At 42.2% G+C, this 1098875-nt stretch overlaps 3 protein-coding genes, 1 long non-coding RNA gene, 4 other non-coding genes and 1 pseudogene across 34 annotated transcripts; 6 read left to right on the top strand and 3 right to left on the bottom strand.

Moving 5' to 3' along the window:
* Positions 1–335165: 335165 nt before the first annotated feature.
* On the top strand, positions 335166–729568 carry ASAP1 (ArfGAP with SH3 domain, ankyrin repeat and PH domain 1). 15 transcript variants are annotated; one of them, XM_063606903.1, is made up of 32 exons: positions 335168–337799; positions 338800–340821; positions 340906–340956; positions 380056–380141; positions 423546–423672; positions 544655–544727; positions 566895–567040; positions 593395–593469; positions 594296–594345; positions 601019–601148; positions 602546–602631; positions 612858–612933; positions 614301–614387; positions 621947–622047; positions 629066–629135; positions 644848–644935; positions 647552–647600; positions 653424–653587; positions 655421–655554; positions 657407–657498; positions 662838–663024; positions 663267–663352; positions 664515–664630; positions 664765–664832; positions 665775–665882; positions 669172–669400; positions 689510–689680; positions 701687–701756; positions 705240–705298; positions 720632–721122; positions 723604–723726; positions 726870–729568. In XM_063606903.1, the coding sequence occupies exons 4-32, from the start codon at positions 380083–380085 to the stop codon at positions 726942–726944; spliced, it is 3390 nt and encodes a 1129-aa protein (XP_063462973.1). In that variant the 5' UTR covers positions 335168–337799; positions 338800–340821; positions 340906–340956; positions 380056–380082; the 3' UTR covers positions 726945–729568. The 15 variants fall into 15 exon arrangements, with proteins under 15 accessions (XP_063462975.1, XP_063462971.1, XP_063462976.1 ...); XM_063606902.1 differs by having other exon boundaries at positions 340903–340956; XM_063606904.1 differs by adding an exon at positions 420238–420339 and having other exon boundaries at positions 338800–340956.
* On the bottom strand, positions 618788–618943 carry LOC112440769 (small nucleolar RNA SNORA12). The gene has a single exon (XR_003028782.1). It is a non-coding gene; the product is annotated as a small nucleolar RNA SNORA12 (small nucleolar RNA).
* LOC112440715 (U6 spliceosomal RNA) lies at positions 712077–712188 on the top strand. The gene has a single exon (XR_003028734.1). It is a non-coding gene; the product is annotated as a U6 spliceosomal RNA (small nuclear RNA).
* Positions 729569–764536: 34968 nt separating the features above from the next.
* Positions 764537–940516, top strand: CYRIB (CYFIP related Rac1 interactor B). Of its 12 annotated transcripts, XM_063606900.1 has the most exons (15): positions 765050–765355; positions 810255–810307; positions 877830–877916; positions 879068–879106; positions 901935–902017; positions 902922–903004; positions 910835–910956; positions 920004–920109; positions 926438–926574; positions 927845–927922; positions 929917–930033; positions 931277–931356; positions 932826–932952; positions 935327–935397; positions 939775–940516. In XM_063606900.1, the coding sequence occupies exons 6-15, from the start codon at positions 902932–902934 to the stop codon at positions 939836–939838; spliced, it is 975 nt and encodes a 324-aa protein (XP_063462970.1). In that variant the 5' UTR covers positions 765050–765355; positions 810255–810307; positions 877830–877916; positions 879068–879106; positions 901935–902017; positions 902922–902931; the 3' UTR covers positions 939839–940516. The 12 variants fall into 12 exon arrangements, with proteins under 12 accessions (XP_034822475.1, XP_034822481.1, XP_034822486.1 ...); XM_034966584.3 differs by lacking the exons at positions 765050–765355; positions 901935–902017 and adding an exon at positions 764537–764602; XM_034966583.3 differs by lacking the exon at positions 901935–902017 and having other exon boundaries at positions 765026–765118.
* Positions 777002–777066, top strand: LOC112440750 (U7 small nuclear RNA). The gene has a single exon (XR_003028764.1). It is a non-coding gene; the product is annotated as a U7 small nuclear RNA (small nuclear RNA).
* On the bottom strand, positions 837867–841056 carry LOC117981507 (uncharacterized). Its single transcript, XR_004673074.2, has 2 exons — positions 840970–841056; positions 837867–838090 (listed from the first exon to the last, which is right to left on the bottom strand). It is a non-coding gene; the product is annotated as an uncharacterized LOC117981507 (long non-coding RNA).
* LOC112440761 (small nucleolar RNA SNORA25) lies at positions 913615–913741 on the top strand. Its single transcript, XR_003028774.1, has one exon. It is a non-coding gene; the product is annotated as a small nucleolar RNA SNORA25 (small nucleolar RNA).
* Positions 940517–995312: 54796 nt separating the features above from the next.
* GSDMC (gasdermin C) lies at positions 995313–1033820 on the top strand. 2 transcript variants are annotated; one of them, XM_057303089.2, is made up of 14 exons: positions 995313–995929; positions 1004334–1004557; positions 1005634–1005817; positions 1016224–1016389; positions 1019269–1019374; positions 1021428–1021472; positions 1029214–1029336; positions 1029887–1029928; positions 1030143–1030172; positions 1030467–1030493; positions 1031464–1031603; positions 1031915–1032044; positions 1032509–1032582; positions 1033294–1033820. In XM_057303089.2, the coding sequence occupies exons 2-14, from the start codon at positions 1004338–1004340 to the stop codon at positions 1033531–1033533; spliced, it is 1527 nt and encodes a 508-aa protein (XP_057159072.2). In that variant the 5' UTR covers positions 995313–995929; positions 1004334–1004337; the 3' UTR covers positions 1033534–1033820. The 2 variants fall into 2 exon arrangements, with proteins under 2 accessions (XP_057159072.2, XP_003820501.3); XM_003820453.4 differs by lacking the exon at positions 995313–995929 and having other exon boundaries at positions 1004259–1004557; positions 1033294–1033669.
* Positions 1033821–1060552: 26732 nt separating this feature from the next.
* LOC100990851 (peptide chain release factor 1-like, mitochondrial) lies at positions 1060553–1063984 on the bottom strand (annotated as a pseudogene).
* Positions 1063985–1098875: the final 34891 nt, after the last annotated feature.

Here is a 1098875-nt window from a genome sequence, read left to right as displayed (position 1 = left end):
TCCTGTAATCCTCACAGCACTTGACCAGTACATTCATCAGTATTTGCTGAGCAACTACAATGTGGATATGGCTGTCCTATCCTCCAGGGAAATCCTAGCAAAAGTGTTTCCCTTATAGAGCTAACATTCTGGTTGGGGAATAATATATAATATTCTTATTAACCAATACATAAATAATCTGCTTTCAGATCGAGGTAGAGGCAACAAAGAAAATTAAGTTGGCCACTTGGGATAAGGAATGGGAGGACAGGGATGCTGATTTAACTGAGTCACCAGGGAAGGCTTTTTTGAAGATGTGATGTCAACAATTGGCCCTAAATAATAGAAAGAGGTGACCCATAAGACCTGAGAGAAAAGTTTCACAAGAAAAAGTAACAGCAACTGCGAAAGCCCAGAGGGGTATCAAGTCTGGCACATTGGAGGAACAATGAGAAAGGCAATGGGTAAGTGAGCTACTGTGGGCAAGCACACTGTTTCCTGGAAGACACCTACGTGCTTATGACCACAAGATTGCCAGGAAAATTTCATACAGGTGAGAAAGCCCAGAAAAATTAAAGGATTTGGCCAAGGTCATGTAGTTAGTTGTAGAACTAGCTTCATAACTATATTGTTCAATAAAAGCCAACTGCTATAACAAATAACTCCCAATCTTAGTGGCTAAAACACAATAAAAGATGTACTTCTTGCTTATGTTCTATTGGATATGTGTCAAGGGGTCTCCTGTGCAATTTTTGGGGGGCCTAACCTCCTTCTGCATTGGAGTTCTCTTCTTGGCCCTCTCTATCCAGCCAACTGAGGAGAAAAAAGGGAAAGAAACAAGAATCACTTAGAAGGTCTCAGCTACCAGGCATACATCATCTTTCTGTCCCACCTCACTGCAGGGGAAGTTAGGGAATGGATGATTCCTGTGTTCCCTTACCAAAAGGAAAAGTGAAATGTAACTGCCTATGCCACAGGCACTTGAGTCTTTCTGAGCCCAGAGTCCATGTTTATAAACACTAAGCTATTCTGATAAGCTTAGTGTTGGAGGTACAAGGTTTAAGTAATTGAATGAGAATTATAAAATCCCAACCATTCTCTAAACACTTGACTCTGAACACCATCCCATTTAAAAGAAACTTAGCCCCAGGTAACAAATCCACAGTAGATATACCCTCAAAAAAACATCTACCTGAGGCATCTCAAGTGGGACCCTAATGTTAGAAGTGAAGCTGTCTTCTCTTGAGGCACAAAGCAGAGAGGGAATTGATTCAGGTAAACCTTGAACTTTGAACCACATTTGGGATGCTGTTTGCTCTAGGAAATGATATACACATCAAAGAAGTATGCCCCCTCCAAATTCATGCAAGGCCCCAATGGAATGTGAAGATGACAAGTGAAAAGCCTCAGCATACTGTAAATCCCTCTACCAATGCCAGAGGCTGTTACAATCTTCATAGACTCAGAGAATCCGAGGTCAGGAAAGCCCCATGGGTTGTTCAGTCCAACAGACTGAGGACATTTAAACAAAGTAAAGCTTCATGCCTGCTGAGACTTGGAACCACCAGATGCAGGTGGGGAGCTGAGCTCAGGTAGATCGAGGCTTGGCAAACAAAGCTAGCAAAAAGGCTGGCCTCCAAAAGGTAGTTAGGCTGTGAAGGCACGGTATCTGAAAAACAGAAAACTTGATGTAGATCATCAAGCTCTGGTCTACCCCAGAGCATAAGGCCCATCTCAAAACCACAGCCAGTATCAACAGAGACTCCAGTAGGCAGACAAGCCATGGTGAGCTGGATCTACCCCCAAGAAGAGGGGCTAGTAGGGAAAGACTTTGTTTCTAAACCCTGAGCTAGGACTCAGGACAAAGTCCCTGGACTAGAAGAACTTGGCCCTAGGCAAGATAACTGGGCAGAAACTAAGGTAAGAACCATCAGGCATGTGGATGCCACCAATTTGGGGGTGACAGTGGGGTTACCACTGTAAAGCTTCACCCAGAACCTGTTCCTGACTCAATGATGTCAACCCTCAAGATACAACATATGGAGGAGGTGGACACTCCATCCTGGGTCTGGGAGGTGTGACTTCATTCAGGACTCCAGGAAATAGAGGAGCAAGGGGACATGATGATGCTGAGAATTCTCATCAGATTGCCAAGGAGCCCATCAAGTGGGCATCTGGCCTCTACTCCAATTCACCCAGCACCAAAACGTTGAGTCCCTTCCCTCTAGATCAGCACATTCATTGGAACTAGCAGATGTGGTCTTCCCATACTAAGGCAAAAGGACAAGAGACAGAACCATAAACTGGCTCATGGTTAAATAGCTAAGAAAACAACCCTCTTCTTGGGCCTTGCATGAGTCTGGAGGGGGACATGAAGGCACACGCTCTTCCTGAATTAGAAGTATGTTTCTGTTTGCCTACATTTTTGGTCCATTCAGCTCACTTAGTAAAAGAACCTGAAATGTCAAGTGATTTCTGGGAAACCTGGCATAGTATTTTAGACAGGGATATCAATCTTACCTTTTCCTGCTCTGAACTATGCCTGTGAGATGTGGGGTTTGATTTTAGAAATGTCAAGGATAAACACATGCCAAGGGAATGGTGCCCGAAATGCTGAAATACAAGGAGAAATTCAATAAGGTTTAGTTGAGGCTTTCTCAATAACTCTGTATTTTTGACTTACTCTTCTGGAAGCTGATCCAGGTGGGTGCCCCCACCATTCATCAGCCTGTGTAGGAAAAGCACAGTCTCCCGTGAGACAAGCACAGCCTTGCCTAGAGATTGGGCAAGGTATCTTTAGCTTTCATTCAAGGACTGGGTTTGAGGAGCTGCTGCCTCACAATCTGCCATCACATAAAGCCAGGTGGGTCACCTGGAGCTCAGAAATGCCCCCACACCAGTTTCACCAATTCCTTCCTTCTTTAGGAACCATGGGAGTGTAGCTGCTTTCCACTGGAAGTTACAACTATGTTGTCATCTCCATTTTACAAATGAGGAAACTGAGGCACAAAGAGCTTGAGCAACTCACCCAAGGTCTAGCAACTGTAAAACAGGGATTCAAAGCCAGGTGGTCTAGCTCAAGAGTCCTGTCCTTAAACACCACTGTTGAAGCTTGTAAGGGGGTGAATAATGTTCATTAAATGAAAGTTGGATGTCTGAGTAGACTCCCCACTTGCATGCTGCAGGGTGTGTGAATGGGTAAGCTGTGAAAAACTCTGGAACGACAGCCATTCAGACAGCCTGGGGCCACTTGTCCTGATCCCAAACAGCTTCATCCTCTTCCCCCAATGGGTTAAACAGCGATTTTTATTTTCTTTCTGTCCTGTGAGATGAAAAAGGTCAGAAAGTACTGGGCTAACTACTCAGAGGCAGTTTCTTGAGGTGCACAGGCTTTGGTTTGAATGCTATATTTATCACTTACCAGCTGTTTGATGCTGGGCATGCAGCAGGACCTCTGTGTGCCCCAGACTCTTTACCTACCACCTGGGCATCAGAAAGGAAGTTGTTGTGATTTAGAATCCTGAAGTTGTAAGACTTGAAAAGTGTGGGAAACATATCATATACAGAAATATCTCATTTTATTTCACTTCACTTTATGTATTTCACAGATATTGCATTTTATTACAAATTGAAGGTTTGTGGCAACCCTGCCTCAAGCAAGTCTGTCACAATCATTTTTCCAATGCATGTGCTCGCTTTGTGTCTGTGTCACATTTTGGAGATCCTTGCAATATTTCAAACTTTTTCATTATTATTACATGTGTTATGGTTATCTGTGGCCAGTGATCTTTAATGTCACTATGTATTCTTTTTGGGGAGCCACAAACTGCACCCATATAAGATGGCAAATTTAATCAATAAATGTCACGTGTCCTCTGGCTGTTCCACTACCAACCATTCCCCAATCTTACTGCTTCTCCTTGGGCCTCCCTATTTCCTGAGACACAACAATATTGAAATTAGAACAATTAATAACCCTACAATGGCCTCTAAGAGTTCAAGAACCTGTATTAATCCATTTTCATACTGCTGATAAAGACATACCCAAGACTGGGCAATTTGCAAAATAAAGAGGTTTAATGGACTTAGAGTTCCACATGGCTGGGGAGGCCTCACAATCCTGGTGGAAGGCAAGGAGGAGCAAGTTACATCTCACCTGGATGGCAGCAGGCAAAGAGGGAGCTTCTTGAAGGAAACTCCCATTTTTAAAACCATCAGATCTCATGAGACTCATTCACTATCAAGAGAACAGCACAGGAAAGACCCACTCCCATAATTCAATCACCTCCCACTGAGTTCCTCCCATGATGTGGGAATTATGGGAGTTACAATTCAAGATGAGATTTGGGTGAGGACACACCCAAACTATATCATTCCACACCTAACCCTTCCCAAGTCTCATGTCCTCACATTTCAAAACCAATCATACCTTCCCAACAGTCCCCCAAAGTCTTAACTCATTTCAGCATTAACTCAAAAGTCCACCACCCAGTGTTTCATTTGAGACAAGGCAAGTCTGTTCCACCTATGAGGCTGTAAAATCAAAAGCAAGTTAGTTAGTTCTTAGATACAATGGGGGCATAGGCGTTGGGTAAATACAGCCATTCCAAATGAGAGAAATTGGCCAAAACAAAAAGGCTACAGGCCCTATGCAAGTCCAACATCCAACAGAGAAGTCAAATTTTAAAGCTTCAAAATGATCTCCTTTGACTCCATGTCTCACATCCAGGTCACACTGATGTAAGAGGTGGGTTCCCATGGTGTTGGGCAACTCTCCCCCTGTGGCTCTGCAAGGTACAGCCTGGAGGCTGGTGTTGAGTGTCTGTGGCTTTTCTAGGCACATAGTGCAAACCGTCAGTGGATCTACTATTCTGGTGTCTGGAGGATGGTGGTCCTCTTCTCACAGCTCCACTAGGTGGTGCCCCAGTAGGGACTCTGTGTGGGGGCTCCAACCCCACATTTCACTTCCACACTGCCCTAGCAGAGGTTCTCCGTGAGATCCCCACTCCTGCAGCAAACTTCTGCCTGAACATCCACGCATTTCCATACATCCTCTGAAATTTAGGTGGAGTTTCCCAAACCACAATTCTTGACTTCTGTGCACCCTCAGACTCAACACCACATGGAAGCTGCCAAGGCTTAAGGCTTGCACCATCTGAAGCCATGATCTGAGCTGTATCTTGGCTCAATTTAATCATGGCTGGAGTGGCTGGGATGCAGGGCACCAAGTCCCCAGACTGCATACAGCATGGGAACCCTGGGCCTGGCCCACGAAACTATTTTTTCCTCCTAGGCCTCTGGGCCTGTGATGGAGGGAGCTGCTGTGAAGACCTCTGCAATGCCCTGAAGACATTTTCCCCATTGTCTTGGGGATTAATATTTGGATCCTCATTACTTATACAAATTTCTGCAGGTGGCTTGAATTTCTCCTCAGAAAATGGGCTTTTCTTTTCTATCACATTGTCAGGCTGCAAATTTTCTGAATTTGTATGCTCTGTTTCCCTTATAAAATTGAATGTCTTTAACAGCACCCAAGTCACCTCTTGAATGCTTTGCTGCTTAGAAATTTTCTTCCACCAAATACCCTAAATCAGCTCTCTCAAGTTCAAAGTTCCACAAATCTCTAGGACAGGGGCAAAATGCTGCCACTCTCTTTGCTAAAACACAAGAATCACCTTTGCTCCAGTTCCCAAGAAGTTCGTCATCTCCCTGTAAGACCACATCACCATGGACCTTATTGTTCATATTACTATCAGCATTTTTATCAAAGCCATTCAACAAGTGTCTAGGAAGCTCCAACAAGTGTCTAGAACTTCAACAAGTGTCTAGGAAGTTCCTGTCTTCTTCTGAGCCCTCTAAACTCTTCCAACCTCTGCCTGTTACCCAGTTCCAAAGTCACTTCCATGTTTTTGGGCACCTTTTCAGCAGCATTGTACTCTACTGGCAACTATTTAGTGTATTAGTCCATTTTCATGCTGCTGATAAAGAAATACCTGAGACAGGGCAATTTACAAAAGAAAGAGGTTTTAAGGAGTCAAATCTTATATGGATGGTGGCAGGCAAAGGGAGAGCTTGGGCAGGGAACCTCCCATTTTTAAAACCATCAGATCTCATGAGACTCATTCACTATCATGAGAACAGCGCAGGAAAGACCCACCCCTATGACTCAATAACCTCCCACCAGGTTCCTCCCACAACATGTGGGAATTATGGAAGTTGCAATTCAAGATGAGATTTGGGTGGAAACACAGTCAAACCATATCAGAGCCTCACATCTCTCACTTTAAATCAAAAGCTAGAAATAATTAAGCTTAGTGAGGATGACACATCTAAAGCCAAGACAAGCTGAAAATCTAGCCCTCTTGCACCAAACAGCCAAGTCATGAGTGCAAATGAAACATTATTGAAGGAAATTAAAAGTGCTGCTCCAGTGAACACAGGAATGATAAAAAATAAATAAGTGAAAGAGCCCTATTGCTGATATAGCGAAATCTTTAGTGGTCTAGATAGAAAATCAAACCAGCTACAATATTTCTTTAAGCAAAAACCTAATCCAGAGCAAGACCCTAACTCTCTGTAATTCTCTGAGGGATGAGAGGGATGAGAAAGCTGCAGAAGAATGTTTGAAGCTAGCAGAAATCAGTTCCTGAGGTTTAAGGAAAGAAGCCATCTCCATAACAGAAAAATGCAAGATGAAGCAGCAAATCCTGATATAGAAGCGGCAGCAAGTTATCCAGAGAATCTAGGTAAAATCACTGACAAAGGCGACTACAATAAATAGCAGATTTTCAGTGTAGAAGAAACAGCCTTATTTTGGAAGTAGATAACAACTAGGACTTTCATAGTGACAGAGAAGTGAATGCCTGGCTTTAAAGCTTCAAGGTACCATCTGAATCTCTTGTTAGGAACTAATGCAACTAGTGACTTGAATTTAAAGCCAGTACTTATTTACCATTGTGAAAATCCTAGGGCCCTTAAGAATTATGCTAAATCACTCTGCCTGTCTTCTATAAATGGAACATCAAAGCCTGGATGACAGCACATCTGTTTACAGCATGACTTGCTGAATATTTTAAGACCACTGTTGAGACCTATTGCTCAGAAAACAAGATTCCTTTCAAAATATTACTGTTCATTGAACAATGCACCTCGTCACCCAAGAACTCTGATGAAGATGTGCAAGGAGATTAATGTTATTTTAGTGCCTTCTTATACAACATACATTCTGCAACCCATGGATCAGGGAGTAATTTCTACTTTCAAGTATTATCATTTAGGAAATATATTTCATAAGGCTATAGCCACCATAGATAGTGATTCCTCCAATGAATCTGGGCAAAATAACTTGAAAATATTCTGGAAATGATTTACCCTTCAAGAAGCCATTAAGAACATTCATGATTCATGAAAGAAGGTCTAAATATCAATATTAACAGGAGTTTGGGAGAAGCCGAATCCAAATCTCATGGATGATTCTGAGGGGTTCAAGACTTTAGTGGAGGCCAAAACTTCAGATGTGATGAAAATATCAAGAGAACTAGAACTAGAAGTGGAGCCTGAAGATGTGACTGAGTTGCTGCAATCTCATGATAAAACTTCAATGGATGAGAAGCTGCTTCTTATGGATGATTAAAGAAAGCGGTTTCTGGAAATGGAATCTATTCCTGGTGAAGATGCTGTGAAGATTGTTGAAATGACAGCAAAGGATTTAGCATAAATAAGAAACTGCCATAGCCACCCCAACTGTCAGCAATCATGATCTTGATCAGTCAGCAGCCGTCAACATCAAGGCAAGACCCTCCACCAGCAAAACGATTACAGCTCACTGAAGGCTCAGGTGACTGTTAGCAATTTTTGAGCAATAAAGTTGGGTTTTTTTTTTCTTGAGATGGAGTCTCACTCTGTCACCCAGGCTGGAGTGCAATGGCACGATCTTAGCTCACTGCAACCACCACCTCTGAGGTTCAAGCGATTCTCCTGCCTCAGCCTCCCGAGTAGCTGGGACTGGAGGCATGCGTCATCATACCCAGCTAATTTTTTTGTATTTCTAGTAGAGATGGGGTTTTGCCATGTTGTCCAGGCTGGTCTCAAACTCCTGACCTCAGGTGATCCACGTGCCTCGGCCTTCCAAAGTGCTGAGATTACAGGCATGAGCTACTGTGCCTGGACACAATAAAGTATTTTTAATTAAGGTTGGTACATTGTTTTTTAGACAAAATGCTATTGCAAACTTTATAGACTATGGTATAGTATAATCATAACTTTTACATGCACTGGGAAACCAAAAAATGTGCATGATTCACTTTATTGTAATATCTGCTTTATTGCATTGATCTGGAACCAAACCCACATTATTTCCAAGATACCCCTGTACAAGGAAACATCTCCAGGGGCCTGAGGCAGTGTGCAATAATTAAGCCTGTTAATGTTGTAAACAAATAACTATTTACACCAAGTAGCATAACTAACGTTTCTAAATAGGACTCGTGTTTTGCTCCCAAATTAGCCACAAAACAAACTTTAGCTTTTAGAGCTCTTTGAATTTTGAACTTGTGGATACAAGATTGTCAGCCCACAACACTTCATTAGACTGCCCTAAAGATAACAGACAGTAATACATTTCAAGTGCTTTAGCTTGGCCTTGCGCCACACTCAAATACTGCTTATTGTGGCTGGTGTTGTGTTTTGTTTTGCTTTTGAGACTGGGTCTCATTCTGTGGCCCAGGCTGGAATGCAGGGGCAAGATCACCACTCACTGCAGCGTCAGCCTTCCCAGGCTCAGGTGATTCTCCCATCTCAGCCCCCTGAGTAGCCGAGACTATAGGCCCGTGCCACCATGCCCAGCTAATATTTGTATTTTTGTGAAGACAGGGTTTTGCCATGTTGCTCAGGCTGGTCTCAAACTCCTGGGCTCGAGCAATTTGCCCACCTCCGCCTCCCAAAGTGCTGGGATTACAGATATGAGCCACTGTGCCCAGCCTTGTTGCTGTTATTAAGCACACAGTGATTTTATTGAAATAGTGAACATCTGCAATTTTTCTGAGTCTTTTTTACTTGTCTGTATTTGCAAAATATTCTTTAATAAGTATGTGTTACTTTAATAATGAAAAAAGTGACAGTTAAGCAAAAGTAAAACATGGGTTCACTTTAAAAACTGCGAAGGATTTCACTTGACCCTTGCTGATTGAACCCTGAGTCAGAGGTCTGGACCACTCCTAGAACAGAGTGGACATCTTTCAGAGGAGCCCTGCCCAACAGACAGCCCTGTATGGCGCTCCCCTTTAGGTAGAGAGAGAATTTTCCCAGGGCCACCACTGCTGACCCAGATTTCAGGGCCATACCCTGCCCTTTTGGATGCAGTAAGAGAAGGAGTGTTTAAATTCATTTCCTTCCCTGACATTTTTATTCCAGACCCACAGACTTTTCTGACACTCTGGTGCCTGTGACAATCAGCATTTCCGAATGAGAATGTTGCTCTCAGATTAGCTGTGGGCTCCAAACAACTGAACCCAATATTTTATTGATGGGTTACCAGAGTCAGGGTGCCCTGCAGAATAACACCATGTGCCTATTGGAATTATTAATTGCCTGTCAGCCACACACTTCCAGCCACCCTCCTGCCTTCTCCCTCCCCAGAAAAATAACATCTCCGTCCATTGGGTGAGCATCCAAAGCATTGCAAGTATACTCCGTGCACCTGTCTTTACCTTTTATAAAACAGACAGTGTGACTCAAACACAATTTGTTTCTGTTTGGACATAATGATTTCGAACACAGTCTTTTCATAATACATTGACCCTATCATGACATTATCATAATAATGAGAACTAACATTTTTAGAATGCATTGCAGTTTGCAGAGTCCATTTCCAAATATGATTTCAATTGATCTTCATAACAGCTCTTAGGCAGATTATTATCCCAATTTGCCAGGAAATGAGGGGTCATAAAAATTAATAAAAATAAATTATAAAACTCTATCCAAAGGAGTGTTAAAGCTGAAAAGGGCTTAAAGATCATACACGGTCCAAAGTCTTGATTTTATGTAGGAAGGAACTAAGGCCCAAAGAGGGAGAAATAATTTGGCCAAGATTCAACAGACAGACATAGAATTAGGGCTGGGATGCAGCGTATCTGATTCCTTGTCCTATTTTGACTCCACCACGGGTGTTCTGACCTCTTTTTATTGGCTTACTGTAAGTAAGTCAGCCCTGTGACTGGGAACTTACTTAAGTCTTCCCTAACCCATGGACTTGAATGAGATCGATTCAAATCTCAGTGGAAACTGACCCCCAGACCCCTGAGGCAGACCCCTCACACTTCTGTTTCCCATCACTGTTCCACACTGCTAAAACCCAGTACAAAGCTCAGCCCTTTCTTAATTTGCATACACACATGCACACACATACACTCACACTCACACATATGTGCTTACACTTATGCTCTCACACATAAATACATGCACACTCATATATACACACACACTCACATACTCATACACTCTCACATGCTCATGCACACTCACTCTACACACATGTACTCACACACTCATACACAAATACACACACATACACTCATACTCTCTCACACTCCCAACCTTTATGTACATTCTCTCACACACACGCATGCATTCTCTTACATTCACACTCCCTCATACACAGCTTACACACACACCTCACACATGCACAAAGCACAAAGTGTTCATGCATGCAGTAGGCTTTTCCCTGTATTTCAAGAGAGGAGACAGAAGAGTGGTTAATGTCAACGTAACAAAATAACTTCAAGTTAAATGTTAGGGCCCTCCCTTCATAAAGTGTCACTCAACAACCCTTCCCCATCTATCTTCAGGGTCCCCAGCCCACCTTCAGTATCTTACAGTCTCCACCTCCTCCCTTCTCTGCTCCCTCTCACCTTTCTTCCCTACTCCTGCTTTTCGACAGCAAAATCAAATTCCTCTCATTTTCTCATGCAAGCAGCTTAAACTTCCCTGCATCCATTCAACAAACAATTACTGGGCATTACCCCACTCCACAGATACTTCCTGCATACTAGGGCTGTGTTATTTTTGTAAGCCTAGTTAGAAATGATCTGGATGAAATTTAAGCAAAGACTCGAAGGAAGTAAGGAAGTGAGCCATCAGACTTCTTACAGAAGAGTCTTCCAGGCAGGGCAGACAGCAGGTGCAAAGACCCTGTGGTGTGGTGGGACCACGCATGGCCTGTGGCTGGGTGGAGCTGGAGAAAGTGAGCACAGGGCAAGGGGAGGTCAGAGAGGTGGCCAGGACCCAGCCCTGATAGGTAACTTTTGGTCTGTTTGTTTTCTTGAGCTCCAGCCAACATCTTATCTTCAACTCCAAGATACTTAACAAAGTATTTTCCCAAACAAAGAGTTTCCTTCAAGGGAGAATGCTGATCCCAGCTACAAGTATAATAAAATTTTCAACTCATTACACTACATCCTATACTCCCTTCATTGTCTGAAGAACTGAAAACCCACAAACCATTGCATTAGGGATGTGTCTTTCTTCTTGCATGGAGGATTTTTGGAAACATCTCAGAAAAGCAATCCATTCTAAACCCTCACCACACTCCTTAAGGGCCTCACCCTGCCTATTCCTCTGTGAAAGTCTTCAAGGCCTGCTTCAAAGGTTTAGCAGCACTGCAGCCCCCAACACACACACACACGCATGCACTCACATGTGCTCACACACATATATGTGCCCTTTGGGCATCTGCTATTCAAAAGGATGATTTGGGCACACTCATGTTTTCTCTATAACCAAGAAAGTGACCCTGGCTCCCAATCCAAAGAAATATTTCAGCAAGAGAAGAAAAAGAGAGGTACATTATTCCTTGGAAAACTTATTCTGTTGGTTGTCTTAATTCCTTCCCTCCTAGATCCATTTTTAAAACCAACAATTGCTGCAAATGGCAGTAGCCAACCTCAGCCTTTCCTAAGAACTGTAGTGCCACCATAGCTGCCTACTCTTCCAGGGGGTGGAGATTGTTAGCAACTGGAGGGGAAGTTGTGTGTCATGCCTGGAGTCACCAGTGAACAACTGACCAACTGTCCTTTTGAGTGACAGCTTACTCTTCTGCAAAACTGACCAAACATAAAAAAGCTATTGAAGTAGCCCAACTTATGGATCTTTGGGATGCCTTCCCTTGGTCACCAGCCTCTGAGGAAGTGTCCACTACTGGTAGCACTCTGAGGCTGAAGGACAGGTAGCCTCCAGTGAGTGTGCCAACATAGCAAGGAAGACCCTGACTGTTCTCAGACGATATCACAATCTGCAATTTGCATCCCCTGACACTACCAAGTTTCCACTGAAATAAGCATGTTCTTGCTTAAAAGTAATGAATCTCCTTTTATTTGGGTAACCTGTACTTGGGATTGTTACATTGTTTTTAGCAAAGAAATGAGAGGTGTGGGGACCAGCAAATACTGGGATTTGAAACAATCCCTTCAGCAGCCAGGCTGTAAACATTCCACTATCTCACCTCATGGCACCTTCTAACTGTTGGCTGTCCCCCCAGGAGGACACTGGCTCCTGCCTTGCAGTTCTGTTATTAAGGGGTTTCCTCTGAATGAGATGGGCAACCACTCAACGGTTTTGGGCGAAGGAACCACATGTCTGGACTTATACTTTTGCAGCAACCATCTGATATGGTTTGGCTGTATCCCCACCCAAATTTCATGTTGAATTATAGCTCCCATAATCCTGGTGGGAGGTAATTGAATCATGAGGGCAGTTTCCGCCACGCTTTTCTCATGAGAGTGAATAAGTCTCATGAGATCTCATGATTTTATAAAGGGCATTTCCCCTGCTCACACTATCTTCCCATGCAAGATGTGCCCTTGCTCCTCCTTCGCCTTCCACCATGATTGTGAGGCCTCCCCAGCCATGTGGAACTGTGAGTCATTAAACCTCTTTTTCTTTATAAATTATCCAGTCTCAGGGTATCTCTTCATAGCAGTATGAAAATGGACTAATACACCATCTGTCTGCCATGTTGTGGTACAGCAATATGGCAAGAATGGAAGCAGGAGATGAGTTGAGAGGCTGGTGCGATAACCTGGAGAATGTGCTTGGGCCAGACTGGTTGACATGGGGGTGGCAAAAAGTGGTCAGACTCAGGATATACCTGGATATATAAACACAGAGTTCACAATATTTGAAGATAGATTGAATGCAAGATATGGAAGAGAAGAAGCCAGTGGGGATTTACTGAGATCCTGAAGACAACACGAGGAGCAGGCTTGGGACAGGATGATCAGTTTGCTTTTGGACAAGCAAGTTTGAGAGGCCTAATGTACATCTGGATGTGTGAGTCTAGAGTCCAGGGAAAGATCCAAGCTGGAGATACATGCTGTCACACACTGGACCTTTCTGGAGTGTCTGAGCCAACCAGCCCCTCCCTCCTCCACATAAGGTTCATCTCCCTGCTGATAATGCCCATCACACCCTGCTGGTGTCGATTACACCTCTTTGGCTTAGTCAGACATCTCATTGTGGTTCCCTGACTCCTCCTGCATCCTCACCTGCTTTGTCCCTCCACACGCCCCATGCTCAATCATACTTCTTCCCATGATGTCAGCCACCACCTCTGCAGATGATTCTCAAACCTAAGTGTTAAGTGAGGACCGCTTACCTGAACTAGGAGATCAAATGTCTAACTGATGCCAAGGCAACCCCCAGAGATGTCCCATGAGCACTCAAGTCCAATCCTCTGTAGAGAAGCTCATCCTCTCTTCCTTAGCATACTACTAAATATTGCCCCAGCCAGGCTGAGTACAACTCCTTAAATCCTAGCTCAGCTGAGGCACATCTTGCTGGTTCTCCAACCACTTTTTTGTCTTTTCCTTTTCCCTGCTCTCCTGACCCCTTACCACCACAATTACACACCACACACACACACACAGAATTATTCCTCATTAAGATCCTGCACTGAACATGATGGTTTGCCTTCCCATAATACCTATTTGACTTTAAACCTACCTGACTGGAATCCAACAAGACCATGTCATCTAGTGTGTGGGTTTCGGAGTCAGGTGAACTGGACTAGAATCCAGTTACTAGTTTTGTAACCTTGTGCAATTTACCTAACCTTTCTTTGTATCTATTTCTTCATCTCTATGAATAATGTGATAATGGTAGTATCTGCTTCATAGAGTTGTGACAAATAAGAATAGATACCTAGACAGACAGATAGATTAGACAGATAGATAGATAGACGGACAGACAGATAGATGGATAGATAGACAGATAGATACTTATATAGAGAGACAGACACAGAGATATAGACATAGATATAGTGTTTAACCAGCACCTGGCACAAAGTAACTTCTCTGTCCCAAATCCCTAAAGCAGGCAATATCCCCATGAAGACTCTCTTTTCTCTACCCAGCTTTATCCAGCAGAAGACGTCTTTTCCCTAAACAAAATTGGGGATGGTGTTAGAAGTTGCTGGGGACCTAAAATAACCATCACCACCCTCATCCCATCTTTCCCCCATGCGTTAGAAAGAAACTAATAGAGAAGTAAGACACAAGGGACAGACAGAGAGTAGGATTTTAGCTTCCTTATGGAGGAAAGCTGGAAAGCACGGTTTGGTTCATCAGCCAAAAGGCATCCCAGGAGGTCCCCCTGACTTGAACTTACTCCCTGCTAAGGCAAATCTCCGCTGTCAGAGAGTGCCCTGCCCGGTGCTTAGCCCATAATGAAGACAGACATGGAGAGTGAAGAGGGGCCTGCTGTTGGGGCCGACAGACCTGAAGCAGGTGGGACAGGAGCACTGTTCCCAGTACGCGCAGTCCTTTCTCCAAATCTCACCCCAGTGGAAAGTGCAGACCGGGATGACCAAACCAATCTGATTGCTTTAGAGCCCACCAGGAGGGGACAGCCTCCCTGTGACAATACCTCCACCTCCGACCTCCTCCCGGTGTTTCTCCTCCTCCTCAGCTCATCTCACCCCTGCACTCTCCACCTGCAATGTTCTCATTATTTCTACAGGGGCCTTCCTTGCCCTACTTTCCCCAGCATCACGGCAAAACCCCTTATGGCTTCTTTCTCTCCGTGGAGCCCATCATGGATGTGCTAAGCACAGTTGTCACAAACCTGGGTCTGTGTGAAGTGGTATCGCAGGGATAGAAACCCATCCAGTGCCACACTCTAGGCAAACCTGAGGCAAGGCCAGGCAGCTGACTTAACGCTTACTCTACTGCCATCTCCTGGAAGGAAAGGGTATTTCTTCTCTTATAATAAAGGCAAGATCCTTGCATTTGACCATTTCAATCTCTTTGGGTAAAAATGGACCAACTCCTCCATAAAGTAGGGATGGGAAATGCTTTCTTTGTATCAACAAAGGCTCCCTCTGTTAGGGAAAACAAAAAACACTCCCAACTTGTGGTGGAGCCTGCTTATTGCTCCCTGGTTCCCATTCTTTCCACTTTAAAGGTGGCAAAGGTGTTAAGAATGGAGGCTACATTCCTGGCCTCCAGCAGCTGGCTGTAGAGCCATGTGACTGAGTCCTGATTGATGCAAGGTAATAAAAGGGTCAAGTTTCACCTTCTAGGAACTCACCTTCCTCCTCCCCCTCCATCCTGCACCCTGGAATGTCTTGGACCATGTATTATCTGTTGCTATGTAACAAATCACCTCAAAGCTGAATGGCTTAAAAGAGAGAACATTCATCATCTTACCATTTCCATGAGTCAGGAATTCAGAAGAGGCTAAGCTGGGTGGTTCTGACTCAGGAACTCTCACAGGGTGCATCAAGACATCAACCCCAGCTACAGTAACCTCAGGATTTCCTGGGGCTGGAGGATCTGCTTCCACAATGGCTCACTCACACAGGAGATCTGTTTCCTCCTAGCTTTGGCAGAGACTTTTTAGTTCCCTGCCACATGGGCCTCCTCATAGGGCTGCTTGAGCACCCTCACAATATGGCAGCTGGCTTCTCCCAGAGCTCGTGATTGAAGGAAGAAATAACATTGTCTTTTTAGAACTTGGTTACACATCATCACTTTCCACCACATCCTATTCTTTAGAAACAAGTTGCTAAGTCCAGCTCACATTCGAGGAGAGGAGAATTAGGCTTCATTTTTTTTGGAGGAAACCACAGACCATATTTTTATACTACCATAGACCCTGATATTGAGGCTATCTCGTAGAGCAGGATACCTGTCTGTGGCCTGTTAGGAACCAGGCTACACACCAGAAGGTGAGTTGGCAGTGAGAGAGCAAAGTTTCATCTGTATTTACAGCCACTCCCCATTGTTTACACTACTGCCTGAGCTCTGCCTCCTGTCAGATCAGAGGCAGCATTAGATTCTCATAGGAGTATGAACCTGATTGTGAATTGTGCATGCGAAATATCTAGGTTACGTGCTCCTAATGAGAATCTAATGCCTGATGATCTGTCACTGTCTCCCATCACCCCCAGATGGGACTGTCTAGTTGCAGGAAAACAAACTCGGGGCTCCCACCAATTCTACATTATGGTGAGTCATATAATTATTTCATTATTTATTACAATGTAATAATGATAGAAATAATACACTTGAATCATCCCAAAACCATCCCCCCACCTGGTGCATGGAAAAATTATCTTCCACAAAACCAGTTCCTGGTGCCAAAAATGTAGGGGACCACTGCACAGAGTACCCTGCCAGCCTTGGGCTATCTACAGACTCTTTCTAAAACACACAGAAATATAACACTGTCTTGTTTACACCTCCAGTGTTTGGGGTTCTCTGTCATTTGCAGCAAAGTTTAATGCAAACTAACAAATGAAACTTAAGTCAACCAAAGCAGCAAAAAGCAAGTCTTGTGACCAGGAATTCTTTCATTTATCTTTCTCCCTCAACCCCACATCCACAGCCAACTATTTCTCTAATCTCAACTTCTCTTAATCTCACGTCCCATTGCAGCCAAATCAATATATTGACTCACCTCTTCTCCTCACTGTGTCCTCACTGGCTCATCTCAATTCACCCTTTATTTCCTCCCTTGCTGTCTACACAGCAGCCACAGCTATCATAACATGTAACAAGCCATGTTTCCCCCCTGCTACGACTCACTACTTCCTTCTCGTAAGAGTTGGAATTAAAATTCTGAATCAAAAGGTTGCAAGCAGATTCACAATTCTCCAAATTTCTCTTTTTTAACTAATAAATCATGGCTGTATATATTTGGGAGGGTACATGTGATACTTACATACATACAGCGTGTAATGATCAAATCACAGTAAATGAGATATCCATCACCTTAAACATTTACATCACGATTCTCCAAATCTCGTGAATAATGGTAACCTCAATAATATTCTACTTTCTCAAAACACAACTGAGAAGAGCCTACTTGCTGCATCCTGACTCTTGCAAAACTGCCACAGCTCTGCTTCCCGTTTTGGCGAGTACCACGCTGTACTAGTGTTACTATAACATTGCCTGTCTTCCCTGTCTTGCTCTTCATCACTCTCCAGTGCCTAGCCCAAGCCTAGCAGTGAGCAAACAATGAATAAACATTTGTCAAATCATTAAACAAATGATTAAATGGAGCAGTGAATCACCAGTCCCGAGATTCTTTGTTTGGAAGGAAAGAGGAGGCAGAGATTTTTTTTAATTGAGTAAGCATTCAGCATTTAAAACACTGGAAGATTTTAAAATCTAGATCTCTGGCTCCTCTGAAAAAGTTGGATAATTCCATTTGCAACAACATGGCTGAACTTGTAGGACATTACATGAAGTAAAACAAGCCAGGCACAAGAAAAACAAATACTGCATGATCTCATTTATACGTGGAATCTTAACAAATCAAACTCAAAGAGTCAAAGAGTAGAATGGTGGTGACCAGGAGCTGGGGGTGGGGATTGAGGAGATGTTAATTAAAGGATACAAAATGTTATTTAGAAAGGGGGAATAAGTTCAAGAGATCTATTATACAACATAGTGACTATAGTTAATAACAATGTATTGCGTACTTGAAAAATAGTAGATTTTAAGTATTCTCACCACACATAATAAGCAGGTGAGGTAATGCACATGTTAGCTCAAGTTAGTCATTCTATAAGGTATACATATTTCAAAATACATTGTACACCACAAATATCTATAATTTCTATATGTCAAATAAAATAAAATAATTGGACAATTCGTTTACATAGAGTCTATCATCTGCCTGGCAGCAGTTGGCCAGAGCAGAAGGGGAAGGGGCTCCCCTCTTGAAGGAGGGATGAGCCTAGCCGTGAGCTGGTGTCCCCTCCCAGCCAGTCTTGCTCACTGAAATTAAACCTGTGGCACATGTTGTGTCTAAGCTTTCACACCCTAACATAGAACATCCATTGTGGGGACTACATGACCAAAAGGGATTCTAACTGATTATGAAGTCCTGGGCCTCCCATAGAAGGATACAGACCAAGCCTATGGCAAATAGAAGCCAAGATCTGACACATGAACTGCTGAGGCCACAGCCATTGCCACACTGCATGGGCCGGGGGGCGTGGGATAAGGAGGAGGTTTAGCACAAGGACCTAGGAGTCGAGCTTGCTGGTTGGAATCTAAACTCTGCCACTTCCTCGCTGAGTGACCTGGGATGAGTGATGGGTGACTCCCAGTCTCCATTCCTTCCTTTGTTGAGTGGAAGTGACAATCCCACTTACTGCAGAAACTTGGGAAGATTTAGTAAGAGAAGTTGTGCAAAAGCATTCAACTGTGTTGCTGGTACAGGAAAAAGTCTTGATAAATAGGAGCTAATATTATCATCCCTCTTCTCTTCTGGGGGAAGAACACTTCCCTACACATAACTAGACCTTCTAGGCTCAGGCTTAAGAGACTTCCAACAGAACCCAGCACCTGAAGGAAGGTACATGTGGAAGGAAAGGCAGACCTCTAGCAGAGCCTGCTAATTAATCTCTGCACATATATATGGAGAGAAGAAGAGATTATTCACATTAATCAGCAGATTAATACATATATAATATGCATATATATATGCATAAAGATTATCAGGCAACAGTTGGAGATGAACTACATCAACTCTGAGATGCATCCCAAACAGTTCTGACCTTTCGCATCCAATGATCTTTGCAACAATAATTGAATGTACTATGGGCACTTATTCAACCTGAAGTCTGCCAAGGTTTCTGGCAGCTAAGTAGCTTCAGACAGTTGCGATATTATGCAGATGCCTCCGGCATGCTCTCTGCATCTCGTAATAACAGTAAAGAGGTACACAAATACAACAACACACTTCCTTATGCAACCACACACTTCCTTACTCAGTAATGTGTGCCTCTTTATCCAGTAATGTGTACCTCTTCTCAACCATTGGCATCTGTCCTGAACAAAGGAACTGCCTTGGGACATTGTCAAATGAAAGAAGGTACCAATTCCTCCGAACAGCCTGGCCACCGTGTCTTTGTTTACTCGCTTCTTCCTTCACCTGTGCATCAGATATTTCTGAAACACAGAGATGGAGAGGAATGAGTTAATATTTAACACATGTCTGCACTTTGCCAAACACTGTGGTGGGTCCTTTGTGTAAATATCTCATGATTCCTAAAGAACAGATGTGGGGAGAATATTACCTGCATATTACAGAGGAGGACATAAAAGCTCGGAATGTTTGCCCCGCCGGAAAGAAATAAAGCCAGAAATTGAATCTAGAAGCTACTCTTAGGGGCTCATATAATCTTTGCAGAGCTGAGAAAGAAAAGGTCAGGGAAGTTGTTCCTGGAGGCTGGGAAGTACCTCCGGATACCTCAGCCTGATGTCCCAGTGAACATGGTTCTTGAGACTCACCTGGCAGCCTCTGTGAATCTCACACCTGTCTACATGAGGGGCTGCGGCTGCCTCTGGAGAAGAATGTTGCCTCCCTCTCCTTCACCTTCCAACTGTTACACAAGTGCCTTTTCTAGTGTCATATAAATAAGCCAAAAATGAGAGATGACCTCTCTGCCTTGGTCCCTCAGTTATTTATGTTACCAAGCAGAGTAGAGTTTGTCTGCATGCAACAGAAAACCAAACACTGAAGGGTGGGTCTTTTGAAGACAGAAAGGTTTATTGCAAGGCAGCTGAGCAAGGGGACAGGAAGCTAGCTCAAATCAGCCTCCCCATACCAGCCTAAAAGCAGCTTACTTAGGGGACAGACTTTGGGAGGAGAGTTTTGAGAACAGAGAATGATTGGTGGTAGGAAAGGAGAAGTTTGGACCCCTTGGACACGTACAGTTGCTTTTCATGCTTTTTCATGGGTCACATGTGCAAATTTGGGGGCAGTTGGTATGAAACATGCAGTAGAAATTCAGGCTATGACATCAAAAAGTCACCCACTGGGCAAGCAAATCTATTCTATGCAGACTTCAGTCAGCCATAGTGGTTCCTGTCAGGGGAACCAGTCCCCAGTATTTCAACATAGGTTATTTCTATTTTCCCTAAGTGTCGGCCGGTCTGAGAAATAAAGAGAAAGAGAGAAATTTTACAGCTGGGCCTCCAGGGGTGCCATCACATATTGGTAGGACTGTTATGGTGACCTCGAGCCACAAAACCAGCAAGTTTTTATTAGGGATTTTGAAAGGGGAGGGGGTGTACAAACAGGGAGTAGGTCACAAAGATCACATGCTTCAAAGGGCAATAAAAGATCACAAGGCAAGGGCAAAATTAGAATTACTGATGAGGGTCTGTGTCCCGCTGTGCATGCATTGTCTTGATAAACATCTTAACAGGAAACAGGGTTCGAGAGCAGACAACCAGTCTGACTAGAATTCACCAAGCTGGAATTTCCAAATCCTAGCAAGCCTGAGGACACTGCAGGAGACCGGGGCGTATTTCAATCCTTATCTCAACCGCATAAGACAGACACTCCCAGAGCAGCCATTCATAGACCTCCCCCCAGGAATGCATTCCTTCCCCAGGGCTATGAATTATTAATATTCCTTGCTGGGAAAAGAATTCAGTGATATTTCTCCTACTCAGACATCCATCTACAGGCTTTCTGTGAGAAGAAAAATATGGCTCTGACCTCGCAGGCAGTCAGACCTTATGGTTATCTCCCTTGTTCCCTGAAAATCGCTGTTATTCTGTTCTTTTTCAGGGTGCACTGATTTCATATTGTTCAAACACATATGTTTTACAAACAATTTGTACAGTTAACGCAATCATCACAGGGTCCTGAGGTGACATACATCCTTAGCTTACAAAGATGACAGGATTAAAAGATTAAAGTAAAGCAGGCATAAGAAATTATAAGAGTATTGATTGGAGAAGTGATAAATGTCCATGAAATCTTCGCAATTTATGTTCAGAGATTGCAGTAAAGACAAGCATAAGAAATCATAAAAGTATTAATTTGGGGAACTGATAAATATCCATTAAATCTTCACAATTTATGTTGTTCTGCCACGGCTTCAGCAGGTCTCTCTGTTTGGGGTCCCTGACTTCCCGCAACAGGTTCCAACAAGTTTCAGCCAGCTTTGCTGTTTTGCAAGCAGGGGGGATTTCAACAACCTGTCTCCTTATCTGCCATTTTGTAAAACAAGCTCAATAATTCCTCTAAGTCACCACTTGCTTTAACCCTGTCAAGCACAGTTTCATTTATTTCTCAACTGAAGGCTGAAAACCATTAGATCAAAAACCTGATAATGCCAAACTCAGCTTTTCACACACTCATTTGTTTTTAAAATAGTGCATACAAGCAGATTTTTAGCCATTTAGGGCCTGCCTGCTTTTTATACTCCATGAAACTATACCCAGCATCTCCTGACCCCTGGTGAGATGGAGTCTATAAGATGGTGCTTATAGGACCCCAAGCCACTGCTGCCCTTCAAAGCTCTCTGGCCCACAGATCCTTCCCTGTGCTGTGGAGGGACACCACCTAGAGACACCTAAATCTCCTCTCTGATCTATCTCCCTGCCCCCACAACAAGGCTTGTGCATGCTACACCTCATGGTCATGTTTTTCCTTAATCAGATCTAAAATTCCTTGAACCTCCTACACCTGGGAAAACTGTCACTCAGGGGTCCCTGGGGAAGGGGCTCTGGGAAATGCAGTTCCTGGCTTCTCTGTGACTCAGAGGAGACCCTAGAAGTGACAGTAGACCCAAGTTGATAACCAGCAAGCAGCGTGCCCAGTGTCCCCTTCCAGCCCACCACACATGCTGCGTCTCAGCACCACTGGTTCTCTCCCCACGTTTAGCTGGGTTGCCATGTGTTCATCCATCAGTTCTGGTTGCATCTCGTTGATTGCAAGGTGGTGGAGCAGGAACTCCCACACTTCTCCCAGCCAGATTCCAAAACAACTGAACCCCTCGACAGCACCAAGGAGCTACAGGTCTGACCTGCTGATCTTGAGTGCCCCAAGCAGCAAAGTCCCTGCTGCCAGTGGTGGAGCCAGGAGTCACAGCTTCTACTGCGTATGTTGAAGTCACTTTGGGAACTGTAGATCCACTGCTGAGCTGTCACATTAGAGGAGGAGAATCTCCAGCATCATTGGTTGCAGCCTCCATCCTTTCATAAGAAGCCAAGTCTTTCACCAAGGTAAAGAAAGAACACTGCTTTCCTCCTATTGTCAGACTGAGTCAAGGGCTGTCCCATGGAGAAGTTGCCTAGACTTCAGAGCATCTTGTCCTGGTTGTGGCAGACACTGTTTTCTGATCAACATCAATTGCCATCTCTCATCTTTGCCCAAGTTTATGCAGGACAGCCACATGCCCAGTCCTGGGTGATAAATCATGATTAAGTCAAGCTTTGGCAAACTACATACAGTTCACAGGCCAAATCCATCCCAGTCTTTGCATGGCCCATGGACAAAAAATAGTTTTTATATTTTTAAATAATTACATTTTAAATGATCATTTAAGAATCTATATAATAACTTTAATTTTGCTTTTTAGTGCACACAAAGCCCAAAATATTTACTCTCTAGCCTTTTAAGAAAAAGCTTGCTGCCAGGCGTGGTGGCTCACACCTGTATTCTCAGCACTTTGGGAGGCCAAGGCGGGCAGATCACCTGAGGTCAGGAGTTTGAGACCAGCCTGACCAACATGGAGAAACCCCATCTCTACTAAAATACAAAAAAATTAGCCAGGTGTGGTGGCACATGCCTGTAATCCCAGCTACTTGGGAGGCTGAGGCAGGAAAACCGCTTGAACCCAGGAGGCTGAGGTTGTGGTGAGCCGAGATCGTGTCATTGCACTCCAACCTGGGCAACAAGAACAAAACTCCATCTCACAAAAAAAAAAAGAAAAAGAAAAAGTTTGCTAACTTCTGTGTTAAGCCATTCATGATAAACCTGCTCCCCATGTTACCTGGCTTTCCATGCAGTTTTGACCACTGAGAGTCAAGGGGAAATTTGTTTTCAGAACTTCTGGGAAAGATTCTTCTTTCCTGATAGAAGCAGTAGATGTGGGCAGCACCAACCTACTCTGCCTCTTTCTGCCACAAATATGGATGCAATAGCTGGAGCTGCAGCAGCCATTATATAATGATATGGTACAACCAGGAGAATTACATAGACATAAGCCATGACATCACTGAGCCACTGAATCAAAGTGAATAACTGCTCCGCATAACATGTTATAATATAAGTGATAAAGAGCCGTTTGTTTGAGCCTCCAGACTTTTCTGATACTTGTAGGTGAATGCATCTTAAGTGATATACACATAAACGAATAGTTGTCTCCAGGAAGTAACCACAGCATAAAAACAACTGGGTTTAGATAGAAATAAGAACCAGCCAGAATTATGGAACTCACGATCAGAATTATCTTTAGGTCATGATGCTAAGTTGGTTAAGTGAAGCTTACTCTTTGCTATCTCTTTCTTTATAATACATTCCCTCTCAGGGAATCTCTTGGCTCCTCCAACCACTCCTTTGTCAGACATCCCCTGAGGTTTCCAGGTGGTTTTCTCAACACTTTTTTTTTTTTCTCAATAGAGTCCCACAGTCCCACTGTTGCTTCTCCAGGAGCTTTCTTCCACCTCTGAAGACTACTTGTTACAAACAGATAATCAAGAAGAGTGTCCCAGCTCAATTTAAGGCCAACAGCATCCAGAACTCATATATGAATTGATGCACTGGAGAAAAGTGATTGGAGCCCAAATAACTAACTGACGGCATGTTGGATTTCCCCATCAGATATGAACTCCTTGAGATTGGGGCTATGTCTTATACTTGTTTTTAACTCCATGGCTAATGCAATGACTGGCCATTGTATGTCCTCAAAATCATTTGTTGAATGAATAAACTAATAAATGAACCAATGAACAAACTCAGGAAGGAAGATGTCAGTGAGCAGAAGCCAGGTCCACCTGCTCAGAAGATACAGCCCAAACTTCCTGAAAAGTCCTTCCAGACCCAGCCCCTGTACCCTCTTCTGCCTTCCTTCGAATCTTCCCCTCCCTTCATGCTCCAGGAAGACAAAATCACTTTATGTCCTCCAGCATGCCCTGACCACTCCTGTTTCCCTACTTTGCCTCCTTTACCTGGGCTGCTCCCTTCTTCTCCTTTTCTGACTGATTCAGGGTTTGGGACTCACATTGGAAGATATCTCCTCTGGGCTCTCTCTTTGTCCACCTCCCTACACTTGGTTAACCATTCTTATGTGTGCTCCCAGGCACAATGCTACAGTACGCATTAAAGTTTATTGAACTATTGACTTCCCCCGACTTGGCTGTTAGGGCCAAGGACCTAGGAGTTCTCTAATCTCATCCTTCCCATCTCCTCTTCCTCCCCAAGGAGAACCTGAGAAAGCTCTCTCTACACGAGCGCACACACACACACACACAGAGAGAGAGAGAGAGAGAGAAAGGGAGGGAGGGAAGAAGGGAGGGAGGGAGGGAGGGAGGAAGGAAGGAAGGAAAGAGGGAAGGGAGGGAAAAAAGAAAGAAAGAAAGAGAGAAAGAGAATGAAAGAAAGAAAGAAAGAGAAAGAAAGAAAGAGAAAGAAAGAAGAAAGGAAGAAAGAAAGAAAAAGAAAGAAAGAGAAAGAAAGAAAGAGAGAAAGAGAGAGAGAAAAAATCATTCCAACTCTGGTTAAAATGGTAAGAAAGATAATTGCAATAACAGTATTACAATAGGGGAGAGAGAGATCACACTCAACTACAGAAAGGACAAGTGGGGGGTTATAGCTCAGAAGCAGGGTGAGGGTCAGTGGATGGGAAATTACTAAGAGGAACATCAATGTTAGGGGGGCCAAAAACTTATACATCAAATATGGGGGGTGAAGAACTTGATCAGATATCAAGGCAGGAAGAGATGACTTAGCAGCATTCTTCTAAAAGTGGGCTGTGCAGGCCCAACAAGGACAGGATGGATACAGAAGGCCAAAGTCAAAGCCTAGTTGAGAAGATGGTGCAAAGGAGCTTAACTAAAATTTGGCCAAGAAAACAGTCTCTGTCAACACACACACACAAAGAAATAGCAGAAGCAGAATCAAAGTGCCTCTTTCTTAGCAGCTGGACCAGCAGATGGTGGCACTCATGGATTGATGGTGGACAGATGGTGGTCCCCTAGTAAAAGTCAAGTTACAAAAACAGCTGCAACCTAAGCAGGGCCACCTACTTCTCCATCCAGTGGAAACCTTGGAACCAGTATAGTAGACAGAGTGACAAGAAGAAATATATGGCCAGGTCTCCAGTTGGAAGGGGATGGCGGGAGTCCTGATTCAGTTTACTAACTCTGCCACATATGGAGGAATAGAAAGTGTAAGAAAAGAACAAAGAATGGGCTTCTGCATTGTGGTATGGTGACCCTGCCCCCAGCAAATTATTGCCCAGTGATGTCCTGAACTCTGACTTATACAGCAGCCCCTCTTTCCTTATGGAGAGAGAAAGCACTGGAAGAGGACAGGGAGGAGGGACAGAAGTGTGCGATACTGTTACCATCCAATGGGTTCTAGATAGAGTCAATTTACCAAAACAGAGGAATTGAAATAGAGAGTTTACTTCCCACAGAGCCAAGCAGCCTGCACAGAAGACAGAGTTTTATTATTACTCAAATCAGCCTCCCTGAAAATTCAGACACTAGGACTTTTCTTATTTTATTTCAGTTCCAAGGTACATGTGCAGAATGTGCAGGTTTGCTACATAGGTAAATGTGTGCCATGGTAGTTTGCTGCACCTATCAACCCATCACCTAGGTATTAGCCCACCATGCGTTATCTGTTTTTCCTGATGGTCTCCCTCCCCTCACCTCCTACCCTCCAACAGAACCCAGTGTGTGCTGTTCCCCTCTCTGTGTCCACATGTTCTCATTGTTCAGCCCCCACCTATAAGTGAGAACATATGGTATTTGGTTTTCTGTTCCTGCATTAGTCTGCTGAAGATAATGGCTTCCAGCTCCATCCATGTCCCTGCAAAGGAAATGATTTTCCTTTTTAATATTGCATAGTATTCCACAGTGTATATGTACCACATTTTCTTTATCCTGTCTATCATTGATGGGCATTTGGGCTGATTTCATGTCTTTGCTACTGTGAATGACACTAGGATTTTTCAAGGATAATTTGGTGGGCAAGGGAATGGGTGCTGCTGATTGGTTGGGGATGCAATCATAGGGGTGTGGAAAATGGTCCTAAGAAAATGTGCTGAGTCTCTTTCTGGATAGGACCATAGGGCCAGTTAGTGGGTCCAGGTGGAGCCATCGGTCATCAGAAATGCAAAAACCTGAAAAGGCTTTTCAAAAGGCCAATCTTAGATTCTATAATAGTGATGTTATCTGTAGAGTAATTGGGGAAGTTGCAAATCTTGTGACCTTGTAATCATTTATGTCTACACCTTAACAGAATTCAGGCTCCTCTCATCCTCCTAACCTGGTGGTCTTTCATTAGCTTTACACAGGTGGTTTAGTTTTGCAGGAGGGCCATTACCATTTAAATTCATAAACTAAATTTCTCCCAAAGTTAGCTTGGCTTACCCTCAGGAATGTCTAAGGGCTGTTTGGAGGTTAAAAGCAAGTGGGGATTGGTTAGATCAGCTCTCTTTCACTGTCATAATTTTCTCAGTGTTATAACTTTTGCAAAAGTGTTTTCAATGACACCCACTCTAGTCTCCAACAGTCAAGAACAAATAGATCCTCAAAGTCTTCCATGGAAGATCCCTGGGTAAGGGGGTGGGGTGGCTATGAAGAGGTCATGGACAGCCACACGCCACCTTGGGGACTCAGAAGCCCCCAGTCCATGTCCTCTCTCTCAGACCTGAGAGCCAGGAACCCCTTTAGATAAAGTCTTGGATTTCCAGAATGGGCCCTGGCCACAGCCTAGAGTCACTGGGGCTGTTATACCCTTTGTTTTGCTCAGGGTGTTGATTTTCTCAGTTGCTTAAAGATCCCACTGCCCAATTTAGCTCAAGCCTCAGTCTCAGGTTACAGCCTTCCTCCTGCTCATTAGATTCATTCTTGGCTGTCATCATTTTAATTTCTTTTCTCCATTTTTTGGGGTGAGGCCTGGGCAGAGGAGCTGCCCAGAGTGGCAGGGGGGCCACTTGGCAAGTCTCCAAAGCCTGCAGAGGGAATGCCATTAGCTTCCAATCCACAGTGCAGGAAGGGAAGCTGAGCTCCTATAGGGTTTAGGAGAGCAGAGGCTCAGCAGAAAACAGGAAAGTCCAGGGTTAGGCTCTTGCTTTTCTGAAGCAGAGGGAGGCTGGGAGCTGGCACTGGTGAGACGGTTCTGAAGAACACAAAAGAAGACAAGGACAGGGAGGAGACGGAGGCTATTTCAAGCATGCATACAACTACCAATCACAGAAAGTGCAGGGATCCTGATGAAACTCCTGCAAGACAAGATGATTTGAATCATCTTTGCAGGCTAAAATATCAGACAACAGGATTGAGACAAGGTGAAAGATTCACCAGAAATCAGAATTCTTCTGTTTATCTCCTTTGTGTTAGGTCACATCTGCCTTCAGAGAGACAGTAGAGTTCCAAGTTCAAAGGCTGCCTCCACTTGTGCTAAGCTGCAATGCCTTGGATAGGTGTTTAATCTCTTTGAGTCTTGGTTTCTCATCTACGCAGAAAGGGACTAACAAGAGTACCCTCATAAGGTTGTTATGTCAATTCAACGTAACCCTGTGCACAAAGCCACTACTAGCCAGGCCCAGCCCACGTAGCTCCCAAGACAGGATAACAACAGATGTGTTCAGAAATAAGGCTTTGATGTAGGTGGTGGGAATGGTTCTCCCAGCATTCTGCCATCGGTGAAGAAAGAGCACCAGACAGAAAGGGAAAGGCAAGCCTTGTCCCAGCTCTGTCCTTCACCGACGAGTGCCTTAGCGTCTCTGTGCCTCACCTCCCAAATTCTATGATCACCTTGGGTGCCAGATACTCTGCAAGATCAAGGGACAGGGTACCAAACAAGGCAGGTGTGGTCTTGCCCTCCCTCAGCTTACAGACCCCTGGGGAGTGGGACAATTAACACATAAATTCCTAAATAATGTGTGATCCATGCAATGTAAAATTCTATATATCATGAGTGAGAATGATAGCTAGGAAGTGGGCACAATTTGTGCAACACTCATCAGTTCTTGTCTGAACACATGCCTATATGCCAGACCTTGTTCCACATTGGAGGTCCATTGGGAACTGAAAGCAGCCCTGTCCCAAACATCCTAGTGATTGGAAGGCCACAAACACTCAAAACTAACTTACAAAATAAAGAAAGAAAATCACTTCTGATAATGGTAAGCACTTTGAAGAAGCATGATAGAATGTGGGGGCTACCTTAAGTGGGAAAGTCATCCCTGGGGAGGTTATATTTTGAGCTCAAACCTGAAGGAACAAGCCATGATAACCACACCAGTCTCAAAATGAGGTGGTAGACAAGGATTCCTGATCAACTGCTGTACGAATCCGAGGTGGTGCTGTTACATGTTCCAAATGCTGGCATCTGGCCCACACCCCACCCTGACTCCTTGTCCCCACTCCCAGGGCCCCAGTGATCTGAGACTGGGGCACTGGGCATAGGGATAGGTGGGTGTTTACACAGCTTGATATGGTTTGGCTCTGTGTCCCCACTCAAATCTCATCTTGAATTGTAATCTCCACATGTCACGGAAGGGACATGGTGGGAGGTGACTGGATCATAAGAGCAGTTCCCCCATGCTGTTCACGTGATAGTAAGTGAGTTCTTATGAGATCTGATGGTTTTATAAGGGGCTTCCCCCTTTGTTCTCTTTCTCTTTCCTGCTGCCTTGTGAAGAATGTACTTGCCTCTCCTTCCCCATCCTCCACAATTGTAAGTTTCCTGAGGCCTCCCCAGCCATGTGAAACTGTGAGTCAATTAAACCTCTTTCCTTTATAAATTATCCAGTCTCAGGTATTTCTTTACAGCAGTATGAGAACAGGCTAACACAGGAAATTGGTACTGGAAGTAGGCATTGCTATAAAGATAACCTAAAAATGTGGAAGCAAATTTGGAATTGGGTAATGGGCAGAGGTCAGAACAGTTTGGAGGTCTCAGAAGAAGACAGGAAGATGTGGGAAAGTCTGGAACTTCTCAGAGACTTGTTGAATAGTTTTGACCAAAATGCTGACAGTGACATGGACAATGAAGTCCAGGCTGAGGTGGTCTTAGGTGGAGATGAGGAACTTATTGGGAATTGGAGCAAAGGTCACTCTTGCTATGCTTTAGCAAAGAGACTGGCAGCATTGTGTCCCTGCTGTAGAGATCTGTGAAATTTTGAACTTGAGAGAGATGATTTAGGGTATCTGGCAGAAGAAATTTCTAAGCAGCAAAGTGTTGAAGAGGTGGCTTGGGTGCTCTTAACAGTGTACAGCAATATGTGCTAGCAAAGAGATAGCTTGAAATTGGAACTTATGTTTAAAAGGGAAGCAGAGCATAAAGGTTTGGAAAATGTGCAGCTTGACCATGTGGTAGAAAAAAACTCATTTTCTGTGGAGGAATTCAAGCTGGTGGCAGAAATTTGCATAAGCAACAAGGAGCCAAATGTTAATAGCCAAGTCAATGGGGAAAATGTCTCCAGGGCATGTCAGAGCCCTTCAGAGCAGCCCCTCCCATCACAGGCCCAGAGGCCTAGGAGAGAAAAATGGTTTCATGGGCCATGCCCAGGGCCCCATTGCTCTGTGAAGCTTTGGGACTTGTTGCCCTGCATCCCAGTCACTCCAGCTCCAGCCATGGCTAAAAGGAGCCAAGGTACAGCCCAGACCATTGCTATCCACAGCCCAGTACTACATAGAAGCTTTGGCAGCTTGCATGTGGTGTTGGGCCTGTGGGTAGACAGAAGACAACAGTTGAGTTTTGGGAACTTCCGCTCAGATTTCAGAGGATGTATGGAAACACCTGAATGTCTAGGCAGAAGTCTGCTGCCGGGGCAGAGCCCTCATGGAGAACCTCTGTTAGGGCAGTGTGAAAGGGAAATGTGGGGTTGGAAGCCCCACACAGTTTCCCCACTGGGGCACTGCCTAGTGGAGCTGTGAGATGAGGTCCACCATCCTCCAGACCCCCGAAAGGTAGATCCACTGAAAGCTTGCACCATGCACTTAGAAAAGCCACAGGCACTCAATGCCAGGCTATACCCTGCAGAGCCACAGGGGTGGAGCTGCCCAAGGCTGTGGGAGCCCACCCTTTGCATCAGCATGCCCTGGATGTGAGACACGGAGTCAAAGGAGATCATTTCAAAGCTTTAAGATTTAATGACTGCCCCACTGGGTTTCAGACTTGCATGGGGCCTGTGGCCCCTTTGTTTTGATCAACTTCTTCCATTTAGAACAGGAACATTCACCCAGTCCCTGTACCTCAATTGTATCTTGGCAGTAACTAACTTGTTCTTTATTTTACAGGCTCATAGGTGGAAGGAACTTGTCTTGTCTCAAAAGTTTTTGACTTTTAACTGAAAAGTCCAAGTCTAAAATGAGACTTTGGAGTTAATGCAGAATGAGTTAAGACTTTGGGGGATAGCTGGGAAGGAATGATTGGTTTTGAAGTGTGAAAAGGACATGAGATTTGGGAGGGGCCAGAGGCAGAATGATATGGTTTGGCTCTGTGTCCACACCCAAATCTTATCTCGAATTGTAATCCCCATGTGTGGAGAGGAGGAATTTGGTGAGAGGTGATTGGATCATGGGGGTGGTTTCCGCCATGCTGTTCTTTTGATAGTGAGTGAGTTCTCATGAGATCTGATGGTTTGATAACAGGCTTGACAGTTCCCCTCTCATGCTTTCTCCTGCTGCCATGTAAGACACCCCTTGCTTCCCCCTCAACTTCCGCCTCAATTGTAAGTTTCCTGAGTCCTCCCCAGCTATGTGGAACTGTGAGTCAATTAAACCTCTTTTCTTCATAAATTACCCAGTTTCAGGTAGTGTCTTTATAGCAGTGTGAAAACGGATTAATACACAGCTCTACTAGATGGAGGCCCAAAAGGCACCTCCTGCACATGCTGCCCCTTCTCACCCAAGCAGCACCAGGCCTCTATAAAAAGGATTCATAACTAGGCTCCGCACAGGCCCACGGTTCTGAAGCTCAAGGAGCAGTGACAGCTCTGCTTCCTAATGCAGGGACAAGCAATCAGGAAATCTGCAGAGGCCTTCAGCACGGCAACAGCCTTGTCCAGGGGACACGCTTTCCTTTGCTGCCATCTTCTGGTCAGACTGGGGAACAGAAGCCTGAAGTGTGAGGTTCTGCTTCTCCCATTCATTCAGGGAAGCTTAACTAACACCAGAATGACCTGGAGCTGTTCTAGGTGCTGGCGCTGGTGCTGGAGACAAAGCAGAGGACTAAACAGGCAAAAGTCCCTGCCCTCCTGGAGTTTATGTTCCAGCTGGCTGTCTCAGATGCAGCTACATGAAGGCTGAGTCATTCCTGTTTGACGGAGGAAATGATGAGGTATAAAGAGGTAAAATATTGGCCCAGACCACACAGCTTGCAAGTGAAAAAGCAGAATTTGAAGACAGTTTCCTTTGCGTAACACCCTCTTGCCTTCCTGTAAGCCTGTCAAGAGGATAGGAGGTTGGCTCCGAGTAGGTGTGATGGAGGCAAGTGGCAAAGCCTGAGAGAGTGACAATGTGCTGAAGGAAAGAGCCCTAGGCCAGGACTCTGGAGACCTGACTTCGGGTCTTGGCCCTAGCACTTTCTAGCTGTGTGACCTTAAACAAAACAGTAAGTGTCTCTGGTCATCTGCAAAATGGGCATAATGAGACCTATGTTACCTATGGTTTCTTCATCCCACCACCAACTTATATTAATACCTGTCATGTGTGGGTGGCCATCTACTAGAATTGGGGTCACAAGGCTGGTAAAGTCTTTATCCCCCTCTAGTCCTCTCTCCTGTGTTGAGACATAGCCTTCAGCCTTCCAGTACTCTACAGTTCCCCTCTTTCCTGCTCTTTACAGCTGTGGTCACTTTGGTCCCCCAAGTTTCTCCCATCTGGCTGCCTCCTCCTGTCCTCACATCTGTACTTGAAGTGGTCCCCATGGTCAGTCAATGTAACAACACTACCCTTCTCCCTCAGTTGCCCCAGCCAGAAGTTGTGAAATGGCAACACCAGCAAAACCATTCTAACTGAAACCTCCTATTTCCAAATGCCCCAGACCTTCTAATTACCTACGGGCTCTATCTGATGTGTGGCCTCCTTTCTCTGTCCCTATTGCCATGGCACTCTTAAGCTGCTGACTTCTGTTTCATTTCTTCCCCAGATTTGCTTCTAGCAGAAGCTGTCTACCTTCTGTGTCTCCACTGCCTTACCACTGGACTCTCCAGACTGACTTCTGTCCTCACCTCGTCTGTGATGGTTAATACTGAGTGTCAACTTGATTGGACTGAAAGTATTGATCCTGGGTGTGTCTGTGAGAGTGTTGCCAAAAGAGATTAACATTTGAGTCAGTGGGCTGGGGAAGGCAGATCCACCCTTAATCTGGTGGGCACAATCTAATCAGCTGCCAGGGAATATAAAGCAGGAAGAAAAATGTGAAAAGGAGAGAGTGGCCTAGCCTCTCAGCCTACATCTTTCTCCCGTGCTGGGTACCTCCTGCCCTCGAACATCGGACTCCAAGTTCTTCACTTTGGGAACTCAGACTGGCTCTCCTTGCTCCTCAGCCTGCAGACAGCCTATTGTGGGACTTTGTGGTTGTGTAAGTCAATACTTAATAAACTCCCCTTTATATATATATATATATATATATACACGTGTGTGTGTACATATATATATACACACACATATATACACACACTTAACAAACTCCCATATATGTATAAGTCTGGGTTTCAGACTTGCATTATATATGATTAAGTACTTATATATATATACTAATATATATATACTAATATACATATATCCTATACACTAATAGGATACATATATCCTATATTCATATATATATATATATATGTTCTGTCCCTCTAGAGAACCCTGACTAATACATCCTCCTAAGTACAAAGTCCTATTGCCACTGTTGTTGCACTTGACATAGCCCGGCATGGCCTGCATCTGTCTTGATGGATTCTCCTCCCTTGTCTCCTGGCCCATCACACTCTCCTACCTCTGAACACTCTGTCCTGGATCACTAGCTACAGGAAGAGTCCCATTACATGGGCTCTGCTGAGAAATGCAATCCCATTCCTGTTGTTTAAGTTGTTCCCTGCCTGCCACCCTACTCCCAACCCCACTCCTTGGTCATGTGGTCTAAGATCCTTCCAGATGCCACAGCATTTACTGGGCACTGACTACACTCTAGGAATTGGTCTAAGCCCTCTTCTTGAATTATCTTATTTATTCCTCCCAACAATCCTATTAGGTGGATGATATTTTCCCAGTATGACAGATAAAACTGAGGAGTTTAGCCAATGTCACAAAGCTAATAAGCAGGACAATCCATCTCCAAAGCTTCCCTCTTACCTATGAAATATATCCTCTGAAATTCACTGACAGAGAACACATGAGAACTTTGGTCCCCCAAAGGGTCATCCCTGAGGGGTGTCAATGTCACTTGATTATAGGCTGTTTGTGGGGTAGGGGTTTAAATGAGATTTTCTGTAGGGTCCAGCCCTACGGGGCTTAGCAGGTGTTCTCCCCATGTGCGGTGATGAGAGACTGTAAGAAATAAAAACACAAGACAAAGAGATAAAGAGAAAACAGCTGGGCCCGGGGGACCACTACCACCAAGATGAGGGGACCGGTAGTGGCCCAGAATGGCTGGGCGCGCTGACATTTATTGCAAACAATACAAGGGGGACAAGGTAAGGAGGGTGAGTCATCCAAGTGATTGATAAGGTCAAGCAAGTCATGTGATCATGGGACAGGTGGCCCTTCCCTCCTAGGTATCCAAAGCAGAGAGGGAAGGCAGCATACTCAGCATTTTCTTCTATGCACTTGTAAGAAAGATCAAAGACTTTAAGACTTTCACTATTTCTTCTACCGCTATCTACTACGAACTTCAAAGAGTAACCAGAAGTATGGGAGGAACATGAAAGTGGACAAAGAAAGTGACCATTGAAGCACAGCACCACAGGGAGGGGTTTAGGCCTCCAGATGACTGTGGGCAGGCCTGGATAATATCCAGCCTCCCACAAGAAGCTGGTGGAGCAGAGTGTTCCCTGACTCCTCCAAGGAAAGGAGATTCCCTTTCATGGTCTGCTAAGTAATGGGTGCCTTCCCAGGCACTGGCATTACTGCTTGACCAAGGAGCCCTCAAGTGGCCCTTATGCGGGTATGACAGAGGGCTCACCTCTTGCCTTCTAGGTCACTTCTCACAATATCCCTTCAGCACCTGACCCTATACCTGCCGGTTATTTGTTATATTAGTAATACAACAAAGAGTGATATTAAAGGCTAATGATTAATAATGTTTATATTAATGATTGATAATGTCCATGATCATCTCTGTATCTAATTTGTATTATGACTATCCTTATTCCCACTATTTTCTTTATCATACTGAACATTTTGTGCCTTCAGTCTCTTGCCTCGGCACCGAGGTAATCCTTCGCCCACATTTTCAGTGCCATCAGAGCAGTTTCCCTTCATAAAATCTATAACAATTCTGAATAATACATTCCTTTGTAACATCATTCTTAATGGGTTCCCCTTCCAAACTGGATTGGCTCTCAATAAATACTTGGGAACAAAAGAGTTAGAAAGAGAAAGAGGGAAAGAGGGAGAGAGGGAGGGAGGGAGGGAGGAAGAGAAGAAAAAGAAGACAGAATCTGACCTGTGGATCATGCAGCTAAGGGGTGGTCAAGCCATGTAGCCAAGGGGTGGTCAAGGCCATGCAGCTAGGAAGAGGTCAAGGCCATGTAGCCAGGAAGAGGTCAAGACCATGCAGCTAGGGACTAGTGAAGCTTAGAATATGACCCCTGAATTTCTAACTGCAGAACCCGTATTACCACCTAAACCCACCACTCCTTGCTCAATGTCTGCAAGGCCAAAGAACTTATGCCATTTAAAATGATCAAAGGGGAAAAATAGAAGGGAAAAACAAAAACAACTAGGCATACCATTCTTTAATCAATATCACATTTCTTCTTAGTCTGTGTATTCATTATTAAACGTGTATTAAACATTAATATCCCCTGAATCCTTCCTCTTCCTCTTCCTGCCTCCCTCTACAACAGTAGTTTTTGACAAGAAGGGGTGTCAAGGGATAGAAACACTGGACATTTGGCAGTGTCTACAGACATTTTGGTTGTCACAGTTGGGTGGGGTTTGCTTAGCAGAATCCAGGCATAGAGGCCAGGATGCTGCTAAACATCCTACAGTACGCAAAAGAGGCCCGACAACACAGTACTATCAATGGTGCCATGGTGGAAAGACCCTGCTCTCCACACCCTCCTGGGCCATCACATCCTCTCCCACAGGTCCAAATGCCACCTGTAGGCTGACACACCTAAATCTGTATCCACATGCCAAGGTTTCTCCTAAGCTTCAAACCACTTACTGGACATCAAATCTGTCTCTGTCCGACACATCATTCAAAGTCATCCTTATCTGCACCTCGTGTGATCCCAACCACACACCCGTTTGCTCCTACTCATATCATATTCCAACCATTCTAAGACTCACATTTTAACATCTCTGAAATTGGGATGCATTGTACAATCAAGGTCAGGTTTAATTGGCAGCAGTTTTCTTTCTTTGTGGCCCATAAAATAATGGTGCCTATTCCTTGTTAGTTTACCAAGTCGGTGGCTCTTCACTGGCAAAGTGCAGGTGCTCAGGCTCTGCCTTGTGTTGCATGGACCCCTTTTTCAGAAAATCTGTGGATATTCAAGACCAGATCCAAGCTTGGGAAGTAAAGGGAGTAGCTCCAGGAAAGAAGGCCATAGATCCCTACCCTGCTCCTCAGGTGTACAGGTTTTCAAACATAAGCACTTCTTCTCTTGCACAACTCCATGAACACGCACAAAAACATTGAATCATTTGCTTTAAACAGGTGAATATCATGGTATGTATATCTCAATAAAGTTATGAAAAAGGAAATGCTCCTTAATTTCTGTTATGCCTGTAGTCAACTTTTAAACCCCTGAATGGCTTTTTTAAATCATTTTTTCCAGTTTTCTACCTGTTTTTGACCAAAAGGATCCATCTACCACCTCAGACCACCATAACTGGAAAGCCTCAAAGAACTTTGAAGGAGATAAACAGATTGTAGGTTATTTGCAGTTTCTTCTGTTGACTGTGTGTTTGTGTGTGCACACATGCATGTGTGTGTGTGTGTTTGCTTCTACCAGCAATTAACAATCAGTTTATTCCACAGCATCGACCAAGTCTTGTCATGTCTATGTAGAGTCCAGAGCTTGTGAGTAGAGACAAGATTGTGACAGATAATTCTAAGGTAATAGCTGGTGTTGACTTTTGGAAGCTTGACGTCCATCAAAATGTTACTGTTGAGCACACATAAAAGGGGGCCCACGAATGGAATGGGGGACAACTGTGCAGAGCACTCTGCTTAAGGGTCTTCTGTGTCCAGAGATTCTGAGTTTGCACTTCTCTCCCCTTTGTTCTACCCAGTGATGCCTTGAAAGCTCCCCAATTTCCTGTGACTTTTATTTTGGGGGGTTTTTTGTTTTCTGTTTTTTGGGTTTTTGTTGCTGCTGTTGTTGTTTTGAGACAGGGTCTCACTCTGGTTGCTCAAGTTGGAGTGCAGTGCCATGATCTTAGCTCACTGCAGCCCTGACCTCCTGAGCTCAGGTGATTCTCCCACCTCCGCCTCTCGAGTAGCTGGGCCTATAGGCACATGCCACCACGTCTGGCTAATTTTTTGTATTTTTTATAGAGATGGGGTTTCACCATGTTGCCCAGGCTAGTCTCGAACTTGTGAGCTCAAGCCATCTGCCCACCTCAGCCTCCAAAAGTGCTAGGATTACAGGAATGAGCCGCCACCCCTGGCTGCCCTATGTTTCTTTGTATATCATTGGTATTATGTGAGCACACCCAAGACTCATGCATTCATTCATTTAACAAATATACCCTGTGCTAAGTTTTGAGAATACAGAGAAGGGGAAAAAAATTCCCCAAACTTAAACATTAGCAAAAAAGGCAAGTAATTATAACAAATTGGGGTGCCTTCCACGGTGAAAGAAGTGCAAGCTATTTCCTTTAAACAAACAAAACAAGTTAAGCTTCTCCATGCTTGGGCTACCATTAGCTATTTAGAGCTGAGTCATTTTTCCATGTTTGCCTTGCAACATCTATAAGATCTTGGGGTTCTACCACATCTTTTGATGCTGGATATTTTGAAGACATTGCATGGCTCTGAGCAGTACCGGGTCACTGGGAAATCAGGGACATGTTGGCCGAGCTTTTAAGTTTTGACAATGTAGGTATCAAGCTCCTTGGAAATCACCAAACTGGATCCCTGGGGAAAAATACCTCTAAACCGAAGAATGGATTATGCTGACTCATTTCTCTGGTCTCTCCTGCTAAGGTCTCAATTATCTATAAGAAGATGGGTTGCTTTCACAATATTGGCAGGGAGGGGAGGGGAAGAATTTGCTCCAGTGAGACAGTAAAATAATTTATATCCCAACTCCATTATTTATCATCTGGGGGACCTTGGGGAGTTATTCACTTCTCTATGCCTCAGTTTCTTATCTGTCAATGAGATCATCACAGTGCTTACATCATAAGGCTATCATACAGGCCAAAAGAGTACAATTTATATATAGCTGGCCCAAAATTAGTACTCCAAAGGTATCAACTATGAATATTAATAATATTATCTTGGTTCTTGTCAAGGAATATTAACTATCTTAATTCATTTAGACTGCTATAAAATGCCATAAACTGGATGACTTATAAACAACAGAAACTTATTCCTCAGTTCTAGAGGCTGGGAAGTTCAAGATCAAGGTGCTGGAAGATTTGGTGTCTGGTGTGGGCCTGCTTTCTGGTTCACAGAGAAGACGACACTTTCTCACTGTGTCCTCACATGGTGAAAAAGGCAAAACAGCTCTCTGGGGTCTCTTTTATAACAGTATTAATCCCATTCAGGAGAAATCTTAATTAGCACATGCCAACAGACCATCATTCTGAGATGGTCCCATGGCTTGTGGCCCAAAAATGAACCTTCAATGTATCGGCCATGAAGTAGTATGGAATTATGAAAAGACCAGGGATGTGACAAGCTGGGTGGAAGCTGTGCACCCACCTCTTTCTTGCAGTTAGTCTCTGCTAGTCTTTGTTCTATTCCTCTAGGATAATAGGAATAGTAGCTAGGTCTTATATTTCAGAGGTTTGTTTCATTGATGCAGCAAAAAGTATGCAACAAAATGAGACCAGAATCCTATTTTGAATCCTGGTTCTTTTGCTAAGTCATCATTTAACGTTTTGGACCTCAATTTCTTTAACCGTAAAATTAGGAGTGCCAGCCAAGCTGCTCTCTTCTAACCCTAACCTCCCTTACTCCTATAGGATGGAATAAAAACAATGGTCCAGCAAAAGTGCTGATCTGGCAACAACAACAAAAACTAGCTCGAGGTAAAGAAAAGGAAGAAAATGAAGAACAGGATGCTATTGCAATAACAGGAGACAAATTATTTATTTTTGCAACTCTCAAGTGCAGAATGCTTTCATCATAACTGACAAAGCATTGATCTAGTTTTACTTATTCTTAGACATGATCAATTGTCTTTAATCTATGAGATCAATAAGAGCTAAAAGTCAGTTCAACAAGTGCAAAGACAGAAACTCTGGGTAAACCCCCTCAAGCCACCGACTTAGTCTCTTGGTCAGAATCCTTTTCTTTTTCAAGTTATTTAAAGCAATGCTCCAATCATGTTCAAAGCTAAACAAAGAAAGCAGTCTGGAAATTTTTTATTGATAGATTTATATATTTTCCAAATAGTTTGGACTCTGAATAAGAATGTGTGGCTCTTGAAGAATTTAATTTTATAACCACAAATCCCCTTTATAAAATTTTATATTTATATCATTCTCCATTTTAATCAATCACATCAAGACTCCAGCCCAGCACTTCTGGACTGAAGAAAGAAAAACAGGTCTCTACTTGGGGTTGCCCTTCATGCAGGACTACTCTTTCCTATGTTGAAAATATTTGGAACAATTTTTAACCATTGACTCCACCATTAAGCTATCTATTGTTGTCTGTTTGAAGATCTTAAGAGAAAAATGTAGTAACAGCCACCCCACAGGGAAGACAGATCCAATCAATTCTACAAGACAGATTCAATCAATTCTACCTACTTCTCATCAGAGTACTATTTTGACAGTTGCCTGTAATGGAGAAATTATTAGTGAAGCTAGCATTTACTAAGTGCTTAGCACTTGACAAGTACAATACTAATGCTTGTGGTGGAATCCCACCTTATTTGATTTAGAAACATTCAATTATTGGACCATGTCAAAGATAATAAAAGAGAAATTCCACCACTTCACCGCTGTCAATAAGCAGAGACCTCCACAGAGGCCTATTCCAATCTACTGTCCCCTCTTGGCATCCTGGTTTCCCCATCTCTTAATAGTCTGAGCTTCTGGCCCCACTGAATGTGGATACATGAGTTTCCTAATAGGCATCTTTGTACAACATGGCCACAGAATGGAAGTTGAAGGCTTTACTTGATAATCAACTAAAGAAACGTGGTGTTCCAAAGCTGGAGGGAAAAAACAAAGATTCTATTCAACTTATTGAGGACAGTATTAGCAGGCATTCCCAATCTCTAGTCACCAATGTGGGACCTTCTCAGGGAGTTTTCAAGGGCAATTTTACAACATGCAAGAAATACTCCTGCTACCTTCATTTTCAGTGCAGTGTCTCTGCTACAGATAACGAAGACCAATGGATATCAGGCTATCCACATTCACACCAATCATCTGAGCTGCTCACTTTCCCCTGGGGAGATAGAGAGGGGAACTTGAAGGGCTCCACAAATACACTGCCTTTGGGGCAGTAGAACTGAAATTACCTGATGGGAACATGAGGATGTGCTTCCTCCCATAATAGCATTATTCCACATAAAACCTAGTTGTGATAAAGTACTTGATTTACTTTGTCAGTGAACAGCATCAGCTTAAAATCCAAGAGGATGAATAAGATTGCCTTGAAGAAATATGATATACTATGTATTTCTAAGAAATGTTATCTATTCTTCTATTGGAATCTTCTATACCGTCTATTCAATTTCAGCTGCCAAGGTCTATGTGGACTCAATTCGAGTCTAGAAATACTTAACGGTGATGCTGTTCTATACCAAGAGCTGAGCTACATATTTTCTTATCTGAATCAAGTCTTGGATGTAATCATAACAGAACAAAATTGGAAGGGACTATAAAATACACATGATAAGCAATTTAAATTGTGACACAAGATTTGTGATATGGATGATCAAAAACTAAAGAGATCAGTATGAATTAGATTTTCTCAAAAAAATGAGCAAAGAAGCTGACTCGAGACGGCTATTCAACACGCAGAGTCAGCCAGCATTTACAGCACTGAGCTGAACACGTGTCCTTCTCTATCTGCTGGTTGTAAGGGACACCAGGTGGCAATAGGTGTAAGCTGAAGGGTAGGCCAGTACAACAGTGGCAGCTGACATGGAATCTGGGCCACATGCTGTGTGACTTACTTCTGCTCTCTGGACCTGCTGAAGCCTAATCTGACTTCCATTTCATGATGGAAGCCCTCAGCCTGCCTGACCTTATGACTTGGTGGTCTAACAGAACTCAGTTCACAGTGGGCAGCTGTGGCTACAGAATCACTTGATGTCCCATGATCAGATAATGCTTTTCAAATAGTGTGCGGTTCTCTACCATAGATAACATAACCTTGCTCCAAAGGCCTGCATTGTGAGTGTTCTATTGTGGTTTACCATAAACTCTATGCAGCATCTTTTCTCATGACAGATACTTCACATGCCATAGTGGTTATATGACCTGAGCAGCTGAGCCGCTTGTACTGCAACGTGGAGTTAGGGTGGTCCTTCAAAGTCGTCACAAAGTGAAAAGGGAGAACCCCATCTTGGTAATATCCTTATCATTGGATGTGGACTGCCCTGGGCTATACCTGTCAGGGTGTAAACTCAGATGAATCTACAGTCAGTCCCCAAAGAAGGACACTGGCCAGAGTTTTCAGTAACCCACACAACCACTGGAGGTATCTAGCAGTGGAAATCTAGGCAATGCAGCAGCATTCACTATACACATTGTTACTAAAAATCAGGATTCATGGGTAGTTCCCATTTTTTTTGTTTGATTTAATCTTTTACTGATGTAAACATATATCAAAACATCATATTGTACCCCATAAATATACACCATTTTTAATAATATCAACTTTTCTTTTAGATTAAGGGGTTCATGTGCAGGTTCATGACATGAGTATATTGTGTGACACTGAGGTTTGAGGTACAAATGATGCCTGTACCCAGGTAGTAAGCATAGTACCCAATGGGTAGTTTTTCAACTCACTCCCCTTCTTCCCTCTCCTCTCTTGTAGTCCCCAGTGTCTATTGTTCCCTTCTCTATGTCCATGTGTATTCAATATTTAGTTCCCACTTATAAGTGAAAACATTAAGTATTTCGTTTTCTGTTCTTGAGTTAATTTACTTAGGATAATAGCCTTCAGCTCCATCCATGTTGCTGCAAAGAACAGGGTATCATTCATTTTTATGGCTATATAGTATTCCATGGTGTATATATACCACATTTTCTTTATCCAATCCAGTGTTGATGGACACGTAGGTTAATTCCATGTCTTTTCTATTGTGAATAGCATGGTGATGAACATGAGTGCATGTACCTTTTTGATAGAATAAATTATTTTTCTTTGGGTATATACCCAATAGTGGGATTTCTGGGTCAAATGACAGTACTGTTTTAAGTTCTTTGAGAAATCTCCAAACTGCTTTCCATGGTGACTGAACTAGTTTCCATTCCTACCAACAATATACGTCTTTGCAGCTGTGTGCAGTCGCTCATGTCTATAACCCTAGCACTTTGGGAGGCCGAGACGGGTGGATTGCTTGAGGCCAGGAGTTCAAAAACAGCCTGTGTAACATGGTGAAACCCCATCTCTACTAAAAATACAAAAAAAATATTTTTTTGGAGGCTGAGGTTGCAGTGAGCAGAGATCCTGCTGCTGCACTCCAGCCTGGGCAACAAGAGCAAAACTCGGTCTCAAAAAAAAAAAAAAAAAAAAAAACTTTGCTTTTCTCCACAGCCTTGCCAGCAAATGTTATTTTTTGACTTTTTAACAATCACCATTCTAACTGATGTGAGATTTATCTCATTGTGGTTTTGATTTGCTTTTCTGTGATGATTAATGATGCTGGGCATTTTTTCATGTCTGTGTCGGCTGCCAGGAAGTCTTTTTTTTAGAAGTGTCTGTTCATGTCCTTTACTCATTTTAAAATTGGATTATTTGTTTTTTGCTTGTTGATTTAAGTTCCTTATAGATTCTGGATATTAGACCTTAGTCAGGTGCATAGGTTCCAAATATTTTCTCCCATTCTATAGGCTGTCTGTTTACTCTGTTGGTAACTTCTTTTGCTGCACAAAAGCTTTTTCATTTAATTAGGTCTCACTTGTCAATTTTTTCTTTTGTTGCAATTGCTTTTGGGAACTTAGCCATAAATTCTTTGCCAAAGTTAATGTTGAGAAGGGTATTTCCTAGGTTTCCTTCAGAATTTTTATAGTTTGAGATCTCACATTTAAATTATTAATTTTTTTTTTTTTTTTTTTGAGACATGGTCTCACTCTGTCACCCAGGCTGGAGTGCGGTGGCGTGATCTTAGTTCATTGCAATCTTCGCCTCCCAGGCTCAGCGATCCTCACACCTCAGCCCCCCACGTAGCTGGGACTATAGGCATGTACCACCATGCCCAGCTGAATTATTAATTATCCTTGAGTTAATTTTTATGACTGAGAGATAGGAGTCTAGTTTTGTTCTTATGCATATGGATAGCCAATTATCCCAACACTGTTTATTGAATAGGGAGTCCTTTCTCCATTGCTTATTTTTGTCAACTTTGTTGAAGATCAGATGGTTGCAGGTATGTGGCTTTATTTCTGGGCTGTCTATTCTGTTCTGTTGATCTATGTGTCTGTTTTTGTACCAGTACTGTGCTGTTTTGGTTAATCTAGCCTTATAGTATATTTGGAAGTCAGGTAATGTGATGCCTCTGGCTTTGTCCTTTTAGCTTAGGATTGCTTTGGCTATTTAGACTCCTTTTTGGTTCCATATGAATTTTACAATCATTTTTTTCTAATTCTGTGAAAAATTATGTTGGTGTTTTGATAGAGATAGCATTGAATCTGTGAATTGTTTTGGGCAGTATGGCCATTTTGATGACATTGATTCGTCCAATCCAAGAGTAAGGAATATTTTTCCATTTATTTGTGTCACCTCTGAATTCTCTCAGCCATTTTTGCAGTTCTCCTTGCAGGGATCTTTCACCTCCTTGGGTAGAATTATTTAGGTATTTCATTTTTTGTTGCTATTATAAATGGAATTATGTTCTTGATTTGGCTCTCAGCTAGAATGTTATTGGTGTATAGAAATATTACTGATTTTTGCCCATTGATTTCGTTTCCTGAAACTTTACTGAAGTTATTTATCAGTGCCAGGAGCCTTTTGACAGAATCTTTAGGATATTCTAGGTCTAAAATTATAACACCAGAGAAGACAGTTTGACTTTTTTTTCCCCCTATTTGGATGCCTTTTATTTCTTTCTCTTGCCTGATTGCTCTGGCTAGGATTTCCAGTGCTATATTGAATAGCAGTGGCGAGAGTGGACATCCTTGTCTTGTTCCAGTTCTCAAGGGAAATTGTTCCAGCTTCTGCCCATTTAGTATGATGTTCGCTGTGGGTTTGTCATAGATGGCTTTTATTACTTTGAGGTAAGGTCCTTTGAGGTCTAGTCTCTTGAGGGATTTTATCGTGAAGAGATGCTGGATTTTATCAAAGGCTTTATCTGCATCTATTGAGATGATCATATGGTTTTCTGTTTTTATTCTGTTTATATGGTGAATCACATTTATTGACTTGTGCATGCTGAATCAACCTTGCATCCCAGGAGTAAAGCCTACTTGGTCATTGTGAATTAATTTTTTGGCGCGTTGCTATATTCAGTTTGCTAGTATTTTGTTGAGGGTTTTTGTGTCTATGTTCATCAGGGATATTGGCATGTAGTTTTCTTTTTTCATTGTGTTTCTGCCAGATTATGGTGTCAGGATGATGCTTGTTTTGTAGAATGAGTTAGGGAGAAATCCCTCCTCATAGTTTTTTGGGATAGTTTCAGTAGGATTGGTATCAGGTCTTCTTTGTATATCTCATGGAATGGTTGTGAATCCATTCGGTCCAGGGCCGGGTTTGGTTGGTAGAGTTTCATTACTAATTCAGTTTCAGAACTTGTTATTGGTCTGTTCATGTTTTCACTTTCTTCGTGGTTCAATCTTGCGAGGTTGTGTGTTTCCAGGAATTTATCCATTTCCTCTAGATTTTCTACTTCGTGTGCATAGAGGTTTTCATAATAGTCTGGGGATCTTCTGTATTTCTATGGAATCAGTTGTAAAGTCATCTTTTTCATTTCTGATTGTGCTCTTCTGTTTTGTTTTTTTGTTTCTTTATCTATCCCTAGCAGTCTATCAGTCTTGTTTATTCTTTCAAAAAAAACTTGGTTTTATTGCTCTTTCGTTGAGGCTTTTGGATCTCGATTTCATTACTTTCTCTTCTGATTTTAGTTATTCCTTTTCTTCTGCTAGCTTTGGGGTCAGGCTGTTCTTTTTTTCTAGTTCCTCTAGGAACAATGTTAGATGATTAATTTAAGATGTTTCTAACTTCTTGATGAAGATATTTAGTGCTATAAATTTTCTCTTAACACTGCTTTAGCTGCATTCCAAAATGTTTGGTAAGTTATGTCTCCATTTTCATTAATTTCAAAGAATTTGTTGATTTCTGTTTTAATTTTGTTTTTCACTCATGAGTTATTCAGAAGAAGGTTGTTAAAATTTCTATGTTTTTGTGTAGTTTTGAGAGACCACCTTGCTATTGACTTCTATTTTTATTGCACTATGATCAAAAGTGCTCTTGGTATCATTTTTATTTTTTTGAATTCATTAAAACTTGCTTTTGGCTGAGCACGTGGTCAATCTTAGAATATCTTCCATGTGTGGATGAGAAGAATGTATAGTTTGTGATTGTTGGGTAGAGTATTCTGTGGATACCTATTAGGTCCAATTGGTCAAGTGTTATGTATAAGTCCAGAATTTCTTTGTTAATTTTCTTCCTCAATCATCTGTCTAATGTTGTCAGTTAGGTGTTGACATCCCCCAGTATTATTGTGTGGCTGTCTAAGTCTTTTCATAGGTCTAGAAGTACTTGTTTTATGGATGCGGGTGCACCAATGCTGGGTGTATATATACTTAAGATAGTTAAGTCTTCTTATTGAATTGAACCCTTTATCACTATGTAGTGCCCTTCTTTGTCCTTCTTGATTGTTGTTGGTTTAAAGCCTGTTTTATCTGGTATTAGAATAGCAATCCCTGTTCTTTTTTTGTTTTGCATTTGCATGCTAGATCTTTCTCTATCCCTTTATTTTGAGCCTGTGGATGTCATTACATGTGAGACATAACTCTTGAAGATAGTAGACTATTAGGTCTTGTATTTTTATCCAGCTTGCCACTCTATGCCTTTTAAGTGGGGTGTTCAGACCATTTATATTCAGGGTTAATATTGATATGTGAGATTTTGATCCTGTCATCATGTTGTTAGCTGTTTGTTTTGTAGACTTGATTAATTGCTTTATATTGTCTGTGGGCTATGTGCTTGGGTGTGTTTTTGTGGTAGCAAGTTTCAATCTTTTGTTTCCATGTTCAGCACTTCTTTAAGTACATCTTATAAGGCTGGTCTGGTGGTAACAAATTCCCCTAGTGCTTGTCTGAGAAGGATTGTATTTCTCTTTTGCTTATGAAGCTTAGTTTGGCATGATATGGTATTCTTGGTTTTAGTTTCTTTTCTACTAAAAATAGGCCTCCAATATCTTCTGTCTTGTAAGGTTTCTCTTGAAAGGTCTTCCGCTAGGCTGATGGGGTTTTCTTCGTAAGTGACCAGACTTTTCTCTCTAGCTGCCTTCAGGCAGTGGTCTACATGTTCAGAGAAACTTCTCTAGTATTGAACTATAGAAATGATCCCCAGATGTATAGTTTTTCATGGGTACTTCTTACAGATATCAGGGTTAATCCCTCCATCCTTTGTTCTAGCAACCCTTTGTTCAGACATCTATTTCAGCATTCATCCTCTAGTATCCATTTCTCTTCCTTTTCAGTTAGATTGTCAACTCTTCTAGAACAAGGATTATATTTATTTAATGGTTGCACATTGTCCAGCATATAAAGAGGAATCAAGTTTTCTGAGTGGATAAATAAATGAACAAATAAATAATCCATACAACTATGTTGTTCAAATATGCTTGAAATAGATAATATCTCTATTATGCGTGTCAGCCAGTGAGTGATATGACTCAACACTTTTAGATTCCTCTAGTTTTATGTCTAGGAAATTGGAGCAGTTCTATAACATAAAAGCCTTTTTTTCTGAAGCCTAGTCATCACCTACCTATGTTTAAACTACTTTAAAATAAATACTTTTCCATTTCTTTTTTCTTTATTTTTTCAACAAATATCAATTGAGAGTTTACTATAGACCAGGCCACATTCTATTATTCCCCATTTTACAGATAAGGAAATCAAAGCACAGCGTGGTTATGTAACAGCTTGCCCCAAGATTGAGTACACAGCTAGTAACTAACAGTACTGGGATTTTACAGTACTGGGATTTGAACTAGGATTTGGCTCTAGAGTCTCTGTTGCTAGGCAATAACAAGACAAACAGGATTTCTTCTAAGTTGGACCTCATAGTCTAGTGGGATACAGAGGTATTATATCTTTTAATGAATAAAACAAGTATCTATTGAGATCATTGATAATTATTTAGTAGAAAAAACTACTGGTAAGTGATATTTAAAGTAATAAGAGGTTCTACTTTTAAAACAGTGATCAAGGAAAATCTCTTTAGAGAAAGGATTTACACTGAGACATAAAGGATAGGGAGCTAGTTATGATATGGAACATTGCAGATGCAGGAATAAGATTAACTTGTTGCAGAAGCTAAAAAGACACCATGATGCCTGGAGCTTAGTAAACAAAGAAGAGACAAGCAAATGATAATACATTTAAAGATACAGGTATAAGCAGACAATGCCCTGAAGTCTTAAGTAACGAATGTGATTTTACCCACTGTAACGGGAACTTGCTTTTCTGAGGTAAGCAATGACACGTGATTTTAAGAGAATCACTCTGGCTCCACAATCCATGTGGAGAATGGATTGAAGAGGAGTGAAGTGAAAGCAGGAGACCAGTCAGAAGGTTACTGCAATTGTCCAGGTGAGAGTGAAAGTTATCCCTGGAACTTACAGCCATTCATCTGATGCTGCCCTCTTTTCATATTAGAGTATGCCAAACACCTATAAATCAGGCAAGGACTCAGGTATTTTTTAATAGAAAGCTACCAGCACTCAAAAGAAAAGTCTCATAACCTTTCTGACTTAGCTACTTTCTTTAACATCAAAACTTCTTGTTCTTTTTAATGCCTTGAATAGTGACTAATAAAATGAACAATTCCTCCACCCCAAAACACCCTAAATTAAGAACTTAACATTCCATTTATAGTGTCCTGTACCTGGAATAATTAACACCAGATGCAGAATAATGGCAGTGATTAGTAATTTTCCCCCATGAGAGCCATTTTTAGGAAGGATACAGATTGCAATTTACTCCACCACCTCCAATCCACCCCCTCCCAGCTGTTTCCTCAAGCTGGGTGCCCACTCACCTGACTGACAGCACTTCTCATGCGGATGGAGCATCTTGGTGAGGAAAGAGATTAAAACCAAAAACATCCAATATGTAGAATTGTAGTTAAACTAAGAATAGCAAGAATCACATAATGGCTATCATTTGTTGAAAGTCAGGTACTATATTAAGAACTTAATACACTTTTCCAAAGAACTGACATGTCTCACCAATTCACAACCAATTTATTATCCAGGATCATACTGGAATCTTATCAGGTTCCCCCAGCTCAGCAAAATGCTATAAGCCACATATAGGAAAAACAGTATGCAAATGAATTGCTGTTTACAAAAGTCTAGTCTTTAACCTATTCAAATAGGCTGTCGTCTTACCTAATCATACATTTTCCAACCCTGAGTTTGAATCTCTGGATTTTCTCCTCTACTTGTCCATCCCAACTTGCTATTTAAATGATTTTCTCAGCTCCCCATCAGCCTGCACTAATTTCCGGACTTTGATACACATCTATGCCCCGAAGACTAACCTCCTCATAAGTGCTTCTCATAAAGACTTTCATGCTAGTGTGGGTGTGTGAAACCTGCCTCTATGTTGCACTGTCCTTCCCAGATCGGTCCCCAGGGTCTAGAGAAGACCACAGAGGCATGAAAATGCTTTCAGTAAATTTAAAAACTTTAATTTCTGTTTTTAGAGATAGAGTCTTACTCTTTCACCCAGGCTGAAGGGCAGTGGCATGACCACTGCTTACTGCAGCCTCAACCTCCCCAGGCTCAGGTGATCCTCCCACCTCAGCCTCTCAAGAAACTGGGACTGCAGGGCATGCCATCACACCTGGCTGATTTTTGTATTTTTTGTAGAGATGGGGTTTCACCATGTTACCCAGACTCTTTTCCTACTCCTGCACTCAAGCAATCCACCCACCTCAGCCTCCCAAACTGTTGGTATTACAGGAGTGAGCCACCACGCCTGACCAATTTTAATTTAATAGCATTGAATAACCTTAATTCTTTCAATTATCTAACTTTCCTCTTGCTCCATGTTTCATTGTTTAAAGAAAACTTTAGACAAATTAAATTTGACAGGCCAGGCACAGTAGCTCACACTTGTAATCCCAGTGCTTTGGAAGGCCAAGGCTGGTGGACTGCTTGAAGCCAGGAGTTTGAGATTATAGTGGGTTATGATCATGCCGCTGCACTCCAGCCTGGGCAATAGAATGAGATCCTGTCTCACACAAAAAAAAAAAAAAAAAGAAAGAAAAAAGAAAAAAATTAACAAGTTTAATTGAACAAAGAAAGATTCAATAATTGGGCAGCCCTCAGAACCAGAAAAGGTTCAGAGAGCTCCATTCAGTAATGTGGCTGCATTTATGGACAGGAAATGTAAGTGAGGTACAGAAATAGCTGATTGGTTGCAGCTCAGCATTTGCCTTATTTGAACACAGTGGCTGCTTGTGATTGACTGAAGCATGGCTGTTGTGACTGGCTGAGACTCAGCTGATGTTACAAAAGTATACTCCTAAGTTAGGCTTTTAGTTTATGTACTAAGTTAGGCTTCAGTGGGGACTCAATGTACAGGGGCATCCTTAGGCCAAATTTAGTTTAATTTAACAACTTGTACTTGGTCAGCCTCAACCTTGCACATGTGCATGAGTCATTGTTGTCAACTGCAAAAGTAGTTGCCACAATTCTTCACTACTCTCTGTATCTATGCACTTTTTAACGTCACTTTACAGCTCTCTTTCACCATGCATTTTATCTGAGCTGGCCTTGTAACTTGCTTAGGCCAATAGCGTTTAGTGAAAGCAGTGTGCTGCCAGTTCTAATTCTAGGCCCCAAGAGCCCTTGCACACCTTCACCCTCCCTCTTGGAAACCTGTGACTGCTCTGCAACCAAACCCAAGCTGGCCAGCTAGAGAATGGAGACCACATGGAGAACAGAGGAGCCAACCCCCAGAAGGCGAGTTGCCTACTAACCTTAGCTAATTATAGACATGAGGAAGCCCTGCTGAAACTAGAACTATCAAACCGCAGCACAGACCCACAGGCAATAGTCATTTGTGGCTATTTTAAGTCATAACATTTGAGGGACTTTGTTATGCAGCAGCACATAACTGATACAGTCCAAACACCATTTGAGAAAATTGTTCAAGTCACCATTTTCATCTGCTTGACCATCAAGCTCAGTTCTTACTGGTTCTGAACATGTCTATGGCTTCTACCTTGGTAGCGATTTAGCCCCTCTAAGATTAAAACAATCAAACTCTGGAGTTAACTACCCAATAGACACTGTTTTGACATATAACATACAAGTCATTCCTATTAAAAATTAAAATCAAAGTTTCCTAATTATGGATCTCTGTGGCAGACACACACTAAGGTGACCCTCAACAAATCATGTCTTTCTATAATGCCCTTTCCTTGAGGAGAGGTGGAACCTGTGACTTGCTTCTGGCCAATAAAATATGGCAAAAGTGATGGAATGGTCACACCTGTGGCTATATTAGGTTATATAAGCCTTCATCTTAGCAGAGGCTCCCCTCTGGCCTTGAAGAAGTGGGCTTCCATGTTGGGGGAGGACCATGTGGCCAAAAACCCTAGTGGCTTCCAGGACCTGAAATTAGCTCCAGGCTGACAGCCAATCAAAGGCAGGGACCTCAGTCCTACAAACACAAGTAACTATATTCTGCCAACAGTTACATGACATTGTAAGAGAACCCCAAGCTCTAGAAAGGAATTCAGTCCAGCCGACATCCGAATGCAGCCTTGAGAGATTCTGACCAGAGGACCAGGCCAAACTATACCAGGACTCCCGATCCACAGAAACTGTGAGATAATAAATATGGGCTGTTTTAAGCCACTAAATGTGAGGTAATTTGTTGCACAGCAATAGAAAACTAATACAACCACTCTCTCATCACTATCCTAAATCCTTTCTCATCTTTTCAAAATCAGCTTCCTAGGAAAAGTCATGGATGCTTGGTTAACTCACATCCTCACCCATTCTTTGCTCCTCAACTCATCTCAATCTACCTTCTTTCCCCAACTTCCCATTGCTGTGGTTTGTGTCAAAGTACCTAATGACCTCCTCACTCAAAGGTTTTATTTAATATCTTCACCTTACATCTTTATAAATATTTTCCACTCTTCTTGATCCTCTTTTCTACATTGCTTTAAGAACACAGCTTCTTCATGGTTGCCCTCCTCTTTCCTTCTTGGTTTCTCTTGCAGCCTTTTCCTCTTTGGTCTGCCTCTTATATGGTAGTGTTGCTCAGGGTTCTGCCTTTAACCCTCTATGCTTCTCATTTCCCTTGGTGATTTCACTAATAAGAAAGGTTTTGGAGATTCCAGCAGCTCCCAATTCTCTGTCTTCATCCCAGGCCTCTTTGCTTCCCGGACTTGAGGGCATTTCTACTGGACTGTCCCACAGATGTGTTAAATTCAACAGGACCAAACCTGAGTTCATGATCTCACCCTTACAAACTCCAAAACATGTTCCATTCCTGTGTCCCCTCATTAAATATTACCTCCATCCAATTGATATCCCGGGCCAATCAGTTATTTTAAGTTACCCTCCACCATTACCCTCCCCAGCTAGTTGCCCACGAAGCTGCATCCAGGGCTTCTACATCCCACACTAAAATCTATCCCTCTTCCTCATTCTCATTGCTATTGCTCAGGTTCAGACACTAGTTGTTTCTTGCCTGGATTATTAAAACACTTTCCATGTGATGAACTCATGATTCTTTTCTCACCATCCCACACATTTCTAACAAAAGTCTTCCTAAAATGAAAATCTGATTACGTCCATTACTTGTTTAAATTCCACTGAATGCCTGACTCCCAATGGTGTCAAGGTAAAGTCCACATTTCATGTCATGGCCCACCAGGTTTCCAGCCTCCTTTTTCTGGCATCTTTTCTTTCTCCCCTCCACATGCACCCAACATCTCTCCCATACCATCATGCTCTGAAACATTCAATTGCTCCCCACTTCTCTACATACTACTTCCTTAAGACTCAGCTCGAACTTCATCTATTCCAGAAGCCTTCCTCTATCACCATCGCCCCCTTCCTTGTCTTCTTCCCTGTTTCCAAGCTGAATTAGGCACCTCCAAACCCCATGTGTTTTCCTGGTCCTTCGCAGGCATCGCACAGGGCTGTGAGCTTCCCCCACCACACTGTGCCCTCTTCAAATACCCAGACCAGCTGGTGTTCCAAGAACCCACTACAGTGACTAGCACAGAGTAAGCATCAATAAATGCAAAACTGGATGAATGAAAAATTATAAGTAGGAATGAATGAGTGAATAAATATATGAATGAATGAGAAATAGGCGGAGCAGCTTGGGGATGCTTTAATTGAGAAAAATATTCATAGGGAACAGGCATGCTGGCTCTAATTCTAATGGACAGCCACACAAAGGAAGGGTAGGAATTTCTCCAGGAACAGTCCCAGAATAGAGGTTGCCAGTGGTAAAAATTGTAGGGAAGTGAATTTTATTCTGGCCCAAGTTTGAACTCCCTCCTCAAACAAAATCAGCTTCCACCACAGTTCTCATTATTTAAAGATAATAATAATAATAATATTTAAAGATAATAATAATAATAATAAAGATAATTATTTAAAGTCATTTAAAGATAACTCCACCCTTCCAGTGGCTTAAGTCAGAGATACTGAAGGTATCCCTGACCCCTCTCCTTCTCTCACACCCCACTTTCAATCACTCAGCAAATTCTGGTGGTGCCACCTTCCAAATACTAAATCAGAATTCTGCTTTTTTGCTATTTCCACTACTACCACTTTTGTCCAAGTCATATCATCTCTCACCTGGATTGTTGCAATAGCTTCCTGACTAATCACACTCCTCCCACTCTTACCTTCTGTATTATAATTTTTAAAGGGACCTAGAGGGATCCTGTGAAAAAGTAAATCAAATCATATCATGCCTCTGCCCAAAACCCTCCAATAGCTTTCCACTTCAATCAGAGTAAAAGTGATAACCTTATGACAGCCTAAAGCTAGTACACAGCCTGCCCCACCTTACTCTGACTCATCTCTTCCTCATCCCCTTGTTCACTCTGCCCTAGCTACATCAGCTCTGCTATTTCTTGAACGTAACAGGCTCAGGACCTTTGCATGGCCTGTGTCAGATTCATGGCTCATTTCTTTGCCCCCTTCAAATCTTTGCTAAAATACGATCTTCTCAAGGAGACCTATTCTGAAACCCCTTTTAATATTATACTCTCATTTTCCTTACATTGCATTTATCACACTCCAACATGTAATTCTTATGTACTTACTGTTTCTTACATGGTCCCTCTGCTAGAATATAAACCATAAGGGCATTAATTTTGTTCCTTTTGCTCGTCAACTTATCTCTCGTGCTTAAAGCAATGCCTGGTGCAAAGAAGGGAAGCAATAAATGAGCAATCGAATGAGTCAGTGAATGAAACAACAAAATTTTAAAATCTTTTAAATCTTTAGCATCTAACAATAGAATGAGCTGCTTTTACAAGCAAGGAGCTCTTCATCACTGTAGGGATCCAAAGAGCTGGAAATTTCCCAGCCGCCTTCCTTCTTGGAATGAAGGTCTGAACTGAGGGTACCTAATGTTCCTTCCACCCCTGGGATTCTAAGATTCTTGATTCCTGTCTTTCCTAGAAAGCACAGCTGCTGTGCTCTCAAGGCCAGCAAACAAAGGAGATCTCCCCCAGTCGATGTATCCACTGGCCTTGGCTTTGGCACTGGGTCAGTTTCTTTTTCTGGTGAGTCACTGTGGCTGGGAGAATGTGGAGCGAAGTGTCAAGGGCAAGCCTTCAGCAGAGTTTTTCAACGTGGTAGTTTTTAATCATGATCCATTTTCTACTTCCAATGTGCTACAAGTAAGTCCAAGCAGAGAAAAGAGAATCCTCTGGTGGTTTAATGGTTTGCTCAAAGTCCCAGAGCTAGCATCAAGGTAGAGAGTGAGCTTCCTGATGCTCAGCCCTGCAACACACTCATGGGACTTTTCAAATTATCCTCTGGCTTATTTCTGAAATTAGATTGTGAATGTTGGGAAGAGGCCCTGGAGAGGAAGCATTGGCTGCATTTCCATAGCACTGCCCTTGGAGGGAGCACTCTACTTCCGCCAGGTCTTTAGACACAGATCTCAAAAGCACAAATGCATTAATAATGTAATAGTAAATGGTAACTCTCTTAGTCCACTTGGGCTGCTATAACAAAATACCTAAACTAGATAATTTTTAAAAAACAGAAATGAACCTGAAATCATAAAATTTCTAGAAGATAACATTGGAAAAACTCCTTTAGAAATTGATTTAGGCAAAGAGTTCATGACCAAGGACACAAAAGCAAATGCAACAAAAACAAAGATAAATAGATGGGATTTAATTAAACTAAAAAGCTTTTGCATAGCAAAAGAAACAACCAGCAGAATAAACCAACAATCCACAGAGTGGCAGAAAGTATTTGCAAACTATGCATCCAACAAAGGACTAATATCCAGAATCTACAATGAACTCAAAAAAATCAGCAAGAAAAATAATAATAATAATGCCATCAAAAAGTGGGCTAAGGACATGAATAGACAATTCTCAAGATATACAAATGGACAACAAATATATGAAAAAATGCTCAACATCACTAATTGTCAGGGAAATGCAAATCAAAACCACAATGCAATACCACCTTACTCCTGCAAGAATGGCCATAATTTAAAAATGAAAAAATGATAGATCTTGACGTGGCTGTGTTGAAAAGGGAACACTTTTATGCTGCTGGTGGGAATGTAAACTAGTACAACCACTATGGAAAACAGTACAGTGATTCCTTAAAGAACTAAAAATAGAACTACCATCTGATCCAGCAATTCCACTACTGGGTATCTTACCCAGAGGAAAGATTTCATTATGTGAAAAAGACACTTGCACATGCATGTTTATAGCAGCACAGTTTGCAATTGCAAAAATATGGAAACAGACTAAATGCCCACCAACCAGCAAGTGCCTAATGAAAATGTGGAAATTGAACAAGCTGCTCCTGAATTACTCCAGGTAAATAACAAAATTAAGGCAGAAATAAATAAGTTATTTGAAACCAATGAGAACAAAGAGACAACATACCAGAATCTCTGGGATGCAGCTAAAGCAGTGTTAAGAGGGAAATTTATAGCACCAAATGCCCTCGTCAGAAAGCTGGAAAGATCTCAAATCAACACCCTAACATCACAATTAAAATAATTAGAGAAGCAAGAGCAAACAAATCCAAAAGCTAGCAGAATACAAGAAATAACTAAGATCAGAGCGGAACTGAGAAACAGAGACACAAAAAACCCTTCAAGAAAATCAATGAATCCAGGAGCTGTTTTTTTTTTTTTTTTTTTGGACAAAATTAACAAAATAAATAGACCACTAGCCAGACTAATAAAAAAATAGAGAAGAATCAAATAGACATAATGAAAAATGATAAAGGGGATATCACCACTGACCCCAGAGAAAGACAAGTTACCATGAGAGAATACTATAAACATCTCTGTGCAAATAAACTAGAAAATCTAGAAGAAATGGATAAATTCCTGGACACATACACCCTCCCAAGACTAAACTAGGAAGAAGTCAAATCCCTGAATAGACTAATATCAAGTTCAGAAATTAAGGCAGTAATTAATAGCCTACAAACTAAAAGAAGCCCAGGACCAGATAGATTCACGGCTGAATTCTACCAGAGGCACAAAGAGGAGCTGGTACCATTCCTTCTAAAACTATTCCAAACAATAGAAAAGGAGAGACTTCTCCCTAACTCATATTATGAGGACAGTGTCATCCTGATACCAAAACCTGGCAGAGACACAACAAAAAAAGAAAACTTCAGGCCAATATCCCTGATGAACATCAATGCAAAAATCCTCAGTAAAATACTGACAAACCAAATCCAGCAGCACATCAAAAAGCTTATCTGCCACAATCGAGTTGGCTTCACCCCTGGGATGCAAGGCTGGTTCAACATATGCAAATCAGTAAATGTAATCCACCACATAAACAGAACCAGTGACAAAAACCATGTGATTATCTCAATAGATGCAGAAAAGGCCTTCGATAAAATTCAACATCCCTTCATGTTAAAAACTCTCAATAAACTAGGTATTGATGGAACATATCTCAAAATAATAAGAGTTGTTTATGACAAACCCATAGCCAATATCATGCTGAATGGGCAAAAGCTGGAAGCATTCCCTTTGAAAACCAGCAGAAGACAAGGATACCCACTCTCACCACTCCTATTCAACATAGTATTGGAAGTTCTGGCCAGGGCAATCAGGCAAGACAAAGAAATAAAAGATATTCAAATAGGAAAAGAGGAAGTAAAATTGTCTCCGTTTGCAGATGACATGATTGTATATTTAGAAAACCCCATCATCTCAGCCCCAAAACTCCTTAAGCTGATAAGCAATTTCAGCAAAGTCTCAGGATACAAAATCAATGTGCAAAAATCACAAGCATTCCTATACACCAACAATAGACAAGCAGAGAGCCAAATCATGAATGAACTCCCATTCACAATTGCTACAAAGAGAATAAAATACCTAGGAATATAACTTATAAGGGACATGAGGGACCTCTTCAAGGATAACTACAAACCACTGCTCAAGGAAATAAGAAAGGATACAAACAAATGGAAAAACATTCCATGCTCATGGATAGGAAGAATCAATATTGTGAAAATGGCTATACTGCACAAAGCAATTTATAGATTCAATGCTATTCCCATCAAACTGCCATTGACATTCTTCACAGAATTAGAAAAAACTACTTTAAATTTCATATGGAACCAGAAAAGAGCCCATATAGCCAAGACAATCCTAAGCAAAAAGAACAAAGCTGGAGGTATCACGCTACCTGCCTTCAAACTATATTGCAAGGCTATATTAACCAAAACAGCATGGTGCTGGTATCAAAACAGACATAAAGACCAATGGAACAGAACAGAGACCTTAGAAATAACACCACACATCTACAACCATCTGATCTTCGACAAACCTGACAAAAACAAGCAATGGGGAAAGGATTTCCTATTTAATAAATGGTGCTGGGAAAACTGGCTAGCCATATGCAGAAAACTGAAACTGGACCCCTTCCTTACACCTTATACAAAAATTAACTCAAGATGGATTAAAGACTTAAATGTAAAACCCAAAACTACAAAAACCCTAAAAGAAAACCTAGGCAACACTGTTCAGGATATAGGCATGGGCAAAGACTTCATGACTGAAACACCAAAAGCAACTGCAACAAAAGCCAAAATTGGCAAATGGGATCTAACTGAACTAAAGAGCTTCTGCACAGCAAAAGAAACTAGCATCTGAGTCAACTAGACAACCTACAGAATGGGAGAAAAATTTTGCAATCTATCCATCTGACAAAGGTCTAATATCCAGAATCTACAAAAAAACTTAAACAAATTTACAAGAATAAAACAACACCATCAAAAAGTAGGCAAAGGATATCAACAAACACTTCTCAAAAGAAGACATTTATGTGGCCAAGAAACATATGAGAAAAAGCTCATCATCACCAGTCTTTAGAGAAATGCAAATCAAAACCACAACGAGAGTCAGAGTGGTGATTATTTAAAGTCGAGAAATGATACATGCTAGTGAGGCCATGGAGAAATAGGAACGGTTTTACACCGTTGATGGGAATGTAAATTAGTTCAACCACTGTGGAAGACAAGTGGTGACTCCTCAAGGATCTAGAATGAGAAATACCATTTGACCCAGTAATCCCATTACTGGGTATATACCCAAAGGAATATAAATTTTCTACTATAAAGACACATGCACACATATGTTTATTGCAGAACTATTTACAATAGCAAAGATATGGACCCAACCCAAATGCCCATCAATGATACATTGGATAAAGAAAATGTGGTACATATATACTATGGAATACTATGCAGAGATCATGTCTTTTGCAGGGACATGGATGAAGCTGGAAGCCATCATCCTCAGCAAACTAACACAGGAACAGAAAACAAAACACCGCATGTTCTCCCTCATAAGTGGGAGTTGAACAATAAGAACACATGGATACAGGGAGGGGAACAACACACATCGGGTGCTGTCAGGAGTTGCAGGGAAGGGGAGGGAGAGCATTAGGACAAATACCTAATCCTTGTGGGGTTTAAAAGCTAGACGATGGGTTGATAGGTGCAGCAAACCACCATGACACACGTGTACCTATGTAACAAACCTGTACGTTCTGCACGTTATCCCAGAACTTAAAGTAAAATGAATTTTTAAAAAAAGAAACCTTTAGGCCGGCACGGTGGCTCACGCCTGTAATCCCAGCACTTTGGGAGGCTGAGGCGGGCGGATCACGAGGTCAGGTGATCGAGACCATCCTGGCTAACACGGTGAAACCCCGTCTCTAGTAAAAATACAAAAAATTAGCCAGGCGTCTCGTGGCGGGCGCCTGTACTACTCAGCTACTCAGGAGGCTGAAGCAGGAGAATGGCATGAACCCAGGAGGCAGAGCTTGCAGTGAGCCGAGATCAGGCCACTGCACTCCAGCCTGGGTGACAAAGGGAGACTCTGCCTCAAAAAAAAAAAAAAAAAAGAAAAAGAAAGAAAAAAAGAAAGAAAGAAACCTTTAGCCAAAACTGCCCAGCTCCCTTCCTCTGTACTTCTAATCATCAGAAACTGTTTGAAATAACAAATATTTGTTGTTTTAAATTGCTAAATTTGGTATTATTTGTTACACAGCAATAGATTGTTCCTGACATTGGTACAGACATTGGAGCCTGGAAATGGAAGGATGCCATAACAAAAACTTTAAAATGTGGGAGTGGCTTTGGAAATGGGCAGTGCATAGAAACTGGAAAGAATTTGAAGGGAGCATTAGTGAACATTTGAAGATCCTCGAAGAAACTAAGAAGCACGATGATCTTTGAGAAGGTTATGAGTGAAGACTTAAAGGAAAGAAAACTTTATTGGAAACTGATGGTAAAGGGATTCTTGTCATTTGGTGACAGAAAGTTTAGTAACCCTATTGCCTGAGTAATGTGGAAAGAGAAAAACAAGTCTAATAAAGTGCCCTAAAGAAGGAGAAAAAAAAAGAAAATGTGATATATATATGTACACCACAGAATACTATTCAGCCATGGAAATGAATGAAATAATGGCATTTGCAGCAACCTGGATGGAATTGGAAACCATTATTCTAAGTGAAGGAACTCAGGAGTGAAAAACTGAACATCATCATATGTTCTCACTCATAAGTGAGAGCTAAGAGGACACAAAGGCATAAGATGATACAGTAGATTCTGGGGGCTCAAGGAAAAGCGTGGGAGGGGGTGAGGGATAAACATTGGGTTCAGTGTACACTGTTCAAGTGATAGGTGGACCAGAATCTCAGAAATCACCATTAAGGAATTTATCCATGTAACCAAACACCACCTGTTGCCCAAAAACTATTAAAACAACAATAATAATAAAGAAATGTATTGCTCACAGTTCTGAAGCAATACTGGGAAGAAGGCTGGGAAATCTAACATCAAGACACCAGCAGATTCCGTGTCTGATGAGGGCTCATTTCTCACGGGTGGTATCTTCTACATGTCCTCATGTGGCAGAAGGGACAAACAAGCCCCCTCAGGCCTCCTTCATAAGGGCACAAATCCCATTCATAAGGACATAGCCCTCATGACCTAATCACCTCCCAAAGACCCCAGTCTTTAATACTATTTATTACATTGGTGATTACGTTTCAAGATATGAATTTTGGGAGGACACAAACATTCAGACCATAGCCATCATCCTATGGTATGGTCCCTATTGTTAATGGAGGGCACCCTTTCAAGGGGTAGAGCACCCCACACTGCCATGTTCGTTTACACGGTTTATAATTCCATCTCAGCACATGTCACATACTATGGTAAGAACCATGTTTCCTCAGTTCCAAGATGTACATATTTGTTTACAATGAAATCATTCTGAAATTGAGACGTGTCTTAAAAGCACTGTGTACATTTAATACAGTGTTTCTTTTATCCTTATAAGCTGTGAGTAAATTAACAATGCATCTTAAATTCAGTAGTATCTTAGAATCGAGGAGATCCAAGTGTGCTATTTTTTATTTGTCCTTCACCACTAAACTGAAACCTTCTTAAGAACAGAGACTGAAATACATTCATCTGGCATTTCCAGTTTGCAGCACAGGGTAGGCTCAAGAGATGTGAAATGAGCAAATAAATGAACAAATGAACAGAAATGTCTATTAAACAGAAAAAGGGAAATACATTTTACAATGTCCCAGTGCACATATCCCTTATAACTATCTCTCTGTGTTCAATTTTACACTTCCCTACACATCCCTCTGATCAGTGGTTCCGTCTCTGGAGGCGACATTTGTCCCAGTGAGAAGTGTTCTATGAATACTTGCTCTCCTAGTTCTCACGTCACGAAATGTCATGGAGGAAATTGTTATTAATTTGGCATGTTGGTTCATCCATCAGGCTCTTGGCAGTCTGGGCGGTGTGGAGCACGCCCTGCAAGTGGTTCTACCTGCTTGAACTGTTAGAATCAAGTTCCAGCATCTATTAAGGAGCCACTGTGATCCTGGATAGCCAACTATAACTTCTGCCATGTCCTCCCCTAACCACCCGGGCACATACAATTAAAAATCAAAGGGCCTCATCTAATTCCTCTAATAGACATCTCTGGACTTGAAAGAAGTTCAGGAAAAGAAGAAAAAAAAAGTGCTGCAAAAGTAAATCTCTGGACCTCCCTCCCATCTGCAAAATGAACTGCATCCATTCAGCTAAGTGAACCCAACATTAATCCAACGTTTCTGAGCATGACTGTGCCAGGTGCTATGACAGGGAAGGTCAACTGTAAAAGACTGGCTTACAGAGCAATAAAACAGGAGGGAGTTCAAAGCCATCAAGACTCAGGTACTTACATTCATGCAACATCTTTGTGTTCATTGCCTGACAATAACACTAATTAGTAAAGAGAGCTATTGAGATTAAAATTGCACTTGGCTCAAAAATCAAAACAATTCAACAAGGTATCGGTTGAGAACTCTTACTACAACACAATTTCCATTTGCTCCAGTCCCTCCTATCCCTACAGGTAACCACTGCCATTGGTGTCTTGGGAATCCTCATGATATCCAAGTGGATATGCAGAACATATATCATTATTGATATTTAGATGAAGGAGACGAGGCCACAGGAAGTTAAAGCACTTGCCCAATGTCACACCACTGGTAAGTAACAGATCTTGAAATCAAACTCAAATCCTGTGCCTGAAAACTCATCTGTCTTAGTCAATGCAGGCTGCTATAACAAAGTGCCATACACTGGGTGGCTTATAAATAACAGAAATTTATGTCTCTTGGTGCTGGAGGCTGGAAGTCTGAGATCAGGGTGCCAGAATGGTTGGGTTCTTGTAAGAGCCCATTTTTTGGTGGCACACTTCTAACTTCTCATTGTATCCTCACATGACAGAAGAAAAGCTAGCTAGCTCTCAGACCTCTTCTTTTGTAAAATTATTTTATTTTTCCATAGGTTATTGGGGTACAGGTGGCATTTGGTTACATGACTAAGTTCTTTAATAGTGATTTGTGATATTTTGGTGCACCCATCACCCGAGCAGTATACACTGCACCTTATTTGTGGTCTTTTATCTCTCGCCCCATTCCCACTCTTCCCCCCATGTCCCCAAACTCCATTGTATCATTCTTATGCCTTTATGTCCTCATAGCTTAACTCCCACATATTATGTCCTCATAGTTTAACTCCCACATATTAGTGAGAACATACGATGTTTAGTTTTCTATTCGTGAGTTACTTCACTTAGAATAATAGTCTCCAATCTCATCTAGGTCGCTCCAAATGCCGTTAATTCATTCCTTTTTATGGCTGAGTAGTATTCCATCATATATATATATGACATATATATATGTCACACCACTATATATATATGTGTGATATATATGTGATATATATTATATATATATAATATATATATCACAGTTTCTTTATCCACTCGTTGATTGATGGGCATTTGGGTTGGTTCCATGATTTTACAATTGTGAATTGTGCTGCTGTAAACATGTGTGTGCAAGCTTCCTTTTTGTACAATGACCTCTTTTCCTCTGGGTAGATGCCCACTAGTGGGATTGCTGGATCAAATGGTACTTCTACTTTTAGTTTTTTAAGGAATCTCCACACTGCTTTCCATAGTGGCTATACTCGTTTAAATTACCACCAGCAGTGTAGAAGTCTTCCCTGATCACCACATCCACGCCAACATCTACTGTTTTTTGATTTTTTGATTATGGCCATTCTTGCAGGAGTAAGGTGGTATCTCATTGTGGTTTTGATTTGCCTTTCCCTGATCATTAGTGATGTTGAGCATTTTTCCATGTTTGTTGGCCATTTGTATATCTTCTTTTGAGAATTGTCTATTCATGTCCTTAGCCTACTTTTTGATGGGATTTTTTTGTTTTGTTTTGTTTTCTTACTGACTTGTTTGAGTTCATTGCAGATTCTGGATATTAATCCTTTGTCCAATGTATAAATTGTCAAGATTCTCTCCCATTCTGTGGGTTGTCTATTTACTCTGCTGACTGTTCCTTTTGCCATGCAAATGCTCTTTAGTTTAATTGAGTCCCAGCTCTTTATCTTTATTGCATTTGCTCTTGGATTCTTGGTCATGAAATCCTTGCCTAAGCCAATGTCTAGAAGGGTTTTTCCAATGTTATCTTCCAGAATTTTTATAGCTTCAGGTCTTAGATTTCAGTCTTTAATCCATCTTGAGTTGATTTTTGTATGAGGTGAGAGATGAGGATCTAGTTTCATTCTCCTACATGTGGCTAGCCAATTATACCAGCATCATTTGTTAAAGAGGGTGTCCTTTTCCCACTTTACGTTTTTCGTTTGCTTTGTTGAGGATCAGTTGGCTGTAAGTATTTGGGTTTATTTCTGCATTCTCTATTCTGTTCCATTGGTCAGATCTCTTCTTATAAAGACACTAATCCTATTCATGAGAGCTGCGCCTTCATGACCTAATTACCTCCAAAGGACCCACCTCCCAACACTGTCACACTGGGATTAAGATTTCAACATTAATTTTGGGGAGACACAAACATTCAGTTCATTGCACTATCCCTTCACAGAGCCCATCCCAGTCCCCCTAGCAGGGGGTGATAGACACTAGTTAACAGAACTGAAGGAAGGCTATAGCCCAAAAGAATACTCTACTAATGGTGATATATTTTTTAAGGAGCAAAGCAGATATCTATGTACAAGAGACCTCCTCAAACTTCCTTTAAGCAAGGACAAAAGTTGCTCCTTCCAAGGGACTCCCCAGGGCCAACCCGGCTTCATCTCTAGGTCTTTTTATGCCCTGAGTCTGGCCTCTGCATACATGTTAAAAACCTTGAGGTTCACTAGAAAAAAAAAAAAAAGAGAGACAACCTCTCAAAAAGGAAAGAGTGGAGAAAATCCAGAAATCCAGAGAGTGAGCCAAGGCTTGCAGGCTCAGTCAGAAATCCAGAACCGGGACTCAGCAGGCCCAGGGGCCAGCCCCACCAGCTCAGAGAATACTAGTGCTGGAAGCCAGTCTAGGGTAAGTTTAAGTGCCTGGTTTTAAACATGACACCCAGAGAGGTTACATGACTTGTCCGTATAGATCCAGCATTGTCTTAGTCTGTTTGGGCTGCTATAACAAAAGACCTCAGACTGGGTAATTGAGGACTAAGTATAGACATTTATTTCTCATAGTTTTGAAGGCTAAGAAGTCCAAGACCAAGGCACCTGCAGATTCAGTGTCTGGTGAAGGTTCGCTGTCTGCTACACAGATACCACCTCTTTTTTGTGCCCTCACATTGCAGAAGGGGAGGACAACTCCCTAGAACCACTTTTCTAAGGTAACTAATCCCATTCATGAGGTTTCCATCTCCATGACTTAATCATGTCCCAGAGGCCCTGACTCTTCATACTATCACATCAGTGATTAAGTTTCAACATATAAATTCTGGGGGAAACACATTCAGTCCATAACAAGCAGGTAAGTGGCAAGCTGGAATTGGACTCTAAGTCTGAGGGATCTTAGTGTATTTCTACTATAACCAAGAAAAGATCCTAGGATGGCCTTCTGGGTATATTCCAAAGAAATTATCCAAAGTATGGTATACACATGCCAGAGGTATAGGAAATGATTTTAAAGGGTATACAGATGAATGTTCATGTGTATTTGTTTCAATATGTTTTCTTTATAAAAGTATATTTCTGGTTTCATAAATATTATCTCTTCAAATGAGGCTAAAATAGGTAATTGGTTTGTATAAAAGTGAACCTAATTAAAGAAATAAGCAGGAATCCTACTTTCGCCTATCATAAAATAGCTTGTATCAGACTAATGCTCCCAAAAAGAACAGCTATAAAATCTGGATATATACAAAAGGAAAGCAGCTGTTGAAAGTATCTGAGAGCAATCAAGTACAGCAATTGAGACTAAAGAGGCCAAAATCCCCAGAGAAGGGGAATGCCTAGAATTGTGTTTGGTGCTGTTTTCTTCCCTTATGGCACTTGCCGGTTCACAGCACAGGGCAAAGAGGTCCAAAAGAAAGAAGGAACCTGAAACTTGTGAAAGTCTCCCGGACCTAGAAGTGAACAATTTAAGTTCAGGGCTAACAAAAAAGCCAGGGTGTCAGAGACCAATGTCTCAGAAGAAAAGGAACTCCAGAGAAAATTAGCATGAAATTTCCCTTTGAGAAATTTTCTGACATTCCAGGCTGTGTATACACACCAAGGAGAAGGCAGCTAATAACAGGCTTAAAATCTGTAAAGATATTCTGCAGCACAGGACTAGGGAAGCAAACAGTGGAGTCCAAGCTCCATCAAAGAAGATCCCTGCTGCACACCCCAGGCTTCCAAATGAAATCCATTCTGCCTGCCACAAGAACACTGAATCTTATCTGGAGAAAGACCACTTCACCCAAAGCCTATCCATTTTTTTTTAATTTTTAGAGATGGGGTCTCACTATGTTGCCCAGGCTGGACTCAAACTCCTGGGCTCAAGCAATCCACCCACCTCAGCCTTCTGAGTAGCTGGAATTAGAGGCACATGTCACCATGACTGGCATTTTTTTATACACAATATCTAACATTCAATCAAAAATTTATGGGCATGCCAGGACATGAAAAATAAATAAAAATCAAGAGAGAAAGAGAAGAAAAAAAAATGACACAAGTAGACCTTCAGGTTATCCATATGTTGGGGTTATTAAACATAGACTTTACTATACTTTACTTTACAAGCTTAAAATAATCTACTTAAGGAAATAGATGAAAAGGTGGCAAATATTATCAGAAAAAAATGAAGCCTATTTTTAAAAGTATCAAATAGGAATTCTAGTAATAAAAACAGTTAAATAAAATTGATAATAAAATATATAGTTTTAATAGCAGGTTAGGAACAGCTACAGTGATGATTAGTACCCTGGAGCCACTAGAAAATAATCAAATTAAAGCGCATTAAAAAAAAATTTAAGGTAGAAAATACAGGAAACAGTATGAGACATATAAGACATACTGAAAACATCTAATATATGTGTAATTAAAATCTCAAAATGAGAAGAGAGAGAATATAGGCAAAACAAGTATTTGAGAACACACTGACTGAGAAGTTTTCAAAACTATTAGAAGATATCAAGCCAAAGATTAAAGAAATTCTGTAACCCACACATGGTTTAAATATAAAGAAAGCAACATTAAAGTACATCACAGTAAAACTGCTAAAAACCAAAGATAAAGTAAAAGTCCTAAAAGCAACCAGATTTTTTAAAAGATATTTTACCTTCAAAGGAATAGCAATAAGCTCGATCGCCGGTTTTCCAAGAGAAATTACAGAAGCAAGTCAACGGCGTGATACCTCTAACGTACTGAAATAAAATAACTGCCAAATGAGATCTCCATACCCAACTAAAATCAAACATCCTTCAAAAATGAAATCAAATGGCCAAATGACGATCATGCCAGAAATAGAAGGTTGGTTTCATATTAGAAATTATATTGACATAATCCATCGAGTTAATAGATCAAAGGAAAAATGTGATTATCACCACATATGCTTGAAAAGCATCAAAATTCAACAGGTAGTCCCTATTTAATCATTCAAGAAAATAGGAATTGCTGAATATTTTCTTAGCAGCATATTTCTTAGCGGGGAAATACTGCAGGCTTTTCCTCTAAGATCAAAACAAGAAAAGTATGTTTACCATCTCCTCTACTACTCAACATTGTAATGCACATATTAGCCAATGCAATTAGACAAAGCAAATCAACTAAATGCATGAGAATTGATAATGAATAAGTAAAGCTGTCTCTATTTTCAGTGATATGAATAAATGATAAAATTAACTCAAATAAATAAAAGAATATAACTTAACATATTATAAAAGAAGTCATCTACAGAAAGTAATAATTTTACGTACACAAATAATAGTCAATTATGATGTAAAATGGTAGAAAAAATACTACTCCTTGTTACAATAACAACAAAGAAAAATAAATAATTGAGAATAACCTTGATAAGGAATGTGCAACATCTATATTGCATTAAAACACTCCTGATGAAAACAGTTTGGCAATTTCTTTAAAAATTAAAATATTTATCTACCCCTTGGTCATCTAGATATTAATCCAAAATAAATGAAAGCATATGTCCATATAAAGCCATGTACACAAATTTTCATATCAGCTTTATTTGCAATAATTAAAAAATTGAAACAACCCAAAGGTATACCAAGAGATGAGTGAATGCTTTATGACATTGAGCTTGACAGTGATTTCTTAAATATGACACCAAAAGCATGAACAATGAAAGCAAAATTAGGCAAATGGGATTACATAAAACTACAAAGCTTCTGCACAGCGAAAGTAATCAGCAGACTGAAAAGACAACTTAAGAAATGGGAGAAGATATTTGCAAACTATATATCTGATGAGGGATTAATGTCCAAATTATATAAGGAACACCTAAAACTCAATATAAAAACTTAATTTTTAAAATGGATGAAAGATTGGAATAGACATTTATCCAAAGAAAACATAAATGGCCAACGGGTATATGAACATCCCTAATCCTCAGGGAAATGAATGCAAATCAAAACCACAATGACATATCACCTCATACCTGTTAGGATGGCTTTTATCAAAATATAATAATAATAATAACTAGTGGTAGGGAAAATGTGGAGAAATTGGAATTCTCATAGACTATTGATGGGAATGTAAAATGGTGCAGCCTCTGTGGAGTATGGAAGTTCCTCAAAAAGTTAAAGATATAGTGGCCCTATTATCTAGCAACCCCACTTCTGGGTATATATCCAAAAGAATTGAAATTAGGATCTCCAATAGATATATGTACTCTCAAGTTCATTACAACATTATTTATAATGGCCAAGATAAGAAAACAATCTAAATGTCCATCAACAGATGTATGGATAAAGAAAACATGGTACATGCATACAATGGAATATAATTCAGCCTTTTAAAAAAAGGAAATCCTGCCACCTGCAACAACATGAATGAATCTAGAAAACATTATACTAAGTGAAACAAACCAGTCACAGAAAGACAAATACTGCATGAATCATTTGAATTAGATATCTAAAACAGTCAAACTCAGAAAGTAGAATGGAGTTTTTCAGAGGCTTGGGAGAGGGGAAAATGGTGAGCTGTTTTTCAATGGGTATAATGTTTCAGTTATACAAGATGAATAAGTTCTAGGGATCCGCCACAAAACAGTGCCTATAGTTAACAATACAGTATTATGCACTTAAACATTTCTTAAGAAGGTAGATCTTAGGTTAAGTGTTCTTACCACCAAAAAAAAAAATACCACAAAGGATGCAAGAAAAATTTTGGAAGTATTAGATATGTTTGTTATCCTGATTGTACATAATTATGGTTTCACAGGCATACACGTATGTACAAACTCATCAAATTGCATGTATTAAATAGGTATGGTTTTTTGTACAGAATATGTTATACTTCAATAAAGCTATTAAAAATTAAAAATAAAAGACTGTGAAAACTGTGGTGCCTTCATACAAAGTAATTCTAATCAGCAATATGAAGACTGAACTATTAATACAAGCAGTGGCATGAATGGATCTCAAAGTTATTTATGCTCAGCAAAAAAGGCAGACAAAAATGAGTACATACTGCATTATTCTGCCCAGATAAAATTCTAGAAAAACTAATCTATAGTGACAGAAGTTATATCAGGGTTGCCTGGGGACATGAGGAAGGGGCTGGAAGAAAAGAGTGCACAGGGGTACAGGGGAACTTTGGGGAATGAGGGATATTTCACAGTCTTGACTGTGATGGCAATTTCATGGATATAAGACAAAAACACTTCTGAGTACTGTACCTTTCATGGGGACTCAAGAAGCACATTAAAATCAGCACTGTGCTTCAAGTGCATGGCCTCCGCTCTGCAAATTTTTGGAGGATAGAATACGGAAAAGGTAAGGAGCTCACAGCTTACGTGTTGGGAGTCAGCAGACAGGTAAGTGCTCTCTGCCTCTTCGACACCTCCCTGCCCCAGATCCTGAGCACCCTACCCTTCCACTGTCTACTAATTGTCTACACAAAGTAACACTACTATGTATAGAGTGATATTTGTTGTTTCCAATTCTCACTACCATCTTGCAAGGCAAGTGTTATCTACATCGTACTGCTGAAGGAATTGAGGCCCAACTGGTTTTAGCCACATGCTGGTAAGGAAAGGGAAGGCATGAATTTAAACCCAGGTCTGCTGACCCTGCAGCCTGGGGTCATGAGCAGTGGTTAAGAGCATGCACTCTGGAATCAGGCAGGCAAAAACTAGAAATCTTCACCTGTTAGCTGTATGACCTTGGGTAGGTTAGTAACCTGTCCAATCACCAGGGTTCTTCTCTATAAAATGAAGATAATAATAATAGATCTATTAGAAGGAGTAGAAATAAACAATACATCTAAACATTGCTGGGAACAAGAAATAGCTCAAATAATATTTAAGAAGATCTGTGTCTATTCAGAGTCAGCTAAGTTAAAACCAGAAAGAACCTTACAAAGCATCCTGTACAATATGCCTCCCAATTTCAAAGATTGTATATTTTTCCTCTACATCCAATTATTGTGAAAATCCCTCTTAATAGGATTTCATAAACAACTTCATTCCTTCTTCCTGATGCTATCTTATGTTACACAGTATATTGCTTTTAGATTCTCCAGACCAATCAGAGTAGAAAATTATCATCCTGTCTTTCTCTGTCACTCTCTGTGACCACCTGCCTGGCTCACTAATGTCTGTTCCAGACCAGGACTGGAAATAGCAGCGTTTAGTTAACAGCCAGAGCCAAAAATATCACATTCCCTAGGTAGAATAATTTAGTCACTTTAGACCAGACCTTTTTCTTACTGTACTTATTTTCAAAAGCAATATTGAATGTAGGTTGTTTTATTCCTAACGCACTGATAAAACATCCATGTATAGATAAAGGAAACACAAACTGTAGTTTTTTTCCATTCATTTTTTGGATGGAAATGGTAATTTTTCTCTATTTATTTATTCAAATAATATGCATTGCATGCCTACATACCAGTGCCAGGCATATTCTAGGTGCTAGGGACAAAAGTAAACAAGCCAGAGGCATGATTCCTGCCCCCACAGGCCTCTGGTCTAGCAGAAAGACAGCAATCCTCAGTTTTTAAAATAATTGTATAATTACAATTGTGATGAGAGCTGAGAGAACAAATCAGAGAGCTCTAAGAATGTTGAAGAGGTTGCTGCCCCTGAAAGATGATGCTGTCTCTCCCTCTTCAATGAGCTCAACCTGCAGAAGGGCCTGAGTGGGGATAGACTTCAAGGGCAGGCTTCAAGGGAAGACCCTGCCTTACCAAAATAACAAAGCAATAGAACTACATCAGATGTGTGGGGCAGAAAGGGTAATTCTGGCCAGGTCAATATCTGTATCAAACTACTAAGGTCTCTTCTGGTCCTGCAGAGGTTGGAATTCTAAAACCTCATATCCTGGACTCCCTTGCAGCTAGAGTTCTGGATCTGATTTAGGTTTCTCCTACCAGCTGTGCCCACTGAGGGCATCAGTTCCAGAACTGGATTAACCAGGAAGACAGGAGGCAGTAGGTGAGTTCCATTTTTTGGGGACGGATCTAGAGTGGGTGACATAGCTCTCAGCCAATAGTTGCAGTAACATCTTCCTAATCCTCAGATCAAGACTATGGTAGTGTCAGTTTGTAACCAACTGCTGAAAATCCAATTCCCCAAAAATAGCAGACACTTGTCCTGCTCCATGCTACATCCCCTCATCTGACCTGGTTTTAGCATAGCTAGGGTGGGAAGCTGCCTGCATTCTACCTCAAGCCCCTGCCATGCCAAGTCTCTGTTTCTCTGTTTCAACTTTCAGACTTTCTCCAAAGTCATAAAACGTGGTCCAGCTCATAGAGATGTAACCCAAGTTCTAACTGTTCACACACTTGAGACCAACCCTTAACCCTCAGGGAGCAGGTGTCATGGAGAAATGCCCCAGCCTCTCATTGTAGGAGGGAGAGTTATCAGGTGCATTCCATTTAATTCCTCAGAGGGTCCTCAGAGGTCTACAGTGGAAACCTTCGCATTAAATATGCACTTTCTTGCCATTCCCCACTCTTCTCTGTCTCAGTCTCCCCAGGCCCTCATCCTGGCTTTCTAGGATAAAACTGTACACAAGAACTATCAGCACCCAAATCCTTATCTCAGGCTCTGGAAGCCAAATTAAGCCATAACATACAACTTACAGATTAAGGCAGATAAATAGTTCCCCCATTAGGCCAGTTCTTCAGTAGTTTTCTGGAAACTGTCTTGGAGACCCAGCCAAGAGCTGACTCCTCCAACACTACCAACAATTATTGAAGCAATAATTCCCTCTGTCAAATCCTTTTCTAATCAAAATCACTCAAGCGGTCCGTTGGCTGTATTTGAACTGCAACTTGCCACATGTTTCCTATATTCTGGATGGAGCACTTCCAGCCTGACTTTAAGGCTAATGCCAGTGGAGCCACTTCACCCCAGCAGATGAAGAAAACTGCAGGAATGGCTTTATTCTTCTTCAGGTCTAACACGTAACCCAATCATTCTAATTTGAAATTTTCCTTTGTGCAACTATCACATTTACTTTTTAAAATACTACCCAATTCCCTACTCCTGTCTTCTTTGTTCAGAATAAGACCTCTGAACAATACTAACCAACAGAGAAATTTTTAATGCCTGAGTGTGGAATGGTTTATTAATACTTCATGAAAACACCCAGTTACTGTTTTTCTCTAAGAGATCGAATAATTTCAGTGCTGAGACCGAATAATACTAATAGTGAGGTGTATGGTAATGGGGGTAAGGTGAGGATTTCTTTTTTCTTGCTAAAATGTTGAAAATACATAAAAATATGACAAATATCATACTAAACACCTAGGATTTTTTCTTTTTTTAAGATTGAGTCTCCCTCTGTAGCCCAAGCTGGAGTGCAGTAATGCGATCTCAGCTCACTGCAACCTTTGCCTCTGGGGCTCAAGCGATTCTCGTGCCTCAGCCTCCCAAGTAGCTGGGACTACAGGTGCATGCCACCACACCTGGCTAATTTTTTGTATTTTAGTAGAGACAGGGTTTCACCATGTTCCCCAAGGTGGTCTCAAACTCCTGAGCTCAGGCAATCTGCCTGCCTCCGCCTCCCAAAATGCTAGGATTACAGTCATGAGCCACCTAGGATTTTAAGATGACATCATACTTGCTTCCAGCTTCAGCTACTTTTTTAAAAGATTAAAGACATAAAAATGGACAAAGTTGAATCCTATTGCCACCCTCCTCATTCTAATTTTCCATTCTCCATCTCCCTCCCTGAGAGGCACCACTGTCATGAATTTCATGTGGGTCTTCCAGTCTATACAACATAGCTTTGTTATAATGATAAATCCATAAGCATATATGGAAAGTTTATTTTTCTAATTTATATAAATGACTCATTATATTAACCCCTTTGTGACTTCCTTATTTTACTTTATTAACATTTTAAATCTATTCATATTGAAACATATAGATCTATTTCATTCATGACTAGTTAGATTCCTTTCTCCATTTACTCATTGATAGACATGTGGCTTCTTTTTAGATTTGGGTTATTTAAAACTTTACTTCAATACATACCCTTATATGACTCTGCTTATAAACATGTGTGAAAGTTTCGTTAAGGGCTATACTTAGAAACGGAAATGCCAAGTATATTCTCTAGAGTATGCACATGTTCAATTTTTCTAGATGTTACCAAACTGTTTTCCAAGATGGTTGTAGCAATTTACAATCCCATAAGCATATAAAAGTTTTTATTTCTTTACACATTTGCCAACACTTGGGTATTTTCAGAATTTTTTAATTTTACGAAGCTATAGGTGAGAAATGGTATCTTATTTTGTTGTTTAATTTGCATCTCTCTGATTACCGGTAAGGTTGAACATCCTGTCTTATTTATATGATATCCAATTTCTCTCTTTTGTGAATACCTGTGCATAAATTATATGCATGTTTCTCTTGTGTTGACTATTTCATATTGACTCATTGAATGTGTGTGTGTGTATGCTGCATTATAAGTCTATTATATATGTTGCTTCTTCCCATCTTAGCTTATATTTTAATTTCACTTACGTGATCTTTCTTATTAGGAAGTTTAACTTTTAATTTGATAAAATTCATCAAACTTTGTATTACTAGGTCAAGATTTTTGTATCTTGTTGATAGAGTTTGGTTCTGTGTCCCTGCCCAAATCTCATTTTGAATTATGATCTTCAGTGTTGGAGAAGGGACCTGGTGGGAGGTGACTGGATCATGGGGGCAAATTTCCCACTTGCTGTTCTCATAATAGTGACTTCTCATGAGATCTGGTTGTTTAAAATTGTGTAGCACTTCCTCCTTCGCCCTCTTTCTCTTCCACTCCACCATGGTAAGACACACTTGCTTTCTCTTCACCTTTCATCATGATCGTAAGCTTCCTGAAGCCTCCCCAGCCATGCTTTCTTTACAGCCCGTGGAGCTGTAAGCCAATTAAACCTCCTTGCTTTATAAATTACCCAGTCTCAGGTAGTTCTTTATAGCAATGTGAGAAGACACTAATACAGAAAATTGGTACCAGGAGTTGGGTACCGCTATAAAGATACCTGAAAATGTGGAAGTGACTTTAGAATTGGGTAACAGGCAGAGGTTTGAACAATTTGGAGGGCTCAGGAGAAGACAGGAAGATGTGAGAAAGTTTGGAACTTCCTAGAGACCTATTGAATTGTTGTGACAAAAATGATAGTGACATGAACAGTGAAGTCCAGGCTGAGTTGGTCTCAGATGGAGATGAGGAACTAATTGGGAACTGGAGCAAAGGTCACTCTTGCTATGCTTTAGCAAAGAGACTGGCAGCAATGTACCCCTGCTCTAGAGATCTGTGAACTTTGAACTTGAGAGAGATTTTTTTGGGTATCTGGCAGAAGAAATTTCTAAGCAGCAAAGCCTTTGAGATATTGTCTGGCTGCTTCTAAAGCCTATGCTCATTTGCGTAAACAAAGAAATGACCTGATACTAGAACTTATATTTAAAAGGGAAACAGAGCATAAAAGTTTGGAAAATTTGTAGTCTGACCATGTGTTAGAAAAGAAAAACCCATTTTCTGGGAAGAAATTCAAGGTTTTAGAAATTTGCATAAGTAAAGAAGAGTCAAATGTTACTAGTCAAAACAATGGGGAAAATGCCTCCAGAGAATTTCAGAGATTTTCACAGCAGCCCCTCCCATTAAAGACCTGGAGGCCTAGGAGGGGAAAATGTTTTCATGGGCCAGGCCCAGGGCCCCATTACTCTATGCAGCCTCAGAACATGGCACTGTGCATCCCAGATGCTCCAGTCATGGCTAAAAGGGTCTCAGGCCATTGCTTCAGAGGGTGCAAGCCCTAAGCCTTGGCAGTTTCCATTTGGTGTTGGACCTGTGGGTGTACAGAGGGCAAGAGTTGAGGATTGGAACCCTCCACCTAGATTTCAGAGGATGTATGGAAATGCCTGGATGTCCAGACAGAAGTCTGCTGCATGGGCAGAGCCCCCATGGAGAACTTCTACTATGTGCAGAAGGAAAATGTGGGGTTGGAATCCCCACACAGAGTCCCCACTGGGGCACTGCATAGTGGATCTGTGAGAAGGAGACCACTGTCCCCCAGACCCCAAAATGGTACATCTGCCAACAGCTTGCACTGTATACCTAGAAAAGCCACAGGCACTCAATACCAGCCAATGAAAGCAGCCACAAGGGCTGTTCCCTGCAGAGGCACAGAGGCGGAGCTGCCCAAGGCCTTGGGAGCCCACCCCTTGCATCAGTGTAGCCTGGATGTGAGACATGGAATGAAAGGAGATTATTTTGGAGCTTTGAGATTTAATGACTGCTCTTCTGGGTTTCAGACTTGCATGGGGCCTGCAACCTGTTTCTTTTGGCCAATTTCTCCCATTTGCAATGGAAGCATTTACCCAATGCCTGTACCCCCATTGTATGTTGGAAGTAACTAACTTGTTTTTTATTTTACATGCTCAGAGGTGAAAGGGACTTGCCCTGTCTCAGATAAGACTTTGGACTTGGACTTTCGAGTTAATGCTGGAATGAGTTAAGACATTGGGGGACTGTTGGGAAGGCATGATTGTGTTTTGAAATATAAGAAGGACATGTGGTTTGGAAGGGGGCAGGGCCAGAATTATATGGTTTGGCTCTGTCCCCACCCAAATCTCATATTGAATTATGATCTTCAGTGTTATTATAGAAGGGTCCTGGCAGGAGGTGATTGTATCATGAGGGCAGATTTTCCCCCTTGCTTTTTTCATGATAGTGAGTGAGTTCTCATGAGATCTGGTTGTTTAAAAGTGTGTAGCACTTCCCCCTTTGCTCTGTCTCTCTCCTGCTGCCATGTGAAGATATGTTTGCTTCTCTTTCACCCCTCCGCCATGATTGTAAGTTTCCGATGGCCTCCTTAGCCATGCTTCCTGTACAGCCTGCAAAACCATAAGCCAGTTAAACCTCTTTTCTTTATAAATTACCCAGTCTCAGGTAGTTCTTTACAGCAATGTGAGAATGGGCTAAAATACTTGTTTAAGAAAATATTCTCTACCCTAGGACAAAGTCTGGCTATTTACTGAAATGCATGTTCTCTCTTTCTTGACATGCTGCTAGACCACAGCATTTCCCAGTGTTGCACCTCTGTGGTTGACCAGTGGAGTGCTAGCAGATGTGATGTGTGTCACTTCCAGGCCTGGCCTCTAAAATGTCCTGCGTGATTCCTCATGCTCTTTTCTCCTTCATTAATAAGGTTGATGCAAAGAATCCAGATAGGATTTCAAAGACCTAAGGTAAGGTAGAGCCATTAGATAAAATGGTCTTGAGTCCCTGAGTGAGGCCATGGAAAGCTGCCCAGTGAACTCTGCCATGAGTAAGAAACACTTGTTTAGTTGTATTAAGTCGCTGTCATCTGATGTTTTATTTGTAATCCCAGCAGGTCCTAACCTTTACAAGCTAGTACGTCTACTGAGTCCAAAACTTTTTATCCTATATTTGCTTTTAAAGTTGTAAAGTCTTGTTTTTATATTTAGTATTTCAAGACTTCTGAAATTTATTTCCTATAAATAGCATGAGAAAAAATCCATTTTTTCTTTCTGACAAGCTAATTGTGTCAACCTTGCACATTAAATATTTATTAAGTAGTTCTCCTCCATCCATCATATATCAAATTCCCAATTTCATGTGTACATCTGTTTCTAGACTATTCATGCTGTTATATCATTTACAGGATGTCTAAAAAATTAAAAAGCATTAAATAAATTTATTCTTAAATAATATATTCATTGCATTCTTCAAATCATATGTTCTATTTATTTTTATCAACTTTCAGATGCTTTTTCATATCTCTAAATGTAAAGCAATGAATTCAATTATCAGTTTAAGAACAGCACAAAAAATGTGTTATTTTCCCTGTGTTTCTAGGCTTTCTGTATAGTATACCATCTATATTCTATTTTTCAAAGAAACCTATAACTTACAGATAACAGAATTTAGCCAAAGGTAATCTTATTTAAGATCTTTGCTACAATTTGATTGGGTATCTTTTACCAAAAAAATCTTGCTTATTTATTTAATATTTAATAGTTTAACAGAAACTAGAACACTTAGCCTAGAAATGGAATAAACAAAATATGTTCATGATCAGAGATTTGTTTTATAGTTTCCCTTTAATGAAAGCTAATGTTCTTCATAAAAAAAGATCCAGATTTCTGATGTATTTTTCTTCCTCAAGAGTTGTAGTCTATTAATTCTTTTTTTTTTTTTTTTTCACACAGTCTTGCTCTGTCGCCCAGGCTGGAGTGCAGTAGCACCATCTCAGCGCGCTGCAGCCTCCGCCTCCCAGGTTCAAGCTATTCTCATGCATCAGCCTCCTGAGCACCTGGGATTACAGGCATGCACCACCACACCTGGCTAATTTTTGTACTTTTAGTAGAAATGGGTGTTCACCATGTTGGCCAGGCTGGTCTCAAACTCCTGACCTCAAGTGATCTGCCTGCCTTGGCCTCCCAAAATGCTGGGATTACAGGCATGAGCCACCACATCCAGCCTGTATTCTATTAATTCTTAACCAAAAATAAAAAATTATTTGGGGAATTTTTATTAAAGTACATATGGGAAGATAGACTATTTTTTTTAATATCCTTGAACAACATTTTCTAACTTTCTCTATGGGACATATGGGTTTCTAAAGGACATTCATGCATTTCATTAATTTAATTCAAGTACTTTCATGCTATAATTACAAACCAGATTTTTTTCTATGCTCCATTATGTTTTTTGTTTTCTATTAAGTTTCTAACTGGCTTTTGCTGATGTATAGGAATACCATTGACTTCTGTATTAGTCCATTCTTGCATTGCTATAAAGGAATACCTGAGGCTGGTTAGTTTACAAAAAGAAGTTTAATTGGCTTCTGGTTCTGCAAGCTGTACAGGAAGCATGGTGCCAGGATCTGCTTCTGGTGAGGTCTCAGGAAGCTTACAATCATGGTGGAAGGCAAAGAGAGATCAGGCGATGTCATGTAGTGAAAGCAGAAGCAAGAGATAAAAAAAGAGGGAGGTCCCAGACTCTTTTAAACAACCAGAGCTCACATGAACTAACTGAGCGAGAACTCATTTATTACCAAGGGGATGTTGCTAAGCCATTCATGAGGGATCTGCCCTCATGATTCTATCACCTCCCACCAGGCCCCACCTCCAACACTGAAAACCACATTTCAACATGAGATTTGGAGGGGACAAACATTCAAACCATATCAACTTTTAAATATTAATCTTGCTTATGTTGCTTCTTTCTAACACCACCAAATTTATTTTTATAATTCGTCTGTAGATTCTGTTGCATTTACTATGCAGATAATCATTACATTGCAAATAATGTTTCTGTCTTTCCAAATGTTAGATATCACTTCTTTCTTCTTATCTTATTATATTGGCTTGACCTCCAGAAAAAACACTGAATGATTGATGATGGTGAATTTGTTGATTATCTTTTATATTTTTTAATGCTGTTGGTTTATTTCATTTGAAGCTGTGGTACTGGGTGCATGAAAATTTAGCATTGTTATATTTCTTCAAATGAAAAGCATTTTATTATTTTATATAGTAGCTTTCTTTATCTCTATAAGGGTAACTCATCTATCAGCAGGTTTCATTGGCTGTGTATTTTGTGATTTATGGTCTCTTGGTATTTGTTTTGTTTTATTATTGAAATGTAATTCCCATACCTCTAGTTTTTTTAATAAACATGATTAAAGCTGTAAGTTTACTCTCACCTACTGTTTCACTGCATCTCACACATTTGAATGTGTAGTAATAACATTTCATTCTAAATGATTTTAAATTCTATTGTGATTATTTTGAGGCATAGGAGGAGTGGGTTTTTACTTAGTCCAAATTGTATATGTATTTTTAAAAGTTACATTTTACTTGTAAATTTCTAATTAAATTGCATTTTGGAAAGAAATCTGGTCTCTACAATGTCTTGGATTTTGTTAAAACTTTATGGTATGATACGTAGTGTTTATAAATGTTCTGTGTGTTTGTCTGTAAATGTTCTTGTGTGTTTATAAATGTTTTGTATGTATGTATGTACATCCTCTATGTTTTCATGAAGCCACATATATAATTTCAAGTTTGTTCTCAGTTTTCAAACTTCTGCACTCTCAATGAATTGGTAGCTGTTCAACATATAGGTCTCTTTCTCTCTCTCTCAAAATATCTTCACCTATAGGTTAAAGAGCTACCAATAAATAAATATATTAATAAATAAATATATTAATATATTGGTAGCTCTTGACCTATAAGTCAAAGAGCTACCAATAAATAAATATATTAAATAAATATAAATAAATATATTAAATCTGCTCTTAAAAGTATAGCTACATCAATTTTTCTTATAATTCCATCAATTTTAGCTTCACATATTTTAAACTATATTACAAGGTCTACATAAGTTCATGTTCATTACATCTTATTCATGAATATTTCTACTGTAGCATGCAGGATACTATTAACTATTGCTGTTTAACAAACCAGCTAAAAATGCAACAGCTTAAAAAAATAAGCACTTATTATGACACATGAGTCTATGGGTCAACTGGACAGTCTTGTTGATCTGGGCCAGGTTCAGCTAATCTCAGCTGGGCATGCTCATGCATCTTGATCAGACAGTGGGCTGGTTGGGAGTTGGCTGCTCTGGGACGGCTTCAGTCACATGGCTGGTGTTGGCTGGCTGTTAGCAATAACAGCAGATGTAACTGAGCCACAGTTCTCTCATCTCCCAGCAGGCTAGCCCTACCTTGTTCCCATGGCACTGCTGGGGCTCCAAAACCACAAAGGCTTCTTAAGAGCTATGCTCAAAACTGGCACAGCGTCACTTCCAGAACATTCCCTTGCCAAAGAAAGTCACAAACTAGCCCAGATTAAAGGGATTTTAAAAAAAACAGAGAGAGAGACTTTTGTTAGGAGGACCTGCAAAGTTACTTGCAAAAGGAGGGACAAAGAATTGAGCATGTTTTAAAAATCAATCTGTCACATACAATGCTTCTTCTTTCCTCAAAAAATGCTAAATATTTGAGACATATTAATACCGACCTACAGTAATTCCCCCTTATTGGCAGGGAATATGTCCCAAGACCTCCACTACCTGCCTGAAACCACGGATAGTACTGATCGCCATATATATGTTTTTCCTATACATGTATACCTATGATAAAGTTTAATTTATAAATTAGACACAGTAAGAGATTAACAATTACTAATAATACAATAAAGCAATTATAACAATATACTGCAATAAACGTTATATAAATGTGGTCTCCCTCTCTCTCAAAATATCGTATTGTGCTACACCGTGGGTAACTGAAGCCATGGAAAGTGAAATTGTGAATAAGGGGGGACTACTGTATTTACGTAATATTTCTTTAGTTTTTTCTCATAAAGTCCAAATTTATTATCTGTATCTCACTTTCAAATAGGACAAGACACTTGGCATGTTTTAAATCAAGCTTGTCCAACCCACGGCCCACAGGCCATGTGCAGTCCAGGATGGCTTTCAATGCAACCCAACAAAAATTCATAAACTTTCTTAAAACTTTATGAGATTTTTTTTTTACTTTTTTTTTTGCTCATCAGTTGTCATTAATGTTATGTATTTTGTGTGTGACCCAAGACAATTCTTCTTCCAAAGTGGCCAGGGAAGCCAAAAGATGGGACGCCCCTGTCTTAAATCATTAGAACTGCCCCATTTCTAGCTTTTACATTATTATTGTCTAAAATTTTTCTTCCATTGTTTTATTTAAATCCAAAAAGGTGTGTGTGTGTGTGTGTGTGTGTGTGTGTGTGTGTGTGTGTGTGTGTGTTCATGTGTAGGTTTTACTCTAAATAGTTAATGAGTAACTAAATATTTCAACAGTTTCTTTGTTTACAATATTTTCTTGAACCTTACCTCTTTCTTCCATATTTGTTTTTCTTCTTGATGAATTTTATTATTTTGTAGTTCTTTGGGCTGTAATTTCCTTTACATTCTTTCTTTTTATTTTATTTCATTTTTTTGAGACAGGGTCTCATGCTGTCATCCAGACTGGAGTGTAGTGGTGCAATCGCAGCTCATTGTAGCTTCGACTTCCCGGGCTCAAGCGATTCTCCTACCTCAGCCTCCAGAGTAGCTGGGACTACAGGTATAGCCACTATTCCCAGATAATTTTTTAATTTTTTGTAGTGATGGGAGTCTCTCTATGTTGCCCAGGTTGGTCTTGAAATCCTGGGCTCAAGCGATCCTCCCACCTCAGCCTCCCAAATTGCTGGGATTACAGACATAAGCACCACATTCAGCCCCTGCTTTTATGCTTAAACAAATTTTCTACATAATTCTAGGGTGGTAATTATTTTATCTCTGCTCTTTGGGTGGGGATACACACACACACATACCTATAACATATATACACATATATATAACTTCAAAGCCAAAATTTCAAACATATTTTTAGGTTGGTGCAAAAGTAAACCTACCTAACATTTTTATGAAAATGTTGGGTTTACCAGCCATCCCATTACTGGGTATATACCCAAAGGACTATAAATCATGCTGCTATAAAGACACATGCACACGTATGTCTATTGCGGCATTATTCACAATAGAAAGACTTGGAACCAACCCAAATGTCCAACAATGATAGACTGGATTAAGAAAATGTGGCACATATACACCATGGAATACTATGCAGCCATAAAAAATGATGAGTTCACGTCCTTTGTAGGGACATGGATGAAATTGGAAATCATCATTCTCAGTAAACTATCGCAAGAACAAAAAACCAAACACCGCATATTCTCACTCATAGGTGGGAAATGAACAATGAGAACACATGGACACAGGAAGGGGAACATCACACTCTGGGGACCGTTGTGGGGTGGGGGGAGGGGGGAGGGATAGCATTGGGAGATATACCTAATGCTAGATGACGAGTTAGTGGGTGCAGCGCACCAGCATGGCACATGTATACATATGTAACTAACCTGCACATTGTGCACATGTACCCTAAAACTTAAAGTATAATAATAATAAATTAAAAATAAATAAATAAAAAAGAAAAAAAAGAAAAAAGAAAAGGTTGGGTTTAATAGTAAGTTGATTTAAAGGAAAATAATCAGTAAAGATTAGCACAGAAAGTGTACAGGTAAAGCAAAAATAATGCAATGTTACCCAAAAAGAAAAAAAAAAACTGAAGTATGAGAAACGCTGTTTAAGCCATTCTAAGTTCCCTCCTCCCCCAACACACTGGCCAGCTGTCCCTGCCAAGCCTCTGTGGATAAGCTAGCTGAGCTCTCAAAGCAAATCCGAAAAAATGCAAAAGTTTAGGACTTCCCTTTCTACAGCCTTTCCCAGAATTACCTGACACACTGCAAAGGTGCTACCTTTACCCCTTTCAGTGGAGGGAAATATTAAATGCAGGATCCAGCTCGAAAGGAAGAAACTAGAAATATTGGTTGTCAAGCATGAAGAAACATCTGAGATGTCTTCAAAATCCCTAAGAGAAGAATCACCATTAACAGGGATAAATCAGGCTTTGCTCCATTGATTTTGATTTTCAGAATCTCATTCCTCACACTCCCATCTGTCCTTCTGATGAGTCTGCAGTTTAGACGCAGCCCACAAGAGCCTCCTCTTAATGCTATTAAGTAAAGCAGTCAGTGTGAACTTAATACCACATCTCCCCTGACACTAAACGCGATATCCAAATTTAAGCCTTTCCCATATGTTCCCATTACCAGACTGGACTTGCTTAAGTGGAAAGTCTAACTAATGCTCAGAAAACTTTACTTTTACAGAGTCAATGCCGCAGTGAACTGTGCCACAGAGTGAACTGGTGCATCTGCTTTCTTTGGGCTTGTTTTTCCTCTGTGAAGCTGACGGGGGGATTTTTTTTTTCAAGTTCCTAGGCCTCAGAACTCCAAAAGAATGATAATTCCTTTCAAGCTTTCATTGATAAATAATAGGATATGGGAAAACACTTTTAGAACTAGAGCATCCTTTCTTAGTAAGGATAAAGAAAAATGGATGCATTCATACATTGCTGAAGAAAGTGTAAATTCCCTCCCAGAAAACCTCTGGCAGGGTCTATTTAATAATATGCATGATTTGCCCTCCAGCATTTGCAGTATTGTAAGATAGCCTATTATATAAGGATAAATTTATATAAGAATGTTTACTGCATGATTATTTATGATAGTGGCCATGCACTGGAAACAACTTCAATATTCATCAGTAGGGAACTGGTTGAAGAACTATGATGGTCATGCTATGAATATTATGTAGCTATTAAAAATAAAGAGATGTATATGTATTGAACTAGAAGAATGCCCATGATATGTTATTAAGTGAAAAGTATTAAGTTATAAAGTAATGTGTAAAATGTCATCTTACTTTTCATTTAAAAAAGAAAAACTACATATACAAATATATAAATACACACACACAGGAAGAAATATACATGTATACATGTAAATATATGAAAGAGTACCTCTACACACAAAAACTATTAGCATTGGTTAGTACGAAGAAAAGGGATTGGGAGAAGATAGGAAAAATCCTTAACTTTTTATGTATCTTTCACACTTTGACTTGTTACAGTGGTCATGCATTATTTTTATAATGTAAAAAAAATTAAATTTTTTAAATTAAGCACAATGCATTCCAATCCTATAATATCAATATATTAAATAATATTATCAATACCATTCTCTTTAAATTGGGATACATCATTACTTTAATCATTCACTAGTTCATCTAATAGGCATTGCATCCAGTCAATCTATATTTAGTAATGTCTGACATGCCAGGCACTGTGCTAAATTCTAGGATACAGCACAGAACAAAACAGACACAGACACTGCCTTCATGGAACTTATGGTCTACATGGCCAAAGAGATAGAGATATTAAACAAGTAAAGCATTTATAAAAATTGTGACTAGAGCAAGGAAAGGAAAATATGGAATACTATGGAAGTGACAAGGAAAGCCATTCTGAAGAGAACACATGTAAGATGAGAAGATGTAAAACATGAAGATTTGGAAGATGTAAAAGATTGGGAAGTTTTACATCTTCCCAGAGATTGGGATCTTCCCCCTGAACAAGGGAAGGTGGAATGAGATGAGGTCAGAGAGAAGGGCTAGATATTACATAGCTATCTATGCCATGGGAAGGAGTTGGATTTTGTTGTGAAGTGCACAGAAAAAGTCATCACAGAGGGCTGCCATGACGATATTTCTGTTATAGGGCAAACGCTGTATACACACCTGTGATAGAGACAGTTAAACAAGTAAGTATGGTGTGGGGCCATGACAGAGATCTATAGAAGCACAGTGAGGAATAACTAACTCTGCCTGGAAGGATCTGGAAAGGATCCCCAGAAGATACAACACTTGACATGGGTTTTAAAGAATGATTAACAGTTCACCAGGCTGAGGCCAAGATGGGTGGAGATGGGAATCAGGTAGAAAATGTAGACAGACAAAAGTGTGCATAGATGTAGATGCTTAAGAAAGAAAAACTTCAGACGGAAATGAACGGGCATTTCCATGTAGCTTGAGAATAAGATACATAGCCAGAGGGAGACAGTGGTGGATGACAGACAGTGCACAGACTTGGGGGACCTTTGTAGACCATCCTACTTTTTGGAATTTATCCTATAGGACACAGGATTTTTAAAAACAGAAATGTGTAATAATCACTTCTAATAATTATACTACATTCCAATTCATCACTCCATGAACCTTCAATTGTTCCATAAAAAGTTAAGACATGATCATAATTTTTGAATTGGATTTTGCTATCATATGGCAAATGCATGTTTAATGCTAAGAGAAACTGCCAGTTTTTCAGAATGTTTATACCATTTTTAACTCCACCAGCAAAGTATGAGAGTTCCATTCACCTCATTCTCTCACCCACACTTGATACTGTCAGCCTGTGTAATTTTAGCCTTTCTTTTGGGATGTAGACTGTGTTAGGTTGTTCTTGTATTGCTATAAGGAAATATAGGTATATTGTTCTGGCAGCCCAAGTAGCTTAATACAGTGGTGTACCAGTATATTGTACCCGTATATTGCTGGGTAATTTATAAGAAAATAGGTTTAAGTCATTCCAGTTTTGCAGGCTGTACAGGAAGCATAGCACATCTGCTTCTAGTGAGGCCTCAAGAAGCTTCCAATAATGTTGGAAGGCAAGGAAGACCAGACATGTCACGTGGCAGAAGGAGGTGCAAGGGAGAGAGTCAGGGGAAAGGAGCCACACACTTTTAAACAATCAGATCTCACGAGAACTCACTCACTATCACAATGACAGCACCAAGGCATGAGGGATTCACCCCTATGACCCAAACACCGCCCACCAAGCCCTACCTCCAATACTGGGGATCACATTTCAATATGAGATTTGGGGTGACAAATATTCAAACTGTGTCATAGAGGTATCTCATTATTATCAACATTGAGCATCTTTTCATATGTTTATTGCCCATTGTAATATCTTCTTTTGTAAGTGCCTGTTCAAGACTTTTGCCCATTTTTAATTGAAATATTCATCTCTTTATTATTGATTTGCAGGAGTTCTTAATAAATTCTGGATTCATTTGTTTCACATCTAGTCTAATTCCAGGCAGAGAAATAGAAAGAAAATGAATCTTGACAGAAAATGAAGAAGGAAAAGAGAGTATGTATAGACTATCTAGTATATGTCAACCAAGTTGCTAGGTAGGCTTAATTTGTTACTTCATTTTGTCCTCCCAGCAGCCCTTGTAAATTGGTTTCATTGATCCTATTGAATAAACGAGGAAACTGAATCTCAGAGGGGTTAAGAGACTGAGCCAGGGTCACTCAGCTATGATGTAGCAGAATCTGAGCTGACTGAAATCCATATCCCGACCCCTCTGAAGTTAAAAGTCTGCCTCTCCAGATGGGCCTCAGCTCCCTCAAGATCCTGGGGTTGACAAGGTTAATGTGACTTCTTTGGACTTCTCCCTAAATAAATCAATTTATTTCCTAGTCCTGGCTCTAACTGGAGGATTTAATCTGCTAATGGTCCTTTCCACTGAGACACATGTTCACCATCTTTTAACCAGGGACCACATCTCCATGAGTACTAGCTTTCAAGGAGCTGCAGATCAATGCCTGTTACTCCATCTGCAAATTCTCTATCCTGAAAAGTTTGCCTCGAATAGATAAGCTGGACCCTGTCTTGCAATTAACGGTAATAGGTGTCTGACAATTGCATCCACGAGGGGAGTCAGCAGGTCTTGACAAAAACATGTGCCCTGTAAGTGCTATGTGAAAGCTAGCAATAAAGATTCCCACTAGATGTAACTGGCATTGGGATTTCACAAACACAGAGACTCTTAGAGGAGAAAAGTACCTCAGAGAATCTAATCCAATCCCTTCATGTCACAGATGGAGAAATGATGACAAAGTCATTTTCTTAAGACACAAATCTGACAATGTCATTCCCATGCTTAATGCCTCCTCATCAGCTACAGGATAATAATAACAGTAACAACAACACTATTTCATCCAACGCTATCTGCCATCAATTATAAGTTGTATCATCATTTTTGTTTACCACTAAGAAAGGAAAAGATATCTGCCAATTAAACTATGACACATAGCCCAGGGGGATATATGAATTGCTCACACCAGCGTCTTGTTGCTTTGAATGTTTTTCCTCTATTTTGAAGAATTTGACAATCTCTGTTGCCATCAGTTGTAATGCTTTGTGTTCAACAGGCAATCCTTTTGCGTGCACCACATTAATGAAATTTTAGTACAGCATCATCTCTTATAGGTGTCTCCCTTCTTAAAGCCTGTAAAAATACTTGGGTTTGCTTTGCAAGAAAATATAGGATTATTGTTATCCCACCAATGAATATTTGCTTCACTACTTTCAAATCTACTTTCTACCACTCTGTTTTGATGCCTTTCTATAGATACAATAATTTTTTATTTAATACCAAATTATAGTGTATTATTTTTAAGATATTTTAAGTGGCAACTAAATTAAACATCTGTCATATCAACAATACTTATCATGTTACTGAAGTCAGAACATGGATAGCTACACCCAAGGTCACATGTGTACGGGCAATGTCACATCTGCTGCCTACTTAGCAGCAATTGTAAAGTATTACACACTATAAGTCACATCTAAAGTTCAGGCATGTTATACTACAGAAGAAGAAAAATGTGCATCTTAGAATCAATGAAGTAAAAGGATAAAAGCCAGCACTAATTGAGCATTTACTATATGCCAGTCATTTCTGAAGTTTTTTTCAAGTCTAATGAATTTAATTTTCAGGGGAGGGACAAGATGGCTGACTAGACACAGCTGGGATATGCCTCTCCCACCAAGAGAAACAAAAATATTGACTAAACCATAACATTTCAAACGATCTTTTGAGATAAAATGCTGAAAGCCAATAGAGAGGTGATGCAAACACTGAGGTTGAAGAGGGAGGAATCTGAGAGGCCTGCGTAGAGTTGCCAAGTATCAGGATCAGCTCTTGATCCAGAATAGGTCCTAAGGAAGGCGTGAGTGAAAGAACACCAGGGCACCACACTCCTGCCATGGACCTGTGGGACCCTAGCTACAAGAGATCCCATGATCCCCAAAGCCATGTGAATTGGCAGGTGGAATTGCCCAGAGAGTAGGCAGAGGCAGAGCTTGAACCTGTGTGAAGCCCAAGAGGCTCTGCCTGTGGGACAGCTGAGGCAAAACGCAACCACAGCCGCCCATCCCAGGCTCTCCACCTTGCCCTGAGTGAGATCTAGCCCCTGCTGACTGCCAGGCCGGGAGAGAGCAGGGCTGTCCATCCTGTGACACTGGGTCACACCTGATGTGCGTGTCCCATTGTCCTTCAGTCCCTCCCAAGGCCCCTCCCTGGCCGCTCGTGCAACAAGGTGCCCACAACCCAGCCTCTACTGCCCCGACTGAATGTTTTGCCACCCACCCAGGAGCAATATGGACCCCAGAACAGCCAAGGGCCCAGGTACAAACCTGTGGGCCCAGTGTTAACCCCTCAGCATTCAAGCACACTGCCCAGGAGTAGTAAGATGAGATCTGTGGCCTGAGATCGAGCTACCACTCTCAGAAAACTGAGAAGAGTGAGCTGTGGGTTTGTGTGCTGGTGCAGGAGCTGGGTATCCCTCTCTCCACAAGACCAGTCTGGGAAGGGGTATCCTGTTGGCCAGCTGCAGCTTCTGCCTGAGGGAGCCCCATGGCTTACAACACCTGGAGTAGCCCAGCAACCTGGGTGCAGATGGCTTGGGACAAAACTAGCTGAACAGACCTGCTCCTGGGGAAGTCAGCAGAGGAAGACTGTCAAGGGAACATGAGATGGATGGTCCCACCGCTATCTTCTGGGCAAAAAGCCCCAGACCAAGGGCACCATACCAGTTGATATGGTTTGGATTTATGTCCCCACACAAATCTCATGTTGAATTGTAATCTTCAATGTTAGAAGAGGGACCTGCTGGGATTTGACTGGATCATGGGGGCAGACTTCCCCCTTCCTGTTCTTGTGATAGTGAGTTCTCATGAGATCTGATTTTTTAAAGTATGTACCTCTCCCTTCTCTCTCTTCCTCCTGCTCCAGCCATGTAAGTTGTGCCTGCTTCCCCTTCACCTTCTGCCATGATTGTAAGTTTCCCAAGGCCTCCCCAGCCATGCTTCCTGTACAGCATGTGGAACTGTGAGCCAATTAACCTCTTTTCTTTATAAATTACCCAGTCTCAAGTATTTCTTTATAGCAGTGTGAAAATGGACTAACACACTAGTTATGCACCCATGGCACCATTGCTCCACCCAGAAATCCTCTGGCCTTGACCCACTGCATCAGCAGATCACCCGCAGACATACCCTACAACCTGCTCTGACTCTGCCAAGCTCAGGGAACCAGCAGGCCCCCAGGGAGTTGTCGGTCCCCCGGTGACCTAACCTTTAGCTTCTGCTGCCCCTAAGAGGGGGGAAAGTGCAGCCCAACTGGGACCTCCTTAGGGCTAAGGAAACGTGGACACAGCACCAATGACTGGAGAGGATCCCTAAGGCCTAGGAATGGATTTTGTGAGGGACTCATCTTCCCCTGCCACCACCACTACCATCTCCCTCTCCCCAGAGTACTGCTGTGGACACACTGAAATACAAAGGAGGCATATGGCTGAGTAAAAGCCTATCTGCTGGCTTTTATTGTCAAGTGCCATCTACTGGATCTCAGCTTAAATTACGCCACCAAACAAAAACAAATTCCTTCACCATGTATCATCTGTGAAACAATGCAGAAAACTAGCCACAACTAAGGAATCCATACAGAGCCTGGGCCCTCTGAAAACACCCAGAAATGAAGCCAATTGACTATACACAACACATACCACAGTCAAACCCTCAAAAGAGAAAAAGAACATAAGAACAAAAAGCCCCCTTCAAATGACAGCAATTTCAAAAAGATAAACACCAGCCCTCTCAGATAAGAAATCAGTGCAAGACCTCCAGCAATTCAAAAAGTCAGAGTGTTTCCATATCTCCAAATGCTCAGACTAAGTCTCCAGCAATATATCCTAACCATATTGAAATATCTGAAACGACAGACCTAGAATTCAGAATCTGGATAGCAAAGAAGCTCAACAAAATTCAACAGACAGTTGAAACCCAATCCAAGGAAGCCAGAAAAACAATTCAAGAGTTGAAAGATAACATAGCTTCTTTTCAAAATAATCAAACTGAACTTCTAGAACTGAAGAATTCATTATATGAATTTCAGTATATAAGTGGTAGCCTTAACAACAGTCTAAACCAAGCTGAGGAAAGAATTTGAGGGTTGAAAGACTGGGCTTTCAGATGAATCCAGCCAGACAAAAAAATAAAGATTTTTTTAAAAAAATAAGCAAAACCTTCAAGAAATATGAAACTATGTAAAGAGACCAAACCCATGGCTCATTGCAGGTTTGGTTCTTGAAAGAGGAGGAGAGAGAGAGCAAGTCACTTGGAAAACATATTTGAGGATACAGTCTATGATGATTCCCCCAATCTGAATAGAGAGGTCAACATGCAAATTTAAGAAAGTTGGAGAACCCCTGTGAGACACTATACAAGATGACCATCCATCTTCAGGACACATAATCATCAGAGTTTCCCAAGTAAGTGTGAAAGGAAATCTTAAAGGCAGCTAGAGAAAAGGGTCAGATCTCTTACAAAGGAAGCCCTATCAGGCTAACAGCATACTTCTCAGCAGAAATCTTACCAGCAGAAGAGACTGGGGGCCTATTTTCAGCATGCTTAAAGAAAAGAAACAATATCATATCCCACCTAACTCAGTTTCACAAGTGAAGAAGAAATAAAAACTTTTCCAGATAAGCCAACACTAAGGGAATTCACTACCATTAGATCAGCCTTACAAGAAATATTTAAGGGAGTTCTGAACATGGAAACAAAAGAACAATACTTTCTACCACAAAAACACACTTAAGTAAATGGCCCACAGACCCTACAAAGTAACTACACAATTGAGACAACAAAGCAACCAGCTAACAACACCACGAAAGGATCAGAGTCTCCCATATCAGTAATAACCTTAAATGTAAACAGTCTAAACACTCCACTCAAAAGGCAAAAAGTGGCATGTTGTACTGAAAAAAAAAAGACACCTAATCATGTGCTGTCTTCAAAAGACCCATCTCACACATAACAACAACCATAGGCTTTACATAGAGAGATGGGAAAAGATCTATGATGCAAATGGAAAACAAAAAAGAACAGAGGTTGGTATTCTTATATCAGATAAAATAGACTTTTAACCAACAACAGTTTAAAAAAAAGGACAAAGAAGGCCATGAAATAATGATAAAGGGATCAATTCAACAAGAAAACTTAACTATCCTAAATATATATGCACTCAACATTGGAGCACTCAGATTCATAAAACAAGTACTTCTGGACCTACAAAAAGACTTAGACAACCACACAATAATAGTGATGGACTTCAGCACTCCATTAACTGTGTTAGACAGATCATCAAGGCAGAAAATTAACAAAGAAATCCTGGACTTAAATTCAACACTTGACCAATTGGACCTAATAGACATCTACAGTATACTCAACAACTACAAAATACATATTCTTCTCATTTGCACACAAAACAAACTCTAAGGAAGGCCCTACAGATCCATTTTATAGATGAGGAGCTACACCCCAGAGAGACGGACAAACTTTCCCGAGGTCACATGACTAGCAAATAGAAGTAGTCAGCAAACCAGGCAGTATTGCTCTTGAGATCTTCTAACCCTATGCTATATTGACACTGTAAACCTAAATTTCATATTATTCTAATTCAAGGACCTATGTATTTGGGTCTGGTCTGTTCTCTGCATATCCATCTCACATAGCTCCTGTCTTTAAACTTTGTGTTTCAGTGGTGCTTTTACACTCTACACTGCCCCACCCTTTCTTGCCTTTCCTCTGGATTCCTGCCCTCTTGTTGCTTCCTCTGGTCAATCTTCCTTCATCTTTCAAGATTCAACTCTGATGTCACCTCCCCCAAGAAGCTTGCTATGATAGCTCGTTCCAAAATGTGGGTTAGGTGCCTGCTCTGTGCTTCTGTGATACTTGAATTTCCCTCTATAGGAGCATTAATCACATTGTATTTTCATCATCCATTCACAGGACTGATAGTCAAATTGCACTGGTTCGGAGTCCTGGCAAGCAACTTCACCAATTAGGCAGAAATTTATGTCGGTGGGTCAAGGCCTGTGGCTGCAAATCATTCAATGGTGTTGACAGCACCACCACATTTACTTATCTATCTCTCCGAACTAATGAAGACTCTTCACATCCTCATGATGGAACCCTACACTTAGAACATATTAGGCACTCACTAATTGAATTCCAAAGTGAATTCAATTGAAATTTTCTCAAGGTCATACAGCAAACAACCACAGAACGAGTCTGTTCACTTAGTCTTGGATGTTCAGAGTACAGACTTTGGAGGATCCATCCCACCCCCATTAGAGAAATCCAGCACACAGACAGGCAGAGAGGTAGGAAGAGCAACGTCTGTGAGAAACAAGAAACAAGCCATGGAGAGGAGACCAGGAGAGGCACCAGAGCCCTCTGCTCATTCAGTGAATATCAGAGCCAAGAAAACCCTTAAGAGATTTGATCTGTCAGTTCTAGAAGAGAGGAAATCAAGGCCCAGAAGAGGTGGTTCCTGGCCCAAGGCCTCTGGCCAGTAGAGGCAGAGCTGGGACCAAAACAGAAGTTTTGGTCGCCCATTCCCTCCACCCACAGGGCAAGAGCACTGGCTATTGAGCCCTTCAAATTCAAAGGCAAGAATTGCAGCAAGTAGGTTCCTATAAGTAGACCAGAAATTATAAAAAGACCACTTTCCTCTTGGAAGGCTTGTTCTTTAGCCAGGAATTTACTTGCTACATTTAGGAACAAGACAGATGAATCAGAGTTAAAAATGAGTTTGAGAAGTGTATATAAGAAAAGTGTTGAAGGACTCTCTCAGGACAAATTCACCAGTTAATAATCACAAAAATCCTGACAGAAATCAGCCATCCTTGTCATGAAAGACAGGTGATGAATCTAAGCCAAAAAGTGGAACATTGTGACTGGGCCTAACATCAAATCCAATCAAAACTGTCAGGCAGCTAATGTTCACCCCAAAGCATCAATAAGCTTCATAGCACCTAGATTTGTAATCAATTTCCCACCAAAATAATGGAATGATTATGGACCTAGAAGAAGATAATAAGTCCTGAAGGGCAGGAGGGGTAAAGGAGGGTATGAAAACAAGATGCTAACATTACTGAGCCCCTGTTTTTTTTTGCTTAAGCCCCAGTGGTTCTACAGCCATTACGCCCATTTCACAGATAAGGCAACTGGGACTCACAGAGGTGAAGTGTCTTGCCCAAAATCTCAGGTCAGGTAAGCAGTGGTGTCAGTCAGGGACTGGTCAGGCAAACAGGAAACAGTCTAGATGTTTTAAGCTGAAAAAGATTAGGCATGTTAATCCTAATTAGGCATTAGGATCTTACAAGACTGTTGCAGGGACCCAAGAAGTGAATGTTGGGGGAATAGGGGGACAGATTTGCCCATCACCAGCTTTCAGGTTTATCTCTGCAACTAGGGTATAAGGATTGCCTCCCAAAGATAAGGATAATTCAGAAAGACATTGTCAATGCTGTACCTCCTCCAAAGCCCCAAATAGATAATGACTGTTAGATAAATAGAGAAGCTGCTGCAAAGAATCTCACATTTACCAAAACTACACATCTGGCCCTGCTGCCAGTTGGGGGGTGGGTGGGGGAAAGCTTCTAAAAGCTTCTACTTCCCTTCCTCCATCTATGTCTCAGGCAAGTGCATTTCACTGGAAGAGCCTTTTCATATCAGGAACCATCCTGGCAGATGAGTAAAGGAAATATAGTTCCCAGTCTTCCAACCCCTGCAGTGCAGGGGAAAGCATCAAAGGGGTGAGCATGGTGCTAGGGTTCACAGATAATATCCAGAAAAACAGTTCAGCTGAAAACCAAACTCAGGTCTGTCTGGTTCCAAAACTTCTACTTTCTCCACTAGCTCTTCTTCTAACTTGAGGAGGATCTCTAAGAAAACAAGTAAGAAAAGTTAAAGGTTTCCATGGGATGATAAGAAGCATCTCTGTATTGCTTTCCAAAAGAATTAAAAGGAGTAAATAGTTACATACTTTGATTTTTAAATTTAATAGTAGTAGAACTACTTATTACCAGGAAAGTTGAGATATACTCAAGTTAACTGAAAAGAGTTTATGGATAATTCTTTATTGCTATATATACAGTATCTGTTCAGATATCACTAATTTCTGAACTCATATACAAGGGGGAAAACTGAAAATCTAACAATCTACTAAAAAAAACTTAAATCGCTTCAAAGTTTATGATATGATTTTACAAGCATTATCACATTTGAGCTTCAAGACAACCTCACAAGTGGGAAAACTGCATATTACTCCTGTTCCATGTCACAGGAGAAATGAAGCGTGAAGTTAAGTCTTCTAACATACTGAGTTACGCCACTTGACACCACACTAACATCAGGGCCTCTCAACTCTCATCCCAGCCCTGCTATGACCTTGCTGTGTGACCTTGGATCAATGTGTCACCTTTCTGGAACCTTAATGCTGACATGTTTATTTACCTGACAGAATTGTTGTGAGGAGCATTCATGTTAACACATTCATGAAACATCTATCCTGGCTATGTTCTGAATTCAACACATCCATGAAACATCTATCCTGGCTATGTGCTGAATTACATTCAATTATGCCTACAAGGAATAAACTTGGATAAAGTTAAAAGAGCTATACAAGTGCAAACAATTAGCATATCAATTTTCTTTTTTGGTGTTTGTCTCTTTCTAATAAAAGCCAAATGTATGGGAAATTTTGGCTTAGTATTCCCACCTATTTCTTTTTAACTGAAACTAGAAAAAGAGGTCCCTGCCCTCAAGAAACTTACAATAGAAAAGACAAAACATGAGCAGATAGGTCTTGTCTCACCCACTTTTCCTCTCAACTTTTCTAGGGTCAATGGTGGTTTTCATGCAATGTGGAATTTAATAAAATACTGCCATATTTCATGCAATGTGGAATTTAATGAAATACTGCCATATATATACGTATATATACGTATATATGTATACGTATATATACTGTATATATATGTATACGTATATATACGTATATATATGTATACATATATATACGTATATATATGTATAATATATATACGTATATATACGTATACATATATATACAGTATATATAATATACATATATACTGCCATGTATTTTGTGATTGTCAGATTGGTCTCTACAACTAGATTTCAGATATCTTGAGGGCATAGACCCATGAAGGACGATTAGTTTTGTCTTGAACGCCAAAGCTCATTAATTGGATGACATCACTGCTCCAAATGTGGTCCAAAAACCAGCAGTATTGGTGTCACCTGGAAACTTATCAGAAATGTAGAAAATAAGACCCATCTCCAGATCTACTTACTCAGAATCTGCACTTTGACATAATGCCCGGATAAGTCATGTGCCCATTAAAATGTGACAAGTGCTGACCTTGATAATGGTGATAAGAAAGATTCTGAGGCTCTCAGCTGCAAAGAGCACTTCAATAGTTGTGTGATATTTTTTCATGGCCAAAGGGAACAAGAAGCAATAAATGTATTAACCTTGACAAAGACCAAATCTTATATTTCTATATTTCCCACATCCCCACACATAATTCTGGGCAGAATTTAAGTACAGTAGATTCATGACACTCATATAATGAACTTATCTGAGTGCTTTACTTACAATCAAATTTATAGGTATCATTAAACCATATAGACATCACAAAGGCCTATGACCTCCTCCATAGCATGCTCCATAGTATAACTGTAATGGAGTTGCTATGGAACTGACAGAGACAGAAAGTAGATTAGGGGTTACCAGGGGCTGGGAAGCAAGTGGGGAATTCTTGCTTCATGGTTATAGAGTTTCTGTTTGGGTTAACAAAAAGGGTTTTGACATAGATGGTGGTAACAAGTCAAACAGCATTGTGAATATAATTAATGCCACCAAATTGCATACTTTAAAATGGTTTAAATGGCAAATTGTATAATACATATTTTTACCACTATAGAAAATGAATTTTAAAAAGGGAGAGCTGCTATGGGTCAGGAACATTGTGTATGAGTTGGTGTGAGGCTGGGATCCATAGGCCAGTATCCAGCAAGGCTCAAATCCTGCCTTCCACCCATTTCTGTGTGGTCCCTCAGGGGAAGGGCCACAAAACCAATAAAAAAGGCAAAAGAGCATGTATTCCCAGCTAAGTGGTTACTTAATATTCACAAAAGGTATGAAAATGTCATAAGTCTTCTAAGAGAAGTGAGAGGTGACAGCTTGGAGGAGAATCAGGTGTCTGGAGATTGGTGGAGGCTGGTAAAGAGTGAAAGCCCTGATCTGACAGAGGGTTCTGGGATGTCCCAGATGGGCGATAGAACAGGACTGAGGAAGGGCAAAACACGCCTGGGCTTGCCAAAAGATTGGAAAGTTACAAAATGGGGCAATTTCATAGAAGGGCTTTATGATCATGATAGGGAACTATAATTTTTTGAGGGGACACAGTCTTGCTCTGTCACCCAGGCTGCAGCACTGTGGCACAATCATGGTTCACTGCAGCCCCAACCTCCCAGGCTGATATGGTTTGGATTTGTGCTCCCACCCAAATCTCATGTCAAATTGTAATCCCCCATGTTGGAAAGGGGGCCTTTAGGAGGTGATTGGACCACGGGGTCAGATTTCCCCCTTGCTGTTCTCACAATGGTGAATGAGTTCTCACAAGATCTGGTTGTTTAAAATGTATAGCGTCTCCCCCTTCTTCCTCTTCCTTCTGCCCTGGCTATGTGAAGATGTGCCTGCTTGCCCTTCACCTTCCACCATGATTGCAGTTTCCCAAGGCCTCCCCAGCCATGCTTCCTGTACAGCCTGCAGAACAATGAGCCAATTAAACCTCTTTTCTTTATGAATTACCAAGTTTCAGATATATCTTTATAGCAATGTGAGAACAGACTAATATACGGGCTCAAGCAATCCTCCCATCTCAGCCTCCTCAGTATCTGGGACCACAGATGCATGCCACCACACCCAGCTAATTTTATTTTTTTTAGAGAAAGTGTCTCACTATGTTGCCTAGGCTGGTCTTGAACTCCTGGGTTCAAGTAATCCTCCCACCTCATTCCTGTAATCCCAGCCTCCCAAAGTGCTGGGATTACAGGAATGAGCTACCACACCTAGCTTTATATTTTTAAGAGACAGAGTCTTACTCTGCCACCCAGGCTGGAGTGCAGTGGTACAAACATGGCTCACTGTACCCTTGAATTCCTGCCCTCAAGCAATCCTCCTGCCTCAGCCTCCTGAGTAGCTGTTTGACCATGATAAATCCCCACGCATTAGCACTAGTATAAAGGTTATCTGTTTATTTACCCTTCAGCAGAATAGAGACCTTAGTCAAGCCATGACAGCCAGTGAGTGGCACACCTGAACCAACCTTTTGGATCCTGAATGCCATCCCTTTCCCTCCACCGTTTTGAGCCAAGGACTATGGCAAGGATTTCTGTCTATCACAAATTATTCATGAGAGTCTCTGTCCTCCTTTGTCCTGGTATGTCTCACAAGAAGCAACAACTAACAGTTTGAAACCATCAATATAAGACTTTAATAGATTTAAAGAGTGGGGCCTGTACCCCAGCCAACCACTTCTCTAGTCCTTTGAAGTCCAGCAGTTGTTATGGCCAAAGACCAGAGGGCCAGAGAAAACAATTAGCAAATGCATGAATGTGGGCTCTGTTTATTCTTTTCTTGTGAGGGGTAATCATGTGTTAGTTGAAGTGAGATCTTATGACTCAATTACATGTTGGCTGAGCACAACCACTGCTAAATTAATAAGCGATGATTATTTCATACCAAAAACATCGCCAGCTTCTTCAACAATAAATATGAATTGCATAAATAAGGTAACCAACTGTCCCAGTTTGCCCACCAGGACAGCTGTCTAGTGTGAGAGGCTCTCTAGTGTGAGAGGTTCTCTGGACATGAGATTTTCAACACTAAAACTAAGAAAGTCCTGAACTAACTGGGAAAAGTAGATCATCCTGTGTGTGTACCTACCATGTGCTACACACCATAGAGAAGTGCAGAAAGAAATGAAATATAAGCCTTTTCCTCAAAGACATTAGAATGATGGCAGAGGTAGTTTTAATGAGAATGTGCCTGTTTCTGTGCATTTCCACATATGTGACCTTCTCTCTGATAAATGAAAGGCATCCATCTGCCATGGCAAAAAAGTAGAAAGATGTGGCTGGGCGTGGTGGCCCACACCTGTAATCCTAGCACTTTAGGAGGCCAAGGTGGGTGAATCACCTGAGGTCAAGAGTTTGGGAGTAGCCTGGCCAACATGGTGAAACCCCGTCTCTAGTAAAAATACAAGAATTAGCCGGGCGTGGTGGCATGGCCCTATAATCCCAGCTACTCAGGAGGCTGAGGCAGGAGAATCACCTGAACCCAGGGGCCGGAGGTTGCAGTGAGCCAAGATCACACCACTTCACTCCAGCCTGTGGGTGAAAGAGCGAAACTCCAACTCAAAAAAAAAAAAAGAAAGAAAAGAAAAAAAAGTAGAAAGATGTGCGTGATTAGAACTCTTGGAGCAGAAATGCAAAGACAAAAAAAGCACATTTGCTATTCATCTTTTGAATAGTAAAATAAAATTATCAAGACAGTATTTTGAGCAAGGCACAGAGAATACTTAGGATGTGATGTGGTGGAAATCCCACCCGATAGGGAAATTGCTAAGCTTTCCAACCCAGTGCAGAAATAAGAAAAAGGTTGGGAGTATGCAACAATCAGACACGTGTGCAATGGCTTCCACCTCCAGAATTCCGAAGCAGAGAAGCAGACAGTTGGAGGGCTTTGCTGCACGTCCGTGATACCCTGGTCACCTGCTAACACGGGGCAGTCACACAGGCTTGATTGGTGATTAGCACGGTCAAGGCAGAAAAACAACCTAAAGTGCCCTCCTGAGGTCCATCAGCCCCTTCCTACCCACAGCATGGAAAGGACCCAGAAGCCTATGCCTTCCTGGTGAGGGGAGTGGAAGGTAACTGCACTGAGAACCCCAGCAAACCTCACAAAGCCATGTCAGGAAGCAAAGTGGCAGAGCCACAGGGAGCACGGGGGAAGGCAGGATAGAGCACAGGCAGCATGTGAGGAGACAGAAGCAGAGACAGGGAGAAACAGAGAGACAGAGAAAGAGGAAGAGAACAGATCCCAGATTCACCAGCTGTATCTCAAGGTCATCTGGGCAAGTGACCTGGAAACCATCCCAAACCATCCAGAGATCAGCAGAGTAAACCTTCAGCCACAGATCCCAGGCCTCCTTTCCCACAGCCACAAAGGTACATAACTCCCCTTCCCAGCCAGACGCCACCTTAGGGAGGAAAGGGGATGAATTCTGGATGACTAAGCATTTGCCAAAATGAAAGTAAAAAATCGTCTAAATCAGAAGAGACTGAGATATAATTTATTGGCAAATAAAATTATTTCTGTCCTACCCCATCTTCCTGGCTTCCTCCCAACCCTCTATCCTATGCAATATGGGCTCATAACGATTCATCAATTATTGAAAATATGAACAAAATGAAAAAGAGGGGGAGTTATTTAAAGGTAGACTATTTCATTACTTATTGGATATGATTTGAAAACAAAGGCACAGGACAGGCACGTTTTAAGTGAGAAAGACTTTGCTAAGACCTCATGGCATCACTCAAGAAGCTAGGTTGTGTTACGGTGAGCAATAACCCAAAATTTCAGCAGCTCAGGACCACAAGCATTTATTTTCCACTGTTACCACATGTGTCTTGTGGGTTGGTGGGTTGATGCTCCCTGAAATCCTTCAGGGACCCAGGCTAATGGAACAGCCACCATCTGGAACTTTGCCAGTTGCTATGCAAAGGGAAAACAGCTCAGAAGGGTCTCAAATCTGCAATTTAATGCTTGGGCCCAGAATGATGCTAACTACTACTCACAACTCATTGGCTGGGGCTAACCCCACTGCCCCACCCAACCACAAGGGGGCCAGAAACTTAATACTACCATGTGCCGGAAAATATTTGACCAATAGCATTAATGATTGCCCAAAAAGAAAAGCGAACTTTATTAATTCCTCGTATCATGCTGTTTCAACATCAAATGATTCAAAGTCAAACTGACTGCCTGTATAAGCTGATTAATTGGCTAAAAGTTTAAACAGCAGCAGACAGTAAATCATAACATTAGCCACATTGTTAGACTAAATTCTCCGAGGCCAGATCAGAATCCATGTCACATTTGTCTCTTTAATCTGCAGAGCATAGTGTTTATTAATATTCTTTAAGAAATATTAAATCCAGCCCTAACTGGTTTGTGCAAAAAGGAAATTGATTGGCTCATGTAGCTAAACAGATCTGGGTTTCAGGCTAGGCTGTATCCAGGGCTGAAATGATGTGATTGAGACAGTTTCTCTCTTTGTTTTCCAGCTCTGCTTTCTTTGCAGAGCCTCTATTCACAGGCAGGCTCTCCCCTTGGGGTCCCAAGATGTCTTCCAGTAGCTCCTGCAGCTTTGTGGTTGGGGGCAGGAGAAAAGGCTGCTTCCTGATAGTTCAAAGAAAAGTCCCCTAGCTGAGTCATGTGCCCATTCTTGAACCCATTACAGGAGGTACAGGAGCCAGGGGAATGGATTATTTGAGACAGTGTATATCAATCAGGGCTCACTCCAAGAGATGGAGATGAAAATCAGGAAAAATGGATAAATTTGCTGAATACTTAGCATATGCCAAATAGTGTCCTAATAATTCTACAGAGTCGCTTGATCCTGACATCAATCTTATGAGCCAGCTTTTATCATGATCTCCATTTCATAACAGAGGAATGGCTGAGTAAGGTCAACTCAGGTGCTTACGTTTACACAGTGGTAAGTGGTAGAGCTGAGATTCTAACCCATGCATTCTCACTAGGGAGCCCACACATGTAACTACTATTCAAACTGGCCCTGTGCCCATCGCACCCAAACTCCTTCACTGGAAAATGTGTGGTGCAGTGGGAAGCAGGGAATTGCTGCTGGAAAGACAACCAGATCATGTCTGCCATAGTGCTCAAAGAAAAATAATTTTAAAGTTACAGAAAGAATGAAATCTGCACTATACCAAAATTGTATACAATTTCTACACAAAATTGTATAATTTTCATTAACATCCTGATTATGTAAACATAGAATCAACTATTTACACTGTTTCCCTAGACGTGCTGCACAGACATTTTAGTTGGGGCATTCTTTCAGTCGTGTGTTTAAAAAGCGACGGTCACATGAACCTATGAACAGCCCTCTCCACTTCCACGAGGCTTTCCTTCATCTTCCCCTCTGGCTCCTGTTTCTTAAATCTCCAGGGTTGCGTCTACAAACCACTTGAGGTGCATTTTCTCCCCACTGGTCTCTTCAGAGAACAGGAAAACTCCTTCCAGAAGCCGCTCCCCTCATAAACATTTTCCTTGTATTTCTTTGGCCAAGACAAGTCATCTATCATCCCTTAACCAGTTATTCTCAAAGGGGGATGGAATTAACATAATTGGCTAGATTAAGCAAGACTCATTCTCTAGGCTGTGCACTGAGACCTCCTCTTCTAAGCCTGCTGCCAATATCCAAATCAAACTATCTTCTGTTAAGTAAGGTAGAAGGGGACAATGGCTGTGGGTTAGGACACATGTCTACCACCGTCCCACACCACAGCTGCTGCTACAGAGACCCCAAGAGAACAAGGCTGCCCCACCAAGGGCATTATCTCTTTTCTCTGATAACAGTGACTGAAGCTGCTTCCTGAGGACTTCTGCCACCATCCGACACTTCTCTATCACCCTCTTTCATCACCTCTGGTCATCAGTTTCCCCTGCAGATGTCCCCAACCACCACACTTAAACCTCTGCACCCCTAGATGTGCCAGAGCTTCTCCAAGCAGCTAGCACAAATTGCTGGTTCATCTTATTCCTGGCTTTGTGATGAAGTATTAACTCTTAAGATTCTATGACTAGAAACTCTAATGATCCACATTTTACAAGAGAGGAAACCGAGGCTGTGAAAAGTTAAGCGAATTATCCAGGATCATGCAGTTAAAACATGCCAACACTTGAATTCAAAGCCAAGATGACTGAACTCTGGATTCTGACTCTTAACTATCACCTGTCCTACCAGGGTCATTTATAGGGATGCAGAGGACATAATCCTTTTGCATTTCTCTGGTCTGTGAGCAACACAGCAGCTCACCTACTCTATGAGTTCAGTGAAAACCATTTTTCCATTTTTTGACTTACACTGCATTTGTCCCCCTACCACTCCCCCAAGACTCCTCAGACACAAGGCAATGATGGCAGGCCGAGACCATACCCTAGAAATAGAGTCTAGACACACAGCCATATTGATTTTGAAGTGGGCCCTCCCATCCATTATCTAGAGCTTTTTTACAAGTCGGAGTTTCTCCTCAGTTTCTTCTTCCTGTTCAGTTTCTGCTTCCATTAGACTCAGTTCTTCTCCAGGAGGCTTCTCAGCCCCTCAAACAAATAGACTTGCAATGCCCCCACCACCTCCACCCCTGTCAGCCTGATCTGCCCAAATGCGTTGGAATGCCTGCCCCACAGTAGACACTGCCTGGGCTCCCTTTATTCTATTTCTTATTAATTATTATTCTGCTTGATAATAGTAACACAAACACCTTACATTATTGTTTTTCTAAAACACTATATAAATTACATCATATCCAGACAGAAAGATAAAAGCCACATAAAAACATTCTGGATGTTGCTTCTATGATTTTCCTAATCTGGGCACAAGAATCCTGACCAAAACTTCCAGGGAGGGTCTATGCAGTCCATAACTCAGAAAGGATCTGTAACCTGAAATTTTATTAGTAACCCAGATAACAACTGGATGCTAAGAGATTTATGTGTAATTAGCTAAAATCCCCTTTCTACAGTCTCTGGAAGTCCAGAACCCTCTTTATGGTTTCCGTGTCTTTCCAAAGCTTCCTCTCCTGACTCCCTTTAGTCAGTGCCTACATCTGCATTTGCTATCACTGTTTTGGATCATCTCACTCAAACTCAACTTCTTATCCTGTTTCCATAAAATACATACTTCCAGTAGACATTTGAGAGTTCACTTAAATTATATTAAATGTTATTAATTTTTAAATAAACAAATAAAAATTAAGTAAATTTAATATTAACTTCAATAATGAATTAAATATTAATTAAATCTACTGAATATTTGTGGCTCACGTGACAAGATAGATTCAGGAGTACACCACTGTATTAAGCTACTTTGGCTGCCAGAACAATATACCACCGGATGGGTGACATAAACAACAGAAATGTATTCCTCATAGTTCTAGATGCTGGTGTCAGCTCAAGGTGCCAGCTGGTTCAGTTCCTGGTGAGGGCTCTTTCCTGGCTTGCAGACAGCCCCCTTCCTGCTTTGTCCTTTTATGGTCTTTCCTCTGAACACGTGCAGGGAAAGACAGAGAAAAATCTTTCTCTCTCACCTTCTTTTTATAAAGCCACCAATTCTATCAGATCAAGACCCCACCCATATGACCTCATTAACCTTAATTATCTTCCTAGGCCCCTATCTCCAAAGAGTCACATTGGGGTTCAGGGCTTCAACATGTGAATTTCAGGGATATAAAATTCAGTCCATAGCAATCACCTTCCACTATATCAGTCATGCTTTTCTGCCTTTTCTTGTTTTATCTGTTTCCTCTCCCCTCTCTCCCTGCCACTCTAGTCGCACATGGAAGTACATATCCTGAATCCTCTGTTGTATAGAGCAATCCTCCCAGTCTACAGCTCCAGTTCCCAAATCTCCAAATTCAAATCAATGAATATGTTCAATAAAATTAAGGGCTCCTCTAAGTGCCTTTATAGAGAATATAAATGTTCCTTATGTAGACAAGAATTTGGAGAATATGTTAAAGACAACTCATTTAGTCTGCCTCTCTAGAGCTTCCATTCATTGGTTCTAATTCTATCTTCTAGAGTGTATTAGTTAGCCCTGGTACAATACTGCATGTTTTTAATGCCAAAATTTCAGGGGCCTACAACAATAAAATATTTTCCTCCCTTGCAGGTTTACAAGTCAGCTGTACCAGTTCAAGCAGCTGCTTTGGGCTGTAGTTAAGTTCAGGTCTGTTCCGTGCATCTCTCATTCTGGGGCAAGCTGCCACCTGGGCCTTGCTCTTCTCTTGGAAAATGCAAGAAGCCAAGCCAAACTGCACAGGCCTCTGCTTGCATTATGTCCACTCACACACCACTAACAAAAGTGCCAAGTCCATCAATGCAAAAGGGAAATGTACTCCTCTCTCAACCCCAGGGAGAGGGATGGGAAGATCATGGCTAGAGGGCAGCATAAAGGAAGAGTTTATGAGCACACAGCACAGTCAGTCGTATGGATCAACATGGAATGAAGCAATTCTATGCACTCCTTCTGTCCACACTGTGTCCCTAGACATTTTAGAGCAAATCCAAAAATCTCTTTCAAATTCAATGATTCAGATAAGTGTCCCTGCATTACAGACTCCTCCCTCATCTGGAAGGCTGGCAGTAGAGTCTCCAGAAAAGTGTGTCTGGACTATGACATGATATGAGAAGGATTAGAAAGCATGGATATATGGAACTCTAGCTTCTCAGACGTAGAAGCGCCTTGGATCAGTGTATGCTTCTCATATCCTAGAACACTGAAGTAGACAGGTGGAGCTGCTCATGGCCAAAGGCATTGTGTCCAGGGAGCACTGCCACCCCAGCGTTTTCCTGGCTGCCCCTCAAGTTCAGAGATCAACGTCCCAGCACACTTGGAACTCATCACTGCTCACTAGTAAGGAAGATCTGCTACAGAGACCTTCACCTCGACACTCTGAAGCTAGAGGACCCTTAATAGCATCTCTAACAGGTGCTCCTCCACCCTCAATGTATCCCCCTCTCAGGGAAGGATACTCACCTCTCCCAAGGAAGCCCAGACAGTTTTGCACGTCTCTAACTGCTTGACCCATTCCTTCATTCACCAGACATGCTATTTTATACCTGATACACCAGCCTCTGTCCTAGATCCTGAGATACAGAGAAGGGTCATTCATGGCTTCTCCCTCAAGGAGGACTTGTGGTAGTGAGAGAGACACAGCACACTCCAGTTATTGTAATATGAAGAATAAGTGATATGTGAGTCAAAGAAGCACCCCAAAAAAGCATGATCTAAGATATTAGAATTATTTATGTTGAGCTGAAGTGGGTTTTTTTTGTTGTTTTTTGTGGTTTTTTTTTTTTGAGATGGAGTCTTGCCCTGTCACCCAGGCTGGAGTGCAATGGCGTGATCTTGGTTCACTGTAACCCCCGCCTCCTGGGTTCAAGCGATTCTCCTGCCTCAGCCTCCCAAGTAGCTGGGATTGCAGGCACATGCCACCACCCCCTGCTAATTTTTTGTATCTTTGGTAGAGACGGGGCTTCACCATGTTGGCCAGGCTGGTCTCGAACTCCTGACCTCATGATCTGCCTGCGTCAAAGTTTTTCTTTATGTAGCTGCTACCCATTTGTCCTACTGGCCCCATCCCTTTAGGAAACCAACCTAATTTCTCTTCTAAAGAGCATCTTACCTGATATCTGAATTTACTGACCATTTATTTACCCCTATGTCTCCAAAGGGGAAAAGATTTGAGGTGAATCTAAATTTTCCAGATGGTAGATGTTTGGCTCTATCTATAGGAGATCATCAGGAATGGTAGAAAGAGCATGGGTTTTGGGGTCAGATGCTTCCAGGTGTGAATCTCCCAAACCTTAGCCCTCTTGCAAGTCAATTTCTCAGAGCCTGCAGTTCCCGATCTGTGAAATGAGACCATAGCAACTCCCTTGTAGAGCCATAGTGGGGATTAGATGAGCTGGTGCGTGACTCACAAAGTTACTGGCATGGCACAAGCATTACAAAAATGGTATGGTGCTTCTCCTCTTTGCAATTCCCCAGCAAGCATGTTTGACCTTCAGTAACCTACTTTTGCTCAAAAACTGGTTATCATTTCACTTCACCGCCAGGTGGCAGTATCTGAGGCCATTGGGATTTCCTTCCAGCAGCTAAAGCAATAATGGAAAAACAACACAATATTAAAACACAGCTAGTAAGTGATAACTGGCTTCCAAACCAGAGCTCCAACATAATAAATATTTTCTCATCAAGCAGAACCTGCCAGCAGTATTTGATTTGCTTTGTAGCTGGGTGTTACATGATAAAGTGACTGAGCAGCCTGCTAATTCCGGAGCCGCGCTCTCAGTGAGGAGGAGAGAAATGATTTATGGAGAAAGCAAAAAGCAATGGTAGGAATCATGCCAGGTATGGTGGCTTATGCCTGTAATCTCAGCACTTTGGGAGGCCGAGGTGGAAGGATCACTTAAACTCAGGAGTTTGAGATCAGCCTGGGCAACATAGTGAGGCCTCGTCTCTATACCAAAAGAAAAAAAAAAGAGTCTAAATAAAAAAGAAGAATTTTAAAAAGCAATGGTAGGAATCAAGAAGAAACTGTAATGGTTTTAAAAATTAAAATAAAAGATTCTTAATTTTAAACCACAACCCATAAAAAGGAAAAAATGAGAATCAGAAATCTAATCCCTCGTGTTTGGGAACCAACCTGAATAGAGCCTGGTGTAAAATATGTTTTTCACGGATACAGCCAGATATGCCGCAGATTGTATCATTTGTGTAAGTCGACAAGGGTATACCTTACCAAGTGTCTCCCATGTGTCAGGCCCAGGATTAAAAACATGATGGTACAATATGAAAAGAATCTTAGCAGAAGATTGTCCAGAACACTATGGAAGCATCCAACGAGGACCATGAAGGCTTCTCCAGAGAGATGACATTTTAGCTAAGCACAAAGGGAGTGGACCTGCCGTGGTGAGTGGATGCTGGTAGGACACAGGAAGGGGGCCCTTGGAGAGGTACCCAGAGAGGCAGAAAGATGATCCAGGTGGAGTGAGCAAACATCCAGAGGTGTGAATGATCCCATCTAAATAACAACATCCAACTCAGAAGACAGGGGAGGAAGTGATGGGAAAGGGGCCAGAAAACTAAGCAAAGCCACAGTTAGCAAGAGGGTATGAACAATATAGGTAATAGAAATTATAAACACCAAAGACTTTCAACAAACTGGAAACCTGGTCAGATGGTGTGATGATAATGATAATGACCCAGCAGTGTATCAATAGCTTAACAGACATTGCCTTTTATAATCCTCAAAATAACTCATCACAGGGGAATAATTACTTCCATTTTATAGATGAGAGCCAGAGGTTTATGTGTGTGTCCCAGTTGATAAACGAAGCGCCTTGCAGTTAGGAGTCAAACCAGGTTGCCTGACTTCAAAGCAGATGTTTCCAACACGGGCATATAATGGAGTGGAAGAGTTAGTATCTTGGAAGATTAACATGGTTTTATTTTGTTTTATATTGTGGTCCTCATATTTCCTTGTACCCCGTGTTCCTTTCCCTGCATTTAAGCAGCAGGCGGAACATTCAGTGTTCCTTGGCTTAAGGAAGAAATGACCCAGAGGAATGCGGCCAGAACAGAAGATACGATTTTGGGTTTTCCGTTTTTAAAGCCTAAACTCTCGAAACAAGAGAGTTAGAAGAAAGTGTAGTGAGGATGGACTATTATGCTTTGGGTTTTCTGAGACCACAAGAAGCTTGCCTGGACCAGGTTAAAGACAGAAGAAATAAGGAGATGTGGATCCCATCCCCATCCCAGCCAGGAGTCCAGGGAGTGGGTAAGCCCCCGCAAATAGGTTTAGAGAAGTCAAGAGAAGGCAGAGTCTGTGGAGCCACAAGCCTGTCCCCAAGCCCAAGCTCAGAATGGCGTGGGACCAGAAGACATGCCTGTACGGTAGATCTAGATATACCTTATGGCAGCCTCACAGGGCCCCCCATGCCTCAGTCTGTTGTGAGAACAGCAGAATTAGACCAGAAATGGTGTTTCGTTTACACTATAGTGGGTCAGGGAATGGTAGAATATTCTCCCATCCAGAGGGTCAAAGGAGGACTGACTCATGGTCAGACACGAGAGAGGACAGAGCAATGGACAAATGACTGAGGCTCTGGGGGGAATGTCAGCCTGCAGCCAGGACACCACCGGGCTCCAGGTGCCTCCTCCACAAAACTCCCAGAGCTCAGATGCATCCCCAGACAGCAACGCCCAAGTGGACTGAAATTATCTTTTCTGCACTTAAACCTAGCAGCAACTTGAAATCAAAACTAGAGTCCCTTGTAGGATAAAAAAAAAAAAAAAAAGTTACATTTCTGGTCACACCTGAGGTCTTGGACCTAGATTCGTTTCTGCTGTGGTATGAATCTAGCAGCCTCCACATGTGAGCAGAGCGGTGGTCTCCCAGCGGGCTTCCGCAGAAACTCCTAACAAGCACTGCACGGTGCCACGTGAACATCTTTCTCGGCTGCTCTGTGAAGCAGATGGTTCCGCTGTGGGTGATACCCAGTGGTAACACTCTTTATTTAGTCTGCCAGGTCCCTGAGAGTGTTCATTTCTGTTTGCTCAGAAGTGGTTTACAGTGGCTTCTCTGGTTGGAACATCCAGACCTAGGGGCCTTCCAAGCCCTGTGGATTGCTGCTTTCAGAGTCAGGAAGGGTGGAGGCAGCTTCCCTTAGGAGGACTCTGGGTATTTCAGAGAGCCTTGAGCCAGGGGTCGGGAAGCCTAGGTCCCCATCTGGGCCCTGTCATAATCAGTGCAGGGACCTTGGCCAAGTGAGTCAACCTCTCTTTGCTTCGGTTTCCTGTCTTAAAATAGAAGATATCATTTCTTCGCTGCTTAGTCACGGGAGTAAAATGAGGAAAAAATGAGGTCAGGAGCGGAAAAGCTGGAATAGGGGCCAGAGAGCAGCTTCACGCAGTCCCAGTACCCTTCCCCTTCTTTCTTCTCGCCTTCTGCCATCATAGATTTCAGGGTGCATCTTGCTTTTTTGGACTGTGAGCTCACCTCAGCTGTGGGAGAACATAAGAAGACATAGTCCTTACCCTAAAGAGCTCTCCAGCTTACAAATCGCCTGCACAAAACCCTCCTAGGGCTTCCCATTATTCTCGCAGCAAGTTCCAACTTTCCTCCAGGGTCTACACTGTGCCCCACAGGACTTGACTCTGTGCCTTTCTCCGACTGTTCTGTGGTGGGCAGGCCTATGCAAGCCTACCCTCAAGGGAGCTGAGAGGCCGAGGAAAGAGGCTAACAAATCCAGTTCCTCGAAAGAACTATCTACTAAGGACTTATACACAGAACCGAAGCCTTGGAGGGCCACAAAATGGTGGATACTTGCACCCGCCCTCCAGAAAGTATTCTTTATATAGCAAGACTTTAGGGTAAAACATGCAGCTGGTCACATCTTCAGACTTTCTTGCCACAACTTGTGACCACTGGGGAGCTTAGATAAGCATATTTATGAAGGGTTATCTGCTACTGGCATTGTTTAAAGAGCTTAATGCAGAACACCTTGGTACGTGGGAGTCAACCGTCAGTGATCACGGTGGTTTCTCTTCAAGATGGTGTCACTACTGCCATGCAATAGGCAGTTTCCTGCACCAAACTCATCACCTGTGAGGCCACTTTGCCCACTCGGCTCCCCCACACCGGCATTCTTCCTGCTGTCAAATGCTCCAAGTCTGTTCCTGCTTTAAAGCCTTCATGTTTGCTGTTCCCTCTGGCCAGGACATCCTTCCCCCAGATCTTTCCACACTCATTCCCTCACTTTCTTCGGGTCTCTGAGCAACATCATCTCCTCAGAAAGAGACATTCCCTGGCCAAAAATTATACCTGCTCCATGACCTACTTTTCTTTTATCCTGCATGTCTCTTAAATATATAGCTTCAGAGCATATACTCTGTCATCTTGTCTATTTGTAACTCAATAAGGGCAGAAATTGTCTGTATCATTCATCTATATATCTTCAGCACCTAGAACAATGCGTATATATATGCTGTCACTGCTAACAAGGACTGTTCTAAGGTTTAAATAAGATGATGTGTGTATGTCAGATGCTTAGCACAGGGCTGCTGTATTAGTTTCCTGTGGCTGCTGTAACAAATTACAAATTACCACAAACTTGGTTTTAAACAACAGAAATGTATTTTCTTACAGTTCTAGAAGTCTGAAATCCATATCACTGGGCCAAAATGGAGGTGTCTGCAGGGCTGTGCTCTCTCCAGAGGCTCTAGGGGAGACTTCGTCCCTGGCCTGTTTTGGCTTCTGGTGGCTGCCAGCATTTCTTGGTTTGTGGCCACATTCCTTCAATTTTCAAGGCCAACATCTTCAAACCTTGCTCTCTGCCTTTATTATCATAGTGCCTTCCCCTCTGTGTGTAAAATCTCCCTCTACCTCCCTCTTGTAATGATATATGTGACTGCACTTAGCATTCACCCAAATTATCAAAGATAATCTCCCCATCTCAACATCTTTAACTTAATCACATCTGCCAAGATCCTTTTTGCCCCCATATAAGGTAAAACTAACTCACAGGTTCCAGGAACTAAGACATGGACATCTTTTGGGGCTAGCTAGCTAATCTAGCTGGGCAAACAATAAGTGTTCAAAAAATTTCACCTGATCATATTACAAATTTTCCTCAGCTAGACTTTTTTTTTTTTTTTTTTTGATATGAGGTCTCACTCTGTCACCCAAACTGGAGTGCAGTGGCGTGATCTCGGCTCACTACAACCTCTGCCTCCTGGGTTCAAGCGATTCTCATGCCTCAGCCTCCTGAGTAGCTGGAATTACAGCCGCATCCCACTGGCTCATTTTTTTTTTTTTTTTTTTTTTTTTTGTATTTTAAGCAGAAGCAGGTTTTTACTGTGTTGGCCAGGCTGGTCTCAAACTCCTGGCCTCAAATGATCCACTAGCCTTGGCCTCCCAAAGTGCTGGGATGACAGGCATGAGCCACCGCCCCTGACCCAGCTAGGCCATTTTAAAGCTTTGGAATCTAGATGAGATTTAGTATTAAAAAGCATATGCAACAGTGCATTGTATGTATTTTTACCTCTAAAAAAAGGTTAATAAAATGATGATGTGTCTTACTAATATGTCTTAAAATCAAAGAAATATTGTGTTATTGTTGAGGAATTGTACCTATTATATCATAGGGAGAAAGTGACAAAGATATATCCTTCTCCCACCCTGCAAACACCCTGTGTGCACACACACACACACACACAGTCACATACCCACAGACATTAATTTGGTTGCAAGGTCACAGAAAAAAATTAGTACATGGCAGAAATTTTTAAAGAAGGGTTGAGCCTAAGGAGTTTCTGGAATTTGTCCTCATTGGTTGGCAGATCAGCTAACCAGAGCTCAAGGAACATGGGTTCTAAAGGCTAAAGATTGGAGCAGAACAATCCTATACTTTGGAAATTGAGATTTAAACAACAGCAAAGAGAAAAGTTAAGAACTCATCAATCAATATTTATCTCTGATAGAAGGGTGTGACCAAAATGGAACCTGAGCCAGCAAAGATCAGCAGGGGACAGAACTGCCCCTTGCTCGTTTTCTCAGTGAGACCTCTACCACACTCTCCACTCCAGCAAGTCATGAGTAGCTACCAGTGCCAAAAAGACCGCCATTCTACTCCCCTGCTTGGCAAACAACAGCTCATCTTTCAGTTGTCAGCTTTAACATTGATCATATCCATATCTGACCATCCAGTCTACCTTCCACCCACACACACACACACACACACACACACACACACACACACTCACACTTCACCCTATCCACCTCCTGTATTTGAAACCCAGGCTTTACAAATCAACCCCTCCAGGCTGCAGGATGACTTTTTAAGTATAAATATTATTTTTAATTGAAAAATCATAATTGTATTACATTTGTGGAGTACAATGTGTTGTTTTGATATATATGTACAATGTAGAATGATCAAACCTGAGAGTAAATTTCAAATGTATCACCACAAAAAAATTGTTAAGTAAGTGAAATGGATATTCTGAATGACTTTGAATTTCACAAAACATTGCAAAAATTTCTCTGCCTCATTGACTCTTTACTTTAGTCCTTTTTCTTCCTCAGTTTTGTTAAAGGATAATGGACAAATAACATCGTGTAAGTTTAAGTTATACACCATGATGATTTGATATATATTGTGAAATGATTACCACAATCAAGTAGTTAGTTAACACAGCTATCACATCCCATAGTCACTGTTTTTTGTTGTCGTTGTTGTTGTTGTTTTGTTTTATTTTGTTTTGTTTTGTTTGAGACAGAGTCTCACACTGTCACCTGGGCTGGAGTACAATAGCATGATCTCAGCTCACTGCCTCCCCCTCCCAGGTTCAAGCGATTCTCCTGCCTCAGCCTCCCAAGTAGCTGGGATTACAGGCACCCACACCACACCCAGCTAATTTTTTGTATTTTTAGTAGAGATGGGGTTTCACTCTGTTGGCCAGGCTGGTCTCGAACGCCTGACCTCATGATTCACCCACCTCAGCCTCCCAAAGTGCTGGGATTACAGGCGTGAGCCACCTCACCTGGCCAGTCACTGTTTTTTGTTTCTTTGGGCTCCATTTTATGGTGAGAACATTTAAGATCTGCTTACAGCTTTCTGGTGGGATTTAAATACTTTGAAGGCAAGTTGGAAGAGAGTAATGGCAACTGGTAGGCTGCCAGGTGTCTCAGAAAAGTCAGACTTCCTCAGTTCCCCTCTCTGCTCTGTAACCAGCTCTGTATATCACATTCATTCACATGGCTTCCAACTTCTCCCCTATAGAAACAAAAGGCTTTAACTATAGGATCCCTGAATATCCTTCTAGTTCTAACAATTCCTTGATGCTCTGAGCACATCCAACTGTTTAGCTTCTTGACTTCCAGTGTATACTCATCACTCCATGACACTTAGGACTCATCAAATCTGAAGTCAACTGTACATTCTATATAACCAAGACCTAGATGGAAAGACAGGCAAGTCACTGAGGAGAAAATACTGCCCTAATTTACTCAATAATCTCTGGCTGGTGTTACTTTTCAAAGCCTGTGACCAGAGGCCATTTCTCTAGCCTAGCAATTTTCTTTGCCTCGGGGTTCAATGGAACAAAATAATTTTCCTTAGGTTAACTAAGTTAGGGAAGGATTTGGATTCTAGACAGTTCTTACACACACACACACACACACACACACACACACACACACGGATTCATTTGAAAGACTTTCGTATTGTTTTTGGAAGCCGTAAAACATTAAGCATATGCTCAATTTTTTTTAATAGTCTCATGAAAATTATAGTGTGTTTTAAACGGGTTTTACCTTCCTGTGAGCTCGTAGCTCTTGAAGTTGGTTAAAACCTACCTCCTAGGAGTTAAGTAACTTGAAAAACTCTGATATTGATTTCTAAAAACCAGAAGCCTGAGTTTCATGATCCTGAGGCTGTTCTAATCCTGACTTACTCAGATGACCTTAGCAACAACTTCCTAAGCACAGTAGGAATTGCTTAGGAATTAATTGCTTCATATCAGTTAATGCTCTGTCTGTGCTAGGTACCACCCCAAAACTTAGTGGCTTCAAACAACAACAATTTGCGGCTGAATATGTAGTATGGAGCAGGATTCAGCAGAAACAGTTATCTCTGTTCTGTTTGGTGTCAGCTGGAACAGCTTGAAAGCTGGGACTGGAATCTTCTGAAAGCTCTTTTTCTCACTTGTCTCCTGGACTGGGAAGACTCAAACAGCCAAGGACTCTTCCCACGTCCCTCCATATTTCTATGTGATTTCTCCTCATGCTGTCTCTTACTTGTGGCTTCAGGACTTCCTACAGGTGATCTCAGGGCTACTGAGGTGCCAGGTGCATATCCCAAGCCAAAGTCCCAGGCAGAAGTTGTATTGCCTTTTATGACCTAGCCTCAAAAGCCACACAGTCAGTTCTGTCACAGTCTGTTTGGTCAACAAGTCCCATATGTCCAGTAAAGTTCAAGGAAGGGAAACATGGACCTCACCTTTCAATGAAGGAGTGTCAAATTCACATCATAGGACAAGCACGTGGCATGGTATATGTAGGTGCTGGCATCTTTGAAAAATACAACCTGACACACCTCAAAACCTGTCAGGTAGATATCAATGCCCCTAATTACAGATGAAGAGAATGAGCCTAACAAAAATGAAGTGGCTTATCCCATGACCATATGATGAATAAATGTCAGGGCTGGAATTTATGGGGAGAGGGGCCTGGAGGATGGGAAGTTTGGGGAGTAGAGGTGAGAAGACCCCCAGTCATCCCAGGGTTGCTGTAAGAGAATGAGGCAGAAGAGGCAGTACACAGAAGCAGGGGCTCAGCTTGTGTCCCAATGTGAGAGTAAGATCCATGGAGATAGGGACTACCTTGCTTACCTTTTTATACCAGCAGGGTTTAACACAAGCAGAACGGTAATGCAGGAAAAGCATAGGTATGGGAGTTTGTGCAAGGCTGAGGCTGTGTGATCTTGGTCAAGACTTAACCTCTCTGAGCTTCAATTTCCTTATCTGTTAAATAGGGAGACTACTACTCTTATAACAAGGTTTTATAAAGAATCCAAGATGCTAGCTAGTGTGTAAAGTTCTTGCTATATAGTAGAAAATCAACTAATGGTCATTACCATTATTATACAGATATTTGCAAAATTGAAATAAATCAATAAGTTTTGGGAGTTGATGTTTTTGTTAATATTTGGTCAGGCTCAGGTGCAAGTTATGCTGGGACCTCTAATATTTGAGTTGATAGGGAGAAGAACAGAACTGGGTCTGAGAAGAAATGGCAGGAGGGAGCTAGTTTGCTAGTTCAGGATAGTTGAAGTAAACACCAATTACATGGTTATGGACATTGGAATCAGATGACTCTATTTGAGCTTGGTCAGATTGCTTACTCCTTCAAAGTACCAGTTTCCTTATCTGTAAAAATTAGATAATGGTATTGTATATAAATTGGTATATAAGTGAAATAATCAATAATAAAACACCTAGTAAACTGCCTGCTATATAGTAAAATTTCAGTGACTATGAGTTCTTTCCCCCACCCACTTACCCCTTTACCTTAATATCTGAAGAAGAACAGTTGTTTACTCATAATTATATTGACTCTTCACATTCAATTAAGCTGTTGAGTTGAATTTACACCATCCATCCCCATGGACTGATTGGGGTCATACAACTATGTGTTTTAAGAAGTATTTATCAAGCACCAATTATGTTCCAGTCACGGTGCTGGATCCCAATATACATCTGACAAACAGAAACACAGTCCATTGCCCTTGAGGAGCTTACAGTGTGGAAGGGAAGACCTTGGCAGGGACTGTCAGGGAGGACTTGCTGAATTACGGGATAGAAATAAGCCTTTCATTTGCTCCTTGTCATCTCTGCTAAAGTCTGCTCTTACATGTTATCTTCATCGTCTCTGTGAACACGGACTCATGCATGTGAAGGCATTTCTCGTCCAGGTCAGAGATCCGGATGGTTGTAGGCAACAAGCATTGCCTCTTTTCCTGGCCTCCCCTGGACCCCTTGGCCTTGCAGGACAGACACCTGGAGGCGGGGCCAGCTGAAAGGAGAAAGGTGACATAGATTGAGACCTGCTGCCAGGCCTCCTGCCTTCTCCTGCTTTTCCCAACTTCTCTCTGGTACTCTTCTCTCTGCTACCTCCCACTTTTTGGGACAAACACGCCTGGGTTTTCACTTCCTCCCCATACCAAAAGCCTGCTCTCCATCAGACATATGTTCGCCCTTTCACACACGGGTTCCTCTGATCAGCGTAACAGCTCTGCAGGTTCGGTTTCATTATCCCCTCTTCACATTAGGCTCAGAGAGATTAGGTGTCTTAAGGGGTTAAGCCAGTGAGTGGTAAAGCTGGATTTAAAAGCAGGCTGCCTGATTCCAAGTTCACCTTGCTATTAATTCATTTCTGTTCAACATGCATTTAACACACAACTGCCTTATGCCAAGCGCTGGCAAAATAGCAAAGAACAAGGTAAGGTTGCTGTTCCCCAAGGACACACAGACTAATGGGGATGTCAGGCATACCAGGAGAAATGTTAAATCAGAGTTAAATTAAATAACATATGTCAAATGCTTGCTTCGGTGCCTGGCACATAGAAAGCTCTCAGTGGAGGTCAGCTCTTGTTCCTATGAATGTAAGTACCAATGTAAAGGGAAGGGAACAAGGCCAAGGTGCACAGACAAAAGACAGGCAGCCCATTCTTGGATGCGTCACGTGAGTTCTGCATCCTGAGCTACTTGCCCTTTAAGCCTTATTGTGTTTAGTGTAGAGCATCATTCTGTAGAGACCCCAGGGAAGACTGGAACAGCTCCAGGACAATGTCCAAAGGGTGAGAGGACTTGAGCTCTATCACAGGAGGACTCCTGAGAGAACTAGGGATGTGTATGCTGAGGCAGAGAAGATTGAGCATCAAGAATTTCATTTGCCTGCTTATAAAAATGACCAGAAATAATACTATTTTATTTTCAAAAAATAAATTTTTTTTTAATCTCAATGGAAAAAGCATGCACGTGCACATAGCTGCTCCAGACATTACAAACTCAGGTTCCTTCTACCTTTCTGCTCTGCCAACCTTGGCACTGGCTTCTATCCTCAAGGTTGCCTCGTATGGCTGCTGTAGTTCCAGCTATCACTTCTCCATTCTAGTCAGAAAGTGGAAAGAAACCAGGAGGGGTGAGGGGAAGGGGAAAGGATCAGCTATCAACCCCTTTTGAGGAATTTTCTTGGAACTCTTACCCAACAGCTTTTGTTTACATCTCTTTGGCCAGAATTTAAATTGCCCCAGCTAGCTAGGGAGATTGGGAGATGTATTCCTTAATTAGGAGCATCAAACTCCTGAATAAAATTTGAGAACTGTTTTTAAGGCGAAAGATAGACTAGATATTGGGTAGGCAACCAGGAGACTCTGCTGCTGCAAACATAGTGTCCATCTCGACCTACTTACAAGGGCTGTCCAGAAGAAGAAGGATAAGTACATTCCATAGAAGGACAGAATTAGGAGACAAGTTTCAGCTCAATCCAAGGAAATGTTCACCAAACCATGGACTATGGCTGCCTCATGCAATAAAGAGAATTCTCCTTTAGAGAGGGGAGTATGGATAAGTGTATGGGAGTGCTGTGGCAAGGATTTGGAATATCAAGAACACAACTGGGCTTGAGGAATGTGAAGATTCTCTTTCTAGTTACGAAATGGCAGGTTTTTCCCTTGTTAAAAGATTTTTAGGCATCCTCCAGCTAGGAGAAGAGGTATTTCAGGAGAATAGAGCCATCCTTCCAAAAAGCCTCAAGGTCTGACATAGGCAATTATAGACTAGGCTCATGAGTCTGAGCAACAGGCATGACAGGTGAATACTGTGTTTGTTTTTTAAGTTACATTTAAATGTTAATGGTACGAAATTTATGGAAAAGTTAGGAAATCCCAATAAGGGAAAATTTTGAAAATTAAAACCATCAAAATCCCTTCAGTAGGTGTCTGACAGCTCTAACAGAAAGAGCATTCTCTTTGGAGTCAAATACTCCTCAGCTCAGCTCCAACTTCCACCTCCTACCAGTTCACCATGCATGGAGAACTTATTTAACTTCTCTGAGCCTTGTTTTCCTTGTCTGTAAAAACATAGCAATTGTAACTACCTTCAAGAGTCATTGTGGCAATTAAGATTTAAATGCATTTAAGAGGCAAACACATATATATTTAATACACAATACATCATCACAAATATTTCCTTTCTTCTTTCCCACTATCTATCCAAACCACTATGAATATTTAGGAGTATTTTGTTACATGGTTTTAACGCCATTACAAAGATATTTTTGTATCCTGTATTTTACTTAGCATATGTCATAATCATTTTTGTTTTAACAGACTCTTTATAAACAATTTTCATGGCTGTGTAATGCTCTAGCTAATAGATATATCATAACTAATTGGATGTTGGGAATTAATATATTTCTCCTATATTTATATATAGAAAGGAACATTTTGTGAATAAGATCCTTTCCTCATTTTGGATCATTCCTTTAGAATACATTTTCAGAAGAGAAATCATTCTACCAAAGAGTAAAAATAATTTACAGCCTTTGATACATATTGCCAAATTCCTTTCCAATATTTCATTTTTATGTATGAGATGGATTTATAATTAAGTTTTTTTGTCTGTTATTCTTTTTAAATTGTGGGCCTCTTGAGGACAAAGCTGTATTTTTTTCATCTTATAACTCTATCCCCTATGACAGTGCCTGACCATAGGGTGCATTTTAATAAATATTTACTTAATGAATAAAAATGATCGTGCCTATTCACATGTTCATCAGCACAAGAATGCCTGTTTCATTACATCCTCATCATTATAACTGACTATACTGAGATGGGAGTAGGGGTGGATCCAGAGGACAAATTCCTAAATAGATGTCTTTCATGACCTTTCTAGAATTTTCTGGGCTATCCCAGAACTTATAAAGGCTGACAGAACACAAGTTTCTGACTTCTTGTTTAATCTTAACTTGTATGCACAGCTGGCAAAGGCACATATTTAAAACTAGTCTTTGGATCTTAACAAAAGCAGTGAGCTTTCTGAAAAAATGTCTATGTGTCTCTATTGCTGTGTGATAAACTGCCCCAAAACTTAGTGAGTTTAAACAATTTATTTAGTTTATGATTCTACAAGTCAATTTTTTTTTGAGACAGGGCTCACTCTCTCCCCTTGGCTGGAGTACAATGGCATGATCAGGGCTCACCACAGCCTTGACCTCCTGGGTACAACTGATCCTCCCACCTCAGCCTCCTTAGTAGCTGGGACTACAGGTGTGTTCCATCATGCCCAGCTAATTTGTGTACTTTCAGTAGAGACGAGGTTTCACCATGTTGCCCAGGCTGGTCTCAAACTCCTGCGCTTCAGCAATCCACCTGCCTTGGCCTCCCAAAGTGCTGGGATTACAGGCTTGAACCACCATACCCAGCCAAGCCAATAATATTTAACATGGGTTCAGCCAGGCAATTCATCTGATCTTGATCAAGCTTACTCATATATCTGCAGATGCAGACAGCTACCAGGTCAGCTCCTGGCTCAGAGAGAGGCTGGCTAACTGAGGATGGCTTATCACCCTCCAGCAGGCTAGCCCAAGCTTGCTTACGTGGAATCTGGAAGGGCTCTAAAACTATGGTGGAGGCATGCATGGTCTCTTGAGGCCTGAGCTCAGAATTGGCACACTATCACTTCTGTTGCATTCTATCAGCCAAACCATGTCACGAGGCCAGCCCAAATTCAAGGGCAAAGGGGTAAGATTCCACCTTTTAGATAGAGGAGCTACAAAGCCATGTTGCATGGGGTGTGAATACAGGAAAGGAAGGAATAAAAAATTTAGCCCTTTTGCGATTTCCCACAGTGCCAGTGGCCACTTAGCAGAATGAATCTACTAAGTGCAATTACTTAATCTTGTCTATTTTAAACTTGAAGATGATTTATCCTCAATTATGTATGTAGTGCCTCAGAGATTTAAAAGATTTAAAATGGTGTTACCTTGGCTAAGTTTTTGTGTGCCAGCACATTAGGCAGGTTGAGTGGACAAAGGGCTCCCTCCTCAATTTTTAGATGGAAGATGAATCTCAAGGAAGTTTACCCGACGGGGAAGCAGGTAGAGTCAATCATTCACTCCCTAGCCAACTCCTGCTCTGTCTTAATTATGAAGGAAGTTTCTTATCTCCTTACTTTCAATAATAAAAGCCCCAATGCCATTCATTTCTAAACCACATTGCATTATTCAGAAATAAGTTGTAAGTGTTGAGGTGGGGAATAAGTTGTAAGGGTTGAGGTGGGGGTAAAATTAGAACAGAAGGTGTCATGAGTCCATTTTCACCTACCCCGGTTTTGGCAATACTGTTTCAAGTCAGGCTCTGAGGCAACATTAATAGCCTGAATTTGTGCTGAGACCTCACAGAATCCTCCAACGCGCTCGGCTGCGTTCACCATTACTTGTCACCTATGAGACTTGATTTCAGGAGGCAGAAAGGAAACAGTCCTACATCCCACCTGCCAAACCCTGCTTGTGTGAAATTCCCTTAATGGAACACCAAGCCATTCCTTCCACAGTGAGAAATCTGTTTGAAAGTGTAAACCCTCAGGAAATCAATTATTATAACAATTCTATAGTATATTATAGAATTAAATACAAACAGGCAGGCCCGGCATGATGGCTCACGCCTGTAATCCCAGCACTTTGGGAGGCTGAGACAGGAGGATTGCTTGAGGCCAGGAGTTCAAGACCAGCCTGGGCGACATAGTGAGACCCTATCTCTACAAAAAAATTAAAAATTAGCAGGATATGGTTGCACATCCCTGTGGTCCCAGCTACTCAGGAAGCTGAGGCAGGAGGATCTCTTTAGCCCAGGAGGAGGTTGTAGCTGCAGTGAGCTGTGATCACACCACTGCACTCCAGCTTGGGCAACAGAGTGAGACCCTGCCTCAAAAAAAAAATTAATTAAAAAAATAAATAAATACGGACATGCATTGCTTAGTGATGGGAATATGTTCTGAGAAATGTGTCGTTAGGTGATTTCATCATTGTGTGAACATTATAGGGTGTACTTATACAAACCTAGATGGTAGAGCCTACTACATACCTAGACTATATGGTATAGACTATTGCTCGTAGGCAACAAACCTGTAGAGCATGTTACTGTTCCAAATACCGTAGGCAACTGTAACACAATGGTATGTGTGTATCTAAACATATCAAATATAGAAAAGTTACACTAAAAATACAGCATTATAATCTTATGGGGCCATCAGCATATATGCAGTCCATCATTGACAGAAATGTCATTATGCAGCTCATGACTGTATTTATGTATATAAATTCATATAGATAATATGTATCTTATATAACACATAATATGTATATATTTTCTATAATATTATATAATGTATTATACAATTACAAAACATAATTCTATAATATAACAATATAATAACTTTTTTAGTAGACAAAATCTATGAAGCCCTGGACTTCAGGCAAAGAAGGACAATAATCCTTAAGAGATGGGAAACGAATGAGGAGAGGCCTACAATTGCCCCAGTTTCTGCTTTGCAAGTTTCCAGGCCATGGAGAGGGTTTTGTGTTTGATTATCGATGTCTGTCCTGGGTTCAGAGAGGGTCAATAACAGCCCCCAACCACATATTCCCCATTTCTGCATGATTGTTAAAATCTTTGGCTTTTCTGCACTCTATTCTCCTACCTTCTTCTCCACAGTCTAAAATTTTATCATTCTCTACTAGGTAGAGAAAAATGTCACAGCAAAAACACAGAAATTCCAAGTTGCTGGACTTCTCACTTTCTATTAACATTACTTTATCTTGGACAATACATAAAATGTTTTATATACACTGTATTAATTGCATCTCATGATTGCCCAATACAGCAGTTAGCACACTTTCAACTCCAAATAACAGAAACCCCCATTCAAAATGGCTTAAACACTAAAAGGGCTTATTTTCTCTGATATCGAAATGTCTGCAATGAGGCACCTTCACAATTTGTTAATTCAGTTTCTCAAAAACATCACCCAGGACCTGAGATCTTCCCATCTTTCTCTTCTGCCAGTCAACTTTGTATCTCATGGTTCAAGCTGGATGCCACATGTCCAGACACTACATGTGGACACCACAATGTCCCCTAGTGCAGCCACTATTCTTCTGGCCTGTTCAAGATCTGTATGGCTAGGATGTAGCAGAGCATCCTCTCTAATCCACATCTCCTGACTCTAAAGCCAGCGCTGATTTTACTATTCTAAGCAGACTGTCTGTAGGATGATCCTGCCCTGGTTACGGTTAATGACCAAGGCGATTTGTTGGCTCATTTTCAGCAGGGAATTTAAAAGAGTAATTACCAGGTTTGACTTCTCTCAAAGAGGAAGTTTAAATTTAGCTTTTACCTGCAGTTCTCTGCTGTGACTTTGGAGCAAATCTATTCAACATCACATAGAAAACACTAATTGTCTTGCATAGTTTGGATACAAACTAATTATGTTATTGCTGCCACAAATGCTAGAACACACCTAATTATAGGGTTTGAGGAATACATACTTTGTCTATGACTATGACAGCCCAGAATGGCTAGGCAGGTTTTTTAGCTCACTGCCTCTGGCAAGGGAGATATCATCATCCTTGTTCAAGCTGGTAATTTATTCTGATGACAAAGTTGTATTCTTGTGCCCTGTTATAATGTAAAACAAGCAAAAAAAAAAAAAAAGAAATTAAATGCCTATCAGGACCCAAGTGCTGTAGCCAGCACTTGAGAGATTATATCGTTGATATATCATAGTGGTCAAGAACACAGACCCTGGTACCTCACTGGCATTGGCTGGGTTTTAATCCTAGCTCTGCTCCTTATTAATTGTGTGATCTTCCTCAAATTGTTTAATTTCTCTAGGGCTCACTTTCCTCATCTGTGAAATGGGGATACTGATTACAATATTATCTCTCTGACAGAGTGTGTGAAGCACTTAGAACTATCTGTAACATATAGTAAGTGCTAAGTATTATTATTCCACCTTGTTACCTCATTTATGTGAATGTTTCTAAAAACCCCGTAGAATGGATGAAATTTGGATACCAGAGCTGTTTTGAGAGTGATAGGAGATGATGTGTGAAATACTCAATTAATGGTTGCAAAAACCCATCCCCCATGAGGAGACAGAGGCCAAGGGTGTAAGTGACTTACCAGGTTATCCCAACTGGCACTGGCCCTGCTGCTCCACAGAAACTCTTCCCTGGACACACTTTTCTTCTTCCCATTGCTTCTGGTCCAAGCTTATCACTCCTCTCTCCTCGGTGCCTGCAAATGGCGGCCTGCTACACTGAGAATCAAGTCCAGGCTCTGGGCATTTACAAAGGATCTCTCTGTTGTACCTCTCTAACCTCATCTCCTGTTCCTCCTCTCCTCACTCACTCTAGTCCAGAGCATGGGGCCTTCTTTTTCTTCTTTCCTCATGGTTAAGTTTATTCCCATCTTGGAACTTTTGCCTGAACTCATACCTGACTCCCTCCTATTATTCAGAACTTGGATACTTGTCACTCTTCCCAGATCCCTTCCCTGGTCACACACCCCGAAGTAGCCATTGGCCACTAGTTACTAGATCACTTTATTTTAATTCCTTGTCTAACATATTATCTGATCACTCCCTTGTCATATTTCCTCATGTACCTGTGAGACTCATGAGAACAGGGACCTTCTCTGATTATGTCCCAAGATGCCATAATGGTCCTTGGCATATTGCAGGTATTCCACAAATATTAGTTGAATGGATGAATAGGATGTGAATCTATCTTTTGCTTCCACCTCTAGTGCTCATTCTCCTACAAGTCATTTGCAGGGTTGCTGCTAATATGGGTAACTCCATCATGAGAATTTGAGAAAAGTACCCCCTCTGAATAGATGAATTGTGAAAAGGTGCCATTTCTGAGTAGTGTTGTGGGAAGCCAGGGACCCCAAATGGAAGGACCGGCTGGAGCCGCGGCAGAGGAACATAAATTGTGAAGATTTCATGGACATTTATCAGTTCCCAAATAATACTTTTATAATTTCTTATGCCTGTCTTTACCTTAATCTCTTAATCCTGTTATCTTCATAAGCTGAGGTGAACATCAACTCAGAACGACTGTGATAATTGTGTTAACTGTACAAACTGATTATAAAACATGTGTGTTTGAACAATATGAAATCAGTGCATCTTGAAAAAGAACAGAATCACAGTGATTTTTAGGGAATAAGGGAAGACAAACATAAGGTCTGACTGCCTGCGGGGTTGGGCAAAAAGAGCCATATTTTTCTTCTTGCAGAGAGCCTACAAATGGACATGCAAGTAGGGACGATATCGCTAAATTCTTTTCCTAGCAAGAATGTTAATATTAATACCCTGGGAAAGGAATGCATTCCTGGGGGGAGGTCTATAAATGGCCGCTCTGGGAGTGTCTGTCTTAGGCAGTTGAGATAAGGACTGAGATATGCCCTGGTCTCCTGCAGAACCCTCAGGTTTACTAGGATGGGGAAAAAACTCCGCCCTGGTAAATTTGTGGTCAGACCGGTTCTCTGCTCTCGAACCCTGTCTTCTGTTGTTTAAGATGTTTATCAAGACAATACATGCACCGCTGAACATAGACCCTTATCAGTAGTTCTCCTTTTTGCCTTTTAAAGCATGGGATCTACTCCCTGTTCTTACACCCCCTCCCCTTTTGAAACCCTTAATTAAAAATTTGCTGGTTTGAGGCTCAGGTAGGCATCACGGTCCTACTGATATGTGATGTCACCCCTGGCGGCCCAGCTGTAAAATTCCTCTCTTTGAACTCTTTCTCTTTATTTCTCAGCCGGCCGACACTTACAGAAAATAGAAAGAACCTATGTTGAAATATTGGGAGCAGGTTCCCCCGATAGAGTAGACCAGGTAGAAAATGGCCCTCACACTCTGTGGATAATGTAGAAAAAGGTGCCCATCTCTTGGACTGATACAGCCTTGCTCAACATCACATGACCTGGCCAGTGCCCACATGTGGTGTACAACCAGTGCAGAGAGGTGGAGGAGTGTGTTTGTGTGCCACATGTATGTGCATGGTATGTATGCACACATCATTTTGAAAATGTCCCTGGTCGCTAAATGTTTAACATTACCAAGTTCAAAGTCACAAAACATGTCAGAACGTCAGAAGCCATCATGCATTCTCTCTCTCTCTCTTACATATGAGGCCAGATGATAAGGAATTGATAGTGACATATGTTTATTCTGTGCTATGGTTCAGACCACATCTAAAATCTTTTGTCAGCTCACAGCACCCCATATGAAAAGTAATAAACTGAAACACTTCTAAGTGAAGGCCCCCTAGAAGTGAAGGACACCCCAAACCATGTCTGATGAGAGTAGTTGAAGCCTGGAGATGTTTAGCTTAGAAGAGTCCCAGGAAGACCTGATAGCCATCTACAAAATCTTAAGTGCTAACACAAAAAGGATACACTTCACTTACTCATTTATTCACCAACTCTCTATCAAGTATCTGTGATGTGTTCTCCATGTTGGAGTTACAGCAGCAAACAAAATGAAACATAAAAAATCCCTGGCCTGGCAGCACCTACATCCTACATTCACTAGTTACAGGAGACACAGAGCAAACAAGCAAATACAATGCAATAGAATATAGAATCAAGTTCAGGCTCTGTGCAATTTACAAATTTATTATCTAATAATAAAATATTAGATAGTGACAAGTGCTATGAAAAAAGCAAGTGGCTGGGGACAGGAGCCAGAGGAAGCAGGTAGTTTAGTTGAGTGGTCAGAGAAGAGCCTCCAACAAGATAGCATTTGAGCTGAGACCCATATGAGGAGAAAGAGCTTTTATTCTGGTGAAAAGCCATGTCAGGCAGATAGAACAGCAAGTGCAAAGGCCTAAGGTGAGAACGAGCTTGGCACACTTGTGGAAAAAAAACAAAAGGACAGTGCAGCTGAGACTTAGTGATGGTGGACCAAAGGTAGGGGGTATTGTTCCTAAGGCTGGCAGGGGCTAGGTCCCATACAGCCTGGAAGATCATTGTAAAGAGTTTGGATTTTTTTCTAATTTTTTTAAGCAGAAGAGGGATATGATCCAATTTACATCTCTAAAGATGACTTTGGTTGCTGGGGAAGAATGGATTATAGAGCAGCAAGAGTTCTCTGTGTTCTATGAATAGAACTAAGATCATGGGAGAGAACCACAGGAGACAGATTTTAGCCCAAGACAAGTGCTTTCTAAATGAACGAGCTCATTTAAAGGTGGTGAGTGTCCTCCACTAGAGGTATCCAAGAGAAGGTTAGATATTTCTTTCTGGGAGGAGGCTGTGATGGTTAATTTTATGCGTCAACTTTGCTGGGCCACAGGGTGCCCAGATAGTTGACTAAATATTACTCTGGGGGTATCTGTTAAAGTGTCTCTGATTGAGATTCATATTTCAATCAGCAGACGGAGAAAAGAAGATTACCCTTCCCAATGTGGGTGGAAGTAACCTAGTCAACTGAAGGCCAGACCAGAACTTACATCATTGGCTCTCCTGAGTCTCCAGCTTGCCGGCTGCTAATCTTGGGATTTCTCCATATCATGTGAGTCAATTCCTTATAATAAATCTCTTCATTTATTACACACATACACATATATACACATATATCCTATTGGTTCTGTTTTTCTGGAAAAACGAAACAAATCCAGTAACACAGAGAGGAATGTTGCAGTGAGATTTCTGGCATCAGAAGACATCTTGACCTAAAACCCCTATAGAACCCTTCCAGTCCTGGAGGAGAGGATACAGCCCAAAACTTTGGACTATATGGTGACTTTATTTCCCCATAGTTCTGAAATGTGTGCTCAAGTGTTTTTTTCTTTCTTTCCTATTTATTTTTTAAGTAAAAGAATAGCAATACATGAACATGGTAAAATATTCAACCATGTAGTTTTAAATGTAAAAGCAAAGACCTTCCACCAACTCCTTTTACCCATAGGTAACTACTATTGACAATTTCTTATGTATCCTTCTAGAAAAATTATATGCTTGTGTCAACATATGTACTTGCATAGATCTTTTCATTTACACAAATGGGATTATACTCTACACACTGTTTCATGCCTTGCCTTTTTCACTTAATAATATGTAAGATGCTTCTTTTTTTTTTTTTTTTTTTTTTTTTTTTGAGACAGAGTCTCACTCTGTCGCCCAGGCTAGAGTGTAATGGCGCGATCTCAGCTCAATGCAAGCTCTGCCTCCTGGGTTCATGCCATTCTCCTGCCTCAGCCTCCTGAGTAGTTGGGACTACAAGCGCCCACCACCACGCCTGGCTCATTTTTTGTATTTTTAATAGAGACAGGGTTTCAGTTAACCAGATGGTCTCAATCTCCTGACCTCGTGATCTGCCCACCTCGGCCTCCCAAAGTGCTGGGATTACAGGCGTGAGCCACTGCGCCTGGACCCTTTTTTTTTTTTTTAAGCTTTCTGTCCTTGAATTGTTTCAAAACACTGGACAGAGGTCTTCCTATCTTAAGAGGGTCACACCAAGATAGGTTATTTTTCTTCAACTTATTTTAAGTTCAGGGGTACATGTGCAGGATGTGCAGGTTTGTTACACAGGTAAATGTGTGCTGTGGTGGTTTACTGCACAGATCATCCCATCACCTAGGTATTAAGCCCAGCATCAATTAGCTATTTTTCCTGATGCTCTCCTGCCCCCAACATCCCTCACTACGAACAGGCCCCAGTGTGTGTTGTTCCCCATCGTGTGTCCACATGTTCACATCATTCAGCTCCCACTTGTAAATAAGAACATGAGGTGTTTGGTTTTCTGTTCCTGTGTTAGTTCTCTGAGGATAATGGCTTCCAGCTCCAACCATGTCCCTGCAAAGGATGTGATCTCATTCCCTTTTATGGCTGCATAGTATTCCATGATGTATGCATAATACATTTTCTTTATCCAGTCTATCATTTGTAGGCATTTGGATTGATTCCATGTCTTTGCTGCTGTGAATAGTGCTGCAGTAAACATACACACGCATGTATATTTATAATGGAATGATTTATATTCCTATGGGTATATACCCAGTAATGGGATTGCTGGGTGTTTCTGCCTCTAGATCTTTGAGGAATTGTCACATTGTCTTCTACAATGGTTGAACTAATTTACATTCCCACCAACAGTTTAAAAGTATTTCTTTGTCTCCTCAATCCCACCAGCATCTGTTGTTTTTTGACTTTTTAATAATCGTCATTCTGACTGGTGTGAGATGGTATCTCATGGTTTTGATTTGCATTTCTCTAATGATTAATGATGTTAAGCTTTTCTTCATATGTTCATTGGCTACATGAATGTCTGCAGACGAGCCTGGGCAACATGGTGAAATCCCATCCCTCTCTCCCAATAATGGATAAAATTAGCCAAGCATGCTGGCACACACCTGTGGTCCCAGCTACTTGGGAAGCTGAAGTGAGAGGATCACTTGAGCCTAGGAGGCAGGGGTTGCAGTAAGCCAGATCATGCTACTGCACTCCAACCTGGGCAACAGAGTGAGACCCCATCTCAAAGAAAAATAAAAAAGTTTAATGGAAGATGAGAAATGGCCTATGTGTATGGAAGCCCTATTCTGAGCCAGGTGCTCTGCCTTTGACATTGCTATATCATGCCATCTGACTAATCAACCCCATGCTGGACATTAGATCGTGAAAACACCTTTCTTCTCTCCCCGCTACTCTAACTGTCCCTCATTCTCCTTTCCCTCTCCTGTTTTTCTTTTTTCCTTTTCCTTTTCCTTTTTTTTTTTCTCAGAGGCTTGCTGAGTCCAGGTATGAGGTAAAAAGGATCTTGGCCTGTGTGTGGTATTGTTACATACCTGGTATCTACCAATAGGTATTGGCCTGTGTGTGGATTTTAGAGTCAGACACGGATTTGAATTCTAACTTGACTATGTACTAGTTGTGTGACCTTAGGCTTATATGTCACTTAACCTAATGGCAGTAGGCAGCTTTCAGGTGGCTCCCCGTGATCGTTGCCTCCTGGTACAGTCACCCATGCGTAATTGCCTCCCTTTAAGTGTGGGCTGGACTTAGTGACTTGCTTTTCATGAATAGGATATGGCAAAATTTGATGGGATGTCATTTCTTTTTCTTTTTTTTTTTTTTGAGACGTAGTTTTGCTCGTCACCCAGGCTGGAGTCCAATGGCACAATTTCAGCTCACTGCAGCCTCCGCCTCCCGAGTTCAAGCAATTCTCCTGCCTCTACCTCCTGAGTAGCTGGGATTATAGGCATCCACCACCACGCCCAGCTAATTTTTGTATTTTTTAGTAGAGATGGGGTTTCACTATGTTGGCCAAGGTGGTCTCAAACTCCCGACCTCAGATGATCCGCCACCTTGGCCTCCCAAAGTGCTGGGACTACAGGCGTGAGCCACCGCACCCGGCCAATGGGATGTCATTTCTAAGATTCAGTTAAAGACTGGGACTTCTGTCTTTTCTGTGCCCTCTCTCTTTTCCTCTCCCTTGCTTGCTCTGATGAAGCCAGCTTCCATGTTGTGAGCTGCCACATGGAGAGGTCCACATGGTAAAAAACCAAGGCCTTCAGTTCAATATCCTGGGAAGAACTGAATCTTGCTCGCAACCATGTGAGTGAGCTTGGAAGCAGTTCCCACCCTTGTGAGGCACATCTTCACGGCAGCCCATGAGAGGCCCTGAGCCTGAGGGCCCAGCTAAGCCAGTCTCAAGCTCTTGACCACAGAAACTTTGATACAGTGAATGTTTATTGCATTAAATCATCAAATGGGTGAGTGGTATTTGTTACATAGCAATAAATAACTAATACATTAAATGTTGGTTAGTTTATGGGTTTAAAAAAAGAGGCAGAGCCTTTTAACCCAGGCTAAAGGGATCCCAACTCTTGGTTCAGTCTTTAGAAGGTCCTAATCTCTACCTCCTCCTGCCACATCCCTCCCAAGAGGACAAGGAGGGCCAAAGGGAACATGCCTACTCTGTGTTCTGGGTACACAAGACTCTAGAGTTCTGTGCCCAGATGGATTTGACTTGGTTCCAGGATGGGAGGACTTTTCCTTCTAAGTAGACCTTTCCACTTGTGTACACACCCTTGAGGCCCATAAGGTAGCCCAGAGAGAGCCATTGTGAGTGGAGAATGGACTAAGCCTGGATATGTGTATTGGGGTATTGGGGTACCCACCGTTTGTTAGCTGGATTTTCAACTGTAAACATGGTTTGGTGCCTCCATTAGCACTCTTGATCCTAACTCCACAAATGTTAGAGGAGGCCCTGAGTGAAGATAATAATAACTGAGAACCGAATGGGATCGTTTATTTGAAAGTCCCTATCACAGAGCGTGACATGCAGTGAATGACCGATAAATCATAGCTCACTTCCTGCTTTTAGTGTCTCTATGTCCTACACTGAAAAACTAAGACTCACTGGATTTGCCACAGGAATCAGCATTCTTCCCAAAGGGTCCCTGGCTGACAGTTCTGGGCCTTCAGGGGTGAAAGGTATTTCTGGACTGGAGCAAATTCACAGCTGTGCTAAGGGAAGCAACCCTTGAAAACACACTTCTTATACTTCCTCTCCCTTGCTTGCTCTGATGAAGCCAGCTTCCATGTTGTGAGCTGCCACATGGAGAGGTCCACATGGTAAAAAACCAAGGCTTTTTTACCATGGACCAGCTGGGGCTATTGTGGCTCTGCCTCTGAGGACACCCTGGAATATTGGCTGCAGTATTAGGCCTTCTTCCTACCAGGAAGTAAGAAGAAGGGAGAAATTCCTGAGCTCGTTGGGAGATGAAAACAGGCTGGCTTAACTTCAACGTGTTATTTAGTCAGCAAATCTTTTTGAGAAGGTATAGCAGAAGGAATGAGAGTTATCTCTTTCTATCCTGTTAGTGTGAGAAAGAGCTAAGCTTGAGTACTGAACTTTGTTTCTTACTAGGTTTTGGGCAAGTTATGTGACTTCTCTATTCCTCAATGTCTTCATCTGTAAAACGGGGGTTAAGAAATTTCTATCACATAGGGCCATGTGAGGAATAAAAGGGATAATCATGGATCATGCTTAGGACAGCTCAGATCTCTCACCTTAAAAGGGGGATTAAAAGCAGGACAGACTCTCGGGCTTGCTGCGTGGATGGCATTAAGTCGTGCATGCTAAGTCTGGCACCTGCTACCAGAAGAGGCTTGTAGTGGGTTGAATGTGGGCCCCGCAAAATATATGTCCATCCGGAATGTATGAAGATGTCACTAGGTGGAAAAGGGGTCTTTGTGGATGTAATTAAGCTAAAAATCTCAAGATCATCCTCGATTGGGGATGATCAGGGACCCTAAATCCAGTGATAAATGTCCTTAGAAGAGAAAGGAAGATGGCAAACACAGGAGGGTACTACATGAAGACAGAAGCAAAGATTGTCGCTATGCAGCCCCAAGCCAAGAAATGCCTGGAGCCACGAGCAACTGGAATATGCAGGGATTCTGTCTTACAACCTTTGGAGGAACCAAAGCACTGTGAACATCTGGATTTCAGACTTCTGGCCACCAGCAGTATGAGAGAATAAATTTATTTTAAGCCACCATGTTTGGGATAATTTGTTGCAACGGCCCTAGGAAGTTATTACAGGGCTTAATAAATGTACACTATTACTGTTATCTGTTGCTTTTTTATTTTTATTTATTTATTTATTTTTTTGTTCCACCAAGGTTGGAAAGCCGCCTGCATTCTATGGAGGGAAAACTGAAATGCCTGGGCTAGGACCCAAAGGGAAAAGGTCCATCTGGCTTAGTGCAGGTCCCCACCCCTGCCCTGCCTCTGACCCATCCCTCCAGGCAGGGTTTCATCCTCGGGCCGCCTTCATTGCCAGGGTTTCTGAGGCTGACAGCACACCCTGAGCCAAGAGATTCCAAGTCTCAGCATGAAGGGAATAATTGTCAGCGAGCTCCCAGATTGTTTTGTCACTTCCACTTTGCAATATGACAAGTAGGCGTCCAAAATATGCTCCAGGAGGGGGAGCCAGAAATTTTCCAAAAGCATACGTGGCAGCCCGAGTCACTGCTAAATAAGTGTCAGCTGAGTTCTTGGCTTCCCTCCTTACGCCAAGCTGTGCTGTGTCCCTCAGGATGGGGAGTGCCGCTGGAGCACCACCAGGAAAAGAAAAGCCTGCTCTCAGTGGCATTGGAACCATCAGCGTGGCTTCATTGACTACTTTGGGATTTGTCTAGATGACCTCATAATAATAACTGTATTTCTAGAATCATAAAAATGACAACAATAAATCACTATTAGGTACCCTGCGTGAGGTGCTGTACTAAGTCATTTATGTACTGTCTATTCTTTCATCTTCATGACAATTCTATGAAATGGCAATGATTATTATTATCTCTCTGTTACAGAGAAGCAAACTGAGGAAGAAGGAGTTTAAATAATGTGCCCAATATTTCATTTCTAGGGGAGGGACTAAAAAAGATTCCATTTCTAAGAAGTGGTAGAGGTAAAAATCCAACTGTGATGAGCTCATCCCTAAAGCTGGAGATGTGTACTACACAGTCACTTTGTACAGTATTTTACAGTTTGTTGGAATAATAACCATGATGCCCTCATTCCCATTGGGAGCTAAGGGTCATCATACCAGAAAGGGACTGGCTATTCCAGATAGGAAGTGAACAAGACTGTTAAAATGCAGAAAACATAGGTAGCATAAATAGAATAATTAAAGTAGACCAGATTGAGTTTTCTTCCTCTCCCACCTCTTTTCCTGGAGCTTGGCATGTATAGATGCTAACGCAAGAGAAGGTCTTTTATCATGTAACTCAGGAATAGGAAGGAGACTGACATTTTTCTTTTTAGCACAACAGGATACAAAAGAAATGCTAGCAATAGGTTGATATTTGCAGTTGAGAGGCTTAATTGAGGCCAGATTGTTCCAAAGGCCTCTTCCCTTCCCCTCTTTACTCTTAAGATCTTACTGTTGGTTGTCTACCCAGCATTCATTCCTGCCTTCTTCCTTCCAGATAAAACTCAGGTTTTGTTCTTTCTCTCCTACATCAAAATCAGTGGTGGTCGACCTCATTTCCAGCTCCAGGGATGGGCTTGATTGATCTAAGAGGAATTCTATTCTCTCTGGCAATGATTGGTTAAGGAATGGTGATCCCACAATTCTGGCTAATGAAACATGAGAAGTTTTCTTCTAGGATGGGTGGTGGCTTAGGGGCTTTGGCGGGAAATGTCTTTCCTTCTAGGAAAGAACCACAGGGAAAAAAGAAAAAAAAGAGCCCTTCTTCCTCTCTATCTTGTCTCATCCAGATATGATGCTCAGAGCTGCAGCCACCATATTGTTACGAGCCTGAGAAAGAAGCCAGCTAATGATGACAGAGCAAAGAGATAGAGAGAAACTACTCCCGAATGCCACTGTTGAAAGGCTAGTTCAACCAGCCTCGGATCTGCCTGCCCCCTGGAATTCCTGCTATATGAGATAATAATTCTCTATTGTTTAAGCCAGCTTGAGTCAGGGTTTTGTTTCTGCCACCAAAAGCATCCTGACTAATGCAGGATTCAAAGTGCACTCTCCTCCCCCTCCTCCCCCATCCAGCAGCTGAACTGAACCTGAACATCACTGAGAATAACCAACAACCCATTGCAGAGGCTGTGCAGAAGAGGAAGAGGGGAGTGAGGGTGGGATGGAATACAGGAGGTTTAAAGACTGAGGAGTTCATAGGAATGGAGACAGAGCAAAGGTATAAGAGACAGGGATACTCTGTGCCACCTGCGGAGGGTAGAAACACAGAGTGTGCTCAGGAATCAAGGACTAAGACTCCATAACTGTGGGCAAGGTGAATACATTAGACCTGCCACTGCTGAATCCTCACCATCCTCGACTCTGAATGTGCTGGACCATTGTGTTTGAAATTTAACTAAAGAACTGATTGAATAGACTCCATGGTTCCATATGGTGCTTCCCAAGCCAATAGTCCAACCACCCTTTTTCAGGTTGTGTCACCCCTACTTCCTGAAATATGGTGAACTGCTGGGATTACAGATTGTTGATCCCAGTAGACTCTTAAAAGGCCAACTAATCTAACCCTTTCCCTTTGTGAATGGGGCTCTAAGACTTAGAAAGGGGAGGTGAATTCCCTGAGACAGTGCAGAGTACATTTGTGGCAAAGCGGAAAAAGAAATGTAAGTCTCCTGTCTCCCAAGTCGGTTCCTACTATACCACCATTTCCCCCTAAGTGTACATCAAAAAATTGTCAAAGATTTTGACAGCCAGAACAGTTTTCAATGATCAAATAAGCTTGTGAAGTACTGCGTGAAGTATTAATAAATCATATTAAAGTTTTTTCTACTAGCAGAACTTCTCATAGTTTTGGTTTTGTTTCGTTTGTTTGCCAAAAAAATGCTTCATGAATCTCTAAAACTGAAATATAACATATATTCATATATTCTTTCTCAATCTATTAGGCTATGGAATCTTTCTCCCAGAGCATCTCATCAGAAGAGTGCTCTGCAAATTACATTTGAGCAAATGCACAACATTTGCCTCCAAAAAAGGGAATGAGGTCAGAACACAAAGAAAAGCAGAGTTCAGGCAGAAGTGAAAAGTGGGTAGATAAGTCATCAAATGGATGGATGGGTGGAAGAATGAATAGATAAATCATCAAATGGATGGATAGTTAGAAGAATGAATGGATAAATAGTCAAATGGATGGGTATGTGGAAGAATGAATGGATAAATAGTCAAATGGATAAAGGGGTGGAAGAGTGGATGGATGAATGGGTAGATGGTTAGAGAAAGGCAACATAATTTGAGTCCCCAATATAGCAGACCTGTTACATGGCCAATATTTTTTTCCCCATAAGCTAGGTTGTGTAAGCTAGTCAGGTTTTTCTGTTGTTCTTGTGATAATACTGTATAACAAATGATTCCCAAATTTCAGTGGTAAATTTTGTGATAAACAATGTATCACAAAATTGTTTATACCATACTCTCAGGAAAGCTGGGCCTGGCTCACCCCCAGGATATGGTTACATTCAGGTCTTTTTCATTTGTCTTTGTTGCAGAACCAAGACTGAAGGAATCAATGCTACTTGGTATGTGCTCTTCTCATGGTAATAAGAGGAAGTATCAAAGAGCTGGTAGACACTTGCCTCTTAAGACCTCAGCTTGAAACTGGTCCATAGCCACTTCCAGCCACATTCCACTGGCCAAAACAAGTCTCACTGCCAAAGCCTAAACTCAGTGGGGGGAAGAAAGCTATACTCTGTTCACAAGGAAGCCAAGAGCAGGGAGGTAAAGAAAAATAGTGGACAGATGCTTAAATTCCACCAGAAATTGGGTCTTCTATGGCTTACAAGCCAGAGTCCTGAAAAATTCAATTGGCTGGTTAATTTGGGGAATCCCTGCCTAGTAACATGCCTCTAACTTTATAGCTGGTCCCTGCTTGGTAAAGCGCCTCTAAATACTTTATAGCTAGACAAACTAGGCTGCTTTACTCACCTGGACTGCTCCTCATTTCTGAAACATTCCCTCTTCTCCACTCACTCTTACTTCTTCTTTTCAAATTTGACATAAACTTTTGTTTCTTGTTAGTATGTTTAACACAGACTTTTATAATTGTGTGATAGACAAACAATTCAACCTATTACATGATAGAGTGGCCTGACAGCAGCTCACTGCTGGCAGGGTTGTCATATTTGTACAGCAGTGATTGTTTAATTATCTGACTGTTTCTACAGGTATTGAATTCATTATTTTCTTTTTCTATTTTTCAATGATTAAATAATTGTTGTACGTATTTGGGGGCATGTGTAATATTTTGATACCTGTATATAATGTATAATGATAAATCCAGAATAACTAGGATTTCCATCACCTCAAACATTTAGCCTTTCTTTGTGTTGGGAACATTACAATTCTTTTCCTGTAGTTATTTTGAAATATACAATAAAGAATTGTTAACTATAATTTCCCTACTGTACTAGTAAATACTAGTAAATACTGTACTAGTAAATACTTCTCTATCTAACTGTATTTTTGTACCCCTTAACCAACTTACGTTCCCAGCCCCATTCGTTATTTTCTAAAAATGAACTGCATTGGGAAAAATGACAGAATTGACATTAACAATGAGAAGCAGAGATCTCATAAACTTAAGGCATTTGTAACAGAGATGGAAAACGTTGGGCACACTCTAAATTGGGAATCTTGAGCCTCAAGAGGATCAACTGTAGATTCAATTATGAAGGAAACAAGCAAAATTAAAGAACGAGTCTGTGGTTCTGAATGTTGTTGTTGAAGACTGTGTTGCAAGGTGAAGTATAATTGGGGATTCGATTATATTTTACAGGCCTCCAGAGAAAGAAACCCCTTGGTGATATATACAAGGATAGAATTTGATTTTCAGATATACTGTCTGAGGAACATACTAAAGGAAAAGAAATATTTTACTGCCTGTATCTACGAAATAATTAACATGAATATGGTCACCTGCCAATCAGTGAGCATGATTTGAGAGCTCACATTAATCAGGAGGGTATAGCATGGTGTATTGTTACACACAGAAACCTAGTCCCCAGTTTTGGGACTTTGGGAAAATTACTTAATCTCAGTTTCCCCATGTGTAATATGGAAGATGATACTACAGACATCTCATGGTTTTTGAGAAGTTCAAATCAAATAATAATTAGCTCCATCTTCTTGCTATGGACCAGGCAGGGTTCATATACTTTACATAGTTAACACATTACTTACAACACTCTGTGAGCGGTTATCTGTCCTTTACAGAGGAGGAAACTGAGGCATGAGGAAGGGAAGTGGCATGCCCAAGGCAACATCGCTGGTTAGCAATAGAGCTAGGATGCCACCTCAGGCCATCTGGCTCATAATCTACGCTCCTGTCCAGTCCACTGTCACATCTCCAGGACAAAGTCAGCATGGGGAGAGCAACACAGGGCAGATTCTTAGGAAATTGGCACATCCCCCTTTTCACCTCAATGGAGATGACGACAGACACGGAAGCACCCGCCTGGGCTCTCGTGCGTGTGCCTGCGTGCTTCGTATGTTTCCTTGATGATGCAGGTTGGGCAAGTGTGGGGTGGCTCTGCCTCCTTCTAGCTCTGTGACCTTTGGCAAATCATCAAGTTTCTCGTCTTCCACTTCTTCACCTGTCCGTGGGGCTGATAATACTCGCCTCTAATATTTTACAGAATTCCTGTGAGGTCCGAAGAGATAACAAAGGCTCAAGTCCCTTGAAAATGTAAGTCCTCTGCAAATGCTAGGTTTGTTTTATAACATAACGAGGCTGATCTTTTAAAGTAACATACCAGACCCAACCCTCCCAAGTGAGAGCTGGTCCTTCAGAGGCGTCCTACTCCTCTGCTACTGAGCCAGAGGCTTTTTCTAATTATGGCGTTTTTGCTCAAGGCATGTTTTGAATGTTTCCTTGGAAATTACCTTTCCAGCTAGTTTACAGGCCAAGTGAGAAAATCAGTTTTATTACCTCACAGACAGGCCTCCATTTCATTTCGGGGAGCCAAAAATGGTGTTTCTGATCTTGTTCTCTCATCTTATTCATAAGAAGCCGTTCTGAATGAATTATGTCTATTTTAAAAAAATCAAATCCACCCTCAGAGGGGGAAGATTTGCCTCATGGAGACTATCAAAGGAAATTGATGTGGGAATCTGAAAGCAATATCATTATTTCACAGTCATATTTCACACTCATCAACCTCAAATGACAGCTGTGCCCCATTGTACCAGCCAGGTCTGTGAGCAAGTGCTGAGCCCGTCAGATATTAAGAGATCCATCCCTACGATCATCCTCAGACTGAAAAGCATCTTAGAAGTCATGTTATCTAGGCAGGGCACAGTGGCTCACACCTGTAATCCTAGCACTTTGGGAGGCCGAGGCAGACTGGTCACTTGAGGTCAGGAGTTTGAGACCAGCCTGGCCAACATGGTGAAATCCTGTCTCTACTAAAAATACAAAAAAAAATTAGCCAGGCATGGTGGCGGGCACCTGTAATCCCAGCTACTTGGGAGGCTGAGACAGGAGAATTGCTTGAACCTGGGAGGTGGAGGTTGCAGTGAGCCCAGATCAGGCCACTGCACTCCAGCCTGAGCAACAGAGAAAGACTCCATCTCAAAAAAAAAAACAGAAATCTTATTATCTAAATCATTCAATTCATTCATTCAGTGCATCCATTCCTTCAAAAAGCCATTCACTAAGTACCCTCAACAAACACACCCTCACTCTAATTAGAGAAGCAACAGGAAAACACACAGGTCAAAGAGAAGTGATGCTCACTCTGATGGAGGCCTGTGATCACTGAGAGACACCAGGCTGGCCCAACCCCAGAAGCCATGTTTAGGGACTTTTCTGGACGAGAGGCCCTGGAGTGGGATTTAGAGGTCCAGTTACAGTTAGTGAAGTCAAGAAGGGTCCAGCAATCTGGAAAGAAGGATAAATGTGTATCCAGGCCCAAGATGTGGAAGGACATGCTGCTTTTGTACAACAGCAAAACTGGGAAAGACGTGCAAGTCCTCAGAGATCCAAGAACGAGTAAGTTTGGTACCCATAGTGCAGACATGGCATAACAAATGCTAAAGTGCTTGACAATATTTCAAACTCAGAGTGGAGAGAAAGGGACTATTACCAATGTTTTAACTTCCACCTTTCCTAGAAGAGGCTAGCAAATGCATCTGTAGTTATTTCTAATGATCTGCAGGCTAAATAACTCATGCCCTTTTGTGTTTGCTCAGCCTCTTAGGCTTAAGTTTTTCTTACAACTGCCCACTTTCCTCATTCATATTGCCTTCCTGGCTTCTGCTGGTACTGAATTGGCCACCTTGCTTTTAGCTGGTTGACACCATTTACTATGCCCTATTGAAGAAGTTCTTTTTTTTTTTTTTTTTTTTTTTTTTGAGACGGAGTCTTGCTCTGTCACCCAGGCTGGAGTGCAGTGGTGCGATCTTGGCTCACTAAAAGCTCTGCCTCCCGGGTTCATGCCATTCTTCTGCCTCAGCCTCCTGAGTAGCTGAGACTACAGGTGCCCGCCACCACGCCCAGGTAATTTTTTGTCTTTTTAGTAGAGATGGGGTTTCACCATGTTAACCAGGATGGTCTCGATCTCCTGACCTCATGATCCGCCCGAAGAAGTTCTTAAATTGAGGTCTACAGACTCCTTGTAGGATTCAAGAATTAAGGAAGGATCCATGAACTTGAAGGAGAACAAAAGTTACATCTTTTTTTACTAATCTCTAACTTAAATTTAGATTGTTCTTCATTCTTCAATGTAGGCAACAAACCACGGTAGTATTAGCAATGCTTCTACCTGTGGGTTCATCACCAGTAGGAACAACTACTATTTCCATTTTTTTACAAGGGTTGTTGCAGAATCTCAAAACAGTGTTTGCATCCATTGCTGCTTTGAAACTGCAATACATATTCGACCTGACATTGGATCTTATTATTTAACACCTCAACAAAGCACATATATTTCTATATTATAAGATAAGGATTTTTTTTACATTTTGATAATCATTTCTCAATATAATTGGTTTCCTCTATAAAGCTATATATTTCATTTTAAACATTTAATCCATTACTCTGAGAAGGGGTGTATGGCACAAAAAAAATCTTAATAATCCCCACTTAGACACTTCTATGTGCTTTAAACAAAAATGAATACCTTTAATTATTGCTGGCATAATTAATTATAATTATCGCTGCTGGCTTTTACAGATGGAAAAAAACTGAGTCACAGAAAGATGAAATGAACTACAAAGTGCCACATAATCAGGAAGTGGCAGGGAAGGGAAGGGATCTCAACAGCCTGGTTCCTGAGGCCATGCCCTCAACCACTGGGTTGTCCTGCCTTCTAGAAGAACCTGGACAGGGCACAGACCCAGAGCCCCAGGGCCTCCATTTGATCCTAGAGGTAACAGGAAGAGCAGGAGGAGAGAGAATTGCATCTGTGCTGCGGAAAGATAAGAGAATGGAGTAGAGGAGCCTGGAATGAGATGTGGGTAGAAACCCCAAAGGGAGGAAATGGCCCAAACCAGAGCAGTAGCTGTGAGCAGAAGAGTGGTAATCAATTTCACCAATCTTTAGGCTATGGAATCAATACACCTTGGTACCCAGAGAATGAAGTGCTCCCAACCAGATAACCAGGTAACTGAATAAGGTTCTTTTCTCATTAACTCTGCTATCCTAAATCAAGAAAGCAAAACAATGATTCTGAGGCCAAATAGAACCCATGGAGTAAGGGCTAAAAGCTAATTATTTAGAACATTTGAATTGATTTGAATGGTCAGGGGTTAAGCCATTGGATTGCCAACAATTTCCAATCCAGTTCCGTACACTTTGGTGGACCCAGTAAGCATCAAATATAGTCAGAGGTCAAAGGAGAGACAAGGACTACACAATGTGGCCTAAAGGAGGTGCCCTGGGATTCTGTGCAAGCTTCTACTCTGAGCATTGCAGGGCACTTAACAACCCTAAGCCCTGGGCATGAAATGCCTTTAGCACTGCACCTCATTGCCATGACAGCCAAAAAGTACTCCCCCATATTTTCAAATCCCCCCACCCCCGGGAAGCCCTCCCACCCTGCTTGACAGCCTCTAGGCTACAGACAAAAGCAAGAATCAGAGGCACTGCTGGATCCATCCACGTAAGAGTCATTCCTGCAATCCTGTAGCAAAGTTCTGTTATTAATAATTCAATCCTAACCACAGAGTCTTCCCTGAACGTGCTCTCTGTAATTCTGCTGTGCCTTTATCCATGCTGTTTCCACCTCTGACCACACCCTCCTCCCATGCTCATCAGCCGGGCAGACTCAGCATCTGGCACGTGGTCAGAACTCAATATCCATTAGCCATTATGCACACCTACTCTATGAAGCCGCCTCCACTTCCCTGGGGAAATAAGGCACACTTTCCATAACCACCATGCTTTACGCTTACCTCCATTAAAACAGTGACCAAACAGTGTTGTGATCATTTATTTCCAAATAGAATGCACATTTTCTAATAGACACTCGGGAAGATGTGTTGAATGAATGAATAAATAATATCTTAATTTGCCCAGTGATCTATACTGTCAACAACTCAAGCAGATCAGGCCATATTTCAATTTTGCTGAGAAGAAAACTGTAAGTCTCCCTCTTCCCAAAAAAAAACTACCATTTATTGAATGTTTAATAAACGTTATTTATTAAATAACATTTAATAATGTCATTAAATGTACTGCCCTGATAATTCCTGATTGTATGGCATTGTGTGTTTAGCAGTGTACTGTCACTTTAAATGCGTTGTACCAGTTAAGAGGAAGTCTAAGAGGCTAGGTGGCTCTCCCAAGGTCAAGGCCACACAGCCAGTGAGGAAAGGGCTGAACTGCACGCAGACGGCCTCGGCCTTGTGATCTGTGGGGCTTATCTGGACACAGCAACTAAATGGGGCACAAAGCAAATCCAAAATACTGTACATGTTAGGATTTATAAAGAGGGGAATATTAGGGTGGGAACTCTTTTAAAAAAGGATTTCAGGATGATACCTTTAAAAGCATAAGCTCCCTTGTAAGTTAAAAATCTTCCTGATTTACAATCACCAATTTTCTCACCCAGCTCTGCAGGAAGACACCAGTTGCACGAAGTGGGGCCACCTGCATTTCCAGGAACACAGACATCCCAGTCAGTGCCAGGAAGGTGGTGAATGTCCTCAGCCTGTAGGGGTTGCCATCAGGTCCCCACTGGCCCCTGCAATTCCTCCTCTGGTGTGAGTGACGGTGTTCTTGGTTCTGCTTGCTGGGAGCTCACCTAGGAGAGAACCCAGCACTGAGAGAGACCACAGGGCGTGCTTGGCTCCAAAAGACACCCACTTTGGGCTGAGGTTGGGGGCTGCATTTTGCATTTGCCTCAATGCCTGGGTGGTCTCCAGGGCTGGTGCCAAAGAGCACACATTGCAGCAATTTAGCGGAGACCACAGAAGTGGGTGAGAGCGGCGGAGGTTGAAGTGGGTTTGGAGACAGGCTCCACACCCCTACCCTGCCGACTCCCTCTTGCCACCCACAGAATAAAAAGGTGCTTCTGGTCCATGCACAGTGTGTTGCAAAGGCTGTTTTCCATGCTGGACAATCAACTGCCAGGCACTACCCTCCCTGAGCCTCTGTTCACTCAGATATGAAAATAAAGGTGAGAACGTCCACCACTTGGGCTTAACGTGAGGACGAGATGGTACCTTGTTTGGGTGCTTAGAGTAATGAATTCAGTGGTAGAGAGGGGAAACCTTTGTTATCCACAAGGCTGAGAGGGTGCACAATTCAGTTCAGCAACTATTTATGTTAATAGCTGCACCATTCCAGTCCCTTCTGGAGATACAGAGATAGAAAAGATACAGCCCCAGCTGTCATAACTCTGATATGAGGCCTGGTTTTCATTTTCTTTCAACATGGAAGGACAGAGAAGGCAATTGGGATGTGAAAGGAGGCGAGTGCCTTGGTGGGAGGGATGGAGGTTAAAGGGCTGACCCCCAAGAGGCCTCCACTCCAGAGGCCTGGGGCCTGGGTTGGATTAAACTTGACACCAGCTTTTAGTAAGAGCACCATGTAATGAGGGCCTGCCATGTGCCAGCTCCCTGCTAAGCACATCAAATACATCATCGGATTATCTTCAAAGCAATTTTTAAATGAATGATATCTTCAACTCTGCAAAGGAAGCATCATTAACCCTTTTTTAGAGGCAGGGAGGCAGCGCTGTGTACTGGCTAAGGATGTGAGCTTCAGAATTGAGCAGCTGTGTGACTCCTGCAAGTGGTTTAACCTGAGCCTCAGTTTCTTCACCTGTAAAATGAAAACCGTGCACAGCTCCCTCCTGGGTTTATTTAGGGAAGTTAAAAGCAATATACATTTAACTGCTTAGCACAGTATCTGGAAATCCATTGCGGTTACTATGAAATGGTAGCCTCAAGATAATGTATACTGTGTTCAAAATACTGTGGGCGCTTAACAAATGTTAGCTTTCTGACTACATTTACCGTGCTACCCCTCCTGCCCACCAGCCTCACCTGAGCTCTGCATTTCTAGTGCTTAGCACAGAGTCGCACTCCAATGCACTGACTGGAGACGTGAAATGGTATTATAGAGTGAGGATGTCAGGCCAGAACGTTTCCTCTAGATCTGTGATTCTAAGATTGTTTCATGCTATAACATCTTTTGAGAATATAAGCATGCCCCCCCAACTCTCTCTCTCTCTCTCTCTCTCCCTCTCCCTCTCACACACACACACACACACACACACGCACACATCAGTCATATTAACGTCTCAACAATCTGTGAGTTCCAGGAGAGAGGAGATCCATTTTAAGATGCACTCGAGTCCAATACCCCTTGGCTATGGTGCAATTACTTGCCAATACTGTTCTTAAAAGAGAGCTGGGCCCCGACAGCTGGAGTTGATGCTCTCCAGGCCACCCCAGTGGGCCCCACACCTCCGGCTCCTTCACCTGATGGTGACCCAGTGATTCGGCCCTGCCATCTCTGGCCGGGTTTTGCTGTTTTCCCAGCCACAGCAGCAACACTCCAGGAGTCAAAAGGATAACAGGAAGAACTCCAACCTGAGCAAGAGGTTTTTTTTAATGGACCTATGCTTTCATACGGCAGCCACACAAAGGCACAGACAGAAATAGTTACTGCAAACTGTTTCCCTTCAAAGCTTCTCCTTCCAAGGAGATGCTTATCATCATTGAGACTGCTTGTTTGGGAAGAGCTGACTGTCAGTGCAGGGTCAGGCCAGGCAGGGAAGCAGATTCCAGGGGACCAGGGCTGTAGCTATTACCAACAGCTGTCAGAGCTGGAAATGTGGAAACATCTCTGAGCCAACCTCCATCCACACGTACAAGAAACCCAAAGGGGAGAGAACATTCCCTCTCTGGAAAGAGAGTAGGTGTTCATGTTTCTTCTTTTCCTTCTATTTATTTCCCCCTTTCAGAGATAAATTTGCTATCCTGCAGGTCTGGAACTAAGAGATGAATGCTGCTTCCAGACAATGGGATTATTTTCTCTCACAGCTTGAAATATGACCTTGTCTCCATACAGCACATTGAGTTTTGTTTTGTTTTGTTTTGTTTTGTTTTGAAGGGACAGGGTTCACTATATTGCCCAGGCTGGAGTGCAGTAGCTATTCACAGGTGCGATCATAATGCACTAGCAGCCTTGAACTCTAGATTCAAGCAATCCTCATGCCTCAGACTGCTCGAGTTGAGTAGCTGGGACTACAAGTATGGGCCACCATGGCAGGCCTACCTTGAGTATAATTCAATTAAATTCAACAAGCATGTGCTAAAGGCCAACAACAGGCCGGGTACCTTTGCTAGAGGCTTGGAAAACAGAGATGTATCCTCATCCTCACTTAGCCTGAGTTATTTCTAAGTATCCTTACTAGAATACCTTACACAGGGTCCTGCCCTGTAGAAGGGCCCACTCACTAACTCATCTTCCCACACTCCTTCTCCAGTATCTTGGATTTTCTTAAAGATTTCATTTACCCAGTTATCTTCTCTTGGGTTCAGACAATCATCTTCAACCCTTCACTTTCCTTTAGCAATAGGTTCAGACAATTCTAACTGCTAAGTGACCTGGAATTCCATCCCTCTCCATTGGGTCCTTATTGCTAACTGCTATGACCTATTCAACTTTTTTGGTTTCTGCCAAGACTCATGCTAGACCCTCCTTACCGGACTCCTTTACCTTCAGTTTCTCTACTTCCAAATTCTCTTCACTCTGTATCCAGAACCATCTATCTCTAACATAGTCTGACTATGTCTCAACCCAGCCTTAGCACATTTGACTGGTACCCATTTTCTCTAACATGAAATTTTCACCCTATTTCACAGAGTGCACAAATCCTATCTTCGCTCAGGCTGCTATTGCAAAATATTATAGACTAAGTGGCTTAAGCAACAGAAATGCATTTCCAACAGTTCTGGAGGCAGGGAAGTCCAAGATCAAGATTTTGGCCAACTTGGTTTCTGGAGAGGGCACCCTTCCTGGCTTGTAGAAGGCTGCCTTCTCACTGTGACTGCACATGACCTGTCCCCAGTGGTTGTGCATAGGGAGTTAGAACAAGCTCTCTCTTCCTCTTCTTTACATGGCCCCCAAGCTATTGGATTAGGATCCCACCCTCATGACCTCATTTAACCTTAATTACCTTCTAAAAGCCCTATCTCCAAACACAACCACATTGGGGATTAAGGCTTCAACATATGAATTTGGTGGTGGGGACACAATTCAGTCCATAGCAAGGTCCTTCTCAAACTAAGTCCAATTTCTCTCTACTCTTGTCTCCAATTACTCCTCCATCCCACACTCCTGCTGGGCCTCACCACAAGGAACCACTTGAAGGCGTCCCAATACCGTAGCTGACTCTTATCTCTGGCATCTGTTGTTCAGTAACCAGAGTAAGGTGGGCACCGCTGTCCTGCCACAATGAGCCATTTTAAAGTGAATGCCTGGTTACATCTTGATCATTAGAATGCAGTGTGCTTCATGGCCTAAATTATGTATTTTCCTCAAAGTTGTTAAGGTGTCACTGAAGAATGTCTACTAGCCAAAAATCTATTTTGAATGTAGAGGAGGTCATTCTATTTTGCAATAATTGTTTCTTTCCAGCCACTGGGTTCCCCCAAGTCTGAACCCCCTATGCTTAATCAGCATCTGCTTTTATTTCCAACTTGTGACTGTCACTAGAAATGACCCAGATATCTCAGAGGGCTGGTGAGTTTTTATTTTTACCACCAGTCTGTTGCAATATTTGGCAAACAGGGGGAGGAGTTATTATATTATGTGATTTTAATATTATAATAACTAATAGTTTGTATCTTGCACAGAATGCTTAGATGTATCAGACAAGCCTTTTGCATACGTTTGCCTGACTACTTTTCACAAAATCTCGATATGATTATTACTTTTATCCTCATTTTACAGAGAAGTAAACTGTGATGTGTGAAGATAAAGCCATTTGCCCAGCTAGTAAATGCTAGATTCAGAATCTGTATCAGATTTGTATGCCTTCAAAGCCAGATAACTGGCATGAGCCAGCTCATACTGACTTGAGAGAGCTGATCATACACATCTGTTCCCAGCTCCACATCCATTGACATCATGCTGGTTACTTGAAATTGACCACAGCAGGAATATTTACACCACAGAAATTGGCAATCACCACAAATCACTTCTTTTCTTCTGGAGACACAGTTTTTAAACATTTAACAGCACACCCATAGATAGGTGTGGTTTTCTGGCTTGGAGGTGGGAAACATAAGAAAGAGAAGGAAAGGCAGAGGAATTTCTGTTTTTCCTGAGGCTTTGATTTTATTGACCCACTTAACAGAGAAACAATCCTAGAATGAGTGAGTCAGCTCAGAAAGAGAGCTTAAAAAGAAGTCGAAAATAATCTCTCTAAATTTCATCCATTTTAACACTCTATGACTCTAAAACCTGAAGTTTCTTCATCCACAGCAAGAGCCTACTATGTGCCAGGCCCTGTTCTTGGGAACTTAAACCTGGGGGCTGAAATCTTTATGCAGAAGTTTCACTCTCCCCGTTGGAATTGCGGAACTTGCGAGTGAGTCTATGATTGGGACTCCCAGGCGGTGTCTGGGAAAGGAAAACAAGCAGAAGGCGATCTGGGGTTATCTAGTTCTGCGGAACCTCCTTCCCTCACAGGTTTTCTTCTTGGGTAGCCCATATACATGGAGCTCAGGAACACTCATGAGCTGTGGTATTGCTTCAACCAATGCCAAAATCTGGGTCAGGCCTCACTTTCTGTCACCAGCCCCACAGACACAGCCTTTACTCCTTCCCTTCTCAGTAAGGACAGTCACCCAGACAATTCCCTGGTCAGATTCATTTATTAATTTACTGAGGGCCTATCTTGTTCAGGGCCCTGAGATAGGCATTGAAGATACCAAGATGTATTAGGCAGAACCTGGCTTGTAGGAGTTCACAGTCCAGTGGAAGAGAAAACATAAGGAGACAATAACAATAGAATGTGACCTTTGCTCCAGAGGGAGACATTATTCCCATCTTCCAAGGCTGTAAGCAGACTTGCCCTTTGCTCCAGAAGAAGATGCTTTATCTTCCAAGGCTGTTTGCTATTAAAACAACCTTGAAAAGATAGTCCAGAATAAAAGCCATACATGCCTCTGCTTGCAAGACATGCAGAAACACAGAAGACCCATGGAGACTTGTTTTCCAGCAAACTGTTAGAAGTTGTAGTCTTTGCCATATCACTGCATATTCACTTCACAGCATTTTAGAAGAAAGGGAGTATGCATCACTTTTTCACTGTTTATGAGATTGGCATTCCATGTATTAAGTTGTTTGTCTTATAAATTTGTTTCTGGTATTGACTGTATCCTCTACATTTTGTCTGTCAGTTTTTAAATAAATCAGCAGGGTTTATTTCAGCTTCCCTTTTCCTGTTCATTTTGAGATGCCTGTTTCAACATTTATTTGCCAAAGCTTTCCAATGACTAATCCCAGTAAAGACAGCAGTGGCTCAATAGCTTTATAATTGGAATGTTGCTTTGAAAATTGCGACAATCTCTTGCTACGTATTTGGAAATAAAATTTAAGCCATATAAGTATGATTTTTCATATTAGTAACAGTACATAATGCACTTTTGTCACTGTGTACATAAGATAAAAGGAAATTGGGATGTTTTTCAGAGTAAATGTGTGGTTCTGGCTTCAAATACAAAAATTCATATCATACTTGTGAGCACGGGGACACAATGGGAAGACATTAATATTTTTGAAACATGCTAAAAATTCTATGATAGCACATGTCTGGATTGAAAATTGAGAATTGAATTGAAAATGTACAACTTCTATGCATTTAGAAAATAATCCCAGATAAGAGTGAGGTTGTTTAGAACACAAGAATTTGAACTTTGAGGCACTGACAGATGACTGCAATCTCAGATCAGCTCCAACCTCCAATCCAGTTCTCTTTTGTTTTGGCCACAGTTCAGATAAAAAATCTTTTCTTTTTTGAGACGGCGTTTCACTCTTGTTGCGCAGGCTGGAGTGCAGTGGCACAATCTTGGCTCACTGCAACCTCTGCTTCCTGGGTTCAAGCGATTCTCCTGCCTCAGCCTCCCAAGTAGCTGGGATTACAGGCATGCACCACCACGCCTAGCTAAGTTTGTATTTTTAGTAGAGATGGGATTTCACGGTTGGTCAGGCTGGTCTCGAATTCCTGACCTCAGGTGATCCAACCACCTCGGCCTTCCAAAGGGCTGGGATCACAGGGGTGAACCACCACGCCTGGCCTCAGAGAAAATCTTGATGTGTATAAAAAATTAGATTGAGAATAGCAATTTTAAAAACCAGTTGTTTCATTTCAGTGTTCTTCTTTCCTTTCTGAAGTTTCAAGCCTTCTATTATAATTTCCTTTCTGTTCAGAGAACTTCCTTTACCCATTCTTTGAAAGAAGATGTGCTGGCAACAAATTCTCAGTTTTCTTTCATCTGAGAATGTCTTTATTTCCCTTTCATTCCTAAAGAATAGTCTCACCCAACAGAATTTGCAATTGACAGTTCTTTTCTTTCAATATTTCAAAAGCATTGTGCTACTTCCTTCTGGCCTACCTGGTTCCGGGGGAGACATACTCTGTTCTTCCAGTGGTTTTTCCGATGTAAACAATCTGTCATTTCTCTCAGGCTGTTTTCAAGATTTTTTGTTTTGTTTTGTTTTTCTTTCAGTTTTTGGAAGTTAATCTATGTTGTTTCTTAGATTTCTTTGAGTTAATCCTACCTGGGGTACTTTTAGGTTCTTGAATCTGTAGGTTACATATTTCACCCAATTTAAGAAGCTTTCAGCTATTATTTTGTTGAATATTTTTTTTAGTTCCACTCTCTCTCCTCTCTTTCTAAGACTCTGATGATACAAATTTAACTCTTTTGTTATTGTCCCACAAGCTCTGTTCACTTTTTTTTTAATCTATCTTTTTTTCTGTTGTTGGGTAGATTCTATTGATCTGTCTTCAAGTTCAGGCTCTACACTCTGACATCTGTACTCTACTATTAAGCCCGGCCAGTGAGTCTTTTATTTTAGTGATTACATTTTTTTAATATTTTTTATTTTAGTGACTATATGTGTATAACTTTTATTTGGATATTTTTTTTATAACCTCTGTTTATTTGTTGCAATTTTCTAGTTTTTCATCTGTTTCCAGAAAATTAATAAGTACTTGTTAAAGCCTTTTGGATGACTGCTCTAAAATTCTATTCAGATAATTCCAATAACTGATTCATCTCAATGTTGGTATGTATTAGCTTTCTCATTCAAGTTGTGATTTTTCCTGATTTGTGCTATGATGAGTGATTTTGTTATTGCATCCTAGACATTTTGGATAGTATATTATGAGACTCTGAATCCCATTTAATCTTTTTTTTAGTAAGCAGTCCTGCTGCTGAGGTGTAGACCAAGAGCCTTGTGGGTTTATAAGTGATCAACTTCCTACTGGGCTCTGGAGCTGACTCACAGTGCCTCACTGAAGATGGGTAGGGTGAAGTTCAGCCCCCTCCTTGGTCCCACTGGCACCTTCTAGATAAATGGGGGACACCATCTTGCATCACCTAGTTTCCTCCAAATTGGGGTGTAAGCTCAGTTCTCCACTGGGCCCTGCTGCCCATCAGGAAAAGAGGAAGTAAAGGGCTGACTCAAACCACTTTTTTGCTGCAGAGAAGGGGTAGAAGCTCAACTTCTTGTTGGTCCTTGCTGACACCAGAGGAGAGCAGAGGAGAAGAAGGAAGGGGAGGGGAGAGGGGGAGAGAGGAGGGGAAGGGAGGGGAGTGAGGTAGTAGAGAAACCTATTAGCTCCACTTTCGACCATCTCATTCCACTTCATTGATGCCAGATAGGGGTGAAGATGCAGCTTCCCACTGGGTCTCATTTACGTAGGAATGAGGGAAGGAGAAGTGGAGTCCTGAGTAGGCCCAACTTGTACTGCCTCATTTAGTATTGCTGCTCCCCGGTATAGATGGCTGGACCCTACTGAGACTACCTCAGCAAGGGCATTAGAGCACCATTTAGAGTTTCCACAGTTATGTCTTCATGTTCAGTTATCTTCTGTTGTGCAGTGTCTATCTGTATTCATTCATTCAGCATAGTTTTTAAATTTCAGATACTGTGTTTTTCATCTCCGTAAGTCCTTTGGGCTCCTTTTTGTATTTCTCACTTCTCACTTCACTATGCTTGTTTTCCTTTAACTTACCAAGCCCATTAAATATATTTATAGCAGTTGCTTTAACATTCTTGTCTTCTAATTCCATCATCTCTGTCATTGACTAACTTCATATTGGCTGATTTTTCTCCTGGTTATGGGTTCCATTTTCTTGCTTCTTCATATAACTTTTTAATTGAATTCTGAACATTATCATTTTGTGTTGTTGGATGTTAGATTGTATTTTATTCATTTAAAGAGTGGTGAACTTTTTCTGGCAGTCTGTTAATTTATTCATGGATTAATTGAACCTTTTTGAGGCTTATTTTTAAGCTCTTCCAGGACATGTCTAGAGTAGCTTTTATTCTAGGGCTAATTCACCCCAGTTCTAAGATGTGGCTCTTCTGGTGTCCCTACTGAATGCCTTGGTATTCAACAAGGTATCTTCACACTGGCTAGAGACAAGTTAATTATGTATCTTGTGTGAGCTCTGAAAATTGTTTGTTTATAGCTTCCTGATAATAATTCTTTCCTCAAAAGTTGATTGTGTCCCATCCTATCAGGTTTCATCATATGCATGCATAAATTAGCATTCAGCTGAAGACTCAAGGGAACATTAATTCATATTTCTGGAATTTTTTTTTTCTGTACAGGTTTCTCCTCTCCATAAACCTGTCCCACAAGTCCTAGCTGACTTGATATCCTCAAACTCCAGCCTCAGTCTTCTCAACTGAGCAAGATTTTCAGCCTCTCTTGAGTTCCCTTTTCCTATACTGCATCCTAGAAACTGCCTCTGAGAAGTAATCTGGACCAATGATAAAGCTCACCTCATTAGTCCCATCTCTCACTGATCACATTTCCTTCACTGCCTAAATGTAATGTCTGAACACCGTTGTTTTATATATTTTGTCTTATTTTCTAGGTGTTAATAGGAGAGGACCTTTCCCATAGCAGTTAACCCTTCATGATTTGAAAGAAAACTTCAATACATATTGTTGAATATATATTGTTGACTATATATTATTGAATAATGAAGTAATCAATGTGTCAAGGGATATGCAAAACTTTAATTGGATAGGCCTAAGTCATCTGACCACTCCCAGAGCTGAGGTAGAGTCAACTCAACCTAAACTTCACCTGAAACACATCAACTGAGAGTGAGGGAGTAGGTATTTCCCAGAGGAAAATTTTGATAAAAATTACCAGTAGAAGGGTGAAGGAATATTAGGGAACAAAAACAGAAAATATCCATGACACATATCATCTAATGCATTTCTCTGTCTAAAACAACCCAGCAGTCATCTAAAATCTTCTTGATTGCCTGAAGTGATGGAGAACTCACCACTTATATTGGCAACCCATTCCATCTATGGTTAGTCTTTTTCTTTTTTTTTTTTTGAGACAGAGTCTTGCTCAGTCGCCCAGGCTGGAGTGCAGTGGTGTGATCTCGGCTCACTGCAAGTTCCGCCTCCTGGGTTCACGCCATTCTCCTGCCTCAGCCTCCCGAGTAGCTGGGACTACAGGTGCCCGCCACCACGCCCGGCTAATTTTTTTTTGTATTTTTAGTAGAGACGAGGTTTCACCATGTTAGCCAGGATGGTCTCGATCTCCTGACCTCGTGATCCACCCTCCTCCACCTCCCAAAGTGCTGGGATTACAGGTGTGAGCCACCATGCCCGGCCTATGGTTAGTCTTAATCCCTAGAAAATGCCCCCTATGTTGAACCAGGATCTGCTTCTTCCTTCTAATTTCTTATTACTTCTAATTTTGCCATCTACAGCCACGCCAAGTCCAACACTTCTTTCCATATAATAGTGCTTCAAATAGTTGGATCTTTTAGAACAATGGATGATGGTTTGCAGGAATTCGATAAAATTAGGCCTACTAATAATACACTGCAGTAAGTCTACAGATCAATTATTTGAGAGAGTTGTTTGGTTATTTCAATGTTGGATAAATATAACTGGCTGTTTTAACTAATTTGCCATTCAAATAAGAACATATTGGTTATGAACATGGACTTTAGATTTTTGTGCACATGGACTTTAGATTTGGGTTTGAATTCTAGTTCTGCCATTTAGAGACTATACAGCATTAGAAAATATACTATGATCTTAGTTTTCTTCTTTGTGTAATGGGAGTAATAATAGCTTCCTATTTGTGAAGATTTAATATGGTAATATTTATAAAGCATATATTTCAGGGTCTATTAAATAGTAAATATTTATGAAACAGTAGTTGCTATAACAGCTGGTCTGAAAAATTAGTCAATTAATTAATTCAGTACAAGCCTTGTGCTAGGAACTGGAATAATAGATGAATAAGATGTCATACTGCCCTCTAAGAAGACAACCAACATTAAAATGATATGTTAATTTGATGTGAGACTAGCAATAAAAACAACATGCTAACAAAACACAGACAACAATATTTTTGGAGGAAGTGATCTTGGATCTAGGCCTTGGAGAATCTAGTTTTCCAGGTGACAAAGTGGGGGTGGGAATGAAGGAACACTATAGGCAGAAGAAACGTTAAGAAGAGATTCACAGAGCTGCTATAGCCATTTTAAAACATGGCGCCAAAATTCTTTGTCACACTTTCTACCTGTGAGAAGTGGAGTTTATGTCATCTGCCCTGAAATCTGAGTTCTGTGGCTGCTTGAGCATCAGAATACCGTGGAAGTAAAACTGAGTTGTTCCAAAGCCCAGTCCACTCCCTGTTTATTTGAAATACTCACACTTGGTACCCATTTAGCATGCTGAGGAGAAGCCAAGAAACCACATGAAGAGGCCATGCATGTATAGCTTTTCCAACTGACAGCCCCAGCAGAGATCTCAGCCACCGGCCAGCTCCAAATGCCAGCTACAGGAATGTACCATCTTGGAAGTGGATCCTCCAGTCTCAGTCTAGCAGCCCTAGTGGAAGCTGCCTGAAATAGAGATGAACCTTCCCTGCTAAGCCCTGTCCAAATTGTAGATGCATGAGCTAAATAAATGATTGTTGCTGTTTTAAGCCATTAAATTTTGCGATTATTTGTTATGAAGCAATAGTTGAGAAAGTTGACAGACTCTTTACAGAATGACAGATGCTCTGACTTTGGAAAGAATATAAGATGCAAAGCAGAGAGTGGTGGAGGGGGCCTTAGATATATTCTGCCTGGAAGAAGATGAGGATTTGCTTTAAGTCAGAAGCATGGGGACACAGAGACATGAAGACCAATGATGAAATAGCAGTTTCAGACAGTCTCTACTACAGTATTTCCCATGTGATAGTCCAAAAAAATTCTATGGTCACTTAAGTTTCATGGCCACACCCAGAATATATTAACATATTAAAGAATATTTCCAAATATATTTTGCCACCCACATACACTTTTGTTTCTGTGGAAGGCTAATAACATAGTGTGGTAATTGTATTCAGTGGGACCTCCTTTGAAAAATTCTACTCTATCTCCTCTAATAAGTTGAATATTTCAGAACTCATCTTGTCTTCACTACTTTGAAGAAGTCTTAACTGCCCCGAAAGGTTAATGTACAACACACAAAAAACTCTCCCTTCTGGCCTAATTGTTGCCTCAGGACAATCAGATTTATAGACACCAGCACAGTCATGCAGAAGGGCTCAAGGGGAAAAGAAGGTTTACGTTTTCCAAGAATCAAATCAATACCCGCAACACTTTGACTTCAGAACCCCCACACCTTTCATGAAGACTTGTCAAGCACAATCTGTTTGCAGGATGGTGTGTCCCAGGCTAAACAATCCCCATAAATACATGTGCTTCATCTATTTTCCTTATTTGTGCCAGGTGGATTTTCTGAAATTTCTGTCTGTCAAACCTGTATGAATCTCTTATAGGTTCTGGACATGCAAAACCACATCTGCAACCTCAGCAAAGGTCAGTCTTAGAGGACAGAATGTGGTGGGGGTGGGTGAGTCACAGGTGTTTTCCATTCATTCAATGAACTGTCACTGAGCACTGGGTAGGGTACAGGTTACACAGCAGAAAATAAGACAGGTCCCTGACCTAATGAGACTTAGAGTTCAGTGGTGAAGATAGGCAAAATCAAAGGAAGAAACAAATACACATGCCAAATATGGACAACTAACAAGTACCCTGAAGGAAACTCACAAAATGTCAAAGTGGAGAATAAAGAAGAAATTGGAGCCTATTTTAGACGTGATGGTCAGGAAAGATGAATCTGAGAACATGACAGTGGAAGGTGAAGACAGAAAAGAGTATTCCCAATAACTTTAGCAGCATTTATAGATGTGCCAGGTCAGTCGTACAAATCTTATAAGGTCTACTGAAGGCCCACTTGGTTTAATGCTCTTGGTAGAGAAATAACAATCAGTTTCGGGGGGGACCAGGTTTCTAATTGTTTTGTAAAGTGTTTTCATAGATTGGATTCCTCAGAAGCCGATTCTGACTGAAAAAAAAAATGCATGTGAAGTAATTTATTAGGAATAATTTCCAAGGAAAACAAATAGAGAGTTGGAAATGTGGTAAAGGAAGAGAAGGAACCCAAGCAAAAGCTCAGTGTATTAGTCTGTTTTCACACAGCTCACAAAGACATACCCAAGACTGGGTAATTTATAAAGAAAAAGAGGCGTCTGGGCATGGTGGCTCATGCCTGTAATCCCAGCACTTTGGGAGGCCAAGGTGGGCAGATTGCCTGAGGTCAGGAGTTCAAGACCAGCCTTGTCAATGTGGTGAAACCCCATCTCTACTTAAAATGCAGAAATTAGCTGGGCGTTTTAGTGGCGGGCTCCTATAATCCCAGCTACTCGGGAGGCTGAAGTAGAAGAATAGCTTGAACCCAGGAGACAGAGGTTGCAGTGAGCCAAGATCACACCACTACACTCCAGCATGAGTGACAGAGCGAGACCCTGTCTCAAAAAAAAAAAAGAAAGAAAAGGAAAGGAAAAGAGGCTTAATGGACACACAGTTCCACGTGGCTGGGGGGGGCCTCACAATCATGGCAGAAGAGCAAGGGATGTCTTACATGGCAGCAGACAAGAGAGAATGAGAGCCAAGCAAAAGGGGTTTCCCCTTATAAAACCATCCGATCTCATGAGACTTATTCACAACCACAAGAACAGTATGGGGGAACCACTCCCACAATTCAATTATCTCCCACCAGGTCTCTCCCACAACACGTGGAAATTATGGGATCTACAATTCAAGATGAGATTTGGGTGGGGACACAGCCAAACCATGTCCCTCAGTATTAAGTCAAGTATCACAGAGAAGAACTTGGGCTCAATTCCACAGGGGAACTTTCAGGACAGCATAGATCACACCCAAGTAGTTCCGACCAGAGGATTAGGGCACGAGGGTATTTACCCTCCTGCACCCTTCAGCACTGGTCAAAAGCTGCTGTCAGTGTGATATAAGTTCCCAGGCATTTCTGGGCTTTGCAGGGCACAGGTGAAGCAGTCTCCAGAAATCTGAAGGCACCTTGCTGTCAGAGACACAGGAGCTGGCTGATGCATGTGAGATTACCCTAGCCTTCAGTGTAGTCACAGACATCTTCTGCTCTGAAAGTATTTATCTATTTGTTTCAACTGAGTTTTCCAGTGTTTATTGCAGTCATTACTGCCTGTTAAGAGGCAATCAATACCTGCGTGAAACTCCAGTTATCACATTCCTAACCTGTCAATACCATATCAGCATTACAGTCATTATGAAATCACTGAGCATTCTTGGCATATTCTAAGATAAAATCATCCTCAGCAGAGTTGTAAACAGGCCCAAAACAATATGGTTTTTTAAAAATAATTTTTGGATTTATAATTTTTTTACTTATTAAATAAAGACAAAGTCTCACTATGTTGCCCAGGCTAGTCTCGAACTCCTGAGCTCAAATAATCCTCCTGCCTCAGCCTCCCAAAGTGCTAGGATTACAGGCGTGAGTCATCACGCTTTGCCTAGAGCAATATGGTTTCTATGCATCAGAAGACTGTTTATTTGGGAGTCCACATTCAAAAAGAATCCAAACAAAATAGCAAGTCTATATAAAGTGTGCATTTTACACATCCTAAAAATCATGTTACTGGGATAATTGAAAAACAATTTGCTATAGTGCATAGCATCGTGTTGTATATGATAGATATATACCTAGCAGCTGATTGGAGCAATTGGGGAATACCAGAGAGGATAGAAATACACAATCATAGAGATGACACACTGATATCCTCTCAGGTAATGATTCTGGGTGACAGGTCTCAGTTGTCTATTTTGGTGACTTCACTATCTACCATTAAGATTTTCGGGGGAATTAAGATGCCTAAACTCTAGAAATATTATTAACCTAGAAATAAATCAGATAAATTATCTTCTACTGAAGCTATTTCTGATGGCAAATCTCAACCCAAATGTGATTTTCATCCCAAATAGGGAGTAAATCTATTTCTGGGACAAAGTGTTCTAGAATTTCCAGGTGTACAAACCCTTGTTTGGGGACAGAAGGGGAGGGTTTAGAAGCACAGAATAAATATGGAAGAAGACAACCTACCAGGCCCAGCACTGAGCAAGGTAGTGAGCGTTAATGAAGAGAAAATTCAGTAAGAACCCTCCCCATCATAGAGCCTGTGAAGAAGAGAGATAACTCAATAAGCAATAGCAATGTCATACAGTGCAATTTACCTGAAACAGACGAGCCTGTGGCAGGGCTATCTTTCCTCTTCTACAGGGATGGGTAAAGGGAAAAAATCCTGACATCAGTAAAAGTTGGCCTAAGAAGAAGAGTTGGATCAGTGTTTGGTGCAGAGGAAACAGCAAAGTGAAGGTTGAGTGTGAAGAGATTGTGATGGTATGGGTGGGGAAGGGCAATTTGAGGAACTAAAGCAGTCACCAAGGGCTGACCAATGGAGAAAAAAATGCCCATGGTAGAAGGTGGTGAGAAGAGGGCAGACTAGTAGATGGGCAGAGGCCAGCTATGATGGTCCCTGGTGAAATTTGAATTATATCCTGAGGGTAAAAGATGGCCATTAGAGGACTTATTTTAGATAAATATTTTGGGAGGAAACCTCCTTATTTTTATTTTTTATTTTTTAGTTATGTTATGTTATTTATTTATTTTTTGAGACAAGGTCTTGCTCTGTCACCCAGGCTGGAGTACAGTGGTGCAATCTTGGCTCACTGCAACCTGTGCCTCCAGGGTTCCAGCAATTCTTGTGCCTTAGCCTCCCAAATAGCTGGGACTACAGGCATGCAGCATCACACCTGGGTAATTTTTTATATTTTAGTAGAGACAGGGTTTCACCATGTTGGCCAGGCTGGTCTTGAGCTCCTAGTCTCAAATGATCCACCCGTCTTAGCCTCCCAAAGTGCTAGGATTACAGGTGTGAGCCACAGAGCCCAGTCCTCCTTATCTTTATATTTAAAGAAATGTAGGTACAGAGTAGAAAGGAAATCACTGTTTTTAAAAGATAAAAATAGAAAATTCACAACTTAATGTGGCCTGTCACCGCTTTGACCCTTAGGTGCATTTTCCTGAGAAAGTTTCAGAAGCACAGCCTGGACATCAATTAGTCATCCTAAAGGGGAAGAACTGTCAGCACATTAAGGAATTTGGAAATCCTGAAAGACAGAGGCCAGATGCCAAATGTTTCACTGAAGCCTTACAATTCAATCTCGTGTATTTGACAGGGGGTCTGGCTTCCCAGCAGGAAAGTCGAATCCTGGGAAATCATATTCATATTTGTGCAAACCAAGCACACGTTTAATTACTAACATCCACTAATGTGGATCCACTAGCGAATAAGGCCCCAATGTGTTTGAAAAAGAAATCAATCTACTTTGCATATTAAAAGTGAAAAACGAGGGCTTTTTATTCAATAAGTATTTATTAAGCTCCTAACTATGGGCCCTGGCCCTGTTCTGGACACTTGGTATACATCAGTGAGGACCAGACTAAATCCCTGCCCTTATGTTGGACTTATATTCAGGAGGTTTGTGCTTTTTCTTCCCAGATGCTGACACAAGAGCCAGAGAGGATGACAGACATCTATACACACCCTTTCATATATTCAACTTTGGGATATTATTATCTTGGAAAAATGAGTTTTAAAGCTGTTAAACTAGGCAGACTATCTAAAATTTACAAAGGGATTTTATCCTCAGCATCATTTTTCGCCTTCTAACTGGTTTCTAAACTTGCACGTCAGGCATTTTAAAGTTTGACAAATTCAGTCACAGCGTTTGAAAAGCAGCTAACAATTTACAATCAAAGTGAAACCTTCCTTACCCCCTAGCCCACATGAGTCTCTCTGGCCTTGGACCACAAGCAGGAGTAGACTCAAGCTTGCATCTCACCCAGGGATATAGCCTGGCTCTTGTTAACTGTTGCATGATGTGGAAGTATTGGGAGATTATTTTCTAAATTAGATTTTAAGTTCCTTCAGAGAATATGCCTTTCAAAGGCTTTTATTCTGGTTTCCAAACAGCTGCACGGAGGCCTAGCATTCTCCCCCTCTGAATTTAGAAAACACAGGTCAGTAGAAAGTACTGAAATCAACACCAATAATGATGGCAATGATGATGATAACGCTAATAGTAATAGCAATAATCTTAATAGCATGTCACTTTTTTTTTTTTACAGCCTCTTACAGATTTCAATGGCTTCCATGTCTATTAGTTATTTAATTCTCACTCTAATCCCATGCAGTGAGCTCATGGGCATTGTTAGTAATTATTACCCAGTAGTGGGTGGTAGAATGCTGATGGTGCAGATTCGATATAGGTTTGTGGGATCAATGCCAGTTTTTAAAACAATTTATTGAGTTTAAGGTCTTATCATTGTTTTTGGTCTTTTTTTCAAAAGTATGCAACACATGTTGCATACATGTTGTTTTTGGTCTTTTTTTCAAAAGTATGCAACATATATTCACCGCTGAATTCATAGTAAGCAAAAAGAAAAAAATCAAATAGCACAACAATCTAAAAATCCCATAACCTAGAGATAACCTCCTGTTTGATGAATAGTCTTTGAGATACTTCTTCATAAGTAGAGTAATAAATATGTGCATGTGTATTTCAAAGGAATCCATGACATTTACTCTTTTCATTTAATCTATTGTTGACCTTTTCTATGACAAAAAGTGTGAATCTACACAATTTATTGACACACTAGGTTGATAAACCATAATTTATTGGACATTTATATTTTCAGCTTTTTCTATTATATATGTTACAACAAATATTGATAATTGTACAAATATACAATTGTTATTTGTGCAATTATCTATTTATTTAGGATAATTTCTTGGAAGTGAAAGTTCTAGGTCAAAGAGCAGGAGTGTGTGTGTGTGATCAACCATATTGGATATATAAAAGTAGAGCGTCATATTTAAGACAGAAACAGAATACAAATATATACTTCTACTATTTATGAACATGCCCATCCCCCCCATAGCCAGACCTAAAATGGACATTAATAAAAACATACATTCATATTTCTTTGGCTTCCCTCCTTCCTTCCTTCCTGAATAATTTAGTCAAAAATCCATTTGGCAAGCCTGAATGAGGAAGGTGGCCCCATGGGGGATGAGAACCCAAGTGAGAAAAGCAGCCAAGTGAGATGTCAGCCCAGCAGGCTTGGAGAGTAGATAGATATTGGAGGGGGTGGCTGGTGAACAAGTAAGTATATATTGAAGGATAATGGGAGCCAGGCTTCTCATTGTCACAGAAGGGAGTTACAAATACAGAAGAAAAAGGGAACGCTAGCATGAACCATGTGGTATTGAATTAGATGCTGAGAGAGCCTAGAAGCCATGATACCCAACTAATCACGAACACATCTAGCACCTAGATCTTGGTTTCTAAATAACTTTCTCCATTAAATAAAAAAGGACTCCTTAGAAAAATGAGTAATTCCGGGGCTGGTTAGGGAAAGTGTAAAATGAGTCTAGAATGTCTTGTTGTGTTATAAAATGCCCAAAATGCTCAAAGAATGATGGGGATCTACAGGATCCAGCTTGAAGGGACTCCTACTGGCCAAATCTAAGACAATTTGAGTATCAAAATAAATAAGAATAATAATGGATGATATGTCATTAGGTAAATTAAGAATCCATAACCTGACATAAATAAAAATACATAAATGAATAAATAAATGGGAAAAATAGAAATTTCTTTCTTGCAATAGAATGCCAACTAACAGACATAGAAGAAATCATGAATTAGAAAACCACCATTTGGCAATTGTCATAGTAAAAACTAATTCAGGCAAGAACCATTAATGAGTACTGAATAGTAGGGGAGTAAAAATTGAACAAGGAAGAAGATAGTCCTGAAGTATCTCTTCACAAAAATACTTATTAATTACAAGGGTAAAAAGACTACCTTTACAGTGGAGAAGCCTGGCACCTTGATCAAGTGATAAAAGTGAACAACATCGGGAATGGTTCAAAGCAGCATTGCGTGCCACTTGATGAGATGCAGTAAGAGGATTCCAATGTCTCTTCTGTGAAATTCCTACCAAAGAAACACAACCTGAATCTAATCATCAGGATACATTAGGCACACTCAAATCGAAGGACATTCCACAAAATAAATGGCCCATAGTGCTTAGAAAAGGTTACTATTCAAGAAGCATCGATGAATCATAAGAAAACATTAGATATTGTAAATGCATTTTTCACTGTCAAAATCTTACAATGGGGAGAGGTAGAACAATATGGCCAAACAGAAGCCTACAGCAATTATTTCCCCAACAGAAACACCAAATTGAACAACTATCCATACAAAAAAGCACCTTTGTAAGAGCCAAAAATCAGGTGAGTGACAGTACCTGTTCTTAACGTCATATTAAGGAAAGAGGCACTGAAGAGAATAGGAAAGACAGTCTTGAATTGCTTATACTACCCTACCCCAATGACCCGGTAGTGTCTGTATAGAATAGAGAGAAAATCTATGTGCTTGAGAAGGACAATCTGTGGGATTGTGAGACTTCGCATTGGAACTCAGTACTGCCCTGTCACAGCAGAAAGCAACATAGGGCAGAACTCAGCAGAGACCCATGGAGGGAGCATTTAGACTTAGACCAGCCCTAGCTAGAGGCAAATCAATCATCCCAGTGGTCAGAACCTGAGTTCCAGCAAGCCCTGCCACCATGGGCTAAAGTGCTCTGGAGTTCTAAATAAACTTGAAAAGTGGTCTAAGCCACAAAGAATGCAATTCCTGGGCAAGTCCTGGTGCTGTATTGAGCTCAGAGCCAGTGGACTTGGGATGCACATGACTTAGTGAGATACCATCTGGGGTGGCCAAGGGAGTGCTTGTATCCACCCCTCCTTCAGCCCCAGGCAGCACATCTCACAGCTACAGGATAGACTCCTTCCCTTCGCTTGATGAAAGGAGTTGGGAGAGTAAAGAGGATTTTGTCTTGCAACTTAGATACCAGCTCAGCCACAGTAGAACAGGGCACCAGGCAGAATTCTGAGGCCCCCATTCCAGGCCCTAGTTCCTGGATGACATTTCTAGACTCACCCTAGGCCTGAAAGAAACCCTCTGACATGAAGGGAAGGACACAGTTCTGGCAGGATTCATCACCTGCTGACTAAAGAGCCCTTGGGCCCTGAATAAACACCAGCAGTAGCCAGGCAGTACCCACCACAGGCCTTGGGTGAGACTCAGAGCCATGTTGGCTTCAGGTGTGACCCAGCACATTCCCAGAGGTGGTGGCTCTGGGGTTGGGTGGTGGGGGAGCAAGAAACCCCTTTTGTCTGAGGAAAGGAGAGGGAAGAGCAAAGGAGACTTTGTCTTATAGCTTGGGTACCAGCTTGGCCACAGTGCAGTGGAGCTCCAAGTGGGTTCTTGGGGTCTCCAATTCCAGGTCTTGGCTCCTGGACAGTATTTCTAGACCTGCCCTGAATAGGAAGGGAGCCCACTACCCTGAAGGGAGAGACTCAGGCCTGGCAGCATTCATCACAAGCTGACTAAAGAGCCCTTGGGCCTTGAGTGAATATTGGTAGTAGCCAGGCAATATATGGCATGGCCCAAGGGTGGTGGTGACCATGAGGAGAGACTCCTTCTGCTTGATGAAGAGGGAGGGAAGAGTGGGAAGGACTTTGTCTTGTGGCTAGCATGCCAGCTCAGCCACAGTAGAAAAGAGCACCAGGTATATTTCCAAGGTTCTCAACTCCAGGCTCTGGCTCCTGGACAGTATTTCTGGACCTGCACCAAGATCGGGGGAGCTTGCTGCCCTGAATGCAAGGACACAAGACTGGTTGGATTTTCCACCTGCTTATTGTGGAACCCTTAGGCCTTAAGTGAATACAGGCAGTAATCAGGCACTGGTCACTGCGACTCTTGAGCAAGATCCAGTGCTCTGCTGGCTTCAGGTCTGATGCAGTGCAGTCCCAGTGGTGGTGGCCACAGGGGTACTGGTGTCATGCCAGCCAAATGTCAGCTGGTGACACCTCCAGACAGCTCAGCAAACCATCTGTTTGGGGCAAAGCAAGGGAAGAGAACAAGAGTCTGTGCCTGGTAATCCAGGGATTTCTTTTGGATGTTACCCAGCACAACCAAGATGGTACCTCTGTGAGTCTCAAAGGTCACCATGTTACTGGGCTTGGGGTTCCCCCCAATGCAGATATAGCAGCAGTAACCAAACACTTAGATTATAACACCCAAGTCACTTCAGGTACCTGGAAGGCCTTCCCAAGAAGGATAAATAAAAACAAGCCCAGATTGTGAAGACTATAATGAATACCTAACTCTAATTCTCTAATACCTATCTCTAATTCAGCAAGAGAATATAACAATTAGAAATATATATGCACCCAACACTGGAGCACCCTGATTTATAAAGCAAATATTATTAGCACTAAAGAGAGAGATAGACCCCAATACAAAATAGCTAGAAACTTCCACGTCCCAGTTTTAGCATTGGACAGATCATCCAGATAGAAAAACAACAAAGAAACATTGAACTTAGTCTGTGCTATAGGCCAGATGGATCTAATAGATATTTACAGAACATTTTATCCAATGGCTGCAGAATACAGACTATTCTCCTTAGTGCATGGATTATTCTCAAGAATAAAAAATATGCTAGGCTACAAAACAACTCAAAAAATTCAACCTATCTTCACAACTAAAAGAACTAGGGAACGAAGAACAAACCAACCCCAAAGCTAGCAGAAGATAAGAAATAACCAAAATCAGAGCTAAACTGAAGGAGACTGAGACACACACACACACACACACACAAATCAAAAGATCAACAAATCCACAAATTGGCTTTTTGAAAAAGTTATAAAACAGATCGATGACTAGATAGACAAATAAGAAAAGACAGAAAATCCAAATAAACACAATTAGAGAAGATTCAAATAAACACAATTATGTGTGACAAAGGGGATAGTACCACTGATCCACAAAAATACAAATAACCATCAGAGACAATTATGAACACCTCTATTCACATAAACTAGAAGATCCAGAAGAAATGAATAAATTCCTGGACAACATACATCCTCTCAAGACTGAGCCAGGAAGAAACTGAATCCCTGAACAGACCAATAATGATCTCTGAAATTGAATCAGTAATAAATAGCCTACCAACCAAAAAAGCCTAGGGCCAGATGAATTTACACCCAAATTGTACCAGATGTACAAAGAACAGCTAGTACCATTCCTACTGACCCTATTCCAAAAAATCGAGGAGGAGGGACTCCACCATAATTCATTGTTTGAGGCCGGCATCATACTGATACCAAACCCTGGGAGAGACACAACAAAAAAAGAAAACTTCAGGCCAGTATTCTTGATGAACACTGATGCAAAAATTCTCAACAAAACACTGGCAAACTAAATCCAGCAGCACATTAAAAAGGATGGTTCAACATGTGCAAATCCATCATTTAACAGAATGAAGGACAAAAACTATATTATCATTTCAATTGATGCTGAAAAGCATTCAACATCCCTTCATGATAAAAACTCTCAAAAAACTGGGTATAGAAAAAACATACCTCAGCACAATAAAAGCCATATACAACAGACCCACAGATAATATTATATTGAATGGGGAAAAACTGAAAGCCTTTCTTCTAAGATCTGGAACAAGACAAGGATGCCCACTTTCACCACTGTTATTCAATACAGTACTGGAAGTCCTAGCTAGAGCAATCAGACAATTTCTTTATTTAGTTTAAAAGAAATAAAGTGCATCCCAAATGGAAAGGAAGAAGTCAAATTATCCCTGTTTGCAGATTATATGATCTTATCTTTAGAAAAACCTAAGGACTCTACCAAGAACTATTTGAACTGATAAATAAGGGGAGGGGGCTAAGATGGCAGAATAGAAGCAGCTCATGTGTGCTGCTCTCATAGAGAGGAAACAAAAGGGCTAGTGAACCCTGACCCTGTAGGCAGATTACCTGAGAAACCATGTCAGGATCTGTCAAGGCAGCAGGGGGACACAGAGAACAGAGAGAAGCGAAGCTCCTGACATGGTTTCTCCTCATTGAGGAGCCAGAGAACCTCTCCAATATGGGAAAGGATGAGTGAGTGAGAGCCCCCAAGAGAATTCATGCTCTACACAGAGACCTATGCAAGACTGGGAATGGCAGAATCCCCTTGGCCCCCCCGCCCCCCGAACTGTGCTTCTAGACTGACGAAAAGAGCCACCCAGGGGACTGTAAACTAGTTCAACCATTGTGGAAGTCAGTGTGGCGATTCCTCAGGGATCTAGAACTAGAAATACCATTTGACCCAGCCATCCCATTACTGGGTATATACCCAAAGGACTATAAATCATGCTGCTATAAAGACACATGCACACGTATGTTTATTGCGGCACTATTCACAATAGCAAAGACTTGGAACCAACCCAAATGTCCAACAGTGATAGACTGGATTAAGAAAATGTGGCACATATACACCATGGAATACTATGCAGCCATAAAAAATGATGAGTTCCCGTCCTTTGTAGGGACATGGATGAAATTGGAAATCAACATTCTCAGTAAACTATAGCAAGAACAAAAAACCAAACACAGCATATTCTCACTCATAGGTGGGAATTGAACAATGAGAACACATGGACACAGGAAGGGGAACATCACACTCTGGGGACTGTTGTGGGGTGGGGGGAGGGGGGAGGGATAGCTTTAGGAGATATACCTAATGCTAAATGACGAGTTAATGGTTGTGGCACACCAGCATGGCACATGTATACATATGTAACTAACCTGCACATTGTGCACATGTACCCTAAAACTTAATGTATAATAATAATAAAATAAAATTAAAATTAAAAAAAAATAAAATAAAATAAAACAGAACTAAACTGAGCTGATAGAGCTAAAAAACTCACTTCAAGAATCTCAGAATACAATCACAATCAGAGGTTTTGGGACTTAGACTGGCTTCCTTGCTCCTCAGCTTGCAGACGGCCTATTGTGGAACTTCACTTTGTGATAGTGTCCGTCAATACTCCTTAATAAACTCCCTTTCATATATACATCTGTCCTATTAGTTCTGTCCCTCTAGAGAACCGTGACTAATACATATGATATCCTGAAATATGTTTTCCAAGTTACTTACACTCTCCCCATTTCTTTCAGGGACATCAGTGAGTCATAGATTCGGTCTCTTTACATAATCTCATATTTCTCAGAGGTTTTGTTCACTCCTTTTCATTCTTTTTCCCTATTCTTTTCTGACTGTCTTATATCAGAAAGCTAGTCTTCAAGCTCTGAGATTCTTTCCTCAGCTTGATCTATTCTGCTGTTAATACTTCTGATCGCCTCACGGAATTCTTATAGTGTGTTTTTCAGCTCTATCTAGTGGGTTACATTCTTTTCTATACTGGCTATTTTTTCAGCTCCTGTATTGTTTTATTGTGATTCTTTGCATGGATTAGGTTTCAGTGTACTCCTGCATCTCAATGATATTCATATCATCCATATTTCAAGTCTTATTTCTGTCATTTCAGCCGTCTCAGCCCCGCTCAGAGCCCTTGCTGGAGAGGTGGTGTGGTTGTTTGTAGGAAAGAAGGCACTCCGGCTTTTTGAGTTGTCAGAGTTCTTGTTTTGGTTCTTTCTCATCTTTCGGGGCTGTTTCTTTGATCTTTGAAGTTGCTAACCTTTGGATAGTGCCCCCCCCCACTCTTTTTTCCTATTTGATGACCTCAAATGTTTGATTGTGGGATAAGGTAGATTCAGTCAATGGGCATCATTTCTGGAAGATTTTAGTGGGCTAACACTCAGCTTCTGACTCCTGGACTGTGTGCTCTAACTCTGGGGGACTTGTGTCAGGCTGCAACTTTGTTCTATTGCTTCTGAAGTTTAGGAATCCACTGCTCTAGCGGGAGAATGAGGTGCTCCAGGACTTGGTCACTACACTCCAATGGATGGTACCAGCCAAAGTATTTCATAGTGCAGTGGCAACAGGATCCGTCCTCCTTCACACATGCTAGCAGCAGTGGCGGTGTGGTGGGGTGCATACTCTTCAGCTGTGGCAGGGTGCTAGTGGGTGCTAGGGTACCTGCCTCCATGTGAGCATTCACTACAAGTCACTGTCCTTTAACTGTCTTCACACCATGTTGTTACAGAACAGGTTATCATTACTGGCTGAATGAATTCCTTCCTCAGAGTCTTACGGGTACAAATGACATAAAGCAGTGCCTCCTGACTAATGGGTAATAAATAGTTGGGTCAAGATATTAATCCTCTTGGCTCTAAGCCAACAAGGAAAGGCCTGGGGCTGTTGGAGCCCTGGAGTTACTCACTTTCTTCTGGGGTCAGCTTAGTCAGTTCACAGCAGGACTCTGTTTCATGAGGCTAGGAAGATTTTAGGAAGACCTGACTTAAAGGACTGCCTTAAGAGAAGCCAAAGAGTCAAACATGTCAATATTTCTACATCTCAAAAGGCTGGTTCTCTTACAGAGTAGACATCTGATTGTTTTGATTTGCTTGTGGTGTTGGTGTTTACCTTCCCAATACCTTTCTCTGGTTTTCTGATCATGACATCAATTTCTCTGAGGAAATGTTCCCCCCTCCCACCACTCCATGTGTTCTGAAGGAGCTCTCATCTACAGCATCCCCTCTTTCAGGCTTCCGCTTTGGATCTGTCCAGTCTTTGTATTTCAGACATTTGGCAACTTTGATTGGTTCAAGAGACAGTCACATGACTAAGCAAGGCCAGACACTTTTCATGGGATGTTTCCTGAACACTGAGGGAAGGACGTTTTCCCTTTCAACTAGGTTCCTAGGTTAGAATGGTGTTGGACTAGAACTGCTGGCAGCCATTTTCCCCCCCACATGGAGGAACCCAGCTGTGGAGGAGAGAACAAGGCCCCTGTGCAGGGACAGCAGAGCTGAGAGGGAAAAGGGGGAGGGCAGTGGAAGAGATGGAGCCCGGAAGAGAGTTTGGCTCTTGCCTGATGTTAGATCTACCCACATCCCATTATCAGAGGAATTTCTCCTCTCCAGTTCTCATGTTTCATGTCTCCTTTGAAAAACCCCACCACGGAACCACGTCCGACTTCCTTCTCCACCCTTTGCTTTCTCTTCCCCAGCATTTGATTGGTGAGGTGGGAGGGGACTGATGGCTATTATTACAAGTCTCTCTAATTGGCAGGATTAAAGTGCTAACAATTACTATTTTCATGGGATCTCCCCTTCTCTGAAACTTCCTGCCCACAGAGCAGAGATGGTCTTCTCATATTATCGCCTCCATGAGTGTATGAAATACTTTCCTGTCTGTCTTTTCTTCAAAACCAGAGACCCAATTTATCTTTATAACCCTAGCATTTACCACAGTGGTGCTTACATATGTAGGTACTCAATAAATAATTGAGTTCAATGAACCAAAGAATGCAGGAATTGCCTTGGGTGCCTTTCAACACTGTACGCATGCTCTCAGGAGAACATGAGTATTTTTGTGAATTTGTTTGTACCATGCCCTTATGGACTCATCTGAAGGGCAATTTGCTATATCTGGAAAAGTCTCAAGAACAAAGAAGCAAGATTTCACAGCAGGACAGAACTCTAACCAGAGTTCCAATCCATTTAGCAAATAATGTGTTTATGTGCCTCCTTAGTGTGAATGCTGAGCTAGAAATATCCTAGGCTCCCAAGCACCTAGGATAATTCATTTTTTCTTATAAAGTGAATTTCACCTTGAAATGGATTTACTTATTCTGATTAGCTAAGGCTTTTTGAGTGTTCTGCCCTTCCTTTGATGTATGCATTGAAACTGTCTTCTACCAATATATGTATTGATGATTAATTCACAGTGCATTGGGAGCCTTTGGCTTATTCATGCTTGGTCAAATTTCTAGCTATTCTATTATTCTATTACATTTTCAATCAACTACTGATTTATTATTTTTAAAATAGCACATATATATTTCCTGATCAGCATTTCTGGAAGTCTTCTCTGCAGTTTGTCTTGTCTTTAGGTGGATGCAGACAGTCTCAATGGTGCCTGGGCAGGACAGAATGTTTGTTTGCAAAGCAGAATGAGGGGAACAAAGGCCCTGCATCTCATTAAGTAATGGGACATGAGCAGCGTAGTATCCAATTTGGCCATCGCACAGTAATATATGAGTTGTAAACTCACAAAGAACCCTTCATTTAATCTGCAAGGGAGAGACAATTCAAACAGAGGAAAAAGACCTGCATGTATTGGAAATGTAACCTGCCACCATGTTAGCATCAAACACCAAATATTCTGCCAAGGATCAAAGCAGAAGTTGCTGTGTGCTGAGGGAAAAAGATAGGAGTCTGGGAGCCCAGGGACTTGGGTTCTTTTATGCTCTGCTGTTAGTTCACAGGGTGATATGGTTTGGATATTTGTCACCTCCGAATCTCCTGTTGAAATGTGACTTCCTGTGTTGGAGGTGGGGCCTAGTAGTAGGAGGTGTTTTGGTCTTGAGGGTGGATCCCTCATGAATGTCTTGGTGCCATCCCCATGGTAATGAGTGAGTTCTTGTTCTGAGTTCATGTGAGATCTAACCGTTTAAAAATGTGTGGCGTCTCCCACCACCTCTCTCTTGCTCCCACTCTCGACGTATAATACATCAGCTCTCCCTTTGCCTTCTGCCATGATTGTAAGCTTCCTGAGGCCCTTTCCAGAAGCAGATGCTGGCACCATGCTTCCTGTCCAGCCTGCAGAACTGTGAGCCAATTAAACCTCTTTTCTTTATAAATTACCCAGCCTGAGCTATTCCTTTATAGCAACACAAGAACAGACTAACACACAGGGAGATACTTCGAATTTTTTCTGGTCCTCAGTTTGCTCATATGTAAAACGAGAAGAGAGTGGAAAAGAGGAACAATCATACCAAATGATCTCTAAAATCTCTTCTGTGACAGCCCATGAACACGTGGATTAATGGCCTCATACTTTCCAAGTCTCTGGCTTTCCTGGGACCTTAAAGATGCAGGGCAGTCCTCCTGGCTTCCCCATTTGGACTGCTCATCTTTTCCCCCACAGTGGTTCTTTTACATGGCTTGTGTATCAGTCTGTTTTCACACTGCTATAAAGAAATACCCCAGACTGGGTAATTTATAAAGGAAACAGGTTGAATTGACTTATAGTTACACATGGCTGGGGTGGCCTCAGGAAAGTTACAGTCACGGTGGAAGGGAAAGCAGGCACCTTCTTCACAAGGCAACAGGAGAGAAAGCATGTGAAGGAAGAACTGCCAAACACAAAACCATCAGATCTCATTAGAACTCACTGTCATGAGATCTGCATGGGAGATGCTGCCCCCATGAACCAATCACCTCCCTCGCTTGACACGTGGGGATTGCAGGCCCCTCCCTCAACAGGTGGGGATTACAATTTGAGATGAGATTTGGGTGGGGACACAGAGCCAAACCATATCATCTTGCTCTCTTTCCAAGCCTCCTATACTCTATCCTCTTACCCCCTACTTAGAAGATGCCCTTGCATCTACTGCACAGAGGAGCCAAAAGCCATCAGGTGGGAATTCCCCAACATCCCAATCCCAGGCCTACACAAAAACCTGCCTCCATCCTTTGCTTGTCACCTACCCTCCTGGCCCCAAAGAGGCTCCTCATAGGACTCCCTCTGGTCTGAGAAAAATCCCAGCATGAATCCAGCCTCCCAGCTCCACGGGTACCTTGGAATATTGATGATGATCTCTCTCAATCTCTCTCTCTCTCTCTCTCTGTCTCTCTCTCTCAATCTCTCATCATCCTCATCATTATCCCCTCCTTTCCTACTTGCCCCTTCCCTTCAGCTTTAAACACACTCAACTCTCCTTTATCTCAGCACAAGCCCTCTTTGAGCTCACAGCATTCTCACAGGTACAGACTCATCCTTCTCATTCCTTTCACAGTCAAGCATCTGAAATGAGTTGTCTATACTTCCTATGCACACTTCCTCAACCTCACCTGGTACCTCAACCCCCTACAACTGAACTTCTTCCCTCATCACTCCACAGACACCACTCTTGACCAATGATCTTTTTGTTGCCAAACCCAAGTGACACTTTTCATTACTCATCCCATTTGTCCAGTCTGTAATTGTAGTACTGTAAAATGCTCCCTTGTCTCTGAAATCCTCCTTCCTTCACTTCGGTAACATTGGGTTGATATGGTTTTTCCTCCTTCCAGAAAGTCTCCTATAATCCTCCCTCCAGCCTGGGCAAGGAGCTTGTAATAGGGTTCTCCAGAGAAACAGAAGCAAGAGAGAGAGAAAGAATAGGAATTGGCTCACATCATGTGGAGGCTAACAAGTCTCAAGAGATGCAGGATGCAGGGTGAATAGGCAATTTGGAGAACCAGGAGAGCCAGTGGCATGGTTCCAGTTCAAGCCCAAAGTTCTGAGAACCAGGAGCACCAATAGTGTAGTTCTAGTCCAAAGGCCAGCAGGCTAAAGACCCAGAAAGAGCCTATGTTTCAACTTGACATCAAAGGCAGAAAAAAACAATGTCCCAGTTCAAAGGCAGTCAGACAGGAGAAATTGTCTCTTATTCAGGGGAGAGTCAGTCAGCACTTTTGTTCTGTTCAGGCCATTGACTGATAGGATGAGGCCCACTGCCGTTAGGGAGGGCAATCTGCTTTCTCAGTCCACCAATTTAAACATTAATCTCATCTAAACACACCCTCGCAAGAACACCCAATAACATGTGACTAAATACCTGGGCACCCCATGACCCAGTCAAGCTAACACATAAAATTAGTCATCACAGTGCTGTCCTTTGAATACACCTCTTTCACCGTTTTTGTTACTATAGATTGTCATTGTTTCCTTAACTATTTCTTTCACTAGAATCTCAATGTCTTGAGGACAGTGAATATTTCTACTCTGCATTTCTGTCTTCCTTGCACAGTGACTGGCCTATAGAAGGCTCTCAATATATGCTTTGAATAAATGAATGAAAGAGTCTAAAGGACAGGCTTTACTTTGGTTATAATCACTTAAAAATTCTTATACATAGTCTTACTGCATCAATAAGATCATCTCAATTTAATAATATTTAACACTAATTCAATGAATACTGTAAGCCACATACTGTTCCTAGTGCTTTTCATGTAGTAATTTATATAATTTGCATACCAGTTTTGAGGTAGACATTGTTATTACCCCCTCCCCCATTTACAACCTCAGAAACTAAGGCATAGAGAGGTTAGGTGAACTGCTCAAAGTGACCCCGCTAATAAATGACAGAGCTCTGCTTAGCAAAAATCATCCTGCCTTACCCCAGAGTCCTTTCTGCTTCTCCAGGAACTTATTTGGGAGTGTTTCCTCCTAGGTCATCTTTACCAAAAAATTGGAAGATTGAGAGGCCTATAGGAAATGCTGTAGTTTCATTGGGGCATTACTATGTGCCTCAGTTTCCACAGTGAAACACTCCCTTTAATCCTTTCCCAGGAAAAGAAGTGATGAATCTGTTTGGTACGTTTATGAGCAAGAAGCACTGAGCAAGATACATGAGTATTTTTGGTTCTCTCTTCCCTCCCCTCCCCGCTCTAACCTGCCCTGTATTCTTCTCCCAGCTCCCTCTGCCTTAGGGTAAACATTCAGGGCAGTTGCTACCTCAGAGGTTGGGATGGGACAAGGCATGTATTTGGCCACCTGCTCCATCTATGGCCTGGTGGTAAGTTCAGTTCAAGGGGAAAACACTGCAGGCCATTTGAGCCTTGGGTCCATGACCCCTCCTCGAATACAGCATTACCAGTGTTAAAGTTAATTATTTTGATTCATATGTAACTCTAGTGCCCATTTATCATTTGTATGGGAAATCAGAGCAGATGAGATGTGATTGATATCCCCTTCAGACTCCACCAGAATTCTAGTGGGGTATCTTGCATCCATTCTGTAATTCATATTTTATAAGCCAAGTGCTACCTGTTGTTGATTCTCAACCTTTACCAACACAAAGAAGGCTTTTTAATATCAAAAATCATCACAAACACCCACATGAGAATAATCGCACTTTTGAATCTATTAGCAATTCAAATAAATAAAGGACTATGAATTCAAAAATCTTTCTGGATTCATTTGCATGTGATTATATGCAACAACATCTATATTCAATTGAAAGATGCTTATGTGAACTTGACACATAGTAAGTACTCAATACATACTTGGTTATTTAACAAGTAAATGACCATACACATGATGCTTTTATTTATCAGGTTTAATGATGAGGTTTGGTGCACAATGGACCTGCAGCAACCTTATGCATAATATAAGATATGCATGGTCTTAGTCCCTTGAACATCAGCATACAGATGTTCATGTACACATGTTATGAGTCTAAATGAGCCTGACTTTGTTGTTCATGGCCATCGTATCTGGAGAACCTCAGGGTTCTTCAGAGAAACAGAATGAACAGGAAACAGGTGTGTGTGTGTGTGCGCGTGTGTGTGTGTGCGTGTGTGTGTGTGTGTGTGTGTGTGTAAAGAGAGGGGGCCAAGGAGAGGGAGAGAGATTTATTTTAAAGAATTATCTAAAGTGATTGTGGGGCTGGCAAGTCCAAAATGTGTAGGGCCAGCTGGCTGGCTGGAAACTCAGAAAGGAAACTCAATCCTGAGGCAGCATTATTTTTTCTTCTCTGGGAAACCTGAGTTTTTGCTGTGAAGGCCTTCAACTGATTGAATGAGGCCCACTCACATTATGGAAAGTAATCTCCTTCACTGAAGGTCAACTGATTGTAGGTATTCACCATGTCTGTAAAATACCTTCCCAGCCAGGTGCGGTGGCTCATGCCTGTAATCCCAGCACTTTGGGAGGCTGACGTGGGTGGATCATCTGAGGTCAGGAGTTCAAGACCAGCCTGGCCAACATGGTGAAACCCCATCTCTACCAAAAATACAAAAATTAGCTGAGTGTGGTGGCAGGTACCTGTAATCCCAGCTACTCAGGAGGCTGAGGCAGGAAAATTATTTGAATCTAGGAGGTGGAGGTTGCAGTGAGCCAAGATCATGCCATTGTACTCCAGCCTGGGAGTACAAGAGCAAAATTCCATCAAAAAAAAAAAACACCTTCCCAACACCTAGACTAATATTTTACTAAATAACTGGCACTATAACCTAGCCAAGTTGACACATAAAATTAACCTTCACAGTCTGGGCACAGTGGCTCATGCCTGTAATCCCAGCACTTTGGGAGGCCGAGGTGGGCGGATAACGAGGTCAGGAGTTTGAGATCAGCCTGACCAACATGGTGAAACCCCATCTCTACTAAAAATACAAAAACTAGCTGGGTGTGGTGGTGTGTGCCTACAATCCCAGCTACTCAGCAGGCTGAGGCAGGAGAATCGCTTGAACCTGGGAGTTGGAGGTTGCAGTGAGCCGAGAGGGAGCCACTGCACTCCAACCTGGGCAACAGAGCAAGACTCTGTCTCAAAAACAAACAAAAAAAATAATCTTCACAGACATTTTTCCTCATTACTTTATACATAATACATAGGCTTAATATATAATGTATATGTCCATTTGTGTCAACACATAAAGTTCATTTAAACTCTGTTTCTGCTTTTCTTCCTTTACTCTTGATGTTTCCTAGTTGGGGACCATGAAGGAAGTTAGAAGCTACTTGAGCTACTTGTAATATCTCAAAAAGACTGGCAAGCATGTCCTACATTTTCTGATTAAAGAGTCATTTTCTCTTTTTTCCGAAGTTATATCTCCACTTAGCAAGTAGTTATTTCATACAAAACAAAAAAAAAGTATAATTTAATAAATGTGCTGTATTAAAAGATTATTTGAAACATGCAGTTCACTGTGGGAAAATATTTACAGGTGTCTTTGGTGGGAAAAAATTTTGGCATTAATCCAACATGTTATGAATTCATAAAGGTTTCTGATTTGGGCAGTACAGTGTCAAAGCCTTTGATGAAACTCAAAATTCAAACTCACTAAGCAGTTCCATGCCCAGCGTCTACTAGTTCTGTCTGCAAGAGGTAATCCATAGTTTTCTCAGACAACATGTGAACAGGAATTCTCCCATACTGCAAGCATCCGAGCACAGTGGGGCTCATTTTCACCTTACCTTTGACTTGTTCTACCTCCCAACTTCCTAGTCTGTGGATTCTCCACTTCACAGACCCAGCATCCACCCTAACTTCACTCCCCAATCCCAACCCCCACGGACTGACTTCTCCAAGCCACTCAGTATCACAAGTCAATGCCACTGTGGTGTCTTTAAGGCAAAACGGCCATCCATATTCTCCATCAGACCTTCCCCACCCGATCCCTGACTCCAGGAAAGGTGTTCTTAGCTGCATCTCCTGGATCTGCCTTACTCACAAGCTGGGTGCCAGGCACAACTTGCAACATCTAGTTACATAAATTCATCTCTGCTGCTCCTTGTTCAGGAGCAGGAAGCTGTCTGAGTAAGAGACACCTGTACTCCACAGCAACACCAGCTATTAGAGGGTCTGTCTCACGGCTCTTGGCTTGGGCTCCTGGTTGACATTCCTTCCTCATAGTTGATATTTTGTTTCTTCGTCCATCCCCACCAGCAGCCACATTGGCCTCTCACGCTTATGTATATATGATGTTTAAGCAAATGTATAAAATAGTAACTAATTTTGAGCACTTATTTTCTGCCATGGAGTAAGACATGAACTCTATATGCTTTATCATCACCTGATTAAATCGTTATAATAACCCGATAAGGCAGTTGTTATTATTTTCTTCCACTTTGTAGATGAGGCACTGATGCTCAGAGAACAGAGAGCGCCTACACATGTGCTGTGAGGCTTGTGTGCAGATGATCTTCTTTGCACTCTTATGGAGTTTACCTTTAGACTAAACTCACCTAAGCCCTGTGCAGTTAGAGCTGCAGGTGATGGACAAGGTCACAGGGTCTCATGGCACACTGCCTAGGTTTGGATCCAACCCTCACCAATGACCAGTTGAATGACTTTCCTGGATTCTCTAGGTCTCCATTGCCACATCTGTGAAACGGGGATAACAACAAAACTTGCCTTCTAGAGTAGTTGGGAAACACAGTGGGTGCCAGGTTGCTGGCACTGCATCACATTTGCCTGATTACACTGCCCTTTCAACAGAGCCCCAGGCTAATAAAACTAACCAAAGGGATCACTTGTTTTACATGGTAGACATTTGGCACTAGGTAGAAGAAATGTTGGTTATTGGGATGAGAGAAGACAGAGAGAAGTCAGGACATTTGTTCTGCTCATGGGCAAGACAGAGCCTGGCATAAGGGGGAGTGCTAAGAATGGCAAAAATCTGGTCTACCGAACAAACACAGGGTGGGCAAACAGTTGGCAAGAGGGAAGGGATAGATAAGGGAGAAATTATGCATGATGAACCAACAGATAGTGTAATGGATGGCAGTACCAATTCTGATGCCTGATTGTCTGACATAAGCCCTGACTCCATCACATCTGAATGGTATGTGTTTGGCAAATTGTATAATGTCTTTTTGATTCAGTTTGCCCATCTATAAAATGAAAGTAAGAATATTGCTGACCACCAACCGTTATTGTGAGAATTAAGTAAGAATACAAAAACACTCAGATAAGTGTCTGGTTTGATCGCTATCATTATAATATATTGTATCCTATTGCTGCTGTGATGAGTTATCATAAACACAGTGGCTGAAAACAATACCAATTCATTCTCTTACAAGTTCTAGAAGTCAGAAGTCTGAAACCAGTCTCACTAGGCTAAAGTTAAGGTATTTCCAGGGCTGGTTTCTTCTTTAAGCTCTGAAGGGAAGGAATTGGTTTCCTTGCCTTTTCCTAGCTTCTAGTGGCCGCCTGTATATCTTGGCTTGTGGCGCCTTCCTCTGCCTTCAAAATGCATCACTCCAATCTCTGCTTCCATCATTACATCACCTTCTCTTCTTCTGCTAATCTCCCACTGCACCCCTCTCATAAGGATACCATCATTCTATTTAGGGTCCATTCCGGTAATCCAAGATGGTCTGCCCATTTCAAGATCTTTAACCCAATTATATCTGCAAAGGCTCTTTGCTATCCATATAAGTAATATTCACAGCTGATAGGGTTAAAATATGAACATTTTGGGGGAGGGGCATCATTCAGCTGACCATACAGATTAATAATTCTAGTGGGTGGATAACAGAGATGGGGAATCTGAGGTGCATGATAGAGGAGAAATTGGTATGTATTGAGAGTGCTATTAATAGTTACATTCATGATCCTGGGTCTTGGGGAAGATTAAGCAAGATATTATCTGCCTGACACAGAGTCAGTTCTCAAAAACCATCAACTGTGAGTGTTATCACGGTAGTTCCTTAGTCTTCAAAATCCCACTCTGAGTAGTGTGGTAGTTGTCTTCCCAACATTATTTCATCTCTCATCTCTCTCTCACTGCATAGCCCATGATTTGAGTAGCACTGACCCCAGCTGCTTGCTGGGCTGAAAATGATCTGGATGCCAGCACTGATCCTGTCAGCTAAGATGGTCCAATCCAAGCTGAGAAAGCTGCTACATGTAGGTATCTTGACATATAAAGGAAGCCGGCCTAAAGATGAAGCCAACACAGAAGATAGGATGGGAATAAAATTGTGCAGAGGAGTGGAGCCAGACCCCTGATCAAACTATATCTGAAGTCTTACCTCTAGACTTTGTAGTTATCAAATGCAATGTTTCTTTTATTATGAAGCCATTTGGAACTGGATTTTCCCTTCCTTGTCACATAAAGTATCATGGAGAAAAGTAGATGTTGCCAACCTCAGTTTATAGCTGAGAAAATTGAGGCTTGGAGAGATGGGTGACTTGTCAAGCTTAGATAACTAGTACAGGACATCATGAGGCTTCAACCTAGGCCTGAGTGACTCCATAGCCAGTATAGTCTCCCCCACCAAGTACTGTGCAGTGGCATCTTCCTAATCATCTTCCTCTCCGGTTGACAGTATACTGGGGGTTGTCTGAGGGATACCAACAGGAGGTCAGATGGTCCCACCTGTGGAGGGAGCCACACAGAGGCTGAAACCGTGTAGCACCAAACAAAGATCCCATCTGCAACACCTCAACCCAGCACCATAGACACAGGAGGAATGAAGGACCCCAGAGGCTGTGTTGCCTGGTATATATCTGACATGCTCCTTCCCACATTGATTCTCCTTCAATGATAATTACTTGAGAAATATTGCCCCTTGGCTCCTCCTGAAAGCAATCTCAGCTGCATTTTAATTATCTCCAAACAAGATGTTGTAATAAAAGCTCGAGGGAAGTGGAAAGTAAATGGGCTATTTTTGAGTGATCTAGCAAGTGCCATGAATTGCTCTAAGCAACTGCTTATGTTGTGTCATTTAATCACCATAACCCTGTGAGTAGTATAATAATGCTCACTGGGCTCATGGGGAAACTGAGGCACTATAGGTTTAGGTCACTCTCCCAGCTGGTAAATGGACAAGGCAGAGTTTGTGTCCCATGCCTGGATCGCTGAACACTGCATGCTATTTCCATGACATCACATGGACTCCTCTAAAAATACTGCTATGATCATTGTTTCTGGGACATTGCCTAATGCAATGACCTCAACACCATCAGGCAGGACATCCTAGCCCAGGAGATAATGAGAGAGAGGGAAAGGACCAAAGACACAATGGAGGGGAAGGAGCAAACAGTCTATGGAATGCTCGGTGAATTCACAAGGTGATCAAAAAAGCCTGCAAGTAGAAAGGTACCTTGGGAACATCTTAGGGACCAGATGCCTTGAGTGAACACCCCAAGGACAGCCATGATCTCAGATTCAGTCATTACCATGTTCCCAAAAGAGATCCAGAGGACAGACATAAAAGGATCAATGAGTCATGCTTGAAAAGCCATAAATAAGTTTTTGTCCCGCCCCACAGAGACAGCCAGGCTTAGATGTCAAGGCAGGAGCTATTGCTAGGAAAAGGATGGAAAAGGCACCTGGGCTTTGAGTCCTGTCTTTGCCTCAGCAATGAGCTAGCAGCCTGTATTTGAAAACTGTTCTTTAAATCAGCTACAGAGTCACCTTCTACCCACTGACCCAAGTGAGTTATGATTTATAATACAGGAACTGAATGGAATGCTTGGTCATCTCATTGTTTGCCTGCCTCCTGGGACAGAGAATGGGCTGGCATGTTTTCAAATGTAATTTTCAAAGGTGGTATTAACTTTGAATCCAACCAGAGGGAGCTGTTGCTAGGGAAAAAAAAATAATGTCAACAATCTCCAGGATATAGGGAGGAGTAGAAGGTAGAAAAAAAGTTGCAGCTAGAAAATACCTTTTACATATAAATACATAGACAACTGTTGGAATCTTAGAAAAGGTTGTGTTTTGTTTTGGTTTGGTTTGGTTTGGTTTGGTTTTGAGACAGGGTATTGCTCTGTCACCAGGCTGGAGTGCAATGATGGTCATAGATCACTGCAGCCTCAAATTCCTGGGTTCAAGGGATCCTCCAGCCTCGGCCTTCAGAGTAGCTGGGACTACAAATGCACACTACCATGCCTGGCTAATTTCTTATTATTTTTTGTAAAGACAATGCCTCGCTTTTTTGCCTAGGCTGCTCTCAAACTCCTGGGCTCAAGTGATCATCACACCTTGGCCTCCCAAAGTGGGCATGAGCCACCGCACTCAGCCTGAGGAATGAGTTTTCTTCAGTTTGGTTTAATACTGTGATTTTCTGAGAAAGAAACAATCAGAGTCAAATGCTTATTTCTCCAGTTATATTGTTCTACCCTTTGTCCTCATCATTTTTACCCATCAGTGAGGCCCTGGGTTGGTCCAGCAGGACTGACCTTTTAAGAGGCGAAGGATTTTCATTATTAAAAAGTTGAATAATAGATGTTGGCCTGGATGTGGTGAAAAAGGAATGCTTATACACTGCTAGTAGGAACATAAATTAGTACAACGTCTATGAAAAACAATATGGAGATTTTTTAAAGAACTAAAAGCAGATCTCCCATTCAATCTAGCAGTCTCACTACTGGGTATCTACCCAAAAGAAAAGAAGTGTTTATATCAAAAAGACACCTGCACACATGTTTACTGCAGCACAATTCACAATTGCAAAGACATGAAACAAACCTAAGTGCCCATCAACCAATGAGTGAATAAAGAAAATATGGTATATATACACCATGGAATATAACTCAGCCATAAAAAAGAACAAAATAATGTCTTCTGCCGCAACTTGGATGGAGCTGGAGGCCATTATTCTAAGTGAGGTAACTCAGAAATGGAAGACCAAATAACACATGTTCTCACTTATAAGTGGGAGCTAAGCTATGGGTATGCAAAGGCATACAGAGTGGTAAAATGGACATTGGAGACTCGGAATGGGGGAGAGAAAGAGGAGGGTAAGGGATAAAAAACTACATACTGTGTACAGTGTATACTACTTGGGTGATGGGTGCACTAAAATCTCAGAATTCACCACTGTACAATTTATCCATATAAACAAAAACCACTTGTATCCCAGAAGCTATTGAAATTTAAAAAAAAAAAAAAGAGGTAAAGGATCTAAGACACAGAAAAAAATTGGCCACTGAAACATCTACAGAAGGTTTACAAGGGGTGGAAACTCTTGCTTCCTGGCAGTTCTGATTACATAATTTGTGGCATTCATTTATGCTTTCATTCATTTTGCCAAAATTTCCTGAGAACCTACTTTGGGTCAGGCATTGTACTGGGGCTGGAATGAACCTTGTAGTGTATTGTTATCATGGTTAGGTGATATGGTGGTGTTGGTGATGGTGGTGGTGGTAATATAGCAATGGTGATATGATGGAGGCAGAGATGATAGTGAAGGTGAGAGAACAAACAACTCAGATGCGTGTGTCTATAGTAGCGGTAGCAGAGGGGTGGGGTAGTGATGGGAATAGAGGTGTTGCTACTGTTGACACTGACTGTGCTGGGCCATTGCTGGTCATGGTGGCAATGGAGCAGCAGTGGTGGGGTCGCAGTGGGGGAACATGAGTGATGGTGATTTGCTGATGGTGACGTTTGAATTGGACTTGGCTACATTTCTGTCATTTTGTCTGACCCCTTACTCACTGAGAAGGTCTCCTAATCACTTTATCTGACTAAATCAGTGTTTAAATCATGTCTTAAATGCTTATTGTGTACAAGAGATTTTCAACCCTATTATCCAACAATAGCACTGTGAAGAAGACAGAATTGTCCTCATTTTACAGATGAGGAAACTGAGGCACAGAAGGAACAGAGGAATTTCCTAAGATCTCATAGTGAATGGCAGAGACAACATAGCAATCAGATTTCTCTGATTCTGGGTCCAGAATCACTTGTCTCCTCCAGGTGCTTTTTGATCCTCAGACCTCAGGAAGTCACTGAGGAAAATGGAAGGGGATGTCTCCATTGCCTGGAGCCTGGTCAGATGGACCAAGGAAGGAATGAGCAGGACTCATGGTATTCATTGGTATTCATGTGCCGAAAGGTGCCTTTAATGAAATGACCTCAGGGCGCTTCACAGTTCCCTGGACTCTCTAAGCCCATCCCCCAGGCACCATAGCCCAATTTAGTCTTGGGACAAGCTGGCTCAGCATAGGCACAGGGACAAGCTAAGTTCTACCAGGGAAAGCAAGTCTATGCAGAAGAAAGAGTACAGACTCACAGCACACAGTCTTGGGTTCAAATCCCATCCATTGTACTTCCTAGCTGTGGCAGCTAGGCAAGTTATTGACCCTTTGGGAAACAGGAGTGGTGTTAGAATTAAAGGTGATAACAAATGCAGAACACCTGGCTCATGGGTTCTGCAGTGGTCACAGAAACCAGAGGCAATGAGGCAAATCCTCAAAGTGGAGACTCAGCTCAGATGCTGCTACTCATGGGAAACTGGTGTGGGAGAAGTGGGTGGGTGAATTAGTCCATTTTCATGCTGCTGATAAAGACATATCCAAGGCTGGGCAATTTACAAAAGAAAGAGGTTTATTGGACTTACAGTTCCACATGGCTGGGGAGGCCTCACAATCATGGCAGAAGGCAAGGAGAAGCAAGTTACATCTTACATGGATGGCAGCAGGCAAAGAGAGAGCTTGTGCAGGGAAACTCCCATTTTTAAAACCATCAGATGTCATGAGACCCATTCACTGTCACTAGAACAGCACAGGAAAGACCCACACCCATGATTCAATCATCTCCCACCAGGTCCCTCCCACAACACGTGGGAATTATGGGAGCTACAAGATGAGATTTGGGTGGGTACACAGAAGCAAACCATATCAGCGGGGCCTGGAACCTCCCTGGTGTGGTCTCTTTGAGTTCTCTGAGTTAAATGCCTTGTCTCTAAATCAAGCCTCAAACCATTCATTCTTGACTCACTGTGGCAGAAAAGGAGTTGGCTTTTTGACAGTGGGTACTGTTGGTCACTGCAAAACCTGTGTTTTGGGGGTCCTTGATATGTAAAAGTCTCCCATAGCCCAGGCCAAATATATGGATTGGTTTGCCCCTGGTAGTCCCTGTGGGGCTCTACCTGGCCCCACACCATAGGAAGATGCTTTTTCTCTGAGTCAGGATGGGAGCTCCAATCTCCCAGGAGCAGCCAGGAACAGCGTTGACTTCTTTTAAAAGCCTCATCAATAGCTACTGCCAGAAAGGGTCTCAGGAGAACCAAGGACCAACGTCAGGCAGCATGGAATGAGGTTTGGATTTACATCCCAGCTCTGCGATTTCCTAGTGGTGTGACCTTGGCATGTCACTTCTCTCTAAATTTCAGATTCATCATCCAAAAATGGCAACAACGACCCCTATTTCCTGGGGTGGGTTCAAAGACAAATGGGACAATGACACACAAAAGCTTTTAGGTCCTTTAGCAAGTAATTTAAATTCCTTTCAATTATTTTGAGGTACATATCAGAAATTGATCCAGTAATCTTTTTAATGATTTTGCACTGATATTCTTCTTAGCTATTATTCCACCAGTTCTTTGGATAGTGTGAAAATACAAATAATTGGCACCAAAATGATGCCATGCTGGCTCAATAAATATAGATTTTGTGATAATTCTGTGCCTCACACTGGCCTTAGGTACTAGGAATAATTTTCCAATTTTAATGTACATAAGAATTTTCTAGACACAATGTAGATTCCAAGGCCACACCTACTAGTGATTCAAGTTCAGTGGGTCTGGGGTAATGTCCAAATAGCTTCATTTTTTAAACTATTGTGGTTATGATACTTAACATGAGATCTACCTTCTTAAAGTTTTAAATGTACAGTACATTTTTGTTGACTATAGGTAGATAAAGAAAATGTGCTATATACTGGCCAGACGTGGTGGCTCATGCCTATAATCCCAACACTTTGGGATACTGAGGCGGGTGGATCGCTTGAACCCAGGAGTTCAAGACCAGCCTGGGAAACATGGCAAAACCTCCTCTCTACTAAAAAACACAAAAATTATCCGGCCATGGTGGCACGTGCCTGTAATCCCAGCTACTCAAAGCTGAGGCAAGGGAATCACTTGAACCCAGGAGGCAGAGGTTGCAGCGAGCCAAGATCATGCCACTGCACTCCAGCCTGGGTGACAGAGCAAGACTCAACCTCAAAAAGAGAAAAAATATTCAACAATATGGATGAACCTTGAAAACAGTATGCTAAGTGAAATAATCCAGTCACAGAAGGACAAAGACTGCATGATTCCCCTTACGCGAGGTACCTTAAATAGTCAAATTCATAGAATTAGAGTAAATGGTGGTTGCCAGGGGTTGGGGGAGGGGAACATGGGGAGTTGTTAATCAATGGGCATAAAGTTGTAGTCCAGCAAGAAAAAAAAAAAATCTGTGTTTTTAACAAGTACCTTCGACTCAGTGTTTTTCAACTTTCTCCACAATATTTTTTAAAAGATTACATGGTAACCTAGTGTACACAACTAAAACAGAAGTTTTATAAAACAATAACTACCCAATAATTTGCCTTACGACCTGCAAGCCACATAGATGTGCCTATTGTGTGCTCTTTTTAATCTGATTCACGTTTTTGTAATGCTAGTTGTGACTCACTATGCTAATTTTGTGACCAAAACTACAGTTTAAAAAACACTGATTCTGGTGCAAGAGGTCTGAGACGGGCTTTGAGAAACAATGAATTCTGGATTTCAAAACGTTAAAAAATAATAATAATAAAACACAGACCCTGCCTTCAAGGGTCTCCAAGGGCTCCCCGCCTCGAGGTGGAGACTCACAGGAACCATGTGTGGGGAGGGTCTGTGTTGGCTGGCAAAGGGGTGCTGCCTTAACAAAGTACCAAGACTGAGTGCCTTCAACAACAGACATTTTCTCACAGTGCTGGAGGCCAGAAGTTCAAGACTAGGTATCAGCAGTGTTGGTTCCTTCTGGGGTCTATACTGGAAGAATCTGTTCCAGGCCTCTCTCCTTGGTTTGTAAATGGCATCTTCTCTGTCTCTTCACATCATCTTGCCTCTGTACATGTTTGTATCTAAACTCCCTCTTCTCATAAGGATGCCAATCTGTGTCCAAACTTGCTCTTCTATTCAGGACCCCAGTCAGACTGAACCACTATAATGACCTCATTTATCTTAATTTCCCCTTACAGGCCCTATCTCCAAATACAGTCGCATTCTGGGACCCAGATTATGAACACAGGAACGTTTTGACACTGGAGACTGCGGAGGGAACTCAGCCCAGGGTCTGATTGGTGTCAGGCTCTGTACATGGACACTGTGGTGGAGGTAATTACCTGCAGCTCTAGGAGCACCCAGAGAACAAAGTCATTAACTCATTAGGCCAGAAGGAGACTAGGAAGACTCCACAGAGAAGGTAAGATGGGAAATGGGCTTTAAATGAAAAGATTTCATCAGGTAGAGAAGATTTTAAAATAGAAATTTTAAGTAGATGAATCTACTTAAAATGCCAGAGCTTAAAAGTATGAAACAATGAGCCACATTGAAGAGAACTAGGTGAAATAAGAGAGGAGAACAGAGAGATGGTTGGAAATGAAGGTGAAAGGACCACTGGAGACCAAATTATAAGAGGACTCCAATGTCAGTCAAAGATATTAATAGACTTGATCCTTTGAGTTGGTTTCATGAACACCTTTTTTCAGAAAATCATTGAGTCCTAGAATGAGAACCACCAGCTACAACTTCTGTTGGAGATGAGAAAAATTGTGGCTTAGAAAATACAAGTGAGTTAGTGGCAGAGAACCTCACCAGCACCTGAGGGGGTCATTCCTATATGCTCTCTACAACATCACACATGGTCCCCGGGACTGTGAAAGTACAAAGATTTATATATCCTGGAGATTAGAACAGGAGAAAAAAAATCCCTTTTCCATCATCCTTCCAATCATAATAACATTATACTGGGTCACAAGTGAGGCCAGGAAAAATAGTTACCTTCAGTGATTTATGATCCAAGAACAGAGACCACCTACCATGCTCGGGCCTGAAGCAGATTTCACTTCAGTTTTGAAAATAACATTCTGAGTGCAGCCGGCCTGCTAGCCATATGCCTGCCTGGGCCCCTGCCTCCGCATCAGGACCCGGGAGCCTCAACAGCCCTGTATTCACTTGGTCTTGCTGCTTATGAGGAACAAGATGTGCAGACTGATTGGGGAGCAGGGCATGATTTATTTTTATCTCTGTCCCTGGAAGAAAATTAGTCCCAGATCATCATGCCAGGATGGAGGGCGGGTAGCTGAGATCTTTCCTGGGAAACTAAGGGCAGCTACCAACCCTGGAGAGGATTATATAATAGGTAGGCTAGGGAACCAACCAAGACCGTCCCTCAGGTGGGAACTTTGCTTACAGATGGCGTTAATCCAATGAGTCTGGGTCTTCTAGAGTCACACTCAGAACTTTAGAGGACATCTTGGTCATTCCTTTTTTAAGTTTCAGTGAATCTGAGGCAAAGAGGAGTAGCTTGCCCAAAGTCATAGAAAGTTGGCAGAACCAAGTTGCTCGGTTCTCAAGCTCAGTGCTTTTTCCATGATAGTCTGTCAACTCCTTCAAGCAAGAATGAATATCAAGGGTTGGGAACCCATCCCCTTGTTACTTGAAGGGCGATGCAAGGTCCCATCTCTCCTGTACACTGTCCACCCCTATCCTCCAACTAAGCCATCCTTTCTTTTGCCTGGGATGCAGATTTTAGCTAAATTTCCGGTTTGGACAATGGGTAAATGCTGGTACTGGGTTTCCTCAATATAAATAAGGTGGCTAAATTAACATGTAAGAAACTTAGACCGTGGGAAGCCCAGCAAGTTGGAGGCTGGGGAGCCAGTGGGAACTAGAGGAGATAGAGTGGTGGTAGTAAGTAATAGCAGAAGACTGCAGGTTAGGTAAGGCTGGGGATGGTTCTTCAGAGTGGCCTTAGGGAAAGGAAGGGACCAGAAAGTGGGAGAAGAGCTGGTACAGGTGGCATTGTCAGCCTTCAAAGTTGGTGAAGTCAGCCCCTACCTGAAGAACTTGGGGAGGACACTAGGTAAGCATGGATCTGGGAATCATGAGAGGCAGCTAGCTGGGTGGGGCAGAGGGGCCTGAGGTGCTAAGCACTCAACCTCACCATGCCCCCATTTACTCAACTATCAAAGTAGAATTCTAACAATTCCTCTGTCTTCCACCAGGCAGTTGTGGGCGGGAAGCTGGGAGCTATGAGCCACAGTATTTGTTTTCCCCCAGATTTGATTCCCCAGGCTATAAGGAAACATTGCACAGGAGCGGCAGGGCAGGAAGCATGCTTTATGAAGATTTACCCGGCAGCAGGTGTGAAATTGGCAGAAGAGACAGGAGGATGGCGCTGAGAAGTGAAGGGCTTGAGGCATAAAACAGTTAACAAACTGTTGAAGCTGTCTTGGGGAGAGGTAATTAATTCTGCTCAGCTGTTAGTTGGTGTTCTGACTGTACACATTTAGAATGATGGGCTTTGACAGGCCCAATGTTGTTTTGCAGTATAAATGGTAAAATAGTCATTTCATAGAAAAATCAACACGGAATCTTTTTGCCTAATTGATCCCTAAGCTCCTGACTTTTGCCTCTGCCCCCAGCACTGCTCCCCTTGAATCACGCCCTCTCCGCATCCTCTCCTCACCCCCAGGCTTCTCCCTCTTAGGGCAAATACCATGAACATGTAGTTGTTATTAGTTGACATTGTGTGGCTGAAGGCCAGTGAATAATTACATCCATCTCATCTCACCTGTCTCCCATGGCACCGACCGGAGACATCAGGCACAGGCAACCATCTCCAGAGTACATCAGCCCCTCGGGGACCTGCTCAGGTTGGCTGAATCTCTGCCTCAGTGACACATTTTGTGCTGAGCTGTGAGAATTGCTTGGGAACCAAGAGCTGCTGGCAGAAGGGCTAACTCTAAACAGCAGGAAACTTCCCATGGCAGAGGGCCCCCGCAATGGCGACCCCATGCCTTCTGAGCTGGAGATGCCTCGCTGCCTGACCACATGGCACCATGAGTCTCTAGCTCCCACCACCACCCCAAATCCTCACCCTCAGGGCTTGGGGCCAGGTGCACAGGCCTGAGAGCTGGCAGAAAGGGAGTTGTCTACAGCCAGAAGGGGATTTTCTTCACCATCCCACCCAAACGTTGTTTGGCTGCCGCTGCCTCTGAGCTTTTCAGAAATGAAAAAGAGAGATAGGGAAGTGGGAGCCCTAGTGGGCTCTGGAACCCTTCTGTTTTCTCAAGGGCATGGCAGTAGGTCCAAAATGTCCTCTGGGTCTGAAAATGAAATGCCGGCACAGAGCAGATTCCTGACGAATGTGGCCCAGATGTTTCTGAGCGATTTATTTTTGCTAATGGAAAATGGCTGAGCTAATAACCCTCAGAAACATTTCTGTAGGGAGAGTTGAAGCCTATTTTGCCTCTGTGCTTGTTTTTTGCTTGTGGTTTTCTTTTATGGAAGAAATTGGATGTAGGAAAAAGCCCAAATAACAACTCTGTCTGTAACAGCTGATGCCAAAATCCCATGCATAGATTGTGTGACCTGATTTCTACCAATTATTGACAATTCAGTGAGGCCCAAGTTCTTCTCATCAATTACCTCATTTAATCCCTATGACAAGGAGGAGACCAAGGCTCAGAGCAATGACATTTCCTACCCAGCCAGAGCCACACGGCCTGTGACAGCATGGCTGAGAATCAAACCCCAAGCTTTGACTCTAGATCAAAACTCTTTCCACCACTATACTCTTATAGGGAAATGACAAGGAAAATACAAGGGTTAAAAGAGACTCTGAGAGGCTGGATGCAGTGGCTCACACATGTACTTTGGGAGGCCAAGGTGGGTGGATTACTTGAGGCCAGGAGTTCGAGACCAGCCTGGCCAATATGATAAAACCCTGCCTCTACAAAAAAAAAAAAAAAATTAGCCAGGCATGAGGGTGCATGCTTGTAATCCCAGCTACTCGGGAGGCTGAGGCAGGAGCAGCAGAATCACTTGAACCCTGGAGGCAGAGGTTGCAGTGAGCCGAGATCACACCACAACACTCCAGTCTAGGAGACAGAGCAAGACTGTGTCTCCAAAAAAAAAAAAAAAGAGAGAGAGAGAGACTGTTAGCGGTCTTCTAATTGATCCATGGGCTTTTTGTCAGCACCTCAATTTTACACCCTAAACTTGATCAGAGAGTCTAGTGAGTTTCCTTTTCTTTAAGGGAAAGGCACTGCTTTCTGGGCAGCAAGAAAAGGACTGTCTTTGATGTCCCCACTCCCCAACATCTTTTGGCAATGAGTGACTGTGCTATCTAATGCTATATTCATAGTGAAGTGAAATGGCTTTGAAGCAGACAGAACCAGGTCCAAATCTAAGCTTCACCACTAACAAGCTAGGTGACTTTAAGCAAGTCAGTTATTAAAGTTCTCTGTGTTTAGTTTCCTAATTACCAGCCAAGAAGCTCTCTCTAGCTCTGTCTCTGTCGCTGTAGCTGCAGCCTATGGAAGGACTGTTGTGAAGATAGCTTCAGCATAGCCCTTAACACAGAGTCGGCTCTCTGTAAACGGTGGTGATTATTAACTATTCCATAACTATGGAAATGAGTGAGCAAGTGAGCAGTGAATGTGCTTCTCTTCCTCTGTGAGACTAAGAGAGACTCCATGATTGTCAAGTTTAGCCATGAGGAAAGGCACATAACCCTTCTCCTTGGTGCATTTGCCCCAAGTGGCTACTTTGTGCTTACAGGAATTTGCAAATGACATTACAAGAGCAGCATAATGGGCTGAGAGGAAACAAGCTTGCCATGACCTTCACCCCCTTTTGCTTCCACCTATTGGGATCCCAGGACTATATGGGATTCAGCAGGACTGCCTTGTTCAGAACCTACTTCCAAGCAAGATGAGACTTAAACCATCTCTAGTGATCAATTATTGCATATCTGCCATGTGTCAGGCACTATGCTGGCATAGATAGGTAAGTCAGTAGGTAGATAGAATAGAATAGCTAGATAGATGGTAGATGATAGATAGATAGATAGATAGATAGATAGATAGATAGATAGATAGATAGAGATGATAGAGATAGATGATAGATATAGATAGATGATAGATATAGATGATAGACAGATAGATAGATAGATAGACAGACAGACAGATAGATAATCTCAGATCATCTTATCCTTCCATAGAGGCAGGACAGGAGGATAGTGAAAAGAGCATAAACTATGGACTCAGGTAAGATGATTTGAAATCCTGGCTCAATCCTTTTCTCTCTGTGTGATTTTGGGCAAGTTGTTCTTCTCAGAATCTCTGTAAAAGGGGGAAATTACATCTACTCAAATGAATTGTTTTTAATCAGATAAAAATCCTGCAGCACACGGGACACTCTCTGGCACAGAGGAGAGTCACGGGGGAGCTGACTCTCATTTGTATTTACTCTGCAGATTCGTTGCCATCATAGTGTACCGGTGAGAATGTTGAATTCCAGGATAGAAGGGGACTTGCCCAAAATCAGAGTTAAGGGGCAGACATGGAAAACTGGTTCTCATGCATCCAAATCTATTTCTGTTCAAAGCTGCAAAAAATATTCACTGAGCACTTCATTAGGCCCCCATGCAATGGGAGAAGGGCTGGGCATTTCTAGGAAATCCAGGATCCCAAGAAGCTCACATCCTAGTGGGAGAAATATTTACTTGGCAAATATTCATTGTATTAGTCCATTCTCACATTGCTATAAGGACATATCCAAGACTGGGTAATTTATAAAGAAAAAGAGGTTTAAGGGAAGCACAGTTCCATGTGGCTAGGGAGATTTCACAATCATGGCAGGTGAAGAAGGAGCTAAGGCACGTCTTACATGGCAGCAGGCAAGACAACATGTGCAGGACAACTGCCCTTTATAAAATCATCAGATCTCCTGAGACTTACTCACTATCACAAGAATAGCACAGGGGAAAAATCCACACCCATGATTCAATTACCTCCCACCAGGTCCCTCCCACAGCATGTAGGGATTATGGGAGCTACAGTTCAAGAAGAGATCTGGATGGGGAAACAGCCAAACCATATCATCTATTTCATTACACATTCTGTATCTTTGGCAGCATGGAAGATGGTAGAAATGCAAAGGTATACCTAACAGGTATAACCTGTGGCTGTGTCCCACACAGCATATTGTTTTGAAGGCAGATGTACGTGTATAAAATGAAATATGTTAAGCACTCCCATGGGAGAATCCTACAGCATGGGGACTCACCAAGGAAGCAGCACTTGAGTAATTTTGAGGCACCAGGAATGGAGAGGTTAGGACTTAGTTGGAGCAGCGTTGGTCAGGGAGGGAGCAGAAGGTCCCAGGAGTGGTCTGGAGAGGAGAGACTGTGTAGTCCTTGAAGAAATGTTGAAGGTCAATGCAGCTGGAATTGAGTATAAGAGGGAATAGCAGGCTTAGGTAAGGCTGGAGGAGGGCTGGGGCACAGAGAGCCTTGAAACATATGGTAAGAAACCTGGAGGCTTAATGAGGCCAGTACAAAACCTTCAAAGTATTTTAAGCAAAGGAGCAGTAGGATTTACATATTAGAAGGATTACTCTGGTTACAGTCTGGAAAAAGGACTGGGGATGTGGGAGACACAGAAATAAACAATCCATTAAGGCAGGGGATTAACAATTACCAGGAGGCAAGGGAGTATTACAAATATTGAACAATCAGTATCAAATGGACATCAACCAAATAGAATGTAAGGCTGCTGGAGAAAGTCCTCCTGCTCATCCCTACCAGTCCCAGCAAAGGGACCAAGTGGCAGGGAGGGGGCATTCATGGGAGGGGCATTGATGGTGAAGGCAGTGGCTCTTTCCCAGTTAGCATGAACTCATTTGAGTATCTTAGCCACTGATAAGGCCACCCAGACGCACTTGATTGTCAATGTCAGCCAGGATAGGAGTAAAAGCCAAGTGTTTGGAGAGCCTGGAAAAGACCCAACAGGTTTCATGCATCTCACCTGTGAGCCAGGAACCAAGGAAAGGCCTTTTCTGTGCTTATAGTGTAAATACCCTGAATCCTGAAACTCCTGGTGAAACAACTCTGACTTTGGAGAAGGATATGTCACATGGAAGAATAAGGACATGGCTGCTTTAAAAGGGATGCAGTCTCACTGCAAACTGACTCCTGGTCACAGCCGCAGCAGAAGAGCATGTCCAAAGCCACCTGCTGTGGTCGAGCAGACTTTGTCTTGGATTCATACCCAACAACTCCCACTCTTGAGATGCTTGACATACTTCCTGTGTCCCGACCCTGACCAGGTCCTCAGTGAACAATTTTTCTAATTCTTCCTGATTCTTCTGTTTTGGTTTTTCCTTCTCTGCAGACACACCTGCCCAGCTCCTTTTTAATCTCATCTGTGTCTTGCAGTTTCTTCTACTGAATCATCCAGCTGAGCGCAGGCCCTTCATTCCCTGCTGGTGCCCCAGCTTTTCTGTGGGAGAAGCAGTGCTTCAGAGAGAACTCAGGTTCAAGTGCAGTGTTTGCTGCTTTGCAAACTAAGATACTCAAAACAGTGGAGCAATTCATTCATTCATTCAAGTCCTCCTGCCGGGGCAGAGTAAATGCTTGTGGGGTTCACCACTATTTCCACAACTTTAATATTCTTCCTGGAATCTACAATGCACTCAGTAATGATTCACTGAGCATCTACCGCTACATGCATGGTCTGTGCCAGGACTGCTGAGGATACAAGGATGACATGGCCCTGCCTTTACTGAACTTTAATCAATAATTATTAATTAATTCATTGATTCATTCAGTCATTCCATCATCAGGCATTTAGAGCCAGCTGACTGAATGCCCACTTTGTGTCAGGCACTATGGATAAGGAGCAGTTACTAAACTCAAAACAGATCGTGGTTAAAAAGGAGAGAGGAATACAGGAACCACTACAGGGCAAGAGGTATCTCTAACTGAAAGATTGTGTCACCCATGAAAAATGAAGACGGGAAATAAAACCAAAGTTTCTAAAGCTGTTTTAGCATTAGGTATTGACTTTGGCAAGAGGATGGAGAGTGTGTGGTCCTACTTGAATGATGAGGCCCTAAACCCTATGCAAGAGTTTTCCAAATCCATCTCATTTCAAAGGTTGAAGTCTAATGGGTAAAAGAAAAAAAATGCACTTGGACTGTGAGCCAGACCTTGAGTTCATATGTGAGACTCATGCTCTGTAAACAGCTTGCTTAGACCCTCGGCAGTTCACAGGCAAAGCCTTGCACAGGTTCATTGCATCTGCTCTCTCCTTTGGCAAGATACAAAACTTAGAACAAGAGAAGCTGTTCCTTCAACACAGTCATGGCCGCACAGATGCCAGTAAGAAGCATCAGATCTCAGTAACCGTTTATGAGATTTAAGCTTCTGCATTTGTTCTTCATTCAAAAAGTATTTATTGAGTCCCTGTGTGTGCCACGTACTGTGTTAAGAACTTGATGCATGGTGTGAGGTACAGTCCCTGCTGGCATGGGCTTTAGAGACAGGTGGGGTTCTCATTATATACCAGACAGTGTTCTAAATAAACCACTTACAAATGTAGAAACTGAGGCACAGAGAAATAACTAACTCACCCAAAGATACATTGCTAGTAAAGGAAGAGCTGAGATTTGAACACAGACAGTCTGGCTCCAGAGCCCACACGTGCTATTACACATCTCTAGACGAGTGAACAATATGGCAGTCTACCAAATGCCATGAGCCACATTGAACAAAACTGGGAATTAGGGAATAACTATGGTAGGTAAGCAGGAGAGAACGGAAACACTGAAAGTGGCTGGGGAAGGCATCGCTGAAGAGGGGACAGTTACACTGGAACATGAAGGGTGGAAGCAGTCAACCATACCCTGAGCTGGGAAGAGCATCCTAGGGCGAGGGCCCCAAGAATGGAGGCATGCCAATCAGAGTCCAAGAGAAAGAGAGAAGTGGCACGAGAGGATCTGTAGATGGAGGCATAGCCAGATCGTGGGCCTTGGAAGTGAAATGAGGGGCTTAGAGTTTGGGCAGAGGACCCATCCGAGTCTCAGAAGGGGAGGTATGCCAGGCCCTAATTTGTGTGCCCAAGGATGAGGCTAAGATGGGAACATTGAGACTGTAGAAGCACAGGCTCTGAGGCCAGGAAGACTGGATTCAGACCCTGACTCTTCTACTTTGGGAAAGTTATTTATCTCTCTAGGTGTCAGTTTCCTTCATTTATGAGAAAGAGATGATACCTCCTCCGTAAGATTGCATATAAGGAGAAATTAAATATGAATTGCTTAAAACAGTGCCAGCCACATAGCTAGCAGTCTGTAAATATCAGCTTTAACATCCCCATCCCCACCTCCATTTCCTGCTGAATACAGCTGATGGCAATAGTATTTTGGCACACCCTGTAATTAAAAGTAATACATGTTCAATGCAGGAAATTTGGAAAATAGAGAAAAGCACAAAAAAATTCATATTCACACCAACAAAAGAAAACCATCATTAATATTTTGCAGTTTTGTCATCTCTTTCAATGCACCTCTCATAAAGTACAAAAATGTTATCATGTTTATGTATGGCTCTATAGACTGCTCTTCTTTTTAACTCAGCAACTACTGCAGGCTGAATTCTCTAGAGGTAAACATTGAGACCGTTTTGGAGGTGTGCAAGACGTTTATGTGAGATCAACACATGAGGAAGAGAGGGGGAGGAAGACAGGTAGGGCAGAGGGAGAAGTCAAACTTTAATGCAGGTGTTAAGTTACTTATATATCATATACATGCACAAATACATACATACGCACATATACATGCACACACCCATATATATGCATACATATGCATCAATCTATCTATTATATAGAGAATGAGGAGATGGAGGGAGAGAGAGAAAGTTTGATTAAGACAGGAAACATGAAATCTCTGGTTCAGAGAAGAGACCTTTTTCACTCACAGAGCATATTCACACCAGTTCTTCACACCCCAGTCCCCACAGGATGATGCAGTAAGGGCCAGGTGCATTCAGCAGGGGTGCAACATAGGTTGCAACCCAAAAACTCATGGAATTCAGAGCTTATATAGGGTGGCTAGTACATCTGCCCATCCTCCCCTCTGAAGAGAGATTTTGAGTCTGAAATATAAATATATGTTTCTGCAGGAGAGAGGAAGGCATCTCTGGACTTATTTCCCTAAATGTGAGCAAATATCTCCAGGAAAGATAAGTCTCTAAATCTCTCTGGAGCCATACACAATCTCTAAGTTGCAAGACATGTTAGTAATTCAGTCATCTTTTAACCAAGTTTGCTCGTGTTCTTTGCTCAGAAATCCCAGGACCTATAGGATATAAAAAAAAAAAAAATTCATGGAGAATTGTTTCCCTGTGGAGGACTTGACATAAGCCAGGCCAACCTGGTGGGGAGCTCTGGAGCATAAATGGTGTACCAGAATGGTCTGCACTGGGTAGAAATGGCTGGGCTTTTATGCCCCTACCTCAATCACTGGATGTGTGAAAGCCAAGAAGGATGTGTCCATGGCTTGTCTCTCTCTGCAGTTGAGAAAAATCCTGATGGAACTAACACTCATGGTAGCAAGTCCTTCCTTGAAGGAGGATCTGAGCAGCACATCTCCATGTGTACCACAGAAACATACTATGAATATTTTCTCACATCAGTGATTTCTAAGGTTTGCATGTGATATGGTTTGGCTGTGTCACCACTCAAATCTCATCTTGCATTGTAACTCCCACAATTCCCACATGTCATGGGAGGGATCCAGTGGGAGGTGATTGAATCATGGGGATGGGTCTTTTTCATGCTATTCTTGTGATAGCGGACAAGTCTCATGAGATCTGATGGTTCTATATAGAGGAGTTCCCCTGCACGAGCTCTCTCTCTTTGCCTGCTGCCATCCATGTAAGCCGTGACTTGCTCCTCCTTGCCTTCTGCCATGATTGTAAGGCCTCCCCAGCCACGTGGAACTGTAAGTCTATTAAACCTCTTCCTTTTGTAAATTGCCCAGTCTCAGGTATGTCTTTATCAGCAGCATGAAAACGGACTAATATACCATGGTATTTCATTGTTCTAATTATCCTAATTAGTGAATTCCCCATTATTGAGCATTAGATTGTTACTTTTTGCTGTTCTAAATAATCCTGCCACGAATTCCCTACTGTGTTATATCTTCGTATCCTTCTCTAGTTTCTCCTTAGGACAAACTCCTAAAAGTGGAATTCTAGGTCAAGGTGTTTGGATATTTTAAGGCTATTGATATGCATTACAGAACTGGCCCCCATTAAGGTTATGCAAGTTGATATTGTCTTACAGTGGTTGAGCCTGTCTGCTTCTCCTGCATCCTGTGAACCTTGATTCTCGTTACTCTTTTAAGTCATCATTAATCAGATAGGGAAAAAAATGTATTCCACTGTTGTTTTTATTTGCATTTTTATAATACCATGGATAAACCTTTTTCACGTGCTGTTTGACCATTTTGATTTCTCATCTTCTGAACTGTTTGTTTACATACGTTCCTCATTTTTTCTGGTGGAGTATTTTTCTTTTCCTTATTGATTTGAAAGACCTCTTAAACATATCAACCCACTCTCGCTATCGTATGTGTTGCCATTATTTTTCTCAATTTATAGTTTGCCTTTTCATCTTGTTTATAGTGTTTTTGACATCCATGTTTTATAGTTTATTAGAGCCAAATCAATCAATCTTTTCCATTTTTGACTCACTCCTTGTCATTATGTTTACAAAGCTTGGTTCATTTTATAATCCAGGTGCAGGATCTTAGTTCTTTTTCCTCTATTAAATTTGACCCAATTCATTTCAATTCATTGTTACAACCAGCCTAGATCTTTTAGAGTCTTGATGATGTCAGCCAGCATTTCACCTCTTCCTCCCAGCCTTGAGTCAAAAGCAAATGTGATCTGCACTCTTTGTGTGACTTCATCCAAGTCATCCATCACCCCTCATCCATTTCTCTAATGATGTTCATTCAACTTGTCTGAAATGGAGCCAAATGGAGCCTTTTGTATCACCAAGACAGCAGCCGACTGGCCCTAGGGACTGACATTAAGGAGGAAAGTCACTGCCAATGGGATGCCTAGCCTGTTTGGATCAGTGTTTTCACAGAGCCTGTCACCCTTAAAACCTTCACATTAGGGTCATAATAGTTTATTTACATTTTCTTCTCCCTTAGATGTATCTGTCTTTTTCCCTTTTGGAATTATAAGGGAAGAAATACATAGAAATAATGATGTGTTTGATGGGGCATGGAATGGCAGTGCAAACTGCCCAGAGTCACATTTGATGTTCAGTTCATTTCCTTGGAATATTGGGCAAGACATTAAAGATTATTTGGTCCCTACCTTCCTCTCTCACCCACCTGATGAAAAGATCCTTTTTATAGTGTGTGGGTTGACTATAGATGTCATGATGGAGACCATCTAGGAACCAGACAGTTTACTGCTTTAAAGGAAGAAAAACACTTAGAATTCAAGACATTAAGCCAAGATCACACAGTCTGAAAGTGCTGGAAACTAGATCTGAACTCACATCTATCTGCATCCAACTCCCATACCAAGTTGCCTCCACAGCTGGGGGCAAGCCACCCCACATTCTTTGATGACCATCAGGGATGGGAACTTACTTCTGAAGATGATTCCTGGAGCACTCCAGGAAATTCTGGATGTTGGCCTAAATTTCCCTTTCTGTCTCTTCTCCCCCTTAAAAACATACAAACCTCATCTTCCCACCCTTCCTCAAGATAAGTCTTTTTAAGATTCTATTTACCCTTTCTCCTCTCCCTCTGATCTGTTGACAGTTCCGCACAGGACAGAGCTAGAAGGCCCTTCATCCTCCTGCCCACTCCCATCCGATCTTGCTCTGAGTTATGCCTGTCATCCACATTGTGCACCACTGAATGCCATGCTCCAGGGGGGCTCTGATTGCAGGTGGACTCACATCTCCCAGAACAAACAGGCCAGGTTCTTTCCTTCTATTCCAGGAAGTTATGGGGAGGGGAACAGCCTCCTTTCCTCACCTCCTACTCCCAACTTTCTGTTACTCCATCCTCAGATGGGAGAGATTGGGAGCAGATGTTTGTTTTTTATTTATATTCATGCAAGCCTGGCCTTTGAACCCTGGTGGATACCAGGAGTGGTCACACAACCTCCTTTTCATGACAAGGTTTTTTTCTTACCTGCTTGTGAAGCAAGATCCTGTCCTGGCTTGACTGTTCTTTTCTTACCTCCCAGGCTTACTCTGGAATTCCTGACTGCCTTCATCAAATATTTATGTTTGGAGATGCTGTTCTTACTTCCTGATGCTCACAGAATGAGGGAGAAACAGGCTAGCAAATAAGAAAGCTCAGAGTTTCTGATCAGGGCTTCTAAGGTGGGGAACCATCCAGCATAGAACCAGTGAGGGCCTCTTCAAAAGTGGCTGGTCACATGGCTGACCTCACTTCTATTGCTGCATCTTGGAAGGAATCAGGAATGGGGACCAGGGAAGGTGGTCCCCAAATGCAAGGAAGTAGGAGTAGAGAAGAGCACATCACAGTCATTCCATGATCTGCCTCATTTCCTAGTTACTGTGTGCTATGTCTTCTCTTCCTACATGCTCATTTATCTCATTTCTAACATGGGGATAATAATATGACTTTCTTCATGGGTTTCTTGTGAGGATTAAATGATATAATGAATGTAAAGTGCTTAGGACAATAAGTGTTCCACAAATGGTGACTAATGGTATATTCACTCTAGCCCTAGATCTATTTATTTCAATTAACAAAGCACCAGGCTATGTTTGAGAAAAACGTCCTTGCTTTTTTATCTCTTGCATTGGAGCTTTCTCACACACCATGTCATCTGAGCCTCACTACAACCCTGGAGGAGGAAGCGCAGCAGACCTTATTGACCCTCACACAATGAGGATACAATGAAGATTTGGATGAATGAAAGGGTGATGCCAGAATTTGTCCATGACTCTCAATCGCCACTTTGTTTTTAATGAAGATTACCGACCGGCAACAAGGCTTGACTGAGTTGAGTCTTGCCTCCTGTCTGACAGGTCCTGCCTCCATTTTATCCTTCTTTTGTCTCCCTCAATCCCCATAGGAGGACTCAGCAACAGCTCCCTGTTTGAGGTTGAGGCTTATCCCACTGCCCGAGTTGATCATGAAAATGGCAAAAAATTTCTCCGTCCTGAAAGTTGCTTCAGAGTTTTGATCTTCACCATCAATTCTGGATTCAGCCCAGAACTCACTTCTGGACTCTCATGTTGCATTAAGAACTGTAAAGTGTTATACTCTGGTTTCTCTTCAAATCGCATAAATCTTTTGCCTTTTACTAAAGAACTGTAAAGTGTCTGCATCTTACCCTACCTGAAATCTAATAAGTTATTCTACCACAATTCCTGGATACTGGCAGAAGATACAAGACTCCTGGGTCAGAGGTGGACAACTTATTACTCAGCAATAGCAGTAGAGCAGTAGCCAGAATATCATCATTGGTGGTTCCCTGACTCCCAGTTCCAACATGGCAATGTGTAGAGAGCCAGGTAACTCCTGCACATTCAGTGGGTTGCATTACAGGAAGGGAATCCCCAGTTTAGGTAATCCTTATATTTTAAAGGGATTGTAAGAAAACATCCCAAATTTTGCCCTGGAGAGAGACATTGCCGGTCAACAAACAAATATGCCCTCTGCCCCAGAAGAAAACACTCTATGTTAAAGTGCTATTATACACACATCCTTGAAAAGGTAGTTGGAAACAAGAGCTCTCAGTGCCTCTGCCCGTGAGATGTGCAGAAACTTGAAAGATTTATGGATAACTGAGTCCCAATACCTTGTTCCCCCACCTCTGGGATCTGCCTGTCTACTCTGGCCATAGATTCTGGGACAATATCAATAGCCATGGCCTTATTGGGATCATGATAGTAACACTATGAAGTCATAGGAGATTTTTGGAAGGTGCTCTGGTTTGAATATTTGTCCCCTCCATACCTCCTGTTGAAATTTGATCCACAGTTTTGAAGGGGGCCTATTGGGAGGTGTTTCGGTTATAAAAGTAGATCCCTCATGAATAGGTTAATGCTTCCCTTGGAGGTGGGGAGTTCTTACTCTATTAGTTCTCACTAGAGCTGTTTGTTAAAAAGAGCCTGACACCTACCCTCCGCCCCCACCAAACCCGCCACTTTTCTCTGGCTTCCTCTCTCGCCATGTGATCTTTGTATACAACAGCTCACTTCGCCTTCCCACATGAGTGGAGCAGCCTGTGGCCCTCACCAAACGCTGAGCAGATGCTGGCACCATGCTCCTTGTACAACCTGCAGAACCACGAGGCTAACAAACCTCTTTTCTTTATCAACTACCTAGTCTTAGGTATTCCTTTACAGCAATACAAAAAAGACTGAGACAGAGGGCTAATGTGTCTTGTGCTGCATACTGACAATGGTTACGGGCAATGTGTGCCTGGCTTCTTGAGGAAAGATCAAGTGTGACCCAGGGTTTTGAAGCCAGAATGGGTAGGAGTATGAAGTCTGATTAGAAGAGACATTAGCATGAATTGTATAATAATGGCCAAACCCATTTATCTGACGATAGAAGTTCATGAGTCCAACACTGAAGGTTAGTTAACTTCAAGGTGTGAGCAGTTAACCAATGTGGATTCTCTTGAGGTTTGTGTCCTTTACTCGAAGAGTATGAACACAGGTGGACAAACACAGCTGGCTCAAATCCAGGAAAGTTCACATCAAACGAGCTCACCATTCCCCTCCATGGTTCGTCTAAACATTCCCTCATCCTTTCACCCAGTGGATAAAGATTTATTACAGTGCTTCCTATAGGCCAGGTTCTTAACCTTACATAATGAACAGCATGGTGCAGACTGTATAGCACTGTCACCTGACTGCACTGAAGCGACCTGGCAAAAAGTTCCCATTGCTCTTCAAGGGCTTTGCAAATACACATCCTTTTCTCTAGCAATTCCACATCCAGGGATGTATCCTAAGGAAAGAATCAGAGACAAACAAAATGGCTTTTCTGAGGAATAAATAAACTAACACAAACAAAGTGCTAAGAGCAATCTACAGCTCAATATATTTTGTTTTTTGTTGTTGTTGGTTTTGTTTTGTTTTGTTTTGTTTTTGAAATGGAGTCTCACTCTATCACTCAGGCTGGAGTGCAGTGGAGCAATCTTGGCTCACTGCAACCTTCGCCTCCTGGGTTCAAGCAATTCTCCTGCCTCAGCCTCCTGAGTAGCTGGGATTACAGGCTCGCACCACCAAGCCCAGCTAATTTTTGTGTTTTTAGTAGAGAGGAGGTTTCACCATGTTGGTCAGGCTGGTCTCGAGCTCCTGACCTCATGATCTGCCCACCTCAGCCTCCCAAAGTGCTGAGATTATAGGCGTGAGCTACCGCACCCGGCCAATATATTTTGTTTAAATGCTCAGCTCGGTTTTACTTATAAGTGAGTAGAATAAACTAAATCTTTAAATAAATCTCCAACAGTAAAGAATTCAAGTAAATTATAAAATGCACCTACAGTGAATGTTAATGCAGGTATTAAAACCTGCATATTGTACCTAGGTTCTCCCCATGTTTAGGATGTAGAAGGCAATGAAAGACATTGAGTGCACTGGTCACTGGAACAATAAGAAAGCACTTTGTCTTAGGCAGTTTTCTGTTACTATAACAGAATGCCTGCGATGGGGTGATTTATTTTTTTTAAATGCATTTCTTACAGTTCCTGACTGTAGGAAGTCCAAGGCTTAGGGGCCACATCTGGTGAGGGCCTTCTTGCTGGTGGGAACTCTCTGCAAGCATCACATGGCAAGGGGGTTCATGAGAAAATCAAACTGGCAAACTGGCCTTTATAACAGACCCGCTGTCAGGATAACTAACCTGCTCCTGTGATGACCGATTAATCCACTAACCCATTAATCCATGAATGGATTAAACCATTCATGAGGGCAGAGCCCTCATGATTGAATCACCTCTTAAAGGCCCCACCTCTTAATATTGTTAGCTTGCGGATTAAGTTTCAACACGAGTTTCAGAGGGAACAGACATAGCACATTGATAAGCTAAAAAAAATCGCAAATAGGCCAGGCACAGTGGCTCATGCCTGTAATCCCAGCACTTTGGGAGGCTGAGGTGGGCGGATTACTTGAGGTCAGGAGTTCAAGACCAGCCTGGCCAATATGGTGAAACCCCATCTCTACTAAAAACACAAAAATTAGCCGGGCATGGTGGCACGCGCCTGTAATCCCAGAACTGTGAGAGGCCAAGGCAGACAGATCGCTTGAGGTCAAGGGTTCAAGACCAGCCTGACCAACATGGTAAAACCCCATCTTTACTAAAAATACAAAAATTACCCAGGCATGGTGGCATGTGCCTGTAATCCCAGCTACTGGGGAGGCTGAGGCAGGAGAATTGTTTGAACCCAGGAGGCGGAGGTTGCAATGAGCTGAGATTGCACCACTGCACTCCAGCCTGGGTGACAGAGCTGAACTCCATCTCAAAAAAAATAAAAAATCACAAATATATAGGAATAAATTAACAAACAATATGAAGACCTTTTCACTTAAAACTACAAAATATTGCTAAGAGAAATTAAAGACTTTAAAAAAGAAAAACATACCATGTTAACATACTCAACAACTTAATCTTGTTAAGCTATAAATTCTCCCCAAGTTGATCTATAGAGTCAGCAAAATTTCAATCAAAATCTCAAAAGGCTTTTTTTGTAAATGTTAATAAGCTGATTCTAAAATATATATGGAAATGGCAAGAACCTAGAATAGCCAAGATAATCTTAAGAAGAATAAAGTTGGAAGACTTGTATTATTATATTTCAAGACTTACTATAGAGTTATAGTACTTAGGATAATGGTTAATTTTCAGTAGACAAATAAATCAATAGAAATGAATAGAGAGTCCAGGAATAGACCAACATAGATCTAATCATTTGTTTTTTGACAAAGATACCAGTGAAAATCAAGGGGGAAAGGAAGCCTTGCTCAATAAGTGGTATTAGAACAACCTAATATATGCACGAAGAAAAAAAAAACCTTGATCTCTGTCTCACACCATAAAGAAACATTAAATCAAAATGAATCATAGACCTATATGTAAAAGCTAAACTATAAAGCTTTTTGGAGAAAACATTGTAAAAAATCTTAAACTTGAAATAGGCAAAGATGTCTTAGGCTATAAAAGTAAATAACCATAAATAAAAACATGATAAATGAGATTTTATCACAATTAAAACTTCTATTTACTCAAAGACGTTGTTAAGAAAGTAAAGAGGCAAGACACAGATTAGGAGAAAATGCTTATAATACATACATCTAGCAAAGGAGTTGTATCTAGGATATGTAAAAACTGCTGCAAATATAATAATAAAACACAAATGTCCCAATTTTTAAAATGTGCAAAGAACTTCAACAGACACTTGATGAAAGAAGATATTGGAACAGCCAGAAAACATATGAAAAGATGATTAATTTCACTGATTGTTTGAGAAATAAAAATTTTAAACCATACCCAAAAAACGCTCCCAAATTGGCTAAAATTATAAAGACTGACCATGTTGGTGAGAATGTGAAAGACTATGGAAACCCTAATACCTATGGGAGTATAAATTGGTACAACCACTTTGGAAAAATGTTTCTCAGTGTCTAATAAAGTTAAACATTCACCCTCCCAGCAAATGCTATGACCCAGCAATTCTACTCCTGAATATATATGCGAGAGTATATGTGAGTACATATGTCCACAAATATCTTTGCATGAGAATGTTCATAGCCCCTTTATTCATAGTTGCCCAAAACTAGAAACAATGCAAATATCTGTTAATAGGAGAATTGGCAATCAATTTGTGGAATATTTATACAAGTTATTAGTTTTTTTATGAGCTCTGAATACATTCAATCACAGGATGATTCTCAAAAACATTATGTTGAGTGAAATAAGGGAGACACAAGCATATACACTACATGTTTCCATTTAAGTGAAGTGGAGGAATAGGCAAAATTCAGGTATAGTGATAGAAGCTGAAGCAATACTTAAGGTGGGGGCAGCAATCAGGGAGTGGATTAACCAGAGTGGGGCATGAGGAAAGAGAAAATTCTCTGGGGTGATACAAATATTTATATCTTGATATGGGTTGTGGCCACGTGTGTGTGTGTGTGTGTAAAATATCTGTCATAAATCATTGAACTGTATGCTAAAAACTTGTGCATTTTACTGTATGAGAATCATACCTCAATAAAGTACTGAAAAAAACATATTGTAGATAAGGGTATGGGGAAATTTTTGTGACATATTATTAAATACCAAAAAATGCAGCTATATGTAATAGTCCAAAATGTGATTTCAATCTTGTTAAACACCCAAAGAAAGACTTATCTATTATCAGTGTCTATGTAACAGGATGAAGGCTTCTCTTATCCTCTTCCAGGTATTTTTCTTCCCTTCTCCATCACCTGAGGGTTCTCTAGTAACTCATCGAGGAGACTGAATATTTTCTTAGCACAATAATATCTCAAAGTACTGTTTTGAGAAGGGGTTTCTATAAAAGGATATGTATACATATGTGTGTATAATATATAATATACATTACATATATGTGTGCATAATATATAATAATAATGTATATTGTTTATATGTATTAGTTCATTCTCACATTGCTATAAAGGGATACCTGAGACTTGGTAATTTATAAAGAAAGAGGTTTAGTTGGTTCATGGTTCCACAGGCTGTATAGGAAGCATGGCAGCATCTGCTTCTGGGAGGCCTCAGGAACCTTACAGTCATGGCAGAGGCGAGTCTTACATAGCAAGAGCAGGAGCAAGAGAGGAGGAAAAGGTGCCACACACTTTTAAGTGACCACATCTCATGAGAACTCACGATCGTGAGGACAGTACCAAAGGGATGGTGCTAAATCATTCATGAGAAACTGCCCCCATGATCCGGTCACCTCCCAACAGACCCCACCACCTACACGGAAATTACAATTCAACATGGGATTTGGTGGGGACACAGATCCAAACCATTTTCTCTAGATAGATAGATAGTTGTTGCAAAAGTAATTGCGGTTTTTGCCATTTAAAAATAATGGCAAAAACCATTATATTTTACTATACGAGAATTAGAATAGATGATATAGATACAGATATATAATAAAGAGAATGCTTCTCTTGCAGATGCTCCACCCTCAGAAATCTGAAAGATGAAAAAACCTCTTTACACAAGGAGGGGAAGAAGGGACAAGAAAGAGTTGAAAAGACAAGGCTGGGCGCAGTGGCTCACGCCTGTAATCCCAGCACTTTGGGAGGCTGAGGTGGGCGGATCACAAGGTCAGGAGATCGGCCATCCTGGCTGACACGGTGAAACCCCATCTCTACTAAAAAATACAAAAAATTAGCCGGGCGTGGTGGCAGGCGCCTGTAGTCCCAGCTAATCGGGAGGCTGAGGCAGGAGAATGGCATGAACTCGGGAGGCAGAGCTTGCAGTGAGCCGAGATCACACCACTACACTCCAGCCTGGGTGAAGGAGCAAGACTCCATCTCAAAAAAAAAAAAAAAGATAAGACATAGAAGAGAAAATAGAACGGAGGATAGAAGGGGAAGAGACCACAACAATAAAAGGGGGAATTGCTGGTCCCTGGTCCCTCTGCCAAGCCAGACTCTGCATGGACTACAAAATGACTCAAAGAGGGAAAATAATGAATGCCTCATCTTTTGGATTCTGTGTTTGTTTCTGATCAGTTACTGGTCAAACTCTTTTAGCTGGTAATGAGCTGTCCCTGCAGGCCTTTCCAGCAAATTTAAGTTTAACTGAAGAATAAAAAATGCATGGGGAAATGTCTGGAAATCCATGGACTAGTATCTTCCTAGTTTTCTTGTACTCCTACACTCAGGAAACACCTGCACCATGTGTGCCCTCCGGGGAAGTTGCCAAACCCCAGGGTCTGCCATCAGTAACCCCAGGTTGATCCTCCTCATTCTTTACTAGCTTCCCTTTGCTAAACCCCAGGGTCCGCCATTAGTAGTTCTTGGACTTTTGGCCCATCTTTAAAAGGTGCCATCTCCTGCCCATGTCAGATGGTGCCCTGACAAGGCCGTGGGCCACCCCAAAAACCAAAGCCCCACAAAAATTGGGATTACAGGCCGGGCGCGGTGGCTCACTCCTGTAATCCCAGCACTTTGGGAGGCCGACACAGGCGGATCACGAGGTCAGGAGATCGAGACCATCCTGGCTAACACGATGAAACCCTGTCTCTACTAAAAATACAAAAAAAGAAATTAGCCGGGCGTGGCAGCCTGCGCCTGTAGTCCCAGCTGCTGGGGAGGCTGAAGCAGGAGAATGGCGTGAACCTGGGAGGCGGAGCTTATAGTGAGCCGAGATCGCCCCACCGCACTCCAGCCTGGGCGACAGAGTGAGACTCCGTCTCAAAAAAGAAAAAATTGGGATTACAAACTCCTTCATCTAGAGCCACATTGACAGATCAGCCCTTTTACCTACTGAAAAGCAGAAGAACAGAGATTGATTTGCAAGGGATTATTTTCCTTTAACTGATGTACCCTCTATTCTCCCCAGACCTCTAGGTTCCAGTTGTTTAAGAGCTCCATTTAATTCCAACTTCAAATCCCATTTCTGCCAAGATGCTGCTCTCTAATTCTGACTAGTATTGACTTTCCCCCTCTCTGGCTGCCTATGGTAATTGTGAATGCATGAGTCAGAATATTCTATCTGAACTAGCACTGCTTTTCTACCAGCTTCCTCGTCACCCTGGGCAACAGTTGTAACACCAACATAGTTTATGGAGTCACTACATATTTACATTCATTAACTCACTAATCTTCAAAACAGGCCTGAACACCAGGTAGTACTACCCCATTTTGCATACGATTGAGCTGAGGTTCAGAAATGTCAGTGCCTTGCTCAAGGTTGCCCCACTACAGAGCTGGGATTTGATGCCAGTGCTCTTCCATGCTATTCATCCATCGATCACTGTGCTTACTGCATTATCCTGAAAGTATTAGGTTCCATGCTTGTCTCCCACCAGGATCTCAGCATTTGAAGGGCAAGGACTGAGTCTTACCCATTTTTATATCTACAAGTTCCTAAGATAATATGGGGCATTCACAAGCTATAAACAAATCTGACCTGAATTCAGTGATTTCCTAGAAGTAGTATTTCCCAATTCTCACCCAGAAGGCGTGTTGAATATATAGCTTCTCATACCCTTGGACATTCTGACTCCTGGTTCTCAAATTCACCCCAGGATTTTCAATTCAACAACAGCCCAAGGAGATCATGATCAGCAGTTCTTCTTACAGTGTAATATGCACAAAAATTGCCTGGCACGCTTGTTAAAATGCAGTTTCTGATTGAGTAAAGTTAGGATGAGGCCTGAGACGGCATTTTGAATAGGCCTAGCTAGAATACCAAACACAACAATTGTAAAAATGAGCAAAAGGCTGCTTAGGAAAGGCTCACTTACCGGTCCCGGTATGAAACAGTGACATTGACACTGTAGTCTAATGCGCAGAGAGATCCAGCTGTGCGCAGATTAGGGGAAGGATCTCCCAGACAGAGGAAACAACTAGGGCAAAGACCCTAAAGAGAGGAATGAGCTTGGTGTGTTAGCAGGTGAGAAGGGAGATGTATGAGGCAAGGTTGAAAAAGAAGGCAGGGATTTGTAGCCTGGAGTATAAGGGATTTGAACACAATCGGATTTGCATTTTTAAAAGAATAGATTTAGAAGAATTAGAAGAATTAGATTCTTTTAAAAATTAGATTTAAAAGAAAAGAAAAACTATTGCAGCAGAATAAATGAAGGGAACTAGTATTGAACCACAGTGGAGTGGATGGAAGATGATTAATTTGAACTAAGGCTGGGTGAGATATCCATGTGAAGATGTCTGGGCTAGACAAATAGGTCTGGGCTAGATACAGAGTAACCAGCCATTGGACATAGTCTCATTCATTCTTTATTCCAATAAATACAAAGTTCCTTCTCTGTTCCATGCACAGGACTTGGAGGTGGTAATGTAGAGGTAAACAAGACAGTCATGGTCCTCGCTCTGATGGAGTTTCCATGGGAAACAAATGATTAAGCAGTCCAAGTCAGGACCATTTGATGTTAAACAATTTATTATACAAATAATGATTTCATTTCGTTTGTGGTAAATGCTACAAAGTACACAGCCTAAAAGCATGAACAAGGGACTGATCTACTCTGGAATATCAGGGAAGTGACACTTTTTGAGCAAGTGTCCTTTGAACCCAGCTAGCAGGAATTAACCAGGTGAAAAGATGGGGCAGATGTTTTCAAGCAGAAGGCCCAGTATGGACAGAGGCCCAGAAATGGGATTCAGCGTGCCTTGTTTGAGCCTCTAAGAGAAGAGCAGCCCAACTTAAAGGCAGAGAAAGAGAGGGAAAGTAGAGGTGGTGGTTAAAATCTTGAGATGGATGACATTTTCCAAGGAAGCATGTCAATTGTGAAGAGGAAAAAGTCAAGCTAGAGTTAAGAGAACCCAGATATTTCAAGGTTGCCTTGCAGTTGCCAAAGCCACAGATAAGCCCCCAAAGCCAGAGATGTGGAAAATCAAGACTACAGACACTTCAGAAACCCAACAGCTTCTTAGGTACTGAATTTGCAAACCTAAGTCTACAATTGATGGAAATGTTACTATGGGATTTAAGAGTAAATTGTGGAATTTAGGAATAAATTAGTGCAATTCAACATTTCTGGAAAAAGGAGACAAATTTCTGGTGTTAATATCACACTCTTTCCTCTTGGCTATATTGCATGCCCCATAAAAATACTCTTTATGTTGTGTTTAAATCACTGGTTTTCATGCTGCGTAAAATCAGCTCATGATGGGCCATCTGAGAGTCATGGCTATACTCTCTCAGCAGGGATGCCTGCCGATAGACACTCTCAGATGAACTCTGAAGCACTCAATCCATTAGATTCAGGAGGCTACGGATGTCATTAAACTTCTCAACCTATTCACTTTCTCCTGACTGACATGTGGCAAGCTGAAAATCTGATTATTTACTCTTTAGATGGGGACAGCACTCAGGAAGGTGCAAGAATTGAGCACCGGTGTTGCTCTGGTCACCTGTATTTATCTTTCCTGAGCAGGAGATTGTTGGCTGCAGATTTGAGCTTTGATTATTATCTGATGTCCATGAACAAGAGGAAGAACCCACATATCCCTAGAGTAGTGGTTCCCAAAGTATGATGTGAGGACCCCCAGGGGTCCTAAGACCTTTACAGGATGTCTACAATGTTATTTGCCTTTCCAACTCTGTTCACATTTGCACTGGAGGTGCAAAATTAGCAATGGGTAGAACTGCTGAAAGTTTAGCAGGAATCCAAGCAGGGAACCTCAAACTGCACTAATAATTATTGTATTCGTCACTGCCAAAAAAATCACAGTAAATGAATGATGATGATGATGATGATGAATTTTTAAACATTTAAAAAGAGGTTCCATTTTAGAATGTCTTTGATGAAGCTATAAAAACTCTTAATTTTATTTCCTCTTGACCCTTGAGTACACATCCATGAGATAATATGGGAAATATGTATGAAGCACTTCTGCTGCCTTGAGGTATACAATTCTGTCTCAAGGAAAAATAATACTCATGCCATCATCTGAGTTGCAAGCTGAGCGAGATGCATTTTTCAGGGAACACCAATTTCATTTGAATGAACACCAACAGACAAATTATGATATTCAGACTTGGGTATTTGGCAGACATTTTATTGAAAATGAAATGAGCCAGTCATTTAAAGAAAAAAACACAATATTTTTCCCATGACAAAATTCAATTTTTCAAGGAAATATTAGAATTTCAGAGAGCTTCTCAGTGTTTAATGACTCATGATCAGATTGGTGGTGGTTGTGGTGATGAATGTGATTTTTTTTGACATTGTGTAATAAAAAATGTCAACAATTAGGAGAGCTATATAACTCAGTGAGCCAATATTTTCTAAGTGACCAATGCATTCTGTTCAAAACCAAACATGGGTACAAGATCGATTCAAAGCGCAAGATAGAGTAATAGATTATGTAATGCAGCAGAATACAAAGAGCTTTTAACTGCAAAGTAGCCCAGTTTTCTGTGTGCTTTTGAGCCCTGTTAAGGATGTGGCTTTCAACTGTTAAATCCAGGCAATGCTAAATTGACTATCCCAAATTTTTTTCCCGCATTCAGGGCCAAGATGGCAATTTTGGAGGGGCTAAATTTGGATCTTTGTGGCTTGTTCACAAACTCAAGAGTCACGCTCTATGATACGATCCCAAATGGAATTCAGACTGTTTAATTATATATGAAAGATAAATCTCCCCTAAGAGGCCATTTCCTCGGCCAAAGAAACTCTGCAACAAGATTCTACTGAAACAATCACGCCAGTGGTCACCTGGTACTCACCAGGATGGCTGTACCAAACATTTATGGTTAGCATCTGTTCCAATTGGTGAGAATCTGTATTAGTCAGGGTTCTCTAGAAGGACAGAACTAATAGAATAGAGAGAGAGAGAGAGAGAGAGAGAGAGAGAGAGAGAGAGAGAGAGATAAAGGGGAGTTTATTAAGGAGTATTAAATTACACGATCACAAGGTCCCACAACAAGCCATCTGCAAGCCGAGGAGCAAGGAAGCCAATCTGGGTCCCAAAGCCGAAGAACATGGAGTCCAATGTTTGAGGGCAGGAAGCATCCAGCACAGGAGAAAGATGCAGGCTGGGAGGCTAAGCCAGTCAAGTCTTTTCATGTTCTTCTGCCTGCTTTTTATTCTGGCTGCAGTGGCAGCTGATTAGATTGTGCCCACCTAGATTAAGGGTGGGCCTGCCTTTCCCAACCCACTGACTGAAAAGTTCATCTCCTTTCACAACACCCTCATAGACACATCTAGGAACAATACTTTGCATCCTTCGATCCAATCAAATTGACACTCGGTATTAACCATCACAGAATCTGAGTCCTACAAGTTTTATTCACTCATTCAACAAATATTTACTGAGCTCCTACTATGTGCCAGGCAAGGACAGATTTGCTATGAAGCTCATCAAGTGTAACCCTCAGGGCCTCTCACCTGCACAGCCCTCGCCTGAGGATTCATATAGTCATGGTACACAAAGTATACCAAATAAGTTATTTTACCCACAGCTAGTTGAGATCATTGTCTCTTACCTTTCAAGCCTTCCCTCATTCATACTGTCCTTCACGTTGATTGATGTGGGAGTAGTTGTGGCATTTTAGAGATTTAGCTAAAGTTGAGGGGTGGATTAATTTAGTATGGGTTTAGTGTGACAGATTTATGTGTACGCAGTCACTTCCATGTATGTTACATTATTGTTATCTGTGCCAGAAAGAAATAACTTTCAGAAATACAGTTACTGCCCACTATACCAATGCACCTAGGGTTATGATACGATTAATGTCCAGAGCCAAAAATTGCTTATTAAAATATGGACATCTTCTATGGTGCCTGGTATAAAAGTATGGAGAAAAAAACACAGCGCAAAAGAAAGTCAGGGAAAAACCCCTCCTTATTTTATAGCTCACAAATGGAAGAAATCTGATAGAGATCTTCCTAACTTTGACATTACCAGTAACACACGGGGAAGCTGAAAGAAACTTTCCTGAAATGTTATCAATGAAAAAGCAAATTTCAACCAACCATGCAAGAAAAAAAGATTGAATTGTCTTTACATTTTTTGTAGAAAATATTGCAAAATTATTGTCTACTTATACTATTAGTTACTGAGGAATGTGTTGAAGTTTCTCACTCTGGTAGCAAATTTGTGTATTTTCTCTGTAGCTTTGTTAAATTTAACTTTATATATATATGAAGCTATGTTATTTAGCATACACAAATTTAGAACTGTTTTATCTTACTGGAAAATTGAACCTATTTGTATTATGAAATGTCCTTTTTTGTGTTATACTTTCTCTGTAGTCTTGTTTTAGACGTGACTCTTTTTAAAGATCAGATACCTGGGGTTTGTTTTTCAAAATCCGTTCCAACAATCTTTTTTTTTTTTAAGGAGCATTTATTCTATTGACATTTCATTAATGTGATTACTGTTATATTTGGATTTTAACTAACCATCTCACTAAATACTTTCTATTCATCCTACCTTGTTTTTATCTTTTTTGCCTCCGTCAAGATTGGTTCAAAAATTTATTTGTACTCCATATCTGCATGAGAGTTACATATAAAGATATTTCAGAGGTTATTCTCGAGATTACAATATGCATCCTTGCTTTATCTAAATCTAATAAGCACTTCCAGGTCAATGCAAAGTTCTTAGAACATTTTAACATCTTTCCAACTTACATACCATTTTCGTTGTGCACAATACATGATTGTTGACTATAGCTACAATGTTGTATAGCAGATCTCTAGAGCTTATTCATCTTGCTTGACTAAAACTTTAGACCTGTTGATTAGTAACTCCCTATTTCCCATAGCCCTCCCAAAAGGTTGACTGTGTTTTAAATGTGTATGTTTGTGTAATTTCAATCACATACAGAAGGGGTCATTTTCCTTCTGTCTGAAGAATACTCTACTTTTTTTTAGTGTGCATGCTAAATCCTCTCACTTTTGTTTTTCTGGAAATGACTTTATTATTGCAAGATATTTTCAATGGATACAGTAGTTTTAGTTGGCAGATCAATTTTCACCTTTTCAGCACCTTAAAGCTATCATTCCTTCGTCTCTAGGTTCCGCTGTCTCTGTGTTTCTGTTGATAAGTCAGCTTTCAGTCATTTTTGCCCCTTTGTAGGTAACACGATCTTTTCATCTAGTTGCTTTTAAGACTTCGTGTTTGATTTGATCTTTAGCAGTATTGCTGTAAGATTTCCAGGTATATTTTTCTTTGTATTTATCTTGTTTAGGCTTAGCAGGGCTTCTTGACTCACAGTTTGATGTCTTTCATAAATTTTGAAATTTTGCACTTATGTCTTCAAATATCACACCCCGTTCCCTGCTCTGATGTGGGCTCTAATTTATTATAAATTAGGCCTTCATACAGGCTCATTTGGGGCTCTTACCTTCTGATATTTTTCACCCTTTGCTTCCCCTTGTTTCATTCAGAACATTTTCTTCTATCTTCCGGTTTACTGTTTCTCTCTTTAGCAGTCTAATGTGCTGCTGAACCCCATTCACTGAGTTCTTAATTTTATTTGTTGAATAAATTTTCATTCAACAAATAAAACAGGCTGACCATGGTGGATCACACCTGTAATCCCAGCACTTTGGGAGGCCAAGGAGGGAGGATCACTAAAGTCCAGGAGTTCAAGGCCAGTCTGGGCAACATGGTGAGACCACATCCCTAGAAATTCTTTTTAAATATAAAAAAAATTAACAAATAAAACAGCTTTAGAATTTTCATTTGGTTTCCGTATGTTTTCCAGCTTTCTGCTGATATTCTTAATTATGTCTTTTATCCTCTTGAGCATAAGTGCGGCTATTTAAACATCAACTGTGGGCCTATTACCTCTATTGTTTTTTTGATATTCATTTATGTTATCTTGTCTCTTTGCATGTCTATTTGTTTTTAATTATGTCTCACACATAGTTCTTATAAAAATGTTTGTAAAATAAATTTGAAACCTAAGGTGACTCTGTCCTCCATCAGAAACTATTCATATTATCTATTGCCAAGCACCTTAAAGCACTGGTACTCCAGGATCACCTTAATCCCACTTCAGGGATCAAAATGTTTCAAAGCTGAGCGTGGGTCCCTGAGAGAGCCTACTTCTGGTTCATCTTTACTCGTAGGCTACTTCCACACAGGGTCCTACTCAAAGTTAACGTTACTCACTGTGCTCCTCACCCCGTGATCCTTGAGAGTCAAAAGCACAACGCTTCTTGACTTTTCTCTTCAGAACTGACAAACTTTCCCAGAGGAAAAAGTGGCCCCATATACTGAGATCATGTGCTGGGGCCTCTGTCCCTTCCTGGGTACTGGCATGGGAAATTTGTTACCATCTGATTAGTTCTCTAGTGCCTCAAGAAGATTTTATTAAATATTTTGTCCAGCTTTTCTAGTGGTTTTTAGCAGAAGGGTTGGTTATTGGTACCTAGTATGTCATTAGGTCAAAATTACTTTTTCTGAAAAGTACATTTTCTAGGCCTGACGCAGTGTCTCATGCCTGTAATCCCAGCACTTTGGGAGGCTGATGAAGGCAGATCACGAGGTCAGGAGATCGAGACCATCCTGGGCAACATGGTGACACCCTGTCTCTACTAATACAAAAAAATTGGCCAGGTGTGGTGGTGCACGCCTGTAGTCCCAGCTACTTAGGAGGCTGAGGCAGGGGAATCACTTGAACCCAGGAGGCGGAGTTTGCAGTGAGCTGAGATCACGCCACTACACTCCAGCTTGGTGACAGAGCAAGACTCCATCTCAAGAAAAAAAAAAAAAAAAAAGTACATTTTCTGTCATTAAAAGAGTTTTTCCAATGGAAGGGCAAATAGATACATTTGTTTCATGTATATTTTTAATTTTGTGATCTATAATTATCTTTGTATCAACACTCAGGACTATTTCTGGTACACAGTGGGGCACCAATGAATGTGGACTGCATGAGTAATGCTGTCTGAAAGGTGCCTGCCTGACACAAAAATGTTAAATCCTTTTCTTGCTTTATAAAAGTCATTTTATGTCATAATTGCTTATTTAATAGTCATAATTTCACCAGCGTGGCCCTGCCACATAAAAGATAGCATTTGGCGAAATAGGGAATTTCCAAGGGAATATTCATATTCCCTTCAAATTTCCTAGCTAGGTAAATTTATAAAGCTGCTGGGTAGCTATTCAACAATTAGGGAAGGGTTTTTGTTTTTTTGGGTTTTTTTTTTTTTTTTTGCCTCTTTTCTCCCTTTTGTGGCAATGCCTCAATAAGAAAGGCTAGGTATTACCTGCAGGTAATTCCCAGACTTGAGTTTATGAGAGTCATAATTATAGTCATAATTATTTGGAAGGGAAAAATTTCTCACGAAAAAAAAACATAAAACTGACTAAAGCAGCAACTAGAAATCATTCCTTAAGCAAGAAAATTACCTTCCCAAACTAGGGGGTTGATTAATGCCACTAGTGCATAATGGGTTTATGCAGACTTTGGCGTGAAGAGTTGGAAAGTGGAAGAGGAGAGCCTCCAACCCTCATCTGCTCACTCTAAGTTCAATGAATGGAACAATCTCATCTACTGCATTTATGCTACTTTTCTGAACAGTCCATCACCAAGTGCCTTGCGCTTTTGTTGAACTATTTCCTGCATATATATTTATTTCCCCAGCTAGGCGGTAAGCTCCCCAGCAAAGGCACAAGACTTGCACCGCTTTTGTGTCCCTTCCTAGCACTGTGCTGGATCTGTCAATCAATCCATCCTTCCATCTAACATCCATTTATCCAGTAGTCATCCCACCATCAATTAATTCAATTTTATACTCTCTGTTATTAATTATTTCAATAACATCTACTAACTGTCAGGAACTGAAGATGGAATGTTGGTAATGTGTGTCCTCACCTTTGAGGAGCTAAGAGTTAAGTTGGTAATGTTAAGAGTTAAGAGTAATATTGGTAATGTATGTCCTCACCTTTGAGGAGTTAAGAGTAACAGGTTTCAAGTACATTTGAGCAAGTACCTTCAATATATGTGTTTCTATTTATATTATTTACCAGTATATAAGTTATAAGTAATTTTCACTCATTAATGACACAAAACCCTCAATCTCACCAAAATAAAATTATTAACAAAAACAACATATTTTTTGTTAGAGCGATATGGTCAAATATGCTTCCTTATTTTTAAGATGTTGGTTTCAGGCCAGGCTCATGGCTTATGACTGTAATCCCAGAACTTTGGGAGGCCAAGTCTCAAGGATCGCTTGAGCCCAGGAGTTTGACACCAGCTAGGCAACATAGCGAGACCCTATCGCTACAAAAACATAGAAATAAGTAAATCATTTCTTAAAATAAAAAATCAAATGTTGGTTTCACGTTGTAGCATGACTACCCATATCTTTGTGAGATAAATGTTACCCTCAGCCTCCGTTCTACTGTCCTTCTGCATTGGGGGATTATATCTCAGACTCCCTTGCAATTAGAGCTCTGGATACAAACTAGTTCTGCCAATTAGACGTACCCCCATTGCTATCTGAGAAGGAAATGGTCCTGCTCTCTTTTGGCTATTTCTTCTGACAAGCAAGAATGTGGAGATGTGAGGTTTCTCTGATGTAGCATCTTAGCATCCATTCTCCCTCATTCTGCATCTTCAGGGACAATGGCAGCAGTGGCTGTAGGGTGGCAGCAACAGTGGGCTCTTGATTCCAGCTTAGCTCCAATGGTGGCCTTAAAAGGAATGACTCCTCTTATGTTGTCTATATAGTTCCACAGTTATTCCCGGAAGTTCAGTCTAGAACCTTTTCTCTCAGCCTACTTAATAATTTTGTTAGCACCATTTACCTATCTTTAGTCCATTTCTAATTAGAATGACTACAGAAGTTTTATTTCTTCATCAAACCCTGATTGACATACTTCTGACAAATCCCTTTTTTGCCAATGCTTGCCAAAGGTAGTTCTGTTGCTTGCAATCAAAGAATCCTTTCTATAAGTGCCTGAAGTGACATTTGCAGAAGCTAAGCTACTCCTGAGGTCAGGAGTTTGAGACCAGTCTGGCCAATATGGTGAAACCCCGTCTCTACTAAAAATACAAAAAAATTAGCCGGGCGTGGTGGCGTGGGCCTGTATTCCCAGCTACTCAGGAGGTTGAGGCAGGACAATCACTTGAACCTGGGAGGCAGAGGTTGCAGTAAGCCGAGATCGCGCCAGTGCACTCCAGCCTGGGTGACAGAGTGAGACTCCATCTCAAAAAAAAAAAAAAAAAAAACTTGTTTAGATTCAGGAGACCTAAGTTTGGCCACTGAGAAGCATATGGCTTGGGTGTATCATTCGTATTTCTGAGCCTCATCCACAAAGCAAGGAAAATAACACCCATCTCGCAGGATGATTGTGTGGATTAAATACGTGAAAAACTAAAAATGTGTTCACTACCTAATAGGCATTAATAAGTGTTGGTTGGAACTGCACTAGTTTATTGAACACATTAGCAATTATCTAGAAAGTTTAAGTTTTTTAACTAAGAAAACTCACGAAAAAAAAAAAGCAGACTTTTAAGGTCCCATGAGGTCTACAGAAAATATGCTTAGTTGTTTTTTTTTTTTGAGACAGTGTCTCACTCTGTGGCTCAGGCTGGAGTGCAGTGGCAAAATCACAGCTCACTGCAGCCTCAACCTCCTGGGCTCAAGTGAGCCTCCCACATCAGCCCCCTGAGTGTAGCTGGGACTAGAGGTGTACACTACCACACCCAACTAAATTTCTTATTTTTTGTAGAGATGAGATCTCACTACGTTTCCCAGGATGGTCTCAAACTTTTGGGCTCAAGTGATCGTCCCATCTTGGCCTCCCAAAGTGCTGCGATTTTTCTGAGATGCTGTTTCACTCTTGTCACCCAGGCTGGAGTGCAATGGCATGATCTCGGCTCACTGCAAACTCTGCCTCCCAGGTTCAAGCGATTCTCCCACCTCAGCCTCCCGAGAAGCTGGGATTACAGGTGTCCACCACCATGCTCAGCTAATTTTGTATTTTTAGTAGAGACAGGGTTTCATCACGTTAGCCAGGCTGTTCTCAAACTCCTGACCTCAGGTGATCTGCCCACCTCGGCCTCCTAAAGTGCTGGGATTACAGGCATGAGCCACTGCACCCAGCCCATGTTTTTCTTCTTATTGGTGGCAGAATGAAAAGTTGAGCAGCATCTGGATCTTTGAAGATGCTCAGGAGCCACTGAATTAACTAACCTTGCACAACATTTTTTAACCAAGATTTTGGTTGGTGTTCTGTTATTTGAAGCTGATGCCAGCTGATAACCCTGGGAAACAGAAACTAAGATGGTGGTTGATTGAGGCGCATCCTCAGGATGGACACCGGTCAGAAAGTGACACAAACAGGACTAGGCAGAAGGAATTAAAATGCAAGGTAGCTTCAAAAGAGGTCTCAGCCAACCCATGGGGAATGCTGGGGACAGGATCAACCAATTAGAGCTGACCCAAATGGAAGCTAGAGGCTGGCCCTCTAGTCTCCTCCCTTATGACTCTTGCATCCACCAGTCTTTTGGTATGAGTTGCTCCCAGGGAACAGGCATGGCCTGGAGCAAAGCAGCAATTCCTGGGCAGGAACTCAGCTGTGAACTATCAGCAGACAACATTAACATCAACAGGAGGAATGACTGCATTGGTCCTTAAGGGAAATGAGGCAGCCCCTCAGAGCATCCACCCCACACAGAACCTCTAATTCAAGTTGCTGTGCAAACAGACTCTCATGAAAGAGATATATGATGATTAGACCTACCTACTATAACCAAAAATCCTAAATATGTTGAATCACATAATGGCATTGTCATTTCTGTTCTTAGAATCTGTGAACTAGAAGGCACTTCAGGCTCATAGTATAGTGAATTTATTTACCCAACATGACAGAGCCATTCTGCGGGCCTGATAGCGCCGAATGCAGAAGTTTGCTGTTTTGACTCATAATTCATTACATGACTCCAGCTCTGCATTTATTTAGCAGACATGTCTGGCTAGCAGAATATTATGCAAATGTTATATGATCTATATGGCTACATTTATGAAGTTTAAATCATTCTGAAAAAGTACCCTCAAGAGTCTTACTTAATTGTAAAGCTTTTTGCATATACATCCATTAGCATAATTGATTAAACCATAAGTGCCTGTGTAAAATTAAATATAGTCTTCTGTTGTCCAAGTACAATTAAGCCCCTGATGACAGATAGATCAGAAATTTATGACTCAACATGTATTCAATTCCAAGGAAGATAACTGGTTCTAATAAAGGCTTCATCTGGGTAATAAGTTCATGTTCATGCACACTATAATTTCATAGTATTGTGTCTTCTGCACATGCATTATCTCATTTAATCTTCCCAGAAACTGTGACATGGGCAGGGAGCAAATTATTAGTTTCAATTTAGAGATGAAAACACGTATCAAGAGAAGTGAAGTGACTGGCTGAAAGATACACATCTTGTAAATGGTGGGGTCAGGGCAAAATGTAGGTCATCTGTCTCATAACTCAGTGTCGCGAACACACCCCAAGCTAACCCCCAATGAGTCATAACCTTGTTTAATCTCCTCCCCTTAGCACCTGTGACTTGATTAGACTATACCAATGATGATGAAATGTCACTACCTCGATTAGTGCAAAGATGTTTCAACATCACTCTCGTGGTTACATTTTGTTATGCAGGACTCTGTAACTGGAGAGAGGGGCACCCTTACTGGCCTTGAAAAATCAATCTGCCATGTGTGAACAGCTTTTCTGGAGGGAGGGAGGTCCACATGGCAGGGAACTGTGGGCAGCCTCCAAAACTGGAGATTGTTTGCCTAGCCGACAACCAACGAGACATTGGGGCCCTCACCCAAATTCTGTCAACAACCTGGATGAGCTTGGAAGCGAACTCTTCCCCATTCAGGCCTCCAGATGAGAATGCAGCCAAGCAGACGCCTTCAGTGCAACCCTGCAAAACCTGGAGCAGAGAACCCCTGAGTTCCTACATATAAGTGAGACATGTTCAGATTCCTGACCAACAAAAACTGATATACTAAATGCATACTGTTTCAAGCTGCCTAGTTTGTGGTAATTTGATACATAACAATAGAAAACTATTACACCTAGCATTCCTTCCAAGACAGTTCTGTCAAAATCACATGTCCCTCTACCTCATCTTACTCTCTGGGCTCTATAGCCAACCTCCTGGATTAAACCTACTTCCACCATTGAGGAGCTTTGTGAACTTAGCCAGTTTTTTTTAGCCTCTTTGTGTTTCAATTTCTTCAGTAAAACTGAAATAACCATAGTGCTTCCTTCATGATGTTCTGAGGATTGAATGAGATCATCTGTGGAAAAGATCTTTTCAAGTGCATGACACAGAGGGACTCATCAGTAAATGTTGTCTATTAATATTAGTCTTTTTTTTTTTTTGAGACATGCTCTGGCTCTATCACCCAGGCTGGAGTGCAGTGGCACCATCTCCACTCACTACAAACTCCGCCTCCCAGGATCAAGTGATCCTCCCACCTCAGCCCCCCAAGTAGCTGGGACCACAGAAGCATACCACCACACCCAGCTAACTTTTGTATTTTTTAATTTTTTTTGTAGAGATGGGATTTTGCCATGTTGCCTAGGCTGGCCTCAAACTCCTGAGCTCAAGCAGTCCACCAGTCTTGGCCTCCCAAAATGCTAGGGTTAGAGGTGTGAGCCACTGCACCCAGCCTTAGTATTCGTTTTGTATTGACATGAGAGTTTGTAGCTGTTCCCCAGTTATTTGTTTTCCAATTTTTCTATAGGAATAGAAGTTTTAGCTGAACATAAAACTACTCATCTAAAAACTACATTTTCCAATCTCCCTGGCATTTAGATGTAACCACAGGACCAAGTCATGGCCAATAGAAAGTTGTGTGTGCAACCTTCAGCTTATAAAAATTGTTGACTCCCTGAAATAGCCATGAAAATAACTTATTAATAAGGAAAAGTTGAGTTTATTGCTTGCCACAGTAAGAGAGAATATTACCTTAACAAAATCCTTATAGAATCATGAAGTAGAAAAGGTTGTTAACAAATGTATGAGAATCAAAAGTTTGGTTTCAGGTAGGTCTTTCAGTTAGGGGAGAAGGAATTAATTGATTGGGATTGGACAAAGTTTGTGAAATAATAGGTAGGCTTGGTAGACACCATGACAGAGTGAAACACTCATGGAAACCAAGCAAACTTCAAGTCCTTTGATAAGCCTTCTTGAGCACTCCATTGTCCTAAGAAGGGGTATTTATTCTACCTAGGACTATAGGAATAGTCTGTCTTTCTGATGAATGACTTTTGGGGAAGTTCTTGAAACCAACTATAAAGTTATTTGTAACTCCTCCTTCCTATGCCAGAGTTTTCTGGAATGATAAAGCCATGTAAATGCAGACCGCCAATAGTAAGATTACATTAAGGTAGACAGTTTGCTATGCTCTCACTTGTTAAAATAAAATAAAATAATAACAGGCATTACCTTTTTTTCTCTTCCTTTCCCCTGCCTGGAATGCAGAGTGAGAGTTGGAGCAGCCATCTTGAATCACATAAAGTCATCTGTGCGCAGAGGATGGCAGAGACACAAGACAGAGCAACACAGTCCCCCAAATGTCAAGCTAGCCTACCAGCCCTGGGCCACCTGGCTAGACCTTTATCTCAGAGAGAAACGTGGTTACACACAGTTTAAAAATGCAAATTCAGAATTTTCTAAAATATAGCTTTGTCATTTATTTAAGAGAGGGATTAAGAACCAGATGAAGCCAGGGACTAGTTCACCTAAATTCTTAACACATCCATTTTATGAGTTCCCATTTATACATGAGCAGGGACCAGCGTTACCATGTTCCCAGAAATCGTTTTCGGATCTTTTAGGTGAAAGTGGTCATTGTATTGACACATTGACATTTTCAAGAGGCTGATAACATACATGTAAAGGGTGAATTATCTGCAGATTTTGCAAATGAGAGGGGAAAGGTGAAAAGGCAGGCTGGGCACAGTGCCTCATGCCTGTAATCCCAGCACTTTGGAAGGCCGAGGTGGGTGGATTACCTGAGGTCAGGAGTTCAAGACCAGCCTGGCCAACATGGTGAAACCCTGTCTCTACTAAAAATACAAAAATTAGCCAGGTGTAGTGGTGGATGCCTGTAATCTCAACTACTCAGGAGGCAGAGGCAAGAGAATTGCTTGAACCCGGGATGCAGAGGTTACAGTGAGCCAAGATCATGCCACTGCACTCCAGCCTGGGTGACAGAGCGAGACTCCACCTCGAAAAAAAGAAAAAGTAACAAAACAAAATACACATCTAGAAGAAGATGTTAAGTAGACATGTAAACAGAAAGAAAGCCACAGGATTCCTTCACAGAGCAAAGAGGAGTGTGCCATTGAAGGAGTCAAATACTAAGACTGTTGCTTGCTGCAATTTTCATTTTTAGAATATTTGCCACAAAGTTCTCGATTCTGGGGGCTTCAGTGCTCTCCAACTTTGGATGTTTACATCCACACATAAGTAAAGATTGTTGTGAATTCCACAGTTGATATGAGCCCAGTGGTTTTCCAGGTCATAACAGCAGTCCAAAGAAGTCATTGCTCCTGTAGCCTGCAGCAGCTTTTCCAGACTTTGTTATAAAATTTACTGTTAGCCACACGATGCCACAGGATCCATAGATGCCCCCTCTTACTGTATACTTTAAAGCTGCCATAGAGTGGTGACAACTTAGGCTTTTGGGTGATTAAGCTTAAACATCATAATTGGCTGAGGAGTCAGACTCACATTGTTTTGGTGATGGTTTTAGTATGGTTGTGGCTTGTCGTCCACTGGTCTCTGACTTTGTAGCACAGAGCCAACTTGTAGCAGAGAGCAGGTCTTTATTCATAATTCCTTCCTGTGGACTCGATCTCCCAGCTAGGGTGACGGGGTTGGCATGGAGTCCAGTGCTGTCCTGGCAGTTCACACTTCAGATGAGAAGGAATGTATTTTGGACAAAGAAAATAATATGCCCTCAGGGACTGGAGCCATCACAAGCTGTCTCCTGATAGTGTCGTCTGGTCTATGGCTCCACAGTCTTTTGAACTGCAGCCCTCACATACATCATGACAATTGGAAGAACCTCAGGCCACTTGAAGCCTGCTTATTTGTTGCAGTTGGCTTCTATAACAGAGATGTGGGATGGAGCAGGCTGCCTAGATTCTTATTTGTGAACCTATTTGTGAATATTAGTATCATTTATACCATAACTTCAAGAGGAAAGCAGTCAGCCCACTTTTTAGGGGTAATTAATTACCTATTTTTTCTTCTGTTAACAAAATTCTGAAGCTCCTACCTTAGGTGATAAGCTCCTCAATGTGTAAATGTTTTTCACCTTCTAACCCTAGGTTTTTTAAATTAATTATATGCTAAAAAAGGTGTTTTTTAAAGCTTTGAGATCTGATGGAGTTCTGCATTCTTTATATTCTTAGGACTATAAAATTCCTACAAGATATTTATATTATATCCAATTGAATTTTGGATATTTTATGTGGCTTAGTCCAACGTGCAATCGCAATGTGTAAAGTCTTTCTTATATTCCCCTTGTGTGAAAAAAAATGCTTTCAAATACATTATTTACCAGACACATCATAATCAAACGGCCAAAACAAAGAAACAAAAAAAAACCTGAAAACAGCTAGTGAAAAATGACATATTACTTACATGACTACTTTTCTCCTAAGTTCTTTAACATATGTATTATAGTTAAATCGAAAATGATTGACAGGTGAGATTTTCAATGTATATACATGAAATACATATGACAATTACAACATAAAAGGCAGAAGGGTACATGGACCTATAAGATGCACACTAGAAATGGTAAAATATAGATTCTAAGTAGACTATTGTAATCCCTAGAGTAATCACTAAGAATAAAATACACAAAGAGGTATTGTTTAGTCAGCTCAGCCTGCCATAACAAAATGGCATAATAAAATACCAATAGACTGGGTGGCTTGGACAACAGAGATTTATTTCTCACAATTCTAGATACTAGAAGTCCAAGATCAAGGGGACAGCAGGGACGATGTCTGGTGAGGGCCCTCTCTTTGGGCTGCAGAAGGCCACCTTCTCCCTTTGTCCTCACATGGCCTTTCCTTGGTACATGAGAGTGGGGAGAAAGGAAGCAAGCTCTCTAGTGTTTCTTCTTATAAAGTGTATTAGTCTGTTCTCATACTGCTATAAAGAACTACCTGAGACTGGGTAATTTATGAAGAAAAGAGGTTTAACTGACTCACAGTTCCACAGGCTATACAAGAAGCATGGCTGGGAGGCCTCAGGAAACTTACAATCATGGCAGAAGGGGAAGGGGAAGCAAGCATGTCTTAACCACGGTGGCAGGAGACAGAGAGGGAGAGCACAAAGAGGAGAAGTGCTACACCCTTTCAAACAACCCCATCTTGTGAGAATTCTATCACAAGAACAGCAAGGGAGAAGTTGATCCCCTGATTCAACCACCTCACACCAGGCCTCTCCTTCAACACTGGGAATTATACTTTGACATGAGATTTGGGTAAGGACACAGAGCCAAACCATATCATAAGGTCACTAATTCCATCATGTAGGCATACCCTCATGCCATCATCTAAAGCTAAATACCTCCCAAAGGCCCCATCTCCAAATACCACCACATTCAGGGTTAGGACTTCAGCATATGAATTTGGGGCACACGATTCAGTCCACAGCAGAAATAGTCAAAAACTCCATAGATAAGTCAAAATGAAATACTGAAAAATATTCAAATAATTCCAAAGAAGACAGGAAATGGAAAACAGAAAAAAATAAAAACACAGGGAATAAAAAGAATCCAAATCATAAGGTGATAGAACTAAATCCAGACATATCAATTATCATATTAAATGAAGGTATGATCCCCCCCTAACAGATAAGGAAGCACAGGCTCAGAACAGTGCTGTAACTTAACCAAGGGTGCACTGATGTAAGTAGCAGAGCCAAAGTTCCAGTCCAGCTCTGCCCAGGCCCCCAGACCCACCCTCTTCTGATGCTTTAAGCTTGTAAAGTTCTCGTCACACCCTCCAAGTAGCCAGGAGTCCCAGGCCTGCACATAGAAGGTGTTAGTACCCTCGGTCAGAAGCCAGAGAGGTAATAGGCCTGCATGCCCCAAATACCCAAATCTCTGGGATTCTGCAACACAGCTCACCTTCTGGATCTTAATTGGGAAGGGAAATAGCAGTGCTCATACCCCTAAAGGCCAGCCTTTGGAAAATGAGCGTGGAGGAATCATCAAGGAGCACATTATAGGTAAAGCAGTCCTTAGAAGCCTCAGGTTAGAGGCGAAATGCCTTCAGACCGGTGGTTGAGCCTCCTCTAACATTTGTAGTGCTTGTTACAAAGATGTGTCCATGAGGTTTCAACAGAAATTCACAAATACAGTCTTTCCCAAGTACAAAGTTCTCTTTTAAGCACTCTTACCCAGATCATCCCATGCAATTCCAAAGGCTGCCCTGGGCTGTGTTTTTTTCCCCTTCAGGTTGGCAGAAGGAAAAATCCCAAGCTACTCAACAACGGCCTCTGCAAGTGCTGTGCTGTGCTTTGTCCCAAGAAGTAAGTTGCCAGGAGAAGGTGCTGCACTTTAAATGACTCCCTTTCAAAGCTCTCCCTTGGCCTGGTGCAATCCAAACTGACCACTCTTGCTCTGCCTCTAGGAAACCAGAGGAAGAATCTTCTCAGCACTGGTTCCCGCTTCTCTGAACCTCCAAAGAGCAACTTCCTGCCAATTCAGTTCGAAGTCATTACAGTAAAACTGCAGCATTCCTTTATAATAATAGTAATAATACAAGCTACTATCTGTCAAGCATCTAGTTGCCAGGCAAAGTAGTGTTTATTATCCTTACTGTAATACTAATAATGACTAACATTTTTGAGTACTTATTTTTGCCAGCCCCTGTACTAAGTACCTTTCATGTATTATTTCACTCACTTACTACATTGAACCTACAAGGCAGGTTATATTATTCCCATTTTTCTACTGAAGGATTTGAGGCTCAAAGAGGTTAACCAATGCAACCAGGAAGGAGAGAATCGGGACTGAAAACTGGTTCTGTCTCATTCCAGGATCATGCTTATTCTGGTAGCAACATCTAACACGGGGCATAAATTTAAAAGACAGCAATAGTATGTCTCATTTCGGGTTTGTCTTGTTTTGTTTTGGAGAGACGGAATCTCACTATGTTACCCAGGCTGGTCTGGAACTCCTGGGCTCAAGCAATCCTCCCACCTTGTCCTCCCAAAGTGCTGGGATTACAAGCATGAGCCACCACACTCAGCCTATCATTTTAATATTAGTATATAACATTGTCACCAGGATCCACCGATAAAATCAGGCCAAACCACAATGAAGAAATGCCATCTTCTAGTAATGTTAATTTCCTGGTTAACTCATCTGTGATCATATGACACTGTGCTAGACACAATTTTCATTTATCCATTCCAATATTTAGTGAGCCTCTGTTATATTAAATAGTGGGAGATAGCACAGTGAGTAAAACAAATAAGTTCCACATCTTTGCAAAAGCTTGCAATCTAGAGGAGGAAACAGACAAATAATAAATTAGAGGCCAGGAGAATAATTAATAAGATAAATGAGATCACAGAGATGCACCTCACACAGCCCTGCAGAATAGAGGTGGAGGCAGGGTGCTTTCCAGAAGGAAGAGTACCTAAGGCAAGACCTAAGACTGGTTGAAAAAGAAGCCAGAAAAATCTCTGAGGAAAATATTCTTAGCAAAGAGGAAAACTCATGTGAAGGCCCAGAGGCAAGAGAGAGTATGGTGCCTTTGAGAAACAGAAAGGAATTCCTTGAGGATGGGGTTTAACCAGGAGAGCAGAGAGAAATGAGAAGAAAACAGAGGCTAGATCATTCAGAGTCTTATTAAAGATTTTGTACTCTATCTCATGAGCAATGCGGCATCATCAAAGACATTTTGCCAGGAAAGCACAACGTGATCAGATTTTCATCTCAGACCTCTTTGAATGCAACAGGGGATTGAGACTAGAGGCAGAGAAACCAGCCAGGAGGCTAATGCAGTAAATCAGCAAAGAGATTATGTCAGCCTGAACTAGGGTAATGTCATGGGGATTGAGAGAACTGAATTGGATCAAGAGATGTGAAGAAAAAAGCTGGACATACTTAGGAACTGAAATGTGAAGGAGAGAGAAGGAAAGAGCAAAAGATGATGGGGAGGCTCTGGCTGGGAAAGCTGTGTAGGCGATTGCTAACACTGTTCACTTAGGGCAACGAGAGTAAGAGCAGGCCAGGGTCAGGATGGTAATGGGTGCAGGAGATTAGTTTTAAACATGCTGGGTTGAGGTGCCTGTAAGGCATCTAAGTGGGAAGATGTTGCATAGGCCAGAAACATAAGTCTGGTACTCAGAAGGAAAAACTGGACTAGAGTTAGAAATCTAGAGACATTATTCACATACAGAAAAATCATCCTTGAAAGCATGGGCATAGGTAAGCTCACCAAGAACAAGGGTGTACACTGTGAAGAGAAACAGCCATGAGGCAGAATCCTGAAGAAAAAAAAACCAAAAAAACAAAAAAAAACACAAACTAAGAGTTAAGGAAAGTTCTGAGCAGGAGTATTGATCATAGTGATGGGAGGAAAAACAAGATGAATGGTGCGAAAGGCAAAAAAAGCCTTCAAGAGTGACTGGTCAACAGTAACAAAAGATAAGAGTTGAAAGCTATTCATTGAAAATGGTAGCAAAGAGGTCATTGGATACAGAAAGCCATCCAGAAGAAATGAGTGTTTCCTCCTTCACTTCAAGGAAACAACAAAATTAATTATCAGAGTAAGTTTTATGCACATACCATTAGCAGAGGCCACATAGTAAGTTGAGAAGAGCAAGAGACCTTGCCTTAATCTGTTTTGTGCTGTTATAACTGAATATCTGAGAATGGGTCATGCATAAAAAACAGAAATTTATTTCTCAGAGTTCTGGAGATTGGGAAGTTCAAGATCAAGGTGCTGGCAGGTTCTGGTACTTTGTAAGGGCCAGTCTCTGCTTCCAAGATGTTACCTTAAATATTACACCCACCAGATGGGAGGAACACCATGTCCTTTCATGGGAGGAGGGGCAGAAGAGAGGGAACAGACTCTTGCAAGCCCGCTTTATAGTGGCAGTAATCTATTCATGACGGCAGAGCTCTCGTGACCTAAACACCCCCCATTAGGCCCCACCTCCCAACATTGTTGCATTGGAGATTATGTCTCAACATGAATTTTGGAGGAAACAAAAACATTCAAACCAGGGAACCCTGCAGCCACCTGGGATGACATTCTAACTGTGCAAGCTTTGTGGCTGTGGTCATGTCATTTCACCTCTCAAAGCCAGTGAATCTCCATCTGTTAATGGTGTTAATAATAACTGATCTCAAAATGTTGTTGTGAAAATTCAAAAATATTATGCACAAAAGATGTCTGATGAGAGATGGCCAGCACTCATCTCCTCCACAAATGACCAAACAGCATGTAGATAACTACATGTCAAATAGAACTTCTAAGAGAGAACACTGGAATTCAGCAGGGAAATGACGGTACGTCTGAGGCATGGAAGGAAAAGAAAACAAGGCAGCTGGCCCAGACAGGATCAGCTCAGAGCCAGGAGAAACTCCCCATAACAGAGAAAAAGTAGAAAGAAATCCCTAGCAGTTCACATTCCCACTGCAATCCTAGACATGGGAGAGCCTCTCAGCCCTCACTGGCTCTGAGATTAGTATAGGGAGATGCCTGGAGTCCATTTAACAGCATTATTCCATAGAGGGAGTTTGCACTGGGTCCCACACACCCTCCAAGACCCAAGCAGTTGCAGCATGGTGCCATTTTGAGAGCCCAACTCCCGACAGACTACATCCTCCCCTGGAGCCTAACAACCCCTGTGTCTCCACATCCCTGTAGCCAATGACATCCCATGCTCATGGATCAAAAGAATTAATGTAGTCAAAATGACCTGCTGATATCTCCCCACATCAACCAAAAAGGGCTGCAGTGTTGAACGCCAGCTGAACCCCCCAGTGTGGCCAAATCCCCCACACTCTAGTCCAAGTAATGTCCTATAGCCCAGGGAATAGGCAGTGCAGCTCACCAGGGGGGCTGTCCCCTGGGACAAAGGGAGCCAAAGTGTGTGATTCCCAGAGTGTGTGATTCCCAGAGCGTGTGATTCCCAGAGCCTGGCAGCTACCTACCCAGGAGCACTGTCACTGATAGTAACCCAACCTCTCCAGTGTCAGGGCCACTGCACACTTGCACATGCCTTCAGGAAACATGGCGTCTGGCCCACCTGCATGCTATTCCAGGACCTGAAGACAGGCTCTTATACTAGATGCATAGCTATCAACATAAGAACACAAGAAACATGAAACGGCAAGAAAACAGAAACCAAAAGCATGCAGGATTAGCTATACCTATATCAGACAAAATATACATTAAGTCAAAAAACAAAAAGAAGCAAAAAAGGTCATTACATAATGATAAAGGAATCAATGCAGCAAGAGGATATAACAATTGTAAGCATATATGCATCCAACATTGCAGCACCCAGATAAATAAAAGAAATATTATTACAGACAGACACAGAGATAGACCCCAATAATAGCTGGGGATTTTAACACCCTACTTTCAACATTAGACAGATCATTTAGACAGAAAATCAACAAAGAAACATCACACTTAATCTTCACTCTAGACCAAATAGACCTAACAGACATTTACAGAACGTTCACTCCAATAGCTGCAGAGTGTACATTCTTCTCATCAGCACATGAAACATTCTCCAGAAGGCCAGGCATGGTGGCTCACCCCTGTAGTCCCAGCACTTTGGGAGACCAAGTTGGGTGGATGGTGTGAGGCCAGGAGTTCGAGAGCAGCCTGGCCAACATGGTGAAACCCCACATCTACAAAAAATACAAAAATTAGCAAGGCGTGGTGGTGCACGCCTGTAATCCCAGCTACTACTCAGGAGGCTGACGCGTGAGAATCACTTGAACCTGGGAGGCGGGGATTGCGGTGAGCCAAGATTGCACCACTGCACTCCAGCCTGAGCAACAGAGTGAGACTCTGTCTCAAAAGTAAAAAAGAAAGAAAAGAAAAAAAAAAGGAAAGGAAAAAGAAAAACATTCTCCAGATAGACCATTTGTTGGGCCACAGAACAAGCCTTAACAAATTTTTAAAAATCAAAATCACATCAAGTATCTTCTCATACCACAGTGGAATAAAACTATAAATCAATAACAAGAAGAACCTTATAAATTGTTTAAATACATGAACATTAAACAACATGTTGCTGAACAATGATTGGGTCAATGAAGAAATTAAGAAGGAAATAAAAAGTTTTTTGAAATAAATGAAAATGAAAATACAACATACCAAAACCTATGGAATACTGCAAAAGCAGTGTTAAGAGTGAAGTTCACAGCAATGAATGCCTACATCAAAAAAAGTAGAAAGATTTCAACTAAACAACCTAATGATGCACCTCAAGAAAGTAGAAAGGTGAGAACAAACCAAACGCAAGATTAGTAGAATGAAAGAAATAATAACAATCAGAGCAGAACTAAATGAAATCGAGATTAAAAAATACAAAGAATCAAAAAAATGAAAATTTGGTTTTTAAAGAGATAAATAAAACCAATAAACTGCTAGCAGACTAACCAAGAAAAAAGAAAGAAGACCCAAATAATAAAAATAAAAAAGTGACTTTACAATGGATAGCACAGAAATACAAAGGATCATTAGAGACCATTATCAATAACTACATAAGAGAAAACTGGAAAACAGAAGACATGGAAAACTGCCTGGATACATACAAGCTACCAAGATTGAAGCGGGCAGAAATAAAAAACCTGAACAGACCAATAATGAGTAACAAGATTGAATCAATGATAAAAAGCCTCCCAACAAAGAAAAACCCAGCACCAAATGGCTTTACTATAGGTTTCTACCAAACTTTTGAAGAACTAACATTCATTCTTCTCAAACTATTTCAAAAAATGAAAGAGGAGGGAATCCTTCCTAAATCATTCTGTGAGGTCAACATTACCCTGATACCAAAATCAGACAAGGACACAGCAAAAAAGAACACTACAGACCAATATCCCTGATGAGCACAGAAACAAAAATCCTCAACAAAATACTAACAAACCAAATCCAACAGCACTTCAGATAGATAATACAACTTTGGGAGGCCAAGACAGGAAGATAGCTTGAGCCCAGAAGTTTGAGACTAGCCTGGGCAACACAGGGAGACCCCATCTCTACAAAAAATTTAAAAATAGCAAGCTGTGGTGATATATGCCTATAGTCCTAGCTACTTGGGATGCTGGGGCAGGAGGATAGGTTGAGCCTGGGAAGTTGAGGCAACATTCAGCCGAGATCATGCCACTACCCTCCAGCCTGGGTGACAGTGAGGCCCCATCTCAAAAAAAAAAAAAAATAGAAAATACATCATAATAAGTGGGATTTATGCCAGGGATACAAGGTTAGTTAAATTTATGCAAATCAATAAATGTGATACATCACAACAACAGAATGAAGGACAAAAACCATATGATCATTTCAATAGAGAGAAAAAGCATTTGATAAAATTCAACATCTCTTCATGATAAAAAAAAAAAAACTCAACAAGTTAGGCATAGAAAAAATATACCTCAACATGATAAAGGTCATATGTGACAAATCCACAGCTAACATCATACTGAATGGGGAAAAGCTGAAAGCCCTTCCTCTAAGAAGCAGCACAAGACAAGGATGCCAACTTTCACCATTCATATTCGACATAGTACCAGAAGTCCTAGCCAGAACAGTCAGACAAAATAAAGAAATAAACAGCATCCAAATTGGAAAGGAGGAAATAAAATTGTCCCTCTTTGCGGATGACATGATCTTATATATGGAAAAGCCTAAAGACTCCACCAAAAAGCTCTTAAAATTGATCAGTAACATTTCTATACACCAATAATAAACTAGCTGAAAAACAAGGCAAGAAAACAATCTCATTTTAATAGCTACAAAAAATAAAATATCTAGGAATAAATTTAACCAAGAAGGTAAACAACCTCTACAACAAAAACTACAAAACATGGGTAAGAGAAATTAAAAGGATAGAAACAAATGGAAAGACATCCCATGCTCATGGATCAAAAGAATTAATATAGTCAAAATGACCATACCACCCAAAGCAATCTACAGATTCAATGTAATTCCTTTCAAAATACCAGTGACATTCTTCACAGAAATAGAACAATTTTTTTAATTTGTGTTGATCCACAAAAGACCCTACAAATGCCTAAGAAAAACTGAGCAAAAAAAACCAAAGCTGTAAACATCACACTACCTGACTTCAAAATATACTACGAAGCTATCATAACCAAAACAACACGGTACTGATTTGAAAACAAACACATAAACCAATAAAACAGAAAAGATAACCCAGAAATAAATTCACATGTTTACAACCACTTGATTTTCCACAGAAGTGTCAAGAATGTACATTGGGAACAGGACACCCTCTTCAAAAAATGGTGCTGGAAAAACTGCATATCCACATGCAGAAGAATGGAACTAGATCCCTATCCCACCATACACAAAAGTCAACTTGAAACATATTAAGGACTTAAACATAAGATCCAAAACCATAAAAAACTATGAGCAGAAAACAAAAGTGAAATGCGAGACATTGGTCTAGGCAAAGATTTTATGGCTAAGACTTCAAAAGCACAGGCAATAAAAATAAAAACAGACAAATAGATTTTATATTAAACTAAAAGCTTCTGCATAGCCAAGAAAATAATCAACAGAGTGAAGTGACAACCTGTAGAATGGCAGAAAACATTTGCAAACTATTCATCCAGCAGGGAATTGATATCCAGAGTATACAAAGAACTCAAACAACAGCAAAGAAACAAATAATCCCATTAAAAAGTGGGCAAAGAGTATTCATAGACATTTATCAAAACAAGACACACAAATGGCCAAAAGATAGATGAAAAAATGCTCAGCTTTACTAATCATCAGGAAAATACAAATCAAAACTACATATCATCTCACCCAAGTTAGAATGGCTATTATCAAAAAACGTAGCAAATGCTGATGAGGATGCAGGGAAAGGGAAACACTCATACACTGCTGGCGGGGGAATGTAAGTTAGTACAGCCACTATGGAAACTTACGAACAGTAAGTTGGTAAGCCACTATGAAAAACAATTTTCTCAAAAAAACTAAAAATAGATTTTTCACATGATCCAGCAATTCTTCTCCTGGGTCTTTATCCAGACAAAAGAAAATTAGTATATCAAAGAGATATCTGAACTCTCATGTTTATTGCAGCACTATTCACAATAGTAAAGCTATGAAATCAACCCAAGTGTCCATTAATGGATAAATGGATAATGATAATGTAATATGTATACACAATGGAATGCTATTCAGCCATAAAAAAAGAACAAAATCCTGTTATTTGCAGCAATATGGGTGGAACTGGAGGTCATTATATTAAGCAAAATGAGCCCAGCACAGAAGGACAAATATCTCATGTTCTCATTTATATATGGGAGTTTAAAAAGTTAATTTCATGGCAGTAGAGAGTAGAATGATGCTTACCAGAAGCTGGGAAGGGTAGGGAGGGTGGGGATAAAAAGAGGTTGGTTAATAGGTACAAACTTACAGTTAGAAGGAATACATTCTAGTGTTTGATGGTGTGCAATCATCACCAAATTCAGTTTAAGAACACTTTTTTCATGTCCGCAATAATAAACCCCATACCCTGTAGCCATCATTTTCCATCCCAGCCTTCATCCCCCCCAGCCATAGGAAACCACTAATCTACTTTGTCTCTATGGATGATTTGCCTGTCCTGGAAACTTCATATAAATTGAATCATGTTAATACAATATGTAATCTTTTGTGACACACCTGTAGCTTGTAGCAGTGTGTCATTCCTTTTTATTACTGTATAATATTCCCCTGTATGAATGCATCACATTTTATCCATTCACCAGTTGATGGAAAACATCAATTCTTGCATGAACTACTGTTCCCACCTTCTATTTGACTTCCCTGCATCCAGCCCACTCTACCACATATAATATGACTGCATCACTTAAAGCCCATTATGACTCCTCGTTGCTTTGGTATTTATCCAAATGCCCAACATAGCAAGAAAGTCCTTTTGTGATTTGGATCCTGATCACCTCCTAAACCTCAAGTCCCAAGTAAGTTCCCATCCTTCTGAATTTCCAATGGTTCCTCAAAGGCACCATACTCTCACATGCCTCCAAAATGTTGCATGGGCAATTTCCTCTGAAAGATCCTTGAGAACAGTCCTTTTTATCTGTTCTACTCATTAATGCATCCCAAGCACCTAGAAGAATGTCTGGCATAAAGTAGTTGCTCAGTAAATATTTGTGCCTACAAATGGTTTCATTTCAGTGTGTAGATGGCCTCTAAGATAGCTTCCAATGATCTCCACCTCCTGCTATTCAGACCGTTGTGTAGTCCCCCCACTGGAGTGTGGGCTAGATTTAATGACTCACTTCTAGATTACTGAATATGAACAAAGCCATTGAATGAAAATTCTAAGATTAGGTCATAAAGACAGTGGCTTCCATCTTAGGGGCCCTCTCACTTCCTTTCTCTCTCTCTCGGATCACTTATGCTAAAATACACAAGCTGCCATGTCACAAACAGCCCTGTGAAGAGGCCTACATGATACAGCAAAGAACTGAGGCCCTCAGTCCAGCAGCCAGTGAGGAATTAACATCCTCAATCCAACAACCTGTGAGGGAATCAAGCCTGCCAATGATCAGATAAGTGAACATGCAAGTCCATCCTTCAGTGCCAATTGAGTCTTTTCTTTTTCTTGGGATAGAGTCTTATTCTGTCACAAAGCGGTATGATCTAGGCTCACTGCAACCTCTGCCTCCTGGGTTCAAGTGATTCTCCTGCCTCAGCCTCCTGAATAGCTGGGATTATGGGCACGTGCCACCACACCCAGCTAATTTTTGTATTTTTAGTAGAGACAGGGTTTTACCATGTTGATCAGGCTGGTCTCGAACTCCTGACCTCAGGTGATCCACCCGCCTCAGCCTCCCACAGTGCTGGGATTACAGGTGTGCACCACTACGCTTGAACTGATTTTTGTATTTTTAGTAGAGATGAGGCTTCATCATGTTGGCCAGGCTGGTCTTGAACTCCCGGCCTCAAGTGATCCACCCACCTCAGCCTCCCAAAGTACTAGGATTACAGGCGTGAGCCACTGCACCCAGCCCCTACTTGAGTCTTAAGATGAGACTGAAGGCCTGTCTGACAGTTTTACTGCAATCTCAAAAGAGACCTTGAGCCAGAAAGATCCAGCAAAGCCACTCTGGATCCCTGAGCCACTGAAACTGTGAGGTAATGCCCGCTGTTTGAAGTTATGCAAAAATAAATAAATAATACAGATTTTGGTACTAAGAGTGGGGTGCCTAGGTATAAAAAACCTAGAATGTAGGAATAACCTTAAAACCAGGCAAAGAGTTTTGAACAGTGTGCTAACGAAAGTTTAAAGTACCCTGAATACAACTGTTCATAGAATTTTGGATTTTGGGGATGCTAAGGTGAGGGCTTGCAGGACATTGAAGAAAATCTTATTGGAAACTGAAAGAAGGGGGATATTTGTTATAAAGTAGCAGAAAGCTTAGCAACACTCTCACCTGCCGTTACGTGAAAAGTTAAATATCTGTCTAACGGACTGGGTAATCTAGCTAAGAATATTTCTGGCCAGGCACGGTGGCTCATGCCTGTAATCTCAGCACTGTGAGAGGCTGAGGTGGGTGGATTACCTAAGGTCAGTAGTTTGAGACCAGCCTGGCCAACATGGTAAAACGCTGTCTCTATTAAAAATACAAAAATTAGCTGGGCATGGTGGCACACACCCATAATTTCAGCTACTCGGGAGGCTGAGGCAGGAGAATCACTTGAACCCAGGAGGCAGAGGAGACTCCATCTCAAAAAAAAAAAAGATTATTTTATTTATTTATTTATTTTTAGACGAAGTCTCACTCTGTTGCCCAGGCTGGAGTGCAGTGGTGTGATCTCAGCTCACTGCAACCTCCACCTCCTGGGTTCAAGCAATTCTCCTGCCTCAACCTCCCGAGTAGCTGGGACTACAGGCACGTGCCACCATGCCCAGCTAATTTTTGTATTTTTAGTAGAGACAGGGTTTCACTATGTTGTCCAGGCTGGTCTTAAACTCCTGACCTTGTGATTCGCCTGCCTTGGCCTCCCAAAGTGTTGGGATTACAGGCGTGAGCCACCATGCCCAGCAAAAAAAAAGAATATTTCTAAGCCAAGCTTTGAAGATGCCACCAGGTTTCTTCCTACTGCCTGCAGTCAAATGTGAGTGAGCGATCAATTGCAGAAAGAGCTGTAAATAAAAAAGAGCTAGTACCTGATGGTTTTAAAATTTCTCAGCCTCTCTAGATGGTAAGTTATGTTAAAATGTAGAAATGGCTTCTCAGCAATGAAGAAATTCAGGAAAATGCTATGCTAGGAAACCATGGTGTTTGAAAGCCAAGGGTTTGAGTAAGCTTTGAGTTGACTACTGCTCCAATTGGCAGCTTGATTGCAGCCTCAGGAGACAGGTTGACCCAGACACCCCCAGCATGCAGCTCCCAGATTCCTGACCCCCAGAGGCTGTAGGATAAGAAGTATTGTTTTCAGTGCTCATTGCTCAGTGCTCAGTTTGGGGGTAATTTGTTACACAGCAGTGAATCGCAAATACATCAAGCCTCTGGATAACATGCTGTTAGCAGGGGTGGGAGGAGGGAATAAGATTACTGACCAAACAAAGCTAAACAAAAATCTCAGGCAAGCCAGGCACGGTGGTTCACGCCTGTAATCCCGGCACTTTGGGAGGCCAAGGTAGGTGGATCATGAGGTCAGGAAGTCAAGGCCATCCTGGCCAACACAGTGAAACCCCGCCTCTACTAAAAAAAAAAAAAAAAGAAAAAAAAAATTAGCCAGGCATGGTAGCACACCCCTGTAGTCCCAGCTACTCGGGAGACTGAGGCAGGAAAATCGCTTGAACACGGAAGGTGGAGCTTGCAGTGAGCCGAAATCGTGCCACTGCACTCCAGCCTGAGCTACAGAGCAAGACTCCGTCTCAAAAAAAAAAAAAAAAAAAAAATCTTAGGCAAAGCTTGAGGCCATAGCCATGAAAGCAGGTCTTCCTCCCACTAACATATTTTAAATACATCAATTCTCTTTAGGTGGCAGTTACAGAAGAGAGAGATAAATGGTGAGATGAATGGCTTCTGCCAGCTGGACTTACTTGCTCTTTCTGCCTGAAGGATTAAGCAATGCCTTTTCCTGGCCAGTTGGAAATAAGGGCAGACACTCCTTATTTCCTGCCCTTCCCCCTACTTACTCTCTTCTAGATGAGGTGGTAAGGATTCTGGGCTCTCCCAGGCCCAGGCAATGAATTTGAAATCTCCCTCCTCCAGCCGCCTCCCTCTCTGGCTTCATACCCCATCCCCACAAAACCTGCAAGCTAACCCAGTGAACCAGCTCCGGGCAAGTTCTGTAAATGGGGATTTATCGAGTCTCAAAGTTGAAGGAAAGCTCCTCTAGCCAGTCTTCTCTTCACACTACCTTGAGGACTTGATGATCATGGGTAGATTGAGTTATTTACACCTTAAACGAACCTCACACAGATGCGTGGAGAGAGACTAGGGAAGGATCAAAAGCCAAAAGCCCTCCTATGCTAAGTTGGATCCAGTCCCACTTCTCTCTTGTGACTGATATGCCAAATGCTCTTCCTCCACATCCCCTACCTTGGCCAGTGGCAAGCCCTGCCCAACTGCTTGGATGTATCCCCCATACCCCCGAGAACCAGACTGCCTCCATTTTCCAAGCAAAGACAAAAACAACTGAAGAGCAACCAGATGTTCCAGAAAATCCTCAGGATGCCTCTAGGCTTGTAGATGAATTAGAAGATGGCATAACCTGGCACAAGATGGCAGCAGAAATTCTGGGGTCAGCGAGGCAGCCCCAGACATGTCCAGTTGCTCATCCAGCCCCAGACATGCCCAGTCACTCACCCAAGAAGCTGCTGCTGATGCCTCCATTGTCCTCTTTGCTCCTAGTCTGAGTGTCTTCAGAGCTGATGGCATTCCCTCTCCAGCTGGGGAGACCAGCACACATGCTGCCTCTCAAAGGAACAGCAGCTGGACAAGCCTCTGAACCTCGCCTAGGTGGGACCAAAACCTCCTATTTGAATCTCAGAGCTCTTCTTCATTTCTGCTAGCAGCAGAGGGGAAAAGCAGGGCTATTTGTGTGGAGCAGACAGGTATGGCCAGGGAGAGGCTGGTAGTCAGGAGATGAGGGTCATCAGGGCAGGGAACATGGAGCAGAAAGAACCAGAGATTTTTCTCCCTAATCCTCATCCATCCTAGATTTCCGGAGGGCAGTTTTTGATCACATGCTGGATTCAAATACTGGTTGTGTGATTTCACCTCTGAGTTTCTTTGGGTATAAAATAAGAATGAGGGTTCCTTCTTGCTGGGTTGTCACAGAACTAAATTAGACGTTGTATATGAAGTGCCTGACACAGCAGCAGGCACATGGCAGCCAATCAAAGCATAGTAGCTATTATTGGCCATTGTTGTCTATTTTTTTTGAGTGCCCGCCAGCAGGGAAAATTACAATAATCATCTATATTGGGGTAGTGTTTTATAATTTCCAACCTATGTCACATACATTTTCTCTCTTAGTTCTCCATCAGTCCTCTGACAGAGATTTTATTACTATATTGTTTCCACTTTTGAAGGAGAAAACTGAGAAGAAAGAAGTAGAAACAAGAGAGTCAAGAGGGAGAAATGGGAAGCAAATTTCTAATGAGTTTACACCTACTCAGAAGTGGGCCAGGGAAAGTGAGCCACACCCCCAAATAATTCAAACTGTGCATGCCAACTTCTTTTTTCCAATCCCAGGAAAAATAAGCAACAAAACACATACTAGAATCAGAAGCTCCAGACTCACATACCAGTTATGCCCCTTACATGCTAATGTCCCCAGAACTTAGTTTCCTCACCTGCAGAATGCAGGTAACATTAATACCTTTCAGAGAGTAGTGCTCAGAAGATCCAAAAAGACACTAGAGGTGAAAGGGCTTTCTAACCAGAGAACAGTACCTATTTTTATGGAAAGGCTACCTTGAAAACTTTTCTCCAGCCTTCATTCTCATTTTGCAAACTCTCAAATCACAGATTTATTTTTTCCTATGCTTCCCACAATATTCTGTACCTTTATGCAAGAGCTCTTATTATCTATTTACATATCAGCTTTATTATCTATTGCCGTCTGAGCCCTCCCCATTAGACCATGAGCTCCAGCCAGGAGCTAGCATAGAGTTGATATTCAATAAATGCTTGCTGCATAAAGATATGAACATATCTCCAGTTTCTCCAATCTAATGTAAGTCCAAACAGGTGAAAGGAACTCTGAGGGCAAGCTGAAAGAAGGAATCTTCTCTTTCTTGGTCCTGTCATCTCTCCTGCACTTCACTGGGTCATCAGGATTAGAACAAGAGCAGCTGGTGAGGTTTCAACATATGGAAATGACCAGGGGCAAGAAACTGGAAAGACACCATGAGATCCAATCCCAAAACCAGAGGGCAGAGTTCTGGTGCCAAAATTGGCCTTGAGGCCTTGCCCTGCTACAGGCCTGTCATCACCAAGCCAGCTTGGACAGGTGCTTGGCTGGACAGCCAGCAGTCAGAGTCATTTCAGCTGGGATGGAAATAAATCTGAGGGTAGATTGTGGCCAGACACTGGCCAAGCTTCTTATCTAGTCAATCTGAGTGTTCTGTAAGCGTGTGAAAAACATTCTCAGAGATTAAAATGGACTTTTTAAATAAGTGGCTCTAGGAAAACAGGCAGGCATTTGAAAAAAATTAGAGCTCACACCATACACAAAAATAAACTCCAAATAAGTCAGAGATCTAAATGTAAAAAAAAAAAAGAAGAAGAAAAAGAAACCACACAAGTACCAGAAGAAAAGATGGACACACGTGTCCTCATTTCATTCTCCATCAGCCCTCTGACAGAGATTTTATTACTATATCATTTCTACTTTTGAAGGAGAAAATTGAGAGGAAAGAGAGAAGTGGAGACAAGGAAGTCAAGAAAGAGGAAAGTGAAGTGAATTTCTAATGAGTTTACCCTACTCAGAAGTGGAAGGGATTTCGGCAATATCTGACAAAAGCACATATGCATTTACCCTTGGACCCACCAATCCCAGGTCTAGGAATTTACCCTAAATTACACCTCCAACACAATCAAAATACATATGCACAAAGTTATTCATTGCAGCATCATCTGCAATTGCTAAATATTGGAAACAACCTAAATGCACATGTGTAAAAAATTGGTTGAGACTATAATATGTGCACACAATGAAGTGCGATACAGCTATAAAAGAAAAAGTGGAGTGCTTTCCAGGGAATATAGTTACATGAAAACAGCAAATTGCAAAAGATGATCTATAGTATGCCACCTTTCATGTAAGAAAGTGTAATGGTTAATTTTAGGTGTCAACTTGACTAGATTAAGGGATACCCAGATAGCTAGTAAAACATTATTTCTGAGTATGTCTGTGAGGGTGTTTGAAAAAGATATTGGCATTTGAATCAGTGGATTGAGTAAGAAAGATCCATTTTTATCCAATGTGGGTGGATGCCATTCAATCGACTGAGGGCACTAATGGAACAAAGAGGCAGAGGAAAGGAGAATTCTCACTCTTTCTCTCCTGGAGCTAAGAAACCCTTCTTCTCCTGCCCTTGGACATCTGAACTCCAGGTTCTCTTCAGACCCTTGGGGCTTGTACCAGGGGCTCCCAAGTTTCTCGGAACTTCAGCCTCAGACTATAGCGGGTGTCTCATGGGACTTCTCAGCCTCCATATTCTCATGAGACAGTTCCCCTAATAAATCCCCTCTCATCTATCTATCTTTACATATTCTGTTCCTCAGGAGAACCCTGACCAATATAGAAAGAGTTTTTTTTTAATGTATTTGCTACCTTGAACAAAAAGAATCACCAGAAGAAATCAGAAACTAAGAAATTAGGTACAGGGGTGGGTGGGAATAGAATGGAAAGGATGGGTGAATGGGAGGAATGTAGAGGAGAAGGGAGGTTGACGTTTATCTGGATGGATTTCTTTGTGTAGTTTTGACTTTCAGAATATTATGTCTTACACACTAAAGGAAAAAATAAAAACGGTCAGGGAAGAAAAAGAAAAATGGAATACAAATAGAAATAAATGAGCCTAACTAGATTTCAAATGAATAACACAACCAAACTTAGGAGAGGCAATGAAAAGAACTCGTGTAAATCCTGATCACAGTCTAACTAAATACCTCCAGGCTAAAGACAAAAAGAATTGTAAACAATTATTGAACCTCAAATCGTGAGTTTGTTTTCCACAATGGTATAGAAGAGCAATTCCAGGATATAATGTATATTCCAGAATTAAACAAGTGAGACTCAGTTTGCACACAGTCAGAAAGGAGTTTTCAATATGAGAAAGGCTTCAATGAACTCACTGGTGTTGAACTGGAATTGAAGGTATAAGTGTGAACTCATAGTTTTGAGGAAGGAGAAGAGAGAGAGGTGTGTATGTATATACATACATGTATTAGCAAAAATAAAAAGTAAAAAAAGAAGGGTGGTTTGTGTGAGAATTGCTAGATTAAACCAAGTCAAATAGGTTTCCTTACTTCAGGGCTCTTCAGAATCTTTAATTTCCTAATGCAAACTCTGAATCTCCAATGGGGTAAGATAGTATTCCAGTTTCCAGTTTCCAAAGTCATTTAATGGTGGAACCCTTTCCCCATCGGATATGACACAGAACTAGAGTTTACACTAGAGTTAGAAGATGGCCAGAACCAGGTTGGAAGTGCTACCACCCCTTTCTAGCTGGGGGGCTTGGGCAAGCTCCTAATATCTACAAAAAAAGATTAAATAAGATCACACTCAAGTACCTTATTACAGTTTTACTTTTTCTCTGTGTTCCCCAATTCCCCTTTTCTCTCCCTCCCTCCTTTCCTACAACACTCCCATCTTATACTCTCAGGGAACCAGTTCCTGGTGCAGCCGGCTTCCAAATCTAGCCCATGTTAGGGCTGTGCAGACAGTACAAATAAGCAGGCCAGCCCGTCTGAAAGCAATTAGCTTTGTGGAATGCCGTGGTTTTTTCTCTCCTCCTTTTGAAACTGGTTCTGCCTGAGCTCAGCACCTGGGTGACAAGTTGAATTTAGGAAGTCCAAAGAAAAGAAAAGAAAAAGTGAAAGGCAATTAGCATGGCTTGCAGAAAATCATACCCCTCGTTCCTAATTGTCAGGCGGTGGGTACGTGGCAATGGAAGGGCAGAAAGTAGCCAGGGAAGGCAAAAGGTGGCCCCACTACAGATGCCGTTGGCCTCATGGAGTTTAGCTTAGTCCTGGCTGACGAGATCTGAGTCATGGGTTGAATAGTGAGCAGACAGCTCTGATTGGTTGGGCAACCCCAGCCACTTTTAAGTGAATTTAAAGTGAGCCAGACCCAGAGAAGCCCCATACGTTCTCTGACAGCTGGGGACATGATTGGAGAAGGGTGTTGGAGACAGGTCACCAAGATTTCTGATCATTTTTTGTACCCCAGTGGGTAATTACTCAGCCCCACCTGCAGGTTCAACCTGAAAGCTCAGTGATTCACTACATGAAGATTTAAAAAAAAAAAAAAATCACTGGCCAGTCCCCTGCAGCAAGTCAAAGAGACAGAAGCCAGATTCCACAAAGAGGCCAGGCAGAGTGGTTTAAGTGACCAAGGCCAATTCCATCCACTCCATCCCCTGGGAATCCACAGCCCTGTTTCCCAGCCCTCTTCTCTTGCTGTTCCTCATAATTGTAATAATCAGGGAGGTCGTCTGGCACAGTCTGTGTCAGGCACTATGCTAAACACTATAATGCACATATCTATTATATTATCACATTTAATCTTCACAATGACCCTGCAAAAGCGATATTCATTTACTCCAGTATTTATGTGTTAGATGTAGTCTATGTGCCAGAAACTGTGCCATTGCGCTATTGTGCTACTGGTGCTGGCAACACCATGACGAATTTACAAATAATGGAGGAATTCGTTTCCCATTCTACAGATAAGGAAACAACCTCAGAGAGGCAAAGTGAGTTTTAGCCAGATTGCTCCTATATTCTTTAAGCAGTTAATTAAGGCACCACCACATGAGGGAGGCTACGTACTGAAATAGTAGAAACATTCAATAGAAAGCAGACAAGTTCTTTTCTTTCAACAAGAAATTGAACTTCTTTTCTATTGTGAGGACAGCTTCTATTATTAAACAAGCAATCACTTGTCCATTAGTTAATCATCACTTCTAATAAAATAAGACAGTCAGCAGGAGTTTTCTAAGGAAGAGTTTCACAGAGCAAATATAACCAGTTCACCTCAGCACCTAGAGGGAGCTCAGCGGATATGGGAGAAAAGATAAACTGAGGCAAAAAAAGCATTACATAATTTTCCTACTTTGATTAGAATCACAAAACGCTAGAACCAGAAAGGGAACTCATCCAATCTAAAGGGCAGCCTGTGGGTACTTCCCCAGCACACACTTGCTTCTCTTGGTCAGAAACCCCAATTTTCATTCAGGTAGCCACACCTCCCTCTCACAGCCTGTTTACTTTGGAGATGGTGGTACCACTCCAGCTCCAACCAGGCACCCCACTTCCCGGTCTCAGTTACAAATTCAGAGATGCTCTATTGGCCAGTGTTGTCCAGTGAGGTGCTGGCAGAGCTTTGCTGAGGCTTCTTGGAGAGAAGCATCCTTGCTCTTCTAGAGTGTACTCACTTGGGATTTGGAAGAAGTCAAGAGCCCCTTGCCTCAAAGATGAGTGCAAAGCAACCAACCTCAAAGAGACAGAGTCTTGAGCATATCATTGACCCACTGAGTCAAAACAACCTGGAAACCCATTCTTATTTTGCTTTCTAATCTCTTCAGCAAATAAATCCCTTGTGTGATTGTAAGCCTATTTCCACTGGGTTATTTACCACAGAGGAACAGCAGCCAACATAAGGCCAAATTTTTCTCTTACAGGCAAAGAAACTGAAGCCCAGAGAGGCTCGATGACATGTTCAAAGTCACATATCCAGAAGAGGATGGAGTCAAAGTCTTTCTGGAAATTTCCAAAAGGAAGAATAGGATCCTGGTTTGGAATTTCTCTGAAATTGGACTTCTAATTTTCTGTAGGAATGAACGTTCCCAAATTGGAGCTGTCCAGCAATAAGGTGGATTGCCTTTGAAGAAGCTGAGTTCCTTGCCATAGGAAGTATTCAAGCAGAAAGGTACAAAGACTCAACGACAGAGTGCCAGAGAGGATGTCTTATGGAGATGGTTGACATAAACCTCTCTAACTGCATGGGCTAGAAGGGATCCAGGAAGCCCCCTAGTGAGTACCTAAGAGTTCTTTTAACATGGAGATGGTTTGCAGACCTAGAGAAAGCACCACGATACATAACGTAAAAAATTACACCCCATAACACTTACCATCTTAGCCATTTTTAAGCGTGTGACTCAGTAATGTTAAGTCTATTCATATTGTTAGGCAATCATTCTCCAGAACTTTTTCATCTTGCAAAATTGAATCTCTGTACACATTAAACAACAGCTCCCCATTCTCCTTTCTCCAGCCCCTAGTAACCACCATTCTTCTTTATGTCTATGAACTTGACTACTCTAGGTACTTCATATGAATGGAATATTATAACATTTGTCCTTTTGTGTCTGGCTTATTTTTCTTACAATGGGGTCTTCAAGGTTCATCCATGTTGGAATACTATGCAGCCATAAAAAACGATGAGTTCATGTCCTTTGCGGGGACATGGATGAAGCTGGAAACCATCATTCTAAGCAAACTATCACAAGGACAGAAAACCAAACACCGCATGTTCTCACTCGTAGGTAGTAATTGAACAATGAGAACACATAGACACAGGGCAGGGAACATCACACATGAGGGCCTGTCAGGGGGTTAGGGGCTGGGGGAGGGATAGCATTAGGAGAAATACCTAATGTAAATGACGAGTTGATGGGTGCAGCAAACCAACATGGCACATGTATACCTACGTAACAAACCTGCACTTTGTGCACATGTACCCTAGAACTTAAAGTATAATAATAATAATAATAAAGGTTCATCCATGTTGCAGCATATGTCAGATTTTCTTTCCTTTTCAAGGCTGAATAATATTTCACAATTCCACTGTGCAGGTTGTTTCTACCTTTTGGCTATTGTAAATATTGCCCTATAAGCATAGGTGTAAAAATATCTGTTTGAGTCCCTGCTTTCAATTCTTTTAGATGTAAACCCAGGATTGGAATCTCTGGATTGTATGGTAATTCTATTTTTCATTTTTTGAGGAACCACCATACAGTTATCCATAGCAGCTGTACAGTTTTACATTCCCATCAATGGTGCACAAAGGATCCAATTTCTCTACATCCTCAGAGGAGCTGGGTTTGCCCCTTCTGAATTTGATACGAAGGCAGGACATCTGAGTGCAACTGTCCATGAGACAGTTGGAGATACTATGACTCAGGGCACAGGATGGTACTGCAGACAAATTTGGAATTTATCCAATAAGAAATGAGAGACGCCATGAAGATAAATGAGCACAGATGAGAGTGGAGGGTGAAGAGCAGGAGTTGAGGACTAAGCCTTGGGGAATGGCTCAGTTGGGTGGCACATTAATTCACAAATGGCAGCTGCTAATTGTTTCTAAAAAAAGCTCATTCCCTAAGTTAAACCTTCCCCTGCAGTCCCTGGATTTGCTTAGCAAACCCTTTTTATATTAAAATAAATACTAACTTACTCCTGATGGAGTTATTCAAAACCAAAATTAAAGATTCCAGTGATAGTTAACATCTGTAGAGGTTTTATTTCATATATTTAATCCTTATAACAACCCTGTAGGGTAGACATTATTCTCATATAGTTCTCTAGTGGGGAGGCAGAGCAAAGCACCCCTCAAGGAGAGAGACAAGCTCTCCTGACTCTACTGCTTACTCCCACCCAGGGGGCGTTAGAAGGGAAGGGTCAGATATCAGACACTGAGAATAGTGTGTCTGCTAGTTGGCAGAAACATTGTGGATTTAAAGTGTAGGCACCAAGATCAGTGGTTGCCAGGGGTTCAGCGGGAGGGAGGGAGGAATAGGTAGAGCCCTAAAAGGCAGAGATGGATATATAGCATTAACGCAATTGTCAAAACTTATAGAATGCACAGCACCAAGAATGAACCCTAATGTAAACGATGGACTTTAGCAAAAAATAATCAATATTAGCCCATCAACTGTAACAAATGTGCCACACTAATGCAAGATGTTAATAATAGGGGAAGCTCAAGGAGTGTAGTAAAGGAGTACATGAGAACTCTTGTACTTTTGGCTCAATTTTTCTATAAACCTAAAACTGCTCAAAAAAATAAAGACTACTTTTGGCCAGGCATGGTGGCTTACACCTGTAATCCCAGCACTTTGGGAGGCTGAGGCAGGCGGATCGCCTGAGGTCGGGAGTTCAAGACCAACTTGGCCAGCATGGTGAAACCCTGTCTCTACTAAAAATACAAAAATTAGTCAGGCTTGATGGCAGGCGCCTGTAATCCCAGCTACTCAGGAAGCTGAGGCAGGAGAATCGCTTGAACCCAGGAGGCAGATGTTGCAGTGAGCTGAGATCACGCCATTGCACTCCAGCCTGGGCAATAGAGTGAGACTCCATCTCAAAAATAATAATAATAAATAAAAAATAAAGACTACTTTTTAAGCGTATGCACGCAGTGTGGCCTTCTTGTGTGGTCACCCCTCTCCCATGCTGCAGGAGTGGTAAGGAGACCCGAGGGACAGGCCCCATGCTTTGCTCTGGAAACATCTTTCCCCCTTCTTCAAGGACCCCTCTTAGAGGAAGCCCTGCCATCTCGCTCTTTTCCTCTCTGCTCTACTTCCATGTGGCAGCCAGCTAGACCCCACACCCTGCCAGCTCTTCCTTTGGCATGAAGATAAGCACATTCTCTCTATGAATCTGTCCCTCTCCAGGTACATTCTGCCTAGTTCTGATAAATGGGTTGTATTAGTTTTGGATTTGAAGCCATTTACATCTAATTACCTTAGGGGAAAATGTGTGATTCATGAACCTGAGTCACGTTCACATAGCTTGGGCCTCAATCCAGCTAAACTCAAAATGGTGCTTGTTTTTTTGGCTCTCGTGCTTCATGTAACTATATCCCTTGGGAGTCTCCTGGGAAGAAGGTATGGCTAAACCAAAGCAGAATTCTGATATTCTTTGTCCCCTAGCAAAATGCCAGCTAATAACAATCCAGAATTCCTTGTAACACCTAACAATGGATCCCATTTTATCGATGAGGAAACCAAGTATTGATTGGCATGAGTGACTTGCTCAAGAACACACCTGTAAGTGGTGGGGCTGGAAACTGAAACTCAGATCTTCTGACTCTAGAATCTATATTCTCTCTATTCTTCTACCCCACCTCTCTAGAGGAATGAGGTCTTTGATATTTTAATTTTTCTTTAAGCATGCATGGTTATGCACACTCAGTTAACACTTGAGTCTTCTTAACCCAGATCCTATGGCTTTCTACCTGTGCACATCATAATCTTAATGTGGGGCAAGACCCTCGCCTCAGGACTAGCCCCTACACAAGAGTCACGCCAAGAAAACGAAGATCAGGGTAAGGACAAGGACATTAAATCAAATACAAATACCCAAGGCTTTGTGTCCTTAAAGAAAAAGATTTTCTGTTTCTGGAGAAATAAGATGGATTCAGTCATTCAGTAAACATTTACTGAGGCTTTGGGAAACACGAATAACACACAGTTCCTTCCTTTAAACAACAGATCACTATCTCAAGGGTGGGGTAAGTGAAGACAAATGAACAGATAATTACACATGGGGGTAATATGCAAAATATTTTATAACTGGAAAAGCATGGAAGCTAATCAATCAGAATGGATGCTTACCCATTCAGAACACATTCCAGCCATAAATTAACCACCTGGACATACCTATGTGTATTAGTCTGCTCAGGCTGTCATAACAAAATACTATCAACTAGGTGGCTTAAACAATGGACATGTATTTTCTCACAGGCCTGGAGGGTGGAAAGTCTAAGATCAAGTTTCCGTCAGGGTTTGGTTCCTGGTTAGGGTCCTCTTCCTGGCTTGCAGGTGGCCACTTTCTTGCTATGTCCTCACATGGTGCAGAAAGACAGCTCTGGTATCTCTTCCTCTTCTTATAGGGGCACCAGCCCTGCTAGATTAGGGCCCCACCTTTATGACATTATTTTACCTTAATTAACTCCTAAAAACCCTGTCCCCAAATATAATTCACGTTGGAGGTTAGGGCTTCAATACATGAATTTAGGAAGACACAAGTCACTCCATAGCAGCATGTGTGCCCTAATGGCAGCATAACAGTGCAATAACTGATCCAAAGGAATTAACCATTGGGTGCCTGAGAGGAGCACTTCCCTAGTGACAGCATTTTGGGGTTTTTTTGTTTGTTTTGTGAGATAGTCTCACTCCCAGCAGGACCCTCGAGCTGGCCACTACCCTAATTTGTTCCCTCATATCTACCTGTCACTCTGATCTTACCAAACTTTTGTCATTGTATTGTCAATTACAATAGTAACATCAAAGATCACTGATTACAGATCACTATAACAGATATAATAATGAAAAAGTTTGAAATACTGTAGGAATTACCAAAGTGTGACACAGAGACATAAACACGTGTTGTTGAAAAAATTGCACTGAGAGACTTTCTTGAAGCAGGGCTTCAATGTGTAAAAAAGACACAATATCTGTGAAGTACAGTAAAGTGAAGCTCAATACGATGGAAGGATGCTTGGATTTTTGTTATGGCAGCCCTGGGAAATTGACACATTAATTTTGTATGTTGTTCATTATAAGTGATTTCTTTGAACACATAGTGGACAGTATAGATTTGCTTGGAGTACAACAGGGGCAAAAATGTTTGCCCAAAGGGAAGCTGGGTGGGGCACCAATTTGGGTAAATGCAATATGTTTAGTGCAGCAGAGAATATGCTCGTTTATTTTTTATTCATTATTACAGGAAACTTTCTCAGAGGTTTCCTCTCTCAGCTTGGAGCCCCCTCCCTCTGTCTCTACAGGGGAGCTTCTTCTTTCTTTCTTGGCTATTTAACTCTCTGCTCCTTAAAATAAAGAAAATAATAATAATAAAAAAACTTTCTTGAAGGCTTGCTATGATCCAGGGTCTGTGCTAGGGAAGTACAACGCCAATAACTTCTCTACCATATTTTTCTGAATGACAGCTCATCTGTTGACAGTATGGTTTACTGAATACTTTAAGCTGACTGTCGAGACCTGCTGCTCCAAAAAACATATTCCCTTCAAAATATCACTGTTCAATGATAATGACCCAGTCACCCAAGAGCTCTGATGGATATGTACAAAGAGATTAATGTTTTCATGGCTGCTAACACAACACCCCTTCTGCAGCACATAGACCAAGGAGTAATTTTTACTTTCAAGTCTTATTATTTAAGAAATACATTTTGTAAGGCTATGTCTTCCATAGATAGTGATTCCTCTAATGGATCTGGAAAATACAAATTGAAAACCTTCTGGAAAGGATTAACTATTCTAGGTGCCATTAAGAACTGTCATAATTCAAGGGAAGAGGTCAAAAATATCAACATTGCCAGAAGTTTGGAAGACGTTGATTCCAACTCTCATGGACAACTTGTTCAAGACTTCAGTGGAGGAAGTAATTGCAGCTGTGATGGAAAAAGCTGGAAAACCAAATTAGAAGTGGAGCCTGAAGATGTGACTGAATCGCTGCAATCTTATAATGAAACATGAAAGAATGAAGAGTTGCTTCTTATAGATAAGCCAAAAAAGTGGTTTCTTGAGATGGAATCTACTCCTGGTGAAGACGCTGTGAACACTGTTCTAATGATAACAAAGAATGTAGCATATTACACAAACTTCGCAGTGGGAGAGTTTGAGAGAATTGACTCTAATTTTGAGAAAATTCTACTGTGGATAAATGCTGTCTAACAGCATTGCATGTGATATGGTTTGGCTGTGTCCCCACCCAAATCTCATCTTGAATTGCAGCTCCCATAATTCTCATGGGTCATGGGAGTAACTGAATCATGGGAACAGGTCTTTTCTTTGCTGTTCTCTTGATAGTGAGTAAGTCTCATGAGATCTGATGGTTTTATAAATGGAAGTTCCCCTGCACAAGTTCTCTTTGCCTGCCACCATGTAAGACATCCGTTTGCTCTTTCTTCATCTTCTGCCACGATTGTGAGGCCTCCCCAGCCACGTGGAACTGTCAGTCCATTAAACCTCTTTTCTTTATAGATTACCCAGTCTTGAGTATGTCTTTATTAGCAGCATGAGGATAAACTAATACAGCATATCACAGAGAAATATCACAGGAAGAGTCATTCAATGCAGCAAACTTTATTGTTGCATTATTTTTAAAAATTGCCACATCCACCGCAGTCTTCAGCCACTACCACCCTCGTCAGTCAGCAGCCATGAACACTGAGGCAAGACTCTCCACTAGCAAAAAGGTTATGACTCACTGAAGGCTCTGATGATCAGCATTTTTAGCAATAAAATATCTTTTAATTAGCATATATACTGTTTTTAGACATAATGCTATTGCACATTTAATAGACTATACCGTAGTATAAACATAACTGTTATATGCACTGGGAAACCAAAAAAATTGTATGACTCACTTTATTGCAATATTTGCTTTAATGTGGTGGTATGGCACTGAACTTGCAAGTCTTTGAGGTATGCCTGTACCACAAACTGGGTGGCTTAAAATACCAAAAATTTATTCCCTCAGTTTTGAAGGCCAAAGTTCCAAAATCAAGGTGTTTTACAGGGTTAGTTCCTTCCAGAGGCTCTGAGGGAGAACCTGTCCCAGCATCCTAGCTTCCAGGGATGGCCAGCAATCCTTGACATTCCTTGGTTTATAGGACTCTATTTATTCCTAATCCAATCAGGATAAACTGTGCCTTCACACTTTTTCCAGTCTCTGCCTTCATGTTCACATGGCTGTATTTCTATAAGGACAACAGTCATATCAGATTAGGAGCCTATCCTATACACTAGTATAGTCTCTAGCTAATTACATCTGCAATTAGTCTATTTCCAAATAAGACCAGATTCTGAGGAGCTGTGGGTTAGGAATTCAATATATCTTTTGGAGGAGACACAATTCAACCCATAACATACAATAACTTCACAAAAAATGTCATTTAGGAGTCTTATTTAGTAAGCACAGGTTAGAACCTTTTGTTGACAACAGCCCTGCGGGGAGTTCCCTGGCATCTATTAGAGTGTGGCCGATACGGTCTCCTGCAGGTGAGAAAGAACACTGGGCTGTAGATATGAACTCCAAGTGAAAGAAGAACTTGCTGGTGAAGAACAGAGGCCCTGCACACAGACTGCCTGAGTTTCAATCTCAGCTCTCGCCTTCTGTGTGAATTGGGCTGAGTTCACTAGTCATGCTGTGCTTCGGTTTCCTTCTGTGTAAAATGAAGATAATAATAATACAAATCTCATATCATTGCTGTGAGGATTAAATGAGAAAATACCCATAAAGTATGTTAAAAATTATTGGCACATAATAAATACTAAATTTCTAATTAGCAATAATAATTATTATTATTTGGCATTATAGGGATAAAGATAGTAAATGAAACGTGGGGAGTGGATGGCATGGTGGGTGAGGTAGAAAAGAAGACCTAGGACAAAGCTGTAGGAACACCAAGATTTAAGGATCAGGGAAAGGTGGAGGAAGAAGAGCTGGCAAAAGAGACAGAAAAAAAAGGTGGGGAGTTTCAAAAGAAGGGAGTGCCCTAAGAGATACCTGTGCCCACATGCTCACAGCAGCATTAGTCACAATAGCCAAAAGGAAGAAGCAACTCAAGTGTCCATCAGTGAATGAGTAGATAAGCAAAATATGGTATATACAATAGATTATTATTCAGCCTTAAAAAGGAAGGAAAAGCTAACACAATGCTATGGTATGGATGAACCTTGAGGACATGAGGCTAAATGAAATCAGATAATCACAAAAAGACAAATACCATATGATTCTGTTTATAAATGAGGTGGACAGAGTAGTCAAATTCATACAGACTGTATTAAGCCATTCTTGCATTGCTATAAAGCAGTACCTGAGACTGGGTAATTTATAAAGAAAATAAGTTTAATTGGCTCACAGTTCTGCAGGCTGGACACGAAGCATGGGGCTGCATCTGCTCGGCTTCTAGGGAGGCCTCAGGAAGCTTCCGATCATGACAGAAGGCAAGTGGGGAGCAGGCATGGCACATGGCGAAGGCAGGAGCAAGTGAGAGAAAGAGTGGCGGGGGAGGAGCCACACACTTTTAAACAATCAGATCTCATGTGAACTCAGAGCAAGAGCCCACTCATCACCAAAAGGATGACCCAAGCCACTCATAAAAGATCCACCCCCATGATCCTATCACCTCCTACCAGGCCCCACCTCCAGCATTTGGGGATTACAGTTCAACGTGAGATTTGGGCAGGAATAAATATTCAAGCTATATCAGAGACAGAAAAAAGAATGGTGGTTTCCAGGGGCTGGGAGAAGGGAGAATGGGAAGTTGTTTATTAGGGACAGAGTTTCTGTTTTGCAAGATGAAAAGAGTTCTAGAGATGGATGGTGGAGATGGTTGTACAACAATGTGAATGTATTTAACACTACTGTACTATATACTTAAAAAATTGGTAGAATGGTAAATTTTATGTTATGTGTATTTTGCCACATTTAAAATTTTAAAAATAAAAAATAAAAAGAAGAATAGAGTGGTCAACAGTATTTAATTCAGCTGAGAAGTCTGGAAAGATAACCGGAAAAGGGTGGTTGGTCTTATCAACAAAGAGGTTGGTGGTCAGGCTGCAAGGGCAGCAGAGGGGCTTAGAAACCAGGCTGCCATGGGCTTTGGGGTGAGTGAGAGATAAGACAGAAAGCCAGGAGCTTGCCTACAAAGGAGGAAGAGATGTGTGCTCATAGTTAAGGGAGGATAAAGCTCTTAAAAGGGCTTATCCCCTTTCTTTATTAAATTCCTTTTTAAAACTACAAAATTAAGGCATGCTTTGTAAAACACATTGGCCTGTGGAGAAAACATTGATAATCCTCCCTACTCCTCTCCACTTTAACCCAGTTACTTGTGTTAACAGCCTAGTGTGGGCTTTGTCACTGCCTTCACACTCACAGCAACATACGTCAATGTATACAGTGTGCAAAGGCTCTGAGACCAAGGTAGACAGTGTTCAAGGAAAAGCCCTGTGTCACTGAAGAACATGAGCAAAGGAGTCGGGGGGATTGGGAAGATAGAGCTGAGGCCATGTAAGACCCTGCAAGCCTGTGTGTTATTCCAAGTGTGATAAGAAATTATCGGAAGATTTGAGTACAGGAGAGATCTGGTCTGTGTTATGTTCTACGAGATTACCTGACTGCTGGATAAAGATAGCTACAGCAAGTGTCGAAATAGAAAAACTACTTGTAAGAGGTCATAGCAAAAGTCCTGGTGAGGAATGATGGTGGCTTGGCCCAAGACAACAGTGGTGGGCATGGTGAGAAGTGGATTCAAAATATCTTTTGAAGGGAAAGATGACAGAGCTTGCCTCTGGATTGAGCAAGTTACTCAGAGTAGTTTTTAAAAGTCCCTAAGCTCTTACATCTCTTAAGAGACAGACCAGTATTCAAACCTGATTCCTCTACTGAATAAGTATTTATTGGCCAGGCACAGTCGCTTGTGCCTGTGGTCCCAGCACTTTGGGAGGCCAAGGCGGGTGGATCACCTAGGGTCAGGAGTTCAAGACCAGCCTGGCCAACATGGTGAAACCCCATCTCTACTAGAAATACAAAATTAGCCAGGTGTGGTGGCACACGCATGTAATCCCAGCTACTCAGGAGGCTGAGGTGGGAGAATCGCTTGAATCTGGGAGGTGGAGATTGCAGTGAGCCAAGGTCGTGCCATTGCACTCCAGCCTGGGCGACAAGAGTGAAACTCCATCTCTAAAATAAAATAAGTATTAATTGAGCATCTGTGTTAGACCCTGGGAATGGAACAGTGAACAGCACTCCTCCCCATCATGAAGCTCATATTCTAGCCATGGAAAGCCAGTGTACCACAGCAGTTAAGAGCACGGCCCTGACAGGCAGCCACGCTGACATCCCAGCTCTTCTGCTTAGTAGCTACATGATCTTGAGCAAGTTACTTGATCTCTTTATGCTCCATGTCCTCATCTGTAAGATGGAAACAATAGTCATCACTCCCGCCTCACTGCTTGTTACAAAAAATAGATGGATAATATTATGCTTTAAATATCCCCTCCAAAACTCATGTTGAAATTGAATTGCTAATGTAATGGTATTTAGAGGTGGGGCCTTTAAGAGATGATTAGATCATGAAGTCTGTGCTCTCATTAAGGGATTAATGCCGTCATGACGGGAGTGTGTTCCTAATAAAAGGATTCAGTTCAGCCTACATTCCCTCTCTGTCTCCTGTGCTCACTTCCACCTTTCACCCATCCACCCACCTTTTCGATGTGCCTCTCCAGATGCCTGTACCATGCTCTTTGACTTCCCAGCCTCCAGAACCATGAGCTAAACAAATCTCTGTTCTTCATAAATTACCTAGTCTGTGGGCATATCTTTTATAGCAGCAGCAAACAAACTAAGACAGCTAGTACTGTACATAGAAAGTGCTTAGAACAGAGAAAATACTTTATAAATGTTACATTTTATTACTACAGAAGTCAAGCTCTTAACCATTATGCAATTAGGTCTCGGTTTCAGTATCCCGTTCTGGCAATGCAAATTGACGATGAATTTTTTCCTTCATTCTGCAAAATAGAGTACGTGATATTGAGCTTTCACCCAGTGGCAATTGCCTCTGTAAATATCAGAAGTTAGAAAAATCACCATGTATTTATCTAGGTATATATGAACAGTGCCAATCTTATGATGGTTTGATTCATAATTTTTTGACTTTATAATGGTTCAAAACTGATATACATTCTGTAAAAACCACACTTCAAATTTGGAATTTTGCTCTTTACCTGGGCTGGTGATATGTGGTACGATGCTCTCTCAAGATGATGGGCAGTAGCTATGAGCGCAGCTCCCAGTCAGCCACACAATCACAAAGGTAAACAATGAATACTCTCCAGTGCACTATGTTGCTAGATAATTTTGCCCAACTGTAGACTAATGTATGTGTTCTGAGCATGTTTAACGTAGGCCAGGCTAAGCTTTAGAGTTCAGTAGGTTAGGGGTCTTAAGTGCATTTTTTAAATTTATGATATTTCAACTTACGACGGGTTTATTGGGACAATGCCATCATAAATCAAGAAGCATCTGTAAGTCCGCTGAAATAAAACAGTAAGGATAGATCTCAAAATGATGACACTGTGTGGTGGGATGATGGGATTAAGGGTAATACTTGATTTCTTCTTTATGTCAAGTTCTCTGCCATAAGACTTTGTTCATGTCCTAGTCATAAGAGCAATCATAGTTATTTTTACAAAAATATCTGAGCAAAGGATCTGTAAGCCCAGAGCAAACAGAAATGCATCTATGTCCTTTCCTCTTTGCTTTCAACTCAGGACATACCCTGAGAAATGACAAAAACACCAACTATTCACCATTGTCCCAAGGCAAGATCACAAAGGAATGACTCAGAAGTGGCTTCTGACACAAGGCAGAGGGATGACTCAGAAGTGGCTTCTGACACCAGGCGGTGCCTGAGATAGGAAAGTGCATGAGAGCCAGCAGCAGCCAGCCAATTTCTGCAGAGAACCCGCCCTCTCTAAAGGAATATGGGTGGGGTGGGCTGCGGGGGTGGGGCTGGGAGAGCTGACAGCGAGTTTTGACCCTGAACCACACAAGGCTGGACTAATTAGGCAAGTTAATTGCCAAGAGGGAGCTCTAAACAATCAGACCCAACACATTGTGGAATTAGAGAATAGCCAGGCTTAGAAGCACTGCCCCCCACCCCAGTCCAACTCCCTCACTGTTCCACTTGCAAAAAAAATCAAAAATCCCCAGCATCAAGATTTCTTTTACTTTAGCTCCCCACAGAGTCCTGCACTGGGCCAGGAACACAGGAAATAAAGTACTTTGACTATTTTAATCTCTATTTCTTGTGTTCCCTGCCCAGCATCTATTGCTCCTTTTCCTGGCAACAATGCCCCAGTTTCTGTCTGGGGAGCCACCCCTCCCCTACTCCTGGTGGGATTGTAAGTCAAGGTGAACTTCCTTCCCTGACCAGGTGGTGGACACTGAGCTCAGGCTAAGCCAGTCAGATGCTCTTTTCCTTGAATCAGGCCAGAGTGGATTCTCCACCCTCCCACTCCCCATTCCCCACCCCTGCTACAAGGCTTTTTATTGGTTTTTGTCACCCAAATCCCTGGACCTGAAATGATTCCTACCCTTTTAGAGATCTAATTCCTCAAATTTTCTCCATTTCTGAGAGCACCCCCAATATTCTCCCAATAAAGCCCTTTTTGATTTAAGAAAGATAGAGTCCTATTTCTGTCACCTGCTCCTAAAGAATCCAAATTTGCTATTCATCATCAAGAGAAAACATAAATAAAATCAATGAGGATACCTAGCATTGATTGGAGTGTTACCATTAATAAATTATTTTCACATTCATTGTCTCCTTTGGTCTTACAGCAAACCAGCAACTCAGAGAGGTTCATTGACTTGCCGAAGGCCACAAAGCTGTTAAGTGTTCAAACAGATGGCGTCAAACCAGATCTTTAGCCTCAGGGACCAGAGCTCTGCAGCCTGGAGGGGACCTTCTGCAGCATCATTGCACAGAAGACATCAATCAATCAGTCTTTCAGTGGCCTTACATTTTTCTCCACTTGCAGGTTATGGGTCACCATTTTACAAATTCCTCCAGGACAGAAAGAAACTGTTTCTCCTGCCTGTTCTTTCCCAGCCCAGGCTGTCACCGGGAATCCAAATGTCAGGCTTTATGCAAGTTCTCGATGTTGGAACCTCTCATGAAAAGTGGAGTGAACAAGAGGGAAAGTGGGCAAACCTCAGGCCTCACAGCTTTAATGCCACCAATGCATTTGGTGAGGGACCTGATCTCTCTGCTTCCAAGACAGAGTCTTGTTGCTGTCTTCTGGAGGGGAGGAACCCCGTGTCCTCACGTGGCAGAAGAGCATAAGAGAGCAAACCCACTCCTTCAAACTCACCTTTTAGAGATGGGGTCTCACTCTGTCACCCAGGCTAGAGCGAGCATAGTGGTATGATCCTAGCTCATTGCAGCCTCAAACTCCTGGGCACAAGCCATCCTCCTGCCTCAGCTTTCTGAGTAGCTGGGACTACAAGCATGTGCCACAGTGCCCAGCTAATTTTTTAATTATTTTTTGTAAAGACAGGGTCTTGCTTTGTTGCCCAGGCTGGTCTAGAACTCCTGGGCTCAAGCAATCCTCCCCCATCAGACTCTCAAACTGCTGGGATTACACTGTGAGCTAACACTCCTGGCCTGCAAACACTTTTTATAATGAGTGTCATTAGTCCATTTATGCAGGCAGAGCTCTCATAACCTAAACACCTCCCATTATGCCCCACCTTTCAACATGGTTGCACTGGGAATTCAATTCCCAATACATCAATTTTTGGAGGGGACAAAAACATTTAAACCATAGCATACCTCTAATCAAAGGCCCTTCACTGTCCACACTTCTTACTGCTCTTCACAACATGCACCACCAAGCAGACTGATATTCTAGCTGTAATTACAGAAAAACTGTTCCTTCAGCTTCATAATGGTGTGATATGTTTTATTTCCCCCATTTGCCCTATATTCTCATAGCCAGCGATAAAACCAAGTGGTAAATGAGTGATTCTGACCTTCCTAACTGGTAAGGATCAGAAGGCTATTGAGAGAGGGCAAGAGGAGGTAACTCAGCTAAAGCAAAGAAAACAAACAAAACCAAGTGTAAGAAACAATCCCACAGTGGAGAACTGTCAAGCAAACTACTTTTTTTTTTTTTGAGACAGAGTCTTGCTCTGTCACCCAGGTTGGAGTGCAGTGGTGCCATCTCGGCTCACTCGCCTCCCGGGTTCAAGCAATTCTCCTGCCTCAGCCTCCCAAGTAGCTGGAACTACAAGCATACGCCACCACAGCCGGCTAATTTTTTGTTTGTATTTTTAGTAGAGACGGGGTTTTGCCACATTGGGCAGGCTGGTCTTGAGCTCTTGACCTCAGGTGATCCACCCGCCTCAGTCTCCCAAAGTGCTGGGATTACGCACATGAGCCACCGCACCTGGCCCACAACTACCTTTGGCTTTAAAAACATGGCTTTAAAGTCTGGAGGCTGTGACCGAGCCAAAGCTAAATGTTCCCCAAATCCTATTTCATTTTCCACTGCCTGGGCACAAGGGAAGACCATAGCTACCAGCAACCTTTCCAGTTAATCTGATGCCATGTGATCCATTCAGGCCCACAGCTATGAGCACACACGATACACATCATGCTCTTTTTTAATCTGTCACAGACATCTTGGAAGCCATAGGTTGATATAGTGGCATCACAAAATGAGGCAGCCTCGATCAGGAACGACTGCAGAGAGCACAGCTGCCCCGGAGAGTCACCAGACTCTGCGTGACGCAGACACCGTGGTGCTGGGTGGATTTGTTCCTGCATCATAGGCCAGGCCCTTCCCAAACAAAACATGAATTTCCTGTTACCTCTCAGTCTATACGCAAAGGGTGTCATAAAATGTTCAAGAAGCCTCAGCTGAATGGAGCATTTAAAAATGGTGAGGTCCAATTAAGTGGGGGAAATGAGAGAACATGGAGGATATTTCATTTGTCACATAGTTATGGGCTTGACCTAAGCCTCAGTTTCCTCCTCTGGAATATGGGAATAAAAATAACACCTACCTCAGGGAGCTGTGACATTTTTAAGAAAGGATTTATTTCACAAACATTTACATAGTATTTACCATGGCCAGGCACAGTTCTAGGTTTTGTTTTTTGTTTTTTTTTTTTTTTTTTACCAGTGTTCACATGTTCAGTCCTTGTATTAGTTTCCTGGGGCTGCTGTAGCAAATTAAACACAAACTGGGTGTCTAAGACAATGGAAGTTTATCCTCTCACAGTTCTGGAGGCCAGAAGTCTGAAATCAAGGTGTTACCGGGGCCATGCTCTCTCCAAAGGTCCTAATGAAGAATTCTTTCTTGCCTCTTCTAGCTTCCGAGCAGGGATAGGACATTCTATTGGCTTCCAGGAATTCCTGGCATTCCTTGGCTTGTAGCCACAAGACATTATAATCATCCTACGAAGGGGGTACTAATATTATTCCCACTTTACAGATGAGAAACCTAAGAGAAAATAAGCAACTTGCCCACTGTGGGCCACTTGACTCTCAAGTTTTTGTCGGGACACTGTGTTGTTTCTGAGACAATACACGGGTAGTACTTTCCACAATGCCTAATAAATGTTAGGGGTTTCATGCACCAAGCTCAGCGCCAGAGACTGGACAGACAAGTATGAGCAGGGAAGAATCCCTCCTTCCCTGTGGTTACCGTATTTTAAAGGGAATAAGCAGGGCACAGTGGCATGTACCTGAAATCCCAGCTACTGTAGAGGCTGAGAAAGGAGGATGGCTTGAGGCCAAGAGTTCGAGACCAGTCTGGGCAACACAGTGAGACCTCATCTCTAAAAATAAATACATCAATAATAGCCAGGCATGGCAGAGCATGCCTAAAGTCCCAACTACTTGGGAGGCTGAGGTGGAAAGATCATCTGAGCCCAGGAGCTCAATGCTGCAATGAGCTATGATTGTGCCACTTCACTCCCACCTGCGCAACAGAGTGAGACCCTGTCTCTTTAAAAAAAAAAAAAAAAGAGGGGGCTGAGGCAGAAGAATCGCTTGAACCTAGGAGGCGGAGGTTGCAGCGAGCCGAGATTGAGCCAGTGCACTCCAGCCTGGGCGACAGAGTGAGACTCTGTCTCAAAAAAAAAAAAAAGAAAAGAAAGAAAGAAAAAAGAAAAAAAAAAAGGCAATAAAAAAAGTCATCATAATTCCAAGTAGAAAGCTCTAAGAGTTACAAGACAGACTAAACAAAATGCTAAGGATTTAAAGGAAGAAATTTGAAGATAATTAGAAATACCTTATAGAAAAGAAGGATTCAACCTGGATGTCTAACGGGTGATAGTAGGAGTGGATCAGGGGTCAGACAAAACCTCATGATAGAAGGCCACGTGATAGACAATAGCAGTATTAAGAAAAGCCATATTTATTGAGTACTTGTTATGTGTCAGGCACTATTCTAAGCACTTCTCACAAGTTACCACATTATTATTTAATTATAAGGCTTTAATCTGCTATTGGAATGGCTGTTTCCCTTGCTAGACCATCAGCTTCTGGAGGCAACTTGTGTATTCAGCTTGTATTAGTGTGTTCTCACACTACTGTAAAGACATACCCTAGACTGGGTAATTTATAAAGGGAAGAGGTTTAATTGACTCACAGTTCTGCATGGCTGGGGAGGCCTCAGGAAACTATGATCATGGCAGAAGGCAAGAGAGAAGCAAAGGCATGTTTTACATAGCAGCAGGTGAGAGAGTATGAATGAGCGAAGCGGGAAGCGCTCCTAATAAAACCATCAGATCTCTTGAAAACTATCATGAGAACAGCATGGCAGAAACTGCCCCCATGATCCACTCACCTCCCACCAGGTTCCTCCCTCAACACATGGGGAAAATGTGGATTACAATTCAAGAGGAGATTTGGATGGGGACACAGCCAAACCATATCACAGCTCTACTACTCAACTTGGCACAGAGGAGATGCTCAAGAAGGAAGGAGGCAGGGGAAAACTTCACCCTAGATCAGTGTGGAGTCAGTCACTGAAAGCTTCTGAGCAGGGCTGGGACATTACCACAGGCATGGAAGCTGAGCACGTGACAAGGATCCTCTCCCTGACAAAACTGACTCAGCGCTCTCTCAACTAGGCCCCAAACTTGGGCCCTTTCCTTGGCCTACTTAGTCCAGTTTTAGCAAGAATCCTGCTGGGTCAGTTTAGTGAAAATCACCTGCCTGATATCTTATCACCCTGGCCTGCCTTCAGCAAGAATCCTGTTGAATTATTATAGCAAGAGTCTCCCTAGCTTTAATATTTCCTCATAGTAATGTTCCATCCACTGACCTCTTCCACCCTGTTGACTATAAATCTCCACTTGTCCTTGTTGTATTCTGAGTTGAGCCTGATTTCTTTCCCCTACTGAAAAACCCCCACTGCAACTGTTCCTCTTGAATAAAGTCTTCTTTCCACCTTTAGCAAGTGTCATGAATAGCTTTTCTCTTCAACATATGAAAACTCAGCCCAATCACTTCTGGTTTGACCATAACCAGGCCAATATTTATTTTATTATCTTGACAACTGTGAGATAACCAGGGGTGTCTTCTTGAAGTTGTCCAATCTTAGCTAAACGTAAAAAATAATAATAATAAATAATAAATAAATAAATACTTTAGATGATCAGCAAAACCATGTAGGAGGACTGGTCATTACTTGTTTTAAAGACTTCTAGAGATACAGGAAGCCCACGTCTAGAACCACAGAGATATAGAAATCTAATATGCCTTCTCATCGCATTATTTATAAAACATTGGAAATAATCTATATATTGATTACTATGAAACGAGATAAATCAATTTTGGTACATCTATTTTATGAAATATTAGGCAGCCAATAAAAGTATAATGTAGATCTAAAAATTTTTTTAAAGTATAATGTAGATCTATTTGTGCTTACCCAGAAAAACATTCAAGCAAGGTGCCAAAGAGTATGCTGATAGGCACAGTGGAGCTTTTGTGGAATATTTTTCAAGTGAGTCCAGTTGGTGACAGTCTACAAAATTTTCAAACAAAAATGCAATTTTTTTTTTTTTTTGAGAGGGAATCTCACTCTGTTGCCCAGGCTGGAGTGCAGTGGTTGGCTCATTGCAACCTCCGCCTCCTGGGTTCAAGCAATTCTCCTGCCTCAGCCTTCTGAGTAGTAGGGACTACAGGCACATGACACCGTGCCCAGCTAATTTTTGTATTTTTAGTAGAGACGGGGTTTCACTATTTTGGCCAAACTGGTTTTGAAATACTGACCTCGTGATCTGCCTGCCTCAGCCTCCCAGAGTGCTGGGATTACAAGCGTGAGCCACTGTGCCCTGCCAAAAATGCAAATTTTTCATCAACTGACTGGTTTCATCTATTGATAATCCTTTATTAATTGCAAAATGGCAGCTAATTGTTTCACCCTTCTTTGTCTATTTGGGCTGCTATAAGGAAATACCATAAACTGGGTGGCTTATAAACAATGGAAATTTATTTCTCACGGTTCCAGAGCCTGGGAAGTCCAAGACCAAGATGCCAGCAATTTGATGTCTGATGGGGGCACACTTTCTGGTTCATAGATGGTGCTTTCTTGTTGTGTCCTCTCATGGTGAAAAGGGCTAACTAGCTCCCCGGGGTCTCTTTTACAGAGGCATTAATCCCTCTGTATGAGGGCAGAATGCCCATGATCTCATCAGCTCACAGGTGGGGGGTGGGGGGGTGCATCACTTGCGGCCAAACATCAACTGCATCTGGAGAAGCAGCAGCAGATTAGGCTGGAAAAGTCTCAGGAGGCCAGATGATCACAGGAGAGACTGCAATTCGCATTGTCCCCCTCCACTTCCCTCCTGTGGCTCTGGTCTGAAAGCTTCTCATGCACAGTGCAGGAGGTTCTTATGCCTGCGTGTGATTTCTTTCATAGCTAGAGTTCCGGAGCTTTTGTGTTGGCTGCAACATAGAATATGGAATTTCCCTCCCAAGCAATTCTTTATCTTTGGCAACTCACTGGAGTGTGATTTTGGCACTTGTATGACGTGGCAGGAGCTCAGCTGGTGTGAGCCCAGAATACCCTGTGGCTGTCGTGCCAGCTGCTCAGCCGAGAAAGGTGCCAAGGATTCTGCCAGAATGGCCAAACCTGCCATGGTTCCTGGTGACAACATCAGTACCATGCCTGCTTTGTTTTCCGCATTTCATTTTGGTCTTCCATTGAGAGGAGGGAGAGAGAGGGCACAGCCATGCTTTTGTTGTTTTGGGAAACAAACCACTTTCTACCTTGAGGGCATGAAGAAGTCACTGGCTTCAGAATCAAAACTCAGCTGGACTCCAATCAGTCCCAGATCTCCCAGACTGACTTACTATGTGACCTTGACAACCTTAGGGAGGGAGGCATTATGACCTCTCCCAAGTGCCAGTATCCTCATCTCCAAAATGGAAATGATAGTAATTTCTACCTCAGTGGGATGTTATGGGATTCAACAACAACCTGTGTAAAGTGCCACAGTAGCATTTGGCACGTAGTAGGTGCTCAATAACTTCCAGATCATCCTACACATGTCTTCTCTCCATACTCCTTGAAAGCAAGAGCCATGTTCAATCTTTGTTTTCTCCCATAAAGCCAAGCAGAGTACCTTGTACAAATAAGATGCTCCATAAATACTAGTTGAAGAATTAGCGAGTGAGAGAAATGTACAAGTTGAGTGCATGAATGACAGGCAGAGAAGCTGTTCTCAACACTCCCCATGGAATCCACCGACTGAAATGGTGGAACAGCAGCTTCTCATCTCCCAAATCTTCTCAGAACACAAATATGGATCCACCAGGCAGAACAACTGATGCAAGCCCCTCCCAGCTCTCTAGATGCTCTCTGGGCACTCTCTTCTTCTACATGCTCTGGAAGTCTGGACACAGCTCCCGGACCCACCACCAACCATAAAGCTCCAAGACTCTAGGTCTACAGAAAGGGACTCCCCTCCCCAAGCCTAAACAGAGGGGCACCCACCCCAGGCATGCAGAGAGGGGACAATCCCACCCCAAGCCAAAACAGAGGGGCTGAGGTACATATTACTATTATATCCATTTTGCAGATGAGGAAACTAACACCCACCCCAGGCATGCAGAGAAGACTTCCCACCCCAAGCCCTAAACAGGGGGGCACCCACCCCAGGCATGCAGAGGACTCCCCCACCCCAAGCCCTAAACAGGGGGGCACCCACCCCAGGCATGCAGAGAGGACTCCCCACCCCAAACCCTAAACACCGCAGGCATGCAGACAGGACTCCCCCACCCCAAGTCTAAACAGAGGGGCACCCACCACAGGCATGCAGACAAGACCTCCCCACCCCAAGTCTAAACAGAGGGGCACCCACCACAGGCATACAGAGAGGACTACCCCACCCCAAGTCTAAACAGAGGGGCAGCCACCACAGGCATACAGAGAGGACTCCCCCACCCCACCCCAAACCCTAAACAGGGGGGCACCCCCCACAGGCATACAGACAGGACTCCCCAACCCCAAACCTTAAAAAGAGGGGAACCCACCCCAGGCATACAGAGAGGACTTCCTCACTCCAAACCCTAAACAGAGGGGTACCCAGCCCAGGCATACAGAGAGATGACCTCACTAGAAGACAGACCAGAGGGAATTGCTGAAAGAAAGCCACAAACTCAGTATATTTATGGATTTTACTCCTGAAAAAGCCCCCGAGTACCCCAGCCCACCCCATGGCCCTGCCAGTCAGAAGACTGGCACCAAGTCATTGGCAAGATGTCTAATTTTTAAATGCTTTTGTTTCCTGGTCCCCGGATATCACCTCCTTAGCCCTGTCTCCTTCACCTCCCCCTCCCCTAGTTTGCACAAAAACACCATTTGTGGGCTGAAGTCTCCCAACCCTGGCACTGAGCCACACGGCGAAGTAATTGCGCAATTAGAGCTTAATTGCTGGATTTAATTTCAGGCTTTTTTTTCTTGGCATCTCAATTGTTAAAAATGTGCAGTTCCCGCCTTCGAATGTCTGATGAGTTCCCTGGGTCTGCCCTGGGAAGCCGTGTGCTTGCTGGTGGGAAGGGAGAGGCAAAGACAGCCGGCTGGGTTTTGCATCTCAAAGGGAATTTGCGAAGTCAACCTGCCCTGTAGGTGGCTGAAAGCCAGCTAGGAGGGAGAGATTAACTCTGAGATGTGGTGGCAAAGGGTTTTTCCCTCGGGGCTCAGATTTTCAGTGACCTTCAACAAATGCCATGCCCTTGCCGGGCGCGGTGGCTCACGCCTGTAATCCCAGCACTTTGGGAGGCTGAGGCGGGCGGATCACGAGGTCAGGAGATCGAGACCATCCTGGTTAACACGGTGAAATCCCGTCTCTACTAAAAATACAAAAAATTAGCCGGGAGTGGTTGCAGGTGCCTGTAGTCCCAGCTGCTTGGGAGGCTGAGGCAGGAGAATGGCCTGAACCCGGGAGGCGGAGCTTGCAGTGAGCCACGATCGCGCCATTGCACTCCAGCCTGGGTGACAGAGCAAGACTCCGTCTCAAAAAAAAAAAAAAAAACAAATGCCATGCCCGTGCTTGGCAGATGGATGGCATATCATTGCACTCACTGAGGACATGCTATGTGCAATGCACATGAAGCCAAGTTGTGCCATTGAAATCCTCAAAACAACCCTCCCACCAGAGGGCAGCTAGCTACTTTTTTTTGTACATGAGGAAACTGGCTCAGAGAGGTTCAGCAGCTTACCCAAGGTCACACAGCCAGTTAGTGTTAGAGCTGGAATGCGAAGGCAGGAGCTAGCTTGTTTCTTTCTTTTTCTTGTGGTTTTAACAGCTTTATTGAGGTCTAATTTCTATACCATAAAATTCAACCATTGTAAGGATACAATTCTATGACTTTTATTAAATTTATAGACTTGTGCAGCTCTCACCACAATTCAGTTTTAAAACATCTCCATCACCTCAAAAAGTTCCCTTGTTAATTCCCACTTCCAATTCCAGGCCTAAACGATTACCTTTTTTTTTTTGAAACAGAGTCTTGCTCTGTTGCCCAGGCTGGAATACAGTGGCATGATCTCTGCTCACTGCAACCTCTGCCTCCCAGACAAGCAATTCTCGTGCCTCAACCTCCTGAGTAGCTAGGATTACAGGCATGCACCACCATGCCTGGCTATTTTTTTGTATTTTTAGTAGAGACGGGGTTTCACCATGCTGGCCAGGCTGGTCTCGAACCCCTGACGTCAGGTGATCTGCCCACCTCAGCCACCCAAAGTAGTGGATTACAGGCATGAGCCACCACGCCCAGTCAGCAACTACTGGTCTGCTTTCTGACACTATAAATTTGCCATTTCTGGACATTCTGTATGAGTGGAATCAATCGTACAATAAATACGTAGTCATCTTTTGCATCTAGCATCTTTCACTTAGCGTTATATATTAGGGGTTCAGCCACATCATAGCAGGTAACAGTAGTTCATTTATTTTTAGTGCCGAATAGTATCCCATCAAAAGAATACATCACATTTTGTTTACCCATTTTCCAGTGAATGGATATTTGAATAGTTTTCAGTTTGGGGAGGAGCCACCTTTTTCCATCCTCCTCTCCCCAAAGGGCCTAGCACAGTAGCCACTCCGGCAAAGAAAGTGCAGTGAATCAATCTGAAAAATGAGAGGATGGGCTCACTTCACACTTTTCCTGCTCAAGAGCAGTGAGGTTCCTGCAACTCCCCACCCTCCACACACCCCACTCACAAAACGCCCCACACGCCTCTCTGATCTGTCCATACTTCATTCACGCAGCCCTTCTCCCAGCCTCTCAATAGGTGCTGTTGCCAGCACTCTCCTTCCATGCCCTGGAAAGGCAAGACTGGCCAGCCCCACAGCCTCCAGCTGGCTCAAGGACCTGGCCCCATCCTGCCTTCAACACACACTGCTGATGGACACCTCAGGAGGCAACAGGAACTTGAGTGCCGTTGACAGCAGAAGCTCTGGGAATGGGCATTTATCTGCACACTGGGCTCAGGGTTCCTAAGGCAGAGCCTTCATGTCTTCCCCTTTCTGTATTTATAGCACAATCCTGAATGCTAGAACTTTGGGGGGTTCACTAGTTAGAATGTGCTCTTCAGGAATCATGCTTCTCGCTCGGCCTCCTTTTGCTCTTGCTCTTGTCACTTTTTGAGTGGAAACTCGCATGCCTAACCGTATTCTCTCATATCCTTCCCACGAGCCTAAATCCTTGTGTGTCTCAGCAAACAAGCACCAGCTTGAGTCTATACCAGGGGTCTGCAAACTACAGCCCACAGTCAAATCCAGCCTGCCACCTGGTTTTGAACAGCCTCTGAGCCAAACATGGTTTTTACATGTTTTAATAATTGGGGGAAAAAGTCAAAAGAAAAATGGTATTTCGTGACACATGAAAAGTATATGTAATTCAAATTTTGATATTGATAAAGCTTTTTGGAACACAGCCATGCTCATTCTTTTGTGTATTGTACGTGGAGTAGTCGCAACAGAGACTATATGGCCTTTAAAAGAAAAAAGATGCTAACCTCTGATCTATACCATTGTGGCTTACCTCTCAAAACAACTTTATAGCCCATTTTCTTTCATAACCCTCTTTTCCAACCATCTGACAGATGCCTCTATAATGGTCAGCTCCTCTTTCCTGCCGAATGGGATTCCAGCTGTAGCCCATCCATAGTCACACCCTGCCATTCAACACGGTAGGTCCTGACAGGACATGGATTGACCCTAGCCTTTGCCTCCATCCCAGCCAGCAGTAGGAAAGGCATAGAGATGGAGTGGAAGCTTTAGATTTAGACTACATGGGTATGAATCCTGGCATCTCCATTTACCACCTCCATGAGCCTCACTCAGTTCCTGCTCTGGAAATGGGGAATACAGGTTGAGTAAACTGACCCTAGAAATCCAAACTTCAAATGTTCCGATGAGCATTCCCTTTGAGCATCATGTTGGTGCTCACACCGTTTCAAATTTTGGAGAATTTCAGATTTCCAGATTAGGGATGCTGAACCAGGAAGTATAATGCAATATTTCAAGATTAAAAAAAAAAAAAAAACCCAAAATATGAAACGCTTCTGGTCTCAGGCATTTTGTTTGGATAAGGGACACTTAACCTGTGATAATACCCACAACATCAGGTTGATGTGAGCATTAATTGAAAGGATACAGGTAATGGGCCTGGCACAGTCCTCATCCTATAGTACATGTTCAGTAAAGGTTGAATTGTTGGCTACAGGGCTAAGCAGACAGGAACGTGATCCCTGAACAGTGAGCATTGATTCAGGAGCATTTCTCGGAGGCCAGTCTCATTTCTCCAGTTCTGTTACCTCCTTTTCCTCCCTTCTCTCTCCTGCCATCCAGTTCCTGTCTTTTCCTTAAATATTGTTAACAGCCTCACATGTGCCCTTTGCCGCCACTTAAAATGTGTTGTATCTTAATTTCTCCAACTGCAAAACAGAGATAAAGTCTCCTCCCGATCTACTTGACAGAGCTGCTGAGCAAACGAGTCAAGGGATAGGGTGTACAGAATCAGTTTGCAAAGTACAATACTCTATGCAGGTATTACTTATGATCTTTAATACCTTTGAAGCAAAGGGTATTTGGAGTGGACTGTGGGTTAAATTGTGTCCCCTTGAAAGATATGTTCAAGTTTCATTACCTGTAAATGTGACCTTTTTTGGAAATAGGGTCTTTGCAAATGTAATCATGTTAAGATGAAGTCATACTGGATTTGGATGGGTCTTAAACCTAATGATTGGGTTTTTTTTGTTTGTTTTTTTTTTTTTTTTTGAAACGGAGTTTCTCTCTTATTATCCAGGCTGGAGTGCAATGGCGCAATCTCAGCTCACCGCAACGTTCACCTCCCAGGTTCAAGTGATTCTCCTGCCTCAGCCTCCCAAGTAGCTGGAATTACAGGCACGTGCCATCTCACCCAGCTAATTTGTATTTTTAGTAGAGACAGGGTTTTACCATGTTCCTCAGGCTGGTCTCAAACTCCTGACCTCAGGCGATCCACCTACCTTGGGCTCCCAAAGTTCTGGGATTACAGGCATGAGCCACAGAGCCCAGCCAGTGTTCTCACAAGAAAGGGGAGCTTGGAAAAAACACAGAGGGAAGTGCACCATATGACAACAAAGGCGGAAACTGGAATAATGCAGCTGTAAGCTGAGTAATGCCAAGAATTACCAGGAGCCACCAGAAGCTTGAAGGGGCAAGGAAGGTCCCCTAGAGCCTTCAGAGGGAGCATGGCCCTGCCAACACCTTGACTTGGAATTTCTGGCCTCCAGAACTGTGAGAGAATCCATTTCTGTCCTTTTAAGATACCCAGTTTGTGGTTGTTGGTTACAGCAGCCCTAGGAGAGTAGCACGAAGTGCAAAGTCTCTCTTAACCAGCCAAGCCTCGCAGAGCTCCTACAGTGGTACTCATGCTCTTTAACCTGACAAGCCACCTCTTTGACCGGTCTCCCTCTCATACCGGCCCCCAGACCTCACTCTGCCACCAGCATAGCCCGCGCATGTTTTCTTCCACCCAATATCGCGTCTGTCACCCCCTTGCTGGCATGCAAACACAAGGCAGCATGCTCCACTCTGACCTCACCACAGCAGATGCCAGGCAGCACAGTTGCTAACATCGGCGGGCATCGTGCCAAGGGTTTGTGTTTGAGCAAAGGCCCTCCTTGCTGGTGGCGCCTGTTCAATTGCTAAGCAGAAAAAGGAAAAAAAAAAACAAACCCCGAAACGATTCAGGATGAGCTTCTGCATGGTTCTGAGGCCTCATCAAGCCCTGATGAAAACGATGAATTACTCCTGAGGTCCCCAGAGCCCAGGCTCATCTGTTATTAATAAAACCCACCCCAAAATAGAGCTCAGAGGAGGGAGATTTGCCTTTTTTATTTTTTTTAAACAGTAGAAGAAAATATCCACCCACTTCCCCTGGCCTTTAATCAGGACTCAATGCTCCCTGGGCAGTTGTCCACCCCCTGCCTGTGCTATTCTATTCCTTTCTCTGAGAATGTCCTTTCCCAGTCCCAGATTTGAAGCAGCTCCAATGCCTCCTCCCCTATGACGCCTTCCAGAATCAACTCCAGCCAGGGTGGCTTCAGGGGCCTGTGACCTGTGCAGTCACACAGGCCTCCATACTTGGAAGGACTCCAAATTAATGCTTTAATGCTCTGCTGTTACCAAATTGAAATTTGTAACCATTTTTGAAATAGCAGTGTTGAATTTTCAATTTTTACTGGGCCCCAAAAATCACGAAGCTGGTCCTGAATCCAACCTTCTCCAACCAGTCAGTCAGAGTAATCTCTTCTACTCTGGACCCTGAGAGAATGCTATTTACCTGTACATCTCTTTATCATGCACTCGAGGAACATTTACTGAGCACCAGTTAGGGTGTAAGGCCCTGTTCTAGGCAATGGCGATTTGGCAACAAACAGGACAGTTCCGACCCTACTCTTATGGACCTAACAATCTAGTGTGAGTGAGATGCAATAAACACATTAAATACAATAAAGGCAGATTAGAAATCCCCTTACTTTCTTGAAGTAATCATCGGTTTCTACTTGTACATTTTTTTTTTTTTTTTGAGACACTGTCTCTGTCGCCCATGCTGGAGTGCAGTGGCACAATCTCTGCTCACTGCAACCTGCACCTCTCAGGTTCAAGTAACTCTCCCACCTCAGCCTCCCAAGGCTGGGGCTACAGGCGCGTGCCACCATGCCCAGCTAACTTTTTTATTTTTTTCGTATAGATGGGGTTTCACTGCGTTAGCCAGGCTGGTCTCCAACTCCTGACCTCAAATGATCTGCCTGCCTCGGCCTCCCAAAGTGCTGGGATTACAGGTGTGAGCCTCCACACCCAGCCTTGATTGTTGATTTCCATACACTTGTTGCTCCCCCAACAAACACCAAAATCCCCAAGCTGACCTGTGGGGCCTGTGCGGTCTGGCACCCACTTTCCCTGCTCCCAGCTTTACCTGGTTTTGCCCTCTCCGAATCGCTCCAGACCTCTTTCAATCTCCTATACACTTTTGTCATAGGCCTTTGCATACAGTTCCCTCTGCCTAAAATTCTCTTCACTTTATAAACTCTTGTGCATATTTCAGGTCTCAGAGCCAATATCACTGCCTCCAGGAAGCCTTCCTGAATTGCCCTGACTCCTCTACATCCTACCCCACCCTAGCACCCCAACCATCACTTCATATGTGTGTGATTAATGGATTAACGTGCACCTCCTCCATTGGACTGGGTCCTGCTGGAGCTGAGAATTCTGCTTTGCTTCCTATTTGTATTAGTTCTCACACTGCTATAAAGACATATCCGAGACTGGGTAATTTATAAAGGAAAGAGGTTTAATTGACTCACAGTTCCACATGGCTGGGGAGGCCTCAGGAAACTTACAGTCATGGTAGAAGGCGACGAGGCTCATCTTACACGGCAGCAGGCAAGAGAGAGCAAGCGTGCTTTGGGGGGGGAAAAAAAAAGTCTCAAACACTTATAAAACCATCAGATCTCGTGAGAACTCACTATCACGAGAACAGCACAGGGGAAACCACTCCCATGATCTAATCACCTCCCACCAGGTCCTGCCCTTGACACGTGAGGATTACAGGGATTACAATTTAAGATGAGATTTGGGTTGGGGACACAAAGCCAAACCATAGCACTATTGTATCTCCAGCTCCTAACCCTGGAACATAGAAAATGCCTGATTAACAGATATTGAGCTTAGCCAGCAAGAAAGAAGACAGGCTCCTGATGAGACCAGGACTCAACCCTCAAGGCATTTGGCAATGATTGAGTAAGTGATTAAATAAAGGATTACCCATAAAGAAAAGCACCTGCCCTGCTTTCTGCATCTCCCAGATTCCTCTGAGTCCCCCTTTTCCCCAGAAGCTTTTGCTGTCTGCCAGACCCACTCAGCTGCTCTCCCCAACCCCCATGTGGAATGTGGCGAAGGTAAAGCCCATCCCAAGGCCTGCCCAAGAGCCCCAGTAAGGAGCAGGTTCCTGAAAAGACTTTGGAGCCCTGAACTTCAGACATGGCTCAGCAGACATGGCAGGGAGTTCTGCAGCCTAGTACTCACTGTTGACACAGATATGCAGGCAACACACACACACAGCTCCTCCTCAGGGTTCGCTTCATCTGCTTCATCCATGCCAGCATGTTCTGAGTGGAGCTATCCGTCTAAGGGTCTACTCAGGAAAGTGTGGCCCTGAGAATCTCATTAAAGCTACAAAAATGGACAACTGGAAAAGTGCCTCTAGGTGCAATTCCAATGCCTGCAAACTGTACATGATGCAAATATGCAGTATGCGTGGATGCAAACCAAATGTTCCTGAAATTGAATGAAGATGGGATGGACCTGAATCTAATAAATGGGTGCACATAAGCACACATACAAATGCATATGTGTGTGCACAAGAAGCTTTCTCTATAGATACTTGCATGTGTGCTTCCCACCTGCCCATTGCTCCACCAAAGTCGGCACGATCCTCAAGCCCTGAGTAGACAGGGGAACATGACAGTACACATGGACAACAGACAAGATTCCCAAAGGTGAATCTACTGGAGAATCAATAATAATGTAGAACCAGATGGGGTGGCCTGCACCTATAATCCTAGCTACTCGAGAGGCTGAGGCCGGAGGATCGCTTGAGCCCGGGAGTTTTAGGCTGCAGTGAACTGTGATAGAGCCGCTGCATTCCAACCTGGGTTGTTGAACAAGATCTTATCTCTAAAAAAGGGGGGAAAAAAGAATAGTGAGACTAGAGTATTGGACTCATTTTGCTCCCCATCCCCCACCCTTAAACAAATGGAACCAAGAACTGTAGAGATAGTTTTCAGCTCAATCCAAAAGCAGGATGGAGTGGATCAACTCTGGGTAGTGAGTTTGACATCCCAGGAGGTAGCCATCCCTGGGCCAGGCAAATAAAGGGATTCTTGCAGTAGACTTTCAGGATTGTGTGGGGCATTGGATTGTAGGGTCCTAGAATTTTAATAAATATAATACAAATGTACCCAGCTATTTAGAAGTTGTATTAGTTAGAAAACTTTTGCAATCTATCCATCTGACAAAGGTCTAATATCCAGAGTCTATAAGGAACTTAAAAAAATTAACAAGAAAAAAACAACCCCATTAAAAAGTAGGCAAAGGACATGAACAGACATTTCTCAAAGGAAGATATATATGCGGCCAACAAACATGAAAAAAAGCTCAACATCATTGATTATTAGAGAAATGCAAATCAAAACCACAATGAGATACCATCTCACTCCAGTCAGCATGGCTATTATTAAAAAGTCAAAAACAACTGATGCTGGTGAGATTGCTGGCCAGGAATATTTTTACACTGTTGGGGGAAGTGTGTATTAGTTCAACCACTGTGGAAGACAGTGTAGCAAGTCCTCAAAGGCCTAGAGGCAGAAATGCCATTTGACCCTGCAATCCCATTACTGGGTACATACTCAAAGAAATACAAATAATTCTATTACAAAAATACAGGCACATCTACGTTCATTGCACCATTATTCACAACAGCAAAGACATGGAATCAACCTAAATGCCCATCAGTGACGGACTGGATAAAGAAAATGTGGTACATACACACCATGGAATAGTATGCAGCCATAAAAAGGATCATGCCTTTTGCAGGGACATGGTTGGAGCTAGAAGCCATTATGCTCAGCAAACTAACACAGGAACAGAAAACCAAACATCACAGGTTCTCACTTTAAGTGGGAGCTGAATGATGAGAACACATGGACACAGGGAAGGAAACAGCACACACTGGGGCCTGTTGGGGTGGGGGAAGGGAGAGCATCAGGAAGAATAGCTAATGGATGCTGGGCTTAATACGTAGGTGATGGGATGATCTGTGCAGCAAACCACTATGGCACACGTTTACCTGTTCAACAAACCAGCACATCCTGCACACATACCCCGGAACTTAAAAGTTGGAGAAAAAAAAGAAGTTGTATTAGTTCTTCTCTAATCATGGTATTATTACATCTTAATAGTTATCATTCACAAAGACAATCTCTATGTACCAGGAACCAACACATATGCTTTACATAAGCCATCTTATTTAAATTTTGCCATCGCTCCAATGGGGTATTTTAGCCCCATTTTAAGATGAAAGACTGAGGCTTAAAGAGAATACCAATGTGGCCAGGCATGGTGGCTCACGCCTGTAATCCCAACACACTGGGAGGACAAGGTGGGCAGATCGCTTGAGTCCAAGAGTTCAACATGGCAAAACCCCATCTCTACTAAAAATACAAAAATTAGCCTGGCATGCTAATTAGCCTGCTGGCATGCACCTGTAATCACAGCTACTTGGAAGGCTGATGCAGGAGGATCACTTGAACCTGGGAGGTGAAAGCTGCAGTGAGCCGAGATCATGTCACTGCACTCCAAATTTACGAGAATAATGTATAATTTGAGATCCTGTCTCAAAAAAAAAAAAAAGAGAGAGAATATCAATGAGAACTCTTTTTTGATGTACATGACACTACAACTTGTTCAAACTGCCTTAAAAGAAAGAGGGAAGTTATCGGTTTCCATAACTGAAAAGGCAAGAGGTGGGGAGAAGGCCTTCAGGCTGTGTGTGATCCAGAGGCTCATAACATGTCAGGAGGACTCGGCTCCACCTCACCCTGCTGTCCTAAGCCTTGGCAGTCTCTCTGTATTGGCTTCATCTCCAGCTGGCTCCCCATGCCAAGCCAAAAATGGCCAAAGTTCCTGAGCATGAATCTTCACTTCCTACTGTTTTCCCAGGAAAAAGCAAATAGTTTTTGCCAGAAGCCCCAAAGACGGTGTGTCTGCATCTCCTTGGACCACACTGTTAAGAATCCTGAGATGAGAAGATTTTTCTGGATTATCTGGGTGAGCCCTGAATGCCATGACAAGTGTCCTTGTAAGAGAGAGAGACAGAAGGAAACTAGACACATCCAGAAGAGGAGGAGGCAATGGGATCCTGGCGGCAGAGATTGGAGGGATGCAGCTACAAGTCAAAGAATGTCTACAGCCACCAGAAGTGGAAGATGCAGGGATAGATTCTCCCGTAGACCCTCCAGAGGCAGGGTCGCCCTGCCAACACCTTGATTTTAGCTCAAAATGCTGATTTCAGACATCTGGCCTCCAGAACTATGAGCGCATACATTTATGTTGTCTTAAGCCACCAATATTGTGGACATTTGTTATAGCAGCAATAGGAAACTAATAAACCATCTAATACCCACACACTCCTGGGACTGGGCAACATAGGATGCTCTCATGTCATGGTATGACCTCGATTGAGCACATAGGTGGTGTGAATTTTCCTGGAAGCCAGTCCTACACTAGGACAGCTAGCAATAAATTTACTATATATGGAAGTTACTGTGAATCACACATAAATATAACCCACCAAACAAATAAGAATGCAAACCCAACTCATCTGACTCTCCATCAGATTCCCAGACTTCTCCCAGGCACTCCAGTACTATCGATCAAGAGAGGAGGTGCAGTGGAGGAAAATCAGAGTGGAAAGAGATCGTGGCTGGGCACAATGGCTCAGGCCTGTAATCTCAGGACTTTGGGAGGCCGAGGCCGGAGGATCACTGGAGCCCAGGAGTTCAAGGCTGCAGTGAGCTATGACTGCACCATAGCATTCCAGAGTGAGATCCTACCTTTAGAAAATAACATAAGACAGTAGTCTTAACTAATTGCTGTGTATTTGGAGCGAGGGAATTCCAAGAGGTTTTTTTATTTTTAAATTGTTTTATTGATAGGTAATAGACGTACATATTTTTGTAATAACTTGATACATTTGCGTAATCAATGAGGGTAATCGGGATATTCATCATCTTAAATATTTGTCTTTTCTTTACACCAGGAACATTCAAATTATTCTCTTCTTGCTATTTTGAAATGTACAATCTATTGACATTAACTGTAGTCACGCTACTATCTATCAAACACCGAGAACTGCAATTTAAAGCTCTTAATCTAGCAAATATTACAAAAATATATTAACATACAAAGTTGTTGCTAGGGCCCCTCCCAAAACTTTGCAAGGGGCTCTGCGAGCCACTTCCCGCTGATGTGCTTTTGACAGGGTCACTCCAGCCGTGTACTGAAACTAGACTCAAGGGATGAGGGTAGAAACAGGAGACCCACAAGGACATCCTTTCACAAACCCAGGTAAGGCACAATGGATGCTCAGACCAGCTAGGTGGCAGGGCGGGTGGGAGAAGTGGTCTGGTCAAGTTCTGGATGTATTTTGAAAGTGGAAACAATAGGATTTCCTGGTGGATTGGATGTGGGGTGTGAGACAATGAGTCAGGAGAACTGCACATTTTTTATCTGAGCAGCTGTGAGGATGATGCTGCTATGAACTGAGATAAGGAAGACCCTTTTTTTTTTTTTTTTTTTTTTTGAGAGAGAGTCTCACTTTGTTGGCCAGGCTGGCATGCAGTGGCGCGATCTCAGCTCACTGTAACCTCCACATCCTGGGTTCAAGCGATTCTCCTGCCTCAGCCTCCCTAGTAACTGGGATTACAGGCACACGCCACTGCCAGGCTTATTTTTGTATTTTCAGTAAAGACGGAGTTTCACGATGTTGTCCAGGCCTGTCTTGAACTCCTGACCTCAAGAAGTGATCCACGCACCTCACGTTCCCATAGTGCTGGGAATACAGGCATGAGCCAGCGCACCTGGCCAGGAAGACTTTTTTTTTTTTTTTTTTTTGAGACGGAGTCTTGCTCTGCTGCTCAGGCTGGAATGCACTGGCACCATCTTGGCTCACTGCAACCTCCACCTCCTTAGTTCAAGCGATTCTCCTGCCTCAGCCTCCCGAGTAGCTGGGATTACAGGCGCCCGCCACCGCCCCCGGCTAATTTTTGAATTTTTTAGTAGAGACGGGGTTTCCCCATCTTGGCCAGGCTGGTCTTGAACTCCTGACCTCGTGATCCATCCACCTCAGCCTCTCAAAGTGCTGGGATTACAGGCATGAGCCACCACACCTGGCCGAAGACTTTTTTTTTTTTTTTTTTTAAAGTGCTACACTCTGTCCTAGCACCCCCTTTAACACAGGAAATTACTCCATATTCTGAGGCCTGGGAGAGAGTCCACGAATAAAAACACTTTGAATTGTCTCTAGGTTTTTTTGTTGTGTTTGTGTTGTTGTTGTTGTTTGTTGTTTGGTTTTTTGCCTTTGCTCTTTTTGTTGGCCTTTTTTCTCCCTGCTTCTTCGGTTTCCCCAAGGAAACACCTGTTTCTCCCCATTCCACAGCTGATCCTCCGACTTCATACTCGATTCCTTGCCTGTGCCCTGGCGTGGCACCTGTGCAACCTTTAAGTACGGCTGGCCGCAAACCATTCTCCTGTCTCCCTGGGGAGTGGTGCAGGGGAACTTTGGGGGAGGTTTCCCGGGGCTCAGAGTTGATATGCTAATTAAGTGGCTTGGTCCCCACCCACTGCCTCGCCCCCCTCCTTCTGTGCCTCTGACAGCCAGCTCCTCCCACAGACTGCGTGGAAAGGGAGCTGAATTCTTGAGAGCCTTAAATGCCAAAATCTGCACTCTCTCCGTGGCAGTCTGGGAGTGAGATCCTGCAGCCACATCCAGTGTGGGAGCTGTGTGTGTGTATGTATTTTGTGTCACTGTCAGTTTCAGGGTCTAAGCCATATTCTCCATTGAAAAATCACAGCATATAATTAAGGAACCTCAGCTGGGTTCAGTGGCTCACACCTGTAATCCCAGCACTTTGGGAGGCCGAGACGGGTGGATTACCTGAGGTCAGGACTCCGAGACCAGCCTGACCAACATGGTGAAACCCATTCTCTACTAAAAATGCAAGAATTAGCTGGGTGTGGTGGTGGGCACCTGTAATCCCAGCTACTCGGGAGGCTGAGGTAGGAGAATCGCTTGAACCCAAGAGGCGGAGGTTGCAGTGAGCTGAGATCACGCCATTGCACTCCAGCCTGGGCAACAGAGTGAGACTCTGTCTCAAAATAAATAAATAAATAAATAAATAATAATTAAGGACTCTCGCTCCCTGGACATGCTGAAAGCATCTACGTTGTTGAAGCTACTTCTGAACAGGACAATAATCGTAATCTCAAAGATGATACTACAACCTCTGCAGTAAGTACCATTGACATCATTTTACAGATGAGAAAACTCAGGTTTCTTTCTCATGTCACCAGTGGGCTCTTCCAGCTCTGGTCCCTTGCACTTGGTTATTTCCTCTACCTGGAACTCTCCTCCCCAGGCTCTTCTGCAGCTGAGTCATTCTCATCCTCTCATTCTTCATGGCTCAGCTCAAATGTCACCTCCTCTGAGAAGCTGTCCCTGACCACCCTCTACAGCACCCTCCCCACCACTCTTAGTTTTTCTCTATCAAATCACTCCATTTCATTCTCAAAACTCAAGACAATCTGTGTTGTTGTTTGTTCATTTGTCTACCTGATTAGAGCATGTCTTTCCCCACCAGAACATATGCTCCTTGAGGGCAGAGGCCTACTCTGTTTTATTCACTTCCACATCCCAGGAACTAGATTAGCGCTCAATAAATGAAGCTTTTCACTAGCTCCTTGATTGACTTTACCAGTCCAGGCATTTCGTGCCTTCCTCTGCAGTACTGTTCACTGCATTGGTGTGAATTTCATGCCTTCCTCTGCAGCACTGTTCACTGCATTGGTGTGATTCTCATGCACACTGTAGGCCGTGCTGGGAATATTTGTATGCCCCTTGGTTAAGCTGGCCCCAGGTGCCATTGAGTGCCAGGAGTTTGAGAAGCTACAGATGAACTAAATGGTCTCTGTAGGATAGGAATGAACTAGATCCCCTAGACGACAAACTGGACACATAGTGTGTCTGCAAAGGTAAACCATTATTAGGTTGGTGCAAATGTACTTGCAGTTTTTTGCCATTGAAAGTAATGACTGAAACCGCAATTACTTTTGCACCAACCTAATATTTGGAAATTAATAATGCCAAAAATTTACAAAGCAAAAAAGGAAATACCCAGCAGAGCAAATAATGTCAAGGGGAGACATCTGCTTGGGAGCTATCTGTTTCTGCTCACCACTGAATCTCAGTATTTGGCATATCGCAATGCATCTGGCCAAACTCGTTGCCTGGGACAGGAAGTGTTCTGTACATAATCAAGACAATAAATATTAGTTTAATTGATTTAAATATATGTGTGCCTACAAATATATACGTGTGTATGTATATATGGAAGTGCATTTATGCACAGATCTCTGCCAAAACATATACCTACAGGTACATGTATGACTGTGCATACACACGTAAATGCATAGTCCTCCTTTTCACCCCACACAGATGGAATTATATTATTATGCCTTGCTTTTTTCACTTGACAATAAATCTTGGTGACTTTTCATGTGAGCATAAATAGATCCTGCTCCATTTTTTAATGATAACACCATCAGCTTTTGTGTCAATATACTGTAATTTATTTAATCAGTCATCTTTGATGTCTACCTAGCTGGTAAAATGCAACATCGAATACACCAGTTGTGATGGTTAGTTTCATATATCAACTTGTCCAAGCTGTAGTACCCAGCTATTGAATCAAACACAAATCTGGGTGGGGCTGTGTAGGTATTTTGCAGATGGAATTAACATCTATAATCAGTTGACTTTCAGTAAAACAAATTGCATTCAACACTGTGGGTCAGCCTTATCCAGTCAGTTGAAGAAGACCTTAAGAGCAAAAACTGACATTCCCCAGAGAAGAGATTCTGCTTCAAAACTGCAGTGTCTGCACTTTATGCAAATAATTAGGCCAAGTATAATAAGACTAAAACCTATTTTGCAAATAAGTTGGTCCTACTATGATTTGTTTTTCATAGAAATGGAAAACTGGAGAGGAAAAACTATGTTTCAGAAAAACTAGAGTACACCTATTATTAGATTCCAGCCTTGTCCATTGTTTTTGAGCCTCTGCTGATGACCCAATATCTGATTGATTCTTGGGATCATTAACCTGGATCCCTCAAGGGTTCAGGTCAATTCTATAAGGCATTCACTCCTTATGTTAGGGCTCTCATAATCTGCTGTTCTCTTAAATGCTGTACTAAAGCTGGGATAAGAGCACCAGTGTTTTCGTTATGCAGACCTTGGTGCCCTGGAATACACAGAGACAAATGCAAAACAATTTCATTCCTCTGACCCTAGAGGCAACCCGGACCGACGACATCCCTTGAAAAGAATTAGAAGAAATTAGAGTAATCCCTCAGCCTTTTCCTATCTCGGTAGCTCACACCACAGGGTTGAGGTATGTTAACACCTGAGGGTGGGGCATCGAAACCACCTTTCCAAAATTATAACAATAAGAGAAATCTGACATAGTTGATTCCCTCTTGCTTCTAAACTCCAAGCTGTTTTTGGTCATTCCTGGGCATAAGCCAAGCTAACTTTGACAGGAACTTAATTTATAGTTTAACATTAAAGCAGAGATGATAATAGCCCTTCTCCAAACCGAATCACCTTTGTAAAAATAAGGAGAGGCCACAAGATTAAAATTATGAGAGGGGCTTGAATTCTGCTAAGATGTAGGTGTTGTTAAATGATAACCAACCAATGTTCCAGAGGCCACAACGTTTATGACTTCCCCAGTTACTCCTGTAGATAACATCACTATTAAAGAACCTAAGATTAGCCTTTTGGAATTTTTTTTCACACTTTTGCATTTCTCATGACCAGCTGACTCCAGCTGGACTCATGACTCAGCAGGTCTCGTGGCCCCCACCCAGAAGCTGACTCAGCACACCCGGACTGCCCTCCACACCCTGTGACTTCATCCCCAACCAACCAACATTCTCTATTCCCTAGCCCCCTGCTCACTGAACTGTCCTTGAAAAACCCTAACCTCTGTGCCTTCATAGAGGCTGATTTGAGTAATAATTCCATCTCCTGTGTGGTGAGCTTCACATAAATTAAACTCTTTCTTTACTAGAAAAAAAAAAAAAAAGGCTGCAGCATCAACTCCTACCTGAGTTTCCAGCCTTCTGGCTTGCCTTGCAAAAATTTCAGACTTGCCAGTCTCACAATTACATGAACCAATTCCTTAAAATAAATCTCTTTATATGTGTATATAAATGTTTACATACACACTTATATAATGTATTCTATATGTACCTGTAAATATAATTAATTATATATAATATATAAATATAATATATAATTATATAAGTTATATATTATATAATTAATATAAATATAAATATAGGTGTAAGATATATATGCACACATATTGTGATAGTTAATTTTAGGGGTCAACTTCACTGGATTGAGGGATGCCTCACTGGCTGGTGAAGCCTTGTTCTGGGTGAGTCTATGAGGATGTGTATTAGTCTGTTCTCATGCTGCTGATAAAGACATACCCAAGACTGGGCAATTTGCAAAGGCAAGAGGTTTAATGGAGAACTCACAGTTCCATGTGGCTGGGGAAGCCTCACAATCATGGCAGAAGGCAAGGAGAAGCAAGTTACGTCGTACGAGGATGGCAGCAGGCAAAGAGAGAGCTTGTGTAGGAAAACATTTTTTAAAGTTAAACTTCTTTTAAACTGGTTTTTACAACCATCAGATCTCATGAGACTCATTCACTATCATGAGAACAGCACAGGAAACACCCTCCCCCATAATTCAATCACCTCCCACCAGGTTCCTCCCATGAGATGTGGGAATTGTGGGAGTTACAATTCAAGACGAGATTTGGGTGGGGATACAGCCAAACCATATCAGGGTGTTTCCAGAGGAGACTGATGTGGGAGTCCGTGGACTGGGAGAGGAAGACCTGCACTTACTGGGAGTGGCCAATATCCAATGGGCTGGGGACCTGGCTAGGACAAAGCAGGCAGGAGAAGGGTGATTTTCTCTCCCTCTGCTTTCTCTCTCCCTTCTAGAGCTGGATGTTTTTTCTCTTCCTGCCCTTGGACATCAGACTCCAGGTTCTTAGGCTTCTGGACTCTGGGACTCACACCAGCAGTCTCCTGGGGGCTCTCAGGCCTGACTGGGAGCTTCACTGCTGGCTTCCCTGGTTCTGAGGCTCCTAGACTCTGACTGAGCCACGCTACCACCTTTGAGCCACACTGCTGGCTTCTCTGGTTCTCCAGCTTGCAGACACCTATTGGGGGTCTTTCTCCTGAACCCTGACCAGGGCACATAGGTTATATCCTACTGATTCCATTTCTGGAGAACTCCAACTGATAAGTTAGTCCTTGGACACTCCTCACATTACCTGCTCATTTCAAAGTCCCCCCATTGTTCTCTGTGTGGAGGGCACAGAACTTCCTGATCCAGCCTTGCCTTCCCCTCCCACCTCTCTCTCCCACCTGCCCACCCTGCCTTTCCTAATGCAGCCCCACCTAAGCACTTGGCACTCACCAAATACATGGCATTTTGCTTGCCTCACTTCACAGACTTTCCTCTACGACACTTTTCCCACTAACCCCTGCTCTTCCTCCAGTCTTCTCTGGGATTTCACCTCCTTTAAGAAACCTTGCCTGGGCCAGCCATGATGGCTCACACCTGTAATCCCAGCACTTTGCGAGGCCAAGGTGAAAAGATCACCTGATGTCAGGAGTTCGAGACCAGCCTGGCCAACATGGTGAAACCCTGTCTCTACAAAAATACAAAAATTAGCCTGGCTTGGTGGCACATGCCTGTAATCCCAGCTACTTGGGCAGCTGAGGCAAGAGAATCACTTGAACCCAGGAGGTGGAGGTTACAGTGAGCCGAGATCATGCCACTGCACTCCAGCCTGGGTGACAGAGCAAGATTCTGCAAAAACAAACAAACGAAATACCTTGCCTAGCCCTCCAAGATTGGCTTAGGTGACCTTCCCCTGAAGCCCCGAGTCCCCAGTAATTGCCACAAGAGACTTGGCACTCTGCAACAGACATTGACACGGTGATCATGGTGATCACGAAGTACTGGACCACCAGTCTAACAATAAAATCCATTTATGGGAACAACAGGACAATATGTTTGAAACCGAGACTATTTCAGAAGATTGGGGATATTTATGTGTACTCTGTGAATAATGAGGGAAATAAATGTTGTTCAACAAACATTTATTGGACACCTACAAAGTTCCAGGGGCTGAACTGTTACTGATAAAGAGACGAGCAAGACACATTCGAGTGGAAAATTTGGATAAACACCAAGCTGCTTCTTGGATGCGGACATGGGAGCCTGACTTCAGAGAAATCTGGATCATAAGCGCTAACACTTAGTGAGCACTTACTAAGTGCTGGCTCTTCTTCTAAGCATTTCAGTGCCCTAATTCATTGACGTAATCATCTCAAAAGTTCTGCGACATGGTACCTCCAATCAGTGCTCTGGAAGCAGAGCCTGAGGCAGGGATTTGGGTCCATTTGGGTTCTCAGGACCAGGGAGGAGCAAGGCAAGCATGAGGTAGGTCTCAGCTGGAGGCAGCTCCAGTCTGGTCCCACAGGGAGCTCTGGTGCATGAACCACATCGCAAATTTAGTCTCACCATAAGGCAAAGGTAAGTCTGACTTGGAGGCCCTGTTCTTCAGCTATTGGCCTCTGGCTGCCTCTGGGATTCGAAGAGGAACGGACATAACATCCTAGGTGGGGAACCCTTATTCAACCTAAGACAATTTTCTGGAGAAGGGGCAGCAACAAGCTGCCAGGAACAGCCCTCGAAGCAGCCAGAGGATGGGTACAGAGTGACCCCAGCATCTACTACAAGGAGGGACTATTATTGTCATCTTGGTGTTACCAAAGAGGAAACTGAGGCCTTGGGAGGTAAAGAAATGAACCCATGCCCACAGCTGGAAGTGAAGCCACCGAGGTCTGTTGGAGCCACTGCAGGTCTCACTGGTTCCTGAAAGTCATAGGCCTTTGCCCAGAGTTTACTCTCAAAAATATAAGAGACTCGGGAGTTCTGGTCTCTGGAGGAAAGGTAGATAGAGACTAAGCCCTCATTTAAACAGATGACCATTCTGAACTTGCCAGAGGCAGAGCTGGTAAGTGAGTCTCATTGGAAAGGGGAAGGGATGAGAAGGGATGGGGCTGCAGGCTCTTCACTCATGGAATTTAAAGCCAAGCTCCAGAGCCACATCTGGGTTCTGTGAAGTCAAAAACAGCCATGCCTGGAGACTCAGTGCCCCACATTTGTTGTGGTGCCCTAGGAAGGGCTCAGCCCCTGCAGCTCACCTGGCAAGGATGGCATTCACTAGGCCACCTACGGGCTGTTTGACTTTGGGCATGTTACTGCATGTCTCTGTGCCTCTGTTTCCTTATCTGTAAAATGAGATAACAATAGTCCCAATCCTCTGGGGATGTAGTGAGAGTTGAATGAGTTGGTGTTGATAAAGCATTTGGAACCATGCCTGGAACATAGTAAGCATTTCATTTGTATTTGTTAAACACACACACACACACACACACACACACACACACACACAAGGATTTGTTGAATAAATGAAAGAATGAATGCAGCCTGGCAGACCTGTGTTCAAATTCCAGCACTGCGTTGTGTATATGCTATGTGGCCTAAACCCTTGATACTACAGCATAGCCTGCAGCCCAGCAGCTGCCCTGGGAGCAGAATCTCAGGCCTCAGCCCAGACCTTCTGAATCAGGATCTGCATTCCAGCAGGATTCCGGGCGAGAGGTGAGCACATCGAAGGTGGAGATGACAGCCCTCGTGCCCAGTGCTATGGGAGAGGAAGTCCCTCACTTCCTGTCTCTGTGCTATAGGAGAGGAAGTTAGGCCCATGGATTCCTCAGGATGGACATTTCCAGGTTTGATGCACACAATCTAAGACCACCAGAAGTGCCACCCATCACTCTGCCTTGCTCTCCCATCCTCTCAGTAGAGGGGTTTGATGGGCTTCAGGTTGCTTGGGACCAACACAGCCCTGAGCAGGTGCATGGCTTTCTGTCTGTGGGAGTCTCTTGTGCTCCATAGAGAATCAGGCCAGAGTGAGGGGAGCCAACCCTCTGAAACATGGGCCTCCTAATTGATCCTTGAGTCTTTGGTTTTGACCCCCCAATCCATGGTCCATACCGACCCCCGACTCAACTTTTGAAGCAGGTCTTACTGTCAACTCTGCTCCCCATCTCCCTTCAGTGGCTCACCATTGTCCCTGGATCAAGTTCAAACCATTTATCCTGGCCCACCAGCTCCTTCCCAGCCTGACCTTAACCTAACTCTCCAGCTCTCTCCCTCCCTGACCTCGCTGAGACCTTTCTGGCTATGCTTTTTCAGGGCTATGACCCTCCGAAGGACAGGATTTGATGAGCAAGGAGGAGGAGAGGCCAGGTGTAGTGGCTCACCCCTACATTCCTATCACTTTCGGAGGCCAAGGCAGGAGGATTGCTAGAGCCTAAGAGTTCAAGAACTGCCTGGGCAACATAGTGAGACCCCATCTCTACAAAAAAAAACACAACCAGGCGTGGTGGTGTGCACCTGCAATCCCAGCTACTCAGGCGGCTGAGGTGGGAGGTTCACTTGAGCCTGAGAGGTAGAGGCTGCAATAAGCCATGATCACACCACTGCACTCCACCCTGGGCAACAGAGCAAGACTCTGTCTCAAAAAAATAAATAAATAAAAGGAGGAGGGGAGGTGTCCCGGGCTGGGCAAAGCTGTACAAGGCATGAGGTTGGAATGTGGGGGAGGTGTTCAGAGCTCCACACCTTTGGTGGTGCAGTACTTACTGCTTGGAATGCCCTTCCTACTCTACCTCCAACTCACAGGCTTGGCCCAATCCTTAAGGTCCAACCCTCCTACAATCACCTCTTAATCCACCCAGGTGGAGGTAAATGCTCCTTTCTTTGTTGTGCAGGAGCATTTGAGAATAGGTGGCAAAGGATACAAGGCAGGGCCATTTATTTATTCATTGCTCTTTCCCCCACAAGACTATTGAGGCAAAAACTATATGCTCATGTTCTAGCCTGGCCCTTCACCTGTTGTGCGTGCTCAGTAAATGTTTGCAGATGAAATGAATGAACACACAACTTGGTTTTTGTTAGAGAAGGAATGTCACCCTGCCACCCAGGCTACATTGCAATGGCGTGATCATAGCTCATTGCATCTGAATTCCTGGGCTCAAGTGATCCTCCAACCTCAGCCTCTCAAGTAGGTGGGACTACAGGTGTGTGCCATTACACTCAGCTAACATTTTTTTTTTTTTTTAAGAGACAGGGTCTCACTAGGTTGCTCAGCTGGTCTCAAACTCCTGGCCTCAAGTGATCCTCCCACTTCTTGTATCTCATAATTCAGTATACCCCAGTAGATAGGGGTTGACTCAAAGAGCAATTGGAATATCTAAGAGCCCAGGGCCAAAAGATTCATATAGGCTCACATTGTTGTATTATAGAGAATGGAAAAAGAGTTCAGAGCCGTTAAGCAACGTAGACATTGTAACACAGGTTGTTCAAACGACAGCTGGACCCCAACTCTGCTCTCAGGTTTTTCTCTTTTCTTTTCAATGTTTTAATTATATTTTTACAAAGTGACCTACACCCATGGTTTAAAAAATCAAATATTACAAAAGTATGTATAGTATTATTAAATCCTCCTTCTCTTCTCTGATCTTCAGTCCCCAATTCCTTTCTTATAAGAAGTTCATTGCTGTTGTTAATATGTACACACATTTACATATACTGTATATACACATTTCTACAGACATTCTATGAGTATCTATTCACATATATGGTATTTACCTCCTCTTACACTAACAGTAGCAAACATAGAACAGAATTTTTCAAACTGTTGATTGTGATGCACTAATAGGTTATAAAGTTCACTATAGGTGTGGCCTTGTTTGTTTGTTTTGTTTTAATGAAAAAGAATGGTATGGGATGGAATGGATTAGAGTACATCCACATAAAAGATCAAGCATTGTTTCATAAAACTTGTTTCAGATTTTTTAAATCAAGCTTATTGAGATATAATTTACATATAATAAAAATTCACCCTTTTTAATAAAGTATAAAATGTGATGAGCTTTAACAAATGTATTCAGCTGTGTAACCACAGTCACAGTTGAGACACAGGACATTTGCATGACTCCAGAAAGCTCACTGGTGCCCTTCCCCCTCATCTTCAGCCCTGGTAGCCACTGATTTGCCTCTGTCACTAGGGTTTTGCTTGTTATATTTATATAACAAGTGAAAATAGATATATTTTATATATATGGTATATAAGATACATTATATACAATCTTATAATAATATATAATTTATAATAATGTATTACACATCATATTATATATTACATAATAATGGTTATATAATATATAATTATATATTATATATTATTATATATTTATATATTTTATATGTATAAATTTATATATAAATTTTATATATTTTATTATATACAATATATTGTACATATTATATATAATATATTATATATTATATAATGTGTATAATATGATTGTGTATAATATAATATATTATTAATAACATAATATATATGTTATTAATTATATATAACATAATTATATATTATTAATTATATATAACATAATTATATATTATTAATTACATATAATGATATATAATATAGGATATATATCATATGATATATATTATAATATACTATATATATAAAACAAGTTAAAAAAGTTAAAAAATAGAATATACATATATTCCATAATGGCAGGGATTTTTTTTTTTTTTTTTGAGACAGAGTCTCGCTCTGTCACCAGGCTGGAGTGCAGTGGCTCTATCTCGGCTCACTGCAACCTCTGCCTCCCCAGTTCAAGTGATTCTCCTGCCTCAGCCTCCCGAGTAGCTGGGATTGCAGGTGTGCGCCACCACGCCCAGCTAATTTTTTTGTATTTTTACTAGAGACGGAGTTTCACCATATTGGCCAGGATGGTCTCAATCTCTTAACCTAGTGATCCACCCCTCTTGGCCTCCCAAAGTGCTGGGATTACAGGTATGAGCCTCTGCACTGGGCCCTGGCAAAGATTTTTTAATCTATTTTTTCACTTTTGTCTCTTCAGTGCCTAATTTGTGTATAACAGCGTAGTAGTTACTAAATATTTGTCCAAAAAAAATGAATGAATGCACCAGTTTGTGATATGAAATATAATTCTTATGGTGGGTTAGGATCAAAAAAGTTTGAAAGCTCCAGCTGTAGATGATGCCTCAGAGTTAGTATGTTTGAGAGCTTGCTCCATGTCATTATAAAGCTACCACATTGCTTTTAAAGGCTGCAGAGCATTTCAAGGTGAGAGTGAAGCATACTTTAAGTGGCCCTCTGTCGTTATGTTATCGCCAATCTTCTTTTTACTAATAATATCCTTATACATATGTCATTAAGCACATGTGTTAATGTACATGCAGGGTAAATTCTTAGAAGTGATACTGCTCGGTCAGGGCATATGTGCATTTTTGTATTTTGAGAGACATTGCCTAATGGCCCTGTGAAAGCTTACACCAGTTTGTACTCCCACAATGACAGACAATGTTGGTTTTTCTACCCTTAACAACGTGTTATCAAATGTCTTTATTTTTGCCTGTTTAATAGATAACTATGGTATCTTACAAAAACTTTGCATTTTTTAACAGTGAGTGAGCGTGAGCACCTTTTGTGTGTTTCAAGACCACTGTCATTTATCTTCCTATGAACTTAGAACTCTCTGCTCATGTCCTTTGTTTTTCTTTTGACCAGTTAGTCTTTTTCGTTATTCCTGTGTAGAGGTATTGAAAGGAATTAGGCCTTTGTATCTCACATGTTGGAAACATTTTTTTCCAACTAAGTTTGTTGCTTATCTTTTGACTTAATTTTTGGAATGCAGAAAATTTTAATTTTATGACATCGTAATATTGATTGTTAGCAATTTTCTTTTCTTATATGGATTCTAAAGTTTGTATCACGTTTAAGAAGGCAAAGTTCTTCCTCCATTTGGATATTATTTAAATAAGATCTCCCATGTTTTCTTTTAATACTTTTATGGATTTTTTAAAAAATTTAAATCTTGGCTCCATCTGGAATTTATTTTGGCATAAGGAATGAAGAAGAGATCTAAACTCTGTGTTAGAGGGCTACCATTTGTCTAAACATAACACCATTTATTAAATAATCTCCTTTTCTCCCACTAATTTGAAATGTCCTCTTCATCACAAACTAAATTTCTCTGCATACCTGGGTTTATGTCTGGCTCTCCACACTGTTTTATCTGTCTCTCTATCTATCTATTCGTGTACCATTACCAAACTACTTAATTTCTTTTAGCTTTATAATATAATATCCTCCAGGCCTAGATTACTGTTGATTTTTCAGAATTTATATGGTTATGCTCATCTGTTTCTTTTTTCATGTAAACTTTAGCATAGCTAATCTTTTAAAAGCCTATTTCCTAAATGAGATTATGCTATTTTTTTTTTTGAAACGGACTCTCGCTTTGTCACCCAGGCTGGAGTGTGTGGCACAATCTCAGCTCACTGCAACCTCCGCCTCCTGGGTTCAAGCAATTCTCCTGCCTCAGCCTCCCAAGTAGCTGGGACTACAGGCGCACGCCACCACACCAAACTAACTTTTGTATTTTTAGTAGAGATGGGATTTCACCATGTTGGCCAGGCTGGTCTCGAACTCCTGACCTCAGATGATCCGCCCACCTTGGCCTCCCAAAGTGCTGGGATTACAGGCATGAGCCACCATGCCCAGCCAGATTATCCTAAATTTAAATATTAACGTAGGGGCAATTGGCTTATGTAGCATGGAGCTTTTTCTCTTACACATTGTCTTTCCATTTTTCCTGTATTTGTGTATATTCCTCAGTAACGTCTTCAAAGTTTCTTCATATACAATACATCTTACACACAACTTGATAACTATATTTATTGCCAGGTATGGGATCTGTTTGCAGCTATTGAAATACACTTTTTCCTCGTTTTATTCTTGTCTGCTTACGATGTTGGAAGATACTGATTTGTTACCCAGATGCCCTACTGCATTCTACTGTTAGCAATGTTTTTTAATTGAATATCCTGAGTGTTGCAAGCATAGTCATATCTACATAGAATAAGTTTGCCTCATTCTCTGTAATGTTCACATCTCATTTCTTTCTCCTCTCTAACCCCATCAGCTCTGCCTCATGACCATTATCTGGTAGTGATTGCGATCATGGACACGTCACGTTCCCGACTTTAATGGGATGACTTCTGGGCTTTCATGATTTGGCACATGGTGTGTGTGTGTCCTATTATTTTCACAGCTGGCACGGGGAAAGGGAGGAAGCAGAAGGAGACAGAACAGACCGAGACAAATGAGCAAAGCAAGTGAATTCTGTGCTTACATCCCAGACAGCCTCAAACATGCATCTTCCTCTCCCACCTTGTCTTCCAAGCTCTAGAACAGTCTCCTTTCCCAGGATCTCCCCAGGCTTTAGCTCTCTACCTTCATTCAGTCACTGGAGCTCAGATTCTAGCCCCAGCCTTGCCACTGTGCTTCTGAGCCTCAGTTTCCTCATCTGCAAAGCAAGCTAATAATAACTACTCTGGCTACTTCCTGGGATGGGTGTGAAAACTACTTCATGTAAATGACATTGCAACCATGAGAGGTTATCATTATGGAGCAAGTTTAGGCAGCTGATGGTCCTCCAGCCACACAAATTATGCTTGTAATGATAACTTGGAGCTTTCTCACCAAGTGAAAACAGAACGGAGTTATGCACAAGGAGAGAGATGCTACAGGATCATTTTCTTTTAAACTGCATCCAGGGGTAATGCAACAGGCTCCCAGGACCTGCACGAAACTACAGTCCTGTCGTCCCGGCTCTCAGCCTCTTAAGCAAAGCCCTGCACTTCTCAGGAAAGGAAAATAAATGGTAATGGCATTTCTGACTGCCGTGCCAGGGCCTTGGAGGACAGAACTGCTTTTTTGCAGGTCAGGCTGGGTGAGAAGAACCTTGACAGCCATGGGCAAACACTCACTGCAGCCAGTGTCAAGTCAGCCCGCCACTGCCAATCAGGCAGCCCAACTCCGCAACTAGATATCTGCAGGGCAAGAGACCAGGTCGTAAAATCTAGGCAGCCACTTCCAATATCGAAAACCACTTTATAAAATGCAATAACAACAAATTAGAAAAACATTATTGGGGGGAAAAAGATGCCTACCACAATTTTGAGTGTTTAGGACACTGATCTTAAGCAAATGAATAAGGAGGTCATCAAGATTGTCAACGAATAAATGGGCAAGTACAGGAGCAATTTCCAGAAAAGACAGCCAAGAAACATACAAGGTTTTTGCCTACCCTCTTTCTACTTATTTATAGCTTCTCAGTGTTCTGCAAAGAGCACTGATATTACCTTGGCAATCAGAAAAGGATTATTTTATTAATCTGGACAGTGATTTCAAAAAAGGCCTAAGGCTTCTTCCTTGCTGTTGTGTTCTACAACAAAACAGCCCCTGCTGTGCGCTTAAATATCAGAAACCTACAGCTGCTTGTCACTTAATCACTTAGATTAGGATCCATCCTGGGCACAGAGGGGAGGGCAGCAAGTTGGGGCACGTGAGGAAGCAGAAGATCGAAAATAATGAAGGAAAAGGATGACAGTGATGGGCCCAGGGTATACGGTCAGATGTCTAAGGTTTGCGCACCAGCTCAGCTACTTAACAGCTATGTGACCTTAATCAACAAACTCAGGCTCGCTCAGACTCATCCCCTTGTCTGTAAACTGGGGATAATAGTTTGTACCTTTCAGGATTGTTGTGAGAAGTAACCGAGGTAATGTGCAGAAAGGGATTAGTACTGTGCCTGCCACATAGTAAACATTAAATACATGTAAGATGCAGGTAGCACTTTTACCATTAGTAAAGAAGGAGTGATCTGGAGCAGTGGAAGGACCACTCCTGGATGGGAATTTAGTCCTAGTCTACGGGACTTACTGTGTGGCCTTGGGCAAGTCATGTCACTCCTGTGTCCCAGATGAACTCTGAAGTCTCTTTCAACAGGACACTCTGAGTACGGTTCTTAGACCCTCCCTGCTGGCCTGCCCTTGGCTCCCAGCTAATTCTCCTAGCCACCGCCCTCACCCAGATGGGATGCAGGTGACACGATGTGCTGTGGAAATGCCACCGCACATAGCTGAGACTCTTTGCTGATGGGTCAGCCCTCGCTTCCCCAAGAAAGCTGACTTTTTGTTTGGGCCTCAGCCATTTCCACGGAGACGGGGGACACAGCAGAAGGGTTATTGAAAGTTCTTCCTCCAGGAAAGGCTCCTCCCTTCCCCAGGGAGCCCACACTCTAGTGACGCAGTTTCCTGGATCCACTGAAACCACGGGGACTTCCCATCCCAGCTGCCTCCGGGCTGTTCTGGGGAAACAGGGCCAGGCAGCCCCTTTGAGGTGACTCCCAGCCCTCTGCCCACACTCAGGCTCGGCTTGCACCCAGGCAGCTTCCATCCAGCTGCCTGCAGATTCCTTCTCTCCTACAGGTACCTGCTTGCTCTTGGGATGCAGGAGGAACTTTCCATCATTCCTGCTCTAGGAGCCAAGCCCTTGGCAGCAGAGAGCCAAGCCTTCTGAAGAAAGCCTGGAGCGGACTGTCCCTTCTCTTGGCAGAGTTCAGACTTGTGCCACACACAACCCCGCCACCCCCCACAAGGCAGGACTCATGCCCTGTGACTGGGCTTCCGATACTCCCACACACAACCCCATGAGTCCCTTCCAATACTCCCACACACAGCCCCACATTGAACTTCCCACTAGTGAAACACGCAACCCTGCCACCCCTCACAAGGCAGGGCACATGCCCTGTGACTGGGCTTCCAATAGTCCCACACACAACCCCACTAGTGCCTTCCACATTCAACTTCCCACTACTGAAACACGCAACTCCACCACCCCCACAAGGCAGGGCGCATGCCCTGTAACGGGGCTTCCAATACCCCAAATACTGCATCCTGACTCAGAAGTGACGTCCACCTAAGGCGAATCCTCAAGGCAGCAGAGTCAATCTTGTTGGACGCTTTTCTTGCTTCTCCCTTTGGCACTTCTGGGCCCACCCTCAGTGCCCAGCCCCCTCCGCTGCCCAGGCCACTGCATGACCATGGGAAACGCACGGGGATTGGAATTTTCAGTCCAAATACCAATCTGTCACTTACTATTTGGGTGATGTTAGACAAGCTACTTAATCACCTGTGCCTCTGTTTTTCTCATCTGTAAAATGGGAATAATAAAAACAGCCTCACGGAGTTGTATGTATTCCACAAATGCTTACTGAGCTTACTTGAGTGCCCAGTGTTATTCTAGATGCTGGAGAAGCAACAGTGAGCAAAACATACCCGAATTCTTGCAAATGAACAGAGATGACATTTGAAAAGCACCTTGTGGCCTTCCATCCCTAGGCATGATTATTTGTATCACATCAACACTCTTTCAGAAAATAGCTATCAAAACTGGACTAAAATGCAAACCAAAAAACTAAAACCCAGTACTTTGAAAAGCACAGAACAACAGCTTTTCAACTTTAATTTTTGTTTTGTCTTGTTTTGAGACGGAGTCTCGCTCTGTCGCCCAGGCTGGAGTGCAATGGCCCGATCTCAGCTCACTACAACCTTCGCCTCCAGGGCTCAAGTGATTCTCCTGCCTCAGCCTCCTGAATAGCTGGGATCACAGGCACATGCCACCAAGCCTGGCTAATTTTTGTATTTTTAGTAGAGACGCGGTTTCACCATGTTGGTCAGGCTGGTCTTGAATTCCTGACCTTGTGATCCACCCGCCTCGGCCTCCCAAAGTGCTGGGATTACAGGTGTAAGCCACCGTGCCCGGCCTCAATTTTAATGTACTTAAGAGAACTTGTTAAAACTGTTTCCCAGCTGGGCTCAGTGGCTCATGCCTGTAATCCCAGCATATAGGGAGGCCAAGGTGGGCGGATTGCTTGAGCCCAGGAGTTTGAGACCAGCCTAAGAAACATGGCAAAACCCCAACTCTACAAAAAATACAAAAAAATACCTGGATATGGTGGCTTGTGTCTGTAGTCCCAGCTACTCAGGAGGCTGAGGTGAGAGAAATCACTTGAGCCTTGGAGGCAGGCGGAGGCTGCAGTGAGCTGAGATCGTGCCACTGCACTCCAGCTTGGGAGACAGTGAGCCTTTGTCTCAAAACAAAACAAACAAACAAAATCCTGTTTCCTGGGCTGCATCCCCAAAGCTCCTGACTCAATTGGTCAAGTTTGGGCTCATGAATTTGCATTTCTACCAACCTTACAGATGATGCCAGTGTTCTAAGGACCACTCTTTGAATTACACTGGCAGAGGAGAACCATCAAGGTGCCCAGAACCTGAGGGGCAAAGGTGCTGGAGAGAAGGAAGTCTCTTGTGATGAGCCTGACATTCTGAACCTCTCCTGCCTTTGAGGCATCTACTGATTCGCAAGCCCCATGAAGCCAAGAGACCAACCTAAAAACAGCTACTAAGAGTTTTCACCAGTGTCGTGGCTATGGAGATAGTCAGAGTTTGAGGAGCCAAGATCCTGGAGAAAAATTAACTGCAAAGAAGCAAGCCCAACATTCTGCTCATCCTTTTCCTGGAGATATTTTTCAATTCCAGCTCCTTCCTGTCCATGCCTGGTTCTGAGAGCTCTGAGAATCCACTTGCCTGGGGTGCACGTCCACCCACACACAATCTTCAAGCGCAGGGGAGTTAATGCCACATCAGGTGAAACTTTGATTAATGGAAGACAGAAGCCGCTGGATAAATTATGCCCTTAGGTAGAGTCCTGAGACACAGCCTACATGGTTTCTTGAGGGCACAGTCCTGTGATCTGAGCAAAATGTTTCACTTAGCAGTGGCTAATATGAAATGATATCCATTGGTGTTCTTTTCATAATGCTAGTAGATTTCCAGTATGCTCCACACAGATTTTTTGTCACTACTCTCACCATCAAAATCTACCTGTTTCTTTTCTTTTTGTTTTGAGACAGGGTCTAGCTCTGTTGCCCAGTCTGGAGTGCAGTGGTGCCATCATAGCTCACTGTAACCTCAAACTCCTGGACTCAAGTAATCCTCCTGCCTCAGCCTCCTGAGTAGCTGAGACTATCAGAGTGCACCACCATGCCCAGCTAATTTTTTTTTTAATTGCAGATATGGGGTCTCACTATGTTGCCCAGGTTGGTGTTGAACTCTTGGGCTTAAGCAGTCCTCCCACCTGGGCCTCCCAAAGCACTGAGATTACAGGCGTAAGCCACCACGTGCAGCCGATTTCTTAAAATAACAATAGCAAACATTTATTGACAGCTTACTCTATTCTAATTAATGTTCTAAGTGCTTTGCACATACTAATCCATGGAATTACCTCAATTATCCTAGGAGGTAGGCACCAGCATTACCCTCATTTTATGGATGGGAAAATAAAGGAACAAAGAGGTTTAGAAATGTGCCTGAGCTGATCAGAGTTGATCTGGGATTTGAGCCTGGGTACCCTTGCTGCAGACTCTGCCTTCTTGAACACCTACACAGCTTCGCAGAGCATCACTGCCTTAAATTACTGAAGAGAATCTGTTTAGGAAGAGTTTTCACGTGTATCCTATTACCTGTGCTTAAACAGTAATCCTGTAATATAAACATGAGGACATAGTGCTATCTCATTTTACAAGTGGGAAAATTGAAGCCCAGAGGTTATTAGAAAACTTCCTGATACAGTTTGGATGTTGTCCTCTCCAAATCCCATGTGGAAATGTAATCTCCAATACTGGGGGTGGGGCCTGGTGGGAGGCGATTGGATCATGGGGGCAGATTATGAAAGGTTTAGTACCATCCCCTTGATACTGTCATCACAATAGTGAGTGGGTTCTCAAGAGATCTGGTGGTTTAAAAGTGTGAGGCACCCTCCCCTCTCTTGCTCCTGCTCTGGCCATGTAATGTGCCTGCTCCCCCTTCGCCTTCCGCCATGATTAGAAGCTTCCTGAAGCCTTCCCAGAAGCCGAGCAGATGTTGGCATCATGTTTCCTGTGAAGCCTGCAGAATCATGAGCCAATTAAACCTCTTTTTCTTATAAATTACCCAGTCTCGGGTATTCCTTTACAGCAATGCGAGCATAGATTAACACACTTCCCAACATTTCCAAAACTAGCTAGCAGCAGAATCAGTATCAGAAATTAAGCCTTAGAGTGAATTAAAAGAAAATGGTATTACTATGTGTCAGTCACTATGCTAAAAGCTTTATATACATCATTCATTTTAAGCCTTACAGCAATCCTATGAGGTAATTATTAGTTCCCCCATATTAGAGAGGAGAAAAATAAAAATGCAGAGAGATTTGGCAAGGTCACAACTAAGAAAAAACAGAGATGACTTTTTAAGTACACTTTATTGAGACATAATTCAAATACCATATAATTCACCCATTTAAAATGTGTACTTTGGCCGAGTGCAGTGGCTCATACCTGTAATACCAGCACTCTGGGAGGCCAAGGTGGGACGATTGCTTAAGCCCAGGAATTCAAGACCAGCCTGGACAATACAGTGAGACCTCGTCTCTACAAAAAGTAAGATAAAATAAATTAGCCGGGCAAGGTGGTGTGCATCTGTATTCCCAGCTACATAGGAAGCTGTGGCAGAAATATCACTTGAGCCCCAGAGACTGAGGCTGCAGTGAGCCATGATTGCACTACTGCACTCCAGCCTGAGTGACAAAGCAAGTCCCTGTCTCAAAAATAAATAAGTAAAATAAAAGGTATAGTTTGATGGTTTCTAGTATATTGACAGGGTTTTGCAACTATACCATAATTAATTTTACAACACTTTTATCATCAGACCTGGAATTTGAACCCAGATCCACCCAGCTCCAAAGCTTATGCCCTTAATCACATTTTATTACCACCAAAATCCAGGTCAGAGCGCCATCCAGGACACAACGCTGTCTTTCAGAATGTAAGCCACCTTCCAAAGCCTGGGCATGTTCCCATGAGGCCCTGCCACATGCTTTGGGATGCAGAAATCCCTGAAGATGATGAGGATGGTGTACAAACAGCACCTGAGACCCGAGGGCTGAATTGAAAGCAGAGCCAGTCCCCCACCAACCTGTGACTGATTCAGCAGACCTCAGAGACAGGGCCCAATCCAGGTGGGGCCTGGAGGTGAAGCTGAAAATAGAACTGAGGTGAAGCTGAAAATAGAGAGAACAGGTCACAATGTGAGCAGTGGCCAAGGATGGTCCAAGCGGATGGCCCTGTCTTTAAATGTTCAGTGATGATGAGACCATGATCACGTAGGGAGGTGGAGGGTGGATAAAATACTGATCTTACATCTTCATTCACTCATTCAATGTGCACTTACTATTGAATTAGGTATTTTATTATCGTAACAGAAATACCTGCCATCAAGGAGCTCACAGTTCATGAGATAAACCAAGAACAAATTATTATAATCCATTTAGTCATTCATTCCATAAATTTATTTATTATTATTATTTTTTTTTTTTGAGACGGAGTCTTGCTCTCTCCCAGGCTGGAGTGCTTTTTATTTGAGGAGTCTCACTCTGTCACCCAGGCTAGAGTGCAGTGGCACAATTTCAGCTCACTGCAACCTCTGCCTCCCAGGTTCAAGCAATTCCCCTGCCTCTGCCCTCCACGTAGCTGGGATTACAGGTGCACACCACCACACTAGAAATAGAAATGTTTATATTTTTAGTAGAGACAAGGCTTCACCATGTTGGCTAGGCTAGTCTCAAACTCCTGACCTCAGGTGATCCCACCCGCCTTGGCCTCCCAAAGTGCTGGGATTTACAGGCATGAACCACCATACCCGGCCCATTCCATAAATTTATACTGAATACTAATAATGTGTCAGATACTGTCCTAGGAGCTGTGGATCCAGCGATGATCAAGACTGGCATAATTGCCAGCTACCCCCAAATGCCATCCTGCACTCCTTTCACAGTAAGCCTGCATTTTCCAACCCCCAGCACTGAGGAATGGCCAATAGGAAGCAGAATGGCCAATGGTACTGGAAGTGACACGTGGCACCTCCAGATTATGACTTTAAAGGGAAGGGCCTGGCCCTTCTTCCCCCACCTCTGTCTCCTTTCCACTGCTGGCTGTGAGTATGGCAGTAAGCTGTAATGTATCAGGCAATACCCATAGCTGACAGACCCGAGAGAGGAGCCTGCCTCCATGCTACCATGGAATCTCCATATCAGCCTTGAACTGTGCACACCTGACTATTACATGAGGGCAAGAGGAGACTGTCTCTTGTTTAAGCCACTGGTATACCGGTTTCTGTCGTAGAAATCAACCGTGCATTCTAAAACAATAACAAACACAACTCCTCCTCCACAGGTGGGATATGGAGGGAATAAAAGAGCCTGTGCTTGGGAAGAATGAAGGAAAACAGCAGGATTAATTAGCAGGCATGAGCCAGAATCAACTTAGTTTCCAAGAAGAAATTCCTAGAGCTTTCAGCCGGGTGCCGTGACTCATGCCTGTAATCCCAGCATTCTGGGAGGCTGAGGCAGCTGGATCACCTGAGGTCAGGAGTTTGAAACCAGCCTGGCCAACATGGTGAAACCCCATCTCTACTAAAAAAAAAATACAAAAATCAGTCAGGCATGGTGGCAGGAGCCTGTAATCCCAGCTACTCGGGAGGCTGAGGCAGGGGAATTGCTTGAACCCAGGAGGCAGAGGCTGCAGTGAGCCAAGATCACACCACTGACTCCAGCCTGGGTGACAGAGGGACACTCTGTCTCAAACAAAAAGCAAAGAAAAGAAAAGAAAAGAAAAGAAACACATAGAGCTTTGAAGGGAAAGGCTAGCAGTGCAGAGCATAAACTCGTCTTGTATTTGCCATACAGGGATCCATGACTCTTCCCAGGACTCATTGGAATACTTAGGGCCCCAGAACATGGCATACATTAGGATGTGTTCAGTTGCAAGTAGCAGAAAAACTGACTAAAAGTGGCTAAAACATGAGCATGTTTATTGTTTACTAAAGAAATCTAAAAGCAGGTTATTCCATTGTTGGTTTAGCGGTTGACATCACTGAAGACCAGTATTTCCATTCTTACACTCTACTTAGCTCACTGTTTAGTCTTAAGCATTCCAACTCATGGTGGTAAAATGGTTGCCTAAGCTCCAGCCCTCATGTTCTCTTCAGGCACAAAGGCTCAAAGTGGGCGTAGAGGAGAAATTGGGAAACAAGGCTGCAGGAGAGAGCTCTCTTATTTATCCCTTCCTGGAAGTCTTCACCCAGCAAATATTTTATTAAATAGTAGTTGTTAGAACTCAGTCTGTGGGCCACTGTTATCTGTAAAAGTAGTTGAGAAACTGAAAAATTTGATTCTGAAGTCTCTTTTGACTTCAAGTAGTGGATGAGAGAGAAAGGTGTTGTTATATCATAACACTTAAGAGAATTAGAGGAGGTTATTTAAAGCTCTGTCTGGAGACCTAGTCTCTCTCTGGGGTTGTTCTGGTTCAGGTTGAGGCCTGACACCAACCAGGAATTGTAATTTAAAAGAAAAAAAAAAGTTGTTCGGGCACAGTGGCTCATGCCTGTAATCCCAGCACTTTGGATGGCCGGAGCAGGAGGATTGCTTGAGGCCAGGAGTTCAAGACCAGCCTGGGCAGCATAGCAAGACCTCGTCTCTTTAAAAAAAAAAAAAATCGCCGGGTATGATGGTGCACACCTGTAGTCCCAGCTACTCTGGAGGCTGAGGTAGGAGGATCGCTTGAACCCAGCAGGTCAAGACTGCAGTGAGCCACGATTGATCATGCCACTGCACACCACCCTGGGTGACAGGGGGAGATCCTGTCTGTAAAAATATTTTGGAATTTTTTTCTAAGCCAAATGTGGTCTGAGCTAAACTAGATATGAGTCCTGCACCATCTCGGCCCTAGACTTTCAAGGCTTTTCTCTTGAGGGAAAGTCAGGAGAAGGGAGGACGCCTGCAAACCTCCTGCCAGCTCCCTTCCAAGACCCTTGCCCCGGGCCTTTTCCTGCTGGACTCCTCTCTGTCAGAGGCAGAAGGGGTAGTAGGTGGTTTGGACACTGGTTTGAGGGTGAGCATTTTTTCATCCCCAGAGCATAGCCCTCCTCTCAGGATGAGCCAGGCCCAGCAGGGACCTTGAGGGTCAAAATCCCCCTCTTTGGGGTGAGAGGCCCCTCTTCTCTTTAGTTAGCATGGACTTCCACATATAGCAGGGAAACTCTCTACAGTTTGCCCAGGACTGGTTTCAACATCCTCCCCATTGCAATTGAGTGCACACAGCTCCTGCATTTTTTTAAGCTATGTTTGTGTGAGTCTGTGTGGTTGTGTGTGTGTGTGTGTGCGTGTGTGTGTGTGTGTGGTGCTGGTTGTGAGGAAAGCAAGAAGTATGTGCCCAAGGCTCCCAGGAAGGAGAGGGACTCATCCTGTCCTGTGGTCTCAGGGCTGCTGGTATAAATCAATTTCATCTCTCATTGACTTGGCAGAATATTAAAAGCTCTGGGAATGCCGAACATTCCTATAAAAGAGATGTTTGCTGAGATAAAATAACTCACAGGTGACTGTCTGCACCACAGACAGGATCTCCAGGATCTAAAGAACAAATTCCTTTATGGTTATGTTTCCCAGGGTCAAAGGCCAAACTGCAGTCATTTGAAGGTCTCCTTCATCTGGCCCCAGAATGGCTCCTGATACGTTTCTCTAAAATGGCTTCTTTACAAGCCCCAAATATGATTCTGCTTCTCCTTCTGCCTGGAATGAGCCCCCTCTCATCTCCATGTGACTGACCTGCCCCTCCCCCACAAACCATACCCAGGGTTTTCTATTATGCTTGCAGTAAAATTCAAACTCCTCCCTATAGTCTCAGGGGCCCTGCACACTTTGGCTCCACCCACCTCACCAATCTCATCTTCTTTCACTCTGCCTTCTCTGTGCTCCGGCCACCAACAACCAATACTCCTTCCTGCCTCAGCACCTTTGCACTTGCAGTTTCCTCTGTCTCAAACTCTGTTTTCCTAAATCCTTGCAAGGTTGACCCTTATAAATCTAAGACCCCTGCTGGGTGCGGTGGCTCACGCCTGTAATCCCAGAGCTTTGGGAGGCCAAGGCAGATGGATCACCTGAGGTCAGGAGTTCGAGACCAGCCTGGCCAACATGGTGAAACCCCTGTCTCTACTAAAAATAAAAAAAATTAGGCCAGGCACAGTGGCTCATGCCTGTAATCCTAGCACTTTGGGATGCCAAGGCAGGCGAATCACCTGAGGTCAGGAGTTCAAGACCAGCCTGGCCAACATGGTGAAACCCCATCTCTACTAAAAATACAAAAATTAGCCAGGCACAGTGGCACGTGCCTGTAATCCCAGCTACTCGGGAGGCTGAGGCAGGAGAATCACTTGAACCTAGGAGTTGGAGGTTGCAATGAGCTGAGATTGCATCATTGCACTCCAGCCAGGGTGACAAGAGCAAAAGAGCAAAACTTCATCTCAAAAAAAAAAAAAAAGGTAAAATAAAATAAATACAGAACCCAATATAAAGTAGCCGTATATGCCCCAGGCATAATCTTTTGATCAATCTGTTTGATTTTTTTCAAGGCACTTATTCCAGATTTTCCTGTTCATGATTGGTTCACTTGTGTTTTTACGTCTCCCTCCCCGCTACTAGAATAGGAGCTCCATGAGAGCAGTTTCCTTTTCTGCCTTGTTCAGCATTACCTGGGTGTTTCTAGCACTTGGCAGAATTCTTGCCCCCATAGCAAACATATACTTGCTGAGTAAATGACTGAAAGCTCAGTTTAGGTGGAACCATCAAAAGATTTTGCTTAAGGCCAGGCATGGTGGCTCACGCCTGTAATCCCAGCACTTTGGGAGGCTGAGGAAGGTGGATCGCCTGAGGTCAGGCGTTCAAGACCAACCTGGCCAACATGGTGAAACCCTGTCTCTACTGAAAATAAAAAGTTAGCCGGACGTGGTGGCATACCCCTGTAACCTCAGCTACTCGGAGGCTAAGGCGGGAGAATTGCTTGAACCTGGGAGGCAGAGGTTGCAGTGAGCCGAGATCATGCCACTGCACTCCATCTTGGGCGACAGAGCAACACTTCATCTCAAAAAATAAAATAAAATAAAATAATATAAAATAAATTAAAATATGCCAGGCGCAGTGGCTCACGCCTGTAATCCCAGCACTTTGGGAGGCCGAGGCGGGCAGATCATGAGGTCAGGAGATCGAGACCATCCTGGCTAACACGGTGAAACCCCGTCTCTACTAAAAATACAAAAAATTAGCCAGGCATGGTGGCGGGCGCCTGTAGTCCCAGCTACTCCGGAGGCTGAGGCAAGATAATAGTGTGAACCCGGGAGGCAGAGCTTGCTGTGAGCCGAGATCACGCCACTGCACTCCAGCCTGGGCGACAGAGCAAGACTCCGTCTCAAAAAAAATAAATAAAATAAAATAAAATAAAATAAAATAAAATAAGCCTTTGCTAATTCCCTGAGCTAGAAATAATCTCCCTCCTCTGAACGGCAAAGCCACACTCTCTGCCTCTCCTAAGGTCCTCAGCACTTCTGCCTGTACTGCAGTTATTTATAGCTTTTCTCTCCCCTACCAGAGCTTGGGCTCCTTGATCTAGCTCCTCACCTAATTCATCTCCGTATCTCCCATCTCCTCCCAGCTTCTAGCAAAGTGCCTTGTGCACTGTCAGCGTTCCTTCGATGCTGAATAAGTGATGTTGACTGTCCTCACAGACCCCTAAGAACCATTTGGAATTCCATAGCTATGTATACCAAGCATCATGCTCGACACTCTGTTCAAGACAACTGCGAATATATGCAAATATGATTTCCAAAGACGAATATTGCTGGGGAGATAAAATTGAGTAAACACAGGGCTTTACTGGCAGGTTTTTCTGATGATAATTTTCTCCTCATACTCAGCATAATTGCATGGCTGCATCTAGGTTGTTTTGCACCAGCCCTCTTCAAAGGAGGGTGATTAAATGCCAAGAAGATGAAAATTGAAAGCAACAATCTTATTAGGGGAATGGAAAAATGACAAATGCCACTGAGTCTCTATAAAGATGCAAGGCAGAGAGGGACTTTTTTTCAGTGCTGGTTGGACCTTGAGGGGCCGTGAGGATCCCGACTTGGTCTGTTTCCACTCTGGTACATCTCCACCACAAGCCTTAAGGTTGCATTCACAGGTCTGCCTTTTGCTATAGCATCCCCTCATACTTTGTTGGCTTATGCAGATATTACCATTGTTTCCTAGTGGAGGATGGATTTGGGGGGATGTTTTTGTTTTACCAGGTGTTTCAAACCAAACTCCCTCTGCCGTGCACTTTGCTCTGAAATCTCCATTCCCACTCCTCCTTGGTCTCCTCAGGCATGCTCCTGTTAGGCCAAATTACAATCTCCCAAACATGCCATCTTGCTTTACAACTATTTCCACCAGTGGCTTGTTCTACTTGGGAATGCCTTCCCCATCAGGCCACTTTCAACATCCATCCATGGGAACTCACCCATTAAGGCCAACTCCAGCCACGCCTCCTGAGAGCCAAGGCCTTCCCTGAGTTAATTATTCTCCCTGTTCGTGCCTTCACTAGATCTTGTTCTTGACCTATCACAATTGTCACCTTGAATTGTCTGTGTCTATCTCCTCCCTTACCCAACTCTGAGGTTCCGAGGGCAGGGGCTGAGTCTAGTTTATCTCTATAGCCCCTGTGCCTAGCATAGTGCCTGGCACACAGCAAGTGCTCAATAAATGTTTGTAGAACACAGGATATAGAACATGAGCCAAAGTCCTTACTACCGCACAGTATGACAGAGTTGTTAAGTACATGGGCCCTACAAAGAGATTGCTTGAGTTCAAATCCTAGATCTCGACTTGCTAGATACATGATGTCGACCAAGTTACATGGATATGGTTTGGATATTTGTCCCCTCTAAATCACTTATGTTGAAATGTAATCTCAGGAAGAGGGGCCTGGTGGGAAGTGTCTGGGCCATGGGGATGGATTCCTTATGAATGGCGTGGTGGCCTCTTCATGGTAATGAGTGCATTCTCCCTGTGAGATCTGATTGTTTGAAAGTGTGTGGCACCTCCCCCTCACACTCTTGATCCTGCTGTCACCATGTGACACGCCTGTGCCTGTTTCACCTCTGCCATGAGTGGAAGTTTTCTGAGGCCCTCACCAAAAAAAGATACTGGCACCATGCTTTCTGCACAGTGTGCAGAACTGTGAGCCAATTAAATCTCTTTTCTTTATAAACTACCCAGTCTCAGGTATTTCTTCATAGTGATGCAAGAATGGACTAATACATACATGAAGTCCGCTTCCTCATCCCTAAAGCAGGGATGATGACGATCATGGTAATAACAGCCACCCGACCATCACAGGGATGTTGCAGGGGTATTAACACAGCACACGTACGGTGCTCAGACAGTGCCTGACAGATGGTGCACGTGGCTGTTATCGTTGCTAATGGGGTGATCGTGGGTAAATCATTTACCCATTCTCAGTCATTTCTACTTATTTCCTCAGTAACAAAGTCACAATTGCTGGGAGGCTCAAATGATACAATACAATACGTGAAATTGCTGGGAAGAAGAAAAATACCGTAAGAATAAGGTGAAATCCCATGTCATGAAAATTGTGAACTGCCTCTTCCTCTCCCACTCTTTCTGCACGCCTCCCCTTCATTTGGAAATGCGTGACATTATATTGCTCCCCTCAAATAAATCAGAAAATGCGGAGATATTACCCTATTTGAGTGAAAAACAAAATTATCATTTATAATTAGGCCACGTACACTAGGCAAAGTTGTTCATCTAACCCCTTGGGTTAAGGTCAGGATTACCTGCTTTAGTACCCCATGGGGCTGGCGCAAAAGTAATTGTGATTTTTGCCATTGAAAGTAATGGCAAAACTGCAATTACTTTTGTTTTGTCTTGTTTTGTTTTGAGATGGAGTCTCGTTCTGTTGCCCAGGCTGGAGTGCAGTGGCACAAACTCAGCTCACTGTAGCTTCCACCTCCCGGGTTCAAGCAACTCTCCTGCCTCAGCCTCCCAAGTAGCTGGGATTACAGGTGCCTGCCACCATGCTGGCCTAATTTTTTTGTGTTCTTAGTAGAGACGGGGTTTCGCCATGTTGACCAGCCTGGTCTTAAACTCTTGACCTCAAGTGATCCGCCTGCCTTGGCCTCCCAAAGTGCTGGGATTATAGACATGAGCCACTTTGCCCAGCCAAAAACCACAATTACTTTGGCACAAACCTAATAATTCTGTAATCCATTCTTCATGCCTTTTGAATCATCTATTCTAGTCACCCTCTATAACAGCACATGCAAGATAGGCGGGACTAGGGATGTGTTTCCTCAACCTTTGCTCCTTCAAATAAAACCCGTACAACTTTTGCCATATCTTCTTAGTGTGTTTCTTCTTTAGACTAGCTCCCTTTTAAAATTTAAATAAATTTATTTACAAAGGGAACTAGATGTAGAAAAAATGAAAAGTGCTTGCTATAAATAAAAGGAAACAAAGAAAGGACTACAATGAAAACACAACATTATTGTTGAATTCCAGCCAAATGCCATTGCTTCTGTAAGGCTCTTAGCTTCGTTCAGGAAAAAAAGGTTAAGAAGAGACAGAAAGGTGTTTCACTTATTGACCTTGAACTGAAACTTCCTCCATATTGTTGAAAAGAAAAGGGAGTGGGGAAGCTACTATCTCACTTTATGTTTTAAGGTTAATTCCATATTAGTGCACCACAGAAAATCAGCTCATGTGTGCCATACAGGCATATTTTACTAGTAGTACACAGGTGGCCCTGTGGAAACACTGGCTGACTTACTAGAAAATCATTATTATGGACTAAATGGCTTCAGACATCAACCATAGATAACCCAATCTGAGCACAGTCTAGACCCTTTTTCCCCGTCACTTCGTACAAATCTGCTATCAGGTCCTATAGAGTCTGCCCCTTCGTGGCCCTTGAATCCCTCCCTCCTCTCCATCCCCAGCACCATCTTCTGAGCTCAGCTCCTCATCAATTCCCTGTGGACTGGTGCAGTATCCTTCTCTAGCATCTGTTTCCTAAGGCCTCTCACATTCTTGCTCCATCTGCCATATGCCTGCCAAAATCAAGATCCTAACAAAAGTTTGTTGAATGAATGAGCATATATCTTTAAAGACCCAAATAAGTCACCATCCAAAGGCATGATTGGTATTTCTTGGAGACAAATTGGAGTGAGGATAAGGTCTGAAAGTTCAAGAAAAAAGAAATGTGGCCGGGCGCTGTGGCTCATGCCTATAATCCCAGCACTTTGGGAGACCCAGGCGGGCGGATCGCTTGAGGCCAGGAGTTTAAGACCAGTTTGGGCAATATGGCAAAACCCCTTCTCTACAAAACATACAAAAATTAGTCAGGCTTGATGGTGCATGCCTGTAGCCTCAGCTACTCACGAGGCTGAGGCGGGCAGATTGCTTGAGCTTGGCAAGTTGAAGCTGCACTGAGCCATGATCATGCCACTGCACTCCTGCCTGGGTGACAGAGCGAGAGAAAGAGAAGAAAGAAAGAGAAAAAGAGAAAGAGAAAGAGAGAGAGGAAGGAAGGGAGGGAGGGAAGGAGGTGGGGAGGAAGGAAGGAAAGAAGGGAAAGAAAGGAGTGCAGTGATTAATTAGATGAACTAAAGAGCTTTCTGGAGCTCTGGAAGACTGTGACAAAAGATAGAATACTCCTTCCCAACCAGAGAGGATATAACCTTATCAAACAACCACCCCTGTCTTCTCAGCCTCACTGTTCCCCCTGGGGACCCCTGCCCCAATGTCCTTTATGTGTTCTGTTCTGTAGAGCTTTGAGCTGTGTCTATATCTTTTTCCCCAATAGACTGTGAGCTCCTTGAAGGTAGAGACCATACTTTGGTCAGTCTCTATGTTCCCAATGCTTAGTACATTGAGGAGATGCCAAATAAATGCTGGCTGAACTGAACTGCTGAAGTCAAATGCCTAGTAATTCCACCTCACCTGTCCCCAGTTACCTCTCTCTGCCAAAGCCAACAGGATCCTTGTCAGCCATCCAAGGCCTGAACACAACCTTGTGTAGTTTGCAAGCAGGATAATTTGTTTCTTCTTGGGAGATCCTGTCAGCCTCTTCTTTAAGAGGGAAAAGTTTAAAAAAAAAAAATCTTGGCAGAAGACAAATCCAACTGGAAAACACCTCAGAGTGTGATTAAGAAAGAGTCTTGAAGGTGGCTCTTCCAACAATCTCTTATGTACATCTCCAAAAATTCATATAATGATAACTGCGGGTCAGCAACATTTTCCCTTGCCAACAGTATAATTAAATTACCTTTGTCAGTGACTGTGGGCCCCAGGGACTGTGCTGAGGGAAAGCCATTTGTTTAATAGGAGGTTCAGCACAGGAGCCTGTCCTTTGCCGCCTTCCCCCAGGCATTTGTTTCACTACCATTTAAAGAGTATTCTGTGCTATGAGATGGATACTTCGGCAATTTCTATTTTGCAGCTGCAGGATTGAGGCTCAGATAAGTCAAACAACATGCCCAAGATCACACAATACCCATAGCCAGTGTCACTAACCATTACACACACTGTCCCTTTTTCTCCCAGACCAAGAGCCTTTTCAATTACCTATCACTCTGTTCCTGGTAAAAGGTCTGCATAACAACTCTCAGGCCACGGTCTTCAGGGGGAGGGGTGCTCTAAAAACCTGTGCGTGGAAAAACACTCCTCAAATCCACGAATATATCCATGAACCCGTAGCAGAGATGTAAGGATTTTCCAACCAGACACTGCACCACTGCCAAGCCAGGCTTTTAGCCCGTATTATATGTAAATATTATATGATGTACGTATATATGTGAATATATAATTTATATATATTGAATAGTATATATTTTATATAATATCCCATATTACATGTGAATAGTAATACTTTTACATACACATACATATTTCTATTTCTTTTCAGGCAGTAAATGCCACATGAACTTGGATCCCTTTCCCTTCAAGGCCCAGCTCAAATGGCACCTCCTCTGTGAAGACATCCTTGATTCCACTAATAGCAGTGGTCAGGCTTTTAGCCTGACTAAAACCGGGGATCCTTTAGTCAGGCACTATTTTATCATTTTCAAGAATTCAATGAGGTGGGTATTATTATCCCCTTTCTATAGGTAAGCAAACTGAAACACAGAGAGGTTAAGTACTTGTCCGGAGTCACAGAAGTGGTAAGCGGAGAAGCTAGGATTTCATTCATTGAGCAAATCTTTACTGAGTGCCTTCTATCTGCAGGTGCTGTTCTGGTTCTTTTTTTCTTTTTTTTTTTTCTTTTTTTGAGACAAAGTCTCGCTCTGTCGCCCAGGCTGGAGTGCAATAGCACGATCTCAGCTCACTGCAACTTCCGCCTCCCAGGTTCAAGCAATTCTCCTTCCTCAGCATCCCAAGTAGCTGGGATTATAGACGCTTACCACCATGTCCATCTAATTTTTTTTTTTTTTTTTTTTTTTGTATTTTTAGTAGAAACGGGGTTTCACTATGTTGGCCAGGCTGGTCTCCAACTCCTGACCTCGTGATCCACCCGCCTTAGCCTCCCAAAGTGCTGGGATTACAGGCATGAGCCACCGCGCCCAGCTTTGCAGGTGCTGTTCTAGAGACTGGAGAAATAGCAACAAACAAGATCATCAGAAACCTTCTATATCCATGCTCTTTATATGGGTCCACATACCTGGAATGAGGATGATGACAATGATGATGACAACTAATACCGCTATTCGCTGAGTACCTACTATGCACCAGGCTTCAGTCTGCTCAATGGTAAAATGGGGTTAGTATTGTCTGTTCCATTCCATAGAGTAGGAGCATATTGTCTCATTTAATCCCCAAACTCCATGAAATAATATAATGATGCCCAGCTTACAGTTGAGCAAAGTGAAGCTGAATAAATTTAAGTCACTTGCCTATGAGTCCATCCTTTCCTAATCTATGCACCTAGATGCTCCCCATCCTCCAGGGCCTGGCTCAAATCACACCTCACTACAAGGTCTTCCTTGGCTGCCCCCGCCTAGTCACCTCCGGCACGTTCCTTTTTTTTTTTTTTTTGACGGAGTCTGGCTCTGTCGCCCAGGCTGGAGTGCAGTGGCGCAATCTCGGCTCACTGCAAGCTCCACCTCCCGGGTTCATGCCATTCTCCTGCCTCAGCCTCCCCAGTAGCTGGGACTACAGGCGCCCGCCACCACGCCCGGCTAATTTTTTCATATTTTTAGTAGACACGGGGTTTCACTGTGTTAGCCAGGATGGTCTCAATCTCCTGACCTCGTGATCCGCCCACTTCAGCCTCCCAAAGTGCTGGGATTACAGGTGTGAGCCACCGTGCCCGGCCCTTCCACATTCTTATAATGACAATCATCTGGACAAACTGGAGAGAGACATCTGAAACCAGGGAAACATAAACATGTATGAGGCAGTGTCTTTGAGGTGCTGGCACAAAGTTTAGGCCATAGCTGCAGCTCCCTCTCACAGACTCCCCCACCACCACTCCCACCATTGGAATAGGCTTTAGGGTTTCAGAGCTGCAGCTCCTCTAAACCTCAGTGGCTTCTTTCTGTGAAAGACAGTATTTCCTTTATCTGGGTGGATGCACAGAGCCAAATCCAGGTGGTTTTACTTTCTTGGGAAGATATTAATATCTTCACTGTGTGACATTGTCCATCACCAGAGAGGAATTGAGTGGACTCACCACTGAGAGCACCGCTTATTATAACAAACTCTGGTCTGTTCTTATCTACCCTTGAAACACCAGAGAAACAACTATTTAGGCATGGCCAGGCCAGGTTAAAGCTTCAGAAGTGCTATCCAGCCCATCCATGGGACCAAGGGACTGAGGCCACCAGGTCTTTGCACACAATATTCCCTCTGTCTAGACTCTGAATGACATTCTTTGCAATATTTTTACCTGGTGAACTTCTATGCATCCTTCAAGACCCAAATTAAGGGTCATCTCCCCTGTGACTCTTCCTGACTGTCAGGGGCAGGTTCAGCCCCTCCTTCCTCTGTGTTCCCTCTGTACCTTATTCATATGCTCATTAGACATATCCCATATCATATGTGAATATTAATATTTTTACACACACATACATATTTCTATGTCTTTTTAAGTTGTGTACTCCACAAGGATTTGGATACCTTCCCCTTCAAGGCCTGGCTCAAATGGCACCTCCTCTGTGAAGACTTCCTTGATTATACCAAGAGCACATTGTTTGATTCTCCACTATGGCCTTTAAGCCTTGGTGCCTGGGTGAGTATATGAGAGAGAAGGAGGGAATGTGTGTTTGTGTGTGTGCATGCACATATGTGAAATCTGGTGCTCCTTCTGGGTTATGAGCTCCTTGGAGGCATGGCCGGGTGTTTGTTTGTTTGTTTTGAGATTCGCTCTTTCACCCAGGCTAGAGTGCTGGAGTGCAGTGGCGTGATCTCAGCTCACTGCAACCTCTGCCTCCCGGGTTCAATCGATTCTCCTGCTTCAGCCTCCCGAGTAGCTGGGATTTCAGGCGGGCCCCATCACGCCCAACTAATTTTTGTATTTTTAGCAGAGACGGGGTTTCACCATGTTGGCCAGGCTGGTCTCGAACTCCTAACCTCAAGTGATCTGCCCACCTCAGCCTCCCAAAGTGCTGGAATTACAGGCAGGCATGAGCCACTGCACCCAGCCAGCATGGCTGTTTTATGATAGATTTCTGTGTCCCTGCCTCCTCACCTAGATTCTAGCATATGATATATGCTCATTATTTGTACAAACCTCATAAACCCTGAGTCCCATATCCCTTGTTTTTGGGTGCAGTTGAATTGAAAGAACCACAGTCTTGCAGCCAACATAGTGAAAAAGGAATCCCATTCTTTACCTAGGTATCTCCAAGAACAGGAAAGGGGATGCGATATATAACTGACAGTGACGCTCATCCAAAACGTCTTCTCCTCTCCAGCTTTCTTATGCTCTGAAATTGCTCTGGAGCCTCTGGCTGCCAACCCTACCTCCCTTTCCCCTGCCACATCCTCAAGCACTTTCCCTCACACAGCCCCGAGAGGCCGTGTGACTGGTTCTTCCTCTTTGACTTCTCTGCCTTCTCCCTACCTCACCTCTCTCTCCCCATTCTTTGTTAGGTAAATCTGCTTCTCTTTTTGGCTTTTCTTGTGGGTCCATAGTAGTTGTATATATATTTATTGGGTACATGAGATATTTTGATACAGGCATACAATATGTAATAATCACATCAGGGTAAATGGAGTATCTGTCACCTCAAGCATTTATCCTTTGTGTTACAAACAATCCAATTGCACTCTTAGTTATTTTTAAATGTACAATAAGTTATGGTTGACAGTAGTCACTCTGTTATGCTATCAAATACTAGCTGTTTTCATTCTATCTAACAATATTTTTGTACCCATTAACCATCCCCATTCCCCACCAAACTACACTTCCCAGCCTCTGGTAACCATCATTCTCCATGATGTTGAGAAGTTTCCATTTTTAGCTCTCTATCTGTAGGTCTCTATCTCCATGAGTTGAGATGTTTTAATTGTTAGCTCCCACAAATGAGTGAGAACAAGTGAAGTTTGTCTTTCTGTAGCTGACTTATTTCACTTAATATAATGTCCTGCAGTTCTACCCATGTTGTTACAAATGACAGGACCTCGGTTTTTTTATGGCTGAATGGTACTCTGTTGTGCAAATGTACCACATTTTCTTTATCCCTTTGTCTGCTTTTTTAAAATTATTATTATGAAGACAGGGTCTCACTCTTTTGCACAGGCTGGAGTGCTGTGACACAATCGTGGCTCACTGCAGACTCAAATTCAAATTCCTGGGCTCAAGTAATCCTCCCTCCTCAACCTCCTGAGTAATTAGGACTACAGGTGTGCTCCACCACACCCGGCTATTTATTTTGTTTTTTACGGAGATGAGCTCTCACTATATTGCCCAGACTGGCCTCGAACTCCTGGGTTTAAGGGGTCCTCCCCCCTCAGCCTCCCAAAGTACTGGGATTACAGGCATGAGCCACCATGCCTGGTATGATTTTTCTGTTGATGGACACTTAGGGTTGCCTCCAAATCTTGGCTACTGTGAATAGTGCTGCAATAAACACAGGAGTGCAGATATCGCTTGTACTTCCTTTCTTTTGGGATACACCTAGTCTTTTCTGCCTTTGGTTTGCTTTCCACTTTAAGCAAGTGTCCTTTCTCCCTTTCCTCCCATATCTTTGGAACTCTGCCTCTCTCTATCTATTTCCCATTTTTGTGCCCTTCCTCAAGTCTAGGGAAGCAGGATGACAAAGGGCAAATCCTCCCTCAGAAGGAGAAGAAAGGGCTCAACACAAACAGGTGGCTGGCATCCACTTGCTGAGAAATCTTGTCTTAGGCTTGCATGGTAACTCATGTGTGTAACCCTAGTACTTTGCGAGGCCAAGGCAGGAGGATCACTTAAGCCCAGGAGTTTGAGGCTGCAGTGAGCTATGTTGATGCCACTGAATTCCAACCTGGATGACAGAGTGAGACTCTATCCCCCTAAAAAAGAAAGAAAGAAGGAAATTTTGCCCGAGCCACATGTGTTTCTTGAATGGATAGACAGATAAATGGATCCAGAGTGTCACTGTAAGTTATATCACTTATTTATTTAACACATATCCATATAACACCTACCATAAGCCAGCTATCAACACTAAGAAGCTGGCCTTAACAGGAGGAACAAGGTGGAAATCCTAGCTGATAAGGTACACACATCAAGCTTCCCTTTTTCCGGGAAGAGGGTCCCAGTGCGTGTCCCCAACCCTAAAGAATGTGGGTTATTCTGTTTTTAAGCAAACATACCAATGTTGAGAGCCTCCTTCTCCATTTGTTAGGTAGGAAAATGCACTCACAGAAGTCAAGCGAGTTACTCAAGATCTTTCAGCAAGCAAATGGGAGAACCTGGGCCTTTGCACTTTGCCTTAGGTTTCAATGAAGAGATTGCCTTCTTTGGAAATTCGTGATGTAGTCTTTTGGCCCATTGACTGCTGAGTGCAGCTATTTTAGGGTTTGGTTTGAACAAAAGTGCAAAAATGAGTCCTAATATGAATATATACTTCATATAATAACAATGATAGGTACTATTCACTAAGCATTTACCATGAGCTAGGCGCAATGCTATACCCTCTATGATACATGATTTCAGTTAATTCTGCTGATAGTCCTACAAGATAGATGTTACAGACCAGGAGACTGATACTGTGGAGAGACTAAATAACTTGCCCAATATCACAGAGACAAGATTCAAACAGAGGCCTGAGGAATTCAAACTACTGTGCTCTCAGCCAAGATGGTCAACTCCTCCCCCTCCCGACAGAGCCCGTTTCAACTCAGGTGGTCTACAGAATGCTGTGAATCAGGGCGATCTTTCTGGTCTATGTTTTGCTCTTTTCTCCATCCTTTGCCCCCACGTTCTCCACCCCTAAACACACACATGCATGTGTGTGTATGCGAGCGCACACACACACACACATCTGGTAAAGGCAGCAATATGGTTTGGCTCTGTGTCCCCACCCAAATCTCATCTTGAATTCTACTCCCATAATTCCCATGTGTTGTGGGAGGGATCTGGTGGGAGATAATTGAACCATGGGGGTAGATCTTCCCATACTGTTCTCGTGGTAGTAAATAAGTCTCACAAGATCTGATGGTTTTATCAGGCGTTTCTACTTTTGCGTCTTCCTCATTCTCTCTTTGACTGCTGCCATGCATGTAAGACGGGACTTGCTCCTCCTTGCCTTCCGCCATGATTGTGAGGCTTCCCCAGCCATGTGGAACTGTAAGTCCAATTAAACCTCTTTCTTTAGTAATTACCCAGTCTCAGGTATGTCTTTATCAGCAGCATGAAAACAAACTAATACAGACAGTGACTTAGGGAGGCAGTGGTGGCAAAAGAAAAGATAATCCAGCAGGCAATAATTAGGAAGCCCCAAAACTCACATCCTGGAATGTGGACGTGGTCCGAATAGCCTCAGCACCCTGAGCAGTTCCTCCTCAGCCCACATTGGTCACCAGTGTCCTGTAACACCCCTGCAGTAGGCTGCAGAGCTTGAGGAACAGCCCCGGGCCTGCCTCCCACCTCCTCACCTCCATTCTGAATGCAGCTGCTCTGCCCTAGTGGCTCCAGAGACTGCACCCACAGCCTCTCCCCGAGTTTCCACATCCCAGCCTAGCCTCTGGGTTGACACTTATTCCTTCTGAATGCTGCTTTTCAGCCAAAGCTGCGTAGAAACAGTGGGACCTCCAGGCAGGGAAGTCTCATGCACCTTGAAATGGATATTCTTTCAATATCTATTCTGCATTTATTTAAAAGAGAGGGGCAGGGTGGGTGAAGGAGGCCTGCTTGTTAGTGGCCACCCCAGCCTGTCCTCCACCATCACAGCAATTTGGCTCTGAGCTTGCCCATCAAACTTTGCAAAACCAGAGTCCCAACAACTGACCCAACTGCAGCCTCCCTGGAAGGTAGTTAGCAGCCTGAGCAGACGTTTTGAAGATCCACGTCACCAACATCCTCAGTAGCATCTTATTGAAGTATTTCTTGCAACCTTCTTGCAAGCATGCACTGTATTTTCCTTGGAAGGAGTTCTGGGAGCAAAGATTTACTCCATGCCCTCAGAACTCCAGTGTTGGCCAGCCAGTTAGGTTTTGTGTCTGCCTAGTGGCCTCTGCCTGTTCTCAGATCTCTCTAAGCTGTAAACTGGGCCTCTCAGCTAGTCCTGCCCACTTGATGCTGAGAAGAGACTTTCTCTGAGTCCACACTCAGGTGTAGGAGATACCAGATTTTGGAGAAAGGGAGTTCAAACAGCGTATTTTCACAATGTTAACAGTTCTGTCATTGATATGCTTATCACAGTTCATGTGGCCATTCAGTGCGGCAGTACTTCTTATTGTTTACCCAAAAGCTGTTATTAAATCAGAAAACAGCTGACAATCCATGGTATCTTGAAGACATTTGTAGCCTTCATTAATGCACAGACACCACTCCACCACACACACACAGGCAGAATGCTCTTGCTGTCTTCATCGTCTTCCCACGGCCCTTTATGTCTGCCTCTTTTATAACCCTTGTCAGGGTGCATCATCATTGTTTGTTTGCATGTGTCGTCTCACACACTAGACCGTGAGCTCCTCAAGGGCAAAGGCTCTGTCTCATTCACTTTTATACTCCAATGACTAGCACTATGTCTAGTACCTGGTAGGCACTGAATTCAATTTGGTCGAATTGGAAAGAGACCGAGTTCAGAAGTCAGGGGAGACACATCAATCCTGGAATCTAAAGGGCTTGGGGTTCTCTTTTTATTTTTCACTCATCAGTGTAGGCAGCCATGGACCTCTACGGGAGGGCTCCACACATTTGTTGTGGAATGAGATGACCCAAACAGATGATGGATTTGTTGACATTTCTAGGGAAACTTCAAACCCTGAGGTGACGCTACCATGAAGCGTCCTTTCTACAGTGTCTTGGAGCTCCCTGTCTGTCCCCTGCACCAAGCTCAACGTGAAAAAATACAATAGGTGACTCACACTGAAAATTGGAAGGAACGAGATCTTGTATTGTGGAGCCCTTATTGGCAATCGTTCTATTGATTATTTAGCATCAGATTTTTCATAAGATCTTTGGGGATTTCACTCCAGCCAGACGACCTCAGGCATACTGAGATTGATGGCCTCTTGTGTGAGAAGTAAGGCTATGAGGTAACAGGGAAGAGAGGCTACAATCATGCATGAAATTGTATCTTTCCCATGGTCCCCAGTGAATCAGGCCAAGTTTGCAGCAGTTGCCATTTTGAAAAAAGGTATGACAAAATTCACCTGCCAACTTGTCCCTTTGTAGTAATTATAATATATTCACCAACACGTGTGGGTTTATATGTGCCAGGTACAGTCAGCGGCATACAGTAGTCACTCAATAAACTTTTGTGCACAGAATAAATGAATGAACGTTCTACCTACACACACAATCTCTTTTAAAATATACAACAACTCTTTGAGGTGGGCACCATTGTAATTCAGATGGAGAAACTGAGGCTTACAGAGGCAAAGTGACTGGTCAAAGCTTACCCCCTTTACCAGAACAGAAGATACATGTCCCCATTCAGTGACCAAAACCACTTCTCCTCAGCAAACCAGGGCCTTACAATGACCTGCAAGGCTCTACATAATCTGGTCTTTGCCCTAATGTCACTTTTTCATGGAAGCCTCCCCTGACTACCCTATTTTAAATTGCAATACCTCTGTACATGCCCAACTCCATGATTTATTTTTCATCATAGCAATTACTCATCACCCATGATAACACATATCTTATTTTTTTGTTTGTTTGTTGATTGTCTGCTTCTCCCCAGGAGAATGGAAACTTACAGAGCAAGAATTGTTTGTTTTGTTCACTGTTGTATTACTTAGCACCTCAAAAAATGCCTAGCCAATGAATGATTGTGGAATGAATGAATGAACCAAGCTAAATCTTTTTTTTTTTTTTTTTTTGAGATGGTCTTGCTCTGTTGCCCAGGCTGGAGTGCAGTGGTGTGATCTCGGCTCACCGCAACCTCCGCCTCCTGGGTTCAAGCAATTCTCTGCCTCAGCCTCCTGAGTAGCTGGGATTACAGGTGCGAACCACCACACCTGGCTAATTTTTGAATTTTTAGTAGAGACGGGGTTTCATCATCTTAGCCAGGCTAGTCTTGAACTCCTGACCTCGTTATCCACCCACCTTGGCCTCCCAAAGTGCTGGGATTACAGGCGTGAGCCACTGCGCCCGGCCTGACCAGGCTAAATCTTTGGGAGCACTGCTACCTACTAATGCAGGGCTTCATTGCATACCTGGATACTTGCAAAAGTCTCTCAGTTGGTCTCCCCATTAATCAGTGGTTCCCTCCTCTTTCCCCTGGGTCAGAATGACCAGGTCAGTTTGGACTAGATTGTGAAGCAGCTTGAATGTGAAAGTTAAGAGGTATGGCTCTTACCGGCCAGGCACAGTGGCTCACGCCTGTAATCCCAGCACTTTGGGAGGCCAAGGTGGGCGGATCACAAGGTCAGGAGATCGAGACCATCCTGGCTAACACGGTGAAATCCCGTCTCTACTAAAAATACAAAAAATTAGCCGGGCGTGGTGGCGGGCGCCTGTAGTCCCAGCTACTCGGGAGGCTGAGGCAGAAGAATGGCGTGAACCCGGGAGGCGGAGCTTGCAGTGAGCCGAGATGGCGCCACTGCACTCCAGCCTGGGCGACAGAGCGAGACTCCATCAAAAAGAAAAAACAAAGAGGCATGGCTCTTACCTAGGCAATGAGGACATCTTAAAGGCTTTTAAGAAGGGCCAAGTTGTTTTTTCAGGCGCATGACAGGCAGGAAGAGAAAAGATGGAATTGGAGTTGCGCAATAATCTAGTCAGAAAGACTAATAACGAAACTGTCGAAATTGCCGAGACAGTCCTGGTTACTCTTTCACATTGTGTTGCAGGAGCTGAAGAGCACCATGCGGGTGCTCCTGGGGTCACCTGAGGCCAAGGGGGGCATTGTGTAGAAAAGAAAAGGAGGCCTGAGTTTCAAAGAGTGGCTGAGCCCATAGGTTACTTTATTTGGAAATGGTACACATTAGTTTGAAAACAAAAATCACAAATCACTGATGTATGCAAATCACATTGCAAATCACAATGAAACACAAAGAGAGCATGAACAGGAAAAAGGAGGAAGAAGAGAAGGGGGAAGAAGGAGAGAAGGGAGAAGGAAGGGGAGACTCTCACAATGAGGCAAGCATCATGTTCTCCAGAGCTGCAGTCATTTCAAGGCATCCAGGGCAGATCTGCATCCACGTTCCCTCAAACGGTTGTTGACAGGATTCAATTCCCCGGAGGCTGTTGGGATGACAGCGAGAGCCCCTGCTCCTGGCTGACCATAAAACAGCTCACAGTGGGCCAACTTGGCTTCATCAGAGCAATCAAAACCTTGGAAGTGACATCACTTCTATGTATCAGAAGCAAATCACAAAGGTCCCGCCCATGCTCAGGTGAGGGGATTAAACAAGCGTGTGAGTACAAGGAGGCAGGCATCATTGAGAGTTATTGTAGAAGAGCCAGTCACATTCGGGAATAATCCCCAACAAGACATACCTAGGCTCTACTGCCTCCTCAGTTTCTCCTTCCCTAGAGAGAATACGTGACATCTCTGACTCCTGAGTCTGGGGAACAGGAACTGAGATAAGTAGGCGAGCTCCTCCTTTTTCTCTTCCTCTTTGGGATCCACTGTCTGTGGAGAGCTAGCTTTGCCTGCCACTGCTGTGCTGACAGCTTAGCAGGAAAGGCTCTGTCTCTTCTGGCAGAGGTTTCTCCTTTTCTAGAGCCACTGGGGACAAATCTGTCATTCTGGGTTCAGAATTAGGCAGCCCAGTGTGGCCAGGCACCACATGTTACAATCCAAAATAAAGCCTTGCCTTTATCCAAAAGAAAGCTGGCATTTTTTATCACTATTGTCCTGACAGTTTTGGTTTTCTCAACTGGTTTAGAACTCAGGCAAGAAAGAAAGGTACACCCTGAAAGACCAATGCCATCCTTGAAGGAGTTGGCATTTGGAATACAACCGACTGAGCAGGGCTGGCTTGATGGACATGCGATTTATGTAGGCATGCATCAGCCCCAAGCTTGGTTTCATGCTGTCGGCATCTTGAAATTCACAATAATTTTTGAACAGGAAGTTGCATGTTTTCATTTTGCACAGGGACCAAATTATCTAAGCAACGCTGAACCTGAGTTTGATCCCTTTTTTGCCACTAGCCACAAGGTCTCAGGCAAGTGGTCATCTTCTGTACTTTCTCACTTGCATAAAAGGGTTGCAAAAATACTGAAAACAATGTCTAATCTTAGGGTGAATGAGTCTCAACTGAGGCATTATAAGGAAGATGAGCTGTCCACTTTATAAAAGTGTACCTGAATGTCTAATTTTCAATGAATGAATTAGTCACCTCGTATGTGACCAATGTGCCCTTGCCCCAGGCAGGTCCTGACTGAAACAGCTGAACCAAGATGGCAGGAGGAAGGGACAGGAAAGCCAGTCTGATTCCAGAATCAAATCATCAGTCTGAGATTTCAGCACCAACACCACTGGCAAGCAGAGGGTCAGAAGGCAAGGAAGTCTGCAGGCAAAGGCCCTCCCTGCAATTCTGTGAACAGCTCCCATAATGCACTGCTGATGGGGCCACCTGGGAACATCCAGGCTGGGATGGTACAAGAGCTCTCCAGGGGACCCAGGCTTCAGGGAATGACGTGTGAACACAGGAGAAAGAACTGGTACCCTGAATGCTCATGTTTCAACCTAAGAGGAAATGTTTGCAGACACCAGGCTATCAACTAATCACAATTTGTTGTCTGAAAAAAAAAAACCCAATGTCCATGTCACATTAATATATCTCATTGAAAACTACCAGGGAGAGATGCTCTGTTTGCTACTTGCGTAATTTACTGCATTTCATGTTTAAATTGAAGTATCTAATTATACAAATATGAATCATCCTGATTCAAATAAAGTTCACCAAAATAATCTCCTTATGTAACATTATCTTCCAATATACCTGCTATCTTCATTTCATTATGTGCTTTTATTCTGCCAGTCTAAAGATCTAATTGTATTTTGTAAGTGTCCCATTAAACCAAAATAACAATTCTGCTACAATAACCATCAGGAGATAGTTGGTCCTGACTTGTATTACATTTTGAAATGTCATGCTTTTTTATGGTTGTTTTCTCAAGACAGTTTATAGCTTTTGCAATTAGGCAGCCTTGTAAAGCATGGTTTTAAATGATTTTAATGTTTCAAACCAGCTGAGCATTTCACACACCAATTTCCTTTGCCTTTTTTAACCTAATAATAATGCCTTTCCTGTATCTTGGTTCTGTACAATTTACAAAGCACAACCACATTTGTTGTTTTATTTGATCCTACTTTCCAGAGGTTACATGCTAAGAAAGGGTTGAGGTCGCCAACAGAGTGGGGTTGCCAGAGACAAAGGAAAAAAATGGAAATAATTTAATACATTTTTTAAAAGCATTAGAGTGGTCTTCTTGGGAAACATCAGCCCCCGGTTTGATTTTTTCATGTTTATATTATGGCTGAGATGGCGACCATGCAGTGACATCTTCCAATTTGAAAGCATCTTTAAGACCGCCAGCTTTTCAGGGAGCTGCTTAGATACCGGGGGGAATCCTACGTGGGTGTCACGGCCAAAGGTCAGAGCTGCGGGGCTTCCAGCAGTCATTTAGTCCTCTGTTATGTGCTAGTATGCCTGTTAGGGTACTTGACTGCAAACAGCAGAGACTGACTTGGGCTAACATGAGTATAAAAAGAATTTATTGGCAGGATAGCAAGCAGGCTGCTCAGGGATGAAGAAGTAGGCTAGAAAACCTGGCTCCCACAGCACCGGGGACCAAGCTGGGAAGCTGAGAACACAGCCAAGAGCTTGTCACAGCAATAGTCTAATTAGAGTGCACACACCAGGGCTGCCAACTCCGGACACTACTTTGGCTACTGGGCTTTGTTTTCTTTTTAGTTGAGATATAATTTATATAGCGCTAAGGGCACAAATCTCATGTGCGCATCTCAAATACATCTATGCCTATGTAACCACCACTTTTGTTCAAAATATACAATATTTCTAACACCTCAGAGGGCTTTCTTGTGCCCTCTCCCAGTTGACAAAGGATACCCCCTAAAAGCAGTCACTTCTTTTTGAGACAGAGTCTGGCTCTGTTGCCCAGGCTGGAGTGCAGTGGCACAATCTCAAGCGATTCTGCTGTCTCAGCCTCCCAAGTCGCTGGGACTACTGGCACACACCACCACGTCCAGGTTTTTCTGACTTCTATTACTATTGATTAGTTTTACCTGTTGTTGAACTTCACGTAGATAGAGCCATACAATATCTACTCTGTGTATACTCTTTTATGCCTAGGCTTTCTCTTTTGTGCCTAGGGTTTCTCTCTCTCTTTCTCTCTCTCTCTCTCTCTCTCTCTCTCTCATTATATCTGTGAGATTTGTCCATGTGGTTACTTGCAGTATTGTTCATAGTTCTTTTTTTTTTTTTTTCGAGACAGAGTTTCACTCTTGTTGCCCAGGCTGGAGTGCAGTGGCGCGATCTCGGCTCACCACAACCTCCGCCTCCTGGATTCAAGCGATTCTCCTGCCTCAGCCTCCTGAGTAGCTGGGATTACAGGCAAGTGCCACCATGCCTAGCTATTTTTTCCATTTTTAGTAGAAACGGGGTTTCTCCATGTTGGTCAGCTTGGTCTCGAACTCCCGACCTCAGGCAATCTGCCCACCTTGGCATCCCGAACTGCTGGGATTACAGGAGTGAGCCACCGCACCTGGCCTCATAGTTATTATTATTATTATTATTATTATTATTGTGTAGTACTCTGATGTATAATTTACCAAAATGTTTTATCCATTCTCCTTTTAATGAACCTTTGAGTTATGTTTAGTTTTTGGTTGTGGTAAGTTATGCTGCTATAAAAATGCTTAGACCTGTCTTTTGGTAGACATATTCACTAATTTTTCTTAAGTATAGCAATTCCAGTAGAATTACTGGGTCATAAGGTAGGTATATGTTTTACTGTCATAGATTTTTGTTGATGGACTTTTGAATCTCTGGCAACCACTGTAGATAATATTCCCTGTCCCTGCATCTCACTGTACATGTGAAATCCTGGGAGCACTCAATAGGTCCAGACTAAGTCTCTCGCCCCACCTAGTAGCCATGGAGCAAAGAAAGGCTGACTTTGTCGGCTTCTATAAGATGAAGGGATGCTGCCTTCCAGGAAGACTCACTCACATCTGGAATGTTGCTTCCAATCAAGGTGAGGCTCAGATATCCAGCATCAAAAAATTAGGCAAATGCCAGCTACAGCATATTAATCTTCAAGATTCTTGTTCTATTCACATATCACAATAGTCAATTATCATAGACTATTTTCCTTTGATCCACTTTTTAAAAATTAGATTTATAGGCCGGGCATGGTGGCTCATGCATGTAATCCCAGCACTTCGGGAGGCCGAGGCAGGCAGATCATGAAGTCAGGAGATCGAGACCAGCCTGGCTAACACAGTGAAACCCCATCTCTACTAAAAATACAAAAAATTAGCCGGGCGTGGTGGCGGGCGCCTGTAGTCCCAGCTACTTGGGAGGCTGAGGCAGGAGAATGGTGTGAACCTAGGAGGCGGAGCTTGCAGTGAGCCGAGATTGCGCCACTGCACTCCAGCCTGGGCGAGAGAGCAAGACTCTGTCTTAAAAAAAAAAGAAAAGAAAAGAAATATACAGTAAGCTATTGTTAATTAAAGTCACCCTACCGTGGTATTGCACGCAAAAACTAATACCTTCTCTGTATGTTTGGATCCATTAACCTAACTCTCTTCATCCTTACTCCCTCATCTCAGCCTCTGTTAACCATCATTCTACTCTCTAGTTTCTTGAGATCAACTTTTGTAGCTCCCACATATGAGAACATGGGAGATCTGTCTTTCTGCACCTGGCTTATTTCACTTAATGACTTCCAAGTCTATCCATGTTGCTGCAAATGATAGAATTTCAATTTTATGGCAGAATAATATTCCATTGTGTATATATACCACATTTTCTTTAATCATCTGTTAATGGACACTCCTGTTGATTTCATAGCTTGGCTATTGTGACTAGTACTGCAGTAAACATGGAGATGCAGGTATTCCTTTGATATACTGATTTCTTTTTCTTTGGGTAAATACTCAGAAGTGGGATTGCTGGATCGTATGGTCATTCTATTTTTAGTTTTTTGAGAAACCTCTGTACTGTTTTCCATAATGGCTCTACTAATTTACATTTCCACCAACACTGTATAAGAATTCCCTTTTCTCTGCATCCTCACTAACATTTATTATATTTTTGTCTTGTCAACAGTAGCCATTCTAACAAGAGTGAGATGCTATCTCATTATGGTTTTTATTTGCGTTTCCCTGATGATCAGTGGTGTTGAGCATTTTTTCATATACCAAGTTGGCCATCTGTATGTCTTCTTTTGAGAAATGTCCACATTCAGGTCCTTTGCCCACTTTTTAACAAGATTTGGATTTTTTGTTTTGTTTTGTTTTGCTGTTGAGTTGTTTGAGTTCCTTGTATATTCTAGATATTAGTTTCTTGTCAGATGAATGGCTCGCAAATATTTCCTGCCATTCTGTAGGCCGTCTCTTTACTCTGTTGATTATTTCCTTTGCTGTGCAGAAGTTTTAGTTTAATAAGGTCTATAGGATAGTTTTCCTAGAGGTGGTCCACATCAGTCCACAATACTCATTACCTATTGAGCCTCTACTGAGTGCTGTGCTGGTTGCTGGCAATAAACAGTGAATCCCAGAAACTCCCTCTCCACTTACATGAGGTACCCTAGTGTAGTCACATTCACAGAGAGACAAGGTAGAATGGTGGTTGCCAGGGGCTGGGGTTGGAGAAGGAATGGAGAGTTGTTGTTTGATCAGTACAGAGTTTCAAATTGACATGACAAAAAGGTTCTGGGCCGGATATGGTGGCTCATGCCTGTAATCCGGGCACTTTGGGAGTCCGAGGCAGGCAGATCACCTGAGGTCAGGGATACAAGACCAGTCTGGCCAACATGGTGAAACCCCATCTTAAAAAAAAAAAAAAAAAAAATTGTATTTTATAAAAATACAAAAAAAAAATTGTTTTGTAAAAATACAAAATTTTTTTTTTGTTTTGTAAAAATACAAAACAATTTTCTGGTTTTGTAAAAATACAAAAACTTTTTTTTGTTTTGTAAAAATACAAAAATTAGCTGGACATGGTGGCACATGCCTCTAATCCCAGCTACTCGGGAGGCTGAGGCAGAAGAACTGTCTGAGCCCCGGAGGTGGAGGTTCAGTGATCCAAGATCTCGCCACTGCACTCAAGCCTGGGCGACAGAGCAAGACTCCATCTCAAAAAAAAAAGATTCCAGAGACAAATGTTAGTGACAGTTGCACAACAATTTTTTTTTTTTTTTTTTGAGGCAGAGTCTCACTCTTGTTGCCCAGGCTGGAGTGCAATGGTACGATCTCAGCTCATTGCACCTCCGCCTCCTGGGTTCACGCGATTCTCCTGCCTCAGCCTGCTGAGTAGCTGGGATTATGCACAACAATTTGAATGCCTAATGCCACTGAAATGTACACTTAAATTTTATGTTGTGTATATTTTACTGCAATTTTCAAAAACAGCAGTCTTGGTTCTGCCCCACCCCACCCTAGTTTCTCTGACCTCCCCTTACCTGCTGTGCTGTGTTTTTCTACACTGCAGACCTCATCAGACCTCATTACCTCCAATATATTAGGTTATTTGCTTTTTTTTTTTGAGATGGAGTCTTGCTCTGTTGCCTAGGCTGGAGTGCAGTGGTGCAGTCTCGGCTCACTGCAACCTCCGCCTCTGGGGTTCAAGCAATTCTCCTGCCTCAGTCTCCAGAGTAGCTGGGATTACAGGAGCACACCATCACACCCAGCTAATTTTTGTATTTTTAGTAGAGACAAGGTTTTACCACATTGGCCAGGCTGGTCTTGAACTCCTGACCTCAGGCGATCTGCCCGCCTCGGCCTCCCAAAGTGCTGGGATTACAGGTGTGAGCCACTGTGCCTAGTCGCTAATTTTTATGTTTATTGTTTCCCCACCAGAATGTAGGCTCCACACGGGCAGGGATTTTTGTCTTTTTTGTTTAATTTTGTTCACTGAGGTACTCTAAGCACCAAGAACAGTGCCTGTCACATAGTTGGTACTCAGTAAATATTTATTGGATCCATAAACCTGTGATGAGTACAGGAATGGATGGAACGCTTGTCACCTGCTTGCTGGGTACCATTTTTCACTTAGCAATCATTGGAGGCACCATGAAAGTCCATTCTACATATGAGGAAACTGAGGCACAGATAGGAGTAATAATTTTTCCATGATTCAAAGAAAAGCCTGGGTCAGAGACTACATACAGAGAAAATAGCAAATCTAATAGGAAAGGAAAATCAGCTTTCCATGTCAGAAAAATAAGAGAGTCACGTGCTTATCTTTTTTTTAGCATTTGCCCTCAAGAACAAACTTGTTCAACTTACAGTTAAGAAAAAAAATCAACTTCATGTTTTCCAGCAATATCACTGCTGGATTTTGTCAATCTTTTCCTAATTAAAACATAGTTGGTAGGTGATGGAAAGGGATAGTAAAAGATTGGGGCAAAGGGTGAGTAACAGGTTGGATGAACTGCTTGCTAGGTGTTTATCACAAAATATAATTTCTCATTCACTTAAAAAAAGTATCTTGTGGTTTCCAGATAAATATCATGAAGGTGATTTGTTTTGTTAGGAAAGAATTTTTTCCTTTGATTTCCTGGGGATCACAGGAGACTGGGATTTATTCCTGGTTTTAACGTTTTAACATGATCTTTCTGTTTAAGTAATTTCTCCTGTTGGGTCTCAGCCTTATCATCTGGACAGAATGGGGTGGGAGGAGGGCACGGGAAATGTGCTAGATGACTTCCCGGGTGTCAGAGCTATGTGTGCATGACAATCACATCTTTTGCTTAGTTTGTGTGTTACACATCAAAAATGGCAAAGAATTCTAAAGATGTTTCTAGTCATACTTTACATACTATGTTTTGATTTGATTTGGGGGTGACTGATAAAAATAGAGGGAAGAGGAGCCCCTTGAAGCATTCCTTGTGGCCATCCCTGCAGAAAGGGGACTGTCTGGCAGCAGCAGAGACTCTGAAAGACAAAGGTGCAAACAGAACCACTGAGGGGCCTGGGACAAGGGGGTGCTAGGTTTGGAAAAGAGCTTCAGAGGCTCTAAGGGATCCATGGCAGGGATGCCGTGTTCTCGTTCTTGTGGCAGAACCCTGCAGGTACCTGGTGGGAGGGCTTCAAGGGCAGCCAACGGTCACGAAGAAGCTGGAGTAGATGAACCTTAGGGGTTTGTTTAGAACCCACGGGAGATCCCCTTGGAGATCCCCGAAATAACTGGGTCAGATCCTGCAGGGAGGGAGGTGACATCCTGCTCAGGCAAGTGAGGACAACCAGCCTGTGAAATTTGAGTCATGCCTGTAAATGGGGTGACAGCCAGAGATGCTGTGGCTTCATATGCAAATTAGTTAACTTTTCAGACAAATTAATGGAAAGATATTAAAACAATGGAAATGGCTCAGTGGCTGCTCAATGTGTACTGCAATTAGAGATCTTAGACAATCTGAAGTTTCAAGTACATCGGTTTGATTTCACTTTCAGCTGACGTATAAAGTGTGTGGTTAAACAAGCAGACTTTGAGTTTATAGTCAAGTTTAAAAACATAACGGCTATCTGGATTCATTTCAAGAGTCAGCACATTGGGGTCCATGTAGTGGAAATAATAATCCTGGCCTTCTCTGCACTGGTCAGATGCCATCTGGAGAATTTACTGACTTCTGAGGGCCGTGTTTCAAGAGGACATGAATCAACTCTCATGGGGTCAGGCAAGGGCAACTGGGTAGGGGGAAGGATCTAGAAGTCGGTTATCTGAGAAACAAGATCTGGGAGACTCGGGGAGGATCATCAGAGCTGTGTTTGAATGCTTGAATTTTTGCAGAGATGCTGTATGGGAAAGGGATGGGACTTGTCCTGCGTTACTCCAGTAGGTAGGATCTGAACCATAGAGCATTATAAGCACAGGAGCCTTGGCTCTATTTAAGAAAGCATCTTCAGGATGGGCGCGGTGGCTCATGCCTATAATCCCAGCACTTTAGGAGGCTGACGGGGGGCGGATCAACTGAGGCCAGGAGTTGGAGACCACCCTGGCCAAAAGGTGAAACCCCGTCTCTACTAAAAACACACAAAAAATAGCCGGGCATGGTGGAACACGCCTGTTATCCCAGCTGCTCAGGAGGCTGAGGGAGGAGAATCGCTTGCACCTGAGAGGCAGTGGTTCCAATGAGCTGAGATCGCGCCACTGCACTCCAGCCTGGGTGACGGAGTGAGACTTTGATTAAAAAAAAAAAAAAAAGGAAGGAAGGAAGAAAAAGGAAGGAAGGAATGAGGGAAGGAAGGAAGGAAAGAAAGAAAGAAAAGAAAGAAAGAAGGAAGGAAGGAAGGAAAAAGAAAAGAAAGAAACAGAACTTTTATCTGGTTTCTTCTTCCAAGGACGCTGACATGAGCTTGGGTTGAGTCCCCTGGGTCTGCCTGGGGAAGGGTCAATGAGCTGCGGGAAGCTGGGAACAGAGACAGCCACCGAGGCAGAGCTACACCAAGTCTGCAAGCAAGAACAGTGCCGAGACCACAACAGGACTGGAGCAGAAAACGGGAGAGGGGCCAAGCCTCAGGAGCCAGGCAGAGACGGCCGGGAGCTAGCAGCGCTGGCCTAACCTCAGCTGACTGGCACTCATCAGTGGCTCATGGAATAAGTGCAGAGCCATTATCTTAAAGAATCCAAGTTACAATCAAACTCATGAGCTGGTCTCTGGCAAAGTCATGTGTCAGGAAATATCCCAAGCCTGGAGGCATTCAATAACTGCCTGGTGGCCATCTACACTTTCAGCAGTTCAACTTTAAAAAAAAATTTAATTGTGGGAAAATACACATAACATAAAATTGACCATCCTAACCATATTTAAATGTACTTAAAAGTTGTGGTATTAAAGACATTCATATTGTTGTACAACCATCACCACCATCCATCTCCAGAATTATTTTCATCTTGCAAAACTGAAACTCTGTACCCATTAAACAACCTTACTCCCTTTCCTCCTAGCCCCTAGCAACCACCATTCTACTTTCTATCTCTGAATTTGACTGCTCAAAGTATCTCATATAAGTGGAATCATAGATTATTTATCTTTTTCATGACTGGCTTTTTTCACTTAGCGTAATGTTCTCAAGGGTCATTTCTATTGAGGTATGCGTTAGAATTTCCTTCCTTTTTAAGGCTGAATAATACTGCATTTTGTGTACATACCACATTTTGTTTATCCATTCATCCCTCAATGAACACTTGGGTTCATTGGATCAGTTTTGCACTGAGACCTCCAGTAAGCACTGAAGTTAATATGATGAATACGACCCTCAAGGACCTGACAATCTACTTGGAGTGGGAAAAGGGCTGGGGCGGGGAGTGGGAGTGTGGCAAATATGTATACCAATTTTAATAATGCATTTTGAAAAACAATATGATTTTTTAAAGTCTCTACAGGATATATTGGGTTCACAATGAAGGAAGACAACAGTTCTGGGGGTAGTGCAGAGGGAGGAGTATGAGTTTTTTTTTAAGAAGGCAAGTGTCTGAGCTGATGAGATCAATAATGCTAGAAAACCTTCTTTACAGAACTTGAATCTGACTGCCTGGCAGCCCACTGGTACCCAAAAGCTGGATCAGTTGCTGGATCTAACTCCTTGGGACAGCTTTTAAAAATATTGATCCCAAAAATTCTGATTTACTGAATCTAGGATGGAGGACAGGAGTCTGTATTTTTTATTTTTTTGTAGAGACAGCGTCTTGCTATGTTGCCCAGGCTGGTCTTGAACTCCTGGCCTCAAGTGACCCTCCCAACTCGGCCTCTCAAAGTGCTGGGATTACAGGCCTAAGCCACTGAGCCTGGCACAAAGTCAGTATTTAAAATAGCCTATCTTGGTGATTTTTGACGACAAATAGGCTTGGCAGGCACTGGGGAAACATTGAAGGTTGTAAGGTGAGGTTGACATTTTAGATACACCTCTCTGACCTCACTGTGGATGGGGGCAAGGATGTGAAATTAAAAATAAACTCAAGGTAGAGAAACCAGTTCCAGCCCATTAGTGCAATATTCCACGGGCTGGAACTGCTGAAGACGGGTGTGTGTGGTGTGTTCATCTTTCCATTCATTCAGCTATGCACCTACTGTTTGTTACCTGGACTAGAGCGCCCTGAAAAATCCCTTCCATCTCTCAGATTCTATATTCTATTGATCATTAAAAAAAAAAAAAAGCCTCAGCCAACAGAATATGGCAGAAATGAGGTTGTGAGAGTCCTGAACCTGAGGCTATAAAAGGCCTAGCAACCTCTTTTGCTTCTCTCAGAACCCTGCTGCTATATCAACAAACCTGGTCTAACCTGCTGGAAGATTAGCAATCACAGAAAAAAGTGATACACCATTTTGACTGACCTGGGGGATGTCCGTAAGTATATAAATAAACCCAGTTTAGAGCAGGTGAAAGCTACCCAGCTGATTCCATCCAAATCACCAATCCACAGAATGAAGGGCTGGGTGGTTGTTTAAGCCACTTAGTTTGGGGATAGTTTGTTATTCAGCAAAAACTAACTGATAAACCTCCTTTGACACTCCATTCATTCAAAAATCAGCTATGCACCTACTGTTTGTTACCTGGACTACGGCACCCTGAAAAACCCCTTCCATTTCTAAGATTCTATATTCTAATGATGCTTTTTAAAAAAGGCCTCAGCCAATAAAATATGGCAGAAAATAGGTTGGTCATTTGGCAGAAATGATAACTTCCTTTGGTTCTAGAGACTTTACACATGCTCTTAGTTCTAGACATGTGTTGGTTCTTTACACATGCTGTTGCCTGTTCATGAAACGCTCTTTTTTCTTTCTTTGCCTAGTTAACTCCTAATTATCACAGCTCAGAAAAGTTTTTCCTGATCTTGATTAAATCTATTTTAGGATCCCATTGCAATTTTTACCTCTCTGGTGGCACTGCAGTAGTTACAATTTTATATTTATTTGTATGCATGATTTGGTTAAGGTCTTTCTCCCCACTTAGACTATAAGCTTCATGAGCCCAGGGACAGTGTCTATTGTGTTCACCATTACATTCCAGCACCTAGTACAGTTCCTTGCACATAGTTGGTGCTCACTGAATATTTATTGAATCAAAGACAACAATATTGCCCTGGAGGAAACAGGGGTTTGGGGATTCTTCTTTAAAATAATGACCCTCACAGCAGTCCTCTCCTCCCTACTATTACAGAAATTAAAAATGGACATGAGTCACTGTATGAGAATGTGTTTTGTAATTTTTAAAGGACTGTACATATGTTAGTTCTTGATTGTTAGTGTTGTTATTCTGAGATAGCAACAGCTGGCTTTAGGGGAATCCTTTCCCTTCCTCATTCCCCTGAAATGGCCCCAGGCAGCTTCCTAGCAGCTATGATTATGGCTGGATAAGCAGTTTACATGCTGGAAGTCTTGCCTACAGTAAAAACATGGATATGTAAATATCTCTGTAGCTGCAACCTAGCAAGCAATCTTCAGGCTGGTTAATTGCAGAACTTGGTGGTAATGATACCAATGCTGAGTTCAATTAAGGACTATTTACAAAACCACCGGGGGAGTATTTTCCACTTTTTCTGAAACAGTAGGCCCAGACTAGAGGGACCTGTTATTTTACAATATAAATCTATGGCTCAGACACACTAAAATATCCCTTAGATTTAAAGTTGGCAAATTCCATGCCTTATTTTGGCCTCTGGAGCTCAGTTTGCAGCAAGAGAGCCTGAGGGTAATTGCCAAAGACAAATACCCTGTGTGTAACCTTTCTGAGCCTCAGTTTCCTTGTCTGTAAAATGTAGATATTAGTAGCTTACCTTATAGGTTTATTTTGAGATTAAATGAGATCATCAGTAGAAAGTGCCATTAGAATCATTAGAACAGTGCCAGGCATACAGTAAGTACTCAAATTTCAGTTATTGCTCATTGTCAACATCATTACTGTTATTAACACACATAGTGCCATTAGAATCATTGGAACAATGGCAGGCATACAGTAAGTACTCAACTTTTAGTTACTGTACATTGTCAACATCATTACTGTTGTTAACACACGGTTGTTTCCACCCTGAACTGTTACTGAAACACCAGGGTTTCGGTGTAGGTCCTGCTGCTCGCCACATAGAAAGTCAATGACTGAGATGAGTACTGTCAAGGAAGAAGGCTTCAATCAGGTGCTGCAGTGGGGGAGATGGGAGATCAGTCTCAAATTCATCTCTCTAACTGACTAAAATTAGGGGTTTATATGGGAAGGGAGAAATGTAACTATGTATGAGAAAACAGGAACTGGGGAGGAGTAAGGAAGCAATCATGATGAATGAGGGGCCTGGCATCTCATTGTCTGGATCTGGTGAATTTCAAGGTTTAAGACCAGAAGGGTAACTTTCAAATGTTTATCAGAAGAAACTGTCTATGAGACTATTTGGTCAGTTTCAGAACAACATACCTGCTGGAAAAGCCAGCTCTGAACTTTGCTAATTTAGGAAATGACAGGGTTCTTTTTTCCAACAGCTGGTTTGTGATGATGTTTTGTAAAGCATGTAAGTTCATTCATGAGACATGAGTTGACACACTATGTGCCTTGTACTCTGATAGATGCTGGGGATACAGAGGCAAATAAGAGAATCTCTGCCCTCAGAAACTATAGGGGAGAGACTGTGCATGGTGGTTAAGGCTTGTCAGCATTGATCTCAAGGTTCTATGGAAACACGGAGTGGGGGACTTCACCCCAAAAGGTCAGGGAAGGCTTGCTTTGGACCTCCTGCGGTTCCCAGGTGAAGAGGGTGAGGCCTTTATTAATTCCACACACAAAAAAGCAGACCTTACTTTCTTAAGAGATTGTTGCTGTGACCCATTTATCTAACCCTTTTATCACCAAGGTCCATTATAGCTGGAAATGAAGCTTTCAGAATTAATAACCTAAGAACGGAAAGCATTTTCCCTGATATTCAGCAACTCTAGAGGAAATGCCAGAGTGTTTATCTTACAGGGCCCCTTCAGGGTGTGTTTTAGCTGAGTGGGGGCTTCATTAACAGTGTAATGGGAAAGGTCTCATCATATCTCACATCCTTATGACCTGGGCACGAGGAGTGACTCCAGGATTTACACTGATTGGGTATAGTACCGTGGCCAGGTTTTCAGGGAGAAAAACTGCCCTGGCATTCAGAGACCCTGGCTTTATTCTGACCACACTGCCAGCAGCATGTGCAAACCTGATCCAATCATTCAATTGGAATGGATGAGCTCAATTTGAGGATATATATGGTATTCCGAACTCAGTGGAGACTCTGCTTACCACATGCCTCTGTTTTTCCCTCTCCACTGGACCCTTCTCTTGCTCTCCCAACTGGGAGAAAAACAAAACAAACCTTCCCTGGGATCTTCCTAAGCCTCATGTTACTATTCCATCTCTCTCACCTTCAATACTCAGCTTGAAAAATAATAAATTTTTAAATGCTGATACCATAGTTCTTAAAAAAGGAAGAAAGTGGCCAGGCATGGTGGCTCATGCCTGTAATCCCAGCACTTTGGGAGGCTGAGGTGGGTGGATCACCCGAGGTCAGGAGTTTGAGACCAGCTTGGTCAACATGGTGAAACCCCGTCTCTATTAAAAATACAAAAAAGTAGCCGGGCATGGTGGTGGGCACCTGTAATCTTAGCTACTCAGGAGGCTGCTTGAACCTGGGAGGTGGAGGCTGCAATGAGCCAGTATCGGGCCACTGCACTCCAGCCTAGGCAACAGAGTGAGATTTCGTCTCAAAAAAATAAATAAATAAATAAACACAAAGGAAAAAAGTGATGAATACTTATTATGCTCAGGCACTTTTACATGACTAAATTTATTTAATCCTCTCAACAACTTTATGAGATGGGTACTTTTATCCCCATTTTATAGCCAGGAAACTGAGGCTTACCCCGTTGTTACTAGGTAAAATGACACTGCTAGTAGGTGTTTGAGCTAAAACTCAGCCTTCTCCACTGCAGCACAGGTTCTTTTATTTTGTTTTGCTTTTGTTTTGTTTTTGTTTTTATTTTTCCTATGATGATGTAGCACAGGTTCTTAACCACCTGGCTGTGTATGTTCCATGTGCCGACCCCGCTTCCCACTCTCTCCTTTCTTCCTCTCCTCAGCACCCCTGGAATGCTTTCTTCCCGCCATCAAGGATCTTTGGATGGCCCAAAGAGGAACTTCTTGTAGTAGACAGATTGGTTAGGTTTTAGGTGCCCAGACCCATTTTCTCTTTTTGAAAGCCCTTGGTTTTCCATGGAATTACCTCTCTTCCATTGGCTCTTGTCCTGTGGGGCTGGAATCAGGATCCTTGTCTTCTCCCGGCTAAGGGACAAGGGAGTGACCCAGGCTGGAATTTGCCTTGTAAGCAGCAAGGCCAAGAAGGCTAGAAGAGTTTGGCATTCTGTTCAATCCATCCAAGTGAGTGCCAACAAATTCAGTCAAGATAAACAATATTTTAGTGCAATTGTTAAAAAAGAAAAATGAATGTGAAAGTTCCAAGATGAACAAAATACTAAAATTTTAAATAAAGACAGAATCAGGGCCCGGTGTGGTGGCTCACACCTGTAATCCCAGCACTTTGGGAGGCAGAGGTGGGCGGATCACCTGAGGTCGGGAGTTCGAGACCAGCCTGGCCAACATGGAGAAACCCTGTCTCTACTAAAAAAAATACAAAAAAATTAGCCAGGCATGGTGGTGTGGGCCTGTAATCCTAGCCACTCGGGAGGCTGAGGCAAGAGAATCGCTTGAACCCAGGAGGTGGAGGTTGCAGTGAGCCAAGATCACGCCACTGCACTCCAGCCTGGGCGACAGAGCAGGACTCTGTCTCAAATAAATAAATAAATAAATAAATAAATACAGACAGAATCAGTATGACTGACTTTCCCTTTTGCCTTGGGCTCCAATATGGCTGGACATGGCACTGCCAGGGATGCCCCTAGAGTGGAAGCCATCCATGTCTTGCCTTCCAACCCTTTGTACCTCTCTCATTCTTTGTTCCAAGGTTGTTCTGGGCCTCTGCCTTTCCTCATGTGGCCCCTCTCTGTGTGAAAGGTCCTTTCTCCTACTCTACCTTGCTGAACTCACCCTCCTTCACCATCGTACTTCTCTATGTGTCAGTTTCTTTATCTATAAAATGAGCACAATAAAGGGTGCCTAATTCATAGCCTTGTAGTGAGCATTAACATGGGCACAGCACCTGACTCCAAGGTGTCCACTCAACTAACTCCAGCATCAACGTTGTTCCCATTCCACAAGAAGATAATCAGTGACCATGCTTCCCACTGCCCAAAGGTCAGGGCTGCCACTTAATATTGGTTAGATGAAAAGCTACACCTAGTTCCCTGCCTACATGGCCTCTCTTCTTCTTCCTGTCTACTTTCTCTCCAGACCATGTATAGATATCCACAGCCTCGAGTGTGCCCTCTTGTCTGTGATACATGTGTGAGGTCTGTATCTCCAGGTCCAAATTTCCAAATGTGGTCTGGATACATCACCAGTGCCTAAATACCACTAAAATACTAATAAAGATAGCCAGCAATGATTGAACACTGACCAGGCATCCTGTACTGAGCCCAATGCTTTACATGGATTACTTCATTCAATCCTCTCAAAAACTCCATTTTACAGATTAAAAAAAAAAAAAAAAAAGAAACCAAGAGAAGGCAAAAACGTCACTCAAGGTTATGAACCAGAGAAGTGGTGGAGCCAGGATTTCGAACTGGACACAAGTGCTTTTGCTAAAAAAGGTTATCAAACGGCTCAAACTTTTAATCAACAATTTTCAAGTGATGTAAGGAAAAGCTGAGAGAACAGAGGTCTCAACTGGGGGCAATTTTGCTTTCCAGGGAACATTTTGCAATGCCTGGAGATGTGTTTGGTTTTCCCAACTGGAGGGTTGCTGCTGGCATCCAGTGGGTAGAAGCCGAACCTCCCTGAGGGGAGGCTGCTGCTGAACATCTTACAAAGCGCCAGAAGCCAGCTACTCTAACAAAGCGCCAGAAGCCGGCTACTCTAACAAAGCGCCAGAAGCCGGCTACTCTTACAAAGTGCCAGAAGCCGGCTACAACAAGGAATCATCCGGTCCAACATATTAATATTGCCAAGAATGAGAAACCGTGCACTAGAAAAATCCAGATGACGCAAGACTGTGAGAAGCTAGTGAAGGGTGCTATCTTTTCAGATGCTAACTCCCCCACTCACCAACTGAGCAGGTCCCTCTGCCTCCCTCCTGCCCACCCCCACTCAAGCCCAGCCCCCTCCCCAGCCGAGCAAAGCCTCGCATTCTTACCCACCACCTACTCCCTTCTCTGCAGAAAGCACAAACAGGAACTCATTATCTTCCTCCTCAAAACCTTCCCATCCCTCACTCTTTGTCATGGTTAAAAATACCACCCTCCTCCTCCTTACAGGTGAGCACCATTGTCTCCTCCTTGTGTGTGCCCCACCACCAGCCAACAAGCTGTGTTTGTTGAATCGCCCAAGTCTCTCCTGCTCATCCTTGCCTTCCTACTTCACTAACTTACTTGGCCCAAAATAGCTTCTCATGCTATCTCTTTTCCAGTCATTAGGCTGAAGTCACTTTTTATTCACCTAGGTTTGATCATCCAGAGCATTTTTTTTTTTTGAGATAGGGCCTCGCTCTGTTGCTAAGGCTGGAGTGCACTGATGCAATCATGGCTCACAGCAGGCCTTGACCTCCAGGCTCAAGCGATCCTCCCACCTCAAGTGATCCTCCCACCTCAGCTTCGCAAGTTGCTGGAACTAGAAGCACATACTATCATGTCTGGCTAATTTTAAATTTTTTTGTAGAAATGGGGTCTTGCCATTTTGCCCAGGCTGGTCTCAAACTCCAGGACTCAAATGATTCCCTTGCTTTGGGTCTCCCAAAGTGTTGGGATTACAGGCATGAGCCACCTTGCCTAGCCCAGAGCATGATTTTCATAAGGAATTAAACTCAGGGGTCTAAACTCAAGATACCCACCTAGCTCCTGGTCTGTGACTTCAGGATGTTCATGGTGGAACTTTAGAGTTCTGCACCTTGCCCTTCGGCCCTCTCCTTCAGCAGACAAGGTGGCCTCTTCCAGTCCAGGGTTCATGCCCCCAACCCACTCTAGTTCCCATCTCCTCTCATCCTCAGTACCTGTTCTATCAATGAACCATCCCTTCCTCTCAACCTCACCTACCAACCCAGATGCTTGCCTGCCCACACATCTTTAAAGAAGCCTCTACCCTTACCTCCCACTTGCTAGACAGCTACATTTCTGAAAAGAGTTGTCCACGCTTACTGTCTCCCACTCAGTCCTCAACCCACTGCAATCTGGCTTCCAATCCCTCCACTCCATTGAGACAGCTCTGGTAAAAGTTATCAGCCTTCTCATTGTCAAATGAAATGAACACTTGCTTTCTGATCCTTTCTTGATGAAATTTCCTGTGACATTTGTGAGTGTTGCTCATTCCTTCCTTGTAAAAGCAATTTCTTCCCATGCCCCCTGGCTCTCCTTCTGGTTCTCTTCTTCTCATTATTCACTCTCCCGACAGCTTGAACTGGCAAGAAAGACAGTGCAGGGTGGTGAAGAGCCTGGACTCCAATGCTCCTTGATATGGTTTGGCTGTGTCCCCACCCAAATTTCATCTTGAATTCCCATATGCATTCCCCTGCACAAACTCTCTCTTTGCCTGCTGCCATCCACGTAAGACGTGACTTGCTCCACCTTGTCTTCTGCTGTGATTGTGAGGCTTCCCAGCTGCATGGAACTGTAAGTCCAATTAAATGTCTTTCTTTTGTAAATTTCCCAGTCTCAAGTATGTCTTTATCAGAAGCCTGAAAATGGACTAATACACTCCTCTACTCACTAGTGTTTGGCCTTGGGCAAGTTACTCAACACTCCTGTGCCTCAGTTTCCTCAACTGTAAGATGGTGTAAGGCTTTTTAGTCTCATTGTTTTCCATGTCTGAACATGCATCATGTTCTCAGATCATGCTGAACCTGGTAGAGTTACCCACATATATTATGTGTTCATGCTCAGTCTTTGCTCAGGCACTTGGGCGTGCCCAACCAGTATCTGTGAATATATGCATGAACACTACTCTGGATTGGGTTTCCCCAGAAGTATACCTTGAGACAAGGAGATGGGTGCAGTTACTTTATTTGGGATCCCAAGAACAAATAAGGAAGTGAGAAAGTAAGGCAAGGAAGGGAGAAGAGGCAAAATCAAAGAGTGACTTAATGAGGGAGTGACTGCTGGGGGCAACTGGACTCATTCCTACTGGGGAATTCCTCTGAGGAACTGCCTTGAGAGCATTTGAGAATTGATCTTCCTTAGGGAATGGGAGGCTGACACATTCATCCACTGTTTGGTTAAGGACTGACCCAGGGCTGTTGGAAGCTTCCAGGCTAGGCAAGATCCCACAGCCCTTGAGAAAGCCTCCTGGTAGAGAGGAGAAAGGGGGCCTGCTTTGGGTAGACAGTTTCTCTGTACAGAGGGCAGCTCATTGCAGCTGCCGGTGAGCTCAGAGGTGGGCCCAGGGGACATGGAGCCGAGCATCACTAACACTCACGCTTGTTACTCTGGTTGGCAGGCCTGTGCCCCCTTATCTAGCCACATAGGTCCCATCTCCTCCTTGAAAGTTTATTCAAGAGTACCCACTTCTTGGAAGCATTTTCCAACTTATCTCCACCCTACTCCACCCTCAATGTTCTGAATAGCCCTGGATACCCTGGACATGACTCTATAAGAGTACTTATCTCTCTGCTTACTAGATAGAGCTTTCTTGTCTTTCTTAGCAAGAATAGTTCTTTTTCATCATTGCACATGTAGGGCCCAGATTTTTTTTAGCACATTACAGGCACTTAACTGATGCCTTAAAATGAATTCAAGTTCACCTTGCTCAGGGACCCACTCAGAGCAAGTGGTCAACAAATGTGGACTCCTTTCCTCCATCTGATTTAGGAGAGCAGTCATCTAGTGAGTATACAATATGATAAATATATTCTTTAAACAGAAATGCCAAGGAAGCACAAAGGAGGGAGTAATTAACTGGGACTATACCAATGAGACTATAGTTACCTCATCTGACAGTCTTAATTACTTAGGTTTTTTTTTTTTTTGAGACGGAGTCTCACTCTGTCGCCCTGTCTGGGATGCAATGGCATGATCTCTCAGCTCACTGCAACCTCTGCCTCCCGGGTTCAAGCGATTCTCCTGCCTCAGCCGCTGGAGAAGCTGGGATTACAAGTGCCCACCACCACGCCCGGCAATTTTTTGTATTTTTAGTAGACACGGGGTTTCACCATGTTGGCCAGACTGGTCTCAAACTCCTGACCTTAGGTGATCTACCTGCTCGGCCTCCCAAAGTGCTGGGATTACAGGTGTGAGCCACCGCGCCTGGCCTACTTACAGTTTTAGTTTTCCAGAAGCACTAATAGAGCCATCTGGTGCTCCTTCCACCGCACTGGGCGTTCCCTTTTGAATCTCTCCACCAAAGAGGAAGCCACAGGGAGCTGCGGGACCGAGTGAACCACCCTACCTCAGGCAGAGGTCCCATCTGCAACTCTAGTTTGTTTGCTTCTTTCATTTATTCAACACGTGTTTATCGATGGTCTCATATGGGCCAGCACTGTTCTAAGGAAACAGGCAAAGGTACTGCTGTAATGCAGTTTACCCATGCAGTGGGGAGAGTGGGGGGCAGATAAAAAATAAGCAACCAATCATGTAGGCTACATTAAACAGTGACAAGGGCTATGAAGCAATCAAACAGGATGCGCTATGTTTGGGAGAGGTGGAGGTGGGGTGTAGGTGCCAGAGACAAGTAGATCACATGGTTGGGGAAAACCTATCTGCGGAGCTGACTTCTGGGCTGTGAGCTGCGTGCCAAGAACAGCCATACAAGGGTTCTTCCAGGCAGAGGGGACGGCAGCTACAGTGGGCCTGGAGCAGGACCCTGGGACTCCTGGTGCCCAGCTCAGAGCTGTCCTACTGCTTCTGGCCACGGAGAGAGAATTGCAGAAAAGGAACAATGCTGGGTCTAAAACTGGTATCTGTTCCTTACTTGGAGTAAACGAGCTGGTACCCAACTTTCAGTTCCCAGCAGGTTCATTTCAGGCTTCTGTTTTCGCTCATGAGCATGTTGTTCCCTCTTCAAAGTCTGATTGGGTTTCAAAGGAATCTGAAACACTTACAGCAAAACCACCAAGCTGCATCCTCCAGGTAGACACCCCCGAAATGTGGCATTTCCGTGGGAAACCACAATGAATCACTCATTGGCTGCCCGACCTCTCTGCCCAGTCAGAGATTGATTTTGGTTTTCCCAAACTTTGTAAATCTGCTCCAGACTGTTTAACAACCCCCACTCCCCACTACACCCAGACTCTCAGATTAGGAGCAAAATCCCAAATTTTGTGAGGTTTTCTGTTTCAGATTTCACCAGAAGGGGGTCTGCCACAGCCACTAACCATTTCCTCTGCAGAGAGCCGTTTCTGAAATGCTGCAAAGAAAAACAATCACCCAATGATTAGGAGGGAAATTAAGTTCTAAAGAAAGACTACTGTCTCTGACTTTGAAAGTAGACATAGATATGCACAATATACATCCCACAAATTAAAATCCTCCTTTCTCTGATGTCTTTTAATGGTAATAATAAGGACAAGCATGGCTATCATTTATTTGGGCGTTTCCAATGTGCCAGTCCCTGTCTAAACATTCAGCTTCCAGATCAAACCTATGAGGGTGGAATTAACATCCATTTCATATTTAAGGAAACTGAGGCTCAGGAAAGTTGAGCGAGTTACTCAAGGTAACATGAGTAGAAAAAAGGCCATATTCCAACCGGACACAGAGCCTGCAGCCCACACAATTACTCTCCATACTGTTCCTATACTATCCTGACTGGGAAGGTCCTGTTCCCTTGGCACTGGGCAAAAATAAAATTATAAGAGCAGAGAGGAAGTGGTGAAAGGGGGCAGCCTGGTGAAATCATTCCTTTACTGAAAATAAGGGTAACGGCCAGGACAGTGCAGGTCCATCCTCTGCAGATGGAAGACAGGCACGTCCTTTGCCGCTGTCCCGGCCTTAGAAAGGCACCTTCCGCGTCCAGGGTTTTCTGTGGATAAATCCCACCCCTTCCACCTCAGGCGGGGAGGAGGCCGGCTGGCCGGCCGGGGCATAGGGCGGAAGGCGAAGGACGCCCGACCCCGGCCAAGGTCTGGGGCCCCTCCCACGCCCCCCTCGTGGCTGCCGGCGGGCCAAGGGTTAAGCGAGGCGGGAGCCCCCGGCGCGGAGCGGCTCGGGGCCGGGAATGCTTAGTCAGGATTCCGATTTCCTGTCGAAGTGTTTGGATTTCCTGAAACCCGCGCCCTCCGCCGCCGAGCGGGATCGTGCGAGCCGCTCGCGTCGCCGCGGCCTCCTCCCCCTCGGCACATGGTCGCCCGCCCCTTCCTGCGCCGCGCTCGGCTCCCGCGCCTCGCCTGGCCTGGCCGCCGCCGCGGGCGAGCACTGTGCGCTGGGCAGCCCCGGGCCCGCGCCTCCCGCCCAGCCGGCGCTTCCCGGTCGCAGTTCGCTTTCCCACCCGAGAGCCGCGAGCGCCCGGCCGAGCCCGCGATGGAATAATGCCCAGCGGTCCGCCAGGTCCCGGTGAGTTGCGGGGCGCTCGGGCGCGCTCGGCGGGGCCGGGCGGAGTCGCCCACAGTCGCGGGCGCCCCCTGCCCAGTCTCTCGCGCGAAGAAGGGCGCCGGGACGGGGCGCGGGGCGGGCTCCCGGCTCCTCTCGCAGCGGGGTGTGCTTCTCCGCGGGGAGGGCGCCGGCCCTGGGCTGGGGCGTGTGCGGGACGCGCGGGGCCGGGCGAGGCCGCCCGGTGGCGGGGGGGTCTCCTCGCCTCCAGCTCGGGAGAGGGGGCCCCTGCAGTGGGGCCGGGGACGGGGCCCGCCCTGGGGGGTTTCGCGTCCCCCTCCGGGGGAGGGCCCGGGACGACGTGCTTGGCGGCCCGGACCCCGCCGATGGGGCGCCGTCTCGGCATTGTCTCTGGTGCAGCCGAGGAAAGTTCCCCACGGCCCCCGGCCCCTGCCCGGACCCGGCGCTGCTTGGCAGGCCCCAGGCCGCTTGCCTAAAGCAAAAGAAGAGAAACGAAAGGGAAGGGGGTGGGGGGAGTCCTACTTGGAGCTTGGGGTTGACTCCTGGGCGGACCGTGAAGTGGCTTGTGTTTTCTGCTTGTACCATTTTGGGACCTGCTGCGTTTTCTGAGAGCGACATGAAGTTTCAAAGAAAAAAGAAACTTGCCGGTGTCCGGTTTTCTGCGGTTTGATACATCCCAAGAGTTCATCTTGGGCACTTCTAAAGCAGTTTCCTTTAATAATGTGGTTTTCCAGTAGCTCAGGGAGAAGGATGGTCAACTGCAGACCGTCATCGTTAACTTGACCTCAACTTTACCTGTACTCATCAGGAAAGCAAAAGAACTTTCTCTCGCATTTTCCCCTGTCTACTCTGTTAGGTTATCTTGGCGTGATTGATTCTGGGATGACATCAGGACCTGGATTGCTGAGTAATGTTTTGGGATTGTAAAAGCTTATCAGTTTTTAGGCCAGGGTTATCTGTATTGCAACCTTCACCCCAAAGCCTTTCTGTTTTGCAATTGTAGCGCGGCCAGATAGCTTTAAGAAAATGCGGGTCTTCTGGAAACACCCAGTGAACAGCTTCGAAAGAAAAAGATCTTTGAGAACAACTGATTCACCCCCTTCAGAGAGGGCCCAGAAAGGTGACCTGACTTGCCCAAGATCACGTGGTCAGGAGTAGTTTCCACTTCTTCAGGCTCAGTCCCATGCCCCTTCTGTGTTAGATTTTGATCTGTTAGCCATGAAACAGATTTGGAAACGTGTCTTCTTTGCGTCACAACCTTCACCACTTTAGTGCCTTCTCTTCTGTCCTGTTAATGCTGCTATTTTTGAGATATGCACTTATTTCAAACTGCATATTTTGAGATAGGGAGTTAAAAAAAACAAAAACCACCTAACGCCACTAAGTGGATTTGGAGATTCAGCTACCAAATGGATTTGAAGTATAAAATGAGTGGCTTATTATACGGGGAATTACTTTCCCTATCCCATTCTTTTGTTCAAAATAGAAACTCCCAGGTCCAAAAAAGGGCAGTATCTTAGCACATAATGTACCCTCTGATGTTCTCTAGACTTGATTTTCAGCCCTCCTGTTTCTTGTGAGCTAAGCAGCCCATCTATTTTTCTCATGAGAGCTCTGAATGGCTGGTTTTTCATTTTTAGTATGTGATAATGTTGGAGAGAAAGGACTTTTCGCAAGCTTGCCATTTGGTGAGGGAAATTGAAATTCTCTACACCTCCCCAGTCCTCACCAGCCACAGCGAGCCAGATTTTCAAAATCAGTGCAAGCCTGGCAGGCCCAAAGATGAATGTGTGCATTCAGATTGAGCCCTCCCTTGTGAAGACTCACGTCCCAGCTGGCATCTCCATGCTGCACCTAGGTGACTGAAGTCTAGAGGAAAGAAGGGAACCCCAGTTAGCTAGGACAGTGTTGTTCCTGCCATTTCCCCACCTAGGTCTCAGCCGTATTTGGATCCTGCTGCTCGGTTCTCATTTTTCCCTGCCGTTTTTTCACCCAACCACTGCTGTATCTGGCATGGGCTCCGGAAGGTCTTTTCTAGGAGACTGCATGAGTGATCCCCACGTGAGCAATAGTAACAGTCACCCCATTTATTAAGCACTTGCTGTATGCCCTAGACATGTTACCTCCTAAGAAGTCCTAAGGAGGAGCGGAAACTTCTTGGGGAGCCTTGCCCAGAAAGGACAGCACATCTCAGATTTATCTGGAATCGAGTTTTTCTTTCATGCATCCAGTGAAACATTTGCTAAGTGGCTTCCCTGTGGGAGGTGCCAGTCGTGCAAAGATGAATAGGACCCTGTTCTCAAGGCCTTCTATTTCCAGCCTCATCTTTCAATGTCAGCCTCACACTTTCTCTTTTAATTCATCAATTGAACAACCATGCATTGAGCACCTGCGCCATGCTAAGCCCTGTGTGGAGTCCTGATGATACAGTGGTGGACGAAATAGACCTGGCACTGCCCTTCTGGAGCTTGCATTCCTCTGGAGGAGATGAGCAACAAGGAAGAAGCAGAAGAAACAACCTCTAACAGATGAGTGATTCCTTGTTATCAAGGAAACAAACCTGGGACCAAAGTAGGGGCTGGTGGCACAATTTGGTCCTAGTTTTGGAAGGGAAAGCCTTTCTGAGATTGGAAAATGGAGAAGGAACTGGCCAGGCAGAGAGATTGCAGGGGAGGGCCTTCCAGGCAGAGGGATGGGAATGTGCAAAGTTGACTATGCACAAAAGAGCTTGGTGTATTCCAAGGAGTGAGGGAAGGCAGGGCTAGAGTGTAAGGGAGAGATGGGGGGAATGGCGCAAGGTGAGGTTTGAGAGGGAAGCAGGGACGAGATCACACAGCCGATTCTAAGCCATGCTGGGGAGAGTCCCTCCACCCAGTACAAAGGGAAGCTTTGGTGAGTTTAAGCTCAGCAGTGATATCTGATTGACTCTTTTTTTTTTTTTTTGGACAGAGTCTAGGTCTGTCGCCCAGTCTGGAGTGCAGTGGCGTGATCTCAGCTCACTGCAACCTCTGCCTCCTGGGTTCAGGTGATTCTCCTGCCTCAGCCTCCTGAGTAGCTGGGATGATAGGCATGCACCACCACACCTGGCTAATTTTTATATTTTTAGTAGAGACGGGGTTTCGCCGTGTTGATCAGGATGGTCTCAAACTCCTGACCTCAGGTGAGCGACCATGGCCAGTCTGATGGACATTTTTGAGATTGCTTTGACTGCTTTTATGAAAAGTGGATGGATCATAGGGGGCAAAGTGTAGAAGCAGGAAGACCACTTAGGAGGAAAGAGGATGGTGGCTTAGAACTGGACAGCAGCAATGGAGGTAGAGAGAAGTGGGAGGAGCCTACTTAGATCTTGGAGATAGCATTGATGAGATCTGGTGATAGATTACATTGGAATGAGGCAAGGGAAAGGACTCAAGGGTGACTCCTGGGGTTCTGGCTTGAACAGCTGGGTGTATGGCGGCGTTGTTGTGGGAGACAGGAAGACTAGGAGGATTATGCTCGTGGAGAAAATCAAGTTCTGTATCAGCCATCCTAAATTTGAGATGTCTAGGAGGCATCCTGTGGAGATTTCAGGCAGGCAGGAGGCCTGGACCTCCGAGGAGACTTACAGGCTAGAGACATTATTACCAGCCTGCTGAGGAGCTGCCAGAGTGCTTGCTGGCACATGCCCTGTGTTTCATTTCCCTGAGTGTCTGCTTACTTTCTTCCCCCTGCCGGGGATGCTCTTCCTCTCTCCCAGGCTAATTGCTACTCATCTTTAAAAAGCACCTGTGTCTTTATCTCCTCGAAGATGCTTTTAACTCCCTCCCCTACTCTTAAGTCCCTGTGTTTACCTTCATTGTGTGTTCAACTGAAGTTACCCTTTTTTAAAAAATATCTTATGTGAATGAAACACTTGGTGCTGGCCTTACCAGATAATAAGTGCTCACAGTAAGGGTAAATTCGACAAATGTTAGCTATTATTATTATTATTGATGGGGGTGATAGACATATAAATAAAAATTGCATTACATTAGGATAAGCATAATGATAGTGTATTAGTTTCTTATTGCTGTGGTAACAAATTACCCCAAACTTAGTGGTTTACATCATACAAGTTTACTATCTTACAGTTCTGGAGGTCAGAAGTCTAGAATGGATCTCACTGGGCTGAAATCAAGGTGTTAGCAGAGGATGTTACTCCTGGCAGCGCTGGGAAGAATTTGTTTCCTTGTCTTTTCCAGTATCAGGAGGCCACTTGCATATCTTGGCTTGTGGTTTCCTTCTTCCACCTCCAAAGCCGGCAGTGTTGGTCTTAATCCTTCTCAAGCTTCCATCTCTCTGATTCTCCCTTCTGGCATCTTCTTCCACCTTGAAGGACCCTTAAAGTGATTCCACTGGGCCGCCTGTATAATCTAGGCTACTCTCCCTATTTTAAGGTCAACAGCTTAGCAACCTTGATTCCATCTGCAACCTTCATTTTCCATTGCCATGTAACTCATGGAACCTAATGTGTTCCCAGGTCCTGGGGATTAGGATGAGGATATCTTTGCAGCCTGGGAAAGAAGGGTGTTACGGGAGCTCTGGGGAGAGGTTCCTAACCCATGGGGAAGAGAGGGTCAGGGACATCTTACCGTGGCTGTAGTGATGCACTTGTGGGAGTCAGCCTCCACTGTGTCCTCACAGTCACTCCTTCGTCAGAGCTCTTCTCTGTGCCAGGCCTCCGTGAAGAGTTGGAGTTGAGGATTTATTTCACTGTGCATTCTTCAGCTGTCGGCCCGATTGTTCACTTTCAACCCAGGGACACTAATTTCTCACCCAGCCTCTTGAAAAAAATTAAATTTACCAACCCATGCAAACCCTCTACCAGCTCCCCGCCTCGCACCCCAAGTCCTCTCCCAGGAAGGGATGGGCAGGGTGTGGGCTGGGTCCTCTGACTTCAGAGTCTGCCCCCAGTCCATTTCCCAGCACAGCACGCATCCCTACAGTTGTTCCTTTTGTATGGCTAAAACCTTGTTCCAAAGCTGCAGCCAGGTCCCTAACCTCAGCCAGCCCTGTTCCCAGAGCAGGCCATTGGCCCCAGGAGAGGTCAGGAGGGAGTGTGTGGTTCGATTAGGACAGATCCGTCTGAGTCCTTAGGGGAAGAAGCAACTGGAGGGCCTGGCGCACTGGTGGCCCCATCTTCTGAGAGTAAAGGAAACACACCATGATGTGCTGTGTAGCCACGTTGCTGCGAGGGGTAATTAATACCAGATTTCTGAAGTCCTCTCAGTTATTTAGAGAAAATGGGCTCCTGTCCCAGATCCTCCCCAGAAACAGACGGTTTCTTGAGACCTTAAGCACTTTGGAGAGGCACATGGGCTCTCTTGGCCACCGACGAGCTGAGTTACAAAGCGACTGAGGGCGTCTGCTGCCTGGGGTTACCCTGCCAGCCCCTTCAGCTCCCATCTCTTGGAAATGCCACAAACTAAGCTTGTCTTGTAATATTTTTGGTGTTTCCTCTTCCTTCACTGCCCTAAGTCAGGAAGTGCGAAGGTGCACAGAGTTAGGAAAACAAAAGTAAGTATGTCCCTCCAGTGGCGGGATCCTGGTTGGAGCCTGGTTTGGGATAAAGAAGAGTGCCTGTCAGTACTTCCCCAGCTGTGGTGGGAGTTACGCAGAAGCCAGCTGGGGAGGATCAGCCGTGGGCACAACAGGAAGAAAGGCGTCAAGACAGCGCCCACCCGCGGCTTCTGGGGGATGTTGACATTTCCTCTTTCAAAACCAATCATGAATTTTTGGTCAAGGCTTCTGCCTCTGTAAAAACTCGTCCTGTGTGTAACAACACTGTGTGCCTATTTCATTGTAGTTTTCTATCTATCTAAATAATTTCCTTTTGAGTAGAAATGTAAAAAGGGTGCCCAGGCATTCCATTATAGTTGTTCTCTCCTGAGACCTTGGGGGATGCAGGATGGCTCAGTGGAATGGTCGGTGGGTGGGAAAACCAGAAGATTCTGGGGTCTACTGTAGTCACCACCTGTCCTTCTCTTTTGCACTGACCATACTGACTTAACTGAGATAATGTAAGAAAAGCAGCCAGCACAAGGGTCTCGTAGATGGTAGCCGTTATTACAGCTGTCTTGCAGGGAAATGTGTTTGCTCATATAGTTCCTCACCTGTGAGCTGGGGCATCTTGAAGGGGATTGGGAACTGGGACTCTATGTTATTCCTCTTGGCCCTTTGTGCCCAGCACAGTGCCCAGCAAATGACAGGCACTGAACGAGGAGGCTGAGTCAGGTATATTGGCTTCAGCTGCTTAGCTGTGTTACCACATTTGTTGAACTTTTTTCATCATTGAGTTTTAATTTTTAATTTTTTTTTTTTTTTTTGAGATGAAATCTTGCTCTGTCGCCCAGGCTGGAGTGCAGTGGTGTGATTTTGGCTCACTGCAACTGCTCCCTCCCGGGTTCAAGTGATTCTCCTGCCTTAGCCTCCTGAGTAGCTGGGATTACAGGCATGTTCCACCACGCCTGGCTAATTTTTGTATTTTGTAGAGATGGGGTTTCACCATGTTGGCCAGGCTGGTCTCGAACTCCTGACCTTAGGTAATCCGCCTGCCTCAGCCTCCCAGAGTGCTGGGATCATAGTAAGCCACCACTCCCAGCCTAATTTTTTATATTATTATTATTTTAAGTGATAGGATCTTGCTGTGTTGCCCCAGCTGGAGTGCAGTGGCGCAAATATAGCACACTGCAGCCTCTAATCCAGGGCTCAAGTGATCTTCCTGCCTCAGCCTCCCAAGTTGCTGGGATTACCAGCATGAGCCACCTTGCCTGGTTATTCATTTTTTATATTTGGATGGTCTCAAACTTCTGGCTTCAATGGCCAGGTGCACTGGCTTATGCATGTAAGCCCAACACTTTGGGAGGCCAAGGCGGGTGGATTGCTTGAGCCTCGGGAGTTTGAGACCAGCTTCGGCAACATGGTGAAACCTCACCTCTCCAAAAATAACAAAAAACAAATAACAAAAATTAGCCAGACATGGTGGTGCACTCCTGTAGTCCCAGCTACTCGGGAGGCTGACGTGGGAGGATTGTTTGAGCCCAGGGAGGTCGAGGCTGCAGTGAACCAAGATTGTGCCACTGCACTCCAGCCTGGGTGGCAGAACAAGACCCTGTCTCAAAAGAAACCAAACTCCTAGTTTCAAGCGGTCCTCCTGTCTCAGCCTTCCAAAGTACTAGGATTACAGGTGAGAGTTTATAATTTTAATGACTATACATTTTACTTTTAGAAATTCTTAGTTCTCTTTCAGTTCAGCCTGCCGTTCCATCCTTGGGTCCTTTTCTTTCCTTAGGGTTTCTGTTTTGTGTTTTATATCTTCATTTTAAATATACTAATGTTCTCTTTCACATTGCTCTAGGTTCGTTCTAGAGGAGCCAGTTCTTCCATTTGTTGTGTCTTCTGGTTTGGGGGCTTAGTGGCTCATGCCCCAGGAGAGCCCCACCTATCTTGGGTAGCAGAGATGTCTCCACAGAGCAGTATTATGCTTCAGCAAAGGCCCTAAGTGTTTCCTGGGTCCTGGAAAAGTTTCTATGGGAGCTTCTGGGCCCATATTTTGACCCCAGACCAATGGTGTATGGTGGATTCCACAGTCACACCCAGAGGCTTTAAAGTCTGCACGGAAGCCTTTTTTCCTTACTCAGATCCTGCTTTCTTGCCATTTCTCTGGGCTGATGGGAGGAATAATTCAGGCCCTCATTTTAGAGATCAAATCATTTAGATTTTGGTCTCTTTGAGGGTCCTGATTTTATAAAGGGGTCTCAGTTCTCCTGTAATTCTGGGAGACACCAAGTTGCAACCAGCTAGCTTAATATTCAGTCTTCTTTTTCAGACCAGGAAAAGAAAGAACATTTATAAAAATGTAAAAATTGCCTTTTTGGAGAAAGAACTGAAATCTATAACAGAACATTAGTAATGAGACAATTGGATTCATATCAGCAAGCACTTACTGAGTGCGTCCTGTGCATTCACCTGCCGCAGTGCCTGCTGGAGGTGCAAGGGCAGTGGTAGGGCCCTGATCATTTCTGTAATCCCTAGTGCCTAGCACCAAGTCTAGCACAGGGAAGACAATAAACATTTCAGAAGAAAGAAAGAAAATGCATGTGCTTGAAGAAGACGCATGCTGACGCAAAAGACTTAACTAAGATGCTGAAGAATATCACTGAATTGAGACTCAGAAGTCCTGAATTCTAGTTTGGAATGGATACTGACTAGTTATGTGACCTCAAATAGTAGCCATTTATCCTCTTTGGACCTCAGTTCCCCACCTGCGTAAAGGGGATGATAGCTTCTGTCCTGAGTCACCCTCCCCGCCAGGTTACAGCGCGATAATGAGTATGGAAGTGTAGGAGCCTCGGAGGGGTAAGGGATCAGTCTTGTCTTCAAGGCTGATGGGACAGCATGCCTTCCAGCAGCCAACGTGCCTTCTAGCAGCCATCTTGCCTTGGGAACTCCCTTCACCTCGCCCTGTAATCACTGTGGGCACTGGGTTTTCAGGGGATGGGCTGTAAGCATTTCAGGTCTTCAAAGCTTGTTCGAGCTAAGGGGCTATTGTTCGGTGTATGGTCAGTATTTGGGCACTGGGGAGCTGACCTGCTTCCTGTCTCATGTGATATCCTTTCCCCTAGAAGTTCCCTCAGGACCTCATCAATATGGGCCGAGCCGTCACAGAGAGCCGTTCTGGGATGGAATTTTTGCATGTCATTGCGTTTGTGATCTTTGACCCACTGTTCTTTGCGGCTCCTCCTCTGGCCAGTGGTTCTCATGACCCCTCCAGTGGGCTGTCCTTTGGCTAGGTCATTCTTTCCTGCCTAAGGTGACTTGGCGGGTGGAGGGTAGGAGCATGTGTCATGATGCTGTGGGAAAACCACTGGACTTGGAATCAATAATGATAGCTATTATGTATTGCTCGTTAATATATGTCATTACTGTTGTAAGCAGTTTTCCTCTATGAGCTCATTTAATCCTCATAATAACCCTATGAAATAGGCACTATTTCTAACTCCCATTTTATATACGACGAACCTGAAATACGCAGAGCCTAGCTAACTTCCCTGAGGTCATATAGTTAGTAAGTGGCAAGATTTTTTTTTCTTTTTTGAGACAAGGTCTCACTCTGTCTCCCAGGCTGTAGTGCAGTGGCGCTATCGCAGCTCACTGCATCCTTGCAATCCCAGGTTCAAGTAATTCTCCCAGGTTCAAGTGATCCTCCCACCTCAGCCTCCCTAATAGCTGGGGCCACAGGTGTGCGCCACCAGGCACAGTTAATTTTTGTATTTTTAGTAGAGATGGGGTTTTGCTGTGTTGCCCAAGTTGGTCTCGAACTCCTGGACTCAAGTGATCCACCTGCCTTGGCCTTCCATAGTGCTGGAATTGCAGGTGTGAGCCACCATGCTTGGCCCTTGTAATTGGCAAGATTTTAAGCAAGGCGATCTGTGTTCAATACCCATACTCTTGACCACGATACAATATTGCCTCTACAGACTTGAATTTTAATTCCACGCCTTAATTCTTCATGTGGCCTTGGAAGAGTCTGCTTTTAGCCTTTCTCTTAGCCTGCCTAAGCTTTAGTTTTCTAGTCTGTAAATTGTGAAAACTCTCACAGTTTTTTAAGGGTGTCAAATAAAGCAATATATAAGGAAAGTGGCTAAGCGAGTGCCTGGCACGTAACTGGTACTAAACAAAAATTAGTGGGTTTCAAAATGAGATAAGAATTCTCATTTGCATGATCAGTAGGGAGAAGAAGCATGAAAGAGTGAATTCACTTTTAAGAGTTTTCATTGCACAGATTTTCCTGCATATCCTGCTATATGCCAAGCACTTAGGATATGAAGATGAAAAATCAAAGTCCACCTGCTAGAGTAACTTCCAGTTGAATAGAAGAGAAAGATATGTAACTGTTAATAATTTGGCACCAGTGTCACTCAACAGCATGGGAGAGTTACCAAGGAACAGTCATAGGTGTATAGGGAAGGGAGAGAGTCCTGCCAGTGGGGTAGTCAGAGAAAGCTTTGTGAAAGAGGTGTCTGGGCTTTACTCTTCCAAGATAGGCAGGATTTCCCTAAGTGAGGAGAGAAGGGAAGGGTATTCAAGGCTGAGAATAGCTGGATCAAAGGCTTTGTGGTAGGAATGTGCTGGCTGTTTTTGGGGAGGTCTAAGGAAAATGTGTTCAAGGAGAAAGGTGAAACTCTTAGTTAAAATAAAATGGCATTTGGGGCTTCTCTCTGAAATGCAGTCATCCCTGCTACTTCCTATGCCTCCACTGATACTGAACTCCTGATCTAGAAAAGCAAACTATGGTGTCGTTTATAGACCTTCCCATAATAGCTGTTAGCAAGTTTCCTCTCGTAGGACAGTTACTTCCTCAGCCCTAAAATAGAATGGCAGCAGGGTGGAGATGTGGGATATTTGCAGTCTACACTCTGTTGAGCAGCATACTGCGGGGGCGAGTGAGCGACCAGGTGTAGCAGACAGTGGTTGCTTACCCAACATCGTTTCCCCTTCTCTTTTGCTGGCAGGACATTGATCTTCAGATGTCCACCCTCCAGTGGGTGAATCACTGGGTCCTATTCCCCTTGGCAGTGATTGGGTTAGGTGTGGGCAACTGACAGAGCTCTGGCCAGTGAAATATGAAGGGAAATTGCCTGGCAGTGGGGGTGAAGAAAGATTTTTCTGCATCTTAAAAAGAGACATGTAGGAAGAAAAAGCCCCTCTTCTTTTGTGGGACGTACTGGGGTTAGCATGTGATACCTGGAACTGTGGCAGCCATCTTGGGACCATGAGGGAGCCTAGCTTAGGGAGGACGTGTTGAGAGTGTCAGAGCAGAAAAATGGAAGGAATGAGACACCAAGCACCTACCTTTAGACTATTCTGTTGGGAGTTTTCTGTTATTTGTAACTAAAAAACACCTTAATGAATGCACAGTTGGATGAACAACTCACATGGCATCTAGAAGATTCTGGGTTCACTACACTTTCCTCATTCACCCTAGGCTTTAGCCAACCACCTTGTTTGAATTCTCTTCCAAAATGAAGAACTATACTTTCACAGTCTTGCTGTTCCCATCATCCAAAATGCCCTTTCCCTACCTTCCCCATCTGCCAAAAACCCAACTTATTATTTAAAGCATGGCTCAGGTGCACCATCTCTGAAAAGCCTTTCCCAGTCTTTACTATTGTGATTATTTTCTTCTTTGAGTACCCGTAACATTTGTCGTCCTCTTCTCAACCTCCCTTCCTCCCTCTCTCCCTTCTCCCCCTTTCCCCTCCTCCCCTCCGCCTGCCTCTGTTCCCCCATCCCTCTTCCTCTTTTCCTCCTCTTTCCTCTCCCCCTCTTCCCTTTCCTCCCCCTTCCCCCTCCCCCTCCTCCTTTCCTCCTCTCTCTTCCCCCACCTCATTTTCCCCCTCCTTCTCCTCCCCATTTTCCCCTTTCTCCTCCCTCTCCTTCTTTCCTCCCCTTCCGCTTCTTCCCCCTCCTCCTCCTTCCTCCTTTCCTCCTCCTCCTCTCCCTTCCTCTCTTCCTCCTCGCCATTTCCCCCTCCTTATCTTCCCCCTTTCCCCCTCCTACTCCTCCCTTTCCTCCTTTCCTCGTCTTCTTCCTCCTTCACCTCTCCCTACTCTTCCCCTTCTGTCTCTGTCTTTCTGTATTAAGTGCCTACCATTTGCCAGCTGTTGTGCTGCATACTCTGCTATCCTGGAACCTCTCATATGAATGGGGGCCAGACATGTCCAGATAATTATGAGCCAGCATGTTTAGTGTGGTCCTGCAGGAACATAACATGTAATGGGCACTTAGGAAGAGGTGCCTGACTCCACCTTGCAGGGAGGGTCAGAGAAGACTTGTTACAAGGTGTAATCCTTGAGCCGAATCTTAAATAACGAATAGGAACCAGCCAGTAAAGAATGGAAGGAAGGGAAGGAAATTCTAGGTGTAGGGAGCCTCAGCAAGGATGTGAATGGTACCAATAGCACAGTATGTGCTGGGAATTACAAGTGGTTCGTTATGGTTGGAACCTAACGTTTGAGGTAGGATGTGTTGAGGTCAGAGCAGGAGGCAGGAGCCATATCCTGGAGCTTGAACTTTATCTTGAAGCCGCTGAGGAACCACTGAAGGCTTAAGGCAGGGGGGTCATGTGATACTTGCCTGTTGGAAAGGTGACTCCGGCTACATTGGACTGAATAGATTAGGTGGTTGATGCCAGGGTCTGGAAGCAGGAAGACCAGCTCTGATGCTCTTACAGGAGTCTGGGAGGGAAGATGGGGAGGCAGTAGGATTGGCTGGCATGGGGATCATTTGGAGGGGGGATGGGGAAGAGAGAGAGCCATGACACTGATTTCTGGCCAGTTGGCAAGGCTGAGTCATGTCTATGTCTCAAAACATTGTCACCTCCTCAGCCTCCTGATTCTTCTAGTGTGTGCGTCCCTTAGAGTGGTCAGTTCCTGGCTTCAGTGGGAAATGATCTGAGGGAGGCGCAAGTCTATGTCCTCCCTTCTCTCCGGTCTTCTCCTCCCACAGCTGCAGCACTTTGGCTGCTCCTTAAGTGGAACAGGAAGTGGAGCTGTGACATGTTTTTCCCGAAGTCCTTGCTTTCTAGGTCTGAGCTTGAGAAGAGAGAAGACTCCCTTCATGCCTGTCACTCATTGTCTTTCTTTCTTGCTCTTCTTCCAACCCAAACCAATTCTGAATACACCTTCCCAGTGTCTGCAGTCCAGCCCCTTCTGTCCATCCCACAGTTCCTGCCTCGGGTCAGTGTTCTGGGTGGTTTCTCTGGAATCATCCAACCCTCTCCTACCTCACTGCCCTCAGCCCATCCTCTGAGCTGCCTCAGGGAAATCTCCTTAAAACTTCAGATTGGGTCACCTTCCTGCTTAACAAGCTTCAGTCTCCATCCCCATGCCCAGGTGGTCAGGGTCAGAGGAAAGCAGCTGGACGTTTCAACTGCTCAGACCGAGGGTCAGCCCTGGCTCTCTGCTTACCCACTGAACGCCTTTAGACAAGTCACCCAACTTGCCAAACCTTCATTTCTTCAGCTGTGAAATGGAGATAACTTGCCTTACTGAGGGATGAGTGAGTAAAAAAATACATTAAAGTGCCATCCTAACACATACGTACATACACACACAGAGGTTTTCTTTCCTCCTTGCCATTTTATTCATCTTGGTGAGTCCTTCATATCCACTTAGCAAACTGCTCATCCTGTAGTAGACCAGATGCTTAATTCATGTTTGATGAATGAATTATTCCTTTGTTCCTTTTTAGCTGAGAGTTTGACAATCTCTCTTTTGCTAAATTCGAGAAGCTTTTTTGAGTTGTCTTTGAGGTCCAGAAGGATCGGGGCCCTGGTGCTCAGGGGAGTTCATTTGGAGGAGGAAACGGAAGCTAAGACTTAGTCTCAGGCTTCCTGATATCAAGCCGATGATCTTTCCATTGGCCACCTTGTAACTTCCTGGGCAATCAGGAGCCATCTACTGGGGCACGTTGCCCAGGCTCTGGGATGTATCATCATGAAATGAGTGGAGGCCCTCCAGGCAGCTATTATAGAGAACAACAAATTGAGGAGTTTGCATAAGCAGGGCCACATGAATTAGTCAGCGAAGTATACATGCGTTATTCTTCAAAACTCATTTTTCCCAAAGAATCTTAATGGACAGAACGTGTGTGTGTTGGGGGGGAGTGGGGGTGTTCTCCTCCTGGAACAAGTTGAAAGTTGGTTGGGGTAAGTTAAGTTCAGTAGTGATATTTTAAACTTCCAGCTTGAAGAAAGTAATAGTGTTAAGTGTTTGCAGATGGTAATCACATGGGACCTGAAACAGAGTCTACAGAGGGTAATCATACACCAGAAACAACGCTGCTTCTGTGGTATGGATGGCTGGTAAGAGTTTGGATCCTGGACTTAGGTGTGGGTCCTAACTTGGCTTTTTACTGGCTACTTGCTGACCGTAAGCAAGTTTCAAACCTCTTTGAGCCTTAGTTTTGTTACCTGTCAAATGGAGAGAATAAGACTTTTGCCTCATAGGTTTTGTCAAGAGAACTATCTAAAGTGAGACATGGAGAACAGTGAGAGTGGTGCCTGGCACATGGAACTAGGAGGAGAGGAAATGTTAGCTATCCTGATGACAGTGGTGATGAAGATGACTGTTACGGGTTGAATTGTGTCCCTTCAAAACATATCTTGAAGTACTAACCCCCAAAACCTCAGATTGTGTTTTTATTTACAAATAAGCTCTCCACAGAGGAAACAAAAATTAAAATGAAGTCATTAGGGCGGGCCTGGATCCAAAATGACTGGTGTCCTTATAAAGGAAATTAGGACCTAGAGGCAGATATGCACAGAGGGAAGACGATGTCAAGGCACACAGGGAGAAGACACCCCTGTGACTGCAGTGATGCAGCTACAATTCAGGGAACATAAAGGATTTCTGGCAACCACCACAAGCCAGGAAGAGGCAAGGAAGGATTCTCTCTGAGAAGAACCAGAGAGGGTGTGGCCCTGCTGATATATTGATTTTGGAATTCTAGCCTCCTGAATTGTGAGAGAATAAATTTCTGTTCTTTTAAGCCATCCAATTTTGGTACTTTTTAATGACAGCCCTAGAAAATTAATGCAATGATAATGGTGGTGGTGGTGGTGGTGGTGGTGATGGTGATGATGATATGATGATGGTGGTAATGGGGATGATAATGGTGCTGCTGATGGTGGTGATGTTGGTAGTGATGATGATGATGGTGGTAGTGATGATGATGGTGGTAGTTCTGATGGTGATGATGATGGTGGGGGGATGGTGATGATGGTGGTGATGATGACGTGGTGGTGGTGGTGGTGGTGATGGTGATAGTGGTGATGATGGAGTTGATGATGATGATGGTGGTGATGATGGTGGTAGTTATATGATGGTGATGATAGTGGTGCTGCTGCCACTGCTGATGGTGGTGATGGTGATGGTGATGAAGATGGTGGTGGTGGTGGTGATGATGATGGTGATAATGATGGTGGTGGTGGTGATGATGATGGTCATAATGATGGTGGTGGTGATGATGATGATGAGGATGGTGGTGGTGGTGATGGTGATGTTGGTTATGGTGTTGATGGTGGTGATGGTGGTGGTGGTGATGATGATGGTGGTGGTGGTGGTGATGGTGATGACAGTGGTGATGATGACAGTGGTGGTGTGAGGATGATGGTGGTGGTGGTGATGGTGGTGTTGGTTATGGTGATGATGGTGGTGATGGTGGTGATGATGGTGGTGGTGGTGGTGATGGTGGTGATGGTGATGACAGTGGTGGTGTGATGATGGTGGTGATGGTGGTGGTGATGATGGTGATGATGATGATGGTGGTGATGACGATGGTGATGGTGGTGGTGATGATGATGGTGATGGTGGTGATGATGATGGTGATGATGGTGATGACGATGGTGATGATGGTGGTGGTGATGATGGTGGTGGTGATGATGATGGTGTTGGTGGTGATGATGGTGGTGGTGATGATGATGGTGATAATGATGGTGGTGATACTGATGGTGATGATGAGGATGATGGTGGTGGTGGTTATGGTGATGGTGATGATGATGGTGGTGATGGTGATGGTGGTGGTCATGACGATGGTGATGATGGTGGTGATGATGATAGTGATGATGATGGTGGTGGTGGTGATGGTGGTGATGGTGATGACAGTGGTGGTGATGATGATGGTGGTGGTGGTGGTGATGGTGATAATGGTGATGACAGTGGTGGTGGTGATGGTGGTGATGGTGGTGGTGATGATGGTCATGATGATGATGATGGTGGTGGTGATGGTAATGATGATAGTGGTGATGATGATGGTGGTGATGATGATGATGGTGATGGTGGTGGTGATTTGGCATTTGGCCTAAAGACTCACCCAGAAGGTGGCCACATGTGTCTGACTGTAGATAGTCCTGTGGCTTTAATTTAGTGAGCACTGGCATGAATATTCCTTCCAATTTTATATTTTAGACATGCCTCCAGTGGCATTCTTTGGGAACTTCGTTGGTATTATACTAGGAGCAGGTGATTCAAAGTAAATATTCCCAGTCTAGAGAGTGAGATGGACACTGAAGAGGGACAGTTCCTCAAGAGGTGAAGTGATGTTTGATTCACTGCATGACTGTGTTGGAAAAGGGAATCCCCAAAGTTCTCTCAGATGGTGGCCCATGAGTCACCATGTAGACAATGGTGGGGCGGGTGCTTTGTGGCCAAGTGTAGAGACTTGGAGAAGGATTGGAGAAGAGGTTGATGTGGTAGGATGTGGAAGGGATGGGAGCCAGGGGCTTAAGATACAGGGGCACAGTGAGCAGAGACTAGATTGAAATTGAGAAGAAGGTAGGTCTTAATCCTGCCACCAGGAAGATGAGATTTGTGAGTTGTGCTTTAGAAACATCCCTCTGTTGGGGCTCAGCTGTACCTCCTTCACCTCCAGGTTGTGTTGGCCTCCCTGTGCATTGCATTGAGAGGATATTCAAACTGAAGGGGAGAAGCACGGATTCTGAAGGATGAAAAAGGAACAATGTGAGTTATTCCATGTCTTAGAGATAGTGTGGTATGACAGAGAGAGTGTAAACTCTGGTATCACGTAGTCCTGTGTTGGAGTCCTTCATGGAATCTGGCTCTGTCCCTTGCTTGGTGACCTTCGGCACCTTTTCTCTGAGCCTCAGTTTCCTCTCCTTTCCACTTGCGCTGCCAATACCCCCTGCAGAGTATGGTGGAGATTAAATTGGGATCTTATAGGCCAAGTATGTGGCATCTGAGAGGCCCTGAATAAAAGTCAGTTGTTCTACACTCAACCCTGTCCACATGTGGGATTCTCGGCAAGGGCTTATTGGTGCTTGTGAAACCTAATTAATCAGAGGTGGGAAGAGAGAGCTGGCCTTTGGAAGGGCTTGCATTTCATAGGAGTAAACACACTGTCAATATCAAGAGGAGCTGAGTCCCTGGGAGGAAGGGGTGAGACATGGTGGCTCCTGGGAGGCCATGATAACTCTTACTGGCAGGTATAAGAAGTCCCCATTGCTCTCCGGTTCTTTAAAATATCAAGAAAAGCAGGTAAAGGCTTCTCAGCTCTGGATGGCTTAAAAATAGCCACTGAACAGAGTGGCCAAGCTGTTTTCCCCATGACCTGGCACCTGAAGTCCCCCTTCCCACCCACTCCTGCTCTGCCGTCTCTGCCCAGTAATGACTCCTCATGTATCCTCATCCCAGACACTCCAGCTAGGAACCTTGATATTTATGCCATGCATATTTGTTTGCATTTACATTGCATGCCGGTGGTATTCTAGGGGCAGGACAACAGTAGCAAACATGACAGAGAAAAATCCCTATCCTCATGGACTTTACATTCCAGTGGGGCAACAGATAGCAAACAAACATGAAACGGATGGTGTGTGAGACGACAAATAGTCCTTATGGAAGAAAAATCATCTGGAGAGGAGGCTGGGGCGTGCTGGGGAGGGTGTGCATTGTTAAATGGGGTGTTCAAGGAGGCTTTCCCTGAGAATGTGACACTAAGCAAAGACCCAAAGGAGCTGAGGGAGTGAGCACACGGCAGTTTGGGGAGAAATGATTCCTAGGCACAGGGCCTGCCCCATGCAGAGACCCTGATAACTGCATGCATGGCACACTAAAGGTACCTCAAGGAAGCCAGTGTGGCTGCAGTGGAGTGAGTGACAAGAAAGTTGGTGCAGGAAAAGGTTGATGGGGTGGGGATGAGGGCTCAACCTTGCTGGGCATTTTGTGGACTTTAGCTTTTGCTCTGAATGACAAAAGCAGCTCTTGGAGGGTTGTGAGTGGAAGAATGATATGAGCTTGGCTTACCCTTTTTTTTTTTCCTAACCAGTGTATTAGTTTATGCTCACACTGCTATAAAGAACTACTTGAGACTGGATAATTTATAAAGAAAAGAGGTTTAATCAGCACATGGTTCTGCAGGCTGTACAGGCTTCTGCTTCTGGGGAGGCCTCAGGAAACTTACAATTATGGTAGAAGGCGAAGGGGAAGCAGGTACATCTTACATGGCGGAGCAGGAGAAAGAGAGAGAGAGGAGGAAGCTGCCACACACTTTTAAACAAGCGGATCTCGGGAGAGTTTATCATGAGACAGCACTAGGGGGGTGGTGCTAAACCATTAGAAACACCTTCATGATTCAATCACCTCCCACAAGGCCCCTCCTCCGACACTGGGAATTACAGTTCTACCTGAGATTTGGGTGGGGACACAGATCCAAACCATATCAAGCAGTATTTGCTGTCTGCAAATGCTTAATGCTGGTGAGAGTGGAAGCAGTGGCAGTGGTGGGGACGGCTGAACTCTGAAAGTATGGATTTCTTCTTCCTCCCTCAACTCATCCAAACCATGGCTAAGCTGGGTCAGTTCTACCTTGGCCATTGTAGGGAGATTGGGAGGACTTTGGAGATACTATACATCAAGTTTGTTAGTCTGTCAGCCGCTTTAGAACAGGAATGTGTCTTCTTTCTTAAGTGTCCTTAAAACCTAGCCCAGTGCCTGACATAAGTTGTAGGCATTTTAAATGCTTATGATGATTAGCCTGTCATTATCTGATCCCTAAGATTGAATTTGGAGCCATCTTCAGTGCTCCCAGGATCCCCCTTATGCTTAACCTTTTCAAAACATCTGTCACTCTGATCTTTCATTGTCTGTCTGTTCCCTCTGCTGGTCCATGAGCTTCATGAGACCCATGCTGTTTTTTGTTCTTTGTGTTTTTTGAGACAGAGTCTTGCTCTGTCGCCCAGGCTGGAGTGCAGTGGTGAGATCTCGGCTCACTGCAACCTCTGCCTCACGGGTTCAAAGGATTCTTATACCTCAGCCTCCCAAACAGTTGGGACTACGGCTGTGTGACACCATGCACGGCTTATTTTTGTATTTTTATTTACATATATATATATTTTGAGATGGAGTCTCACTCTGTCACCCAGGCTGGAGTGCAGTGGCACAATCTCACCTCACTGTAACCTCTGCCTCCCAGGTTCAAGTGATTCTCCTGCCTCAGCCTCCCAAGTAGCTGGGGTTACAGGTGCCTGCTACCATGCCCAGCTAATTTTTATATTTTTAGTAGAGATGGGATTTGGCCATGTTGGCCAGGCTGATCTTGAACTCCTGATTTCAAGTGATTCACCCACTTCGGCCTCTCAAAGTGTTGGGATTACAGGGATAAGCCATTGCGCCCGGCCTGACCCACAGTTTGTCCACTCTTTATTTATTTATTTATTTATTTATTTATTTATTTATTTATTTATTTTTATTGAGACGGAATCTCGCTCTGTCACCCAGGCTGGAGTGCAGTGGTGAGATCTCGGCTCACTGCAACGTCTGCCTCCCGGGTTCAAGCGATTCTCCTGCCTCAGTCTCTCGAGTAGCTGGAACTACAGGCACCTGCCACCATGCCCGGCTAATTTTTTGTATTTTTAGTAGAGACAGGGTTTCATCGTGTTAGCCAAGATGGTCTTGATCTCCTGACCTCGTGATCCGCCCACCTTGACCTACCAAAGTGCTGGGATTACAGGCCTGAGCCACCACGCCCGGCCTGTTTTGTCCACTCTTATAAGTGCAGTACCTGTCTCTGGGCCTGCTACCTGGTAGATGCTCAGGAAGTGCTCTTTTAAATGAATGAATGCACCTGGTCCCTTTTATCACCTGCTGAGAAGGGCAGTGTTTCCAGCCAGTATCTCTTCCAATCCCAGCATGTCACTGGGAAGATTAAATTGTTTAAAAAAAACAAAAACAAACCCTGAGCCTACAAGGTAGCCTCTGGGCTTTTTGAAGGGAAGAGCAAAGTCAGAGAGCTGTTACTGTTTGAATCAGCGGTGCTGAAGGGCTCTTGGGAAGTGGAGTGCTCTCCGAGGCTTGTCTACACGGCAGAGGCATGTGGATAATTGCATGAGGAGAGTGGGGGCTTGGCCGTCAGACCAGTAGGCTGGGGGTGGGCCAGAGTCCTCCTGGGCTGAGAGATCTGGGACAGTGTTTTCCAGAAATTCTGGTTGACTGAGTTTGCCTGTATAGACCAGAGAATGGGCAGCCGCAGTCTCATGTGAGGACATTTTGCAACTCTCCCATTTTCAAGCTCAGCTCACATTTATTGATTTTTTTTAACCTCAAGGCCTTTTATAGTTTCTTTTGTTATCCATTTTAAATTATATTTTTGTAATAGCTTTATTGACATATAATTCACATGCCATGCAAATCACCATTTAAATTGCAGAATTCAGTGGTTTTTAATATATTCAGAGTTGTGCAGCCATCGCTGCAGTCAATTTTAGAACATTTTCATCACCGCCCTTCAAAAAAAACTCCATCCATACTCATTAGCAGTCACCCCCCATTTTCCCAATTCTCCTCCCCCAGCCCTAGATAACCTTTAAAGTACTTTCTGCACAATTACTTTTTTTCCTCCAAATGTAAACATAGTAAATGCTCATAACAGAAAATTCAGAAAGAACAAGAAAAGATAAAGAAGCAAATAATGATCATCCATAATTATCCAGCCAATGAGAGATAACCACTTTTGTCTGTCTATGCTGATATACTCATAGACACATAGTTTTTGCGAACAGTGACATCTTACACATTCTTTTCAACTTATTCCTTCATATAATATATAGGGACTCTCCTTCCATGTTGAATAAATATAGATTTACACGATGATTTTTTGCTGGCCATGGATAGATCATAATTTATTTGACTGGTTCTTTTTTAATGGACATTTAGGTTGTTTCTAGTTTTTGCATGTACATACTTGTCCAAATACTTACTTTTGACGAATTCCCAGAGGTGGAATTTCACGGACAAAGGGTAGGCACATTTTCAAGTGTTGTACATATTACCAAGCCACCCTCCAGAAAGGTTTACCCATCTGTATTTCTATGAGCAATTTTGCAAGTATACATTTCTTGCCTGCCCCAGGCATTATCAATTATGTTAATTTTTGCATAACTGATGGACTAAAGATACATGTTCTTTATTTGCATTTTTAAATTTAATGCTAAAGTTGAACATATTTCCCAGCTACGCAGGTGGCTGATGCAGGAGAATCGCTTGAACCTGGGAGCTGGAGGTTGCAGTGAGCCGAGATTGACCCACTGCACTCCAGCCTGGGTGACAGAGTGAGACTCTGTCTCAAAAAAAAAAAAAAAAAAAGTATAAATATGGATTGTAATAGTTGTTGTAAACTGACCGAAACCAATTGGCGCAATTTAGTTCTATTACTTGGTACTGTGCTTATACATAGACTTGGATTCTAGACCTGACTTTGCCGTCAACTGTGACCTCAGGCTGCGTAACCTCTGAGGATCTCAATTTCCTATTCTTTAAAGTGTTGGAGGTGAAGCAGATGGATATATGAGGTTGTTTCCGGATCCATCTTTATCATTCCATGTTAAGAATAATAGAAGGCAGCAGTGGAGGAAACTGAGGCTTCAGCCTGCTTACTGGCTTGCTCCAAGTCCCAGAATTCACAAATGACAGTGGAGATTTGAACCCAGAACTTGCTATGAACCCAGGACCAAGCCTCTTGCTGTACCCTGGCTCCTGTCCCCTTTATGGGAAATGAACCAAGATTTGTCAAGATGATTGTTAATCTCCAGGCCTACTTCAAGGAGTGTGAATCCCCTCCAAGAGGCTGATCCATGGGAGAGAGTTTTGGGAGCACAGGGAAGGAAGGGTTTAGATTATTAGATTTCTAAGGACAATGGAATCTTGACAGAGACAGCTTAGGAACTGCAGAGAAGCCCGAGGCAAGGGAGAAGGCAGGAAAGTACACCGTGTAAGAGACAAGCACAGCCCAGGGAGCAGGAGCCAGGAAGCGTGGGTGATCCGAGCCTGGGAATTTACTTTTCTATCAAGGAATTAGAAAGTCAGGCCTCATCTGGAAAGGGCTAGATTAGATTAAATCAGTGTTTCTCTGTAGTCACAGTTTATATGCTCCTGGACCCTCACCAGGTGCCTGTGATGGTCTGGCTCCAGAGTCCTCATCGGCTTCATCTCCACGCCCCCTTCTTCCCTTTCCTCCCCTTCCTCCACCTGTAGCTGTTGTTGAAGATGTGCCCATCCCCCTCAGGCCTCCACACTGTGGCTCAGGTTGGTCTCTGAAGGCCTGTAAGGTTTGTCTACATGATGAGCTCCTTATTCTGAGCTGGAGTATTCCCCTCTTCCAGGAGGCCGTTCCTGACCAGCCTGATTCTGGGTAGAATTGACCACCTTCTTGTTTGTGCCCACCCCCTCTACCTTGTACATTTCACTGTCTGTTTTGTTCATACCTCTGTCTCCCCCACTATTTTGTGGCTTTCTGAGAGCAGATATTCTTATATTATGTTTATTTGGAACTCACAGGATTTCTCACATAGTAGGTATTCAGGTGAAGCCTTTTTTGGATGAATTAATGAAACCTTCTGTAATTCAATTCAGTAGACACATATTAAGGAGACTGGGATGGTGTATTAGTTAGTAATATAATGATAACAGCTGCAATAACAAATAGTCCCCACGATGTTTATTGGCTCAAACACAAGAAATGTTTTTCCTTCTTCATGTAAAAGCCCAAAATGTGTATTTCTAGTTCGGTGGGAGTCTCTCATCCATGTGGTGGCTCATAGACCTAGGCCTCTGCTACATTCTGTGGCCCTGCTGCCCTCTGGAGCTTTGTTGCTGTCAGCTTCCACTGGCAGAAGAGGGAAGGAGCCTGGAGAAAGCACACCCACTTCTTAAAAACCTTGGCCTGAAGAATGGCATGCAACATTTCTATCTCATTCCTTAGCTAGAAGTCTGACACATGGTCACACCCAGCTGCAAGGGAGTCTGGGAAATGTAGTCTAGCCATGCACCCAGGAGGAAGAGAAAACAGAGTTTTGGTGAACTAGCAGTGCTGCCACAGATGGTGAATGGGGCTCAACATCTTGTCCTCTGAGGCTTGGTTGAAGGGATGGGGAATGTTTGGCTTGGAGAAGCAAAACTCCTGATAAAGTGATATTGGTGACCAGGGCTATAATTTGCCAACCCCTACTCTGGAGAGATCCAAAGTCCCTCCCAACTCTAGACACTGTGATTTTTTGTTGTTGTTGTTATGCACCCAGTGTATGCAGAACACTAAGACTGTTGCTGGTAGGAGGGGAGGAGAGAGGCAGAGGACAAGCAAGCTTGAAGTAATTTGCCCAAGGTCACACAGCTAGTAAGGGATGGAGCTGAGATTCGGGTCCAACAAGCTGGTGACAGAGCCTGCCTGCTTAGTGGCTACACTGTATGTTCCTCATTTGAGCCCGATACCCATTCTACCAAGTAGGTATTATTATTGCCAGTGAGGGAAGACTCGTAATTTTGTGTTAAGAGGAATGAATGAAGTAACTTTTTTTTTTTTTTTGAGTTGGAGTTTTGCTCTTTTTGCCCAGGCTGGAGTGCAGTGGCATGATCTTGGCTCACTACAACCTCTGCCTCCCGAGTTCAAGTGATTCTCCTGCCTCAGCCTTCCAAGTAGTGGGATTATAGGTGTGCACCACTACGCCTGGCTAATTTTTGTATTTTTAGTAGAGATGGGGTTTCTCCATGTTGGCCAGGCTAGTCTCGAACTCCTGACCTCAGATGATCCGTCTGCCTCGGCCTCCCACAGTGCTGGGATTACAGGTGTGAGCCACCGCACCTGGCCTCAGTACTTCATTTATATTTATGGCTGAATAATTGCATTGTATGGCTGTACCACACTTGGTTTATCCATTCCATTCCTTGGCTGATAGGTTTTGGGTTGTTTCCACCTCCTGGCCATCGTGAATAGTGCTGCTATGAACATTCATTTACAAGTATTTATTTGAATGTACATTTTCACTTCTTCTAGGTATATGGCCAGGAGTGGAGGTGCTGGGTCATCTGATAACCCATGTTTTGACTTTTCCAAAGCAGCTGAACCATTTTGCACTCCCACCAGCAATGTATGAGGGTTCCAGTTTCTCTACATCCTCGCCAAGACTTGCTATTGCTATTGTGTGTGTGTGTGTGTGTGTGTGTATTTCATTATGGCCAGCCTAGTGGGTGTGAGGTTTTATCTTACTGTGGTTTTGATTTGCATTTCCCTAATGACTAATGCCTTTAAGCATCTTCTCACCTGCTTTTTGGCCACATAAAGGAATTTTAAGTAGGTGTAAGCTGGTTGGCTGGGCGTGGTGGCTCACACCTGTAATCTCAGCACTTTGCGGAGCAGAGATGGGAGGATTGCTTGAGACCAGGAGTTCGAGACCAGCCTGGTAAACATAGCAAGACCCCCATCTCTATTAAAAAAAAAAAAAGAAGAAGAAGGTGGTGCAGGCAGATATAGGGAAGCTCCAGGGATAGCAAAGCCCCAAGGCTCCTGTGTGTGCCTAGTTTTGAGGAGCAAGGAGGAAGAGTTATTGGAAACCGGAGACAGCGAGGGCTGTGCGAAGGAGCCCTGGCCAGAGCCGAAACTTGGATTGAAGCCAGCAGCCGTTTCACAGTGACCCCTAGAGAGGGAGCCCCAGGGAAGAGATCGGATGCCTCAGCCTCCCTTTCCCTCCCTCCTGTCTTCTGCTGGGGCTCCCTGTTGCTAAAACCACCCTGTAGCAGAGGAGGAGCAAGCCCTTGCACTAGTCCCTGAGGTCAATTTGGGGTGCAGAGTCAGACGGAAAAGGGAGGACCAGTAGAGGGGGACTGGCACAGTGGCTGCGCAGCTTCCTTTTCCCGTAGTTCTTTGGGTTCGACCTTCCTATGTTGGCATCTCCCCAAGACTGGTAGTGAGATCGGCTGCAGCCGTTTTTAGCTTCACATCTTTCTTATAACATCCAAAAGAAGGGAGAAAACACCATTTCAGAAACTTCTGGGCAAAAGAGAAAGGGCTTTCTCAGAAACCTCCAGCCTCATGTCTTATTGACCCCAATTGGGTTACATATTCCTTCTAAAGTAATTACCATTTCAGAAACTTCTGGGCAAAAGAGAAAGGGCTTTCTCAGAAACCTCCAGCCTCATGTCTTATTGACCCCAATTGGGTTACATATTCCTTCTAAAGTAATTAGTGGCAGACGATGGGGATGGTTTTAAGCCAGTGAGGCCCACACCTGGGACGGTGGGCACATGTACTTCATGGGAAGGGAGATCCCAGTTGAAATCAGCAATGAGGAGCGATGCTGGGCAGAAAACCCATAGTGCCGTGTCCTTGGGGAGTCCTTGGACCATCTGTTTGACTGAAGCCTCGGTTTTTTTCTGCTCCACCACACACTGGCTGGGGTGAGACAATGCGTGCGGGACCCTGGCCTCCAGGAAGGGTCCCTGCCCTGGCTGCAGGGCCTGATGTGCCATGTTCGGCTCAGGCCTGCTGAACAGCACCATTTCCAGCTTCTGCCTTTTACCAGGCCTCTTAGGGAGGGTCTCCTAAGCCTCTCATTCCTGTGGCCCATGTCGCTGAAGGGATGAACTGAAGCCCCCTCCACAGCAGTGATTCCAGGGATTGAGACTTCACTCCATCAGAGCCACAAGGGCGGAGTTCAACTAGGAGTTTAGGGAAGGAGATCTTTTTGTAGATTTTGCCACAAAAGAAATAATTAAAAAAAAATACTCCTATTTTTTTGGCACCTATTGTATGATTCTATCCAAATAGGCAAAGCTATATAAACAGAGGTTATATTGTTATTTTTGCCGGGGGTGTGTAGAGGGTGGAACGGGGAGTGACTGCTTATGGGTTCGGGGTTTCATTTTGAGGTGATGGTTGCACACTTCTGTGAATTATGCTAAAAACCATTGATTTGTACACTTTATTTAATTAATTAATTTATTTATTTATTTTGAGACAGAGGTCACCCAGGCTGGAGTGCAGTGGCACCGTCTCGGCTCGCTGCAACCTCCGCCTCCTGAGTTCGAGTGATCCTCCTGCCTCAGCCTCCTGAGTAGCTGGGATTACAGGCTCATGCCACCATGACCGGCTAATTTTTGTATTTTTAGTAGAGATGAGGTTTCACCATGTTGGTCAGGCTGATCTCAAACTCCTGACCTCATGATCCGCCCGCCTGGCCCTCCCAAAGTGCTGGGATTACAGGCGTGTGTGACCGTGCCGGGCCTGAATTGTATACTTTAAATTGTGATTAATTGTATGTGAATTATAAGTCAAGAAAGCTGTTGGAAAAAAACATTAAAGAAAGACTTATGCTCCTATTCTCTTTGTTTTATTTAAGGCTGAAGTTGATTGCTACCTTATTCTCTGATAAAAATTATGGTTTACACCATCTCCTTTCCTCTCCTCTCTCTTCTGTCCTTGTGGCCTTGGGGCAAGTTCTCCTCCCCTCCCTTGGTCTGTGGGTCCTGTGGAGCTGACCCGCTCCCCGTGTCCATCTGGGCACATAAGCAATACCTGGCTAGTCCAGTGAGTGTTCCAGCCCCTGGCCACAGAAATTAGTTCAAGGATGGATGAACAGTCAGAGTCAATCCTGAGACTTTTATTAGAACCACCAGTACAGCGAGGCTTTCCTGCAGGGATTGCTGAATTGTGTCTGGATGTAAGCCTGAAGGCCAGTGGCCCCTTTGGTGAGATCCTGCCTGAAAATGCCATCCTTCCCCTGAACAGAAATACAGAGCCAACAGATGAAGACTAACCTCTCCCTGACCACATCCTCTGAGCCCTTGAATCTAGCCAGGCCTGAATTTCCATCCTTCCTGGACTTGTCAGTTTTGTCAGCCCATGCATTTGCCTCTCCTTTTTTTTTTTTTTTCCCCTGAAGCCAGGACTTGTGGGGTTTTCTGTCTCATGAAGCATGTCTAGGTATGGGTTCTGCAAATTCAGACCCTCCAGCCTGACCCCTTTTCACAACAATCTCTGAACCGTGAGAAGGGACTGCTCTTTCCGCCTGTATCACTTGTGTCAGAGCGAGCCAAGAAAACTGCTTCCACAGAGGAAACGGGCTGACAATGGAATGTCCCGACCCAGCACATGAAGTCCTTTGGAAGGGCCCCTGGAAGGGCATCTGGGAACCGCCCAGCATCCTTTCCATGGGCCCACAGGGAACAGCCCTGCTGCTGCGGCACATAGTCCATTGCATTTCTGTATGTGTGTATGTGTGCATGCAGTTGGACTTGGGTTGTATATCTGTCTGTCTGTATGTGTGCAGTTGTACGTGGGTTGTTTTCTGTGTGTGTGCAGTTGTACGTGGGTTTTCTGTGTGTGTGCAGTTGTACGTGGGTTGTATTTCTGTGTGCAGTTGTACATGGGTTTGACTTCTGTGTGTATGTGTGCAGTTGTACATGGGTTGCACTTTTGCATGTGTGTATGTGTGTATGCAGTTGTACATGGGTTGCACTTCTGCGTGTCCATATGCGTGTATGCAGATGTACACAGATGTGTGTACTGGGTGCTATGGGCTTTATTTCTTCCATTTGGCTATGTATTATCTCACTTGGGTCATAGTCATTCAAGATTTGATGTGTTTATAACAGACGAGGGAAGGTTGCCCCATCAGCTCAGGCTGCCGTGATACCAGAATGGGAAGTCTGATGCTCTTTCCCACAGTGGTTGTGGCATGTGGGCATTATGATTTCTGTTTTACCACTGTGGCATCAGAGTCTCCGAGGAGCCAGTGGACTTTCCATTAGGTGGCAGCCTAAGCAGGTAGCTGAGCCAAATCTCCTGCCCCTTTTGGGGCACTAATGCATTCTGCCTCAGACTAATTCCTTGTAGTTCTCTGTCATTCAGGGGAAATAGGGTTCGGAAAGGTGGTAAGCCTTGATTGATTTCTAAGAGAAATCTAGTTTACAGCAGCCCCCAGAAGATGACGGTCAGGATAACCTATTTTGGAGATAGTTGCAAAGCAAGTGACTTGCAGGACATCCATGGCTCTGATTAGATGTTGTTGACTGGTCGGCAGCTGGGAACTGACTCTGATGGGAAATGACCGTGTGTGCCCAGAAAGTCTTGGCATGAGGGTGTTTGTTTAGGCATTCATTAATTAATTCATTCAACAAACATTTACTAGGCCAGGCACTGTGCTAGCTGCGGCGTCTTGTTTCCCTGAAGTTTTCTCTGGAGAGGAGGAAGAGACGGAGTGTGGGGTTGCTTTGCTTACAATGCTCTTTTGCCTGCTTGGGGATTTTTCAAGGGCCTTCCATTCTAATGGGCACCCTGAAATCAGCGGCTTGTCCTCCGGAGTTGGCGACACTAGTGGGGCGGGGAGTGGTGTCGGGCCTGTGGTGAGTCAGCTGCATCCAGGCTTAGCATCCTGTCCAGGTGTGGCCCGCTGCGCCTGGGAGACAAACAGCTGTTGAAATAGAAAATATTTAAAACCTCATTAAAAAGAGAGTCTAGACTCTGGGGAAACTTCATTTTGAAAAGGAGTCTTGTGGAAATTGGTTGATCCTTCTAAGTTTACAGGCAGTAAAATTTCTAAGAAATGGAGATGGATTTTCAGAAAGATGTTTGAGGACTGGAACAGTGGTGTTCCCTGGTCACAGGACTTTGTCAGGGTTGGCTGAAATGTAATTTGTTGTAGGACTTCCAGTGGAAGGGCCAGTGTTAGGTCTCATGAATATTTTCCTGTAGTTTTTTTTTTTTTTTTTTTTTTGAGACGGAGTTTCACTCTTGTTGCCCAGGCTGGAGTGTGATCTTGGCTCACTGCAACCTCCGCCTCCTGGGTTCAAGCGATTCTCCTGCCTAAGCCTCCCGAGTAGGTGGGATTACAGGCACCTGCCACCATGCCCGGCTAATTTTTGTATTTTTCGTAGAAATGGGGTTTCACCATGTTGGCCAGGCTGGTCTTGAACTCATGACCTCAGGTGATCCACCAGCCTCGGCCTCCCAAAGTGCTGGGATTACAGGCTTGAGCCACCACACCTGGCTGTTTTGTTTTGTTTTTTTAAGAGACAGGGTCTTGCTGTCTTGCTGTGTTGCCCAGACTGGAGTGCAGTGGCACGGTCATAGGTCATTGCAGCCTCAGTCTCCAGGGCTCAAGTGATCCTCCTGCTTCAGCCTCCAGAGTAGCTGGGACTTTAGGTGTACACCACCACACCCCACTAGTTTTTAAATTTTTTTAAAGATGAAGTCTCACTATATTGCCTAGGCTGGTCTTGAACTCCTGGCCTCAAGCTATCCTTCTGCCTCAGCCTGAATTACCCTGTAGTTTAAAAGGCATCCCCAGTTTCCCATTTTGACAATGCATATAGAAGTCTTCCTGATGCTTCCCTTATTTGTTTTTATCTAATTCTGTTAATGTATTCATCAACAGATAATTTATTGAGCACCTGCTGTGCACTAGGCATTTTAAGAGTTATGGAAGTGTGCTGGGCACAGTGGCTTACGCCTGTAATCCCAGCACTTTGGGAGGCCAAGGTGGGGGGATCACCTGAGGTCAGGAGTTCGTGACTAGCCTGACCAATATGGTGAAACCCTGTCTCTACTAAAAGTACAAAAATTAGCTGGGCTGTGGTGGCGTATGCCCATAATCCTGGCTACTTAGGACTCTGAGGCAGGAAAATTGCTTGAACCCGGGAGGTGAAGTTGCAGTGGACCAAGATCTTGCCACTGCACTCCTATCTGGGCAACAGAGGAAGACCCTGTCTCAAAAAAAAAAAAAGAGTTATAGAAGTGAACAAACAATATTCCCACCCTCATAAATAAGACATTCTGATGTATATCAAGAAAAAAAAATTCATTGTTAAATAGATCATGTACTTTGGCTGATACATTTGCAATATTTTGAGGCTAGAGGGCCAAATAATTGGCCAAGAGAAGCATCAGTTATGTGTGTATTTCTGGATGGAAATCACAAGGCCTGATTCACAGCAGGCACCTGAGTTTAATATTATTAATGCCAGTTTTACAGATGAGAAAACTGAGGTTCAGAGAGGTAAGGTGGCTTGCCCAAGGCTGGTAGAGGGAAGAGCCAGGACTCTCAAACTCTTGCCCCTTAATTCTGAAACCCTGGCTTTTTCCTTCTGCTTCTCTGCACCTTTCAGGTCAAGAACCTTGTAAATGCAAATCTGCCTGTTTGTATGGGTGGTAACAAGGTTTTAGATGGAAGCACAGACTTAATGGCTTGAAACAACACACATTTATTATCTTAAAATTCTGGAAGTATCGTCATTGTGCCTTGGACATGTCAGATGGGTCAGCAAACATTCGTCCAATGAAAGGTCTTTCTAAGACTGTGCCTTTGAACCTACTGTTCTGTCCATTCAGAATTCCCTCTTCCTACCTTTCTGTCTGGTGTCCTCCTGTTCATCCTCAAAACCAGAAGCTGCTGCTATGTCCCCCATGAAGCCACTCACTATCCAGTCCTCTGTATTATTTTCTCTACTTTATAGCAACTTCTGTTCTTGCAGGTACCAGCAATCATCGATTCACCTGTCTGCCTTACAGCAGAGGAAAATGCCTCACTTGGGTGGGCTCCTCATAGGCAACTGTTGGAGTGTTACATAAATGAATGAATGAATGAATGAATGAATCTGGCAAAATAGAAGATGCAGTCAAATATATATTTCATATTTTAACAACATAATCGGCACTCATTAGATGTTATCTGTGGACTGACAAGTGAGGAACTGATCTCCTTTTTTTAAATTAAAAATGCAGATATATAGGGATTCCATGAGATTTCAGAGCCACAGATAGATGGTAGTGGGCTGCTGTGTGAGGTGAAACTTTATGCAGGCAGAGATATGCTTTGATGGATTTTTGGGGAGGTCTGAAGGAGATGATTCAGGCTCCTCATTTTTCAAACTTACAGTCTTCTAAGGCCTGATCTGGGCTTTATCTTGATGAGATTTGAACATTTCTTAGATATACTTTATTTCCTTTGATTCTGAGATGTCTTTGATTTCGAGATGCATTATTGATATCATAGCAATGTTGGGAGAGAAAATAGTTCTGCCACATTATATTTTATTGATAGGAGACCCGTCCTGTTTCAGAAATGCTAAAATGTGAAAATGTGGTCATCATAAAATGGAGGAAATAAGGTAATTGCAAAGAGTGTGGTCAAGTGGGGTTGATGTTAATTGGACCTACTCCTAAGTGTTAGGAATGAGCTCGAGCGAGGCTGGTCTTGTTAGTGTGTTAAAGATCTTTTTTTAGTTCTAAAACTAGAAGGGAAATACATGCAGCAGAGACCTCTCCTGAGGCTGGCCCTGCTCTGAAAGGCTGGTGAGATTTAAAGGGAACATAAGTCTTTGTAATCAGACAGACCTAGGTTCCATTTATTAGCTGTAAAAACTCTGGCAAGATACTCATCCTGTATTTGCCTCAGTTTCCTTCTCTGTAGAATCAAACAGCAATACCTGTTGCCTAGGTTTGTTATGAAGGTTGAAGAAGTTATTGCTTGTGTAGTTAGTGTCAGATACACATAATAACTATGCAATATATGCTAGCTTTGTTATTTTTAAAAATTGTGGCCGGGCATGGTGGCTCACTCCTGTAATCCTCACACTTTGGGAGGCCAAGGTGGGTGGATCACCTAAGGTCAGGAGTTCGAGACCAGCCTGGCCAACATGTGAAACCTCATCTCTATTAAAAATACAAAAATTAGCCGGGTGTAGTGGCATGTGCCTGTAATCCCAGCTACTCAGGAGGCTGAGGCAGGAGAATCACTTGAACCCAGGACGTGGAGGTTGCAGTGAGCCAGGATCGTACCACTGCACTCTAGCCTGGGTGACAAAGCAAGACTCCATTTCAAAAAAAAAAAAAATGTTATTTATTCTGCTAGACTCGTATTAGGTCATTCTTGCATTGTTATAAAGAAATATCGGAGACTGGGTAATTTATAAAGAAAAGAGGTTTAATTGGCTCATGGCTCTGCAGGCTGTACAGGAAGCATGATGCTGGCATCTGCTCGGCTTCTGGGGGGCCTCAAAAAACTTAAAATCATGGTAGAAGGTGAAGGGGGAACAGGTACGTCACATGGCCCAAGCAGGAGCAAGAGAGAGAGCAAGGCACAACACAGTTTTAAACGACACATCTCACGGAAAGTCACTCACTCACTATGGCAAGGACAGCAACAAGGGGATGGTGCTAATCATTAATGAGAAATCTACCTCCATGATCCAGTTACCTCCCACCAGGCCCCACCTCCAATACTGGGGATTATAATTCAGTATGAAATTTGCACTGGGACACAGATCCAAACTCTATCAGACCTGTTGTTATTTATTCTATTAAAATTGTTATTTATCCTGTAAGGGCTGTTGTTTCCTCTGTAAAGTGGGATGACATTCCTAGCTGTACCTCTCACTGCTCTGGGCTGGGTGAAGACTCAGCGTGATTGAAAGGGGCTATGTGGCCGATACCCATACAGGGCCTGCGTGGTACCTGGTGAGCACTGGGCAATGGGGGCTTCCTGCGAGGGAGTAAACTCCTTTGCATGCAGACCCCTTTCCATCCTGGTTCCCTTTTCTTTGGACAGGGCGGAGGCTGGGACACTGGGGTGCTGCTCCTGGAAGGTGACTTCCAGGCCTTGGTTGTATTCTCTCTGTCACTGGGACAGTGGTCAGTGGACACCAACAGGATTTCCAGCCACATAAAACATGCCTATGGTGCTGGCCTTGCTGGGAAGCCGCTGAGTCAGGCCCCTGGGCTGCAGATGTCATTTCTAGTTTTGGGCTGTCATAATACTGGCAGTTGTTCATTGTACACCTGCTTTATGCTGGCATTTCTACACTTATACAGCTTCCTTTTTTTCCTCCTAACAACACTCTGTTAAAAGTATCATCATCCCTGTCTTAGGGTGGTTTCCCCAAGAAGCCAGCACTGAGAAAATATTGGAGCATGCATAGTTTCTTTGGGAGGTGATCCAAGGAAACACAGGTGGAGGAATGAGGAAGGGAGACAGAGAAGAGAAGGAGCCAACGAATAGCATGTTATCAGGCAGGAAACTAGGGTTTCATTCCTCTGGGGAACTCTCAGGTTGTCAGAACCAAGGGGCAAGGAGCTGGGATATTGTTTCCTGATTTCCACTCATCCTTGTCTGAAGGCCACAGCTAGAAGCATTCATTTCCTGGCACTCCGAGCCTGTGCCTTGGTGGCTGAGAGCAAGCTCTTGGGGCAGAGTGGCAGGTGTTGCTTGCAGTAAGATGCACCTGGCCTGTAATGACCTGTGAGAGTCAAGGCATTGTGTGTGGGCATCATCATAGTCTGCAGAAATCTCCATTTTTCAGAAGAAGACACAGGGCTGGGCCCAGTGGCTCATGCCTGTAATCCCAGCAATTTGGGGGCCCAAGGCGGGTGGATCACCTGAGGTCAGGAGTTCGAGACCAGCCTGGGCCAACATGGCAAAACCCCATCTCTACTCAAAATACAAAAATTAGCTGGACATGGTGGTGGGTGCCTGTAATCCCAGCTACTTGGGAGGCTGAGGCAGGAGAATTGCTTGAACCCGGGAGACGGAGGTTGCAGTGAGCGGAGATTACGTCACTGCACTCCAGCCTGGGCGACAGAGCAAGACTCTGTCTCAAAAAACAGAAAAAGAGGATGACACAGGTTCCCAGAAGTGATTTTTCATCACTCAAGATCAGCCAGAAATTAGGTGGGAGAGCCCGTGTTGGAATGTGTCTTTCTGTCCCAAGGGCTCTCCTCTTTGCTGTGCTTGGGGAATTCCCCCAGCCCTGGGCTACAGCATGAGGGAGCAGCTGCCCAGATGGCTCTGCGCTCAGCATACTCGCTGAGAGTGAATTCAAGATTGTTTGAAATGACCTTGAAGATATGATCACACAATGGGCAGCACAACAGACCCTAGGCTCCCTTGGATTTCACATTCCACACTTGCACTTCTTCCCAGGGGAACCCTGAAGAAAATGTATAATTTGTGGTGGCCCAGACTGGGTTGAGCCTGCTCCTGCTGGCATGAGGAGTGGATTGCGTGGCTAGTGAGTGAGCCTAGCCTCCCTCCGAGTATAGAATAAACTTGAGAACTCTCAAGTTTATTTCGTTGTTCTCTTCTTGGGGGTCCCGAGGCTGTTTCTCTGGCATTCACTTATTCTAAGAGTCACAAAATTCTTAGGATGTAACTTTTTAAAATGCTGAGGATTTATTAATTGCTTATAGTAGGTAGGTCCTATGGTACCAGTACGTGCCCTTTTTCTTGTTGTCGGTGAGGTTTTTTGATGAAGGTCTTATTCCTTAAGCAGAGACCACGTCTATTTTGCTAACCAATACTTCCTTGATATTTAGTTTAATATTTTTTTTCAGTATATTAGTGGATGAATAGATGCATTTTCCCAGAAGATAATTCTCACTGTGGGAAGCTGTAGCCAATGGAAAATAGCATGCAGTAGGCACTTAAGAGATGTTTGGAAGGCAGGTCCTATGACACTGTGTTCACACCCAGATGATATCACTGACAACCATTCATCCTGTCTGTTTCTATACCTGTCCCTGCCCCACCAGACTGTGAGCTCTCTATGGGCAATGACCTTGTGTTACTCAACTCACCCTCCTCACTGTCAGGCCCAGTGCCTGCAATATACTCAGAGTAGGCTATAAGACATGCAGTCACAGTTGTCATGAGTGTATAATCCAGCAAGATGGTGGTTCTGGTCTTTTGGGTTGTGGGTCCTTCACAGTGACCTCTTCTTTGGAGAGGAAAGACCCAAACCATCTTTGATTGTTATCATTTGAATCAACAAATGAGGCGGGCGGTTGGGGGCAGAGCCAAAGCTAAGGTCCAGCAGCCTCGGCATTGTCAGGGAGAATACCTCAGCCCTTCTTGGCTTTCTTCTTGGGGTGGGCTTCTGCAGGGTCTCCTCTGTATCTCTCTGAACTGTAGCCTATTGGATTATCCTGGGAAGATAGAGTTATCAGAAGGGCCCATCTCAAACACATGCATGCTGGCCAGGGAGAAGAGGGATTAGGAAAAATAGCAGGAGTCCAAAGTTACCTGGCCTGAGGTTACAGATGCCTAAATCAGGGCTGATCAGGGTTGGTAGGGAGGCAGGACTTGTTGCTTGCCAGCAGATATGGAAACTGAAAGACCTAGCGATTAGTACAAAATCCCCATGACCAATTCAAATGGTCTCAGCATTTACATTCAAGAATCACCACAGGAGAGGAGGTTTTTTGTTTTTTTTTGAGACACCGTCTCACTCTGTCACCCAGGCTGGAGTGCAGTGGCGCAATCTCGGCTCACTACAACCTCTGCCTACTGGGTTCAAACTATTTTCCTGCCCCAGCCTCCCAAGTAGCTGGGACTACAGGCGCCTGCCACCATGTCTGGCTAATTTTTGTATTTTTAGTAGAGATGGGGTTTCACCATGTTGGCCAGGCTGGTCTCGAACTCCTGACCTCAGGTAATCCACCCGCCTTGGCCTCCCAAAGTGCTGGGATTACAAGCATGAGCCACCACATCCAGCCAGGAGAGGAGATTTGACTTACCTCTATGAACAATCAGGAAATGATACCAAATGGGGTGTGTTTGGTCATGATCCATAGTGCCTTGCTTAGCACAGCAGATAAAGTTCTGAGCTTTGAAATCGAGCTCTTTCAAGTTTGAGTTCTGAGTCTGCCACCACTAACCAGCTGTATGACTTGGGAAATGTTATGTAACTTTGGTGAGCCTCAGTTTCCTTATCTAAAATTCAGACAATCACAATTCCTTGCAAAGTTCCTTGTAGGATTTAATGAATGTGCCTAGGATGGGGTCTGATATGTAAAAGTGTTCTTCAGAGAAACAGAATTTATAGGATATATGTAAGGGGATATTTATTATAGGGAATTGGCTCATCCTTATAATAAGTGGAATTCATTATGGAGGCTGATCTGCCATCTGGAAGCTGGACCACCAGGAAAGCCAGTGGTGTAATTCAGTCCTAGCCCGAAGGTCTAAAAACCAGGGGAACTGATGGTGTAAATCCCAGTCTATGTTTGAAGTTCTGAGAACCAGGAGCGCCAATGTCCAAAAAAGAAGATGCATGTCCCAGCTCAAGCAGAGAGCAAACTCACCCTTCCTGCTACTTTCTGTTCTATTAATATTATGCCTTCAATGGATTGGATGATGCCCACTCACGTTGGGAAGGGTACCCTTCCTTACTCAGTCTCCTGATTCAAAGGCTAATCTCTTGCAGAAACACCCTCACAGACACAACCAGAAATGCTGTTTTACCAGCTATCTGGGCATCCTTTAGCCCAGTCAAGTTGACACATAAAACAACAATAAGGGGTTGCTATGGTTATTAGCAGTGCTGTTAGAGTTCACAAATGGATAGATTACTGGGCTGGGAAAGTTTGAGAGAGCTTCCTGGAAGAGGTGGAATTTCAACTGGGACTAGACAAGTTGGGCTTCTGATCGCTTAAGAGGAATCGTATCACAAAAATATATTTGGTCTATTTTCTTTAGGTCCCTGATTTTCTAAGTACAGCTTCCACAGAACAGGAAAGAATTACATCAGTAAATAGGAAAAGTGCTTGGTTTGATATTATGGGGAAAAAATTGTCCAAGCTGTAACCAGCTGCAGATGACTCAAGAGTTTATAACATCCTCTATAAAAGGATACAAATCCCAACATTCGTGGAGTCACTTCTGTTGAATAAAAAACACCTATTTGAGGAATGGCAATAAAGAAGGGTTTATGTACCAAATGATTTATGTCCCTGATTCCTGCATGGCATCAGGAATTCCTGTCCTGACTGACAAACTGTAAGTCGTAGAACAGAATTTCAGTGGAAAAGCAGAAACGTGGGTGGTAACAAATCTGATGCTTGATGGTAATGAATTCTGGTTCACTTTAGCAGGCAGGTGCTTTAAATCTTTCTGTCGCTGGTGGCAGCGGGAAATGAGAGGTTGTACAGAAGACCGTGGGGGTTGACAGACATTGTTCACTCACTCCTTCGACAGATATTTATTGAGCGTCTATGTACAGATGCTGCCGCTCCCCTGCTCATATCTTTGAGTGCTCCCCGGAAGGCACTGCAGACAGTGCTCATTCACACAGAGGGCTTCCTGCATCTCAGCCTGAGACTATGCCCTGGTTGTGTCTGGGCAGTTAGGGATGGAAGGTGGCAGGTAAATGCCCCAGATTCCTTTCCCTTCGGTGGGGCAATTCTGAGATGTGCTCTCCACAGTCTCTCAGAAGGTCCCTTAGTGGGATTGAGCCTGAGGTGCCCAAGCAATAACCTTGGACACGTTCCTCAATGTCTGAGTTTCAGCTTCTTCTAGGATAGGTATGGGGATTAAACGAGGCAGTCATATCACTACCACCACAACTAGCTCCCATGCATTCATCAGTTACGGGGAGCCAACCATTTTTTGCTTAGTGCTTTAATCATGTTCTCTTATTAATTCTTGCTGTGACTGCATGAGGTAGGTACTTTCCTTACGGTTACTAGCTGTGCTGTAAGAGTTCATAAATGGACAGATTGTTGCGCTGGGAAAATTGGAGAAAGCTTCCTAGAAGAGGTGGAATTTCAGCTCGGACTAGACAAGTTGGGCTTCAGATAGCTTAAGAGGAATAGCATCATAAAAATAAGTTTGGTCTATTTTCTTTTAAGTCCCTAATTTTCTAAGTACAGCTTCCACAGAACAGGAAATCCAATTTTAAAGATGAGAGAACTAGGCCAGGCACAGTGGCTCATTCCTGTAACCCCAGCACTTTGAGAGGCCAAGGCAGGTGGATCACCTGAGGTCAGGAGTTCGAGATCATCCTGGTCAACATGATGAAACCCCATCACTACTAAAAATACAAAAAATTAGCTGGGCATGGTGGCACATGCCTGTAATCCCAGCTACTTGGGAGGCTGAGGCAGGAGAATCGCTTGAACCTGGGAGACGGAGGTTGCAGTGAGCAGAGATCGCGCCACTGCACTCCAGCACTCCAGCCTGGGTGACACAGCGAGACTCTGTCTCAAAAAAAAAAAAAAAAGAGAGAACTAAAGTATGAAAGGATAAATAACTCATCAAAGATTCATAATCTGGATTCTAACCCAGATGTGTTTGTTCTAGGGGCCAACTTTTAATAAGTCATACTGTTAGAGTACAGGATCTGGCAAGGAAGCTGTCATCATCATTATCATCATCATCATCCAGTGCCCAGTACTGGATGTGGGTGACCCATGTTTATGGAATTTAAGAATAATGAATGAATGAATGAATGAATATTAGTCCTTTAAGATCATGAACTTTCTTTTCTTTTGTTCTTTGCTCTGTCTTTAGGCAGCAGGAGCAGTCCCTGGCACAGGGTAGTTCCCTGCTTCTAAGAAAATTATGGTAATTGAAATGTATTCTTTGTTTTACCCTTAACAACAACAACAACAAAAAACCAACAGAAAGAAAAGAGTCCCAGAAATGAAATCGCCTTAGTATAGGAACAGTATTTATCTTCAGGTATTGGGATAATAATTGATTTTAATTTTATGCCTTAATATTTTTTCTGATGAACCTAGATTACTTTCTTGACTAGAAAGAAATAATCTCTGTTTGAATAAAAAATCATTCTCAGAGCATCAGATGGGTCTCCAAGTGCCGTGGGTGAGGTACGGACATAGACGTAGCTGCTAACCTACTTTGAATTAGTTCAGAATCAAGGCAGCAGAATGTGAACTGACTATGGTGTCACACCTCACACAGCTCTTTCACACTTCATCTCTCTGAAGGTTCACGATGGTCTAGTGACGTAGGCCAGGCTGGGATTAGTGGCCTCATTTCATAAACCTGAGGGCTAAAGAGGCTCGCTGACAAGGGTGAAGCTCTCCATAGGGGTGGAATTGGGACTGGAACTTTTGATGTTAGGCCCAGTGGCCTTCCCCCCGACCCCAGCAGCCTCTCCTGAAGACCCACTGAAGGAATGGGACAAGAGTGGAGGTAGGTTGGTACATCACAGACTCATGGGGCAGCATCTGCAAGACCCTTTTATGATTTATGCAGAGGAAGCCTGGCTTGGAGTTTTTTAGACCACCCGGGTCAGGATCTTAGTTCTGCCACACACTGTCTTGGACACGTTATTTCATATCTTGTGAGTTATGATTTTTTCATCTGTAAATCTGGCCCAGTGTCTCCCTTGCAGGATTGTTGTGTGAGTCCAACTGACACCAAGGAGGTGGGAATTCTGCAAGAATAGCTGTCAGTGGTCATCATACTTGTGCTGTCTATGTGCATGGCTTTATTGATACTCGGTGTTCATAAATTAATATTCCCATGTGAATTAGGCAGTTTTTTCTGAGTAGCAAAAACCTCAGGATTTCAGAGGCTTGTTTGACAGCAGATACGTATCTTCATGCTCAAGGATCTATGGGTTGGTTGTGGTTTGGCTGATCTAGTTGCATGGCTGGTTCATGCCGGACTTGTGGTTGATTGGGATCTGCTCCACATGTCTTTGATCTGTGTTCAGACTAAAAGGCAGCAACAGACAGAGGCTATGGAGACATATTCCTTTTGTGGTGCATCATAAGAGGGCAAGAGGAATAGACTTGGGAACAGCACACTGTCACTTCTAGCCACATTCCATTGGCTACAGCAAGTCAGTGATCCAGTCCAGAATCCAGTGGGACAGGGAAGTAAACACCATTCACTCTAGTGGGAAGTACTACAAAGTCCCATGACAAAGGGCAGAAATGTGTAGTTCACAGTCATGTTGGAAGTGAACTGGGAAGACTCATGCAGTCTACCATACTAACTCAGCTGCTCCACTTGGGTGAAGCAAGGAAAGCAAAAGAATAATAAACTGAGGAGCAGGCTGGGAGGGGCATTGACTATGTATGCAAGTAACAGATACTTATTTTTCATAAGCGTGTGCTTAGTAAAGTTGGGTTCTGGAGGTCAATATTATAGGAAGATCATGATCTTTGATTCTGAAGGATAGCATATGTTTATCCTTAGGCCAGTACCACACTGTCCTGATTTCTTTCAAAGTCAGGAAATAGAAGTCCAACATTGTTCTTCATTTTCAAGATTGTTTTGGCTATCCTGAGTCCATTGCATTTCCATATGCATTTTAAGATAAGCTTGTCAGTTCCCCATCTAATTTAAATTTGTGATTCAGTGCTCAGGAAGATTCAATTGCTCTTGGCATCTAAGTTTGAAGGAAATGGTTTGATCGTTTATCCAACAAATATTTATTAATATTGTTGTGCCGGGCATTGTAGAGTTGGTGCTGCAACATACACCAATAAACAAATCCAAACACAATCTTTGTATCCACATGGCTTACAATGGAAGAAAATTAGCAGATATTAATCAGTCTTCACATTGAAACATAATTAAAAACTGAGATAAATTCTGTGATCTAATCTGAAGGTGCAGAGTTTCTCTGAGAATATAATATTTAAGGAAGTACAGGAGTTACCTAGGCACTGAAGATGAGAGAGGAAGCCTTCCAGACAGAGAGAACAACATGGGCAAAGGACCTGTGGTGGAACAACTGCAGCATGTTCCAGGATCTAAGAAAATGTCCTATGGGCCGGGCGTGGAGGCTCACGCCTGTAATCCCAGCACTTTGGGAGGCCAAGGTGGGCAGATCACCTGAGGTCAGGAGTTCGAGACCAGCCTGCTCGACATGGCGAAACCCTGTCTCTACTAAAAATGCAAAAAAGTAGCTGGGCGTGGTGGCGGACACCTGTAATCCCAGCTACTTGGGAGGCTGAGGGAGGAGAATCAATTGAACCCAGGAGGCGGAGGTTGCAATGAGCCAAGATCGCGCCACTGCACTCCAGCCTGGGCAACGAGTGAAACTGTCTCACAAAAAAAAAAAAAAAAAAAAAAAATGTCTTATGGCTACAGCATTGTGCCTGGTAGACAGGATAAGGTCAGAGAGGTGAACAAGAGTCAGAACATGTTCAGTGATTTGGATTTTTATTCTAAAGCACTGAGAAGCTGTTGAGGGATGTTAAGCTAGTGGTGGAGAGTTGAGGGATGACACAATCAAATTTGTGTTTTCAAAATTGTATTCTTCATATCACTCAATTGTTAAGTGTCAGTCTTATTTGGATCTGGGTTTTTTTTAAAAAAAAACACACTTGTTAAAGACACCATTTTTGACATTTATGAGACTATTAGGAATTTGAACACTGTGTGAATATTTGATGATATCAAGGAATTATTGCTATCTTTTTAAGGTATGGTAGTGGTTTTACAGTGTTATTTTTTTCCAAAGACCTTATCTTAGAAATCCATGCGGTAATATTTATGACTGAAATGATAAGATGACTGGAAATTTCCTCAAAATAATAATGCAAGGGCAGGAAGGATGAGGGTTTGGATGTGGTGGGTATGATTATGGGTTAATGTGATTAGACTGGCTGGTGGGTTCAGGGGGTATATGATACACTTCTCTGTTTTTATGTCTGTACACAATTCCCTGTAATAAAAGATTAAAAAAAAACCCCACAAAAGATTATTCTGCTTTCAGCATGGAAGACTAGATTTCAGAGGGAGAAATGGTAATGAGGGGAGATCAGTTAGGAGGCAGCTGCAGTGGCCCAGGTAAGAATGATGGAGGCTTGGTCCAGAGCTGGACCAGTGGAGGTGGGGAGAGATAAGTGGAGAGATCTTTAGGAAGTAAAGTAGACATGAATTGGGGATGGATTGGATATGGGGGTGAGGGAGATGGTGGAACTGAGATGTCTCTCGGTTTTTCGCCCTGGATGGAGATGCCACACTGAGCTAGGAATCACTGGATAAAAGCCAAGGAGATCCCTTGGCTCAATTTATTTTTATATCCCCACCTCTGTTTCCCTCTATTCTGCAAATATTGAAGCTGTTCCCTTATGTAACATCTTTTATCCCAGACTTCCTGTGCTCTGTGCACTCAGCAATTAATTAAGCTTTGGTATGCATGAATTAATTAAAATCCTCTCCCAGGTTCAGAGGGGCTGTCCTGAAATATGTATATTCTTCTATATCTGCCTTCTTCCTGGAACTGGTTTCCTTTGCCGGGTGAACACTTTTGCTTTCTCGTGGGCACACAGCTGCAGGTGTCTGTCTGTCTGTCTGTCGCATCCGTCAGCACACTTTAATTTTATGTTTAGGAGCCTAGGTCTAGAGAAGTTAATGACTTGTAAATTGCTTTCCAACGTAGAGCTAGAAATAGAATGCCAGAAGGATTCCTGAGCACTTACTTGCACAGAGATTCAATGATGGAGGTATCAGCCCCACCATAGGAAGCTGAAATAGTAGTTTCCTTCATATTTCTGGACAGCCACTCTGTGGTGCAAGAACATTCCTGACAAAGGTGCAGCCTCCATATGAAATCCCATCTTGGTCTGAGACAATGTCTTCTGCCCAGTTTCACTGGATGACTCTTGTCCCCTTTTTGTCCTGCCCCCTATCCAGGTCGTTTTCTGATGTGACGGCTGAGACATGAGATCTTCAGCCTCCAGGCTCTCCAGTTTTTCGTCGAGAGATTCACTATGGAATCGGTGAGTGATCTCTAGCCCATCCTGTCCAGAAAACTCGGCGTGGGAGATACAGCGGGATTCTTCTTGGGAGTTGAAATGCAAAATTTTATCAAACACAAGCACTGGAATCTAACAGAGACTGTGTGCACGATTGTTATTGGAGAACAGATCTCTAGCATTTGTACAGGTGTAGACTGCCTACTATGTTTTCTGTCACATTATCCATTGCCTTTATTTATAAGGAAAGTTGTCTGGGTGGTGGTGCCTGTAAGAAGTCAAGAGTAGCAACAACAGTGACACCAGCAACACTATAAGGTGCTATAGGAGTCCACTGTGTTTTAGGTTCTTTAAAAACATTTCAGGCTGGACATGGTGGCTCACGTCTGTAATCCCAGCACTTTGGGAGGCTGAGGTGGGTGGATCATTTGAGGTCAGGAGCTCGAAACCAGCCTGACCAACATGGTGAAACCTTGTCTCTACTAAAATACAAAAATTAGCTGGGTGTGGTAGCATGTGACTGTAATCTCAGCTACTCGGGAGGTTGAGGCAGTAGAATTGCTTGAACCCAGGAGGCGAAGGTTGCAGTGAGCCAAGATTGCACCATTGCACTCCAGCCTGGGCAACAGAGTGAGACTCCTTCTCAAAAATAAAAATTAAAAGTACAATAAAATAAAATTTCATTTACTCCTCCCAACAATCCTGCCAAGTAAGAATTTCTACATTCAGTTGGGTGCAGTGGCTCATGCCTGTAATCCTGGCACTTTCGGAGGCCGAGGCGGGAGAATCACCTCAGGTTAGGAGTTCGAGACCAGCCTGGCCAACATGGTGAAACCCCATCTCTACTAAAAATACAAAAAATTAGCCGGGTGTGGTGGCAGGCGCCTGTAATCCCAGCTACTCGGGAGGCTGAGGAGGGAGAATCACTTGAACCCCGGAAGCGGAGGTTGCAGTGGGCCAAGATCGCGCTGTTGCACTCCAGCCTGGGGGTCAAGAATGAGACTTCGTCTCAGAAAAAAAAGAATTTCTACATTCATTTTACGGGTAAAGAACTTGCCCAGCTAGATGTAAGTCAATTTTCCCTTACTGCAGGACCCTTGCCTTTTTTTTTTTTTTGAGACGGAGTCTGGCTCTGTTGCCCAGGCTGGAGCGCAGTGGCGCTATCTCGGCTCACAGCAAGCTCCGCCTCCCGGGTTCACGCCATTCTCCTGCCTCAGCCTCCCAAGTAGCTGGGACTACAGGCGCCTGCCATCACGCCCAGCTAATTTTTTTGTATTTTTTTTAGTAGAGATGGGGTTTCACCGTGTTAGCCAGGATGGTCTTGATCTCCTGACCTCGTGATCTGCCCGCCTCGGCCTCCCAAAGTGCTGGATTACAGGCGTGAGCCACCGTGCCCACCTGGCCTTTTTTTTTTTCCTATGCCACGTTACCTCTTGGGAGAGGTAGAGATATGATTTATTCCATTTTGCAGCTGGGAATACTGAGGCCTGGTGTAGGGACACATAATGAAGAGTCTAAGGAGTCTGACCTCAGTGGATGAAAGTTTATGTTAGAGGATGATAAAAATTAGACTGGACAGGAAGAACCATGAAAAGCTACGCCGGGAAAACTTGTAGAGTCTGAGAATCTTAAAAAGCTGGCAGACTAACTGGCACAGGGTTGACCTGTTGGGGCCAGGGTTTCTAAGAAGTCCGTGTAGTGGAAAGTGTGTGGGTGCTAGAAGGGGTGGTTGAATCCTGGCCCTGGCACTGATTTGCTGTGTGATCTCACACAAGACACCGGCTTTCAGCCAGGCGCGATGGCTCACGCCTGTAATCCCAGCACTTTGGGAGGCCGAGGTGGGCGGATCACCTGAGGTTGAGAGTTCGAGACCAGCCTAAGCAACATGGAGAAACTCTGTCTGTACTAAAAAAGACAAAATTAGCTGGGCATGGTGGCACATGCCTGTAATCCCAGCTACTTGGGAGGCTGAGGCAGGAGAATCTCTTGAACCCGCGAGGCAGAGGTTTTGGTGAGCCGAGATTGCGCCATTGTACTCCAGCCTGGGCAACAAGAGCGAAACTCTGTCTCAAAAAAAAAAAAAAAAAAAAAAAGACACTGACTTTCTCTGTTTCTTCTGTTTTCTTATCCATGAAAAAGGGGTAATATTTATGTTTCAGATTTTTTTTGTGTAGTTTAGAAAAAATGTAAAGGGTTTTACATAAAGTAGGCACATAGGGCATTGTAATTACTTCAATTTTTAGGTTGAAAATAGTTTTTAAAGGATGATTAGATAAGCAAATGTGTCCTGAATGGGTGGATGAAGTGAGAGGCTGGAGGCAGAGAGGCCAACCTGAGAGGCTTTTGATATGATCGAGACATGATACCGCCTTCCAGGGTAAATGAAGCTTTACTTTTATTTTCAAAATTTTTCTATTATAGGATTACCCAAAGTCATGTTTATTTTGTTTTTTTCTTTTTTTAAGTCAAGAGTCCAGCACAAAATGGCATTCATTTTGCAGGTATCTTTTTAGGTGATATTAATTATAATTGCAATAACTCAGTGCATTATTAGAATTAGGTTTTGCTGACAATGACATAAAATCTAAAAGAACATTGGCTTAGAGAAGTGTCTCTCTTACCTAAAAGTTCAGGTACAAGTAACACAGATTTTCTACAGCAATCTATGAGAGACCTGGGCCTTTTCTCTGGTTTGTTTGCCATGTGAACCTCTATTCCCAAGGTCACCTCACGGCCCCATTTTAGCTGCTTCTGCTCTAGCCATCACATCTAACAGCAGGAGGAAGGAACGAGACAGAGAAAGGCACGTCCCATCCTTTAAGGATGTTTCCTGGAAGTTGCACCTCCTGCTCCTACTTATATTCTACTGGCCAGAATTTAGTTCTCTGGCTACATTTTGCGGCAAAGAAGGCTGGGAAGTGTAATCTTTATTCTGCAAGACTGTGTGCTTACCAAATTGAGAGTTATTATTATAGAAGAAGAGAGCAGATATTGGAGGACAAATCTTTTCCTCCACGCTACTCGTTCTTGAAAGATCGTGCTGACAGGATAGGCTCTGCAGCCAGCCTGCTGGAGTTTGCATTCTGGATCCATGGTTTCGTAGTTCTGTGACCTTGTTGAAAAGCTACTTAACTTCTCTGTGCCTCGGCTTCTTCCTGTTCTCTCCTGTTTTATAGACTTACAAGGGTTGTTTTGAGCACTAGTTGAGTTAAGCTAAAGCACTTGGAACAGTGCCTGGTACATGGTAAGTGCTATATAAGTTCTAGCTATTATGACTGCTACTATTGCTAGTAGTATCTCTCTAGTACTTCTACTACTGCTACTGCCACTTCTGATATGACTACTGCTACTTCTGTTACTTATTACTATTAATACTTTTACTCTTACCATGACTGCTGCTTCTACTAATATTACCACTACTGCTTCTACTGTCACGTATGCTGCTGCTACTACTGTTGTGACTACTTCTACTTCTCTTCTACTATTATTACTACTATACCATTATTATTTTTAAATTGTATACTCATAGCATAGTAAGTACTATTTTTCCCAATAGAAGATAAGAGTCAGAGAGGATAGTAACTTGTCAGATGCCATTCATGGTCTACCCTTGGGTGGGTAGGGGATAGCGACTTGAAGGAAGCATAAGGCAGGTTTCTGTGGTTGTGCTAATGTGCTGTTTCCTGATCTGGGTGATGTTTCATTAGTGTAAAAGTTCCTTGCATGACACACTTATGACATAGATAATTTTGTGTATGTATCTTGTATGTCAATAAAAACATGTCATGTAGCGGAAAAGTGGTGGAAGATGAGTGAAACCTACACTCGCCTGATTCCAAAGCCTGTGCTCTTAGCTGTAACACAAGGCCAGCACCTTTAGTCCTCTGACTGACTGATTGATTCATTCATCTAACTTGTATTGATAACTGCTTATTACTTATGTGCCAGTAACCTGGCTAGGATGCCTGGGATACAAAGGTCCATGCTGTAGACATGACCCTGCCCTCATGGGGCTTCTTATCTAGAGGAAAAGGAAAGAGGTAAATACCATTCAGATTACCAGCCACCAGGTTAGCTTCAGTATGGGATGCCCTGGGGCCACAGGAGGGGCATGGAAGCTAACCCAGCCCCACAGGCTCATCTGCTGAAATAACACAGATGTGCTTCTCAACCAACCCCTTTGATGGGGGAAAAGTTCCCACATCAGTGGGTAAGCTGACCACAGGAGGGCTACATCAAGAAATATAAAGCAGTTCCCCCCATCCCTTGCTTAACTGGCACTAAGAAGGGGTCAGCTTTTCTTGTCTTGTTGTCACTGTCATAGTTGTGAACCTACCTGATGTTCCATGGGGTAGGCAAGTGCTCGCCCTTGTGAGTTCAGTAGAAGACAAGGGAATCGCAGGAGCAGAGACTTCACTTATGAAGACGTGTATACAGGGACCTCTTATTTAAAATAAATATACGGGCTGGGCATGGTGGCTCATGCCTGTAATCCTAGCACTTTGGGAGGCGAAGGCTGGTGGATCACCTGAGGCCAGGAGTTTGAGACCAGCCTGGCCAACATGGCGAAACCCTGTCTCTACTAAAAATACAAAAATTAGCCAGGTATGGTGGTGGGCGCCTGTAGTCCCAGCTGCTTGGGAGGCTGAGGCATGAGAATTGCTTGAACCTGGGAGGCAGAGGTTGCAGTGAGCTGAGATCGTGCCATTGCACTCCAGCCTGGGCAACAGAACTAGACTCTTTCTTAACAACAACAACAACAACAAAATTCTCATAAATATGTGAATGAATGAATGAATGAATGAATAAAATCACAGTCCACAGCAATGCAGTTGTCATCCCTGGGAAAACTCAAGTCCAAGGGAATAAAGAACAAGACCCGTTTCCTTTATTCACCCCAAATACCATAAGGGAGACAGGAGCGCAGCACATGGAAGTGGAATTGAATGCTGAATTCTGAGCCAGCAGTAGAAATCAGTTGGCCTTATGTTCAGGTTTTTCTCCATATGTAGAAAAGAAGTGACCTAAACTTTAGACCCTCCTCAACCAAGCCCATGAGAAACCTCTGTGACTCCTCCTCCCTCTTTTGCCTTTCCAAATGTCAAGCAGACGCCCTGTCATTATCATGCCACAGGCTGTCAGCCCAAATTGAATTTCCCTGAGCCCAGCTGATGTCCCTTTTTGGCTGCAGGGCAGGGGTCAGGAATGCATGCTGCACATGGACGGGAAACGTGTCCCTGGAGCTGAACGCAGAAGGCTGACCTCTCAACTCTGCATTGCTAACATAGTTGGAAGGGTTAGGAAGCCTTATGATTTCTGGATGTAAAAGAAAAAGAAATGTGTTTTAGAAAAACAGTATTCAAGTTCTGCTGTGAAAATCCTTTCAAAATAATTGAGTCTATTTAAAATTCAACTGGTTGTTTCACAGCATTGACTATACTTCAGTTAGATACATAAAGGAAGGAAGGTTATGGCTAAACTGAGAGATGGGAAGTGATGATGCTGGTCTTGTCTTCCTCCCTCCCTTCATTTTTCCCTCCCTGACTTTAAAATTTATTAAGCAGCGACTGTGTGCCAGGTCCTACACTCAAGCCTGGGGAAATACATGAATAAGACTCATGGCAAAGCCTTCTTGAGCTTATCCTTCATTTGTTTTTAGAAAACGTATTCATTCTACAAATGTTTCCTGAGCATCTAATTTGCTCAAGTCTCTTAGTAGAGATAAAAAACATGGTTCCTCCTTTTACTACATGTATACTTTATTTTTTGATCACTTTTCTGACGACCTACTATGTGCCAGGGTCTGTGCAAGCTGCCAGGATACCAAGGGAAACAAAAACAGCTTCTGCTTTGATGGAGCTAAAAGACTAGAAAATGTTCCATTAGTTTCCTAGGGCTGCTGTGACAAAGTACCACAAACTTGGTGGCTTAAAACAACAGAAATATGGCCAGGCGCGGTGGCTCACACCTATAATCCCAGCACTTTGGGAGACGGAGGCGGGCGGATTACCTAAGATCAGGAGTTCGAGATCAGCCTAGCTAACATAGTGAAACCCCATCTCTACTAAAAATACAAAATTAGCTGGGCGTAGTGGCGGGTGCCTGTAATCCCAGCCCCTCGGGAGGCTGAGGCAGGAGAATCGCTTGAACCTGGGAGGTGGAGGTTGCAGTGAGCCGAGGTCACGTCACTGCACTCCAGCCTGGGTGACAGAGTGAGACTCTGTCTCAAAAAAAAAAGAAATGTATTGTCTCACAGTTTGGAGGCCAGAAGTTCAAGATCAACGTGTTGGCAGTGTCGTGCTCCCTCTGAAACCTGTAGGGGAGAATCCTTCCTTGCCTCTTCGTAGTGTCTGGTGTCACCAGCAGTCGTTGATGTTCCTCAGCTTGCAGCCTCATCACTCCAGTTCCTGCCTGTGTTGTCCTGTGGCATTCTGCCTATGTGCCTCTCTTCTCTCTTACAAGGACAGCAGTCATACTGGATTGCGGGACTGCCCTTCTCCCATGTGACCTCATCTTAATCACCACCTTAATTATATCTGCAAAGACCCTATTTCCAAATAAGTCCACATTCATGGATGAGGGGGTGGCTAAGATCTCCACTTTTTGCAAGAGGACGTGTCAAACATATGTAATGATAGAAAGCGCCCACAGTACCTGGTGCATGGTGGGCCTTGTTGTTGCCTTCCCTTTCTTTCAACTTTATCTCAGCATCTAAAGGGTGAGCACCTTGAGGGCAGGAACTCTGTGTTACTCTGAGTGAGTGCTTCCAGATTTCTTGCCAGGGAAGTGAGACGGATGTTTTTCTTGTGCGCGGCAGGGACATTCTTGTGTGGTCCCTGGTTGATGGGAAATGCTCTTTCTTGCTACTGTCCTTAGTTTTTGCTTCTTATGCTGATGGTTGATGAGGGAGTCATGGGGAAAGAATACCTTGATTGGAAAGCTGGGCCTGGTGGGTAAAGTGGTTAAACCAGGCTCCTCTCCTGGTTCTGCTGTTTGCTGGTCATGTGAGCCTGGATACATTTCCTCCTCTCTGTGCCTCCAGGCATCTCATCTGTACCCCTTAGGAGTTTATTTGTTTGTTTTGAGACAGAGTTATCGGGGAACCTGCCCCTGATAGTCACGTAGGTTCTTTTCTGTTTTCCCTAAGTGTTGGCCGGGTTGAGAAATAAAGAGACAGAGTACAAAAGAGAGAAATTTTAAAGCTGGGTGTCCGGGGGAGACATCACATGTAGGTAGGTTCCGTGATGCCCCACAAGCCGCAAAACCAGCAAGTTTTTATTAGGGATTTTCAAAAGGGGAGGGAGTGTACGAATAGGGTGTGGGTCACAGAGATCGCATACTTTACAAGGTAATAGAATATCACAAGGCAAATGGAGGCAGGGTGAGATCACAGGACCACAGGACCGGGACGACATTAAAATTGCTAATAAAGTTTTGGGCACCATTGTCATTGATAACATGTTTGAGAGCAACCGGTCTGACCAAAATTTATTAGGCGGGAATTTCCTGTCCTAATAAGCCTGGGAGCGCTATGGGAGACTGGGGCTTATTTCATCCCTACAGTCTCGACCATAGAAGATGGCCACACCCAAGGGGGCCATTTCAGAGACCTACCCTCAGGGGCGCATTCTCTTTCTCAGGGATGTTCCTTGCTGAGAAAAAGAATTCAGCGATATTTCTCCCATTTGCTTTTGAAAGAAGAGAAATATGGCTCTGTTCCGCCCAGCTCACCGGTGGTCAAAGTTTAAGGTTATCTCTCTTGTTCCCTGAATATTGCTGTTATCCTGTTCTTTTTTCAAGGTGCCCAGATTTCATATTGTTCAAACACACATGCTCTACAAACAATTTGTGCAGTTAATGCAGTCATCACAGGGTCCTGAGTCGACATACATCCTCCTCAGCTTATGAAAATGATGGGATTAAGAGATTAAAGTAAAGACAGGCACAGGAAATCACAAGGGTATTGATTGGGGAAGTGATAAGTGTCCATGAAATCTTCACAATTTATGTTCAGAGATTACAGTAAAGACAGGTGTAAGAAATTATAAAAGTATTAATTTGGGGATCTAATAAATGTCCATGAAATCTTCACAATTTTTGTTCTTCTGCCACGGCTTCAGCTGGTCCCTCTGTTTGGGGTCCCTGACTTCCCGCAACACAGAGTCTCGCTCTGTCACCCAGTCTGGAGTGCAGTGGTGAGATCTTGGCCCGCTGCAATCTCTGCCTCCTGGGTTCAAGTGATTCTCATGCCTCAGCCTCCCGAGCAGCTGGGATTACAGGTGTGTGCCACCATGCCTGGCTAATTTTTGTATTTTTAGTGGAGATGGGGTTTCACCATGTTGGTCAGGCTGTTCTTGAACTCCTGACCTCAAGTGATCTGCCCGCCTTGGCCTCCCAAAGTGCTGGGACTACAGGCATGAGCCACTGTGCTTGGCCTTCCTAGGAGTCTTCGTGAGGGCCAGGTGGGATCAAATGTTTAAAAGAGTACCAGGCCCACAGTAAATGTTTGCTGCTTGTTTGTGGGAGTATTCCAAGACTTTTAATACCTTCCAGGGAGAAGGGCTTCCCTGGCCCATTCAGCACATTCCCCTCAGTAAAGACTCATGCTCACTGTTTAGCACCGTTCACCATCAGAACATTTCCTCATGATTTTCCTAAGGCAAATTTTTCAGGAATATGGCAAACAGCCCTTGCACAAAGATATCCATTGGAGCATCATTTAAAATGGTAAACCGCTACAAACAAGATAAAATCCTGCTCTACAATGAGCAGTGGGTTAACAAATTAGGGGCAGAAGGATGAAAACCAAATTAGGGTAAAATAATGCAGCCATTAAAAAGAAGATAAGTTATGAGAACGCTCATAATATAACTGTCATGTTAAAAAAAAAAAAGGTTTATTTTTGAGGAAGTGACTTAATTTCTCTGTGCCTCGGTGCCATGGTTTGGATATTTGACCCCTCTAAACCTCATGTTGAAATGTGATCCCCAATGTTGAAGGTGGGGCCTGATGGGAAATGTTTGGGTCATGGAGGCGGATCCCTCATGAATGAGTTCTCACTCTGTTAGTTCCCGTGACAGCTGTTTGTTTAAAAGATCCTAGCCCCTCCCCCACCTCCTTCTCTCACCGTCTGATCTCTGCACATGCTGGCTCCCCTTCCCCTTCTGCCATGAGTGGAAGCAACCTGAGGCCCTCACAGAAGCAGGTGCTGGCTTCTTGTGCAACCTGCAGAACCAAGAGCCAAATAAACCTCTTTTCTTTATTAATTACCCAGCTTCAGTTATTCCATTAGAGCAGGACAAATGGACTGAGACACTCAGCTTCCTTATCTATAAAATGGAGATGGTAACAGTACTATCCTCATACATACGATTGTTTTGAGAATTAAATGGGATAGTACCTCTAAAACACATGAATAGTACTTGGCACATATTAGGTGCTTACTAAATGCTAATTGTTATTGTTAGTTATTTATCATGTGGTCTAAACCATGTGCAGAATATTCATAGAAAAAGATTAGAATAAGTAACACAGATGAATGCACATCCCTTTTCCCTATTAGATGTCTTATTCAAAGGGACTTCCTTTTGTCTGTCAGCAAACATTGCACAGCTTCTCTGTATCAAGCACTCTGATAGTCTCTAAGGCAGCAGGTCTCCCTTTAGGAGTGTGTGTGAGAGTCCCTTTTGGGGGCTTTTTGAAAAACAGATGCTTAGAGATGCTGATTCAATAGATGTGTGGTGAGTCCCAGGCATCTGCAGTCTTAAAAACTATTCCACAAATGATTTTGACTCTCAAGGTTGATATATAAGTTACAGTCTTTCCCCTCAAGAAGTTTGCAAACCAGATGAGAAGATGGGACAAGCAGTGGCATGAGGCAGAATGTAAGTGCTATAGATTAGGCGCTCCCAGGTCTGGCTCCCCCTGCACAACTTTGCAAAAATAAAGATGGTCTTTGTTGTACCACTAGATGTGGAATCAGAACCCACAGGGTGAAGCCTTTCCAGGGGTTCTGGTGATCAGCCTGGTAGGGGACCATGTGTGAGGACTGTGAGTGCTTCCTGTTTGAGAGAACCCAGGAGGGGGTCCCTCTGGCCTGGGATTGTCACAGGAGCTCTCTCTAAAAAGGTATAATATGCTATCTAAGAATACATTATTACATTTACTATATTGGACTGAAATGACCTGTTAGATATCTATTGCCACTGACATACTCTGAGTGCCTTGAAGGCGGGAACCATGTATGCATTGGTCAGCCCTGTGATAGTGCCTACATGTCTCACCTTAGCATTGACTTCTCCTGTCCCCTAGTACCTGCCTAGGTGCAGCAGGATAGATTCAGAACCAAAGTTTTTCCAAAGCTATTTTCTCAAAGCCATGAGGACTGATATATTTTCTCTGGTTGGTAGTAGTGAATGCTTTTTAAAAAATCTTTATTTTAAAATATTTTAATTGTGGTGAAGTATGCATAACATAAAAATTACTATCGTTAACTGTTTTTAAGAACAATTCAGTGGCATTAAGGATGTTCACATTGTTGTGCAACCATTGCCGCGAAATCCATCTCCAGAATTCTTTTCATCTTGCAAAATTGAAATTCTGTACCCATCAAATGACAACTCCTTCTCTTCCCTCTCCCTTCCCATCCCTGGAAATAACCATTCTACTTTCTGTCTGTATGAATTTGACTACTCTAGGTATCTTTTATAAGTGGAATCATACAATATTTGTCTTTTTGTTACTGCCTTACTTAACATAATGTCCTCAAGGTTCATCCTTATTATACCATGTATCAAAATTTCCTTCATTTTTGAGGCTAAATAACATTCCATTGTATGTACATATCATATTTTGTTTATCCAATCATCCGTGGATGAATACGTGTTTGCTTCTACCTTTTGGTTGTTATGAATTATGCTGCTATGAATATGGGTATACAAATAGCTCCAGATCCTGCTTTCAATTTTGGGGGGGGGATATATACCCAGAAGTGGAATTGCTGGATTATACAATAATTCCATGTTTACTTTTTTGAGGAACGGCCAGGCTGTTTTCCATTTTACATTCTGTACCAGTTTACATTCCCACCAATAGTGCACAAGAGTTCCCATGTCTCCATATCGTCACCAACACTTGTTATTTTCTGTTTTTGTATAGTAGCCATCCTAGTAGGTATGAATGCTTTTAACTGGTGAATGCCTTTAGCGAGGACATTCCATTTTCAGCTTTGTATTTCACTTAGGTTGTGTGGCCCAATTAAACAGTCTCCAAGCATTTATTTAAGCCCTAGGCACTGAGAATACAGACCTAAATAATACATGCATGGTACCTGCCTTCACGGCACTCAGAGTATGTCAGGGGAAATAGATATCTAACAGGTAATTTCAGTCCAGTATGGTAGGTGTAATCATATATTCCTAATAGCATATTATGCCTTAAATACAGTTGAAGATTCCAGGAAATCTTGACTGAGTTTGGTGCCTTAGTATAAAACACATGAGTACATCATTCAGGCAGTCTGAGATTCCTAGATTGTTTAGGCTGGAAGGGACTTGTAGACTTTCCAGTAGAACTTTCTATGAAATGGAATTGTTCTGTGTCTGCCACATGTGGCTTTTGAGCACTTAAAATGTGCTTCGTACAACTGAGAAACTTATAAAGTTCATATAATTTTAGGGAATTTATGTTTAAATTGAAGTTAGCTATAGGTAGTGGCTACTGTGTGAGACAGAGAGGTAAAGCGAGGTAATAGTGAGCATTCTTTCCTGGTTCTCATGCTTGAATATGCATGTGGGTCACCTGGGGAGCTGTTAAAAAGCAGATTCTCAGGCCCTCCCTTTAGTGTTTCTAATTCTTTTAAGTTGTAGTAGGGTCAAGGAACCTGCATTTTAACAACCACCACAGGTGATTCTGATGCAGACGTAGTTTGAGAAATGCCAAGTCTTGTGGTTTTCAAGCTTTTGTATCCTCAGAATATTTTCTTCAAATGAAAGCTTAAAGCCTGGGCAACATAATGGGACCCTGTCTCTACGAAAAAAAAAAAAAAAAATTTAGCTGGGCATAGTAGCATACACCTATAGTCCCAGGTAGTTGGGAGGCTGAGGTGGAAGGATTGCTTGAGCCTGGAAAGTTGAGGCTGCAGTGAGCCGTGATTGTGCCACTGCACTCCAGCCTAGGCAACAGAAGGAGACCTTGTCTCAGGAAAAAAATAAATAAATAAAAAGAAAGCTAAAGAGAGAGCTCAGTGTATAGAACAGAGAGTAGAGTTGTTCCAGCTTAGGTAGTTCTGGCTGGTACCAGAACTTTATACACGTTAGGGGATCACACTCTACCCTCTCTGGGGAAGGAACTGGGGTTTCTTGGAGTATAATTTGTACAACTCTAACCTAGCACAACCACATCACTTTATTCATCTTAAATCCTGTGAAATGCAAAATAAGATTTGGTTTTGTAATACCTATAAACATGCCAGAACCAATTACAGACCAACAGGCACCTCTGGAAATGCAGGTTGAAGCAGAAACACAATTAGTGCATTAGTCAGCCATTTTTTCCCTTGTCCTGGACTTTAACCAGCCATCTTGGCATCACATGGCGGAACTGCAGAGTAGTGATTAAAAACAGGCTGTCTGACCTGGCAGGAAGGCAGTCTCCACCCTAGAGCTTACTGGGTGGTGCTAGGCAAGTTTCCTTATCTGCAAAATGGGTATAACAGTAGCTTCTACCTGAGACAATACATGTAAAACCCAGCACTTGGCACTAAGTATTCATTATTGTAACAACAACAACAGCAACAACAATAATACTAATAGCTAATGCTCACAGAGCATTTAACGTGAGCCAGGTCCTTTCTTCTAAGCACTTGCTGTTTATTAACTCATTCAATCCTTACAACAATCCTGTGAGTAGATAGTATTGTTATTTCCATTGTAAAGACAAACTAAAGCTCACAGAGGTTTGGAAAATTATTTAAGGCCACATTGCTGGTCAGTGGCAGAAGTGGAACTCGGCTGCAGGGAATCTGGCCCTGGAGCCTGCAGTTTTCACTTTTACTCTGTGTGCTATTATATTATCCCCAGGCTCTAAGGAAAGCCTGTTAAGATGATCCTTTCATCCCCTCCCCCAAGCCCTAGCTCTAAATCTCAAAGCTTTGGAATTAATCTGTAAGTCAACTCAGTTTCTGCGAAGCATCTGACCCAGTTGATCACTCCCTTCCTCTAAAAACACGGTTTTCTTTTGGCTTCTATGACACCAAGCCGGCTTGGATTTCTTCTTGTGACTCTACCCTCTCAGTCTCTCAGTTGGGTACCCTTTGCTCCAACTTACCTCTAAATATTTTTGAAGATGTCTGCATGCAAATTATACAGACATGCAAATTATATTATATGCTTACAAATTTTATCTCCAGCTGAATCTGTCCTCTGAGTTCCAGACTTGATGATCTGAAATGCCTAATTAATATCCCCATTTGGAAGTCTAGCAGGCCTCTCAATATGTCCAACATGGATTATTCTCCTCACTCCTCCTGCAGCTCATGCTGCACCCCTGCTTACAGCCACCGCTGATCTCCAAGACCCCTGCCCATTTTACTTAGAATGAAATTCAGATTTCTTACCGTGGCCTACAAAGACTAGCATGATCTAGCCCCTGCCTACCTCTGTACCCTCCTCTGCCTCCACCCCGTTTCCCCAAGAGGCTTCAGCACATTGGCCTCCGTTCTGTTCCTCACACTCAGCAAGTGCTATCCTGTCTCAGGACCCTGCTTCATGCTCTTCTTCTGCCTCCAGGGCCTTGTCCCTGTACCTCCTGTCTCCCACTCCATGGTCGTCACATCCTGAAGTCTCAGCTTAAATGCTATGTCCTCAGACAGATCTTCCTAGCCACTCTAGCCTTTATTCTCTTTGGTTGCTCCCCGTATGTTTTCTTCCTAGCAGTTGTAACAATCTGGAATTGTTTGTTCTCTTGTGTATGTCTGCCACCCCCACCAGACTATAAGCTCCTAATGGACAAGGTCGCTGATGGCTGCTCATCTGCTAAAGTTACTCCAGTGCCAGGCACAGAGTCTGGTACATAGATGTTCAGTAAATATGTATTGTTGTTGAAATAAAATCAATGGCTGCTGCTAAGTCAGCCATGAGCATAAAATACCAATTCCAGGCCTGTTATTTGTAGAATCCTTTCATGGACTAGACAGTTTTCATATATGTATACAAGTGGTTAAAAAATTGGTTGGGACTTGGGCTTTTTTTTTTTTTTTTTTTTTTTTTTTTTCTGAGATGGAGTCTCGCTCTGTCATCCAGGCTGGAGTGTAGTGGTACACTAGACAATTTTGATATATGTATACAAGTAGTTAAAAAATTGGTTGGGACCTGTGCTTTTTTTTTTTTTTTTTTTTTCTCTTTCTTGATGGAGTCTCACTCTGTCACCCAGGCTGGAGTGCAGTGGTGTAATCTTGGCTCATTGCAACCTCCACCTCCTGGGTCCAAGTGATTCTCCTGCCTCAGCCTCCCAAGTAAGTGGGATTACAGGCGAGCGCCACCATGCTCAGCTAATTTTTGTATTTTGAGTAGGGACGAGGTTTTGCCATGTTACCCAGCCTGGTCTCAAACTCCTGATCTCAAGTGATCTGCCCACCTCGGCCTCCCCAACTGCTGGGATTACAGGTGTGAGCCACCACGTTCGCCAGACCTGGGTTTTTTAATGGGCCTTGGTCTCCATTTTCACATTTCTTCTTCCTGGGTCATCCAGAGTGTTAGGATTTACTGAGATTCTCTTAAGAAAAACAGCAGCCTTGGATACCCAATTCATATGAAAGTAGGTTTGATTTCGGTTTAAAATGGAAACTGTGAGCTAATGCATTTTACAGATTTGAGGAGAGAACAATTTTCTCTGTTTTTAAGAAAATAAAGAACAAAACATGGGATAACTTTTTGTGAGTCACCACAGTGCCACAAGCTCCTGAAAGGGGTTCTCTGCAAATATTTGGGGTTTGGTGCTTATAAACAACTACAAAGGTTTTCTTGAGCGTTGATAACCACGGCAACAAGGACGTCACTTCCACGGTGCAAACATGCTTGCCAAGCTGAAGTGTGGAGTGACAGTTTTTGGCTGAGCCATGAACCTAAAAGTGGAGGTTTACAAAGTTACTGCAGACAGGTCATTAGCACGACTGGCTGCAGTGAGCTCCCTAAGTCTTCATCGCTCCTGCCTTTTCATCAGCAGCAAGATAATTGACTGTTAGACTCCCGAGCCACAGACCACGGCAGAGGTGAGTCCGCTTCTAGCTGTTTCTGCAGGGTGAGGTACAGTTGTCAGAAGTTCCCAAACAATGTGAGTTTGGTAAGAGGAGACTGGAAATGGAGTTTTCACCAGTAAAGCGACATGTGGCGATTGTGTATCTACAGGGTGGAGAGCGCAGCGCTTAGCTCTGTGTCGACAGCCCTGTGGGCCGAGGCCACAGTCTGAATTTTCTGTGCCCAGCTGTGTTTTCATCAGGACAGGGTGTGGGAGCGGGGGCAGGCAGAGCTTCAAGCTATGGACTCGGCGATGGAACGTGTTACCTCCGTGGTCAGCACAGTTTTGGGTGATAGAAACCCAATTCAGGTTGCCTTAAGCAAGAAGGGAATGTACTGGCTTAGGTAAGAGAGGAGTCCAGGGGTAAAACCTGGCCCCAGAAATGACTGGATTCCTAGGTTTGGTCTCTCCCTTTTCTCTGCATCACCACTGAATCTCTCGCCCCCTTCCTCTCTAGTGCTTTCTCCTCCACTGGCTGTATTCTCAGGTTCTCCAAGTATGGTTTCCAGAAGCATCGGTCCTAAAGCCACCGGTTTAAAGACCCCATCAGGTAGAGAGCTTTTCTTCCCAGAGGATTTTGCAAAATCTCTGGATTTATTCCCGTTGGTCTATGTTGGGTCACGTGGTCAGCCCTGTACCAGCCACTGTGGACAAGGCCATGGACTATTCTGATTGGACAGGCCCATGTCACCTGATCATTCCCAGACTTCAGGGAGAGGTTGAAAGTGAGACCCACAGGAAGCAAAGGATGTGGGGGGCCTCCCCAGTGGGAATTTGAAATGCATTCACCAGCAGGAGTACTGGGTGCTCAGGAAGTAAAACCGCAATTGCCCACCCCTCTAACCAAGTAACTGGATGTAGGGAGAGTTAGTAGCTCAAGTTCGAATCAGCTTCCTTAGAGGGCTGTTGAAGAGCCTCTGTTGGGAGAGTGATGTCAGCAACATGGCAGAAGAGAAGCTCCTAACTCTCCCTCCACTCGTGGACACACCAAATAAACATCCATTCACCAATCACTTCCCTCTGAGAGAGTCAGAGACCAGTTGAGGTTCCTACCCACCTGGTAACTGAGAAAACATCCCCATGTAACAGGTCGGAAAAGCTGAGACTCTCTTGGGCACGCCCCCACCTCGGGCGCTGAGCCACAAAATTGGGAAAGTAATCTCTAGCACCCAGCATGTCCCCATGGAGAGGAGGCTTGGGGCCTCACAAGGCCCGCCCTAACTCTAAGGTGCCCCACGGTTGGCTCTTAATTCACCAACTCTGGGGCTGAGGGAATTAGACACACTCAAGTCTCTGTTCTGCTTTGGCTCTATTTTATTTATTTATTTATTTTAGTGGAGACGGGGTTTCACCATGTTGGCCAGGCTGGTCTGGAACTCCTGACCTCAAGTGATCCGCCCACCTCAGCCTCCCAAAGTGCTGGGATTACAGGCGTGAGCCACCACACCCGGCCTGCCTTGGCTCTTTTAAATGAACCTCAAGCGACCACCAGCTAGCAACGTGCCTTCTGCCTCTGGGATTGCTCCAGGCCATGTCTGTGTAGTAGAAGGAGGTGATGTTTCCCATTCCCCTCTTGTAGCTCCTTGTTCAAGCTCATCCTGTTAGATCAAAGACAATATTTGGACCTCAAGCCCCGGCCTCCATAGAGCCATGGTGTGTGTATGTACATGGGACACTGTCTCGCTTTTATTTATGTTCAGTCTCTGCCTCTCTCACTAGATTATAACTTCCAGGAGGGCGGGGGTCATCTCGGCCTTGCTCACCACAGTGCATAGCTTTGAGGATGTAGTGGACAGTCAGTAAATGTTTGTTGAAAGAACAAATTACAGGACAATGGGGAGTCATTGAGGGATGTGAAGTGTGACAGGGTAACTTGCCCAACATTCCCCAGATAATAAAAGACACTATCAGTGGATCACCTGAGGTCAGGAGTTCAAGATCAGCCTGGGCAACATGGTGAAACCCCGTCTCTACTAAAAATACAAAACATTAGCCGGGCATGGTGGCGGGCGCCTGTGTAATCCCAGCTACTCGGGAGGCCAAGGCTCAAGAATCACTTGAACCGGCGAGGGGGAGGTTGCAGTGAGCCAAGAGAGCGCCATTGCACTCCAGCCTGGGAGACAAAGTGAGACTCCGTCTGAAAAAAACACACTATCCTCCCTGAAGCCCACGTCTTCTGACTCCCAATGTCCCACTTTCTGCCCCCTGCCCAGCAGTGGGGTTCTCTGAGTAAGAAGAGGGGGAGGGTGGCACATACTAACACAGAATGGATGCTTGTATGCAGACCAGGCTGTAAATTACATAGCAATGACAGCTTTGATGTTGCATCTGAAAAGGTGTAATAACCCCTTCTAGCAGGTCTCTCTTATGGTGGAGGGGAAAGTAGTTTGTGCTTTATTTTAATCAGCGAGGCCCTTCCCTGCTGGTAACTTGAGGTCATTCCATCTCATCTCAGAAGGTCTTGTTGTCCTTGGGTTGCCATAATCTCCTTTGGTTATAAAGAGGACCTGGAGCCATGCAAGGGTGGGATGTTGACTTGCCATCTCAGTAGCACATGTAATCCTACAGGACTCTGGCTTCCCCTAAGCAAGCATTAGAATAAGAGTTCAGGTGAGTGTGACCTGCGTCACAAAGGGCAGTCTTCACCATGAACCGTAGGAAGGGCAGGTGGCCAGTTCTGGAAAGGAGCCAGGAGACCTGGGTCCTTCTTATGGCACCCAGACTGCTGGGGAGGGAGACATGGGCAATTCCTTTCACCTCTGTGGGAGAAATGGGCTGGTGCTCTTCTGTATCAGTTAGGTATCTTTTAGTGTCAAGTGGTAGAAAAGAAAGAAAAATCCAAGGCTAGTGCTGGCTTCAGGGCTCTCCTGGATCACTGGTGTGGTCAGGCCTCTGTCTTCTGTTGTGATACTACATACATAAACATTAAGATAAACAAACATAAACATAATAAACATTATTATCCCCCATCTAACATCTCCCTGCTGTGTGGCCTTGGACAAGCCACGAATCCCTGTGACCCTCGTTTCCTCATCTGGGAATAATATTAGATCCCACACGCCACTGCAGTGAAGATTAAACAAGGCAGTTCATGAGAGAGCTTAGCACTCTGTACCTGGTGCATGGTATATAGTAGGTCCTCTGCACTGTGCCTGGTTCATAGTAGATCCTCTGGGCTCTGCTGTCCTCTCAGATGGCCTCATTTTCAGGCAGGCTTTCTCCCCTTGATGGTCTCTACTGGTTCTGTGCTTACAGACTCCTGGCTTGTAGTCCACTCTAAAGAATTTCTTTTCGACAAAAAGTCTGGGATGTGGACATGCACCCACGCTCACTGGCTGCAGGCATATGCTACCAGGCAGGAAGCACTCCTCCCAGGGGCTGGAGCCTGGGGAGTCCTTTAGGGGGAGAATTCTGAGAAGTGAGCAGTCTGCCTGCCTTGCAGGGAGTTTGGCAAAAAGGGAATGGGGACCAGATTGAAGGTAAGATGTCATTTCCAGGCAGAAGATCGAATAGAGCCTTGCAAGCCCTTGTTTTGAGAGAGGGGAAACCAGGAGAGAGGGAAGACCGTCAGTGTGTATTAGCAACATATACCATGCTCTTCTGTGCCTCTGTGCCTTTGCACATGCTGTTCTCTCTGCTGGGACTTCCTTATCCGCCCTGCACACTCCCATGCATCCCTGAGACCCAACTCTTCAATGAAGCTTTCTCTGGCTAAAGTGAAAGCTTTACCCCTCCCTTCCCGCCCCATTTCCCTATCATTAATTGCTTTTCTTTTCTTTTTTTTTTGGAGACAGTCTTGCTCTGTCGCCCAGGTTGAAGTGCAGTGGTGCGCAATCTCAGCTCACTGCAACCTCCACCTCCCATGTTCAAGCGATTCTCCTGCCTCAGCCTCCTGAGTAGCTGGGATTACAGGTGTGCCGCCACGCCCAGCTAATTTTTGTATTTTTAATAGAAACGAGGTTTCACCATGTTGGCCAGGCTGGTCTCAAACTCCTGGCCTCAAGTGATCCGCCCACCTCAGTTTCCCAAAGTGCTGGGATTGATTTTCCATTTTTGAACAAGCATCTATTGGGTGGTAGCACTGTGTGCTGGGGATACAAATGAGAATACATGACAGTGCCTGTGTCAGAGTGAGTTTGGTCCTTCCTCCCTGTTCTGCTTCTCCTTTATCAGAGCAGTTACTTGTTACTTATTCAACACATCTTTATTAAGCACCTTGTATTTTTCTGAGCATTGGTCTAGAAGCTGGAGATTCGGGGACAGTGGGAGAGACAATAAAATCAATAAATAATATTAATAAACAAGGTGATATCTTTAATTTCTTTTTTTTTTTTTTTGAGACGGAATCTCGCTCTGTCACTCATGCTGGAGTGCAGTGGCGCAGTCTCGGCTCACTGCAAGCTCCGCCTCCCGGGTTCACACCATTCTCCTGCCTCAGCCTCCCGAGTAGCTGGGACTGCAGGCTCCTGCCACCACACCCAGCTAATTTTTTATATTTTTAGTGGAGACGGGGTTTCACCGTGTTAGCCAGGATGGTCTTGATCTCCTGACCTCGTGATCCGCCCGCCTCGGCCTCCCCAAGTGCTGGGATTACAGGCTTGAGCCACCGTGCTCGGCCTGAACAAGGTAATTTCTGATGGTGTGTACCTTAAGAAAATAAACACGGGTAAAGGGAGAACAAGAGATGGGGATTAGGGTGGGAGGATAGTGGTCAGGAAGGAGGGACCCTGTGGAATAAGACCTGGAGAGTGACAAGGAACAAGCATGCAGAGGCCTGGGTGCAGGGCATTCCAGCTGAGGGGAACAGCACGTGCAAAGGCCCTCAGGGGGGTGTGTTCCAGAAATGACAAAAAGCAGGGCTGTAGTGAGAAGAGAGGACAAAGGTTTGGAAAGTGAGGTCAGGGAGATGGACAGTGGCCTGGTCATATAAGGCCTTTAGACCAAGTCATGGGAGTAGATTTTATTCTAAGTGCCTTGAGAAGCCACCGTAGTGATTCTTTTCTAGCTTGGAGGACGCATTCTCCAAGCCAGGCGTCATCCTGTCCCTTAGGTGCACAATTCTCCATTCTCTTTGGTGCTCAAACTGTGTCATCTAATACAGTAGCCACTTCAAGTAGCTACTAAGAACTTAAAATATGGCTAGTCTGAATGGAGATGTCCTGTAAGTCTAAAATATATGTTTTCAAAGACTTTGTATGAAAAACTGTCTCATTAATAATTTTTCTTTCAATGCATGTTGAAATGATAGTATTTTGAATATATTGGGTTAAATGACATATGTTATTAAAATTGGGCCAGGCAAGGTGGCTCATACCTGTAATCCCAGCCCTTTGGGAGGCCAAGGTGGAGGACTGCTTGAGACCAGGAGTTTAAGAGCAACCTGCGCAACACAGTGAGACCTCCTCTCTACAAAAGATATTTAAAAAGTAGCTGGGGCTGGGCGCAGTGGCTCATCCCTGTAATCCCAACACTTTGGGAGGCTGAGGCAGGTGGATCACTTGAGGTCCGGAGTTCAAGACCAGCCTGGACGACATGGCAAAATCCCATGTCTACCAAAAAAATACAAAAATTAGCCAGGTGTGGTATTGCATATCTGTAGTCCCAGCTACCTGGGAGGCTGAAGTGGGAGAGTCACTTGAACCCGGGAGGCGAGGTTTCAGTGAGCCAGGATCACACCACTGCACTCCAGCCTGGACAAGAGAGAGAGACCCTGTCTCAATAAATAAATAAATAAAGTAGCCAGGTGTAGTGGTGCACACCTGTACTCCCAGCTACTCAGGAATCTGAGGCGAAAGATCACTTGAGCCCAGGAGGTTGAGGCTGCAATAAGCTCACCACTGCACGTCAGCCTGCATGACACAGTGAGACCCTGTCTCTAAAAAAATTAAATGAATTTCATGTGTTCCTTTTAACTTTTTTCCTGTGGCTGCTGACGATTTGAAACTCCATGCATGGGTTGCACTGGGTTATATTTCTGTTGGCCAGCACTGCCCTTCAAGCACCTTCAGCCACTGCTTTTACCTTCATGGGTTATAGTCACCTCTTGACTTGTCCGTGCTCCTCCTTGAGGATAGTGACCCCAGCCGGTTGGTGGAGTCCTCAGGCACCACATTGTTGCTCCCCCTGGGTCCCCTTGGCGCACCCTGGTTCCCTGCACCCTGCACCCTGCAAACCCTCAGGCTGCTGCTCCTGAGGGTTTCTTTGGCATGCTCAGGCTGCATGCAGGGCAGGTCAGAAGTGCTGGGAGTTCACTCCCCAGGAGCAGCCCTCAGCCAAGGAAGGAGCAGAGTTGGAGAATACACACTCCATCATCCTGCTTCTCAGGTGCACAGCTCTGAGGTGTGTTCTCTAGCATCTCCCGAAGGTCACCTTCAGTGGTAACCTGCTCTGCAATACACCCATTGTTGGCTTCCTTTCTGCCGCTGTTTTATTTCGCCATTCATCTAGTTGGGATCACTTCCCAAATAAACTCCTTGTACTCAGATCCTCCTCCCAAGCTGGGCTTCTGGGGGAACCCAACCTGAGACCTGGGGTGCCCAACAGGTAGGCGCTTAGTAGGAGGAGAGGGCCTGTCTCTCCAGCACATGTCTGGTGCAGGCTGGCTGCCCACTGTCAGGGGTGGGGAGTAGGGTGAGGTGGCAGGGGGATCCTGGCCAGTCTCCTGCAGCCTCTAGACCTTGAGCCTGAGGACAAGGAGCAGTGACATGAGTGTGCCAGGCTCAGGGTGTGGTGTCTGGCTGGTCCCTAGTGCCTCTAGCTGCCACACCCAGAGGGACAGTTGAATCAGCCACTGAGTTAGTGAGGGCAGAGCCACCCTGATGAGCACCGGCCTCTTGTGTCACTATGGCAGTAGGGCCCGGGGAGTGTCTCAGCAGGAATGGCGCAGGCAGCGTCCAGCATCTCTGGTGAAGTAGAGTGTTTCCAGGTGCAATGTCTTCTTTCTGACACCACTTCTGACTCCAAATGTTTGGGGTTTTCTCTATACCAAGCAATTCTCCAATTTTCCTACCCGAACTACATGTTCAACAACTGAATTTAATTCTGACCCTAACTATCTGGAATTAGGGCAACCCCCACAGTTCTGTGGGCTCAGTCCCATAGAACAGCTCCCACTTCAGATGCCAGTCACAATTCCCAGAGGCTGCGTGTGTCTGACCAACCAGCTATAAATTGAGAGGTTTCCACAATTTCCTTCTCAAGTTTGATGATTGGCTAGAACTCACAGAACTCAGGAAAATACATCTACAGCCATACCACCCTGAACACGCTTGATCTCGTCAGAACTCAGGAAAATACTTACTATTACTGGTTTATTATAAAGGACACAACTCAGGGACAGCCCAATAGAAGCGATGCTAGGGCCAGGTATGGGGGAGGGGGCGGTGGTACAGTCTCCATGCCCTCTCAGGACGTGCCACCTTCCCGGAACATGGCTGTGCTCACCCACTAGAAGCTCCTTGATCTCTGTGGTTTAGGGGTTTTTATGGAGGTTTCATTACATAGGCATGATTGATTAGATCATTGACCATTGGTGATTGAGCTCTATCTTTAGTCCTTCTTCTTCCCCCAGACATCTTTTTGGCCGTCTCATTAGCGTACAGAAGACACTCTTACCACTCAGGAGACTGCAAGAGTTCTGTGCCAGAAGTCAAGGACAAAGACCAAATCTATTTTTTATGATACCACAATGATCTCATAATATTAATGAGATCAGATGAGAAAACATGTGGAAAGGCCTGTGACTGTGAGTTGCCCAGATCATGGCATGTTATATGTGTGCACATTTATTGGAAGGAAGTAGGGAGGTGACAGATCTTGCTGTCTAGAACTGCTAATATGCATTTGACAGACATCTGCAGGGCACCTACTGTGTGCTCATGCGGTGCCCAGGGCAGGCCCAATATTGCAGCCAGACTGAACCTTCTCAGCATCAAAACTGTTCATGTCCATTGCCGTCTTAGAAACTCTCCCTCACTTTTAAAGCAACAACCAAATTCCTTGACATGACATCCAAGGTCTTCCTCGGCCACCCTTGCCTACCCCTCTGACCTCAGCTCCAATCCCTCCCTGCACGTGTTATTTGTTTTCATTGCACTGAGCTATTTTCACCACTCCACATCTATGTGCGTGTCAAGCCTCCGTGCACTTGCACCTGCTGTACTCGTGCCTGGACCATCCTTTGCCAGCCATCCTGCTAGTTAACCTCCTTCAGGAGGCAGCTCAGTGTCACCTTCTCCATGAAGTCCTTCCTGATTTCCTCTTTACCATTGCCTTGTCCCTTCTTCTGTGTCCCAGTATCTATTTCTTTTAGTGCTTCCGTCATTCATCAGTCACTTGCTTTATTAAAGGAATTGCACCATTAACTATATAGGAATCCCTGCTAATATTTGTCAGCATTGAGGCACTCTCATTTAATCCTCATGGCCACCCTATTAAGTAGGCACTACTATTAACCGCATATTTCAAAAGTGCAAACTGAGGATTAAGAGGTTAACAGAGATAGTCAGTAGTAGAGCAAGGATGTACAACCCAAGCAATCAGATTCTTTTACCTCACTGGGAAACAACATTATCTTTTACTGTTCTGCATTATATTGTAACTGTCTGTTTACATGGCTGTCTCCCTGTATCAGTCAGGGTCCCAGGAGGAAACAGACAGCACACTGGAAATAGGGTAATCCGAAGAGAGTTTAATAAGAGAGAAATGTGGGCAGTGGGCAGGGGGACCATAGAGATTAGTCGGGCACCCAGATCCTCAAAGGTCTGAAGGGGTGAGAGAGAGGAGGCCTCTGGGAAGCAGGAGCGAGAGAGGCTATGTGGAGAGCACCCTGAGACACAGCCGGGAGGGCTGGAGCCTGGAGAGCAGGGGAGCACTCCCCTTCTCTGACGTTCTGCTGGCTGCATTTTACCACGTGCCTTTGCCTGAATCCAGGTAGAAGCCAGAGGGTGGAGGAGCCCTGAGATGTGTCTGGAGCAGGTCAGCAGGAGAAGGAGGGTACAGAGTGGGCCTGGCAGGCCACCTGCATACTCTGATTGACCATAGGCTCCTTGAGAGCTGGGGCCCTGTATTGCTCATGTTTACACCCCGGTACTCAGCACAGAGGCCAGCAGGCAGGAGGCGCTTGGTCAGTGCGTGTCAAATGAATAAACAACGAGGGACTGATCTTCAGTACAAAACACCCCTTCTGCAACGTCTGCTTGTCGATCACACATGGTCTCAGGAATTCTTTTTTTTTAATTTAATTTTTGGGGAACAGGTGGTGTTTGGTTACTTGAATAAGGTATTTAGTGGTGATTTGTGAGCTTTTGGTGCACCCATCACCTTGTGTGAGCAGTATACACTGAACCCAATTTGTAGTCTTTTATTCCTCACCTCCTTCCTACCCTTTCCCCCTGAGTCCCCAAAGTTCACTGTATCCTTCCTATGCCTGTGCATCCTCATAGCTTAGCTCCCACTTAGGAGTGAGAACATACGATGTTTGGTTTTCCATTCCTGGGCTCAGGAATTCTAAGTGATGTATGTGTGTTTGTCTGTCCATGCTATTTGTGAGGTTTGTCATGGGGAAGATGATGGCAAAGTCCATTCAACTCTGAGACGATCTGATTCTTTTCTGTGGTTCTCGCAAAACTTATCACATCTCTTGCCCCATTTCAACTTGGATGTGAAACTGGAGAGCAAGACTTTTTTTTTTTTTTTTTTTTTTGAGATGGAGTTTTGCTCGTGTTGCTGAGGCTGGAGTGCAATGCTGCGATCTCATCTCACCGCAACCTCGCCTCCTGGCTTCAAACGATTCTCCTGCCTCAGCCTCCCAAGTATGTGGGATTACAAGCGCCTGCCACCACACCCAGCTCATTTATTTTATTTATTTATTTATTTATTTTGAGACAGAGTCTTGCTCTGTTGCCAGGCTGGAGTGCTGTGGCGCAATCTTGGCTCACTGCAACCCCTGACTCCCTGGTTCAAGCGATTCTCCTGCTTCAGCCTCCCGAGTAGCTGGGACTACAGGCACGCGCCATCATGGCCAGCTAATTTTTGTATTTTTAGTAGAGACGGGGTTTCACCATGTTGGCCAGGCTGGTCTGGCACTCCTGACCTCATGATCCACCCACCTCGGCCTCCCAAAGTGTTGGGATTACAGGCGTGAGCCACCGTGCCAGGCCTTTTTGTTTTGTTTTGTTTTGTTTTTAAGGAAGCAAGTATAAATGCCATGCTCTTCTTGCTCCAGCTGCATACAGCCACAATTACTGAGATGACTGGGCCTTGTCCTATAGCCTTTGCCTGAATTCCTGAGATAAAGGAAAGAAAAGCAGCCTGGATGCGGATTCCACCAGGCCCTGGCTGTGTGGACCCAGCAGGATGCTCTGGCATTCAGGGTGGAGCACCCAGCCCAGCCTTGTGACCACATCTCCACGCCTTGTGGTTAGGAGGCCCTATCTGTGCTTCCAAATGGAAAGTATCAGAATAGCTCCCAACCAGAGAGAGAGGGAGAGAAACAACCTGAATTACTGTAGTATGTGCATCTGGGAGCCCACATTTCCTGGAAGCTCTAATTCCAAATTGATTATGTCTTTTTGTTGTTGTTGTTAATTTGTGTATGGCGTGCCAATGTGTATTTATGTCTCTGAAGAGGCAGGGGTAGAGGTAAATTAACTCCCCGCCTTCCCCACTACTCCTCAGGACATCAGATCACATGGAAATGTATGTTTTCCTGTTTATTATTCATTTCTCAGGCACATCAGCAAAGGTACGGCTGTAGACAGCTGATGTAGAAAACAGTCCTGGCTTTCAAATCATGCTTTTTAGTATTTAACCTCTCTGTGCCTCAGTTTCCTTGTGCATAAGGTGGGGAACATCTTATGCCACTCACAGGATAGTGTAAGAATTAAAGGAGATTTAAAAAAACAAAGGAGTAGAGGTTGAGTGAAGGCAGGTGGGCAGTCATGGGAACTCCCTTCTTTGCCCTCCATTTCTTGCTGGTAGGACTTCACTTGCCTAAACTTTCTATTAACACATTTCAAAGCACTTTCCAGTGAAACCAGAGGGAGGAGACCTTTTTTTTTTTTTTCCCTCGAGAGTCCAACTTATACTGGAGAGCAGTGGCACAATCATAGCTCACTGTAACCTCGAACTCCTGGGCTCAAGCAGTCCTTCAGCCTCAGCCTCTCCAATTGCTGGGATTACAGGCATGAGCCACTATGCCCAGCTCATTTTGCTTGCATTACTTTTTTTTTTTCCTCTGCTGCTCCCCCACCCCTAACCATAGCCAGACCCCTTGGGCCTCTCTTCCCAGCAGTTCTCCAGGGTCTCACTCTCCATGGCCCATTCCTGCAGTGGCCAATAGAATATTAACCAGGGAGGGGGCATTATCCTCCTAACGCCTGGGGGATCCAAGGGTTTACAGCCCTGCGACTAAGCACAAGACAATAACCATGAACCATCCCTGACATTGGCCTAGGTTCTTTGTGCCTGCCGATCCCCAAGTGCCCACCAGGGAAGGCAGCTGTCTTAAGTAGCCCCAGGCTGAGAGTGGCAATATGGAGCAGTTAGGAAACCGGAGCCATAAATGTGCAAGTGGGCGAGGTGAGGCAGCCAGTGATGAGTCCAGTTAGGCTAAGATCCCAAAGCTGACTTTGCTAAGAGGCAGATTCCTGAAGGGGGCCCACAAATGATTCTTTTTGTGGAATCCTCTTTCACATGTTACCTTGGAGGTAGTCTTGGATGTCTTGTGTTTGGGGGCTCTGTGAACAGCGACACCACTATCCTTAAGGGATAAATCATTGCAGCTCTGTTATCCTCTTTGTGTGAAAAGAAGCTGGATGCACTGGGCTCCTGACCTTTTCCAGGACTAGGAGGTTGGGCACCTCCTGTGGAAGCTGCAACCATGGTACAGGTCAGGATTCAGACACACTTGCTCAGCGCAACTTTAACATCTGTGCTGCTTCCCCATCGGGAAGCAAGTGATGATGATGCCAGTTCGCTGAGCTGGGCAAAACTTGCATTTTATTAAAGTCGACAAGTATGTAAGCTTGTTAAAAAGCAATTATACAAAATAATATAGCCACCTAGACCAAAGCTTGACCCTAACTAAATGCCTCGGCCTTCCAAAGTGCTGGGATTACAGGCGTGCGCCACCGCGCCCGGCCTAGTCTTGAACTTTTGGGCTCAAGCAATCCTCCTGCCTTGGACTCCCAGGGTGCTGGAATTACAGGTGTGAGCCACTGGTCCCAGCCCTATCCTTTTATTTTAATTAACATCATCAGAGCAAATAATATTTTTAGTATTAGCTTCATGGAAAACGATGAAGATTCACATACGTAGTAAAATCTCAGTTCTTTGGATTGAAAGAACATTTATGGGCTACATATGTTGTACTCTCACATATCTTATTTAATGTTTATAACAGCCTCTGAAGTTGCTGTCATTAGCCTCATTTTAGAGATGAGGAAAGTATGTCTAAGTTGATTCTTTTGCCCAATGTCATGCAATCTGTAAATAGTAGGGCAAGGATTTGATTGCAGGTCTTTTGACTTCTAAGTTCTGTGCTTAGCTTGGACATGGCTGTTTTTTTTTTTTTTTTAAAGGAAGTTACACTTTCTCCAAGGCCTTTGAGCATCAAATATTTTTTAATTTTATGTTATCTTTGCTGATTTGATTGGAAACTCTTATAAAGATCTGCATCCAGCATGGTATCTTGAATATAGCATCATGCCTAAAACCTTTTTTTATTACACAGGTTTATCTTTTTTTTTTTTTTTTTTGGAGACTCCATCTCACTCTGTCACCCAGGCTGGAGTGCAGTGGCGCGATCTCGGCTCACTGCAACCTCTGCCTCCTGGGTTCAAGCGATTCTCCTGCCTCAGCCTCCCAAGTAGCTGGATTACAGGTGCATGCCACCATGCCTGGCTGTTTTTGTATTTTTTGTAGGGACAGGGTTTCACCATGTTGGCCAGGCTGGTCTCGAACTCCCAAACTCAGGTGATCCACCCTCCTTGGCCTCCCAAAGTGCTGGGATAACAGGCATGAGCCACTGCACCTGGCCAGGTTTATTATTTTGAATATCACTTATTTGAGGTTGGGATCGGTTGAGTAGAGTGTTTTTCACTAATTAGCAGGCCCATGTATTTAGAATTTATTTTTTGTGGAATGGTGTATTAGTAAATTTCTAGTTTGTGGTGGTACATTTTCCTCCCTTCCTTGTAGCCCCTTTTCACTATTCCCAGCATAACTGCTGTGTTCAGTTTGTTGAAGGTCTAAAAACTAGCTCACCAAACTCGTTAGAATTTTGAGTATGGTAAGAGAAAATGGGAGCAAGTGAAAGCTCAGAGGGTGCACCTGTGATTAAAATCCATAGGTTTTGTATGCAAAAAAAAGCCATTCATAATGAATGTGTCTGTCTAGAGATTTACATGGGTTTTTTTTTTTTTCTGGCTCTTGTTTTCCAGAAAAGATGAGACTCTGTGTGTGTGTGTGTGTGTGTGTGTGTGTGTATTTCTGTGTGTGTGGGGGGGTGTCTGTGTGTGCTTATGTCTGTGTCTGTGTGTGGGTCTGTATGTGTGTATGTGTGTGTGTGTCTGTGTGTATGTGTGTCTGTGTCTGTGTGTGTCTGTGCATATGTGTGTATGTCTGTGTGTGTATATGCCTGTGTATTTGTGTATGCGTGTGTGTCTGTGTATGTGTGTCTATATGTCTGTGTATGTGTCCATGTGTCCATATGCATGAGTGTGCTCTCTCAGAAAAGGAAAGAGTGGGGTAAAAATTCCAGCCAAGGTCTGGAGAAAGGACTGTAATACATTTCAATCTGAATTCTCTCTCAGGCAACAGCCTGTAACAGAAAATAAAACCAGAATTTTTGCCCTCATAAGGAATATTTGGGTTACCAGCTCTAGCCATCCATAGTGCATACAAAATTAGATATATCAAGCTACAGAAAAAAACTGTGGAAAAATCTTTTCTTCCTGCAAATGTTTCATCCTCACTTATGTCATTGTGGCTTGAATTCTAAAGAACCCTGATGAGAAAGAAGGAAAACCAAAGAAAAGCCACTCTTTACCCAACAGTACTGTATCAACCTGCTGTTGGGGTATAGATAATACACTGGTAGGTATCACATCTATTTTATGTAAACAAATAAACTAACAGCAAACCTGGGGTTCTGTTTCAGCTGTGGCAAGCCCATTGCTGTTTGTCTCTTTGGCAGGGAACATTATTGTGGAATTTTAAATGATTGCTCTGGAGAGATTGGGCAGAACATTGATTTTAAAGCAAAGAAGTCTTTGAGCTTTATCATCTTCCTTCCTGTGTGGAATCTGCCTTGTCTCCTCTACCTTAGCCAAATTGTGCAAGGGTTGTGTAAATAAATTTGCTTCTTCAGAAATCCATTCTGTGGGAGCCTGTTGGCTCCTCTGTGACTGTATCTCTGAAACAATTTCTGAGATGAAATTTAAGTGCTTATAAAATGTAATGCCTGTACTTGGTGAATTGAGACCAGTCTTTTCAGTGATTCTATAATGCCACAAAATAGGCCTGTTGCATGTCTTCAGAAGAATTCAGTAGGATGCCTAAGCCTCTTAAATATACAATCCCAAACACAGAGGACTAGTTGGGAAAATGACTCTGGTAGAATGCTTCTCATTTAACCACTTCTGAGATAAGCCGTTTTCATATATTCTTAGTTGGTTCAGCATTTTCATGGGCCCATTATATAAATTAGGATTAGATTTCAACTCTGTACAAACAAAAACCCAAATAACATTAGCAATTAGGTTTGTTTGTTTGTTTTCCCTCTCTGACCAGAGAAGTCTGGAGGTAGTTCAAAGCTAGTCAGTGCCTCCATGGTTATCAGGAGCCCAAGCTTTTTCTGTTTCCCTGGTTCTACTCCCTTTATCATATTGCTTTAGGATCCCAAATGGTTGCTGGAGTGTCAGCCGTCACAACCACATTACAGTAGGCAGCAAGATGCAATAAGAAGGGAAGGATAACAGGAGTCCTCTTCCAGCTGTGTTAGCCCTTTTTAAGGCACTTTACCAAAACTCCTACATAGCATTTCTGCTTACATCTCACTGGCTAGATTTAGCCATACAGCCACCTTAGCTGTAAGGGAGGCTGGAAGATGAGTCTTTTAGCTAAACACATTGCTGCCCCGAATCAAACTGGGGCTCTGTTAGTGAAGAAAGGGGGACTACATAGCAGGTACATAACTGGCAGTCCTGCCACATCAGCAGAGTACCATTTGTACAGAGAGTGCGGTTTAGTGCAAAGGGCTTGAACTTTGAAATTAGATAGACTTCTGTTTAAATCTTAACTCTACCACTTACTCATTTCAGCACCCTAGGTCTAGCACTTAACCTCTCTGAGTCTCAATTTCCTATCTATTAAACATGAGGAGAATAATAGCTACTTTGTAGGGTTGCAGTGAGGGTTAAACAAAATCATAAATAAATTGCCTTGTATATAGTAGATACTAAATCATCGTCATTCTAGTTGTTATTAACAGGTAAGGTATGCCTTCCATCTTCACCACCATAGTGGTTATTTTAAAATTGAGATAATTCATATAAAATTTGTACTTTTAAGATATACAATTCAGTGGTTTTTAGTGTATTCACAAAATGATAGAACTATCACCATTGTCTATTTCCAGAACATTTTTGTCACTCCTCACAAGAAACCCTGTACCCACTGGTAGTCATTGCACATTACCACTTCCCCCACAGCCCCTGATAACCACTAATCTGCTTTCTGTCTCTACAGATTTGCCTAGTCTGGACCTTTAAGGTATCATACCGTATGTGGTCTTTTGTATCTGACTTTTGACTTAGCATAATGTTTCCAAGTTTCATCCATGTTGTAGCATGTGCCAGTACTTTATTACTCTTTATGGCTGAATAATATTCCATTGTATGGATATACCACATTTTGTTTATCCATTTGTTTGTTCATGAACGTTTGAGCTGTTTCCATTTTTTTTGAATGTTAAGAATGATGCTGCTGTGAACATTGGTGTACAAGGTTTTATGTGCACGTATGTTTTCATTTCTCTTGTGTATATACCTAGGAGTGTCTTAGTCAGTTCGGGCTGCTATAACAAATTACCCTAGACTGGATGGCTTACAAACAACAAATGTATTTCTCTCAGTTCTGAAAGCTGGAAGTCTGAGATCAGGGTACCAGCATGGTTGGATTCTGGTGAGGCCCTCTTCCCTTGCAGGCTGCTGACCTCTCATTGTGTCCTTATATGGCTGAAAAATAGCTAGAGAGCTGCTCTCTTTTTTTTTTGTTTGTTTGTTTGTTTTTGAGATGGGGTCTTGCTCTGTCACCCCCCAGGCTGGAATGCAACGGTGTGATCTCAGCTGACTGCAACCTCCGCCTCCTGGGTTCAAGCTATTCTCCTGCCTCAGCCTCCTGAGTAGCTAGGATTATATGTGTGCGCCACCATGCTTGGCTAATTTTTTGTATTTTTAGTAGAGATGGGGTTTTGCCATGATGGCCAGGCTGGTCTTGAACTCCTGATCTCAGGTGATCTCCCCACCTCAGCCTCCCAAAGTGCTGGGATTACAGGCGTGAGCCACTGTGCCCGGCCTGGGGTCTCTTTTATAAGGCACTGTTCCCATTCATGAGGGCTCCACCCTCATGACTTAATTACCTCTCAAAAGTGTCACGTTGTAATACCATCACATTGGGTTAGGATTTCAACATGTGAATTTGGGTGGGACACATGCATTCAGTCCACAATAGTAAGCAGTTGCTGGGTCAGATGATAACACTTGGTTTAACCTTTTGAGGAGTTGCCAAATTGTCTTTCAAAGCTACTCCACCATTTTACATTCCTACCAGCAATGTGGTGGGTTCCAGTTTCTTCACATCCTTGACAATACTTGTCAATTTCCATCTTTTTTATTACAGCCATCCTAGTGGGTGCAAAGTGGCATTTCATTGTGTTTTTGATTTGCATTTTCCTAATGTTTAGTGATGTTCAGCATCTTTTCATGTGCTTATTATCCACTTGTATATCTTTGGAGAAATGTCTATTTAACCCCTTTGTCCACTTTTAAATTAGTTATTTATCTCTTTATTGTTGGGTTGCAAAAGTTTATATATTTTGAATACTAGGCCTTTATCAAATACAAGTTGAGCATTCCCAATCTGAAAATCCCAAATGTGAAATTCTCCCAAATCCAAAACTTTTTGAATGCCAACATGAGATGCTGACACTTTTGCTTTCTGATATTTCATTGTATACAAACTTTGTTTCCTGCTCAAAATCATTAAAAATATAGTATAAGATTACCTTCAGGCTATGTGTATAAGGTTTATATGTAACATAAGTGAATTCTGTGTTTAGTCTTGGGCTCCATCCCCAAGCTGTCTCATTGTGTATATGCAAACATTCCAGAAATAAAAAAAAAAAAATCTGAAACACTTCTGGTCCCAAGCATTTCAGATAAGGAATACTCAACCTGTATACGATTTGAAACTATTTTCTCCCATTCTGTTATGTGTATTATCTAATTGATTCTGTATAACAATCCTTTGACGTAAATATCATTATCCCCATTTTACCGATGAGGAAGCTGAGGCCCTAAGGCAGTGAACAGCTTGCCTAAGATAACACATCTAGTAACTGTGAAGATGGTACTGGAACCCAGGAAAAGATTAGCCAGGGCTTTTTTAGTTTTAGTTGTAGAAACCCAACTCAGACTAGCTTACACTAAAAAAGAAGTACAGTTGCTCACATTACTAGGAAGTCCAAGGGTTGGACTAACATTAGGCATGGGATAGATTTTTGTGGATCCAGTGTTTCAAATGAGGTCACCACGACTCTCCCGCATCTCTTGCCATCTTTTGGTTATGATCATTCTTAGGCCAGCTCTCTCATGTGTGGCAAAGATGGTCACCAGTAGCTGAAGGCCTACTAAGTCTTAGAGAGAAAAGGCATATTCCTCTGTATCCTAGCATCTATATCAGTCCTCCATGAAGGATTCTGGTTGGCCATGCTTGAGTTAAATGCCTGTTCTAGTACCCATCATTGCTGTTATCAGGATTCTGGAATACTCTGATTGGACAGCCTGGGTCCAGCCCTTTAGTTGGGAAAGTAGAGACATGACTGACAGTCTAGAAAATTACCTGGAGTCAGGGAGGAGTAGTTCCTACAAGAAGGGGAGGTAGGGGAGACAGACAATGTAGTCAAAGTCTGTCTGAACTGCTGATAATTTCAAGATGTTAAAATTAGTTGGGAGTAAGTGAAAGTTAATTCTTAAACCCAAACATAGGGAGAAAAGTAGTTTATTCACACAAAACCCCCCATGATATTGAAAATAATATTCATGAAAATAATATGATATTGAAAATAAGTTCTCTGCTGTCTATGTAAATATAGCAATTTTATAAATTTGTTTGTATAATGCCTCTCAACCTCTAAGGCCAGAGCAAAAAACCTAATTTTTTAAAAACAAAAAACCAGAAAATATTAGGGAACAGAAGCTGGATGCTGTCTCAGAAGGTTTGCTAGCAATTGTAGAGACTTGGTTTTTTTTTTTTTCTGAATTAGAGCCCCTAGTGTGATTCGAACGCTCACACTTGGAAAAGGACGTTAACTAGCATATGTTAAGAAGAAAACTCTGCAGTGGGCGGGCAGTTTTCCTGTTTCAAGTGGAGCAATGCCCTACATTTGACATCGTTATGGAAAAATCCTGTTATGATACAGCTCATTGTTATGTGGGTTCAAATACATTGCAGGTGAAATCATATTTTTGAAAAGCAACAAGAGAATACTGTGACAGATTCATGTAATATAGGGTATCTTTAACGGGGGCCCCAACCCAGACGGAAGACCTCCAGACAGTTCTTAGCGTTTTGAAGCAGAGCTGGGGACCTCTTTGTGTTTGGAGTTGGTAGTCACACTGATGTCAAAAAAGCATTTATTGAGCTATAGGATGCCATTGCCAAGGGACCTCTGAGAGCCTGTGCCCCAAGGTGCTGATTTTAACCACAAGGAAAATGAGGCCAAGGGAGGTGAAATTATTTGGCTGAGGAAAAGGAGCCGACCTCCCTGGCATTCCATGTCACAAACATCTTGGTGCAAAAGTCACAAATAGCTACCATTTATCAAATGTTTCTTTTGGAGTAGTATTTCAGAGCCTCAGTGGCTTTGAAAAGTGCTCATAAAAATAGATCTAGCTGGGCTGTGGGCAAATCAGAGAGAGAGCGTTACATCAAATTACTTTTACTTGGACTTTACATTCATCGGTCACTTTTAAAATACACCTTTATTTTCTGTTTGAATTATTTGAATATTCCATCACTTGTGCTGAAAACCAGTATCTCTGCCTACATGTGAGCTCCTTGATGACAGAGGTTGTCTCTTATGTTTTAAAATTTATTTTTGGCTCTTAAAGTATCTAGCGGCCGGGTGTGGTGGCTCACACCTGTAATCCCAGCACTTTGGGAGGCCGAGACAGGCAGATCATGAGGTCAAGAGATCGAGACCATCCTGGCCAGCATGGTGAAACCCCGTCTCTACTAAAAATACAAAAATTAGCTGGGTGTGGTGGCGCACACCTGTGGTCTCAGCTTCTCAGGAGGCTGAGGTAGGAGAATCGCTTGAACCTGGGAGGTGGAGGTTGCAGTGAGCCGGGATTGTGCCACTGCACTCCAGCCTGGGGTGACAGAGAAAGACTCTGTCTCAAAAAAAAAAAAAAAAAAAAAAAAAGGAATCTAGCATAGTACCTGTTTAGAATGCAAATAGTGGTATTAGTAGCTAACGTTTATTGATCACTTACTATATACCAGGCACTGTGCTAAGCATTTGCACAGATTATCTCATTTCAATCTTACCACAACCTTGAGAGAGAGGGCTTATCATCATCTTCCTTTTAACAATAAAGTAATTTAAATTAAATAACTTGCCTAAGGTAACAAATCCTGTTAAATGGCAGCACTGAGATTGAACCCCAGGTAATCTGAATCCAGATCGCACACTCTTAGCCACTAGAAAGGTTATAAAGCTGCTTAATAACTCTTTGTGGATTAGAACTGAACTGACTGGTTCCCTCCTAATACCTCTGTACCCAGGGGAAAATGTCGTCAGAGACTCAGGAGGCAATGATCTCATCTCTGAAAATGACCAAGGGAGGAGGAACTGTGTCAATCACAATAGGCAACTGGACTTGAGAAAAGGAGAAATTTGACCTACACTCTGCATGTGCTGGGAAGCTTCTCTGGGTAAAGGGTGGGTGGCTTAGAAAAACAGTACAACTAGGTGAGGACTGTGGGGCACAGTCCTCTTGCCCCAAATTAGGAGTGTCAGTTAAGTGATGGTGTGCCAAACTTTATACTGTTACAATTTTTAAATAGTAGGCAATTGTGCATAGGCATTCCTTGATGCTGTGATGCAAAGACAACATAATCTGTTGTAGACGGGAGTTTCTGAAGGTCTTTAATCCTATCCTTGAAATATAACTGGGAAAGGTGAAGTGGGAAACCCTTGGGAACCAGGATACTTGGCATTTGGCTTAGTTCCCACAAATCTGTCAGGGAACACTGGGCAAGTCACCTAACTGCTTGGGAATCAGTTTCCTTATCCAAAAAATGAAAAGTTTGGAAAGCATGTTATCCTTAAAATTCTCTCTGGCTCTTATGGCTTATAATGATGTAAAATAATGACAGTGACTCTAAAAACCGGGATCACTTCTGTGGATCTTACTCTCTTCTGGATCTCTCCATTTCTCCTCTCTCAATTCCTCTCATACCCTTCCCCCTATAAATGTTTGTTCATTCATTCATTCAGTCTTCCTTCTATTCAGTAAGTATCTCTTAAACACTTGGCACTTTGGGGCCATAATAGCAAATAGAAACCCTCCCTGGTCTTAGGTACGTCACAGTCTAGTTGGATAAATATAAATATTTGGAAAACGGTACCCTGGAAAATGGTACCATTGAAAAGGGCCATAAAAGAGGAACGTTCTCATTCTTGATATAGCACAGAAGTTGGGCATCATTAAAGGTGATGAACTCAACTTAAAACAAATTCATCAAAGAAACCTGGGTGTATTGTAAGTTTTTCTCATTTTTCAGGTTAATGTGACTTTATCAGAAATAAGCAAGATTTTAAATCCCTCGTTCCTATAGATCGCAAGTTTTTAGGACTCCCATAAAACACCATGATTTTTTTCTTCATTGGAGGTTGTTTTACTTGTATTAGAAATGATGTAGCTCATAAAAGGGAGCCAGTTCAATTCAAAACACATTTATGGGGGCCCACAAGGGACCCCAACTAGGCAGTGCTTTCCTAGAGAAGAAAAAGCCTACAGGGTTTGGATTCAGACTGACTGAATAGCATTTCTCCACTTATTAACTGTTAACCTTGAGCAAATTGTGCTTATCTCTGAGTTCTCTTGCAGAAAACACACTACCTCACTAGGTTACTAGGAAGATTTCAGGAGATGGTGCTTGTAAAAGGCCAAGCCTGGGGCTCCAGGAATCTTCTGTCCTTGCTTTAGTTGCTGGGGGATGTAGGTGATACAGACATGGGTAGGATTTAGTCCCTGAATGCTGTCAGGGATTGATAGTCTGGGACTTTGCGGTATAGGATACTCACTTGGAAGATACAAGGTGTTTGTTTGTTTGGCGTTTGTTTTTTGTGTTTTATTTGTTTATTTTTTGAGACTGGATTGCTCTGTTGTCCAGGCTGGAGTGCTGAGGTGCAGTGGTGCAATCATAGCTCACAGCAGCCTCAAACTCCTGAGCCCAAGTGAGAGATGAGTCAGAGCCAAGCCCTTCTGCTAACAGAGCTATTTGTTGCTGAGGAAGTTCTCAGTTTCTCCTCTGAATGGTGCCAATATCCTCCAGTTGCTTAAGGCAGAGTGAGAGAAGCTGACTGTGGATACCCACATGAAGATTAATCCCACCTGGAGGAATGGGGCAAGGAGCTGCTCTCTAGACCAGTCAAGCTTGCATTTGAATTGGGCTTGTAATGAGTTCCCCAGAAGGAAAACACACGCACATATACCCCAACAGAAAAAGCATCCTGGGGCTGTGGACTCATCCATTGTCTTTGATAAGCCAACAGAGCATGGTGGCTGATCACATGGGCTATGAAATCAGATTGCTTGAGTCCTGCTCCACTACTTGACAGGTAACCTCTAAGCTTCAGGTTTCCCATGCATATAACATGGGGAATAATACAGTACCTGCTTTATATTGTTGCTGCAAGTATTAAGTGAGGTTGCGCCTGCAATGACTCAGGATAATACAGGGCGCATAATACTAAGCACAATTATTCTTTCATAGGACTAAACAGAAATACATCCCTGAGTTCATTCAGTTGATATTTACGCTACATTTCTTCTAGGTTCCCACCATTCTGCCTCTTTTCTTCCTACTTCCATCAGAGGAACAGGGAGGTAGAACAGAGTAGTTTTTTGTCTCCAAACAAACCATGTTCTTCTCTTTACTGAGAAAACTCTAGTGGTTTTGCTTGGAGTATTTAAATTGAATTAAGTACATTTGGGACTAGAATTGGCTTTTTAAAATTATTATTATTACCTGAAATTGCACGAGTGCAATTGGGAAGCACTCGTACAAAGAACATGAAAAAAGCAGTAGTTTATGTAGACTATGGCAACATGAGCCTAAGTGTAAAAGATGGAATCAAGTACAGCCCCCTCCCTCCATCCTGCTCCTTCAGCACTTTCCTTTCCTCCACCACTTCATTAAGATGGTAGAAAATGAATTCATAAGTTGTCAGGTGAAATAAGGATACTTCCTTTGGTTGCCTGGGCTGGGAAAAATACTGTATCTAACAAAGTAGCCCTATACAGAATACAGTAAAGAGACCAATTTTGCAGGCAGCAGAAAAAGCATTGGATTTAGAGTCTGCCAGGCTTAGGGACATTAACTTGCAGTGAGATTTTATTGTGTCTCAGTTTCCATTATTGTAATACTTGCAACTCAGGACTGTTATATGAATGAATTCAGACATTACATATATAACCACCAATGCAGTACCTGACTCCAGATGGAAGCTGAGAAAGTCATATTCTATACCCCAGCAGCCTTAGGTTTCTCTGGTAAATTTGGGATAAATATACTTACTTTATAAAGTTGTCATGAGGCTTAAAGAAGGATAAATGTATTCTAAATTCTATACTTAGCAAAGTGTCTGGTACGTAGCAGGTCATGGTGAATATTTTGTTTTTGCAAAAATATCAGAATTTATTTTATTTTTTATTAAAAAAAAATGAGATGCAGTCTCGCCATGTTGTCCAGACTGCTCTCAAACTCCTGGGCTCAAGCAGTCCTCCCACCTCAGCCTCCCAAGTAGTTGGGATGACAGGTGTGTGTCACTGCACCCGGCAAGAATATCGTAAGTTATATCTCCAGATAAGGTTTTCAAAGTTCCCATAATATCGGAAAAATAATTGTCTACTTAGGATGTCTGAGACCCTGCTAAGCACTTTATATACCTTAGCTCGTTGAATTCTCAGAACACTGAGATAGGGGTTGTCATTGCCCCCATTTTATAGATATGAAAACTGAGACTCAGAGAGGAGAAATACTTTAACAAGGTCTAGTAGCTTCTTCATGGCAGAGACGGGAGCCTATCTTTTTTATGTGAGAATCAGCCCATAATTCATGCTCCTGCAAAAGAAATGCCCCATGCTATCATCCCCTAGAAGTTGTCTTGCTCAGATTATCCTTCTTTACAGGGACTATGTTGCATGAAAATAGGCTATTTTATTTTATTTTAGTGAGTTGGTCTTAACTTACTTCTCATCTTGATTGGTATGCAGCCAGTTTGACTCTAGATACTATTTATTTACTTCCAAAATCCAAGCCATCACTAATGCATCTGACCTAACAAAGGATACTTTGAGAATAAGCGAGGTCTCTGAAGACTGTTTATTCCCAAATCTGAGATCCCAGACTTTGGGAATTACTGTGCAGCCTTCCCCGCTCCCTCTTTTTTCCTCCTCCTAGTGACTAATTTAGAGATATCTGAGTCGTGGAATGAAAGCAGATGTATTTATAGTCATCTTTCACAGAAAAGGGGAGTTCAAAGGGAATTCACATTGGTTGATTATTCACTATGCATCAGCCTACTTATCCATATCTTCTCATTTTATTTCACACAATAATCTGAAACATAGTTTAGAAAACAAGGTGAATAAACAAGAAAGTAGAGATTTAAGCTCAGGTCCATGTAATAAAAAGTGCGTTCCCTTCCCACTTTAGCCATTGTCATCGTTCCATGAGGGCATCGGGAGCCTGTGATGAATGCTGTCGCTGGCTAACACTGTGGATCAAAGCTCCTTGTGGTTTCTTGGGCCCACAGAGCACCTCTGACTCCCCACCCACACTCCCCCACCTCTGGTTTCTGGTCAGTCATCTTGCAAATGCATCCCCCCTTGGTTATAAGACAGATGGATGAGAGTGAGGTCTGCAACTGGAAATGTAACTGAGAGCCAATTCCCTGATGGCAAGTGGGTCATTAGCGCCATTGCTGTTCAGAAGAATAAGCCACCACTGTTCCTGCTGCCTTTTTTTCAAGGCGACAAAGTGCATCCTGCCATAATCATGGTGTTAGAAACCTCAGTCAGCAGTGCTCAGAGTAAGAGGCAGGCATGAGGAGGACAAGGGTGCTGAACAGTCTTATTATAATGATGACAACAGAGATGATGCTTGCTTTATATAAAGCCAGGTGCACACAAATATGTGTGTGTGCACATTTTTCCTGGCTTTGGGGAGGATGGTGTCTATTTCGGGGCAGCTCCACACAAAGAAATCCAGCATTTACGTTTTGCCCATGTCAGTCTCTATTTGCTTTCAGATATCCAGGAATGATTTTCAGAGTATTTGAGAAAATGAGAGGTGCAGATGGTTTTCACTGAGGCATGGTTTCAAATTTAAAGAGGATTATGGCCCAGAAATGGTGAGTAGAGGTGTGAACCTTTGAAATTCTAATTGCAGACCAGTCTGAGGAGGTATATACTTACCAAAGCACAATATCTCATTGTGAGCATATTCCTTTCTTGGCCAAAGGAGATGGGGGAGGAGCAGATACATAACATAATCTTCAAATGAAACTGAAACAGCAATTGATGGCAGCAGTTTGGAGTCTTTGGTGAATTCAGTCAAGAAAGAAATCCCCAGCTGTCTACCATTGCAGTTAGCTTAGCTTGTTGTAATAATCTTTCTTCTTTGCATCTGCAGAGCTGACTGTATACACAAGTCAGCTCCTGCTGGGAGGAATCTGTGGTCATTTTGACACACTCACTCCTTTATTTTACAAAGGATAGCACTAAGGCCCAAGATGACAGCATCAGTTACTAGGAGGGAAAACTCTGGAACCCAAGGCCTCTTGGAATTGAGGCAATTAAACACTGACTTTTGGCTTTTAATAACAGCTCATGTTTATTGAGTCTTTACTATAATGCCAGATGAAGAAGATGGAAGGAACCACCACCTCAGTGGAGGTGACAGGTGCTAGACGACTACCTGGAATAGATGGGAGAACAAAATAAATGCAAGAATCCAAGTCTGAATTTGTTTCCAGCCTAGAGGAAGGAAGGCCTTCTTGGAGTGAAGCCTAAGTGCCGTGTGTTGTCAGTGCTCCATGGGGTAACTGAGTCTCAGAGAGCTTAATTAGCTCAACTAGTATGGGCCATATTTGTTCCAAGTCACAGAATTTTCCAGATGCAGAGTGACTTGGTTAGTATGTGGGGAAGGATGGTAGGATTTTCTCCTGGGTAGCTCATACTTCAAAAGACCATGTTCTGTCAACTATGGCACATGAGCAAGTGACCTCCAGGTATGGATCTTCAGCTGTCTGCTATCATCATCTGGCTGTCTCCTCTGAACTTCAAACTTGGTGTGTCCCAAACCAAGCTTTTAAAGTGCTAATGAGGACAAAGTGGGTGCCTGTTTATTTATTTACTAATTTTTTAAAGAATGTGTTTTGAAGTTGACTTCTCAACTTCCCTTTGCCAGGGAAGAATATTTATTTATGGACATTCCCCTTACAAAATTTCCCTTTAATTAGCTGGAACCCTTGCTACCTGAAGCATGGCCTCTTAGAGGACATTGATGAGCATCTCGCTGGAGGCACAGTGCAGGTTCAGTACAGCCAATAGAGGGAGGTGAACATCTCACACTTTTCTAATGGCTTTCCTGTGCACAAAGCACTTTCTCTTCCATCATCAGTGAACTCAACATAACAGCCAGGTCCTGGGGTTGGTGTCCTTATCTTTTGCTTTCATGTGAGGCAGCTGAGGGCCCAAGATGCCATAGACAACAGGATTATCTGGGTGACTTACTCTTGTCATTCTTTTCTCAAGATGTCACCTTGTCTGCAAAGCCTTCTCTGCAGATTCTTTATACTATAGCGACTCCTTCACTTTCTTACTTTATGTTTACTCCACTTTATGTATTTGTGAGTTGTCTAGTTCTGTCCTAGAAGGTAAGCTTCATGAGAGCAGGGGCCTTGGCATTACTCAATCTCCAGGGCACATAGTGCTTAGTGAATATTTGAGAGTTAATGAGGTGCTGTATTTTGACAGCCACTCTGCTACTTCTGTGTAGCAGGCCCAAGGCTAAGACAAGATCCCTGCTTTGGGGCACTCCCTTGTAGTCAGGCGTAAGAACCAGAGAACGGATTTGAGGCTTAACAGTGCAAGATGGCAGAAGCCCAATCCCAGGGGTGAGGGGTAGGGCGCGGAGGGTGTGTGTCGCGGAGGACAGGCTCAGCCTTCCATCCTAAGGCTATCAAAGGCTCTCCTGGCTTAAATTACAGGTACCAATCCTGTGGCCCTTCCCAAAGGCCTAGCTTTTTTTTTCTTCTTCTTCTTTTAAACCAAATTCATACTCAGCGAATGGTGAGAAATTAAATGGATTCTTCGGACTAAGTAGATTGAGCTAGTTTTAAAATTAGCCATCTGTCAAGGCCCAGGAGTGAGATGGTACTTTTTCCACCGAAATTTGGCATCTGCTTAGCATCGAACACCATTTGCAGCTCGGGCAATGCCTTTTACATTCCCTGACCCTCGGCTTTCCTGCAAGTTAAAAAAAAAAGTGCAAATGAAAGATTAGAAAATTATTTTTTTTTAAAGCCCCCAAACCCTTCATTCGTCTTCACGCTGCATTGTAGCGACCTAAGCCAGCTGCACAAAACCAGCCTGTAAGCGGTGAGGAGCACCCTGCAGAGAGATGGGGCGAGCGGGCAGCTGCAAGCCCGGGCCCCGGGAGGCCGCCCCGGCGCCCAGCGCTTCCTTCGCGGGGTCGGCGGCCCTCGCAGTAGAAGGCGGCTCTCCCGGGGCCTCACTTCCTGCACCCACACGCGACTAAAAAAGAACACGTACAACTTTTTTGGGCCCCCTTCTTGCAAAACGCTCGCGCAACGAGCTCGCTGAAGTAACCGCTCCGGGGGCGAACCAGGGACTCGGACTTCCGGAGCCCCCGTGCCGCGCAGCCGGGGTCGAGAGCGGCAGCTTCGGAGCCAGGCCCCAGGGGCTGTGCGCGAGCGGGGGCGGGGCGGGGCGGGGGCCGGGCCGGGGGCGGGGCGCGGGGGGGAGGGACCGGGGGGCGGGGCTGGGGGGCGGCGCGCGTGCGCAGAGCACTTCCTTGTTTGGCCCCGTGACTGCTGCGCGAGCGCCGCCCGCCCGCCCGCCCGCCGCGGGAGTGTGAGCTCAGTCAGTCAGGCCCGCGCCGCCGCCTGTCAGCGCGTCTGAGGAGGCAGCGCCGGGCGCCCCAGCCGCCCGGCCCGCGCACGCCCCAGCGGCCGGCCGGAGCCCAGACCCCCGCGAAGACCCCGCGCGCAGCCGCGTCCCCTCCCCCGCCGCTGAGGAGCCGCCGCCGCCGGCATGAGCAGAGGGAGGCGGGTCCCGGAGAGCCCCCTGCCTCGCGCGCGGCTTGGAGTTTGAAGGGCCCCGCGCCGAGCCCCGCCAGCGCCGCCGCCGCCTGCCTTCGCCCGCCTCCTTCCCTCCCTCTCGCCGCCGCCGGGGACGGGAGCCGCGCGCCAGGCCGGGCGGCGGGTGGCGGGCTGCGCGCCGGGGTTCATGAGCCTCCGGGCGGCCCGCGGCCCCGGGAGCCTGCGCCGTGACTCACCCCCCGCCCCCGCTTGTGTCTCGTCCCCCCCGGCAGGATGCCGGACCAGATCTCTGTCTCGGAGTTCATCGCCGAGACCACCGAGGACTACAACTCGCCCACCACGTCCAGCTTCACCACGCGGCTGCACAACTGCAGGAACACCGTCACGCTGCTGGAGGAGGTAGGTCGGGCCGGGACCCCCGCCGTCCACGCTCGCCGCTGCCGCCGCGCAGCTGGAGGATCTCCTCTCGGAGCTGGGAGGAAGGGGACGCGGGGGCCGGGGGCGCCACACCCCCTCAGGGAGCCGCCGGGTGAATAAGGGACTTCGGACGGGCGGCGCCTTCCCCATCTCGCCCTTTCTGGGTCCTGCGGGTTGAAAGGCCTGGGGACTGGAGGTGGGAGAGGACTGAGCGAGCTGTGGACACTCCAGGGAGGACAGAAGATGGAAGTCCTGTCCCTGGCATGCACTGTTCGGCGCTTCCACATCTTCGTGACCCTCCTGTAACCCTCGAGGTAGGTGGCGTCAGGCCACCGAGGGCCCAGAGGCGAAGTAGTGCAGCCAAGGTCACCAGCAAGGGACTAGGAGATGGGCAGTGAACGCACCCCTCAGCGGCCCGACTGGACCAGGCAGGCGTAGCTGCGGAGACGAGGGCCGGTGGAAAAATCCCGAAGGACCCAGAGAGAACTCAGGCTGGGACTGTATCCACTCCAGGAGTCCTCCCTGGTAGTCTCTGGTGCCTGAAGCCCAGATGGAAAGAGATCTGTGCACATAGGTTTCCACCCGGCTCCCCTAACCCGGAGGGTTTGGTAGGGCTTAGGGCTGCTGCGCCAGCAGGACCTGCCCGCAGGGCACTCAGAGGCTGGACAAGGAGATCGGAGGCCGGTGCAGCCTGCTTGAGCTGACCAGACACGGAGAAGGGAGCCCCGAGGCGACAGTCAGACAGCTCCTCTTATCTGGACCCTTTAGGAAAGCGTTGCTGGTGGGGGGTGGGGGGCAGGGCCAAGGCCAAATCGATTTTCTTTAGGATTTTCAGTGAATTAATGAGAGAGTGGTATGGGCAAAGAGGAACCTGAAAGCCAAGGAGCAGCAGAAGCCTCTGGGGCCACGATAAAAATAGGATATTTGCCCAGGAACTCAGCATCATCAATAAGTGCCATAAAGCATCCCTCCCCTTCAAACAAGGCAAACGTATTTCAACTGAAAATGGCACCATTGGGTGGAAGGTAGGAAGGGAGATGGTTTTCCCTGGGTGGGTTATGCTGTGGCTGATTTAGGTGAGGTTTGGGGAGCTCTTTCTGATGTAAGCCCCCCACCCCAAGGACGGACCTCTGTAATATGGGGAAGCTTGGGCTTCTGTGGGCCGACTCGTCTTGAAATGAACTTTGATACTCATGTTTCCACACACGTAGAACTGGGATTCAGAAGTAGAGGGGTCCCAAATTTTAGGAGGAGAGAGACTTCTGTTAGTGCTGGGTCCCATCTGGCCTGCTTGGTGCTATGACTGAATGTGTCATTCCGGCATACTTCCAGAGTTCTCTCTGGAGTCAGTATTGGGTGATGGGACTGAATTGTGAAGTGAATGGAGAAATACCACCTAACTAGGTTTGTTTGAAAACCAGAGGTAAATGGATTTTTTCTTTTCTTTTTTCTTTTTTTTTTGTCTTTGTGAACTGCCAGTCTGTTACACTCGTCTGGGATTAAACAGAATTGCCAGGCATTGAACCCCATCATGGGTCTGTCTTTCACTTAATTGTAATAAATTGAAACATGTTGATACAGGAGCATTTTGCATCCTCTTTCTGTACTAATTGTATATACTTCTAAGGATGTGACATTGATTAGACTGAGTGGTTATTTTCCTTCTAGATAAGTTTTTCAGTGCCTCCTAATAGAGCTGCCAGTTATTTTAACGTTCTCTTCCTGCACATTTAGATAGTGTTGCTGTATTCTGTTTGTGAAGGGTGTGATAAGATTAAGTATTTGGTGATGCTGTTTGTAGAGGTATGCGAGCATATTTTCCAGCAACCCTGTAGTAGAGGGTTAATGTTAAATTACATGGAGTTGCTGTTGATGTTAGTTTAAGGTTAATAAATTTAAAAGCAAATATATTTTTTTATGAGAAATACTGTTGTAAGATTAGGTAGAAAAATAGAGTTAACTATAATGCAAGTGTAGTCACTTAGGAACTTGGAACCAGGCTAGAAGTTCAGTGTCATGTTAGAGTACATTGATGATACCCATGTTCTCAAAAATATAACAATATTTCAGGGTGGCACAATAATTTTACAATTTTTCTTCTGAACTTGAGGAAGGTATTGGCCAAGAAAACATTGTCTCCGGTCGGCATATTTTAATTCTTGAGGTTGCACTCTCTTGAGTGGTTACTTTTTGCATAGATGTGAAAAGTATGCTTTCGGTTTTTTTTACTGATGGATAGCCACCATAGTTGAATTTTAATTTTTCCCCCATGCTTACATATATGGAAGTAGTGCATTATTATAAATATTTTAGGTGGGTCACAATTCAGTTCTTTAAAAATATGGGGCTTAACATTACCACACTCAATATAAGAAAAAATTTGGGGGCATACCACAAAATCTTGTTGGCATATGCTTCACAAGTGAGATATTTGGAAACTTTAAGAATGTGGCTTGTGTTATTTTGTGGTTATTCTTAGGAAGAGAACTTTTGGGTACTTTTTGGTGATATGGAAACTCCGGAATAGGAATTAATTTGGGTAACTTGGAATTCTCATTTAAAAAAAATATTTTCCTAGTTCTAGTAAGTACCTTCCTGTTGATGACCTTTTTTTGCTCTTTGGATCACTAATGCACATACATAGAGCGCAACTGAAAAACTGTTAGGTCTCCAAGATTGGAGCCCCAAATTAATCCATACTCTTTCTTTTACTATGTCTCCTTGGTAGAGATTGTGGTGTGTTGTGCAGATGTTGATGCTTTTAGTTAAATCTCTGTGATGAGCACTCTAGGAAGTAGATCAGAAATATATGGTAAGAAAGGCTGGGCGTGGTGGGTCATACCTGTAATCCCAGCACTTTGGGAGGCTGAGGCAGGTGGATCACTTGAGGTCAGGAGTTTGAGACCAGCCTGGCCAAGATAGGGAAACCCCATCTCTACTAAAAAATTAGCCAGGCATGATGGCGCATACCTGTAGTCGCAGCTTCTTGGGAGGCTGAGGCAGGAGAATCATGAACCCGGGAGGTCGAGGTTACAGTGAGCCAAGATCGCACCACTGCACACCAGGTTAGGCGACAGAGTGAGGCTACGTCTCAAAAATGGTAAGAAGAGGCAAAGAGGAGTTTACTTCTGGTTTACTTCTGGGCTTTACCTTTTGGGGCGAAGGGTCGCACATGGCTCTGGGGTTCACGGTTTGGCTGGCACACGATGAGTGGTTACCTTGGGGAGGCAGGAATGGATGAGCTGGTGTTCTGCCAAGGTTTCATCCTGGCGTGTGAGTGTTTTCCAAGCAAAAAGCCAGTGTTTTACTTATTCAGCAGTGAAAGCACACCGATGTGTGCCATTTTACTCTTGACCATTTTTAAGTTATGAGTAAGTGACTAGGAGAGTATAAGCGTTTTCCCTAAACGGGAGCAGGCAGGCATTTTAGGACTGCTGTGACCCAGACAGTAGAAGGGACCCTCTATTTAAAGACTTAGAGTGGCTAGTACTTAGTACCTTTGTCAGAGAGAGAGAGTCCAACATGATAAATGGAAGTCTACTTGGTTATTTTATATTGGGCCACATTTTAATTTGGTGACAATGAAGGAGGCAAGTTCTGCTCATTTATTGAGCAGCTGCTCCATACCAGGCCTGCTGTCGACACATGGCATGAATGCTTACATTTACCTCTCATATGAGCTCTCTGAAAGAGGAACATTTATCGTCTCCATTTTATAGAGAAGGAAATTGAGGCCCAGAGAGATGAAATGATTTCTCTCTAAGGTCAAGTGGCTAGTAAATAAAATGGAATTTAAAAATCTCCCTCCCGGCTGGGCGCGGTGGCTCAGGCCTGTAATCCCAGCACTTTGGGAGGCCGAGGTGGGCAGAACACGAGGCCAGGAGATCGAGACCATCCTGGCTAACATGGTGAAACCCCATCTCTACTAAAAATACAAAAAAAAGTTAGCTGGGCGTGTTGTCAGGCGCCTGTAGTCCTAGCTACTTAGGAGGCTGAGGCAGGAGAATGGCGTGAACCCGGGAGACGGAGCTTGCAGTGAGCCAGGATCACACCACTGCACTCCAGCCTGGGCGACAGAGCAAGACTCCGTCTCAAAAAAAAAAAATCTCACTCCCTTCTCCCCGTGAAACAGGCTCTCACTCTGTCGCCGAGGCTGCAGTGCAGTGGTGCGATCTCAGCTCACTGCAACCTCTGCTTCCCAGGTTCAAGCAATTCTCTCACCTCTGCCTCCTGGGCAGCTGGGACTACAGGTGCACACCGCCATGCCTGGCTAATTTTTGTATTTCTAATAGAGACGCAGTTTCATCATGTTGGCCAGGCTGGTCTCAAACTCCTGACCTCAAGTGATCTGCCTGCCTTAGCCTTCCAAAGTGCTGGGATTGCAGGCATGAGCCACCACGCCTGGCCCAGCGTTTAGAAATCTTAAAACAGTTGAGACATAAAATAGGTACTCTAAATGTCTACAAAAACATATTTCAGTGGCTTTATAAGGAACATAGACTTTGCTGTCATTGCACCTTCAAGTTTTGGTCTGATTAAAAAGGTGCCTAAGTTCCTTGGAGGCTTAGTGTTTCTTCATGTTTATATTTCAGAGTTCTTAATAGTGATACTTAAATATACTGTTTTTTCCCTGTACTTTCGAAGATTTGGATATGAGTTTTCAGATTTAAATGTGGGAACTCATTTGAGTATAATCCGTGAACGGCATTTGTTCAACACATTTTTGGGGAGGCCCTGCTATATACAAGTCATTTTCCAAGTCCTACTGAGGTATTGGGGTTATCCAGATTGTATTATGGAGAAGCTAGTGGTCTTTAAGAAATAAAGAAATAAGGCTAAAACTCTTAACAGGGTAGAAAGGGGCAGTTCATAGGGGAGGGAAATAGTATAGAACATTCATCCTAGGAATACAAGTGAAATCACTCAAATTACCATGTAGTCAATATACAGATTGTTCAGTGCCTCTTATGTGCCCAGCAGTGTGCTAGGCCCAGGGATACAATGATGAAGAACCCTGCCCTCAAAAAATGCAGCCTAAAAGTTTTCTTATGGAAACTGGAAATCAAGTTTGGGTCTGGCATTAGAGGCTTTTCTTAATGTATTCACCTGGTGTGTTCAGTTCTTTCTGAAGATATAGAAATGTTTGATGAAATCAATGAAGATACAGAATGTAGATTCAGTATCAAGCTCTATCTCATAACAGTAACATTCCTACTACATGCAAACCCTATACATACTATTATTTAATACCTTTTTTCACCCTACTATCATCAATGGCTCCATTTTATAGATGAAGAAATTGAGGATTACAGCAGTTAAGTATTTTGTCCAGCTAGGTCGTACAGCCAGTAAGTATTCTGCCCAGGTCATACAACCAGTATCAGATTTGTGATTAATCGCATTACTGTCAAGTCCTCATGCAGGCCAGTCAGACTTCTGTGTGTGTTCCCTCACCTTCCATTTAAGTTTCAACCTTTATCTATGTCCTTTTGGGTGTCTGCCATGCTGATGATAGAGCTCATCAGTCTTTGATAAATACTGTTAGGTCCTTAAGTGATTTTCTGTGAAATCTTACGCATAGGATTTCTGTGGTCAGGGTTTAACGTCTGATCTTGTTCATCAGCTCCCCTTGCTCAAGAATGCAAGTGCGTTACCTCTTAAATTTTAAAAGCTGGTAAACTTAATAGGAAGTGCTTCTTTGTATTGCAGGTGCTAAACTTAAGGAGCCCATTAATTACCCCCAAGGAGATTGTAGTCTTAAAAAAAACAAAAAAACAAAAAAAACCTCAGGAAGGATTTAGATAAAATCAAGATTTATACTTTTGCTGAATGTAGAGAAAGTATGTTTGGGTCTGTCTCTGACCTCTTGAAGATAATACAACAAAAGGCAAACAAACCTTCCCATAATGTTTCTCTCCCACACACAAGTCAAGGCTCTGTGCCCAGGCTTTTGACCCAGTCTGGAGGTACTTAGGATGAGGTTTTGTCTGGATGAAACCAGCAAAGGTCAGTGAGTGAATATATCTGTCTGTAGAATCAAAGGGAGAAGGAAATTGTATATGTTGGAACTCATGCTCTTTCTAAAACAAGGCACAAGCCCGTTAGCCACATATTCCATGCTAATGCTTTTGGTCCTTCTGATATGGTTTGGATTTTTGTCCCCTCCAAATCTCAAGTTGAAACATAGTCCCCAGTGTCGGAGGTGGGGCTTGGTGGGATGTGATTGGATCGTGGGGGCGGATGCCTCATGAATGGTTTAGCATCATCATCCCCTTGGTGATAAGTGAGTTCTTGCTCAGTTAGTTCTCTTGAGATCCAGTGTTTTAAAAGTTTGGGTCCTCCACTTTTCTCTCTCTCTCGCCCCTGCTTTCGCCATGTGATGTGCCTGCTCCCACTTCTCCTCCTGCCATGACTAAACACTCCCTGAGGCGTCCGCAGAAGCCAAGCAGATACCAGCGCCATGCTTGTACAGCCTGCAGAATTTCCTTTCTTTATAAATTACCCAGTCTCAGATATTCCTTTATAACAACACAAGAACTGCCTAACACACCTTATATATATATCTCTTTGGATTTTAAAAAAACATTTTTTACACCTATCATCTAATAAAAGCTTATTCTAGTAGCATTCTTATTATTGCTTTACATATGAATACATAAATGCTCACAGACATTAAATAACTTGTCCAAGATCACACAGTGGTAAATGGTAGACTTGGGCTCTGAATGCAGAATCTGCATTGAAAACCCATTCCGTTTCTTCTGTATTTCACTGTCTTTTATGCTTCCTGTCTGCCAGTTTGTTTTGTCTTGCAAGACCCGTGAGAAAGGCATCTATTAATTATCTTTTTACCTCTATTTGGTTTCTAGTGCTAGAGAGAAAGAGTTTGGGAGAGGGAAGAAAAATGAAAAGATAGTTGCTTTTCTCTGTTCTTCTGAGACCTCTTGCTGGACCCCTCAGTAAATCTCTGCCTTTTGTGATCAAAGACAGTGCTGCAAGCAATCCTCCTTGGACTGGGCAGGTGTGAAAATGACCCTGTTGCTTCCAGCTCCATGCTGGCATGCTTAGTCTGGGACTGTTGACCCAACCTGATTTGCCTATGAGCTGCCCAGAGCCCTGGCTAAAGAACCACTACTCTCAGTTGCAGTTTCTTCAGGGCTGTCTGGCTCTCTGCTTCCAGCTTCCTGGCTGTACAAGAGCCCTGAGTTTTTGCTGGGTGTTAGTTATTCAGGGAATTGCTAAGTGTCCAAGTAAAAGCGACCTTGGAGAACATCTACTCTGGCGTTTGCCAACCTGAAAGCCTGATCTCCAAAAGGCTCATGAAAGCTGTGATGGGGGTCTGTAGCCACTTTGTGGAAAAATTAGTGGACACTGCTAGTAACTTAGTTTGGCATAACTCTCCTGCCAAATGTGTTTGATTTTGGCTGAAATGCATCAGCTCAGTGGTGTAGGACTAATCATCTTCTGCTGATCAGATGCTTGGATTGCCAGTTATAAAGTGGGAAAGCAAAGTGTTACCTCATTGAGGTGATTGGCTTCCTAGAAGGGCTTTGTATCTCCACGGGAGGAACCTCATGAATGATGGGACCCACCAGATCTAGTTTAGTCCTCATTGCTTTGAGAGGTGGAGACTGAGGCCCAAAGATGAGACAGAAACCATGCAGGGATTTGAATTCAGGGCTGCCTGAATTTTTGCAGGGGATTTTTGCACTCTGCTGTTTAACAGGGTTGTGGGGACTGGCAATTCACAGTGTGGGAGTCCTCCCCAGTACCACTCCATGTAACTTGCTTCTAGGTGGAAAGAGTGGAGAGTAAACCTTAAGTTTGGAACTGGATCTTGCTAGCCCAGTCTGCTGTCATTAAGTCCTGGTCTCAGAAGACACACTGTGCGAGGCCGCAGTAGCTTTCCCTGATGTTAGGCTAGCAGCCTTTCATTAGAAGCCATTTGTGGTGTTGGATGTTCAAACACTACCCAGACCTTTGCCTTCATTGTCTGTTTGTCCAGGGAGCCTCAGAGAGATGGTTTCCATATATGTAACCTAGTCATTTGGGGACTAAAACCAGATCTGGGTCTTGGCCATTCCCACATGTATTACTTAAACATGAGTAAGGTTTGGGGCTAGAGATCACTTTATGTCTAAGCCTCTGTTTCCCCATTTGATAAATAAATGACATTGCTTTTTGAGTATTAAAGGAGGCAATGCATGGGAGGCACTCATCAAATGACTTTATGTGTCAGTAAAGTATGTCCCTGTGGGTGTCAAGGTCTGACTACTCAGCTCTCCTGTGAGGCAGGGAAGAAGGGGAGGCGAATGAGGCTAGAAGCATTCCTTCATGGAGAGTTAGACAGGCAGGACTGCTCTCTACTGAGGACCAGTGGCAACACTTGGGTTGAGGAGGGTGAAATTCTCTTGCCAAGGTTAATTGTATCCCTATTACTTCTAGCGTGTGTTGGGCAAGTTACTGAGCCTTACTGTGTCCTACTTTCCTCATGGGGATAAGTACCTACCTCTCAGTGAGTCAGTATCTGTAAAGTGCTTACAACAGTGCCTGGTGTGCTAAGTGCTCTATAAATGATTGTTCTTATTATCCTTGTTGCTATTGCCCCGTATTATTGTATTATTGCATTAGACAATTGCATGTGTAACTGAGAAGATGAGACTTGGTAGACTCATTTCTGAAGGGTCAGTGATGAGGTCAGATGACAGAGAGATGAAGTCAGATGTGTATACTTCAGGGACCCGGACTGGGGAGGCACAGATGGGACTAAGGAGAGGACTAGGGCAACACCAAACACTTTGACCATTGTGGGTCATGGTCATAGCCAATTTGATCTGAAGCAGACTGTCAACTCAGTGTAACTGTATAATCAGCCCTTAGTGGGCTGTGTACTCTCTGAAGTAAGGGAACCAGTGACCAGTGCTGCCCACTTTGACCCAGGCCAGCCTGATGGGCTCTACCAGTGCAACCTCATTGCCCGTGCTTCCTTGTGTCACTGCTATAATCTTTCTGCCTTCTTCTACACCCCACTTGTCGAGTCCTCTCCATGGGTGTGTGAAAGCTGCCCCTTCTGATTCTTGCTGGGGCTTTGGGGTAATGAGCTGTTTTCTCTGTTACATAATAAATGCAGGTATTTATTATGTACCTGCATAATTGATTGTGGTCATTTGTGGGGAGGTGAAACATTTATGCCTTGGCCCTGACTGGTACAGAGCATGGCAGCTAGGTTAGGTGCTTTACTGATTACAGTTTGAAGCACTGAGACCACAAGAAATTCTATTTTGGTTAGGAGGCAGGAGCCTTAAAGCAAAAGGGATCTCTCCTTGAATTTTCATTTCTGTGTGCTTCATAGCTTGTTTTCAGTGTCAGTAAAACGAGTTTTAATTATTTGTGGGCAGGAGTTAGGTCAAGATCAGGAGGCACTTGACTCTACTTGGTCTTAACAGAATCCAGGAGTTCACAGTAGGCTCTTTCCAGCCCACAGCCCTGTCTGAACAGCCCTCTGTCATGGTGCTGTTTGTGGTCAGTTATGTAAGAACTGAATTTTAATGCCAAGCTATGGTATAATTTTCCCCCAAAGAACTGGAATATATGTCCCCTTGATAAGACAGCACCTAATTTAGCCACTCAAAAGCTGGGAAAATAAAATCAGAACCTCATATGCCAAGGAGGTAAAGCCCAAAAGACGACTGCATTTTGGCACCAACTATTATAGAAAGCAGAGTTGGCTAAGTCAATCTAGGCCACCCCTTTCCCTGCCAGATGCGTTCTGGGTGGAGGAAAATGTAAGCTCTTCTTAGCTCTATTATTAAAACAGCCTGGATACTTTGCATTTCTGTAGCATTGTACCCAAAGGCTCGGGTCAGAATGGCCTTGTCTCCAGTGCTTGGTATAGCACACAGTGGGCTGTAAGTATAGTGAGGACTATGTTATTATGACGCACTTTCTGTAGAACTGGAAAAGGCCTCAGAGACCATCTAGTCCAACTCCTCTTTTTATGGATGAGGAAGCTGAGGCCTAGAAACCCCTAGTGTGTTAGGCTGTTTTATTGTAAGAGGTCCCTTCCCCTTCCCCAGCAAAATGAAATACATTGGTTAAAGCAAAATGGGGACTTATTGGAAGGATTCATGGGAGATATTTTATGGAACATGAGGGGCAAGAATGAGGGTCTTCTCTTTTGGGCAAATGGTAGATGAAGGCAACTCGCACCAAATTATTCCCAGCTCCAGTGCCCTACACCACATTGGTGTCTGCCTGATTCTGGGGCAAGGATATCTGGGAAGGAGGATTGGATTGGCTCCACTTGGGTCAGGAGACCACCCTTGATCCAGTCAGCTTTGGCCAGGATGAGGGGGTTATGTGATGGGTGGGGCTAAGTCTTCCTCTTCAGCCTGGGGGTGATGGTGGTCCTCAGAGGAGAGTAGGAGGATAGGGAAGCACACCGTTTATACCCAGATCACACAGCAAAGCTGGGACTAGATTCAATTCTTCTGGCCTCATCTTCATTTTTCATTGACATGACAGTTAAATGTAAATGATGGTACTTCACAGCTGTTGGGAGAATCAGTAGGAATATAAGGGAGGCAGATGCCTGGCACTCAGTGACACTTGGAAGATGTTAGTTTCTCTGCCCTTCCCTCTGCAAGTGTCACCTCCCCTTGATCCTTTCTGCTCTGTACTCATTTGGGATACTTGGAAGGACTGTGGTCAGAGCACTGTGCTGCCTAGTTTTAGCTTTGCTGATGTGGTCAGGAAAAATCAACATTCCACACAGGGTATGGCCAGAAAAGAAATATCCCATTGCCACTAAATCCAAAGTGATGGCATGGTGCTCCTTGAATAATCTTTCCATAGATATCCAGGATGGATGGAAGACCAGGCAGGGCAACTTGACTGTCTTCGGAAAATTTCTGGTTTAATTGGTTTTTCCTCAGTGTTGAATAACAGAGCCTGCTTAAAGGTCCAGTGAGGACTAATGGCTTTACTTCCATTGAACGGCTTCTTCACTGCCCAGTTACATATGAAATAAAATTGTCTTCATTGTTTTGAAATGTGGGGAGCCTTCCTTTATGTTTCATTAATCATTTTTTATGATGCCCATTTCCTTTTCCTTGTAATGTTTATTCACATTAATAGCATTTACATAAAATTAGATACTCCTTATTTCCACAAAGTACAAATCAAAATAAGCACTCACTGCTGGCCCAGCAGCTGCTGCTGCTTTAATAATAGTAATATTTTTCATAGCAAGGCAACTGAATACACTGCCTCCCAATAAATAAACTGGTGCCAAGTCAGTGCTGTCACATCCCAAGGCTTCTGCATTTTGTGTGTAAGAGTTTGAACAAATTCAGAATCTGCGAACATTGCTGTTAAGAACCTACTCTATGCCGGGAACTGTGCTGATTGCCCTACCCATATCGTCTCATATAATCCTCCCAACAGCCCTGTGGGGTGGGTGCTGTTTCTTCATTTCACAGATGATGAGCTAGGTTTAGAAAGGATTCAACTCAATGTATGCTCTTTCTACTCAGACTCATCCTCAAGAAAAAAAATGCAGATATGCATGCAGTGCTAATGAAAAAGAACAAACAGGAAATAGGCTTCTGCTGAGACATGAGATATGTAGGTTAGACTCAAAAGAACTTCCTGACAGTGTATTAAATACCAACCGGATGGCCATGGAAGTAGGATTTTTTTCCTCCTGATTTTGGGATAATTTTGTCAATGATAGGCTGGTGAGCTAAGTTGTGTTCTTATTCATGTTCACGTATGTCTTCACTTTTAGTAGATTGTAAGTACCTCAGGGACATCCCCCCTCACTTTTTAACCCTAGGTTTTTTAATTTGTTTTGTTTTTAATGTAGTTAGCATTCAGATATTTGAGTAAAATTATGAAGATTGTAGCAAAACTACATTTGATTTATAAATCTTGTAGGCAGACCTGGTAAAAAGTTTTCCAAATATGGTTAAGTCTACCTCTCTGGGCTTTATATATATGCCTACCAATTGCATAGAGCAGTTGGAAAAACCCACAGTTACTACATTTCCTGAAGGTTGTGCTGCAGATGCTTAGCAGACCCGAATGCTAAAGCCAGATTCCTAGTCTGTCCTTTTGGTGTCTGCAACCTGCAGTCCTCTGTTGGCCTAGTAATACTAGTCACAGAGTTGGCTGTCACTTTCTGAGTACCAGCTCTGTACTGAGTACTTTTTTGTGATGTTGCCCAGGCTAGTCTTCAACTCCTGAGCTTAAGTGATTGGCCTGCCTTGGCTTTCTTGGCCTCTCAAAAGTGGTGGGATTATAGGCATGAGCCACCTGTGCCCAGCCTGTACTGAGTACTTTACATAGGCTGTTTCAAACTCTCACATTACCCTGCTAGTACCTGAGGGAGGTGGGAATCAAATCTGGGTTTGCCTGGCTCCATAGCCCCCACCTCCCCACTGCCACCCTGCCTTGCTTTGGTATTAGTGATTTAGCTGCAAAGTGCAAGTAAACGGAAGAGAATCTGGTTAGCATTTACTTTCTTGGTGGAAACAAACACACATACAGAGACACAAACAAGACATGTATCTGCCAGTGGAAAAGGAAAGCATTTTTCCCTCCTGACTTGTTTCTTTCGAGTTGAGGGGGAGGCATTTAAATCTAGATAATTTACATCATGTATCTGGGGCAGCCAGTCACAATATGGTATGAAAGGGATTAATGAGAGAATTGGTATTTTCAAAAAATATTGACCTCTCAGATTTTTCTTTATGGATGGTAAGTAGTGAATCATATGATTTTATGAGCAGTTGGTGCCCTGAGTTTACTCTCCAGCATTTCTGCGCTCTGTTATAATATATTCTCATTTCGTCCACACAGCACTTTGTTAGGCAACAAAGCCACTATTTTCTCATTTGACAGATGAGGAAACGGGCTCAGAAAGTTAAAAATAATTTCTCAAAGGTCATTTGATTGAAAAAGCATGATGAGGCTTGAGTTCAGTTCTGCCAACCAGTCTCCCCCTTCACTTTGAAAGAGACAGACCTATGCTGGAGATGTTTTGTCAAGTAATTTGTAACTAAAACAATACCTTTAGGACTAAAACATATGGGTTTTATTATTGGATAATTTCATGATACTTTGCATTACTAGATTCTCCTTCCTCCCCACCCTCCCTCATACCTTTTGTAGTCTATTTTGCGCTAGTAGCTCAGTCCTCCAATTGGTTTTTTACTTTGGACAGTTTTTCTTTGTTGTTTTTTGTTTGTTTGTTTGTTTGTTTTTTTAAGAGATGCAATCTCGCCCTGCTGCCCAGGCTGGAATGCAGTGACATAATCATGCTCACTGCAGGTTCTATCTCCTGGGCTCAAGTGATCTCGCCTCAGCCTCCCAAAATGTTGGGATTACAGGCATGAGCAACTGTGTCCAGCCAGTTTGCTTGCTGTTAACTTAAATTTTTGCACATGCAATAGCAGAGCGACATGTAACTATCATTCAGTTTCAACAATTGTCTGCTTTTGGCCAATCTTTTTTTCATTTCTGCCTCCTTCCCCTGATTTTTTGAAGCAATATCAGGTATTTCATTTCATCCGTAAATACTTCAGTATGTACTTCTAAAAGATAAGGACTTGAAAAAAATAAACCTGAACCATAATATGTTTTCTCGTGTGAAAAAAACACTTCCTCGGTGTCATTAAATATTCAGTCGCTGTTCAAATTTCCCTGGTTGTCTCTTTAAAAAAAAAAATGGTTTATTTAAACGGATCCGTATGAGATCTGTATGTTGAAATTCATGGACATATTTCAAATTTCTTTTAATCTGTGGATTCCTCCCTCTTTTTTTCATTGTAATTGATTTGCCAAAGAAAGTGGTGGTTTATCCCGTAGTTTCCCATAGTATGGATAGTGTTGACTGCAACCCTGCACTGTCATTTAATGTAAGCTACAGTCTACTCTTAACAGACTTTTGTTATTAATAATTTCCTCTTACTAAAGAATAAGAAGAGCCTATTCCCTTTGTAGAAAATGAGGACAAGTATAAAAGAAGAAAATTTAAAAGTCATCCATAAGCCCACTAACCAGAGGTAGCCGCTACTGTCACTTCAGATATTTTGCTCAGATACATCTCTGTCCTGCTTATTTTCATTTAACACATCATGAACATTTCCACTTCATTAAAAAGTCTTCAATAATATTTAAAAAGGCATGTCATTGTATTAAATGTTTCCCTCCCTCCCTTAAGTTGCTCCCAATTGTGTGTTTTGTACAGTTGGCTTAGCAGTTTCACCAAAGGGAGGACCTGTTGTTCACCTTGGAGCGGTGAATATTTGTGTATATCTGTCATATTCTGCTCTAGTGTTGATAGATTCCTAGAGTTGGAGTTAGAGGCTCAAAGGCCAGGCATATTAATAAATTTCTTATATATTTGTCATATTGCCAGCTTGTTTCACCAGAATGGTGGTCTTTGCCTTGTTCCAGCCCTGGGCAGCCTAGGAAAGTGCTTTTCTCCACAGAGGGACAGCTTTGAGGTCTCGATTTAAGTTTCTCCAAAAGAAAAAACTGGGCTCTGAATGTGCTGTTGCCCTTGTGTGTGTTGGTGCATTATAAGTTACATCAAGCGAGTAGGAGTAGTGAAGGGAAAAAGGAGTGAGTGTGGGTGTTTTCAAACTCTCTGCTTAGCAGACTGAAAGCCAGTGTCATCTCAGTGTTAGGGGGTGGTGAGTAGCTCTGCCTTATCAGCCCGTATCCGCCTTAGTGGTGACTTCTCTATCTGCCCCATACAGCCTCTTGTCTGAAATTCCTGCTTACCATGGAAATAAGTTTGTTAAGGCCTCTCTCTTGGGCTCAGAAATAGCATTCACTATGAAAAGGGGAAATGGTTAAAGACCAGACACGGCCAGCTTCTAGCCTGCCTGTTGCCTGACCCCAGGTAGCGCCTCCATTCTTCCTTGCCTGAACATTTTAACCTCCCATGACTAAGTCACAGGACATTTCTCCAGCTGAAAACCTTTTTGGCTTAGTAAGTATCTTTCACAGACCCAACCTGTACTGCCCCTTCATTCACACATGGTTGTGAATTAGTTTGGTTGCTTCCCACTTAACACCTGGCAGAGAAGTAGGGTGGGAAGTATCTTGGAGAGAGGGGTAGAAGTTAGATGTGCCTGGAGGGGTGTAGGGTGGGGGGCAACCAGGTTCTTGGAGCAACTTGAGGGGAAGGAGAAGATGAGGAGGAGAAGGTGCCAAAAGCAACTTTAACTTGTCGTTTCTGAGAGTTGGCATCTTTTTTAAAAGTCAAGTTATATTTCACATTTTGTCCCTGAGCTGTCCTTTGGCTAGGGAACCCCATCACTTTGTCATGTGAGTTTGTTACGTTTTATGTTTGTAACAGCCACTTTTGTTTTTCTTAGGATGGTGCTTTCTCAGTTCCAGAAGTTTCAGAGAGGCCCTCCTCAGTGTTTGGAAATTGCTTCTGGGTATATTGGGCCTCTGCTTCCCTAGGGGGCCAAATAGCAGCTATCTGGAGCATCTTTCCCTGTGGATTTCAGCTTAGAATGGACATCTGTTAAGTCAAGGTCCACTCTTGGTAGAATGTGCTGGGTTTCATGCTGAGTACTTTACCCACGGTATTTTACAGAAGGCCTCTGTTACTGGATGTTCTGAGGAGAAAATCTGGAAAGTAAACAATATTAACTTCGTTTTACAGATGAGAAAACTGAGGAAAGGAGTGACTTGACGAGGATGTGCAGTCAGGGGAAGCTGGAGTTTGTGTCTCTGAGGTCCGTGGTCTTACATGATGAGTGCCACCCTTGCCAATTTGCCTTCTTCATCCTCCTCACCCCCTAAGACTTCTTGATTGCCCTTGGGGTCTCAGGACATTCTCTTTTCCACCTCACCGTGAATGCCCTGGCTCAGGATCGACACTTTCCTTTCCAAAGTCTGCTTTCAGCTAACTCTTGGAAGGAAATCTCTCCCATGTTTCACTCAAAGGTATAAATGCCTGATGAGGCATTACAGCAACTTATGCTGAAGTTAGTTTTAGGTGTTGGGCATGGAGATCCTGTCACACCTTACAGGGTAGCTGGCTGTCTCTTCCCATCTCTCGGTCCAGTGAACCCTTAGAAAACAATGCCAAGAGTCTCCTAGTTTGACTCTCGTTTCTTGCTGCTCTTTTATCTCTTATTTGTTAATAAATAATTATATAAATAAATGCTTTTCCTGTTTCTCTTTTTGGTGCCAGGACTTCCCTAAAGCCTGTTCGTGAACCATTGGTGACTGAACCTTGGTCACTTGGTACGTGTCCTTCACTGGGCTGGGCAGTCAAGTTGAAGACACGGAATTATTTAATCTTTGCACCAGCCTCATCAGGTGATGCTCTGGTTCCCATTTTATAGATTATGGAAACAGAGACTTAAGAGGTGCCAGGCTGTTGACACATATTTTATCCTTTGATCCTCATAACAAATCTGTAATGTTAGTAATATTTTAATTTTCAGGTAAGGGTCCTGAGGCTTGGCAGTCAGCAGTTTCCTGTCCCAGGTTTTACTGCCGAAGGGAAAGAACCGAGGTTTATACAAAGATCTGTCTGACCCTCAAGTCTCCAAGTCTCTGCCATTAACTGCTCTGCTTGCAGTTCTTACCCAAGATCCCACAACTGATGCTTGGTTAAGTCAACTCAAGCACTTACACTGTGGGTGCTTCATGGGGCTTACTGAAAACAAAGTGAGTCATGGATAGGAGTTTGACATTGTAACACTTGAGCCATACATCCATTTTTGAGAACAAGGTGGCCTTCCTGGCGCCCTGCACCCATCCAGGCAAGCTGTGGGTGGTAGGTGTGTTTCACTCTGGAGCAGTCAGTTGGAAGTTTTGTGTCGACTTTACTTTCTGCTGTAATGCATCTTGTCACTAGACTTAGTGAATTAATTTGATCTGTAAGCACCCTCACAGCCACGTGGTGTTACTGTATCACATTTAATGTCGGTTAAAAAAAACTCTAAAAAACCACCCCTCCACCACTGCCCCCCAGCGACAAAAAACAAACAAACAAACAAACAAACAAAACCTAGTATTTTATTCCCTTGAAGACTTTGGAAAGATTTTGTCATTCATCGCAATGATTGGTCAGCCTCAAGAAGCATGCAGGAGCCATCATAAGAGTCACAAGGTATTAAGCTTCCTCTTTGGAGCCTGGTAGTGTGCTAAGTTCTTTATGTAAATTTTATCCTTAAAATAGCTTTGCAGAGTTTCTCCATTTCACAGGAAGTGAATGAATGCTTAGAGAAGATCAATAAATGCCCAAATTGCACAACTGTTATATGGTGGAGCTAAGTTTCAAACCAAGTTTCTTAACTGTTCCATGTCACACTGCTTTCTTAGACGTTATAGCCTTTTTAAAAAGGAGATGTGGAATGAACATTTTTAAATTCAAAGTTTAAGTATACACACACATTTTATGCATTGGGTACAAGAGTATAAATGCCATGAATACTTACTAATCAGATATTTAATATCTGCTTCTGCCCTTTCTCCTAGAAAGGTGATAGTATGAAGGGAGACAGAGTGATTTGTTCCACACCCAACATAAATTATTGCCCAGGGTGAGTTAATTTGTGTTTATTTCTGAAGTGGCAGTGGTTGCTTCCTGAGGGTCTAACCTTGTTTGACTCTTTTGTAGGCTAAATTTCTGCAGGCCTTCTGCAGAGCCCTGTCTTCTTCCTCTCAGAGACAACCCAGGTGTTTTTCATTCCCTAGAAAGTTCCCCTTTGACTTGTAGACACCTTTTTCACACAGATGTGTGGGATCCTTGGTAAACAGTGACTTATTTGGGGTTATTTCTCCAGCCAGTCCTTTCAGCCTTTTCTTCACGTAGAACCCACTGTGCTGAAATGTTGGTTTTAAGCCTATTGCATTATTGTTTTGAGGACAGGACTGATTTATTCATCTGTTTATCTCCAAAGCCTGCGACCCAGTAGAATGAACCCCATTTGAATAAACAAATGTACACACACGGAAGCCTTGAAGAATTTAGGCAAGGTGAGCCTGGCTCTGTGTATGGTGGAAGTGAGGATAAGGAGAGTCCAGAAGAAGTACTGTCTGTAGGACTGACCAAGAGGGAAAGGGGAGGAATTTCAGGACTTGCAGGATTTCAAGGGAAATAGTGTAATCTTAGAGTTTTAGAGCCAGAAGGAGCCTTAGAAATCATGGAGGTCAACCATCTCATTTTCCACATCATTGAGATTTCTCATCAGTCCTGAGTTTACAGCCACTGCCAACTGACCTTCAGGGCACAGAACCAGACATACCTCTTTAAGTTAGTGCTTTTATTGGTTAAAACACTTCCTGATTATAGCATTGTGTTTTATGTTTTAAGTAATTGATTTTTTTGTGTTTGAGCCCTAAGATGATTTTGTCAGGAAGGAAGCTATTTTTAAACATCTACAAACCAAGCAGATAGAGCACTGCCTTCAAGTGGAGGAGACTTACCCCATGTTGAATCTTGTGATAGCTCCTTCTTTTTGCTGACTTCCGACTCTACTTGCTATTAATATATTCCCCTCCCTGACCGCATCGATGTACTCAAGGATACTTGTAAATTTGCTGATTCTTAAAATTTTCTCTCCATAAAGTCCTAAACTGTTTGTTCACCTCTTCCACAGCATGGTCTTTAAACAGGTGTGAAAGTTTCCAGCATCTTAAATTTGTTCTTACCAAGAATTTTTCTTTACGTTACTTTACCTTGAGGTATTGGTGAAGAAACGATAGCCCAGATAAGTCACCTTGCTTAAAACCTTAGAGAGGGTGGGTGGCTACTGGTTAAGTGTTGAGTCCAGGTGAGATGACTCGTGTCTATGGCTTTTGCCATGACAAAGACCTTTTAAAGTCCCTCCAATGAAGAGTCGCTGTATCTGTATTTAAGTTTCCTTAGGATTCCTTGAGCTTGAGGGTTCATTCCCGCTCTCTCCTCAGGTGCTGTCTTCCTGACTGCTGCACTTCTTAGGTGGGGAATAAGCTGCTCATTAGTGCCCAGGTGCTTTTGTTACTCTGCCCCCATCTTATGATTTTGATTGTCTGCCCAGCAGCCCAATTCTGGACCAACCAGTGTGCAGAAAGAGCCCAGCAACTGCTGCTCTGGGGGAAATGCCCAGGAAACAGTCCTCAGAAGGATTGTGATCCACTGAAGCAACAAGGCAGCCAGAGCAGCAGTAGGAAGTCAGAATTTCTGCTGGCTCTCTCTGTGGAGCATTGGTGTGGCAGGGGAGATGGGATTGTCCTCAGCATTCAGCTGAGGAAACCAGGCCCACAGATGTCATGTAGTTAGAAGGTGATGGAACCGGAGCCACTGTTAGCCCAGTGTGTACATTTTCCAGCACACCCCATTGCCTGCTGTTAATAAAAGAAATGGAAAAAATTCCACACAGATGCATGACTAGCTAGAGTCATTAAAGATACTGCAGAGCATTTGCTGGGATGACTGTGGGCAGTAAAGCTATTGGGGAGTAGTCAGGATAATGTTCTTTTCTTGGAAGGAGAGTCCTGTCTTTATTTACCTGACACATATCTTCTGTTGTTGCTGGCTGTTCTTTGTTGAATACTTCCCCTATGCAGAATACTTTAATTGTAGCTGCTAATTTTTATTGAGTATTTGCTGTATGTCAGTTAGTTAACTACATCCACTGATGTCAACCTCATGACCACCATTTAGGTAGGTACTGTTAAGCCTGCTGCTGCCACTTAACTGTGCAGTTTTGGGCAAGTTACTTTACTTCTCTGTTACTTAGGCATTTATAGGCCAGCATCACCTATAAATATATACCTTTTTCTGAGCTGTAATATTTGTATTGTACTATTGCATGGGTCTGTTGTGAGGGTGAGGTGAACGAATGCATGTAAAGCATCACAGGCTCCTTAGGTCGTCTTATCCCCCAGTGCCCAAATATGTGATCTAGGGCAAGCCACTTCACCACTCTGAGCCTGTTCTTCCTCTGTAAAATGAGTGTAATATGTATTTCAACGATTGTTGTGAAGCAAAAATGAAGTAATGGATTAGGCATCTTACACTCCACATTGGTATGTAGTAAATGCGCAATAGAAATGGTTGCTATAATTGCCATCCCCATGGGGAACTGGCTGTCACTATTTTATATGTAGGTTCGATTTTAGGATCAAGGGAGTTTGCTACCAAGTCTGGCCATTGCCTCTTCTCTGTTCTGACTTAAGAGAATGTTTTGGTGGATGGGTGAGATTTCAAGTTGAGAGGAGAGGAAAGTAAAAGACTTATAAAAATGGAAAGAAATGCATGAAAACAGATGTATTACAGAAGGTCTTTGAGAAGTTGTGGATGAGGTTTGGCTAGCCTTTAGTACTTCAATTTTCATGGGAAGGAGAGAAACCTCTTCCTTCACCCCCGTCTATACATAACCAACTTTTATTTCCTGATAGGCTTATGTAACAATTTTTTTCTGTTAATTATCGTGGACATGTTAGGATTTGATTATTTGGAGAGGACTAGCATGCTTCATTAGCGTTCAGAATTTACAGTTTATAACAGGGCTCTCTTTGCAGTGTACTCATTTTTGTTACACTGGAGACTTCTAAAAAAGCAAAAAGTTGCCTTGATTATCAATGAGGAATCAAATGCAGGTGGTTGGTGGTACAGGAAATCAACCCAATTACTGATTAATATGAGTGATAGAGTGATTTTCCTATGATCTTATTTGAAGCATGCACCACTCAATTGGAGTTAAGATGATAGTTACAAGTAAGCAGATCCTAAATCAAACTTAAATGTAATTTAACATGGAAAACATGAACATCTTTTAAAATATTTTTGAATTAATCTCACCCTTTTACCAACCTGTGGCATTATTTTCTTGCTGTTGATGCCCAAGCCTTTCCTTATTTCCTCATACAAACTCTGGTGTGAGTCCTGACTGGGTTAGCTGTTTGTGATTGTCCCTATTGTAAAGATATGTAAAGTATGGTCTGGGGTTCCCTGTGCGAAGTCCCAGGATCCTTCCAGGGGTTCTGAGAGATCAAAACGATTTTTATACTAAGGTCAAGACATTTTTTGCCCTTTTCTCTCTTATTCTTTCATAAATTTATAGTTTATGAGACTGGAGCTGTTTGGGAGAAGTAGTTTCTTGAAATGTTCTCTGGTGGTTTCATTTGGAGTTTAATATCTTTTTAGCTTTTCTGCTAGGTCTGACATCTATCTGGCTTACCGTCTTTTAGAGACAATGCAAATAGGTACTTTTTTGTCACTGTTCGGTGACTTATGTCAAAATGAAGACTGTCAAAAAGTATTTTTCCCCCTGGTTGGCTTTACCATGCTCCTCTCAGATTGTAAGAGTATGGCATCTTTTCTGAATCTCTTTGATGCATCACATGATAGATGCCGACACCATTCATCCTGCCCTAGTCTTTATTTCTTTTACCCATGTAAAGTGCCTAATACCAAAACTGGTACATAGTAGACATTCATCACATATTAATTCCTTTGGTTTATTGCCTTGTCTTTATCCAGCTTGCTTTGAATGTGTTTCTCAAACTTCAATGTGCATACAAATCACCTGGAGAGCTTATTATGTGCTGATTCTAATTTGGTAGGTTTGGGGTAGGACCCAATAATCTGCATTTCTTTTCAATTCTCAAGTGATGCCACTGCTGCTGGTTCACTGACCACACTAGGAATAGCAAGGATGATTGATGTACATATAACCTTAAACATGCTCCCGCACACATGCCCTTTTGTAACTTTGCCTTCTTCTCCCCCACTGTGATTATTAAATTCGAAGCAGGAATCATTGCCTTGAGTTGTTTGATCACTGAATTTATTCAGCAAACATTTATCTTGGGTGATATGATTGTTTTCACAGGGCTGTTTCTGAAACTTCGTTTTGCATTATCTTAATCCCAGGTGTCTATCTCTGGTAGGCTGATGAGACAGAGTTTGGAGTTGAGTAGTCTTCATTGCATGCAGCCTGGTCTTATTCTGGGGCTCTCTTTTCCTGTCTCACTTGGAAATTTCATTTCCCAGTAATCATACTTCATAACCATTAAGTTGCTTGGAGTTCACACTTTTTTCTTTTAGTGTCCTGAAACTTATTTTTGACTGACTCAGCAGTACTATAAAAGAAATAAGTTTCCATATCATTTTTATTAACCTCTTGTTTAGATTCAAGCCTACAGAGTAGCTACTCCTGTTGTGTTCACAGGATTTTCTCCTGAGCTACATTTTCTTAATCTCAGACTATCTCTCCCTGACCAAAGAGCCCAGTAGTCCTTAGTGGGGTGGTGTGGGAGACACAGCCTCAGCAGGGCTGCGGTACTCTTGATCAACTGTTGAAAGGGAAAGTCAGGCCCAGAATCTGCCTCCCAACTCTTTTTTTCCATCTCTTTTTCCACTAGGGTAGTTGTATGCTCTTTAGGCACTGTTGATTTCTGGCTTTGAATCATGATCTCTTCATATTTCAGTATGCATGAATAGTAGGACAATTTCATGCATTCATTTTGCTATTTCTGAGTAGAAGTTAGTGTGACCAACCAAGTTTGAATCTGATGGACCTGCATCTGAATCCTGGCTATGTTGCTCACTATTTGTCAGTTTACTACACCTCTCTGTGGGTCAGTTTCTCCAAGCCTTGGTTTCTCCTCTGTAAAATAGGGGTCATAAAGTGACCTTATTGAATGACAGTGAGGATTACATGAAGGAATCTATTTAAATGCTTGGCTGAGGGTCTGTTGCATGATCGGCATCCAATTAATGGTCATCCTCATGGTGATAAAGATGATCAGTGTCATCAAATGAAAATGAAAGGGAATACAGCCTGAGATAATAGTCTGGGGAAGTAAGTGCTTGTGGTAGGGAAGGAAGTAATAGGCAAAAAGTATGCTTTAGCTCTCTGGATCCCAGTCTGAACTCTGAAGGGAGGAGAGAATAAATCAGTGACCCTTAATCCGTCTCATACCCAGTGACAGAGCAGTGTGGCCAGAGAGAATTTGGGGAAGAAGAACAGGAAGCACAGGAAGGCAATGAAGACAAGGAGGGATGCTTGATATTCTGAAAGGAGGGTTGGAGGTCTGATATGTATTTGGATAATCTAAAGGGAGGGTTTATTTATGACAAAGGTACTTTGTTAGTGGGATGATGATCTTTAGCCACATTGCTGTTTTGTATTATTAAATGGAGAGCTGTTGGTATTTGAGAGAGATGCCCAATTTTTCCAGAGTCTGAAAAGAGATTTTTGTTGATGTTGTAGTATAAAAAGTACTCTGTGACATGGCACATGGCTGCCAAAAGTGTGAAAGAAACAGGAAATCACTACACACTTGAAATATAATAGATCTTTTCATTCATCTTGTGTTTTTTTTCCTCTGAATTGTTAAATAAAAGTTTATTCTGTTACATGCTACAGCTAGAAGCCAGCTTTAAGCCAACAGAATGGTTGTGAAGAACTGTAGAATAATATGAAGATAACTGTATTTGTTTCATGGCATAAAGTTCTTTTCAAATTTGGTTACTCATCCTGTGGTTTAAAAGTTAAAAAGAGACCATATATATTGTCTCTGAACTCTAGCTGAATCTATGTGAAACACAAGTAGAACTTTTGGGAGGCTGTGAGGTTTGTAGAAGACTTTAATAGAAATGAATGAAGAGCTGGCGTTTTGTAATAATATTTCATCATGTGCTTTTCTTTTTCCATTACCCAAGGAACATATTTGATGTGCTTGATATTTTTGTTGTTGTTGTTACCTGAAAATCAAAGAGTACCTCTTTATATGTGTGCCTTAGCAACTTTTTGTGGTTTATAGGATAATGTCCACTCTCCTTAACAGCTGCACCTAGAGTCCTCTGCCTTCTGCTGCTGCCAGAAGGAGCAGAAGCAAACTGGAAGCCTCTTGCATTTTCACGTCTCCTTGCCTCCTCCTGTACCAGATGAACACCTACTCATCTTTCTGGACTGAGCTCAGATGTCACCTTCTGAAGAGACCCTTCCTAACTACTGCTTTTCCCTGTTCCCCAGTCCCCATTAGAAGTTGGCAGCCCAGTCCTTGCAGCTCCAGCTGCTCTGTGCACACTGTGGCCCAACACCCATGAGGCTTCACGGGGTTCCCTGATGGCTGTGAGTCTCTTCTGTAATCTCAGCTTCTGGGGGATAGGCATGGTGTTCCATTCTGCATGCTGCTCGTCACATGATAGGCCCTCCAGAAATACTACTGAATGAATAAATGCATCTAATAGTCTGATAATTTTATCTGTATGATTGGTGAAAATATTAATCTTCTGGTGTTGTGACTTGTATATGAACCTTTCTGTTTCATGATGGCAATATGCCCTGCCATACTTAAAAAAAATTATTATAGCCATGCTGTTTGTTTTTTGTTTTGTTTTGTTTTGTTTTTGAGACGGAGTTTCACTCTGGTTGGCCAGGCTGGAGTGCAATGGCACGATCTTGGCTCACCACAACCTCCGCCTCCTAGGTTCAAGCTATTCTCCAGCCTCAGCCTCCCAAGTAGCTGGGATTACAGGCATGTGCCAGCATGCCTGGCTAATTTTTTTATATTTTTAGTAGAGACAGGGTTTCACCATGTTGGTCAGGCTGGTCCCGAACTCCTGACCTCAGGTGATCCATCCACCTCAGCCTCCCAAAGTGCTGGGATGACAGGCGTGAGCCACCGCGCCCAGCCAGCCATGCCTTTTTACTATAGAAATAAAGATGAAAAATCTCAAGTAATCCCATCAACTAAAGATGATTAGAGTTAAAACATGTTGGTGTATAATTCTTTATAAAATAGCCTTTTAAATCCAACTGATTTGGACTAGGGTTGGGGATGCTTAGGAAATAAGGAGTAGATAATAAGGTAGTATGGAGTAGATATATAATTGTAATTCCCCCTTGAGTTTTGAGAGCTACTTACCCAAAATAGAGCATGACACGGTTTCGCCTCCAAACAGAACTTCCGTATGAAAGATTGAACCGCTTTGTGCTTGAATCACTATGAATGTTGTTGCTGCTAGTTCTTTCTGTAATGTGAATAGAATTTCCTTAGATAAGTTGTCAGTGTATTATTTTCCCTTTAAAAAAAAAAAACTTCTTTTTTAGCTGTTATAGATTTCTTAGATTTTTATATAGAAATATTTTCTAAAATTTTTTTTACAAAAATAAAATGAAAATTGTGCCTGTTGTGCTGCATGTGCTTTCAAGTTAGAATCAGTCATTGACATATTAATGGCTTCTTCCAGGTTGGAAAATTAATAAAGATTATCCTTTTACTTGAAGAAAGTGATAAGAGAAGTAGAAAGAAAATCAGGCTGAGATTAACTAAGGAAGCAGGCTTTTTATTCTACTTTCAGCCATTCAGAAGAGGGAAAAAATCCAGAGTTTCTAATAAGAAAACGAAAAGTTGTTTTGCATTCTGGAATATTTCCAAAAGCATTGCTATTGATGTTGAATTCCACTTTGGGGTTGGAGATTAGGAAATTTTTGGAAGTGTTGAAGTAAAATTAGTTGTTCTTTGTATTATTTTTTATTTGACAGTGTACAAATAATGAAACTGTAAAGTAAAGTACAATGACATAATCACAGAAATGATCATAAAAATGGTTATTTAACTTGAAGTGGGATTGAATATTCAAAAAGTGCAGGTGGTGTGGATGGGCTTCTGGGTGAAATTAGGTTTTCTCTTTCAGCAGGAAAAAAGACAGAGTTTTCATTATACTCCCTGCCATTGGTGATATGGTGTAGACCTGTAATGATAACAAGCACTCAACATCTTCATTGAAAAGCACCAGAAAGATGCAGAGCAGAAGCTGTAAACTTCACAAGTGCCATCAAATCAGACTGTTTCTTCAAAGTTGAATGGAAAATTTCAGATGTTGGTCATGAAATGTTTACTCTGTGACCCAAAACCAAGTTAGCAGGCCTCCAAGAGAGGTGCTTGCTCTTGGATTTGAAATAGTAGCCATAGTGATAACTTCTCTTCTCTGTGTAAGCCCTGTAATTTTGTGTATTCCATCATTCTCTCTGGATTTAGTGGTTCTGAGAAAGCAAACCTAGACCTTGGGCCGAGACTTCACACAGAAATATTTGGGGATCTGCTCTATGGTTCTCTGGGTTTGGGCCTCAGTTTCCCCATTTTTCAGCTTTTGTGGATTCTGATCATTCTCCCCACTTGATGTGCATTGTGTGTTTGCATGTGTGTGTGTATGGGTTTCTAGATATGTCTATGAATTTTGGGGTGTATTTTTTAAATGCTTTGCTTGTATTTTTAATGTTGCTAATAAAATACTAGCTACATGATTTTGAGGGCTTGGCACCTCTTGACTAGGTAACAGTACTGTGCTAAACTCTTTACATGTTTATCTAATACTTTTCTCATGATAACCTGATGTGGGTGGACGTCCTATTTTTTACAAATGAGAAAAGTGAGGCTCTAAAATTAAATAACTTCCTCCACTATAATAGGGAAGGCAGGAAGTAAGGCTGGATTTCATGCCTGCCAGATTCCATAGTCTGTGGACTAAGCAACTGTGTGACTTGCTTTACTTAACATTCTGGGCCCGTTTTCTTCAGCTGATGCCCAGGGAAGTGAAGTAAACTGACCAAGTTGACACAGTTAGTAAGGAATGCTCGAGCCAGTGTTCCTTTCTCTCTCCAGACTGCTTCCATGGAATTCTTGCTCTGGGCTTGGCAGTTCCATCATGGTTCAGAAGGATGGATCTAAGAGCAAGATGACATTGTGATGTCAACTAACCTTCCAGAGAATGGTCTAAGGGGTAATAGGGCCCTACTCGCTCTTTCCGCTCAAAATAGCCATGCCCCCTTTCCTTAACTTTGGAGCCCACAACACTTAAGATTAGCTGACATTTAATATGTGTGCCTGCTAGGTTCCAGGCTCTTTTTATATCCTATCTATTCTTTATGTCCATCTGCTTGGGAAGTAATCTTATTCCCTTTTTGCAGCTGGGGGAACTGAGCATTGGAAAGGCTGGTCTGGCCAATGGACAGCTAAGGTCTTTCTAATGCCAAAGCCCATTTTTGGTACACCATATCATCTGCTACTGAGAAAAAAAGGCTAGAAGTGGAAGGAGGTTTGTTTGTACTTTCAGGAGCATCCCAGAGAATCGTAGAATTGGGTTCAGTATATTCTTCATGGCTTCACCTAAAATTTTCAGCTCGGGGCATTTTTATAGGTTTAAGAATGATTATATGTAAAAACAGGCAAAATTTCCAGAAGGCAACAAAAGATAAATGATAGAACCCTGTCTTCTGTCCCTTTCCCCGTAGAGATACCTACACACATTTAAACTGGGAAAGGAAACAATGATCCATCGTAAAGCTTACCCATAAGACAAATTGCCTTTGGCAATATAAACCTTAAATGCTCATGAAGGCCTCACATGAGTTAAGTACAGTTTAACATGATTCTGCCATTTGAGCACCTACTATGTGCCTGGTTTTTGGTAGATGACTGAGGGAAGGGTAACAGAATGAATTAGACATGCTTTCTGTCCCAAAGGTGTTCACAGGTGAATGGGGTGGTGGTCGTGGGGTGCCAAGTTAGCTGCAATATAGCATAGACCGGTCAGAGCTGTGATAATTCAGATTGCTCTGAGAGCACACATGAGGTCATGACTGGTTCCAACTGGAGAAATCTTACAAGGTCCTTTTGGACCTAGACCTGAGGGATAGATGGGTAGAACATTTCAGGCAGAGGACACCTTTTGAGCAAAGACCCAGGGTGAGAAAATGCAAAGTGGAATGGAGACTCCCATTAGATGGGTAGTACGGTTTCATGCTTACTCAGTTTGGTTTGATGAAGCAATCTCTCTCTCTGTCTTTGTGGGTGTGTGTACAGTCCATGTGTGTCTTTCTGTGTTAAATGCCTTTTATGTTTTGTTGGGGATGTGTGTGGGAGTGATTCATTTCCAGCTGTAATGAAAATGTCCTGTTTGACAAATTGAGGAATTACATTACAGCTATCTCTCCCTGAAAGCTATGACACTAGCTGTAACATCAAACATCCCTCCCTTTGTGGGGCAGGACAGGAGGGAAATGGTGATTCAGGGCTGCTGGATGTGTTGACTAGAAAATTATTTGAGTAAATAAGACTGTGTTGCTCCAGTTAATTAATAAACATGGCTTCTCACTGAGCCATGTGGTTTTCCTCCAAGGAGAACTTAGAATGGTGCCATCTGAGGCTGCCCTAGTAGAGAAGTGCAACACGTCATAAGTGGTCAAAACATTTTTATTGGAAGTAATGCATCTGTGTGATTTTCTGTTTAGTCCCTATTTCAGAGCTCTTTGTTTTTTCTTAAAATGTAAAATACTCTCAACTTTAGCTTGAGAATACCTGAAGTGTTTAATTGGACATTTATTATGAGCCAGTAACATATTTGCACAGGAGATCTGGAGGAGAGCAGTATCACTTGTGGAACTCTGAGCGAGTTGTATAGCCACCCACCCATGCCACTTTCTACGTCTGTAGGACTATAGATTTGGACCAGCTGACCTCCAAGATCCTCTTAATAGCTCTTGGGAAATGGAATGAATAAATCCAAGATCCTGGATCTTTGCTCTACCCTTTGGTAATACTTAGGATGTAGCAACTGTGCAAGTTCTCACAGTCTTAAATGAAAAGAGCCAAGCCAAAGCTGAAGCTTTGTTGTATCTTCATCAAGGGAGGTTCCCACCCCATGTCTATTCCACAACTGGATGCCATGTTTTGAGAGGACAACAGAGACCAGGATGGAAACAGAACTGGAAAACTTGTTTAGTTAAGTGGCTTAGTGAACTGCTGTGTCACTCAGAGATGAGGCAGCAGCAGGGGTTGAGGGCTAAGGCTGGATTTTGAACAGTTGGAGGGCTCTCATACCCTAAGTGTTAAATCCAGTGTGAGGAAGAGCCACCCACCATCTGGTCGGGAGTAAAATGAAGTGCCTCTGGGGAACAAAGGCTTCAGTGGAACCATTCCAGCAGATATCATATTCTGACCATTAGAAATTTGATTAAGGGAAGTGTTACCCTATATTTCCTGCTAGTCTAAGAGGTCTGACCTTTAACAACCATAAAAATCTATACTGAGGCCAGATGTGATGACCCATGTCTGTAATCCCAACACTTTGGGAGGCTGAGGTAGGAGGCTTGCTTGAGGCCAGAAGTTTGAGACCAACCTGAGCAACATAGGGAGACCACCATCTCTACAAAAAATAAAAAAATAAAAATTAGTTGAGCATGGTGGCATGTGCCTGTACTCCTAGCTACTCGGGAGGCTGTGAGGTGGGAGGATTGCTTGAGCCCAGGAGTTCAAGGCTGCAGTGAGCTATGATCACACCACTATACTCCAGTGCACTCCAACCTGTGTGACAGAGGAGACCTTGTCTCTAAAAAAAAAAAAAAAAAGAAAAGACTCTACTGAGCCATAACTAATTAATTGGGTTTTTACAGCTTTTTGTCTTAAAACTGCCCACATCTCTCATGGAAATAATATGGTGCAGTGTTGCGTGGCCAAGGTGTTGTGTTTGTGTGGAGGGCCTACCACAGGGGGCAGATGATCAGAACTTACTTCTACTCAGCAAAATTTAATTACTTTATTTTTCCTCCCTCATCCTGAAATTAATACAGGTTTATTGTAACAAAAGTAGTATAAAGGTTGTCATCTGCACTTTCACTGCTTTTAAGACTATTGACTACTGTATTATTTGTCACAGTGGTTAAGAGCATAGTCTTTGGTCTCTTGGCCCTGGTTTTGAAACTCTGTTGTGGCACTACATACTAATTATGTGAACTTGCTCAAGCCTTTTTTTTTTGTCCACCAGTCGTGGTCATTTCCTCATTTAGTACCAGTTTCACAGAATTGTTATGATGATAGGCGAGAAATGCATGTAGAATACTTACGACAGTGGCCACCAGAGTTCAAGTGCTCAGTAAATGTTAGACAGCTGCAGTAGTGGTGCTAGAAGTAGAAGATAATAAAACTCAGTGTGTTTTTTTTTTTTTTTTTTTTTGCAAAAGTGGGATCCTGTTAAATCACCTGTCTTAAAAACTGCCATTTCCTTTTATATTGAGCATTTCTCCATGTCATTAGTCTCCCAAACCATCGTTTAAAAAATAGCTTTATTGGTGCTTAATTCACGTAACATACTTCATCCATGTGAAGTATACAATGCAGTGTTTTTTTAACTATATTCAGAGTTGCACAGTCAATTTTAGAACATTTTTATCATGCAAAAGGAAGTCCTGTAACTGTCAGAGTCACTCCTCATTTTCCTCCAAATCCTTTACTAATCTACTTTCTGTTTCTGTGGATTTGCTTATTCTGGACATTTCCAAGCCATACTTTTTAATGGCTGCACAATATTCTGTTATGTGGATATACCTTACTTTAGCAGCTATTCCACTGCTGTTGGAAATTTAATTTATTTTCATGATTATAGGAAATATTTATATTAATCTTCTTTACCCGTCTCAGTAGAGTCACCTGAGAGTCTTAATGAAGATTCTTCCATGTTACTTAATTAAGAAGTAACATAAAATCTTCACCTGTGGTCTTACATGCCTGTGCTGTGAGATGTTCGTGAAGAGCTTCAGGCTCCTGGAGCTGCTATCACACCATAACAAGGTCCCTAACACTGGAGCCAAGCTTTGGTAACACCCTACACTGAGGTCCAGTTGGAGCTGTTCAGGGAATAACAGCAGCAGCTTGCCCAACAATTTTGGTACAACAGTTCGGTGGGAGAGGATGAGTGACTTATTTGAGCGGAGCCGTTGGAAGACAGACAGGGCCATAGTATCACCAGCTGTTCACATAGTGCCACGACACTCAAATCCAAGGACAACTCTTAGAGGAACTGGAGTGCAGGGAGAATTATTCATTACATCTGCTCAGAAAGATAGAGTGCCCTACCAACACCTTCTTTGCAAATTGAAATTCCCTTGCTCTTGGCATGTGATCATCCTGCCAACTCTGTGAAAGCTCCCTTAGCTACTCAGATGCTGCCTCCTGGGGGCATTCATCCAGTTATTCATATCTAAATCATGGTGTTCTGATGTGGACTGACCTGGGGAGGGGAAGGAATAACCACAGTGGGTCTGGTGTGCCAGAATCTGAAAGGCTAAATTAAGATGACTTGTGAAATAAAGGGATCCTGAAGAAATAGGCCACTGATCATCTGAATATATTCTATAAGGTCATTTTCAGTTCTCAGGGCTGGGAAACACAATGTGGAGAGAAGCATTAAGTTAATGCTTTGCTTTTAAATGTTGGGATTCTCATAGAAGAATCCATTTCTGCTCATTTGCTGTCTGGCTGTCTTAATGTGTAGAACACTTGAACATTTACATTTATTTGTTGTTGCTGGTGTTTTCTCTACTCTTTGTTGGCCTCCAGATGGACACACTGTTAATATTCTTTGACTAGTGTGGAGCGAGCTGTTTCAGCTTTTTTCAGGGGAAATAAAAATGAAAGTTGTTGCAACGGGAGTTCAGCAGTGTTGCACCAACTACCATTCCAGCACATCCAGTCTGTTCATGGTGTGTATTGAAACCTGTATTTTATTTGGGGTGGAAATTGCTTGAGGCATTTCAACTTGTTTGTGCTTAAATTGGGGATCCTATTGCAGCACTGATGTTTTATAAAAGTAGTAGAAAAGTGTGGCCCTTACATTGCAGGCAGGCGAATTCACAGGCTTTGCAAGTAGGTGCATGAGTACTGTAATCATGATAGTAGACTTGTAAAAGCAAACTCCTGTTCTTTTGTACGTGAGCATGCTGGGACTTCTCTCATTTGTGCGTCTCCAGCAGTAAGGATATGCGCTGGGAAGTCGGCAGTGAGGCACTGGATTGAGAGTGAGGCATATCACATGCCACCTCCTCCTTAAAGCCTTCTCTGATTTCCAGCAACCCTCTACTACTTAGAACTATAGATGGTGGTTAAGGACACATGCTGTGGAGTCAAAAAGACCTAGGTTCCTAAGCCAGCTCCGCCATGGCAGTTTACTTAAATTTTCTCCATTTTCTCATTTGTGAATTGGGAATAATGATAGTACTTAAAACATCATTGTGAAGACAATAGAAAATTTCATGTAAGGTGCATAACTTACCACCGTTTCTGGCATATTTAGTACTCCCTAAAGCTTGTGATTACTGTTACTAATCATATGTTTTGTGGTCTCTTCTTGGAGCCTCGGTTTTGTCATCCACAATATAAGAACAAAAACATCTATCTCAACAGCAGTTTATAAGAAGCAGGAGAGACAGTGCTGGAAAAGCATTTAGCCCTGCCCTAACTTAGTCACTTGGCATTTCAGCATGTGGTAATTAATATAGTTATAACACTTCATTCCGTTCTATGTATGGTAACTAGTTGTTTACGTATTAGTGTCTCACTAAACTGTAAATAGAGGCTATGCTTTCCTCTTTGTATATCCCAAAACGCCTTCCTCAACACAATAGCTGATCTTCAACTAGTCATTCAGACAGGTGTGTTTGAACTTTTAGATCACATAGTTTAAGAACAGATGTCTCTTACTTTGCTTATAGAGTGAACAAAATATGATAAGTGCTACAGATGTCTTTTTCTTAACAAGGATACTTGTGGTGTGGTTACCAAATTCACACGAGGTACACGAGGCAAGCATAGTGCAGCACTGGTCTTTTCTCACTGTGCACTGTTTGAAGTTGGCCTCAGTGCTAGAAATCTGTATTACCTGAGCAAATGTTTAGGAATTCTCTTTGCTTTTGAATACTTTGAAAGAAAGGAATTCTTTCTCCAATTTGTTCAGCTCTCCTCCTAGTTAAAAAGAAACTACCATATTTGACCCCAAGAAAGAGTTAAATGTGAACTCATCTGAGTTTTCAGAAAAGGAAAGGTTGAAAGCTCACACATTAATTATTACTGCTGCTATTCTCTTCCGCCCCCCAGAATTTGTCAGTGGAATTTTGGTCCCTAAATGTATAGGCACGTTTGGGTTAGGGTAGGACATACCCCACCTCTGGAAGGGCCTGCAAGCAGGGCTGCCGGTGAGCAGCCAGGGTTCTGGGTTTTGGGGGTTCCTTGTTCTCAGTCACCTTTGCTTGGCTTTTGCAGAGCTCGGGATTACGAGGCAGACTGTCTAGAGCCTCTCCTGCTTCTTGCACCAGATGCTCATGCACTGTGCCACTAGCTGAGGATGCAAGGGTGTGCTTTTGCTTTTCAAAAGAGGTGCTGTAAAAAATGAGTGCATGGTTAAGATGTGGGCCATGTGAGTGTTCATTACAAGAACGTTAACTGTCTGGGTAAAACAGATGAAGTTGTAAGTACCACTGAAATTTCCCAGCCCTATTCTTGTATCTATAGACTTGGAGGCCTCATATTTTAATGGATTTTACAAATTATGCTTCCTAAATTGTTGCATAGTTATATTAGGATATAATTAATTCCCTTGAACACATCTGAGTCATCCACTGCATGTATTGTCAGTTCTTGGTTATTTGATGTCCTTATTCTAAGTACTTCCCCAAGTCAGTTTGTCTCACTGTGCCTTAATTTCCTTTTCTGTAGAGCAAAGGGGTCAGACTTAGATCATCTTTAAACCTTTTAAAAAATTACTTCTTTGCAAGTGGATACAGCTCTCCAGTTGGTTAATGATATTCAACCTTTTCATCCCTACCTGCTTCCAAGACAGCCTTAGACAGTTTCGGCCATACTCCCAGACCTGCTGTTTCCTTACCCATGATGTTTACCTTCTCATTTCATTTTGTTAAAAGAGAAGTGAGCCTAACATTTCTGGAAGCTCAGTAAAGGTTAACAGCCAACCAGCCAGAGAAGTGGGGTTGAGTCATGATGCTTCTGGCAGGACCAGGGAGGCCCTGCCAGAACCGTCCAGATCTTCCTGATTAGAAACTCACAGGCCCTTTACAGAAAGTTGGCTTCTACTGATTTGATGATTGACTCAGAGGGTTTGGGGTAGTTGGTTTCTAACAGAGCTGGCAGGGAAGGAGAGGGGTGGCCCAATACATTTTGAGCCCCTGGAGGAATAGGGTGATAACTGAGGGAGTAGTATTGTTGGGAAGCCCTGGCAGCTCTGGGAGCCATGGGGCAAGAAAGGACAATTGCTCCTGCATCTGCATCTTTTTGTTTCTGGGTATTTATTTACAGATAAGTGGTTTTTTTTAATGCCTGGTAATCTATTAGGCAGTAGGATAAAAAGATGCCCTCAAGGATGTCTCTGAAGGCTAGAGGGGAGATGCTTATTGTTTATCAAACATCTGCTGAGTGCCTAGCATTGTGTTATGGGCCTTACATACATAGTATGCCTAATTTTAATATAGTATGATAAATTCTTTGCAAGTGATGTCTGCAAAGGACTATGGTACCATAGAGGAGTGGAGGCTGCATTCTGGCTGGAAATGGGAATTAGGGGGAACAGACAGTAGAGGGAGGTAGGAGGAGTCAAAACGGTTTTTCACATGAGATAGAACTCTCAGCTCTTCTGCAGATGGCATTGGAAATGTGATCACTTTCTTATCCAACATGACAGGGGACTGGCAGGTGGAAACCTGTGCCTTGAAATTACTTATATTTGTCTGATAGAGCTAGGTCAGTTTAATGCTGCCTTTCCCTTGTCTGATAGTGTTGGTTACAGTTTTAAAGGCTTATTTGTTCTTTTCAGAAAAGTGGCTAAAGAAAGTATGTTCCCTCTTGTTTCTTTACACTGGTGTTTAAAACCATCAAGAGTTTCTGTCCCTCCTTCTCACATCCCTAAATGAGTGTCCAGTCCATAATGTTCAGGCTTGAATAGAACGGCAGAGCAGTCCATTTGCCTCAGCATTAGGAATCTTGTCCTCCCCAGGCACATGGTGATGATCCAGAACAGAGTCTTAGTACTACCATGCCATCAACAGGAGCAGTTGCTTTTGTTTAGGACAGTTTCCTTCCATTTCTGTGCAGTAGTTGTCTGTAATGACTGGAGCACTGTCTTCACTCCAGCAGATGCACTGATAATTTCATTGCATTGCCCATTCTGATCTTTTTCTCATCCAGTTTGATTCCACAAATGCCTAGTGCTTCACGAAGCCTGGATAGAACTGGTCCTATGGGCGTTTTGTTAGAAAGTTCCATCCGACACATGGACTTCCTTCTCCTCAAAGCCTTCTGCGTCTCCCTGGCCTGGAAATGATCTTTTCCCACTGTTCTCCATTGCAGGTCTTTGTATATCTCTCTTTGCTCTTACCACATTCTGCCCTTTGTTAGTTATACGTATGTGCATCCTGTCTCTCCTACCAGGTTGTAAACTCACTTAGGTGAGGACTGTGTTCTATACATGCTTCACAATCCCTAGCATGAGGATTTGCCATAATAGGCACTAAATGAATATTTGTTGAATCGAACTGAATCCAGATAGCATTATATTGAACTGAGTCCTCATCATTAAGTACAAAGGAATTGTTAGAAGGTCAGTAATGTTTACTTCCCCTATCTGATTCCTAGTCCCCAGTTCTGTATTTAATTACTTAAGATATATGTGCCATCTGCAGCCTGAAGGATTTGGCAGCCAGTGATTCAAATACAAGGCAAAATGAGGCAGTTTGGGATAAGATCAATGTAATACCTCTCTGTAGGAGACAGCGGGGACTCAAGACACCTGATTTCAGCAGATTGCAGTAACTCCATAATTTATTTGCATCGAAGAGAAGGAACCATGTTTAGTTACAGCATTTTCATTTTTTTTTTTTTTTTTACCACAGATGGCATAAAATTCATCTCCAGAGAGACTTCTAACTAAACCTGAGTATGAATTTTTATCTCTCAGTTTCTTATGCAATTTTTCAATGCATACCTACATAGCCTTCTTTTGGAAGTTGTTTTATTGACTTTTAAATTTTGCTTTTGTGTGTTTTACTTGCTGCTTCTCTTGTCTTCTCCCCAGCTGATTTTTCTTAACAAAAAATCTCTAGAGATGAAGAACCGTGGCAGCACAGTAGCATCTTCATTACATTTATGATTTGCATTCCCAGGTCAGCACTTTGCAATGCATATTTTGCAAAGCAAGTTTAATTTGCTAGAAGTCAGATTGAGATTTAGCATCTATCTTTTTACCATCTGTTATATGCCAGGTATAATGCTGGACACTTGCACACTTATTTCATTTTATCATAGAAAATTAAAAGAGAAAATTATATGATTATTAAGAGCCTTGAATCTCATACTAGGGGAATTAGTCGTCTGGGTTTTATGTGATGGTGGGATGAGATAACTGACGTTAAAAGACAAACGTGGTATCTTTCTGGCATATTAGTTTTACTCAGAGATTTTGAGTGGGAGGAGTGGAAGAACTTAGACAATTTAAGTGACTAGTAATCATTTTATATTTAAACAACCATGGAAATACAAAGGAATGCAAACTATGCACAAGTGTTGGTGATAAAACAGAGTCTTTATTAGGTTTATGTAGTTAGAGTAGTAAGTGCTTTAGGATGCACCCCCTGACTTCTAAGGGATACTTTGTGGAAAAGCTGGAGATTTCCATCTAGTAAGTACATCTCTCTGCTTTTTTGTAAATGTAGAAATTGAGGTCCCAGAGTTCACATTCCTGTTGACTGAGGAGGGATTTTAACTCCCAACTCACTGATTGACCCTCACATGCCTGCTTCTTCTTGCCCTTTGGAATCTTTGGTGCTGAACCAGACCCTCATGTGTAAGCCCACGTGGTCAAATGGAGCTGAATTTGAAATCAGTTGTACTTGCAGAGGTGGCAGAGTACCATAAATGAGGCTGTAGAGTGGGTTGTAAATGCCAGGCCTGCTTCTTTGCACTCACCTGTCTCTGTAGCCACTGGGGCTTATTCACTATAATCCATGTTTTTTTTTGGGCAGGAGATTGACAGCCTTTTGGAAGATTTAATTAGCTGCCCTTCCAGGAAAGATAGCTTAATATGCCAAAGATTAAACTTATTGTGTCTTGGAATCACAAAATTTCAAAACTGAAAGGATCCTTAGGTTTCCTCAGCCAGCATTCTTGATTTATATATTTGGGATGAGATAAAAAGGTTTTCTCAAATTTCTGGTTGTCTCTATTTGAAGTTAGATAGGTGGCTAGCCCGTTAGTTGTTTACTTGTTTTATTGTTCCTGATGTCTTTAACCGAAGACTGGGCACTCTTTGGCAAAGTAAACTAGGGCAATGGTGTTGATGTCTACTGATCTGATCAGTGGTTTGGGATAGATAATTTTACTCTTTTCCATTGGTAAATTCTACTTTCAGAGTAGCCTGTTAGAAAGGATGAAAAGCTCTGAATTTTCTCCATTTTTTTAAATGTGATACTAGAGAGGAATGATACTTCTTCCTGGTAGTGTGGAAAGCTACATCTAGGTTGGTTATAATTTTCATTTTAACTCTTCTTCATACAGCCCTAGACTTCTCAGTGTTTAAATCTAGGTGTCAGGCCTCATTCATATGTATGTATGTATTCTTTTTCTTTTTTTTTTTTAGACAAGATCTGACTCTGTCACCTAGGCTGGAGTGTAGTGGTGCTCGCTGCAACCTCCACCTCCCGGGCTCAAGCCATTCTCTCACCTCAGCCTACCAAGTAGCTGGGACTACAGACGAGTACCACCACACCAGCTAATTTTTGTATTTTTTATAGAGACGGGGTTTTGTCATGTCGCTCAGGCTGGTCTCAAACCCGTGAGCTCAGGCAATCCTCCCACCTCGGCCTCCCAAAGTGCTGGGATTACAGGCGACAGCCACTGTTCCTGGCCCTCTGTATTTCTTATGATCTTAAATCCTGGAGGCACATGACATATATGCTCATTGATATTCCATTTTGGCAGTGAATTTGATAGGCATGATAAATTTGGTTTTGCATTAAAATATAGTGACTTTTCTGATTATGAAAGTAATTTCTCTTCCTTTTTTATTTTATTTTTTAAAGAACATTATAAGTAATTTCTCATTATAAAAATATGGAAAATACAGAAAAGTACAAAGAAGATTGTGTGCTAATTTTGTGAATACTAATAGCATTAACTAGACAGGAATATGTTAAAATGTACTTTTCTATGCATTATATAGTAATAGTGAAGACTTTATATAGAGCATGTAAATAATTGTATGAAGTAGTTAGTGTACAAAATAATGTCATATATGCAGCTGCATTTTCTGCCTTTTTCACCTAGAAAGTTTTTTCGTCATGTCATTAAAAACTTTTGCCCTCTGTTTTCATGACTACATAATATTCTGTTGTGTGGGTGTACCTGTCTTACTGCTTCACCTACTTTATTCATATTCCTGTTACTGATGTTGGTTTTTCCATCCCTCCGCTATTTTAATACGTGCGTTGCTCTGCTCATCTTTTTGATGATTCCCAGGAAGGGATCTCAGTAAGTAGAGTTGCTGGGTCTAGGGCTTTTGAACATTGCCCAGTTCCTCCCAGAATGCTTCCACCAGTGGATGCCAGTGTGTCCCATCTTCACGGATAAGGTAGGCTCTGACTCCCCATTCACAGGATTTGTAAATACTTGCTCTGTTCTGTGCCACTCAGTGTTCCCATAGCCCTGCAAGAAGGGTACCACACTACCTCATTCAGGGCCTGGAGCAATCCCCACCACCCCTTGAACTGGCTGCTTTCTCCCCATTTGGTTTTTAGTCTTCATTCACTAATACCACAGTCTGTCAGGGAAGTGCCAGGAATTTTTCTCAACATACTTTTATTCCTTTTTTTATTTTATTTTATTTTTTAAAGAACAGAAATGGCTCTCTTAAAATTAGTAGCAGCTGGGGGCTGCTTCTGGCTGTGTGATCCAATGCAGCAGTAATATAAATGAGGGTGCCATTCTATTTCTGGCTGCAGAAGCTTCCTTGCCATCTTAGTGTTCTTCACCAAGGTGCTCAGCTAGCTCCCTTGCAATTTCTTCTCCAAATAACCACACTAATTGCTACAGAGGAAGTGAAAATTGTAAAAACGCTTCAGAAGACTGACAGTGGTGCTGATTATAGGAGTGACTGCTTTTAAGTTCTAATAAATTGTTTTAATTTTCTTATAATTTCTACTCAGATAAAGCAGACTCCTAGCTTTTAATTCTGCTTCTAATGGGTTTTTTCCCTTCCCACTTCTCCTGAAGTAGGGCAGTGTTGCAGTGATGAGACCATCAGCTGAAGGCCCCATTGCTTTGTCCTGCTGATCTTTTTTTCCATTGGCCACTCCATTTGACATTTCCACTGACAATGTCTTATTTCTGAGATGAGGGGAAACGCTTTTTTAAATGTCTAGTCTATATTTGAAGTTAGATGAACATGGACTGAACCCCAACTCTATCACATAGTAGTTTTAAGGCCTTGGGAAAGGGACCTAACTGTAAAAGGAGGTGATAATACCACTTCACTGGCTATGAGGGGGATTAACCAGGATGGCCTGTTAAAAATGCAGAGAGCTGGCAGAGTGAACAGTAAATGTTTTAATTCGCTGTGTCATTTGCCCTTAGCTAGGCTGTTTCACCTGCCGACTCATTGTGTTGCTATGAAAATGAAAGGAGATGTTCGTGAAAATGTCTGGTATGGTATCTGGCACATAGTAGTGCTTGCCAATAGTAGTTCTCCTCCTTGTAGCTCTGTCTAACTCCATGGCACAGCTAATGCACCTCATCATAAAAACACTGGGCTGGGTATGGTGGCTAATGCCTGTAATCCCAACACTTTGGGAGGCCAAGGCAGGAGGATCACTTGAAGCCAGGAATTTGAAACCAGCCTGGGCAACATAGTGAAACCCTGTCTCTACAAAGGAATAAAAAATTAGCTGGGGATGGTGGTATGTGCCTGTAGCCCCAGCCACTTGAGGGGCTGAGGTGGGAGGATTGCTTGAGCCTGGGCGGTCCAGGCTACAATGAGCTGTGACTGCATCACTATGTTACAGTGAGACCCTCTCTCAAGAAAGAATAAAAATAAAAAACAACATCTGGTCCATGGATTCCATCAAACAAGTGCTATTCCTTTTTGTCTTGTCATAAAAACTCTCTATCAGTGGATGCTTTCTGCACGTCCATTTGCTAATAGTTTCCTGTTCCTTGTTTTAGCTATTTTGGTAAAAGTGACTAATGGTGCAGCAACCATTTCTTCACCAGCCCTTCCTCAGCTCTCCTCTCCACTCCCTCCTCCTCAGGATTATAGGGTCCTTCTTGCTGCTGTGTCAGGTCTCAGCTCATTAGTTGTTTGAGGAAAGGGCCTGCCATGCCATGTTCATCACTTCAGCCACAAAGGATGGCTTTTACTCAGCAATCATGTGCTGAACATCTGCTACATTCCACTCTTAGCACTAGTGAAACAAACAGCATAGCAACAGAGCCCCAGGCCTCAAAGCTCACAATGGAGGTAACTGGTTTCCAGGTTAAGTGCACTAAACTGTGTGGAAGGTGTTACAATAGTACCTCTACAGGTTCTGATGGAAGCATCAATGATGGATTTGGCTTTTCCATTTTGGGAGAGGAGGCTATAAAAAACCTTCCTGGAGGACGTGGGCTCATTCTGATTCACAGACAGGTCCAGCCCCTTCACTTCTTACTTTGAACTACTCCATCTGGAATCATAGAAACTCATCAGCAGCTAAGTGAGTCGTAGACCCTGTTCCTACAGTTTCAACAAACCCTGATGGTGGCATTTCGGTTTATCGTAGAGATTTCTTTTCCCCTACAAGGGTCATTCTCTCTTGCCCAATTTTGGCTGAGAAGGGAGGAATATCATGGCTGTTTTGGCTGTATGGTGTTACTGTATAATGATATGGGGATTGGTGAGTGAAAAATAAAATGAACCCTCACTTGCTTAGGTACCAGTTTTATGTAAGAAGAAACTCACAGCTTATGCACATTATTTGAGATTTGCTTCTTCTGTTTAACATATTTGTGGTACTTTCCTAAAAAGTTATGTTATAGACAACTGTAGAGATTTAAAAAAAAAAAAAAAAGCATGATGTGAAACTAAAAGCAAAATAGGAATGAGTCTCAGGGTGTATAATGTACCAAATGATAGTGGGGCCTGGAACATTCAACAGCATAGCCTGTACTGACATAAGGTTAAGAAACATTGGCCTTCAAGTCACTTTAGACTCTTCTTAATGAGTTGTCGTGTTGGAGAGCCTGCACCGCATTTTGTTATTTGCCATTAGTTGATCTTTGGCCAGTATTAATTATTTACGTTGAGATGCATATTACAGGGGGAAAATCCCAAATAAACAGAAGCTTAAATGTGATAGTTTATTTCTCTCTCCTCTAAAAGGAACTTAGACATAGGCCTGGAATGCCAGGTTTGTGGCGTCCTTTGGGATTCAGGCCTCCTTCATTTTGATCTCACCTTCCTCAGCACATGACTTCCATCCTCAAGGTCACCTCTCAGCTTAAGATTGCTGCCAGAGCTCCAGCTGTCATTTCTGAGATGGAGAATCTAAAATGGAAGGGCAAAATTGGGCTTTCCCAGCTGAGCCAGTTCTTTTCCAGAACCCATATAAATAACACTAGTATTTATTGACCACATTTGACTGTAAGAGAGGCTAGGAAATGGAAGCTTGTATTTTCAAAATATTCTGGTAAAAACCAGGATTCTAGTACTAAGGAGATGGGGAGAATGGATGTTGGGGCAGCACATCAGCAGTGTCTGTCACAAGGCCACATCAGGAATACTCGGAGTAGAAAAGAGATAAAGCTTAGTGAAGTGAGGAGGTGGAGAAGTTGATGTTTACCAATATGGATACCAAAACTGCTGAGAGTGATGTTGCAGTGGAAAGAATTGTGGATTAGATGGAAAAGTTATTGAAGTATTAGTGTCCTGGAGCTCAGTAGAGAAAGATGGTTGGCATAGCCCTCAGAAGAGGAGACTGGTATGAAGATGGCATAATAGTGGTCACAGGTGAACTTGTGGATGGGAACAGACAGTAGAAAAGGGACAGCATTCTTTGAGAATAGGTCTTGAGGAAAGGGAATACCTTTTAAGCTGAAAAGACAGAAGTGCTTTTCTCTCCTAGCCATGGAATAGATGATGAGTTGGTCCTCTGCAGAGAAGGGACCCGAAGGGCACAGGCGAAGGGAGTGGCCAATGCCAGTGGGAAGATGAGCCATGAAACCAGGTAGAGGGAGTAGATAAGTGGGATTTATATCTAGGCCTAGGCTAGTAGCTGTATTACCAAGAAAAAAGGAAGCTAGCACTTGGAAGTTAGGGAGAATGGGAATGATGGATGGGCAGAAGTGTTGTGAATTGGTTTGGGTGCTCAGTGTTGCTTTTTTTCTTTTGCATTTTCCAATTTCCTCTGTACGCCATACACTGTAATAGTCATTCCATTTAAAATTGCAGCTGGGTAGACCAGATGTTGCTAGGGGGCATATCTATCATTGAACTTGGGAAGCAGGGGACCCTGCTAATGGAGGCACTCCAGACACCTCATGGGAGCACAGCTGGGAAGCAACAAGTGGTCTATTTCTTGGCTCAGCCTAATTCAGAGTGGCCTCTTCTCCTTAGAGAAAGGAAGAGGAGCCTCTTCCTTATGCTCTGCTCAATGTGTAGGGTTTTTCTTCCTACTTGTTGCAATTCTGAACATTATTAGTGGATAGTCCTGGTTTTGAGACTTACCCCTGCCTTAGACCCTCTGTTCCTAGCTCTTATTTCATGGGACCCAGTTTCATTTTTCTCTTTCTGGATCTCAACTCTCATCCCTGACAGGGCATGATCATTATGTTATATGATCTCTCTTAGTTATATACAAAGAATGTACCAGTCTGTGGAGTATTCATAGACTTTTTTTGGTTTTGTTTCTTCTTCTTTTTGTAAATCCTAGAATGATCCCCTCCCATGCCACCACCATGATTTGGGACTGCTTACTATTTTCCTTGTGAACTCTCCCTGCCCAATTGATATGTAGTATTTTTTGTTTGTTTTTACTTTTTGATATGTATTATTATTTCTGTTGCTGTAGTGTTTTGTGGTTTAATAGAGGCTCTTGTCACATTTTCTCCACTAATTGTCATAGTAAAATTGTGACGGGAGCAGACAGTAGTTGTTACTTATTTACAAATCGGTAACCGAAATTCAGAAAGGTCACCCAGCTAACTTGTGGAAGACCTGGGGTTGGAACCCACTTCTTCTCTCTCTCTCTCTCAAAGTTCAGAAGTTCAGAGTAAGCAAATGAATGTTAATTATTGGCCTGAACAAGATCTAATTAAAGTGGTCAGTCTGCTGTGGCTGAAGTAGTTGTCTGCACATCCCGACCACATCTAAACCAGTCTTTGATTGTTTAATGTTTAGTATCTGTGGCTTAGCTCCCTTTCGTTTGCACCAGTTAGAGCATGTAGATGCCACAGCAGTTCCATCCTGACCCTGTGAAGCACGTTTTTGCCGGTCCCCACCTTGCAGGTGCCACTGGGAAGCGCAGCATGCTGTGGTTTGGAAAGCCTGCCCAGGCGTTGGTACTGAACAGGCCTGGCAATCTGTGTTTCCTAGTGTGGGTATTAACTCTGTTATCCTTGATACAGCACTTAGTATTTCTGGGCCTTCAACTCCTCATTGTGAAATTGGGGTAGAAACAGGTAGTTTTTGGACGATTTGTTACCTCTGCAAACCTCAGTTCCCTCTCATCTGTAACATGGGCATGATACCCACTTTGTAATGTTTCAAGGTTAAATAAACTGCTGTATAAAAGGAGCTCAGTGCCATGCCTAGCAATACAGCTGGTGCTTAACAAATGTTCCACCCTTTTCTTCCTCCTCCTCATCATTTCAATATGTTTTGAGAGCATCATAAAAAGTGGTATGAAGGTTAAAAAATAAAGTCAAGGATGTCACAGTATGAAAATTGTTGCCCCTCCAGTAGAATTAATATGTGGGGTGTAAGTGGGGGGAGCAAGCTTACCTTTTTGACCCCAAGTGAGAGCCTTGCATGATTGTTTTCTTAAAAATGGCCTTTTCTGACCAAATTGAAGGTGACGCATTCTAGACTTTCATTTATAATGTTCATTTACATGCAGTACTTCTATATTCAGATTGACTTCCTGTCACACTGAGTGATTGGTGGGCTGCTTGCCAGCCTAGGGGTGGACTGCAGCAAATTGTGTGTGAGGGAAGCCAGCAGTCTGCGGGGCTGAGCTGAAGTGGGGAGAGGAGAAGAGCATGGGACGTGGTGTCGAGTGCAGTGGCATTGACTGCAGACAGGCTGCTGCTTTACACTGGGGGATTCATTCCCTTTCCCCCAGTAAAGACTGTTAAAATATCAGAACTGATAGTATAAAGTCATGCGTTTTTTAGTTCATGCAGAATGTGGATCATGTTTGAGATAAAAATTCATAAGATTTTTGAATATCCTGGGGCTGATGGTTTTAGGCAGTGAAGTTAATTTAATTTAATTTTTATTTTCTGTAGCTGAAACGTCTGCTTTTCTGTGAGGACGTTGATTGTGTGTTCCACTGCCAAAAGAGTTTCTCATTTTCAAACTGCAGCTCCCCTAGTTGGGCAATATAACTGTAATTTGAGAATCCCACAAGGGTAGTCTGTTACTCCACAGATAACCCTACAGTAAATTTGCATGAAGGCATTATTTAAAACAGTTTTCTTCTCTGACCTATTATTGCACAGCAAAATAGCAGTTTCCTTTCTAAGGTAAGAGATTTGGAAGGAGGACTCAATTTATGCGTGATCTCATTGAGAGTGAGGGCTGCAAAGATGAGGAAAAGAAGTGGACCTTTTAAAAGTTTTTTTTTTTTAAACGGTTATATTATTTTGTTGAAGGCAGAGGATATGTTTTATTTTAGGGACCCACCAGAATTGCTTAGAAATTATCTGCAGGCTTTAGGGATTTTTGCTTATCAGTATATTTCATTTGCCCCATTGTTCAGCCCATCCACCACCTCCTTCCATTTGTTCTCAGAAACTAAACTAGGAGAACATAAGCACTTGGTTATGTGAAAATGTACTTATGATTCTTCCATGAAAACCTGAAGAATTAAAAACCCAACAGTTCACTGTGTTCTTTTATGAACAGGTATGTGCATGCTATGATTGCTTTCATTTGCCAAGTCATTTTTTAACTTAATGAGCTGTCACTCTGCTGTAATTGGATCAATTGTAGATGAGGGAACACCTTTTGGCCTTCATTTGATGTCTTTCTCATGTGCTTATTCCCTCATCTTGTTTGGTTGAGAATCACATTGGCAAAACCAAATCCAGAATGCTAGGGTATGACTAAATGGTAGAACAAGCTAAGCAACTATTTCTAGGGGGGAAAATTTCTGTGCTAGGCTTTGTTACTACAGTGGTTGAACATGGGCTTTAGAATCAGAAAGATCAGTTCAGATCCCCACATTGGAACATAAAAGTTGTGCTGTCTTGATTTAATTTCCTTTAGCCTTGTTTTCCTTGCCTATAAATAGAAATTATAATAGTACCCACCTGTAATGGTTGGTTCAGTGAGATAATGCCTGTGTATGCCTTGGGCCTGGAAATGTCCCTAATGCAGAGGACATTCACTATCAAAAGGGAGAGAAGGCCCCCTGGAGTTGCTACGGGTTGCACTATTTTTTTTAAAACCAGAATTCCTAATGGTTTTTTTTCCCCCTCCTTTTAGTGATATTGTATTTTGCTTAAGTATGTTAGATTTAGCTCTCGTCTGGTTTGTGTTCAAGCTCCCTTTCAGAGGTGCCATCAGTGCTCAAGGCCAGGGGTTCAGCTGCAGGGATGGTGGATGGTAGCCAGCTCTTTTAGGCATGGTACTTTTTTTTTTTTTTTTTTTAAGACAGGGTCCTACTCTGTCACCCAGGCTGGAGGGCAGTGGCGTGATCACAGCTCACTACAGCGTCGACCTCCCAGGCTCAAGTGATTCTCCCACCTCAGTTTCTTGATAGATGGGACTACAGGAGCACACCACCACACCCAGCTAATTTTTGTATTTTTTTTGGAGAGACTGGGTCTTGCTATGTTATCCAGGCTGGTTTTGAATTCCTGGGCTCCAGTGATCCACATATTTACAGTGGTCGGTGTTCATTTAGAATTTAGTGAGGTGAACAAGAGCATATTTGCACCTACATGTTCTAGGCTGAATTCGGATCTCCTCATTTAGAAGGAGTACAATTAATAAATCATTATGGATCGTATTTAAATTACTATTTTTTTTGTTAACTAGAGTTGTTTTTGTTTACTTAAAAATAGATTTTTAACCATCTAGCTTGACATACTATTATTATTTGGCCTAAAATCTTTGCTTTCTGTAATTATAAGTAACCTATATCACTTATTTTGCCTTTTTTTTTTTTTTTTTTTTTTTTTGAGACAGAGTTTCGCTCTTGTTGCCCAGGCTGGAGTGCAGTGGTGCGATCTCGGTTCACTGCAACCTCCGCCTCCCGGGTTCAAGCGATTCTCTTGCCTCAGCCTCCCGAGTAGCTGGGATTACAGGCATGTGCCACCATGCCCAGCTAATTTTAATTTTGTATGTTTAGTAGAGACAGGGTTTCTCCATGCTGGTCAGGCTTGTCTCGAACTTCCAACCTCAGGTCATCCTCCTGCCTTGGCCTCCCAAAGTGCTGGGATTACAGGCGTGAGCCACCACACTGGACCCTATTTTGCCCTTTTTAAGTACTGGCTTAACAAGTGAAAAAGATGCATGTGCATTGAAAAAAGACTAGGAAGAGATAGAATACAATGCTAGTAGAGACTGTCTCTATGAGACAGAATAGGCTATTGTTATTTTAGACGTAAATTTCTCTACTTTTCAAAATTACCACCTATTTGGATACCTTTTCTTAGTTTTATAAAATATGGCCATTGGGGAAAACTTGAAAATTGAGCAAAATACAGAGAAGAGAATTTTAAAATGACCCATGATTCCACCACTCAGATAATTACAGATGGCATTTTGGTGCATTGCACTTGTCACTTATAGTCAGAACAGCAAATGTGCTTCATTTTCCAGGCCTGCAATTTGTTCCTTTTGCACACATTTCTGACAACCTGCCCTGGACTGCGTTCTCATAGAATGGCTGTCCTCCCCACTGTGGGAGCCCTTGCTGAGCCTAACAAATAAAGCCTCCTTCACAATAGACCTAAAGAGGAGCTTCATCAGAGAAACACTGCCGCCTTAGCAGATACTGGCCCAGGTTGGTCTTGAGTCCCAAACTTGTACAGTGGGTTCTCAAAGTGTAACTTAAACATTATGTTGGCATCATGTTAAGCTTGTTTATTTATAGTAAAGCTCAAATATATAGGGAAATGGAATCGTTCCTGCATTGAGCCCATTCAGAAAATTTTCTGTCAAGTTTGGGCAGAATTTAAAGACTATTTCCTTTGGCGGGCATGAAGTAGTACTGTTTAACCTGCTTGCTCAATAAAGTTTTCAGACTTTTTTTTTTTTTTAACTAGAGAATATGTGATTTGGTGATTGACTCTATAAATAGTGTGACCCATTTTTAACTAGATTGCTGATGTGTTTTTCAGCAGGACTTTGTGGTTTAGTTAATGAAATCTTTTCAGGGATGATCCTCTGAGCCTTCTGTCTAGTTACTATCACCACTGCTGCTTTTATGACTTAATTGCCTTTGTGGTTTAATTCACTTCATGACACATCTATCACCATGAAGTTTAGACTTTTCACCCCTGTCTTTCCGAGTATTTGCTTGATGACTCCTGGGGTCAAGGAGAGGTTGATAGGTGGTTTTATGCTGTTAAAAATAAGTGGTCTGGGCTAACTTATCACTTAGTTAAAACAGTCCTTTTAATTTTAATTAATGCATTGAAGCTACTTCTTCCTCATAATTTTCTACTTCATAATTCTGTCGTCTGAGCCCATAACAATAGTTATTTCTATTATTTGTAGAGGATTATAAAGCTCTTTCATATTTGTTCTACCATTTAATCTCTCTATCTTTATCTCCTTCCCTCCCCTCCCCCCCTCCCCCCCCCAAAAAAAACTGTATTAGCCCCATTTTGTAGATGAGGAAGCTGAGACAAAGAAATCATAGGCAAGTATGCCAGGTCGGTATGGTTAATGTATGGTAGAACTGGGAATTTCTACTATAGAAACTGGACGATTGGGATATTATGATTTAGAAAAGAGCCTCTGTTTTTTTATTGTCTGCTATTACTGAAATTACCATAGTGTTAACATCATAAAAATATGTCTAAAGGCTCATGCTGAGTTCTGGATTTTGAGAGATTTTCAACTAAACCTAGGAAATTTGCTTGGTCAGTCTTTGATTTTTGTGGACATGGTTGGGAGTTCACCTGGCAGTACAGCTTGTGATTAAAAGTCCAGTTTTAGAGGAACCAAAATCTGTTCTTCCTTTAGAGCCAATCTCTGTTTGCATTGAGTTTTCTCATTTTCCCCTAGCCATGAATGAAATATCAGGAAATTCCAAATGCATCTCAATGTCAGAACTGTCTTCTTTGTGCTACCCTCTGCATAGCGCTCCTCGGTGGCTGCCCTTTGCTTCTGTGGTGAGAGCCGCATGTGGTGGTGCAGCCCACAAGGCCGTCCTGGTCACGCCTCTGTCTTGCCTCACTGCTTATCTTGCCTCATCTGCAGCAGCAGTTGCATACTGTGCCTCGTCTTATGATGTGTCCATTCATATCAGCCCAGCTATCTACTTGTTCATCTCATTGATTCTGCCCATTGTTGAGGACTTAGTCTAAGTGTCATAGCACCCAGAGTCTTCTCTGATACCTTGCCACGCATCACCTCTCTGTTAATCAGGCTGAGTTAGTTTTTCTCCTCTGTTGTTTTATAGGAAATTGTGTACCTCTGCCTTAGTACTTATTCATTCTGTTGAAACTAATTGCTCACCTGTCTCTCTGTGTCCACCATTTGACTCCCAAGACTGAATTTCGTAAAAAGGGACTATGCCCCAAAGCAAGCATTGTGCTTTTTAAAATAGTAGGCACTCCAGATATTATCAAATGGATAATCCCCCTACCTAGCCCACTCTTTGATGGATAGGTGCTTCAGGACATGTTTGGTGAAAGAATGACGTACTGAAAATCTAAGGCTACCCTGGTCAACTCTCACCTCTTTTATTATGTATGTAAGTCATTTGTGGTGTGGAGCATCAGGCAAATTTAAAATACCAACTGGCTCCCTTTCCTTCAACTGCCCGTGATAGTTGTAGACTCTTCATTGTCATTCTTTTTTTTGAGGCGCACACCACCGTGCCCAGCTAATTTTTGTATTTTTAGTAGAGACCAGGTTTTACCATGTTGGCCAGGCTGGTCTTGAACTCATGACCTCAAATGACCCATCTGCCTCGGCCTCCCAAAGTGGTGGGATTACAGGTGTGAGCCACCATGCCTCGCCTCTTCATCATCATTCTACAGGCCCATTTCTTATTAGTTGATATGTACTGAGGGAGTTGAAATTATGTTTTATGTCTGTCAAAAATATAGATGTTGAAAAATTAAATCTATTGTTGAAAAAACTTCAAAAATGATTTCCGGATTCTCCATGTTTGGGATTCCCTTCCTGATGCTAATGTTAATTGCTTTCTTCCTTGATGCTAATGTTAATAAATTTGACTATAAACTATTGTTTTATCAAAAGATCTTAGTTACACTTACTCAATTTTTGCTTAAGATACTACAATTATTTTAAAAAGAACATCCGTATCTTATTCTAAAGGACTGAATTATTTTTGTATACAGACATACATACAGAATAAAAAATGTACAACTTGATTTTAGTCTGTTTGATTTAAATTTTATATATTGAGTAGTTCACCCCTGTCTGCCTGTATTCAGGTTTCTTATTTTGATCATAACATGGGGTTGGGTTATTTTCGAGTTTGGAGTTGAGAATCTTATTTTTATAATCCAGTAGGAGAAAACACTCAAGTATATTATATTTTAAATTGGACAACTGTGAAAATCTTAGCTTATAGCATCTAAGTTTGGAGTAGACTTCTGAAGTCATGACTTATAAAATTTATCACTAAGATGGATAGTTATGTGCATTTAAAATATTTCTATAATAATTGAAGGAGCTTGTGATAGCATTATAAATTCAAGAATGTTTTGCTAGGAGCAAATTGACTATGGGTTTTAAAATGTAAGCATTTCCTAAATTAATTCTATGTCAGGAAATGGAGACAACTTTTGAGAAAGGAAGCTGCTTGCTGAGGCTGTGCAAACATTATTTCTCTCAAGTGTATTTTAACACTAAAGTTAAAAATCCATTTTATATATTAGGAAAGGCAACTTAACCATAGTAGAAGGAGTAAGAAATTTGGAGCCAGAAATTCCTGATTTCAAGCTCCGCCATCACCGGTTACTCCTTTGTGACTTTGGACTAGTGTTTTGACTTTCCTCAGGCTTTTGGTTTTCTCATTGGCAAATTAGAGCGTGGGGATTGGGAAATGGAGGTGCTTATCCCTGTTACTCCTACCTCACCAAGCTGTTAGATGTTCACTTGAGAGGTGGAAGGGAAACATTTAAATTGTCCAGCACTATACAGATGATGTGTATCTTTCTCTCATAGAAAGGTGGTTACCTGTGGGGTGTTGGGGAGAAAAAAGTAAGAGAAAAACTAGAGGCAGGTGGCAGGTAAAATTTTACCACTTTGCTCTGGATTGCTAGACCCATTTGAATCACTGGAGGAGAAACAAACATCCCTCGTCTACTTGGCGTGGCTTAGACCTAAATCTGTGGGCCCCTTGCCATAGGTTGTACATATTATAGTTTAACAGTTCCCATTTTGAGTCCCTCTTTATTTTTTGCCACAGGATCAGATGAAAATCTGTGACTTATAGTTAAATATTATTTCGTGAATACCTAATTATATTCACTTATTCACGAAATATCAAATGGATCACTTACTATTTTATAGTAATTGTTCTAGGTGTTGGGGATTACAGCAATGGAAAAAGCACAGGCAGAATTCCTTTCTTCATAGAGGGTACATTGTAGAGGGAGACAGATAAAGCAAAAAAAATGTAAAATTAAGTTCAGGTACTGATAACTTTTATGGAGAACACAAATAGGGTGACTTGATAGAGCGAGGGTGGAAAAAACTTAGTAAGGATTGCCCAGAGGTCTTTAAGGAAATTATATTTGAGCTGCATCCTGAGATGTCAGAAGGAGCCAGAATGAGAAGAGTTGGCCAGGCACAAGTGCTCCAGACTGAGGGAGCTACAGACACTCAGAGCTGGGTGGAGTGAAGGAAACGTGTATCTAGTTTGTTAGGCTCTGAGGTCTCTGGCCTGAAATACTTAAATTTTTAATTGGAGGAGAAAAGCACCATAGAGATAAGACAGAGAGATGGGGAATTCAAATACATGTTAAGTTACATGGTCCGAGCATTGTGAGTCTAGCTAAAGAATTTATGTGGTCCATTGGTATTTACTTAAAGTTTACCCTAAATATATGAATGAAATGGCTTCCTAGCTCCTTTCATCCTTACATCTGCTAATTTAACCTTATGCAGAGAGCTGAGTTTTTTCCGCTTGTGCCCCAGGGTTATTAACATCTGTCCCTTAGTCTCTCCAGTAAAAAGTTTGAGAGGAAACAAAGAACCAGCTCTACTTAGACCTTTGACCAATTGATCATGTGGATCCTTGGGGGCTTTATGTTAATGTCAATGGATAAGGTATTCTCTTTGCCTTTGAATTGATTTTGTGGCTTTAAAAAAACATTTATCAAAGACTAAAGGAGTTGTCAGTGTGGGGAGAGGGACATTTAAAAAGGAGCTATTAATCCAAGTGACTGGAAAGAAGTCACTTATGTGCATTTACAGTGACTTGCTAAATAGAAGTCAGGAAATATTTGAGTGAGTGAATGACTTGCTAAATGATAATACTTGTAGTGAAAGGTAACACCTTCTAAGTGCCTACTCTGCTAGATTGCCTGCAGTATCAAGGTGTTTCTATACATAATTTTCCCTGAATCTAAGAAACCCGTGAGGTTAGTATTACTATCACCATTCTTTATATGAAAAATTTATGGCTTAACTAGTTAACCTTCTTGCTGAAGGTCTCATAGTTGGTGGCTGAATAAATTTGGACTGAGGACTTTATGATCCCAGAATCCTAGTTAATCATAACAAGTCATGACTTGCCCTGATGATGTTGGAACTGTAAGTAGGGGACATTGAGTGAATATTGTCTGGGGGAAGAAGTGATGAATAGGAGTAAGGAGATCTAACCTAAGAGCTTAAATAGTGATGGGAGGGCTATTGGATGTGAAGTTCTTGGCACTAATCCTTAAGATACCTCTCTTAGAGCCTTGAGGGGGTGCCAGTGAAACAGCTGATAGTAAAGTCCATTTGAGTAGTCCAGTTTTGGAGTTGCTTAAGGGTCAGATCACTTTCTATTTCTGACTTAAGGCTAGTGTAACTGATCTGGTCTTTAGTTTTCTCGCTTTATAAAATGGAGATGGTTAAGTGATGGATATAAAAATGAATGAATAGGCTGGGAGTGGTAGCTCATGCCTGTAATCTCAGCACTTTGGGAGGCCGAGGGAGGAGGATCACCTGAGATCAGGAGTTCTGACCAGAACCTGACCAGCCTGGCCAACATGGTGAAACACCCTCTCTACTAAAAATACAAAAATTAGCCAGACATGGTGGTGGGCGCCTGTAATCCCAGCTACTTAGGAAGCTGAGGCAAGAGAATCGCTTGAACCCGGGAGGTGGAGGTTGCGGTGAGCCGAAGCTTGCGGTGAGCCGAGATCGCACCACTGGACTCCAGCCTGGGCAACAGAGCAAGAGTCCGTTCCAAAAACAGTGAACGAATCTTTCATTAATTGAGTACCTACAATGTGGCAGGAATTGTCTAAGCACTATGGATAGAGCAATGAAAAAGAGACTAAGAAGTATATGCATTGAATTTATTTTTTAGTGGGGACAGGCAGTCAAGAAATAAACAGTATGTTAGGTGTCAGTAGGTGCTATGAAGACAAAAAGAGAGGAGATACAAGAGAGAATGATTGTTGGGCAGTGTGGTAGCAGGAGGGGAGACTTCGTGAGCAAACTTAAGTTGTGATGGAGTTTAGCTGTGGGGGTCCGACAGCACGAAGGTCCTCAGGTAGGTTCATGCCTGACACATTCACGAAACAACAAAAGGGGGTCATGTGGCCAAGGTGTAGAGCGTGTGAGGAAGAAGAGGTTGGAAAGGTGGCAGGAGCCAGATTATGCATGGCCTGCTGACTGCTGTCAAGACTTTGGCTTTTACTCTAAATAATAGGGAGTCTTTGGAGTTTTGTTGTTTTGGGTTTTCCATTTGTTTGTTTTGTTTTGTAATTTTGAGAAAGACAAGCAGCACTGAATTACCATATTTACACTTAAAACGGATCCCTCTGGCTGCTCTGGAAAATAGATTGTGAGAGTATGAGGTGGAAGGAGGGTGCCCAGTTAAGAGGCTGTTGAAGTGAGTAGTTTAGGTGAGATCATCATTTAGTTGGTGATGTACTTCCTGTGTAAAATTGAAAACATCACACATTTAAACAAGGTTGAAATTAAACATGAGATTGTCACATACAACCACTGTCACTGGGGTGGGCAGATGCATAGAAGACTATTGGTTGTGTAAAAATAAATTGGACAGCGTGTTTCAGGGAGTGCAGATGTGTGAAGGTTGGCTTTGAGCCTTTGCTAGACTTGACCAGGTTCATAGGTTAAAACTGTTTTTATCTTTATTCTTTCAATATATTAGTATTACAATAGCAGACTTAGAGAACAATTGAGGGGGGAAATGATGTTCCTTTTTTTAGGGTGAATGTGTCAGACTTTCAAAGATGACTCTGGATATTAGGTGTTCATATCTACTTAGAACTGGAACAGAAACATAAAATATACAAGGTGTTCTTTTCCGGGCAGTATGAAAAATTAATATATAATCAGTTCTAACATAAGATCTAGGAGCCATTTCTTTTTTTAAGCCAAAAAGGCAAAAAAGACTACTCCATTAATCCATGTTTCTCAGTGGAGATGGAGTGATTCAATTTGTAGAGTTTTTTTTTTTAAAGAGCAGTTTTAAATTTACAGAAAAATCGAGCCAGAAGTCCAGAGTTCTTATGTACCGTCTCATTTTGCTACCATTGCCACTGTGGTTTTCCCTATTGTTAACATCTTACATTAGTTAATAATTAGGTAATAACATCTTACATTAGTTAATAATATATTGATACTGATTCATTAACCGTGACAAGGGTGCCACACTAATGTAAGTTCATAGTGTAGTTCACTCTATGTTGTACATTCTAGGGATTTGACAAATGTGCGATGATATGTATCCTCTGTTACTGTATCAGAGTAGTTTTAGCAGCACTAAAAATCTCCTGTGGTCCACCTAGTCATCTCTCCTTCCCTCATCCTAAACCCCTGGCAACCACTGATCTTTTTGCTGTCTACATAGTTATGCCTTTTTCAGAATGTCATATAGTCAGAGTCATAAAGTAAAGTATGTAGCTTTTTCAGATTGACTTTTTTCACTTAGCAGTACGCATTTAAGGTTCCTCCATGTCTTTTCCCAGCTTGATAGATCATTTCTTTTTATATAATAATATAAAAATAATATTCCATTGTCCAGAAGCACTACAGTTTGTTTATCCTTTCAGGTAATGAAGGACATCTTGATTACTTCTCTGGAAACATTTTTTGGTCACCAACTAAGTGGTAGAGGGGATACTGGCAATTAGTTGATAGAGGGCAAAGATGCTGCTAAACACCCTGCAGTACACAGGAGACCCCCACAACAAAGAGTCATCCAGTTCAGAATGTCAGTAATGCTTGAGGTTGAGAAAGCCCTAGTCTAAATATATCTTAAATAGTATAAAGAAAGTATTTTAGGCATACAGTTATAGTTTTGCTGTGCTAGAATAGTTGGAGAATCTCAGCCTTACAGCAACCCCAGGAGCAAGGTGTAATACAAATTCCATTTTGTAGCTGAAGAAACAGTCTAAGATGTTAGCATGCTTCCTGTCATTCTGCTAGTAAATGGCCAAAGCCAGGATTCAGACCTGGAGCCTCTGTCTCCAGGCTCAGCATACACAGGCACCTCCAGGTGTTTGTGGTTTTCCCTTCTGCCTTAGGTATGGATTCTTTGGTTTTTAACCAAACAAAAACCAGAATACTCTTTTTTTTTCCCGCGGTGACTTAAATGTCTTGTAATTGTTTTTATTTCAGTTCTCTTGAGTACATACCAGGTCTTACAATGTTGTAGAAACAGCAAAGAAGGAGAAGACACGATCTTTCCACAGGAAGAAGAACTTTCCATCTAATTGTCTTCTGGAGTTCTTATTTCTTCATAGTTTTCTCCCCTTAGAAGTGATTGCACCAGAAGATAAAGGTACATTGGTACATGTCCTCTGGTGATTCAGCTCCTCCTAGCCCCAGAACCAAAAGCCTCTTTTCTCCAGAGAACCATTTGTTTAATGAAGCTAATGAAACTTGAGATGTCCCCACGTGCCCCTCCCCCTCAGCTGGTGTCTCTCCAGGGCTTGGCTGCCACCTTTGGCCTTCTTTCTATGGCCATTAATCTAGTGCTCCCAGCAGATGGCAGCTGATCTGGATAAAGAACTTGGTTGTTCTTTTCAGTGCCCATTAGAGGCCTGCCCTCTCTATCTGTTCTTCCTGTTTGCCATGAAGAACAGCTGGCCGTGTTGGTTTAAACGCCAAAATTTTTATTTGTTTGGAGTTTTGCCTCTTCATTTTTAGCATTTCTCTCTCATCTCTTTCTGCCTTTGAGATAGCTGTTCACAGTGCCACATTTTCTGTGAAAAGGCGAGCCCCTTAACCTCCAGTACACACCATAGACATACTCACCCCCTTCTAAAATATTTATTCTTTTAGCAGCCCTGGCTGGTTTCCATTGTGTTTATTTAATCTTTCAAGAATTTTCTTATGAAAGACTGGACAATCAATGCCTTTTTACTGATTAAGGTGAAAAGTTGTACGTGGTTTTTCAAATATTTGTGCAAATGAGAGAATGTATGAGTCTTTGCATGCGTGCAGATATTATACCTAATGTTAGACTATAGCCGTAGGCAGATTATCTATTTACCTGTCTTTCTCTCCTTTTGGAATGCTAACTCTTAAAGCACAGAGAATATTAGTAGTTGAGTACTTACCAAGTAGCAGGCTCTGGGCTCTAGATTTTGGGGACACCCCTGCCATCGTGGAGGTTACAGTCTTCTCATTACAACTCTGACCCAGTCATTCTACTTCTTTGAAGATTATCCTGTATGCAAGCTTTACTTAGAATTGCAGAAAGAATGAGACATCCTTACTGGTAAACATTAATGAAATCTACGAATAGATACTCTCAACAACAATGCATATGCATATCTGTTGACATGGAAAGACAGTCGTGTTGTATTAACTGGAAAACAGCATGATATAAAACAACACAGAAAGGATGATCCCATTTTATGTACCTATAAGGAAATATTGTAGGATATATTTCTGGTTACATTAGTTATTTCTGGTTGCTAGAGTTTAAGGACAATTGGGGTTTTTTGGGTAGTGAACATGTGATTTATATTTAATCAATATATAAAGAAATAGAGCAAGAAAAAAACACCACTGCCATGATTATTCAGATAGGCAGACTTTTTTCATTCATTCAACCACTATATATGGAGTGCAGCTATATGCCAAGCACAAGGCAGAGAACACAACATGCTACAGAAGTCCATGCCTTTAGAGCATTCTAGAACACCATTTACATTAAAATGCTACTAGGTAACAGAAGGAGCAGCAGTGTATGTGGATTAGAGTCACCTCAGGATTTCCATCGTTTCTCAGAACACACTATTTTGTTCGTGGGTGGAATAAAGGAGGCTGCCATGTTCAGTGTACATAAAGAAAGCAGGAGGTTTTCTCAAGGAGCAGGCATTGGTACAACATGTCATTTAATAGTTAAGAGGTGGGGGAAGGTAGCCTAATGGGTTATGCCAGCCGCTTATCTTTAGGATAGTCTGGATAAAATATAAAGTACTATTTCTTATGTCCTCTGCTTATGCTGGGTCCCCATACACCATCTGAACTAATGGACTTTTTGGCATCATCTCCTTAAATGCATCGTAGGGAATGAATTTCTCCACCAAGAAGCCCCATTATGGCTTTGTCAGGCTAGATTTTGATTTAGCGATAGCAGTATGTGCCTTCCAGACATAGGATGGCAATGAGGGAGGGCCTCTGCTGGTCCTTAAGTGCAGGGAGCCCCCTTCTTAGAGATTAATCATCATTGTGACAGATGTGCTTTTGCTGAAACTTGGTCCAGAGAGCAGCAGATAAAGATTTGGATGATGTCTCCTTCCTTCTTTCTTGGCCAAAGGAAGCCAGCCCAGTGCTGGGCTTTCAAGAATCCAGTTGTTTAGAAAGGAGGGAGGTAATAAAGCAGAAAAAGATGTTTTATTTTTAGAAATTAATGTGCAGCTTTCTGATCTCCCAATCCAGTTTAGGTTCTTTCAACTTCATTATCTGTTGAGAACTATTAGCCTAAGAAATGATGTGACTATGGTTCTCTACCTTGGCTGAGTGTTAGAATCATGCTGGAAACTCTTAAAAATCTAGGCCACATCCTAGACAATTAAATCAGAAACTCTGGGGGAGGGGTCTAGGCAGCAGTGTTTTAAAGCTGCCAGGTGATTCCAGTGTGCTGCTAGAACTGAGAACTTCCACAATATGGTTATACCAGCTACACAAGGCAGAGAGTTTTTACCTTGAAAAAATTAAAAAACAGCAGTAGTGTAAAAATATTATCCTCTTATTAAAAGAAGAAACATGTGACAGAGTGAATTCATTTAGATGTCTTGTTTGGTTTGATTTTAAATTACCACACTTAAGATTGAAAGCCTTATCTGTTGTTCCCCATTCTTATGGCCTGATCACTGTGAGATTCTGGGACCTTAGAAGCCTTTTGTATTGACTGCTCGCTCGCTCGCTCACACTCTCTGTGTGTGTGTGTGTGTGTGTGTGTGTGTATTTTTCTTTTACTTCTTGTTTGGCCAAGAAACTGTATGTGTTAATAGCTTGTTTGTTTTTCATCTTTTGTTTTGGCTAAATTGCTTTTCAAGGAACTGCCTGACTCCTTGTTTAATTAACTTCCATATCCTGCATATGTGGCTCATTTCACAGTCCCTCCATCCCTTAGTGGTTTTCCAGTCCACCATGAAGATTTGTATGAAGAAAATAGCCACCTCATCTATTTATACTATTTTATCTTGATGTTTTTCATTGTTTCTCTGAAGCACATTATTTCTGATCTTGAAATGTAATGTTTTAAAATATATTCTTATAGGAATTTATTTTTCTCCTCTGAATTGCCTTTGTTGTTATTCCTTTGGATTTTGAACTCACTTAACTCTGTGCTGGAAAGTTTCTGCTGATTTTTGTCTTCTCGATCTCTGTTTCTTTAAATTCTAAATTATTTTGCATTTTTCCTTACTGTTGAATTGCAACACTTAGTCTATCTTGTCACAATTTATGGAGAATGATAGCAGAATCTATCTCAATAGTATAGCAACTAAACATGTATATCATCGTTTCCTAGCTGACAGCCTGCATGGAGATGCATCCTTTAAAAAGGGGATGAGGATGAGAAAGGTACTGTGCCATATAGTGTTGGGCATACAACCGAGACGGCAGTAGACACAATTTGTTAGTGATGTCCGGTTACTAGTATTGCTGAGTTTGTGACCTACTTTTTTACCTTTTCTATTCCTTGTGCATACGTGTAGCACTAAAACAGTGTTCTGTTGCCAACATCTCCAAACATTAGAAACATAAGTAACTTTTTTTTTCAGTTTCCCTGGGCTCCACAGAATGTAGAGTGGGCACATCTGCACAAAGCACAGGGCACAGCTTGCCCTTGAACGCTTCACAGCCTCTGTCGTTGCCACTGTTACCCGCTTGTGTACTCATCCTAGCCTCTGGGCAGACCAGCAGAGGCACAGACACACGGGCATCCAGCTTATTCCTTCCCTTTTTTCACCTCCCCATTTAGCTTGTCTTCTTTACCCACTTTCCACAGTCCTCTTAGGTAAGAGGCCATTCATTTCGTTAATAAGGATGTTTGTTTATTTGTGTTTCGAAAGTACATACTACGTTCCAAGCACTTTGCTAGCTGCTAGGATGCAATTGACTACAAGACAGATGTGTTTTCTGCCGCCCTAATACCTGTAATCTGGTCGGGCAGACATATGAATAAACAGGAGTTTACAGTGGAGTGTGGTCAGTGCTGTGATGGAGTTAGTGCAGAGGTCCTGGGAGACCATGTCAGGGCACCCAGCCTTGTCTCCCGAGTCAAAGAAGGATGTCCAGAGGAAGTGGCACCTCAACTGAGATCAGAGGGATAGAGGTGGGAGAGAACCTGCCACTTTTGAGGAAGTAAAAGATGTATGTTATAGCTAAAGGATAATGGGGAACAAGAATGGTAATGAGCCTGGAAAGATGGGGGGCTTATCTTGGAAAGGCATGGAAAGCCTTTAGGGTTTGAAGCAAAGGATTGGCGTGCTCTGATTTGCTTTTTAGAAGGACCATTGTGACTGCAGTGTGGAGAATGGATTGGAGAGGGAAAGCATAAATGAAAGGTAACAGTGTTTGTAGACATGACCCAGTGAGAGCTATTGGTGGCCTGGCCTCGAAGAGGAGATGGGATGGAGCTAGCAAAGATAGGGATTCAGGAAATATTTAACCCATGCCTTCTGTCTCAGGGCAGGAGTGATTTTCAACCCTTGAAAATGAGGGCTTGTCCTGCCTGTCTGCCATTTGGAGTCTTCATCTATGTTGTACATCATGTTGAAAAGATGTGTATTAGCTTCCTACTAATCAAAGCATGTTTGTGGATATGGACACCATTACAGGTTTCTCATGCTTCCCTTGGCTCCCAGACACTGGGCTAAAGTGTTGGATTGGTTGTGCAGTATCCATACTTGTCAACTAGCTATTTGTCATTTATTTTGCACCCTAGAGGCCAAAAATGTTAGAGCAGAATGATTCCTTAAGTTTTATCCCATCCAACACCCATGTTTAGCAATGAAGACATGGGGATTCAAAGAAGGGAAGTGATTTGCCTGGACTCCCACAGAGAATTGGGACTGGAACCCAGATGTTTCAGCTCCCAGTTATGTGATTCTTTGGGCCAGACAATGGCCTCTCTGGCCAATTTAGCTACAACAGCATGTCACTTTGCCAGTTTTACTTTTCCCACTCCTTTTCAGCAGCAGTGAGTTAGTCTAAAATGTGGCAGTTAAATAAATCAAGGCTGATTTTGGGTGCGCCCTTCCTTTAAGGCAATGGGCCTCTCCAGAAGGAACAGTGTGAACGTTGTCTTCCGGCTCTACCTCTGCTCCCCGCCCCCCGCTTTGTTTTCTTTGTCTCTGACAGCAGTGGACTCAAAACCTAAATTCCCCCTTCTTAAGCCACTTGGTGAGTGGCAGGGAGCAGTAGGACTCTGAGAGGTTCTGGGGGTTTTATTGTGATGGGAGATAGTCGTCCTGCACTTCTGTAGATTACAGGCCAGCAGGTGGAAGCCTGGGCTGTGGAATCAGATTGGGTTTGAGTCCCAGGTCTGCTTCTTGGCCACTGGGCATGCAAGACCTTCATTTTCTCATCAGTGAAATAGGAGCAGTCATACTTAATTAGTTGACCCTTGAACAGCCACAGGTGTGAACTGTGCTGGTCCACTTATACGTGGATTTTCTTCAGCCAAACGTGGATTGAAAATGCAGTATTTGCAGGATGCAAAACCTACTTATATGGAAGGTTGACTTTCTGTACCCTCAGATTCTGCAGGGCCGACTACGGGACTTGAGTATACACAGATTTTGATGCATGGGGGGAGACGAAGTAATCTCCCACATGCAGTGGGACAACCACAATTAGACTTCAGATTTTAAAAGATAATATATTTTTTAAAAACCAGTGCAGCGCCTGGCCCATAGTTGATGGTAACTATGCTTAAATTAGATTATTATTCGCTGTCCTTTTACTACAGTTTCCCAAACCATAGATTTAACCCCCCACACAGCTGTCCACCATCAGTTGCCCTGGTATCAGTTTTTTAATGAAATTTCAGGAGTGTGAGATTCTTTGTGTCTGCCCTTCTAATAGGTGGGAACTCTTACCTCTCTCATCCACTTAGCCCCCCAAAAATGACAGTTAAACTTGAAAGCTACCAGACTGTGAAAAAGTAAATAAGAACCCCTGGCCAGGGAGAGGGCTTCAGCCTTAGATGTTTACAAGGGCCTGAAGCAGAGAAAGAGATAGAAAATATGTAAAAGCAAATTTTACCTGCTTGGAAGGTAGCTTAATTTTTTTTTTCTTTTAAACTAATTCTGTAGTCGGCCTTGTGCTCTGTAGAGCTGGATGAATGGTTAAAAAGAAAGGGGGAAAAGCCAGAAGAAATTAATTCTGTGGCACAGAGCTGTGAATTCTTCCTTGATGCAGGATCTGAGGTTGAAGGAGGTTAAATATGTGAGGGCCAGAAGGAACTATCATGTAATGAATGATAAATCTCTAGCTGCTTCTCAGCAGGGCAAAACATGGGCTTAGCGAACGGGAAAAAAAAAAAAAAAGTAGCAGGTGGAGATAATTTAAATAGCACAGGGACCCCTGCTTACCAATCCCTCCACAGAGTTTTGCCCTGGAGTAAGCATGATATCAGGGTGCTTGCTGCTTCCTCCAGTGGCCCGAGCTCTGTGTGCCTTTGTTGAACAAGGTTTTCGTGGAGCTGAGGTGACTCTCATGAACAGAGAATACCTGTCCTTCATACAGAGAAGCACCCAAATGCAAACATCTACTTTTTCTGGTGTTCAACCAGGTAAACCTCTGTTTAGCAAGAAACATCATCCCCAGAGTGGGGACTGTCTTGTCCTTTCAGAAGCTAGTACCCTAAGCAAGACTCATAAGGAAGGTCGGGCCTCCCTAGGTCTCTGTTTCTTCTGAACAGTGATGAGCTACGTGCAGAGAGAGTTAAAGGTCACTATGCAGCTGACAAGTGTGACCAGTTCCCAGTAAATTCCACTTGGCTGGGGTTTCAGAGGTGAGCAAGGCAGGCTTTTTACTCATTACACAAGAATCTAGACATCCCTTTAATTGGGTGGCATTTTGGGTGCTAAAAGGAAGGGGCTTTGAGAGGCAAAGATGATGGGATATCATAAATTTTTTGTTTTCTTTTTAATATAGCGCAGCTCCTATACTTAAGATTTAACTTTGAAATGTAGCATAGCTAAGATCTGGTCCAAAAAGATTTCTGATATCTCCATGAAGCCTAGTTAGGGATTGATAGGAAAAAAAAAATCTTGTGCCACAGCTTCATGCTATTTTTAGGAACCTTTCTGAAACCAGTGGCAGCCCAAGTTAGAGCCCAGCATTAAGTCCACCTCATGCACATCATACAGTTGCAGCTTATGGTGAAAGCTTTCTGCAAAGCTTTTCTGCTCCTGGGTTAAGGCCTTCCAGCATCAGTCACATGTAATTAACAGCTATATTGTGTGCTTACTTTTTGCTAGATGTTTCGTAAACATTATCTCATATAAACCTCACAATAACTAGGTATTATTATCCCGTATCCCTGTTTTACAGCTGTGGAAAGTGAAGTGAAGGATTTTTGTCATACAGCCAGTAAGTGCCAGAACTGACTTGAACCTAGCTCTCTGTCTTGATTCAGGAACTACTGCTCTTTCCATTGGTGGCTCCTGGCTAATCAATGTGATAGTCTTTGAAGAAAAAAAAAAAGAGTTACTATCTTCAGAGTTTTAAACTTATCTGGGAGAGAATTTAGGACTTTTCTTTGTGAGACAGTCTTGCTCTGTTGCCTAGGCTGGAGTGCAGTGGTGTGATCATGGCTCACTGTAGCCTTGAACTTCTGAGCTCAAGTGATTCTCCTTTCTCAGCCTCCCAAGTAGCTAGGACTCCAGGTGCATGCCACCACACCTGGCTAAATTTTTAATGTTTATTCATTTATTTATTATTTTGTAGAGACTGGGTTGCGCTATATTGCCCAGGCTGGTCTTGAACTCCTGGCCTCAAGCAATCCTCCCACCTCAGCCTCCCAAAGCACTGGGATTACAGATGTGAACCACTGCTCCCAGCCTAGGACATTTTTATTATTCCTCTCTCTGTTAATCCAACAACCCTGTCCACATTCCTGTAAATTGGCTTTGTTCATCTTTTTTACTTCCAGACATGTTAATTTTAAAAAGAAGGCATCTTACTGTCTTTTTAATGGCTTCTGTTCTCTTCCAAGTTAAACCAAAGAGTCATTTGTAATTTGCCTCAGTAATTGGACTGTGACTTCAAATGGCTGCTAGAATTGGCCTTTTGTTGACTTTACTGGAGTTAAAATAATTCTCTGTTTTCATTAGCCAAGAGAAAGACTTGTGACTCTTGATGCTTTTCCCACTGCAGGAGCAAAGCAGTAACCCCAGTAAGGGAGAAGAGAACTTAGATTTGTGGTAAGTCCACTGTGTGTTGGACACTTAAACATATTTTAGATGTATTATCTCATTCATCTTTCTGACTGCATGAAGGTGCTATTGCTGTCCCCATTGTGTAGGTGCAGAGAGAGTTAAAGGTCACTGTGCAGCTGACATGTAGTCGATCTGGGATTCAAACCCAGGTCTGTCCAGCTCATGTTATTTCTACTGTATCACACTTCTCACCTGTATATGTTGAATGGCCAGAGTGAAGGCTGGGCTTTATGGGATACAGAGGAGGTGACTGTACACCAGGGGAAATCAGTGTCACCTTTCTGACGCTCCATGGCATTACCCTCATTCAGAACTCATTACCAAATACTTCATGTAAGTAACCTCGAAAGTCTTATGAGTACGTCGAGAACTAGTTCCAAGTTACAGAACTGTTCTTGTGGTGAAAGTGGTTGAAAGGCTATAGATCATTTTGGTTATTGGATGGAAATGCCCTCTCTCTCTGGTTGATTAACAGAGAAGACTTACTTAGTATACCAGCCATTGTTTCTTTGTATGGAACGTTGCTTGTTTTGTCCCATTTTCTCATCTGCAAAATGTGGGTATTAATACCTATTACGTAAGATTATTGTGAGAATTGAGAAGTATGATAGTGTAGGTAAAACATTAGCAGAGTATTTGGCTCTTACATAGAGGCTCAAATTGCATTAGTGGCAGGAGGAAAGTCTGTTTTATTCATTGTTTCTCCCTCAGCAGCCAGGCCATTGCAAGGCACATGGTGCACATTCAGTAAATGTTGGTGAGTCATTGATTTCTTTTCTCCCTTTGTACTTATTTTTTACAGATATTTGAGCACCTAGCCTTGTGCTGGACAATAGGGGACATGGGGTCCTTCACACAAGAAACATTTGTAGCCTCATGAGATAGATGGTCATTTGTGAAAATAATCTAAAGAAAATGACCCATTGTTGAGTGGTAGATGGTGACCCTTGAGGCTATAGTGTGCAAAGCTGATTTGGAAATCCCTCCAGCCAGCTCTGGGGCTGATTGTGGTGGGGGTGGGGGAATCCTTACTTACTACTTTTGGCCCTGCTGTCAGAATTGGACCTTGTACTGTCATTCTAAGCTGGGTTGAGCCTGAGCACGTCTTGTCACCTCTGTGACTGAAGGCTGATTTAATATGTCATGAGGCAGTTTGGTTTCAGGAAGTGGTTTGCTGGGGCATGAGCGATGGATGTTGGAAGTTAGAAAAGAGCCAGAAATTAAAATGCTAACTCAGTTGGGTGATTGAATCCAGTCTTACCTGGCGGGGCAACCACTTACTGATTTGGAAAGTCTTGGTGAATCCATTTTTTGCTACTCACACTGGGGAATGGGGACCAGCAGCATCAGTATCACCTGGGAGCATCTTCAGAATGCTGAATCTGAGCCTCCTCATCAGACCTGCTGAATCAGAATCTGTATTTTAAAGAGATTCCCAGATATTTATGTGCAGTGTGAAAAGCAAGCTTTGGAAAAGAAAGGGCAATTCTGTAGACTTTAAGCTTAGGAACAAGAGTATTTTTCTGGAGTCATTTGAATGTCAGTCGTTAAGCAGGGCTGCCAATTAGGGCTGATTTTCTCACTGTTTAATACTTGCCAAGTATTTTGAGCAGTGGCTTCCCAGACTGAGCTGCTAACTGAATAAAGGTGGCATGATTGCCGATGAAAATAATAGTACATTCGAGTTTTAAAATGTTTTTATATAGATCCTTTTCTCTGTTCACAGAGCAGTCTTGTGAGATCATCTCATCTCTGCTTTACAGGTAATAAAACTGAAGCACAGAGAGGTTATGTGACATGCCTAGAGTCACACAGTAAAATCAGTAGCAGTTTTGAACTGAGGTCTTAAAATTCCAAGAAGTTTGGAGCTTGCTTTTTTTTTCCTTTTCACCATCTAAATTTTCCACATTGAGATATGAGAGAAATCCTCCATTTCTGCCATTGCATTTGTGTAGGTGCACAACAGGGAACGTGAGGCAATTATAGTAGAGAATAATCTGGACCAGGAATGGCGTTCTGCAATAATCACCTCTTGAATAATAAACTTGGAAAGTTTCGTGGTTGTTTCTGATTCAGAGCCTGGAAGAGCAAGCCATTTCCCTCCTCCTACCCTTGGTTTACTAATCATTCACTTCCTCTTCTGTAAAGCCCAACTCAAAGGACCCCTGCTTTGTAAAGCCTTCCCTCTGGGATGGGGTTGGGGGGCAGGCAGATAATTGGTTCCTCGTTCATATTTTATTCATACTTCTGTTAACAAAGCTGATCACACCATCTTAACTGCACATCTTATTACCCACATGCGCAGACAAGGCTATAAGATTCCTGAGGATCTAGAAAGAGTCTTCTTCACCATTGTAGCCCCATTGTCTGGCATGTGTTGGTCCTTCATACATGTTAAGTGAATGAATGCGTGTATGCATGATTCAGACTTTGTTTTTTGCCTTTCTTTTCTTTTTCCCTATAGTCTGCTTTTTATAGATTTTTAATAGCATCCAAAAGGGTAGTAGGGGCAGGAAGATAAAGGGTAGGAAATAAAACTCAAATTCTTCAGTTTTGAGTTCAGTTCTCAGTTCAGCTCCTCTCCAGCAGCTTTTAGGAAAGCATTTTAAAGAAAGGGAGGCTCACTTGGGGCTTGAGGATGGTCTGGTCCCTCACAGTGAATAGACAAGCATCAGGTGCAGCTGCAGTTGTTATGGAATACGTGCACATTACCTTTCCTCAATGTCCCCTCGTAAGCAGTGAAATGTAATAAATGGCGTTTTAGGGAGCCGAAGAGTTGTCAAGTTTCCACAGTTTGGAGAACTTTAACATATGGCATCTTGGGATCTAATGAAATAAATAATTCATGCCTGGAAATATAAGCAAGAATGAATCTCTCTCCTTGCTATGTGAATGGGGACTTTGGTTGCCTTTTTCAAGGTATGTATGAAACATATTCATTTATTCAGTCCACTCATTTATGTCCCTTTACTTTCTCACTCACTCGTCAAACTTATCAGCCTCCTCTTCCCCTTCCTTTTCCCCTCTTCTTTTCCCTCCTCCCCTCATCTCTCTTCTCACCGAAACCCTGAGGGAGATAGGAAGGTAATAAGTATTATTGTTTTGTCAGTGTCTCCATCACACACCTTCTGTTTTTCTTTCTTGAGGCATCTCAGAGGGAAGTGGCAGGAGATGACTTTCAGCAGACCTTTCCCCTTAGTGAGGACAGTAAGTCCCAAGGACATGTAGAGGCAAAGATGAGGGGCAGATGAACAAGCAGCTGTCTGGCCTAGGTCTTACAGAATTATTTTTCCTGGAATTAATATACTTAGAATATATACTTTAGCAAGTGTCTATTTCTGGCTCCAGGATTTTTCTTTGGGTGTCAAACCTGGTTTTATCTCTGAGATTTTTCGACACTAGGAGAATTTGACATTCACATTCTAAGAGTGTTCTGTAATGTTTCCATTTACATACCAGTTTTCTTCATTTTTTGGCTGGAGGGGTATGTGAATATATACAAGAATCTGAGCAGATTCATTTTTAGCTGCAGCAGAGGCAAGCCTCAGGGGAAAAGTCAAGATAACTGGATTCCTGAAATGGTATAACTTGGCAACTCGTCTTTTCTGTTCCTTAGCCTGTAAAGCATTATTTGGTTTTAGAAGAGGAGTAGCTCCTACTTGTGAAGGTCTTCATTGGAATGGCACATTGAATGCATGAACCCTTAAAATCCTTACTCCCTTTAACCCAAGCCACATCTCAGTGGCTTTAAAGCATATCAAAGCAAGGAGGGGAAAGTCTGTGTGATACGGTACTAAAATTGATCCTGTAGTACCAGGCATGAGGAGAGGAAGGAGGAGTATCATCATTATCCTGTTAAGGATTTGTCATGCCTCAGAGCATCTGCAAGGAAATAGTCCACAGATAAAGTTCAGCAAGTGATTTGCAATTGGTAGAGGTGGTTTGGCATTTTGAAAAGCTTTATAAATGTGACTGCAGCCTGAGAAGAATGACCACCACTGGAATGAGGGAAGGCTGGAAGGATTTAAGGGGTTCTTTATGAAATCAGGCACACATCCCCATGTCGACTAGGCTAGACTCAGGCACCATAATAGCCCTGGTTCAGGGTCACTCCTCTTTCCAGGAAGGTTTGGATCCTATAGTTAGAAAAGAGGAATCTTGGATCTCTAGGTGAGAGTTAGAGAAAGTATTCTGGGCATCCCAAGTTAGAATTTGGTGTCTTTGCTTAACGAGTTCTGTGAGGGAATATGGGCTACTGTTGTAGGCCTTGCTGTTTCACCTGAACCATCCCTGCCCTTGAAGGACTTAAAGTTGGAAGGAATGTGAGGAGGCGGAGTAGCACAGTTATATGACATCTAATCCAAAGTAGAATATGCGAGCCTTAAGAGAAGTGCAGAGGGCTGTGAGGAGTATGAAGTGGCTGGCAAATAGATTCAGTATTATATTTCATTTATTCATTCTGCAGATATTTATGGACCACCCTTTTATGTTGCTATTGCTGTGCTGTGCTAGTATTGGAGATACAAAGATGAATATGACATCTCTCGGGCCGTTGCCAACTGTCGAGTGCCAGGAAGAGCACTTAGATAAATGACCATGTACAATGGGGTACGTGCAATTATAGGTCCACTGTTATTTGCTGTTCTGAATTCCAAATGTTAAGAGTTTTGACATGAAATTTTGTTTCATGAGGCTTTTAGAAGCTAAACTAGAAACCTACTGGATATTTAAAAACTGTGTTACCAGAATCTGATAATGGAGTTCTACACTAGTCCCTGTAGGGTATGTTGTATAATAAACAATAAGTATACTGTAATTTCTTTCTGAAATCTACAAAAGTATGAATTCTAAAACAGCCAGCCCTAGCTAAAGGATTGTGGATACAAGTAAGATCCTTCAGGTGATTTGAGAGTTTACCTGGCTGTATGGGCTACCCTGGGAATATAACCACTCTTTATAACATCCTTTCTTCGAGAATGGTATGTGCTAAGTTATAAACAGCTGACTTAGGGCCATCATTTTAAAGTATGAAGCCTTCCAGTCTTCGCCTCCCCACTCTTTTCCATTCTTAAAGTTTCGACCAGTCTGCAAGGTAGCTGCCTCCCTAAGGATTTGGGGTATTCTCTAAAATTTGAATATATGATATTCTTGTGCCCTTTGAATACGCTGTTTAAAAATAAATTTTAAAGAATATTCTCATGTAAAAGTAACACACATACTTTGGAAAATACAAAACATAGGAAGAAGGAAAAAATGGCCACATTCTTACTGTGAACACATTGATGCTTTTTCTGTGCATGTTTTTGTTTAATAATGTTAGTCTGACACCTTCTCATTCATTATAACATACTCATTTTCCCATGTTATTTACATAGTCTTGGTAAGTATAGGTGTTTTTTTTGGTTTTTTTTTTTTTGGTTTTGAGATGGAATCTTGCTCTGTCGCCCAGGCTGGAGTGCCGTGGCACCAACTTGGCTCACTGCAACCTATGCCTCCCAGGTTCAAGTGATTCTCCTGCCTCAGCTTCCCGAGTACCTGGGACTACAGGCGTGTGCCACCACGCCCAGCTAATTTTTTGTATTTTTAGTAGAGACAAGGTTTCACTGTGTTAGCCAGGGTGGTCTCGGTCTCCCGACCTCATGATCCACCTGCCTTGGCCTCCCAAAGTGCTGGGATTACAAGCGTGAGCCACTGCGCCCAGCCTTGGTAAGTATAATTTTTAATGGTTATACACAGTTTCATTCTGTGTATTTATCATAATTTACTTAACCATCTCCCATCATTGGACATTGTTATTTGTCCTTCCCTCCCTTCTTTCCTTCTATAAGTAATGCTGCTGTGAACATCTTGCATTGACCAGATTACTGGGCAGATTACCTGTGCTTCCACAGTGGTTTTACCATAGTACAGATGCCATCTTCTTCCCATAGTGCCCTTGCCTAGTATATTTTAAATTCTTGGAGGACAGAGTCTCCTTCAAATTTGTCTCTGGGTCCTCTGCACTGCCCTGCTTAGGGTCTTGAAGGTGATTAACACATTTGTTTAATGGATATGCAGACCAGACTTCTGAATGCCCTTTTCCCTCTTAGAGATAATGTGTAAGAGCTGGCAGTGCTCTGTAAATGCACAACTGCAGGTAGGACACTGCGCCTCCAAATAAAACATGTCCTGATAAGCATTTGCAGGGAGGTTTATATTCTCAAAAGATATCCTCTTTATTAACAGTTGTTTCAACAAGGAATTTTTTTTTTTTTTTTTTTTTAATATCAGCTCTTGTAAAAGAATGGAATTACCCTAAGGAGTGAGTTCTGGGGACCCAAATTGAGGAATGGTGCCCTCGAAGTCAAATACTGGAACCAGAAAGGTTAGAAATAGATTAAAAGCCTCAGCTTTATCAGAAAAAAGCCACAGATGAAAAGCCTCAAGCAGCTTCCAGCATGGCTGAGGAGATAAGCTTCCCATATTTGCATTAATTAGCAGGAGCACCTAGCACTGATTGCTTGATGCGTGTAGCTGGAGCTCCTGCCCGGGGAGAAGAGTTCCACGCAGCATGGATGCAGGAGTCGGACTAGAGCACAGTTTGAAAGCGCTTTGGGATGGCCTCACCCTGCATGGGTGCTTGGTTGACTGTGCGTGGAGGTGACTAGAAAGGACAAGCCTGGGGAAGAGATAGGCTGGGGTAGGGACCTAACAGGGCAAGAGGGTATGTGTTTGAAATGTTAAGTCAGTTTACCAAACCTTCCCAGGGTCTCTGCTATATGCTAGACTGAGTGGGAAGGGCTAGGGGTATAGAGGTGACAAAACCCAAACACAGCCCTCTGAGCGTTCCCTATGTTAAAGGGCACAAATAGTTGCTATAATAATGTTCTATTGAATATGTAATTATGGCCTTTGACATAATCTGTGTCTGATAGTTTGCACCCAAACTTGTGAGATAGGGCTTACTCGTTTTGCAGAGGAGAAATTCAAATGCAGAGGGTTTGAGGCATTTGCCCACAGAACTCGCCTTCCTTGGCTGTTAGGCTTTATGAGTTAGGCTTTATGTCCCCATCATCGCATTGAACTGTGTTTCCCATGGTCTGAGAAATTTAGCCTAACTAGGCCTCCCCCCAAAAATCAGTTTACTTCTCAAAGATGGATGGATGAGGGGGTCAGTGGGTGAATGGGTGGATGGATGGGTAGAACAAAGACAATATTCATAAAGGAGGGTGTGACTGATGAGTAAGTGCATGGTGCCATCATCTATACTGCATTGTCCCTTTGTTCAAGCTCTTCCTAATCTGAAGTAACCTTACCTACCCTATCTTATCTTTTATTATCCCCCAACATCCATCCATCAAGCTGTCCTGTCATCCTTCTATACTTTCATCCATCTAACTATTATTTGCTTGTTCCAGGCACTGTGCTTTGGACAGGCAATATACAAAAATGTGTAAAGTTCAGTCCTTGAACTCTTGGTGATATGTAGTCAGCTTTGTTCAATTAGAGTCAGATAATTCTGCTTAACAGTCAATTTCCCTGTGTTCCTTCTGGCCCCATTACTAAAAATGCTCTAACTGCTCCTCTCTGAGCAGTACTCTTCAAGGTCTCCCTCCTTGGCCACCAAGAAGTCTTCCCTCAAATTGTGCTCATTCCCCTTTTTGACCCCCTACGGGCCGTCTTCATCTGAATCGCTCCCTGCTATGAGGTGTTTCCTTATGCCATTAGCATATCTTACCTTGTTTATAAACCGATGTCTAGATAAATGTTCCCTGTGGGTGTGAACTTTTGCTTCTCATCATTTCATAATGATAAGCACAAAGGTGTTAAAGTTGTTTGCTCATTTGTGCATTCGTTTGGGCAGTTGCACACTTTTTAAAGCTCAGTAAACATGTCGGATGCTGTGAATCTTGATCATTTTCCCCAGTCCTGGTGTGATGAGCATGAAGATGATGATGGGTAACCCTTATTGGGTACTTCCTGTGCACCAGGCACTGTTCTTAGTGCTTTACATGGTTTAACTCCTTAAACCCTCACCGCAAACCTCACTGTATAGAGGAAGGAACCAGAGCATACAAGTATTAAGTAAGTTGCTCAAGCAGGATTAGAAACTCAGGAATTCTGGCCTCCAGACACCCTCTGTAACTACAACTCCATCAGTACATGAAGGAGTTCTCTAGCTGCTGTGACTCCCGATTTTGTGAAGTGTTTTTATTTTATATCAAAGTAAGTGATGGACTTAAACTGTGAATGAAAGTAGAATGTCATATACGCAGTGAGATAAACATCAGTGAAATAAATGCTAGCTTTGTTTTTAGTTAATTGAGAATAACTTTGTAAGTTCATTTTGCAGCAGGTTTTTGTTATGGCCCAGTTTTCGCCAAAGCCTATTTCTAGTGTTTTATAAGAAGCAGTGCAATGTACTTCAGGTGGTCCTGGTGTCTAAAACCTACTCTGCCATTTGATACTGTGAGAACTTGAGCAGATTACTGTGCCCTGAGCCTTGTTTTCTTCATTTGGAAAATAGCAAATAATTCTGCCTGGCAAATTTGTTGTGAGGATTGAGAGAGATAACACCTGTTATTTTCTAGTACCATACCTGGCACATAGTAGGTTTTCAGTAAGTGGCTAAAAATAATAGATATATCAGAAACTTGTTAGCAGGCAGTGATTTTCTAAGTTAAGACAGGTACCAAATTATTTATGATATCTGTTCCAGTAAAGCCTTGGCTCATTATTTTGTTTTTATTTATTTTTAATCAGTATTGGAACATTGTTGGTACTCGCTCAGCAGGAACAAAATGTGATAAAGTTAATCAGAAACCAGAGGCGGAAAACTTTCCACGGTGATATGCATAAACAAATATTTCATATTTTTTACAGAAAGTCTGGCTATTGCCTATAGAAGACAAAAACTGGTAACAGCCTTATTCCAGCTAAATTTGAATGCCAGGTTGACACTAATCATGGATGCTTTCCCAGAGCTTTCAGAAAAACAAAACCAACCTGTTGTGTTTAACTTTCCAAAGATGTCAGAGTTACAATTGGCTGAACATATATGACGACTCTCTTCATTTCAGTAATTAAAACAAATTTTTTAAAAAGATACCTCCTGAATAGATAAATATGATTATAATTATGTTTTTCCTTGGTTTTATTTAGACCATAAAATTTTTTCTAGTGATAAGATCATTTTGTTTTGGCCGACATACATAAAATTCTCTTCATTCATGAAATTCTGTGTTCACTAGTACCTGTAGGCTGGCACCAAGTCAGTTTTGTTTTTTGTTTTTTTTTCTTTCCAACTTGGTGGTTTACAACTCCTTGAGTATTCCACTTTTATTTGTGTATGTTTCTGAAAGTTCTGCAAGGAAGGTCAACTATTTAAAGTCATTACTGGTATATCTTAATATTTATTTTACTAATACTTTTTTTTCATGCTTGCTGTAGGAAAATGAATGTGGGTTGCCAAGCCTTCCTTTTCTCTTAGGTCTGGTGTTCTCTGAACTAATTCACTCCAAGTGTTGCTGTCAAGGAAGACTCAAATTATAAGGAACCACTAGGACCATCTTTATTAGAGACTGGCCTTTACTTTCTTAGGTCTTAAATAGGGTGTGGATGGGAGAGGTTTTCCAGTTCCTCTTTCACAGGCATTAGGACCAATCTTTGTGGGCAGCCACCCACTCATGAGTGTATGTCTCTCTGTCTCTCTCTCTCTGTCTCTCTCTTTCTCTCTCTCTCTCTCTCTCTCTCTATGGTGTGTGTGTGTGTGTGTGTGTGTGTGTGTGTGTGTGTGTGTGTGTAGAGTGTAAAAGGAATGATTGGTTTTACTACCCCATGAGGAGATCCAATATTCTTATGGGGGGAGGGAATATTAGGAAAGATGTTTTTTTCTTCTGTGCAAAGCTGTCATGCTTTCTCAGTGATTACAGAGATAAACTTAACAGCTGCATTGCTAAATTACCTCTCCCTCCCAGTGGCTGCATCCTACATCACAGTCTGCATGTGGTCTCTGTGGTTCATTGTCACTGGTTCCCAAACCAAAGGAAGCCATTGGTCTTGTTGAGTGGTGACGCTTATCTTCATAAATCCTGGCTGTACCTGGGCGCATCCCCTTTTAGTTTATTTTCAGCCCAGCCCTCATAGCTCACTTTCCCCTGCTTAAAAATTTTCATGGGTTTTCCCTCACCTTTAGAGAAAAGTTGAGTTACTACAATTTGACTCCCGTTTTTGCCTTTATGGGGGTTCATTTGAACCTCATACTTTGTGGCTAAATTACACTATAGTCACTTGAATCCATTTATATATACAATTTATGGTTTTGACTACTGTCTAGAATGCTTGTTTGTCCAGTTTTCATTTTCCTACTTTTATTGCTCCAATGTTTTGAGATCTTGGATCATTATTACTAAATTTCCAGGTTTTATGGATAGAATTTTGTTTTTAAAAGGCATTTGTTCTTTAGGGCCCCCAAATTTTCAAGACGCCCTACACATTCGGTTGGCCATTTTAATCCCTTCTCAGGGATGGGTTTTGTCCATTAGAACCTCTGTCCTCCGTGCCGGTGAACTGGAAATTTAAGGCGGATGTGATGATGATGAGTCTAACAAAAAGCTGTCCTCATCACATACCCAGTCCCCCACAAGGTTTTTGTGGATACAGTCAGTGAAATACCCACTCTTAGGCCATCTAGATTAGTTCCTCACAGATTCTGGGGATTTCCTACATCTGATGAGTTTCTGATTGCATGTCCTGAAATGGCACCATTTTTTTAGGCCCTTACCCTTCGTTGGACATTATCATGGCTTTTCAATTTAGACATCTACTGACAGTGATTCTACTTTGCCCATCAACCAAATCTGATTTTCTGTACCTGGTTTTAAGGCATCCTATTATCTGACCCTTCCTCATGTATCTAGTCTCAACTACAACTTTCTGTTCTTATCAAGTTAGTCTCTTTCCATTCTGAAACACTGTTCCCCACACATCCCTGCCTTTGGCCTTCTTTAGCTGTCTGCATCCTGCCTTTTTTTTTTTTTTTTTTTTTTCTGTGATGGAGTCTTGTTCTGTCACCAGGCTGGAGTGGTGCAGTGACGTGATCTCCTCTCACTGCAGCCTCTGCCTCCTGGGTTCGAGTGATTCTCCTGCCTCAGCCTCCTGAGTAGCTGGGACTACAGGCGCGCATGCCACCATGCCCAGCTACTTTTTGTATTTTTAGTAGAGACGAGGTTTCACCATGTTGGCCAGGATGGTCTCGATCTCTTGACCTCGTGATCCACCCGCCTCAGCCTCCCAAAGTGCTGGGATTACAGGCGTGAGCCACTGTACCCAGTGTTTTTTTGGTTTTTGTTTGTTTGTTTGTTTGTTTCCTGGCATCCTGCCTTCTTTTAAGGCTAAGTCCAGATGCCATGCTCTCTACAAAGAGGGCCTTACTTTTCCAGCTGGTGTGGATATATTTTTCCTCTCTCCAACAGTAGTTACTGCAGAGCTCACAACGTAGTGGCCCACTTGCCAAATCCATCCCATGAAGGTTTTGTTTGCTCCACCAAATTTGCCTAGTTGCTGTTATTTGTATTTCAGGAAATTTCACATAAATATTGGATTTCTGGCTTGTTTGAAAAACATAGACCATTTAGTAATAGTGCATCTCCTTTCCCAATTGGCAAAAGCCAGCTAAAGCTATTCAATTAGTGGCTGTTTTACTTAAATGATGAAGGTTGTTGTAACTTTGCTGCAGCGATACCCACTCCTTGTTATAATAGGCCAACCTTGCTTCTCTCATTAATATTATCTTCCTGACCCCAGTAACTATTTGAGTTTATGATCCTTTGGGTTCTTGTTCATTTAGTTGTCTACCCCCACCACACTCTATTTCAAATTATTTGTGTAATTTTTATGAGAGTAGGGATAACAGCTTTCTAAAAATATATTTTCCCCAATAATGTGGATACTTTGTTGGGTAATTGCCAAATCAGTGATTGGTTTTGATATTGTGGCTTGAATGCCATGGTTGATGTACACATGCCAGAGCTGAAAGGCCTTTCAGTTTGCCAAAAGGGGATCTTATTAAGTGCTTGCAATTACATTCACACATCATGATTAATAATGAGTATCCACGTGGAGTGCAGATGGTAACAGTTGTATTGCAATTGGTGAACCTTAAGCAGTTTCAGATGAAATTTCAAAAATATTTTGATTTGTTTTTACCAATAGACTAATAATTAAGCCATTTCTAAAAGGAGGAATTAATATACAAATGCAAAAGGGATTTGTAGTTTTGACTAAAACATCTCCAAGTTTGGAGTCACAATATATTTTATGTTTCTTTATTTTTTCCTATTTGGCAAAATAAGTAAAGAAATAGTGGTTTCCCAGATATAGATTATTAGATCCCTAAAACATGGTATACTTGCAGGATTTTAGACACTTCTGCTTTGACAGTGTGATTAAATCAAATTGGATTCTAATTAAAAGATACTGCCAAATGTAGAACATATATATTTGGTTGGTGCAAGAGTAATTGCGATTTTTGCCATGCCATTCCTTTTTTTTTTTTTTCGAGGCAGACTCTTGCACTGTCGCCTGGACTGGAGTGTAATGGCATGATCTCGGCTCACTGCAACCTCCACCTCCCGGGTTCAAGTTATTCTCCTGCCTCAAGTCTCCCGAGTAGCAGGGATTACAGGCACCCACCACCTTGCCCCACTAACTTTTTGTATTTTTAGTAGAGATGGGGTTTCACTATGTTGGCCAGGTGGGTCTCGAACTCCTGACCTCGTGATCTGCCTGCCTTGTTTTCTCGAAGTGCTGGGATTACAGGCGTGAGCCGCCGCGCCCAGCCTCCATTACTTTTAAATGGCAAAAGCCACAATTACTTTTGCACCAATGTAATATAAGATGCAGAGTTTCTTAGAGGAAAATGAGTTCACGTGCCATGATTGTGTATGTTGATTCCTGGGTTCCCCACATATCACCATATAGATATGTTGCAAAACAGAATAAATTAAGTTGTTTGTTTTTTTAACCCCCCCCAAAAAACTATTTTTTACACTTTGGATAAGTTTTTTAGCCTGAAAATCTGGACCAGTACTTAGTTGTAGATTTACAGTACCTAGACTTAGAGATATAAACCCCTGTTCTTAGAAGGTAGAAAGCCCTGTCATGATTTAAAAAATCAAGGACCAAGGAGGGTATTCCCTCTCTCCCAGTAGTAAGTTTTCAAATTAGTTAAAAGCATATGTCAGTCTTTATGGAAAAAATCAAGAAATGATGTCATTGACCATAGAGAGATTTGTAAAAACTTAAAAGCAATGGAGAAAGCTATAAGTGATAGGGAAACATTGTTTATGTTGATCCACGGATCTCTAATACTAGTTTTATTGAGTTGTAGGTTTATTTATTTCTCCCAGCATCCTTTGTGAGGGGGATACATATCATTTCCAGTTTTACAGATAAGGTAATTGAGTTTATCTAGATGAAATAACCTTGTTCAGTGTCATACAGCCCCAGGTTATCTGACCCCAAACCTCTGCTATCTTCTACCACACAACACAGTCACCAAGTATAATGTTTTTTGAGTACATATACATATGTACTCTAAACCTATTTGTTATTTGGAAAAATAGCATGTTGGTTGTTATATGTTATTTGGAAAAAGTGAATCTGTAAACATTTACTCACCCATTTTTAGATAGATCAGTGACTGTTAGACAAATCACTGACATGGATTCTTGGTTATGGTTAAATGAAATGGTGCTATTAATGACCAAGCAGAAGAATGAACCGATAAAATTCTCATTTCCTTGTTTATTTTTAAATTTCAATAAAAACTGAAGTGTTAAATTCTAACATAGAAAATTAAATTCACTTTTGGCACTCTTCCCAGCCCCAATAACTGATTGTTCTGAATTTTAAGTAACTGGATAATTCTGACTATTTTATTACAAATTTTCACTCTCTAATAGAATCGCTGATGAGCATGTATTGCTCTCCCTCTTTTCTGTTGCCTTTTGTTGATTTGGATAATGCTACAGCTCAAAGCTGGAAGAGTCCAGTAGGATTATTAAATTATATGAATCATGCTCTAAGAAAGTTCTAGTCTGGATTCTGAAAATGCTGACATGGTTGACTGCTCTCTACTGTGGCAGACTGTGTGTCAAGGATGCCTCCCAGGAGTTGTGCTGATTTGTGAGGACTAGTTGTCAAAAGATTCCATAACCATTATCACAAGTAGACTTTATCCACAAAATGCCCAGTTTCTTGGGACATATAATCACAATTGAATATATACCACACCACTTTTAAAAACTTGTATTCTAGGCCAGAGGTCAGCTACCATTTTATCCTGCTGGATTCTCCTGAAATCCATACTCCATATGAGAAGTAAAGGTAGAAAAGGGACAGCGAGGAGTATGAGCAAGCACTGGTCTGGTAAAATCATCTTTGTTCAGTTCCAGTTGGGCTACTTACTGGCCTTGTAATGTGTTTTAAAGGCCCCTTGATCCCTCTGAACCATGGTTTCCTTGTCAGCAAAATAGTCAAGAACACTACCTCTGCCTATCTCTTTTTGATGACCAAATAAAATAAGGAACATGTAAGTGCCACTTTTAGGTATTCTTAGAACAGTACAAAGTTGCTGAATGAGACACAGACTCAGGTTTCTAACCTGGCACATAGTTGATGTTTATAAAAGTTAGTTCCCATCTCCTCTTTTTAGTTGTAGGTTTTATACTGATTATTGGTTCAAGAGAGGCAAAAGGTTGTAAATAGCTCAGGGTCGCTTTAGTTATGGACGCCCCTAACTATTTTAGTGGACCAGTTTCCTGCTTAACGCTCTATGTTCTTTCCTCCCTGCCTTCACTTCTCTTTTTTCTCCTTCTCTGTCAACTACTACATTGCTGACTCTTTCTCATCTGTAGTATAGAAATTATACAATATTTTTACAATAGAGAAAGATCTAGAAATTATCTAGTCAAGTCTATTTGTTTTATAGATGAAGGAACTAAAGCTGAAAGAGGTTAGTTTCTTGTTTGAGATCACACAGCTGATAAGCACCCAAGCTGGAATTTGAACCCTGTGCTTGTTTCAAAAGCAAATTTATTTTCACTGCATTATGCTGCTTTTATGATTTGCATTCCCCCCACTCCATTTAAAAATATGCTTAACTATCTCTGCAGAAGTGGATTTCTAACACCTGCCATTAACATCCACTGCGGTTTGTGAGCCAGTCCTCACATTCCCTCGTTGCCATATTCAAGACTCCATGTGGGACAGCCATGGATCTGGCAGAGAAGCAGATTTCGGCAGAAGGTGTGGGTGACTTCAGAACCCCTAGTGCTGGGTGTATGATTCAGACCTTACATGAGAAAAGAGTAATTTCCTGTGCCTCCCCCGTGTACTTTTAGGCTATAGCAACCACAAAGTTCAGAGGAAGGTGTAGGATTCGTGTACTTCTGTTCATTTTTTTTCCCCTCTCTGTCTCATTGTGAATCAAGGGCTTGATTTTGGAGATTTTGCTTTTACCTGCCAAGCAGAGGGACTAGGATTTGTTCTGTCCCTTGGTAGACATCGCTTTCGATACCTTATTAGGGTATCACTTTCAATAACACTTTCTACTTCAGCTTCCTCATCTGTGAAATGGGTTTGAGGGTTCCTGCCTTGCTTGTCTGTAAGGATTGTTTTGAATGAACTAATGGATGAGGAAGGGCTTTGTAAACATTCCTAACACTCTCTAATTGTGAGGGCCTTTATGAAAAGACTTAAAAGTAAGAGGTAAAAGCCATGGATTTGAATTCTGGTTCTGCCACCAGAGTGGTTACTGGGTACGGTGAGTAGATGTTGGGTGGCCCAGAAACAACAGCTCCCCCTCTCTTCTGTTTCACCCATGCATATTTATATTTAGAAAGGATTTTTAATGCATATGGATGAACTATCCCAGGAATTAATTAGAGTTTTTTTCGTCCAATGTCTCTCGACTCTTTTATCGTATGTCCCAGTCTAATATTTGCACTCTTAGCTGCAAAACTTGATGATGCATCAAGGAAAAAAAGAGAAAGGCTTATTTGCATGGAAGACTTTTGCAAAGAATGTTTTCTTATTGGCATATATTGTCTTCATGTGTTTCTAATGAAACAGAAGCCAGTGAGTCTCTGGGTAATTTCTTTGTTTCCACCCTGACGCTGTTGATGTCAGCAAAAAGTGCAGTTCGTTTTTAGATAGGGTCATATTTTCTTTTTTTTTTTCATTTAGCACAGGAGTGGTGGACTTAACCTGCCACACCCTTTTAATTTAATAAAATATGTCTAGATTATGGGATGTGACTACAGCTTTCTGTGGTTGGTCGTGTCCATCCTAAAGATCTGGACTCAAGACCTTGAAATGCTCATGTTACTACAATGAAAAGCATGTGTAACACAGCAGTAAGTGTTTACATTGCTCATTCCCTTTATGCTATCTAACATCATAGAGAGTTAAAGAACTCATGGTTTGAGGGATATTGGTACTAATTTACATAACTTTTATAAGGCCCTTTGATTTTTTTTTTCCTCTGGTTTTCAACACACTTATTAGGTCTCTTGTCATGGCACAGGGAAATAAATCTTCAGCCTCGCTGAGAACCAGACTACTTTGGATTTCTTCCTTTCATGGCTAAGAATTTATTTGCTCCCTTGAGCTCTACCCAGATGAGGTCCTCCCGAGAGGCTCCCTGCCACTCTCTACATCTCTGTGAACTCCACTGGCAGTCTGAAAACTGTCCTGCTACGTCCATGTGATGGGCCCACAAACGCCTACAGCCCTTCGTCAGCAGACACAATATGAGTGGCAAAGACATTTATGTAATCTGGGGACAAATTTTTAAGCTCTTTTGAGAAATCTTACAGAAATCATTTCCCAATTGGAGCTAATGGCTGCTTGCTGGTGGTGTTTCCTAAGGCATTTGAAAGCCATTTCTATATCTGTACTTCCTTTATTCCCACTCTTTAGACTTCTTGGTGCCCTGTTAGATTTAGACTATTATGACACTTATTTTTTGTTTCTGTCATGAGAACTCTGTGTCACTTTGTGCTTGTCTTTAGGAGTTTTCAATGTTTGTTTTTGCTTACATTTTTAAAGATGGGATTGTCTAAACATTTTTCATGTGGTAAAAATGGAATTCATATTTTGAATTTGTATTTTTTCTAATGAACTTTCTGGTTCTTTCCTCTCAACCTCATCTGCTTCATCTTTTGTTGTCTTAAATTCACTGGATATGAAGAACTAGTATGGCTTATAGTTATTGTTTTTCTCCTGTTGCCTATAGCCGTTGTCCTCATTACCAAGTGGCTGCTACAGGAAACCATCTTTTAGGTGAATGGCCAGACTGGATGGGGCAGACTGGTTCCCCTTTCTCGCTGACGCTGTTTGGCAGCTGCTTTCTTCCCAGTCTCACTCAGGTTACCGTGGCCTGTGGTCCTCAGCTAGAGCATGTATCGTAATCAACTAGGAGATTCTGATCTGGAGAGTCTGGGATGGGGGGCCCTGGGTGCCTGCATTGAAAAGCACACACATGTGATTCTGATGTGGACGGGTGAGGGTGGGGTCACACTGTCAAAGCCGTACCTATTGTGAGTCAGCTAGGCTGCACATGGACAAGGGACCCCAGGGACTGACCTCCCTCAGCAGCAGGCAGAGTCCTTCCATCGTCTGCCATTGAGTTCACTTAGTTTTCTGTGTCTGCCAAGACCTCTCCTGGCACTGTCAGTGCACTGCTCTCCTTGTCCCTTTATTTCTGTTCCTTCATTTCTGTTGACTCACACTTTCTACCTTCTCATAGTTTAGGGTCACTCATGCTGCCATGGAGCTTTTTTGTTAGAGGAGAGAGAGAGAGAGAGTGTGTGTGTGTGTTTGCAGTCTTGGCTCTCAGTTCATGTTTGGCCTGCAAATCCCAATCACAAATCCATTTGGTCAGAATTCGGGCTAAGTGTTTACTCCAGATTGTCTCAGCTGTGGCTGAGGTACTGTCACAGAAGACCCTGGGATCAGCCTACAGGACACAAATGCCAGCTTTTTTGTCTGAGGATACCTGTCAGTAGCATAGACCATCACATGTCTTAGCAAGCTGGTTCTTCGTAGTCCATGATTGGCTACAGTAGAAGAAAAGCCTAAATTTTGAATTCATAGTTAAGAGTTACAGTCCTTGTTAGCACTTGTTTACAGTGTGATCTGGGGTAAATCATTTATCCTTTATAAAATGGAGACTAATGTGGCTTTTGTCACAGTAGCAGAATGTATATGGAATCACTTTGTGAACTTAGAGGAAAGGGAAGAGATTGTTACAGCTGGAGCAGCCCAGTGCCCCCCAGCCTTCTTTTTTAAACAAATGAGGAATGCAGCTCTAGGAGTTTGCTGTGCCCAGGAACGTCATAATTTATTAGCAGCAATGCCAGACCTAGAGGTCAGGCCCCCAGGGTTCTTTTTGTGACATCTTTTGTCAGGGCAAAGCATCCATTCATGGAACTGGGCTGAATCTTTCTCATACTCTTCCCTTAAAGAGGCTTGCCTTTTTGAAACTTGGTTCTTTCCTTGATCACTCTGTCATAGAATCTGTTCTTGGAGCCGCTGATGAAGTCCGGTCATTATCAGTACCTTTACTTCTGCAAAAAAATGTGACTAGTATTATCTTCTACTTGGTTGTAACGGTTTACGTTCTCCTCCAGTTCTGTTGTTCTCCGTGAGGAATGTAGTTTTTTACATGGCTTTTCCATTGGAGAGTTACAACAAAAAAGCAAAATAAATCTATCTTTTCTCTGATATGGCCTCCTTATTTGTTTTAAAAGCATTTTTATGTTTATTTGGATAATATTTAGAAAATATAATAGATTTAAACATACATAATTTTAAAAGCATCGAAATGCTTACGTTTCTCTTAATTGTGCAAGAATCTTTATATACGTAGTTTTTTTTTTAACTGAAGTTGCATCCTGCTAGTAAAATTTGAACGAATTGCTTTATAAGTTGATAAGGCCCCTTTAAAACCCTTTTCACTTCTTAGCTCCTGTGTGTACCTCTGTTTAGAAGGTGTTTTCTCCTTCCTAGGCTAGCCAGGAGGAGAGCTTTTGTGTGCGGGCGCTGGGATGCCTCAGGGGACTGGTAATTGAGAGAGGGGTATTGACCTGGGTCATCCATCTGAAAGTACGTAAGTGCTGCTGCCCAAAGCCATTATTACTGCCTTCCAGGAATCTTTGATAAGTGAATTAGTGGCTTTCTTTAGCTCTCTTTGACCTGTGGAAAGCCCAATTACAGGCTTCTTTGTTCACCCATTTGTAACTTCTTTCTGTTAGGGCCAGGAATATAACTTCATCTGAAGACTTCTCCCAGTTGTGGGTTTCAAAGCATTTGGAAGAAGAAAAGGAGCTACCATTTGTTGAGTGCCTTTGGAGTGCTCAGAGCTTTGTATATGCTCTCATTTCATTCTTGTCTAAGATCTAGAGATGGTTAGGATTATTCATTCCTGTTTCACAGATGAAGACTCTAAAAAAGTTGGAGAAGTAGCTCAAGGTCATCCAGCTACAAAATAACACAGCTCTGAGTTGAATATGGAGCTACAGTCTCAAGAGTCTATGCTTATTATGTCTCACTAAATGGTTTCTGTTCCAAGTTAAGGGTAGTGGACTATGAGGAAAAGCGAAGAGAGGTTTATCCTCCATTTCCACCCACAGGTATACAGAAATAAGAACTACAGTAGGTGTAGCTAAGAGCCAATCCAATCCTGTACTGGTGGTATTCAGGAAGGCTTTATGTGGATCAAGATTCTATGCCAGAGAACACAGATTCCTTCAGTTCACTTCAGCATACATCTGCTCTGTGCCTGGTACTCTGCTAAGGAAAAGAAGTCCGTGCTTCCAAGGAAGTGAACTTCGGTTGATCACTCGGACTTGAATGAAATATTATGTCATCCAGTATTAATTCTCAAAGATACATCCTCAACAATGAATGCGATAGTGAGAAGAGAGGCAGAGGTTGCTACGTCAAGTTGATATTGTGTGGCATAAGTATGGGGTTAAGTATCCCCTTACCTGTTTTCCGTTTAGGATTTAAGGTAGATTGAGTGGTCTGGTGCAAGGGTTCAGACCATAAACCACAGCTGTTTGATTCTTCAGCCTGGTTCTTTGCCAGCTATTATCTCCTCTCTACCAAAGATCATAGTAACCTCCCCATTTCTGCACCTCCTCCAAAACAAAACTTCCCCGTAATGGTAAGTGAAAACTTGGACTTACTGAAAAATGCCAGAAGGCCAAGTTGAACCTCCATCTTTCATGCCTTATTGATATGCATGCCACTTCTTCCATCTTCATAGTATCAGTCATTTGTCATCCTCTAATAATTTCAAGGCTTGCTGTCATTTTGAGTTGGTACTTCCCCAAGGGAAAGCAGTGCAGGCAGGGAGGTATACATTAGTATGAGAAGAATGAAAAATGATTATATAAGGTATTGTGAGTCATAGACTTTTACATTCTAAAGGAATTTATTGCAAACATTACCTTTTTGGAGATGGGGAAACTGAGAATCAAGATCTCAAAGCCAGTTAGTAGCTGAGCCAAGGCTAGAACTCAGGTCTCTTTACTTTTCTCGTGGACCCCAGCTCCTCTGCCCCCCTTCATCCTATGGAGGATGCTAGGACTAATGGGATTTTGAACAAGTCTTGGGAGTAGGAAGTGATGAGCTTTTTTAATGAGAACAGGCAAGGTTTTATCTATGTGGCAGATGTTACCAGACAGGGCAGTGTTAACCCTGGCTGCCCATTGGAATCACCTGGGGAGTGTTACATGTGGGCTAATGTCTGGGTCGCACCACAGACCAGTTGAAACTACTACTTTGTTCTCCTCGAAGTGTGACCTATCTCACCAGCTCTGTCATCTTTAGGAATGACATTATAAGCCAGGTTTTCTGGAAGTGAGGTTTGTAGACAACCTCCATCAGGATGCCCAGAGATGCCCAGAGATACCCAGAGAAGCAGATACCAAGATCCTGTGAGCTCCTCCTTAATACAAGCTCCTGGGTTCAGAAGCCTGGCCGCTGTGTTTATAGCAAGTTTCCCAAGTAATTCTGATGCACAGCCAGTGTATTGGATGTGGTTTATTTTTCTTCTAGTCCACATGTCCCCCCGCAGTTCCTTGCTGATGCCTCCTGCTACTTTGCTTCCTTACCTTCCCCTTCTGCAGACCTTGAGTGGAAGCAGGCATGACCCTGCCTTGGGAGGGACCGCTGAACTTCAAGGTTTTCAATTGATTTTGATGCTTTTCTCCTTCCTCAGAAAGGAAAGAGATTTAGCATATGGGCTTTCTTCATATTAGATTTAAGATAAGAAATGATAATTACAACACTAAAACTAACCTTTAAAAAAATCTGTTGATTTGTTTGGTAAATGAGTGATAGGATTTTATCTTTCTCCATTAGATTAGCCCCTCTGTTCTTATTGGTACACTGTATTTATACATGTTTATGGGGTACATGTGAAATTTTCTTACATGCATAGCATGTGTAATTATGAGGTCAGGGTATTTAGGGTATCCATCACCTCGAGTATTTGTCATTTCTGTGTGTTGGGAAGATTTCTAGTCCTCTCTTCAAGCTATTTTGAAATACACGATATATTGTCGTTAACTGTAGTCACCCTACTCTGCCACTGAACAGTAGAGCTTATTCCCTCTAATTGTATGTTTGTACTCGTTAATCAGCCATTCTTTATTCTCTCTCTCTCCCACCTACATACTCTTCCCAGTCTCTAGTATCTGTCATTCCACTTTCTACCTCAACATTTTTAGCTCCCACATATGAGTGAGAACATAAGATATTGTTCTTTCTATGCCTGCTTTATTTCAGTTAACATAGTGACATCCAGTTCTATCCATGTCATTGCAAATGACTTGATTTTATTGTTTGTTATGGTCAAATAGTATTCCATTGTGTATATATACTACATCTTCTTTATCCATTTATCTGTTGATGGACACATAGGTTAACTGCATATCTTTGCTATTGGGAATAGTGCTGCAATAAACATGGGGGTGCAGGTATCCCTTTTATATACTGATTTCCTTTCGTTTGGAGAAATACCCAGTAGTGGGATAGTGGAATTGCTGGATTGTATGATGAATCTATATTAGTTTTTTGAGAGATCTCCATACTCTTTTTCACAGCGACTGTACTAATTTAGATTCCTACCAACGATGTGTCGAGTTACCTTTTTTCCACGTCCTCGCCAACATAGGGGTTTTGTTTGTTTGTTTGTTTTGGTGTTTTTAATGGCCATTCTAACTGGGATAAGATGATATGTCATTATGGTTTTAAATTGCATTTTCCTGAAGGTTAGTGATGTTGAATTTTTTTTTATATACCTGCTGGTCATTTTTATGTCTATTCATGTCCTTTGCCCATTTTTTGTTTTTCTTTTTTGAGACAGAGTCTTGCTCTGTCCCCTAGGCTGTAGTGCAGTGGTGTGATCACACCTCACTGCAGCCTGATCTCCCAAGCTCAAGCAATCCTCCTGTCTCAGCCTCCCCAGTATTTGGGACTGGAGCTTACCGCAGCCTTTTAGTGACAGTAAGTCTTTTTTTAAATTTATTTTTATTTTTTATTTCTTCATCATTCAACTTGAGACAGCAAGTCTTGCTTCCTCCCCTTCCATTATAAAACATGACTTTTTTTATTTCCATAAAGATTTTATACATTATAAAAATAACAAAATGGGAGGAAAGCTCAGAGTGGCACACAATCTTCATAAACAGGATACTAGAGAATAGAATGATAATCTAAATTTAGTGATTTTTGAAGCAGGGATGACTATGTGAAAATGTATAGTTTCATTGGGAACCATTTCCTAATGATACGAAATCCTGGTAATGAAAGCAAGTTTAGTTCAGTGGGTGATCAACCCGTCGTTTATAGTTTAACATTTAGTTTCATTTAAAAAACCTTGGGGCTTGTATCATACTCCTAAAAGATGCAAAAACAAAAGACCAAGAAATGGGGAGATACAGGTTGGTAGGTGTTGGAAGCTAATTTGCAAAGTTAGCTGAATAGCCCAGGCATCTGAGCGGTACATGTAGAAATGGAAGAAATGATTTTGACTTCCTACTCTCCTTTTCCTTGAGGGTGGTAAATAATCTTCTTATCAAAACTATGTAAAAGGTATGTATAATTTCTTGGTAAAGAAAAACAAATTCCTTGGAACTGTGTGGCCTACAAGCAGTGCAGTGTCTTAATAGCACATCAGAATAATTTGTTCTTGTTTTTTTTAAAAAGGGTAGAGTGAGGTTGAAGGTACATATAGGATAAACTGCCCCTTTAACTTGACACGTGCTGAAGCATCACCCTTTTCCTCTGGGTCTAGGGCACTTGTTAGTATAGCTCTTCTGGTCGAGTTCAGTTTTAGGAGCGAGCAGCCCCTCTGCTGATCGGAAGAATAAAGACTTGGGAATGAGAAGGATTTGTTGCTTGCAGGGCAAGTGAGACCAAATCAGAGCAGCCCGGCAGCAGGCTCTCCTGATCAGTGGGCCATCCTTGGGGACCAGGAGCAGCCATTCTTGTTTCAGGACGGTGTGATCCTCAGATTGCCCCCATTGTGATTTGTTTGGCCAAGTGGATTGTTCAGCACTTGTTCTGTGTGCTGGTGACTCATCTTACACTGTAGGGTGAACTACTTCTCAGGTAATACTTACAGGAAAGATTTCTGTTTCAAAAAAGGAGGATTAACTCCATTCATTAGGAAAAATTAATTTGAGCAGATGAGGGAAATGGCTTTTAAAGGTAGAGAGAAACAGTGGACTAAAATCTGTAACTCTTTTCTAAGGACTGTTTTTTCCCAGCAGCTTCTACCTGTTGGACAAAAATTACCTTCTTTAGGTACCTCTGTTTAGGATAGATTTTGTTTGTTTTTTATTAAACTCAAATATTAGAACCAAATTGCCTTCTTGCAAAGAAACATACAGGATGAAGATCTAGCCTAGTTGGTTTAGTTTTTGTGTTCTTATGCATGTTTTAGTTGAAAGACAGTTTCTATGCACATAGAGCAAAATATGAGCAAAGTGAAAAGCTTTGAATTTATAAGTTACTTGTCTCTACACTGGTTATCCAATTAACCTTTTAAATGAGGGAAGTTATTTCTTTACACTTTTACATACAGAGCTGATTCCTTGAGATCACACAGATCAGGCAGAAAGAATGTTAGAATTAGGAACCATCAGAATTACAAGGGTCTGCAGAAATATTCAAACTGCAGGTCACAATGTATATTAATGGGTAATGAAGTGAATTTAGTGTGATCTTTACCAAAAGAAAAAGTTTCATCTTATTGGAGGGGGAAACATGGGCCCATATAGGGGAGTGACTTAGCTTGGTACTTTATTGTAAATGTTTGATAACTTTTTATTTGATTTGGTTTGATTTTTTATTTTTTGAGACAAGAGTCTCGCTCTGTCACCCAGGCTGGAGTGCAGTGGCACGATCTCAGCTCACTACAGCATCTGCCTCCCAAGTTCAAGCGATTCTTGTGCCTCAGCCTCCAGAATAGCTGGGATTACAGGTGTGGGCCACCACGCCTGGCTAATTTTTCTATTTTTAGTAGAGATGAGGTTTCACCATGTTAGCCAGGCTGGTCTTGAACTCCTGACCTCAGGTGATCTAACTGCCTTCGCCTCCCAAAGTGCGGGGATAATAGGTGTGAGCCACCATGCCTGGCCTGATATTTAATTTGGAACGAATGCCTCAAAATTTTGTGATCCTGGATGCTTGGAACACACACTTAGCACATTTATCTAATGCAGGTACCAGAGACCAGATAAGACAAAAATTAAAAGTAATTCTACCCTTGCATGAATCCAGAGGCCTGTTCATATAACCAGAGACCCTGACCTTTACGTACCTTTCAACTTTCCCAGGACAGTGCCTCATCTAATAGTGACCCCTCATCTAATAGTGACCCCCTTAGGGGTGAAAGAGACAGTCACACATAGTTATCAAAACCTAGAAAACCTAGGTTTGCTACACTAAGCTGAGATGACCACTATGTCAGTATGAAACTTGGAGAGGGACTTTGGTAGGTGGCATGTATTACTGGGAGGCAGTTTAATCTGTTGGGACATAAGTTTAACATTCTTGTTTCTTTCCTGCTGTTGACCCTGTGAGCATGTGTAGACAGCCACTTGAACTGTCACTATCTGTATTCCCAGGACATCCTGCTAACAATTTTTTTGTTTGCTTCCTTCGAGCTAGAGGTACAGTCAGGTCACAGAATGGCTATTTTACTTGGAAACTGTATCACAGAAATCTGCATTGGCCTTCTCTCTCTGGGTGTGTGGGTAATTCTGCAAACCTCAGATTTTACTTTCAAATTTATCCACAGCTAAACCAGACTCTGCCTTTTTCTTAAGTCTAAAGAATGCATCCTAGACAAAAGGCCAATTTCAGTTGGCCTTAATTCTCCCACTGCAGCATTCCTTTAGTTCTATGTATTTGAAATTCAAGGCCCGTTCTGGTTTCAAGTACACTTCTTTAAAAGTCTAAAACAGAAATGTATTATTGGACTGATAATGCCTTATGGAGGCCAATAATGGTTTTATGTACAAGCCACAGTACTTTTTTTGTTAGTAGTTTAAGTGCCTTCGACTGTTCCTTCTCCACCCTCCCTCCTCCTCCTTCAGATTTCACTAATCATGTTAAGTAACTTGATATTGCTCTTGTCCTGCATAATGTAAGCTAACATTGGCAAAATTGATGGGGGAATGCTTCAAGGAAAGAATTTCGTTTAACAAACAGTAGTATAATTTTGTGGAGACTGCAAATGATTCTTAAACTGGAGTGCTATCAAGGAGCCTGAATGCCTCCCCTCTAAATGTAGTATACCATGCAACAATAGAATTTTTTAAATATTTGGAGAGAAAAGATCACCTACCATCCCACTACTCTAACCCAACTATTTTTAGTTATTATTTTTTAGTTTTTGTTGCTTGTATACATTGTTTTAACAGTTACCATCTTCAAATACATGCCATGTTGAATTTTGCATTTTTTCTTTAAAATAATACAAATATTGCTCTATAGTTACACAGTTGTGTGTGTGTGTGTGTGTGTGTGTGTGTGTGTGTGTGTTTTAAGACAAGATCTTACTCTGTCACCCAGGCTGGAGTATAATGGCATGATCTCAGCTCACTACAAACTTCTGCCTCCTGGGCTCAAGTGATTGTCCCACCTCAGTCTCCCAAGTAGCTGGGACTACAGGTGCACACTACCACACCTGGCTAATTTTTAAATATTTTTGTAGAGGCAAAGTCTTGCTGTGTTTCCCAGGCTGGTCTCGAACTCCTGGGCTCAAGTGATCTGCCTGCCTCAGCCTCCCTAAGTGCTGGGATTACAGGCATGAGCTACCGTGCCAGGCCTATACAGTCTTATTTTGAGGGCCACATAATAATATCATCATATAGAGATGTTCCTTAATTTACTAAATCATTTCTGTGTTACTGGATCTGCAGAGATTGTGTCTGTATTTTGGCTGAAACCATCAGATCTGTAATCGACTTTGAGTTATTAGCCACTTTTCTCCTAGTGACCAATTTCCTTGGGGTGTATGGAAGTGAGATGCTTGGACAGAGGGAATGGAGCACCACCTTTATGGAACTTGTGCTGCCATGTTGCTTTGTGTAACACCACTAGCCACAAAGAAGGGTCATGGTTTTAGGAAAGACTACTTTTTTAGCTGCTCCTACCAGTTCTGGGCTGGACACTTCCTGAGTTTCTCTCTAGAGAGAGGGCCTCACCCAACATCCCCTTGTGTAGACTACTTACGGGAAGATTTTCTCAAGGAGAAAATATATCAGTCACAACTAAGTTCCCTACTCTTGTGAAGGAAAATATTCTACCTAATGGGCAAAGGATATTCCACCCTGACCACAATGCTTTTATAAGCATAGGGTAGAGGAGTTCCTTCAACACATAATTTATTTATTAATTACAAAGTAGATTTTTATCAAGGGAGAGGGGTTCTGCTGAGATAACAGAATGGTTAAGAGCCTAGCTGTAGAGATGACTTCCAGCCCCTCCATTTACCTGCTGTGTGACTGCAGGCAAGGTGCTTAACATTCCTTATCTGTAAAATCATCATCATATTCTTATTCCCATCTCATTGGGTTTTTGGGAGGATCTAATGTGATTCTTCATCTAAAGAGCTTACTACAGTGTTTGCACAGGCTAAGTACTCAGTAAGTCTTAGCTGTCAGTATTATATCACAACATACCATTTATTCCCCTATTCTTCAAGGTCCATGAATTGCTTGGCTACTATAGCTCTTGTTACTCTCGTTTTCCTTGAACTTCATTAGATCTAGGAGCTGTCACTAGGGTTAACTGTAGGCTTGAGTTGAGCAATAGATTCTTTTTTACAAGGATTTCCCCAACTGGAGTATATGAAAAGGGGCTGTACTAGTTTTTGTTGTTGTTGTTGTTGTTTTGTTTTTTTGAGACGGAATCTCACTCTGGGCTGTACTACTTCTTTGTCCTCTTAATGACTACTTTTTTTTTGAGGGGGCGGGTGGCGGCGGTACCTGTAGGTTTAGGTTAATATTAAGCTTTCTCATTCTATCTTCTATGTCTCTTATCCTCACTTATTATCCTACTTTTTCTTTCTCTGTGCTTCATTTTAAGGATAATTTCATCAGATATATCTTCCAGTTAACTAATTCCCTCATCAGCTATTTTAATGGTTCCTTTGATACATATTTTTTATATTTTAGACGTGCTTAATGTGTATTTATATCTGTCTATCGTTCATAGTGTCTTGTTCTTTTCTCATTTTTATTCTCATTTTATTTTACTATTTAGGTCTTTATTTTTACAAATTGTGTCATGTATTCAGTAACTGTATTAAATCAAATTATTGGGGAAATTAGTTCTGTTTTTTATAACTGTTGGTTCTCTCCCATGGTAGATTGTATTCTTCAATGTTTTTATATTTTTGGAAGGTAATCTTGTTATCAGGAGGGCTTTCTCTGTGGGAAATTTATATGGCTTGATTTGAGTCATTACCTTCCAGAGTGGTTTTGCATTTGATTCTCCTGGGGTGCTTCCAGCTCCAAACTGCTTATTTAATTCATTTAAAAATATTTTTTAAAAGATCCCAAACTTTCTGAAAAATGGCAAGTACAGTACACAGAACCCTCCCCCCTACAACCACTTATTTGAGATTAAGTCACTGATATGATTCCCCTCATCCCTGAATGTCTAGACCCCTGTTGTATACAATCACTTTGCAGCTTGAGAGTGGATTCCACTCAGGTGGAATCACTGACCAGTAGTTATGTAATCTCAGGTCAGACTCCTCCAGCCGCACCTTCACTCCTACCCCCAGCTTAGAGACAGACCAGCTTTCTTGCATCTCCCTGTGCTGGTGGGTGGATTTTTCTCTTCCCTAGTTCACCTTTCATTGAGATTGTAGTCCCTCAAGAGGTCCAACTTTGGGAGGGAATCTAAGTTTCAACCCCCCATCTGTGGGTCATTTTTTGCTGTCTCTACAAGAGTGTTGAAACCTAAGCTCCCTTAGGTTACCAAAACAATGGAAAAGGGCTGTGGCAAAAATCACCTCACATGCTTACTGGTTACTCACTATGGATGTTAGCCATACTTTATCCAGAACTTCTACATGCTTTATGCTGTAACGCTGGAAGTCCTTCTTTGCTTTTTTCAGGGGAGACAGTCTCACTTTTGCCCAGGCTTGAGACTTGAGTACAGTGGCGCAGTCTTGGCTCTTCAGCCTCGACCTCCCAGGCCCAGATGATATCCCCACCTCAGTCTCCTAAGTACTTGGGACCACAGGCTTGTGCTACCTCACCTGGCTACTTTTTGTTTAGCAAGACAGGGTTTCGCCATGTTGCCCAAGCCGGTCGCTGGTCTTGAACTCCTGGGCTCTAGTAGCAGTCTGCCCACCTCAATCTTCCAAAGTGCTGGGATTACAAGTGTGAGCCGCCAAACCTGGCCTTTTTTTTTTTTTAAAAGACAGGGTTTCACTCTGTTACCCAGGCTGGAGTGCAGTGGCACCATCATAGCTCACTGCAGCCTTGAACTCCTAGACTCAAACAAACCTCCTGCTTCAACCTCATGAGTAACTGGGACTGTAGGTGTGTACCACCACACCCTGTTACTTTTTTAAAAATTTTAGTTGAGATGAGGTCTTGCTATGTTACCCAGACTGGTCTCAAGCTCCTGGGCTCAAGCAGTCCTCCCATCTCAGCTTCCCAAAGTGCCAGGATTACAGGGGTGAGCCACCGCACCCGGCCCATCTTTGCTTCTTTATCTTGTTTTGGGGAAAGGATGATGGGACACCCTCCCAAATCCTGATTGCTTATTTAATCATTCACTTCTAGAAACATTTATGAGCATCTCCTGTTATTCTGCCTGCTCTAGGTGCTCTGGGGAACTGAAGGGAACAAGCTCCCCCATCACAGTTCCTATTTAAAGCTGCCAGCAGCCCTTTGTTGCCATGAGAAAAGGGCCACATCCTTGGCTCAGTTCACAATATTGTTTGAAAGATCTTTTTCTTTTTTACCACTTCCTTGTACACCAGTAATTTTAGTCTTCATAGCTTCTCCTCCCATACTTTGCCTGTGTTCCTCCCCCTTTCTTAAGATGTTTTTCTTTTCCTTTGATGCTTGGGGGTCATTTACTCTTCAAAGATGGTGAAATGCCACCTTCTCCAGGACATTCTCCCTGACTCACCCAAGTAGGGCTTCTGGAACCCCTTTGCATACATAGTGATCATCGTGTGTTGACATTGTGGTTTACTTGTGATGCACCAGCACTGTCACCCGGCATGCTTCTAGAAGGGAAGGATTCACCCTTTCTCATGTTCGTATTCATGGGTTGAGGATGAGGAGCAAACACATTATTTATTAGCACATAGTGAAGTGAATTGAAACAAAATGAAATATGTTGTGCGTGAATATCTGGTAACATTTCAAGAATACAGTTATAGTTCCAAAAAAAGCTTAGACATTGCTTGCTAGTATTGATCAAGAAAGGAGAGACAAAGTAGGCTTCCACAGTCAGAGGTGTTGCTCGGGCCACTTTTCCTTCCAAGCACTATTGGTATCTAAGCAGGCAGAAGAAAGGGAGGATAAGTCCTGCTAGCCAAGTCAGCTGCCTGGCACGCACGACTGCCTTTGCTGACTGAGAGGACTTGGCTGGCCTGAGAGTCGTGTCCATCTGGACAGAGTGCTGGTGACCACAGGATCCTATATAGATCCCAGCAGCGTTTTCTGACAGGTCAACCACAGAAGGACCAGGTGAAATGAAACATCAGCACTTTTCTCTCTCCATTTCCAATCCTATTTAGGAGCCTCCGTTGTTTAGCTAGCATTCTTGATTTGATTTGCCTTTAGGTTAAGCCCATCTCTGATGTTCTGAAATTTCATTCTCTTCTCCTTATCTGGAGGTAGCACTCAAGAAAGACGTGTGTTGTGTCTCTCTGTTGACCTCCACACCATGTCCTGTCCATCATATTTAGGAATCCTCTGCCTTTTCCAGTTGTGGTTTTTTCCTTCTCACTAGTTTAACAGGGGCTAGAACCTAAGTTGTCAGTGTGTGCACCACAGAGGTCTGTAGCAAGAAGAATGTGTGTGAGTCATTGGCCTGTCATTATTGCCTGTGTTACTTTAGACACACTGAACTGCTCTGAACCTCGGTTTCCTCATCTGTGAAATATGCCCACTTTTCAAGGCAAATTTGTTGTAAAACAGATGTAAAGTGTCCCTCTGTGCGTAGTTGGTAGAAGGCGCTGGTAGTTGTTATTGTGGAATGCATATAGCATGGTGAATAAGCCCTAGGATGTGAAGCAAGACATTGCTGAGCTTGATTCCCTGATCTTGCTACTTAATAGCTCTGTGGCCTGCAGAGGTTAATAATACTCACTTCATAGGGTTTTTAGGCTTAAATAAAATAACAGAGAGAACCATTTCAGTTAGGCTCCCTAAGTGAGCAAAGGCTCATTTAAACTTACTCAAAAGTGGTGGTTGGTGGGGGATTAATTCCAGCCACCTCCTGGTGTCTCTCAAGGATGTCTTCTTTTTTGTATTTATGTTTTGTTCTCTTCACACTCATGCTGTACCCAGACTTGCCTTTGCTTGTTGTATCTTTTTTCTACACCTAGTTGTAGTTTGTGTTCCTTCAGTAAAATTTGTGCATGGCCCATCATGGTCTCTTCTCTGTCAAATTCTCTTTTCTAGTTCAAATTCCTGAGAGGGTGGGATCTGACTGGCCCAGCTCATCTTTTTTTCCTCCAGCCACATCTTGGGTTGCTGGGAAGCCTTTGGGTCATGCTCCCTTCCCTGGTTCAGTTAGCTATAGCTAGGAGAAAAGTGTGGCCCTTTGGTACAGAACCTGGCCACCTGATCTCTGAATTTGGGCATTTTGAAGGTAAGTTTTGTGATCAACACACATAATCAGACACTATATCCCAAGTCAAAGGGAGCTATTCATATTAGTAAATTCATATTCGTATTAGTAAAAATCAGGTATTTCTGGGGATGGATCTTTTTCTGTTTCCATGTTGTACAAAAGCAGAAATATTCTCAACGCAAGGGGTTAAGGGTAACTTTTGATTTGAGGAGTGATTTCTCTCTTGGTCCAGGGCAGATCTTTGGTTGGAATGTTGCAGACCCTGGTGCAATGAGTCAAAACTTCCACTGGTTTGCATTTTTCATTAGCGCGTCATTCAAGGAAATCCTGTCTTTAGGGTCATGGAACAGGCTTTTGTGTTTATGCTTCTGCTGAAGTAAAAAATGTGAAGCATTTAATAATGCATCTGAAAATAAACTTGTATTTGAGGTCTGCTCTCTTAGAGCTTTTGGGGGGAATTTTCAATGGAGCCTATTTTATAAATATTTTCAAAATTCTGTTATACCCTTTATCCCAACATGGATCATGGAAAGTAAGGGGTTCTTTTAGTCTAAATATTAGTTAAAGACATTTGAGGAGCTAGGAAATCCAGTTGACATTCAAAGGCTACTTTCTTCATACTTGATAATTATTTTCTACCTCAAGCATTCACTTGAGGAGAGAGTAGTGAATAAACCTTCTGTCTAACCTATCTGAAATTCCACAGGTACTCTCTCTCTCTCTCTTTTTTTTTTTTTTTTTTTTTTTTTTTTGAGACGGTGTCTCACTGTTGCCCAGGCTGGAGTGCAGTGGCACAATCTCGGCTCACTGCAACCTCCATCCCCCGAGTTCAAGCTATTGTCCTGCCTCAGCCTCCCAAGTAGCTGGGATTACAGGCTCCTGCCACCGTGCCCAGCTAATTTTTGTATTTTTAGTAGAGACAGGGTTTCATGATCTTGGCCAGGCTGGTCTTGAACTCCTGACCTCGTGATCCACCCACTTTGGCCTCCCAAAGTGCTGGGATTACAGGTGTGAGCCACCGCGCCCAGCCGGTACTCCCGTTTTTAATAGCACTGGAAACATGAAGACAATGTATAAAATACATTTTTTTCCTCATATGCTGGTTGTTAGCAAGTGAAAAAAGTATTCATAGTTTGTATTCTCCATATATTTATAGTTTATATTGTCTAGCAGTTAACTTTTAAGTTTTATACCTGTTTACCATATTCCTTTTGTTCATTCTGTTTATTATATATATATGATATGTAGGAATTGGGAAGTAGCTTGGGGAGAGGTTCAACTGTCAGTAGTCATAGAACTAAGAACAAAAACTAACATAGGGAGGGAGGGAGATCCCTTGACTATAATCCTAACTCCTTCAGAATCTCTCCACCCCAGGTCCCTTGCCCCCCTCCACACAGGCTTCCATGTAGGCGCTCACACTATTTGCATGAACTCTCAAGATTGTATTATGTATCAGAGTTCTTACTCTCTGTTGACTATATGATTGCCTTAGGGTACTTCCACCTGAGGAGTTATCAGCCTCTAATTTAGATGGGCCAGAGTGTGTGTTAGGTATCTCTTGTATGAGATCTTCCTGGTCATCTTTACTCACAATCAAAGATGCCCTGAGTTTCCCTAAGCCTACCCCAAGCCACTTGCTAACGTATCACCCCATTCCCGTATTTTCCGAGCCTCCCACCACCCTACATCTCCCTTCTAGTCCTTTTCAAACCTACCCCCTGGAAGTAGAGTTGGAATTTATTGGGTGGTTAAGTCATCACATTAGGTGCAAGTAGCATATAGGCAGAAATGCCCTTGAAAGTTGCTTAGGAAGATTCCATGATGGAGGCTTACATATCTGGGTGCTTTTCCCTCCAGAACATTATTTATTCATTTGAGCACCAAAGTAACCGGCTTGTGTTTAGGGGCTATGATGTCATGTGTACACATACATGGCCATACACACATATATTTAAACTGGAATCACTTTCAGAGTAGTGGGATCCTTGGAATATGAGAGAGCATGCAGGGGCTGAGGGGCCAGCAGATTCCTTAATCATCTTTCACAGTCTCCCTGGCATGGCTTCCTCACAGTGGGGTCTGTGACTAGTAATTGCCCTCTCCCCACAGACCTTTTTTGAGAATATATAATTGAATAAATGTGGACTGCATCTCTGCATAAAGTTGATTGAGGAATGAAAGACCCTGGGAGACTTTGAAATTTCCTGGAAATACAGTGTTTTATCTTGAGGGGGGAAAAGCAAATTTGGTTTTATGCACCACAATATAGTTTATGTCTGTTTTAATATAAAACTTCTTTCTCCCAAAAATCTTCAGTGCCTGTGTTCATCCCGTGGCTGGATGTGCCCTGGTATTCCTTTGTTTATACTGTAGTGTACTGGCTGGAGAGCACAAGTGGTTCGGCACATAGAGACAGACCCTGGGGATCCCTTCAGAGGCAAATTGATCCATGCTTTTGAGGCTCATCCACCAAGTATCTGAGCTGAGGGACTTACTTGCTACGTTGGGCCAGTGCTCCCCACAGTCTGAAATTCCAGTTACATCATAAAAGAGGGAGAAGCCACAGGAGTGGGAGCCACACCCAGATTTAGTCCTGGTGCTAACCCGTCCAAGTTATGTGAACTTAGGCAAGTCATTGAACCTCTCAGGATTTCAGGTTTTGCTTTTTTATTATTTTTAACATGGCAATTAGAATATGTTACCTCTAAGGTCTTACCAGCTCTGTTAGTAAGATGGGATGAGCTTTTGGCTGTTAAGAGAAAAGTGGCTAAAACATTGTTAGCATGGAGGCTGAACTGCAGTGAGTATAAGAGAAGAGAATGGCACAGAGCTCATTTATGGTCTAGTAGCCCAACAATCAGAGTGCACAGTGATTTGATTGGAAGAGACTGTGATGGTATAGAATACACCCCTGTTGTGAATACTCTCTCAGGTTTTACTCAGATCTCTTAGTTCATTATTATACACCTTACATTGTAAAGATCTTATACTGTCACAGAAATAACAAGAAACATTGGGAATAACTACTGAATGGAAAGAAAAACATAGATTCTTAATGGGTTTTTTCCCATAACTGGACAATGTATAAATGAACAACATTGTCCTTTTTTGTTCTTTTCAAAAAGAAAAGGAAGTTAACATATTCTTTATCCATTTTCCCTAAAGTTTTTGGAAGAGAGAAGAGTCACTTGGCAAGGAATTTTAAAATAATTTTCGGTGCTGCCCATGACTGATAGATAAATGCACTTAATTTGAAAGCCTTAGTATTTCTTTATCCTCATGAGAATTATCCAAAAAGGTACAGTTTGCTTGTCTTAGAACTCTTGGCCTGTATGTGTGAAGTTCATTGAATTAAGATCTAACCTTTTATACTTTCTTTCTCAAGCGAAGACATTGTAGAATTGCACACACTGTCGCCCCTTCCTGTCCATTATAAGCAACTAAAATGTTTGGAAGTCATGTGAGGCAGTGGGGCATAGCTAATTAGTCAGCTAGCATGACAAGATAATGATGGTTCATTAGGTTGGGTTTTAAAGAACAGCATTTCTAATTTATGCCAATTTTACTTGAAATTTTTGTACAGTCATAACCAGCCCACAAAGGGCACTTGTTGGATCAGAGCCCTGCTTTTTTTGTTGTTTTGTTTTGTCCATCTACAAACTTCAAAGTCAGCAGGAGAGACCTTGCATCCAGGGTGATTTCAGTGTAGTCTCACAAAAGAGGCCTGGCAAGGGTTTAAAGTGAATTTTAAGCATTTTAGCATCCACTTTGAGGTTTTCTTTTCATAGAAGGAACTCGTGAGAAGTAACTTGTTATTAGTTAAAATAAAAGGGGACAGATTTAAAAGGAGTAGAAAACAGAAGATTGTTTAAAGCTTGTTGGGAGCAAATAAAGATTTTGGGGAAAATCCCAAGGGAAATTCTCTGATAGTTAGAAATCCCAAAGCACAGAGGAAGAAAATTCAGCCCATCTTAGTGAGTGAGTCATCACTTTATTTTCTGAAATAGAGGCAGATTGTTATTTCTCAAATCAGCTCAGGTCATGAATTTTGTGAACCGTACTCTGTGGGGAGATTTTTTTTTTTCTTTAAAGAGTTCTCTTCTTACCCCCAGCCATCAAAAAATTAAAATACCATAAGCAAGCAAATGGACACATGCTCTTCTGGAATTTATTTTTGGAATCGATGGGGCAAATAGGGAAAAGGCCTTCCTACCACTTGCCCCAAAATTGGGGATGAGAGGAGTAGGGAAGGCATAAGAAACATGGGAATCGAAACAAGGACATTTACAGTTTTGCAGGGAAGAAATCAGCAAATCAGTCAACCACCACATATGTTATCTATTTACTGTAAGAACCCAAAACTATTCCATTTGGAGTTTAAGAGATGTGTGAGAGACAGTCATAATTTCATGGAGATACAGTCTCAGAACTGATAAGTACTATTTGTTAGGCACCTACTATGTACCAAGCACTTGCTCCATCTTTGAACCTCCCATTCACCCTGTAAAATAGTGGGATGAAGATCCTCAATCCCAAAGGGAGTAGGAGACATACCCAACTCACAGAGCCCTTCCGAGGTAGAGCCTGAATGCAGACCAAGTTATCTGGGCTCTCGTCTCTGTTGTTTCCACTACACTTACACGAAACAACTGGAAAGTAATGAAGGATACACTCAGTGTTTTAAAACATCCGTGGGACTTAAGGGTGGAGGAAGTCAAGTGAATTATCAGGGTGGTCTGTGACAGCTTCACAGCTAGAGTGTACATTTAACTTCTTCAAAAGAGGGCAAGGGTGAAGGTGGCTGTGTTAAATATGCCAGGGCAATGGGTGTAAACAGGGACTGTCCTTGACAAACCATCCTGGGTCACGTGCAGAATTCTTGGAGGAGGTAGACTGCAGGGGATGGGCTGGTTGACGACTGACTTTTCTCCTCAAGCATCTAAACGTGCCCTAACATCTTCCATTATGGAGCTGGGGCCAGGTGTCAGCAAACTGGTTCAGTGGCAGCTGGAGAACCTAAAAAGGCATTGTGGGCCTCTGTAGGCCCATTGACTGTTGTTGCTGGAAAAAGGTGAGTTCAGATCAACCAAGGCCTTCTATAGGAAAAGCTGATCTTTTAAATTTTTATTTTAAATATCCCAAGTTTTGAAATGTTTGTACACTAATACACAAATTTACAAAAGATATTATACAGGCCATGTAAAACACCCATGGCAGGTTGAATTTGGATTTGGGGCCCCACATTTGCAATCTCTTCTTTAACAGATTTGCTAGAATATTGTGGTTCAAGTGCATATAACTAACATGTTACATGGAGAACTAGTTCTGAGATTAGTAGGCACTTCTAAAAAATAATAGGGGGGGAGTGCTCTTGAGTCCAAATAAGTTTAGAAAATATTGTGTTAAAGAAACATTTTTTAAAAAACAGAAATGTAATGAATTTTAGTATATTAATGCTTTTTGAATTTTCGAAAGGAGATACAGCTTGGAGTATTTCCCAAATTTACCGACTATAGATCCCTTTTTTTCGCAACAGCATTATTTGGGCTAGTTGGGCACAGATTTTGAGAAATACTGATCTCAATGAATATTACTCAAATTTAAGTATTTTCTAAATAGGTCAAAATTTCTAAATCCTGTTTTTTTAACCAGACCTATAAAACAGAAGCTTATGAAGTGAAATATTCTTTATGAAGTACTGTGCCTAATACCAGATCCTCCAGAGTAGTGCTTTGTGAAACATTAGCCAAACTGTGTAAATAAATGTAGTTGGATTGTGACTGGTTTTGAACTACTTGTTTGTTCTTAGTGGACCTTGTCATTGGATATTGGGGGAACTGCTTGCTCATTTTTGAGAAGTAGAGTAATTTGGTGAATCTCTGGGTTGTGTAGATAGTAAAATGTTGCTTGACATTCTATTAAGTAGTACCATAATGACTGGATTGTATTTTTAAAGAAAGAAAAGATTTACTTGGGGGTGTATATTATAGTTACTGCTCTGGGCCCACACAGGCTCCAAAGACATACCCTCTAAATATGTGACTTTACTGTATTATCAGCGTGGACATTTGGAAAACAGTTACATTAGTTTTTATAAAATTATGGGTTATAAGAAGGTACATTGATATAGTGTGGGAAATTTTAAAAAAGGGAAGAAATGTTGCTTCTTTACCACCTTTAGTACTCCAGCTCCATTTTTTAAATGTTGGGATTGGAAATGGAAACACACTTCTTAAATCATCGATATCCCTTTAATTTTACTCCCAGCGGTATATTAAATAAAACTTTCAAAGGAAATTTGTCCCCTCCCTTTATAGTATAACTCAATCCACAAAATGTAATTTAATAAAAGCTTATATATATATAAGGATATATATATATAAGAATGTGTATATTCAGGAAGAAGATTTTGAATTTTCTTTATCCTTCCTGACTTCAAGCTATATTTTTCTTTAAATATGTTCTAAAATTTACTACATACTTAGCTTCTAAGTGAATACATTTTTGCCCTGGAAATTTTATCTCCAAGGCAAAAATACTAGAGGGAAGCATTCGTGTTTTAAAATATTTTGTATCTAGCCACCTAATAAGTGGGATTGAGGTAACCTATCACAGTCCCCAAGGTCAAGATTATCTCTGTATTTCTCAACTCTTGAATATTGTGCCAAATGAATGAATTCAGAGTGGTGATGGAAGTTCCCCCACTGCCCCCCACCCCCCAGATCCTCTGCAGATGTATTCCCCATTCAAGTAATCTTGGTATACCAGAAGTCTGAATGTATGAGCTAGGGACAGGGGAGACTGACCATTTGCTTTACAAAAATACTCATTCTCCTAAAACAAAAAACCTGAGGAAAACATCTCTGAAGTGTTAGTGTGCATCTTCAAGGAAAAAGGTTTAATTTATAGAAAACTTCATCAACTCTTGTGAACAGGAAGATTTATGTTTACGGAAACAATACCTAGTGGAACATAATGTTCATTAGTGCTTCAGGTCAAAGGTTGGTACCTCATCCCTGTCTTCCTCAAGTTAATATTGAATCGTTAGGTCCCTGGGTCTGTGAACATTCTCTCACTCTCTTCCTAATAAGACATTCTGTCTAAATTGGCCGTCCTGAGGGAGCTTTGTTTGAAAGGGGGCATGTTAAGAACCAGCTGTTCTGTGTGTGTGGGAGGGGTGGGTGTTGGGAGCAGGGGTCCATATTAGCCATTGGACCCTTTTAAGATACCTTCACTTTGAGTTAACTATATCCTAAATTGCACTCACATGTAATTTGCAAGAGGATTAGTTAGATTTTTGTGACATTTCTGGTATGTGACCATCTTTTTAGAAGTCAAAAACTTAAGCAAGACTTTTTGTCAGTGTTGCGACTTAGGGACATAAATTATTAGTATCTGAAAAAATACTATTAGTGTTTGCTGATAATTCGTAATCATATTTTTAAACACACACAACTTAAAATTATTTTCATAAAAGCAACTTTTTGTTATTTGACATTCATCCTGAAAATTAGGCTTTTATAATCAGTACCATTAATGAAAGTGGAAAAACTGACCATTAAGCTAATTTTTGACAGGAGTGAATAGGAGACAGATGATCTATCAGAGTGATACAATGCTATGCAACTGCTGAAGTAGCCATGCACATGCAGGAAAAAAAATATGCAAAGGTTATTTGCAGTTTAATATTAAGTGAAAAAAGCAGAATACAGGTTGCACATAAAACATTTATTAGGTACATAGAGAAAATGTACATGAACAAAATTAGGAAGCCAACAAAAAAGAAAATAGCGTTTTAGAGTGGTAGAGTTCTGGCTAAAGTTTAAGCTTTTTGTCTTTAGTTTGCTGGGTATTGTGTTCAAAACAAAAAGGAACTTGTCTTGGAGTTTTTCTTTTTGCCGGTACCAGGTGTCCTAAGTGCCTTGTGATAAGTAGGAAACAGACTTAGGGGTGAAATATATATATTTTTATTTGCTTTTAGCAATATAAATATCTTTAAGATTATGGGAGATCTGTGAACAGAATAATTTTTTAAAAACTGAATTTTGATTTGGGAGATGACTTTCGAGACATTTATTACTTATGTGGAAAGTCACTTAGTCTCTCAAGAGAGCCTTAATTTTCCCAGAAAGGGAAGATGGGGGTAATATTTTGGCAGTTGGGGAAATCAGAAGCACAGTGGTAAAAATGGCAAGATATAAGGTATTATTTTGTTTTTGAATAATGGTAATGTCATTTGATGCCATCCTGTGTTCTGAGTTTAAAGTTGTTAGATTGGTTGTTGCTACTTAAGAAAAACTCATTCAGAGAGTTAGGAAGGAAAAACCAATAGCTTGAAAACCTGTGTACCATTTTAAGAGTTACTTGATGTTTGGTAACTTCTCATTACAAATTGAAGCCTTAGATAAAAGTACTGATAAATTTTCTGCTAAAAAGTCCTTGATTTAGCACTGTTTACATAAGGGTCATAATTTACAGACTATTTGCTGAAAGGGGACCTTTTGAGTTGAATTTTATTATTTTTATTTTGTTTAATGTCTGGTGCTTTTTATCTTCTAATCTTTTAATGTATTTGTTTGCAATTTTGGGGTAAAACTTTTTTATCAGTACTTTTTCTTTGAAGTTTTAACTATAAATTTGCCTTTTTAATGAATGTGTGAAGTTATACTGTGGTTCATGCCGCAGCTATCATTTATGCAAGTCTTACTTTGAATTAGTACCATAACAGACCACTGTATGATTACTTCTCACCGTCTGAGTTGCCCTTCTTGTTTTATACTAGTCACATTCTTGTTTTAAGTGCCGTGAATTTTAACAATGCACTTTTTACAATGCTATTTCCTGAATTTATTTATTAAATAAAAGCATCTAAAATATATTTAAAAAGAAAAACCCACTGGAATCCTTGGCAGTGGCCTTTAAACATTAGGCAGTGTTGTTGCTGTCTCTTTGTACAGACCATAGATAGCTCCTGCGCTGCATTTTTGTCACATTTTACTCCACCTTTCCTGTAATGCTTATAAGCATGGATGGCAGTCAGTAAATACATGTTGAATTATTCTGTATGTATAGGACCAAGACGTTTTATTGTCATAGGTTTTTTTTGGAGATGAAGTTTCACTCTTGTTGCCCAAACTGGAGTGCAATGGTGTGACCTCAGCTCACCGAAAGCTCCACCTCCCGGGTTCAAGCGATTCTCATGGCTCAGCCTCCTGAGAAGCTGGGATTACAGGCTCCCACCGCCACGCCTGGCTAATTTTTATATTTTTAGTAGAGACGGGGTTTCACCATGTTGGCCAGGCTCGTCATTGTCATAATTTTTTACCAGAAATATTTAAGAAAAAGTAAAATCTTAACTTCCTTAATAGCAGTGGTGCCCAAACTTTTGTACATCTCATTTGTAAAGCTTTTTGAGTGTGCATTTCTTCATCTATATACATGTACATACATACCTATTTTCTGTTCTAATGCCATATAATTATACAAAATAAAAATGGCAGACGGAAGTTACAGTATTTTTCTTCCCACACCACAGTAGACCGACTTGGGTGCTGTCTTCTAGGAGATCACTAATCTAAAGAGCTTGTTCAATGGAAGGCTTTGTATCTACATCTCCCTTTTCTTTTCCTTCTATAGTAGCACCACCATTCACATAAAATTTGTTCTTGCTAACTATGTATCTGTTGGGAACTTTGGGGAAAAAAATCAAAGTGTATGCATCTGCAAATTCTAGCTAACATTTATTGAGGGTTTGCTCTCTTCCAAGTACCATTCTAAGGCACTTTATATGGATTTCTTCACTTAATCCTTATAACTCTATGAGATTAATTACTATAAATTTCCCTGTTTTATAGAGGGAGGAAACTGAGGCACAGCCGGGTTAAGTTTCTGGCCCAGGTCATGTAAGTAGTGGAGCTAGGATTTGACCACAGGCGGTTTGGCTCTAGATTTTGTGTTCCAAACCATGTTATTTAAATTCCAGCATCTAGTTGGTAGCTATGTGATTCTCCATCTCAGACAAAAATTGTGTAACTAAGCCTGAATGACTGTGAGCCATCCATAGCATATTTTGAGTCATTTAGGTCAAGACCCAGACAAATAGGTTTATTAGGACATTATAGGATCTTAGAACTGGTGGGAAGCTAAAAGGCTCAGTGGTTTCCAAACTGTTCCAATCTGTTGTCTTTTGAAGTAGGATCCTGTAAGTTCTTACTGTCCTGAAAAGATGTGACTCAGGAAACTTCTTTCCAGTCTGGGTTTTAATTCTTTTAAGGAACTCTCACTGTGTTGTAACATGGAAGTGGTGTTTTCATGAGTATTTTTTTGGTCTTTAAATACCTTGTTGTACTTATAATTATTATTTTCCCAAGAATGGGACTGAAATTGCATCAAGATGAAAAAGCCATGGTGCTTGTGGGTGGGTGTGCTAACTCCGAACTTTAAAACTACAACAGAAATTAGAGGTTCACAAGATAATTGCTGTGATTATAGTTTTCTTTTGGGCCCCAGACAGGAGCTCTTGAAACACAATATTCTACTAATTTTTTAAATGTACAGTTCACAAGGCAACATGGAGATTACTGAGAGTATGTACCATTTCTGCCTTGTTTTCTATGAAAGTTAACATATTGTTGGGTCCTTTGAAATTGCTCAGGAAAAAGCAGGCATTGCATGTATTATAAGACACTGTTAAGAGGATTAAAAATATTTTAACTACTGAATCAATCTTTTAATATTGTATAAGGAAATTATTTTAAAAGAAAAAATTTTCTTAATTACAACATAGCACAGCTGTTAAACATCTGTAGGTACCTCTCTGCACTTTACAGTTCTAGATAATTTACATTATTATAATACATGTAACTTGATGTTCTAAATTATGATATTTTATGATATCTGCACATATGTATTAGACAATAAATGATAGACCTTTGTCCATTCTAATTTGTTCCATACATAATTTTTAGTAACCATAGAGTCCTTCCTATTTCTATTTTATTTTAGTTTACCATTTTACTGTTGTTGGATTTAGGTTACTTCTAACTTTCTATAAAACACTGCTAATGATGATTTAGAACATTTGATAATACACATCCTTTATTATTGAGGAAATGGCAACAGTTGTTTTGAAAGGAATTATCAGGACTGGATTTACTATGTCAAATGTAAGGGTGGTTTTGTGACTTGAAATATAATTTGTCTTCTGTATGGTTTGTGGCCATTTCTCCAAAGCCTCTCCATTCACCAAATTTCTTTTTTCTATTTCTTACAGCTTTAGAAGGATAAAAAATGCATTTTATTATTGTTCCATGTGGAATTTTAAACTTATCAGTGCAATTGAAATTACTTGCATATGTTTGCTATTTTCGGTTTCTTGTGTTAATGTTTTTTGTCCCTCTGTTCTTCTGGGTCTTTATAGCAGCAACATAAGAATTCTACATCCTAAGTATGTATTAGAGATGTCAACTTCGATATGTCTAATGCATGATTTTTGTTGTATTTTTCCCTCTTAGTTCTTTTGTCTTGGTTTTGTTTGTTCTATAAAAATTGATTACAATTATTTATCTTTTTGCTGATAGTATCTGTTGTTGACATCAGAAAATTGTCAGACCTCTTTAGCTGATGTACATAGTATATTTTTTGAGGCCTAACTTTGTTCAGTTTTTTAAAATTAATTTATTATTTATGTATTTATTTATTTATTTTAAGACAGAGTCTCACTCTATCGCCCAGGCTGGAGAGCAGTGGCTCTACCTCATCTCACTTCAACCTCTTCCCCCCAGGTTCAAGCACTTCTCTTGCCTCAGCCTCCCGACTAGCTGGGATTACAAGTGCCCATCACCACATCGGGCTAATTTTTGTATTTGTAGTAGAGATGCGGTTTCACTATGTTGGCCAGGCTGGTCTTGAACTCCTGACCTCAAGTGATCCACCTACCTCAGCCTCCCAGAGAGCTGAGATTATAGGCGTGAGCCATCACGCCTGGCCCATTTTTAAAAATTTAGTGTTCTATATTGGTGTTCCAAAAAACATTGTTCTGCAGGTGTGCAAAAATAAAAACAAAACTAGGTATTCTGATTGTAATTAGTTATTTAATTATTTACTTTATCTTTGTTGGGAATTGTTGGAGTATAGAGTTAAACATGTTTCTTTAAAACATTCCAGTCTTTGATAGCCTGACGTGCATTCAGTATCTCCAGGAAAAAGATATCGTTAGAATGTAGTATTTTCCAAATTTACCATTTTACAAATGGTAAACAAATTAATTGTTTTCTCCAGAATACTTTCCAGCATCTCTCAGAAACAGTTTTCTACAAATCACAGGGTAGGAACTGCTGGTTTAATTCATTTGGATTTTTTTTTAACTCCATCAGTTTTTTTTATGAGAAGCAATTCTTCAGTTTTAGTAATCATCTTTATGCAAATGTATAGCCCGGGCTTCTTGGTCTCCTCTGCCAAATTAGGTCTTTCTCTCCTTATTAAAAAATAAAACAAAACAAAACCCACAATGACCAGATCTGTGGTTGGCAGCTCTGAGGTTTGTTTTGATGAATAAACAATTGGGTCTAAACTCATAATTGAAGTGGAGAAGTCACCAATGGCTTACCACTTGTATTCCCTTCAAACTTCTGTTCTCAGAAACTAGGAACATGAAGCAACTATAGTAAGCTTAGCATGCACCATACTGGGACGTGACAAAAAGTAGAATAAAACATGTTTTTTAGTTGGAGAAGCAGTCAGACATGGCAGAAAGCACAGACTTTGGAGTTAAGCTTTCCAGGGTTAAAATCCTGATTTTTCCATTTACTAGTTTTTTGGCCCTGGATCCCTACTTTCTGACTTAATTTCTTCATCTCCAAAAAGGCATTATTAATGCATGTCTTCTTAGATTGATGAAGTCTTTGAATACTAAATTCAAGGTAGACTTTTCAGAATATCTCTTGGAGGTCAGAGGATGCAAAATAGGGACACCGAAATGGCTGGAATTAGAATCTGAGCCTGACACTATGGCCTATCTTTTTAATTGCGTGGAAATCTTGAATATCAGATACTTTCCCAAATATATTTCCATGTTGATGCTATTTGTGTTACTTTTTTTTAAAATTAAAATTTCTTTCATTTAAAAGGAAATCTAGCATGCTAAGAGAGAAGAATAATGTTCCTAGGATTTGAAAATACTTGATTTTCAGAAATCAGAGCCAGAAGAGACTGCAGATTGGTGTAGTCTTGCACATTTGCAGGTCAGGAAGCTGAGAACCAGAGACATCTGAGGGGCAGTCAAATTTAGATGGTAGGTTCCAGTTTCTGTACACTGGGCACATCTAGATCTTCTCCTACACCCTGGGGTGCAGGGCCAGCAAGATGGCTCTACAACTGGGAGGAAATAATATATAAATAAACACATACATATGTGTGTCTGGTATCTTAAAAGATTAATAACTGTTCTTTGTCAAGATAAAAATGTGAGGAAAATGTCATTATAACCTGGCAGGTGCTCTCATAGCACTAGTGAATGAAGAGAGATTATTTCTTAATTGGGGAAGGGGGGCAGTGAAACTTTCTTATTGGGTGATAAAACCCAATCTTAAAGGTTGAACAAGAGTTTGTAAAATTGTTAAGAAGATGATGGAGAAAATGGTGAGAGGCAGAAGTATTGTTCAGAAAAGAGAAAATTTTAGCTACTAGAATTAGCATCTCCAGAGTCATAAAGGCCAGAAAGGAGCCTGGCATGTTTGGACATCATGAACTTGGAGAACCAGGAATATAAAGTGGACAGTCACAGTGACAAGGGTGGGTTGGCTGCAAAGGGGAGTCTGTGAAAGTAGATTGAGGTGAGGCAGAGAAGGGCTTTATGAGCCATGGTTGGGGGTTCCACTTGATTCTGTTTTAAAGTCAGAGAGTGGCATGACTAGACATATTTAGAAACTCTGCAATGGTGCGGAAGATGGATGGGTGGAGGATGAACTGCTAGAGGCTGTGGAAGTACCTGGCTGGGGCATGATTAAGTCCTAAAGTAAGACAGGAGCCCTTGCAATGGGTTTCAGTAATGCTGCAGAATAACCTGACATAGAGGCACACACTTGTAGTCCCAGCTGCTCTGGAAGCTGAGGCAGGAGGATCCCTTGAGCCCAGGAGTTCGAATCTAGCCTATTAACATAGTGAGACCCCTGTTTCTAAAAAATAGAAAGCAACAAAAAAGAAGTGCTGCTGAGATTGAATTGGCAGAATGTTGTGGCCTCTTGGGAAGAGGGTTAAACAAGAGGAATGTGACTTTGGTGTCCAGGTGAACATCTTTGTGCCATCACTGTGGTACTAAATAGACATGGAGGAGGAAGAGAAGATTTGGAGGAAGCCTTGAGTTTGGGGTGTGGTCCCAGAGGAGGAAGTGGATTGAACCACAACAGAAATACTTCAGATAAGTGTTGTGATGTAATACCCAGCTTGTCTCCTCCCTTTCCAGTCTTGCCCCTTTACCTTCCATTTCCACCACAACAGCCAGAGTCATTTTTCTCAAGGTCAGAGCTAATCACGTCTTTGTTCTAAAACCCTAGAGGCTCCATCTTGGCCAAACTATGGCCTCCAGAATACAATCCAGTCTCCTTACCATGGCCCTTTCCTCCCTGTGTGATGGGTCCCAGTGTATCTCTTCATCCCTCCTGTGGCCACTTGTTTCAGGCATCTGATCTCCCTGATGCTTCTTAACAACAAGGGCCTGTTTTCTCAGAATGTTAGCATGCACGTGGTTGTTCTCTGTCTACTCCACCTTGAAGAAGAGAACATTCTTGTCTTCACCAGGTATCCCCACGCCTAGAACAGACTTGATGCCTGGAGGTACAGGTCTTTGTAGATGTAGGAGCCGTATCTGCCTGTTCATTCCGTCTGCCTGTTCATTCCGTCTGCCTGTTCATTCCGCACTCCCCCCTCCAACCCCCCCGGCACCCGCCACATTCCTCAGCAGAGACTGAATGCTTGAGTGACCTCTCAATGGGCCAGAGTTAGGATTAGAAATACCAGGTAGATAAACTATTCCTCTTTGATAAGTAAGCTCCTATTTTCTTTCCTGATGCCACAGATAGGCCCATTAATTCTTTTCAAGGATTTTTCTACCAATCAGTCACTCTCAGTGGTGTTTTTCAGTAAGTCACCAGTATTTTAAAGGGCACCTGGAAGCTTTCACAAGCCTGTGCATCTCCACATGGTGTTGTGGTTGGTTATTTATATTAAGCCTATTTTCTGTATGCAGGTACACATGCCAGCGATCAGTTTTAGTGAAAATGATGCTCATTGTCAAGACTAGTTCTCAATTTGTAAAGTCCACAAAAGCTGTAGTTCCCAGGGTGTGCCTGAGGCTAAGTGGAAAGCCCCTCTGTGGTTTTAACTGACACTCACTATGCTGAGCAAAGTATTTAGCAGATAGACCTATGTGAAATGGCTGATGTGCAGCTCAAGTCTGACCTGCTTGGGTGGCACAACCCCAGTGACCTGCAAGTTGACTCCTTCCCACTTTGCTTTTTATCTCAACTACTCTTTAGCTGTTTTACATAGAGCCTCCTGGAATGGGAAGAAAAAGGTCTTTGAAACTGATTGTCTAGTGGCCTGATGACTGAATCCTTGTTGTTGTTTTTTTTTAAGGGTCCTCCATCTTTTGAACCCCATTGTGTCAGGTTGAAGGGTTGGAGAGCAACATGGTTATGAATATAGACCTTGAGATCAGGAAGACCTGCTTTGGAATCCTGGCTCTCTTATTAGCTGCATATCTTAGGGCCATTCTGATGTTCAATTTTCTTATCTGTAAAACATAGGTAATAGAAACCTTCTTATAAGTTACTGTGATGATTATATAAGATGATATAAGATTAATGGCAATGTCACATTGTCATTTTATCATCATCAATACTGGGGAGAAAAGAGACAAGAATGAACCAAAATCAGACTCTGAGGACCATTGGGGAAAGGAGGAAAAGAAGCAAACACATGTCTGTGCCAGGTATTATATGAGAAAGGCGTTAACAGTACCTTTAGTATCAGAGAGAGTGACTAACTTGACCAGGGTCACACAGTCAGTGTGTGGTAGCCAAGCAGGAAGTGACACAGCTCTCTATGACCTCAAAGCTTGTGTTTGTAGCCGTGGCTTTACACCTCTCAAGATGGTAGCTTGCCGCGTGATAGGCTATGTTTCTTCCAAGAAGCAAAGGTTGGATCTCTTAACAAATGGTAGTTGATTTCTGGAACATTAATGGTCACTTAGAACTGTGGGTACTCGTAGTAACTTAGTGCCAGATGGTGTGGGACCATCAAGGATTCTACTGATTAGGTGCAGAGAATGAGCATCCCAGAGAAAAGCAAAACTTAGCTTAGCCCTCAGAGGTGGGTTGAGTTCTCTTTACAGAATGTATGGAATGGCTGTACTTGTTTAGGATGACAGGTTTGATTTTAAGGGTTGTATTAGTTTGTTTTCACACTGGTATAAAGAACTACCTGATATTGGGTAATTTATAAAGAAAAGACGTTTAATTGACTCACAGTTCCGCATGGCTGGGGAAGCCTCAGGAAACTTACTGTCATGGCAGAAGGCAAAGACGAAGCAAGCACCTTCTTCACAAGGCCGCTGGAGAGAGAGAGAGTGGAAGCACTGTACTTTTTAACCATCAGATCTTGTGAGAACTCACTCACTATTATGATAACAGAATGAGGGAAACCACCCCCATGATCCAGTCACCTCCCACCAGGCCCCTTCCCTGACATGTGGGGATTACAGTTCAACATGAGATTTGAGTGGGGACACAGAGCCAGACCATATCAAGGGTTTTGAAGGGGATCTGTTTTCCTTTCTCTGTACACATTGCTGAATTCTGCCATTGGTACAAAAGGCAGAGTGGTTTAATGAAAAGGTTGTTGATATGATAGGAGGCCCATACTTCACTCATCTCCCTTCACTCATCTAGTCTCTCTCGGAGTCTGCTTTTCCCATGGGGGGGCGAAGGGGAGGGAGGTAGGCAGGCCCTTCACCGCAAATGGCTTCCTTTTGCCCGTGTTACATGTAGGACTTTGTAAGACTTCCTTTACAACTCGCAGTGATTAATTGAGAAGAGTGTGCTTCATCCAGGTCCTAAGCCCTCATAAATGATTATAAAATGATTTCATTATTGATACGTGATGTGACTGACTTTTGAAAGGCAAGATGAGGCTTGGGAACCACTGTAACCTCCAAGAGTCCCGGGGCGATTAGAAAGTGAATATTTTTACGTGTGCTACCCAAACAAAAAATATGTGTTGCAATATTTACCTTAGTTAAGATGGTGCTTCCTTTAAGTGATTGTAATAAACACTAAGGCATTAAAACAAATAGTACATGAGAAATAGCAGCATTATTGAGTTCCAGTTTTCTTCTGTACAGCTTTAATTCTTGATGCTTTTAATATAGAGGCAGATTTATTTGACAGATATTTATTGAGCCCTACTCTGGGCCTAACATAGGCCCTGCCCTCAAAACGTATACACGCCTAACAGATAATTTATGCCTACGTAGGAGAGCAGACTTTTGCGAGCTAGTTTTATGCAGTACCTTTTCTTTGGCTTGGGAAGTTGATATCTTGGTGGTGTTTTCTTGCATGGACTAAATCCTTAGAATTGTTTAGGAGATATTGGTCGAAGGTGGTATGTTAAATTTTTGCCAAGGATCTGAACTGTGAAGTAACTTGTCAAGTGGGGCCCAAACCTTTCAAAGTTTAGGATTTACAGATCTTTCCTGTTCTTTGGTCAAATTCCAGCTGAGAACCATGCAGCCATTAAGCTGTAGGCACCGTAGAAGACGTTAAATGTTTCATATAGAAATCTTTATAAGCACAGGAGAATCTTAAGGACACTTTTTATAGTCTAAAACAGCACAGATAAACATCTTAAAACCTTTATTTGCAGATAACATACCAACTTTCAATTTTGGGGCTGTGTTATGCAAATCAAATTTTATTTTAGGTTGGTCATTTCCCCTTCATGGCAGCCTCATTCAACTCATATTAATTTTGAAACTAACATGATAACATCTTTACCTCTTCCTTTCATATAAGCTGCTGCTGCCAGGTCCCTCTTCCTCTGTTGGCAAGTATTCTGCACTGCTGCTTCCTGGTTGAACCCCACTAACTGTGGGTGGTGTTACACAGGATGATTCTTAGCACTCCACACCTCAACTCCTCAAACTGCTGTAATTGGAGTTCCTATTTCTGTTCTGCTTCTCTCTGCCTCAACTTGTCTTTCCTGTCTGCACCCTTACTCCCATTCCTTCCTGGCTTGTTCCAAGAGGAGTGTCAGATAGAATGCCATGGGCGTCTTCTCCTCCAGGATTGCAGGGGTTAAAGATGGAGATGACCTAGGACAGCACCTGGCCCACAGGGGACACTCTTAGTTAGTTCCCTTCTTCTCTGCTTAATTACTTTCCAGCCTTCTTTTTGTTATCCCTGGAACCCCGTGAAACTTAACTTTGCTCTTCCAAAGGTGTGCCATACAGACAGGCTATGTTTCACTCGCCTCTGTATCTTTATAGCCTAACCCCTAGCCATTGCTTAGTAAATGTTTGCTGGGTGGATGAGTGCATAGAAAGATAATTCTAGTGAGGGGAAATGATGAGACGTATTTTCAGACTAGTTAGGTTTTAATTTCATTTGTGGCCACTCCACTTACCCTTTCAGATGAGGAGATAGAGCTGCTTTGGAAGGGTTTATTGTACCCACATGGTCATTTTGGATTCTTGCACAGTCTCCAGGAATGGGCATTCTTGTTTTAATTTCAAGTAATCAGGAGATTCCGGGACCATCTGTTCACTAGTATAGGAGAGGGCAAGGCAACAAGGAGTTCATATTCACATAGTACTCAGGCCAGTTTAACTGAAACCACCAACAGGTCCTCAAATGTCAGACACAGACATAAGAGAGATATTCATTCTTTCACCTTCCATTTGTTTGCTTGTTCATTCAGTCAGCTTCCACTGAGTGCTCTAATAGGTCTGATACCATGCTACCTGTTGGGGCCTTTTAGTCTGGATCTGAAAGATTACAACAGGGTGATCTATAAACCCTTGATTCGGCCCTCCAGCCAGATCAGTGACTAACACAAGTCTTTAAAATGAATTTAATAGATCATCACCTGTGAAAAGAAGGGAAAGTAAAAAAAAATAATAGATATTTACTGCACATCTCCTATTGTTTTCAGTGCTGGTGACATTGCCATGAACAGGATAGTACCACCTTCTTTGAGAGATTACATTCTATTGGGACAGATCATAAACGCAGGAGCATAACAATAAGATCATTTCAGAGAGTGTTAGTGCTTCCTAGGAAGTAAGAGAGGGTAATGAATGGACAGTGACTGGGAGTTGGACCATCAGAATGTCCTTGTGAGATGGCATTTGACCTGAATGGCAGAAAAAAAGAGAGAAGGTACAAGCTAGGCCCGTTTAGATTTAGGCGAAGAGAGTTTTAAGAAAAAGATTTCAGGAGAGAGGTCAGCAATTCTAAAAGCTTTAAGGCAGGACTAGCGCATTGGGGTTAGAAAGACTGTAGGTGTGGCTGGAACATAATGAGTAGTGGAGGGTGTGGGAACAGAGGGGAGAGGGCAGAAGGCTGGGTCACGTAGGGCCTTGCAGGCAGTAGCGAGGACTTAGTTTTATTGGAAGAACAGTGAATTCTTTCATCTTTCCTTTCTTCCTCCAAAGAGAGAGAGAGTGTGTATGTGTTCATTCCTTTCATTCATGTCAGTGAATCCTTACAAAGCATCTTCTGTGTGAAGAAATAAACATGAATATTATCCTGGTATTATTCTTACAGAGTTTTTAGTTGATGGAGTACAGGGAGAGACGCAGGTACTTAAACATCTAAAAAATAAGGTAGAGTGGAATGATGTGAGAAGTATGGATAAAGCAAGCCCCAGGTTAGCAATAATGAATGTTTTATGAACAACTTACTTTATCAATCTTATCAGAAGCCTTACCAGGCTTCCCATTTCTTCTAGCAAAGGGTTTTGCTGCTGCTGCTTTGCTGTGGCAAGAAGTGAGGAGGCCTGCAGCTGGTTAAGGAGAGGTAGATGCACAATTTGGTTTTCACACTTAGGCTGGTGCCTGTTGAAGCGTCTAGCACACTGAGTGGATGAATAAGTGCCTAAATGATGTAAAAACCCAAGTTTGATGATCATCAGAAAAAATCTCAGAGAAATTGGTTCCAGGATCCCCACAGATACCAAAATCTATGCACATGCAAGTCCCACAGTTGGCCTGTGGAACCCACAGGTATGGAAGGTCAACAGCACACATTTGCGTGGTTTGCCTATGTCTTTCCCCTTTTTGAGGAGGAGACAGTGACAATTCTTCATTGTCAATTCTTTCTTCTGGCACCTTTATCCACAACTCTACTCATGATCACATTGGACAGTGTGAATGAATGCATAGAAAGAGCTTATGCCTTCACATTATGATTATTCACGTATATGTTCTAGCATATGGAGATTTACAATGGGTAAATAATTTACTGATTTGGCTGTGAGGCTGCATGAGAACTTATGTCACTTTTTCATCCTCTTATGCAAGTGTTAATTAGGCATCCCTAAACACATTGCTCTTCAATCCTCACTCCTCCCATCAAGGTAGCATGATTGCCCAGCAAGCTCAAGGCTGAAGTAATCAGAGTCTAAACCAAAATTAGGCCAAAGTAGCATTCCCTTGCTTCCCCTATTAAAGGAATATCACATGTAAGAACATTTGCCTTGTGGCAATTATGGGACAAATGCATCCATTAAAAAGCATTTTTTAAATGACCTCTCTGAATATACTATAAAGCAATACAATGGAAGCCCTTTTTTTTTCCAAGTGAGTTAAAAAAAAAAAAAGTTTTTTGTTTTTTTTTTGTTTTTTTTTTTTAAGGAAATCACTTTGGTATAGGAGTATTTGTTTCAGAGGTGTTTTGCTGTCACTGCTCCAAGTGTTTCACTGGCAACTGCCTTCTGAGGTGAGAGTAATGATAGCTGGTCATTTTTGAGCACCTGCTCCATTCAAGACTTTGTGCTAGCCACTTCTAGGCACAATAATGTATTGAATGCTCAGAGCACTCCTAGATGGTAGGTATAATTCCCTGCTACCTTGGCATATCTCTAGGAAGTTCTATGCTAATATTTTATTGTTATGTATTATTTCCTGCCTCTGTAAACATAGAATTTAGCTCCAAAGAGTTGTGGTTATTGTCTAAAATCTAATCTACCCAAAATAAAAGCAGTTTTCCCACTTGAGTATATAGAAAGTGCCATAGATTTAGAAAGTAATTCTAAAATAGAAAGTAATTCTAAAATAGAAAGTCTTAATGAATAGTGGCAACAGTATTGCCATTGCTCAGTTAGCATAAATATATTTCAATAAAATATTTTTAAAGAAAGTTCACAGAATAACTATTTGAAGGCAATGTCCTGTTAAGACATTATTCTCATGACTGTATAGTCATATCTCTTCTACATATATGGCTATACATATTAGATATGTATACCTTTAAACTTTATTCAAAACCATTAGGGGAAGAATTACAGAGGACCATGTTTTCTGAATCTAGAACTATTTTATCAACCATTTTCAAAGCAAGTCTTATGTTGCCTACTTCTCTGTTTTGTGGAGATGATTATACTGATGAGTTTATGTATTCAGTCATTTGTCGCTTCATTTCATACGCATTTTTGAGCATCTACTGTGTGCTAGACACTAGGACTAGGAACTCAGCCATGAACAGGTTATACAAGCCCCTACTTTCATAGAACTTCCATTCTTCTAGTAGAGAGAAAAATACCATAAAAGCAAACAAATCATGAACAGGATCATTTCAGGATGTGGTAACACTATGCAAAAACTGGCATGACATGCATTTGAGAGTAACCCTTGGGTGGGCCGAGGGTATACATTGCTGTAGGGTATCCTTAGAAGGCTTTTGTGGGGAAAGGACTTTTAATCTGAGGCTTGTGTAAGAAGAAAGAGCCAGTCATCCAGAGAGCTTTGGGGAAGAGTTCTAGGCAGAGCAATCAACTAGTTCAAATGCCCTGAGCAGGCATGGTCAGATTCATACGCGTCTCTGAGAACATCTGCTCTTACACTCTGCTGTGACTGAGGGATACCACTCGGCCTGGAGGGGTATGCTACCCTCCTTGTCCTCAAAGTCTCAAGGACTTTTCTGTCCTTATGGTCTGGTTTGTATAATTTTTCTACATCCTTTTGGCTGTCAGCTCTCATGTAGTGCCTCTGTCAGTATGGCTTCCTAGCAGCCTCTCTCTGATTTGCAGCAGCCTGCATCTTCTCTGGGCCTAGATTCAAATGACAAAACTTGTTAGGACTATGTGTGAAATAAAAGTAAAAAGTCTTCTTATCAAGGTTGGAAGTGCTCTCCTAGACTACCATCCCTGATCCTTAGTTATGTAATGTTAAAGAGAATGTAATAATGCCATATGGCACAACTTTACATTCTCCTGTATTCATTTATTTGTTAATTCATTCTTTCCCCCTCACCCCACTCTTTTGAGTTGTCCAACTGCAGATACATACTTAGAAATGCCTGCACACGTTTTATCATACTTCTAATGATTTGGGAAAGATAATCTTATAGCCTATATTATCTACCATTTTTCTCTTAGCCCTTATTTAATTTTACATATATGACATTTCAGAGGATGTCACTGCAGTTGTTGTTTGGCATTTATGGGAATAAATCTTTGTAGCACACTTAGACTTGTATTATTTCTAGAGGGAGCCTTGTTTGATTGAAGGACAGTATCCCCTGGCTCTCTAAAACATGAGGCTCTTAAAAGTGCATTTTATTTAGCTTATTTTTGCCAGTGGCCAAACACTCAAGCTTAAAAAAAAAGAAGTGTCACCTAGACTTAACTGACTGTAGCTGTCAAATGAGGATGCTTTCAATAAACTTTAAAAGTAAGTAGATGAACTTTACACCCTACCAGTTCATAGGCAAGTTGGTAAACATTGAACAGAAATTCTGAGACTGTACCCGCTCCCCCCCACAAAAGGAAGTAGGTAGATGGTCTCAAAAAATGTTATGGCTGAAATCTTTCACATTCATTTGCTCATTTGGAGTTAACTGTAAAGTCCACTTAGTAATTTCTGTTAGACTACAGCCATCCTTTTTTAGTCATTATTCCCCCAAAGATAACCGATAGGTTATTTTCCTCCAGAAGCAGATCTTTGTTTCTTTCTTGAAAATAATTAAGAAATGTTAAGATTCAGGGGAAACTTGGACTTGCCTTCCACAACAGATTAGATGGCATGGTTGAAAAAGCATAGGCTGGCTCTTCTCTTACTTAGTATGTGACACTTGGCAAGCTAACTAATTTCTCTAAGGCCCAAGGTTTTTCATCAGGGAAAAAGGGCAATCATAAGTGTGGAAAAAAATTAATGACTATTTTTAGCATTTTAAAACAATGACATCACAAAAACAGTTCATCTAAGAATAAACCCATTGGATTCAGTCTTTTAAGTAAATGCTTATTTGCATCATGTTCTTTCCCTCCTGCTCTTAGCAATCTAAATGTCTTATATATTTTTAAAACTCAGGTTTATCTCAAAACTGGTGTATAGTCGTCACCTCCCCCATATGATGAGACTGTTTTTAGTTTCAGCCTATCGCGGATATCATTAGAATGCAGAATTAGGTAGTGGTTAGAAGATAAGGCTCTGTGTTGTCAAAGACCTGGGTTCAAATTCCAGCTCAGCCACCCTGGACAAATTAACCTTTCTAAGCCAAGCCTCTGTTTCCTCATCCATAAAATGGATATAATAAGAATATTTATTTCATAGGACTTTTGTGAGAATTAAGTGAGATAATCTCTGTAAACCTCTTAGCATGCTTTCTGGTTTATACCAAGTATTTATTAAATACTAGTTATCTTCCCTCTTTCCTCTACAATGCAAATCTTAAATCTTTTCAGTAATACAAAATTTATCTCTTCCCTGAAATGTCTCATAAAACATTCCCTTAAGCATGACATGCAGCATGACAGGTATGTGAGATGACTTGAGATCCTAAGCGGAGGAGCATTTTGTATAGGTAGAGGTACATTGTAATTTTCAAAGTGTCTACTATCAATGGTAAGTGATCCTGGTTTTTCATTTATTGTAACTCTTTACAATACAGTTATTTAAATTTTTTAAAAAAGATACAAGAGTATTTAAAGGAAGATATTGAACAGAAGTACAGGTAGGCAGTGGATGTGATAAGATATGGAGTTAGAATGTAGGTGATGGGTATGGTGGAAATCGTGTTAGACTTGCAGTCTGGAAACCCTGTTTTTTGTCTCAGCATCCCAGTAAAGAAAGCATACACTTTGGGATTTGGTAGATATAAGTGTAGAATGTGACATTAGCATTTTCTGGCTCTGTGACCTTGGGAAAGTTACTTAACCTTTCTCACCTTCCCTTTCTATAAATATTTATTGAAGGTCTACTACATTTCCTTATCTGAAAAATGAAGATGATCCTTAACAGGTTTCTGTAAAGATGCAATGCAAAGAGATAAAATATTTGAAAGTATATATATCTTATATAATTGATATGTTTTATAAATATAATAAGTTTTATACCTGATGTCTAGTAAGTGCTCAGTAAATGTTAGTTCTAGTGTTACTTAGGACCTGTGGTTGCAAGTGACAGAATTCCAAGCTCAACTGGCTTGGGACAGAAGGAATTTGTTGTCTCGTGTACTCAGACTGTAGGAAGGTTAACAGTGACATATGCCTTGGGAACAGCTGGAAGCAAAAACTCAGATGCCAGAGGAGTGTCTCTACCTCTTTTCTCTGTTACTGTGTCTCTGTTAATGTCATTTTGTCTGGCCAGATTTTTCCTCACATCAAGAAACAGAACCACTGGCAGTCTTAAGCTGACGTGACCAGAAAGCGAGTGAGCATTGTGGTCCTTGTTTCCAAGCCCAGAAATCTGAGGAATGACGTTGAGTCCAGTATGAGTCTGGTGCTCACCTGGCCAGACACTGGGGTCTAGAGAACAAGAGGTGAAGGAAAGTAGTAGGAAAGACCATTTTCCATAAGGGGAATTGTAGGTGCCTGCTACCATTGCATTTATCCCTTTCGGCTTCTTCAGGGAAGTACTTAGCCTCTGTGGGCTTCAGTTTTCTGGTCTGAAGTTCCGAGGTTTAGATGATGTGATGGATGTGAGTGTACATTTAATATTTTAAATTTTTATTTATGCAGTTTATTACTGTTATTGCTCATGCCTTCCAAATCTTGACATATCATCTAGGGGTTCCCAAGCAGACCAGAGGCCCTTGAAGTAGCAGAAAGGGGCCTAAAATTGTTTTAACAAGTTAGTCCAGTGTGCCAAGTATATTGACTATGCCCCATTTTAAACTTGCTTTTGGAGTGTGATACACATACAGAAAGGAGTACATAGCCTAAACGCACAATTTGCTGAATTTTAACAAACTAAACACAATGGTGTATCCTGTACCTGGATTAAGAATCAACAACAATAGACTCCTAGAAGCCCCCCCGCTTATACCACAGGTAGATTAATGTGTTGATTCATCATCCAAGAAGTCATTTAAAAGCATTACCAGCATCATGATGGCATTTTCCAACCTGTTTTTTTAAATTAAAAGATTGCCAAAATTCAACTGCCATATGTCATAACTAATTTTTTTTTTAACACTAAAAGAAATCGCAAAACTTAAAAGCACTGTGAAAAGCTCTTCAGGTCATTCCTACTCATTATACCCCTTGAAATGTTTTTCTGGCTAAAATTACCATTTAGGTGATAAAATGTGTCCTGTTGCCTGGGTATTGTGCCATTCATGTCTATGCTTGCGTTTTCTCCTTACCAGATTGTAAATGCATGAAAGAATCCAAGCCTTAAGATTTCTTCAGTGTCTTGTATTGTCTTTCTTGTGCATAGCTTAGCATGATAATTGACTGACTAAAATGCTATCCATTTCACACACTGAGCTTTGTGGAATGACTGCACTTCTCCGGAAAATATAACTACTCAGATCCCAGGGACTTCCAGTCTGATATGATTCATTGTTAACGAATATGTCAGTTTGCTGTTGCTTTGGTACTCAGGAAAACAAATGCAATTACAAATGAATTTTTCTTATTATTTTTTTAATTTACCAAATCTTCTAATATCTTTTCCCCCTTTTTTCTCTTTTAGGCTCTAGACCAAGATAGAACAGCCCTTCAGAAAGTGAAGAAGTCTGTAAAAGCAATATATAATTCTGGTCAAGGTAAGCACTTACTAAAAATGAGGTAACATGAATTATAAATAATGTCTACAGCGTTTTGTTAGTTATTTAAAAGATGCTAAGTTTATAGGAAACTTGACACAAATGGAAAAGTAAGTAGGTAAAAGAAATTTCTCTTTTTTTCTCTTATCTCGACTGTCAGCCCAAACCTATTAGTGTTTCCAAAACAGAAAGAAGAAAAGCATTAGTCACAGTGGATTTTACTGTACACTTAAGTGCTTAATAGGGTTATGAGTAAATTTGTCACAAGTAACATGAGATAGATAAAATCTCTGTGTGAATTTGGTCAACCTGTAACTCAGTGGCTTCAGTTAAACACATCAGAATCTTTTCCCTTCTTCAGTGTACCTGTACACATTTGAAAATCAATATTGGCGATGGTTGTGGAAAAAGTTAGAGAGGAGGGGGCAAAGTTAAATTCAGACCTCAACAGACCTGTGAACTATCATCTTTTCTTTTGTTGGAAGGTGTGCCGGATAACCTGTGTAACTAAATGTTTTAACTGTCTAGTGACTTTGTCACCTTGGAGGCAAAAGTATGTCATCAGTGAATAAGAGGAAACAAACTAAATTAAAAAAAAAAAAAATGAGTAACCACAAAAAGTGGTAGGCTCCAGCACTGTAGAAGAGAAGCTTGGAAACATAAAATGGATTTCAGAGTTTCTCACTCACATTTTTTGTTACTATTGCAGTACCAGCTCACCTACCAATAGGTTACTTCTCTAGGAAATCAGTGGTCTATAACTTAACAGAAAACCTGGAAGGGAAGGCAGCAGACTATAATAGAAAGAGCGCAGGCCGTGAAGTTGGACAGATGTGGGCTTTCGTCCTTGCTAATCCACTTCTTATTAGCAAGGTGACCTTGAGCTGGTTATTTCTCCTTCTTGAACCTCCATTTTTCTTCTGTAACGTGAATATAGTGGTATTAAAAAAAGTTGTTGAAGGGATTTAATGATCTCATATCTGTAAAGGGTCTGCCAGGTTATGGGAGTTCAGTAAATGCATGTTCCTCTTAATTTTATCATCATGAAATTATTGCGCTGAATGGAACCTGAACAAGCCAAAACCCTCAGGTACTTTATGGCCTTCCCGTCTCATCAGAGCTGGGAATCACTAGCCAAATGAAACTGGAAACCTAATATTCTCTTGTTTTTTAAACCCCCCTAGGCCTTGAGACATTCTGTAATATTAATTGTTAACACATTTTGCACCCTGGTGCCTTCATTTTGCTCCCTAATTTCTTTATATCCAGTAAAACACTAACTTCTCATTAAGGTAGATAACTAATAGTCATGTAGTTATGACCAAATGTTGTTTTAGGTCTTGGCCTAAGTTATATACCTAATTTATAACTCCTGCCCTTTCGCTTTTATTTCAATGAACTCCCACACTGTGGTAGGCCCTTATGTTTGATACTAGCTCTTTGGGGAGGTGAGTGAAATAAATAACTAGGAGATGCCACAAAGCGGGCTTCTAAGGTGCTGATATTGTTGTTTCTTGATGTTAGTGGTGGTTACATGGTAAAGTTCACTTTTTGATAACTCATCAGATGCTGAACTTAGGATTTATGTACTTTTCTGTAGGTATGTATATTATATACCAATAAAAATATATTTAAAGTATTATATACAAGGAGGTTCACTGAAGCCTTGATTGTGATTTGGAAGAGCAGAAAATAAAAGGGATTTATTAAATAAACCATAGTATACATATAATAGACTACTACACACCCCTTTGAAAAAGAGAGAAACTCAAGTAGTCTAGGTCTGAGTTGGAATCCTAGCTTTGTTATACTTGTTCAAGTCAAGTATATTATTTAACTTCCAGGAGTCTTACATTTCCTTACCATAAATTTAAAAAATAATATCTAATGTGCAGGGGATTGTATGGACAAAAGGAGAGACCATCTAAGGCCCCTAATACACTGCCTGCCACATAGTAGGTGCTTAACAAATGGTAGATGGGGGAAAAGGACAGCTAGATGAATTCTTGAGTGCCTTCTCTATTTTAATTCAGTGATTCCACATATAACATTTGACCAGCCTGATTTTATAAAGAGCTTAATGAGAACCATTGTTTGTCTCAGGAAGAATGGTCAGTTCTCTGTAATGTGATGATGGTTTGTACCTGAGGCTCTATGCTTGTGAGCTGCAAAAGGGAGACCCTTGCTTTACAGCCATGAGGTGCTGCTGTATTTACCGTGCTGAGGGCTCCCTCCATGTGACTGTTTTCCAAATGTTCCCCCTCAAGATGCATTTCATCCCTTGGCCACAATGACCACATCACTCAGCAGCTCATACAAAGGCTCCTCTAGTGGGGGATATGCTTCTTCCTGTTCTTTAAAGGATTTCCTTGATCACAGCTGCCATGGGTATGACAGAAGGGAGAGATTGTTCCTGTATGGATGTAAAGAGGTGAGAGTTCAAGGGCTGTATGCAGAGTTTGGGTGCAGCCTCCTCCAGTAGATTGCACCCTCTTTGTGGATGGGGGTGGCACAGCTTATTGAACATTGAATCTCTCCAGTCTGGATTAGGGGTTCTGTGTGCCCTCCTCCTAGGTTTGTACTATTAGAGTAGCCTCTGGTGAGATATGGTTTTAAATTTTAAATGAATTAAAATAAAATTTAAAATTCAGTTCCTCAGTTTTAGCCACATTTCAAGAACTTAACAGCCATATATGACTAGTGGGTGCCATATTGGATAGTGCAGAAATAGAAACTTCTCCATCATCACAGGAAGTCCTGTTAGACTGATACTGTAGGAGAACATGTATCCCATTGTATTGCAATTACTAACCATCTCTCTTGGAGTAGATAATGATTCTTACCTTTGTTGATTAGGATCACCTGAAGAACTCTTAAAAACAAAAACAGGAATCTCTCAGACCCTTACCCTAGAATTGTTCCAGAGTAGAGCCTAGCTATTGAGATTAAAAAAATATTATTCCCCAGCTGATTCTAACTTGCAGCCAAAATTAAGAACTGTTGCACTGGCCTATGAGTTTTTCGATAAGACTAGTACTATGTTTTTCGTTTTTGTAGTTTATGCATTTGTCAATGTAATTTATTAGTTTGTTTGAAAAGATATTTATTGAGCACCTATTATATTCTCCTGTTCTGGGTGTTAGGTGTTTGGCACATCAAAGTCTCTGCCTTCATGAATTTTACAATCCAGTAGGGGAGAGATAAATGTTAATCAGATCATCAAACTGGGAAGTATTTATAACTAGAAACTAGGAAGCGCTATAAAAGAAAGCTTACAAAGTGCAAAGGGTGAAATAGGAAGAAGGATCTGAGGTAGCGTGAGGAAGGTGCTAAGGGAGTACCACTTGGAGGAAATGATATTCATTTTGTATTTATACTGTACTAGGCTAAGCCAGACAAGCCAATAAGGTAAGTACCATTGTTCTCATTTTATAGATGATGAAACTGAAGCTTAGAGAGACAGAATAACTTGTTCAGGGTACCATACCTAGCAAATAATGGACAGAGAGCCCAGCTGACCCCAGCTTTGCTCTTTACAGGTACTCTGTATTTGTCTTCTACCTAACACATGGTAGGGTCTCAACAAGGGTTGAATGAATCGCTACATGTTGGCTGGATGTGTTACTACCTGGGAAGCTCTCTGCGACCAGCTATTAATATTCACTAATAATGAATATTCATGAATGGATCCATCAAATGGAAACTCCCAGCATTGTAACCTGTGGGATGACTTTGGTGTTTCCCAGATGAGACCACCAATAGTAGTTTCCATGGTCATGTCTCAGAAATATAGGGACAAACTCAGATCCCTCCGGGTTCCTCACAGACTATTGAGGCCTGATAGGGTTTCTGCAGTCACGAACAAGTATAGTATAGCTGGGTTTGTGGGCAGCACTATGACATTTAATTCTTTAAAAATGACTAAATGAGTAAAACAGTGGTGTTGCATAGCTTTCCATGATACATGCTCAGTGGAATCCAAGCTGTTCCCCTCCAAGGGCTTTTGGCCTCATCCAGAGAAACCACAAGAAGCTGAACCCTGCTATCTGTTTCCCAATGCATTTTCATAATTTTCTTGTTTTCTCACAATGCTTAAGTGATACAAAACCCATGTGATATTTTTTAAACATTTAAAAAGGATTTCTATATTTCTGGTTGGAGATTACCAATCACTCAGCTTCCCAAAGTGATTTGAAAAATGGCTAAACATTGTGAAGCTTCTTACTCTTAAAATGTATTATTTTTACACATAAACTTTTATCAGTACTAGTAAACATTATAAAAATGAGGGTTTTTTGTTTTTTTTTTTTTTAAACAAATTGTCTCCATGCAAGCCCTTTGGTTTCAAGATTGTTCTAGGAATTTGTGTCTCACTTTTCCTTGTTGTGTATGAGGACATTTTAAAAAACAAAACAAACTCAATTCTGTGAACTACTTAGACCAATGGAAAATTCTCCAAGCCATTCAGTTTTCCTGTGTTGTTCTCTAAGTTTTGAAGTTTTAACATTATTAATCTGTGAAACACATTGTCGTTAAGGAAGTCTGCCTTAGTGGTCCCTCTCCCTTTCCCCTTTTCTCCCTCCTTCGCCCTTTTGCTAATATATGATTAAAATGACTAGTAGTTTCTTGGGCACTGTGGAGGTTTTAATTTATTGTAATTCTTGGGCAATTTTCTTTACAAAGATAGAGCCTAATCCCCCTTCCCCTTGAATGTACACCAGAGTTACTAATTCCCTTCTAATGAATAGAATGTAGTAGAGGTGATGCCATGTGATTTCCAAGGCCAGTCCATAGACAAGATAGCTTCAACCTCGTCCTTCTGTTCTTTTTCTGATCATTTTCTTTGGAGGAAGCCAGCTACCATATTGAGGATACTCAAGCAGTCCTATGGAGAACTACCACTCACTTACCAGCCATGTAAGTGAGACGTAGAAGCAAATCTAACCCCAGTCAAACTTTCAGGTGACTGCAGCCCTGGCAGACATCTTGATGTTGATCTTTGTGAGAGACCCTGGGTCAGCACAGTAGGAGTGGGGCTGGCTTTCCCTTGGAAGCATGGGCATGTGAATGCACATAAGTCAGGTGTGGCTTGAGAAAAGAGCTTACTGCTTGCTTCTCAGTATTGTTTAAAAAACACAGTGAGACATACTGCACTTTTAGAAATGGAAGCATGTGGTTCATAATAAGCATGGGTATACTGAGTTGGCTATTCTACCAAATGAATTAGGTTGAAAATGTTAATCTTTTTGAGCAGATACATTTCTCACACAACACAGGTACAGGTATACACTTCTTTCTGGGAATAGGAACTCAGGATATTCCTGCTATTAGGTCTTTTTCTGTGTTAAAGTGTTGGCTTTTTTTTTTCTTTGCTCAAATTAAATGAACATATTATTATATGGCTGGTTCCTTAGAATTTATGCCAGGATATATTCAGAATAAATGTTAGCTTATTGGGAACACATGGTGCCCCTTAGAATCTATAACATTGTTGGTCTGAAAGTTGAGGCTTGTAAATCCTTTAATATTTCTGGACAAGAAAAAAATGACAGTGGTATATAATTTTATTACCAGCATATGATGTGGAAGTCATATTTTCAAAACACAGCTAAATTGTTATAAACAGTTTTGTAGCTTTTTCATTACAAGGAAGACAGCCATTGATTTTCTCATTTCCTTACATTTTTGTCTCCCATTCCTTTTCAGTTAGAATTAAGTAGTAGATAGTTTTATAAGACAGGGTTTGTGTTTTTTAAGGCAAAAAATGTGTGGTGTTCTCTCCAGTTTTTCATTTTGTTAAATTATCTATTTTAAGAAAAAGCTCATAGTGCACAAGGAAATCTAGGATTTTAAAGGTAAAGTACTAAATTTATCAGTGGATAGGAAGCAAATGTTTTTGTAACCAAACAACTTCATTTGAGCTATTTTTTAGTTAAGTATTTCCTCAAACTTGAAGGTATAGTGTGAATTCAGTTGTAACTAGAGTTGGTAATTAGGTTCGGTGTCTTACCATGGTGTCATGTAATGCTTATTTTAATCCTGCGGTTTTCAGTGGGGAGAAAAGTTTTCTTAACAGGCATATGTAAGAGATATAATAGATTAGAATAAAATGTCACAAGGTGTACAAAAGCAGCTTGTCTCTAGGAAATTTTACCTTTTTTTGCTGTTTTTCAAGTTTGTGGATAGCCAGATTTTTTAAAAAATCTTTTTGAATTACAGTAAATTGATTAGTAAAAATAATAACAATTCTTAAGTTCTCAAAAGGCTTTAGATAGAAATACTGGGATTGAGCAAAATCTAAACAGATTTCTTTGGGCCTTCAAGGCATTTTGCATTCTTGTGGGTCCACCTCCTTGGGAGGTGAAAACAAATTAAAATAATGAGTTCCTTCATTATTTTAATAATGAAGGGTCAAGGAAGGGGTTTTTTTCCCCAAAAGGGAATATACTTACCCAGGAGAGCATTACTCCTTAAATTATGTGGGGATAAACTAGAGGGATTCAAAAGAATGCTGTTTAAAAATCAGTGTCTCTTTCCAGAATAATATTAAAACCCGAGGCTTCTTAGGAAGTTTCAATTTTTGGATCCTAGTTATTGGCTCACATATTCTTTTACTTGAAATTAGAAGCTATTCACTGTGTGTATGAGACTGTGTATGCACTTCCTCCGTTTTGCTGGTTGTAGAATGAGTGCTCTCATTTTACTTAAAATGAGTTAATTTTTTAATGATGTGTGCTTCTTCTATCTTTGGGGAATGTACATCATGATAAATTAAGTAGTTTAAAATAAATTTGTGAGTACTCATCCCACGACCGCTAGTTTGGGGTTGGTGTGTGTTTGTTTGTTTGTTTGTTTGTTTTGGAGACAGGATTTCACTGTGTTGCCCAGGCTGGAGAGCAGTAACGCAATCTCACTCACGGCATCCTTGACCTCCCAGGCTCAGGTGATCCTCCCTCCTCAGCCTCCCGAGTAGCAGCTGGGACCACGGTTGCATGCCACCATGCCCAGCTAATTTTTGTTTTGTGTGTGGGAGGGAGGTGGTGTTTGGTAGAGATGGGGCTTCACCATGTTGCCCAGGCTGGTCTTGAACTCCTGGGCCCAAGCCATCCACCCACCTCTGCCTACTAAAGCGTTGGGATTTACAGGCGTGAGCCAGCACGCCCAGCCTATTTTGGGGTTTTTTAAAGCCTTAGGATGAACAACAAATTTGCTCTGTTAAAGGTGAATATAAAAATGTATTTCTCTGCTTTAATGATTTATTTTGGTAAAAATAAATATAGCTGCCATTTGTTGAATACCTACTCTGTGCCAGGTAGAGTCCATTGTGCTTTTCAGTCTTCAATTAGTTATTTTCACTGTTTACATAAAGATTCAGACTAATGACCGTTAAGGACCACCTTTGAGCCTTAAACAGACCCTTCTTGACAACTACAGTCAAAAGATTCTATGGCTTTACCTATATCTTGCTGCCTCTTATTTCAAATTGCATTTTCCTCATTCTTAAATGGTTTATGTCTCATCAAAGTAGGATTGTATTTTCCTGTATAAAGCTGTTGCACTTAAACCGTAGCAAAGAATCTGCCCTCTGAAAACAACCATGCCATGACAACCTCTAACAAGCAGTCATATGTGTGTGTTTAGTTTTATTTCTAGTTCACATGTCAATGTGAATTTTTAAGTGTATTTTTATGACTGGAGAGGTTTCTCCAATTAAGCGTTTAGCAAGAAAGAATAACTATTTACTGATTCTGTGATGCCCCATTTGGGTATGCAAGTCAAGCAGATTGTTGCTGATTCTGAACTGGTTTTCATTGATAATCAGTGCCATAAGACAGAACATTTAGAGGTTGATAGAGGATGACTTTGCTCGGCCAGTTTGTCTGTTGCATTCACAGACAGCAGAAGGATATTCTCAGATCTTCCATGTCTTGGGTAATTGATCAGACATGTACTTGTTTCATTGTGGAGAGCTGTATGGGTGCTGGGGGGACTGGAACACCCCGTGCTGATTTTTCTCACTGGTGTTTTCTGGTTTCTTTCCCCATTGTGAAAGTGCAGTGATATTAATGTGTTTACTATAGAAAATTCAGATGAGCTAAAAGAAAAAAAAATAATAGCCACTGGTCTTTTTAAAGGTTTTTTCCCATTGTTTATATATTTTTCAAGTTAAAGGTTTTTTTGTTTTTTTCATTATTTAGATTCTTTTTCTTTTTTTTTTTAAAGACAGGGTCTCACTCTGTTGCCCAGGCTGGAGTGTGATGGCATGATCTTGGCTCACTTCAGCCTCGCCGTCCTGGACTCAGGTGGTCCTCCTACCTCAGCCTTCTGAGTAGCTAGGACCACAGGCACTTGCTACCATGCCTGGCTAATTTTTGTGGTTTTTGTAGGGACGTGGTTTTGCCGTGTTTCCCAGGCTGGTCCTGACTGCCTGGGCTCAAGCTATTCACCCACCTTCGCTTCCCAAAGCGCTGATTACCAGCGTAAGCCACTGCTTCTGGCCCATTGTGTATATTCTGAATCACAAACACACATACTTTTGGAGCACCCAGCACATCTGTGTTCTCTGTGGCCCTCATTATCTTGTCCACATTTGAGGGTGATGCTTTTTCCCAGAGTTCTGAAGTGGAGAAGCCTAGTTGAGGTCATGTTTTGGGGGGTGTTCTATGCCACCTGTACAGTGAGGAGCTGGGATGCTCCTAGGTAGAGAGCTGGGATGTGATCTCTACTCTGACAGGAAGTAACTGAGTATTTCTTAACAAGTCCTTCGTTTCTCAGGACCTTGGTTTTTCTACCAGTGAAACAGAGATTATTTTTTTTCTTGTCTGTTTATGAAATGAGATGAAGATACTTTTGTAGCCTCTAAAATGCACTGTTTATACCCAAAGGGGAGTTGATAGTGTCTAACAATACTGCATTTCCCTAGCAACTGATCCAAAGAGACCTGCCCCTTTTGATCTCACATGTGCTGTTGCCCTTCCCTCAGACTCGCCAACTGTGCACCCAGAAAGGGCAAGAAGCTTTGTCTTCAGATACAGCTAACATTTCTTCTAATTCTGAACATTTTGGGGTCATAGACCCCTTAGTAAGCCTCAGAACGACGACACACGTTGTCTGAACTTAAAACAAAAAATCTTACAAAGCAGAATATTTCAGTCAATTTCAGGGGTTTTTGGAACCCCTGACATTGAGATCAGAACCATTGATTTATATAAATAATATGTTATCTATACTATATACTGTGTTATATATAGTATAATATATATAATAATTTATAATTGATTAAATAAACATATAAGCATTGATTGGAAATGCTTTGAAATGTTTTACTGACTCGGATTGATGATTAAAAATAGTTTGGAGAGTCCAGGTGCAGTGTGGCTCATGCCTGTAGTTCCAGCACTTTGGGAGGCCAAGGGAGGCGAATCACTTGAGCCCAGGAATTCGAGACCAGCCTGGGCAACATGGCAAAACCCCATCTCTGCAAAAAATACAAAAAAAAAAATTAGCTGGGCATGGTGGCATGCACCTGTGGTTCCAGCTACTCAGGAGGCTGAGGTGGGAGAATTGCCAGAACCAGTGAGGTCAAGTGTGCAGTGAGCTGTAATTGCGCCAGTGTGCTCCAACCTGGGCAACAGAGTGAGATCCTGTCTCAAAAAAAAACCACAAAAAAATAGTGTTCAGAGGGTAGCTGCTCAGGCTGAGTCCTATCGTAGGCTACCACCTCATTAGCAGAACAAGAACCCAATGAGGTTTTATTATCTCGATTTTACATATAATTTATAAGCCAAGAAGCTAAAGCTCAGAAGGACTTAAAGGTGGTACCCAAGGCCATAATTCTAAACACTAAATAACCTTTGTATCCCATTGTAGGTGCTTGATGAAAGTTTGTGAATTAGTAGTTAAATATGGGGTCCTATTTTTAAATGCCTATTTATTTAGAAGGGTTGACTCCATTGGGTAGTCATACTGTGGAGGCTGAAGTAGGGGAGGAATTGGTTGTGTCTTTGCTACCTATTTTAGGACCACATCTCAAAGCATTGCAATTACCTACAGAGCCATCAGTAAACCAAAGTGTATTGTGTATTTCTTCTGGCAGGTAGGAAGGCTGTATGATGAAGCCAGAAGAGAGAACATTTCTGCTTCTGCTATAGGAGAGTGATGTTCAGGTGCTGTTTAAATGCTGAGTAATAGCCCTGTGGAACTCTTTGAGTATCTTTTCTTGGGGCTCTGTTATTTAATGGATTTGTCAGTGCTGCAGAAATGAGAATATGCATGCTGAGTTTCCAGATAACACCCCAGAGGCTGGGGCCAGACTCTTGCTGAGGCTTGGTTAGGACTTTGAAAGAACAACTCCAAAGTCAAAATGACCTTGAGAAATTATAGAAATGAATCATCCAAAGTGGCGTGGAGGAAAGCAGTTTTAAAAAATGTCCACAGGGCTTTCTGCCTCCAAGGATTTTGTCTTTAATCTTAACCATAGACTAATACAGTTAGTGGTGGGAAAATGTAAGGAAACTGAGGCTCAGGGAAGTGAAATAATTTGCTCATAATCAGCAGTTGTTTCCAAATTAGTGTTATAGATAAGAAAATAAAGAGTTTAGACCCCAAATCCAGCCCTCATTCCCCAATAATATGGTGTCTGTAAAGTTAAAACAAATTATTTTCCGGGTCACAGGACAGGTGGCACTAAGTTTTTGGATTGGTGGCAAAAAGGATCTGAGCCACTATCTGATGATGAACAGGAACAGAGGGCAGTGCTTTTAAAACGTTAATCACAGCACTTTGGGAGGCTGAGGCGAGAGAATTGCCTGAGGGCTGGATTTTGAGACTAGCCTGGGCAGCATAGTAGGGCCCCATCTCTTAAAAAAAAAAAAAAAAGCCAAGCATGGTAGTGCATGCCTATAGTCCCAGCTACTAGGGAGAGACTGAAGTGGGAATATCACTTGAGCCAGGAGATCGAGGCTACAGCAAGCTATGACCATGCCGCGCCATTACAGCCTGGGCAACAGAGCAAGACCCTGTCTCAAAACAAAACAAAATCTTAATCTACCTAGCTCTAGATTGAAGGTGGTAAGCTCTGGAGCAATCAAAGGCTCCATATTAGTTTCTGTGTATCTCAGCCCACCTAAGCAAACACTGACTTCCTTATTGCTGAATACTTTATGGTGCCTGTATGGTATGCTGCTACCTCTTGCCTTGACTGTCCACACCCCAAGTCTACTTGTTAAATTTTTCAAGTTTCTGCTCAATTATCTTCTCTTATGAAACCTAACCCACTCCATCCAAGTGTTGTCTGTGTGTTCTTTTTTTATCAAATATTAAATAGTTGCCTTCTATAGGCCATCTGAAATAGCAGTATGTTTTCATACAGAAGAAAGAAAAAAAAGTTAGAACTCCTCCTCATGCCATATAGATAATTTCATTGCAGATGTATTACGTATTTAAATATTGAAGTGAATGAAACTTTAAAAAGTTTAATAACTTACTTTAACGAACCCTTTCCTGTGCTATATAAACAAATACATTGTTTTGGGTTAAAGATTAAGGGTTTTTAAAAATACTAAATATTAGAAGGCTTAGGAACATAAGGTAGGAAACCCAAAAAAGTCTTTTGCATACAGATTGATATATATGACTACATGACATTTTAAAATTTCTCCATGGCAAAGGACACCATTAACAAGTTACAAGACAAGTGGAAGAAATATTTGCAACACATATTATAAAAGTTTCTATCCCTTGTACAAGACATTCTTACAAACTGATAGGAAAAATACTAGCATTGGAAAACAGGGCTAAATATGTAAACAGGCAGAAAAGGAAATGTTAATGGACAATAAAATGCAAAAAGATAGGCTTACTATAGGCAGTTTTTTATACACATGTGGCCAGAATTAAAAAAGAACAGTAACATCTATGTGCTGATATGGTTGAAGAGAATTAGCCCCTTTTATATGTGCATTGCTGTTGGGAATGTGAATTGCTTTAACCAGCTTCTCTGGAAAGAATGTGGCAATATTAACTAAAACTTGAAATGTACACACTATCCCCCAGCAGTCCTGCTTTTGTGAAGATATTTTTCCAGAGATAAAGTAACAGCGTGTAAGAGCTTGTGTATGAGTATTTATTGCAGCATTGTGTTTTGATGGCAAAAGCTGCAGAAAACCTAGTATCCTTTCAGCAGGCGGATTTATTATGGAACATATCCCAGTTAAAATAATTAGATTTACTTATATTAAATTTCATGATTTTTATTCCATAGGAAAAAAGCAAGCCATGGTGGTCGTATGTAATATCCCATTTATTTTTTTTAAAAGGGAGAAAGGGGTGAAAACACCTATATTTGTGTGTCTGTATGTGTGTGTATATTTTTTTTAATCCTAAGGTTTCACTGAGATACACTCCAGATTATTAACTTTGCTTATCTTAAGGCGGTGGGATTGGAAAATGGGAAAGGAAATTATAATTTTATCTTTATATTTCTCTGTAATAGCATATGAATTACTTATATAATTTTAAAAACAAATAGAATTAAATATTTTATAAGTGTGATTAGTGCTACAAAGTATGCATAGGATAATATAAAAATTTGTCACTTCCCCTTTTGTGGCAGTGCTATGATTTATGTCACATATTACATGGCTTTATTATTACATTATAGCTCACTGTATTTTATATGGCTGGCACATGGCTGCTGGTAAGTATTTTTTGAAAGAAGGAAAAAGACTTGTTCTAGGAGAATCCACTACATGCAGTGAGCATTTTACTGAGCATTCACTATGTGCCAGGCTCAGCACTGGGAACTGGGCGTATAACAAAGTATGTAAAGCTGGGACCCCCACCTTGGCAAGAGGCTAAGAAGAGAGTGAATAACAGGATGCTTGGTAGGTTACACTTACATTGAAAGAGTCAGGGTGAATCCTGAAATTGTGATGGAACTTACAGACAGGAGAACTTTGGATAGGTTTTATGACTGGAGTGTAATAATGCGTGTATCCCAGCTATCCTCTGGAAGATTTTTCTTCGTTCATGAAGATAAGATGATAAACAAATGTTTATCATGTGTTCCTCTGGACTCTTGACACAGAAGGAGAACTTGCATAAAGACCTTGGAAGAGAGGCTAGGCTCCCAGGAAAGAGTATGGGAAATTAAGGAAGTGAGACTCTGGAGTGTGGGATGGTACTTAGCATTTTATAAACACCCACTGTATACCAGATACTAGATGAGGCACTTCATAGTCTTTCTCATCTATTTCCCTTAATAACCCCATCAAGTAGGTATTACTATGGCTAAGAAGACAAGAGTCTGAGATGATGTATAAATTGCCCTAGATCACAGTTTATAAACAGAAAACCTGGAATTTGATCCACAGTCATCTTATATATCCTGGAATCCTCCAAAAAATACCATGTTTAAATTAGCATCCATTAGCATCAGAACTTCAGCTCTGAATTTTGGAGTAAATGAAATTAATAGAAGTAAAGGTATTTTTAGACTCATTCCATGTACCTTATAGGCATTGTCCCATTTCACGTATGAAGTTGAGGCCCACATAAGTTAAGTGCCATTTCCAAGGTTATATATGCCCAGTTAGAACCAGAGTGGGGATTCAGACCCAAGTCTCTGTGTCACTGAGGCCTGTGTTCTGTGTAATCTTTCACCAAATGATGTCTAGGTTGTGCTTGGTTGTGGTTTGGAATGCTCCTCAGGATGGATTTATGAGAGTGTTCTCAAGGCCTTATTATACCCATTAAGTAGAAATAATCCTTTGTGGTTTTATAATTTTTTTGCATTTTTCCAAAAGAGCTTTTATATTAATTATGACACCTTTACCTCTTAGTGGCCAATCAGCAGGGCAGATGTTATTAGACCTGTTTTATATATGAAGAAATTAAGGCCCCTAGGAGCTTCAGTCTCCTGACATGGTAGAGTTTGGAGCTAAGACCTGGATTTTCAGGTTTCTCAATCACTTGGCATCTGGCTAAAGTTAAAAGACTTCTAGAGGCTCCTGCACTTAACCAAGTACACTAGTTAGGAGCACAGGCTTTGGGGTCAGTGCCTGTCACTACTGCTTCTTAGCTGTATGACATTGAGCAACTTGCTTAACTACTCTAAACCAGTTTCTAAATTGTGAACATTGAACTATCAGATAATGCAGGAGAAATACTTAGCACAGTTCTTGGCACATTAATCAAAACTTGTGATTGCAAATTATTATTATTATTACTTTGTCAATATTATTACAGGACAGGAAGTCTTGTCTTATTCACCTTTTTGTTCCTGGTATTTGTCATCAAGTCTTTCACATAGTGGATTCTGAATAGATATTGTGGCACACAATATTCTAGTATCCACGATAGTCTTTCCTGAGTGTGTCAGTGGAGAAGGATAGGATTTGGAATCAAATGAAGTGGGATCTAATGCTTTTTTCACCACTGAGTTTCATTTTTCTTATCTATAAAGCAACTGCCTTGAGGGAGTATCGCATGAGTTTCAGGATATTCGCTGTGATTGAATCCCTCTACTTAGTCAGTGCTTAATAAGTAGCAGCCATAATTAGAGTCGCTGAGAATCAAAGGTTAGGTTGGCAGGCAGTCCAGTCCAGAGGTTTTGTGAATATTGCCCAGTTTGGTAAGGTATAACACATAGTGTCAGTTAGATAAACCCCTCAGGGAGAGACCTATTTAATAATTGCTGTGGTTCTGAAAGTTTTGAGGAAGGCCTCATTGGATGAATATACAAAGTATGTTTAAAGAGTATTGAATTTTAATGTATTCCTAAGGTATTTGTTATTGCCAACGCCTAGGGATATAAACTCTTCAGCGTTGTCTGAAGCTTCTGCTTCCTGTCCACGGGGTAAAAGGCTGGCTCCAATGCAGTGGCCAAGGATGGATAGTTGGTATGGTTGTCATCATTGTGTCATTGCCATTATAAATATTTATTGAGCTCATCGTGTACGAGGCACTTGGCATGCAGTATCTTGCTTAAATTTAATAACATCTCTGTGAGGTAAATGCCATTATAATTTCCATTTTCCAGATGGGGAGGATGAGGTTTAGAAAGATAAAGCTGCTTGACCAAGGTACCACACAGACAGTAAATGATAGACTTGAGATTTGAACCTAGGCCTGTCCTACTTTAGGATATGGAGTATAGAGGAGGGTACCCTGTAAGGTTCAGTGGCTGACATCTGCAAATTATATGGACAAAAGACAAATTAACAGGAGAAAAGGCTTATTTAGTATGGACATAAGGGGCCTCACGGAAAAGAAATGAAAAACCCCAAAGAAGCAGCTAGGCCTAGGAGCTTATATACCATTTTAGCAAAGAGCAGAAAATTGTGGAGAAGTGACAAGACAGAGAAAAGGAGACTTCTAGGAATTATAGGGCAGTAAATTATAGGGAAGATAAATATAAGGGGGAAACAAATAGATGATAGGGATTATTTTAACAAGGTTTATTTATGCAGATTCATCTTGGTACTGACATTTCATCTCTTGTGACAACGGTTTTTCTCCTCTTTCTAGAAAGGAGGTAGGGGAAACACTTTCACAAAGGGAGATTTATGCCTTGCTTTTAGGCAGAAAATGTTCTTCCTTTCCTTTACTTCCATCCTCCTCTCCCTTCTTCCTTCCTTCTCTTTCTTTCTTTTCTTTCCTTTCTTCCTCTTTTCTTTGTTCAAGGTCTCACTCTGTCACCCAGGCTGGAGAGTAGCGGCACTATCACCACTCACTGCAGCCTCAATTTCCCAGGCTCCAGCAAGCCTCCTGCCTCAGCCTCACAAGTAGCTGGGACCACAGGCTCATACCACAGTGCCTGGCTAATTTTCGTATTTTTGGTAGAGACCGGTGATATGGTCTGGCTCTGTGTTCCCACCCAAATCTCATCTTGAATTGTAATCTGAATTGTAATCCCCACATGTTGGGGGAGGGACCTCATAGGAAGTTATTGAATCATGGGGGTGGTTCCCCCATGCTGTTCTCATCATAGTGACTGAGTTCTCACAAGATCTGATGGTTTTGTGGGGAGTTTTTCCTTCCTTCACTCTGCACTTCACTCATACTTCTCCTTGCTGTTACCATGTGAAGAAGGATGTGTTTGCTTCCCCTTCCACCATGACTGTAAGTTTCCTGAGGCCCTCCTCAGCCATGCTGAACTGAGTCAATTAAACCTCTTTTTTAAATAAATTACCCAGCCTCAGGTATGTCTTTTATTAGCAGTGTGAGAACGGACTAATACAGTGGGGTTTTACCATGTTGCCCACGCTGGTCTCAAACTCCTAGGCTCAAGCCATCTGCCCACCTCAGCCTCCCAAAGTACTGGGATTACAGGTATGAACCACTGCACCCAGCCACCTTGCTGTTTCTTAATTGCTTTAAGCTCAAAATAATTGTTACGCCGAAGTGGCTTGTTTTGGGGTGGCATATTCTAATTTAAATTTCCTTATTTATGAGTTGTATGATCAAGGGTAAGTGTTTATATCTACACAGTGAGGATGGTAATAGTACTTATCTCATGGACTGTTAGTAAGAGTGAATGAAGTAATGTACTGTATGTAAAGTGCTTAATACAATAACATATAGTCAATACCCAACAAACTAGCTATTGTAACGATTATTACTGGAATAGTAATACTAGAGTAGTAAATCAGTGATTAGTTTATATTAGTCATTTCCCCACAGAAATGCTGGCAGTTGAAATCGTGAGGAAGTGGCCTTTTCTGGTCTAGTTTTTAAAACTAGACCAGATTTCATTCTCATATTATTTCATTCTTGTTTGAACTGAAAGGATTCACCTAGCTGTTAGAATTATCTTGCAGGCCAGGCGTGGTGGCTTACACCTGTAAATCCTAGCACTTTGGGTGGCCAATGTGGGAGGAACACATGAGCCCAGGAGTTGGAGACGAGCCTGGGCAACATGGCAAGACCCCATCTCTACAAAAAATTAAAAATTAGCCGGTCATGATGGCATGTGCCTGTAGTCCCAGCTACTTCAGAGGCTGAGTTGGGAGGATTACTTGAGCCCAGTAGGTTGAGGCTGCAGTGAGCCATGTTCATGCCTCTGCACTCCACGCAGGTCTACAATAGCAAGACCTTGTCTCAACATCAGCAACAAAACAATTATCTTGCCTTCTGCAACAATGTCGTGGATGCCAGAAGTTTCCTAGGAATATTGGGAAAGAATGTGTCTTCTTAACGGATGGATCACATTTCTCTGTTCTTTTCTTTTATCCAGTCTTCTTTTCTCACCTACTTAACCTAACTCCCACTGTACTATGTGCCCAAAAGTCTTCTAGCACTCGCATGTAGTAAAGATCTTAAAACAGAGCTGCATCCTGCTCTCTGAAACCTCTTGAAGTGAGTGGACCATTTTCTGCCTTATCAGTTCCTCTCCTTCAGAAACACTCATTCCTGTGGCAGTGTCCCACCACCGCAGCCTTCTTTCCCTCCTCTTCCCTATACCTCTGAACTGACATTCCCCTCAGATGGCTTACTGTACTCTGCAGTGTGTTCCTCCCTTCTGCCGTTGCCCATGCTGTTTCCTCCACCAGAATCATGGTTCTTTGCTGTCTCACTCTCTGTGCCTGTTGAAAGTCTGCTGGGTAAACCCTTAATTTTGTACACAGGTGTGTGTGTGTTAGGGGACATGTGTGTGATCTTTCTAGTATTGACTTTGCTAACTTTATAATACAGTATGTTAAAAAAAAATAAGACATGTGAGACCTGTGTTTTTATTCTGTTTGATATTACAGACATCGCTCTGTATTGTAAGTAGTCATGGATATATAGCGGTAACAGTAGCTGACATTTTGGGGCACATGCCACATGCCAGACACTATTTTAAGCACCTTACATTTAATTTTCTATCATTCTATTTTCATAGGATTATGATTATTATTGTTATTATTACCCCAAGATATATCTTACTAAACTGTTATATTTTTATGCTAGGAAATTATATATATACACATATATATGTGAGACATGTATATATATGTGAGACATATGTGCCAGTATATACACACATACATACATACATATGCATATATATATATGGAAAGAGACTACATGGTTATTCAGCTGTGGAATTAGCAAAACACACAGGACCCATGACCTAGCCTATACTTATCTAGTCTTCTGCCTCACTCACGTCACATTTCATGTTTCATCTACCTAATAAGCATAATTCTTCCCTTGCAGAACTAGTGGGGGTGAAATACGAGATTGTAGAAAGCATAAGCATTTGGGTCACAGAAGGTTCTGAGCTTCTCCCAACACCTTCTTCCTATGGCCTGTCTCTGCCTTAGCCTTTAGCCAACTCCATCTTATTCTTCAATGAGTCTGTCATCACAGATAGATGGAGAGCTTCTTGTAATTCTTTCTAACCTTTGCATGAAATTTCAATTCAGGATAATGGCTGTGTCTAGGGAGGGAAGGAAGGAGATCGGAATTGGGTAGAGGGACAGGAGTAGGGGAATAGGGAATCATTCTTTAATATTTTATTTATTAAGCTGGGTGGCGCATACATGGATATTTGATTAACTAATTATATTTTTCACTTGAAATATTTGATAGTCTCAAGAAAGCAGCCTATATACCTATTTTTACTACTGAGGTGCTTCCCTTGGGAGCAGGTAAAATGAACACACAGCTGAATTCTTTTTTCATAGGTCTCCAAAATCAGAAAAGGATATCAGATGAGGTAGGAGTCTTGATGGTAAGGTGGGACCTCTTTGGCCTCAGACAGAAGGTATCAGGAGTAGCTCCAGCACATGAGGGAGATGAAACCTGTGTGTCTTCTCGGTTGAGCTCGTGTGGCCTTTCTTTTCTGTTTTTCTGAGCCGCTCCTCTGAGTGAACTTGGATAGTAACCAGAGCTGCATTTTTTAATATCTCAGCCTGAGATGCTGACAACCACTGCAGGCACCATGAATTTTTAATGTGGTGGTGATTAGAAGGCTGGCTAGGGCCTCATTTCATTTCATTGTACTGCTGTGACACTTGTTTCCTTCATGGTATTTAGACTTCCTGGGTTATTTCCCAATCCAGACTCATGTTCTGTTTCATGAGTGCCCATTGCACCCATGCACTTATTGAGGTGTGTTTGAAAGCAGAATTTAAAAATCTGATCTCAGTTATTGAACATCCTAGGCTATTTCAGAAAGGGATGCTTCTTAAATTCCTGAAAAGGAATTCAATAAATCCAGGTCAACAAATATTAACCAAGCCGCAGCTTTGAAAGTCCAGCTCACTGAAAGAACTACAGCAGTGTCCATTGGGTAGGGATGCAGAAGTGAACCATAGGTAATCCCTGCCTCTTGCGGTCTGGTGGTAGGAAAAGATCTGTGTGTGTGTGTGTGTGTGTGTATACATATATACACACATATATACACATATAATATATATACATATATACGTGTGTATATATACGTGTATATATACATATATACACATATAGGATGTGGTAGAAAATACTGCAGTAGAGATACAGAGAATTGTGGGCAAGGAAGGATTGTTTCCAACTAAAGGAAGACTTTATAAAGAAAAGTAATTTATTGTAAAGCCTTTAAAAATATGACCAAAAAAAACACAAAAAAAGATATGACTTTGATAAATATCTATTTATTCATTTATTCATTCTGTAAATACTATGCATCTACTGTGGGCCTCCCTACAAATTCATGCTTCTCTGTGCACCACAACAGAGGAGGGAGGTGGAGAGTTGAGTACAGGCATCTGAAATGCTTCCAAGAGAACGTGGTATGCATCACTTCCACTCACATGGCCTTGGATGGTGCATGCCATATTTCCTGCCTTACTTTGAGAGTATGAGGAAATGCATTACTCCTTTCTGTAACCCTGCAAGGATTGGGAACTTGGATATCCATGGCAAGTGGTAATGTCTGCCACAAGAGTCACAAGATCTGATGCACAGTATAACAGTGTTGCATTGGATGCTGTGTTGATACCAGACTGCTGGGAGGCAAAAGTAGCAACAGAGAGACCATTTCAGAAGCAGAGTGTATTTGCCATTGCCACAGATAGGGGACTGTGAGAAAAAGAATGGGAAGAAGATCAAGAGTTTGGTTTTAGACATGTTAAGATTCAACATAGTTAGTGGAGATACTGAATAGGTAGTTGAATATATGTCTGTATTACAGAGGGTGGGTTTTTCTGGGCTGGGGATATCAATTTAGGAGTTATCAGCTGATAGAAAGTATTTAAAGCCGTAAGACTGAGATCCCAAGAGAGTAAGCAAAAATAGAGAAGAAAGGTCCAAGACTGAGGGGCCTCAACATGATGAGGTCAGAGAGATGAAGAACCAGCAAAGACAATGGAGAGGACCAGTCTTGAGGCAAGAGGACACTCAAGAAAGTATGATATCCTGGAAGCCAGACAAAGAACATGTTTCAAGGCAGTGGGGGTTATTGTTTATGCAGTATTTGCTCTACTGAGAAACTTTTATATACTTTATGTCAGCTCATCAATACCACAATTCTGTAAGTTAGATATTGGACTCATTTTATGGATTGGAAAACAAAAGCTCAGGGAGGAGAAATTTTCACAAATTAATGTTTCTCATGTGCACCTAATTCATCTGATCCAATTCTGAACATTTTGCAGCAAGAGCTGGACTGTGAAAAGCATTTTACAAATACTATTCCTCAGACCTGGAGCTTAGACAAAATTAAAGGAAATGAAGATTAGTTGCAGGGAAAGAAACCTGTTAGGACACATGAATTTTTCTTTTGCAATCCAAGATTGTTTTTCCAAGGAGAATTTTCTACTTTTTCAGGTAATCATAGTTTCTTTCTTCCTTTTCCCTTTCCTTTCCTTTTTCCTTTTCTTTCCTTTCCTTTCTCCTTTCCTTTCCTTTTTCCTTTCCTTTCCTTTCCTTTTTCTTTTTCTTTCCCCTTTCCCCTTTCCTTTCTTTCTTTTTTTTTGGAGATAGGGTCTCATTCTATCACCCAGGCTGGGTGCAGTGGCACAAGCACAGCTCACTGTAGCCTCGACTTCCCAGTCTCCAGCAGTCCTCCTGCCTCAGCCTCCCAAGTAGCTGAGACCACAGGTGCATGCCACAATACCCAGCTAATTGTTTGTTGTTGTTGTTGTTGTTGTTGTTTTGAGACAGAGTCTCACTCTGTTGCCCAGGCTGGAGTGCAGTGACGCGGTCTCGGCTTACTGCAAGCTCCGCCTCCCGGGTTCACACCATTCTCCTGCCTCCACCTCCCGAGTAGCTGGGATTACAGGCACCCGCTACTACACCTGGCTAACTTTTTTGTATTTTTAGTAGAGATGGGGTTTCACCATGTTAGTCAGGATGGTCTCGATCTCCTGACCTCGTGATCGGCCTGCCTTGGCCTCCCAAAGTGCTGGGATTATAGGCGTGAGCCACCGCTCCCGGCCCTACACCCAGCTAATTGTTAATTTTTTGTAGAGACGGGGTCTCGCCATGTTGCCCAGGCTGGTCTTGAACTCCTGGGCTCAAGCGACCTGCCTACGTTAGCCTCCCAAAGTTCTAGGATTACAGGCGTGAGCCACCATACCCAGTCAATCATAGTTTCTTAATTGCTTGAAAATGTGATGTAATTTGACCCCTCAGCCTATGAGGAATTAGTGGATTAACTGGACTATAAATGAGCTAAATTCTATGAAAGAAAAAAGGAAAGGCGAGGTGCGGTGGCTCACACCTGTAATCCCAGCACTTTTGGAGGCCGAGGTGGGCGGATCACAAGGTCAGGAGTTTGAGACCAGCCTCACCAACTTGGTGAAACCCTATCTCTACTAAAAATACAAAAAATTAGCCGGGCATGGTGGCATGCATCTTTAATCCCAGCTACTCAAGAGGCTGAGGCAGGAGAATCACTTGATCCTGGGAGGCGGAGGGTGCAGTGAGCCGAGATTGTGCCATTGCACTCCAGCCTGGGAGACAGAGTGAGACTCTGTCTCAAAAAAAAAGAAAAAAAGATAAAAGGGAAAATCTTCCTTAGTAGAGTGAGTTAGAATATTTAGTGTACTCCTAACCTAACCTTTGGGACATGTGCAATAAATAATTGATACAGTTTATGCTTCCATTTTGAGAATTCGTAGTGATCGGTGTTCAAAATAACTTTTCATTGTGGCAAATAATAGTTCAGACTCCTTTCTTCTTCTTTTTTGTTTTTAGATCATGTACAAAATGAAGAAAACTATGCACAAGTTCTTGATAAGTTTGGGAGTAATTTTTTAAGTCGAGACAACCCCGACCTTGGCACCGCGTTTGTCAAGTTTTCTACTCTTACAAAGGAACTGTCCACACTGCTGAAAAATCTGGTAAGACATTTCATATGTGAGTAAAAAGAATTACAGCCTTTCCAAAGTATTACGTCATATAGAGAACATTTCAATAATCCTTCCCCCTCAATCCTTGGTCCTAGGGGTGAGAAAGAAAAAACAAAAAGCTTTTTAGTCCTAGGTAACTTCCACACCTCAACTAAAAAGCTTTTTAGTCGCCTAGGATTTGCTTAAAGAAAATCCCATTGTGAAATTCCTGGAATTTGTACCTTTGGCCCAGCTGATAGAGTAGATTTATCGAAGCTGAGAGAGAAACTGCTTAACCTGAATTCTCTTCCACATCTCTACCATTGATTTTTTTTTAAAGATAACCTTTAGCAACTTTTGCTTTTTAATTGGCTAAAAGAATAATGATGATTTCTGTGTTGAACATACATTGGAAATACACATTGAAAGTATTATATCTCACTTGTGTGAAGGTGATCATGCATTTTGGTTTCTGATATATAAATAATGAACCTCCCTCAACTCCCCACATCCTTTTAACCCCCAACCAAGAAAAGGGTTTTGAGATTTAAGGAATCTCTGGTTTCCAAAGTAAATGACAGGAAGAATCCCTAACGATCTGAGACACTAGAGGTGCTGGCCCCAGGAGGCAGACCCAGGGCTGGGGGTGGTGGAGGAAACTATTTGCCAGGCAGTCGTGTGTGGGCATCCCCATGTTGTGCTGCAACCCCCTCCCCAGCCCTCACACCATGTGCACACTTAGAAAGGTTCTGGGTAACACCACCTGGACGGATCATTTGGATTTTGTTGGTTTTGGGGGATGAAATTATTTCTCTAAGAGCCACCCAGTGAAATAATTTAATCCTCCTAAGTCCCCAGAGAAAGGAGTACAATGAGGTTGAAAGGTGCCAAAGGAAAACTATTTATGTCATGCTTTTCCAAGTTAGCCCTGCCCTGGGGAAGAGGAGCTGTTCCCTCTTCTCTCCCAGTCTCTTGGTATTGTGCTTTTACCTCCTTTAAGGATCCAGAACTCATGCTCAAGATGTCCTTAACCTAGGTCAGTTATTCATGTATCACATAGGCTTCTGTGGCCTTAGGTGATAATTTGTCATAATCCATTAGATACAAAAGGTTAGTTTACAGATGAAGATAACCTATTTGAAAAATGAAAACTACCTTTCTACACTCCATTAACCTATTTGGCCAATTACAATATTCTTTTTCTCTGTCACAATAAATAAATGTGTGTATGTGTCTGTCTTCCTGACAGTTTTTCTAATTGGCGATGTATGCCATTGAATTAATCTTACACAGCAAATAAGCAAATCTGAAAGAAAATAAATATCGAACATAGAATTATTTATTATTTTCAAAAACTTCGGAAAGGATAATTTTGAACTTTGGCTCTAATGTTTCTGTGCTTTTGGATTTAACAAATCCATGTTTTTGTAAATCTTAGATTATATAAACCTCATTTATTCAGAAGAGCACCCTCGGTTTTCCTTCACTCTGAGCATTGCCTGCACTTTCACTGGAGGCCTTGCTCAAAGTGTGGTGTGGTAGAAAGAGAGGAAGCAAAACAAGACTGACAGTTCACTTTGGTAATAGCTGGTAAAGGACTTGCTTGGGCAGGAAGATCTGTTTTCTCTGAGATGGGTGTTTTCGCATTGATGTCTTGCTTTAGTTTCCAAGGACCAAATGTATTTGGCTTAAGTCAAGAGTCATCACCTCCAAGGTTCCTGGACCAATCTCATCTCTACGGTTTGCTACGCTGCAGGTTCCTTTCAACTGTGTGTATATGTGCCATACACACAGCTCAGTGGCCATTCAGGCCAACATTCATCATCTGCGTTTGCTCACCTAATACATTTGTTTATCTCCATACAAAACCATCTGAGATTTATTGAATGTTTTTGATGAACCTGACAGTTTGGTGGGTGCGTTATGTAGATTATTTCATTGAAGACATTACAACAATCCTGTGGTTACTGTACCTTTAATCCAGATGAGGAAACTGAGGCAAATTGAGATATATAACTTGTTCATTTACCCATTAGTATGTGTTACAGACTTGATCCCAAACATTCTGTCTCTGAACCCGTTGCCTTTGTTCTTCTACAATATCCTGCCTCTGTCACCTCATGCTCTGGTTGTGCTGTTTCCCTCAGCAGAAGTACTGATCAAGCTACTCCCATATACATACCTCAAGCTACAGCCCTTTTTCCACACCCACTCCCCTTTAAGGAGTAGAAGTCTAAGAAAAATCTAAAGGAAATTGCTGGAAAACCTAATTCATTTAGTAAAGAAAAACAAATTTTGCCTTTGAAAGTGGTGGTGGCATTCCTGGTGAGGGAGCCAAGTAGAAGAATCAGTTTCTACTGTAGTTTGGTTACTAAGAAAACATTATTCTGATTGAATAAAAGGCAGTCCCAGGAGTTTACACAACTTGACAACAACCAGCAACTTTCTGCTTCCCTTTTTATGCTTTTCCTGGAAAGGGAAGAGCAAACTAGACAGATTGATAGGGCCACACCTTGGATTAGAGGGCTCCCAGAAAGCCAACTCACCCCGAGGGGGTCAGGGTTCTGGATCTTCGTGCAGCACCTGCAGCCCCCAGCTGAGCAGCACTCAACACCCTCCTGGGGCTCAGGAGTACCCCCGTGGGAACCCATACTTCTCAGAAGATTCCCAAAAATCCTCTTCTCTTAGGCTAGTGAAGGCCAGAAACGTTAAGCAAACTGATACAGTAGAAATTAAAGAGAAGGTGCTTTGGTACTTTATAGACTTTGTAAATTGTATTCCCAGTTCAACCAGCAAGTACCAAAAGTCTATTATGTTCGAAGGTCTATGCTAAATACTAAAAAATGTCATTTTCTAATTAAGTATTGCCTTTGAAGAGTATTTTAATAGTTTATACTAAATCATTACTTATTTTTATGGAGAAAAAGGAAAGGATAGATTTGCGGGCCAGGTCTCATACTAGCTTTCAGCTTTTGACTAACTCTAGATGAGAAAAACATTTGTTATTTGTTCGATGTAAGAAATCACTATTGCAGGTGTATTGTGTTTATCAGTTTCTGGGGCAGTGGTCTTAAAAAATATCAGTGCACTAAATGATGGTAACTATCTCAACCATCATTGAGATGCTTGGGGTTTTTTTCCTTTTTCTGAACTGTCTGTGATTATAGAAAGTATGATCAAGTGAGATGTTATGTGAAAACTCCCAAGGGCTACCTACAAAGATGTTGGCATTAACAGTGCATAGGGCTGAGGCTGTTTTTAATTAACCATACGTCTGAGGACTGCAAAAAGGATTGCAGTTATAGCTGATTACTCTGTGAGCCCATACCGCAGTTGATGCACCAAGTCAGTTTTAAAGTAACTTGCTTTTCTTACTCCCTCCTCCTCCAAATTATAGAAAATTGTTCCTATAAAAAGTTTTTCTACCTCATAACATAGGATTCGAGAGGCTATGAAGCATAGGTGGTTGGAGGATCATGGGTTTTGGTCCCAATCACACCTGGAATCCTAGTTTCCACCTCACCAGCTTTATAGCCTTTGGCAATTCACTTAACTTTTCTAATGCTAGTTTCCTTGTCTCTAAAAATAAATAAGAGTGACTGTTTCTTGGTAGTGGCAGGGTTTCATTGAGGTCAGAGAAGCAAGTCACTAAGCATAATACCTGACAAAAAATTTGTTTCACAAATACAAACCTTAATTGTTATTTACATCTTCTCATTTTATTTTTAAGGTAACTCCGTGTAAAGACAGCTATCAGTCATATCCCATTTTAGAGATAGATGCACCAAATCTTCAAAAAATATATACCTGCAAAATGGTGCAATTAGGGATTGAGCTCAAGCCCTGTGGCTACAGATTATGCCTTGCTTCAGTGATGCTGCCCCACGAATTACATTGCCTTGATGGATTATGTGGATGGTAAAGGCCCACCTGACAAAATGACCAGGGCCTGTCCTGGTGATAATTAAACTAATGTGTGTGTTTAGCGTGCAAGGTACTTTCTTGGTTGTTTTTGTCCTTTGATTTCTCTCATTGGTGAGTTATAGCATATTGGAAAGAGTGAGAGTGTTAGATGGTAGTTCTCAACCTTTTTGGTTTTAGGACCTCAGTCTTAAAAATGACTAAGGACACTATGTGGTTTCTATTTATGTGGACTACTTCTATTCATATTTACTGTCTTAGAAATTAAAACTGAGACGTTTTTCATGTGTATTATGTATTTTAAAATAATAAACCCACTTTAAAAATCTATTGTTATGGAAAAATAACTATTTTCTCAAACCAAAAAACATTAGAAGGGTGGCATTGTTTAACATTTTTGTAAATCCCTTTAAAGCCAACTTAATAGACGGTAGCTATATTTTCATGTCTACTTCTGTATTCATTTTGTTGCAATTTATTGTTTTAGTTGAGGTAGATGGGAAATAAGGCCTCATACAGATCTGTATTGGGAAAAGAGAAGAGTATTTTAAGAGCCATTTCAGGTAATCTTTGATACTACATAAAAACTTCATAAGTAGTCCTTCCTTAAATGTTATTAACGGTGTGAATCTGAAACCATGCAAATGAACATTATTTGGAAACTGTCAGCTCATGGTGGCAAATTCAAGTTTTCCAAAATTTTAGCTTCCACTGAAAGCTCTGTTTTTATCATTAGCAATAAATGCTATCAGTTGTTTACCTCGAGGTGATAAGCTCACTTCATTCATTTTCAAGAAAATGTTTGGCAAATACTGGAGTCTGAATAACCATAGTTTGCTAGTCTTTCTTTCAAAAAAAAAAAAAGGTGTTCCACTAAAAAAACAAAGCCAGTTAGTTCAACTTGCAACTCAAAAAATTACATAAGTGCTTTTCCTCAAAACAACCATCATATTTTGGTATGCCTAAAAAGGGCTTTATGCATACTTCCTATTTCATCAAACAGAACATTGAAAAGATGCATTTGAGGGTCAAGATGTGATAAAAATCCATTTTTACTTTTTCATTATGGGCATTCTTAAATGAAAATAGCCTTTCTTTTTTTTTTACTGTAAGAGCAAGACCATGAAGAATACAGTAACTTTAGTTTGTAGCAGTGCCTTGATTTATGCTTAAGACAACAGCTGTTTTACTCACTGTTGCTTTTACACTGTCAGTGCAAATGTCAACACAGTGAAAGATTCAGATAACCTCTCAGTATTATTGTGAAAATAGTTTGGACCTTGGGAACCTCTAGGGGCCTAGGTGCCATACTTTGAGAACCACTGGTGTCAGAAATTGAAGGCTTTGTTATGATTCCAACCCTACTATTAAGTAGGTTAATGTTGCCTAACTTACAGACGTAAATTTCCTCACTAGTAGAATGGGGAAAGTACTTTTTCTGCATACTTTATTGGTTGTGTAGAGATCAAATCATACCATTCATGTGAAAAATATTGTAACCTGCAAAGTCCTTTGTACACACTGGATTATTATAGTATTAATAGGCTACATTAATATTAGTATTACTATGGTATTAATAGCCACTATAGGGGACTTTGTATTATAAAAAGAACACATGCCTACAGGGGAATTGCAATTTCTCTTTCATATTCCCCCTAATCAAAGATAACTATAATTGACATTTGGAGTTTATCTTTCTAGTCCTTTTGTCTGTACCTCCTTTTTTTTAGGGGGATGGCAAATAGATGAAATGACATGTTCTAAGCAATTTTGAATTTGCTAGATTTCATGTAGTACTGGAACTAGAGCAGACACACTTTCCCAAGTTGAGTCAAGTCATAGATTCAGAAGTTCAAAAGAATATGACTTATCCGAGAGCCCCATGTAATGAATTCCTCATCATTGGCAGATCAGCCTTCATCCTCATTGCAGCCTCATCCCCTTCTAGTTGTGAGAGCCAATGCGGTGACATCTGCGGAATGGCAATCCAACTACTGGGGCAGGAAGATGATCGAAGATGACCCAAGTTCGTGCAAGATCTTTTGTCTTTTACATCCATGTTCTTTATACCCCTGTAAGCTTTTATTGCCTTAAAGTGAAAAAAAAAAGTTCCCTAAAAGAGTGACTTTAAATAAGATAACCTTGCCATCTGTGTATTTTTATGACTAAAGTCAAAGTCATCCAAAATTACAAAGATGGAGAGCAGATCAGTAGTTACCAGCGGTTAGGAAAGGGAGCAGCAGTGTAACCTGAGGGAGTTGCTTTGTATTGATGGAACAGTTTGATAACTTGGTGGTGGTGATCGTTGTAGTTATCTATACATGTGACAAAATGCCATAGAACTATACACAAAGACATACCAAAACAATGAATGCATGCAAAAATGGGGGGAATTCTAGTAAAGTCTGTGACCTAGTTGTCTTGCACCAGTGTCTGTTTTTTCGTTTTGATAATGTACTGTTTAACATATATAAGATGTTACTATTGGGGGAAGCTGGTTGATGGGTACAAGGGACCTCTCTACTAGTTTTACAATTTTTTGGTGAGTCTATAAAAATAAGTTTAAATAAAAGTATAACCTATCAAATTATTATCAAGGAGAGAAAGTGGGGGAAAGTGTTTAGTATACATTGTTACATAAAAATTTCAGCATAAAACAAATGTGCAGAACACAAATCAAACTCACTTCCTGATACTCTTTGAGCCAACTGATCTGCAGTCCTCAGTCCTGCTTCCTTCGCACTTTAATAGGTTTTCTAATTTCTTCCTCTAATTGAAGTCCTATATGTGGTCGCTATTCCACAAAAGTAGGAATGATTAGCTATTTCCTCCCAGAAGTGAGTCTAGTTGTCATGATTGAATATATCTAGGGAATGCTGCCTCTTAGTGGTGAGAAGCCAGAGAAATGTGGACAAGATCTATTCTATTGCTGTTGTTTTTACTATATTTGTGGCATACTTACAAGTGCATGGGTTTTGATTTTTAATGAGGCCTGTATAAAAATACTCAGCATCTTACTTGTGTGGGCTTGTTGAGTTCTTTGAGTCTTGGTTTCTTCATTTTTGTAAAAAGGGTTTAGTAATCCCTCCTTGTGTTCATTTATGATTCATTCTGTTACTTATTAGGGTCCTACATAAGCACTGTGGGTAGGCTGTAGGGATGCAGCAGTAAGAAGAACACAGGCAAGGGCCGTATCCTCTTGGAGTTTCCATTCTGGTGGCATTTTTAGAAATAATTTATGTGAAATACCTATGAAAGCATTCAGTTCGTACCATGTACTTAACAGATGATGACATTTTTTAAAACATTTTTTAAATATTTATTTAGTTGCCTTGCAATCTCTCTAAACTTATCCTTCCTCTCATTAAAGATGCCTTCCTAATCAAAGCCAACTCCAGACATAACAAACGATTTGTTGTTCATGGAATATATACCATTTCACGCTTCCATGCCTTTATAGATTCCATTCCTTCCACTTTGAGTGCCCCTTAGTAGTTAGTGTATTAATAATAAAGACTTTCTTTGCAATGCAGCTTTCTTGTTTAAAAAAAGAAAAAGGAAGCAGAATGCTCTTGAGTTTTAGCTGTTTCTAAGTGGGTTTGTTATATGTTTGATTAAATGTATAGTACTGAAAAATTATGTTCAACCTTTTTTTTTTAACCATGAAAAGGAAACCAATAAAATCATTACTTGCTAAGCAATGCTGGGTCTGCTCTACTCCTGGCATCAGGCATCATTCCTGTGATCCTAGCAAAGAAGTTAAGGAGTCAGCAGAGAATTGCATCCATTTAATACCAAAACCGCAAAATGGGTCAGGAAAGGAATAACTGGTGGATTGAAATAGATTCTCAATGGACAGAGGAAAACCATTTAAATGCCATACCCTTTGAAAGTCCCAAGGCAGCAATGGTTTTAGAAAATGTATATAAATTATTTTTTAAATAGTGGGAGTCACTCGGAAGTATTCTAGGTCAGCCAGGACTCACCATGCATCTGGTTTCTTCTCTCCGGAGGCCTTTGGACAATTCTATAGCTTGCATAAGAGCTTGAGTCTCATTAAACAGTTGGAGGGCAGTTATTGCCTCAGAGCTGTTGAAGCAAAGCAAAGATTTCTCCATCTGCATAGCATTTCCTGTTTGCAATCTCTGACTGTAGGGTATTGTGGTTTGTGTTAAAGTTTTTTTTTTTTTTTTTTTCTTCTTTTCTTTCCCCTCAAATAAGAATATCTGATAATGTACAGGTTGGATCTAGATTTGTAGCCAGCAGATTATTTCTCAAGTTCTTCTTTGAAATGTTAAAAAGTATGGAGAGCATGGATGTGCCTAATGGTAAAATTGGTAGCTTCTGGGTGCCCTGAACTATATAATGCATTTTTAAAACCTTATCTTTTAAAAAAATGGTCATCAATCATTGGCAGTTTTCAGCGTTTGATCTACCAGGTATCCCCTTATTTCCTGACATGCCTCACTGCCTCACTACCAATTAATACTGTGGGACATTTTGTGAAATGTGATCTATCCATGTGGGTTGGTGGGTGGGTAAGAGGGAAAGGTTTACTTTTAACTCCTTCTATTTAAAAAATCATACATATTTATTATAAAAATTTGAGATATATGGAAAATTTTAAAATAAAAATTATAATTCTAGCTTCTGTTAATATTTAAGAGTAGTATTTGAAACAATTTTATGGATTTGTACACAGAGATACTGCTGATTTGCATAGATATCTGCAGGTATAGGTATATATCTCATTCAGGTCCAAAATCCTTGGGGTTAGATTTGTTTCAAAATTCAGAGTTTTACCGATTTCAGAAGGGTGACAGGGTATACATGCCTTATATTATGCAGCACACCCCCTAGTGACTTCTTGGGAAGATGCTTATAATTAAACACAGTTTTGTGTCTGCAGTGAAACGTGAATATTCACATGAAGTCTGATATATAAAGACTATTAGGTGCACCACCTCAAGTCTAGTCAAGAGATTACCAACCAAATGGAGTCAGAACAGGTTTTGCTATTAAGTGAGTTTAAGCTAAAAAAAAGAAAAAAGAAAAAAGAAACCGTGTATTTTATATATATGTGCAAATTTGCTTTAACAGGCTGCATACTGTTTCATTGTATATCTGGACCATAACTGATTATTTGAATTTTCTGTTTGTCAATACAGGTATACCTTGTCTTAAATACATCCAATAAACAGGTATCCTAGTGTATATATACCTCAGGCTGAATTTGAATATGGTTTTTCTTTTTTTTTTTTTTTTTTCTTATAAGGATTCACATTCAGTGTTTCAAGGTAGGATTTCAAATAATACATTTTAAATAGGATTGCATTTTCAGCTTGTGGCTTTTGCATGTTGTTCATAGCACTTGTCTAAAGGGTGTATGCACGCGATATGTGTACGTGATTGTCTAGTATTATTTCACTTACATTTGGTATAGAGTTTTGGTTCTATGTGAGAGGAAGGAAGAAGGAAAAGGGAGAGTGGAGAAGGGAGAAGAAAAACCATCGCTTATTGGAGCAAAGTTTCATTGACCATAAGAAAAGATTGAACTTTAAGAATGATTGGTACTGGAATGCTTTATGCTGTCTCTAACATTTTGCTAATCAATATCTCTTTGATAAAAGAGCTGGTCTCACCCTCACAGCCTTAAGGCAGGTGAAGTTTTCATTATTTTTATTTTTATGGTTAACTTTTGCTATACAAGTAATTCTGATAACAAGAGCTTGTCTTTATACTGTGGTGACTGTATGCCAGGCACTGGCACTTTGAGTACTTTACATGTTTTATTGGTTAAGATAGGCTAGGATATACTGCAGTAATACAGGAACCCCCAAATCTCCATGGCTTAACATGGTTTATTTTCTTCTCGTGTGACATGTCTACTGAAGGGATCTGTTCTGCTTAGCAACAGCAACTCAGAGACTTAGACGCATGGAAGCTCCCCCTTCTCTACAGGGGAAGAGAGAGACTAGAGAAGCGTATGCCTACTTTTCACAGCTTTCCTAGGTGTTGTAGTTCATTGGTTTGAACTGTGATCTTGGCCCCACCTACCTAGCTGCAGGAGACCTGGAAATGGGAGGGAGCAGGAGCTGCAGGAGACCTGGAAAGGGGAGTATTTGGTGAGCATTATCCTCTGCCTCATCTGTATGTAGCCTCATTTACTCCTCACAGCAGCCCTACCAGGTAGTAACCATAGTTACCCTTATTTAAGAGCTCACAAAACTGAGTCACAGAGCATTAAGTAGATCTCAGATTCAGCATTCAAACCCAGGTGGTCTGCTCTAGGGCATCGGTCCCCAACCTTTTTGGCACCAGGGACCGGTTTTGTGGATGACAGTTTTTCCACATACAAGGGGGTAGCCGGGAGGATGGTTTCGGGATGATTTGAGCACATTACATTTATCATTAGATTCTCATAAGTAGCGTGCAACCTAGATCCCTTGCATATGCAGTTCACAGTAGGGTTCCCTCTCCTATGAGAATCTGATGCTGCCCTTGATCTAACAGGAGGCGGAACTCAGCTTCGCTCAATAGCCCGCCACTCACTCCTGCTGTGTGGCCTGGTTCCTAACAGGCCACAGACCTGTACCGGTTCGTGGCCTGGGGACTGGGGACCCGTGCTCTAGAGTATGCTGTACCTCCTCGCAAAAGATATGGACATCCTGTTTTGGACATAATATAAAATTTACTTTTAAATTAATTTAAGTTAAAAGTTGTATTGATTTAAAAAACAGCAATTAAAACATAGACAATGATGTTACAAAGATAAGGCAAACACTGATTGGAGAGAATTAACAGCCTTCTGTCTGCATGATCTTTGTCCCAGAAGCCTCCAGAGCTCTTTCTTTAGGCCCAGATCTGGAAGTACATTGCAAACAGCAAATGCAAGTCTTTTTCTCTTTTCCTTTCTTAACAGAAAATTCTGTCAAACTCTGCCCCACATTCACTTCTTCCACTTCTTTCCACTCCACATTCCCTTCCACTATTCCTTGATTTCCCATTTTCCATCCCAGGCATAACCTTTTATCTGGATCTCCCACTCTTCCTAGCCGATTCAGATTAAATGTTCTGTCTTGAGCTGACTTTGGATTCCTCTGCACAATGTTGCCTGAGTCTCTCCTCACCTCCACATACCATGGCCCTCAGACAAGGCTACTCCAGATCTGGACTGTTGGGAGGTCCTACAGCCCAGCCTGGTGCTTTTTCAGGGCTGATGTTAGCCAGCACCGGGAAACACGGGTTAGTGAGGGGAGCATGGCTGGACTTCAGGCTTCCCTTGTACAAGCCAGGTGGGTGCTTTGAGCCATGTACACCCTGCACAGCCGTACACAGTGGCCATACTGTGTCCAGTGCATCTGGCGTCTTCTTGCCTGGGAGCAAGAGTATAAAGAAACTTGTCCAATGCAGTGCTTTCTAATTTATTTGAGCACGGACTTTGTTGTTGTATAAGAAACATTGACTTTTCATGGAACCACTTCAGAAAATGCTGATTTAGTTGTTTTGCTGGACCAGGTGATCCATTTCATTTCTTGTTGTGTGTGGTTTTTTTTAATTCAAATTCACTTCTGCCCTCCAACAATTTATTTCTAATTTATATTTCGGTATGTAATTTCTCATTGTTTTTAAGCTGGTTGCCACTTCCCCTTTTCTTTTCATTTTAGATTATACTGTATGGTAACCCCTTAGGGTTAAACATGAAGAAATGGCCCGCTGATGCAGTCTTGAACTAGTATCTGACTACATCTTTCAGTAAAAATGAGTGGATCTTTTCATTGACATATTGCCACAGATATGTTAAGCAACTGAAAATTCAGAAAATTGGCAGAAATAGCTTGACTTTGAAGTTGGGTATAATTGAGTTCTATCTCTGCTCCACCACCTCCCAAGCTAGGTCACCTGAGGCAGATTCATTCATTCACTCATTCATTCCTCTAGAAAGCAAGAGTATCTAAGAAGGCTTTACAGAGGAGGTACCCTTTATCTGAGCTGTAAATTATCAAGAGATATTCATGAAACGCTGTTCTCTTAAGCTAACAGAGACTGTTTTCATAAGTAGAAACATTAAATAATATTAAGCAATGGTTGATATACTTGAAAGGGTGAGGTGAAAGTCTATACTTTAGTAGTAAGAAAGAAACTTCCTATGAAGTGTGTTCTTATCTCTGCCAGCAGTTACCAAGTGCCCACTCTGTTCCAGAATCTGTGCTAAGACTGTCATTTTCTATGTGAGAGATTGCTTATACATAATATTTTAATAGTTTACCCTAAAGCACTACTTAATTTTACAAGGAAAGATGGACAAAGGTATAGGACCAGACTTTTAAAACATTGTGCTTTTGGTTTCCCACAAGTGGGGTTTCCTGGCAGCAGTTGGCATCACAAATGTAATATCTAAGAAGATTCCTTTTCTGCAAGGGAAGCTTTGAAATATATCAAACAACTGCCTATCACAGTTACCATTTAGGTGGATTCTTTGACTTCTGAAAAATTTAATGAGGATTAAGTGAAATAAGTCTTAAAACATGAAGATGTAGACCAAGCAGACAGGGCAGGGCTTTCCAAGCAAAGGGAGCAGAGATGGCTTTGACCTCCTGTCAGTTAAATGAAGACAATAATGTCTACTATGAGACATTACTATGTCACCCTAGTACGTGGTAAGCCCTGTGTGCTTGCATATGTTTGTTGAATTTTTTAAATTGTGTTAAGAAGGTGCGTCCTGAGTAAAAGATATTGCAAAACATTTATCATAATCTGTGATAAAGATGTTGAGTGAAAGCAAGGAAAATGTGATTCGATGTTACAGTGTGGTTTTATTCTAGGGAAAAAGAACAAATTGTAGATGCCATGCGTGGAAATGAAATTAAAGGTCTGAAAGTTGATCATGAACTAACTGATTATCATTTTAAGTACAACAAAGAAATCCTTAGGATAGGGATATCTTTCTCAAACCAAGGCCTAGCCATATAGCACACCCCCTCCTTTTACTTTCTCCTTTGTCTTGGTCTTATAAATCCTAGCTACTTCCCCTTTCCATATAATTATCGTCAAATGAAATCAGATGCTGCAGATAATGCACAGGGAAATGGTACTTTCATTTTCACTTGATGTAGGAGATGATGTTAAATCTAACCCACCATTTACTAAATTGAATTAGATAAAATATAATTGCATTATTTTAAGTTAAGGAATTCTCATATTCCCTGGTACTCTTAGACCTACCCATTTTTCTTTCTAGCATTTCCAGTAAAATGTACTTTATGCGTAAATTCAGTCTTGTCAGTCCCGAATGCCTTTAGCACATGGTGTAATTTGTTTTGCATTTTTCCTTGGGCCTTTCCCAGATCTTCCAGAGCAGTACCTCTGTTCTTCATTGTAATTATGCCTTAGACCACAGGCAAGTGATTTCTGCTCTCTGGCTGTAAGTCTTTCCTTCTCTAAAGCAACTTTGGTTTTTCTTCCACTTGGACAGCCTTTAGTCTAAGGCAGTGGTTCTCACACTTGATCTTGCATCCATTTCACCTTGAGAGCTTGTTAAAACTTAGGTTGCTGGGACCCACTCTTGGAGTTTCTGATTAATTAGGTCTGGGATTTCATAACCAGCAAGTTTCCAGGTGATATTGACACTACTGATTTGAGGACCACACTTTTGAGAACCACTAGGAAGGATTGTCATTCTGGACAGAGATCCAGAATTTCCTAGTGTTACGGAGAAGCTGCAACTGTTTTTCTCTCCAGATTCACTTTTATATTAATTGTTTTTACTTTTATACATGACATCTGATTTACATCTTTATCACTGAATAAAGAACAAGTTGAATGAGAAATAGGCTACTGGTTAATTATATCACCCTCTTGTGATTTTGCATCATGTTTCTTTTTAATAACTTTGTACGTACAAAAATAATACCACTTCATTGTTGAAAACTCAGAAAATGTAGGGAGAAAAAGACTAAAATAAAAATCAACAGTAATCTTATCTGTTATGGAGTGTGTGTGTGTGTGTTTGTGTGTACACCCTCTGTCTTTCTAAACTTTTTGCTGTTTAAACATCTTTTTTCTCGTATTTTTAAAGTCATATAATTTTTTTAACATTGGGTTCATACTGCAGTACTATTTTATACTGTGGTTTTCCACCGATAACATTTTGAAAATGTTTTCCTGTTTTGTAAAATACTGCAGCCTAAGAACCTTTGCTTAGTTGGAAGCCATACAACCTCTTAAATCAAGGCTTGTTTCGGCAGGGTTTGGAGAAAGGATCCTCTCCCCCGTTACCCCTGGCAGTCTCCGAAGAGGGGTCTGCAGAACCCAGAGGCACTTCCCACCAAGAGGCACATTCTAAAAACTGTATAGAATGCCCATCTTATATTTGCAGTATAATTTATTTACCCAACTTCCTGTTTTGAATATTTCTATTGTTTCCATTTACCACTGTCCAAAATGTAATAGTTTGAAATCTCTACACATCTCATGATTATATATTATTTAGTTACTGATTGTCATTACTCCATTAATTCAGTTTGTAATGCTTTTGCTTCTCCTCCTTCCCTGTCATTTAAGAGTCAAGAAGTGAGGGAAAACTGCCAGTAGCCCAAGGCCCTAGTAGGTCATAGTTGGTGCCTTGCTCTGATGAAATTAAGATGCTCACTTTGTTGAAATATTTCAGACTTTTTCAAAAGGTTATGTTTATACTGTGCCAGAAGTTTCATAGTGAACATTGTGGATGGACTATACTAAAAAATTGAGAATTGTTATAAGAATTATGAATGGACTTTTCTAACTCTCCGGCTTTACCACAGAACTGTTTGTTTGTTTTTGTTACTTTGTTGAGTTGGGGACCAGGGCTGCCCTGTCTCTGAGGCAGTTTGAGCATCTCCCTATAGTTCTCACCCATTTGAGGTGGAATTTTTTCTGCTTTATTCAGTTGTATCTCAGTAGCTCATTTTAAGCTGTAAGAGTGTTACAACTGGAAGGTACCTTAGAGGTCTTTTTAGAGACCTCACACTTTATTGATGCCAGAAACAAAAAGTGACCTGCCTAAACATCCACAGCTGGTTGGAGACAGGTTCAAGTCTAGAACAGGTCTCCTGACCTTCATTCTTTCTTCTCTTCTTGCCAGACAAAGCCTAACAGCTGCAGGATGGGAGGGGTACCCTTGGTTTGTCACTCCCAACCATATCCTGGGAGCAGTTCTAACTCTTCTGTCCCTCTCCTGAATCTTGCCCCTTCCCCCATTCTGGTGCTGAGCACTCCAGGAAGACCAAAACTGGTTCAGGTTCTATAACACTTGATGTTTCAGAGCAGCTCTTCTGATTTGGAGAGGAATTCATTCATCCATTTACTTAATCAGTAAGCATTTTTATTTAGTGTATAGAACAAGTCAACACTTTGCTCTAGGAGTTTGATGTAGCTCAATGGTGGGCAAAGCAGTCATAGCCTCTGCCTCCAAGAAGCTTTGCTCTAGACAGTAAAGGAACACACGGATAATTGTAAAGTGCAGTACTCTGTGAAAGTGAGCCTATTCTGCCACTGGTCCAGAGTAACAGGAGGTTAGGGAGAAGGGACTTATTTATTATTTAGAATGGTCAAGGCCTCACTGAGAAAGTGACATGGAGACAGAGGAAGAGTGTTCCAGACAGAGTAAAGCACGTGCAAAGTGGGAGAGATCTCTGTGGATTGAGAAGCCAAAAGGAGTTGTAGTGCAGTGAGAATGGGTAGAGGGACTCAAAACAGGTTGGCAGGGCCAGAGCTAAATTGGGAGCTTGGATATGAGTGTAGTTCAGTGGGAAGCCAATGATGGGTTTTAAGCAGGAGAGTGATATAATCTGGTAATTACTTAAAAAGATCGCTGTAACAGCAGAGCACAGAGGAAATGAGAGTGGCCTTTGGAGTCAGTAAAAACCTTAATTAATAACCTGATCATCTGCTTTACTCACTGTTTGACCTTGGGCGAGTTACTTAACCTCTCTAAGCCTGTTTCCTCGTTAACCTAGTGAGACTAAGACCCATCTTACAGAGGTGTTGTGAGCAATATCTTTAGATAATATATGTTAGATACAGTACCCTCTGTCATTTAAATAAAATTCACGCTGTTCTGCCTAGATTAGAACACAGTATAATGGGCTGCATTATCTTACAGTTTATGGAGACTGCCTTGCAGACGAGGCAGGGAGGCAGGAACTGTGAGATGGAGAGAATGTGGTGCAATAAAAAGGAAATTTTGGAGCTCCCCACCCCAGCCTTAAAAGTACCTGAAATGCCAGCTCATTATCATTTTTTCACCACTACTGCTGAGCTTTTCAAGTGTAAAGAATCTTATGATTCAACATGACGAAACCCTGTCTCTACTAAAAATACAAAAATCAGCTGGGTGTGGTGGCAGGTGCCTGTAGTCCCAGCTACTCAGGAGGCTGAAACAGGAGAATCGCTTGAACCCAGGAGGCAGAGGTTGCAGTGAGCAAGGCTGCACTCCAGCCTGGATGACAGAGTAAGACTCTGTCTCAAAAAAAAAAAAAAAATCTTATGAAAATAAACCTAGTTAAATTTGATTAAGGGGTATTATGTAGTTGTTGTGCCAAACCCCTAGCCTCAGTAGGGAAGGCACCAGGTTCAAGAGGCCGAAGAAAAGACCCAGAGCCAGCAAATGAGACATGGGGTGTATTAGGGGCTTACATACAGGGGAGAGAGTCCAGTGGCAGCAGGCTGAACAAGAAAACTTCACCCACTAGTGAACAGCACGTAGCTTATATAGGATTTTCACTTGACACTCCCCTTAATGACTTCCATCTGGCAACCTTCATGGAACCCAAAACTCAGGGCCTCAATCTTCTGTATGGCCCATGTTCCACAGTTCGGGCCGGGGACTTGGACGTTTCTCATAGACAAGGAACTAATTTCTGTGATTACTACTCCTGGGATTCCCTAACTCAGAACACACATTCAGGTGCATCTGCCACAGGGTCATTCTAAGGGTGTGCTTAAGTTACTGCTATCAGGGCACTTGCCCTACAGTAGTGTCAGGCATTTTGCCTGTATTTGCATCCACTACGTCTCAGCTAACTGCGTGTGTTTGGCCAAGTTATTTAGTAATACCTTGTAGGGTTACCAGGAGCAGCTAATGAGACTGTGTGTAAAACGAGCCACCTCTGTGGCCTGGAATAAAGTGGAGCTTCATTGGTGTCAGTTCTTTTCTTTTCTTTTCTTTTTTCTTTTGAGACAGTCTGTTCTGTCTCAAAAGGTCTCATTCTGTTGCCCAGGCTGGAGCGCAATGGCATGATCTCAGCTCACTGCAGCCTCAACCTCCTGGGCTCAGGCAATCCTCCCACCTCAGCCTTGTGAGCAGCTGAGGTTTAGGCATGCACTACCAAGCCCAGCTAATGTTTGTATTTTTTTGTAGAGATGAGGGTTTCACCATGTCGCCTAGGCAGGTCTCGAACTCCTGAACTCAAGCAATCCACCTGCCTCAGCCTCCCAAAGTGCTGGAATTACACATGTGCCACTGCACCTGGCCCGTTGGTGTCAGTTCTGTCTCGATCCACTGACACTGGCATGGGCTAGTTCAGGAAGGTGCTGGGACACCAGCAAGGTTAAACGGTTTTCCCAGTTCACGCAGGCCGGGAGTGATGAGTGGCCACATGCCTCTGGGATTCTTTGCTCTGTATCACAGTACCTTGGAAAGCAGCCTAATGACGAGGCATCAGTTTTATTTTTATTTAGTTTTATTTTTTGACCTGCCACTTCAGGAGGCACCAGTTTTAAATAGCTTCAAGGTATTATAACTCTGTAGGGCATGAAGGAGTTAATATACTAGACAGAATACCCAATTTATACCAGGGAATCGCAGACTTAACTACTGGGAGCTGGCTCATTATTTTAATTGGATTTTCCAATGTGTTGAGCAAGTCAGCAGATTTGCATTAGCCTTACTTTCAGAGAAACCGTTTCAGTTCTGGAGAGAGAGAGAACCAATGGGCAGTGGAGAGGGAATGTCAAGATTAATGCAAGATGACAAAGCAAGCAAATTATGTCCTCATTAATTAATACAGTCTTGTGTGCATGTAGGTGTCCTGGAAGTACCATTTGTAGAGCTGTGCTCTGCTCTTCTGTCAGAGGCAAGAAAAAACGAGGCCCTGCTGACTGATTGTCTTTCTGCCGGTTGGCTGCTCCAGCAGGACAGGGTGGCTTGTTGGGGTGAGCCCTCCCTTAAGGGCACTCCACCTGCAGGCCCATAGAGGGGCTTGGAGCTGAGTTGGGCAGTATTCAGGCAAGCCAGAAATGATAGTACAGTGTGACCTACAACTTTTTTTTTTTTTTTTTGAGATGGAGTTTCACTCTTGTCACCCAGGCTGGACGTGATCTCAGCTCACTGCATCCTCCACCTCCCAGGTTCAAGTGATTCTCCTGCTTCAGCCTCCTGAGTAGCTGGGATTACAGGCGCCTGCCAACACACATGGCTAATTTTTGTATTTTTAGTAGAGATGGGGTTTCACCACATTGGCTAGGCTGGTCTCGAACTCCTGACCTCAGGTGATCCGCCTGCCTTGGCCTTCCAGCGTGCTCGGATTACAGGCGTGAGCCACTGTGCCCGACCTACAACTGCTTCTTGATTCCTTCTTTGGGATCTGATCAGTTAGTAAACAAAATAGATACAGGGCCTCCCCTTAAGAAGCAAACCTTCTAGTGAAGAAAGATGATAAATCAGTAAACAATAAGTGAGATCATTTCTTTTAGTGGTAAAGCATAAAGACATTTTAAAAATCAGAGCAGAAGATGTATGTTTATATATACAGAGAGAAAACTGTTTATGAAGTCATCTCCAGTGACTGGGATAACAGGGGCTATTTGTATACTGCTGGCAGTGTTGAAGCAATTGTAAGGAATAAACGGCTATTTTTGTCCAGTTTAATATTAATTACAGTTACTTGCTTCCTTAAGCCCCTTTTGCATAATGAAAGGTAGACCTCGGCCTCCCTCTGTTTGATTTACTCCAAATTTCTGGTTAGGCTTGATGTATGTACTAGCAGGGGGAATACCTCTTCTTTGAGGAAAGAAATTTAGAAGCAATTTGTGCGGAAAGAAAAAATATTTACCATACCTAAATATCATTCTGGAATTTTTTTTTTAAGAGACAGGGTCACACTCTATCACTCAGGCAGTGGCAGAATCATAGCTCACTGTAATCTTGCAGTCCTTGCCTCAGCCTCCTGAGTAGCTGAAACTACAGGCATGCGCCATCATGCCCAGCTCATCTTTTTTTTTTTTTTTTCCTAAAGAGATGGTGGGGTCTTGCTATACTCCCCAGGCTGTTCTTGAACTCATGGGCTCAAGCAGTTCTCACACCTTGGCCCCCCCAAGTGCTTGGATTACAGGCATGAGCCACCATTCCTCGTCCTGAAATGATTTTAAATGTGTTGTTTGCTTAATAAAATGAAAAAAATGCACTTTCAAAAACATACCTTCAACTTCTTATAGACTTGAATCATGTAAAGAACTTATGTTAATTCAACTTAATGAATAAAGGAAAGGAAATGATTTGGAAGTTGAGAAAATGGAGATAGAGTAATCAATAGAATTTTAGTAAAATCAATGGGAAATAATTATATAATGGATTTGAAAAGCTTTTTTAAAAATTTATTGAAGATAATGAAGGTCATACAGGAAGTTTACTGATACTGTTATTGTATTATATCGGCTGTATTGTAAGTGCCTTGGAGATGACTGTTACACATCAGTTTGCAAAACTCTTGCTCAGGTCATATAAAGGAGGGGCCCCCAACCCCTGCTGACTCATTGTCTTTGTTAGGAACCTTGCTGCATAGCAGGAGGTGAGCGGTGGGTGAGCAAGCATTACCTCCTGAGCTCCACCTCCTGTCACATCAGCGGTGACATTAGATTCTCAAAGCAGCGCAAACCCTGTTGTGAACTGTGAATGTGAGGGACCTAGGTTGAACACTCTTTATGAGAATCTAATGCCTGGTGATCTGAGGTGGAAGAGTTTCATTCTGAAAACAGCTCCCCCAACCCCTGCCATCTGTAGAAAAACCATCTTCCACAAAACCAGCCTCTGGTGCCAAAAAGGTTGGGGACTGCTAATATAAAGGATTCCTGAAAGAACTATAAAAGTGAAAACACAGGAAATTTGTAGAATCCCATGACTGTGAAGTCATATACTCCATCTCCGTGGGACAATAATCACCTAAAATAACTGAGAGAATAGGTTTTCCCTTCTTTGAGATCTCCAAGAAAGGATTTTTTTTTTTGCTCCCCCCAGTGAATATTTCCTAAAATTTCCTACTCTTGAGATTGGTTTGCTTTCTCTTTAACCTTTCTTTGTGCCTTTATAATGACAAAGGTAATTACTATTCACTTGTCACTTAAAATTTTCGTTGCTGGTTTTTTTAATTAACCTACGTTTTCCTGGGAAGTTAGTTGGAAAGACTTTGTAAATTTAAATTTTATTTTTCCTGTAGCCTTTTCATTGACTAGTCACTGGGAACATTCTGAATTCATAATACATGTTTTGCGTTCATGATTTCTTATCAGCCCTCAAGAATGTGTGTAGATAACCACGGAGAAATTCTTAATTCTTGGGGTTTTCTATCTTCCCCTCATGCCTAACCACAATGATGACATTAAAAAGTTACTATGTGTGGCGGAGCATGGTTGCTTACGCCTGTAATCCCAGCACTTTGGGAGGCAGAGGCGGGCAGATCACATGAGGCCAGGAGTTGGAAACCAGCCTGACCAACAAGGGAAGACCCCGTATCTGCTTTTTAAAAAAAAGGATTTACTGTTTGTGTTTGGTGTGTGGTCAGTACATGATTTGAGGCACTTTTTGTTTGGAACAACCTGCCCATTCAGTACTAACCACAGAGTTTCATAATTCTTTAATTGTTATTTTATAATACAGCCTTTCAGATCAAGGTACTAATAACATTAATGTATTTTTTTTTAATTTGCTGCTTCATTTCACAAAGGATTTGAGGCATTGATGCAAACCGTAATTTGGAACAAAGAGTTGAAAAGGGGTTATTTATAATCACTGTCTTTTCATATTTTGTTTTAAATTTTTGACTTTTTAAATAAACAATATATTACGTATTACAATTTTTTTTAAATGCAAAAATCTCCTCTCCCACCCTATTTCTTTGCCCAGTTTCCAACCCTGGAGGAAATTGGTATCAACAGATTTCTGTGTATTATTTCAGAAATAATTAAAGCAGAGAGTTTTTTTGGGTTTTGTTTTTTGTTTTTTGTTTTTTGTGGTTTTTTTTTTAGATGGAGTCTTGCTCTGTCACCCAGGCTGGAGTGCAGTGGCACAGTCTTGGCTCACTGCAACCTCCACCTCCCAGGTTCAGGCGATTCTCCTGTCTCAGCCTCCCAAGTAGCTGGGATTATAGATGTGTGCCACCATGCCTGGCTAATTTTTGTATTTTTAGTAGAGGCAGGGTTTCATCTTGTTGGCCAGGCTGGTCTCAAACTCCTGACCTCAAGTGATTCGCCCGCCTCAGCCTCCCAAAATGCTGGGATTACAGGTGTGAGCCTGGCCTTTTTTCCTCCTTGTTATGCAAATTCTTGCATACCATAAGTAATGTTTTATACCTTGCTTTTATCACATAAATATTTATCTTGGAGATATTTTCAAAGTGAAGCATAAAGAGCTTTCTTGTTTTTTTGGCTGTTGTTTAGAAACTCTGTAATTTATTTAGCCAGTGCCCTATTGATAGGCACGTAACTTTCCATCAGTTATAGATAGCCCTGCAGAGAAGAACTTTGTACACAAATGATTCTGTATTTCATTTCTTCTGCAAGTATTTTTTGAGCACCCTCTCTGTGCTAGGCAGTGTTCTGGGAATATAGCAGTGAGCATATTGACCCCTGTCTCAAACTGGCAACCAGGCTGGGGAGACAGCAACAAATAGGGAAACAAACATATATACAAATGGGTAGGGATGGTAAGTGCTTTGAAGAAAAATAAGGTAAGGATCTCCGTGAACAGAGGAAAAGTAGGCAATGGCTTGGCTAGTGAAGGCAGGTCAGGCCCCCCAACCTTACTTACCCACCATCCATCCGAACTTCTAAGGCCCATAGGATAGGAGGATGCTAGGGAATTGTACTCCAAGAATGAAATTGAGGACTCAGAGCAAATTATTTCAGCTATCTGTGTAGAATAGAGGGTGAGTCCTATTAATCTTCATTTTTTCAGTCTCAGACCCAGTTAGTGTTGCTCAACCTTTTTTTTCCTCATTATGATCCAAAGCCTTCCTCCTTTTCCCCAAGAGCCTTTTTAGACATAGTCCCCCGTCGCTCCCCTCCGTGAAATTTTAATACAGCTAATAGACATAGTTGATATCAGTTATATACTGTGGCCCTTTGGAGGGCCACAGACAGTTATAACAGCTAAGATTTTTTTGTTTTTTTTATTTTTTGCCCCACTCCCCAAGAACCAGTGTCTTAGAGCCTCACAGAATGTAGACTCTCAGACTATAGCTCTCTGGCATGCCAGCCAGTCTGTTGGTGTGTGATTGTTGGCAAAATCACAGACAGAATTGTCTTGGTAGAAATCCCTTTGTCTTTGAAATAAGAAAGAAGTGATTGTTTCTTAGATGTGTGTCACCAGAGAAGCCCTCTGGTGACACACATTGGGAAACCTTCCGGTGTGTAAAATTAGTTGTTGTTCAGGGAGAGTAAAGAGGTAGAATGACTGAGAATTTCAAGAAGCCTAAGATGAAAACAACAGGAAAGGGTTAGGAAGAAGTTAAGAGCAAAAAGGGGAAAACCTGTTCCCCGCCCCTCTCTGCTCCCTCATTATCTTATCCATATTTAGCATGCCATAGCATTTAAAATATAAACATGTATTCAACACTTCCTAGGTATCAGGGAGTAAGCTAGCACTTTTTACACATATTAATTCATTCCATCCTCACAACAGCTGCTTGCAGTAGGTTATAATATTCTACTTTACAGATGTGGTTAAGAGGGTCATGCACAAAGCCCTTTCAAGTCAGCGTTGGTCCTTCTCACACCACTCTCTCCCTCTGCCACTAACACATAATACATAATAGCATAATGTAGTAGAGTTGGCTGTGTAGTAACTGCCTCTGTTCCTAGAATATGAGCTCTCCACAGGTAGGAACAGTGTTTATTCATCTTTGCCTATCAAGCTTCTAGTGTAGTGTGTGGCACAGAGTAGATATCTTATTAATGATGGATGGATGGACAGACTGACAGTTGAATACACTTATGTGTGAGTAAAATCATTTCTTGAGTGAGGGGACCCACAAACCTTTCCATCTATAATCTGCTCCTGCAGGTCTCTGCAGTCTTGGGTTCCACACCTACTAAAACTTGATTTTACCAAGATTACTTGGGGTCTCCTTGAAGACAAGTAGGTAAAAACTCTTCTCGGTCCTTGTTTTGGTTCCTCCTTTCACACCTGACTCTGCCTCCCTTGGTTCCCTCCTGCCATTCTTCTCTGCAGCTGGGTAGCATCTCCATCTCCATTTCCTTCTCCTTTGTAGATTCCTCTTTGTACCATCTTAAAATCAAGGAGACTCAGGCCACTGCCGCAGAGCAGTGGAAAAAAAAAAAAACTATTTCCCGGTTATAGTTTGCACTTCCTAAATATCTCATCTTTTTAATGGAATCTAGGCATTAAGGATATAGCTGTGAACAGAAAAGTCAAAGTCCCTGTCCCCATCGAGGTTATGTACTAGTGAGGGAGACAGAATACACAAGCTGGAGGCATCACATTACCTGACTTCAAATTATACTACTAAGCTGTAGTAATCAAACCAGCATGATGCTGGCATAAAAACAGATGCATAGGCCAGGTGCGGTGGCTCACGTCTGTAATCCCAGCACTTTGGGAGGCCAAGGAGGGTGGATCACAAGGTCAGGAGTTTGAGACCAGCATGACTAATATGGTGAAACCCCATCTCTACTAAAAATACAAGAATTGGCCGGACGTAGTGATGCATGCCTGTGATCCCAGCTATTCAGGAGGCTGAGACAGGAGAATCACTTGAACCTAAGAGGTGGAGATTGCAGTGAGCAGAGATCATGCCACTGCACTCCAGCCTGGGCGACAGAGTGAGACTCTGTCTCAAAAAATAAAAATAAAAATAAATGCATAAATCAGTGGAACCAAATAGAGAACCCAGAGATAAATTCACATGCTCACAGTCAACTTATTTTTGACAAAGGCACCAAGAACATACATTGGGGAAAGAATATCCTCTTCAATAAATGGTGCTGGGAAAATTGGATATCCATATTTAGAAGAATAAAACTAGACCCTATCTCTCACCATATACAAAAATCAAATCCAAATGGATTAAAGACTTAAATCTAAGACCTGAAACTGTGAACCTACCAGAAGAAAACTTTGGGGGAAACTCTCCAGCACATTGCTCTCAGCAAAGATGTCTTGAGAAAGACCTCAAAAGCACAGACAACCAAAGCAAAAATGAGCAAACGCAAGTGGGATCATATGAAGTTAAAAAGCTTCTGCACCACAAAGGAAACAATCAACAAAGTGAAGAGACAACCCACAGAATAGGAGAAAATATTTGCAAATTACCCATCTGACAAGGGACTAATAACCAGAATATATAAGGATCTCAAATAACTCATAGGAAAAAAATCCAGTTTTAAAATGGGCAAAAGATCTGAATATATATTTCTCAAAAGAAGACCTACAAATGGCCCACAGGTTTATTAAAAAATGCTCAACATCACTAATCATCAGAGGAATGCGAATCAAAACTTCAGTGAAATATCATCTCACGCCAGCTAAAATGGCTTTTATAAAAAAACAGTAATGGATGCTAGCAAGGATGCAGAGAAAGGGGAACTCTCATACGCTGTTGGTGGTAATATAAATTAGTACAACCACTATGGAGAATGGTATAGAGGCTCCTCAGAAAACTAAAAAGAGAACTACCATAAGATCCAGGAATCCCAGTGCTGGGTATATACCTAAAAGAAAAGAAATCAGTGTATCAACAAGATAACCCGTACTCTCATGTTCATCGGAGCACTATTCACAGTAGCCAAGATACGGAATCAACCTAAGTGTCCATCAACAGTTGAGTAGATAAAGAAAATACAGTATATATACACAATGGAATATTATTCAGCCATAAAAAACAAAGTCATGCCACTTGCCACAAAATGGATCCAACATTATGTTAGGTGAAATAAGCCAAGTACAGAAAGATAAGTATTGCATGTTCTGTCTCATGTGGGAGCTAAAAAAGGAAATTGATCTCATAGAGATAGAGAATAGAATGATGGTTACCAGAGGCTGGGAAGGATAGTGGGGAGGAGGGAATAAAGAGGGATTGGTTATTAGGTACAAAAATACAGTTAGATAGAAGTAACACAGTCTAGTGTTAGGTAGCACAGCAGAGTGACTGTAGTTAATGATTTTTATTATATATTTCAAAATAACTAGAGTGGAATTGAAATGTTCTAGCACAAAGAAATGATAAATGCTTGAGGTGATGGAAACCCCAATTCCCTGATTCGATCATTATACATTGTACACTTGTATCAAATTTCACATGTACTTCATAAATACAACTATTATGTATCCATAAAAACTAAAAATTAAAAGATAAATCTGAGCAAAAAAAAATCCAAACACAGTAATTTCAGATAATGATACATGCTATAAAAAAATGTGAAAAGGAAATGAGAAAAGCCCTCCTTACTCTGACAGAAGCAGTTGAAGAAAATTCACCGTAAGAGCTACAATTTTGGCAGAGGTGTTAATGGAAGTGCTAAAATGATATGAGGAATTATTTGTACACATATACGTGTACTGTAGTATAGTGTTTAAGAACACAAGCTCTGGAGCTACACCACCTAAATTCAATTTTCTTTTTTTTTTTTTTTTTGAGAGAGTCTCTCACTCAGGCTGGAATGCAGTGGTGATCTCGGCTCACTGCAACCTCCGCCTCCCAGGTTTAAATGATTCTCCTGCCTCAGCCTCCCAGGTAGCTGGAACTACAGTTGTACACCACCATACCTGGCTAATTTTTGTATTTTTAGCAGAGACGGTGTCTCCCCATGTTGGCCAGGCTGGTCTCGAACTCCTGACCTCCAGTGATCCGCCTGCCTCAGCCTCCCAAAGTGCTGGGATTACAGGCATAAGCCACCATGCCCAGCCTACACTGCCTAAATTCAAATCTTAGCTCCTCACTCACATGCTTTATGGTTCTGCACAAATGACTCCACCTCTGTTCCCTCAGCTGCAAAGTAGTGATGATTGTGTTGCCTAACCTACAGAGGTGTCATGTAGGTTCAGTGAAATAATGCATGGAAAGCCCTTCAACAGAGCCTGGTGTGTGGAAAATGCTCAGTCAATAGTAGCTGGTTTTATTGTTCATGTGGACTTTATTTTTTAACCATCTCCCATCTTCCCTTTGCTTTTTCAGCTCCAGGGTTTGAGCCACAATGTGATCTTCACCTTGGATTCTTTGTTAAAAGGAGACCTAAAGGGAGTCAAAGGAGTAAGTGTTCAGAAATTTGATTTTCACTTTAACTTGAAAGGATTAATTTTTTTTTTCCTCTTTCAAGATCATAGTAGTACTTGTATTTGAAAGACTCTTTGAACATTTTCAGCGTTAAAAATGCTCTTGGAAAATGATCATTGGAAAAAATGTGCCTCTTCAAATAATGGTATTGACAGAGGAACGAGATTAGGCACTTTCAAGAAGATTGGAAAGGTCCTCCATGGGTGGGAGAGAGAAGCTAAGCCCGAGTCTTGGCTCCCACAGTGTGACCACTGGGGACCCAGCCCTTCTGAACCTCGGGCTCCTGCTTCATCAGCATGACCAGGGCGCTTACCCTTCTTTCCTCTCTCAGGCTTCTTGTGTATATAACACATGGTTTGATGTTGGCCAGGCACAGTGGTCATGCCTATAATCTGAGCACTTTGGGAGACCATGGCGGCGGGTAAATTGCTTGAGCCCAGGAGTTCAAGACCAGCCTGGGCAACATAATAAGACCCCCATGTCTACAGAAGAAGTACAAGAATTAGCCAGGGGTGGTGATGAGTGCCTGTAGTTCTAGCTACTCAGGAAGCTGAGGTGGGAAGATCGATTGAGCCTGGGAGTTCAAGGCTATAGTGAGCTGTGATTGTGGCACTGCACTCCATTCTAGGCAACAGAGTGAGACCCTGTCAAAAAAAAAAAAAAAAAATGGTGTAACGTGCATAAAGTGAAGTTCCCAGTGTCCTATAAAGGAAACAATTCTTGCTAAGATGTCATTTCAAAACTATTTATTAATTTTCAGCAAAAGTAGATGCAATTTTAATTTCATTTTCTCGTTTCTAAGGATCTCAAGAAGCCATTTGACAAAGCCTGGAAAGATTATGAGACAAAGTTGTAAGTGGTTTTTTGTTTAGAGTTTTTGTTTGTTTTTTAATATTGTTGTGAATTTTGAACAACAACAAAAAAAACTTAACTGGAAAAAGGACAGAGCCCTTAACTAATAACTTCTCAACAAAAACCTGTTTAGTATATCCTCTAGCATATCCTTATTAGGGCTAAGAGGTTGGGTACACTGACCTAAAGTGGTTGCATGTCCTCTGCTATTTGTCTGAAGGGAGAGGTACTTTTACTATCAGTTGTTCTGGCATTTATGGCTGCTAGTACTATCAAGTTATAGGGCTATGACTCTCATTATAGATAGCATGTAATTATGGACCATTTATGTTTCTGTATAGTATAAAAATTGGGAAATAATAAAAGTAACAGCTAATACTGTGACATCTTGGTGCCTGCCAGGACCCGCACTAAGTGTTTTTTGCATGTATGACCTCTTCACAGGAAACTATCTGTACAGCTTTACTCTCTGTTTATATACATCAGGGAAACTGAGACCTGGAGAGGCTAAGGGGCTCATGAAAGGCTAGAAAGCTAGTTACGTGTCCAGCTAGCATTCACTCCAGGTCTGTCTGACCACAGAGCCTCAGCATAGCATGGGCACTGAAGTCAGACCACCAACCTCGTGGAGTTCTTGTTAGGGATTAGGACAATAAGCACTTTGCAGGGTGCTCGGCCCATCTTGATACTGTGTGTATCATACCACATTCCTTTATTATTATTACCCTGAGACATTTGTAACACCAAGCAGTAGGGTGGGGTGGGAGGAGATATGTATTTTTAAAGCTTTTAATAAAAGTCTTGGACAACTATAAACATAAGAGAATAAAACGTTTCTGTAGGCAGCAATAGCAGCAGGATAAAAACAAGCAAAAGAAAAACAAATTCAGGATTAAAAAAAGTAGTTTTTCCCAAACTACTTTTGTAATTATGTGAAAAGTGCATTGTTAGGGACTTGCTGTCTTAGGAATATATCCGTACATTGACAGTTCTAAATGCAGCAGAGAACAAAAACGTTCTTAAAATGGTCAACTGATAAATGAATGCTGTGGGCTATGAGTCTTTCTGTATGAAAAGTGGGTCATGAGTACTCAACTTGTAAGCGAAGTACTGCCGCTGCCCAGAGACAACAGTGCATGAACTTGGAGTGGAATAGAATTAAGTACTTAGAAAATGGAAGGACAAAGGGGGAAGAAAAAAACCTTGTTCTACACTTGTAGAATATGTCTTCTTTGTAGGATATAGGAACAACGAAACATGATGTAATATGTGCTTTGTCAACTAAAGTACTACAATTATTAGGTAGTACAACTTTATTTATATTTTTTAAATCTCTGTTGGCTGAAGACCTAGAAGTATCTGGTGCTTAGTATTATAAATGACTTAGAATATAAAGCATTCTAAGATGGTACAGGTGCTCTTCCTTGTACTTCTCACTCAACATATGAACTTGTCTGGCTTTTCTTTTTTTTTCTTTTTCTTTTTCTTTTTTTCTTTTTTTTTGAGGCGGAGTTTCACTCTTGTTGCCCAGGCTAGAGTTCAGTGGCGCAATCTCGTCTCACTGCAGCCTCTGCCTCCTGGGTTCAAGCTATTCTCCTGCCTCAGCCTCCCTTGTAATTGGGATTACAGGTGCCTGCCACCAACACCCAGCTAATTTTTTGTATTTTTTTTTTTTTTTTTTTTTTTTGAGACGGAGTCTTGCTCTGTCGCCCAGGCTGGAGTGCAGTGGCGCGATCTCGGCTCACTGCAAGCTCCGCCTCCCGGGTTCACGCCATTCTCCTGCCTCAGCCTCCCGAGTAGCTGGGATTACAGGCGCCCGCTACCACGCCCGGCTAATTTTTTGTATTTTTAGTAGAGACGGGGTTTCACCGTGTTAGCCAGGATGGTCTCGATCTCCTGACCTCGTGATCCACCCGCCTCGGCCTCCCAAAGTGCTGGGATTACAGGCGTGAGCCACCGCGCCCGGCCTAATTTTTTGTATTTTTAGTAGAGACGGAGTTTCGCCATTTTGGCCAGGCTGGTCTCTAACTCCTGGCCTCAGGTATCCACCTGCCTCAGCCAAAGTGCTGGGATTACAGGCGTGAGCCACCATGCCCGGCCTGGCTGTTCATTTTTCTGTATTGTCCTCTACAATCTAAATTTGGTGAAGACCACAACCACATTATTCTTATATATGGTGTTATTCTACCAGTGCCTAATGACTCATAGTTTATGTACTATTTCATTGAAGAAATAAAAGAATTATTCAGACCTGGAAATGTATAACAGGAATAGCAAGTTGAGTGCCTCCTGAATTTAAGACCTTATGAAGGCAGGTTTTGTTTGTTTGCTTAGTAAATCCCTGTCAACAATTTTCCTAAGATAGACTTCTTTGTCACTAAAGTATAGTGGTGCAGGAAAGAAAGAAAACAAGCATTTGTCTCTTTGATGTACTGGGACTTATGCTGTTATAAGTTAGAGAAAACAAAATGACTCCACACAAAAAAGTTCATTTATTAGTTTTGATAATGGAGAAGGCTGGACGTTTTCTGTGGTCTTCCATTTGGAACTCTGGAGGCAGTGAAGTTTGTAATGATTTAGATCACAGACTTAGAAATCATTACCAGTTTTGTGACATTGAGCCAAAATACTTAATTTTGATGATCCTTACTTGTAAAATAATATAAAAATTACCTACTTCTCAGGGTTTTTGTGAGGACGAGATAAGGTAGTGTGTTGAAGCAGTTGTCACAGTGTTTAGCATAGGGAAGTCACACAATAAATAGTTTCTACTAAGTTCTTTAAGAATCAGATTTCATTTGGTCAAAGTGATAAATGTACGTAAACTAAAACATCAGATAGTGCTTTTACTAGTTAAGACTTACTCTGTCAGCATGTAATGGAAACCCCAAATAACAGTGGCTTCAACATTGTTAAAGTTTATCATAGAACAGAGCATTCTAGGATGGACCAGGTACCCTTTGTAGCACTTCTCACTTATCTGTATTGTCCTCCACAATCTAAACTCAGTGATTTTATGTCATACCTCAGTGATTTTATGTACAGGGTTCTTTACAAATCATGACAGGGAAAATATTAAGTAGGCAACAAATGTGCTTCTAATGGAAACACAGTGGCCTTCTGCCTGCCCCTCTTGATCCTGTTAGTCCCTCCCCTTTTTCCAACTCTTTTACCTGCTTCCTGACTTATCTACACGTTCCTCAGTATTCTCTTGCTCTTTCTAGCTTTAGCTGTGATGTATTGCTGTGGTAGACGAGGATTACATTCCCTTGCATAGACACCCCATCACTTTCGCACCCTTGTTCATCCATTGTGGTTAATAGAACAATTTTTATTAAACTAGTTTCAGTGTTTACATTTTTATAGGTATAAGCATTCATTGCTAATCTGAATGGTAGAATAGGATTGAATTTCTGTTCTTAGAGTACAGTTGTTTGCTTTTTCTTAATGACATAATGGCCTCATTTCTTCATTTGCTTAGTTCTGTGTGAATCTCCTGTGAATTCTTATCTGCTCTAGCAGATGTCAGACACCTGTCAATAATATTTCTGTTTATAAAGTACATTATGTATTTTATTAGCATGATTATATATCTATTAGTATTAAATTGTGTCAGCTTCTTCTTTCCTGGAGACATCCCTTTGCAGAGCTCTTTAGATCAGCAGTACAGCTGCCATCCTGGGATGGCGTTTGACTCTCTTTCGTTTTAAATCTAATTCCTCTTGACTAGTATAGTTCCATATTTTGGTGGCCCATTACCTCCAGTAGTTTTCAGAGAACAGCTCTAAAGGAGGCAAAGAGTTGAGGTTTTGTGTTTCCAAAATTATCTTCATTCTGCCACCACAAAAAGTGATAGTTATAAATCACTTTTATAAAAGTGGTAAATCAGTATAAAATACTGATTTTATAATAATTTTCAGGCACGGTGGCTCATGCCTGTGGTCCCAGCACTTTGGGAAACCAAGGTGGGCAAATCGCTTGAGGTCGAAAGTTTGAGACCAGCCTGACCAACATGGCAAAACCTTGTCTCTACTAAAAAATACAAAAATTAGCTGGGCGTGGTGGCGGGTTCCTGTAGTCCCAGCTACTCAGGAGGCTGAGGCAGGAGAATCGCTTGAACCCAGGAGGCAGAGGTTGTAGTGAGCCGAGATGGGACCACTGCACTCCAGCCTGGGCAAGAAAGCGAGACTTTGTCTCAAAAATAATAACAATAATAATAATAATTTTATCTCTAAATGTTGAAGGCATTGTTCCATTGTTTTCTACTTTCCAGTATTGCTAATAAAAAAAAAATCTGATACCTTTCTGATTCCCATTTATTTGTATGTGATATGTGGTTGTTGTTTGTTGCATTTATTTTTGGTTAGAGAATGTAAGGTCTTGTCTCTGTAAAAGGTTTTACGAAGAGTCTTCAAGTGCCACGGTATGTGCATTCTGTTTGCAATCTTTCTGTTTACAAGTTTTAGTTCATCACTCCTGGAAACTTCTTGTAATTCTTCCTGTTTTTTCTTTTATTCCTCTTTCGGGAATTTTCATTATATAATATTTGACTTCCTAGACAGTTCTTAAAATTTTCTTCTCTTTTCTGTTCTATTTATATTATATTTTAGGTTATTTTTTCAGTGTTTTTTCCCCACTGTTTCAGTTAGCTTTTTTATTTTGGCTGTCATTTTAAATTTCTAAGAGCTCTTTTGCTCAATTGGGTTTTTTTTTTTTTTTTTTGCCTTTTTATAGTTTCTATTTCTTGTTTCATAGATGCAATATTTTAGCTGAAGATTTAATGACATTTTGTAAAATGTTTTATCTGCTTCCTTAGTGCCTCTGGTTCCTTCCCAACCCTCCCCCTTTTGTTATTAATACTTTCACTCTCACTTTCATTTTGGAGACTTATAATCTTTGGGCGCATTCATATTTCAGAGCAAGGTACCCAAAGACTAAAAGTTTATATGCATCATTAGAGATCTGCTTTCTCCAAGAAAGCAGAAAGCCTTCTTTTTAGGTTTCAAGTTTTAGGATGTGAAGGCAGCTCTTTTGTTAGGGGTTTTCCAAATGTCAGTGTCTGAGGTTTGTCTCAGAACCTTGCAGTTCTTTCACGCTCCTGCTTAGTAATCACATATGGTGGCATTTTGGAAGCTATGTAAGTGAGGGAGACAGAGAACCCTATAGTTTGAGGTGCTCTCCTTCTCCCTTCAGCCTTGCTCTTCCAAATATTTATTGAATTCCGTCATCCTTTTTTGTCTTCAATTCTTGTCTTTGGGAGATTATCTGTTCTTATGCCTTTACTCTCATTTTACTGGGATCACTGGAGGAAGAAGAAATAAAGACATGTATGTTTAAGTCACCATGGTAAATTGAAAGGCTTATTATTAAGTTATGCCTGTCCCTCCATATTTCTTCTCTTCCCACCCACATCAGTGGAGAAAGAGCTGAGATTTATTCTTTCTGTTAAAATCCCTTTTATGCCTCTTCGACTGCCAAGGTGGCATGATTAAAGAGTTTCTTAAATATAATAGCATTAGGGTATTAGAGTCAATCCCGACTGGGTTTATAAGTAGATTTTTCATTGGCTTGATCGGTGGATTTTCCACTATGTCTGTGTATAGGTAAGGATGTTGGCTTTCTTCAGGGTTGGTTTCCCCTACCACCACCATAACTTAAAGAAGACTTGACGGATAAATCAGTTAGTCTTTGCATTCACAGCTAGAAATTACAGGTTGTTTCTGAAATTAGAAGTCCATTTTCAGGTTAATGATTTTTGGAAAGCAGGCTATAATCTTTGGTATTATTACCAGAGTATCATCTATCAGAGCCGAGCACTAGCGTCAGCTACTGTATGTTTAATGTGGGCCTTTCTTCTTTATCACCTCGTTTCCCCTGGCCCCCTCCCCACACACAGAAGAACATTGTGATAGGATTCCAAATTAGGATTTCTTTTGAATTTTGTACATTCCAGTGACAAGTGGTTGACTGATTAAAATGTATTCTTGGAATGTGGAAATAGCTCAAGTTTAGAGGAATGTTGGAAATTACCTTTGACTAAATTTTGTGCATACCCACAAAGACCCATTATATACTTTAATTATTTGAAATAATTGAAGTCTTGCAAGCTGTCGATATTCAAGGAAAGCCTCATGTCTCCAGCTTTCTGATTCTTTTAATATAAAGTGCTTTACCCAATAGTAGGTAAACTATCAAAATTTCTTCATGCCTACCAAAATTTAAGAGAATGTATATGAATCTGTCATGTGTAAGATCAAAGGAAGAATGTAAGAGGCTTCCCATATGAAAATCCATACAGTGTGTGTGTTCTGTTTGAATGTAGGCTTTTACTTCTGATTGATTCTACCAACTTAAGAATTCTTGCCTTTTAACTTTAGGAATTAATAATCAGTGGCTTTTGTTAACGGGAAGACATGAGTGTGGTTTGTTTTTAGTAGACTTCCTTCTTGAGCAGAAGATACAGAGAGTTCCCATATGCTCCCTCCCCCCACACATGCACAGCCTCCCCCGTTATCACTGACCCCCACCAGAGTGGTGCAATTGATAGAACTGATGAACCTACATAGACACATCGTCACCCCAAATCCATAGTTTGTATTAGGGTCTGCTGTTGGTATTGTACATGAGTGTATTTTTTTTTTTTTTTAAATAATGACATTGGCTTTAATTACAGTACAAAAATTGAGAAAGAGAAAAGAGAGCACGCAAAACAACATGGGATGATCCGCACAGAGATAACAGGAGCGGAGATTGCGGAAGAAATGGAGAAGGAAAGGCGCCTCTTTCAGCTCCAAATGTGTGAAGTAAGAATGGACTTTTCCATCATTTGCCTAGAATTATAACAACTGTGATCTTTTCCTGCTAGTCAGCAGTCTTTATGCTTAAAGGCAGACTGTGTTTGATTATTAGAGAGGAAACTGTTTCTTAAGGATTCTAATCTCCATTTTTCTCCAAGCCTTTTGGGAACCTGCCATTGCACTGTTGTCTCATATTTTGAGCCTTGGCCCTATGGGGCTGTTTAAGCCAAAACAGGATTCTTTGGTGAGAACCTTAATGTTGCTTGTGAGTGGTTGTGGGAGGAAAACATTGGTGAGAGGTAACACTGGTGAATATTAAGTTTTATTGGTGTATGTTTAGAGCATGTTTTTTTAACCATATGTCCAGTTTGAATGAAAACTCAAATGAAGTTGTCATTAAGAAAGTCGATTTCACGAAAAATGCAACAAAAAGCATGCTGCCTTAAACTTAGAGCAGTGGTTCTCAAACTGAATTCCAATTGAACATGAACACTTCTTGACCTAGAAACCAACCTGTTCTGACACGGCTGTTGAGTAAGAGTTTCTTTTGCAGTTTTCAGAAAATATTAAAGTGGAGAACTTTGTCAAATTTTTTTCCTTCCCTAGATTTTTTTCTCCTTTCCTTTTCCTTCTTCCTCTCTCTCTCTCTATTCCCTCCTTCTCTTTCTCTTTCCCCCTTCCCCTTCCCCTTCCCCTCCCTCCCTCCCTTCCTTCCTTCCCTCCCTCTCTCTCCTTTCTTTCTCTCTCTCTCTTTCTCACCTCTCTCTCTCTCATTCTCTTTCTTTCTTTTTTCTGTTTCATAACCCTTTGGCTCCTTGAGTTTGTGTGCTCATGAACCTTTTCACAGAATAAAACAAGTGAGCAAACAGTGTCAATAGAAAATCTTGACCAGTACACAGTACAAGTACACTACTGTGTTTAGTTACCTGAATAAATTAGTGGGTTATTCTTACTTTTATTCTTTAATTTTTGAGTAGTAAAAATTCTTGCTGATTCACCTCTTTTTCCTAAAGTTTCAATATCCTATGGTATATTCTTTGATGAGAATGCTATTCTGCGTACTTTCTGCAAAAAACAATCAATCTTTCCAGTTTTTGACCACATAAACTATACGTTTGAGATCCACTGCACCAAGGGGAAATAATAATTCTAGAATGTTTTGCTGTGTTTTATTTCTGCTTGTCGAGTAAACTAATCATAAAATAATTTATAAAATGCTAACACTCTAGTCAATTTGTTTTGAACACTTTGTGACTGCGAAATCGGCATTCTCTAAACTGTCTAAAGGACACCAAGGCTTGGTAACTTGTGCAGATTCAGGGGTGATGTTCAGCCACCGGAACCCATGGCTGAAGAGCCCCTTCTGGAATTAATCAACACAAAACCCTGTTTTATTTTCACAGTATCTCATTAAAGTTAATGAAATCAAGACCAAAAAGGGTGTGGATCTGCTGCAGAATCTTATAAAGTATTACCATGCACAGTGCAAGTGAGTAGAATATTGCAAGCATTGTTATTAGCCCAATTACTGCCCCCTGTACTTCATTATTTGTCTTAATCCTCTTCATATCTTTTCTTCATCTCGTGACTAAATAAAGTGATATAATGACCTTTTTCAGCTAAATGGATAAGAAATAGTGTCTTCCATCTTCAGTGTTTTATACAAATCAGTAGCTCAAATTAGGGCTTAAAAATATTGTCTTCCTTACAAGAAGACAAATACTTACAAATACTTCTTCCTAAATTTGATTGCCTGTGAAGCTCTTATTACAGATGCATGATCCCCTGTCACTGAAGAGTCCTTTCTGATGATCCCCTACCCTGACTCTCTTACTTGGCATTTTGCCTTTTTTTTTTTTCCTTTGAGACGGAGTCTCACTCTGTTGCCTGGCTGGAGTGCAGTGGTGCAGTCTCGGCTCACTCTAATCTCCGCCTCCTGGGTTCAGGCAATTCTTCTGCCTCAGCCTCCCCAGTAGTTGGGATGACAGGCACACGCCACCACACCCAGTTAATTTTTTTTTTGTATTGTTAGTAGAGACGGGGTCTCACCATGTTGGCCAGGATGGCCTTGATCTCCTGACCTCGCGATCCACCTGCCTTGGCCTATTATTGCACCATTTGCACCATGTATTTCCACCTGGAGTCTTCAGTTTTGTTTTGTTTCATCTAAATTAAGTGAATTTAAATAGTTTGGGCATTAAGAATACTTTGCATTTGTACATGGATTCCTATATAATTTGTGTTATATTTTGAGAAATACCATTGTTCTACACTGGCACCATTTTTGTTTGCCTATATTGCAGGGCTATCTTTTTGTTATGTTTGTGATTCTGTGGTGCCACATTTGCTTGTTTACTTATTGGGTTAACTTTCATGGGTTTTCTGGTAGAGTCTGTGTGTGAAAATGTGCCAGCTACACATGGAGACTCTACCAGAAAAGTAAAGTCTGTATTAGTAAAGTCTGTATTCGTTGATGGAAATTATACCGAAAATAATGCAAGGACCTTCCAGAAGTGGAATGGACAGCTCTCATAAGCAAAATAATGTAAAGGTCGTTTGGACTAGATAAAATACTCTCAAAAAAGTTAAATTCATAATTTCCTTTGATCTTTCTTATTCTTTTCAATAGTTATATTTAGAAAGATACCTGTATTCAACTAAAACATTTAAGGAGGTCAGCATTAATATTATGTCAAAAGCACAAAGCTTGGATTAGACAAATTAGATGAGTCAACATTTTGGCTCTGCAGCTAGTTAACTGTATTCTTAATCAGGTACTTCACTAAACCTCAGTATACTCACTCGTCAAGTTGGGTTACGATTCTGTAGCAACCACCTTAGGGTTTTTGTAAGGCTGTAAAAAGTGAAAAAGAATGCATGTGGAATGCTTAGCCCAGTGCCTGCGACCTTGTATGTGTTGACAGCTGTGATGATTCTAAGTGGCATTTAAAATTATTTATTTATATATTTTATTGTATAGGATATTTCTCTTAAGGAAAACCTTTTTGATGATCAAATTGTTGTTTACATAAATTTGATGATAACTTTTTTTTCAAAGTAAATTCTACCTTATATAAGTGTCTTTCAAAAATAAAAATAATATATTGAAGTAGAAAGTTTTCACCTTCTTAAGATTAAGTTTGTTTATTGAAGACCTGGATTAACTAACTTACTTTTGGCTTTGTAGTGTGGTTGGGCAGTTATGAAACTTTGGCCTGTGTTCTAATGGTCCCTGATTTTAGTATTGGGTGGAATTTTTTATCTTTCATCAAATTTAGTTTTCCTGGAAACATTTAATTCCTTTGAAAGTTTTAAAGAAATAAGTGAATCTCTCAGTCTCCTGAATTCTGCAGTACTTTGGCAGCAAAACTGATTTCACCTGACTTTAGAAATCTATTTTCACGTTAAATTCTCTAAGTTTATAAGGAAGAGTTTGGCCTACACAAACAAGAGTTTTTCAAAATAGAAGATGCTTTGTAAAGTATACATATATTAGCCTTCGCTAGTAATGGTGATTCTAACTTGTATAGCTAATGCATCCTCCCTTTATTCTCTTATTCTTTGCTTTTTCCCTTTCCACAAATATGTATTAGTCTTTTACCAAAGATCAGCTACTGTGCCCAGTTCTGGGACAGAGATAAAGCAAGGCTTTTCCGCTCAGGAGTTAATTGTCCAGGTATAGGAAGTAAGTCAGATCCATTATTAATCATAATGGGGCTGGACAGTGACGGGTACCATGGAGCATCAAGAGGAAGAGAGACGGCTGGGCGCGGTGGCTCACGCCTGTAATCCCCGCACTTTGGGAGGCTGAGGCAGGTGGATTATTAGATTACAGGAGTTCAACACCAGCCTGACCAACATGGCAAAACCCTGTTTCTACTAAAAGTACAAAATTAGCCAGGTGTGGTTGCGCATACCTGTAATCCTAGCTACTTGGGAGGCTGAGGCAGGAGAATCGCTTGAATCCAGGAGGCGGAGGTTGCAGTGAGCCGAGATCACGCCATTGCACTCCAGCCTGGACAACAAGAGCAAAACTCTGTCTCAAAAGAAAAAAAAAAAAAAACAGGAAGAGAGACATCTGACCAGGAGGACTGAGGAGAAGGTATTAGCACCTTGAAGGAGGTGGTGGGACTTGTCATTGAACTTGGAGGATAGCTAGGATTTTGTTACCAGATTGCAATCTGGTAGATGAATGTCCCCTAGGTCAGAGAGAGATCATCAGAAGAAAACCCTACACAGTAAAAACCTTGTAGGGAGAGAGATGTTCTGAGACATCAAGTAGTAGAACCATGTTATAAGGGGATTCAACTAAAAGTTACTCCATGGTTGAACCCCAAGAACTCTATCATAGCAAGAAGCCAGAGTAGTTTCCTTTATTCTTTTCTACTTCTGTCAGTTCCTCAAAACTCTTAATAGGCATATTGTATGGACCTGTTAAGCATTCTCTATGTAGGTGTTTTTTGTTTTGTTTTGTTTTGTTTTTAAGATTTATTCTTCTCAGTACTTACTTCAGTTCCCAAAGTGATTTTCAGTACAAAGTCAGCTGGTATTCAACAGTGAATTTGCCTAGGTAGTAATAGTCACGACACTTCAGTGTGGATAAAGCTACTACACTGGAGAAATAAATAAAGGGAACAGAAAAGAAGGGCTTTTAACTGTTTCCAACTCATTTCAGCTCACTCACTAATTACTGCTCAATTTCAGACATGAACATTGTCGGGAACATGCTGCTTTCCAAACAGACATATCCTCCAGTTCACCTGCTCCTTTTACCTCCTCACAAGTGTCATTATGACCTGCAGAGTTAACAGCATTTATAAACATTGCTTTATTATCTGTCATTTTACAGATAATAAGAATAATAGCTAACATTTACCGAGAGCTTATTTTCTGGGACGAATTATATAGGCCCTGCCTCTAAGTTCCTTACATGTGTTTTCTCATTTAATATTCCCAACACTCAAGAAATTGTAGCTCAGAAAGGATCAGTATTTTGCTCAAAGTCATGTTCATTCATTTAATAAACGCTTAGTAAATGTGTCAAAGCAGACAAAGTAAGCACAGGAAACCAAATAAAAATATAAATTGGACTTCAAAATTAAAAACTTTTGTTGATGGAAGTATATTATCAAGAAAGTAAAAGACAACCCACAGAATAGGAGAAAATATTTACAAAATATTTTTCTGATAAGAGTCTGATATCCAGAATATATAAAAAAAAACTCAACAACAGTCCAGGTGTGCTGGCTCACACCTATAATCCTAGCACTTTAGGAGGCCGATGCAGGAGGATCACTTGAGCCCAGGAGTTCGAGACCAGCCTGGGCAACACAGGGAGACCCTGTCTCTACAAAAAATAAAAATAAAAAATTACCCAGGTGTGGTGGCACACGCCTATGTTCCCAGCTACTTGGGAGGCCAAGGTGGGAGGATCGCTTGAGCCCGGGAGATCAAGGCTGCAGTGAGCCATAATGACTTACTCCAGCCTAGGCAACAAAGCAAGACTCTGTATATTAAAAAAATTGTACACACACACACACAAATGGCCAGAAAAACACATGAAAAGGTGCTCAACATCATTAGTCAGTGTTAAGTACAAATCAAAACCTCAATGAAATAGCACTTCACACCCACTGGGATTGTTGTAATTAAAACAAAAAAAGTCTTGGTGAGGATGTGGGAAGATTGCAACCTATGCATTGCCAGTAGGAATGTAAATGGTGCAACTTCTTTGGAAAACAGTTTGGGAATTTCTCACAAAGTTAAGCATAGAATTATTTAAATAAAATGTGTACATGAATATTTATAACAGCGTTATTTACAATAAACAAAACACGGAAACACCCAGATATCCATCAGTTGATAAAAGGTTAAACAAAATGTGGTATATCAAAATGGAACATTGTTCAGCCACAATGCTGAATGTGAATGAAATATTGATACATGTTACATATGGGTGAACATTTAAAACATTAATGCTAAGTGAAAGAAGCCAGACACAAAAGATGGCATATGTTCACTAACTCAGCAGCTCTCTAAACCTCTTCGTTTAGAAGATTTTATAGAGGTTTTATTACATAGGCATGATTGATTAAATCATTGGCTGTTGGTTATTCGCCCAATCTCCAGCCCCTCTGCCCTCCCCAGAGGTGGGAGGAGGGGTGGGGCTGAAAGTTCTGAACCTAGTTGCATGGTTGGTTCTGTGACGAGACTAAAAAGAGATTCCATGAATTGTGTATAATAGTGCGGTGACTGGTACAGAGTAAATACTCAGTTACATGTTAGCTGCCATTACTGTTACTGTTACTGATTTTTGAAGATCTTGTTATGTTACAGTAATTTATAGAGAAAGTGGCTAAGAGATAAATGAGACATCCTCGAGGTAATTTTCCCTTCTATTTGGAAGATTTATGTGTTAAGTGTAGTGATAGGTAGTCAGAACTCACACATGTGCTTCACTTTCCAGCTAACAACACTTTTATCTGTAGTAGCTCATCTGATGCTCCTTGAAACTAGAAAATGTCCACTTTGGAGATGAGCATTCTGTTATTCAGACAGGGTGAATAACTGCCCAAGGTTACCACGTATAGTAAGGTTTAGAGCCAAAATATAAAATATGATATGGTTTTGACTCCTGAGCCTTTTTTTTTTTTTTTTTTGGAGACGGAGTCTTGCCACTCTGTCACCCAGGTGGGAGTACAGTGGCGTGATTTCTGCTCACTGCACCCTCCACCTACTGGGTTCAAACATCAAGCAGTCCTCCTGCCTCAGCCTCCCAAGTAGCTGGGACTACAGGCGCATGCTGCCACGCCAAGCTAATTTTTTTTTTTTTTTTTTTTTTAGTAGAGACAGGGTTTTACCTTGTTGCCCAGGCTGGTCTCGAACTCCTGAGCTCAGGCAATCTACCCATCTCGGCCTCCCAAAGTGTTAGGATTACAGGCGTGAGCCACCACACCCGGCCTTTTTATTTATTTTTTTTTCTTTTTGAGTCAGAGTCTCACTCTGTCACCCAGCCTAGAGTGCAGTGGTACAATCCTAGCTCACTGCAGCTTCAACCTCCTGGGTTCAAGTGATCCACCCACCTCAGTCTCCCAAGTAGCAGGGACTACAGGCATGTACCACCACGCCCGGCTAATGTTTGTATTTTTTTTGTAGAGACAGGGCTTCACCATGTTGTCCAGGCTGGTCGCAAACTCCTGGGCTCAAGCAATCGTCCTGCCTTGGCCCCCCAAAGTGCTGGTATTACAGGCATGAGCCATGTGTGCAGTAGCCCTTGCATGTCCACTGAACTAGGACCAGCTAAAACAGAAGAGAGAAAGGAGGAACAGAGAAGCCACTGGCCTCTGTGAAATGTTTTGGCAGGTCGTGGTGGCTCTCTGTCTACCCTGTCCACAGCTGGAACTGTGACCCTCAAGGAGAAGAGAATGAAGCTCAGAGGGACAGTGCAGATGACAGCATGTCACCCTTTGCTTTTTATGGTGTCATTGATACATTGCTAATGACTGCCATGGTTATTTTATTCTTCTACAACTCGTCCTCCTTTCCTGCTCCTATTTCTTACCAAAACTAGAACTTGGCCCTCCCTGAAATTACTTTCTGCAAGGGGCTTGCCTCCAAATTATTCATCCCAGAGAAAATGTTGACTCTTTAATTTTGTTTTAACTGATTAATACGTGATATCCTTAAGAAAAAAATTAGAAACTGAAGTTAAGGAAGAATGAAAAAACCCTGTAATCTCCTCACTTAGATGATTACTAGATTCATGTATCTGGTTTGTTTTGTTTACAAAAATGGGATTATGCTACAGATTAAAGCAATTATTACATTGATTTTGCTTAGAATCTGGGTATGTAACAGTCTGAATAATTGAAGCAGAAGGAAAGTAAATTTGTTTGGAGTCTTCAGCCTTGTAATTGGCAGGAATTTTCATTTTTATCAATGCCATTTCAAACTAAAACAGTTCCGTCTTTCTCCCTAAAATTTATAATGTGTTCTTCAGTATTTCTTTTGTGCTGTTCAAATATTTGCTTATTCTTTTTCTATAGTGTTGTCCAGTAGAACTTTCTGCTATGGTGGAAATGTTCATACTCTTTACCATCTACATGGTACCCATTGGCCACACGTGGCTACCGAGCACTTGAAATATGGCTTATGAGACTTCAGGAACAGAATTTTTCATTTAATTTTTAATAGCCAGATGTGACTAGTGGCTACCATATTGGAAAACACAGATGTAGAGCATTCTCATTGAAACTCACCTTTAAAAAAAAAATTGGGAAGAGATTTAATTAGTGTTCTCTTATTTTTAAAAAATGTTTATTTCAGTAGTTTCTGGAATACAGGTGGTTTTCGGTTACATGGATAAGTTATTTAGTGGTGATTTCTGGGATCTTGGTGTACCTGTCACCCGAGCAAAACTCACATTTTTTTAAAGCATAAAGATTAAATTCCCTTTATGTTAAAAGTGAAAATGAAATACCTTTTCAAAAATATCTACAAAGAATCTGTATCCCTCTGCAAAGGAAACAGTTCCTTATATGACAAAGTTATGCAGCTCCGGGGAAGAGAATGATTTCTTGAGCACATGCTAACTGCCCCACACTTTGCTGGGTAGTTTCACATGTCCTATCTGTATTATTTGCCCATTTACACATGAGCAAACTGAGGCCAAGAGAAGTTAAATGACTTGCCAGAACACAGATTCTTGGTCATAATCATCTGACCCCAAAGCCATTGCTTCTTCTGTTGTAAGAAGTCCTGACAACATCCATCTTAAATTTAAATGCTCTACCTTCAAAACTTTTCTCCAGAAATCACTTAAGTGCAGTATCAGAGACCAAAACAGATTTTGCTATGATTAACTTTGTACCCATACTTTTAACTCCTGGGCATATATCCCTTCCTTGATGTAGAGGATGCTGGTTTCAGGTTAACACTTATAGATGGCCTGCTCTGTGCAGAACATTGCCAACCTCTCCAGGTCTGGCACTTAGGCCTGGGCCCACATGCTCAGTGAAGCTGCTGCTTTGACTGTCAGGTCTAGAGAATACTGCTTATGGGGTAGCAGCCGAGCTGAGTCTTGATAAAAGAGAGTTTGGCAGGCAGGTTGATAGGGTTTGGCTCCATGTCCCCACCCAAATCTCACCTTGAATTGTAATTTCCATAATCCCCACATGTCAAGGGCGGGACCAGGTGGAGTTAATTGAGTCATGGGGGCAGTTTCCCCCATGCTGTTCTCTTGATAATGAGTGAGTCTCACGGAATCTGATGGTTTTTTAAGTGTCTGGCATTTCTCCTGCTGGCATTATTCTCTCTCCTGCCGCCCTGTGAAGAGGTGCCTTCTGCCATGGTTGTAAGTTTCCTGAGGTCTCCCTAGCCATGTGGAACTGTGAGTCAATTAAACCTCTTTTCTTTATAAATTACTCCGTCTTGGGTATTCCTTCATAGCAACATGGGAACGTACTACTACACAGGTATAGAAGGGAAGGGCATTCCAGGCAGAGGGAATAGCATATGCAAAGGCTGAAGTGGGGAAGGATGGATTGAAAAAGAACAGGCAACTAGAAATAATGTAGCATGGCTAGACCTTGGAGTTTTTAAGGGAAAATGGTAAGAGATAAAACAGAAGTATTCAAGGGTCAGAACATAAACTTTTAAAATTCTATACTGAGAAGTTTTACTTGCATCGCTATAGGCAGTGCCGAAAACCCAAATGCTAGAAAATAAGGATTTAGGCCAGGCACGGTGGCTCACACCTTTAATCTCAGCACTTCGGGAGACCAAGGAGAGCAGATTACTTGAGTCCAGGAGTTGGAGACCAGCCCAAGCAATGTGGCAAAACCTTATCTTTACAAAAATAAAAATTAGCCAGGCATGGTGGGGTGGCTCTGTAGTCCCGGCTACTCAGAAGGCTGAGATGGGAGGATCACTTGAGCCCAGGAAGTCGAGGCTTCATTGAGCCACTGCACTCCAGTGTGGGTGACAGAGTGAGACCCTGCCGAGAGAGAGAGAGAGAGAGAGAGAGAGAGAGAGAGAGAGAGAGAGGGAGAGATGAGGCTTTACATGTGTTCATGTATTTTTCAGTTAAATGGTTAACTAAAAGGCCATTTTTATCTCTCATCCCTGTTGCTGAAAAACTTTCTAAAGGTAGTATTTTTCTTCTTTATTTCAATAAGGTTTCTTTGCCAAAGATGTCAGCCTTAAAAAATGTTGGAACTTGTAGGATTTCAGTAATCACTCTGAAGGCCACTTCTAATAGTCTGTGTTATTGCCACTGAACACTGAATATACATATTAAGCTTAAAATATGTCTCTTAAGATATGCCTTAAGCTGGGCGCAGTGGCTTACACCTGTAATCCCAGCATTTTGGGAGGCCAAGGTGGGCAGATCACTTGAGGTCAGGAGTTCAAGACGAGCCTGATCAACTTGGTGAAACCCTGTCTCTACTGAAAATACAAAAATTAGCCTGGTTTGGTGGCAGGCATCTGTAGTCCCAGCTACCCGGGAGGCAGAGGTTTCAGTGAGCTGAGATCACGCCGCTGCACTCCAGCCTGGGCAACGAAGAGAGACTCCATCTCAAAAAAAAAAAAGATATTCCTTAAAATGTCTTGATATTGCTTCATTCAGTCTGCTTTGTGTTGGGCCCACTGTGATAGGGAGATGAGACAGTCCTCATGCTCAAGGTCCTCGTTGTTTGTAGGGAGACAGCAAAACAGATAGTGTTTTGAGAAATAGTCTGCTGTAGGGACATGGTTAGAGAAGCTTCCAATAGGGCAGAGAAAATTCTAAACACGTTTTCTGAGGCATATTGTGTATTTTTCTAAACTGATATCAGAGACTGGGTTCCTGAGTGGAAGTGTGCCACCTGAGACAAGAAATCTTCACTTGCTGGTAAAGAGCGTGGATCAGAATCTGGCAGACCTGGATCTGAATTCCACCAGCTCTGCTGCTTACTAGCTGCAACTTGACCAAGTTTTATACATACTCTGTACCTCAGTTTTACAAATGGAGATGAGATTGAAGTGCTTTAATTCATTAGAGTTGTGTACATGAAATCACTTGTGTAAAGTGTTCAGTGCAGTACTGGGCATGTGCTAAATGCTCCACAGATATTAATTCTTGTTATTTTTCAGGTGAAGTCATGCAACCATGTGTTGTAGGATAAAGCTTTCCAAACCCGTTGGTATTATTGCTTTGAATTCTTGTGTTTCAAATATATGTTGGAACACAGGGATCTTTGAGGAACTGAATGAATTTTGACTTTTCTCCTGCCTTTATCTGTAGTTCCATCATATTTCTCCTTATAGTGTCCAGATCAACCTCATGATATTCCACTGGTTAATGTGTCCTTCTCTCTCCTTCGAATTCAAATATGGTTTAACTGGGAAGAACTGTTCTATGTATAGATGCATATGTACATTATGAAATCACTGTTTTGGGACTGCAACTGTAATTTCCAGTGTCCTTGTGATATCTTCTATCAAATGTCAACTGACAGCCATAATTTATTTGTTGGTTCATCTTTATAAAATGCCGTAATTAGTTTTATAACTGTCTTGTATAGATAAATCCATAGAGAATGAGTATATATATACAGATAAGTGTATTTTCAGATTTTGTAGGTTATTATAGTTCCTTTTTTTATTTCCACATAAGGAAACAAATACTCTTTTTTTTATATACTGGTGGTAAATCTCTGATTTTTTTAATTGTAGTTTCTTTCAAGATGGCTTGAAAACAGCTGATAAGTTGAAACAGTACATTGAAAAACTGGCTGCTGATTTATATAATGTAAGTTCTTTATAAAATACATGCAGTTTAACTTGCTTTCATGGATAAGTTTCAGTAAATTTGAAATCTGTATTAGAAAGGTGTTAAAAGCAGAAAAGATTAAATGATACGTCTGTACAAACCTAGGACAGATAACCCTTCAGTTTAAGTCAGAGAAGTCATCGATGGTCAAATGCTCCAGAGTCCTTCTGGGGCCATAAGAGGAGCAGGGAGGGGAGTATACAGCCATCAGTTCCAGATGGCTCTGCATTTACGATTCAGTTAGCATCACATTTGAGTGTTCCTTGGTCAGCAGTTGCAGAAAGAATGCATGATTGTGGAAGGATAAAAATTGACTCTGAATAGGCAGGTTTATAGAGTTTTGGGGGGTTTTTGTTTGTTTCTGTTTTTGTTTTTGTTTTTCAGAGTCTCACTCTGTCGCCCAGGCTGGAGTACAGTGGCACGATCTTGGCTCACTGCAACGTCCGCCTTCTGGGCTCAAGCAATTCTCGTGCCTCAGCCTTTTGGTACAGATGGGGTTTCACTGTGTTGCCCAGACTAGTCTTGAACTCCTGAGCTCAAGTGATCCACCCGCCTTGGCCTCCCAAAGTGCTGGGATTACAAGCGTGAGCCACCATGCCTTTGATTTATAAGGGTTTTTGTTTTGTTTTGTTTTGTTTTGCATGTTTTATATTATCTCCCTTTTTTTAGTGTCTAGGTCTAAATGTATATATTAGAAATGGTAAAGTTGTTGCCCAAAAATCATTTGGGGGTAAATAAAAGCGTATATATTATGAGTATGAGTAAATATCCTCAAACAAAGTTTTATAATTACAAAGAATGCCTTTTATATAACTTTAAAAATGCATAGCTATGTATTTTTTCTGATTTTCTTTTAGTAGTTAACATGGTTCAGGTTACAGTTAAGTCCCAAGTGGTTAAAAAAAGCAGCACTGATCCCTTGTCCCCATTTCATGCTATGTAAACTTTGATGTATGCATTGGCCCGTTAGACTCCTGGTCATTCTTAGGATTCTCTCCTGGACCATTTAATCACATTATGGTATTTTCATTACCACCCTTTGAAAAACCAGAAGCAAATAATCTCAATGATATTTCTCAAGCTGTTTAGAATAGTACTTCAGAGTTAACTATCTAGCTTAGATAGGTTATTTAATAAGAATGCATGTTGCATTATTCACTAATTTCAAAACCCACTGCTGCTTTTATAAGATGAGAAATATCATATCAAAAATGAGACAGTATAAAGGACTTTTAGTAAGAAAACCAACTATATAATAGAATTTTGATGAGTGGTATTTTTGGATAAATTAAACTCTGCCTGTGAAAGTGTAAATGGTAAGTAATAGAAGTAATTTTTTTTCATAGATAAAACAGACCCAGGATGAAGAAAAGAAACAGCTAACTGCACTCCGAGACTTAATAAAATCCTCTCTTCAACTTGATCAGAAAGAAGTAAGTGGTTTACATGTTTACAACAGGGCTAACAGTGTAGGTAAGGCTGCTTGTAATACCCTTTGTGTTTCCTGATCTGCAAGACAGGCACAGTGATATATAATATGCAAGTATGTACCTACCATAAGCCCCATGTAGAAACTGTATTTTAGTTCCTTTTCCTTGCTTATAGGAAAGATGTTCTGGGTATCCAATTCCATGACTCTGGATTTTTTTTTTCTTTTTTCTTTACTTTTTTGAGACAGGGTCTCACTCTGTCACCCAGGCTAGAGTGCGGCGGCAGGCACACTTATGGCTCATCGCAGCCTTGACCTCAACCATTCCACCTCAGTGTCCCAGGTAGCTGGGACTACAGGCACATGCCACCATGCCTGGATAATTTTTGTTTATTTTTTGTAGAGATGGAGTTTGACCATGTTGCCCTGGCTGGTCTTGAACTGCTGGACTCAAGCAATTCTCCCACCTCGGCCTCCCAAAATTCTGGGATTACAGACATGAGCCACTGTGCCCAGCCCCATGACTATAGATTTTCAATCCTAGTTTTGAAGACATGCACTTCAGGAGCATATGCTGAAACATAGTACATTCTACAACTTTCCTCTTTAGACCACTTCTGTCTTTCTGGGCAGCCAAAACAGGCATGTCTCATTTGCCAGGGAAATATTTTGATGCAGAATCCTACAGAAGCTTTGCCCCACAATTAGGAAATTTGAGGTGAGTTGGTCCTTGGATATTGAAAGAGCATAGAATGCATGGTAGAGGCTGGATGAATGCAGCACAGATCCTTAGTTATAAATGTCATTTGTTCAAACATTTCATTAACACCTGCTGTGTGCCAGGCACAGTTCTAGGTACTAAGCTTTAGTCCCTTTCATCTAGTAGCTCATTATCTAGTCAGCCATATGAACAATCCATCATGCCTAAAGTGGTATGGATACTATTAGAGATACATTGGAAGATGACTGCAGCCAGACAGAAACCTAAAAGACCCAGAGATGGAAAACTCCCCAGCATATTCAAGGGGCTGCAGACATTTTGGGGCAGGATGGGTAGAGGAGTCAGAAATGCAGTTTCTGAGGTAAAAACTCAGACCTGACTACGGAGGACCTTGGGTGTTGTACTAAGGGACGTAGACTTCATGATAAGGATAAATTAAATAGTAAGCACCATTTGTTTTCTGGGAGAAATTAAAAACGTGCCTGTTTTTGTTGTGAAATTATGGGTTAAATTTAAGAGCAGTGGCTCTTGCCTGTAATCCAAACATTTTGGGAGGCCAAGGTGGGAGGATCACTTGAGCCCAGGAGTTTGAGACCAGCCTAGGCAACAAAGTAAGACCCTGTGTCTACAAAAAATTTTGAAAAATTAGCCACGCATGGTGGCATGTGCCTGTAGTCCCAGCTACTAGGGAAGCTGAGGAGCCCAGGAAGTGGAGGCTGTAGTAAGCTGTATTTGTGTCACTGTACTCCAGCCTGGGCAATGGAGGAAGACCCTGCCTCAAACAAACAAACAAAAAAAAAATTAAGAGCAATATTTAATAATAATAACATGAAATACAGCATTTTTATAGTCAGTTTTTAAATACTATCACAACAATAGCAAGTTCACTTATTTTAATTTCTAAAATTTCTGAAAGGGGTTTATGAGTCTAAAACAAAACAACTCCCATAAAACATGGGAAGCCCTGCACTAGTGACACTAATCTTTTAAAGCAACCCTGAAGGTTTTCTTTATTGAGTGAATATAAGCCTCTATTTTTCTGGTTCTCCAAATCCAGGTATATGCACTGGGGATTGGTCAAGTGAGAGAAGTCTATAGCACTGTAACACTAGGCATCTGCTAACCTGTGGAGTAGGCAGAGTGGCCAGGAACATCTGTGTACACTAAGGCAGTTTCTGCATCCATGTCATTCAGTCTCAGGCAGTGACTGCACCTGTGGTTTGAGGCCTCTGACTGTGATTTACAAGAATTTCCAAGTATTAGACCCCCAGTAGACTTCAGACCGAAGCACAGATATGCCATGCATGCCCTTTGAAGGTGCTTATTACTGACATATAAATCCTAGGAGAAATGTGGTCTCTTTGAATGATTTCTCAGTGTAAGAGCATTAAAAAGACCCAGGTAGAAGGGAGTACGGGGTGGTAGATTTCAGTCTTGGGAGAATATTGTGAGGTTTTTTGGGGTTTTTTTGTTTATTGTTGTTTTACTTACTGTATGTACTTAACCACTCCCTACCTTTGTTTTGTCACACAGTATCACCTCTTTCCTACATATGGAAGCTTTCTTGAAAAATAAAGAGGAGGACTGTTACAACCCCTTTTTGTTTTGCGTGGAGACTTAAGTATTCTGCTCATGCTAGCTAAAGAACAAAGTTGCATATAAGCCAAAGGAATGTGTACATGATGAAATGCACATGATTTGATTTAACCCCACCCCAGATTAATAAATGATGAGTTTTCATTAGTACCTTGCATCACAGAGTTTTACAAGTAATACATTGATCTTTCACAACATGCCTGTTCCTTTCTCATGCTGTTTATCATCACTCATTGCAGAATATGTTTAGAAGATAGTGATTTTTCATGACTGAGATTAAATGTGAGAGGAGACCATCCACAGAGAGTTCTGATCATGGTACTATTTGAAAAGAATGTCAAGTAATCTTAAAGATTAACTGAGGAATCAAAAGCACCCAACAAATCATTTAGCCTACTCACCCCCACCGGGTTCTAACTTGGCTCCATTAAAGGAAGTTCCAAGAATTTTAGTTGTGAATAGGATCCCTGGAATTTCAGTAAACTCATTTTTTTCTATTAAGTTTTTATTGTCTTAGCAAATAAATGTTCTATGAAATTATATTAAGCTTTTGTAATAGCTTAATCTACAAAAGAACTATTTGCTATATAACTATTTTTAGAGTTGGAAGTAGGTTTTTGTTTTGGTTTTTTTGAGACGGAGTCTCTGTCGCCCAGACTGGAGTGCAGTGGTACAAATCTCGCTCACTGCAGCCTCTGCCTCCCAGGTTCAAGTGATTCTCATGCCTCAGCCTCCCAAGTAGCTGGGACTACAGGCATGTACCACCACGCCTGGCTAATTTTTACGTTTTTAGTAGAGACCGGGGTTTCACCATGTTGGCCAGGCTGGTCTCGAACTCCTCAAGTGACCTCAAGTGATCTGCCCGCCTCAGCCTCCCAAAGTGCTGGGATTACAGGCATGAGCTACTGCGCCTGGCCTGAAAGTATTTTAAATGGTGATAAGTCATATTTAGGATATACAGAATTATTCCAAAAATTACACCTGTTTTGTTTGAATTCACTTATGGACTCAAAACCCCATCACATTATCGTTTGCGGGTTTGACAGATTCTTTGTTTCTGTTTTACTCATGTCACAGTATCTGTCCTGTAGCCTGGTCCCAGAAAACTATTCAAATATTTAGAAAAATGAAACAGAAGGAATCTTTTGCCCACTCCATTGATACCTTGCATTAGAAATTTTAGGCTTCTGTAGTAGAGGTTTAGTTTTAAATTGGATACCAGAAACATTTATAGCCCCATTAAATCAATGAATGTATAATTGCTTGCACTTTTAAAAGATTTGAGACTCTACCTCTTAATAATACATTTTATACATTAATAAGGTTTTCAAATAAGAAAGTGATTTGTCTATACTAATAGAGAATAGGAAATTAAAAAGGTTTTAAGTTCATTGTTTATGTTTTATGTTTTTGCCCAAATGAGTTTTTCTGTTTCCTGAATACATAATTTCCGTTACACTATCAAAGGATTCAGAACCTATTTCATTCCTTCAGTGTGTCAGTTTTTAAATTGTTGTTAATGTTAATAAATGTCCAGTATCTACTTTCTCAGGAAAGAAAATCCTCTTTGCATTTGTCTAGAGTGCCCTGCTTAGCAAGCTGAATGGCCATCATTTCTCAAAGAGCACAAGTAATAATTGGTGTGACTTTATTAAGCCATGAAACTCATTCATAGTTAATTTAGGATTGTTGATACTAAACTTCTGAAACATACTGCTTCCTTCCTGCTCAGTTTAATGAGGTCAAACCCTGGAGTTTAGCCACTTTATTCATCTTTAAAAGCATATTAGTTTGATGTAAAGCAAGCACATTCACTCCGAGGAGTTTGTTATTCAGAATTTAAGGTTTACTTAAGCTAGTAATAAATATATAAGGAACGTCTTAATGATACATTTACAGAATATAATCGTTTTTATAAGTTGTTAGTGTCTGAATCCTTGTTTAAAAGAAGTATTTTTATTTTTTAAACTTAGTGTTTTATTTTAAAGGTTAGCAAAGGTTAAGATTAGAGATACATAGTTGCTTGTTTTTGATTGAGTGCCTAGTAGTGAGACATCCATTTTTGTTTTTGTTTTTGTTTTCCTGCCACATGTGGGAGCCATTCTCTGATAGAGGAAAGGCATGAAAGGCTTGAGAGATATCTCATTGTCACAGGCCTTTGCCAACTCCAGTATAATACATGTGGCAGTGTTAGGCCCATTTGAAAACTTAACAAATGTGCCAAAAAGAAAACTACCACGAGAGATACATAGTTTTAAAGCATTTGGACAGACCTAGGAATTATGTGGGCAGATGAAGAGAAGTCTAGTTCCGTAACAAGGGTTCCAAGGAAGAGGGTTATGAGTGAGCACCAGTATACAGGGAAATTTTAGATTTTTTTTTTTGTTTGTTTGTTTTTTTTTTGAGACGGAGTCTCCCTCTGTCGCCCAGGCTGGAGTGCAGTGGCGCAATCTCGGTTCACTGCAAGCCCCGCCTCCTGGGTTCACGCCATTCTTCTGCCTCAGCCTCCTGAGTAGCTGGGACTACAGGCACCCGCCACCACGCCCGGCTAATTTTTTGTATTTTTAGTAGAGACGGGGTTTCACCGTGTTAGCCAGGATGGTCTCGATCTCCTGACCTCATGATCCACCCGCCTCAGCCTCCCAAAGTGCTGGGATTACAGGCGTGAGCCACTGCGCCTGGCCATGTTTTTAATGTTTCCGGAAGATACAGATAGGGCAGAGATCCCTGACTCCAAATTCATAATTGAGTAATTTTCATGTGATTTTGTTGGATTAAAGCAGAAAGCCCTGTGGATTTCTTTAATCCCTGCCTCTTGTTTTGTCTCATGCCTCAGTTCCCTGCAACCCAATCCATTTTTCTTCATTAGGATTATGAACACACTGCTGCCTCTCTTAAAAAACAACAACAAAACAAAAACCTGTTACTACTGTTGTTACTAGGGACTGTTGCTGGAGGTATTGGTAGGGGAAGGCTGCTCTTCTTGCTTGTCTGCTATTTAGTACAGTCCCTCAGTCCTACCTCCATTTAGAAAGTGTGAAAATATCTATTAGGGAGGACTTAGTGAACCACATTACTATAGAATTCAAGGCTATAGGCCCTGATTAAAAGTGAACATTTAGGTCGAGCATGGTGCTCACACCTGTAATCCCAGCACCTCGGAAGGCCAAAGTAGGAGAATTGCTTGTGTCCAGGAGTTCAAGACCAGCCTGGGCAACACAGTGAAACCCCATCCCTACAAAAAAGCAAAAATTAGCCTGACATGGTAGCACACACCTGTAGTCCCAGCTACTCAGAAGGCTGAGGCGAGAGACTCATTTCAGCTTGGGAGGTTCAGGCCGCAGTGAGCTGTGATCACACTATTGCATTCAGCCTGGGCAACAAAGCAAGACCCTGTCTCAAAAATAAATATATACATATGTATTTTTTAAAAGGAAATATTTAGGGAGAATTTTGCAAGAAAATCCTAGATTCAAGTCCATGCCTCATCTCTCCCAAATGATTAATATTGTCCAATTAAATGTTTCATATGGAGGGAATCTGGCCAGTTATAAACAGATAAATTATTCAAATAGAAAATAACTCAAGTTTGTAACCTCTTTAATGTGAGTCAGCTTGCCTGGTTAAGTGTACAGTAAGCTCCCAGTTACCTACACAAGAGAGCAGGACAGTGATATGGTGAGAGTGTGAGCGTCCATGTCAAAGCCAGGGCTTATGTTGTATACTCAGGGTCCTTAATACCTGGCTTTTAGGAGGTATTCAGGACATGCTTTTGAACACGGAATCTATGATTTTCCTTTGATTGTTACTTTTTGCATCACTGAACATACATTACTTGGCCCAAAAGGATCCTGAGTGTCAGAAAGAAGCCATCCTGGCCTTAAAGGTATTTCGTACACAAGTCAGTAAATAGCCAGTGGTTGGTTCAGCTTACCTCGACACTATCACATTTCAGGTGTTGTTTATGAACTGGATATATTTAAGTTCTTTTCCCTTGGGGAAAAATAAAAAAAAAAGTCCTGCTACAATTTGTGGCTATTCCTAGATTTTCTGAATAATTCATTTTGGGTTTCACTGAGGTATTGATTCCCTATACATACACATTTGAGGTTTGTCAACCATTTTATCTTCCTAAAATGTGTGTGTGCCTCACATTCTTCTATTTAGCCGTGTTTCTGTTCTCACGCCATATGACCTGAAATAAAACCTGAATAAATACAGACATTTGATTGTCCTGTCACCCAAAGTTTATCCTGAATCTAGAGGTGTATGTGTTTTCTGGTATTATCTTTACAGTGATATTTTCTGTGTACATTATATAAAATGCTTAAATTATGGATAACATTTTCAATGAAATTAACTATATTTTCAAATGTTCTGCCTTTTTTCTCTGTTTCTTTTGCCCTTCCTGATCGAAGTCTAGGAGAGTAAGTCAATACTTTTTATGAGAATATATTGTCCTACTTGTATGTCTAAAGACCATGTTCTCATTCTGCAGTTCAACGTTGTTGATTTTATTTCTTACGTTTTCGTAATGTAATGGCTGTTTCTAGTCATGTAGTCCTTAGAAACTATGGTTAAATATCAGTGGAATGCTAATAATAAATCAACCTTTTTTACATCTATGTTGTTGGTTTGGCCCTTGTCACCCTCCACGACATCATACACTTTTCACTGCTGTAGAATTGTCTTAATTTAAAAAATGTGGTTATAGGTATATTTTACAGAGCACTAATTACAAAATGAGAGACATAATAATTGTTAAAACCTCGCTTAGAAGGTTCCCCTTTTATTTGGGGGCATATTGGCAGAATGTGTAAAGGGAGAAAGGTACAGCCTAAGGGAAGAACATGTTTGGCTTGCATGGACTTTATTTTCTGGTCCACTTCATTTTTTCCAGTCCCTCCTGTGTTTGCCTCTGCCGCTAGTGTAAACTGGATTCAGTCTTACAGTAGTCTGTCTACCAGTGCATTGTGCTTGTTTGAATTCAGTTCAGAGTAGAGGTGGGTTTTGAACTAGAAATCAGAGACCCAGACCCCAGCTCTGCCTCGGACTTGCTTTGTGACTCTGGCAAGTGTTTAGCTGCCCTGTTTCCTCCTCTAAAATAAAGGAAAGGACCTGACAACTCTTAAAGTTCCATAATTCCCTTAGACCCAGACCAGTGCCAAAGGCTCAATGGCAGAATAGAATCAAAGATGTGAGAATTGTCTCTAGTTTTTGTTTAATCTGTAGTTTTTCTTTCCTAGGATTCTCAGAGCCGGCAAGGAGGATACAGCATGCATCAGCTCCAGGGCAATAAGGAATATGGCAGTGAAAAGAAGGGGTACCTGCTAAAGAAAAGTGACGGGTATGTATGAGCCCAGCCCAGTGTCTCAGCGTGTGATTAACCTAGAAAATGTTTCCAGTCTCTCATATAGGGAAACACACTTAAAATTTTATAATACGCTAGCTGCAGACCTTTAGCACATTGGTTTTCTTCAAGTAAATCCGAGATTTGACCAGCTCTCTTTAGAAGAAACAGTAATTGCTCTGTGGTCCCTAAATGGCACTTCTGTCTTGTAACGTGCAATTATAGGAAGGCAGCTACTGAGTAGCACATGCAGCAGGCAAGTGCTGACCTCATACCCACCCACCTCTCCGCTTTTTTTTTTTTTTTTTCCCCTGGGTTCACGCCATTCTCCCGCCTCAGCCTCCCGAGTAGGTGGGACTGCAGGTGCCTGCCACCACGCCCGGCTAATTTTTTGTATTTTTACTAGAGACGAGATTTCACCATGTTAGCCAGGTTGGTCTCGATCTTCTGACCTCGTGATCTGCCCACCTCAGCCTCCCCAAGTGCTGGGATTATAGGTGTGAGCCACCGTGCCCGGCCCCTCTTCCCTTTTATTCACTGCAGTTTTCTCTGCCTGATTGCTCACCAGGCCACCCAACCTTGGGTGTCACCCTTGACTCCTCTTTTGCCTCTTGTATTATAGCCAATCTGGCAAAAACTCTTCCATTTCTAACTCTGAAAGTAATATACTCTTGCCATCCCCTCAGCCCCTGCTCTAGGGTGAGCTGCTGCTGTCTCTCCTGGAGTATTCAGCGGCCTCCTAACTGGTCTCTTTGTATCGCTCATTCTTCTTTTTCTGCAGTTCACCTTCACACAGCAATTAGAGTGGTCTTTTAAAAATCATAAAGCACAGCCGGGCGCGGTGGCTCACGCCTGTAATCCCAGCACTTTGGGAGGCCGAGGCGGGCGGATCACGAGGCCAGGAGATCGAGACCATCCTGGCTAACACGGTGAAACCCCGTCTCTACTAAAAATACAAAAAATTAGCCAGGCATGGTGGCAGGCACCTGTGGTCCCAGCTACTTGGGAGGCTGAGGCAGGAGAATGGTGCGAACCCTGGAGGCGGAGCTTGCAGTGAGCTGAGATTGCACCACTGCACTCCAGCCTGGGCAACAGTGCGAGACAAATAAAAAAATCATAAAGCATATGATGTCATTCACCTGCTTAAAATACTCCAGCGGCTTCCCTTTGCATATAGCATCTCAACCCTGCCTTCCTGTCCCACCTCATCTTGTTCCATTTTCTCCCCTGATCCTGCCACATGAGGCTTCTTTTCTGTTGCTTAAACAAATGATTCTGCTTCACAGTAAGTGCATAAGTAGAATCTTCATTATTCCCTTTAATAATTGTCTTTTTGGAGGGAGGGGACGGGACCTTGCTCTGTCTTCCAGGCTGGAGTACAGTGGCACCATCACAGCTCACTACAGCCTCCCAATTCCTGGGCACAAGCGATTCTACCACCTCAGCCTCCTGAGTAGCTGGGACTATAGGCACATGCCACCATGCCTGGATAATTTTTTTTTTTTTTTTAATATAAGCAGGGTCCCTCTTTGTTGCCCAGGCTGGTCTTGAACTCCTGGCCTCAAGAAATTCTCCCACCTTGGTCCCCCAAAGTATTGGGATTACGGGCATGACTCACTGTGCCTAGCCTATTGTCATTGTTTTTTTAAAAGAAAGCTCCTTGTTTTCTGATTACTTGTGGTTACGTACTCCTTGGCTTAATCTGAGACATGTACATTTTTTATTGTAATTTGTTAAAATTATAAATATTTCTCTTCTAAATTTCTGGGGTCATTGACTGTTTTGCTTATTATTCTACTCATGCATTCAACAAAGATATTTTGAGTCCTGCTGTATGTCTAGGACTCACTCTTCTAGGCCCTGAGAATACAGCATTGAACAAAACAAAATCTGGCCCTGATAGAGCTGACATTCTAAGGAAGGAAAGAGACAAAAAATACTCAATATATGGTAGATCAGATGGTAATTAGTGCTAAGGAGAAAGATCAAGCAAGAGATGCGGGTGGTGTGGGGGATGGGAGTGGTTCTTGCTATTATACGGGTGATTAGGGAAGACTTTATCGAGTTAATGTTTGAGCAAAGGAAGTGAGAGAAATCTACGCAGATACCTGGGAGAAGAGGAAGTAGTCAGGAGCATGCATCTCATGGTGACAAATACTTGAGAGTTCAATGTAGTGAGCAAGCCAGGAGGTCATAGGAGATAAGGTCAGAGGGACAGGGAACCACTCCGTGAGGTGGGGAATCATTAGAGGGTTTTGAGCACAAGAGTGACATAATCCAACATGTTTTGGAAGCTTCTCTCTGACTACCAAGCAAAGCAGAGTCATGGAGGGTGAAAGCACAGAAACAAGGAGACCAGTTAGAGGGAGGGCTGCATCAGAAACCTATATGGGAGCTGATGATGAGGCCAGGGGAACTGCAGAAGAGAGGGTAAGAAGTGGTCAGTTGTGGATAATGGAGGCAGGGGCAGCAGGACTTGCTGATATGGGGTGTAGAGAAAGAAAATCACCCCTCGTCCAGCATCTGGCTCATTGTAGAATCAGTTAGCTTAATCCTGCTGTGAAAGTAAAAGGAGAAAAGAAATCCCAACTAACAATTCACAGATTTAAACTGGGCTCTAGAATGGTGACCAAATGCTAGTCCAAACTGCATGAGATCAAGTGTACATAAATTGTAAATTCCATAGCTTAGCTTGCTGAAAAGCCTCAGGCTCAGCTCCTTGTTCTTCCCTGACCATCTGTGGTACAGACATCTCTTGGAAATGTGACCTGTTCTGTCATCAAACGAAAAGTTAATATTGTGTTCCATTATGAGCAACAGTGTACTATTACATATCTATTGAAGCAAAAGTATAAAAGTCGTTTTTTAACACTACTGTCCCGAAATCACAATGATCTTCTTGAAATTAGAATTGCCTAATTCTAAGTGAAGCGGTTAAAATCTGTATATCCAAGGAATATCAACAGTCTTTTCTTAAGTGTTGCATAGTTCAAACCCTAAAGTGTTCAAGTAAATTATCTTGAGAGCACCTGTGTATGCCTGCCACACACCCAGGTGCCTGCTCACTCATCTCATTTGACATCTTTTACAGAGGGATTAAATAATTTGACTAAGATCATATGGACAGTAAGTATGAACACTCAAATTTGAACCTGGGTCTTCTGACTTAATGCCAGGGTATCTCCCCTTTGTTTTTCAAAGGGGCCACTGCTGCTGTTATCACTCTAAGGATATGCAAGGCAGAAACTGGCACAAATTCACCCCCTTGACTTCTTCGTTCTTTTGTTCTTTTCCTTCATGTACTCATTCCACACACATAGATGAAATACTCTAGCGTATGAGGCAGCCTGCTAGATGCTGGAGGTAAAACATAAATGAGATATGGTCCTCACCCTCACTTTGACTGCAGTCTGTTGGAAAGAGATACAGACAGAGCTGTTGGATCATAGAGTTGGAAAGGAGATTGGAAGTCAGGTGGTTCCACCTCCTAATAATTGCACAGATAGCAAAGATGAGCACTAATAACCTGGAGTTGCTTGTGACTTCTGTGGAAGAGTAAAAAATTGAAATGCTTACACATGAAAACAGACTCATTTGCAAACAATGACCACTGATATGTCCTGTGATTTTTCTCTGAAGTATTATTTGCGTTAGTAATTTTTGACCCTAGCTTTGGAATGCTCTTTATTACTTGAAGGATTATAAAAATAATTTTTTAAAACTTTATGGACCAGAGGCAATTATTGAGAGACAAAGGAGCAATTGCTTTATTATATTTTCTCATTATATGTACGAAAGTGGGCATTACTGTCTTTGTAATACAGAAAAGGAAAATGAGTCTCCAAGAGGTCAAATAACATGAGCAAAGTCACATAGCTAGAGATCGTGCTGGGATCAAAGCTCAAGTGATCTGGCATCAAAGTTGGAATTATCTATTTATACGAGACCATTTTCTAATAGAATTTTCTTTTCTGGAATTGTAAGATTCTAGCATGGCATAATCAGTAATCGTGTGTGGCACTCTCTGTGAGCACCAGATGCCAAGAGTCTTTGGTATGTCCATTCAGGAGCTATGCAGACTGGAGCATTTGTAAAGCCTTCAGTACAGAGAGTGGGGGAGATCACAGCAATTCAGTCTAGTCCATAGAAGTCTTGGGAATAGAAGCTATCAAAATGTTCACAAAGATCAGGTGCTGGCTGGGCGCAGTGGCTCATGCCTGTAATCCCAACACTTCAGGAGGCCGAGGCCGGCAGATCACGTGAGCCCACCAGCCTGGGCGACATGGCAAAACCCTATCTCTACAAAAATTAGCCAGGCGTAGTGGCACATGCTTGTAGGCCCAGCTACTCAGGAGGCCGAGATGGGAGTATCGCTTGAGCCTGGGAGGTCAAGACTGCAGTGAGCCATGATCGCACCACTGCACTCTAGCCTGGGTTACAAAGTGACACCCTGTCTCTCTCGCACACAAAAGATCGGGCAATACTGCTCTCAACTGTGCCAGGAGATATCTCAAGATTGTTCCCTTTCCTCTGGCGATCTGAAAGTGCCTCAGTCACAGTCTCTGTCAACCCAGAATAATGCTTCTGTGTTACTTTCCTTGGCTTTATTAGCAGCAGAAGAGAAGGGGTGTGTGCGCGCGCGTGTGTGTGTATTGTTTCCATAATATACATGTGTAAGTAAAACTAATGAGTAAAGACTTAATAAAATGGATGAACTGAGACTTTAAACTATTCCTGAAGGTTAAATAGTTTGATTGGTGGATTGAGTGTTTGATATTTAGGATGACACTGGTTTTGGCTTAGTGTATACAGGGATGCCTCACCTATGTTAGCAGGCTCTTGTGAGAGTAAGATGGATGCAAAACTACTTGCAGAGAGTTAGTCACATTAACCAAATGTGGCTCTGATTAGTTGAGAGATGCCACCTCTAATCAGACATTTCCCTGGTCAGTACTTCTAGAAGAAAGTATGTGATTTAGCTCTTATTTGAGAATGGTTTATCAATTAGTAGTTAAATTACCTCCTCAGCAAGGCTAGCATTTTGAATACAGTATGTTCAATTTGCATTTGGTTAGATGGTGTCAGATTCTTACTTCCTTCTGTGAAGCATGCTTTAGAACAAACTGTGCTTCTAGTAGTTAAATGCACAATATTATTTGTGTTTAGAGATGGTTTTAAATTTGTGTTGTGGCAGCTTTCTTAGAGGACTAATTTAAGAAGGAAAAGAAAAACACAAGATGATACTGTTTTAAATGCCTGGGAAAGCTACAGTGGTCTCCTGATGTCATTTGTTTCCACAGCAACAGAAGGCCTTCAAAACTTACTTCCAGCCTAGGGAATCACTGTTCCCTGCCCATTTCTTCTTATCTGATGGAAGTAGTTAGTCTCAACTAGTGCATTTGCATCTACCTGCACACACACAGATCTACCACACATGCAGTCTCGTCTGTGCCTGGAGCTTCACACACACAAAACTCTTCCAAGTTTTAATTCGTTCTCTTTGGCTTTTTTTATCCTTCAATATCATCAAATCACATTTTTCAAAATGTCTATCACTTGTTACTAACTATTTGTGAATGATTTGGTCACCGTTTACTTCCCTTTGTGAATCATGAACAGTTTTTTCTCGGGGCTCTGAGGCACCATTCTGTCTCTGGAAGACCCCTAAAGGGGTGGTGTATGAGTTACCAAAAATGATGATGCATTCTTGAGCCCTGGCTAAGCTTGTCCTGTACATCCCGAGGCAGTTCACCCCTCGCTCCTTGCGTGGCAGACTTCTTGAGTTACTTTCTTAACTTTAATTTTTATTTTTTGTAGATATGGGATTTCCCTATGTTGTCCAGGCTGGTCTTGAACTCCTGGGCTGAAGCAGTCCTCCCACCTCAGCCTCCCAGAGTGCTGGGATTACGGGCATGAGCCACCATGCCCAACCACTTTCTTAATTTTTAAAAATCAATTATTAATAACAAAAGTAATCAATTGAACATTCTTATGAAAGATTCACAGATATGGTTGAAAATTACTTAATTAACACCACCCCCGACAGGTTTGGGTCCCCTTCCTAGAGAGGAGTTATTATTATATCATTGTAGTACCTGTCATTCATTTATTGAGTCTCCTGCTGTTAGATTATTATTGTTTCTATTTCCCATTTTTACTGTCCAAAGCAGTGCCACGGCCAGTCACAGTGGCTCACACCTGTAATTTCAGCATTCTGGGAGGGCGAGGCGGGCAGATCGCATGAGCCCAGGAGTTTGAGACCATTCTGGGCAACATGGCAAAACCTTGTCTACAAAAAATGTAAAAATTAGCCAGGCATGGTGGGGTGTGCCTGTGGTCCCAGCTACTCTGGAGGTTGAGGTGGGAGGATCATATGAGTCTGAGAAGTCAAGGCTGCAGTGAGCCATGATTATGCCACTGTACTCTAGCCTGGATGTCAGAGCAAGACCCTGTCTCAAAATATATATATATATACACATATATATATTTAAAAAGCAGTGCTGGCCAGGCGCTGTGGCTCACACCTGTAATCTCAGCGCTTTGGGAGGCCAAGGCTGGTGGATCGTGAGGTCAGGAGTTCGAGACCAGCCTGGCCAAGATGGTGAAGCCCCATTTCTACTAAAAATAAAAAAATTAGCCGGGCGCAGTGGCAGGAGCCTATAATCCCAGCTGCTCGGGAGGCTGAGGCAGGAGAATCGCTTCAACCCGGGAGATGGAGGTTGCAGTGAGCCGAGATCATGCCACTGCACCACTCTATCTTGGGCAACAGAGCAAGACTCCATCTCAAAAAAAAAAATTAAAAAGCAATGCTGTAATGAGCATCCTTGTACATGGCTACTTGTGTGAATTGCCTTCCACCTGGGATAATAAAAGGCAACCAGGATTTTTTTTGGGGGGTTGGATTTTTTGGTTTGGGGAAGTTATTTTGTAATTATTATTACGTATCATACTGTATCGTCGCATGTCCCAGAGTGAATCAGATACTATATCTAGTTGTGTTTGACTTCCTCCTTAGGATCCGGAAAGTATGGCAGAGGAGGAAGTGTTCTGTCAAGAATGGGATTCTGACCATCTCACATGCCACAGTGAGTATGTTTCTTAATTTACCCTGCCCATCGTTATGTTTTCTGGCCTCATGGGCCAGAAAGCAAACACGATTATGTACTCAGCAGTAAAAATTGGCGCAAATATATTTATGCATTTGGGTCAGATCATTTTAGATATTCCTTTACCAAAAAAAAAAAAAAAAAAAAGTTTTATCTTGTCCTGTGGTGGTCTGCACCATTCTTTGGCATCACTAGAAACTTTTTTTTTTGCTCTCTCAAAATGAATACGGTATTTTGATTTCGTAATCTTATCTTTTGGGAAATATTGGTTGTTCTGAAAAACCTAGGTTTTTGAATTATAGAGATGACAGGCTGTTCTTTGCATGTATAAATAATGTAGGAAACGTAACAGTAGATGTAAAAACCTTGGTGGTAGTCAAAGAAGTGCACAGTAAGTTTTGCCCTTTTTAAACCAACAGAAAACTCTTTTCAGTTCTTAAAGATGCAGAGATTGTAGTGGAAAATGTACCAAGCAGGAATGGAAATGGCAAAGTATATGCCAAGACTTTTTTAATGTGCTTGCTGTTTAACCCAGTAATCTCAGTTTGGATTTTAAAAACTCATTAAATTACAGTATCCTGTGCCAAGTGATGTCCTTGGGGCACTGCTCAATGAATTGCCAGCAGAATAGTAGAAATGAGAGATGAGCATTTATTATGTTGGCAATTTTGTATGACTTACAGCTGACTTTAGATATCTATCAGGGAGGAAAGGAAGTACCACTTACCTTCATAAACTTTATTTCAGTTAATCCTCCCAACAACCCATGTGGTATAATAACCTTCATTTTACAGATGAAGAAACTGAAGCACAAAGAACAGCTGTAACTTGGCTAGTTACTCACAGAATTGGAAGTTCAAACTCGGGTGTCTGTCTGACATTAGTCCTTGTGGCCTTTCTCTCTCTTCCTGCAGAACACATCATCTTACTAGACTGTAAGTGCCCCCTTGGGCACTTACTAGTCCTGTTCTTTCTGTCTTCAGCCTCTCACACAGAACTTGACATACAGAAGGCTCTTAGTATACACTTGTGGCCCAGTCCTTTGTGGTAAATGACTGCACACATCTTAAAGATTGTTGTCCTTTATGGAACTTGAGCAGTTGCATTGTCTCTGTCCCTTGCCCCTCGCAGCACACTTTTCAGTGATTCTTCGGAGGAATTCCTCAGAGGTCTGCAATTTCCCTCAAACAGCCCAGCTGAGATTTTTAGCTGTCATGCCAGTTGTGTCCAGCTACCCATCTGATATCAGAAATCCTGTCTACAGACTTGGATCTGTTTGTAATTATGATTGAGGCTGTCTAACAGTTATTCATTTCTTCAGCAATCTTTTTTTTTTTTTTTTTTTTTTTTGAGACTGAGTCTCGCTCTTTCACCCAGGCTGGAGTGCAGTGGCGCAGTCTTGGCTCACTGTAACCTCCATCTCCCAGGTTCAAGCGATTCTCCTGCCTCAGCCTCTTGAGTAGCTGGGACTACAGGCGCCCACCACCACACCTGGCTAATTTTTGTATTTTTAGTAGAGACAGGGTTTCATCATATTGACCAGGCTGGTCCCAAACTCCTGACCTTGTGATCTGCCCGCTTCGGCCTCCCAAAGTGCTGGGATTACAGGCGTGAGCCTCCACGCCTGGCCCTTCTTCAGCAATCTTTTGTTAAGCTTCCATTCTGCCATGTTCTGGCGTAGGCATCAAAGATGCATGAATGAAAAATTAGATAATTTTTGTTTTCTTATATTTAATTCCATACACAGTCATCTGTGTATGCCAGAGTGAACATTTCTGATCCTTTGACTATATAGATGGTGAGTTTTTAGTCAGTTACCATGTTTTTGTTTTGTTTTGTTTCATTTTGTTTTGTTTGAGACAGGGTCTGGCTCTGTCGCCCAGGCTGGAATGCAGTAGCATGATCTCGGCTTACTGCAACCTCTGCATCCTGGGCCCAAGCCATCCTCCCATCTCAGCCTCCTAAGTAGCTGGGAATGCAGGCACACTTCACCACGCCCAGCTAATTTTGGTATTTTTTTGTAGAGGTAGGGGTTTCGCTATGTTGCCCAGCTGGTCTCAAGCTCCTGAGCTTAAGTGATCCACCAGCCTCGGCCTCCCGAAGTGCTGGGATTACAGGCATGAGCCACCGCACCTGGCCAGCGTTACCATGCGTACCCTAAGTCTCTTTGCCTTCTGCTGCAGAGCTCTCCCCTTGGATTTGTGAGGCTGTAACAGTCCTCACTAGGCATTTTGAGAAGTTATATGATGGTTTTATCATGTTGTATCTATTTGCTTTTCTTAGGAATCTGCTGTGGAAGGCAGTGCAGAGTGATGGGAGATCATATAGTTGATGAAGTGAATCAGTGGCACTGCTTAGTGGTTATATGACCTTGGGCAATTTGCTAAAAATAAAATAAGTTCCCTTCCCCCTCCTGATTTTATTCCTGCCAAAACACATTGTTGTGGCCAAAACAACTGTTTATATGCATTCTTAAGGCTTGAATTAACAAGTCTCATCACATCATCCACATTGTTTAGTGGCTAAGATAATGGACTGTGGCATCTGTCTGATGTGAGTCTGAATGCCAACTTTGCCATTTACTTTGTGACCTTGAGAAAAGTATTTAACACATAAAGATTATATGAGGATTCAGTGAGATAACATGCCATGTGTGGCCATTCTGTTAATACTTATTGCTCCTATTACCGTTAGTTTATTGGATGTTGCTGACAATACTGAAATCTGTTGACAAGCAAACCCTCCTGCTACAAACATCAGAGCATTTCCCCCAGAGCACCCTGGAGGGAAATGGCTTACTCTCCTAACTTCTGATTCCCTCCTGCTAATTTGTGCTATTCTGTTCCCCACTTTTCACTGGCTTTGGCCCAGACCTTTTTTGCTGCCAGTTACATCACTCATAATCACATTGCTGCTCCCACAGAAAGGTCTCTAGCCAGTTTTAGCTGGCTTTTCCTGACTTTGCAAACACCATTGATTAGAATTAGATTGAAAATCAAGGCCAGCAGTTTTCTGAGAAAAACATAAAGGGCTTCTTTGAAAAAGTGGGGAGAAGAGCTTTTGTTGTCAGAAAACTTGAGGTGTTTGGGACACATGGAAATTCTTTGGTTTGAAGGCCCTCATCAGTGTCACCTTTGCAAATTGTTCTTATCAAAGTGATTCAGGAGAAGGCCAGGTATGCATTTAGATTAATGGTGCAGGGTTTGTTGGCTTGGCCACCCAAGCAAGGTCTGCACCAGAGGTGATTAATCTCCCCAGCTTACTATTCTAAGGAGAAATACATTTCTGTGTACACCTGAAAAATTGGCAGCCCATCCTTAGAAGATTTCATTTGTAAATTCTTTGCTTTTTATGTATCTGTTAAGACAAAAAAAATTTTTTTACCAACTATTCAAAGTAATGCAGAACTGTGGGAACCAAATTCAGTGTGAATCTCTGAATTTGCTATAACAGTAGTAATATTGATGATAGCAGCTTCCAACTATGGACCATCTAGTATGTTCCAAACACAGTATAAGATGCTTTCATTTCAAAATACCAGTTCCAACAAATCTTTGGCAAACATTTCAGTTAGCCTCAGGCCAGGCGCGGTGGCTCATGCCTATAATCCGCTCATGCCTCATTTTGGGAGGCTGAGACAGGCAGATCACTTGAGCCCAGGAGTTCGAGACCAGCCTGGGCAACATGGAGAAACCCTATCTCTACAAAAAAAAAAATGCAAAAATTAGCTGGGCATGATGGTGCACACCTGTATTCCCAGCTACTTGGGAGGCTGTGAAGTGGGAGGATCGCTTGAACCTGGGAGGCAGAGGCCGCAGTGAGCCAAGATTGCACCACTGCACTCCAGCCTGGGCGACAGAGCCAGGCCCTGTCTCAAGAAAAAAAAGTTTTAGCCTCAAAACTCAAGTATAAAGCTTATATGAAGCGACTAAACTATTATCATTTCTATAGTTTTGAATTGTTTGTTTTTTCTAACTAAAAGTATTGTAGTATAAATAAATATCATAAATTACAACAGAAAGTATAAGAATTACAGTTGACATATTTATTGTAGTAATCTTGAAAAATCAATTTCAAAAGTATAAGCAGCTATGTTCTTCAAAAACCCTGCTCTGTGAATTAACCAGTGTCACATTCTGTTTAAATAATGGGTTGTAAAAAGAGAACTGCCATTTATGCAGCACTTAGAATGCACCCTGCACTTCATCTTCAAGATGGCCCTACAAGATAGGCATCACTATCTTCATTTCTCACTATGCTGGAAATTCCTAGGAGGTAGGGACCGCATCTTACTCATCTTTGAATTTTCGGTACCTAACACATTGCCTGACGTGTACTTAGTGCTCAGTGAATACTTTTCTAATGAGACTGCATTTTATAGATGAAGCTCAGAGAGGTTAAATCCCATGCTCAGGGTCATGAAGTTTGTAAATAGCTGGACCAGTTTTCCAGCCTTAAAGCCTGTACTCTTTCTACTGTATCATAGGGTTTTTTTTTCCTCAGCTGCCAGATTGTTGTTAGGTCTTTGAAAGTTTCATGAATAACAGTTCTTTGCAGTGGAACTGCTTACCTTGGCCTTATCTTGATACTCCTTGAATTAGTCAGGGGTCTTAGGGTAGAGAAGGCTGTAAGGGATTCCAGGAAGGGAGGAGAAGGAGGAGTACTTGTCATGAAGATAATGCAAGTGTTCTAAGAATTTATATTTGAATCTGAAACTGCCTAAATAATACATTACATCTTTCAGATGTCTTCAGATGCCCTTATGATTAGCACTTACAACGATTATTAAATTTATCGTCACTTTTTTCTCAATCAACCAACACCAACAGTATTTTTAATAGCACACAGAAGTTCATTAAGGTCTGGTGTTTTACTCAAAAGGGTTGGAAATCCAGCTGGCCTCTTTAGAGGTTCCACCTCTTAGGTGGATAATGTGTGTGTGTCCACCTGCTTGATGGGCTGATCATTTTGAACAGGGGGAGAGTCAGACCACATCCTTTTGAGTCCATCTGCAGTAAATGCCCATTCAGGATCTTATTGTATGTGCCTTTTATTAAGCTACTTAACTTGTACTAATCTGTGAAGCAGAATAACACTACCTGTCTTCCATGTTACGAGAATTAAATAAGATGATGCATTTAAAGCTTTGCAGAGCCTGGACCATAATAAGTGTTCCTTAAACTTAATAGCTCTTGTCATCTCAGTGAGCTGAAGTAGGATCACAGCATCTGGAACCCTGGAGCCAGACTGCCTAGACTTGAATTTCAACCCTGACACTGAATCTCTAGTGAGGATTTTCCATCTAAATAAAATGGGGCTATTAATGAGGCCTAATTCATAAGTGATTGTAAAGATTAAATGAGTTTATTGATTATAAATAATTAGAACAGAACGTAGGGCAGAATTAGTGCTCAATAAATGTCAGCTATTATTATTACTACTTCTCTAATGTACAACTGTCCCCACTTTAAACTGTGGTTTATTGGAAATATTTTTTTTTTTTTTTTTTTTTTTTTTTTTTTGAGACTGCATTTCCCTTTGGAGTGCAGTGGCACCATCTTGGCTCCCTGGGCTCAAGCAATTCTCATGTCACAGCCTCCTGAGTAGCTGGGACTACAGGCATGCGCCACCACAGCCAGCTAATTTTTAGTATTTTTAGTAGAGACGGAGTTTCACCATGTTGGCCAGGCTGGTTTCAAATTCATGACTTCAAGTGATCCACCCACCTCGGCTTCCCAAAGTTCTGGGATTACAGACGTGAGCTGCCACACCTGGCCGTTGGAATTCTTTTGTATTGCTATTTTCATTACTACTCAGTGTACTTTACAGAGCCCATTTGGGGTACCTCTTCTCTCATAGAAATTTAATTTCTGCCTTTAGGGATTAACAGCAGCTCTGTCACCTTCCATGGCATTTCACTAAAGCAAGAATTGGTTGTGTCTCTTCTCCCTTTCCTTTGGATCTTTGGATCTAAGGTCTGTTGTTTTCTTGCCCTATCCAGAGCGCTGAAGATAACATTCAGCTTCCAGGGCTTTAAAAGAAGCACTGAAAGCACATACAGGAAACAGGAAGAGACCTGCAAAATGGATTGCTCTCTTCTTTGCTATTAATGTATTCAGTAACCTTGTTTCTGTTACTGGCCTTCGGAGCTCTCCTTGGCTGTCCTCTGATTCCACGTCTTTACTCTCATTGTCACTGAAAAGAGAGAATGAGAATATTTTTCTTCGCTCCAACAGATTAGAAAGCAGCACTGTCAGTTGTAAGAGGGCAAACTTTGGAGCCAGTTAAACCCAGGCTCACAAATTTAGAGCTCACAAATTTAGAAAGTGTGACCGTTTGGTTAGAGTATGTGCTGTTGGTCCTTAGCATATACAGAGGTCTTAGCATATACGAAGGTATATGCTAAGGGGTAAAAAGGTTTTTTTTACTTTTACTAAGGGGTAAAAAGGCTTTTTTAAAGTCTTGATTTACAAATTTGAAGGTGTAAAACCAAGGAACCTGCAGTTTGACACCAGCTGTGATGTTACCTCCTGCCCACATTCCTAATATAAGAAATAATAGAGTTCTTAAAAATGTTTCAGGCCAGGTGCATTGGCTCTCACCTGTAAACCCAGCACTTTGGGAGTTTGAGGCTTAAGTCCAGGACTTCGAGACCAGCCTGGGCTACGTGGCAAAACCCCATCTCTAAAAAAAAAAAAAAACACAAAACTTAGCCAGGTATGGTGGTACATGCCTGTTGTACCAGCTCCTTGGGAGGCTCAGGCAGGAGGATCACTGAAGCCCATGTGGCAGAGGTTGCAATGAGCCAAGATCACACCACCGTACCCCACCCTGGGCGACAGAGTGAGACCCCATCTCAAAAAAAAAAAAAAAAAAAAAGTTTTACTTTGACCTAATGTTCTGTTGTTAACAGCTGTGACCTTAAGGCTGAGTTAACTTAACCTTTTGGTGCCTTATTTTCCACATCTCTCAAATAGTAATAATAGTGGTACTTAGTTGTAGGGTGGTTATGAGAATTAAGTGAGCAAGTATATGTAAAACACATGGCATGGAGCCCAGCATGAGTAAATGCTGTGTTCTCATCAACATAATGATGCCCTCGCTTTAAAGACTGCCCTTTCTGTGTGAGGCTAATAAAAGCCTCAAACACATTTTGTCTCAGCCATTCACGAGGTCATGAGTTCAAGAACAGCCTGGCCAACATGGTGAAACCCCGTCTCTACTAAAAATACAGAAAAGTAGCCGGGTGTGGTGGCGCGTGCCTGTAATCCCAGCTACTCAGGAGGCTGAGGCAGGAGAATCGCTTGAACCCAGGAGGCAGAGGTTGCAGTAAGCCAAGATCACACCACTGTACTCCAGTCTGGGCAACAGAGCGAGACTCCGTCTAAAAAAAAGAAAAAAACATATGCCATAGCTCAGATGTTTTACTATCAAATTAATGCATTTTATACAAATATTCCAAGTCTGAAGGTTTTAGTTTTATGTACCCTTGTTGGATAGCATGACATAAAGTGGCTACTGAAATTAATAGGAAATGTGAATTTAAAAATTCTTCCTGTATTGGCCCAAACTCTATATACTATCAAATAGTAGGTACTTAATACATATTTGCAGAAATGCCTGCATGGATGACTATCTAGCACATTCATTGGATGCAGTAACATCAGCGCCACGTCTTAGCAGGAGCCCCAGTAAGCTCTTTTTTTCTATTTGCATTGTAGCATTGATTGTTTAATGTTGATTTGAGTGGAACATCCTCTCAAAAGTAAGGTAACCAATTCCTTGCTGCAATAAAAAACATTTTCTTGGAGATCTCCATTTTCAAATATTTCTTTCTCACATATACATACATTCTGCCAACTGGAAATGAGTCCCTTTATTAAAATGATTGGGAGATACAGTGATAAATGTTTGACAAAAAAATTAATAAAATGGTTGGGAGGGTTAAGAGAATTCAGCCATCTACTCTAGAATGAATTACTTCAGTTAGATAATCGCTACTTATCTTTTTCCCTGTCTGAAGGATCACACAGGGGATGTGAGAGCTTTAGTTGTGGCCACAGAGTAATAAATTTGGAGTTTGGAACGTGCATCTGGAGGGAAAATGAGGGAACTGGCCATTTAAGGGCAGTAAGAACCAGAAAAGGCAAAACAGTAAAGCTATATTTTGACTGACTTTGTAAGTTTTCCTAGGGCTTGGCTTGACAGGGAAACAGTGTGATAAGTGAGAAGAGATTTGTTCAGAATTCAGCTTTGCCTTTTACTTTTTGTAAAACATAGGTTAGTTTACTTCACCTTCCTGATCCTTGGTTACCTCATTTATGAAATGGGTTTGGGAACAGTACCTAACTCATAGAGTCATTGCAAAAATTAAATAATAGAATTCATATAATATATCTGGCAGTTTAGGTACTCAGTTTTTTAAAAAAATTGTTACCTTTTATCTGTTTGGAAGGCCAAAAGCCAATAGTCTTGATTGCTAAAATTCTGGCGATAAGATCTCTCTGCAGTGGTAAGTGTTCAGCATGTACCTTAATTTCTTACCACGGTTGTAGTTATTGATCGTATGCCAAAAATATATGTCCCTGTAGGGCACAGTAGGTGTCTAAAAAAATATTTATTGAATGAAAACTTTGAAATGACCATAATGGTCTGAGCAGCCCTGTTTTCAGACACTAGCATAGGAAGTGAAGAGAGCTTTGTCATTTTATTTTTACCTCTTTCCACGCGTCAGCCTCATCCTGGCTGGGTCAGGCCTATTTTCCAAGTAATTAATGTTCACTTCTTGTTTGTAAAGCAGAGAAATTCAGTAAGATGATGGGAGGAAATAATTTCATTTCTGGGTACTAATTCCAGTAGCAGCTGTTTTCTGCTAACTGAGAAATATGCCTGTGCTAACAACTTTACACTTCCAGCAAAAACACTGGAACCATGGTGCACACTAAGCTGTCTAAAGACAAATGCGCGGTGTTTATTTTCTTTTAGGAAACACAGAAACATTAATTGGGATTGACTCATTCTGTTTCTGCATGCATTTCTACTTACTTATTTGATGATTTTCCTAGCTAAACAGCCACTTTCTATTATGTCAGAGGGATATCTTCATCACTTCTCTTCATGAAATGTACCCAGAGCTTCCCTGATTGAAACATTTTCAAAAATCAAAAACTTGAATAGGTTTGCCTTTTGTCTGAGGGTGTGTAGGAGAGGGGTGTGTAAAATGAAGACATCTGTGTATATTGTTAATTGGGAAAAACAGTTTACAAAATAGTATATACAAGTTGAACCAACATATGTCAAAAAAAAAAAAAAAAAAAACAGACATCTCACACACACATCTTGGTAAAATTAAGGTATTAACAGTGATTATTGCTGCATGTGAAAGTGAGATTCTAACAACTGTTTGGTTTCTTCTTTGTACTATCTCTGTCTCCTTTTCTTCTGTGAATGTGTTTTATTTTAATGAGAAGTAAAACCTATAAAAGGACAAGCCTCAGAGTTTGAAGGAACAGAGTTGTAGAATCGTCAGTTTTGAAAAGTGTCATAACTATATTTAGAGAAGCTCTTGTAGCTTTTGAAAGAGATGCTGCTCAAGAGAGCCTTCAGGAACAATGTGTTCCTCCATTCACCATTCAAATTTCTGCACTGAATAATTCACATAGTAGGTAATGGTTACTTGTGGAATGATGCATTGAAAGTCTCCTTTTCTAGCTGTCTTAAGCCTCTGGCCACCAGCACCACTACCGTACATAGCTCTAATTCAGGCCCTCCTCATTTCATTGCTCATCTTCCTTACTCTCTCAGCCTCTCTCTGCCTCCTCTACCTTTCCCACCAACCGCCCCCCCACCACCCCACCGTGAAATAGAGATCTAACTGGCCACTCTGCTTTCTCCAGTAGATTGCCAGAGTCATGGATAGGAACGTGAGTTTCTTAGTATCATATGCAGAGTCTCCCTTCCTGTGTGCTCAGTGTCACCTCCTGCAGCTTGTCCCCTCCTATGCCCCAGGCCTTTGGACCTGCTTATCACACTTCCCAGTTTGTCCGTATTCCCTCCTCCAAGTCCTCTCTGAAGGTTGAGGCTGCCTTTGTGGAACCTTGCCTACATCTCTGGTGCACACCCTTGAGCTCAGGTCCCTGGGCTCCCTGGGCCCCCGTACGTAATCAAGTCTGTTTCCACAGATGTTTAATGGCATGGACCATGTGTTTTTCAGATGTGCTTGGAATGTGGTAGAGGCTTAATAAATATATGATGAATGAGTAAGTAGGAATTTCAAAGTGGCTTCTAAAATTTCTCTTTTCCCCAATTATGAAAGTAAGTACTTAGAGGAGAGTCAGATAACCCAAGAAGATATTAAAATAGAAATTAATCTTTGGAGCTTTTGCTTCATTGACCTCTAACCCTTACTGTAATCAGGAGGAAATGTTCTTGTGTGCTGGGCATCCAGCTGTTATTCTCCGAGCTATATCAGATTACTTTCTTTCCAGGCTGGACTGCAGAGTGACCGCAGAAGAGAAGGAGTGGGGGCTCTGACCCATCCAAACCACTTTCTTACTGGGAGAGCTTAGGAATGTTACTTAACCTTACTGTGCCTTTATTTCTTCACTTAGTAAAAGAAACTGAAGACTTCCCTCACAGGTAGTACATGAGATAGTATATGACATAAGATGCCTGGAATGTAGTCATTAATTTAGTAAATATTTATTGAGGGCTGGGCACGGTGGTACATGGCTATAATCTCAGCACTTTGAGAGGCTGAGGCAGGAGGATCACTTGAGGCCGGGAGTTTAAGATCAGCCTGGGCAACAAACCAAGATCCCATCTCTACAAAAATTTTAAAAATTAGTCAAGCATGGTGAGGCATGCCTGTAGTCCCAGCTACTTGGGAGGCTGAGGCAGGAGGATGCCTTGAGCCCAGGAGTTCAAGGCTGCAGTGAGCCATGATTGTACCACTGCATTCCAGCCTGGGCAACAGAGTGAAATCCTGTCTCTAAAAAATACATATTTTTTAAATTAGCCTCGTGTGGTGGCGTGCGCATATAGTGCCAGTTACTAGGAAGGCTAAGGTAGGACAATCACTTCAGCCTGGGAGGTCAAGGCTGCCATGAGCCATGATCTTGCTAGTACCTGATGTGTGCCAAGCACATTTTAATGAGAAAAATGTGTGTGTCCTTAGTGAGAAGGAAGACAGGAAGCAAATAAGGAGTGTTAAGAGCCAGAAAGAAAATACAGCAGGGTGTACAAAAATGGAACATCATGGGGAGGTGGTCAGGCCAGGTACCGCCTCCTCTGAGGAGGTGCTGATTGATGAGAGTTCTGCAGGGAGTGAGCAGGGAGCTCTCCGAGGGCCTGCAGGAGTGTGTGAGCAGCAGGAGGGACCAGTGCCCCTCCTCAGCCAAAGGAACAACTCAGAGTGACAGGAGCTGAGTGCGAGAAGGGGCCTGCGGTTGGTGCCTGGAGGTCATGGCACAGATGTGTGTTTATTCTGAGCAGGATGGGAATCAACGCAAGGACTCAATAGATACATAGACGTTTCCAGAGTTTCTCTTCTGTTTTGTTTTCTTTTTTCTCTCCTGTACTTAAACAATATGAAAGCATTTCCTAAACTGTTCCACTGTGGTGTAGCCCAGAGTAAATCATTTAGTTTTACTTTAATTTTAGTCTGCTGAAATCCCAGGAAAGATTATACAGTCTCCAATCAATATACCTATAAATTAGTACTAAATGTCTAGAAAGTGCTTTGAAATTTTGGAAAGTTACACAAACATCTGAAGTTACAATTATTACTGTAGTGATTTCTGTGCTTCAAATGCCTTGGTTTTTGGACTTCTGTGGAACATACCACTCCCCTCTGGTATTCATGGGCTCAGCCCTGGGTATGTCAGCTGCTTAGGCAGTCAAAACTTACGCGTACTTGGCTCCTCAAAGTCACATTTGGGATGATGGCCATTTGTCAAGTGCCTCACTGGCAGCTCAGTTTGGAGAAGAGCACTATGTGTAGGCAAGATGTGCCTGTGTCAAATGCGGTTCATGTTAATGTAGCAAAAGTCAGTCTAGTAGATTTGGCAAACTTCTAAGAGAATAAACATCATACGTCATCACCACTGAAGTTGTGGGTCAATCATGGAATGACTTAAACCATATAAATTCCTTATCAGCAAAATACTTTGAAATAGTCCGTGCTTAGAAATGAGAGGTGAGGAGGATGGGAGGAGGGAAAGGAGCAGAAAAGGTAACTATTGGGTACTTGGCCTAATACCTGGATGATAAAATAATACGTACAACAAACCCCTGTGACACATGTTTACCTACATAATAAACATCACATGTACCCCCAAACCTAAAAGTTTTTTTAAAAAAAAAAAAAGAAAGAAAGAAATGAGAGCTGAGACCTGAGGCCAGCATGGTGCCTCACGCCTGTAATCCCACTTGAGGCTGACAGATCACTTGAGCTCAGGAGTTTAAGAGCAGCCTAGGCAACATGGAGAGACTGTCTCCACTAAAAATACCAAAAAAAAAATAATAATAACCAGGTGTGATGGTGTGCATCCATAGTCCCAGCTACTTGGGAGGCTGAGGTGGGAGGATCGCTTGAGCCTAGGAGGTTGAGACTGCAGTGATCTATGATCACCCCAGTGCACTCTAGCCTGGCCGACAAAGCGAGACCCTATCTCAAAAAAAAAACAAAAAGGAGAAAGAAAAAGAAAGAAATGAGAGGTAAATAGTGCTGTTTAACTTGCCTGACTGCAGTTAATACTCAGCTGAGTGTATGGGTTTTTTTTGTTTTGTTTTTTCAAGATTTGTATCTACTCTTGGTTGTATCTGTTGGTAAGATTGTTCAGAAACACTGGAGAAATCTAGATTTTGGGAGAATTAAAAAATAAAGTTAACCTTCTGTCACATTCAAATGTGAATAGTGTCTAAAAATTACTAAATTTTTCTTTTTCTTTTTTTTTTTTGTTTTTTGTTTGTTTGTTTGTTTGAGATAGAGTCTTGCTCTGTCACCCTGTTGCCCAGGCTGAAGTGCAATGGCGTGACTTTGGCTTACAGCAGCCTCCACCTGTCAGGCTCAAGTGATTCTCCTGCCTTAGCCTCCTGAGTAGCTGGGATTACAGGCATGCGCCGTCATGCTTAGCTAAGTTTTGTATTTTCAGTAGAGACGACGGGGTTGCGCCACGTTGGCCAGGCTGGTCTTGAACCCCAGGCCTCAGGTGATCCGCCTGCCTCAGCCTCCCAAAGTGCTGGGATTACAGGCGTGAGCCCCCACGCCTGGTCAGCTTAAAAATTATTAAATTTTTCAAAGGCAGTCCTTCTCTACTTAAGAAACCTGAAACCTGTTATTATGCATAATCAACTTAAGCTTGGGAAGTTCTTCCTTATTTCTGGCCCAAATCTTCTGCAATTGGAGTGTATTTCTTTTCATCTGAGCTAATGGAAAACAGCTGCCCAACCTTCCCAATAACAACCTTCATATACTTGAAGATGGTCATTAAGTCGCCCCCTAGCTTTCCCTCCTCTGTACTAAGTAATGCCTCTAACTCATCTTCAGAGTTTCCATTTTCCACCCTTTCAATCATCTCTTCATCTCCCCAAGCTTTTCTGCATCCTTCTTTAAATGTGGTTTCCAAATTGGAACATAATATCGTAGCAAGAGTTGTTCTCACCATTAACTGGGTCACTGCCTTTTCAGGTGGTCATATGCCATTGTCATTTATATGAGAAAGTCAGCAATTTTATCAACATCCAAAAAGATGAGATGTAGAACTTACAGTTCTTTTTACAGTGAGCTAAGCCTGCTTCGTGGCTACAGATTCTGATTTTGGAGTCTGAGGCCTTTAGCAACCCAAACACTTCAGCTGTTTTCTTTTTTTTTTTTTTTTTTTTTCTTTTTTTGAGACGGAGTTTCACTCTTGTTGCCCAGGCTGGAGTGCAGTGGCGAGATCTCGGCTCAGTGCAGCCTCCGCCTCCCAAGTTCAAGTGATTCTCCTGCCTCAGCCTCCCGAGTAGCTGGGATTATAGGCACCCGACACCACACCCGGCTAATTTTGTATTTTTAGTAGAGACAGGGTTTCTCCATGTTGGTCAGGTGGATCTCGAACTCCCGACCTCAGGTGATCCACCCACCTCAGCCTTTCAAAGTGCTGGGATTACAGGCATGAGCCACCTCGTCTGGCTCTTCAGCTGTTTTCTAAGAAAAACTTGCAGGCCCACAAGCTCCTGCCTCCCCTTCTAGGTTTGGTGACAAGTTCTGGAGTACAGGAATCTTCCCAAGCACTGTTTCCTCATTGGCAAAATTCTCTTGTACTTGACTTCTGGTTCCATTTCTAAATCAAAGGTACATGCATTGAACATGGAATCCCCTGGGGTCTCTCACTTCCTCCCCCAAAGCAGTTTGCTTTGGAATAGATAGATATGGGACAAAGGGCATTGTTTTCTATGTCTAATCTCATTGAAATCATAGAGGGAGAAAGATCTTGAAAAATGGTCCAGAGAGCACAGGAAGATAAATAGAAATTGTTTAATCCCCATTATTTAGAAGGAGAGGTGGCAGTGTATCATTGAAGGTGTCTTGATTGTATGCCATCTCTGTTGTTTCAGGCTTACTGATGTGACTTGTCTCTAACTCCCTCCCCCTCTCTTTTCCCTGAAAATTTTAATTCCTCAGCTGGAGATGCACCTGGTACTAGGATTTTCAGAACCACAGCTCTCAATCGAAACAGGGATATAGGTCCAATTAAAGAGTTTCATTGCTTATTTCTCCAGGCTTCTTGTGTTCGAGCACAGCCCAGCCCAGGCACTCAAACATTTCATTCCTTGGTCAGCTTCTGCAGGAAGGAGGGATCCTAGTATCAGCCATTGTCCAGCATGTGACCTTGAACATGGGCAGGCAGGAGAGTGTTTTGACCGGTGTGAATACGTGGTGAGACTTCCTAAGTTAGCGTGACTATCTAGATACTATAGGGTCTGTTTTATATGTGTGACCAAGAGATTTGCTGATAAGTTATATGAAATCCTTATCAAATTTTCTCTCTCCCCAGATATTGGGGTTCATTAAGCATTGCCTCACAGGTAGTAATTGTCATTGTACTTCTGAGAGAAGTAATGTAAATTTTGCATCACAACCAAAATTTGTTGAATCCATGGATACCTGGGAGATCAATTTGGGGATGATTGATTACCGGGGTCATTTTGAATGGATAAATGAAATATAGCTCAGCTACATTTCATAGTAAGATACAGCATTAAAAGTGCCAACTGTTGGTGCTTAGTTATGGGTAGGTTCCAGAAAGGTGCATTTCCATGGACCATGCCCACTGTTCATTGGAAGTGAGGTGGATTATTTTTTTATTCTCTTCTGAAAAATCACCAGAATATTTATGCACAGTTTAAAGACATTTAGTAGGACACCTAATTTTTTTTTCCATCTTTAATGAGATTCAGAATTCAACTGGGATAAATAAAACTTTACTAAACTTACCAGCTTATATTTGAGGGCAGAAACCTACAGATCTGTTGTCTTCTTGCAGCAAACTTGGAACAATGCTCAGATGTCTGTTTCTTCATTGCTGAAAATGTATTTTTGTACCACTGAGCAGGCCTTATGAACAGCATACCTGCCCTGCAGGGCACTGAACCTGCAGACAAGAGAGTGGAGCTGCATGTAACTTCTCCATTTTCTCTTTTTTTCCAGTCTAACAGGCAACCAGCCAAGTTGAACCTTCTCACCTGCCAAGTAAAACCTAATGCCGAAGACAAAAAATCTTTTGACCTGATATCACGTGAGTCCTTTTTCTCTCTCTGAGTTGGTTATTGTGGCTTCTGACACCTGCACATTTCCATTCTCCAGGTCAGCAGCTTTTCCAAGCAGGGCTCCTCACAGTTGGCATTGGAACAGTTTCTTGTTATTCCTGCATGTGCTGCTCTAGGAAGATGCCCCAGGTCTCTTAATTTCCACTGAGCCCACCTGCAGTTGACAAGGCATAGCAGTGTCAGATCCGACCAGCAATAGAATAGAATCTAGGATTTGTACATTGAACTAGACCAATGCTTGACTGTGAGTACACAGCTTTATCCCCTTGGAGAGATGTTTCTTAGTATATTCCCATTTCTGTCTTAGATCTACTGAATTATAGTTGTTGGTATGAGGCCCAGACATAGTTTAAAAAAAAAAAAAGCCACTAGGTGATTGTAATGTGCACCTGTGGTTAAGAAGCACGGATGTAGACTTGGGAATGCAGATGTGCCACTATATCTGTACAACGAATTTGCCCAGAGTTATATCCCTGCAAAATCTAGCTCTTAAAGGAAAAATCATTTCCTTGCTTCCAAGCAGAACTTCCTTCAACCTCCGTGAATTGATGGCACTGCACCCTGTCAGTCTTCTACTTCATGGTTCAGAGTTTGCTTTTCTCTTGTGATGAGAGAGCGTAATGAGCTACCCACCCCACAGCCTGTTATAGCCTGTGCCCTCATAGTGTGTAAAGAGTTGGGGGGAGATGTTCCTTTAGGCTGGCTACCTGTGCTTGTACTGATTCCTATGGGTGTCCTTACCGACCCACACTGTAGCTGAGAGGACTCCTCTTTGTAAAGAGAGGATGACAGTGCCAGTGAAGTGACTCTCGTGAATATCCTGAAATCCTGCAACACTAATCTTAAGTATCCTTCCTTCTCTATCACAGCCCAGCAAGGCAGACCCACAGCCAAAGTGGATGATCTATGTATAGAAGCACAGAAATATTTTCTTGCCCTTTGAAACCCTTCTGATGCAGTTGTGTGAATAGTCCTGACCCAAAAGATAGAGTCAGTCATGAGGCTCTTTAGGGGTAGTCGAAACTGTATTCTGCAGCATCTGTATGAAGTTTAGATTCCCTGTGATTTTCATGACCAAGAGATTTATTGAGTTATTGAAGAGAAAGAAATAGGAAAATTTGGAATTATTTTATGACTTCAAAAAGCCAAAAACCCCTAGTTATGAGAGTCTGTAGGTTATTAATAATAGTTGGCAGTTATAGAGCATCTGTTACATGCCAGGTGCCTTATATACATTAGTACTAATCTTCATGAAAGCCCTATCAGTTTTCCATTTTACAGAAGAAAAAACTGAGACTCCAAGAGGTTCAGTGACCTACAGAAGGTCACACAGCAATAAAGCAGAGATTCAACCAAAGCTCTTAGGCTCTGCCACCCATGGCATGTTCTTTTTTGTTTTGTTTTGTTTTGGGGTTTTTTTTTTGGTTTTTTTTTTGTTTGTTTTTGAGGCAGGGTCTTACTCTGTCACACAGGCTGCAGTGCAGTGGTTCAGTTGCAGCTCACTGCAGCCTCAACCTCCTGGGCTCAAGTGATCCTCCTGCTTCACCCTCCCAAGTAGCTGGGACCACAGGTGCATGCCACCACATCTGGCTAATTTTTAATTTTTTTTGTAGAGGCAGGGTCTCTGTTGCTGAAGCTGATCTCGAACTCCTAGGCTTAAGCAGTCCTCCTACCTCAACCTCCTAAAGTGTTAGGATTATAGCCATGAGCTGTAATACTAAGCATGGTGTGTTCTTTGACATACACATTGTCTCTCTCTCCAAGGGAGATGAAGGGTGTGATTGCCTAACCTAGAGTAGTCACACAGGAAGTGCTCAGGATATGTTAGTTTGACCTGAATATATTGAGAAAGAGCTTCCCTCATGTACACCCAGCCCAAAGTATCCAAGTTAGGTCACTCCTTCCCGCTCCTTCCCTTACATGGATAGCAGAGATTGAGCCTTTCTTCCTGCAACCTGATTCAGCCAGAGAGCAGCCCCAACATCTGGGGCATAGTATGTCTAGTGTTGGGGGTGTTGGGGCTACCCCATGGTTAAGTCTCAGAACAAATGGGGAACGGTAAATGAATCATTTCTGAAAAGGAGATTTTTTTAAAAAAAAGAAAACACAGTAACAATTGAATTGAAAATGAAACAGAAAATACTGAATTAGCTGGCACTCTCCAGTTTGTCATGGAAATCCATTTGGATCAAATAGGACCTTCCCCTCTCCTCACTGTTTATTCAAAAGCAGTGCCAGATGTATGCATGGTATTTGTGGTTATTTTATTGTATTCTTGTTGCACTTAAGAAGAATAATCTTGACAGAATGAATCATGTAGCTGTTTTATTGCCGTGTGACCTTGTGTAAGTCACTGAACCTCTTGGAGCCTCAGTTTTTTTTTTCTGTAAAATGAGAAACAGATAGAGCTTTTGTGAAGATGAGCAATAATATACACAAGGCACCTGGTACATAATGGCGTAAAACTAAAATAATATTAAAATTCTACTTTTACTGGTTTTCTTCCCAGGAACTTAAATCTGTGTTGTACCTGAAAGTACCCTGCTTTCTAAGGTTTCACTTATTTTTCTTTTTTTTTATTTTAGATAATAGAACATATCACTTTCAGGCAGAAGATGAGCAGGATTATGTAGCGTAAGTAGTTTTGAAATAAAGGTGCGATGCCTTGGATTGAAAAAGCACCTCTCTGTTTACAATACACATCAACATTTTCTTTTCATTTGTAAGAACCTCGCCTGGTGGCTCCATGCTTCTTTCCCGCCTGTGGGCCATCACATGTTGCTCTTCTCTCTGTCTGTGGTTCTCCCTCTTGTCTACTCAATAAGCTCTGGTACCTCCTGCAAGATTCTGCTCAAGCCTCACCCTCTCTGGGGTTATAGCTCACTACTCTTTGCCCGTGGCCTCTTCATAACCTTCTGTGACCCTGTGGTGCATGTCTGCAGCCCTTAGAGACCAAGAGCTTTTCGAGGGCAAGGACCGTGCCTTATGCATCTTTTAATCACATCCCTTGCCCTCAGGAGGGGCCTTTGCTCAGTTTTTGGTGGCCAAACATATCAGCCAGCCTACCTGGGCACTTGACCATTATTGTAAGAGGAGCAGGTGAGCCAGGCCCTGAAGGAAGGAAACTGCCATGTGCCTTTCACTGGGGTGAACAGAGTCAATAAAAGGGAGCGTGATATAGTGGAAAGGAACAGGTTGGTATCACATACTCCTGGGTTGGAGTTTTGCACTCACCTGACCAGGTATGCAACCTTAGATAGTCCCTAGCCCCTTTTTTAAAATGCTAGCCCTGGTCCTGAGCTGTCTTTATTCCCTCTTCTTTCCTGTAGCCTGTCTAGACTGAAAAAGGCAGTGTGTGACTATTATAAATCTCAGCTGCTTGGGAGAGGGATGTTTTTGTTAAAATGGGCAATTATTGTTCACTTTTTTTTTTTTATTTCTAATGAGTACTTGGGGTAATTTGGACCGAGTTTTATAAACTGTCAAACTTCCTGTCCCATCAGTGGCACAGAATACATGCTATGTTCCTCTCTTATTTCTGGAGAGCCACAGAATTCTGCTTATACACTTTTTGCCTTATACTCACTTCTTTTCTCTCTCCCACTCGCTTACTTTTGTTATTGCTCACACACACAATCTTCTCTGGGGAATTTTACTCTTTTCCCATTTCAAAGGAGAAATGATAAAGGATCAGAAAGAGAAGAGAACATGGGTAGAAAAGATACAGAGGTGGGAGGAACAGGGTGGGGAAAGAAAACTGAGAGAGAAGGTAGAAAGACAAAGGAAAAGGATGAGAAAGGTCTAATTAGCTATTCATTATTTGAATATTTAATGAATGCCAGCTGTATGCCAAGACTATGCAAAGCCTTGAGAATACAACATTAAATTAGATGGAGCCCCTGCCCTGAAGGAACTGCATCTCTGCTGCAGGAGGCTGTCGGTACGACATGGTGCAGGTGCTAAGTGTAAGGACAGAGGAGGCCATGTGCTGGAGGAATAGAGTCGGGGCACACACCCTCATGATTTCCTGGGGTTGTTGCTCAGAGACGACTTCCAAGAGGAAGGTAAGGCTGAGCTGGCTCATGAACGTAGGGGAAGGTTGTAAATACTCTATACTCCAGGCAGGAGGCTCTGATGGCACAGAAACAGGAGGATGGAATAGGAAGGAAGTGATTGATGACTTGGTGTTATGGGTATAGAGTTGGTAGACTGAAAGGTGACTAGAAGTCAAAGAGGAGGAAGTCAGAGGCCTGGCCCTCCACCCACAGGTTCAGAGAGGTACTATTTATAATAAAAATGGGTAATAGTTATTGAGATGTTACGTGCTAAATGCACTTCATGTCTTATTAATCCTCACAACCCCAGAAAGTAGGGACTTTTGTCCCTAGTTTGCAAATGAGGAAACAGAGGCACAATGTGCCCATGGTAACAGTCCTAGTAAGCTAGTATTTGAACCCAGATAGAATTCCACAGTCACCTTGGAATATTGTTTCTCCTTCTCCGATTTCATTCTCTCCTCCTCATTTCCCTTTCTCAAAACCCTAAGTGAAACACAGGTGAGTAATTTGGGTGAGGCAGGGAACACAACCACTTTCTGTTTGTTCCCTTATGACTCAAACTCAGGTCTTCAATATTTTATTTACTCTTAGAACTTACAGGTAATTCAGTCCCAGTTTTGTTAAGAGATTGGTTTCCTGCCCGTGAGACTTAACATTTTTCAGTAAAAGAATTACATGGCCCATCCTGAAGTTGCGCATTTTGCACTTTGCAGTTTTGTTTTGTTTCTGAGACAAGGCCTCACTCTGTCACACATGCTGGAGTGCAGTGGCATGATTATAGCTCACTTGCAGCCTCAGTCCTCAGTCTCCCAGGCTCAGGTGATCCTCCTGTCGCAGCCTTGCAAGTAGCTAGTGCTACAAGCACGCATCACCACGCCCAGCTAATTTTCATTTCTTTTTTTTTTTTTTTTTTTTTTCAGTAGCCATGAGGTCTTGCTGTTGTTACCCAGGCTGGCCTCAAACTCCTGAGCTCAAGCCATCCTCCCACCTCGACCCCAGAAAGTGCTGGGATTATAGGCGTGAGCTATAGTGCCCAGCCTGCATTCTCTCTGGGTGCTGGTGGTGAGAGGGGAACTTTATTTTGAGTGCTGTAGGAGGTAATGGCAGTCCACAAAGAAAGCGCATGCCTCAGAGGGAAGCCTTAGTTCTTCACTTACCTCCAGGTTACATAGAGGCAGTTTCACTGCATCATTGAGTTTATTTTTCATATGAAAGTGTTCGACGAAATTGAATGAAAAAATTTCTTCTGAGGAAAGTTCACAAAGAGCAGATGCATGTTAGACTCATTTGGCTTCTTGTCCAGGCTCTGCTGGCTAGTGGCTTTTTTATTTGTTTGTTTGTTTGTTTTCAGAGTCTCGCTCTGTCGCCCAGGGTGGAGTGCAGTGGCGCGATCTCGGCTCACTGCAACCTGTGCCTCCCGGGTTCAAGCAATTCTGCTGCCTCAGCCTCGCGAGTACCTGGAACTACAGGCGCGTGCCACCACGCCTGGCTAATTTTTTTGTATTTTTAGTAGAGATGGGGTTTCACCGTGTTAGCCAGGATGATCTCGATCTCCTGACCTCGTGATTTGCCCGCCTTGGCCTCCCAAAGTGCTGGGCTTACAGGCGTGAGCGTGGCTTTTTTTTTAAAATGAGATCTGTGTTGCCCAGGCTGGACTTGAACTCCTAGGCTAGAGCGATCTTCCCGCTTCAGCCTCCCCAGTAGCTGGGACTACATACGTGCACTATGGTGGTTAGTGGCTTTTTAACCTTAGGCAGATCATCTGGCTTCAGTCTTCTCATCAGTAAGATGGGATTATATACCTCGATTGCAGGATTTTGAGAGGATAAGCTATGTAAAGCCCTTAGCACAGTGCCAAGTTATTTTTTATCTTATAAAACTCAAAGCAACGTTTAAAGTATTAAAATACAATTATGCATTCTTTGTGCTTTGGAGTATGCTTGTTACTTGAAAATAATTTAAAAGTTAATGTCACAAATGATCACTGTGAGTCTTGGTCCTTTTGAAATTTAGCCATTTCATTCCACCAAATTTGAATTATTTTCTCTAGAAAATTATCCTTTAAATATACTTTTTCTGATTATCATGACAAACTTCTTTATTTATTTGTCATGAGCTCCTGAGTAAAGAGGCAAATGGAAGGAACTCTGAAAAAGTGAGTCAACAAAAGTTTTTTCTTATCCCCATCTGGTCTGACAGAATCCAGCCTAGAACCTTAGGCAAGTCATATAACCTCAGTTTCCTCATCTATAAAGTATTATAAACCCTAACTTAGAGGCATGTGAGAAGATTCTGCAGGTTGAGTATCCCTTATTTGAAATGCTTGGGCCCACAACTTTTTTGGATTTCAAATTTGGGGTGTTCAATCTATATGTTAAAAATTGTAAGTATTTGGTACATAGTAGATACTGGCCAATATTAGCCAAATGCTAGAATGCCTGAGGAAAGCGAAATAGAGGCTTTGCAGTCAAGTGAAAAATCCAGTAACATCAGTGCCGCTGATAAAATGCAGTAATCAGTCCTGTTGAACCCAGGTTCTTGATTTGTTTTTAACAAAACAATTTCTAGTTTCTAACTTCAGACTGATATAAAAAATACTGTTTTAATCTTCTAAAAGGTATAAAATCCCCCCATTCCTTCTGCATATGAATTCCTAGACTGTTGGTTTTGAAATGTTCAGTTTTCTGCATCACAGAAGTTAAGGTGTGTATATGCGTTTCTCCCAACATACTGAAGGTGAGCGCCACCTAGAGTCAAAGGTGTGACTTGCATAGTTCACATACTCCAAAAACATAATTTGGTTTTTAATTCTTATGCTGTCACTATTGCTTATTCAAAGTCTTTTGTATAGTGCTTTGTTTCATATCCATTTCATTCAACGATATACAAAAAAATGAGAGACTCAGTTCTGAACCTCTGTATTGTCTGTTGAGAATAAACATTAGCTGTCTATATAGTAACAAAAAATTAACACTGGTTTGGAAATGTTTTTTATTTTCTTTTTAGAAAATAAATTTGGCTTTTTTCTCATTCATGAAAGTAATACAAGTTCATTATAGTTTTGAAAAATTATAGAAAGGCACAAAGTCGGGCAATTCCTCTATGAGTTGTTTTCCATAGAAAATCACTCAGAGACAACCACTATTGACATATTTGTGAAATTCCTTTTAGCCTTTATTACATACATATATTTAAATTTGGGATTATATCATTATATTAGCCCGTTCTCACACTGCTATAAGGAAATACTGTAGACTGGGTAATTTATAAAGGAAAGAAATTTAATTGACTCACAGTTCCACATGGCTGGGGAGGCCTCAGGAGACTTACAATTATGGTGGAAGGGCAGCAAACATGTCTTTCTTCACATGGCAGCAGGAGAGAGAAGTGTGTGGAGCAAAGAGGGAAGAGCCCCTCATAAAACCATCAGATCTCAACTCACTCACTATTATGAGAACAGCATGGGGGAAACCGCCACCTTGATCCAATCACTTCCTACACGGGTCTCTCCCCAGACACGTGGGGATTATGGGGATTACAATTCAAGATGAGATTTGGGTGAGGACACAAATCCAAACCATATCAATCATATAATAGGTTTTTTTGTTGTTGATTTCACAAAACACTATATTATGAGCATTTATCCAGTGTCACCCAAAAATTATTTGAAAATGTACACTTTAATGCCTGCTTAACTGTTCTACTTTGTGGTTATTTCAGGCCTTGTTAATCAACTCTCTGTTGTTGGGTTTCTAGGTTATTTTAGTAGCAAAGGGTTATTTTGTTTGGGACATATGGTAGTCATACTGTATATAAGTAAATCTGCAGTCTTCATTTAATATTATAAATGTCATCATGTTTCCATGTTAATATGCCTTTTTCATAAGTATAAATTTTTATGGCTGCTAATGAAATATCCCTTCATTTTCACTGTTAAGTGTCCCCACTGACATGGACTTGCAGAAAATACATACCTTTTGCTAAACTCCTTTTCCTGGCTCCTCTCCATTTCTCATCATTTCTTTCTCATCCTTGCATTGGATGGGTCCCTCATTGAGTCCTCTCCATTCCAACATTCCCTTTGTTCAATATGCCCACACGGAAATGCAGTCTCCTTGTATATTCGTTCAAGTCCTCAGTTATATTGATTTTTTACTTTTCTCATCTGCTCCTCTCCTGTCTCTCATTTTCCCCTATGTGTCATTTTCCATTCTTTAACTCTCACCTTCCTTCAAGTTTGATTTCTTTGTTTTTCCTCACTTTATTGCTATTTTGGAAGGGGGCTTCTCTTTTGGAATTACTTGACAAAAGTAGATTTTTTTTTTGCAGTGGCAAAAAAAAAAAGAAAAATGGCCATGCTCTTATAAAGGCTTTTTTCCTCTTATGTTTTTACCAACAGATGGATATCAGTATTGACAAATAGCAAAGAAGAGGCCCTAACCATGGCCTTCCGTGGAGAGCAGAGTGCGGGAGAGAACAGCCTGGAAGACCTGACAAAAGCCATTATTGAGGATGTCCAGCGGCTCCCAGGGAATGACATTTGCTGCGATTGTGGCTCATCAGGTTTTTGTCCCCATATTTGAACGAGCTTTTACAACATCCTTTCTCTTCCTGTAGAATATAAAACGATCTAGTTATTGAAAAACCTTAACCCCTATGGACACACTCACATACACACACAAAACACGTATTCCCAGCGTGATTTTTCCTACCGCTGAGCTGCTTTTACCTATGCTGTTTTCTCTACCTGGAAAGCCCCCTCTTGCTCTCCTAGGTGTCACTGCCAAAATACTACCTTTCCTTATAAGGTCCAGGTATATAAGCACCATGGACATTATGGAGAGAGTAGGGGGCATGGAGTCCACATTTTGTATCACTGTCCACCACTCCCAGCCTGGACAATCTCACACTGAGTCCCTTTAGTATTCTGATTCGTAGTTTACTTATCCTAAAAAATGGGTCAGTAAACCTCTTGCTATGGCACGGTGGCTCACGCCTGTAATCCCAGCACTTTGGGAGGCTGAGGCGGGCGGATCACTTGAGGTCAGGAGTTCGAGACTAGCCTGGCCAACATGGTGAAACCCCACCTCTATTAAAAATACAAAAACTAGCTGGGCGAGGTGGCGGGCACCTGTAATCCCAGCTACTTGGGAGGATAAGGCAGAAGAATCATTTGAACCCAGAAGGCAGAGGTTGCAGTGAGCCAAGATTGCACCATTGCACTCTAGCCTGGGCAACAGAGCGAGACTGTCTCAAAAAAAAGAAAAAAGAAATGGTGCATGTGAAATCAACTGACATGTGGTACATGATTTTCCTTCCTTCCTACTCAGCCACACCTTCCCTCACCTCTGTATCACATTGAAGTCGCCTTCTCCCAAACTTTTATTTTCAAATAGTACTATATTACCAGTGTATTGGCAACAGCTAACACTGAGTGTTCCCACTGTACTGAGAATCATGCTAGGTGTTTTGCTTATCTCAGTGAATCCTTGCAGAACCCCTGTGAGCAAGATCCCAATATTCTCATTTTACAGATGAGGAAACTGGGACTCAGGTTGAATGACTTGCATAAGGTCACACAGCTAGTAGGAGTCAGAACAAGGGTGCAAACCTGGTATTCTTAAGCACTGTGATATACTTTTTTGCTGTTTTACTTGTGAAACTGGATTTTCTACACAAGAAGCCATAAGCACCTCAGAGAGAAGTCTCAGATTTTCTGCCATTATTGTGTACATGTATGATAGTGACACACGTAGTGTCAGGAAATGGCAAGCAGGTAGTAAAATCTCAAGCATTGACCAGTCAGGAAGAAGCTTGACCCAGAGAGAGAAACCTGAAGATTTGGCTAACATGGAAGTAATAGTTCCCATTGTTCTAGGGCCATTGGAGGTTGTAGAAAAAAGGCCTTAGGTCACTGAAAGAAACATTTGGTGTTCAATATTTACAGCTGTCTTATTACTAAGAAGTGCTCATGGGGAGGCCATGACCAAGAACTGTTGAGGTTAATGTTAGTTGCAACTTGGAGGTTAATGATGGCTATAGAATCCACTCCCCTGTGAGCAGTACTTAATAGACCTTCAGTCCATCACTGTCAGAGGTGATCGTGGCAGTGAGGGAACATCTCTCACAGGCCTAGAGGTGTTGCATAGGGTCTCTTAAGGAAAGCCTTTCTCACTTTTTCACAAGGATAAAGTGCTTAATTTTGTTTTCAGTTCAGTATCAAAGGGAAACTTTTATGATAGCCCCTAGGCTAAACCTCAAGAGTCCATTTCTTCCATTTAAGTCTTTCCTTCATAGTTCTTAACAATTTGTACTACTGTTTTAGCTTCCTCTGTAGTTGGCACACTAAAATTAGATGTCTTTTTTGTTTCATTGTCTTCAACATTCTTTCCACAGAACCCACCTGGCTTTCAACCAACTTGGGTATTTTGACCTGTATAGAATGTTCTGGCATCCATAGGGAAATGGGGGTTCATATTTCTCGCATTCAGTCTTTGGAACTAGACAAATTAGGAACTTCTGAACTCTTGGTAAGTAGTGACCTGTGCTTGGGAAGAATGATATTATTGTCATGAGTAATTTTAATGTATTGTTTTGGATTTTTTTTGTATATCTGCTGAGTACAAAGAATTATAATTCCTGAATTTTGTGAGTTTGCGTAGACGTTTAAAATGTAACTTTTGTGGTGTGTAATGCTGACTTTCTATTTCCTGTTTGAAGAAAGGATGAATCATACATGTCTATAAGTAGCTCAGTGAAATTGGCTCTTTTCTTTTGGGATGGTCTTCTTCAAAACTACATTTTTCTTTATGAATTAGTTTTCATATAACTCATGGAAATAGCAGTTAAACTCAAATGTTCACATTACCTCATGGCTTCTGTTGTAAATAATGACTAAAGAGTTTATCTCAATTTTTTTTTATTATTTCTAAGTTTGTAAAAGTACACATGAATTACAAGTGGCTTGTTAACTATTGTCATAAAACCAACTACTCTCGAACCCATAACTTCTTTAGGTAGTAAGAGAAGAAATTATGAGAAGTTGTGGTGCTTAGCTTCTTAATCCAAAAAAGGGGTTATGTACACTTAAACTTGTTTTCCTTTAACCTCTGCCCTTCCCATCATGAGTCACCCAGATTTGGAGTTGTCATCAGGTCCAAATTGCTCCCCGAGATATACCAAAATACAGAAGGGGAGCCTACTTGGCATCCCCCAAGTAGGATGCCTACTGGACAAATGCCCTATTTTGCATAATTTTAACACCTGGTGCACTGTGAGAGAGTCTTTGTACTAAGAGTGAAATTTTTAAAATAAAGTATGACTTCTCAGACAGGAGGCTCACCCTTGAGCAGAACCTGAATGAACCTGGGCTCAAAAAAAAGCTGAAAGTCTGGCTTATCATTAGCCTTAACCAAAAAGGGCAGTTAGTGACCCAGCCAGCAGCCCTGGTCATCTGAGCGTTCACTAAGCAATCGTGATCTGTCTTGTGTTCTATGCACAATACAAGACATTCCTTCTAATTTAGAATGTAGGAAGTTACCGTGCTGATACTCGGCTCCCCAGTTCACTTCAGGATTGTAGAGAAAAGACACAGACCTATTACCTGTAACACATTCTTTAGTGCAGAAATGATGTCCCTCATCTCCTTGACCTGTATTAATGAAACCCAGTTTGACAACAAGAAAGAGGAAAGTCCAAATCCTAAACGTTTGCCATGCAATAAACCCAAGATTTTTTCCCTCAAAGACATGGTTGCATGTATGTTTCTTAAACTTTGTATCCCAAAATTACATAAAATGATTAGAGGCCCTTCAGAACAAATTTTCTTAGAATGCTCTTGAACCCAGAAGCAAAATGGTTCCTGGGTCCTCTGCTGCCTGCAGCATCTTAATCTGTATCCAGATATAAAGTAATCCTATGTCCTTTTCTGTCCTGGGAGTAAATTTGTTCAATATAAAAAGGGAACATGATGGTGGTTGATAAGCTATTGCTTTTTATTAAAAGTTTAACCTAGACTCACATATGGAGCCTGCTCTCTGTAATCTCCTATAGTTTATGTGTGTGTAGAAGCAGATTCTGTTCTAGCATTTATCACATATTTGTAGACATGATTGATTTCCTTGTCAATGGCCCCACTAGACTATGAGCATCTATGGAGAGGGAACATAGTTTACCCATCTCTGTATTTCCAGCACTTAGTTTGGTGCTTGGCACGTAGTAGATGCTCAGTAAATATTTGTAGACCAGATGGACGGTGGTTTGTATTCTAAGTCAAATGAGGGAAAATACATGTTCATAAATCTCAAAAACAAATAATAGGAGACTTTTAACTAGTAGCAAAGAGTTTGCTATATTGTGGTTTGTTTGTTTTTTCTGTTACAGCTGGCCAAGAATGTAGGAAACAATAGTTTTAATGATATTATGGAAGCGAATTTACCCAGCCCCTCACCAAAACCCACCCCTTCAAGTGATATGTAAGTATTTCTGATATATTGAACCTTTTAAACCATTCTATAATTGTTTTTCTACCCTTCCAAAAAACTTTTTTTTTTTGGCTGGGTGCAGTGGCTCACGCCTGTAATCCCAGCACTTTGGGAGGCTGAGGCAAACGGATCACGAGGTCAGGAGATCAAGACCATCCTGGCTAACACGGTGAAACCCGTCTCTATTAAAAATTTTTTAAAAATTAGCCAGGCGTGGTGGCAGGCACTTTGTAGTCCCAGCTACTCGGGAGGCTGAGGCAGGAGAATGGCATGAACCCGGGAGGCGGAGCTTGCAGTGAGCCGAGATCGCACCCCTGCACTCCAGCCTGGGCAACAGTGCGAGACCCCATCTCAAAAATAAAAAAAAGTCTTTAGTTTTTTACAGTGTTTGTTTGTTTGTTTGTTTTCCAGAGCAAACCCCATTGTCAGGGGAAAGCAGAACAAAGAAAAGTATTTAGAAATGTATTTCCAGGATGCACAGATTCTTTTCACCCTCACCTTCCCCTAGGTTGTTGCAGCTGAGCACCTGCTCTGTGAAGCACAGATTGTCATGGGGGCAGTTCTCTCAAAAACATGGCATATTGTGATGAGTAAGAGACATTCAAAGACAATGGGAGATTCCTGTTAGCCTGGCAAAAATCCAAATGCTTAAAAACCCACTCAGCAAGACTGTGGGGAAACTGACATTCTGTCTCATAATATTGCCAGTGGGAGTACAAAATGATACACTATGAAAAACAAATTAACCATATTTACCAAAATTATAAATGTACTTACCCTTTGACTCAGCAGTCCCACTCCTGGGAATTTATTCCTATTCTGTAATGCAAAAAGATTAGGAACAAAACAAGTATCCATCTGTAGGCATCTGATGAAATACTCTATGGTAGAGCCACACAACAGAACACTATGCAGATGGAAAAAAAAAAAGCACAAATTACACTGAAAAGGCTTTTCAAAAGTTAATTTGATCGTAAAACTACCATGAACAAATAAGACCTAAGTTTTACTTTACCAGCTTGATAACAGCAAGTGCTCAAGCACATACACAGTGCACTCTTGTCCACACCAGCATTTTTTAAATGTTTGCATGACCCAAACCTTGAAGGCACAGCTGCCAGATGAATGTCATAACAACATGGATTTTTATGTCCTGTTTCTCATGTGGGAAGCAGCATCAGCGCCACCTGGTCAGCTTTGTGCCTCATCTAGTCATTTGGCCTCTGTAAGACTTTCACCTTCAAAATGTCTGTGATTCTCCAATATCTCTAATGTAGTGGTTAGGGTCATAGATTTTGAAGCCAGACTGCTGGAGTTCATATCATAGCTCTGCCACTTCCTAAACTATGTGACCTTGGACAAGTAACTTTAATTGTCTGTGCCTTAATTGTCTCATCCAGAGCATGTATCTACCTCATAGGGTTGTGGTGACAATTAAGGGGCTTGAATAAAAAGTGCTTGGAGCAGCATTTGGTCTATAGTTAGTGCTGTATAAGTATCTGTTATTATTATTATTGGTCTGTAGTAAGTGCTGTATAAGTATTTACTACTACTATTATTATTACTTCCTTGTTTGGCCAGTGACCCAGAAGCATAAAGTGAACCTCTTGTAACATGCAGTTTGATCACTCATTTAGTTGTTGATCAAATCCTTATGAGGCAGCTTCCCTACTTCAGCCAGTCTTGTAGGTGCTGAAGATACAGTAGCAAACAAGACAGAGTTTCTGTCCTGCTTACATTCTGAGGAGATGAAAACACAGGGAATTAAAAAGTCAGTCATACAATTACACATTGTATTAGGTGTTATGAAGAAATTACAACAAGAGGAGGTGTTGAAGTGTGTGGGGAATGGGGAGAGGGTATTTTTTTCAAGTTGAAGGTGGGGAAAGTGCAGAATTGAGGGGCACGAAGGCCCCCTCCCTGGGGGAAGCAGCCAGGCAGCTGGAACAGGTCATATGGGTGCCCCAAGGGGCAGTAAGGCATATTTGAGCTATGTCATGAAGGAAGATGTGGCGGGAGAGAACTGAGCAAGAGGGAGATGCAGGGGAATGCTGGGCAAGATAGAGGTGGAGCCAGATCGTGTAGGTTATGGACTGCCTGGGGATTTCATTGTAAGTGTGATTGAGAGGTTTTAAACAGGAGTGGCATGATCTGAGTTATTTTCTAAATTGATCGTATGTTCTTTTTTTTTTTTTTTTTTTTTTTTTTTTGAGATGGAATTTCACTCTCATTGCCTAGGCTGGAGTGCAGTGATGCGATCTTGACTCACTGCAACCTCCACCTCCCGGGTTCAAGTGATTCTCCTGTCGCAGCCTCCTGAGTAGCTGGGATTACAGGCATGCGCCACTATGCCCGACTAGTTTTTTGTATTTTCAGTAGAGAAGGAGTTTTCTCTATGTTGATCAGGCTGGTCTCAAACTCCCGACCTCAGGTGATTCACCCACCTCGGCCTCCCAGTGTGCTGGGATTACAGGCATGAGCCACTGCACCCAGCCTCTTAAACTGATTATATGATATTGGTTCTCAACCAAGGGTGACTTTGCCCCCAGAGGATACTTGGCAATGTCTGGAGATACTCAGTTGTCATGACTTGGACAGGTGCTACTGTCACCCAGTGGGTAGAGGTCAGGGATGGTGCTAAACATCCTACAATGCACAGGACAGCTGTCAAGAGAAAAGAATGTACCCAGCCCCAAATGTCAGTAGGGCTGAGGTTGAGAAACCCAGCTGTAGCTGACATGTGAAGGACAGACTTGCGGGGAGTGTGGCGGGGCCTGGGTGCCTATGAAAACAGACAGAGGAGAAGCTGTTAGAATAGATCCACTGAACGCTGAAGGTAAACTGGACAAAGGTGGTAGCAATGAAGATAATGAAATGTGGTTGACTTCCCAATATATTTTGAAGGGAGAGCCAACAGGATTTTCTGATCAGTTTTAATATGAGATGTTTAAGACTCAGTCAAGATGACACCCAAGGTTTTACATCTAGGTAAATAGATAGTAGCATTAACAAAAACGGAGCAGATAAAGAAAGGACTGGGTTTAAGGGGACAGAGGAGAAAAGTTGTCTTTATCAGCCATAGGACTAGAATTCTAGTGTCCAGATTTCCAGACAAATCTATTTTCCACTCTCCCTATTACTCCATTGTCAGAAAACGTTACATTGCCAGGGGACCATGGGCTGAGTGCCCATAAAAAGTTGAAGGCATTGTGCCTAGTAAGAGGCCAGATACTTCCTATGGCCACAGAATTAGAGACCTAGGGGTAGAGGTGATTTTCAAGGTGATCATGTGATACCTGAGCACCCTCTGCATCATTGCTTCCAAATAATTGCGTGGCATCTGCATGATATTTCCAGTGACAGGAAGCCACCTGCAGACATTCCTGAAACGCAGATGAATGCATGGAAACAGTAATCTAAGATCTACCTCCCCGCAACTTTGCATCTTTAAGCCTAGTTCTGGCCTCCCGGATAATAATGGGAAGGAAGCTTTCAAATGAACCCCTAACATGTGCATCCCTCTTTGTTCCTTACCCATAATCTTGCTTCCTTGGAAGGCAGCTATGATTACTAATATTTTACAGGTAAGGAAACTGAGATTCAGTGAGAACTTGATTTACCCAGGGTCACATAATTAGCACGTGGTCTCAGACTTGAATCGAGCAATTTAATTTTTAAGTCTGCTGCTCCATCCATCAACACAGTAGCTGCCTTTCACACTTTATATAAGACACATGCAGCAGAGACCTCAGAAGCCAGGCTTGGGCCGTTCTTTTGGTTACTGGAAGTCCTCTAATTCATCAGGCTCTTGCCATCCTAAAAGGACTTTGACCTAAGCATAAGGGACACCCATGAGCATAAGATTTTGGTTACTTAGTAGAATCAGTTGGTCTTTTCTCAACTGCACAGGGTTGAGAAAAGACCAGAGGCTGTGTGCCATCATCAACCAGCTCAACTGTTTTTACTGCCAACCCAAAATGAAAGAAAAAGGTACCAGCACAGTGTTAAACTGTGTTGCCTGACTGTGGGCTGTTGGAAACAGTAGCAGCTTCCACAGGTGGAATGCATATTTTTGAGCAAGAAAGTTTATGTCCTTTGTGTTAGAGCCCTCTCAGAAGGAAGAAAACACTTCTTAGGCACTGTACATCCTTTAATTCAAAATATACCAATGTCTTATCCCCATTTTCAGATTTAAAAAAAAAAACTGAAGCTCATGACGATTAAGCAGTTTACTATGGTCACACAGCTGGGGTGCTGTAGAACTAAAAGATTTAATCCAAAGTTCATTTACTGTCTTTATTAATTAGCTCATGTAACTGGGAAATTCAAGGGGTGGATTCAGGTACAGCTGGATCCAGGCTGTCAGACAGCATCACATGGACCCTAGCTCTCTTTCCTTGACTCCTACCTCTCCTTTCCTCTGAGCTGACTTCCATTTTAGTCTTTCCCCAGAGGTGGCCAAGGCGACCATTGGGCCACTTAGGTCATTTACTCACCCCTGTGGCTGGGAGGTGAGCTCAGTCCCACCAGAAACACTTGAACTGAAGTAGAGAAGGCAATTCCTCAAGAAAAGGAAAAAGTACTACACCCTTTCAGACTTTGGGCATGTTATCCATGTGGTCTCCTGCTCCCATACTGAACCTGTGCAGGAAAGACAGCTCATCTTCACCCCTTTGGAGCTCAATGCCTGGCCTGGGGGAGTTGCTTCAGTGACAGCCTTTCTGAGCCTTAGTTTCCTCACCTATAAAATAGAGAGTTATGGCCGGGTACAGGCCGGCTCACACCTGTAATCCCAACTCTTTGGGAGGCCAAGGCAGGAGAATTGCTTGAGCTCAGGAGTTCAAGACCAGCCTGGGCAACATAGCGAGACCCGATCCTTTTAAAAATTTTACAAAATAAATAAAAAATAGAGAGTTATATCAGACGACTAAAATCCTTTCCCTGAAGCTCTGAAAACTTTTAATTGGTCTTTCAGAATGTGTTTAACTTCTTAAATTTTTTAATTTCTTCATATGCTTATATATCAGAGTTTGAAGTATTTATAAATAGTTGATTTCTCATGCTGTTGGTCAAGGTGAAAAAGAAATCTGTGATTTATGTGCCCGTTTACTTTGTAACTATATCTATTACTCGTATATATTAGTAAACATATATTATTTTCTTTATTCTGTCTCTGTTGGAGTAATTTGGTCTAAAACCTGGTTTATTTGAATGGTGAAAAGAAGCGTATCTTAATTAAAATAACTTCTCAAAGAGAAATGTTTGTCAGAAAAATGTAAACCTTTCCTAGCACTTGGAAAATAAAAATTCTTTATTTTGTTCTGTTTTAGGACTGTACGAAAAGAATATATCACTGCAAAGTATGTAGATCATAGGTTTTCAAGGAAGACCTGTTCAACTTCATCAGCTAAACTAAATGAATTGCTTGAGGCCATCAAATCCAGGGATTTACTTGCACTAATTCAAGTCTATGCAGAGGGGGTAGAGCTAATGGAACCACTGCTGGAACCTGGGCAGGTAAGGCCTCACTAAAATCATTGGATAAAAAGTAATGTGGAAAATCAGTTTAAAAGGTGACTTATTTTAACATTATACCATATAATGAGATTCTTATACATTAGGTGGCCATGTCTAAATCAAGAGAATATGAGAGTGAAAAGGTGTGCTCCTTATAATTACTTGGGGGCAACTGATATATATGAAGCCTCCCTTGGCAGAGCATATTATTGACTTACTTATACTTTTCCTTCCCTTTTTAGGAGCTTGGGGAGACAGCCCTTCACCTTGCCGTCCGAACTGCAGATCAGACATCTCTCCATTTGGTTGACTTCCTTGTACAAAACTGGTATCGTTTTTGTTTTCTCTGTTGAATTACCTGAATATGCCTTATAAATTAACACAAACCAGTCCTATCAGTGGCCTAGATCGGGAATTGGCAAGCTTTTTCTGTGTCATGCTAGATATAAAAATTATTTTTGGCTTTGCAGGCATGAAGTCTCTCTGTCAGAGCTATTCACTTCTGCCATGGTAGTGTGAAAGCAGCCACAGACAATGTGTAAACAAGCAAGTGTGGCTGTATTCCAATGAAACTTTATTATTTTGTTTATAAAAACAGACAGTGAACCAGATATGGCCTACAGGCTGTAGTTTGCCATTCCTTGGCCTTTATAAATGTAAAATTATGTCTGTATCCAAAAATCTGCTGCACAGATTGGACACATTTGCTAACCGTTAGGAGAGGTTAAAAGAGAGAAGACTTAACAGCACAGGTCAACCGTATTTGTGAGTTTTCGTTGTTCCTAAATTTAATATAAGACAGCAGCAATGTGTGTGGCTGGATCAATAGCTCATTCAAGTTTGGGATATACTGATGGAAGTATAAGAGTGAATATAGGAAGTTTGGACTTGCTGGATTCTTTATTCTTTATCTGTTCTGTAAGCAACAGATGATGAGGAGGAACTAGAGCTCATCTAAAGAAGAAGATCAAAATAGTGAGGGGATTTGAACCCATATAGGAAAAATGGTACATAGACACAAGCCAAATTGTATAAAAGTCCAGGTTTCTTCCTCAGAGACAATATAGCATAGTGGCTCAAAACATTGGCTCCAGAGATAGATTACCTGTGTTCAAATATCCCTGCTTCACCATCCCTATCTTGAAAATCTTGAAAGCAAGCACTTCAGCCTCTCTGCGCTTCAGGGTTTTTATCTGTAAAAGCGGTTATTATTAGTATTTACCCCATCATATAGTTGTAAAGATTCAATGAACTAATACATGTAAATGTTAAGAAACAGTGTCTGTCCCGTAGGACCTGGCACTCTAAATAAATGCTGCCTGTTATCACTGTATTGCTTATAAATCTAGGTTAGAAACATCATAATTTTCTCTATTATAATAATTAGGTCTCAAATTTGACTCAGTTGTCAGCACAAAAATAAGTGGCTAATCTATAGTTTTAAGTTATAAAGTCAGTCATTTTTTTCTAATCATCATCTAATTTTTCAGTGGGAACCTGGATAAGCAGACGGCCCTGGGAAACACAGTTCTACACTACTGTAGTATGTACAGTAAACCTGAGTGTTTGAAGCTTTTGCTCAGGAGCAAGCCCACTGTGGATATAGGTAAGAGTGTGTCTAATGTCTTCATGACTGTAGTAAGCGTGTGTTGCATGGTACATTGTAATTTGATTATTGTTCCTTGCCTTCTTAAGGTGTTTCCTAGATAATTATGCAAATTAATTTTTTTCCTATTTCAGTTAACCAGGCTGGAGAAACTGCCCTAGACATAGCAAAGAGACTAAAAGCTACCCAGTGTGAAGATCTGGTAAGCAAAAATGGACGTGGGAGATTTATTAGACATTGGCTGCCTTAAAAGTGTCATTCTGAGAAGCTAGAATTGAATATTAAAAATGCAGATTCATTTTTTTTTAACACTGGCTAAAGAAAATCAGATGAGCAATGTGCTACATTAGAAAAAGTGGTAAAATGATAAATTTGTCATCCACATGTTTTTGGAATGCAGTTAAAGGAGGTGAAAGGCATTACACAAGTATTATTACCAGATCGACTTGTGGATTGAGGTCATGCTTTTTATTTCCCAGACCATTAGACTTTCTCTGCAGCTTAATAGTAAAGAATTATTTGAGAAGCTGCTCCAAAAATTGGGCAAGTAAAGCTCAGAGAGTAGTGGTCTTCAAAATGTTAACACACTGTTCTCCCAGCCCCTCCCCTTCCTGTGCACATTCACCTCTTTTGACCCTACTAGTTCTTGCTTAGCAAGTCAGGGCCTTCACATTAGTGTGATTCTCTTGAGTTTCCGCTAAGTGCCAGGTTCCAGGCCCACCAGTTGGGCCTTTTTATTCTTAAAAGAATCCTTTGAGACAATTATCCCTGCTCCCATTTTATGAATGAGAAAATGGGGCCACAGATTGGACTGGGACCTTAAAAGCCTACGTCTTAAACTTCAAAGACTCGTTTTGCCTTTCAGCCAGGAATTTGCAAGTTTGAGGCCCATTTAATAAGAAGAAAGCTTTTAATTTTGGAGACAAGTCATCAAAATAAAGAAGGCTCTGCCTGCAATTGTTTGCATTTCTTCTTGAGCCTGTCACATAGCAATGCAGCTTGTCTAAGCAGAGTGTTGCCTATAGTACATCTACAGATGATTCATTGAAAACTAGGAATAAGGTGGGATTTGCTCAGTGTTTGTATAATATTGGGATGTTTCAGCATTTAAATTAAAATGGTGCACATTTGCTGTTCCTTCCAGCTTTCCCAGGCTAAATCTGGAAAGTTCAATCCACACGTCCACGTAGAATATGAGTGGAATCTTCGACAGGAGGAGATAGATGAGAGCGATGATGATCTGGATGACAAAGTGAGTGTAAATTATGTCCTCGAATTCTCAACAACTACCCCAACTTTTCTACTCTGTGTAGACAAGATCCATTTTTGGTGAGATTGATTGATTGTGGTTTTATGATCCAATGTATCAGGGCCATTTATGTTGTTCAGTCCTTATTGGGCACCATTTAACAGCTATATTAAGGTTGTCCAGAGAAACAGAGCCAACAGGATAGGGAGAGAGACAGAGAAATTTTTTTTAAGGAATTGGCTCACATGATTGAAGGAGCTGCACAGGGCAGGCCAGCAGGCTGGAAATCCCAGCAGGAGTTAATGTTGCAGTCTTCAGGCTAAAGACAGTCTGGAGGCAGCATTCCTTCCCCTTTGGGGGACCTCAGTCTTTTTAAGGCCTTTCTTTGGCTGATTAGGTGAGGCACACCCACATCATGAAGGGTAGTTCCCTTGACTCGAAATCTACTCATTTAAATGGTAATTGCATCTAAAAAATTCCTTTACAGCAACATCTAGACTAGTATTTGACCAAACACCAGGACACTGTAGCCTGTTGACACATAAAATTAACCATGAAGCTAGGCATGGTGGCTCATGCCTATAATCCCAGCGCTTTGGGAGGCCAAGGCAGAACTATCGCTTGAGACCAGGAATTCGAGACCAACCTAAGCAAAATGGTGAGACCCTGTCTCTACAAAGTAAATGGATCAATCAATAAAACGTGGTGGTGCTATTTGACAAGCTGAGGCAGGAGGATTGCTTGAGCCCAGGAGTTTGAGGCTGCAGTGAGCTATGATCGTACTACTGCACTCTTGACCTGAATGACAGAGCAAGACCCTATATCTTAAAAAAAAAAAAAAAAATTAACCTTCAAAACAAGTAATTAGTAAGTAAATAACAGTTGTTATTTATTGAACATTATCATGCACTGTATAATAACATTTCAGTCCACAACACACTGCATACTCAATGGGGATCAATGTAAGATTAAAATGGAGCTGAAAAATAGCCATCACCTAGTGATGCCATAGATGTCATAATACCGTAGTGCAACACATTCCTCAAATGGTTGTGGGATGCTGGTATAAACCAACCTACTGCACTGAGTTGTATAAAAATGTACAGTAATGTCGTAGGCCTTCACTCACACCCAGAGCAGCTTCCAGTCCTTCCAGCTCCATTTATGGAAAGTGTCCTACATAGATGTACCATTTTTTAATCTTATATAACATGTTTTTATTTTACCTCTTCTATGTTTAGGTACACAAGTAATTACCATTGTGTTACAGTTGTTTACAATGTTTAGTATAGTAGCATGCTGTACAGGTTTGTAGCCTGGGAGCAATAGGCTATACCATATAGCCTAGGTGTGTAGTAGGCTCTCCCATCTAGGTTTGTGTAAGTATACTCTATGATGTTCGCACAAGAACGAAATCACCTAACACATTTCTCAGAATGTATGCCTGTCATTAAGGAATGATGTTCATTAAATATGGATTAGACAGATTTAAGCACTTACATTATCTCAGATCATCTTTATTGAAAGTCCATAACTGAGTGCTGTGGCTCACACCTATAATCCCAGCACTTTGGGAGGGTGAGACGGGTGGATGCCTTGAGCCCAGAAGCTTGAGACCAGCCTGGGCAACATGGCGAAACCCTCTCTCTACAAAAAATACAAAAATTAGCTGGCCGTGGTGGTGTGCGCCTGTGGTCCCAGCTGCTCGGGAGGCAGAGGTGGGAGAATCACCTGAGCCCAGGAACTCAAGGCTGTGATGAGCCAAGATTGTCCCATTGCACTCCAGCCTGGGTGTGGGTGTCTGAGTGAGACCCTGTCTCAGAGGAAAAAAAAAAAAAAAAGTACATAAGGGACATTGTTATCCCCATTTTACAGAAGAGAAAACTTACAAAGAGAATTTAGCAACTTGTCTAAAGTCTCCCAGCTAGTAAAGACAGTTTGGAGGATTAAACCCAGTTCTCACTGAGTTTTCCTTATAAGCAGTTAACTACCTCTGAAAGTTCATTCATGCATTAATTGATTGCCTATGTATTGGACATTTCCTGTATCACAGGCAGGATGTAAGGAATGGCCAAAGAGGTCCTCAAGCCTTAACAACTTTAAGAGGAAATAAATTATAATACAATGTGATAATCATTATAAGAGTATGGAAAAATTCCTGAGAGCTATTCAGAGGACCAAGCAGCTGCCTCAGTCTGCCTTCTCAAGGACATTGGAGATGGGTTTCTAAGGATAGGTAGAAGCTTGCCAGGGAAAGAAGTGGGGTGGAATGCATCATTCCAGAACACCATGTGCCAAGGGAAGGAGTCATGGTAGAGTCTGGATGTCGGAGGAATGGAGAGAAGCACTGTGTGTGAGACGCATTCACCTGGCTGGGTGGGGAGAGGCAGGCAGCTGCCTTGTAGAGTCAGGCAAACCAGATCAGGATGGCTTTGTGGGCCAGGTTTGGCCTTTGGGTTTTTGTGCAAGCAGTCAGAAGCCCACAGAGGTTTATTGTCTAAAGAGCAAGGTTTCCCACCAGCTCTGGCTGCAGTGTGGAGAATGGACTGGAGGAAGGAAACTGGAGAAGGGGCCATTCTGGAGGCTAGAGCTGCAGTGGGAGCTGGTGAGCACCTGTACTAGGAGGGGCTTCAAGGGATATTTCCAAGGTGAATGCAGGAACCAGGGACTCCAGGTGACACTGAGGTTTCTAACTTGGGCAGTTGAGTGGATCCTAATGCCATCACCACAAGTGCAAATACCAGAGACACCTCATGGGCCATTGGTTTGGAACACAAGTCATTGGGGTTGTATTTACAGATCTGTAAGTAATTATTGTGTAGCGGGCAGTGGGTGTGAATCCGTTTACTTTGCAGGGGGATATAAAATGAGAAAAGAGGCAAAGAAAGAACTTCAACGTTAAAGGGTTGAGCAGGGAAGAAAACTTAATGTAGCAAATTAGAAATAGGTGGAAATACTATTCCAATGTTGCTGGAAAAGTCCTGCATTCTGAAGGTGTTTGCTTATTAAAATTAAATCTACCTGTGACCTTACTGTGCTTCTGACACTGCTGCTGATCCTAACCAGTGTTTCACTAGTGTGATTATTCATAGTGGTGAACGATATGAAAGTGTGGTATCTAGATCCTTCCCTTGTACTGTGTCAGCATCATGAGGCTCATTGTGGCTGACCTCATAAAGCTCAGAGAGCCACAGGAACCCAGATTCCCACCTGAGCCCGCCCTGCGGAGGCCCTCTGTACACATGAAGGGTGGTCCTTGATTATTATCTCACCTTCTTATTTCATCTGCCAGCCAAGCCCTATCAAGAAAGAGCGCTCACCCAGACCTCAGAGCTTCTGCCACTCCTCCAGCATCTCCCCCCAGGACAAGCTGGCACTGCCAGGATTCAGCACTCCAAGGGACAAACAGCGGCTCTCCTACGGAGCCTTCACCAACCAGATCTTCGTTTCCACAAGCACAGACTCGCCCACATCACCAACCACGGAGGCTCCCCCTCTGCCTCCTAGGAACACCGGGAAAGGTATGGGCTTTGAGAAGGGCTTGTGACTCCATCAGAGCTGATAGTCTAGCCAGCTTTGAGGTAAGAATTGCAAGGTACATTTGAGTGGCGTGGATCGTGTTGTCAGGAGCAGCTTGAAATAGGGACCATGCCATTTGCCAGGTACCAAGAGCAGGACAGGCAGTGCTGTGGGCTCTCTTTGTGCATTATTTGTGTTAACCTTACAACAATCCTGTGAAGTATGTGCTTTTGTGCCCATTTTACAGAAGAGTAAACTAAGGCTCAGTGAGATACACTGACCAGCCCAAGGTCACACCACTGGTAAGAGGTAAAGTTGAGATTCAATCCGAGGTCCACGTGGCTCCAGAACCTGTACTTTTTGTAATGTGGAGTGGAGTTTCAGTTCTCTGGAAAGTTACTTTTCTCTACATTAAAATGCCACTCTTTTGAAGACGCTAGTAATAATAGTGGTAGTTAATAGTTATGGAGCACTTGCCTTATGAGAGGCTCTACACCTAGTACTTCTTTTGTAATCATCTCAAAATGAGGTAGGTGCTATTATGCAGTTACTGGCATCATGTAAATTAGGGGATTTGTTCAGAGATACTGAGTAATTGGCCTGTAGTTCTCAGCCTGGGATTCTAACCCAGGTTCTGTGTGACCAAAGCCCATTCTCTTGTACTGTCTAATAAGGATCATTTTTCCAGAGACAGTACTTGGAGAGGAATTTTTTTTTCCCTTGAGACAGGCCTTTCTCAGTCGCCTCCATCTCCGGGGCTCAAGTGATCCTGATCCTCCCACCTCAGCCTTGCAAGTAGCTGGAACCACAGGTGTGTGGCACCATGCCCAGCTTTTTTTTTTTTTTTTTTTTTTTTTGGTAGAGATGAGGTCTTGCTATGTTGCCCAGGCTGGTCTTGAATTCCTGTACTCAACTGATCCTCCCACCTTGACCCCTCAAGGTGCTGGGACTACAGGCTTGAGCCACTGCGCCCAGACGAGGAATCCCGCTCATAGGAGGGTTGTTGTGCTGTGAGTTGTCAAATGTCTCACAGGGCTGGCGCCTCAGGCTACCATTAAAGTGTTGCCTCAGCCAGTAGGGATAATTGAGAGGTACCCAGAGCTATAGCTTCAAGTTTGGTCTTTGCCAGTGAATCCAAATGCAGGGTTCTCCCTGTGTGCTCAGCTCATGCTCCCACAGGTTTCATGGCTTCTCGCTACACAATGCCATGCCTATTTGAATCACACTAGGGCTATTTTCTGGGAAATGTGAGCTTTATTCAAAACAGTGTTTTTTCAGAGCTTATTCTCTATTGAAATAGTGTTATAAATGGGAGCTGTGTTCTTAGAGAGACCCCAAATGGCCTCGTAGATCATAAAGTAATAGAGAAAAGTTAAAATAACGCTTTGGCATGAACAGCTATCCTCAAAGATAACCAGTGGCCACACAGTAATAGTGCATGTAAGCCAAAGGTCTAACCCACCAGTGTTTTCTTACCATTCCATACATTGTACTAAAATGTATGTTTTTAAATCACTCACATATCAAGCTGCAGGTCTGTAGTGTAAGAATGCTGTGTTGCTGCTTCCCTGTGGGTAATGGCATTCCCCATCAGGGTAGCAGTCTGACAGAGAGCAGAGATTCTCTTTCTGCACCCTACAGAGGACTGTGAGAAGCCTCCAGACTGAATACAATAATGGAAAAAGTGACTGAAAGATTTCACATCTCCTGAGTGTGGTTACCAACATAGCAGTGGGGACCTATCTAGACAGGCACAGCCTATGCCTGTTCAGAGAGCCTCTAGGTCATTGAGAGTCCTGAAAATGGTTTATAGGACAAAATGACACCAGAGTCCTGGGGGCCAAGAGACCCCCTCATTTCCCTCCACCCCCTTCTGTAATTTTATCTCAAGGGGGACAACAGAAACCCATAATATATACTGTCTGACTTTGTGCCAAGCATATCTCTCATGTCTTGAATAAATTCTAACTAGCTCTTTACCAGAGACCCAGAAGACAAAGACTAAATTTATTTAGTGTTCCAGCTGCTGAAACAAGTGTTTGAGACTTGGCCACAGCAACCGTGGTCATCTAAGGATACAGTACTTTCCCCACTTCCCCCAAAAAAAGCCCATAATTGAAAATAGAAATCCTCCCTACAAAAACCAAGAGTGTTCTTCATGGCTGTTCACAGCAGGACATCAAATTCAGAGATTTGGCCTGTCTGCTGGTGAGACATAGGGAGTACAGCCTTCTCATGACTTTTATAAGGGATTTGAAGTGTGCGATATCCCATAGCTAGCTCAGCTCACATGCGCTTACATTTGGAAAACTGATAATGTTTAGAATGGAGCTCTTAGAAGACATTGTTAAAGATCAGCTGATACTCTGTGTGCAGAGATAATTCTTCTCTGTTTTTTTGGCCCCTATGTTTTTTTTCATTTCCTTCTGTTGAGCTGATAGAACCATTTGCATCAAAACAAGGATGCCTTGGATCTCTCATTTGAGTTCCTTGTTCTCCATGACAAATAAAGCAGAGGTCTCTATTTGCAGCAGAAGTCATTTCCTCAACTGAATTTAGGGGTCTGAAGGACCCCTAAATTAAGTCTTCCAGTGAGACAGAAACAGACACTTGAGATAAAGTCCCCACAAAAGCGAAGAGGAGAAAGAATTATTCTGAATCTAGCTGAGAATATTTTCAAGAAACTCCAGCTGCCTCATCGAAATTCAAGGAAGCTTGACCTAAATTACCGTCAAGCAAAGCCCCCTTGTGCTTACAAGTGAGCAGTGCCCCAGAGTCTCAGAGGAGCTCAGTAGCTCAGAATCCCAAAATCACTATCCTCAAGCCCCATACCGAAACACTTCGCTGCCTAACCCCTCTTCAGATGTGGGGTCCCGAGAGACTAAATCAAAGCTATAAAATTAATTTGTGTGTGGTAGTTTCTCGTTTGTGATCAGTAGCTTCCCCCTGCCCCCACCCCACTTCTACTGTACGTTTATTAACACTGGTTCTTGGACCGGGTGCAGTGGCTCACACCTATAATCCCAAAACTTTGGGAGACCAAGGTGGCCGGATCACCTGAGGTCGGGAGTTCAAGACCACCCTGACCAACATGGAGAAACCCCGTCTCTACTAAAAATACAAAATGAGCCGGGCGTAGTGGCGCCTGCCTGTAATCCCAGCTACTCGGGAGGCTGAGGCAGGAGAATCGCTTGAACCTGGGAGGCGGAGGTTGTGGTGAGCCGAGATTGTGCCATTGCACTCCAGCCTGGGCAACAAGAGTGAAACTCCATCTCAAAAAAAAAAAAAAAAAAAAAAAACTGGTTTTTGAGGCTTGCCAAGATTAGTTTCTTTTTAACCTTTGATTAAGGTTAATTAAAATAATATCACAGAACCTAGGTTTATTTACTTTTTAGAAATGGAGGCTTGCACTGTTGCTGAGGCTGGAGTACGGTGGTATAATCATAGCTCACTGCACCCTTGAATTTCTGAGCTTGAGCAATCCTACTGTCTTTTTGAGACAACATCTCACTCTGTTGCCCAGGCCTAGAGTGCAGTGGCACAATCTCCGCTCACTGCAACCTCCGCCTCCCTGTTTTCAAGCGATTCTGTCACCTCAGCCTCCTGAGTAGCTGGGATTACAGGCGCCTGCCACCATGCCCAGCTAATTTTTGTATTTTTAGTAGGGACAGGGTTTCACCACATTGGCCAGGCTGGTCACAAACTCCTGACCTCAGGTAATCCACCTGCCTCGGCCTCCCAAAGTGCCAAGATTACAGGCGTGAGCCACCACACCCGGCCAAGCCTGTTAAATTAACAAATGCTCTGGATAATGAGACCGGGCACTTGGTAGGCATCTTAACTCAAAGATAGGATGTGTTAAGTAAAAGAATGATAATTCCAATCTCAAGAACCTTCTTTAACATGCTTAAAAGAACTAACCTTTTAAGCGTTTAGAAAGGTGAACACCTGATATGCTAATTACAGTTCATTCCCATCTATTCCTGAAGCCAGGCCTCTAGAATCAGGCATTATATAGCCCTTCTCAATAGCATGTGAATACCTGTAAGTATTAATTCTGCATTTCATACACATTTGCTATAATGTAGACTTCCTACCTTAGAGAGGCTCTGGCTTGGAACTAATAAACTAGCAGATAACCTGCACGAAAGTAGCGTGCTGCGTGGCATACTGAGAGCGTCAATAGATGCTTGTTGTTGAAGGGTTGGTGCCACAGAGAAAATTGAACCAGATGCTACCCTTGCCAACAGGTAGGTGAAGAGACTAACTACTCTCATTAATCAAAGTATATGCAGTAGTTTGAGAGTAACAAACTAAGGCAGATCAGTCTGTGTCAAGCCAGACCATGGCTGCCTAGACAGCTGTGAACTCTTGAGAAGCCTTTCAAGCATCACCTTCTCCTCTTCCAAGAAGCCTTCTTTTCTGTGCCACACAAAAGAGACTATGGTGGTCGGGCGTGGTGTCTCATGCCTGTAATCCCAGCACTGTGGGAGGCCAAGGCAGGCAGATCACCTGAGGTCAGGAGTTCGAGACCAGCCTGGCCAATATGGTGAAACCCTATCTCTACTAAAAATATACAGAATTAACCAGGCTTGGTGGCCCGTGCCTGTAATCCCAGCTACTCAGGATTCTGAGGCAGGAGAATTGCTTGAACCCAGGAGGCGGAGGTTGCAGTGAGCCAAGATGGCACCACTGCACTTCAGCCTGGGCGACAGAATGAGACTCTATCTCAAAAACACATACATACATACATACATACATTTTTTTTAAAAAAAAAAAAAAAAGAGAGAGACTATGGGCCGGGCATGGTGGCTCACACCTGTAATCCCAGCACTTTGGGAGGCCGAGGCGGGCGGATCACGAGGTCAGGAGATCGAGACCGTCCTGGCTAACATGGTAAAACCCTGTCTCTACTAAAAATACAAACAAAAATTAGCCGGGTGTGGTGGAGGACGCCTGTAGTCCCAGCTACTTGGGAGGCTGAGGCAGGAGAATGGCGTGAACCCGGGAAGCGGAGCTTGCAGTGAGCCGAGATTGTGCCACTTCTCTCCAACCTGGGCCACAGGGTGAGACTCCGTCTCAAAAAAAAAAAAAAAAAGAAGAAGAGAGAGACTATAGTTCTTCCTCATAAGGCCCAATCCTGCCCTGTACTTGTCTCATCCTAACATTGAGCCAATCTTGCTGATTTTCAGAGTCTTCAACTGAAAAATAAGGATTAGGTGTCTACCTTGCTTAGAGAGCATGAAATAATGTCTATGAAATGACTGGCACATAGTGAGCATTCAGTAAATACAAGTTTGTTCAATCCTCCTGCATGTTTTCAGTTTAACAAACATTCTGGGCACTGGAAATGTAAAGAAGAAGGAAGAAGTACCTCCCACTCTCAGGGCTCCAGGGAAAGAGGACACAGTAGAATGTGCCCTTGGGGCCACAAGGGAGTATCCCTGGAGGAGCAGGAAAGAGAAGTGCTGTTCACAGCTTCAGAGAGAGGATTAGGGAAGTCTTCAATGCACTCTTCCAGTTAGGAGCAGAACTCCTCAAGGATAAGGGCTGTGAACGAGCTGCCTTTGCATCCCTGGCACAGAGAGTAGGATGCTCGTCAGTACTCGTCAAATGCATAAACAACAGCAGAAAGAATCAGTGAAAGCATGTCCCAGAAATAGGTGGCCAGGATAAGGAGGGGACATTTATAAAACTAAACCAGATGTCCACAGGTGTGATAGTTGACTTGCTGAAAATCTAATAAATGCAGCAGTTGTGCCCAGACACAGCTGTGTATGCATTTTAGACATTTCTCCAACTTTCCTTGGAGATCTGTGGCAGTAGATAGGAAGAAGAGTAGAAAGGGTGAAGACTTGCTCAGTATATGACAGCGCCTGCCACCATGAAAGTACACTACTGCATGATTCAGACTCGCATGGGAAATATTTTCCTATCAGTGGTGTTATTCATATATTGATGACTTTACAGTTTCCTGCGGTTTTTTATCTCATGGGAAGACAGTCATTAGAGTAGCTTGATATTAAAGCTTCTCATAGGCTGTCACCCTTGATTCATGTTTTGTTTTAGGGTGTTTTTTTCATTTGGGTTTGGTTTGCATTTGGGTTTTTGGCCTTTTTAAATCCTTTCCCCCTGTCCTTTGTAAGGCATTGCACGTGAATCACCTAGTGCTGGCCCAGAGTATCATCTGTGATTTTTGCCCTGAATAGTGACCTTGACTGAGGCTCTCTAGCTAAGTCACCTGACTGCCAGGGTGTGGAAAGGGAAGCAGAGGAAATCCTTGTTGTGCCTCTGGCATTCAGGGGTGGATGAGTAATTGTTAAAGAATCAGCCCTAAGTCTCTTGAATCCTGGTACTTTCTTCTTAATTATCAGTGTCGTAGAAGGAGGTGGAAGGACAGATGGATAGCGAATGCTGTTTCCTGTGTGGAAGTCAGTTGACAGAGCAGTGTGGCACATATCATGCCCGGGCACCAGCCTGTCCTGTAATCCTGGCCAGCCCTGCTGACTTACACTAGTGTCCCAGCACACTCTACTCCACCATGCCTGTTTCTCCATCTGAATGTGGAGATAACAGCTCCTCCGTTCTACACTGAGTCCTTCTTTGTATAAATATACGGTTAATTACTTTTTAAAGTAATTAACTTAAGCTTTCCACTCTTTTAAGCTTTATACTATGAAAACCATTAGATCAGTTAGGAGGAATAAGTTCAAGAGATCTGTTGTACAACCTGGTGCCTGTAGTTAATAATGTACTGTATTCTTGAAAATTGCTAAGAGAGTAGATTTTAAATGTTCTCGCTACAAAGAAAAAGATGCATACGTGAAGTAATGCATCTGTTAATTAGCTCAATTTAGCAATTTCACAATGTACAGTTATCCCATGGCAAAACTCCAGGAATGCTCAAGTGCCTTATATAAAATGGTGCAGTATTTGCATATAACCTACACACATTCTCCTGTGTACTTTAAATCACCTCTAGATTACTTGTTATACTTACTACAATGTAAATGCTATGTAAATGGTTGCTATACTATATTGTTTGTTTGTTGTTATTGTTGTTGGATTGTTATTTTTTATTGTGAGTTTCTTTTTTCTGAATATATTTAATACAGGGTTGGTTGAACCTGCAGATGCAGAACTCCCAGATACAAAGGTCCAACTGTATACATATTTTTAAACAATATGTTATACATAATAAATATATATGTTATCAATTAAAAATAAATTGAAAAAAGAAAACTATTAGAAAGTGATAAAATCTTCATGTATGTTGTCCCAAGTTGGATAGATTTAACTTTTGTCATTACCCTTCCTATGTGGCAGCTTAGAATGTGTAAATTATGTTTCTACAGACAACTTTTTCAGAAACTGTCGAGATAATTTTTAAGCCATCTTCTAGGTCTTTTTTTTTCTTTGAAACTTCAGTTATACTTTTATTTGGTCTCCCAGTGTAAGAGACTTTTGGTTTTTCTGTGTGTAACTAAAAACCAGATATACAAGGATATTGAAAAAATCCTCCTGACTTACATCATGAATTATCTTTATAGTCGTTGTTTGAAATGCTTGTTTCCCGGTGCCATAAAGAAATAGCACTTGAACATAAATTTAATTTTTTCAGCAAGGCCGTTTTTATACTTTCTGTAGAAAGGGTATACTTGCCAGCAGTTTTGCCATGAGAGTACACTGAACAAATGAGACAGGATCATTTATAACCTGACGTGTCCATCCTATTGCTGTGTCCAGTTTCCATTGGCTATTTTGTATTTGTCCTGATTGGCTAGTAACTTAGAACTTTTTAAGAGTTGCAAAGGCAGAGAACAAAGGACGGAGGAAGTAACTTGTGGAATGCTGAGAAAGGTAAAAACACCTTCAAATAAGGAAGAGGAACAGGCCATGACCTAATGCTTGCTTGAACCAGTATAAGCATGCCAGGGCAAAGATTCAGGCTAAATTTTGGGAACTAAGAACATAAAATACATTGATTTCTTTATTATGGCTAGCAGAGATTTAAAAATGTTAGCACAGGTCTTCGAATAAATTTTACTTCTAAGAGAAGTTACTATTTATTCCTAATTAGATGGGGAGGAAAGTCTTTGAAGAGGAACCTCTACTGTACTTTTTCAGTTGTGTACTGAGTACCCAGAGCGTGCCGGGCCCTGGCAGGAGAGCTGTGGAGACAGTACAGATCATGCCCTATGGATGCACACAGTCTGGAAAGGAAAAGAAATTGTAGCTGTAATGTATGGTAGAGAATATCTAGTGCCATTAAGCCCTGGAAGCTCAGAGATAAGAGTAGGTATTCCAGGGAAGAGGGGATGGATTAGAGAAGGATTCTGGATGAAGTTACATTTGAACTGACCCTTAAAAAAATGAAGATGTAACCAAAACCTGTGGGATACAGTAAAAACAATACTAAAAAGGAAGTTCATAGCAATAAATGCCTACATAGAAAAAGAAAAACATCACTAGGTGCAGTGGCTTACGCCTGTAATCCCAGCACTTTGGGAGGCCGAGGCAGGTGGATCACCTGAGGGAGGTCAGGAATTCAAGACCAGCCTGGCCAACATGGTGAAACCCCATCTCTACTAAAAATACAAAAATTAGCTGGGCGTGGTGGCACATGCCTATAATCCCAGCTACTCGGGAGGCTGAGGCAGAAAATCACTTGAACCCAGGAGGCAGAGGTTGTAGTGAGCCGAGATCGCGTCACTGCACTCCAGCCTGGGTGACAAGAGCGAAACTCCATCTCAAAAAAAATAAAAATGTCAAATAACCTAATGGTGCACCTCAAGGAACTAGAAAAGCAAGGACAAACCAAATCCAAAATTAGTAAAAGGAAAGAAAAAAGATCAGAGCAGAAATATATAAAGTTGCAACTGAAAAGACAATACAGAAAAGCAGCAAGTGTTGTGTTTTTTTGAAAAGATGAAAAAAATTGACAAGCCTTTAGCTAGACAAGAAAAAAAGGGAGACGACCCAAATAAATAAGATTAGAAATGAAAAAGGAGGCTGATACCACAAAAATGCAAAGGTCATTGTAGGAGACTATTATAAATAATGATAGGCCAGCAAATTAGGAAACCTAGAGGAAATGGACAAATTCCTGGAAACAACCACCAAGATTGAACCAAGAAGAAATAGAAAACCTGAGCAGATTAATAATAAGTAACGACATTGAATCAGTAATAAAAAGCCTCCCAACAAAGAAAACTCCAGGACCAGATGGCTTTATTACTTGAATTCTGCCAAATCTTTAAAAAACAGCTAGGCTGGATGTGGTGGCTCGTGCCTGTAATCCCAGTGCTTTGGGAGGCCAAGTCAGGAGGCTCACTTGAGGCCAGAAGTTTGAGACCAGTCTGGGCAACGTGGTGAGACCCTGTCTCTACAAAAAATATAAATAAAAAATTACTTGGGCATGGTGGTACCTACCTGTGGTGCTAACTATGTAGAAGGCTGAAGCAAGATGATCACTTGAGCCCAGGAGGTCAAAGCTGCAGTGAGTCAAGATCACACCACTGCTCCAGCCTGGGTGACAGAGCAAGACCCTGTCTCAATCAATCAATAAATAGTAAAGAAAAACTAGCACCAATTCTTAAACTGTTCCAAAAAAATTGAAGACAAAGGAATTTTTCCTAACTCTTCCAGTGAGGCCAGCATTGCCCTAATACCAAAACCAGACAAGGACACAACAAAAAAAGAAAACTACCAGCCAATATTCTTGTGGAACATAGATGCAAAAAATCCTAACCAAATACTAACAAACTGAATCCAACAACACATCACAAGATAATAAACCATGATGAAGTGTGATTTATCCCAGGGATGCAAGGATGTTTCAACATACGCTAATCAATAAATGAGACACACCACATCAACAGAATGAAGGACAAAAGCCATATGATGACCTAAATGGATGCAGAAAAAGCATTTGATAAAATTCAACATCCATTCATAATAAAAACCTTCAATAAATTAGGTATAGAAGGAACATATCTCAAAATAATAAAGGCCATATGTGACAAACTCACATCTAAATCATCCTGAATGGGGGAAAGCTGAAAGCTTTTTCTCTAAGAACTGGAAGAAGACAAGGATGCCTGCTTTGACCACTCCTGCTCAGATAGTACTGGAAGTAGTCCTAGCCAGAGCAGTCAGGCAAGAGAATGCAATAAAGGGCATCCAAACTGGAAAAGAGGAAGTTAAATTGTTCCTCTTTTCAGATGACATGATCTTCTATATAGAAAAACCTAAAGACGTCACCAAAAAACACATTTAGAACTGATGAATAAATTCATTAAAGTGACAGGATACAAAATCAACATACAAAAATCAGTAGTGTTTCTATACACCAGTAACAAACTAGCTTAAAAAAATCAAGAAAAAGCCGGGTGTGATGCTTCATGCCTGTAATCCCAGCCCTTTAGGAGGATGAGGTGGGTGCATTGCTTGAGCTTAGGAGTTTTGAGACCAGCCTGGGCAACATGGTGAAACCCTATCTCTGCAAAAAAAAAAAAAAAAAAAAATTTAACCAGGTGTGGTAGCACATGCCTGTAGTCCCCAGCTAGTAGGGAGGCTGAGGTGAAAAGATCGCTTGAGCATAGGAGGCTGCAGTGAGCTGTGATTACGCTACTGCACTCCAGCCTGGGTGACAGAGAAAGACCCTGTCTCAGAAAAAAAAAGAAAAATTGAGAAAGCAATCCCTTTTACGATAGCTACCCCCCAAAAAAACTAAAAAACCCAGGAATAAATCTAACCAAGGAGGTGAAAGAGCTCTGCAATGAAAACTTATAAAACAGTGATAAAAGAAATTGAAGGGGACAATTAAAAATGGAAAGACATCACATGCTCATGATTGGAAGAATTAATGTAGTTAAAATGATCATACTACCGAGAGCAATCTACAGATTCAATGCAATCTCTTTCAAAATACTAATGACATTCCTCATAGAAACAGAAAAAAAGCAATCCTAAAATTCATATGGAAACACAAAAGACTTCAAATAGCCAAAGTAATACTAAGCCAAAAGAAAAAAGCTGGAGTCATTACACTACTTGACTTCAAAATATACTACAAAGCTATAGTAACCAGAACAGCTTTGTATTGGTGTAAAAACAAACCCATAGACCAGTGGAACAGAACATAGAACCCAGAAATAAATCCACATATTTATAGCCAACTGATTTTTTTATAAGGGTGCAAAGAACATACATTGGGGAAAGGATCCTTCTTTAATTTGCTGAGAAAGCTGGGTATCTCTCAACTCAAGATGAATTAAAGACTTAAACATAATACCCGAAACTATAAAACTACTAGAAGAGACCATAAGGGAAACACTTCAGGACATTAATCTGGGCAAAAATTGTATGTGTAGCACATCAAAAGCACAGGCAACAAAAAAATAGACAAAGCAGACGATATCAAACTAAAAAGCTTCTGCACAGCAAAAGAAAACAATCAGAGCAAAGAGACAACCTGTTGAATGCAGAAACTATCTGCAAACTATTCATCTTACAAGGGACTTGTATATCCGGAATATACAAGGAACTCAATGATTCAGCAGCAAAATAATAATGATAATGTGATTTTAAAATGGGCAAAGGATCTGAACAGACATTTCTCAAAAGAAGAAGTAGAGGCCGGGTGTGGTGGTTCATGCCTGTAATCCCAGCACGTTGGGAGGCCGAGGTGGGTAGATTGCCTGAGGTCAGGGCTTCGAGACCAGCCTGGCCAACATGGTGAAACCCCATCTCTACTAAAAATACAAAATTAGCTGGGTGTGGTAGCATACACCTGTAATCCCAGCTACTTGGGAGGCTGAGGCAGGAGAATCACCCGAACCTGGGAGGCGGAGGTTGCAATGAGCCGAGATCACACCATTGCACTCCAGCCTGGGCAACAAGAGTGAAACTCCGTCTCAAAAAAAAAAAAAAAAGAAAGAAAGAAAAGACGACATATAAATGGCTAATAAGTATATGAAAAAATGCTCAACATCACTAATCATGAGAGAAATGTAAATCAAAACCACAATGAGATATTATCTATTTCCAGTTAAAATGGCTATCAACAAAAAGACAAGAAATAACAAATCCTGATGAGGATGCAGAGAAAGGGGAACTCTTATATAATGTTGGTTGGAATGTAAATTAGTACAGGTACTAATGAAAAACAGTATGGAGGTTTCTCACAAAACTGAAAATAGCACTGTCATACCACTGAGCAATTCTACTACTGGATATTTATCCAGTGCAAAGGAAATCAGTATATTAAAGGGATACCTGCACCCCATGTTTACTGCAGTGCTATTTACAGTAGCCAAGATATGGAATCAGTCTAAATGTCCATCAGCAGGTGAATGGATGAAGAAAATGTGTATATATACATATGGAATATTATTCCCATAAAAATGAATGAAATCCTATAGGCTGGGCAAGATGACTCACATCTGTAATCCCAGCACTTTGGGAGGCCAAGGCGGGTGGATCACCTGAGGTCAGGTTGCAGTGAGCTGAGATCATGCCACTGCACTCCAGCCTGGACGACAGAGCAAGACTCTGTCTCAAAAAAAAAAAAAAAAAAAAAAAAAAAAGAATGAAATCCTTTCATGTGCTGCAACATGTATGACCCTGAAGGACATTATTTTAAGTGAAATAAGCCAGGCACAGAAAGATAAATACTGCATGTTCTCACTCATGTGGGAGCTAAAACAAAACAAAAAAAGCTCAAGCCTGGACAACATAGCAAAACCCCATCTCCACAAAAAGTTTTTCTTAAAAAATTAGCTGGGCCTGGCCGGGCGCAGTGGCTCACGCCTGTAATCCCAGCACTTTTGGAGGCCACGATGGGCGGATCACGAGGTCAGGAGATTGAGACCATCCTGGCTAACATGGTGAAACCCCGTTTCTACTAAAAATACAAAAAAAATTAGCCAGGCGTGGTGGCAGGCACCTGTAGTCCCAGCTACTCGGGAGGCTGAAGCAGGAGAATGGCGTGAACCTGGGAGGTGGAGCTTGCAGTGAGCCGAGATCTCGCCACTGCACTCCAGCTTGGGCAACAGAGCGAGACTCAGTCCACCAAAAAAAAAAAAATTAGCTAGGCCTGGTGGCGTACACGTATAGTCCCAGCTACTGGGCAGACTGAGGTAGGAGGATCACTTCCAGAGCCCTGGAAGTTGAGGCTGCAGTGAACTGTGATCATACTGCAGCATTCCAGCCTGGGCAACAGAGTGAGACTGTCTCAAAAAAAAAAAAAAAGCTTATATTAGTAGAGAGTATTGAGCTTATATTAGTAGAGAGTATAAGAGAGGTTATTAGAGTTCTGGGAAGGGGTTGAGCGGAGGATGAGGCTGATTAATGGATACAAAATAACAGCTAGATGGGAAGGATAAGTTCCTGTGTTCTGTAACACTATAGAGTGACTGTGGTTAACAGTAATTTGGTGTATATTTTCAAAATCTACAAGCGAGGATTTTGAATGTTCACAACACAAAGAAATGATAAATCTTTGAGATGATGGATATTAGCTACCCTGATTTGATCATTACACATTGTACACATGTACTGAAATATCACTATGTATCCTATAAATATGTACAATTGTGTCAACTAAAAAGTTTTTAGGCCTGGCACCGTGGCTCACACCTGTAATCCCAGCACTTTGGGAGGCCGAGGCGGGCGGATCATGAGATCAGGGGTTTGAGCCCAGCCTAGGTGGCCAACATGGTGAAACCTTGTCTCTACTAAAAAAATACAAAAATTAGCCGGGCGTGGTGGCAGGCACCTGTAATCCCAGCTACTTCGGAGGCTGAGACAGGAGAATCGCTTGAACCCGGGAGGTGGACATTGCAGTGAGCTAAGATCATGCCACTGCACTCCAGCCTGGGCAACAAAGAGCAAAACTTCATCTCAAAAAAGTGTTTAAAGATGAGAATGTGGAAGTGAAGTGATAACTCGGTTATGTCCCTGAAAGTTCTAGCCGGAAAGGATGTGATGCCATTTAGAGGAAGGGAAGCAAGCTGTTGTCAAGGCTGAGAGTCTGGCCTTGAGTCAGACAGAATGGGGTTCTGCCTGGACGTAGCTGCTCATTTGCTGTGACTTGCCAAGTTCCTAAACCCTCTGAGCCTTGGGTCTTTTTATCCTTCAAATGGATAATGTGACAATAATGATAATATTTTACAAGATAAATTTTAAATACTGTGTTTTAGCTCAAGCACATAATACTCAGTAAATGGTAGCTCCAGAAAATGCAAGAAGAGGAGGAAGAGATTTGAAAAGCATGCTGATTATGATTTTAGGAATTAATTTTCATTTTTTAAGGTATATTTATATATATTTAGGTATAAGTGAATGAATTTCCAGGACATTTTTTCTGGGCTAAGTGGAGAGATTGCCTTGTTGAGTACTGTTTGGGGAGATATTCTCAAACCACCTTCATAGTTTAAGAATATATCGATTTCCCATAAGGGAGCTTCAGTGAGAAGAGAATGTCAGTTCCTGGGAGAGTCTCAGGAGATCGCTGCCACTTTTTGAGAGACTAAATTGTTGGGCCCAGGAATGTGGGACAAGAGCTTTGGCCTGAAAACTGCCCGTGGGCCTGCCAGGGTGAGCATAGTCACTTCTGCAATACACTGCCTGGGTGCACTTCCTGAGCCCTGGCTGTATGCCGGGCACACTTCTGACATAGACCTCAGACAGAGGCATCCCCGAGGCTAAGGACGTTGAGGTGCTCTGGCAGCACATCAGGTAGGTTCAGCGGCAACCACTTGAGTTGAAGGCACAGCAGAATGTCCAAATGGAGTGACCAAGAGGCTGTTGGAGATGTGGGAAGGGACCCAGGCATAGCCAGGGTCAGGGATGGGGATGCTGTCTGTGCAGGGAGGGCTGTTAACAAGGGAGGACGGTGAAGAACAGATCAGAAGACACATTTAGAACCCCTGGAGAACAGGGCAGGTGAGGAGAGAAGTCACAGAGCAGAGTGCCTTGAGGACAGGCCTGTGTCCAGAGCACAGCACCTGATACCCAAAAGAGGACCCAGAAGTGCCTCGAGAATGAAGGGTGGTGAGAACAGGCACCAGTGGGTGTCCACAATACAGTTTTCAAGGACTTTTTTTTTTTTTTTTTTTTTTTTTGGAGACTAACTGTCGCTCTGTCTCCTAGGCTGGAGTGCAGTGGCATGATCTCGACTCACTGCAACCTCCACCTCCCGGGTTCAAGAGATTCTTCTGCCTCAGCCTCCCAAGTAGCTGGGATTACAGGTGCGTGCCACCATGCCCAGCTAATTTTGTATTTTTTAGTGGAGACAGGGTTTCATTATGTTGGCCAGGCTGGTCTCAAGCTCCTGGCCTCAAGTGACCCTCACGCCTCGGCCTCCCAAAGTGCTGGGATTACAGATGTGAGCCACCATGCCCGGCCTCAAGGACTTTTTCTGATCATGGATTATTTAAAAATAAATATGTGGCTTGCCTTCTCACCCTGCAGAACACTAGTCCTGTCATCCATCTCTGTTTAAGGGCAGGGAATGCTTTCTCGTGGAAAATACATGCTCCTAGATGATTCAGCTTCTTTGAATGTGACAGCTGATGCTAAACTAACATGTAAACCCTCAGGAAGAATGAGGTGTACTCTACTTCCTCTTAGAAGATCTTCTAATTATTTAACTTCAGATTTATTCATAGAAGCTTTGGAAGGCTAGACCCATGTTTTTAAGAAGATATAGACATTATTTCACATGGTAGCCAATATTAGTGGCAAGTGAGGTTTGGGGCACTTTCTTGTTACTTCCACAGGCCTCTGGCAGAGTTCAGGAGAGAAAATTGCCTCTTAGTCACCTCTGCATCTCTGTCACCACTCACTAATCTTGCCTCCCCACCCTTTTGTGTGTTGCGTTTGATGCTGTGTTCCATTTTATTTTGTTTCAGCTTTCTCTATCTTACCAGAATTGCTTTTTTCCTGACTGAACCAGTACTCAGATTTATTTTGCGTAAAAGATCCCTTTTAATGCTGTGGGACTGGTTACTAATTTTGGAAGTCTTCCGAGCTCTTTAAATCTTCAAACATTTTTTTAAGTCTGCATTTCTGGGGTCTTATATATAGTATTTTTCAACCTTATTTTACCTCATGTCTTCCCAGCCAAGATTTTGTAGCATCTTCCTTTCTGTAGCTTCTACTACAAGACAATAGATAGGTCTGTCTGTGTGTTTGTTTTCCAAGTGTAAGATTATAAACTTGAATATCCCTTTTCACACTTAACACTGTTCCCTCCTGCTAATTCTCCCCACTTGTTTCTGATCAGTCAACCTAAGTGAAACGTATTGGCCTCCTTAAGAATTACTGGCCTGGCCGGGCACTGTGACTCACGCCTGTAATCCCAGTACTTTGGGAGTCTGAGGTGGGTGGATCACCTGAGGTCAGGAGTTCAAGACCAGCCTGGCCAACATGGTGAAACCCCATCTCTACTAAAAATACAAAACTTAGCCGGGTGTGGTGGCGTGCACCTGTAGTCCCAGCTACTCAGGAGGCTGAGACAGGAGAATCCCTTGAATCTGGGAGGCAGAAGTTGCAGTGAGCCGAGATTACACCACTGCACTCCAACCTGGGTGACAGAGTAAAGCTCTGCCTCAAAAAAAAAGAAAGACAAAAGAATCACTGGCCTTAGGCCAGGCATGGTGGCTCACGCCTGTAATCCAAGCACTTTGAAAGACTGAAGCAGGTGAATCACTTGAGGTTGGGAGTTCAAGACCTGCCTGGCCAACATGGCAAAACCCCATCTCTACTAAAAATACAAAAATTAGCCAGATGTGGTGGCACACATCTGTAGTCCCAGCTACTTGGGAGGCTGAGGCAGGAGAATCACTTGAACCCAGGAGGGGGAGGTCACGGTGAGCCAAGATCACGCCACTGCACTCCAGCCTGGGCGACAGAGTGAAACTGCGTCTCAAAAAAAAAAAAAAAAAATCACTGGCCTAAAAAGATAGAAGTAGTGGTTGAGTCTTCTATTTATTCAGTAAATATTTACTCTACACGAAACCAGAGAAAAGCCTGGCCCTAATAGAACTCTCCCAGTCTTATGAGAGAGTCAGGTAACAAGTAAGTAAACAAAGACTTAATTAGAGATTATAATCAGCAATATGAAGGAAGTCAGAAGTGTATAAGGGCATGGGACGCACAATTCCTTAATTTTTGAAATGATTCAGGAGGTTGGATTTTACATGGTTTATGGTTACAGGATGCCTCTTTGGTGTAATCTCTCCTAGAGTCTCATACATATATAATGCAGCGTTGCTCAGAGACATGGCTCCGTTAGCATTTTGTCTTTGACAATTTTTGTTTCCTAGCAGGGAACTGCATCTGCATCAGAAAGTCCCTAGATGGCGATAAAGATGAAATTGCTAGAGAACCTCACCATTGTCTATTATCTATTATCCATTTATTTCCAAAAGGAAAGTTACACTTCCTGATACTGAGCATTTGTTGTTGTTTTCCTCATATGCCAAGCACAGGAAATGCTGCTCTGGCTTTCAGGAACCAGCAGCATCATTTGATGGAGTGAGTGCCTCGCCAGTCCTGGACACCTGCCTTATCCCAGCTCTGCCCCTCATGGCTTGTGACTTTAATCATGCCTCTGAGTTCTCGGCTGCAAAATGGGGACAATACTACCTGACCCACATACTTCACAGAGTTAGTATGAAAATGAAGAGGTACAACTATTCGTATCCATAAACATTTTTTTTTTTAAATTTAGACTAGGCGTGGTGACTCACGCCTATAATTCTAGCACTTTGGGAGGGTCGCTTCAGCCCAGGAGTTCAAGGCCAGCCTGGACAACAGAGTGAGACTCTGTCTCTACTAAAAATTTAAAAATTTTTAAAAATTAGCTGGATATTATGATACATGCCTGTAGTCCCAGCTACTCAGGAGGCTGAGGAGGGAAGATTGCTTGAGCCCAGGAGATCAGGGCTGCAGTGAGCTGTGATCTTGCCACTGCACTCCAAGCAGGATGACAAAGCAAGACCTTGTCTCAAAAAAAATTTTTTTTAACGATAAACCTAGGGAAGAAGTTGAGGAATAGCATATATAAACACATTTTGAAAACTACAAAGCATTATACAGATGCAAGGCCATAATAACAATCTCTGTATTGTTACAAAAATAAAATAGTTTCTGAAAACTGCTGTGACTGATACCCTAATTAAGTGTTGATTTGGGGTAAGCATCAGGCTTCCATTGTGTAATAGAATTACGCAATGGGACAAAGATGTAAATTATATAGCCTGGCAATTTAAACCTAAAGCAGATGATAATTTTACTGAGATTAACAGTATTTACTTTCAGAACTAGCCTATCTTAGAGAAATAATGGTTTAAGTCAATATTGGTAGGGACTAGTAATTGACAATGGGAAATAGGAAAGCTTACTTTATACCAAGGAAAGAGGCCAGCAGTAATTAGACTTTTTTTTTTAATATGAAGAGTGTATTAAACTCTTTTGGAGCCCTTCTGGATTACTAGGTATCTACTAATCTGTGTTAAACATTCAGTGTGGCAGTGTTCTTAGCTTTCTTTTTTTTTTTTTTTTTTTTTTTTTTTTTTTTTTTTTGAGACGGAGTCTCGCTGTGACAGCCAGGCAGGAATGCAGTGGCATGATCTCAGCTCATTGCAACCTCCACTTCCTGGGTTCAAGCGATTCTCCAGCCTCAGCCTCCCGAGCAGCTGGGACTACAGGCGTGCACCGCCACACCTGGCTAATTTTTGTATTTTTAGTAGAGACGGAGTTTCACCATGTTGGCCAGGCTGGTCTTGAACTCCTGACCTCAAGTGATCTGCCCACCTCGGCCTCTCAAAGTGCTGGAGTTACAGGCGAGAGCCACCGTGCCTGGTCCTAGCTTTTTTTTCTTAACGTTTACAGAAGCAGTTTGCCATGAACACAGTTAAACCATATACCTTAAATAAAGCAATAGTAGTGAAAGTGCCCAGCATGGAATACCTGGCACACACCAGCCACTTCAATGTCACTTTGAATAAACAAAACTAAGATCAAATACACTACTCCCTTAACAGCTTTTAAAAACGAACCCCATTTTTGTGTGTATGTGGAATATTACTATCATTCCTGCTGTCTTGTCTTTAGCTCTGGAGAAAGTTGAGTCTTTTTTTTAGTCTATAAAAATCAGTGTCTATATAAATGTTGTTCAGGCTTCCAATATAACAGATGGTTTGGTTTCTAGAGCAAAGGGTTTTTGGATTTCTCTTTTTTCTAGGTAATGCTTTACGTCCAGTTCTTTCTTCATTATTTAGAAAAGCCTTAATTTTTTTTTTTTTTTAAGAAAAGCGTCAGGCAGTTTGCTGACTAGAAGAAAAAGTTGTAGAAAGAAAAATTCTATTATATGAATCATTTCATGTTTCGGCTTGTGGCCCAGTGAAGGCTTAGCCTGTACTCTGTTCTTTCTCTGTTGATTTTGCTGGTAGTGGTGTGTGATTTCTCCTTCAGTAGGTTCTGTGATGGTTATAAGGAGTTATTGTTTTAAGATGTGTGTGTGTGTTTGTTTTTCCCATTGTACCTAAATGACCTAAACTCAGTAGCATTCTGTGTTGACTGGCATTTTGTTCCTAAAAGCACACACTCTTCTTACCTTTGTTGTAAATTTTTCTCTGTTGCCTAGGCTGGAGCGCAGTGGCATAATCATAGCTCAGTGTATCCTCGAACTCCTGACTTCAAGTGATCCTCCTACCTCAGTCTTCCAAGTAGCTGAGACTACAAGCACATACCACCACACCTGGCTAATTTTTTAAATTTTTGTAAAGATGGAGTCTTGCTGTGTTACCCAGGCTGGTCTCAAACTCTTGGCCTCAAGCAATCCTCCCACCTCAGCTTTCTACAGTGCAGGGGATTACAGGCATGAGCCACTGCACCTGGCCAATTTTATTTTTTTTAACCAAATTTTTGAAACCCTACTTGTGAGTTATTAGATTGATGGAGTTAGCCATATCCAGCCTTTTGCTTTTGTCTCTGTGTGTCATACCACATTCTGATGTGTGGAAGTGATTTCATACTGGCTGTTTTGTATCTGTGAGACTGGGATTAATCTTCCTGCCCCCATTCAATTTCCTTTCTAGGTCCAACTGGCCCACCTTCAACACTCCCTCTAAGCACCCAGACCTCTAGTGGCAGCTCCACCCTATCCAAGAAGAGGCCTCCTCCCCCACCACCCGGACACAAGAGAACCCTATCCGACCCTCCCAGCCCACTACCTCATGGGCCCCCAAACAAAGGCGCAGTTCCTTGGGGTAAGTTATCCTAAAGTCAGGGCCAAAGCTGCTGGGGCCAGGCAGCGTGTGGGGCTCCACTGGGCAGTGGCCTGTCAGCGCATTCAGAAAGTGTGCCAAAATGCACACACATGCTGGGTGCTGACTCGGGTATATATGACATGATTCTACCTGTCTCTTAAGGGAAAGGAACATTTTGAAAAATATTTAGGCCATTAAAAACTAAAAGGTGCTGAGCACTTCCTAAATCTTACTCAATTATAATAGCAACTCTGTGAGGTAGGTATTATTAGTCTCGTTTATATATAAGGAAACAGAGGTTCAGAAAAGCAAAGTAATCCATTTTCCTCACAACAGCCAGAATGGTTTTCTTATAAAATGTAAATCAGCTCATGGTCACTTTTCTCCTTAACACCCTTTTGAGATTTCCTTTTGAGCTTCAGATAAATGCAAGCTCCCTATATCAAGGCCCACAGGGCCCTGCATGATCGGGCTCTTATCTCCTAGACCCTCTCCTGCCACTCTATCTTCAGGGCTGGCCTTCTTTCACTTCTTGGATACACCATCCTCTGCCTCCTGAGGGCCCTCCCACTCCCTGGAACTCTGTCATGCTTTTTGAACAGCTGCTTCCCTTTCATCCTTGAGTTCTCAGCCGGCATGTCTATCTCCCCCGCCCTCCAACGCAGCTTCCTCCCTACCTGTTTTCCCCCAAACACCTTATCACAGAATGTAAGCCGCTCCACTAAAATGTAAGCTCCATGAGAGCCAGAACCTTGTCTTGGTCTTGTTCTCACCAGTGTTTACTGGAACCATGCCTGGCATACAGTGAATATTCAGTAATCACTTGAGAATGAATAAATTTGCCCAGAGTCAGCTTGTTAATCATTTCAGTGACATTGACTGCACATGACAAATTCCCATCTACAAGGGACATAATTCCCATCTTTACTACTAGCCTGCTAGCGACTTAGGGGTCACCCCATCACGAAACAGGGTCTTGGCCCATGACAGACACTCACAGAAGCTTTGCTGAATAAATTTGTTAGTTTGTGTGTCTCACCTCTTCCTGCTGTGGAGTTTCATTGTGGCTTTCTTCATATTTTTTGTGTTTTGAGTTTTGGGGGAAAGTTACATTGTCCCGTTGCTGATTGTCACCTGTTCACCATCTGGCCCAGACACCCCGGGTTATGTGTGTGCAACCATGTGTGTGCATTTAGCCGTTCATTCTCTGACTCTGTTTGCTTACTTGAGGCACTTACTATGCCCCTTGCTTGGGCCTTCTCAGTCCATATGCTCGTGGAGTTCATGGTCTAATGCAGGACACACGTGGGTAAATCATTAGAGCACATGTTCTTTACTATCAGGATAGACATGTTGTCTAAACACTAGAAATGCCAGAAAACTGAATGTCAGACTTTAGAGGAAAGCCAGGGAAGGTTTAGAGAGGAGGAGACATTGGAGTTTGGTGTTAATGAATTAGTTCCCACAAGCCAGGCAAGAACAATTGAGGTGTGCTAGCACATATGTACATAAAGACTAAGGATGTCCGTGACATTTTCAGAGGCTGCTGTGTAAGGCCTTCAGGATCCCCAGATTTCATCAAAAAGGCCTTTCCCCCAAATAACATTCCATGAAAGTCACAAGTTTCACATCAGCGTTTCATATCACAAATTAACCTCCTTTCCAAATTTCTCTAAGTTTTAATCCTCTTGTTTAAGTGGCTTTATTTCTTAAGGTTTGAAGTGCCTTTATTCACATTGTATAGACTCGAACATTCCTCAAATAAATTTACCAAATTTCTGCTTTCTGGCTTGAAAATCATCACTTTTTTAGATTTTCACATCACTCAAGAGCAAGACTAGCAGCTGGCCGTTTTTCCCCCCATTGTTGATGGGTCAGGGAGCATTTTTTATTAAACAAAATTTACTTTAAAAGAGTGCCTGACAGTGAGCTGGGAGCCTTATAACCTTTTCCAGATGAGGACGCTGTTCTGTCTGTCAGTTTCTCACCAGCTAAGAGCCTCTCACCTACAACCAGCCTTGAAGGACAAAAATCATCATCTGTCCTCGGCCACAGTGACAGTTTGCCATGTGGCATGGACTTTTGATTGTTGAAATCAAAATTTTAAATTTAAAAAACAATTTAAATTTTTTTTTAAATTTTGATTTTAGAAAGCATATGTTGGTGTACATGCATGTATGTGAGATATACTGTCTACAGACACAGGTCAGTAATGGGCATGTATGTGTGGGTGCATTCATACACGGCTGGACTTCTCCTTAGAAAGGTTATAGTTGCTCTGCTCCTAGTGCTTGAGGTCTCTGTTGTATTATTACTGCTTGGTTTTATCCCTTCCCGCCTCCTGCTGACATTGTATTGTAGAAGCCAAAGGCAGGGCCCAGACAGGTCATCAGCAAGGCACTTAGGGGATCAACCTTCTAGGCAACCTTCCTCTCTGATGCCTGCAGCTTTCGTCTGTGGACGCACCTTTCCAACGCTCTTACGTTCCCCTAAACCTCCCATCTCTCCTCAGCCCATGAGGATCAGGGCCTTTGAACTGTGAGAGATCAGGACTGGGAGGTAGACACCAGGCATGAGCAGGTAGTAAAAGAACAGCCCCTTAGCTCTCACCAGGCCTTACCTCTCCACCCCCAAAGCTGAACATGTCTGCCATCTTGAGGTACACCACATTCCCCAAAGTTCTATTTTTTTCTCTCAGATCTGAGCCTTTGCTTACAGTATGCCCTCAACCTAGAATCTTCTTCCCTCTACTTCTTTATGTTAATGTTTAGTCATCTTTCAAGATCTGCTATCCTGGGATCTACTTAAAAGGCCTTTTGCAGTCCAGTAAAACTCCCCACTCCCCACCCTTTTGTCCCCACTGGTGTAGTGGGTATCACAGTGGCTGTTTCCTTGCCTGTCTTTCCTAGTACATGAACTCCTTCTGAGGGCATGTGCTGCTTCTCTCAGCAGAGCAAAGTGCTCTAAGGTGAACTCAAGTGTCATACTGTCTGGATTCTCATTCCATCTCTACTACTCAATAGCCTTGTGATTTTCAGCAAGTATCTTTGAAATGCTCAGTGCCAAAGCTTCTCCAACTATAATATGGGGCTAGTAATAGTGTCTGTATTGCATATGGAGTTATGAAATTTAAATGAGAAGAACACATAAAAAACAACCAAAACCATAGGCAGCGCCCAATAAATGATAGCTACTGTTACCATTATTCTCAGCCTAGCATTTTGTTGGATAGCTAGAGATGGGAGAAACCTGCATTAGTTTCCTGAGGCTCCTGTAACGCATACCGCAAACTGGATGTGTAAAATGACAAATTTATTCTTTCAGTATTAGAAGCTAGAGGTCCAAAATCCAGCAGGGTTTTGCTCCCTCCAGAGGCCCTGTGGGAAGAATCTATTTCTTGCCTCTCTCAGCTTCTGGTGACTCCAGGTGATCCGTGGAGTGGTGCAGCCTCTGCCTTCATGGTCATCTCCCCACTGCCGCCACCTCTCTGTGTTCTCAGAACTGCCTTTGCCTCTCTCTCATAAGTGTACGTGTGATTGTATATAGGACCCACGTGAATTTTCTGTGATAATCTTGTCTCGGGAGGCCAAGGCGGGCGGATCACTTGAGGTCTGGAGTTCAAGACCAGTCTGACTAACATGGAGAAACCCCATCTCTACTAAAAATACAAAATTAGCTGGGCATGGTGACGCATGCCTGTAATCCCAGCTACTCGGGAGGCTAAGACAGGAGAATCGCTTGAATTCGGGAGGCAGAGGTTGTGGTGAGCCGAGATTGCACCATTGCACCCCAGCCTGTGCAACAAGAGCTAAACTCCATCTCAAAAAAAATAATCTCCTTGTCTCAAGATCCTTAACTTAATTATATTTACAAAGACCCTTTTTCCTAGTCAGGTCACGTTTACAAATTCCAGGGATCAGGACTCGATAACTTTGGGTGGCCATTATTCAGCCTACCACAGCTTGTCCTCTGACCCCCAAAGAGTCACATCCAACCCACATGCAAAATATGTTCACCCATCCCAGCAACCTCAAAAGTCTCAAACCCCTGTCTTGGCCATTGTTTTTTCTAGTCTTCAGAGAAGATGTGAGCTGTCATGTACCTGCCAGATGTACTCCTCTCCCCACTGTGCCTAGGATTTCCTCCTCCAGATTCACAGGGGAGATTTTGGGGTAATAGTTGTTGTCAGCAGCTCTCTATTTTTTAGATCAATGGGTTCACACTGATCGCTTGCCTAACATTAAATATGGAATCAAACTTGTAAAGTAGGCAAGACTCGAGGCCTCCTGTCCCAATCTGTTTTAGGCCACCTGTTCACACCACCACTCTGTTGTACCCACCAGTCTCACTAGCCATCCATACAGCAGCACTGGCATCACTCCCATGACCCCTCCCTGCAGCACATTAGCCTCTTTCCTCAGCCAGGTGGAGGTTTCCACCTGTCAAGTTCTCTTTTTTTATTTCGAAACAGACTCACTCTGTTGCCCAGGCTGGAATGCAGTGGTGCAGTCCCAGCTCACTGTAGCCTCCACCTTATGGGTTCAAGCAATTCTCCTGCCTCAGTCTCCCGAATAGCTGGGATTGCAGGCACCCGCCACCATGTCCAGCTGATTTTTGTATTTTTAATAGAGACGGGGTTTCACCATGTTGGCCAGGCTGGTCTCAAACTCCTGACCTCAAGTGATCCACCCATCTCGGCCTCTCAAAGGGCTGGGATTATAGTCATGAGCCACCGAACTTGGCCCACCTGTCAAGTGTGAAGCCTATACCCTTCTTTGGTTCCCCGACATTTGTGTTTCTGGTCTCAGGGGCACCTCTGACATTCAGCTCCTTTGCAGAGTAGCCATGGCTGACAGGTCTTGGCTCTGCTGATGATCACACTTTCTATGCTGATGATTAGCCCCGCCGAGTCCCCCATGCTGACCTTTAAGAAGGAGGTAGAAGGTGGTTTAAGAAGGAAGTAGATCTTGCATTTAGCCTTGGAAGATGAGTGGAATAGGCAGGAGGAAATAAGCAAGGCAGCTGATGTTGAGTGTTTTGTGAGAACGAGGGCCAGAGATTATAACCTTTAATGCATCTACTTCACAGAAGGCCACACTTCCTTCATTACAAAGAGTCTGTCTTTCCCTCTCTCAAATTCCATTTCATGCCTTCATAAACTCCTTTTTCTTTGTTTTTGAGACAGGCTTATTCTGTCACCCAGGCTGGAGTGCAGTGGCGTGATCATAGCTCACTGCAGCCTCCACCTCACAGGCTCAAGCTATCTTCCCACCTCAGTCTCCTGAGTAGCTGGGACTACAGGTGTGCACCACCATGCCCAGCTAATTTTTGTATTTTTTGTGGAGACGGGGTTTCACCATATTGCCCAGGCTGGTCTCAAACTCGTGAGTTACGTGATCCACCTGCCTTGGCCTCCCAAAGTGCTGGAGACTACCGGCATGAGCCACCACACCCAGCCCATAAATTCTTAATACAGGTTTATGGCTTGTAAGACAAAAGAAAATGACAATTCATTATTTTAGAATCTTCGGATAAAAAACTACTTATGTAATATTTTATAAGGCCATCACTTGTAAGTGCCTCACAGAGTGCTGGGCATTGTGTTGAGCACTTCGCATGTGTTAACGTACCTCATTCTTAACCATGGTTACACAGAGAGAAAATGCTATTATCTCACCTTCGGGGTGCAGAAAGGTTAAGTGATTTACACTGTTTCTCACAGCTAGTACGTGGGGGCCAGGATTCACCTGCAGCCTGTGTGGCTGAGAGCCAGCCCTCCTCACCCTCTCCACGCACCACTCTGTGCTCGCAAAATGCAGGCCCACTGGCCATTTCTCCTCACAGCAGTGGTTTCTGTGCCTATGAAGCTGAAGTGTGGAGAAGGCAATCAACTTAGCATGGTTCTCCTGGCAAGCAGCACAAGCTCTGCTGGCTGTGCCTCCTTATCCATCTGCAGCATGGCACCCTGGTATGCAGCTCCCGCGCTACCCAGGCTGGGAGGGCCACCCCAGGCTTTTTCCCTGCCAGAACCACAACATCCACAGTGCCCAAAATAGCCCCAGCATTACATTACTGAAGTCCTGCTTCTGTGATGAATCCAGCCATCTGTCTCAGGAGACTTCTAAGGCAGGCTTTTGATAGCAAAACAAATAGTCCTGTGGACAGATTTGGGTTTTGTAGGGAATTTATGATTTTTGAAGTTGCATTTCATTGAACCTCTTTCTTTTTTTTTTTTTTTTTTTTTTTTAAAGACAACGTCTTGTTCTGTCGCTTAGGCTGGAGTACAGTGGCACAATCATGGCTTATTGTAGCCTCAACCTCCCGGGCCCAAGTGATCCTCCCATCTCAGCCTCCCAAGTAACTTGGGGCTCTGGGTGCGTCACACCACACCCAGCTGATTTTTTAATTTTTGTAGAGACAAGGTCTTACTATGTTGCCCAGGCTGGACTCGAACTCCTGGGCTCAAGTGATCCTCCTGCCTTGACCTCCCAAAGTGCTGGGATTACAGGCGTGAGCCTCTTCACCCGGTCCTCCTCTTTTTTTAATAACCTACTTTATAACAGACTAACACATATTTTAACATAATTTAAATAATAAGAAATGAGGACAAAGGGAGAATAAAGGTAGCAAAGTAAGGTGAATTCCAGGAGTGTGATTTCTCCACAAAATGAGTAACAAAAAGTCACATACAGTGTCTGGAAGTGGGCCACGGATTTGACCCTAAGATTCTTACAGGCAAGAGCAAAGAGAGAAATACAACTAATTGTTAGGTTCATGGTAGCCTTAAGACTGACACTATTCTAACACTCTTGAATTAATACCTGATAACAATTTCCCCCCTCCCCTGGCCCTCCATCCTTTGGCATTTAGAGAAGTGTCTGCAGTGCACGTGGGAAACCATAACATGCACTGAAAGAACATTCCAGAAGCCCAGGTTCTGATCCAGGTTCTACCAATCCCTGACAAAGTGACCTCTGGGAATCACTTACATTCCTCATCTTTGGTCACTGGGAGTTAGAATTGTACTTTTATTTAATATAGAGCAAATAATGGATGAAAAACTATACCAAAAATTGGTTTACTGCTTATATTTCAGGCCTGGCACTTCCAGGTAAAAAAGCTCCATAGATGAAATGTCTGAGACATGCATATTTACTTCTTTTCTTTTCTTTTCCTTTGTTTTTTTGGTTTTTCTTGTTGTTTGTTTGTTTTATTACATATCTACTTATTGGAAGTGGGACTGTCATTGTCCCAGTTACTGATGAGGAAATTAGGCACAGAGAAGTCAAATGACTTGCTTAAGATCTCAAATCCAGGAACTGCAGAAGTGAGATTTGAACCCATTTCCAACTCCAAGGCCTGTATAGTAATTCACTATTCCAGAATACTCCTGTAGCAACCAGGCCATTCGCTGCTGAGCCAATGCCCCCTCTCTTTCCACAAACTCTTCTCCTGTAGCTTCGAAGCTATGGTAGGTGACCAGGAGTCTTGGCCGCACTTCTTCCATTGCCTGCCCAGGATGTATCTCCAACTTTCTCTTACATGCATCTGTATGATACACTAAGACCTTTTTCCAAATTGCACAGAGAGAGAAAAAGGGATTGAGTTGCTTCCATATTTTTGCTGCTCATTGTCCTCTTTTCAGTACTATTTTATTTTCAGAATTTTTTCTAGCCACACTTTTCTTCTCAAGCACAGCAGGTAGCCTTTGCATAGCTATGAGAGTGACAGGATTCTTGTCAACCAGACCATAGACGCCTACCCAGCCAGGTGTAAGAAGGTCCGCTGTGGGCAGAGAAGTTGATGAGCCAGCACGGTCAGTCCTGTCTTTCGCTAGCAGGGACTATTGACTGCTCTGTGCCAGACATTTTGTTAAAAAGTGGTGTTATCGGCCTGGCGCAGTGGCTCACGCCTGTAATCCCAGCACTTTGAGAGACCGAGGCAGGTGGATCACTCGAGGTCAGGAGTTCAAGACCAGCCTGGCCAACATGGCAAAACCCCATCTCCACTAAAAATACAAAAATTAGCCATACGTGGTGGCGCATGCCTGTAATCCTAGCTACTTGGGAGGCTGAGGCAGGAGAATCAGTGAACCTAGGAGGCAGAGGTTGCAGTGAGCCGAGATGATGCCGTTGTACTCCAGCCTGGGCAACAAGAGCAAAACTCCATCTCAGAAAAAATAAAAATAAAAATAATGGTGTTACCAAGACATAGAAGGTGGGGTCCATTCTTTGAAGTGACCACTCATTGAGTAAATTAACATCATTTCTGTTTCATGCTATTGAAGAGCTGTGAATAATAATACCCTTGTGTCAGGCTTCCTGTGGCCTAGCACTGTGTCCCGTACTTCATAGTTTATTTCCTTTAATACTCATGCCCATCTAGGGTAGTAGGTACCATGGTTGTTCCCAGTTTATATATGACAGAATTGAGGCTTAGCAGAATAAGAAGTCACCCAAACTCATACCCACTGGTCAGCAGTACAGCTAGAATTCAAAGCCACACTTGTCTAGGTCCAAAATTTGCACCCCTAATTAACCACTCCTGGTAAGAAGCTGGTTATAAGGGGTGGTCAAGTCAGCTATGGAAGAATTCTCAGAAAGTGACTCCAAAGGTGTTCTTTGAAGGTTGTGTAGGAATTCACCAAAACTGGAAGGAGACAGGCCTTCCTTGCAGGGGAAAGGAACGTAAGGGGCAAAGTTACAGAGACATAAAAACTCACACCATCTTTGGAAAAAGGAGACTCATTTTGAGAAGCCAAAGAGTAAGGTTAAATGAGAACTCTGGACATTTGGGCCTGTGGGTATTGGGCAGCAGCCTCTGACATGATGACTCGTCTGTGTGACAGCAGAATGAATGACCACAGCAGAGCCAGAGGGCCTTTGCAGCCCTGTTGGTCTCAAATTTACTCATGTATAGCACATGCAACCTGCATTAATAATCACTTCTTTGGAATGTTTTCTACCTGGAAAGGGAATTAGTGGATGTAACAGTTCATTCCCCAAACATAAAATTTTCCTTGACGTTTTGATTGTTATAACTCATTTAAGTGGGAAAGTATAAGATTTGATATCTAGCCCTGAAGACTCATTATTGAGCACAGTGCTAGAAAGAAATGCCTACCAGGCCAGGTGCAGTGGCTCACACCTGTAATCCCAGCACTTTGGGAGGCCAAGACAGGAGGATCACTTGAGGCCGAGTATTTGAGACCAGCCTGGGAAATACAGTGAGACCTTGTGTCTACCAAAAAAAAAAAAAAAAATTAGTAATGAGACCTTGTCTCTACAAAAAAAATAAAAATTAAAATTAACCAGGCATGGTGGGTCATGCATGTAGTCCTAGCTACTTGGGAGGCTGAGGCGGGAGGATCATTTGAGCCCAGGAGTTTAAGGCTGCAGTGAGCTATGATTATGCCACTGCACTCCCACCTGGGTGACAGAGCAAGAACTTGTCTCTTAAAAAAAAAAAAAAAAAAAAGGCCACGTGTGGTGGCTCACACCTGTAATCCTAACACTTTGGGAGGCCAAGGTGGGAGGATCAGTTGGTCTCAGGAGTCCAAGACCAGCTTGGGCAACTTAGACCCCATCTTGAAAAAATAAATAAATAAAAAATAAGAAAAAAAGTAAATGCCTACCTTGAAGAACATCACAGCTCTGAGGATTTTATGAGTTACCAAAGAAGTCCTTAAATATTAAGTTATATGGGCTCATGAACATATACTGATGGTTAGTTTAATTAAAATTAAATAAAACTAAATTTGAAAGCCTTTGGTTCTTCTAGTAATGCCAGTTTATCTCATTTCTTCTTGTATCAATATCATAGAATTACAGAACATTCTGTCCAGGAGGTGAGCACCCTGCCAGCCTCTCCCTCTTCAGTAGGTGCAGTCAGACCAGGAGGTGATAGGTGCTAGAGTGTGGTGATTCACAGTACAGACCCTGGAAGAGGGCTGCTGGCTTTCCATCCCAGCTTTGACCCTTACCAGTGACCTGACCTTGGGCAATTGACTTTACTTCTCTGTGTGCTTCTTCATATATAAAATGAGGGGTGATTATACTATTTATCTCATAAGCATAATTACTATGAGTATGTAGCACAGTATGTTGCTCACAGTAAGTGCTCAGTAAACGGTCGTTGCTGTTAATAATGTTACTATCAGGGCGTCTTGATGGGTAATGAAGAGCACATTGATTTGTGGTCAGGACTCCCAGGTACACCATTTCCCCATGGGACCTGCAGCCATTTATTCATTTAGTCTCATTTCCTTATCTTATGATGCCAGTCTCATGCTGTGAGGAAGGAAGCCTGGATGAATATAAAAGCATGTGGGCAATCGGTGGTGCTATTGAGCAGATGTGCAGTGTAGTGAGGATCAGTTAGTTTTTTTTCAGCCCTGCCCTCTTCATCTGCCCTCCTGGTGCTCAGCCTCCTCAGCCAGCCCATTCCCAGTGCCACCTAGGCAGTATTATAGTCTTCTAGGTAGAGGAGGAGAGGAGGCTGCTGAAAGAAGAGAACAAGAGTTTCCAGAGCAGTCATAGGAAGAAAGGACAAGGAAATGAACTAGAGCCCCAGAGACAGGGTGCCCATGCAGGGTCCCCGGGAATCCTCCTGGGTGCCTGCAGCTTGGGGCTCCACAACTGCCCTGTACTCTGCCCACCACAAAATGGATCATAGAAGAGCCCTCATTTATTGTCTTGTGACCCTCTCCTGAACATAGCACACTTACCTCCACCTGTGTGCCTCTGGTTTTGCTGCTCACCCACTAGAAAGTTCTTCACCTGTCCAGGTGCTATGTCTTCCCCAGACAGCATTCCCTACTCCCTCTTCCCCACTCCTGCCAGCAGTCAGAGTTTAGAAACTATTCTCCTCAATTGACAGCAACTGATGTTCATCTCATTACACATTATTAGTGTATTTCCTGTGTCTTAAGTCTCACAGGCCAGAGCATAAGCTCTGTGAGAGCAGTGAAGTTTTATTTGTTTTTGTGCCTTCTGCTTCACATTTATGCCTTGCACATAGTAGATGCTTAATAAATGTTAATACTTGGCCGGGTATGGTGGCTTATGCCTGTAATCCCAGCACTTTGGGAGCCCGAGGCAGGTGGATCACCTGAAGCCAGGAATTTTAGACCAGCCTGGCTAACATGGTGAAACCCTGTTTCTACTAAAAATACAAAAATTAGCTGGGCGTGGTGGTATATGCCTGTAGTCCCAGCTACTCAGGAGGCTGAGGCAGGAGAATCACTTGAACCCAGGAGGCCAATGCTGCAGTGAGCTGAGATTGCACCACTACACTCCAGTCTAGGCAACAGAGTGAGACTCCATCTCAAAAAAAAAAAGTTAATATTTGAATGAATGCCCCTGTAGTCCCAGCTACTTGGGATGCTGGACAGGAGGAACACTTGAACTCTGGAGTTCAAGGCTACAGTGAGCCATGATTGCACCACTGCACTCTAGCCTGGGTGACAGAGTGAGACTGTCTCAAAAAAAAAAAAAAAAGAGAGAGAATGAATGACGAGTCAGTAAGTGCCTGAGGGCCTGGCCCAACAGATGTCCACTTATCCACCACCCTGCTAATGGTGTTCACATGCACATTCCACTTGTGAGTTGTGTGTTTCTTCTGAGTTTGGATACTAGAGGGTAGTCTCCTAGCATGGGGACCTCTTGGTGAACTTGAAATTTATTCTTCTTTCTCTACCCTCAAACTAAGGACAAGATCCTGAGCCAGTGGGAACATCACCAAGTTTCTATGCTCTTTGAGGCCTTGCCACAGAGCAGCTGCTCACCTCTTTGATACATTCCTTTACCAGAAATAAAAAACCGCAAAGCCCAAAACAGTGCTCAGTTTTGTTTTGGTCTTACGCCAGAAATGCATACTGTTTTGGCCTGGGTCTTTTAAATGCCGTTCTGGAACCTGAGCAATGCCTGTCTATAGGCCAAACCCATATATTCTCATTGCATTTCCCCATCTAAAGACATACCTTTTCACCTTCGGTTTTCCTTTTAGGTAACGATGGGGGTCCATCCTCTTCAAGTAAGACTACAAACAAGTTTGAGGGACTATCCCAGCAGTCAAGGTAAGCCATCTCAGTGCTTCATTTCCCCTGTTGGATCCATTGATGCAATGGACAGAATTCTAGAAATGAGTTTTCATGAATTTCCCAGCGCTGCTCAAAGCTGTGGTCAGCCAAGTGGGGCTGGCCACAACAAGAAACCAGACGTTCACTCTTGGTTTGCATGCACATCTTGTGACTGGACTGGGCACAGGTCTGCAGACCGTTCTCTGAGCAGCACCGCTGTCTACCCAGTTCACAGACAGGAGCTAACCTCACTTCCCGGTGGTCGCAGGGTTGTGCAGTGGTCTTGAACAAAATTCCTGTCAGAATGAGTTTTTATTTTTGATATTTTAATCAAGTAACTTTGTTACTTTCCCACTTGACTCCTTTTGCAGATTTGGAAATGAAAAGATAATCCTTAGGGAAATCTGATTGCCTAGAGATTTTCAAACATAAAAATAGCACTCTTTCAAGTTCTGTTTCTAATATTTTTTTTTTTAGGCTAGGCTGACAGCAGTGTTCTTTTCTTCCCTTTTTTCACTGAAATTGTATACTTGAGGAGATCTCTTACGGGCAATTTTTATCCAGCCTTACCCTAAAGTGTTTTCTCTGGAGGTGCCATCCAAGGAAAGGACAGAGAGCCACTTCCAGACCCAAACTTCAGGGAAAAAGAGTCAGCTCTTTTCCAGAGTTTCTGAAAGATGAGAAAACAAAATCTCTCTTTTTTTGAGATAGGGCCTTTCTCTGTCACCCAGACTGGAGTGCAGTGGTATGAGCACAGCTCACTGTAGCCTCAACCTCCTGGGCTCAAGAGATGGTCCTGCCTCAGCCTCCCGAGTAGCTGGAACCAGAGGCATGCATCACTGTACTCAGCTGATTTTTTAATTTTTTTGTAGAGACAAGGCCTCAGCATGTTGCCCAAGCTGGTCTTGAACTTCTGGGCTCAAGCAATCCTCCTGCTTCAGCCTCCCAAAGTGCTAGGATTACAAATGTGAGCCACCATATCCAGCCTTTTTTTTAATACCACTATCTTATGTACTCTCTATAACCCTGTGAGATAGGCCCAATTACTATTATCCTCAGTTTTGCAGGTGAGGAGAGCGAGGCCCAGAGTGGTTAGGTGGTGGGTGCAGATGTCAGAGCCAGCTCTCCAGCCTGCTTGTTCTCCCAACTCCACATTCCACACCCCTTCCTTGCCCTTGTGCCCTGCCTTTCATTCCTCACTCACCTTCCTTCAACCCTAATTTGGGGGACCCTGTAAAACTAAAGTTCTGGTGTTCTTTTTCCAGAGTGAGGAGAATATCTGACACTCCAAAAGCACTCATAAAAGGTTTTTAAAGGCTGAACACAGTGGCTCACCTGTAATCCCAGCACTTTGGGAGGCCAAGGTGTGAGGATTGCTTGAGCCCCGAAGTTTGAGGCCAGCCTGGGCAACATAGCAAGACCTTGCTTCCTAAAAATAAAAAAAATCAGCCGGGTATGGTGGTACATACCCGGCTATACGGGAGGCTGAGGCAAGAGGACCGCCTGAGCCCAGGAAATCGAGGCTGCAGTGAGTCATGATCGCACCTCTGCACTCCATCCGGGGCGACAGCAAGACCCTGTCTCAAAAAAAAAGTTTTGGCAGGGCACAGTGGCTCTCGCCACTTTGGGAGAACCAATCCCAGCACTTTGGGAGGCCAAGGCAGGTGGATCACTTGAGGTCAGGAGTTCAAGACCAGCCTGGCCAACATGGTGAAACCCCGTCTGTACGAAAAATACAAAAATTAGCCGGGCATAGTGGGGTGCACCTGTAGTCCCAGCTACTCAGGAGGCTAAGGCAGGAGAATCACTTGAACCTGGGAAGTGGAGGTTGCAGTGAACCAAGATCACGCCACTGCACTCCAGCCTAGGTGACAGCGAGACTTCGTCTCAAAAAAAAAAAAAAGTTTTTAAACAAAATCAAGCTGATTGTGAACTAGAGCCTTTGGCAACTCATTAAGTTTGTTTATTTGCTTTTGAGATGGAGTCTCTTTCAAGAGAAGCAAAGCCCTCTCATGTTTACTGTTTCTTGTTTAGTGGTGGCTTTATCTCAGCAATATTCCCCCGTTGCCCAGAGACAGGAGGATTTCAAGTGAGCTGAGGAAAGAGCAGTGAAGACCAAGGATGGCCAAGAGCCAGGACAGAAAGGAGCACACACCTTTCATCTTCTCTGACTACTTTTTGTTTTGTTGGTTGGTTTGGCTTTTTCTTTTCTTTTAAATGCAGTTAGCTGAGGCACAAGAATCGCTTGATCCCGGGAAGCAGAGGTTGCAGTGAGCTGAGATCGTGCCACTGCACTCCAGCCTGGTGACAGAGCAAGACTGTGTCTCAAAAAAAAAAAAAAAAGAAGCAGCAGCAGCAGCAGCAGCAACCAACTCTTAGGACATCAGGGGACAGAAATGGAGAGATGAGATAATAAAGGGGTTCTTGGCAGATGGGGCTCAGGCACTTGGCTACTGCTGCTTCTCAGGCATGCAGGCCTCCTGGTGTCCTCTGAGAATCGCCAAAACCTCTTGTTAAAGAAAAATAGTGGCTTCCACCTAATGTAGACCACTGATGGCACTGGGGTTTCAGTTGCAGAGGTTAACGTTTGATGATTTAGACAATGTGGTATGGACCTGTATTCCAGGGACTTGGGCCTTTGTCACCCTCATTTACCTGTCCTCCAAAAGGAAAGCAAGGCCTAGGAGAGCCTGGAGGCCCGAGAACCAAGCTCTTTGCTATAGTGGAGGAAGTGAGGGCTCTGGAGGCCCAGGGGAGCTAGGGCCGAATTTCCACTTCTACCTCTGACCCACGTGAGACCTTCTGCCAGCCGCCAACACCCCCATTCCCTTCCATTTCCTTGTCTGGAAACACAGAGCTGCTTTGTGGGATCATGTGGGAAGAGTTACTTCTGTGCACTACATTGGGGTCACCACTTAGAGTGTGCCAGGTGCCTTCATAAATGCTTTGAAGTGGAGGAGTTGGGCTTTATCATTAAGAGCGACTTTTTTTTCATCCTTTTACTGTGCCTCCTCAGCCAGGCAAACTGAAATATGGAAAATAGACTAATCTTTTGTTAAAGACATTTTGAGGCTGGGCACAGTGGCTCATGCCTGTAATCCCAGCACTTTGGAAGGCTGAGGTGGGTGGATCCACGAGCTCAGGAGTACAAGACCAGCTTGGCCAAGATGGTGAAACCCCGTTTCTACTAAAAATAAAAAAATTAGCCGGGCGTGGTGGTGGGCACCTGTAATCCCAGCTACTCAGGAGGCTGAGGCAGGGAATTGCTTGAACCCGGGAGGCCGAGGCAGTGTGCCGAGATCGCGCCACTACACTCCAGCCTGGGCAACAGAGGGAGACTCCATCTCAAAAAAAAAGGAAATTTTGAAAGCATTCTTTAGATGATTATGTAAATACCTTTGATTTGATTTACTTGAATAATATTTTGCTATTGATATTCTAGCACTTTTAGATCCTAAATGATTCTTATTTGTTGATTAGCACCAGTTCTGCAAAGACTGCCCTTGGCCCAAGAGTTCTTCCTAAACTACCTCAGAAAGGTAAGATCTATCATTTTTACATTTACATGTAATTAAAGTGTCACTACCCCCTCCAAGGGGCCCAAGGTTTTTATCTCCCTTGTTCATTGATCCATCCCAAATGCCTAGAGCAGCACCTGGCATGTAGTGGATGCCTAGTAAATACACATTAAATGACGAAAGGTATTTATAAACTCAAATTTGGTGATTAGCAAAGCACCATACTTTTCCAGAATACATAATAATTTTGTAGACATTACATTATTATAATCCCCAGGAACCATTCTTTCTCCCCTTATAAACATAATCAGAGAGACTTGGGAACCAACACCAGCTCTACCACTTAGTAGCTGTGTGGCCTTGGGCAGGTGACATAGTAGCTTCACTGAACCTGAGATTCCTCATCTGTAAAATGGGGAAAATAATACTTACTTCATGAGGTTTTGTAAGGACAAAATGAAGTCATGTTTCAGAAAGTCCCTAGCAAGTGGGTGGCAAAGGAATCCTTCCCTAGGATGGCATCTGTCGTGCAGAGTAGAGATACCCATGCTCTGCAAAGTACAAGAAAGCAGTGTCTATAAATACTGTTTTTTTGCCAAGCTAAGACACTCAGCTCTTTGACTGAGTCTTCTTTAATGCTGACAAGGTTTTCATTTGTGAAACCAAAATTTCAGTCTTCTTATTACAACGCAAGTGATAGTTCTGCCTTTTTTGTTGTCGTCGTTGTTACCATACCTTACCTTTAAAGCTGCAAAATACCTTTAGGAGCGTCTAGATCATTCAATCCTTCTATAAGCCTGCAAGGCCAGCAGGGCCCACCTTGGATACAGACGGAAGCTCCGAGGAGCTCAGGGCCTGCTCCTTGGATTTTCAGTGCCAGCAGCAAGATTTGTGACCCCAGTCTAGTGCTCTGTTGCCTAGTTTGAGCAGAAGTCAAACTGGGGGTTAGTATTGGGAAGCTGAAATTCACCACTCTCTAGAGTTCTTCAGTGAAGTAACACACTTTGAAGAGCGCTGACTGGTCAGGCCAGGCTCCTGTGTAGTAAGATGAGGGGACTCCCAAATGACTGCTGATTCACTTTCCGTAGAACAGATGCAAGACTTCCCCTGGGTTTGCTGAGTCTTTATCTAGGGTTGGTTTTTGTTGTCTTTTATTTTTAAACTCTGCCCAGCGGGCTGTTTTGATCTCAGAGGAGTTTGAAACAAGTTTCCCAGGCATGTATCCCCATTTACAGTGTGCCCAGATTCCGTCCTAGATCGCTCACATATCACCCCTACCTCTCCAGCGTGCTTTCTCTAGCAGCAGACCCCAGCACTTCTCAGTGCCCATGGGGCTTTACCGCAAGTGCCGCCAGCTCTTCCCTGCACCCATACCCTCCATGCCCTCCCTTCCCTCGCAGCATGGCATCAGCCCATCACCAAAGTCACTCCCTGATGTGCTCCCTCAGCTCCTGCCCCTCCTGTGCTGGGTTCTGCCACTCAACTGACTTCTGAGAGGCACAGTCAGTGTGGCAGTCTGGCTCTCCCTATGACTGCTGATCTCACATGGTCATCTGGGGCTGCCCAGCAGTCCCAGCACCGTGACCTTTCAGCCCACTCCCCTACACTGTCTCTCCTCTCCTTAGGAGCACCTTGTTTCTGTTCCTCATTGAGTCAGCACAGGAGTCCACCCCTACTACCACCTGCCTGGCATGGTGGCCATGGTCCTAAGATAGACCTTGTACCCTCCCACCCCCTCGGGAACAGACTCCAGCAGGTGTCCCTCCCTCTTTTGCGTTGCTGTTTCCTTCCATCTGACCTGCCCTATCAGGGCAGGCCTACTGTCAATACCCATGAAGACCTGTGTCCCTCCTACCACCACCCTCTTGCTCTACTCCCGTTCTCTCTCTGTCTCTGTGTGTGTGTGTGTATGTTTTTACTATTTGGAATTTTCCATAATAAACATATACAGAAATACAAAAAAAGACACAGAATAGTATCCTGCAGCCTCCTCCACCACACCCACATACTTATCACCCATTCCAGCACTTAACAGTTTATACCTGATCTTCTTTCACCTAGTTCCCTACCCAGCCACTCTCAGTAATTCTGTAGCGAATCCCAGCCAATTTCATACATACGCAATTCTATTACTACATCAAAAAATTCATCATGTCTAAAAAATCAAAAATTTCTTAATATCATCAAATACCCAGTGTTAACATATCCAGCTGTCTCACAATTGCCCCCTTTTTTTTTTTAAGAACTTGTTTGTTTGAATAAGGATTAAAATAAAGTCCACACAGTAGAGTTGATTGATTTGTCTCTAAGTGTCTTAGGCTAAAGTTTCCCCTGCATCTCTCTCTTTTTATTTGTTGAAGAAACTGTGTTATTCGTTCTATAGATTTCTCCAGTCTGGATTCCATCCCCTCGTGTTTGTTCATCTAACGTGTTCCCCTGCCTGTCATATTTCCTATTAATTGGAAGTTGATTCCAGAAACCTGATCAGATAGATTGAGGCTTTGGCAAAACCACTTCATAGGTGGTAGTGTGTTCTATCACAAGGTGTACACCATCGCATTGTCTCTGTGTGTGAAGTTCACAGCTGTTAATGCTCAGAGCCAAGATTGATCCATCCATCCTCTCTTTCCATCCCTCTGCAAGCTGATGGGCCAGCGGTTAAGCTTCAGCCCTGTCTTCCTTGGCCGTCTGCAGCTCTTGGCACAGTCACTGCTTCTCTCCTGCCTGGAACGCTATGCACTTGTGTTCTGGACACTACCTGTCCACTCTCGCTGCACTGTCAGTTCCTTCCCGACCCCCTTAACTGCTTTCTCGTCTCCTCCACCTCAGCATGTTGAGCACCACAGGCCGTGGTCATGGACTGCTTCTGTTCTGCATCTTCCCTTACTCCTTAACTCATCCAAACAGTCCCACAGCTTTACACCCATCTGGAAAGCTCCACATTTGGTTTTTTTTGTTTTTTTTTTTTTTGAGACGGAGTTTCACTCTTGTTGCCCAGGCTGGAGTGCAATGGTGCGATCTCAGCTCACCACAACCTCCGCCTCCCAGGTTCAAGCGATTCTCCTGCCTCGGCCTCCCGAGTAGCTGGGATTACAGGCATGTACCACCACGCCCATCAAATTTTGTATTTTTAGTAGAGACAGGGGTTTCTCCATGTTGGTCAGGCTGGTCTTGAACTCCTGACCTCAGGTGATCCCCCCGCCTCAGCCTCCCAACGTGGAAAGCTCCACATTTCTATCTCCTACCAAAGTATTCGTCCATAATCCGAATTCACCAACAACAGCCTATTTCACATCGCCACTTGATGCCTGTGGGGGATAATTCTCTAACTGTGTTTTTCCTCTGCTCTCACATCACAACAATCATCAACACAGAAGAAGATATCTGTGACAAACGTGTGGGGATTTTTCCCCATGCACCAAGCAGCAGACACCAGCTGGGTGTCCTCGAATTCAGTTCCAACACTGTCTACCTGAAGATAGTGCCAGTCCCACCGGGTGAGAGCTCAGTCCCCAAAACTGCCCCGCCCCTGCACACACACACACACATATCAGTTGCAAGTCCAGGCCTTCAGAACTTCTGACTGACTGGCTACAAGGTGGGGTTCCTACAACTCCCTCTTTGGATTCATTTAATTTGCTGTAGCAGCTCACAGAACTCAGGGAAACACATTTACCAGTTTATCATAAAGGATACTGCAAAGGATACAGATAAAGAAATGTGTAGAGTGAAGTATAGGGGAAGGGGTGCTGTATTAGTCCGTTTTCACGCTGCTGATAAAGACATACCTGAGACTGGGTAATTTATAAAGAAAAAGAAGTTTAATGGACTCACAGTTCCATGTGGCAGGGGAGGCCTCGCAATCATGGCAGAAGGCGAAAGGCATGTCTTACATGGCAGCAGGCAAGAGAAAAATGAGAGCCAAGCAAAAGGGGAAACCCCTTATAAAACCACCAGATTTCATGAGACTTATTCACTACCATGAGAACAGTATGGGGGGAACTGCCGCCATGATTCAGTTATCTCCCATCAGGTCCCTCCCACAACATGTGGAAATTATGGGGGCTACAATTCAAGGTGAAATTTGGGTGGGGACACAGCCAAGCTATATCAGGTGCAGAGCTTCCAAGCCCTTTCTGGAAACTCCAGGAGCCTCCACATGGTCAGCACTCCAGAAGCTCACTGAACCCTGTCCTCTTTGCTTTTTATGAAAGCTTCATGATGTCAGCATTCCTTCCCCCAGGGTATAGGGTAGGACCCTCTCATGGAAGGTGTTTTAAGACCCACGATCGGAATAGAGTCCTGCCTTGGGATAGGTAATAAGAGGGCAAGAGAAGGTCAGAGGCCTGCCTCAGAGGCCTGACACACCTAACATAATAACAGAAGACTATAACAAGGGTTATAAGCCAGCAACTGTGGACAAAAACTAATACATATCATAGCACCACAGCCTACTCCCTGGTTTTCTACTGTGGATCCTTTATATCAAAAAACATATATATACACAATCATTAATAATTAGTCCAGTCCATCATAGTGTATGAATGTCTCCCAGGATGATGATGACACTCAGGTTTGCAGGTTTCCTCTCAATATTGTCAGGTTCCACAAGCAGGACTGGTCTGGGTAAATACACAGCTTCACCCTCTCAGGCATGTGGAATCATTGAGCTAAGAGGCAGTGTCATCTCTTGCCCTGAGACTCTTTTGAGTTGTCTCATTTGCCCATTTATTTGTTTACTCTCAGCTACTATTTCTCCTTCTCTCCATTAATCTCCAACCTTTTTTGGAGGGACATTAGAATCACCACTGTGCTGGTCTAGATTACAAGCAGCAATACAAGTCTAGCAAGTAGCTCCTCCTCAGTCCACTCCCATTCAGATAGGGTGAGGCTACATAGATGCAGAACTAATGAGCTATTTTTACCACCAGCTATATTCACTGTTAGCCCCAATTTTGTTAGAAGGGGTGAAGGCACATCTCACCCCCATGATGCCCTCAGGAATTTTGACATAATATTTAAAAACATGGTTACAGTTTTTTACTTAGCATTCCTGCTAAAATTTTTTTGAAGTGTTGGGCGCAGTGGCTCATACCTATAATCTAAGCTCTGTGGAAGGATGGGAGGATGGATTGAAGTCAGGAGTTAGAGACCAACCTAGGCAATACAGTGAGACCCCATAGCTAAAAAACAAAAATTATCTTTGCTGTCCCAGCAACTCCTGTCCTAGGATCACTGCATTGGGTAGGGGAGAAAAAATACTTTTTTTTCTTAGATGATTTGGGGAAACTCTGCTTCTCTCTCTCTCTCTCTCTCTCTCTCTCTCCTCTCTCTCTCTCCCCCCTCCCCCTCTCTCTCCGCCTCTCTCTTCCCCTCTCTCCCCCTCTCTCTCCCCCCTCCCCCTCTCTCTCCCCCTCTCTCTTCCCCTCTCTCTCCCCCTCTCTCTTCCCCTCTCTCTCCCCCTCTCTCTTCCCCTCTCTCTCCCCCTCTCTCTTCCCCTCTCTCTCCCCCTCTCTCTTCCCCTCTCTCTCCCCCTCTCTCTTTCCCTCTCTCTCCCCCTCTCTCCCTCTCTCTCTCCCTCTCTCTTCCCCTCTCTCCTCCTCTCTCCCTCTCTCTCCCTCTCTCCCTCTCTCCCCTCAAGGAGTATCTCCTCCTTGAGTTCCTCAGGTAGCATGATCCTCTATAAACCATTTCCTTTTTATTGTGGAACTCTTCTAGGCACTGCCTTCCCCATTAGAATGTTCTTGGACATCACCTGAGACAGCATGGGTATTTCAGATGTCATAGGGGTAACTTCAACTAACATTTCATAGCAAGGTCCCTTAAGTGGAAATTCTCTATTCCAAAGTCCCAGTAGTTGTTGCTGGGAGGTGCTCAAAACACTTTTGCCATAAGCCCCAGGAACTGCTCCACAGGGGGTTATCAAGTGGAGAGTTTGTCCCTGCCAGCACTCTAGCTTCTACTCTGCACTCTGCAGGCTTGGGCATGTCCAATTAATATTGCTTGGAGAGCAGATTTACATGCCTTCTGTTTTATAGTACCAGGTAGGGGAAACATTCTCCAGTGTGATACTGTGTTCATTACCATGATACAATCAAATAGAAGAGATGCAGTCGGCCGGGCACGGTGGCTCACGCCTGTAATCCCAGCACTTTGAGAGGCCAAGGTGGGCAGATCAGGAGGTCAGGAGATCGAGACCATCCTGGCTAACACGGTGAAACCCTGTCTCTACTAAAAAATAGAAAAAATTAGCCGGGCGTGGTGGCGGGCGCCTGTAGTCCCAGCTACTCAGGAGGCTGAGGCAGGAGAATGGCGTGAACCCGGGAGGCGGAGCTTGCAGTGAGCCGAGATTGCGCCACTGCACTCCAGCCTGGGCGACAGAGTGAGACTCCGTCTCAAAAACAAAAAAAAAGAGATGCAGTCAATTCACATGAAGTGTGTTCAAATATACCAACTTTCGTCATCCTATCAACCCTTACATTTTTATATTCTAGTTTCAGGAACTTCTTCACCCCCAGACCATTTTACTCTCTCTTGCGCAAAAAGCTTTGGGTCTTCTGCCAAGGGTTGAGCCAAAGGACCCTGGACCTTTTGTCAATCTTTATTTTGATTAGTCTGCCCCATTTTTGCCCCAGGCAATTTCATATCATATGTTTCATTGTAATCTCTACCTTGCAACTTTTAAAATTTCTTCAAACTGCAAGAAATACAGTAAACTGGGTTAGGGCCGTTTAATGTTGGGAGAGCGGAGGGGTTTGGTCCACCCAAGCTTCGATAATGTTGTATTAAGATCTTTGTTGTGCTCACTTCAGCAGCACATATACTAAAATTGGAACCATACAGAGAAGATTAGCATGGCCCCTGCTCATGAATGACACGTTATTTTTTAACAACAGCAAAAAAAGACCTTTGTTTTGGTAAGTGCAGTGGCTCATGCCTGTAATCCCAGCACTTTGGGAGGCCAAGGCGAGTGGATTGTTTGAGCTCAGGAGTTTGAGACCAGCCTGGGCAGCATGGCAGAACCCTGTCTCTACATAAAATACACAAAATTAGCCAGGCGTGGTGCCACATGCCTGTAGTCCCAGCTACTCAGGAGGCCGAAGTGGGAGGATTGCATGAGCCTGGGAGGCAGAGATTGCAATGAGCTAAGATCACGCCACTGCACTCCAGCCTGGGTGACAGAGCAAGACCCTGCCTCAAAAAACAAAGACCTTTGTTTTAACTGTATCAATTTCCATTTTATTCATTCCATTTCTTAATAACCATCTAAAGATTTCTACCCTGCTGGGATGAGTCCCATGACTCTCCCCTTTCTTTTTCTTCTTAGTTTTATCCTATCAGTGTTTTCTTCACCGTATTTGTTAATAACCATTTTAAAATTTCCACCTTCCTGGGAGGAGTCCTTTGGCTCTCACTTTTGCCTTTCCCTGTTCTCTTGTTAATTAACCTAATATTTTTATTAGCATCTATAAGACCCATGAAGGGAAGCTGAGACAGCAAATTTAATAAGGCTTCTTGAACTGTTCATTTCTGTAGGAGTAATATCACATGGGGTGCCCATGTAGAAGGGGCCCTCTTAACCACACATTTACCATGACTTGGGTAACAGGCATGTTCAGCGTGTGAATAGCCCTGTCATCATAAAGCCAGTCCCACATGCATACAGAGCATATCAGCTACTGCATCTGGGGTGTCCCACTTGACATTTGTAGGTAGAGTTGGACAGTACCCCTTCTCAGGGTGAACAGACCTTACAGTGGCTTTTATCTGTTCCACCAAGCTGGCAGTTACCGCAGGAATAGCCTCCTGTGTGTCTGGATCATATATACCCATATGCAGTTGTTCAATAGTGAGCTGTGGGTCCCATCAATCCAAACATGTACTTCTACTCTGTAGTGTTTAAAACCAAAGATACTGCCCCTAAATTAGTCACTCTTACAGTGCGTTTTAGTAAAGGTTCCTCAGGAAGCTGATGATACTGATCTACAGGATGAAACAGTTCTTTCGCACTATACCCTCTAGTTTCCACAGTTACTTAGTTTTGCCCCTCCTTCACATTGACTACCTTCTTGTTAACCACAAGTCTCAGAGGTACTTTCTGTTGTCCCTGCGTAATTTTCTCCTTTGTGGGTAACTTTAAGGCTAGTGGACTAAGCTCAGGCAGACCCACATCTGAGCTTAGTCCAGCCTCAAGTCCTGACCCAGCACCCTCTTTTATTTTAGCCATTATAGACAACAATAACCAGGGATTAAATATTTCACTTTTTTCTTAGTTTGTATTTCTTTATGCATCCAGTGCCCCAACTCCTGGGGAGTTGGATCCATCTCTGAATTCCACTGGTAACTTTTACCTTTAGTAACTGATCTCAGCACAGCTGTGGCTTCATACCTGGGTGACCACATGGCCACATAGGAATCCAAAGATTCCTGATCCCCCACCCTTTTATCCTTTCTATTCTCAAACCACATGTTTCTGTGAGTCAGAGCTGTTCCAACAAATCCTGCTTTGCTGATACCAAATGTGTGGTGTACGGCTCCCAGCAGACTGATTTTTATGTCGCTATTAATATAAACCTTGATGATCAGATGCTTTGAAAGATCTTTGGGTATAAAGGACAAAATGTAATGGCAGCATACACAACATGCCGCAGTGTGCTATGTACACTTTTATCACCGTTCCTTTTGTGGATGAAAAGCTATTAAGCAGAATACAGGAAAACACTGGGTTCTTAATGGGATTAAAGCAGTGGGGCTGGGCACGGTGGCTCACACCTGTAATCCAGGCACTTTGGGAGGCCCAAGCTGGAGGATCACCTGAGTCCAGAAGTTTGAGACCAGCCTGGGCAACATGATGAGATGAGACCTTGTCTCTACAGAAATTTGAAAAATTAGCAGAGTGTGGTGGTCCGCACCTGTGGTCCCAGCTATACAGGAAGTTGAGGCTGGAGGATCTCTTGGAGCCAAGAGGTCGAGGTAATAGTGAGCCATGTTTGCACCACTGCACTCCAGCCTAGGTGACAGAGTGAGACCCTGTCAATCAATCAATCAGTAAAATAGTGGGCATCACATAGTGGATCTGAGTTCCTTTAGGGAATGGTCCCACCCTGAGACAAGGAAAGCTGTAGGAGGCCTTGTGGCACACTCACACTAAACTACATGTAGGTGTGACCACCACTCATCTAACTCTAGTATGGGTCACCCAACATTTCTGGGTGCAAAACATATATCCTAACTGTACTCAGGCCTTTACTACACACTGCAGCAACATGCATGTTGGATGAAACAACACTGGCCCACCAGACAGAAAAGGGCCTTATAGGAGATAGGTGCAGGTCTGGGTATCCTGGAATAAGTTGAGTTTGCTTTCAATGAGCAGCAGAATTCAGAGGAAAATGCAGATTAGAGGGAGTTCTCTTCCAGGAGGAAGGCAAAAGGATGGGAGTCAGCTTGGAAAGATAAGGAGGCTTTGGCAGAGTGAGCCAGGCCGACTCAATAAACAGTGCTGAAGAGAATGCTAAGATGCAGCTTTGGGAAAGGGCCTGTACCCAGACCCAACAGGGCCTCTTCACAATTTTAATACAAATAGAGGCTGAAATGGGGGGCAGTGGCTCTCAGTCTTGGCTGCTGAGGCTCAGGGCACACCTGTGGGACTCTTACGGCCCTCTGAATTTACGGAAGTTCTCTGAGGGCACTTGCAGTTTACATCAATGTGCTATGACTGCCCATGCCTTTAGGTTAGGGCAAAGTAAAACATGTTCTGCAGTGTAGTTGGTAGGTATAGGAACTATTCTAAACACCCATCAAACGAATGAATGAATGAATGAAAGAAAAACAAGGAAGGAAGGAGAGAGAAGAAAGAAAGAAAAAAAGAAAGAAAGAATGAGAAAGAAAAGAAAGGGAAGGAAAGGAAGAAAGAAAAGAAAGAAATAGGCCAGGTATTGTGGCTCAAGCCTTTAATCCTAGCACTTTGGGAGGCTGAAGCGGGAGGATCACTTGAGCCCAGGAGTTCAAGACCAGCCTGGGCAATGAAGTGAGACCCTGTCTCTATTTAATTAGTAAAATTAACACCACCCATGTACTGCCTGCAGGAGGCAGGTGGGCTGTGCTATAACTAATAGCACCCAGTGGAAACCAGTCTCAGTACAAGCCTGTGAGATGAGACAGGGTGATTGGCTCTGCCCCTAATTAATTTCAAATCCAGAAATGACTTGAGTCATGGCCATTGTAACAACACCTGTCCTTAGTAACATTTGGTATATGGGCAAGGGGAGATTTTATTGGGAAGGCAAAGGAAATACCTCTGTCATTCTTACTAATCTATAATGAAGCTAAATTGTACCACGATTGTATCACAATATGGTGTAATACTGGGGGCATTGGTAAGGTTCAGCTTCCTCATGTAAATAAGCCTTATGATAATACTGATACGATCAGATGTATTGGGAGGTTGAGTTGAAGCTCCCTCAGGATGGAATGCCTGTGGAAAATGGCCCAAGAAGGAACTGGATCTAGCTAACCATCAGCTGATCTCTGTGCGAAACAGCTCTGCACAAGTTTATCCTAAGGTCCAATAGCAGTAGACCAAGGCAGGAAAGAACAATTAGGCTAGTACATGATTATGAAAGTGTTTGTATGACTTCATAGGACAAATTAGTTATTTCTTTAAATTCATCCCTACCCACATTGGCTTCTCCAGATTTTAGGTGGCGGCATTGCTGTAACTGTTTTATAAATGCTACAACAAATGTTCTGATAGATACATTTGTTTTGGTATAAGGGATCTGTGATTGAAAACCAAGGAATGGCCTATGGAGCTATAGATATATATGTATTGGTATCCATCCACAGTTCCTGGTTCATAGTGTCCACATCCCTTGTTACAGTCTGGTTGTAATGCTGGATGTGTTAGGCCTCAGGAAACAGAATCTCTCCTGCCCTCCTTTATGTACCCCAAGGCAGGACTCTAATCTTTTCCCATCTTGTGGGTTTGAGATCCTACCCTATACCCTGGGGGAAGGAATGCTGACGTCATGTAGCTGCCATTAAAAACCCTAGAGGACTGGGTTCAGGGAGCTTCTAGAAAGCTAAACCCGTGGAGGCCAACAGGAAAGTGAAGAAGAACTCGCTCACGTGCCGGGAGGGCGGCACACCCCCAACTCCTCAGGTTCAGAAGCTCCTGTGCTCAGGACCCTTCCAGACCTCGCCCTGTGTGTCTGTTCATCTGGCTGTTTATCCTTTAAAATATCCTTCTTAGAGCCAGGAGCTGTGGCCCTGAGAAGGCTCAGACCTGTAATTCCAGCACTTAGGGAGGCTAAGGTGGGTAGATCACTTGAGCCCAGGAGTGGAGACCAGCCGGGTAACATAATGAGACCTTGTGTCTACAGATAATAATAAAAACAAAAATAGCTGGGCATGGTGACACAGGCCTGTAGTCCTAGCTGCTTGGGAAGCTGAGGTGGGAGGATAGCTTGAGCCTGGGAGACCGAGACTGCAGTGAGCTGTGATTCTTACACACACACACACACACACACACACATTCTTAGTAAACTGATAAACTTAGGTAAGTGTTTCTTTGAGTTCTGTGAACCACTCTAGCAAATCAGTCAAACCCAGAGGGGATTGTTGGAACCCCAGTTGAAGCCAACTGGTCAGAAATTCCAGAGGCCTGGGCTTGCGACTGGACAGGAAGGTGGGAACATTCTGGGGGACTGAGCCTCAAGCTGTGGGATCTAACGCTGTCTCCAGGTAGATGGTGTCAGAATTGGATTGGAAGACACCTGGCTGGTATCCGCTGCTTGGTGGTGGGGTGAGACCCCCACACATTTGGTCACAGAAGTTTTCTTCTGTGTTGATGATTGTTGTGGTGTGAGAGTAGAGGGAAAAGCACGGTTAGAGGAGCAAGTTTTCGCCACACAGTGTCTGACAGGCTTCTCTACTTAAAACTGGAATACGGACTCCGGCTCCACTCCAGACTGTTCCTTCCTTAGTGTCCCCGTCTGTTAAAGGCAGTGTCATTCTTCCAGGTGTTCAGGCCTTAAAGCCTGAGAGAGGTGCTTAGCTCTTCCGTTTCTTTCACACACCACATCCTGTGCTTGTACAAATACTGTTTCTTCCCCCTTCCACATCTATTTAAAACCCAGTCACTTCTCATCATCTCCACCGTTGTCAGCTAGGATCAAATGAGCATCATCTCTTGTCTGGACAGTTGGAGCCTCCTACCCTGTCTGCCTGGAGCCTTCTAACCTGGTCCTGCAGTCTGTTCTCAGCAGAACACTGGAGCCTCCCACATTCAATCATGTCACTCCTCTGTCCTGAACCATCTGGTGGTTCTTCTCGCAACCCCCACCAGATATCAGCATGGCTGGTGTGCAAGCCTCCTGCACATTTTTGATGCACTCTTGCCATATCAGAGTGGCCTTCCCTGACCACACCCTCCTTGGTGGTCACTCTCCTCCTCCCCACCCAGCCAGCACTCTTTTCTCCCTTCCCCTGCTTACCTGCCCTCACCCTCTGGTAACTCCATGTTTACTTGTCACCCTCTCGTGGAATGTGAGCTCCCAGCAGGCAGGGCCCTAGTTCTTTCCATCTGCTGTGTCCCAAGTGCCTGAAACGGTGCTGGGCACGGCACATGCCCAGCAAATAGGGGTGGAATGGTAACCCTTTTCCTGTAAGTCTGAACTATCCTTGGGCTAGGAATCGACCATCTCTTCTTACTCACTTTGTGATGTGGGAGGCTCCTCCCTCGGTATCTTGGAAGATGGGGATGATGGTGATATCCACATCGCGGGGCTCTTAGGAAGATGAAGCTACGTCATGCAGCAGGTCTCAAGAAGGCCAATCTCCTCTCTTTCCCTGCCCTGTGGTCCCATCTCTCTCCTGCCCAGAGTTGAGTCACCTGGGCCAGTGTACCCTGAGGCCCTGGCCAGCCTTGCCTCTTCCCCTCAAGGGTCTCAGACTGGTGCCAACAGTCACATTGTCACACCAAAGCCAGGAGTGCAGAGAGAGGATGTGGAACAGGGTCTAGATACCTGAAGCTGGGGACAGCATGGCCCTGCACGTCTCTACTAAAAAATTAAAAATTAGCTGAGTGCGGTGGTACATACCTGTGGTCCTAGCTACTCAGGAGGCTGAGACAGGAAGATCATTTGGAGCCTGGGAGGTCAAGGTTGCAGTGAGCCCTGATTGCACCACTGCACTCCAGCCTCAGTAACAGAGGGAGACCCTGTCTCGATAGAACTAAAAAGAAAAATAAAATAAAAACTACCTGAAGTCTTACCACCCAAGATAACTGATGAGTTAGTGTATATCTTTCATCTTTTTTTTCTCTGCTCTTCTTTAAAGTTTCTGTTTAAGCTAATATTTTTCACATAATAAAAACATTTTTCATGCTATTAATTATACAACAGTATAATTTTTATTGGCTACATATCATTGTTGTTTGTTGGTTTATTGAGACAGAGTCTCACTCTGTCACCCAGGCTGGAGTGCAATGGCACCGTCATAGTTCACTGCAGCCTTGGACCCCGGGCTCAAGCAATCCTCCAGTCTCAGTCTCCCGAGTAGCTAGGACTGCAGGCATGTACCACCACACCTGGCTAATTTTTATTTATTGTCCATACAATCCCCTGCATTCAGACGGGTGGCATTTTTTTCGTTATAAGCAGTACTGTGCCAAACACTCTAGCACAGACATCTCAGTGTATGACTTTGATCACTGTTTTAGGATAAATTCCTAGAATTGGAGCTGCAGGTGAAGAGGCTGGGGTATTTTGAAGGTTTTCCATGCCTGGCACTTACAGTTTCTCTTGCCCCATCAGTGTAACTCACAGCCAAGGCCTTTCTAGCCCCACCACCTCAGGGATTCCCCCTAGCTTTTTCCCTCTTGACTGCCTGGCTCAGATTGTTTCTTAGCCAATTTCAGACTTCCAAGAGAGGAACGAGATTCATGTAAATTAACTTTTAGAGCCAAGCCACCTCAGCAGAAGCTTAGGGACCAGCCTGTGAGCAGGGTGCCCCTTGATTTTGACTTTTTTAGAGATATGACTAGACAGGTCATGAGCAGAAACAGCCCTAGTACAGCCTGTGACATTTACAACATGAGGTTTATCTGTTTCTTCTCCTTCTTTAAGAATGTCTTTCTGAATACATTATATTTTTAGGATCAAATTCCTAATGTGAGTCACTCAGTGTGCCTTAGTCAGCTGTTTCCTCCCTGAGTGCAGGCTATGTCCTTGGCCCTTGTGCCAGGAGCCAAAGTTACAAAAATGAGTAAAACAGGAATGTAATACTGTAATAGGGCCTTAAAGAACCCTAACAGTGATGGTAGTACTACTGCATAATGCTTACAGCCTGCCAGGGCTTGTCAGTAAATTCTTTGCATATATTAACCCATGTAATCTGCATGCCAACCCTTTGAAGTAGGGTTTTAAGAGATCAGTAAATTGCAGCATAGAGAGGTTGTGTAATTTGCCCAAATTCACACAGCTAGTAAGTGGTGGAGCTAAAATTGGAGACATGTCCATAGTTTTCTAAGTACCAAGAGCTGTACAAAGAGCTATGGAAATGGGTCAACAAATTGATACATTTCCTAAGCTGTGCATACTGTGCAGCCATTAAACAGAATAAAAAAGAACTGATTTGGAGCTCTCCTAAACATAGTAAGTGGGAGAAAAGCAAAGTTTCAGACTATGTATCCCTTGTATGGTTTTTAAAAGACATAGCATACGCGTGTGTATCACCAAAATGTAACAGAGGTTAACCCGAGACAGGGGCACAAAGTAGAAGAAGCCTTTTGCTACCTCGCTTATATACTGCATGAATCATGTAAAATGGGGAGAAATAATAATAAATTATGATACAGCTATAGAATGGAATAGAATGCACCATTCAAAATTACATACAACTAGTAAATAATTTTTAATAACATGACAAATACTGTTGCTAAAATGGTATTAGATAAAAGCAAGTAAAAGTTATATCTATAGAAAATATATAGGAAAATTAAAAGGAACTATATAAAAGAATTTTAAATGGCTACATTTAGGTGTTAGGCTTAAGAACTCTGTACTTTCCGATTCTCTGCAATCTGTTTCTATTTATTTTTTTTAATTCTGGATGAATGTAGACATCCTGTTCTTATATAATTGAAGCATAAAATCATGAATTGTAACACTTTCCAGGCTTTCAAACTTTGTCTTTGTAAAACTGCCTGGGTGGGCCTGGCCCCTGAGTTCATCCATTTCAAGTGCTCACTATAGGTCAGTTCCCTTCATGATGATGGTGCCTCTTTTAGGTGACTGACAGGAAAGCAGCCCTTCCCACCAATGACCTCCTTGTTTTTGATTGCTTCCACAGTGGCACTAAGGAAAACGGATCATCTCTCCCTAGACAAAGCCAACATCCCGCCCGAAATCTTTCAGAAATCATCACAGTTGGCAGAGTTGCCACAAAAGCCACCACCTGGAGACCTGCCCCCAAAGCCCACAGAACTGGCCCCCAAGCCCCAAATTGGAGATTTGCCGCCTAAGCCAGGAGAACTGCCCCCCAAACCACAGCTGGGGGACCTGCCACCCAAACCCCAACTCTCAGACTTACCTCCCAAACCACAGATGAAGGACCTGCCCCCCAAACCACAGCTGGGAGACCTGCTAGCAAAATCCCAGACTGGAGATGTCTCACCCAAGGCTCAGCAACCCTCTGAGGTCACACTGAAGTCACACCCATTGGATCTGTCCCCAAATGTGCAGTCCAGAGACGCCATCCAAAAGCAAGCATCTGAAGACTCCAACGACCTCACGCCTACTCTGCCAGAGACGCCCGTACCACTGCCCAGAAAAATCAATACGGTGGGTGGGACAATGTTCAGGCCCTTAGGAACCCTATTCCGCACTTTGCAAGTTGGTGGGAGGGCAGGTGCTCCAACTTACACAAGAAAAAGTGAGAGCTTGCTCACCTGACCCTTATGTGCTCTGGTTCAAGCGTGATGGTGGATTAGAGCCTGTGGGTTACAAAGTCAGGCTTTAGGCTCCAGCAGACAGGCTTCAAGACCTGGCTTCAGTGCCTGACATAACTGCACAACCTTGGCAAGTTACTTTCTCTGAGCCTTGCTTTCTTCACATACAAAAAGGAGCTAATACAATATTTGAGCTCACAGATGATTAAATACAGTGACAAATGAGCAGCACTTGGCTGGCACCTAGACCACTCAGCAAGTAGTCACTCTTACCTAGGAACCTTGAGGATGAAACTTTTCCTTTCCTGAGGGTCACGAGAAACCAATTTCCCTCTCGGGGTTCTGGGTATTTTCTCTCTTTTTTTTTTTTTGAGAAGGGCTCGCTCTGTCGCCCAGGCTGGAGTACAGTGGTGCGATCACAGCTCACTGCAGCCTCAGTCTCCTAGGCTCAGGTGATCCTCTTACCTCAGCCTCCTGAGTAGCTGGGACCACAGGTGCGTATCACTACGCCTGGCTTTTTTTTAATATTTTTGGTAGAGATGGGGTTTTGCCATGTTGCCCAGGCTGGTCTTGAACTCATGGGCTCAAGCACTCCTCTCATCTTGGCCTCTCAAAGTGCTGGGATTACAGGCGTGAGCCACTGCACCTGGCTCCCTGAGTATCTGCTAAGTCAGACTTTCTCGCTGCATCTTCCTAAAGGAGTTGGAGATAAAGCTCTCGATATAATAGAATAGCATAGAATTTTGTAGAAATCTCATATTCTGTCATTTTCATGAAATGTTTCCTACTCTATATCCAGAAGTTCTCCCATTGCACATGGCAGCTCTACCTGCCTCACATTCTGTTATAAAATGTTACAGTACCCAGCACTTTGGGAAGAGGCGAGTGGATCGCTTGAGGCCAGGAGTTCAGGGCTGCTGTGATCACACCACTACACTCCAGCCTGGGTAACAGAGCAAGACCCTGTCTCAAAAAAATTAAAATGGGGCTGGGTGCAGTGGCTCACAACTGTAATTTCAGCACTTTGGGAGGCCAAAGTGCGAGGTCCCCTTGAGCCCAGGATTCATGACCAGCCTGGGCAACATACAGAGAAACCGTCTCTATAAAAAATAAAAATTAATTAGCTGGGCATGGTGGTACATGCCTGCGATCCCAGCTACTTGGGAGGCTAAGGCGGGAAGATTGCTTGAGCCCTGGAGATCGAGGCTGCAGTGAGCGTAATCATGCCACTGCACTCTAGCCTGGGCAACAGAGTGAAACCCCGTCTCAAAAAAAAAAAAATTTAAATGTTGCAGTAAAAGTGTGTCATATCAATACTTAAATTAAGAAAAATAAAACCCATCTTCCTGTAGGTTGGAGGCTGCCGTGTCTGATGGTGGATACTTCTGCTATTCAAAAGGGAACTCTCCCATGACTCCCAAGCACCACTGATGCAAAATTTTCATTTCATGCTACACACTATATAGTTTTATTATGTCATTTAATCTCTGTGTTATAAATTAACACACTGCAGGCCTCTCAGTTGCTCACGCAGTCACTGCCACAGTTCTGCCAGGCTTCTCCAACCCACCCGCACGGGCCCGGAAGGGAGCTCGGAAAGCAGCTGGAACTATCAGGGTGATTAAAGGAGAAACCAGGGGACAGAGAGGAAGAGGCACTCCACCCAAAACATTTAAAGAGACAGCTTGCTTTTTTTAAAATTGCCAATTAGCCAGGTGCAAAACAAAAACCCATCATTTAGAAGGTGATACCTCTATTTTCACTTTTCTATTTGCAAAGAACTGGAAGTTCAACAAATAAATGCTCAAATCAAAACTAATCAAAGATTAAAACTGTTTTAGGAACTGCATAGACTTCTCCCAGCCCCAGGCCGATCCTGCTGTGTTTAACCAGCATGTACTGACTTGCTGTTTTGCATGAGGGGACTGACAAATTTGTTTATGCTGCACATTCATTATGCAGAAGCTGCACATTTTGCTTTACGTCATGTTTCCTAAAAACATTTTTAGACTCTGCTGTCATTCTGCAAGCTGATGTGGGTTGGGGGGGCGTACAGAGTGCTTGATGGTTTTTGGTGAAGCTCAATTTTGATCCCTACCCATAGTGTTTGCTTTCTGGTGAAAATAACTTGATGATGCCCAATCACCAATGCAGGGCCACCCTGATGATGGGGGGAGAGGAAGGGCCTGTAGTTAAGAGTACACAGTATGCTGGGTGCCTGACAGACACTCTTCTTCCCGCCCTTCAAGGGTGAGGAAATCAAGGCTCAGCGAGGTTAAGTTACTGGCCAAGGTCAACCATTTTACAAAGAACCGCTGCTCTTTTTTTCCATTCAGTCCATTCTTTCAATTAAAACCCAGTTTCTTTCTTTAAGGGGAAAAATAAAGTGAGGCGAGTGAAGACCATTTATGACTGCCAGGCAGACAACGATGACGAGCTCACATTCATCGAGGGAGAAGTGATTATCGTCACAGGGGAAGAGGACCAGGAGTGGTGGGTACGTACGAATATCCATCCACTTCATCCGTACATTCATACAGCATGCCTGGGCAGGCACCACATTGGAGCCTACAGACAGTGCAGTAAAAGAGGGCTCTTGAGCACCAGGACCCTGTCAGCTGCATCACTCACCCAACAGCCATTGCATTTGGTGTCTTTTCTATGTCACACACTATTACATGCTAGAAAAACAGCCGTGGAGCTGGCCGGGCACAGTGGCTCACGCCTGTAATCCCAGCACTTTGGGAGGCTGAGGCGGATGGATCTCGAGGTCGGGAGTTCGAGACCAGCCTGGCCAGCATGGTGAAACCCCGTGTCTACTAAAAATACAAAAAATTAACTGGGCGTGGTGGCACGCACCTGTAGTCCCAGCTACTCGGGAGGCCAAGGCAGGAGAATCGCTTGAACCCGGGAGGCACAGGTTGCAGTGAGATGAGATCACACCACTACACTCCAGCCTGGGTGACAGAGCGAGACTCCGTCTGAAAAAAAAGAAAAACAGCCATGGGGCTTTGAAGACAGGTCAAGAGAATTAACATTTGTATGTACTTTACCCATGGTATCATGTAACCTTGTGAGTTGTAGGCATTTTCTGATTTTTCATATAAATACTAAAGCGGAAGAAAGTTGAGCATGTTGCCTGTGGTCCCTCAGCCAGTAAGCAGGCTAAGTCAAGATTCCAGATCGGCCCTGACCCCAGCGCCTACGTGCTTTGCTCACCATTCCACACTGTACCCAGGCTGGGAATCAGAATGCCCGAGTTCCTGCTCAGGCTGAGCAGTTGACAAGTCCTCAGACTCAATTCTTAATCCAGTCTGCAGTTCTTTCTTTGTCAAATAGGCCAAGACACCTTCTCCACGTAATTTTAGGAAAAGATTAAATGAAAATATCTATGAAAACTCCTTTTACATTAAAACCTGCAGCTCAGGCATCAGGAGGGAAAGACATCAGCATCCTCATAGGCCCTGCTAGGTACCCAGGCTATGAGTGACCTGCGAGGGCAGTCCACACATCTATTGATTTTCAGGTTGCCAGGGAGTAAGTCTCCCCGATGGGAACTGCCAGGCCAAGGTACAGTGAATAAGCCACCTCTTCTGCTCTCCTTGTTGATCATTTCCTGACATCAGGGTGAAAATTCCCCTTCCTTGGCAGCCTGAGCCCCGTCCTGCCAAGAGGGACTCAGTTCTGTCTGCCAGGAAGGGACCTGAGGCTCGCAGTTGAGCCAGCAGTACCTAAAAATACCCAGAAATACATATGTATATACATGTGTGCACACACACATAGGCATGGGCACACATTCACCTTTGACTTTTCTTCCTTCAGGCCTAGACAGTGACCTCAGATTCTTAATCACAGCTGTAGGGATTTTGTTTGGACTCAACTGGGGCAATTTTGCCCTCCAGGGACATTTACAATATCTGGAAATATTGATTGTCAGGACCTAGGAAGGGGGTTGCTACCAACAACAAGTAGATGGAAGTTTAGTGGCCAGGGATGCCACTAAACATCCTCCAGTACTCAGGGAGCCCCCACAAGCAAGGATGCCAGTAGCACCATGGTTGAGAAACTGGACTGAAGGGATCAGCCTGGGGAGGCCCAGGGGGTACCTCCAGCCTCTGTCAGCAGAGTGGGGCCAGCCCCTGGCATGAAGCCTGTCAGAGAGTCCACTTCATCTCATGACGAGGAGGTGGGCTCTGAAGCCCCCCCACGTGAATCAGTTACTAGCTCTATGGGCCTTGGATAAAGCATGTCCCTTCTGTAAGCCTCACTTTCCTCTGAAAAATAGGACATGATTAATCGTTTCTCACAAGGATATTGAGGAACTCACTTTGTAATCTGTTAATATTATTATAATCAAGCAGTGATCATGTTCTTTGCTAAGCAACTGATGACTACAGCAGAGATACCTGCGGGGAATGGGAAGCTGTCATTGGTGTCCCTAGCATCATTCCTAGGGGACATTGTGTGTGCCACCATTACGTGCCTCGCCAGATGTAAAGATGGTGCCACACACACATCCTAACTGTGATGTGAAATTCACAAAGACCTCACACATGCATGATGCCAACTAAGACCACACGCGGTGGGTGGGCAAGCCTTCAGGAGAGCTGGGCAGGCCTGGTTGACTCTGTTCCACTCTTAAAACCACCTTCCTCTCTATCGATTTGGCATTGGAAGCCAATATGCACGATTTTGTTTTTTCTATTGAAGGCCCATTACATGATTCTCTTTAGCGCAATCAATACTAATCTAATTGAGGTAATTAGAAAATTTTTACAGGTAACTGGCTTACAGGCCAATGCAGCAGACAATAAAATTGCCATTCGCCACCATCAGTCTCAAACTTTCACAGTATTCTTCCTCCATGGTAACCAGAAAACAAGTGATAGTACATAGCAGCCTTTTTTTTTTTACTGGATAGAACAGCACTTTACTCACATAGAGAAGAGACAGAACAAGATTAGCTTCGATTTGAGTATGGTACCCCGCAGTGGGTCTTGCCAGGCAGCTGACACAGCATAATGGTCTGTATGCATCCTACCTGGGCTGTGGGCAAAGAAACCCCTTCCTTCCCAACTAGGAATAGGTAATAGTACTGGGATTGGCCAGGTGCCATAGCAGCCTTTTCATTTGCTTTTTTTTTTTTTTCTTTTTTAAATGTATCACACAAGCCTGGAGAGAAGGGATTTTCTTTAGCCCCACTTAACAGAGAAAAGGCTTAGCAAGGTTTGTGTGAGGTCACCCAGCTGTAAAGGCAGCCAGGCGCCCTGGTTCAGACCAAGGACTCTAGAGCCCCACGCCTGTGGGAGAGCATGTCACCTCTCTGGGCCACTGTCCCTTCATCTGTAAAATGAAGATTGTAAACTGTATAAGAAATACCCACCTCAGGGGATTGCTGTGTGGGTACAGCAAGATCCATGTAGAATGCTGAGCATATTGGAAGTTCTGTCGTTTGCTCTTTCCTTATGTAGTTTATGACCGTTAAGCTCTCTGTAGTTCACTAAAGGGTGGGAAGAAGGGTAAGCCTGGGATTCCACCGCCAGGTCTGTGGGCAGACTAGGCTGGGCTCTTACCCACTGGGCTTGTCGTGGGGCCACTGCCTCCTGCCTCCATCCTGACCACTCTCTTTTCTCCCTGCAGATTGGCCACATCGAAGGACAGCCTGAAAGGAAGGGGGTCTTTCCAGTGTCCTTTGTTCATATCCTGTCTGACTAGCAAAACGCAGAACCTTAAGATTGTCCACATCCTTCATGCAAGACTGCTGCCTCCATGTAACCCTGGGCACAGTGTGTATATAGCTGCTGTTACAGAGTAAGAAACTCATGGAAGGGCCACCTCAGGAGGGGGATATAATGTGTGTTGTAAATATCCTGTGGTTTTCTGCCTTCGCCAGTATGAGGGTAGCCTCGGACCCGGCGCGCCTTACTGGTTTGCCAAAGCCATCCTTGGCATCTAGCACTTACATCTCTCTATGCTGTTTTACAAGCAAACAAACAAAAATAGGAGTATAGGAACTGCTGGCTTTGCAAATAGAAGTGGTCTCCAGCAACCGTTGAAAGGCATAGAATTGACTCTGTTCCTAACAATGCAGTATTCTCAATTGTGTTACTGAAAATGCAACATTAGCAAAGAGGTGGGTTCTGTTTTCCAGGTGAAACTTTTAGCTCCATGACAGACCAGCCTGTAGTTATCTGTGTACACAGTTTACAGCTACAAAAACCTACTTTGGTATTTATTACAGAAAAGTGCTCAGTTAAATGTAAGTGTTATTCCTTCAGCAAAATATTCACTGACCCAAAACTCTTTATGGCATTTTACAATGCACACAGCCTCATGCAAGTTTAGACAAGTGGATTTATACTATCTTATGAGTGCCCGCCCCTGATATATTACCTCATTATGCAAAAATAACATATCTTTCATGACTATTTTGACAAAAGTTTAAAACACATATGAAGTTCAAATTTCAGGAACCAAGGACTGCCAGAAAATATTAGCCTCTACATTATGCATGCATTTAGAAGCTTACCTGAAATCTGCCTTTTATAAAGGAATAGGATGGATAAGTGGAATTGTACATTTTTTAAACTTGATTGCCATTAAAGCAGAAATTATAAGGTTGCAACAATATTTGTTTCTAATCATTGGCTTTCTCAAGAGTATGGATTGACATATTGTGTTATGAATGCACATCCCTCAGATGTGTTGAAGCATCCATTGCATCCATTTTTTATTATTTTCTTAGTTTTGTTCTTGGACAAATTTAAACTTTTAAAAGATTATTCAAGATGAATTTAAAAGTCAACCCTTCACACAGTTTCCCTACTGTATGTAGAATCCAGGTGCTGAAACCAAGTGTTTCTTTTCCCATGCTCTTTGTTAAACCCCAATTATAGATAATTTTTCCAGTCTTAAGCTCTGTCCACCTTCAAGTCAATTCATAACCAAGTTTTTGAACGCTGCTATGAATTGCACTGTGAAAAGCACTCTTCCCTCTCAGTTTTCTTTTCATCCCAGCCATGTTTATCAGATCCTTAAGAACATTGTATTTCAGTCTTTTACATCAGTCTGAATTTTGGAAAAGAATGCAATAGTTGTACTCCACAGTCAGTGGAACTGTTCCCTGAGTCCGAGGCTCATATGTCATTCTGGCACTACATTTGCTTAAATTGCTATTTTGGCAACAGCACAGAAAACTAATATTTTTAAGCAGAGAATCTTGGCAATGAGTGAGAGATGTTAATTTCACAGAAGCACAACTCCCAACCCAACCCTTAGGAAAAGCCCTCTTCCATCGTTACAGTGCTCAGTGAATATTAATTTAGTTCTGCTTAAGTGGTTGCTATACAAACTTTGAATAGCCACCTAATAAATAAACCTTGCATGACAAACCTGCAAAATATTTTATCAGCTGTTATTGGAAAGTGATTTTAAGCAATTGCTTCCTCAGTGTCAGGGCACATGTGAATTTCCACACCAAACAGAGCATGAGGAACCAGTTGACATGCTGGGTTGTGACTGGCAGCTTTAGCAGCCTCGGTACTGAAGCCACACCAGTGTCAGGATGGAAGTCTGCATCTGAGGTTGCTCAGTGTCCCGGTCATTCATTTACACATTTTAACTTGCATTAAAGAGCTATTCTTTTTTGTGGCCTAGACTCTTTTCACTGATCTCAAAATAAACTGGTTTTTTTCCAAAAAAAAAAAAAAAAAAAAAACACACACACAAAAGCTGCATGTCTAAAATTACATGGAGTTAGTGTCTATTCTTTTTCCCCTTTTGCAGCAACTTACACAGCATTTTTAACACCTTTTTTTTTCTAGTTTTTTTGTTCGGTTTTGTTTTCCATCAGGAATTTGAGTTCTCTCTAACCCAGCTTACTGTGGGACATAGGAAAACTCAGTAGAAATACCTTTGGTGATCTTGTTGAGTTTAAGTCTGATCTTGATCTTAAACTCAGTAAGCCACTATCTGCAATTTTGTACATTATATAGTATTTTGAAGATATGGAACCTTATGAAAAAAAAATAGCATATTAGTTCTTTTTCCCCCAGAGGGGAAAGTTATGTTCTGCAAATAGTGTGTGTCTTATTTTACTGTTGAACAGCAATTGCTATTTATTTTTTTATTGCCTAGAACTTCAACATGTTGTATAGGAATCCTGTAGTGCCACTAGTTAAATGCCGAATTCTCATCTGGATGTTACCATCAAACATCAGTACACTTGTCATTTCACATGTGTTTAATGTGACAGTTTTTCAGTACTGTATGTGTTAATTTCTACTTTTTTTAATATTTAAAATTGCTTTTAAATAAACATATTCTCAGTTGATCCCAGACTTCTGAAATCAGGCCATTTTGTGAGTTGTTCACTACCCTGCTGACAGGAGAGAATCAAGTCTTCCTCTGGCTGTGCTTTCGGGTATATAGATGACACAGGTCACTCCAACCCTTGTCAGAGATCACTCTGGATACATAAAAATATGTGGCACTTGCCCCGGCTTACAAACTGTGGGCCTTCGGCCCCTTTTCTGTCCTCCACCTTCCGCATTCCACCTCCACCACGTCCACTTGTGTGCCCGTTGATGTGAACAGGGCAGGAAGAAGGTGGAGGGGCACGAGGCTTACATGTTGTCGTGTGGACAACACTTCTGTCACGTAGCTGTCACGGCTAGTGCTGCCACGCAGTGGAGCAGACCTGGCCCAGACACTCTGCCTGCATTAACCCCCTGAATCCTTAGCAAGCCCAGGAGAAGTGTGAACCCCTCAGCTTTACAGAGCTTACAAATGAGGCTCAGAGGCATTCATTCACACACAGGAGACGTGTGGCTTGTAAATCACTAAGGTGGGAGTGCACACAGGTGGTTCTGGCTCCAAGGCCATCCTCGGGATTCCCACTGCCTGGAAGACACTCTCCTTTATGGAAAACCACAGTGGCGGAAAGCAGGCCAAAACTGCGGCATGGAGGATCCCGAAGTGCTGGTCTCGGCATTCCTTCTGTCGTCTTTCATGGAAGTTGGTAGACATGGCTGGGCACGGTGGCTCACGCCTGTGTTCCCAGCACTTTGGGAGCCTGAGGCGGGTGGATCACCTGAGGTCAGGAGTTTGGGACCAGCCTGGCCAACATGGTGAAACCCTGTCTCTACTAAAAATACAAAAAATTAGTTGGGTGTGGTGGCTCACACCTGTGATTCCCAGCTACTCAGTAGGTTGAGGTGGGAGAATTGCTTGAACCCGGGAGGCAGAGGTTGCAGTGAGCGAAGATCACGCCACTGCACTCCATTCTGGATGACAGAGCAAGACTGTCAAAAAAGAAAAAAGTTGGTAGACATAATGTGCCTGTTCATAGTCCAAGACAAACCCTTTAAACACCGTGCTACCGGGGAAAATGGGCTTGGGCATGGAAGCCAGCGGCTTTCTGTCGGGATATTTCTGGGAAAAGCTAACATAGTGACCTGGATAATCCAGGGAGAGGCGAAGCCAGCTTTTTATCTGATGACAAAATGTTCTTTCACATCAGTTGTATGTGGTTTTAAGCCTGGAACAGTATCTGTTTGGAACTGACGTCCCCCTTCACCACCCCCTGACTCTGTTGAAAGCAGCCCCTCCCTTATCCACCAGCCCCCGACAGCCCAGCCTCCAAGGTGAGGCCAGGAGCTGGAGGCTTACCCCTGTCTCTCCACCTCAGGTGCTTTGAGGGCTTACTGTGCTTGGGCCCATGTTTCCTTTACCTGCGTTTGGTCTTTGGCAGGGCGCGTGACACCGTTAGGCACATTACCACAGTTGAGTGATGGGCAGCCGTGTGGACCCAGGTCCTTGTGGCCCCAGCCACAGCCCCCTACTCTCCACACCCTTGTTCTTCTCCCCTCCCCTAACCTTGTGCCCACTCTTCGTATGTGTTTTTTTCTTTTTTTGTTGTTTTCTTTTTTGTAGACAGGGTCTTACTTTGTTGCCCAGTCTGGCCTCGAACTCCTGGGCTCACATCATCTTCCCACCTGAGCCTCCCAAAGTGCTGGGATTACAGGAATGAGCCACCATGCCCAGCCTAGCCCCCCATTGGATACTGTTTCAGGCTTGAATGTGTGTGTGTGTGTGGCAGGGGTGCAGTGGTGGTGGGGATGATCATTACTGAGATCATTCAACCTATTCCCCTCTGCCCCCCGTGTCCTCCTCTGCCCCCCACCGTGTTCTCCTCTTCCCCCATGTGTTCCCCTCTGCCCCCATGTGTTCTCCTCTGCCCCCATGTGTTCCCCTCTGCCCCCATGTATTCCCCTCTGCCCCATGTATTCCCCTCTGCCCCCATGTATTCCCCTCTGCCCCCCATGTGTTCTCCTCTGCCTCCATGTATTCCCCTCTGCCCCCATGTGCTCCCCTCTGCCCCCATGTGTTCTCCTCTGCCCCCATGTGTTCTCCTCTGCCCCCATGTGTTCCCCTCTGCCCCCCATATGTTCCCCTCTGCCCCCATGTGTTCCCCTCTGCCCCCATGTGTTCCCCTCTGCCCCCATGTGCTCCCCTCTGCCCCCATGTGCTCCCCTCTGCCCCCATGTGTTCTCCTCTGCCCCCATGTGTTCTCCTCTGCCCCCATGTGTTCCCCTCTGCCCCCCATATGTTCCCCTCTGCCCCCATGTGTTCCCCTCTGCCCCCATGTGTTCCCCTCTGCCCCCATGTGCTCCCCTCTGCCCCCATGTGTTCCCCTCTGCCCCCATGTGTTCCCCTCTGCCCCCCATATGTTCCCCTCTGCCCCCATGTGTTCCCCTCTGCCCCCATGTGTTCCCCTCTGCCCCCATGTGTTCTCCTCTGCCCCCATGTGTTCTCCTCTGCCCCCATGTGTTCCCCTCTGCCCCCCATGTGTTCCCCTCTGCCCCCATGTGTTCCCCTCTGCCCCCATGTGTTCCCCTCTGCCCCCATGTGTTCTCCTCTGCCCCCATGTGTTCTCCTCTGCCCCCCATGTGTTCCCCTCTGCCCCCATGTGTTCTCCTCTGCCCCCCATGTGTTCCCTCTGCCCCCCATGTGTTCCCCTCTGCCCCCCATGTGTTCTCCTCTGCCCCCCATGTGTTCTCCTCTGCCCCCATGTGTTCCCCTCTGCCCCCATGTGTTCCCCTCTGCCCCCATGTGTTCTCCTCTGTCCCCCATGTGTTCTCCTCTGCCCCCATGTGTTCTCCTCTGCCCCCATGTGTTCCCCTCTGCCCCCATGTGTTCCCCTCTGCCCCCATGTGTTCTCCTCTGCCCCCATGTGTTCTCCTCTGCCCCCCCATGTGTTCCCCTCTGCCCCCCGTGTGTTCTCCTCTGCCCCCCCATGTGTTCCCCTCTGCCCCCCGTGTGTTCCCCTCTGCCCCCCGTGTGTTCCCCTCTGCCCCCCGTGTGTTCCCCTCTGCCCCCCGTGTGTTCCCCTCTGCCCCCCGTGTTCTCTTCTGCCCCCCATGTGTTCTCTGCCCCCAATGTGTTCTCCTCTGTGCCCCCCCAATGTGTTCTCTGCCCCCATGTGTTCCCCTCTGCCCCCCATGTGTTCTCCGACCCCATGGAAATCTTTGATTCTCCTCATTATGCAGTCTGTGGGTAATTTGGAGTGAATGGGCTCACATCTCTAGCAGGGGTGTCTGAGCATGTGTCCCTCCCACAGAGGCCTGGCCTCTCCAGCCAGCTGCCTGGGATGGAGGTGAAGTCCACTAAATTAGGTCACCTTACTCTTACACACCTGAGGCTCACATAGTCCACAAGCATTCCATTTTTGTCTAGACAGTGCCAGGCCTTTGGTTGCAAAGACAGCCCCATATTCTGTCCCTGAGAAGCGGAGAAACACAGGTAAGTAATGATGACTGTAGAGTTCACCTGGCAGGTTGCTGCCTGAAGAAAGGAGCGTAGCTCATCCTAGGAGCCTGCACAGATTGAGCTCCTGCAAAGCTGCTGGGATGGGGTGGCATCCCTGCAACAGATGGAGCAGACAGGAGAAGGAAACGGCAGACTGAAGGCAGGCAGGACCAGCCCCAAAGTCCCTGTGCTGTGCTGAGGAGCACTCTGTGCAGGCGGATCCGTGGACCACCAGCAGCTCATCATACTGAGGCCTCCACGGGGGCTGAGCACCAGGCCAAGCGCTTGAGCAGCACGATTGCAGTTCTCTCAGCAGTACTGAGAGGCAGGGACTGTTACTTTCCCCGTTCACAGATTAGGAGACTGATGCTCAGAGCAGCTGAGCCGTGGCATGCCAAAAAGTCAAGTCACTCATCAAGGGTGGAGGCAAGAATTTTGAGCCCTGACATCAGGGTTCAGCCATGGAGCTCCTGGCCACAACCCTCTGCTGCCTCTTGGCTGCTGCTGGTCAAAGCTGGCCTGTCCCGGCCCTCTACCATTAGGTCAGCACCAGGGAGGGGTGAACCATGAAGGGCAATGAAGTTCCGGATTCGGAAATTAAGGCATTTGCCAGAGGGCCCCACAGCGAGCATTTCTCATAACATGTCATGGACAGCCACTGTGCACTTGGGAGCTAGAGGTGGAGCTGGCACACAGGGTGACTTGGTGCACGTACAATGTGAGTGAGAAGAAAGCAGAGTGTGCATGTCTGTGTGTGAGCACAGCAGCCCATACACAAACACTTGAGCTCCTGAACACCGGAATTAAAGCTCAGATAAACAGCTGTTTTGCAAAATCTTACCACATAGCAAACCCTGGTCCGAAGCTCAGGAGGCCAAAACTTTCACCTTCTGCAAAACCGCCAGGGGAGAAGTCTTATTTGGGTTCACTCTTCAACAGAACTTAAAACTTTATAGCTCTGAGAAAATATGAGGGCACAAGATGGCAAATGTGTCACATGCACACTGGCCTAAAATATATTAGGGCCAGGTTTTCACATTTTGGCAGCATCACCTGAGGTCCCCAGTGCCGGCAGATTCCAAGTCTCAGGAAGGGCTTGAGAATCTGCATTTAGCCAGCGTCCCTGGGTGGGGTACTCAGGTCGCTCCTGGGCCACCTTGAATCCCTGAGACTCTGGAACTGACACCACAAGGGAGGATTACCTGGAATCCATACAGGGGCCCCTTCTAATAGTGGAGAGAACTCTCATCCTGGGCTCGGTACTTACAGAACTACAGCTCTTTTTCCTGCTATGTTAAGATGCAGTGAAAAGACCACAGAAGCCAGGTAAAGTGGCTCACGCCTGTAATCCCAGCACTTTGGGAAGCTGAGGTGGAAGGCTCACTTGACCCCAGCATTCGAGACCAGCCTAGGCAACATGGTGAGACCTCATCTCTATGGAAAACTTAAAATTAGCCGACGTTCTGGTGCACACCTGTGATCCCAGCTACTCAGGAGGCCGAAGTGGGAGGATTGCTTGAGCCCAGGAAGTCAAGGCTGCAGTGAGCCATGATCGCACCACTGCACACCAGCCTGGGCAACAGAGCAAGATCCTGTCTCAAAAAAAGAAAAGGACACACAAGTTGGAGTTTGACAGGCCTAGTTGACCTTCTGCTTTGGTCACTTACCAGCAAATGTGTGCAACATTTATTGAGACGCCCACGTGTGAACAGCCATCTCTAACCTCAGGCACATGGACTGAGCTCTGAGCCTCAAGTTCCATTAGATGTGACACAGCTTGGGAGTCTGTGGGCTGGAAGGTGGAACAGTGCTCAGTGACCCGCCCAATGCTGTGTGACCATCTCTATAAAGCCAGACACACACTGTCCATGCGTAGCCACTGGCTTCTCCGTGCAGTGTGAACTGGATGCAGGGCCTGGGACTTTCATCACCTGCAGCACAGCTTCTGTTCATCCCTAAGGGTGGCAGCTTGGTAGCCTGGCTGGGCCAGCCACAGCCATTTGTTACCTGGGTCCAGAGGGATAGGATCAGGGGAGGGTAAGAGTCTGGACTTTGAAATCAGAAAACAATGTGCTGAGCCTTAACCTCTTCAAGCCTCAGCATTTTTCCTTTGCCCAAATGGGATAATGGTAGTCTTAGTATCATAGAATTGGTGTGATAAATGACATCACTGATGTGACGGTGCATGTAACATGCTTGTCCTAGTGCCTAACACAAAGTAGCACAGAATACTACTCCTCAGCACTCACCACTTCAAAAATGATGAGAACTTGCACACTGACCACCATGTGCAAAATAAAAAGAATAATAAAATCACTAGAACTTTGAAAACTCCTCACCTTCCCCGGTGACAAGTGATAAATTAGAGACATAAACCTCCTCCATGCTTGACCTGCAGTTGGTGATCACAAGAGTATTTCCTGAACGAGTGAGCACATGAAACCGGTCAAAAATAACGAGCAGAGCGCCCGCTGTTGAAAAGGGCGGAGTCCAGGGAGTCACATTAGCTGCTCTCCTTTCAAAAGCATGGGCAGCACCCGCCCCCAACCGAGGGCCAAAGCCGGGGAGCCTCTGAGCCACAGTGGCTCTACCCACTTACGCTGCATATTGCTGACTCCCACCCGGGAAACAGGCTGCTTGACAATGGACCTCTTTTTATGGTGCATTAAGCCGCTGAACAGATTCACAAGAATACATTGTCTGAATGTGCAAGCCTGGTTCCTGCTCAGCTGGAAGCACTTAGAAACGTCAGACACCGAGACTACCCTGGCTGGCTCCACCTCCGGTTACCAGCTACTTCCCTATCTGAAGCTCCTTTTATGGCTCTGCCACCCTAAGTGAGCTCTGAAGATGGAGGAACAGCGGTGCCTCCAGGGTTACCCACCAACTAGTCCCAGTGGCCTGGGGTTTACTTTCCCACGCAAAACCCAGGCCCAGTCTGGTCTGCCCCAGAGTGGAAGATGCCAGGGTGGTGACCCTGCTTGCTTGCAAGGAAAGGGAAGTTAAGGGCGTGCGATAGGAGGCAGAGAACAGGAATAGAGTCAAAGTGAAGTCGGCTACATATCTACTCAAGCTGGACATACTCGTGTTCTGTGACCCATAGATTCTTGAGTGGAAATGTGACATACATTGGCCAAAGACATGGACTAGAATGTCCGTAGCAGTCCTGTTTGCAACAGTAAAACCTGCAGGTTACCCAAATATCCACCCACAGTGAAATATATAAATACATATAAATTGGAGACTATTCACACAATGTATTCAGTAATGAGAATGAGCACTCTCTAACCACATGCAGTGACCTGGATGAATTTCATAACATTGCGTGCAAGAAGCCAGACTCAACAGAATTCACTCTTTGATTCCACTTAATGTGGAAAAATAAGCAATCTGTGCAATTACAAGTCAGAACAGACCGGGCGCAGTAGCTCACACCTGTAATCCCAGCATTTTGGGAGGCCGAGGCGGGTGGATCACCTGAGGTTAGGAGTTCGAGACCAGCCTGGCCAACATGGTGAAACCCCGTCTCTACCAAAAATACAAAAAATTAGCTGGGCATGGTGGCAGGCGCCTGTAATCCCAGCTACTGGGGAGACTGAGGCAGGAGAATTGCTTGAACCCAGGAGGCAGAGGTTGCAGTGAGCTGAAGTTGCACCAATGCATAAGAGTAAAACTCCATCTTAAAAAAAAAAAAACAAAACAGTTGTTACCTTTGGGTAACCACTAGAAGAGGATGCTGGAGGAAGGGTTTGGGGGTGAAGACACTGTTCTCTTTCTTTCTTTGGGTGCTGGTCACAAAGGTCGGTTCAGTTTGTGAAAATTCATCAAGCCATTCATTTCTAATACATGCGCTTTTCTCTATGCGTGTTATCCCCACAGATAAGCTGGTAAATGTTTAACTCGCAAAAAAAAAATTTGTTTTAATTAAAAAGCCCTTAATTGTAGCATTTGTCAATTCCTGTGGTGTAAATATTTCTGCCATGGTTGATTACATGCTACCAATGTGGTGTCAATTCTGAGTTGGGCAAAGAGACATATGATTGGTTCTTGCAAGCTCAGTTGAGCCAGCTCCAGGAGACCATTGGTTATGCTTCAACAAAGAGATCTTTTGAAAAGTAAAGTCTTCTAAAATGAGAGGTGAAACTGAATGCTGGACGGGGTAAGTTCCTTCTTGCTTGGTATCCTACTAGCACACCCATCACCTACTTCCCCACCTCCCTTTACTCTTCAAAAAAAAAAAACTTACCTTTATTGAGATAGAATTCATATATCATACATTTACTCATTTAAAGTGTACCTTTTGTTTGTTTATTTTTGAGACAGGGTCTCTCTCTCTCCCAGGCTGGAGTACAGTGGCATGATCACTGCTCACTGCAGCCTCAACCTCCTAGGCTCCAACGATCCTCCCACCTCAGCCTCCCCAGTAGCTGGGATTATAGGCATGCACCACCACACGAGGCTAATTTTTAAATTTTTTGTAGATACGGGGTCTCATTATGTTGCCCATGCTGATCTCAAACTCCTGGGCTCAAGGGATCCACCCACCTCAGCCTCCAAAAGTGCTGGGATTACAGGCGTGAGTCACCACACCAGGCCTAAAGTGTACATTTTAATGGTTTTTGGTATATTTGCAGAATTGTGCAATCATCACCATAATTTTAGAACATTTTCATCACCCCAAAAATAAGACCCCTACCCATCTCACTCCCCATCTTCCCCAACCCCTGACAACCACTAATCTCCTTCCTGTTTCTGTAGATTCGTCTCTTTTGGACGTTTCATAGAAATGGAATCATATGATAGGTGGGCCTCTGTGACCAGCTTCTTTCACTTACCATGTTTTCGAGGTTTTTCCATGTTGTAGCATATATCAATATTTCATTTCTTTTTTTTTCTCCCTCAAATTATGGGACAGTATTTCATTTCTTTTTAGTACCAAATAGTATTTCGTTGTATGCATATACTACATTTTGTTTTTCCGTTGATGGATATTTGGGTTGTTTCCACCTTTTTTGACTATTATGAATAATGCTGCTATGAAGTTTGTGTACATATTTTTTGTATGGATGTTGGTTTTCATTCCTTTTTTTTTTTTTTTTTTTTTTTTTGCAATGGAGTCTCACTCTGTCGCTCAGGCTGGAGTGCAGTGGCGCAGTCTCAGCTCACTGCAACCTCTGCCTCCCGGGTTCAGGCGATTCTCCTGCCTCAGCCTCCTAAGTAGCTGGGATTACAGGCGTGCACCACCACGCCCAGCTAATTTTTGTATTTTTAGTAGAGACGGGGTTTCGCCATGTTGACCAGGCTGGTCTCAAACTCCTGACCTCAGGTGATCTGCCTGCCTGGGCCTCTCCAAGTGCTGGGATTACAGGTGTGAGTCACTGCGCCCTGCTGGTTTTCATTTCTTATATATACATTTTAGGAGTGGAATTGCTGGGTTATAGATAATTCTATGTGTAACCTTCTGAGGAACTGCCAGACTGTTTTCCAAAGTGGTGACACCATTTTCCCAGCACTTTGGGCAGCTTCCCAAGAAGAGAAACCCCTCCCAAAGTGCTGGGATTACAGGCATGAGCCACTGTACCTGACCCAGAGCATTCTTAATGGCTTATAACTGCTTTTTTTCTTTTCACTTTTTTGATCATAACTGGTCAATGATCATATGCTTTTAGTAGAGGAAGCCTGAAACTGCTCTTTTAGGGCAATGGAGAGGGAGAAAGGGCAAAATATCACTGCTTTTGCTTTTATTATTACTAAAGCAGAGACAAGCAGAAATGATTCTCAGCCTGTTGGGCCAGTAAGAAGTTTGCCATCAGCCGAAAGCAAGAGAAAGTGTTGTTTATTTGTCTCCTGTCTAGGGGAAACAGCCTTTTGGCCCTAGTAAGGGGTTTCAGTCTCCCCCACAGCATCGCATCTGCCACATCCCAGCCTAATGGGGAGTGCTGCCTGGACAGATGTGCCGGGAGCCTTTGGGCCTAGTCTGTTCCGGGTTCTGCCACTCTGATGATACCCACAGCCATGCTTTGCTTCCAAAGTCAGGTGGCACAGTGGCCTGGGGGAGAAGAAAGGGCCAGGCCGGTGTTAGGTTCTAGAACAGTGGGTCTGGCACAAGGCCCAAGGGTGAACTGTGGGTTTAAAAATAAAAATGAAACTGGTCTAGAAGTTCCTCATTATTTCCCCTCAGGCCCTAACAGTAAAGTCACTCCCCTCCATGAGTCAGGCTGAGAAATGCTGATACTGTGATAACACATCACCTCTACTCAGAGAATCCTCCCTGCGAGGCAGGATTCCTGGGGCTGAGACACACCCCGGCTGGTGAGGTGTCTGCTCCTCCTTGTTCCCATGATGCCCCAGAGGAGCCAAGGCCAAGAGGAGCCAAGCCCAGAGCAGGTACCCTGATGCTACCCTTCCGCCTCTGCCAAGCAGACCCATTGGTCCCTGCCAAATCTCTGAGTCTTTGCTTTTCCCATTACTTAACCTGTGGGTCTCAAACTTGAGTGCTAATAATGCAAACCCTGCACCCCGCTCTCAGAGACTCTGAGTCAGCAGGTCGGGTGGAGCTGGCAGAGGCCCAGGATTCTGTCTTTGCAGATTCCCCCAGGTGATTCTGACGTCGGTGGTCACAGACTGTCCTTTGAAAAATAGCATTTGCACATTTTGATTTTTTTTCTTAAAGCAATATGTGGATATTAAAGCAAAAAAAAAAAAAAAGGAGGGCTTAGATGGAAATGGGCTGGATCCTGGCCTGGCCTCTACCACTGAGTCCTGCGAGGCCATCAGGCCATGCTTTTCTCACTTGCTTTAGCGTTTCCCTCATCCCTGAGGCACCTCCTGCACAAGCCACTCTCCTTGTTCCCTCCACACTCCATCAGCACCTTGTGTAACCTCCGGCAAGTTGTGGCGCTCAGGCCATGACCAGATGTTGAGCTTGCTAGGCATGGCCTGTGTCTGCCCATCTGATGCTCTCTGCAGTGATATGCACAGCAGCTCCTCAACATCTTTAAAACCTGACCCCATGGCTGGGCACGGTGGCTCACACCTGCAATCCCAGCACTTTGGGAGGCCGAGGTGGGCAGATCACTTAGGAGTTTGAGAGCAGCCTGGCCAACATGGTGAAACCCCATCTCTACTAAAAATACACAGATTAGCCGGGTGTGGTGGCACACGCCTGTAATCCTAGCTACTCAGGAGGCTGAGGCAGGAGAATCGAGAATCACTTGAACCTGGGAGGTGGAGGTTGCTGTGAGTTGGGACTGTGCCATTGCACTCCAGCCTGGGCGACAGTGAAACTCCTTCTCAAAAAAAAAAAAATAGATAAACAAATCAAAAACTTGACCCCATCCTACCAAAAATACACTGAGAGAAGAGGTGAGAACCACAGAAGCCATTCTCTTGCCTTCTGGCCTAGGAGAGGACATTCAAAAACAACTGATACCTCATCCAATTGGTATTGCTATAAATATAATCCTATTTGTGCCTGCACCCAATTAGGAGGGGAAGAAGGAATGAGGAGGGGCAGCCCTGCAGGACAGCAATGGCAGGAGACAAACTGGAACCTGACTGCTGAGATCACCCACCCCCAGGACTGCTGAACCAAGATGCGGGGATGTGGCCCAGGCTGTGGCCCTTGCTGGGTGCCTATAGCCAACTTGATGACCTTGAGCGAGCCTTTTTCCCTCTAAGTTTGAGTTTCTTCATCTGGAAAACAGAGATTACATAGTTCTGCCTAGATCCTGGCACTGTTGGGAGCATGTGTGTGTGTGCATGTACATGCATAGATGTTCTTACGTGTGTGTGTGCACTTGTGCATATATATATGTATGTAAGCTTTTAATGTATTTATTTATTTATTTTGAGACGCAGTCTTGCTCTGTCTCCCAGGCTGGAGTGCAGTGGCGCAGTCTTGGCTCTTTGCAAGCTCCGCCTCCCGGGTTCACGCCATTCTCCTGCCTCAGCCTCCCGAGTAGCTGGGACTACAGGTGCCCACCACCACGCCAGCTAATTTTTTGTATTTTTAGTAGAGATGGGGTTTCACCGTGTTAGCCAGGATGGTCTCGATCTCCTGACCTCATGATCTGCCCGCCTCGGCCTCCCAAAGTGCTAGGATTACAGGTGTGAGCCACCGTGCCCAGACCACTTTTTTCTTTTTTTTTTTTTTTAAGATGGAGTCTCCCTCTTGTCGCCCAGGGTGGAGTGCAATGGCGCGATCTCGGCTCACTGCAACATCTGCCTCAAGGGTTCAAGCGATTATCTTGCCTCAGCCTCCAGAGTAGCTGGGATTACAGGTGCCCGCCACCACACCCAGCTAATTTTTGTACTTTTAGTAGAGACAGGGTTTCACCATGTTGGCCAGGCTGGTCTCAAACTCCTGACCTCAGGTGATCCGCCCACCTCGGCCTCCCAAAGTGCCGGGATTACAGACATGAACCACCGCGCCCGGCCTGTGTGTAAGCTTTGAACATGGTAAATCACTATTCTATTAACGAGCTGATTCCTCTTCCCTGACCTTCTGGAAAGTGGATGTCTCTCGTTGCTTTCCTGGCTGCTCGGCTGTATGTAATGCAGCCCTGCAGGAAGGTCGGGAGCTAAGGGCCTTTCTTCTCCACTCCAACGAACCCGTTAACTCCCCTCTGATGCCTTGGGAATGCTGGGTCAGGGTTTCAGGTCACAGTGCTCCCCCATGATGCAGAAAGATACCCATCCTGGCACCTTCCTAGGGCTTGTCTGACTGACAGCTTCAGGTGCCTGCTAAAGAGGAGGGCTGCAGAAGGATCTGCTGGTCCAGGGAGACCAGAGGTGGCCACAGCCACTGAGAACACGCACTCAGAAGTAGTCCTTCCTGACCTTGGGGGTCTCTGGGTCCAGAGAGCTCGAGTGACCTGCCCAAGTGTTTGTTAAATGCTATTTTCCAGGCATTCTTCTAAACATTTCAAATACCTTAATGTGTGTAAATCACAAAGCAGCTGTATTAAACAGGTTCTATTAGCATCTCCACTTTACAGATGAGGTCTCAGGGGCTTAGAGGGTGTCATTTCCTACAACAAATTACTGCGAACTTAGTCGTTTAGAATAACACAGATTTATTCTCTTCCTCTTCTGGAGGTCAGAAGTCTAAAACCAAGGTGTTGGAAGGACTGTGTTCCTTCTGGAGGCTCCAGGGGAGAACTTCCTTCCTTGGCTTTTCCATTTTCTAGAGGCTTCCTGCATTCCTTGGCTTGTGGCACCTTTCCTCTATTTTCAAAACGTTTCACTCCAACCTCTGGCTGCGTGGTTTCCTCTCCTTTTTCTGACTTTGACCCTTTCGTTCCCCTTCATAAGGATCCCTGTGATTACATTGGGTCCACCCAGGTAATTCACGATAATCTCCCCATTTGAAGATCCCTCATTTTCCCAAAGTCACACAGCTAGAGCGTATGTCTTGGGCAAGTGTCGCCCAGGTGGCTTGCTCCCTCAAACCCCTTGTGACTACAAGCTTGTGCGCTGTGAGCTCCCTCCTGGTCTCACACCCCACAGCTGTCTCAGGCCTGCAGCAGGCAGGCGAGGCTGGCTCCTGGCTCTGCCCTTGGCCGGTTTCCCTAGCCCACGCTCACCAGCCAGGGGCAGGGGCAGCCCAGCCAGCTGACTGCCTGCAGCAGGAATGGATAAGAAGGCAGGCCCAGGTGGCCCCAGGTAGCCCCCCAGGAATCACAGCCTTGCCCTCACCACCAGCTCTGGTTCTCTAACTGACTTAGGCTTGGAGCAACCTGTCCTTATACCTGGAGGCCCATCTTTATAGTAGACTGATAGCCATTTCTCCTCTGGGAGCCATTTTTTCTTTCTTTTTCAGAGACAGAGTCTCGTTCTGTTGCCCAGACTGGAGTGCAGTGGCATGGTCATAGTTTCCTGCAGCCTCGAACTCCTAGGCTCAGGTGATCCTCCTGCTTCAGCCTCATGAATAGCTGGGTCTATAGGTTCACCACCACGTCCAGCTAATTGTTTAATTTTTTTTTTTTTTTTGAGACAGAGTCTTGCTCTGTGCCCAGGCTAGAGTGCAGTGACGTGATCTCAGCTCACTGCAACCTCTGCCTCCCAGGTTCAAGCAACTATCCTGCCTCAGCCTCCCAAGTAGCTGGGACTACAGGTGCACACCACCACACCCAGCCAATTTTGGTCTTTTTAGTAGAGATGGGGTTTCACCATGTTGGCCAGGCTAGTCTCAAACTCCTGACCTCAAGTGATCTGCCCGCCACCGCCTCCCAAAGTGCTGGGATTACAGGCATGAGCCACTACACCTGGCCCCCATTTTTTTCTTTTAACTGTGTATATACTATGTGCCAGGTTCCATTCACAGAAAATAATCAACACAGCACTGCCTATGTGGAGACTCAGAGTCAAGTCAGCAAAATAAATGCATATAGGCTGGGCACCGTGGCTCATACCTATAATCCCAGCATTTTGGGAGGCCAAGGAAGGAGGATCACTTGGGGCCAGGAATTGGAGACCAGCTTGTGCAACATAGTGAGACCTCGTCTCAAAAAAACAAAACAGAAAAAACAACAAAAAAAATGCACACAATACTTAAGCAGTTTTCCAGGCAACAGACAATCTAAATTATAATAATATTTTTGGCAATACATAAGAAGCACAAAACTTATTAATACACTGACCAAAATTTTAATTCTTGGGAAATTCCCTAAGAAAAATAAAACATTTATTTTATGCAGTTATTTAAAAAATATATGTGAGTAGTTAATTTTGATAGAGCCACCCAATAAAATAATATGTAACCACAAAAACAGAACCACAGAACATGCAAACATGCTGAACACATGATGTTTCAGAGCAGAATCCAACATCCACCAACAGGAAACTGATTTGCAAAAGTCAGGTGACTCTTGACAATGGAACACTAACAGCCGGCAAAAAGAAAGAGATGGAAATTCTCGATGTGTCAAACAGTAACATACCTGCTTTTTATATGGAAAAAAGTTCTGAAAGGATTTGAGTGCCCTGGTTCTGAGGTCAGACTTTTTATGTACTCTCAGTATAACCAGTTTAGAAAGCAGATAGTAATATTTAATAAATTTGAAGCTGCACATAGCTACCCATTACTCAGCTAATCCATCCTTGAGTACATAAAAATTCTGTCCTACACGTGCAAAAGGAGACATGGGAAATATTCTTGCAAAAGTACTGTTTAAATTAGCAAAAATATCAGCCCGACCAACATGGCAAAACCCTGTCTCTATTTTAAAAATACAGAAATTAGCCGGGCGTGGTGACACGTGCCTGTGATTCCAGCTACTTGGGCGGCTGACACACAAGAATCACTTGTACCCAGAGGGCGGAGGTTGCAATGAGTCAAGATCACGCCACCGCACTCCAGCCTGGACAACAGAGCAAGAATGTCTCAAAATAAATACATAAATAAATAAATCAGCAAAATACTGAAGTAATGAAAGTGTCATCCATGGAAGAATGAGCAAAACAATTGGTTACATTTCAATGGTGAGATACTACACAGCTTTGATTAATTCTTGGAACGAATTAACCAGCTTTTCAGGTTACATTACATGCTACATGCTGTTCTAGTACCTAAAAAATAATCTTTGCTCTCACAGAGCTGGCTGTCTTATGGAGGAACGTAGGTAATAAGACTTGGATAGGTAGGAAGACTCGGTGGTTCACAGTGTTCATGAGTGGCGTGAATCACTAAATGAATACACCAGGACTACATGTAACAATATGAATGAATAGTGCTGAGTAACAATATGAATGAATAGTGCTGAGTGAAAAAGAAAGTTACAGAAGGATTCATACCAAATGAAACCATTTCTCTGACTTTTTAAGATCTGCAAATTTTTTTTTTTAAGAGTTTCACTCTTGTTGCCCAGGCTAGAGTGCAATGGCACAATCTCAGCTCACTGCAACCTCCACCTCCCAGGTTCAAGTGATTCTCCTGCCTCAGCCTCCCCAGGTAGCTGGGACTACAGGCATGCATCACCATGCCCGGCTAATTTTTTTGTATTTAGTAGAGACAGGGTTTCAAAATGTTGGTCAGGCTAGTCTCAAACTCCTGACCTCAGGTGATCTGCCCGCCTCGGCCTCCCAAAGTGCTGAGATTACAGGTGAGAGCCACCGCGAGCAGCCAAGATCTGCAAATTTTTACATACCGTTTATGGAAACATTGGGATGATTAATCCCAGACTCAGGAGACTGGTTATCTCAGAGGAGGGAGGGAGAGCCGTGGGTACCAGGGGACACAGAGTTTCCCTCACCAAATAAAGAAAACAAAGAAAGAAAAAGATCTGATGCGAACATGGCTAAATGTTAAGATCTGAAGAGAGTATGTGGGGAAGGTAGACTGGAGTTGGCCATCTATGGACAGGAGGCGCCAGGGAGGAGAGAGCCTTCCAGGAGGGAGGGGCTGTCTGTACTGACCCTGTTCTCTACATCATTGTGACCAAACGTTCAGCACTTTAAAGAAAAACCAGGCCGGGCGCGGTGGCTCACGCCTGTAATCCCAGCACTTTGGGAGGCCGAGGCAGGTGGATCACCTGAGGCCAGAAGTTTGAGACCAACCTGGTCAACATGGCGAAACCCCGTCTCTACTAAAAATACAAAAATTAGCCTGGCGTGGTGGTGGGCACCTGTAATCCCAGCTACTGAAGAGACTGAGGCAGGAGAATCACTTGAACCTGGGAGGCAAAGGCTGCAGTGAGCCGAGATCATGCCACTGCACTCCAGCCTGGGTGACAGAGTGAGACTCCGTCTCAAAAAATAATAATAAAGAAAAGAAAATCCAAAATGGTTTTGTTTCCCTGGACATAAGCTACCGGCCTGATGGCCTCCCTTCTGTCCTCCAGACCAGGCCCAACCTTACCTCGGTTCATTTGTTCATTTTTGTCTTTGGTGTCCCCACTTCTTGTGAAATTTCAGCCAGAGACTGGTAAGAAACTATCTGGGTGAGGTGCAGTGGCTCACATCTATAATCCCAGCATTTTGGGAGGCCAAGGCACGAGGATCAGTTGAGCCCAGGAGTTAGAGATCAGCCTGGGCAATATGGCAAGACCCCTGTCTATACAAAAAAAAATTAAAAAAAAAAAAGAAAAATAATAATAATTTTAAAAGTATCTGGATCTCACCTTTGAAACACAGGCTGCTCCCGTCTGTGTGCAAATGGCAGCAGCCCTGGAGCTGAGGAGGGTCTCCTGTTGTCTGAGTTCTTTCAGGGCGCATTTCCAGAGCCCCTGCTGGGCGGCTGTTCTGGTACTTGGGATCACACAGAGAATTCAAAGTCCAGGTTTTCCTGGCACTCACGTTCAAAGGGAGAAAACAAAATATACACAAGTAAAATGAAGAGAATAGCCGATAATAAGTGTCACGGAGAAATCAAACAAGAAAACTCGATAGTGACTGGTGTCACTTGGTAGTGCCAAAGTAATTTAGAGGCTTCTTATTTTTTTCTCAAAAATGTTTAAAATAAACTTTCTCAATTAAAAAAATCTGTTTTAGCCTTATGATCCTCTTTTTCTTAAAAAAGAGGGGTATTCAAGTTAAAACAGTGCCATCTTTCCCAACTGTTAGTTGGAAAGAATCGCTTTACTCTTTCTGTCCCTCTCAAATACCTTTGATGTGCCAAGAATGTGGCTTTTACGAACTGATTCTCCTGATGATAATGTCTGTTCTATCACTGTTCTTGCCGCAAAGAGTTCACAACAACTATTGTCGGAAGAAAAGCCAGCTCTTTCTTTCATCAGTCAGGCCGCTTATCCAGAGATCCACTTATTTAAGCTGCAAAACAAAGATATCAAGGTGAGGGCCGGGCGCGGTGGCTCACATCTGTAATCCCAGCACTTTGGGAGGCCAGGGCGGGTGGATCATGAGGCCGGGAGACTGAGACCATCCTAGCTAACATGGTGAAACCCTGTCTCTACTAAAATTACAAAAAAATTAGCTGGGCATGGTGGCAGGCGCCTTTAGTCCCAGCTACTCAGGAGGCTGAGGCAGGAGAATAGGGTGAACCTGGGAGACAGAGCTTGCAGTGAGCCGAGATCGCGCCACTGCACTCCAGCCTGGGTGACAGAGCGAGACTCCATCTAAATATATATATATATATATATATATATATAAAATATATATCTATATCAAGGGGGACTGTGAAGACTGTATGATTTATCTCACTCTTTCTTTTTTATTGTAACTGTTTTTCTTTTTCTTTTTTTTTTTTTTTTTGAGACAGAGCCTCACTCTGTCACCCAGGCTGAAGTGCAGTGGTGCGATCTTGCCTCACTGCAACCTCCGCCTCCTGACTTCAAGCGATTCTGGTGCCTCAGCATACCGAGTAGCTGAGATTACAAGTGCGCACCACCACACCTGGCTAATTTTTGTATTTTTAGTAGAGGTGGGGTTTTGCCATGTTGGCCAGGTTGGTCTTGAACTCCTAACCTCAGGTGATCCACCTGACTCGGCCTCCCAAAGTGCTGGGATTACAAGCCTGAGCCACCACACCCGGCCTGTTTTTCCTTTTCATGATAAACTTCATGGGAAGTATCATTGCTTCTTCTTTCCAGAAACGTTTTATGAGCACTGATCTGTGAAGTGTCGGTTCTCTGATGTGCGGTGATGGGAGGCGCCCTCCTGTGCTCCAGAGGCCTGGCCGTCAGGCACCAACAGCCATGCTGGGCATCATACGATGGCACAAGTTGAAAGACAGGCTTCACTGGAGACTTTCACGGCAGAACAGAGACTCCTTCCAGCAGGGAATTGGGGGCCATTCGTGGCACTGGTGGCATTAAGGCGGCTTTGAAGGAAGGGATTTCCAGATGAGGAGCAGAGGCTGGGAGTAGCCTTTATTCTCTCTCAGGTATCACCACCCTTGCTGTCTGCTGTCCCGTGTTTGCAAAGAGTGGTTTCATTTTTTTTCCAGTTTTTGAGGCTGGAGGATAAATTCAGTCCTTGTTACCACATCTTGAATTGAAGTCTCCCCAAATGTGTTTTTACTGGAGAGACAGTCTCTTCCTCCTGGCAATCCCCACTATCACATTCATGTGGTCACCCAGCATCAACCTAAATAGCAAACAGAGAGGCTCTGCAAAAGAGAAGATGTTTATTTGGGAATGGACCATTGCAGTGGGAATACATGGGCCATTGTAAACTATGTGCCTGTTCAGGGAGGTAAAGGAAGACAAAGGTTTTTAAATGAAAAATGAAGAGGTTTATATGATTGCTTTAAGATGATCATCCTTGGCTACAAAGATCAATAACAAGGGTGACGCCAGTCTGAGATTGGACAGGCAGTTGCTGGGCAGATGTCCTTGCAGAAAAATTGTTTGTGTAAGGCTGTGATGGGCTTCGTGCCAGGCTGTGGTTTTAGTAGAGTCTTTTTTTTTGAGACAGTGTTTCGCTCTTGTTGCCCAGGCTGGAGTGCAATGGCGCGATCTCAGCTCACCACAACATCCACCTCCCGGGTTCAAGCAATTCTCCTGCCTCAGCCTCCCAAGTAGCTGGGATTACAGGCATGCACCATCACGCCCAGCTAATTTTGTATTTTTAGTAGAGACGGGGTTTCTCCATGTTGGTCAGGCTGGTCTTGAACTCCCGATCTCAGGTGATCCGCCCGCCTCGGCCTCCCAAAGTGCTGGGATTACAGGTATGAGCCAAGGCACCCAGCCGAGTCTGTTTCATTATCAGGCATACAAGCCTGAGAACCTGATCTTCATGGCCTTCTCCTCCTCTGTCAGAGTTTTCTTAATATTTTTTTCTTTTTGAGATAAGATCTTGCTCTGTCACACAGGCTGGAGTGCAGTGATGCAATCATAGCTCTCTGCAGCCTCAACATCCCAGGCTCAGATGATCCTCCCACCTCAGCGTTCCAAGCAGCTGGGAGTACAGGCGCACACCACCATGCCTGGCTAATTTTTTGTATTTTTTGTAGAGACCATGTTTTGCCGTGTTGCCCAGGCTGGTCTCAAACTCCTGGGCTCAAGCAATCCTCCCACCTGGCTTCCCAAAGTGTTGGGATTACAGGCATGAGCCACCATGCCTGGCCAGAGTTTTCTTAACCTTAGTGACTCCATTTTGATTCTGCCAACTTTCACACCAGTGACTTGGTTACTGAGTATCCAAGAGTGAATTGGAATCCTAGAGTCAGTTCTTGCTGTGGGGCTTAGAGTTTGGAAACAGGGTTCAAGCCCAGCTTCCGCTACTAAATAGATGATAGGCCAGGTGCTGTGGCTCACACCTATAATCCCAGCACTCTGGGAGGCTGAGGGTGGGCGGATCACTTGAGGTCAGGAGTTTGAGACCAGCCTGGCCAACATGGTAAAACCCTGTCTCTACTAAAAATACAAAAATTAGCTGGGTGTGGTGGCAGGTACCTGTAATCCCAGCTACTCGGGAAGCTGAGGCAGGAGAATCGCTTGAACCCAAAAAGAGGAGGTTGCTGTGAGCCGAAATCCTGCCACTGCACTCCAGCCTGGGTGACAGAATGAGACACTATCTCAGAAAAATATTAAAAAATATACATAATACTTTGGGAGGCCGAGGCGGGCAGATCACGAGGTCAGGAGATCGAGACCATCCTGGATAGCATGGTGAAACCCCGTCTCTACTAAAAATACAAAAAAATAGCCAGGTGTGGTGGCAGGCACCTGTGGTCTCAGCTACTAGAGAGGCTGAGGCAGGAGAATGACATGAACCCGGGAGGCGGAGCTTGCAGTGAGCTGAGACCACACCACTGCACTCCAGCCTGGGCGGCAGAGCAAGACTCTGTCTCAAAAAAAAAAAAATATATATATATATATGTATATATATATATATATATACATATATATATATATATACACATAATAATAAATAGATGACTAGATGACCTTGGGCACATCACTTCAACTTTTTCAGGTGGCAGTGATAGTACCAGCCTCACCACAGGGGACATAAGGTGGTTGAGGATTAACAAGAATGTGTGGGCCAGGTGCGGTGGCTCATGCCTGTAATCCCAGCACTTTGGGAGGCTGAGGTGGGCGGATCATGAGGTCAGGAGTTCAAGACCATCCTGGCCAACATGGTGAAGCCTCGTCTCTACTAAATTACAAAAAATTAGCCAGGTGTGGTGGCGGGCGCCTGTAGTCCCAGCTACTCAGGAGGCTGAGGCAGGAGAATCGCTTGAACCCGGGAGGCGGAAGTCGCAGTGAGTTGAGATTGCACCACTGCACTCCAGCCTGGGTGACAGAGCGAGACTCCATCTCAAAAAAGAAAAAAAAGAGAATGTGTGTAACATCCCTATGTAAACTCTAGAGCCCCATATCATTGTAAGGTCTTTTCATTAGCCATTTTTACAGGCCCCCTGCTTCTAATCAACCAAACAAAGCTAGTGCTCAAGGAATACTTTGACAGTAGCTTAAGCAACCTATAATTGTAAATGGAAATGAAGCACAATTACAATATTTTGGAAAAATCATAATGTGTTTCAAAGACAAATGCAAATTGTACATATATGTGGAATTAGTCTTTTAGGGATAATATGTAGGTGCCATTGCTACCTCTCAGTCTTTATTTGTATTTACAACCTAAACTACAGGGGCTTTGCCTTTCACATGAGTATGACACAAGAATAGTTTTTGTTTTTGTTTTTTTTTAAGAGTCTTGCTCTGTTGCCCAGGCTGGAGTGCAGTGGTGCCATCTCGGCTCACTGCAACCTCCACCTCCCGGATTCAAGTGATTCTCCTGCCTCAGCCTCCCGAGTAGCTGGGATTACGGGCACCTGCCATCACGTCCGGCTAATTTTTGTACTTTTAGTAGAGACGGGGTTTCACCACGTTGGCCAGGCTGGTCTCAAACTCCTGACCTCAAGTGATCTGCCCACCTCAGCCTCCCAAAGTGCTGGGATTACAGGTGTGAGCCACTGCACCCGGCCAGAATAATTCTTATATCTGTGCCTTTCCCTACAAATAGTGACAATAAAAGAAGAATAACAGTCACTAACATCATTGGCAGCTTCTCGTGTGCCGTGTGCTGCATTAAGCACCTGGGCTGTGTTATCTCACTGAATCTTCACGGCAACCCCCTGTTGTGAGACTATGATCAGCCTCATTTTACTGATGAGTCAACTGAGACATGGAGAATTTGGAGAATGAAGTGGCAGTTCCTGCCTCCAAAACCTTTAACAATTAAAGCAAATCAAGTGAGATTCTAAATAGCCACAGTATTTCCAATTAGAGCCTTCGACTAACTTTGTGTGTGTGTGTATGCGTTTTCAGGCTCAACAGACTTCAAGAGAAAAGCAGCAAGTGACCACAGAAACTTATTTTAAGAATTCTTCCCTCACCTGCCTTTTTAAATTTAGAGACAGAGTCTTGCTCTGTTGGCCAGGCTCTTCTTGAGCTCCGGGCTCAACCAATCCTCCCGCCTGGGTCTCCCAAGAAACTGGCACTACAGGTGTGAACCACCACACCCAGCTCCCCCATTTTTTAAATACAGCTTGAGGGATTGTGCTGGAACTTTTTACATCAGTGGTCCTACAAAATTCACTTCTGTTCATTCATTCATTCATTTGGCTCATTTACTTAGCACCTACCGAGTCCCAGGCACTATGCCAAGTATACAAAAACAACATTTTAAAAAATGACTTTTAGAAAAAAAAAATGCTAAAGTGGCAGATAAAAGTGACTTTTATGGCTGGGCATGGTGGGTTATGCCTGTAAGCTCAGCATTTTGGGAGGCTAAAGCAGGAGGATCACTTGAGCTCAGGAGTTCAAGACCAGCCTGGGCAATGTATCAAGACCCCCAAATCAATTTTCAAAATATATAAATATGTAAATAAAAAGAAAAAAAGACTTGTAGGGGAAGGCAGCATTAAATTGTGGCGAAGAGCACACGTTCAGGCATCTGTTTGCCTGCTGTAACCCTTGGAAAAATCATTAGGCCCTCTGGGTTTCAGTGTCTTCATTTGTTACATGGGAATAATAGCAGTGCCTACTGTTAAATGATGTCGTGTATGTGAAGCACTCAGCCAGGTGCTGGGCACTCAGGAAATCTTGCTTAAATGTGACTTTTTTTCTTTTTTCTTTTTCTTTCTTTTTTTTTTTTTTTTTTTTGAGGCAGAGTCTTGCTCTGTCACCCAGGCTGGAATGCAGTAGCTCAATCTCAGCTCACTGCAACCTCCTCCTCCCAGGTTCAAGCAATTCTCGTGCGTCAGCCTCCTGAGTAGCTGGGATTACAGGTGCATGCCATCATGCCTGGCTAATTTTTGTATTTTTAGTAGAGATGGGGTTTCACCATGTTGGCCAGGCTGGTCTGGAAGTCTTTCTGACTTCAAGTGATCCCGCCTAGGCCTCCCCGAAGTGCTGGAATTTCAGGCATGAGCCACCATGCCTGGCTGGGAATCTGTATTTTAAACAGGTACTCCAGGGGGTTCTGATGTAAGTGGCTCTGGGATCATGTTCTGGGAAAACTTAGTTTTCTCATCTGTAAAATGAGAATAGCAATAAAACTCGAAAGTGTTGATAGAAGCATTAAATGTAATTAATTTCATAATACACATGTTAGAAAGAACATAGGATTGAGGGTCTGCACTGGAGGGCTTTAGTCCTAAATCTGTCTCTAACTTGCTCTGTGGCCTTCTGGAAGGCACTCAACCTTTCTGTGATTCAATTTCCTTGTGTGCAAATGGAAGGGAATGGTGCTGCTTTCTCTCTATCACGGGATTGTTAGGCAAAAGCGCTGAAGACAATGGCTGTGGAAATCCTTTGAGGAGTAGGAAGTGCTAATCTTATGAAACACAGTCCCATGGAAAATCAAGCAGGCAGCAAAGCAGGGACACATGAAACCCACTCAACAGGTATTTAGGATTTCAGGGAGAACTGGAGACCAGGCAGTCTTGATGTGGCGTGGCCAGGGAACATCCTTGGGGAGCTGGGGAACCTTCTTCCACATGGAAGAAAAGAGCAAATGGGCTGAGTGTGGTGGCTCGTGCCTGTAATCCCAGCACTTTGGGAGGCCGAAGTGGGCGGATCACCTGAGATCGGGAGTTCGAGACCAGCCTGGCTAACACGGTGAAACCCCATCTCTGCTAAAAATACAAAAATTAGCCAGGTGTGGTGGCGGGTGCCTGTAATCCCAGCTACTCAGGAGGCTGAGGCAGGAGAATCGCTTGAACACGGGAGGCAGAGGTTACAGTGAGCTGAGATCACACCACTGCACTCCAGCCTGGGCGACAGAGCGAGACTTCATCACAACGACAACGACAACAACAACAAAGGCACTTGAAGAACTTCAAGACTTTCTGAAGCCTGAGCTTGTATTGGAGGTGGTAGAAGTTCCCCAGGTGTTGCTGGAACTTCAGCTGCATTAGAACCACCTGGAAGGCTTGTGAAACCCCAGATTGCTGGGTCCCAGCCCCGGGTCTGCCGAGTCTGTAGGTTTTGCTTTTCTAAGCAGTTCCCAGATGCTGTTGATGCTGCTGGTCCAAGGACTGTGCTTTGAGGACACTGCTCTCAGTGTTGCAAGCTTGCAACCTGCAGACAGGAACCTGCTGTGATGAGCACAGGGTTTTGTAAAGGTTTGAATGTGAATATGCCTAAAGACGGGTCACGCCTTTTTGCCCCAGTCCCCACTGCTCCCTATCGTGCAGTTAGGTACACCTCACTCATTTATGTTTCTTGCCTGGCCTTGATAGTGGTTGAGTTTTGCTGCCCTGGCAAACTCACAGAATGCTGGAGCTGGGGCTGAAGCTGGAATGAAACCTTTTTTTTTTTTTTTTTGAGACGGAGTCTTGCTCTGTCGCCCAGGCTGGAGTGCAGTGGCATGATCTCGGCTCGGCTCACTGCAAGCTCCGCCTCCTGGGTTCACGCCATTCTCCTGCCTCAGCCTCCTGAGTAGCTGGGACTACAGGCACCCACCACCATGCCCAGCTAATTTTTTGTATTTTTTTTAGTAGAGACAGGGTTTCACCGTGTTAGCCAGGATGGTCTTGATCTCCTGACCTCGTGATCCACCCACCTCAGCCTCCCAAAGTGCTGGGATTACAGGCGTGAGCCACCATGCCTGGCCCTTTTTTTTTTTTGAGACAGGGTCTCTGTCACCCAGGCTGGAGTGCAGATGTACAATTATAGTTCACTGCAGCCTACACCTATGGGGCTCAAGCAATCCTTCAACCTCAGCTTCCTGAGTAGCTAGGGCCACAGGCATGAGCCACTACACTCGGCTAATTTTTTATTTTTGTAGAGATGTTGCCCAGGCTGGTCTTGAACTCCTGGGTTCAAGCAATCTTCCTGCCTTGGCCTCCCAAAATGTTGGATTATAGGTATGAGCCACCATGACCAGCCTGGAATGAACCTTTGAAACCTTTCTAGCAAAGCTGTTTGTTGAATGTGGGGAAACTGCAAAATGTGATTAGTTGTCCACAGACATTAACAACAATATGTATAACGAAAGCTATATCAATGGAACCATTCTCTAGCTGTGAGAATAGGACCAAATGCCTTTGCTATTCAATGCATATGATTTTTTTTTTTTTTTTTGAGATGGAATCTCGCTCTGTCACCCAGGTTGGAGTGCAGTGGTGCAATCTCCGCCCACTGCAACCTCCGCCCTCTGCCTCCTGGGTTCAAGTGATTTTCCTGCCTCAGCATCCCAAGTAGTTGGGACTACAGGCATGCACTGGTCCAGGCTATTTTTGTATTTTTAGGAGAGACAAGGTTTCGCCATGTTGGCCAAGCTGGTCTCAAACGCCCAACCTCAGGTGATCCACTGGTCCCTGCCTCCCAAGATGCTGGGACTTCAGGCATGAGCCCCTGCACCCGGCTCGATACATATGATTTTAATTCTCTTGTATCAGGTGTAGGGGATAGCGAAATGGCTTCCTTCCACCCTTCTAGGTTCTTTGGCTGGGCTACAAACTAAATTGACATAAGACAGACTAACAGGAGAAAAATCGTTTGAATTAACACGCATTCACACAGGAGTCCCACGAAACGTGAGTCTCGAAGAAGGGTCAGATGACTGAAGCTTATATAGCATCCTGAGCTGCAGAAAGGACTAGGGCTTGGGGTTTCTCAAGGGGGCTTTGACACAAGTTATGGGAGGGTGATGGGAAGAAATGTATGGTGAATAAGGTTGTCTTGTTACACAGATAAACAGCCTCTGTAGCCAGGCTCAGTGGCATGTGCCTGTAGTCCCAGCCACTCGGGCGGCCAAAGCGGGAGGACTTCCTGAGCCCAGAAGTTTGAGACAGTAGTGAATGATGATCGTGCCTGTGAGTAGCCGCTGCACTCCAGCTTGGGCAACATAGCGCAATTTCATCTCTAAAAATATTCTCTCAGGTAATAGAAGCTGTCTGGAGCAGCCCGCTTCCTGATACAGATAGTTTGACTAATGTAGATTTCCTTCATAGATGTAAATTTGTTTTACAAAAGGACAGCTTTTCAGAGCTACTCCTGTGTCTGCAGTTTCTCAGAATAACCAGCTCAAAATACGCCAAAGAAGTATATTTTGGGTTGGCATATTCTGGTCTCCTACAGTCATATTTTGGGGTGGTGTGTCCTGAGCCCCACCACAGGATTAAATTCAATAATCAAAGCAATTAGGACAGTTAACATTTTGGGGGTTCTGCCCAGTTCTGCCCCTTACTAGCTGTGTGACCTTGAGCAGAGGACTTAACCCTCCTGATCTGTTGCTTCACTCATGAAACCTCCTTGCCTGAATTACAAATGATCCCTGGTGGTCAGGTGCGGTGGCTCATGCCTGTAATCCCAGCACTTTTGGAGGCCAAAGTGGGCAGATCACCTAAGGTCAGGTGTTCGAGAGCAGCCTGGCCAGCATGGTGAAACCCTGTCTCTACTAAAAATACAAAAATTAGCTGGGCGTGGTGGCAGGTGCCTGTAATCCCAGCTACTTGGGAGGCTGAGGCAGGAGCGTTGCTTGAACCCGGGAGGTGGAGGTTGCAGTGAGCTGAGCTCATGCCACTACACTCCAGCCTGTGTGACAGAGCAAGACTTCATCTCAAAGAAAATACAAAAAAACCCAAATGATCCCTGGTAGGCACTCAGTACCTGGCATAGACAGAACCATGATAAATGGCACTGAGTTTGGGGTTATTTCAACTTTACCCAGCCTGGAATCTTCCCCATCTAACAAAACATTATTTATACCTTCATCCCTTCTCTTCAAGAAGCAACATGGCAAAGTTGCAAGAAACAGGGCTTTAGCATCAGACAGACCAGGGTTCCAATTCTGACTCTTCCGTTTGGCTTTGAACATGTTCAACTTGAAGTTGAATGTCAGTGCTTGAGGTACCAACAGGAAGCCCAAGCAGATGGGGATTTCATGTAATAACATAGGGAGTCTGGGAGCCTCATACAGTTGAAGAATATGTGCCCTAATGTATTCAGATGTTCCAAACTTCCCAGCACTGTGTTGGCAAAAAGAAAACCACTTATGGGCCCTTTTTCTCTTTAGTAGCCAGTTTCTGTCCCTATGATAGATGCTTGCTAAATATTGGTTCTCAGGCGTGGTGGCTCATGCCTGTAATCCCAGCACTTTGGGAGGCTGAGGCTGGTGGATCACCTGAGGTCAGGAGTTCAAAACCAGCCTGGCCAACATGCCGAAACAGTCTCTACTAAAAATACAAAAATTAGCCAGGCCACACTCACGCTTGTAATCCCAGCTACTCAGGAGGCTGAAGCAGGAGAATCACTTGAACCCAGGAGGTGGAGATTGCAGTGAGCCGAGATGGTGCCACTGCACTCCAGCCTGGGTGACAGGGCCAGACTCTGTCTCAAAAAACAAACAAACAAAAAAACAAAAACCACAATATTGGTTCTCCCCCACCCTCCTTGGGATGCAATAGGTCTGTGGGCAGCTTCCTGTTCTTAAGCTCTCCTGAGGGTTGCAGGAGATTGCAGGAGCGCTCCTGAGGTTGCTGCAAAACTTAGCTCCTCACTCTTATTTTCCACCAGCATTTCTCTCCCCAGTGAGATGGGGAACTCCTGGCAAGTCAATTGCACACACTATTTTTATCAGCCCAACTGAGGCAGGTTGCAGGCTTACCAAATCCTTGCTGATGGCTCAATAAACAACAATGACAAGTTCCAGCTTTACTCGGATCATAGACAGTCTCCAGGCCAGAATTTCTCAAAGCAGAAACCACCATCAGCTTGGGGGCGGGGCGGGGTGGTGGCGGCGGGGGTGGGGGGGTGGCGGGGGTGGGGGTTGGGGGGGTGGGGGGCTGGGGTTGGGGGGCAGGGTGGTGGTGGGGGGCGGTGGAGAATCCATAGGAAAGGCAGCTCTCCGAGCCCCACGCCAGAGCTAGTAACCAATCTGTGCCATAGAGTCTCCACTTTTTCCTGGAGATTCTATGATCGCTCCCTGGGTGTTTTTTTGTTTTGTTTTGCGATGGAGTCTCACTCTGCTGCCCAGGTTGGAGTGCAGTGGCACAATCGTGTCTCACTGCAACCTCCACTGCCCAGGTTCAAGTGATTCTCTTCCCTCAGCCTCCCAAGTAGCTGGGATTACAGGCATGTGCCACCACGCCCGGCTAATTTTTGTATTCTTGGTAGAAACAGGGTTTCACTATGTTGGCCAGGCTGGTCTCGAACTCCTGGCCTCAGGTGATCCACCCGCCTCGGCCTCCCAAAGTGCTGGCATTACAGGCATGAACCACCAGGCCTGGCCCCTGGGTGATTCTTATGCATCGGAGTTTGAGAAGCACTGACTTTGGCACCTTCTGACTGGGCTCTAGAATGAGGTGATTGCAAAATTAAACCCTCAACCAGGCAGATTTCTCTGCACGAAGGGTGAGAGCCTGCAGAGGAGACCTGTGGCTGGACCTGTCGGGCAAGGTTGGTGGCCCTTTTATCATTGACATTGTATCCTTTCCCCATTCATCCACCTATTCATGAATGTATGAAACTTTGACTTAGCATCTCTGTTTCTGGTACAGGACTAAGGTCTGAATAAGATAGTGTCAGCCCTGGAGGAAATTACCCTGAAGAGGAAAACAGCAATTTCTCTCTCACACTCTTCTTCCCTGCCTGGGTTTTGGGCTGCCAGTGGCCTTGCAGTGTACTATTTAAAAAACATAAGGCCGGGCGCGGTGGCTCACGCCTGTAATCCCAGTACTTTGGGAGGACGAGGCGGGTGGATCACAAGGTCAGGAGTTTGAGACCAGCCTGGCCAGCACGGTGAAACCCCATCTCTACTAAAAATACAAAAAATTAGCCGGGTGTGGTGGCGGGCGCCTGTAGTCCCAGCTACTCTGGAGGCTGAGGCAGGGGAATTGCTTGAACCTGGGAGGCGGAGGTTGCAGTGGGCCGAGATCGTACCACTGCACTCTAGCCTGGGTGACAGAGTGAGACTCCATCTCAAAAACCAACAAACAAACAAAAAAAATGTCAGATTAACATCCTCACCTATATGTGAATCAAACCGTGGGATTCGACATATGTACACAGTGTGATGGCAACTGTGTTGAAATGCATTCCCCAAATACCAGGAGATAATAAGTGAAATGTTAAGAAAGAATGCCTGGCCCTGGAGCATTATGGGTGAGTTTTGCTTCCTTCCTCTGTTTTCTTTCTTTTCTTTCTTCCTTCCTTCCCTTCCTTCCTTTTCTTCCTTTCTTTCTTTCTGTTTTTTTTGTTTTTTGTTTTTTTGAGACAGTGTCTTGTTCTGTCGTCCAGGCTGGAGTGCAGTGGTGTGATCTTGGCTCAGTGCAGCCTCTGCTTCCCAGTTGCAGGCGATTCTGAGGTGCCTGCCACCATGCCCGACTAAGTTTTTGTTGTGTTTTTGTAGAGACGGAGTTTCACTATGTTGCCCAGTTTGGTCTCAAACTCCGAGCTCAAGCAATCTGCCCAACTCATCCTCCCAAAGTGCTGAGATTACAGGCGTGAGCCACCACGCCCAGCTCCCTCTCTTGATTTTTCTATGATTAACATGGGTTACTTTCAGAATTAGAAAAAATAACTCACATAAACATTGTCCTCTTCCTGTGTGAGTATGCACGTGGGCGTGCGTGCATGTGTGTATGCACACGCCTATGCTTGTGGACCAGGATAGAGAGATGTTTTATGCTTAGAGAAATTATTCATATTAAGTGTAGGGAGGGGGTGGTTTTATTTCACTGTGATCAGAGGGAGACAACTCTTATCTCTTATCACATAGGGCCATTTGATGTCTCATTCAGCATCACTGACACAGGATGCCAGCAACACCTCGATGGGGAATAAGGTACCCCCCACCTCCAAAAGTGAGTTTATCTGGACAATGAAAGTTAACCTAGTTATGCAATTCTTCTCTCTGTAAGTAACCATTCAACAGGCTGGGTGTGGCGGCTCACGCTTGTAATCCCAGCACTTTGGGAGGCTGAGGCAGGTGGATTGCTTGAGCTCATGAGTTTGAGACCAGCATGGGCAACATGATGAAACCCTGTCTCTACAAAAATACAAAAATTAGCCGGGTGTGGTGGAGTGTGCCTGTAACCCCAGTTACTTGGGAGACTGAGGTGGGAAGATGGCTTGAGTCCAAGAGGCAGAGGTTACAGTGACCCATTTATTTTGCCACTGCACCCAGCCTGGGTGACAGAGTCAGACTGTCCCCCCCAAAAAGTTAAGCACTTAACAGCAGTGTCTCCAAGACAAATCATGTTTCGCAGCTTTTCTTGAGGATTTAAGGCTCTTGGTGGAGTATGAAGGGCTAGGGGCTCTCCCACTGAGCCATCCCAGGGAGTTGGCGGTGTTTCTGTTTGCTTTCTTGCTCTTAATAGTAGCTGTCACCTTGTAAAGTGCCAGTAACATGACAGGCATCCTCTTCTCAGCTCGTGTCCACAGGGGCCTTGAGGAGCTGACAGGGAGAGGAGGTTGCTGCACCTGCTTCAGCCATGTCACCACCATCTACTGTGTGTGCTCTGTGCCAGAACGGGCGGGGGGAAAATACCTCTCGGAAACGTTCTGTGTCCCATCAGTAACTGTAGCCTGTACAGTTCCTGACTTGGAACTAGGCTGTAGGCAGCAATTTCTAAAATTACCCTGAGATGAACTGAATGTGTCCCCCCACAATTTGTAAGTTGAAATCCTAACCCCGCAATGTGATGGTATTAGGAGGTGGGGCCTTTGGGAGGTGATTAGGTCATCGGGGTGGGGGCCTCATGAGTGCACAAGTGTCCTTGTAAAAGAGACCCCCGAGAGCTCCTCTGGCCCTTCCACTACTTGAGGATGCAGCGAGGAGGCAGAAATCTGCAGCTGGGAAGAGGACCCCCACCAGAATCTGACCATGCTGGCACCCTGATCTTGGACTTCCAGACTCCAGAACTGCAAGAAAGAAACTTCTGTCGTTTATAAGCCACGCAGTCTGTGGTGCTTTGTCGCAGAAGCCCTAATGGACTAAGATGTACCCGGTTTTCCCCACGGGTCCATGTTCTGAAAGATTTTCTATACCGTATAGTAACAACAACGATGGCGACAATGACAACAATAACAATAGCTGCCACTGATGAGGCACCTTCCGGGTGAATGTCACCTATGCTGTCCCACCCAGTCCCCACCACAGTCCTGAGATGACGGTGACGCAGCATCTCCGCCCCCATTTTGCCTGATGAGGAAACGCAACGCGTAGAGAGGCTCAGTAGTTTTCCAAGCCCCTGCAGCCAATAGGAACTAAAGGCAGGAGTTGAATTCAGCTCTCTCTAAATTGAGCCTGGTTTTTCCACTATGTTACACTCTTCTTCAGAAACACAAATTAATGAGCGGGCTGTGGTGGCTCATGCCTGTAATCCCACTTTAGGAGTCTGAGGCAGGAGGATTGCTTGAGGTCAGGAGTTCGAGACTAGCCTGGGCAACATATTGGAACGCCGTCTCTACCGAAAAACAAACAAACAAAAAACCCTCAAAAAAACACAAAAAGCACCAATTAAGTTATAATAATAACAATAATATTCAAACTACATTATTCAATACTAAATCCTTTTACTTTCCATTGTGAAAGGATTAGTTACATAAACCGGCTGCTCTTAGTTACCGCACTCTGTTGCTATGATTCTGACATATTGGTTCATTTCTGCAATGCTATTGTGGATATACTGAAATACTGAAAATATACTTAAGGTTCTGCTCACTAGCTTTTTATCCGTCAAGTTATTCTTTCCCTAAAATTCAGGTGAAATTCATATGACACATAGCTAACCATTTTAAAGTGAACAATTGGGTGGCATGTGGTATATTCACTAATGTGCAACTACCACACTTGATTTAATTCCAAAATATTTTCGTCACCCCCAAAAGAAACCCTATATCCATTAAGCAGTTACGCCCCATTCTCCCCTCCTCCCAGCCCCAGGAAACAATCACTTATCACAGCCTTTGAAGCCCGAGGCTCTGCATCTCCCGGTAAAGACCCTGTTCCAACTTGAGGGTTAGCTCTGTGTGTCCCGGGAAGTCATTCCACCTCACTGAGTGGGATTCCCAGCCTAAAGGGGCTAGCTGAGCCTCTGAAGCATCTTCCGAGGGCTGTGCTCCAGTGCCAGGACGGCATTCCCTAGTGAGCTTGGGCGTAGTTTTCCCTTTCGGTTCCCAATGGCCAGAGGTGTGAGGAGACTGAAAAGCAGGTGTGAGGAGACTAATGCCGCTGAGTTTGCTTTTATCACGATGGGATATGGAGTGGGCTTAATTGCAAAATACTAACAGCAGGACAAAAACTGAGTCTCTGTGTCTCCCGACTTTACCTTCTGTTACCTTTTGTACATAATAGCACTCTTGCAAATGCTCAGCAGGGAAATGCATTTTGGAGGAATATTTTTGAGGGGCTTTTGCATATATGAAGGAAATACCTATTTTTTTTTTTTTGCTTGAAAGATGTGTGGACCACGTGTGCTATGAAAGCACAGCCTTCTTTTTTAATTTTTAATTTTTAAAATCTTGGTTTTTCAAGATTCTTTGCTTGGCCAATGAAAGCACCAGATTCTAATGTTGAAAGTAAAATGTGCATGCTGCTTTCCAGTTATAAAGCATGAAAAACTCATTTTCTTACATAGTCCTCTCAACAACAGAAGATAATGTTATTATCCCACTTTACAGATAAGCACATTCAAGAAGTCAGAGGTTAAATGACTTGCCCAGAATTGCATAGCTGAAAATGGCAGGCAGGCTTTCCCAACTCCAAAGACAGTGCTCTCTGTAGGATGCTGGACTTCTGCCTACCATTGTCAGGGTTGACATCCCGGGGAAACAGAGCAGTCACTACAGAATTGCCAGAGGTTTCCCCGGGTATTATTCCCAGGTTCCCAATGGCTTGAATTGGTCAAACCTATCAGGATCAGAGTAAGCCTAGGCTCGTGCTCTCAGCCTCACTGTATCCAGTGAATGGAGACTTTCTCCTCTGAGACACACACATCAGAGTTAGACTCTCCATCCCACATATTTCAGAATTCAGTGGAGTGCAGGCTAGCAGGCATCCAAGCCCTGCCCTCACCTTCACCTATTCTTCCCTGCTTCCTGGACCCCCAAATTTGCATTCCATGTTACGCTCACATCAAACTATTTACAGATCCCAAGCTTGCCTGAAAGTTCCTTACCTCATGCCTTTAACAATTATTATGGTAGGCCAGGCGCAGTGGCTTGAGCCTGTAATCCTAGCACTTTGGGAGGCTGAGGTGGGGTGGAACGCTTGAGCTCAGGAGTTTGAGACCAGCCTGGGCAACATGGCAAAATCTTGTCATCACAGAACAATACAAAAATTAGGCTGGGTGTGGTTTTTGGGAGGCTGAGGTGGGCGGATCGCCTGAGGTCGGGAGTTCGAGACCAGCCTGGCCAACATGGTGAAACTCCACCTCTACTAAAAATACAAAAATGAGCCAGGCGTGGTGGTGCACATCTGTAATCCCAGCTACTTGGGAGGCTGACGCACGAGAATTGCTTGAACCCGGGAGGCAGAGATTGCAGTGAGCCAAAATTGCGCCACCGCATTCCAGCCTGGGTGACAAAGTGAGACCCTGCCTCAAAAAAAAAAAAAAAAAAGGTAAATTGTAACAGTTATGATAATAATAACAACAATGGTGATTGCTTTCTCCTGGGTCCTATCCATATGAGGTTCTATATATTCGCTATTTCATTTAACCCTCACCATAACCTAATGAAGTCATTATTATCCATTCCATTTCACAGATGAACAAACTGAGGCTGAGAGTGGCTAAGTGCTTGGGCTCTGGAGTCAGACAATCTAGGTACATACCCAGCTCCACCGCTGTCTAATCCGTGTGACCTTGGGCAAATCTCATCTCTCTTCCAGCTGCAGTATCTTAATGCATGACACTGGGCCATGATAAACCTGCTTCATGGGCCTGCGCACACTTGGCACCTGCTTAGTACTTTATAAATGTTCAGAATTGTTAACGCTCATTTTATAAGCGGCTCAGCTCTGCCTGCTTCCAAACCCTTTTCCTGCTTCTCCTGAAGGTCATAGTTCAGGACCCAGTGTTTTCCCACCTACTTCTCAGTCCCCACAGCAAGGTGGACATTAGTTCCCTTCCTTTAGGAATGAAGGCACTGGCGCTCGGGTAAGCTTAGAGAGCAGTCCAGGGAGTACTGCTGAAATGGCACCATCTCAGCGTCCCCAGCTCCGAGAACTGGGCCTGGCCAAGAGAAGGCGCAAGGCACCTTTGTTAAATAATTGGCGGGCTGGGTGTGGTGGTTTATGCCTGTAATCCCCACACTTTGGGAGGCGGAGGCAGGGAGGATCCCTTGAGCCCAGGAGAAACAGGCCAGCCAGGGCAACACAGGGAGACCCACCTCTACAAAAATCTATAAAAATTAGCTGAGCATGGTGGTGCATACCCGTGGTCCCAGCAACTTGGGAGGCTGAGGTGGGAGGATCGCTTGAGCCCAGGAATTTGAGGCTGCAGTGAGCTATCGCATCACTGCGCTACCTAGCCTGGGAAACAGAGCAAAATCCTGTCTTAGACAAAAAAAAAAAAAAAAAGAAAAAAGAAAAAAGAAAAGAAATGGAACAACTGGCTCCTAATCAGGTAACTCAGCACTGAGTATGATGTGAGCACACCCCAACCCCCGTATAGCTGGAGGTGGAGGTGGAAAGACAATGGAAGCCTTTGATGTAACCCTTTTGATACCCTGCTAGAGGACAGCAGAAAGATACTTGAGAGAATGTTGTCTATCTTCCCGAGAAATTTCTGGTTGAATGTCAAGATAATGATAGGATGGGCTTCTGGGCCAGGGGAGCAAGGCAGAGGGAAGGAGAGTATCAGTTTCCTAGGCATGTCCTGTTACAGGGAGAAAAACACAGTATTTTCCATTCTAGATCAGGGGAAAGATGAGGTCTCCCATAATACCTGAAACTGGAATTACGGCGAGGAGCTTTTTATGTGGGAATTTCTGTACTAAATTTAAAGTCCTTGGAGAACCGCTTAGGGTAGCACCGACAGCGCGCACCCTCCCCTCACCCCGCTTTATTTTTCCTCTGGCACAGCGCTTAGCACCATCAGATATTTACGGCCTGTCCCCGCTGCCCCTCCCGGGCAGGGATTTTGTTTTGGTTCGCAGCTGCAGCTCCAGGGCCTAGAACAACCCGGGCACTTAGTAGGCCCAGTAAGTATCTGCGGGAGGGCTGAATGGGTGCGTGGACAGCATTCCTCTCACTGACCCCGCTGCGAGGTGAGCCAGGCAGGGGCTGTCACCATTCCTGAAGTCCAGGTGAGGGGGAAGCGACCCAGGGATGGGAACCTGGCCGGCCTGAAGGTCTGGAGACCGGGGTTCGAGTCCAAGCCCTGCCTGACAGGCCGTGACCTTGGGGGTCACTCTTGCTCCTCTCAGGGCCAGGTTTCCTCCTCGCACAATGAGGGCGATGACCCCCAACCGCAGCGCGCCCCGCGGTGACTTGCCCAAGGTCACCACCGTCCCGGGCCCGTGGCGCCCCGGCTCGGGAGGACACGGGCCAGGCGGGCGCGGGGTTCTGGGGTGGGGGCCGGCGCGGGGCGGTCCCGGGGCGCGGCGCGCGCTGACGCCGGGGCCCCGCGATGCGGCGGGGACTGGGCGCGGGGGGAGGCGCGTCGCGAGGCGAGCGTCCTCCTTTTGTGCGAGCGCCGGCGGCTCGGCTTCTCGAAGGTAAACAGCGCTTCCTCTTCCTCCTCGCCGCTCCTCTTCCTTTTATAGTTATTTCTCGCCTGGCACTCGCCCGGGCTGCTGCTGCTGCTGCTGCTGCCGCCGCGGCGGGGGCAGTTCGCAAACCTGTGGCGGTGACGTGAGCCCCGCCAACCCGGAAACGGCGGCGGCGGCGGCACCGGAGGCTCCGAGGCTCCTGCGCTCCCGCGCCGCGCTCCCCTCGCCCGCCCGGGCCGCCAGGTACGTGCCGGGGCTCTGAAGGCGCCGCCGCCCGGCCGGCCCGCGCGCGCGCCCCTGGAGCCGATTTGCCCCCGGAGAGGGCGCGGGGTGCGGGGCGCGTGCGTGCTGGGTGCGGGGAGAGGCGGAGGTACCATCCGGGCCGCCGGGCCGGGCGCTGCGGCGGGTGGACAGGGGGCGCCGCCGTGGTGGGGGCGTCTGGGCCGGCGGGCGCGGGGGTCCCGGGGGAGGCGCCTCGAGTGCGCGGGGGGCGGCGGGCGGACGCGAGGGGTGCGCGCAGCGGGGCCGCCGCCCGGGTCCACCCAGCTGCGGAGCCTCCCGGCGCCTTGTGCGCCTCGAGGCAGGGGGCGCTCGGGTCGGGGTGGCTGGTCACGGGCAGACCCTTCCTGCGAGCCGGGTGTCGGTGCGGGGACTGACCCCGAGAGCAGCGCTGGCCCCCGGCCACCTCCCATCAGGGGCTTGGAAGACCAGTCGCATTCGATTTGAGGAACTAGAGGGGGTGAACAAAATCTCCACTGGCCTCAAGACTTCCTCCTGGGGTAGCCACCCGCCTGTGTTTAAAGAGCACTTCCTCTTCGCCTTTTATCTTTTCATTATCTTTCTTTTTAAATGAAAGTTCAGTGTTAGCGGGTGGGTGCCCTTGCAGCATGCAGGGCTTTCCTGGGGCTGTGTACACACACACTGGGGGTGGGAGAAACCTGTGTGTCCTTTGAGACCTGTGTCCTGTGTCAGGAGTGGAACGAAGGAGGAATCGAGGTCTTACCATGCTGGAGCTACTTGGGGTGTGCCTTTGCCACCCACCCTGCTGCAAGAGGTGGAGGGGTGCCGAGGGATAGAGCTGGGGCTGCGGGGGAGTGTCACGTGCACTTTGCAGCTATGTTTAATTCCTGGCCCTGCCGCTTACTAGCTGTGTGACCTTGGGCAAGTCGCTTACCCTCTCTGAGTCTTAGGGTCCCGTCTGTGAAATGGGCTGCTGCGAGTGGGGCCTTGAGAAAACGAGCGTAGATTTCCTGGCCTGGAGGGGGCGCAGTGATAGAAAGTGTCATTGCCAGTCACCTTGAATTTCTGCATCCCCAGCACCTAGAAAGGGTGCGTTGGAGCACGTGGGAAGCACCCCATAGATAATTGTGAGATGAACGAGTGGGTGGTGAATTTTGAGAGGTGAGTCGGTGTGCTTCCACATTTTGGCTTCCTTGCCCTGTAACATCCATCCAGGATCCCCAGGGAGCAATTTTGCTATCTGGGTTGGATGGACTCCTCCCCTCTCTGAGGAAGACCATCTTGCGAAAATACTGACTCCCTTGTGAAAAAGGGCTTAAACTCTGACTTTGAGACTCTCCCATTCTTGGAAGATTGCACTGGGGGAAAAATAAAAAGAAGGCGTCATTTTGATTGCCACCGCCAGGTGACTGGCTGAGGCCAACAGCCAAGACTGAGCCAGGGCTAACGGCTGGGATGGTTTCCCAGGCCTGGGGTTCCTGTAATCTGGGGGAAGCCCGGAAGAGGTGACTTTTCTACCTTGGTCGGCATGCAGAAGTGGTCAGCTGGCCTGAGTTTTCTTCCTGAGGAGGCACATTGGAATTTGCACTCTAGATCCTTGCTGGGCTCACAGCACGGAGAAGGGCAGAGTGTGTGATGCAGGAGGCTGAAGTGGGTTCCAGCACAGGGAGACTTGGAAATGGTTTTCAGATAAAGGCCGATATATGTTTCTGCCCTTCACTTTGGGAGATTTTCAAGTAATTTTGCTGTCTCTGACAGCCACCCCTTCTCCTTTCTCAGCTCCCAAAGTCTTCTGTGTGCCTCTCTTAGGATCCTTAGCTATGTGGGTCCCCCAACTCCCGACCCCCGTAAGTGCTACTATTATTTTTAAGAGACAGCGCAGACCCTTCTGTGCAGCAGCGTGCTGCAGTTTGAGCTTGTGCAGATTCATTTTGTTTGTGTTTTGACAGGGTCTCACGCATTGCTGAGGTTGAAGTAGTGCAGAAGTAGCGTGATCATGTCTTACTGCAGCCTTGACCTCTCAGGCTCAAGCCATCCTCCTACCTCAGCCTCCCAAGTAGCTGGGACCACGGGTGTGCACCACCATGCCCAACTAATTTTTTAATGTTTTGTAGAGATGGGGTCTCTCTATGTTGCCCGAACTCCTGGGCTCAAGGGATCCTCCCTGCCTTAGCCTCCCAAAATGCTGGGATTACAGGTGTGAGCCACTGTGCCCGGCCCAGATTCATTTTTAATGACTGAACTGTGGAGTGGCCAGGGTTACCTGTAAAGGAGAGCTAGGGTTCTCGTTTTCCTGAGACTTAGAGAGAGTGCAGGACTTGGCCCAAGACCTTCAGTCAGGAAGGGGTAGATTGAGGGTCCTCGCCTAAGTCTTCAGCCTGCAGAGCTCACTTTTCTTCTTGCAGACGCTGAGTGGTCTTTGTGCTTCCTCTGGCACCTGACTTGCTGCCTGGCCCATGCAGGAAACAGTACGTGTCTTTTGACAGAATGGGCAGAAGAATGATGGGTTCCCCTTTGCTCTTTGAGGATGTACATTCTTTTTCCATCTCAAGGTCAGCGCACTGGCCTGCAGTTGACCTTGAAATGGTTGTCCCGTGGTTCCTCCCTATGTGGAATCCTGGTCCCTGACAGCTCTTATATCAGGATCCAGAGACCCATGCACAGGAAGAACAGGAAGGACGCCCGAGGGACGCGGGTGCCAGGAGGTTGTGGCCTCACCCGTGCTCAGCATTACTGCCATCTCGTTAATTGAAGAGACCACGATTCATGTGGCTTTGGCGGTCTGGGACTTGGCTGTCTTCAGCGAAATCGTCCACCACTGAGCATTGTAAAGGAAGTGTTGTATAGCTGAAAATTCAGATTTTAAGTATGAATTTTATCAGATACACCTTCACTATCTCTTGGCTGTGCAGCCTTCTAGAGGTCACTACACTCTCGGCCCCCTCTTTTCCTCATCTCTAAACAGGCAAAAGAATCCCCGTTGGTCTCCCGGGGCTCCTGAGTAAGAGAGTAAGATCCAAATTCATGCCTTGGTTTTCTTTCTCACTGCTCGTGTGCATGGAACCAAGTTTGTTGCCTTCTTGGAGCCTCAGTGTTCTCATCTGTAAAATGGGCGCATGTGTCACGGGGATGTGTTGCTCCTGGCAGTAACATAAGCAAAGTCCTTAGCATAGGCCCCTGTTCCCATTGCACACCCCGTATAATAGTGATCACCATCCATGATTATTGTTATCATCATCAACAACAGTAATAATCACTGTTTGCTCAGCAAGCGTATAGGCGTCTCAAAGCCCAGATTCATCTCTCTGTTTTAGCTTGAATTGGAGCTTCTTGAAAGAAAGAAATTCGGGTGGGAGGAGTGAAGGACTGATTTTTTTTCTCTTCCCTAAAGGGGATACTTGATAAAGGCGTGTTGAAGACGGATGCCTTGTGATCTTGTTTTTCATCCTTCTCTGGGCTCTCAGATGGATCAGGTCCTTTTGCTTCAGTAGAACTTTGGCAATTAAGTCTTTGATAGTCTTAAAATGGGTGATTGGCCTCACCAGGCTGAAAGAAAGGCAACTTTGTTAGCCTAGGATGCATGAGGTTAAGAGCAATATTTTTTTTTTCCTCTCCTCCTTTTCTCTTTCTAGAGGCAGTGAAGGTTTTGGGGCCCTACAGCCTGGGTTCACATCCTGGCTCTGCCACTCACTAGCTCTGTGCCCTTGGCCAGGATACTTCCTTTCTCTTTGTCTTTCTCTTCGTCTTTCAAATGAGGACTAACAGTCGCCACCTGGAAGTGTTGCTGTGACGATCAACCCAGAGGTTGTATGGAAAGTGCCCAGCAGAGAGCATGGCACCTAGTAGGTGCTCAGCAATGTCTGTTTCTTCCCTCAGCCCCTGGTGCTCTTTCTGTCCCTCCCCGGTCCCATCATCTGTCCCCGCATCCAATGTCTTGCCCTCCCCTGACAGAGCTTCAGTTTCCTTTGGGAATAGAGCCCTTGGCTGGCAGGTCATTCCTGGATTAAACTTGGAGCCTCCAAGCTTTATGAAGTCCAAGTGTGCTATTTTAAACCAATTGTGGACTTTTGTGTGGCGCTTCCGCTGAATGGAAAGATAATTGTACCAGAGCTTGTCGAGAAGAGTAAATGGACGAGTCATGGAGCTTACATTCTGTCCCACTGATTTTTTTTTTCCTTCTTTTGGAGGACTTACTAGCTGCCATCTGCTCCTTGAACATCATGTTCATAAATATATAAATAATCGAAGTTGATGAGGAGGTTTGCTTAAAGAAGTGTTGCTGAGAGTGATTTTTATAAATATTTAAGATAATCTGAAATCATTAAAGGAATTGCGGGGTTTATTAAAAAACTGAAGATGTGTTTTGGAAAGGATCCTTTTCTTTACAAGCTGAATAAATGTCAAGAGTAGAGAAATGAGGGAAGAGAGCTTTCTGAACGTGGACATGGGATCCGTGTGGGTGAGTGGGCAGCCAGTCTGTCTGACTCTGCCAGGCCTCAGCGTTCTTTTTTTTTTTTAAATTATTTTTATTTTTATTTTTATTTTTGAGACGGAGTCTCGCTCTGTCGCCCATACTGGAGTGCAGTGGTGCGATCTCGGCTCACTGCAAGCTCCGCCTCCCGGGTTCACGCCATTCTTCTGCCTCAGCCTCCCGAGTAGCTGGGACTACAGGCACCCGCCACCATGCCTGGCTAATTTCTTTCTTTTTTTTTTTTTTGTATTTTTAGTAGAGATGGGGTTTCACCGTGTTTGCTAGGATGGTCTCAATCTGCTGACCTTGTGATCTGCCCGCCTCGGCCTCCCAACGTGCTGGGATTACAGGCATGAGCCACCATGCCCGGCCTAATTTTTATTTTTTGAGATGGAGTCTTGCTTTGTTGCCCAGGTTAGAGTGCAATGGCATGATCTCGGCTCACTGCAACCTCTGCCCCCCGGGTTCAAGTGATTCTCCTGCCCCAGCCTCCCGAGTAGCTGGGATTACAGGCGCGTACCACCACACCAGGCTAATTTTTGTATTTTTAGTAGAGACAGGGTTTCTCCATATTGGCCAGGCCGGTCTCAAACTCCTGACCTCAGGTGATCCACCCACCTCAGCCTCCCAATGTGCTGGGATTACAGGCGTGAGCCATTGCGCCTGGCCACCTCAGTGTTCTTGAAAGCTTCCTGGGCTTCCTTGAGGGTCGGAGAGGGCCACTGAGTAATGTGTGCCAGGAGTCCCCCTGGGGAGCACACATTTCAGATTCTGCTTGTGAGAGTCAGTGGCGGGTTTCTAGAAGGTTCCTAAGGCAGATCCCTTTTGGTTAATGATGGGCTGTGTTTTAGTGAGACCTGCTAAGGCCCATAGTTCTGGAGGCTTCTAGGTGGTAGAAGCAAGGGAGGGAGGAGTTGGAAGAGAACTTTCCAAACTTGAGTGTGCTGTGCATCACGTGGGGATTGCCTTGGAGGTTCTGAGCAGGGGCTGGGGCTGAGATGCTGCATTTTGAACACTTTTGCACATGATGTGATGCCTCTGGATTGTAGACCATACTTTGAGTGCAGTGGGCTGGGAGATCATCCAACCTGACCCTCTCCCCTTCATTCATTCAGGAGCCAGGCTGATGCTGATGGTGCAAATCTCTACATGACCCTGGAGGTTCCCAAGGTAGCTTAGTGGAGGAGGCAGGCATGCGAAAACACATATGACAAAGTGACGAAGGCCTAGGATGGACCTCAGGACAGGTGACAGTGGGAGCAGGAGGGGGTGGGAGAGAGACCACCTGTCTGCCAGCAGGTGCTGAATAAGCCCAGGAGGGCCTAGATGCTGTGAGCCATTGAGATGGGGCTGCCTTCAGGGAGCGGGGGAGGAGAGGCAGTGTGAGCTGAAGGACTGAGCAGAAACCCCATACTCAGAGTTTCAGGCCTAAGCATCCAGTACTCTAATTTTAACACACAAGGGAACTGGGACCTCCTGGGGGGAAGCATCTTGACCAAGAGGCACAGTCAGGACTGGAACCTAGGCCTCTGGCTCCTGAGCCTGGTTTTTGTTCACCGCTCCACAGTGCCACCCTCTGCATCCACTGCTGTGTTTAGCAGTAAGGCTGTGAGAGCAGGAGGATGCTGAGGACTTTCCCTAGTTCAAAATGTACCTCTGCCGTTGACCTTCCTTCAGCAGGGGACTAGGCACTTAAATCCACAGTGAAAAAGAAGGCCCAACGTGGGAAAAGCGACAGCTTTGAAATCAACATAAACCATGCCAGAGACTAATCCTCTTTCTGTCTTTTCCCCCTCCCGGCACCAGCATCCTTTGATAAGAAGGTGGGGGAAGGACAGTGAGGGCCCCGTTGTGCAGAGGAGTTAAGGATGGGAAAGGCTTGGGTGGTAGGAGGAAGAAAAGCTCCATTCTTTCCTCATCTGCCTAATAGAGTCTCCTGTCACTGGCTCTGTCTGGCCGCTTTAAGCTCTTTGGAATTTACATCCAGTGCGCACTCAACAAAGCCTATTGCATGGCAGGGCTGATGGAGCCCTGGGCCTGCTTCTCAGCGCTGCATGACCTTGGGCAAATCACATCCCACTGCAGAAGCAGAATTGTCATTGATGAAGCTGGGCTACTATCACCTGCTTCCCTGGAATGTTTGGAGGATTGAGTGGGATAATGTGTATCAAAGCATCTAGCATAGTCTAGCAGAAAGCCTCCATACACGTCCTTCTCCCATGGGGCATAGTCACAGGTGGGTGAGAGCTGTATGATTTGTCCAGGGCTATCCTTCTGGCAGAGATGGGATCTGAATTTAATGCAGGGGGACAGTTTTTCATGATGCTTTTGGGCCGGGCGCAGTGGCTCACACCTGTAATCCCAGCACTTTGGAAGGCCGAGGCGGGTGGATCACCTGAGGTCAGGAGTTCAAGACCAGCCTGGCCAACATGGTGAAACCCTGTCTCTACTAAAAATACAAAAATTAGCTGGGCGTGTTGGCTGGCACCTGTAATCCCAGCTACTCGGGAGGCTGAGGCAGGAGAATTGCTTGAACCTGGGAGGCAGAGGTTGCAATGAGCCAAAATTGTGCCATTGCACTCCAGCCTGGGTGACAAGAGGGAAACTCTGTCTCAAAAAAAAAAAAAAAAGATGCTTTTGAACTCCTCAGATGGCTTTATGAAAAATGAAACACTTTGCCATGTTAGTGGTTGGCACCTTTGAAAAAGGACAGTGGCAGGTTGAGAAGCAAGGACCTTGGAGCCAAGGAGATCTTTGATTCAGACCCGACTCCCTGACTGTGAAGTCTTTTGCACATTGCATAACCTCTCTTGGCATCTCAGTGTCTGTTTTCCAGCTTGTTGTGGCTCTTAGGTCAGAAGATGTCTGAATATGCCTGACATAGGGTCTAGCATCAGTGAGTGCTCAGTAATTTGAGTCCCTGGTCTACAGAGCCTCAGTGCTGGGACTCAGGGAGAGGAACATGTAGACTAAGGGAAGTTTCTTTACCAGCCCCAGCTTTGCTCAAAACCAGAGTTGAAGTAGAATGCAGAAGACGACGTGGAAGTGAAACTTGGGCAATAACTTCCTAAAATGTCTGCTTTGCTCCCCTGAACTCTGGTTTTGTGTCTTGCCCTCTGCTTCTGGGACACGAGAGACCAACCAGTGTGTAGACAGATCAAACAGGCTTGTAAATGAAAAAATCAAATGGAGATTTCTGTGTTTTCTGAAAAGTGGTATTTTACAGTCATTCCTAAACATGCTTTCATAACTCTCAAGTTTTCAGGTCTTGAGGGAGGAGTGAGATTCATCCTGCCATTCAACAACAGAACAGTCACTGAGTGTGCACCTCCTGTGTGCTAGGCCCCGTGATGGATCCACGTGGGGAATGATAGTGTGTGCCCCACAGTCACCCCACACATGTCCCTGAGGCCGGAGCAGCTTGGAGAATGAAGGAGTTTGGGTTTATTTCTTTGGGTTAACTTAAACTCAGCCCTTCTAGGCCCATTCTTTTCACTCAGGAATTGGATAAGCTTTTCTGAGGGGTTTGGAATGGGATGGCAGGGAGAGTCACCAGACACCATGAATGACAGGCCAGCAGGTTGATGGTGGCGAGTGGAGCAGGAGCTAGGGAGTGAGGTCACATTTCTGGACTATGTGTGCAGGCAGCTATGGACCTGGCAGAAAGCCCCTCTATTTATTATTTATTTAGAGACAGAGTCTCGCTCTGTCACCCAGGCTGGAGTGCAGTGGCACGATCTCGGCTCACTGCAACCTCCACCTCCCGGGTTCAAGCAATTCTCCTGCCTCAGCCTCCCGAGTAGCTGGGACTACAGGCGCCCGCAACCATACCTGGCTAATTTTTGTACTTTTAGTAGAGATGGAGTTTCACCATGTTGGACAGGCCAGTCTTGAACACCTGACCTCAGATGATCTGGCCGCCTCGGCCTCCTAAAGTGCTGGGATTACAGGCGTGAGCCACCATGCCTGGCCTGAAAGCCCCTCTTAACAGGGCTCCCATCAGGATCACGTCGTGGGTTTCTGTGATTTTTTGGTCTCCTTTATGGCAATATTAACTTTCTTTTATGGAGCATGGAGCAAGTGTCCTGTACTTTGTTGTTGTTGCTGTTTTTGGAGATGGAGTTTCGCTCTTGTTGCCCAGGCTGGAGTGCAATGGTGCAATCTCGGCTCAGCGCAACCTCCGTCTCCCAGGTTCAAGCAATTCTCTTGCCTTAGCCTCCAAAGTAGCTGGGATTATAGGCCTGTGCCACCACGCCCAGCTAATGTTGTATTTTTAGTAGCGACAGGGTTTCACCATGTTGGGCAGGCTGGTCTCGAACTCCTGACCTCAGGCGATCCACCTGCCTCGGCCTCCCAAAGTGCTGGGATTACAGGCGTGAGCCACTGCGCCCGGCCATGTCATATACTTTGAATATTTTATTTCTTACTTTCATGGTAACTCTGTGAGGCAGGTAATATTATTCCCGTTTTACAGATGAGGAAACTGAGAAAACCTGGAGGCTGATAAAAAGCAGAGCTGGAATTCAAACATGTGCCCACCTCCTGTTTTTACTACCTCCTTTGGGTGAACCTCAAACGTAACTGGAAAAGTCTATGAATGGAGTTGTGTAGCCGAGAGCAGACACTGCTCCTGCTGGACCCTGCTGGGAGAGGGCGGTGGTTTTCTCAGTGGGCATCTCATAAAGATGGGCATCTCAGCAGCCCTCAGGGCCAAGAACCACCTACTGCAAACTCGTCAGCCAAGGAAGCTCAGAATTTATAATTGTGGTTGTAAGTAGATTACTTGAGCTAATGTGAGCAGTGAGGTTTTTGGTAAAGTTAGTGTGAAACTGACTCATACTAATAATCTACCTCTTGATGCATTTGGTGTTGCGATTTGTAGCATTTTGCATTGTCTGCATACATGCATCCCCACTAGAAAAGATTTGGGGGAAAGAAAGGTCCTGAGACCATACACTCTGGGGGATTGAATTTGAAAGGAAATTTCAATGTTTGGATGCTGGTCCATGTAGACTTGAGCAAATAAGGTGCACATAGGATTTATACCTCTGCTTTCAAGTCCCCCGACCCATTTTCTATATGTGACCTTGCCAGCATACTCTATGCACGTGTTCCCCCTTCTGCAGGATTTCTTTAATCTGCTCATACCTTGGGTGTGCTTACACTTCCTGGGTGGGAGGTTCCAGATATATATATATATATATAATTTGTGTTTTTAGTAGAGACGGGGTTTTACCATGTTGGCCAGGCTGATCTCGAACTCCTGACCTCAGGTGATCCACCTGCCTCGGTCTCCCAAATAAATAAATAAATATATATTTTATTTTATTTTTTGAGATGAGAGTCTTGCTACGTTGCTCAAGCTGGACTCACTCTCCTGGGTTCAAGTGATCCTCCCACTTCAGCCCCCCAAGTAGATGGGACTATAGGTGCACACCACTGTACCCGGCAAGCCAGATTCTTTTTCTTCTTTTTTTGTTTTGAGACAGAGTGTCACTTTGTCACCCAAGCTGGAGTACAGCGGCGTGATCTCGGCTCACTGCAACCTCCGCTACCTGGGTTCAAGTGATTCTCATACCTCAGCCTCCCGAGTAGCTGGAATCACAGGTGTGGACCACTACGCCCAGCTAATTTTTGTACTTTTAATAGAGACAGGATTTTACCATGTTGGCCAGGTGAGTCTCAGGCTCCTGACCTCAAGTAATCTGCCTGCCTTGGCCTCCCAAAGTGCTGGGATTACAGGCGTGAGCTACCGCGCCCAGTCTGGAGTCATATTTTTAATGAGCATTCTAAGTGATTCTGATGCAGAAGTCCCTGTCACTGGGTTAGAGAAATATCTATTAAGGGTAATCTGCCCGTGGTCATCTATTCTGAGGGTGTTGGGCATGGGGTGGCTGGTGTGAGATGGAAAGGAGAGTGGAGATCACCTAGTCCCATCTTTTCCAGCCTTTACATTTTTTTTTTTTAAGACATGAGGTCTCACTATGTTACCCAGGTTGATCTTGAACTCTTGAGCTCAAGTGATCCTCCTGCCTCAGCCTCCCAAAGTGCTGGAATTATAGGTTCCCAGCTTTTAATTTTTAAGGCACAGATGGAGCTGTGAAAGAGGAAGCATCTCCCAGCTAGAGGTGACCCACCCGGGGACCCCATCACCCTAGATGCTGAGGAGGTCAGTATCTCACACAATGTAACCTCTTGTTAGAATCTCGCTTTTGGGGCTCTGATTCCAGTCGAAGGTGGAAGACTGTTCAGAGGCAGTGGAAGCCCAGAGAGGTGATGTGTGTTGTCCAGTGTCACACAGGAGTGTGACAATCATCTAGGCCACTCTTCATTTAAAGAAGGAGGGACCAGGCCAGGCACGTGAAAGCCCGCTAAGGGACCCAGCAGTGAGGAGGGCGAGTTCTTTTGACCAGATAGCCTGTCCCTGGGAGGCGGGTTGTGAAGCCACAAGGCCCTGCCCTAGCACCCACCAGCCTGGGTCCTGGTTTCCTGTTCTGATCCGAGCTGGGCTGATTTTGTGCTGGTTCCTAACAGACAGACACGTGCCCCCAAGACCTAAAAGCACCAAAGGAGAAGAAACTCTGCTCAACAGAGTCACATCTTCATGGTGAAGTTCAGAAGTCAGCACAGTAGGCAAAAAAATAAAAAATAAAAAATTCTATGAAGTTCAGAAGTCAGCACAGGAGGCAAAAAATAAAAAATAAAAAATTCCTGGCCAGCCACGGTGGCTCATGCCTGTAATCCCAGCACTTTGGGAGCCTGAGGCAGATGGATAACGAGGTCAGGAATTTGAGAACAGCCTGACCAACATGGTGAAGCCTTGTCTCTACACTAAAAATACAAAAATTAGCCAGGTGTGGTGGCACGTGCCTGTAATCCCAGCTACTCGGGAGGCTGTGGCAGGAGAAACGCTTGAACCGGGGAGGCAGAGCTTGCAGTGAGCCGAGATTGTGCCACTGCACTCCAGCCTGGGCAACAAAGCGAGACTCCATCTCAAAAAAAAAAAAAAAAAAAAATTCCTGACAATCTCCTGAGTTGTTCCTGAAGGTTGGTTTTCCATGCGCTGGTTTTGTGTGTGTGATGCTGTACAGGAACATCAGTGAGTCAATGCATAAAAGAGACTGCAGTAGACAATATACGATAAAGTACAACACACAATATACAAAAAATAGGAAACAGAGTACTATAGCTCTGTTAGAATTTGTCCAGCAGGCTTTCTAGTTTTCCCACACTAAGAAACAAAAACAAAAAAACAAAAAAACCCGTAGAAACAAATACAAATAAATACAATAGGCAAAATACACTTTTATATTATTTAAAGTTTTTAAAATGGAAAAAGAAAAGCATTTGGCCCTTTGAGTATAGCTGAATTTGGCTCAGTGAAATGAAGGTATGGCTGGGTGGCACACACCTGCCGTCCCAGCTACTCAGGAGGCTCAGGTGGGAGGATTGATTGAGCCCAGGAGTTTGAGACCAACCTGGGCAACATAGGGAGACCCCTGTCTCTAAACAAAAAATAAAAAAGAAAATGAGGGTGCAGAGGAATCCCATTGTATGTTTGATGCACTGAGGGCATCTTCGGAATGTGCGAAGTTGTCTTGATACCCAGTGGGGGTGTTACCTGTGTATGTGTGATTATCCGAGGGTCTCTCATGCTTGAGTGTGATAACCTTGGAGAGAGTTTCTGGATGTCGAGTTGTCTGCTGTGAGAGACAGAGTGGACAGAGGGAGACAGCCTTTCTTGACCTGGTGAGACCAAAATAAATAAATAGATAAATAAATAAAGCAGAGTCTTTTTGGTTACCGCAGCCCCTAGAATTAGGCCCCTTCTGACTTTGTCATTGTTCCTGCACGTCTCAAATCTGCAGTTGAAGGCCCCATCCAGGAGTTGATGTGAAAGGGCTTCGGCCTCCTGGGCCTTTGGATTTGATCCCATAGTCTTTGAGGCCCTGCCTGAGTGGACCTGTCTCAGAATAAATGAGGAATAAACGAGGTATGACCTTTGAACGTCCCCCACTGTCCCCCATGATCAATGTGGTTGGAAAATGCTTCTCCCTAGATAAACTCATCATTGTCCCAACACCTTGGACACCTAAAACCAAAAGAAGAGGAACCTGATCTTTCGTTTTCCCTGATCATCCCCAAATAGCTGCTGGGTGAGGAGGGAACATTTGATTCCACCTTGGAGCTTATTCTCGAATGCATTATGGATCTCTCATTCAGCAGGGCAGAGCTGAAAAGCACCTGAGATTGTGCAGCTAATGTGCAGAGACCAGAATGTTCCATAAGAACTCACTCCAGAGAAAACCCAACAGGTGTCCCTGACCCTGCCCTGTGATGCCTGTGAAAGGTGTCACCCCAGTGAAGGTGCATGCATTTTCTTGCTGGTGGCCAACCAGGTCTTCGAGTGACCCTTCTGGGCAACTATTGCAATTGATGTCAAGAGCCTTGAAAATCTTCATAACCTTTGACCCAGGGAACCCACTTTGGGAATCTTTCCCAAGAAAAACAGTAAAAAATATGGACAAAATGTTGCATAAAGATTTTTAGCTCAGCTTTATGTTGTTGTTGTTAAGATAGGGTCTCACTCTGTCAACTAGGCTGGAGTGTAGTGGCACGATCATGATGCAGCCTTGACCTCCAGGGTTCAAGCAATCCTCCCACCTCAGCCTCCCAAGTACCTCAGTTTTCAATTCAATTGGGAACAGCAGTGGTTCCCTAATTTGATTCCATAGGCTTCTTCAGAATCCTCTGGAGTAACTACAGATACTCACATAGATTGGCAAATGCCATCTCTAGAGGCAGAAGCTGGGACCACAGGTGCCTGCCACCATACCTGGCTCATTTTTTAATTTTTAGTAGAGATGAAGTCTTGCTGTGTTGCCTACACTGGTCTCAAATTCGAGCTCAAGCCACCCTCCTCGCTTGGCTTCCCAAAGTGTTGGGATTACAGGCGTGGGCCACCGCACCTGGCTAGCTCAGCTTTTTACGGTAACAAAATAAATTGGAAATAATCTAAGTGTCTGACAGTAACCACATACTTAAATCAGTTATGCTTTAGCCACATGGTGGAATATTACACGGCCCCTCAAAGTTAGGGCCATGGAGGCTGTGAGGAGACTTAGAAAACCATCTGTCATTTATAGGAAACAAGACTTTGAGGAAATAGACCAAAATGGTGTCAGAGGTTGTGTGAGGGAGATAAGAATATGGAGATATTCTTTCCCTTTCTCTCATTTGCACGTTTTTTTTCTAATGTGATTAGGTTACTTTTATTGTAAGAAAACCTTCCCTTCTCCCCTTCTTTTTTCCTCTCCACTAAGAGTCTCCTCTTCTTTTCTTCTCTTCTGTTGCCCAGGTTGGAGTGCTGTGGTGTGATCACAGCTCACTGCAGCCTCGACCTCCCTGGCTGAGGTGATCCTCCTGCCTCAGCCTCCCGAGCAGCTGGGACCACAGGTGCATGCCACTACATCTGATTAATTTTTAAATTATTTGTAGAGATGGGGTCTCCCTATGTTACCCAGGCTAGTCTAGAACTTCTGAGCGGAAACAGTCCTCCTGCCTTGGCTTCCCAAAGTGCTGGAATTACAGATGTGAGCCACTGAGCTTGGCCTCTTTTCTTCTTCTCTAAGAAACCTAAAATACTGCTGCTTTCAGGAAAACAGAGAAAACCAAAGTTTAGATGACTCTTCCTAAAAGATATACAACAAAAACAGTTCAATTAATAAAACTTAGGCCCAGGCATCCCTGAGGTGAAATACGGACAGGCCTGATTAAAGAAAGACAGCTAGCAATTCTTGAATATAACAGCCACCATAGACATCTCCTAGGTCTATGCAGAAGACATTATTGTTGCCGTTTTATAAATGAGGAAACCTGGGGTCAGAGGGAGGTCACAAGATTTTTCTAGAATCTCACCATTCCTTCCAGGCAAACAGCTGATGGGATTAAGGAATCTAGAGACATCCGCATACCAGTACCCATCTTCAGGTCCTATAGAAATTATTTTCAGGGCCGGGTGCGGTGGCTTGCACCTGTAATCCCAACACTTTTGGAAGTCGAGGCGGGCAGATCACTTGAGGTCAGGAGTTTGAGACCAGCCTGGCCAACATGGTGAAACCCCACCTCTACTAACAATACAAAAACTAGCCAGGCGTGGTGGCGCATGTGTAGTCCCAGCCACTCGTGAGGCTGAGGCAGGAGAATTGCTTGAACCCAGGAGGCGGAGGTTGCAGTGAGCCAAGATTGTGCCATTGCACCCCAGCCTGGGTGACAGAGTGAGACTCAGTCTCAAAAAAAAGAAAAAAAAAAAAGAAATTATTTTCAGGGAAAGGTAAGATGAATGAGAGCCACCGATGAACAGTTGCCAAGTGTTTTCTCTTTGGGGGCTTCATGTAATTTCCAAAGCGAAATGAACTTTGGTTCAGGTGGTGGGAGCTGTGGTCAGTGTGTTCTCAATGGAAGGTGAGTGACCTTATGGCTCCAAGCACCTGACCAATCTCTCTGCTCCTGCCTCCTGGACGTCCAGGGAGCAAGTGTGCAGAGGGTGCGCCCAACTTCTCTTGGAGAGAGGGACCACTTTTCAGAACCCTCTTCCTGTGCTCTGTGGTGGGAGGCAGGGGCAGAAGAAAAGGATGGATCTGCCTCTGAGAAGCCCATACGGAGCAGACAGACGAAGGCACCCCAGCGGCTGGCTGAGCTATAACCGTTTATGGGATTGCAAATTTCCAGACAGACTCTTATGGTGTGTGATGCAGCCCACTTGTCATCTTTGCCTGTGTTTTGGAAGGGTTCGGATTCAATGCTCCTCAGCCATTTTTTTAAAGGGAGGCACCAATATAGAAAGTACCTGATAGGTAGGTACCAAACATATGTTTGATGAATGAGTTATATGAGTTAATTTTCTACTTTGGGTGTACAATTATTTTTTTGGGAGGACAATTTTTTATTATTAGATTTTTTTTTCTTTTAGAAACAGGGTCTTGCTCTGTTGTCCAGCTGCAATCATGGCTCACTATGGCCTCTAACTCCTGAGCTCCAGGGATCCTCCCACCTTGGCCTCCCAAAGGGCTGGGACTACAGGCTCTCTCCACTGTGCCTGGCTGATAATTTGACATATTTATTTATTTATTATTTTATTTTGAGACAGAGTCTTGCTCTGTCACCCATGCTGGAGTGCAGTGGTGCAGTCTTGGCTCACTGCAACCTCAACCTCTTGGGTTTAAGTGATCCTAGTGCCTCAGCCTCTGAGTAGCTGGGACTGTAGGCTTGAGCCACCACGGCTGGCCAATTTTTGTATTTTTAGTAGAGATGGGGTTTCACTATGTTGGCCAGGCTGGTCTCAAACTCCTGGCCTCAAGAGATCTGCCAGCCTCAGCCTCCCAAAGTGCTGGGATTACAGACGTGAGCCCCTGTGCCTGGCCTAAATTGGCATCTTTAAAACTATTCATTTCATGCCCAGGATTTATCATTTTGATGTGTGTATATAAGTATTTCTGTGATTAGATGCAAAAGGGGGACATGTCTTAGCATCTCAAATAGGCATTTATTGAATGTCCAGAAAAAACCCTAGGTTTGCTCATTGTCTTCCCCATCTCTATCCCTTACCCCACCTTTCTCTTGTCCTCACATCTGGGCTCTCTTCTCCTCAGCACCTGGGAAAGGAAGTGATAAGTAAGTCAGGTGCTGTGGCTGAAGGAGTAAAGAATGAACTCAGCTACTTGCTGAGCTGGGCCCTGGGCTCACCAAGCTGAGTCATGCTGAGTCATGCATGCTCCTTGTCCTTACAGTTTCGAGGGTCAGAGGAAGAAAATGAAGGACTAAAACACAAGGGGGACACGATAACAGTAGAGGTTTCTGCTGGGTGTACATCATCTCGTTTAATCCTCATCAAAACCTTATGGGAGGCTGGGTGCAGTGGCTGATGCCTGTAATCCCAACACTTTGGGAGGCAGAGGCGGGAGGATCGCTTGAGCCCAAGAGTTCCAGAGCAGCCTGGGCAACATCAGGAAGCCCCCATCTCTACAAAAAAATAAAAATATTATCTGGGCGTGGTAGCACTCATCAGTAGTCCCAGCTATTCGGGAGGCTGAAGTGGGAGGACTGCATGAACCGGGAGGTCGAGGCTTCAGGGAGCCGTGATCGTGCCACTGCACTCCATCCTGGGCAACAGAGTGAGACTCTGTCTCCAGCATATTAAAAATACAAAAGCACAAAACCTTGTGGGAGATTCCATCCAACTTAGCCAATCGTTGGGGGTGCCCACCAGGCAGGAAGCAATTCTGGTAAAAGGTTTAGTTCTGGGAGGAGTTGGGGCCTGTGGCAGCTCCAAGGTTTTCATCACCTGAGGGTGTCAATTGCATCTGGTCCTTGGGTGCGTGGTGCATGTGGGCCTCGCCTCTGCATCGTGTCACTAGCCCTGCCATTTGCTCACTCTGTGTTCCTGGGGGGTCATGTCACTTGTCTGAGCCTCCCTTCCCTTCCCTGTGGACAGGGATCCCGAGACGGGCCTGGTGGATGCAGTTCAGCATGTTTGTTGCAGGCCCTGGTGTGTTGCAGGCCCTGGTGACTAAGGTCGGCTCCTCCCCACTGGCCATACCTGGAGGGTGTTGTCACCTTGCTGCTCTCTCAGAGGAGTGTGGCTGCCTACTTGGCGGCAGCTGGGGTCTCTTCTACTCTGTCCCTGCTCCTCTGGCCCTCCTGCATCCCACCCCCCCCACGTTATTCTCAGAGCATGGGACAATTCCTCTGTTAGGGTGAATAATTGAGCGTTAACTCTAGGAACAGACGGCTATGAATAGATGCGAGGGAAGAAAGTGTTTTGCCAAGTTTGAGCTGAGCTGAGGATTGTCGGCGCTGAATTAAAGATGAGCTTCCTGGCTCTCTGTTCTACTTAGCATTGATCAAGCACCATGTCTTGAATTTTCAAAAAAAGAAGGAGAAGAAAAAAGTCAGAAAGGGGTTTATATATTTCACTTGAGGTCAGGAGTTCGAGACCACCTTGGCCAACATGGCGAAACCCCGTCTCTACTAAAAATCCAAAAATTAGCCGGGTGGGGTGGCACATGCCTGTAATCCCAGCTACTTGGGAGGCTGAGGCACGAGAATTACTTGAAGCTGGCAGGCAGAGGTTGCAGTGAGCTGAGATCATGCCACTGCACTCCACCCTGGACGACAGAGCAAGAATTCATTAAAAAAAAAAAAAAGAGATGAGTTTCCTTAAGACATTGCAAAGCCAACAACCCCCGCGGGGAGCCAGATTAAAGCACCAATGGGAAATTTCGTCAGCAGTGCTTAATCAAAGGCATTGATTGTTTTCTGGGCCCCACTGGTTCCTGTCCCATTATTGTCCTTAATTGTGGAAACTTGTTCATTAGGGTTTCATTAAGGCTGGCCCTGGCTGTTACCCCTCCTTTGCTCTCTTTGATCTCTGCAAAGTCATCCACTTCCTTGTGGAATCCTCAGGGTTCCGCAACATCTTTGCCACTCATGTTCAAATTCAGACCAGACCCCCATATATTTCATAACAGGGTCCTCCTCTGTACCCAGGTACCGACTTGGAAGGACCTAGTGTGTGAGAAGCTGTTATTGGGAGGGACCTTAGCCAGTATCTGGTGCAGTGGCCAGATGTGGACACTGAGGTCCTGAGATGAGCTGACAGTGCTCTGGAAGGGGCAGCCTCCGTTTCTGAGGTGTTTTTGTATTTTTTTTTTTTTTTTTTGAGACAGAGTCTCGCTGTGTCACCAGGCTGGAGTGCAGTGGAGCGATCTCAGCTCACTGCAACCTCTGCCTCCCTAGTTCAGACGATTCTCTTGCCTCAGCCCCCTGAGTAGCTGGAACTACAGGCATGCACTATCACGCCCAGCTAATTTTTGTATTTTTATTAGAAATGGTTTCACCATGTTGGCCAGGATGGTCTCGATCTCTTGACCTCATGATCTGCCCGCCTCGGCCTCCCAAAGTGCTGTGATTACAGGCGTGAGCCACTGTGCCTGGCCTGTTTCTGAGCTTCTTTAGGTGCCTCTTGTAATTTGGGCACAGTTTCTTCCTCCAAAGGCTGTCCCCAAGGAACCTGCAAATCCACAGGATTTTAAAATGCAGTCTTGACAGGCTATGTGACAACCTAGTGGCAGGAGGGGGAGGGGAACCCACATTAGCTGCATTGTGATTCTCTGGCTCTGTCCAGAGGAACTTAGCACGTATCTCCCACCAGGGACCAATTAATTCTGCAGGAAGTTATGGTTTACATTTTCCCCTGGAAGCTCAGGCCCTGCACACATTTATGTGCCTTGGCCCTCAGAGCATCCTCCTGCAAGTTTTGTTTAATCACAGTCATGACTGAAAACGCACAGCATTTTCCCGTGATTTTATTAGCTAGTCCTTACCCACATTTCATCTGATTTCTCTTAAACACTTTTTTGGGTCTGTGTTTGTAGACCCTGAATAAACACAAATCCTTGACTTTAATTAGGAAGCCAGCAATGGCCAAAAAAGGAGGCTCATTCTGTCTGTTTCTCTTCTACTGTGGGTATTGAAAGGACAGTGAATGAGGACAGGGTATCCTGCAGTAGATAACAGAGTGGTCTTGGGGTGAAGGATTGTGTGGTGTCTCCTCGCCCCCAGTAGACCATGTTCCCTGGGTCAGCTTAAGTGACATCTTGAATAGATCACTTGGTATTCCCTCTCCCTCCTTTCCTCCCTCCCCCTTCCTTCCTTCCTTCCTTTCCTTCCTTCCTTCCTTCCTTCCTTCCTTCCTTCCTTCCTTCCTTCCCTCCCTCCCTCCTTCCTTCCTTCCTTCACAAAGGCATACTGGCTTTTCATAACACCATTTCATGATGGTATCTTAGAGGGCAGTGATTTTTGCCTGTGTTCACGCTGGTATATTTGCACTTAGAATAGAACATACTCTAGGTGTTCAGTAAATATTTGTTTAATGAATAAGTGAGTTCCTGCCATTCCATCGTTAGGAATCCTTTTCTTTCTTTTAATCACAGGCTTCTATCTTCAGGGTATCTTAGAAAAATACCCCGGAGGGAGGGTACAGAATACATTAGATCCCAAACAGTAAGTTGGTCACAGGAAGAGAGATGGAATTCTGCGGGCTGTGGGGGAGGGAGGGCTCAAAGCTGTCTGAGATGTAGAGAGTTGGTTTGGAATTGGTATGAAGAGAGTGAGTGTAGAGACCCAGCTAGTTTACTAGCAGTAATATTGTGGGCAAGTCCCCCAAGCTCTCTGAGATAAATGTCCTAATCCACAAATGAGTAGGGAATGATAATGCCAGATTCTTACCTTGAGTCTCCCCTGCCCTTTCCCACTTGGCTTCTGTTTCCCCACGGCCCCTCTGTCCTCCTGGGTCTTCCCACTGGCACTTCCTCAGGACATCCGTTCTGCTTCACTGTGTGCCAGGCACTGTACTAGGCTCAGAGGATGCAGTGGTGGATGGGGTGGATGAGTCCCTTTCGCATCTAAACCAGGAAGTTTAGATAGAAGGAGACCCGGTGCTGATACAGGGAGCTTGTGATGTAGGGAAGTCTGAGCTGCCGTGGCCTGTGGGGTGTGAGGTGGGGGTTGGGGGACATTGATCCCAGCCTGAGAGGTTAAGGAGGGCTTCCCATAGGAAGTGGCAACCAATCGGCTAGCGGCTGTGTTTAATTACTCTTTAGATTCTTAGCTCTAAGCAAAGTGCCTTGGTGTTCAATGAATGAATGAAGGAGTGGATGCCTGTAAAAGTGTCTTATAAACTGGAGTGTGCAGTGCAAATGGTAAGCGCTGGTATTATGATTGTGGAGGGTAGAGCAGGGGCACCTAAAACAGGGTTCATCTCCCAGTTTCCTGAGGACCAGCTGCTGACCAAGAGCTAAGGTCTGCCCAAGAGCACAGCCAACTGGCATGTTGGGGTCAGCCTCTGTGTCTTGTCTTCCACCCAGGGAAGCAGATTGCCATCTACCATGTTGACATCTTTAGCCTACCCGGTAGCCTGCAGCCCTTCCTAAAAGGACCTAGGTTTGCATATCCAGGCCTAGTCCTCTGGACCACGGTCCTCGGGCTGGTGGCTGACTAAGGAGGTAACTGACTGGGAGGAAGTATGTGTGTGTGTATGTGTGTGTGTTTAGAAATCTGTGATGCCCAGCAAATGCTAAAAAACATCTGGAATGCAAATTCACATCACTAACCTCTAACCCTCCATGACAGTTGCCATCCCCAGTGAAGCCTTCTCTGTTCTCCTCTCCTCCAGCTTACTGAGCTTGTGGTCAGGGATAGCAACTCATTCATCTTTGTAACTCCAGTGCCCAGCATGAGGCCAGGCACATCTGGGTCTTAGGACAGTTTGCTGAATGAATGAACAAGCTTCAGATAGTGTTATTCACAATGTAACTGATGCTGAATGGCTTCTAGGGTAGGGGAAGAGGGATGTTTCTGGAAATGACCTTTTGCTACTACTTTAGATGTTTTGCAATAGCAGATGCTTGAAATTCTGCTTCACACTTGTTCTCTGTGGTAAGAGATGAAGAAACACTTCCTTTGTTCACACTTGGCTCTGGGGCTGTGTAGACATGCAGAGGCCTCTCCCTCACTTCCGCCACCCTGGGAGCCTGAGTCCATTCTGTAGGTCTCTGTAGGACTCAGTCATGGTGTGATGGCACTCAGGGATCTACCTTTACTTAATTCTGCAGCTTTGTGGGTTGGTAGGTCTCATGGTTACTTTTTATATTTTGGAGTGCTCAACATTCCACCCACCTTCCTGGTTGGGGGAACCCTCAGTATGTAAGTCTTGGAGGGAGGCAGAGCCTCTTCTGCCAGTATGGAAGCTGAGGTGGACCACACATTCTTTCTCGCAGCCTGTGGCCTCAGCTTGGCCACATGACCACTGCCACCCTCTGCTCTGACCCTGGGCTGAGTACTGTACAGATGCAGGGGCAGGAAGAGGTTGTTTAGAGTTGAGGCCCAGTAGGAGTGGCAGTGTCTGCAGCAGACGTCCTGTGACGTGGCCTTGGCCACATTTTCCCCCTGCACAGTATCCGTGGTCCTTTGAGCATGGCTCTGCACTTTGCCTGTTGATTCTGAGAGTTTCTCATATTTTCTCATCAAAATCCTCTTTTCCATAAAATAGTCATAGCTGATTTCTGTTGTCGATGTTCCATAGCCCTGACTGGTGTGTACCGCCAGGCTGTAGCAAGGCGCCCTGTGCCTGCTGTGGGCCTTGGTGACATGGTGAAACGGGAAGCTTGGGTGTCTCTCTGCACCTGCCTCCCATTCTGGGAGGTAGACGGCCCCCCAGCCTGATGCCGTGCCTTGAACACCCAGGCTTCTGCGGTTCAGTTCCATAGAGGTGAACCCACCTTCTGTGTGGCAGGCACTGTGCTAAGCACAGGCATACAAAGATAAAGAAACCTGTATCAGCTTCCCGGGGCTGCTTTACACATCTCACAAACTGGGGACTCAACAGACATCTACTGTCTGAGAGCTGTTCTGGAGACTGGCAGTCCAAGGCGAAGGTGCCGGGAGGGTTGGTTCCCTCTTGGGGATGTGTGGGAGAGTCTGTTCCATGCCACCCCCCCCCCCCCCCAGCTTCTGGAGTTTTGGGGCAGTCTTTGGCGTACCTTGGCTTGCAGGTGTGACACCGTCTGCTCGTGTTCACGTGGCCTTCTCCCTGTGTGTGTGTCTTCACGTGGTTATCACCTTATTAGGCCCCACCCTACTCCTCTATGATCACATGCTAACTCATTACATCTGCAAAGATCCTAAATCCAAATAAGGTTACGTTCTTTGACATTAGGGGTCAAGACTTCAGTGTATGAATTTTGGGGGACACAATTCAGTATATAACCAAGCAGTAATCCTGGACTTTAAGGAGCTTACGGTCCAGAGGTGGAGAGAGACACACAACTGGATGATGGTGTCCAGATGGTGGGAGAATTGAGGGAGGTAGGCAGAGGTGCTGTGGTGGCACAAGGACTCCTTTTTTTTTTTTTTGAGACAGGGTCTGGTTTTGTCACCCAGGCTAGAGTGCAGTGGTGCGGTCTCAGCTCACTGCAACCTCCACTTCTTGGGTTCAAGTGCTTCTCCCACCTCAGCCTCACAAGTAGCTGGGACTACTGGTGTGAACCACCACGTCCGGCTAATTTTTTTTTGTTTTTGAGAGAGGGTTTCACTCTGTCGCCCAAGCTGGAATGCAGTGGCATGAACTTGACTCACTGCAACCTCCGCCTCCTGGGTTCCAGCGATTCTCCTGCCTCAGCCTCCCGAGTAGCTGGGACTACAGGTGCCTGCCACCACACCTGACTAATTTTTGTATTTTTAGTAGAGACTGGGTTTCCCTGTGTTGTCCAGTCCGGTCTTGAACTCCTGACCTCAAGTGATCTGCCTGCCTTGGCCTCCCAAAGTGCTGGGATTACAGGTGTGAGCCACTGTGTTCAGCCAGAGTTCTTTTTTTGTTTTTTTCAGGCAAACTCTTAGTCTGTCACCCAGGCTGGAGTGTAGTGGTGTGATCTCGGCTCTCTGCAACCTCTGCCTCCTGGGTTCAAGTGATTCTCCTGCCTCAGCCTCCCAAGTAGCTGGGATTACAGGCACGTATCACCACACCTAGCTAATTTTTTTTATTTTCAGTAGGCACGGGGGTTTCACTATGTTTGCCAGGCTGGTCTCGAACTCCTGACCTCAAGTGATCCACCCGCCTTGGCCTCCCAAAGTGCTGGGATTACAGGCGTGAGCCACCGTGCCCGGTGGGGAAGATGTTGAGTTCTGTAATGAACAAGATGAATGAGAGGGTGCTTGCAACCATGGTTACCCTGCTGACTCCAGCCTTGCCCATCCACAGTAGGCCCCACCTTTGTTTTGTAGAATTTAAAGGCAGCCAGGAAACACTATGCTACCCGAGAGGAAAGGTTGCTCTTCCTTCTTGCCGTGTATTCCTTTCTTCCCTGGCTGCCAGGAAGCTCAGAGCCAAATTTGCGCTTAGTCACAGCAGCTGTCACCAGCCCACAGGTTCAGGCCATTTGCTTTGTCATGGTTCCCACTATCATATTTTCTTCTGTTTGTAATCCTCACGGGTTCTTTTCTTCTTGTTAGCGATCTCAACTGTCTCTTGGAAAGAGGCAAGGTATAATAAACACATACATGACAAAGAAAGGTAGAGATACGAACAATGGGTGATCAGGGCTCTGCAGCTCTGCCCTCTTCCAAAAGTATTGGTCTGAGTTAAATGCTTCTCTGGAAAGACTGGCTGATCTTGGAGATTAGGGATTTTAGGCTCTTGGAAAACAGGGTCTGTGCGTCCTTCATCTCAGGGTCTCCAGCATTTATCACAGTGCCTCACAGTGTTCGTTAAAGAGCAGCGAAAAACAGTGAACTCATAATAATGATGGCTGAAACTCTGTTATCTTTCTGAGCGCTGTTCCAAGAGGGGGTGGCAGTAGGGTCATTTCTTGCTCTGACAAGTGGGCAGGGTCCTGAGGGGACATTTTCCCCACTTCCAATTCATTTTCAGATTGTATCAGATTTTTTAAAAATGTTTTTGTTTTATTTTTTATTTTTATTTTTTGAGGCAGGGTCTTACTCTGTTGCCCAGGCTGGAGGGCCTTGACCGCCTGAGCTCAAGCAATCCTCCTGCCTCAGCCCTCCGAATAGCTGGGACCACAGACATGCATCATCACACCTATCCAATTTTTCTATTATTTGTAGATACAGAGTCTCACTATGTTGCCCAGGCTGGTCTCAAACTCCTTGGCTTAAGCACTCTGCATGCCTCAGCCAGGCCTCCCAAAGTGCTGGGATTACGGGCATGAGCCACCGTGCCTGGCCAGAAATTTATTTCTTACAGTTCTGGAGGCTGAGAAGTCCCAGGTGGAGGGGCTGCGTCTGGTGAGTCTTTTTGCTGGTGGGAACTCTCTGCAGAGTCCTAAGGCTGTGCAGGGCATCACATGGTGAGGGGGCTAAGCTTGCTTACATTGGTAGCTCAGGTCTCTCTTCCTCTTCTTATACAGCCACCAGTTGTCCTCCCATGATAACCCATTAATCCATTAACTCACCAACCCATAATCCATGAATGGATTAATCCATTCACGAGGGCAGAGTCCTCATGATCCAATCACCTCATAAAAGCCCTGCCTCTCAATACAGCCACATTGGGGATTATGTTTCAGTATGAGTTTTGGAGAAGACTTTCAAATGTCCAGTCTATTCAGCCAGTATTTATTGAGCACATACTTAGTGCCAGGCAGGCACTGTGTTAGGGCCTAGAGATACAATGGAGAACAAAAGACACAGTATTTGCCCTCCTGGAGTTTTCATTTCAACTCCTCAGCCTGTTGTACCTTTTTTTTTTTTTTTTTTCTGAGACAGAGTCTCGCTCTGTTGCCCAGGCTGGAGTGCAGTGGTGCGATCTCGGCTCACTGCAACCCTCACCTCCTGGGCTCAAGCGTTTCTCCTGCCTCAGCCTCCCGAGTAGCTGGGATTACAGGCGCCTGCCACTGCACCTGGCTAATTTTTTGTCTTTTTAGTAGAGATGGGCTTTTGCCATGTTGGCCAGGCTGGTCTTGAAATCCTGATCTCAGGTGATCCGCTCGCCTTGGCCCTCAAAAGTGCTAGGATTATAGGTGTGAGCCACCGTGGCTGGCCTTGTTGTACCTTTAAACCATGTCTTGGCTGGGCACAGTGGCTTGCAACTCTAATCCTAGCACCTTGGGAGGCTGAGGTGGGAGGACTGCTTGAGACTATGAGTTCAAGACAAGCCTGGGCAACATAGTGAGACGCTGTCTCTAAAAAAATAAAAAGGAAATTAGCTAGGTGTAGTGGCACATACCTGTAGTCCCAGCTACTTGGGAGGCTGAGGCAGGAGGATCGCTTGAGCCTGGCAGTTGGAGGCTGCAGGGAGCTGTGATCCTGCCACTACACTCTAGCCTGACAGAGTGAAACCCTGTCTTGGGGAAGAAAAAATATATATATATATACACACACACACACACGCATGCACACACACACATGCATGCACACACACACACCGTATTATTCTTTACCTATTCATTTGCTCAGCAGCATGAAATATTATACATATTACATATATACCAGTCATTTACTGAACACCTATTATGTATTATAGATGAAACATACTTTATCTAGATATATAAAGCATGCATATGCATGTGTGTGTTAAGACTACATAAAACAAGCGTTTATTGAATGCCAACTATATGCTACAAATAAACATGTTTGTATGTATAAAACATGCATATACAGTATATACATATATGTATATTCACGTGTTTATGGAGCACCTACTTGGTGCCCACACTGTGCTGGGCACCAGGGAGAGCACAGCCTAGTAGAAGAGATGGAGAAGAAAACTGTGCCTTCATAGATGGGGAAGTGCTCTAAAACTGAGGACAAGTTGGAGAGGTGGCCCTCTTACTGCCTCGGAAAGTCAACGATGTGAAATAAGAAAGGGCACATATATACACCATGGAATACTATGCAGCCATAAAAATGATGAGTTCATGTCCTTTGTAGGGACATGGATGAAGCTGGAAACCATCATTCTCAGCAAACTATCACAAGGACAAGAAACCAAACACCTTATGTTCTCACTCATAGGTGGGAGTTGAACACTGAGAACACATGGACACAGGAAGGGGAACATCACACACCGGGGCCTGTTGTGGGGTGGGGGGAGGGGGGAGGGATAGCATTAGGAGATATACCTAATGTAAATGACGAGTTAATGGGTGCGGCACACCAACATGGCACATGTATACATATGTAACAAACCTGCACGTTGTGCACATGTACCCTAAAACTTAAAAGTATAATTAAAAAAAAAAAAAAAAGAAAGGGCATCAGGCTTGCGAGGTCCTGAACACGTCCTGAGGCTGGGGTGGGAGTGACTTCTGGTTGTGCTGCTCTGCTGCCTTCATGAGGAACCCCTCTGGCCATGCACCTGCTACCTACACCCTGGTCCCTGCAGAGGGAACGACTCAGAGTGCCCCTTACGTGTTGATTTAGGTGCTTGCCAAAATCAGAGATTGTCTGAGGAGTAACTTAATTTGAGTTCCTTCAAAATAATCAGTGAGATGGAAACTTGAGAACAGCCTCGGTCCGCTTTGGGAAGTAGAGACCGCCTTTCATTGCTCAGTGGGCAGCTGCCATCTGTGCTGCTGGTGTTGGCAATATTTACCGGTAGGAGAGAGGGTGAGAGACCACAGAAAGTCTAACGCCTGGAAGGCTCCAGTCGTCCTGCTGGTAAACACAGAGACCCCATTTTCCAGAGACCCACTGAGAGATGGTGCAAAGAGCCGAAAACACATATGCTTCTCTGTGGCTTCCATTCTTGAGTGCGTAATGAGTGTTGTAATAAAGAAAAGTGAAAATGAAGATTCAGTTATTAATAAATGTTGGGGGGAAAAGACAGAACCTGGTATTTGTCCTGGCAGGTCAGCCTCCTAGCTGTGTGATGCTGGACGGTGATTTCGCTTCTTGAAATTTCAGTTTCCATTTCTGTAAAATGGGAAGGTTGTACTAGAAGATCTCCAGGGTCTATTTTGAAATGAACTCTCCCAACGTTGCGATGATAAGCGCTCTCAGTTCATGCGCAGCGTTGAGAGAAGTTTTCTTTGTAGATTTTTTCTTAGGGCTCTTGCTGAAATGTACACATCTGGTCGTTTTTCAATTAAAACAAGGAGAAAAAAAAAACCCCACCCGCCATAATTTACATAACAAGGACATATTGAACTCAGCCTCTTTCTGTCCCAGTGTGGGTGTTAGACAGCTTGGGGGATTATGGGCCTTGGTAATCAGGGGGAAGAAGCTATGTTTATGAGGTCCTTTCAATATTTATCCAACGCCCACAGGGAGCGGAGGCTTTGACCTCAGTGGACTGGATGTGGGTTATAGAACATGAGGAGTTACCCTCATCCTCAGAGAGCTTATGGTATAAGGTGGGCTTGCTAAGACTCCTAAACATTTGGAAACACTGTTCCTGTCAGTTGACACGTGCAAATGCCTGGAGGTGGGAAGGATCTCAGCATAGTCAAAGAACATTCACAGGTCCACGTGGCTGAATTAGAGGGTTCCTGAGTGTAAGATTCTCCCCGGGGCCTGAAAGCTTAAGGAGATGAATTACTCCTCCCTTCTCAGGCCCAGTCCCTGGGCGCAAGGCTACTTGCGTCAGCAGCGTGCCTAAGCAAGATAGCGGAATCAGGAAGAGAGCCGGCCGGAAGACACCTGCCCTGGCCGGAAGATACGTACCCCTGAAGATCGAGAAAGAGGCCATCCGGGTATCACGTAGCAGTTTCGTACGACTAGGAGACTTTCTGTTACAGGAGACTATGAAACCTTTGTTCCGTCCTCACTTGGGGCTGACGCCATTTTAGGCCTCAGCCCGCCTGCATCCAGGCGCTCATTAAAACAGCATGTTGCTCCACACCGCCTCGTGTTGTCCGTTGGCGTGCTCGCAGGGTTCCAACCGATACAAAAACTTTACATTGAAGACATCAGGGTCAGCTGATGGTGGCTTTGTAAGGTGTATTAAAGGGACTTGCGTCCCAGTCTGTAGGCCGTGGGAGCCAGCAGAGGATTTGTGTACTAGAAACGGTGGGGCCGGGCGCGATGGCTCACGACTGTAATCCCAGCACTTTGGGAAGCCGAGGCAGGTGGATCACTTGAGGCCAGGAGTTTGAGACCAGCCTGGCCAACATGGTGAAACCCCATCTCTTCTCAAAATACAAAAATTAACTGGGCGAGGTGGCGCCTGCCTGTGGAATCCCAGCTACTTTGGAGGCTGAGGCAGGAGAATCGCTTGAACCTAGGAGGTGGAGGTTGCAGTGAGCCAAGATCGTGCCACTGCCCTCCAGCCTGGGCGACAGAGCGAGACTCAGTCTCATAAAAAAAAAAAAAAAAAGAAAAGAAAAGGTGGGAGGTGGCAGACGAGAGAATGGAGTCCGGGGCCCACAATGAGAGAGGGATGGTGTGTTTGCATGAATGGAGGGCTTGGGGACTTAGCTCAGCCTCCCAGGTGCCATCAACAAGCCACAGTCAGACCCGAAATGGTAGCCAGGGTAGGAAGTGGGACCTAGTAGCAACCAGCAGCCTCTCATTAACCCGCAGAACATTGTGTCAGTTAGCGTTATGTTGCAAGTGACAGTAACCAAACTCAAGCTAGCTTAAATCTAGAAAAGATCATTTATTGTGTCAAGTCACTACCTGGTTAGGCATGGCTGATCCAGGGGCCCCAGCTGTGTGTGCCAGGTTTTGTCTCCTGTGTCGTGGCCCTGCTTTTCTTTCTTGTTTCTCAGGCAGTCTCTCCTTTCAAGATGGCAAGAGGCCATCAGCTTGGATTCAGGTTTTTATCCACTCATGTTAGCAACCCTGTAGGGTAGGGGGAAGGTACCCCTTTCCTAGTGGCTTCAGCCAAAGTGTGAGAGAGGTCTCTTATTGTCCAGTTAGGGGCATATGGCTGCATTTGAGCCGTCTATTGGTTCTGGAGGTTCCGTGCTTTGACTGTCCTCCTCTAGGTAATGTGCCACCCCTGGAGCGTGAGGGGAGGGTTAGGGGATGCCCCAGAGGAAGACAGTGCCATTACCAGAAGGGGCTTGGAGGCTGGCCTGCAGTGCTGGATTTGCTTTTGCCTGGTGTCTTGTCCGTTTTCTGTTGCTTACAACAGAATACCTGAAACTGCGTAACTTAGAAAGAAAAGGAAGCTATTTCTTACAGTTCTGCAGGCTGAGATGTCCATGGTTGAGGGGCTGCATCTGGTGAGGGCCTTCTTGCTGGTGGGGAATCTGTACAAATTCCCGAGGCTGTGCAGAGCGTCACATGGTGAGGGGCTGAGAGAGCTCGTGCTAGCTCAGGTCTCTCTTCCTCTTCTAAAGCCACCAGTCCCAATCCCAAGATAACCCATTAATCCATTAACCTATTAATCCATGAATGGATGAATCCATTCACGAGGGCAGAGCCCTCAGGATCTAGCCATCTCTTAAGGTCCCACCTCTGAACACTGCCACATTGGGGATTAAGTTTCAACATGAATTTTGAGGGGGACAAATGTTTAAACTGTAGCACCTGGCTAGGGAGACTTCTGCAATGGTGACCTGAACTGGGATAGAGTGAGTGGCCTAGAGGAGGGAGGTGTGGGCAGTTCTGGGGCCTGTCCTCGGGGCCACTGAACTACGACTTGAATCACTTTCCCTTCTCTCTCCACTTCACCTGCTTCCCCTCTCTCTTCCTTTAGCAATCATTTATTGAAAACTTGTCCCTCTTCTGAATCCCCCAGAATTTCGTTTGCATCTTCATGCCCCTTACCAGTGCTCAGGGGTGATGGCCAGAATATTTAACCTCGGGCACAGATCGCAGTACTTTCTGGAAGCCTCTACTGGTGCCCCGACACTAATTCTTTCCTTGCTGCATCCTGGGGGAGGTCTGGGAGTGCTGGGGGAGGGACACTTAGGGTGAGGACTCCTGGGGCAGCAGCTACTTCCCAGCCTGTGTGGAAGGACTCAGTATTTTAACAGCTGGGCAGCCATGCCGGTGGGAAGTGGCTGGTTTGAAAGTGTTCAGGGTAGGGCTGGGGTAGACTGTTCCTCCCTTCCATCCCTTCCCAACACCTGCTCACCCTCAGGGGCTTTTCAGTGGGCCTTTTGCAAAGTGAATGTTGCATTGATTTGTTGTGGAGGTGGACTGAGAAAAGTGGAGGGCGACTGCTCTGGGCTGGTGTGGTTGTTCAGGACCTGCTGCCCTGTACCCTGAGGTCCCGCCAGACCACCTGTGCCACACTCACTCTATTTGCTCTGAAGCATTTTTTTTTTCTGAGAGCAATCAGGTTTATAGGCTTTGGAGAGTGTGCAAATATTTGATTTTAATTAAGGAAGTCTGGAATGGGGAATAGAAAAAGGTTACTTCTCATTTACTATTTCTGGGGGGTGGGGGAGGATGTGGTACCTCCAGCCACATGGTGGGTCACCATTGTCTCCAGGGTGGACCAGGCACCCAAGAGGAATTTGGGCAAGCGAGAGGCAGTGGGTCACCGGCTCATGGAGCCTGGGGAATTTCAAGGGGGTGAATAAGGCAAGAGGGTGAGCAATGTGGAGCTTTCCCGGGCCAGGATGGAGTGTGGAGAGGCCGTGAGAAAGACCGGCCTTCTGGATAGTGGCACCTACTGCCTGTTAGTACTTGCTGCCAGCCACTGTGGTGCCCATCCCATCCGCTGGATGATCTCACCTAATAATCCTCACCACAACCCTTACTGGTAAATATTATCAGTCCCACTTTACAGAAGAGGAAACTGAGCCCAGAGAGGTTAAGAAACTTGTCCCAGATCACCCAGCTACTGAGTGGCAACCCTGGTGTGTCAGGCTTCAAAGCTGTACTAAAAACCACTACTTGGGTCGGGCGCGGTGGCTCACGCCTGTAATCCCAGCACTTCGGGAGGCCGAGGCAGGCGATCACCTGAGGTCAGGAGTTCGAGACCAGCCTCAACATGGAGAAACCCCATCTCTACTAAAAATACAAAATTAGCCTGGCATGCTGGTACATGCCTGTAATCCCAGCTACTCGGGAGGCTGAGGCAGGAGAATTGCTTGAACCTGGGAGGTGGAGGTTGCAGTGAGCTGAAATCGCGCCATTGCACTCCAGCCTGGGCAACAAGAGCGAAACTGTCTCAAAAAACAAAAACAAAAACAAAAAAAACCCCCACCACTTGGTGGTTGGAGGGCATTCCTAGAAGACCCAGGACTATTTTGAGGAGGACAAGTGGGGTCCCATGAATTAAAGCCCTAGCGTGTGCAATGAATGAAGTGTTATCCTGACTGGTAGAGCCTGCCTGTTTTCTGTAAGAGGGAGGAAAAAAGGTGTTGGGGGAGGGCAGGGCAGTGGCCGCATCCTGGGGTACAGGGAGAAGAATGAGCCCTAGAGCCCAGTGTTCCTGTGCCAGCCCTGCCCCCAGTATCATGTGGCCTTGGGTGACCCATCCCATCTCTCTGAGCCGGCTTCTTTCCCAGTGAGATGAGGGTAGCAACCACAGTAACAGCAGTGACTGTGGGCTTCCTAAGTGCCAGGTGCATGGATTAGGCCTCCCGCACTTGGATGCTCAGTGGGTGGGGAAGAGGGCCTCCCTGCCAGCCCTGCCTGGGAGACACTGGATGGGGAGGTCCTGGGCAACTGGAAAGTGCTCAGCCATCTGCAAGGAGAGGGAAGCAGCTTGTGTCCCGTGTCTGGCTTCAGGCCCCTGCAGCCCTCTGACTGTTGTCCCTGTAGCCAGAGAGAGGCAGGGGACTTTTAAGGATAGGACTTCTTGCCACAGCCCTAAATAGTGCTTCTCCCTGCTGGTGGGCGGTGTTCCCCGCCTTGGCGGCTCAGCAGGATCACCTCCTCAGGCATTCAGAGGAAAAATACAGAGGCCCCAGCTGTGCAGCACCATCACCTGGGAGCTGTCCGTAAACCCTGATCTCCGATTCCGGGGAACAATATTTTTAAAAAGCTCCCCGGTGATTCCAATCGGAGGCTGGCTTCTCCTAGGACCTGCTGCCGGTTCCTGCCAATGGGATGTATTCATTAGGGCCTGGGAGGGGCCCCGGCGAAGATCGGCTTTATGGGGCAGCGCTTCGGCCTCTTGCACCCGGTTCCGCACCCAGCGGGAGGGAGAGGGCTGCGTCCTCTGCAGGCCTCGCGGAGCCCGGCGATGCGCAGGACGTGCTCCCGGGCGGTCCCTGGTGTCCCCGCATCCCTGTGGCTGGTGCAGAGCGCACGTGAGCGCTGCCTGGTCCCTGCTCTGGGACTGGCCTGGATCCCTCCCTGCCCTGGATCCCTTCCTGCCGGTAGGGCTGTGTGGGGCCACACTCAGGGTGACCTGGCACAGTAACTCCCACCCAATGCCTGCTGCCCAATGGTGTCTTCTTATTTAAAAACTTTTTTTTGTTGTTAATGTAGCAGATTTAACAGGTTATTTATTTTTTTATACATATATATATATTTTTATTTTTCTTTTCTGTTGAGATGGAGTCTTGCTCTGTCGCCCTGGCTGGAGTGCAGTGGCACAGTCTTGGCTCACTGCAGGCTCCGCCTCCTGGGTTCTCGCCATTCCCCTGCCTCAGCCTCCCGAGTAGCTGGGACTACAGGCGCCCGCCACCACGCCTCGCTAATTTTTTGTATTTTTAGTAGAGACGGGGTTTCACCGTGTTAGCCAGGATGGTCTCGATCTCCTGACCTCATGATCTGCCCGGCTCGGCCTCCCAAAGTGCTGGCATTACAGGCGTGAGCCACCGCGCCTGGCCTTATTTATATGTTTTTTAATAGAGCGTCTTGCTGTGTTGCCCAGGCTAGTCTTGAGCTCCTGGGCTCAGACAATCCTCTCTCTCCTCTGCCTCCCAAAATGCTGGGATTACAGGCATGAGCCACTTCCAAGGGTGTTTTTTTTTTTTTTTTTAACAGCTCTACTAAGGTATAATTGGTATATGAAAAAAATTGCACATATTTAGTGTATACATTTTGGAGAGCTGGACATGTATGTTTGTACCTAGACTGTGTTGACTGCGGTACCTTCTGTAGTGGCTTGGTGACAGCCAGCTGCAGGCCTGGGGACAGAAATTAAGAGGTGGTGAGCCCAGCTGGGCAGCCATGACAATTTAGAATGAGAATTTAAAACAGGCAAGGGTTTTAGAGATCTGCTGGAAATGATGCTCATGCGCTTGCTTTTTTGGTTCAGAATCAGATTTTTCTCGCATTTGGACATATATTTGGTTTAGTTGCTTCTAGAGAAATCCTGTTTCTTGACGTTCTGCTATTGGCCAGTCATTTCACTTTCCATACATTGTTGCAAAGTAAGTTTGTGAGGATTACAGATGAAGCAACAAGATTCCCTAAGAAGTGCTGTATTGGTAAATGAGTCAGGACTTGGATCAAGGTCTGTCTGGCTTTAAAGTTCATCCCTGTGTGCAGTGATGGCACACTAATTCCATAAATGGAAAACCAGAATCGAATTGTCCAACAGAGTGGCCACTAGCCGCATGGGGCTATTTATGTTTCGGTTAGTTAAAATTAAATAAAATTAAAAATTCAGTTCCTCAGTCACAGTAGCCAGAGTTCAAGTGCTCAGTAACCACATGTGGCCCAAGCTAAGGTATTGGATAGTTCAGACAGAGATCATCTTCATCGAGGCAGAAGGTTCTATTGGACAGGGCTGAGCTGGAGGGACCGCATGGCACAGACAGGGCTCTGGGGCCTGGGCTGGGTGTTGGAGGACGGTTAGAGAAGGGGAAAGTGTGACCAGGCTGTCTGATCCTGTTAATGTCGCTACCAGTGACCAGCCATCTTGGTTGAGGGGTTTTCCAGGACTTGGGACTTGTATTGCTAAAGCTAGGAAATTCCCTGGCCAATGGGGACAAGTTGATCCCCTGTTCACTACACACAGTATCCATGTGATGTCATTACTGCACTCAGTACCAGGACACAAAGTGGAATGCCCACTCGAGTTACTCTCAGTCCAGCGGGGAAGCTAGATGAATAGATGATGGTGTCCTTCGCCTATAGCTTGAGGAGTGCTCTGAGAGAGGGGGACAGTGGTCGGGTGGACCCGTGGGGGCACCGGTCTGGACAGCAGGCTCCCTGAACTGAAACCCGAAGCCTGGGAAGCAGTTCTCCAGGTGAAGGGCTTTGGAAATGGGAGGAAGCTCAGTCAGGAAGCTTGGTCCTGGTCCTGCTCTGCTGTGATCCTACTCCCAGGCCCCAGGCGTGTTCTTTTCTTGCAGACTTTAGATTCCCTCACCTATAAAATCAGGGAGTTGGACCAGATACCCAGAAATAATATTCTCTATCTCTGCAAATGTCACATTTTCAAGTAAATAGTGACATACCTTTAAAAGTGATACATCCTTACACTGGGGAAGTATTTGATAATCAGTTCTCCATTGCTTCAGAAACATCATTTTTATCTTGCTCATCTATTAGTGAGCTCCTGTCCATGTCTCCACTTAAAAAAGGGTGGGGCTGGAGCCAGGCACAGTGGCTCACACCTGTAATCACAGCGTTTTGGGCGGCTGAGGTTGGCAGATCTTTTGAGTCCAGGAGTTCAATACCAGCCTGGCCGACATGGCGAAACCCCATCTTTACCAACCAACCAACCAACAAACAAAAATTAGCAAGGCGTGGTGGCATGTGCCTGTAGTTCCAGCCATTCTGAAGGCTGAGGTGGGAGGATGGCCTGAGCCCAGGAGGTGGAGGTTGCAGTGAGCCGAGATTGCACCACTGCACTCCAGCCTGAGCGACAGAGCCAGACCTTGTCTTGAAAAAAAAGGTGGGGAATAGGGGGCTAACTCTGTCTCTCAGTTTAACTGAGATGGTATTGGGATCTGGCTTTTCAGTACACCATAGTTCGTTTCCTTCCTCCTCTGCCTTCTTCCCATCTTCGTATTATGTTGTTTTGTTGTTTGTCTTGTGAGTGTGTGTGTGTTTTTTTTTGAGATAGTGTCTCACTCTGCTACACAGGCTGGAGTGCAGTGATGCCACCTCTGCTCACTGCAGCCTCCGCCCCTCAGGCTGAAGCAATCCTCCCACCTCAGCCTCCCGAGTAGCTGGAACCACAGGTGTGCACCACCACCACCAGCTAATTTTTTTGTATTTTTGGTGGAGATGGGATTTCACTATGTTGCCCAGCCTCATCTTGAACTCCTGAGCTCAACCGATCCTTTTGCCTTGGCCTCCCAAAGTGCTGGCGTTACAGGCGTGAGCCACTGTGCCTGACCTCGTAGTATGTTTTTTTTTTCTTTTTTTTTTTTTGAGACAGAGTCTCACTCCGTGGCCCAGGCTGGAGTCCAGTGGCACAATCTTGGCTCACTGCAGCCTCCGCCTCCCAGGTTCAAGTGATTCTCCTGCCTCAGCCTCCCGAGTACCTGGGATTACAGGCATGAGCCACCGTGCCCAGCGCATATTGTTTATTAAATCAATGGTGTGCTGAACTGGACTTCTTGAAAAACAAGACTACGTATTAAAGTACACAGTAATAATTAATGTTATTGGTTTAAACAGATGATTGGCCTAAAGCATCAAAAAACTTCTTTTGAACATTTATCAACATGTAAGCACCATGCTATGTAGTTGTTCTCCACCACCGCAAAAATCAGATTTCTGGAAGGCAGATTTGTCACTTGGACATAGAGCTGCAAGTACTACAGCTTTTTTTCTTTTTTCTTTTCTTTTTTTTTTTTTGAGATGGAGTCTTGCTCTGTTGCCCAGGCTGGAGTGCAGTGGTGCAATCTTGGCTCACTGCAACCTCCTTCCCTGGCCCATTAAAAACAATTTTAACTATGTAAGCAATAGATCATGATACTGTGGAAAAATGAAGATGTGTGTCTTAAGCTGTGATCAGCCTATGCCAGGAGTGTGGTAGGCAAAATGTAGAAACTGTGTTTTTATTTTTATCATGCATCAGAATTTGTTCTGGAAGATGGTTCATGTTTCCAGAAGAGAATGAGTTTAAAGGGAAATGATAATTATTTTATTTTATTTTATTTTTTGAGGTGGAGTCTTGCTCTTGTCATCCAGGTTGGAGTGCAATGGCGTGATCTCGGCTCATTGCAACCTCCGCCTCCTGGCTTCAAGCAATTCTTCTGCCTCAGCCTCCCAAATAGCTGGGATTATAGGTGCCTGCCACCATGCCAGGCCAATTTTTTTTTTTTTTTTTTGTATTATTAGTAGAGACTGGGTTTCACCATGTTGGCCAGGCTGGTTTCAAACTCCTGACTTCAGGTGATCTGCTTGCCGTGGCCTCCCAAAGTGCTGGGATTACAGGCTTGAGCCACCATGGCCAGCTGGGAAATGATAATTAATAGACCCTCCTGCTGTTTATCATCTTTGAAAGAGAACGACCCAGTATTATAGCAATATCTCTCCAGATCTTGGGCACGAGTTCTGGGCAAAAGGTGCACTCTGGGCGCTGTTCTCACTTATCCTTCCAGAAGAAGTTTCCAGCTAATAGTGGTTCAACCTAAAAGGTTATAGTCTCGGAGAAGACAGTTTGTGAATAAAAGAACCTCTAATAGGCTTTATTCCTTCATATGTTAGCATAGCAAAGTGTTATGCTACTATTGACAGAAAATCCAAGCCAGAGAATGTTTGTAAACTTGTAGTGGACCCAAGAATCAGTTATGTTATTTCCAAGGCATCCCAAAACGTGTATGGGATTTGCATCTTGGTGGTAAACATGCACTGAAAACCAGAAGTACTTTGTGTTTTCCTGGTATTAGGGTTGTAAAACATTGATATATTATTTATTTATTTATTTATTTATTTTGAGACAGAGTCTCGCTCTGTCACCTAGGCTGGAGTGCAGTGTCACGATCTCCGCTCACTTCAGCCTCTGCCTCCCAGGTTCAAGTGATTTTGTTGCCTCAGCCTCCTGAGTAGCTGGGATTACAGGCGCACACCACTACGCCCAGCTAATTTTTTTGGTATTTTTAGTACGAGATGGGGGTTTCACTATGTTGGCCAGGCTGGTCTCGAACTCCTGGCCTCAAGTGATCTGCCCGCCTTGGCCTCCCAAAGTGCTGGGATTACAGACGTGAGCCACCGCACCCGGCCAACATTGATATATTTTTAAAAAGGTGTGTGTGTGTGTGTGCGTGCACGTGTGTGTGTGTGTGTGTACACGCACTTAGCTGGTTAGCACTAGTTATGAATAGGAAATTAAACACCTGGGAATGTGTTTCAAAGGACGCCCCCAACCCCAATGTATTAGCATCTTTTCTGAACTGCATACTTGGGAAATAATAATAATAACACACATTGACGGAGCGGTAGAGAACCTGGCTAATATAAAAGGACATGTTCTGGATTGAGGGATACTTTAGAAAACTCTAGCACAGGGGAGGATTCCTCCAAATGCATTCATTTTCGAGGTGCATCTTTTGTTCTGTATGATCCTGGCACATGCCTGGGGAGATGGTGCCCACAGCGCGAGGCTCGAGTCTCTAGGGATTCTCTCTAAATCTGTTACAGTGGAGATTTCAGACATTGCGGTTTTTCCTACAAGTTCAAATCAACCAAGACACATTGGAATCACTTGTGTGAAGCCTGCCCCACAACCATCTCACAATAGTCATTTAGTGCTTGGCTGATCGAATATTAAATGAAAACATAAGAAAGAGAAGTTTTATTATTCAGGTAATCTGATTGTCTAGCTATATAACACACTATAGACAATTCAATTAAGAGGATCAAAACTACAATTAGACTGGGCACGGTGGCCCACTGTGGCTTTGGGAAGCCTAGATGGGAGGATTGTTAAGGCCAGGAGTTCAAGATTGACCTGGGCACATAGCAAGACCTCGTCTCTACATGAAATAAAAAAAAATTAGGCATGGTGGCACACGCCTGTACAACTGAGTAGTACCCCAGCTACTCGGGAGCTTAAGGCAGGAGGATCTGTTGAGCCCCGGAGTTCGAGGCCACAGTGAGATATGGTGGTGCCACTGCACTCCAGCCTAGGTGACAGAGCAAGATTCTATTAAAAATAAATCAATAAAATTAATACTTCTACTACTGCTAATACAAGATGTCCACCCTCAAGGTGCTTGTGATCTCATTGAAAGAGTGAGGACAGGCCGGGAGCAGTGGCTCACGCCTGTAATCCCAGCACTTTGGGAGGCTGAGGCGGGCAGATCACGAGGTCAGGAGATCGAGACCATCCTGGCTAACACGGTGAAACCCCATCTCTCCTAAAAATACAAAAAAATTATCCGGGCGTGGTGGCGGGCGCCTGTAGTCCCGGCTACTTGGGAGGCTGAGGCAGGAGAATGGCGTGAACCTGGGAGGTGGAGCTTGCAGTGAGCCGAGATCGCGCCACTGCACTCCAGCCTGGGTGACAGAGCGAGACCCCGTCTCAAAAAAAAAAAAGAGTGAGGACAAATATTAGGTGATAATACCAAATAGTATAGGATGGGAATTGGCCCATGTGTGATCATTTTGTACCTTATTATTGACATTTACATACAGAGACGTGCACATCATTATTATTTTTGGCTGGGTGTCGAGTCCAGTTTATTTAAAACATGACATGGCAGACTTTGGGAGCTGTATGGCCTTAGGAACTGAAGCATAGCAGAGTTCATATGTGAGCCATACGGAGGTCTACTGTGAACGAGTGTGAATCTTGAGCTGAACATGGCCCAGCTTCCCACATACCTGTTAGATGCCTTCTCTGTCTGGCGCAACACAAGAAAAGATGACTGGGGAAGTTTGTGCCAGCAAGGCAAGACATTTGGAAATGGCCTTCATGAAACCTCTTTGTTCTGGCTGGGCACGGTGGCTCACGCCTGTAATCCTAGCACTTTGGGAGGCCGAGGTGGGTGGATCACTTGAGGTCAGGTGTTCCAGACCAGCCTGGCCAACATGGTGAAACCCCGTCTCCACTAAAAATAGAAAAATTAGTTGGGCATGGTGGCACATGCCTGTAATCCCAGCTACTTGGGAGGCTGAGGCAGGAGGATCACTTGAACCCAGGAGGCAGAGGTTACAGTAAGCAGAGATTGTGCCATTGCACTCCAGCCTGGGCAACAGAGCCAGACTCTTTGTCTCAATTAAAAAAAAAAAACCCAAAAAAACAAAAAAAACCAACAACACATAAACACACACACAAAAACTCTTTCTTCTGATTCAGAAATTCTATTTCTTTTTTTCAAACAAATGTTTGGCTTCTCAGAACTGAGGGGTAATGTAAACATTAAGAATCACCTTCCAAATTCACGCTCAGAGAGGCAGCCGTAGGGAGAAATTGGAAGGAAAAACCGCTTATAACTAATTGCAGTATTAGCCTCTCCAGGTAACTATGGGAACAGCTGAGCAAGGCCCCCTTGAATGGGAGATAAGTTCACCTGTGTAATGACTGCATTTAGTTTTTTCCCAGGAAATTATAAAAAAGAATTGGTTTGCTTAAAGGTCTGTTTTCTTAAGTTTGTTAAACATTGCCCTAATAATTTTTTACATTGTTGCTAACTGGTCCTAATAATGTGAAATAAATTTCAGTCTAGTTTAGAAAAACGGTCATGAATTCTGAATTAAAGTAATTCTGAATATCCATTATTATTATAAATAGCAGATGTTTATTGCATATTTGCTATAAGCCACTGTAATGGGGGAAAGTTTTATTAAAGCAATAAAGGGTTGTTAGAAATATTACAGAGCTCTTGTAATTGAACAGGATTATAGGCATAAGTTTATAATTTTATTAACAGGGATAGAATGAATCATGGTAAAGAAAAAAAAAAACAAGTGATAAACAAGCCAATAAAATAACAAGATGAATCCACCGAGGGGAAGGAGTAATTATTTAAATTTTTTTTGTTTAATTAACATTTATTGTCTTCTGGGTAACAGGCACTGTTAGGGACTTTTACATCTGCTATTTTATTTAATTACAAGAGTTCTTCATTTCCAGATAAGATTTCCCATGGGCTTCCTTTGACTAATGAGTTATCTTAGCCTGGTGCTTGTCAGTCCCAGCTGCACATGAAAATCACCTGGGGAGCTTTGGAGCAATATGGTGCTGGGGTGCTTCCCCAGAGAGTCTGTTTAATTATGCAGAGTGGGGACCCGGCTGCAGTATTTTTAAACTCTGGCCAAACCAGAGATGTCATTTCACTTGCAGGAAAAATACAGCAATAAGCAACTGCTGCAAACTTCTGCAGTAGAGCATGCTATGCCAAGTAGAATAAGCAAAACACCTGTTTTCCTTCGTCTGTTTCCTATTAAGTGGGATATGGAAAGTGTCAGAATAATTATGGAATGAAGCAGGCTAGAAAATGTTGCTTTAAAAGTCTCAAACCCAGAATTTCCAGGTGCTCTTAACTTGTAGCCTGGGTTTTGCTCCGTGGCGTTTATCAGAAACATGGTGCCAGTGACTTGCATAATAAAAGTTTTTGTCTTTTTTATTTTTTAAGAAAAAAGGAAACTATTTAACAATCTTTTATACTAAAGGTAATGTGTTTTAATGAAATACATACATATGTCCAGAGTACAGAACTGTGGATAAAACAGTTTAGGAGGACACAGAATTGTAAGGAATTCTTTCTTTTGGTGGAGGGATTATGGGTAGAAATGTCTTCCTTAAAAATCATCTGTTCCGGGCACAGTGGCTCACGCCTGTAATCCCAGCACTTTGGGAGGCCGAGGTGGGAGGATCGCTTGAGGTTACGAGTTCGAGACCAGCCTGGGCAATATGGTGACACCCTGTCTCTACAAGAAATAAAAAAAATTAGGCCAGGCGCAGTGGTTCACGCCTGTAATCCCAGCACTTTGGGAGGCTGAGGTGGGCGGATCCTGAGGTCAGGAGTTCGAGACCAGCCTGGCCAGTATGGTGAAACCCTGTTTCTACTAGAAACAAAAAAATTAGCTGGGCGTGCTGGCAGGTGCCTGTAGTCCCAGCTACTCGGGAGCCTGAGACAGAAGAATCTCTTGAACCCGGGAGGCAGAGGTTGCAGTGAGCCAAGATCGCACCACTGCAGCCTGGGTGACAGAACGAGATTCCGTCTCAAAAAAAAAAAAAATTATCTGGGTGTGGTGGCACGTGCCTGTGGTCACAGCTACTTGGGGGACTGAGGCAGGAGGAGCCCTTTGAGCCCAGGAGGTTGAGGCTACAGTAAGCCATGTTTGAGCCACTGCACTCCAGCCTGGGCAACAAAGTGAGACCCTGTTTCAAGTTTAAAAAAAAAAAAATCTGTGATTTTTTTTTTTTTTTTTTACTTCTAGTAAAGTTGTTTAATAGCAAAACATTTTAAAATAGCAAAACATTTTTAAAAACCAGGAAGCATCTAAGTGGTTTGGGAGGCTCAATTGTTTAAAAAATTATTATAGCCTTAGATCACATAATAGATAATTAACTTTAAAAATGATCCATAATCAAAAATATATCCAATCCCTAAAACAATTCCTGGTCACCTTTGTAAATAGATTTGCTTCAGTGGGAACTTTTAGTGCTGCCTAGAGCATCCCAGGAGTCATGAAAGTATGGCAAAATTGGTCAGAGAAAGGAAAGCTTCCATTCGACTTGCAAACATTAAGGGTTTTCTTCTTAAAATAAGCAACTTTTCTGGTTGGGGTGATAGATAGGCTTCCATTTAAGCGGTGTTTTGCTCCTTTAAAAAAACTTTATATCACATTTGCTGAGAGACCTTGGGCAAGTCATATCATTCTTTTGGGCCTGAGGTTCTTTGTTGATAAAATGAGGGAATTAGACTAACATAGCTGTCAGTTTTCAAATTGGGATTCACAGGGCAGAGTCTCCTACAGAGTGCTGGGGGGAGGAGTGTTGGGTCTGCTGGATTCTGGGTCTCCTGCCTTGGCCTCAGACAGGCTGCCCTGTGGGTGGGTTCTGGGCAGTGCTCATTTTCAGGGAGGGGAATCAGTTTGGTTCCGCCTGCATTTGGGGGATCTACTAGACATCAGGCATAGTACCAGCTGTGGGGGACACCAGGATGACCAAAACCTAGCATGAGCCCTCAGGTAGCTTAAAGCTTAAAGTCTCTTGGAGGAGACGGATAAGGACACAGAGAAATCCAGCCTTTCTCAGCTAGGTGAGGGACTGGGTGGGAGAAAGGAGGGAGTTGGTTAGAAGGCTAGTTGGGTATAAGAGCGCTGGGTGTTTTTTAATTTTTATTTTTATAGAGACAGGGTCTCACTATGTTGCCCAGGCTGGATTTGAACTCCAAGGCTCAAGTGATCCTCCTTTCTCAGCCTCTAGAGTAGCTGGGACTATAGGCGAGTATTTTTTAAATAACTAAATGACAAATAGAGGACAGCTCCCTTCCCTGAGTCACTGTCTGGTCACTGCTGAGAGGAGATGAAAGAGGAAGGAGCAGGAGTCCACGTGAGGTGGTTGGGACTCCCCTTGTCCTCTGGAGCCGACTTCAGCATGCTGGTGGAAAGGCTGTCAGGGAAGGAGAGGACCTGGGCTCTCAGAAGATGATAGAATCTGCCTTGAGGGCTGGGAGGGACCTCAGGGGGGCACCTGGCCCAGGCGGGTAACCCTGGCAAGCCCACCCCTGACATACCGAGGCCCATCCCTCTTCCACCTCCTGTGCTTAGCTGAATGGACCAGCAGTCTAACTTGCCAGCCTTTGCCTGTGCCGAGAGCTCTGCCTGGATCCCTTCCTGCCTCTGGCCAATTCTAACTTAACTTTTACTTCTCAGCTTCAGTATCACCTCCTTGGGGAAGTCTTTCTTCGATTATCCATCACTTTCCGTCCCCTGCTGAGTTAATTAAATACCCTTTTCAGAGATTGCCTCACCCCCTTTCCTTCAGAGCGTTCATCTGCCTGTAATTGCTCCCCTAATCTTGGAGAGCTCCTGGGTGGCTGGGACAGTTTAATTCATGGAATTATCTCCATGGCCACAATGCTTGGCACACAATAGGTGATCAGTAGCTATTGAGTGAATGAGTGTCCTCACTTTATAACAGAAGTTAAGTGACTCGCCCAAGTCAGATGCTCCGAAAGACTGAGAAGGGATGAGACGCATGCTATGAGGCTGAAGAGGAGGCGAGATCTGGTTTCCAGAGCTGTAGTCCAGGCTTTCTGCCTATAGCTTGGAAATGAAAAGAAGCCACACTTGTTTAGAGGCCCATGTTACTTCTATCAGAGCCACACTCTATGCCCTGGGTGTGCTGGGTGTGTGAGTGATGTGGGGTGTGTGTGTGTGGTGTGCATGTGTGTGGGGTATGTTCCTGGGATGTGTGTGGGGTGTGTGCATGGGATGTGTGTATGGTGTATGTGTGGTGGGTGTACATGGAATGAATGTGTGGTATGTGTGGAGTCTGTGTGTGTACGTAAGAGGACATAGTTTGTGAGTATGCAGTATGCTTAGATGGTTCTTTTTTTTATTTTCTTTGGAGACAGGTTGCTCTGTCACCCAGGCTGGAGCACAGTGCACATCATGGGTCACTGCAGACTCGACCTCCTGGGCTCAAATGATCCTCCTGTCTCAGCCTGCCAAGTAGCTGGGACAACAGGCATGTGCCACCAGGCTCAGCTAATTTTTAAATTGTTTGTAGAGACGAGAGCTCCCTAAATTACTGGGCTCAAGTGATCCTCCCACCTCAGCCTCCTAAAATGTTAGGATTACGGGCGAGCCACCGTGCCTGGCCTAGATGGTTCTTAAATCCTCTTCTTGGCCACTGAGCAGTTCGGTGATTATTATTTAAAAGGGAATGTGAAACCACACTCATGCCATAGCAAGAAGAACGACAGAAAGAAAACCTACACTGGCAAACAAAAAGCTGCAAAAGCAGCCGAAGTGGCTGAAATTATCAGCAGATAGGGTTCTCTCTGGACAATTAGACATGGCCCCTAAACCTTTTGTGAATAAAACAAGGCTGGTTAAGTAGCTTCCGGTAGTTTCAGCACCCAATGAAAAGCAAAGAGAAAACACTAAGGCAGCTAAAGATTTAATCAGAATAAAGGCCAGAGAAAAAGTCATCCTGTTTCTCTTCCATTCAATAGTAAGAGTGTCTAGACACTGCCGACTTTGCTCAGATTTTCACACTAACTGCTGGCTAATGCATTAAATGGGATGTTAACTGTGGTTTTATGAAACTTCTCTTTAATTCATCAGCTTTTGTTGCTGTAGGAGATTTTGGAGGGTGACAAGGCTGGCGTAATGTACCTGTTTGTGTTTCTTTCTCTGCAAAGTAGAAACCTGAAACAGGAAGTGATTCAGGGGACAGAATGACTAAGACCGTTTTAAACTCAAGTTGAACTGAGCATTTTGCTGGGACCAAGACTTGCTGCTGCAGCCAAGGGTCCCAATATCCTTTATACTGAATCTCCATGGATAGCGCTGGCCCCACCGTATATGCTCCTAAGGACAACACAGTCCAGCCAAACTGTCCTTCAGTCATAGGAGTTTGGTTTAGGTCTTTGTTCTTTACTTGCTGTGCAACCTTCAGCAAATTATTCAACTTCTCTGAATGTTTATTTATTTGTAATATACCAGACTAGTTTGAGCATTAAATGAGAAAACTGTTTGCAAAACAATTCAGTGATATAATGGACTGTACAAATGCTATCTGGGGCTGGGTGCGGTGGTTCATGCCTGTAATTCAGCACTTTGGGAGGTCAAGGCTGGTGGATCACTTGAGGTCAGGAGTTCAAGACCAGCCTGGCCAACATGATGAAACCCTGTCTCTACTAAAAATAAAAAAAATTAGCCAGGCATGCTTGCTTGAACCTGGGAGGCAGAGGTTGCAGTGAGCCGAGATCGTGCCACTGCACTCCAGCCTAGGCGACAGAGCAAGACTATGTCTTAAAAAACAAACAATCAAACAAACAAATGCTATTTGGAGTTGTTATTCCCAAACTGTACCTCTACTATGGGAAAAAAAACAATAGCTAAGATTTACCGGGGGCTTTCTGTGTACTGAGAACTGTTGTAACTTGCTTAATCCTTGCTATAACTCTTTTACAGGAGAAGAAACTGAGGCCTGGAATTTGACTAACTCATTCAAGGTTACCCAGTTGGTAAGTAACAGAGCTGGAATTTGACCATGGTCATCTGGCTCCAGAGCCAGCACTCTTAACCACACTTCCTATGAGGAAAAATTAAAGTGGATGGTGATGGCTACAAGATGGATTTCAGTTGCATAGAAATAAGAACCTCCTACCTCTATTGAAATCAGAATACATATACATCCCTTCATTCACTCTATGAATATTCATTCACTCCATGAACCTACAAGGTTTTTAGGTCAAATTATTAGTTTAAATAAGAACTATAGGCTGGGCGCAGTGGCTCACACCTGTAATCCCAACACTTTGGGAGGCTGAGGTGGGTGGATCACTTGAGGTCAGGAGTTCAAGACGAGCCTGGCCAACATGGTGAAACCCCGTCTCTACTAAAAATACAAAATTTACTAAAAATACTAAAAATACAAAATACTCACTTGAACCCAGGAGGCGGAGGTTGCAGTGAGCTGAGATTGCGCCGCTGCACTCCAGCCTGAGTGACAGAGCAAGACTCCGTCTCAAAAAAAAAAAAAAAAAAAAAGTCAGTGCTCTTAACTAATGTAGTCTTGTCAACCCTATAAGGCCCTTCACGGAAAACCATTGACTCTTGGAGCCTGGGTGCCCTCTGTCTGTGACAGTGCACTTCCCTTTTCTACTTCTTTTTTCCCCCGGTTTCCTAGCCTCCCAACTATCCTCACTGGTGAGGCTTAACCATAGGATGGGGACCTTTGGCAAAATACTGTACAGCCATTTCTACGTAGGCATGCTTTTAACTTTTATTTTAATCGAGCTATCTTACATGCTGTAAAATGCACAAATCTTAATCGTACAGCTTGGTGAAATTTTGATATGTTACACCCATCTAATCACCACCCAAATCAGGATATACAATATTTCTAGAAAGTTCCCTCATGCCCTTTGCACTTAGTATTGCCCCAGAGATAAGCACTATTCTGATGTCTGTCAACATAGATTCATGCTTCCACCTTAGCCGTATCCAAATATACTTGCTCAACAAAAGCAAAAGGATAAAACACCACTTTAAATAGTGTAGGTGATCCTGTCATTCCACCCAATGGGCATCTCTCTTGGAGTGGGTGTGAATGGCAGACATGGATCTGCTATTCCGTCTGTTGGTCATTTGTTCTTATGGCTTTTTAGGATGTGAGCATCTTGTGCCACCAAGTATGTTTCTCATATTTATGGATTTTAATTATCACACAACATGGCCCCTAAATCTAAGTCAGTTATTACATATGGTGCCCAACCCTAAGAAACCAAATCCAGTGCTGAAGGAAAGACTGGCTGTGTTGGACTTCATGAAAGATGGTTTGTGTCCAACCTGAGACCTTATTGTGGGATTTTTCAAGGGGAATTTTGGCTTCTTTCAATTTTCACACAACATGCTGGCTTTAGAAGCTAACCCTTGAGTAGATACAATTTTAATGTGGGCAGAACTCAAGTGTGGATAAGTGGTTATATTAAATGTAGTGACCTGGAATACTTCTGGCAGCATGGTGGACTAAGCTGACTTGTGTGAGTCCTTCCTGGTATGAATACAGAATTGATGGAAATATAAGAATTTTATCTAGGGGAGCGCTGAAGAAAGGGAAACCTGCAAATGTCAAAAATGAGGATAGGCCGGCCGCGGTGGCTCACGCCTGTAATCCTAGCACTTTGGGAGGCCAAGGCAGGCAGATCACTTGAGGTCAGGAGTTCCAGACCAGCCTGGCCAACATGGTGAAGGCCTGTCTCTACTAAAAATACAAAAATTAGCCGGGTGTGGTGGCACATGCCTGTAATTCCAGCTACTCAGGAGGCTGAGGCAGGAGAATTGCCTGAACCTGGGAGGGGAAAGTTGCGGTGAGCAGAGATTAAGCCACTGCACTCTAGCCTGGGCGACAGAGCAAGAATCCACCTCAAAAAAAAAAAAAAAAAAAGGAGGACAAACTTAAGCTAAATGGTGGCATGTGAGCTGAAGCCATGACTACTCCTGGGGCTTTTGCACAGAAGCTATAGAGCCTGAGGGCCAAAGTTTTAATGGCACGGTGGCTCTAGGAAGGAGACCTGGGCTCAAGGTGGAATTGAGTGCTCTGGAGCCTTGAAGGTCTGACTTTTTCATGAAAAGGGGCTAGAAACACTTCAATACTTGGAGAAATAGAGAGGAAGCTTGACTTGGCTGGAAAAAAAATTACCAGCAAGAACTTAAACACATGGGATTGTACTATATGTGGTTGTGGAATCTGTATTTTTTATTACTTATGAGGTATGAGACCCTTCAACCTGAAAAATTAACGTAAGAACTGGTCTAGTACCGTGGAAACCTCTACTGCAAATGCAAAGTCATTCCATAGGCATATTTCAACAACCCATACCTAACAGCACTCCCACAGTGAGAATGACCTCTGAAGACGAGTTCACAATGAAAAACTATATTCAGGAAACCATTCCAAGTTGGAAATAATAAAACCATTTATAAGAGACTATAAAAATGGTATATTTAAAATGATTAAGATGTCTTAGTTTAGGCTCACAAGAAAAAAGAAATAAAATGATTAAGAACTAAAGATGATATAAAAAATGTAAAGAAAGATGGAAAAAGAATAGGTTGACTTGAAGAGCAGCTGAATTGAAAGGAAAAATAATCATTAAAATTGAAATCCAACAAAAGAGTTAAATGACAGATTAGACATAGCTAAAGAGAGAATTAATGAGCTGAGCTGAGAGACAATGACAGTTAAAATTTGTTAAGTGCATAGTACATGCCATTGTTCTGTGTACTTTATTTGCATTAACTCATTTACTCCTTAGAACAAAATTATGAGGAGGCATTATGATCATCTGAATTTTATAGACAAATAAACTAAATAGCAGTTTAAGCCACTAGCTCATGGTCACATAGCTGGTAAGTGATGGATCTGGGATTTGACTCCAGGCTGTCTTGGGTAGCCTTGGGTCTGTGTTTGCAAGTATTATACTATGGGAAATCACCAAGAGTGGGCACTAAGCGAAAAAGAGATGGGTATATGAAATAATGGTGAAGAAGTATCAATGGCACTACTTACATCTACATAGAGGGACTAAGGGAGAGGCAGTATTAGAAGACGTAAGGATTAGATGTCCTTTCAGACATCTTCCAATCCTTAGGTTCCAAGAATTTGTGACCAGGTCACCATTGAGGGCAAAATATTCGAAGGAGGGTGGTATACCCTCAGTTTTCACTGTAGTCCACATTGGTGTGCTGGTAAATGTTTACAGTGATTTAAAAAGGAAAGAAAACTGGGCACGGTGGCTCACACCTGTAATCCCAGCACTTTGGGAGGCTGAGGCAGGCAGATCACGAGGTCAGGAGATCGAGACCATCCTGGCTAACAGGGTGAAACCCCGTCTCTACTAAAAATACAAAAAATTAGCCAGGCGTGGTGGCAGGCGCCTGTAGTCCCAGCTACTCGGGAGGCTGAAGCAGGAGAATGGCGTGAACCCGGGAGGTGGAGTTTGCAGTGAGCCGAGATCACGCCACTGCACTCCAGCCTGGGTGACAGAGCAAGACTCCGTCTCAAAAAAAAAAAAAAAAAAAAAACAAACAAAGAAAAGAAAAAGAAGAAAGAAAAGAAAAGAAGCCCTAATTTGTAGCATTTGCTGATTCCTATGGTGTAAATACTTCCACCATGACCAGTTTCAAGCTACCAACATGATGCCACTGAACACGGAGTTTGGAAGAAATGAACATGGTTAGGACTCTTGAGTCAGTATAGCCACCTTCAGAACACCACTGCCTTTGGCATTCATTTTATTTTAAACTCTGTTGTTGTTTTTTTATTTTTGAGGTAGGGCCTCGCTCTGTTGCCCAGGCTTGAGTGCAGTGAAGCGATTATGGGCCACTGCAGTAATTTTTTAAAAAACACTCATGGATAATTTTTTAAAAAATTTATTTTTGTCTGTGCTTGGTGGCTTATGCCTGCAATCCCAGCATTTTGAGAAGCCAAGGTGGGAGGATCACTTGAGCTCAGGAGTTTAAGACCAGCCTGGGCAACATGGCGAAACCCTGTTTCTACAAAAAAAATATAAATTAGCTGGGTGTGGTGGTATGCACCTGTATTCCCAGCTACCTGGGAGGCTGAGGTGGGAGGATTGTTTGAACCCAGGTGGCAGTGAGCCAGAATTGGTCCTCTGCACTCCAGCCTGGGCCATGGAGTGAGGCCCTATCTCAAAAAATAATTAATTAAAAATTTAAAAATAGAGTAAAATTTATTTTTTATAGAGGCTGGTCTTGAATTCCTGGACTCAAGTGATCCTCCTGCCTTGGCCTCCCAAAGTGCTAGGATTACAGGCATGAGCCACTGCGCCCGGCCTTTTTTAAACTTTGATCTCTGGGTTTTGCATCCAGGTGTGGAATTTTTAAGAAGTAGTCATGTCATTAATGATATCACAGAGGCAAGAAGAGACAATGGGACAAGAGTGAGCTCTGCCTTTCTTCTTTTGTATTTAAAAACAAAACAAAACAACCTTTTGTGACTGTGGTTGGAGAAACAGGCATACTCATTCTACTACTGATGAGAGTGAAAATTAGTACAACTTCTTTGGAGGGCCATTTGGCACCATTTTAAGTGCACATACCCTCTGATCCTGCAATTCTGCTTCAAGGATTTTCTCTTATAAATTCTATGTTTCCTATAGTTATAAATGTGTGTGAAGATGCATGTAACATATACTCATTGCAGCATTGCTAGTAATAGAAAGACTGTGGAAGCAACTTAATGTATGTCAATAAGGAATTGATTTAGGCTGGGCGCAGTGGCTCATGCCTATAATCAGCACTTTGGAAGTCGAGGTAGGCAGATCACTTGAGGCCAGGAGTTTGAGACCAGCCTGACCAACATGGTAGAAACTGTGTCTCTACCAAAAAATACAAAAATTAGCTGGGTGTTGTGGCCCACACCTGTAATCCCAGTTACTCGGGAAGCCCAGGTAGGAGAATAGCTTGAATCTGGGAGGCAGAGGCTGCAGTGAGCCGAGACTGCACCACTGCACTCCAGCCTCGGTGACAAGAGCAAGACTCTGCCTCAAAAAATGAACAAACAAAACTCCAAAAAACAAAAAGTAACGAATTGATTGAATGTATATTCTTTTTTTTTTTTGAGACAGAGTCTTGCTCTGTCGCCCAGGCTGGAGTGCAGTGGCGCGATCTCGGCTCACTGCAAGCTCTGCCTCCTGGGTTCACGCCATTCTCCTGCTTCAGCCTCCCAAGTAGCTGGGACTACAGGCGCCTGCGACCACGCCCGGTTAATTTTTTGTATTTTTAGTAGAGACGGGGTTTCACCGTGTTAGCCAGGATGGTCTCGATCTCCTGGCCTTGTGATCCACCTGCCTCGGCCTCCCAAAGTGCTGGGATTACAGGCGTGGGCCACCGTGCCCGGCCTGAATGTATATTCTTAAAGTGGATTGCTCCGCCATTGTTTAAAATAGTAGGTCATATCTGCTAAGAAGGAATGATTTTCAGGATATATTCTTAAGTTTAAGAATAAAGCAATTTGCAGGAAAGTATATGTGATATGCTGCCAGATGTAGGAAAACAAGAAGAGGGTATAAGTGTTTATACACACCCACCCACACACATACTCATGCTTGATTATGCCTAGGCGATTGCTGGAAGGACACACACACACACACAGTGTCTGGGGGAATTCTGTATATCTCTTGGAAAAGCTTAGGGGATTGTGGGTCTTGGGTGGGTGGAAGATATCCTGCTATATGTCCTTTCATGTTTCTTTGAATGTTTATAGAGGAGATTTAGCAGGTCTCCTTGGTGGGGTTGCATATGCCCCATGGGAAACCAACATTTATTGAGCATTTGCCAAGCACCAGGCAATTACCTGTGTTATCTGCTCACAGGTAAGACAGATCACACAGGTAAGGATGTGAGGAGGTGTCCTCACACATCCATAACACTGGAGTTCTCTCCATTGCCTGCTGATACCTGGACTACAGAGCTGCCCAGTAAATGTGTGATAAATGATAAATCTCATTTTCTTTTCCTTTTTCTTTATTTCTTTGGAGGCAGACTTTTGCTTGATTACCCAGGCTGAAGTGCAGTGGCACGATCACGGCTCACTGCAGCCTCGACCTCCCAGGCTCAGCCTCCTGAGTAGCTGGGACTACAGGCATGTGCCACCACGCCTGGCTCACTTTTTTCATTTTGTAGAGACAGGGGTCTCCCTATCTTGCCCAGGCTGGTCTTGAACTCCTGGGCTCAAGTGATCCTCCTGACTTGGCCTCCCAAAGTGCTGGGATTACAGGTGTGAGCCACTGTGCTTGGCCCGATAATCCCATTTTCAAGAAAATGGATGGTACCTTTGTTGTGCAAAGTCCTGTGGCATGCAGGTAGAGGAAGGGAAATTCCGTGACGGCCTGCAAGGTGTTTTGGAAACGGGTAACCCAGTTGCTTCATAGAAATCTGAGTTATCTGAGAGGCATCTTAACTTTGTCTCTCCTGACACTAGTCCCTGGCACCTCTCTTGAGTCCACATGGAAGTATTCAGTCAGTACTAACTTTTCCAACTGTAAGATTCTTTGTTCTGGAAAGCTGTAGCTTGTGTTTCTGGACCACATGAATTGCTGATGTGTTTAGAAACAATAAAGGCAAGGAGAATTTGTCCTGCGATGTCCTCGTTTCCTGAATTATTTTATCTTTACAACTTTCCCGTTGAGTATGCATCATCAAAGGACTAAGAGACACCAGCTTCTGTTCACTTAAAAAGACTGACCTTTAGGGGCCTTTCTTCTCAAAACAGATGTTCCCAGAGGTGCTTTTTATTGTTGTTATTGTTGTTTTCTGCAATCAGCCACATTTCTAACCCATCAGGAAATGTTTTATAGAACCAGAGACTTTCTCTCTTCCCCTTCCCTTGATCATCTGGAAATAAATTCAGTAAGTAGGTTATTCATCTTGAAAGGGCTGTTTTGATGCTGTTGTGATGTGATCAGCACACAAATGGACAAGAAATCCAAATGGTCAAGAAGGATGGAATGAAAATTTAAGCGTATGGAATCAAAATCACAAAAACTGACCTGGGTAGTATTTAAGAGCGTTCCATTATCTGCACAATTCAGATGAAACACTTGCAAGTGAGAGTTATTTGACCTTAGCACTTCGCTGGTCTCTTGAGACAGTATTTTGTAGGCTCAGAGAGAGCTGTTAAGAGCTTTAAGTATCATCGCCCTTCTGTGCAATGTGGGATGTAATGGTTTTAGTTTACTGTAAGATGAATGTGAATCAACAGTGTTATCTGACTCCTCCAACTAGTAATTCCATCTTCACTGCCTGAATAGAGAGAGGGAATAGGTTTAATCGCCATTGCTCTGTGAGGCCTTCCTGGACCCAGGTGCTTTGCTGTGCTCATATTGCACTGTGTAGTATTTAATTAAAGCAGTTATCTTATTGGCTTTAAATAACTGTAATTGTTTGTGGCTGTCTCCACATCAGCCTGTGAGTGCCTGGAAGGATGGTATGGATCACCTTGCTTCATCTGTGTATAGCCAGCATGCAGCATACACCACAGCACTTCGGATTTCATTAGTCAGGATTCTGTCGACCTTGAAACAGAATCTCGCCTCGAACTGGCTTCCGCAGAAAGGGGATTTGTTGGTTTATGTAATTGAAGAATCTAGGAGTGAAACATAAGGCCTGGAGGATCCAAGGCTTAAAGTGTTGCCAAGGCTTACACAGTTTTTCACCATCTTTAACGCTGCCTCCCTTTTCTTTTGGATTGTGGTCCAAAATGGTTGTCAGCGGTTCTAGCAGGAGGTAAAAAAAGGCCACTGTTCCAGTAGTTCAACAAGTCTTAGAACTGAGTCCAACTGTCTTTCTGATTGGTCTTTTCTGGGTAACATGCACAGCCCTGAACCAATCGCTGTGGCAGGCAAATGCGACGCTCTGATTGGCCATCTTGGATCAAATGCCCTCCCCCTGAGGGAGATTGGGTGCAGCTTGCACCTGCTCAGGTACAGAGCCTGAGAATGAGGGAAAGATTGCAGGTTTCCAGGGAAATGCGGGTACCGTTTGTGAATGGTGGGTAGGCAAAAGCCAAGGATGTCCAATATAGTAGGTTTTTAATCAGTGTTTACTCAGTGAATGAATTAACAGATGAATGAGCAAACAGGAGCGTGCTGCTGATTCTGCGAGCTGGTTATGCAATACCCCGAGTGGGGTTTTAACAGATGGAGCCTTTGCAGAGGGGAGGGATAGAAGAGGGCTCTGAAATCAAGTCATTTAAGGATACCATTAAATTAGCTGAAATATTTAACAAGAAATAGGAGACAGGGGAGACATATGATAGCTGTTTCCAAACGTAAAGGGCATTCATAGGGAAGGGACATTTTCTGGGTCCCTATTTTATGCCATAGATGCTGGGCTAGACACTTTAATTGACATCACCCCACGTTTATTTTTATTTTAATTTATGTTATTTCATTTTTTTGAGACAAGGCCTTGCTCTGTGGCCCAGGTTGGTGTGCAGTGGTATGATTCTAGCTTACTGCAGCCTCAGTCTCCCAGGCTCAAGCAATCATCCTGCCTCCCTCCTGAGTATCTGGGACTACAGGCACACATCACACCTAGCTAATTTTTTTTCTTTTTCTTTCCTTCTTTCTTTTGTTCTTTCTTTCTTTCTTTTTTTTTAAACAGGGTTTCACTCTGTTGCCCAGGCTGGAGTGCAGTGGCACAATCATGGCTCACTGCAGCCTTGACTTCCCAGGCTCAGGTGATCCACCTCAGCCTCCCCGAGTAGCTGGGACCACAGGCAAGCAGCACCATGCGTGGCTAATTTTTTGTATGTTTAGAGAAGGGGTCTCCCATGTTGCTCAGGCTGGTCTTGAACTCTTGGGCTCAAGCCATCCTCCCACCTCGGCCTCCCAAAGTGCTGAGATTACAGGCACAAGCCACTGCATCTGGCAGCAATTAAAAATTTTTTATTTAATCTTGATAATTGTGTTTGTTAAAGAAACTAGCTCAGAGAGTTTAGGAACTTGCCCGAGGTCATAGGCCTGGGCTCTGACAAGGCCAGAATTCAGTCTAGGTCTGCTAGTTTCAGAAGCCCCTTGCATTGCCTGGTATTTGATTTAGCTGCTGCATAGCCAGCAGACTGTACTAAATAATAGGGTTTTGCCATAGTTCTCTTCTGAGATCTTGATTTCATCAATATTTGTTTATCCACTCATTCATCTTCACTCATGTACTCAGGAAATATTCCATTGATTGCCTACCTGGGTACCAGAGATGGACTAGTGAATGATTCAAGCCCCTGCCCTCTTGGAGCTTACAGTCTAGCCAAGTTCCATATTACTTCTAAACGGTTAAATGACAGCCTCTAAGGTTGTACAGATCTATGATAATGGGAGTTGCACTAGTCCCACCCCTCTGTAAGGAGGCAACCAGCAAAACCAAGAAGCTGGATGGCCCAGTTTTATCTATGCTGTCTGCCTAGGATGCTGCTCCCAAAGGGACTGATGGATATTGAGGTATGGGAGGCTTAGGGTGTGCCTCACCTGTTCTCATCCTCCCAGGGCTGGCTCTGCTGGGTGATCTGGGCTGTGTCCCACCACTCTGTCCATATGATGACTCCCGTTTCTGAACCCCAGAGCAGAACCCATGGAATGAAGTAGGGTTAGCTGAACAGGGGGGAAATAAATATTTCTTGAATGAGACCTCCCCCTGGTTCTTTGACATGGCTCCTCCTGCCCAGGGAGATAGGTATTATTGTCTCCATTTTTCAGGGGAAGAAGCCGAGGCTTATTTAGAGTCACGATTTGAGCCCAGCCCTGTCTGATGGCTCCAAAATCATATGGGCTTCCTCTTGACCCTCCTTTGATCCAGGTAGGTCTGGGGAGTAGGGCTTTCAAAGCTTCTGAAATGTGAGGTGATTGGTAAGTTTCCTAGTTTCTTTCTTTCTTTCTTTCTTTTTTTTTTTCTTGAGACTGAGTCTTGCTCTGTCGCCCAGGCTGGAGTGCAGTGGCATGATCTTGGCTCACTGCAACCTCCGCCTCCCGGGTTCAAGCAATTCTCCTGCTTCAGCCTCCCGAGAGCTGGGGTTACAGGTGCGTGCCACCATGCCCAGCTAATTATTGTATTTTTAGTGGAGATGGGGGTTTCACCATGTTGGTCAGGCTGGTCTCGAACTCCTGACCTTGTGATCCGCCTGCCTCGGCCTCCCAAAGTGCTGGGATTACAGGCATGAGCCACCATGCCCAGGCTTTTTTTTTTTTTTTTTTCTTGAGACAGAGTCTCGCTCTGCCGCCCAGGCTGGAAAGCAGTGGCTTGATCTTGGCTCACTGCAACCTCTGCCTCCCAGGTTGAAGCGATTATCCTATTCTCCTGCCTCAGCCTCCTGAGTAACTGGGATTACAGGTGCCCGCCACCATGCCCAGCTAATTTTTGTATTTTTAGTAGAGGCGGGGTTTCGCCATGTTGGCCAGGCTGGTCTCAAACTCCTGACCTCAGGTGATCCACCCACCTTGGCCTCCCAAAGTGCTGGGATTACAGGTACCAGCTACTGCGCCTGATTGTGATTTGTTAAGTTTCATTTCATTCATTTATTTTAAAAAGTACTTATGGAGGGCTTGTGTACAGAAACTCTGTTTGGCCCTGGGTGACCAAGATTGACCAGGGTTTCTGCTCCCAGAGAACTTAAAGTCTGAGTTAAATAATTGGAAGTGTGCAGTCTTTCATTCAGTGATTTATTCAGCCATGCACCAGGATGTATCAGTTAGATGCTTTGAATTGCAAGTGTCAGAAATCCCAGTTCAAATGGGATAATTGATAAAAGCAGTTAAGTGGCTCACATAACCAAAAATTGTAGAGGTAGGATAGGTCAGGGCTCCGTCTTCCTTTCCTTAAGATCCTCCCAGCTCTGTACTTCTGTCTGTGGGCTCTTCTCAGATTGACTTCCTTCATAGTCGTGAGAGAAAAGAGCTACCATCTCTCCCTAGAGCCACTGAACGAACTTCCTGAACTTTATCCTGATTGGATCATTTCAGGACATGCATTCATCTTTCAATTAATTGTGGTGGGAAATGGGATAATACTGATTGGCTTAGACCATTCAGGACCTGCCCTTGGAATTGGAGGTAAGGTGTGCTTGACTGAAGAATGTGTCTTGATGGGGAAGGAGTGGAGTAGATGTGGTAGGATTGGCGTACAAAGATGGGTAAAAGTATTAGCTCTTATTAGACACTCACCTTTTTCTTATTTTTTAAAATATTAATAATAGAGATGGGGTCTTGCTAAGTTGCCCAGTCTGGTCTCAAACTCCTGGGTTCAAGCCATCCTCTCACCTCAGCCTCCTAAAGTGCTGGGATTACAGGCGTGAGTCATCACACTGGACCAGAAACTCACCTTCTCTAGTACGGTTCCTGAGAAGGGCATTCACCTAGTCTTAATTGAATGCTAGGTACTCTACATGTATTTTTCAGAGTAAATTCTCATAATGTCCTTGTCAAATAAATAAATATTTCCAGTTTGCAGATGAGGAAACAAGTTCAGAGAGCTGGAGTTGCTTGCAGGCAGTCACACACCACACACACCTAGGAAGCAAGTGGGGTGTGGCTGTGGCTGTGGCTGGGGCTGCTACACTACTTCCTCTGCTTTTTTGTGATGGGGGTAGAGAAAATAAATTGTTAATAGAGACCTAAAAAGATTTGTTGAATGACTTTTCTACAATAAGCAGGGCCTTGGGAGTAGTTACTGCTTTTCATTTCAAGCTTTTATTAGAGAAATCCTGCCTGCCTTTTTTTTTTTTTTTTTTTTTTTTTGAGACAGAGTCTCTGTAGCCCAGGCTGGAGTGCAGTGGCATGATCTCGGCTCACTGCAATCTCTGCCTCCCAGATTCAAGCAATTCTCTGCCTCAGCCTCCCGAGTAGCTGGGATTACAGGCGCCCGCCATCACAGCCGGCTAATTTTTGTATTTTTAGTAGAGACGGGGGTTTCACCATCTTGGCCAGGCTGGTCTTGAACTCCTGACCTCGTGATCCACCCGCCTCAGCCTCCCAAAGTGTTGGGATTACAGGCGTGAGCCACTGCTCCCGGCCTCTTTTTTTTTTTTTTTTTTTTTAAACCAGTGGTAGATGGGAGGAAAACTCTGCTTCCAGGTTCAGGTAAATAACAGAAATTGAATGAGCTCGAGAGAAAAAGCAGAACCATTGTCAACTGACAATGTCTCCAAAGAGATGATTGCATCAGATAATTTCACAGAAATGGTTTCTCTCCCCTTTTGACTTTTCTGCCCGAGGCTGCCATTAGGTTTTAAAGTAATAGAGTAGCTATTATGTAATTGTATACAATGCTTCCTTCCCTTGGGCCCATGTTAACTTGTGCCTTCAAAATACAGAATACAGTTTTTTTGGTAAAGAGTTTATGTAAAGCCAGTGTGATTCCTAAATTAAACTGCCAAAATGAGGGCAAACAAGCTGGGTTTTCTGGTTTTCTCCAGATTCTGCAGAGATGTAACATCCGACAGATCAGGAAGATGATTTGCCAAAAGTCATTTGTGTGCTGGTGCAGAATGTTTTCACACTGCTCTGCCCCCGGTGTGTGTGTACACACTTCACTGCCCAGTGGAAAGGCTCTCGTTTCTTCATCGGTCCCCCAACCTCACCTACTTCCATTCCACCCCAGCAGATACAATTTTATCCAGGGAGAAATTAATATTTTTTTTTCCCCAGAGACAGAGTCTCACTCTTTGCCCAAGCTGGAGGGCAGTGGCACGATCTTGGCTCACTACAACCTCCATCTCTCGGGTTCAAGCGATTCTCATTCCTCAGCCTCCCAAGTAGTTGGGATTACAGGCGTGCGCCACTTGGCTAATTAGCTTGGCTAATTTTTTGTATTTTTTGTATTTTTTTTTTTTTTGAGATGGAGTCTCGTTCTGTCGCCCAGGCTGGAGTGCAGTGGTGCCATCTCGGCTCACTGCAAGCTCTGCCTCCCAGGTTCACACCATTCTCCTGCCTCAGCCTCCTAAGTAGCTGGGACTATAGGCACCCACCACTATCGCTGGCTAATTTCTTGTATTTTTAGTAGAGATGGGGTTTCACCATGTTAGCCAGGATGGTCTTGATCTCCTGACCTCATGATCCACCTGCTTCGGCCTCCCAAAGTGCTGGGATTACAGGCATGTGCCACCACGCCGGCCAATTTTTTTTATTTTTAGTAGAGATGGGGTTTCACCATGTTGGCCAGGCTGGTCTGGAACACCTGACTTCAAGTAATCCGCCCACCTCCACCTCCCAAAGTGCTGGGATTACAGGTGTGAGCCATCGTGCCGGCAATAAAAATATTTGAAATTCAAATGGTGGTTGGTGACAAGTTGATAAATAAGGTTTTCAGCTTAGATGCTGTGCTTTTTGAGTTCTTGTGTCTGCTTTTCTTCTAGGTTATTACTGATGATAACTGATTTAACTATCCAAATTTCTACCACATTGTGTGCTGTGTTTTAAGTCTTGGGGACAGAGAATTGAGCAAAGTATAGCCTTAAGTACTGATAGCCTTTAGTGGCCTTCCTCTAACCAGATTTCCCCTAAGTCTGTCCACATTGGTGTCATCTTTGGGTGCTGATTTACTCTGGGCCAGGCAAACTTTAACTGGACTTGGGGAAAAGTATGAAGTAGAAGAAAATAGAACATGAGAAAGGTCTGAGGATAAAATGCAGAGGCTTAGGCCATGCACAGTGGCTCATACCTGTAATCTCAGCATTTAGGGAGGCTGTGGTGGGAGGATTGCTTGAGCTCAGGAGTTTGAGGTCAGTTCTAGCAACACAGCAAGACCCTGTGTCTACACACACAAAAAGAAAATAGAAAAGAAAAGAACAAAAATCAGCCAGGCACAGTCGTGTGTGTCTGTAGTCCCAACTACTTGGGAGTCTGAGGTGGGAGGATCACTGGAGCCCTGGAGGTCAAGGCTGCAGTGAACCATGGTCATGCTACTGCACTCCAGCCTGGGTGACAGAGCAAGAGCCAAGAAAGAAAGAAAGAAAGAGAGGCGGGGGGGAGGGAGGGAGGGAGGAGGGAGGAAGGAAGGAAGGAAAAATAGGCTTAAATGTCAAGTAAAGACCGAAAAAGAAAAAAGAATAGGCTTAACTGTCAGGTAAAGACCAGAAAAACAGGGCTTCTGGGCTCATTGTGACCCTGCAGGGGTGATCAATTGGTTTTCATTAGGGATGAGATTCAGGGGCTCTGTTACCACAGCATAACCCAGCTCACCCTAAGTGATATAACCACTACTGTCATACAGGGAGCATGATTCATGGAACTTGGGAGCAGGTGTGTGTGTGTGTGTGTGTGTGTGTGTGTGTGTGTGTGTGTGTGTGCGTGCAAACACAAAGACATGTATGTGTATATATGAATCTTGCTGCCTCTTGAGGCTGGTTTCCAAACTTGTCTACACTTTGGAATCACCTGGCAATCTTTTAAAATCCCAAGCCTAAGGTCATACACTAGATGAATTACTTCGTAGACTCTAGGGGTGGGACACAGGCATTAGTTTTTTTAAGCTCTCCAGATGATTCTAATGTTCAGGACAAGTTAAGTTCAGGAATCACCGCTCTGTGAGAATTATAATATCATTATTATTATTATTTGAGAAGGGGTGGGGACAATGGAAGTGACAATGGTAGTAGCCATCATTATTATTTACTGGCTGCTACCTATATGCCAGGCAGCATTCTCGATGTTTTACAAAGATAATCACTTCTGATTCTCACTGCGCTCCACGAGACAGTTTTGTAGGTGGTTGGAGAAGGAAAGGAGAGGGTCATATCTTTCAAACTTATGTAAGCCACAGAGTTGGCTAACCAGATTGTCAGGTGAAAATGAGAAAGATGGGGCTGCTGGGCTTACCTTCTTGACCCCAGAGGGACCATTGTGGTCATCCTTAGGGCTGAGATTTAGGTGTTCTTTGTTACCACAGCATAACCTATCCCATCCCGATGGATGCAACCATCCTTTTAATAACCACAGTGGATTCAGGCATTGGTGCTTGGAAGCACATTTTGCAACATTATAAATTGAGGGTGAGTTTATTTTGGCTTGTGGCTTGGAAGGAGAAAAGAGTGCAGTAAACCAGGCTATTAATCTTGGGTTTGTTGGTTCATCCATCAACACCACTTTGTATGTGTCTCAAGGAATCAGATTTAATAAATTAATAAAATGCTACCTTGTGTTTTTGTAGCACTTTTCTCAATGGAATACACAGTGCTATGCAAACCTCTTACTGTTGTTGGTCTTTTTGATACACCGTAGAATGCTTGTAAGAGGTAAATAGGGCTGTTACCATAAGGTAAAATGAGGAAATAAGTTACCTTGAAATGCTTATCTAATATCTCTATAGATTTCCGATGTCTGTAGAGATTTCTGATGGGAGCCTCGATGTGTAGGTAGGAGTTTGGTGCGGAAACGTGGGAGTGTTGTGGAAGGTGTTCCTAGCAGAGGTGGAACAGCAAGAAACAGTATTTACATGAACTCTGTAAGCAGCTTAGTGTTGTGACCGAGAAAGATATCATTCCTCGCTATTATGGGTGACTGGAAAATCTCAGAAAGCCTGCATTTCCACTTATTTCTTCATCATGCAGCACATACTTTATTTTTTTTTTTTGAGACGGAGTTTTGTTCTGTCACCCAGGCTGGAGTGCAATGGCACGATCTTGGCTCACTGCAACCTCCGCCTCCTGGGTTCAAGTGATTCTCCTGCCTCAGCCTCCCAAGTAGCTGGGACTACAAGTGTGCACCGTCACGCCCAGCTAATTTTGTGTTTTTAGTAGAGACGGGACTTCACCATGTTGGCCAGGCTAGTCTCAAACTCCTAAACTCAAGTGATCCGCCTGCCTCAGCTTCTCAGAGTGCTGGGATTACAGGTGTGAGCCACCGCGTCCGGCCACAGCACATACATCTTCTAACATTTTGCAATGGTGGAAGAGATTTGTGTGTTGTGTGTAGTAAGGGCCAAATAAGGACAGCAATTAATTTACCTACTTTTACCCTGAAAGATCACACCAGATACCATACCAAATGTTGCACACTGCTTATTAGTATAGATATTTCACAGGACTTTACTGATGCCTCAGTGATGTAGACTAACCTTTGGAAATAAAGACAGTATAGACATAAATCCCTCTAATCTTCCCCCTGGGTCCAGAGTTCATGACTGGGGGATCGCGCCCCTAGACAAGTTCCTTAACCACTTGGGCCCTGCATTTTCATAAGCAAAAATATTAGATTGAAGGTGAATTCCAAAGTTTCTCCCATTTCTAAAATTAGTTGATTTCATCCAGAAACTCTGATGCAGGCACTTATAAGTACAAGCGGCCTATTAAATTAAAAAACTAGGCCAGGCGCAGTGGCTCAAGCACGTAATCCCAGCACTTTGGGAGACTGAAGTGGGTGGATCACCTGAGATCAGGAGTTCGAGACCAGCCTGGCCAACATGGTGAAACCCCATCTCTACTAAAAATACAAAACTCAGCCGGGCATTGTGGCCAGCACCTGTAATTCCAGCTATTCGGGAGGCTGAGGCAGGAGAATCGCTTGAACCTGGGAAGCAGAGGTTGCAGTGAGCTAAGATCATACCACTGCACTCCAGCCTGGGGGACACAGCGAGAGTCTGTGTCAAAAAAAAAATTAAAAATTAAAAAGCTAAGTAAATACTGAAATGGACTATAGACATTTTCTCCAAGTCTGTGGGTTGAGATAAGACCAGAGCTTGGGCAAGGTAACATTCTCCCCTTTGCCCTCTTCTGTGTATTACAACTTGGGGAGAGGGATACATTCTCATTAAACCTGTGTTCTAACATGAAATTGGCACCAGGATTTTAGAAGGGAAGCTTGCTAAACCAGTTACACTTCTTAACTGGTCCATTTTTTTTAAGGTTTATGCAATATCTTTCCTTTTGTAGCCTCAAAAAGTGACTGTGAGAACCTAAGCTCTTTCAGACTTTTAGTTTATGTTTGACTTTTTCCTGTCATTCTGTCTAAATCTCTGTATTTCAAATACTAGGTTACACAGTAGTGACCTGATCATTTAGGCTAATTTTGGGCGAGGGTTCAATCTTACCTCCTTGTCTTGCTTATCTGATTCCCTGGTTCCAGCTCTGTGGCCATGCTGGGGATTCACAGTAGCGTTAAAACCTAGGCCTGTGCTGATTCAGGCTGGACCAATGCCATCTCCTTGACCAGCTGCAGCTGTTTGTTGAGTGCCTGCCTTGTGCCAGGCTCCGTGCTCTCACTGGGGATACAGTGGTGACAAAATAGTGTGGCCGCTACCGTCCTGGAGCTCACAGTGTTTAAGGAACCACACAATAACCATACAATTGCAGTGATGGTGTGTGCTGTAAACAAGAAGCACAGAGGTTGAGAGCACATGCACAGGGGATCTGACCTGGTTTGCTCAAAATGGCAAATGCATGGCCGTGATGAGGAACCCAGGCCAGTAGCTGGGGGCTCTAGGCATTAAGAGCAGCAAGTGATCTCAAGTACAAGTTGGGACCAGGTGAAGGGGTCAAGAGTCCGCTCACGGACAGCACTAGGGTCCCTGTTATTGGATAAAGTGCAGGACAAGTCCTTCCCTGGACATCTCCCTGCCCCCCTCCCCTGACCTTCCCAAGCTGGAAGGAACTCTTCTAGCCCTTTAATTTTACAGGATATATCATCCGTGTCATTTATTTGGCAGTTGTGCGTTGCTTTGTATTGGAGTAAGTAGTGTGCCTTTCATCCCCTAGAAGACAAGTCTGTTTCCTACACTCTATGTCCCCCAAGTAGGTGACCCTAGATGAAATGCTTGATGGATCAGTTGGCTAATGAAAATGCCTGTGGCATTCAGTTAGTCTTAGAATGTGGGCCTCTTTCTTCTTGCCTCCAAAGCAGCAGATCAACAGAAGGTTCGGAATGAATAACAGTAACACGTAACAGTTCCAAGTGTTCCTTTGTGCTGAAATTTACCAAAGCTTCTGTGGATTGAGGCAGTTAATGGGGGAAATTCTGTCAACCTAGGAGTAGTTTAATAGATATTAGCTTGGAATTAAAAGTTCAAGGTAAATTGTCTTTCCTTTATCTACTCACTTTTCTTTCTGCCTGTGTGATTCTATTTCCATTAATAGAGTAACTACCAGCCATGAGCCTTCTGTTTGCTTTGGCCCCTCCTATCTTTCCTTATTTTCTCCATCAGGTTCTCTCCCTTGGCCACTTCTGCTTCCTCTTCTCTTCCATATTTCTCCTGTTCACACTCTTCCTTTTTAAAATGCCATCTTTTTGGACAAACAAAATGGTTCAAAACGTTAAAGGAAAATGAAAAAGAATATTATTTCACTTCCACATTCACCTTGTTATCATTGAGTTTTACCGTCTCTGATCCTCTCTACCATTTCTCCATAGGGGTACATATTTTATATTAATTGTATATACAATTTTGCATTCTATTATATATAACTTTATTACATATTTATTATATACATACATATACATGTAATATACATAATTATAAATGTAATTTTTGGCCGGGTGTGGTGGCTCACGCCTGTAATCCCAGCACTTTGGGAGGCCGAGGTGGGCAGATCACCTGAGGTCGGGAGTTCGAGACCAGCCTGACCAACATGGAGAAACCCCATCTCTACTAAACCCCATCTCTACTAAAAATACAAAATTAGCTGGGCATGGTGGCACATGCCTGTAATTCCAGCTACCAGGGAGGCTGAGGCAGGAGAATCGCTTGAACCTGGGAGGTGGAGGTTGCGGTAAGCCGAGATAGCACCATTGCACTTCAGCCTGGGCAACAAGAGCGAAGCTCTGTCTCAAAAAAAAAAAACAAAAACAAAAGGTAATTTTTGCATTTTATGATATATGTAGTTTTGTACTTTGTTCTTTTAACTTAATATTCACATTTTTAAATTCAACAAATGCTAACTGAGCTCCTACTATATGCCAGACATTGTTCTAGGGGCTGGGGACACATTCGTGGACAGACCAGCCATAAATGCCTACTGTCATGGGCTTAGGTCTAGTTCATGGAGAAAGACAATAAACATAATACAAACGATGTTAGGAGGTGACAAATGTTATGGAAACAAACAGTAGGGTGAAAGAAGATTGGGAATATTAATTTATAAAATAGTTTCTTGTGTTTCTACCATTTTCTTTCTTTCTTTTTTTTGAGATGGAGTCTCGCTCTGTTACCCAGGCTGGAGTGCAGTGGCACAATCTTGGCTCACTGCAACCTCTGCCTCCCGTGTTCAAGCAATTCTCCTGCCTCAGCCTCCTAAGTAGCTGGGATTACAGGCACGTGCCACCATGGCCGGCTAATTTTTTGTATTTTTAGTAGAGACGGGGTTTCACCATGCTGTCCAGGCTGGTCTCGAACTCCTGACCTCATGATCTGCCCGCCTCGGCCTCCCAAAGTGTTAGGATTATAGGCATGAGCCACCGCAACTGGCCGTTTCTACCATTTTCTTATGTCCTCAGTTGTATGTTGTCCTTGAGGTTGATGGATTTTAATGTATTGAGAACCTTAGGACTATATAACTTTATTATTATTTTTTTGCTTTGTTTTTCTTTTGAGATGGAGTCTCGCTCTGTCACCCAGACTGGAGTGCAATGGCACAGTCTCGGCTCACTGCAACTTCTGTTTCCCAGGCTCAAGTGATTCTCCCGCCCCAGCCTCCTGAGTAACTGGGACTACAGTCCCCCGCCACCACACCTGGCTAATTTTTGTATTTTTAGTAGAGATGGGGTCTCGCCATGTTGGCCAGGCTGGTCTCAAGTTCCTGACTCGAGTGATCTGCCTGCCTTGGCCTCCCAAAGTGCTGGGATTATAGGCGTGAGCCACCCTGTCTGGCCAGGACTATGTAACTTTAAATCATGAGAAGACGTGGGAGTCATTGAGAGCAAACCCTTCATTTCTGAGGTGAGGAAACAGGTCCAGAGAAAAGAAATGACTTGCTCAAAATCATACTGCCCCCAAGTAGCAAAGCAGGGGCTTACATTGTAATTAAAGTGATTTTCATTAATTCTAAAGATGGTTCTTTCAGAATCCTACTATGCCCTTTCCCTATAGTGGGAAATTTAATTTGTGTCTGGCTTTTATTATAAATAATGCTGCAGTGGGCAGCTTTATACCAACAGCATCTTAATGAAAGCAAGTCTGTTAATAAAAACAATAATAATAAGTAATAGAAAATGTTAATATTTACTGAGCTTTTAAATTTTCTGTGCCCTGTGCTAAGCACTCTACATGAAATAACTTACATCTGACAATGAGTACCATTAGTTTCTTCATTTTTTTTTTTTCTTTGAGATGGTCTTGCTTTGTCACCCAGGCTGGAGTGCAGTGGCGTGATCTCTTCTCACTGCAACCTCCACCTCCTGGGTTCAAGTGATTCTCCTGTCTCAGCCTCCCAAGTAGCTGAGATTACAGGTGCACGTCACCACGTCTGGCTAATTTTTGTATTTTTAGTAGAGATGGGCTTTTGCCATGCTGGCCAGGCTGGTCTCGAACTCCTGACCTCAGGTGATCCGTCTGCCATGGCCTCCCAAAGTGCTGGGATTACAGGCGTGAGCCACAGTGCCCGGACACTTTCTTTATTTTATAGATGAGAAAATGAAGGGATTAAAACTTAAGGCTGACCAAGCCCAGGGTCTGACTGTCAGCTTCTATCATATACAACTTTGCGAGTTTGAATATTAAAACAGCAATTGTCAACAAAAATGCCCCAAACTCTCAAATTAAAAGAATAAAAAGCAAATGTCAAAAGCCAAGATAATCAGGTACATACATTTATTTAAGAATTTGCCGAACATTTAAGTTTTACCCAAACTTTTACTGATTATGTTTCCTATGTAATTGTTGCTTTTTATAGCCAAAGACAGTTGGAATTGGCAATTTCCTAAGTTCTACCTATTATTGTAGTCAGTGCTCACAATAACACAGTGAAGTAGGTGATAATTGTGGCTGTTTTATAGATGAGTAGTGTATTATTATTATTATTATTTTTTAAGATGGAGTTTCGCTCTTTTTGCCCAGGCTGGAGTGCAATGGCGCGATCAACCTCTGCCTCCTGGGTTCAAGTGATTCTCATGCCTCAGCCTCCCGAGTAGCTGGGATTACAGGCATGCGCCACCACGCCCTGCTAATTTTTGTATTTTTTTTTTTAGTAGAGACAGGGTTTCTCTATGTGTTGGTCAGGCTGGTCTCGAACTCCCGACCTCAGGTGATCTGCCCACCTCGGCCTCCCAAAGTGCTGGGATTACAGGCATGAGCCACCATGCCCAGCCTTAGTGTAGTATTTCAGGTGGAGCTTGGTCACTGAGGGATTTAGTTAATGTTTACAGAAAGGAAAATGGGGTGGGGAAGCAAGGCAGGTGGAATGATTTATGCAAAGCAGGGAGCTAAGACTTGGTCTAGAATCCTGGTTCACCTCCTCGTAGTTATGTAACCTATGGCAAAGTACTTGAACTGTTTGTCCCTCCATTTTCTCATCTGAAAACAGGGAAGTAATAAAATATCTTTCATAATGTTGTAAGGATTGCATTATAAATGGGTAGAAATCACTTTCTATAATACTGGCAGAAACTAAGCAATTGATCAGAGATATTGGTGGTAATAGTTCTTCTGTCATTATATTTCACATTAAATCCTTTTGTCTTCTAATGATGGTATTTCTGTAAAACAACAAATCTTTTTTTAATGGCATTGATAAATTAATACACTTTATCAATCTTTTAAAATGTCATTGAAAATTAATGACTATGGACACAATTAAGAATTCTCTTTTTCTTTTCTTTTGAGACAGGGTCCCACCCTGTCGCCCAGGCCAGAGTGCAATAGTGCAATCACGACCCACTGCATCCTTGACCTTGTGAGCCAAAGCAATCCTCCTGCCTCAGCCTCCCAAGTAACTGGGACCACAGGCTCACACCACTGTACTCGGCTAATTTTCCCTTGTTTTTAAATTTTTTCTACATACAGGGTCTCCTCATGTTGCCCAGGCTGGTCTCAAGCAATTCTGGGCTCAAGCAGTCCTCCCACCTTGGCCTCCCAAAGTGCTGGGATTACAGGCGTGAGCCACCACACCTGGCTGGAATTCTCTTTTTCTGTAGGCAAAGATTTAATTCTGATGGTATGCTATGTAAGGTGGGTGGAAAAGCAGAGATGAACTAACCTCTCCATAGGTTTTGGGGTCACAGTGGGGTGAAGCTCAGAAATGAACGGCCCACCCAGCCATTTTTCTCCCTTCCGTTCCTCTGGAGCCATCTATGATTTTATGGCATCTTGTCCCTTCCTTCAGGTGGCGCCCTCCTGTGCCTGTGCCTTTTCCTGATGGAAGGAATGGGATTGTCAGAGCTAAACATGCCAAGTGAGCAGTCCTTCGTGCTGCTGAACCACACCGGGGCTGAAAGAGCTGTTCGTGGAAGGGGTGGCACATTCTGAGCATGCCCTCTTGGATTTTTTTTTGCAGCCAGTGAGTCTGTAAATGGAGCCACGGGCTTGGTCTGCAAACTGCTTACAGCATCAGTCAGCATGGTGGGGAACAGCCTATCCCTTGGGAAAAACCTCTCCTCGAGGGTAGGGCTTGGGAAGAAGTGAAGGCGTGCAGAAAATCTTTTCCTCTTCTCCCTATTCAAATCTTGGCAAGAAAGCACACTCTTCATTTCTGTTTCCTGTATCAGCAGCACATTCCCAATTTGAACTTCAAGGCATCGTCCTTGCTTCGTCATACGTCAGCTTTTCCGGCTGCAAACAATTTTGCTTCTCTAGTTGACGAGGACTCTAATAACTCCAGGTGGTGAATGGGTGGTGGGGAATACAGTTCTGTAGAAATACAGCTCTAAAGCAATACAAACACAGAGGGAAAAAATGGGAAGCTTGGCAAGGGGGAAGTGCTGGAATAAAGCATTTTACCTTTATTGACATTGAAGAAACCTCCCTTCAGCTGAACTCCAGAATCATTCAACACTTCATGGTTGAGCTGCACAGCGGAGTGTTATATAGCCTTTAACAGCGATGTGGCTGACATTCCTTTATTAAGGAAGGTTGATAAACTGTGAGGTGGAAAGACAGCAGATTACAATTCAGTAAATGAACCATTTTAATAAAAATATGTGCTGCCTTTATATAGATATAGACAGGAAAAACATTTGGAAGGGTGTCCACATGGTGTGGGTGGTTGGATCATGGGTGTTTATTTTTTCTTTCATTTGCTCATATGTATTTTCAAATTTTTTTGCTGCAATCAATATGTATTACTCATATAATCAGGGTGAATAGTGCATCGGGGCACCTTATTTACTGCTCGGGTCCTCCCTTTTTTTATCCATTCATTCAATATTTAGGGAGGCTCTCCTAGGGGCCAGGCACCATGGCAGGAACTGCAGTGGGCATGGTGATAGCTCTGTCTCTGCCATCACAGCTGACATTGTAACAAGAGGTGGTTTTTGGTTGTTTATTTCTTTGGGTTTTTTTTAGTTAAAACATTTTTAAGCTAAAAATGTAAAATAATTAGAGGCTGGGCGCAGTGGCTGGCACCTGTAATCCCAACATTTTTGGAAACTGAGGCAGGAGGATCACTTGAAGTCAGGAGTTTGAGACCAGCTTGGCCAACATGGCAAAACCCCATCTCTACCAAAAATATGAAAAAATTAGCTGAGCATGATGGCGTGTGCCTGTAGTCCCAGCGACTCGGGAGGCTGAGGCAGGAGAATCACTTGAACCTGGGAGGTGGAGGTTGCAGTGAGCCGAGATTGCACCACTGCACTCTAGCCTGGGTGACACAGCAAGATTCTGTCTCAAAAAAAAAAAAAAAATTAAAAGAATTAGAGTTTGTGATAAGCGCTGTGAAGGAAAAACACCAGTGACATGCTAGGGAATGAGTGAAGGTAGGTGGAGTTCACCTTTGGAAGGGTGATGGGGGGTTCACCTTTGGAAGGGTGATGGGGGAACTGCTTTGAATCCGAAGGCTGACAAACAGCCAAGTGAAGAGACTGGAAAGAGTACTTGAGGTACAGAAGGGAACAGCCAATGTGATGCAGTGGCACCCTTTTTTCTTCCTGCAGGTCACCTGAAGGGTTGGGGAAATGAGACTTGGAGTTGCCCCACTTGTGAGAAATGTGTTAGATTTGCAAATGTGACGGAGGCTCATAGATAAACCTTATAACTCAGGGGAAATATGGCTCTAAGGACAGCTTTATGGCTCCTGTGAGATTGGTTAATGTTTTGCTAAATAACAGGAAGGTGTCAGTTTGATTGGTTGCCTTCTTACTTGGGTTCTTTTTGAATAGCGGCTCTGATGTCATCTTTCAATGCTGGATGAGATTCTAGCCCTTCCCAGGGGATTCTCAGGCCTCTGTCCCCTGTCCTCTTCCCCTTTCTTCATTAAATATCCATGGAGTCCTCGTCCCTAAGGCAACACTGGAGTCCCTGACTATGGTGGAAATGTTTGGAGCTGTCTGTTTTCTAAAGGATTCAGTGTTCATTCATCCTGTGAAAAGGAAGAGAGAAACAGTTGATAGAACTCCCTGAATGTTCAATTGAGGAGTGAGACTGGATACAGAGGCAGCAAAAACTATACTCTAGGTGCTGAAGCGTATTGAAAGATGTCTTTGAGTGAAGGCTGGCAGCAAAATATAGAGTCTTCTCTAAGGACAATTGGGCAATAACAAATCAGGATCTAAAAAATTTTCAGATCCTTTGACCCAGTAATTAATCCAGGGAGCTTACGCTGAGGTCAGAGTTTTTTTAAAGGGAAAAACAAAGAAAACAAAATGTCTCTAACAAAAGTTAACAGTCAATAATGACATAGTGCTTTGGAGCTTTGAAAGTATTTTCTTATACAGTCTTCATGAGAGCTTCCCAACATTTCCGAGAAGTAGATTGTCTTATCTCCATTTCACAGATAGGAAGCAAAGATCAAGTGAGTGGGTCTAGTTCACTCTGGCAGATTCAGGACCTGAGCTCCAGCTCATGGATGGCTGCCCAGTGGGTTTGGTCAGAAACTCAAGGTACAGCTGGGTGCAGTGGCTCCCAGCACCTTGGGAGGCCAAGGTGGGCGGATCACCTGAGGTCAGGAGTTTAACACCAGTCTGGCCAACATGGTGAAACCCTGTCTCTATTAAAAATGCAAAAATTAGCCGGGTGTGGTGGCTCATGCCTGTAATCCCAGCTACTCACTCAGGAGGCTGAGGCAGGAAAGTCGCTTGAACTCGGGAGGCGGAGGCTGCAGTGAGTGGAGATTGTGTCACAGCCCTCCAGCCTGGGGCGACAGAGCAAGACTCTGTCTCAAATAGATAAATAAATAAAAATACAAAAAAAAGAAACTCAAGGTACAGTGGTGGGAGTCAAAAAAGCATAAGGAGAAAACCAAGACTGAAAACTGTTATTGAGCTTAGTCTGTGCCTAGTTCAGTCCCTAGCATTTTACAAGTTTTCTCTGAGTTAACACAACAAACTTGTGGGGGAAACGGAGGCTTTCAGATGTTGAATAACTTGTGTAAGTTGTAGAGCAGGTTTCAGAGCCTAAGTTACATCCAGAGCATAGACGTGGTTTCAGCTCTGCTGTGTTGCCCTCTGCATTCACAGGAATGCTTTGTAGAAGGAGTGAATACATGAACACATGAATGAACAAATGGATTAGGGAGTTAGAACATGAAAACCAGCTTCTGTGGAAACTTGGACCTCAGGCTCCCCATGGATGACAGGTTCTTTTCCATAGTTCTGCATTTTTTACCTGCAATACAGCAATGCGGTTGCCCAGGCCCCTCCCAGGAGAGTTGCAGCTTCCCCGGAGGCCACACTTCTCCAACACCTTTTGCCTAAAGGCTCTTTTTCCCTAAAGGCTCAACTCATCCCTTGCAAAATACCCAAAGCCAAATGAGTCTAGAGGGTAAACCAGCCATGTAGGATGTGGACCTTTAGCAACTGAAGGAAACTGAGGTATTTCAGTATGATGAAATACTCTGTAGTCATTAAAATGATAGATGTGAGTGTGTAGAAATATGAAAAAGTATTGGGAAAGAGTTGCACATATCTGAAGAAACCAATGAAAGCAATGTGCATTTATTTATTTATTTATTTTTTTTTTTTTTTTTTGAGACAGAGTCTCACTGCGTTGCCCAGGCTGGAGTGCAATGGTGGGATATCGGCTCACTGCGACCTCTGCCTCCTGGGCTCAAGTGATTCTCCTGCCTTAGCCTTCAGAATAGCTGGGAATACAAGCGTGTGCCACCATGTCTGGCTAATTTTTGTATTTTTAGTAGAGACGGGGTTTCACCATGTTGGCCAGGCTGGTCTCGAACTCCTGGACTCAAGTGATCCACCTGCATCGGCCTCTCAAACTGCTGGGATTACAGACGTGAGCCACCGCACCTGGCAAAGCAAGTGCATTTACATGGATAAAGATTGGAAGATAAGAGGAATGAAAACTGTGTAAAAGTATTGATATCACGTGGTGTCACCATCCAGTTTGTCTGCTAAGCCAGGAGCCTCTGGGTCATCCCGACAACCCCAGTCTCCTCTTCCCCCAGATTGAACTTGCAGATTCTGCATCAGGTAGCATCTTAATTCCGGTGCCTGTTCTTCATCCTCGCTGCCAGTTTCCTTGAGCAGGCTCTCCTTATCCCTCTCCTGGACCCCACAGCAGCCTCTTAACTGCTTTGCTGGCCCTCTGTTCTCCCTACCACTGTAGTCCACATTGGACCCTGTGGTCAGAGTGATCCTGATATAAAACATACCTGATTATGTGTCTCCCTTGGTTAGAAGCGTCTCTTTACTTGTTGTTGCCTTCAGAAGGCAAGTTCAAATTTCTTAGTATGGTGTATGATGTCCTTTACAATCTCAGTGTGTCACAGCACCCCCACAATCCCTGCCAACCCTTGGCCCCCTGCGTTTTCTCCTTGGCCCTTTCCCCTTCCCTTCAAGACCAAGCTAAGAGGTCTCATTCTTTTTTTTTTTTTTTTTTTTTTTAAGATGGAGTCTCACTCTGTTGCCCAGGCTGGAGTGCAGTGGTGCAATCTTGGCTCATTGCAACCTCTGCCTCTTGGATTCAAGCAATTCTCCCACCTCAGCCTCCCAAGTAGCTGGGATTACAGAGGCGCGTGCCACCATGTTTGGTTAATTTCTTTCTTTTTTTTTTTTTTTCAGTAGAGATGGGGTTTCACCATGTTAGTTAGGCCATCTCAAACTCCTGACCCTAAGTGATCTGCCTGCCTCAGCCTCCCAAAATATTGGGATTATAGGTGTGAGCCACTGCACCTGGCCAAAGGTCCCATTCTTTCTGAAGCCTTCACAATTGTCCCAGGGAAAGCTGTTTCCTCTACCCTTCTGAATTACAACGAGTCATGCTTTGTTTTAAGTGCAAGATGACAGCCTGTCCTTTCACTAAACTCTCAGCCCCTCCGGAGCAGGGACTTGGTGTCTTACTCTCCTTCTTCCCAGACCCTCAGCCTGATGCCTAGGACACAGTGCGGGGGGTGGGGCGGGGGGGGGGGGGGCCGGCGGTGCAAAAATGTGTGTTGATTGAGTGAATCAATGATTGAGTGAAACCATTTATTCTCTATAGGGTTTTAAAACTGATTTAATAATAAATAAAATTTTCCAAGAAAACAGCACTGAAGGAAAGCCACAGGACCTTGTGAAATTTAAAAATGTAGACAGAGACAATGCAGTGTCCATAGAAGCTGTGAAGTTGACAGATTGGGTTTGAATCCTGGATCTGTCACATACGGAGTTTCGGTTGCCTCATTTATAAAATGGGCCTGATAATAGTACCATATAGGATGGCTGTGAAAAAGCAAAAGAAGAAAACAAGTCAAGAGTGTAGAGCTTAGTACAGTGCCTGGCACATTGTAAGGACTCACAAAATACAGCTAGCCACAATGCGTAAATCATCATTAAGAGACTAGTGCTCTTATGTAAGCCCTTTTTTTTTTGCATCTTTTTGTTCAATTTTTCAACATAAGTTTTTGAAAGCTTTGCCCTCAGCAAAAATATGATCACATTCATGCAGAATGATGAAGAAAGGATTCTAGAAGAATAAATTCAGCACTTCTTATAGGAGTCTTGTTTTCTGAGCCAGCTCCCTCTTTTAGGGAATTCCCACGTGGGGTAATGGAAGAACTTACTTGTGAGTTCTTGTACATGGCAGGAATGGACCCAGGGCAGCTAAGGAGAAAGGTGCATGTGAGAGGGGTATTCCGTGTTCCTCACGGGACTCATTGTATTTTGTTATTATTATTATTTTTTGAGACGTGTTTCGCTCGTCATCCAGGCTGGAGTGCAAAGGCAAGATCTCGGCTAACTGCAACCTTCACCTCCTGGGTTCAAGCGACTCTCCTGCCTCAGCCTCCTGAGTAGTTGGGATTACAGGCGCCTGACACCACGCCCAGCTAATTTTTGTATTTTTAGTAGAGATGGGGTTTTACCATGTTGGCCTGGCTGGTCTCGAACTCCTGACCTCGTGATCCACCTGCTTCAGCCTCCCAAAGTGCTGGGATTACAGGTGTGAGCCACTGCACCTGGTCCAGTATTTTATTATTATCACTTCTCAGTGGACTGCTTCTTTGCTGGACTGTAAGCTCCCTAGGCCAGCGTCATGTCTATATTGCTCTCCATAGAGAAAATTACGACCAGTGGATGAAAATTGTTGTGCATCAGATTTTTGCTTACTGTAAAAGAGGTTCCTCACAATCAAAGGCTGATGATTGCAGTAATGAGCTCCCTGTAGTTGGAGATATTGGAGCTGAACTAGATATTCATGTGTTGAAGATAATATGAAAGATTTCTGCTTCTGGTGGGAGATAGGGTTAGAGGTGTGTGGTTACTCAGAGCTCATATCTAAGGGACTGTGCACATGTATGAACTCCTCCTCCTGTTCACATTGAGGACAGTGGTCCATCTGGACCCAGGTTATCAGAGGTTGGATGTCAGTATGTCAGACAAGTGGACCAAGCTTCTTGGATTAGGAGGACTTTTCTATCAGCATCAACATTTGTAAAACATCATCTCCAGCTGGGGGCGGTGGCTCACGCCTGTAATCCTAGCACTTTGGGAGGCTCAGGCAGGTGGATTGCCTGAGCTCAGGAGTTCGGGAGCAGCCTGGGCAACATGGTGAAACCCCGTCTCTACTAAAATACAAAAAATTAGCCAGGCATGGTGGTGTGCACCTGTAATCCCAGCTACTTGGGAGGCTGAGACAGGAGAATCGCTTGAACCTGGGAGGTGGAAGTTGCAGTGAGCCGATATCGCGCCACTGCACTCCAGCCTGGGTGACAGCGAGACTCCGTCACCAAAAAAAAATAAATAAATAAATCTCCTTCAGTTTCATTGAAATTGACCAGAATTATAATAGCTACAATATAGAATCCCTGAATCCTCCTGAAGTATGATAATTAAGGTAAAAGTCTGAGGCCTAGGAATGTTGCCCTTAGTGTGTGCCTTGAAAAAGCCACTTCATCTCTCCATGACTCAACACGTTTCTAAGTAATATGCCCACCATGTTACATACCATTTGGTTTCTACATAACTCAAGAGGAAGACAAAAAGGCTAAGGTAAGGGCTGCCCTTCTGTGTTTTGTGGCAAGGAGTGATTTCTTGGCCCCATACAGTAAGGCGCAGATAGTTACCGGAACCTTAGCTCTTTGACTAGAGCTTCGTTCATAATCAGGATTTCATGGATAGGCTCCCTGGTTGCATGAAACTCCTGAAATTTTATGCAAATGTGTGTGCATGTCTGTATTTTCCCGGGGGGAAAAGTCCATACTGTTACAGTATTTTCAGTTGGGCCTGTGACTGCAAAATGTTCATAATCATTTACCTCCATCTTAGTGATCTGCTCAGCTGTCAAACTGAAAACAACCCTGGGAGAGATAACATTGTCATCTTTTCCCCTTTAATGTTAATAAAAAAATTCAGCTTTATAACAGGATTAGGAGAAGCTAGCTAGATGGGATGTTCTGTTTTTGTCTGTAAAGGGAAAGGGATCATTTATGTTCAAAGAGCTAAAGGGGAATTAGGGAAGTAATTAAGAGGCTGTGCCCTCTGTCACATCCAAGTTTCTGCCCACTAGATATTTTTGCCCAGAGTCGACCCCAGAACAGGGGTCTGATTTATCTGAGAGTGTTGTAAGTGGACTCTAATTTTTGTTCTCAGAATGATCATTTTTCACCTCCCAAGGGCGTCTCCGCGATACCATCGCAGGCGGTAACGGTACAGTCTCCTGGCGCTGGGCGCCTGCCAGGAACACGTGCCGCGCCGGGAATCGCGGGCGAGGCTCAGTACCTGACCCGAAGGGGAGAGGCGCGCCCGCAGCCTAGCGGTTCCAGGCGTGGGGGGAATATGGCAACTTCGCAGGGCTCAGCATCGAGTCCCGAGGTCCGGTTCCTGCCATTTCCAAGCCCGCTGACAAGAGGCAGGTCACCGCCACCTCTGAACCTCCGTTTCCCATCTGTACATCTGGAAGGCTGGAAGACTCAAACCCACTCAGAAGCTATCTCGGCGCGATATTTGCGAAGGTGCTGCCCCTTTAAGGAGGCCGGGGCGTAAGGGGGTGGCCACGCCTCCTTCCTCAGCACGCCGCGCTGCCGACCACCTGTCTCTGGCTTCGCCCCGCCCCTTCGGGAGGGGCGGGGATGAGGGGCGGAGAAGATAGGCTAAGGATTTACCTTGCAGGGCGGGCGTGCGGCGCATGCGCACGGCCGGACAGGTCCGCGGCGCCCTCACTTCCTGGCATTCCCTCCTCCCCCTCCTCGTCGTTACCCTGTACATCCGGGTCACTTGCCCTCCCCGCTCGGAGCTGCCTTCTGGCTTGTCGCGGCTCCGCCACAGGGGCAGGTGTTGAGGGGCTCCCGGTCCGGCTGCCGCCGCTCCCCCGTTCCGGACCCGGGGCTCCCCCTAGCGCCGCTGAGGAGCCGCCTCTGCGGCTCCAGGAGGGCGCAGGAGCGGGACTGAGAGCGCCTGGAGGCTCGAGCGGAGGGTGAGTGATTGGTTTTTGCCATTTTCCCCTCTTCCTTCACACTCCTAGCTTTCCTGCTCCGCGACCCCATTTTGGCGAAGAGGCGGGTGCGGCGGGGCCCGCGCTGGCGCGGGGCTTCCTCATTCCCAGGCGCGCTGGGCCCGCCCCCGGCCCCGCGGCGCCCCGGGCCCGCTTCCTCTCCGGCCCCGCGGCCCCGGCCTGCCCCCGGCGCTCATTCATTCGGGTCTTCCTTTCTTCCGCCCCCTTCCTTCCATTGGCACCTCCACGCGCGCTCTCGCCGCCCCCTCCCACCCCAGATCCTGCGCCCGCCAGTGACTCCTGGCTCGCCGGCTCGTCCCTTCCCGCGTCGGCGTTGTCCCCCACCCCCCAATCCTGGCTCCCACCACTCCTTCCTCTTCGCGGCCGCTTTTCCTCCTCATCCCCTGTTCCCGTCCCCAGCTCCACACCCCCTTCTCTCCCGGGCTTCGCCTCGCCTCGCCTCGACACCCAGCCCTCCTGGTCCCTGGTGTTGAAGTTGGTGTCTTTATCGCTCCCCATCACTTCGCCTTCCACCGGCGCGGCCAGATCTTCCAACTTAGATACTGCGTTGTCCTTTTAATTAATGATCAGCGTTTAAAGTCCAGATTCTCAGTCTTAGGGTGTGGTCTTAGTGTGTTTCCAAACACACAATTTCTACTATAATTACCCAAATCTATAACTGTCAAACTCTAGTGGAAGTGGCAATTGCTGTGTGTGTGTGTGTGTGTGTGTGTGTGTGTGTGTGTGTGTGTGTATGTGTTTTAACCTCATGGCTATTCTGGGTCATACTGAGTACCTTTTTTATTTTTTTCATGGGAGACTTCTATGATGGATTAATTTCCTCTGAGTGTAAAATTTGGCAGAGAATTAGTATTCTTTCTACTCCTCTGGATTCCTCCTCACTTGGTCCCTTGACTGATTTGCAACATTACCTGTTAATACACTGCTGTAGAAATGTTTGTTGGTGAGACTTTCTTGTCTCATCTGTCAGCAACATTGTTTGAGTACCCCTATGTGCGGAATACTGATGAAATGCCTGAATCCTTGGAGTACCACAAAGTGCCATTCTGGATAAGACAAAGGTTTTTGGAATTTGCTTACACGTTTTTTGCTACTTCTGTGTAAGTGTATTGAGTTTGCCACCTTTTTACCACTTAATCTCTGTGTGAAAAATGTATGTCAATGAATTTTGTGTGTTTTAAGTCTTACGGTGTGGGAGATCGGCATTCCAAAGGAGTGTTTTATATAGCTAAAAGAATTTCAGTCACTCGGGTGTTTGGTAACTTACTATCGCAAATCATTTTAGACTAATATACCTCAAGAAAAACACACTGATCCTTTTAATTCTTTAATTGTATTTAGTAATAGAAACAGAAGCTTTGTGTCTAGAACTGCTTGATAACTGGGGTTTATTTGATAGCCTGTTTGCAAAGTGTTGCAGTTAACTGAAACTCCCTAATCAGCATTCATAAAATGAAATGACAGCACTTTTTTTTTCATGTGACTTTCATATCCATAATAACGAACGAGAGGCTTTTAGTCCTAAAGTACACCTACCTGCATATCATTATGATGATGCTATTGCTGTCAGTATTTATGGCAGCATTTTCTAACAGCTTCGTTTTTGGGGAACTTGGTGTTAAAAAGGTACTTGGCTGTTTGTCCCCGCTTAGGTTTTGGATAACCACTTCAGTAGTAAGATTTCTTAACTCATGAGAGAGAGAGAATGTGTATTTGCAGAACAGTTTTGCTAGATAATAATGTTTAAGAATTCTTTAAAACTTTAATAGTGATGTAGCTGTTTGTGAGGAAACTCTTGCTTTGTAAAATGTTCTAGGATATATAGTATGAATTCTAGATTATATAATTGGGTAGAGGCTAGATTTTTGTCTCCCAAGAAAGTGGTTGGTTGATCAGAGGGAGGCGTGGTTAGTAAGTTAATTCTAGCTGCCCCAGAAAAAGTATAATTTCAGATGTTTAGTAAAACTAAGTGAATGCAGTTTATTTTTGATAGATTTTTGATTGACATTTAACTTAATCGAACTTAAAATTCATTTTTCTGAACTCTCCAGGAATAAACGGGTTTTAAAAATTTACAGGTTAAATTAGTGTCCCTCTTGAGATTATTTGACTCATATTTGAAATGGTCATTTATCTTTACATAGTAAATAACAATTGATGGAGAAGTATAGAGGGGTGCTTATTTTACTCCTAGTCTCCATGGGGGAAGATACTGGATTGTCACTTATTTGAGGTTACTTGACTCTTTCTAAGTATTAATGCATTCAACTGTGAGAACTTACAATTTTCTCTTACATTGTTTAAGGAAAACAAGACTATAATAGTTGGAAATAGCTTTGTGACATACCTCCTATTTTTGGTCTCTTCTTTTCTGTAACTGCACCAGAGTTTAGCACAGTGCCTGCCTGGTGCATAGTGGATACTCAATAATTATGTTTTGAACAATTGAGTTAATGGCAAGGTCAAAGAATCTTAGACTGTAACAGCATTTTGTAATTATGTGGCAAAAAATTTTGAAAAAGATGTTGATTGCCCTGAGCTGTAGTTTTTTCAGGTATCTTGTATATTTTTAAGACTGCTGGCTGGGCGCAGTGGCTCACGCCTGTAATCCCAACACTTTGGGAGGCCGAGGCGGGCGGATCACGAGGTCGGGAGATGGAGATCATCCTGGCTAACATGGTGAAACCCCGTCTCTACCAAAAATACAAAAAAATTAGCCGGGCGTGGTGGCGGGCGCCTGTAGTCCCAGCTACTCAGGAGGCCGAGGCAGGAGAATGGCGTGAACCCGGGAGGCGGAGCTTGCAGTGAACCGAGATCTCGCCACTGCACTCCAGCCTGGGCGACAGAGCAAGACTCCGTCTCAAAAAAAAAAAAAAAAAAAAAAAGACTGCTATACTGGGTTATTTAATTTGCTTTGAGATCTTTGGGTGAGGAAGTATAAACATGATTTTGTGTTATACATTAGCTCATAGAATGGATTTGTTTGCTTAGAATGGGCACTTGATATGTGTATCTTGTCAGCATTCATGAACAACAGTGAATTCAAATAATTTATTGGGCATTTAGAGTTTCTAAAATTATACATAAATGTTCTTGGATGTGTGAACTCATTCTATATTATGATCAGCTCACTAAATCCTGGCTCTTAATTACGCTGTAGTATTGAACACCTACTGTTTGCCAGATTCCTTATAACCATTAGGTTAGTTTTATAACAACTCTGTAATGTGTAGGTTAACTTCTATTTAATTCCTAATTAACATTAGGAAAGTAAGGCTCAGAGACCTTAGGTTAGAGGTATGCCGTTAATCATAATTAAATATTTCCAATTAGGTATACTTGTTCAAGTATACTCCCAAGTGGGAGACGTTGAAGACTGGCATTTGAACCCATCACGTTTACTTAAATTCTATTTCAACCTACTAATTTGAGGTCTTATATTTTATATTAAGTATTTGTAAAACATACTTAAAACAGCAAATCTCAAAACTTTTTCTTTTTCAGCTGCCAAGGAGGATGGATAATGTTCACTTGTTCTGTACTCTCCTGTAAGCATATACAGGATTGACAGCTAGCTATAGCTTCACCCCTTTCCCACTTATGCAAGTAATTAGAATGCAAATGAGTCACATGTGTAAACTTTTTAAACAAAGAAATCATTCTTAGAATTTTGATTATTTAAATATAAACATTTCTTGCAACACACCTTCACATCTGGATAATGGTACCATGGGTCAGAATGACTACTTTCAAAGATATTGTGTGATTTTGTTGAAGTAGAAGACTTAATGCAGAGATATATTTTTGTAGCTATTCATTTTGAAAAGATTGATCATCAACATTAAGGTACTATTGTATGTGACACTGTGAAGCCTGAGTCGTGTACAGTTATTTTCTGCTAATGCAGTAATCTCTTCTTGGTATATTTTAGTTGATGCATTATGTATGATATATATTAAATTCTAGATTGATACAGACCCTTCCTACTGTGTCTAGAGCAGGGGTCCCCAACCCCTGGGCCATGGCCTGTTTGGAACTGGGCTGCACCACAGGAGGTGAGCGGCATTACTCCCTGAGGTCTGCCTCCTGTTAGATCAGCGGAGATAGCATTAGATTCTCATAGTAGCATGAACCTTGTTGTGAATTGTGCATTAGAGGCATCCAGGTTTTGTGCTCCATGTGAGAATCTAACGCCTGGTGATCTGAGGTGGAACAGTTTCATCCTGAAACCATTCCCCCTGTTGCCCTGTCCGTGGAAAAATTGTCTTCCACGAAACCATTTCCTGGTCCCAAAAAGGTTGGGGACCATTGATCTAGAATATTTATTCCTTCCAATCATACATTGGTATGTCTTCAGATAATCCAAATTAACCTGAATACTACTTTAGGTCAAGCATTTTCAGAAAACACTTGCTAAGAAAGAAATTATGACATAGTCCCGGATGTCATAATGTGACATAATATGTCATACTGTTCCCGGACCAAACTGAGGATCACTCTATTTCTCGTGGCCCAATAACGAGATGCAGGTGAACTGGAGAGGAAGAGAGTTTTTATTTTCTGCAACCAGTTATAGGGAGAAGGCCAGGAAATTATTGCCAGACCAACTCAAAATTACAAAGTTTTCCAGAGCTTATATGCCTTCTAAGCTATACGTCTATGCGTAAGTGTGCATTCATCTAAATACATAAGTGATTAACTTCTTTTAATCTATAACTAAGGTCTAAGTCCTGAAGAGTCTCCTCCAGACCCTCAGTAAATTTACTTAATCTAAATGGGTCCAGTTGCTGGGGGTGATTACCCTTATGTTGTCTCCTGCGAAATCATGAAGGTTTGGGGAATTCCTTCGGACCCCCAGTAAACTTGTTAGTGGAGGCCTAGGGAGTTTCTTCAGACCCACAATAAAACTTGTTTACTCCTAAATGGGTCCTCTTAAGAATTCCTTCATTATTTTGTCATGCTTTAAGGCCTAGGAAAGGCCTAGGCAAAACTCATGATGGGCTTTTGTTAATCCCAGGCTTTGTTTAAGGGCACTGGCTTTTAATATTTAATTTAACCACTCAGTACTGAAACAGTTGTTGTGGAGGCCTGCATTAGTGAGACCTGGCCTGCCGCAATATGACATAATGTATCATAATATATATTATGACCTATCATGATATGACATATCATAATGTGATATTATAATTTAAGATTTATGTCATTTCTCTGTCTTAGTGGGGATAGTAGAGAATCAAATACACTAGTTTAAATGAAATCTGAAATCTGTGACTTGAGGTACACTTTTATAGTTTGTTGACTTGTTGACTTGACCTTTTGCCAGATCCTCTAATCAGTAAAAATCCTCTAATTGAGAGATTCTTCTCATTGTAACATTCTAGTATGTATGGACAAAAACATTGAATTTAATTTGACACATTTGCTTTATATGATAATATGAAGAGCCTCAGATTATTAAATGGGAATAATGTCCCTCTTACATGCCTCACTAAACTGTTGTGAAATTTTTATGTTAATTTCAATTCAGCATAACAAGGAAGGCAGCATATAATTTTCCTAATGTATTTCTAAGTCAAATGATTATTAAAAATAATTTTGTTTTTGATCACCTGGCACAATATGTGGTATATAGATTGCCATTAACTACCCAAGTAGTTATTGAGCACATAAGTGGGGTTGTATCACAGTGAATAAATCATTTGTGGTTCTTCCTTACAAAAGAATAGAAGATACAGAAAGAGTATGAATTCAGTGATATGTGTTACATGGATACCTAATCTTTTTTTTTTGAGATGGAGCCTCACTGTCGCCAGGCTGGAGTGCAGTGGCACGATCTCGGCTCATTGCAACCTCCGACTCCCTGGTTCAAGAGATTCTCCTGCCTCAGCCTCCCCAGTAGCTGGGATTACAGGCACAAGCCACCACGCCTGGCTAATTTTTGTATTTTTAGTAGAGATGAGGTTTCACCATGTTGGCCAGGCTGGTCTTGGAGCTTCGGACCTCGTGATCTGCCCGCCTCGGCCTTGGGTACCTAATCTTAACTAGTAAAGATAAAAGTCCCTGTTGTAGTGTCATCTAAACTCTGACCTGAAGAGTAGACCAGTCAGTCAAGAGGGAGAGTTTACATGGGGGTAGGAAGAGAGAGTGAGCTAAAAAGCCTGAAGATAAGAGAAGTCTTGCTAGAAACTGATACTGGTTATAGTATGACAGCAATGGAGGTTGTAAAGGAAGAGTGGGAAAGAGGAAGCTAAAGAGGTGGACTAGAAGTAAACCATCTGCATGAGTCATGTTAACAAGTCCCATTCAGTTCCAGCTGCAGGCAATGGGGAAACCATTATAGGATCTTAATAGGGGAGAGTAAAATACTCAAGTTGTCTTTTGGAAAGATTGTCCTGACTGCTTTTGGAGAATGTATTAAAGGTGAAGTGAGATTGTATACAGGGAGACAAGTTAAAAGGCTGTTGCTAAAGTCCAGGAAAGAATATTGATGATGTCAAATCTATAAGATGTGATGATTTACCGGATTTGGGCTTCATTGAGCCAGTAGCTTTGCCTCCAGTGGTAGAGTAGGGGATAAAGTTTTCCCCAAAGGGCTAGGTGCCAGCCCTTTTTCATGTAAAGTTGAGATCCTTCTTGGGGCTAAGACTAAGCCAGGTGTGTTTCACATAAGCATTTTCCATTGATTTACCGCATTGTTAGTCATTGAGTGTAAGCTGACCCACCTCGAAATAGGAACATCAGGCTGGAGACTCGTGAGGCCTCCATGAGTTAGGCATTCAATTTCCACTGGAATCCAGAAGCAAGCTAATAGCTGCTTTTCAGAAGGCGTAAACTTGATTGCTGTGTCAGGGAGGTAAAGCGTTCAAAACCCCAAGGGGCACCTGTAGGTGGAGGCTGCCTCCTTTTGCCAAATCCTCTAATCAGTGAAATCATGAGACTTTATGGCTCAAAGTGATCCTTAAGATTGTGGGGCCCCAAAGGTACTAGTACACTTTTATACATACAGCCCTTTCTGATTGGAAAAACCCTCACTAGCTCTTAAGTGAGTCTTTTAAGTACAAGCACATAACACATCAGGTTCTTCTTCTTCTTCTTTTTTTTTTTTTGTGTGTGTGTGACAGAGTCTTACTCTGTCACCCTGTCACCCAGGCCGGAGTGCAATGACGCAATCTTGGCTCACTACAACCTCCGCCTCCTGGGTTCAAGTGATTCTCCTACCTCAGCCTCCTGAGTAGCTGGGACTACAGACGCATGCCACCATGCCCAGCTAATTTTATATTTTCACTAGAGACAGGGTTTCATCAGGTTGGTCAGGTCTCGGAACTTCTGACCTCAAGTGATCAGCCCGCCTCGGCCTCCCAAAGTGCTGGGATTACAGGTGCGAGCCACCGCACCCGGCTTATCAGTTCTTACTATACGTTATGATGTAGAGGCAAGAATAAGCACATTGAATTGGTCCAAAACATCCCACCCATAAGTCACATTTATTTTCCTAACCCCTGTAAACCCTGCCCAGACCCTATTAGCTTAATGTGGGTGTCTGCCTGACAGGACTAGATAGAATGGTTACCTGGGTGCCTATTTCCAAGAGAACCATAAAATTTTGAGTCTCTCCCTGAACTTCTCTGGGCAAACCTCCTAGTATGTCTGGCCTTCAGTCCATCTTGGGGATCAGGGAGACCTCAGCCCCATTCCTAACCATCTTGCTCATTAAAGCAGAAGAGTTTGGGGGTAGGAGCAGAGAGGGATCAGGGAGTGTGGAGGGGGAGAGAGCAACTCGGTGCTGGTAATCAAGGCTTTATATTCACTTTGGGTCATTCTCTCGCAGTTTAATGTTTCTGGTCTACTTGAAGCTCTGTAGGTGGCAGCAAGGTCATCATTACTTACACCATTTCTTTTAGTTTAGGGGATTCCTTGGCTCAGCAGTCACAGCCACAGCCTTTCATGTGGGACCATGGGGCTTGTTGCCCTTATTGTTATGATGCTCCCCTCCTTCCACCGGCCCAGAGGATAGTGAACAACTACCAACCCACCATTTGGGTGGCTAATTTCAGCCTCACTTCTCACTGCTCAGTTTCTAAACATTAATTCCACCCTGTTCATTAACAGGTAAACAGGTAGGGGAGTCTTTATTCCCACCTTCTTCCCATCCACCACTAGGATCACTCTCAGATTCCAGGGTATCTTCCCTTGTCCCAGAACTCAGTCTGCAGGGCCTTTATCCTTTCCCTGAGAGAGTTATGGCTATGTCAGCATCCCATCCTCTTTCCCCAGAACTGTCAAGAACCATGATGGTCTGAGATTTTATCCTACTTGCAAGCTAGTAAGTTATCCTGCCATATTTTCATGGAATCTGGTAGAAGACATGAAACTCCTGTGTTAAAGATCAAGGGCAGATTATTATTCTCTATAATAGTAGTAGCCAGAGTATCAGCATTTGCACTGGTTTTCTGAGCCTCAGTCTACAGGATGACGTGAAGAGGACCAGGTAGTACTTGTACACACAGTGGGCTTTCTTGTTGGAGAGAAGCCCTGAGTTCAGGGAACCCAGATCTTTTCTAATGAGCAATAAGCATGCCTGCCCTTTGCTCTGGAGGGATACATTATATTTATTATACTGAACAGACAGTAAGCATGCTTGTCCTTTGCTCCAGAAGGAGATACTATCTTTATTTCTCAAGACTGTTCACTCTACAAACATTCTTGAAAAGATACTCTCTAGAGCAAAGGGCAGCTGGTACCTCTGCTTGTACTGTATGCAAAAGAGATACCTATGAAGCAGCCTACCCAACATGGTGAAACCCTGTCTCTACTGAAAATGCAAAAAATTAGCTGGGCGAAGTGGTGAGCACCTGTAATCCCAGCTACTCAGGAGGCTGAGGCAGGAGAATCGCTTGAACCTGGGAGGTGGAGGTTGCGGTGAGCCGAGATTGCGCCACTGCACTCCAGCCTGGGCAACCAGAGTGAAACTCCATCTCAAAAAAGAAAAAAAAAGAAGATACTTATGAAGAATTATTTCCTAACATATATAAATTATACCTCATTAAATCTGACATTTAAAGAAGTGCCAGGCATACTGACTCATGCCTGCAATCCCAGCAATTTGGGAGGCTGAGGTGGACAAATCACTTGAGGCCAGGAGTTTGTGACCAGCCTGGTTGACATGGTGAAACCTTGTCTCTACTTAAAATACAAAGATTAGCTGGGTGTGGTGGTGCACGCCTGTAATCCCAGCTACTTGGGAGGCTGAGGCACAAGAATCACTGGAATCTGGGAGGTGGAGGTTGCAGTGAGCCGAGATCATGCCACTGCATTCCAGCCTGGGTGACAGAGGGAGACTCTGTCTCAAAAAAAAAGTTCCTGGCATGTGATAAGAACACGACACATATTATTATTATTGGTGCTGTTCATTTTTTAATCTGTTTTTGAGGGCAAAGTTATATGTAATGACCTTGGTGGAAATTTGAGATTAATTTTCTCAAAGATGAGTTGGTCACTTTAATAACATTTACTCAAAAAGTAATGACTGACATGTTCATACATCTTTCAATTTGAAAGAGATTACAGGGTTTTAAGAATTTCAAGGACATTGAATTTAAGTGAAATATGAGAAAACCATCTTGGGATGCAAGGTGTGAGATTAGTTTGCTTTCTTTATATCAAACCACAGTTCTCTACTTTAAATTCTGGCAAATTCCAACAAACTAAATGATGTCAATTAAGAACATTTTCAGGGAGGCTTCTTTCCCTTTATATGTATAGATTTAGGTAAATGAGAGGCTAGCATAGTGAAGGGAATGTTCAAATTCACAATTTTTCTTTCTTTTTTTTTTTTTTTTTTAGGGGAGTAGGGCTCCATTTTATTTATTAGCATCTTATAAATTATCCTCCCTTCCAGTTATTTTCTGTAAACAAGTCTTGTAAAAATGTTATTTTGAAAGCTAACTTGCTGAAGATTATTTGTTATATTTGAATTTATTTTGATTTAAATGTTAGATACTAAATGTGTCCTGGTATTTAGTAAATATATTTACCGAGTTTTTTTCAAAAGTATGGAGAAGTCAACTTCATTTATTCCATTCATTTGGGTTAAAGCATACGTGAATTTAGAGACTTGGAAACTTAAAACAATCTTCTTGCTGTGGAGCTAGTTCTCAGTTGCCAGTGGGTAAAAGCAGGTGGATCCCTGAAAATGAGGGATTAAGCATTTTGGAAAGTCTTTTTGATAATTGGAACTGCCTGTATTAAAATGTGAATATAGTTAAACTAAAGCTTTGTCTTTTTATTTATAGAACAGTATGTTGAAGCAGTAGTCAAAATATTTAGCCTGGTTGGCAACCTTTTGAAATGGGTGTGCCAAAGTTCCATTATGGTATGTGCGATGGTGACAACTGGCCAGTGTTCAGTCTTTGGTATGTGGCACTGACCTCTTAGTAGTCTATTAACATTTTAAATGTGTGCTTTTAAGAACTTAGTTTTAGCAGATTTTCATTGTTCATGCCTTATAAGCAACTTTTAAAAACAGTGTTTTATTAAAATTAAAGTTTTTAAACCATTTTCAGTATGCCTAGTTTGGGTAGGAGGGTAGCCTATGGATTTAAATAATTAAAAAATATATATATATATAAGCACTTCACAATTCTTCCTAGTTGAGGTCTGCAAGTGGAACTTTTTGTGAAATTCTTTTACTGCCCCTTGTCTCTCAGATCCCTTCTAGGATCTTGTTAGGGTCTCATAAGTAAGAGATGAATGAACAGTTTTGTTTATTTGTTTGTTTGTTTGTTTTGAGACAGAGTCTCGCTCTGTCACTCAGGCTGGAGTGCAGTGGTGCGATCTCGGCTCACTGCAAGCTCCGCCTCCCGGGTTCAAGTGATTCTCCTGCCTCAGCCTCCTGAGTAGCTGGGATTACAGGCATGCGCCACCACGCCCGGCGAATTTTTGTATTTTTAGTAGAGATGGGGTTTCACCATGTTGGTCAGGCTGGTCTTGAACTCCTGACCTTGTGATCCACCTGCCTTAGCCTCCCAAAGTGCTGGGATTGCACGCATGAGCCACTGCACCTCGCCAGTTTTGTTTTTAAATGCATAACTGGTTAACTGTATTATAGAAACTGTCCTAAGTCATAAAGTAGGGCTAAACAGGTACCGGTACCCTAAGACAATTTATTCCAGGTAGTTTTAGCCACTGTATCCAGGTTACATTGCACATAAAGTCTTGTAGCAAATTCCTGTACCTAATCATGACCCTTAGAAGTATTCCACTAAAAGGCAGAAAGTGAAAATCACTTATATAATGGGGATAAGTGGTATGTGTGCCATTTTGGTATACTATTTTAATTTATGTTTTCATTTAAAATGTTTTGTTTTCTCACTGGTTTTTGGCTTTGGCATCTAGAAAAACCTAATCATTCCTTCAGTAAACATAATTATATACTAAGTTTTTTTCACCATCTTTTTAAAAACAATTTTATTGAGGTATACTTTATACACTATAAAATTCATCTATTTCAAATGCACAATTCAGTGATTATTAGTCAGTTTATTCAGCTTTGCAACCATTACCATAGTCTAGGATGTTGTCTGTTAACCCAGTAAGATCCCTTGAAATCATATTCATCTTCCATACTACCCCCCGCCCCAGGCATCCACTTTCCTATCTTCTAGCTCTTACACACTGCCCTTCCCTTCCTCTCCCTCTCCCTCTCCCTCTCTCTCTTCTCCCCGTGTCTCCCTCTTTCCTTCTCACACTCTCTCCCTCACTCTCTCACTCTCTCACTTTTGCTTGATTATTCTTTCCTGGACATTTCTTATGAATGGAACATACAGTATCTTTTATGTCTGGCTTCTTTCATTTAATTTGTGGTTCATGCATGTTGAGTGTATCAGTAATTTGTTCCTTTCTATTGCTGAGTAATATTCCATTCTGTGGATATGCCACGTTTTGTTTATTCATTACCAGTTGATGGGCGTTTGGATGGTTCACAGTTTTTGGCTGTTATAAATAATGCTGCTGTGAACATTTGTATGCAGGTATGTGTGGACATATGTTTTCTTTTGCATAGATGCCTAGGAATAGAATTATTGGGTCATATGGAAAACTTATATAATTTTTAAAGAAACTGCCAAAACCAGACTCTCAGTGCTATTTTATGTCCTACCAGTAGTGTATGAGGATTTCAGTTTCTCTGAATCTTCCCAACACTTGTCATTATCTTTTTGATTATAATTATTCTACTGGGTGGGAAGTAGTATACATTGTGGTTTGAGTTTCCCTAATCACTAATGATGTTGAGCATCTTTTCAAGCCATTTTCTTATTTTCTTTTCTTTTTTCTTTTTTTTTTTTAAAAGAAAGGATTTTACTTTGTCACTCAGGCTGGAGTATAGTGGCATAATCACACCTCACTGCAGCCTAGAACTCCTGGGCTCAAGCGATCCTCCTGCTTCAGCCTCCCAAAGGGCTGGGACTACAGGCGTGCAGCACCAAGCCATTTTTTCCATCTGTTTCGGTGAAATGTCTGTCAGGTCTTTTTGCCCATTTTTAATTGGGTTGTCTTCTTACAGAGTTGTAAGAGTTCTTTACATATTTTGTATCCAGCTCCTTTGTCAGATACATTATGTGCAAATATTTTCTCTCAATCTGTGACTTGTCCTTTTCTTAATGGTGTTTTGTTTTTTTTTTCTTAAGAGATGGGGTTCAGAGTCGAGGTCTTGCTGTGTTGCCCAGGCTAGACTCAAACTCAGGGCTCAAGTAATCCTCCTGCCTCTGCCTCCTTAATAACTGATGCTACAGATGTGCGCCACCACACTTGGCTGTTAACGGTGTCTTTTGAGGTGTAAGCATTTTCACTTGGTAGAGTCTAGTTTAACTTTTTTTTTTTTTTGCTGTTAAGAATGGTGCAGTGTGTGTCATATCTAAGAAATCTTTGCCTCACCAAAGATTATGAGATTTACTCTTGTGTTTTCTTCTAAAAGGTTTCTAGTTTTGGTCCTTGCATTTAGGTCTATGATCCATTTTTGTTAACTTTATGGTGTAAGTTACTAAGTTCAACTTTTTGCCTGTGGATTTCCGGTAGTCTCCGAACCATTTTTGAAAAGACTATCCTTTCCTCTACTGAATTGCCTTGATGTCTTTGTTGGTAATCAGTTGACCACAAATGTTTGGGTTTTTCTATAGACTTTTATTTCTGTTTCATTGATCTATCATTCTGCTAGTACCACATGGCTTGATTACTGTAGCTTTCATACTGTATTTTAATAATGAAAATTCTTGTAAACATACGTGCTCATATTTATAAAAAAATTGAAACAATATAGAGTAGTAAAAGAAAAAAGCAAAAATCACCACCTTAGGTAGTCGCTGTTTTGGTGACCATCTTTCCAGCCATCTTTATGCATATATATATGTTAGATGACCACACACACATACTCTCCACATTTATTCATAGAGACATATCCGTATTTGCCTACGCTCATTGTTCTTGTGTACTTTTTGAGTGAATACATTTATTGTCAGCTTTAAGAGAGAACTGATTATTTTTCTTTCTGCAGGGACTTTTGTAATTTTGTGCATTTTTACTGACTTAAACTTCTTAGCAGACCGAAGCCTCTTTGAACTAAGAACTATGAGTACATTTTTCTTGGTAGCATGTTTAAATGGAATTTACTTCTCACTTCATCTGGTAAAAGATGACTTTAAAACTTTTTTTTTTCTTGTGGAGACAGAGTCTCGCTGTTGCCCAGGCTGGAGTGCAGTGGCGCAATCTCGGCTCACTGCAACCTCCGCCTCCTGGGTTCAAGCGATTCTCCTGCCTCAGCCTCCCAAGTAGCTGGGATTACAGGCACGTACCACCATACTTGGCTATTTTTTTTTTTTTTTGTATTTTTATTAGAGACAGGGTTTTACCATGTTGGCTAGCCTGGTCTCAAACTCCTGATCTCAAGTGATCTGCCCACCTCGGCCTCCCAAAGTGCTGGGATTACAGGCATGAGCCACTCCACTTGACTCTAAGACAATTTTTTAAATGTGTGCTCTATGAATGGAGCACATTATGTGTAGAACTTACAACAAAATTAATTCCCAAATCCAGTTTTAGGCATTTAAAGTTTTTATAAATCTGCTCTTGAGTATTAGATTAACTTTTTGGCAGTTGGTGATAATGAGTGTGGAGCCAGTAGATATATGTGTAGTGATACAGAATTTTATTTGCAATCATGTGAGGACTGATCCCCACTGCAAGCTTAGTTTTATCATGCTAATAAAGAAATAGCCACCTTTGTTCTTTTGCATTTCAGAATTTGGTCCCAGTTCCTGTTGAAAATATCTCAGGATCCAGCTTCATTGAGGGGTTACAAGGTTGAATTCGCAAATTCTGAAATGTTTCTCTCCTCTAGTGTAGGTCACATCCCATTATTAGGAACTCCTCTGACACCTGCATTTTTCTTGTAGTTTGATTTTATATGGTGCATACATGGTTCAAAATCATATTTAGAGATGTAACAGCTCTAGGAGACTGTGTAGATTACACTTTTTAAAAGACTGAAGTTTAATCTCTGGTAGGGAGCCATTAAAGGGTTTGGACTTCAGAGTGGCACAGTGAGACACATTTTAGAAAGAGCAGCACACTAGTTCAGTGGAAATTTGATGCTTGAAAAAGGTAATGTGTTTAAATTAGGTGATAAACTGGATTGCTTAATGAAATTATATAAATGAAGTGTTATTGTACAAGGTTTTAAAAAATTTAAACTTACATTTTTAAGTGGCATAAAGGGACAGTGTTAACCGTGGCTGAGTGGTAAGGTTGTGGATTTTTATTTTATTCCTGCTTTTCATGGAAAATTTAGAAAATACAGAATACGAAATAAGGTGCTAAAATGGGTGGAACTCTTGTATTCTGAGTTTGACCCTAAGTCAACAGATGCGTATTTCTAAAGTGAGTTTTAAGGACACCATGTGGGTGTTCAAAAGAGAGCCAGAAAATGGATCTTGTGACTTCTAATATGTATCCATCTGTTGTTGTAAAAGGTTTCATTCAGAAAGTTGGAAATTGGAAAAGAGTTTTTGACACATGTTGTTAGAAATTGGAAAAGTTTTTTTAACCCAGTTGTTGGTATTCTAGGAGTCTTTCCTAACCTCTTTCCTCTGTCTTTGTGGGAGGGATGGGAAGTACTCCCCCTCCAGTAAAGATAGAAGGGCTTTATAGTGACCACTTGGGGAGCTTAATATGTAACTCCTGCAATTTGGTGGACACAGTAAATTGATGTCTGTCTAACTCATACCTGGAAATTTTCAAGGGTGAAAGAGAGACTATCTGCTTTGGCAGCAAAGCAAAGGAAAGCAAGGTTGCTGTGTAGATGGACTGCCAGTGCTCCCAAAGTTTTTGGACTAAGAGATCTGTGTTTCCCATAGATCACATGAGGGCCACCTGAGAGAAGTGAGACCACATAAGGGAAAACCCAAAAGAGTAGGTATAAGGGGGACAGGATGGAGGCTGGATTCCCAGAGGAGATGCATTACAGGAATTGGAGTGAGAGCTCCCAACTTTCAAGGAACCCCTGAAAGCATTCCTGAACAGAATCAGCTTTAAACTTTATTGTCATCATTATTATTATTATTTTTTAAGATGGAGTCTCGCTCTGTCACCCAGGCTGGACTGCAGTGGCATGACCTTGGCTCACTGCAACCTCCCTGGTTCAAGCAATTCTCGTGCCTCAGCCTCCTGAGTGGCTGGGACTACAGGTACACACCACCATGCCCGGCTAATTTTTGTATTTTTAGTAGAGGCGGGGTTTCACCATGTTGGCCAGGCTGGTCTAGAACTCCTGACCTCAGGTGATCCATCTTCCTTGGCCTCCCAAAGTGCTGGGATTACAGCTATGAGCCACCGCTCCCGGCCTAAACATTTTTTGAGTCATGAAAGTGTCTAAGCTCTCTGATAGCACATAATTGCCCCACCCAAGGTTAGCAAGGTGGAAAGGAGTGGAGTAAAAGCGTGTAGTGCTCTTGTACTGTGTAGGGCTGAGCTGGGAAAGCAGAGAAACTAACTTTAAATGAGAAAAATTTGACGATTATACTAAAGATCTTTCAGTCACTGCAGCCTCGACTTCCAAGGCCTGAGTGATCCTCCCACGTCAGCCTCCTAAGTAACTGGGACTATAGGTATGCACCACCACATCTGGCTAAGTTTTTTTATTTTTTAAAATTTTTTTGTAGAGACGGGTTCTCCCTATGTTGCCCAGGCTGGTCTCCAGCTCCTGGGATTAAGTGATCCTCTGTCTCAGCCTCCCAGATTGTTGGGATTACAGGTGGGAGCCACTATGCACAGCTGGATCTTTCAGTTTTAAAAGTCAGATTGTTTTCATAACTTGGGAGTGACCAAAGTCATGATCATTAGCCTAAATGAAAGTTCAGGGACATTAACTATGGCTACAGAGTAACTTTAAAGGCTAGTCGTGGACAAAAAATTGTTTTTTATAGTTACATCCCACGGGTTCAGCTTGTTCAGTATAATGGTTACAATTGTTTTTCTAATAAAAAAATTAATGAGAATGAATTTTTAGAAGAATGTGCTTATGGAGGCATTTTGTTGTGAATAAAGTGGCATCAACTTTGGGATAGGCAGATCTGTTCTGGAAACAGATCTACCCCTTATTGACACTGACCTCTTATTAGCACTGATGTGAGGTAAGTAACACCCTCCCCGCCACCCCCCCCCCCGTTTTTTTTTTTTTTTTGGAGGCAGGTCTCACTCTGTCGCTTGGACTGCAGTGTGGTGGCATGATCATAGCTCACTGCAGTCTTGACCTGGTCTCAAGCAGTCCTCCCATCTCAGCCTCATGAGTAGCTGGGACAGCAGACATGTACAACCACACCTGGCTAATTTTTTTTTTTTTTTTTTGGGGGTAGAGATAGAATCTCACTTATTGCCCAGGCTGGTCTCAAATTTTTAGGCTCAGGCAGTTCTCCTGCCTCAGCCTTGCAAAGTGTTGGGGATACAGGCATGAGCTACTGCAGCGGGCCTAAACCAGTTTTTGAAATTCATTTTCCTCATTTGCTTTTTGTAAAAAGGTAACATCACCGGTTTTGCAGTGTTTTAAAAAAAAATTATCATCTATAGCAGAATGCATGGTACATACTAGATATTCACATATATTCGTACTTTTTTCCTCACATATATTCGTACTTTTTTCCTCCTTAAAGCAAATATTCCCTATTAAGTGTTTTTACTCTTTTTCATGTTTTACTTCTTCAAAATGTATTCCTTAAAAATACTAAACGGAGGTAGGGAGTTTAGCACATAAATGGTGTACTATCAAGGATGTAAGAAATGTTTAATCTTTAGTATAGCCAACAATTATACTTTTGATTTGAAATGTGAAAAGTTTTCAGAAAGAATGAAAAGTAGTTTTACTGACGTGTGAGGGAAGTGTATGAAATAAGAGACTAAAGGTAGACTTGGCCAGGTGCAGTGACTCACACCTGTAATCCCAGCACTTTGGGACGCTTAGGTGAGTGGATCACCTGAGGCCAGGAGTTTGAGACCAGCCAGGCCAACATAGTGAAACTCCACCTCTACTAAAAATACAAAAATTAGCTGGGTGTGGTGGCGAGCGCCTGTAATCCCAGCTACTTGGGAGGCTGAGGAACGAGAATCGCTTGAACCTGGGAGGCAGAGGTTGCAGTGAGCCGAGATTGTACCATTGCACTCCAGCCTGGGTGACAAGAGCGAAACTCTGTCTCAAACATACATACATACATAAATGTAGACTTAGGTGGAGATTTTTTTCTTTTTCTTTTTCTTTTTTTTGAGATAGAGTTTTGCTCTTGTTGCCCAGGCTAGAGTGCAATGGCGCGATATCGGCTCACCACAACCTCGCAATATCGGCTCACCACAACCTCTGCCTCCCAGGTTCAAGGGATTCTTCTGCCTCAGCCTCCCAAGTAGCTGGGACTACAGGCATGTGCCACCATGCCTGGCTAGTTTTGTATTTTTTTTTTTTTTTTTTTTTAATAGAGACGGGGTTTCCCCTGATGGTCAGGCTGGTCTAGAACTCCCGACCTCAGGTGATCCGCCCACCCCTGCCTTCCAAAGTGCTGGGATTACAGGAGTGAGCCACCGCACCCGGCCGGAGAATTTTTTCATTACTATTCTTAGTAGGAGTAGTTTGGAATGTATAAAGTAAAGCATCTTTTTTTGTTTTTTTTGGAGACGGAGTCTCACTCTGTCGCCCAGGCTGGAGTGCAGTGGTGCGATCTCGGCTCACTGCAAACTCCGCCTCCCAGGTTCATGCCATTCTCCTGCCTCAGCCTCCCGAGTAGCTGGGACTACAGGCACCTGCCACCATACCCAGCTAATTTTTTGTATTTTTAGTTGAGACGGGATTTTACTGTGTTAGCCAGGCTGGTCTCAATCTCCTGACCTCGTGATCCACCCGCCTCGGCCTCCCAAAGTGCTGGGATTACAGGTGTGAGCCACCGCGCCCGGCCTTTATTAGATATTTTTTAAATGATCTTGGTGTTTTGCCATTTTTTTCTGGATGTTCTACTTTTATATTAATGTTCAAATTTTATGTTTTGAAACAAAGTTTTCTTTTTAATTATCCTGGGACCTCTTAAATATCTCAAAAAACTGATCTGTACCGTCTTTAATTTTTGAATATCTTTATTATGTGTATTTATACTTTAGAGTTATATTTGTAACATAAATTCTGCTTGTTTGTAGGAATGGCTTTAAATTGGGAAGGAAATTATAGTTTTCTATTTGAGACCGGAATATTCTTCATAATTCATTAACGGGTCCTTGGTTGCAAATAGCAGAAACTGACTAGGTAATTTGGACATAAAAGGAATTTGTTGGGATGATGACAGGTAGGTTACAGAATTGATGGAGAGAGTGGGAATTCAGCTTCACAAAATGAGCAATAACCAGAGGCAGATGAGCAGCAAGAAAATACTGCCCAGATTATGTTACCATAACAGTGTGGTTAGTGCATTGTGGCCACTGGTCTCTTACTGTTGCTACTGTTAACCATTTCAAGTGTCCTTGGTCTTTGGATACAAAGTCCTGGGGTGTAGATAAAGTATTTGTGATCTGACCTCTTCCCTGAACTCCATACTTCCGTATCCATCATTGCCTTCTCAACATCTTCAGATTGGTGGCTCATAAGCCTCTCAAATTTAACATGTCCAAAACTGAACTCCTCTTCTTTTTTTAATCTTCACACCTGCTCCATTTCATCCAGGCAAGCTGTCTGATAGAAAATATTTCATAATCAAGATTTGTCTGCTTTGTTTCTTGATAAATAGAATCAGTTTATATATACCTGACAAGTTTATTACATAGGGTAATGTTGAATACATCCCATTGCATTACATCATCAGGCATGTAATGTCTGTCACATTTTTGGTGATACTAAATTTTATCCCTCAATTAAGATGGTGTCAACCAGCCTGGGCAACATGCTGAAACCTTGTCTCTACAAAAAAAATACAAAAATTAGTTGAGTGTGGTGGTGTGATCCTGGGAGATTAAGGCTGCTGTGAACTGTGATCGTGCCGCTGCACTCCAGTCTAGGCGAGAGAGTGAGACCTTGTAAAAGGTCTTGGTTTGGTGATACTTTGAAACCATGTGAATATCTGGTTGCCCAAAACTTTTCACTGAGTAGCCTAACATAGGAGAGGACATACACTCAAATAATGGCTGTTAATGTATATCTGAATAATAGCTATTAGTTATTATCAAGAAGTTAGGGAAGAAGAAAACCTTCCTGTTTTAGTTTCAGTTTTTAATAGTGTGGAGGAAAGATAAGTGAATTGTTATGAATCTCAAATTCTGAAAAGAAGCATTAACAGTCATTCTCCAATATGGACTGCAAAGGTGACAAATGATGGCTACATACAATTTAACTTTTTTTTTTTAATAGATAAGACTTATGTCTGAGTAAAAGGTACATTAGGAAGAAGGCTGAAAGAAATGGCTAAAATAAATATTGATGATCTGTTCACTTCGGTGATCAGTATTTTCTTGTACATCATTTAGCATAGATCAACATTTTTCTCCATTTTTGTGGTTTTAGTACTTACAATTTTTTTCCTATTCTTGCACTTTAATATTTTTTCTGTTAATTCAAGGAAGCAAGGTCTACTTCCCAAATGACTAAAATTTTGTCTCTTGTTATAAGAAATCTATCTCTGTAGATAAAATAAATTCCTAGATACTGCAAATAGTAAACTAAACAGTGAAATCTAGAATACGTAAGTGCTCCTACATTTGGTGGAAATCAAATGAAAGGAGATAGGGGAATTTCTAAACTGTACAGGTTTTTGTAAGGTATTAAATTAGTGAATGAGTAGGGTAGCAGAAGGTAAAACATCCAGGATGTTATGAGTTAATGGTTTCAGAATTTATTTTAAAATCAAATTTTATTTATCTTTTCCAGTCTGAAATACCTAGGTAAAAATTACTGATGATATGGAAGTCTGTCACATAGCAGTTGAAGTACAGTTATGGCACTCATTCTGTTTGTGGGTGACTATCTGTTAAAAATCATTTAAACTAAGATGTTTAAGTCTAGGAAATAAAGAAATAGCCAAAATCTGAAAATACTGAATGATTTCTACTTAATTATCTCTATGAAACTTCTAAATGTTAGGAAAAATAAAGTTCTTCTACTGAAGAATTATGAGCTCTTTTGAGAAATGAACCTATCTGATATGGTGTATTTATAGCTGTGTGTTTTGATGTCTTGTCTGTTGAACCCATTAGATTCCATGTGGCTCCTAATGAGCACTTGGGAGAAAAGCTCATAAGACATGGAAGGTAGTTTTTCAAAAAGGAGAAGATAGACAAGAAAGAACCACTTCATAGGACATTTAACAGGCTGGACTTACGTGTTTTAAAGATAAAGGTTTACTACATAAATATATACTCTGACCATGAAAGAGTAATTTTTAGAACAGTACATTTTTTTTTTGAAAGTATTTTCCCCTGATTTGGTTTGTAAGTTCAGATTTGATAGTCCAAATTTGGAATTATATAAGCTATCCAATAAGTAGAAATAACAGAAGGGCAAACAGATTAAGGTTCAAACATGGATAGCAAACGGGATAGAAATTATTGAAGAAACCAGTGCAGTTTGTATTTATTAGGACTGAAAAATCTTACCCGGTGTTCTTCTGAATTCTTGGAGTTGTCTCAGTCTCAGTTTAATAAAGCCTTTTTCTTAAGGATTTTAGTATTATTTTATTATGTTACCCCATTGTTAACAATCATAGGTAGTAATTAAAATGCTTTGTATAGGAGAAGATTTTCCTTTTCCAGTTTAGTGTATATGCTAACATAAATCTTAAAATTAAGTTATTTGACTTAATTTGAAGCATATAAAAATGTCTTTGGAAGTTGTTAGTAGTACTGGTGTTTTTTTAAGTATGTAAGGCACCCAGACATCTCACTTCTCTAGCTTTCTCTGACATTCTCCTCTAGACATAATGAAATTACTCCCTCATCTGTTTTCCCATAGCAGTTTAACCACAGAACTCCAGCATAGCATTTTATTTAATTGTACTGTATTGTAGTAATTTGTTTACATGTCATCTCAGAGACTATGAGCTTTATGAGGGCAGATCTTGTTTTTACACAGCATTTTGTACTTTGCCATACGTAGAATGTCTGGCCTATTGGGAGTCTGTAACTGATCTTTGTTGAGTTTTGAGGACGTTTTTAACACTATGTGACAAAAGTATTTTTCATAGTCTTAAAATCTATTGTTTTATTGCTACCAAGACATGCGGTAATATACATTACCACATATCAGATACATAATATCACTCCAAAGTGGTTATCTATGCCTATTGGTGCAACTGAGTTTTATCAGTCCAGAAAAACTATATCTATCTGTAGGCTGGGTGGGCACGGTGGCTCACACCCACAATCCCAGCACTTTGGAAGGCCCAGGCCAATCACTGGAGGCCAAGAGTTCGAGACAAGCCTGGCCAACATGGCAAAAACCCATCTCTTAAAAAAATAAATAAAATAAAATAATTTAAAAACTGTATCTGTAAAACGGTGGTGGACACACCTTAGAGTATTTCATTTGAAGTCTCTTTATTTAATTTTTAATAGGAGAAATTACATATTTTTCTAAATTTTACCAGTTTTCTGCTAATGATACATTGACCTCTCCTTATCTCTCTTTTCCCCAAACAAATCATTTTAGCAGAATGACAGCCTTTTGGAACCTTAATTTTAGACGAGTTGCATTTATTCTAATGTACTTATATTATTTATGATGTTTGCTTATTCACTCATTCAGCATCTATACTTTGGAGACTGTGATGTTTCAGGCATTGTGCTTAGTGCAGAGCAGAGTATAATAACAATGAACAGCCTGTGATAGCCACTTTGAATCATGGGAAAGGGTCCAGCGTTTTGATGAGTGATATGATGTGCTGTGAGGCCTACAGAGAAGATTTTTAACTCACACATGGAATATACCTTTATCTCACGCTGTCCTGTTCTCTAAATTTCTGTTGTAATTGTAGTCTGTAACAATACTTTGGTGTTGACAGAATTATTATGAATTCGTTACTTTTTATATATGCAAGTATTATTTCCACAGGAAGTCATTAACTACTTTCAGGATAAAGATTGTTGTTTTCTTTTTTCAACCCTTAGAAAACGTAAAAAGCATTCTAGTGTGCAGGTAGAACAAAAAGCCATGGGATTAGGCATGGTCTGTGGGTGGTTTGCAGACCCCTGCTTTAGATAGGCAAAGCAATATTATCATATCTGGTCACTTTTCTATGTAAAGTTTCTCAATCTGGGATTGGGCAATCCTGGCTATATATTAGAAACATTGTGTGGCTTCTTAAAAAAACAAATACCATGGTGTACTGTAGGCTTGGTGAATAAGAATCTGCTGTGGTAGCTCTGTGGCATGCATAGTTAAAAACAGGGTGGTGGTGGTCCATGGATAATTGTGGTGGGCAGCCATTATTGATAGTACGTACTGGCCAGTGGTCACTCGTAACACGTGACAATGAAGTAATACGAGGTAGGGTGGATTTTCTTTTTCCAATTTTTTTGTTATTAAATCACTGCAGTAGTAGGGTGGATTTTCTAATAAAACTACAACTGAAGTATTTAAAGAAATAATTAAATTTCTTAAAAAGCTGCTTTAACAATACATAAAAATGACTTTTTTTCTTTTTTGAGATGGTGTCTCGCTCTGTCACCCAGGCTGGAGTGCAGTGGTGCGATCTTGGCTCAGTGCAACCTCCGCTTCCCAGGTTCAAGCAATTCTCCTGTCTCAGCCTCCTGAGTAGCTGGGATTACAGGCACGCGCCACCATGCCCGGTGAATTTTTGTATTTTTAGTAGAGATGGGGTTTCACCATGTTGGTCAGGCTGATCTCGAACTCCTGACCTCATGATCTGCCCACCTTGGCCTCCCAAAGTGCTGGGATTACAGGCGTTGAGCCACTGCACCTGGCCAAGATATTTAAGAGAAATCTTGGAAATTTTTTTTTAAGAATTGAGTCAGCCTGAGATCTCTGTGTCCTATGCCATTACAATTACAGATATAGACTAATGGGAAGGATGATGTGTAGATATGTGATCAGGTTTCTGCATTAGAAGGATTATTCTAATAACATTATGGAGGATTAGTTAGAAAAGATTAGAGGTGGAGTAGTGAGACCCAAATAGGCTATAGTAGGAGTCCTGGCTTGAACTGCTAGTTCAGTGGTTGTGTGAGTGGAGGTCTTCAGGAAATAGAATGGTCAGGTTTTTCAGGTCTTACAGTACAGGTAAGAATGATGACTGGTGTTTTCTAACTTGGATGGATGAATGGTATTGGTATGTATTAATACATAAACTTCTTTAAGATCGCTTAAATCTTAAACAGTTTGGTGTTTCTAGAACCTAGTACAATATCTGCCACATGGTGGATATTTAATCTGTGTTGCTAATAATAGCTACAACTAAGTGAATGTTTGTGATTTTTCCTAAGCAGTAAACGTGCATTCTCATTGAATCTTATTTAATGCTTGCAACAGTGCTGTAAGGTCTGTTAACTCCATTTGACAAATCAGGAAACTAATGCTTACTAGCTGTGTGATCCTGAGTTATGGTAATTGTCAGAACTAGGATTCAAACTGGTATTTGACTGGTTTCAAAGCCTCTAGACTAAAACTTTTCTACCTATATATGCTATGCTGTTTCCCTTCGTTGTAAAATACTTAAGCACTGCATATTAAATAGGGTACGAAAGACTTGAGAAACAAATTTTATCTTCCCTCAGTTATACAACTAACATCTGCAACCAATGAGTAGCAGTGTACTATTGGATGAAAATGCTTTAGAATTATAGGGATTGATGTGGGCTGGAGTCCTCGGGAAAAGCCTGTTGAAAGTAGGAATAGCTTTAAATTGGCCTTTTAAGGATAAGAATCTTTTTAGAAGGAAGAAAGGAATGCCTTTTTAGGAGGAAACAGATTTCAGGACTGGAATGGGCATAGGCTGTTAGGGGGCTCTGCTCTAGTAGCATGTTTATTAGGAGTAGCCTGAAATCAGAATGGATATTCATTCCTAAGTGTGCCAGTTTGAGAATGTATCCTGAAGAGTATTGGGAGCTATTAGAAGTTTTTTTTTTTAATAGAGCAGTGATGAGATAAAATTAGTGTCTCATAGTGCTTGACTAATATTAGGTACTCAGGTATTTGTGTGATAGAAATAAAGTGGAGAGAGAACTACAGAAGTAGGTTAACCATTTAGGAGATTATTACAGTAGTTAGGAGTGAGAGCATAAAAATCTGAGCTACGGAAATGACAAAGAATAAATATGAATTTAGGAGAAATTGAAAGCAAAGGAATAGAAGCCTTTGTAGAAGAAAGTTGGATAGAATTTCATTTCAGAAGAAAGTAGAATAGAAGATTTGCATTTTATTACTGACTCTGCCCAAATTTAACCTTTCTGGGTCTCAACTTTCCCATTTGTGAAATGGAATTGGGACAAGATATGATTTTAAATTGAAATCATAAAGCTTATTTTTAGCTTTAAAACTTTTGTCTCTATGGGCTTTTTTCTTTTATTGAACTATTTCAGAGATCACCTATATATCAGTTTTCAAAGTTAAAATATAAATACGAATGTAATAAGATGTCTTAAGTTCTAAAGCTTGAGTGAGATAGTTCTTCTGGAGACTCTAGGCATTAGATCCTCTAGATTACAGAGTAAATACATACCTTAGAGTAATGTGGATCTTGGAAAATGCAGTTTCTCAGGCTTGACCCACAAAATTTAGTGGGTTGTGGCAAGCCTGAGAATCCACATTTTTGGCAGATGCAGATGGTCCATGGACCATTTTTAAAAGTTTTATTAAGCATACAGTTTGTGGAGCTTCAGCATAGTTAATCACCCATGAAACCATCACCACAATCAAGATAATGAACATAATCACCTTCAAAGTTTTTTCCTGCCTGCTTCAAATCTATCCACCCTACCTGCCCCTAGACGCCAGTCAACCACCTGTGCCCTTTCTGTCCTTATAATATTAGTTTGCGTTTCCTAGAATCTTACTTTTTTATTAATTAATTTTTTTAGAAACAGGGTCTCACTGTGTTGCCCAGACTTAACTCCTAGAATCTTATATATGAGGACTCATACAATATATATTCTTTTATATCCGGCTTCTTCAACTCAGCATAGTGATTTTGAGATTTATATTTATTGTTGGATGTGTCAGTAGCTTGTTTCTTTTATTGCTGAATAGTATTCCAGCATATGGAAATACCACAGTCTGTCCATTCATTTGTTGATGAACATTTGGGTTGCTTGCAGTTTGAGACTACTACAAGTAAAGTGCTATGAACATTAGTGTGTGATTCTTTGTATGAACATAATGCTTTCATTTTTCTTGGATGAATACGTAGATGGAATGACTGTGTCATATTGAAGGTGTATATTTAACTTTTTAAAGTGGCTTTGCACAAGTATATAGGAATTCATTTCCACTGTATTCTCACCAGCACTTGGTATGGTCATTTACAGTATTTTTTTTAGCCATCTGGTATGTTTTCAGTTTGTATTTCTCTAGTGCCTGATGGTGTTGAGCATCTTTTCAAGTGCTTATTTGCAGTCCATTTAACTTTGGTGAATTATCTGTTGAAATCTTTTGCCTGTTTTTAGATTCAGTTGCTTTCCTTCTTAGGTTGTAAAAGTTCTGTATACAGGCAGTTCTCATTTTGTGCTGTGGAATGTAAAAATACTTGTGCAGACTTAAATTTTGCAAAGCAATCTTAGAAATTATGTTGTTCATGATTTTTAGAAATTTTCGTCAAAACATACTCTATTGTTGCAAAATGTATAGGGAAATGGATAAAACAGTAAAACTAGTATTTACTTAGTACAGTGTAATTTAAACCTTGAAAACTAAAGTGTTTTATTTATTTGTAAAAATCTTTTCAAGAGTAATTAGAACTCTGCCTGGTTTCTTCTTCCCTGTTGTACAGTGTGGAGTGAGCATCATTTCTAGGCCTTGGACAAGTTGTTAATACTTCTAAATTTGAATCAGCTTCAAACATTTTATCCATTACATCGTGAATATCAAGAAGTATATGTAAAAGTTCCTTTAATATGAAGGATTTTTGCTGGCGTGACTTCCTCTGAGACATTGTCATCCTTTTCACCATAACCACTCTCTTATGTTGATCAGTTTACCTTCAGAAGGTTCCTCTGGCTGCATATTTAGTCTCCCTGTTGGCAGCGGTGTCAACATTCTCACAGTCAACTCTTTCTTTTGTAACTCCATTTATATTCCATTAGAATTTTATTTCCAGCATTATCGCTTTTGTTTCTTTGCTTCATTTCGTCTTTGTTGGCAAATCCTCTCCTTCAGTTGCCCATTTAAAAAAAAAGTATCTCATGGATTTGTCACTGGGGACAGGGAAGTAACACAGCTACATGCTCTGCAGCCTGTACATTTAGTGAATAACAGGTGTGCAGTGACTAGTGACTCACTTTAAAAGAAGTGATATGATTGGTCATGGATCAGGATATAAAAAATTGGAGAAAAGGATAAAACTATAAAGAATTCTGTATTTTCAGTACCTTCATTTCTCATTACATTTAAAAAAGACAAAAACTAGACATTTTAGAAAAAGTGTATTTATGGTTATGGTCTATACAATAGTAATAATGATAATAACATCAACTTTCATTTATAGAGTCCTTATCTGGCAGGGACAGTTTTAAATGCTAGACATATTCTTATTTAATCTTCATAATAACCCAATTAGGTGGTAGGTATTAATATTATCCCCACTAGAGAGAGAGAAACTTGTCCAAGGGTGAGGCTCACAGTTTGGCTCCAGAGCCCGTGCTTTATTTATACTAGTGCTACTCAAAGCGCACTTTGCAAACCAGCACTGGTTCATGAACTGTTCACACGTAGTCTGTGAAGAATTGGAATTTCCACTTTGTAAGTTTTTAAAAATTAAAAAAATATTTTTCTCCTCTGGTAATTTCTACAAAAACATTGGATCATAGTGGCTGGAAAATACTCTAGCAATGGCTTGTCATTGAAGAATGTGCTTTGGTTTTCTTAAAAAAGGATTAGCTAATGAATGCACGTGTATGTATTTTAAATGTTTCTATCAATAATTGCAATTAATTGAAAAACTTCTAGTTCTGATTATTATGGAAAAGCTTTTACTGTAATTACAACACTATGGGGAAAGACAAGGTTTATCTCAAGAGCTTCTGCTTATGTAGGCATGATTTTGAAAGCGGAGCAGATTCCAGGGGTGGCTCACGCCTGTAATCCCAGCACTTTGGGAGGCTGAGGCAGGTGGATCATGAGGTCAGGAGATCGAGACCATCCTGGCTAACACGGTGAAACCCTGTCTCTACTAAAAATACAAAAAATTAGCCAGGCGTGGTGGCCAGCGCCTGTAGTCCCAGCTACGCGGGAGGCTGAGGCCGGAGAATGACGTGATCCCAGGAGGCGGAGCTTGCAGTGAGCCTAGATCACGCCACTGCACTCCAGCCTGGGCGACAGAGCAGACTCCGTCTCAAAAAAAAAAAAAAAAAAAAAAGTGGAGCAGATTCCTGAAAGTCATGGTATTGCATTGTAGGATTCACTTTTGCTCTTTGTATTTAAATTTATCAGCAGTAGAGATAACTTTAACAGCAGTAGAGCACACACTTGTTTTCCGTCACCATAAACATGACACACAGATTAGGAATTCACTGAATCATTTTACCTGAACCACTCTTTAATATGCCTTCATTAGTTCATCCTGTTGATTATCATATAGAATTGTTTGAAAAAAAATGACTTGCAAGAAAAGAAAGCCCCAGCCTGGGCATCCTAATAAGACCCTGTCTCTAAAATAAAAAAATAAAAATAAAGGCAAATTAAAAAAACCCAAGTCTTTGTTTTCATTCAAATGCACCTTCTCTGTTCCCAGTCCTCCCCTTCCCCCAACCCCAGAGTGCATCTGTGCATCTTTTGAGGTAATTATATGGCTTTTTTCTTTTAATCTGTTAGGGTGGTGAAAACAGTAGGTATTCTGAACCAACCTTGCACTTCTCAGATAAGCCAAACTTGGTCATAATTAAAAAAAAAAAAAAACTTTGTAATTTCAGATAACTGCAGCATTGGACTAGAGGTGGAGAGAGTGGTACTTGGGGAGTGGTGAAGCAGGTGAGAAGCTGGAAGGAATGGTCATTTCAGTGCTAGTGCAGTTTGCAACTTCAGATAATTTTGGAGCATATATATATATATATATATATATTTAGCAGGATGTATAAATTCAACTATTTGATCTTTTATGAAATCGAACCTGGGGTAAATTTGGAGCGTGTATATATATAAACTGTAAAGCTTTATTTGCCTTATGTTATTACCTCTGTTTGTATTTACCATTCCTTTAAAATTATGTGTGTAAATGTTATAAGGGGGTTTGAACATGTGGGGTAGATTGAATGAACACTAAAAACTCTTTTAACTAGCATTTAATTTTACAGAGTTTGAGCTTATAGAGCTGCAAAATAAGGTACTTACTTGTTTTCACAGAACGTATCTTAAACCTGTGGAATCTTTAGGTTAGCACGATTGCAGCATCTGCCATCAAAAATGCATTTTACAGTCTCTCCATGGCTGTATGTTCCAAAACTTAGCTAAGTTGAAGTATCAGAAAAGTCCCATTGTAGATGGTCAGTAATCAGGGCAAGATGTTGACAGTAACCAGGAGATCCAGAAGTAAGAAGGTTCTGTATAATGTCCTCAAAGCCTGGTGAGCCTCTTAATCTAGCTCTTGCCTTTTAATTTAGCCCTTGCCTCAGGTTTTTCATAATTGAAAACAGCATTATTGCTGTTGTAGGTTTTGTTTGTTTTTATTTTTGTTTTTTTTTTTTTTTTGCACACCACCACAGTCGGCTAATTTTTGTATTTTTAGTAGGGACAGGGTTTCACCATGTTGGTCAGGCTGGTCTTGAACCCCTGACCTCGTGATTCGCCCACCTTGGCCTCGCAAAGTGCTGGGATTACAGGTGTGAGCCACCGCGTCCGGCCGTGGGTTATTTTTTTAAAGAATCATTTTTAATTTTACAATAAAAGAAGTTAGTGGAAAAGTAGTATTTGTTTTACAAGAAATCACATCTACAGAAAGGAATATTATAATAAATATTGAACAAGATTGTTTCCTGAAAAGTAATTTTCTCCCTCTGTTCCCTTCCTCATTTCTGTCCCTTCCCCTCCTTTTCCCAATTCCTTACCCTCTAGTCATGACCTTGGACAAACTACTTAACCTTTTAAAGCCTCTGATTGCTCATCAATGAAAAGGGTTTAATTTTAACCTATTAAGTTCACAGGCTTATGTGAAATATATCATGCAGTACAGTGTCTAAAACATAGGAAGTACTTAGAAAAAGGCAGCTGAGTAGAAAGGGACAATTTTAAAAGACTGTGCCTCACTTTATACATTTATATTGAGTATCTGATCAAGGAAGTTCAGATTTGATAGTTATTTCCTTAAAAATACATAAGGCCTTGATAGAAAATGGGAAGGACTAAGTTACACAGTTGTGGAGGAAAAAATAGCTGGCCTCAGTAGTTAACAAAACAATGGGAGAGAGGCCGGGCAAGGTGGCTCATGCCTATAATTCCAGCGCTTTTGGAGGCCAAGGAGGGAGAACACCTTGAGGCCAGGAGTTCAAGGTTACAGTGAGCTATGATTGTACGACTGCATTCCAGCCTGGGCGACAGAGCGAGACCGTGTTTCTTTTGTTTGTTTTTAGAATTAGGGTCTTGCTCTGTTGCCCATGTTGGAGTGCAGTGGCACTCATAGCCCACTGTGGCCTTGAACTCTTGGGCTTAAGCCATCCTCTTGTCTCAGCCACACATGTAGCTGAGACGACAGTTGTATGTTACTAGACCTGGCTGTTCATTTTAATTTTTGTGGGTATATGGTCTTGCTATGTTGTCTTGTCTGTTCTCAAACTCGTGGTCTCAAGTGATCCTCCCACCTCAGCTTCTTGAAGTGTTGGAATTATAGGCAGGAGCCATTGCACCTGGCCCTTGTCTCTTTAAAAAAAAAAAAAAAAAAAAGTGAAAGAAGGCACCACTTGTCAAGGATGCTGTGAAGTTGGCCAGTGCATCATTCTGATGGTAGTGTTAATTAGAATGTATCTTTGGACAGCAATTTGGCACTAGGTATAAAGACCTTGATGTATCCTAAACATTTTTAAGTTATTTCAACAAAGATTTATGTTCATAGCTAAGATAATTATTCAAGGTGTTCACATGGCCCTCTGCACAAGGGGTGCCACACCTGTGGGTGTATCAGACATGAGATAGACATGTCACTTTGAGAAGACCGTGGGTGAGTGAAGGGATTCTGGGCCTTCTGGCCACATCTTGGAGCCAGGAGTTCCAGGTTACAGTAAGTTGCCTGGTACATAAAACCATACTAGCACCTATGGCATGCGAAGACTCTGGAGAGCTCCTGTGAGGACACTCTGTCCATGCAGGTGGTTACAGCATGGTCTTGTCCAGACTGAGCTCCAGACTCCAGGCATCCCCTGAGGTGATGTCTTTCGCTAACTTGCCCACCACTGCAGTCTGACAGAAACTGATCTGGTAGTCTCATTTGAGAAATTTGGGGCAAGGGTGCCTGGCACTGGCTTAGGTATGTTTATGTGCCTTAATGTTCAGGGATTATGTTTGTCAGTAGGCAAGAGTGTGACCCTTGTGTGCAGGGGCATGTGTATGCACAGCCAGGGTGTTTGCTTGCTGGGGTTCTTAAACCCCAACCCAGGCAGAGCTATATTGTGTAGTTGTTGAGGTTGTGTAATAAAATAATAGTTCATAAACATTTTTATATTAGACTGGGATAACTTCTTCTAATCTCACAAAGTCTTTATGTGCTTATGGAAGTCTTGGGCATAGCATCGTTTAAAAGAGCAAAAGGTTAGAAAAAAACCTGAATGTCCAGCAGTGAGAAAATGCTTGAAAAAATGTGGTACAACCCTATGATGAGTTGGTATGTAAAGACTGAAAGTGGTATTTTGGCAGAGTTTTTAATGATGTGAAAATATTGCTCATGATGTGAATGATAAAAAGCAGTACAAATAGAAAGGGTGTTAAATTGTATAAAAATATACATAAAAGAAATCAGAAGAGAATAAATTGTTAAAGCTTTGGTTGTGGGATTATAGGTAGTGGTACTTGTTTCTTTCCACTTTCTTTATGTATTTTGTGTAGTGAGCATGTTTTACCCTTATAATAAAGGGGAAAATTAAGATTGTAAAAACTTTTTAGATTCTACAAAAATCAAGTCATGTTCTGAAAGCCTAGCATTACCTAGGCAACTGTTACTGCAATTTACTTTTTCCTGGAGGTAATTAAAAAAAAACTTTAGAGATAATTAGAAATGTTGGTATTTCAAATCTTCTGGAGCATGGGTTTACAATAGAGATTAAGAATTTCTTGGTCAGGCATGGTGGCTCATGCCTGTGATCCCAGCACTTTGCTAGGCTGAGATGGGGGGATTGCTTGAGGCTAGGAGTTCAAGACCAGCCTGGTCAACATAGCAAGACTCCATCTCTATTTTATTTAAAAACATTTAAAAAAAATCTTTATAAAAAAAGAATGTATTGATATTGTATTAATATTTAGTATTAATATTTGCACAGTATTAAGATTTATATGTATCATATATGCCTTGATATTTGTTTTTGTATAGAAAATGTAGTTCTAGGTATATCAAGGAGGGAGGCTCTTAATGTAACCATTGTGCTTTCTTCTGATCAAACTATTTTGTGATAGTAAGCATGGTGTAGGATGACATAGAGGAATCCTCAGGTGTTTGAGTTCTGGTGCTGTTAGACATGGTTTTCTTAAGAGTACTGTACTTGAGATTTAGTGTCAGTAGAGAGATACATATTATTGTAATTTTAATATTAAATATTAAATACAAAAGGTAATGACCATGTTCAGCAAAACTAGCATTTCCATTAATCTACACACTTTGAGTTTATTTTTGCTCTTTTACAAAGGAAAAGGATGCATAGATAACCTAATTTAAATAAGTGAAAATCTGCATTTTACAAATAAAGATGCTCAAATAACTTAATAATTTAAATAATTGGAAATGCAACCCAAGCCTATCTCATTTCAGAACCAGTTCTCTAAACCATTTTACTATATTTGCTTTTTATTATTAGGGGGTATACATTTTTTTCATAATTTATCGTTTTGCCTCCCTGTTACAAATTATCGTTTATTTTTTTCTGTTGTCTTCATGTGATTTATATACACTCCCATGAAGTATTTTAAGACATTTTGGTATCCCTTATCTTTAATTTTTACATGATTGATTCATCTTTCCATTTTAAATTTTTTATAGTGCTTTATATTTTAGCATATTATTCCTCCAAAGATAAGATTCTTTGTTCTATTTTCTGAGATTTAGTTTTGAGAAATTAAACTGGAATCCATGTGTAATGTATAGTTTGAGAAGGGTCTGTCTTAGTTTTCCATGGAGTTATTTCAACACCATTTACTTACTTATTTATTTTTTGAACAGAGTCTTACTCTGTCACCTAGGCTGGAGTGTAATGGCGTGATTTCAGCTCAGTGCAATCTCTGCCTCCCAGGTTCAGGCAATTCTTGTGCCTCAGCTTCCCGAGTAGCTGAGATTACAGGCATGCACCACCATGCCTGGTTGATTTTTGTATTTTTAGTAGAGACGGGGTTTCGCCATGTTGGCCAGGGTGGTCTCAAACTCCTGACCTTAGGTGATCCACCCACCTTGGCCTCTCAAAGTGCTGGGCTTACAGGCGTGAGCCACCGCACCAGGCCATCATAGGTACCATCATTTGAAATACTACAGAGCTGTAAACGTGGTTGACAGAATGGTCTGAAGTAATAACTCATGTCTTGCTGGAGGCCAGCAAATTTTTTTTTCATATATATATATAGTTTTTAAAATTATACTTTAAGTTCTAGGGTACATGTGCACAATGTGCAGGTTTGTTACATACGTATACATGTGCCATGTTGGTGTGCTGCACCCGTTAACTCGTTATTTACATTAAGTATATCTCCTAATGCTATCCCCCGCTCCCCCCACCCCATAACAGGCACCGGTGTATGATGTTCCCCTTCCTGTGTCCAAGTGTTGTCATTGTTCAATTCCCACCTATGAGTGAGAACATGCAGTGTTTGGTTTTTTGTTCCTGCAATAGGTTGCTGAGAATGATGATTTCCAGCTTCATCCATGTCCCTACAAAGGACATAAACTCATCATTTTTTATGGCTGCATAGTATTCCATGGTGTATATGTGCCACATTTTCTTAATCAAGTCTATCGTTGGACATTTGGGTTGGTTCCAAGTCTTTGCTATTGTGAATAGTGCCGCAATAAACATACGTGTGCATGTGTCTTTATAGCAGCATGATTTGTAATCCTTTGGGTATATACCCAGTAATGGGATGGCTGGGTCAAATGGTATTTCTAGTTCCAGATCCCTGAGGAATCGCCACACTGTCTTCCACAATGGTTGAACTAGTTTACAGTCCCACCAACAGTGTAAAAGTGTTCCTATTTCTCCACATCCTCTCCAGCACCTGTTGTTTCCTGACTGTTTAATGATCGCCATTCTAACTGGTGTGAGATGGTATCTCATTGTGGTTTTGATTTGCATTTCTCTTATGGCCAGTGATGATGAGCATTTTTTCATGTCTCTTGGCTGCATAAATGTCTTCTTTTGAAAGTGTCTGTTCGTATCCTTCGCCCACTTGTTGATGGGGTTGTTTGTTTTTTTCTTGTAAATTTGTTTGAATTCTTTGTAGATTCTGGATATTAGCCCTTTGTCAGATGAGTAGATTGCAAAAATTTTCTCCCATTTTGTAGGTTGCCTGTTCACTCTGATGGTAGTTTCTTTTGCTGTGCAGAAGCTCTTTAGTTTAATTAGATCTCATTTGTCAATTTTGGCTTTTGTTGCCATTGCTTTTGGTGTTTTAGACATGAAGTCCTTGCCCATGCCTATGTCCTGAATGGTATTGCCTAGGTTTTCTTCTAGGGCTTTTATGGTTTTCAGGCTAACATGTAAGTCTTTAATCCATCTTGAATTAATTTTTGTATAAGGTGTAAGGAAGGGATCCAGTTTCAGCTTTCTACATATGGCTAGCCAGTTTTCCCAGCACCATTTGTTGAATAGGGAATCCTTTCCCCATTTCTTGTTTTTGTCAGGTTTGTGAAAGATCAGATAGTTGTAGATGTGTGGTATTACTTCTGAGGGCTCTGTTCTGTTCCATTGGTCTATATCTCTGTTTTGGTACCAGTAGCATGCTGTTTTGGTTACTGTAGCCTTGTAGTATAGTTTGAAGTCAGGTAGTGTGATGCCTCCGGCTTTGTTCTTTTGGCTGAGGATTGACTTGGCGATGCGGGCTCTTTTTTGGTTCCATATGAACTTTAAAGTAGTTTTTTCCAATTCTGTGAAGAAAGTCATTGGTAGCTTGATGGGGATGGCATTGAATCTATAAATTACCTTGGGCAGTATGGCCATTTTCACGATATTGATTTTTCCCCTATCCATGAGCATGGAATGTTCTTCCATTTGTTTGTATGGAGGCAAGTAAATTTTAACACTTAACTTGAGGAATCTCTAGGTTTGTAGATTTTAGGTGCCTGGATTATCCAATTTAAATATTAATTAATATTTACTATTTATGACCTGATATTTGATTTCTAAGGGTGAATACAGTTACAAGTGTTTTATTGTGTCTTGATTTATTAAGAATAAATAATTGAATTTTCCCCCATGATTTTATGCAAAGTGGCACTGTTTCTTCTGCTGTGGTTTATAAAAGTGGTCAGTCAAGCCACTTGTTTTGTTTATTTCTGGGAGCCTGCAGTGGGCCTTAGGGAAGGAAGTTTTATCTTTGGCAGAAAAAGCAAAAAAAGTGTTTATTCATTTCACTTCTAGTAATATTGATCTAAGGCAAGCTTTTGAGAAAAGCTAGAACAGTTAGGCTTTGAACGTGACTCCCATTTGTGAACTAACTCATAGAGAAAAGTGAAAGATTGTAATCCCAGCACTTTGGGAGGCCAAGGTGGGCAGATCACATCGGGAGATGGAGACCATCCTGGCTAACATGGTGAAACCCCATCTCTACTAAAAATACAGAAAATTAGCGGGGAATGGTGGCAGGTGCCTGTAGTCCTAGCCGCTCGGGAGGCTGAGACAGGAAAATCACGTGAACCTGGGAGGCAGAGCTTGCAGTGAGCTGAGGTAGCGCCACTGCACTCCAGCCTGGGTGACAGAGTGAGACTCCGTCTCAAAATCAATCAATCAATCAATCAATCAATCAATCCAGCCTGGGCGACAGAGTGAGACTCTGTCTCAAATAAATAAATTAATTAACTAAATTAAATTAAATAATAAATTGTAGACAACGTGAGGTTCTGGAGCAGAAGTTGCAAACTGGTGGTTCATCCACGTATAGCCCTTAGACTGTTTCATTTGGCCTGTTGAGTGTCTGACTTATTTCATTAGTTGCTAATGTCTAAAATCTGTTTTACATGGATATTGAGCTCTGTATCACCTGTATTTTTAGCATGGCATGTTGATAGCAGTGGCACCATTTAGATAAACACACACATGTTTATTTGCCCTGTTAACACTTACCTAAGGTGGCCTCAGCCAGCCAACTCCATATGCATTTTTGCAACCTCTGTTCTAGTCTCTTCAATATGAAGTAGTAGTAGATCTGATAATGCTCAGGCAACAGAATCTTCTGCCTTGAGTTACTAGGAGATAGTAGGCACAAGGATTTTAGGTAGTGAGAGTTTGGGTGGAATATGGGGTGTGCAGGAAAGTGTAGTCGAAATTAAGAAGGAGCATCCAATGAGGTAGGATGAAAAGGGATTATGGTATCGTGGAAATCAAGTGTCTTGACCTAGTTTCACTCCAAAAGCAGAAACTGAAATGGGTGCTTTCTTACAGGTAATTCATTTGCACACCTGTTAGCAAGAAACAGAAGTTGAAGGACTGGAACAAGTGAACTAGGAAAGAGGGAACGCCAATCCAAGGGTGCGTTATTGAGCTGCTCACTTTTGTGAGCAACTGGGGCTTGATCCTGAGGAAGCCCTATGAGAAAGCAATAAAGATATGCCTTTTGCTGGGAAGAAGGTGGTATTTATTTGCTAGATCCCATCTCTTGTTGGTCAAGGGTTGCCCATGGTGTTAACACCTTCAAATTTTCAGGTTTGTTTATATCTCTGGATAGCTGAAGAATTCCTGTAGACGTCTCCTATTGCAAAGCCCCAGAGCAGAAAGTGAACCACAGATAGTACATCAGGAGGAGGTACCTCAGCTAGAGTGAAAAAATGAGGCTTTTTCCTGATAGAGTGATCCATACCTTCTTCTCCAAGGGGTTAATGTCTTTATGTGCTTCTTATAACCTTATTTGCAAAGTTATACTCATTCTGAAGATTCCATTTTACCTAAAATTGTGTGTTTGAAATAGTAAAACCAAGCCTGGCATGGTGGCTGATGCCTGTAATCCCAGCACTATGGGAGGCCAAAGCAGGAAGCTCACTTGAGCACCAGGAATTGGAGACCAGCCTGAGCAAAATAGCGAGACCCTCTCTCTACAGAAATGAATGAATGAATGAATGAGTGAAATAATAAAACCAATCCTAGAGAGGGCTTTGTGGTTCACTTGAATTTTGCCAAATGTGTCCCTGGCAAATAATAGGTTATGGTCACGGAATAAGGATTTTAATACCTTGAGTAAAACTGATTATTAATACATTGAAACGGAATGAACTTAAACTGTGATAAGAAATATAAATATGCCTCTTTTGATAGTTTTAGGCCCCTGCTGTAAGACTAAAGAGGAATAACTAACTTTCCTTTTCTTACCCTTTGCTTCATAAGCTATGATGAGAATTGTGTACTTGTCTTCGTACACTTTTTACTCTCTGAGTATGTTGACGTTGACAACTGGGTTGTCTTACCTATTGTTGTTTCCAGGGCTTAATATGATGCCTTACTCTAAATAGGTCCTCCATAAATGGTGGTTGAGTTAATCCAAGGAAATAAATAAATATATGTGTGTATGTATAAAATGTACATGTGCATGATGGCATTCGTAAACTTTAAAGTTAACTGTAATAAAAACTTGTTTTAAAGTATAATAATATTTTAGACTTTCTTCCTTTTTTTCTTTCTTTAAACAGATAGAAGGACAAGGACAGAATCACCAGCACTGGCTGAAGGTAAATATGTCTTTGGGGGAAATGATTATTCAAATATAAATTAAAAGTTATGATTTCAATAAAAACTTATATTAACTCTATATAATTTAAGGGAAAAATGTTCTATACACAATATTGAGTTGCTAAAAATGTTGTTAGGAAATATTGATTGTTTAGTTTTTGGCTTAGAATAGGACCTGGTGGGGAAAATGTAAATTAATTAGAACTTTTTTTAACAGCTTTCTTTCTTTAGGAGAGGTATGTGTTTTCCTTTGAATTAAGTCATTTTAGCTGTCACCAGTATAGTTGATCAAGAAAGTTCTAAGCCATAATTTTAGTAGTTTAAAGTATATGTATGTACATATATTTTTTTTTCATTGAAAACAGAAGGGAAGACACTTTACACATAATCTTAAGAATTCTATCCATTACTGGTTTTGGTCCTTTTTTTAAAAAAATTTTTTTTAGAAACAAAGAATCGTTACCATAAAAGGTAGTTACTGTTAAAGGGTCCTGAGTACTGAAACATTTGTAATCCTGCAATTGTTTTAATTATAACAAGTTATTAAGTATTCAAAATGTAATTTTTTTTACAGGCAGACTTTGTGTTCTTAAGTGAAAATGACTAGCTTAAAATACCTTTCCGTATTCTTCTTAGTTATAAACAGAGTATATGTTTTCAAAACTAGCTCATCAGGCCGGTCGTGGTGGCTCACCTGAGCCTGGGATGTCCAGGCCGCAGTGAGCCAAGATTGCATCACTGCACTTCAACCTGGGAGATAGAACAAGACCCTGTCTCAAAAAACAAAAACAAGGGTGGGCGCAGTGGCTCATGCCTGTAATCTCAGCACTTTGGGAGGCCGAGGTGGGTGGATCACCTGAGGTCAGGAGTTCAAGACCCGCCTGGCCAACATGGCGAAACCCCATCTCTACTAGAAATACAAAAAATTAGGCAGGTGTGGTGGCGTGTGCCTGTAGTCCCAGCTACTCGGGTGGCTGAGGTGGGAGAATTGCTTGAACCCAGGAGGTGGAGGTTGCAGTGAGCCAAGATCACGCCATGCACTCCAGCCTGGGCAACAGAGTGAGACTCTGTGTCAAAAAACAAAAACAATAAAAACAAAAACAAAAATCCAGCCCATCATTTTATTAGAGCTGGTACAACAGTTACTTCTATGACAGTCCTTCAGAATTGTTATCACCTTGCTTACTCTGTATTTTACAGTTCAGAGGTTCTTAACGAGTATTTTTTGTGCCAAGGACCTCTTTGGCAATCTTATGAAGCCTATGAATCCTGCCTCAGAATAATGATTCTAATAATGATTCATGATTGTATGAAGTAAACTACATAGGATTAAGAAGGAACGTTACATTGAAAAGCCATTAACAAATACTAAATACAAATTTGTGATAAGTAATATGTGTGCTTCTTACATTAATATGTGTGTTTCTCATGTTAGAGAATAAGCATTAGGAGTAAATATACTATATATCATAATTTTAAATAGATGTTGTGTGCAAAAATTGTAATACAAAAATCCGATGGTTTCTATTAATGACAAATTCATAGGTTTTCTAATACTACTATAGTTTATTACTTATATTCTTGATTGAAGGAATTGTTAATTTTTGTATAGAGGTTAGTGAAAAGGTTCCCATCCATATTCACAGATCCCTGAATTCTCTGTGGACCCCCCATATTAAGAACCTCAGTTAGTGAAAATTCAGCTAGACCTTTCTCCATCATACTTCAGTAAGCGTAGTTTTTCGCATACTATATGACTAATCTTAAGTAGTTACAGGCCGGGCACGGTGGCTCATGCCTGTAATCCTAGCACTTAGGGAGGCCAAGGCAGGTGGATTGAGGTCAGGAGTTTGAGACCAGCCTGGCCAACATGGTGAAACCCCGTCTTTACTCAAAATACAAAAATCAGCCAGGCATGGTAGCACCTGCCTGTTATCACAGCTACTCGGGAGGCTGAGGCATGAGAATCACTTGAACCTGGAAGGTTGCAGTGAGCAAAGATCTCACCACTGCACTCCAGCCTGGGCAACAGAGCTAGATACTCTGTCTCTCAAAAAAAAAAAGGTATCCTAATGATGTAGGCTAGAAGTTTGTGAAATAGCTTTGAAGAAGCTTCTATTTGCTGGTCCATAATAACAGAAACCCCATCTCTACTAGAAATACAAAAAATTAGCCAGGTGTGGTGGCGTGTGCCTGTAGTCCCAGGCTGTAGTCCCAAATTTTGTGGAGAAAGGGAGTAGAAAATAAGTGTTAAGCCTTGGCGAGTGCCTGCCTTCAAAGAACATGAAGTAAATATGTAAAAAACAAGTATCAGGGCTGGGCGCGTGGTGGCACACGCCTGTAATTCCAGCACTTTGGGTGGCCGAGGTGGGTGGATCACTTGAGGCCAGGAGTTCAAGACCAGCCTGGCCCACATGGCGAAATCCCATCTCTACTAAAAATACAAGCCGGGCATGGTTGTGCGCACCTGTAATCCCAGCTACCCAGGAGGCTGGAGCATGAGAACCGCTTGAGCCTGGGAGGCGGAGGTTGCCATGAGCTTAGATCGTGTCACTGCACTCCAGCCTAGGCAGTAGAGCAGGATATTGTCTCAAAAAAACCACCCTCCCAAAACCCAAATATCAGTATGAGACACCAAAATTTTAAGAAGAGAAACGCCATCATTGCCATAGGAAGGATACGACTAGTAGTGCTCTGATAATTGTGTTCTGAAAACAAGAAAAAGGTAGAGACTTGCAGAAAGTCACCAGCTGTTTTGCAGTTCCATCAGTAGTATAAGCTGTACGGTGGTAAGTTTCAGCCTGATCTAGAAAGAGCCTAGAATGATGTCCCCGAATGCCAGTGTTTGCCCAGCAGCTGACACTGACTACAAATTGAATGTCAGGTCTGTTAAAGTTTGATTAACAGCAAAAACAGCATTAACAATCATTTCAAAGGGGACATAGTTGGGAACGTGACTTTTGTTTTTGTTTCCTTTGTTGTGGTGGTACTTAATTCTTTTGATGTCATCTGGCCCTGATGCCATGTTTTAAAGAGGTTCTCAAAAGCTGCACTGCCAGAGTCAGTGGATTAAGCCCCACATCTTTTTTTACTCATTTGCTGCTTTGTCCAAGTGACCAGGTTGCTCTAGTCTTTATTTCCCTTCTTTCATAAAATTAGGGAGTTGAGCTCATTCAAGTCATTTCACAAACCCTTTAGTCTGGGCTCAGATTTTCTATCCTTTGTCATCCCCTTTCTCCGTTTTTTTTTTTTTTTTAGCACCTTTAGACATGTGGTAGTGAAAGTCTTCAGAATCAAAATGGAGTTACTGATGTTAAGGAAACCCAGGGAAGCTGTGTACAGAGCCAGGGAAGGCTGTGAAGAGAGTGTTCTCACACTTGTATGCCTGATAATGAAAGAGACTACAAAGACCATATCCTTACACAAAGGCCATCACCACCTTACACAAAATAGTACTTCTGCAAGGACATCTGCCCAGCAACTGCCTGTTCAGCCTCCAACTGGTGTCACCCTTGTTATTGATCTTTGTAGCTAAGGATATTTATTTCAAAACCATTATATAACCCTTGTTTTTCCTTTAAAAACCTTTGTCTTCCTTTACCTCCCTGAATATGTATGGCATAGTTTACTATGTTATGCATATTCCTATTGCAATGCTCTGTTCTGAAATAAACATCTTTTCTTTGTGATCCTCTCTCTGTTATGTAGGTTGACAGTAAAAATTCAAAGTGGTTTAGTGATTTGAACTTTGCTTTATGTAAACATTTCCTTTTTATATGCTTTGTGAAACTAGAAGCTGTAATAATTAATGGCATACTTAGCTAAAAAAATTTATATGATATGCACATACTACATTTGGTCCTAATAATGATCTCAACATTTCATTTACAATTAGCTTATTCCACAGTATTAAGAAAACATAGGTTTCTTCCTATTTTTTATAAATCAGTCTTTAAAATAAAACAAACCAGCTTTTGCAAAATTATTTACAAAGATACCTGGCCTTGTCATTTGTCATTTGAAAATAATTATGGGACCTGCTTTTTAAATTTACTGAGGGGGATCTCTTTCTGCTGTAAAATTTTACTTCTTTCTGAAGTAAAATTGTATTTTAAAAAATGATATAATGAAAGGCCAGATGCAGTGGTTCATGCCTGTAAATCCCAGTACTTTGGAGGCTGAGGCAGGTAGATCACCTGAGGTGTCAGGAGTTCGAGATCAGCCTGGTCAACATGGCAAAACCCCGTCTCTACTAAAAATACAAAAATTAGCTGGGCGTGGTGGCACATGCCTGTAATCCCAGCTACTTGGGAGGCTGAGGCACGAGAATCACTTGACTTGGGAGGCAGAGGTTGCAGTGAGCCGAGATCGTGCCACTGCACTCCCCAGCCTGGGCGACAGAGTGAGACTCCAAAAAAAAAAAAGAAAGGCAAAGTAAAACTGTATATATTCAGTTATAATTACCACCTCCTTGGCAACATCAGAATGTAAATGAATGACCTCTGCTGGACTCTTTTTAGCACTGTAAGAGATACTGATTTATTAATGTAGAAAATTATTCAAGTACATATCTTTAAAATTCTATTACCAAGAGAAGAAAAATATGTTTTTATATTCTGTTTGGTTATGATAAGCCTGGAGGAGATACATTTAAGAGAATGATTTTAATTTTAGTTCAGTTAAATTAAGTTCAAGAACCAGGAAAACATTTGTGCCTTTTGTAATTTCACTTGTATTAAATTCCGTTAGTGTACAAGGCTCAAACAGAAAGACCTGACAAAGTGTTGAAAACTATTTAAGAACATTTCTTAACATCCGTCTTCTTTTCCTAGTAAGCATACATTTTTCTTTTTTAAATTTATTTTACTTTTAGCTTCTGCATCCAACCATCCATAACATACTTACTGCTTTTCTTAAAAAAGTTTTTTCCAGTGAATTTTTTTTTCTAACTTAGAAGTTTTAGTACTAATTTCTTCTAGGAACACTTGAAATTTTTCTTAATTGTTTTTGGATGAATTGTATGTGCCACAATAAACGTTCATTTATTAACTTAACATTAGCACTAACGTCATGCAAAGCCCTCTGTAGGGTGCTTTGGAAACAGAAGTTAAGATCACAGGGAAAAAAGTTTCCACTGCCCTTGGTTCTTTAGCCTATAATGTTTAACAAGGTCTTTGTGATGAGTATTCCTTTAAAAAAAAAAAAACAAAAAAACTTAAAAAAAATTTTTAGATGGGGGCCAGGCACAGTGGCTCACGCCTGTAATTCCAGCACCTTGGGAGGCCGAGGCAGGTGGATCACCTGGTCAGGAGCTCAAGACCAGCGTGGCCAACATGGCGAAACCCCATCTCTACTAAAAATACAAAAATCAGCCGGACGTATTGGCAAATGCCTGTAATTCCAGCTACTTGGGAGGCTGAGGCAGGAGAATCACTTGAACCCAGGAGGCAGAGATTGCAGTGAGCCAAGATTGCTCCACTGCACTCCAGCCTGGGCGACAAGAGTGAAACTCTGTCTCAAAAAATAAAAATTTAGATGGAGTTTCGCTATGTTGCCCAGGCTGGTCTCGAACTCCTGGGCTCAAGCAATCCTCCCACCTCCACCTCCCAAACTGCTGGGATTATAGGCATTAGCCGCCCACCATGCCTCTCCCTACCTAGAAAATCACTTATAAACTCTACTCAGAAGCTAAATTCTTGGCTGGCATTACTAGATAGGAGATGTCTTGTTTGTACCTTTGCAAATGTGAACATACGTAATCTGATGGGTAACTTTCTTTTGACCTCATTTGACTGTTGTTTTAAGATACTTCATATATTTAATGGTTTGTTAAGTAGCACAGGGATTGTGTTTAGTTTATTTCTAGGAGGCCAAAGAGAATTTAAACCAAGGAGGAGAAGTTAACAAATGGGTGAATTTCAGTTTAATACAAGGATTATATGGTTTTCGAGGGTAGAATTCATGTCTTAATTGTGCTTATTCAGTCATTGTCTTAAGTTTCTACAAATTTTTCTAAAAATTGACCAAAGTCTAAAATTTAAGTCATGTAGAGTATTTAAGCAGTGGTGAGATGGCTACTTGGTGTGGATATGTTGTAGAATAGATTCATACTAAGGTTAAATAGTCAAGGGTGAGTCTTCCATTTGACTGTGAACGGTCCCTTCCTGGTCTGAGATTCTCTTATTTATTGGTAATGGGATATAAAGCCATTCTGCCTGTTGTCTTTCACTCTTTACAGTGACTATAGTGTTGAGAAGAGCCCCTAGTCAACCCCAGAAATTAAGGGATACTTAACTTCAGAGAATACCTTATCTTTTAACTCAAATTATGAGAGAAAGCAGAACAATTTTTAAGAATCTCTTATCCATTTCAGTCATAGTGAGGTGACTAGGAATGACACTTTACTTCTATATGCCAAATTCTGGCAGATTTCCTTTCAATTGTAGGCCTCCTGTTTCCCGCGCTTTCTCCTTTTCCTGTGAAATCTCCGAGGAGAAGAAAGAATGATGGACAGTTTATCCTTTCACTGCCACAAGGCCTGTTTACTTGGCAGTAGGTCCTTAAGTTCCTTGCTTTTTTGCTGCTGTTTGGTGACTGGAAGAGGCACCAGAGACTCTCACTCTGGGGAGGTGGGTGGCATGTTTATAAGTAATGGATGAGAATGTCTCTGTAGCCCTTAGTTATTCTCTGTGCAAAAACAGAAAACTAAAATTGCTACTTCTGAAGATGACTGTTGGTCATCAGGATTTTTAAGGATTTGAACTCTCATTGCGATAATGCATAAGAACATGGGAAACACCATTGAAGATTAGCTCAGAGGTGGTAAAGAGTATTGTGGGAAAATGTCATTGCTGTCCAGGCCAGCTTTAATGTTTTAGCAGTAAACCTTTGCCTGTTAACCTTGTCCTTGATTTTCTTGATGTTTATAGATCTTGTATTTGAATTATCCCTTCGTAGGTAAGACTAAGGGATTATTCCATAAACTTAGTCCCTAATTTATTAAGTTGCACTTTGTTTCATTTGACCTAAACCTACTCTTTTTATGGGATGCCCTTAGTTTAGGTATTCTCTTTTTGGATAAATAAGCTGCTTTTTACTTGAATTGTTCATTCATTAATTTGACAAATATTTATTGAGTACTGGCTGTGTGACAGAATGTCTGTTAGGCTGGAGTTTCAAAAATGAAACTGATGTAGACTTCTTAGATGTTTGGAAGAGCTTTCCTATAAAACTCACTGAGTAATTGACACATTGTATTGTTTATAAATGGTTCTAAATAATAGAAAAATCTATGTATAAAAATAGGCTTGACAGCAAAACCAGACAGGAACAGAGAAAAAAATTACAGGTCAGTCTTACAAAATAATCCAAGGTGAAATGTGAGCAAAACCAAATCTAGGAATATATATTTTTAAATGATCAAATAAACCAGGCGCAGTGGCTCACGCCTGTAATTGTAGCACCTTGGGAGGCTGAGGTAGGAGGTTTCCATGAGCCTAGGAGTTCAAGACCAGCCTGGGCAACAGAGCAAGACCCTGTTTCAAATTTTTTCATTCACCCTTATTCATTTATTCATAAATAAATAAATACATAAATAAATAACCAACCAAGCAGACTTGATCTCAGGAATGCAAGAATGGTTTAGCAACAGAAAATGAATTTATGTAATCTGTCATATTCATAGATTAAATGACAAGATGATTGAAATTATAGAGATGGCAATTATATATTTAATGCAAAATCAAATCAAAATCCCATCAGAATTTTTTTGTAGAATTTGACAATCACATGAGTGAATAAAGGGCAAGAATAAGGCAATTTTGAAGAATTATTATTTAAACAGCACAGACCATGAAGAAAAGATGAAAGACTGGACTGTTATGACAAATAACACCATAAACAAAGTTAAGATATGTTAGAGCCTAGAAGAAAGTATCTGCCTTGTATATAAGCATTAAAAGGTTGGTATCCAGAATTTCTAAAGCTGCCAGGTATGATGGCTCATGCCTGTAATCCCAGCACTTTAGGAGGCCAGGGTGGGGGAGGATTGCTTAAGGCCATGAATTTGAGACCAGTCTGGGCAACACGATGAGATCCTGTCTCTACAAAAAAAACAAACAACAACAATATTCCCCCTGCCCCTACCCCCACCCCCACCCCCACCCCGCCAACACACACTAGCATGATGACACGGGCATGTAGTCCCAGCTACTCAGGAGGCAGAGGTGGGAGGATCGATTGAGCCAGGGTGGTTGAGGTCGCAGTGAGCCGTGAGCACACCACCACACTCCAGCCTGGGCGAAAGAGCAAGACCCTGTCTCAAAAAAATAAATTAATTAAAAAAAAAATATATATATATATATTTCTAACACTCAGTTTGAAAAAAGAGTGGTATGACAGTTGAAGTTAAGTTAGGAAAACTTACGACTCTGGATATTTCAAACAATTTAATATAGAAGATTGGTTACAAAGATACTAGAAAAGCTGGAAGAGCAAAAGGAACAAGGGAGAGAACAGAGTAGCAAAAATAAAATAAGAAATTGTGATGCTGCTTTTACCAGAGACAAGCTGCTGCCACCGCTAGGCTGGAACCTACAGGCTGCACCTGTCCCTAATTAGGGTATTGGATACTATTCACACTGCTCCTACAACAACTGCTAGCCTGTTCTAATCAGTAACTTCTCTCTTCCTCCTGTCTTCTCACCCTCCAGTTCCTCCTAACAGTAACCCAGCTGGCAAAGATGTCTGGGAAATGTCATTTGCATTCTCAGCCCCAGCAGTGCAGAAAGGTAGGAGTGGGGCTGCGAAACAACAGAAAAATAAGGACCATAGGTGACAAAGGAAATGCATATACACTTCACAGATGGCCCATAAACATATAATACAAAGAGGTGCACATTTTTACTGACAAGAAAATACAAATTTAAACATCAGTGAGACATTTCAGACTCTAAAAATTAAACTTGAGGTTTTGGAGGACAGGAAATAGGAAATCTTTGTACCTGTGGAACAGAATTGATGGAAGCACTTGGGAGAGCAATTTAGCACCATGTAGTAAAGTTACAGTTGCCTTTTCATTTTCAGACAGCTGTCCTATAGGACTCTTGTACATGAGCTTAAGTATATGTAGTGTGTGTATGGAGGTGTAAAGCATAACTGTTAATATTTAAAAGTGGAAAACAATCTCATTGTCAATCAGTAGAGGAATGAATAAATAAACTGGTTTCTTTGAATAATCCTATAGTATGTAATAGCTAAAATGAACATATTAATAATTTTTAAAAACTATTGAGTGAGAAAATCCAGTTTTCAAAGAATATGCACAGTATATCACGTATGCAAATTGAAAAGCAGAACAATACTGTATTGTTTATGATGAATATATACCTTTGGAGTAAAAAATCTTAAAATATGTTTGGCAAGGAAACCATGCTGGAAAAAAAAAAAAGGCCTAGTGTGATGGCTCATGCCTATAATCTCAGCACTTGAAGTCTGAGGTGGAAGGATCAGTTGAGGCCAGGAGTTCAAGTCCAGCCTGGACAACATAGCGAGAACCCATCTCTATCTAATAATTTTTTAAAAAAGATACTAATTATCTTCAGTGAGAGAGGAGGGGAGGAAAGTTGATTGAAAGAGGTTGGGAGGTCAACTGCACACACAAAAAAGTAGCCCATCTGAAGCAACTATTGCCAAATTGTTATAGTTTTAATCTGGGTGACAGACTGTGAATAGTATTTTTTTTTATACTTTATGTTGGAATTACTTCCTAATTTAAATAAATAGCAAACAAGAAAGAATTAAGAATCAGCCCTTCTGGGAAGCTTTTATTTACTTTACCAAGACTGGGTTAGGTATTCTTTTTTCTGTGTGTTCAGAATGCCCTTTGCTTTTTTCTTTATGAAAGCATACCCACACTTGCTTGTCTCGTCACTTCCACTCGTCTGTGAATTCCTCAGCACCAGATATTCAGTATTCATCATAGCCATTGGCAGACAGGTGCTAAGTAAATGTTGTTTGATTTAAAACGACTACCACCACTGATACTGTAAAAGCTAAATATATAGAAGTATCTGAGGCTTATATAATGATACATTTTAAAAAACTGATCATCCATGCATTGTAGCATGTATATTAGAAAGAGGTAGGTACCTGAATTCCATTCTAAGCTTTTTTGTTGGGTATCTTTCAGTGAGACATACGTGTTCTCTGAGCATCAATGGCTTTACATTTTTAAACATTTAAAATTACTGATTCATACAAGAGTGTGCATACTTCATTTGTAAATTGTGAAGCCTAAAAATAAAAGTCCCACGAATCCACCGCTAATTGAGGAACTAGAATAATTCTCAGGTCTTTAAAGTTGCCCAATCCTATGATTGTCTCCCCCTGTATAAATAACCAGTATCTTTAATATGATGTTTGATTTAATGGTATTATATTGTGTACAGTTTTCCGATAGCATTATAGTTCTCTTATTCATCTTTATCGTATGTAGCTGGAGTTAATTTGTTTGCACAGTATTATAGTTCATTATGTGAATATTGCACATGAACTTCAGAAGGAATGTCAGACTAATTTCCCAAACTTGTCATAGTAGTTTACACTTCCACCCAATTGTGCCCATTGCTCTTGCGTTTTACATCAGCCTAGTGTAATTTTGAAATATATAATGAAATGAAACTTTTCTAAAATAAAATATTTCCAGAAGTAATCATTGAAACTATTGGCATATATTTATTTTACAGCATGATATATAAAGAAAGCCATAGTTAAAAGCAGAATGCTACTCCACAAAAAAAAAAAAAAGTCTGACAATTTTGGTAATTAAATGTGACAGTGGACTTGTGTGACCAGGCTTTTCTTTTGAGTTGTTGACATGAAATAAAATTCATTTTGCATTCATAGATTTTAAAATAATGTTTGCAAAATGAATTCAGAATACTATATTTGTCTAATGGTAACGTATTTTCAAGAGAAACTTTCATAGTAAGTCCTTATAAAATAGGTCATTTTGAGTTGTTTTGCATATTTCCATCATATTCCATTCCAGAAACTTCTGTATTACTTGCCTTGAGCCTTTGTACTAGCCCTTCTCGTACTCTTTGTCTGTACTTGATGCAAACCATTGTAGCAGGATGTGTTTCTGTGCTTTCATGGTCTAAATATGTGGCTCTGACAGTAATTTGCATTGATGGTTAAACTCTTCCTTTTCCTACCTCCTGTAATACAGGTTTTTTTTAACATTTAATGGCTGGAATCATGGAAGAATGCCAGTAATCTTTGAGTCAGATTCAAAGATACCATGACAATCTGATCTAATACTATTTTATTGTGTTTCACTTCCATGTAAGGAACAGTATTGGTCTCCTAATTTATTATATCCATTGCTCATGGCCCAACAGAAATAGGTGAAATAAGATTTTTCATTCTATAATATGAAGTCTAAGTGTATCCATCCACTAGATGTCAGCATTAGGCAAGATGGAGTGGAATGGATGTAGAATAATAGCCAGAAGCTCAGTAAGAGATTTAGTCTAACAAGTAAACTGACTTGTATAAAGGCACGCATTTTATGATAGAGTCAGGACTAGAAATCAAGTCTCCCAATTTTTATTCCATTGTTATATCACATTTCTTTAAGTCAAGTGAGTTAACTGCATGTAATTTAGTAGCTAAAATTAAAATATATGGATCTTAACATTTGCTAGGGCTTCATGGGGAGATTTTAGTACTACTATGTTGATATTAACACTGGCATCCAGGAATACCTGAATCCTGTTGTACTAATCTCTCTGTCTCTTCCTTTACATTTCACAAAAGATGGAGAATCAAAGCATCACTTTATTAATAGCTAAACTAGTACTTGATAGCAGTGAGTTAGATAGTGTTAGTAAGGTTAAGGATTAAGCTGTTCTCTAGAACTTCCCTGATATCAGTCAAATTCCAACCAGGAAAGCAGAAATAAAACGAGGGATTTTAATATATGTATTTAGTTCACAAGTGTTGGAAACCTGAGCCAAAAGAGATTGCTGAGGTAACTTAGATATTAATAGAAACCACAAGAAGCAGCAATTACTTTTAGGGCTGAGGGAACAAAAGAGAAGAGATGGATTTGGGAGAATTTAGGAGCCTGAAGGAAGAACCCCATAGGCCTGGAGTCTCAGACCTTTGAAGGGGGCCAGATAATGCACTGCTGCTGGGAGTTCCACAAGAAGCTAGAGCTTGGATCCCTAGCTGTCTTACTGATGGAAGAAATTATGACAGGACTTGAAAGATCCCTTTGTTTTTCTTCTTCCCACCTTTTCATTTCCTTCTGGTGACATTGCTTGCTTTCTCTTCTCTTCTCTTCTCTTTTCTTATTTTTTCTTTTTTCTTTTTTTAATTTTATCTTTTTTGGGACATTCTCACTCTGTTGCAGAGTGTAGAGTGCAGTGGTGCAATCTTGACTCACTGCAACCTCCGCCTCCCGCGTTCAAAAAATTCTCATGCCACAGCCTCCTGAGTAGTTGGGACTACAGGTACGTGCCACCACGCCTGGCTAATTTTTGTATTTTTAGTAGAGGCGGAGTTTTGCCATGTTGGCTAGGCTGGTCTCAAACTCCTGACCTCAAGTAATCTCCCCACCTTGGCCTCCCAAAGTGCTGGGATTACAGGTGTGAGCCACCGTGCCTGGCCTGCTTTCAAGTGATGGTACAGTTTCTTAGAAGCCGTTCAATAAGCAGACTTCGGGCAATATTTGATGAGGGTGGTGCCTTGAATATTTTCAGAAAGGTTACTGAGATTATTGATATGATTTATGTCTAAAAAACAGTGTATATACCTTAATTTAAAAATACTTTATTGATAAAAATGCTGACAGTTATCTGAGCCTTCATTCAGCAGGTCTTAACCTTTTTGCTAGTGGAGGGTCTTGCCTGGATGTTAATGGCTTCAGACTGATCAAGGTAGTAGTTGCTGAAGGTTGGGTGGCTGTGCAATTTCTTAAAATAAGACAAAAATGAAGTTTGCCACATCAGTTGACACTTCCATGGAAGATTTCTCTGTAGCATATGATACTGTTGGGTAACATTTCACCCACAGTACAACTTTCAAAATTGGAGGCAGTACTTTCAGACCTTGCCAGTGCTTATCAGCTATGTTCATGTGATACTCATTTTAACAGTCTAAACAACATCTTCACCAGAGTAGATTTCATCTCAAGAAACCATTTTCGGCTGGGAGTAATGGCTCGTGCCTGTAATCCTAGCACTTTGGGAGTCCGAGGTGGGTGGATTGCCTGAGCTCAGGAGTTTGAGACCAGCCTGGGCATTATGGTGAAACCCTATCTCTACTAAAATACAAAAAATCAGCTGGCTGTGATGGCTTGCGCCTGTAGTCTCAGCTACTCAGTAGGTTGAGGCACGAGAATTGCTTGAACCTGAGAGCTGAGGTTGCAGTGAGCCAAGATGACAAGGTGGAAACTCTGTCTCAAAAGAAAAAAAAAAAAGGAAAGAAACCATTTTCTTTGCTTATCCATAAGAAACAACTCCTCATCCACTCAAGTTTTTATCATAAGGTTGCAGCTATTCAGTCACATCTTAAAGGCCCTTCTAAGATGAACTTCTACTCTAGTTCTCTTGGTATTTCCACCACATCTGCCATTTCTCCACTGAAGTCTTGAACCCCCCTCACAGTCATCTGTGAGAGTTAGAATCAACTTCTTTCAAACTCCTATTGATGTTTGACCCCTTCCCATGAATCACAAAGGTTCTTAATGGTATCCAGAATGGTGAATCCTTTCCAGAAGGCTTTCAATTTACTTTCTCAGATCCATCAGAAGAATCCATATCTATGACAGGTTTAGCTTTAAGAAATGTATTTCTTAAATAATAAGACTTAAGAGCCAGAATTACTTTGTGATCCATGAGCTGCAGAGTGGATACTGTGTTAGCAGCATGAAAACAACGTTAATCTCCTTACACATTTCCATTAGAGTTCTTGATTGATTAGGTGCATTGTCAGTGAGCAGTAATTTATTGAAACGATTTTTTTTCCCTGAGGAATAGGGCTCAATAGTGGGCTTAGAATATTGAGTACACCATGCTGTAAACAGATGTGCTGTCATCTAGGCTTTGTTGTACCATTTAGAGAGCACAGGCAGAGTGGATGTAGTATAATTCTTAAGGGTCCTAGGATTTTATTTTTATTTTTATTTTGAGACCAAGTCTAGCTCTGTTGCCCATGGAGTGCAGTGGTGCGATCTTGGCTCACTGCAACCTCTGCCTCCTAGTTCAAGCAGTTCTCCTGCCTCAGCCTCCTGAGTAGCTGGGATTACAGGCGCCTGCCACCCTGCCCAGCTAATTTTTGTATTTTTAGTAGAGATGGGGTTTCACCATGTTGGCCAGGCTGGTCTCAAACTCCTGACTTCAGGTGATCCGCCCACCTCAGCCTCCCAAAGTGCTGGGATTACAGGCATGAACCACTGTGCCTGGCCTCTCTATTTTTAATCATTTATTTTTTCAACAAATACTTATGAATACCAACTACATCCCAGGCATTGTTCTAAGTGCTCAGGATAGAGTAGTGTACAAAACAAAACCCATGCCTACTCAGAGGAAGACAGAGTAAATAGATAAGAGTAACAGGAATGTGTGTTAGATGGTACGAACCATCAATTTGGGAAGGGGTTAGAGAGGAGGATGGAAGGGGCATTTATAGGTGGGTAGGTAGCTCAAGGATTCTCTCTGAAGAGGTGAGGCCTTACTGAGCAGCAGAAACTGCAAGCAGGCTTTTGTGGTTAGATGCGCATGTGTGCAGTGGAGAGTAAAGAAAGATGAGGCCAGAGTGTGTCGGGGCAGATTGTGTAAGATTTTGTGAGACCTCTGTTTTAGTCTGTTCTCACATTGCTATGAAGAACTACCTGAGACTGGGTAATTTCTAAAGAAAAGAGGTTTGATTGGCTCATGGTTCTGCAAGCTGTACAGGAAGCATGGCTGGGAAGGTCTCAGGAAACCTTGAATGGCGGAAGGGGAAGAGGAAGGTGGCACGTCTTACATGGCCAGAGCAGGAGGAAGAGAGATGGGGAGGTGCCCCACCCTTTAAAAGAACCAGATCTCATGAGAACTCACTATCACAACAGCAGCAAGGGGGAAGTCCACTCCCATGATCCAGTCTCCTCCCAGCAGGCTCCTTCTCCAACACTAGGGATTACAACTCGACATGAAATTTGGGCAGGGACACAAATTCAAACCATATCATTCTGTTCCTGGCCCCTCCCAAATCTCATGACCTTCTCACATTGCAAAATATAATCAGCCCTTCTCAGCAGTCCCCCAAGTCGTAACTCATTTCAGCATTAACTCAGAAGTCCACAGTCCAGAGTCTCACCTGAGATGAGACAAGTCCCTTCCACCTATGAGTCTTTAAAATCAAAATGAAGTTAGTTACTTCCAAGATACAATGAGGGTACAGGCATTGTTTAAATACTCCCCTTCCAAAAGGGCAGAATAGGCCAAAACAAAGGGGCTTTAAGCCTCATACACATCTGAAACCTAGCAGGGCAGTTGTTCAATCTTAAAGCTCCAAAATAATCTCCTTTGATTCCGTGTCTCATATCCAGGCCACACTGATGTAAGGGGTGGGCTCCTAATGCCTTGTGCAGCTCTGCCCCTCTTGCTCTGCAGGGCTTACCTCCCATGGCTGCTCTCAAGGGCTGGCATTGAGTGTGGCTTTTCCAGGTGCATGGTGCAAGCTGTTGGTGGATCTGCCATTCCGGGGTCTGGAGCATGGTGGCCCCCTTCTCGCAGCTATGCTAGGCAGTGCCTCAGTGAGGACTCCAACCCTACATTTCCCCAGTGCACTGTCCTAGTAGAGGTTCTCCATGAGGGCTCTGCCCCTGCAGTGTACCTTCTGCCTGAACATCCAGGCATGTCCATACATCCTCTGAAATCTAGGCAGAGACTCCCAAGCCTCAACAACTCTTGCTGTCTGCACACCTGCAGGCCTAACACCCATCGAAGCTGCCAAGGCTTATGGCTTCTACTTGCCTGAACAGCAGCTTGAGACATAATCTAGGACCGTTTTAGCCGTGGCTGGAGCTGGAGTGGCTGGGATGCAGGGAGCAGTGTCCCCAGGGCAGCCAGGCCCTGGGCCTGGCCTGTGAAACCATTCTACCCCTCTTGGCCTCTGAGTCTGTGGTGGGAGGGGCTGCCACAAAGGTCTCTGAGATGCCTTCGAGGCATTTTCCCCATTGTCTTTGATTTGTCATTGAATTTGGGCGGAGACACAAATTCAAATCATATCAACCTGGTAAAGAATCTGGATTTTATTCTGAGTGTGTTAGTGAGTCGTTGCATGGCTTTGAGCAGAGAAAGGATGATTTATATGTTTAAAAGAGTGCTTTGCCTCTTATATGTGGAAGAGATTGTAGGAGGAGGCTGGGTTGGAAACAGGGAGACCAGCAACCCTAGCAGGAAGTGAGGGTAGCAAGAAGTAGGGAGGTGTGGCAGTGGGGGAGGTGAGACGTGCTGCCCTTTAAGCTAATGATAAAAGTGTGTTGAGGAGGATGAGGGGAGTGTCAGGGCAGATGCTCCTGACAGGCAAGGTAAGGTGTGAGGGCTGAGTATTGACACTGGAATTAGCAACGTGGAAGTTACCTGATGGCCTTCCCAGTGCAGTTTTGGTGGTGTGGGATGGGGATAAAAGCCACATTGCAGTGGGTTTAATAGAGAACGAAAGGAGAGAAACAAAAGATGCTGAGTGTTAGATTATTCCTTTTAAGGAATTTTGCTGCAAAGAGAAGCAAGGGAATAGGGTGGGAGCTGGTGAGGGAAATAGGATCAAGGTACATTTCTGTTTGTTTTAAGATGGAAGAAATAAATGTATGTATGCCAAACAGAAGGGTACTGAAAAAGAAAAACTGAAGTAGGAAGGAAACTCAAGATAATGTATTGTTCAGAATGTCAAATTTTGAAGAAAGTGTTTTCAGGAAGGCGTGGGTGATAACTGGGTCAAGAGCTGCTAGTTCAGTAAGTTGAAGTGTGAGAATTGTCCTTTAGATTTAGCCAAATGCAAGTTTTGGTGACCTTGACAGGGACAGGTTTATTGTAGTGGGCATAAAAGCCAAACTGGAATGAGTTGAAAGAATCGGAGTTTGAAAGGTGGAAAGAAACAGCTACAGACAGTTCATTTGACAAGTCTTGCTATAAAGAGGACAGGAAAGATGATGTTGTAGTAGAGGGCACATGAAGTCCTTGAGGAGACAAAAGCAGGCGGGAGAAGTAGTGCCCCAGAAGAAAGGTTGTCCTTCAGGAAAACAGGTACAGAGGGTGGGTGTATGGTTACTGAAGAAAGGATGGTAGAAAAGATAGATGCTTATGTGTTTTGTGTGTGAAAGATACAGTGAGGTCATTTCCTGCAAGTGAGAATGGAGGATGGGTTGTTGGGTTTTTGTGGTTTTCTTCTTCTTTTTTTTTTTTTTTAAGAGATCATGAGAAAGGTAAGAATTTTTTTTAATGTGTGGAATAATCACCTGGGAAAGTGGGAGAGGAGATTGAGTGAGGTAGCAAAACTGAGGGTGCACTTCAGGTTGGTGGTCATATGTTAAAAGCAGCAGCTTTCAACAACAGGCAGTTTTGCCTCCTAGGGGACATTTGACAGTGTCTGGAGGCGTTATTGGTTGTCACAGCTGGGAGCAGGGGTGATAAGAGGTATCTAGTGGGCAGAGGCCCAGAATACTGCTAAACAACCTACAAGGCACTAGACAGTCCCCCACAGCAAAGAATTGTACAGTTCAAATGTTAGTATTGCTGAGTTTAAGAAACCCTGATTTAAAGTGAAGCTGGTTAGTGTGTTTGTTACTTTTCTTTCTTCCCCCTCCTTCTCACTGGCCAGTCACAAGTCTTTAATACGTTTATAAGCTGGATGTGAGGAAAACTGACACTAAACAAGAGAAATTCAGATTGTGATAAATATGCTTAAGAAATAAGTTGAGTGAAGAGGTAGGTAGAAGATTATCACTAGAAGTTGCAACTGGTGCAACTCTTTTGAGAAGGTTGGCAGAGAAAGGCCTCTTCAAAGAGATGCCTTTTAAGATGAGCCCTGAAGGATGGAAAGAAGCCAGTCATGGGAAAATCTTTGGGACTAGCATTCTAGGAAGAGGAGACAAAATTAAAAAGTACCTCGAGGAGAAAAAGTAAGTGAAGTAACAGCATCTCTTAGGAAGCTTCTAGAAAGATAGAGGAAATATTATAGTAATTGTAGGGTATAGTTGTTTCTATTGGCTATTATTCTGTAAGGAAACTTCTTTTCAAATGTTTTATGGGAAAATGGTCTAATGTATTTAAGTGCCTTTTGTTAGCTTAAAAATACATTCCACAGACTACCGGCCAGGAAGGGCGTGTTCCTTTCCAGATAAGTTGTCAACGTGGAAACAAATGTCTAATGTAAGGGCTCATAGTAAAAAAAATTCCACCAGAAATAGGACAACTCCTGAGTTAAACCATGTCTGGTTTCTGTGTATTAAATCTGTGTTAAATTTATTTTTAGCTTGTTTAGTAAATACAATATTTAGTTTAAATCCAAGGATTACAATAGAAAATAATTTGAAAGAAGATTCTTTAGCTTTTCCCTTCTAAATTCAGATAGTAAGACTTAGTTTATTATTCTAAATGATAATATTTGTTACCTTTAAAATATATCAATAGTGTTTTGGGTCTGCTTTAAAATCTTAAATCCGGCCGGGCCTGGTGGCTCATACCTGTAATCCTAGCACTTTGGGAGGCTGAGGCGGGTAGATCACCTGAGGTTGGGAGTTTGAGACCAGCCTGACCAAGATGGAGAAACCCTGTCTCTACTAAAAATACAAAATTAGCCGGGCGTGGTGGTGCATGCCTGTAATCCCAGCTACTCAGGAGGCTGAGGCAGGAGAATCACTTGAACCTGGGAGGCGAAGGTTGCAGTGAGCCGAGATCGTACCATTGCACTCCAGCCTGGGCAACAAGAGTGAAACCCCGTCTCAAAAAAAATCTTAAATCCTTTGGTATCTTTCATATCAAATGTATTTATTCATCCGAAACTTAGAAATCTTACTAGTCTCCTTTAGATGGCAGAAATCCAACTCAACAGCTAAAAGGGGTATTGGTTTAAAAAAACTAGGGTATCTTAAAACCAGAGGAAAATCAAGCAGCTGGACTGAGAGAAGTGACAGCTGGAACTCGGGAATGAATGGAAGGAAATTAATGACTCCAGGACACTCTTTGAGACCTTGCACTGTAATATTGGTTCATTCTCTTGTGATAGACTGCCATCCTCTAGGGCAGGAAGTATGACTGCCACATCCGCCCACGCCTCACATTCCATAAGTTCTACTGCTGGGAACAGAGCCCCTAGTTAGGTTGCTCTGACAGCTGCAACAGTAGTAGTAAATAAACTGCCAGGTATGGCACTAAATGTGGTGCTTATATTAACCCATTTAATGATTTTAGGAACACTCTGAGGTGAATATTATTAATATGCACCTTTTACACATGAGAAAACTGAGGAATGGAGAAGTTAAAAAACACTTGACTGAAGTCACAAAGTTTGGAAGTGGCACAGCTGGGTTTCAGACCCAGGCAGTCTGGTCCCACCTAAGCTGATGATTAACCACTGTCATATTAGTTGAAAACAGTCACAGTGAGAGGACAGCAGGGTTTTTTGTTTGTTTGTTTGTTTGTTTGGTTTTTGGCCAGGTTAAAATATAGCAAGATAGGGTTATGGTTTTAATTTTTTGTTTATTCTTATAAAAGATAGGAGAACCGATAATGTTATAATGGGACTGTTTTTAGAGCTTTGAAAACTTCCATGAGTTTTTGTTCAAAGAGACATTGTGATATGGGCTGCCTATGTAGCATCTGTCCTGTGTGCTATGTGGTAGAGCGAATTTTTGCGCTGGACAACAGTTGTTGTAGTGATTCTCAGTCGGGTGATTTTGCCCCCAGGAGACATTTGGCGGTATCTAGAGACATTTTTGATAGTCACAGCTTGTATGGGGGGTAGCTGCTAGTATCTAGTGGATTGAAGCCCAAGATGTTGGTGTATTTCCTACAATGTGAGACAGACTCCAATAACAAAAGAACTCCTCAGCCCAAAATGTTAGTAGTGCTGAGACTGAGAAACACTGTGTTAGATAAACTGAGCCAATTCCTTTTTTTTTTTTTGAGAGGGAGTCTAGCTCTGTTGCCTAGGCTGGAGTGTGCAGTGGCGTGATCTTGGCTCCCTACAACTGCCGCCTCCTTTAGTAGAGACGGGGTTTCACTGTGTTGGCCAGACTGGTCTCGAACTCCTGACCTTGTGATCTACCCACCTTGGCATCCCAAAGTGCTGGGATTACAAGCGTGAGCCACTGCGCCCAGCCAACTGAGCCATTTTCAAACTAAGTGTTTGTGTATGGGATAAATAGGCAAGAAATTCTCAATCCTTATGAGAGCAAATAGGTCAGGACCAAGTCTGATGTAGTGGTCATACTCCCAAGTATGAGGAGGGGAGGATCACATCAGCCTCGGGTGCCTGGAAAGAAGAACCATATACAGAGGAAGAAGTTTACAGAACGAGCTGTAGGAAAATGGAGCAGACATACATGGCTAGTTCCAAAATTTTCCCCAAGGTTGGACTGTGTGCATACAGGTAAAAAGGTAAGGAAACCTAATCTCCCTCTTCTCCATGCATACCTGATGATGTTAATAGAACTAATTTTAGGGCATTTCAGCAATATTCTTGATAAATATGGGCTTCGTTCTGATTTATAACATTGGAATGTGTTGATAAGGACTCAGGTTTATGTTAAAAGAAATAGAGCCATTATTACTTTTAAAAGGTTATTTTGTGATATTTAGGTTTTAATTACAGCAACAGCCAATATTTATTAAATGTTTTCTGTGTGCCAGACACTAAGCTGAGTCAGTGCTTAATCTAATTTAACCCTCATAATAGGAATTTAAGATATTTACTATAATTACCTGTGTTTTACCAATCAAGAAATGAGTCCCCAAAAGGGTTAACTACCATTAGTAAGCTAGAGTCGAATTTCTGGTTTGATTCCATAGATTAAACTCCTAAAACCAAATGGTGTGCTGCCTTTTTCCTACTAAAAATAATTATAGTCCTTTCTCATGATATATTTTTCATCTGTAGTTGCAATTTTGATACCACTAGGTAATTTTTTGTGTATTTGGTCTCAGTTCTTATTAGTGAGAAAATTTATGTATGTTTGGGTACAGTCATTCCATATATGTTGGAAAGCTTTTAAAAATTAAAGCTGTGAAATATGCTACTTCCAAATGGTTTCTTCCAACATCTATTGAAGAACTTTAGTAACCAATTTGAGATAATTATTTGGGTGTGATGATTTAGGAAAAATGTTTATCTTTTCCTTTAATATAAAAGCTTGGTATTATTAAATGTTTTACAATGTATATGGTAATTAAGTCGAAATATTAAATATTTCCCTCTTAGCTTAATGTCACCTAATCCACTTGTGTAAAGTATTGTACAAAATCAGACCATTGAAATTCTGTGTAATAGAAATATTAATATAAAAAGAAGATAGATCTCCACCTCCCCCATTGGGGGAATATTGTTTCAAAAGGGAAGAACCATTCAGTACTTACCATATATGAATAAATTGGATTGCTTTTAACATTTTATAAGAAATTTGTGTTTCCGTACATCAGACTTTGACCTCTAAAGCAAATAGCTATTTGTATTTCCTCATGGGAAGCTTACAGTTAGAAACATATGCTGATGTTGGAGAGTAGGTGGAAGAGGGGGATGCCACAGGTGACGGGAAGTGCTAACTTTTTTCAAGCTTCTTATAATGAGAGTGAGTGGCAAGTTGTCTTTTTTCTTAATAAAAATATTGTTTTATGTTTTGCCTTATTTACATTTGCCAGCAACGGGATCTTTGGAGAAAAACACATAGCAATTGGAGGAAAAGTACAGCAGTTGGAGGGAGGAGGATGTGGGTAGCCGTGATACCATAGTTTGCCTCCCCTTTTGTTACTCTACCTTCCAGGTTTGAACCTGGTTTCCTGGATGTTTCTGACCCCATTTCCCACTTTCATCCTCACTGCATTATGGAAATCTTGGGCAACATTTATGCCAATGCCGTATTTTCACTTTTTGTCCTCCGCAAACCTACTAAGTTGTGATAATTGCTGGCTCCCTATTGTACCTGTTTGCTGTGTTAACTTTTAAGTTCCATACATGGTATAGTTGTGTATAGTTGTTTATTCAGTCTAAGAGTTAAATAATAAGTTTGATTAATCTTAGGAGATAGAAGATATCAAAAACATTTTATGTGTGGTAAAGTTTTTTTAGATGGGTCATTAATTGATAACTTTCTTTAGGCTTTAATGGTTAAATGTGGTTTGAATACTTTCTTCTTTGTGTTCCCAATAGGATTTGACTCTGCAAGAAGGAAAATATCCCTATTATTTAAAAACATGGTTTCTATAGTTACTTATTTGAGAAATCTAGTTTTGCTGTTAAATTGAGAAATATATGCCTCAAAAATTTTAAAGGAGTAACACTAACATAGATAGTAATAAAATGTAAATATTGCAAGTTATATGTCAAAATCTAATCTTTTTTCCCATCTTGCTTTATGTAACTTTTTTGATATGTGGAAAAGAGGGACAGGAGCTATAAACTCAGAGCCAAATGTGCTTTTGTTGTTCCAAATTCTCAATGCCAAAAGCATATAAACCTGCACCTGTTGATAATTATGAGCAAGCCAGCCTTTGCCAAATCCCAGGCCTCTGCTTAAAATTTTTTACTGGAACTAAATGATGTTGCCATTTTTATTTTTAGGTTTGCTGGCATGGGTAATCTCATTAAGGTGCTAACCAGGGACATAGACCACAATGCAGCACATTTTTTCTTGGACTTTGAAAGTAAGTCTCTTTAGCCCTTCACAGCTGGTGCATAATGGTAAAGGTGAAAGATGAATTATACTCACCACAGTGAAGGCCAGCCAGAATATTTGTTAATTAAACATGGGAATCAAACAAAGGTTGCATGATTTTTTCTTAATTGTAGGCAAACATCACCATCATATGTATAATTTAGTTTTTCATTTGCTAAAATCATGTTGAGTCTGTAGCCAGTGCTGTCCTTTCATTAGTCCATGAAGCAAGTAGCCTTATGATGAACATTCTAATAGTATGCTTTAGTGACTATGTCAAACAATATTCGCTTATAATCCTGTAATAATTTTATTTTAAAAATCAGAATTGTGCTGCATACCTTGAATCAGTAGTCTCCGTACCTCCACAAATTATTGACAATCCAAATTTGGTTAGAAATATATGCTTTATTTAACCGCATGCAGGAAGAAAGTTTTATACTGTTTTAAGATGAGATGCAAAGGTGAGACATGGCCAAATGTATTAATATTTGGCTGTGAAATAAATTGTTGTTTCAGTGCTATACTAACAGTACTACATGTAAATAATTCTTGATCAGAAATTTCTTTTTCAGAATATTAGCACTATTGGAATACTTAAAGAATTTTTCATTATAAGGCCATTAATGAAACTTGTCTTGGGAGAATTTTGAGAAGAATTAGAGCAACAGTTGTGCCATTGTGTACAGGAAAACCACATTTCACCTCTAGGTCCTACATATCAACACCTTGAGAACCCGTTTTGCTGTCTGCCAGAGCACAGTCTGGGTAACCTGAAGAATGAATTCATGGCCTAATGAACATTTTCCCTGTTACTATTTTTCTTTAAGTAAACTTCAGATGTTCTTTTTTATAAAGGGATATTTTCTCTTTTCTCATTCTTGTCTTGACAGGTACCTTAACATGGGGAATCTTCTTAAAGTTTTGACATGCACAGACCTTGAGCAGGGGCCAAATTTTTTCCTTGATTTTGAAAGTGAGAAGATGATTTTATATCTATTTCTCTTTGCCTGCAGTAGACTGCGTTTGTCTTGCACTAAATGAATGTTTCCACTTTGCCATCTTTTTAACTGCTTTGCATGACTGAGCTATGAATTGTTTGAGTAAATTTCTGGTGCCTTCTAGAACTGGAAGTCCTATTTTATAGATTAAATTGTGATGATAAAATGTCTTTGAGTTTTTATAAGAGATTTCCTATCTCTTAGTTGGAGATTATTTTGTAATTTACGATCTATTCTCTAATGAAAACATTTTTATGAAAAAATTTTGTTGGAAAGGACAAGTACTACCTCAAGATTTATTAATAGAAGCAATATTTGGGGAAAACTTATAGTCAAGAAAAATCGACCAGGTTTCAGTTATTCTAGGGTACATATTTAAGTATTTCAAATATCAATCTGTTCATGAAGGCCATTCAGAGCTCAGTAATTTGGGCATAATATTAAAAGGTAAGTGTGAACCTAAATTATTTAATCTTTGCAGATAATTTGAAAAGTTAAAAAAATAGAATGTATTTATTTCAGGAATTTATTTTTTCTGACTCTAAATGAAAGGAAAAATAATGGGTTCACAGACCTTTAAGTAATTTGCCTTCTGTTTGTTTTATGTTGCATGACCTATTGTAATATGGTCTAAGAGTGGCAGGTAAGTGTCATTGACCTTGGTGCATGTTGCAAAGCTTTTGCTTTTTTTGGCTGTTGATATCGCTTTAGCTTGTCTGGTTGTTAAATTGAGAAGAATTATTAAATTGGTGTTTTAGTGTGAATGATGCTATTTTAACTGATCAATAGAAAATTGTTAGGAAAGGGTGAAGAGGTATTTCTTAGGTTTTTAATCATGTGATCCCTTATATTTTTAAGTGTTAGAATGTATTTTTATATACTTAAAATTTAAGACGTTTTCTGATTTTAAAAACAAAACAAATAAATCACTTAAACCCCCAGAAAGTCACTGCCTTTTCCTCCAACTTCAATTTAGTTTTTACAATTTTATGTAATTCATTCTATTTTATGAATCATTCTAAACCATGGCAGTTCATATGAACACATCAATTTATAGCTATCTCCATTTTGTAGAATAATTTGTGGTCTCTGGTTATTTTCTACTTTTATTCCATTTCTATAAAGGATCTGTTACAGTTTGGGTACTGTGTACAGGCTAGTAAAGAGTAGTAAATCAATATCAGGTCCATGTGAAATTGGGTTTCAGGGGAAATTGGGTTTTTAGGGGAAATACTATTAAATATTAGATGAATATTAGTTTTCTTGACCCTTCTCAACAATTTACCAGTGCTATGTTAAGTGCATGTTTAGCATGACTTTTAATCAGCTTGAGGATGTCGAGCAGATTGCTGACTTGAAGATATATTTTCAGATGAGGCAACTTACATTAGAGCTGTATTTTAGTTTATTTGCATCTGTTTCAAACCTGGTCTTGTGTCTTTTTCTGCTATTCTGTCTCCCTTTTCCTCTTTGTCTCAAATTCCTTACATTTACAGAATCTTGACTTTGATAGTCAAGATCTTGTTCAAGACTTGGCACTTGATCTTTTTGTAAACCTAGCATTATGTTATGGTCAAGTGGGAAGCATGAATTTAAATGTAGTATTTAAAAGATTACTTGGTCTTGGCTTTCCAATCTGTGGGAGTGTTTGGATCATTTTATACACACACACACACACACACACACACACTTTTTTTTTTTTTTTGATATGAGGTCTTACCCTGTCACCCAGACTAGAGTGCAGTGGCGCAATCTTAGCTCACTGCAACCTCTGCCTACCTGGCTCAAGGGATCCTCCCACCTCAGCCTCCAGAGTAGCTGGGACTACAGGCACATGCCACCAAGCCCAGCTAATTTTTCATATTTTTGGTAGAGATGGGGTTACACTCTGTTGCCCAGGCTGGTCTCAAACTCCTGAGCTCAAGTGATCCACCCACCTTGGCCTTCCAAAGTGCTGGGATTACAGGTGTGAACTACTGCACCTGGTACATTATTATAATTTAATAATAGTGACAGAAAAAGGTAAAAATTGCAAACAACAATAATAACCAATAATGCAGAAATACATATAAAATGTTAACTGTAAAGGCAGATATTGTTGCCTATATCAGCCAATGTAGATCTTCTGGTTTTATACTTACTGGTATACTATAAATGAAATTTAGCGACAGCATACTGTATACCAAACTGGAGTTTACCCATTGTTATTTCTTATTTAGATTTTTAGATACATTGTCTTTTGATTCTAACATTGGCATTATCTTAATTTAATCTCTGTATATTTTTCTTCTTTTTGGAAATATGCGTTTGTAAAAGCTTACCTTATAAGCTACTATGGTGACCTTGGCCTATCAGATGGGTGTTCTCTTAAACCGTTTTATACTGCTTTATACCAGACTCAAAATTGCCAACATAGTTATCTGCTAATTCTCAATAACTTAAAGCCACATTATTTTTGTTAGAGTAATTAGTACTGCATTGTTTATTTCTAGATGCACTTTAATATTCATGTCACCAGAGTAATTTAGTTTTACTATTTTATTAATCTGATTGATTAAGTCTATCCCAATATGTCTCTGCAGTTGGGTGACTATAGAAATAATTCATGCAGATTACCTGGCTATTTGTATCATATTATATACAAATGACATACTCTAGTGCATTTGAAACGTAATTTAATGGAATCTTGTAGTTTACAAAATTAAGATTGTCTTTAAAGTAAATCATTATTCCTTTAATTTACTCCTCTCATGACCCCTGTAACTCTTTTTCACTACAGTTCAACATACATTTATGCCTTGCCTCCTGTATACCAGCCAGTAGGTGCTGGGGTTGCAAAATAACTAAGATACAACCCATACATGCTGGAAGCTCTCAATCTAGTAGGAGAGGATAGAAACGAAAGCTCATAATTTTGTTTTGTTTTGTTTTTGAGACAGGGTCAGTCTCTGTCGCCCAGGCTGGAGTGCAGCGGCATGATCTCAGCTCACTGCAGCTTTGACCTCCCAGGCTGAAGTGACCCTTTCACCTCAGTACCCAAAAGTAGCTGGAATTACAGGTGCCCACCTGCCAGAAAACTCAGTTTTACTTAAATTATTTATTTTCAACGTGTAGCTCATGAAGATACTAACTTTAAATGGCAGTGAGTAGATTGAGAATCATCATGGAAGACCTTTTTTTTTTTTTTTTTTTCTTGAGATGGAGTCTTACTCCGTCACCCAATCTGGAGTGCAATGGCATGATCTTGGCTCACTGCATCCTCCACTTCTGGGTTCAAGTGATTCTCCTACCTCAGCCTCCCGAGTAGCTGGGATTACAGGCATGCAGCACCACACCCAGCTAATTTTTTTATTTTTAGTAGAGATGGGGTTTCACCATGTTGTCCAGGCTGGTCTCAAACTCCTGACCTCAGGTGATCCACCTGCCTCAGCCTCCCAAAGTGCTGGGATTACAGGTGTGGGCCACCACACGTGGCCCATCATGGAAGACTTTCTGATGGTGATGTTTGAATTGGGTTTTGGAGAGTGAATTAGAATGTTTTGAACTAATATAGTAAAGGACGGTAGAAAGAAGGAACAACATGGACGGAGACCTTAAGGCATGAAATGTCATTCTGTATTCAGTTAAACGTTTAGTCTTGATAGAAGGATTTTTTCCTTAGAACAGATTACACCTATATGATAAGATTTTATTTTGTTTTTATTTAATAATAGTTCAGTTAAAATATAAGCCCAAAATTGCTCCATAAAATTTGGCAGCAGTTATGCTATTGACAGCATATAAAAAGCACTCAATCGAGCTAGGTGCAGTGGCTCATGGCTATAATTCCAGCACTTTGGGAGGCCACAGCAAAAGGATCACTTGAGTCAAGGAGTTTGAGACCAGTCTGGGCAACATGGCAAGACTCTATCTGTATGAAAAAAAATTTTTTTTAATTAGCTGGGAATAGTGATGTGTGCCCTTGCAGTGAGCTGTGATTTGCTCTACTGCACTCCACCTTGAGTAGCAGAGTGAAACTGTCTTTGAAAAAAAAAAAAAACACTGAATGGGGGCCTGCATAGCCTCTTCTAGTTGTTGGAATTTCCTATTTTATAACAAGTGTTAATTTATAGCTTATTCTAATGACAAATCTTTAGCCTCAGTAACTTCCATATCTGCTAGCTCACTAAATTCTAGTTCTTGGGAGAAAAGAGACTTGTATTTAGTTTTGTGTCCTTTCCCAATCTTAGCATAGTGCTTTTTAAATGATAGAAGTTCAGTAAGTATTTTTAAAACTTGACTCACTTACCTCCAGGGAAATCAAAATAGGAGAGTAAATAGAGGTAGTCATTTGTTAAGGGAGAAATAGAGTATATTTTCTCTGATTCTGTTATAGTGCCTTTCCATTGAGTCATGCATTTCCTCTATAGTTCTTGTGTCCTTTGTGTTACTTGTTTCCCCCTTATCATTTAGAAATATTGGAACCTACTCTAACTTATTTTTTCATTTATCTCTTGCCTAGTTTCAGTTGGTTTTGCCCTGTACTTTGAAATATCTTTATTCTGGTGTCATCTTTCTTATATTTATTTTTCAAAAATGATATAGGATCATAGTTATTCAGAAATCAAAAAGCATAGTAGTCTCCTTTAATTCATGCCAGAGGCTTATTTATGTCTCTGTACCCTCTCATTCATTCAAAATGTATTACAGAAAATCTAGGTACTGAGTTTACAGATGTACCAGTGGTACATACTGTACATTCTGGTCTCTGTCTTGATGTAACTTACAGAGATAGATTGCGTAGGTTTATTAAATGAATTAATGTAAAATTAAAGCAGAAAGACCCCTTATCACAATTATAATTTTTATGTTGACTTTTTATTTTTTCATTTCATAGTTAATCTTTGCTTCTTTTTATATTATAACGACTTCAATTTTAGCAGTTATATTGACTCTTTTTCTACCCTCCACCCTATAGGAAATTAGTGTGAAGTTAATAAAATTTTTAATTTACCTTCAATAAGAACAATTGAAACATGCCTTAATTTCCCTTGAACAGCTTTAAAAACTAAGCTTGATGAGTAATGAATATGTCTACTCTCAGTAGTAGATACATTATTTTGCAATTTTGCATGTCCTTTTGTAAGCTGACTAAATGGTACTTTTTTTTTTTAATAGTAAAGCCATTTTTTTCTATGGAAAATCAAAGTGACAAGTCTTGGTTGCATTATATAGTACCGTTTTTTGAAAAAAATAAAATAAAAAGCTTTGTTTTATACAGCTTTTCCCCCTTCCTAGTATTTCACCCTTTTGCATGACTTGCTTTCAGTAAAGTAGTGCTTACTTGTCTGCTATTTTCTGTTTGTCTTCATTTCTATAGCAGTCTTCAGCAGCTTTCAAAATTATAAATGTGACTTTCCTGTGACAGTCTAAAAAATGTTTAATCATTGTGGTGCTGGGTGTTTTTCTCACCCTAAAGGGAAACTTAAATCTTCTCCTCTATTTTTAAATTTCTTGGTACTTATTAAACCTTTACTAGTTATTAACCACTTACAAGGTCTACTTAAATCTACTTGATAATGTTTTGTTTGTATGTTAAGTCTCAGTGTCACATTTTTATGTTAACAGCTAGTCACCACACCTAAAATACATAGTCTAGCATTTTCAAACTTCACAGATACCTTTGATATATAATAGCTAAACTATTGTCCTTTGTCATGAATTCCCACTTCATGAATTCAAACTAAATACGTGTCTACTATTGATGTTATGTCTGTAGTTTCACAATTCCATATGAAAAAGTGTAAGACTGTCGTTTTTTGCATGTAAAACATATTTTTCTCTACTGAATCTGATGTAAGTATAAAAGTTATGAAGTGTGCTTTTTTAAAAAGAGTGTATGTCTAACTATTACATTGGAAAATATGGTCTGGCTAAATGTAAAATATTTAGCAGTAAATTATTACTGCTAAATAGCAAAGCTTGATCTATAAGAAAGCTAACCATTTAGTTGCAATATCAGTATTTGTTCCTAGTGATAATACCTTTGTAGCCTTGGATAGAGAGTCTTTTTAATTTTTCAATTGGCTCCTCTTGTATAATTATTTTGTCACAGTATTTTCTTCCTAAAAAATGATTTCTGAAAAGAAATTTGAAAAATAAGGGAACAGATATGTAAACACATTCTTAAGTTGACTTTACATATGAATGTTACTTTATTGTTGCTGTAGTACTGTTTTACATATGTTGAGTTTAAAATTTGGTAATGTAATTATTGAATTTTTTGAAAAATGTGGTATATTTTTGACTATTTGGCAGGTTTATTAGGTAGAATTGAATTATGACTTGCTCCAAGCACAAAATAACGTTACAGTTTTTAGGGATCTTTACTCCCAGTTTCACGTGTAAACAAAGTTTCTTTACAATGTTCTAAGTAAAGGAATAAAGAAATCATTGTGTATTTGTGGTGAGGTGAAAAGGAGCAGAAAAGTCTAGTTAACTAATTTTATATGATTGGTAGACAAAGATTTACCAAAAACCTTCTTGTTTGTTAAAATATTTTTAAATTTAAAAGACCAGTGTGATAGTATTAAAAACGTTCTTACTTCATCTTATAAATTTGGACTGATTCCTTTTCCCTCATAAGAGAAAATTTTAGCATGGAGGAATTCTGCCAGTCATTTTTCTCTAAAATATGATAATCATAATGTTTATGATTTTAAGTGCTTTATGCCTTACCTGTGGTGCTGAATGTGGCCTAGTTGGAAAGATTTGTAAAGAAACCTTCATTTCCTCTTAGAGTCCACCTTTTTCCTTAAAATATAAAAGATTTGTCTTTAGAGAAACAAATGACCAGTATTATTAAAAGCAAGATTTCTGTTAACTTGAGTCAAACAGAGAGAAATCCAGATTTAGTCATTCATTAACATATGTTTTGTGGCTAACACCACAGGTGGTGAAAATGCCCATATGTTTGTGTCCTTGATTCTGCTTTTTATAACTGTAATTCTTCCTTCATTTTTGTCTTACTCCCGAGTGTGTAGGAACTCAGATTTTCTTTAGTATTTCAAAATTTCAGTAGTAGTATTGTAGTGTAGCTTAAAGTATCTAGTTTTCAGCAGCTGAGTAATTGTGGAGCAGTTTTATAACTTGAAATCCTCTGCACAGGATTCTTGACCTTCTGTTCATCAGCAGAATAGTTCAGTGATACTCTCTTGGGTTTGTTGTTAGATATATATATCCTCTCTTCTTTAACCTATAATATCATATATGTTGAGACACTTTCGAAGCGATTCCTGGAAAAGGGGGTGAGCACCTAAAAACTATTAAAGTTTTTTTACTTTTTTATATCAAAACTCAGTCATTAAAAGTAAAATGAACTTTATAGGAAAATCAAAAGTTTGTCTTAAACTATACATGAGCAACATGTTTTAGTAGGCTTTCTTTTGCATTAAAATCTGTGATTTCTGATGCATTTACAGTGATAGTGATGAATGTAGTAGAAAACGTGATTGTTAAAACTATCACAATTAAAAATTTTAATTATTCTCAGATTGATTTAATATACCAAGTCCTAATTTGGAACTTAAACTAAGTTAATAATGTTTGGTGTTCCCTTGTTTTCTGTAATATCTATGAACTTGAAACTAGTCATTTAAATGTAGAACTATGGAAAAAGTATTAGTCTTTTCTTTAAAAGTTCAAAGTTAACATTAAGTAGAATTAACTCATCTTTGGAAATTTGGGTTGTTAATTGCTTAGAGTTACACATGTATTTTTAAAAATTCATGTCACTGTAAATTTTCTTGTGCTTTCCTGCTGTTTAGATGCCCAGCCTACAGAGTCTGAGAAGGAAATTTATAATCAGGTGAATGTAGTATTAAAAGATGCAGAAGGCATCTTGGAGGACTTGCAGTCATACAGAGGAGCTGGCCACGAAATACGAGAGGTAAAGCGCATTTATGTATTTTCTAGTTAACTGAAACTTACTGTCCCACCTCTTTGTAATCTCTTGTTTTCTAGACTTCAGAATTCTATATTTCATATTAAGTATTATATTTGAAGGATGCTCACTTGGCATTGTTTCAGAAGTGATTGCAGTGAAATGAGCATAAAAGGAAAAACTGTGTTCCATAAATAGGTAGTTTTTGTAAATTAAGAAAATGTTATTTACTTTTTGGGTTGCTCTTATACCTGAAATTTGCAGTATTTATGTGGTGCTTCCTAGGAGAAAGTGGAAATCATCCTTGCAGTCAGTACACCTTCCCCATGACTTTACATCACAAAGAAAATATGTAGTGTGGTCTCCCTCAACTTTCCTCTCCCAAGCTGCTGAACTTTTTCAGGTTTGCATTCATCTCATTTTTTGTTTCTTTTGTTTTTCAGAAGAAGCTGTGTCCTTGCTTCTTTCCAAGACTGACTTCTTTACCTTTGTTCTTCATCCTGTTCTGAAACTTTACTCTTTTAATTATTTCTTCTTCTCTTAATTAAATCTTCTATCTTTTTTCTTTTACTGAATTCTTCCCCGTAGCATATCCATGTTTAGGTGTCCAGAACTACACAGAGGAACTCCCTGTCCCCTGGGCCTTCATCTCTCCCCTTCTCATTACTGCATTTGTTGAAGCCATTGCCCGTGCTGTGTTTCTTGATTCTTCCCATCCTCTGTTTTGTTTATTATTGTCTATAACAGAGTGCAGAGGTCATCAGGGTCACTCTTCGGGGCATACATTCCATATCCACCTTGATTTCTCTTCTGACATTTGGAGTACTAGTGAAGGCAGAATCAAGTGCAGACACCAGAAGGTGGTGATTCAAAACATGTGTTGGTGATTGACCAAATGTTTAGGGCAAGGGAAGAGAGAGAGTTAAATGATTCCATGGTGTTTATTTTATTTTGAGACAGGGTTTAGCTCCGTCACCCTGCTGGAGTGCAGTGGTGCAACCACAGCTCACTACAGTCTCAACCTGCTGGGCTCAAGTGATCGTCTTGCCTCAGTCTCCCAAGTAGCTGGCACTCACCACCATGCCTGGCTAATCCCCTGCCAAATAGAGGCAGGGTTTGCCATGTTGCCGAGGCTGGTCTTGAACTCCTGGCCTCAGTGATCCCCCCCCGCCGCCCCAACCTGCTTTGGCCTCCCAAAGTGTTGGAATTACAGGCATGAGCCACCATGCCTGGCCCTTGTTTTTATTTTACATTAGCAGATCGTAGTGTCATTAACTGAGGGAAATTCTGGTGTGAATTCTGTTTGTTGATATGCACCCTTCCTTTGTTTTTGTCTGGAATGCCCTTCCTTTCATTTTTTTCTTCAACGCCCCCCCTCCCCCCGCCCCCCCATAATCTCCTACTTCCTCTAACTCTTTTGCCCACTTTATACACATTTCTTTTGTGGGAACCATTCTTTTTTTTGGGCGGGGGGGAGGTAAAACATTACTATTGAGTGTTTATCTCTGTACCACTGTACTTCCAGCTTGAGGAAGGTAAACCTGGTTTCTTATATATTTTGTTATTATCAGCACCTAGTACATTGTAAACTTACAGCACTTAGTAAGCGGTTAGCTGTTGAACAAATAAATACAAGGGCTTTGGTCTTGGCATTGTTATTGGCTTAAGTAAAACCTTAAGATTTCAGTAACTAAGGCATATAAGCATTTCTGTGAAATTCAAGTTCTCTAAACATTTAAACGTATTTTGAAAAATCAAACATTTGTGGAAGTGAAAGATTTAAATGATTTAGTAGGATCTTAATTAATTGGTAAAATTTTTTATGATGGTTATCAGTGCTACAAATTAGTTTAAATTGTTTATAAGTGTTAGGTCATTAAACTTCTTTAAAGCTTGTTGTTATGAAGAGAAAAATCTTACTCGCTATAGAGACAAACACTATTCATTACCTGTTTGATTTTTTTTTTTTTTTTTTTTTTGAGGCAGAGTTTTACTCTTGTCACCCAGGCTGGAGTGCAGTGGCACAATCTCGGCTCACTGCAACCTCCACCTCCCAGGTTCAAGCAATTCTGCCTCAGCCTCCCCAAGTAGCTGGGATTACAGGCATGCACCACCATGCCCAGCTAATTTTTGTATTTTTAGTAGAGATGGGATTTCACCATGTTGGCCAGGCTGGTCTCAAACTCCTGACCTCAGGTGATCCACCCACCTCCGCCTCCCAAAGTGCTGGGATTACAGGCGTGAACCACCGCGCCCAGCCTTTTTTTCTTTCTTCTTCATTTTTTTTTCTTCTTTTTTTTTTTTTTTTAAATATGGAACTCTTAGGCTTTTTTTAATGGGGTTTCGCTCTGTTGGCCAAGTTGGTCTTGAACTCTTGGCCTCAAGCAGTCCTCCCGCCTCAGCCTCCCAAAGTGCTAGGATTATAGGTATGAGCCACTGTGCCCAGCCCGGGTTTTTTTTTTTTTTTTTTTTTTTTTTTTTTTTATTGCAGTACTTCCCATTGGGAGAATTATTCTGCTTCTGTGTGTGGGAAGGCTTTCTACAGTAAAATAATAATAATAATAGTGTTTTCTCTAAAGTCTGCTTATATATTTGATTGAATGCATATTAAGATTCATTTGTAATCTTCTGGAATAGAGTATAGTGGTAGAAAAGTTTATATATAGGATATATCAAAGAGACTTTCTAGGGCTGGGAAACCAGGATCTCGTAATGCTATGACCAAAGATTGAAGTTTTGCATAGGATACCGTAGTCACTCAGTAGTGCTGTTTTCCTGAGGAAATACAAGACATAGCCACGCATAGTTCACTCAAAAATAGTCCATGATTGGTGATGTGAGAAAGTAAGTAAGTGTCTCCAAGTTTAAAAGAAAAGAGAAAGTTTACATAGAAAAATAACATTGAAGAACACCAAAATATAAGGGAAAAGTAAAAAGCAATGGTAAGTAATTCGTCTTACCAGGCTTGAAACAACTTATAAAGGTACCATTGTTAAACATTGATAAATGAAGTAATAAAAGAGAAATAGGCATTGAAATACAAAATATGTAAGCTAAAAAACGGAAAAGCTGCATTTAAATCTACTGTAGATCGGGGACAAATATGTAACTATTGAAGCAGTTGAAATTTTTGTTGAGAAGTTGATGCAGGTTTAATGATACAATGAGAAAAGATTTCTGAAGAGTAGGGAAACAAATTAAGAAAGGAATGTACAAATAAAAGATGAATATACACCAAATATACAAATAACTGATGTGTTACAACAGTCATAGGTCAATAATTAAATTGCTAATAGTGTTAATTAATAAGACTTAGAGCAGCCAACTATTCTACCTATAAAAAAGCACGGACAACAGAAAAAATGGTCAGCTTTGCTAGTAAGTGCACATCACTGTGAAGAAGTTTTGGTTGGTTTGTGAAGAAACAGTAATCTCAGTTAGTGCAAGAAGTATTGTAAAATGGGTAGTCTTTTTGGAGGTCGGTTTGAAGTATATTTAAAAAAAACTATAAAATTGTTTGTGCTCTTGTACCAGGTACTTATATTTTATAAAACATTGCAAACAACTGTAGTTTAAGAGGAAATGTCAATGTAAAAACTGGTATGGCCGCCTTATTCATAGTAGCAAAAATGTGGAAGCAATTCACAGCGTTATTATGAAGATAAAATTAGACAATCCATGTAAACAGCATAGCACCGTGTCTGATACACAGCTAAAATGAACTGAGAGTTTTCTTATTATTACTATACTAATAATGTTGAATTATATATTAATATATTTTAGTTTAAATAATTTTTTAAACATTATTAAATAGAATAAAATTTGATTTAAGATAGAATCTATTAAATAAACAATGCTTATTGTCTAGGATTAACTACCTAGAGGGAAATAAGTACTTTCCATTAATGTAATATGTCCCTAACCGTTTTAACTTTTTTTTTGTAAATTTAAAAAAAATAAATAGCCAGATTTGGTGGCACACACCTGTAATCCTAGCACTTTGGGAGGCCAAGACAGGTGTATCACCTGAGATCAGGGGTTCAAGACCAGCCTGATTAACATAGTAAAACCGCATCTCTACTAAAAAAAAAAAAAAAGCCAGGTGTGGTGGCGCATGCCTGTAATTCGAGCTACTTGGGAGTCTGAGACAAGAGAATCACTTGTACCTGGGTGGTGGAGGTTACAGTGAGCTGAGATTGCACCATTGCACTCCAGCCTGGGCAACAAGAGTGAAACTCCATCAAAATAAATAAATAGAGACAGAGAGACAGACTTGCTGTGTTGCCGAGACTGGTCTTGAACTCCTGGCCTCAAGCGATCCTTCTGTCTCAGCGTCCCAAAGTGCTAGGATTACAGGCGTGAGCCAGTGTGCCCAGCCAGTTTAATATTTTTGAAAATAAGTTATACCTGCTCCGTAATAACCTCACCATTGACATTTACTAAGTGCCCTTTTTCATGTTGGGCTATAATGGGTGTTGACCCAAAACCTTATCTAACAGAGTAAATTATTGTGAGAGGACAAGGAATTAGAAGTATAAGGAAGAACCATAAAATGTTTATTATAAGAGAGCAGCCAGTGTCTTCAGTTCTAAATCTAGGCAAGGCAGGGGCAGGGAAATAGTTATCTCTGTCCAGTTATGAAAATGGGTGACATTTGCTAGAGCATTTTTATATTGTGAGAATGAATTGATATTTAGAAAAGCATTTTTAGATCCTTGCAAGAAAATAGGATCGACTTCTTTAAGAGAAGAAAATAAAATTTTAACTTTTGTCTATTTGCTTTTTTGTTGTTGTTACTGTTTTTAGTTTAATAGACATTTATTCCTTTAGTTGAACAATCTCTATATACAGTCAAAATGTGTGGTTTAAGTTATTATTATTATTTTTTTTAGTAGAAAGGAATTTAGATCTCAAGAACTTCTGTGAACTTTCTATGAATATTCCCTGGAAATCAGTTAACCAAGCCTTTTGAATCCCATAGAGAAGATAGGAGAAAAATTAGTCCATAGAAACCAGTATTTAAATTAAAGCCAGCAAATCCAGAATTGAGAAGAATTGTGCAATTCCTTTTCTGCATTTCCTTCACACTCAAATTTACCCTGGTAGACAGTAGCCTAGTCTATGGAAAAACGTGATAAAAACAAATGCAATGCATTGTGGTGATATGTAAATGTTGGCACATACCTGATGTTCCAGCTTTGTGGAATGATAAGGATTTTAGGGTAGTTTGACTAGGGACAAGAAAAATAACTGCACACAACACATACGGTTAGATTGGAAACCAGGAACTTATACTGGGGCTTCAATTATGACTTTTCTCTGTAGCCTGTGAGTGTGGACAGAGTGGGTTGGCTCAAGATGTTTTTATTTGTAAGGCTAACTGGTCTAAGAATGATGTACATACTTCTGAATAGCCAACTATTTTCCCCGATGTGGCTGAAGGGATTCATAATGGTCACAAATTAGTGTTACTGATAAATATTTTAAAAACTTGATCAAAGTTGACTTTTTCTACCCTCACACTTGAAAGGTATTTATCTAAAGCTTACTGGCTTCCCATCCTAGCATTGATTAGTAGTTTGTAAAAGTTAAGGTTAATAATTCATATTTATATAACATTCAGTTTCACAATACGCCAGTGTAAATAGCCTTACTGACTACTATCCATTGATTTCTATAGAGCTATGGCATTGGAACTTTTATGTGAACTTAAAATGCTACTGTGGAGACTGAGGCAGTTTTGTTTAGGTTAACCCAGATTTGTTTCATTCCTAAGAAAAGCCTCTTGCAACACGTTTATTATTCTGAGAAATGGTGGCATTTTTGGAAACTTTTCTCTCAGAAACAGGAGTCATACAAATGGAACAATAGATTAAATTAAAAAATGTGGATTCTATTTGAGTCCATGATTTTCTACATATGATCACGACATAGGGTTAAGGTATCCTCCTCCCACTCTGCAAATGTCTAAAGCAAAACTAAACTTAAAAAGTTTGTACTTGCTGAACCCAGCTACTTGAAAGTAAACCAGCACAGTGTTGCCATCACCCCAATAAAGCTGTAAGATTAATCACATGCACCAGACAAATCTGCAGAGCTAAAGAATTTATTTTAAACCTCCTGCACCACACAGCATGTTTTAAACACTTGACATGTAACTCCAAAGTTTATCTTACTAGAAAGAAGACATACTATCACTTTAAGTTTTATGATTTGACAAAGCATTCATGAAATAATCTGCAGACTGTTTTTGAAAAGTAACACCTGTAAACAAACATAACTATCCTAAATTGTTTATTAGATGTTAATTATACAAACATATATTAGTGGTGAAGGTGGAGCTGGAGAGCATTCTACCTTCTCCAAGCTGCATGGCAAGAACCAGACACAGTTTTGTGGAATTTAGGGACCATCCAAGCCATTGCTCTTTCAGCTGGCAGATGTCAGCCCACGCATCACCCTGTGCTTATAGACTGGTATGGTGATCTGTTGGGTGTCAGGACTTCTTCTATAGCTTTATGGAATTGATCAATGAGGAAAACCTCAAAAATGTGTACGTGGAGTCTTCACCAACCCAGTAAGAATTCAGGACGCGGCCCCACAGTGGTGTCCAGCTCACTCCTTAGCAATGTACCGAAGGCTTTGAGCAAACTTCAGCAGATTACCACCATAAAGGACAGGCTACCCGTACATTGCACCCTTAGGAACTGGGCATTTTCAGCCGCCACAGTACACACAAATCCTATATATGACATAACCTTGTGTGGCCTAGTCTGCACACTTTATTGGGCTGGGTGGGGCCAGGATCTCTGTGGAGAGAAGAGAGCTGATGGTACTGCCATCAGTGAAAGCACACTACATCAAACTACTTCTTCCTCCATGCCTCCTGGATGGACTTGTGTGTACCCATCTTGGCTTATTTGCTGGCTGCCACCAGACAGAAAGGCTTATTTACTTGTCTGCTGAATAACAAATACAAGAAACAAATTTTTACTACCTGATAGAAATCATTACCAAGTCTGGGCCTGAGGCCAAAGGATTTTTTTTCATCTATATCAGCATATCAAGGTCTCTTTGAGATGTTCTTATTACTATAGAATGTGAACAAAGGATTGTTACATGTTGTAATGTCAGATTTTTTTCAATACAATATTTCTAGATTAATGACATAAGTAGGATTGACTTCAGGCTTCTATTGGGTTTAAGCATCATTTAAAAATATTGAATAAAACATCAATTTGAAAATGGTGCCAAGCTTGTAAAGTAAATTGCTTAACCAGTATATAGCCCATTAATTCAGTTTGCAGCTAATTTGTTCAGAGCATCCGTTAAATCTGTCTGGGTTCAATTTTATTTTGCTTTCCTGAATTTTTGTTTTTTGTGTGGATGGAGTCAGAATACTAGTGCCTTGGGAGTATCGAGACATGTCATATAACCTCTTGATAGTGTTTATAAGCAGGTCCCTGCTTTAGTTCTGAATTTCAGATGGTATGTTTAGTTTGTTTCAAGATGTTAGAGAAAGTAAATCAGGTTGTTGAAGAACATGTTAACTTCTGTAAAGGAGTACAAAAAACATCTATGGGCAAATGAAAGATAAAGACAAAAAATATGTATTTTTGGAAATAACCCTCTATTCAGAAAAGATTACTTAATGATTTGAAAGACTGGGTATAGAAGAAGTCATTTATATTAAGGATCTCTAGATTATATTTTCTTCCCTTTCAGATTTGAAACTAGTTTTTCATCTTACTCAGGAAAGCCTGAGAAAAGTTATTATCTAGAATAGGATAGGATTTTAGTTATAGAGAGTAAGTATCTGTGACAATTCTTCTTTTCTGTATTTTCTTTTTTTTTTTTTTTAAGACAGAGTCTCGCTCTATCACCCAGGCTGGAGGGCAATGGCATGATCTCGGCTCACTGCAGCCTCCACTTCCCGGGTTCAAGCAATTCTCCTGTCTCAGCCTCCTGAGTAACTGGGATTACAGGCACACACCACCACGCCTGACTAATTTTTGTATTTTTGGTAGAGACGGGGTTTCACCACATTGGTCAGGCTGGTCTCGAACTCCTGACCTCGTGATCCGCCTGCCTCAGCCTCCCAAAGTGCTGGGATTACAGGCGTGAGCCACGGCGCCCAGCTGACAATTCTTAAATCACAGTTTCAGCTTGATTTAGGTTCTTAAGTCGTAGGTAGTTTTCTTAATGCTAGTTTAGACCCTGGAATTTTAATTATTGGAAATTTCTTAGCCTGTTCCCAGAGTTGGCATCTTATTGTCTTACTTTTTGAGTTTTCTTTTCTACTGCTAAAATAATTCTTTGACAAAGAAATACTAAGAGACTCTGTGATATGGGAAACACATGCAATATTTTTTTTTTGTGGATCTGCTGGGCACCAAGGCATAATATATTTAACAAACATATTGGACCATTTTAAAATGTTCATTATGTTCATATCTATTGCAAGGATAACTAAAAATGTATTATGTTAGTTATGTATCTAACTAAGGTTGAAGTATCTATGGAGCTGAGAAGACCCACTCTTAGCACTCCTATGGAGTGTCTGTGGAGTTGAGAAGACTCACCCTTAGCACTCAATATAGAATATTCAACACTCAGCCGTGCGTGGTGGCTCACGCCTATAATCCCAGCACTTTGGGAGGCCAAGGTGGGTGGATCACCTGAGGTCAGGAGTTCGAGAGCAGCCTGGCCAACATGGCGAAACCCCATCCCTACTAAAAATAAAAAAATTCAGCTGGGTGTGGTGGCACGTGCCTGTAGTCCCAGCTACTTGGGAGGCTGAGGCAGGAGAATCACTTGAACCTGGGAGGCAGAGGTTGTAGTGAGCCGAGATCACGCCACTGCACTTAGCCTGGGCAACAGAGTGAGACGCTCTCTCAAAAAAAAAAAAATATTCAACACTCCTAGGTTCAATATTCTATATTTTATGGATTATACCAGGGTTTCCTATGTTTGCTAAAGCCTACATTTTAATGTAAAAATGAACCTTTTTTTTTTTTTTAACTCTAACTATTTTTATTCTTTGGATTTTGAAGGCAATCCAGCATCCAGCAGATGAGAAGTTGCAAGAGAAGGCATGGGGTGCAGTTGTTCCACTAGTAGGCAAATTAAAGAAATTTTACGAATTTTCTCAGAGGTTAGGTAAGTTGAAAGTTTTGTAATTGTGACTTCCCTAGTGAAAAAGATGTTTATTCATTCCAGAAGTTTAGAGTTTTTTATGTTCATAATGCTGAATTTGGCTTAGCATCTGTTTTATAAGTAAAGCAAGCTTGTTAGACTGTAAGATTATAGTTAATCTTCTTTCAACCCTGGCCTTTTAATTCATTTACACCATTTTTGTCCACAAGTTATTTTCCTCATCATCTGTTGTTTTACATACACGAATCTGAGCATTGATTTTAAATGATTTTAAGAACACAAAAGTTTGACTAACCAAGGGCCTGAGGATTACTTTCCTATATATGGGAAAAGGACTTACTGTAGCGATGGAGAGAGATTCTACCAAGTGATTTCTCATAATAGGACCCTTTAGCATCCAAAGAAATCAAGGAGGTTTTCTTGAAATTTTTACTGGTTACGCTTAATTCATGTATCTAAAACCATAGAAGATGAGAAATAGGCTGGGTGTGCTTGCTCATTTCTGTAATCCCAACACTTGGAGGCTGAGGTTGGGAGATTGCTTGAGCTCAGGAGTTCGAGACCAGCCTGGGCAACATGGCAAAATCCCGTCTCTAAAAAAAAAAAACAACAAACAAACAAAAATAAGCTGAGTGTGGTGGCACATGCTTGTGGTCTCATCTACTCTGGAGGCTGAGGTGGGAGGATCACCTGAGTCCAGGAAGTCAAGGCTGCAGTAGCTGTAATCACACCACTGCACTCCAGCCTGGGCGACAAAGTGAGACCCTGTCTCAAAAAAGAAAGAAAGAAATAGAAAGCTAATGATATACCCAAAGTTGTCTAGGGAGTTATTAAAGCAAAAAGAGTTCAAAACAGTTTGCTTTTTCTCTTGCTTGGGAAAAATTATTCAAAGGTCAGAATTGTGTCTTCAATATGAGTAAGCAAAATTGGAACTCCCTTTATTGGAGGAGGAGGAGGCAGAGCAGGTAAGATTTAGCCAGTTAGCTCTTTGTTTGATTTTAAAGTTGTAAATGTGAAGCACTTTATTTTGTACAGTGAATAGACACAGGAGAGGAATATACTGTAAGACTGAAGTCAAACTGGGGACCCAAAAGCTAAATTTAGACTTGAGAGATGTGATTTGTCTGGCCCACATAATTTTAAAAATTTCTAATTAGTTGCCAGGTTTAACACTTGGTCGCTGTATGGTTTTTTTTTTTTTTTCTTTAAGCCTCCAACTAGCAATAATTGATCTGCATGTTAGAGAGCCAGAACCACATGGCAAACCATCTCTGCCTCCATTACTTAGGACTTGTGCTTTCTAGTTTGTAATAAGTTTTTATTGCTTCATGTTTTTTAATATCTTACTATATTTATATTTGCTATTTGGCCATTTGTATTTGTAACTTCTGAAGTTGAAGTTCCATTTTTTGAAAATGCCTATGTTCTTAAAAAAAAGTGAGACAGTTGCTGTTTTTCCTTTAGATGCAGTACAGCCTGTTAAATGTAATGTTAAGACAGACAGTAGTTTGGATAGAAATATTGTATAAATTATCTTTTTCTTACTGGAAATAAGAATTGTAATTTATTTTCCCAATTTTAGTATTAGTTATTTTACAGTATTTGTCTTTCAATCAAGAGTCTCTATAGTTTGTAGCTTTGCACTTTATAACCTAATCAGCCTAGGTTTTCTGTCTTGGTTGTCTTGTCTACTATATACAGCTTTTCTTATGCTGGTTTCTGGCTGCATTTATAGTTAAATTGCTTTTGATGGTGCTCAGATGCTATTCAAGCTCATCTTGGTCTTTTAGCATATCCCAATAAACAAAGAATAATTGTAAAATAGGCCAAACTAGTTGGACTTAAGTGTTATATTTTTACCGTGGGAATTAATCGGTCTCGTGGTGTATGTCCCATCATGGGTGCTATTCCAGCACAAACAGCACCATGGAGCAGCATGCAACCATGAAGACACACATGATCCTTCAGAATCTTGCAGTTCTAAGGAGAAGGTTTCTTGGCCTGAGCACTACAGATACACCATGGGTTATACTTCAGAAGAAGGACCCTGATCCCTTGCCAGTTTGCATACTTACAATGGGACAGGGCAAGGATTACCTGCTTAATTTGAAGATACTCAGTTTTGCTGACAGGGTTTAACTACACTGCCCTGGTAAATGTGGGCGGCAAGCCACCCAGGTGCCGAGGCAAGAGACTGAGGACACGAGTTGTTCCAGTATAATAAAATATGAAACAATAATAGTTATACCAGATACAGATCTTAGATATGATTACATATGAATATCATTAATCATTAATTGGTACAATTACTCTTTATTCCAATATTATAATAATCCTCGCTCTATAATCATAACCTAGGAAAAGCCAGGCCATACAGAGATAGGAGCTGAGGGGACATAGTGAGGAGTGACCAGAAGACAAGAGTGCGAGCCTTCTGTTATGCCCAGGCAGGGCCACCAGAGGCCTCCTTAGTCTAGCGGTGACGCCAGCGTCTGGGAAGACGGCCGTTGCCAAGCGGACTGTGGTCTAGCGGTAGCCTCAGTGTCAAGGAAAAACACTCGCTACTTAGCAGACTGGGAAAGGGAGTCTCCCTTTCCCCGGGGGAGTTTAGAGAAGACTCTGCTCCTCCACCTCTTGTGGAGGGCCTGACATTAGTCAGGCCCACCTGCAGTTATCCGAAGGCCTAACCATCTCCCTGTGATGCTGTGCTTCAGTGGTCACGCTCCTAGTCCGCCTTTATGTTCCATCTTGTGCACCTGGCTCTGCCGTTTAGTTAGCAGTAGCAAATTAGTGAAAGTACTGAAAGTCCCTGATAAGCAGAAATAATAATGTAAGCTGTTTCGCTCTTTCTACTCTCTCTCCTCTCTCTCTCTGCCTTGGCTGCCAGGCAGGGAAGGGCCCCCTGTCCAGTGGACATGTGACCCATGTGGCCTTCCCTATCATTGGAGATGGCTCACACTCCTTATCCTGCCCCTTTGTCTTGTATCCAATAAATATCAGTGCAGCCTAGCATTCGGGGCCACTACCGGTCTCTGCGTCTTGGTGGTAGTGGTCCCCCGGGCCCAGCTGTCTTTTCTTATATCTCTTTGTCTTGTGTCTTTATTTCTACACTCTCTCGTCTCTGCACACGGGGAGAAACCCACCGACCCTGTGGGGCTGGACCCTACAGTAAACTTGCCATACTTGCTTGTTCTGTACTTGCTTGTTTTGTTCTGAGGCCTTGGAGCCCCTCCTGTTGAGGCAGATACCTAAGGGAAGGTTGTATGGTCAGGTAGTAGGACAAACTGCTTTGTCTCCCCTCAGTCTTGGTCATGCTTTAGGGGCTTACATTAGGGACTGCCTCCAAGGGTCATAATGAGTAAGTCCCTTCAACATGTTAGCTTCGTTTCACTGGGCAGAATTTATCAAAATGTATTTTAAAGACCCCAAACGCCCACAGTAATTGTGGTCATGACTCTTGGTTGTCTTAAATCCTTTAGAATCCATGTCCTCAGGTTCTCTTCTGAGAGTTTGAGAGTAGATAGATGGCAGTTGATGAGAATAAACGACTGTTGTCTCTATAGGGAAACTCTCCCCAGGGGCCTCCTCTTCCTAATCAACTAGTTATTCTTCCCTGTCTTAGCTTGTGGACTGATTTGTCATCTTTATCATTCCTTCTAGTTGTCTTTTCCTTGCAACCTCCTTCTGTGGTTTTGGCTCCTGCACTCATCTGCCAGCTTCCTTTGGTTCTTCCAGAACTTAGGGCTTAATAGACTATTAATTTTCTCCTGGTCATCTGCTTTTTAAAAAATCATAATCTCATGGTTTTGTTTTAGGAGCTTCATCTGAGTCCAATCCCAGGCATCTTTTCTTTGTCCTCTCTTTCTCTCCAACTCATCCAGAGACCTCTGGGACATTTTCTGTGGGATTGTCTCCAGTTTCTCTCTTGAGACAGAGCATTGTAGGCTAGTAGGACTGACTTGTGCCAGCACAGGCCTGCAGGGTGAGGCTGATCTAGCTGCTTCAAAGGCAGATTAGCAGATTTATCATCTTGAGCTTCCCTTTCAACGTAGATCTACCATTGAGGGCCTCAGCCATTCATAGACAAAAGTTCTGCAACTACTGGTCACTGACCATCCCAACTTAGTCAAGCGACCTGACTCCAGTCCCAAAAGTGGTAGAGAACTTGGAATGCTGAAATTAACCCTGAGACTTGATAAAGTCTAGGCAGATGCATTTTTCTTTTTTTCTTTAACAGACTATAATAATATTTTGTAAAAATGTTTTTTTCTGTTCGGTGTCTCTCTTACTTAGTTTTCCAGTTAACACCAACAGAAAGAATGAATCTTGGGAGAAGTAAACCATTTTTAAAATATAACCCAAAATGTTTGACTTTTAATTGATCTTCTTCACATCCACTGTTACACCTCGATACACCATCCATACCCCTATAGTCCATGCTCCACACTGCAAATGAAGTAGCATTTTAAAATGTGAATCTGCTGACGCCACTCCTCTGCTTAAATGATTTCTCTAGGGACATTAGGATGCCAAAGCCTGAGTACCTAATGTGGTCCACAAATTATATGTGTATGAATCATCTTAGTCCTGGTTACCCTCCTCCTTGCCCTCTGTGCTCCTATATTGGTGGTGTTGCAGTTCCTCAAGTATGTCATGCTCTTCTCAGTTCAGGGTCTGGCTTCCTGCCTTTCTGTCTGCAAACTCATGTTCATCCTTACTACATACTTCAGTCTCAGTCCAGGAGTCACTTATTCAGGGAGATCTTTTCCTGGGCCTTCCATTAGGTGAGGTCTTATTTTTATACCTTTCCACTGTACTTATTTTCAGCACATATCACAACTGTAATCATTTGTCTGTCTTCTCTCTATATAATAAGGCTCCATATGGGCACAGGGAGCATGTCTGTCTACATCCATTTTCCCAGTGCTTGGCACAGAGTAGCCTGTCAGTACATTTTCAGACTTACTGGAAAAAAAAGGATAATAGCTGTCATTTAGAGTTATTATATGGATGAGAAATAATGTCTGTGAAGAGATAGTTCAGTACCTGGTATCTGACAGACACATAGGAAGTACCTACTATTGTTTTTAATCAGTAGATTAATGTTTTGTAGGGTTACAGAAGTAATTGGTACTATTGGTAGTAATCAGGAGGTTAATGTTTTATAAAGTTACAGAGGCTACGTACAATGTTGCTTTATTTCAGAGACAGTTTATTGTGGTAGAAAGAATAGGGCTTTGGAGTCAGAAATACCTAGCATTTACTAGCTATAACTTTGGGCTCTAAGTTCTTTGAAACGCATTTGATCCATCTGGAATGACCATGTCATAGTTGATGGTAAAAATCAAATGGGAGACTATATTCAGTGTACAGTAGATGTTGACTCATACATAAATCTTCATAAATAGGAAAACTGGTTTTTTTTTAAAGTTACGGGCTAATGACCTGACATAAAGTTTTAAATTTATCATTAATATTTGTTTATTAATCTGACATTTATTAACATCAGATCATAGTTTAACTCTGTAAGCTCTTATTTTCTCTGATCAGAATCTAGCAGCATTTTCCAGTTCTGTGATCTGTAACTGAATTCATTTGATTTCTATGGCTTTTTGAAATATTGAAATGAAATATTAGTATTTAGTATTTAATATTAGTATTAGTATTTAGTATTTCCATTATCAAACATGGTATTTATTAGCCTGGCATCCCAAAAGTAGCACTTATTTCAAAGGGACCATTTTGCTCACATAATGAATTAGAATATTTATATTGTAGTCTTGAAATGTCAAGTTCTAAGACAAGAAGCTTATTGAACCACATATTTTGTTCCCTTTAGTAGCTGAAAGCAAACAGTTTGTGCTTATAAATAAAGGATGTATTCAAAGTATGAGAAATTGGTAATTGATTCATAGGCATATACAGTGTGGACACAGTGCCATTGAAGAAAGTTACTCAGTTGTAGATAATAGTTACCATTTCATAAAACCAAATTCCACACTGTGTGAAGTGATTAAAGTAATATAAAACTTGCCCTTTGGTGTTGAATTCAAATTCACTTCTGCACTATTTTCATTCTGGGTTTACAGAATTATAAACCCTTGAATTAGTCCGTTTAAGGTTTTTATTCTGTTAAATAGTATTCAGAATGTGTGTAGTACATTAGCAATGGCAACATTTAAACTTCTTAATTAGTTTTATTATGTTTAGATCATCTGTTTTTTAAAGAGAACTTTTCTGGGAATTAACATTTATGAATTGTTCACTTTTTAATAAACAAATATCACACAGATACAAACAACTTAATGTTTTTTTCAATTTTTTTCTTTAGAAGCAGCATTAAGAGGTCTTCTGGGAGCCTTAACAAGTACCCCATATTCTCCCACCCAGCATCTAGAGCGAGAGCAGGCTCTTGCTAAACAGTTTGCAGAAATTCTTCATTTCACACTCCGGTTTGATGAACTCAAGGTAGAATTATCTATTGGCCCTGATTGTTACGAAAATCATGAATCTTTTAATGAGTACTAGGAGGAAGAGCCGGGAAACATTGTTAAAATGTATTTAAATGATGTCTGCTAGACCTTAATAAAAATGCAAAGCTGGATTTAGAAATTAATGACGGGTCTTTTGATACATGGCAAAGAGCAAATTACTGAGTATTCAGTCTCAATCTTTTTTTTTTTTTTTTTTTTGAGGCAGAGCCTTGCTTTGTCACTCAGGGTAGAGTGCAGTGGCGTGATCTCAGCTCACTGCAACCTCTGCCTCCTGGGCTCAAGTGATTCTCCCACCTCAACCTCCCAAGTAGCTGGGATTACAGGCATGTGCCACCACGCCTGGCTAATTTTTGTATTTTTAGTAGAGACGGGGTTTCACCATGTTGGCCAGGCTGATCTCGAACTCCTGACCGCAGGTGATCCACATGTCTCAGCAGTCTTCATTTAACCTTGTTTAAAAATTAATCTCCGAAACAAAATGTTGAGCTTTTTTTCTAATACTTTTTCTTTTCTGCTCACACCCTCTACCCCCGTTTTTCAACATTCTTTTATATTAAAATGTTGCTAAAATTTCTTTTTTCTCCCTTCCTCCTTTCCCGCTTTCTTCCTTTCTTTCTGTTTCTTTTTTCCTCTGTCATTGTTTATAGTGTTTGGAACTATACATACCTTGTTGTTAAAAAGAATGAATGTAAAGGAATAAGCACTAGGTCTCATATCAAGAGACCTGAGTTCCAGTTTATACTCTGCCACAGTAACCCTAGTCATGAGACATTGGGCAGGTCCTTTGATTTTTCAGGGCCTCTGGTACCCTGTCTAGAAAATGGAAGAGCTGGATTCCAAACTTCAGCATTTTATAATTGTATCACAGTCAGATTTGTATGTAAAATTCTAGTTTGAGGATTGCTCTGTTGACCATACCTACATACTTTTATCATAATAACTAAAAACAAGTGCCTAAACAGTCCTTTTTGTTTTTGTTTATTTGATAAACAAGCTTTTAGTACATTACCTGAAATTAACTGAAAAGAAAAGGGAAAGTATACTGCCTGTGGTCTTTCGTTTTATATGTTCAGTAAGGACTGAATACAGTTATAAGCCACCTTGGATTATACCAGTGCTAGTTCTTAAAATGATACTATGAATTATGGAATGTTTTATACTAATTAAAACTAAAGATTTTTTACTTAATTTTTTACATTAGCATTTAGTACATAACATTTTTTTTCCACAACTGTCTTCTTCAGATGACAAATCCTGCCATACAGAATGATTTCAGCTATTATAGAAGAACATTGAGTCGTATGAGGATTAACAATGTACCGGTAAGTTAATGCTTTGAATTAGGGGGATGGTAAGAGTAACTTAGTGCTCAGCCTGTTCATTTTATTATTTTGTTTGTTCATTCAGATAGTGTTAAAGCTAGTAATAAAGTTAGTAATTATGGGCAGCCATAGCTGTAGGAGGAAAAGCAAACTGTAACAAACCATATGGTGTTTACCTGTTTTTCTTCACAGTCTCTTAAATTCCCACAACTACTTCAACAAAATTGCTTATCTGTATAACGTCGATCCTTATAAAATTTCGCGATGTACTCTCATTTTAACTGTACAGAAATTCTGTGAATTCATAGTTACGAGTTTTTTGTCTCCATATTCTTAGAATGGAAGAGTCTTGGAGAGAAATTGATGTGGGTTAATTTCTTGGAGAGAAATCTTGAACCCAAGTCAGTTTTCCTCCAAGAAATTAATGGTTAATGCTGGCAAGAGGTGATAGTGAGGTCATGGCCTGTTAACACATCTGTGCCTGATATAGCTGTTTGAGAAAATGGCTTTGTGCCTGCTCCTTGGCTAGTATAGCATTTCTTCTGGCTTCTTTAGGTCTGTTAACTTCTTACCATCCTCCTCTTAAGCTGTTTATTACTCTTTTCTACCTCCCAGGAACTAAATACCATAAGTAAAACTAGAGCGGAAGAAAATATTAACTTGTTCTCTGTGTTTCTGAGAACCTTATAATTGGTCTGAAAAATTTCAAAGATCAACCCTTGTTTCAAATAGATAGTTTAATAGAGAAATACTGTAACTATGTAACGAGTAATAAGTGGCATAAGAGATTTAAAAAATATATATCAAAGACTATCATTCATTTTCTTTTTCCTTGAAAAAATATTTTAGGAAGCACTTGCACTAAGGCACTGAGTTGGAGGAAAAGATTCCTCTTTATGAAACATCTGTAATTTGCATCAATTTGATTTTTGCATAGACCAGTTCCTCATGTGAGACTGACCTTAACATCTGTCTTTTTCATACCTACCATGTAAAATAAGATAAAAGCAAAAAGCAAAGCAGCCAATCCTATACTATACCCATCCTTACCATCACTTAAGGCTAAAGACATTAGTCATCTTGGTTCTCCCTTTTACCCTCAATAATTACAGGTAAAATCCAATTTTTTTCAAGTGAAATATCTCTGAAGTGTCTTCTCCATCCCCCTTTCCATCTCCTCCTCCCACTGTTCCAACAGAGAGCCTAATTTCCACTCTTTCTGGCAGTCGCTCTGCACAGCATAACTCATTTTCGGACCTACAAGTCTTTTTCCATTTTGGTACAATCCGCCCATGATCATCAGTTAATTTTCTTTAGGAAATTGACTTAGTTGTCATTCCTTTCATCTAACACACTAAATGGCTCCCCATTCCACATGGAAGAAAAATATGAACTTAAGCTAGCATTTATGGCACTATACAGTCTGACCCCAACCTGTATCTTTCGTTGGTTGCAGCCCCTTATTACACTGAATATGCTGAATTACTCTTTAGGGAGTCATTTGAAAACATACTCTTTCCCCTGCCAGATTGGAATACCTTGTTTACCTGCCCAATATGACCTGCAAAAGGATAACTCTTCTTCTCCTTAGTTTCTTCTGTTCCAACTTAATGTTCCTCTGACTCCCTTTTTGTGTTATCACCTGTTAGAATCTTACCGTGGATGTTGTATGGATACTTATTGTTCATAATGGAGGACAGGGTACAATTTTATAATCATTTTTCTGTCCTCCATAACATTTAGAATCTCTTGTATGTAGTAGACAGTTCATCAAGGTTTTATTTAAATTATTTAATATCATTTAAAATATTTTTGAAGAGGTTAATCTTTTTTTTAAAAAAATAACTTTTTTTTTAAAAAGAATATTTAAGTATTATCAATACATGAGAGTCTAAAATGTAATTGAGGCAGGCACCCTGCCTGGGTCCTTTTATAATTGTTATTGTATGTAATAATTTGTGAACTAACATCCAGTGCTTTTACCTTCCCCACAGGCAGAAGGAGAAAATGAAGTAAATAATGAATTGGCAAATCGAATGTCTTTGTTTTATGCTGAGGCAACTCCAATGCTGAAAACCTTGAGTGATGCCACAACAAAATTTGTATCAGAGGTAAGCATTGCCTAGGCAGGTACTCTGTGTTGTTATTTATGCCCCTGTTGGCAGACGTGATGTCAGCAAGCCCAAGACATTAAATACCATCTTGAAACCAACAGACTCCCAGATGTATGTGTTGAGTCCTGACTTTTTTCTGAGGCCCACATGTGCACACCTGTCCACGTATTTGCAGTTTCTCTGGAGGGATGGTGGACACCTCAGTGATAGCTGATGGCACGGCCAAACCAAACTCTGGGTTGCGTTTTCTAACCCTGCCCTTTCTTTAGTTTTTGCTTTCTCAATTAACAGTACCAGTGCAGGCAAAAACTTACAACTTATGTCATCCTAAATTCCTTTCTTTTTTTTTTGAAACAGAGTTTCACTCTTGTTGCCCGGGCTGGAGTGCAATGGCGCGATCTCAGCTCACCACAAACTCCGCCTCCCGGGTTCAAGCGATTCTCCTGCCTCAGCCTCCCTAGTAGCTGGGGTTACAGGCATGTGCCACCACGCCCGGCTAATTTTGTATTTTTAGTAGAGATGGGGTTTCTGCATGTTGGTCAGGCTGGTCTCGAACTCCCGACCTCAGGTGATCCGCCTGCCTCCGCCTCCCAAAGTGCTGGGATTATAGGCATGAGCCACTGCGCCTGGCCATCATCCTAAATTCCTTTCTATACCTCACTCCCTACATGTATTCCATCAAACAGTCTCATCGGCTTTCCCTCCAAAATACTAATATATCATGAATCTGAAAACTTAAGTTGCTTTCTTGCCACCAGCCACATCAGACTTCTCATCTGGATTACTGCATTCGTGTCCTGACCATTCTTCCTCCACTCTTGCCCCAATATAGTCCTTTCTCCATAGAGCAACCAAGTAATCTTAAAACATAAACCATGTTCCCTCCCTCCTCCATGTAAAATGTTCCCAGTGACTTCCTAATACCCTTAGGATAAAATCCAACTATTTCATAGCCTATAAAACTCTACACCTTTGACCCCGTGTCTGCATTGTTGCAGTTGTTCTTACATTGCTGGAATGCAGGTGCCTTTCAGAAGAGTCCTGCCTTCGCTGTCTTGCTCACAGCTGTATCCCCAGTGCTTGGAACAGTTGCTTAGAGTCTAGTGCATTATTTAGAAAATCAGGAGTAGGAACCAGGTTTTAAAGTTGCTAATTTTTCATATTACGCTAAATTTTAAATTGTGCTTAAGTAATAACGTTTGTTACTTTTACTTTTTTTGTTCTTCATATACTTCTACAGAATAAAAATTTACCAATAGAAAATACCACAGATTGTTTAAGCACAATGGCTAGTGTATGCAGAGTCATGCTGGAAACACCGTGAGTATCAGCTGATCTTTTTCACTTTAACAGTGCTGTTGAGATGATTGATATTTCAAAACATGTTCATATATGAACATGTTAACATGTTTTATCTGGAAGGTGGAAAGTAAGTATATTCCAAATATTGAATGTTAATATATGAACAAACTTAAAATAATTTGGCTATTTAACGTAACTTCTGGTTAAGTATAAAATAGAGTTAGTTGGTCTTCAGGTACCTCAGACCACTCAGACTGACTCAGACTCTTAGTTCTCTTCTCAGAACAGAAATGTGGTGGTGGTCTTTTGGTGGCTGGGATGTAGGAGAAGAACTTTAAAGTTCCTTGGTTATACTTACCATAAATGTTCTTTTTCCATATTTAGTAAAGAATCTTACCCTTTTGCCAAAGGACTGGAATTATTCTTCTGTTTATCCCTTTTTCTCTCAATTATTAATTGTCACTCTTTTCTTTTTTTTTTTTCCAACACGAACCTGAATTCTGTTTTTTTTTCTCTCCTCTCTAAACATTTATGATGTATGATACAGTGTGTCCTGGCTGGATTTTTCCTGTTAGCAGGCAGAAAGAATCCCTCCTGGATTCCAGAATAATAAATACAGTCATGTGCTGCTTAATGACGTTTTGGTCAACAATGGGCCACATATATGATGGTCCAAAGCACTATACTGTACATCATCTCATTGGAAAACCTTATGAAATAGGAGGGCAACTATCATCATAATCGTCTTCCTTCCCCCCACCACCAGCTTCAGGGAGTGAGGTCCTGGGAAATGAAGGGACACTATCCATGTGCTTGGATGTCTCTATCCTGGTTCCGTACTCTTTCCGCTATGATATACTGCCTTCTATATATAGATAAAAGTTCAATTTTCTTTTTCACAAATGAGAGGAGAATATGATTGAGTTTTAGTAAAATTGATATCCAGTAATACTATAATGTATTTAGATCAAGTTAGCACCTAAATAGCAAACCTGCTTGCTCTATTAAGCTAGTGATTTTTCACTATAGGTGCTAACAGCCATTACGTAGCATCCATTCTCTAAAATTGTTGCTATCGGTCTAGCAGAGGAGCAATGCACTAATGTGGGTGCAGATATTATAGAAACCAGAATACGTGGGTGATGACTGCTCCACTCACCATCTTCTCATATCTCTGGGGACCTCATTGTGGAGTAAGGGGCATAATGTTAGTACCCCTTTTAGAGATAAAAGGGGCAAGTCAGCACCAGCTGAAAGTTGAATCACCTCATTAAAGAATTTTATATCCCTTTCAGGGGTTTGATTTGGAAAGGAAAACAGACATAAGATTTGAATGTATCAGTGTGGCTACTTGTGAACATACTGCATTCAACTAATGGATAGAAATTTGAATAAAATATTTCAGAAGAGGTTTTTCTTGTGTGTTTGTGTTTTTAAAAAGAATTTTGTAATGCACTTCTTCCATGCATATCTTATCTACTCTTCAGGGAATACAGAAGCAGATTTACAAATGAAGAGACAGTGTCATTCTGCTTGAGGGTAATGGTGGGTGTCATAATACTCTATGACCACGTACATCCAGTGGGAGCATTTGCTAAAACTTCCAAAATTGATGTAAGTTATTGTTTTATATAAATAATTTCAAACGAGTTTCTCCATGGAAACCATAGGATTTTATTTTATGATAAGAGCCAGCAAACCAGACTCTCACAAAACTCAGATTTATAGTTTGTGAAATGGTGGACTTTCATCTCCTCTGTCCCTGTGCTGTTTTTCTTGTGGCCTGTATTCAGGTGGAATAGAATGATCAAAGGATGACTATATTGTCTACTGAGTACCTCCTGGAAGGCTTCTACTACATATTTGGCAATATAAATAGATAATTAGATATAAGGAATTTTGAATCATGTCCTTTAATTCCTTTGGCCAAAGGCCATTTCAAATGAAATGTTTATTTCAGAATGCATATAAAAAGTCAGTAGTGCTGCTGGGCGTGCTGGCTCATGCCTGTAGCCCAAGCACTTTGGCAGGCGGAAGCAGGAGGATCACTTGAGCCCAGGAGTAGAAGACCAGCCTGGGCAGCATAGTGAGACCCCCATTTCTACAAAAAAAAAAAAAAAATAGCCAGGTGTGGTGGCACACATTGGTAGTCACAGCTACATTAAGAGGCTGACGTGGGAGGATCCCTTGAGCCCAGGAGTTCCAGCCTGCAGTGAGCCACGATCACACCACTGCATTCAGTCTGGGTGAGAGAGAGACCCTGTCTTGAAATTAAAAAGACAGCCAGTAGGATGCTCCAGTGGAAAAAGATGAAGACTTTGTGTATTTTCCCTCCCCTACCCAGTCATAATAATTTGTGACTGACTGTAGTTGGCTCTCGACTTTTCTTCTCTCTGTAAAAGTTTGTATTAGAAATAGTTTTCTAATTTCTCTACTTCGTAGTTTCTTTCCCCAGCCTCTCACATCTAGTTCATTAATGTTTGGTGAGAATTGTCTTCCTGTTTCCCTTTCATAGCTAGTTTAGGCTCTTAGCATTTCGGATCTCGATTACTGATTACTAGCCAAGCTTCTTGCCATCATGTACACCTGTCATATGTAAAGAGAAATGAGTTAATATTTACCGTATGGTTGCCATGTCCCAGGAGTTTTACGTTTGTTCTCCCTTGTGACTCTGAAAATACTCTTTTAGGTGTCATCTCCCTTTACCGACAGGGCAGCTAAAGTTTAGCAGATTAAGTAATAGAATTGCTAGTAGGCCGGGTGCAGTGGCTTATGCCTGTAATCCCAGCACTTTGGCAGGCTGAGGCAGGCGGATCACCTAAGGTTAGGAGTTCAAGACCAGCCTGGCCAGCATGGTGAAACCTCATCTCTACTAAAAAAAAATACAAAAATTAGCTGGGTGTGGTGGCACACATCTGTAGTCCCAGCTACTCGGGAGGCTGAGGTGGGAGAATCGCTTAAATCCAGGAGGCAGAGGTTGCAGTGAACCAAGATTGCGCCACTACACTCCAGCCTGGGTGACAGAGCGAGACTCCATCTCAAAAAAAAAAAAAAAGAATTGCTAGAAAAGGAAGAACCCACATTTCTCTGGCTTCCAAAGCCTGTGTTCTTTCTGCTGTATTATGCTTTTTTATAACAACCAGGCTAATATATCTTAAATACCATCGTCATCAAGTGGTTACCTTTTAAAATAACCTGTGAGTCCCCTGCTGCCAGGCATAACACTTCATATGACTCATCCTGGCTTTCAGCCTCTCATAACTCCAGGTGCAGTGCTGAAAAATTCCTATCTATCCTCTGTGTGATACTTTACTCTGTGAGGTTTCTCTACCTGAAAGCTCCTTTTCCTTACTAACGTACTCATTCTGTCCTTTATTTTTTTATTTTATTTTATTTTTTGTGATGGAATCTTGCTCTGTTGCCCAGGCTGGAGTGCAGTGGTGCGATCTCGGCTCACTACAAGCTCCGCCTCCCAGGTTCACGCCATTCTCCTGCCTCAGCCTCCCGAGTAGCTGGGACTACAGGCGCCCGCCACCACGCCTGGCTAATTTTTTTGTATTTTTAGCAGAGACGGGGTTTTACCGTGTTAGGCAGGATGGTCTCGAACTCCTGACCTTGTGATCCGCCCGCCTCGGCCTCCCAGAGTGCTGGGATTACAGGCCTGAGCCACCGCGCCCAGCCCATTCTGTCCTTTAAATCGCCACTCAGCACCTTTTCCAGAAGTCTTCCCTTAGCAAACCCTTTGTTTTTCATTGCATGGGTGGTACATTAGTTTGACTGATTTTGTTCTCAAAAAGATTTTGTTTTCACTAAGTGAGAATAATAACTCTTCGGTTGGGTTTTTTTCTGTTCTAAGAATAATTAATTTGACATAGTATGTAATCTCTTGAGTTCCATAGTTATGGTCTTGATTTATTTTACTGTTTTGAAAAGGAATGTTACATGAAAAAAATGGCTGTTTTACCTTTTCTGTTTTCTTTTTCTTTAGATGAAAGGTTGTATCAAAGTTCTTAAGGACCAACCTCCTAATAGTGTAGAAGGTCTTCTAAATGCTCTCAGGTGTGTATATGTACGTGTACATATGTACAGAAAAAATCTGTAAGGAAAATGGTCGATGTTTATGTAAAGAAAATGCATTAAGTGTGAATAGGATATAAAAATAAGTGTTCAAGCTAGAAATATGAAGATCTTATTTTGTTTATTGATAATCTTGCTTCCAAACACTGGTTACAGTATTTTATGATGAGGAATGTGTGGGACACATGACAATAGCAGCTTCATTTTCTGGTTGAAGATTTTGGCTTTTACTTGTTGCTTCTCTTCAAACAGAGATTGCTTGTTTTTGTAATAAAAGTATTATATACCAGTTATAAATAAAATTCAGAAAACATAAGAAAATGTAAATAAAAAGAAATAATGTAATCTCACCATTTTGAGATAAGCCACTATTAGCATATAGCCTTCCAGAGTTTTTTCTTTACATATGTAGATAATAGCTCTATGTAGTAGTTATCTTTTTACAAAATAATATACAAAGTGGCTTGTAACTAGCTCTTTCCTCTTAATAGAATGTAATTACATTTGTGCTGACTTGTGTTCTGTTATTTTTATGTATTTCCTACAATAAAAATTAAGTAGTCATTATTTAATGTCTTTTCTTAGATTAGTTTTACTTAATTTAGTTGCTCAAACTTCTACGAATGCTAGAACATTATTTCTTCATTTAGAGTTGGAATCTCGCTCTGTCACCCAGGCTAGAGTACACTGGCATGATCTTGGCTTATTGCAACCTCGGCCTCCCGGGTTCAAGTGATTCTCCTGCCTCAGCCTCCCAAGTAGCTGGGATCACAGGCGTGTGCCTGTGTTTTGTATTTTTAGTAAAGATGGCGTTTCACCATGTTGGCCAGGCTGGTCTCAAACTCCTGACCTCAAGTGATCCACCCACCTCGGCCTCCCAAAGTGCTGAGATTACAGCATGAGCCACTGTGCCCAGCTGCTAGAACATTTTTAAATGAAAATCTCGATACTTTATAACATTTGACTACAGAGATTTAATTGGTAGTATTCACATGACATAAAAGATGATGTCCCATTACTTGATTTTTTGGGGGTTTAAACACAAAAATTACATGAACACAGAAATATTTATATAATGATATTTACCACATAAAATGTAGGCTGTGTCATTTCAGCTAAGCGGAACTGTCAAATGATTTTATTAAGATTATGAAAAAATGTTTAAAAATAGTTTTTAAAAGATTATGAAAAGTGTTGCATAAGCGGTAGCTGCCTGAATAAAGGTGATCTATTCTAAATGAACATCAGCAAGATTAAGGAACATAATTTAAAATCCTTATAATGTCAAACTATTTTAACCATAAGCCTAGTTTTTAGAATTCTGTATTCTTGGGGTTTTTACAACGCATACTTCAGTGGTTTTGCCAATATTTAATGATATCATGAGTCTTTCCTCCTTGGTTTCTTTCTGAATACTCCCTGTGTCTCAGTCAACCTGATTTTTCTCCCAAGACTTTGTCTTTCTGATTGGTCAGGCTCTTTGAAGCCAGCAAGTGGCAGGAAATCGTTTTTAAAAACTTGAAGGTAATTGAGATCTAGGAGGTTTTAGGATTCTTTCTTGAGCTTGAAGGTAGTATGCCTAACTCAGAATCTACGTTTCACTTTAAGGGTAGTTCAGTTTCCTTTTCCTTAGAATGAAAGCAGAGGAGACCAGTGATGGCGAGTGAAAGACAGGGTTGAAGTCTCCCACAAAGTAATCTGTGTTTGAGGGAGAGGGGAGGGAAGGAAAGCACCACGGAGGCAAGAGTCACCTGTCAGTTTGGTACATTTTCTTTCCTATTATAATAGATAATGGAAACTAGAAAATAAAATGTTGCTTTTAGAAACAACAAAATCAGGTCTGACTTGGGACTCAGGCACTTTCCTTTTAAACAAACACCCTAGCTGATGCAGATAATGCATAGAACTTCCTGTGCTACTAAGAGAAGGCATCAAGTCATACATATGTCCATTTTACAGGTGGAAAAATGGAACCAAATACATTTAATCATAAGAGGGAAAGAAAAAAAGAGAGCTGGGAGTTCAGATTCAGTAGTAGATAATTGTCTTCTTTATTAAATTTAAGAGTAAAGGTAAATAATAATTGGTTTTCTTTAGTAAAACAGTCGCACTTGGAAAAAAAATTTGTTTTTGTGCACAAAGGAAAATAATGCCATATATCTTCATGTTTTATTTTCATGTATATTAGATAATATTGGCCTTTTCTTGATAAGTGAGTGTGGTGATGCAGTGTGCTCTGGATTGGCTTTGTCCAAAGAAGGAAGCCAAGATCACATCCCACAGAAGGAGCGAGAACTTGCGTCATGGGTAGAGAGGAAAACACTTAGCACTCTTTGAATAGTACAGTACATTGCTGAGTAGTGATACTTTTAACTACTCTGCAGTAGAAATTTTACTGTGCACATTGCTTGGCTCTTTCTACTATTTAGTTATATAAAGAAGTGGAGGAGAAACAAATGAAGAATTTTGAGAACTACGAGACATCTGTAGGATTTCGTGTAATTGCGTATACTTTATCTACATAAAGAGAACAAAAAGGTTAAATCCTTGCGACATCACTTAGCATTTAATGTCAGTATTCCTTTATGGATTTTTTTTTTCTTTCCAACCTGGCTGCTTATCTTGTCTTCCTTCCGCAAGTATTTATTGAGCACCAATTATGTGCCAGGCACTCTGATACCTATTCAAAAACATGAGAACAGTTTGGGAGTGACTTCTCAGTAACATTGTAGACAGTATATCAGGTACTTAATAAGCATTCTTCGGTTTTTAAATTAATTTGAAATGAACCTAATAGGAATTGGGTTTAAATTTCTTAAACACAGAAAGATCTATGTGGACCTGCTGAAAAGGATGTAGTCCTAGCTGGGCATGGTGGCACACACCTGTCATCCCAGCTACTTGTGAGCCCAAGGCAGGAGGATTGCTTGAGCCCAGGAATTGAAGGCCAACCAGGGTAATATAGCCAGACCTTGTCTCTAGAAAAAACGATCTAGTCCTTAAGATTATATGTGGAATTCTTGTGAACCAGATTTGTCTGTCTGGGTTATATCCAAAATACAGTCCACATTCACGCATTGAACACCTGTCTCCATTGCTGCTGTAATCTGGCCCAAGCCTTGACATCTGATTATCTCACACTTGGTGCTCAGTAACAGCCCCCTTATTTAATGCCTCCCTGCTGCTCCTTCTGTTCTCCACAGCTTGCCCTCAACAGCCAGAATGATCAAACTTAAGTGGCATCACACCCCTCTCCTGCTTAATATGCTCCACTGGCTTTTACTGCACTTAAAATAATCTCCAGACTCCTTACTATGTATGGCCTCTGGGTGTCCATGTGAGATGGTGTTTCCCTGTCTCTGTATGTAGCCTCTTCTTGTTATACTTCTCTCCTTTGCTGCTAGGCTTTACCCTGTCACTAATATTAGTGTATCATTATCTTTCTCCGTCTGCTAGGTTGTAAGCTCCTTGAACAGTGCCTGAGACATAGTAAGCTTGCTTAGTGGATTTTTACTGTTTAAGGGAATACTGTTGTGAATCTTTATAATAATCACTCTTTGTGATTCTTTTTTGGATTCTTATGTTGGATTTGCATGCATGTAGCAAAACACATGCCTAGAAATAAGGCACTTGGGAGAATTGAGACATTTTAGAGATATAACAGCTGTAGTAATTGAGGCATCTTAAATACAGAATAGAAAAGGGGTTGAAACACTTTTCTGTAAAGAGCCAGAGAGTAAGTAGATATTAAAGGCCTTGTGGGCCACATGGTTTCTGTTACAGCTCCTCACCTCTGCCACCATAACAAGAAAGTAACCATAGATGATACATGAATGAGTCAACTTGGTGTGTTTCAGTAAAACTTTTATATGTAAGCACTGAAATTTGAATTTCATAGAATTTCCACAATAACACATGAAATATTACTATTTCTTTTTTTGTCTTCCTTTGCCCCCCAGTCATCCAAAAGGTTAAAAAATAGAATTAGCTCACAGTCCACAAAAAAATGGGTGGATTGGATGGCCCATGGGCTATAATTTGCCAGCCTCTGGGATAGAACAGCATTTTCTTCTGAGGGAGAAGTTACAGCTAATTGTTTGCTTGAGAGGTCAACCAATCATTTCAGCAATGTAGTTGTAACTAAGTTAAATAGCTACTAAATAGCTACTGGCTATTCAGTTAGAAAGGGGGTGAGGATGACAGGCTGTGCAGAACCTGAACAGGGTTAAAGCTACAATGAGAAGCCATAATTTTATGAGTTTTGCTGAGACCAATTCTCCATCCTGTCATAATTAGAGAACCCGATGCTGATTATTTTTTAAGTTCCTAAAATTGATCTTTTTTCTTTTCTTTTTTTAGGTACACAACAAAACATTTGAATGATGAGACTACCTCCAAGCAAATTAAATCCATGCTGCAATAACAATTCTGGAATAAGCACCTGCTGTAGACAGAAGACAGTATTCTGCAATGACTGAGAATGCAGTTTTTTAGTGATTGCAATTACTATCTCATTTATTCTTGCTTTTATTTCTTTCCTCTGTTCCTCTTCCCTCTTTTTTAATCATGTTCTTGTTCTTAAGACTTCTTTTCTGTGCCAAAATCAGTAAAGTTACACTCTGAAGGGATATCATCCTTTCAAACGGGCCATCTAAGGCAGCTAATTATGCATTGCATTGGGGTCTCTACTGAGAAAAATTCTGTGACTTGAACTAAATATTTTTAAATGTGGATTTTTTTTGAAACTAATATTTAATATTGCTTCTCCTGCATGGCAAAACTGCCTATTCTGCTATTTAAAAACCCTCAATGACTTTATTTTCTACTGCCGCCTTTTTCATGTGCAACCAAAATGAAAATGTTTAAATTAACTGTGTTGTACAAATGGTACCCAACACAAACTTTTTTTAAATTAGTAATACTTTTGTTTAAAGTTTTAAGTTTGCATTTTGACTTTTTTTGTAAGGATGTATGTTGTGTGTTTAACCTTTATTAACTAACGTTAAAAGCTGTGATGTGTGCGTAGAATATTACGTATGCATGTTCATGTCTAAAGAATGGCTGTTGATGATAAAATAAAAATCAGCTTTCATTTTTCTAAGTGTGGCTTGGTTTACTGATGTTTTGTTTTTAGGCTTCTGAAGTTTTCCCCATGTATGTTTTTATGGAATGCATATATACATTACATGATTTTTTCTTCTTTTAGGGGAGAGCTGGGTCTTTTCATTAGAATTTTGATCATTGTCTATGTATATACTTTTAATTGCCTTTAAAATTTTGCTAAGTATATTAAGACCAGTGATCTTTTCATTAACTGGACTTTTATTCTTGATTTACTCTTGTATGGATGTAGTAATGGAAGGAAAACCACATCCTTGCTTGATTCTCCATTTCCAGGGGAGCGGGTAGCAACATGAAGGCAGAGTAGCCCTTTAATCATGGGAAGAGAGTGATTATAAGAGGGACTTCCCAGGAGAAAAGCAGAGGCCATGATCTCACTAGTGGTAGAAAACTAACAGGTTTCAGTTTAAGATCATAAAACCTAAATCATGAAATCTAAATCTCATGGTTGGAACAGACTACTTAAAGGTTGTCTAATTCAACCATGCCAGTGTTTTAAATATTTAGGAATATCCGAGGTATAATACAATTAAAATGTTTAACCATGGAAGAGAATCACAGAGGCTTCCATCAGACCCTTCTGGATTAATAGGGCCAGATCATGGCACACACAGCTTCTCAAGATCACATCCCTGCTGATCTCTCTGGCCCTCCTGATCACTGCTCCCCCACTTCACACCCTGTCCTGCAGCCAGGCCCTACTGCTTGCTGTTCACAAATTGTTCCATGTGATGTCACTTCCTTAGCTCTGGTCTGGCTGGTCCCTGAACCTGACATTCCCTTCCTCCCCTTGTGACCCTCTAATGAACGCCAACTTTCATCTTTGAAGGGTTAGCTTCTATTACCTCCTTCATGAAGCCTTCTGGATAACATTGGCCATATCCTTCTAGGCATCTTCTAAGAATAGTGTAATAGGCTGAATAGTGGCCCCCAGGAGATACATTCACTGGGAATCTCCACGTGTGACATTATTTGGAAAAAGTTTTTGCAGATGAAATCAAGGACCTGGAAATGAGATCAACCTGTAGTAGGGTGGGCCCTAAATTCAATGACTAGCTCTTAGAAAAGAAGGGGAAATAGACACACAGAGCTGAAGGCCATGGGAAGATGGAGGCAGAGATTAGAGCAATGCATCTATGAGCCAAAGAACCCTAAGAATTGGAGGAAGTCACTAGAAGCTAGGAAAACAGGCATGTCACAGATTCTCCCTCAGAGTCTCGAGAAGGAACCAACCCTACCAATATCTTGATTTCAGACATCTGGCCTCCAGGATTGTGAGGGAATAAATTTCTGTTGTTTTAAGCCATGCAGTTTGTGGTATTTTGGTACAGCAGCCTTAAGAATCTGATACATGTATCTCGTAAAACACCTCTGATACTTACCTGCGCTTGTGGCTGTGTTTTCTGATACTATGAGAGCCGTAGTATCTGGATACCGGAGAGTCTGCGAACTTGCAAGGGCCGCGTCTGATTTTCCTTCAGTGTCCCAAGGAAGGATCTTGCACAGTACCCAGATTTGGAGAGGTGCCAAGTGAATGCTTCGGTGGACTGAATGAATACAAATCAAAAATAATGATGCAGCGGGAATGGATGCAGTAAGATTGCTGTGGCCTATGCAGTTCACATAGTTCACACTCTGCATGTTGAAGAGTAAGTGGACAGATCTCTTAAGCCCAGGGGCTAGCAAACCGGTCTGTGGGCCAATTTACTCACCATCTGTTTTTGTACAGCTTGTGAGCTAAAAATGGTTTTTAAAAAGGTTGAATACAATCAAAAGAATAATATTTTGTGGCATGAGAAAAGCATATGAAATTCAAATTTTAGTGTTCATAAATAAAATTTTATTGGAACCTAAGCCTCACTCATTTGTTGACACATTATTTATCGAGACTTTTGCATGACAGCAGAATTGAGTTGTGACAAAGACCATATGGCCCTCAAAAGCTAAAATATATTTACTATCTGGCCCTTTCCAGGAAGAATTTTCCTCTCCCTCCACTAGATCCAAGAGTAGGTTTATCTGAGAACCTAGTGTGACTGAAGCTGAGGGCTGCAGTGTGATCAAAGGAGACAGCTCTGCTGCCAAAAGATGATTCAACCTCAGATCTAGTACTTGCCAGTCAGATAGCCAAAGAGAGCAAGCAGGCATCTTCTCTGCCAACTCTATCTGTAGTTCTCATGTCTGTCCTTGGAGTGAAGTATTATGGGGGGTAGGCATGGACTTAGCCAGTGTATTAGTCCATTTTCACACTACTTATAAATACCCCAATACTGGGCAATTTATGAAAGAGAAGTTTAATTGACTTACAGTTCCATGTGGCTGGGGAGGCCTCACAATCATGGGAGAAGGTGAAAGGCACATCTTACTTGGTGGCAGACGAGAGGAGAGCTTTTGCAGGAAAAGTCCCCCTTAACCATCAGATCTCATGAGACTTACTGTCATGAGAACAGCACGGGAAAGACCTGCCCTCATTATTCAGTTACTTCCCACTGGGTCCCTCCCACAACACGTGGGAATTCAAGATGAGATTTGGGTGGGGACGCAACCAAACCATATCAGCCGGGATTAATTACCGCCCACTGGAGGGAGGTATGAGTCTGCTCTGGTGTAGGTAAATCCTTTGAACCCCAGTCTAGTCTCTAAAACGCACCTGGTTAGTGTGCCTATGCCCCAGCCTTTCTTCACAATTTAGAGAAATCTATTGCCTCATCTCTTCCACCAAACATGCCCATAATTAACTCACCACTGCCCCATTTCCACAGCCCTCAACATAGATAAGTGGAACTTTTCAACTGGCTGGCTTCTCACTTTAAAGATTTGGGCTAAGAAGCATTCTGGAGCATTTTAAGATTGCTGCAAGTATTTTAGACTTGTCATAAGGATTAATGACATTTGTACTCAAATCTAGGTCTTTTGAGTTGAAACGTCATTCTGGTTCCATTTGAGATTGCAGTTAACTGCAGTTTTGAAGTTCTTACTGTTCGAAGCATATTTTAAACTTCAGAGTAAGATTCAATCATAGAAGGTACAATGCGAAGATCTGTAGGTCAATGGTCAGGAGACCCAAGCCATATCTCTTCTTTGAAACTCTATTTTCCTCATCAGTAAAATGAGAAAATTGAAACAGATGATCTCTAACACTGATTCCATGTCTCATATACTGTCTGCAAAGGCAGTAGTAGTGTGAATACTTAAAAGACAGGCTTTAGGCAGTGGAGTGTAGTTTATTCTGGTCTCCCTCTTTAACTCCGTGTGACTTTGAGCAAGTCTCATGTGTCCTCATAACAGGGAATACTCAAAATAGCTACCTCTCTAGGGTGGTCCTGAGAATTGTGCTAGTTTAATGCCTACAATGTCATATGCATATCAGAAGTTTTATTCTGGCCATCACGACATTTGACTACATTAAACGCAGTAGGTATTATATCCATTAACATGTACTGTTTCCCATTCTAGAGTAATCTACAGTACTAGTTTAGCTACTTTCCTCAGTCAGTGTGGGTGCTAGGCAAACCTGCACAGTTTTTTTGTTTGTTTTGTTTTGAGACAGAATCTTGCTCTGTCGTCCTCCTGGCACATAACAGTGAAATGTTCTGGGTGGATGGATCTAGGATGAGTCTCTAATCTCCTCTCCTCTGAGCTGTGGTGGCATTTTGTTCACTCGTCTGTGATAGCACTGGACATTGAAGCAAGCGTCTTACTACAGTGGGCACCAGGGAGCCACAGAAGGTTTATGAGCAGGGCAGCCACCCAGTGCACTGGGCCCAAGGCCCACAATATATATTGAAGGGCCACGAAAGCATTTGACTATATTTTAAAATCAGAAGAAAAAAATACACTTGTAGGTTTAAGAGAATGTCTTAATGCCTAAGATAAAAATGTACTAATATATTCTTTATACCAACACAGTCTTAAGTGATAACTTTTCATGTTTTTCTGGAGGAAAGGCCCCACAAAGGCCAAAGTGCCTGGGGTCCCCAAGAGTCACAAGCGTGGGGAGCAGGAGGCAATGACCCAAGAGGGGCCTGTTTCTGAGGGTGCCAGAGGTGCGCCCGCTGGGCAGTAGGGAGTAGTCAGGGAGGGGACAGCTGCGCAGGTGCCACCCAAAGACGGGTTCCGCCTCAGGTGGGCGGGACCAAGGGAGAGGGTCTCCAAAGGCCACTGGGCCAGAGAGGGGCGGGGTGAGGGCAGGGATGGGCAGGTGGCTACGCTCATGCCCCTTGGCCTGCTCTCCTCAGAGGGGCCACCTGAGGTACCACCTCGGTCCGGGTCTCTGGCAACCCTGTACCTGAGGCTCTGGATCGCTGCTCCAGGGCCCAGGCTGTGCCCCACATGGGACCTTGCTGGCACCCCTAGCCTGGCTCAAGCAATCCTCCAGTAGCTGGGACCACAGGCAGGCACCACCACACCCAGCTAACTTTTTTTATTTTTTTGAGATGGAGTCTCACTCTGTCATCCAGGCTAGAGTGCAGTGGTGTGATCTCGGCTCACTGCAATCTCCGCTTCCCAGATTCAAGCAATTCTCCTGCCTCAGCCTCCTGTATAGCTGTGATTACAGGCACCCACCACCACGTCTGGCTAATTTTTGTATTTTTAGTAGAGACAGGGTTTCGCCATGTTAGCCAGGCTGGTCTAGAACTCCTGACCTCAGGTGATCCACCCTCCTCGGCCTCCCAAAGTGTGGGATTACAGGTGTGAGCCACTGCACCCAGCCACAGCTTTTTATTTTTTGTAGTGATGGGGTCTCACTGTGTTGCCCAGGCTGGTCTTAAACTCCCGGGCTCAAGTAATCCTTCTGCTCAGCCTCCCATAGTGCTGGGATTATAAGCATGAGCCACCACACCTGGCCACAGTCAATCTGAGAACATTTCATCACCCCCAAATAGACCCTCCTCCCTCCTTGCCATCCCCTTTCCCTCCCGGCCCTCCCTGTTCTTGCTAGCCCTGGCCTTGAGGCAGGAGATCAGCAGGACTTGTTTTCCCCACCTTGGTCACCACCCTGCTGATCAAAGCAGAATGAACTAATAGCAAAGAAACTAGCCCACACCAGCTAGGACCAACAGGCCATGTAAGCGACTTCTCATTGCTCTAATTGTTCATTATACACTAATTATAATACATTTGCATAAGACACTCCTACCAGTGCCATAGCAGTTTATGATGTCATGGCAATAACCTGGAAGTTACCTTATATGGTTCTGGGAACTCCCCGCCCCTTTCCCAGAAAGTTTGTGAATAACCTGCCCCTTATTTAGCGTATAATTAAGAGTGGGTATAAATATAGCTAGTCCACCAGCAGTCCACCAGTGCTGCTCTGGGCCTCTGCCTATGGGGTAGTTCTGCTTTGTGGAGCAGCTATTTTGCTGTATGCTGTTGCTCTAATAAACTTTCTTTCATCCTTTTTTTTGAGACAGGGTCTCACTCTGTTGCCTAGGCTGGAGTGCAGTGGGATGGTCATGGCTCACTGCATCCTCCCACCTCAGCCTCCTGAGTAGCTGGGACTATAGACGTGTACCACCAGCTGGGCTAATTTTTGTATTTTTAGCAGAGACAGTGTTGCTCCATGTTGCCCAGACTGATCTTGAACTCCTGGGCTCAAGTGACCCACCCATCTTGGCCTCCCGAAGTACTGGGATTACAGGAGTGAGCCACCACACCCGGCCAAACTTTCTTTCTTTCACTGCAAGCTTGCTCTTGAATTCTTTCTTGGGTGAAGCCAAGAACTCTCCCCGGGTGAGCCCCAGTCTTGGGGTTCACCTGCATCAGTCTGTGGATTTGCCTATTCTGGATATTTCCTACCAGATATGGTCCTTTGTGTCCGTCATCTCTTAAATAACAAGCTTGTGTTGCTAATCAATTGCTGAGCCTTAGAAAGTATCCATGGGTTGACCATGGAAGATGAGGATCTGGGGCCCCTTCTCTCTGTACCACGCACAAGCCCCATCCCTCATCTTTCCAGTGGAGTTACACTGGTTCCCCCTCACCCACATGGCCATGTTCCAAGGCCCCCAGTGGATGCTGGCAACCACAGATAGTAGCGACTCCTGTATCTGTTGTTTTTTCTGATGTGATAACCCCTATAGCTACTGAGTGACTGATGGGCAAGTAGTGTAGACAGTGTGAAGATGCTGAACAGAGGGATGATTCATGTCTCCACAGGACAGAGGAGGACAGCACAAGCTTTCATCACACTACTCAAAACAGTGTGCAATTGAAAAGTTATGAATTGCTTATTTTTTGAATTTTCCATTGAAGATTTTTGGGGTAACATACCACTAAACAAAACTTTATAGAAAGACTACTATACGTCCTAATTTCCTGTGTTCATTATTATTTTAAAGACTAAAAATGCTATTCATTTATTAGTAAACTGTGATTGTTTTTCCTTTCTTGGTGAATTTTTGTTTTACTTCTTTTGTCCTTTTTGCTTTTTTCCTTGCTTTCTATGCACTTATGTATATCTAATTAAATTCAAACTCTGCTAATTGCATAAATCTCCTAATATGCTCAAAGTATTAATTTCACTTCCTGGAGAAATCTCTCGGGAACTCAGTATCATCTTGGGAATTCCTCTGTCTCTGGTCTACATAAATCTCCTTTTCCTAGTGTCCAATGTCTTCCTCTTGGATTTCTTTTAACTTTGGTATGTCACACCCTCTTACAGCTTTCTGGTAATGAAAACAAGGGAAGCATTAAAAAAAAAAAAACACTTTATCTGAAAATGTCCTTATTCTACCTTCAAGCTTGGTATAGAATTCTAGGTTGAAAATAATTTTCCCTCAAAATTTAGGAAGGGATTACTTCTAGTTTCCTGTGTGGTTGTAGTTTAAAGTCATTCTCACATATGGTCTTTTTAAAGTAACTTTTGTTCTTTTCTCTGGATTTGTACATTGTTTGAATCTTCTGAAATGTCCTGAAAATATGTTTTGTTGTGAACCCAACTTCCTCCCTTTGTGTTAGGAACTTGATGGGCTCTTAGATCTGGAAACTCATATCTTAAGTATGGAATATTTTCTTGAATTATTTTGTTGATGATTTCCTCTCCATTTTTAAAAATGTATGTGTTCTTTTCTTTTGGAACTTGTTTCATTCAGATGTTAGGCTTACTGAACAGCTGCTCTAAAAGTCTTGTTTCTCTCCTATTTTTCGTCTTTTGGCTTTTTGCTTTACTTTTTAGGAAGCTGCCTCAATTTCATCTTCTAATCCCTCTATTGGATTTTTTATTTCTCCCATCAGAGTTTGAATTTCTAAGAGTTCTTTTTATGTTCTCTCAGTGTTCATTTAAAAATATCATCTTGTTATTATTGCAATAATTTTTCTTCTATTTCTCTGAGGATGTCAATGATGAAAAAAATACAATATATACTTTCTTCTTTCTGCATGCATTCCTCCCGATCTGCTTTTTTGGTTTGTTTTGGTCTCTGTCTGTTTCTGAAATGTCTGGTGATCCTTGTCTGCTCCCACTTTGGAGAGGGGTGTTAAAAAGCATATCAGGAGTACTGAGCAGATGAGTGATGCTTATTAACAGTGAGCTTCACCAACGGCCAGTGGTGCCCAACTTGGTTGAGATTAGAATCATCTAGTGCTTTTGAACTTCTCAATGACCTTACCACAGAACAATTAAACCAGAATTGTGGGGTTGACCCCAGGCATCAGTTTTTTTTTTTTTTTAAAGCTCCCCAGTGGATTCCTGTCTGCACCTAGGGCTGAAACCTCTGCTAAGGGTTTCAAACCATCTGCCCCGCTGTTTCCTTGGGGAAATCAGATGTCTCCGGGAAACCAGATGTCTGTATCAGTTGGTCTTTTTCTTAAACTGAGTCCCCAGGGAGGAATCTTCCAGTCTTCTGCCTGGAAGGCAAAATCCTGGCTGCCTGCCATTTGGGAACCCAGTAAAAGCTGGGCTGGATGGAAGTAGCCTTTCAAGTGTAAATGATCACTTATTCCTTTCTTTTCATTTCTTTTCTTTTTTCAAGACAGGGTTTCACACCTGTTGCCCAGGCTGGAGTGCAATGGCATGATCTCAGCTGACTGCAACCTCTGCCTCCTGGGCTCAAGCCATTCTCCCACCTCAGCCTCCTGAGTAGCTGGGACTACAGGAGCACACCACTGCACCCGGCTAATTTTTATATTTTTAGTAGAGATGGGAGTTTCACGATGTTGGCCACGCTGGTCTCGAACTCCTGAGCAATCCTCCCACCTTGACCTCCCAAAGTGCTGGGATTACAGGCGTGAGCCACTGTGCCCGGCCTATTCGTTTATTTTCAGTTTGATACCATTGTTCACAGTTGTGCCGGGTGATCCCCAGCCTAGTGACTCTGTCTTCTGCTCAAGTAAGGGAGGGGCAGTCTCCAGCTATGGAGTAAGGGATATCTGAAGATCTGATCTGTTTCTTAACAATACATTTTCAAAGATTATTTTAGCCTCTGTGCCCCGGACCCCCTATTTCCTCCCATGACCCCCTCCCTGAGATACTGGAGCCTCTGGAGGACTCTGCAGTCTGTGGCCTGCAAGAAACGGGCTGCACAGCAGGAGGTGAGTGGTGGGCGAGTGAGTGAAGCTTCATGTATATTTACAGCCACTCCCCATCACTCACATTAGCACCTGAACTCCACTTCCTGTCAGATCGGTGGAGGCATTAGATTCTCATAGGAGCATGAATCCTCTTGTGAACTGTGCATTGGAGGGCTCTAGGTTGTGTGCTCCTTATGAGAATCTAATGCCTGACGATGTGTCACTGTCTCCCATCACCTCAAGATGGGACTGTCTAGTTGCAGGAAAATCAGCTCAGGGCTCCCACTGATTCTACCTTATGGTGAGTTGTATAATTATTTAATTATATATTACAATGTGGTAATAATAGAAATAAAGTGCACAATAAATGTAATGCACTGGAATCATCCCGAAACCATTCCCCCAACATCCGTGGAAAAATTGTCTCCCAGGAAACTGGTCCCTGGTGCCAAAAATGTTGGGGACCACTGCTCTATAGGCTCTAGGGGCGAATACTTCCTTGCCTCTTCCTGGCTTCTGGTGGATGCCGGCATCCTTGGTGTTCCTGGGCTTGTACGCATCACTCCAACCTCTGCCTCCATCTTTACATGGCCTTCTCTTCTCTGAGGGTCTCTGTATTTCCATCTGCTCTTCTGTAAGAACACCAGTCATTGGATTAGGGCCCACTTTCACTCAGGATGTCCTGTTAAAGAAAAATTTATTCAAGACCCTTATTAAAGAATGGTATGGAAGGCTTTATACAGGACCATTGCCATAGGCATAGGGACCCCTAAAGTGGGGTTTTGCAGTAGAGGAGAGAGATTAGGCTCAACTCCAAATACAACAAAGAAAAGTGGGAATTTAACAGAGTAGTGACAGTAACAGAGTAAGTCAGTCAAGTAACAGAGTAGTGGGGTTGGTAGATGGAAAATTGTTTAGAGGAAACATCAGGGGAATTCTTACTAAACAGACTGATAGGGTTTGGCTGTGTCCCCACTGAAATCTTATCTTGAATTGTACTCCCATAATTCCCACGTGTTGTGGGAGGGACCTGGTGGGAGATAATTTGAATCATGGATGGGGCAGTCTCCCCCATGGTGTTATCTTAGTGAATAAATCTCACCAGATCTGATGGTTTTATCAGGGATTTCTGCTTTTGCATCTTCTTCATGTTCTCTTGCCGCCACCTTGTAAGAAGTGCATTTCACCTCCTGCATGATTATGAGGTCTCCCCAGCCATGTGCAACAGTAAGTCCAATTAAACTTCTTTTTCTTCCCAGTCTTGGGTATGTCTTTATCAGCAGTGTGAAAATGGACTAATACAGTAAATTAGTACTAGTAGAGTGGGGCATTGCTGAAAAGATGTCCAAAAATGTGGAAGCGACTTTGGAACTGGGTAACAGGCAGAGGTTGGAACAGTTTGGAGGGCTCAGAAGAAGACACGAAAATGTGGGAAAGTTTGCAACTTCTTAGAGACTTGTTGAATGGCTTTAACCAAAAGCCTGACAGCGATATGCACAATAAGGTCCAGGCTGAGGCGGTCTCAGATGGAGATGAGGAACTTGTTAGGAAATGGAGCAAAGGTGACTCTTGTTACGTTTCAGCAAAGAGACCAGCAGCATTTTGCCCCTGCCCTAGAGATTTGTGGAACTTTGAAATTGAGGGAGATGATTTAGGGTATCTGGTGGAAGAAATTTCTAAGCAGCAAAGCATTCAAGAGGTGACTTGGGTGCTGTTAAAGGCATTCGTTTTATAAGGGAAACAAAGCATAAAAGTTTTGAAAATTTGCAGCCTGACAATGTGATACAAAAGAAAAACCCATCTTCTGAGGTGAAATTCAAGCCAGCTGCAGAAATTTGCATAAGTAACAAGGAGTCAAATGTTAATCCCCAAGACAATGGGGAAAATGTCTCCAGGGCATGTTGGATGTCTTCCCAGGGGCCTAGGAGAAAATGATTTCATGGGCGGCACCGTGCTTTGTGCAGCCTAGGGACTTGGTGCCCTGAATCCCAGCCACTCCAGCTGTGGCTGAAAGGGGCCAACATAGAGCTCAGGTCATGGCTTCAGAGGTTGCAAGCCCTAACCCTTGGCAGATTCCACATGGTGTTGAGCCTGTAAGTGAACAGAAGTCAAGAACTGGGGTTTGGGAACCTCTGCCTAGATTTCAGAAGATGTATCCAAATGCCTGGATGCCCAGGGAGAAGTTTGCTGCAGGCGTGGGACACTCATGGAGTGCGGAAGGGAAATGTGGGGTTGGAGCCCCCACACAGAGTCTCTACTTGGGCACTGCCTCGTGGAGCTGTGAGAAGAGGGCCATCGTCCTCCAGACCCCAGAATGTTAGATCCACTGACAGCTTGCACTGTGCGCCTGGAAAAGCTGCAGACACTCGACTGACCAGCCCATGAAAGCGGCCAGGAGGGAGGCTATACCCTGCAAAGCCACAGAAGCGGAGCTGCTCAAGGCCATTGGAACCCACCCCTTGCCTCAGCTGACCTGTTGTGAGACCTGGAGTCAAAGGAGATCATTTTGGAGCTTCAAAATTTGACTTCCCTGCTGGATTTCAGACTTGCATGGGCCCTGTAACCCCTTTGTTTTGGCCAATTTCTCCCATTTGGAACGGCTGTATTTACCCAATACTTGTGCCCCCACTGTATCTAGGAAGTAACTAGCTTGCTTTTGATTTTGCAGGATCATAGGTGGAAGGGACTTGCCCTGTCTCAGATGAGACTTTGGACTGTGGGCTTTGGGGTTAATGCTGAAATGAGTTAAGACTTTGGGGGACTGTTGGGAAGGCATGATTGGTTTTGAAATGTGAGAACATGAGATTTGGAGGCGCCAGGTGCAGAATGATATGGTTTGGCTCTGTGTCCCCACCCAAATCTCATCTTGAATTGTACTCCCATAATTCCCACGTGTTGTGGGAGGGACCTGGTGGGAGATAATTTGAACCCTGGGGGTGGATTCCCTCACAGTGTTCTCATGGTATTGAGTAAGTCTCATGAGATCTGATGATTTTATCAGGGGTTTCCACTTTTGCATCTTCCTCATTTTGTCTTGCCACCACCATGTTAGCAGTGCCTTTTACCTCCCACCATGAGTCTGAGGCCTCCCCAGTAATGTGGAACTGTAAGTCCAATTAAACTTCTTTTTCTTCCCAGTCTCAGGTATGTCTTTATCGGCAGCATGAAAACAGACTAATACACGGACCCAACAGGATTCTTGCTGAGGGCAGGCCAAAGTGATCACACAGCACCTCGGGGGGTGGTGGGAATGAGGAATTTGGTCAGACATTGAGGGTGCGCAGATATTGAGGGTGGGGGTTCTGGCTAAACTGACTTAGCAGGATTCTTCATAAAATTTGGATAATGCAGGACAGATATGGAAGTCCAAAAGTCAAAGCCTAGTTGGAAAGACAATTAAGAGGAGCCTGACTAAAGTTTGGTTAAGGAGAAACTCTTTGTCAGACCTCATTTTAGTTTAATTATATCTGCAAAGACCCTATTTCCAAAAAAGGCCACATTCTGAGATTGCTGATAGACAGATTTTTGTGGGGGTGACACTATTCAACCCAGTGCAATATCTTTATACACATTTTTCTGAAAAAAAAAAATACTGAGATAGTGTCTTTTAAAAAAATCCTCTGTATTTCCTGATTTTCTCATTCCCTTCCCACCCAATTTAGGTAAAAAATGGACTCTGCTCATTGTCTCAGGGGAAGGAGGGAGCAGGGCAGAGAACATGGGGGCTGGGGAGGCTGCCAGATTTTGCACCTTAAGGGCCATGAGCCAGAGAAGGAGGGTATTTGGGGGTAGCTGCAGAATGCCTTCTCCTGAGTCTCACTGCCAAGGCCTGGGGTATCTTTATGTGCCTTGTCATTTCTTTTGAGATGAATGAGGCAGGGAGAGAATGTTCCAGAATAATGTCATCAACTGGTGGGTGGAAGGGAGGAATGGCCTGTAAACACATGGCCTGTTACTGACTGATATTAATTAAAATTTGAGTCATTCTTTACACTTCAGAATTATTTTCACATCCACAATCACATTCAAATGTCATGAAAATTCTGTTACTGAAGTAGATGAGTAAAATATAATGAAAGTTATCTCAATTTTACAGAGGAACAGAGAGGTTGAGAGACTTGACTAAGGACACAGAGCAGTACTAGGGTGTGAATTCTTTTTTTGTTTTCCTTTACTCTATATCAGTTCTACCCAATAAAAATACAATACAAGCCACATATATAATTAAAATTTTCTAGTAGCTACATTTAAGAAGTAAAAACAAATAAATAAAATTAATGTAATATATAACATTTTATTTAACCCAATATATTAAAAACATTTTACCGCATCAATATAAAAATATTAATTATGTCTTTTACATTATTTTTTCTCTTACTAAACCTTCAAAATCTGGTATATAGTTTAGTCTTACAGCACAACTGAATTTGGGATAGGTACATTGCAGGTGATTAATCGCCACATGGGCTAATTGCTATTGAATTGGACAACACAGATCTAAACCATGTGCTATTCTAATTGCATTATCCTGCTTACCCCTGAAGAACAAAGAGAAACAAAAGCTACTGAAATATCAAGTAGTATGAGAACAGAAAAGGCTCGTGTCTTCACTGGTTGCCCCAGGCTGAAGTGACTGTGACCATCTCATATGAAACACTTCTTGCCTTGTGTAATAATTGTTGTGCTTTTGTGTGTTCTAGCAATGGATGCCCCAGTTTTCTTCTAGACACTTCTGATTTGAAATTTTCCATCCTGAACTCACCAGGAATTTTTGGAAGATCCAGGTATTCCATTATTTTGGCACCTGGCCTTCCTCTCCCTACCTGCCTCTTGCCCTTTGTGTATCAAGTATCCTGATATCTCTCTCTTTCTCTTTATATATATTTAAAAGCAAGAGAGAGAGAGAGAGAGACAGACAGACAGACAGACAGACAGACAGGGTCTCACTCTGTACCCAGGCTGGAGTGCAGTGGTGCAATCACGGCTCACTGCAGCCTTGACCTGCTGAGCTAAAGTGATCCTCGCATCTCAGCCTCTCAAGTAGCTGAGACCACAGGTGCACCCAGCTAATTTTTAAATTAAAAAAATTTAAAAGCCTCCTGAGTAGCGGGAACACCATGCCTGGCTAATTTTTAAATTTTCTGTAGAGATGGGTAATATGGTTAGGCTTTGTGCCCCCACCCAAATCTCAGCTTGAATTGTAATTCCCATAATCCTTATGTGACAAGGGAGAGACCAGGTGGAGGCAATTGAATCTTGGGGGCAGTTTCCCACATGCTGTTCTCATGATAGTGAGTTGTCACGAGAGCTGATGGTTTTATAGGGGACTCTTCTCCACCTTCTCTCTGCACTTCTGCTTCCTGCTGTCTGGTGAAGATGGTGCCTGGCTTCTCCTTCACCTTCTGCCATAATCGTAAGTTTCCTGAGGCCTCCCCAGCCATGCTGAACTGAGTCAAGTAAACCTCGTTCCTTTTTAAATTACCCAGTCTTGGGCAGTTCTTTATAACAGTATGAAAACAAACTAATACAACAGGGTTTTACCACGTTGCCCAGGCTGGTCTTGAACTCCTGAGCTCAAGCAATCTGTCCGCCTTGGCCTCCCAGGGTGTTGAGATTACAGGCGTGAAGCACTGTGCCCTGTGCATCCTAATATTTTTGTTGCTAAAAATTAAGGGCTATATGAGGACACCTGACCATTTCCCATCCAAAATCAGGAGTCTCCATCTATTTACTGCAGTGGCTGTCAAACGTTAGCTGCATCGGAATCACCAGGAGGGCTCTCCCCCAGAGTTTCTGAGCAGGTCCAGGATGGAGCCCCAGAAGGTGCAGGTCTAACAAGCCCCCACCCCTCCCCCTCGGGAGGCTGGTGCTGCTGCACTTTGAGAACCAGGACAGAGGTGGCTTGGGGTCAGCCTGAGAGTGGAGGGGACTCTGTTCTCTCTAAACCCTGCCCCCCAGCTCCGACTGCCTTAATTGACCCAGAGTCCCTCAGTGTGACCCCTCAGGCCCAGGCATCTTCTGCTTGAAGAAGTGCTTTTCCTGCTGTTAGTTCCATAGAGAGGCGCCGGCTGAGCCAAAGTAACTGCACCTGGGGGGCCGATCTGAGCCCTTCCCAGGGACTCTCGGACCAGGCCTGTTTGGATGGGGGAGGCTTGGGAAACCTGAATGTAAAGTTCTCTGGAGGCCATCCCGGAACAGTTTTGTATACGAACACAAGCTCCGGCTTTCTGAGTGCGAAGTCCCAGCCAGGTGCTTCACATGTCTTAGGTGATTTACAACAACGCGGTGAGGTTGACTATTATCATCCCTATTTTAACAAGAGGAATTTGAAGCACAGGTTCAGTTACTTGCCCCTGACACACCACTGGTAAGTGACAGCCCTAGGGTTTGCACCCAGGGCAGTCTAGCTATGATGTTTGCAGTCTTAACCTCTGTGCTGTACTTAAATGAACAAAAAGCCACCACCAATAAAAACCAGCTTCAAAATCGCTGAGAAAATAGTGCATCTTTATTGCTGCTCTCTGCTGCCGCCCTGCGGTTATACATTGAGAAACAGTTTCCGCCTGAGCCTTCTCCTTGTGTAGTCCGAGTTAACAGAGCAGGAAGAAATAGCCTACAACCGGGAGGAGCCGATGGTGAGTCGGCAGAGCACGGGTGGGGGCCACAGGCATCTGGCAGGGATAGCTCCAGGGTGGCTGTTTGAGCTTGTGGCCACTGCTAATGCGGCTGACGCGGGTGACCTGCAGCGCCGGGTTTCAGTAGGATGGGTCCTGCATCGATGAGGACTGCCAGTTCTCATGCCATTCCTGCGCCTTGCATTTGTTCTCCAGTTCTCTCCAACTTTAACATCTGGGTTGCGGCCGGGTGCAGTGGCTCACGTCTGTAATCCCAACACTTTGGGAGGCCGAAGTGGGTGGACCACTTGAGGTCAGAAGTTCGAGACCAGCCTGGCCAACATGGTGAAACACCGCCTCTACTAAAAAGTACGAAAACCCTTAGCTGGGCGTGGTGGTGCGTGCCTGTAATCCCAGCTACTCAGGAGGCTGAGGCAGGAGAATCGCTAAAACCGAGGAGGTGGAGGTTGCAGTGAGCTGCGATCATGCCACTGCCCTCCAGCCTGGGTGACAGAGCGAGACTCTGTCTCAAAAAAAAAAAAAAAAAAAAAAAAGGAGAAGAAAAAGATCTGGGTTTCCAGCTACCAGCCCTGCAACCAACAGCACAGGGCTGCATTTGGTTTCCCCTTTGTTGTGGTCTGAATGTGTGTGTCTCCTCCAAATTCATACTGAATCCCTCACAGTAGAGTGACAGTATTTGGAAATTAGGCCTTTGGGAGGTAACTGGAGTTAGATGATGTCATGAGGGCGGGGCTCTCATGATGGGATCAGTGCCCTTATAGGAAGGGACTCCAGAGAGCTTGTTGTCTCCAGAGCTCTCACTGTCTCCACCAGAGGACACAGTGAGAAGGTGGCCTTCTACAAGCTACGACAAGAGCCCTCACCAGACCTGACCGTGCTGGCACATTGATCTTGGACTTCCAGCTTCCAGAACCGTGAGAGAGAATTTTCCATTGTGTAAGCCACTCAGTCTATGGTATTTTGCAATGGCAGCCTGAGCAGATGAATCTGTCCTCCCTGTAGCATGGATGTTCATAACCAGGTTGGGCTCCATGACATCCTTAGTGGGAGATCTACATAGAGAGATGGAGGAGCAGGCAGCGCTGCCTTTCTGTTTAGGAATAAAGGTGTGCATTTGGCTGGAGCTTCTCTTGTGCAGTGTCTCGGGGACCCGAGGAAGATTCATAAGAAGAGGATGTCCTGCTTTGACCCGGTGGCCAGTGTTCCTTGACCATGGACCGCTTCCTCCCCCGGCCACTGAGCCAGGGCTCCATCTAGGCCTGGCCTCTACCTCTCCTCCTCAAGTGTTGCTGGGGCTGCACCTGGGGTTTCCAATCTGTTGCTCTTTAAGCACAGCAGAGCCAGAGTCAGAGAAACCTTAGTTTGAACCCCAGCTCTGTTTCTCACCAGCTTCTTGACCTTTGGAAAGTTATTCTATCCAATAGTGGGTGGGACAGTGGGAGGAAGGGCCTCAGTATGTACTCCTGGGATCACTGGTCTCTGACTCTGCTGTGGGAGTCTGGGACAGGCTTCCTTGCCCAGCTCGGTCACCAACCCGTCTCGTGACATGGAAGGCATTGCAGCTACCTCACTTCTCTGAGCTTCAGAGAAGCAAAGGAGTAGGCTAGGTGATCTCTAATTACCTTCTAAAAATAGATAACACAACTCCTGTGAACTCCTGACTTTTTCTTCTTGTGTTCTCCATGTAAGGTCGAGGAGTGCAACCTTGGCTCGCTGCAACCTCTGCCTCCAGGTTCAAGCAATTCTCCTGCCTCAGCCTCCTGAGTAGCTGGTCTTGAACCCCTGAGCTCAAGCAATCTGCCCGCCTCGGCCTCCCAAAGTGTTGAGATTACAGGCATGAAGCACTGTGCCCTGTGCATCCTAATATTTTATTGCTAAAAATTAAGGGCTATATGAGGACACCTGACCATTTTCCATCCAAACCATATCATTTCACTCCTGGTCCCACAAATCTCAGGTCCTTGTCACATTTTAATATATATTCATACCTTCACAGTAGTCCCCCAAAGTCTCAACTCATTCCAGTATTAACTCAAAAGTCCCAAGTCTCAAAGCCCAAAGTCTCATCTGGAGATAAGCTCCTTCTGCCCATGAACCTGTGAGATCAAAAAGAAGTTACTTACTCCCAAGACACAATGGGGGTACAGGCATTGAGTATACATTCCTGTTCCAAAAGAGAGAAATTGACCAAAATAAAGGGGTAATAGGCCCCATACAGGTCTGAAACCCAGCAGAGAAGGCATTATGTATTAAAGCTCCAACATAATTCTTGACTCCATGTGCTGCATTCTGGTGTGAGGGATGGGATCCCAAAGCCTTGGGCAGCCCTCATGTCTGCTCTCATGGGTTGGAGTTGAGTGCTTGCAGCTTTTCCAGGCAGAGGGCATAAGCTGCATGAAGCTACCATTTTGGGGTCTGGAGGGCAGTAGCCCACTTCCCACAGCTCTACTAGGCAGTGCTCTGGTGGCAACTCTCTGTGTGGGCTCCAAACCCACATTTCCCCTTGGCACCACTCTAGTAGAGTTTCTCTGTGGGGGCTCTGCCCCTGTGGCACACTTCTTCCTGGATACTCAGGCTTTTCCATATGTCCTCTGAAATCTAGGTGGAAGCTGACAAGCCTTCTTCACACTTGCATTCTGAGCATCTGCAGACTTAACACCATGTGGAAGCCACCAAGGCTTAAGGCTTGTGCCCTCAGGAGTGGTGGCCCAAGCTGTACCTGGGCCCCTTTGTGCCAAGGAAGGAGCTGGAGTGGCAAGGATGAGGGAAGCCGTGTTCTGAGAATGTGCAGGGCAGTGGGGCCCTGGGCCTGGCCTATGAAACCATTATTTCCTCCTAGGCCTCTGGGTCTCTGATGGGAGGAGCTCTCAGATGACTTCTGAAATGGTATTGAGGCCTTTATTAGGCTGTTCTTGCATTGCTATAAATAAATGCTTGAGACTGGGTAATTTATTTTTTAAAAAGAGGTTTAATTGGCTCATGGTTCTGCAGGCTGTACCAGAAGTGTGGTGCCAGCATTTGCTTCTGGTGAAGGCCTCAGGAAGTTTCCAATCATAACGGAAGGTGAAGGGAAGCCAGTATGTCATATGGCAAGAGCAGGAGCAAGACAGACAGATATTAATAGAAGGGAGAGGTCCCAGATTCTTTTAAACAACCAGATTTTTGTATGATCTAACTAAGCAAGAACTCACTTATCACCAAGGGCGTGGAACTAAACCATTTGTGAGAGATCCACCCTGCCACCTGCCCCCCGCCACCCGCCCCCCACCCCCGCCCAATCCAATTACCTCCCACCAGGCTCCACGTCTAACATTAGGAATCACATTTCAACATGAGATTTGGAGGGGACAAATATCCAAACCATAGCAGCATCCAAAGGGGGTCAGGGCTCAGCAGGGCCCAGGATCCAGGCAGAGGACCTGCCTAGCTCTGAAACTCCGCTACTTGAAAGATTTTGTGCTTATTGTCATCTGAGATGAGAAGACTGGCTGGAAGAAGAAGCTGCCTGGTTAGCAAAGCCAAGGGATGCTGAGATCATTGCTGCTTAGTCTTTCATGGGCTCTGCATCAGCCTCCCCAGCTCCCTCTGTCAGACCAGGTGTGGCAGCTTTCCTCAGGGTGGCCTGGCTCCCCACCCCTGGCATTAGAATCATCTGGAATGATTGTTAAATTGATCTCTGACCTCACTGTATCTTCTGAATCAGGCTCTCTGAAAGAAGGCCTTGCAACCTGCATTTATTATTTTATTTTATTTTGATGGATTCTTGCTCTGTCGCCCAGGCTGGAGTGTAGTGGCACGACTTTGGCTCACTGCAACCTCCGCTTCCCAGGTTCAAACGATTCCCCTGCCTCAGCCTCTCAAGTAGCTGGGATTACAGGCATGTGCCACCACACCAGGCTAATTTTTGTATTTTTTTAGTAGAGATGGGGTTTCACCATGTTGGCCAGGCTGGTCTTGAACTCAAGTGATCTGCTGCCTTGGTCTCCCAAATTGCTGGGATTATAGGTGTGAGCCACCATGCCCAGCTGGAGCCTGCATTTAAAAATAGGACCTTCTAGTGATGATTCTGCCCTCTAACACTGGAGAACTGCCTTTATAAGGTAAAGAAGTTCGGCTTCCTTCCTCCCTTTTCATGCAGGCTTGTCTTCCTGTTGCTCTTGGTCTTGCTGTCATGGGGCCTCCTTCCCTCCTCCACTCCCAAGCCCGCCATCTTCTTGGGTGATTTCAAATTCATGGAGAGAAATGTATTGAGGTCTGAAGGTAGCATAAAACTGAAAGTTAAGTGTTCAGGAGGGGAAAAGAGCCTTTGAAAGGGACAAAATAGAATCCAATAAAAAGAGACCCCACAGACCGTGGTGTCTTGGTATCCAGGGAGAAGAGAGTTCCTATGATGGAGTGATCAAGCTGTGTTTGTTAGTGGCTAATGAGTACATTCACTGGAGGGTGGCCAGCAGTGGTTGAGGTGTATGGAAATGCCAGGGGAGGAAGTGACAACCCAGCATGTAAATGACTCTTGAAATATGTCGCTGTGAGGAGACAATGGGTGGGAGGAGGTGACAACTAACGGAGGGGGGGAGGGCGGGGGGAGGCACTTGGAGAAGAGGGTTTATGGCAGAGACCCGAGCGTGTTGTCAGGTTAGGGGAAAGATCCTGTTGAACTGGATAAGGTGAAGATGAATTGGTATCAGTTGCATTGCTGGACATGTAACTCCATTCCTTGCATCAGCCAGGGAGAGAAGGTCTCATTTCCATTATTTGCGAGAGAAGGCTGTTTAAGGACAAATAGAAATTAAAAATAAGGCTAATTCTCCCAGTTGAACATAAGGGAAGAGAGTTTCCTGGCCTCCTTTTTCTTAAATTTAGAAAACTTGTAAGTACTTTCTCTTATCTTTGAAATGTATAAATAAGGGGCGGTGGCTCACTTCTGTAATCACGGCACTTTGGGAGACTGAGGAAGGGGAATCGCTTGAACTCAGGACTTCAAAACCAGCCTGGTCAACACAGTGAAAGACTGTCTCTACAAATAATACAAAAATTAACCAGGTGTGGTGTTGTGTACCTGCAGTTCTGGCTATTTGGGAGGCTGAGGTGGGAGGATCGCTTTTGCTTGAGAGTTAGTGACTGCAGCGAGCTGTGATTGCACCACTGCAGTCCAGCCTGGGTGACAAAGTGAGATCCTGTCTCAGAAAAAAACAAAAAACAAAAAACAAAAAAACCCCCAGAAAACCGTATATAAATCCGTTTGAAAACTAGATAGGTTGTTTATCAGCTTGACGACTTGGGAATGTCTTTCTCAAGGACCTGAGAACCTACCTGTCTTTCAAATGGAAACAACCTTATCTTCTATTTTCTGTGGGAAGATAGGACCCTAACTAGGCGAGGTGGGGAGGGGGTGTATCTTGCTTCACATTGCAAAATTACCTCCTGCCATAAAGATATTAGAGGTTTGTTTTTTCTCTGGATAAAGCCAATTCGCTAACAGGTGGTCACACCAATTTCCAGGTGAATCTGGGATGCACCGTGTCTGACAGATGGTGCTGTCAGATCCTCATACTTGGGAACTAGTTATTGCTTATCTTGAAAACAAGTATGTAATTGGTGATATCTGCTTGTAAATATAAAGGATACAATTTTATCCTTGTCTTTGCAGTCTCTTAGTGGATTGCTTGTAGTTTAATGCTTATTCAATTAAAAAAAGTGTTTTCTTTTTCTACTACCTATGGATACAGGTTTTCTGGGTTGGAAGAAGATTTCGTTTTTAATTATATTTTCCCAACAGCTGATACTTAAAGATGGATTCGAATTTCCTCTGAAGTTACACAGCAGAGGCTATTGGAAATTATTGAACAGTTCCGCACAGTGTTTTCCTTCTTGACTTGCTATGAGGGTTAAGTCCTTGGTGTCAGGCCAGCGTTTCCTGCACTGGCACAAGCCAGGTTGGTTCCCTTGACCCCTAGGCCTGGATTGTGTTCAGAGACGCCTCGTTCGTCTCCTAGTGGTCAGGTCGTGACTTGCAGGCTCTGCTATGAGATTAACCTTCTGACTTCATTCACTTCCTGCTTGTCAACACATACGAAATAGGCTATTTTTGAAAATGGAGTTTCTTTTCTTTCCCTCTCTAAATTAAAATCACCGTATGGCTCACCATGATCTTGAAGAGCACCACTATTTCCTGGTGCCCTCAGCAGGAGTCTCTGACCTCTCTCTGAAGTGTGAATCCGATTCTCATGCTGACTCCTCATTAGAGAGCTGCTTTGGATATGGCTGGTCTTTGTAGAAGCGGAGTCTGCTAAGTGCACAAGTTTGGAGGGTTTAGCCTTTTTCTGTTTATGGCCACCAATAGGTGGTAACTGACACCAGGACGCTCCCTGGACCAGATATAGTGACGTTGTAGATATAGGTAGCAGAGTGTGAGAGTGAGTGATGGGGTGAGAGGATTCCCTTTTCTCAGACGAGCTGAGCCCCAGAGGAATCAGGATGATCTCCAGCTGGGACTCAGCATTTCGGAAGGGAGAGGACAAGGACTCCCTCCCCACTCTGCTCTTGGGAGGGTCTCCAGGATGCAGAATAAAACTTAAGTTATTGTGCCAACTTAATTTCCATAATGTTGGTAATTTAGGTACCCTCAGTTCTTTAGTATCATAATAATGCCATAATAAGTATCTATACCTAAATATTTGTTTAACTTTTGGATTATTTTCTTAAGACATATTTGTATGTGCAAAATTACTGATTCAAAGAACACGAACTTCAAAAAATGATTTTAATACCTACTACTACAAGCTTAGAAATATTTTACTAGCTTATGTTCCCACCAATATTTAGATGAGTTCTGGTTTTACTATATTATTGGCAGCACTGCGAAGCATTTGTATTTTTAAATAACTTTAATCTGGGTGTGGAGGGTCATGCCTGTAATCCCAGTACTTTGAAAGACTGAGGCAGGTAGATTACTTGAGCCTGGAAGTTTGAGATCAGCCTGGGCAACATGGTAAAACCCTGACTCTATAAAAAATAAAAAAAAAATTAGCTGGTCATGGTGGTGTGCACCTGTAGTCCCAGCTACTTGGGAGGCTGAGATGGGAGGATCAATTAAGCCTATGTCATTGAGGCTGCAGTGAACTGTGATTAATCCACTGCATTCCAGACTGGGTGACAGAGCAACACACTGTCTAAAATAAAATAAAATAAAATAAAATAAAATGATAACTTTCCTAAATCCAAGTGAAAATGCAATCTCAATATTATTTACTTTTATTGCTAGTGATCTTCAATACTTTTAAATGTTCATTTGTTTTGTATTTCTTTGATGAGTTATCTACTTTTGTCCTTTACTCATTTGTTAAGTTCTGTAGTTTAAAAAATTGTATATGGCAATGGTATTGATTCTGTCATTTTGTGGCAAATAGTTTCTTCAGTTTACTGTAAATTTTTCTTCATTGACCTTTTCAGGCACCCACAGTTATTTGATATAGTTAAGTCAACTGATATACTATTTTTTAATTGATTTTCCCTTAACTGATAAAATTGTACAACTTTCATTTTCAGTCAAAAGCATGAAGAAGTGGAGTGGGAATTCCAGCCCTCATCTTCCACAGAACCTTTGATTTAATGATGACATATGGACAAAAATACCTTTATGAAAAGTCCAGAATCCAGTTAAGAAGTTGTGGTAACCCAGATGAGCACAAAACAAAGAACAGCTGCATTGAAACAGGTAAGAAGAGAAATTTCACTTTACCGGAGTCAGCCCTCCTCCAAGCCAGCAAAGCTCTGTGCTGAGAGATCACCTTGGCTCATGACTTCTTTAGTGGGTAAAAGAGAGTGAAACCTTTATTCAACATCCCAGCCTTTTGTGATCCTGCACAAAGGACTTGTTTCTGTCTTTACTGAAATGCTGCAAGCATAGTTTGAATGTTTAGAGGCAGCCAAGGACAAAGAAAAGGGATAGATGGCTTACTGTAGGCAGCAGGGCTCTGCAAGATTGGAGGAAGGTGCATAACCCTGAGATCCCTCTCCAAGGAGAGAGGAAGAATAGTAGAATGTGCATTAAATGTCTCAACCTTTCAGTGCACTGCCCTAGGGAAAAGGGGCAGATGGCTTAGTGAAGTCAACATGGCTCTGCAAGTTTGAGAGAAGGTGTATAACCTTCAGCTTTCTTTCCCAGGAGAGATGGAGAGATGTAGGATGTGAACATTCATAGAAAATATTTGAGAGGCTCTCAAAATCTCTAGCCAGGCTGATTAGTGAAAGTCTTTCCCTTTGAAGCCATTCCATAAAGACTAGGAGAGGTGTCTATTTCTTCAAATGTGTCAACACCAATACAAAGTGATAAGGAACATGAAGCATGAGGGAACTATGACATAACCAAGGGAACAAAATAAATACCCAGTTACAAACCCTAAAGAAATAGAAATCTGTAAATATCTGACAGAGAACTCAGAACAGTAGTCTTAAGGAAGCTAGAGAGTTACAAGACAACATATCCAGACAACTGAATGAAATCAGGAAAATCATAAATGAGCACAATGAGAATATCAACAAAGAGATAAAAACCAAAAAAAGAAAACAAACATTAATTCTGAAGCTGAAGAATATAATAATTAAACTAAAAATCCAATAGAAGGTTTTAACAGACTTGATGAAGCAGAAGGAAGAAACAGCAAACACAAAGAAAGGTAATTTAAAATTATATAGACAAATAAAGAGAAGAAAGAGTTAAGACAGCCCAAGGGGGTTGGGTGAGGTGGCTAATGCCTGTAATCCCAGCACTTTGGGAGACTGAGGTGGACAGATTGCTTGAGCTCAGAAATTTGAGACCAGCCTGGGCAACAGAATGAGACCCTGTCTCTACAAAAAACACAAAAATTAGCTGGGCATGGTGGTTTGTGCCTGTGGTCCCAGCTACTTGGGAGGCTGAAGTAGAAGCATGGCTTGAGCCTGGGAGGCAGAGATTGTAGTGAAATGAGATCATACCACTGCACTGGGTGACAGAGTTAGAACCTAGCTCAAAGAAAAAAAAAAAAGTGAGAGAGCCCAAGGGACTTCTGAGATACCATCAAGTAGAAGAATCTAAATAAATATACACTGAGAAACATTATCTCAAATTGTCAAAGGCCTCTTCTGAATTTTCTTGTGAAAAAAATTTAAAAATTGTCAAAAGTCAAAGATAGAGACAGAATTTTTAAAGCAGCAAGACAAAAGCAAATCATCATGTACAAGGAAACCACGACAGGATAATCAGTGGATTCATTAACAGGAATATTGGAGGCCAGAAATGAGTGGGATGATATAGTCAAAGTCCTGGAAGAAAAAAACACTGCCAACAAATAATGCTATATCTGGCAAAAGTGTCTTTCAAAAATGAAGAAGAATATTTTGCTCCAGATAGCTGACTATAAGCAGCTAGTGTGTTCCTCTTTTATGGAGAGAAAACTAAGTGGCAACTACATTTTAGCTCTTTAAGTGAACCATCTAAGAGATCATGCTGGGATTCACCAAGGAAGCAATGGGATCCATGAACAACAGAGAGGAATGAAGCTGGGTGGCTGCCCAACTGGAACGGGGGTAGAGCTGGGGGAAGCTCCCTAATGTGGGAATGATTCCCCAGTGTATCCACCCTTCTGCCATAAAACTTTACAATTCTGGGCATAGGAAAGCCACCCTGACTCCCCTGGGTTTCCAGGCCAACACAGAGTGCTGTCTGGAGTCTGTGTAGAGGCACTGCTCAAGACCATATGTAGCCCTATGGGCTTTTGATCCCTGAGCAGCCCAGCACCAGCTGACATAGCCCCACCAATAAGGAAGGACAAGCTCTGTTGCATGCTCCTAGGATAGATGCTACAGTCATGGTACTGAATAGTAGACAGACTGTGTGACCCTCCTCACCACTGCTGCTCCTCATTAGGCAAGACCTGCTAGCTTGGGCTCCCAGTGCAGCCACCCCATCCCCACCTGAACACTGCAGTTGGTTGTGGCTCTGTGTTCCTGTGGGACCAACTTTCCCAGAGGTAGCTGACAAGCCCTTCATAATCACCTTTGCCAATGCAGCTGCCCCTGCTACACTCAGGCCAGGGAGGAAACAAGAAGATGGGGCATTTTTGTTCACCATCAGCCCTGATGTCACAGCCAAGAAACAGAGGAACAATGGGGAGACTGCGCACCCCACAACTCCCTACCCATATATTGGGTTGAATGATGAGGTCCTGTCCTGAAACCATTCTAATAGAGAGTCACAAAACAGGCATTTTTCATGACTCTTAACCACATTGTGGTCTAGAAGTAGACTACAGTGTGCTCTGACCTAGAAGTCATGAGCTCCAGAACAGGGGTGTGATAGGGAAACAGATCACATTCTTGCCTATCTAAAAGAAGGAGCCTGTGCAGCCTCTACTCCCCCTAGAGAGACATCAGTGCATTTCACCAGGAATGCCTCCCAGCCGCTCTCATCAGAGTTGATGTCTGCACTCACTATTGGTGTCTTTGTGGGCAAGCCAGGGGCTCCAGTTCTGTTAAGCTCTGTCCCCCTACATCCTGGGAAGAAGAAGCTCATGGCATCAGGCTATCCACTGTCCAGCCCATCACCTGAAACAACAGAGAGCATCTCATAGTAAACAAAGATCAAGTACATACACATCTGCCTGGGAAGCAGCTGGCTTTTACTTGTAAGCACTATCTACTGACTTGTAGGCCAAACTGCAAAATCTAATATAAAACCTGCTGACAGAAGTACACAGGGGTATAGAAGCAAAGCTGCAAGACCTTACTCAACATATTCTACAGACACACATCCTAGGAAGGGGCAGGAGAAGGAAAAGAAAAAATATATGAAGAAAGAAAAAAAAATCCACCTGTAAGAAAATAATTAGAAAAATTAGAAGTGCTAGCCTCTCCAGATGAGAAGAAACCAGCATAATTCTGGCACCATGAAAAATTTGAAGGCTGTGATACAACTTGTATTAGTCTGCTGCTAATAAACACATAAATTACCCGAGACTGGGTAATTTATGATGGAAAGAGGTTTAATTGACTCACAGTTCAGCATGGCTGGGGAGGCCTCAGGAAACTTAACAATCATGGTGGAAGTGTAAGCAAACAAGCCCTTCTTCACATGGCAGCAGGAAGAGAAGTGCCAAGCAAAGGGGGAAAAGCCCCTTTTGAACCATCAGATCTCATGAGAACTCACTATCATGAGAACAGCAGCATGGGGGTAATTGCCCCCATTCAATTACCTCCCACTAGGTCCCTCTCACAACACGTGGGGATTATGGGAACTACAATTCAAGATGAGATTTGGGTGGGGACCCAGCCAAACCATATCACCACTAAAGGATCACACTAGCACTCTAGCAATGTTCCTAACCAAAATGGAAACCCAGAAATGTTAGATAAAGAATTCAAAGCATGGATTATAAGGAAGCTCAATGAGATCAAAATTAATATGAAGAAACTACTAAGGCAATTCGGGAAATGAAAGACAAGATAAACATCATAAAAAGTCAGCCAGAAATTCTGGAGTTGAAAACTCTCACTTAAGGAATTATTTTGAAAGCTTTCTCAATAGACTAGACCAAGCAGAAGAAAGAATTTTAGCGCTTGAAGACCAATCTTTTGAACTAACCCAGTCAGATAAAAAATAAATAATTTTAAAATATGAACAAAGTCTTTGAGAAATATAGGATTATGTAAGGCAACCAAACCTATGAATTATTGGCATTCCTGAGAGAGGAGAAAAAGTAAACAACCTGGATAACAGATTTGAGGGAATAATTCAAGAAAAATTTCCTCATCTTGCTAGAGAGGGAGACATCATATATAAGAAATCCAGATTGGGAGGCTGAGGTGGGCAGATCACGAGGTCAGGAGTTCAAGACCAGCCTTGCCAACATGGTGAGACCCCATCTCCACTAAAAATACAAAAAGTTAGCCAGGCATGGAGGCACATGCCTGTAATCCCAGCTACTCGGGAGGCTGAGGCAGGAGAATAGCTTGAACCCAGGAGGCGGAGATTACAGTGAGCTGAGATTGCGCCATTGCACTCCAGCCTGGGTGACACAGCAAGACTCTGTCTCAAGCAAAAAAAAAATCGAGAGAATACCTGCAAGATACTATACAAGATGAACATCACCAAGGCATATAGTCACCAGACTATCCAAGGTCAATGCTAAAGAAAAAATATTAAAGGCAGCTAGAGAAGAGAGTCAGATCACTTATGAGGGGAACCTCATCAGGCTACCAGTAGATTTCTCAGCAGAAACCTTACAAGCTGCAAGAGTTTGGGGGTGTATTTTTATCATCCTTAAAAGAAATTCCAAACAAGAATGTCATATCCCATCAAATTAAGCTTTATAAGTGAAGGAGAAATAAAATCTTTTCCAGATGAGTAAATGCTAAGGGAATTCATTACCACTAGACCAGTCATACAAAAGATCATCAGGGAGTTCTAAACATGGAAATGAAAGAACAATACCTGCTACTGCAAAAACACACTTAAGTACATTTACAGATCCTATTAAGCAACTTCACAATCAAGACTACATAGCAACCAGTTAACAACACAACTGGATCAAAACCTCACATATGAATATTAATCTTGAAGGTGAATAGTCTAAATATTCCTCTTAAAAGATACATAGTGGCAGCTATTGTCAAGAGACTCATCTCACAGTAACAACCTCCACTGGCTCAAAGTAAAGGCTTGGAGAAAGATTTATCATGCAAATGGAAAAACAAAAAAACAGCAGGGGCCACTGTTCTTATATCACGTAAAACTGACTTAAACCAACAACAACCAAGAAGTCCAAAGAAGGGCATTACATAATGATAAAGGGTTCAATACAATAAAAAGACTTAACTTTCTTAAGTGTATATGTACTCACCATTGGTGCATCTAAATTCAAAAAACAAGTACTTCTAGACCTATAAAAAGATTTTGATAGCCACACAATAATAGTGGGGGACTTCAACACTCCCCTGACAGCATTAGATTATTGAGGCAGGAAACTAACAAATTCTGGACTTAAATTTGACACTTGACTAATTGGACCTAATAGAAATCTACAGAATATTCCACCCAGCTACCCAGATTATATATTCTTCTCATCTGCATATGGAACATACTCTAAGATTGCCCACATTCTTGGTGATAAAGCAACTCTCAATAAATTCAAAAAAATTGAAATCACACTGAACACACTCTTGGACCATAGTGGAATAAAAATAGAAATCAATACCAAGAAGATCTCTCATAACCACACAATTACGTGGAAATTAAACAACTTGCTCCTGAATGACTTTTGGGTAAACAACAAAATTAGGGCAGAAATCAAAAAAAATTTTGAAATAAATGAAAACAGAGACACTTATATCCACATCTCTGGGATGCAGTAAAGGCAGCGTTAAGAGGAAAGTTTATCATGCTAAAACACCTACATCAGGAAGTCAGATAGATCTCAAATTAACAATCTAAAATTGCAAGTAAAGGAATTAGAAAAGCAAGAACAAACTAACCCAAAGAAATAACCAAAGCAGAGCAGAAATGAGTGAAATTAAGACCTAAAAATTCATACAAAGGATTGATGAAATAAAAACTTTATTCTTTGAAAAGGATAAACAAGACTGATAGACTGCTAGGCAGAATAACAAAGAAAAAAAGAGAAAGATCTAAATATGAACAAATGAACGATCAGCAATGACAAAGATAACATTATAGCTAACCTCACAGATGCAAAATTTCTTCAGAGACTATTATGAATACCAATATGCATGCAAACTAGAAAATCTTGAGAAAATAAATAAATTCCTGGAAACACATAAACTCCCAATATTGAATCAGGAAGAAATGGAAGCCCTGAACATATCAATTATGAGTTCTGAAATGAATCAGTAATAAAAGATCTACCAACCAAAAAAAGCACTGGACCAGATGTATGCATAGCCAAATTGTATCTGACATATTATGAAGAGCTGGGACCAATCCTATTGGAACTATTCCAAAATATCAAGGAGGAAGAACTCCTCCCTAAGTCATTCTATGAAGTGAGCATCATCCTGATACCAAAATCTGGCAAAGACACAACAAGAAAGAAAACTACAGGTCAATATCCTTGACAAACATAGATGCAGAAATCCTCAATAAAATACTAGCAATGAAAGCCAGCAGTACATCCAAAATTAATTCATCACAATTAAGTAGGCTTGATTCCTCAGATGCAAGGTTGGTTCAACATATGCAAATCAATAAACGTGACTCATCACATAAACAGAATTAAACACAAAGACAGTATGATCATCTCAATAGATGCAGAAAAGGGTTTTGTTAAAATCCAACATCCCTTCATGATAAAAACTCTTAACAAACTAGGAATTGGAATAAAATACATAAAAATAATAAGAGCCTTCTGTGACCAACTCACAATCACATCAAGCAAACAGGTAGAGGCATTCCCTTTAAGAACTGGAATAAGACATGGATACACAGCCTCACCACTCCTATTCAATGTAGTACTGGAAGTCCTAGCCAAAGCAGTCAGGCAAGAGAAAGAAATAAAAGGTATTGAATAGGAAAAGAAGAAGTCAAATTATCTCTCTTTGCTGATGATGAGATTCTATACCTAGGAAACCCTAAAGGCTCTGCCAAAAGGCTCCTAGAACTGATAAACTACTTAGGTAACATTTCAGGTTACAAAATTGATATACAAAAGTCAGTACCATTTCTATACACCAATAATATTCAATCTGAGAACCAAATCAAGAATGCAATATTATTTAAAACAGCCACCAAAAAATAAAATACCTAGGACTACATCTAATGAAGAAGGTAAAAGATGTCTGCAAGAAGAATGACAAAACTCTACTGAAAAAAATCATAGGTGACACAAACAAATGGAAAAACATTCCATACTCATGGACTAGAAGAATCAATATTGTTAAAATGGCCATAAGCAATATACAGATTCAATGCTATTCCTATCAAACTACCAATATTATTTTTCACAGAATTAGAAAAAAAGATTCTAAAATTCATATAGAATCAAAAAAGAGCCTGAATAGGGAAAGCAATCCTAAGCAAAAAGAACAAAGCCAGAGGCATCACATTAGCTCACTTCAAACTACAGTACAAGGCTACAGTAACCAAAACAGCATGGTATGGGTACAAAAAAACCCATATTGACCAATGTAACAGAATAGAGAACCCGGAAATAAAGCCACACACCTAAAACCACCTGATATTCTATGAAGTCAACAAAAATAAGCAATGTGGAAAGGACTCTCTATTCATAAATGGTGCTAGGATAACTGGCTAGCCATATGCAGAAGAATGAAACTGGACACCTACTTATCACCATATACAAAAATTAACTCAAGATGGATTGAAGACTTACATGTAAGACCCAAAACTATAAAAAACTTTGAAAAAAAAAAACCCAGGAAATACCATTCTGGACATCAACTTTCACAAAGATTTTATAACTAAGTCCTCAAAAGCAACTGCAACAAACGCAAAAATTGACAAGTAGGACCTAATTAAACTAAAGAGCTTCTGCACAGCAAAATAAACTATCAATAGAGTTAACGGACGACCCATGAGAGGGGAGAAAATATTCACAAACTATGCATCTGACAAAGGTTTAATACCCAGAATCTACAAAGAACTTAAACAATTCAGTAAGCAAAAACTGGCCGGGCGCAGTGGCTTACACGTGTAATCCCAGCACTTTGGGATGCCGAGATAGGCATATCACCTGAGGTCAGGAGTTCGAGACCAGCCTGACAAATATGGTAAAACCCTGTCTCTACTAAAAGTACAAAGTTAGTCGAGCATGGTGGCACATGCCTGTAATCTCAGCTACTCATGAGGCTGAGACAGGAGAATCACTGCAACCCAGGAGACAGAGGTTGCAGTGAGCTGAGATTGTGCCATTGTACTCTAGCTTGGGCAACAAGAGTGAAACTCCATCAAAAAACAAAACAAAACAAAACAAAACAAAACAGAAAAACACCAAATAATCCCATTACAAAGTGAGCAGAAGACATGAATAGACACTTCTCAAAAGAAGACACACAAGTGGCCAATAAGCATATGCCAAAAGCTCAATATCACTAATTATCAGAGGAAGGCAAATCAAAACCACAAGGAAATAGCATCTCACATCAGTCAGAGTGGCTATTATTAAAAACTCAAAAAATAACAGGTGTTTGCAAGGCTGTGGAGAAAAGGAAACACTTATACACTGTTGGTGGGAATGTAAAGTAGTTCAACCACTGTAGGAAGAAGTTGGGAGATTTTTCAAAGACTAAAAACAGAACTACCACTCAACCCAGCAATCCCGTTACCCTTCCTTTTGGTATATACCCAAAGGAAAATAAACTATTCTACTAAAAAGACACATGCACTCTTATATTAATCACAGCACTATTCACAATAGCAAGGACATGGCATCAACGTAGGTGTCCATTAGTTGTGGACTGGATAAAGGAAATGTGGTACATATACATCATGGGATACTACATAGTCATGTAAAAGAATGAAATCGTGTCATTTGCAGCAACATGGATGCAGCTGAAGGCCAATATTCTAAGTGAAGTGTTGAAAAACTACCTATTGGGTACTTTGGGCACTACCTGTGTGATGGGATCAATCACACCCCAAACCTCAGCATCACACAATACACATTGTAACAAACCTGCACACGTACCCCCTGAACCTAAAATAAAAGTTGAAATAGACAAAAACAAATACGAAATAACTTTATAATGCAGACATAAGATGTTAGTATGTCTGCATTATAAAGTTAAAATGTGGTATAAATCAATTTAAGGTTGTTTTCTTCATTGTCTTGGAGTCAAGATTCATACCTATAAATAAAGCTAAATCACAACCTTCCCCTAAAAACAACAAAATGAAGAAGAGATAAAGACTTTCCCAGACAAATACTGAGGCAGTTTATCACCATTAAACTTGCCTTACCAGAAATGCTAAAGGGAGTCCTTTGAGTTGATACAAAAGGATGTTAAATAACAACATGAAAGCATATGAAAGTATAAAACTCACTGGAGAAGGTAAATATACAAATACAGAAAACTGTAATATTGTAAATTGGTGTTGTATAAATCATCTTTAATTTTCATATAAAGTTAAAAAATAAGCAAAAGTATTAAGAATACCTATAACTATACAAATCATTGATGGATATACAATATAAAAATATATAAACCACTAGGCATGTTGGCTCATGTTTCTAATCCCAGCTACTTAGGAGGCTGAGGCAACAGGATTGCTGGAGATTAAGATTGTTCAAAAACAATCCGGTCAACATAGCAAGACCCTGTATTGCAAGTCCATAGCAAGTCCATTTTGCACTGCTGTAAAGGAAAACCTGAGACTGGGTAATTTATAAAGAAAATTGTTTTATTTGTCTTACGGTTCATGCATGGGACAAGCATCTGCTTGTCTTCTGGTGAGGTGTCAGGGAGCTTTTTCTCAAGTTGGAAGGTGGAAAGGGAGCAGGTGTGTCATATGGCAAGAGAGGGAGCAAGAAATATGCCAAGCTCTTTTAAACAACCAGCTCTTGAATGAACTAATAGAAGCAGAACTCACTCATCACCAAGGGGATGGCACTAAGCCATTCGTGAGGGATCCGTCCCCCTAATCCAACATTTTTCACCAGGCCCCACTTTCAACATTGAGGATCACATTTCAACATAAGATTCGGAAGGGACACACATCCAAACCATATCTTTCCACCTCTCGTTCCCCAAATCACACATCCTTCTATGGCAAAATACAATAATCTCTTCCCAGTAGTCCTCAAAAGGGTCAACTTGTTTCAGCATCAACTCAAAAGTCCAGAATCTCATCTGAAACTCAAGGCATGTGCCTTCCACCTCTAAGCCTCTAAGATCAAAACCAACTTATTTTCTCCTAAGATACAATGGTGGTACAGGCATTGGGTAAACATTTCCATTCTAAAGGGAGAAATCAATCAAAAGAAAGGGGCAATAGGTCCCACACAAATTTGAAATCCAGCAGGGCAGGCTTTAAACCCTAAAGCTCCAAAATAATCCTTCACTCCATGGTGTGCATCATAGTGTGAGGGGTGAGCTCCCAAGGGTTTGGCCAGCTCTGCTCTTGTGGCTTTTCCAGACTGATGTCAGAAGCTGCCAGCAGCTCTACCATCCTAGAGTCTGGAGGGCAGTGGCTCTGTTCCTACAGCTGCTCTAAGCAGTGCTCCAGTATGGACTCTCTGTGGGGGTTCCAACCCCATATCTCCCCTTGGCACTGCCCTAGCTGAGTCATTCTGCAGGGGCTTTGGCCCTGTGCCAGGCTTCTGTCTGAGCACCTAGGCTTTCTCATACATCCTCTGAAATCTAGGTGGAAGCTGCCAAGCCTCCTTTACTCTTGTATTGTCTGATCCTGCAGACTTAACATGCCATGGAAGCTAACAAGGCTTACAGCATCTTGCATTCTCCAAAGTGGCAGTCTGAGCTGTATCAGGGGCCCTTTGAGCCAAGGCTGGAGCTGGAGGAGTGGGGATGGGGCAGACAAGCTTACCAAGGTGGCACAGCAGAGTGGTGCCCTGGACCTGGCCCCTGAAACCATTCAGTCCTTTTAGGCCTCTGGACTTGTGATTGAAGGGCAGTCTAGAAGATTCTGAACATGTCTTACGGTCTTTTTCCCCATCATCTTGGCTAGTAGCACTTGGCTCCTTTTAGTCATGCATATCTCTCTAGCAAGTGGTTGTTCTGCAACCCTCTTGGATTTCTGTCTTGAAAATCCTCTTTCCTTCTCTAACGCAGCCTGGTTGCAAATTTTCCAAACTTTTATGCCCTGTTTCCCTTTTAAATGTAAGTTCCAACCTTAAGTCATTCATTTGCTCCCATACTTGATCATAGGCTGTTAGAAGCAGCTGGGCTACATCTTGAATACTCCCTGCTTAGAAATCCCTAGGACATGTACATAATGTAGCCAAGTTCTTTGCTAGGGCATAACAAGGTGACCTTTGCTTCGGTTCTCATTAAGTTTCTAATTTCCATCTGAGACCTCATCAGCCTAGCCTTCACTGTCCATCAGCATTTTGGTCACAACCAACTTAACAAGTCTTTAAGAAGTTCCAAATTTTCCCTTGTCTTTCTTTCTTCTTCTGAGCCCTCCAAACTTGTGTAACCTCTGCCCATTACCCAGTTTCAAGGCTGCTTCCACATTTTCAAGTATTTTTATAGCAATGTCCCATCCCTCAACACCAATTTCCTTCCTGTATTAGTCCATTTTACATTGTTATAAAGAAATAACTGTAATTTATAAATAAAAAGGGTTTACTTGGCGCATGATTCTGCAGGCTGTATAAACATGGCACCAGCTTCTGCTTGGCTTCTAGTGAGGCCTCAGGAAGCTTTTACTCATGGCAGGAGGTAAAGGGGGAGCAGGTGTGTCACGTGGAGAGAGAGGAAGTGAGAGAGAGAGAGAGAGGAAGAGGTGCCAGGCCTTTTTAAACAACTAGCACTCATGTAAACAAATAGTGAGGACTCACTCATCATCAACCTGGTGACACTAAGCCATTCACAAGGGATCCACCTTCATTATCCAATACCTCCCACTAAGTTCCACCTCCAAATTAGGGATCACAGTTCAACATTTGGAGGGGATGCATTCCAAACCATATCAGACCCCACTTCTAAAAAATTCTTTTAAAATTAACTGGTGTGGTAGTGTGTACCCATAATTCCTGCTACTATGGATCCTGAGGCAGGAGGATCACTGGAGCCCAAGAGTTCAAGGCTGCGGTGAGCTGTGATTGTGCTGCTGCACTCCAGCCTGAGTGACAAAGATGTTATATCTTAAAAAGGCATAAACTCTGACATGAAGAATATAAAGTGTAGTGATGAGAGAAATGTGTCGAGTTTTATTATCCAATTAAAGTTACATTGTTACCAGCCTATAATCCACAGTTGTAGTTATAAAATGTTTTATGTAATCCTTGTGGTAATAACCACAAAGAAAATACCTATAGAATACTATGCAGCCATAAAAAATGATGAGTTCATGTCCTTTGTAGGGACATGGATGAAGCTGGAAACCATCATTCTCAGCAAACTATTGCAAGGACAAAAAACCAAACACCGCATGTTCTCACTCATAGGTGGGAATTGAACAATGAGAACACGTGGACACAGGAAGGGGAACATCACACACTGGGGCCTGTTGTCGGGTGGGGGAAGGGAGGAGGGGAGGGATAGCATTAGGAGATATTTTGTTAAATGATGAGTTACTGGGTGCAGCACACCAACATGGCACATGTATACGTATGTAATGAACCTGCACATTGTGCACATGTACCCCAAAACTTAAAGTATAATAAAAAAAAGAAGAAAATACCTGTAGAAAATATACACAGAAGAGAAAAGAACCAAAGTGTACCACTTCAGCTGAGCAGCTGCCCTGTGTGAAAAATACAGGGCTTCTGCCTCCTTCTCACAAAGCCCAGTCCACCATTTCAAGGAGGTGGAAACCTAAAGCTAGGTATCAAAGCAATCTCAAACGAGAGTGATGTTTTATTTGGTTTAAGTGCCTTTGTTTATGGGGCTTGGAATCAAAAGACCTCAGTGGGGCCTGTGCCTCTTGCGGGACTAACTCACCAACCTTGGCAAGTCCTCTTCTAGGAGTAACTCACCAACTAAACTTGGGAAGGTCATTTCACTTCCCAGTTACTTTTCTTTAGTTTCTAAAGCTCTTAAGTGCGGACAAATGACACATAAAACACATTGCATATTATTTAATATTGTAACACACACACACACACACACACACACACTCACAAACTTTCTATGTCCCTAGCATACTCTTTAAGTGAATACACATTTGATAAATGCATTTGGTTAAGTTAATTTAAAATATTATAGTTGGTTATTGTGAGTGACTTAGGTAAATCACATGTGCTTGAAGATTTTTCAGTCTCATGCCATAAAACATTTCTGCTCAGGATGTTATAGCATTTAGGGTACTTTAACTGCGAAGGTTTGTTGCTGTTGGTTCCTTATTTTTTTTTCCAGCTATAAAACCAAACATGTAGGTAGTATAGCAGGCACCCCTTTAGATCTTCTAGAATCCATCATTTACCCAAAGCAAAATGTAGTATCACATAATTAAATTGACTTTCAATTTTATCAATACTGAATAATCTCATATATTAAAGCACCATAAATGAGAATGTTAGAATATAGTCTCAGGAGAGGAGTCAGGTTTTCATGGCACCCAAGAAGTGGGAAATAATTACCCCACCCCTTCTGACCTCCCAGAAACAGGTCCTGATTAGGATCCAGTCCCCTCTTGGAAGTGAGGCTGGGCTGGCTTGCTCTTGGTGTCCCCATTCCACTTTAGGGTGGCTCTGTGTTTTATTTTTGAAACAGAATCTTGGTCTTTCTCCCAGGCTGGAGTACAGTGGCACTACCACAGCTTACTGCAGCCTTGATCTTCTGGGCTCAAGTGATCCTCCCACCTCAGCCTCTTGAGTAGCTGGGACCACAGGGATGTACCAGCATGCCTGGCTAATTAAAAAAAAAATTGTAGAGACAGAGTCTTGCCACATTTGATCAGGCTGATCTTGAACTCCTGGGCCCCAGCAATCCTCTCACCTTGACCTCCCAAATTACTGGGATTACAGGTGTGAGCCACAACACTCAGTCAGTGGCTCTGTATCTTGACATAAGTATTCCGAGGATGGACATTTGCTGAAATCAATCATCCTGCTATTGTCCTTTAGCACAGGAGTCCCGATCAGTTCTGTGGCCTCTGTTACCACATACAGGTTCTCCCTTCTCTTATGCACTGCTCCAGAAATAATGGTTCTCGGTCCATCAATCCAACAGTTTCCTGGGATATAAGGCAGGAGGAAAAGAGTAAGAGTTGGGGAAGAACACCTTCTTATTTGTTCTGAATTACACATCCCCTCAGGTGCTGGACATTGTGCAGTGCCTCTGGAAGTTGACAGGTGAACCCTCAATAGGTAGGAAAATCAATTAACTTTGTAGCTGGCCAAGAAATATTACATATCCTGCATCCCATTTACTAAAAGAATCTCATGCCTTATTTTTTTCATATTTAAAGCTTTGACTTCAGGGTTACTTATTTCTTTTAGTGCTAGCTAATAAAATTTATCATATAAGTTGAGCCTCTTTCAATATGAAGAAAAACCTGAAAGAAATCTTGTGGACGACCAGTGAGCACCAGGTGAATTTGTTGGAAGTGGCAAAGAGAAGGAGAATTTTCCTTCCAATAGGTAAACATACGCCTGTCTTATGCCACTGTAGTTAAGATCAAGCTGACCAAACTGATTTGTATTCATCAACTAGAAGACTGCTTTATATATGTGTGTAAATTCCCTGCTTGGTACTGCAAAACCCATGCTTTTCAAGCATTTATGCAAAGTTGCTGTGACTGAAATAGGACAAGGCTATAACTTTCACGAAGATGGGCATGAAATGGTTAAATATAAAAACCCAGAAGCCTCACTGTTGTGCCAACTAGACCATAATCCTCGAGAAACATCAGCACAGGACTGAAGAGATGTAGACATGATCGTCAGTGGCTGGGATGGGCAGGAGTGCTAAGGCCCTGGGGAGCACCTCTGAACTCCTTCCATGTGGAGCTCTGTATACCAGGAATTAACTGCACAGATTATGTAATCCAATCTTGCAACAACCTTTATTTTAAAGATAAAGAGAAAGGAGATTTGTAAAAACGACAACTTACCCAAACCCATGTTTTCTCAATTGTTCCCCTTAGCCTTGTGGAGTAAGTGAAGTTCCCCTAGGAGGGGAAACTGTAGGACAGGAAGGCCACAACTGTAAGTTTTCTGGGAAATCCTCTAACTGACACTCAAATGGCAACATTCATTCACTGAAAGTGTTTCAAACCATTTTTATTTCACTTTCGTGCTCTGTCTTGTTCCTTCCTGTTAGTAGCTGGAATAAGTCCTAAGTCCTAAGCCACGTCCTAGCAGGATGATCTTTAGGGAACAGAAATGAGATAACTAGGCTGTGAGTCCTTGCCAGGATCAAGGCAGACCAGTGAGCACCTAGTGAATTTACTGGAAGTGGCAAAGAGAAGGAGAAAGGCCCAGACTTCCTGGCTCCTGCTTGTCTCCTCATCCTCTTTCTGTTCCCTAAGAACCAACCACGTTGCTCTTCTTCCTGCCCCTTACCAGGCCAGGCTTGTGCCCATCTGAGGGCTTTTCCACTCGCTTTTCTTCACTGGGGAATGCTTTTTGCCAGTTTTTGTCATGCCTGTCTTCTTATCATTCATGTCCCACTCAAACTTAGAGGTGAGCACCCTGTGATAGTACGCTCACTGCCAACTCTCTCTTTGCCATTTAGTTTCATTTATTTTGTCAACAACTTTTTTTTTCTTTTAAAGATGGGGTCTTTCTCTTCCTCTGTCACCCAGACTGGAGTCCAGCAGTGGCAAGATCATAGCTCACTGTAACCTCAACTCCTGGGCTCGGACAATCCTGCCAAGTAGCTAGGACTTACAGGAGGATGACCCTACACCCAGCTAATATTTCTATGTTTATTTTTCTGGGAGATGGCATCTCACTATGTTGCTCGGGCTGGTCTTGAACTCCTGGCTTCAATCAATCCTTTTGCCTTGGCCTCCTAGAGCACCAGAATTATAGGTGTGAGCCATCGCACTCAGCCTATAACTCTTATTAGTCCTTGAAACTGTCATATTTATTCCTTTTTTAAAAAACATGTGCCTTGTCTGGCTCCCACACTAAAAGGCAAGCTCTTTGGGTCTGGGATTCTGTCTCATTAACCTCTATATCTAGACAAAGACTACCTCCTTGACCACACTTTAGGCAGGTTCCTCTGAGCCCTCTTCTCAACTAGACCTCGACTTTGGGCTTCTGTGTTGTCCTGTGTTGCCCAGTTTTAGAAAAAAAAATCCTGTTGAGTGGGTTTAGCCAGAATTCCCACCCTAAATACCTGATCACCCTCAAATCTGATCAAATTCCTTATTCTCCCACCATTCCCCAGGTGATATTTGATCACCTTGGCCTGCCTGCAGCCAGAATCCTCCAAGGTCAGTTTAGCAAAAATTACCCTACCTTCATAGTAATTTTCCATTCACTGACCCACCATGCTGCTTTGGTAAACTCCCTGCTTTTCCTTTTTGTGTTCAGTACTGAGCAGAGTTCTATCTATTTTACCTCTCACTGCAATAGTTCCTAAATAAATTACTTTTGCTGCCCCTTTAACTGCTGTCCAGTTCTGATTTTCTTTGACGATGCCAAATAGGCTTGCCAGGAGTGAAGCAGCGGCTGTTGTAGAGATAAATAACAAGAGGGTGCTATTTATAGACTTAGCATGGTTCCTTGCAGAAGAAACTTGGAGTTTTCTTTTCATGTTTTCCAAGATTGCTGTTTCCTTAACAAGACGCTGTTTCCCACCTAGGAAAATCAGACATACTTAGCTGCTGCTACATGTTTGGTTTCCCATATTTTATCCTTTATACCCATCCTCTGGGATGTTGTAGGGTGCTTTGGGGTGGAGAATAAGAAAATGTGTCAGTAACTTTCTTGGCTATTTATTATGATGGTCATAATACTAAATCTCTTTTATTCTAAGCCTAATCAAAAAGTACTGATGGTTTGTTGGACTGTGAAATTTTTCAGAATAAAAATGGAGTCACTTGCATAAAAAATTCTGACAAATGGAGCAAGAAAAGGCCATGACAGGACGGACTCATGCAGGAATGCCTGATAACAAGAACTGTCACAAAAGACTCTGCAAAACCACAACCTGAGGAGGCAGAGAAAGATGGCAGAACAGAAGCCTCCACCAATTGTACTTCCTGCAGGAACACCAAATTTAACAGCTATATACATAAACAAGCACGTTTATAAGAACCAAAATTCAGGTGAGCAATCACAGTAGCTGGTTTTAACATCATATTGCTGAAAGATGCACTGAAGAGAATAGGAAAGACAGTCTTGAATTGGTGACACCACCCCTTCTCCATCACCCCAGCAATGGCTGGCTGTGTGGTACAGAGAGAATCTGTGTGCTTGGAGGAGGGAGAGTGCAGCGATTGTGAGGCTTTGCATTGGAAAGCAGTGCTGTCAACCCTGGGCAGAATTCGGTCAGTGCTCTCAGAGGGAGCATTTAGACCTGCCTTAGCCAGAGGGGAATCACCCATCCCAGCAGTCAGAACTTGAGTTTCAGCAAGGCTCACCATGGGCTAAAATGCTCTGGGGTTCTACAAAAACTTTAAAGGCTGAATGGGTCACAAGGACTGCAATTCCTAGGCAAGTCCTGGTGCTGGGTGTGTTTCAGAGCCAGTGGACTTTGGGAGCATTTGACCTAGTGATATCACTAGGCCAGCCAGCCAGGGAACCTAATGGAATGCTTATGTCACTCCTCCCCCAATCCCAGGCAGTACAACTTGTAGCTCTAAAAGAGACCCCTTCCTTCCACTTGAGGGGAGGAAAGAGTAAAGAGGACTTTGTCTTGCAACTTGGATACCACCTCAGCCACAGAAGGATAGGGCACCGGGCAGAGTTGTGAGGCCCCCATTCAAGACCCTAGCTCACGGACAACATTTCTAAACACACACCCTGGCACAGAAGGGAAACTGCTGCCTTGAAAGGAAGGACCCAGTCCTGGCAAGATTTATCACTAGATGACTAAAGATCCCTTGGGTCCTGAATAATATAATCAGCAGCAGTAACCAGTTAGTACACGCTGTGGGCCTTGGGTGAGACTCTGAGATGTGCTAGGTTCAGGTGTGACTCAGTACATTTACAGTTGTGGTAGCTATGAGGAGAAACCCCCTTCTGCTTGAGAAAAGCAAAAAGAAGAGTAAAGGTGACTTTGTCTTGAGCTTAGATACCAGCTTGGCTGCAGTGGAGAAGAGCACCAAGCAGGCTCTTTAGGTCCCTAAGTACAGGTCTTGGCTGTTGGATGAGATCTCTGAACCTAACAGAGGGGAGCCCACTGCCCTGAAGAGTAAGGCCCAGGCCTGGCAGCATTCACCATGAGCTTACTGAAGAGCTCTTGGGCCTTAAGTGAACATTGACAGTACCCTGGCAGTATTCTCTGGGGCCTGTGGTGGTAGACATGGGGAGAAACTCCTCTGTCTTTGGAAAGAGAAGGGAAGAGTGGGAAGGATAGGGTGGTTTCTGCTCCAGCTCAGCTGCAGTAGAATAGAGCACCAGGTAGATTTCTTCAGGCCCTGGCTTCTGGATAGCATCTCTGGGCCTGGATAGGGCTCTGGGCAAGACCCAGTGCAGTCCCAGTGGTGGTAGCCACAGAGGTGATTGTGTGGTATGGTTTGGATCTGTGTCCCCCTCCCAAATCTCATGTTGAATTATAATCCCCAGTGTTGGAGGATGGGTCTGGTGGGAGGTGAGTGGATTATGAGGGCAGATTTCCCCATTGCTGTTCTCCTGATAGTGAGTTCTCACAATATCTGGTTGTTTAGAAGTGTGTAGCACCTCCTCCTTCTCTCTCTTCCTCCTGCTCTGGCCATGTAAGTTGTGCCTCCTTCCTCTTTGCCTTCTGCCATGATTGTAAGTTTCCTGAGGCATCCCTAGCCATGCCTCCTGTGAAGTCTGTGAGACTGTGAGTCAATTAAACCTCTTTTCTTTATAAATTACCCAGTCTCAGGTAATTATAGCAATGCGAGAATGGACTAATACAGAAAATTGTTACACAGGAGTGGGGCATTGCTATAAAGATACCTGAAAATGTGGAAGTGACATTAGAACAGGGTAACAGGCAGAGGTTGGAACAGTTTGGAGGGCTCAGAAGAAGAAAGAAAGACGAGGGAAAGTTTGGAACTTCCTAAAGACTTCTTAAATTATTGTGACCAAAATGCTGATAGTACTGATAGTGATATGGACAATGAAGTCCAGGCTGAGGTGGTCTTAGATGGAGAAGAGGAACTTATTGGGAACTAGAACAAAGGTCAGTTTTGTTATGCATTAGCAAAGAGGTTAGAGGTATTGTGCCTCTGCCCTAAAGATTTGAACTTGAGAGAGATGATTTAGGGTATCTGGTGGAAGAAATTTTGAAGCTGCAAAGTGTTCAAGATGTGGCCTGGCTGCATCTAATAGCATTTGCTTATATGTGTGAGCAAATAGATGATCTGAAACTGGAAGTTATATTTAAAAGGAAGCAGAGCATAAAAGTTTGGAAAATTTGCAGCCTAACCATGTGGCAGAAAAGAAAAACCCATTTTCAGGGGAGGTGTTCAAGCTGGCTGCAGAAGTTTGCACAAGTAAAGAGGAGCAGGAATGTTAGTAGCCAAGATAATGGGGAAAAGTCCTGGAAGGTATTTCAGAGACTTCCATGGCAGCCCCTCCCATTACAGGCCTGGAGGCCTAGAAAATAAGAATGGTTTCATGGGTCAGGACCAGGGTTCTGCTGCTCTGCACAAACTCAGGATTCTGCTCCCTGTGTCCCAGCTGTTCCAGCTCCAGCCTTAGCTAAAATGATCCCAGATATGTCTCAGGCCACTGCTCCAAAGGGTTCAAGCTGTAAGCCTTAGCAGCTTCCATGTGGTGTTAAGTCTACAGGTGTGCAGAAGGCAATAGTTAAGGCTTGGGAGACTCCACCTAGATTTCAGAGGAGGTGTGGAAGTGCCTGAATGTCCAGGCAGAAGTCTGCTGCAGGGGTGGAGCCCTCATGGAGAACCTCTATTACAGGAGTGCAGAAGGGAAATGTGGGATTGAAGCCCTCACACAGAGTCCCCACTGGGGCACTGCCTAGTGAACCTGTGAGGAGAGGACGACCATCCTCCAGAACCCAGAATGGTAGATCCACTGACAGCTTGCACTGTGCACCTGGAAAAGCAGCAGGCACTGCACTCAATGCCATGAAAGCAGCCATGGGAGCTGTACCGTGCAGAGCCACAGGGGCAGAGCTGCCCAAGGCCTTGGGAGCCCACCCCTTGCATCAGTGTGGCCTGAATTACAGACATGGAGTCAAAGGAGATTCTTTTGGAGCTTTAAGATTTAATGACTGCCCTGCTGGGTTTTGGTCTTGCATGGGGGCCTTTAGCCGCTTTGTTCTGGTCAATTTCTACCTTTTGTAATGGGAGTATTTAGCCAATGCCTGCACCCCCATTTTATCTTGGAAGTAAATAACCTGCTTTTTATTTCATTGGCTCATAGGTGGAAGGGATTTGCCTTGTCTCAGATGAGACTTTGGACTATGGACTTCTGAGTTAATGGTGAAATGAGTTAAGACTTGGGGGATTGTTGAGAAGGGAGGATTGTATTTTGCAATGTGAGAAGGATATGAGATTTGGGAGGCATCAAGGACAGAATGATATGGTTTGGATTTGTGTCCCTGCCCAAATCTCATGTCTAATTGTTATTCCCAGCATTGGAGGAGGGGCCTTGTGGGAGGTAATTGGGTCATGGGGGTAGATTTTCCCCTTGCTGTTCTCATGTTAGTGAGTGAGTTATGAGATTTGGTTGTTTATAAGTGTGTGGCACCTCCCCCTTCTCTCTCTTCCCACTGCTCTGGCCATGTAAGACTTTATCTCACAAGGGTCCTTGGGGAGGGCTGCCAGTGGAATTGTGGAAGGACCACAGGGTAAAGGAAACTTCCAGCTGAACTTTGTAATAATTTTGGCTGAGCATGAATTTTCCAGGGTAAAATCCGGGGGTGGGGAGCAAACAGGAAGTGCAGATTTGAGCACAGAAGCCATGGCATGTGGGTAGGGGTGAAGCCTGAAAGCCCTACTTGCTTTCTCAGCAGGAAGGCTTGTAGCCTGGGGCAAGAACTCAGCCCTGCACACTGACTGCCTGGATATAAACCTGGTGATTTGTTGGGGCATGGTAAGAGTGAGACTGGCCTTGCTGGCTGCATGAGAGCTGGCTGAGGCCCATCATGGCTGGCTTTCCCCCACTTCCCTGGTGGCTTGTATGATGCAGCAGAGGCAGCCATAATCCCCCTGGGAACATAACCTCATTGGCCTGAGAACCACCAACCCCACAGTGGCTGCAGCAAGTCCTGCCCAAGGAGAGTCTGAACTCAGACATGCTTAACCCTGCCCCCAACTGATGGTCTTTCTCTACCTGCCCTGGGAGCCAAAGACAAAAGATATAATCTCTTGGAAGCTCTATGGCTCTACTCATTCAATGAGAAACCCAAATACTTATCCAGACAGGCTTGTATCCCTGCTCTACTACCACAGTTGACGCTCTTTTAAAAGCACCACCTCCCTGCTGGTGGTCAAGCAACTCAAGCCTTTAGAGCAACTCATAAAAGAAAACTGCTGCTCCAAGAAAGGAGAAAACAACACCTAATTCCACTGCCTGCAACATCCTGGATAACCACACTTCCTGAGTCTGTCCATGTGACAGCTTCACTTCTAGCATAACTGCCATTTGAGAAAACCAGCACACTAAAAAAACTATGACCAAGGACCCTCACAGAGTTCACTTCACACCCCTGTTACCTCCACCAGAGCAGGTGCTGGTACCCATGGCTGAGAGACCTAAAGACAAATCACATCCCAGTACTCTTTGTGCACACTCCCCAGTACCAGCCCAGAGCCTGGTAGCTCCATTGGGTGGCTAGACCCCCAGAAGAGCAATAACAATCACTGCAGTCTGGCTCTTAAGAAGCCCCATCCCTAGGGGAAGAAGGAGAGCACCAAATCAAAGTATCACTCTATGGGACAAAAGAATCTGAACAGCAGCCCTTGAGCCTCAGATCTTTCCTCTGATATAGTCCTAGAAAAACAGTTCTAGTAATATGACAAAACAAGGATCTTTACCACCACCAAAAGGTCACATGAGCTCATCAGCAATGAATCCAAACCAAGAAGATATCTCCGAATTGCCAGAAAAGAAATTCAGAAGGTTGATTGTTAAGCTGCTCAAGGAGGCACCAGAGAAAGGTGAAAGCCAACTTAAAGAAATTAAAAAGGCCGAGCGTGGTGGCACACATGTGCATTCCCAACACTCTGGGAGGCCGAGGCGGGTGGAGCACCTGAGATCAGGAGTTTGCAACCAGCCTAACATGGTGAAACCCCGTCTCTACTTAATACAAAAAAATTAGCCGGGCGTGGTGGCTCGTGCATGTAATTTGAGCTACTTGGGAGACTGAGACAGGAGAATTGCTTGTACCTGGGGGACAGAAATTGCAGTGAGTCGAGATCATGCCATTGCACTCCAGCCTGGGCAAAAAGAGTGAAACTCCAAAACTCCATCTCAAAAAAAAAAAAAAAAAAAAAGAAATTAAAAATTTTTACAGGGTATGGATTAAAAAACTCCAGAGAACTAGATAGCATAAAAAAGAATCACGACTTCTGGAAATGAAAAACACACTTAGAAAAATGCAAAATACACTGGAAAGTTTCAACAATAGAATCAAACAAGTAGAAGGAAGAACTTCAGAGCTTGAAGACAAGGCTTTCAAATGAACCCAATTCAATAAAGACAAAGAAAAAAGAATTAAAAAAAAAAGAACAAAGCCTCCAAGAAGTTTAGGATTACGTTAAGTGACCAAACCTAAGAATAATTGGTGTTCCTGAGGAAGAAGAAAAATCTAAAAGTTTGGGAAATTTATTTGAGGGAATAATTGAAAAAACGTCTCTGGCCTTTCTAGAGATCTAGACATCTAAATACAACAAGCTCAAAGAACACCCAGGAAATTCATTGCAAAAATATCATCACCTAGGCACCTATTCTTCAGGTTATCTAAAATCAAGATGAAGGAAAGAAACTTAAAAGCTGTGAGGCAAAAGCATCAGGTTACCTATAAAGGAAAGCCTATCAGATTAACAGCAGATTTCTCATCAGAAACCCTACAAGCTAGAACGGATTGGGGTCCTATCTTCAGCCTCCTTAAACAAAACAATTATCAGCCAAGAGTTTCTTTTTTTTTCCTTTTCTTTTCTTTTTTTTTTTTTTTTTTTGAGACAGAGTCTCACTCTGTTGCCCAGATTGGAATGCAGTGGTGTGATCTTGGCTCACTGCAACCTCCACCTCCTGGGTTCAAGCGATTCTCCTGCCTCAGCCTCCCGAGTAGCTGGGATTACAGGCACGCGCCACCACACTTAGCTAATTTTTGTATTTTTAGTAGAGATGGGGTTTTGCCATGTTGGCCAGGCTGGTCTCAAGCTCTTGACCTCAGGTGATCCTCCTGCCTCAGCCTCCCAAACTGCTGGGATTACAGGGGTGAGCCACGTACCTGGCCCAGCCAAGAGTTTTATATTCCATGAAGCTAAGCTTCATAAATGAAGGAAAGATAGTCTTTTCCAGACAAACAAATGCTGAGAGAACTCACCACTACCAAGCCAGCACTATAAGAACAGCTAAAAGCAGCCCTAAATCTTGAAACAAATCCTCCAAATATACCAAAATAGAACCTCCTTAAAGCATAAATCTCATAGGACCTATAAAACAATAACACAATGAAGAAAAGAGGTATTCAGTCAAAAACTAGCATGATGAATAGAACAGTACCTCACATCTCAATACTAACGTTGAATATAAATGGACTAAATGCTTCACTTAAAAAATACGGAATGGCAGATAGATAAGAATTCACCAACCAAATATCTGCTGTCTTCAACCTAACACATAAGGACTCACCTAACACATAAGGACTCACATAAACTCAAGGTAAAGGGGTGGAAAAAGATATTCCATGCAAATGAACAGCAAAAGCAAGCAGGAGTAGCTATTCTTATATCAGACAAAACAAACTTTAAAGCAATAGCAGTTAAAAAAGACAAAGAGGGACATTATATAATGATAAAAGAACTAGTCCAACAGGAAGTTATCACAGTCTTAAATATATATGCATCTAACACTGGAGCTTCCAAATATATAAAACAATTACCACTAGACCTAAGAAATGAGATAGACAGCAATACAATAATAGTGGGGGACTTCAGTACTCCACTGACAGCACTAGACAGGTCATCAAGACAGAAAGTCAACAAAGAAACAATGGACTTAAACTATACCCTAGAACAAATGGACTTTACAGATATTTACAGAACATTTTAGCCAACACTGCAGAATATACATTCTATTCATCAACACATGGAACATTCTCCAAGATAGACCCTGTGATATGCCACAAAACAAGTCTCAATACATTTAAGAAAAATCAAAATTATATCAAGTACTTGAGTACTTGCTCAGACCACAGGGGAATAAAATTGGAAATCCGCTCCAAAAGGAACCCTCAAAACCATGCAAATGCATGAAAATTAAAAAATTCTAAACAAATTAATACAGAAGGGTGGGAGGGGGTGTGGAGCCAAAGAGTACACATTGGGTACAGTGTACACTGCTCAGGTGTCAAGAGACTCAACACATAAGGACTCACATAAACTTAAGGTAAAGTGGTCAAAAAAGATATTCCATGCAAATGAACAGCAAAAGCAAGCAGAAGTAGGTATTCTTATATTAGACAAAACAAACTTTAAAGCAACAGCAGTTGCTTTTGGGTGCACCAAAATTTCAGAAATCACTACTAAATTTCAGAAACAACCACTAAAGAATTTATTCATGTAACCAAACATCACCTGTTCCCCAAAAACTACGGAAAAAAAAAAAAACTCAAAGGGATATCAGAGAACTTCCCAGATCTAGGAAAGGTAACAATATTCATGTACAAGAAAGTTATATAAAACTTAGCAGATTTAATCCAAAAAAGAGTACCTTAAGTCATCTCATAATCAAACTCCCAAAGGTCAAGTATAAAGAAAGCAAAGCTAAAGCAGCAAGAGAAAAGAAAAGAAAAGAAAACAAAACAAAAAAACATACAATGGCGCTCCAATACATCTGGCAGCAGACTTTTCACTGGAAACCTTACAGGCCAGTAGAGAGTGACATGACATATTAAAAGTGCTGAAGGAAAAAACTTTCACCCTAGAATAGTATATCCAGCAAAAATATCCTTCAAGGATGAAGGAGAAATGAAAACTTTCCCAGACAAACAAAAGCTGAGGGATTTCATCAACACCAGACCTGTCCTACAAGAAAAATTAAAGACAGTTCTTCAATCTAAAAGAAAAGGATGTTAATGAGCAAGAAGAAATTATCTGAAGGTAAAAAACTCAATGGTAATATTAAGTACACATAAAAACACAGAATATTATAACTGTAATTGTGGTGTGTAAACTATTCATATCTTAAGTAGGAAAACAAAAGATGAACTGATTAAAAATTACTACAACTTTTCAAGATAGAGTACAATAGGACATAAACAGACACAAAAAAGTTAAAAAGTGGGGAGACAAAGTTAAAGTGTATAGTTTTTATTAGTTTTATTTTTGCTTGTTTCTTTATGCAATCAGTGTTGTCATCAGTTTAAAATAATGGGTTGTTGGATAGTATTTGGAAGCCTCAGGGTAACTTCAAATCTAAAAACATACAATGGATATTCAAAAAAAAAAAAAAACAAAAAAGCAAGAAACTAAAACATACTACCAGAGAAAATTCACCTTCACTAAAAATAAGAGAGGAAGGAAGGAAAGAAGGAACAGAATTTCACAAAACAAGCAGAAAACAAATAACAAAATGGCATGAGTAAGTCTTTATTTATCACTAATAACACTGAGTGTAAATGGTCTAAACTCCTCAGTGAGAAGATGTAGATTAGCTGAATGGATTAAAAAACCAAACAACAGCAACAAAAAGGCTGGGCATGGTGGCTTACACCTGTAATCCAAGCACTTTGGGAGGCTGAGGTGGGTGGATCACTTGAGGTCAGGAGTTTGAGGCTAGCCTGGCCAACATGGTGAAACCCTGTCTCTACTACAAATACAAAAATTAGCCGGGTGTGGTGGTGCAAGCCTGTAATCCCAGCTACTTGGGAGGCTGAGGTAGGAAAATCACTTGAACCCAGGAGGTGGAGGTTGCAGTGAGCCGAGATCACACCACTGCACTCCAGCCTGGGCAACAGAGTGAGACTCTGTCTCAAAACAACAACAACAACAACAACAACAACAAACAAAAAACCCCCAAAAAACAAAAAACCAAGCACCAATGATCTGTTGCCTTCAGGAAACACAATTCACCTATAAAGACACACCTAGAGGGAAAATAAAGGATGGAAAAAGATATACCATGTCAATGGAAACCAAAAAAGAGCAGGAATAGCTATCCTGTATCAGACAAAATAGATTTCAAGACACATACTATATCAAGAGACAAATAAGGTCAGCATACAATGACAAAGGGGTCAGTTCACCAGGGAGATAAAACAATTCCAAATATATATGCACTCAACATGGGAGCACCCTGATATGTAAAGGAAATATTATTAGCAGCAAAGAGAGAGTTAGACCCTAGTACAATAACAGCTGGAGACTTCAACCCACGACTTTTAGTATTGGACAGATTTCCTAGACAGAAACCCAAGAAAGAAACATTGGACTTCATCTGCAATATAGAACAAATGAACCTAATAGGTATTTACAGAATACCTATCATTCAGTGGCTGCAGAATACACGTTTTTCTCCTCATCAAATGGCTCATTCTCAAGAAAAGACCATATGTTAGGTCACAAAACAAGTTGTAAACTATTAAAAGAAGTTGAAATAATATGAAGTATCTTCTCTGACCACAATGGAATAGAACTAGAAATCCATAACAAGAAGAATTTTGGAAACTATACAAACCCATGGAAATTAAACAATGTGCTCCTGAATGACTAGTGAGTCAATAAAGAGATTAAGAAGGAAATTGAAAATTTTTTTGAAACGAGTGATAATGGAAACACAATATACCCAAATCTATAGGATATGGTAAAAGAAGTAATATGGGAAAAATGTATAGCTATAAGGGCCTACATCAAAAAAGAAGAGAAACTTTAGATAAACTACCTAATGATACATCTTAAAGAACTAGAAAAGCTAGAGTAAACCCAACCCAAAATTAGTAGAAGAAATGAAATATTAAAGATCAAATTGGAAAGAAATTATATTGAAAAGAAGAAAACAACACAAAAGATTAAAAAATGAAAAGTCTTTTTTTAAGAAGATAAAATTGACCCATTTCCTATTATTATAATTAATATTTTTTGAGATGGAGTCTTGCTCTGTTGCCCAGGCTGAAGTGCAGTGGTGTGATCTTGGCTCACTGCAACCTCTGCCTCCTAGGTTCAAGCAATTGTCCTACCTCAGCCTCCTGAGTAGCTGGGATTACAGGTACATGCTACCACACCTGGCTAATTTTTGTATTTTTAGTGGAGATGGGGTTTCACCATGTTGGCCAGGCTGGTCTCAAACTCCTGACCTCAAGTGATCTGCCCGTCTTGGCCTCCCAAAGTGCTGAGACTACAGGTGTGAGCCACCACACCTGCCAAAATTGACCCATTTTTAGCCAGACTAACTAAAAAAAGAGATAGAAGACCCAAATAAATGAAATCGGATATAAAAAATGAGACATTACAGCTGATACCACAGAAATTCAAAGGATCATTAGAGGCTACTATGAGCAACTATATGCCAATAAGTTGGAAAACCTAGAGGCAATTGATACATTCCTAGACACATACAACCTAGCAAGATTGAACCAGGAAGAAACCCAAAACTTGAGTAGGCCAATAATAAGTAATGTGATCAAAGCTACAATAAAAAGTCTCTCAGCAACAAAAGCCCAGGACCCATCAACTTCCCTCCTGATTTTTTTTCCAAATTAACATTAATTCTTTCAAACTATTTCAAAAAATAGAGGAGGTGGGAATATGTCTAAACCTATTCTATGAGGCCAGTAATACCCTGATACCAAAATCAGACAAAGATTCATCAAAAAAAAAAAAAAAACAAAAAACTACAAGCCAACAGCTTTGATGAATATTGACGGAAACATCAACAAAACATGAGCAAACTGAATTCAATAACACACCTTAAAAAGATCATTCATCAAGACCAAGTGGGATTTATCCTAGGGATGTAAGGATGGTTCAACGTACACAAATCAATCAATGTGACAATGTGATACATCATATCAACAGAATAAAGGACAAAAACCACATAATCATTTCAATTGGTATTGAAAAACCATTTGAATAAATAAGTTCAATATCCCTTCATGATAAAAATTCTAAAAAACTGGTTGTAGAAGAAATGTACTTCAACACAATAAAAGCCATATACTACAGACTCATACCTAGTATTATACTGAATGGGGAAAAACTGAAAGACTTTTCTCTAAGATCAAGAACACAAGAAGGATGTACACTTTTACCACTGTTATTCAGCATACTACTGGAACTCCTAGCTAGAGCAATTAGACAAGAGAAAAAAGTAAAGGGCATCCAAATTGGAAAGGAAAAGTCAAATTATCCTTGTTTGTGGATGATGTGGTCTTATATATGGAAAAACCTAAAGATTCCAACATAAAACACTATTAGAAGTGATAAATAAATTAAAGTTGCCAGATACAAAATCAACATCCAAAAATCAGTAGCACTTCTATATGCCAACAGAGAAGAATCTGAAAAAGAAATCAAGAAAGTAATCCCATTTACAAGAGCTACAAATGAAATTAAATTCTTAGGAATTAATTTAACTGAAGAAGTGAAAAATCTCTTCAATGAAAACTATAAAACATTGATGAAAGAAACTGAAGAGGACACAAAAAATGGAAACATATTCCATGTTCATAGATTGGAAGAATCAATATTGTTAAAATGTCCATACTACCCAAAGCAATCTTCAGATTCTATACAATCTCTATCAAACTACCAATGACATCCTTCACAGAAAGAGAAAAATCAATCCTAAAATTTATATGGAAACACAAAAGGCCCAGAATAACCAAAACTATCCTGAACAGAAAGAACACAACTCAAGGAATCACATTACTTGACTTCAAATTATACTACAGAGCTATAGTAACCAAAAGAGCATGGTATAGTCATAAAAACAGACACATAGACCAATGAAAAAAGAATAGAGAACCCAGAAACAAATCCATACACCTACAGTGAACTCATTTTTTACAAAGGTGCCAAGACTATACATTGGGGAAAAGACAGTCTCTTCGATAAATGGTGTTGCAAAAACTAGATATCCACATGTAGAAGACTGAAACTAGACCCTTATCTCTCACTATATACAAGAACTAAATTAAAATAGATTAAATAATTGAATCTAAGGACTCAAATTGTGAAACTACTACAATAAAACATTGGGGAAACTCTCCAGGACATTGGAATGAGCAAACATTTCTTGAGTAATACCCCACAAGCACAGGCAGCCAAAGCAAAAATGGACAAATGCAACCATATCAAAGTAAAAAGCTTCCTTCCAGCAAAGAACAATCAACAACAGAAGAAGAAAACCCAAAGAATGGGAGAAAATATTTGCAAACTAAGCATCTGACAAAGGATTTGTAAGCAGAACACACAAGGAGCTCAAACAACCATACAGGAAAAAATCTAATAAACCAATTAAAATATGGGCAAAAGTTCTAAATAGACATTTCTTGAAAGACGACATACAAATGGCAAACACGCATATGAAAATGTGCTTGACATTATTGATCATCAGAGAAACACCAATCAAAACTACAATGAGATATCATCTCACATCTGTTAAAATGGATTTTATCCAAAAGACAGGCAATAACAGGCTGGAGAGGATGTGGAGAAAAGGAGACCCTTGGACACTGTTTGTGGGAATGTAAATTAGTACAACTACTATGGAGAACAGTTTGGGCCTTCCTCAAAAAAACTGAAAATAGAACTATCGTATGATCCAGCAAACCCACTGCTAAGTATATACCTCCAAAATAGGAAATCAATATATTGAAGAGATATCTGCACTCCTATGTTTATTGCAGTTCCATTCACAATAGCCAAGATTTGGAAGCAATCCAAGTGTCCATCAACAAATGAATGAATAAAAAAAATGGTACATATACATAATGGAGTACTATTCAGCCATAAAAAGAATGAGATCCTGTCATTTGCAACAACATGGATGGAACTGGAGGTCATTATGTTAAGTGAAATAAGCCAAGCACAGAAAGACAAACTTTACATGTTCTCTCTTATTTGTGAAAGCTAAAAATTAAAACAACCGAACTTACGGAGATAGAGAATAGAATGATGGTTACCAGAGGCTAGGAAGGGTAGCGGGGTGGGTGTGCAGGGGTAGGGGGAATGGTTAATGAGTACAAAAAGATTTAGAATGAATAAGATCTAATGTCTGATAGCACAATATATTATTGACTATAGTCAATAATAATTTAATTGTACATTTAAAAATAACTAAAAGAGTATAATATTTTAACACAAAAAATAAATATCTGAGATGATAGATACCTCATTTACCCTGGTGTGATTATTATACATTGTTTGCCTGTATTAAAATATCCCATATATCCCATAAATAAATATATACATCTATGTACCCATAAAAATTAAAGACAAAACAAAACTAAAAACTACAGCTTTGCACAAAGGCTATTGCAACCTTAAACAAAAAATACTTCTGCCAGGACATCTGTCCACCAACTGCCTGTCTAACCTTGGACTGGTGCCACCTTTGTTACTGATCCTTGTAAGCAAAGATAATTGATTCAAAACAATTGTGTAATCCTTCTTATTTTTCTTTTTAAAACTTTTTTCTTCCCTTACCTGTCTGAATACACACATAGTTTGTGATGGCACGCATATTCCCATTGCAATGCTCATTCTTGAATAAATATCACTGTCTTTTAGAGAGCTTTTCTTTATCTGTTATTTAGGTTGGTGTGACTCACATAACTGTTCCCAAACAGCTAAGTTACTTTTCTCCGACTTCTGGAATACCCAATAGCAGGTTGGGGCCTATAGAATGTTGGTACACAGAAGGGTTATGTATGTAATTATAATTTTATATTTCAAGTCTATAGTTTTTACAATGAAAATTATAGAACGTGAAAGTTAATTTGGAACATCGTGTCTGGTGGTGATATGCAGAAAGCACAGTCTGAGCTTTGTCCCAAGTGAAGTGCATATCAGGTTCTTACAGTGGAAAGGGAAGGCATAAGACTTTTATGAATATTAAAAGAAAACAAAAGTAAAGTAAATGCATTGTGAAATACTGTCAGCTGAAAGGAATGTTGCTGTATTGAGTGTCAGTTCCAGGAAGTTACTCAAAACTTAAAGGTGTAGCAATCCTGTTTATACAGTTTCTGCTCCTATAGGCACTTTACTTCATCTTGAAACCCATAGGGAGTAATTGGAAAGGACATGGGTTTCAGGCAAGTTTTAAATTCCTTTCACAAATCCCCTTTTTATTTATCTTTAAAATAAAGATTGTTGTAAGATTGGATTTAGATAATACATGCATGGTACTTAACACAGAGGAGGCATTAAGCACAGTAATTCCTGTGGTACAGAGCCCCACATGTAGGCAGTTCAGAGGTGCTTCCCAGGGCCCTGGCGCTAATGCCTGTCCCTCCTGCTGAAGTTGCCTTTCCTGGTGTCCAATGAATTCTAAATTCAGCACATATACCAGAGGAATACAAGCCAAAGAAGTTGTTCCAGCTAGAGTTGCTGGGAATCCATGAATCAAAGACTTGCTCAGCTAGTTCTGTATGTGAAAGGAAATGGGTGTGACTCTGAAGAAGCCTTTTTAATTCTGATTCAGGAGATACATAATTAGATGCCACTTGATTTTGTTCCACAGACTTTTTGCTGAGAAGGACTTGAGAGCTAAGGTTCTGTGATCCAGAACTAGTTCCAGACTTACTCTTCTGGAAATGAAGAGGGCCCTCCTGTGCTTATTTTTCCAGGGTACTGCCTTGGAAATTGAGTCAGGGACCCATTGGTGAGAAGAGAACAGTGAACAGAATCACATTGATCTGGTCCTGGAGTTTGTCTGACAATTTCTACTTGACCGCAGGAGGTCTGAAGATTGGAAGGGGCCCTACTCAATTGTGCTATTTTTCTCTCTCTTTTTTTTTTTTGAGACGGAGTCGCCCAGGCTGGAGTGCAGCGGCATGGTCTCAGCTCACTGCAACTTCTGCCTCCCGGGTTCAAGCAGTTCTCTGCCTCAGCCTCCCAAGTAGCTGGGATTACAGGTGCCTGCCACCACTCCTGGCTAATTTTTGTATTTTCAGTAGAGACAGGGTTTCACCATCTTGGCCAGGCTGATCTTGAACTCCTGACCTCGTGATCCACCGGCCTCAGCCTCTCAAAGTGCTGGGATTACAGACGTGAGCCACTGTGCCCGGCCAATCGTGCTATTTCTCTACAGGACAAAGGGATATATAATCTGGTAAGTCCTAATGGGATCGGGGATGAAAAAGAAAAGATTACTATCATCAGCGACAAAAATGTTCTGGATGGGTTTGTGAAATGAGTCGAAGAGTTTTTTTTCCTACAGAATTTGACTGAAAAGGAAGTTAAGTTCGTCTTAATAATGGAGAATTCCTGATAGCATGTAAGGCTAAGGAATATATCTTCGATACATTATTGCACAGGTCCAGTCTTAAAGAAGCATCTTATATTCTCATTATTCTCTGCTGTCCAGTGACCTCTTACATGGCCCATGTCAGAGAATTGAAATGGTCACATCAGGACTTTTACATGAACTGTTGAAAATTCTGTCTCTCTTCATTATTGAACATATTTAGAATGTTCAAAAACTGAATTCCATGTAGTTAGGAAATCCTATTCCTATTTGTTATAATTGTAACAATACAATTATACTCTTAATTGTAAAAATACAATTATACTGTTTTAGTTATTTTTAACTGTACAATTATTGACTATAGTCACCCTGTTGTGCTATCAAATACTAGAGCTTATTCAGAAATACTAGATCTTATTCAGTCTATTTTTTTTTGTACTCATTTACCATCCCCGCCTCCCTCCCACCCCCTAATATCTTTCCCAGCCTCTGGTAACCATCATTTTACTCTCTATCTCCATAACTTCAATTGTCTTAATTTTTAGCTTTCATAAATAAGTGAGAACATTGTAAAGTTTGTCTTTCTGTGCCTGGCTTATTTCACTTAATGACCTCTAGTCCCCTCTATGTTGTTGCGAATGACAGGATCTCATTTTTTTTTGACACGGAGTTTTGCTCTTGTTGCCCAGGCTGGAGTGCAACAGTGCAATCTCGACTCACTGCAACCTCCGCCTCCTGGGTTCAAGTGATTCTCCTGCCTCAGCCTCCCAAGTAGCTGGGATTACAGTCATGCACTACCATGCCTGGCTAATTTTGTATTTTTAGTAGAGTGGGGTTTCTCCATGTTGGTCAGGCTGGTCTTGAACTCCTGACCTCAGTTGATCCACCTCCCTCAGCCTCCCAAAGTGCTGGGATTACAGGCATGAGCCACCGCACCCAACCAATCTTATTCTTTTTTATGGCTGAGTAGTACTCTGTTATGTATATGTACCACATTTTGTTTACCTGTTCATTTGTTGATGGACACTTGCATTGCTTCCCAATCTTGGCTATTGTGAACAGTGCTGCAACAAACATGGGAGTGAAGATATCTCTTCAATATACTGGTTTTCTTTCTTTTGGGTGTACACCCAGCAGAGAGGTTGCTGGGTTGTATGGCAGCTCTATTTTTAGCTTTTTGAGGAAGGTCCAAACTGTTCTCCATAGTGGCTGTACTAATTTACATTCCCACAAACAGGGTACAAGGTTCCCTTTTCTCTACCTTCTCTCCAGCATTTTTTATTACTTGTCTTTTAGATATAAGCCATTTTAACAGGGGTGAGATGATATCTCATTGTAGTTTTGATTTACATTTTTCTGATAACTAATAATGTTGAGGACCTTTTCATATGCCTTTTTTTCATTTGTATGTATTCCTTTGAGAAATGTTTATTCAACTCTTTTGCCCATATTTTAATCCGATTATTAGATTTTTTCCTATAGAGTTGTGTGGGCTCCTTATATTTTCTGGTTATTATTCCCTTATCAGATGGGCAGTTTGCAAATATTTTCTCCCATTCTGTGGGTTGTCTTTTTCTGTTGTTGATCTTTTCCTTTGCTGGAGGTAAGCTTTGTAACTTGATGAGATCCAATTTGTCTATTTTTGCTTTGGTTGCCTGTGTTGGTGGTGTATTACTTAAGAAATTTTTGCTTAGACCAATGTCCTGGAGAGTTTCCCCAGTGTTTTCCTGTAGTAGTTTCACAGTTTGAGGCTTTACATTGAAGTCTTTAATCTATTTTGATTTTATTTTTGTACATGATGAGAGAGAGTCATCTAGTTTCAGTCTTCTGCATATGAATATCCAGGTTTCCCAGCACCATTTATTGAAGAGACTGTCCTTTCTCTAATGTATGTTCTTGGCACCTTGGTAAAAAATGAGCTCACTGTAGGTATATGGATTTGTTTCTGGGTTCTCGATTTTTTTTCTTTGGTCTGTGTGTCTGTTTTCATGCCAGTACCATGCTGTTTTGGTTACTGTAGCTCTGTAGTATAATTTGATGTCAGATAATATGATTCCTTGAGTTTTGCTCTTTTTGCTCAGGATAGATTTTGTTATTCTGGGTCTTTTGTGTTTCCATATAAATTTTAGGATTGTGTTTTCTCTTTCTGTGAAGAATGTCATTGATATTTTGATATAATTTGCATAGAATCTGAAGATTGCTTTGGATAGTATGGACATTTTAACAATATTGATTCTTCCAATCTATGAACATGGAATACGTTTCCATTTTTTGTGTCCTCTTCAGTTTCTTTCATCAATGTTTTATAGTTTTCATTGAAGAGATTTTTCACTTCTTCAGTTAAATTAATTCCTAAGAATTTAATTTTATTTGTAGCTCTTGTAAATGGAATTACTTTCTTGATTTCTTTTTCAGATTCTTCTCTGTTGGCATATAGAAGTGCTACTGATTTTTGGATGTTGATTTTGTATCCTGCAACTTTAATGAATTTATAACTTCTAATAGTTTTTTGTTGTTGGAATCTTTAGTTTGTTCCATATATAAGACCACATCATCCACCGACAAGGACAATTTGACTTCTTCCTTTCCAATTTGGATGCCCTTTATGTTTTTCTGTCTTCCCCCATTGAGTGAGTCTGTAATATATGGCTTTTTATTATGTTGAGTTATGTTCCTTCTATACCCAGTTTTTTGAGGGGTTTTATCATCAAGGGATATTGAGTTTTATCAAGTGCTTTTTCAGCATTAATGGAAATGATCACGTGGTTTTTGTCCTCCATTTTGTTGCTATAATGTATCACATTGATTGATTTGTGCATGTTGTACCATCCTTGCATCCCTGGGATAAATCCCACTTGGTCATGATAAATGATATTTTTAATGTATTGTTGAATTTGGTTTCCTAGTATTTTGTCGAGGATGTTTCCATCAATATTCATCAGAAATATTGGCTTGTAGTTTTTTTTTTTTTTAAGTTTCTTTGTCCTGTTTTTTATTAGGGTAATATTGGCCTCATAGAATGAGTTTGGAAGTATTCCCTCTTTGTCTATTTTTAGAAATAGTTTGAATAGGATTGGTATTAGTTCTTCTTTAAATGTTTGGTAGAATTCAGCATTGAATTCACTGGGTCCCAGGCTTTTATTTACTGGGAGACTTTTTATTACAGCCTTGATCTCATTACTTTTTATTGATCTGTACAGGTTTTGGATTTCTTCAAGGTTCAATCTTGGTAGGTTGTATGTTTCTGGGAATTTATCCATTTCCTCTAGATTTTCCAATTTATTGGTGTATAGTTGCTCATAGTAGCTGCCAATAATCCTTTGAATTCCTGCAATATCAGTTGTAATGTTTTCTTTTTCATCTGTGATTTTATTTATTTGGGCCTTCTCTCTTTTTTCTTAGTCTGGCTAAAGATTTGTCTATTTTGTTTATCTTTTCAACAAAGCAACTTTCATTTCATTCATCTTTTGTATTGTTTTCTTAATTTTAACTTCATTTATTTCTGCTCTGATCATTATTGTTTATTATTTTCTACTAATTTTGGGTTTGGGCTGCTCTTGGTTTTCTAGTTCTTTAAAATGCATCATTAGGTTATTTATTTGAAGTTTTTCTTCTGTTTTGATGTAGACACTTATAGCTATAAATTTCCCTCTTTGTACTGCTTTTGCTGTATCCCATGGGTTTTGGTATGTTTGCATTATCATTTGTTTCAAGAAATGTTTCAATTTCCTCATTGACCCATTGGTCATTCAGGAGCATATTGTTTAATTTCCATGTGTTTGTATAATTTCTAAAATTGCTCTTGTTATTGATTTATAGTTTTATTCCATTTTGTTCAGAGAAGATACGTTATATTATTTCAACTTTTTGAGTGTTTTAAGACTGGTTCTGTGACCTAAAATATGGTCTGCGCTTGAGAATGATCCATGTGATTAGGAGAAAAACGTGTATTCTGCATCCATTGGATAAAATGTTCTGTAAATACCTATTAGGTTCATTTGTTCTATAGTACAGATTGAGTCCAAAGTTTCCTTGTTGATTTTCTGTCTGGGAGATCTGTCCAATGCTGAAAGTGAGATGTTGAAGTCTCTAGCTATTTTTTTTTTTTTGAGATGGAGTCTCACTCTGTCACCCAGGCTGGAGTGCAGTGGCGCGATCTCCGCTTGGCCCACTGCAAGCTCCACCTCCTGGGTTCACGCCATTCTCCTGCCTCAGCCTCCTGAGTAGCTGGGACTACAGGCGCCTGCCACCACACCTGGCTAATTATTTTGTATTTTTAATAGAGACAGGGTTTCACTGTGTTAGCCAGGATGGTCTCGATCTCCTGACCTCGTGATCCGCCCATCTTGGCCTCCAAAAGTGCTGGGATTACAGGCGTGAGCCATCGCGTCCGGCCTGAAGTCTCTAGCTATTATTGCATTGGGGTCTATCTCTTTAGCTCTAATCTGAATCTAAATCTATTTTGTCTGATACAAGTATAGCTATTCCTGCTCTTTTTTGGTGTTCATTGACACGAATATATTTTCCATTCCTGTGTTTTTATTCCATGTGTATCTTTATAGGAGAAGTGTGTTTCTTGTAGGTAACAGATCATTGGGTCTTGTTTTTTTAATTAATTCAACCACTCTATGTCTTTAGATTGGACAGTTTAGTTCATTTACATTTAATGTTATTACTAATAAGTGAGTACTTTTGGTATTTGATTTTTCGTTTTCTGGTTGTTTTGTGATCTTCTGTTTCTTCTTTTTCTTCTTCCTTTCAGTGAAGGTAATCTTCACTGATGGTATATTTCAATTTCTTGCTTTTCATTTTTTGCTTATTCATTGTATGTTTTTAGATTTGAAATTACTATGAGGCTTGCAAATGCTATCTTAAAACTCATTATTTTAAATAGATGACAACTTAACAGTGATTGCATAAACAAACAAACACAAACAGAAAACTAATAAAAACTCTACACTCTAACTTTGTCTCCTGCTTTTTATCTGTTTGTTGTTTGTCTTTATGTCCTGTGGTACTATGTCTTGAAAGTTGTAGTTGCTTTTGATTGGTTTATCGTTTGGCCTTTCTACTTAAGGTAAGAGTAGTTTACATACCACAATTACAGTGTTATAATATTCTGTGTTTTTCTGTGTGCTTCCTACTACCATTGAGTTTTGTACCTTCAGATGATTTCTTCTTGCTCATTAACATCATTTTCTTTCAGATCGAACAACTCCCTTCAGTATTTCTTGTAAGACAGGTTTGGTGTTGATGAAATCTCTCAGTTTTTGTTTGGGAAGGTCTTCATTTCTCCTTCATCCTTGAAGCATATTTTTTTTGCCAGATATATTATTCTAGGGTAAATGTTTTTTTCCCTTCAGCACATTAAATATGTCATGCCACTGTCTCTTGGCCTGTAAGGTTTCCAGTGAAAAGTCTGCTACTAGACGTATTGGAATTTTATTGTTTGTTATTTTTTCTTTTCTTTTGCCACTTTAGGATTCTTACTTTATACTTGATATTTGGGAGTTTGATTATCAAATGCCTCAGGTGGTCTTCTTTGGGTTAAATCTGCTGGGTGTTCTATTACCTTCTTGTACCTTGTACTTGAATATTGGTATCTTACTCTAGCTTTGGGAAGTTCTCCCTTTGCATAAACTTTCTACACCTATCTGTTTCTCAATCTTCTCTTTAAGGCCAGTAACTCCTAGATTTGCCCTTTTGAGGCTATTTTCTATTGCCCTTTTGAGGCTATTTTCTACATCTTGTAGCATGCTTCATTCTTTTTTCTTTTGTCTCCTTTGACTGTATATTTTCAAATAGCCTGCTTTCAAGATCACTAATTCTTCCTTCTGTTTGATCAATTCTGTTATTAAGAGATGCTGATGCATTCTTCTGTAGGTCAATGTATTTTTCAACTCCAGAATTTCTGCTTCTTTTTAATTATTTCAATTTCCTTAAAAAATTTATCTGATAGAATTCTGAATTCCTTTTATGTGTTATCTTGAATTCCTTTAAGTGTCCTCAAAACAGCTATTTTGAATTCTTTGTTTGAATGATTACATATTTCCGTCTCTCTGGGATTGGTCCCTGGTGCCTTACTTAGTCCATTTGGTAAGGTGATGTTTTCCTGAATCGTCTTTTTTTAAATTCAAAATTACATTTTATTACAGAATTTAAAAATAATTTTCCTTATAGGCTTCCTGGACTGGTGACTTACATTTTCTTTCTTTTTTTTAATTATATATATTTTTTCTTTTTTATACTTTTATTTTAAGTTCAGGGGTACATGTGTAGGTTTGTTATATAGGTAAACTTGTGTCATGGGAGTTTGTTGTATAAATTATTTTATCACCCAGTTATTAAGCCTAGTAACCATTCGTTATTTTTCCTGATCATCTCCCTCCTCCCACCCTCCATGCTCTACCTTCCAGTAGGCCCCAGTGTGTGTTGGTCCCCTCCATGAGTCTATGTGTTCTCATCATTTAGCTCCCACTTATAAGTGAAAACATGTGGTATTTGGTTTTCTGTTTCTGTGTTAGTTTACTAAGTGTAATGGCTGCCAGCTCCATTGGGAGCTGTTCTTGATCTTGTTATTTTTTTGGCTACATAGTATTCCATGAGGTATATGTACCGTGTTTTCTTTTTCTAGTCCACAGTTGATGGGCATTTAGGTTTATTCCATGTCTTTGCTATTGTGAATAGTGCTGCAATGAACATATGCATGCATGTGTCTTTATTATAAAATGATATCTATTCCTTTGGGTATATACCCAGTAATGAGCTTGCTGGGTCAGATGGTATTTCTGTCTTTAGGACTTTGAGGAATCACCAAACTGTTTTTCACAGTGGTTGAACTAATTTACATTCCCATCAACAGTGTATAAGCATTCCTTTTTCTCCACAACGTTGCCAGCATCTGTTATTTTTTGACTTTTTAATAATAGCTATTCAGACTTGTGTGAGATGATATCTCATTGTGGTTTTGATTTGTATTTCTCTAATGATCAGTGATGTTGAGCTTTTTTTTTATACGATTGTTGGCCACATGTATGTCTTCTTTTGAAAGGTGCCTCTTCATGTCATTTGCCCACTTCTTAATGTTTTTTTTTTTCTTGTAAATTGGCTCAAGTTCCTTATAGATGCTGGATATTAGACCTTTGTCAGATTCATAGTTTGCAAAAATTTTCTCCCATTGTGTAGGTTACCTGTTCACTCTGTTCATAGCTTCTTTTGCTGTGCAGAAGCTCTTAAGTTTAATTAGATCTCATTTATCAATTTTTGCTTTTATTGCGATTGCTTTTGGCATCATCATGAAATCTTTGCTAGTTCCTATGTCCAGAATGGTATTGCCTAGATTGTCTTCTAGTGTTTTATTTTTATAGTTTTGGGTTTTACTTTTCAGTCTTTTATTCGTCTTGAGTTGATTTTTGTATATGGTGTAAGGAAATGGTCCATTTTCACTCTTCTGCGTATGGATAGCCAGGTATCCCAGCACCATTTATTGAATGAAGAAGACATATATGCAGCCAACACTGCAATCTTGGGCCTTCACCAACTTGCCCTCACTTTCTTCTGACCTCATCTTCTTTCCTTTCCACCTCACATATTCCAGGCATGCATTGCTTCCAAATCTTTGCACTTGCTGATTTCTGTACCTGGAATTCTTTTCTCCACATAATGTTCATTGTTTATACCCTGCCTCCTCTACGTTATTGTTCAAATGTCACTTCTCAGTGTGGCTTTCTCTGTAAAACTGCAAACACCAACATATTCTCTACCACTACTCATATCATCTTAACATAAGCCCCACCTTCCCTCTGGCCCTTTAGTTGATGACAGTATTGAGCCCTTCCTTCTTCCTGTTATTTAGAGTATCCCTGGGTTAGAGGTGAGGAGATACCCAGGCTTTCCTACTCCAACAATAAGGGGCAATGAATTTTACAGCAGTGCCTGTCAGAAGCCCAAATTGTCTTAAGAATTCCAGAGTTGGAAGCCAGGTGTGATGGTGTGTGCCTATAATCCCAGATGCTAGGTAGGCTGAGGCGGAGAATCACTTGAGCCCAAGAGTTCAAGACCAGTCTGGGCAACATGGCAAGACCCTGTCTCAAAAACAACAAAAAAATGAACTCAAAGTTGAGAAAGTTATAATCTAGTCACTATTTTAAGTAAAGACCTGCTAATCTCATATGTAGATCTTTTCCTTTAGGGGAAATATCAACAATTGGTGAGAGTTTAACCATTTTCTTCCCCTCCCAGCTGATGCTCTCCTTTCATCTCCTCCTAGCAACATGCCCTCCATGTTGGAACGCATTAGCAAAAATTTGGTCAAAGAGATTGGAAGCAAAGACCTGACACCTGTCAAATACCTATTGAGTGCCACCAAATTACGTCAGTTTGTTATATTACGAAAGAAGAAGGATTCTCGTTCATCATTTTGGGAACAATCTGACTATGTTCCAGTTGAATTCTCCCTCAATGACATCCTGGAGCCAAGTTCTTCAGTCCCAGGTATTGTCAGCCAGAGGCCAAGGAGGTGAGGGGTGAAAAACATGTGTGGTCAGAAAAAGATGGCCCACCATCCAAAGATAACTGAGCACTCAGAAAGGAGCTCTCAGGATTACCCTTGCCTATAGGCAAGGGGCAAGAAACAAAGACAAATTGAGAATCCTACTAATTATCTGGATGTAGGCATTCATTAGGTCATTTAATATTTGTATCAGGCTCATGAGGTGAGGATATTATCCCCATTTTACATAAGAGTAAATAGAAGGTTATAAAATTATCTGTTCAAAGTTATGTACCTGGGGGCTGGGCACTGTGGCTCATGCCTATAATCCCAGCGCTTTGGGAGACCGAGGCGGGCAGATCACTTGAGGCCAGGAGTTCGAGACCAGTCTGGCCAACATGCTGAAACCCTGTCTCTATTAAAAATACAAAAAAAAAATTATCTAGGCATGGGTGGTGCACTCTTGTAGTCCCAGCTACTCGGGAGGCTGAGGCTCAATAATTGCTTGAGCCCAGAAGGCGGAGGTTGCAGTGAGCTGAGATTGCACCAATGCACTCCAGCCTGGATGACAGAGTGAGACTGTCTCAAAACAACAACAACAACAAAAACAACAACAACAACAACAGCAAAAACCAAACAAAAAAACAGTTATGTCCCTGGGAACTAGTAGAACTGGGATCCAAACACAGGTCTGTCTGGCTCCACATCCCAAACATTTTCTGCCCCTGTGTGCTGCCCTCTGCTGCTGGGTGCTGTGCCTGCTGCAGAGGAGACAGTGTGCCTGAAAGGATGATCCCAGGGGTCTTCTGGACACTGTACATTTGACACCACTATTTCTCAGGGTGCAGATTTTATCTCTGTCACACAATGCCCATTTAAACATTTGAATATTTTCCATCTGTAGTAATTTACATTCAAACATTAATGGATTAGTTTTCAACAGAGTTTAAGTGAGTGGGAGGATTGGGGCAAAATAGGTCTTTGTTATTTCATTTTGCACACCAGCTGTTCTTGGCTAAACCTTTGAATTCTTGAATGAATTCTTGGCTAAACCTATGGTCATCTTTTCTTTCCCTAGAAACTGTTGTGACAGGACCGTTCCACTTCAGTGACATTATGATCCAGAAGCATAAGGCTGACATAGGTGTGAATGTTGGTATAGAAGTGAGTGTGTCAGGGGAGGCCTCTGTGGACCATGGATGCTCCCTCGAGTTTCAAATTGTTACCATCCCATCACCAAACCTGGAAGACTTTCAAAAAAGGTGAGGCCATGGGAGAGGTAGGGGATGGATCATCAGTATCCCAGGGGGTGTTTTCCTTGAACACAAAAATACATCTAGCAAGTCTTGTTGTAGGGATGAAAATCAAGATGATGACATCCCAGATTTTGCTACTCTTCTTGAGTATTCATACCTCCCTTTACTCAAGTAATAGCTATTAGTTACCTAACAAATACTTATTAGAGCAGTAACTACCCACTACTATGTTGTTATATGTTGGGGATACAATGAAAACAAGACAGATGTAAACACCTGTCATAAAGCAGCTTACATTTAGTGGAGACAAGGGATGGGCAGGAAGTAAGAAAATAAGCAATAAAAAATAAATTAACAAAGTGTTAATTTAAGTGAGACAAAGACTCTAAAACTGTTTATTTAAATAACATGTACATTGCTGTCTTGGGATTTATTTTTATTTTTTTCAGCTGTATTGAGATATAATTGACAAATAAAATTGTGTGAATTTAAGGTGTACAATGTGATGATTTGATGTATGTATATATTGTGAAAAGACCACAATAAAGTCAGTTAACATATCTATTACTTTACCTAGTTATCATTTTTTTGTGGTGAGAACGTTTAATATCTACTCTCTTGGCAAATTTCAGATACACAATGTAGTATTGTTAATTATAGTCTGTGTTCCCTTTGACCAATGTGCCCCATTTCCCTGACTTCCTAACCCCTGCTAACCACCATTTTATTTTGTTTCTATAAGTTTGACTTTTTTAGGTTCCACATATATGTGAGATTATACAGTATTTGTATTTCTCTGTTTGACTTTTATTTAGCATAATGCCATCAAGGTTTATCCATGTTGTTGCAAATACAGGGTTTCTTTCTTTTTTATGGCTGAATAATATTCCGTCGTATACACATACCACAATTTCTTTTTCCATTCATCTGTTGACAGGCACTTAGGTTGTTTTGGTGTCTCGGTTTCTGTGAATAATGCTGCAATGAACATGGAAGTGCAGATATGTCTTTGAGCTACTGATTTAGTTTTCATTGGCTGTATACCTAGAAATGAGATTGCTGGATCATATGGTAGTTCTAGTTTTAGTTTTTTGAAGAACCAACATACTGTTTTCCATATGGCTATATCAATTACATTCCCACTAATAGCATACAAGGATTTCCTTTAATTCACGTCTTTGCCAACACTTATCTTTTTGTTAAAAGCCATCCAAACAGATGCGAAATTATGTCTCATTGTGGTTTTGATTTGTATGTCCCTGATAAGTAATTTTGAGCACAATTTCATGTGCCTGTTAGCTTATTTGTATGTCTTTTTTTGGAGAAAATATCTATTTAGGTCCTTTGCCCATTTTTTAAATCAAGATTTTTGTTTTTGTTTTTGATTTTGCAATTTAGCCGTATGAGTTCCTTATATATTTTAGATATTAACCCTTTATCAGGCATATGGTTTGCAAATATTTTTGACCATTCTGTAGGTTGCATTTTCACTCTGTTGATTGTTTCCTTTGCTGTGCAGAAACTTTTTAGTTTGCTAGAGTAACACTTATTTTTTCTTTTCTTTTCTTTTTTTTTTTTTGCTGCTGTTGCTTTTGGTGTCATATCAAACAAATTGTTGCCATAACCAATCTTGAGGAACTTTCCCCCTGTATTTTCTTCTAAAAATGTTTTAAGGTTCCAGGTCTTATATTCAGGTTTCTAATCTACTTTGAGTTGATCTTTGTGTATAAAGTAAGGACCTAGTTTCAGTCTTTTGCATGTGAGTATCCAGTATTCTCAACACCATTTTTTGAAGACACTATCCTTTATCTCACTGTCTATTCTTGTCACGCTTGTCAGATATTAGTTGATCATACACATGTGAGTTTATTTCTTGGCCCTCTACTTGATTCCACTAGTTTATATGTCTGTTTTTATGCAAGTGCCATAAGTTTTAACTTCTATAGCTTTGTAATATACTTTGAAATCAGGAAGTATAGGGTGTCTAGCTTTGTTCTTTCTTGAGATTGCTTTAGCTATTCTGGGTCTTTCCATAAGAGTTTTAAGATTATTTTTTCTATTTCCGTGAAGATTGTCATTGGTATTTTGATAAGAATTGCATTGAATCTGTAAATTGCTTTGAGTAGTATGACATTTTAATAATATTAATTCTTCTTATCCATGAGCACAAATATTTTGCTGTTTATTTTTGTCTTCTTTAATTTCTTTCATGAATTTTGTAGTTTTTCAGTATATAGAACTTTCGCCTCCTTGGTGAAATGTATTCACAAGTATTTTATTATTTTTGATGCTATTATAAACGGACTTTTTTTTTTTTTTTGAGACAGAGTCTCACTCTTTCTCCCAGGCTGGAGTACAATGGCGTGATCTCGGCTCACTGCAACCTCTGCCTCCCAGGTTCAAGCAATTCTCCTGCCTCAGCCTCCCAAGTAGCTGGGATTACAGGCACCCGCCACAATGCCCGGCTAATGTTTTGTATTTTTAGTAGAGACGGGGTTTTGCCATATTGGCCAGGCTGGTCTCGAACTCCTGACCTCAGGTGATCCACCCACCTCAGCCTCCCAAAGAGCTGGAATTACAGGTGAGAGCCACCATGCCCGGCCTATACATTGAGTTTTAAAGATAGTTCATTGTTAATTTATAGAAATACAACTGATTTTTAATGTTGATTTTGTATCCAGCAACTTGACTGCATTTATTTATTAATTCTAACATTTTTTAAATGAAGTTTTTAGGATTTTCGATGTATAAGATAGTGTCATCTGCAAACAGAGGCAATTTTACTTCTTTCTTTCCTATTAGGCTCCTTTTATTAATTTATTTTTCCCTAATTTCACTGGCAAGCATTTCCAGTGCCATACTGAATAGAAGTGGTGAGGGTGGACATTCTTGTTTTGATCCTTATTTTAAAGAAAAAGCTTTCAGCTTTTCAACATTGAGCATAATGTTACCTGTGGACTTTATTATGACCCTCTATAGCCTTCATTATGTTAAGGTACATTTCTTCTATATCTAATTTGCTGAGAGTTTTATCATGAAAGGATGATGAATTTCATCAAATGCTTTTTCTGCATCTACTGAGATGATCGTATGGTTTTTGTCCTCGATTATGTTAATATGGTGTATTATATTTATTGATTTGCAAATGATGAACTATCCTTTCATTCCAGGCATAAATTCCACTTGATTGTGGTGTATGTTCCTTTCAATGTGCTGTTAAATTTCGTTTGCTAAAATTTTGTTAAGGACTTGTGCATCTACGTTTATCAGATATATTGGCCTGTAATTTTCTTTTCTTGTAATGTCCTTATCTGGCTTTGGTATTAGAGTAATGCTGGCCTTGCACAATGAGTTTGAATTATTCTTTCCTCTTCAATTTTTTGGTTTGAGCAGGATTGATATTAACCTTCTTTAAATGTTTAGCAGAATTCACCAGTGAAAGCATTTGGTCATGGGCATGTTTTTTCGGAGCTTTTTTGATTACTGATTTAATCACCTTACTTGTGAATGATATGTTTATATTTTCTATTTCTTCATGACTCAATCTCAATAGATCATATGTTTCTGGGAATTTATCCATTTCTCTTATCTACCCCAGTTTGTCGGTATTTAATTATAGATAATAGGCTCTCATGATCTTTTTTATTTCTGTGGCATCATTTGTAATGTCTCCTTTTAACTATAATTTTATTTATTGGAGTTCTTCTTTCTTGGTTTGTCTAGCTAAGGGTTTGTCAATTTTTAATTTTTTTCAAAAAACCCCTCAGTTTTATTACCTTTTCTTTTCTATTGTTTTTCTATTTTCCATTTAATTTATTCTGCTCTAATCTTTTTTGTTTTTGTTTTTGAGACGGAGTCTCACTCTGTCGCCCAGGCTGGAGTGCAGTGGTGCGATCTCCGCTCACTGCATGCTCCGCCTCCCGGGTTCATGCCATTCTCCTGCCTAAGCCTCCCGAGCAGCTGGGACTACAGGTGCCTGCCACCATGCCCAAATTTTTTGTATTTTTAGTAGAGACGGAGTTTCACCGTGTTAGCCAGGATGGTCTCGATCTTCTGACCTCGTGATCTGCCCGCCTTGGCCTCCTAAAGTGCTGGGATTACAGGTGTGAGCCACTGCGCCTGGCCTGTTCTTCTTTTTTAGTTCTTTAAGGTATAAAGTTAGGTTGTTGATTTGAATTCTTTCTATTTTCTTAATGTAGGTGTTTATAAACTTTCCTCTTAGAACTGCTTTTGTTGTATCCCATAAGTTTTGGTATGTTGTGTTTTCATTTTTGTTTGTCTCAGATATTTTTTGAATTCCCTTTTGATTTCTTCTTTGACCCACTGGTTGTTCAGTTTAATTTCCACATATTTGTGAATTTTCTGAAATTCCTTGTTATTATTTCTAGTTTTGTGCCATTGTTATTGGAAAAGATACTTGAAATAATTTCTGTCTTCTTAAATTAGAACTGCTTTTGTTGTATTCCACAAGTTTTGATATGTTGTGTTTTCATTTTTGTTTGTCTCAGATATTTTTTGAATTCCCTTTTGATTTCTTCTTTGACCCACTGGTTGTTCAATTTAATTTCCACATATTTGTGAATTTTCTGAAATTCCTTGTTATTGTTTCTAGTTTTGTGCCATTGTTATTGGAAAAGATACTTGAAATAATTTCTGTCTTCTTAAATTTGTTAAGACTTGTTTTGTGGCCTAACATATGATCTATCTTGGAGAATGTTCCATGTGCTCTGGAGAAGAATTTGTATTCTGCTGCTGTTAGATGGAATGTTCTGTATATGTCTGTTAGGTTCATTTGGTTTATAATGTTTTTCAAGTCTTATATTTCTGCATTGATTTTTTTTTTTTTCTGGGAGACGTGGCCATTAGTAAGAGTGGGTATTAAAGTCTCTTACTAATTTTGTATTGCTGTTTATTTCTCCTTTCAGTTATGTTAATATTTGATTTATATATTTATGTGCTCTGATATTTGGTGCATATTTATAGTAGTATCATTATATAATGGCATTCTTCTATCTTGTTACAGTTTTGACTTAAGTCCATTTTATCTGACATATATGTATATATATAAATATATACATATACATATATAAATATATACATATACATATATAAATATATACATATACATATATAAATATATACATATACATATATATAAATATATACATATATATATATAAAATATGTGTCTGTGTGTGTGTCTGTGTAAGTATGGCCACCCTTGTTCTTTTTTGGTCATCTTGTGCATTAGAATTTCTTTTTCCATCTCTTTCCTTTCAGCCTGTGTGTCCTTAAAGCTAACATGAATCTCTTTTAGGCAGCAAGTCATTGGATCTTGCTTTCTTATATATATTATCCACTCTGTCTTTAGTTTGGAAAATTTAATCTGTTTACATTTAATATAATTATTGATAGGTAAGTACTTGCTATTGTCATTTTAATTGTTGTATGACTTTTATAGTTTTTTTCTTTCCTTCTTTCTCACCTGCCATCTTCCTTTGTGATTTGATTACTTTTTGTGGTAGTATGATTGATTCCTTTCTCTTAATCTTTTGCGTATCTAATACAGGTTTTTCCTTTGTAGTTACAATGAGGCTTACATAAAATATCTTATAGTTATAATATCCTATTTTATGCTGATAACAACTTAATTTTGGGGGGATTAATTTTTTCTGAGGGTTTCAACCTATTTGGGACATTTTTGAGACAGTCTTACTCTGTTGCCTAGGCTGGAGTGCAGTGGTACAGTCTCAGCTAACTGCAACCTCTGCCTCCTAGGTTTAAGCAATTCTCATGCCTCAGCCTCCCAAGTACATGGGACTATAGGTGTGTGCCACCACAACTGGTAAATTTTTTGTATTTTTAGTAGAGACAGGGTTTTGCCATATTAGCCAGGCTGGTCTTGAACTCCTGGCCTCAAGTAGTCTGCCTGCCTTGGACTCCCAAAGTGCTGAGATTATAGGCATGAGTCTATAATATGAGGCATGAGCCTGGCCTTCAGCTTAATTTTGATTGCATAAAAAGCATTATAGCTTTACTTCTTCCCCTCATTGATATTTTAGGTTATTGATATTAAGATTCACATATTTTTATATTGTATATCTAATAAGAAATTATTATAGAGTTATTTTTAATATACGTAAAACATTTTTATACCAGAGTTGAAAATCATTTATATACCACATTTAGAATATTACAGAATTCTGACTCTGATTATATATTTTCCTTTACTGATGAATTTTACACATTCATGTGTTTTACGTTGTTAATTAACATATTTTCATTTCAACTTGAAGAACTCCCTTTTGCATTTCTTGTGAGGCAGATCTAGTGGTGAACTTCCTCAGCTTTTGTTTGGGAAAGTCTTTATCTCTCTTTTATCTCTGAAGGACAACTGAGTTTTTTATTCTTGTTTGGCAGTTTCTGTGGTTTGAATGTCCCCTCCAAAACTCCTAATGAAATTTAGTTGCCATTGTAACAGTATTAAGAGGTGGGGCTTTTAAGAGGTGATTGGGCCATAAGTGCTCTGCCCTCATGAATGGATTAATATCATTATCGTGGGAGTTGGGTAGTTTTTGTGGGAGTGGGCTCTTGACAAAAGGGTGAAGTTCAGCCCTTGTATTCTCTTTGTCTTGTGTGTTTGCTTCTGCTTTTCACCATATTCCATGAGATGACATTCACCAAATACTGGTGCCATGCTCTGAGGACTTCCTAGCCTCCAGAATCATGAGCCAAATAAACTTCAGTTATATATAATTTAGCCAGTCTGTCATATTCTCTTATAGCAACAGAAAACAGAATAAGACAGTTTTTTTCTTTCAGTATCTTGAATATATCATCCTTTCTTAGCCAGATTTCTCCTAAGAAATTTGCGATTGTCTCTTAGATACTCCCCTGTATGTAATGAGTAGCTTTTCTCTTGTTACTCTCAATATTTTCTCTTTATCTTTGACTTTTGATAATTTAATTATAACGTGTCTTGAACCTTTTGGGTTCAACCTATTTGGGAAATTTTTAGTGTCACAAATTTTGATGCCCACTTCTCTCTCAAAATTTGGGAGTTTCCATTTTTTCCTCTCCTCTCCTCTCCTCTCCTCTCCTCTCCTCTCCTCTCCTCTCCTCTCCTCTCCTCTCCTTTCCTTTGTGACAGGGTCTTGCTCTGTCACTCAGGCTGGAGTGCAGTGGCAAGATCCTGGCTCACGGCAGCCTCTACCTCCTGGGCTGAAGTGATCCTCCCACCTCAGCTTCCTGAGTAGCTAGGACTACAGGTGTGTGCCACCAACCTGCTTAAATTTTTATTTTTTGGAGAGATGTGGTCTCAATATTATTCTCAGACTGGTTTTGAACTCCTGGACACAAGTGATCCTCCAACCTTGGTCTCCCAAAGTGCTGGGATTATAGGTATGAGCCACTGGCCCTGGCTGTCATTATTTCTACAAATAAGCTTTTTATCTCTTTCTCACTCTCTTATGTTTCTGGAGAATATTTTTTTGTTTCACTTGATGGTGTCCCATAAGTGCCATATATCTTTTTTCACTCTGCATTCTGTTTTCTTTTTATCCCTTTGACCGGTTAATTTCAAATTGTCTTTGAGTCCACTAATTCTTCCTTTTGCTTGATTGAATCTGCTGTTGAAACTTTCCTAAACTTTTTTCAGTTTAGTTACTGTATTCTTTATCTGCAGGATTTTTAAAAAATGGTTTCTATTTCTTTGTGGAACTAATTTTGTGTATCGTTTTCTTAATTTTGTTTAGTTGTCTATCTGTATTTTCTTGTAGTTCATTGAACTTCTGAATTCTTTGTCAGTTTGTTTATAGATCTCCCATTTCTTTAGAGTCAGTCATTGGAGCTTTATTAGTTTCCTTTGCTGGTATAACATTTTCCTAATACCTCATAATCCTTGTATCTTGCATTTCTTTTTGTGCTTTTGAGGCAGCAGCCACCTCTTCTAGCCTTAACAGGTTCATATCAGTAGAGATAGACCTTCACCAGTCAGTCCAACCTTTGGTTCTAGATGGATTGGCTGTTAGTGTTCATGAATAAGTGTGGCTTGCTGCTCACACTCTCTAGTTGATGCGGCCACTGCCCGTCCTCTGAGGTGGAACTGCTGGCTGTGCTCCATGGTCGGGCTGGATCACTGGCTGGGTTCTATGATCAGGATGAGCTGTTGGCTGGGCTCTGCATTCAGGCGGGGCTACTGGCTGGGCTCCTTCATAGGGTGGGGATTTTGACTGGCTTTGTGGTCAAGTAGGACCACTGGCTGGACCCCACGATCACCTCTTGTCAGATGTTGTTGCAGCCTGTGCTCCTTGTGGTACTGTTGTTTAGGGTATATAATTGGGCAGGGCTTCAGGCTGGGCTCTGAAATTTTCCCTGGTTGGGTAGGGGCCCATGAAGTGCTCCCTGACTGGGTGTGATGCTGGCTGAATGCCATATTCAGATGGAGCCACTGACTAGGTTTTGTAATTGGTGGTGGTCTCAGGCTGTGCTTTGTAGTTGGGCAGGCCACAGGCTGGGCTCCGTGTTTGGGTAGGGACACAGGCTGAACTGTGTGTTTGTGCTGGGTCACTGGCTGGGAACTTGATCCAGGTAGGGCTACTCAGTTTGCTCCATGGTCAGTCAGGGTCACTATGAACTCCCAGATTGGCTGGGTTTGTAGCCTGTGTCCCACATTTGGGTGTGGTTGCAGGCAGAGCTTCAAGGCTGTGTTGGGTTCTTGATCAGGCTCCTTCATGAGGCAGGGTAACAGACTATGCTCCACAGTTAGGCAGAGTCACTAGCTTTACTTTCTGCTTGAGTGGGGCCTGGGGCTGGGCTCTGAATTTGGAAAGGGTCACTGTTTGGACTTCCTGGTCAGGCCAGGCCAGAGGCTGTGCTCTGCAGTTAGGTATGGTTGCTGGCTGGCCTCCCTATTTGGGCAAAGTCTTAGGCTTGGCCCTGAGGCTGGGCAGAGTTGTTGTGGAGGATCCTTGGTCAGTTGGGGCCAGAGGCTGTGCTCTACAGTTAGGCAGGGTTGCTGGTTGGCTTTCCGGTCTCACAAGGAACTTAGGTTGGGCTCTGAGGCTGACCTCCACAGGGAGGCTATACCACTGGTTAAGGATGCAAGCCAGACAGAAACTGCCTACCATACTTCCTGGCCAGACAAATTTGTTGGCTTGGGTCTGCAGGCAGGCAAGTTGCTGGCTGGTCTCTCTGATTGGGTGCCACTGCTAGTAGGAATGTAGTGTCACTGCCAAGATCCATGCAGTGATTGCTGAAGCCTTGACCACTTCTTTGCTTCTAGGTGACCCCAGGTGGTCTAGTCCTGCCGATGCCCTCAATGTTCTCTGTGACATGGGACAGAGCTGGACCTCCTAGGATGCGCTTTGGAACGCTGTTTGAAGCTGGATATCTACTTTGGCTCTCTTTTTCCCGTTGAAGAGCTCGTCGGCCCAGGGGAACTCCATTCATGTTGTGGTGGCGCCTGGGGGAGTGGTGATGCTGCCAAAGTAAAACTCTTACTCTTACCCTTCTAATGAAGGGTGAAACACCGAGCTTGGTGTTTTCAGGATAAGGGGCAAGGTCAGTGAGTTGGAAGCTTAGACAACCAAGATAAAGGAGATACAACATGAAGCTTGGAAGATAAGTAGATGTCACATAACATAGCATCTAAGGACATGGTAAGAAGACAGCAATGACAAAACCTAATATTGTGTGCGCAGTAACCTTCTCTATTGAAAAGCCAATTAAGAATCCCTCAATATTCCACATGACTGTTACCCAGGACACTGACTCCATGGGTGCCTTGAGTAGAATCAAGGTTGAACTTCAGAAAGAACTGAAATAGAAATGAAATCTACCTTCAGTACTTCAAACCATTCATATATCCCTGGAAACTACATCATCAAGTCAGCCCTACCAATCCACCCACCAAGGACAGTAAATCCGTAATGGTCATGAAATCATGCAGAGTCTTCCCGCTTCATTCCACTTTATCTGTCTGCTCCCCAGCCCACCCTGATTGTGCTAATTGACACGTTCGGTGTGAATACCCAGCTTTGACAACAGGACCTCCTAAAGACTGTTCTCAATCATCTGGACCTGTCTGCTTCTAGCCCTTTTTTTTCTGAGAGACCCTAGTGCTAAAATTCTATAAATTACCCCTTAACAGGACCAGTATAATTTAGTAAAATGCAGATGCCTTTAACAATATGGTACATATACTCTCACACCCGAACCACCATCATTGGGATCCCCTCTATCCTGTATGTCAGATAAAACATTCTGCTGCCCTACCACCCACTGGTGACTTACCTGTCAGGGTCCAAAGCCATTGCACCCCTCCCAGGTCTTGGGGAGAAGGGCACCCAGAGTAACCTGAAAAGCCATCACTTTCCCACTCTGACTCTTGTCCTCCTTCCTTAAATCCCCAGGAAACTGTTGGATCCAGAGCCATCATTTCTGAAGGAGTGCCGGAGGAGAGGGGACAACCTGTACGTGGTGACAGAGGCTGTTGAACTGATCAACAATACTGTGCTGTACGATAGCAGTAGTGTGAATATTTTAGGGAAAATTGCTCTTTGGATTACCTATGGCAAGGTATAAAGTTGTCCTGAAGTGGGATTGAAATTCAAAAAATACAGCCAGTCCTGGCAGCCAAGCTTCATTTCCTAGGGGGCTCTGGACTCTATTTCCAGGGATTACAAGGGATGGAGTCATTATTTCCCACTTCTTACATGTCGATGTATCCTGACTTCTGATCTGAGAGTATATTCTAATATCCTCCGTTACAGTGTTTTACTATACGGGGTCATACAGTATTGACAAAATCAGAAATATATTTAATTATTTAGTATTGTGTTTTGCTTTGGGTAAATGATAAATTCTGCAGAATTCAAATGAGTGGTCACTGTGTTATATACAGTCTAGTTTTATGGCTGGAAGAAATGAGGGACCACTAACACCAAACCCCGGTTGTTAAAGTACTTTAAACTCTAAGGTAACCTGATAAGAAATATTTCAAGGAGTGAGATCAGAGTATCTTCAAGCACATGTGACTGACATGAGTCATTCACAATAACCAAGTATAATATTTTTTAATATAAATAAATTCATGTATCAACTATTCAGATTAAGTATGGGTCAAGGGCTTATAAAGTTTATATGTGTTATAATGTGCTTTTACAATATGTCTGTGTAATTTGTCTTTACTTAAGAGCTTTAAAAACTAAAGAAGAAACCCGATATGTGTACTAAGTTTCCCGATGCCAATGAGTTACTGCTAAAAAGTGGACAAATGGTAACAGACCCTGGAAAGCAGGAATAGTGGACCCCCACCTGCAGCAGGGAAGAAAGTCTAGAAACAAGAACCCCCAAAAGGTTCAGGAATCGGAGGCACTAGCTACCTCTGAAGATAGGGGGTAGGTGGGACTGCAAGTAAGAATATCGACTGGAAATCTTTTTAATTTTTTAAAAAATGTGTGTGGGTATATAGTAGATGTATATATTCATGGGGTACATGAGATATTTTGATAAAGCCATACGATGTGTAATAATCACTTCAGGGAATTTTTATAAGGAACGCTCAGAGCCCAAATCCCTTCCCACCTCTGCATAGCCAGGCACCTACCCTCACCCACTCTGGCAGAAGACCTTCTGGAAAACTTATTCCCTGTGGGTTCTAGATTTAGGGACACTAGTTACAGTGAAGGGTGGGAGTGAGAAGCCATAATGGAAAAGGAAAATAAGTGCAAGTCCTCATTGAGAGTGGGGACATTGAGCCACTTTCCCCATTCAGCTCCAGGCATCACGTCTCTACCCTTTCTACCCCTACAACACACAGCCTAGGCGGGAGATTGAAGAATTATTTCCTAAGAAAATTAACCAGTACAAAAGAAATAACTAAAAAAACCCCAACAACTGGAGACTCCAAAGAGATAGTTTAATCCCTGCCTGGTTGCCCCAAAGTGAAACATCTACTCAACATGCCCTGCCTATGCACATTTAACAGCTTTCATGCTTCACTCATTAACAAAACAGAAAAAAACATCACAGACACTTGAGGAAAGCCTAAAACCCAAAACAAAAACACTTTGAAATTAGGAAATTAGAGGAAACAAAAACAACATAGGAAGGTAAGAAATACTTGATCCTCTTTAAGAGATAATATTTTATTTTCATGAAAGAATAATGCTTTGCAAAAAGGGTATTTATAGCTCTTAGAAATTAAAAATAGAGTAGTAGAAATTTATTATTCTTTTTCTTAAATAGAAGAGTCAAAAAGCAAAATCTAAGAAATTTCCGGGAAAAAGTAAGCAAAAAGACAGGAGAATATTCATTAAAAAAATTTGGAGGCTAGGCACAGTGGCTCATGCCTGTAATCCTAGCACTTTGGGAGGCTCATGCAGGTGGATTGCTTGAGCTCAGGAGTTCAAAACCAGCCTCGGCAACATAGTGAGACCTTGTCTCTACAAAATATAAACAAAAAATTAGCCAGGTGCGGTGGTGCATGCCTGTAGTTCCAGCTACTTGGGAGGCTGAGGTGGGAGAATTGCTTGAGCCTGGGAAGTTGTGGCTGTTGTGAGCCATGATTGTGCCACTGCATTCCAGCCTGGGTGACAGAATGAGACACTGTCTCAATTAAAACAAAACAAAACTTGAGGATCAGTCGAGGAGAGTTCCAGAAGGGGAGAACAAAGACATAATGCAATGTGGAAAATCTTTCAGGAGGAAATACAAGGAAGGTTCTGAGACCCAAAGAATGTGTTTCCAGAATGAAAGTGTCCACTGAAGGCATGGTTTCTTGAGTCAACATAGATCCACCCCATAAAACATAACTGTGAATTTTCAGAACACTTACCTCAAAAAGACAACCATAAATATTTCTAAAAGGGAAATAAAGTCATATTCTAGAGAATTCCAGCCAAGAATTCTATGTCCAGTCAAAATATCAATCAAGTGTGAGAGGTACAACAAAAATGTCTTTAGATGTACAAGGTCTCAAAAAAATGTGTCCCCCATCTCCTCTGGAGAGAATGAGTAAAGAGACAGACAAGGCAAAGGGACATCACATTAACTGATAAAGGAAAGATCGGGAGTGGGGAAAAGAAGTTTTCCCCAAGTATAAACAGTGAATATTAACTTAAACATGGGGATGTTAATATTTTAGGAAGATGGGAGAAGGGAAATAAGGAATGATGAAAGAGAAGGAAAACAAATTCAACATAATCAAAAAGAGAGAATAAATAGTTAAATCTGGAAAGAAATAAAAACATTGCAATATCAACATGAAATTGAAAAGTGGGAAGATGAGCACAGGATGAAATAAGGAAGAAAGAGCAGTGATTGGAAATCAGAAGTCAGCAGTAGGGAGGATGAGAGCAGGGAATGCTGATGTTTTTCCTAACGAGCTTTCTAGAGCCATCTGACCTTTAAAATTACATACATTTAATACCGTATTGTCTGGTTTCTCTCCCCAGGGTCAAGGCCAAGGAGAGAGTCTCAGAGTGAAGAAGAAGGCACTGACTCTGCAGAAAGGCATGGTGATGGCTTATAAGAGAAAGCAGCTGGTTATCAAGGAGAAAGGTGGGAGCAGCAGAGCTCAGCAAGGCAGATGGTAGTGGAGGGGGTGTCTGCTTCTCCTAAGAGAGAAATGAGAGGAAAATAACCATAGTATGCAACCTTTGCTGCTCTGCCTATCCAAGGAGAAGCATGCACATTTCTTACTGTCCAGGGCACACACCCATCTCACCACACAGAGGCACCTCCAAGCATGGCCTGGGTAAAATGCTGCTATTGACAGATACAGACAGTCTCGTACATGGAAAATAATCCAACTTGTTCATCTTGGAGTGTTGTTAGCACTGGGCAAATTCCAACCCTAACCTGACCATCCTTATTCATTTAAGTACCCTCAGCAACTCATCAGCCACAGAGGCTTACCCAAGGTTACCCATAACCCCACATTAAGGTCCTATGAGGTAACAACATCACAATCACAAACAAAACTGCAGACACGATGTCCTAAGAACATAAGCCTGAATTTTATCTACATCTTTCCCTCCTTCATCAGCCTCAAAATGCACAGTTCCTGACCACACACACTTTGGGTTTAGACTCCATGTGGGCAGAAGCATCTGTGTCAGTTGCATACCTAGATGTGACAGTGAGTGCTGGGAACACAACTGGCTCTCAGAGTCCTTGTTTTCTCCCTTCCCAAATGCTGAGTCCCAGCTAGAGCTCATTCTAGTACAGATCAAGCTCAGCTCCTCCTTCTCCCACACTCACTCTCACACTCTACTACCTATAGTATCCTCACTGCAACATGGTCACGGGAGTGTCCTGATGTCAGTTACCTCCCATCAGTGGCCATAGACAGAATGAGGCTGAACTGTCTCCAGTCTTTCAGTTAGAGGACTCTGGCTTCTGGAAAGACTGACCATATCCAAAGCAGCTCTCTAATGAGGAGAAGGGGTGAGAATGGGATTCCCACTCTCAGGAGAGGTCAGAGAGTCCTGCTGAGGGCACCAGGAGATGGTGGCACTATCAAAGGTCATGGTGAATGATAAGATGATTTTAACATAGAAGGAAAAGAAAAGGAGCTCTAGTTTCAAAATATCGTTATCATCAACAACAAACAAAAAATGATGTGGTCAGATAAAAGAAGACCCTACAGAACATGATGTGGTAGTATCCAGATAGAATCAGGTCAATATTCATTGGTGACTGAAGCCAGGTGGATTCTTTGGAGAATAAACTATAGTGGTTGAAGTGTGAATGCAAAGAGGGGAAGTGAGGACCCAGTGTGTAGCTGATTCTTGAAGGAAGTTGGCTGTGAGGGGACAACAGGTGGGAGGAGGTGATAACTAAAGGAGGACACTTAGCTTTGGGAAGGGGGTTTATGAGATGGTGAAGACTTGAGCCTATTGTCAAGCTAGGGGAAAGATCCTGATGAACTGGAGAGGGTGAAGATGAATTGGTGTCAGTTACATTGCTGGGCATGTATCTCTACTCCTTTCATCAGCTAGGGAGAGAAGATCTCATCTCCATTTTACAGTGAGGCATCTGACATAGCGGAGCGCCACTCTCCCCGCTAGTAGTCAGAACATGACTTGCAGTCACTGCTGTGAGGTTAGCTTTTCCTCTAACTTCATTCAGTTCACACTTTTCAACCCTTATACAACTTTTTGTCTTCTTCATAGGCTCTTTCCCCTGTTGAACACTTACACTCTAGTGTTAGGTGAATTTCAGACCTCAGCATATTTCTCTGCACAGAATGTGAAATCATCCAAGAAGATGCCAAATTGAGAGTGGTAAGTAAGGCAGATCAGTAAGAAAAGGGCAGCAAGAGGCAATCCTACCTAGTGAAGGTCAAAGGGAGCTGAGTTCCTTTACTCTATCAAGGTAATTTCCAAATGTTGGATGGCAAAGTGATTACCTAAATTGCTTATTTAAATGCAGGTTCCAGGGCACCTTTCAAAGTGATTCAGAAGGCACAGAGTGAGGCCAGTGGTCAGATTTAACAGGCATCCCAGTGGTTTTGATATAAGGGGTTCCCTGGTCTAGGTTCAGGCTATGGGAAAGACTCAGGCAGGAATAACCTCAACTCTCCTAATGGAAGTTCTTCTTTTCCATTCAGCCATTCTCATCTCAGATGATGATGAACAGAGAACCTTTCAAGATGGTGAGTTCCAAAGCCTGGTCTTTTTTTTTTTTATTTTTATGAGTACATAGGAGGTATATATATTTATAAGGTACATGAGATGTTTTGATACAGGCATGCAATGTGTAATAATCACATAATGGAAAATGGAGTATTCATCTTCTCAAACATTTATCCTTCATGTTCTAAGCAATCCAGTTATACTCTTTTAGTTTTTAAAAAATGTACAATTAAATTATTTTGACTGTAGTCACCCTGTTGTGCTATCAAATGCTAGGTATTATTCATTCTTTCTAGCTTTTTAAAATGTGCCCATTAACCATCCCTACCTCTCCCCCAGACCTCCCACCACCCTTCCCAGTCTCAGGTAGCATCCTTCTATCTCTATGTGTTCAACTGTTTTGATTTTTATATCCCACAAGTAAGTGAAAACATAAGATGTTTGTCTTTCTATTCCTGACTTATTTCACTTAACATAATGAACTCCAGTTTCATTAATGTTTTTGCAAATAATAGGATCTCATTCCTTTTTTTAACGGGTGAATAGTATACCATTGTGTATATGTTTGATATTTTCTTTATACATTCCTCTGTTGATGGACATTTAGTTTGCTTCCAAATCTTGACTATTGTGAACAGTGTTGCAATGTTTGTTCTTAAATCTCTCTTTGGTATACTGATTGCCTGCCTTTTGGTGTATATACCCAGCAGTGAGATTGCTGGATCATATGGTAACTCTAGTTTTCGTTTTTTGAGGAAGGTCCAAACTGTTCTCCAGATTGATTGTACTAATTTACATTCCCATCAACGGCATATGAGAGTCTCCTTTTCTCTGCATCCTCCCCAGCATGTGTTATTGCCTGTCTTGGATATAAGCCATTTTAACAGGGGTGAGATAATATCTCATTGTAGTTTTGATTTGCATTTCTCAGAAGATCAGTGATGTTGAGCACATTTTCATATGTCTGTTTGCTATTTGTATGTCTTCTTTTGAGAAATGTCTACTCACATCTTTTGCCCATTTTCAATCAGATTATTAGATTTATTTCTATATAGTCATTTGAGCTTCTCAAATATTCTGGTTATTAATCCCTTCTCAGATGGGTAGTTTGCAAATATTTTCTCAGATTCTGTGGGTTGTGTCTTCACTTTGTTGATTGTTTCCTTTCCTGTGAAGAAGCTTTTTAACTTGATGCGATCCCATTTGTCTATTTTTGCTTTAGTTGCCAGTGCTTGTGGAGTATTTACTCAAGAAATCTTTGCCCAGACCATTGTCCTGAAGAGTTTTCTTAATGTTTTATTTTAGCAGTTTCATAGTTTGAGGCCTTAGATTTAAGTCTTTAAATGATTTTGATTTGATTTTTGTATATGGTAAGAGATAGGGGTCTAGTTTTATTCTCCTGGATATGGATATCCAGTTTTCCCAGCACCATTTATTGAAGAGACTGTCCTTTCTCCATTGTATGTGCTTGGCAACTTTGTCAAAGATGGTTCACTGTAGGTACATAGATTTGTTTCTAGGTTCTCTATTTTGTTCCATTGGTTATGGGTCTGTTTTTATGGCAGTATCATGTTGTTTTGGTTACTATAGCTCTGCAGTTTAATTTGGAGTCAGGTAATGTGATTCTTCTGGTTTTGTTCTTTTTGCTGAGGATAGCTTTGGTTATTCTGGGTCTTTTGTGCTTCCATATGAATTTTGGAATTGTTTTTTCTTACTGTGAAGAATGTCATTGGTGTTTTGATAGGGATTGCATTGAATCTGTAGATTGCTTTGGGGAGTATAGACATTTTAACAATTTTAATTATTCCCATCCATGAACATGGAATATCTTTTCACTTTTTTGGTGTCTTCTTCAATTTCTTTCATCAATGTTTTATAGTTTTTATTGTAGAGACCTTTCACTTCTTTGGTTAAGTTAATTCCTAGATGTTTTATTTTATCCCTATTGTCAATGAGATTAATTTTTAAATTTCTATTTTAGAGTGTTCACTGTTGGCATATAGAAATGCCACTGATTTTTGTATGTTGAATTTATATTCCTCAACTTTACTGAATTTGTTTATCAGTTCTAATAGTTTTTTTAGTGGAGCCTGTAGGTTTTTCCAAATATAAGATCATATCATCTGCGAAAAAGGATGATTTGACTTCTTCCTTTCCAATCTGGATGCCCTTTAGTTCTTTCTCTTGTCTGATTCTCTAGCTAAGACTTCCAGCACTATGCTAAACAGCAATAGTGAATGTGGAACTCTTTGTCATGTTCCAGATCTAAGATGAAAGGCTTTCAATTTTTCTGCACTCAGTATGAAACTAGCTGTGGCTCTGTCATATATGGCTTTTATCATGTTGAGGTATCTTTCTTCTATACCTGGTTTTTAAAGAGTTTTTATCATGAAGGAATATTTAACTTTATGAAATACCTTTTTAGCATCAATTGAAATGATCATACGGTTTTTGTCCTTCATTCTGTTGATATAATGTATCACATTGATTGATTTGTGTATGTTGAACTATCTTTGCATCCCTGGGATAAATCTTACTTGCTCATAATGAATTCTTTTCTTTTCTTTTTTTGAGACAGGGTTTTACTTTGTTGCTCAGGCTGTAGTGGTAGTGGCATGAACATGGCTCACTGCAACCTCTGCCTCACATACTGAAATGATCCTCCCACCTCAGCCCCCAAGTAGCTAGGACTACAGACATGTGTCACCATGCCTGGCTAATTTTTGTATCTTTTTGTAGAGACATGGTCTCACCATGTTGCCCAGGCTGGTCTCAAACTCCTGAGCTCAAGTAATCTAGCCACCTTGGCCTCCCAAAGTGCTGGGATTGCAGGTGTGATCATGACACCTGGCTGTAAATGACCTTGTTAATGTTTCATTGAATTCGGTTTGCTAGTATTTTGTTGAAAATTTTTGCATCAATATTCATCAGAGATATTGCCTATAGGGTTTCTTTTTTCTTTTTTTTGATGTATCTTAATTTAGTTTTGGTATCTGGGTAATACTGGCCTCATAGAATGAGTTTTGAAGTATTCTCTCTTCTATTTTTTGGAGTAGTTTGAGTAGGACTAGTATTCATATTTTGCTTTAAATATTTGGTAGAATTCAGCAGTGAATCCATCAGGTCCTGGGCTTTTCTTTACTGGGAGACTTTTTATTACAGCTTCTATCTCATTACTCATTACTGATCTGTTCAGGTTTTAAATTTCTTCATGGTTTAATCTTGGTAGGTTCTCTGTGTCTAGGAATGTATCATTTTTCTCTAGATTTTCCAATTTATTGGCATATGGTTGTTCATAGCAGCCACTAATGATCCTTTAAATTTCTGCTGTATCAGTTGTAATGTCTCCTTTTTTATCTCTGATTTTATTTGCGCCCTCTCCATTTTTTTTTTATTGTTCTGGCTAAAGTTTTGTCAATTTTGTATATCTTTTCAAAAAGCCAACTTTTTGTTTCATTAATCTAACTTTTTGTTTCATTGATCTTTTGTATTGTTTTCTTCACTTTAATTTCATTTATTTCTACTCTGATCTTTATTATTTCTTTTTTTCTAATTGTGGATTTGGTTTGATCTTGCTTTTCTAGTTCTTTAAGATGCATCATTAGGTAGTTTTTTATGAAGTTTTTCTTCTTTTTTGATGTAGGCACTTATAGCTATAAATATGCCTCTTTGTACTGCTTTGCTTTGTCCCACAGCTTTTGGTATGTTGTGTTTCCATTCTCATTTGTTTCAAGAAATGTTTCAATTTCCTTATTAATGTTTTCCTTGACCCACTGGTCATTCAGGAGCATATTGTTTAATTTCCATGTATTTGTATGGTTTCCAAAATTCCTCTTATTGTTGATTTCTAGTTTTATTCCATTGTGGTCAGAGAAGATGGCTGATATTATTTCAATATTTTGGAATGTTTTAACGCTTGTTTTATAACCTAACATATGATGTATCATTGAGAATGATCCATGTGCTGAGGAGAAAAAAATGTGTATTCTGAAGCTTCTAGATGAAATGTTCTCTAAGTATCTATTAGCTCTATTTGCTCTATAGTGCAGAATAAGTCTCATGCTTCTTTCTTGAGTTTCTTTCTGTGAGATCTGTTCAGTGCTGAAAGTAGGGTGTTGAGGTCTCCACCTATTACTGTCTCTTTAGCTCTAATAATCTCTCTTTAGCTCTCTCTCTCTTTAGCTCTAATAATATCTCTCTTTTTAGCTCTAATAATATTTGCTTTATATATCTGGGTACTGCAGTGTTGAGTGCATATATATTTACCATCATTATATCCTGTTGTTAGATCGACCCCCTTATCTTTATATAATGACCTTTTTTTGTCTCTCCTTACAGTTTTTGTCTTGAAATCTATTTTGTCTGATGTAAGTATAGCTATTTCTGCTTTTTTTTTGGTTTCCATTAGCATGGAATATCTTTTTCCATCCCTTTATTTTCAGTCTATGTGTATCTTTATAGATGAAGTGTGTTTCTTGTAGGTAACAGATCATGGAATCTTGTTTTTTTTTTAATCCATTCAGCCACTCTTCATCTTTTGATTGATGAGTTTAGTCCATTTACAATTAATGTTATTGTTGATAAATAGGGATTTAATCCTGCCATTTTGTTATTGTTTTCTGGCCTTCTTTTCTTCCTTTTTGCCTTCCTTTTAGTGAAGGTGATTTTCTCTGATGGTGTTTTGTTTTTTTGCTTTTTGTTTTCTGTATCCATTGTAAGTCTTTTGATTTGAGGTTACTGTAAGACTTGCAAATACTGTCTCATAACCCATTATTTTAAACTGATGAGAACTTAACATTGATTGCATAAACAAATGAACTAATAGGCAAAAAGAAACCTAATAAAGTAAAAACTCTACACTTTACCTTCCCACTTTCTAACTTCTTGTTGTTTGTCTTTATGTCTTATTGTACTATGTCTTGAAAAGTTGTAGTTATTTTTGATTGATTCATCATTTAGTCTTTCTGCTTAAGAATAGTTTACATGCCATAATTATAGTGTTATAATGTTTATGTTTTTCCATGTGCTTCCTATTAGCAGTGAGTTTTGTATCTTTAGATGATTTCTTCTTGCTCATTAATGTCCTTTTCTTTCAGACTGAAGAACTCCCTTTAACATTTCTTATAAGACAGGTCTGGTGTTGATGAAATTACTCAGCTTTTGTTTGTCTGGAGATGTCTTTATTTCTCCTTCATCCTTGGAGGATATTTTTGCCAGTTATACTCTTCTAGGATAAAAGGTTTTTTTTCTTCAGCAATTTAAATATGTCATGCCATTCTCTCCTGGCCTGTAAGGTTTCCAGTGAAAAGTCTGCTGCTAGACATATTGCAACTCCATTGTATGCTATTTGTTTCTTTTTCCTTGCTGCTTTAAGATCCTTTGTTTATCCTTGATCTTTGAGAGTTTGATTATGAGACACCTTGAGGTAGTCTGCTTTGGGTTAAATCTGCGTGGTGTTCTATAACTTACTTGTACTTGAATGTTGGTATCTTTCTATAGGTTTGGGAAATTCTTTAATATTATTCCTTTGGATAAACTTTCTTACCCTATCTCTTTCTCTGTGTCCTCTTTAAGGTCAACTTTTAGATTTGTCTTTCTGAGGCTATTTTCTAGATCATATGTGTGTGCTTCATTGTTTTTTATTAGTTTTTCTTTTGGTTCCTCTGACCGTATATTTTCAAATAGGCTGTCTTCAAGCTCACTAATACTTCCTTATGCTTGATTGAGTCTATTATTAAGTGACTCTTAGGCATTCTTCAGTATGTCAACTGCATTTTTCAACTCCAGAATTTTGGCTTAATTCTTTTTAATTATTTCAATTTCTTTTTTAAATGTGCCTGATAGAATTCTGAATTTTTTCTCAAGTTATCTTGAATTCCTTTGAGTTTCTTCAAAATACTACTCTGAATTCTTCATCTGAAAGGTCACATGTCTCTTTTTCTTCCAGGATTTGTCCCTGGTGCCTTGTTTCGTTCATTGGTGAGGTCATGTTTTCCTGGATGATCCTGATTCTTGTAGATGTTTTTTGGTATCTAGGCATTGATGAATTAGGTATTTATTTTAGTCTTCTCAGGCTTGTTTGTGCCTGTCCTTGAGAAGGCTTTCCAGGTATTCAAAGGGACTTGGTCTTCCTGTTTGATATCTCTGTGGTTGTTGCAGACTCATAGAGGTTCTGCTTTGGTGGTCTTGCATAAGATCCAGAAAAATTACCTGGATTTCCAGGCAGAGACTCTTGTTTTTTCCCCTTACTTTCTCCCAAACAAATGGGGTCTCTCTCTCTCTGTACTGAGCCACCTGAAATTGGGAGTGTGGTGATGCAAGCACCCCTGTGGCCACCACCACTGGCACTGCACTGGGTTAGACCTGAAGCCAGCACAGCACTGGGTCTCACCCAAGGCCTGCTGTAACCACTACTTGGCTACTACCTGTGTTCACTGAAGGCCCTAGGGCTCTACAATCAGCAGGTGACAAAGCCAGTGAGATTTTTTCACTTCCCTTCAGAGCAGTGAGTTTTCCCAGGCCTTGGGTGGGTACAGAGATGCTGTTTGGGAGCTAGGGATTGAAGTAAAATATCTTATAAATTTACCTTATGTTCTGCTCTACTGCTGCTAAGCTGTCACTCAAATCACAAGACAAAGTTTTCCCCACTCTTCCCTCCCCTTTTCACAGGTAGAGGAGCTCTCTCTGTGGCCACCATTACCACCAGCCCATGAGGGGTTCTGCCAGGCCACTGCATATGTTTGCTGACAGCCCAAGGGCTCATCAGTCAGCTTGTGGTAAATGGTGTCTGGCCTGGGTCTCACCCTTTAGGGAAGTGGGCTCTCCTGTGGCCCAGGGCAGGTCCAGAAATGCTGTTGAAGACCCTAGGCCTGGTCTTGAGGGCCCCAAGAGCCTGCTTGGTGCACTACACCACTGTGGCTGAACTGGTACCTAAGATGAAAGGCAAAGCCTCCTCTTTACTTTTCCCTCTGCTTTTCTCAAACAGAAGGAGTCTTTCACCATAGCCACCACAGCTGGGAATATGCTGAGTCACACATTTAGTTAGCAAATCTCAGAGCCCAAGGCCCACTACATACCACCTGGGTACTGCTGCTGGTTATTTAGGGCCCAATGGTTCTGTATTCAGCAGATGATGAATTCTGCCAGGACTGTGTTCTTCCCTTCAAGGCAGTAGGTTCCCTTTTCACCCAGGGGTGTCTAGAGATGTTGTCCAGGAGCTAGGGCTTGGAATGGGGGCCTCACAACTCTACCCAGTCTCCTATCCTACTGTGGCTGAGGTGGTATCCATGATGCGGGACAGAATCCTCTGTACTCTTCACTCTCTTCACTTAAACAAAGGGAATGAGACACTTTCATTTGTGTGAGCTGCACTGCCTGAGATTGGGGGTGGGGTAGCGCAAGCACCTTTTTTTAGTCACCCCAGCTGGTGTCTCTTTAGGTCACATGTCACTCTAGTCCTCTGGCTCTGAGCCTAGCTCAGCATTAGAAATTGCCTAAACATTGCAGTCCTTCTGTCCTAGACTGACCTTTAAGTTTACCTAGGACTCCAGAGCTCTTTGGCTGGCATTTGAGAGGCTTGCCAAGAAACTTGAGTTCTGAAAGAAGGAATGGGCAATTCCTCTTTGAGTAGGTCTTCTTCAAATGCTCCCTTCGTGCACTGGCACTGATTGAGCCCAGCCTGGCTCTGCTCTCTGCTATGACAAGGCAGTACTGAGTTCAATGTAAAGTTACCCAGTCACTCTGCTTTCCCTCTCTCCCAAGAGTACGAAATTTCCGAAATGGTAGGCTACTGTGCTGCGAGGAGTGAGGGGTTGCTACCATCATTTCATACCATCTCTCCAACCCTCTTCAATGCCTCATCCAATGATATGAAGTTAAAACCAGGTACTGTGATTGCTCACCTGATTTTTACTTCTATGTTGGTGCTTTTCTTTGTGCAGATAGTTGTTAAAATTTGGTGTTTATGTGGGGTGTATGAACCATGTAGGCTTCTATTGCACCATCTTGCTCATCCTCCTCTGGCAGTGTTTTTTTGCCTAGAACTTAGGCACTGCTGATCCCTGACCCCCTTTGGATTCCCACAAGAGCCCTGCTTGGGCTCAGCCCACACAGACCCACAGAGGACATTCCCCCAGTCATGCTCCTCCATTTCCTGCAACTGTCCCCTTCCTCTGACCCAGCCACTGTCCCCTGGGGCCACAGGGAAACCAGGCTTTCTCCTTTGAACATTGGGATAGGTGTGAGTCTGTTGGGGAAAGAGGCTGCCTGGGGATCCATCTCTCTGGGGAAGTTTTTTAACTGAACTGATGGAACATGTGAGAAATAAGGGGAGGATAGAGGAGTTAGAGGTGAGACCAAGAGGGAAAGAAGTAGAAGAGGAAAAGTAGGGGTAGACTAATGTTTTGTGAGTAAACACTTTTCTTTCTCTTTCCAGAGCTATTTCTGACACAGCAATTTTTGAGCGGGCATTTGCCAAGTGAGTGGAATCTGGCCCTCCCCTTCCAGGACAATCTGCACAACAAAAAACCACCTGATTGCCTTTGGTGCTATTACCCAAGGTCTTGGGGTCTGGCCTCTTGGGAAAAGGGCAGGAACAGATAGAGAAGAGTGGTTCAGGGAAAGAAGGGCAGAAGGTTGGAGAAATCTAGTCTTTGAGCCTCTTTGGTGAGGAATTTCATTTCTTTTTTTAGAATACGAACAAGTTCACATCCTCCCAGTAGGTGAGTGTGAGTTTGCTGGAGGTGGGGGTAGGGATCCCATCCTGCACACATGGGGTAAGTAGGGCAGATTGCCCCTGCCTCGCCTTTGCCACCACCGCCCTGGGGCCTGGCCCTTGGTCATGTGGAATGGGAAGGGTCCAGAAAGCTGAGAACATGGAGGGATGAATGGGAATGGGGGCAGGAAGAAGTTAAGTAAGAGGGAGGAGGTGGTAGGAGAGCAGAACCCTCCAAAACATCTGAAAAGCAAATTTGGAGGGATGAGGAAGTGAGATGATGACTTGATTCTCCTTCTAGGAAGAATAGAGGAACGCTTCTGGCAAAGTAAGTATTTATTAAGGGGGAACCTGGGGCTTCTGAGTGGGAGCTGCAAGTCTGAGCACCCAAGTTGGTGGTTTCTATGCAAGTCAGAAACTGAGGTCCACTTCCAAATTTGCACTTTGCTCATGAAACAAACAAACATTTATTAAGGACTTATTGGACAACAAGAATTATTCTGAACCCGAAAGTTATGGCTGTGAACCAAGCAGACAAATTCTTGCCTCTTTGGAGCTTCCAATCCAGTGATCTCTCATCCCAAGCAGATCACCCTGAGGGAGCCAGATGTCTCCTGGGAGAGACAGAGGGCCCCCAACATCCACCCCTTGGTTAATTCTTCATAAACATTGAGGATACTGGCAAAATTGCATGATAATAAGGGTAGCTTACATGTGCCAAGTGCCTTACATACATAAACTCTCTCTCTGTCTTGTTTTTTTGAGATGGGGTCTCACTATGTTGACCAGGCTGGTCTTGAATTCCTGGCCTCAAGCAATCCCCCCATGTCAGCCTCCCGAAGTGCTGGGATTACAGGTGTGAGCAATCATGCTTGGCCTACATAAACTCTTTTAATCCTCATAACATCCCATTTAACCAATATGGAAACTGATTCCAGAGCACCTAAGTTTTTCGCCTCTAAGGCCCAATGCTAGATTTTACAGTATTCCTGACATGTCCCAGAAATGACCACTTTGTCATTCTCTTCCATTTGTGATGATGTCTTTTCAGAATCTCAATCTCTGCTCCCAGTACCCTATTTCCCCTTTTCAGAACACTGGATTGTCCATCTTTTTAGCTTTTTATGCCAGCTCTATCCACAAAGCTCAAGCATGCCATTAGCAGAGACAATTTTGGTTAGCAGCTGAAAGGGATAGAGGAGTTTGGTTCATATTCGTGCAAACAGGCTGTCATTCCAAGGATGTTCTAATCAAAGACTTGTCCCCACTTTCTGGTCGGCGTTGATGCCTGAGAGCAGATTTCAAGCATCTACAAGAGGAGGTTTTCCAGAAAATAAAGACACTGGCTCAGCTCTCAAAGGATGTTCAGGATGTCGTGTTCTATAGTATCCTGGCCATGCTCAGAGACAGAGGGGCTCTACAGGACCTGATGAACATGGTGAGGGGCTCCACAGTTGCATAGGTCTGGTAAAAGCTGTAAATGGGATTGGTTAGGAGATATGACTCCCAAGTTACATGGAAGAGGAAGAATAAGCAAGATGCCAGGGGAATGAGAAAGACTGGGGACTCTGGTGCCGGGCACAATGGGCCAGGGAAGAGTCGCCCCCACTACTGAGGCTGCTTGGAATCCCCTGGGGGAGGTAGAGAACCCTCATGCCTACCCCTTGGTTATCACCAGTAGACACAGGCAAATTATATAACGTTACTGTTATTAGTATTATTATTAACAATAATACCTGTCTTCTATAGCTGGAATTGGACAGCTCAGGTCATTTGGATGGCCCTGGTGGTGCCATCCTAAAGAAACTTCAACAGGATTCAAACCATGCATGGTTTAACCCAAAGGACCCCATTCTTTATCTCCTTGAAGCCATAATGGGTAAGAGTAATTAAAGGGAAAAATGGGAGAATCATAAGATTGGTCCCCAGGACCTGCAAAAAGCTGTGTTAAATGCCGTGTCTCCAAAGCCCTTTGAATGCCATGATCTTTCGTCCTTACATCACAGCTCTCTCTAAGGTCAGAGGGCTCACTGTGATAACTTGCCATATGATACAGAATTGAGTTTAAGGCCTAGGAAGTCACCAGTTTATGTTCATCCACAGATCATTGGAGGTGGGTGATTCCAGCTTTCAGCCCCTGAATCCCATCCTCTGGTCCCTCTTATTTAGCATCCTGGAGACCATTCTGAAGGGCTTCCCAGGGCAGGGAGCTTGACCTTCAAGTCTAATGGGTTTTATTCCTCTGCCTGGGAGTTATTCTCTCAGGGGGTCTCCTGCTTTATGGTGGGAGGAAAAATCTGGATTCTTCACTACTGTCTTTCCCCACATGTCCCCCACCCTCAGTGCTGAGTGACTTCCAACACGATTTGCTGGCCTGTTCCGTGGAGAAGAGGATCCTGCTTCAGCAACAGGAGCTGGTGAGAACTTCCCAGGGGCCAGAAGTTCAGGGAAGAGGGTGAGGGAACCAGAGATAAGAAGAATGATTCTGAGGAAAGAGAGATGATACAGGTTTTTGCTGGGAGGGGAGTCCAGATCACAGGGTGGCCACTGGGGAATCCTTGGCTGCAGTGTCCTTCTGGAGACCTGGTCCAGTGGGTATAAGCCTCCCTCAGGAGGGTCTTAGTTTCCATGGCAATCCCTGCAGCATTCCCCAACAGGCCTAAAATAGCCATATAGGAGCACAGGACTTTGAGGTCTAAGGGGATATAATATTCCTGCTCTAGTCACACTGTTACCATTTGCTAATTACTCCTGCTCTAGTTACACTGTTATGATTTGCTAATTTCTCTGTTTTTCTCTCTCCAAGTATATGTGTATATAAAAACATACCTTTATATGCATATACTATATACATACATATATGCATATACATTTAGAAATAAAAACACCACTATTCTACAAGGGGAGTTTTATTTTCACCATTTCATAGATGCGGAACCAATGCTCCCTGATTTCCAATAACTTGATCTTTGGATCGTAGGGTATGACCAGCATGTTACTCCTGGTCCTCTGGATCCCAAAGCTCTTGCTCCTTTTATTATCCTGCATGGCCCCTGGATACTGGGGCAGAAGCCTTCTCTTCCTGATCTTAAAGGCTGGTCTGTAGAACCTGATCATCTTTCTTCTAGGTAAGGAGCATCCTGGAGCCAAACTTCAGATACCCCTGGAGCATTCCCTTCACCCTCAAACCTGAGCTCCTCGCCCCACTCCAGAGTGAGGGTTTGGCCATCACCTATGGCCTGCTGGAGGAGTGTGGCCTTAGGATGGAGCTGGATAACCCCAGGTCAACCTGGGATGTAGAAGCAAAGATGCCCCTGTCTGCCCTCTATGGGACTCTCTCGTTGCTGCAGCAGCTGGCTGAGGCCTAAGCCCTCCCTGATGGGCAGTCAGTCCAGAGATGCTGGCCCTCTCCCAGTCTATGCTGTGAGTGTCCTTATGGGTGCAAGAGATAGGGCTGTGCCTTTCTGCGTTTCCAGGTGGAGTAGAGGCAGTAATGGGTAGAGATTTCAGGAAATGTTTTGGGGTGGTGGAATACTCTATATATTGACAAGAGTTTATATATTTGTCAAAACTCTTCAAATAGTATGTTAAAGACGTAAGCGTTTCACTATGTATAAATTTTACTTCAAAATAATAAAAACAAATACTCACTCTAGTTAATGGTGTGCATTTTGAATTGTTTTGGGTGAAGTGTACCGATAACGGTAACTTACATTGAAATGCAACAAAAAGTAAGTTGACTTGATGATAGACAGATAAGTGACCAAGTAAATGTGATAAAGTATTAGTAATTGGGGAATATGGGTGAAGGATATAGAAGAGATTTTTTTTTTCCTTGAAACATTTTGTGAGTCTGAAATTGTTTCACATTAAATGTTAGCCTCCACGTGTGTGTGTGTATGTGCATATTCCTCAATTATTAATATTTTGTCACATTTTCTTGGTCATGTATCTGTCTCATTCTGTGCTCTCTGTGTCATTTGCTAATGCCACCTCGCCTCCTAAGCTGAAACCTGGGAGTCCACCTTGACTCCTCTCCTTAATCCCCAATCAACACAGTCCAGCCGACTCACCATAGCCCTCCTCTTCTCACCTGGACAGCTGGTCTGGTGCTCCCAGCTGGTTGTCCTGCCACCATCTTGTTTTCTTCAAATTTTCCTTGAATCCTGGAGGCTCATATCACAGCAGGCATGGGGAATAATTTAAAAATGCAACCTTTGTATGTCACTCTGCCTAAAATCCTTTAGATGCTCCCTGTCATCTAGAATTATCAACCAAGATTTTAAATATGACATCTCATCAGAATCACCTTGGCCGACATTTCCACATGACAATAATGAAGTGACTAATCACCACTTCACTCTAGTGTATTCCAGTAATCCCTATTGCTCACATCATGTCTTCACTTTTAAAGTGTTTACTTTTTTTCTGCTAAAAAAGGCAAGAAAATGAGTTCTTCTCCCATCTTGCTCTTCTATCATCTCCTATCTCCAATTATTTTATTATTTGTAAATTGCCAAGGAGTGTAACCGTATTCCTCATGGCTGTTTAGTGTTAATTCTTTATTAAAATTTTTTTTTTTTTGAGACAGAGTCTTGCTCTGTCACTGAGGCTGGAATGCAGTGGCACGATCTCGGCTCACTGCAACCTCCACCTCCCAGGTTCAAGTGATTCTCGTGCCTCATCTTCCTGAATAGCTGGGATTACAGGCATGTACCACCACACTCGGCTAATTTTTGTATATATATTTTTTTTGTACAGACAGGGTTTCACCATGTTGGCCAGGATGGTCTTGAACTCCTGGCCTCAAGTGATCTGCCTGCTTCGGTCTCCCAAAGTGCTGGGATTACAGGTGTGAGCCACCATTCCCAGTCTGTTTAGATTTATTCATTGGTAAGTATCAGTCATTTTGTTTTATTCCTTGAATGGCTGTGATCAAATAATTTTTTCAGTAGTGCTTCACTCCCCAAGTCCCTTCATATTTGAGAAACTTTGCCTCTTGCCTTTGTTCTTGAAGAACTCCTTGGAGAGAGATTATATTTTTAGGTAACAGGTAACACCTTCTTGCCCTCAGTCTTTTGTAGCCATGCAAAGGTCTCCCATTGACTTATTGATGCTTTGAAGAAGAACAAGGCTAGTCAAATTTTCCCAGACTCTTTGCATATACATCTAAATGTATGCCTGAAGAATTCTTTCTTCATCCTTGAAGTTAAGCACTTTAACCAGGCAATACCTGTGTCTCATTCACTCTATGTCACTTTTCCTGGGAGCTACAGATTCATTTTTTCCTTTCAGGAAAATTTCCTCTTATAATAATTAAATATCTTTTATATTCTATTTGTTAGGTTCCCTACCTCACAGATACCAATTGTCCTTTAGGATTCTCCATACATTATCTTGTCTAATTCTTGCATCTTTGATTTTTTTTCGTCTGCATTCTCTGAGATCACGGCAGCTCTTTCCTCTATGTCTATAACTCAACTCTCAACTATAATTACTTTCCAATTCATCAGTTCAGATATTGTGTTGTGACCTTCAGTTCTTTTCCTTAGCTTTACAGTCTCTCTTTTCACATATTTCTGTTGTTGTATCTTTGCAGCTTTGAGGTTTTTACCTTATTAAAGTATTTCTCTTAGATTCTTCCATGGCATAAAACCGTTCTTTTTCTTGAGCTATGTTTTCTACCTGAATTGATTCCTCCACTCTCTTCTTTTCCTGTAGTGTGTTTGTATGGAATCTCTGTCACTTCCCACCTTCTCCCCCCACCCGCCCCCAATGCTCATCCTCAGCATGGGTACCTCTGTCCAAATTCTATTTGCACAAAGACAATAGGGTAAATGAGTTTTTCTCAACTCTTTTATCAATTAAATGAGATGGTTTCTGTTCCTCTGCAAACTATGGATTGAAACCTGTGTTTTCCAGTGCTTAAGGTCATGGCATGTAGAACGGCAGGAGGGCTCACCTGGGGGTCTGGGCAGTCTTGGATGATTGCCCCGGCCTCTCTTTCACCTTCTACGATTTTAAACATTCTCTGTACCTGAGTTCCCTCACCTCATCAAGGGATTTTGCCCTTTTGGAAATGACTTCTGACACCAACTACCTGAATTCATTCAAGGAACTCAGGTCCTTTTGTCAATCCTTGTACTGATTAGATTGTGGGATCATCATGGCAGGTGATCTGAGGTCATATTTCTTAATTCCATCAAACTAGGGTAAATGAAGCAGACCCTTCAATATTAGAGGAACAGCAGGGGCTCCCGTCTCAAATCCTAAAAGTGCTGCATTAAGAGCTTTTTTTGGCCCATGAACATCTGCTTTATTCACTCCATTTCTTTATAGGCATTTAAAGATTTCCACCCTGCTGGGATGAGATCCCTGACATCCTTTTTCTTTCTCTTTCTCTTTTATTTCACCCTCTTCATTTTTCCCCATTCTCTTAGGAACTACACCAGTCTTCTTCACTGTCCAAGTTTCAGCATAACCTTTCCTTTTGGAAATGGCTTTGAGGCTAGTGGCTATATCTCTGGTGGGCCAGCATCTGAACTTGATCCAGCATCAGGATCTATCCCAACACATCCTTTCCATGATGATCCCAAGTCCTCAGGCTGTAGTCAGGCCAGCCAGAATCTAAGCTCGGCTTGTCTATTTCTTTGATTTTAGCTACCGTGGATCACAATAAGCAAAGAATTGCATGTTTTGCTCTTTCTTGTTACTTTGCATTTTCTGATGCATTACAATGAGCCAGCTCCCTTAGGAGCTGGGTCTCTCTTTTCTAAATTCCACTGCTGGCCCAGCTCAGTGGCTCATGTCTGTAATCCCTATGCTTTGGGAGGCCAAGGTGGGTGAATCACTTGAGGTCAGGAGTTTGAGACCAGCCTGGCCAACATGGTGAAACTGTCTCTACTAAAACTACAAAAATTAGCCGGAAGTGGTGGCATGCGCCTGTAGTCCCAGCTACTCTGGAGGCTGAGGCAGGAGAATTACTTGAACCCGGGATGTGGAGGCTGTAGTGAGCCAAGATCGTGCCACTGCACTCCAGCCTGGGTGACAGAGCAAGACTCTGTCTCAAAAAAAAGACAAATTCCATCGCTTAACTCTTATCAGTTAAGATAAGAGTTAGCAATCAGAAAACAGAGATCCTCAACTTATATCATAACTGATCACTGCACAGCTGCAATTTTATATCACAGGTCACTAGGGACCAGGTAGCCATTCAGGAATCAATGAGTATTTGTGTCTCACCCTTTCATTCTTTCTCTTCCCAAAACACATGTTTCAGTCAGTCCAGGTCAGTAGCCAATACCACTTTTGTGAGATTAGAAAAATGACTTCTGACACTAACTACCTGGAGTCAGGCTGAATTTCACAGATGCAGGGCACTGCCCTCACCTCAGACACCAGCTGCAAATTTGGGGGTTCCCAGGACATCTTCACTTTTGACCAGCTGGTTACAAACTTGGGGTTTCTCACTACACCTTCAGGTGCAATAATTCACTGACACAACTCACAGAACTCATCGAAAGTGTCATACATGCATTTACATTTTATTATAGCAAAAGGATACAAATCAGAATCAGCAAAAGGTAGAGTTGCATAGGGTGAGGTCTAGGAGGTTCTGATATGTGAAATTTGTTTTTTAAAAAAATATCTTCTGTTGTGTATATTTAAGGTATATGACATGATATTATGGCACACATATAAATAGTAAAATGGTTACTATATTAGTCCGGTTTCATGCTGCTGATAAAGACATACCCGAGACTGGGTAATTTATAAAGAAAAAAGAGGCAGGCAAAGAGGGGATGAGAACCAAATGAAAAGGGAAACCCCTTATAAAACCATCAGATCTCACGAGACTTATTCACTACCACGAGAGCAGTGTGGGAGAAACTGCCCCCGTGATTCAATTATCTCCCACCCAGTACCTCCCATAAGCCTTGGGAATTATAGGAGCTACAATTCAAGATGAGATTTGGTTGGGGACACAGCCAAACCATATCAGTTACTGTGGTGAAGCAAATGAAAATAAATGTGAAACTCTCATGTCCTCAGGGACGGCTCACCCTCTTGGCACATTGAGGTATACAGAATATCGTCAATCAAGGAACCTCACCTGAGGCAGGACCCTCAGCATGTTGGTGTATGGAGGAGTGGCATATGTAACTAAGATTTTATATTTCAATTCTGTAGTTTTTACAGTGTAAATGATAGAAAGTAAAACTCCATTTTGGTAAATCTTGTCTGGTGGTAATATGCAGAAAGTACAGCTCTAAGCTATGTTCTCAATGGGCTGCATATCAGATTCCTAAGATTGAGAAGGAAGGGCATGGGATTTTTATGAATATTAGAGAAGGCAAAAGTAAAATAAATGCATTGTGAATACTGTCAATGGAAAGGAGTGTGACTATTTTGTGTGTCAGTTCTGGGATGCTACTCAGAAGTTACAGGTGTGGCAATCCTGTTAACACAGTTTCTCCTCCTTCAGGCACTTCACTTATTCCTGTAAGCCCACAGGGAGTAGATGGAAAGGGAATGGGTTTGGGGCAAGATTTTTTTTGTCCTTTTGCTTTATCTTTAGAATATTGTTGTAAGATTGGATTATATAATATATGCAAGGTGCTTGACAGAAAGGAGGTGTTAAAAACATTAATTCTGCTTGTACAGATGTCCAGACTCCCACAGCCAGGCAGTTCAGAGATGCTTCCCAGGGTCCTGGCCCTTGGATTTGTCCCTCCTCCTGAAGCTGACGTCTGCCTTCCTTGCTGTCCCATGCTAACATACGGTGATTGAGCCCATTGCTCTCCAGAGAATGGGAAAAAAAGTGAGAATAATAGAAATATCAAGTTAGGGTTCTCCAGAAAGACAGAACCATGTATACATGAGGAGAGTTATTAGAGGAATTGGCTCACATCACACAAGTGTTTCCAAAAGACAAAAATAAACATTGGCTTTGTTGAGCCTGTACTATACGAAGGGGTGTCCTTTGGAGGAAGCTTTGCAGTTCAGGTTTCTTGTTGTCTAACTACGTGACTGACTTACAGGCATGTTGTTCAGGTGTGGAGAAACTTTCCCAAGGTGAATGGACACAGAAAGGGGAGCACGCATCACCTGGGAGGGGAAGATGATCTGCTGATTTTCTACTGAATGGAAAAGGACGAGGAAAAGTTAGACATCTATATTGAGTCTAGTTCAGCATAGAACTTACAGTGGGAATACCAAAGGATGGATTTGAAAAGAATATAGCCAAACTATTTCTTTTTCTAACTGGTGAGGGTTAAAGGTCTAAGGGTTTCTTCTCCTACCAATTTAGGCAGGTGCTAAGGCAAAGCTGTCCAACGGAAATATAGCGCAGCCACATATGTAATCTTAACTTTCCCAGCAGCTGCATTAAAAAAGTAAACATGAAACCAGTAAAATTAATGCTCATAATGGCATTATTGTATTACATCTAAAATATTGTTATTTCAACATGAGGGACAAATGGCATAATAGTGTGACAGCACACAAATAGGGGAGCCCCCCAGTATGGGGGGTCAGAGAAGGTTTCCTTTTTCATAGACCATAATTGGCATAATATAAAATTCACCCTTAAAAATTCTAGTAGTTTTAACAAATGCATGCAAGTATGTAACCAACATAAGAATCAAAATACAGAATATTGTCACCCTCCCAAAGTTCCCTTGTGGGTTTTTGTAGTTAGCCACTCTTCCAACATTTAGCCCATTATAAGCATTGATGGGTTTTGTGTCCCCGCACAGAAATGGAATCATACTCTAGGTAGTCTTTTGAGTTTGGCTTCTTAGCCTAAAGTACTTTAGATTCATCCATGTTGTTGCATGTATCACTTGTTCATTTTCCTTTCTGAGTTTGTTTTTATTCCATTTTATACAGTCTCTTGATTCACTCATCAGTGAAGAATATTTGGACTGTTTCCAGTTTTCAGCAATTTTGAATGAAGACCCTAAAAACATTTGTGAGCATGTTTTTCTGTGAACATAAGTTTTCATTTCACTTTAAACACTTAATCGTTGCATTGCTGGGTTGTATGGTATGTGCTCTTTAATTTTATGGAAAATTGCCAACTCTTTTGGCTGTATTATTTTGCATTCCCAGTAGAGTTCCAGTTTATCTGTACTCTCCAGAGCAGTCTCAATAGCATTGTCATGCGTTTTGATTGCAGCCATTCTGATAATTGTATAGTGGTGTCTCATTGTGGCTTTGATTTTCATTTCCCTAATGACTAATGATGTCATTTAATTTTTTAGTTTTTGCCATCCATATGTCTTCTTCGGTGAAATGTTTATTCAAATCTTTTGTCTGGCCAGGTGTGGTGGCTCATGCCTGTAATCCCAGCAATTCGGGAGGCCGAGGCAGGCAGATCACGAGGTCAGGAGATTGAGACGATCCTGACTAACATGGTGAAACCCCGTTCTCTACTAAAAATGCAAAAAAATTAGCCGGTCGTGGTGGCGGGTGCCTGTAGTCCCAGCTACTCAGGAGGCCGAGGCAGGAGAATGGCGTGAACCTGGGAGGCGGAGCTTGTTGTGAGCCCAGATCACACCACTGCACTCCAGCCTGGGCAATAGAGTGAGACTCTGTCTCAGAAAAGAAAGAAAGAAAGAAAGAAAGAACTTAGCCAAGTGTGGTAGAACCAGCTCAGGATGCTGGGGCCAAAGAATGACTTGAGCCCAGGAATTTGAAGTTTCAGTGAGCTGGGATCGTGCTGCTGCACTCCAGCCTGGGCAGCAGAGAGAGACTGTCTCAAAAAAAATTTTTTAAATTTTCTTATTGTGTTTTGAGAGTTCTTTATATATTCTTGATACAAGTCTTTTATCAGATGTTTTATTTATTTATATTTTTTAACAGCTTTTAAAAACAGCTTTGAGATATAATTCACATACAACCTAATTCCCCTAAAGTGTGCGAATCAATGTTTTTTTCGTATGTTCATAGAGTTGTGCAACTATCACCACAATAAATGTTAGAACATTTTTATCGCCCCAAAAGGAAACCCCACACCCATTTTCAGCCACTGAGCATTTTCCCCAATCCTAGGCAACCACTAATCTGACATTATGGATTTGCTTAATGACATTTCATATAAATGGAATCGTACAATTTGTGGTCTTTTGCAATTGGCTTTCTTCACTTAGCATAATGTTTTCAAGGTTCACCCATGTTGTAGTTTTTGTTAGAATTTCCTTTCTTTGTGGCCGGGCACGGTGGCTCACGCCTGTAATCCCAGCACTTTGTGAGGCCGAGGTGGGTGGATGACGAGGTCAGGAGATCGAGACCATCCTGGCTAACACGGTGAAACTCCGTCTCTACTAAAAATACAAAAAATTAGCCGGGCGTGGTGGTGGGCGCCTGTAGTCCTAGCTACTCAGGAGGCTGAGGCGGGAGAATGGTGTGAACTTGGGAGGCGGAGCTTGTAGTGAGCCGAGATCGCCTCTGCACTGCAGCCTGGGTGACAGAGGGAGACTCTGTCTCAAAAAAAAAAAAAAAATTTTTCCTTTCTTGGTAAGTCTAAATAATATTCTATTGTGTAGATATACCACATTTTATTTTATCCATTCATTGACTGATGGACATTTGTATTATTTCTACATTTTGGCTCTTATGAATTACTTTGCTATGGAGATTCATGTACACATTTTTATGTTGGATATGTGCTTTCATTTCTCTTGACTGTATAGCTAGGTGTGGATATTCTGAGTGTTATGGTTACTCAGTGTTTAACATCTTAGTGAACTGTCAAACCATTTTCTAAACCAGCTGTATCATTTTACATTCCCCCCAGCAGTGTAACACGGTTGAGGTTTCTCCACATCCTTAAGAACACTTGTTACATCTGTCTTTTTGAATATAGCCATCTTAGTGGATATGATTTGGTATTTCATTGTGGTTTTGATTTGCATTTTCCTTTTGGCTAATAACATCTTTTCATGTGCTTATTGGTCATTTGTATATATTCTCTGGATAAATGTCTACTTAAATTCTTTGTAATTTTAAAATTGGGTTGTCTTATTATTAGTGAGTTATCAGTGTTCTTTATGTATAGTTTCTCATCAGATATATGTTTGCAGATATTTTCTCCTAATCTGTCACTTGTCTTTTCATTCTCTTAATAGTGTCTTTTAAAGAGCAGTTGAATTTTGGATAAAATCCAATTTATCATTTATTTATTTTATAGATTGTGTCTTTTGTGTAGCATCTAAGAAATCTTTGATTAACTCAAGGCCATACAAATTTATCTTATGTGTTTTCTTATGTTTTAAAGGTTGGTTTTATGTTTAGGTCTATGATTATTTTGGGTTAATTTTTGCGTATCAATGATATGCAAAATATGGGGTTTAAAAAGAACATTCTGATGGTGATGAGAATAAGTTAGTTGGGGTATAGTAGCTATCAGGGTACTCTCTGAGGTGGTAGTTGTAGTAGGCCAGGTGAGGGATGACTGATAGTTTGGACTAGGGTGCTAAGAATGGAGATAAAGAAAAGTGGAGGGATTTTATAAGTATGTAGGTGGTAAAAGAGCAGGACTTGATGATGAAATGAGTATTCAGAGTGATATAGAGCAACAGTAGGTCAAAGATGATGTTTAGCTTTCTAGCTTGTGCAACTGAGTTGCTGGTAGTGCTGAGTATTGAGGGGCAATGGCTGAGCATCAGTCTTGGGTGGGGAGGATCTTGCATTCACGTTTAGGCATATTGAATTTGAAAAGTCTGTGAGATCTCCAAGTGAAGGTGTAGAATAAGTAGTTTCACGGCTGGGCGAGGTGGCTCACGCCTGTAATCCCAGCACTTTGGGACGCTGAGGCGGGCGGATCACGAGGTCAGGAGATTGAGACCATCCTGGCTAACATGGTGAAACCTCGTCTCTACTAAAAATACAAAAAAATTAGCCCGGCATGGTGGCGGGTGCCTGTAGTCCCAGCTACTCGGGAGGCTGAGGCAGGAGAATGGTGTGAATCCGGGAGACTGAGTTTGCAGTGAGCCGAGATCACGCCACTGTACTCCAGGCTGGGCGAGACTCCATCTCAAAAAAAAAAAAAAAAGGTAGTTTCACATAATGGTTTTGGAGTTGAGAGGTTGGGGTGATGATGTAAATTTTAGAGTTATTGCTCTACAGATGGTAACTGACGGCATGGGGAGAGATAAGTAAGATTGACTTCAGACACAGTACATGACAGAAGAAAAGAGAACCTAAGGCTGAGCCTGAGGCTCCCCAACATTTAAAGGTGGTTAGAGGAGGTTGATCCAGCAAATAAAACTAAAATGGGGTGGTATAGTAGGCAGAACCTTTAGGAATGGTCCCCAATATTCCGTGCCCTAATCCCTGGAATCTGTGAATGTGACATCACTCATCTGATTGTGTTATGTTATAAAGCAGTGTTGATTTAAAAAAATGGAGTATCTTCATGGGTCTAATCTAATCAAATAAGTCCTTAAAGGCAAAGAATTTTCTATAGCTGATGGCAGAAAAATTCAGAGAGATCCTAAACATGAGAAGGGTTCCATGTGCCGCTGCTGACTGAAGATGGGGTGGTGCGTGTGAGAAGGAATATGGGAGCTTTAAGGGGCTGAGAGTGAGGCCCCTGGAGTCAGTAAAGAAATGGACCTCAGTCCTATGATCACAAGGGACTGGATTCTGCCAACAAACTGAATGAGCTTGCAAGTGACTTATTCCTAGAGCTTACAGAAAACAGCCCAACCAGACTGGGTACCTTGACTTCAGCCTTGTGAGACTCTCAGGAGAGAATCCAGTCAAGCCTGCCTTGAATTCTGACCTACAGAATGTGTGATAGTAATAACAATAGAGTGTTGTAAACTTCTGAGCTTTTCCCCCTCTTATGCAACAACTGAAAACTAATACAGTTAACAAGAGGTAGGAGGAAAAGCCAAGTGTGTTGAATAATCAACATTATAGAAAGAGTGTTTCTCAAGAAAGAGAAAATGGCCAACAGATTTGAATGCTGCTAAGAAATAAAAACAAAGAATTAACCCTACATATTAGGTTTAGGTACACAGATATAATTTGAAGAGGTTAACAAGACCTATTGCCTGGAGTGACGAGCCCTGAAATTTGGTTGGCATGGATTGAGAACACTGGGAGGTAAATTAAAGGAGATGGCAAGTATAGACATCTTTGGAACTTCCCTTCTTCTTGGTAGGAAAATAAGGTAATTATAAGGCAGTAAATTCCTCGAGGGTGTTGGAGGGTTGACTAGAAACTTTTTTTTCATTTGAGCATGATTAAAAATGAACAGGAAATATTAATAAAGAGGGAGAGGTTGAAGAGATAAGGCATATGGATGAGTTATTTTATTTGAGTTGACTTTGGTTTTCTCTTTTGTAAAATGAAGTGTTTTTGACTAGATGGATTCTACTTCTAGGGCTTTCATCTTCTGTGATTCTGGTCTTCACTTTTAGCTAAACTCTCAATCTTGCTTTGGCTCTTACAAGTCTTTGAGACTTCCTTTGCTTCAGTCACCCAACTTCTTTAACTGATGCCCCTTTTATATTATTTCGGCCAACACTCTCTCTCTCTAAACACATTCCAAATATTTGCTTCTATCTTTGCCTCTGTCCACATGTTAGAGCCTTTCTTCCTGCCCTCACCACACCTCAATTTCCCATTCCGTACTGACAGATTCATACACAAAACAAGCTTTCTTTCCTCCTTAGAGGTTAGCCTGTCTCCCACACTGTTCAAGGCCAGCTGTAGACTGAGCAGAACCTATTCTCCCTCCCAGAGTAACCTTCTCTATTAATTGTCTCCTCCATCTTCTGAATCTCAATCTCGCCCTCAAAACTGTTCAGATTCTTTTTGGCCTGAAAAATGTCTACATTTTTCCAATCCTTTAAAATTAATTTTAGTCTTTTAATCTTTTTTCCTTTTTTCTTCCAAACTTCTCAAAATTTAGTAAAACAATATGCTTATTATCTTTATTAACTCACTTTATAGTCACTTTTCAGCCCAATGCAATCTGTCTTCATACCTGACACGTTTATTGAATTTGCTCTCATCATGGTTACCATGACCTCCTAATCATTTAAACTAATGAAAAAATTGTAGTCCTAGTTTTATTGGAGACTTAATATTAAATTATACACTATGAACTACTCACTCCTTCTTCAAATTTCCTCCTTTTGTGGCTGCAGAGAAGTAGTGCTCTTGTTTTCCCTATCACCTATTTCTTTTTAGTCACTAAACATTATTTACTGAAGGCCTAGTATGTTCCAGTCATTATTCTATGCACCTGGAGTTCCACTTCCCATTGATTTTATATTTCAGTGGAAAAAAAAGAGAAAATAAATAAATGTATTATATAGTATATTAGAAAGTAACAAGTGTCATTATTTATCCAAGTAGAGATATTAAGGTTATAGCATATAATTTGGGAAGATGCCTGAGTTGAAGACAATCATTTGAGCACAGACACTATAGATGTATTAAAGTCATGAGGCTGGATAAGACCACTTAGGAAGCAGTGAAAAATCACTATGAGAGAGTAAGAAGTTCCAGAGACGAATCCCTAGGGAACCCTACTGTTTAGAGGTTGAGTGAAGAGGAGGGAACATCAAAGAAGATGAGGAAGACTGAATGTAAAGTAAGGAGAAAACTAGGAGAGAATGTGACACTTGGAAGCCATATGAAAAAGGTTTCAAAAACTTCCTTAAGTGTGATATAAACAGTGCTAATAGATCAAATGGTGCTAATAGATTGAGAGGAGAACTGAGGACTGACTATTGAATTTTGCTACATTGAGGTCATTGATAACTTTGACAAAAGCAATTTTCATGGGCTTGTAGTAAGAAAACTTGATTGGAATTGATTTAAGAGGGAATGGGAAGAAATCCGTGAGAGACAGTCAGGGTAGGCAACCCATTATCCCTTATAGGCTATGTTTATACTTATTCATCCTTAAACAGTGGACCTCTCTAGGTCTGATCTATTCTCTTTATACATTTGTGGCAGAGAAACGAGTGTCTACACAAAATATTGACTTCCAATATCCATTTTCCACTGCTACCAGTATGATAGCATTGTTAAATGAGCACATGGTCATTCAGAAGAAATAGTATGTTTTCTAGTTTCCTATACAGCTAGGTTGGCCATATGACAAGGGGGATGTAAGCAGCAGTTTTCTGAGTTAATATCCAGAAACCATTCTTAAAGACGGTTAGTGTGTGCCTTCCTTGTCTCTTACTAGTCCCTTTATTCATTTGTCTGCTGGAATACAGATGGGAGGGCAGAGCATTGAGTTGGAGGAAGACTAAGTTCCTGAGGACTTTGTGAAACACAGCTGCCCTGTCAGCCCTACACTGCCTACTTTTTACTTCTGCATGAATGAAAATCAATTTCTTGTTGAAATTACCGTTATGTTGGATCTGCGTTACTTCTCTCTCAACCCAATTCTAACTGTTATACATTTCCTGGGCAATATTGTTCACAGTTACTATTTCATTTGCTGTCTATTTTTCAAATAATTACCTAACCTCCATCTCTAGAGCAGACATCAACCTTCAGATATATTTCTTAAAATATTGAGTAGGCTTTCACTTTTAGCTTGATTAAATAGCTTTTAGTGAATCTGCTCTCTTTCTGCAAATAAATAAAAACCTCACCAAAATATACTAAACAACTGTTTTCAGATATTGTGTAATAGGAAGCACAGGCAAACAAACAGGAGTCCTAAGATTGCCCCAGGTTTCTGCCTGGAGCACATTCTGAACCACAGTTCAGAAAGAGAAACCTGTATAAGGTGGAGTGGTCTCTCTGAGTTAACAACACAGAGATAGGAGGTTGAGGAGGCCAAAGGAACTAACATTTTTAGGGCAGAGTTCTAGGAAAGAGGGAGTATTATCCAGTAACTTACATAGGGTACCTTGAGCCTCGGTCTAAATACTTAACTTGTGCATGTATAGCATAAGGCTTCAAAATAGTAGATTTAAAAGCTATCAGCTAGCTGTAGCCTGCAAAATTTCTAGAGCTTGACTGGTTCTGGCAGATATTTGGGTTTCAACCAGCTACCATGGACAGAACTCATTGAACACTCAGGACATTCATTAGAAGTCCCAGAAGGATCATGTCTTAGTAGAAGGGTTAAGATGTAGAGTGGAGGCTGTATAAACCCCATTTTAACAGAGTATAAAAACAAGCCTCAAAAGAATCAAGTGGATCTGCATATAACTAGTTGCCAGCTAAAGCAAAATTTAACACCTCTTAAAGGAATACAACAAAATCCAGACACACCCAATAATGCAACATTCACAATTCCAGTATTACTACACATGGGAAGAGGCAGGTAAATGTGATCTATAACATATCAATTAGTTAATAAACAGAATACAGAAATGACAGATGGGATGACGATGGGGGGTTAGCTGATAAGGACTTTAAAACAACTTATTATAAATATGCTCAAGTGTTTAAAAGAAAACAGAAGCCTATTGAGGAAAGAAAAGAATAAATTGAAAATAACGAAATGGAATGTCTAGAGCTAAAAAATACCATGTGTGAAATAAAAATACACTGTACAGGCTTGTTAGTAGAATAGGTAATGCAGATGGAATGATACATGAAATTTAAGATATAGTAATAGAAGCTAAACTGAAGCACAAAAAAGAAAAAGTGCAAAGACATTCAAGGACCTGTGATATGATATAACATGTGTAATTGGAGCCCCATAACTAAAGTGGGCAAAAACAATACTTAAAAGAAATACGTGCTGAAAATTTAATGAAAATGTAATATAAACCAAACTCCACAGACCCAAATGGCTTGGTGAACTCTGAACAGGATAAGCACACAAGAACACTATCCCAAGTTGTACAATAATCACATTCCTGAAAACCAATGATAAAGGGATAACTTTAAAAGCAGGCACAGAAAGACCCAATGCATTCAGAGAAAGAAAGGTTACAATTATTGATGATTATAATGCAAGTCCATGATAAAAAGCAAAGCGAAATAAAGGAAAACTATCAATCTAGAATTGACAATAATTTTCAGCAAAATAACTTTCAAAAATGAAAGTAAACTTTTGATTCTGGCCAACATGGAGTAGCAGAGACTGGATTTTTCCTTCTGCTGGAAACAACTAAAAAACCCACAAAGTATATGAAATAATGGTTTTCAAGTAATTGGACAGCAGTTAAAAAGGACAGTGAGCCTTGAGAAATGGAAGAAAACCAAGGTGAGCCCTCTGATTGCCCCAGATTACTGTCTTGAGAGAGTTTCCAGCATGGCACAGGAAGGAGGAACCCAAGAACAGCCTAAGAACTTCCTCGAGTTGAATGGATGAAGGTGAGAGTCTGGGGAAGCCAAGGCAGCTAGAGTTTTCAGGACAGAGTACAGATAAGAAAGAGTTGTACAGAGAGAAAACCCTAGAGACCTGTAGAATGACCCTGGTTGGATGGCTTGCAATTGTGTGTTGACTAAGTGAGATAATCATTAGATTATTGAACAGATTTTTTGTTTCTAAAATGAATATTACTTTAAGTTGATAATTGTATATTTTTATGGGGTAAAATGTGATATTTTGATATATGTATACAATAGGGGATGATTCTATCAAGCACATTAATATATCTATCACTTCACTTTCTCATCATTTTTTGTGATGGGGCATTTGCAATTTACTCTCAGCGATTAACTATGGTCACCCTGTTGTACAATAGATCTCAAAAACTTATTCCTTCTGTTTAATTGAAACTTTGTACTCTTTGACCAACATCTCTTCAATAACCCCCATCTCAGTCCCGCCCTAGTATCTGGTAACCTCTGTTCTACTCTCTATTTCTATGAGTTTGACTTAAAAATTTTTCATATAAGTGAGATTATGCAGTATTTTTCCTTTTGTGCCTGGCTTATTTCACTTAGCATTATGTACTCCACATTCATCTGTGTTGTCACAAATGAAAGCATATCCTTCTTTATTAAGGCTGAATATTATTTCATGTATATATATATATATTACATTTTCTTTGTTCACTCATCTGTTTATGAACACTTAGATTGGTTTCATCTATTGTAAATAATATGGCAATGAATATGGGAGTGCAGATATTTCTCTAACATATTGATTTCAATTCTTGTGGATATATAACTAGAAGTGGGATTGTTGAATCATATGGTAGTTCTGTTGCTTTCAGTTTTTTGAGGGACCTCCATACTGTCTTCTAACATGGCTGTATTAATTTACATTCCCAGCAACAGCCTACAAGACTTTCCTTTTTTTCACATCCTCACCAACACTTATCTTTCATTTATCTGCTAATAGCCATTCTAACAGGTTTGAGGGGATAGCTCATTGTAATTTTAATTTGCATTTTCCTGATGATTAGAATATTTCCCTGATGATTGAGCATTGATGACAACAATTAAAGAAGACACGAATAAATTAGAAAAATCCCATGTTCATGGACTGGAAGAACTGATGCTGTTAAAATATCCCTATTGCCCAAAGTGATCTACAGATTCAATGCAATTCTTATCAAAATTCTAATATCATTTTCACAGAAATAGAAAAAAAACCCCAAATTCATATACAACCAGAAAAGACTGTGAATAGCCAAAGCAATTTTGAGTTAAAATAACAAAGCTGGAGGCATCACAGTTTCTGATTTTAAAAATATATTATAAAGATATTATAATCAAAACAACATGGTACTGGCATTACAACAGACAAATTGGCCAATGGAACAGGATAAAAAGCCCAGAAATAAACCGAAGTATTTAGGGTCAATTGATTTTCAACAAAAGTGCCAAGAATGTGTAATGGGGAAAGAACAATCTCTTCAATAAATGGTATTGGGAAAACTGGATATCCACATTCAGAAGAATAAAATTGGACCTTTATACTCACACCATAAAAAAAAATCAATTCAAAATGGATAAAAGACTTAAACATAAGACTTGAAATGGCAAGTCTACCAGAAGAAAACATAGGGAAAAGCTCCATGACACTGGTCTGGGCAATGATTTATTGGGTAGAACTTCGAAAGCATGGGCAACAATAGCAAAAATAGACAAATGGATTCCATTAAGTTAAAAAGCTTCTGTGCAGTAAAGGAAGAAATTAACAGAGTGAAGAGACAACCTATGGATTAGGAGAAAATATTTGCAATCCGTACATCTGCTAAGGAGCTAATATCCAAAATATATAGTCGTGTATATATCAGTTGCTTAATGATGGAGCTACATTCTAATAAATGCATCATTAGGTGGTTTCAGCTGTGGGAACACCATAAAGTGTACTTACACAAACGTGGACAATATAGTCTACTGCACACCTAAGCTATATGGTATGGCCTATTGCTCAAAGGCTATAAACCTGTACAGCATGTTAATGTACTGAATACTATAGACAGCTGTAACATAATTATAAGAATTTGTCTAACTAAACAAATCTAAAGTAGTAAAGGTACAGTAAAAATAAAGTTTAAAAGTTAAAAATGGTACACCTGTATAAAGCCCTTACCATGAACGGAACTTGCAGAAATAGCTTACTATGAACTGAAAGTTGCTCTGAGTGAGTCAGTGAGTGAGTGGTGAGTGAATGAGAGGGCCTAGGATTGCTGTACACTACAGTAGACTTTATAAATACTATACACTTAGGCTACACTAAACTTACAAAAATATTTTTCTTTCTTCAACAATGAACTTAGCTTACTGTGATTTTTACTTTATAAACTTTTTATTTTTTTGCAAACTTTTTGACTCTTTTGTAATATTTAGCTTAAAACCCAAACATTCTAAAGCTGTACATAACATTTTCTTATATCCTTATTCTATAAGCTTTTTTCTATGTAAAATTTCTTTTTCTTTATTTTTTAGTTTGTAAACTTTTTGTTAAAAATGAAGACACAAACACACACACATTAGCCCAGTCCTACATAGGGTTAGGATAATCAATATCACTTTCTTCCACCTTCACACCTGGTCCCACTGGAAGGTCTTCAGGGACAATAACATGCATGGAGGTGTCATCTCCTAGGATAACAAGGCTTTCTTCTGGAATGCATCCTGAAGGACATGCCTGAGTCTGTTTTATATTAAATTAAAAAAAATGACAAATGAATACATTCTAAAATAACAATCTATAGTAAACACATAAGCCAGTAATGCAGTCATTTATGATTATTAGCAAGCATTCTGTATGATACATAACTGTGTGTGCTATACTTTTATATGGCTGGCTGTGAAGTAGGTTTGTTGACAGCAGCATCACCACATACATGTGAAGAATGAGTTCTGCCAGGATATTAGGACAGCTACAACGTCAGCAGGCGATAGGATTTTTCAGCTCCATTATAATCTTATGGGACCACTGTCATACGTGTGGCCTGTCATTGACAGAAATGTCTTTATATGATGCATGACCATATAAGGAACTCAAACAACTCAATAGAAAGAAAACAAATAATCTGATTTAAAAATGGGCAAGGGATCCAAACAGACATTTCTCAAAAGGAGAGATACAAATGAACTTTTCTGCATTTTTTGTCCACTCAAAATGCTCTAATAATTTCCCCTCTAGTTCAAAGTAAAAAGCAGAATCCTAATAGTGCACAGGATTTGCCCTTGCTTGCTTCTGTCCCCATCGCTTCATAATTTTTCCTTAGCTGCTCCCTCCAGCCACATGGCATACTTGCTGTCCCTTAAGCCCTCAGGCACAGTCCCATCTCAGGGCATTCTCACCTGCTGTTCCTTCTGCGTGGAATGACCTGCCCTGAATGTGCACATGGCTTGCCACCCACTTCCTTCAGGTCTTCAGCAAACCGACATCAAACATGTATACCTATGTAACAAACCCCAGAACTTAAAGTATAATAAAAAAAATAAAAACTCTTTTTTCTTTATTTTTGTCTGACTGGATTAGTTCAAAAACTGGGCTTCAAGCTCTAGCTGAGACTTTTTCTTCTGCTTGGTCCAGTCTATTGGTAAAGGTTTCAATTTTATTTTGAAATGCCTTAAGTGAGTTTTTCAAATCTAGAAACTCTGACTGATTTCTTTTTAAGATGTTTATCTCTTCCTTCATTTCCTAGATTGCTTTAGAAGTTTTTTTTTCTTTTTTTTAAAAACTATACTTTAAGTTCTAGGGTACATGTGCACAACGTGCAGGTTTGTTACATAGGTATACATAAGCCATGTTGGTGTGCTGCACCCGTTAACTCGTCATTTACATTAGGTACTTCTCCTAATGCTATCCCTCCCCCTGCCCCCCACCCCATGACAGGCCCCAGTGTGTGATGTTCCCCACCCTGTGTCCAAGTGTTCTCACTGTTCAATTCCCACCTATGAGTGAGAACATGCGGTGTTTGGTTTGCTGTCCTTGTGATAGTTTGCTGAGAATGATGGTTTCCAGCTTCATCCATGTCCTTGCAAAGGACATGAACTCAACCTTTTTTATGGCTGCATAGTATTCCATGTTGTATATGTACCACATTTTCTTAATCCAGTCTATCATTGATGAACATTTGGGTTGGCTCCAAGTCTTTGCTATTGTGAATAGTGCCACAATAAACATATGTGTGCATGTGTCTTTATAGCATGATTTATAATCCTTCAGGTATATACCCAGTAATGGGATCAATGGGTCAAATGGGTCTAGATCTTTGAGGAATCGCCACACTGTCTTCCACAATGGTTGAACTAGTTTACACTCCCACCAACAATGTAAAAGTGTTCCTATTTCTCCACATCCTCTCCAGCATCTATTGTTTCCTGACTTTTTAATGATCACCATTCTAACTGGTGTGAGATGGTATCTCATTGTGGTTTTGATTTGCATTTCTCTGATGGCCAGTGATGATGAGCATTTTTTCACATGTCTGTCTGTTGGCTGCATAAATGTCTTCTTTTGAGAAGTTTCTGTTCATATCCTTTGCCCACTTTTTGATGGGGTTGTTTGTTTTTTTCTTGTAAATTTGTTTAAGTTCTTTGTAGATTCTGGATATTAGCCCTTTGTCAGATGAGTAGATTGCAAAAACTTTCTCCCATTCTGTAGGTTGCCTGTTCACTCTGATGGTAGTTTCTTTTGCTGTGCAGAAGCTCTTTGGTTTAATTAGATCCTATTTGTCTATTTTGGCTTTTGTTGCCATTGCTTTTGGTGTTTTAGTCATGAAGTTCTTGCCCATGCCTATGTCCTGAATAGTGTTGCCTAGGTTTTCTTCTAGAGTTTTTATGGTTTTAGGTCTTACATTTAAGTCTTTAATCCATCTTGAATTAATGTTTGTATAAGGTGGAAGGAAGGGATCCAGTTTCAGTTTTCTACATATGACTAGCCAGTTTTCCCAGCACCATTTATTAAATAGAGAATTCTTTCCCCATTTCTTGTTTTTGTCAGGTTTGTCAAAGATCAGATGGTTGTAGATGTGTGGTATTGTTTCTGAGGGCTCTTTTCTGTTCCATTGGTCTATATCTCTGTTTTGGTAACAGTACCATGCTGTTTTGGTTACTGTAGCCTGGTAGTATAGTTTGAAGTCAGGTAGTGTGATGCCTCCAGCTTTGTTCTTTTGGCTTAGGATTGTCTTGGCAATGCAGGCTCTTTTTTGATTCCATATGAACTTTAAAGTAGTTTTTTCCAATTCTGTGAAGAAAGTCATTGGTAGCTCGATGGGGATGGCATTGAATCTATAAATTACCTTGTGCAGTATGGCCATTTTCACGATATTGATTCTTTGTACCCATGAGCATGGAATGTTCTTCCATTTGTTTGTGTCCTCTTTTATTTCGTTGAGCAGTGGTTTGTAGTTCTCCTTGAAGAGGTCCTTCACATCCCTTGTAAGTTGGATTCCTAGGTACTTTACTCTCTTTGTAGCAATTGTGAATGGGAGTTCATTCATGATTTGGCTCTTTGTTTGTCTGTTATTGGTGTATAAGAATGCTTGTGATTTTTGCACGTTGATTTGATATCCTGAGACTTTGCTGAAGTTGCTTATCAGCTTAAGGAGATTTTGGGCTGAGATGATGGGGTTTTCTAAATATACAACCATGTCGTCTGCAAACAGGGACAATTTGACTTCCTCTTTTCTTAATTGAATACCCTTCATTTCTTTCTCTTGCCTGATTGCCCTGGCCAGAACTTCCAACACTATGTTGAATAGGAGTGATGAGAGAGGGCATCCCTGTCTTGTGCCAGTTTTCAAAAGGAATGCTTCCAGTTTTTGCCCATTCAGTATGATATTGGCTGTGGGTTTGTCATAAATAGCTCTTATTATTTTGAGATACGTCCCATCATTACCTAATTTATTGAGAGTTTTTAGCATGATGGGCTGTTGAATTTTGTCGAAGGCCTTTTCTGCATCTATTGAGATAATCATGTGTTGTTTGTCGATGGTTCCGTTTATGTGATGGATTACGTTTATTGATTTGCATATGTTGAACCAGCCTTGCATCCCAAGGATGAAGCCGAGTTGATCGTGGTGGATAGCTTTTTGATGTGCTGCTGGATTCAGTTTGCCAGTATTTTATTGAGGATTTTTGCATCGATGTTCATCAGGGATATTGGTCTAAAATTCTCTTTTTTTTTGTTGCATCTGTGCCAGGCTTTGGTATCAGAACGATGCTGGCCTCATAAAATGAGTTAGGATTCCCTCTTTTTCTATTGTTTGGAATAGTTTCAGAAGGAATGGTACCAGTTCCTTTCTGTACCGCTGGTAGAATTCGGCTGTGAATCTGTCTGGTCCTGGAGTTTTTTTGGTTGGTAGGCTATTAATTATTGCCTCAATTTCAGAGCCTGTTATTGATCTATTCAAAAATTCAATTTCTTCCCGAGCGTGTGTGTGTCCAGAAATTTATCCATTTCTTCTAGATTTTCTAGTTTATTTGAGTAGAGATGTTTATAGTATTCTCTGATGGTAGTTTGTATTCCTGTGGGATTGTTGGTGATATCCCCTTTATCATTTTTTTATTGTGTCTATTTGATTCTTCTCTCTTTTCTACTTTATTAGTCTTGCTAGCGGTCTATCAGTTTTGTTGACGTTTTCAAAAAACAAGTTCCTGGATTCATTGATTTTTTGAGGGGTTTTTGTGTCTCTATCTCCTTTAGTTCTGCTCTGATCTTAGTTATTTCTTACCTTCTGCTAGCTTTTGAATTTGTTTGCCCTTGCTTCTCTAGTTCTTTTAATTGTGATGTTAGGGTGTCAATTTTAGATCTTGCCTGCTTTCTCTTGTGGGCATTTAGTGCTATAAATTTCCCTGTACACACTGCTTTAAATGTGTCCCAAAGATTCTGGTACATTGTGTTTTTGTTCTCATTGGTTTCAAAGAACATCTTTATTTCTGCCTTCATTTTGTTGTTTACCCAGTAGTCATTCAGGAGCAGGTTGTTCAGTTTCCATATAGTTGTGTGGTTTTAAGTGAGTTTCTTAATCCTGAGTTCTAATTTGATTGCACTGTGGTCTGAGAGACAGTTTATTGTGATTTCTGTTCTTTTACATTTGCTGAGGAGTGCTTTACTTCCAACTATGTGGTCAATTTTGGAATAAGTGTGATGTGGTGCTGAGAAGAATGTCTATTCTGTTGATTTGGGGTGGAGAGTTCTGTAGATGTCTATTAGGTCCACTTGGTGCAGAGCTGAGTTCAAGTCCTGGATATCCTTGTTAACCTTATGTCTTGTTGATCTGTCTAATATTAACAGTGGGGTGTTAAAGTCTCCCATTATTATTGTGTGAGAGTCTAAGTCTCTTTGTAGGTCACTCAGGACTTGCTTTATGAATCTGGGTGCTCCTGTATTGGGTGCATATATATTTAGGATCGTTACTCTTCTTGTTGAATTGATCCCTTTACTGTTATGTAATGGCCTTCTTTGTCTCTTCTGATCTTTGTTGGTTTAAAGTCTGTTTTATCAGAGACTAGGATTGCAACCCCTGCTTTTTTTTGCTTTCCATTTGCTTGGTAGATCTTCCTCCATCCCTCTATTTGAGCCTGTCTCTGCATGTGAGATGGGTGTCCTGAATACAGCACACTGATGGGTCTTGACTCTTTATCCAATTTGCCAGTCTGTGTCTTTTAATTGGAGCATTTAGCCCATTTACATTTAAGGTTAATATTTTTATGTGTGAATTTGATCCTGTCATTATGATGTTAGCTGGTTATTTTGCTTGTTAGTTGATGCAGTTTCTTCCTAGCATCAATGGTCTTTACAATTTGGCTGTTTAGTGTCTGGTACCAGTTGTTCCTTTCCATGTTTAGTGCTCTTTTAGGGCAGGCCTGGTGATGACAAAATCTCTCAGCATTTGCTTGTCTGTAAAGGGTTTTATTTCTTCTTCACTTATGAAGCTTAGTTTGGCTGGATATGAAATTCTGGGTTGAAAATTCTTTTCTTTAGGAATGTTGGATATTGGCCCCCACTCTCATCTGGCTTGTGGAGTTTCTGCTGAGAGATCTGCTGTTAGTCTGTTGGACTTCCTTTTGTGGGTAACCTGACCTTTCTCTCTGGCTGCCCTTAACATTTTTTTCCTTCATTTCAATCTTGGTGAATCTGACAATTATGTGTCTTTGGGTTGCTCTTCTCGAGGAGTATCTTTGTGGTGTTCTCTGTATTTCCTGAATTTCAATGTTGGCCTGCCTTGCTAGATTGGGGAAGTTCTCCTGGATAATATCCTGAAGAGTGTTTTCCAACTTGGTTCTATTCTCCCCATCACTTTCAGGTACACCAATCAAATGTAGATTTGGTCTTTTCACATAGTCCCATATTTCTTGGAGGCTTTGTTCATTTCTTTTTTTTTCTCTAAACTTCTCTTCTCACTTTATCTCATTAATTTGATCTTCAATCACTGATACACTTTCTTCCTCTTGATCGAATCGGCTGTTGAAGCTTGTGCATGCGTCATGTAGTTCTCATGCCATGGTTTTCAGCTCCATCAGGTCATTTAAGGTGTTCTCTACACTGTTTATTCTAGTTAGCCATTCATCTAATCTTTTTTCAAGGTTTTTAGCTTCCTTGTGATGGGTTCGAACATCCTCCTTTAGCTCAGAGAAGTTTGTTATTACCGACCTTCTGAAGTCTACTTCTGTCAGCTCATCAAAGTCATTCTCCATCCAGCTTTGTTTCATTGCTGGTGAGGAGCTGTCGTCCTTTGGAGGAGAAGAGGCACTCTGGTTTTTAGAATTTTCAACTTTTCTGCTCTGGTTTCTCTCCATCTTTGTGGTTTTATCTACCTTTGGTCTTTGATGTTGGCGGCCTACAGATGGGGTTTTTGTGTGGATGTGCTTTTTGTGGATGTTGATGCTATTCTTTTCTGTTTGTTAGTTTTCCTTCTAATAGTCAGGTCCCTCAGCTGCAGGTCTGTTGGAGTTTGCTGGAGGTCCACTCCAGATCCTGTTTGCCTGGGTATCACCAGCAGAGGCTGCAGAACAGCAAATATTGCTGCCTGATCCTTCCTCTGGAAGCTTCATCCCAGAGGGGCATCCGCCTGTATGAGGTGTTAGTCGGCCCCTACTGGGAGGTGTCTCCCAGTTAGGCTACATGGGGGTCAGGGACCCACTTGAGGAGGCAGTCTTTCCATTCTCAGAGCTCATGCACCATGCTGGGAGAACCACTGCTCTGTTAAGAGCTGTCAGACAGGGACGTTTAAGTCTGCAGAAGTTTCTGCTGCCTTTTGTTCAGCTATGCCCTGCCCCCAGAGGTGGAATCTACGGAGGCAACAGACCTTGCTGAGCTGTGGTGGGCTCTGCCCAGTTTGAGCTTCCCCAGCTGCTTTGTTTACCTACTCAAGCCTCAGGAATGGCGGACACCTCCCTCTCCTGCCAGGTTGCTGCCTCGCAGGTTGACCTCAGACTGCTGCGCTAGCAGTGAGCAAGGCTCCGTGGGTGTGGGACCTGCTGAGTCAGACGCGGGATATAATCTCCTGGTGTGCCATTTGCTAAGACCATTGGAAAAGCACAGTATTTGGGAGAGAGTGTCCTGATTTTCCAGGTACAGTCTGTCATGGCTTCCCTTGGCTAGGAAAGGGAAATCCCGTGACCCCTTGCACTTCCTGGGTGAGGCGATGCCCCACCCTGCTTCGGCTTTCCCTCTGTGGGCTGCACCCACTGTCCAACCAGTCCTATTGAGATGAACCAGGTACTTCAGTTGGAAATGCAGAAATCACCTGTCTTCTGCATCGATCACACTGGGAGCTGCAGACTGGAGCTGTTCCTATTCGGCCATCTTGGAACGGAATCCTTCAGAAGTTTCTTTGTGTCGATTTTCAACCTTGTCTTGGAGCTCATTGAGCTTCCTTGCAATCCATACTCTGAATTCTTTATCTGTCATTTCCGAGTTTCCATTTTGATTATGGACAATTGCTATAGATCCAGTGTGATCACTTGGTGGTGTCACTACATCCAGATTTTTTGTGCTGGTTCCTTCTCATCTGGAGACCTTGGCACTTCTAATATTTGTAATTATTTTAGTGTGGGTAGGAGTTTTTCTTTTTATTTCCCTATAATAGTATTATTTTTTCTTTCCCTTTTCCCCCCTCCCTAGGGGGTGTAACTGTAGGGAATGCTGGGTAGGGTCTTTTGGCTTTCCTTCTATAGCCCTGTGCACTTCTTTCAGCAATTTTTTTTTTTTAATTTATAAAGGACAGAAACATATTTCTCACAGTTCTGGAGGATGGGAAGTCTAAGATCAATGATGTGGCACTTGTTCGACTAGGGCTTTCTTGCTGTGTTCTCACATACAGAAAGCAAGCTAGCAGGATGCTCCCTGAAGCCTCTTTTATAAAGGCCTTAATCCCAGTCCTGAGAGAGAACCCCTTGTGGCCCAGTGACCTCTTAAAGGCCCCACCTCTTGATGCTATCATATTGATAACACTTGAATTTGAGGGGACACATTCAAGTCATGGCAAACTGAACATTTCCCTTTTGCCAGATAGGACCATGTTCTTTGTCAGTAGGTGGTGGTAGAGGGACACTGCAGAGTAAAGGGGCTTCTCTTGCTTCTCCTCCTGCTTCTAAGAGGATGCTGTGACAGTTAATTTTAGGTGTCAATGTGGCTGGGCCACAGGGTGCCTAACTACTTGGTCATAAATTTTTAAAAAATTTTAGATATTTAACTTTTGCTCTGACTTTCCAGTTATAAGGTTAAACTTTATTCTGGGTGTTTCTGTGAGGGTGTTTTTACATGAGATTGACATTTAAATCAGTGAACTTTGAATAACGCAGACTGCCCTCCTCGATGTTAGTGGGCTTGATCCAGCCAGTTGAAGGGCTGAAGAGAAAAAAGACTGTCTGTCCTCTTCCAAGAAAAAGAGAATCCTCCAACAGATACCTTTGAACTGGACCCGCACCATCAGCTTTCCTGGGTCTCCAGCCTCTTGCCTCACACTCCAGCTTTTGGACTTGTTAGACTTAATAATAATCACACAAGCCAATCCTTTTAAGGGAGTTTCTCTGGAGAACCTTGACAAACACAAACATCTACTGAGAGTTCCTGTCCAAGTTTTGCTCACACCCTAGCAGGAGGCTTCTGGCTTACCAGTCCTGAGGGTGTGAGATTGTTTGCTTGCAAGACCTGATCCACCAGCTGCACACCAGCTCTGGCCCAGGGCAAGGCAGGGAACTTCCCTATCACTGAGTAGTGAGTAGTCACACTCTTTCCATTAGGTCTGACTTCACCATGGGGAAGAGGAGCCCCTTCCAAGGATATTCTTTCCTTGGGTACTCTCAGTCCTAGGACATTGTAGCTCTTTTTAATCCTTCTTAATAGGTAATACCATTATCAGTTAAAAGTTTTTTTATATTAAAATTATCCCTGTTCAAGTTAATGGTATGGTTTCTGTCTCCTGAGTGGGTATTAGGATATAATATTTACTGTCATATTTCTACTACTTTATGTTTAAAGTTTTTCATAATAAAGATTTAAACTGAATTTTTGATAATTCATTAAATATTTACATAGAACAGGACAAAGGATGATTCTCCTTTGTCTACTTACTGTAAAGAAGCATCCAAGATTTACCACCACGTCATGATTACAGATGGTCACCAGCTTATGATGGTTTTAGGATTTTTTTGACTTTATGATGGGTTTATCGGCATGTAGCCCCATTTCAAGCTGAGGAGCTCCTTAGGACTTATGAATCATACCTCTTTCACACCACGGTAAAGTTGGAAAATTGTTAAGTCAAGCTGTCATTAAGTAGGAGACTGCTGTGTTGCTAATGTTATATGTATTTTTGACTTATGATGGGTTTATTGGGAATTAACCACAATGTAAATTGAGGACCATCTGTATATTGTGTGATTTTTACTAATGCATTGAAAGAGATCTGTGTAAATTATCTATGACTTCAGAATACGCATATTACTTCCAACTGTGTTAACTCATGTTTTTTAAGAGAATAATGGTATTTTTACACTATGTGGATGTGCTGTAGTAGAATTTTTCTAAGCTACAAAAGTGTATGAATAAAAAATCAACTTAAATTTTTGGGAAATAATTTCTACTAAAGATTCATAATCAGCGTATTTCTTCAATGACTGTACAAGTTCATCCAGTAGATAATCTCCTTGCATAACAATTTCAAGATCATGCAGTGACTTGCTTATTCTGTGATCTGTGACCTAGTTCTGTGGAAAATTATATGTTCTTATTTTCTCTGATCTTCCTTTACTTCCAATCTGAATTTTTCTAGCATAGTGTCTTTTATTCATTTCTTCTTCTAGATACATGTTGTACAGTTTTACACATAACTTTTTCATAGCCAGCTCTTTATTTTTTCGGGTGAGATCTCTCTTGTTGACATTCAGAAACACCTGAATAGTGTTACAAGAATTAATAAGTTTTAATAGAAAAATCTTCTTTACTTATTTTCAAGGAATACTCCTTTTCCTTCTCATCCTTTTTCTTCTTCCTGTTGGAAGATGAACTATCCGGACAGCACTGTCCGTGGTATTTACATGCTGCCCCCGCAGCTCCACTGGCTCGCTTAGTGTTGATTCTCAAATCTTTTGGATTAGTCACCAGATTAATCTCAGTAGGTTGGGGCAATACTGCTTACAGTCATGGTGCTAGCATGGATGCAGCCTTGCTTTTCTGTCTTTGGCACTCTTTGTACTCTGTGCACACCTCCTTCAAATTTCATGTGCCTCACATATGTTTATTGCAACACTTTTTACAATAGCAAAGACTCGGAACCAACTCAAATGTCCATCAATGATAGACTGGATAAAGAAAATGTGGCACATATACACCATGGAATACTATGCAGCCATAAAAAAGGATGAGTTCATGTCCTTTGTAGGGACATGGATGAAGCTGGAAACCATCATTCTCAGCAAACTATCACAAGAACAAAAAACCAAACACCGCATGTTCTCACTTATAGGTGGGAATTGAACAATGAGAACACTTGGACACAGAAAGGGGAACATCACACACCGGGGCCTGTTGTGGGGTGGGAGAAGGAGGGAGGGAAAGCATTAGGAGATATACCTAATGTAAATGATGAGTTAATGGGTGCAGCACACCAACATGACACATGTCTGCATATGTAATAAGCCTGCACCTTGTGCACATGTACCCTAGAACTTAAAGTATAATAATAATTAAAAAAAAAACAAATTTCATGTGCCTATAGGCTTCTGAACCCCCAATACTGGCAGATACATGTCTAAGTCCACCTATTTCACTTGGAAAATATTCCAGGGTCTCAAAATGCCATCTTTTAAATGCAGCTTATTGCTGATACATATCAAATATCTCTGAAGTAAACAACATTGCCTCCTGTCTTCCAACTCCTGCAGTTACTTGCAGGATCAGATCATTTTCATCTGTTTCTTCTGATGCTTCAACTGAGTTATTTATTTTTGACACAAAGTTATTTCATTCTCTGCACATTTCCTTAAATTTTCATCCTCATCGTGCAGCAAGCTCTTGGTCTCCCGCAGCTCCTGCTCCTTCTCGTTCAGCAGCTTGACCACCGCCACCAACTCGGGCCTCCTGACCTTCAAACGGGCTTCAGACCCTGCCTGGCGCTTGAGGAAGGTCCACAAGAGCCCGCCCCAGGCGAACAGCCTCTCCAGCAGCGGGCTACCTCAGCTCAGGGTCCGTCGGCCTGGGCCAACGGCCCCTGTGGGACCAGAGCCACCAGGCAGCGCCCTCGGCAAGTTTTATATCACACTGTGCAGTTTGATCTACAAGCCAGTAGATGGTGCTTATAGGTAAGAGCTGGTACAGCCAGTGTGGCTGGGTATATACTTGATCCTTGTTTACTGGCAGAAGCTCTGTGTTGCCCTAGACAATGAACTGATTCGTGGAATGCATAGTGGTCTGAGCTCCCTGCTCAGCCCCTGGGGGGAGGTGGTGCTCACTGGGGGTACACCTGCAGGTCCCGTGATGGCAGGCACAAGCACCTGTGCTGAGGGAGAATCCAGTGGGTGGCCACCAAGCACCCAGAGATGTGGCTAGGTGTGGAGCTGGAAAACTTCCTCAGTCCCCTATTCTCTGTATGGTGATGTGGGCGCAACCTGAACTCTAATCCAGGAAAGTGGATGCTCCAGATGCCTGGAGATCTGCCTGGGTGTGTAGCAGAGGACTCCTCTGCACCAGGGTCACTGCACAGAAACAGTGGGGCAGGTCAGGCTTCTTATCAGGTTGAGTGGGTGTTCCAAATGCCTGGAGATCTACCTGAGTGTGGAGGAGAGAGGGCCCCCTGCACCAAGATCTCTGCACAAGAAGGGTGAGGAGACTCAGGCTGCTGATCTGGGCAAGCAGGTGCTCTGAATGCCTGGAGATCTGCCTGGGTGTAGAGCAGTGAAGACCTTGCTGCACCACAGTCTATGTCCAGGATGGATGGGGCAGCTTAGGCTGCTGGTCCAGGCCAAGTGTGCTCTGAATGCCTGGATTTCTGTCTGGGGTGGAGTGGAGAGGGCCTTGCTACACCATGATCTCAGAGGAGCAGTCTGGGCACCCAGCAATGGCATATGCAGGGGGGTTCCAGGTTGCCAAGATGGCCCTGGCTGAAGTCTTGCTGCCCACATAAAACTGCAGCTGTAGCAGCTTTTCTTCTGCCCCAGACCTGTGATGGGGGAGAATACAATTCTAGCACCTACTGCTGAGGCACTTTCCACAGTTCTGACTGTGGAGGCTCCTATCCTACTCCAGAGCAGGTGCTCCAATCTCTTACCCAAGACTAAAATGCCTGCGCAGTCATGCTACCGGGTCAGCAAAGAATGGGTGACTTTGTATGTGCCTAGATTAAAAATGGCATCCTGATCTCAGTCCTGAGTCTGGGAATATGTCTGTAGCTTTTCCCATTCCCATTCCTTCACAGTGGCTTCAAACCTCTCCCCAACTTAGTTCCACAGCTTGAGAGAAACAAAGTGCTCTCCCTCGGCCTGTCTTTCTCGGATCCCCATGGAAATGTGACTTACAGAGGGAGGTTCTCTTTCTCTCTCACGTACTGGGGCTTCACTTACTTTTATCAGCCATGCACTGTCATGGGGGCTGTTTGCCGGCGTTCTCCTCCCTGGGATTTGGAATGTCCTTCACAATTCTGGTGGATTCCCATTTTCCTTCTTGAATTAAGCTCACAGAGTTGATCTTTATGCACTGTCTTGCTATTTCCAAGTGGCTGAGCACACACTAAAAGGCTTTAATCCACCATCTTGAAAAAAAATGGTCTTTTCTTATAAGGACATAAGTTATATGTCCTTATATGTCCATCGTAAGTCATGGATTTAGGGCTCACTCTAATCCAGCATGACTTCTTTTTAGCTAAATACATCTGCAAGGGCTCTATTTCCAAATAAGGGCACATTCTGAGGTTCTGGATGAATGTAAATTTCCAAGTAAACTTTCTTGACTTCAGGGGCCATGTGCGTAAATGAGTATGTGAATAGGTGTGTGTGTGTGTGTGTGTGTGTGTATTGGGTGTGGTTGGGAAGTTGCTGGAAGACTGAGACATGGAGGTATCCCACTGTAGTCATTTAAAACACTATTCTGGTCATATATATGAAAGCTGAGCTGCTGTAACTGGGCTTGCAGGCTACCAGTTTGGGATCCTTCCTGGGCCAGAGAAACACATTTGAATTTGTTCCAAGTGAAATTAAGTCATGGAGACTCTGACTGCTAGAGGCAGGGGGTGGGTAGGGGAGGGACTGGATTGGAAGGGAGCCTGCATGGAGGTAAGTACGACATCCAGGAAGTTTCTCTAATCGTCCAGGCACAGTATGGAATACTTTAAAAGGCAGGAGCTTGAAAAGTAAGTGTATTGAATTCTAGTTTCAATAGATGCCAGGAATACCTTGGAGGTAATTAAAACAAACTTTATTCGTATATCCGATCACATCTTTGTGGGTTATCTATAAAATGACAGTGACTAGTAATATTTTTCTAGTAAATTTCCAATATATGCCAGAAGGTGGCAGCATTGTCAAACAGCAGGATGCTTGGTGCTGCCTGCCACTCTCCTTTATATGCTTCCGGACCTACTGAATTCAAGGCCATCTCCTCTCTCTCACACCCTGCCCTCCTGCCTCCCCTCTTCCATGTCTTTCTCCTTGCTGGGTTAACATGGAGTGGGCTGGGAGAAGTGGGGCATCAACTGAGGGCCTAACACTGGTCTCCTTCTATATTAATATCAGAATAGAACCTCCTTCTTGAAACACTACATTGATTGTATTAAATGTCTCCCTTAAAAATCTCTGGGAGGTAAGACCAGAATGATGAGGAACTTAGAACAATTGTCAATATTTCAGAAAAGCCATGCCTTGGTAAAATGTCAACTGCTTATGCTAGGATCATTATGGATTCTGTGATAAATCTGATTGTCTCATGTTGAGCAAAGACCTGGGTTGGGAGTTTCAAATATTTTTCCATAAGCAGAGGAATATTCTCTTTAAATAAATTCAGCCAGGCAATTAAAGTCTTTCAAAACATTGGAATCTTGGTTAACACATAAGAAAGCAGGGGTGGTGAGAATCTTGGGATTCATTATCTTGGTGGATACAAAGGTCTTCTTCATTTAAAAGACTGTATTGATTAGGGCAGCAGGGCTAACCAGAAAAACCTGGGTTTGGAGTTGGGCCGATCCCTAACTTTGCAACCTCCGGTAAATAATTCAAAATCTTTGAGCTTCATTTTCCCCAGCGCATTGGATTGCTATTGACATAAGTTAAATAGAGTATATAAAGAATCTAGTATAGTGCTAGCACATAGTTGATGCCCAACAAGCTTTTCTTGAATGAATGGAACTAACAGCAATAGTAATATTGAGTTTTAGAGGCCTGCTGTGTACCTGATATTGTGGTCGTGGCGAGACTCAAAAGCAACAAATTGAAAGAAGAGAAGAACATGATTCTCTGATCTGGGACATTTAAATTACTATTTTTAATTTTTAGATCTTGGGCAATCGAACACATTTGAAACTGCTCCCTGGCTCTGGAGGGGGGTGATAAGTAACTGAGATGCCAGGCCACATGCCACTTTTCTTACATACCTCACAGCATGTGGCAGAGTACACAATATCAACTCTGGAAATTGAGCCGTTAGAAAGAAAAGAACGCATCAGTGTGTCTTTGATTTGAATACAGGTAGTCAGTCAGTTCATTACCTGAGGTTCCAGGGAGGATAAATCTTGCCTTTAATCTATACCAGCTTTATTGTCAGGGAACAGGACAGGGACGTGCTGCCATTATTCACCATCACTTATTTGAGGACACTTATTTAGCCTGTACTCCAACAGATAGTCTAATAAGATACTTGATGGAGAGAGGGCGTGTGTGAATGTGAATGTGGAAAATGGTGGCCCCATGGTCTTCCTCTTGAGCTTTCTCAGGCTAACAGAGGACAGGAGCAATCACAACAGCTCAAGTTAGAAAGGGGCTGAAGGGTTAACTTGTTCAACTGGCCTTGTATTCTCAAATTCCTTTTATGATATTGCTTCAGGAGCACTTCAAGAAAACCTCCAAGTAGAGATTGAGATCTTAGTCCCTCTGTGCCACCTTGCAATGCCTTTTTCTTCTCATGAGAAGCTGGGCTCCTCAAACTATGCCCTTTGTTAATTGTTATTTCTTTGAATACTTCAAGGCCCTGTATTCCTTCTATAGGTAGCTCCCTCCCACCCCAGTAAGTGAGGAGGATTATGTGAATTCTAATAACATTTTTTTCCATAATTTCCAATAGTTCCTTTTTGGATAATTATGCTATCTAACGCTTTTTCGCTAAAAAGTATCATTTTATTGAAGAATTCTACTTCTGTTTCGGTGTGTGAACATATATAGTTTTCTATACAAAATTAGGAACCAGCTTGTCATTAAGTGAGTTGTTACTCATTGTTTATTGGATGCATACAAGATACCAGGAATACAGGAGGGAATAAGACAGAAAACCTGCCTTCCAGGAGTTTGTATTTTAATAAGCTGTCATCTCAGACAAGGTGAAAGAAGATTGTATTATCTATTGCAAACAAATTTGTTATTGTATTATCTATTGTGTTATCAATACAATCTATTGATAAACAAATAGATTGTATTATCTATTGCATAACAAATCACCCCCAAAACATAATGGCTTAAAATAATAAACATTTAACTTATATTTTCCTCTTTCTGCTGGTTAAGAATTTGGGAATGGCCTACCTGGCTGGTTCTGGCTTAGGGTCTTACATGTGACTGCAGTTGGATGTTGGCAAAGGCTATAGTCACCTGAAAGCTTAATTGAGGCTGGAGGATCTGTTTTGAAGATGGCTGTCTTGCATGGCTGTAGGCAGGAGGCCTTAGTTCCTAACCATGTGGTCTCTCCATAGATGGCTTGAGTGCCCTCTCAACATGGAGGCTGGATTTCTCCAGAGTGAGTGATTGCCTCAGGATACAGCAAGGCTGGCTTTCCCCAGAGGCCATGATTGCCTTAGGATGCAAAAGCAAGCTTTTGTGCCCACATATTAATTAATTAGTTAATTCAACAAGTATTTATTGAACACCTACTATTTGCTAGAAGTTCCAGCATTAAAACATACCTCATTCTTTCCTCACTGAGAGTCTGGAAAAAGTAAAAATACTTTCAGCTTAGTTAAAAATTGGAAAGACTAGAGTAGTAGTATTTTCTAGAGTAATTCATAGAGAAATAAACCATTTAACCAAGGTAGGGGTGCAATCCAATCACTTGCAAATAAACAGTGCAACTGCCCTTGATTCAAGTGTGCTCTGGGTCTCTTTTTATTTTGGAAATCCTTGTGCTTTTGTAATGGCTGCCTAGCAACCAGGGCTTTGCTCAGTTCATGCCAGGAGTGTTTGAGCAGAGTTGATCGATGGCATTAAAATTCACTAGGTTTCCCAAGCAGTAAAAAACTGCTAGATGCGGCCAGGCGCGGTGGCTCATGCCTGTAATCCCAGCACTTTTGGAGGCCGAGGCAGGTGGATCATGAGGTCAGGAGTTCGAGACCAATCTGACCAGGATGTTGAAACCCTGTCTCTACTAAAAATACAAAAAAAAAAAAAAAAAAAAAAAAGAAAAGAAAAAATAGCCAGGCGTGGTGGCGCATGCCTGTAATCCCAGCTACTCAGGAGGCTGAGGCATGAGAATAGCTTGAACCCGGGAGGCAGAGGTTGCAGTGAGCCGAGATCATGCCACTGCACTCCAGCTTGGGCGACAGAGAGAGACTCCATCTCAAAAAACAAAAACAGAAACAAAAAAACTGCTAGATGCTGAGCCCGGATGGCCACCTAGCAGTGCAGAGGGTGAGTGTCAAGGTCAGAAGACCCTGGGACGGGTAGAATTTTTCTAGGTTGGGAGGAAGGATGTGCATGCACGATGGTAGTTTTACTCATGGTTGGCTAACAGTGGCATGATTCACATCTAAGAATAGATAACATTTGTTTGAAAATGTTTTTGGTGTTTACTTTCAGTGGTGCTTACACTGAAATGGGAATGGCACAGAAAAATAGAATGTGGTGAGTACCTCCCTCTTGTTTGTGAACATTCTACAGTTTTATGATTAGAATCTATCAATTTTAGAACTCTGGTGCGTAGATAATTCAAATCAGCTTAATTCTCAAAATTTGCGCTGGCCCCAAACAAAAACATATGACTAGAATCCTTTTTAAATATGTGTTTTGAAAAAAGTTAAATCCATCTGTATGCAAGACTATGCTATATGTAAGACTCTGGGTTAACATACGTTGAAGTGAGAAAGACATTGTTTGGCATTTACCATTCATTCATTCATTTATTCAGTAAATATTAAAGGTACAATTTTCCAGGTGCTCTGTTAGGCATTGGAATATAGACATCAATAAAATAGACACATTCCTTGTCCTCATAGTATTGCATTCTAGTGGGGCTCATGACATATGAGAAAGAGAGAAAAACTCATGTAACTCTCCTGGGGCAGTAGAAGGGCCAAAGGACTCCTGTAGGTGAAATAAGGATTTTGACAGCTACACAGGAAACTCAGAGCTGCCAAATTCTGCCTTTCTGGATGCTTTTCTATGAATCCCATCCATGACAGGTGAATTCTTATGTAACAGACTTGTTTATAAGCTGCACTAACCCAAGGTGTCCAGTTGGGCTACCAGAAATAAAACTGTAACTCCTTCACTCACCCACATTGATTATTCATTAAAGCTTCACCTCTTTCAAAATCTCTCCCTCTCATTCAAGGAGGGCTCTGAAATTTTTCACACTTGCTTGCAAATTGCTATTCCCCGAGCACCGTAGGGCTTCTAGTGAGGAGTCATTGAACACTCATCAACAGTGGGAAGAAATAATCAAATGTATCTTTAAGATTAATTTGCAAACAGGGAATAGAGTGACTTAAACTGGAATGAAATTGGAATTAAGAAATACCATAAAGGAACATACTGGAGGGATATTTTATATGTTTTTAATTTTTTTGGCCAACTAGCTGTCCTTTCTCAGTTTAGGGTAGTAGCTCTTCAATTCTGCTTTTGGGGACCGTCTTTTCCACTCTAAGTCATTGTGATTTGGGTGGGGCTAATCTAACCCCCACTCTGAGGGTGGGGTTAGTGAACTAGGTCTGGCCAAGGAGAAAACATACAGCGCATTGTTCTGAAACCACAACGATCATTCATAGAGTGTTTGCTGGAACCATGAGTGAGGTATCCTCTTACCAATGGGGTTGCCAGTTGGTAGGATGTAAACCCAAAGTTCTGTTTGCTATTACATAAGAAAAAGTGACTGAGAGTGCTGTCAAGTCAGAGAGAACTAGAGCAGTAATATGGAGAGTGATATTTGGTAGTAATGAGGACCTGGATCCAGCCCTGTCTGAAGTCTAATTTTCAGTTACATTTTCCCACAAATTATTATCTTTATGAGAGGTAATTTGAGTTGGAATTTCTACCATTTCCACAAGAAGATCCTGGGCTAATACACTAGAATATTAAGCAGTATCAAGTCTTTAACACTAACAGTTGTAAAATAATTAAAATTGGGGATGCTTTTGAGAAGAATTACAAAAAGATGTGGTAGATGAAGGAGAGAAGAGTAAGGCAGTAGGATTTGCCAGCTTCAGCCAGATGATTAAAAAGATGGTGCTGTCTGTTCTTAACAGAAACAAAGAAGTCAGGAAAATGATTTGGAGTAAGGCAAAGGGGTGGGAGTGAAACCTACTGTAGACATGTTGAGTTGCTATTGATAGCTGGGCATCTAACCTAGTAGCTGAAAATCTGGGACTGAGTCAATGCAGAGAGACCATTTCTAAAGTGGGAGGCAATAATTAAAAATGATGTAGCCAGTAAAATCATGAAGGGAGAACATGGTGAATAGGTAAGAAAAATGGGCCATTGGAAGACCCAGGTTTAGGATTCAAGAAGAAAAAGTGAAACCAACAAAAATGATTTCTTGTCCCAGTGCCTTTGCATGTGGGGCCTTGATCCCCTGGGATCCATTACTCTTATGTCAGTCATTTCTGTAAGACAGTTCAGATAGAACTTCTTCCAGCCCATCTTCTCTGCCTGTCCATCTTGTGCACCTGAGGTTGGGCTTCCCAGTATCTATTTCAGTTTCCCACTGCACTTATCCCATTTTATTTTCACTACATCTCTGAGTCTGCTTCTGCAACAGACCTGGCTAGAATTTGAAACCAAATCTTCCTGATTCTAGAAGGCATGCTTTTCCCACTAAGCTTTGTTGTGATGATTTTTAGCCTACCTACAGTGTAGGACAATTGGAAACATCAAATGAGATGATGTATATGAAATTGCTTTGGAAACTATAAATTAACATGTAAGTATAAGCTGACATTACTATCGCAAATCTGTTATTGACTATATATATTGACATTATTGCAAATGTAGATAGTATTTGTACACAGGTGCATGAACATGTAATATGTAATAAAACGTGTATATATACAGATAGAATAACATTAATATTTTAGGCATGTGGAATTATTCTTAAATGTATATTCATACACGATATATTTATGTGGATCTGAACGTGTATATGTTTATTACAGTACTCAGGAGACAATCAAGTTATTGGCTTTTAAAACATACTCTATTAAATGAGAATTTAGACAAAAAAAGAAACTTTTTGATACATCCTGATATCAGGACATTGTACATACTCAAATTCATAATCTCAAATGTTGATAATAATAGTAATTATTTGCTACATGTGAATTTGTGGTCTTTAGCCTACAAAGGATGATCACAAGCACTATTCTATTTCTTCTCACCAAAACACTGTGAGGGTATCTGATTTGTATATTGGGAAGTATTGGCTTTGATGTTTGGCAGACTAGGGCTTCTACTCTGGATCCTGTCTACTTTCTAGCTTGGCTACCTTGAGCACATTATAATAGTTACATGATTGAGTGTCTTTTCTGTTCATATTCTTTTACATATTGTTTCGAATTTTTCATGGGGACTCCTAAAGGGTAGATATTGTTCCCATTTATGGATGAGAACACTTGTTATTGGAGTAGTTATGTGACTTGGATATTTACTTATTTATTTATTTAGAGATGGAGTCTTGCTCTGTTGCCCAGGCTGGAGTGCAGTGAAGTGATACTGGCTCACTGCAACCTCTGCCTCCTGATTTCAAGAGATTCTTGTGCCTCAGCCTCCTGAGTAGATGGAATTACAGGTGCACACCACCACACCCGGCTAATCTTTGTATTTTTAGTAGAGACGGGGTTTCACCATGTTGGCCAGGCTTGTCTCAAATTCCCGGCCTCAAGTGATCTGCCTGCCTCAGCCTCCCAAAGTTTTGGAATTACAGGTGTGAGCCACTGTACCTGGCCACTTGAATCGTTTTTAAATGTATTGAGTTATTTTGTGGCCCAAAATGTGATCTACCTCCGTAAGTATTCCATGTACTCTTGGAAAAAAATGTGTATTATGCTTATATAGAGTGGTGGATTCTATAAATGTTAATTTGGTCAAGTTAGTTGATAGTATTGATCAAGTCTTCAGTTTCCTTACCAATCTTCTGTCAATTTGTTTGATTAATTACTGAGTTAGTGATATTGAAATCTTACACCATAATTGTCAATTTTTCTACGTCTCTTTTTGGTTTTATCAGTTTTTACTTCATGTATTTTGAAATTCTATTATTAGGTACATAAACATTCAGAATTTTTATGTTTTCTTGATGAATTGATCTCTTATTATTATGAAATGAACATTATAATCTGTGGTAATATTGTGTCTTCTGAAGTCCATTTCGTCTGAATTTAATATAGCCAAATGCATCTTTCTTTTTCAAGATTTTTTTTGTTATTATTTTACTTTAAGCTCTGGGATACATTTGCAGAACATGCAGGTTTGTTACATAGGTATACATATGCCATGGTGGTTTGCTGCACCCATCAACTCGTCATCTACATTAGGTATTTCTACTAATGCTGTCCCTCCCCTAGCCCCCCACCTCCTGACAGGCCCCGGTGTGTGATACTCCCCTCCCTGTGTCTGTGTGTTCTCATTGTTCAGCTCCCACTTATGAGTGAGAACATGTGGTGTTTTGTTTTCTGTTCCTGTGTTAGTTTGCTGAGAATGATGGTTTCCAGCTTCACCCATGTCCCTGCAAAGGACATGAACTCATCCTTTTTTATGGCTGCATAGTATTTCCATGGTGTATAAGTGCCACATTTTCTTTATCCAGTCTATCGTTGATGGGCATTTGGGTTGATTCCAACTCTTTGCTATTGTGAATAGTGCTGCAGTAAACATATGTGTGCATGTGTCTTTATCACAGAATGATTTATAATCCTTTGGGTATATACCCAGTAATGGGATTGCTGGGTCAAATGGTATTTCTGGTTCTAGATCCTTGAGGAACCTCCACACTGCCTTCCACAATGGTTGAACTAATTTATACTCCCACCAACAGTGTAAAAGCGTTACAATTTCTCCACATCCTCTCCAGCATCTGTTGTTTCCTGACTTTTTAATAATCACCGTTCTACCTGGTGTGAGATGGTAGTATCTCATTGTGGTTTTGATTTGCATTTCTCTAATGACTAGTGATGAGATGATGAGCTTTTTTCCATATGTTTGTTGGCCGCATAAATGTCTTCTTTTGAGAAGTGTCTGTTCATATACTTTGCCCAATTTTGATGGGGTTGTTTGTTTTTTTCTTGTAAATTTGTTTAAATTCCTTGTAGATTCTGTATATTAGCCCTTTGTCAGATGGATAGATTGCAAAAATTTTCTCCCATTTGGTAGGTTGCCTGATTACTTTGTTGATAGTTTCTTTTGCTGTGCAAAAGCTCTTTAGTTTAATTAGATCCTATTTGTCAATTTTGGCTTTTTTTGCCATCGCTTTTTGTGTTTTAGTCATGAAGTCTTTGCCCATGCCTATGTCTTGAATAGTATTGACTATGTTTTCTTCTAGGATTTTTATGGTTTTAGGTCTTACATTTAAGTTTTTAATCCATCTTGAGTGAATTTTTGTATAAGGTGTAAGGGAGGAGTCCAGTTTCAGTTTTCTGCATGTGGCTAGCCAGTTTCCCCAACACCATTTATTAAATAGAGGATTCTTTCCCTATTGCTTATTTTTGTCAGGTTTGTCAATGATCAGATTGTTGCAGATGTGTGCCATTATTTCTGAGGCCTCTGTTCTGTTCCACTGGTATATATATGTATATTTTGGTACCAGTACTATACTGTTTTGGTTACTGTAGCCTTGTAGTGTAGTTTGAAGTCAGGTAGCATGATGCCTCCAGCTTTGTTCTTTTTGCTTAGGATTGTTTTTTCTATATGGTCTCTTTTTTGGTTCCATATGAAATTTAAAGTAGTTTTTTTCTAATTCTGTGAGGAAAGTCAATGGTAGCTTGAGGGGCATAGCATCAAATCTATAAATCACTTTGGGCAGTGTGGCCATTTTCACGATATTAATTCTTCCTATCATGAGCATGGAATGTTTTTCCATTTGTTTGTGTTGTGTCTTATTTCCTTGAGTAGTAGTTCGTAGTTCTCCTTGAAGAGTTCCTTCACATCCCTTGTAAGCTGGTATTACCACTGATCCCACAGAAATACAAACTACCATCAGAGAATACTATGAACACCTCTACACAAATAAACTAGAAAATCTAGAAGAAATGAATAAATTTCTAGACACATACACCCTCCCAAGACTAAACCAGGAAGAAGTCCAATCCCTAAATAGACCAATAACAAGTTCTGAAATTGAGGCAGTAATTAATAGCCTACCAATCAAAAAAAAAAAAGAAGCCCAGGACCAGATGGAGTCACAGCCAAATTCTACCAGAGGTAAAAGAGGAGCTGGTACCATTCCTTCTGAAACTATTCCAAACAATAGAAAAAGAGGGGCTCCTCCTTAACTCATTTTATGAGGCCAGCATCATTCTGATGCCAAAACCTGGCAGAGACACAACAACAACAAAAAATTTCAGGCGAATATCCCTGATGAACATCAATGCAAAAATCCTTAATAAAATACTGGCAAACCGAATCCAGCAGCACATCAAAAAGCTTATCCACCATGATCAAGTCAGCTTCATCCCTGGGATGCAAGCCTGCTTCAACATATGCAAATCAATAAATGTAATCCATCACATAAACAGAACCAATGGCAAAAACTACATGATTATGTCAATAGATGCAGAAAAGGCCTTCAATAAAATTCAACACACCTTTATGCTAAAAACTCTCAATAAAGTTGGTGTTGATGGAATGTATCTCAGAATAATAAGAGCTATTTATGGCCAACCCACAGCCGATGTCATAATGAATAGGCAAACCTGGAAGCACTCCCTTGAAAACTGGCACAAGACAAGGATGCCCTCTCTCACCACTCCTATTCAACATAGTATTGGAAGTTGTGACCAGGGCAATCAGGCAAGAGAAAGAAATAAAGGGTATTTAAATAGGAAGAGAGGAAGTCAAGTTGTCTCTGTTTGCAGATGACATGATTGTATATTTAGAAAACCCCATTGTCTCAGCCCAAAATCTCCTTAAGCTGATAAGCCACTTCAGCAAAGTATCAGGATACAAAATCAGTGTGCAAAAATCACAAGCATTCCTATACACCACTAATAGACAAACAGAGAGCCAAATCATGAGTGAACTCCCATTCACAATTGCTACAAAGAGAATAAAATACCAAATGCATCTTTCTTTTGATTGGTATTAATACATTATATCTTTTCTTACCTTTTTATTTTTAATTCTTTGTGTCTTCATATTTAAAGTACATTTCTTGTAGAAAGCATATGATTGTGTCTTGCTTTTTCCCACATTCTGAAAATCTCTGCCTTTTAATTTGGATATTTAGACCACTTACATTTAATGGGATTCTTGATATGGCATGTTTAAGTCTATCATCTTGCCACTTTTTAAAAAATTTGCCCATATGTTGTTTCCGTTTTCTTGCCTTCTTTCGGAATGAGTAATTTTTTAAACAAATAATTCCTTTTTATCTTCTTTGTTGGCTTATTTGCTATAACTTTGTATTGTTATTTTAGAAGTTGCTTTAGGTTCAAGTAATATTATACTACTTCATGTACAGTATAAAAAACTTACAATGGCATTATCTATTTTTCTCCTTACAACCTTATGATATTTTTGACATATATTCTACTTGTACATGTATTATAAAACCTGTACTACATTGTTATTATTTTTGCTTAAACAGATTAGTTTGTTTAAAGATATTTAAATAATAAAAAATCTTATATGTTTACTCATGCAGTTACCACTTCCAGGGGTATTTATTCAACTGCGTAGATCCACATTTCCATCTGATATCATACTCCTTCTGCCTAAATGATGATGTCTTTTTGTATTTCTTGTAATGCAGCTTTGCTGGTGAATAAATTTGTTTAGTTTTCATATGTCTGTAAAAGTTTTTGTTTTGACTTTATTTTAGTTTGATTTTGAAACTCATTTAAGGTAGGCATAGAATTCTAGGTTGATAGTTTTTCTTTCACTACTTATACTCAGGGTTTTGAGGTTCTTGTTCTGTGGGTTTACTGATTTCATCAAATTTGGACATTTTAGAGAAATATTTCTCCAAATATTTTTTTTTCTGTCTCCTATCACTCTCATTTAGGGACTCTAATTACCCTGTTTGATGCTGGATATTTTTGTGTTCCTATATTACAGAGTCTTGTTCTGGGACACAGTTAAGTTACTTGGAAACAGATTTTTTGGAGTGTTGCTTTTATGTCTTTTTTATAGGCTGGGCCAGAACAGTGTTTAGTCTAGGACTGATTATTTTCCACTACTGAGTTAAGAAGACCCTCTGAGTATTCTGTCTACTGCCCAGAAAATCATAAGGCTTTCACATCTAGGTTGGGGAAGAGACACTGTTTATGACCCTGTGTCATAATATTTATATTATTTTAGTGGTTTCTCTGAGCATTACAATATACACACCTAAATGTTCACATTCTATTTAGAGTTAATATGTTATCACTTCAGGTAAAGCATAGACGCCTTACCATCATTCAGGTCATTTTAACCTTACCCTTGGTATTATAATTGACATGTATATTATGTCTATTACATTGGAGACCTCCCAGACAATGTTAGAATTTTTGCTTTCAATCGTTGTACATATTTTTAAGAATTTAAGAGAAGAAAAATCATCTCTATATTTATCAAGTTATTTACATTTATGCCACTCTTCTTTTAATTCCAAAGTTTTATTCCTTTTGATATAATTCCTCTTCAGCCTGAAGAACTTCCTTTGGCAATTTTTTTCAAGCAGGTCTGCTGGTGACAAATCCTCTTAGCCATCTTTCATCTGAGAATGTCTTCATTTTAGAGGATTTTGGCCATGTAATTATAAAATCTGTGTGTTTATTTACTGAAGTTTTTAAATTTAAATCAACTTCTTATTTTGGAGGAAGAAATTTGGACAAAATGAAACTTGAAATCACTACCATAAATGGAAAATCAGTATCACTTGCTATAGATAGATGACAACAATAAGATACACAGTGAAAATAAAACATTATTAAAGTCTCTTTTGCCTCCCAGGCACTGGTCATGAAAGAAGCTCTCTCTTTGTAACAAGTTCCCTTTGAGAAACACTGGTTGGATGAATGGATGGATGGAGGAATGAATGAATGAGTGAATTAATAAAAACAGACTATTTCTGTCTTTTTACTCATTGAATAAAGATTTATTAAGCCCACATTCTGTGATGGGCACTGAACTATCTCTGGAGCGGCAATAATCATGGGACAGATGAGGTTTAGGCCCTCCCAGCACTGGCAGCTCAGTGTGAAGGAGTGGATCCAACCTTTACCTGAGAGTGGGCTTTGATGGGTGAAAGCTCGGGTAAGAGGCACACTTGAAAAGACGTAAAATGGAAGGGTTGTGAGAGATGAAGCTCTGTTGCCAATTGCTTTAGGCTGTCACTCCCTGTCTGCAGCATCCCGGGTTTTTCTCCCCTGCAGCTTGACCTCAGCTGAGATGAGTAGTGTTTGCTGCTTCATGTGATGTTTGGAATCATCTCTCAGTATTATAACTGTCTGCTCCAAACATCTTTACTTAGCATTTAGTGAGAGCCCGACCTTTTTCCACCCGAGGCCATTAGTTATATCAGTGGGCTCTGTGTGTGCTCTTAGTCAGAATAAATCCCCCCTGAGTCAGGGGCAATAGATCATGGACTCCATCATTTATGGCCTATAAATTAAAGGGTGGTTGGGAACTCTGGCTTCTGTGCCTGGCCGCTCACTCCTTAGTTACACAGTGTCACTCTTTTATTGGGCGATGGTGGGGGCAGGCTGTTTGGTCTCCTTCTGAACCCCCTGAAAGACAGTATTTACTGGCTATGGAAATACCTTCACCGCATGTTTATTTCTTTGAGACACTCTGCCTCAAGCTCATTGGATCCTTGTTCTTGTCTCTGTCCGGAGCTGTCTGGGTATTTAATGGCCTTGGGAGGTATGCTGTCCACATTTCCAAGGCTCCTCAGTGACAGCAGAATAGGCTTTTAAAAGTCTCACCACACCCAGAGTGTTTGGGGTTTCATAATGGCAAAGCGTGGCTGTCTTCTGCACTCTGGAGGTTGCATTCCTGAGACAGGGCGTTCCTCCCTTTCCACTGAGGCCACAAGGCTCCATTGATGGCTGGGACTGTCCCTTCCTTGCTCCTTGAGAGCCTCAGCACCATTCTTGGGGCTCCTGCCTCCCCACGGCCAGTCACATCACCTTTGAAAACAGACACACAGCTGTGAAGTTGTAGGTTTCAGGATGGCTTTGCTGTTGTAGGGAGATTGTTCTCAGAGACATCTCTGTCAGGTTCAGCTCTTGGAGCATTGTGCTGTCTCCACATTTGGAACAAAAGTGCTATCATGTAAAGCAGTTCTAGCAAGTCTCTGTTTAGTCCATAGTGAGCTCATGAGGATCCAGGGAGGAGTGAGGAGCAAAAGTGCGTGAGTCTGTTGCATTCGAGGGATTGCAGAGTTAAAGGCATAGCAAAGATCACTGATCCAACCGTTTACCAGAGGCCAGCCTCCTCACCCCGACATCCCTGACAGTTGCTCATCCAGCTTCAGTCTGAATGTGTTGGACCCTGCCTGGATCCCAGCCTTGGTGAGCTCTTCACTGCCAGCTGGAACCTCTCAGCCTCGTCTGTCTCACCTCATGCCAAGCTCTGAGCCTCCCTGCTGCCCCAAGGCAGGAGAGTTTTAAGAAACTCTAGATGGGTAAAATGAAATTTAATTTCAGGTCTCACTTGGGTTGCCTGTCTAATATTTATCATCTGTCCAGTTATCTGGTAACTGGGATAAACTTTATCTTGATCCCAGCCACCTATCTCTCCCTTAGTCTCTGTGCCCAAGCCCTTGTTTTCATAACATATCTACTTCCCAGACCTGCCTTGCCCTCATGGGATCTTCCTCTCCAGGATTTATAGCCTTGTCCTGGAGCTGCAGCCCAATGATTCGGGTCTTGGTGGCTGATGATGGACCTCCTAGATATAGACTTGTGTAGAGTACAACTTGCCCCTGTTTTCTTGCTGCTTTGTATTCCTGTGACTGCTGGTAACCCTGAACTAGAACCCATCATTAGGAAATAGGCCTAGCACCAGAACTGGCCTGCTGAGTTAGATGCTTTTCTGGGAATTGTAGCTTGGCCCATGCATGAAATGTTTAATTTCAAGTCTTAGACTATCCTGGACCATCCATCAGTCTGTATCATCTAACTGCTGCTAATCATGATATTCCTGTATACCTATTGAAAAATAAAACTCCTAAGGTAGAAATGTATTCAATGATAAAATATGCCATGTATTGAATAAGTACTACATGTTAGACACTTTGCTATGCATTTTGTATGCATTCTATCCCCCAAAGCCTATGAACTAGGTATTATTATTATTGTTATTATTATTCTTAATTAATTAAGATGTTTATTTTTTGAGATAGGATCTTGCTATGGTGCCCAGGCAGGCCTCAAACTCCTGGGCTCAGGTGATCCTTGTGCCTCAGGCTCCCAAGTAGCTGGTACTATGGATGTGTGCCATCATGCCAGGCCCTTTTATTATTATTTCTAGTAGCATGCTGTGACTCTTCAGAGAACAGGCACTATAACTGGACTACCTGGATCGAAATCCCAATTGTGCCTCGTTTTAGTTGGGTATCTTGGATAAGCTGCTTGGTCTCTTTGTTTTTCAGTTATCTCATTCATAAAATGAGGTTAACTAATGATCACTTCAAATGGTAGTATGAGGACTAAATCAGTTGATGCGTTTAAAACATTTAGAACAGTGCCTAGTGGCCTAGAGATGTCAAGTAACTTGCCCAGCGCACACAGTAAGTGGCAGAACTGGGCTTGCAGGAAGGACCCTTTGGTCTCTCCTTTTGTATCTCATTGTGCCCCCTCATCAGCCTTGAAACCCCTGGGTTTGGGTTGGGTCACCTCTTAGATGGCAATTCTTTGCAACGGTCAGCCTTGCTTTCCTTGGTCTTGAACTCATCACACTTCATGTGTAAAGACCATGTTATTAATCTGCTTATCAAGAAAAAACGGTCTCTGTTTTGTCCTAGCTAAGAGAATGGAACTGACTTTTGGAATACCGGGATCTGGTAGGAGGCTCTGCTCCTTCCCAAATGTGTGATTTTTGGTAAATCAACAAATCTCTTCCACCTTCAGTTTTCCCATCTGTAAAAGAAAGAGAATAAATTCTACCTTGCAAGGCTGCCATCAATTCAACTAGATGACATGGATAAGAGAGTGGATGTGAAGTAATTTTGTTAACTTCAGTTTTCTCATTTGTAAGGTGGCATGATTGTACATGCATGTAAAGATCAAGTGAAAAAATTCATGTAAAGAGCTTAGCATACCACCTGTCACAGAGTAACTACTCAATAAATGCTACTATAATCATCATCACCAACACCAGCAGCATGTCCTAATCAAATGTAAACAAATATTTGGTTGTTTTCCTTTGATAAGGGGTTTCAGCAAAGGCATCCGTCCTACACCTTCCCCTCCTGGACAAGATGGTCCAGGAGGAATGCATGAATCTGCAAGACGGCTGCCCAGCATTAGGGCATGTGATATGGTTGTGAAGCAGATTTTCCCTCTGCCTGCAGATAACTAGTCTCTAGGGGGCCTCAAACTTGTGACCCTGTCTTCATTAGCCATGTGAACTTGCTGGCCTCGTCTGCCCTTGGTAATAATTCCTGCCAGGTCACAAAGAATATCTTTCCCCCATGAGCCTTGGGTTAATAGCAACCTTTGACCCCATTCACTTAAAAGGTAATAAGCAACAGAAGCATTCATTCATCCAGCAAACATTTATCAAGGGACATTCTTGAGTTTCTTAGTTCATCATGACTCAGTATGCCTGCTGCTGACTCTTTCAGGCTGTCACATTCTTCTCAAGATAAGAACAAAGTCAGGTATTTGAATTTTCCTTGTATTTGGGCCATTCATCACCTTTTCTCTTCTCTCCACACCCAATCGAATCAGGAACTCACATTAAAAGGGCTTTGAGCTGATGACTCTGAAAAAGCCCAGGACCCTGATTCCCCTTCTTTTATGATCCCATTAGCAGGCTGATGGTGACGACCATGTGAACACACCAAACACAAGAAAGCATCACTGACAAATGCAGAACACATGTTGGCCGGTGCAAGGATGTGGCACTTCCTTTATGCCGGCAGGTCTACTTAATTCAGTTCAGTCCAGCAAGTTTTGGGTACGTGCCCATTTGCTCATTCATTCAATAATTCATTCATTCATCAAAATTTCTTTGAGTGTTGTATACAAGCACTGTACTGTGCTTCATGCTAGACTGGAAACAAAAGAAATCTATAATGCTCACCCTGCTGGCATTCTAGTGGAAGATACTGTTTGCATTTGCAAAGCACCCAGAAAAAAAATACGTGCATGAGGAGAAGAAAAAAAATAGTATTTACTTCATTTATCATTTATGCTTGCATTCATTCATTCAACTTGTTAATTACCAACTGTGTGTCATGCACAATGCTAAATGCTGGTACCCAGAGATGAACAACAAAGACATAGTTTCTACCATCACAGAAACTTGAAAGACCACCTTAGATGAGATGATCAAAGAACACCACAATAAAACTGAGACCTCTATGGTGAGAAAGAACTAGCGCTGCCGCCAGTGGGGAAAGGTCATTTCAGACAGAGGGAAGAGCATACGTGAAGCCTTATTGTAGGAAAGAGATTGACATTTTTGAGGAGACATTTTGAAAAACAGGCTAATGGGGTTGGAAAGTAATGATGGAGGGGAAGGATGACAAGAGATGAGGACAGAGAATTGGGAAGGGGTCAGATAATGCAGAGAGCCTTGGCAGGCCATGATGGAAGTGTGGAGATACATAGCTATCTATCTCCATATCTATTATCTATCTATCTATCTATCATCATCTATCTATCATCTATCATCTACCATCTATCTATCTATTATCTATCTATCTATATCAACTATCTGCCTATCATCTCTCTATCATCAGTCTATCTATCATCTATCTATTATCTGTCTATCTATCTATCATCTATCATCTATTTATATCTAGCCATCTATCATCTACCTTTTGAGGCCAAAAGGAAACTTTTAAAAAGAGTTTGAAGCTGAACACTGTCGTAATTCACTCTACTGTGTGCCTCTGATGTGTCAGGATTTGTGCTGAAGACTCTGATGATAAAGTAAACAAACACTACTGAGACTTACTGAGTTTAGAAATTCCTCCAGTGCCATTCATCCCTTTTTCACAGTAGCATTCAGCCAGCTGAATGTAACCAATTGCTCCAATGTGTGGGATAGATAAACATTAAAAAAAAAAAAAAAAAGAAGGGGGAATTCAGTGACAGCTGGAAATAGAAGTGCCATGGATGGGGTAAGATTTGTTCAGGACTTTCTTGGACACAGACAGCAGGAATACTTCTGAACAGGGAGATAGAATATACAAAATGAAGGGGGACGTGTAAGGAAAAACAAAGAGAATACTCCCTTCTTCATGTGTTACCTCGTTTAACCTTCACATCTCTTTGAGGAAGGCATTATTTCCCCTATATTCAGATGAGGAAACTGAGGCCCATAAAGGTACCTAGGCAAGGACACTCAGCCAGTAGGTGGCATGGGCCATTGTCCAGAGTTGGAAAGGTTTTCAACATCTGGCTGGTGAACCAGAGAGAAAACCAATGGTTCACCTACAGCTGAAGAAGACTTGGTGCTAGAAGAGGCATTTCAGCTGTTTTGTTTGCTGTTAGTTAAGGACGGCATTCCCAATTTCCATCTGGCAAGGCTTGAATAAAGTCCAGGAGTGGGCCCTGTCCTAGGAGAAAACCCACTTGGCTGCGTGGCCAGTGCCGAATCCATTGCCCCTGACTTCCGTTCCCGTGACAACTATCACCAATGTGAAAGATGGCCCTTCTATGGCTAGCAGTGAAATTGCTCAGGCCTCAGAGTCCTGGCGAATATAAGAACGTTGTCTTGGCTATTTTTCCCTTTCTGGGTTCTAGGAGGTTCCTTGAGGCTGAGTGTAGGAGGACCGTAACTGCTTTCTTTTGCTTCTCATCCCAAACTACTCTCTGAGTCCTGCAGGGAGACAGAGCCGCATTTGCCATTTTCTCTGCAGAGCCTGGGATGCTTTTCTCCTTGCTAAGGCAGCTCCCATAAGCAACCAATCTCCCCTCTTTACCTGGCCTAACTAGCCTGGGTCTTTAGGTCTCTGGACTCAGCATCTCAGTCAGCCTTCAGGAACTGTTCCCTTGGCTGTGAACTCTGGGGCCCCTCTAAGCAGAGCCGGCTTTATGAGCTTGTCCATGACTCATTCTTGGCTTAATGCCCTGCTGCCACAGTCTTAAATTCTTAGTCTTTTTATCTTTGAACTTACGTTTTGTAAGTGGAGTCCAACGGGACAGTGAAGCACACACTTGAACAGAGGAGAGATGCACAGTATGGGTGTCCACAGTGCCTCACCATGCCATTCACACTGGGACATTCATGATGCCCAGGAGCACAGAACTCTGGTGGACTCACGATGCCTGGGAGATCAGCATGACTTAAAGTGCATACAAGACAGGCCATTTGGACTAGAGCTTACTCGGAGTGCGAAAAGAAAGCAATGGCATTCAAAGAAGCATGAACCACCAAAGAATTCTATCCTCTTATCTCTGTTTTTATTTGTGCTATTTCCTTGTATTAGTCAACCACTTATGCCAAGAATGATGGTTGATGAAAAGCGAAGATAAGATGAGCCATAGCTTCCTTTCCTTGAAGTCTTTCCTTACTCATCAGTAAACCAAAGGTAGAAAGCATTGGTAGAATATATGTGTATCAAGAAATGTAATAAAAACATTTGTGCTGTTTCCATTGTTCTGGTAAGAATAGCTTTGTGCTGTTTCCATTGTTCTGGTAAGAAGGAAATACAGACTACCAATTTTGAATTATATAATTTTGGTGATTCTGCATTTGAGTTAAATGCTCTTATATTTGCATTTAAAACTGGCATGGCACAATATAAAGAAGAACAGTAAAATTAATGGTACTTACATTTTTTCCTTAGAATGATATTGAGTAACAAATACAAAACCCTCACCATGCCTAACTGAAAAAGAAACCATGAAAGGAAGAAAAAAATCTTTATATTTTAGTTCCTGTGAGGGCATGTTTTCCCTGCATTTTGAACAAGAGGCTCTATATTTTCATTTCCTATTGGGCCCTGCAGATTGTGCAGCCATCCTTGCATTCAGGGCTTATCCAATCAAATATTTTTTAGATGCCTGATCAGCACCAGCCGCATTACTTATCTGGGCTTTTTTTTTTTTTCTATCCAGGCTGAGAATATGGCAGAGCTTGTTTTGGTTCTTTCCATCTGATCACTTCATCCTTCCAGGCACTGGGCATCCAGAGTTAAATAGATGCAACCCCTGCTGTGGAGAAGCTTACAGTGCCGTGAGAGGAAGTGACAGGTAATGATGGCTGGGGAGCACAGAATGGGGGTACCACCATGTCTGGAGGAGAGAGAACACTTTATTATTAAATATTCTCTATTTTCCAGAACCTAGCACAGTGCCTGGTACACAGTGAATGCTCCATAAACGTTTAATAAATGAACAAATGGTGTAATGCACACAAGTGCCCTATTGACAGCTGAATACTATGGAAATAGTAGGATGTTCATTAATGGTGGGGGAAATACAGGAGGTAGAGAGAATATGGCTTTCCAAAGGTCAGCTGGAGCAGAGCAATGTAGCCTCTCTTCTGTCCTCATGAGTTTTAACTGATATTTTTCCTCCATGAACTTTTTGGGGAGTTGCTTCTGTGCTTGTAGCATGGGGTTTCCATCTTGAGGATGAGGAATGTTGCCTAAAATCAAATGCCTGCAAGTGATTCCATCATTCCTTCCACAGATATACACTGAATGCCTGCTAAGTGCCTGGCTCCATTTTTGGACTGGAAATGGCAAGTATCTGGGCCAGGAAAGGACTTTGAAGTCATTGAATTCAGTAGTTCTCAAATACAGACCCTCAAACTGGTGCTGCTCGGCGATGTTTTCACTGCTTTACAGAAAAGTGAGGAAAAGAGAGTGATGTTTGGAAAGCCAAGGTTATGACTTTAAAGCATTTCCTTTCTTCTGAGATCATGTTTTTCCTTTTCTTCCCTTCTGTTAAAATGTGCTTTTTTTGATTTTTGTTTTTACAGAATGACTGCAATAGTGGATGATAATTGAATTAGTTGTAATATCCATTGTTGGCAAAAAGTTGGCAACCCTCTGTAATTCCTCTGACTTTTTTTGGTGGAGAAAATTTGTATTGGTCTGAGAAATAGAAAATCTGGAAAGCATCCACATCAACCAGTTTCAATTCCTCTACACCTGAGCCCCTCCTCCAGCAGCATCACCTTCCTAAACAGACACTAAGAGTCATCATTCCAAGGGCAAGGGAATTCCCTTCCTATCTTTAAATTTATTTTTAAAATTTCTTCATGTTAATTACTATTATTTCCCTATAATTTCCAATATCAGGTCACTGTTTATCCATATGAATATATTGATTGATTGATTACCTGATTGACTTTTCAACCAAGTAGAACCAATAAAATTTATTAAGCATGACCTTAGTGCCAAGCATCCTACCAGGACCTGGGGACACAAAGATGAAGATGGCAAAATAGCCCTTCCTATATTTGAAGACAAATTCTATGCCCCCTCTCTTCTACTCCTCCCCTTCACTCCACATTTCTCTGCATCCAATTAACCATCTCTGATCTTCAGCCCTTGATATGGTTTGGTTGTGTCCCCACCCAAATCTCATCTTGAATTATAGTTCCCATAATCCCCATGTGTCATGGGAGGTACCCAGTCGGAGGGAATTTAATCATGGGGGTGGTTACCTTCATGCTGTTCTCGTGATAGTGAGTGAATTCTCATGAGATCTGATGCTTGGCACTTCTCCTGCTGCTGCCATGTGAAGAAGGAAGAAGGACGTGTTTGCTTCCCCTTCTGGCATGATTGTAAGTTTCCTGAGGCCTCCCCAGCCATGCTGAACTGTGAGTCAATTAAACCTCTTTCCTTTATAAATTACCCAGTCTCAGGTATGTCTTTATTAGCAGCATGAGAACGAACTAATACAGCCCCCTTTCATATAAGAAGGTGTTACTCTTCTACACCATTTGGGTCCATCTCCTTTGAATACTTTTCAGTTTATGTAAATTTCTCTTAAAATAGTTCCTCTGAAATTGAGATATACTGTGTGTGGTCTCATTAGTGGCGATTATACAAGGACTATCACCTCCACTATTATACTTATTATATTTCCATTAATGCAGCCTAAAGAACGATTACTTTTGTTTTGGCAGCTGCAACACATCATTCATTATAATAGTAATTGATTATATGGTGTTTTCTATATGGTAGCCAATGTTCTAAATAAGTTACATTTACTAAGTTATTTAATCCTTTTAACAATCTTATGAGTAGGTAGTTATTTTTATAGAAGAGGAAACTGAAGCACAGAGAGGCAAATGGTTTAGGCCTGAGTCCTCAGAAGAAGCCATGTCTCACAAATGGACAAAATGTCTATGAGAAGCAATGAAAGTGCTTGACTTAGACCCTAAAGCCAGCATGAGATTCCCTCAGGTTGGGGGAATCAAGTGGAATCTGTAGGTTCCACAGCAGTGAAGATTCAGGGAACTGAATATTAGGGAGCTGGCAAGAGCCACAGGAAAGGGTGCTGGGTGGTCGTCAATTCAGATGGGATCTGAGGCAGCCTGACAAAGGATTCCTGTGACCAAAGCTTGGCCCCGAAGCAGCAGAAACCTCCAGGTTGGAGGGCCTGGGGACCAGGTCATGGGCATCTTTGCAGTCCCCTGTGTGGCAGGAGATAATGGCCAAGCTTGCCTCCAAGTGCTTCCACACTGCATAAGACTCCAACCTTGAAGTGAGCATATTAGGGGGCTGTTCCAAATTATCAAGGTTGTGGCATCGGGGTTTAACATAGAAATTGTTTGTTTATAGTGTCATATTTGTGTGACACAGGAAAAAAGGAGGGAAGAAGGGAGGGGCAGAAGGAAAAAGGGACAGAGGGAAGGGAGGAGAGAAGGAGGTAGGAAGGAGGGAAGGAAGGAAGGAACAGGAGGTGAGGGAGAGGGGAAAAGAATATAAATCTAGCTTCCTCCTTTTGATGCCCCCTTTCTCTTGGTTCCCTCAAGGCAAGCAGTGGCCTCAGCTGTCTTACTGCATGAGTGAGTGAGAACAGGCTGTCCACAGACAGTCACAAGGAGCAAGGAGATCATTAGCTGCAGTGATTTATTGCAGGTCAAAGTGCTGCACTTTTGTGCCAAACACAGAAGCCCTTGAAGCCTCGTGATGAATTAGAAGCCAGATACTGTTAAGGGAGATGCTCAGGGCTGGGGAGCATCAGGGCTCACTGGGCAGCTGTTCTCATCTTTGCTGTAGATGACCAGCCAGGCCAATGTTTTTGGGTAGGTTCCTTCTTTTTGGGCCTCAGTTTTCCAATCTGTAAAATGTGGGGCTGAGCAAGATGATTTTCTTTTTGGGGGGGTATCATTTTTTTCTGCACTAACATTATTCTGTGCTAATTATTGTTAGTGAATAACACAACACTCTGATCTTCTACTGCATCTGTGCTCCCTTAACAGGACCAGCGATGGCAGATTGTGCTGTCCATATCACCTGGCTTCCTGTCATGTCCTTTTCTTCTGAAGCCCAAGTTCATCACTGAGCCCTTGAAACACTGGCTCATTTCATGCACTGGGCTCTTGCCCCTCCATTCTGTACAACCAAATTCACCTCACCTCCTTCTTCCTAGGCATCTCTGAGAAATGGATTAGAGGTTTTTTATTCTGTCTCGGAGTATGAAAACCTAACCTCTAGAATTAAGCATATCATAGAGAAAGGCACAGGTTTTCTTCATTTTTCCGCTTTAGCCATAACCTATTTAAGACATTCATTTCGCATTCAAGCTAACACAGCTCTAGCATGGAGTAGGATGCATGATCCATAGAAAACTTTAAGCTAAGACTGGAAACTTAAAGGAGCATCCTTTTTCCAGAAGGCTAATTTTGGCTTCCATGTCAGATTTCCATCATCATTGAATTTTCTCCTGCCATTTGGCCTACTTCCTTTGTAAACTCTGAAAAGCACTTACTTGCTCAATTTCTCCTTCCTGCCAGACCGCATTTGTGTATGACACCTGAGAACTTCTGGAGACCTTAAGACTCTCTCCCTTGCCATGTAGTCTTAGGGGACAAGGAGTCAGCTCAGATGATGGAGTTCTTTGGGGCCAAGGGTGGAGTAGGAGGGCGTGGGGTGGGCTAGGGGAAAAGCACTGAGGGTTGAGAGGAGAGCTGGGATCCAGAAGGCCAAGAAGAGAAATTCACAGGGGCAAGACAAATTTATAAAGGGTCCTCCTGCAGGCATACCTGTCAGTGTGTATGGCTTGGCTGATGGAATATAGTCAGGTGACCTGGGAGGTACAAAACCCACATTTCTGTGCATGGAGGCTTTACCAAGGGGCTATTGAAATGAAGATGCTGGAAGCTGGCCTGGATATCAGGGCAGAAGCAGGGAGTTCTGAGGGCAGAGGGCAGTAGGGCCACACGCTAGTGTTGGTCCCAAAAAAGTGGCTTTAAGACAATGGCCTAGAAAAGAAGAAATGCTTTCAAAGTGTGCTCTGGGGACAACCTACCTAAACACATCACCTGGGGGATACTTGTTAAACATGCAGATCATCAGCCCCCTTCCTAGACCTAGGAAGGTGGGATTCCTATGTGTTCTAAAGATTCCTATGTGTACTAAAGATTTGTACTAAAGATTCCTATGTGTACTAAAGATTCCTATGTGTACTAAAGATCATCAGCCCCCTGCCTAGACCTAGGAAGGTGGAATTCCTATGTGTACTAAAGATCATAAATATGAACCTAGGAGGTTCAGGACAAAATAGCCTCTTCTGGGTGGTGTGGTCCAGCTCAGTTTAAAGAAAAAGTACAGGACAGAACTGAACTTTGGCTCAAGAACAGGCTGTCGTGGAGGGTGCTTCAGTCTTGGTGGAGGCTGGGAAAGAAGGGGCTTTTGACCCTGAAGAGCTCTGGGACTATCTCAGACAGCATCTGTGAAAGCACATGGCTTAGCGCCTACAACACATTGTAGGTGCTCCAGGAACAGCCGTTTCTTTCCTTGCCTTCTATCTCCATGTGTGTGCAGGGATGACCCTGGATGTTTGCAAATTGGCCTTGTTTCCAGCTGTCCACAGAGCTCCAGGGGCATTTCTGCAGTCCTTGCTGTTAAACATAGCTTCCCCTGAGCAGCTGCCCAGGATCCTTGAGTCCCCCCTTCCCCACACTTGTGCAGACCAGCGGCACCCTTTCTCAGCAGACACCCCTGGCCTACTTCCAAGACACTGTGATGGATACGCCTCTTCCTGAAGCATGGTGCAGCGTGGAGAGGTGATTTTGATCTTACTCCTCAGCTGGGCCCAGCTGTTTCCAGTTTGGGAAGGACCTTTTACTTCCAGCTCTTCATTTGTTCCAGGATAAAACTCAATGTTCACTTCAAGGTTTCTAGACCACCCAGGGTTTCTCGGGCCTTGTTGGAAGAGGCCCTGGAAATGCTTTCAGCTCTGGAGGCCATGTTATTGGGTGGGGGCGGGGTGGTGTGGGAAGGGCTGCAAGGTTCAGCAGCAGTGGTGGGGCCAGGCCTGGAAAGAGCATGAGCTTTGGAGCTGGGCTGAGCTGGTGTGGATCCTGGCTCTGACTAGCTGGTTACCTTGGACACAGTGGTCCTTGGATATCAATCCTCAACTACGTTATGAGAATGACATAACCCTCTCCACAGGTTCTTGTGAGGATTAAATGAAATGATGTGCATGCTGGCAGTGTCTTTGCTTTGCCGGTAACCTTTGCAAAGATGGAAAAGTGCACTTCATTACCAGGATGAAAACCATACTATTTCATGACCATGCACGGAGACAGAGTTTAGAGGAAGGGTGAGAGGGAGCTCTCCTTCTCACGCAGGTATGGACATCCCTGAGGCCCTCTGCCACGAGCTATCTCTTTTATTCTTTCTCCCCCAGCAGCCCCATGACACACCTCTCTGCCTCTGCCCACTCCCCACTAAGAGTTCATCCTCTGGGTCCACTGGTTCCATCTCGTTCTTCCTTGACACTTAGGCTAGGATGAGAGCCTTAGCTCATGTAAGGCCATTTTGCAGCTAGAGTGGGGGGCAAAGAGGGAGAAGGGGTAGGGGCATTGTAGGAGAAGACTTTCCCTTGACTAAGAGTGGAACATCTACATGAGAAATTTTATGTTTTTTTTTCTAATATTGATTACCTCCTGTTACTCAATTCTAGCATGTTATTATATTAAGCCTGGAAACACCCTCCCAGGAAAAGAATGGGAGGGATAAAAAGAGTCCATCCTCTTACACAGGCTCTAGTGCAGTGCCCAGTAGCCATCACACTGGTCATCATTATAATATTTCCAAGGGCAGGTTAAGATTCTGAACTTGGCCGGGCATGGTGGCTCATGCCTATAATCTTAGCACTTTGAGAGGCTGAGGCAGGTGGATCGCTTGAGCCCAGGAGTTTGAGACCAGCCCTGGCAATGTAGTGAGACACTGTCCCTACAAAAAATTAAAAAATTAGCTGGGCTTGGTGGCAGACACCTGTGGTCCCAGTTACTCAGGAGGCTGAGACGGGAGGATCACTTAAGCTGGGGAGTTTGAGGCTGCAGTGAGCTGTGGCCATGCCACTGCACTCCAGCCTGGGAAACAGAGCAAGACCCTGTCTCCAACGAAAGAAAGATTCTGAACATATTTCTCTAATTTACCAATGAGGAGATGGTGAACTGGTGTGCTGATGACAAGGTGGCTTAAAACAGAGAACAGGTGGTCATCCAGGGGGTCTTTGGTTCTCATGAGTAGGGGGTGGGAAGCGAGGTTGGGTAGAGCTAAGGTATCAGCAGGACATAGTAACAAATTAAAATATTATCTCTGGCAAATGATAATATAGATCTAAACTTTCAGTCCCAAACTCAAATAGCAATGAGAAGTCAAATCCTTATAAATGGACAGTGGCCTGTGACCACCATTAAACAAAGGTCAGAAAAGCTGGATTCTTAAATAGTCAGCTCTTTGGGGGAAGGAGTGGAGAGAGCCCAATATTTTTAATGGTAAGAGTGATACGACTATTGAGGGCCTACTTTTGCAGCCATCACTTGAAATGAGTATGTTTATCTTCCTTTTCAAGATGGAGCATTGAGGCTCAGAGAGGTTAAGTAACTTATCTAAAGACACAAAGTAATTTGTAGAAACAGATTTCAAACACCAGGCCCCGTGCTCTTTCAACTCTATCATGCTGCCTTTCGAAAGAGATATAGTAAAAGGAAATAAGATTACTTTCTTATTCACCTTTGCATTTGTATTTGCTGCCACAAACTTTGTGGCTTATAATAACATGAATGTCTTCTCTTATAGTTCTGGAGATCAGAAGTTTGAAATGAATCTTAAGGGGCTAAAATCAAGGTATCTATAGGGCTGAATTCCATCTGTAGGCTTCCTTGCCTTTTCCAGCTTCTAGAGGCCACCCACATCCCTTGGCTCACAGCCCCACATCACATGACCTTTTCTCCCTCTGCTTCCACTGTCACATCCCTTCTTCTATTTCTGACTCTGATCTGTTTGCCTCTTATAACGGCCCTTGTGGTTATATTAGATCCACCTGGCTAACTCAGGACAGTCTCCTCATGATCCTTAACCATATCTGCAAAGTTTTTTTGTCTATATATAAAGTGACATTCACAGATTCCAAGGATTAAGACATGACCATCTTTTGGAGGGGCATTGTTCAGCCTACCCCAACATGCAAGGAGAATATTGGGTCAGTACACTCTCCAGGGTAATCTCCTCCCCTTTTAAACTGAATATTCTGCACTGTTCAGTACAGTTATTAATTTAGAACGACCCTCAGAGCTTGCTACCTGATGATAATCATTTACACTTATTAAATGCTCACCATGTATCTGGCACAGTTTTAGGCTCTTTACCACAACCACAGTTAATACATACCATACTGCATGAGCTCAGTACTGTTAATATTTGCATTTTCCACTTAAGAAAAATATGGCATAGAGAGATTAAGCATCGTGCCCTAGATCACCCACTTAGGAAGTAGCAGATGGGAACCCTGGCTGTCTGGTCCCAGAGCCTGTGGCCTTCACCATGAAGCCACCTTCCATGGCTCTGAGCTCCAGAAGGACAGAGCTGGAATGTTTTACTGACCATTGTACTTGCTGTGTATGTCTATATAGTGTCCAAGCACTTCTAGGAACTAAATAAACACACTATATTAATGAAAGCATAGAACATCAAAAATCAACAACTTGTTAGTTTATCTGAGTGTAGTAATTTATTGAGAGAAAAGGAATTAGGTATGTTAGAAAGATGATCGATCCCAAGAATTAAACGAACTGGCATTTTGCTTACCTCTCTAGTAAGCAGGAAATTAAACTTTTTCTCTTTTACTAAAAATTTCTATGGAGTATTTTGGTGAATAGAGCATCTAGTGTGAAGTTCTCCCTTCATGTAGGTATAAGATATAAGATAAAAATATTCATTTCAAGTGTTGGCAGCAAGAGTACACAGTAGGCACTCAACAGTTGTATACTCTATCCATTAAAAATACATGGCAACCTCCATTCCTTACCCCAAAGAGCTGATTATTTAAAGGATCCAGCTTTTCTGGGCTTTCATCAATGGTGGTTCTGGTGCTACTGTCCATTTCTAAGGATAGTGTGAGATTATGATCATGACTCATGATGGGTGCTTAGGGTTTGGGACCTGGCCCTTTAAATCAGTGGGTAGCAAGGGTCCCTTGTCTCTCTTCTGTCTCTCATCCTTGCCTTTGACAACTGCTTATCCCTTCTCCCCTTGCCTCCTCCATTCCTGGAGGCTGTTAAGCCCACACCTGCTGCAGTTTGGGCCCAAGAACCATGTTAGTGTCGTGCTTACATGGGACCAACCCCAGGAGTTTGGGGCTCTAAGCTCATTTTTCTCTTTGAGAATCTCACAGCCTCATCTGTTCCTGGGGCTGTCAGTGGGTGATTCATGTGATGAGAGAGAATGTCAGTGGGTGATTCATGTGATGAGAGAGCCACAGTCAAAGACCCAAAAGTGGAAATGCTACGGGGCTTCATCTCTGTGTAAGCAGGTTTGTGGTCACATATGTGGGGTCACAGGAGGGGGTAAGGGAAAATGGGGTCACTCCAAGCAGCTTCTTCCAGTGAGGTCTGAGAGGTCCCCTCCTCTTCCCTAATGAGCTTTGCCTGGCCATGCCTTCTTTATTGAGCAGACACTCTCTGGGAAGATGCAAACTTTGAAGATGCTAATTAATCACCCCTCTTTTATTACTTTGTAATTGACAAACTGGGAGATGAGACAGGGAGTTGGATGTGAAAAACAAATCAACATAATTACTATGAAGGCTACATGGGGGAGCACTGCCATGCTGTGAACCCCACATCCGCATCTAAATGCTGGCAAAGCCCACGATCTGATTACGAGGATCTCTGAGCCTCACCATGCTAGCGGCAGGGCTGGGCCTGGAACTTGGGCGTCCTTCATTTTCTACCAATGCTTGTTATATACCAACTTGCCCTTTTGCCATAAGATGGCTTAAATCACATCCAGTCCCCCTTGCTTTCAATGGGGTTCAGAACACAATATTCCCTGGTAGTATGTTTAATATTTAAGTCTTTATAGCTACAGGGATAGTGGAGTATTTAACAGGGGAGGGGACAGGGTGAAGGCACTGCTGGGTTATGTTGCTACATGGTTCTGGACTGAGAGGCTCCTCAAACCTCCATGTTTATTGGGGTTGTAGGTTTGCCAAGTTGAACAACCTCCTTAAGTTCTACGGTGATATCGTTCATGTCCTGCAGATGGAGATGTTACTACATGTAAGAGAGTTTTAGACAGTGACTTGAAGTGCCACACCTCCCTTTCCAAAAAAAAGTAAGTTTTTTCTTGTTCCTTCTTTGAAAAATGGGGCAAGAGCTTTCTAAATGGATGTATATGTCCAAGCTTTAGGTAAGATTTAAAATGAATTTGAAAGAAACCATATCCTCTTCTCATACCTTTCCCTTCTGCTGGGTTCAGCAATATCTATGATCCTTTTCTCCTTCCTTCCCTCCTTCCCTCTCTCCCTCCTTCCCTCCCTTCCTCCTTCCTTCCCTCCCTCCCTCTCTCCCACCTCCCTCCAATCCTTCTTTCCTTCCTTCCTTTGTTCCTTCCTTCCTTCCTTCCTTTCCCGTATTTGTACCACTTTATTTATTTAACACATGGAATTTTAGAACAATTTAATATAAATTGAGAAAGGTGACATTTGTACTTGTTAATAGCACATATAATTTCATTTCAAAAAGTGTATAATAGAAAAGACTAGAAGGAAATCTGCCAAAGTATTGACAGTGGTTTCCTCCACTGGTAAGTAGGTTCATAAAGAACTTCTTTTGGTATTTTATTAATTTTATTTTTTAAAACTATTGTACAAAAATTTGACTTATTTTGGTGTACAGTTCTATGAATTTCAACATATGAATTTGCATAACTGCCATATGGCTGCTTTCTCTCCTCCTTTTACCCTCACCCAGCCCTCTCAGTCTTTCCTACTTCTCCCCTCTCTCTGTCCATTCCTTCCTGCTTTCCTTGGCTGGCTTGTCTTTCTCTAAATGCCAGTGTTTCAGCTGTTTTACTTTTATTTTTTAAAGTAGGGACTCTATCCTGATGGTGTTCTTATTTACTCATATATTATCTAATTACCTTCATGCCAAATGGCCCCCAAACTATATCTCCAATCCAGATGTCTCGGTTCCACTCCAGATCCACTTACTGCATACCTTTTGGACATCACCTGGATGTCCCATAAATAACTGAAACACTACATGTCACCAACTAAATTCATTGTTTCTTCCTGTTGTGGGTGTGTCTCTGGCATTCCAAATCTCTCTTAACGGGGACACTGGAAACCTCACCTCCCGAGCTGGAAACCTCAGGAGCATTTTTATGCTCTTTCTATTGCCTCCTGCATAAATCAATTGCCAAGTCCCGTGTGTGGTGTTGGTGTTTTAGGTGTGGCTCTTGATCCATTGCCATATCTCTATCCTCATTGTCTTTTGCCTTAGTCTGGGCTCTCTGCCTTGCCATGGTTGTGAGCGTTCACTTTAAAAACCTCCTAATTGGTGTCTTTGTCTCTAGCTTCTCTTGTCTCCTATCCATCCTTCCCATGGCCAGCATGGGATTCATCTTCATCAAACACAGATGTGATATTTCACTCTTGTGCTGAAACTCCTTCCATAGCCATGGGAGGGCATTCCGGGTGCTAGCTAGAGCTTCCATGATGGCCCTGTGAAACTTTGTGAGTCTCATCTTCCTCTGCCCAGCTCCATGGCCCAACTCCTCTCTCAAGATCCACTACGTGGATGGGGCACCCCAACACTATGCTCAGAGAGCCCTTGCATGTTCCTCAAACCAGAAACCTTCCACTCTATTGTCAAGAATGAGTTAAAAATTCCCTGTTCTCAACTCTTCCAGGAAATTCTAATTGTGCTTTATTTTGGACTCTCCTGCATGCTGACCACAGGGAGGTGGGAAGTTACTCTCCAGAGGAGATGATCTGAACCTAAAGGACCTTCACAATATGAGAAATGTCCAAAAAATAACAGAATGAGATAAGGACCAAGAGAAAGATGGAGTAAGAAATAGAGGAGGAAAATGAAGGTTAAAAAACAAGAGGATGATGGTGAGAGCTATCACATGATACAAGGTGGTATATGATTCATCAAATTCAATCTTCACAAGTATCATAAGAATTTATTTTTCAGATTAGGAAGGTAAGGTTCAAAGAATTTGAGTAACTTGCCCCAAATAACACGGTTTTGTGAGTTCAAAGGTTTGTGCTTTGCAGTATAGAAAACTTGTTCATAGGTGCTCATCAAGTTGGCTCTTGGGGGAGCAGTTTCTAAGTCAGAACATTTTTTTTTTTTCCTGAGACAGGATCTTACTCTATCACCCAGGCTGGAGTGCAGTAGTGTGATCTCTGTTCACTGCAACCTCTGCCTCCCTGGCTCAAGTTATCCTCCCATCTCAGCCTCCCCAGTAGCTGGGACTACAGGCATGTACCACTGTGCCCAGCTAATTTTTGTGTGTGTGTGTTTTGTAGAGACAGGGTTTTGTCACGTTGCCCAGGCTGGTCTTGAACACCCACACCCACCTCAGCCTCCCAAAGTGCTGGAATTATAAGCGTGAGCCACTGCATCCATCCAGAACTTATCTTCTCTTTGGAGTGTTGACATAACCAAGTAGAGTAGACCTGGAGTCATTGGCTAATGGCCAACATTCTCCCCTCAGATGGTTGCTGACATTCAAAGGAAACCTCTTCAGCACAAGCCCTCTAAAATCTCTTGACCCAGGAAAGATGTGAAAACCAGCTCAGTGGGGGTGAGAATGGGCATTCACAGCTGTCGCCCAAGCTTCCCTCTCAGAATGAGTTAGTACCTAGCTTGGAACAGGGAGAAGGGTGTCAGACTCCTGAAGCAAGACCACCTCCTGGTCCTGCCAGAGTCACTCCTGGTGAATAGTGTGTTTTCCCAGAATTCTGGACCTGTCTGCTTTCAAATGCAAGAATTGAAAAGCAGGCCAAGTCCAGAAGGCAGGAGGACAGCTGGTGGAACACCTTTTTTTCCCAAGATTCAGGAGACCTGGCTTCTAGGTCTGGCACTCACTAGCTCTGTGGTTTGAGCAAAGAACTTAATGTTTCTGAGCATCTTAATGTTTCCTTATCAAATGCAAATCATAATGCTTACCCCACAGGTGAGGATTTATGAGAACATAGCATTTGGAATTGACAAATTACATGTCCGGCCCCCCAGTAGCCTGTGAACTCCTTGGGGACCAAGTATCTTCTTCATTTATATATATTTTTTACATAAAAATAAAGAAACAGTTAAGATACCATGTATTAAGGGCTTCATAACTCCTAATAAATGTAAAATATCTCTTCTAGGATTCTGAAGATAATACTCTTCTATATTAAATCATTCATTCATTCATTCATTCATTCATGTATCTATTCATTTTTTAAAAAAACAACTATTTGTTGATCATTTGCAGTGTACTAGGCAGGTGTGCGGGTTCTTGGTGATGAAAAAACAAACATAGCTTCTACCATCAGGAGATTGAAGTACTAGTTGCAGACATAATCACTGCACAGACACACACATGCACAAGTACAAGCTGTAGTGAGTTCTAGGAAGGAAAAAAAACCAGGCAAAATGGATGAATGTGTTAAGAGGAGGGACATAATTTGGTTTGTGAAAGGTGGGCAGGGGAGGCATTTCTGAGTGGGGACATCAAAACTGGGACCTGAATGATGAGCAGGAGCTTGCCAGACAAAGAGTGGGGTTGGGGGAATGGGGGTGAGTGGGGAGGTGTGGGGAGGCGGGAGCAGGCATTCCGCACAAAATCAATTCTAAGATAGATGTTGTTTTTGTTCCACTCAAGGGAGATCAGTTCTGGAACTACCTTTTAATAAGAGAGTTTCACAGCATGTGCTCCAAAAGGAATTGCAGAGCGAGGCTCCAGGCCCTAGGCAAGCTGCAAGCAGCAGTTTTACCACGATGACATGAGGAGAGCTGCATCAATACCACCGATGTCAAGGTCCCCAAGATTTGGGGGAGAGGGAGGTCTCCGTCAAGGGTCTAGGGGGCCATGTGCAGGAGCTGCCAATAACAAAGAGGCTTCTGTTCTCACTGGCCTGTCCTCCACCCTGGCCCAGAGGCACAGTCATTCATTTGACCTTCCTTCTGCTGTGTCTGTGTGAAGACCCCCACTCCAAACTACTTCAATGGCAAGAGGCGACTGGGAACAGCTGGGAACTGTTGTTAGCTTCTGGCAACATCCTGGAATTTCTTCCTTGTGGATCCTGTGCCCCTGAGCTGCTGGGGGCCCCTGACTTGACCTGGAGTTGAACTTAGCTGAAGGGTCCAGGGCTAGGGGTTGCCTCCTTGTCAGCCCTGATAGTAGCATGAAATTACACAGTCTTTCCAAGAAAGCCGAGGCTGCCTTTCTAGCCATTCCTGGGGGTGGAAAGACTATCAGAGGCTATGTTTTCTGCAAATCCATTCCTGTTTTCCTAGGGCAGGATAGTGCAGGAGAGAGTGACCAGATAAGACACTCGCTTTTGTTCACAAACACCCTGAGGAGGTCCCTTAAGAGATAGCAAAGCTTCTGGTGGGGATGAGGCAGAGAAGGTTTGCTTCAGATAAGATGCTGGTCGAGGGACAATTGTTGTTTTCAAGGGAGGAGATACAAAACATCCGTTAATGGGGTTTGTCCAAGGATGAACTTTTCATTCACAGAATTAGAGAATGGGGAGTTGCAGCAATTCTACTCTAACTCTTTCTTTTAAAACACAAGCAAAAAGAGGCCAAGAGAGGGGAGGTGACTTTATCTAGATCCCACAGCAAGTCAGGAGTAAAGCTCTGTGTAGGGTTGGATGCTCTGACATAAAGTCCACTGCTTTTAACTACTGAGTCCCAATATTTCACCTCTCCATCTTGTCATTTCTCTATGTCTTTATTTATTAACGAGTCCATCCACCCATTCATGCATTCCTTTATGTGTTTGCTCATCAATGTTTATTCAGAATACAGAGATGACTGACAGTTCCTCAAGGAACGGATGATGTCATGGAGGAGCCGCCCATGAGTGTATAGCAGAGGGACTAGTCAAGCAGCGTGGGAGAGGCAGAGACAGGGCATTATCACGGTGAGATTGAAGAAGGCTTCATAGGGAGGATGGCACTGGAGCTGAGTCTTAAGGTGGAAAAGGATTGCATTTGTTGAATAAGAGGAGAAACGCTTTAGCACCATACTTTTAGAAGTGGCATGAAGAATGAATTGAAGAAGTGAGACGTTGGCACCAAAGAGATGAGTTATAGCAGTTGGTTCATTCCACAAATCAGCGATACATGCTTCATGTCTTCAAAGGCCATCCATGGTGTTGGCCACTGTGGGGATGTCAAGTTGTAAAGACCTGGACCCTTTCCTTAAGGAGCTGAACTTGCCAAAACACAAATGTGCTCAAATAACATAACGAAATGCAAAATGAACACAGGACTAGAAACTGTGAACTCTGGATTTTAGTCTCGCTCTGGTATTGATCTCCATGGTGTTTTGGGGCCTTGAATATTTCCTTACCTGTGAGATGGTGAGGTTAGGTCTGCCTTCCTGTCCCAGGGAAAAGGCAAAGGCAGTGTCCATCTCTAGCCTATTCCTT

This window comes from Pan paniscus, chromosome 7, assembly GCF_029289425.2.
Source record: "Pan paniscus chromosome 7, NHGRI_mPanPan1-v2.0_pri, whole genome shotgun sequence".
Classification (NCBI taxonomy): domain Eukaryota; kingdom Metazoa; phylum Chordata; class Mammalia; order Primates; family Hominidae; genus Pan; species Pan paniscus.
Note: the sequence above shows the minus strand (reverse complement) of the source record. Positions and strands in the feature narration are given on the sequence as shown.

Coding starts and splice junctions, on each gene's coding strand:
- GSDMC (XM_057303089.2), top strand. CDS start 1,004,338: ATGCCCTCCATGTTGGAACGCATTAGCAAAAATTTGGTCAAAGAGATT. Junction 1,004,558..1,005,633: donor GCCAAGTTCTTCAGTCCCAG/GTATTGTCAGCC, acceptor TTCTTTCCCTAG/AAACTGTTGTGACAGGACCG. Junction 1,031,604..1,031,914: donor TACAGGACCTGATGAACATG/GTGAGGGGCTCC, acceptor TGTCTTCTATAG/CTGGAATTGGACAGCTCAGG.
- ASAP1 (XM_063606901.1), top strand. Junction 669,401..689,509: donor TCCTAGGAACACCGGGAAAG/GTATGGGCTTTG, acceptor TTTCCTTTCTAG/GTCCAACTGGCCCACCTTCA. Junction 701,757..705,239: donor GGACTATCCCAGCAGTCAAG/GTAAGCCATCTC, acceptor TTTGTTGATTAG/CACCAGTTCTGCAAAGACTG.
- CYRIB (XM_034966584.3), top strand. CDS start 902,932: ATGGGGAATCTTCTTAAAGTTTTGACATGCACAGACCTTGAGCAGGGG. Junction 927,923..929,916: donor TGAGGATTAACAATGTACCG/GTAAGTTAATGC, acceptor CCTTCCCCACAG/GCAGAAGGAGAAAATGAAGT. Junction 935,398..939,774: donor GGTCTTCTAAATGCTCTCAG/GTGTGTATATGT, acceptor TTCTTTTTTTAG/GTACACAACAAAACATTTGA.